At 47.0% G+C, this 1,122,072-nt stretch overlaps 33 protein-coding genes and 11 long non-coding RNA genes across 77 annotated transcripts in view; 28 read left to right on the top strand and 16 right to left on the bottom strand.

Annotated features, from left to right (window-relative positions):
* Positions 1-23,173: 23,173 nt before the first annotated feature.
* On the top strand, positions 23,174-33,175 carry LOC310666314 (uncharacterized protein). Of its 2 annotated transcripts, none has more exons than XM_083416953.1 (3): positions 23,174-23,329; positions 23,815-24,461; positions 32,083-33,175. In XM_083416953.1, exons 2-3 carry the CDS (start codon positions 24,140-24,142, stop codon positions 32,511-32,513), a joined length of 753 nt encoding a protein of 250 aa, XP_083273079.1. In that variant the 5' UTR covers positions 23,174-23,329; positions 23,815-24,139; the 3' UTR covers positions 32,514-33,175. The 2 variants fall into 2 exon arrangements, with proteins under 2 accessions (XP_083273079.1, XP_083273078.1); XM_083416952.1 differs by having other exon boundaries at positions 23,815-24,563.
* A 15,560-nt stretch (positions 33,176-48,735) lies between these two features.
* On the top strand, positions 48,736-50,802 carry LOC310665921. The gene is made up of 2 exons (XR_014505714.1): positions 48,736-49,575; positions 50,252-50,802. It is a non-coding gene; the product is annotated as an uncharacterized lncRNA (long non-coding RNA).
* A 10,049-nt stretch (positions 50,803-60,851) lies between these two features.
* LOC310666301 lies at positions 60,852-62,034 on the bottom strand. Its single transcript, XR_014505868.1, has 2 exons — positions 61,985-62,034; positions 60,852-61,388 (listed from the first exon to the last, which is right to left on the bottom strand). It is a non-coding gene; the product is annotated as an uncharacterized lncRNA (long non-coding RNA).
* Positions 62,035-65,348: 3,314 nt separating this feature from the next.
* On the bottom strand, positions 65,349-68,762 carry LOC310665937. Its single transcript, XR_014505726.1, has 2 exons — positions 68,642-68,762; positions 65,349-65,985 (listed from the first exon to the last, which is right to left on the bottom strand). It is a non-coding gene; the product is annotated as an uncharacterized lncRNA (long non-coding RNA).
* Positions 68,763-80,286: 11,524 nt separating this feature from the next.
* LOC310666235 lies at positions 80,287-83,184 on the top strand. Its single transcript, XR_014505791.1, has 2 exons — positions 80,287-80,434; positions 82,685-83,184. It is a non-coding gene; the product is annotated as an uncharacterized lncRNA (long non-coding RNA).
* Positions 83,185-99,087: 15,903 nt separating this feature from the next.
* Positions 99,088-100,342, top strand: LOC310666246. The gene is made up of 2 exons (XR_014505803.1): positions 99,088-99,220; positions 99,806-100,342. It is a non-coding gene; the product is annotated as an uncharacterized lncRNA (long non-coding RNA).
* A 56,261-nt stretch (positions 100,343-156,603) lies between these two features.
* LOC310666140 (SLAM family member 6-like) lies at positions 156,604-167,205 on the top strand. Of its 3 annotated transcripts, none has more exons than XM_083416778.1 (5): positions 156,604-157,423; positions 158,615-158,959; positions 159,537-159,836; positions 164,578-164,709; positions 166,886-167,205. In XM_083416778.1, exons 1-5 carry the CDS (start codon positions 157,294-157,296, stop codon positions 166,891-166,893), a joined length of 915 nt encoding a protein of 304 aa, XP_083272904.1. In that variant the 5' UTR covers positions 156,604-157,293; the 3' UTR covers positions 166,894-167,205. The 3 variants fall into 3 exon arrangements, with proteins under 3 accessions (XP_083272904.1, XP_083272903.1, XP_083272905.1); XM_083416777.1 differs by having other exon boundaries at positions 166,875-167,205; XM_083416779.1 differs by lacking the exon at positions 164,578-164,709 and adding an exon at positions 163,415-163,540 and having other exon boundaries at positions 166,875-167,205.
* Positions 167,206-173,638: 6,433 nt separating this feature from the next.
* Positions 173,639-195,083, top strand: LOC310666116 (SLAM family member 5-like). Its single transcript, XM_083416737.1, has 8 exons — positions 173,639-173,935; positions 174,505-175,217; positions 178,521-178,865; positions 179,411-179,710; positions 182,227-182,358; positions 183,135-183,226; positions 189,758-189,855; positions 191,479-195,083. The coding sequence occupies exons 2-7, from the start codon at positions 175,088-175,090 to the stop codon at positions 189,848-189,850; spliced, it is 1,092 nt and encodes a 363-aa protein (XP_083272863.1). The 5' UTR covers positions 173,639-173,935; positions 174,505-175,087; the 3' UTR covers positions 189,851-189,855; positions 191,479-195,083.
* An 11,284-nt stretch (positions 195,084-206,367) lies between these two features.
* Positions 206,368-484,417, top strand: LOC310666253. 5 transcript variants are annotated; one of them, XR_014505810.1, is made up of 3 exons: positions 206,368-206,828; positions 482,789-483,061; positions 483,195-484,417. It is a non-coding gene; the product is annotated as an uncharacterized lncRNA (long non-coding RNA). The 5 variants fall into 5 exon arrangements; XR_014505811.1 differs by lacking the exon at positions 206,368-206,828 and adding an exon at positions 480,615-480,775 and having other exon boundaries at positions 482,962-483,061; XR_014505812.1 differs by lacking the exon at positions 206,368-206,828 and adding an exon at positions 480,624-480,814 and having other exon boundaries at positions 482,962-483,061.
* LOC310666130 (intelectin-like protein) lies at positions 225,221-1,039,855 on the bottom strand. Of its 3 annotated transcripts, XM_083416759.1 has the most exons (9): positions 1,039,569-1,039,855; positions 237,262-241,545; positions 233,983-234,095; positions 232,264-232,428; positions 231,333-231,580; positions 229,619-229,777; positions 228,117-228,237; positions 227,700-227,803; positions 225,221-225,487 (listed from the first exon to the last, which is right to left on the bottom strand). In XM_083416759.1, the coding sequence occupies exons 3-9, from the start codon at positions 234,041-234,043 to the stop codon at positions 225,338-225,340; spliced, it is 1,008 nt and encodes a 335-aa protein (XP_083272885.1). In that variant the 5' UTR covers positions 234,044-234,095; positions 237,262-241,545; positions 1,039,569-1,039,855; the 3' UTR covers positions 225,221-225,337. The 3 variants fall into 3 exon arrangements, with proteins under 3 accessions (XP_083272885.1, XP_083272886.1, XP_083272887.1); XM_083416760.1 differs by lacking the exons at positions 237,262-241,545; positions 1,039,569-1,039,855 and adding an exon at positions 234,179-234,338; XM_083416761.1 differs by lacking the exons at positions 237,262-241,545; positions 1,039,569-1,039,855 and adding an exon at positions 234,179-234,305 and having other exon boundaries at positions 233,995-234,095.
* On the bottom strand, positions 239,238-261,033 carry LOC310666099 (hemojuvelin-like). Of its 3 annotated transcripts, XM_083416692.1 has the most exons (5): positions 260,757-261,033; positions 260,473-260,601; positions 250,720-250,903; positions 247,673-248,175; positions 239,238-243,357 (listed from the first exon to the last, which is right to left on the bottom strand). In XM_083416692.1, exons 3-5 carry the CDS (start codon positions 250,811-250,813, stop codon positions 242,734-242,736), a joined length of 1,221 nt encoding a protein of 406 aa, XP_083272818.1. In that variant the 5' UTR covers positions 250,814-250,903; positions 260,473-260,601; positions 260,757-261,033; the 3' UTR covers positions 239,238-242,733. The 3 variants fall into 3 exon arrangements, with proteins under 3 accessions (XP_083272818.1, XP_083272817.1, XP_083272816.1); XM_083416691.1 differs by lacking the exons at positions 260,473-260,601; positions 260,757-261,033 and adding an exon at positions 255,263-255,464; XM_083416690.1 differs by lacking the exons at positions 260,473-260,601; positions 260,757-261,033 and adding an exon at positions 254,150-254,271.
* LOC310665943 (heat shock 70 kDa protein 1-like) lies at positions 303,510-305,793 on the top strand. The gene has a single exon (XM_083416331.1). It carries the CDS (start codon positions 303,798-303,800, stop codon positions 305,718-305,720), a length of 1,923 nt encoding a protein of 640 aa, XP_083272457.1. The 5' UTR covers positions 303,510-303,797; the 3' UTR covers positions 305,721-305,793.
* LOC310666073 (heat shock 70 kDa protein 1B-like) lies at positions 307,223-309,387 on the top strand. Its single transcript, XM_083416650.1, has one exon. The coding sequence runs from the start codon at positions 307,346-307,348 to the stop codon at positions 309,329-309,331; it is 1,986 nt and encodes a 661-aa protein (XP_083272776.1). The 5' UTR covers positions 307,223-307,345; the 3' UTR covers positions 309,332-309,387.
* LOC310666109 (nuclear receptor subfamily 2 group F member 5-like) lies at positions 346,548-374,882 on the bottom strand. The gene is made up of 4 exons (XM_083416719.1): positions 374,442-374,882; positions 370,996-372,277; positions 360,577-361,104; positions 346,548-348,233 (listed from the first exon to the last, which is right to left on the bottom strand). The coding sequence occupies exons 2-4, from the start codon at positions 371,342-371,344 to the stop codon at positions 347,959-347,961; spliced, it is 1,152 nt and encodes a 383-aa protein (XP_083272845.1). The 5' UTR covers positions 371,345-372,277; positions 374,442-374,882; the 3' UTR covers positions 346,548-347,958.
* BOLA1 (bolA family member 1) lies at positions 398,347-400,350 on the top strand. The gene is made up of 2 exons (XM_083416395.1): positions 398,347-398,450; positions 399,541-400,350. The coding sequence occupies exons 1-2, from the start codon at positions 398,350-398,352 to the stop codon at positions 399,998-400,000; spliced, it is 561 nt and encodes a 186-aa protein (XP_083272521.1). The 5' UTR covers positions 398,347-398,349; the 3' UTR covers positions 400,001-400,350.
* SV2A (synaptic vesicle glycoprotein 2A) lies at positions 410,079-458,553 on the bottom strand. The gene is made up of 13 exons (XM_083416543.1): positions 458,346-458,553; positions 443,318-444,393; positions 430,364-430,544; positions 428,994-429,145; positions 428,372-428,505; positions 426,610-426,699; positions 424,194-424,304; positions 423,847-423,935; positions 419,104-419,268; positions 417,935-418,068; positions 417,384-417,587; positions 413,805-413,964; positions 410,079-410,914 (listed from the first exon to the last, which is right to left on the bottom strand). The coding sequence occupies exons 2-13, from the start codon at positions 443,904-443,906 to the stop codon at positions 410,731-410,733; spliced, it is 2,193 nt and encodes a 730-aa protein (XP_083272669.1). The 5' UTR covers positions 443,907-444,393; positions 458,346-458,553; the 3' UTR covers positions 410,079-410,730.
* Positions 471,313-480,591, bottom strand: SF3B4 (splicing factor 3b subunit 4). The gene is made up of 6 exons (XM_083416688.1): positions 480,450-480,591; positions 479,502-479,630; positions 476,085-476,627; positions 473,521-473,712; positions 472,117-472,287; positions 471,313-471,831 (listed from the first exon to the last, which is right to left on the bottom strand). Exons 1-6 carry the CDS (start codon positions 480,481-480,483, stop codon positions 471,647-471,649), a joined length of 1,254 nt encoding a protein of 417 aa, XP_083272814.1. The 5' UTR covers positions 480,484-480,591; the 3' UTR covers positions 471,313-471,646.
* On the bottom strand, positions 484,167-522,645 carry MTMR11 (myotubularin related protein 11). Of its 2 annotated transcripts, XM_083416544.1 has the most exons (17): positions 521,782-522,645; positions 516,679-516,751; positions 510,710-510,849; positions 509,272-509,344; positions 508,925-509,067; positions 507,809-507,887; positions 507,542-507,722; positions 504,958-505,045; positions 504,397-504,485; positions 501,818-501,948; positions 498,400-498,472; positions 497,977-498,047; positions 497,593-497,765; positions 496,308-496,478; positions 495,493-495,747; positions 492,351-492,632; positions 484,167-487,658 (listed from the first exon to the last, which is right to left on the bottom strand). In XM_083416544.1, the coding sequence occupies exons 1-17, from the start codon at positions 521,833-521,835 to the stop codon at positions 487,566-487,568; spliced, it is 2,169 nt and encodes a 722-aa protein (XP_083272670.1). In that variant the 5' UTR covers positions 521,836-522,645; the 3' UTR covers positions 484,167-487,565. The 2 variants fall into 2 exon arrangements, with proteins under 2 accessions (XP_083272670.1, XP_083272671.1); XM_083416545.1 differs by lacking the exons at positions 516,679-516,751; positions 521,782-522,645 and adding an exon at positions 511,645-512,410 and having other exon boundaries at positions 510,710-511,413.
* On the top strand, positions 506,084-507,612 carry LOC310666294. The gene is made up of 3 exons (XR_014505861.1): positions 506,084-506,630; positions 507,017-507,112; positions 507,482-507,612. It is a non-coding gene; the product is annotated as an uncharacterized lncRNA (long non-coding RNA).
* OTUD7B (OTU deubiquitinase 7B) lies at positions 535,844-586,060 on the bottom strand. Of its 3 annotated transcripts, none has more exons than XM_083416510.1 (12): positions 585,951-586,060; positions 553,516-553,666; positions 552,038-552,208; positions 550,204-550,449; positions 548,278-548,379; positions 546,735-546,862; positions 544,912-545,024; positions 544,069-544,196; positions 543,547-543,696; positions 542,766-542,880; positions 542,264-542,348; positions 535,844-542,050 (listed from the first exon to the last, which is right to left on the bottom strand). In XM_083416510.1, exons 2-12 carry the CDS (start codon positions 553,598-553,600, stop codon positions 540,701-540,703), a joined length of 2,673 nt encoding a protein of 890 aa, XP_083272636.1. In that variant the 5' UTR covers positions 553,601-553,666; positions 585,951-586,060; the 3' UTR covers positions 535,844-540,700. The 3 variants fall into 3 exon arrangements, with proteins under 3 accessions (XP_083272636.1, XP_083272635.1, XP_083272634.1); XM_083416509.1 differs by lacking the exon at positions 585,951-586,060 and adding an exon at positions 582,428-582,561; XM_083416508.1 differs by lacking the exon at positions 585,951-586,060 and adding an exon at positions 571,872-573,074.
* On the top strand, positions 582,385-644,811 carry VPS45 (vacuolar protein sorting 45 homolog). 3 transcript variants are annotated; one of them, XM_083416577.1, is made up of 18 exons: positions 582,385-582,697; positions 583,664-583,757; positions 584,639-584,824; positions 587,424-587,521; positions 603,042-603,176; positions 604,158-604,218; positions 606,443-606,522; positions 607,247-607,315; positions 608,770-608,907; positions 610,474-610,584; positions 613,481-613,615; positions 614,724-614,837; positions 617,110-617,277; positions 621,170-621,328; positions 622,498-622,605; positions 622,710-622,831; positions 633,925-634,056; positions 644,302-644,811. In XM_083416577.1, exons 4-18 carry the CDS (start codon positions 587,432-587,434, stop codon positions 644,393-644,395), a joined length of 1,716 nt encoding a protein of 571 aa, XP_083272703.1. In that variant the 5' UTR covers positions 582,385-582,697; positions 583,664-583,757; positions 584,639-584,824; positions 587,424-587,431; the 3' UTR covers positions 644,396-644,811. The 3 variants fall into 3 exon arrangements, with proteins under 3 accessions (XP_083272703.1, XP_083272704.1, XP_083272702.1); XM_083416578.1 differs by lacking the exons at positions 582,385-582,697; positions 583,664-583,757 and having other exon boundaries at positions 584,710-584,807; XM_083416576.1 differs by lacking the exons at positions 582,385-582,697; positions 583,664-583,757; positions 584,639-584,824; positions 587,424-587,521 and adding an exon at positions 600,636-600,905.
* PLEKHO1 (pleckstrin homology domain containing O1) lies at positions 656,283-680,642 on the top strand. Its single transcript, XM_083416675.1, has 6 exons — positions 656,283-656,878; positions 657,931-658,077; positions 672,820-672,960; positions 674,405-674,509; positions 678,347-678,448; positions 679,597-680,642. The coding sequence occupies exons 1-6, from the start codon at positions 656,849-656,851 to the stop codon at positions 680,377-680,379; spliced, it is 1,308 nt and encodes a 435-aa protein (XP_083272801.1). The 5' UTR covers positions 656,283-656,848; the 3' UTR covers positions 680,380-680,642.
* On the top strand, positions 695,559-707,339 carry LOC310666286. The gene is made up of 2 exons (XR_014505852.1): positions 695,559-699,587; positions 699,848-707,339. It is a non-coding gene; the product is annotated as an uncharacterized lncRNA (long non-coding RNA).
* On the bottom strand, positions 711,687-717,526 carry LOC310666198 (uncharacterized protein). Its single transcript, XM_083416877.1, has 7 exons — positions 717,376-717,526; positions 716,871-716,985; positions 716,231-716,250; positions 714,731-714,802; positions 713,944-714,034; positions 712,670-712,791; positions 711,687-711,832 (listed from the first exon to the last, which is right to left on the bottom strand). The coding sequence occupies exons 2-7, from the start codon at positions 716,935-716,937 to the stop codon at positions 711,767-711,769; spliced, it is 438 nt and encodes a 145-aa protein (XP_083273003.1). The 5' UTR covers positions 716,938-716,985; positions 717,376-717,526; the 3' UTR covers positions 711,687-711,766.
* LOC310666309 lies at positions 717,711-723,057 on the top strand. The gene is made up of 2 exons (XR_014505876.1): positions 717,711-717,849; positions 719,292-723,057. It is a non-coding gene; the product is annotated as an uncharacterized lncRNA (long non-coding RNA).
* On the bottom strand, positions 720,385-734,439 carry ANP32E (acidic nuclear phosphoprotein 32 family member E). 2 transcript variants are annotated; one of them, XM_083416821.1, is made up of 7 exons: positions 733,992-734,439; positions 730,266-730,415; positions 729,232-729,354; positions 727,644-727,809; positions 726,806-726,978; positions 725,288-725,342; positions 720,385-723,736 (listed from the first exon to the last, which is right to left on the bottom strand). In XM_083416821.1, exons 1-7 carry the CDS (start codon positions 734,043-734,045, stop codon positions 723,669-723,671), a joined length of 789 nt encoding a protein of 262 aa, XP_083272947.1. In that variant the 5' UTR covers positions 734,046-734,439; the 3' UTR covers positions 720,385-723,668. The 2 variants fall into 2 exon arrangements, with proteins under 2 accessions (XP_083272947.1, XP_083272948.1); XM_083416822.1 differs by lacking the exon at positions 733,992-734,439 and adding an exon at positions 732,372-732,469.
* Positions 744,768-769,051, bottom strand: LOC310666207 (uncharacterized protein). 4 transcript variants are annotated; one of them, XM_083416893.1, is made up of 7 exons: positions 768,672-769,037; positions 764,169-764,297; positions 752,169-752,237; positions 750,380-750,421; positions 748,382-748,425; positions 747,170-747,283; positions 744,768-745,226 (listed from the first exon to the last, which is right to left on the bottom strand). In XM_083416893.1, the coding sequence occupies exons 2-6, from the start codon at positions 764,227-764,229 to the stop codon at positions 747,173-747,175; spliced, it is 327 nt and encodes a 108-aa protein (XP_083273019.1). In that variant the 5' UTR covers positions 764,230-764,297; positions 768,672-769,037; the 3' UTR covers positions 744,768-745,226; positions 747,170-747,172. The 4 variants fall into 4 exon arrangements, with proteins under 4 accessions (XP_083273019.1, XP_083273018.1, XP_083273020.1 ...); XM_083416892.1 differs by having other exon boundaries at positions 768,668-769,036; XM_083416894.1 differs by lacking the exon at positions 752,169-752,237 and having other exon boundaries at positions 768,668-769,051.
* LOC310666144 (uncharacterized protein) lies at positions 782,890-793,323 on the top strand. Of its 2 annotated transcripts, XM_083416793.1 has the most exons (6): positions 782,899-783,619; positions 786,277-786,597; positions 789,923-790,243; positions 792,319-792,417; positions 792,515-792,564; positions 793,132-793,323. In XM_083416793.1, exons 1-6 carry the CDS (start codon positions 783,577-783,579, stop codon positions 793,162-793,164), a joined length of 867 nt encoding a protein of 288 aa, XP_083272919.1. In that variant the 5' UTR covers positions 782,899-783,576; the 3' UTR covers positions 793,165-793,323. The 2 variants fall into 2 exon arrangements, with proteins under 2 accessions (XP_083272920.1, XP_083272919.1); XM_083416794.1 differs by lacking the exon at positions 792,319-792,417 and having other exon boundaries at positions 782,890-783,619.
* Positions 797,921-825,076, bottom strand: LOC310666157 (uncharacterized protein). The gene is made up of 7 exons (XM_083416823.1): positions 824,970-825,076; positions 822,726-822,802; positions 806,256-806,600; positions 804,920-805,231; positions 802,148-802,273; positions 801,122-801,168; positions 797,921-800,436 (listed from the first exon to the last, which is right to left on the bottom strand). The coding sequence occupies exons 3-7, from the start codon at positions 806,449-806,451 to the stop codon at positions 800,329-800,331; spliced, it is 789 nt and encodes a 262-aa protein (XP_083272949.1). The 5' UTR covers positions 806,452-806,600; positions 822,726-822,802; positions 824,970-825,076; the 3' UTR covers positions 797,921-800,328.
* LOC310665980 (uncharacterized protein) lies at positions 811,839-815,853 on the top strand. Its single transcript, XM_083416391.1, has 4 exons — positions 811,839-812,324; positions 813,808-813,909; positions 814,038-814,087; positions 815,658-815,853. Exons 1-4 carry the CDS (start codon positions 811,988-811,990, stop codon positions 815,688-815,690), a joined length of 522 nt encoding a protein of 173 aa, XP_083272517.1. The 5' UTR covers positions 811,839-811,987; the 3' UTR covers positions 815,691-815,853.
* LOC310666218 (uncharacterized protein) lies at positions 819,381-833,102 on the bottom strand. The gene is made up of 4 exons (XM_083416909.1): positions 832,980-833,102; positions 821,805-822,149; positions 820,758-821,069; positions 819,381-819,841 (listed from the first exon to the last, which is right to left on the bottom strand). The coding sequence occupies exons 2-4, from the start codon at positions 822,097-822,099 to the stop codon at positions 819,729-819,731; spliced, it is 720 nt and encodes a 239-aa protein (XP_083273035.1). The 5' UTR covers positions 822,100-822,149; positions 832,980-833,102; the 3' UTR covers positions 819,381-819,728.
* On the top strand, positions 824,932-834,224 carry LOC310666155 (uncharacterized protein). Of its 3 annotated transcripts, none has more exons than XM_083416819.1 (5): positions 824,932-825,065; positions 827,345-827,668; positions 828,916-829,230; positions 831,328-831,426; positions 834,052-834,224. In XM_083416819.1, exons 1-5 carry the CDS (start codon positions 825,023-825,025, stop codon positions 834,057-834,059), a joined length of 789 nt encoding a protein of 262 aa, XP_083272945.1. In that variant the 5' UTR covers positions 824,932-825,022; the 3' UTR covers positions 834,060-834,224. The 3 variants fall into 3 exon arrangements, with proteins under 3 accessions (XP_083272945.1, XP_083272944.1, XP_083272946.1); XM_083416818.1 differs by having other exon boundaries at positions 831,325-831,426; XM_083416820.1 differs by lacking the exon at positions 824,932-825,065 and adding an exon at positions 825,461-826,594 and having other exon boundaries at positions 831,325-831,426.
* On the top strand, positions 838,162-841,446 carry LOC310667184 (uncharacterized protein). Its single transcript, XM_083418902.1, has 6 exons — positions 838,162-838,442; positions 838,701-839,036; positions 839,674-839,985; positions 840,083-840,199; positions 840,624-840,670; positions 841,308-841,446. The coding sequence occupies exons 1-6, from the start codon at positions 838,364-838,366 to the stop codon at positions 841,401-841,403; spliced, it is 987 nt and encodes a 328-aa protein (XP_083275028.1). The 5' UTR covers positions 838,162-838,363; the 3' UTR covers positions 841,404-841,446.
* Positions 846,199-868,472, top strand: APH1A (aph-1 homolog A, gamma-secretase subunit). The gene is made up of 7 exons (XM_083416809.1): positions 846,199-846,373; positions 853,504-853,674; positions 854,754-854,827; positions 856,731-856,853; positions 858,806-858,933; positions 862,287-862,410; positions 866,989-868,472. The coding sequence occupies exons 1-7, from the start codon at positions 846,261-846,263 to the stop codon at positions 867,051-867,053; spliced, it is 798 nt and encodes a 265-aa protein (XP_083272935.1). The 5' UTR covers positions 846,199-846,260; the 3' UTR covers positions 867,054-868,472.
* Positions 870,954-904,834, bottom strand: CA14 (carbonic anhydrase 14). Of its 2 annotated transcripts, none has more exons than XM_083416757.1 (11): positions 904,390-904,834; positions 895,240-895,260; positions 885,814-885,993; positions 884,008-884,150; positions 881,183-881,278; positions 880,713-880,779; positions 879,099-879,256; positions 876,778-876,904; positions 873,843-873,863; positions 871,910-872,046; positions 870,954-871,640 (listed from the first exon to the last, which is right to left on the bottom strand). In XM_083416757.1, the coding sequence occupies exons 1-10, from the start codon at positions 904,445-904,447 to the stop codon at positions 871,958-871,960; spliced, it is 960 nt and encodes a 319-aa protein (XP_083272883.1). In that variant the 5' UTR covers positions 904,448-904,834; the 3' UTR covers positions 870,954-871,640; positions 871,910-871,957. The 2 variants fall into 2 exon arrangements, with proteins under 2 accessions (XP_083272883.1, XP_083272882.1); XM_083416756.1 differs by having other exon boundaries at positions 871,962-872,046.
* On the top strand, positions 905,124-906,368 carry LOC310666260. The gene is made up of 2 exons (XR_014505821.1): positions 905,124-905,216; positions 906,139-906,368. It is a non-coding gene; the product is annotated as an uncharacterized lncRNA (long non-coding RNA).
* Positions 931,422-944,846, top strand: CIART (circadian associated repressor of transcription). Of its 2 annotated transcripts, none has more exons than XM_083416659.1 (6): positions 931,422-931,513; positions 937,270-937,849; positions 939,053-939,128; positions 942,017-942,095; positions 942,672-942,792; positions 944,062-944,846. In XM_083416659.1, exons 2-6 carry the CDS (start codon positions 937,280-937,282, stop codon positions 944,623-944,625), a joined length of 1,410 nt encoding a protein of 469 aa, XP_083272785.1. In that variant the 5' UTR covers positions 931,422-931,513; positions 937,270-937,279; the 3' UTR covers positions 944,626-944,846. The 2 variants fall into 2 exon arrangements, with proteins under 2 accessions (XP_083272785.1, XP_083272784.1); XM_083416658.1 differs by lacking the exon at positions 931,422-931,513 and adding an exon at positions 933,927-933,947.
* On the top strand, positions 958,215-964,932 carry MRPS21 (mitochondrial ribosomal protein S21). Of its 3 annotated transcripts, XM_083416876.1 has the most exons (4): positions 958,332-959,019; positions 959,101-959,240; positions 959,903-960,064; positions 964,260-964,932. In XM_083416876.1, the coding sequence occupies exons 3-4, from the start codon at positions 959,982-959,984 to the stop codon at positions 964,438-964,440; spliced, it is 264 nt and encodes an 87-aa protein (XP_083273002.1). In that variant the 5' UTR covers positions 958,332-959,019; positions 959,101-959,240; positions 959,903-959,981; the 3' UTR covers positions 964,441-964,932. The 3 variants fall into 3 exon arrangements, with proteins under 3 accessions (XP_083273000.1, XP_083273002.1, XP_083273001.1); XM_083416874.1 differs by lacking the exon at positions 959,101-959,240 and having other exon boundaries at positions 958,215-958,339; XM_083416875.1 differs by having other exon boundaries at positions 958,353-959,502.
* On the top strand, positions 967,354-989,880 carry PRPF3 (pre-mRNA processing factor 3). Its single transcript, XM_083416555.1, has 17 exons — positions 967,354-967,558; positions 972,143-972,299; positions 973,460-973,590; positions 974,920-975,066; positions 977,393-977,476; positions 978,710-978,933; positions 979,099-979,155; positions 980,106-980,412; positions 982,295-982,461; positions 983,504-983,586; positions 984,726-984,869; positions 985,864-985,963; positions 986,588-986,701; positions 987,405-987,523; positions 987,976-988,059; positions 989,117-989,178; positions 989,531-989,880. The coding sequence occupies exons 2-17, from the start codon at positions 972,155-972,157 to the stop codon at positions 989,675-989,677; spliced, it is 2,115 nt and encodes a 704-aa protein (XP_083272681.1). The 5' UTR covers positions 967,354-967,558; positions 972,143-972,154; the 3' UTR covers positions 989,678-989,880.
* Positions 995,566-1,035,295, top strand: RPRD2 (regulation of nuclear pre-mRNA domain containing 2). 4 transcript variants are annotated; one of them, XR_014505751.1, is made up of 12 exons: positions 995,692-995,999; positions 1,018,371-1,018,500; positions 1,019,548-1,019,648; positions 1,020,824-1,020,973; positions 1,022,193-1,022,245; positions 1,023,663-1,023,789; positions 1,024,350-1,024,525; positions 1,025,667-1,025,958; positions 1,027,310-1,027,630; positions 1,028,168-1,028,371; positions 1,029,415-1,032,503; positions 1,032,598-1,035,295. XR_014505751.1 is itself a non-coding variant. In XM_083416419.1 (11 exons), exons 1-11 carry the CDS (start codon positions 995,729-995,731, stop codon positions 1,032,138-1,032,140), a joined length of 4,479 nt encoding a protein of 1,492 aa, XP_083272545.1. In that variant the 5' UTR covers positions 995,566-995,728; the 3' UTR covers positions 1,032,141-1,035,295. The 4 variants fall into 4 exon arrangements, 3 of the variants coding, with proteins under 3 accessions (XP_083272545.1, XP_083272544.1, XP_083272546.1); XM_083416419.1 differs by having other exon boundaries at positions 995,566-995,999; positions 1,020,896-1,020,973; positions 1,029,415-1,035,295; XM_083416418.1 differs by having other exon boundaries at positions 995,616-995,999; positions 1,029,415-1,035,295.
* Positions 1,039,856-1,045,787: 5,932 nt separating the features above from the next.
* On the top strand, positions 1,045,788-1,101,077 carry TARS2 (threonyl-tRNA synthetase 2, mitochondrial). Of its 3 annotated transcripts, none has more exons than XM_083416556.1 (19): positions 1,045,788-1,047,692; positions 1,047,950-1,050,705; positions 1,052,340-1,052,530; positions 1,053,394-1,053,517; positions 1,056,358-1,056,482; positions 1,063,376-1,063,493; positions 1,066,007-1,066,071; positions 1,067,342-1,067,420; positions 1,068,436-1,068,582; positions 1,069,343-1,069,441; positions 1,070,426-1,070,592; positions 1,070,722-1,070,884; positions 1,071,518-1,071,655; positions 1,072,016-1,072,093; positions 1,073,368-1,073,468; positions 1,076,298-1,076,402; positions 1,077,690-1,077,762; positions 1,078,377-1,078,491; positions 1,079,930-1,080,580. In XM_083416556.1, the coding sequence occupies exons 2-19, from the start codon at positions 1,050,640-1,050,642 to the stop codon at positions 1,080,076-1,080,078; spliced, it is 2,103 nt and encodes a 700-aa protein (XP_083272682.1). In that variant the 5' UTR covers positions 1,045,788-1,047,692; positions 1,047,950-1,050,639; the 3' UTR covers positions 1,080,079-1,080,580. The 3 variants fall into 3 exon arrangements, with proteins under 3 accessions (XP_083272682.1, XP_083272684.1, XP_083272683.1); XM_083416558.1 differs by lacking the exon at positions 1,045,788-1,047,692 and adding an exon at positions 1,100,980-1,101,077 and having other exon boundaries at positions 1,047,971-1,050,705; positions 1,079,930-1,080,085; XM_083416557.1 differs by lacking the exon at positions 1,045,788-1,047,692 and adding an exon at positions 1,080,813-1,081,122 and having other exon boundaries at positions 1,047,971-1,050,705; positions 1,079,930-1,080,085.
* LOC310666281 lies at positions 1,081,472-1,093,929 on the bottom strand. Of its 2 annotated transcripts, XR_014505845.1 has the most exons (4): positions 1,093,266-1,093,929; positions 1,091,799-1,091,885; positions 1,083,304-1,083,397; positions 1,081,472-1,082,367 (listed from the first exon to the last, which is right to left on the bottom strand). It is a non-coding gene; the product is annotated as an uncharacterized lncRNA (long non-coding RNA). The 2 variants fall into 2 exon arrangements; XR_014505846.1 differs by lacking the exon at positions 1,081,472-1,082,367 and having other exon boundaries at positions 1,082,638-1,083,397.
* Positions 1,101,053-1,113,506, top strand: ECM1 (extracellular matrix protein 1). The gene is made up of 7 exons (XM_083416661.1): positions 1,101,053-1,101,191; positions 1,106,310-1,106,411; positions 1,106,966-1,107,309; positions 1,109,149-1,109,586; positions 1,110,115-1,110,335; positions 1,111,899-1,111,986; positions 1,112,282-1,113,506. Exons 1-7 carry the CDS (start codon positions 1,101,128-1,101,130, stop codon positions 1,112,459-1,112,461), a joined length of 1,437 nt encoding a protein of 478 aa, XP_083272787.1. The 5' UTR covers positions 1,101,053-1,101,127; the 3' UTR covers positions 1,112,462-1,113,506.
* A 1,323-nt stretch (positions 1,113,507-1,114,829) lies between these two features.
* The window catches only part of LOC310666193 (extracellular matrix protein 1-like), an 8,147-nt gene continuing 904 nt past the window's right edge, over positions 1,114,830-1,122,072 (top strand). The window contains exons 1-3 of the mRNA XM_083416869.1: positions 1,114,830-1,115,405; positions 1,118,024-1,118,062; positions 1,119,174-1,119,397. Of these exons, the coding sequence (XP_083272995.1) occupies positions 1,115,336-1,115,405; positions 1,118,024-1,118,062; positions 1,119,174-1,119,397 (333 nt within the window). The 5' untranslated portion in view covers positions 1,114,830-1,115,335. The remainder of the gene's footprint in view (positions 1,115,406-1,118,023; positions 1,118,063-1,119,173; positions 1,119,398-1,122,072) is intronic.

Genomic DNA, 1,122,072 nt, shown 5'->3' with positions numbered 1-1,122,072 from the left:
CCAGAAACACACTTAAATGCTGTACTGAAGGGAACGGCCCTTGAGAATTCAGGACTTTGTTTGACAAAGTGAGAAGCCATGATTATGTATGGGCTTTTGTGATGGTCCCAGTATTTTGGGGGCAATTGAACGGTATGATAAGCTGATGGGTTAATTTTTCTGAGACAGCAAAGAACAAAGCTTTCCTACGCCAACAGTTCACATTAATAGCCGAAGCGTCCTTGCATACCTGTGTCACAGCCAGTCTAGCCGACACCCTATGTCACTTCTTTAAACGGTCATGGTCCCCCCCCCCCAAAAAAAAATATCCTGAGAAATGTTAAGGGGTGGCATGAGTTGCTCAGAGACCCCTATTCCGCTCAAAGAACTGCAGTTCTCAGAATGGTCTAACTATGACTCCGTCAATAAAAGAAGGACAATGAAAGAAAATGAGCTGAACCGGAGAAGAACAGACTTTGAAACCACAGAACCATTATGCGGTTTATACTGCAAACCAAACTGAGCCTAGGAAGTATCATGAGCAGTGGTTTATTCGAGGAATGCGGTTGCCAGGCATGAACACGCAGGGCAGGGTGCCTGGGGCAAAACAACAAGGAAGGGTGATCCTCTCCATGCCTTGGGTGTGTGCTTCCTGAAGCTCTCTGTCAGTCCCCTGTTGGAAGCAGGATCCTGGGAGAGCTGGACCCAGGAAGGCACTTCTTATGCTTATTTGTCTTATCACATTCCGCATTCCTGCACTGCTACCCAGTAATGACAAGCTACGCACCTTCTTGCTAAGCGATTTAAGCAGGCATCGTGTTCAAAATCCCGAGGATCACCTTTCTCTTTATGCAAAGGAGGATTCCAGAGCTTATACAACAAAGTGCTCTATAATTAACCCTAATGCACATGAGTCATCTTGCTGCGATGTCAGGCATTAAGCCACAATCCTTGAAATCACGCCTCTGAGCTCTCACCTTCTCTTCTGCGGTCTCAGCTAATTCTTCTTCATTATTTTTTTTCCTGTTCTCCTCCTCTCAGTGTCATATACACCTCCTGTTTGGCAGACAAAATGTAAACATTATGCTCTTCCAGTCTTTCCATCCTTAGCACAAGTGGTGAGAAGTATAGCCAATGGGCAGGGATGAGGGGACTTGTAGTCCAGTATAGTGATAGTGATGATTTTATTTATACCCTATCCATCTGATTGGGTTGCGCCAGCCACTCTGGGCGGCTTCCAACAGGAGATTAAAAGTACATTAATACATCAGTCATTAAAAAACTTCCCTAAGCAGGGCTGCCTTCAGATGTTTTCTAAAAGTTGTATAGTTACTTATCTCCTTGACATCTGATGGGAGGGCATTCCACAGGGAGGGCGCCACTGCTGAGAAGGCCCTCTGCCTGGTTCCCTGTAACCTCACCTCACTGCGAGGGAACCTCTAGAACAGGGGTCAGCAAACTTTTCAGCAGGGGGCCGGTCCACTGTCCCTCAGACCTTGTGGGGGGGCGGACTATATTTGGGGGGAAAATGAACGAATTCCTATGCCCCACAAATAATCCAGAGATGCATTTTAAATAAAAGGACACATTCTACTCATGTAAAAACATCAGGCAGGCCCCACAAATAACCCAGGGATGCATTTAAAATAAAAGGACACATTCTACTCATGTAAAAACATGCTGATTCCCGGACCATCCACGGACCAGATTTAGAAGGCGATTGGGCCGGATCCAGCCCCTGGGCCTTAGTTTGCCTACCTATGCTCTAGAAGACCTTCAGAGGTGGACCTCAGTATCTGGGTTGAATGACATGGGTGGAGACGCTTCTTCAGGTATACAGGGCTGAAGCCGGTTAGGACTTTAAAGGTCAGCACCAACACTCTGAATTGCACTTGGAAAAATACTAGGAGCCTTTACCACCACAGCCTCATCCCTGATAACACAAGAATAACATGACAACTGCATCTTCTCAAACATTATATAAATGGTTCAGACAACAGGCATGAAAATTCTGCAAAAGAAGAACTAGAAGCTTGTGAGTTTTCCACCCCCAAATCCAATAATCTTGACAAAGATGAAAAAAGAAAGGCACGCTTGGAGGAAACAGGTGTTTGAAACCACCATAGCTGTTGGCAGCGAGAGCTCTGCATCTCCTCTGGCTGAGATGAGCTTTCCAGAGCAATTGGCTTACATGCTGTTGGGTCATGGACACACAACTGCTCAGTGCCAAGCCCTTCGGAAAATGGGGTTGTTGATGGTGAGGAAAGCAGAAAGAAGGAGTTGGTAGACAAAGTGGGTTCACGTTTGTGAGTTAAGGGGCGTAACAAAAGAATACAAGAGGTTTGCCTACTGGAACAGGCTAATGGCCCAGCATCCTCTTCCCCACAGTGGGTAACCAGATGTCTAGGAGCAGCTCACAAGAAGGACCTGAGCTCAAAAGCACGCTCCCCACTTCTCATTCCTAGAAACTGGTATTCAGAGGAACATAGCCATCATGGCTATCAACTATCAATCACTTTGTCTAATCCTCTTTTAAAGTCATCCAAGTTGGTGGCCACCCAACATCTCATTGGAGAGAACTCCATGATTTAACCAATTTGTCCTGAATTGTCCATCCCTGTGGAATGTGAGTGGCACCCCTAGAGCACTGGTTCCCAGCCTTTCTTGGGGCCATGCCTGTGATGGCCTGGGACTTGGGCTCGGACTCAGAACCAGAGGAATCTCAGTCTGCCCTGGATCCTTTCCCTCAGGCATCATCTGAACCAAGTCTGGGGCCTGATCCTGAAGAGTCCCGGTCTGCACAGGTTTCCCTGCAACAAATACCAGCTGGGCCGAGTCAGGGGCCTGATCCTGCCCTGGCTCCAGATACAGGGATGACCTCGTTGTCTCCAGCTGGGCCATCACTTACAGCTGCTCCACTACCGATTGGGTCAGGGGAGGCTGAGGCAGCCTCTGGGTCTAGTAACCCACCAACGTCTCCCGAGCTGCAGAGACTGAGGTCTGAGAGAAGGAGAGACCTGAGCACTCGCAGGAGGAGTGCTCGCTTTTGGGCAAAACAGGGAGGTCAGTCACTGGGGGATCAGGACCGGCCATTACCCCAACAAAGACAGAAGGCTGTCGGACCCTGCCCCAGGTTGTGGGAGCAACATTGCTGTATGCTAGATCCTGTCTGAGATCCTGTACCTGTCCTTGCCTGGTTTCCTGCCTCGTGTCCTGCCTTGGCCCTGTCGGACTGACTCCCAGTGGAACCTTCAAATTCTGGACCAGTCCTGGACCGTGTTTCATGGGTTACCCCCAGGCCCAGCACAATGCCCCACCTAAGTATCTCTAAAATCCTGATGCCCCCCATGACATATAATTCTTATTATTCAAAAAGTGAACTCCTATTCATGTGGAGGAAGCCTAAAAGGCCATTAACTCATTCTCAAATTGCCCTCCTTAAAAATCAAATTGCCCCCCTGTGGGGGCATGTGTCCCACATTGGGAATCACGGCACTAGAGGGTCTCAGGTTGGGTGTCACAATTCCCCCATTCTGGAACCCATAGGCTATTTTCTGGAACATGGAGTGGTTCTCGATATACTAGGAGATGTCTTCTTCTTTTGTAGAACATCCACATGGCATGTGATCTGCAATATGGCATGTGCCAGCCTTGTGAGCATGACCATGCCCAGCAATAAGTCCATCGTAACTGCATTTACAATGCGTTCCGATCAGCATTATCCATCAGTTCCTATTGTTCTGCTGCCCTGTCACAAGACTGAGAACCAGAAGTCTTTTTTGCCTAATCACATCTCTGCCACACCCTTAGGCGTGCTTCTTACATCATCCCTTCTCATCTCCTATTGGTAGCTTCACCCGAGGCAGGTGGGAAGATGTCCTAATAGCCTCCAGCTGATCAACATGCAAGCTGGCAAGGCATAAGAGAAAAATGAAGGTGACGAAGTCAAAAGCCATGCGTCCAGAAGGGTGACCAGGCGATTCTGAATTCATTTCGTCTTCTCTTCTTTAGAAGTGATGCAGGAAATGAAGAGCCCAATCATAAGAGGGTGATTCCAGGACCAGATAAAAGGCCATCGTCTTGGCACTGTTCACTATCATAACTGCAGGTCTTCTCCACAGACGATTACCAAGCTATTGGGTAAGTCAGATTCAAGGCTGTCATTGACATCCATGGGTGGAATACTTTTTAAAAAGACACCTGGGATGTAGTCAACCAAGTGCTTTGTTCAGAGCAGACGTGTTAGATTCAAGGAACGATGGAGTGTGTAGTTGAACTATGGAACTTGCTCCCACAGGAGGCAGTGATGGCCCCAAACCGAGATGACTTTGGAAGAGGATTAGACAAATTGATGGAGGAAGAGCTATTGATGGCTATCAGCCATGATCACCATGCTCTGTTTCCACAACCGAAGGCAGCAGTGCTGCCTGGAAGTCTTTACAAGAGGTGGTGGGCAGCATCAGCCATTCTCCAGCACAGGACCATAAGAAGTTTGCTACTTTGTAGCAAGTTGGATCATTGCCTCCATCTATCTCAGTATTGCCTACACAGACTGGCCGTGGCTCTTCATGAGGCACAGCTCTCACCCAGTTCTATCTGGAGATGCCAGGGACTGAAGCTAGGAACCTCAGCATGCAGGACAGATGGGGAGATGGTGGATGCCCAGAGATGCCGTTGGCTGGTGCCAACCCTTGTCAGGGGGCTGTCAAGAGAGCAGCTTCATCAACGGGTCAGAAGGGAGTCTCAGAGCCTCGAAGTAAAGTCAGCTGTTTTATTTAGAAAATTAGTATACAACAGAGATCACTCTGGCATGGCTGCCTCTGTGAAGATGTTGCCAAGACTGGCTCATGGCATCTCCCCTCCTGCTACCCCTCCTCTTCCAGACGTCTTCCATGCAGACAGAAACTCTGAGGAGGGAAGGGCCCCTTCGTTGGACTTTTCTAACTTTCTGTTTAGCTACATGTAATGCTCTACATGACCTCAGAGTCAAAGGGGAAGGGGAGTTCAAGACAGAGGGACCAGGCAGTGTCTGACCTCTCCCTGTCCTCTCCTTCAGACCCTGCACTCAGAGTGGGTCCTTCTGCACCCAGCCCTGTCCTTGGAGAACTCACTGCCTTCTTCACTCTTCACTCAAGCCTTCTGTGTCTTCCACCTCCTAGGTTCCTCCCTCCTCTGATCTGTCTTCTGGGTCCCACCACCATTCCCCTGGGTCTGAGCCTTCTTCTTCTTCTTCTTCTTCTTCTTCTTCTTCTTCTTCTTCTTCTTCTTCTTCTTCTTCTTCTTCCTCTCCTTCTCCTTCTCCTTCTCCTCCTTCTTCCTCTTCTTCTTCTTCTTCTTCTTCTTCTTCTTCTTCTTCTTCTTCGGCTTCCCTAAGGAGTTCCTCAGCTGGGCCTCCCACCACTCTTTGTCATCCAACCAATCCCTGACAACCCGTAACGGCTTTGTGGTTTAAGGGATTTGGTTTAAGTTGTGGTTTAAGGGATTTGTGGCTTCAGGTGAGCGAAGCCATGATGTCACCTAATTGTGGCTGAGCACAGCTTAACCTTCTGCTCCCTTTGACAAATGGGGAATTAATTTGAATTTGCTACTTAGGACTCCCTATGAGAAAAAGCCACAATTCAGTGACAGAGCTTCTCCCTCAGAAGATCCTAGTTTGAATGCCCAGTGCTTTCAGGAAAGTCTGTGGAAAACTTCTCTTCCAGAAGCCTGATGACCCACAGCCACTCACTGTAGCTAACTGGTATAAGGCAACTTCCTGTGTTCCTATTTAAATCAGACCTTCCCTTAGAATGCATGAGGACTGGAATCTTATTTTAGGACTCAGCTCTAGAGATTTTCATGTGGAAGGTCCCAGGTCCGGTCCCTTGACATGTTCAGTTAAAAGCATCTAAGAATGATTTACAAATTCTAGAGAGCCTCTGCCAGCCAGTGTGGGCAATCCTTAGCTAGACAGGTAGACCAAAGGTTTGACTCAGTATAAGCAGAACTTTTTTTCAGAAGGAACTCACCAGAACTCAGTTCTGGCCACTCTCAGGTGGGTGCCATTGCCATTACAGTTAGCAAAGTACTATTTCTGGGTTAGCGGAGTCTGTAACCTGAAGTGTCTGTAACCTGAGGTACCACTGTTTAAGTGAACTTCATTCATTGAGAACTCTGGCACCTCTTTTTCTAGAAAAATAGCACTGAGTACAGTGGTACCTCAGGTTACAGATGCTTCAGGTTACAGACGCTTCAGATTTCAGTCTCTGCTAACCCAGAAATAGTACCTCAGGTTGAGAACAGAAATCATTTGGCGGCGGCAGTGTGAAGCCCCATTAGCTAAAGTGGCACCTCGGGTTCAGAACAGTTTCAGGTTAAGAACAGACCTCCAGAACAGATTAAGTTCTGAACCCGAGGTACCACTGTATAAGGCATCTTGCTAGGTAAGGACTACATGGTTGGTTGGTTGGTTGGTTGGTTGGTTGATTGATTGATTGACATGGTTTAAGGCATGGTTCCCTGAGATGGTTGGGGGGTTCCAGCCAAGGCGAGACCTGGGTTGAAATTCCTTTTTTCAAATGTGCCATTCGTTGGGTGGCATGGAGTGAAGAGTGTTGGTGTTCTGAATCTTATGAAATGGAATTGGTAGGGCTGTGCTGTGGGGGAGCTGGGAAGCAGAGCTCGGTCCATCAGTTCTGCTGTGACAGGCCGGATCCAACAGGCCTTCTCTTCTCATCTCAGCTATCACCTGGGGACAGACATTCCTTTAGGCTGCCTCAGTGGAAGAGATAGGAAGGAAGGCTCATTTAATCAGCTTTGCTGGAGGCCCAGCTCCTGCCCCTGAACTGTGCCGGCATTTGGTCATTATAGGAGCAACTGTTTAGAAACTGGTTTCTGAGTTCTGTTTTCCTCTTCCCTCCCAGTCCCCTTTCCCTTGTGTGCTGTGTTTTATTTTTATTTTTTTGTTTAGATGGTAATCCTACGGGTAGGGACTGTCTTGTTTTGATTGTATGTATGCTGATTGTATGTTTTTGGCTGAAGAACAGGGTACAAATGCCTTAAATAAATAAAATAATAAGAATAGCAATAACAACAATATGGCCAAAGTATGAAAGGAATCTGGCTGGTGACCGCAGGATTCAATCCTGCGGGCTGCAAGACTGCTTTGCCAGCATGTTCCTTGCAGGGAATGCTATGGCGAAACAGCACCCTGTGTTTGTAATGAAATACAGATGAATTTTCATGAGGCCTGGCAATCATAATCATACTTGCAAACTGATGTGTAAATTGCAGAACTGAACATAAATTGGGGAACATGAGAAACCCAGAATAAACTCAGAGCTTCTCTCAGCACTAGTTTTGACTCCATTGCTTGAGCCAGATGGACACATTTTTGGCTGAATATACCGTATTGGCCCAAATATAAGCCACACTTTTTTTCCAAGTTCCGACCGTGAAAAGTTGAACTGCGGCTTATATTCGAGCCAATACTGTATTCTCTGAAGGAATTTGCTGAGCATGGCGCATCTTCCACTCCTTCCTGCTAATAGCTTGTGCAACGATATAATAATGGACCAGTTTATCACTGTGAGAGCACTACAATTTGTTCAGATGCTTAATGGGAAACTCTGTTTCCCAACCTGTTCCAACCGCTCCAGATGGTTGATTTTAGACTGTTCCACCGAAAAGGTGAAGGATCCAGGGAAAAAGACCTTCCTTTGCATTAAGAATGGGGAACGACAGGCCCAGAGGAGGAAGATGTGGCCTTCCAGGTTTCTCTGTGTGGCCCTCAAAACCCTCTCTGGACCACCCACCCACCCCCAACTCAACAGCTCTCCTGTATGCCTTCGTTAAGTAGTGTTCCTAAGCTTGAACTTGCCTTCGGGCTGAAAAATGCTTCTTGCTTGCCTAGTTGAAGGATGGAGACATGGGTATGTGTGTTTCTGTATAGAAACCTCTGATTTTGGAGGGCTGCATTCCCTCCACTACGGGCCTGAGGTACCCCACTCTTGATATAAAGCAAGAACTTTGCTCCTGAATCCTTCACTCTGTTGGTGGAACCAGTGCTTTTTTCTTGGGGGACACAGGGGTACGCATACCCCTAAACATTTTGTGATTCTTTGTAATTTTGTCCATTTACTGTATTTACTTTTCCTGATTTGAACTATAAAATGGTGGTTTTCTTGAGTCAAAATAAGAGTACCCCTAAACATTTATTAGGGATGCAGGTGGCGCTGTGGGTTAAACCACAGAGCCTAGGACTTGCCGATCAGAAGGTCGGCGGTTCGAATCCCCGCGACGGGGTGAGCTCCCATTGCTCGGTCCCTGCTCCTGCCAACCTAGCAGTTCGAAAGCACGTCAAAGTGCAAGTAGATAAATAGGTACTGCTCCGGCGGGAAGGTAAATGGCATTTCTGTGAACTGCTCTGGTTCGCCAGAAGCAGCTTAGTCCCAGAAGCTGGACGCCGGCTCCCTCGGCCAATAAAGCGAGATGAGTGTCGCAACCCCAGAGTCGGTCACGACTGGACCTAATGGTCAGGGGTCCCTTTACCTTTAAACATTTCTTTAGAAAAAAAGCACTGGGTGAAACAATGTATTAACAGATGGAGCAAATGAAAAAAGGTGCAGAGCCATTTCCCCCAAGAAGTGTAGGAAAGTCTTTTTCCAATTTCTTTTAAAAAAAAATTAAATTGTAGGGCTCTTGGAAAAAGACTTTCCAATTTCAGCAAGCGTTCTAAGGACATTTTCTGCTTTTATTAATAAGTTTGATTGATCTTACCCATTGCATGCTTTTTTCCATTTGATGTACACCGCTTAATTAAGCCATATACAAATAGCTTAAATCAGAAGCATGTCTCACATCAGCGAGGAGTTGTGCCTTCAGTGCTGTGGGTCCAATACCCTCCTGTCAGAAACCAGGCAGGAACCATCCTTTGCTCAGCTTCAGATGGCAGATTAAGATAGTTTTATTTCAGGAGTCCTTTTTACCATGAATGTATACCCTCCAACATTTCTCTGATGAAAATAGGGACATCCTGTTCCATAATAATAACAACAATGATTTTACTATTTATACTCCACGGGTGGCGCTGTGGTCTAAACCACTGAGACTCTTGGGCTTGCCAATCGGAAGGTCGGCGGTTCGAATCCCCGCGACGGGGTGAGCTCCCGTTGCTCGGTCCCTGTTCCTGCCAACCTAGCAGTTCAAAAGCATGCCAGTGCAAGTAGATAAATAGGTACCACTGTGGCGGGAAGGTAAACAGCGTTTCCGTACGCTGCTCTGGTTTTGCCAGAAGCGGCTTAGTCATGCTGGCCACATGACTCGGAAAAACTGTCTGCGGACAAACACCGGCTCCCTTGGCCTGTAAAGCGAGATGAGCGCCACAACCCCAGAGTCATTCACGACTGGACTTAACTGTCAGGGGTCCTTTACCTTTTTATCTGACTGGGTGGCCCCAGCCACTCTGGGCAGCTTTCGAGCTATATAAAAACATAATAAAGCATTAAACATTGAAAACCTTCCCTATGCATGGCTGTCTTCAGATGACTCAGGGGTCGCATAACTCCATACTCTCCAACATTTCTCTGATGAAAATAGGGATGTCCTAAGCTGGGAAAGCAGGACATTCTGGGATCAAATAAAAAACGGGGGGGGGGGGGGCTTCTCTAAATCCAGGACTGTCCCTGGAAAATAGGAGCACTTGAAGGGTGTGTGAATGCTGTTCTTGTGTTCTATGTTTTGATGTTTTAATCCAGGGGGCAGCAACCTTTTGCAGCCTTGGGCTGGTCCATGTGGGGGGCCAGACTATATTTTGAGTGGGGGGGGGAGAACGAATTCCTATGCCCCACAAATAACCCAGAGATGCATTTTAAATAAAAGCACACATTCTACTCATGTAAAATCATGCTGATTCCCGGACCCTCCGTGGGCCGGATTCAGAAGACGATTGGACCTCATCCAGCCCACGGGCCTTAGGTTGCCTACTCCCATTTTAATCTGTGCTTTAAAGCTTGTGTATTAAATGTTTCATTTGTTTTTGTAATCAGCTCTGAAACTTATAGTGAAGGTATATTTCCAAGACCAACAACAACAGAACGGTGGCAGTAGTTGTAATGATCATAACAATAATTCTTGCACATTTTTCCAGGTCTAGTCCATACTCCCAGGAGATGTATCCTCCACAGCATAGAGACGATCAAGATTCCTGTGACGACTATGGAGCATCAGTGTGTTCCGAGCCATCGTGTACTCCATCGGGAGCATCATATGACCCCTGTCACTCTGTGAGCTCCAGCTCTGCAGTGGACTGCTGTGGTACATCATCGCAGCAATACTGTCCCCCTGCACAACAGTATTGCCCTCCTGCTCAGAAGTACTGCCCTCCAGCTAAGAAGTACTGCCCTCCCGCCCAAAAGTACTGCCCGCCGCAGCAGAAATATTGCCCTCCAGCCCAAAAGTACTGCCCTCCTGCTCAAAAGTACTGCCCACCTCAGCAGAAATATTGCCCTCCTGCTCAGAAATACTGCCCTCCTGTACAAAGGTACTGCCCACCTCAGCAGAAATATTGCCCTCCCACCCAGAAATACTGCCCTCCCGCCCAAAAGTACTGCCCTCCCATTCAAAAGTACTGCCCGCCTCAGCAGAAATATTGCCCTCCGGCTCAAAAGTACTGCCCTCCCGTTCAAAAGTACTGCCCTCCAGTTCAAAAATGCTGCCCACCTCAGCAAAAATATTGCCCTCCCGCGCAACAGTACTGCCCTCCCGTCCAACGGTACTGCCCTCCGGTCCAACAGTGCTGCCCTCCAGCCCAGACATGCTGCCCACCGCCTCAGCAGACCTACACACCGGTTGGAGAGCCCGAGATCTGCCAGATACAACAAGTCTGCCAAGCGCCACCACATCTTCTGAAGAAGTAGCTACGACTATAGATAAAGGCAAAGGGGCTCACGAGGACATTTTTCATCTGTCTAGAAATGTTGTTCCTTTCCTTCCTTCTTGTGGTCCCCACCACCCCTGTGCCCTCTAAGGCAGGAAGACCTTTGTGGTTAATTCCCGGTGGTATAAATTCAGCACACAATATTCTGTGTGCTTCCTTAGTAATGAATAGTCATTTGCTCCCAATGTATAAGGCCAAATTCATGTGCACCTACGTAGCTGCATCTTAAGAAATTGATCATTTTGCTCCACCTTCCTGGAGAATTCGGCTGCTTTCAAGCCCAGCGGTCTATCAGAAACGTGGAAAGACCTTTCGATTTGGCTTTTACCTGCTGAGATTGAGCCAGTGTAGTGGCATTTGCTGAAGGCCACACTGAAGTATGGGACTCATCTGTGGCATGCGGTCAGTGGACTAGGGAGACTAGGCTACTCCCCTAAAGGGTCCAAGAGCCCTCCCACCACCTTCCCAAAATCCACCCGACTTTGGGAAGAAGGCAGCAGGGTTCTTCATCCTGTCAGAGGTCTGCTGCTTCCTTCCCAGAACCCAGGAAGCTTCTGCCTGGCTTAGGGAGGGAGGTGCAATGGTCACACATGTGACGTCACACACACACACCATCACACTCGCAAGCTGGCCTTGCTCTCCCATGAAAAATTTCACCGCATGCCACTGGGACTCATAGTGCATAAGCTACTCCACACACTGAAGCATGGGTTTCGTAGTCCTTACAAAATAATGTATTCTTGCTCATGGGAAATGTTAGCATTTGCTGTCCTTTGTTGAAAGCTGATATTTATTGGAGATATATTATTGGTTCTAATATTTATTGGAGATCTTTTGTGTAGACTTAATTTACTGTTACTATCCTCATCCTTTGAACAAGTATGCATGCAACAAAATAAAAGCACTTCCAAAAAAAATTCCATCTCTCCTTCAATTCTCTCCAATTTTTCTTTATGTTTTTATTTAGATTAATGATTCAGTTTTGATTAAAAAGGTATCCGATAGTACTCTCTGTATCCCCCCCCCCATTCTAACAAAATTTCTTGCAAAGTTATTTTATTAGAATTGAATGTTAAACCACTCTGTGAGGTGTAACTCTGCAAGGAAAATAAGAGGAAACTTCTAACAATTCACTCCTTTTTTTAAAAAAAAATAGTTTTTATTAAGTTTTTAAATTATACATCTCAAAATAAACATTTTACATAATACCATATATCCAATGACTTCCCCCCTTCTTCCTCCATGGTTCATTTAACTTGCTTATCATTCCTGCATATTTTACTGTAACCATTCTAGTCTGTTCTCCAATATACATCATTCAAATATTAATCACGCTGTTGAGTTAATGCTGCCAGTGTCTTCAGCTGTACAAAAGTTGTTTTCCAAATACTCACCAAAGATTTTCCACTCCTCTTTAAATAAATACACTTATACCTGCTAGTTCTGTAAATTCTATCATCTTGAGTTGCCAGACTTCCTTACTTGGAACTTCCATTACTTTCCATCCTTGGGCTAACAAAATTCAAGCCACTGTTGTTGCATATATATATATATATATATGTGTGTGTGTGTGTGTGTGTATGTATGTGTATATATATATATATATATATATATGCTTTCGTAGATTTTCACGGGTACAGGAATGCAGGTTTTGGTGTCCTCGGGTGTCTTCCCGTGTAAAAGTTGGGGTGTCTAGGCGACGTTTCGACGAGGTCTCACTCGTCATCTTCAGGCTGGTGCTTTCGGCTTCTTGTTACTGGAACAGAGCAGGATCTCAGTGTTTGAGTTCCTATAAATACTGTTGAGGAGGTGTGGTGTATAGCCTCCAATGTTCTGGGCAGAGAGGAGGTTCCCAGGCTAGTGTGCCTTTTCTTCTTTTGTTCCTTAATTACTTGAGGGATATCTTGAGTGATTTCTTGAGTGATTTCCTGAATCCCACTTAGGTGGGTCATTAGGTGTGGATTAGTTGCTAAAGCCTTCGTGTCTTGAACTCTTGAACTTTGTGAAGAGTTTTTCTGAGAAGATGGCTGTACTGCACTTGGTTGTGCTCTGGCTTGGCTTCGTGTATAGGGGCGAGCTGTGGTTTTGTGGCCTGTGCCAGCCAGATCTGTGTAGGGATTGCAGGGGGGTGCAGCATCCGGAGGGTTACGAAGCTAATCCAAAAAGAAACACCCCCCAAAAACCAAGACACAGAAGAAAACAATGGCATAGCCCTCCTTCCTTATATCAAGGGCACTACAGATAAAATTAGCAAAATCCTCCATAAACACAATATCAAAACAGCCTTTTGCACCAACCAAAAAATAGCCAATATCCTCAGAAACCCCAAGGATAAAATTCAGTTGGAAAACCAAGGGGTCTATGAAATACCCTGCAAAGTCTGCCCAGCCACGTACATTGGACAAACAAACAGACGAATAAATGCACGGATCGCAGAACACAAGAATGCCGTCAAAAAAGAAGAAAAAACTTCCTCTCTTTTCCAACACATGAAAGAAACAGGACACGAAATTAATTTTGCAGATTCCAAATTGCTCTTTAACATGGAACATCACCACAAGAGAATAATCATGGAAGCCATCGAGATAGAGAAACACCCTCACAACATGAACAAGCGTGACGACACATCCCGCTTGCCAGACATCTGGAAATTAGCCCTCCCCACAAAATCTGACACCAGATCCAGAGACACACAGAACGCCATCACCAATCAACCACACCAGACCCAAACCCAGACCCTCTCCACAGATAAATTACAGACACCATCCAGTAGCCAAACCAGGGTGGCACCTCCGGATGCTGCACCCCCCTGCAATCCCTACACAGATCTGGCTGGCACAGGCCACAAAACCACAGCTCGCCCCTATACACGAAGCCAAGCCAGAGCACAACCAAGTGCAGTACAGCCATCTTCTCAGAAAAACTCTTCACAAAGTTCAAGAGTTCAAGACACGAAGGCTTTAGCAACTAATCCACACCTAATGACCCACCTAAGTGGGATTCAGGAAATCACTCAAGAAATCACTCAAGATATCCCTCAAGTAATTAAGGAACAAAAGAAGAAAAGGCACACTAGCCTGGGAACCTCCTCTCTGCCCAGAACATTGGAGGCTATACACCACACCTCCTCAACAGTATTTATAGGAACTCAAACACTGAGATCCTGCTCTGTTCCAGTAACAAGAAGCCGAAAGCACCAGCCTGAAGATGACGAGTGAGACCTCGTCGAAACGTCGCCTAGACACCCCAACTTTTACACGGGAAGACACCCGAGGACACCAAAACCTGCATATATATATATATATATATATATATGGTAAAGGTACCCCTGCCCGTACGGGCCAGTCGTGTCCGACTCTAGGGTTGTGCGCTCATCTCACTTAAGAGGCCAGGAGCCAGTGCTATCCGGAGACACTTCCGGGTCATGTGGCCAGCGTGACGAAGCTGCTCTGGCGAGCCAGCAACAGCACAGCACACGGAAATGCCGTTTACCTTCCCGCTATAAAGCGGTACCTATTTATCTACTTGCACTTAGGGGTGCTTTCAAACTGCTAGGTGGGCAGGAGCGGGGACCGAAAGACGGGAGCTCACCCCACCGCGGGGATTAGAACCGCCGACCATGCAATCGGCAAGTCCTAGGCACTGAGGTTTTACCCACAGCGCCACCCGCGTCCCACTATATATATATATATAGTATTATATTATATATATTATATAAATTTATATACCGTATTTTTCGCCCTATAGGACGCACTTTTTCCCCTCCAAAAATGAAGGGGAAATCTGGGTGCATCCTATGGGGTGAATGTAGGTTTTCGCTGAAGCTTGGAGAGCGAGAGGGGTCGGTGGGCACCGACCCCTCTCGCTCTCCAGGCTTCAGGAAGACATCCGCAGCCTAGGCAGCCCTGCGGGAGGTCCCGCAGGGATGTCTAGGCTGCGGATAGCAGCCTGCTTCCCGGAGCGTCGGGCACCCTGAAAGCAGAGTGCCCGGTGCTTCGGGAACACATCCGCAGCCTAGGCAGCCCTGTGGGAGTTCCCCGCAGGGCTCTCCACGCTGCGGATAGCAGCCTGCCGCCTGGCGCGAGGGGCAGACATCCGCAGCGTGGGGAGCCCTCCAGGAGTTCCCCGCAGGGCTCCCCACGCTGCAGATAGCAGCCTGCCGCCCGGCGCGCAGGACACCCTGAAGCAGAGCGCCCTGTGTGCTGGACAGACATCGGCCAGCCCCACAAGCTCGGGGGACAGCAGGGAGGCGCAGCGCCGCCATCCCGCTGTTCCTCGACCTGGTTTGGTTTCCCCAACCTGCTTTGGGGGGGGAAATAAAGGAAAAAATGTTTTCCTTTATTTCCCCCCAAAAAAACTAGGTGCGTCCTATGGGACGGAGCGTCTTATGGGACGAAAAATACGGTATATGGGAACTTTGTTCTGAACTATTCCTAATAGAAAGACCTCTGGTCTTTGGGGAATGTTGTTGGGAATCTTTTCAACTCATTATAAATCATTTCCTAATATTCTTTAACCTACTCTGGCTTCTCCTCAGATCGTATAATCTTTCACCTTTTACACCTAACAATTTTCAGGACTCTCTTAAGGCCACACCCTCTCCCCAGCCATACTCGCTCTCCTAAAACCACCCTCCCCCACCAGCAAAACTTCACATCTGCCTTGAATTATTTGCCTTACTGGAATGCGTCCTTGAATTTTGACAATGGATGGGTCTACATATGCGATGTGTGTGTGTGTGTGTGTGTGTGTGTGTGTGTGTAACCACACTATAAATAAGTCAGAAATTTAATCATTATATCAAAAGGGGGGGAAACCACTATGTAAAATTGCATAGAAAAGTTTTTTGCTCTGCAGCGCCATCTGGTGTTTCATGTTTATAATGCCTGCAAAATGCTGCTTTTTGCCTAATGTCTAATGTCTCTTGCTTGCCTGGATGGTGGATGGGTGTGTGTATAGAAACTAGTCTAGTTTTTAACCGGGAAGGGCGGGGTATAAATAAAAATTTATTATTATTATTACCGCTCAAAGGTACAATCTACATTCACAGCTCTGCCCACTTTTGCCCTGCCCACCACTGGTATGTGGTCAACAGAAAGTTTCCAAGAATAGAACGCAGCCCTCAAAAATATGGTTTCCCACCACTGTTTTACATTAAGAACTGAGCTAGAAAAAGCAGAAACTCTTCTCTTTGCAGCTGCCTTTTGGGATATTTTTTTTCCCCAGGGGCTAGACACACTGCGTTCAATTCTGGCTACATTAACATATTGGACTTTCCCACTGATTTTTTTATTTATTTATGGGTAGCTCTCCCTTCCATTCCTGAAGATATTTTAAAACTGCTTCTTGGGACTCAGTTACAATAGTAAAAAAAAAAAAAAACACCAGTATTTTGAATGCGTTATAAACATGCAACACCAGATGGCACTGGAGGGCAAAAAAAAATTCTATAGGAATTTGCATAGCGATTTTTTTTCATTTGTTATAACAATTAAATTTCTGATTTATTTATAGCGTTTTTTTCCTGTGTGTAGATCCACCCTCAGTCTGAACAGGAAGTGACCCATCCAAACAATGGTTCGTATATGTGTGTCTGTGTGTGATTGTTACACACACATAGACACACACACAAACACAGTGCTACTTTTCTAGAAAAAGAGGTGCCAGAACTCACCATGAATGCCTCCCTTGTTTTATTATAATGCCAATGGCGCCCACCTGAGAGATGCCAGAACTGAATTCTGGTGAGTTCCAAGAACTGAATTCTGGTGAGTTCCGATGCAATTTCCTTGAATTGGGTCAGTTCTGGAAGACAATTGCCTTATAATGAGTTGTTTATGCTCTGGTAACTTCAAGGTTAGATTACTGCAATGCGTTGTACGTAGAGCTGCGTCTGAAGATGGTTCGGAAAGTTCAGCTGGTGCAGAATTCAGTGGCCAGGTTGCTCACCAGAGCAAGACAGTTTGTGCCTTTTGCACTGATCCCGGTCTGACTGCACTGGCTACCAATTAGTTTCCTGGCCCAATTCCAAGTGCTGGTTTTGACCTATAAAGCCTTAAATGGCTCAGGACCGCAATACCTCAAGGACCGCCTCTGACTGGCAGAATCCGAGACCAGGGAGAAGAGTCGAAGGAAGAAGACTGGAAAAAAATGTAAAGTATACTTACAGAAATATTGCAAAATTAATGAATGTTAGAAGAATACTGGAATGAGGTTATATGGTTTTAGCAGAAATGTGATAAAGAATTAAGCAAAAACTGATTGTTAATGGGCTAAAGTGGAAAATTTAAAGTTAGATTAGGTGAAGACAAATTATAGAACAAAAAAAAATTGAGAAAGAGGGAAGGGATTTGCTGAACTTGCTAATTTGAACTAGAATATAAAAAAGGGAGGTGTGAGGAAGTCGAGGAAACAAGTAAATGAAAGATAATGATATGGAACTTGGATGTGTGTGTTTTTCTTTTTATTATGCTGTTTTGATGTATTGTTCTTTTTTTCTTTTTTTTAATGTATTGTTTATTAAATTTTTCATTGTTTCTGTTTTCTTTTACACTCTTTTTTTCTGTAACTAAAAAACTTTTAATAAATATCTTTAAAAAAAAAAAACCCTCAAAGACCGCCTCTTTCTATATGAACCTACCCAGACCCTGAGATCATCTTCTGAGGCCCTTCTTCATGTGCCTCCTCCTCGAGAGGTCCAGAGGGTGGCAACTTGAGAACGGGGCCTTCTCTGCAGTGGCTCCGTGTTTGTGGAATGCTCTCCCCAGGGAAGTTCGCCTGGCGCCTTCATTACACACCTTTAGGCGCCAGGCAAAAACGTTCCTTTTTAACCAGGCCTTTGGTTGATCTGTTTGACATCCTATACTCTTTTCGGGGTGAGGGTATTATTGGCTTGTTGTTATTATTTTGATTATATATGTTGTGATCCTTTCTGATTATATATGTTGTGATCCTTTCTACCACAGGGTGGTATATAAATTCAATAAATAATAATAATAATAATAATAATAATAATAATAATAATAGGTGTGATGCCCTGGAAGTTTCCCCCTTTGCTGCAATTTTTGTAGAGTAGAGATCTGTAAGAGTTCAGCACAGCTTGCTAGAATGAGCACTTATTCCAGAAAGGCAGTGGCGTAGCGTGGGGGGTGCAGGGGGGGGCCGGCCGCACCAGGCGCAACATCTGGGGGGGGGGGCGCGCTCGCAGTCGCAGCTCTCTGCCCCTACCTGGCTCACTCACTCTCTCTCACTGCAGTGCTGGCTGTGCGAATCCAATCCGAGCCGCCGGGTCGCCGCCCACTGTGGAGGGGAGGGTGCCAGGCGTGTGGTGCGGTGCGGAGAGAGAGCGAGGGACTATCTGGGGGAGGGACAGTGCAGCGGGGGGGGCACAAATTACTTGCCTTGCCCCGGGTTAGGGGGCGCAAATTACTTGCCTTGCCCCGGGTGCTGACAACCCACGCTACGCCACTGCAGAAAGGCCAACCTGAATGAAGGAGTGGGCCATGTGTCCTTTAGAGATAGGGCCACCTGGGTCCCCACATGAGTCATAAGACATTGATTCAGCACTTCAAGGGTTGTGTAGAGTAGCATGGGAATATCTAAGCTATCACATCCCTTTGTTGTCTGCTGTATGTTATCACTACTTCAGACACTCCACGTGTCAGGGAATGGTCCGAATCAGAGGACAAGCGGCCACTTGTTATGGTTTTAGTCTTGTTTTAAATATACTTCTTGTTCCTGTGTTTAAACTTCCCTTAATTCTCTTTAGTGTAAATTGCCTTTGAGATACTCGTTTAGAAAGTGATTAATAAATCAACGAAGGTGATAATAATAATAATAGGTAGAAATATCTGGTTTTAATCTCGTCATGGGGCTCCATTTGGTGTTATACACACACAAACACACACACACATACACACACACACAAACCCCTACGTGGTTACAAATCACAGATCCACATGGATTCTCAGGATTTTTGCATTGGGCTACCCCAAACTCACCGTCAAATCACATGTCTGTGGCCACAGCATGAACCACAAAAATCATACATCCACTGTTTCGTTCAGAATTTTTTTTCGTTTTTTCCTCCTCTAAAAACTAGGTGTGTCTTATGGACAGGTGCGTCTTATGGGGCGAAAAATATGGCGCTCTTGGTATATGTATTGTTTTCCACTGTGTGCAGGTTAATTCTGTGTCCAGGGCAGTACTCAGGCCGAGACCCTCCCTGCCTGCAGACTGTCTTGCCAGAGTGGTTCAGTTATCTCCCGCTTGGACTACTGCAATGCGCTCTATGTGGGGCTACCTTTGAAGGTGACTCAGAAACTGCAACTAATCCAGAATGCAGCAGCTAGACTGGTGACTGGGGGCGGCCGTAGGGACCGCATAACACCGGTCTTGAAAGATCTACATCAGCTCCCAGTACGTTTCTGAGCACAATTCAAAGTGTTGGGGCTGACCTTTAAAGCCCTAAATGGCCTCAGTCCAGTATACCTGAAGGAGTGTCTCCACCTCCATCATTCAGCCCAGACACTGAGGTCCAGCTCCAAGGGCCTTCTGGCAGTTCCCTCACTGCGTGATGTGAGTTTACAGGGAACCATAGCAGTCCTATTTAAGGAAGCTTTTAATGTTTGATGTTTTATCATGTTTTTAATATTCTATTGGGAGCCACCCAGAGTGGCTGGGGAAACCCAGCCAGGTGGGTGGGCAATAAATAAATTATTATTATTATTATTATTATTATTATTATTATATTTAAAAATCGGGGTGGGGTCAACAGAAAACTAGAGAGAGAATGAGTGAGCAATGTTTCATGTGAATTGACGGTGACAACATTGCTCAGCTGACCTCATGCCGAAGCACGGGAGAATTTCTGCTCTCTGAGTGTGGCTAATAGCGTCCGCAGCATGGATGATCGTCTTGAGATGTACTGGACATGTTTCGCTCACGCGAGGGCCTCCAATTAGTTCTATCTCCACCACTAATTGCTCTTGATGCATCCCAACAACTCATTGCCCAATTCATATGTTACAATGGCGACATCTTGTGCAACTGATAATTGTCATGTTTCTAAGGAGTAACTCATACTTACTATGTACGCTTCCACAGATGAGTCACATGGAAAAACAACAGCAGATTTGTCTGACCTTAGATCTTTCTAGCTGAGTACACTTCCCTGGCCATCTATGCTGGCCCACCAGGACTCTGATCAACTTCCTTGATTTGCTATCAATGTGGATGGAAACCTTGCAGTGCTCCAGGTGTTTTTGCACTCCAGCTCCCATCAGCCCCAGCATTCAGCATGGCCCAATGGTCAGGAGTGATGGAAGTTCAAAATAACTTTTGTTTAAAAAAACCAAAGCCCAGAAGCTTTTCTTTCGGGAATTATAGGGACAGAACTACCTGAATTGGATAGAAATTTATTTATGTGTGCTACTACAGCAGCAAGAATGTTGTTGTTGTTGTTTAGTCGTTCAGTCGTGTCCGACTCTTCGTGACCCCATGGACCAGGCACGCCAGGCACTCCTGCCTTCCACTGCCACCCGCAGTTTGGTCAGATTCATGTTTGTAGCTTCGAGAACACTGTCTAACCATCTCGTCCTCTGTCGTCCCCTTCTCCTTGTGCCTTCCATCTTTCCCAACATCAGGGTCTTTTCCAATGAGTCTTCTCTTCTCATGAGGTGGCCAAAGTATTGGAGCCTCAGCTTCACGATCTGTCCTTCCAGTGAGCACTCAGGGCTGATTTCCCTAAGAATGGATGCATTTGATCTTCTTGCAGTCCATGGGACTCTCAGGAGTTTCCTCCAGCATACTTGCCCCAAAATGGAAAGAAGCAGAAGTCCCATTAAAGGAAGAATCGATACAAAAAATTATGGAATATTCAGAAATGGTGAAACTTATTGGAAGAATAGGAAATCAAGATAACAAACTTTTTATAAAAGAGTGGAAATGGTTTATTGCAGGCATAGGCAAACAGCCCTCCAGATGTTTTGGGACTACAATTCCCATCATCCCTGACCACTGGTCCTGTAAGCTAGGGATGATGGGAGTTGTAGTCTCCAAACATCTGGAGGGCCAAGTTTGCCTATCCCTGGTTTATTGAATATTTACAGATAAATTGCAAACAGATAAAAACATTAGCAAGATTATTGTCTCTGGACCATAATAAAGATTGATTGATTGATAATAACCTGCAGTTTCATAAGAGTATATATTTCAAGTAGATAGGAAGGTAAACGGTGTTTCTGTGCGCTGCTCTGGCTTCGCCAGAAGCAGTTTAGTCATACTGGCCACATGACCCGGAAAAACTATCTGCAGAAGTGGACAATTGCCAGCTCCCTTGTAGAGCAAGATGAGCACTGCAGCCCCAGAGTCGTTCGCAACTGGACTTAATTGTCAGGGGTCCCTTTACCTAATTAAATGAGCAAATTAAATGAATTTGGATTTGCAGAAAATATTAAAAAATAAATTTAAGGAACCGCAGAAAGAGGGGGAAGGAAGCCAAACTCTGAAATGTTAAATTGATTGTAAAACTAATGAAATGTATAAACTTCAAAAGTATAAATAACAACTTTTTTTAAAAAAGGAGTGATGGAAGTTGAAAGCTGGCAACATCTGGAAAGCCATAGACCACCTTAAACTTGCACCTTCCGATTTATATATAGAAATTCAAATTTAGAAATTTAGGTTGCAGCATCTGGGAGTTCCTAGTTTAGTTGGGGGGAAAGACTAAATGATGAAATGATAGAAGCTTATATAATTATGCATGGCATGACGAAAGTAGAGAGAGAAAGTTTTTTCTTCCTGTTTCATAACACTAGAACTCGTGAACATTCAACGAAGCTGAATGTTGGAAGATTCATGCAGCAGATAGTTAAACTCAGCAATTCCATTCCACAGGTTCTAACCCACCCGAAAGACCTTTTCCAATTTGAAATGAGGTGGAGTAATTATAAAAATAATTATGACTATGGAAAAAGAAACTCTGAATATATCATATAATCAATAGCATGTTAACCCATTGTTATTTATAATAATAATAACAGTAGAGTTGGAAGGGACCTTGAGAATCATTTAGTCCAACCCCCTTCAATGCAGGAATATGCAGCTGACCCATAGAGGGATTGAACCATGCTCTAACCAGCTGAACTATTATGTCCTTTGGATGGTTATTATCATTTAACACTCATAAAGTGCCCAAATCCTTATAAGCAGAGTGTGTGCACACACACACAAAGAGACACAGACACCCTAACCTATGTCCATGATGACTGGGACTCTAAACTAAAGAGCTGCCCCTTCCCGTAAAACCATGAAGTTTGGAGTCTAAAATTATATCAATGCACCATTGCCTACATCTGTACTGTCTATCCCAGGAATAGAGGAATTCTCGCCTTCCTAGAGCTGTTAGATTCCAACTATTATCAGCCCCAAGCAGGACAGCGGATGGTCAGGGGTCAAAGGAGTTGGAGTCATATAAAGAGGACCACACATACCAGATCCCTCCACTGGTTTAGCTCAGTGGAAGCCAATGTGATGCCCACCAGATTGTTTGAACCACAACTTCCATCACCCTTCACCATTGACCATACTGTTTGGGGCTGAAGGGAGTTGAAGTCTACATCCAACATCCACAAGGCACAAGATTCATAACTCCTGATCTAAAGATCTCACCGTAACACCATTAAGCCCAAAGTCTGAAATTACCTAAACATATCACTACCTATATGTCTGGTTTAGGAATTAGGACCCTGTGGTCTTCCAAATATTATTGGACTTCATTACCCATGATCCTTCACCTATTACCATGATGGCTGTGGATGATGGGAGTCCAACATTATCAGGGTGGGCAGCAGATTGGGGAAGGCAAATCTGGAGATCGGAGTGACCCTCTGAAAATCCATATAAATGAGCCACCTGGAGAACTCCCATTCTTCAAATCTCAATCCACATGAGCAGTGATGAATAATCCATTTATCAGCTGGCACGGGGTACTACAAATCTGTGTGGCAAGGAGCTCAGCATGGTTCTGCCTGGTGCTGATGTGGAGACATTGATCTCCCGCAACTTCATCTCTGAGTCACTAGGGCTACCATCCAACCACTGTAGCCAGCATCCCGTGCATTTCCCATAGAGCTCTTTGATCTTTATCGAAGCCACATCCTTTATCATCTGTATCATGGAACTGGTGTGACTACTAATTAGATGTATCTTGATCCATCGAATTATGGTTAAATAACGTGTCAAGGATCAGGTGTCATGAGTCCATGGTCTCCTTGGGTCCATGGTTTTGGACTGACCCACCATTCCCAGTGTCCTGTATCATCTATAGGGAGGAGGACTGTTTAGAACCATATAAAAGGACCTCTCTATCCAGGAGTCCTCATTCCCTCACTGGCCTTTGCCTCTTCACCAGCTGTCTTCTCCCCACTTGTTAAGGTAAGTCAGATTCTGCTGATGCTTGTGTCTTCACTTTGCCCTGAGTGAGTTTCTAGACTTCTGCTATCAGTGTTAACTAGAATCCTGTGGTTCAGATTGGGACTACACCATCAGGATATCAGGAAAAAACAGTGGACTCAGATGGTGGTGGGTGAGGTTTTGAAACAATGAATGGATGGATGTCCTGAAGCAGTGGGTTTTCTGTATCAGTGCTAGTTACCTTTTAGGTCCTACACTATGTTTCTATGGGTTGGGAATCAGGATCCCGGAGAAATGAGGAAGGGAGCCATTCAGGGATTCCTGTTGTGGATTTGTTTATTCTCTGCACTCTGGACAAGATTGGAGGGGGATGGGTGACAGTCTTCAATTCAAGAATGGATGGACATAGAAGACAACGACAGACACATAATTTTGGTGGTTCAGGGAAAGAGAAGAAATCTGTGTTTCTGATCTAATGAGGTGTTGTTTTCCCCCGTGTCTTTCAGATGTGTGAAGAAGGGTGTAACGATAGAGTTATCTACTCTTCTGGGAGAGAACCCTGGTTCAATCTGAATTCAACATGGTATGGCCCAGCTGGATCCTGGTTGGACAACCGCCGCAAACCATTTCGCTATGTTGTAAACACAGCCTGTGTCACCGGTTGCAACCGCAGGGATGATGTACCGAGAAGAGGAGGCCACAATTACCGATGCTACGGCTATCGGCGCTCCACCTGTAGACAAGGGGGAAACCCAAGAGTGACCTGCTGTGTCCACAATCCTTCGGGAGGACCCCGTGATTACTGGGGGCGTCCAATAGGCGATTCGTGCGATGGAAATACAGGGGGGCACTATTCTAATGAAGAGTCGTTCTGCTGTGGATCCGGTGGTGGATGCGGAGGTGGATCTGCTGGTGGATGCGGAGGTGGGCAAGGAGGGGCATGTGCCCAGCCAGTTGCTTCATCAGGAGGATGTGGAGGAGGACGAGGAGTGTGTTCTGAGCCTGGATGTGGAAGAGGACGAGCAGTATGTGCAGAACCTGGATGTGGCAGATCTTCAAGAGGGCTGCAAACCTCTGGGGGAGCAGGGTGTGCTGGGTCTTCAGGAGGATGTGGAGGAGGACGGGGAGTCTGTTCTGAGCCTGGATGTGGAAGGTCTTCAAGAGGGCTGCAAACCTCTGGGGGAGCAGGGTGTGCTGGGTCTTCAGGAGGATGTGGAGGAGGACGAGGAGTGTGTTCTGAGCCGGGATGTGGAAGGTCTTCAAGACGGCCACAAACCTCTGGGGGCTCAGTGTGTTCCGAGTCTAGCGTTAGATCTTCAGGAAGATGTGGAAGAGGAAGAGGAGTATGTTTTGAGCCGGGATGCGGAGGAGGAAGAGGAGTATGTTCTGAGCCGGGATGCCGCTCATAGGAGAGTATGTGCTGAGCGAAGGGGTTCATCTTCAGGTGCATGGAGGAGGAAGTGTTCCAATCATGAGCTCATCATCTACACAGAAGGTTCTTCCTTCCAGATGGTGAGAGTGAAGCAAGCTGCAGGTGCCGTCCTAGACTGACTGATGGTCCCGATACCAAACCACATAAATAGCCTTTTCCATCAATGCCTTCTTCTAAATTTGAAAACATCCTGAAAATGATGTACCGTTTCTCACTCCGTCAACCCCTGAGTGATGCTGAAAACCTAAAGACTGTGCCCACTGCAGAGAAGTGTGAACATTTCTTAGTGGACCATATCTGGACCATTGGTGCCTGAACATTATCTGCCTGCAACGAAGTTCTGTGCTTTTCCTGTTTTTCTTTTCCTTGGCATCAATAAAATTATGTTGATTGGCTAAAGTTGTGTTCTTCTGATGATTGGGTGCAGTCAGTGGCTGCCCTGTTAGTACCTTCTTTGTGGCCTGGGGAGATGGGTGTGGCTAGGGATTGATGTAAGTCAGAAAATAAATTGTTATATCAAAAGGGGGGGAGGGAGTTATGTAAAATCGTATCGTAATATTTTTTGCTCTACATCAGCATCTGGTGTTTCATGTTTATAATGCATTGAAAATGCTGCTTTCTGAATAATGTAGCTGAGTCCAATGTCTCTTGCTTGCCACCACTAATTGCACTTGATGATGCAAACAATTCATTGCCCAGTTCGTACCTTATGTTACAATGGCAACAACTTGTGCAACTGATAATTGTCATGTTGCTAAGGAGTGACTCATACTTACTATGTACGCTTCCACAGATGAGTCACATGGAAAAACAACGGCAGATTTGCCTGACCTTAGATCTTTCCAGCTGAGTACACTTACCTGGCCATCTATGCTGGCCCACCAGGACTTTGATCAACTTCCTAGATTTGCTATCCATGTGGATGGAAACCTTGCAGTGCTCCAGATGTTTTTGCACTCCAGCTCCCATCAGCCCCAGCATTCAGCATGGCCCAATGGTCAGGAGTGATGGAAGTTCAAAATAACTTTTGTTTAAAAAACCCCCAGAAGCTTTTCTTTTGGGAATTATAAGGGCAGAACCACCTAAATTGTATTGAAATTTATTTATGTATGCTACCACCACAGCAAGAATGATACCTGTCCAAAAATAGAAAGAAGCAGAAGTCCCATTAAAGGAAGAATCGATACAAAAAATTATGGAATATTCAGAAGTAGTGAAACTTACCGGAAGAATAAGAAATCAAGATAACAAACTTTTTATAAAAGAGTGGAAATGGTTTATTGCAGAACAGGCAAACTCGGCCCTCCAGATGTTTTGGGACTACAATTCCCATCATCCCTGACCACTGGTCCTGTAAGCTAGGGATGATGGGAGTTGTAGTCTCCGAACATCTGGAGGGCCAAGTTTGGCTATGCCTGGTTTATTGAATATTTGCAGACAAACTGCAAACAGATAAAAACATTAGCAGGATTACTGTAATAACCTGCAGTTTCATAAGAGTATATGTGTGAAATAGATAATTAAATGAGGAAATTAAATGAATTTGGATTTGCAGAAGATATTGAAAAATGAATTTAAGGAAGCACAGAAAGAGGGGGAAGGACGCCAAACTTTGAAATGTTAAATTGATTGTAAAAGTAATCAAATGTATAAACTTCAAAAGTATACAGACTTTTTTAAAAAAGGAGTGATGGAAGTTGAAAGCTGGCAACATCTGGAAGGCCATAGACCTCCATAAACTTACACCTTCCGATTTATATATAGAAATACAATATTAGAAATTTAGGTTGCAGCATCTGGGAGTTCCTAGTTTAGTTGGGGGAAAAGACTAAATGATGGAATGATAGAAGCTTATATAATTATGAATGGCATGAAGAAAGTAGAGCGAGAAAGGTGTTTCTTCCTATTTCATAACACTAGAACTCATGAACATTCAGCAAAGCTGAATGTGGAAGATTCTTCTTCGTGCAGCAGGTAGCTAGTCTATGGAACTCTCTTCCACAAGAGGCAGCGATGGCCATCAACCTGAATGGCTTTAAAAGGGGACTGAACAAATGAATGGAGCAAAGACTACCATAGCTACTAGCCTCAGTGGCTATGGGGTGCCTCCACAGGGAGAGGAAGAGATGCCTCCGAATGGGAGATGCTGGAAAAGCATGTTCTCCTTCATGGAGAGCATGTGTTGCAGTGGGGCCGACAGGACACTCCAAAGTTGTGGGGTGGGCTAATTGATCTTTGGCCACTGTTGTGATTGGGCTTCCCTTGTTGTTGGGAAGAAGTTAATGTTGCCATTTGTTGATTGACAGCCAGAAATGCTAATACTCCCTGCACAAGGCGTAGAGCTTCCTCTTTTCGCTCTGTGCATCAGATTGCCCGCCCCCCCTCACTATATTTAGGGTTGTTCGCTTTGACCTTGCTATGCCTGTCATGGGGTCGTCTGATCTTGGGGCAGGGGCCCGGTAGGAATTTTGTCTATCGGGCTGATCGGCTGGGGCCATTTGGTTTTTGCCTACTGCGTAGCAAATCGTCACAACTTGTAAGGTTGTGGTTAGGCATTGGTTTATGGTTTGGTTGGTTGAGGGGCATGGATTGGCTGTGCCTGCCCCTCTAATGCTGCTGCTGCAAGGGATTCCATTAAAGGAATACAGGGGCTTATTATTGCTTTTGTCCGAACCCTGTCAAGGGGCAAGGGCCACGCAAGAGCCCCTGGTTGCATTTGGGGAAGGCTGAGGGCTACCCCCAAATGTATTCCCCTTTTCTGACTTTCGCAGGAGTGTGGAATGTCAGTCTCTCCCCCAATGGGGGGCAGATAGTCGCAACCAATGCCTAAGTAACCACTCACATTTTTGTATTTAATAAAGTTGTGGCCAAAATTATTGCAAAAACTTTAAACAAAATTTCTGTGTGATGTGTGAGTTATTTGGGGTGGCCCTGGGGACCTCGACACACAACTGCAGGACAGGAGAAGGGGTTTGCTTTCAGGTCCGGCTTATGGGTTTCTGACAGGCACCTGGAGTGGCTGCTGTGAGCTGAAGATGCTGAACTAAATGAGCTATTGGCCTGATCCTGCAAACTCGTCTTCTGTTCTTATATTATCATGCATTTATTTGTTTTTGGTGGTTCTATCCCACCCAAAGACCTTTACCAATTTGAAATGTGGTGGAGTAATTATAAGAATAATTATGACTATGGAAAAAACACCCCTGAATATATCATATAAACAATAGCATGTTAACCCATTGTTATGTATAATAATAGAGCAGTAGAGTTGGAAGGGACCTTGAGGATAATTTAGTCCAACCCCTGTCAATGCAGGAATATGCAGCTGACCCATAGAGGGACTGAACAATGCTCTAACCCAGAGGTCAGCAAACTTTTTCAACAGGGGGCCGGTCCACTGTCCCTCAGATCTTTGGGGGCTGGATTATACAGTAGTACCTCGGGCTACATACACTTCAGGTTACATAAGCTTCAAGTTACAGACTCCACTAACCCAGAAATAGTACCTCAGGTTAAAAGCTTTGCTTCAGGATGAGAACAGAAATCGTGCTCTGGCAGCACAGCAGCAGCAGGAGACCCCATTAGCTAAAGTGTTGCTTCAGGTTAAGAACAGATTCACATTAAGAACAGACCTCCAGAACTACAACTGAGTAACCCGAGGTACCACTGTATTTTGAAAATGAAAATAAAAATAAACAAATTCCTATGCCCCACAAGTAACCCAGATATGCATTTTAAATAAAACCACACATTCTACTCATGTAAAAACATGCTGATTCCCGGAGTATCTGCGGGCCGGATTTAGAAGGTAATTGGGCCAGATCTGGCCCCCAGGCCTTAGTTTGCCTACCCATGTTGTAACCAGCTGAACTATTATGTGCTTTCGATGGTTATTATCATTTAACACTCATAAAGTGCCCATATCTTTCTAAGCAGAGTGTGTACATACACACACAAAGAGACACAGATGCCCTAATCTATGTCCATGATGACTAAGGCTCTAAACTTAATAAACCCATAAAACCATGACGTTTGGAGTCTAAAATTATCGCAACACATCATTGCATATATCTGTACTGTTTATCCCGGGAACAGAGGGATTTTGTCCCTCCTACAGCTGTAGAGAGGGACGCGGGTGGCGCTGTGGGTAAAACCTCAGTGCCTAGGACTTGCCAATCGTAAGGTCAGCGGTTCAAATCCCCGCGGCGGGGTGAGCTCCCATCGTTCGGTCCCAGCTCCTGCCCCCCTAGCAGTTCGAAAGCACCCCTAAGTGCAAGTAGATAAATAGGTACCGCTTTATGGCGGGAAGGTAAACGGTGTTTCCGTGAGTGGCACTGGTGCTGGCTCGCCAGCTGCAGCTTCGTCACGCTGGCCACGTGACCCGGAAGTGTCTTCGGACAGCGCTGGCTCCCGGCCTCTTAAGGAAGATGAGCGCGCAACCCTAGAGTCGGACATGACTGGCCCGTACAGGCAGGGGTACCTTTACCTTTACCTTTTACAGCTGTAGAATTCCAACTCTTATCAGCCCTGAGCAGGACAGCCAATGGCCAGGGGTCAAAAGAGCTGGGGTCATATAAAGAGGACCACAGATACCAAAGCCCTCCACTGGTTTAGCCCAGTGGAAGCCAATAGGATGCCCACCACAATTTCCATCACCCTTGGCCATTGACCATACTGTTTGAGGCTGAAGGAAATTGGAGTCTAACAACATCCACATGGCACAAGATTCACCACTACTGATCTAAAGATCTCCCCTCACCCACCATAACACCATTAAGCCCAAAGTCTGAAATTACCTAAACATACCACTATCTATGTCTGGTTTAGGAATTAGGACCCTGTGGTCTTCCAGATGTTATTGGACTTCAATACCCATGATCCTTCACCTATTACCATGATGGCTGTGGATGATGGGAGTCCAACATTATCAGGGTGGGCAGCAGATTGGGGAAGGCAAATCTGGAGATCAGAGTGACCCTCTGAAAATCCATGTAAATGATCCACCCTGGAGAACTCCCATTCTTCAAATCTCAATCCACATGAGCAGTGATGAATAATCCATTTATCAGCTGGCACGGGGTACTACAAATCTGTGTGGCAAGGAGCTCAGCATGGTTCTGCCTGGTGCTGATGTGGAGACATTGATCTCCTACAGCTTCATCTCTGAGTCACTAGGGCTACCATCCAACCACTGTCACCAGCATCCACTGTCACCAGCATTTCCCAAAGAACTCTTTGATCTTTATAGAAGCCACATGCTTTATCATCTGTATCATGGAACTGGTGTGACTACTAATTAGACGTATCTTGATCCATCGAAATATGGTTACATAACGTGTCAAGGATCAGGTGCCAATGAGGCTGCTGTAGTATGCAGACATGGTCTCCTTGGGTCCATGGTTTTGGTCTGACCCACCATTCCCAGTGTCCTGTATCATCTATAGGGAGGAGGACTTTTAGAACCATATAAAAGGGCCTCTCTATCCAGGAGTCCTCATTCACTCACTGGCCTTTGCCTCTCCACCAGCTGTCTTCTCCCCACTTGTTAAGGTAAGTCAGATTCTGCTGATGCTTGTGTCTTCACTTGCCCTGAGTGAGTTTCTAGACTTCTGCTATCAGTGTTAACTAGAATACTGTGGTTCAGATTGGGACTACACCATCAGGGTATCAGGAAAAAACAGTGGACTCAGATGGTGGTGTGTGAGGTTTTGAAACAATGAATGGATGGATGCCCTGAAGCAGTGGGTTTTCTATATCAGGGCTAGTTACCTTTTAGGTCCTACACTATGTTTCTATGGGTTGGGAATCAGGATCCCGAAGAAATGAGGAAGGAAGCCATTCAGGGATTCCTGTTATGGATTTGTTTATTCTCTGCACTCTGGACAAGATTGGAGGGGGATGGGTGACAGGAATGCTCAGTCCCCGAGGCAGAAAAAGAAGCTGTACATTTCCACAGGTTAATGTGGAACTTAAATGCCTCAGGACCACAATATCTCAAGGACCACCTCTTTCCATATGGACCTGCCAAGACCCTGAGATTATCTTCTGAGGTCCTTCTTGGTGTGCATCCTCCATGACAGGTCCGGAGGGTGGCAAAATGAGAATGGTCCTTTCCTGTATTGACTCCCCGTTGATGGAATGCCCTCCCCCGGGAAGTTCACCTGGCACCTTCATTATACACCTGCTTCCCCTTCTGCAACCAGTTTAGAGATTGCCTGACATAACAGGCTCCGCTGCCCAAATCTGTTTCCAAAAGGTGAAAAGCCAGGTGCCTCCATGAAGGGCACAAGCAGAACAGGACCACATCAGCCCTCAACTGTGTGGTTAGATGAGGTGTGGAGAACCTGGTGGACCTCAAGGTGTTGTTAGACGACAAACTACAGGAAGTGGGTTTGCTCTCAGTTCCTGCTTGTGGGCTTTCCATATTCGTTGGTTGGCTACTGTTAGAACTGGATATAGAACTACAAGGGCCACTAGCCTGTGGTCTTACAACCTCCACCATCTTTGATCACTGACCATGTTGTTTGGGGTTGGTGGGTGTCAGAGTACTCACAACATCTGAAGAACATCAAGTCCTCCCAGCCTGATCTAAAGAGCTCCCCCTTCCCATTGGGGAAGACTGATTAACCTTCTCTCCATGTTTAAGAGCAAAGTTAGCTATTTTATACTTGAAACATCATCCATGCATTTCCATCATATACTTGTAATTGAAGAATAGATGGACATAGAAGACAACGACAGATACATAATTTTGGTGGTTCAGAGAAAGAGAAGAAATCTGTGTTTCTGATCTAATGAGGTGTTGTTTCTCTCCCCCCCCCCCATGTTTTCAGATGTGTGAAGAAAGGTGTAATGATAGAGTTATCTACTCTTCTGGGAGAGAACCCTGGTTCAATCTGAATTCAACATGGTATGACCCAGCTGGATCCTGGTTGGACACCCGCCGCAAACCATTTCGCTATGTTGTAAACACAGCCTGTGTCACCGGTTGCAACCGCAGGGATGATGTACCGAGAAGAGGAGGCCACAATTACCGATGCTACGGCTATCGGCGCTCCACCTGTAGACAAGGGGGAAACCCAAGAGTGACCTGCTGTGTCCACAATCCTTCGGGAGGACCCCGTGATTACTGGGGGCGTCCAATAGGCGATTCATGCGATGGAAATACAGGGGGGCACTATTCTAATGAAGAGTCGTTCTGCTGTGGATCCGGTGGTGGATGCGGAGGTGGATCTGCTGGTGGATGCGGAGGTGGGCAAGGAGGGGCATGTGCCCAGCCAGTTGCTTCATCAGGAGGGTGTGGAAGAGGACGAGGAGTGTGCTCTGAGCCTGGATGTGGAAGAGGACGAGCAGTATGCGCAGAACCTGGATGTGGCAGATCTTCAAGAGGGCTGCAAACCTCTGGGGGAGCAGGGTGTGTTGGGTCTTCAGGAGGATGTGGAGGAGGACGAGGAGTGTGTTCTGAGCCAGGATGTGGAAGAGGACGAGCAGTATGCTCAGAACCGGGATGCAGAAGGTCTTCAAGAGGGCTGCAAACCTCTGGGGGAGCAGGGTGTTCTGGGTCTTCAGGAGGATGCGGAGGAGGACGAGGAGTGTGTTCTGAGCCAGGATGTGGAAGAGGACGAGGAGTATGTTTTGAGCCAGGATGCAGAGGAGGAAGAGGAGTATGTTCTGAGCCGGGATGCCGCTCATAGGAGAGTATGTGCTGAGCCAAGGGGTTCATCTTCAGGTGGATGGAGGAGGAAGTCTTCTACGCCATTGGAAAGATGCTGAAGAAGGCCTGCCTGTTCCAAGCCATCAGATGGGCTCCAAATCATCCTGTCCCTGCAAGCACAATACGCAAAGCCAAGAATGTTACAGAGAGAGATGCTGTTGGGCCGAGTGGCTGGCAAGAGCAACCACAGCAAAGGAAGCTTGATCTTATTTATTTATTTATTTATTTATTTATTGCATCAATTAGTAGCCAAGCTGGGCTCTCAAAGCAGCTTACTCTAGAAATTCAAACCTTCCAAAACTACAATACATCGGGAAAGTATGAGAGTGGTAATAGCCTCTTCTGGGCCATGTCTATTGATGAGCTCATCATCTACATAGAAGGTTCTTCCTTCCAGATGGTGAGAAGGAAGAAAGCTGCAGGTGCCGTCCTAGACTGACTGATGGTCCCGATACCAAACCACATAAATAGCCTTTTCCGTCAATGTCTTCTTCTAAATTTGAAAACATCCTGAAAATGATGTACCATTTCTCACTCCATCAACCCCTGAGTGATCCTGAAAACCTAAAGACTGTGCCCACTGCAGAGAAGTGTGAATGTTTCTTAGTGGACCGTATCTGGACCATTGGTGCCTGAACGTTATCTGCCTGCAATGAAGTTCTGTGCTTTTCCTGTTGTTTTCTTTCCCTTGGCATAAATAAAATTCTGTTGATTGGCTAAAGTCGTGTTCTTCTGATGATTGGGTGCAGTCAGTGGCTGCCCTGCTAGTACCTTCTTTGTGGCCTGGGAAGAGGGGTGTGGCTAGGCATTGATGTAGCCTGGGACATGTCTCAGAAGGCATACAGAGAGGAAAGGAGGTCCACATTTTGTCCCAAGCCTAAGACTCCCTATCCTTGTCCTATACATCTGTACAGTGCATCTAGCGGTCCTTTTCATATTTCCTGAACCTCTTTGCTGATACAGGTGGAAAGGAACCATTAGACGACAGATGAGGAATCTTGCAACCTTTTAATCTACAGGATGAAGAGGTGGTCCCATTCCTCCCCCCCCCCCCAAGGAACCGCATATGGGAGCTATATGGGATAGCATCCACTGTTAGCCCTGCTCAGGGCAGATTAAATTAATAGCACAGGATACTTTAGAGTCATTTGCTTCGATGGGTTTACTCTGAGTGAGACTAACATCATAGACAACCCTTTATTTCCCCCCCACACACACACACACTATAGAGAGACATGTGACATCACTAGCCATCGCACCAAAATGCATTCCTTGAGCAATGCATAAATTAAAATAGATTCAGGTAGGTAGCTGTGTTGGTCTGCCATAGTTGAAATAAATTAATAAAAATCTTGAAAAAGATTATTTAAAAAACTCTTCCAAAAAAAAAAAGTCCTTTAAAAGAATCAAGTCCTTAAAAAAAAAAATCTAAACAAGTCTTTAGAAGAATCCTTCCAAAAAAATTTAAAAATTGTCCAGTAGTACCTTAGAGACCTTAGGGACCTTAGAGACCTTAGGGTCGCGGGTGGCGCTGTGGGTTAAACCACAGAGCCTAGGACTTGCCGATCAGAAGGTCAGCTGTTTGAATCCCCACAACAAGGTGAGCTCCCGTTGCTCGGTCCCTGCTCCTGCCAACCTAGCAGTTTGAAAGCATGTCAAAGTGCAAGTAGATAAATAGATACCGCTCCGGCGGGAAGGTAAACAGCGTTTCCGTGCGCTGCTCTGGTTTGCCAGAAGCGGCTTAGTCATGCTGGCCACATGACCCTGAAAAACTGTCTGCGGACCAATGTTGGCTCCTTCGGCCAATAAAGCGAGATGAGCACCACAACCCCAGAGTCAGTCACGACTGGACCTAATGGTCAGGGGTCCCTTTACCTTTACCCTTACCTTAGAGACCAAGTAAGTTTATTCTGGGTATAAGCTTTCATGTGCGTGCCTGGGCAGGAATTCAAGGAAGGGCTGGAGGTCAGTGCTAATTGTAAGGGTTGAGGTGTGTATTGAGCAGGAGCAAGATGTCTCCAGCTATTTGGGTGGAGCAGAATCTGCCTTGGCAAAGAGGGTTGGGCCAGTTAATTCTCGGACTCCTTTCTGGTCCTGCTGTTCCCATGAATGCTATCTCTGAAGGGTGCAAAAGAGGGGATGAAAAAAGGAGATAAGGACCTGGGTAGCTCAGTTGATAGAATATGAGACTCAGGGACGCGGGTGGCGCTGTGGGTTAAAGCCTCAGCACCTAGGACTTGCCGATCGCATGGTCGGCGGTTCGAATCCCCGCGGCGGGGTGCGCTCCCGTCGTTCGGTCCCAGCGCCTGCCAACCTAGCAGTTCGAAAGCACCCCCGGGTGCAAGTAGATAAATAAGGACCGCTTACTAGCGGGAAGGTAAACGGCGTTTCCGTGTGCGGCTCTGGCTCGCCAGATGCAGCTTGTCAGGCTGGCCACGTGACCCGGAAGTGTCTTCGGACAGCGCTGGCTCCCGGCCTTTAGAGTGAGATGAGCGCACAACCCTCGAGTCTGGCAAGACTGGCCCGTACGGGCAGGGGTACCTTTAATCTTGGGCTCGTGGGTTCAAGCCCCATACTGGTCAAAGGGGGGGGGGGGAATCTGCATTGCAGGGAGTTGTACTAGATCAGCCTTTCCCCACCTGTGGGTCCCCAGATGTTGTTGGACTACAACTCCCATCACCACCAGCTAGCAAGGCCAGAGCTCAGGGATGATGGGAGTTGTAGTCCAACAACATCTGGGGACCCACAGGTTGAGAACCACTGTACTAGATGAACCTTGTGGTCCATTCTAACTCTACAATTCTCGTCGGGAGGGGGGGGACAAGTCAGAATGGCTTTTATCATATTAGCTGATAAAATGGAACTTCCAGGTTCAGATGCTGTATACCTTTGGGTACCAGATGTTGGAAGGAAAACAACAGATGTTTATGAGCTTTCCAGAGGGATGCGTCTGGCCCATCCTTTTCCAGTTTGATGGCTTCCAACTGTTGCTGAACTACATCTCCCATCAGCCCTGACCACTAGCTGGTGCTGATGGGAGTTTGGGTCCAGCAATGTCTGAAATGCCACAAGTTCCCTACCCCAATTCTATGCGATCATGGAATGCCACCAGGACAAATAACTGCAGCATATTAGTGGGAGATGAGCACCACCTTCTGGCCACCATGCTTCTGGCACAGTTTCTTTCCTTTGTGAGGAATAGGTCTTGATGTTGGTTGGCATTCTTAACTGGTGAGATCAATATTCTGGGCACAACCTTGGCCTGTAAAGCAAGATGAGCGCTGCAACCCCAGAGTCATCTGCAACTGGACTTAACTGTCAGAGGTCCTTTACCTTTAAGCATGGACAGGGCTTCACAGAGGCCACAGTCACACCATACATTCAAAGCACCGTGGTACCTCTTTAAATAGACAGTCAGTCAAGTTTATTGCTTATAGCCAAAGGCTGCTGCAATGTATACCATGTCATTCAATAAAATATATACTAGTTTGATACAAAAACTTAAAACATTTATATTGTCAAAACGTGACCTAATCCTCACATAGCTATAGAAACTCCTTAATATACAAATTGAAACATTAGACAATAAAATTTATAAGCTAAAATCACCGCGGGGCCACTAATATATTACAAGTAATATTAAATAATACAATAGACAATTATGTACAAAGTTTAGGGAGAAAGCTACAGCTTGTGTAGATGGGGTCAAATAAATTCATCCCCTTTACAGTTGATAGCTATCTCGGCTATATAATTTTTTCTAATTTTCCTGGGGGCAGTTGCAAAAAGTGCTACACCCCAGTTCACATCTTTAAATAGTCATGGCTTCTCCCCAAAAATTATGGGAGCTGTATTTTGTTCTGGATACTAAGGGTTGCTAGGAGATCCCCTGTTCCCCTCAGAGAGCTACAATTTCCAAAGTGGTTTAACCATTGATCCTTCTTCACAGGGAACTCTGAGAATTGAAGCTCTGTGAGGGGAAATGAGGTCTACTAGTAACTCTGTTAGAGCTGCCATATTTTGAAGAGCAAAAAAGAGGACACATTTGCCGACTTCTGCTTTTAACTATGGATCAGTATGTCGACTCTCATTTTACATACCCATGAGAAAGAGGTTGTGTCCTGGGAAAAGAGGACATTTGGCAGTTCCTAAGATTCTTTGGGGGGAAGCCATGACTGTTTAAAGTGGTATAAAAAGGGACCCCTGACCATTAGGTCCAGTCGTGACCAACTCTGGGGTTGCGGCACTCATCTCGCTTAACTGGCCAAGGGAGCTGGCGTACAGCTTCGGGTCATGTGGCCAGCATGACTAAGCCGCTTCTGGCGAACCAGAGCAGTGCACAGAAACGCTGTTTACCTTCCCGCCAGAGCGGTACCTATTTATCTACTTGCACTTTGACGTGCTTTTGAACTGCTAGGTTGGCAGGAGCAGGGACTGAGGAACGGGAGCTCACCCCATTGTGGGGATTCGAGCTGCCGACCTTCTGATCGACAAGTCCTAGGCTCTGTGGTTTAACCCACAGCGTCACCCGCGTCCCACGTAAAGTGGTATAAAAAGGCTTTAAAAATATGGCCTGGTTATCAAAAGAATAAAAAAGGTAAAGAAGAAGTAAAGGATTCCATACCCTCCCAAGTGTTCTGATTTTCCATGGACAGTCCAGGAATTGCAGAAGCCATCCTAGTTTGTGATTTAATCCCAGAATATCCTGATTTTCCTTTTTCCTCCCCTCCACGTCTCAGAGAACAACTGAAACTGGTAGGTGCAAAAACTGAGTCTTGTCTGTACTGACAATAAAATACCTGCACCGAATGAAGGAAATGGTAAAGCTGGCATATAATGTATGCCAGCCAATGCTCTTTTACATTCAGTTAAAGAATGTAACCAATCCACTTTACATTCTTTAACTGAAATGTTTCAGCAGACAGCAATTTTGTTAGGAAAGGTGGGAAGCGTTTATTCCTATTTTCAACGGAGAAATGCTGAAGCACTCCAAGCCACGGAGCTTCAGATAGACTCTTTTTTCAAAAAATAACAATATTTATTAAGTTTTGCAATTTAACAATCCAATAAAGGCCACATTAAAGACATTCCAAATTATAAAATAATCAAACAGTTGGGAGGATGATTGCTTCCATCTCATCCTCAAAATATCCCATGCGAAATGGCTCAGATGTAATCAACAGCCTCCGTCATGGCAAGTCAAACCGGAAGTCTAACTTCAGATAGACTCAAAAGAACAAAGAAGAGCAAGACTCTGCCTCTTTGATGGGAGAGATAAGAGGATTGATAGAAATAGGCTCTATCTATATCTCTGTCTATTGATCTATATCTCTGTTTTGTTTTGTTTTGTTTTGTTTTGTTAATTTTATATCTCTCCCTTCCTCCCAAAGGAAGCCAGGGCAGCACTCAGCAAGTGACAAAACAATAGAACACACTGTAAAAATGTCTTCAAAACTAGGTTGACCAATAAAGATATCAGTTTAGAAGGCTCATGGGCATCTGGTTGGCCAATGTGAGATCAGGATGCTGGACTAGATGGGCCATTGGCCTGATCCAGTAGGATTCTTCTTATGTTCTTATCAGTGCTTTTTTTCTAGGAAAAAAATAGGTGCCGGTGAAGTTGTAACAGTAAGTGCCATACTTTTTGACCAAAACAAAAAAAGAGGTGCCGGTACTGTGTACCCCTGAGTACCCCCTTTTTAAAAAGCACTGGTTTTTATATACCTAATGAGACCTCATATGGGCAGGAGCCATTAGGAGGTTTAATATTTTATTTTATTTCAAGTATTTACATGCCACTTTTCATCACAGAAGACCTCAAAATGATTTACAAAATGTCAGCAAGCCAGAACTGCTCAGATTTCCAGTTTGGATGGAGACTTTTCAGATTCAAAATGCAATTATTCTTCTCTGGGGAACCTTCCAAGGGCCACATGCCAGAGTAAAGAGATGTATATCTAGGTAAGATCTAGCATTGAATGCAACCCATTGAAATTAATGGGTCCAAGTGAGTCACATCCATTAATTACAATGGGTCTCCAATCCATCGAAATCCAAGGAACCTTCTATTTCCTCCTTTACTGAATTAGCTGGTTCTTTTTAGACCACATTTTATTCCTATTTCAGGCTCTGAATCAGGCTTCCTCAACCTCAGGCCTCCAGATGTTTTTTGGCCTACAACTCCCATCATCCCTAGCTAGCAGGACCAGTCATCAGGGATGATGGGAATTGTAGTCTCAAATCATCCGGAGGGCCGAGGTTGAGGAATTCTGCTCTAAATTATGTATCAGAATACCTTATAATATAACATTTCACTTCCATAAATCAAGAGCTATGTTTTCCCTTTCCTACAGCTGTGTGGGGAGCAAAATAATTTCTTCCGGTTGCATCTCAGCAATAATGAATTGACTCTAATGCTAGCCCTACTCAGAGAAGGCCCGTTGAAATTAATGGGCAGGTGAAGGAAGGTGGGCATTCTATGATCCGTCCAGAGGAACCGAGGGCACTTGCTCTACGGAAATGTTTGGTTACCAATAAAATAAAATAAAATAGGATTCTCTGTACAGGCATTGAGCCAATGAGGAAAGGATAGAAATGACTTTAAGCAAAGGGTCTTGGATATAGGAACACAAATGGCTCTTTTTTTGGAATATTATGTAATTTGCTATTTTGTGCACTCATATAAGGGAGCACCCATCAAGTGAGATTCTACGTGCATTCTCCAGATTATGATGCCCTGGGCCATATTAGCACAGTAAAAGCTACAGTGGTACTTTCGTTCTCAAACTTAATCCGTTCCGGACGTCCGTTCCAAAATCAAAGTGTTCCAAAACCAAGGTGCGCTTTCCCATAGAAAGTAATGCAAAATGGATTAATCCGTTCCAGACTTTTAAAAACAACCCCCAAAACAGCAATTTAACATGAATTTTACTATCTAACAAGAGCATTGATCCATAAAATGAAAGCAATAAGCAATGTACTACAGTCACACAATCAATCAGTCAGTAGCTGAACTGGGTTCCACACAGTCACAAAAACAGAACAAAAAAGAGCCACAAAAACGCAAAATAAATAGCAAAAACAGATGGACCCCAGCGTAACACTCAAAACGGAAGTGTGGCACTCAAAACAGAGGACATTCAGCTTCCAAAAAAAGTTCCCAAACCAGAACACTTACTTCCAGGTTTGCAATGTTAGGGTTCCAAGTTGTTTGAGTACCAAGGCATTTGAGAACTAAGGTACCACTGTATTCTGCTTAATTAACTTAGGTTCTTTAATTCTTCCACTCTGCAAAGCACGTCATTGGAGATGACCCAATATTTTTGCTTACTCCTCCTTGACAATAAAACGAGGTTTTCTTCATCCATCTCTTGAGTACAAGCCTGTTGATTGTAATTCACGTGTCTGGGGAAATGACAGAGTTATCCATCACTGCCTTGCCTCATAATTATGGCTCACACATCACTTCACAGTTCCTCCACGTGAGTCTTACCTTCTCATTTCAGAAACACACCTCAGATAACCCAAGACACCAAACAGGGTTTCACAATGGTGCACCCTGTTCCCAACTTTCTGCATTTCCTGCATTCATTAGATGTTTTGTTATATCTGTATATGGATGGGCGTGTCTAAAAACACAGGCGAGGAGAGCATTGTTGCTGCAATGAGCTCCTTTGGGCAGGCTTCCCCTTTGGGAGGCAGTGTGGTACAGTGGTGAGGGTGTCGGACTAGGACCTGGGAGGGAGATGGCTTCAAATCCCTGCTTGGCCAAGAAGCTCGCTGGGTGACCTTGGGCCACTCACTGTCTCTCTGCCCAACCAAGGTTGTAGTGGAGAATGAATGTTCCATGGCCTTTCTTATATTCTTAGACGTACCGTATTTTTCGCTCTATAAGATGCACTTCTCCCCCCCCCCTAAAAAGTAAGGGGAAATGTGTGTGTGTCTTATGGAGCAAATGCAGGCTGCGCAGCTATCCCAGAAGCTAGAACAGCAAGAGGGATCGCTATGCAGCAAACTAAGGCCCAATCGCCTTCTAAATCCAGCCCACGGATGGTCTGGGAATCAGCGTGTTTCTACATGAGTAGAATGTGTCCTTTTATTTAAAATGGGCCTGCCTGGTGTTTTTACATGAGTAGAACGTGTGCTTGTATTTAAAATGCATCTCTGAGTTATTTGGGGGGCATAGCAATTTGTTCATTTTTCTTCTTCAAAATATAGGCCAGCCCCTAAAAGCAGCTTTTGATACAGTCTCCAGAACCAGACTCTGGGACAGACTACAGGGTACCAATATAGATAGAAGGCTCCTGCTCTTAATTCAGGCACTGCACGCAAACACGGCCCTTAGAGTTAGGTGCAGCCGCCTAGGACACTGAGCGGACCCAATTAAAACCTTCAAAGGAGTCAGGCAAGGGTGCCTATTGGCCCCTCTACTATTTAATTTCTATCTAAATAATTTAGTATCTGCACTCAATGACTCAGAACTGCACCCACCGAAGCTTGCAAATCGGCATATTTCGGTCCTGCTATATGCCGATGATGCGGTAATTCTATCCTGAACCCCCATTGGACTCAAAAGAGCACTAAGAAAGCTCGCAGCATACTGTGAATCTGAATGTCTCAAAATCAACTATCAAAAGACCAAGATACTCACTTTTGGGGGAAAACCAAAGCTTAGAAGCTGGGAACTCCAAGGCCATAAATTAGAACAAGTCACAAACTATAAGTATCTAGGAATGGTGGTACAGGCCTCAGGAACCAACAAACTACACATAAACTCCATCGGGAGTTCAGCAGAAAAAAACACAAATTGTATTCTTAAATTCTTCAGAACACAAGGGGGCTTTTTTGTCCCCGCAGCTCTAAAATTATACAAGGCCAAAACTTTGGCACAACTCCTGTATGGTTCCTTTTTGGGTCCGCCTTCCTCTGCTTTCTCCCCCCTTGAGAGAGTTCAATCTAGACTTCTTAGAGCTCTCCTCCAAGTCCCCAGATGTGTCTCAAACGCATGGGTGAGATTGGAAATGGGGATGATGAGAGTGGAGGCTAGCATCTGCTTAACATCAATATACAAATGGCTGACATTGAATCTGCTCCCCCCACTGATCCTCTGCAACCAATTCCAGTCGGGCTGGCAGACTGCAGTTCTGAACACCCTCCAGAAACTGGGTTTTGCCCCTCAAGCCCTTCTAAGTCTGGGCTTGGGCCAGGCAAAAGCCACAGTCAGGCAAAGAATATTAGATACCGAGAGACAACAGGACTGCGCAAGGTGCCCCAACTATAAAACTGGAGAAATCGAGAGATACATAGCCGCACCGGCAGCATATCTCTCCTTTCTCGTATCTAGAAATGCAAGAAGGGCCTTTACACTCGCCAGAAGCTCGGCTCTTCCCTCGTCGGTCCTGGATGGAGCCTTTAGAAAAGTCCCCTATGCCCAGAGACTTTGCACCTGTCCATTGGGAGAGATAGGAAGCCCAGAACACTTGTTCTTTAAATGCCCCTTTTATGAAGAGGCACGCACTAAGTTCATTGATCCCCTACTGGTGAGGCTCGCCGACCTCCTGCAAAAGCAAAAATTTGACCTTTTGCTGTTAGGCAAAGACCAGAAGACGACCTGGATGGTCGCCAGATTCTGTGTGCAAATCTGTAGGCGCAGACCATCGCCCAACTCAAAATAGCCCGGCATGAAAATCCCCAAACCCGGTTCCATGGGTGACTCTGAGTCAACTCCCTGGGATAGTCTATTGTTGCACAGTGTGTCTAAATTTATTGTTGTACATTGTTTTAATTGTCTGTTTTAACCATATTTGCACATCAGTTTCTAATACTGCGAGTGTCCTCTATTTCAGAGGCTTCTACTCTGCAGCCTCTTACAGTTGTTTTAACTGCGAGTCTTTTATCTCTTAAGCTCTTACAGTTGTTTTAACGGAATGTTTCTATTTGTTTTTAGTTTTTATCTGTTTTAATTATCAGGGGTTTTTTTGGGGGGGGGGGTTATCCACTTAATATTCTATTCTCTGACTGCCGGTCTATGACTGTAATAAACTGATTAGTCCAGCCCCCCACAAGGTCTGAGGGACAGTGGACCGGCCCCCTGCTGAAAAAGTTTGCTGAACCCTGCCTTAGAAGCATGGTAGAAAAGTCAAGGTCAGCTGGGAGATTGGTGTTCCGGGATTCCCCTAAAAAAAGCACTGTTTGAGGTCAACTGGGAGATCTGGTTCGGGACAGGAAACAGGAAGTCTTTCTTCACCTCATGTGCTGTTAATTACAACTTGCAAAACTCTCTGGCACAAGGCGCAGCGACAGCCACTACCTTCAGTGACTCTGGTCTGGCTCCATTTAAGGCTGGTCTCCCTGTTCGGGGGCACAAGCTGCCTATTTCAATCAGCCCTGCATTTTCAATGATGAGGACTGGAATCTTCCTTTATTTTTAGATAGAAGGCCACATCCTAAATCCCTCTGAGCTCCCCCCCCCAAAAAAAAAGCTGGGATGAAGTTGGCCCACATTCTCCTGATTCAAGTCCTCTGATAAGCCTCCTCCACAATTGCATGACTCTTCCTCCCTCGAGCAAACCAGTCACTCGAGTCTCATACCTGTTTGCCATTGGGTGGACACCTAAATGCTTAATCTCACTATAATATCCTGCTCATCAACCTGGGATGTTTACTCAACACCTCCAAACAATGCCAACCTCTTCCTGGGTCCAGAGAGGGACATCAAAGGGGGAATCTCTCTCTCTCTCTTTTTTTACATTCTCTTTATTAATTTTCATTACACACCAATACACACAAGACAAATTCATCACAAACAATAAATAAACCAAACAACACAGCTACAAAGGGGGAATCCCTCAACAGTTGCTCCTAAGATGCTCATTCTTGCTAATTTTACCCAGATTCTAAATTCAGCCCAAATTCCATTTTTTCAAATAATAATATTTTACTTTATTTTCCATATAGAAAATTACATTTGTTACTCAACAACTATATTCCAATTCAGCAAAACTAGTTACTCCCCCCCCCGACCCAATTTCGATGTTTATAACCCAAATTGCATACAATTGCATTTTAAGGTTCCATCTTATCTTATTTCATCCTCTCTAATATGTTTCTTAATATATTCTGCTGTTTTCTTGCACTTCAATCCCCGCTATGGTGTTCGCATATGAGAAATAACTTTTCATATGGGCCAGAAATGGTTTCCCATCTTCTTTCAAAGATTCTAAATTTGTATCTTTTATTGGTGCCGTCCATTTCGCCATCTCTACGTATTCCAGTACACTTCCAAGCACAATTCAAAGTGTTGGTGATGACCTATAAAGCCCTAAACAGCCTCAAACTAGTATACCTGAAGGAGTGTCTCCACCCCCATCATTTAGCCCGGACACTGAAATCCAGCACCGAAGGCCTTCTAGCAGTTCCCTCACGAGGGTTAGAAATGAAGTTACAGGAAACCAGGCAGAGGGCCTTCTTGGTGGTGGCGCCTGCCCTGTGGAACGCTCTCCCACCAGATGTCAAGGAAATAAAAAACTATCTGACTTTTAGAAGACATCTGAAGGCAGTCCTGTTTAGGGAAGTTTTTAATGTTTGATGTTTTATTGTGTTTTTAATATTCTGTTGGGAGCTGTCCAGAGTGGCTGGGGAAACATAATATATAATATATTATTATTATTATTATTATTATTATTATTATTATTATTATTTTCTTCATCAACCATTCTTCCTTTGAGTGTGTTCTCGCCTCCTCCCATTTCTGAATCCTTGCCAGTGTAGTCACATATATACATAAATACCGTTAAGGCTTTCTTTGGATTTTGCTGTCTAGAAGGATTCTGCCCACCTGGGAAAAGTCACTTTAATTTTTTTTCTTTAATTTCAATGTATATCATGTTCCATATACAGCCATACCTCTTGTTACGTTTGCTTCATGATATGTTTTTTCAGGTTGCGTCCCGCGGTGACCCAAAAGTACCAGAAAGGGTTAAGAAGAGTTTGGATTTGATATCCCGCTTTATCACTACCCTAAGGAGTCTCAAAGCGGCTAACATTCTCCTTTCCCTTCCTCCCCCACAACAAACACTCTGTGAGGTGAGTGGGGCTGAGAGACTTCAGAGAAGTGCGACTGGCCCAAAGTCACCCAGCAGCTGCATGTGGAGGAGGGGGAATCTAACCCGGTTCCCCAGATAACAAGTCTACCGCTCTTAACCACTACACCACACTGGCTCTGGTTACTTCCAGGTTTTGCCACTTGCGCATGTGCAGACGCGCAAAATGACGCCACGCGCATGAGCAGAAGCAGCGAATAGCGACTCGCACGTGTACAGACACGCAGACGTGGATTGCATTCCTGTCAGGTTGTGAGCGGGGCTCCGGAACGGATCCAGTTTGCAACCAGAGGTACCACTGTATTCAGCCCAAATTCCAAAGCAAACCCTAAATGCACCCACACTTATCTGTTCCTCCATCTGCTCTTGGTGTGATTGACATGAGCAGACTGAATTGTGCTGGAAGGGAGGGTGGTAAATTACATGCACAGAGCACCGTCATCATGGAATGATCTGTATATGTCTGTGGGAGGGGAGAGTGTTTCATTAAGATTGACAGCAAGCCCTTAACAGACAGTGTCCTGAGCCCATAGAAGACTGAATCCAGATTAAAATCTTCAGCATTGTGCATAAGTATGTCCTAAGATCAGACTAAAGACCTCTCTAACCCAGAATCCTGTTCTCACAGTGGCCAAACAGATGACCAGATAGGAACCCTTGAGCTTCCAGATCTTTTTTTCTGAATAATTAAGATGGTTTTCTATTGTCTTTGTTTTATTCATAAATCTGTTTTGACTGAAGTGATTAAAAATTGCAGTTCTGCTGTATCTTACAAATGGCTACTATTTTTGTTTGTTTGTTTGCTGTCGTCAGCGACAGGTGACCATGGAAGCAGGAAGAAATATCAGGGGAAGTTCAGTAGCTCATTGGTAGAGTATCTGCTTTGCATGCAGAAGGTGCCAGCTTCAATCTCCAGCACTCAGGGATGTCCAAAGGACCAGAACAGATTGTTAATGTATGTGACAACAGCTGCACAGATGCTTCTAGCCCAGAGATGGGAGGAAGAGTCAACCGCGGCCAGAGAAGAATGGCAAAGCAAGATGGTGGACTATGCTGAAATGGCAAAATTAATTGGGAAGCTCAGAAATCAAGAAGACAAGAACTTTTGTTTTGAGAAAAAAGAATGGGAAAAAATTATAATTTATTTATGAGACCATTACAACCAGATCAAAACACTGGCAGGATTCTAATCACACTTGCAAAGAAATGAAAATTATGGATAAATTAGAAGGGGAAAATTTGGATTGTATTGATATGCATTTGTAAATATTGTCATATGGACCCATGGAAGGGATGGGGGAAAGTCAGCATAGCTGTCAACGTTTCCCTTTTTTAAAGGGAAATTCCCTTATTCCGAATAGGATTCCTCGCAAGAAAAGGGAAAAGTTGACAGCTATGATTCAGAGTCATCTCGATATTTGGATTCTGAATTGTTGTTTGTTGTATGTTTATACTTTTTAAAATCAAATAATAATTAAAAAATAATAAAAAGGTATGTCCCATGCCTGAAATCCTGGACAGCCATTGCCACTCAGTGTAAACAATCCTGAGCTAGATAGACCAATGGATTGAATCAGTATAACTCAGTTTCCTATTTAAACTGGCCCTTAATTCACAACCATGAGGACTAGAATCCATTTTAGAGGAAGGACCATAATTTGGAGACAGAGCATCTGTTTTGCATACAGAAGGTTGCAGGTATCTTCAGGTAGGGCAGGGAAAGTCTGTATAGCTACTGCCAGTCACTGTAGACCAGTGGTGGCCAAACTTGGCCCTCCTGCTGTTTTGGGACTACAATTCCCATCATCCCTGACCACTGGCCCTGTTAGCTAGGGATGATGGGAGTTGTAGTTCCAAAACAGCTGGAGGGCTAAATTTGGCCACCACTGCTGTAGACAATGCAGAGCCAACCAATGATCTGACTCGGAGGAAGACAGATCTTCCTATCTTCCTAACTGTGGCTTTTATAGGTTGCATAAGAAGACTTCCATTTCGTTAAATGGAAACTTCAGCTGCACACACCATTATGTCTTCCTCGCAGCTCCAATGATCTCACTGTAGTCCTGTTAAAGGCACAGTTCCAGCAGTCTATGGGTGTCATTTCCTTCCTTGTGACAGTGTCATAATAGTAGATCATCTAAGGCGACACATGGGCCATCATTGCTGTGAATCATCAGGAGTGATATCTCTGTTACTAGTATAGTGATACTCAATGCTTTTTTCCTGGAGGGACGCATACTCCTAAACATTTTGTGAATCTTTGTACTTTTGTCCATTTACTGTATTTATTTCCCCCCGATTTGAACTATAAAATGGTGATTTTCTTGAGTCAAAATGAGAGTACCCCTCAACATTTTTTTAGGGGGGGGAGCCCTGGTGGAACTACTAGCCTCAAACCTGTGTCAGTAGCTTGAAAACCACAGAGTTATAATAGAACAAATGAATGTTTAAATGATCATGTTTTTACACTTTCTGTGTTCCGTTTTCATGGGTCTGTGACCATAGAATAAATGACTGAATCATTACAAGCTGTTCAGCAGTAGAATGGACTACATAAGACTCACCTTCACTGGAGGTTTCTAAACAGAGGCTGGAAAGTCATCTATTGGGGATTTTTTCGCTGTGATTCCTGCATTGCTGGGGTGTCAAATAGATGACCCCTGTGACCTCTTCCGGCTCTACAAATCTACGATTGAATGAAGGAGCAATAGAACTTTGACTAGGGATTATGGGAGGGCATATATGTTGTGTTCCATGATAATGCTTTTGTGTATATTTGTTTTTAACCGGATTTTAGTTTTATTTGTACACGGATTGGAGAGCTTTTCGATCGAATGGTTTACACATCTTATCATACACATACAGTGGTACCTCGGGTTACATACGCTTCAGGTTACAGACGCTTCAGGTTACAGACTTCGCTAACCCAGAAATAGTACCTCGGGTTAAGAACTTTGCTTCAAGATGACAACAGAAATCGTGCTCTGGTGGCACGGCTGCAGCAGGAGGCCCCATTAGCTAAAGTGGTGCTTCAGGTTAAGAACAGTTTCAGGTTAAGAACGGACCTCCGGAACTAAGTACTTAACCCAGTGGCATAGCATGGGGGGTGCAGGGGGGGCCGGCCGCACCGGGCGCAACATCTGGGGGGGGGCGCTCGCACTCGCAGCTCTCTGCCCCTACCTGGCTCACTCACTCTCTCTCACTGCAGTGCTGGCTGTGCAAATCTGATCCGAGCCGCCGGGTCGCCGCCCACTGTGGAGGGGGGGGGTGCCAGGCATGCGGTGCAGTGCGGAGAGAGAGCGAGGGACTATCTGGGGGAGGGACAGTGCAGCGGGGGGGGGCGCAAATTACTTCCCTTGCCCCGGGTTAGGGGGCGCAAATTACTTGCCCCGGGTGCTGACAACCCACGCAACGCCACTGACTTAACCCGAGGTACCACTGTACTACAGCCAATTGGATGGTCTTATAGACTAATTTCAGGAGGACGAGGGGTTCATCGGTGCCTACTAGACATAAAACAGAAAGCCCATTGGATCATAAGGATGTACCTGCTGGATCATCTAGGCCCATCTAACCTAACAGCCAGGTCTCTCAGTAAACTATTAAATTCTGCAAGGAAAGCGACAGGCAGAGCATGAATGGGAGAGCCCCCTCTCTCACTGTTAAGTCATAAGCGAATAAAACCAACCAGAGATGGAACCAACCAGAGAAGAATGGCAGAAGTTGATGGACGATGCAGAAATCAGGATGGCCAAAATTTCAATAAGGAATAGGGAAAACTTATAACATCTTAAAGACCATTGTAAACAGTTAAAATCGTTAGTAAGGATTGGAATATCACTTGTAGTTTAAGGGTGACTTCCGGACGCAATGGAGATGTAAAAGATTTGGACTATCATAAAAGATGCAGAAGGAAATGATAAATGACAGGACCCACAAAGGGGAGGGTGGGAGGCCAGGAGATTCCTTGGATTCTTGTTTATATGATTGATGTTTGATATATCTCTATGAAATGTTTGATATATCTCTATGAAATTTTGATTTGAAAAACAAAACAAATAAATAAAATTTTAAAAAAGAGAGAATAAAACCAACCTGGCTGCTGGGTCAACAACCAATCTAGTCCAGCATCCTGTCTTTACAGTGGCCAATCAAATGACCCGCAATGGGAAGCCCACAAGCAGCAATTCTTCCTACTGATGATTCCCAGTGACTGGTATTACGCTCAGGCATACAGCATATAACACTGGGAGAACGTAGCTCTCATGGCTGGGAGCCACTGTTAGTCTGATCTGCACTAGTAGGTTGTATCCCCTTTTAAAGCCATACAAGTTGGGTGGCCATCACTGTAGAGATGAAACACACCACTTCTGGAAATCCTGCAGACCCCTGTCAGGCCAGTGCGCATGGGCTGCAGGATAGTTCAGTCGGTAGAGCATGAGGCTCCTAATCTAAGGCTCATGGGTTCAAGCCCCATATTAGGCAAACAATTTCTGTATTACAGGCTATTGGACTACTTGACCCTCCTAGTGCCTTCCAGTCCTACAATTTTCTGATAGAGAAGGTGAGTAATTGAATGTGTACATAATGTCATTTTGGTTCATTGTAGCCATAAATGAATTTCCACGGAATGTGCATGAGCTCTGCACACACCAAGTGATCTCATAAGAGAGAGAAACACCCCTGGTTTCCCCACCTTGGAACTCATATGGGGTGTGTCCAGCAATCCTTGCCCAGGTGACACAAGAACAACACGACTGAGACCCAAATGGATGGAGACATAATCCCTTGCTGGAAATTCTGTGTGCAATGCCATGAGTCAAAGCCAAGGTTGCACAGCTCCAACTAATTAAGAAAGAGATTGGTACAAAATGCAAAGGAAAAGAAAACAAATAGGCATGGCTGGGCCATGGCTCAATCGACAGGAGGGGTTGGCTAAGGAATAGTATAAAAAGGTGTCCTGGATGGGAGGCTGACATTCACAACAGCTGCACTTCCAGAGATCTCTTTGGTGAACTAGGTAAGTCAGTCTGTCTCTCTGTCTCTGTCTCTGTCTCTGTCTCTGTCTCTGTCTCTGTCTCTGTCTCTGTCTCTGTCTCTGTCTCTGTCTCTGTCTCTGTCTCTGTCCCTCCCTCCCTCCCTTGTCCTCCTTTCAGGCAGTGGTGACTGGTGCCCATTGGGACTGGCATGGTGGAAGGCCTTAGAAGCAATCTGGTTCCCTCCAATGCTGCTGGACTCCAGCTCCCATCATTCTCCCAACAACTCTCAGCACTCTTAACAAACTTCAGCTCCAATAATTATTTGGGGGAAGCCATGACTATTTAAAGTTTTTTCTTGGGGACTTAAATGTATGGTCTTAATGTGGTCTTGAGAGAAATCTGTTGCCCACCAATATTCCCATTAGCCGCAAGCATGGCCAATGTTCAAGGATTCTGGGAGTTGCCATCCAACAACATCTAGAAGACACCACATTGGTTACTCCTGGATTAGTGTGAGAGAGATGTTGGATAATTTCCATGCTGACTGGTGGGGCAGGAGGCAAGGAGCCCAACAGCAGGGTTGTTGTGAGAATAAAATGGGGCAGGGGAGGGTCATGTATGGATGCCTTGTGGGGCTCCTGGGAGGAAAGTTGCGCTGCAAATGGAATCGTAAATAAACTGATTCAACAAAAGTAAGCCCAGATCTGTTTCCTACAGGTTTGCTTTGACAACCAAGAAAGATGTGCTCCCGTCAGGACAAAGACCAATGCTACAAGCAGGAGAAAGAGGAAGGGTCCTGCTGTGGTGGCCGGAGGTCTTCCACCAGCGAGGACCGAGGTTCCTGCTGTCTGGGACGGAGAAACAGCGGAGGGTGTCATGGCAATCGGGGTTCATCCGGCTGTCACGGGAAGCAACAAGAGCAGCAGCAGCAACAGCAGCAGGTCTTCCAAGTCCCATCCCAAAAGCTGAAGTAATACCAAGGAGAATTCCTAGAAGGGCCTAATTCTGCAGGAATTAGGTGGGATCATTTCAACACCAGTTGATGAGCACTTGAGACACTCTCAATACGTTCTGTCAGCTTTATCCCTGCAACAAATTCGACCACCCCAATGCTCCAAATTCTCAGCTGCCTCTTCTCCTCTTCAAAGGGGAACATCTCCTGTGACATTTGGAGCATGAGAAGAGCAAAGAGAATCATCCAGCTATTTCTATTTGCTGTTCATTTGCACACATGAGAGAATAAATAATAAACAATTAGTAATAATGAACTCCTGAGCTTTGATTTCTTTTAAACTTTTTTATTTTAAGAATCCCTGCATTTCATCCAAAGAATCATCCATTTCAATCCCGTGAATGACCAATGTCAATGTCATGTTGATGTAGGTTCATAGGAAGTTGCATTCTACTGAAACAGAGCCTTGGTCATCTAGCTCAGTATTGCATACATTGATTATTGCGTACATTATTGTGTACAGTGGCTCTCCAGGGTTTCGGGTAAGGGAGGCAGTGATGCTTCTGAATGGCAGTTGCAGGGAATCCCAGGAAGGAAGAGTGCTCTTGCATAGCCTCCAACATTTCTCTGATGAAAATAGGGATGTCCTGTTCCATTATTGTTATTATTACTATCATCATCATCATCATCATCATCAATATTCCACCATCTGACTCAGTTGTGAGTCACCTTGGGCAGCTTCCAACATATAAAAAACATAATAAACTTCCCTATACAGAGTTTCCTTCAGTTGTCTTATAAAGGTTGTATAGCTACTTATCTCTTTGGCTCAGGGGTTGGATAACTCCATACCCTCAAACATTTCTCCAATGAAAATAAGGATGTAGACTCATATAATCATAGAGTTGGAAGAGACCACAAGGGCCATCGAGTCCAACCCCCTGCCAAGCAGGAAACACCATCAGAGCACTCCTGACATATGGTTGTCAAGCCTCTGCTTAAAGACCTCCAAAGAAGGAGACTCCACCACACTCCTTGGCAGCAAATTCCACTGTCGAACAGCTCTTACTGTCAGGAAGTTCTTCCTAATGTTTAGGTGGAATCTTCTTTCTTGTAGTTTGCATCCATTGCTCCGTGTCCGCTTCTCTGGTGCAGCAGAAAACATGTCCTAAGGAAAAGCGGGACATTCCGGGATCAAATCAGAAACTAGGAGAGCATCTGTAAATCCAGAACTGTCTCTGGAAAATAGGGACACTTGGAGGGTGGTTTTTGCACTGTGAAAATAGTTTACTGAATGAGATGCCTCATTGGCCTGATATATCCTGATTCTTCTTTGGTTCTTATGGGAATGCCCGGTATTGAACCTGGGAAATTGTTTGCTTGCAAGAAGTGCTCAAAGGAGATATAGAAGACACTATCTAACCTTCTTAAGGACTCCACTCTTTATTTGTGTAGGGTTTCTTCTCCTCATGATAACCAGCAAGGCAGCAGGGATGGCTTTTTCCTCAGGGTTCACTTCCGAAGCCTTTCTCAGGAATGAGTATAACCGCAAGGCAGGAGAGATTTGGATCACAGTTTTCCTTCTCCTAGATGAACTACCTTCTGAATATGATGAGCCCCGTCTGCCCCCAGACAGTAATATAAAAATATCTGAGCAACTAATGGTAAATGATTACAAGCAAGCAACAGAAAGGGTCATAGCTTAGTGGCAGAGCATGCAGCAAGTTCTGGCATTTCCAGACAGGGCTGTGAAAAACTCCCTGCTTAAAACCCCAAAGATTCAATGCCCTTTCAGTGTGTTTAACACAGGGATAGATGGACCAGTGGTCTGACTCTGAAGAAAACAGCCTCCTGTATAAACCAGCCTTTTATTCAAGAAGAGGGGCTAAAATCTCACTTGATTTGTAGGCTAAGGACCATAGCACTGTGGCAGAGCAGTAATATAAAGGCATAGCTGTCAACCGTCCCTTATTTGGCGGGAAACTCCCTTATCCCAGCGCTGTTTCCTGCTGCTGTCCCGGATTGATGATGTCCCTTAAATATCCCGGGTTTCATGCTCACCTGGCTCAGGAGGGAAGCAGCGGCTCGGGGTCCTTCGCCGCGAGAGAGAGAGCGCACACGAGCTGCCGCTTCTCCGTCTCTCCCTTTTCCCCCTCAGGGGCATGTCATGAGGAGATGGGTGGCGGCGGGTGGGCAGGCAGCCCCTCTCTTGCGAGACTTCCGCCGCCCTGCCAGGGGAAGCCAGAGGCGCCAACGGCAGAGGCTCAGGAGGCGGCCTGAGGGGGGAGGAAGAGGAGGGGATGCGGAGGGACACAGAAGGGTGGCGCTTCAATGGCCGCAGCGCCGCCGCAACTGCCTCATGCCGGGCTCACGGGCGAGAGTCTCTCTCTCTCCCTCCCTCTCTCTCGGGCGGGGAAGGGTCGATAGAACTCCTCTTGCCAGGACGACGGCAGCCCCAACGTGCATAAGCTAAGCAAAATCCCTTATTTTGGCTGCTGATCCCTTATTTTCAAGGCTGCTGGTCCCTTATTTTCAAATTTGTAAGTTGACAGCTATGTATAAAGGTAGCTTAGTGGCAGAGCAGCCTCCCTAACGAGAGCCTAGAAAGGCACCCTGTCTGAAACACTGCAGACTGACTTTTTAAAATTTATTAACATATAAAACGCATACATATACATTTACACAATACACTACCTTATTTTCATAACATAAAATTTACCTACATTACTCTATATAATACCTACCTATACTGTAAATATCAACATACCTACATACCTACCCCACACAGACACCCACCAAGTGACTTCCAGCCGTTCTTGTTACGCTGCTTTGTTTTTCCAACTAGCTTAAACGCATTTCATTATTTCTTTAATCTCTTCTTCTATCTTGACTTTACTCTCCTTTCACTCTAATCATTTTCTGGATTCACTCAATATCTGCCAGAAATTCTACTTTTTCCACATAAATTATGATGTATTCCTTAAAGATAAAAGGTAAAGGGACCCTTGACCATTGGTCCAGTCGTGGCCGACTCTGGGGTAGCGGCACTCATCTCACTTTATTAGCTGAGGGAGCTGGCATACAGCTTCCGGGTCATGTGGCCAGCATGACTAAGCTGCTTCTGGAGAACCAGAGCAGCGCATGGAAACGCTGTTTACCTTCCCGCCAGAGCAGTACGTATTTATTTACTTGCACTTTGACGTGCTTTTGAACTGCTAGGTTGGCAGGAGCAGGGACCGAGCAACAGGCGCTCACCCCATCGCGGTGATTCGAACCGCCGATCTTCTGATCAGCAGGTCCTAGGCTCTGTGGTTTAACCCACAGCACCACCCGTGTCCCTTTCCTTAAAGATAGCCGACTCCTTATTCACTTTTTGTACCATATCTCCTCTTATCCTCCCTGTTACCGTAGTTCAGCAACACTGCAGATTGACTTGGTGTAAGACAATTCCTTATGTTCTATATTGGGACCAAGGCCCAGTAGCAGAGCATTTTCCTTTCATACAGAAGGTCCTAGGTTCAAACAACAACACTTCCAGGTAATTCTAGGAGAGACTCACTGCCAGAGACCCTCAGGAGCAGCTGCCAGTCCATGTGGATGGGGCTAGATAGTGAAGTCAGGTGTCGCATCCTGACAGAAGGCACCCACAGACACAGGTGCATAACATACTGAAGTGTAACGGAAGATAGGAATCTCATGTAGGAATGAGTCAAAACTCATTAATGCAAGATGGTGGGGAGTTAATGAAATGTAAGGCCATGGGTGCGTCAAAAATTCTAATAGAATGTCTCTATGCCTGAAATGGAATGTCTGGAGATGATATAAAAAGCTGTTTTGTTCCAAGGGATCCTCATTCGCTCGACAACACTTGACTTGACAACAACGTCTTCTCAGTGATTGACCAGGTAAGTGTGAGGACCTCACTTTTCTCTGGACTGTCAATGGATCTATCATTCTTCAAGGAAGCCTTCTGCCAAATCTAATTGAGTAGGACCAATAGCTTTCCAGATTTGCGACCGGAGAGGTTAATGGCTGCTATTCACGATGGCTATGTTCTATCTCCACTGGCAGAGGTTGTTTGGCTCTGATTACCAGTTACTGGGAAGCTGTTGTGCTCAGGAAAAGTTTATGGGCTTCCCATTGAGGCATCTGGTTGGCCAGTATGAGAACAGCATGCTGGACAAGATGGGTCTTTGTCAGAGTCCCGTAGGCTCTTTTGTCTTGTCTTGTTTTCATGCAAATATTTTACCAAACCAAATTCAAGATGCTTGTGATAACTTAGAAACTCATTAACAACTTGGGACTTAGATACTTGGGCTCCCAACTTTCATCATCCACAGCCAGCCAGACCAAAGGTAAAGGGAGATGGGCATTGTATTCCATCCTGCTGTAAACGATAGTGATGGGATGAGCCTGATGAAACTCGTCCTTTAGCAAGGAAGGGGAAGAGACTCTCATCTCTCCCCCTGCTACAGCCTGATGGAATTCCTAGTGATGTGCTGAACCTCTGAATGGCCTTTATCTTGATTAGATTGTTGGGTTCATATAGCTCAGTGCTGCCTATTCTAACGGGCAGCAGCTCTCCAGGGTTTCAGACTGGATCTTCTCCCAACCCATCCTGGAAGATCCAGGGATTGAACCTGGGACCTTCTGCATGCAAAGCCAATGCTCTACTTCTGAGCCACAGTCCTCCTCCATAGGAACAAACAAAGTTGCCTTGTATGGAGCCAGACCGTTGGCTACAGATTGCTCAATGTTGTCTACCTTGATTGGTAGCGGCTCTGCAGACCCAGCCCTGTCTGATAATAATAATAATAATAATAATAATAATAATAATAATAATAATAATAATTTATTATTTGTACCCCGCCCACTCTGGGCGGCTTCCAACAAAGATGAAAAATACACTAAAATGTCACATATTAAAAACTTCCCTGAACAGGGCTGCCTTCAGATGTCTTCTGAATGTCAGGTAGTTGTTCTTCTCTTTGACATCTGATGGGAGGGCGTTCCACAGGGCGGGCGCCACTACCGAGAAGGCCCTCTGCCTGGCTCCCTGTAACTTGGCCTCTCGCAGTGAGGGAACCGCCAGAAGGCCCTCGGAGCTGGACCTCAGTGTCCGGGCAGAACGAGTGAACCTATGGCCTTCTTCTGCATGCAAAACAATTGTGCTACTCACAGAGCTATGGGGCCATTCCCCCTCTTAGTCAAACTGTTGGTCTGTCTCACCTAGCTGTTCCTCCTCTGACCAGCTATGGTTGTCCATGAGTATTTGGCGGTGGCAAATCTATGATGGAGATGCTTTAAAAACAAACAAACAACTGAGCAGGGATTTGATATACAAAGCATGTGTTTTAGCGCTGAGTAATGGGATTTCTCGATTGACATAGCATTTTGTGAGAGCTTGACAACTGTCTATAAATTGCTGTAAAATCAGGATGTAGCTGAAATTTAGAGGGTTTTTATGGCATTTCTTTTTGTGCCTGGTTAGATTGGCTGGACAGGAGTGGGGACAAGAAACAAATCTGGATTTCTGAAAACACAATTGAAAACTGCCAGGTGTCCTAAAAGCAATGTAGATTTGGGGGGAAAGAATCTCAATTCAGAGGCATCTGTGTTGTAGGGAAAGATCTCTCTGGGGCACCCTCTAAACCCAAAGGTGCAAGGATAAATATCGTATGAGCATGGATTGCAAAGGTTGCTGATGTTGCATGTCCACCACTGGTGGGAAATAATTTCCTTGGGAAATATTCTAGTATATTTAAGGACATGCCTCAACCAATCAGGGATCATATATGAAATATACATATAGAGGTGTAAAATAAAGAAGGGGGAACCTGTATCCCTCCAGATGTTGTTGGTCCCTGATTCCCATCACTGCTAGCCAGCATGACTGATAGCAAAGAATGGTGGGGGCTGGAGTCCAAAAACAACTGGAGGACCTCAGGTTTCCCATTGAAGATCAACAGGGTTGCCAGACCTCCAGGTCTAACCTAAAGTCTCCAGGTTCTCTTTGACTCCCTTCAAATGCCTTGTGGAGTCTTGAATCTCCAGGTGTGGAAGAATGCCAGTAAGAATAATAGTGGAAGTAGAAGTAATAATTCATTCAGAAGATTGGCAAACTTCATCTCACCAGGAGCTGGCTGCAAATGACAGCCCAGATACTTGGGGAGGGTCTGCTCTGCTTGCTTTTCTCTCTCAATTGACCTCAGTCTCCAGGACCCATAACAATACAAGGAACCACCCCAGGGTCTCAGATTTGGTCTCTAAAATATCAGGGTCTGGGATGTTCCTCACGTGGCAACCCTGCTGGTCTAGGAAATGATGTAGGGAACCTCTGGACCCCCAGATGTTATTGGACTTTTATGTCTATCATCACCAACCAGCATGGCTAATGGAAGAAGGAAAATGAGAGTTCTAGTATAGGCATAGGCAAACTCTGGCCCTCCAGATGTTTGGGACTACAATTCCCATCATCCCTAGCTAACAGAACCAGTGGTCAGGGATGATGGGAATTATAGCCCCAAACATCTGGAGGGCCAGAGTTTGCCTATGCCTGTTCTAGTCCAACAACATCTGGAGGATCACATACCTACTTTATAGAATACCCCAAAAGCTGCTCCCTTGGAGAAACCGGATCAAAAATGACGTTGGTCTTTCTCTCTTTCTCTCCCTCCAGAAGTTATCAAAGCCATAGCAAAGATGAGCCAACAACAACAACAACAAGGAGGAGGTGGCTGTTGTGGTGGCAGAAGTGGTGGTGGAGGAGGAGGAGGCTGTCATGGTGGTGGTGGCCATGGAGGAGGAGGAGGAGGCTGTGGTGGTGGATCATCTCAACAAAGCCAGAGGAGTGGAGGATGCAGCCGTAGTGGTGGCAGTGGTGGTGGTGGAGGATGTTGTGGTGGCCGTGGAGGTGGATCTTCTCAAAGCAGAAGCAGCAGCGGAGGAGGATGCTGCGGTGGCAGGAGCAGCGGTCAAAGTAGCGGTGGAAGCAGCGGTGGAAGCAGTGGCGGATGTTGCGGTGGTGGCGGTGGAAGTTCTCAGCAGAAGATGAAGTAGATGCCTCCAGAAAGAGCTGAAATCCCAACCCACAGTGACCACCACCTCTTCAAGATATCTTCTTGCAAAGCAAATGGTTGCTGTCTTTTCCAGATGATGAGCCAGACTTTCCTCTGGCATGGGAAACATCAGTCTTTCATTTTCCTGCTATGGCTACCTCTTTAAAGGCATTAAAAACTTCTTTCCTGCAAGCCTGTCAGTGTCATGGTGTTCTTTTCCTATCTTCACTTCTCCATACACACATAATGTTCCTACTCTTCACCCACATTGTCCTCTCTGCTCCCAAGCTCTGCAAGTAGTCCTTACACAAAACGTATGGGAGATACTGGGGATTGAACCTGAGACATTCTTCATAAAGAAGGTTCCCTACCACTGATTTAGAAGTCCTCCCAAAATAGGAAGCTGCCTAGATAATCTTGCCCAGTATAGTCTACTGTGACTAGCTGCATCTCCAGGGCCTCAAAATGAGAAAGATATTTCCCATCCTTTCCCATGTGATCTCTTTTCAATGGGAGATGCTGTTGGCTAAACTTGGGATCCTTCTTCCATTGTTGAGCTAGAATGATGGACCTACGGTCTCAGTATAAAGGAGCTTCCTATATTCTTCTTCCACGGTGGAATATGCAGGTGGCTTTTAAGAAAACTTGATTTAAATTTGACCTCTTCAGTGAATGGTTCACTTTGTACCTATTATTTTACATCTGTTCTTATTTCAGGCAAAGATAGAGGTGTTCTTTTGAATCTCCTCCCAGCTTCCACCTTTTCCAAAAAACACCCAGATGAGTCATCTTGTCTAATTCCTTGCCAAACAAACAGAACCTGATTATCACATGACACGAGAAGTTAGCCAGAAAGTCTGATTAGGAAAATATATAGAAGAATGTCTAATGCTCTCCTTAGGGTTGTAGATCATAGAAGCCAATTCCTAAGGGCCGTAGTGGCTTCTCCCTCCAATAAAATATTTGAGGGGACTGGGCCCCCAAGAAGTTAATGGGCATTGCCATTCTAATGGTGTGGGGTGTGGCTTAACTGGCCCCCCACAATACTTCATTCAAATTGGCACCCCTGTTGCAGATGATTGGTCCATCTAGCTCAAGCTCAGTTACACTGATTGGCAGCTGCAGCTTTCTAGTGATTGGACCTAGCCCCTCCTTCATGCAAAACAGCAGTTTTACCAGTGAGTTACAGTCCTTCCTTTGGGTTGGATCTGTGGTGTCCCTGTGGACTCAACTGGTTGTCATCAGATGGGCTTCAGGTGTGTTGTGGTTCTGGACTGTCAGGAGTCAACACTTCAGGAGCGTGGTTCTTATCAACTGGGTGCACTGCCCACATGATCTGTGCTTTTTTCCTTTGATCTGTGCTCTGTGGGGGCTGAGCTCTCTCTGAGAACGTTAGCAAGGTTGTTAAGAGGCAGAAAGCTGCAAACATGCAGCTAGATTCTGTAGGTTTTTCTTTTCTGTTTTGAATGTTTCTAAATAAAGAGTTTTAGATTAGAAGCACTGGTGTCAACCTGAGTTACTGAGGACACCACATAGACACAGACAAGCCATTTTATGCTGCTTGTGAACTCTGCTATTATCTGGTGTGATAGGAATTTTATGGTCTTAAATATATGGTAATGTTCATAAGTGTACCAACCAAGCACATACATAGATCAGCACAGGAAGGCCAACCTGGAACCATTTTGATTCCTAAACTGACCAAATCTTTTCTCTGCAGGGTCAAAATGGAAAAGCCTCCCCATTGTCTTTTCCTTCCCAAATCCTGTCTTAAGGGTATGTCTGTGTTTGAGTAGGGTGTGAGCCTGTGACCTGGCCCAGGAACTAAGTATTTATCATTACAAAAGACTGGCCAGGCTACCCAGGAAATCCAATCAAGTAACCTGCCAGACAGGAGATAAACAAGGACAGGAGAAAAACAACATTCAAATTTCTGTTTTAGACCGCCTTTTCTGTGATGCAGGTGTGATGTATCTGAGGGGTGGTCTTAGGTTACACCCCTTCTGTGATGTATGTATGATGTTTCTATGGGTTGTCTTGATCTACAGGGTGGCAATTTCAAAAGTCTTTATAAGGCCTTGCACACCGTTTTCCGAAATCTCTCCTCTCTCCTGCAGGTGAGGGGAGCACCCTGTTGCAACAGATCAATAAAGGCCAAGCCTACAGGCTGCTGTTTTGCTCCAAGTAATCCCGGTTGGTGTCTTTGTTTTTTGTCCAAGGGAGCCCTTGGATTTTTCTGTTAATTCTGGCAACTGAGGAGAGTGGCAGTGCATGGAGTGGAAGCATGTGGGTGCCATTGGAAGTTTGTCGGAGTGGCAATAAATCAAATTTATTGCAGGGCCGTTGCAGCAGACTCAGTGGGTCAAAAGATATACGACCCAACACACTTTAACAAGGAGACATTGTATAAGAGTAAGGTATTTTACGTGTTTGTGTCTGTTTGTTCATTGAATGTGTTTAAAAGCGAGCTTTGAGGATAAGTCCTCCAAACCAGCTTTCAATAAAAACAAACAAACCAATGTCCCAGGTTCAATACCTGGCATTCCCCAAAACAAGAAGAATCGTGATAGATCAGGCCAATGATGCATCTCATTCAATATCCTATTATCACAGTGCAAAACCCCAAGAGTAAACCCTCCAGGTGCCCCTATTTTCCAGGGACAATTCTGGATTTATAGAAGCTGTCCCGGTTTTTTATTTGATCCCACAATGTCCTGCTTTTCCTTAGGACATCCCTCTTTTCACTGCAGAAATGTTGGAGGGTATGGAGTTATCCAACCCCTGAGCCAAAGAGATAAGTCACTATACAACCTGTAAAAGACATCTGAAGGAAACTACATATACTGAAGTTTATTGTGTTTTTTTATGTTGGAAGCTGTCCAGAGTGACTCACAAGTGAGTCAGATAGGTGGAATATTGATGATGAAGATGAAGATGCTGATGCTGATGATAGTAATAATAATAATGGGATAGGACGTCCCTATTTTCATCAGAGAAATGTTGGAGGCTATGCAAGAGCACTCTTCCTTCTTCCTGGGATTCCCTGCAACTGCCATTCAGAAGCATCACTGCCTCCCTTACCCGAAACCCTGGAGAGCCACTGTACACAATAATGTCCACAATAATCAATGTATGCCATACTGAGCTAGATGACCAAGGCTCTGTTTCAGTAGAATGCAACTTCCTATGAACCTGCATCAACATGACATTGACATTGTTCATTCACGGGATTGAAATGGATGATTCTTTGGATGAAATGCAGAGATTCTTAAAATAAAAAAGTTTAAAAGAAATCAAAGCTCAGGAGTTCATTATTACTAATTGTTTATTATTTATTCACCCATGTGTGCAAATGAACAGCAAATAGAAATAGCTGGATGACTCTCCTTGCTCTTCTCATGCTCCAAATGTCACAGGAGAAGACCCCCTTAGAAGAGGAGAAGAGGCAGATGAGAATTTGGAGCATTTCTGGTGGTGGAATTTGTTGCAGGGATAAAGCTGAGAGTGCCTCAAATGCTCAGGAACTGTAGTTGAAATGACTCCACCTAATTCCTGCAGAATTAGGCCCTTCTAGGAATTCTCCTTGGTGTTACTTCAGCTGCTGAGATGGGACTTGGAAGACCTGCTGCTGCTGCTGCTGCTGCTGCTCTTGTTGCTTCCCGTGACAGCCGGATGAACCACGATTGCCATGACACCCTCCGCTGTTTCTCCGTCCCAGACAGCAGGAACCTCGGTCCTCGCTGGTGGAAGACCTCCGGCCACCACAGCAGGACCCTTCCTCTTTCTCCTGCTTGTAGCATTGGTCTTTATCCTGACGGGAGCACATCTTTCCTGCTTGTCAAACCTGTAGGAAACAGAAGGCAGAACTTTTATTGAATCAGTTTATTTACGATTCCATTTGCATCCCAACTTTTCTCCCGGGAGCCCCACAAGGCATTTATAAATGATTCTCCCCTGCCCCATTTTATTCTCACAACAACCCTGCTGTTGGGCTCCTTGCCTCCTGCCCCACCAGTCAGCATGGAAATTATCCAACATCTCTCTCACACTAATCCAGGAGTAACCAATGTGGTGTCTTCTAGATGTTGTTGGATTGCAACGCCCAGCATCCCTGAACATTGGCCATGCTTGGGGCTGATGGGAACATTGGTGAGCAACAGATTGCTCCCAAGGTCACATTCAGACCATACATTTAAGGCCCCAAGAAGCAACTTTAAATAGTCATGGCTTCCCCCAAATAATTATAGGAGCTGTAGTTTGTTAAGAGTGCTGAGAGTTGTTAGGAGAATGATGGGAGCTGGAGTCCAGCAGCACTGGAGGGAACCAGATTGCTTCTAAGGCCTTCCACCATGCCAGTCCCAATGGGCACCAGTCACCACTGCCTGAAAGGAGGACAAGGGAGGGAGGGAGGGAGAGAGAGAGAGAGAGAGAGAGAGAGACTTACCTGGTTCACCAAAGAGATCTCTGGAAGTGCAGCTGTTGTGAATGTCAGCCTCCCATCCAGGACACCTTTTTATACTATTCCTTAGCCAACCCCTCCTGTCGATTGAGCCATGGCCCAGCCATGCCTATTTGTTTTCTTTTCCTTTGCATTTTGTACCAATCTCTTTCTTAATTAGTTGGAGCTGTGCAACCTTGGCTTTGACTCATGGCATTGCACACAGAATTTCCAAGCAAGGGACGATGTCTCCATCCATTTGGGTCTCGGTCATGTTGTCCTTGGGCAATAATTGCTGGACACACCCCATATGAGTTCCAAGGTGGGGAAACCAGGGGTGTTTCTCTCTCTTATGAGATCACTTGGTGTGGGCAGAGCTCATCCATATTCCTTGGAAATTCATTTATGGCTACAATGAACCATCAAATGTGTATTTGATTACTCACCATTTTCATAGAATTGTAGGACTGGAAGGCACTAGGAGGGTCATCTAATCCAATACCCTGTAATACAGGAATTGTTTGCCCAACATGGGGGTTGAACCCATGACTGTGAGATTAAGAGTCTTATGCTCTGCCAACTGAGCTATAATCGATCGCATGACATGGTGCATACACACCGTTTTAAAAATAATAATGATGATGATTTATTGGTTTAAAAAAACAAAAACAAAACAATCAAGAAAACAAATCCAAATCGATACATATTACCGAGAGGGGAAAAAATTAGATTCCTACATAACAAATTCCATCATAACTTCCGATCACCGCAATGTGGTACCTAAACTACATTTTCGGCTACATACTTTCTATTGTCTCTCCGAAGTTGTTTCAGTTAAATTGATTTTGTACAACTCTCTAATTTCATGCAGAAGTCAATTCAGGCCTCCCAGAGAATTTAGATTTTTACAATGTTCTTTTAAATATACTCTGTAAATATGCCATTTTCTATTGAAAGTTTGTTTTGTGTCATCTCGGAGTTTTGCTGTCATTTTTGCTAACTTTGCATATTCTAACATTTTCATTTGCCACTCCAGTTTGTTAGGGATGGAATCTCCTTTCCAGACTTCTGCAATTAAACTTATTGCTGCAGCTATTGCATACATAAAAATTCTCCTTATTTTATTTTATTTTAATTTCGTTATGCATTATACATAGCAGAAAAGCTTCAGGCTTATTGGAGAAGGAGAATTTAAACATTTTCTTAATTTTATTATAAATTATATCCCAGAATTCCCTTTTTCTTTTCTTTTTTACAATTCCACATGTGGTTCATCGTGCCTTCCACCTCTCTGCATCTCCAACTAATGATTGGCCTGGTTTTGTACATTTTGGCTAGTTTTACAAGTGTTAAGTACCATCGGTAAAGCATTTTCATGAAATGCTCTTTCAGGTCATAGCACACAGTGAATTTCAGTTCCTACCTCCATAACCTTTCCCATGCTTCCATTTGAATATTGTGACCGAAATCTTTGGCCCATTGGACCATTACCGATTTAACTTCCTCCTCCTTGACCTCCCAGTCTAGGAGGAGTCTGTACATTTTAGAGAGTGATTTTTTTATGGTTTGAATTAGATCTTTCTCAAGTCTTGATATTTCTGTGGAAAAGCCCTTCTGTTTGTCTTTTCGGAATGTCTCATTTACAGTGGTACCTCAGGTTACATACGCTTCATGTTACAGACTCCGCTAACCCAGAAATAGTGCTTCAGGTTAAGAACTTTGCTTCAGGAAAAGAACAGAAATCGTGCTCCAGCAGCGCAGCGGCAACAGGAGGCCCCATTAGCTAAAGTGGTGCTTCAGGTTAAGAACAGTTTCAGGTTAAGAATGGACCTCCGGAACGAATTAAGTACTTAACCCGAGGTACCACTGTAATTGGAAATATTGCAACCAGTGCGTTAAGTGGGTTTGAATTTCTTCAATTTTTTTTTTAAAATAGCCTATTTTCCTTGTCTTCCCATAAATCTTTGTAAGTTGCCCAATTATTTCTCATGGGTTTTTTTCCTTTACCGATAATGCTTCTATCGGGGATAACCACCATGGCATTTTTGGCTCTAACAGGTCCTTATACTTAGCCCACAGAATATATAGCAATTTTCTAAACAGGTGATTCAAAAAGCCTTTGTGGACTTTAACCTTTTCATAACCTAGGTAAGCATGCCATTATCGAATCCTTCCAGATCCAGCAAGTGTTTTGTAGTGTCAACCATTCCCAGACCCAGGAGAGACAAGCCGCCTCATGATACAATTTCAGGTCTGGCAATGCGGGGGGGGGGACCCTCTCTTTAACGTCACTTAATAGTTGGTGCTTAATCCTGGGTCCTCCCCCAGCCAAATAAATATTGAGATATCCCTCTGCCAATCTCTGAAACACCTTGCACACATGATCACTGGAATTGATAGGAACGAAAAGATCATTCTTGGAAACACGTTCATCTTTATCGTGGAAATTCTTCCCCAAAAGGAGATGTTTAATGTGTTCCAAATCTCCAAATTCTTTTTTTATCTCCTTCCATGTCTTAACATAATTATCCTGAAATAGACACGGTGCACACACACCATTTGAATGGTAATGTCCATCATTTTTTGGAAGCCCAACCCCCTCATATATTTTATTGGAGGGAGAATCCACTGGGGCACCAAAGACGACTATGATTTACAACCCAAAGGAGAGCACTAGACATTCATCTATATATTTTCCTAATCAGCCTTTCTAACTTCTCTTCTCAGGTGGTAATCAGGTTGAGTCTGATTGGCAAGGAATTAGACAAGATGACTCATCTGGGTTTTTTGGAAAAGGTGGAAGCTGGGAGGAGATTCAAAAGAACACCTCTATCTTTGCCTGAAATAAGAACAGATGTAAAATAGTAGGTACACAGTGAACTATTCACTGAAGAGATCAAATTTAAATCAAGTTTTCTTAAAAGCCACCTGCATATTCCACCATGGAAGAAGAAAATAGGAAGCTCCTTTATACTGAGACCGTAGGTCCATCATTCTAGCTCAATAATGGAAGGAGGGTCGCAAGTTTAGCCAAAAGGATCTCCATTTGAAAAAAGAACACATGGGAAAGGATGGGGAATATCTTCCTCTATTGGGGGCCGTGGAGAGATGCAGCCAGTCACAGTAGACTATACTGGGCAAGATTATCTAGGCAGCTTCCTATTTTGGGAGGACTCCTAAATCAGTGGCAGAGAACCTTCTTTATGAAGAAGGTCTCAGGTTCAATCCCAAGCATCTCCCATAAGTTCTGTGTAAGGACTACTTGCAGAGCTTGGGAGCAGAGAGGACAATGTGGGTGAAGAGTAGGAACATTATGTGTGTATGGAGAAGTGAAGATAGGAAAAGAACACCATGACACTGAAAGGCTTGCAGGAAAGAAGTTTTTAATGCCTTTAAAGAGGTAGTCATAGCAGGAAAATGAAAGACTGATGTTTCCCATGCCAGAGGAAGGTCTGGCTCATCATCTGGAAAAGAGAGCAACTGTTTGCTTTGCAAGAAGATATCTTCAAGAGGTGGTGGTGATTGTGGGTTGGGATTTCAGGTCTTTTTGGAGGCATCTACTTCATCTTCTGCTGAGAACTTCCACCACCACTGCCACTACCGCAACATCCGCCGCTGCTTCCGCTGCTGCTTCCACCGCTGCTTCCACCACCGCAGCATCCTCTGCCACTGCTGCTTCCACCTTGAGAAGATCCACCTCCACGGCCACCACAACATCCTCCACCACCTCCACCACCTCCACCACCACCACCACTACCACCACTACGGCAGCATCCTCCACTCCTCTGGCTTTGTTGAGATGATCCACCACCACCTCTGCCCCCACAACAACAGCAACCGCCTCCACGGCCACCACAGCAGCCACAGCCTCCTCCTCCTCCTCCTCCTCCTCTTCCACGGCCACCACAACAGCAACCGCCTCCACGGTTGCCACCACAGCAACAGCCACCTCCTCCCTGTTGTAGTCGTTGTTGGCTCATCTTTGCTATGGCTTTGATAACTTCTGGAGGGAGAGAAAGAGAGAGAGAGAGAGAGAGAGAGAGAGAGAGAGAGAGAGAGAGAGAGAGAGAGAATGTCCAACGTCATTTTTTGATCCAGTTTCTCCAAGGGAGCAGCTTTTGGGGTATTCTGTAAAGCAGGTATGTGATCCCTCCAGATGTTGTTGGACTAGAACTCTCGTTTTTCTTCTTCCATTAGCCATGCTGTTTGGTGATGATAGACATGAGAGTCCAATAACATCTGGGGGTCCAGAGGTTCCCTACCTTTGATAAACATCATTTCCTAGACCAGTAGGGTTTGCCACATCCCAAACCAAGACATATTAGAGCCCAAACCTGAGACCCTGGGGTGGTTCCTTGTGATGTTATGGGTCCTGGAGACTGAGGTTAGTTGAAAGAGAGAAGCAAGCAGGGCAGGCCCTCCCCAAGTATCTAAGCTGTCATTTGCAGCCAGCTTTGTTGGGATGAAGCTTGTGAGTTGCATGCACAGTCTTCTTAACGAATTATTACTTTTATTATTATTGGTATTCTTAAACACCTGGAGATTCAAGCCTCTGCCAGGCATTTGAAAGGAGATGTTAGGTTAGACCTGGAGGTTTGGCAACCCTATTGATCATCAATGGGAAACCTGAGGCCCCCCAGTTGTTTTTGGACTCCAGCCCCCAGCATTCTTTGATTATCAGTCATGCAGGCTAGGAGTGATGGGAATCAGGGACCAACAACATCTGGAGGGCTACTCGGTCCCCCTTCTTTATTTTACACCTCTGTATGTGTGTTTCATATATGATCCCTGATTGGTTGAGGCATGTTCTTTAAATATACTAGAATATTTCCCAAGGAAATTATTTCCCACCAGTGGTGGACATGCAACATCAGCAACCTTTGCAATCCATCCTCATACGATATTTATCCTTGCACCTTTGGGTTTAGAGGGTGCCCCAGAGAAATCTTTCCCTACAACACAGATGCCTCTGAATTGAGATGCTTTGTTCCCAAGTCAACATTGCTTTTAGGACATTTGACAGTTTTAAATTGTGTTTTCAGAATTCAAGATTGGTTCATTGTCCCTGCTCAAGTCCAGACAATCTAACGAGGCACAAAAAGAAATTTCCACCTACATCCTGATTTTATAGCATTTATAGACAGTAGTCAAGCTCTCACAAATGCTATGTCAAAAGAAAAATCCCAATACTCAGCAGTAAAATATATGCTTTGTATATCAAAGCCTCGCTCAGTTCAGTAATTAGCATCTCCATCATAGATTTGCCACTGATACAAACTCCTAGACAACCATGACTAGTCAAATGAGGAACAGCTACTGTAGGTGAGAAGGATCAACAGTTTGACTAAGAGGGGGAATGGCCCCATAGCTCTGTGGGTAGCACAATTGCTTTGCATGCAGAAGAAGGCCACAGGTTCAATCAGACAGGGCTGGGTCTGCAGAGCCACTATCAGTCAAGGTAGACAACACTGAACAATCTGTAGCCTATGGTTTGGTTCCATACAAGGCAACTTTGTATGTTCCTTTCTATGGAGGAGGACTGTGGCTCAGAAGTAGAGCATTGGCTTTGCATGCGGAAGGTCCCAGGTTCAATCCCTGGATCCTCTGGGAAGGGTTGAACTTAACAATCTAATCAAGATAAAGGCCATTCAGAGGTTCAGCACATCACTAGGAATTCCTTCAGGTTCTAGAAAGGGGAGAGATGGGTCTGCATGGCCTCTTCCCCTTCCTTGCTAAAGGACAAGTTTCATCAAGCTCGTCCCACCACTATTCTTTACAGCAGCCATTTCATCAGGGTGGAATACAATGCCCATCTCCCTTCACCTTTGGTCCGGCTGGCTGTGGATGATGAAAGTTGGGAGCCCAAGTATCTAAGTCCTAAAGTTGTTAATGAGTTTCTAAGTTATCACAAGCATCTTGAATTTGATTTGGTAAAATATTTTCATGAAAACAAGACAAGACAAAAGAGCCTACGGGATTCTGACAAATACTCATCTGGGCCAACATCCTGTTCTCCTAGTGGCCAACCAGACACCTCAATGGGAAGCCCATAAGCTTCTCCTGAGCATAGCAGCAGCACTTATAATTTCCAGTAACTGATGCTCAGAGGTGCAATGCTCCAGACATAGCCACCACAGCCATTGATACCCTCATTCTCCGTGAATTTGCCTGATCCTATAAGAATGTCAGGAGAGCCTGCTGCATTGTGCCAAAGGTGGCCTATCTTGTCCTGCATCCTGTTCTCATAGTGGCCAACCAGATGCCTCAATGGGAAGGCTGAAAGCAGGGCCCGGGTGCAATGGCACCTCTCCCCACTTTTGCTTCCCAGTAACTGGTATTCAGAGTCAAACAGCCCCCACCGGTGGAGGTAGAACATAGCCATCATGACTAGCAGTCATTGACCTATAGGATTGTCGAGCTGGAAGGGACCACAAGGATCATCTAGTCCAACCCCCTGCAATGCAGGAATCTTTCCGCCCAACATGGGGCTTGAACCCATAACCCTGAGATTAGGAGTCTCATACTCTACCAACTGAGCTATCCCTGGTTGCAAATCTGCAAAGCGATTGGTCCTACTCAATTAGATTTGGCAGAAGGCTCCCTTGAAGAATGACAGATCCATTGACAGTACAGAAAAAAAATGAGGTCCTCACACTTACCCGGTCAATCACTGAGAAGACGTTGTTGTCAAGTCAAGTGTTGTCGAGCGAATGAGGATCCCTTGGAACAAAAGAGCTTTTTATACCATCTCCAGGCATTCCATCTCAGAAACCAGTGGCATTCTGAAAGAGCTTTTGACGCACCCTTGACCTCAGATTTCCTTAACTCCCCACCATCTTGCATTAATGAGTTTTGACTCATCCCTACATCAGATTCCTATCTTCCGTTACACTCGAGTATGTTATTCACCTGTGACTGTGGGTTCCTTCTGTCAGGATGAGTTGTTGTTTGAACCTAGAATCTTTGGCAGGAAAGGAAGATGCTCTGCCATTGGGCCTTGGTCCCAGTATAGAACATAACGAATTCTCTTACGCCAATCAGTCTGCAGTTTTTCAGACAGATGCTGCAGATTTTACCTGTGCATGCAGAGTTGATGCTCTGCCACTGAGCCACCTTTATATGACAGGTCTGCCAGAAAGCTATGGTCCTTTGCCTAAAAATCAAATAAGATTTCAGTTCTGGTGTTCTTGAATAAAAAGCTGGTTTACGCAGGAGGATGTTTGCTACAGAGTCAGACCATTGGTACATCTATCACAGTGTTCAGTGCACTGAATGGGCATTGAGTCTTTGGGGCTGTTGTCCAATGGTAATCATTTGCCATTTACTAGTTTATTTACCATTTACCAGTTGCTCAGATATTTTTATATTACTCTGCTGCCTTACGGTTATGCTCATTTGTGAGAAAGGCCTCAGGAGTAAACCCTGAGGAAAAAGCCATTCCTGCTACCTTACGGGTTATCATCAGGAGAAGAAAACCTACACAAATACAGAGTGGAGTCCTTAAGAAGGTTAGACAGTGTCTTCCTTGCCTCTTTCCAGCAAGTCCTGCAGCCAAACAGGAGCCACATGTATTTCTCTTTTTTCCCCTTTGGATCACATCAGCAAGGCAGAGAGGGGGTTCTTATCATCTGGGCAGCCCAGGAACTCCATGCATATGGCCCAGGCATGTGCCCCAGAGATGACTCTTTAGTGCTGCCACAGCAGCAAAAACCACATGGGAGGCAGCAGTTGTGAATCAGTGGTCTCTGCAGCCACAACATGCGCTGTGATTTCCTAGTGGTTCGACCCTCAGAGGTGCACTAAATTGTCTCTCAGGACAGATGGATCCCATCAATACAGGGGGCATGTAACTGTCCTTAATGAATGTCAATCAATCAATCAATCAATCAATCTTTATTACAGTCCAGAGACCCAACAAATCATTACAAATCAATACACAATTCATACAGCCTACCTCCAGGTTAAACAATGTCATTAATGTCATTAATACCCCAGGGAGAACAGATTGAGTTGGCGTAAAGATGAAAAAATGGAGGGGGGGGCAGAAAATGAACCTATTTTTAAAAAGTGCACAACTCCAGTCTAGGTAGGGCCCTTTTTTCAGTCTTTCAGTGAAAGAGAAGAACATACTTTAAAAAAAAGAAAGTAAGAGGCATGTCGACCAAATTTAAAATAGTGGAAGAGATGGTTTTAAAAATCTGGTTCCACATGATTGCAAATTTAGTTCAGACTATCCCTAGTGGGAGTTTCCCTGCAAATCCTATAAAACATAGCCTCTTTATGTTTGAGTTTCCTGATTATTCTGCTCGAGATTTGGCCGCTCATCCCACCCTGAGTTTGGAAGAGGGTGAACATGATCTTATTGGAGGGTGAGGTAGATGGACTTATACTAGGTATAATGTTCAGTTCCATGGGGACATTTTGTAGGAACTGCTTCCCCTTTTTCCTTGGGACTCGTGTTTCACCTCCACTCTTTCACGAATTTTCTGATTCCTCCTTTTCAGCTCTGTATTTCAGGTATATGTAAAGGCACCTGCTGAGATTATTTTTTAAAAGATTTAGGATGAAGAGGATCAAAGAAATTCATGGAAGATAAGACTGGATAAGTGGATAGTTAATGGAAATCCTAGGTGGAAGGGTCTTTGTCTTTGGCCATGAAGATCAAACCTCTCCATTCTGAAGGAAAACAGCCCTGAGTGCTCACTGGAAGGACAGATCCTGAAGCTGAGGCTCCAATACTTTGGCCACCTCATGAGAAGAAAAGACTCCCTGGAAAAGACCCTGATGTTGGGAAAGATGGAGGGCACAAGGAGAAGGGGACGACAGAGGACGAGATGGCTGGACAGTGTTCTCGGGGCTACCAGCATGAGTTTGACCAAACTGCGGGAGGCAGTAGAAGACAGGAGTGCCTGACGTGCTCTGGTCCATGGGGTCACGAAGAGTCGGACACGACTAAACGACTAAACAACAACAAACAGGTGGGAGGGTTGCTGTTGCGCTTGGGTCCTGCTTGCAGGTTTCACACAGGCATCTGAATGGCAACAGTGAGGACAGGGTGCTGGACTAGATGGGATCATCTTCTGTCCTTATGGGAACATGGGAAGCTATCTAATACTGACTTTGACTATTGGCTAATCTAGCTCTGGCAGAGGCTCTCCAAGATTTCACACAGGGAGTCATTTCAAGCCCTATCTGGAGGTTCCAGAGATACAATCTGGGGCCTTCTGCATGCAGAGCCTTCCATTCTCCTCCTTCTTGCATGTTATTGTTCCTCTTTCTCTCACCTCCCAAGCTATAGTTGTTATTGCTGTAATTCTTGTTATTTAATGCAGCAGAATGAGGTGGGCAGAGCCTTGAGGTGGCAGACTGAGCACCCCCACTTCAAACCCCGAGCAGGTGAAATGCCATTGTTGGATGCAAATACTATTAGCACAACATGAACTAATCTTATGGCTCAGTATTGTCCACCATTTAAGAGCTCTTCTGTGTTTCAGGCAAGGAACATTCCCAGTGCTACCTAGAGATTCTGGGAATTGAGCAAAACAAGACCACTGATGAAGCTTTTCCCCACTGTATCCTCATTTTCTCAGGATCTGGCTTTCTTTTCAGGTCACCTTCATCTGCCCAAAGATGTCTACTCAGAAAAAGGACTGCAACATGGACCCACCAGCAGTAGCCAAGGAACAGCCTTAGAAACATGGACCAGCCCTGCAGCAGCAAAGAGAGCCCCCACCCAAGGCTGAAAGAGATTCCAACCCACCACCAGAGGAACAGCACTGGAATCGGAGCTGCGCTTGGTCCAAAGAGAAGCAGCAAGCCTGGTCCATCATTACCATCAGGCATGGTGAAAACAAAATGGAGCCAAGCCATTCATGCATGCTGAATCTCCTTCAACCTCAAATCCTTTCTATCTCATCAGGTTGCATTCAACAGCTGGGTGTACTCTGACGAATGACGTCGCTTAATTTCTCATGTCTTTACAACAATAAAATGCATGTCAAATCATAGCTGAGTTCCATGTGTTATTGATGGCGGCGTACAAATTGGTCAATTTCAATTGCTGTTCAATTTTGAAAATTCAAATGAAGCACAATTTTATCTCATTTAACACTTGCCCTGCATTGCAATGGGTTGAACTAGATAATCCTTGATATTCCTCCCACCTCTACAGTTCTATGATTCCGTTTCCTGCTTGTGATTTCCCCATAGGCAACTGGTTGGTCAAAGTTTCTGACTACACACCGTACATTTAAAGCACATTTAAAATACATGGCTTCCGCCAAATAATCATTGGACGTGCACCTTCCCCTTCACAGAATTACAACTCCCATCACTCTGAACAAATGGTTCTCATGATTTTTTTTTTTTTTTGGGGGGGGGGGGAGAGATACCAGGGTTTAAATCTGTGCTCACTAGGGCCGGGCCAATCTCAGTTCCAGTTTCTCTTCCTTTCATATATTTCCATTGTTAAGCTTCCACACCAGTTTGTGATTTATTTATTTATTTTTAATCCTAATGCAAAGTCATCAGCATTTTAATATTTCCTTAAAATATGCACTTGTTGTAGCAGGCAGATGACTCACCCTTTGAATGACATTTGCTTATCCGTTGATGACTTGTTTGTATTTATATTTCACCACCTGCCCTGGGGCAGATTATGCGATGGCCATAATAACAGAGTCAAGTAAAATCAGTGAAGGAGATCAGTTGCAGGACCAGAACAAAACAGAGGATTGCCCCAATATCCAACCAGTTGGGATTATTGCTATGAGGTAGGCAAAACCACCAGGTCACAGCACATTTTAAGCAGATGTAGGGCACAAATGGCCTCCAGATGTTACTGGACTACAGTACCCATCATACTTGACCATTGAGCATCTGTGCTGGGACTCATTGCAGTTGGAGTTTAACAACATATGGATGGCCATGGGCACCCAATTCCTTCACACCCATCTCTGCGCATTTAATATGTGATCCCCAATCTGTTGAGACAAGTAGCTAGGACACAGGCAGAAAACTTGGAATCTTCAAAATATTGATGGACTACAAATCTCATCATTTCTGACTGTTTCCTATACTGGGTGTGGGCTGATGGGAAAGGCAGTTAGTTGAAGAACCTCTGGAGGCCCACCATAACTTTTTGCACAAAACAGGATGGGATGGACAAAATTATATCAGCAAGACTGAAATAGAAGGGATTTAGCTGATTAACCCATCTCCACCTGGTGGCCTTCCTTGAGGGAATTCTGAAAAGGGGGAATCATCTCTCCTTTGCAGAGGGGGGGGGGGTCAGAACATGATACTGAACTAGGCAGGGTATTGGTCTGATCCAGATTAACTCTTCGATTGTTCTGATTCCATATGATGGGGAATTTGAGAATTGGTTAGGGGAATGCCCTGATTTCTCCTAGCCCAGCTTCCTAGATGATTTCCACCACTTTCCTGAAGATTACCATGGAAAATGAACTGAAACAAATCAAAGCACTGGATGGGTTTGATTCACTAAGCAAGGGAGGAAGACCTACTGAATGCAGCGTATGAATGAAGCTATCCCATGGTTGACCTGTATATTCCACCCAGATTATTTTCCTATCTCAAATCCACCACCTCCTGCCGATTACGAGAAGAGTAGTCACATCCTAAGCAATTATCATGCCCACACACGTCTCTGCAGGATACTATCAACTTCAAACATTACTTATAAAAGTCCTGATGGTTTAGGTGTCAATTCATCAGCAGAACCCTTGGTGAGGCACCCAACTTGAGCGACCATTGGTTATGCAATGTAAGGTTCAGGTGAGGCTTCCAGCCATAAGACACATCCAGTAGTCACAAGAACATGATATGGTGACAAGCCTGTTGAATGTCAGCCAAGGAGAAGGAATGTAGTTCAGTGCTAGAACACCTGGCACCTTCTGGCACCTCCAAGTAGATCAGGGAGATGCTCTCTGAACCACTGGAGATCCACTGCCAATCAGGATAGACAAAACTGAGGCTGATGGACCAAGGCTTTGACATAACTAGTGTCAGGGACTGGCAGGACTCTGAGAAGTGTGCACCATGGAAGGGGAGATGGAATCTGACCCAGGAGAGGAGTCCTGTGTTTTGTGGGGAACTGTGCTGGTCAGGAGACAAGAGTGAGAGGCAGGGGGAGCTTCAGAGCTGGAGGGTGGAGTTCAGGAGTTCAGAGGAGGAAGCGGTAGGTGGTTTTGTCTTGAAGCTGCCACAAGACTCAGCTTCTTTGTCCTAGCTTTTGGGAGGTGTTTTGAGCCAATGGATTCATTTGCTAGCTGAAGATACTGGACTAGGTGAGCCATTGGCCTGATCCATAAAACCTCTTCTTGTGTTCTTATAAGTGAAGGTGAGAACTCTTTTTCCTTCGTGCCCTGCCCATGGGCTCCTGGATGAATTTTCTTTGCACATAGCTTGTGGGTGGTGTTTTGATCGCAGAAGATCTGGGTGTGATTTTATTGCCAGGTCCACCTTTCACCTATATTCATGTAAACACACACACACACACAGAGAGAGAGAGAGAGGAAGGGAGGGAGGGAGGGAGGAATTGGGTAGGTGCCTTCAGTGGCGGAACATGTCGAAAACCACCTGGGGACAGGGGGGCGGGACATGTCCCCAAGGGGGGCGGGGGCAGAGGGAGCAGTCTGCGGCTCACTTCACATTCTCTCTCACACACAGCCTCTCCTCCCCCATCTGGCTTGAACTAGGAGCTGGAGGGGCTGGAGCTGGAGCTGGAGCTGCATGTGGCCCAGCCTAGCCCAGGAGAGGGGCAGCAGCTCTCTGCCTCCAACTCTCTGCTTTGCCCCTGGGCCAGACGTGACCCAGAAGTGGAGCTGCATGGAAGGAAGCTGCCTCGGCAGCTCTGGAGCCAGGCTCTGATGGGAGCCTGTTGTGGGGGGCCTGGTCGTGCCACCACCAGAAAATGCACCTGGGGAGACGCCCCTCCCAGCCCCCATGTTATGCCACTAGGTGCCTTCCCTGTAAGGTAAAGGTAAAGGGACCCCTGACCATTAGGTCCAGTCGTGACCGACTCTGGGCTTGCGGTGCTCGTCTCGCTTTATTGGCCGAGGGAGCCGGCGCACAGTTTCTGGGTCATGTGACCAGCATGGCTAAGCCACTTCTGGCGAACCAGAGCAGCGCACAGAAACACCGTTTACCTTCCTGTCAGAGCAGTACCTATTTATCTACTTGCACTCTGATGTTAATATGTTAATTGCCCAAAATATACATTTTCATGGAACTCGGAAGCCCAAACAAATGGATTCCAATTGGCAATTCTTTTGGGAAGGGTAACAACAGAAGTCCCCCCAAAACAAAATAATTTATTATTATATGCCACCATTGCGGCTAGGATCTTATTGGCACAAAGGTGGAGAATGAGTACGGTACCCGCCAAGGAATAGTGGCAGTTTAAAATGCTTAATATGCTGAATTGACAGGTATAATGAATAGGATAAGAGAAAAGGGTGATAAAGAATATAAGGATTGGTAAATGTTTATTGAAATTTTTAAGAACCAGTATAAACAAGTAAATAACCTAGCGGGTCTTCAGTAAATCCAGCAGAATAGACATTAATAGAATTTTAAGAAATTTGAAGATTAAAAATTTGGAATACGTGATTTAAAAGAAAAAGGGGGGGGAAAACAGGAAATGGGTGGAAGGGAGGTTACCAGGTATTTCGTTGTAAGTTTAGATTCATATGAAAGTTGTGCAACTGCGGGGTGGAGGGAAGGGGATGTGGGATGTGTGTTTTTTCTTTTCTATTTCTGTTTCAAAAATGCAATTTAAAAAAGGGATTCCAATTGCCATATTCCCAGTTGCCACACTAGACTCACCTCCCCACACCTCCATGTCAGGTGTGGGACAGGTGGAGACTGGCTCTGGGGCTTGCTGCAAGTGCAAGTATTGCATGGAAGTCAGAGAAGGAAAAGATCTTCTAAAGACCTGGCTCAAGTTGCTCCCACGAAGGATTTCGGTTTGCTTTCTTTTGGATCACCTGGTTTCATTGTGACATCGAGTGATTAGCATGTGGGAGATGTATAAAGCCCTTTACAGTTCCCCTAAGGAAGCCCCTTTTCTTCTCAATAGATGTGAAGAACATGATTGCATAAGAAGAGGATCCAGGGGTGTAGCAAGGGGGGCTGTTAGGTGCAGCCTCCCCGGGTGTCCCCACTGAGAGGAGTGACAAAATGGCGGGCGGCACTCATTGCGGGGCCTGCAACGTGCCTGAGCCACACGTCTCCAGAGCCCACAGGCTCCACGCTGTCCACCCACTGCCTCCCCCCCCCCCCCCAGCTGTAGGGCGGCTGAGGCCCTGTGGCGTGCCCCGTCCCTATGGGTGCCACACGTCCTGTCCCTATGGGTGATTCTCCCAGCCCCTATGGGCAATTCGCCCCAGGTATCCGAGAGGCTTCCTCTGCCACTGGCTGAGAAGGCACGGAGCTCAAATCCTGGTCATTACACTCTGCTTGTCCTTCTTTGAGTGAGAGTTCTGTGGCACATTGCTACGTCCACTCTCTAAGCTTTCAGGTTGTTAGGGTCTCTTTTTACTCTCTAGGATTAAAGGGTGTATGTACTGAAAGCTGATTTGCTGCCTGCATCTTCGTAACCTCGGTGTCTAAGTCATGTCCCACAAAGTGTCTCTCTTTTCCATGTAATAAACCAATCTTTTTAGAATCATAGAGTTGGAAGAGACCACAAGGGCCATCGAGTCCAACCCCCTGCCAAGCAGGAAACACCATCAGAGCACTCCTGACATATGGTTGTCAAGCCTCTGCTTAAAGACCTCCAAAGAAAGAGACTCCACCACACTCCTTGGCAGCAAATTCCACTGTCGAACAGCTCTTACTGTCAGGAAGTTCTTCCTAATGTCTAGGTGGAATCTTCTTTCTTGTAGTTTGGATCCATTGCTCCGTGTCCGCTTCTCTGGAGCAGCAGAAAACAACCTTTCTCCCTCCTCTATGTGACATCCTTTTATATATTTGAACATGGCTATCATATCACCCCTTAAGCTCCTCTTCTCCAGGCTAAACATGCCCAGCTCCCTTAGCCGTTCTTAGATCTCCTGGTGTGACAAAGCTACTTCCGACATCAGGAGGAGGTGCTGCTGTGGGCTTCACGCCCCCAACACGCATGCAGAGGCTGGTTTCCAGCCCCCGCGCGAGGTTAGGCATTGGTAGGGGTATTGTTATGCAGATGTGTTGGGGGAGGAGAGCCATCAACTCCCCCATATTCTGAAGGGTAGTCCGGTAAAGGATTCCGGAGGGCGTGGCCTCATCCGAAGCCTATGGAGGTCAGGGCCTGAAGCGCGCCCCTGAGCGGTGACCCTGGGGGACTACCTAGTTGATGTGCATCAGCAGGGCTCCCCCTGCTGGTGTTAACCCTTCCCAGTCTTCATGCAAGCAGGCTGAAGCCAGATAGTCTGATAGGACCAATGCCTAAGCCAATACCGCTCATCACCTGTAACCAATAAAGTTGTGGCCAATTTTAGCCCATTAACCTAATACAATGGTGTCACGTGTCTTTATTTCAATTGGGGGGAGGCGGGAACTTGCCATGCAAGTTCTTTCTCTTTTTTTAATAATAATATTTATTAAAAGTTTTATAGTTACAGAAAGAAAGTATGAGAGAAAAAAAAAACAATGAAATTTTTTTAAACAAATAATACATCAAAAATAGAAAGAAAAAACAGTACATCAAAACAACAAGAAAAAATAAAAACATTTAAAAACACATCCAAATTCCATATCTTTATCTTTCATTTACTTGTTTCCTCGACTTCCTCACACCTCCCTTTTTTGTATTCTAGTTCAAATTAGCTAATTCAGCAAATCCTTTCCCTCTTTCTCAATTTTTGTTCTATAATTTATCTTAACACAATCTAACTTTAAATTTTCCACTTTAGCCCATTAACAATCAGTTTTTGCTTAATTCTTTATAGCATTTCTGCTAAAACCATATAACTTCATTCCAGTATTCTTCTAACATTCATTAATTTTACAATATTTCTGTAAATATACTTTAAATTTTTTCCAATCTTCTTCCATCGACTCTTCTCCCTGGTCTCGGATTCTGCCAGTCATTTCCGCCATTTCCATATAGTCCATCAGCTTCATCTGCCATTCTTCCTGGGTGGATAGATCTTGTGTCTTTCTCAGGCAAAAGCTTTAGAGGTATGCACATACATGTTTAATGCTCGCAGACTCCATGCAAAAGGTTCCATGGCTTTCAGTAGTGCATGCTGGGTCTGTAGACATTTGTGGGTCCAGACATACACCTTGTAACACCATCTTATTAGGAGGTCTGTTTTGCACAAGTAGGAATCAGACCTCAAGTATCGTGGCACTGACCGATTGGAATGCCTTCCCCAGAATATTCGACAGGCACTGACTCTGTTCTCTTTTTGGCAAATACTGAAGACCCTCTGCCCAAAATGCTTTGAATTTGAAATGTTTCCCAGTTTGGATCTAGACACATCAAAGTGTTTCAGTTAAACACATCATAAACTTATACAGGGAAATCCAGTAGGGAAACGTGGGACTCCACAGCGCCATCTGGTGTCACAGTGTTATATTGCATATACAATGCAAATACAGTGGTACATTGGAAGCTGAACGGAATCCGTTCCAGAAGTCTGTTTGACTTCTGAAATGTTTGGGAACCAAGGTGCAGCTTCCGATTGACTGCAGGAAGCTTCCACAGCCAATCGGAAGCCACAGGTGTTCAGGTTCCAAAGAATGTGCGATTGTTTTGAAGAAGTTCATATTGTTTAATCATTTGCTGTTTGCCACCCTGGGCTCCTTTGGGAGGTAGGGTGCAACATAAATGTAGCAAATAAATAAACAAAATTTCCAGGGATGGTGGGGGCACTATGAAGCTGAAGAAGATTGTTGAAGCTGAAGAAGATGTTGGAAGATTTGATACAGGTAAAAGAAAGTACTTCTTAATGCAGCTTATCATAAAACCATGGAACTCATTCCCACATGATTCAGTGATAGGCACCAACTTGAATAGCTTTAAAAGAGGATTTCACAAATTTAAGGAGAATAAGGCTATCAGTTCCATATAGTTAAAGCTATGGTTTTCCCACTAGTGATGTATGGAAGTGAGAGCTGGACAGTAAAGAAGGCTGTTCGCCAAAGAATTGATGCTTTTGAATCATGGTGCTGGAGGAGACTCTTGAGAGTCCCATGGACTGCAAGAAGATCAAACCTGTCCATTCTTAAGGAAATCAGCCCAGAGTTCTCACTGGAAGGACAGATCCTGAAGCTGAGACTCCAATACTTTGGCCACCTCATGAGAAGAGAAGACTCCCTGGACCCTGATGCTGGGAAAGATTGAGGGCACAAGGAGAAGGGGATGATAGAGGACGAGATGGTTGGACAGTGTTCTTGAAGCTACCAGCATGAATTTGACCAAACTGTGGGAGGCAGTGGAAGACAGGAGTGCCTGGTGTGCTCTGGTCCATGGGGTCACGAAGAGTCGGACACAACTAAACAACTAAGCAACAACAACAAGCTACCAGGTAAGGTGGCTATGCTCTGCCTCCATTGTTGAAAGCAGTACAGTGGTACCTTGGTTTTGGAACATAATCCATTCTGGAAAAACATTCGGCTTCCGAAATGTTCAAAAACCGAAGCATTTACTTTCCGGAAGCATTTACTTACAGAAAACTCAATACAAAAGCCATGTGGTACGTTTGACTTCTGAAAAGCATTCAAAAACTGAAGCAGTTACCTCTGGGTTTCCAGCTCTCGAAAACCGAAACATTCGACTTCCGAGACATTCAAAAACTGAGGTACCACTGTAATACCAGTTGCTGGAAAGCACAGAAGGGGAAACTGTCCTTGTGTTCAGGTCCTGCTTGCAGTTTTTCCATTGAGGCACCTGGGAGGCCACTATAAGAACAAGAATTGGGCTAGGTGGCCCATTGACTTGAGCCAGCAGTCTCCTTATGTTCTTATTGGAATCTTGTTTCCAAGCTCTGTCCTAGGTCCCTGAAGATATATCTTCCCCAAAGTTCAAATATATTTCCCCCGTACCACGTTGCAAGGGTAATTTGTCATTTGCATCCCATCCCAAAGTGCTGGAATTTATGATTTCAGAGGAACAGATGTGAAAGGCTTTGGGACATGTACAAACCACCCATTAAGCTGTCAATTACATTGCTACAGAGTGGCGTGAAGAATTCACCAAGAGAAACCCACACGTTGTTCAGTACCTGGAGATAACCATCTCTCGTCAGTCAGCACAATTAATGCAAATCGTTGTGTCATTAAGGCCAGGCATTGGATGCCGCGAGAGCCAATGGACCTTCTCAGAACTCATCACCATTTCTGAAAGAGGGCATTGGGAGATGCTATAAAAGGTCCTTTATCTCAAGCTCTTCTCATTCGCTCAGACACCTGACTTGACCAACGCTTGACTCGGTGATCAATAGGTGAGTAGGAGGACCTGCTAGCTATTACTGGGTCTATCAGATGCAGGGAGAAGCATTCTTAGAAGTTCAAAACCCTGGAGATGCTGTGGATTTTCAGTGGCTAAAGGAAGACCTTCTTCACACAGTGCATAGTTAAACTATGGAATTAGATATTATTTATTATTATTATTAGGGACGCGGGTGGCACTGTGGGTTAAACCACAGAGCCTAGGACTTGCCGCTCGGAAGGTCGGCGTTTCGAATCCCCACGATGGGGTGAGCTCCCGTTGCTCGGTCCCTGCTCCTGCCAACCTAACAGTTCGAAAGCACATCAAAGTGCAAGTAGATAAATAGGTACCACTCTGGTGGGAAGGTAAACGGCTTTTCCGTGCGCTGCTCTGGTTCGCCAGAAGCAGCTTAGTCATGCTGACCACATGACCTGGAAGCTGTACGCCGTATCCCTCGGCCAGTAAAGCCAGATGAGCGCCGCAACCCCAGAGTCGGCCACGACTGGACCTAATGGTCAGGGGTCCCTTTACCTTATTATTATTATTATTTATATACCGCCCTTCATCCGAAGATCTCACAACATAAAAATACAGGATAAAAGCACAAGAAGTCGTGGTGGTCACCAACTTGGATGACTTTAAAGGGGGATTAGATAAACTCATGGAGGAAAAGGCTATCAGTGCCTACTAGCCACAATAACGATGTTCTCTTTGAGGCAGTATACTTCTGGATATCACTTGCTGCAAATCACAGGTGGGGAGAGCACTCTTGTACTCAACATTTGACTGCAAGCCTCCCATGGGCATCAGGATGGCCACTATGTGAATAGTAGAACTTTTCTTATGTTCAAATCAGTGAGTGAGTGAGTGTTTAGCTCCATGCCCTGCCTGTGGTCTTCCTGCTTGAATTTGATTGGCCACCATGAGAACAGGATGATGGACCAGATGACCTGATCCAGCAGGTCTCCACTGTATGTGGTGCATTTGCTCCATCACGGAGCAATTCTTCTAGCAGCCCAGGTAGCTGTAGCTGATCAGACCATTGGTCCATCTTGACTACTAGCAGCGGCATTCCAAGGTGTCAGGCAAAACTTTATCCCAAGTTTCCACAAACCGGTGGGCTACCGATGTTTTGAACTACAAGACTCACCATTCCTGATCATTGGCCAGGCTGACTAATGGGATTGATGGGAGCTGTAGTCCAAACATTTTCCCCAAGCTGGGGAAAAGACTGGTCTGTCCTTTCAATTGGAAACTTCAATTGTGAAACCTTCTACTTGCAAAGCATTTGAGGTCCTGCCAACAGATAGTCCTTCATAAGGGACATAGAGCTATTCAGTGCTTTGATCAGATCATATATTTGCATAGACATACAGTCATACCTCGAGTTGCATTTGCTTCACATTGTATTTTTTCAGGCTAAGAACGCGGCAAACCCGGAAGTGTTTGCTTCCGAGTTTGCCACATTGCACATGCGCAGGAGCAATCTGTGTGCTTCGTGCACACACACACACAGAAGCAGTGCTCCACTAACGGACTTTTCAGGGTGCGAACGGCACCCCGGAATGGATTGCATCTATTAGTAGAGGTACCACTGTATATGGAGGAACCTTTGTGTAATTTATTTGAATTTTTAGGATATGCACATCATAGAATTGTAGAGTTGGAAGGTACACCAAGGGTCATCTTGTCCAATCTCCTCCAAGGCAGGAATAAAAACATAGAAACATCAGAACATAGGAAGCTGGAAATACAAGATGCTTCCTTCCATGGAATCAGACCATTGGACAATATAGCTCAGTATTGCCTACACTGATTGGCAGTAGCTCTCTGGGGTTTTGTGCAAGCATCTCTCACTGTTCTACCAGGAGATGCCAGAGATTGAAATGGGGACCTTTGGCATGTCAAGCAGATGCACTGAGCTACAGCTCAGGTCCTGATATCTCTTAGTATATGTATAGATATAGGTTTCTCTGGGAGGATTAGGTTGGTGGTGGCAGAGAATACCTATAAATGTTTGTGTTGTTTGTAGGAAATCCCATAGCATAACATAAATCTGAATTCCTCACAGACCTTTTTCCTCCAGTCATTCCTGGAATTCAGTTTGCATCAGCCCAAGTGACCCCGGCAAATGGTCAGGGAGCATGTTTAATCATAACCCAGCAACTTCTGGAGGACCGCCAAATCCCTTTGACTTCAAAGGTTCTGCTGTCTTTGAGCCCCCAAATGATGTCAATCTCTATCTCTTTCTCTCTTCCCCAAGGGTTATCCAATCCACAGAAAAGATGAGCCAACAACAACAACAAAGAGGAAGCTGCTGCTGTTGTGGTGGTAGAGGCTGTGGGTGCTGCGGTGGCAGCCGCAGTGGCGGAGGATGTTGCGGTGGCAGCCGCAGTGGTGGAGGATGTTGTGGTGGCAGCCGCAGTGTGGTTTCCTCTCAGCAGAGTCAGAGCAGCGGTGGATGTTGTGGTGGCAGTAGCGGTGGCAGCAGAGGTGGTGGATGCTGTGGCGGTAGCAGCGGCGGCGGATGTTGTGGTGGCAGCAGCGGTGGCGGATGTTGTGGTGGACAACAAAGTCAACAGAAAGTCTTCCCCCAGAAGCTGAAGTAGATGCCTTCAAGGATAGTTGAAATACTCAATTATTATCACCACTTCTTGCATGTTCCCTTTCCTTCTTGCAAACCATAATTGGCTAAATGTGAATAATGTAAATGTTCAGACTTCTTTATTGAAAACTCATTAAAATTTCTTGCAAACCAAGAAATCTGTGTGGTTGAGTTTTTCTGCTCCTCTAACTATATGTTTATGCCCAAGATGTACTCATGGTGCATTGGTTCCTACCCTTTAACCATGGGCTTCATTGACAGTAGGAAGCAGCAATGTTTTTAAGTACCAGTTGCATGGAGCCACAGGTCCTGCTTGCAGGGTTGCCATAGGTATCTAGTTGGGCAGTGCAAGATCAGAATATTGGTCTGCATGGGACAGCAGGCTCTTCTCATGTTCTTATGACACTCTACCCTGGGTAACAGCAGTTAAAGTGTTTATTCCAGAGATGAGTAGATTAATGGAATTTGTCATGATCCCAGAATCCATCAGTGACCAGACCACCAAGCTAAAGGATATAACTGTCGAACCTTAGCTCTGTCTAAGGAACTGAACTGAGTTTCTGACTCTGAGATGGATCAGGGTCCCAATAAACCTGAGACTGGCAGGTGGGAGCCCACCAAATAGATCCTACAGCACCAGGACTAATACCAGGGGTCACCAATGTGGTGGCCTCCATATGCCTTAGACTACATCTCTCATCATTCCTAACTATTGGCCATGCCAGTTGGTGCTGTTGGGGGTTGTGGTCCCCAACACCTGAAGAGCACTATATTGGTTATCCTTGGCCTATAGGGAACCAATAGTGACAAAAACAAACCCCTGTATTGCAGTACAGAATAATCTGCTCAAATACAGCCGCAACACATGGCTAATGAATATAGTAAATGTATTATTACTAGTAGTAGAATGTCGTCCAAAATTCATCAACTTCAAAATACAGTGGTACCTTGGTACAGTGGTTACATACGCTTCAGGTTACAGACTCCGCTAACCCAGAAATATTACCTCGGGTTAAGAACTTTGCTTCAGAATGAGAACAGAAATTGCATGCCGGCGGTGCAGCAGCAGCAGGAGGCCCCATTAGCTAAAGTGGTGCTTCAGGTTAAGAACAGTTTCAGGTTAAGAACAGACCTCCAGAACAAATTAAGTGTTTAACCCGAGGTACCACTGTAATATATATATCAGTCCATAACCAAGTAGTAGTCAATGAAATGAATTGCTGGCGGGGAACACCACAAAACCTTTCAATGGATGATGTCCAAGACAGTATATCCAGATTGAATCAACTGTTTCAGATAGAATATCCATACAGATAAATGTAATACTTGTGGATAAGAGCTCACTAACCCATTCATGCCAAAGTCTTGTCTCTTTAACACTCTTGTTCTCCAACTGTGGGAGACATTTAGGTGAAGTGAACTGGAAAGAAGAGGCTACCAAGGCCCTTGGTTCAATTCCAACTATGCTTGGAGTCTGTTGTGCACTAAAGGGGGGGGGATTTGCTTTGCCCCCTGAACTCCTCCATAAGTCCAGGGGGGGGAAGAATTATAGCCCCCACCCTCCTCTAACCTCAGTGGAAGCTACTGCATTAGGTCAAATGGCCCACTGCTTCAACCATCTCAGTTTTGGTTTTTTTTAAAAAAAATATTTTTATTAAGGTTTTCAGATAAAAGAAAGAAAAAAAAGAGAAAAATACAAAAATAAAAACAATTCAATTTCCATGATATTTCTTACATTTGCTTGTTTCCCGGACTTCCCCACACCTCCCTCTCTGTATTCCAATTCCATTGTTTAGTCGGCAAATCCCTTCCCTCTACCTTATCCTTATCTTTATCTTAGTATATTATACCTTTGGTTTTTCGTCTTTTAACCATCCATTTTTCCATATTCCTTCACCACATTATTACTAATAACCCTTTAACTTCAATCCAACATCATTCTAACATTCATTAATTTTATAGTGTTTTTGTCAATAGTCTTTAAATTTCTTCCAATCTTCCTCCACCAGCTCTTCTCCCTGGTCTTGGATTCTGCCGCTCATTTCCGCCAATTCCATGTAGTCCATCAACAACCTCAGTTTGTCCTCAGCCAGCCTCCATCTGCCTATTTACAACAAGTCCAGGGGGCGTTCACACACCTTGTGAGCATCCTCAGTCTCAGTGTTGTCCTTGCAGAACTCAGACAAGAAGAGGATGACGAGAAAACTAGGATGAGTTGGCCATGGTTCTCATTGACTCTTGCCACACTTTCGCAAATAAAACAATGTTTTTGTCTCAAATACACTTCATTAAATTGCAGTTATATTTTTGAGCTAATCGGACTGTGAGATAATTGTTGGAAACACATGTCAGTGGCTTCCTTTATTTCTAAGATCCATATCAGGAAAGACACCCCACGCAACTGTGTCATGAGTGCTCTAGACATTGCACAAAGTGTAAAATATCTATACAGCAGTCAGCACACAATGGGTGCATGAGTCCTCAAATATACTAGAAAATTACACAAATTGTAAGAAGCTTTCAACAGGCTTTGAAAATATGTTAACCATTTTAACCTTTCATATGTTAACATATGAAGCAAGCAAACAGCACCCTCACCCACCATCCTTTGTTACATATACACTTGAACTGTTGATCAGAACAAAGTACATTTGTCAATTATCCAGAAATCTTATTGATTTCTCTAACTAGATAGATAGATAGATATAGATAGATGATGATAGATAGATAGATAGATAGATAGATAGATAGATAGATGATAGATGATGATAGATAGATAGAGAGAGAGAGAGAGAGAGAGAGAGAGAGAGATGATAGATAGATAGATAGATGATAGATAGATAGATGATAGATAGATAGATATAGATAATGATGATGATGATGATAGATAGATAGATAGATAGATTAGATAGATGATAGATGATAGATGATAGATGATAGATGATAGATGATAGATGATAGATGATAGATGATAGATAGATTAGATAGATTAGATAGATAGATAGATAGATAGATGATAGAGATAGAGAGAGATAGAGATAGATAGATGATAGATGATAGATGATAGATAGATAGAGATGATGATAGATAGATAGATAGATAGATGATAGATGATAGATGATAGATGATAGATAGATGATAGATAGATAGATGATAGATGATAGATGATAGATGATAGATAGATAGATAGATAGATAGATGATAGATAGATAGATAGATGATAGATAGTTGATAGATAGATGATAGATAGATAGATAGATAGATAGATGATAGATAGATAGATAGATAGATAGATGATAAATAGATAGATAGATGATAGATAGATGATAGATATAGATAGATATAGATAGTTAGAGATAGATCGATAGATAGTCTCATTATTGTCTGTCCTGAATCCTCCAACATTCAGCTCCTTGGCATGCCCAATTGTTCTAGAAAATTATGTCTAGACTCATTTTTCAAACTGTGCTGAATGTTATACATCTCTGTCAGGACACACAAGAGCAGTGGTTCCCAACCTTTTTTTGGCCTTGCTCTACCTAAAAGGTAAAAGGACCACTGACCGTTAGGTCCAGTCATGACCGACTCTGGGGTTGCGGCGCTCATCTCACTTTACTGGCCGAGGGAGCCGGTGTTTGTCCACAGACAGCTTCCGGGTCACGTGGCCAGCATGACTAAGCCGCTTCTGGCGAATCAGAGAAGTGCACAGAAACGGTGTTTACCTTCCCGCCAGAGCGGTACCTATTTATCTGCTTGCACTTTGATGTGCTTTCGAACTGCTAGGTTGGCAGGAGCAGGGACCGAGCAACGGGAGCTCACCCCGTCACGGAGATTTGAACCGCCGACCTACTGATCGGCAAGTCCTAGGCTCTGTGGTTTAACCCACAGCGCCACCCACGTCCCTCTTGCCCTACCTAAGCATCTCTAAAATCCTGATGTCCACCCCCATGACATATAATTCTTATTATTCAAAAAGAGAACTCCTATTCATGGAGGAAGCCTAAAAGGCCGTTAACTGTGAATAACTCATTCTCAAATTGCCCCACTCAAAAATCAATTTGCCCCCCTGTGGGGCGTGTGCCCCACATTTGGGACCACAGCACTAGAGTGTGTCGTTTTAATGGGTGAAACAGAAATTTTGCGAATTTCTTCAGTGAGCTTCCTTAAGATATACTTACAAATAATCTCCTATTATTTTCATGATTAGACAACCTTTAGCTTCATAAATCTACATTTGACTAAAAAGGACACACATACACTGCATTTGGAAAACACAATCATTTTAATTTTACCTTTTGAAAATGTCAGGCAATGCTATAAAAAAATAGTTTCTCTGCATAAAACTTATCCTACTATGCATACAACATTACATTGTAATCATAAAACATTAGAAAGTAATGACATCAGTTAATAAGAAGTTTAAACAAGAAAATTAATCAAGCCTTGCTTTGCTTCATTCTTGTACATCAATGTGATGCCGTCCTCATGTTTCTCATGTGTGTTCACCCTGCTTGCTGCTTCTGTGACTTGTTTTCACAAACCTCTCCGTAGACTAAGCATGACAGAGCCATTGTGGAACTTGCATGGGGTTGTCAGTAAACTGCTGTATTTCCTTTGTAGTAAGTCTGCATGTTATAGGAGGTTCATATACTCTTTCAGACCAATATCTCTGCTACAACAGGAATGAAGCACTGAGATTGATGAGAAGTCTCTTCCTCAGACGTACAGAAAGAATGTCATCATCTCTGCCCCTCAAGTCAATGATATTTCAGAGCTCTCCTTTCCTCACTGTCATATGAGTGACAAGAGTGCCTGGATTATAATTTCACTGAATGCACCGAATTCCAGACCATCCTAGTGTCCCTGTTTTCCAGTGACAGTCCTGGAAAAGCTGTCCAAGACGTTTTCTTGTCTGTATGGCCTTTGTGATCCAATACCTGTACGCTTGATCAATAGACACATCCTTTATGACATTGTCACTAAGAAAAGTAAGATGTTGTCAAACTGATAGTTGGGTAATGAAGGATCAGTTTTAAGTTCTGCAGTGGTGTCTAGCATCTTGTCAATGTGACCTGACCACTTGCTGTTAGGCAAAGTCTTCCTGTCAACTGATGTGATCAAGTGTCACAGGAATAACGTGTTTGTCTGGAGGACTGACAACAAGATTCTCTACCATTACGTTACATCCTCCAATATATATATGAAGCTTACATGAAACTTAGGTGAAAAGTGGACTTGGCAATAGTGGATGAATCCACTGGATCAAAACACCTCCCACAAGCTATGTGCAAAGAAGCTGAGTCTTGTGGCAGCTTCAAGACAAAACCACCTACCGCTTCCTCCTCTTGTTCCAACCCATCCTGAACTCCCCCTACCTCTGACTCTGGCCTCCCAACCATCACAGTTCCCCACAAAACACAGGACTCCTCTCCTGGGTCAGATTCCATCTCCCTTCCATGGTGCACACTTCTCAGAGTCCTGCCAGTCCCTGACACTAAGTATGTCAAAGCCTTGGTCCATCAGCCTCAGTTTTGTCTATACTGTTGCAGTGGATCTCCAATGGTTTAGAGAGCACCTCCTTGATCTACTTGGAGGTGCCAGAAGGTGCCAGGTGTTCTAACACTGAACTACATTCCTTCTCCTTGGTTGACATTCAACAGGCTTGTCACCATATCATGTTCTTATGATGTGTCTTATGGCTGGAAGCCTCACCTGAATCTTACATTGCATAACCAATGATCGCTCAAGTTGGCTGCCTCACCAAGGGTTCTGCTGATGAATTGACACCTAAACCATCAGGACTTTTATAAGTAATGTTTGAAGTTGATAGCATCCTACAGAGAACTGTGTGGGCATGATAATTGCTTAGGATGTGACTACTCTTCTCGTAATCGGCAGGAGGTGGTGGATTTGAGATAGGAAAATAATCTGGGTGGAATATACAGGTCAACCATGGGATAGCTTCATTCATACGCTGCATTCAGTAGGTCTTCCTCCCTTGCTTAGTGAATCAAAACCATCCAGTGCTTTGATTTGTTTCAGCTCATTTTCCATGGTAATCTTCAGGAAAGTGGTGGAAATCATCTAGGAAGCTGGGCTAGGAGAAATCAGGGCATTCCCCTAACCAATTCTCAAATTCCCCATCATATGGAATCAGAACAATCGAAGAGTTCATCTGGATCAGACCAATGCCCTGCCTAGTCCAGTATCATGTTCTGACCCCCCCCCTCTGCAAAGGAGAGATGATTCCCCCTTTCCAGAATTCCCTCAAGGAAGGCCACCAGGTGGAGATGGGTTAAGCAGCTAAATCCCTTCTATTTCAGTCTTGCTGGTATAATTTTGTCCATCCCATCCTGTTTTGTGCAGAATGTTATGGTGGCCGTCAGAGGTTCAACTACCTTTCCCATCAGCCCACACCCAGTACAGGAAACAATCAGAAATGATGAGATTTGTAGTCCATCAATATTTTGAAGGTTCCAAGTTTTCTGCCTGTGTCCTAGACACATGTCCCAACCAATTGGGGATCACATATTAAATGTGCAGAGATGGGTGTGAAGGAATTGGGTGCCCATGGCCATCCAGATGTTGTTAAACTCCAGCTGCAACGAGTCCCAGCACAGATGCTCAATGGTCAAGTATGATGGGTACTGTAGTCCAGTAACATCTGGAGGCCATTTGTGCCCTACATCTGCTTAAAATGTGCTGTGACCTGGTGGTTTTGCCTACCTCATAGCAATAATCACAACTGGTTAGATATTGGGGCAATCCTCTGTTTTGTTCTGGCCCTGCAACTGATCTCCTTCACTGATTTTACTTGACTCTGTTATTATGGCCATCGCATAATCTGCCCCAGGGCAGGTGGTGAAATATAAATACAAACAAGTCAACAACGGATAAGCAAATGTCATTCAAAGGGTGAGTTCATCTGCCTGCTACAAGAAGTGCATATTTTAAGGAAAAATTAAACTGCTGATGACTTTGCATTAGGATTAAAAATAAATAAATAAATCACAAACTGGTGTGGAAGCTTAATATTGGAAATATATGAAAGGAAGAGAAACTGAAACTGAGATTTGCCCAGCCCTAGTGAGCACAGATTTAAACCCTGGCTTCTTCCCTCCACAAATAATCCTAAGAGCAATTTGTTCAGGGTGCTGGGAGTTGAAATTCTGTGAAGTTGGAAGGTAGACGTCCAACGATTATTTGGCGGAAGCCGTGTATTTTAAATGTGCTTCAAATGTACGGTGTGTAGTCAGAAACTTTGGCCAACCAGTTGCCTATGGGGAAATCACAAGCAGGACACAGAATCATAGAATTGTAGAATTGGAAGGAATATCAAGGATTATCTAGTTCAACCCCTTGCAATGCAGGGCAAGTGTTAAATGAGATAAAATTGTGCTTCATTTGAATTTTCAAAATTGAACAGCAATTGAAATTGACCAATTTGTACGCCGCCATCAATAACACATGGAACTCAGCTAAGATTTGACATGCATTTTATTGTTGTAAAGACACGAGAAATTAAGCTACGTCATTCGTCAGAGTACACCCAGCTGCTGAATGCACCATTATGAGATAGAAAGGATTTGAGGTTGAAGGAGATTCAGCAGGCATGAATGGCTTGGCTTCATTTTGTTTTCACCAGGCCTGATGGTAATGATAGACCAGGCTTGCTACTTCTCTTTGGATCAAGCACAGCTCCGATTCCAGTGCTGTTCCTCTGGTGGTGGGTTGGAATCATGAAACTCAAACATCAAGAGGCTAAGTTTTATAGGATATGCAGTGAAATTCCCACTAGGGATGGTCTGGGCTAAATTCGCAACCATGTGGAACCAGATTTTTAAAACGATCTCTTCCACTATTTTAAATTTAGTCTACATGCCTTTTTCTTTCTTTAAAGTATGTTCTTCTCATTCACTTAAAGACTGAAAAAAGGGCCCCACCTAGACTGGAGCTGTGCATTTTAAAAATAGGCTGGATGGTCCATTTTCTGGATTGATTGATTGATTGATTGATTGATTGATTGATTTATCTTTAAGGCCACCCAATCAGTCCTCCCTGGGGTATTAATGACAATCGTTAAGGACATTTGCATGTCCCCTCCCCTCTTGTTGGAATCCATCTGTCCTGAGAGACAATTTAGTGCACCTCTGAGGGTGAAGTCGAACCACTAGGAAATCACAGCGCATGTTGTGGCTGTAGAGACCACTGATTCACAACTGCTGCCTCCCGTTTGGTTTTTGCTGCTGTGGCAGCATCAAAGGGTGATCTCTGGGGAGCAAGCCGTGGCCATATATATGGAGGTCCTGGGCTACCCAGATGATAAGAACCCCCTTTCTGCCTTGCTGATGTGATCCAAAGAGGGGGAAAGAGCATTTCATGTGGCCCCTGTTTGGTGCAGGAGTTGTGGGAATGAGGTGAGGAAGACACTAGTATCTAACCTTCTTAAGGACTCCACTCCATATTTGTGTAGGATTTCTTCTCCTGATGATAACCCGCAAGGCAGCAGGAATGGCTTTTTCCTCACGGTTTACTCCCAAAGCCTTTCTCACAAATGAGCATAACCACAAGGCAGGGAGATTTGGATCACAGTTTTCTTTCTTCTAGATGAACTACCTTGATGAGCCCCATCTGCCCCTATGCCGCTGTATAAGACAGTAATATAAAAATATCTGAGCAACTGACAGTAAATGATTACAAACAAGCAACAGCCCCAAAGACTCGATGCCCATTCAGTACGTTGAACACTGAGATAGATGTACCATGGTCTGACTCTGTAGCAAACATCCTCCTGCGCAAACCAGCTCTTTACTCAAGAATACCTGGACTGAAATCTCACTTGATTTTTAGGTAAAGGGACGCCTGACCATTAGGTCCAGTCGTGGCCGACTCTGGGGACCACAGCACTGTGGCAGAGCAGTAATATTAAGGTAGCTCAGTGGCAGAGCATCAACTCTGCATGCACAGGTAAAATCTGCAGCCTCTTTAAGGTAAAGGTAAAGGGACGCCTGACCATTAGGTCCAGTCGTGGCCGACTCTGGGGTTGCGGTGCTCATCTCGCTTTATTGGCCGAGGGAGCCGGCGTACAGCTTCCGGGTCATGTGGCCAGCATGACTAAGCGGCTTCTGGCGAAACAGAGCAGCACACGGAAACGCCGTTTACCTTCCCGCTGGAGTGGTACCTATTTATCTACTTGCACTTTGAGGTGCTTTCGAACTGCTAGGTTGGCAGGAGCAGGGACTGTGAAACAGGAGCTCACCCCATTGCAGGGATTTGAACCGCCAACCTTCTGATCGGCAAGCTCTTGGCTCTGTGGTTTAACCCGTGGCGCCACCTGCGTCCCTCTAGCGCTTAAAATGACACCCTGTCTACAACACTGCAGACTCACTTGATGTAAGACTATTCCTTATGTTCTATATTGCGATCAAGGCCCAGCGGCAGAGCATCTTGGTTCCTGCAGAAGGTCAAACAACGCTTCCAGGTAATTCTAGGAGAGACTCACTGCCAGAGACCCTCAAGAGCAGCTGCCAGTCCATGTGGATGGGGCTAGATGGTGAAGTCAGGTGTCACATCCTGACACAAGGAACCCACAGACACAGGTGCATAACATACTCGAGTGTAACGGAAGATAGCAATCTCATGTAGGGATGAGTCAAAACTCAGATGCAAGATGGTGGGAAGTTAAGGAAATCTGAGGTCAAGGGTGCGTCAAAAGCTCTATCAGAATGCCAGTGGTTTCTGAGATGGAATGCCTGGAGATGGTATAAAAAGCTCTTTTGTTCCAAGGGTTCCTCATTCGCTCGACAACACTTGACTTGACAACAACGTCTTCTCAGTGATCGACAGGGTAAGTGTTTTCTCTGGACTGTCAATGGATCTGTCATTCTTCAAATCTAATTGAGTAGGACCAATAGCTGTCCAGATTTGCAACCGGAGAGGTTAATGGCTGCTGGTAACAATGACTATGTTCTATTTCCACAGGAGGGATGCGGGTGGCGCTGTGGGTAAAAGCCTCAGCGCCTAGGGCTTGCCGATAGAAAGGTCAGCGGTTCGAATCCCCGCGGCGGAGTGCGCTCCCGTTGCTCGGTCCCAGCGCCTGCCAACCTAGCAGTTCGAAAGCACCCCCGGGGGCAAGTAGATAAATAGGGACCACTTACTAGCGGGAAGGTAAACGGCGTTCCGTGTGCGGCTCTGGCTCGCCAGAGCAGCTTCGTCACGCTGGCCACGTGACCCAGAAGTGTCTCCGGACAGTGCTGGCCCCCGGCCTCTTGAGTGAGATGGGCGCACAACCCTAGAGTCTGTCAAGACTGGCCCGTACGGGCAGGGGTACCTTTACCTTTACCTTTACTTCCACTGGTGAAGGCTTAGGCCACCTTTGGCATAATGCAGCAGGGCTATCCTGACATTCTTAGAGGATCAGGCAAATTCACTGACAGTGAGCTTATCAATGGCTATGATGGCTATGTCTGGAGCATTGCACCTCTGAGCATCAGTTACTGGAAATCACAAGTGCACAGACTGTTGCTGAACTCAGGACTGGTTTATTGAGGCATCTGGTTGGCCAGTATGAGAACAGGAAGTTGGCCTTGTTGGGTCGTTGTCAGGATCCAGTAGGTTCTTTATTTGTTCTCATGATGATATTTTACTGAACCGAATTCACGATGCTTGTGATAACTCAGAAACTCATTAACAACTTTAGATACTTGGGCTCCCAACTTTCATCTTCCAAAGCTAGCCTGACCAAAGGTAAAGGGTGATGGGATTTCTATTCCATTCTGATGCAATGGCTGCTGTAAACGATAGTGGTGGGATGAGCCTGATGAAACTCATCCTTTAGCAAGGAAGGGGAAGAGACCCTCATCTCTCCCCCTGCTGCAGCCTGATGGAATTCCTGGTGATGTGCTGAACCTCTGAATGGCCTTTATCTTGATTAGATTGTTGGGTTCATATAGCTCAGTGCTGCCTATTCTAATGGGCAGCAACTCTCCATGGTTTCAGCCTGGATCTTCTCCCAACCCTTCCTGGAGGATCCAGGGATTGAACCTGGGACCTTCTGCATGCAAAGCCAATGCTCTACTTCTGAGCCACAGTCCTCCTCCATAGGAACAAACAAAGTTGCCTTGTATGGAGCCAGAGCATTGGCTACCAATTGCTCAATGTTGTCTACCTTGATTGGTAGCTCAGTGCTGCCTATCCCAACTTGCAACAGTTCTCCAGGGTTTCAGACTGGATCTTCTCCCAACCCTTCCCAGAGGATCCTTGGATTGAACCTGAGACCTTCTGCTTGCAAAGCTAATGCTCTACTTCTGAGCCACAGTCCTCATCCATAGAAAGGAACATACAAAGTTGCTTTGTATTGAGTCAGACCATTGGCTAGCAACTCAATGTTGTCCGTCTTAACTGGTACAGGCTCTGCAGAACCAGCCCTGTCTAATTGAACCTGTGGCCTTTTTCTGCATGCAAAGCAATTGTGCTACCCACAGAGCTATTGGGCCATTCCCCCTCTTAGTCAAACTGTTGGTCTATCTCACCTAGCTTTCTTCCTTTGACCAGCTGTGGTTGTCCATGAGACTTAGGCAGTGGCAAATCTACAATGGAGATGCTAATTTTTTGAACTGAGCAGGGCTTTGATGTAGAAAGCATGTGTTTTACTGCTGAGTATTGGGATTTCTCAATTGACATAGCATTTTGCAAGAGCTTGACTACTGTCTATAATTGGCTGTAAAATCAGGATTTAGCTGAAAATTTAGTGGGTTTTTTATGGCATTTCTTTAAACTGTGTGTTAGATTGGCTGGACTGGAGCAGGGACAAAGAACCTTAAGCCCTGTTTGACTCCAACTCCCACCAACCACAGTCAGTATGGCCAATGGTCAGGGATGATGGGAGTTGTAGTTCAGCCATTTTCTTGGACTCCAGCTCCTATCAGTCCCTGCTAGAATTACCAAAAGTCATGTGTGGTGAGAGTAGGAATCTGGAAGTTCATAGGTTCCTCAACTCTCATGGAATTTTAAAAGTGGTGTGTGTCATTCTACAAGAAACGAAACAGTACAAGAGGTGGGTTGCACACACAAAATCCAGCCTTGAATCAGACTAAATTGTTTCCACATACTAAGAGTAATCACACAATAGGGGGCTTAATCCTAGACAGGAAGGAGTGGTCCTCTTTCAGGGATACAGAATGGGTATCCTGGGATAGTCTTGTTGCACTGCAGAACAACATATGGAGGATATTTTACAGAATACCCCAAAAGCTGCTCCCTTGGATAAAATGGATCAAAAAATGATGTTGGTCTTTCTCTTTCTCTCCCTCCAGAAGTTTTCAAAGCCATAGCAAAGATGAGCCAACAACAACAACTACAACTGGGAGGAGGTGGCTGCTGTGGTGGTGGTGGCCGTGGAGGCGGTTGCTGTTGTGGAGGCAGAGGTGGAGGAGGACGAGGTGGCTGCTGTTGTGGTGGCCGTGGAGGCGGTGGCTGTTGTGGCGGCAGAGGTGGAGGAGGACGAGGTGGCTGCTGTTGTGGTGGCCGTGGAGGCGGAGGCGGTTGCTGTTGTGGAGGCAGAGGCGGAGGAGGACGAGGGGGCTGCTGTTGTGGTGGCCGTGGAGGCGGCGGCTGTTGCTGCAGCGGCAGAGGTGGTGGTGGATTATCTCAACAAAGCCAGATGAGTGGTGGTGGAGGTGGATCTTCTCAAGGCGGAAGCAGCAGCGGAAGCAGCGGTGGGTGTTGTGGTAGATGAAGTTGATGTCCCCAGAAACAGCTGAAATCTCAACCCACAATGACCACCACCTCTTGAAGATATCTTCTTGTAAAACAAACGGTTGCTGTCTTTTCCAGATGATGAGCCAGACCTTCCTCTGGCATGGAGAACATCAGTCTTTCATTTTCCTGCTATGACTACCTCTTTAAAGGCATTAAAAACTTCTTTCCTGCAAGCCTTTCAGTGTCATGGTGTTCTTTTCCTATCTTCACTTCTCCATACACACATAACGTTCCTACTCTTCACCCACATTGTCCTCTCTGCTCCCAAGCTCTGCAGGTAGTCCTTACGCAGAACTTATGGAAGATGCTGGGGATTGAACCTGAGACCTTCTTTGTGAAGAAGGTTCCCTACCCCTGATTTAGGAGTCCTCCCAAAATAGGAAGCCACCTAGATAATCTTGCCCACTATGGCGTACTGTGACTGGCTGCATCTCTCCAGGGCCTCAAAAAGAGGAAGATATTCCCCATCCTTTCCCACGTGATCTCTTTTCAATTGGAGATGCTGTTGGCTGAACTTGGTATCCTTCTTCCATTATTGAGCTAGAATGATGGACCTACTAATAATAATAATAATAATAATATTTTTTTTATTTATACCCCGCCCTCCCGAGCCAAGGCCGGGCTCAGAGCGGCTTACAAGCAATAATAAAAACAAGATGAATGATTACAACTTAAAAACAAAAGTAAAATACAACATTAAAATAATGGAACATTAAAATATTAAAATGTAGCCTCATCGCAGGAGGAGAAGGAAAAGAAAAAAGAAAGAGAGGGAGGGAGGGAATCAAATTGGCTCCAAGCCGAAGGCCAGGCGGAACAACTCTGTCTTACAGGCCCTGTGGAAAGAAATCAGATCCTGTAGGGCCCTGGTCTCATGAGGCAGAGCGTTCCACCAGGCTGGAGCCAGAGTTGAAAAGGCCCTGGCTCTGGTTGAAGCCAATCTAACTTCCTTAGGGCCTGGGACCACTAGGGTGTTGTTATTTATGGACCTTGAGGCTCTCCGTGGGGCATACCAGGAGAGGCGGTCCCGTAGGTATGAGGGTCCTGGGCCGTGAAGGGCTTTAAAGGTCAAAAGCAGCACCTTAAATCTGACCCTGTACTCCACCGGGAGCCAGTGCAGCTTGAAAAGCACTGGGTGAATATGCTCCCATGGCAGAGACCCCGTGAGGAGCCTCGCTGCAGCATTCTGTACCCGCTGGAGTTTCTGGGACAGCTTCAAGGGCAGCCCTGTGTAGAGCGAATTACAGTAGTCAAGCCTGGAGATGAGCGTCGCATGGATCACTGTGGCCAGGTCGGGGCAGGAAAGGTAAGGGACCTACAGTCTCAGTATAAAAGAGCTTCCTATATTCTTCTTCCACGCTTGAATATGCAGGTGGCTTTTAAGAAAATATGATTTAAATTTGATCTCTTCAGTGAACGGTTCACTGTGTACCTATTATTTTAAATCCGTTCTTATTTCAGACAAAGACAGAGGTATTCTTTCAAATCTCCTCCCAACTTCCACCTTTCCTAAAAACACCCAAATGTGTCATATTGTCTAATTCCTTGCCAAATAGACATAACCTGCTATACACGATTATCACCTGACAAGAGAAGTCTGATTAGGAAAATATATAGATGAATGTCTAATGCTCTCCTTAGGGTTGTATATCATAGGAGCCGATTCTTAGGGGCCGTAGTGGCTTCTCCCTCCCTTGAAATATTTGAGGGGACTGGGCCCCCAAGAAGTTAATGGGCATTGCCATTCAAATGGTGTGTGCGCACTGTGTCATGTGATTGATTATGTGGGGTGTGGCTTAACTGGGCCCCCACAATACTTTATTCAAGTTGGCACCCCTGTTGCAGATGATTGGTCCATCTAGCTCAAGGTCCAGTTACACTGATTGGCAGCTGCATCTTTCTAGTGATTGGACCTAGCCCCTCCTTCATGCAAAACAGCAGTTTTACCAGTGAGTTACAGTCCTTCCTTTGGGTTGGACCTGTGGACTCAACTGGTTGTCATCAGATGGGCTTTGGGTCACATTGTATAAGAGTAAGGTATTTTACGTGTTTGTGAGTGTTTGTTCATTGAATGTATTTATAAGCGAGCTTTGGGGATAAGTCCTTCCAAGCGGGCTTCCAACAAAAACCAACAAACCAATTTCCCTGGTTCGATACCTGGCATTCCCAAAAACAAAAGAAGAATCATGATAGATCAGGCCAATGATGCATCTCATTCAATATCCCGTTTTCACAGCGCAAAACGCCAAGAGTAGACTCTCCAGGTGCCCCTATTTTCCAGGGACAGTTCTGGATTTACAGAAGCTGTCCCAGTTTTTTATTTGATCCCAGAATGTATGGCTTCTCTTAGGACATCCCTCTTCTCATTGGAGAAATTTTTGAAGGTATGGAGTTATCCAACCCCTGAGCCAAAGAGATAAGTCACTATACAACCTTTCTAAGACATCTGAAGGCAACCAGGCCTTCTCGGCAGTGGAGCATCCTCCCATCAGATGTCAAGGAAACAAACAACTACCTGACTTTTAGAAGACATCTGAAGGCAGTCCTGTTTAGGGAAGCTTTTAATGTTTGATATTTTATCGCTTTTTTATTCTGTTGGGAGCAGCCCGGAGTGGCTGGGGTAACCCAGCCAGATGGGTGGGATATAGATATTATATTATTATTATTATTATTATTATTATTATTATTATTATTATTACCACTGATAGTCCAATCCCCATGAGTTTGTCTAATCTCCTTTTAAAGTCATCCAAATCAGTGGCCATCACTGTAGAGATAAGAGATGCCACTACCGGAAATCCTGCAAACTGCAGTCAGCCCAGGATGCAATGGAAATGTGCATGGAGTACAGGATAGCTCAGTTGGCAGAGCATAAGACCCTTAATCTGACAGTCATGGGTTCAACCCCCATGTTAGGCAAACAATTCCTGTATTACAGGGGAATGGATTAGATGACCCTCCTAGTGCCTTCCAGTCCTACAATTCCATGAAAATGGTGAGTAATCAAATACACATTTGATGGTTCATTGTAACGATAACTGAATTTCCATGGAATGTGCATGAGCTCTGCCCACACCAAGTGATCTCATAAGAGAGAGAAACACCCCTGGTTTCCCCACCTTGGAACTCATATGGGGTGTGTCCAGCAATTATTGCCCAAGGACAACATGACCGAGACCCAAATGAATGGAGACATCGTCCCTTGCTTGGAAATTCTGTGTGCAATGCCATGAGTCAAAGCCAAGGTTGCACAGCTCCAACTAATTAAGAAAGAGATTGGTACAAAATTCAAACGAAAAGAAAACAAATAAGCATGGCTGGGCCATGGCTCAATCGACAGGAGGGGCTGGCTAAGGAATAGTATAAAAAGGTGTCCTGGATGGGAGGCTGACATTCACAACAGCTGCACTTCCAGAGATCTCTTTGGTGAACCAGGTAAGTCTCTCTCTCTCTCTCTCTCTCTCTCTCTCTCTCTCTCCCTCCCTCCCTCCCTCCCTCCCTCCCTCATCCTCCTTTCAGGCAGCGGTGACTGGTGCCCATTGGGACTGGCATGGTGGAAGGCCTTAGAAGCAATCTGGTTCCCTCCAATTTTGCTAGACTCCAGCTCTCCTCATTCTCCTAACAACTCTCAGCACTCTTAACAAACTTCAGCTCCGATAATTATTTGGGGGAAGCCAGGACTGTTTAAAATTGTTTCTTGGGGCCTTAAATGTATGGTCTGAATGTGACCTTGGGAGCAATCTGTTGCTCACCAATGTTCCCATCAGCCCCAAGCATGGCCAATGTTCAGGGATGCTGGGCGTTGCAATCCAACAACATCTAGAAGACACCACATTGGCTGCTAGTGGCAAGGAGCCCGACAGCAGGGTTGTTGTGAGAATAAAATGGGGCAGGGGAGAAACATTTATAAATGACTTGTGGGGATCCTGGGAGGGAAGGTAAGATGCAAATGCAGAAATTCACTCAGAAATTACCCAATTATACAAGAGTAAGCCCAGATCTGCCTTCTGTTTCCTACAGGTTCGCTTTGACAACCAAGAAAGATGTGTTCCCGTCAGGACAAAGACCAATGCTACAAGCAGGAGAAAGAAGAAGGGTCCTGCTGTGGTGGCCGGAGGTCTTCCACCAGTGAGGACCGAGGTTCCTGCTGTCTGGGACGGAGAAACAGCGGAGGGTGTCATGGCAATCGGGGTTCATCCGGCTGTCACGGGAAGCAACAAGAGCAGCAGCAGCAGCAGCAGCAGGTCTTCCAAGTCCCATCTCAGCAGCTGAAGTAACACCAAGGAGAATTCCTAGAAGGGCCTAATTCTGCAGGAATTAGGTGGAGTCATTTCAACTACAGTTCCTGAGCATTTGAGGCACTCAACTTTATCCCTGCAACAAATTCCACCACCAGAAATGCTCCAAATTCTCAGCTACCTCTTCTCCTCTTCTAAGGGGGTCATCTCCTGTGACATTTGGAGCATGAGAAGAGCAAAGAGAGTCATCCAGCTATTTCTATTTGCTGTTCATTTGCACACATGAGAGAATAAATAATAAACATTTATCAATAATGAACTCTTTATTTGTTAATTTTTATTTTTTTATTCTAAGCATCTCTGCAGTTCATCCAAATAATCTTCCATTTCTATCTGGTAAATGACCAGCGTCAACGTCACTTTGATGTAGGTTCATAGGAACTTGCATTCTACTGAAACAGAGCCTTGGTCATCTAGCTCAGTATTGTGTACTCTGATTATTGTGTACATTATTGTGTACAGTGGCTCTCCAGGGTTTCAGGTAAGGGAGGCAGTGATGCTCTGAATTCCAGTTGCTGGGAATCACAGGAAGGAAGAGTGCTCTGCTGGTTTTACACTGTGAAAATAGGACACCTAATGAGATGGGTCATTGGCCTGATCCATTCGGGCCCTTCTTATTTTCTTATGCAGATACCAGAGATTGAACATGGAAGCTTTGTCTGTTATATTGTTGGAAGCCCGTTTGGGAGAACTTACCCTAAAAGCTCACTTATAAATTAATGAATACACATACGTCCAATACCTTACTCATACAATGTCACCAGATGCCCATCTGATGACCTCGGACCCGTTGAGTCTGCCCAGATAACATTGCTCCAACCCAAAGGATGGTCTGTAGCTCCATGGTAGATCTGCTGTCTTGCACATGGAAGGGGCTAGGTCCAATCTCTGGAGAGCTGCTGCCATTCAGTGTAGCCAATCTTAAACTGGATGGACCAATCATCTGACATTGTGTAAGGAAATTTCTACAACCCTAAGGAGAGCATTAGTCATTCATCTATATATTTTCCTAATTAGCCTTCCTGACTAATTTCTCTTACCTGGTGGTAATCAGGTTGTGTCTGCTTGGCAAGGAATTAGACAAGATGACTCATCTGGGTGTTTTTGGAAAAGTGGGAGCGGGGAGGAGAATGGAAAGAACGCCTCTGTCTTTGCCTGAAATAAGAGCAGATGTCAACTAATAGGCACACTCAAGAGACCAAGTTTAGATCAAGCTTTCTTAAAAGCCACCTGTATACAGTGGTACCTCGGGTTACAGACGCTTCAGGTTACAGACACTTCAGGTTACAGACTCTGCTAACCCAGAAATAGTACCTCCGGGTTAAGAACTTTGCTCCAGGATGAGAACAGAAATCGCGTGGGGGCGGCATGGCAGCAGTGGGAGTTGTAGTTCAGCAACATATGGAAGGCATCACATTCACTACTCCTGCATAAGTGTGTGCGGATGTGTGTGTGTGGACTGCAGTGGTGCATAGTTCTGACTGAGATTGGCAGGGAAGAAGCTATGGAGCTCAGCAGCCCATGGCAGGCAAAGCCAGCTAATTCTAATTTCATCCCCATTTAGTTCCAACGTTGTCTACACTGATGTTGTCTCCGGACCTGACTGGATATGCTGGAAATTGAAGCTGGGACCTTCAGCATGCAGAGCAGTAGCTCTACTGCAGAACTTGCCTTCTTGCAAGTCAGAGCTTGGTCCATTGAGCTGTGCATTGAAGATTAATAGGACAGAAGGCAGGGAGGACAACAGTAGGCAGAGAGGGAGACAAGGGCTGATGGGACCAACTAATTCTGATTTTCTCCCCATCCTTCTCCTCCTCCCTACAATGGGCAGCACTGAAACTAAGTTGACAGCCAGGGCCACCCTCCTGATGGGCTGTAGGTAAGAAGGCAGGCAGGTTCATGCTGGCTGATGTTGGTGGTGCAATGCCTATTCACTTTAATGGACAAGTTTCCAGTGGATGTGTGTGGATTTGGCCAAGCATTTTATTTTGCATGCCACGGACCCAAAGTTCAGCCCTCAGCATCTCTAATTGAAAAGAGATCAAGTGGGAAAGGGTGGGGAATATCTTTCTCTTTTTGAGGCCCTGGAGAGATGCAGCCGGTCAGAGTAAACCATACCAGGCAAGATGCTCTTTTTTGAGGACCAGTGGCAGAAAACATTATTGTTTATTTTAATGTAGAAGATCTCAGGGTCAATCCCCGTTATCTCCAAGAAGCACTGCATAAGGACTGTCTGCCTATTCGACAGCTGCTTCCCATCAGAGTGGACAATATTGGGATAAGTGGGGAAAGAGTAGGACATTACGAAGCAGGTTCTGAAGTGTGCAGGAAGTGAAGATGGGGGAGAAAACACCATGACACTGAAAGGCTTGCAGGAAAGAAATTTTTTAATGCCTCCACAGAGGTAGCCATAGCAGGAAAATGAAATACTATGCTTCCCCCTCTGGAGGAAGGTCTGGTTCATCATCGGGAGACAATAACCAGGAGATCTTCAAGAGGGTGGTGGTCATTGTGGAGTGGGATTTCAGCACTTCTTGGAGGCATCTACTTCATCTTCATCTGCTGAGAACTTCCACCACCACCACATCCGCCACTGCTTCCACCACTGCTTCCGCCACCGCAACATCCACCGCTGCTTCCACCGCTACTTTGACCGCTGCTTCTGCCACCGCAACATCCACCGCTGCTTTGGCTTTGTTGAGAAGATCCACCTCCACGGCCACCACAGCATCCTCCTCCACCTCCTCCTCCACCACCACCACGGCAACATCCTCCACTCCTCTGGCTTTGTTGAGATGATCCACCACCACCACCACCGCCGCAACAGCCACCACCTCCATGGCCGCCACCACCACCACCACAACAGCCTCCTTGTTGTTGTCGTTGTTGACTCATCTTTGCTATGGCTTTGAGAACTTCTGGAGAGAGAGAGAGAGAAAGACCAATGTCATTTTTTGATCCAGTTTCTCCAAGGGAGCAGCATTTGGGGTATTCTGTAAGGCAGGTATGTGATCCTCCAGATGTTGTTGGTCTAGAACTCTCATTTTCCTTCTTCCATTGGCCATGCTAGCTAGAGATGCGAGAGGTAAGAGTCCGACAACATCTGGAGGTCCAGAGGCTCCCCATCTCTGATATGAATATTTGTCTAGACCAGTAGGGTTGCCAAGTCAGGAACTCAAGTTTTCAATTGTGTTTTCAAAAATCAAGATTGGGCCCCCTCTTAACCACAGTGCAACAAGTTTTCCCCAGGATAGCCATTCAGCATACTTGAAAGAGGACAATTCCTTCCTAAGAAGAAACACTCTGTTGTGAGATTACTTTCAGTATGTGGACACATTTAGTCTGAGGAATTTAACTCAAAATTGGTCTGTAAGACAACCTGAATTAGCTTGGAGATACAAACCTGGGTATTTTTTTCATGCAACTCCCCCCCTCCACCCTTGTACAAATTCCTTTCCTTATACAATAACAGCCCCTCCCTTAAGCATTCCACAAAAACACTTAGACCAGGGCTCAGGAACTCTGATCTTCTCTGATGGTTGGTCATGGCTGAACCACAACTCCAATTACTCACAACCATTGACCATCCTGACTGGGGCTGCTGGGAGTTGGAGTCCAAAAATATTGTCAAACTACAACTCCCATCACCCTGACCATTGGTCATGCTGGCCAATGGTTGAGGGGAGTTGGAGTCCAACAAGTTCTGGAGGGCCACAGGTTCCTTGTCCAGCCAGTATAACCATGTACACACATTAAGAAATGCTATAAAACCCTACAGTAAATCCTGATTTTACAGCCATGTAAAGACAGCAATCAAGCGCCCACAAAACAATAATAATAATAATAATAATAATAATAATAATAATAATATCTTTATTGTCATTGCCCCCTTCGGGGACAATGAAATTACTTGACTGCTCCATAAAAACACTAATTAAACAATAGAGTATAATACAGCCAGGGAGATTAGATGACTTTCAAAGTCCGGGCTTCCCATTCAGGGCCGAGATCGCTCTGGAGAAGAAGCTGTTCTTAAGACGGCTCGTTCTTGTCTTCATCGTCCCGTATCTCCGTCCCGACGGCAAGAGCTCGAAGAGACAGTGACCAGGATGCGATGGATCTTTTACTATGTCCAGTGCCTTCCTATGGCACCTTGTGGCATAAATCTGCTCTAAGGTGGAGAGTGGGCAGCCAACAATGCTCTCTGCTGCCTTAACAACCCTGCACAACCCCATCCTGTCCTGGGTAGTACAGCTTCCGTACCACACACATAAGCCATAAGTGAGCACACTCTCAATGGCACAGTGATAGAAGGCAAGCAGCTAACTCTATGGGGAAATTGCAATACTCAGTAGTAAAGCCCCACTCAGTTGAGTAATTAGCATCTCCAGAATAGATTTGCCTCAGCCAAAGACTCCTAGATAGCCACAACTGGTCAAAGGAGGAAAAGCTAGGTGAGGTTGACCAACAGTTTGACTAAGAGGGGCAAGGGCCCCATAGTGCAGTGGGGGAGAGATGGGTCTGCAGGGCCTCTTTTCCTTCTTTGCTAAAGGACCGGTTTCATCAGGCTCATCCCACCACTATTATGTACAGCAGCCATTCCATCAGGATGGCATTCCCATCACCTTTTACCTATGGTCAGGCTGGCTTTAGATGATTAAAGCTGGGAGCCCAAGTATCTAAGCCCCTAGTTGTGAATGAGTTATCACAAGCATCTTGAATTTGGTTCAGTTAAATATCAGCATGGGGAAAAATAAAGAGCCTGCTGGATTCTGTCGAAAACCCATCTAGGCCAACATCCTGTTCTCACAATGGCCAGCTGCTTCTTGGTGAGCCTATAAGCAGCTCCTCAGTGTAGCGACAGTCTGTCCACTTGTGATTTCCAGTAACTCATGTTCAGAGGCATACCACTTCAGACAGCGGTAGAGCATAGGCATCAGGGTTTCAAGGAGCCATTGACACCCTCATTCTCCATAAATTTGCCTGTTCCTATAAGAATGTCAGGAGAGCCCTGCTGCATCCTGCCAAAGGTGGCCCATCTTCTCCAACATCCTGTTCTTATAGTGGCCAACCGGATGCCTCAATGGGAAGGCTGGAAGCAGGGCCCGGGTGCAACGGCACCTCTCCCTACTTGCGCTTCCCAGTAACTGGTATTCAGGGGCATACAGCCCTCACCAGTGGTGGTAGAACATAGCCATCATGACTAGCAGCCCTTGACCCAGGCTTCCTCAACCTGGGCCCTCCAGATGTTTTTGGCCTACAACTCCCATGATCCCTAGCTAGCAGGACCAGCGGTCAGGGATGGTGGGAATTGTAGTCTCGAAACATCTGGAGGGCCGAGGCTGAGCAAGCCTGCCTTGACCTCTCTGGTCACAAATCTGGAAAGCTATTGTTCCTACTCAATGAGATTTGGCAAAAGGCTCCCTTGAAGAATGACAGATCCATTGACAGTCCAGAGAACAGTGAGGTCCTCATACTTACCCTGTCGATAGAAGACGTGGTTGTCAAGTCAAGTGTTGTTGAGCGAATGAGGAACCGTTGAGATGAAGGAGCTTTTTATACTCTCCCCAGACATTCCATTTCAGGCATCAGAGACATTCCGGTAGAATTTTTGACCCACCCATGGCCTCACCTTTCCTTAACTTCACACCATCTTGCATTTATGTGACTCATTCCTGCATAAGATTCCTATCTTCCGTTACATTCGAGTACGCCACGCACCTGCATCTGTGGGTGCCTTTTGTCACCCCAGAGTTATGTGACACCTGACTTCACCTTCTGGGTGAAGGTTCTTTCCTGATATATCCGCCATCTGCTTTGGGTGTTTTGTTGAATCTTATGTTCCTATGAAACTCAAGATCTTCGAAACAGCATAGAACTTAGGGAGCCATCTATCACTGGCTCAGACAGTTGTCCCTTCTAGCCCAGTCTACACTGACTGGCAGCTGTTTTGTTAGCCCCAAAATGGAAAGCGAGCGAGGTCCCAATCAAAGAAGATTGGCAACTTAAGTTGACAGAATACGTGCAGCTTGCAGACTCAACATATAGAATAAGGGAACAAGAAGAACATCCATTTAGAGAAGATTGGAAAACGTTTATTGAATATGTGGGGAATGACTCTGTACGGCTGAAAACGCTGACAGCGTTGAGATAAATTCAGCAGTGTAAACAACTTTTGATGGATGCAATAATGGAATACTGAATGCCATAGTTTTTTGTAAAATGTACAGGGATTTATGTTACGTAAAACGAACCATGGAAAGAGAAGAAAGGAAGTCACTGCTTTCTTAAGGATTGTAAAAATGAGTAAATTGTAAAACAGAATATATAGATATATTCTGCCACAGTCCCATGGTCCTTTGCTTAAAAACTGAGTGAGATTTCAGTGCTCATGGTCTTGAATAAAAAGCTGGCTTTAATAGCAAACTGCCTTCTACAGAGTCAGACCATGGGTTTTTGAAACACTTTAATAAAAAAAACCAGAACTTTTTTTATATGTGTGTAGATTCCACCTGTGTTTGAGATTCACAATTTTCAATTCAATGGGAAAAATTCGGAGAAGATGCTTCCATTTTCTCTAGGACTCTTTTTTTTTTACAAGCACCCTCTCACTATTTTCTAATTCCTTTTTCAGCTCTATGTAATAATAATAATAATTTAATAAATAATAATATTAAATAATAAATAAGAATAAAGTAGGTAAAGGTACCTACAGAGTCCGTGCTCACTAGTGTTGGCTAAATCTCTCAATTTCAGTTCCTTTACTTTCGTATTTTTCTGTTCTTAAGTTCCCTTCTCCAGATTTCCATATCAGTTTGTGATTATTATTATTATTTTAAAAAAATCCCAATGCAAAATCATCAGCGTTTCAATTTTTCCGTAAAATATGCACTTCATTTGCAACTCTGCCTAATAATGTGTGTGTTTATTGCCATTTTCTCTGACAGAATGCGTTTTTATATGCCATTTTCAATTGTATATGGGCTGATGAGGAATCTAAGAGCTCTATCCATGGAGACTGGATACCTGTTGTAGCCTGTAGAGGACTCGCCCTTTGAATGACATTTACTTATTCACTGTTGACTTGTTTGTGTTTATATTTCACCACCCGTCCTGAGGCAGCTTACACAGCAGCCGTAATAACAGTCAAGTAAAATCGGTGAAAGAAATCAGTTGTGACACAACCCACCCAAAAAACAATAACACAGCTGTACACTCAAGAGAGAAATTTCACCCAATTCAGTGCAGAGAGTTTGCCTCACCCGATCTGAGCATCTATCAGTGCAACATCCATTTATTTATTTATTTAAAATGTAATCTTTTTGGCCAGTAAAGAGGGAACCAGACTGGTGAATGGACTGGAGATGGAGGAGGAATTGGTTTGGTCTGCTTTTCACAGAGGACTGATCCAATCCATTGTACCCAGACTTGCTTGAAGAGTTAGTTCACAGCAACTAAATGCCCCAATGCCCTTCTGGTGCGCAAAGAAAAAAATGTGTAGAAAAATACTTCTATCACACAAAAGGCGCAAACAAAAGGTGCATTTTGTGGAGGACTGCTTTTGAAAACGTTGGAAAGTATTTTACATTTAAAAGTGGATATTTCATATAAAACTGTACAATGTATGCACATTTTAAGCAGGTGTTGGGAGACCGTAGCTCTGCCCAATCGCCTTCTAAATCCAGCCCATGGGCGGTCCGGGAATCAGCATGTTTTTACATGAGCAGAATGTGTGCTTTTATTTAAAATGCATCTCTGGGTTATTTGTGGGGCATAGGAATTCATTCATTTTCCCCCCTCAAAATACAGTCCGGCCTCCCACAAGGTCTGAGATTCAGTGGACCGGTCCCCTGCTGAAAAATTTTGCTGACCTCTGGTGTAGACAATCCTGAGCAGTGGCGTAGCGTGGGTTGTCAGCACCCGGGGCAAGGCAAGTAATTTGCGCCCCCCGCCCCCGCTGCACTGTCCCTCCCCCAGATAGTCCCTCACTCTCTATCCGCACCGCACCGCACGCCTGGCACCCTCCCCTCCACAGTGGGTGGCGACCCGGCAGCTCGGCTCGGATTCGCACAGCCAGCACTGCAGTGAGAGAGAGTGAGTGAGCCAGGTAGGGGCAGAGAGCTGCGAGTGCGAGCGCCCCCCCCCCCGATGTTGCGCCCGGTGCGGCCGGCCCCCCCTGCACCCCCCACGCTACGCCACTGATCCTGAGCTAGATGGGCCTATGGTTTGACTGTCTAAGGTCCTATCTTCCTATGTTCATCACCAGCCGCTACAGATGAAACATCAACAGATCATTCTAGCTTTAAAGTGAGAGCTATCTGGCTAGCCAAATGAATCAGCAACCACAGCAATGTTTCTATAATTGTTTTTCCAGCAGCTCTCCAATTTTTTAAAACAACAACAACAACAACAACACCCTGCCTTCCTGGTGAGTAGGTTTGTCCTCATTATTCACATCCTTTTTAACTTTTCTCTAATGGAGGCTGTTTACAGTGATTGATTGATTGATTTTGCAGCAGAAATCAATCGGTTGCCCCACAGAAAAGAACAGGGCTTCTTCAATGAATAATAATAATATTTCTATTATTTATATGCCACCCATCTAGCTGGAAGATCAGCAATATTTGCCTTTTCTTCTTCTTCTTTATTCAATACAAGCCATTTCCCCCCTCGTGTCTTGACATAACTACCGGTACTTGATTTTTGTGAGAACAGTTAGCATATTACACACCCCTGTTCTCTTTCTCCTCCAGTCTTGGCTATAACCATCAAATTTGATGTTGGAAGGCAGACAAAAAGGAGTTCCTCTCCGCACAATGCATATTTCAGCTATAGAACTCACTCCTAAAAGAGACTGTGATGGCCACCAAATTACCTGAGGATTAGGCAAATGCATAGATGGCTCCGACCTGGTGGAATGCTCTGTCCCATGAGACTAGGGCCCTTCAGGATTTAACCACCTTCTGTCGGCCCTGTAAGACAGAGCTATTCCGCCTGGCCTTTAATTTGAATTGAGCCTGATCTTTTATTTCCCTTCCCTCCCCCTCCCCTTTTATGAAGATCACCCGCTCTGAGACCTCACAGCTAATTCTCCCCTGGCCTCCTCGCTGGCCCAAGTAGGACCGATTCAGCCAGCTAGCCCTGGGGATTATCTAATGCTTATTTCCCCTAAATTGATTTTTGAATTTTATTGTTATTCATGTTTTTATACTGTATTTTATGCTGCTTTTATAATTAAGTGTTTCAAATTTGTTGTTAGCTGCCCTGAGCCCAGTTTTGAACCAGGAAGGGCAGGTTATAAATAAAAAATTATTATTATTAAGGAAGCGATGCTATCAATGGCTGCCATGGTCAACTTCCATTGTTTGAGGTGTTATGTTTGTGAATATATTGCTGTGAATCCCAAGTGAGGAGAGTTGATGTTGCTGTTGGTTTTCCCATTGGGAGATCTCTTTGCCATTGTGAGAACAGAGTACTAGACTCAAAGGGGCCATTGGCTTGTACCAGCAGGGCCCTTGCCTGTGTGCCCTGCCTATGGCTTCCTGGGGGGCTTTTGTTTGGCCACTGTGATAGCAGGATGCTGGACTAGACAGTTGTTTGTTGTTGTTTTGTTGTTCAGTCGTGTCCGACTCTTCGTGACCCCATGGACCAGAGCACGCCAGGCACCCCTGTCTTCCACTGCCACCCGCAGTTTGGTCAGAATCATGTTTGTAGCTTCGAGAATACTGTCTAACCATCTCGTCCTCTGTCGTCCCCTTCTCCTTGTGCCCTCCATCTTTCCCAACATCAGGGTCTTTTCCAGGGAGTCTTCTCTTCTCATGAGGTGGCCAAAGTATTGGCGCCTCAGCTTCAGGATCTGTCCTTCCAGTGAGCACTCAGGGCTGATTTCCTTCAGAATGGATGCGTTTGATCTTCTTGCAGTCCATGGGACTCTCAAGAGTCTCCTCCAGCACCATAATTCAAAAGCGTCAATTCTTCGGCGATCAGCCTTCTTTATGGTCCAGCTCTCACTTCCATACATCATTACTGGGAAAACCATAGCTTTAACTATATGGACCTTTGTTGGCAAGGTGATGTCTCTACTTTTTAAAATGCTGTCTAGGTTTGTCATTGCTTTCCTCCCAAGAAGCAGGCGTCTCTTAATTTCGTGGCTGCTGTTTCATGGACTAGACAGAGCACTGGCCTAATCCAAGTGGACTCTTCTAATATTCTTCTAAGAGAGCTTGCTGCCAGTCTGTACTTGTAGAAACGGAACCGCTTCTTTTTAATATGTGTCAAGCGTGGAGAGTCCTCTCCTCCCCTGGAAACTTCATAGGCAAGAATCACAAAGCAGTTTGTATTTTTAGAGTCCTTTTTATTCAGTCATCTGGTTGCAAAGCAAGACTCCAAATCTCTCCACAGAGACAGGTGTTGGCTACTCTGAGCCCTTCCTCTTCTGTTCCCAGCAACATCCTTGATGCCAACAAGAAGTTCCACCCCTCTGCATTCACTGTTCTGTAATACTGCTGGACCTGTGAGCCCAAGGCGAGGGGGGCTCTAGGGAGGTCTCTGCTGCCTATTCCCTTCCTTCTTCCACCATCTTGTAGCTAGGTAACTCCTGTGGAGACTGTGTAGCATTCTCTTTTCTCTCTCCTACTGAAACTGCTGGGGAGAAGGGGGCTGAATTGTTCCCTTCCTCCTCCTCTTCACAGAGAAGCTGAGCTGGCTGGGGATACACAATCCTCCTGTTCAGACCATGACAATACGTGCCATCTATCTAGCTAATGTTTCATTTCTGTATTTGGCATGTGGTAGTGTTAGACGTCCGCTGCTGATCACCCACTGTGTTTGCTAGTTGGCTACAATCATCATAGGCTCTCTTGGGCAGTATTTGACAGCCTGCAATGAACAAGACATGGGTGGCACTGTGGTCTAAACGACAGAGCCTAGGGCTTGCTGATCAGAAGGTCAGTGGTTTGAATCCCTGCGACGGGGTGAGCTCCCGTTGCTCGGTCCCTGCTCCTGCCAACCTAGCAGTTCGAAAGCATGTCAAAGTGCAAGTAGATAAATAGGTACTGCTCTGGTGGGAAGGTAAACAGCATTTCCATGCGCTGCTCTGGTTCACCAGAAGCGGCTCAGTCATGCTGGCCACATGACTGTACACCGGCTCCCTCAGCCAGTAAAGCGAGATGATCGCGCAGCCCCAGAGTCGTCCGTGACTGGACCTAATGGTCAGGGCTACCTTTACCTTTACCTTTAATGAACAAGAACATGCTACTGGATGAAGCAGGGCGTTGGTCTGATCTAGCTGAGCTCTTTGATAGTTCTTATCCCATTTCTAGTTATATGATGGGGAATATGAGACTTGGTTAGGAGAATACAGGGACTTCACCAAGCCCAGCTTCCTAGATGACTTCCAGGTTAACCATGGAAATTGAGCTGAAACAAATGAAAGCACTGTGTGGGTTTGATTCCCTAAAGAAGGGAAGAAGACCTCCAGAATGCAGTGTATGGAGCTACTGGTTGGATGACCTGTATATCTCCACCCAGGTTCTGATTCTATCTGACATCCTCCACCACCTTTCCAATTGCACACAGAGAAGTCACATCCTATGCAATTATCTTGCCCACACGTTCCCCTGCAGGATGTTATGAATATCAAGCCTTGCTTGGAAGAATCCTGATGGTTTAGGTGTCCATCTGTCAACAGAAACCTTGGTGAGGCATCTAGCTTCAACAGCCATTGGTTGTGCAATGTAAGATTGGGGTGAGGCTTCCAGCCATGAGACACATCCAGTAGAGTCACAAGAACATGATATGGTGGCAAGCATGTTGGACGCAAACTGAGGAGAAGGAAATGCAGCACCTGTTTTACATGCAGAAGGTCAATCCCTGGCACCCCTGGGTAGATCAGGAAGAGACCCTCTGAAACACTGGAGACCCACTGCCTGTCAGTATAGACAATACTAAGGTTGATGGACCAAGGGTTTGACTAAATGTAATGTCAGGGACTGGTGTGCACCATGGAAGGATAGCTGGAATCTGACCCAGTCTTGTGTTTTCTGGGGAACTGAACTGGCCAGGAGACAAGAGTGAGAGGTAGGGGGAGCTTCAGAGCTGGAGGGTGGAGTGCAGGATGAGTTGGAACAAGAGGAGGAAGCAGTAGGTGGTTATGTCTTGAAGCTGCCACAAGACTCAGCTTCTTTGTCCTAGCTTTTGGGAGGTGTTTTGAGCCAATGGATTCATTCGCTAGCTGAAGATGCTGGACTAGGTGGGCCATTGGCCTGATCCATCATAGCTCTTCTTATGTTCTTATAAGTGAAGGTGAAAACTCTTTCCTTCATGCCCTGCCCATGGGCTCCTGGAGGAATCTGATTGGCCACAGTCAGAGCAAGATGAGAGGCAGTGATTGACCTTCGGTCTCATCTTCAGATAGTTTCCTCTGATATTTTTGCCATTCAGATCCCTGATACATCTGAGTCTGCTACTGCCTATGCCTGGGGTCAGCAAAAATTGTTAGCAGCGGGCTGGTCCACTGTCCCTCAGACCTTGTGGTGGGCTGGAGAAACAGCACCAGGGGGGCTGGAAGAAGAGGCAAGGGGGGCAGGTTGTCCTCCTCCCCCAGCCCCCAGCCCCAGCCGCTGTACTTACCTTCCCAGGGGCTGCTGCGACCACCCCCACCGCTGCTGCTGCTTCTCATAGGTAGGGAGAGCGAGCTTCTCTACTCTCTGGCCCACAGGAGCACCAGGGCAGCGGCAGCGGTGGCGGAAGGAAGAGGTCAAGCAGCAGCGGCTCTGCCAATCAAACGCCGCACCTGGCTTACTTCAGCGTGACATGGGGACGTCTTCCAATCAAATGCCGCTGAGTGGCAGAGCTGCCACCATTCGGCCTCTTACTCCCGTTGCAATCGCCAGGAGTCTCGGCTTCACAGCGGCTTGCAGCTTCGCAGCATGGGCCGGATCAAAGACCCAGGTGGGCCTGATCCGGCCCAGGGGCCATAGTTTGCCAACCCCTGGCCTATGCTCTACACCAAAACGTTTTCTCTTTCTTTCCTGAAAGCTCTCTGGTGCTTACAACACCTGAGCTACCTTGCCCTGGAGGTTCTGTCACCAGACCAGACCAGAATACAGGCAGAAACATCTAGGGTACATTGGCAAACTACCATTGTTGATCTGATGACTGTACAGTAAAAAGATAAAGGTACCCCTGACCGTTAGGTCCAGTCGCGGACGACTCTGGAGTTGCTCGCTCATCTCGTTCTATAGGCCAAGGGAGACAGCATTTGTCCACAGGCAGCTTCCGGGTCAAGTGGCCAGCATGACTAAGCCACTTCTGGCGAACCAAAGCAGAGCACGGAAACTCTGTTTACCTTCCTGCCAGAGCGGTACCTATTTATCTACTTGCACTTTGATGTGCTTTCGAACTGCTAGGTTGGCAGGAGCAGGGACCGAGCAATGGGAGCTCACCCCGTCGTGGGGATTCGAACCGCCGACCTTCTGATCGGCAAGCCCTAGGCTCAGTGGTTTAGACTACAGCACCCCCCATGTCCTGACTGTACAGTAGTGAGAGGGAAAACTCGTGATATGCCTAATAGGTCTACAACATGTGCAGGAAAAGAGACAGCTAGACCACTGGATGGGGGAGCTCTTCCTAGCTGGATTCATAAAAGTGCACCTGAGAGGGCTTGGCAATGGGCTTTGTGGGGTGGCCAGGGATGGTGGTGGCACCTTGAAGCTGAATATTGGAAGATTTGGGACAGATAAAAGAAAGTACTTCTTAATATAGCTCATAATTAAACTATGGAACTCACTCCCACATGAGGCAGTGATGGCCACCAACTTGAATGGCTTTAAAAGAGGATTTCACAAATTTAAGGAGGACAAGGCTATCAGTAGCTACTAGCCAAGATGGCTATGTGCTGCCTCCATTTTGGAAATGCTTCTGGATACCAGTTCATCTTGCGCTTCCTGATCAGAAGGTCGACGGTTCGAATCCCTGCAATGGGTGAGCTCCCGTTGCTCTGTCCCAGCTCCTGCCAACCTAGCAGTTCAAAAGCATGCCAGTGCAAGTAGATAAATAGGTACCGCTCCAGCTCCTGTCACAGTGTTTTGTTGCACCAGAAGCGGTTTAGTCCTGCTGGCCACATGATCCAGAAAACTGTCTGTGGACAAACGCCAGCTCCCTTGGCCTGAAAGCAAGATAAGCGCCGCAACCCCACAGTCACCTTCAACTCGACTTAACCATCCAGGGGTCCTGGAAAGCTCAGGAGGGGAAGCTGCTCTTGTGTTCAGGTCCTGCTTGCAGTTTTCGCATTGAGGCACCTGAGAGGCCACTGTAAGAACAAGTTTTGAGTTAGATGGGTCATTGGCCTGATCCAGCAGTCTCCGCTTATGGAAAATTAATTCTGGATCAGATCAAATGCAAAGATAAAGAAGGTACATTTTACCATATGTGGTGGGAATGTAAGAAAGTTAAAAACTATTGGGAAATGATATCTAATGAACTGAAAAAAATGTTTAAATATACTTTTGTTAAGAAACCAGAAGCATTTCTGCTAGGTATTGTAGGGAATGAGATAAATAAGAAAGATAGGAAACTATTTTTGTACGCAGTAACAGCAGCGAGAATATTGATAGCCCAGAAGTGGAAGCAAGAAGAACTACCAACACTGGAAGAATGGAGAATGAAGATGATGGACTTTGCGAAACTGGATAGAATGACAGGAAGAATTAGGAATCGACGAGATCAGAGATTTACTGAAGAATGGGAAAAATTTGTAGAATATATGCATAATTTAAGTGAAAAACAAATAACACTTGTAACGTTTAATGAAGCTTTGTAAAAATGAAAGATCAAAATTGGAGTGAAATTAGATTTAATTTACAAAGTAGATGAGAATTAAGAAATGTTTGGAAAATTGAGAAGGGAAGGAGTACCAGCAAAGTTGAGGAAAGTCAAAAAATGAGAATGGTTTTAAAAATTGTATGAATTGTATTAATTTGTTTCATTTGTAAACTGAATAAAAATTATATTTTTTTTTAAAAAAAGCAGTCTCCGCTTATGTCCTTATTTGACTCCTGCTCCCAACCTCTGGCCTAGGTCCCCGGAGATATTTCTTCCCCAACGCTCAAATGCTCCTTTCCCTGAGCAAAGTGCAAGGGAAATGGGGTCTCTCCACTCTATCCCAAAGTGCTGGGTTCTATGAATTCAAAGGAGAGATGAGAAAGTCTTTAGGACATGTGCAAGGCTCACACTAAGCTGGCAATTACCTTGTGCTGGAGTGACATGAAAAATCCACCAAGAGAAACATACGCGTTATTCAGTGTAGCTAGAGATAAGTATCTCGTGAACGGCCGAGTCAACCTAATTAGTACCAAACATTGAGTCAGCGTGAACAATGCAGGCATTGTATGCTGTGAGAGCCATTGGGCCTTCTCAGAACCTGCCGTCGTTTCTGAAACAGGCCATTGGGAGATGGTATAAAAGGTCCCTTTGTCTCAAGCAACTCTCATTCACTCGACAAAGCTTGAATTGACCAACGCTTGACTCTGTGAACAATAGGTGAGTATGAGGACCTCCCAGCGATTCATGGGTCTATCAGATATAGATCGAAGCATCCCGTGGGGTGCTTAAATTGCATCTTCTAGGACAGCCTTTCTCAACCTGTGGGTCCCCAGATGTTGTTGAACTACAACTCCCACCACCCTTAGCTAGCAAGGCCAGGGCTCAGGGACGATGGGAGTTGTAGTCCAACAACATCTGGGGACCCACAGGTGGAGAACCACTGTTCTAGGAGCTATTCCCTCTGAGACTTCAGCCCTCAAAATGATGCCAATCTCTTTCTCTCTTCCCCAAGGGTTATCCAATCCACAGAAAAGATGAGCCAACAACAACAAAGAGGAAGCTGCTGCTGTTGTGGTGGTAGAGGCTGTGGGTGCTGCGGTGGCAGCCGCAGTGGCGGGGGATGTTGTGGTGGCAGCCGCAGTGTGGTTTCCTCTCAGCAGAGTCAGAGCAGCGGCGGATGTTGTGGCAGCAGTAGCGGCAGTAGCGGTGGCGGATGTTGCGGCGGCAGCAGAGGTGGTGGGTGCTGTGGTGGTAGCAGCAGCGGCGGATGTTGTGGTGGACAGCAAAGTCAACAGAAAGTCTTCCCCCAGAAGCTGAAGTAGATGCCTTCAAGGATAGTTGAAATACTCAATTATTATCACCACTTCTTGCATATTCCCTTTTCTTCTTGCAAACCATAATTGGCTAAAATTCCCCATGAGCTTTCCTCAATGTGAATGATGTAAATATTCAGACTTTCTTCTTGAAAACTCATTAAAAGTTTATTGCAAACAAAGAAATCTGTGTGGTTGTGTTTTTCTACTATATCTATATGTTTATGGCCAAAATGGACTAACTAGAACGAGTTGGCACCTCCTTATATTCATCAATGAAACCATGTTTTTGTTTTAGATAAACTTTACTAAATTGCTCTTATATTGTTGTGGAAATCAGACCATGAGGTAATTGTTTGAAACATATGCCAGTGGTTTCTTTTATTTCTGACATGCATGGCAGGAGAGACACCCTGCTCAAGTGTGCCATGGGTGTGCTAGACATAGTACAAAGTGTAAAATATTTATACAACAGTCAGCACACAATGTGTGTATAAGTCCCTTCCTAAAATATACTAAAAAATTATAAGAGTTGCAAGAAACTTTCAGCAGGTTAAGAAAAAAGGTTTGCCCTTTTAAAATCAGCTCATGTAGCAGTTTTCTTGGCCTTACATGGTAGTCTGCAGTTACACATCTTAGACAGGGATGCAGGTAGCGCTGTGGTCTAAACCACTGAGCCTCTTGGGCTTGGCAATCAGAAGGTTGGTGGTTCGAATCCCCGCAACGGGATGAGCTCCCGTTGCTCTGTCCCTGCTCCTGCCAACCTAGCAGTTCGAAAGCATGCCAGTGCAAGTAGATAAATAGATACCACTGCGGCAGGAAGGTAAACAGCATTTCCATGCACTCTGGTTTCCGTCAAGGTGTTCCATTGTGCCAGAAGTGGTTTAGTCATGCTGGCCACATGACCTGGAAAGTTGTCTGCGGACAAACACCGGCTCCCACGGCCTGAAAGCGAGATGAGCACCGCAACCCCATAGTCGCCTTTGACTGGACTTAACCATCCAGGGGTCCCTTACCTTTTACCTTTTTTACACGGGTTAGAACACCTGCAGAGTTCTGTTATTTTGTTTGTTTGTTTTGTTGCATTTATATGTGCATGGTTTCCCTCGTCTTCATTTAATCCCCACAACAACTCTGGGGTAACCCAGTGAACTTCATGGCTGAATTGGGACTTGAATCCTGTTGTCCCATTCACTAGCACTCTAACCACCAAACCTCACTAGCAGAATATGAAGCAAGCAAACACCACCCACATCCGCCACCCTTGAACTGTTGACCAGAACAAAGTTCCTTTGTCAGTTATCGAGAAGTCTAGACCTTCTTGATTTTTCCAACAATCTGTATAAACATAGTAATTCCATAAATCTTTCCAAGCTGCACTGATTTTCACCACAGATTTCAAAACTGCACTGATTTGGGACTTCCTTCAAATTAAAAAGCAATGAGGGGTCACAGGCCACAGCCGTATGACCTATCAAGCCTAACACATCCAGAACACAAGAAGTCTGATGTTCATTGTGACATGTTTCCTTTCCTTTCTATCTGGAGCATGCAATTAGTCATATTAGGTGGGTCTCACAAGTTCAGCCAAACCTTCTGGGTGTGATGAGCAGGGTAAGAAATCACCAAGATCTGGAATCGGGTTTCAGGAGTCTCCTTCTGCCTTTAATAACTGCTTTACTGTGTTGCATAAGGATTCCCCTGACCGAGATGCCATCATAATAATAGATCTCTGGACCACAACCTAGTTCCCATTCACCTCTTGAAATTCCACACACTTTCACAACAAGCACAGCGGGGTTTAATTACAGCTTTTACAAATACCCAACTTACTTGTGTGCTGCTCCACTTCTTTCGTGACACATTTTGAAAAAGAATCACTGGGTTGCAGGCTTATCCCCATTCTAAGAACATCTGGTTTGTTGTTGTTTAGTTGTTTAGTCATGTCCGACTCTTCATGACCCCCTGGACCAGAGCACACCAGGCCCTCCTGTCTTCCACTGCCTCCCGCAGTTTGGTCAAACTCATGCTGGTAGCTTCGAGAACACTGTCCCACCATCTCGTCCTCTGTCATCCCCTTCTCCTTGTGCCCTCCATCTTTCCCAACATCAGGGTCTTTTCCAGGGAGTCTTCTCATGAGGTGGCCAAAGTCTTGGAGCCTCATCTTCAGGATCTGTCCTTCCAGTGAGCACTCAGGGCTGATTTCCTTAAGAATGGATAGGTTTGATCTTCTTGCAGTCCATGGGACTCTCAAGAGTCTCCTCCAGCACCAGAATTCAAAAGCATCAATTCTTCGGCGATCAGCCTTCTTTATGGTCCAGCTCTCACTTCTCTCACCAGAACATCTGATAGTGACTTGCTTTTTCCCCCTTTTGTGTCTAAGATACCCTCTGACAGTGTGTCTGGGCTGAGGGCCTTACAGCTCATCTGGCTGTCTGATAGCAACTTGCTTGCATGCTTCTTTCATGTCTAAGGTCTGAGAACGAATCTGAGTTGAGGCCCTTAGGACACCTCCTACAAATGCTTAATAGCAACTTTGGATTCTTCATTTCTCCCATTTCTAAGTGGAAAACCCATTGAGAATGAATTCGAGTCAAAGGCCTTACACCTCATGTTAATATCTGACAGCAACTTGCTTGCATCATTCGTTCCTTCCATTTCTAAGACGGATAAATGAATCTGGGTGCTTAATGCTCTAATACAGGCTTCCTCAACCTCGGCCCTCCAGATGTTTTGAGCCTACAATTCCCATCATCCCTGACCACTGGTCCTGCTAGCTAGGGATCATGGGAGTTGTAGGCCAAAAAACATCTGGAGGGCCAAGGTTGAGGAAGCCTGCTGTAATAGGAATGCCTTTGAAGAATGAACCTTAATCGGGAGTCTCAGACAGAGGTTGCCACAGTCTCATCCATCAAGCAAGGTGTCCCTCTTGTACTATTGAATCAGTCTCTACTCCAGGCACAGGCAAACTCCTGCACAGACTACAACTCCCATCATCCCTAGCTAACAGGACCAGTGGTGAGGGATGATGGGAGTTGTAGTCCCAAAACATCTGGAGGGCCGAGTTTGCTTCTGCCTTGCTCTACTCTCTTCTGAGCAGCCTTCAGCTGATCCATGGCCCAATCCAGCTCCACTCCACAGGGGATTACAGTTCAGGACTGAAGGGAGCAGGTTAGCCAAACAGGAGAAACCTGCCCTTCCACATCCACCTCCATGCCAAGGTGAGGTTTGCCAGAGGCTCAAAACCAATCCCTTTTCTTCCACCAGACACTCCACAGGGCAGAACGCCAGCAAGGAAAACCCAACCTAGAACTGGGAGGATATTAAACACAGCTATTAAGAAGAGGACTCCCTCTCAGGTGTTTGCTAGATGGCACCTGGCAGATTGAGATGTCCATAGGGGCACATTTGGCCTGCAAGCCACTTACAGATTGGTCTGGCTCAGATATGGGAACATCCTATATTGAGGCCTCATTTACAGCAGACATGGTACCATTTTTTATTTTATTTTTTAAATATTTTTGTCAATTTTTACATGAAATTTCCAAAAAAAACACCATACAACATATTTTCTCATCTTATTCAGTGTTTTGGACTTCCATCAACCACATCTGAAGATTTTTCAATCTTTATCACTTAATCTGCATTTCATTAATTTCAGTATTACTTCAATAGTCCTTCACTAGTAGTTCTCTTCATCCTTTTCTCTGCAATATTTCACATAGGCCTCCTTACAAAACTTCTTGCAATCCTACTAGCGTAATCTGTTGATTACAATTGCTTTTCAGGTAGTTTACATAAAGAAAAGCCACTTTCCTTTACAGGACATCTGTAGCTATGTGTGACTCCCATTCAAATGTCCAGATTATCACTATTATACCACATTTCAGATGAAAACGTTGGAGGGTATAATATTGCTAGTCAGTATATTTTGTCATCATCCTCCCTGCTGAGTTCTACCAGGGGTAATATTGAAACTCAGGTGAATGAAATGTCACATACCTGTGCTTGCAAGTTACAGCAACAGCCAAGGCGACATTTTTTCACGTTCGCCGCATCAAGCAGTTGGTCCCTTACTTTTCCCGCCCCGACCTGGCCACAGTGATCCATGCAACAGTCATCTCCAGGCTTGACAACTGTAATTCGCTCTACGCAGGGCTGCCCTTGAAGCTGTCCCAGAAACTCCAGCGGGTGCAGAATGCTGCAGCGAGGCTCCTCATGGGGTCTCTGCCATGGGAGCATATTCACCCAGTGCTTTTCCAGCTGCATTGGCTCCCGGTGGAATACAGGGTCAGATTTAAGGATCTGATTTCTTTCCGCAGGGCCTGGAGCCAATTTGATTCCCTCCCTCCCTCTCATTCTTTTTCCTTTTCCTTCTCCTCCTGTGATGAGGCTACATTTTAATATTTTAATGTTCCATTATTTTAATGTTGTATTTTACTTTTGTTTTTAAGTTGTAATCATTCATCTTGTTTTTATTATTGCTTGTAAGCCGCTCTGAGCCCGGCCTTGGCTGGGGAGGGTGGGGTATAAATAAAAAAATATTATTATTATTATTATTATTATTGGAGCTGGCCGAGTTCAGACTAAGAGTGAGGTGGGCAGTGCCAGCATCTCTTTCCAGCAGTTCAGCCAGATGCCTCCATGAAGCTAGCAAGCTCAATAATAACAACCCTCTCTCATGCATGTTTTGTGTACAAGAAGTACCTACATGTTCTAAACGGCCAGAAAATCCTTACCTGTGAGCCAACCTTTTCATCCCGATGTCAAGCTCACCAGCACCATCTGGTGGACAGGTACAGACATCGCAAGGTGGCTCCATCAAATCCATCGTCTTTTCACATAGCAGCCAACCAGATGCTTAATGGAGAAATCTATAAGCAAAGCCTGAAGGGCCGGGGCTCTGAGATAAATCGTCTGCCTGGCATGCAAAAGGCCGCAGGTTCAATCTCCAGCATCCCCAGGTATTGGGAAAGACTCCTTTCTGAAACCCCTAGAGAGCAGCTGCCAGTCAGTGTAGGGAATACTGAGCCAGATGGACAAATTGTCTGACACTGTATAAGATACTTTCCTCCATAAGCCACCCTCCCTGTGATTGCCTTCCGTTAAGAGTTTGGGTGTAATCCTTGACGCCTCCCTTTCCATGGAGGCGCAGGTTACAGCAACAGCCAAGGCGACATTTTTCCACCTTTGCTGCATCAAGCAGTTGGTCCCTTACTTTTCCCGCCCCGATCTGGCCACAATGATCCATGTGACGGTCACCTCCAGGCTTGACTACTGTAATTCGCTCTACGCGGGGCTGCCCTTGAAGCTGACCCAGAAACTCCAGCGGGTGCAGAATGCTGCAGCGAGGCTCCTCACAGGGTCTCTGCCATGGGAGCATATTCACCCAGTGCTTTTGCAGCTGCACTGGCTCCCAGTGGAGTACAGGGTCAGATTTAAGGTGCTGCTTTTGACCTTTAAAGCCCTTCATGGCCTAGGACCCTCGTACCTATGGGACGGCCTCTCCTGGTATGCCCCACGGAGGACCTTATGGTCCATAAATAGCAACACCCTAGAGGTCCCGGGCCCTAAGGAAGTTAGATTAGCCTCAACCAGATCCAGGGCCTTCTCAACACTGGCTCCGGCCTGGTGGAACGCTCTGTCTCATGAGACCAGGGTTCTGCGGGATCTGATTTCCTTCCGCAGGGCCTGTAAGACAGAGTTGTTCCATCTGGCCTTTGGCTTAGAATCAGTTTGATTCTCTCCCCCTCTTTCTTTTTCCTTTCTCTTCCTGTGGTGTTTTATGCTTTAATGTTGTATTTTAATCTTGTTTTTTAAATTGTATTTCAATCAACTTGTTTTTATAATTGGTTGTTAGCCACCCTGAGCCCAGTCTTGGCTGGGGAGGGCGGGGTATAAATAAAAAAATATTATTATTATTATTATTATTATTATTATTATTATTATTTGCCTCTGGCCTGTGGTGTTCAGAGGTAGACTGCCACAGTCTGTGGAAGTCTGCATTCCAGGGGGTTCGACTAGATGAGCCTTGAGGGTCCCTTTCAGCTCTATGATTCTCTGATTCTAAGTGCAGCTAAGGGGACGTATTAATGCCACATACCATAGAATAGGATCATAGAATCATAGAATCATTGAGTTGGAAGAGACCACAAGGGCCATCGAGTCCAACCCCCTGCCAAGCAGGAAACACCATCAGAGCACTCCTGACATATGGTTGTCAAGCCTCTGCTTAAAGACCTCCAAAGAAGGAGACTCCACCACACTCCTTGGCAGCAAATTCCACTGTCAAACAGCTCTTACTGTCAGGAAGTTCTTCCTAATGTTTAGGTGGAATCTTCTTTCTTGTAGTTTGGATCCATTGCTCCGTGTCAGCTTCTCTAGAGCAGCAGAAAACAACCTTTCTCCCTCCTCTATATGACATCCTTTTATATATTTGAACATGGCTATCATATCACCCCTTAACCTCCTCTTCTCCAGGCTAAACATGCCCAGCTCCCTTAGCCGTTCCTCATAAGGCATATTTAAACTATATTTATTCGGGTATAACACGCCCCCGTGTATAAGAACTAAAAATTAAGAAAATGGGAGAGATTACCCAGAGTTGTTGACCTTTTGGGGGGGATGGATGCCTAAAAACGTTAACCCGGTCGCACGTGATGCAGAAGCCTCCAATCGTATTTTCGCTCACCGCCAGCAGCCACCAAACACCCGCCCAATTGCCGCAGCAATGGCCAATAGACAGCAGCCGTTGGCACAGCCACCAATCACCCGCACTAACGCCAGTGACAATCTGCTGCTGGCAGCAGGAAACCATCCACCATCCTCTCTCTGCACTACCCATCCGATTTTTTACCATTAATTTAACATAATAAATCACTGTCTTATACACGGAAAATTATGGTGCTGTTTAGTCGTTTAGTCGTGTCTGCCTCTTCGTGACCACCTGGACCAGAGCACGCCAGGCACTCATGTCTTTCACTGCCTCCAACAGTTTGGTCAAACTCATGCTGGTAGCTTCGAGAACACTGTCCCACCATCTCGTCCTCTGTCGTCCCCTTCTCCTTGTGCCCTCCATCTTTCCCAACATCAGGGTCTTTTCCAGGGAGTCTTCTCTTCTCATGAGGTGGCCAAGGTATTGGAGCCTCAGCTTCAGGATCTGTCCTTCCAGTGAGCACTCAGTGCTGATTTCCTTCAGAATGGAGAGGTTTGATCTTCTTGCAGTCCATGGGACTCTCAAGAGTCTCCTCCAGCACCAGAATTCAAAAGCATCCATTCTTCGGTGATCAGCCTTCTTTATGGTCCAGCTCTCACTCCCATACATCACTACTGGGAAAACCATGGCTTTAACTATACAGATCTTTATTGGCAAGGTGATGTCTCCGCTTTTTAAGATGCTGTTTAGGTTTGTCATTGCTTTTCTCCCAAGAAGCAGGCTTCTTTTAATTTTGCGACTGCTGTCACCATCTGCAGTGATCATGGAGCCCAAGAAAGTAAAATCTCTCGCTGCCTCCATTTCTTCCCCTTCTAATATCCTATTGCAAGAGCAGCAGCTCCCCCTGCTGGCCACTTGAGTTGCTATTCTGACTCATCTTTATTCTTCTGAGATCCTTCTACAAATGTGCCGCAGGGCGTCGTTGCAGGTGGTTCTTTCAGACATCTGTCAGGGGGTGGAAAATGAGTAATTATTTTTTTTTAAAAAAAAGGAAACATTGGCAGTACTTTCCCACATGCTCTAAAATTAAATGAGCTACATCTTTCAACCTGCCTGGAAGTTGAAATCGAGGATTAGCCTGTCACTTCATTCTGCGAGAAGAGAGGGTGAAACTACAGAATGTGGGACTTTGCAATGAAACTGAGTTTCCTAAGGATGTAAAGATGGGTAAACATCCTAAGGGGCGGCACCTCTGCTCACTAAACTTGCTCTCCTGCTAGTATTCTATCCATTAAGGCACAGATAGGCATGGAACCATGAAATGGGATGCGGGTGGTGCTGTGGGTTAAACCACAGAGCCTAGGGCTTGTCGATCAGAAGGTCGGTGGTTCGAATCCCTGTGATGGGATGAGCTCCCGTTGCTCGGTCCCTGCTCCTGCCCACCTAGCAGTTCGAAAGCACACCAGTGCAAGTAGATAAATAGGTACCGCTCTGGCGGGAAGGTAAATGGCGTTTCCGTGCGCTGCTCTGGTTCGCCAGAAGCGGCTTAGTCATGCTGGCCACATGACCCGGAAGCTGTACACTGGCTCCCTCGGCCAATAAAGCGAGATGAGCGCCGCAACCCCAGAGTCAGCCACGCCTGGACCTAATGGTCAGGGGTCCCTTTACCTTTAGGCATAAAAACACAATTCACCAGAATCTCCAAAAAAGGACTACTGCAATGCTCTCTACGTGGGGCTACCTTTGAAGGTGACCCGGAAACTACAACTAATCCAGAAAGCGGCAGCTAGACTGGTGACTGGGAGTGACTGCCAAGACCACATAACACCGGTCTTGAAAGATCTACATTGGCTCCCAGTACGTTTCCGAGCACAATTCAAAGTGTTGGTGCTGACCTTTAAAGCCCTAAATGGCCTCAGCCCAGTATACCTGCAGGAGCGTCTCCACCCTCATTGTTCAGCCCAGACACTGAGGTCCAGCTCTGAGGGCCTTCTGGCAGTTCCCTCACTGTGAGAAGCGAGGTTACAGGGAACCAGGCAGAGGGCCTTCTCGGTAGTGGCGCCCGCCCTGTGGAACGCCCTCCCACCAGATGTCAAAGGAATAAACAACTATCGTTTAGAAGACATCTGAAGACAGCCCTGTTATGGGAAGTTTTTAATGACTGATGATTTAATGTGCTTTTAATCTTTTGTTGGAAGCCGCCCAGAGCGGCTGGGGAAACCCAGCCAGATGGTCAGGGCATAAATAAATTATTATTATTATTATTATTATTATTATTATTATTATTATTAATGCACCACCACCACCCAAAAGAAGAGGACAATAAAGGACACCCGCCTGCATAGCATCTGCACACTCTCCTTTATATGTATAGTAGCAAATTTAGAACTACAGTATGTGCACGTTTGGGGACATGGGTGGCGCTGTGGGTTAAACCACAGACCGTAGGACTTGCCGATCAGAAGATTGGCGGTTCGAGTCCCCGCAACGGGGTGGATCTACAATGACCTTTTAAACGTTATTAGAACAATATTAACGGTATCGTTCTAAAACATCACTGCCAAAAAATACGTCTTGTTCATTACCTCTCTAACAGCAGTTTCCCTTGTTGTTGGTTCCTGGTTGCTCTGCAGTGCCCTCTGGTGCCACATTTTAATAATGCATTACAGTGGTACCTCAGTTTTCAAACAGCTTAGTTCCCGAACAACTGGGAACCTGAATGCTGCAAACCCGGAAGTAGGTGTTCCAGTTTGCCTCAGAAGCCAAACGTGCTCCTGAGCTTCCATTTTTACTGTTGCGCAGCAAATTTGAGTCCCCCGCATAGTAATTAAGGCTTTCTTTCTTTCGTTTTACCCTTAAGCAGCAAATTTAAATCCCCCACCCCCATCATAATGAAAGCCTTCCATTTCTGAAGGCTCCTGTCCGGAGGGTGGCAACTCAAGAACAGGGCCTTCTTTGCAGTGGCTCCCCATCTGTGGAATGCTTTCCCCAGGGAAGTTTGCCTGGCGCCTTCATTATACACCTTTAGGCGCCAGGCAAAAACATTCCTTTTTAACCAGGCCTTTGTTTAACCTGTTAAACCTCCTATACCCTTTTAAAATGTGGCTCTTGGAGGGGTGTATTGGGATATCGTTTTTATTTTGATTTTATATGCAGTCATACCTTGGATCCCGAATACCCTGGAACTCGGACATTTTGGCTCCCAAACACCGCAAACCCGGAAGTGACTGTTCTGGTTTGCGAAAGTTCTTTTTGAACCCAAACGTCTGATGGGGCTTCTGCGGCTTCCGAATGGTCAAACGGACTTCCGGAACGGATTCCATTCCAAGGTATGACTGTATTGTGATCTTTTCTGTGAGCCGCTCTGAGACCTCCGGATATTGTTGTTGTTATTGTTTAGTCGTTTAGTCTTGTCCGCCTCTTCGTGACCCCATGGACCAGAGCACGCCAGGCACTCCTGTCTTCCACTGCCTCCCGCAGTTTGGTCAAACTCATGCTGGTAGCTTAGAGAACACTGTCCAACCATCTCGTCCTCTGTCTCCCCTTCTCCTTGCGCCCTCCATCTTTCCCAACATCAGGGTCTTTTCCAGGGAGTTTTCTCTTCTCATGAGGTGGCCAAAGTCTTGGAGCCTCAGCTTCAGGATCTGTCCTTCCAGTGAGCCCTCCAGATATAGGGCGGTATATAAATTCTAATTCTAATTCTTCTTCTTCCCCCCTCTCTCATAACACTAGAGCTCATAGAAACCCCACAAAGCTGAATGTGGGAATATTCAGGACAGATAAAAGAATGTTTTTCCTTCACACAACTTATCGTTAAACTATGGAACTCTCCCCCATAGGAGAATCTTAATGACCACTAACCTGGATGGCTTTAAAAGAGGATTAAACAAAGTCACAAAAGGGAAGGTTAGCAGTATCAACAGGGCCGGGTTTAGGTTTGAGTCCCTAAGCTACTGAAGGTCTTGGGGCCCTTTATATATCCAGCTGTCCTTTGTCAACAACAAATAGTTGCTGGTTTTGTGTGTGTGTGTTGAATATATGCTATATGCTAATTTATGGACCTAATAGGGGATCTAAAGCCATTTGCACATAACAAAATATGTATTTTATCAAAATAACTGTTGAACTGAAATACAATTAAGAAGAAGTATATTGGGGGGGCAAGAAAGTGGGGCCCTAAACTATAGCTTCTTTAGCTTATATGTAAATCTGGCACTAAGGGACGCAGGTGGCACTGTGGGTTAAACCACAGAGCCTAGGACTTGCCGATCAGAAGGTCGACAGTTCGAATCCCCACGAAGGGGTGAGCTCCCGTTGCTCGGTCCCTGCTCCTGCCAACCTAGCAGTTCCAAAACACATCAAAGTGCAAGTAGATAAATAGGTACCGCTCCAGCGGGAAGGTAAACGGCATTTCTGTGCGCTGCTCTGGTTCGCCAGAAGTGGCTTAGTCATGCTGGCCACATGACCCGGAAGCTGTACGCCGGCTCCCTTGCCCAGTAAAGCGAGATGAGCGCCGCAACCCCAGAGTCGGCCATGACTGGACCTAATGGTCAGGGGTCCCTTTACCTTTTATATGGGGGGGCAAGAGAGTGGGGCCCTAAGCTATAGCTTGTTTAGCTTATATGTAAATCTGACACTGAGTATCAACGACCACTAACCTCGCGGGTGAAGCTCTGCTTTCATTGTCAGAGACTAGAAACCACAGGAGGAGAGAATTGCTTTTTAGCTTGAGGACTTCTTACAAACACCTGGCTGACCATCATGTTCTTCTCTTCTCATGTTCCCGGAGGGTGTGGCAGGCCGAGAGAGCATGCACAAGGTATTAATTGAGCATCGCAACTGCTATATTTTATCATCATCGTTTATCCATTGGAAAAGACAGGCTCGGTTGCAGTCAGCCAGCTTTGGCAACCTCCAGATTAGATCATTACAACATGTTCTACAAGCGGCCGCCTTTGAAGACAGCTTGAAAACAGATTCGGAATGCGACCGCACGCCAGATGACAAGTGTGGGCTGATAAGCATTGCAGGTGTCCCGTTCCGAAGCATCTACATGGAGCCCAAGGCCAAGTCTTGTTTCCTTGCAGTGAAAGCGCAAGGATGAGGCCCTTTTTCAGCTCAGGGAAGCACAACTGCCCATGGGAACATCTCAGGGGTTGCATAGCAGCGGTGGATGAGGCCAAAGGAATTAAGTGGGTGGGTTCAAAGGCGAAAAGGCTGCGTCCCTGCCATGGAAAAGCTACGGTGGGGAGTTTCTGGCTCACAGGCCAATCTCGAGCCACAAGTGGGATCCTAATTGGCCTGCAAGGCCGTTTCCCACCAAATCACACCCATCAGATGGTAGCTGATTGGCAGAAGCACAGGGTTCAGTTCTGAAACTGGCTGCAGACACCCCCTTCTAGGAGGGACCAGGCATGTACAGCCAAGGAAATTTTACTAAACATCCTCATCATGAGGATCATCCTAGCAGTTCGAAAGCACATTGAAGTGCAAGTAGATAAATAGGTACCACTCCGGCGGGAAGGTAAACAGCGTTTCCGTGAGCTGCTCCCACCAGAAGCGGCTTAGTCATTCTGGCCACATGACCTGGAAAAACTGTCTGCAAACAGACGCCGGCTCCCTCAGCCTGTAAAGCGAGATGAGCGCCGCAACCCTAGAGTCGTCCACAACTGGACCTAACAGTCAGGGGTCCCTTTACCTTTACTTTAAGGCAGGCATAGGTAAACTCGGCCCTCCAGATGTTTTGGGACTACAACTCCTATCTTCCCTGACCACTGGTCCTGTTAAATAGGGATGATGGGAGTTGTAGTCCCAAAACATCTGGAGGGCCGGATTTGCCTATGCCTGTCTTAAGGAGAAGTGTGGCATTCTGGGATCAAATCAGAAATCGGGATGGCTTCTGTAAATACAGGACCGTCCCTGAAAAACAGGGATACTTGGAAGGTCTGATCCTCTGATCTGTAGAGTTGCCAGCCTCACACAAGCAGCATACTTGAGTCTAATAAATGCCTCAAGGGGTTAATGTCATAGAGTAAGCTGTCCTGCCAGCCTTGGCTTATGTCACTTTCCCTTACCTTGGGAGGAAATAGGAAACCAAGCCTTTTGTCATACTCACTCTATATGTGGGTTCAGTATGCTGCACTGGTTGCTTCTGCTCAGCCGCATGGCTTTAACCAGCCTCTTTTGTTTCAGACATGAATGGAATCTGAAACTAGGGCTTTTTGTATACCAATAGTTTAGGGTCTTTTACCATTTTGTAACCAAGCAATGTTTTATTGCCTGGGCAGCTTTTTCTGACTGCTGTCTGGGTGTTCAGAAACCATTTCAATGTTCCCATGCTGATATGGTAACTACTATAGAGACCCCCTCATCTGAAGGGATCTAATTCAAAACCTCATGATGTTCCCAGGGCTTGATGTGATCACACATGTGGCCAGTTCTGAAGTACAGTGGACCGGTGAGATCTGAGACCAAACTGCTAGCAGACATGTGGGACATTTTAGGGCCACACAGAGAGCCAGTGTGGTGTACTGGTTAAGAGCGGTAGTCTCGTAATCTGGGGAACCGGGTTCGAGTCTCTGCTCCTCCACATGCAGCTGCTGGGTGACCTTGGGCCAGTCACACTTCTCTGAGGTCTCTCAGCCCCACTCACCTCCCAGAGTGTTTGTTGTGGGGGAGGAAGGGAAAGGAGAATGTTAGCCGCTTTGAGACTCCTTAAAGGGAGTGAAAAGTGGGATATCAAATCCAAACTCTTCTTCTTCTATGAAACTTGACATTGACTTTTGTTGCAACTGGTTGGACATGTATGATCAGAAGGGCAGTACTGAACTGGTTTTCATGGAAAACAAAATGAATTCTGGTCTCTGATATATTTGCTTGCAAACAGAGACGTCCTTTTTGAGTTAAAAGGGGCCCATAAAAATGCTGGGTGTAGAAGAGGAACGTAACTTCCCCAACACATAATGGAAGTTGGACTGAGAGGCCCAGAAATGTGAGACAGAGCGATAGAGGCAGGGCAGAACAAAGGGTTGGCGCCTCCCCCAATAACATCTCAATCTGCTCTAAGAGACTGCAGAAGTCTCTTATCCAGGGAAGGGGAACTGAGAATTGGTCGCTCTCCTATAAGCTCTGCAGTTAAGGTACTCTCACGGTCAAAAGCTGGGGAAGCAGGTACAGCAAGGCTTGCACTACTGTAAGACTGCCAGAAAGACTTTGTCATTAACTCGGAAGCTCCCAGAAAGATCTCAGTATTCTTACTTGGAATCTTGCAGGGTGAGAAGGGGGAAAAGATTTGATAGAGTTCATGCAAAACAAAATAAAATGTTAGTATTTGCCTACAAGAGACTTGGCCGCAGGAAACTAACCCCATGCATCTGTTTAGGGAAGTTTTTAATATTTGATGCTTTATTCTGTTTTTTAATCTGTTGGGTGCCACCCAGAATGGCTGGGGAAACCCAGCTAGATGGTGGGGTATAAATAATAAATTATTATTATTATTATTATTATTATTATTATTATTATTAACCAGTTTAATCTCCCAGCAGTCAAGAACTCTTCAAAGGGGTGAGGAACGAGGGCCCTGGCCATCTGATCTAGCTGGGGAAATTATTGTAGTAGGGTTTGGCTTGTTTTATAAATATTTCCTGCCATTGCAGTTTAGTGTAGTACCAGAAGGTTCATTTTTTCTGCATTAGCATTTGGTTGGATCTGACAAAACCTCTAGAACACATTATTGTGAAATGTCTGCTCAGATTTCAATGCCTGCATTGGAGGCAGCTCAGAGGGAATTATACTACCAGGGACAGGGGCTTCACACGGAGAAAATCTTCCTCTTCCCATGAACTATATATACAGTGGTACCTCGGGTTAAGAACTTACTTCGTTCTGGAGGTCCGTTCTTAACCTGAAACTGTTCTTAAGCTGAGGTACCACTTTAGCTAATGGGGCCTCCCACTGCTGCCGCAATTTCTGTTCTCATCCTGAAGCAAAGTTCTTAACTCGAGGTACTATTTCTGGGTTAGTAGAGTCTGTAACCTGAAGCATCTGTAACCTGAAGCGTCTGTAACCCAAGGTACCACTGTATATTAAATGGAAGTCCAGATGACTCTTCTAACTGCCAGCTTACCTTTTTACAAAATAAGGGCGGAAGCGTCATAGACTACCGTATTTTTCGTCCTATAGGGCGCACCGGCCCATAGGACGCACCTCGTTTTTTGGGGGGGGAAATGAATAAAAAAAATTTATTTCCCCCCCCTCAGCTGCGGCTGCCGCCCCAAGCCTTGCGGACACCCGCCAGAAGCAAGGGGAGCCCTCTGGAGGGCTCCCCGTGCTTCGGGCGGGAGGCTGCCGCCCCAAGCCTCGCGCGCTCGGTGGGACCTCCCGTCGGGCGCGCAAGGCTTGCAGACACGCCCCCGAAGCACGGGGAGTCCTCCGGAGGGCTCCCCGTGCTTCGGGCGGGAGGCTGCCGCCCCAAGCCTCGCGCGCTCGGCGGGACCTCCCGTCGGGCGCGCAAGGCTTGCGGACACGCCCCCGAAGCACGGGGAGTCCTCCGGAGGGCTCCCCGTGCTTCGGGCGGGAGGCTGCCGCCCCAAGCCTCGCGCGCTCGGCGGGACCTCCCGTCGGGCGCGCAAGGCTTGCGGACACGCCCCCGAAGCACGGGGAGTCCTCCGGAGGGCTCCCCGTGCTTCGGGCGGGAGGCTGCCGCCCCAAGCCTCGCGCGCTCGGCGGGACCTCCCGTCGGGCGCGCAAGGCTTGCGGACACGCCCCCGAAGCACGGGGAGTCCTCCGGAGGGCTCCCCGTGCTTCGGGCGGGAGGCTGCCGCCCCAAGCCTCGCGCGCTCGGCGGGACCTCTCGTCGGGCGCGCCAGACTTGGGGACACTCGCCCGAAGCACGGGGAGTCCTCCGAAGGGTTCCCCGTGCTTCGGGCGGCAGGCTGCTGCCCGCAAGCCTTGTGAGCCTGTGGGAACTCCCACAGGGCTTGCAAGGCTTGCGGATAGCTTCCTGAAGCCTGGAGAGCGAGAGGGGTCGGTGCGCACCGATGCCTCTCGCTCTCCCGGCTTCAGCGAAAGCCTGCATTCGCCCCATAGGACGCACACACATTTCCCCTTCATTTTTGGAGGGGAAAAAGTGCGTCCTATGGGGCGAAAAATACGGTACTTCGTTGTGTCGGCATCGCTTTTCAACTTGGCAAAAACAATTGATACGCCGGTAAGAACAGAAAGTGGCCACTCCCTGTTTTCAGAGACTTCTTTAGCCTATTTCCTTGTCAATCCCTGGGTGTGACGAGAGTGAAACGGTCTCTGAACATGAACGATAAGATACGCAGGATCCTGGCAGGTGTTCAAAGGATGAGATTGCAACACTATTTCATAAGCGATTTGTCCAATCCGCTGGTAGACTACATGTATATTACTACAGTTACCAGACCTCATCTGATCAATTCAAATGCTGCCAAGGGAATACAGGAGAACGAGAAAGTCTGGTTCTACGGGCAGTGCAGAAAAGCAAATAAGTGCCTGTTAAGGGCTATCAGGACTTTTCAGGGGGAGAACCCTTTGAAATTAACAAGATAAACCTGAGTAGAGTCAGAGCAGTATAGAAGAAGTTCCTTAAGTTTCTTAAGTTCCTTTAGTGAGAAGACAGTGGCAGTAGCTGATGCTAGTGGTGTCTGAGCAAAGGGAGGATAAATTTTGGGAACTGGTGTCCTGGGGCAAGAGCAACACGAGATCAACATTAGATGCCACCATAATGACGCAACGTTGGGTGGGTCACTTTGTAAAACTACTTGGAGAGCAGGCCAGGCAGCCAGCAGTTGCTGAGATGACCAATGATTGATGAAATTTACCATGAGGGCAAGCGGAATCCCCCATGGAAATAAAAACTCTTATCAAAAGTCTGAAATTAAATAAAGCACCAGGTGAGGACATGCTCCTTCCAGAACTTTTTAAGATACATATGGGTCGGTGGCAGCCCATCCTGGGTGGGCTTTTTACCCATATAAATAACGCAGCAAAAAGTGCTAAAGTCCTAGTCTAGTCAAGTCAAGTAGCATGGGATCAATTCCAATCTGTTACCTCCGAGGATGTGGACAGGCTGCTTGGACGAGTGAAACCGATCACCTGTCTCCTTGATCCTTGCCCAACCTGGCTCATAAAAGTGAGCCAGGAAAGGCTAGACAATGGGCTCTGCAGAGTGGTGAATGCTTCCCTCTGTAAGGGAGCCTTCCCAGACCAGCTGAAAGAGGCAGTCATTAAACTGCTTCTTAGAAAACCATTTTTGGACCAGTCTCAAATCTTCCATTCTTGGGCAAGGTGGTTGCTGAACAACTCCAAGCACGCCTGGAGGATGTGAACCATTTGGATCCCTTCCAGTCAGGATTCGGGCCTCATCATGGGACTGAAACTGCCTTGGTCGCATTGGTCAGTGATCTCCAGCAGGCTAGGGACAAAGGTGAAAGCTGTTTCCTAGTTCTGCTGGATCTCTCAGCGGCCTACCATCGACCACAACATCCTTCTAGACCGTCTAGAGGGGCTAGGAGCTGGGGGCACTGTTATACAGTGGTTCTGCTCCTTCCTCCTGGGCCGTGTCCAGTACGTGGTGGAGGGTGTGTGTTGGAAAATTCCATTCCACCTTTAGTTGCAGACATGGAACTGTTGCATGTCAGATGTCTGTTTACATACCAGCACAGCTTGCTGGGAACTTCCGTTGTGTGTATAGCTTCCACAAGCCTCACTCCTATTCTGTGTGCACAGTTCGATCAGCTGATATAGTGTGCCCTGGCTTTGAAGCCTGGTTCACTGATTTACGTTGGATCAGAGACCGGTGGGTCTTTGCAGAGGGATGGCTGGAAGGAGACGACCAAGGTGGGGCTAGCCAGCTGGCCTTGTAACCCTCTGCATGTTGACAGGGGGATGAGTGTTCAGACCCCTGGGCTTTCACTTGTGGGGTGCCTCGGGGTTCTGTCCTCTCCCCCATGCTTTTTAACATCTACATGCAGCCGCTGGGAGAGATCACCAGGGGGTTTGGGCTGGGTGTTCATCAGTATGTGGATGATACCCAGCTCTACCTTTCTTTCAAATCAGAAGCAGTGAAGGCGGTGAAGGTCCTGTGTGAGTGTCTGGAGGCGGTTGGAGGTTGGATGGTGGCTAACAGATTGAGGTTGAATATTGACAAGACAGAAGAACTGTTTTGTGGGGACAGGGGGCAGGTGGATGTGGGGGACTCCCTGGTCCTGAATGGAGTAACTGTGCCCCTGAAGGACCAGGTCTGCAGCCTGGGAGTCATTTTGGACTCACAGCTGTCCATGGAGGCACAGGTCAATTCTGTGTCCAGGGCAGCTGTCTACCAGCTCCATCTGGTACGCAGACTGAGACCCTCCCTGCCCACGGACTGTCTTGCCAGAGTGGTGCATGCTCTGGTTATCTCCCACTTGGACTGCTGCAATGCGCTCTACCTGGGGCTACCTTTGAAGGTGACTCAGAAACTGCAATGAATCCAGAATGCAGCAGCTAGACTGGTGGCTGGGAGTGGCCGCCGAGACCACATAACACCGGTCTTGAAAGACCTACATTGGCTCCCTGTACGTTTCCAAGCACAATTCAAAGTGTTGGTGCTGACCTTTAAAGCCCTAAAGGGCCTCAGCCCAGTATACCTGAAGGAGCGTCTCCATCCCCATCGTCCAGCCTGGACACTGAGGTCCAGCTCTGAGGGCCTTCTGGCGTTTCCCTCACTGCGAGAAGTGAGATTACAGGAAACCAGGCAGAGGGCCTTCTCGGTAGTGGTGCCCTCCCTGTGGAATGCCCTCCCATCAGATGTCAAGGAAATAAACAACTATCTGACTTTTAGAAGACATCTGAAGGCAATCCTGTTTAGGGAAGTTTGTGATGTTTAATGTTTTATCATTCTTTTAATGTTCTGTTGGGAGCTGCCCAGAGTGGCTGGGGAAACCCAGCCAGATGGGCGGGGTATAATATATTGTTATTTCATCCAGCAGGATGAAAATTGAATATTACCATGCCAGACAAGGCATCCCTGTATTGGGAAGTTTTTTATGTTTGACATTTTATTATGTTTTCATATGTGCTGAAAGTCACCCAGAGTAGTTTGGGAAACCCAGCCAGATGGATGGGGTAAAAAGGGAAAGGTACCCCTGCCCGTACGGGCCAGCCTTGCCAGACTCTAGGGTTGTGCGCTCATCTCCCTCTAGAGGCCGGGAGCCAGCGCTGTCCGCAGACACTTCCGGGTCACGTGGCCAGTGTGATAAGCTGCATCTGGCGAGCCAGCGCAGAACACGGAACGCCATTTACCTTCCCGCTGGTAAGTGATCCCTATTTATCTACTTGCACCCGGAGGTGCTTTCGAACTGCTAGGTTGGCAGGCGCTGGGACCGAATGACGGGAGCGCACCCCGCCGTGGGGATTCGAACCGCCAGCCATGCGATCGGCAAGTCCTAGGCGCTGAGGTTTTACCCACAGCGCCACCCGCGTTGGATGGGGTATAAATATTATTATTGTTAATTACTACTACTACTACTACTACTACTACCACTACTACTATTGCCTACCCCTGATCCCCAGAATGTATCTAGAAATGATTTTGGTAATCAACCAGTTATCTTTAGCACAGGTTCCCTTGTCAAAGAGCAAGGATAGTTTACATGGTGCCCAGCAGAAGCAGCACCAACCCTTGCCGTCTCTGACCATTGGCCATCTTGGGTGGGGCTGCTGTGAGGTGGACCCCAACCACATCCAGAGGCCCCACACTGAATACTCTTGTGACAGAAAATGAAGAGAAGTAGACAAAACCATTTTGCTCTATGAGATGCTGAAATTTTTATTGAGGATATAAAGGAAGGAGCCAGTGGAAATGACCTGTTGCAGTTCAAAAACATGCAGCAGTAACAGAAATATGAAAGATCTTGTTTCTTGGAAAGCTGATATACATCATCATGGATTGAGGCAACAACAAAAAAGCAGAGTTGGTTGCTATTATGCGATGAGCCTCCTTCAGCCAAGCGCTGCTGAAACACATTTTGGTAGCATAGCACCAACAGCTGGGATACAAGACAACAGGAAACAGGGGGAACCAAAGGAATAAAGTCCAAGCATGAAGCATTAACAGAAGTGCGGAGACCTCACAAATCCCACTGGCTGAACAGTAGGGCCTCTGGAGTGCTCAGCAATTCCGACTACTGTGTCCATTCATTCAGCTGCAGGTCAGAATCCTGCCTCTTCTTTCCTGGGTCATCAACGTTGCATCTGGACTTAACATGGCCACCTCTTACCAGGGTAGTAACATGGCCAGCGACCGGGGCCATAATACTGTGGGGGGCAGTACTGTGGATATTGCCAAGTGTAGCCGGGACGCCACTTGGAACCATAGCCGCCGCCATAACCATAGCCATAGCCATAACCCCTAGGGTAGTAGCAGCTACGCTGACGAGGTCGGTAGCAGTACGGATACTGATAGAAGGAGTCCAGGCCTTCCATTTCTGGGTCATAGAAGTCCTCCATGAAGATACCATCATTCAGCAGAGACATCTTGGTTGGCAAAGATCTGAAACAAGGTTATTGCAGTATAATTTTGTTATTAACTTTTTCAAACATTTTCACAGTCATCTTCGTATCAATTAGCTACATCGTTTCATAAATTGACTTCCCACCCCTGACTTCTACAGTGTTTTCACTCATACTTTTTCTACTGTTTTCTATCTTTATCTATTGAACAAAGTTTATTGCAATTGTGAGGTCTATTACCAAGAATGAGGTTTTTGGAAGAGCGGATATACCGTATTTTTTGCTCTATAAGACTCACTTTTTCCCTCCTAAGAAGTAAGGGGAAATGTGTGTGCGTCTTATGGAGCGAATGCAGACTGCGCAGCTATTGCAGAAGCCAAAACAGCAAGAGGGATCGCTGCTTTCACTGCGCAGCAATCCCTCTTGCTGTTCTGGCTTCTGAGATTCAGAATATTTTTTTTCTTGTTTTCCTCCTCCAAAAACTAGGTGCGTGTTGTGGTCTGGTGCATCTTATAGAGCAAAAAATACAGTAATATGCAAAATTGGGTTAAAGCAGACATAGGGAACCTCAGGCCAAGGGGCCAAAATGCAGCCCTTGAAGGTTCTCTATCTGCCCTCAGAATTCTTCCTATTATTATTATTATTATTATTATTATTATTATTATTATTATTCCTAGATCAAACACCCCCTTGGCAGCCGTGTCTCTTCTCTGCATCCCTCACAAAGCCCTGCTTCACGTCCCAAACCTTTTTTTGGTATGTGTGAAATGTGTCTTTCAACTCTGGTCATGCCTCTTGCATGGCTGGGTAGAGGACAGAGAGGGATTGTGTGAGTAGATACTAGACTACTGCATAAAGGTAATATTTGCACCTGTTGCTTCATCTACCTTTTCCTCTCCCCCCCCCCCCATCCACCTTGAGTTTCCAGCCCCGAGCCTCAATTTTCTCTCTGGTCCCAACCCACCACAGCCATGTGGCTCCCAGGAAGTCACCCAGAATGCAATGCACTATGTGTTAACTACTCTATTCCGAACTTAAAAATGGAAAGCGTAATGCTGGTGGTCATCAAAGGTGGTTTAAAGACCCTTTCAAGGCAAATCTTTAAAAATGTAGTATAAACACTGACAACTGGGAAGCACTGGCCTGCAAGCGTTCCAGCTGGAGAACAGCCTTTACCAAAGGTGTCATGAGCTTTGAAGACACTCAAACTCAGGACGCAAGGGAGAAACGTGCCAAGAGGAAGGCACGCTTGGAAAACCCTCACCGTGATCAATCCTGCTGGGAAACCAATGTCCCCACTGTGGAAGGACGTGTGGATCCAGAATTGGCCTCCACAGTCCCTTACAGACTCACTGTTAAAACCATGTTTATGGAAGACAATCTTACTCGGCTACGAGGGATCACCAAAGAAGAAGAAGACACTATGTGTTACTTTCAGAGAAAGGGGTGGGGAGAGTGAAAATGGATATATTAAAAAATCCTGGTCCTATGTTCCAAAACTACATTTCTGTTATAGCTTTTTGTTTTTAGCATACACATACACATACACACACACACACACACACACACACACACACACCTTCCATGTTTTATCTGTGTTCTTTCAATTAAACTCAGCTGTCATTCAGTGCTGGCAGGACTTGAACTAGATGCACCTGCAGTCTGAATCTCAAGAGGGCAGCTCCATATATTCCCCTAAAGGTAAAGGTAAAGGGACCCCTGACCATTAGGTCCAGTCGTGGCCGACTCTGGGGTTGCGGTGCTCATCTTGCTTTATTGGCCGAGGGAGCCGGTGTACAGCTTCCAGGTCATGTGGCCAGCATGACTAAGCCACTGGCCAACCAGAGCAGTGCACGGAAATGCCGTTTACCTTCCCGCTGGAGTGGTACCTATTTATCTACTTGCACTGTGACGTGCTTTCAAACTGCTACGTTGGCAGGAGGTGGGACTGAGCAATGGAAGCTCACCACATCGCGGGGATTCGAACCGCCAACCTTCTAATCAGCAAGTCCTAGGCTCTGTGGTTTAACCCACAACGCCACCCGCATCCTGTATATTCCCCTAGTGCGCTCCAAATCCACCAGAAGGTCCTCTTTAGGAAATGTTTGGTGCCAAGTTGAGTCCCCAAACATTATCAGTTACGCTAACTGGACAGACTCTTTCCTCCAGAAGATGTCCCCCGGGGACATTTGACATCAGCGAGAAGCATCGGAACACCAAACCGTAGCTCAACTAAAACACTCTTTATGACATTTCTCCAGAATTTTGCCCAGGGAGGAACTCAGAAATTTCCCTCAACATTTCACTTTGGGTAAAAGTTGGGTATGGGGGGGAGAGATCAAATCAGGTTAGTCTGATATTGAAGACCCTGCGGAGAAGAGAAGCATTTGCAGAACCATTTGCCCATTAAAAGGAAAGAAATTACCTGGTTTCCTACTGGATCCGAAGAGATGGTTTCAGAGGATCGGGTGCTTCTGGTGTAACCCATTGGGGGACAACCCTTTTTATACGGTTCGCCGGTGTGCATAGAGGAAATAATTATTGCTCAATTCTGGGAGCCTAAAATTAACAGTCAGCTGTTTAATTGTCAGCTGTTTAATAGGCGCTCTCTAATTATTTTCACTTCCTTGTTTCACAAGATGTTTTTCATCCCACCATCGCTTCACCTGAGGGTGGTAGCAAGGGTGTGTGAAGATGCAGAGGCGGGGAGGAATAACTTAGGAAGGCTGACATTCTTTATCCTATTGTGTGCAGGTTTCACTGAACCCAATTAAGCTTACTTCCGAGCAGACATAATCTTAGAATAGTGCTGATAAAGGACTTTTTGCCGGAACCCCCCATCCTGCGCTGCTCTCTGGGAAGAGGCATTTGGTGATCCCAGGAGTGTACGGCCCTAGCTAAACCAATCTGAGTAATTAACTTGGTACTTAGATACTTAGACCCCTAACTCCCCTCACCCACAGCCAGCATGGCCGAGACTCAAGACCAAGAGGTTCCCAAATGTGTTTGGCCTACTGCCCCCTTTTCTTTCTTTCTTTTTTTCTTTTTTTAAATATTTTATTCAATATTTTATTTTCAATGCAAAATTACAACAAAAATTACAAACATTGAATCCAAAATAAAACAGTAAAAACAAGAAAAAAACACAAACAAAAACAAAAACACACACCTACAAATAAAACCATATCATCATTCTAATCATTACGTACATATTGACTTCCTTCCTTTGTTCTAAGACCTCAAATTTTTTGTTGTTGTTGTTGTTTAGTCGTTTAGTTGTGTCCGCCTCTTCATGACCCCCTGGACCAGAGCACGCCAGGCACTCCTGTCTTCCACTGCCTCCCACAGTTTGGTCAAACTCATGCTGGTAGCTTCGCGAACACGACGTCCTCTGTTGTCCCCTTCTCCTTGTGCCCTCCATCTTTCCCAACATCAGGGTCTCTTCCAGGGAGTCTTCTCTTCTCATGAGGTGGCCAAAGTCTTGGAGCCTCAGCTTCAGGATCTGTCCTTCCAGTGAGCACTCAGGGCTGATTTCCTTCAGAATGGAGAGGTTGGATCTTCTTGCAGTCCATGGGACTCTCAAGAGTCTCCTCCAGCACCAGAATTCAAAAGCATCCATTCTTTGGTGATCAGCCTTCTTGATGGTCCAGCTCTCACTCAAAATTTTTACTCTTTCTAAATTGTTGTGTCTAATGTAGATTACCTCTATCTTTATACTGTTTGCACCATTTTTCTCTTTCTTTAACCCTGTGAAACTTCATTCGTCACATACCGATATGCTTACTCCAGAACAATGTTTTTTCATATACTCTTTAGCACATCCCCTTTCTTTTAATATTTTTTGGTCCGATTGTCCCCTTATGGATACTGTGTGGCCTACTGCCCCTTTTTCAAGGAAAAAAAAAATACTCAGTGTCCCCCTGGCTCAGTCCAATCAGTTCCAGGGGTGCGACTGGTGCTGAGTCCCTCCTGCCATCGGCCAAATAGGCAGGCAAGCTGAGATCTATTTCCCAGGCCTGGGTGAAGCTGAAAAGAGTTCGTTGAAGCCCAGGAAAAACCCCTGCTTCTAGCACAACGGCCGGATCCACAGGAGATGTTGTTGCCATCCCACAACGGCAACCGACTTGTTGGTAAGCACAATTACACAACAGATGAAACCTGTACAAATGGTTTTTCAAAAATCTCTTCTCTTCGTTCTTTATGCTTCCCCTGCCCCCCTTTTTTTAATCCAACGCCCTTCCAATTCCACCCGACACTACAGTGGTACCTCGTGTTACATACGCTTCAGGTTACATACACTTCAGGTTACAGACTCCGCTAACACAGAAATACAGTGGTACCTCAGGTTAAGTACTTAATTCATTCCAGAGGTCCGCTCTTAACCTGAAATTGTTCTTAACCTGAAGCACCACTTTAGCTAATGGGGCTTCCTGCTGCCGCCGCAGCACCAGAGCACGATTTCTGTTCTCAACCTGAAACAAAGTTTTTAACCTGAAGCACTATTTCTGGGTTAGTGGGGTCTGTAACCTGAAGTGTATGTAACCCGAGGTACCACTGTAGTGCTTCAGGTTAAGAACTTTGCTTCAGGATGAGAACAGAAATCGTGCTCCGGCGGCACAGCAGCAGCGGGAGGCCCCATTAGCTAAAGTGGTGCTTCAGGTTAAGAACAGATTCAGGTTAAGAATGGACCTCCAGAATGAATTAAGTTCTTAACCCGAGGTACCACTGTACTACCACCCCATGATAATTCCAGCGCTGGGGACGATCTTGCCCACTTTGGGAAACACTGGTCAAGACTGATGGAAGTTGTAGTCCGGCAATTACAATAAAGCAACAGAGCCTGTGTCTAGACCCATGATTCTTGGAGCCTTACAGATTTTGCTGGAATCCACCTCCCCCTTAGCCGGCATGGCCAAGGAGGATGGAAGCCTGTTCTCCAGCAATGTTGCATGTTTCCCATTCCTGGAGCAATGTCATTGCATACTAAACTGGCCTCAATCTGTCAAGGGCTTTATATATATCAATAGTAAAACCATCAATTTGGTCTGGTAACAAATCGGCAGCCAGTGGAGATGTCTGCTGTTTTTGTTGTTTAGTCATTTAGTCGTGTCCGCCTCTTCGTGACCCCATGGACCAGAGCACGCCAGCCACTCCTGTCTTCCACCGCCTCCCACAGTTCGGTCAAACTCATGCTTGTAGCTTCGAGAACACTGTCCAACCATCTTGTCCTCTGTGGTCTCCTTCTCCTTGTGCCCTCCATCTTTCCCAACATCAGGGTCTTTTCCAGGGAGTCTTCTCTTCTCATGAGGTGGCCAAAGTCTTGGAGCCTCAGCTTCAGGATCTGTCCTTCCAGTGAGCACTCAGGGCTGGTTTCCTTAAGAATGGAGAGGTTGGTCCAGCTTCTTTATGGTCAGATGTCTGAGCACAGGCCTAATGCACAGGCTCCTACTCCTGGTTACAGTTGTGCTACAGTATTTTGCACTCATGGCAGTTTCCCAGCCAACCCCATGGAATCTAACAACATCTGGAGGGCCACAGATCCACCATCCCTTGCAGGTGTCCTTTTGCTGGTGTAAGCATCAAAAAGCATTTCGGGCTCTCAATGTAGATATTTACTGGATTCCTGCGGGGTGGTCTGCACCTCCTTGTGCAACATAAATGTTCTTCAATATTCCTGCAATAGTATCTCCACACTAGCCTCCTTTGACTCCTTCCAGGCCATAGTTTCCAAACCTGCCACTCCCCCTTTCCCCTGTTTTGAAGGGACGCAGGTGGCGCTTTGGTCTAAACCGTGGGTAGGCAAACTAAGACCCAGGGGCCGGATCCGGCCCAATCACCTTCTAAATCCAGCCCGTGGACGGTCCGTGAATCAGCGTGTTTTTACATGAGTAGAATGTGTACTTTTAACCATCTCTGGGTTATTTGTGGGGCATAGGAATTTGTTCTCTCCCCCCCCCCCCAAGATATAGCCCGGCCCTCCACAACGTCTGAGAGACAGTGGACCAGCCCCCTGCTGAAAAAGTTTCCTGACCTCTTGGGCTTGCCGATCAGAAGGTCGGCTGTTCGAATCCCCACAATGGGATGAGCTCCTGTTGCTCTGTCCCAGCTCCTGCTAACCTAGCAGTTCGAAAGCACACCAGTGCAAATAGATAAATAAGTACTGCTGCAGCGGGAAGGTAAATGGCATTTCTGTGCGCTCTGGTTTCCGTCACGGTGTCCTGTTGTGCCAGAAGCAGTTAAGTCATGCTGGCCACATGACACCGGAAAGCTGTCTGTGGACAAACGCTGGCTCTCTCGGCCTGAAAGCAAGATGAGTGCCACAACCCCATAGTCGCCTTTAACTGGACTTAACCGTCCACCGTTTTGTTTTGTTTTAAAAAAAACCAAAAAGTTAGCTGCGCTAGCTCTGTCCTGCAAAAGCCAATCTCTGAGCGAAACAAAATCCTGGGAACATTTGTGAATACCCTAATACTGTTCAGAACACAAACCATCCTGAATGTGCAATGTGCAATGAAAAAGAAGTCCATAGGGGCCCCAGATCACAGGGAAAAAAGACATCCCTTCTCTGTCCAGTCCATTAAGGAAGTAATGTCATTTCTTGGCAAGGAACCCAAATAGACATTCATAACAAGTTTTATTATTCTGGCACAGAGACTGGCTTACGGCTTTGGGTGAAGCAACTGCTTCTTCACCCACCTTTACTGGAAAGAAACAGAGCCGCAAAGGATTCCTTGTAACCACAATTGCAGCAGCTTGCAAATAATTGCTGGGATGGTTGAGCTTATCAGGGGTGTTTCTCGCATGAAAGGAGGTGAGTGATGCCCTATGAGGCACACCTGGTTTGGGTCCTTTAATCAAGGCTCAGCTGGATCACACATACACCTATATTGGAAGCACTTCAAACCTGCAAGCAATGTCTGAAGACGCGGAATCTCTGGCAAATCTCGCTCATTACTAGAGTTATTATGTCCCTCCTTATGGTAGTCAGGGCCTTATCCAGTATTTGGAGTGGAACCAATCTGGCATGGGAAGATCTGGGCGCTAAATCCAGATTGGAGGGTGGGGGGGATGCATACACATTTTAATTAGCGTTTATAACATTCTCTCTTTCTTCCCATTCTCCAACTGCATTGGGGAGTCCTACGTCTAGACTGGAGAAGACTGAGAGGTTGCATGAAAGCCATCTTCAAATATCTTAAGGGCTGTCACCAGGAAGATGGAGCAAGCTTGTTTTCTACTGTGTAGGACCCAAACTAATGGATTCAAATTATGTTGTTGTTTAGTCGTGTCCGACTCTTCGTGACCCCCTGGACCAGAGCACGCCAGGCACTCCTGTCTTCCACTGCCTCCCGCAGTTTGGTCAAACTTCTGCTGGTAGCTTTGAGAACACTGTCCAACCATCTCGTCCTCTGTCGTCCCCTTCTCCTTGTGCCCTCCAGCTTTTCCAACATCAGGGTCTTTTCCAGGGAGTCTTCTCTTCTCATGAGGTAGCCAAAGTATTGGAGCCTCAGCTTCAGGTTCTGTCCTTCCAGTGAGCACTCAGGGCTGATTTCCTTAAGAGTGGAGAGGTTTGATCTTCTTGCAGTCCATGGGACTCTCAAGAATCTCCTCCAGCACCAGAATTGAAAACATCAATTCTCTGGCGATCAGCCTTCTTTGTTGGCCATCTCTCACTTCCATACATCACTTCTGGGAAGAATAGGCATTTCAGCTCAATATCAGGGAGAACGTTCTGGGGGGTAAGAGCTGTTTGACATCAGAATGGAAAACCTCAGACGGCGGCAGGCTCTCCTTCATTAGAGGTTTTTTAACAGAGGTTAAACTGTCATCTGCCATCAGTTCTTTAGATGTTATTCCTGCATTGTAGGGGTTTGGGCTAGCGGCTAGACGAGCCTTGGGGTCCCTTCCAATTCTACAATTCAATGATTCTATGAAAATCAGGGTTTAAATTAGACATATGGTCAGGGTGTGATTGGCAGCAGTGCCCAGCAGGAAGTGGTGAGGTGGTTGACTTTCCAATGCCACACATCGCCACTGCTTACCAATTGGGCAGTGGCAAGGCAGAAGGAAGTTGGGCACATTGCAAGCTCGGCAGCAGGAGCTTCAAATTGAAGCCAGGTATACAATGCCACGGACGCAGGTGGCCCTGTGGGTTAAACCACAGAGCCTAGGACTTCCTGATCAGAAGATCGGTGGTTCGAATGCCCGCAACGGGGTGAGCTCCCGTTGCTCTGTCCCTGCTCCTGCCAACCTAGCAGTTCAAAAGCACGTCAAAGTACAAGTAGATAAATAGGTACCACTCTGGCAGGAAGGTAAGCGGTGTTTCTGTGCGCTGCTCTGGTTTGCCAGAAGCGGCTTAGTCATGCTGGCCACATGACCTGGAAGTTGTACGCCGGCTCCCTTGGCCGATAAAGCGAGATGAGCGCCACAACCCCAGAGTCGGCCATGACTGGACCTAATGGTCAGGGGTCCCTTTAGCTTTTTATGCAATGCCACCCCACCAGTGGCTATGAAAAAGGAAATGATTTTGGGAAATGATATATAATGAATTGAAGAAAATGTTCAAAATGACATTTGCAAAAAAACCAGAAGCATTTTTATTAGGGAGAACTTATCTACGTATGCTACAACAGCGGCAAGAGTCTTGACTGCACAAGGGTGGAAGAATGAGGAAACCCCGACAAATGAACAGTGGCAAGAGAAATTGATGAACTATGTAGAGTTGGGTAAATTGACATACAAATTGCGAGATAAGGACAACTGTGATTTCAAAGAAGAATAGGAACTTTTTACAATTTAATTTAAAAAAACCCAAAATGAATTGGACTCCTTGGCAGGTTTTGAATAAACATACACAATTTTATTGATTGTTAGCATAGTAGAAAGATAATATAAGGATTTAGACAATTTTACAGTATGCACAAGGGACGCGGGTGGCGCTGTGGGTAAAACCTCAGTGCCTAGGACTTGCCGATCGCATGGTCGGCGGTTCGAATCCCTGCGGCATGGTGAGCTCCCGTTGCTCAGTCCCAGCTCCTGCCCACCTAGCAGTTCGAAAGCACCCCTAAGTGCAAGTAGATAAATAGGTACCGCTTTATAGCGGGAAGGTAAACGGCGTTTCCGTGTGCTGTGCTGGCTCGCCAGAGCAGCTTCATCACGCTGGCCACGTGACCTGGAAGTGTCTCCGGACAGCGCGGGCCCCCAGCCTCTTAAGTGAGATGGGCGCACAACCCTAGAGTCAGACACGACTGGCCCGTACAGGCAGGGGTACCTTTACCTTTACCTTTACAGTACGCAGAGAATAATATGTGCTGAGAAATCAGAGAGAGGAGCTGAGGGAAGTCTCTGGGGGAGGGGAGGGGGGTTGGGGTGGGGGGAAATAATGATTATATGTTTTGATAAGTTGTTATATTGAAATTGCTAATAAAAATATTTATTTTTAAAAAAGGAAAAGGAGGAGATGCACAAAGACAGCTCATTCATCTCATGTGACCCCCATAACGATCCCTGGAAACGAGCCAGCTGACCAGCAGTAACAAGACTCCCGTCAGTTCAAGATAGTTTTATTTACAGAAGCAAACATCTGGAGCTTTGCACTCCCTCTCAGCAACGATAGATGCTCTAGTCTGAATCAGAACCCTGCCTCCAACAAGAACGGCCCCAGAACCTCACTGTCAGGAGTGCGTGCAGGAGCCAGGCCCTGTGACCAGTAGGACTTTGCAGGACTGGGGCCTTCCTAAGTTTGTTGTGAAGAAGCAAGGCACGGCCTCACAGGTGAGGCCAATTGGTAACTCAAAGCACCTGGTGGCAAGAACTGGGAAAGGATATAAGGTCAGCATTTCCCTTTGGCTCTTCGCCAGAGCAACACGTTCCCTGCCTTGCTGCGTTTGGCTCCTGGACTCCTTGTTTCTTGATCCTCAGCCCCTGACTTCATGACTCCTCACTTCTTGATCCTCGGACCCTTGACTTTGTGACTCCTTGCTTTTTGATCCTCGGACCCCTGACATTGTGACTCCTTGCTTCTTGATCCATCAGGATGTATTCCATTCCCAGTTATTGATTCTCTCCGATCGTCAAACTTTTTGACAGCCCGATCCCAGGCTCGAAACAGTGGTACATTATCTCGTCTCACTCACTCTCCTGCAGGTTTAAACAGTCCACAAAGAATTCCCCCCTCTTCTCCTGCTTCCAAGGGGGGGTTCGATATCTTAAATGATGAAAGTTTAATATTTTACAAAATACTTTTCCCAGGCTTTAGCTTGCGACGTCTTTGCTTTGATCTGTTTACAAAACAGAAGGCGGACTTCCTGTTTAGACCTTCCCGTTTCAATGCCAAATTACGATGTTTAAAAAATCCAATTTTCTGTTTTACTTACTAGTAGTTACTTAGAGTCCAAATGTCCACAAGAAAAGTCGACGCTTTCTGGCAACAGCAATGCAGCTTCACTCCTTGAAAGAAGCGGTTGATTCGATGTACCATGCCACTCACCCCACTTCGCTCCGGAGCCCCAAAACCGGGTCTCCCCGTGAGTAGGGGAGGCGCAAAAGGTACCTGCCGAATCCCAAGTCCACAGGCTTCTTCCGCCCATGGTTTCTAATGGGTCTCCGCCTCGCCGTGGCGGTAAGACCCTAATTTCCAAGGAGCGGATTCCTCCTGATCAGAGGAAATCCGCCATTGCCAGAGGCGCCAACCCGGAAGTCTCCCTGGACCCTTGGCTTCTTGACTCCCGCTCTCTGACCCCCAGACTCTCGGCTTCCTGACTCCTGGCTTCTGGACTCCTGTTCCTGCTCCCACCCCACCTTCTTGCACCTTCTCGTCCCAACATGCCCAGTTGGGACTTCGATCACCCGTGAACCGGACTGTGACACTCGCCTTTCTACCCCTCCTCTTCCGCTCTTCTCTGAGCCTTTCCCAGCACTGGGTGCAAGGACTGAGAGTCTGGATTGGCCCTTCCCCACTGTCAGTGGACAGAGTTTCCGAGCCTATCTTATCTGTTTGCAGCCCAGCTTCACCTTGGCTGCCTTCCAACTCTCTCTCTTCATCTGAGCTAGTAGTGTCTGGCTGGGAAAGGAGGAGTGGCAGGCTGTTAGCTCTGAAACTGAACACCCCGCAAAAAAAAAAAACTGATGCCAAAGTTCAGCGCTAGTTTTGTGCTGATTTGCGCCCCACGTTTTGTGCCACCACCCCCCCCGAGCTAGGTAATTGTCACTTGAACCGGGGTCACAAGCAAATGGCTGAAAACCCAACCTTGTCAGGTTGCCTCCAAACTGGTGTCAAAGTGGAGTGCTGGTTTGATGGCATTTTGTGCCACAAACCCTGCTTTCTGCAATCCCAAAACTGAGTGATTGACAGTCAACCAAGGGCCATAGATATACCCCCAAATCCAGCCTTACCTGATTGACTCCAAACCGGTGTGCTTTAGTGCAGCTGTGTGCTGCAAACCCCATTTTCTGTTCTGCCCCTGCCCTCCCAAACTGAGTAATTCACTCTCAAACTGGGGGCCATAGGTACACCACTGAAATAAAAAAATTAAGGTCTCATATATATATATATATATATATATATATATATGCTTTCGTAGATTTTCACGGGTACAGGAATGCAGGTTTTGGTGTCCTCGGGTGTCTTCCCGTGTAAAAGTTGGGGTGTCTAGGCGACGTTTCGACGAGGTCTCACTCGTCATCTTCAGGCTGGTGCTTTCGGCTTCTTGTTACTGGAACAGAGCAGGATCTCAGTGTTTGAGTTCCTATAAATACTGTTGAGGAGGTGTGGTGTATAGCCTCCAATGTTCTGGGCAGAGAGGAGGTTCCCAGGCTAGTGTGCCTTTTCTTCTTTTGTTCCTTAATTACTTGAGGGATATCTTGAGTGATTTCTTGAGTGATTTCCTGAATCCCGCTTAGGTGGGTCATTAGGTGTGGATTAGTTGCTAAAGCCTTCGTGTCTTGAACTCTTGAACTTTGTGAAGAGTTTTTCTGAGAAGATGGCTGTACTGCACTTGGTTGTGCTCTGGCTTGGCTTCGTGTATAGGGGCGAGCTGTGGTTTTGTGGCCTGTGCCAGCCAGATCTGTGTAGGGATTGCAGGGGGGTGCAGCATCCGGAGGTGCCACCCTGGTTTGGCTACTGGATGGTATCTGTAATTTATCTGTGGAGAGGGTCTGGGTTTGGGTCTGGTGTGGTTGATTGGTGATGGCGTTCTGTGTGCCTCTGGATCTGGTGTCAGATTTTGTGGGGAGGGCTAATTTCCAGATGTCTGGCAAGCGGGATGTGTCGTCACGCTTGTTCATGTTGTGAGGGTGTTTCTCTATCTCGATGGCTTCCATGATTATTCTCTTGTGGTGATGTTCCATGTTAAAGAGCAATTTGGAATCTGCAAAATTAATTTCGTGTCCTGTTTCTTTCATGTGTTGGAAAAGAGAGGAAGTTTTTTCTTCTTTTTTGACGGCATTCTTGTGTTCTGCGATACGTGCATTTATTCGTCTGTTTGTTTGTCCAATGTACGTGGCTGGGCAGACTTTGCAGGGTATTTCATAGACCCCTTGGTTTTCCAACTGAATTTTATCCTTGGGGTTTCTGAGGATATTGGCTATTTTTTGGTTGGTGCAAAAGGCTGTTTTGATATTGTGTTTATGGAGGATTTTGCTAATTTTATCTGTAGTGCCCTTGATATAAGGAAGGAGGGCTATGCCAATGTTTTCTTCTGTGTCTTGGTTTTTGGGGGGTGTTTCTTTTTGGATTAGCTTCGTAACCCTGTTTTGCTGGTATCCATTGGCAATTAACACATTTGAGAGATTCTGTAACTCAGTTGTCAAGTGGTCTTCGTCAGCCAGGCGTTTGGTTCTGGAGATGAGAGTCTTGGCTACGGAGTTTATTTGTGCAGGGTGGTGGTGTGATTGTGCATGTAAGTAGCGGTTGGTGTGTGTTTTTTTCCGGTAGATAGTGTGTCCTAGGGAGCCATCAGGTTTTTTGTAGATTAGGACGTCAAGGAAGGGAAGTTGGTTGTTGGCTTCTATTTCCATAGTGAATTGTATTTTGGGGTGTAGGCTGTTGAGATGTGTGAAACGTCGCCTAGACACCCCAACTTTTACACGGGAAGACACCCGAGGACACCAAAACCTGCATATATATATATATATATATATATATTCGGGACGCGGGTGGTGCTGTGGGTTAAACCACAGAGCCTAGGACTTGCCGATCAGAAGGTCAGCGGTTCGAATCCCCGTGACGGGGTGAGCTTCCGTTGTTCGGTCCCTGCTCGTGCCAACCTAGAAGTTCGAAAGCACGTCAAAGTGCAAGTAGATAAATAGGTACCGCTCCAGCGGGAAGGTAAACGGCATTTCCGTGCGCTGCTCTGGTTCGCCAGAAGCGGCTTAGTCATGCTGGTCACATGACCCGGAAGCTGTACACCGGGCTCCCTCGGCCAATAAAGCGAGATGAGCACTGCAACCCCAGAGTCGGTCACTACTGGACCTAATGGTCAGGGGTCCCTTTACCCTTATATATATATCCATAAATGTACCAATCTAGCAGGTACATGGATATGGGGACCACACGTCTGGAGCAGCACAGGAAGACCGCCCTGAAACCAATTTGACTCCCAAACTGACCAAGTGTTTTCTCTGCAAGGAGGGAGGGCAGGAATTGGGCAATCACCATCTCAAAGGAATGGGCAGGCTACCAGGAAAGGCAATCAGATAAGGCATGATCAGATAACCTGGCAGACAGGAAAAACAACATTCCAACTTCTCTTGTAGACCACCTTCTCTGTGATGTAGGTATGATGTTTGTGTGTGGGAGGGTGGTCTTGGGTTACACCCCTTCTGTGATGTATGTATGCTGTATGGAGGGGTGGCCTTGAGCTCCAGGTCAGGGAATTTAAAATGTCTATAAAGGGCAGGTACACCTTTGTTCTGGGTCCTCCTCCTTCTTGTGTGTGAAGGGAGAACCCTGATGCAACAGTTCAATAAAGATCAAGCTTACTAGCTGCTTTGCTTCTCAATATTCTCTGGTTGGCCTCTGTTATTTTCTCCTACCGATGGAGAACCTACAAAGGACTCTATAAGGGCTCTTGTGTCCCCCATAAGGGCAGATTTTTGTTTATTACACCACCAAACCCAACCATTTCCAATTATGTTATTGTTTGTGATGGTGTCAGGGCACTTTGCTTCGGATTCATGACTAAGCCGTGCCTTTGAAGGCACTCAAATGTTGTTTGTGTGTCCCAATTGCACTGGTTTGTCTCAAAGTTTAATCAACGATTAAAGTGCTTGATAGGGTTCATTAAAGTAACTTGGAGCAGACTCATTGAAATAAATGGGATTGTGTTATCCATGGGTTCAACTGAATCTTCGCAGGAGAGGTAGGGTTCTCTGATGATGTAAAACAACAGTGTGACAACAGACCAGTGCAACTTCATATATAGAGAGGAACTTCATATAGAGATGGGGGAGAAAGCCCCAAAGCGATTTACAATCAAGGTAAGAAATAAAGTAATAAACAGAACATGTTTTTTTGTGGTACTGAAATGATGACAAAGTTGGCACCAGCCAAACCTGCCTGGGAAAGCGTTCCATTAACCACATGGCTGCGACAGGGAAGGGCCAGTTTCCAAAGAACTCTGCGAAATGTAGTTCAGGGAGGGGGAACAGGGATCTCCTAACACTTAGAATCATAGAATCATAGAATCATAGAGTTGGAAGAGACCACAAGGACCATCGAGTCCAACCCCCTGCCAAGCAGGAAACACCATCAGAGCACTCCTGACATATGGTTTTCAAGCCTCTGCTTAAAGACCTCCAAAGAAGGAGACAACACCACACTCCTTGGCAGCAAATTCCACTGTCAAACAGCTCTTACTGTCAGGAAGTTCTTCCTAATGTTTAGGTGGAATCTTCTTTCTTATAGTTTGGATCCATTGCTCCGTGTCGGCTTCTCTGGAGCAGCAGAAAACAACCTTTCTCCCTCCTCTATGTGACATCCTTTTATATATTTGAACATGGCTATCATATCACCCCTTAACTTCCTCTTCTCCAGGCTAAACATGCCCAGCTCCCTTAGCCGTTCCTCATAAGGCATCGTTTCCAGGCCTTTGACCATTTTGGTTGCCCTCCTCTGGACACGTTCCAGTTTGTCAGTGTCCTTCTTGAACTGTGGTGCCCAGAACTGGACACAGTACTCCAGGTGAGGTCTGACCAGAGCAGAATACAGTGGCACTATTACTTCCCTTGATCTAGATGCTATACTCCTATTGATGCAGCCCAGAATTGCATTGGCTTTTTTAGCTGCCCCCTTTATAAACTACACTTCCTAGAGTGGGGAGGCGATCGGTTAAAGTGGTGTGATGTACTGAGTTGAATAGAATCCAAAATGCAGTAGTCTGATTGGTCCTAGAACAATAGGTTTCAGAATGCAGCAGTCTGATTGGTCCACAGGAGCCACCCAATCCAGCTCCAGGTGGAAGTCAATCTGCAACCTGATTGGCCTACAGGAGAATCCTGGAATTAGCCAATCACGTGGGGCCCATTGTGTAAATAATGTATATAAGGCAGACATTCTGGGGGAACTTCCATTCCTCCTCACCACTATGAGCCGAATAAAGAGCATGAAATCCACTCTTGACTCCAAGTATATTTCAAGTGGTATCTCAGAATTTTAACTGTATGGTATGAAGGTGACCCTAGTCGCAATACCGTTTGCACCTGCAAAAATTTTAAGGTGGACAAACTGCTTCCTTTCCAATCAGTGCATGGCCTGTAACGTCTTGCTGAAAGCCTCCAATTTTTTATCCCACTTTTCTTGCATTACTGAGTTGCCCCTCTAGATGGCAGTGACGTGTTAATATTGTGGAAGCATCACAGAGCTTCTAGTGGGAAAGATGACGGCCTAGAGATGCTTTGGTCCTGTCAGTAAAGGACTCAACTGACTGAAGAGTTGGAGTCTGTCTGAATTTCTTCCAGCACAAAACTGCACTGCTAAGAACCTGCACGCTGAGGAAGCTACACAAGTTTGGCACGTCTTTTCTGCTATGTTTTTCATTCAGGAGCTGCCACCTTGTGGCTTGTTGTTGTTTAGTCGTTCAGTCGTGTCCGACTCTTCGTGACCCCATGGACCAGAGCACGCCAGGCACTCCTGTCTTCCACTGCCACCCGCAGTTTGGTCAGATTCATGTTTGTAGCTTCGAGAACACTGTCTAACCATCTCGTCCTCCGTCGTCCCCTTCTCCTTGGGCCCTCCATCTTTCCCAGCATCAGGGTCTTTTCCAGGGAGTCTTCTCTTCTCATGAGGTGGCCAAAGTCTTGGAGTCTCAGTTTCAGGATCTGTCCTTCCAGTGAGCACTCAGGGCTGATTTCCTTCAGAATGGAGAGGTTTGATCTTCTTGCAGTCCATGGGACTCTCAAGAGTCTCCTCCAGCACCAGAATTCAAAAGCGTCAATTCTTCGGCGATCAGCCTTCTTGATGGTCCAGCTCTCACTTCCATCCATCACTACTGGGAAAACCATAGCTTTGACTATACGGACCTTTGTTGGCAAACCTTGTGGCTATAGCATAAAAATACATTATTTTGCAGAGGAGGGGTTTTTCCTTCTGTGCCAGCATTGCGCTTGGGATCAGGAATACTGGAAGGAGAAGTTTCACTTCCAAAGGATCCTCCACAGGCTTCTCCACCCACCGAACAGAACACAGGCGCACACTGTCTCTGGTACACGTGCGCAAGTGTGGAAGGGTGTGCGCATAGCTCAGTCATTAAAGCAGGAGACTTCTAATCCCAGGATTGTGGGTTCAAGTTCCACATTGGGTGAAAGATTCCTGCATTTCAGGGGGTTGGACTAGATGACCCTAATGGTCCCTTCCCACTCTACAACCCTGATTCTGTGTTGATTCTTTCTTCTTTGCTCCAGATCTTTCCCTACGACCAGAGCAAACATCTGTCCGTGGAAGACCCGGATTGACATTTGCTCTGATTCAGCTTCAGAGAGTGGGTTTTCATGGGGAAACCTTGTGCAGGCATGGAAATCCTTTAAAATGTGGATCTCTGGAAAGCGTAGGTGTGGATAAGCTCTAAGTGAACATCACAAGTGAATCACTTTTGTGTGTTTCGCCTAAGGATGGAGCAGAGGTCTGAGGGATGATGGCTGGTTTTTTTATTTTAGGGGCAGAGAAACAGCTTCTGTGTGTGAGAGAGAGATTGCTGCTTCCTAAGAGGCCTTCCTAGGGACGTGGGTGGCGCTGTGGGTTAAACCACAGAGCCTAGGACTTGCCGATCAGACGGTTGGTGGTTTGAATCCCTGCGACGGGGTGAGCTCCCGTTGCTCGGTGCCTGCTCCTGCCAACCTAGCAGTTCGAAAGCATGTCAAAGTGCAAGTAGATAAATAGGTACTGCTCCGTCGGGAAGGTAAACGGCATCTCTGTGTGCTGCTCTGGTTTGCCAGAAGCAGCTTAGTCTGCTGGCCACATAACCCAGAAGCTGTACGCCGGATCCCTCGGCCAATAAAGCAAGATGAGCACCGCAACCCCAGAGTCGTCCGCGACTGGACCTAACGGTCAGGGGTCCCTTTACCTTTTTAAGAGGCCTGAGTGCAAACTGATATCTGAAGGATGCTTCATGCAGCCTCATTTGAATGCCTGCCTGCTCCTCCCTCCTTAATCTTTTGCAACATGTAAACAGAGATGGCTACACCTGCAGGCAAATTTCTCCCACACACCAGCTGTCCTTTGCTTGATGCTGGAGTACCTGGAAACCTGCACACCTGTTTCTCATCTTTTAGCTGCCCAAATGAAAAGCATTAGCACCCTATTGTGGGTTTCTAAATTTTAAAAATATAGCTACCTTGAGCGCAGAAATAGATAAGGCTGTGCACCAGATTCAGCAGGGGAACCAGCTTGGATGGTTGTAAAAGTGGATTGGACAAATCTGTGGAGGAGAAGGTTCTCTGTGGCTGCCAGCCACGATGGTTACGTTCTCCCTCCGCTGTTCAAGGTAGGATGCCTCTGAATACAGGTCATCCTGGGATGGAAGTGTCCATGACAGACAGATCCTAGCATGTCCTCAGCTGCCCCCAGAGAACCACAGAAGATGATCCATGAAGGGTGAACTCAGGTACTACTGTTATAAGAAAAACCTGCTCCGTTTCCCTTATGGGGTATCCAAGAGCCTGTATAGAGTCCTTAAGTGGGTTCCCTATTTGTAGGAGAGAATAACAGAGGCCAAGCAGAGAATATTGAGAAGCAAAGCAGCTAGTAAGCCTGATCTTTATTCAGCTGTTGCAACATGGTCCTCACTCAGCACATGCAGGAAGGAGGAGGAACCCAGAACGATGGTGTGCAAGCCCTTATACAGACTTTTGAAATTGCCACCCTGTAGCTCAAGACCACCTCACAATACATCATATATACATCACTGAAGGGGCGGTCTACAGCAGAAAACCTGTCTGCCAGGGTACCTGATAATGGTCAATGATTGAATTACATTGGCAGTCTGGCCATTCTTTTGTGATGGTAAATACTCAGTTCCTGAATCCAAGCCACAAGCTCACACCATCCATACACAGACATGCCCTTAAGACAGGATTTGTGAGCAAAGGGACAATGGGTAGGTGTTCCCATTTCCTTCCTCCTTGCAGAGAAACATTTGAGGTCAATTTGGGAGAGTCAAAATGGTTTCAGGACTCCTTTCCTGTTCTGTTTCAGACATGTGGTTTATATATTTATGTATGTGTTTGCCTGGTACATTTATGAACATTTATTTTATAACTTAGACCTTATAATTCTCATAACACTACTTCATAGCTCATGCTTTGCTAGTTTACTTTCCTCCTTGCTTTGCTGCTACTTTCTTCCCTTCTGATGATGTTGGACTACAACTCCCATCAGCCCTGGCTCAGTCATGGGGTGCTGGTGGGGGCTGATGGGAGCTGCAGTCCAGCCACATCCATCCTCCAGATGTGACTCGACTGCAGCTCCCACGCTGCTGTTTTAATTCTGCAGCTTCTAGGGAATGTCGAATTTAAACCACCTCAAGATCTTTTACAGTGGCAAATAGAAGGGGAAGAAATAGAGCCAGGGAGATATTTTTCTTTCTTGGGCTCCATGATCACTGCAGATGGTGACAGCAGTCACGAAATTAAAAGACGCCTGCTTCTTGGGAGGAAAGCAATGACAAACCTAGACAGCATCTTAAAAAGCAGAGACATCACCTTGCCAACAAAGGTCCGTATAGTTAAAGCTATGGTTTTCCCAGTAGTGATGTATGGAAGTGAGAGCTGGACCATCAAGAAGGCTGATCGCCAAAGAATGGATGCTTTTGAATTCTGGTGCTGGAGAAAACTCTTGAGAGTCCCATGGACTGCAAGAAGATCCAACCTCTCCATTCTGAAGGAATCAGCCCTGAGTGCTCACTGGAAGGACAGATCGTGAAGCTGAGGCTCCAAGACTTTGGCCACCTCATGAGAAGAGAAGACTCCCTGGAAAAGACCCTGATGTGGGGAAAGATGAAGGGCACAAAGAGAAGGGGACAACAGAGGACGAGATGGTGGGACAGTGTTCTCAAAGCTACCAACATGAGTTTGACCAAACTGCGGGAGGCAGTGGAAGACCGGAGTGCCTGGCGTGCTCTGGTCCAGGGGGTCACGAAGAGTCGGACACAACTAAACTACTAAACAACAACAACAATACATGGAAATAATCATCATCATCATCATATCAATAAACTATATCAATCATTGCTGTCCTTTTTATTTAAAAAATCCATGTTCTTCTAAATCAGGTTCATATTATCACTGTGCCTTTTGAGGTTTGTCGGCTGGGCTGCTGTTTATATGTGTGTCCATTTTTAATTAAAAGGAGAAGATTCTTGTTCATAGGTTTCATTTATGTGCATAAGCTGAAAGGCAGCTCATAAATCTTTAGGAAACACGTTAAAAAGGAAATGCCCGTTTTTTATGTTTGTGTGGTATTCGTGGTTAAAAAGAAAAAGAAAACTGTATTAATAATAACAATGTATTATTTATACCCTGCCCATCTGTCTGGGTTTCCCCAGCCGCTCCGGGCGGCTCCCAACAGAATATTAAAAGCACAATAAAACAGCAAACATTAAAAACTTCCCTAAACAGGGCTGCCTTCAGATGTCTACTACAAGTCAGATCGTTGTTTATTTCCTTGAAATCTGATGGGAGGGTGTTCCTTAGGGCGGAATCTTTTGCTGCTATGCAAGTATGGGAAAGCCCTTTGCACATGCCCCGGGGCACTTTTCACAGAGTTCTTAATGGTGGTGATCAGCTGGAATTTTGAAGCTTTACATCAGCCCTGGAAAGTGAAGGGAATTTATGAAAGTGGAGCCAGAGAAAGAAGATGGGAGCCTGTTCGGCTTAAAACAGGGATGGGAAACGTTGATCAACCTGAGGACCACGTGCTGGTGGTGAGCGAGAAGAGAGGCAAAACAGGCTGGGGAATGAATGTGAATTTGGCCTTTGCAAACGAGGGAGTTGCTCTACACACAAAGCAGGTCTGGGAATGGGCGTGACATGCAGAGAGGCTCATGGGGTATGGGGGGAATGCATTTATCTCCATCTCTGGTGAAGACAGAGGGCAGGAACTCTAAGAGACTTGAAAGGAGATACCTCTCATTTGGGCACTAGAGCTGGACTGTTGGGGTCTCTCCCGGTGCTTACAATTCTATTATTCTGTGCATTGGCGGACTCTGCAAAGAATGAGCTAAAACCAGCTGGAGGTCGGAAAAAAGGGGATGGCTGCCAGCTCGTAACCACACCTCTCCTCTCCATAAACGCCCCCACCTTCCTCTTTTCGGAACACAGAGAAAATGAGCTCTCAATTTTTCTCCTCCTAAAAATGCTCAACCTCTCATCACTTCACACAGCTTTCAGTCCCATCCTCTGAATGGATTTACGATGAAGGACCAATGTCTGTGTGTCTTGAAGAGGAGTCCTCCACGCGGCAGGCGAAAGGGGGCTGCGAATGGCTGCAAACGAAGCCTGGAGCTCTTTCTTCTGACTCTGTCTTTGCTTTCTTCTCCCTCTGGTAAGTCCTTCAAGGCTTGATAAGGTGATATGCGCGTGTTTTTCCAGGAAAAGACGTTTGTGTAGAAGGGCTCCCTGTCTGCTGAAGCGGCCTCACAATCCCTTCATGGCTCTGTTATTTGATATGTCTAAAATAAGCTACAATAGCAGCAGAGCGTAAACAACAGAGGGGATGCAGCCAGGAAACTCGCTGTTCTGTAATGGATGGATGCAGAGGCCGCCGACTATAAAATCGTTTGAAACAGTACTGCTTCCTTCTCAAGCAAGTGAATTTTAGGGTGGGAATAGAGCGAGATGCCTCGGTTTTCTTCCTCTCAAAATGGAGGGATTCTTCTTTGCAGGAAATTTCATTTCAGCTTTAGCTGGGGAAAGCTGGCCCCGCAAGCGATCCTTCAAGGACTCAGTCCTGGGTTTATTCTTGAAGGCAAATATCAGGCTGCTTTGTGTTCAAAAAGGCAGTTTGCAATGATGCTTCTGCAGTCTGACAAAGCACCTTTCAGAATTGAATAATGATATCCAGTGCACTCTGAGTGGGTCTCCTCTTGCGCTTGAACTAAAAGCTGCAGTTAGTGTATAGCTGCTGATATAAGACCCTGGCCACATTTCACACCTCTCCTCAGAGATCTGCATTGGCTGGCGTTATGTTATGGGACTAAATTTAAGGCATTACTACTGGTACATAAAGCCCGCAATAGCTTGAGATCAGTTTATGTGAAGGATCACCTTGCCCCATACAGGCTCTTGAATTGGTACTACTTACTGGTGCCATTGGTACTACTTACTGGTGCCATTCAGTTTGCACCTGCAAGAAATCAATCTTTTAATGTAGGAAGAACCTAGACTTCGGAACTCCCTGCTACTTGGCATCAGACAGGTGTCCTTAATGCTTAAAACCTCTCCATCCAGGCAACCTTACCCAGACATACAGAATTTGGCATGAACCGGAAGCCCCAGCTTGCATTTGTTTTAATTATATCTTGACTTTTTAAAATACCTGCTTTTAACTTTGTTATTTTGAAAGGGGTTTTTTCCCATTTAAAATCAAGTGGTTTATACATTTGGTTAGGTAAAAATAACGAATAAATCCATACATTCGGCAAAGCTTTAAATCAGTGATTCTGAGAGACACTGTCCCTTTCTTTGACTTTGACCCTTTTCCTTCCTTTTTTTCCAACTCCTTGAACTTTTTAAGGTACTGCAAGTATCAGAGTACAGAATCCCCACAAGGAGAAGTTGAATGGGATCCTGGGAGGCTGTGTGTTGCTCCCTGTAAATATCCCCCAAGCGGAAACACTGAAGACAGTCGAGTGGTATTTCCAGGGGAGAAATGGTTTGAAATTTCAGGTGGCTGAGTTGAGGGAAGAAAGACTGGAAAGGCCAAATCCCAAGGACAGGTTTGGGCCAAGATTGGAGATGGCCAATGATACCACCCTGAGGATCAAAGACTTGGAAATGGATGACAGTGGCATATATTCCATTAGAGTGAAGTTCACTTCAACACAGTATGAAGATTACACCTTCCACCTCTCTGTGTATGGTAAGTAATTCTTTATTCATCTGTGTCTATTTATTGGGAATAGAACCTGGAAAAAGAGCCTGCCTTTTTCTCCTTCAGCAGTGATGTCGCTGACAGCCATGGAAGACACATTATTATTTATTTATTTATTTATTTATTTATTCGTTCATTCATTCATTCATTCATTCCCCACCCATCTGACTGGGTTTCCCCAGCCACTCTGAGCAGCTCCCAAAAGAATACTAAAACCATGATGCAAGATCAAACATTAGAAGCTTCCCTAAACAGGACTGCCTTCAGATGTCTTCTAAAAGTCAGATAGTTGTTTATTTCCTTGACATCTGACAGGAGGGCGTTCCACAGTGCGGGCGCCACCACTGAGAAGGCCCTCTGCCGGGTTCCCTGTAACTTCACTTCTTGCAATGAGTGAACTGCCAGAAGGCCCTTGGAGCTGGACCTCAGTGTCCAGGCTGAATGATGGGAGTGAAGACGCTCCTTCAGGTATACTGGGCTGAGGCTGCTTAGGGCTTTAAAGGTCAGCACCAACACTTTGAATTGTGCTTGGAAACGTATGAGCTTTTCATATGTTTTTCCACAGAACCAGCTCCAGAACCAAAAATCCTCTACCAAGTTGTCTCCAGGAGCCCAGATGGCTGCAATGTGACCCTGCAGTGTCAGGTGCCTGGAAAGGGAGAATTCAACATCTCCTGGAAAGGAGGAGATGCCTTCAGGGACTTAGAAGATGGTTCAAAGTCATATCACCTCTCTGGCAATGGCAACAATCTCCACCTGTTCTGGAAGCTCAACTCTTCAGAGCCCAACATCACCTGCCTGGTCACCAATCCAGCAGATCAGAAAAGCATCTCCTCCAACTTGCTGCACATCTGCCAAACTGAAGGTGAGCAACTCTCTATTTTATTTAGAAAACTGAAGAACCACTTAATTAAAAAAAAAATTTAATTTAATCTTTAAAAGCGCATAAAACACATTGAAAGCTGAACAGTTATTTGTCCTCCTCCCCTTCCTCATTATGCATTAGCTGGGTAGTTGATTGGGGTGCTGAACACCCAACACTTCCCTTCCATTTTAATTTCAAAATGAGCCTTATCATGGAGTCAGTGAATTGGAAAGATTTTAAATTTTTCAAATGGAAAACTAATAATAATAATAATAATAATAATAATAATAATAATAAAAAATTTTATTTATACCCCGCCCTCCCCAGCCAAAGCTGGGCTCAGGGCGGCTAACAACAATCAAAACAATCCAACATTCTAAAAACCTTTCACTATAAAAATTAATCAAAATCAAATTGATGGCAACCATTAAGCAAGATTCTGTGCAGATTGCCAGAGGAGGGGGTCAGGCTGCGCCCTGACCAAAGGCCTGGTGGAACAGCTCTGTCTTACAGGCCCTGCGGAAAGATGTCAGGTCCCGCAGAGCCCTAGTCTCTTGTGACAGAGCATTTCACCAGATTGGAGCTGCGGCCAAGAAGGCCCTGGCTCTAGTTGAGGCCAGCCTAACCTCTCTGTGGCCTGGGATCTTCAGGATATTTTTATTTGCAGACCGTAAGTTCTTCTGTGGGACATACCAGGAGAGGCGGTCCCGTAGGTACGAGGGTCCTAGGCCGTATAGGGCTTTAAAGGTTAAAACTAGCACCTTAAACCTGATCCTGTACTCCACCGGGAGCCAGTGTAGCTGGTATAGTACCGGATGAATGTGATCTCCCAGCGACGACCCCATAAGGAGTCTCACTGCGGCATTCTGTACCCGCTGGAGTTTCTGGGTCAGTCTCAAGGGCAGCCCCACGTAGAGCGAGTTACAATAATCCTGTCTGGAGGTGACTGTCGCGTGGATCACAGTGGCTAGGTCAGGGCGAGGGAGATAAGGAGCCAACTGCTTAGCTTGGCGGAGATGAAAAAATGCTGCCTTTGTTATAGCTATAATCTGCGCCTCCATAGAGAGGGAGGTATCGAAGATTACACCCAAACTCTTAACGGACGATGCTGGCACTAATTGCACCCCCACAAGAGATGGGAGTTGCCCCCTCAATCCCATATCGCCCCGTCCCAGCCAGAGGACCTCTGTCTTCGAAGGATTTAACTTCAACCGGCTCCCACGTAACCATCCAACCACAGCTTCCAGACATCTGGTCAGTGTGTCTGGGGCCGAGTCAGGATGGCCATCCATCAACAGATAGAGTTGGGTGTCATCGGCATACTGATGGCAACCCAGCCCAAAACTCCGGACAAGCTGGGCGAGGGGGCGCATAAAGATGTTTAAAAGCATCGGAGAAAGAATCGCACCCTGAGGCACTCCACACACCAGGGAGTGGCGCGATGACAATTCCCCCCCAAGCGCCACCCTCTGTCCCCGACCAGAGAGAAACGAGCGCAGCCATTGAAGGGCCGTGCCCTGGATCCCCACGTCGGCAAGGCGGTGGTTCAGGAGTTCGTGATCAACCAGGTCGAAGGCTGCTGACAGGTCTAGAAGAATCAGCAGCCCCGACCCGCCTCGATCCAGCTGCCTGCAGAGATCATCTGTTAGGGCGACCAGAGCCGTCTCGGTCCCATGACCAGCGCGGAAGCCGGACTGGAATGGATCGAGAACCGATCTAGACAGATTCATGAACCGTTGCAAATTTAGGAATCGGTCCTCATAAGCAGCTTGCAAAATTCAAACAGAATTCTAACAAACAAATCAATAAGCCTATAATTGGATTCAAGAAGGCCACAGAGAACTGAGAAGGAGGTGGAAGGTGAGGTCAGTTGGGGACAATTACACAATTATTGCAGAAAGCCAACAGGTGAAGTTCCGTGTGTTGTCTTATCTGTTTCTTCTCTCTCTCTCTCTTTATTGAACAATGCTAGTGGTTTACAAAGGAATCTAGAATATTCATCAAAACATACTTTTAAAAGCAACCCTCAAAAGCAAGTTAAAATTTTTATCTGAAAATTGCAGCTTTCACAAGCTTCAAAAACTATAACAGACGCTGTAAAACACAGGCCTCTTTGCCTGTGCCATCATTTATGTGGCTCTTTTCATCCTGATAACAGCATTATATTTAAAAGCATATTTATAAAAGTTGTTATCTGAAAGTCTTCCTAGATATCTATATATATATATTACACCCAGAGATAGTGTATCCCAACAAGCCTGCTGTGGGATAGATTTTTTCACAAAGTCCAAAACATTCAACCTCTTTTCTACTTCACAGACCCAGCTATGTTTTTGTCTAACCAATATTTGAGCTTGCATTCTCAGAGCAGCAAGAAGGCCAGTCATTGGCAGCCATCAAGCCAACATCTGGCATGAGAAAACATCTGGGGATTATGACATGTGGGTTTTCTTTCCATGGAAAACAGCAGCTTTGGCAATGAATGGAGTTCTCTAACAATGAAAGGATTTCACAGCCATTCAAGCACTCTCAGCATAGCTTATAAACCACATAATAATGGTAATAATAATAATTAACCTCTAAGTACATGAAAATTGAGACATGGGAGGCGCTGTGGGTTAAACCACAGAGCCTAGGACTTGCCGATCAGAAGGTCGGTGGTTCAAATCCCCATGACAGGGTGAGCTCCCATTGTTTGGTCCCTGCTCCTGCCAACCTAGCAGTTCAAAAGCATGTCAAAGTGGCGGGAAGGTAAACGCCATTTCTGTGCGCTGCTCTGGTTCACCAGAAGCGGCTTAGTCATGTTGGCCACATGACCCGGAAGCTGTACACCGGCTCCCTCGGCCAATAAAGCGAGATGAGCGCCGCAACCCAGAGTCGGTCATGACTGGACCTAATGGTGAGGGGTCCCTTTACCTTACCTACATATAATAATGAGAAAACAGCAAGGAAAGAAATAGGAACCAGGTGAAGTGATCAGTAATGGGAGATGGATTACTGCAGATGGATTCACCACTGAGTGAATCTGGGAGGGTTTTCTTAACCATTTACCCTTTGGTGAATTTTTCACCTAAAATTCCAACATACACCTTTTTTTTTTTTTGCCCCACAATATTCATTTTATTCCTCTATATCTGTTTTTAAAACTGCAAATTTTTGCAGTAATCCCGCTAATGTCTTAGTCTGTTTGCAATTTGTTCAATAAACCATTTCTGTTCCTTAATAAAAAGTTGGTTTCCTAATTTGTCCGTTAAGTTTCTCCATTTCTGCACATCCCATTGTTTTCTGCGACCATTCTTCTCTTGTCGGAACTACTTCTTCTTCTTTCCATTTTTCGGTAAATATCTTTCTTGCGGCTGTAGCTGTATACATAAATAAGTTTCTGTATTGCTGAGCTAGCTCTGATCCCATCAGATAAGTGGAGGCTTTCAAGAAGCTGGTTGCGCACAGCTCTAGCCGAGACCCTTGTCTGTGCAACATGCGTGCTCCGCCAATGAGCGTTGCGCAACATTTTAGTGGTCTTCCAATATCTTGCACCTTTTTTGAAAAAAACAAAAACAAAATTATTCTTTATCCAGTCTTTACAGGTGACCGTCAACTCATACAGCATTGGAGGTGGGGTTTTCTCATCATTTTGCTCCTCTTCTTGGCTGTATTTGGGATTATGACCAGGAAGACAAGAAGGAAGATGTCTCCCTAAGGAGGTAGGAAGCTTTTTGTAAGATCAGAAGGAAAGTCTTGAGGGAACCGACCGAAGCATCCGTTCCTCCAAAGCTGAGAATGAAGCCCTGAAGCCCTGGTGTCTGCACCTGCTGTCTCTCCCCCCAAAATAAGAATTTGTTTACCCAATTTGTTGAATCACGGGATGGGAATCAACTGGCTCTTTCAGTCTTCTGTACCTTATTTCTTTCTGCCGTGAAGGTTCTTCTGAATATAGAGCAGGAGGTCTCCACGCTAGCTTGGCCAAAAAGCAGGGGATGAGCCTGAAAACACTCTCACTCAAGCACTGAAGCCCTGTCTTGGCAATTTGTCTAAGCTATTCCTCTCTGAATCTTTTATCATACTTATTTTACTAGGCACTCCATTTTCTTGATTGTCCATTAAGTTTCTCCATTTCTGCACATTCCATTGTTTTCTGTGACCATTCATCTCTCGTCGGAACTTCTTCTTCTTTCCATTTTTGGGCAAATATCTTTCTTGCGGCTGTAGTCCTGCTAATGTCTTAATGATCTGTTTGCAATTTGTTTGTAAATATTCAATAAACCATTTCCATTCCTTAATTAAAAAAAGGTTGTATTGATTTCTAATTCTTCCGGTAACTTTTGCCATTCCTGCATATCCCATTATTTTCTGTAATCATTCTTTTCTCATCGGAACTTCTTCTATCCATTTTTGGGCAAATATCTTCCTGTGGCTGTAGCTGTATACATAAATAAGTTTCTATATTGCTGAGGTAGCTCTGATCCCATCAGATAAGTCGGAGCTTTCAAGAAGCTGTTTGTGCACAGCTCTAGCCCGAGGCCCTTGTCCATGCCATAGCTGTCAACTTTTCCCTTTTCTTGCAAGGAATCCTATTCGGAATAAGGGAATTTCCCTTTAAAAAAGGAAAACGTTGACAGCTATGGTCCATGCAACCCACCAATGAGCTGTGGGTTCTCCCTTCAGAGCACGTATTGCCCAACATTTTAGAGGTCTTCCAATATTTTGCACGAAGAAACTATTATTTATCCAATCTTTACAGGTGGCAATCAACCCGGACTGCATTGGATCTGGAGCTGGACCTTTCTCATCATTTTATTCATAATGTTGCTCCTCTTGGCTGGATTTGGGCTAAAGACCTGGAAGAAAAGAAGGAAGATGCCACCCAACAGAGGTAGGAAGCTTTTTGTAAGAGCAGAAGGAAAGTCTTGAGGGAACCGACCGAAGCATCCGTTCCTCCAAAGCTGAGGATGAAGCTGTCTCGGTACTGAATCCCTGGTCCTTCCCTGGGTGTCTGCACCCGCAGTCTGTCCTCATGAATGCAGGTTGCCAAGTGAAAATAAGAATTTGTTTTCCCAATTTGTTGAATCACAGGATGGGAATCGACTGGCTCCTTCAGTCTTCTGTAGCTTATTTCCTTCTGTCGGGAAGGTTCCTGGATGTATCTGCTGGAGTAAAAACCACTGCTGTCAGTTACTGTGATGTTCCCTAAAGTCCATCAGATAGCAGTGACCCCACACTTTCCCCCAGGCACCACCTGAGGGGAGGCCATTAGGAAAACCGATTTAGCTGAGCATCTAACTTGACCCACCTTTGTCACCAGAATGGTAGCCCGCCATGGAGCAGCCCAGTGGGTTCTTCTGAATATAGAGCAGGAGGTCTCCACGCTAGCTTGGCCAAAAAGCAGGGGATGAGCCTGAGAACACTCTCACTCGAGCACTGAAGCCCTGTCTTGGCAATTTGTCTAAGCTGTTCCTCTCTGAATCTTTTATCATACTTATTTTACTAAGCGCTCCATTTTCTTGATTGAAAAGTTCCATAAACCTTCGTTTAAATTAGAAACTTTGCAGTTGATGCTATCAGGGAAACTCTGAACTGTGGTCAGAAATGGTCCGGAAGTTGGTGCAATTGCTTAAGAAGCTGTTCTATTTTGCACCTGACCGTAATTTCTGATACAGTCCTCTGAGACAGCTCTGTGTCGTGTGCCCTGCTGAATTATTTTCCACTACATTCAGAAGGATTTGACTCTCAAGTGATTTCCCATATCTTCGGTTCCTTTTCAAGACAGGTCAGCTGTTAGCTCTAGAAATTAAAAGAAAAACCCACCTCACAAGATCTTGTTATTTACATGTGGGGAATTGGATCGTGGAGAACAATGAAATTAGAAATAAAATGTGCAAGATCAAACACTTGTGTTGTTTTCGTCACAAAGCAGGGTCCTTCCTCCCTCTCTCTCTGCCATGTTTCATCTCTGATATCTTCCAGGGAAAAAAAACAAATTGTGCTTTTATTGAAGCAGCTTTTGTCATGGTTTTCATTTTTCACATTGTGAGAACCCTACCATTTTAAGGGTCAGTGCAGATCTGCTGACTAGAATTTTAGAAGGGGCCCCCTTTTGCCTTTTGAAATATAACAAGATTAGCTGAGATTGAATCAAAATCTTCATTAATTTAATTCCATTCATTTAAATTTGGATGGCTAAATTTCTGCAAAATGGCAAGACCCAGGGGCAGATTGATAAACCTGTTGCACAGTTTGTAGGACAAATAACTCACCAGAGCAAGGAGTATATGTGTTAACTGTTGGTTTGTTCCTAATGTTTTGTTTGTTCCTATGCTGGGAAGATTTTTACAGGGGGTTTTCAGACAGGGTTTTCTCTGCATCTGATGGCCAATGAGTCTTTTAAAATGTGCTGCAATTTTGTGTCAAAGTTTAGCCCAGTAGTGGTGGGAGAAGCACTTGATAGTGTGCAGAATATCGAACTCCAAACATTTTATTTCAATAATGCTAGAGCTCTAACATCCTGAAATTTGTTATAAAATAGGCAGTAACAATTATTTAAGGCACATACCACCAGATACTATTTAGGTAAAGATAAGGTAAAGGGTGGGATGAGGGTGGCGCTGAATGTTAGAAGTATATTGGAATGAAGCTATATGGTTTTAGCAGAAGGGTTATTAAGAATTATATGAATATTAAGTGTTAATGTGTTAAAGTGGGAAATTTAAAGTTAAACTGTGACAGGATAAATTATAGAATAAAAATTGAAGAGAAGGGAAAGGATTTGTTGAATCAGATAATTTGAACTAGAATACAAAAAAGGGAGGTGTGAGGAAGTCGAGGAAATAAGCTAATGAAAGATTTAGATATAAAATTTGGATGTGTGTTTTTGTTTTCTTTTTTGTTTTTAAATTGTGTACTGTTGTATTGTATTGTTTTTCCCCCCTCTTTTATATTGTTGATGTATTGTTTGTTGAATTCATGTATTGTTTTTCTTTACTGTTTTTCTTCTTATAATTATAAAATATCTAATAAATTTTATTTTTCTTATGTGTGTAGATTCCGCCTAGGAGTCTAGGTTGGCATCTGTCTGCCTCGAAAGAAAATGGCGTGTTCCTCTGGGGATGAAGCCAAACCACTGTGTTTACAGCACCAAAGTGACCTTCCTGTGGGGCAAGACTGACCCCCTCTCGGCCTGGCTGATGTGGTCCAAAGGAAAGCAGAGCAAGACATTTGGCACCAGCTGGGCTGCAGGAGTTGCCAGAAGGAGGCGTACAAAGCGCCATCCAACCATCTTAGGGACTCCACTCTGGCTTTGTCTAGACTTTATTCCTTGCTTTATTCTGGTCCCGAATATATCCTGGTGTAAAATAAACGATATATCAGTCTCTGCCATGTCTGAACTCCCAAGGGAAACATGACCACTCAGCAGAGATCAGAGGATGGCTCCATGCTGTTCAGTATTGCACACCCTGGCAATGGAGGCAGGGGCACCGTATTTTTCGCTCTATAAGACGCACCAGACCACAAGACGCACCTAGTTTTTGGAGGAGGAAAACAAGAAAAAAAAATATTCTGAATCTCAGAAGCCAGAACAGCAAGAGGGATCGCTGCGCAGTGAAAGCAGCAATCCCTCTTGCTGTTCTGGATTCTGGGATAGCTGCGCAGCCTGCATTCGCTCCATAAGATGCACACACATTTCCCCTTACTTTTTAGGAGGGAAAAAGTGAGTCTTATAGAGCATAAAATACGGTAAATTGCTGAAATGTAAAATTCACAGCGCGTTATGCTTTGAAAGAAAAAATTATGGAAATGATTTATAGATGGTATCTGACACTGAATAAGCTAGCGGAAATGTACAAATCAGTCAGGTATAGGCTGGAAATGTAAAGAAGCAGAAGGTACTTTTTATTATATGTGGAGGACATGTAAAGTGGCAAAGGGTTTTTGGGAGATGATTTATTATAGTGGGGTAAAAAAAAAGTACTTAATGTGACACTCCCCCCCCCAAAAAAAACACACCAGCTGAGGCATTCATTTTAGGGATAACAGGGTGAACCTATTCTGCTACGACAGTAGCAAGAGAGCGGCAATTAAAACTGATGGAATATGCCCAATTGGCAAATTTAACTATGAAAAGTATTATCATCATCATCATCATCATTTCATCTCTATACCACTTTATATTTTTAAGAAAAATCTCAAAGCAGTTTACAGAATAAAACAATCCAGAATCAAACACTTCTGAAGCCAAATATAAAGTATACAGTCAAAGCAACATAATTAACAGAAAACTAAAATATTACCTTAAAGATCTCAAAATAAAAAAAACATTGCTAAGTGAAGTCAAATATAAAATGCACATTTAAAACAGCATAATTAACCAGAGAATAAAATATTATCATAAGCATGACAGAGCTGTTTGGCAGGCACAAAAAGATGGGGCGAAAGAATCCAAAAATTAGGATTTGTTGTCAGGGATAGTGATGTCCCTCTGGTCTCATCAGGAGCCTCCAGCAGAGCTGGTGAGTCTGGGGCCTAACCCCCCAGGCCAGGTGGAAAGGGCCTTGCAGGGAGAGGCCTTCAAGACTCATAGCCGGGTGATGAGAGATGAAGGAGAGGCAGATTTTAAGGAGGAGAGGAAACCTTTCGTTGAATATAGAAAGAATTATTGTAAGCATGTAAAAACTCATGTAGGGTTTGAATGAAGGACAGCAACATGTTGGAGAATACAGTGGAACCTCGGGTTGCGGACGTAATCCGTGACGGAGTCACGTCCGCAACCCACAGCGTTCGCATCCTGAAGCGCCGCGGCTGCACAGGCACCGGCGCGATTTGGCGCTACCGTGCATGCACAAAGCACAATTTAGCACTTCTGTGCATGCGCGAGCGGCAAAACCCAGAAGTAACCCGTTCTGCAACTTCCAGGTTTCTCACGGTCCGCAACCCAAAAACACGTAACCCGAAGCATCCGTAACATGAGCTATGACTGTAGTGTGGAAAAACTTAAGCTATTTTCTGGCTTACAACAATCCTACACCTTATGTGCTGGTCCGGGGGGGGGGGTTAGCATGCGGCGTGGTCTGAGTCCGGTCCTAAGTCGAGGGAATGGAGGCTGTCTGTCAAGGGCGAAGCGGGGTCCAAGGCAAGGAGCCGGGCATGGTCAGGAACTCTGGAAGATCAGGACAGGGTGCTGGCGAAAGATTTATACAATCTGAAGAGAAACCAGAGAATTTCAGGACAGGGTCTGGCAGGAACAGCAACGATGTTGCTCCCACAACCTGGGACTGGGCTGGCTGGCTTTTATCTCCTCTGAGGCATAGGGCAGCCCCGGTCCACAGGTGACTCGCCTCTCCTGATCTGGAGGCGAGCAGTTCCTCCTGCGGGAACTTAGTTCCCTCCGCCTCTCTGCCCTGAGCCTCTGCAGCTCCGGAGAGGCTGGAGGGTTACTGGACCCAGAGGCAACCTCAGCTTCCACTGACAGGGCTGGGAGAGGAGCACCTGCAGGCAATGGGTCCTCAATCACCTCCGGAGCCAGAGTGGATTCATCTGGTGTCTGCTCCTGAGGATCCGGCACAGGTGAGGGCCCTTCAGGTTCAAGCCCCTGCCCCGGCTCAGCCGGCCCTGGAGGCGGGGACTCCTGTGCAGGCTGGGATTCCTCAGGTTCAGCCTCTGAATCAGATTCCCAGGCCATCACACTTATCTCCTGAATTTACACCAATAAAACTCAGAAACTAGAGGAGTTAGGAGTCCAGCATTGTTTATTGTGAAACAATAGGTTACAGTCGGATCGTTCCCCAAAACTGCAATCCCGCCCGGTGGTCCAGGCAGTGGTATTTATAAAATTTCAAACAAAGCATTTCAGTTTCCACCAATCATGCACATCATTACCTCATTTCATGTTTAATACACATGCGCAGTAAGCACTGGCAATTAGGTTCTGATTCCCACAGTGTTCTGATACATTGTGTTAGTGTGCATGTTGGGAACCTGTGTTACGTGATGCCATTTGCACCATGTAACAACTTACGTTCTAACTTTGAGCTGTATCTTTGGGATTCACATACAGTGGTACCTCGGGTTAAGAACTTAATTCGTTCTGGAGGTCCATTCTTAACCTGAAACTGTTCTTAATCTGAAACACCACTTTAGCTAATGCGGCCTCCCGCTGCCACCAAACGATTTCTGTTCTCATCCTGAAGCAAAGTTCTTAACCCGAGGTATTATTTCTGGGTTAGTAACCTGAAGCGTCTGTAGCCAAATGTACCACTGTGTTAGCTGTATTTCTGCCCCAGTTTTTTTGGGGAGGTGGGGGGCTTGCAAAATCATTGGTTTCATAAAGTAACGGGCTCCCATAACTTCTCTATTAGAAGCGCACTCAAGGATTTCCAGGGGTACACATTATCACATATATTGTGGCCCTTTAGGCCACTGCCACAGCCACAGGATATCTATAATGCGCAGTAATTTTAGAAATTATGGGGGGAAACCATGGAGGGGAAGTGAAATGAATGTGTATCTGGGAAGCATGGATCCATTTGTAAACTTTTGAAATTCAGAAATAAAACTATAAAAAAGTATTGTCCACCCTGACTGGCCGCTGTTTTCCAGGGTTTCCTATGGATATGTTGAGATTCCTTTAATTTCTGTTAAGGAAAATATTCCTTTCCTTCGCTGCAAGGAAGCTCTGCAAGATTGATACTGAACTCTGTGCTGACTTGTCCTTGCTTTGTATTTGAAGCCTGTGCCTTCTATTAGCGATCTAGTGGAATAGCCTGTATTTAGTGAAACTGCCTTAATGCTTTGGATCTGTCAGTTAAACCACAAAGCCTAGGACTTGCCAATCAGAAGGTTGGTGGTTTGAATCCTCGCAACGGGGTGAGCTCCCGTTGCTCGGTCCCTGCTCCTGCCAACCTAGCAGTTCGAAAGCATGTCAAAGTGCAAGTAGATAAATAGGTACCGCTCCGGCAGGAAGGTAAACGGCATTTCTGTGCGCTGCTCTGGTTTGCCAGAAGCGGCTTAGTCATGCTGGCCACATAACCCGGAAGCTGTACGCCGGCTTCCTCGGCCAGTAAAGCGAGATGAGCACCGCAACCCCAGAGTCAGCTACGACTGGACCTAACGGTCAGGGGTCCCTTTACCTTTTTAAGAGGCCTGAGTGCAAACTGATATCTGAAGGATGCTTCATGCAGCCTCATTTGAATACCTGCCTGCTCTTCCCTCCTTATTCTTTTGCAACATGTAAACAGAGATGGCTACACCTGCAGGCAAATTTCTCCCACGCACCAGCTGTCCTTTGCTTGATGCTGGAGTACCTGGAAACTTGCACACCTGTTTCTCATCTTTTAGCTGCCCAAATGAAAAGCATTAGCACCCTATTGTGGGTTTCTAAATTTTAAAAATATAGCTACCTTGAGCGCAGAGATAGATAAGGCTGTGCACCAGATTCAGCAGGGGAACCAGCTTGGATGGCTGTAAAAGTGGATTAGACAAATCTGTGGAGGAGAAGGTTCTCCGTGGCTGCCAGCCACAATGGTTACGTTCTCCCTCCGCTGTTCAAGGCAGGATGCCTCTGAATACAGGTCATTCTGGGATGGAAGTGTCCATGGCAGCCAGATCCTAGCATGTCCTCAGCTGCCCCTGGAAAACCACAGAAGATGATCCATGAAGGGTGAACTCAGGTACTACTGTTATAAGAAAACCTGCTCCTTTTCCCTTATGGGGTATCCAAGAGCCTGTATAGAGTCCTTAAGTGGGTTCCCTATTGGTAGGAGAAAATAACAGAGGCCAACCAGAGAATATTGAGAAGCAAAGCAGCTAGTAAGCAGCTGTTGCAACATGGTCCTCACTCAGGACATGCAGGAAGGAGGAGGAACCCAGAACGATGGTGTGCAAGCCCTTATATAGATTTTTCAAATTGCCACCCTGTAGCTCAAGACCACCTCACAGTACATCATATATACATCACTGAAGGGGCGGTCTACAGCAGAAAACCTGTCTGCCAGGGTACCTGATAATGGTCAATGATTGAATTACATCGGCAGTCTGGCCATTCTTTTGTGATGGTAAATACTCAGTTCCTGAATCCAAGCCACAAGCTCACACTATTCATACACAGACATGCCCTTAAGACAGGATTTGTGAGCAAAGGGACAATGGGTAGGTGTTCCCATTTCCTTCCTCCTTGCAGAGAAACATTTGAGGTCAATTTGGGAGAGTCAAAATGGTTTCAGGACTTCTTTCCTGTTCTGTTTCAGACATGAGGTTTATATATTTATGTATGTGTTTGCCTGGTACATTTATGAACATTTATTTTATATCTTACACCTTATGGTTCTCATAACACTACTTCATAGCTCATGCTTTGCTAGTTTACTTTCCTCCTTGCTTTGCTGCTACTTTCTTCCCTTCTGATGATGTTGGACTACAACTCCCATCAGCCCTGGCTCAGTCATGGGGTGCTGGTGGGGGCTGATGGGAGCTGCAGTCCAGCCACATCCATCCTCCAGATGTGACCGCACTGCAGCTCCCACACTGCTGTTTTAATTCTGCAGCTTCTAGGGAATGTTGATTTTAAACCACCTCAAGATCTTTTACAGTGGCAAATAGAAGGGGAAGAAATGGAGGCAGGGAAAGAGTTTTCTTTCTTGGGCTCCATGATCACTGCAGATGGTGATAGCAGCCACGAAATTAAAAGACGCCTGCTTCTTGGGAGAAAAGCAATGACAAACCTAGACAGCATCTTAAAAAGCGGAGACATCACCTTGCCAACAAAGGTCCGTATAGTTAAAGCTATGGTTTTCCCAGTCATGATGTATGGAAGTGAGAGCTGGACCATAAAGAAGGCTGATAGCCGAAGAATTGATGCTTTTGAATTATGGTGCTGGAGGAGACTCTTGAGAGTCCCATGGACTGCAAGAAGATCAAACCTCTCCATTCTGAAGGAATCAGGTCTGAGTGCTCACTGGAAGGACAGATCGTGAAGCTGAGGCTCCAAGACTTTGGCCACCTCATGAGAAGAGAAGACTCCCTGGAAAAGACCCTGATGTTGGGAAAGATGAAGGGCACAAAGAGAAGGGGATGGCAGAGGACAAGATGGTTGGACAGTGTTCTCGAAGCTACCAGCATGAGTTTGACCAAACTGCGGGAGGCAGTGGAAGACAGGAGTGCCTGGCGTGCTCTGGTCCAGGGGGTCACGAAGAGTCGGACACGACCTAAACGACTAAACAACAACAACAATACATGGAAATCATCATCATCATCATATCAATAAACTATATCAATCATTGCTGTCCTTTTTATTTAAAAAAATCCATGTTCTTCTAAATCAGGTTTATATTATCACTGTGCCTTTTGAGGTTTGTCGGCTGGGCTGCTGTTTATGTGTGTCCATTTTTAATTAAAAGGAGATGCTTCTTGTTCATAGGTTTCATTTATGTGCATAAGCTGAAAGGCACCTCAGAAATCTTTAGGAAATATGTTAAAGGAACCGTTTTTTATGTTTGTGTGGTATTCATTGTTAAAAATAAAACTGTTTGTATTAATAATAACAATATATTATTTATACCCCGCCCATCTGTCTGGGTTTCCCCAGCCTCTCCAGGCGGCTCCCAACAGAATATTAAAAGCACAATAAAACAGCAAACATTAAAAACTTCCCTAAACAGGGCTGCCTTCAGATGTCTACTAAAAGTCAGATCGTTGTTTATTTCCTTGAAATCTGATGGGAGGGTGTTCCATAGGGCGGAATCTTTTGCAGTCATGCAAGTATGGGACAAATGAAGACAGCCAAGACCGCCCTGCTACACTTTCTTCTCTCTGCCTGCTTTTCATCATTTTGCAAAGGCGGCTCTCTCTCCCAGAGGACTGACTATGTGCCTCTTAGACAGCATTGATGGAAGGAGCATCATACTCCATCTTCAGCCTTGAGATAAATTGAAGTTCCAAAACTCTGCCTGGGGATCCAGTTGCCCAGCTTTACGCCTGGAGAGAGCAGCGCTTGAGTGCTGAGGAAGGGAAAGCCCTCTGCACATGCCCAGGGGCACTTTTCACAGAGTTCTTAATGGTGGTGATCAGCTGGAATTTTGAAGCTTTACATCAGCCCTGGAAAGGGAAGGGAAGTTTTGTTTTTTTTAATAATATTTTTTATTAAGGTTTTTACATAAAAGGAAAAAACAAAGGAAAAATACAAAAAGACAAGAACAACAACACAGAAAAAACAAATAAAAGCAATTCCATTTTCATAATATTCCTTGCGTTTACTTATTTCCCAGACTTCCCCACACCTCCCCTCACTGTATTCCAGTTCATATATTTAATCAGCAAATCCCTTCCCTCTATCTTAACTTAATCTTTATCTTAATATCTTAATATATTTTAATCTTTTCTTAATATCTTAATATGTTAAACCTTTTAATTTTACACCGTTTAACCTTCGAATTTTCCATACTCCTTCACCACTTTGTTGCTAATAACCTTTTAAGCTCAATCCGATGTCATTCTAATATTCATTAATCTTATAATATTTCTGTAAATAGTCTTTAAATTTCTTCCAGTCTTCTTCCACCGTCTCTTCTCCCTGATCTCTGATTCTGCCAGTCATTTTTGCCAATTCCATGTAGTCCATCACCTTCATCTGCCATTCTTCCAGAGTGGGTAGTTCTTGTGTCTTCCAATAAGGGAAGGGAAGTTTTGAAAGTGGAGCCAGAGAAAGAAGATGGGAGCCTGCTCGGCTTAAAACAGGGATGGGAAACGTTGTTCAACCTGAGGACCACGTGCTGGTGGTGAGCGAGAAGAGAGGCAAAACAGGCTGGGGAATGAATGTGAATTTGGCCTTTGCAAACGAGGGAGTTGCTCTACACACAAAGCAGGTCTGGGAATGGGTGTGACATGCAGAGAGGCTCATGTGGTCTGGGGGGAATGCATTTTTCTCCATCTCTGGTGAAGACAGAGGGCAGGAACTCTAAGAGACTTGAAGGGAGATACCTCTCACTTGGGCACTAGAGCTGGGCTGTTGGGGTCTCTCCCGGTGCTTACAATTCTATTATTCTGTGCATTGGCCGACTCTGCAAAGAATGAGCTAAAACCAGCTGGAGGTCGGAAAAAAGGGGATGGCTGCCAGCTCGTAACCACACCTCTCCTCTCCATAAACGCCCCCACCTTCCTCTTTTCGGCACAGAGAGACGTGAACTCTCAATTTTTCTCCTCCTAAAAATGTTCAACCTCTCATCACTTCACACAGCTTTCAGTCCCATCCTCTGAATGGATTTACGATGAAGGACCAAAGTCTGTGTGTCTTGAAGAGGATTCCTCCACGCGGCAGGCGAAAGGGGGCTGCGAATGGCTGCAAACGAAGCCTGGAGCTCTTTCTTCTGGCTCTGTCTTTGCTTTCTTCTCCGTCTGGTAAGTCCTCCAAGGCTTGATAAGGTGATATGCGCGTGTTTTTGCAGGAAAAGACGTTTGTGTAGAAGGCCTCTCTGTCTGCTGAAGCGGCCTCACAATCCCTTCGTGGCTCTGTTATTTGGTAACATCTAAAATAAGCTACAATAGCAGCAGAGCGTAAACAACAGAGGGGATGCAGCCAGGAGACTCGCTGTGCTGTAATGGATGGATGCAGAGGCCGCCGACTATAAAATCGTTTGAAACAGTACTGCTTCCTTCTCAAGCAAGTGAATTTTAGGGTCGGAATAGAGCGAGATGCCTCGGTTTTCTTCCTCTCAAAATGGAGGGATTCTTCTTTGCAGGAAATTTCATTTCAGCTTTAGCTGGGGAAAGCTGGCCCCGCAAGCGATCCTTCAAAGACCCAGTCCTGGGTTTATTCTTGAAGGCAAATATCAGGCTTTGTGTTCAAAAAGGCAGTTAGCAATGATGCTTCTGCAGTCTGACAAAGCACCTTTCAGAATTGAATAATGATATCCAGGGCACTCTGAGTGGGTCTCCTCTTGCGCTTGAACTAAAAGCTGCAGTTAGTGTATAATTGCTGAAATGAGTGAGACCCTGTCCACATTTAACACCCCTCTTCAGAGATCTGCATTGGCTGGCGTTATGTTATGGGGCAAAATTTAAGGCATTGCTACTGGTACATAAAGCCCGCAATAGCTTGAGACCAGTTTATGTGAAGGATCACCTTGCCCCATACAGGCTCTTGAATTGGTACTACTTACCAGTGCCACATAATATTCATTTCACACCTGCAAGAAATAAAAAATTTCATGTGGCAGAACCTAGACGTCGGAACTCCCTGCTACTTGGCATCAGACAGGTGTCCTTAAGGCTTAAAACCTCTCCCTCCAGGCAACCTTACCCAGACATACAGAATTTGGCATGTGTTTTAATCGAGGGCGGGGGCTCCCAGGATTCAGAAACCGTTTTATTTTTTAATCTTTTTTTATCCACAGAAACGTACAAAGAGCGTAACTTAAAAGCTTGAGTAAAGGTCAGTTTCTGAAATTAATAGGCAAGCAGAAATCACAAAAGATATTGTGCAATATTATGTTTTAATGTTAATGTGTTTTAATCATTGTCAGCCACCCTGGGGCCTTAGGGCGAAGGGTGGGCAATATATTGCAATCAAGTAATTAATTAAACTATAATGAGTTTAATCAATTAAAGTCACAGACCGAGATGGTGACATTACATCACTCACTCTCCTATTCATATAAATTGCAGAATCAAACTATTCTGATCCAAAACGTACCCTCTGTTTAGCCCGCCCAGCCAATTTCAATTTATTGATCAACCTTTTAATATACCAATATTCTGCTGCAGCTCCTTCTAAGTCCTCAAAAAAACAGATAGTTTTTCACTTTGCCTTCGCTTAATAGATGACCGATCAACGCTTTACTTCTCACCTTCTTATTGCTGTTTGAGAAACTGCTTAACAAAGCTAAATGACAATCCATTTCTATATCTTGATTGGTTATATTCTCAATTTCATGAAATACTACATTCCCGAAATCTTTTTCAAACCGTTGTTAGCTTGTTTTTGTTGGGTTTTTTGCTACTAATTTTTATTAGTTTTCAATTACAATCCAGTAATAGCCTCAATGTTTGACCAAACTGCGGGAGGCAGCGGAAGACAGGAGTGCCTGGCGTGCTCTGGTCCATGGGGGCACGAAGAGTCGGACATGACTAAACGATTAAACAACAACAATAGCCTCAATAAAATGCAATACAAATTTATAATACAATTATGAATACCAATAATTCAAATAGCAAATTATATAATTAGCATAAGGTGCCCCCCCCCCCCCCCCGCATGCTAGAATTGATGGCTTGATTATTTGCTTTATTTCTGCATTCCAAAATCTTATTAATTTCTATTACATTCCAGTCATAATAATAATCCCTTATAGAACAACTGCAGTATTAATAACTTCTATTCGTGTTGACACATTAAATGATTTATAAAATTACAAGTGAGGAACGCAAACTATATCCTCCTCCTCCCTGTCTGTGGCAATTATTCTGTCCTCGGTGTTTCTTCGTGTCCTCGTAAGATGTTATGTCAGTCTTTCCCCGGGTTGTTGCTGCTTTCCATCATGCCTTAGGCGAAGCTGATATCCCATTGTTGTTCCAGAAATTTCTCCATTTCTCCATCCCTTGCTTCATTATTTTGCAACTTTCTCAGGCTGGGTAGAAGAGAGGTCTGTTGAACTGCAGATGACTCAATAATGAACCTTATCAGTTCCTTCGCAAGTTCATAGACTCCTTCCATCCTACCGTCCAACTGATGATAAAGGAGCAATTATACTGCCAATTTAATTTAATTCCAAGACCTCTTAGCGTTATTCAGTTCACTCCATAAACAATAAAGGATGGGGAAGAGTCAGCTCTAAGTTTTCATCGTAATTCTTTTGCAAAATAGAGTTTCCCTCCCTTTTTCCTTTTTTTACACACGCAGTTCCGTTTAATGTTATATTCCATATCTATAACCCAATTTCTTCCATCCTCACTGGTACAAATATAATTTGAACTAACATTCAGAGGAGGGTTCCCGAATCATAAATGTCGAGCAGAAAATTTTATATAAAGAAACTATAGGCTCCCCTCTCCCCACAACGTCTTTTGCCCCAAATGAAGTCTTCTCTCAAGTTCAAACCTTAAAGACCTTGCAGTTGGTTTTGTTCCACAGTTTTTGATCTCATCTTTTCTAGTACTTTAGTCCAAATTAAGCCGTAATTAACAGGAGTACCTCTGCTTCTTAATGGTGGCATAGGAGGGTTTTCAGCAAACAAAGTGCTTTTGTACACCGCACCTCCCTGCCTCCCACAATCCGTTCCAGAATGAGAGCCAGGTACCGAAACGAACTGCGAGGGAAGCCCATTCCTCCATTTCCCTGGGGGGAACTTGCAAGGATAATTACCCTCAATCATCCTTGTTTTTCCTTAGCCAACAATCTCCCGCTGCTATGGGGTCTTCCTCCATTAAGGCAGAGTGGAACCGGAAGCCCCAGTAGCATTTGCTTTCATTATATCTTGACTTTTAAAAATACCTGTTTTTAACTTTGTTATTTTTAAAAGGGTTTTTTCCCATTTAAAATCAAGTGGTTTATACATTTGGTTAGGTAAAAATAACGAATAAATCCACACATTTGGTAAAGCTTTAAATCAGTGATTCTGAGAGACTTTTCCAACCGTTGTCCCTTTCTTTGACTTTGTTTCTCCCTTTTCCTTCCTTCTTTTCCATCTTCCTGAACTTTTTAAGGTACTGCAAATATCAAAGTACAGAATCCCCACAAGGAGAAGTTGAATGGGATCCTGGGAGGCTGTGTGTTGCTCCCTGTAAATATCCCCCAAGCGGAAACACTGAAGACAGTTGAGTGGTATTTCCAGGGGAGAAATGGTTTGAAATTTCAGCTGGCTGAGTTGAGGGAAGAAAGACTGGAGAGGCCAAATCCCAAGGACAGGTTTGGGCCAAGATTGGAGATGGCCAATGATACCACCCTGAGGATCAAAGACTTGGAAATGGATGACAGTGGCAAATATTCCATTATAGTGAAGTTTACTTCAACACAGTATGAAGATTACACCTTCCACCTCTCTGTGTATGGTAAGTAATTCTTTATTCATCTGTGTCTGTTTATTGTGAAATAGAGCCTGGAAATAGAGCCAGCCTTTCTCTCCTTCAGCAGTGATGTTGCTGGGCAGTTGCTGACAGCCATGGAGGGCACACATTATTATTATTATTATTATTATTATTCATTTATTTATTTATTCCCCGCCCATCTGACTGGGTTTCTACAGCCACTCTGAGCGGCTCCCAACAGAATATTAAAATCACGATGCAAGATCAAACATTAAATCTTCCCGTGACTTCAGATGTCTTCTGAAGATAGTTGTTTATTTCCTTGACATCTGACAGGAGGGCATTCCATAGTGAGGCACCACCACTGAGAAGGCCTTCTGCCGGGTTCCCTGTCGCCTCACTTCTCGCAGGGAGGGAACCGCCAGAAGGCCCTGGGAGCTGGACCTCAGTGTCCAGGCTGAACGATGAGGGTGGAGATGCTCCTTCAGGTCTACTGGGCTTTAAAGGTCAGCACCAACATTTTGAATTGTGCTGGGAAACATATGAGCCTTTCATATTTTATTCCACAGAACCAGTCCCAGAACCAAAAATCCTCTCCCAAGTTGTCTCCAAGAGCCCAGATGGCTGCAATGTGACCCTGCAGTGTCAGGTGCCTGGAAAGGGGGAATTCAACATCTCCTGGGAAAAAGGGGATGCCTTCAGGGACTTAGAAGATGGTTCAAAGTCATATCACCTCTCTGGCAATGGCAAAAATCTCCACTTGTTCTGGAAGCTCAACTCTTCAGAGCCCAACATCACCTGCCTGGTCACCAATCCAGCAGATCAGAAAAGCATCTCCTCCAACTTGCTACACATCTGCCAAACTGAAGGTGAGCAACTCTCTATTTTATTTAGAAAACTGCAGAAACCACTTACCATATTTTTCGCTCTATAAGACGCGCCTAGTTTTTGGAGTAGGAAAACAAGAAAAAAAATATTCTGAATCTCAGAAGCCAGAACAGCAAGAGGGATCGTGACGCAGTGAAAACAGCAATCCCTCTTCCTGTTCTGGCTTCTGGGATAGCTGCGCAGCCTGCATTCGCTCCATAAGACGCACACACATTCCCCCTTACTTTTTAGGAGGGAAAAAGTGAGTCTTATAGAGCAAAAAATACGGTAATTAAAAACTCATTAATTTAATCTTTAAAAGCACATAAAACACAGTGAAAGCTGAACAGTTATTTGTCCACCTCCCCTTCCTCTTTATGCATTAGCTGGGTAGTTGACTGGGGCGTTGAACACCCAACACTTCCCTTCCATGTTAATTTCAAAATGAGCCTTATCATGGGGTCAATGAAATGGAAAGATTTTAATTTTTTCAAATGGAAATCTAGACAGATTCATGAGCTGGCGCAAACTTAGGATTCAGTCCTCGTAACTAGCCGAGGATGGCTGGGGACGATTACACGATTCCTGCCAAAAGCAAACGGGTGAAATTCAGGGCGTTGTCTTATCCATTTCTTCTCTCTCTCTCTTTTTGCTAGTGGTTTACAAAGGAATCTAGAATATTCATTAAAACATACTTTTAAAAGCAGCCCTCAAAAGCAAGTTACATAAATTTTTGAGATAGAAATGAAATCAGTACAGTAGCACTTTGAATCTCAAACGCCTTGGCTCCTGAACCAATCGACTCCCGAACGATCAAAACCCGGAAGTGAGTGTTCCTGTTTTCAAACGATTTTTGGAACCTGAACATCTGGTGGTACTTCCACAGCTTTCAATTGGCTGCAGAAGCTTCCTACAGCCAATCAGAAGCCGCACTTTGGTTTCCAAAATTTTTGGAAGTCGAATGGACTTCCAAAATGGATTCTGTTCAACTTCCAAGGTACAACTGTAATTTGAAAATAATCGTTCTTACTAAAATCGCATGTTGGAAAGTGCATGCTCTGGTGATTTAAAATTATCTGGCAACTTTAACAAAGAACTCCAGCACTATCCAGCCTTTCTTTCTTTCTTTCTTTCTTTCTTTCTTTCTTTCTTTCTTTCTTTCTTTCTTTTTTACCTTACTTTCTTTTTACCTTACAATATTTCCCCACCCAAAAATATGGACAGGTGGTCCAGTTAAGCCTTGGACATTTTTTAACAGAGAAACTTGTGGGAAAAGACTTCCCTCTCCAGCTGCCTTTTATCATCTGAAAATTGCAGCTTTCACAAGCTTCAAAAGCTATAACAGACACCGTAAACACAGGCCTCTTTGTCTGCGCCATAATTTATGTGGCTCTTATCATCCAGATAACGGCATTATATTTTAAAGCACATTTATAACAGTGCTTATCTGAAAGTCTCCCTAGATACGTATATATTAAACCCGAAGACAGTGCAGCCTGCTATGGGACAGATTTTCTCACAAAGTCCAAAATATTCCACCTCTTTTCCACTTCACAGACCCAGCTGTGTTTTCATCTCCAAGTCTAAAATACACGTTGGAACTAACCTTTATTTGAGCTTGCTTTCTCAGAGCAGCAAGAAGGCCATTCATTGGCAGCCATCAAGCCAACATCTGGCATGACATGTGGGTTTTCTTTCCATGGAAAATAGCAGCTTTGGCAAAAAATGGAGTTCTCTAACAATGAAAGGATTTCACAGCCATTCGATCACTCTCAGCATAGCTTATAAACCACATAATCATAGTAAGAATAATAATAATTTACCTCCAAGTACATATAATAATGAGAAAACATCAAGGAAAGAAATAGGAACCAGGTGAAGTGATCAGGAATAGGATCACTGCAGATAACCACTGGGTGAAACTTTTTTACCCCGCAATATTCTTTTTATTCTTCTATATCTGTTTTAAAAACCATAAGTTTTCACAGTAGTCCTGCTAACGTCTTAATGATCTGTTTGCAATTTGTTTGTAAATATTCAATAAACCACTTCCGTTCCTTAATAATAATAAAAAGGTTGTTTACTTGATTTCTAATTCTTCCGGTAAGTTTTGCCATATCTGCATATCCCATTATTTTCTGTAATCATTCTTTTCTCATCGGAACTTCTATCCATTTTTGGGCAAATATCTTCCTGTGGCTGTAGCTGTATACATAAGTAAGTTTCTATATTGCTGAGGAAGATCTGATCGCATCAGATAAGTGAAAGCTTTCATGAAACTGTTTGTGCACAGCTCTAGCCGAGACCCTTGTCCATGCCATATCTGTCAACTTTTCCCTTTTCTTGCGAGGAATCCTATTCAGAATAAGGGAATTTCCCTTAAAAAAAGGAAAACGTTGACAGCTATGGTCCATGCAACCCACCAATGAGCTGTGGGTTCTCCCTTCAGAGCACGTATTGCCCAACATTTTAGAGCTCTTCCAATATCTTGCACGAAAAAACTATCCAATCTTTACAGGTGGCAATCAACCCGGACTGCATTGGAGCTGGAGCTGGACCTTTCTCATCATTTTATTCGTAATGTTGCTCCTCTTGGCTGGATTTGGGCTAAAGACCTGGAAGAAAAGAAGGAAGATGCCACCCAACAGAGGTAGGAAGCTTTTTGTAAGAGCAGAAGGAAAGTCTTGAGGGAACCGACCGAAGAATCTGTTGGGATGACCACCCTGCCCCCCACAGCTTATCTCTGTGAAACTTGAGTCCCTTTCAGTGGGGGTTTAGGGTTCCTATACATAGTTCTGTACCCTTAAGTAAAGGTAAAGGGACCCCTGACCATTAGGTCCAGTCATGGCCAACTCTGGGGTTGCGGCGCTCATTTCGCTTTCTTGGCCAATGGAGCGGGCGTACAGCTTCCGGGTCATGTGGCCAGCATGACTAAGCCACTTCGGGCGAACCAGAGCAGTGCACAGAAACACAGTGTGTGTGTAATTAGCATATGTAATGAGACATATTTGGCATATGTAATGAGACGTTACATCACATATGCTAAAGCTATTTTTGGACATCTGCATACTATCCCTTGCTATTTCTTATAGGACTAATTGCAGTTGTTAACAGTCGTCAACAGGTTTACCATACCCATTGGGTCAATCGCCCATCTCCTACTACCCTCCTGAAAAAAAACCCACCCCACCCTCCCACTATATATCAGGGTCTAGTGACTTCTGTTTCAGTGTATCTGAAGAAGTGTGCATGCACACGAAAGCTTATACCCAGAACAAACTTGGTTGGTCCCTAAGGTGCTACTGGATTTTTTTTAAAAAAAATAATTTATTTTCACTGTGTCAAACCAACACGGCTACCTACCTGAATCTGCTAGGCAGGTGTGGGTGACCCAATAGAGTAAATGTCTTATGTTCCCCTCTCCAGCTACCTCCATGATGCCAAGGGAGGAGCCACTTCCTGAGCTTCAGTACTCAGAGGTTGCAAAGAGGAGCCCCCCAGAAGGCGATGATGACCAGGTGAGAACTTCTTGCAGAACAGAATGGTGGGGGTGATGGAAATTGCGGTGGTGATGGAGATTATCGTGGCAATCCCAGTGGTGGTGGTGATATGGCCTAGTTCGTAAGACCCCCCTTTAAGCCCTTACCATCTTCACTATTGGAAGGGAAATATTTACACTCAACATCTATGTGTTTGCTCTGCATTAAAACGCTTGAGCATGTATTACTGTACTGTTCATATTATAGGGCGTTCACGCCTTATATGAAGGACCCATTTTAATTAATGTTTGGGGCAGATCTGGGCTGGATCTAGACACATCAAAAAAAACATTTCAGGAAAATGTGTTGCAAACCTCATATGGGGAAATCATGTTGCCTAAAGATGGAACTCTACAGCGCCATCTGGTGTCAGTGTTATAATGGATTTAAAAACCTTTTTTTTATCAATGTAGCTGAGTCCCTGGTAACTATACATATATATAGCTATATATCTATATCGATATATCAATATTGAGATATATAGATATATAGATATATACCTATCTATTTTTAATTTCAATTTTCTGTTTCACACTTTAGAATATTCATTCAAACAACCTTAAAACGTCAGTGACTTCCCCTCTTCTTTTTCCATGGTTCATTTTGCATATCGTAAATCCCTGCATATTTTACATAAGCTAAACCACTCAGTATTTCATTATTACATCCATCAAATCTTGTTTACACTGTTGGATTTATCTTAATGCTGCCAACATTCCCAAGTGCACACAATCCCCCCCCATATATTCAATAAATATTTTCCAATCTTCTTTAAACGTGTGTTCTTCTTGTTCTGTTATACTATAGGTTAGTTCCGCAAGCTGTGCATGTTCCATCAGTTTATGTTGTCACTCTTCTTTAGTTGGGACCTCGCTCGTTTTCCATCTGGGGGCTAACGAAACACGGACCGCAGTGGTGGCATACATTTTTTTTTTTTTTACACCTGGGAATGTCCTAGTCCCTGGTAACTTTTACACTTCTCCCTCATTTCACCAGACTCCACTAGTGAAGTCACGATTGAAGTGGCAAAATTATGTACGTTTAAATCTCCCTACCAACTATGCTCATGTTCAGCAGGCCATTCTGCACTCTGCACTCCCCCCCTACCCCAGCTGAGTCCTACCCCACAAGCAGTTCATCAGCTCTCCTCCCTTAATAATAATAATAATAATTTATTATTTATACCTCGCTCATCTGGCTGAGTTTCCCCAGCCACTCCAGGTTGGCTTGCAAAGATAGCAACAGCAAATGCAAAGCAGGAAGAGGTGGCAAATGTTATTTCTGCTTTGTGTGGGTGTTCTGGTGGCTGCTCCTCTTTCAAAAGGTCCAGAGATCTGAAACAGATCCCTTTACCTTACACCCCTGCCTCCCCACCCCATTTCAACCTGCTCTGTACACTGGTCATCAGGAGAGATGCTTGTTTTAATACGCCTGTTCTGAGGTTGCAGGTGGTAAAGGTAAAGGGACCCCTGACCATTAGGTCCAGTCGTGACCGACTCTGGGGTTGCGGCGCTCATCTCGCTTTACTGGCCAAGGGAGCCGGCGTACAGCTTCCGGGTCATGTGGCCAGCAGGTCTACGCCACTTCTGGCGAACCAGAGCAGCACATGGAAACACCGTTTACTTTCCCGCCGGAGCGGTACCTATTTATCTACTTGCACTTGGACGTGCTATCGAACTGCTAGGTTGGCAGGAGCAGGGACCAATCAACGGGAGCTCACCCGGTCGCGGGGATTTGAACTGCCGACCTTCTGATCGGCAAGTCCTAGGCTCTGTGGTTTAACCCACAGCGCCACCCGCATCCCAGGCGTTGCAGGTGGTAGCTGAGGATGAAGCTGCCTCAGTACTGAAAACCTACTCGTTCTCTAGCTCTCTGCGCCTACAGTCTGTCCACATGAACGCAGGTTGGCAAACGGAAATACGGTTTTCTTTCCCCATTTTGTTGAATCACAGAACAGGAATCAGCTGGCTCTTTCAGTCTGTTCTTGTTCTACAGTTGCTTAGAATAAATGTTTCTGTTTATAGTTGTTGTCTTTTCTCTCTTCCTTTGTTTCTAATTTGCGTGTTTGTTTCTGTTTTGGAAGTGAAGGCTGCCTCGAAAACAATGCTCTTCAGAGGAAGTTCCCACAAATTTACTGTATTGCATAAAACAAATAACCACGGCACTTACCCATCTCCCCAAACGTTGTTTGGGGAGCTCAGAGGAAACCCACAGGAAATCCAGTCTCTTGGAATAGAAGACTGCTTCCTTCCTGAACAAACACGTTAACCCAAGCACCCGTACACCCTCATTCACAGATGCTGAGAGTGTCCTGTCAGCTTAGGTTAACTTTTGCATGTCGAGGTCCCCAGGCCACCCCAAATAACTCACACATCACACAGAATTTTTGTTTAAGGTTTTTGGCATAATTTTGGCCACAACTTTATTAAAATACAAAAAAATGTGAGTGGTTGCTTAGGCATTGGTTGTGACTATCTGCCCCCCCCCCCAGTGGGGGACAGGCTGACATTTCGCAAGTCAGAAAAGGGGAATACATTTGGGGGTAGCCCTCAGCCTTCCCCAAATGCAACCAGGGGCTCTTGCGTAGCCCTAGCCCCTTGACAGGGTTCGGAGAAAAGCAATAGTGAGCCCCTGTATTCCTTTAACGGAATCCCTTGCAGCAGCAGCAGCATTAGAGGGGCAGGCCCAGCCAATCCATGCCCCTCAACCAACCAAACCATAAACCAATGCCTAACCGCAACCTTACAAGTTATGAAGATTTGCTACGCAGTAGGCAAAAACCAAATGGCCCCAGCCAATCAGCCCGATGGACAAAATTCCTACCGGGCCCCTGCCCCAAAGCAGACGACCCCATGACAGGCATAGCAAGGTCAATGCGAACAACCCTAAATATGGGGGGGGGGGACAGGCAATTCGATGCATAGAGCGAAAAGAGGAAGCTCTATGCCTTGTGCAGGGAATTTTAACATTTCTGGCTGTCAGTCATCAAATGGCAACATTAACATCTTCCCAACAACAAGGGAAGCCCAATCACATCAGTGGCCAATGATCAATTAGCCCGCCCCACAACTTTGGAGTGTCCTGTCGGCCCCTACCGCAACACATGCTCTCCATGAAGGAGAACACGCTTTCTTAAAATATAGATGGAGTCAAACATGGGGACTACTGTTAATATCTTCTTCCCTATGCTTTTAAGTGAGTTTACAGGCAAGCATCAAAAAATTAAGCAGGAACATATATCTAACCTTAACTTTGACCCCTAATAAAGCTACAGTTGGGACGTATCTTGCAAACTTTGCACTAAAATTAGCAATGGATACATCAAATTCTGTTTCTTTCTATTTCTGATTTTGCCAATCCCAAGGTTATTTCAACACATTTCTGCATCCACTTGTGGTTTTGGTTTTTTTAAGTCCCCATGAAAATTAATCACAATCTTAGGACACATTTCTCCTAATAAATGCTCTTCAGGGTATATATCTGTTGTATATAATATAGAATCCTGCTAAGCAGCCTAGAACTTTTCAGGTTCCTCCAAGCCTTAGGCAACACATAATTTATAAGCTATTTTTTCAGCTAATGCTAAACTGCACATCTATTTATACAAAAGTGAAAGCTGCAAATCCTGCAAGGCTTTCCATTTAGAGGGCATTGAGGTTGTTTGGTGCTTCTGCAAAAGAAACAGGGGAAATATATTTGTTGTTGTGAAAATAAAGTAACGAGGAAGTAACGAGATAACAGCTGGTTATTTCTAAGTCGGTAAACTCCACCTTATGGAACACACTTTGCTTATTTATGATGCAAATTGATAGACAGATGGGAAACATTCAACTTCCTCTAGGCAACCATGTTTGTGCAGGGAAAATGATATTTGCACAGTGCCCTAATAGCCCTAAAGATATCTTGGAAATGACCCCTTAGCAGCTGCTAGATATAAATCCATTGTTAGGCATACACAAAGCAGCACTCACTGGGTTGCATCACACCTTTTAATTTCAGTGGGTCTAGAATCATAGAATCATAGAGTTGGAAGAGACCACAAGGGCCATCGAGTCCAACCCCCTGGCAAGCAGGAAACACCATCAGAGCACTCCTGACATATGGTTGTCAAGCCTCTGCTTAAAGACCTCCAAAGAAGGAGACTCCACCACACTCCTTGGCAGCAAATTCCACTGTCAAACAGCTCTTACTGTCAGGAAGTTCTTCCTAATGTTTAGGTGGAATCTTCTTTCTTGCAGTTTGGATCCATTGTTCCGTGTCCGCTTCTCTGGAGCAGCAGAGAAGCAGCAGTCTACTTTGAGTAGAACTAACATTGGATACAGCCCATTTTTTAATTCATGTATTATGAACACTAGGATGAGGAAACATGGGTAGATTACTGGTAGGGTGAGTCTTGAAGATGTTGCATGCATCCCAGTCTCCAAACAGGTGGGGGAGATTTCAGGGGTGCGGTTTCCTTGCAAATGAAGGTGAATGGAGACTGTGCAGTCTTTGGGATGCATGATTTTATTTACACATACAGTGGTACATTGGGTTACATATGCTTCAGGTTACATACGCTTCAGGTTACAGACTCCACTAACCCAGAAATATTACCTCTGGTTAAGAACTTTGCTTCAGGATGAGAACAGAAATCGTGCTTCGGCAGCGTGGCAGCAGCAGGAGGCCCCATTGGCTAAAGTGGTGGTTCAGGTTAAGAACAGTTTCAGGTTAAGAACGGACCTCCAGAACAAATTAAGTTCTTAACCCGAGGTACCACTGTATATGCAACCTGAGGGTATTAGGGGAGAGGTAGTACTTCTGGTGGGGGACACATCATGCTTTGTCCTGCACTCAGCTCTCACCTGTGGCTCCAGCTCCCAGCAGCCTGCCGTGAGGGAGGGGGGTCGGGCTCCCTGAAGCCTGACACCTGACCATTGGCTGTGCCAGCAGCTGAGGCTGCTGGGAGTTGGAGCTCAGCAATGCCGGGGGGCATTGCTGATCGTCGAAGAATTGACGCTTTTGAATTATGATGCTGGAGGAGATTCTTGAGAGTCCCATGGACTGCAAGAAGATCAAACCTCTCCATTCTTAAGGAAATCAGCCCTGAGTGCTCACTGGAAGGACAGATCGTGAAGCTGAGGCTCCAATACTTTGGCCACCTCATGAGAAGAGAAGACTCACTGGAAAAGACCCTGATGTTGGGAAAGATGGAGGGCACAAGGAGAAGGGGACGGCAGAGGACGAGATGGTTAGACAGTGTTCTCGAAGCTACAAACATGAATCTGACCAAACTGCGGGTGGCAGTGGAAGACAGAAGTGCCTGGCGTGCTCTGGTCCATGGGGTCACGAAGAGTCGGACACGACTGAACGACTAAACAACAACAACAACAACAATGCCGGGGGGGACACACTAGGACCCCATCCTTGATCTAGGCAGTGAAGCATGAATGGGGAACATCTGTGGGTGTCCAAATGCTACTGGGAGCTGTCCAACAACATCTGGAAGGCCCCCAGTTCCCCATCCCTCCTTTATTCCTTAAACCTCTGGTCCCCCAGGTGTGGCTGGCATGCAGCTCCTGTCACCCCAGACAGTACGGCTAACGGTCAGGGAGGATAAGAGGTCTTGTTCAACAACTTCTAGAGGGCCACAGGTTGCCCAACCCCGATTCAACACTTTCTGCTGTTCAGTTGCTCAATATAAACCCCTTGCTCCCTCTCCGGAAGCTGCTATCAGCAAGCCGGTGTTCTTCCTGTCCATCATCTGTTCATCCTTGCTTTTGTAGGCCTCTTTGCTTTCTGCGCTCCACCTCGCCTATAATTTTCTGCCTGTCCTTTCTTGGTTTAGAGCATCTGAGACGACTGTAGCCATGTTTTCAGGGGACATACCTGAATGGGACGCGGGTGGCGCTGTGGGTTAAACCACAGAGCCTAGGACTTGCCAATCAGAAGGTCAGCGGTTTGAATCCCCGCAATAGGGTGAGCTCCCATTGCTCGGTCCCAGCTCCTGCCAACTTAGCAGTTTGAAAGCACGTCAAAGTGCAAGTAGATCACTAGGTACCGCTCTGGCGGGAAGGTAAACGGCGTTTCCGTGCGCTGCTCTGGTACACTAGAAGTGGCTTAGTCATGCTGGCCACATGACCCGGAAGCTGTACGCCGGCTCCCTCGGCCAATAAAGCGCTGCAATCCCAGAGTCGGTCACGACTGGACCTAATGGTCAGGGGCCCTTTACCTTTACTTTACCTGAATGGCAGAGCCCGCACGTTGCCTGAAAGAAGGTCCCAGGTCCACTCCTCAAAATCTCCTGCAAGATTTTGGGAAAGATGAGCAGCTTTTGCAAGATCCAAAGTCTTGCGTAGCCCCCACGCCTCCATTCTCAGTGACTCCCAAAGGCCACCATAAATGTTATAAGAGAATCACACATGCAGCTCGGCTAATCTCAGCCATTCATCATGCATCATCCAAGTGCAGGAGTTCGGATGGTTTTAGCGCAGGGTCTGTAAAGGATATCATTTTGTTTCCCTCTTTCAGGAACAGACCCGTCTCCAAGATACCCCAACGCCACTTTCAACAGTGTATGCAGAGCTCCAACCACCTGCATGTCATTCTGAACATGTCACGTGAGCAAGGTGAGGCTGCAATTCGGAACAGGGGAAATTCATGCTAACAGACCCTCTAAGTGTCCCTATTTTCCAGGGATGTCCATGATTTAGAGAAGCAGCCCTGGTTTCTGATTTGATCCCAGAATGCCCCACTTTCCCTTAGGACATCTCTGTTTTCATTGGAGAAATGTTGGAGGGTATGGAGTTATCCGACCCCTGAGCCGTCTGAAAGCAATCCTATACAGTCATACATTTGATCCTGAACGCCTTGGTTGTCGGACGTTTTGGCTCCCGAATGCCGCAAACCTGGGTCTGAATGTTCCGGTTTGCAAACGTTTTTTGGAACCTGAACGTCTGACGGGGCTTCTGCAGCTTCTGATTTTATGGGCTACAATAGACAACAACCCCGAAACCGCACATCTCTCAGCAAAACACACATTTTTCCAACCTTGATGAGCAAAGATGAAAATACTCCAAGCATCTTCAGTTTTGACTTTTAAGCTCGCTTTCACTTAACTGATCAGATATCACTCCCTGCGGCCCTCCCACTTCCTTTTAGCTCCTCCACATTTGTGAGAGAATGAATGAGTCGCCGTCAAATTCAAGAGTGAGAACTGCTCTTTGTCATATAAAAAAAGGACAGTCTCTCTGACCAAAGCCAGGAGAAAAAAAGTGCGCTTTAAAAAGGGGACTGAACAGGTCACCAGGACAAAATGTTCTCTTGCTCTTGCACGAAGCCAAGAACAAACACTCCACAAAACAAATTACAAATTACCGTGTGTGTGTGTGTGGTCAACCACAGCAGAACTGCAAAGGGTGACAGCCAGTTGTTATGCAAAATTCAATGCAAAGGGCACAGACAACTTCCCAGACGTTCTCTCTCAGTAAAGTCGTGCTACAGACCTGAGGGGTGCAAAGCGAGCTGTCTGCTTCCGAGATGATGGTCTCTCTTAAGGTGTTTTATCTGGGTCTTGACTTACACTGGGGTTGGGAAGGGTTGAACCAAGTGAAGACCTCATAAAAGCAAAGGCAGAGGCAGCGGCGTAACATAGCAGCTCGGCTGCGCGGAGCGGCGCACGCACCCTGCAGCCAGGGGAGCAGCAAGCCGCCAATGGAGGACATTAGGTAAGCCACCTGCCCACAACTCTGATGGTGTTTCCTGCTTGGCAGGGGGTTGGACTCGATGGCCCTTGTGGTCTCTTCCAACTCTATGATTCTATGATTCTATGAACTCCCAAGCCGCCCCCAGCTGTTGAAACAAAGGGGGAAAGGAGGAAAGCAGCTGGCAAAGGGGCACAGCTCCCCCCTTCCCCCAACGGCTCAGGGTAGGCTTGGGAGCCACAGGTGGGCAGCGTGCCAAAAGTCACCCCCCCCCAGTGAAGCACCCGGGGCAGACCACCCCCACCGCACACCCCTTCCTCTGCCCCTGGACAGAGGAGCTTTAGAGGAAAAGGATATTGGCTGGATGGGAGATGGTGAGTGCTTTCTAAGTTCAGAATGGCTTAGGAAACAAGCTTGGGTTATTTCCACCAAGTCAGTCCAGTTCGGACTGGAAAAGGGAGTGGTAGTTTCTTGAAATTGGTGCCGCCTGCAATTAGAAAACAAAACCCATAGATTGTACATTTCTTTCTGTTTCCCTTTTCCCTGCAGGTCTGATGAAACGGGAAATTCCAAATTTTCAAGGCATCTTTCCATTACCACAGAAGCCTGGGCTTCTGGAATCTCAGGAATCGCTGCTGTATACATTCCACTTTCTACCAAGTACATGAATGCAATTGGTTAAATAGCTTCCTTGCTTACTTTTTCCCACCGTCTGTAGAATCCAGCCCCAATCAAAGCATCTTACTCTGTTTTAAATTTGGTCAGTTTGCAGTCTTGAATCAAATACGTATTTGCAGAAATTCAGAATTACTTGCTTATTTATTTTTAAAACAGCGCACTAGGTGTGCTGGGCCAAGAAGAAGTCTGTGCAAAGGCAATTTCTGGTCCCCACCACAAGAAAAAGGAACCATTAGTGAATTGTCAGAAAGGCAGACATGCAGGCACCATATGGAGCTTATAAACCACTTAGAGTTCCATGTTGACATTATGACACTCATTATGTTAGTACTGGAGATTTCAAGGGAAGATGCGGATATAAATTATATCTATCTAATTCCTATTCCCTTTTGAGAACAGGTCAATGCTTTTGTTTTCTTTTTTTAAAGTAACTTCCCTTTTCTGTTTCCCTTTTTTATTTTATTGCCAATACATTATCAGACCTTCTATCACAGCATATGATTTATAATTAGAAATGTACTTCGCTAAGAACGAAAGAGAATTGTTCCTACTTTCTCTGCCAGAGAGGGTCAATCTGGGGGGAACAGTTTCTGCAACAGAAGTTCAATTCACAGAGGCATTTTACTGGGGGAGACGACCACAAAAACCAAGCGGATTTGCCCATGGTGACAGAGCCTCATGAATAGTCCCACACATTCTTGTGGTAGTTTTGCAGATCAAGGCATCGCAAGGCGTTTCTGAGGTCCGGAAGTGCTGACAGCTTGGGGGCCTCTGAAGTTCCAGGGAAAGTTTTACTCAGAAAAAGCCCTCAGTCACCTGGCAGCGATAAGATCAGCCCCAAACCCTCAAAGCCACCAAATTTCTATAGAACTTCTGAAGGGCTCTGAGAATCAGGAAGAAAAATGGAAGCCTCTTTGATTGCAAGAGGAGGAAACTTTTGAGAAGAGCCCTGCTAATAGCTGCTTTACCTTCCGATTCTCTGTTTTTGCAAAAAGAAAAAAAAGATTCCTCTTCTTTCGAACAGCTATCGACTTAGGCCTTGTCAGGAGGTGTCACGGTTCGGTCTACGGGCGATCGAAGTCCTGGTTGAGGATGTTGGGACCGGGGGCAAGATGGCGGGGTGGGAGCAGGAACGAGAGTCCAGAAGCCAGGGGTCCAAGGATCAGGAAGCAGGGAGTCCCACAAAGTCAGGGGTCCAAGGGTCAAGAAGCAAGGAGTCACAAAGTCAAGGATTTGAGGGTTGAGAAGCAAGGAGTCAAGAAGCCGAGGTCCGAGGATCAGGAAGCAAGAAGCCAAACGCAGCAAGGCAGAAAACGTGTTGCTGTGGCAAAGAGCCTCACCTGGGCAGCCGCGCCTTGCCGCTCCAGAACAAACTTAGGAAGGCCCCAGTCCTGCGAAGCCCTACTGGTCACAGGGGCTGGCTCCTGCACGCACTCCTGATAGGAGGACTGTGGACCATGGGTTTGCTTTTCCATGCTACTGATTCTCCTCCTTTTCTCTATTTTTAATACACAGACATAATAATGAGTGGCTTCTGTTGTAAGCACGCCAAAAATGGTGGCACGGCTGGGTTAGGAGGAACCAAAGTTCACAGAATAGACAGACAGACACAGTCGTACCTTGGTTGTCGAATGCCCTGGAACTCAGTCGTTTTGGCTCCCAAACGCCGCAACCCCGGAAGTGATTGTTCTGGTTTGCGGACATTCTTTGGAACCCGAACGTCCGACGTGGCTTCCTGCAGCCAATCAGAAGCCCCAATTTGGTTTTCAAACATTTTGGAAGTCGAACAGACTTCTGGAACGGGTTCCGTTCGACTTTCAAGGTACGACTATAGGTAGGTAGGTAGGTAGGTAGGTAGGTAGATGATGGATAGATATAGGGAAAGTGGCTGATTTAGAGGCCTGGGTGTGTTCAGTGGCACAATATTCTAGACGAAAATTGGAGTTGGGGGCCTCTGAAATGGACTTGTTGGAAACGAGGACGGGACCACTTCTGCAACATATTGTTCCATTTCTTACTTTTGTTTATGATTTGCTGTTGTCTTGGGTGTTACATGACCATATTTTGTACTATAGTTTGTGTTCCCGTTTTTCAAAGCGAGTGTGATGTATGTATTTATTCTTGCAAAGCTGCCTTAATGCCATTAGTCCACCTCTGTAAGTATCTGTGTGGCAAGGGGTGTGTGGCAAGGATTAACCACTTCAAAGGAACAGGGGCAGATTTAATTTTGATGAGGCCCTAAGCTACTGAAGGTAATGGGGCCCTTTATATGTCCAGCTGTCCTTTGTCAACCACAAATTGTGGCTGTTTTTTGTGTTGAATATATGCTGCATGGTAATTTATGGACCTAATAGGTATCTAAAGCTATTTGCACATAACAAAATATGTATTTTATCAAAGTAATTGTTTAATTGAAATACAATTAAGAAGTATATTAATAGTGAAATACAATTAAGAAGTATATTAATAGTAAAATAATTATTAAGCTCTAACTTAAAATGATGTAGGTTTTATTTATTTTTTTTATCTTATATTTTAGAAATGGACACCCAGGTTTTTTCCCCTTTAATTCTTTTTGAGGGCCCTAAGCTATAGCTTGTTTAGCTTATGCATAAATCCGGCACTGCAAAGGAAGCAAACATGCATGTGGGCATCATGTTCACCACTGTCACCTTCTGACCGTAGTGGTTAAGAGTGGTAGTCTCGTAATCTGGTGAACCGGTTTCGCTTCCCTGCTCCTCCACATGCAGCTGCTGGGGTGACCTTGGGCCAGTCACACTTCTCTGAAGTCTCTCAGCCCCACTCACCTCACAGAGTGTTTGTTGTGGGGGAGGAAAGGAAAGGAGAATGTTAGCCGCTTTGAGACTCCTGAAGGGGAGTGATAAAGCAGGATACCAAATCCAAACTCTTCTTCTTCTTCTACCTACATCCTCAAGCAAGGTTGTGCTATTGTGTTAATGTTGGAGGCGAGTTCAGGAGGCAGTCTTCAGCCCAGCAGAGGCTGCCAAAGAGGGGAGGAAAGAGAAGCTTTTGGCTTCTGAGTCCAAATTACTGCCTTTTGCTGTGGGTCTCTCTAACCACATAAACGGGGCAGGCGATGTGTTGCCCTGCCCTCCAAATGTTAGGCTGCCCATCCCATTATCCCTGGTGGTTGGTCAAACTGGCTCCTGAGTCTTAATGGGAGGAGTTGCTCTTCTTGTTATCTGCTGTGATACTATCTCACCCTTCCTCCCAAAGGAGCCCAGGATGGCAGACAACAACATAGCAAAACAGTACATTTTTTTAATTTAAAATGAAAAGCATTTTTAAATCGTTGCAATCATTCAGTAACATCTGGAGAGAACCACACTGAAGACCCAAGCCGTGCAAAATATAACCTGCCTGAAACATGAACCAAGTGTTTTGCTTTGTTTATTTCTGTTCAAATGCAATGCTGTTGTACTTTGTATTGGTGAATAAACTCATTTGTTTAATTATCTGGTGCCTTCTGATCTGAGGGGGGGGGGGGGGGCTCTGCCAAGCTGCACCTCATTCCAGGCCTGTGTGGTCCCCAGTTTACTGAAAGGGTAGACTTCATCCTGGAGGCGACTTGGGTGGGCAGAGATTAGATGCTAGAAGAGTTGTAATAGCAGCCTGTTAAAATAGCCTCCTTTCTCTTTGATGTGCAACAGCAATACATTTTGCCTCCAACGTTGGAGGCAGCTATCCGGTCATTAGGATATTTTATGGCATATGCCAGCTGAAGCAATCAGACAACCATCTAATATGGTGATTGCCCTGTGGCTCTCTCCAGAAGGACTCAGGGGGCATCAAAGTTCAGTTCAGTTGGCTTTTGGGCAACAGTATCCCCCAGATTAGAGACGCGGGTGGCGCTGTGGGTAAAACCTCAGCGCCTAGGACTTGCCGATCGTATGGTCGGCGGTTCGAATCCCCGCGGCGAGGTGAGCTCCCGTTGTTTGGTCCCAGCTCCTGCCCACCTAGCAGTTCGAAAGCACTCTTAAGTTCAAGTAGATAAATAGGTACCGCTTTATAGCGGGAAGGTAAAGGGCGTTTCCGTGTGCTGCGCTGGTCCCGGCTTGCCAGAGCAGCTTCGTCACGCTGGCCACGTGACCCGGAAGTGTCTCCGGACAGCGCTGGCCCCCGGCCTCTTAAGTGAGATGGGCGCACAACCCTAGAGTCAGACACGACTGGCCCGTACGGGCAGGGGTACCATTACCTTTACTTTATTCCCCAAATTAATTGAAATTATTGAAATTGAAATACTTTATTGTCACTTGTACAACTTGTATACAGTGAGATTACACGAGCACCCCCCACTCAGCTCATTTAGTCTTAATGCCCCTCGTTTACTGACGCACACCCACCAAACCCAAAAGTCAGCTGCCCTGTTGTTATCTTTTCATTCAGCAGCCTAACAGCCCATGGATAGAAGCAGTTCTTTACCCTGTTGGTGCGACTAATCGTGCTTCTATATCTTCTGCCTGAGGGCAGGAGATCAAGAAAGTGCCGGCTGGGGTGTGAATCATCCCTGAGAATTTTCCTCACTCTCCTGAGGCAACGTTCTTCTGCTATTTCATCCAGCAGATTCACCGGACAGCCCATAATATCTTATGCTGTATTCACCTCTATAGGCACTTCCTATCAGATGATGTCAAACCAGCGTATCACACCGTGATGCAGTATGAAAGGACACTTTCTATTAGCCAATAAAAGTGACCCGCCTAGTCCAGCATCCTGTTCTCACAGTGGCCAACCAGTTGCCCAAAAGGGAAAACTGTAAGCATGACCTGAGCACAAGAGCAGCTCTCCCCATCCTCTCCAGTAATTGGTATTCAGAATGCATTACTGCCTCTGGGTGTGGAGTCAGAGTTTAGCCATCCTGGCTGGTAGCCATTAATAGCCTTCTCCTACATGAAAATACTGCATCTCTCTTTGTGTTTCTCACACAGTGGCGGCAGCCACACAACCTGTTATGTACTGAAGTTCTCACCCTGGGCCAGCAGGGGGGTACTGTAGATAGTTTTCACTCAGGTCCACATATGCAAATAAGGGATTGAAAGTGACGTTCAGTGATTGGATAGTTACAGAAAGTGTTACAGTTGCATTGTAGTGGAGCTCTATATAAGCAGGCTGGCTGAACCCTCAGTTCAGTTCTGTTCTGGCCTGTGAATAAACAAGAGCTGTTTGAAGAATCGCTGTGTCGTCTGATATGTTCACCCACAACTTAACACAACCATTTTGGGCAGCAAAAAAAATGACACGCTGCTGCTGGATTCTCCTTACGCAAATTGAACATGCCAAAGCCACCTCTGAATTTTAAGAAGCTTACTTTTGCTGAATTCCTGCTGGCTCCCACCTTGACAGGAAGACCTGCCATTTCCACCCCCTGTGTTGAGAATTGCTGGAGCAATTCTCTTTTGTAAGAAATGCATAGCTGCTGCTTACACACGGTGTATTTTATGGGGGAGTGGCCCTGCTTTGCTGGGTCACATTTTCATGTTGTTTTGAGAATCATCAGATCTAAGATATAAAATAAATGTTCATAAATGTACAAAACACATACATAAATATATAAACCTCATGTCTGAAACAGTACATGAAAACAGTCCTGAAACCATTTTGACTCTCCCAAATTGACCTCAGATGTTTCTCTGCAAGGAGGAAGGAAATGGGAAAACCTAGCCCTTGTCCCTTTGCTCACAAATCCTGTCTTAAGGGCGTATCTGTGTGTGAATAGCGTGAGCCTGTGACCTGAGTATTTACCATCACAAAAGACTGTCCAGGATGCCCATGTAAAAGCAATCAGTGACCATTATCAGGATCCTGGCAGACAGGTTTTCTGCTGTAGACCGCATCCTTCTGTGATAGATGTATGATGCCTTAGGGGGTGGCCTTGAGCTACAGGGTGGCAATTTCAAAAGTCTATATAAGAGCTTGCACACCATTGTTCTGGGTTCCTCCTCCCTCCTGCATGTGGTGAGTGGGGACCCTGTTGCAATAGTTCCTTGAATAAAGATCAGGCTTACTAGCTGCTTTGCTTCTCAATATTCTCTGCTTGGCCTCTGTTATTTTCTCCTACCGATAGAGAACCTACATAAGGACTCTATACGGGCTCTTGGGTACCCCATAATGTTAATGTTGTAGCTTAATCTTGTTTTTTAAGTTGTATTTTAATCAACTTGTTTTTATTATTGATTGTTAGCCGCCCTGAGCCCTGTCTTGCCTGGGGAGGGCGGGGTATAAATAAAATTTATTATTATTATTAGGGGGAAAGGAGCAGTTTTTTCTTATAACAATGTGCACCATGAGCAAAAACTCTTCCTCTTCCCCCCCCCCCATTCAGCTTCCTCACCCAAATTTAGAAAAGCTGACCTTTTTTAACGCAACAGATTAGGCAGCAAAAAAGGGGTGGGCGATTGCAGCATTTCTAGAGCATGCATCTGTTCAGCCAGGGGGTGGTTGGGGACTAGTTTCAGTCTGAATAGATGAGCAAAACCTTTCGCACTCTCCCTCTCAGCCCACTCCATCCAGCTTCTTCCTTTTTTTCCAGAACCCAGAACACCTAAGTTTCTTTTTAGCAAAGCAAAACAGCTGTGCAATCTCCCCTCGTGTTTATGACACATGGAGCAGCTGCTCAATAGGGTTTTTTTTGGCTTGTTTTAACCCAAATTGATTCACTCTATCTGTCTCTGTGTACTTCCTCTCTGCTGTTGTTTAGTCATTTAGTCGTGTCTGACTCTTCATGACCCCCTGGACCAGAGCATGCCAGGCACTTCTGTCTTCCACTGCCTCCCGCAGTTTGGTCAAACTCATGCTGGTAGCTTCGAGGACACTACCCCACCATCTCGTCCTCTGTCTTCCCCTTCTCCTTGTGCCCTCAATCTTTCCCAACATCAGGGTCTTTTCCAGGGAGTCTTCTCTTCTCATGAGGTGGCCAGAGTATTGGAGCCTCAGCTTCACGATCTGTCCTTCCAGTGAGCACTCAGGTCTGATTTCCTTCAGAATGGAGAGATTTGATCTTCTTGCAGTCTATGGGACTCTCAAGAGTCTCCTCCAGTACCATAATTCAAAAGCATCAATTCTTCGGCGATCAGCCTTCTTAATGGTCCAGCTCTCGCTTCCATACATCACTACTGGGAAAACCAGAGCTTTAACGATACGGGCCTTTGTTGGCAAGGTGACGTCTCTGCTTTTTAAGATGATGTCTAGGTTTGTCATTGCTTTTCTCCCAAGAAGCAGGCATCTTTTAATTTTGTGACTGCTGTCACCATCTGCAGTGATCCTCTCTAGGAGTCAAATTATATGACTTTAAGCCTTCTCTTTCCAAACAGCATCGCCTTGACATAGGTTTCCCCAGCCCCCTCAAATTGTAGTTGCAGAGACACAATCAGAAGGTCAGCCAGCGGGGTGTTTAAATCTTTCTCTCCAGCCCCATAACCCAGATGGACGGTCTTTTTGAAATTTCCCCCACTTCCAGATTGCGACAGGAGAGGGAGGAGATTTCCACCCTGTGGATCTGGATTGTCCAGCAACTTCCTTCTTTTAACAAACCTAAGTCAAGATATATAATTATCTTAAAATTTAAAGGTAAAGGTAAAGGGACCCCTGACCATTAGGTCCAGTCGTGACTGACTCTGGGGTTGCGGCGCTCATCTCGCTTTACTGGCCGAGGGAGCTTCCGTGTCATGTGGCCAGCATGACTAAGCTGCTTCTGGCGAAACAGAGCAGCGCACAGAAGCGCTGCTTACCTTCCTGCCGGAGCGGTTCCTATTTATCTACTTGCACTTCGTGCTTTCGAACTGCTAGGGTGGCAGGAGCAGGGGCAGAGCAACGGGAGTTCACCCCGTCGCGGGGATTCGAACCGCCGACCTTCTGATCGGCAAGTCCTAGGCTCTGTGGTTTTGCAAAAAGGATACAACAAAAAATTATCAATTAAAAAAAAGTTAACAATGATCAAAGACCTTCAAAAATTTAAAATAACAATAGAATAAAAACATATGAAAACTCACATCAGCTTTCTAAACATTTAAAATATGTTTAGTGAGTACAGTGAAGACGCCTGACAGATATCAATAGGCGGGGAGATCCAAAGTATATATAAAACAATCATTTTTATTTTTTTTTCATTTTTTCATTTATTCTTTTCAAGTTTATACATTTCATTAGTTTTACAATCAATTTAACATTTCAGAATTTGACTTCCTCCCCCTCCCTTTCTGCGATTACTTAATTTTTTTTAAATATCTTTTGCATATCCAAATTCATTTCATTGCTTATTTAATTATCTACTGTAAATATATACTCTTGTGAAACAGCAGGTTATTACTAATGTTTCCTGCAGCGGCACCCGCCCTGTGGAACGCCCTCCCATCAAAAGCCAAGGAAATAAAAAACTGTCTGACTTTTAGAAGACATCTGAAGGCAACCCTGTTTAGGGAAGTTTTTAATTTTTGATATTTTATTGCTTTTTTATTGGGAGCAGAAGCCATGTGGCATGTTCAATTTCTGCGGCATTTTCGAAAACTGAAACATTTACTTCCAGGTTTACAGCGTTCGAAGACCGAAATGTCCGTCAACAGAGACATTCGGAAACCAAGGTTGGTTGGAAGAGATATGAAAGCCGCTTCTTTTCAATGCAGCTGCAATTCCTAGCCTGCCTTTGTCTTTTCTTCTTTAATACATAGGTCTGATATTTGCAGATATGCATCTGCGCATGTGAATTATTAGCACATCTGAGTCCAGGGCAGCTGGAGTCCAGAACGTCTGGTGTTAAATATTCACATTTTAAGACATACATAGGAAAGGCCAAGGAACAGATCCGATTTCACACGTTGATGGTTTTCCTGCTCTGTGGAGAGACTTGCTATTGCTGTGGGGGGGGTGTTTTCTGTGTTATTTGTTTGTTTTTGCCAACTGCGAGGTGCTAAGCAGCCCACAAACTGAGAAGAAAGACCCTGTGGTTTTGACATCCTGGCCTCTCCTTCCGTTCCTGCACAGATAAAGACTGGAGCTCAAAACACACAACTCAGATGTTGCCTGATGCCACAGAGAACAGGCACATCACATGGTAATCCTATCTGGACTACTGTAAAGCGCTGCACGTAGGGCTGGCCTTGAAGATGGTCTGGAGGCTGGAGCTAGTGCAGAGCTTGGCAGCTAGGTTGGTAGGGGGGAGAGCCCAATTGGACAGTTCAACACCAGTCCTGAAAGTGCTGCACTGGTTGCCATTCAAGGTGTAAATAAAAGGTAAAGGGACCCCTGACCATTAGGTCCAGTCGCGGACGACTCTGGGGTTGCGGCGCTCATCTCGCTTTACTGGCCAAGGGAGCCGGCGTACAGCTTCCGGGTCATGTGGCCAGAATGACTAAGCCACTTCTGGCGAACCAGAGCCCTGCATAGAAACGCCATTTACCTTCCCGCCAGAGCGGTGCCTATTTATCTACTTGCACTTTGACGTGCTTTCAAACTGCTAGGTTGGCAGGAGCAGGGACCGAGCAACAGGAGCTCACCCCATTGCAGGGATTTGAACCACCGACCTTCTGATCGGCAAGTCCTAGGCTCAGTGATTTAGACCACAGCGCCACCCGCATAGAAAGCCCAAAATGGCTTGGGACCCCAATCCCTGTAAAAAGCACTTTCCCCTATATCAACCACTTCAGACCCTGGAAGAGAGAAAGTTTTTAAACTGTTGTTGTTGTTGAAATGTTTGAAATGCCTTCTCAGTGATGCTTGTGCAATCACTTCCCTGGTAAAGTGTGTCTGTCTCCCTCATTACTGATATTCAATAGGGATTTAAAAGCCTTCCTGTACAACCCAGGTATTTGGCAATTGTTCCTGGCAATCTTGAGACCGCAGGTTAAAGGAAAGCTTTTTAACAGCTTTTTAGAATGCTTTTCAATGCTTGTATTATGGATGTGTTTGCTACTCCAGGCCCCTTCAGGGAGAAGGGCGGGATCAAGACTGAATCAACAAATCAATGGTAAAGGTAAAGGACCCCTGGACGCTTAAGTCCAGTCAAAAGCGACTATGGGGTTGTGGCGGTCATCTCACTTTCAGGCCGAGGGAGCCAGCATTTGTCCACAGACAGCTTTCCAGGTCATGTGGCCAGCATGACTAAACCACTTCTGGCACAACAGAACACCGTGATGGAAACCAGAGCCCACAGAAACACCGTTTACCTTCCCGCTGCAGCGGTACCTATTTATCTACTTGCACTGGTGTGCTTTCGAACTGCTAGGTTGGTAGAAGCTGGGACAGAGCAACGGGAGCTTACCCGTCGCGGGGATTCGAACCGCCGACCTTCTGATCGGCAAGCCCAAGAGGCTCAGTGGTTTAGACCCCAGCACCATTTGCGTCCCTAGCAACAAATCAATAAGTAATGGTCGTTGCAGGGATAATCAGGAGGTGTGCATAAAGAGCTCTGCACACTTTAAATATACTGTTGTGGGTTTGTAGGGTCTGTATGGATGATGCCCTTCCAGTTGTCAGGGTCCTGTACCCAATGAGGGTTAGAATCTAACAGCTGGAGAGATTGCTGAACTGGTCAGAAACTTTTCTCTGTAAGACAAAGCTGGCTACTTGAGTGCCCTCATCAACATCTCCAAAGAATGAGCTCAATTGCAAGAGCTACAACTAAGTGGTGGTCTCCTGCAGGCTAATGGATGGGTCTTTCCTTTGGCCCCTCTCCTAGCTGCTGGGTAGGAGAACTAAAGCCATCTGCATGTTTCCATCAGGAGGAGCATAAAAAGAGGATGGTGTCCTTCAGTTTAAATATATATTAAAAAATAAACAAATTGTCCAGTAGCACCTTAGAGACCAACTAAGTTTGTTATTGGTATGAGCTTTCATGTGCATGCACACTTCTGCAGATACACTGAAACAGAAGCCACCAGACCTTTATATATAGTGAGAGGGTGGGGAGGGGTATTACTCAGAAGGGTGGTGGGAATAGGTGATTGGCTGATAGGTGTGGTAAACCTGTTGACGACTGTTAATGACTGCAGTTGGTCTTACATGAAAACAGCAAGGGGTGAGATGGACAAAAATACTTTATCATGTATAATGCGATAAGAATCCAATGTCTCTATTCAGACCAGGTCTCTCCATGGTTTTAAGTTTGGTAATAAGTTGTAATTCAGCAACTTCTCTTTCCAGTCTATTTCTAAAATTCTTTTGTAATATGACAACTACTTTGAGATCTTGTATAGAATGTCCTGGGAAAATGAAGTGTTCTCCTACTGGTTTGTTAAACCTCCTTAGGAATCATGGGTAGGTTTAACAAAACAAAAAAAGGCCAATAAATCAAATAGCAAGAAAACCAACAAGAAAACTCTTGCAATGAAGAATACTTCAGGATCCAAATAGCCAGACAAGTTTTTGTTTTGTTTTTAAGAAAAAAAGTCTTAAACCATTTCTTAAGTGTGTGAGCTCAAATAGCATTTGGGAGGGGGCTCCCAAACTGAGGCGCCACCCATTGTGGCAAAGGACTCATCTACTAAGATTTCGGGACTTTCCAAAAGCACACACGCAAAAAACCTTTGGGCAGAGCATTCTAAGGAACCAGGAATCACCCAGTGAGATCATTCCAGGCTTCTAATTCACCAGAACTGGCCTCTCCCCCTCTTTGCAAGAGAGCCAGTGTTTTGCATATTTCTCCTCTCCTCTCTCTGCAAATGATGATAAGATAGCAGGTTCTGCATCAACAGCAAGGGGAATTGAACTAGACAAGTAACCAGTTGTCTGTGTGAAGGGGGTGGGGAGCAGGTGAGAGGGATTGTGGCTAAGAAAATGGGGAAGCTGCAAATATCTCTCGGTTGTGGGAAAACCAGGATGTCTCTGAGTGGCTCCAGGATGAGCAGCGGCCTTTCTGCAAATATAATTTGTTGCTCGTGCTGGCCCCACAGCTTTTGCTTATCTTACCACAAGGTTGTTAATGTGCCAGAAATGATATGAGTCAGATTGCCAGTGCAGCTGCCCAGGGCAGTTGGGACTGCAATAAAATATATGGCAAAATAATAATAATAAAAGGTGGAGATTATTGGGAGAGCAAACAGGTGGGGAACATTCAGTTGGAGGGTGTGTCTGAATAGCAGTTGATGGAAAGCACAGGGTGGATACAGCTGCTCTTGGGCTCGAATCCTGCTTGTAAGCCAGATAAAAGAGACATCTGAGGTGGGCCAGTTGTGAGAAAAAGATGGGTCATTGGCTATGACCCTGCAGACTCATCTTATGGCATTCATTCTGTTGTAAATAAAAATATGCCCTTTTCCCTTATGGGGTATCCAAGAGCCCATATAGAGTCCTTACATAGGTTCCCTATTGGTAGGAGAGAATAACAGAGGCCAACCAGAGAATATTGAGAAGCAAAGCAGCTAGTAAGCTTGATCTTTATTGATCTGTTGCAACAGGGTGCTCCCCTCACACGCAGGAGAGGAAGAGGACCCCCAAAATTGCTGTGCAAGGGCTTATAAAGACTTTTGAAATTCCCCTTCCCTAGATCAGGACCACCCCCAGAAACATTATGCCTACATCACAGAAGGGGTGTAACCTAAGACCACCCCTCAGATACATCCCACCTACATCACAGAAATTTAAATGTTGTTTTTCTCCTGTCACAGTTTATCTCCTGTCTGGCAAGTTACTTGATTGGATTGCCTGGGGTGCCTGGCCATTCTTTTGTAGTGGTAAAATACTTATTTCCTGGGCCAGGTCACAGGCTCACACCTTATTCAAACAGACATATCCTTGAGACATGATTTGTGAGGAAAGAGACAATGGGGAGGCTTTTCCAGTTTAACCTTGCAGAGAACGGATTTGGTCAGTTTAGGAATCAAAATGGTTCCAGGTTGGTCTTCCTGTGCTGATCTATGTATGTGCAGTTATGAACATTACCATATATCTAATATCATAAAATTCCTATCACATTATTTTACAACAATTCCAAAGGCTGCCAATGGTCTTTGGAAACCCGCACTAGGAACCATTTGCTCTGGAAAGCTGAAGGCCTCATCTGCCTGTGGTTTCCAACAGCTGGTCTTCAGACACATCACTGCCTCTGACCACGGAGGGCACCCTCAGAGGCTTCACAGGTGGCAGGAGAAGATCTCGAGGTCACGACTGCACCCTTGGGTGCCACACCGGTGGCCCAAACCTTAAGGAACATTGTTACATGCCACCCCAAGCTCTGAGAGGTGAGGGACTCCAGCGGTTCCAAGCAGGTTTCTAGATTCAGTTTCTACCTGAGGCTGGAGCAGAGCCCAGCAGAGACTGTGGTGTCTTTAGGATATATGTTTTTATTTACACACCTGTGCAACCGGAGCATAAGATGGAGAGGCTCACAGCACTAATACCCCCAAAGATCTCCGTGTGTCACCACTTAGGATCCAGCACAGAGCAAACATGTCCCTGTGCCTGCAGCTTCCAGCCTCCTTGCAGCCCAGCTCTCTCTCACTCTCTCTGGCTTTTGTTCTCCTACCTAGCAACTGCCAGGCTTCCAGGAATTTTCTCCCCCCCCCCCCCCCGCAGCAGATAAGAAGATCAAACAAAAGGAACGGCTTGCTAGTTAGAATCTTTAATCACCACCGTGAGAGAACAAAAAACACATCTCCTAGAAATGGGTCAGTTGGCGGGGAAGTGAGAAATATTCCTCTTTTCACCGGAGGACTGATGGAGAGTACGTTCTTGTCTTTCTTCTGGTGAATGTGCAGCACTAAAGCTTTATTTTTGAATGCAGTTCTTCTCAGAGAATACCAAGGTCTTTGTCGTGAGCCAAAAAGTTCCCCAAGCGCAGACGGCTATGATGTCGCTGCAAAGATCCTGACCATCACTTCTGCTCCCAATTAAGGCTCACTCACCACCACCCCTGTCCCTATTAATCTACGTCACTCCCACATCTTGTAATCTGAGTTTGTAATCTCTGCGCTTTCTGTTCTGACACTTTCTGAGCTCTCTGGGACTTTGGAGACGGTGGCGAGGGAGGGTTGAATGCTGTCCAGAGACTGTGAATCTGTTAACTCTCTGTCTTCTAATGTTTCTTCTGCTAGCTGTTCCCCATCCAGTATTTCCCAGCTTCTGCCTTCTGAACTATGCCCCTCTGCAAACCGCTGTTCCAAATCTATACAGTGGTACCTCCGATTACGAATGGGATCCGTTCCAGAGGCCAGGCCGTATCCTGGAAATTTCATAACCGGAGGACTGCTTCTGCACATGCGCGAGCAGCAAACCCACTTCCGGGTTTGACATGTTAGCAACCCGAAGATAACGTAACCCGAGGATCCACTGTACTGTCCTCCTGCTCCTGGGAAGAATCAGGATTAGGGTCAGGAGGAGGGGGTGGCTCTCACCATTCTTCCTCTGTGTAGCCCTCCTCAGCATGGTCCCTGACATCAACTAGGTAAGGGGGCAGAAGAAGAAGAGTTTGGATTTGATATCCTGCCTTTCACTTCCTTTAAGGAGTCTCAAAGCGGCTAACATTCTCCTTTCCCTTCCTCCCCCACAACAAACACTCTGTGAGGTGAGTGGGGCTGAGAGACTTCAAAGAAGTGTGACTGGCCCAAGGTCACCCAGCAGCTGCATGTAGAGGAGCGGAGACGCGAACCAGGTTCCCCAGATAACAAGACTACCACTCTTAACCACTACACCATACTAGCTCCAGAAGAAGGGCCCAACCATTAGCCCGCAAGGCACAATTACTTAGGTGCAACTCTTGCAACCCGGCTTGTTCTTTGGGGATGCTGATGAGAACACTTAAGTGTCCAGCTATGGTCCTCGTCTTATAAGTTCAGGAACCTCCTCCTCTGCTGGATTCACCAGGTACAAGACTCCAAGAACTGGAAGGGACTCAGGCATCATCTAGACTGACCCAGCTCACACACGCACCCCAAACCTACAACATCACGTTCTGCTGAGGTGCTTCTGCTTGCAATGCCGCTGTCTTAAACAAACCAGACACTTTTCTGCTCAGAGGATGACGACTGCTGAAATCTAACTGGAAACTGAAGGGAGGGAGAATGGCAGAAGTCCAGCTGAGCTGAACTGGGGTATTTTGGTTAGGGCTGCACAGCTGGAATCTCCCGAGTTTGAAAAACAGGAAGGTCGTCTTTGGGTCAGGAAGCACGTAGCAAGGGAGGAAAATTTACAGAACACTGGATCCACAGCTGTGAATGAGGAGAAAACGAAACTCACACAAGAACTTGGTTTTAAAAGTGTTGATATTGGCATGAGTGTCCAAACAGATTTGATGAAGTGAACATGTGTGAAGTTGTTGGACTTTTTAAAGGATTTTAGCTGACACAAGGGCCGAATTAAACCGACCAGACGGCCGGATTAGGCCCCTGGGCCAGACTTTGCACATGCCTGGCTTAGGGTCAGTGAACTTCAGAAACCACTTGCTCACAAATGGATTTCCCACCTTTTCTTCTCTGATCAGCTTCAGGGGCACACACACACACACCCCGGTATCAACCAGGCATTTAAAAGAGACAGGGTCTCCTCAGTGACAGCACCAGGATTGGAAAATTCTTCTAGATTCCCTCTCTTCTCTGGCAGATTTAGGTTGGGCATCACTGAAGAAGAGGGACCATTCGCATAAAAGTTGCATTTTCCGATTTAATACCGATGGAGGCAAACTTAGAAGCTGGTATCAAAATTTAAATAGAAACACAAAACACCTCACCTTAGTAGAGAAGACTGCAACCTGCAGGCCATCCCATTTTGCTGCCCAGGTGCTGACAACGCACCTTGCCCCTTTCTAAAATGTATTTATTGGTGTGCGTTTTTCTTTTAGTAGCAAAGAATAAAATCTACCAAAGAATAAAATATAATAAAACTGGGATTAATGGGTTTTCTCAGGACGGTGGAGGTTGTGTGTGCTGTGTCCCATTGAGGTAGCAGTCGTGGCACTCGCCCTTCAGATAGAAAATGTTCTGTGGTGGTGTCAAAAAATGGGGGGGGGGTGTCATGGAGGGTCAGTTGGCGGGGAAGTAAGAAACATAGCTGTCAAGCGTCCCTTATTTGGCGGGACAGTCCCTTATCCCAAGGCCATGTCCCGCTGCTATTCCTTATTGATGATGTCCCTTAAATAAGCTATTGAAGGTAATGGGGCCCTTTCTATGTCCAGCTGTCCTTTGTCAACAGCAAATTGTTGCCGGTTTTTTTGTGTTGAATATATGCTATATGGTAATTTATGGACCTAATAGGTATCTAAAGCCATTTGCACGAAACAAAATATGTATTTTATCAAAGTAATTGTTGATCCCTTATTTTGGCTGCTGATCCCTTATTTTCAAGGCTGCTGGTCCCTTATTTTCAAAGCTGTTAGTTGACAGCTATGGTAAGAAATATTCCTCTTTTCACCGGAGGACTGATGGAGAGTACATTATTGTCCTTCTTCCGGTGAATGTGCAGTGCTAGAGCTTTGTTTTCGAATGCAGTTCTTCTCAGAGAATACCAAGGTCTTTGTCGTGAGCCAAAAAGTTCCCCAAGTGCAGACGGCTGTGATGTAGCTGCAAAGATCCTGACCATCACTTCTGCAAACCCAACCGCGAGGCTGCTGAGCAAGGCCGAGACCTTGAGGCCCCTTCTGGTTTCTCATCCCTCTCACGCCTGAAGGCCACCACCCCTGAGCAGCCACAAGTAGGCCACCCTCTGACCACGACGCCCACACGACAGGCTCGGCCGTTGCTTTGGAGCAGCCGAGCGGTGCAGATGTCTCCATCCTCTGCTCTCGGGTTGGCAAGACAGCAGGCTGTGAGAATGTCTGCGGAGAGGAGAGACGCAGTGCATTTTGACCCAAGTTCTTGCAACCGATTGCTGAACACCGAAGGCTAGCGGCGTGCTTTTTTGTGATGTGTTTTCAGCTTTTGTGAGAATAGAGAGCATTCCCTGCCCCCTTCGCTTTGAGAAGACGGCTGTCTTGCTTTAGTTTCAGATTCAAAGCTTCCTCATAAGAAAACCTTCCGTACTGAGCCCATGACCTTTTCCTACAAACAAAAGCAAGGTTTTCGTCTGCATGGTCCTGAATAAAACCTTCTTTTCAATAGGGAACTGTCTCACGCTGTATCAGTCCATTGTTACTGAAATATACTCAGAATAGAGAGTGGATTTCATGCTTTTTATTCGGCTCATAGTGGTAAGGAGGAATGGAAGTTTCCCCAGAATATCTGCTTTATATACATTATTTACACGATGGGTCCCACGTGATTAGCTAATTCCGGGATTCACCTGTTGGCCAATCATGCTGCAGATTCACTTCCACCTGGAGCTGGATTGGGTGGCTCCTGTGGACCAATCAGACTGCTGCATTCTGAATCCTATTGTTCTACGACCAATCAGACTGCTGCCTTTTGGATCCTATTCAACTCAGTACATAACAGTTTTGGAGTTGCCAGGGACTGAACCTGAAATCTGTTCCATATAGAACAGGTGCTTGACCATTAAGAACATAAGAAGATCTTGCTCGATCAGGCCAATGGACCATCTAGTCCAGCATCCTGTTCTCACAGACCCTCCAAGTGTCCCTATCTACAGGACCGCCTCTCCTGGTATGCCCCGCAGAGGACCTTAAGGTCCATAAATAGCAACACCCTAGAGGTCCCGGGCCCTAAGGAAGTCAGATTAGCCTCAACCAGAGCCAGGGCCTTTTCAACACTGGCTCCGGCCTGGTGGAACGCTCTGTCTCATGAGACCAGGGCCCTGCAGGATTTGATTTCTTTCTGCAGGGCCTGTAAGACAGAGTTGTTCTGCCTGGCCTTTGGCTTGGAATCAACTTGATCCCCTCCCCCTCTTTCCTTTTTCCTTTCTCCTTCTGTGATGGAACTCCTATTTGGGGACTTCCCTGGCTTTTTTCTGGCCCTCGTAGGACCAGTCTGGATAGTTGGTCTTGGTGAAGATTTGACGTTTTCATTCCCCAAAAGTTTTTGATTTGAGTTTCTACTGAAATGAGGCTGCATTTTAATGTTGTATTTTAATCAATTGTTTTATACCTGGTGTTAGCCGCCCTGAGCCCAGTTTTGGCTGGGGATGACTTCCGGGGGCGGCGCGAAACCGTGATGGCGGACCTCTTCGAGTTCTGAAGAGGGGCACCGCAGAAAAGGGTTGCTCGCGACGGCGCAGCGACAACCCATCAAGAGAAACCACGGGCAGAGTGAGTCCGTGGCCGTGGGACCCGGCGGGCACCTGGAGCGACCCCGAAATCACGAAAGGAACCCCGTAAGGGGCTCCGGAGTGAAGGAGGGGGAGCGGTGCTGTGGGTTCATCGCTCTTTCTGCGGAGGCGAAGCCGCGCGGCTGTCACGGATGAGCGCTGATCCTTCTTCCAAGAAACATCGGGCTGAAACATCAAACCCGTGAGTAAGGACCTAAGATCCTACAAATTAATTCGGAAAATTTGGCTGAAAACGGGAGACGAGAAAGAGGAAGTCCGTCTTCCGGCACTGCTTGCAAGATCAAAGCAGATGATCTAAAGAGCGGAAAGCGCTGTGAGTAGAGAAGCTTTCAAGCTTTAAATTGGGACTTTCGTGCACATTGGAAACTTTCCTTTTAAGAATAAATACAGCATAAATTGGACCTGAAGTGGTCCCCCAAGGGGCAAGGGAAGACTCTAACTCCATATTCCCGGGTGGCCGGGCAAAGTTGTATAAACTGCGGAACTGTTGCAAACCTCCAGATACTTTTGTAACTGGAAAGTGTAATTTTGAGCTTATTTAGCTGAAGTGGATACATTTGCAGGCACCTTGCTGGAACTTTGTTACATGTTTAAAAGTGCTCTGCAGGACTCTTTTCTTAGTGCGTTGGAACTAATTCGCCTTTAAAGGTGCTTTCAAAGTTGGAACAAAGGGACTTTAAATGGCGGAAAGTTACCTTCTTCTCACTAAAATTTTGGTGGCACTCCCCCTAGAGGATATTGGCAATATAGAGGCCAGGGAAAAGTTTTCTGTTTATCCTCTCTCAATGGACTGTTTTTAAATTTGAGCTTGTCTTTCCCATGGGATTATAACATTTGACCTTGAACATTGACTGATGAGTGGCGCAGGAAAGACAAGAGCAGCCAAAGCTAAAGAAGCTAAGGAGAAAGAGAAAGCAAAAAAGCAGGCACAGCTTGTCCAAACAACTTTAACTCAGGGACGCAGATTATCAGTTCCAGCTGTGCTTGCGACACAAAAAGTAGAAACCGAAAAGCCTGAAAAATCAGAGGAGGGAGATATGGCAACAGGAGGAGCTGAGGGTGTACTGAAACAAGTTCTGGAACAATTGGCAGTGATAAATCAAAAAATTGATAATCAATCAATAAAAATTGATCAATCAACATCCTCAATCCAGAAGTTGACAGAGCAAGTTTCCCTACATAACCTAGCAATTGAAAAATTGCAAGGAGCATCAGAAGAGAATCGTAAACTGGCAGGGGAAGCCGCTCAAATTGCAATATCGGCTAAAAAAGAGGTTGAGAAAGTTAAAGCGGAAGTCAAACCTCTACACAAACAGATAGGTGACCAACAAACCTATCTCTCATTGGTGGAATTGAAAAATCGGGAGACTAACCTCAGGCTGAGGGCAGTCCCAGAAATTGAGCAAGAAGATTTGATTGGACTCTTGACAACAGAGTTTACAAAGTTCTGGGATCTAAAAGAAGAAAGTGACTTTAAAATTGTATCGGCTTTTCGGTTGGGAAGATTGGTAAGAAAAGATAGATCCAGAGACTGCTTAATAGCTTTGAGATCAAGGGAAGAGAGAGACAAAATACTAGGCCTACACTTTAAAAACTCAATTGTGATACAAGAGAAAAGGGTGGAAATTTACCGAGACATTCCCAAACAGTTATTGGATTTGAGAGCCACCTATTCAGAATTGGCTAAATTGTTGAGACTTAACATAATTCCTTACAGGTGGGAGTTCCCACAAGGACTATCATTTACTTACAAACAGAAGAAGGCTAAAATAAGATCACCAGAGGACCTGCAAAAGTTCCTGCACGACCACGGAGAAGATCTCCAAAAACAAGCAGCAGCTAATTGGCCTTTACCCAACCCAGGTGGACCAACGCCTGCACCTTCGGAACCAGAGGAGAAAGAAGACACACCGCTCTAGGTGTGACAGAATAGTTCAGGATGTCTCTGCGGCTACTTAGTTGGAATATTAATGGCGGAAATTCCCCGGAGAAAAGAAGGAGGTTATTTCACATATTGAAGAAAGAACAATTGGACATTATTTGCCTACAAGAAACTCATGTGACCAGGCTCCATAGAAAGGTTTTAGTTAATAAAAGACTAGGCCAAGAATTTATATCGTCGGACAAAGTAAAGAAGAGAGGAGTGGTGATTTATGCTAAAGAGAGCCTGACACCTAAATTTTTATTCAAGGATGAACAAGGTAGAATTTTGGCAATTGAAATTCAAGCTCAAGGAGAAAGAATATTGATATTAGGAATTTATGCTCCAAACGACGGGAAATCAGAATTTTTCAAGAAGCTGCATGAGACGCTGCTGGACTATCTGGATTATGCTAACATCATATTGATGGGAGACATGAATGGAGTGGTGTCTACACACATGGATAAGTCTTATAATCAGAATTTAACATCAGATGGCAGACTGCCTAAAACTTTTTTTGAACTGACTGACAATCTGGATTTGATTGACATATGGAGGACAAAGAACCCCCTAGGTAAAGAAGGAACTTTCTTCTCTGAGGCCCATCTGTCCTGGTCAAGGATCGACCAAATTTGGACCTCCAGGGGGCTGGCACCAAAGACTAAAAAGGTGGAAATCTGCCCAAAAACATGCTCCGACCACAACGCCTTGAAAATAGAATTTAGACTAACTCAATCCGGTTCCTTCAGATGGAGAATGAATGACACATTATTAAGAGATCAAGAGATTGTGAAAAAGGCCCAAAAAACACTAAAGGACTACTTTGAGATAAATTTGAATACTACAGTAGAAAAAAGAACGATCTGGGATGCAAGCAAAGCCGTTATGAGAGGGTTTCTGATACAGCAGAATACAATCAAGAAAAAATTCTGGAATGGAAAGAAAGATAAAATATTGGAGAAAATACACCAAGGAGAGAAAAAATTGAGAACTAAACCAAAGTCAAAGGAGGTGCTGAGAGAAATTAAATTCCATCAAGCAGAATATTCAAAATTGATTAATCAGGAGATTGAATGGAAAATAAAACAGATGAAGCAAAGATCCTTTGAATCAGCGAATAAATGTGGAAAGCTGCTAGCATGGCAGCTGAAAAAAAGACAAAAGTTAAACACGGTTACAAATCTAGAGATTGAAGGATGGATGATTCAGAAACCAGAAGAAATCAGGAAGTGCTTCCACAGATATTTTAAAGAACTGTATGCACAGGGGCCTCAGAAAGAATCAGAGATAGATCAATTTTTAAAGACAAATGGATTATCAAAGATAACTCAAGATAAAAAATTAATCTTGAACTCTACAATAACTCCACAGGAAATTGAAGGTGCCATTCAGAATATGCAACTAGGCAAATCTCCAGGCCCGGATGGGCTTACCTCCAAATATTACAAGACTTTGAAGGACTATTTGATACAACCCTTGTTGGAGGTATGCAATCAGATCATGGAGGGGAAGAGGGCACCAGAAACGTGGAAAGAAGCCTTCATCACATTGATACCCAAGTCAGAATCTGAAAAGACTCAGCTCAAGAACTACCGTCCCATCTCACTCCTAAATGTGGATTACAAAATATTTGCAGACATTTTGGCAAGTAGACTTAAAAAAGTATTAAATGAAGTAATTCATAAGGACCAAGCAGGCTTTCTCCCTGGTAGACACTTATATGAAAATACCAGAAACATCATTGACATTTTGGAACTTTTGCAGACTAATAGGAACACAAGGGCGGTGTTAATCTTTATTGATGCGGAGAAAGCATTTGACAATATATCTTGGATGTTTATGAAGAAGAACTTGGAAGGGATGGGAGTGGGACGGGGGATTGAGAATGGATTACAAGCAATCTATTCAGAACAAAAGGCTAAATTAATAGTGAACAATGTGGTGACGGAGGAATTTAGAATCGAGAAAGGGACACGACAAGGGTGCCCCCTATCCCCTCTGTTATTTATTTCAGTCCTGGAGGTGCTATTGAACATGATCAGAGAGGACCGGTTGGTACAAGGGATAGAGGTCGGAGTGAAACAATATAAACTGAAAGCATTTGCAGATGACCTAGTTTTGACATTGCAGGAGCCAGAACCCAGTACAAAAAGAGTTCTTGAACTTATATCTGAATTTGGTCGGGTGGCGGGATTTAAGTTAAATAAACAAAAAACTAAGGTGTTGACCAAGAATTTGACAATTACAGAAACAGAGGGGTTTCAGAGAGAAACAGAATTGAATGTGGAAAAAAAAGTGAAATACCTAGGGATCTATTTGTCCTCCAAAAATTTGAATTTATTTAAGGACAATTATGAGAAATGTTGGTTGGAAGTTAAAAGGGATTTAGAAATTTGGTCAAGATTGAAACTTTCCTTGTTGGGAAGAATCGCAGCTATAAAAATGAATGTGTTGCCGAAAATGTTATTTTTGTTTCAAACCTTGCAGATCGTGGACAGAGTGGACTGTTTTGGAAAATGGCAGAAGGACATATCTAGATTTATCTGGCAGGGCAAAAAGCCCCGAATAAAGTTTAAAATACTAACAGATTCAAAAGAAAGAGGGGGGTTTGCCCTGCCGGACTTGAGGTTGTATTATGAGGCTGCAGCCTTCTGCTGGCTGAAAGATTGGTTTTTGTTGGAAAACACCGATGTCCTAGATCTGGAAGGATTTGATAATGCTTTTGGTTGGCACGCATACCTATGGTACGACAAGGTTAAAGTACATAAATTGTTTAAAAGCCACATTGTCAGAAAAGCAATTTTTGCAGTCTGGATGAAATATAAAGACCTACTAGAGAGTAAAACTCCGAGGTGGTTATCACCAATGGAGGCCAAGGCCCGAAAAAGACCCAATATGGAGGCCTACTGGCCGAAATATTGGGAACTAATTGAAAAAATTGGAGACAATTGGAAGCTGCAGAGCCAGGAGAAATTAAAAAACAAGGTGCGAGATTGGTTACATTATGCTCAAATTCAAGAGGTTTTCAAAATGGATAAAAAAGTTGGATTCCAGGTGGAAAAGTCGAAACTAGAGACAGAATTGTTAGAACCAAAGACAAAGCTGTTATCTAGAATGTATAACTTGCTGCTTATGTGGAATACACAGGATGAGATAGTTAAATCTGCTATGATTAAATGGGCACAGGATGTTGGACACAACATTATGTTTGAAGACTGGGAAAGGTTATGGAACACCGGAATGAAATTCACGGCAAGTACTGCCTTGAAGGAAAACATTATGAAAATGATATACCGGTGGTACATGACCCCAGTCAAGTTAGCTAAGATACATCACCTGTCTGACAATAAATGTTGGAAGTGTAAAGAAGCAGAGGGGACTTTCTTTCACCTCTGGTGGACTTGCCCAAGGGTTAAGGCCTTTTGGGAAATGATTTATAATGAGTTGAAAAAGGTATTTAGGTATACCTTTCCCAAGAAACCAGAGGCCTTCCTGTTGGGCATGGTGGACCAGAGAGTGTTAAAGAAGGACAGAATTTTGTTTATGTATGCTAGTACAGCAGCAAGAATACTCATCGCTAAGAACTGGAAGACACAAGATCTACCCACGCTGGAGGAATGGCAGACGCAGTTGATGGATTACATGGAGATAGCTGAATTGACCGGCAGAATCCGAGATGTGGATGTAGAAACAATTGAGGTGGACTGGAAAAAATTTAAAGATTATTTGCAAAAGTATTATAAGCTGTATGAATCTTAAGATTGTGCATGATTTGGAAAGGATATGCTTTAGCAACTATGATTAAGTAAACAGTAAATTAAGTGAGCAAAGAGAAAAGGAGACAATATGAATTGAACATGTTACGTTTATTTTCAAAGGTATAAAAATGGTGACATAATATATTGAATTTGGATACATAACATGTGAAAGTTACAATAAGGTATGACATAAGGTAACAAATTGCTGACATTGTTAATACAAAGAATGCAGAATCGGAAGGGGTGGGGAAGTCCAAGTTAGGACTCTTTTTTGTTTTGATTTATATTGTTTTGTTATATTAAAAAAAAAAAATGGTTTCTTGTAAATTTGTAGGTATGTTGTTTGCAATGTACAAAATTTGGAAAGAAACGCAATAAAAAATATTTAAAAAAAAAAAAAAGTTTTGGCTGGGGATGGCGGGGTATAAATAAAATTGTTGTTGTTGTTGTTGTTGTTGTTATATTCCAGGGTTTACTGTTCCGGATTTACAGAAACCACCCTAGTTTCTGATTTGATCCTGGAATGTCCCACTTTTCCTTAGGACATCCCTATTTTCATCTGAGAAATGTTGGAGGTTTTGCAATGGCCAGGCAGATACTTCTTGGAAGTATCCTGAGCAAACAGGATCAGAGCATAAGAGCAACTCTTCCCTCCTTTGGCTTCCAGCCACTGATATTCAGAAGCATCTCTGCCTCCAGCTATGGACGCGGGTGGCGCTGTGGGTAAAAGCCTCAGTGCCTAGGGCTTGCCGATCGAAAGGTCGGCGGTTCGAATCCCCGCGGCGGGGTGCGCTCCCGTTGTTCGGTCCCAGCGCCTGCCAACCTAGCAGTTTGAAAGCACTCCCGGGTGCAAGTAGATAAATAGGGACCGCTTACTAGCGGGAAGGTAAACGGCGTTTCCGTGTGCAGCTCTGGCTCGCCAGAGCAGCAATGTCATGCTGGCCACGTGACCCGGAAGTGTCTTCGGACAGCGCTGGCCCCCAGCCTCTTGAGTGAGATGGGCGCACAACCCTAGCGTCTGTCAAGACTGGCCCGTACGGGCAGGGGTACCTTTACCTTTATGGAAGCAGAGCAGAACCATCATGGCTATTTGTCCTTCTCAGATTTGTCTCATTCTCTTTTATATCTACCCTAGTTGATGGTCATCACTGGAGTGCCACAGTTTAACTGCGAGCCGCATAAAGAAGTATTTTATTTTGTCTGCCCTGAATTGTTCAATGTTCAGATTCACCGGAGGTCCACGAGTCCCAGCTCAAGAAATGTTGCTTCTATCAACAGTTCCTTATTTAGGGTAAAAGCTGCTGGCCCTGTTTGTTTGTTTTTTGGAAAACTCAGCTGTTTGTGTTATGGTCATGAGTTTATGCTCATGACTTCTTGTTCAGGAACTGAGTGTCTCCCCTGCATACAGTCAACACAAAGAAGCATAGACTACAGAGAGTTTTAACAAGCCCTTATACCAGTCCTTGGTGGGGCTCACATCTTACATTCCTTAAATTTTGGGAGTGGGAGGGAATGTTCCTTTCTGCCACCTGTTTTTTAACTGGTTACTGAGCCAAAAGAGGACCTGCCTTCTTATTCCACAGCTGTCAAGATTACTCAGAAATCTTTAGTAAGGGCAGTGCTTTTTTTCCTGGGGGTACGCAGGGGTACGCACACCCCTAAATATTTTGTGCATTTAAGTTTGGCCTCATTAAGGGGCAGTATTTCAATATGAGTAGTTAAATTAGAGTACCCCTTGTCGCAGGAAACCCCCCCCCCCAATCATTCAGTTTGTACAAACTCGACACACCCTCACACACGACATACGCTACGCTTCTGTTATAAACTCATAGAAAATCAACCATACATCGGATCTGCACCGTTCCACTTTTATTTTACTCCATGAAGGAACGACTATCAAAGGGGGATGGTTTGATACAGGACAGCCATAATCCCTTGAGCATACCAGCACATACACAGGAGCCCTACCCAGTTGGCATGACAACCTTGATGGTCCCAGACATTGATGGTCCATTTTGTTTCACCTGGTGGCAGGTGGGAGTCCTGTCGCGATAGTCTTCAATAGCCTACTGGCTGCTGTTTTGCTCTGATAGTCCTGGCTGGTGTCATTGGTTTTTTTTGTCCAAGGGAGCCCTCAAATTTCTCCGTTAACCCCTAAACATTATTTTTAGAAGGGAGGAAAGCGCTGAGTAAGGGAATCTATAGAAAGCCTTTTTCTTTTCTTTTCTTTTCTTTGTGGTTTTTAATTCTGAAAATGCAAAGAGGGGGCTTTTTTTAGAGGAAGGTATTTACATAGGGTTTTTGAATATTATGGTTGTATGCAAAATGATTTTTGATTTATTTTTTTCTAAGCCACACAGAAAACCTTGTGCTACGCAGCAGCATGCAAATGCCAAAAACACAATTAAAGGAAGAGGACATAATGAGCACATGATAATCTGTTTCCCCTTACATGATTTTGGTTATTTTTGCTATAGATTTGCAAATGCCAAAAGAGGAGGCTTGCAACAACAACACAGTGAAAATTTCTGGGACTTCACACAGAGCAGACACTGTCCACAGCTGGACTGAAGGTTGTGTTTTTAGTGACTTCAGTGCTTCTCCGGTTAAGTTTTTTTATTGCTGTTTCGGGGAAACAGCTATAAAAAATACCAACAGAATAAACCGAGTCCTCTTAAAGGAACTCTCTTGACCCTTACCCACCCATAGAAGGCATGCCACTTTGAGTTATTTGGGGGGAAAGTTCAGGAAAATTAGTCAGCATTTTGGTTCCCGTGGGTGGCACTGTGGGTTAAACCACAGAGCCTAGGGCTTGCCGATCAGAAGGTCGGCGGTTTGAATGCCCATGACGGGGTGAGCTCCCGTTGCTCGGTCCCTGCTCCTGCCAACCTAGCAGTTTGAAAGCACGTCAAAAGTGCAAGTAGATAATTAGGTACCGCTCCGGCGGGAAGGTAAACAGCGTTTCCGTGCGCTGCTCTGGTTCGCCAGAAGCGGCTTAGTCATGCTGGCCACATGACCTGGAAGCTGTACACTGGCTCCCTCGGCCAATAAAGCAAGATGAGTGCCGCAACCCCAGATTCCGTCACAACTGGACCTAATGGTCAGGGGTCCCTTTACCTTTATCCTACAATGCCCATATTTCAGTGCAATATTCCCTGATATTCAAAGGACTGCAAGCGCTTTCCCTTGACTTTGTGCATTTTCATATGCCATTTTGGCCAATTTTTGTACACACTTTTCCCCCCTAATGCCAGAAAGCTCATACCAATAACAAACTTAGTTGGTCTCTAAGGTGCTACTGGACAATTTGTTTATTTTTTAATATATATATTTAAACTAAAGGACACCATCCTCTTTTTATGCTCCTCCTGATGGAAACATGCAGATGGCTTTAGTTCTCCTACCCAGAAGCTAGGAGAGGGGCCAGAGGAAAGACCCATCCATTAGCCTGCAGGAGACCACCACTTAGTTGGAGCTCTTGCAATTGAGCTCATTCTTTGGAGATGTTGATGAGGGCACTCAAGTAGCCAGCTTTGTCTTACAGAGAAAAGTTTCTGACCAGTTCAGCAATCTCCCCAGCTGTTAGATTCTAACCCTCATTGGGTACAGGACCCTGACAACTGGAAGGGCATCATCCATACAGACCCTACAAACCCACAACAGTATATTTAAAGTGTGCAGAGCTCTTTATGCACACCTCCTGATTATCCCTGCAACGGCCATTACTTATTGATTTGTTACTAGGGACGCAGATGGTACTGGGGTCTAAACCACTGAGCCTCTTGGGCTTGCCGATCAGAAGATCGGCGGTTTGAATCCCCGCGACGGGGTAAGCTCCCATTGCTGTCCCAGCTTCTACCAACCTAGCAGTTCGAAAGCACACCAGTGCAAGTAGATAAATAGGTACCGCTGCAGCGGGAAGGTAAACGGTGTTTCTGTGGGCTCTGGTTTCCATCACGGTGTTCTGTTGTGCCAGAAGTGGTTTATTCATGCTGGCCACATGACCTGGAAAGCTGTCTGTGGACAAATGCTGGCTCCCTCGGCCTGAAAGCGAGATGAGCGCCACAACACCATAGTCGCTTTTGACTGGACTTAAGCGTCCAGGGGTCCTTAACCTTTACCATTGATTTGTTGATTCAGTCTTGATCCCGCCCTTCTCCCTGAAGGCGCCTGAGTAGCAAACACATCCATAATACAAGCATTGAAAAGCATTCTAAAAAGCTGTTTAAAAGCTTTCCTTTAACCTGCAGTCTCAAGATTGCCAGGAACAATTGCCAAATACCTGGGTTGTACAGGAAGGCTTTTAAATCCCTATTGAATATCAGTAATGAGGGAGACAGACACACTTTACCAGGGAAGTGATTGCACAAGCATCACTAAGAAGGCATTTCAAACATTTCAACAACAACAACAGTTTAAAAACTTTCTCTCTTCCAGGGTCTGAAGTGGTTGATATAGGGGAAAGTGCTTTTTACAGGGATTGGGGTCCCAAGCCATTTTGGGCTTTCTATGCTGGTGGCGCTGTGGTCTAAATCACTGAGCTTGGGCTTGCCGATCAGAAGGTCGGTGGTTCAAATCCCCGTGATGGGGTGAGCTCCCGTTGCTCGGTCCCTGCTCCTGCCAACCTAGCAGTTTGAAAGCACGTCAAAAGTGCAAGTAGATAAATAGGTACCGCTCCGGCGGGAAGGTAAACAGCATTTCCGTGCGCTGCTCTGGTTCGCCAGAAGCGGCTTAGTCATGCTGGCCACATGACCCGGAAGCTGTACGCCGGCTCCCTCGGCCAATAAAGCAAGATGAGCGCCGCAACCCCAGAGTCGGTCACGACTGGACCTAATGGTCAGGGGTCCCTTTACCTTTATCCTACAATGCCCATATTTCAGTGCAATATTCCCTGATATTCAAAGGACTGCAAGCGCTTTCCCTAGACTTTTTGCATTTTCATATGCCATTTTGGCCAATTTTTGTACACACTTTTTCCCCCTAAGGCCACATTTTTTTTAAATTTTTATTTTGCACAGATATTTTGGCTGAAGAACTGCATTTGCAAAATTTGGAGAGGAGCAAATAATAATAGTAATTGAAAATGCGAAGGCCGGTTTCGCTTCGGTTTTTGACTCATTCCAGGGTGTGTGAGTTGGGTAGATAAGAGAGCTTCATGCTAAAATAGAAACCAGTCTGGGATTCTTCCTTTGCTAAACTCCAGGCAGGGAATCTCCTACATGCAGTGCTTTTTTCTGGGGAGACCCACACCCCTAAACATTTTGTGAATCTAAGTTTGGCCTCATTGAGGGGCAGTATTTCAATACGAGTAGGAAAATGAGAGTACCCCTAAACATTTTTTGGGGGGGAGAGAGTAACATGTAACCCCCATTCCTCGCAAACATATGTAAAAGGGAGGTGAGCAGGTCTTTACATTTATTTTTCAATCTTTGCTAATCCTGTGGCTCACATTCCTTTCCTTGGTGGTTAATAATAATAATAATAATAATAATAATAATAATAATAATAAGTAGAGACATCACCTTGCCAACAAAGGTCCGTATAGTAAAAGCTATGGTTTTCCCAGTAGTGATGTATGGAAGTGAGAGCTGGACCATAAAGAAGGCTGATCGCCGAAGAATTGACGCTTTTGAATTAGGGTGCTGGAGGAGACTCTTGAGAGTCCCATGGACTGCAAGAAGATCAGACTTCTCCATTCAGAAGGAAATCAGCCCTGAGTGCTCACTGGAAGGACAGATCCTGAAGCTGAGGCTCCAAGACTTTGGCCACCTCACGAGAAGAGAAGACTCCCTGGAAAAGACCCTGATGTTGGGAAAGATGGAGGGCACAAGGAAAAGGGGATGACAGAGGACGAGATGGTTGGACAGTGTTCTCGAAGCTACAAACATGAATCTGACCAAACTGCGGGTGGCAGTGGAATACAGAAGTGCCTGGCGTGCTCTGGTCCATGGGGTCACGAAGAGTCGGACACGACTGAACGACTAAACAACAACAATAATAATAATGAAGTTTTATGTTGTGTATATCTGCTGGAAAATGTAAAGGCATCGCCTCCCTTTCCTGACCACAACTTTCAGTCTGACTAAGGTACCTGAACCTGAAGCAGTTGCTAACTCTCTTAAGCAGGGCTTATCAGAAAGAAAGAAGGTGGTCGTCTGTTATGTACTGAGTTGAATAGGATCCAAAATGCAGCAGTCTGATTGGTCATAGAACAATAGGTTTCAGAATGCAGCAGTCTGATTGGTCCACAGGAGCCACCCAATCCAGCTCCAGGTGGAAGTGAATCCGCAACCTGATTGGCCTACAGGAGAATCCCGGAATTAGCCAATCACGTTGGGGCCCATTGTGTAAATAATGTATATAAAGCAGACATTGTGGGGGAACTTCCATTCCTCCTCACCACTATGAGCTGAATAAAGTGCATGAAATCCACTCTCGACTCCGAGTATACTTCATCGTCTATATTGAGGGTGGGGGCTCAGGCCTGGGAACCAGATGTGGCCCCTAGGCTACTCTGTCTGCCCCTTGAGATTGTCCCCACACCATGCCTCTCAATTTCCCTGCTTTGCACCTTCCTGGGGGTCTTTTTGCCTGTCTGGAAATGTGTCCTTGAACTCCGATCCGGCCTCTTGCTCTTGTTCTAAGAACCTTAAGGTTTCAAACTGGGGTAGGCAACGTAAGGCCCATGGGCCACAAGCGGCCCAAAGGGGTCGTTTAACTGGCCCACGAGTTGCCCCCAAACTGAGCCACCTGCTTGACGAGTCCCCATGCGCTGCACTAAACCGGCGCAGCACAGCGCGGGGACTGGCTTCCATGGCACCGGAAGCCATATCTGCGCATGACATAGCTATCAATTTACAGATTTGAAAATAAGGGACCACCAGCCTTGAAAATAAGGGATCAGCAGCCAAAATAAGGGATTTTAGACAACCAGCAGCCAAACAGAGCCTCAAGCGGTTGTTCCCATAGCGCAGCAACCCAGCAAAGGGGATGCAGCAAGGAAACCCACCGTCACCTTTCCGCTGGGAAGCGCTGAGCAAAGGCGAGTCTCCAGGCAACGCAGCCGATTTGATTGGCACAAAGCATGCAGGCTCCATCCCCCAGTCATTCTTAGACTCCTTATTGGGTGAGCAACACAGCCAAGCATCACACTTAGAGCCTCCCTCCTCCCTGACCGGGTTCCTTTGAAACCCAGGAAATTTAAGGGACATCATCAATAAGGGACAGCAACAGGACATGGCGCTGGGATAAGGGACTGTCCCGCCAAATAAGGGACGCTTGGCAGCTATGGCACCTGAGCAGATGCCAGAAATCACATCTGCGCAGACACAGATGCTGGAAATCTTGGGCGCACGCATGAGCATGCAAACACAATCCAGCCCACAGAGAGATCGGCGCTGGAGTGAACCAGCCCAGGCGAGGTAAACCTTGCCGACCCCTGGAAATATAGAATAAATATTCATAAATGCATGCATATCTAAATATATGAACCATGTGTCTGAAATAGTACAGGAGAGCAGTCCTGAAGCCATTTTAACTTTCCCAATGACCTCAAATATTCCTCTGCTGTAAGGGAGGCAAATGGGGAAAGCCTTCCCATTGTCTTTTTGCTTGCCAATCCTGTCTCAAGGGCTCATTTGTGTATGACTAGGGTGAGCCTGTGACCTGGATTCAGGAACTAAAGTATTTACCTTCACAAAAGAATGGCCAGACTGCCCAAGTAAGGTGACCATTATCAGGTATCCTGGTAGAGAGGATTTCTGCTGTGGACCGCCGCCTCCTGTGATGTAAGTATGATGTTTTAGGGGGGTGGTCTTGGGCTACAGGGTGGGCAATTTCAAGAGTCTATATAAGGGCTTGCACACCGTTGTTGAGGGTTCTCCTCCCTCCTGCGTGTGGTGAGTGGGGACCCTGTTGCAATAGTCCCTTGAATAAAGATCAGGCTTACTAGCTGCTTTGCTTCTCAATATACTCTGGTTGGCCTCCGTTATTTTCTCCTACTGATAGGGAACCCACTTAAGGACTCTGTATGGGCTCCAGAATACCCCATAAGGAAAAAGGAGCAGTTTTTCTTATAACACTGTTGTTGTTAGGGGTCTTTTTTTGGAGGGAGAGCCAGGATACCCCTCAGCAAAATAGGAGACTAAGGATGGAAACTCCATTCAAATAATCCTTCAATCAAAACTGAAACTTTGCGTACTCCCCCCCCCCAAAAAAAAAAAATTCCATCCAGAAATAAAATGGTCCATTCAGCAGTGATCACACGATGCTAACTGACCTTTCAAGTGAATCTCAAACTTCCCTGGAGGAGTAAAAAATCTGATTAGGAAGGGATTTTCAAGCCCACAGTAAATCTTCAAAAAGATCATCAGTCTTGAGTTACCCTTAATTCTACAAACTAAAGAGGAGGAGCTTTGAGTGGATGACAGACCAGCTTTTGTTTTAAACAAGGATGACCAAAGCTAATGCGAATTCAATATGTTTTAACTGTTTTGATTCTGAATTTTAAAGTGTGGTAACCTACCCTGGGGACGCGGGTGGCTCTGTGGGTAAAACCTCAGTGCCTAGGACTTGCCGATCGCATGGTCAGCGGTTCGAATCCCCGCGGTGGGGTGCGCTCCCGTCGTTCGGTCCCAGCGCCTGCCAACCTAGCAGTTCGAAAGCACCTCCGGGTGCAAGTAGATAAATAGGGACCGCTCACCAGCGGGAAGGTAAACAGCGTTCCGTGTGCTGCGCTGGCTCGCCAGATGCAGCTTGTCATGCTGGCCACGTGACCCGGAAGTGTCTGCGGACAGTGCTGGCCCCCGGCCTCTTTGAGTGAGATGAGCGCACAACCCTAGAGTCTGGGAAGACTGGCCCATACGGGCTTGGGTACCTTTACCTTTACCTTTTAACCTACCCTGGGGCCTGCTGGTGAAAGGTAGTTCATAAAGTTCATAGTGATAATAATCCATACTGTCAGGGATCTGTTGGCTGAGAAGGGGGGAGAGATAGGAACGTACAGGGAGCCATCTCCTTTAATGAGCAGCTGCACTTTATCAGAGAGAGAGAGAGGAGTAGGAGGGGCTGTCAGGAAACACAGAAACAGAGAGAAAGGAACAGCCTACAACGCTTTGGTTTTTACGTAAGGAGAGGAGGAAAGGGGGGGGGTCAGGAAGTTTCTATGCTGGAAAAGGAAAAGGCACGAGTCACTTCCGGCAACTGATAGCAAGTGAGGAAGACATGCTTTTAAGAGCTCCATACTGTACAAAGTTGTTGGACTTAATAAATCTTGTAAAAGCTGGCTGGAATCCCGGGTTGTTATCTCGGCTAGCACCCACATATCATCCTGACACAGACAATTTTTTATTTTTTTTTGCATGCAGTTGTGCCTAATGTACACTCTTTGGCAAAGAACCACCCTCACAGAATGCATTTCAAATATATGCTTCTTTAGGCACAGTTTCTCCTGATATACCATTTTTGTTTGAATGGAGAACTGCACCACAGAATTCAAGAAGGTGCCAATTTGGAAGGGCGATTCTGCTTCACATAGTATTTCGGGAAGGGCTAATGAAACAGCTTTGCAACTCAAATGCAAGCTGATCTGAATTTCCACCCCCTTATCACAAATGCCTTCCCTTCCCCCCAAAACAGCGATATTCATTCCGCTCCCCCACAACGTCATAAGCAGACAGCTTGGTCAGAATGCAACCACGAAAAGACGAAACTAGAATTCGTGGGCAGTGGCGCGTTGCTTTTGATGGGATGGTGCAAGAAAGACTAAGACTCGTATGAACCAGATGGTTGTATTAGCCTTGTTGACATGAGATGAGATTTAGCTGGGGAGAAAGTCCTCATTCTCCAGTCCAAAGCTCTGGTGCTCAGAGAATCAGCAGCAGTGTTGGACTCAGCGGTAAAAAATCAGCATCGCAGACTCCAGCAACTGTTTTGAAGCACTCCAGGCAGTGTGGGTGCCGTAGCCGTCCCAGTCGAAGGCCGTGTAGTCGCCGCACTGCCGGCTGGATTCTGGAAAGTACCCTCCTCCACCGACACAGAACTGGAGAAAGGAAATTTGGGAGAGTCTAGCTCGGAACTAAGGGACGCGGGTGGCGCTGTGGGTTAAAGCCTCAGCGCCTAGGACTTGCCGATCGAAAGGTAGGCGGTTCGAATCCCTGCGGTGGGGTGCGCTCCCGTTGTCCGGTCCCAGCGCCTGCCAACCTAGCAGTTCGAAAGCACCTTCGGGTGCAAGTAGATAAATAGGGACCGCTTACCAGCGGGAAGGTAAACGGCGTTCCGTGTGCTGCGCTGGCTCACCAGATGCAGCTTGTCACGCTGGCCATGTGACCCGGAAGTGTCTTCGGACAGCGCTGGCCCCCGGCCTCTTAAGTGAGATGGGCGCACAACCCTAGAGTCTGGCAAGACTGGCCCCAAAAGGCAGGGGTACCTTTACCTTTTACCTTAGCTCGGAACTGGGAGTGGCCTTCATCATATTCGGCATCGCCAGCGGGACAAAGCAGCTCCCAAATTTATCCTGCCTCTTTTATTATTATTTACCGCATTTTTCGCTCTATAAGACCACAAGACACACCTAGTTTTTGGAGGAGGAAAACAAGGGGGGGGGAAATATTCTGAATCTCAGAAGCCAGAACAGCAAGAGGGATCGCTGCGCAGTGAAAGCAGCAATCCCTCTTGCTGTTCTGGCTTCTGGGATAGCTGCGCAGCCTGCATTCGCTCCATAAGACGCATACACATTTCCCTTTACTTTTTAGGAGGGGAAAAGTGAGTCCTATAGAGCAAAAAATACAGTATTTATCACACCTTTTTTTCCTGCAAGGTGGAATACGTGGTTTCCTCCCCCCCCCCTTCGTTTAATCCCCGCAACAACCCTGTGAGGTAGGTTAGTCTGAGAGGCAGCAACTACCCCCCACCCCCACCCTAAAAGGTCAAACCCAGTGATCTCCATGGCTGAGCGGAGATTTGAACCCCAGTTTCCCAGGTCCTAGTCCGACACTCTAACCTATACGCCACCCCGGGAGTGGATCTAAACACAGTGGGGAAACCACTATAAATACAGTGGTACCTGGGGTTACAGATGCTTCAGGTTACAGACACTTCAGGTTACAGTCTCTGCTAACCCAGAAATAGTACCTCGGGTTCAGAACTTTGCTTCAGGGTGGGAACAGAAATTGAGTGGCGGCAGTGGGAGGCCCCATTTGCTAAAGTGCTGCTTCTGGTTAAGAACAGTTTCAGGTTAAGAACAGACCTCCAGAACGAATTAAGTACTTAACCCAAGGTTTATAACATGCCCCCAAGTATAAGACGCCCCACCCCCTATTTTTGGGACTCCAAATTGAGAAAATGGGGCGAGATTGTATCCGTGTATAAGATGACCCACAATTTTGAACATAATTTTTAATTTAAAAAAACCTAGTCTTATACATGGAAAAGTATGGTAAATCAGAAATTAGATTGTTTTAAATAAAAGGAGAAAAAATAAAAATCCAAGGGAAAATCCAGGGGCGTAGGTAGGTGTGGGCGGCCCACCCTAGGTGTCATCCCTCAGAGGGGTGACAAAACCCACCTGAGCGGGTCACACCCCGCCCCCCTGGGCACGATCACCCCCAATGGGCACCGATCGCCATGCCAATAGCCCCCAATGGCCAACGATCGCAGCGCCGATCGCCCCCAAGGGGCGCCAATGGCCCCCCTAGGCTGCTCTGATCGCCCCTTCAGGTGCCTGAGCAGCTAGCTCCCCCGCTGGGGAAATCTCGTTTTAAACCGTTCCTTCTCTCTTCCGCCATCTGGTGTTGCATGTTTATAATGCGTTCAGTTCCTTTTTTCTTTGCTAATGTAGCTGCTTTTGAATTCTGGTGCTGGAGGAGACTCTTGAGAGTCCCATGGACTGCAAGAAGATCAAACCTCTCCATTCTGAAGGAAATCAGCCCTGAGTGCTCACTGGAAGGACAGATCGTGAAGCTGAGGCTCCAAGACTTTGGCCACCTCATGAGAAGAGAAGACTCCCTGGAAAAGACCCTGATGCTGGGAAAGATGGCGGGTGCAAGGAGAAGGGGACGACAGAGGATGAGATGGTGGGACAGTGTTCTCGAAGCTACCAGCATGAGTTTGACCAAATTGCGGGAGGCAGTGGGAGACAGGAGTGCCTGGCGTGCTCTGGTCCAGGGGGTCACGAAGAGGCGGACACGACTAAACGACTAAACAACAACAATGTAGCTGAGTCCTGGCTCTCTTTCCACCAACTTACAACTCACCGTTTCTGTGTTACAACCAGTGGCTTTGATCCCAGCACAGAGCGCAATGGCAGCTTTCTCGTGGTTGAAGACCCGGAACTGGATGTAGCCAGCGACAAATTCACCTGGAAAGACAGAGAGGCGGGGAGGGAGAACACAGTCTTGGTGGCTGAGAGCAATTGACAGCTTTCTCCTCCTCCGTGAATTTGTGTAATCCTCTTTGAAAGGCATGGAGACAAAGCTCACGTCCGCAACACATATATAAAACGGATGATGCACATTCAACGTACCTTTAAAGCACACAGCTCCGCCCCCCAAAGAATCCTGGGGGTTCTAACTTACCCCTCCCTGAGCTACAATTCCCTTAACAAACTAAAGTTCCCAGGATCTTTGTAGGAAAATCCATGTGGGTGTATCTTCAGACCGGAATGGACTTGCCTCTGGAATTTGGAGAGTAATAGAATGCAGTTTGTTGCGCATTTCCGGTGTCGTAGACGACAGGGACGATGGGGCCATTATTAGCTGGGCAGCCGCCAAGCCCAAACTTGACTGGGTATTGCTGGAAAGAAGAACAAATGGGAAATAAACCAGAGAGAGAGAGAGAGAGAGAGAGAGAGAGAGAGAGAGAGAGACACCTTGGCCTGTTCAACTTAGAAGCATACAAGCCTGAGCATCAAATTTGTTTAAAAAGAATATACAGTGGTACCTCGGGTTAAGTACTTACCTTATTTTTCGCTCCATAGGACGCACCGGCCCATAGGACGCACCAAGTTTTTTGGGGGGGAAATAAAGGGGAAAAAAATATTTCCACCCCAGGCGCTTGTGGGGCCAGCAGCGGGGAGAAGCGCTCTTCTCCCCGCCGCCCGCATGCAGAACAGGTCCAGGGACAGCGGGAAGACCCAGCTGTCCCCGGAGCTTGCGGGGCAGGCAGCGGGGAGAAGCGATCTTCTCCCCGCCGCCTGCCTTCAGACCAGGTCTGGGGACAGCGGGAAGATGCGCTGCGCCTCCCCGCTGTCCCCGGAGCTTACGGGGCTGGTGCTGCGGTTCTCCTGAAGTCTGGAGAGCGAGAGGGGTCGGTGCGCACCAACCCCTCTCACTCTCCAGGCTTCAGCGAAAGCCTGCATTCTCTCCATAGGACGCACACACATTTCCCCTTCATTTTTGGAGGGGAAAAAGTGCGTCCTATGGAGCGAAAAATACGGTAATTCGTTCCAGAGGTCCATTCTTAACCTGAAACTGTTATTAACCTGAGGCACCACTTTAGCTAATGGGGCCTCCTGCTGCCGCTGTGCCGCTGGAGCACAATTTCTGTTCTCATCCTGAAGCAAAGTTCTTAACCTGAAGCACTATTTCTTCGTTGAAGTGTATGAAGTGTATGTAACCTGAAGCATGTGTAACCCGTGGTACCACTGTAATTGCATCATCCTCCCTGTGTCCTTCCTTATTTACTTATTAATTTGATCACATTTAAGGACATAAGAAAAGCCTGCTGGATCAGAGCAGTGACCCATCTAGTCCAGAATTCTATTCTCTCAGTGGTCAGCCCGGTGCACCAATGAGAAACCCTCAAGGAGGGCCTGGGCACAAGAGATATTCTCCCCTCCTCCGGTTTCCAATAACTAGCATTCAGAAGCATCTACAGCCTCCAGACAGAGGTGAAGCTAGCTGCTCCGGCGCCCAGAGCGGTGCACATGCTGTATACCCGAGGGTTGGGCCATGGGGGTGGGCGAGTGTCCCTTTTCCATGTTTTCCCTAACAAAGTCATAACAGAGGGCAGAGTGAAGTTGTGACGGGATGGGAACCTGGACCTCTGAGATCTACATCTGAGGTCTTCGGGTATTTAGAAATCTGCTCTCAAACACACACCGCCACATCCTTTTGAGAAGTCTGGGCTAACTGAGGCACTAAATATTGACTGTCCATTCAGCCACATCAGTTACCTGATAAAGCCCGTGAAGGTTCCCTCCTTCTACGGACAAGAATCCGGTCTCGGTGTGATACCTCAAGAAGGCAGAGTCACGCCATTCCCTCAGGGGGGTGTTGTTTGGGACATGCCAGATGGCCATATCCCGTGCTTGGAGGTCAGAGTAGCCCGGATTCTGTAAAATATCAGAAGAGGGTAGGAGAAAACACCTATATATTTAGTCAGGGCCTTATTCTGCAATCAGAGTGCCTCAGTGGTGGATTCATAATGGACCATCCGCACAAGACTTTGCTTTAATACAGATTTTTCACTCTATAGGACGCACCCGTCCATAAGACGCACCTAGTTTTAGAGAGGGAGAACAAGGAAAAACAATTCTCTCCCTCTCTGTGCAGCGCCCCTTCAGTGAAGCAGTAGGAGAAATGGAGCCCCTTCCATTTCTCCTCCCGCTTCACTGAAGGGGCGCTGCACAGAGAGGGAAAGCTGTGCAGCGCCTCTCCGGCGAAGCGAAGCCAGGAGAGCAAGAGGGGTTGGTGTGCACCGACCCCTCTTGCCCTCCTGGCTTCAGGGATAGCCGCCCGAAGCCTCCGGAGCGCAGCGGGAGCTCTGGGGGCTTCACGTTGCTTTCGCTGAAGCCATGGAGCCTGCATTCACTCCATAAGACACGCACACATTTCCCCTTAATTTTTGGAGGGGGAAAAGTTTGTCTTATAGGCAGAATCCGAGACCAGGGAGAAGAGTCGATGGAAGAAGATTGGAAAAAATTTAAAGTATACTTACAGAAATATTGCAAAATTAATGAATGTTAGAAGAATACTGGAATGAAGTTATATGGTTTTAGCAGAAATGTTATAAAGAATTAAGCAAAAACTGCTTGTTAACAGGCCAAAGTGGAAAATTTAAAGTTAGATTGTGTTAAGATAAATTATAGAACAAAAATTGAGAAAGAAGGAAAGGATTTGCTGCATTAGCTAATTTGAACTAGAATACAAAAAAGGGAGGTGTGAGGAAGTCGAGGAAACAAATAAATGAAAGATAAAGATATGGAATTTGGATGTGTTTTTAAATGTTTTTGTTTTTCTTGTTGTTTTGATATACTGTTTTTCTATCTATTTTTGATGTATTGTTTGTAAATTATTTTTTTATTGCTTTTTCTTTTTTTCTCTCATACTTTCTTTCTGTAACTATAAAACTTCTAATAAATATTTTTTTTTAAAAAAAGTGTGTCTTATAGAAAGAAAAATACGGTAGTTGTTCTGTGATGCTTCCACAAGGTTAACACATTGCTGCCATCTAGAGGGACGACTCCATAACGCAACCAAAGTGGAATGAAAAGTTAGGCAGGAAGTTATAGGGCAGGGGTCAGCAACCTAAGGCCCATGGGCCGGAAGCGGCCAGCGGAGGTCATTTGACCTGTCCACAACCCCCCCCCCCAACTGAGCTGGCCAGCGTGACTAAGCTGCTTCTGGCACAACAGAACACCGTGAAGGAAACCAGAGCACATGGAAATGCTGTTTATCTTCCGGCCACAGCGGTACCTATTTATCTGCTTGCACTGTGTGCTTTTGAACTGCTAGGTTGGCAGGAGTTCAGACAGAGCAACAGGAGCTCACCCCCTCGCAGGGATTCGAACCACCAACCTTCTGATCAGCAAGCCCAAGAGGCTCAGTGGTTAGACCACAGCGCCACCCACGTCCTCAAGAAACTCAAGAAAGGTAACAGAGCCTCACCTTATAGTCATCACACGTTGAGCCCACAGCTGTCCCAAAGGTGTTGTTATTGGACCAGTTGCCTTCTCCACTTGGGTAATTGGCAGTGTTCCCTTGTTGACTAGACCAGCGGTCTCCCAGGGTGCACTTCCCATAAATGTTGTTCTCGTGGATGCTGGCCACCAGCGTCCAGCCGCCTCCGTTGGTGGACATGTCGCAGAAGGTTTGGTAGATCTCACCATCCTCCGTGCTCAGGAAATACAACCCATCTGCCAATGAGCCAAACAGGCTATCGTTATGACCCTCTCTCCGTTGGCGGCATTGACTCTGATCACGTTTTGTAATCCTTGCCGCGTGGAGATTCCTCCCCTCCCTTCGGTAGCTCCACAGATAAGAATCTACGAGCATTTGATATATTTATGGTCCTTTTATTACAGCATCATGTCACAAGCACAAATATACAGCTCTCCGCAAGGAGAGGCTACTCTAAATCCTTCCTCCAACCTCCGCAACAACTAAGTTCATCCCTCCCATTGCCTCTTTTGCTCCCTGATATGTTCGGACCTCCGAGTCCACGGTAAGGGTGGTGTCCCCCACACTCTCAAGTGGCGTCTCAGCTAGCTGCACCCTCCCTTCTGGCTCCCTTGTCATTATCTTGCAACTAGGTAGTTCCTCCCTAAGCTGTTCAGCTCCTGTCTCTCTCTGTTTCTGAACAGGTTGTGGGCGGAGGGGGGGCGACTCTTCCCCCTACAGCTCTCCATCAGAGAGAAGCTGGTCTGCCATAGAATGCAGTCCCCAGTTCTCGTTTTCAGACCATTCCCTGACACAGCAGTGAGCACAGAATCAGAGAATTGTAGAGTCGGAAGGGACCTAAAGGGGCATTTGGTCGAACCCCCTTGAGATGCCTACAAAGTACCTCTGATCTGGCGCATCTTCTTCCTGGCTTACCTACCTGGAGCTCCTTCCAGAGCCGTTTTGATTTCCTTGCAGCTCCGAGGGAGGGTCTGGAGGAGGTTTGGTACCAGGCCCTGCTGGTTCTGGAGGCAGCTGGCATCTTCCCATTTGACCATCAGCTTGAGGATGTCTCTTTTCAAGGAGGCAATGCAACCGTCCGTGTCTGCGCAGAAGGCGTTCCTTATTAGACTCAGGAGAGGAAAGGTGGAGTGCATTTATTGGGGAAAGGGGTGGGAAAGTGTTTTGTGGGCCTCTCAATCTACAGTCAAGGGTTAAGGGAATGTTTCCCCTGGCAATTTGACTGGCGCTGATTTCGTCATCATTTCAGTACCAGGCAAAATCATTTTTCTGTTTTTCAAGGCAGTCGGGTAGCAAAGATGACGTTATGCGACACTGTTAAATCTCCTTTCTATTTATTTTATTATTTTATTCCTTACCTTGATTGTAAATCGATTTGAGGCTCTTTTTTATCTCCCTATATAGAGCAATACGACTGGAAAATCCCGTACTTTGCACGGCAGAAATTTCAATAAAACAATGAACAGGAGGGTGGTGATACATTGGCTACTGCAATTGACACAAGTGATAAGTTTTCTTCCAAAAGAAAATAAATGAGCACTGAGCCACTGATATATTACAAGTGAGCTCTTTACTCAATGCATTTGCAATTGTTTAAGATAAAACCTGTTTGGAAGAGAAACTACTTTGGCCATTTGTCTGGAAGTTTATTTTTGTTTACAGATAGTTGCATTGGTGATATTGTCTTGTGGCGAGGGCGGAGATCTCAGCAACCTTTCGAAATGTCTGGGGAAACTTGGGAATTATATCGACTGACATGCCTGCCGCTAGGAAAAAAGGTTTTCTTATTTGCAACCGCTACGGCCAGAATGATTATAGCAAAAAAATGGAAGGGAGAAAAAACTCCCTCAATAAGAGAATAGCAAATAAGATTTTGTGAATATACAGAATCAGCAAGACTTCCAGCAGTGGTAAGAGGCCAATCAGACCAAAAAGGAGTGGACTTGCATGAAGGAATACATCAAAAAAACATTGTTCTGGTATTAATATATCAATATGCAATGAATGAAACTTATAGGGTAAAAAATTAAGAAGAAATGGGTATAAGATGAGATAGTCAAAAATAATATGGATAACACAGCAAAAAGAAGAAAAAGAAACAAAGGAAAGCACATATAGGTGGAGGGAAGTTAAAATTTATGTCTGTATGTTTAGTTTGTTTGTTTGTTTTCTTTTTTGTAATCTATGTTGACAGATGTATGTATCTATGTATAATAAGTGTGTTTAGTGTTCTGGTTTGTGTTTGGGGGAAAATGTGCAAGCGGGGTTTTTTTGCTGAAATGTTTAAGAATTTGCTCCAAAACTGGGAGGGGAGGTTGCAAGAACTTTGGTCAATAAACTTTGGCACTGATTGAGGCATTCTATGTCTTGCATACGTGTGAGAGAGAAAGAGAGAGAGAGAAAGAAAAAGGGAACTGGGGTGGAGAAGAAAATATGGTTTTGTCCTTTTGGAGGGCAGCTGTCTGTGAGAGAGTGGTCTTGAAACATAAGGTAGTGTCGCCCTTTTGTTGATTCAGAAGCAGAGAAGGAAAGAAAATGTCAGTGTGGTTTTAAGGAGGGAAATTGAGGCAATAAAAGCTTTACAAAACATTATGTAGCTAGTTCTCCCCTCTTCCCCTATGAACATACATAGACTTACCACACTCCAAACCTTTTGGGAAGACAATCACACAAAGCAGAATGGCCACAAGCGCCTTCATTCTTCCAAGTGGGAGAGATCAAGTTTATTTCATGAGAATCTCTCTTCACCACCTACAAAAAAAAAAGTCTCTCAGGCAGAAATCCACATGAACCTGACCTTTGAAGAGTTTGTAAGTAAACTATTTTTAACTTACCAAATGTGTGGTCTTTTTCTATGCTGGGGGAAGAGGGAAACTCTGGTACTCACTTTAAAGGGCACATTTTAAGGGTCTAGCAGCCTTTATCTCCACACTTTGCTGAATATTTTGTGACTATAAATCTCTGCTGAGGTTCTCTCACCAAAGAGTACCAAAGTACTCTTTGCATCCCAACAAAAACTGCAATGTCAACAATTCCAATTTCCTGATTCAGTCCACAATCCAAGGAAAACACACCATGTTTACACTTTCTATGTGAACCAAAGTACAGCCATCCTTTTAAACTGGCACTGAATTTTGCAACGAAGTCCTCCAGCCAACAAGTGTACAGTATATACAAATAGATTGCATATACTATTGTGAAGTGTGCATAAAGATAAATACACCTGTGACTATTGCATGCAAAAAAATACATTATATTACAGGAAACAACTTTGTAAAAATGTGTCTGTTGGACATGTTGGGTGTAGTGAAGGGTTAACCTTCTATGCCTCGAGACTGAGGGGACGGGCTTACAAGGGAAGTAAGCCAGGACATGACAAAAGCAGCTTGGAATGCTGTGAGCTGTGTGGAAATCGAAAGCAGGCTGTTGCGTCGCTGCAAGCAGAGGGAGAAGATGCAGCTTGAATCAGATGGAATTGGGACTTTGTAAATACACTACTTTTGTGCCAATAAAGAGATTTTAGGACAGAAGAAACGTTTGGGACTGCTCTTTCCACACACATGACCACTGTGCAACTTTGCTAATTCCTAATTGCTTTACGACCTGCAGAGGCTCGCAGGGGGAAGCGTGCTGGATGCCGAACAATAAAGCAATAAATCTACCGAAGAGGACATATCCATATGAATGTGGATATCAGAAGAAATTTGCACTAAAATGCAGATAAATTTTCATGTTAAATAAGTTGGAGTTCTTGTTATTAAATACAGTGGTACCTCAGGTTAAGTACTTAATTCGTTCCAGAGGTCCGTTCTTAACCTGAAACTGTTCTTAACCTGAAGCACCACTTTAGCTAATGGGGCCTGCTGCTGCTGCCGCGCCACCGGAGCATGACTTCTGTTCTTATCCTGAAGCAAAGTTCTTAACCTGAAGCACTATTTCTGGGTTAGTGGAGTCTGTAACCTGAAGCATTTGTAACCTGAAGCGTATGTAATCTGAGGTACCACTGTATACCAGAAAAAAAGCACAGCAAAAACTCAGGCCAATGCAAGTTTCAATAGTGGGTGTGGTCCCTACTCGCAAATCAATAGTCAATTGTGACAAAAACTAATCCATTCAAAAGTATGTATTCTGACAAGGATTACAGACTCAGATAGAGATTACAAACTCAAACAGAGATTACAAACTCAAACTCATAAAGAGATGTATAACACAATAATTCGTTACAGAATTAGAGATAAGAGTTGATGAGTAGAAATAAGTTCATGTTAGCCCATAGTCAGATTCGACATGAAGTTTCAATCAGTGAGCAGAAATCAGGAGTCAATTATGGATCAGAAACCAGGACAGGGCCCTGTTTCGAAGTATTCACCTTCATCAGCTAATTTTTAAAGGGTCGTGTAAGTTTGAAGACTTTTGGATAAATGTTGTTGTTGTTTAGTCATTCAGTCGTGTCCGACTCTTCGTGACCCCATGGACCAGAGCACGCCAGGCACTCCTGTCTTCCACTGCCACCCGCAGTTTGGTCAGATTCATGTTTGTAGCTTCGAGAACACTGTCCCACCATCTCGTCCTCTGTCGTCCCCTTCTCCTTGTGCCCTCCATCTTCCCCAACATCAGGGTCTTTTCCTGGGAGTCTTCTCTTCTCATGAGGTGGCCAAAGTATTGGAGCCTCAGCTTCACGATTTGTCCTTCCAGTGAGCACTCAGGGCTGATTTCCTTCAGAATGGAGAGGTTTGATCTTCTTGAGGTCCATGGGACTCTCAAGAGTTTCCTCCAGCACCATAATTCAAAAGCGTCAATTCTTCGGCGATCAGCCTTCTTTATGGTCCAGCTCTCACTTCCATACATCACTACTTTGGATAAATATATCCTGTTATTTTCTACGTTTCTCAGGGATCACAACTACATGTGGGTAGATCAGCGTGTATCTTGAGCTTTTCGGTGTGGAAATAAGTGTGGAAATTTTGTGAACCACACTTAGGGCTGAAAACATCAGGAACAGTTTCACTCATTTCTGCTCCTGGATGATTGGAGGTTGCACAAAAATGCTTTCAGACTTCATTTTGGAGCAGCAAGCCTCCTCCACCCACCCACCCCTGCTCCAAAGTTCTTTGTTCCAGTTACAAAAGCGGAACTGTCCCCAAGGCATGAGAAATGCCTGTGAAATAAATCGGAGGGAAAGAGAACAGACTAACATGGGGAGGGGTCATTTTATTACAAAGCCAGGCCAATATTATAGAGGGCAGAGAGAAGGGGAGAATTTTCAAGGCAAGCGAAATATTGCTGTGGTTGTGGCATAGACCACACCTTCAGCCAGACAGGCATATTACCAAGGTCTGCCCCTAAAGAGAGGGCTTTCTCCAGTGACAACCCCTAATCTGCAGAATTCCCTCCCCACAGAGGTCTATTCCAAAGCTTCAAAATGTAGTTTCTGTCATGTCATTAAGACCCACCTCTTTATCCTGGCCCTTGACACCACATGTATCTGTATATACTGTATTTTTTGCTCTATAAGACTCACTTTTTCCCTCCTAAAAAGTAAGGGGAAATGTGTGTGTGTGTGTGTTATGGAGTGAATGCAGGCTGCGCAGCTATCACAGAAGCCAGAACAGCGAGAGGGATTGCTGCTTTCATTGCGCAGCAATCCCTTTTGCTGTTCTGGCTTCTGAGATTCATAATATTTTTTTTCTTGTTTTCCTCCTCCAAAAACTAGGTGCATCTTGTGGTCTGGTGCGTCTTATAGAGCAAAAAATATGGTATTTTAGATCTCACCCTATTTTGGGGGACCGTAATTCGCATTAAACTGGTGTTGTTGTTTTTGTTGTTTTATGCTGCCAGCACCCACCCTAGAACCTTAAGGTGAAGGGTAGGTAAGGAATCCAATTAATGATCATGAATTAATGAATTAATAGCTCACCCTTTCAGCAGCTCAGCTCGCTTGGAGTTTCTAAACTGCAGCTTTCAACAGCGGCCGTGGAAATGGAAGGAAAGGCGCTGGCGTTCTGCCAACTGCCCTCTGCTTTAGACAAACGGACCTTAGTCAAGGATGAGGAAATCTTTGCAGGTGACCAGCAGTGACCTGGGCTTCTTGGCACACACAAGGCAGGAGGGCAGTGGATTGACTGCAGAAGGGATCATCCTTTCTTTATTTGTATTTCCTTCAAGTATTCCTTCCAGGGCTTACCATCTGCAAATTCTGCTACCAATCTTTCCAACCCAGTGGTCCCCAAAGAGGGTAGTACAGCCCCCTGCGGGGAAATGAGATTACCTGGTGGTGCTGAGAGCTAAGAAGGGGGCGGGGGGCATTGGAGGTGTAAATGTCTATCAGACGTTGAAAACCTCGTATCAGTGGGTCACGTTCATCATTTTTTGTTAAACTGATTAAACTACGTAGTTTTAGTTGGATTTTGAATAAACATGCAATTAATTGTTACTGCTTTGAATTTTATTGCTTTGCTTCTAGTGGGCTGTGCGAGCCACTATTCTAAATAATGCTTCTTATAGCATAAAAGTAAAGGGACCCCTGACCGCTAGGTCCAGTCATGACCGACTCTGGGGTTGCGGTGCTCATCTCGCTTTATTGGCCGAGGGAGCCGGCGTACAGCTTCCAGGTCATGTGGCCAGCATGACTAAGCCGCTTCTGGCGAACCAGAGCAGCACAAGGAAACGCCATTTACCTTCCCGCCGGAGTGGTACCTTATCTACTTGCACTGGCGTGCTTTCAAACTGCTAGGTTGGCAGGAGCAGGGACCGAGCAAAGGGAGCTCACCCCGTTGCGGGGATTCGAACCGCTGACCTTCCAATTGGCAAACCCTAGGCTCTGTGGTTTAGACCACAGCACCACCTGTGTCCCTTCTTATAGCATATTATCATTTTATTTATTAAATTTGTATACCACCTCTATACCCGTAGATCTCAGGGTGGTTCACAACATAGGGTAGGGGGCACTGGGGTTGAGTTTATGGAATCAAGGGTGTGGGGGACCAAAAAAGGTTAGGGAGACAGTGAGCTAAGTTCTTTGTCCACACAAGAGCTCATGAAAGGAGAGCTGGAGGCTGCCGGGAAACTATTTCCATTCAAATACATAGGTGCTGTGCCAGTAATAGCATGGATGGATGGATTAGCAATATATCTATTGCTTATTATTGTAGTTTCTAAGCGCTGTGCAAGAGCAATATAGCATAGAGTCAGTGAACATAAACTGTGCATTTTGTGTGACCGTGACAGCATTTTGTTTATGCAGCTATTTTGTACAGAGTTTGCAGTGTTTGCAATTTAATTCAATTTCCTGCCCAGATCGTCTGCCGTTCTGGCTGCCAATTTCTCACTACACGCCTCCAAGCCGTTAAATTAACTTCAGCACGCCCTCTTGTGGGTCGTTGGTTTAAAACACTTTATAGAGTGACCCTCTGTAGAAGAGTGAAGTCCTGTACCTTTAGAATCACAGGATCGTAGAATTGCAGAGTTGGAAGAGACCATGAGCATCATCTAGTCCAACATGCTGCGCTGCAGAAATCTCGGCCAGATCATCCATGGCAGGTGGCCATCCAAACCTAGGTTAAACTGTCCATGTTATTTAATGGACTTGCCTGTTTTCGCCGACCCTGTTTGTCAGAAACACAACCGTAGAGATAGAGATTACATTGCACATTTGGTGACTGGAGTGGCAATGAAAATACGCATGAACTGGTGTGCTGAAAGTTAGGAGGAATGTCTGAATTGGAGATACAGGGATCCTCTCCTTTCTGACTTCATTGCTGGACACCCTGTTTTGTATGCATTTCATTTTTCCAACGGAAGAGAGACACACACCCCTGCCCTCTTTAAGGCGAGTTATTTTTAGCTTCACCTGTTGCAAGCCGGGTGCTTAAAGGAGAAACAGATGAGAGGAAATGAAGGCTTCAAAAATAGATGTATTTTTAATGCCAAACACTTGAGGATTAACAGAGGCTGTACGGAGGCAGTTCAGAAGCGAATACTGTTAGGGCTGGAGGCAGGTTTGGAGAGAGCAGAGAATATGGGAATATGTCTCGTACCCAATCATTGTGACGTGACGTGGCTTGAAGGAATCAAAATCTAGAAATTCATTGCAGGCTACGTCACCACACACACACGCACACACACACACAAACACACACACTCATTCTTCTTCCCCTTTTGGTTTCCAGGTCATTCCACGCCAAATCAACTGATTTTAATATTCGACCGTGCTCTCACAACTCAGATTTTCTTTTAAAAAAAAAAAGCTATGAGGTAGCTCATAGCTATGTAGATAGCTATGAGATAACCTCAAATTAATTTTTTTGGTCCAAATTTGGGTGCAGGATAATTTTTTTGAAAATTTCTATTTTTGAGTGATTTAGGCTAATGCAATTTCTGTGTCAGTTTAGAGAAAACTTCCTGTTTCACTTATTTTTCAACTGGGCTTATTTTGGTATCAAAATAAAGCTAGTTGTGGTCTCCACATCTTTCCAAAATAAGGTATAAAAATGGTATTAAGCGCCACAGAAAAGGGTCACCAACCATTCAAAGTGAATTTTTGTCATTTTATTCCCGGTAGATTTTATTCCCGGCTGATCGCCGAAGAATTGATGCTTTTGAATTCTGGTGCTGGAGGAGACTCTTGAGAGTCCCATGGACTGCAAGAAGATCAAACCTCTCCATTCTGAAGGAAATCAGCCCTGAGTGCTCACTTGAAGGACAGATCGTGAAGCTGAGGCTCCAATACTTTGGCCACCTCATGAGAAGAGAAGACTCCCTGGAAAAGGCCCTGATGTTGGGAAAGATGGAGGGCACAAGGAGAAGGGGACGACGGAGGACGAGATGGTGGGACAGTGTTCTTGAAGCTACAAACATGAGTCTGACCAAACTGCGGGAGGCAGTGGAAGACAGGAGGGCCTGGCATGCTCTGGTCCAGGGGGTCACGAAGAGGCGGACATGACTAAACAACAACAGATTTGATAAGCCATAGCGCACAAACCACAACTAGCACATTTTTGTAGAATGGGCTAACCATGTACTTGTTATGTTTTAAAAATAAGGAGGGTGTTTTTGTGTCAATAAAATAAATTGATTTTGAAGAATATTTTTTACAAAAAAAAAATATTATTTGTACAGGTTTAAGGTCTCTTTGAGCCTGAAATAACTCACACATTTGTGAGAATAGTTGAAATTGTACCCTCTTATGTTACAATGTCATCTAATATAGTTTAAAAATTCAGTTTTATTGATTATTTAATAAAAACAAAATAAATCTCAGAGCCCTTACTCATTTTATTGTGTAAAACACTTCTGCAATGATATGGTCAAAGCTATTTTGTTTCCAATACATGCGATATGGTCAATGATGGACCAAAAAATCTTTAAAAAAATAATTTGAGGTTATCTCTCAACCTAAAAAAAAATTGAGTCGCAAGAGCACATGGCACCAAGTGATTTGGCGTGGAATGACGCTTCCATGCAACATCAATAACGGATACCAATGACACCATCAGCAGATTACATTCACAGTCTCCACGGACAAATGCAACCTCTCTTAAAGTCTTCAGCTTTAATATATTAATCATCCCCCCCCCCTTTCTTATTTACATTCCTTAATAATTTCCCTCCCCGATCAGATCCAGTAGGTTTCAATTAGCACACGTTATATGGGCCTAAGGTTGCAATGCACACATCAGCAGTATTAGAGTAAAGGTAAAGGGACCCCTGACCGTTAGGTCCAGTCGCAGACGACTCCGGGGTTCCGCGCTCATCTCACTCTATAGGCTGAGGGAGCCAGCATTTGTCCGCAGACAGCTTCCGGGTCATGTGGCCAGCATGACTAAATCGATTCTGGTGAACCAGAGCAGTGCACGGAAACACCATTTGCCTTCCCACCTGGAGCAGTACCTATTTATCTACTTGCACTTGACGTGCTTTCAAACTGCTAGGTGCGCAGGAGCTGGGACTGAACAACAGGAGCTCACCCCATCATGGGGATTCAAACTGCCGACCTTCCGATCGGCAAGCCCTAGGCTCTGTGGTTTAGACCACAGCACCACCCTGTCCCCTAGTATTAGAGTAAAGGTAAAGGTAAAGGGATCCCTAGACCATTAGGTCCAGTCGTGGACGACTCTGGGATTGCGGCACTCATCTCGCTTTATTGGCCAAGGGAGCCGGCGTACAGCTTCCGCGTCATGTGGCCAGCATGACGAAGCCGCTTCTGGCGAACCAGAGCAGCGCACGGAAACGCCGTTTACCTTCCCACCAGAGCAGTACCTATTTATCTACTTGCACTTGGACATGCTTTCAAACTGCTTGGTTGGCAGGAGCTGCGACCGAGCAATAGAAGCTCTCCCTGTCGCGGGGATTCGAACTGCCGACCTTCCAATCAGCAAGTCCTAGGCTCTGTGGTTTAGACCACAGCGCCACCCGCATCCCTTAGTATTAGTCTTCCTCATATCAGTAGGCTTGCCCTGGAGTCAACAGGCCACGATGTCAGGGCTCATTCCAGAGAGGAATGTTCTCCTGGGACTGCTACATTGAGATTTGTTGATTCAAGACTACTGAAGCCATTTTGCTGCCTGAGATGGAGGAGAATCATAGCATTGTAGAGTTGGAAGGCACCCAGAAGGTTATCTAGTGCAATCCCCTTCAAAAAAACCCCAAGATGGTGTCCCCCTTCTAGTTCATGTAGAGAAGGCTGTTGGATTGGCAGTTGACTAGAGATGACTTCAGTGGTAGAGATGGTGCCATGACCTTCACTGTGCCTGAGACGAGCAGGCGAGCTTAGCAGGGTGTCAGGCAGAACATGGGGCACACACAGTAAGAGTGTAAGCAGACATAATTCTCTGTTCCGCCCTATATTCGCCACTTGCAGCACCAAATAATACGCCAACTGAAGCACAGATGTCATTAGAAATCCATACTTCTCCAAATTTTGCGATGCAGCTGTCTAACAAAGAAAAAGTGTACAAATACGCATCTGCTAGGGTGAAAAGTGTGCATACTTTGGTAAAATAGTCTACAAGAATGCATTCCTAGTAATTGCTTGCAAAAACAATGTGCATATTAGGAGAAATTCTCACCAAAACGCTGACAAATTCTCATGAGGATTTGTTAAATAAATAAAAAATGATGTGGAAGTGTGACATGCTGAATTTAAGATTTGAGGAATGAGGAGCGGAGAGGTCAAAATCAACAGATTTGTCCATTTCCACTCTCAGCTTTTCCTCTCCCTAATAAAGCTTTGAAGGTCAAGGTGCTCTGCTTCCATCCATCCCAGATTCTTACAGCTTTACAGTTTGTCCTGTCCCATGTTTGCTGACGGCCATACTTCTGGGGGAGTCAACCCCATTCGCTATCCTCTCATACTAGCACCATACAACTTTCCACCAGTCCCCAGAAACCTTCAGAAGTGTAGCTGCAACGTTGAAAGGACCAACGTGATGGCGAGGAGGAAGGCCGAGCAATGGGACAAGCAAGCTGTGTCGCTTTGGAAGAGGTGGTGCTTCTTGGCGTCCGGGTGGAAGACTTTGGCGTCCTCCAAGGCAGCGTGCGCAGCCAGCGTAAAGTTGACGTCTCCCGATGTCACCACGTCAAAGACGCAGGACTGGAAGTAGACGTCCTCCACCGGCAGCTTCTCCTTGCACAGGAGCTGGGCTTTCTGCGTGGGGATAGCTCCGTTGCTGCAGCAGCATTCGGTCTGGGAGATGCGCTGACTGGGAGGGCAGCCTCCCACACACAGCTGAAGGTCTTGCTCCTCCGTGAAGGAGCGCACCACGTCCTCAGCCGCCCGGATGGAGAAAGAGAGCTGCTTCCCTGCCTGGCGCACGGCAATGGTGGTGCCGATGTAGGTGGCGAGGATCTCCACGTGCTGCCCGGGTGTGCGCTCGTTGATGCTCAAGCTTTTCCCTCCAGGCTTCTCGCCCCCGTTCGTGGATCCGTCCTCGAAAGCCGCCGGCAGGTTGTCGATCTCCGCCTGGTAGACTTTCTGGTCTATGCACTCCTTCATGTTCTTGAATATGATGGTGAGCTGAAAAGAGAGAGGTAAAAAGGTAAGGTAAAGGACCCCTGGATGGTTAAGTCCAATCAAAGGCGACTATGGGGTTGAGGGGCTCATCTCACTTTCAGGCCAAGGGAGCCGGTGTTTGTCCACAGACAGCTTTCCGGGTCATGTGGCCAGCATGACTAAAGCACTTCTGGAGCAACGGGATGTTGGAAACCAGAGTGCATGGAAACGCTGTTTACCTTCCTGCCGCAGTTGTGACTTTTTATCTACTTGCACTGGTGTGCTTTCGAACTGCTAGGTTGGCTGGGACAGAGCAATGGGAGCTCACTCCGTCATGGGGATTTGAACCGCCGACCTTTTGATTTGCAAGCCCAGGAGGCTCAGTGGTTTAGACCACAGCACTATTTCATGCTCTCCATGTGTGCCCAAGCGACTTAATCTTCCCTGGTAGTGTGAAAGCTGTGGGCTGACCCATTTATTATTTTTCAAAAATGTGTACAGGCAAGAGAAATGCACACTGAAACCCTGACAGATTTTTCAGGAGGAATTTTATATGTTTGTGGGTAGTGGGTATGTGTATCTGTGTGTATAAATACATATGCATACACACACACACACACACACACACACACACGGGACGCGGGTGGCGCTCTGGTCTAAACCACTGAGCCTAGTGCTTGCCGATTGGAAGGTTGGCAGTTCAAATCCCCGTGACGGGGTGAGCTCCCATTGCTCTGCCCCAGCTCTTGCCAACCTAGCAGTTCGAAAGCACAAAGTGCAAGTAGATAAATAGGTACCGCTCCGGCGGGAATGTAAACAGCGTTTCCGTGCGCTGCTCTGGTTTCGCCAGAAGTGGCTTAGTCATGCTGGCCACACGACCTGGGAAAACTGTCTGCGGACCAACACCGGCTTCCTCAGCCAGTAAAGCGAGATGAGCGCCGCAACCCTAGAGTCATCCACGACTGGACTTAACTGTCAGGGGTCCTTTACACACACACACACAGAGAGAGAGAGAGAGAGAGAGAGAGAGAGATTCAGAGAATCAGAGAATCAGAGAGTTGGAAGATATCTCAAGGGTCATCTGGTCCAGCCCCTGCAATGCAGGAATCCCAGCTAAGGAATCTCTGACAGATGGCCGATCAAGAGCCCCGTGTACTTCAGAATATACGTCCTCTCAGGTATCTCTCTTCTCCTGCTCTCTAGTTGTCCATGTACGAACTTGAAGAGTCCTCCTAGGGGATTCGTCGCTCCTTAAGGGAAGTGGCAGCATCAGCCCTAGGCAGTTTCCCTGTTGTTGACATCTGCAGGGCAGCCACTTGGGCCTCTGCTCATACTTTTGCAAAGAATTATAAAACAGGCAGAGTTTTCCTCTGCTGACGCTGTCGGTTTGCAAGCCCCCTCCATAGAGGCTGGCCCCTCTCACTGTCCTCGGAGCTTGCTTACCGGTAACCTCCTCTGGCTGATATCCAGACAGACCAGGGAGATTTTGATAGGCGACATTTCCTGTGGGTAAAATGCACAACCCCTCCCTCCTGCTTCCGCAGGGGAAAGAAAATAAGTCAGAAATCTATTTACATGATGTTTATTTCTGACATTACAGCACTAGAGAAAAACACGTCCTTTCAGTTCAGTTCTTCTAGCAAGTCAGATAAACTTCCTGAACATGCGCACACAGAAGGTTTCAAGTTACACTCTTCACAAAGACTTATCCAGCCTGTGAACGTCCTGGGAAACTCTTCTTTCCCACAGATAGGCGCATCATGTGATGTCAACAATCTGTGTGTCTGCAGCGGTGATGTTTCCATATACTGACAGACGCTGCATTTGGGAGAAAGGCACTGCGGAGGGTTGTTCGTATTTGTTCTGCTGCAGGGAAAACCAGCCCTGTCCTTAGGGAATCCTGCTCTGCTGCACCCTATTCATAGAATATTCATTGGCAAAAACAAAAATTGGTACTTGCCATTAATTTCTGTAAACCGGAGGACATCCACCCACCTCTGGTTTCCTCTGCATTCTCTTACTCCTACAGAGTGTGGGTTCATATGCTTTTGTTGTCCTGGTGTGGATCTACACTCGTGGTTTTTAATGTTAAATAAGGGTTTTGATAACATATATGGACACATGACGTCCTACTTTTAACGTTCATAACACGCTATAAAAAGGCAACACAGGTGGGCTGCGCAGAGCAACCAGACATCAGCAGTAGGGAGACAGCTTTTCAAAGAGAAAAAAGAAAGAAAGCTAAAACCCGCTTAACAAGCATGCCCTGTGATGTTTTAGAATGATATATGTCAGGCATGTCCAACCACTAGATCGTGATCTACCGAAAAATCCCCGGCTGCTCGTGGCAGATCGCGGGATCATTCCCAAAACAACCCTGGGCAGTCCCCCCTTTAAAAAGCTCAAAAACTCTGGGCAATCCTCCGCCTGCACACACACCCCACGCACGCTCCTCCTCCCTCCAATGACAATGACTGCCAGTTTTTTTATATACTGGGAGTACATTGCAGTCTCTTGGGAGATGGACGTGCCTGAATTATATTTAATATCTTTCTCATAACGTTAAAACAGTTCAGTGTAGATCCATCCCTGGTTTCAACGGAGATGTAAGTGTGGTGTTGTGTAACTTCCGAATGTGTCTCCTGCGGCATAATTTTTTGTATTCGGCATGGTGACCACACTTTGCTTGGTTTTTTTCAGGGCCATCCTTAGCTCTGCCAGATCTGGAGGGTCTCCTCCCCCTAGAAGAGGCGAGAGAAGACTTGGAAGGCTCTGGCTATCCAGTCCAGTGGGAGGAGTGAGCCCCATATGAACCCCACCCCTGGCCTGAGGCTTTCCGGTTCTGATATATACAGTGTTGGAATCTTAGATACTGTGGTGATCACACAGGGTCCCCAGACATTTAACGGCCCATTGATCCCTGTGCCACCACTGTGCTCGCTTCCCTGCTGCCACCAACCAGTTACTCTCTGGTAAGTCCAGACAGTTGTTAAAAATGAACCGGAAAAAAACCCAAGTTTATTTTGCAGACATTAACAAGTTTATGGTTTCTCCGATGATATTCGTGTCAGTATCTTAACTTTAGTTTATTTACCGGCCTGTACCTTCCTAATACCTTCTGACTGATTAGCTCAACTGTTTGACTGACTCCTCTTAACAAATTCTCTCACTCTCTCACACCAGACTAGCCCAACCCAGACTTATCTTATCTGTCTCTTCTAACTCTAGACTGTCTTCTCCACCCTAACTCTAACTCCTCCCCCTGGGTTCCCATTGGTTAGTCATTTTACAGTTAGTTAACCCTTTCCCTATGAACCCAGTATGATGTCACACACCTAGTGTGATGGCCTGGGATTCGGACTTGGAGGCTGAACCTGAGGAATCCCAGCCTGCACAGGATTCCCCGCCTCCAGAACCAGCTGAGCTGGGGCTGGGGCCTCAGCCTGAAGGGTCCTCACCTGTGCTGGATCCTCAGGTGCAGGCACCAGCTGAGTCTGCTCTGGCTCCTGAGGTGATGGAGGACCCATTGCCTGCAGGTGCGCCACTCTCAGCCCCCTCGGGGGAGGCTGAGCTTGCCTCTAGGTCCAGTGACCCTCCAGCCTCTCCTGAGCTGCAGAGGCTCAGGGCAGAGAGGCGATGGGAACTAAGTTCCCGCAGGAGGAGTGCTCGCCTCCAGGCCAGGAGAGGCGAGCCACCTGTGGACTGGGGCCGCCCTATGCCTCGGGGCAGATAAAAGCCAGCCAGCCCCAGTCCCAAGTTGCGGGAGCAATGTTGTTGGTAGCCTGTTCCTGCCTGCGCCCTGTCCTGCCGGATCTCCTGACCTCACCCGACTCCCTGCCTTGGACCCTGCGTCAGCTTTGACGGACGGCCTCAACACTGCTCCCTCGACCTCAGACTAGACTCGGACCTCGCCTCACGGAAACCCACGGGACCAGCGCACCTAGAGGGGCAAATGCCACAGATGCAATTTGTTAGAAATACCCATAGTAATCATGAGGCTATCTCATGGATATCTCATGGAGCAATGGATCCAAACTACAAGAAAGAAGATTCCACCTAAACATTAGGAAGAACTTCCTGACAGTAAGAGCTGTTCGACAGTGGAATTTGCTGCCAAGGAGTGTGGTGGAGTCTCCTTCTTTGGAGGTCTTTAAGCAGAGGCTTGACAACCATATGTCAGGAGTGCTCTGATGGTGTTTCCTGCTTGGCAGGGCGTTGGACTCGATGGCCCTTGTGGTCTCTTCCAACTCTATGATTCTATGATTCCCTGGTCACACTACCAATGAAACAAGCCATGAGAAACTTTAATGGGACACCTGTAGAAGTCACCGTTTCTTACCTTGCTAGTAGCTGTTGCGTTTGATCCTTTCAAGACGGGGTAGCTCGTCGCTTGAGCAAACAAATAGTTGTTGTCCAGCAGCGGCCAGGAACCTTCCACTCTGCACGTGTGGAACTCGTCGCTGAAGGTCCGTACGTGGGGGTCCCCAAACGTGGCGCAGTGCTGGTACGTGGGGGGTCTGTTGTGCTTGCGGGAAAAGCTCTTCTCGTAATCGCAGATCTCTGGGGGTTCCAAACCCTGGTGTGCAGGGGGCGGCGCGGGGGGTCGCCGTGGTGAAGTAGGCCCCTCCTTGGAGCACTTGTTCTGGATCATGAGGTCCTCGATCCCGTGGACGGCAGAGTGGTAGGCGAGGTCCCCACGGCAGGTACGGGCCGTCCTGCGAGTGCAGCGGGAGTAGGAGCGCAGGGTGTTGCAGTAGCTGGCGTGCTTGTTGGGGCCACGCAAGTTGAGCGTGGCGGCCACGTACTCGGAGTTGCAGCGCAAGATCTTGCAGTGGGAATATGCTGCAGGACAGAACCCAAATAGCAACGATGGTAATGATAGGAAGAGAAAGGGAAAAAACAGCCGTGAAGATCACAGTCAGGAGAAGAGTCGATGGAAGAAGATTGGAAAAAAATTAAAGTATATTTATAGAAATACTGCAAAATTAATGAATGTTAGAAGAATACTGGAATGAAATGATATGGTTTTAGCAGAAATGTTATAAAGAATTAAGCAAAAACTGATTGTTAATGGGCTAAAGTGGAAAATTTAAAGGTAGACTGTGTTAAGATAAATTATAGAACAAAAAATTGAGAAAGAGGGAAAGGATTTGTTGAATTAGCTAATTTGAACTAGAATACAAAAAAGGGAGGTGTGAGGAAGTCGAGGAAACAAGTAAATGAAAGATAAAGATATGGAAATAGGATGTGTTTTTAAATGTTTTTGTTTTTTCTTGTTGTTTTGGTGTATTGTTTTTTCTTTCTATTTTCAATGTATTGTTTGTTAATTTTTTATTGCTTTTTTTTCTCTCATACTTTTTTTCTGTAACTATAAAACTTCTAATAAATATTATCACATAAAAAAACAAAAAAAAAACAGAGTCAGGTAAAACTTTCTGATTTACATTTCAAAATATTCATTTAAACAACCTTAAATCAACGACTTCCCTTCTTCTCTTTCCGTGGTTCATTTTGCATACCATACATCCCTGCATATTTTACATGAACTAAACCATGGGTAGGCAAACTAAGGCCAGGGGGCCGGATCCGACCCAATCGCCTTCTAAATCTGGCCCATGGATGGTCCAGGAATCAGCGTGTTTTTGCATGAGTAGAATGTGTCCTTTTATTTAAAATGCATATCTGGGTTATTTGTGGGGCATAGGAATTCATTCGTTTCCCCCCACCAAAATATAGTCTGGCCCCCCACAAGGTCTGAGGGACTGTGGACCGGCCCCCTGCTGAAAAAGTTTGCTGACCCCTCAACTAAAACATTCAGTAATCCATCATTACTTCCATCAAAACTTATATTCACTGCTGAATTTATCTTAATGGTACCGGAGCTTTTAAATGAACACAATTTTCATCCAACTATTCAGTAAGCATTTTCCAGTCTTCTTTAAACATACATTCTTCTTGTTCTCTTATTCTATATGTTAAATCCGCAAGCTGCACGTATTCCGTCACTCTTCTTTGGTTGAGACCTCACTCTTTTTCCATTTATAGGCTAACAAAACATGGGCCACAGTAGTGGCATGCATAAATAGTCTTTTTTGACACCTGGGAATTTCCTCTGAATTATCCCCAATGAAAAGGACTCTGCTTTTTTTTTTTTAAAGGTACTTTAAAAGGTAATAAATTATAAGTTATAAGACTAAATTCTTCCAACATATAAAACAGTTCAGTGTTCGTTGCAGTGCCATGCTGGCAGGGATCCACTGGATCACGTGGGGCAGCTGAGTGGGGGGTGGGGACCCCTTGTTCCACCCTCCTTCCCTGCAAAGATAACTGTGGAGAATTCAGCAACACACTCGTACAATCACTGAGCTGCAGTCCTTGCCCTAAAAATAATAGCAATTTCCCAGTCCTTGTGGCTCTGAATAAAGGGCTGGAGATTTAATATGTTTCCCTCAATGACAGTAAGAGGAAGATATTTAGCTCTCCCAGAAGCAGAGCGTCTCTGCAAATGTGGTAGAATCCTAGAATCCTAGAGTTGGAAGAGACCACAAGGGCCATCGAGTCCAACCCCCTGCCAAGCAGGAAACACCATCAGAGCACTCCTGACATATGGTTGTCAAGCCTCTGCTTAAAGACCTCCAAAGAAGGAGACTCCACCACACTCCTTGGCAGCAAATTCCACTGTCGAACAGCTCTTCCTGGTAGCCAGGAACCTGATATGTTGGAGCATATTTTCTTTTCTTGTGATTTTGGCATTTATGCCAGAAGACAATTGTTAGAGGCCTTACAATCTAACAGGCTTGGTTCTATGCTGCCAACGGTTCAGGGCCTGCTCTCGGACAGGAATGATCAAATCACTTTAATAGTGGCTAAATTTTTGAGTGCTGTCCATGAGGAAAGACTGGGCCATTATAGAGAGATTTAGTGGTTCTTGATTGGTCAGTGATGTGGTAGTGTTATACTGTTTTATTTATGCAAATTGTTATGCTGAATTCATATTTTCCACAATCTGCATACGGTGTTTGATTTCTAATGTGTGGTTTGCTATGCCTAATAAAGGACTGATTGATTGAATAAAGGGCTGGTTTAAACAGGTACAGTGGTACCTCGGGTTACAGACACTTCAGGTTACCTACACTTCAGGTTACAGACTCCGCTAACCCAGAAATAGTACCTCGGGTTAAGAACTTTGCTTCAGGATGAGAACAGAAATTGTGCTCCGGCGGCACGGCAGCAGCAGGAGGCCCCATTAGCTAAAGTGGTGCTTCAGGTTAAGAACAGTTTCAGGTTAAGAACGGACCTCCAGAACCAATTAAGTACTTAACCCGAGGTACCACTGTATAGCAGAAGAGTCTGCTGGATCCAGCCAATTGCCTGTCGAGTCCTTACCATGTCTACAAAGCAGGAGAAGAAAGAGCGCTTTAAGGATGAAACCAGCATTCGTCGAGCGTCCCGGCCTCATGGAGCAGGCGAGTCTCCCCATTCCAATCCATCCAGAGTTTAGGAACGTTTCTTACCCAGATTGTTCCTCTCCCTCTGTTCTCTTTGCTTCCTTCTTTCTTTCAGTGGTTGTCTGGAAGAAAAGCCAAATAATAATAGTAGTAGGAAGAAGAAGGAGGAGGAGGAGGAGGAGGAGGGAGGGGGGGGAGAAGGAGAAGGAGAAGGAGAAGAAGAAGAAGAAGAAGGAGGAGGAGGAGGAGGAGGAGGAGGAGGGGGAGGAGGAGGAGGAGGAGGAGGAAGAAGGAAGAAGAAGAAGGAGGAGGAAGAAGGAAGAAGAAGAAGAAGAAGAAGAAGAAGAAGAAGAAGAATTTATTAATACCCCACCCATCTGGCTGGGTTTCCCCAGCCACTCTGGGCAGCTCCCAATAGAATATGTAAAACACAATAAAACATCAAGCATTAAAAACTTCCCTAAACAGGGCTGCCTTCAGATGTCTTCTTAAAGTCTGGTAGTTGTTTTTCTCTTTGACATCTGATGGGAGGGTGTCCCACAGGGCAGGTGCCACTACTGAGAAGGCCCTCTGCCTGGTTCCACATAACCTCTCTACTTGCAGGGAGGGAACCGCCAGAAGGCCCTCGGAGCTGGACCTCCATGTCCGGGCCAAACGATGGAAGGAGGAGATGCTCCTTCAGGTATGGCCGAGGCCATTTACGGCTTTAAAGGTCAGCACCAACACTCTGAATTGTGCTCAGAAACATAGAAAAAGACAGAAAAGACAGATTCTATACCAAACATACATCTGCATGATGGATTGATTTTCAATTCATTTATATACCACTTGATTTTTATTTTTAAGAAAAGGAACTTCACAACAGTTTATAAAAAAGAATAAAGTTTTTTAAAAAAACCATTTAAAATATCAAAAATGTAATTAAAATGAAGGATAAGCTATAAAAAAACAAAACCAAGTTAACTACCACATGTCAACGTTCTGCTTGTTCAAATAGGCTTTCCCCAAATGGCAATGTTTTCAGCGAGAGCCACAAAGAATATGGTGAAGAAGGCACCTGCCTGAAGTCAATGGGCATGATTCTGATTGCGAGTCTTGCCCTCGCCCCTTTTCCTTTCAAAATAAAAACAATACAAAGTTTCTGGCATGAACTTTGATTTGCACATTTGGTGAAATTTGAGTAGGTGGCAATTTTTGGAGAACTTGCTGTTTTTGAGGATTGCACCAGGTTTGACTGGTAATGAGCCCTCCCCTAAAATGCTTAGCAGGGAGAAGACTTCCTTCAACTGGTTGGACAGTGTCTGTCCTGAAAATATAAAAGGTAAAGGTAAAGGGACCCCTGACCATTAGGTCCAGTCGTGGCAGACTCTGGGGTTGTGGCGCTCATCTCGCTTTACTGGCCAAGGGAGCCGGCGTACAGCTTCCGGGTCATGTGGCCAGCATGACTAAGCCGCTTCTGGCGAACCAGAGCAGCACACGGAAACGCCGTTTACCTTCCCGTCAGAGCGGTACCTAATTATCTACTTGCACTTTGACGTGCTTTCGAACTGCTAGGTTGGCAGGAGCAGGGACCGAGCAACGGGAGCTCACCTCGTCACGGGGATTCGAACCGCCGACCTTCCGATCGGCAAGTCCTAGGCTCTGTGGTTTAACCCACAGTGCCACTCACGTCCCTATAAAATATGGGTATTCCTTATTCAGATGGTTGAAAACAGAGGTGGAAGATCCTTCCAAGAAGGCAGGTGAATTTTGTTTTCCTTTTTGCACAATTATTATTATTATTAAAAACCTGCTTCCCACATATAGCCCAAATATTCCCCCTTTGTCCTGCCCCACATGCAGATATAGTATATTTCTTGACCCCTTTCTGCATATCCAGTGAATTATGCATTCATTGTTTTGCATGCTGCTGCTTTAATTTACATTCAGATGTCTTCATTACGCTTTCCTACGTCATTAATCACATTCTACATCCAGTTTCTTAAGTAGGTAGCCTTGTGTTAAGTGGATAGCAGTACTTGATTTATAACGTAGAACACAACTACTTTATAATATGATCAAGGGACAGCTACATAAGAACAGAAGCCGTTCCCAAAATACAGTTGTAAATGAGCCTCTTGCAGAAGTGCTTTACGTATACAAACTCAGTCAGAGGGTGCGAGTTTGCTTTGGCCGGACAATTTCATTTATTCTAGGTCTAATTGGAGACAAGCAAACTCTCATCTCCTTATCAACACAAATATAAGCCCTTCTATTTCTGCATCTTGCATTTTTGTCAGAGCTTAAAATCCCTGTTCACAACAATATGTCATGGAGAAGTATAAGAAAACAGTCATTGCCCTTGGAGTGGATACTGTTATTTCTGCTTGTATAAAAGGTAAAGGGACCCCTGACCTTTAGGTCCAGTCGTGGCCGACTGTGGGGTTGCAGCGCTCATCTCGCTTTATTGGCCGAGGGAGCCGGCGTACAGCTTCTGGGTCATGTGGCCAGCATGACTAAGCCGCTTCTGGTGAATCAGGGCAGCTTAAACGCCATTTACCTTCCCGCGGGAGCGGTACCTATTTATCTACTTGCACTTTGACGTGCTTTCAAACTGCTAGGTTGGCAGGAGCAGGGACCAAGCAATGGGAGCTCACCTCGTCTGCTTGTATATCTATCTATCTATCTATCATCTATCATCTATCTATCTATCTATCTATCTATCTATCTATCTATCTATCTATCTATCATCTATCTATCATCTATCTATCTATCATCTATCTATCTATCTATCATCTATCTATCTATCTATCTATCTATCTATCTATCTATCTATCTATATCTATATATATACACAGAGAGAGAGAGAGAGAGAGTCGTACTCCGCTTACATAACCGTCTAGATACATAAACTTTGGGATGCGAACGCAGCAAACCCAGAAGTATTTTTCTGGGTTTCTCCATGCACACATGCACAGAAGTGATCCTCCGGTTGTGAATTCCTCGGGATGTGGCCAGATCTCCAGAATGGATCCCGTTTGCAACCAGAGGTACCACTGTATACACACAGACACACACATGCTATACTAAGCTACCATACACTGAAATGTTAAAATGTTTGTCTTTTTAAATTGCCCTTGAATTTTCCTGCCACACTTGCCATCCCCTCCTGCCACACACCCTGGCATAGGGTTCCGGGCACCGTCCTCTCCTAGCCCCACCTAGAGATGCCCCGTGGGGATTCGAACCTGGGACCGTCTGCTTGCGAAGCAGGTGCTGTGCCGACAGAGCAGGAGCCCTTCTCGGCGATAAAATTGCAGCATTTCACCACCACCCTGAAGGTAGATGACGCAGTGCCCCTTTGGGCATTTCTCAAGAAGAGTGGATACCTTCAAGATCATAACAGCAAGCCAAAACTGGGTTTAATGCATCTTCCCTCTGAGCTGCTGCAACTGACATAAATGCTTTGCCTCATGGAGAACGGAGGTGAGTTGCTATCAGCGAAAGCCATCAATGAATCAGCACCAAGGCCTGGAATATCACCTGCCTTGAGTGTCATTAACCCTATTCAGCTGCACTCTCTCTCTCTCTCGTTCCATTTTCTTCTCCCCTTCCATCTAGTTTCTGCTTGGAAAAGGAACTGGAAGAATTAATTCAGAGAGCAGGGGTTTGGGGTCTTTTTTTTTAATGAAACACCACTCCATAAACCAGTCCCCACCCCCCCATTCTTTATAATCACATTTTCATCCAGGGACGTCGAATAACTTACAAAAAAAAAAATCATTCAGTCATAAATCTAACTATAACATGCATCAAAATCATCTTCCTATTAGTTATGCATAATAGTATATACTTTTGTCCCCACTCATTTCTCCTAATTTTTTCCCCTTCCTTCCTCCCTCCCCTTTAACCCCTCCCCTCCAAAATTGTTCTCTCTTCAAATCTTTAACCATGTGCACAGATTATTCATTCTAATTGAATGCTTGGGTTGGCTTCCCCCAATGCTATCCAATTACTATAACTTGTCCATTTATTCAAAATCTTTTGACATTTGTTTCCCCATTACCTGTTCAAATATATCAGATTGTACATATTCAAAAACATAGTCATTCCATTTTTCCATTGTCTATTTATCCTTTTCTTCCCATCCTGATGCAATAACAAGGGCACCAGCTAAGATCATAATTTTATACCAATCTTGCTCTTTTCTACCTCTCCATAAACCTTCCCCACTTAGCACTACCTCTGTCTCATCTTTTGGCCAAGCCAATTCTTTAAAGAAACAAATACGAAGCAATGCACGAAGATGCCTTTGAGCATGTGCAGAGTGCCCCTCTTTCACCCACTGCAACCTGCTGTCACAAGAAAGGTGGAAGCAGCCTCCCCTCTGAGGATACATATTTAAAATGGCCGATCTCTCAAAACCAAGTGGTATGTATCTCTTTCTGTGTGTGTGTGTATGCATGAAAAGAAATGCAGAAAGAATAAACCAAAATGCTTACCTCGATGTGAACTAGAATGCTGCTTCGTCAAACTCCCCCTGCGGGAAAACAGCCTGCTTTCCTCCATAAACTCCCCCAGCGGCCCCCAGCTCCTGCCTTCTCGTGATAATCGAGGGGGAAAAGACATCAATTCCTTGTGTCCAGCAGCCTAGAGACAGCTGAGCCTCTGCAACCTGATCTGTCCCCCAAAAGGCAAAGGTCCGCAACAGATGCTTTAAAAATAGGTTGTAGTATTTTGGATCCCGAAAGCAGAATTCGGGGGCGGGCAGAAGGCCACATCCCGGAGGCGGCTGGTTTTATTTTAGTAACTGACACCTTGTATACACACACACACACACACAACTTTTCCTCTGAATATTAATTGTGGGTCATCACAAATGGGGAGTGATCTGCTGCTGTTTGCTGGGCCTCTGATTGGCTGATTTGAGAACAGGAGGGAGGACTAGATGGGCTCTCTTTGGCCTGATCCAGCACGGTGGTAGCTTAGAAATACATTTTGCAGACCCAGAATGGGAAGAGGGAAGGGGAAGGACCTGGGAGAGACCTGCAGAAATGGAGTGTTCAGCCCTCAGGGAACTGTAGTGATACCCGCCCTCCTGAGAAGTCACTCACAACTGGGAAGAACATGGATTAATTCACACCTACCAAGGGACGCGGGTGGCGCTGTGGGTTAAACCACAGAGCCTAGGACTTGCTGATCAGATGGTCGGCGGTTCGAATCCCCGCGATGGGGTGAGCTGCCGTTGCTCGGTCCCTGCTCCTGCCAACCTAGCAGTTCAAAAGCATGTCAAAATGCAAGTAGATAAATAGGTACCACTCCGGCGGGAAGGTAAACGGCATTTCCGTGCGCTGCTCTGGTTCGCCAGAAGCAGCTTAGTCATGCTGGCCACGACCCGGAAGCTGTACACCGGCTCCCTCAGCCAGTAAAGCGAGATGAGCGCCGCAACCCCAGAGTCGGTCACGACTGGACCTAATGGTCAGGGGTCCCTTTACCTACCAAAGTCACACTTTCTGAAACAAATACATGAATAATAAAAAAAAGTCGCTCCTGCCTTCAGAATTTGCAATTCTCTGAATTTGGCACCGCAGTTCCCCAGCCAAGTCACGAAAATGCATATACCAAAGCATACATCTGCTGGTGAAAAGAAAACACACAGAAACGTCTTAACTCAGGGAACTCGTTTTGCAAAAATGTAAATTGTAAGGGGGAAATTACCTACAAACATGTCTTATTTTAGGAAACATCCTCACTAAATTGCTGATGAATTTTCATGATGACTTCCCCCCCAAAAAAAGTAAAGGAGAAATCACAAACTGATGTGTCAACGAGGAGAACAGAGAATTACATGGGGGCAGGTGAGGCTCTGATGGAAATCTAAATTGGCATATTTCCCCTGTCTTTATTCTCAACCTCAAAGACATTTCTGTAGGCCTCTTAACCACAGTTGCTCCATCTTTCCCCTTCTGTCAAAGTCTGCTGCATAGTCAGCTTCTGGATTGTATTCTCCTCAGGGCAAGGGGCTGTATTTGTTGTTTGAGCTGCAAAGTGCCACACACGTTCACGACTTGGCATTTGCTTCAAAGACCTCATCGTGATAACGTAAACCAAAAACTCCCAGATTCCAGATGCACGAAATTTTGGTAGAAAAATGTTCAGCATCTCCAAATAGACACATTTTTTTGTGATCTTGCCTGATATTTATTTTACACATTTTGCAAAGGCAGTTTCCCCTAGTAAATAATGTTATTTTCATACACGCTTTCTGCTAATATACACATTTCTATACAATTTCAAAGTGTTGGAGAAGTGCATTGCAAAATTTCAGAGAAGTGCAAATTTTAAAGGATAGGTTCATTTCACTTTGCATAGGGTTGCCATATTTCAAAAAGTAAAAACCAGGACACCCCAAAAGTTTTTAGGAAGACCTCTTTTTTTACCAAAAAATAAATCCAGGACAAAGTGCCACCTTTTGGAAATTCCACCTTTGAAATCCCAGTAATGTCCAGATGTGTGGCAGCCCTAACTTTGCATGTTGTTTTGAGAAGCATTACAGTATTTCCTGGTGTGGGGGGAGGCCGGTCACCGATCTGCTGTGCTCGATCTGGCATCTCTGGGTAAGGTTTAGGTCTAGGAGACACCCCTGCTTGAAACCCTGGAGAGCTGCTTCCAATCCGTGTAGTCAACTAGATGCACCAATTGCCTGACTGTACACAGGTGGCGCTGTGGTGTAAACCACAGACCCTAGGGCTTGCTGATCAGAAGGTCGGTGGTTTGAATCCCCACGACGGGGTGAGCTCCCATTGCTCGGTCCCTGCTCCTGCCCACCTAGCAGTTCGAAAGCACGTCAAAGTGCAAGTAGATAAATAGGTACCGCTCCGGCGGGAAGGTAAACGATGTTTCCGTGCGCTGCTCTGGTTCGCCAGAAGCGGCATAGTCATGCTGGCCACATGACCCGGAAGCTGTACGCCGGCTCCCTCGGCCAATAAAGTGAGATGAGCACTGCAACCGCAGAGTTGTCCGCAACTGGACCTAACAGTCAAGGGTCCCTTTACCTTTACAAGGGAACTGCCTATGCCTTTAGTTAAATTGGAACCAGGACACAGGGAAATGGAATAGCTCGGTGGAAGAGGAACTGCTTTGTTCGTGCCACATTGAATTTTTTATTGATATGAAATACTTTAGAAAACAAAAAGAAATGGGGGAAAGAAACAACTCCTAGCAGTGCTCGATTTATAATGTACAACACAACTACTTCTTCATTATCATCATCATCATTTGTTATTTGTACCCCGCCCACCTGGCTGGGTTCCCCCAGCCACTCTGGGCGGCTTCCAACAAAAATTAAAAATACATTAAAATGTCACACATTAAAAACTTCCCTGAACAGGGCTGCCTTCAGATGTCTTCTAAATGTCAGGTAGTTGTTTATTCCTTTGACATCTGATGGGAGGGCGTTCCACAGGGTGGGTGCCACTACCAAGAAGGCCCTCTGCCTGGTTCCCTATAGCTTTGCTTCTTGCAGTGAGGGAACCGCCAGAAGGCCCTCGGTGCTGGACCTCAGCATCTGGGCTGAACGATGGGGGTGGAGACGCTCCTTCAGGTATACTGGGCCGAGGCCGTTTAGGGCTTTAAAGGTCAGCACCACCACTTTGAATTGTGCTTGGAAACGTACTGGGAGCCAATGTAGGTCTTTCATGGGACGTCCATAAAGTATAAAACAAGGCAACTACATAAGAACATGAATCATTCCCGAGGTATAATACCGATTGTCCATCAATCTTCCTGCCTCACTTACCATCCTCTCCCTCCACACCACTGTGGCATGCCACAGCCTTGAGGTATGCCCACCCTTTGAGAACCACTGGTATAGACAATACTGAACAAGGTCAATTAGCAAACTGAACCAAATCGTCCCACCCCTGTGCTATTGCAGCTAGGAGCAGCTCGCAGAACCCAAAAGGGCAAGGCTGAAAATTCTGGGTTGAGTGGATAGAAACTGGCTCTTTCCACCAAACTCTCTGTAGATACAGGAGTGGCAACTTAGCTGATGCCAAGACCTCTTCCACCATCAGTTGAGTTGCACCTTCCCACAACTGCAGCTTACTCTATTTTTTATCTATAGGATTTATCTATAGGAGTTCCCGCCGGGCTCCGAAGGCTTGCAGATAGCAGCCTGCAGCCAAAAGCCCGGGGAGCACAGCGCTGAGCTCCCGAGGCTTCGGGCAGCTATCCGCAGCGCTTGCCACCGCTCCCGGACCTGTTCTGGGGGCAGGGTTCGGGGTAAGCTCGGGCTTCCCCCGCCCCAGCCCCATGGCTAAAAACGAAGCCAAGACAGCGAGCGGGATCGATCCCACTCGCTGTCTTGGCTTCTGCCAAAGGTACGCGCAGCCTCTCCCGGATGGAGAGGTTGTGCGTGACTAAAGTGGAAGCCAAGACAGCCAGCGGGATTTTTTTCTTTATTTCCCCCTCTAAAAACTAGGTGCGCCGTATGGTCCGGTGCGCCCTATGGAGCGAAAAATAGGGTAAATATATTTCCACCTGCCTTTCCCATCTTCACTTTCTCCCCTTTCCAATTGCTCTCTGGAAGTATTTTATAGAAAAAATGGCTGCCCATTAAAAAAAAAATCCGCCATGCCCAGCTTCATGAAACAGGCAAGACCAATATTGCCCTGTCTGAAAACGGTGCCTCTTTGATCAGGGCATCCTGATCAAATTTGCAGATGACACCAAACTGGGAGGGGTGGCTAACACCCCAGAGGACAGGATCACACTTCAAAACGACCTTGACAGATTAGAGAACTGGGCCAAAACAAACAAGATGAATTTTAACAGGGAGAAATGTAAGGTATTGCACTTGGGCAAAAAAAATGAGAGGCACAAATACAAGATGGGTGACACCTGGCTTGAGAGCAGTACATGTGAAAAGGATCTAGGAGTCTTGGTTGACCACAAACTTGACATGAGCCAACAGTGTGACGCGGCAGCTAAAAAAGCCAATGCAATTCTGGGCTGCATCAATAGGAGTATAGCATCTAGATCCAGGGAAGTTATAGTGCCACTGTATTCTGCTCTGGTCAGACCTCACCTGGAGTACTGTGTCCAGTTCTGGGCACCACAGTTCAAGAAGGACACTGACAAACTGGAACGTGTCCAGAGGAGGGCAACCAAAATGGTCAAAGGCCTGGAAACGATGCCTTATGAGGAACGGCTAAGGGAGCTGGGCATGTTTAGCCTGGAGAAGAGGAGGTTAAGGGGTGATATGATAGCCATGTTCAAATATATAAAAGGATGTCACATAGAGGAGGGAGAAAGGTTGTTTTCTGCTGCTCCAGAGAAGCGGACACGGAGCAATGGATCCAAACTACAAGAAAGAAGATTCCACCTAAACATTAGGAAGAACTTCCTGACAGTAAGAGCTGTTCGACAGTGGAATTTGCTGCCAAGGAGTGTGGTGGAGTCTCCTTCTTTGGAGGTCTTTAAGCAGAGGCTTGACAGCCATATGTCAGGAGTGCTCTGATGGTGTTTCCTGCTTGGCAGGGGGTTGGACTCGATGACCCTTGTGGTCTCTTCCAACTCTATGATTCTATGATTCTATGATTCTATGATTCTGAATCCTCTTACCCACCAGCGAAACTCAAGTTTTGTTTAATGCCAAGTTGGCTGCACAGATTTTAGAGAATCTCTCCCAAATCTGGGCATCACCACTCACTTCCTTGATCGTTGGAGAGACATTCTGGAAGATGTTGGCACTGGATTTCTTTGTAAGAGCCCAGAACTCCATGCTGGGATTTATGAAGGGGTGGGGGAGACTTCCAAACCTTCTGCCATTTCCCTTCCCCTTTGGAAGGCAGTGGCGTAGCGTGGGGGGCGCAGGGGGGGGCGGCTGCACCGGGCACAACATCTGGGGGTTAAGATTAGGGGGCGCAAATCCACGGGTTAGGGGGCGCAAATTACTTGCCTTGCCCCGGGTGCTGACAACCCACGCTGCGCCACTGTTGGAAGGTATGAGATCTGGGAAGAGATGATGAAACTGGGTCACAGCACCAGGCAAAGGAAAAGACAAGGAGCGGTGGGGGGTGGAAAATGCCATCATTAGACCCATCTGACACACCCCCTCTGGACACGCAGATACTGTACTGTCACCCCCTCTTGGCTAATCTTTGCAGAGGAGCCGGGGGGCACCAGAGATAAATCAAGGGACAGAAGCACCTGTTCCGAAAACTGGCATCTGTAAATGGGAGCTTGAGCCAGGGTGGGGGTATGTGTGTTTAAAACAGGAACCAGTCCGGGAAGGGACCGGAGGGGGGGGGTGAGTTTTCTAAAAAAAGATCAGAGCAGATGGAGCAACAGCAAGATTCCATCACATGGGTAAAGATCCAGCGAGGACGACAGACCTGCCATTCGAGACTAGTGGCGTGCAAGCATTTGGCTCAGTTTCTGTGGGCGCTGCAGCCCCTCTCCTCACTGGGGCTGGGGAAAGAATTTGATTTTGTTCTCGTTTGAAGGTGAACGGCCCTTTACAGAGCAAGACGCAGCCGGGCTTCAGGATTCGCGCTTCTCTGAATTTTGTAATGCGGTTCTCTGACCAAACCATCATAGAATCATAGAACCATAGAGTTGGAAGAGACCACAAGGGCCATCGAGTCCAACCCCCTGCCAAGCAGGAAACACCATCAGAGCACTCCTGACATATGGTTGTAAAACCATGTTTGCAAAAAATAATAATAATGCATAGATTATGGGAAACGATGCAGATTTGGGGAAGGGGCAGGGAGAGGAGAGGGCAGAAGTACGGTTGTGCAACCACGTGAGGAGCAATTGAGGGAGTCGGTCATGTTTAGCCTGGAAAAGAGAAGACTCAGATGTGATAGGATAATAATAATAATAATAATAATAATAATAATAATATATTTTACTTATACCCCGCCCTCCCCGGCCAGAGTCAGGCTCAGGGCAGCTAACACCAGTAAAATTACAGTAAAAACATAATAGGGGGAAAACCAATTTAAAATACAGGTTAAAATGCAATTTAAAATGCAGCCTCATTTTAAAGGTCAAAACCATAAGGGGAGAGAAACATAAGGGTCAGACTGAGTCCAAACCAAAGGCCAGGCAGAACAGGTCTGTCTTGCAGGCCCTGCAGAAAGTTGTCAAGTCCCGCAGGGCCCTCGTCTCTTGTGACAGTGTGTTCCACCAAGTCGGGGCCAGTACTGAAAAGGCCCTGGCCCTAGTTGAGACCGATCTAACCTCCTTGCGGCTTGGGACCTCCAAACTTTTGTCATTTGTGGACCTTAAGGTCCTCCGCGGGGCATACCAGGAGAGCCACCTTCAGATGCCCACAAGGGCTGCCGCGTGGAAGATGGAGAAAACTTGTTTTCTGTTGCTCCAGAGCGTAGGACCCAAACCAATGGGTTCAAACTGCGAGAAAGGAGACTAAACATCGGGAAGAACTTTCTAAGAGCTGTTTCACAGTGGAAGGTGGAGTCTCTTGGAAGGTGGTGGACTCCCCTTCATTGGAGGTTTCTAAACAGAGGTTGGATGGTCATCTGCCAGGGATTCTTTAGTTGAGATTCCTGCATTGCAGGGGGTTGGTCTAGATGACCCTTTGGGGTCTCCTTCAGCTCTACAGTTCTATGATTCTAAGCATAAATCCTGGCACTAATGCAACAGCTTTGTGGGATCCTGTATGTTCAGCATTTATGTTTTTATTTTAAAGCTCTTCTACTGAAGGAACTTGGGGACGATGCGACAAACATCTCTATAAATTATAGTCTTGATTCCTAACTCCAGACCAAACATGTCAGGAATGTTGTTTTTTATTTGCTTGGCTGTTTTTTCAATAATAATAATAATAATAATAATAATAATTTTTTATCTCCCGCCCTCCCCAGCCGAAGCCAGGCTCAGAGTGGCTAACAACAGTAAAAATAGCACAGTTTACATAAAATCACAATCAATTAATTGTAATACATTCTACAATCAATTCATTCTAAAATCAATTCAGAGTCAAATTAATGGCTACCATTGGGCTGGAGTTCTATGAGGGTTACAAAAGGAGGGGGTCAGACTGTGCCTTGGCCAAAGGCCTGGTGGAACAGCTCTGTCTTGCAGGCCCTGCAGAAAGATGTCAAGTCCCACAGGGCCCTAGTCTCTTGTGACAAAGCGTTCCACCAGATCGGGGCCACGGCCGAAAAAGCCCTGGCTCTGGTTGAGGTCAGCCTAACCTCCCTGTGGCCTGGGATCTCCAAGATGTTTTTGTTTGAAGACCGTAATGTCCTCTGTGGAGAGGCCGTCCTGTAGGTACGAGGGTCCTAGGCCGTATAGGGCTTTAAAGGTTAAAACCAGCACCTTAAACCTGATCCTGTACTCCACCAGGAGTCAGTGCAGCTGGTATAGCACCGGGTGAATGTGATCCTGCGGCAAGGACCCCGTAAGGAGTGTTGCAGCAGCATTCTGCACCCGCTGGAGTTTCTGGGCAGCCCCACATAGAGTGAGTTACAATAATCAAGTCTGGAGGTGACCGTCACGTGGATCACAGTGGCTAGGGCAGAGTGAGGGAGGTAAGGAGCCATTTATTCTGTTTATGAATCACGTCCCATAAAATATCTCAGAGCAGTTCCACTGGGGGAAAACATCAACAACAGAAGCAATCAAAAACAATTCCATATGTAGAAGCAATTTACAATAGTACAGTCATACCTCAGGTTACAGACGCTTCAGGTTGCACGTTTTCAGGTTGCACACCGTGCCGAACCCAGAAGTACCGGAACGGGTTACCTCCGGGTTTTGGCTCTCGCGCATGTGCAGAAACGCTAAATCGTGCTTTGCACATGTGCAGAAGCGCCAGATCATGACCCGCGTGTGCGCAGATGCGGCATTGCGGGTTGCGAACGCTGCGGGTTGTGAACGTGCCTCCCACACAGATCATGTTCGCAACCCAAGCATCCACTGTAATAATAATAATAATGATAATGATAATAATAATATATTACTTATACCCCGTCCATCTGGCTGGGTTTCTCCAGCCACTCTGGGCAGCTTCCAACAGGAGATTAAAAATACATTAAAACATCAGTCATTAAAAAACAGACTGGGATTAAAAGGCTCATTGGAAAGGTCTTGAAAGTCCAGGAAAATGACAGAGACCTGGAATGCCTATTTGAAGTGCAATGAGTTAAGGAGTTTAAAAATGTTGCATTCCACTAATGAGAGCTATGCTCCAACAACTGGAAGTTCAAAAGCAGTTTGAGGCAGGCTTCCCAGCAGATGGCGCCGTCTCCATTCCATTGGTAGCTGGAACCACTGAAAATTACCCGCCACCTACAGACTTCTGGTGACGTGCAGGACCAATTACTGGCATGCCAGCCAACTAAAGTTGCCGTTTTCTGGGCGCAGGGAAGATTCACTGGCAGAGTTTATGTTTGACCCCAAATCTGGAAAACAGTTTGGAGAGCAACTTAGGTAACGTGAGTTCTGACACCAGCAAAGACCAGCAACATGTAAGCAAAATTAGCAGGTTGGAAGGAATAGAACAGGGGGACGCAGGTGGCGCTGTGGGTAAAACCTCAGTGCCTAGGACTTGCCAATCGCATGGTCGGTGGTTCGAATCCCCGCAGCGGGGTGCGCTCCCGTCGCTCGGTCCCAGCGCCTGCCAACCTAGCAGTTCGAAAGCACCCCCGGGTGCAAGTAGATAAATAGGGACCGCTTACTAGCGGGAAGGTAAACGGCGTTTCCGCGTGCGGCTCTGGCTCTCCAGAGCAGCGATGTCACGCTGGCCACGTGACTCGGAAGTGTCTCTGGACAGCGCTGGCTCCCGGCCTCTAGAGTGAGATGAGCGCACAACCCTAGAGTCTGTCAAGACTGGCCCGTACGGGCAGGGGTACCTTTACCTTTACCTTTTTAAGGAATAGAACAGGGTTTCCCAAACTTGGGTGTCCAACTTTTTTTGGACTACAACTCCATCATCCCTGACCATTGGTCCTGTTACCTAGCGATGATGGGAGTTGTTGTCCAAAAACTGCCCAAGTTTGGGAAACTCTGGCCTAGAAGAAGAACCTCGTGGTTCTATCTGTTATTTCTTTGGGGTTTGTGGAAGTCAATCACTCTAACGGTCTCTACTCCACGTCCGCAGTGTGCCCATATAGGAATTTGAAATACTCCGGGGTCATGTTGAATTTAGAAGGAAGAGAAGGAGAATTCAGAGTGAAAAGTTAACCATGACTTAGGTCCCACTGAAATAAATGGGACTTAACTAAGGAGTAAGAAACTTGATTCCGTTTTCATTTAAAGCCAAACCCATCAACTTTGCATTTTCTGAAACAATGCGTGAACCAAACCAAAGCACAACCCTCCTTTGAAATTTGCAGTTGTCCAAATTTTATGATGCAGTTCCCCAAACGATGTTTCCAAAAGCACATACACGAGAGGAAAACCTGCGTTAAAAAATGGCTATATTAGTGAAAACAAAATACGAAAATGCATTATATGATGAGGAAAAGCTTGCAAAAATGTTAGTCAAAAGTGTGCACAAAATATATGTTCATTAGGAAAAATTCTCCCTAAAATGCTGTTGAATTTTCATGGGGATTTGAAAAAAAATAATCTGCTATTTATTTATTTATTTATTTATTTATTTATTTATATCCCGCCCATCTGGCTGGGCTTCCCCAGTCACTCTGGGCGGCTTCCAACAAAAGATTAAAAATAGATTAAAACATCAGTCATTAAAAAAAATCCCTAAACAGGGCTGCCTTCAGATGTTTTCTAAAAGTCAGAGCATTGTTTATTTCTTTGACATCTGATGGGAGGGTGTTCCACAGGGCAGGTGCCACTACCAAGAAGGCCAAGAATGAATGTGGAAAACTGAACAATACTGCCTGGGAGAAGTAAATCTCATTAAATTCAATGGGACTTGCTCCCAAGTAAGTAAGTGCGCACCTCAAGAGTAGCCAAAATGGCTCCCTCCAGACATTTCCAGACCATTGGCCATGTTGGCTGGACCTGATGAGAACTGGGAGTCCAACAACATCTTGAGGGAACCTGGTTGGCTATCCCTGGATTGTAATCTATGTGCAACTAAGCTGGTCTGAAGGACCCAATTCAACATCATGGCAGTTCCTTCTCCTACACATTTACAGTGGGACACGGGTGGCGCTGTGGGTTAAACCACAGAGCCTAGGGCTTGCCGATCAGAAGGTCGGCGGTTCGAATCCCTGCAACGGGGTGAACTCCCGTTGCTCAGTCCCTGCTCCTGCCAACCTAGCAGTTCGAAAGCACGTCAAAGTGCAAGTAGATAAATAGGTACCGCTCCGGCGGGAAGGTAAATGGCGTTTCCGTGCGCTGCTCTGGTTCACCAGAAGCGGCTTAGTCATGCTGGCCACATGACCCGGAAGCTGTACGCCGGCTCCCTCGGCCAATAAAGCGAGATGAGCGCTGCAACCCCAGAGTCGTCCACAACTGGACCTAATGGTCAGGGGTCCCTTTACCTTTAACTAAATCTGTCCTGAAGGGGAAAGAGGGTCCCCTATTTTGGGTCACAATATCCTGGAGAGGCTGGAATGGAACCAGGGCCGGATTTAGGTTTGATGAGGCCCTGAGCTACTGAAGGTAATGGGGCCCTTTATATGACCAGCTGTCTTTTGTTAACAACAAATTGTCACTGTTTTTGTGTGTCGAATATATGCTAATGGTAATTTATGGACCTAAAGCCATTTGCACATAACAAAATATGAATTTTATCAAAGTAATTGTTGAAAAGTCCATGTAGAATATGAAGTCCATGCAGAATGTAGGCACCCTATATATAGAAATGAGCAAACCAGTGATATTTTAGGGAGCAGGCTAGCAGGCGGGGCATCATAGGAGGCTACACAACACAAAACACGGCTGCTCTATGTAGGTTTTATTTGTTTCTTATATTCTGGAAATGTATATCCAGTTGTTTTTTTCCTTTAATTTTGGGGGGGGCCCTAAGAGAGTGGGTGACTGCAAGAAGATCAAACCTATCAAACCTATCCATTCTTAAGGAAATCAGCCCTGAGTGCTCACTGGAAGGACAGATCGTGAAGCTGAGGCTCCAAGACTTTGGCCACCTGATGAGAAGAGAAGACTCCCTGGAAAAGACCCCGACGTTGGGAAAGATGGAGGGCACAAGGAGAAGGGGACGACAGAGGACGAGGTGGTTGGACAGTGTTCTTGAAGCTACCAGCATGAGTATGACCAAACTGCGGGAGGCAGTGGAAGACAGGAGGGCCTGGCGTGCTCTGGTCCAGGGGGTCACGAAGAGTCGGACACGACTAAACGACTAAACAACAACAACAAGAGAGTGGGGCCCTAAGCTACAATTTGTTTAGCTTATATGTAAATCTGGCATTGGATGGAACCACCAGCTGTTCTACAGCAACATCTTCCCTTTAAGAGCTCAGAATGAATGAACCCTTCCTCACTGGGAGCGTGTGTGAAGTGTCAAGATGAGCACTAGGTGGCGCTAGAGCATGCTGGACAGCGTACTTTGGCAATTTGTTCCGCTCCGGAGTCAAGATGAGCTCAATGCTTGATTTATTTGAACTGATATCTTACGCACCATTCACCACGAGGCGCCGTGGAAGGGGGCGGTAGCTCCATGGTAGATAACTCTTGTAAGACAATAAAATACAGAGGTACCTTGGTTCTCGAACTTAATCCGTTCCGGAAGTCCGTTCCAAAACCAAAACATTCCAAAACCAAGGCGCGCTTTCCCATAGAAAGTACAGTCATACCTCGGGTTACAGATGCTTCAGGTTGCGCTTTTTCGTGTTATGAACCACAAAAACCCAGAAGTACCGGAATGGGTTACTTCCGGGTTTCGCAGGTTGCGCATGCGCAGAAGTGCTAGATTGCGCTTTGCGCATGTGCAGAAGCACCGAATCGCAACCCGCGTGTGCGCAGACGCACCACTGCGGGTTGCAAACATGCATCCCACACGCATCACGTTCGCAACCTGAGCGTCCACTGTAATGTAAAATGGATTAATTCGTTCCAAGCTGTTGAATATCTACCTCTAAAATTTCTTAGAACTTTTCTGGCTTCCCCCAAAACTCCTTGGGAAATCCCCCACACACAAGAAACTGGGACAAATTTCCATCTCACATAATTTCAGCTGACCTAAAAGAGAATTGCTTTAAGATCCTTGACCAATGGTACTTAACACCCTACAGATTAATTTAATATATAAGTTGGCATCAGACAAATCCCGGACCTGTGAATTGAGTAAAGCGGGCTATATAATCAACTTTCGGAATTGCTCTCAGTTACAAACATATTTGAAATCTGTCCAGGCTGATATTTCTGATACAGTAGGATATCTTATGGTGCTGGAGGTGACTCTTGAGAGTCCCATGGACTGCAAGAAGATCAAACCTATCCATTCTGAAGGAAATCAGCCCTGAGTGCTCACTGGAAGGACAGATCCTGAAGCTGAGGCTCCAATACTTTGGCCACCTCATGAGAAGAGAAGACTCCCTGGAAAAGACCCTGATGTTGGGAAAGATGGCGGGCACAAGGAAGAGGACGAGATGGTGGGACAGTGATCTCGAAGCTACGAACATGAGTTTGACCAAACTGTGGGAGGCAGTGGAAGACAAGAGTGCATGGCATGCTCTGGTCCAGGGGGTCACGAAGAGTCGGACACGACTAAGCGACTAAACAACAACAAGGATATCATATACCGTCCTAAAATATTTCTACTTAGTTATCTGAGGGACGTTATCTCAGAAAATGATCGAGAAATAGTAATTTTACAACTGTTGCAAAGATAGTTAAGATTCACAGTGGTGAAGAGGTAACATCGCCTACTGTATGTGAATGGTTTGCGGGGGGGGAGGGGTTCTAGTAACTATGATTAAGTTAAGTTATTATAAACTAATACATATAAATCAATCTAACAGGTTTTTTTGGGGGGAATAGTATTTTTGGTAGTGTTTTGGAATAGTAAATTTAATGATAGCGTTCCACTTTTCAGCCTATTGGAATGGTACGAATATTTCTTAATTGATGTTTCGGTTTCTGTTATTTAACCTAAATATATTTTTTTAAAAAGAAACACCAAATTTTCAACCCCAAAACTAGGGGATGTTTGTTGGGAAATCGTAGCCCCAACCAATGTCTAATTGAGTGTTTTGTATCCATCGTGTGGGGCCAAATTGGCTATTTATCCTTCTGTTAATAATATCTCAGGAATGCCAAGGGGGAGCAAGGCTCTCACGCTTTTGCGCCATTTCGGCTGAGTTCTCTGGACCCGAGATACCCTATATTATTTACTATCATTTATTCATTTTTAAGAGGCTTCTCAACTCTTGAACTCTCCCATGGAAACAACCGGACCAACTTTCTCTGCTTGCGAACGCAGAGAGAATGAGCGGTAACTAATATATTATTTTTTTCAAAACAAAACAAAACTAGGCTCTCCTTAAACACAACACAGCTTTGGGGGGGGGGTGTCCAGTAAAGGACACAGAGTCGGGTTTTGCGACGACACAGAAATGAAATATTTTGGTTTATGGAGCCCGTCAGGATGTGGGATATGGCCCCCCTGGGGAACCAAGAATACTCTAAATCACCAGCCTCTCTGAGATGGAAGACGGCAAAGTCGTTTCCATTGTGTTTTCACAGTGACACTGCTCTGGCGACATGTTTTCCTTCCCGAGTTCAGCAGCTTAGGGAGGATTGTGACCCTGGGAACTTGCAGTAAAACGGGGGGAGATGGCTGTCGGGCCATCACCTGGTTAACCAAACAAAGCTCAGACCCTCTTTGCAAGAGAGTGTCCCAGCTTCCATTGCCTTGTGGGGGAGATTTGGGGACAACTTTTAAAAAACGTTGCAACTGTAGCCTTATTGGGTCTGCGTTGCTCCGGGACAGGAGGAAGGGAGTCAAAATGACACCGAGGTTGGTTCAAAGAAAGAGTTTATTCTGCTCTCCGGATAGCAGAAGGCACTTGCGTGATCAAGTCCACAGCAAGTCCAAAGAAATGACAGGTTTCATGCAGTTTATATATCCTCCAGGCACCCTCTCACTCCTCCCCTAGGAGCCCAACCACATCGGCGTACATACACAGGTTGACATTGCATATGTTCCTGCTCTGGTACTCTCAACCATAAAAGGATCTTCCTTCCTGTACTTCTGACCATAAAAGGATATTCCTGTTCCTACTCCTATCTTGGAGCAAGAGGTCACTACTTCTGAGAACATGCTCTGGCGTTAGTCCCAGACTTGGGTCTCTGCATCATTTGTGGTCAGGACATAAGATATGTCTGTGTCTGTTCTACTGGTAAAGTCAAGGCCAGTCTTGCCGTCAAACTGATAAGGGAGAGAGCTGTGTTCTTGTTTTGCATTTGCTCAACGGCTAAAGTTTATGCATTTTAGCTAAGGAGAAATGGGGATTTTGGTGCAGTTTAAAAACTGCCTGCACAGTCAGTTTTGGGGTTTGGGAAACCCATTCCTTCACAACCATCAGGTTCGATGTAGCTCAGTATTGCCTACGTAGCTTAGAATCATAGAATTGTTGAGTTGGAAGGGATTGCAAGGTTCGTCTAACCCGCTGCAATGCAGGAATCTTTTGCCCAACACGGGGATTGAACCCACAGCCCTGAGATTAAGAGCTTCGTGATCTCCCGACTGAGCCAGTAATAGCTCTCCAGAGTCTCAGGCTGGGTTCTCTCCCAGACCTATCTGGAGAGGCCATGGAACCAACCTGGGACCTTCTGCATGGCAAATAGCTTGCTTACTCTACCACTGAGCGACAGCCCTTCCTTCTTCATAAGGTTATCCAAGATGTGGTGCTCCTCCTTCCATCCATCAATGATTTCCTTCCACTCTTCCATTCTGTCCTTTCCTCGTTCTTTATAGAGTTGGCCAAGGTGTGGGATTCCTTCTTCCATTCTTGGTTGAGTTCCTTCCATTCCCTCTTTCTTCAGTTTTTCATTAAGCTTCTTCTGTGCTCTCTGTATTCCATTCTTATTCTTATTGAGAGCCAGTGTGGTGTAGTGGTTAAGAGCGGTAGTCTCGTAATCTGGTGAACCGGGTTCGCGTCTCCACTCCTCCACATGCAGCTGCTGGGTGACCTTGGGCCAGTCACACTTCTTTGAAGTCTCTCAGCCCCACTCACCTCACAGAGTGTTTGTTGTGGGGGAGGAAGGGAAAGGAGAATGTTAGCCGCTTTGAGACTCCTTAAAGGGAGTGAAAGGCGGGATATCAAATCCAAACTCCTCTTCTTCTTCTTCTTCTTCTTCTTCTTCTTCTTCTTCTTCATTTATTTAATCTGGGCAGCATCCAACAAATTAAAACCCAAAAATCCTTGAACATTAAAAACCTCCTTGTAGTAGTAGTAATAATAATAATAATAATAATAATAATAATTTATTATTTGCACCACGCCCATCTGGCTGGGTTTCCCCAGCCACCCTGGGCGGCTCCCAACAGAATATTAAAAACACAATAAAACATCAAACATTAAAAACTTCCCGATACAGGGCTGCCTTCAGTTGTCTTCTATAAGTTTGGTAGTTATTTTTCTCTTTGACATCTGGTGGGAGGGTGTTCCACAGGGCGGGTGCCACTATCGAGAAGGCCCTCTGCCTGGTTCCCTGCAACCTCACTTCTCGCAGTGAGGGAACCACCAGAAGGCCCTCGGCACTGGACCTCTGTGTCCAGGCTGGATGATGGAGGTGGAGACGCTCCTTCAGGTATACAGGGTCAAAACTGTTGAGAGCTTTGAAGGTCAGCACCAACACTTTGAATTGCGCTCAGAAATGTACTCTTCTTTGTAGAGTTCCCCAAGATGTGTGACTCCTTGCACCGCGAGTGACACTCAAAAATTTTTACGCTGCTTCAATGCCATCTCAAAATTCTCTCCTTCTAGGTGGCCTTTGGCCTAAATCAAGGATAAGGAGCATCTCTGACCTTACAGTTGTTATTGGATCTTCAACTCCCAGAAGCCAACATAGCCCAGCGGTCTGGGATGAATGGAGATATAGGCATGACTGTTCCCCATTCTTGTTTTGCTGTCTAAATCAAGGATAAGGAACATGTGAAACCCCCAAAGGCCATTGGGCCACCAGCTCCCAGCAAGGCCCGGTGGTCAGAGATGATGGTGAAAATAGTAATCCCTGCAAGATCTCAGACCCTCAAGCATCCCTATTTTCCAGGGACAGTCCTGAATTTACAGATACCACCCTGGTTTCTAATTTTATCCAGGAATGTCCCGCTTTTCCTTATGACGTCCCTATTTTCATCGGAGAAATGTTGGAGGGTATGGAGTTACCCGACCCCAGAGCCTTCTGTAAAAGCAAGTTTTTTAATGTTTAATGTTTTATTATTGTTTTTTATATGTTGGAAGCCTCCCAGAGGGGGGAACCCAGTCAGATGAGCAAGGTAATAATAATAATAATAATAATAATAATAATAATAATAATAATAATAATTTGGAGGATTTTAGTTCTGGAGAGCTGCAAATGTTCTCTATCCACAGCCCAGGTGTACGACGGTTATTTTATCCTCCAATATGCCTTTATCCACAATGTGCTGCTATTTCTTTCAACATTTGTCATTTTAATATTTTGCTCTTTTTTTAACTGTTAGCAATTTATGACTTGGGGAAAAAGGAGTCTCACAGTCCTGGAGCACTTTAGGAACAAGTCTCTTAATAAAGACACGTTTCACCTCCTCTACAACCGGCGAGGTGCGTTAATGCTCAATTAACATATCATCGGATCATTATGGTTTGCTAATATATCTTCAGCTAAAAGAACAAAGGGCCTCTCTGCTCTTAAAATAGCACAAGACAGCCTATAGCTGCGGAATCTGCAGGAGACATCAGCCCAGGGGATGGAGAACACACACACACACACACACACACACACACACACACTCCCTGCCAGGTCAAACTGCACACTGTCAAGCACACAGTTCAAAATATACGATACGATAATCTTTATTGTCATTGTCCCATAAAAAACAACGAAATTGAAAATCTACATCAGACATTCAGAAACCAACAAGCCTGCTATCCCAGCCTGGTTAGCCCCCTAAAAAGTCTGATACCCCATAATTAAATACAATATGCTCCCATAGAGACTACCTTACACTGCGTTTAAAACCAAAATCGCATTTGGATAGAAACTGTTTCTCAGGCGGCTAGTGCTAGTCTTTATAACACTGTACCTTCTTCCAGAAGGCAGAAGCTGAAAGAGATCATTTCTGGGGTGCGCACTATCCTGCGCTATCTCTGCAGCTTTCTTATGGTACCTGGAAGCATTGATTTGATCCAAGGTGGGAAGAGTGCACCCAATTATTCTCTCCGCAGTCTTTACAACCCCAGACAGCATTGTTTTTTCCCTTACCCCGCAGCTCCCAAACCACACACAGAGACTCTCCACAGTACAATGGGGAAATGCCATCAACAGGTCCTTTGAGAGATTGTTTTTCCAGAGGATTCTCAGAAAATATAACCTCTGCTGTGCTCTCTTCCTCAGGCCTTTGCTGTTTTCTCCCCAGGTTAGGTGATCGCTCAACTCCATTCCCATGCGCCTGTAATTATAATGGCAGCCGCGAAACCCCACACCCCACCTGGATTCAGTTGTCATAAGAACACCAGAAGGTCCTGGCTGCCAGATCAAGCCCAAAGGAGGCCCATCTAGTCCAGCATCCTGTTCTCATCGTGGCCAAACAAATGTCTGTGGGAAAGCAGGATCTAAGCACAAAAGCAACTCTCCCCTCTTGCAGTTTCTAGAAACTGGAATTCAGAAGCTTTGCTGTCTCTGACTCTGCAGATGGCCAGCAGCCTTCTCCATGAAGTTGTCCAATCCTCCTTTAAAGCCATCGAGCTCGGTGGCCTGCAGTGTCTCCTGCAGGAGCGATTTCCATAGTTTAACCATGTGTTGCATGAAGAAGTCCTTCCTTTTAGGACATATAAACATATCTTCCAACATCCAGCTTCGTCCAGGACTTCTAGTGCTGCAAGAGAGTAAGGTGTAATTTTATAAACTTTTTATCATGTGTGTTGTTGTTTTTTAAAGATACCTCTCCAAACCATTTATCCTGCTTTCCAGTCTTTGCAGATGGCCTCACAAGAAGGAACTTAGTTTTGAAAAAAAACAACCCTGAAAACAAAGCCTGCGCTAAATTGATGGATTCAGCAAAAGGAGTGTATTCAAGCAGATTAGGGACCAATTGGTTTCTTTCCCCCTTAGTTCCTTTCCCTCTCTCTCTCTCTCTTCTTTCTCTTCTTTCCCTTCACAATGCCACTCATGGGGCTAGCAAACTCGAAGCCCATCTCCGAAGCAGTCCAGCCGCCTTTGGGAAACTCAAGGGCTGAGATCATGCGGGGAGACGGCCGGGGAATCGACTGGGTAAGCCATTTGTGGCAAGCAGGAGAAGGAGGGAATTGGATGTTTGCTAGATTTTCTATTAAGATACATTGCTGTTGTGGTTTCCCCTTCGTTCTTGGCTCTGAACAGGGAGGAATCTTCAGTCCCTTTTACCTAGTGAAACATAGATGCTGAATTCTGTTGCAAAGTGTGTTCTGTCTTGGATGCTGAAAGTAGTGTGTGTGGTTTTGTTTCCTTCAAATATTTACTCGTTTTGATTATTTAACCCACGCTTCTGGGTAATTTTGTACCTAAACGATTTGATCAAATGTATGCCTCTCGTTTTGCTTCGGGGAGCATCAAAGCCCGAACTAAGCAATTCAGCTGAGTTCTGTAACGACGACTGGGAATGTGGCCTTTTCCGCAGAGGAAAATGTGGGGTTGAATTGCGGGTTTGTGAGATGAATAATCGCAACAACCGAGGCAGGCAGTCCCAGGCAGGAAAAGTTGTTGGTGTGCATTTCTGTGCACAATGTGGTAGGGAGCAGCTTTCATCTAAAAAACACTTGCTGGCTGGCACTGGCGTGATTGTGATAATATCAAGTTTGTGTTTCTCACTGTGGAATTTCTGTGCCTTTGCCCCACCCACTCAACTTTTTGATGCATTGTTGAAGGAAATTGTAGGTTGTAATCTCTTTGTAATCCTTTTCTGGGGTCATTGGGAAAGACCCGGAACCCCTGGAGGGCCAGTGTTGGTCAGTGCCGATAGACGTGCCAGTGGTCTGATTCAGAAAGAGGCAGCTTTCTGCCTTGCCTAGTTTGTCTCAGTTCTCTGAATGCACTCTGCAAAAGCAAATTCCTACAGCTGTGTGTGGAGAGATTTTGGTGTGGACCTGAGCAGCTTCTCCTGTCCTCCTGCAGTCTCGCTGGAGCTCACTCACGAATCCGTTCCATTCTGCTTTGTGTGGGTCTTTATTTTGGAAGGGTGTGCAAAAAAATGTCTGCATCTTGCAAGCCTCTTGTGTCGCCTCCCCCCGCTCCTAATAAGATATGCACTCTTAAAACCTAAGCACTTTTCAACATAAAATATATACTTTCCAGTGCACTGGTTCGTTTTTTTAAAAAAAGTTTGTGCAATTTTTTTGCATATAATATGTATTTTTTTGCACACTTTCCCTGAAACTGGACTGGAGAATCTGGAGGCGAAAACCTGGGAGTTGTTTTCTGATTGACAAGCAAACGGGAGAGTATCAGATTAGGTCAGCCCGCTGCAAAAAGCAAAATCTTCCCCCATCTCTAGAAAGAGCCAAGTAATGTGTCCAAGAATCATTTGCTTTCCTGTTATCTACAAGCCTTCGAATATTTGTATTCATCCGTTTTTGTCTTTGGGCAAAACAACAGGTTGTTCTGATGGGGTAGAAATGCTTTCATCTAGGGGGGAAACTAGACAGGCATCTATTGTGTGGCTATTACAGCTAGCCCAGGACTATTAGGCAAAGTTGCAAATGACACCATCCACATTGCATGGCCACTCAAGTTATCATGGTCCTGTATACCTAAACGGCCTCGGTCCTGTATACCTGAAGGAGCGTCTCCACCCCCATCATCCAGCCCAGACTCTGAGGTCCAGCTCTGGGGGCCTTCTGGCGGTTCCCTCACTGTGAGAATCCAAGTTACAGAGAACCAGGCAGAAGGCCTTCTCAGTAGTGGCATCCACCCTGTGAAACGCCCTCCCACCAGATGTCAAAGAAAACAACAACTACCAGACTTTTAGAAGGCATCTGAAGGCAGCCCTGTTTAGGGAAGCTTTTAATGTTTGGTGGATTACTGTATTTTAATATTTTGTTGGAAGCTGCCCAGAGTGGCTGGGGAAGCCCAGCCAGATGGGCAGGGTATAAATAATAAATTATTATTATTATGGTAGCTGAGGCCGTGAACATTCCACAAGTGTCTGTCCTCCTCTCCTTCGCAGTGAAAATGCAGCAATAATGGGTGACATGACTAATTTTCTGCCTACCGATGGCACCCAAAACCAGCCGCCTGAGGGAGCCGCCTCACCCTGCCCAACGTCAGAGCCGGCCCTTATGAATATTCACCTCCTACTAGGGACGTGAAAGAATTCCGATGGAAACAGAAAAGAGAGAGGAAATTGTTGGTGTCCGCTTATTCACCCCATTTCCAGAACAGAAAGCAATGCAGCAAACACGATCGGCATTCTTTGTTGTCGTTCTTGCTTGCTTTCAGCCCAGAAATGTTACATAATTTGCTGTGCATCTTCCCCTCCCAATTTGCATCGGGTTTCCCTTGCATTGAATTGAATGGGATGTGATAATGTAATGACAGTGTGAATTATGTAATTTCACCACGGCAGACAGCAGGACAAGTAATGTCATTTTCAGGGAAAATGTTCCCAGTTACATTCCCTGACTTTCTTCCCGCTGATGCTTCCCTTAACCCTGAATTAGTCAGGCGGGTGGCCCCAACCAATCAGGGATTGAGCGGGACAAAGTCACCATGCAATATCTGACCCAATGAGATCGCCAGAGGTCAGCGCATAACGCAGCCACATGGGTCTGCATTCTCCCTAAGTGATTTGAGGTCACAGAGGGTGAACAAGACTAATGTTGATGCAGACGTGAAGGAAGGTCAAAGTTGCTGGTTTGGGCACCGCTGAAAATGTCCCCCCCTCCCCTAAAAAGGTGAGGAGCAATTTAACCACTTCTTTGTATAGCCGTACCAAAAGCAGGGACAGAGTTGGCGATTCCCTACTTGGCAAACGGGAAGATAGATCAGCAAGCACACCCGTCATTCTGGACACATGGTTAGGAGCTCTCAATGTGCAAATCTGATGCGCAGAATGCCAAGCATACCACTCTGATGATGTCAGGCCTCATTATTGTGAGTTCTTGGCGCTTGTGTTATTCTTTTTTTCTTTATCTGTTTTTTTAAAGGCCTGAAAGCGTTGTATTTGTTGTTGTTTAGTCGTTTAGTCGTGTCCGACTCTTCGTGACCCCATGGACCAGAGCACACCAGGCACTCCTGTCTTCCACTGCCTCCCGCAGTTTGGTCAGATTCATGTTTGTAGCTTCGAGAACACTGTTCAACCAGCTCGTCCTCTGTCATCCCCTTCTCCTTGTGTCCTCCATCTTTCCCAACATCAGGGTCTTTTCCAGGGAGTCTTCTCTTCTCATGAGGTGGCCAAAGTCTTGGAGCCTCAGCTTCAGGATCTGTCCTTCCAGTGAGCACTCAGGGCTGATTTCCTTCAGAATGGAGAGGTTTGATCTTCTTGCAGTCCATGGGACTCTCAAGAGTCTCCTCCAGCACCAGAATTCAAAAGCATCCATTCTTCGGCAATCAGCCTTCTTTATGGTCCAGCTCTCACTTCCATGAACAAAGACAACTCCATGGACAAAAACAACAAGCGTTATATTACGTGCATGTAATGTATGGTTCAGACCATGATCACGTTCAGAACTGTTCTGTCCAGTCTTTACACAGACAGTTTCATAGGCATCTTCCTGAGTTTCCCCTCTCTTGTGTTTCTAACATAAGAAACTAAGAACATACCCTATACAGTGGTACCTCGGGTTAAGAACTTAATTCGTTCTGGAGGTCAGTTCTTAACCTGAAACTGTTCTTAACCTAAGGTACCACTTTAGCTAATGGGGCCTCCTGCTGCCACCGTGCCGCCACCACACAATTTCTGTTCTCATCCTGAAGCAAAGTTCTTAATCCGAGGTACTATCAAACCTAAATCCAGCCCTGCCCCTGAGTTCTAATCTTCCCAGAGAGGAAGGAAAACTTTTCTCCATCTGCCTTCTCTGTATTCGCACCATGAAGAGTCAAATTCACCTCTGCCTCATCTCTTCTGGCTCGCCTTTTCTCTAAATTAAAAAGCTCCCAATGAAAAAATATGTCAGCGAAAGCAGATCTTTTGGAGTGGAGGAAACCGCTGCCAGATTAAGGGAGCTGAAGATGGGTTTGGGGCAGTTCTGAGTGCAGATTTAGAGGCAGGTAGCAGAGAGGGCAGCTGGAGTTTTCAGAGGTCCATTCCTACGCCCTCAATGGATGCTTCCCGTAATAAACTTAAAGTGTTGCGTGGCAGGTTTGTGATGCACAAGGCAGACAAGGAGAGGGTCCAAGGCGCTTTGGCTATCTTCTTGTGTATCTGGGTCAGTTGCTTTCATAACAGCCACCAAGACACAGAACAACTTCCTCCGCTAGTTGCCTGGATTTCATTGGGAAGGAGCTGTTGGGCTAATCCCTCACTTTACAACATTAGGGAGTAGATAATATCAAGGATTAAAAACTAATGGCCTGGTGCCCTTCTCAGATCGAGGTACAGTGGTACCCCGCAAGACGAATGCCTCGGAAGACGAAAAACTCGCTAGACAAAAGGGTTTTTCGTTTTCTGAGGTGCTTCGCAAGACGGATTTTCCTAAGGGCTTGCTTCGCTAGACGAAATGGCCCTGACTCTCCTGTCATGGCGACGGTCACTGCACGCACGCACGCTCGCTTCCCCGCTCCTCCGGCTCCCTCCCACCTTCCGGCTGACGGCCGACCTTCCGGCTGCCTCGCGCCGCTGCCCACCGCCTTCGCGCGCTCCCCTCAGGAGCCGTTGCAGCCGGAGTCGCGCTCCTGAGCCCCGCCGCCCTCCAGTAGTCGCGTCGCTCGGTGGCCACAACGCGCGGGTGAGTCCGAGGTACCGGCTGCGGCAGCTGTCCTGCTTCTCCCCACCCCTCCCCACCGTTGTTAGTGCTAAAATGCAGTGGTGCTTCGCAAGACGAAAAAACTCGCACAACGAAAAAACTCGCGGAACGAATTAATTTCGTCTTGCGAGGCACCACTGTATAGTAAACATTTTGTACCCTTGTACCCTGTTTCACCCAGAAGAAATTAGAACTGTTTTGTTTATTCATTTCTTCTTCTTTGGCGATCCCTCGTAGCCGAGTAAGATTGTCTTCCATAAACAGGGTTTTGACAATGAGTCCGTAAGGGACTGTGGAGGCCAATTCTGGATCCACACGTCCTTCCACAGTGGGGAAATTGGTTACTGAAATATACTCGGAGTCGCAAAGTGATTTCATGCTCTTTATTCAGCTCATAGTGGTGAGGAGGAATGAATGAAAGTCCCCTCAAAGTATCTGCTTTATATACATTATTTACACAATGGGCTGCACATGATTGGCTAATTCTGGAATTCTACTGTAAGCCAATCAGGTTGTGGATTCACTTATATCTGGAGCATGATTGGGTGGTTCCTGCCAACCAATCAGACTGCTGCATTGTTCTAGGACCAATCAGACTGATGCATTCTGAATCCTATTGTTCTAGGACCAATCAGACTGCTGCGATTTGGATCCTATTGTTCTAGGACCAATCAGACTGCTGCAGTTTGGATCCTATTCAACTCAGTACATAACACCCCTCCCCTCTAAGTTCCAGTCCTGCCCGGGAGGTCACAATCATAGTCCTCGAGGTACGCCGGCGGCCTACGTGTACGTTGCGGCCTGTGGTGTTCCCTGGTCCGGGGTTCAGGTTCTGGCTCGTGTTCCAAGGATGCTGGCTGTGATGGGCCTGTTTGGTCTGGCGCAACCGGCTCGCTCAGTCGTGGTTCTGGTTCCAGTGTCCTTTCGGCCTCGTGGGTCCTCTCTGTATTTACTGATCCTGCCTCTCCTGCTGGCCCCTCCTGCTCTATGGGCCTCACTGCCGCTCTGTTCCCTTGGGACTCCTCTGACCTTTCCTCCTCCTGGTTTTCTCCCGGGAATCGTCGCCGTATCTGGTCGCAGTGGCGGCGCCAGCATTGCCCCCCATCCGTTAGCACCTCGTATGACACGGGGCCAGTGACCCTGGTGACTGTGGCGGGTACCCATGCTGGGCCTGCCCCAAAATTCTTTGCGTACACTGGGTCCTGGGCCTCGAAGGTCCGGGGGTTCCTGCCTTCCCCCACCACTACCTCATCCTGAGCTCTATCGGGGTGAAGGCGGTCCAATCTGATTGCAAGGCGCCGACCCATTAGTAGTTCAGCGGGGCTCCGGCCAGTCGTTGAGCTGGGGGTGCTGTGCTGTGCTAGGAGGAATGTGGCAAGGCGGTACTCCCAATCCCCTTGCGTCATGCGGCGAAGGGTGTCCTTGGTGGTCCGCACCATGCGTTCTGCTTGGCCATTGGTGGCAGGGTGGAATGGCGCCGAACGGATGTGGCGGATGGCGTTCTGCGCTGTGAAGGTTTGGAATTCTCCTGACGTAAATGCAGTCCCGTTGTCTGAGACGAGAGTGTCAGGGAGCCCGTGGGTTGCAAACAGCCTGCGTAGTGCCCGGATGGCTGCGGAAGTAGAAGTGGACGGTACCAGTGCGACTTCCAGCCATTTGGTGTAGGAGTCCACCACTATGAAGAATGTTTTCCCCTGAAAGGGGCCAGCGAAGTCCACATGCAGGCGTGACCATGGTGCTCGGGCGGACTCCCAGGACTGGACTGGGGCCCTTGGGGGATCTGGGCGGGATTCTTGGCAGGCCTGGCAGTGTTTGACCCAGGCCTCTATCTCTCCGTCGATCCCCGGCCACCACACATAACTCCTGGCCAGGGCCTTCATTCTTACTACCCCTGGGTGTGTCTCGTGTAGGGCTGTGAGGACCCTTTTGCGGAGGGGCTGGGGAACAACGACCCTGCTTCCCCATAACAGGCACCCCTTGTGGGCCGACAGTTCATGTTTGCGGGTTGTGTAGCCAGCGAATTCTGGCCCAGGGCTGTTGCTGGGCCATCCCCTCCACACCCAGTCCAGGACCCGGGAGATGACCCTGTCTTTCTTGGAATGGTGTGCAACTTCTTGTGCCTGAATGGGGCGGTCGGGAAGCAGCTCCAGGCTCATAACCTCTTGTGCAGGTGCTGGGTCGGGGCCTGTTTCCGGTAGTGGTAGCCTGCTGAGAGCGTCCGCATGGCCCATCGCCTTCCCAGGTCGGTGAATCAGTGCATACTGGTAGCTGGCAAGGAAAATTGACCACCTGAGGACGCGAGGAGACAGCACTTGGGGGGTCTGCTTTTCGGGGGCAAACAAGCCAAGCAACGGCTTGTGGTCAGTCACCACGGTGAAGGGCCGCCCGTATAAGAAATCATGGAATTTTTTTACTCCCTTCACAATTGCCAGCCCCTCCTTGTCTATTTGTGAGTAGTTCCGTTCGGTTGCGCTGAGTGTCTGGGAAAAGTATGCTACTGGTACCTCTCTTCCATCCGGGAGTTGGTGTCCCAGGACAGCGCCAATGCCATAGGGTGAGGCGTCGCATGCTAGCACCACCGGCAGCCTCTCGTCGAAGTGTGCCAAGACCGAGTTTGAGACAAGCAAGTCCTTGACTGCCTGGAATGCAGCCTCCTGGCGCTGGCCCCACACCCAAGGGGCCCGCTTGTCCAGAAGTCTGTGTAGGGGCTCTGCTACCGCCGCTTTGTGGGGAAGGAAGGAATGGTAAAAGTTCAATAGTCCCAAGAAGGCCTGAAGTTCAGTCTTGTTCTTGGGCGCTGGGGCATCACAAATGGCCCGTACCTTGTCCCCAGTCGGGTGGACCCCTTCTGCGTCCACCATAAATCCCAGAAAGTCCACCTGAGGCACTCCTAGTAGACATTTTTCCCGCTTTACCTTGAGACCCGCCGTCTGGAAACGGTGCAGAACAGTGCGGAGGCGGTCCTCAAACTCCTCTGGTGTGGGCCCGGCAATCAACACATCATCGAAGAAGGGGGTGACGCCAGGAATTCCTTTAAGGAGAGAGTCCATTAGGTTCTGGAATATGCCCGGTGCCACGCTGACGCCGAATTGCAGCCGCTTTACCCTGAACGCTCCTCTGTGCGTCACAATCGTCTGTGCCTCTGCTGTGGCCTCATCTACTGGTAGCTGTTGATATGCTTGGGCCAAGTCCAGCTTGCCAAAAATTTTCGACCCAGCCAGGGTGGCAAGGACATGGCTGACCACTGGCACTGGGTATGCATGGGCCGTGAGGGCCTTGTTTATGGTACATTTGTAGTCTGCGCAGATGCGGACCGAACCATTAGGCTTGACGGGTGTGACGATTGGGGTTTCCCAGGGGGCATTAGGCACCGGCTCCAGCACTCCTTGCTCCACGAGCCGGTCCAATTCCTCGTCTATACGGGGTTTCAGGGCGAACGGGACCCGGCGGGCCTTGAGCCTGACTGGTCGTACTGCGGGGTCAAGCTGTAGAGCAATGGGGGGGCCCGTATACTGTCCCAATTTCCCATCAAAAACCCCCGGAAATTCCTTGCATATGGCGTCCACGTCCACTTGTAAGCTAGTGTTGTTCACCCCAGTGACGGCTAGCCCCAGTGGTCCAAACCATGCCAATCCCAGTAAGCTAATGTAGGGGCCCTTGACCACAAGCAAGTCCAGTTGCCGCGTCCGCCCTCGGTATTGCACCCTGAAGGTCCCCACCCCCATTGTGGGGACCTTACGTTTCTGGAAGTCCCGGAGGGTGAATGGGGCCGGCCTGAGTTTGGGACCCCCAGTAGGACACAGTTTCCTTAAGGTCTTTGCCGAGATTATGGATAGATTTGAACCCGTGTCAAGCTCCATGCGGCATGGGGCCCCCTCTATCTGTACCTCTACATAAATTTTCTCTACGTTGGGGTAGGGCAACTGGTATACCTGGAGGTCCGTGAGCTCCGTTGAGTTGCCTTGGTGCGTTGGGCCCCAGGACCTGGGGCTCTTGGAGTGGTCATCTGATGCCTGGCGTCGGGTGGGCCGAGCCCGACACACCCGGGCGATGTGTCCCGATTTTCTGCACTGCCTGCACTCTGCGTTGCGGAAACGGCAGGTCCTCCTCTCGTGACTTTCTCCACAGCTTGCGCAGTTCCCTCCTTCTCGTCGAGGCAGCTGTGGTATGTGGGCTGCTTGAGTGCGCTGCTGTACACGGTGCACCTCCTCCCTGTTGGATCCTGAGTCGTCGGTGAGGTCTTCGTGGTGGACCCTCGGTTGGGACGGCTGGCTCGGCCGTGCCTCTTGCGTCGACCTCTCAGCAGCTTCCGTCGCCAGGGCCTCCTCCAGAGCGACCTGGAACGTTAGGTCCTTCTTGGCGTAGAGGCGTCGTTGCAGCTTCTCATCCTTCAGGCCACCGACGAGGCGGTCACGAAGCATGTTCTCCAGCTCTGAGAAGTTGCAGAACCGGGCGGCTTGGCGGAGAGAGGTCACAAACCCAGTTATGGTTTCCCCAGGGGCTTGCCGCTTTGCGTAGAAGGCATTTCGACGAGCCACCACTGAGGGCTGTGGCGAAAAGTGCCCCTTCAGCTGTTCCATTATTGTTTTGTATGGAACTGTAGCAACGTCTTCAGGCGCAAGGAGAGCCCGGGCGATTTCAAACGTCTCCTCTCCGCAGACGCTGAAGAATATTGCCCTCTTCTTGGCGTCTTCTTCATCGGTGACCCCTTTGGCTTCTAGGAGGAAGGTGAAACGGGAGGCGTACGCTTCCCAGTCTCCAGATGCTGGGTTGAACGGCGAGAAGCTGCTGTTGGTTGCCATTCTGAGTTCCTTGTGTCCCGGAGCTGAAGCCTGGATACACGGTGCGAGGCAGCGGTGCGGCAGGTGGCGGTGCTGCGGTGCTGTGTGTGGCAGTCAGTTCAGCGGGATCCCACCTTCGTCGCCAGTGAAATATACTCGGAGTCGCAAAGTGATTTCATGCTCTTTATTCAGCTCATAGTGGTGAGGAGGAATGAATGAAAGTCCCCTCAAAGTATCTGCTTTATATACATTATTTACACAATGGGCTGCACATGATTGGCTAATTCTGGAATTCTACTGTAAGCCAATCAGGTTGTGGATTCACTTATATCTGGAGCATGATTGGGTGGTTCCTGCCAACCAATCAGACTGCTGCATTGTTCTAGGACCAATCAGACTGATGCATTCTGAATCCTATTGTTCTAGGACCAATCAGACTGCTGCGATTTGGATCCTATTGTTCTAGGACCAATCAGACTGCTGCAGTTTGGATCCTATTCAACTCAGTACATAACAGTTACCGGGCAGGAGCTGATCATGGTGTGGATTTGCCAGGCGAGCCTTCCTCTTAGCACATATCTCCCTTGCGTCCTGAGTTCGAGTGTCTTCAAAGCCCAGGGCACCTTTGGTAAAGGCTGTTCTCCAACTGGAGCGCTCACAGGCTAGTGTTTCCCGATTGTTGGTGTTTATACATTTTTTAAAAAATTGCCATGAGACAGTCTTTAAACCTCTTTTGTTGACCACCAGCATTGCATTTTCCTTTTTTTTATTATTGCAATTATATCCCACCTTTTCCCAGTGGCGTAGCGTGGGGGGTGCAGGGGGGGCCGGCCGCACCGGGCGCAACATCTGGGGGTTAGGGTTAGGGGGTGCAAATCCACGGGTTAGGGGGCGCAGATTATTTGCCTTGCCCCGGGTGCTGACAACCCACGCCACACCACTGCCTTTTCCTCAAAGGAGCCCAAGGTATGGCATGCAGGTATGGCATTTAACCTTCACGACAACCCTGTGAGGTAGGTTAGTCTAAGAGGCAGTGACTTGCCCCTAAGGTCACACCAAGTGAGTTTAATGGCTAAGTGGGGATGTGAACCGACTGGCTGCTGAGGGCCTGAAGGGCCCTGCCCTTTCCTCTCTCCCCCTGGCTTGGGGCTGTGATTGTCGGGCTTCACAAGGACTGTGCCTGCTTTTAAAATGTTTTTAATTTTTATCTAGTGGGACGCGGGTGGCGCTGTGGTCTAAACCACTGAGCCTCTTGGGCTTGCCGATCAGAAGGTCGGCGGTTGAAATCCTCGTGACAGGGTAAGCTCCCGTTGTTTAGTCCCAGCTCCTGCCAACCTAGCAGTTCGAAAGCACGCTAGTGCAAGTAGATAAATAGGTACCGCTCTGGCGGGAAGGTAAACGGTGTTTCTGTGTGCTGCTCTGCGCCAGAAGCAGCTTAGTCATGCTGGCCACATGACCCGGAAAAACTGTCTGTGGACAAACGCCGGCTCCCTTGGCCTGTAAAGCGAGATGAGCGCCGAAACCCCAGAGTCATCTGCAAGTGGACTTAACTGTCAGGAGTCCTTTACCTTTTTAAATTTTTATCTGTGTTGTTTTAAATGAGACCATATTGGCTGTGAGCCCTGGAAGATCTGCACCCTGCCTTGCTGGCCTTTTCCCATCTGGCCTGGGAGAGTGGAGTGCGGACTGACTCCAGCTACAAAAACTGAGGCTGTTGAACAGATTCTTGGGCTGGAGTATTGTTTATGGGGGTTGAGAGAGCTTGTTGCTGTTATCGATATTATTTTTCGTATCTTTAAGATCTTATGATTTACATGTAAATTATTTCCAATTGGTTGTGTACTTTTTGATGTGTTTTATCTATTGTTTATGACTTCTGTTGTGTTTGTAATTATTATGTAAATCCCATCATGTTGTAAGCCGCCTTGAGCATAGTTTCAACTATGGAAAGGCAGAATACAAATAAAATGATGATGATGATGATGATGATGATGATGATGAAGGTCTCCAAGGACTTGGTCCAACACTCAAACCACCACACTACAAAAGCTGAATATTGGGGAGGTCTTGCATCAGGCGAAAAATAACCCTGGGGAATTTTGAGAGAGACTGTAACGTTTTGTAAAGATAGGGGCAAATGTTATTTTCACAGGGGAACTGCTAATCGCACACCACTCTAGCGAACAGAAGCATCATTTTAGAAAATTTGCATGTGGGATCAGTGATACTTCTGACCTTGTACCTTTTATTCCAGAGCCTCCTTCCGGTATTTATTTATTTTTAATCATTTCATGAGCGCTGCATCCCATTGCAGATCATTTTGACTTCAGATCGGAAGGGGTGCAAATGATTCGTCACCTCGTTCAACGCCAGGGAATCGGGGGGGGCTGTTTCAGCAGGATTTCAGCGTGGGTGGGCCCCCCAATTTGTCCTGCAAAACAAATCAGGGGAGGGAAGAAGATCTAAAATTACGGGAGAGAGGGATATTTAATGTTCTGGTTTTTCCCCCGGGAACATTTTCTTTTTTTCCTGGGAAGCGAGAATGGCACAAATACATCATCCACACCAACAAATCCTTCGGAACTTCTATTAGTTATCAGAGCTTTCCTCCCAACCCACCCGCTCCCAAAACTGGGCAGATTCCTGAAGCGAAATTAAATTTGTTGATACGCACCAGAAGAATTCTGTTGACAAATGGAGGGGGCTCCATCAATGACTATCCCCCCCCCCCAACCCTACAACACATAAATGCTTTAACTCAGCGATAACAATAAAGCCTTGAATTTATAACTTTAGGGTTTGTACGTCGTTCCCCTTCTTGGGAGGAAAGCAATGACAAACCTAGACAGCATTTTAAAAAGTAGAGACATCACCTTGCCAACAAAGGTCCGTTTAGTAAAAGCTATGGTTTTCCCAGTAGTGATGTATGGAAGTGAGAGCTGGACCATAAAGAAGGCTGATCGCCGAAGAATTGACGCTTTTGAATTATGGTGCTGGAGGAGACTCTGGAGAGTCCCATGGACTGCAAGAAGATCAAACCTCTCCATTCTGAAGGAAATCAGCCCTGAGTGCTCACTGGAAGGACAGATCCTGAAGCTGAGGCTCCAATACTCTGGCCACCTGATGAGAAGAGAAGACTCCCTGGAAAAGACCCTGATGTTGGGGAAGATGGAGGGCACAAGGAGAAGGGGACGACAGAGGACGAGATGGTGGGACAGTGTTCTCGAAGCTACCAGCATGAGTTTGACCAAACTGCGGGAGGCAGTGGAAGACAGGAGGGCCTGGTGTGCTCTGGTCCATGGGGTCACGAAGATTCAGACACGACTGAACGACTAAACAACAACAACATCGTTCCCCATCTATATATGTGATCCATAACTATAAAGCCTTTAACATAAAGTGGCAGCGGTGCTGTTATTGAGATAGATCATCTGAGGGGGACAAACCAGGCAACTTCTAAGCCCTAGAAGTGGGTCAGGTGGATAGGCGATGGCACAAAATCCATTTCATGGGGCTGTTGCCAGCTAAGCCCTACTCAGAGTAGACCCACTGAAATTAATGGACTGTTGACCATTAATTACAGCGGGTCTCCTCTGTCTTGGGATAGGGCCCACAAGCTGGAGAGCTCTGCTGAGAATTTACCACCGACTTTCTCTACTGTCTCTTTCGAGTCTGTTTCAGCTCCAAAATGGTCTTGGGCTCCTACGGTCCTTGATTACTGGAGAATGAATAAATACTACTTTGTAAGGTCCTTCTACTGGCCAGAGACACCTCTCTCTGTAGGATTAAATGCTTGTCTTGAAAGGACAGTGGGGGTCACACTATGGGCGTCTCTTCAGGAAAATGGGATTAAGAAGTGGAGAGATAGCTCCCTTTCAAACAAATAAAAAACAAACAAAATAGAGGCCAATAATGAATGCTCAAGGGTCTTACCTAATTGAAATAAGTCACTCTCGGGGCAGAGGGTTTTGTCCAACTACTCAAGAGTAGATTCAGGGAAAATCATGTGCCTAAGTGAGCCCTTTCTATTGTTTTCAGTGAATTTATTTTGAGCAGGACAAAGGTTTGACCCAGCCCAGAATTCCAACAGAAATCGTTAATGCATGAAATAATTTAGGCTGCAATCCTATCCCCACTTACCTGGGAGCAAGCAGGACTGAATTCAGTGGGACTTACTTCTGAGTAGACACAGTTAGGATTCTGCTGCTAATCTATCTAAAAAAATACATTTATTCCCATCCTCTTTATTTCTCTATCTGTTGTGTTTTTTTTAAATCATGAAAGCAGACACATTTTGTCCGTCTATAGTTTGATCTTAATGTTTGAAAGTTCTATAGTAGGGACACGTCACTGGAGATGGTGGGAGAAAGTTTTGTATGTGTGTACAGATTATCCGAGTTTTTGTGAACATTCTTGTGTGATCCACACACACACAGTAATTCCAGATTAATTTAAACAATACTGAATCATAAAATTTCTGTAAGGTTGGTTTTGCATATGAAGAAGTAACAGTGGTCAAATAGGAAAGAAGGAGAATTTATTACAGATGTTGGAAGAGTAAATGAAAGCAGAAGTCCCCAAATATCACCGCATCACAGATTTGGAGTGTGAAGGCAACCCACAATTATGTAGGCAACCCACAATGGAGGAGAAATTTGGCTTGGTTTGTCTCTGAATGCAAAACTGCCCAAGTCTCGCTTCCAGAAACAACATTTGAATTGAAACCACAGCTGCTCTTTGAAAATTTCACTTTGAATTTTGCAAAACAATTCTCCAACAAACAAACGAAACCGCTTGCAACCCAAACAACTTTTATAAATGATTGCAGAAATTGTGTGCATGACGGAAAGTGTGCATGAAATATAAAAAAAATGCATTAAGTTAGCAAAAAGCTCTTGCAAAAATATGTGTGTTCGGCAAATTTTGTACTAAAGCTGTGATTTTAAATGGAAACAGTATTTTTTTGTTTTTGTTTTATGGAACATATACTTGTATGCATTCTTTTACATGATGAACTTCTGATAAAGAACCAAATAACTAAACTGCCTATTAATGTTCATTAGGACTTCTGAACACACAAAGCAAAGTGGAAACTGAAACTGAACTGAACATGGCAAAAATGAGATGCGCAGCAAAACCAAAATTGAGATGATCATCCATTCCTATACAATAATGCAAGCAGTTTCTGGTCATCCATCTAGGGTGTTGTTGTCATCGTCACAGAGCTCGTGATGGGACAGAAAAACAGGTTGATGGAAAATAGCGATAGATAGAAGGAGACGGCAAAGAAAGAAACCCGTTTCACAAGAGTAGACCTCCCGCCGTTCCTTTCCCGCCCACCGTTGATGCCAATCAAACAGGTTTTAGAAGCGATACCGAAAACCTGCCCAGCCTTTTAGCCACAGGTGGGGAGAAGGATTGGATCACATGCCCTGGGCGGTGATCCCTCTTTCAGAGCACCTTCAACTCTTTGAAACAATTATTCTCTTTCCTGCAGCTCATTGTTGTTCTTTGTACCTTAGTAAAAAGGCGAGAGAGAGGAGGGGGGGGACTTCATCAGCTAATGTTATAATAGCAACGAGAGAACTTTGCAGCTACATATATACTTTTTAGCAGAAAAGATTGAATTCTTCAGTCCATCTGGGGAAGGAGGACAGCAGAGTTTGAGAAATCTCCTCCCGTTCTCCATCAACGGCGCCGATCCCCCGGTCGAAGCAGGAAGAAGATGGCTTAATCGAGATGTTTTGGCCCGTAAAGTGACAGGGCAGTGTGTAACTATTCCACCTCCAAGCCTTTCCGCTAATCCTTCTGGTTCATTTAAAATCGAGTCGAGTAATCCCAGGAGAAGAGGGCTTATCGCTACCCAAAGAACAAGGCGAGAGGCGATAATCCGGTCTCGTTTGCTTATATTATGATTACCCCTAAATCCTACTTAATGGTTTTCACTTTAAAAAAAAAACTGCAACCCCTCCCACCTCCAGGCACCCCCACGTTCAGCAGTGCTTTAAAAAAAAAAAGATTTTGGTGTGCAGTCCTGCTCACTTAAACACCATTGAACTTGACGGAGTGCCTCTGTGCAATTAGTTTGAGATTAAGACTTGCAACCCCATGTACACACACGCTAGGCATCAGCTCTGGCTAAACACAGCAGGGTTTTACTCCAGAGTAAACATATCCAGGGCCAGCAGGAGCATGGCGCATGTTTTCCTGTGGTTTATATTTGGTTCACCGCTATTTATGAGAACTCACCGTTCCACTCCGAAAGTGCCAATCTGGTAACATAGCATAAAACGCTGGAAATAGGAAACACGTTAAAACAGCGCCCCAAATTAGTCCTTGTCTCTGCAGAAACTTGCAATGGCTTCTTTTTTTAAAGGAAGGACTTGACCTTTGCAAGTAAAGAACTAGAATTATCGATTTGTTGGAAGCGATTAGCAATAAACTGTGGTGCAAAGAACAATGTTAAAAAAAAAACCAGGCTGCTTTTTTAAAAAAGCTAGTTATGCACTCTTAAGTCTCAGAAAAATTCTCCGGGGTTGGCTTGGGACTTCTGAGTGATTTTGAAAAGAAAAGAAAAACTAACAAAAACCAAGGTGCAAATTGATAGACACATAAAAATGTTGCCTTCCTCGGTCATTAATAACTTGAAACTTGGTTTGTGTTCTTGTTGGCTCGGAAATTATTGTCATGAAGGGAATTAAGAAATATGTTATGTTAAACTCGGACGCAACAGCATGTTTTCATAACAAACGCCAGACTAGAGCAGCTCTTATGAGAGGCAGAATTGTAAAAAAAAGAGCTCTAAATCTCTGCGAATATCAGCTTGTCACTTAAATTTGTAATATTTCTTTTCCAGCCAAAACCGCCTTTTTCTGGTCTTACTGTAGGTCGTAGAGGATGAAAGGGAATTGAGGAGCTAAAGAGAACTTCAAGAAAGAAAACAAATAATAGGAAAGGAATAAACAGTGCGGAGAGACACATTTTGATAACTTGGGTTGCTAATGAATAATTAGTAGTGAGTCTAGAATGAGGACTTGGTCGTGTGTTTCTCAAAACCTCCAAAGGGAAGGAACAGCCATGAAACCGAAATGAAATGTGTTTGCAGAAAACTGCAAATCTTGTTACTCCTAGAGCTGCTTGTGGGCAAACATTCGGGATTTGGGTAGCATTCCTCAGGAACTGAACACAGCGCCCTGTCTTCCCAGAGCATGGTGAAATTTTGATATACCAAATGTTTTAATTAGACAACCATAATTATTGAAAGCAAAGATGGGGGCACTGGGCAGCTACCAAAGTTTTTAGATATGTAAAATGCTATCAAAAGCAGAAAACAAAATTTAGGGTGTGGGGGAGCCAGTGAAAAACATTACTAGAAAACCAATTTTATTCTATATTACACATTTGTTGTATTAATCAACTCAACCAGAGATTTTAACATGTTGGCTTTGCAGTTCGATCTTTATTGCAAGTGTTCCCAGTGGAAAATTCTTCTTCATCATCATTTTTAATTTGTATACCATCTTTCTATCTTACAATACTCAAGGCTGAAGAAACAAAAAAATGTACATCTTATAACAATCTAATGCAATACAAAAATGTGATGATAAAGCAAAACTTTAAAATAAGCAACCTACATCAAAAAAGTAACATTCAACTATTATTAGAATAGTATAAAATAATACTATCAACATATAAAAGTTAAACAGAAATCCACTCAACAGTTACAATAAATAGTTTCTAAACTATCATCAATAAAACAACGGCAAGCCACAGTACATAAAACAAATATAATACAAATTCAGAATATCAGAGCTGCTGCAGTCAATCTCTGGACAACTCTCAGTTTTGGATAAAGAGCTGTGGATTCTTTGCTTTCTATCATCTACGATGTTCAGTCGGGAGAAAAGTAAACCAGTTTCTCTCTTGCCCCTGTGTTATCTGATTACTTCTGCTAAGAGCAAGACCACTCCTCTGATTTTATTTTAATTTATTTTTACTTTTATGAAAGAACGAAAGTTTTAAAAAGGTTTGTGTGCCCAAGCCCAAGCCCAAACTCTTGACGCTGAAATTCGGCACTTGAAAATTAACATTTAAATAACCATCGCTGGAAGGTTTTGGAGTCCAAATTGTCCGTTTGGGGATTGAATTTCACCTTTGTGGGGAGAAGAATCTGAGTCCGTAGCAAGCGCGTTGTGGCTCCCTGGAGTCCCACTGAAATCAATAGGGTTAAGTGAGGCATACTTAACTTGCCCCATTGATTCCAATGGGAAGCATTGAAACTAACCTTCTCTGCTGTGTGTGGGTGTGTGCGAAGATATTATTAAGGGAAGGGCCACACAGCTTGCTGTTAGAACACCTGTTTTTTGTGCAGAATGTTCCCTATTCGATCCCCGGAATCTGCAGGCAGGGCTGAGAATGTCCCAACTGAAACCCCAGAAAGATGCTACCAGTTGTGGTGGATAATATTGGGCCAGTGGTCTGACTGGGAATAAGGCATCTCCCGGGGTTTATATTTAAACCAGTGCTTTATTCAGAGCCCCAAAGAGCAGAATCATGCTTCATTTGTAGGAGAAAGGCAGTCGAACACAGTGGGTGAGTATCTCTGCCTTACATGCCCCAGAGAGATGCTGCCAGCCCGTGTAGGCAGCACTGAGCCGGAAGGGCCAGGGGTCTGATCCAGTAAAACGCAGCTTCCTTTGTTCCTGTGCGGCAACGTCAGCCCTCTTTAACTCGGTGCTTCCCCAACGTTTTAGATTCCGGCTCCTGTAAATTTGGAGACAGGCAAGGTGTAAATCAGGGGTCAGCGAACTTTTTCAGCAGGGGGCCGGTCCACTGTCCCTCAGACCTTGTGGGGGGCCAGACTATATGGGGAGAGAATGAACGAATTCCTATGCCCCACAAATAACCCAGAGATGCATTTTAAATAAAAGCACACATTCTACTCATGTGAAAACATGCTGATTCCCAGACTGTCCGCGGGCCGGATTGAGAAGGCGATTGGGCCGGATCCGGCCCCCGGGCCTTAGTTTGCCTACCCATGGTGTAAATGAATAAATAACAGGATGTGCTAATCATCGTCATCCCTGGCTGTTGGCTAACTTGGCCGGGGCTGAGAGGAGCTGTCATCCGGCACTTATTCTGCAGGGCATACCAGGTTGAGGAAGACGGGAGAACATCAATTACTGAAGCTGACCTCTCCGTTTCCAGATTGGTGGACTCGGTGAGGAATTCGGCATTGAGCTATGATGAAACGGCGTGTCAGTGCGAGAATTTCTGCTTGCCAGTCGAAATGACCCCTCCTTCCTCTGCCCACATATGGTTCCAGTTTTCTCTCTCTCTCTTTCTTTCTTTCTTTCTTTCTTTCTTCTTCTTCTTCTTCTTCTTCTTCTCCTCCTCCTCCTCTAAAAAAAAAAACCTTTATTATACAACAGTTTACACATGGGTAGGCAAACCAAGGCCCGGGGGCCAGATCCGGCCCAATCGCCTTCTAAATCCGACCCACGAATGGTCCGGGAATCAGTGTGTTTTTACATGAGTAGAATGTGTGCTTTTATTTAAAATGCATCTCTGGGTTATTTGTGGGGCATAGGAATTTGTTCTTCTTCTTTTTTCCCCCAAAATATAGTCCGGCTCCCCACAAGGTCGGAGGGACAGGGGACCAGCCCCCTGCTGAGATTATTTGCTGACCCCTGAATTTACATATGACATCAACGACACAAAACTACATAAACAACATGGACACTAACTAGCAATATATATACATTTCTGATCCATCTCATTGTCCTTTTTTACCGTTTGTAGATCTATACGCACTTTATTATTATTTTACTTTCCCATTATTTATCAACACACATTTTATTTTATCATTTCTTTATATTTCAGGATTCAATCTAGGTCTGTCAGGAGGTTTGCGTTATCATAGTAATTTTTGAGATGTTCTCTAAATATTATCCAATCTATTAACTCTCTGATTTGATCTTCCTCTTATTCTCCCAGTCGTTTTCGAGAGTTGTAAGTACCTTATCATTTTCGCTTGCCAGTCTGTTTTTGTGGGGATGGTATTGCCTTTCCAGTTCTTTTGCTATTACAGTGGTACCTGACATACTGCCTACTACTCTACACAGTCTCTGCTTCACTTATGCAATTGTTATATTTCCATCCTAACTTTCCTCCGAGAAACTCAGGCACGAGCTGTGCAACAATGTTCTCTGCCGTTGCCTCTTTCATCTTCACAACAACCCTGTGAGGCCAGGTTAGGATGAAAGACTGCGACCAGCTCCTAGGGTCACGCAGAGAGCGTCACCATAGCGTGAGGATTCGAACTCAGGATCTCCTAGACCCTAGATCGGCACTCCAACCACTAGGAAACACAGTCTTTTTTTCCCGTTTGCACATTTCGGGCACTGGTGCACACGTGTGCTTTTGGTGCTTTGCGCAGCATAACCTAAAAGCAGAATCTATAGAATCCGTTGCCTGGCAAGGGGTGTGAAGCTGTGAGGGAGAAAACAGCACATCTTCCACCACAACAACCCAGAACGTAGTTATCTGTAAAAAAAAATAACAACACGTTTTTATGCCATGTTCCGGTGCGGCAGCCACTCAAGGCAAATCCCAGTTTTGTGCAGTGATAACATGAAATGCAAACCCAGATGCTTCGTCCAGCTTTCGCCTTACTCCGAGTAGATCCATGGGAAACCGTGGACACTCACTGCATCTACCATACCTGCCAACATTTCTCCAATGAAAATAGGGACGTCCCATTCCATTATGATAATGTTATTATTTATACCCCACACGTCTTACTGGGTTGCCCCAGCCACTCTGGGCAGCTTCTAACATGTATAAAAACATAATAAAACATTAAACATTTTTAAAAGAACACCTTCCCTGTACAGGATTGCCTTCAGACGGCTCGGGTGTCGGAAAACTCCATACCCTTCAACATTTTTTCCAGTGAAAATAGGGACATACCCTCCAACATTTCTCCAATGAAAATAGGGGCATTCTAAGGAAAAGTAGGAAATTCTGGGATCAAATTGGGATGGCTTCTCTAAATCAGGGACATCCCTGGAAAACAGGGATACTTGGAAGGTCTGTGTCTATTTTGAGTACAGTGGTACCTCAGGTTACAGACACTTCAGGTTACAGATGCTTCAGGTTACAGACTCCGCTAACCCAGAAATAGTACCTCGGGTTAAGAACTTTGCTTCAGGATGAAAACAGAAATCGTGCGGCGGCAGCAGGAGGCCCCATTAGCTAAAGTGGTACTTCAGGTTAAGAACAGTTTCAGGTTAAGAACAGACTTCCAGAACGAATTAAGTTCTTAACCCGAGGTACCACTGTATAACCTCACTGGTTATTTTTAACTAATGGTTTGAAAACACAGGCCCATAACAGCACGCGATAACTTGAGTGTTAGTTGAGATTCCATAGCCTGCAGAGATAGATAGATAGATAGATAGATAGATAGGAGAGAATTTGCAGTGAAATGAGAAGAGGAATAGGAAGAGGGAGGAGATTCTAAAGCATCATCGCCACTAGGGCTCTGGTGGTCGAAACAGTGGGGTGGATGTGTTTATATATGAGTTCCCCATTAATGTCCATTGCACAATAATTTCTACAGTAATTTGCTTATTTCTCCCTCCCTCCCACCCCTCCACCACCACCACCACCTATTTTATGGCCCCCTCCCATTCTCCCCTCAATTGCTTTTAAGCCATCAATTCACTAGCGGGGAGGGGGAATCTGGGGTGGGGGTTTTTTCCCCACCCCCCAGAAGAAAAGAAAAGCAAAACACACATACACACACACACAAAAAAGAGAGAGAGTGGAAATAATGAAACTACCACACAGGCCCTCCTCCTCCTCCTCCTCTTTTTCTGCTTCGCTGTGTGAATCAACTAACTTTGTTTTGCACCAAAGGCTTTATCCTTAATAGCCTCGCCCCCTCCCCCCCCCCCTTGCCGTCGTTTGAGCATAAGTGAGGCATGAGGGAACCTTTGGAATAATGAGGTGTAATTAGCCCTGGCAGCTTTTATCTTCAAAACTCCCTGTTCAATTAGATTGAAATAAAACGAAAGAGGGGGCATTAGAAAGAGAGAGAGGGAGAGAGAGAGTATGTGTGTGTTTCGGCTAAGTGGCGATGGGGTAGGAGTACAGGGGGAAGGAATTTGGGTTTTTTCTTCATTTGCTCTGTCAATTATGGTTTCTCTCTTTTTCTCTCTCTATCTCTCCCCCACCCAAATCCCAGATCTTCGGTTCGCTCCATTATTACAGCAGTTTGCAGTTTTTTTATTTTGCAAAAGAAAAATCCACGCATAGATTTGCAGAGTTTCCCCCTGGTCTTTGTACGCAGTTTTGCCCCTGTATGTGTTTTGAACGTTATATGGATGATATATGCTGGTTTTTAAAAAACTGCATTCTGCAACTCTGCGTTACCTTCCCCCATCCCTTGTTACCTGTTGTTGTTTTTCTGTGTCAACACGTTTTTGTATGCAACAGTAAAATTCAATAAAAGGGTGTATGTATATATACATATACATATATGCTTTCGTAGATTTTCACGGGTACAGGAATGCAGGTTATGGTGTCCTCGGGTGTCTTCCCGTGTAAAAGTTGGGGTGTCTGGGCGACGTTTCGACGAGGTCTCACTCGTCATCTTCAGGCTGGTGCTTTCGGCTTCTTGTTACTGGAACAGAGCAGGATCTCAGTGTTTGAGTTCCTATAAATAGGAAATAGCGTGACGACACATCCCGCTTGCCAGACATCTGGAAATTAGCCCTCCCCACAAAATCTGACACCAGATCCAGAGGCACACAGAACGCCATCACCAATCAACCACACCAGACCCAAACCCAGACCCTCTCCACAGATAAATTACAGATACCATCCAGTAGCCAAACCAGGGTGGCACCTCCGGATGCTGCACCCCCCTGCAATCCCTACACAGATCTGGCTGGCACAGGCCACAAAACCACAGCTCGCCCCTATACACGAAGCCAAGCCAGAGCACAACCAAGTGCAGTACAGCCATCTTCTCAGAAAAACTCTTCACAAAGTTCAAGAGTTCAAGACACGAAGGCTTTAGCAACTAATCCACACCTAATGACCCACCTAAGCGGGATTCAGGAAATCACTCAAGAAATCACTCAAGATATCCCTCAAGTAATTAAGGAACAAAAGAAGAAAAGGCACACTAGCCTGGGAACCTCCTCTCTGCCCAGAACATTGGAGGCTATACACCACACCTCCTCAACAGTATTTATAGGAACTCAAACACTGAGATCCTGCTCTGTTCCAGTAACAAGAAGCCGAAAGCACCAGCCTGAAGATGACGAGTGAGACCTCGTCGAAACGTCGCCCAGACACCCCAACTTTTACACGGGAAGACACCCGAGGACACCATAACCTGCATATACATATATACATATACATATATATATATATATAGGCAGTTGTGTTATAAGAAGCAATTTCTCAGTATGTGGCTTTGGTTAGATTGTGAAGTCACTTTGAGATGCTGTATAGTGATTCATGAAGAAGAAGAAGAAGATTATTATTAATAATAATAATAATAATAATAATTTATTTATTTATACCCTGCCCATCTGTCTGGGTTTCCCCAGCCACTCTGGGCGGCTCCCAACAGAACACTAAAATACAATGACCTCTTAAACATTAAAAACTTTCCTAAACAGAAGAAGAAGAATTAGCCAGCAATTTCCCCCATAAAAAAGCTGTTTCAAAAGTTATTTTCACCAATATTCCCGTTTTCCATACAAATTATTGGGTTGGAGAACTCCAAAAGTCCGCAGAAGTAGGGTTTGCAATGCTTTGTTTAAAACTAGAGAACCTTAGATGCTCCTCGTATTGAAATCCAGAGGACTGGAGAATCCCAAAGAAACAAACTTCATTCAGAGAAAAATCCAGAGCGGGGCGTTAGAATCCAAAGGGGGGAAAGCAGAGGATAACCTAGAGTTTGAACAATCTGGATTTTTTTGGTCAAACTCATGCTGGTAGCTTCAAGAACACTGTCCAACCATCTTGTCCTCTGCCGTCCCCTTCTCCTTGGGCCCTCCATCTTTCCCAACATCAGGGTCTTTTCCAGGGAGTCTTCTCTTCTCATGAGGTGGCCAAAGTATTGGAGCCTCAGCTTCAGGATCTGTCCTTCCAGTGAGCACTCAGGGCTGATTTCCTTCAGAATGGAGAGGTTTGATCTTCTTGCAGTCCACGAGACTCTCAAGAGTCTCCTCCAGCACCATAATTCAAAAGCATCAATTCTTCGGCGATCAGCCTTCTTTATCGTCTCTAGAGAATTTAAAACCTGGGTTGTGATGGTTGTGGAGAAGAGGCACCCAAAGTCTGTCTCCCATTGTTCTGCCCGGACACTGAGGTCCAGCGCTGAGGGCCTTCTGGCGGTTCCCTCACTGCGAGAAGCAAAGCTGTTTAAAGAAATTGGCACACTTTTTAACTGAGCCCAGTGGTTGCCATCAGTTTGATTTGAGTTAATTTTATAATGAATAATTTTGGTATGTTGTACTATTTTATTGTTGTTAGTCGCCCTAAGCCCGGCTTCGGCTGGGGAGGGCGGGATATAAATTTTTAAAAAATTATTATTATTACAGTGGTGCCCTGCAAGACGAATGCCTTGCAAGACGGAAAACCCGCAAGACGAAAGGGTTTTCCGTCTGCAGAGGCGCTTCGCAAGACGAATTTCCCTATGGGCTTGCTTCGCAAGACAAAAATTGATGAAAATTTTCGGGGGGGGGGTTCCGCTCCAAAACCCCTTTTTGTGAATCGCTAAGCTGCTAAAAGCATTTTAGCAGCAAAACCGCTAATCCCCCAAGCCTTAAAAAGCCGTTTTTAGCCCTTAAAATGTCAATAGCGCTAATAGCGCTACTCCGTCAATGGGCTTGCTTCGCAAGACGAAAAAACCGCAAGACGAAAAGACTCGCGGAACGGATTCTTTTCGTCTTGCGAGGCACCACTGTATTTACCACTGCTATTTTAAAAGCTCTGTTGCAGTCAGCCCCTTGAAGCCTGTAGTAGTCAAGCACACATACCCACACCCAACATTAATTTCCTTCATTTCCAAGTTCTACCTCTGCTAAGGAATATTCTCCCGAGCCCCCTCGGCCCAACCTCTCTTGTGTATTCCCAGCTGACCTCCGATCTCTTTTTATTCATGACCCTGATCTTGAGGCATGGCAACTTGATGGATGGTGCGAAGGCCAATGATGTACAACATCCTTCAATATTAAGGCAGCAGAGAAGGGCAGGACCCCATGGCGGAGAGAAGCAAGAGGTCAGGGGGCTGAAAGGGGGCAGGCTGGGTGGGTGGAGAGACCTGGCGGATTTGCAAAGCAGGGCGGCCAAATAGGGCAGGCGAGGGATTTGTCAGCCTTTTGTTGGGAAGGGTGAGTTGGGCGGGCGCTGAGCATGTAGGGAATGATTTATGCTGGGTTGCTGCAATTAAATTGACCTTTGCTGACGATAACCAACAAGACCTACTAGTGTGCACATTTGTGTCTGTGTGTGAGGAGGGGGTGACTTTTCTGCAATAGCAGGCAAGTACGACATGCTTGCTCACCTCTTAAGAGTCCTGAGCAGCGAAGAGGTACTTAGCATAGAGGCTGTAATCCTGTGCACCACCAAAATCAAGCCTACTGCAAATAAGAATAATGATTTATTATTTATACCCCCCCCCCATCTGGCTGTGCTTCCCCAGCTACTCTGGGCGGCTTCCAACCAAATATTAAAATACAGTAATACATCAAACATTCAAAGCTTCCTTAAGCAGGGCTGCCTTCAGATGTCTTCTAAAAGTTTGGTAGTTGTTGTTCTCTTTGACATCTGGTGGGAGGGCGTTCCACAGGGCAGGCGCCACTACCAAGAAGGCCCTCTGCCTGGTTCCATGTAACTTGGCTTCTCTCAGGGAGGGAACCGCCAGAAGGCCCTCGGAGCTGGAGCTCAGTGTCCGGGCAGAACAATGGGGGTGGAGACGCTCCTTCAGATATATTGGGCCGAGGCCATTTAGGGTGTTTCGACCACCATTGGCTTGGTGCCAATGATTTGAGCAATAGAATTATTATTATTACTACTACACTTTTATGTGCCCATAAAGATAAAGGTAAAGGTACCCCTGCCCATACGGGCCAGTCTTGACAGACTCTAGGGTTGTGCGCCCATCTCACTCAAGAGGCCGGGGGCCAGCGCTGTCCGGAGACACTTCCGGGTCACGTGGCCAGCGTGACAAGCTGCATCTGGCGAGCCAGCGCAGCACACGGAACGCCGTTTACCTTCCTGCTAGTAAGTGTTCCCTATTTATCTACTTGCACCCAGGGGTGCTTTCGAACTGCTAGGTTGGCAGGCGCTGGGACCGAACGACGGGAGCGCACCCCGCCGCAGGGATTCGAACCGCCGACCTTTCGATCGGCAAGCCCTAGGCACTGAGGCTTTTACCCACAGCGCCACCCGCGTCCTATAATGTGCCCATGAGCATGTGTAAAACACGTGTAGGATTGTGTGCCTGGTGTTGGAAGAAAGCATTCCCCCTGCATCCTGTTTCACCTTCTCTATCTAAATGCAGTGGTACCTTGGGTTAAGTACTTTATTCATTCCGGAGGTCCATTCTTAACCTGAAACTGTTCTTAACCTGAAGCACCACTTTAGCTAATGGGGCCTCCTGCTGCCACTGCGCCGCCAGAGCACGATTTCTGTTCTCATCCTGAAGCAAAGTTCTTAACCTGAGGTACTATTTCTGGGTTAGCGGAGTCTGTAACCTGAAGTGTATTTAACCTGAAGCATATGTAACCTGAGGTACCACTGTACAGCAGGGACAGTGAGGAGCTGGTTTTGGTGGAAACCAGCTGACAAGTCATCATGCCTAATCAATACATTTGATCCATTGGTTAAGGTCTGCAAAAGGTGGACTCTAAACCTCTGCATGTACTTGAGAGAGATGGTGGTGAGTTTGTATGAAGGGCAGTATACCTATATTAATAATAATACTAAATTAATAATAATAATAATAATAATAATAATAATAATAATAATAATAATAGTTGTCCTGCATCAATGGGAATCTTATGTTTCAGAAGAAATGTTAAAGACATTTGCCATTGGCCTCCATCCATCTCAGCCTTTCTCAACCTGTGGGTCCCCAGATGTTGTTGAACTCCAACTCCCATCACCCCTAGCTAACAAGGCCAGAGCTCAGGGATGACGGGAGTTGTAGTCCAACAACACCTGGGGACCCACTGGTTGAGAACCGCTGATCTATCTCAAGAGACAATGAAAGAGTTTGCCATTGGGGATAAAGGCAACATCCTGGATTATAAGATATTTCTATCCAGGGGGTGGGGGAGATGTTGTGCTGTGGACCAGCAGCTCTCCATGACTCCAGGCAGCAATTTGTTGTTGTTTAGTCATTTAGTCATGTCCGACTCTTCGTGACTCCATAGAGCAGAGCCCGCCAGGCCCTCCTGTCTTCCACTGCCTCCTGCAGTTTGGCCAAATTCATGCTGGTAGCTTCGAGAACACTGTCCCACCATCTCTCCTTGTCCCCTTCTCCTTGTGCCCTCCATCTTTCCCAACATCAGGGTCTTTTCCAGGGAGTCTTGTCTTCTCGTGAAGTGGCCAAAGTATTGGAGCCTCAGCTTCGGGATCTGTCCTTCCAGGGAGCACTCAGGGCTGATTTCCTTCAGAATGGACCAGGCAGCAATGCAGAACGAATAAATTAAAACTTTTAAAAGAGATCGCAACTATAGGAGTTTTCATTTTGGCTAGGATAGGCAGGTTAAGAAGAGCCTGCTTGTTCCGGCCAAAGGAGGCCCATCTAACCCAGAGTCCTGTTCTCACAGTGGCCAGCCAGAAACCTGTCCCCTTCTGTGGTTTCCAGGAACTCATGTTCAGAAGCATCACTGCCTAATATTGTGGAGGCAGAGTATAGCCATCGTGGCTAGTAGCCATCGGCTACAAGCTTTCAGAGGGGGAAATGGGGGTGCCGGTTTAAATAACGCCATCAACAATATGTTCTAAGAGAAAGGGGTAGCTTGTGTGTGTGTGTGTGCACAAAGGAAGAAAAGATGTTAAAAGGAACCTTTTTCTCCCAGGCATCTGATACACACATCAATATCCCCGTCCCAAGCGAGGACGCAATTCACACGGGCAAGATGTATTAGCCGCTACGGCTAAGAGCTGGTCAAGTCTGACGAGGACTGCGCCTTTACAGTAACACAAACTGTAGAGCTAGTGTGTCGGCCGTGACCCCGGGGGTTAAAGGTGAAGGGTTTCCCAGGAGTGTCTTTGATGGAACCATCTCGGATGAGAAAGGGCCCTCTATACAGATGTCCCCATCATTACCATTAGAATGTGTTTCAAAACGCAGACCCCCGAAAGCAAGATTTAATGGAATGTAATTAAAACTGCACTGTTTAGATTTCTCTCTCCGCGACACCCCCCACCCCACCTCCCCTCGTTTGCACACACCCTGCATCTCCAAGCCCCCCCTCTCCCCCCCCCCCGCCAGTCCCGTTTAGACCCTTAACCCTCCACACTGCATTGCTCCGTGACTAGCGTTATGGAGAGGTATCTCCCCCCCCCTTCTCCAATTCTCTGTCCCCATATTGAATTCCCTTTTTAAAAAAAGAAGAAAGGAAGGGGGAAGAAGAGAGAATATTGTGCAAGCACCTTTGCTTTTCAGAACCAACAAGATCTGGAGTATAGGAGGGCGAGGAACCCCTCTTGCATTTCTGAAATGTACTCCGTGCCAATGGATAAGGGGCTGAAGTATAGACTCTTTAGGAATAGGTTGCAAACTTTGGGTGTGTGTTGTTGTTTTTCAGTTTAGAGGAAAGACGAGTAAGAGGCGACCTGATAGAAGTTTATATAATTATGCATTGCATAGAGAAAGTGAACAAAGTTTCCTTCCCTTTCTCGCAATGTGAGAACTTGCCGGCCTCCCATGAAGCTGAACATTGGAAGGTTTGGGACAGAGAAAAGAGAATGCTTCTTTGCTCAAAGCGTGCTTATATACTATCACCCGGTGCTCTACCAGCTGCACTGGCTCCCAGTGGGGTACAGGATCAGGTTTAAGGTGCTGGTTTTAACCTTTAAAGCCCTATACGGCCTAGGACCCTCATACCTACGGGACCGCCTCTCCTGGTATGTCCCACAGAGGAACTTACGATCTTCAGACAAAAACATCTTGGAGATCCCAAGCCACAGAGAGGTTAGGCTGGCCTCAACCAGAGCCAGGGATTTTTCGGCTGTGGCTCCAATCTGGTGGGATGCTCTGCCACAAGAGACTAGGGCCCTGCAGGACTTGACATCTTTCCGCAGGGCCTGCAAGACAGAGATGTTCTGCCAGGCCTTTGGTCAAGGCATAGCCTGACTCCCTCATTTGGCAATCTTCACAGAACTCTAGCCCAATGGTTGCCATCAATTTGATTTGAATTAATTTTATAATAAAATGATTTTAGAATGTTGTATTATTTTATTGTTGTTAGCCGCCCTGAGCCCGGCTTCGGCTGGGGAGGGCAGAATATAAATTAATTATTATTATTATTATGAAATTTGCTCCCGCGGGAGGCAGTGACGGCTTTAAAAGAGTATTGGAGAAATTCACGGTGGGTAACGCCGCCGATGGCTACCAGCGACAATGGCTATGCTATGCCTTCACAGCTGGAGACCCTAATGTTTCTGAATACCAGTTACTGGAAGCCCAAGGATAAGAGACGGCTCTTATGCTTGAATCCTGCTTGCTGGTTTCTCACAGGCATCTGGTTGGCCACTGTAATAACAGGATGCTGTGCTAGATAGCCCATCAGCCTAATCCACCAGGCTCTTCTTAGGTTCTTATGTTCTTAGGGTGTGGTCCAGGCAAGCGGCTTCAGAATTGTCTACTCAACTCCCATTGTGATGTGTGATGGTGAAGTCATCGGTATGGGTTTGAAGGTGAGGGTGCCACCCCGCTGAGCCCATAAGGAAAAATCCCAACCGCCCAGCTATAGGCAAGGGAGAAGATGCCATCACCCCGAGAAAAAATCTAAGTCCTGGTCAGCCAACTTTTTGGTCTTGAAGAGAGGGGGGAAGGCAAAGCAGACGGACACAGAGAGAGAGGCCAGCAAAAGTCTCATGGGATCATCTATCCCCTCCCATTTCTTGGTCAACCTCAACCAAAAAGGAGCCTGACATAAACAACCATGCCTAAGCAGAATGCCCTGGCCATAGGGATTGACCTCGGCACCACCTACTCCTGCGTGGCTGTCTGCCAGCATGACAAAGTGGAGATTATCGCCAATGACCAAGGGAACCGCACAACGCCCAGCTATGTGGCCTTCACCAGCAGCGAGCACCTGGTTGGGGACCCAGCGAAGAGCCAGGCCTCTCTCAACCCCCAGAACACAGTGTTCGACGCCAAGCGGTTGATTGGCAGGAAATATGAGGACGCCACAGTCCAGGAGGACATCAAGCACTGGCCTTTCACCGTGGTCAACCACGAGGGCAAGCTCAAGGTCCAGGTGTCCCACAAGGGGAAGCAGCGGACCTTCTACCCTGAGGAGATCTCGGCCATGGTGTTGGTCAAGATGAAGCAGACAGCCGAGGCCTACCTAGGTTGTTCCATCTCCCAAGCCATTGTCACAGTGCCAGCCTACTTCACCGATGCCCAGCGGCAGGCCACCATTGACGCCGGGGCCATCGCCGGCCTCCAGATCCTGAAGATTATCAATGAGCCCACGGCCGCCGCTATCGCCTATGGCCTCGATGTGAGGAACCAGGAGGCAGGTTGCCGGAACATCCTCATTTTCGACCTGGGCGGGGGCACCTTTGACATCTCCATCCTCTCTGCTGAGGACGGCATCTTTGAGGTGAAAGCCACGTCGGGGGACACTCACTTGGGTGGCGAAGACTTCGACAAGAGGTTGGTGGGCTACCTTGCGGAGGAGTTCCGGAAGAAGTACAAGAAGGACGTCCGCCAGGACAAGAAGGCCATGCAGAGGTTGAAGATTGCGGCCGAGCGTGCCAAGTGCACACTGAGCTCCTGCAGCAATGCCAGTGTCTCCATCGACTCCCTCTACCAAGGGATCGACTTCCACACGGCCATCACGAGGGCACGTTTCGAGGACCTGTGCTCTGATCTCTTCCGGGCCACCCTGAAGCCCTTGGAGAGGGCTCTGAAAGACGCCAAGATGAGCAAGGGTGACATCAAGGACATCGTGTTGGTCGGGGGCTCCACCCGCATCCCCAAGATCCAGAAGATGCTGAAGGACTTCTTCAACGGGAAGGAGCTATGCAAGGGCATCAACCCCGATGAAGCAGTGGCTTACGGAGCAGCCATCCAGGCCGCTGTCTTAACAGGCAACCGGACCCCGAAGATGCAGAATGTGTTCCTCCTGGATGTCACCCCTTTGTCTCTGGGGATCAACACCCAAGGCGGGGTCATGGCGACCATCATCAAGCGCAACTCGCCTGTCCCCACGAAGGAAACGATGGAGTTTACCACCACGGAGGATGACCAAGACACCATCTTCTTCATGGTGTACGAAGGGGAGAGAGCCCTAACCAAGCACAACCACCTCCTGGGCACGTTCACCTTGAAAGGCATCCCTCCGGCCCCCTGCGGGGTCCCCGTCATTGTTGTCACCTTCGCCATCGACGAGAACAACATCCTGACCGTCTCCGCCAAGGACGTGGAGACGGGGAACACCAGCCACCTCACCATCTCGGACACTCAGGGCCGCCTTGGCAAAGAGGAGATCGAGAAGATCATTCAGACGGCGGAAGAGTTCAGGGTGAGCGACGTTTCCCAGAAGGAGAAGATTGAGGCCATGAACTCCTTGGAGTCCTGCACCCTCGAACTGAAGAGGGTGGCCGAGGAGCAGGTGCTGGATGTGAAGGCCAAGAGGAGGATGTTGGAGATGTGCAACAGCACCACCTCCTGGCTCGAGGGCAACCCTTTGGCCGAGAAGGTGGAGTGTGAGCAGCGTCAGAAGGACCTGGAAGAAGCGTGGGATTCGATCTGCACCTCCCTCACCCAGAGCGAGAGAACAGGAGGGACATCTGGGGAAGACCAGAACGTGGCAGTGGAGAAGAACAATGAGGACCCCAGTGATGGGATGGAATGAAATCGCCAAAACTGCCAGAGGGCATTGTTCCACCTAGAGGGCACATTAAAAAAAAATAAGGGTTGAAAGGAAAGGAAGGAAAGTTGTCCTGCCTCTTTGATGCATGCTCCCAGGGTTTGCTTTATTTTTGTATCCCACTTTGCTTATTAAAACAAAGGGGGAAAGTACAGTGGAACTTTGGTTCTCGAACGGCTTAGCTGATGAACGTCGAAAACCCAGAAGTAAGTGTTCCAGTTTTCAAATGTTTTTTGGAAGCTGAACGTCCAATGCGGTTGTCGGCTATTGTTTCTGGGGCACCTGCACCAATCAGAAGCTGCTCCTTGGTTTTTGAACGTTTCGGGAGTCAAATGGGCTTCTGAAACAGATTTTAGTTTGAGAATCAAGGTTCCACTGTATCCAAAGCAGCATTTGAACAATAGATGGTGAGAGGTCCATAGTTCAGTTGCTAGAGCACCTGTGTTGCATGCAATAGGTCCCAAGTGGCTTCTGCTTGGAAGTGCTCAGAACATCTCCAGTTTGAAACCCTAAACAGCTGCTGCCAGTCAGTGTAGGCAGTTCTGAGCTATATATATATGAAGAAGTAGTCTTATACTAAGGTCAGTTCTATATTCAGAACCATAAGGTGGGCAAGGAGTGCTCTTGTGCTTCACTCCTGCTTATCGGTTCCCCAGGAAGTGTCACGGTCCGGTCTACGGGTGATCGAAGTCCCGGCTGAGGACATCAGGACTGGGGGCAAGATGGCGGGGTGGGAGCAGGCAGGCACGAGAGTCCAGAAGCCAGGCGTCCGAGGGTCAGGAAGCAGGGAGGCACAAAGTCTAGGGTTTGAGGGTCGAGAAGCAAGGAGTCACAAAGTCAAGGGTCTGAGGGTCAAGAAGCAATAGAGTCAAGAAGCCAAGGTTTGAGGATCAGGAAGCAAGAAGCCAAGCATGTTGCTGTGGCAAAGAGCCAAAGGGAAATGCTGACCTTATATCCCTTCCAGCTCTAGCCACCAGGTGCAGTGAGTTACCAAGCGGCCTCACCTGTGTGGCTGCGCCTTGCTTCTCCAGAACAAACTTAGGAAGGCCCCAGTCCTGCAAAGCTTTACCGGTCACAGGGCCCGGATCCTGCACGCACTCCTGACAGGAAGGGCATCCAGTTGACCATCTGGGTCAGGCCGGTGGTCCATCTAGTCCAGAATCCTGTTCTCACAAGGCTCTTGTTGTGTTCTTAAGTTTCCAGAACGTTAGCAGGGAAGTGTCTCTATCAGCTTGCCCCAAGGGAGGGAGTTGTAGAGTCTCTGGTGTTTACAACCAACCATGTACTTACCAAAGCAATGCTAGACCTTAGTGGACTGTGTCTCCCTGTCTCCCCGAAGATCTCAATGGGCGGGAGGGCTGAAACTCAGGTTAAGTATGAAGAGGAGATCTGCTGAGGCCCTGAGGCAGAGCTAGTCCCCACAGGGCCTATTGTGACATATGCCGTGATGGGCAGACCACCTGTCCTCTTTGGAGAAAATATCAAGGGCAGAGACAGAGGAAATACCTCCCACAGGAGCTAAGAGCTCTCCCCCCCACCCGGCTTCCCCAGAGTTGCCAATTTTCCATCTTTGGCAGAAGGGCTGGGGGCCTGGGGGAAAAGCTTCACCGATGGGAGCAGACCTCAGCCATGAGAAAGTTCAAGACGTCACCAGCAGCAGCAATGCCTCCCCACCACAGTCTACCCCCAGGGTTAAAACAGCAGCATCCAGAACTCGCCCCAGGGGCCCAGCCGTGGGCATAGACCTGGGCACCACCTACTCCTGCGTGGCAGTCTGCCAGAAAGGAAAGGTGGATGTCCTCTCCAACGACCACGGCAACCACACCACGCCCAGCTGTGTGGCTTTCACTGACAAGGAACGCCTTGTGGGGGAGCCAGCCGAGCTGCTGAGGGGCCTTAACCCAGAGAACACCATCTTTGGTGCCAAGCGGCTCATCGGCCGCAGGTACGAAGACCCGTCGGTGCAGTCTGACCTGAGCCACTGGCCTTTCCGGGTAGCTGCTGGCGGTGGCGGCGAAGCCAAAGTCCACGTGTCGCACAGAGGGCTGGAGAAGTCCTTCTACCCTGAGGAAATCTCTGCAATGGTGCTGTCCAAGCTGAAGCAGGTGGCGGAGGCCCACCTGGGCCGCCCGGTCACTCAGGCCGTCATCACCGTCCCGGCATACTTCAACGACGCCCAGCGCCAGGCAACGATTGACGCGGGCGCGATTGCAGGGCTCAAGGTCCTGAGGCTGATCAATGAACCCACGGCAGCTGCCATCGCTTATGGCCTGAATGACAGCAGGCAGTGGAAGGAGAAGAGGAACATCCTCATATTTGACCTGGGCGGAGGGACCTTTGACGTCTCCGTCCTCACTGCCCAGGATGGCGTCTTCGAGGTGGTGGCCACGGCTGGGGACACCCACTTGGGTGGGGAGGATTTTGATCAGCGGCTGGTGGACCAGCTCACCCAGGAGTTCAAGAGGAAACACAAGGAGGACCTCAGCCAGTGCAACAAGGCAAAGCAGAGGCTGAAGGTGGCCTGTGAGAAGGCCAAGCGCGTCCTGAGCTCTAATATCACGGCCATCGTCTCCGTCGACTCCCTCTACAAGGGGGTGGATTTCCACACAACCATCACCAGGGCCAGCTTTGAGGACCTGTGCTCTGACCTCTTCCAGTCCACCATGCTCTATGTGGAGAGGGCACTGGAGGAGGCTGGCATCAAGAAGACCCAGATTGACGACGTTGTGCTCGTTGGGGGTTCCACCCGCATCCCCATGATCCAGAGACTCCTCTCGCAGTTCTTCGATGGGCAAGACTTGTGTAGGGTCATCAACCCAGATGAGGCGGTGGCTCATGGGGCAGCCATCCAAGCTGCCATCTTGACTGGCCACCGGTACCAAAGCTTGCAGAACCTGCTCCTGTTGGACGTGACTCCCGTCTCCTTGGGGCTGGAGACGGTGGGAGGCGTGATGGACGTCGTGGTCAAGCGCAACTCTCCGATCCCCACCAAGGAAACCAGGAACTTCTCCACCACGGAGGACAACCAAAGCAGCCTCTTCTTGCAAGTCTATGAAGGGGAGCGGACGTTGACCAAACACAACCGGCTCCTTGGAACGGTCACGCTGGGCGGGCTCCAACCTGCCCCTCGGTGCGTGCCGGTAATCGTGGTCACCTTCCACATCGACCACAACAACATTCTCACCGTGACCGCTACGGAGAGGAGCACCGGCAACCAAAACCAGCTGACGATCACAGACACCCGTGGCCGGTTGGACAGAGAGGAGATGGAGCGAATCATCCGCGAGGAGGAAGAGTACTGGGCTCAGGAGAAGGCTGAGCAGGAGAAGAATGAAGCCCTGAACTCTTTGGAGGCCAGCACTCTGCAGCTGAAGAGGGTGGCTGTCGAGGAGAAGGCTCTGGATGACCGGGCGAAGAGGAGGGTCCTGGAGATGTGCGAGGAGACGGCCGCGTGGATGGAGGGCAACCGGAGAGCCCCGAAGAAGGAGTACGAGGAACGGAAGAGGGAACTGGAGGACGTCTGCTATTCCATCATCACGCACTTCAGCTCCGACGGAGGGGATCTGTCGCAGACGAAGGGAAGAAGGAAATGCTAGCTCTGGGCTTAGATCGGGGTAGATGGGGAGGCACATTAAAAGGAGAAGAAAGTGGATGGGTGGGCGGAGATGTTTCTGCTTCTTGGGAGCGTAAAGAGTGTGGTGCTGCAGCAAAGTGTTGCAGCATATCCACCGCCCTCCGCCCCGCCCCCAACATTCCGGGTCACAAGTTCCGCTAAGGAATCCTTGGAATGTAAGGAGGCCAGTGGCCAGCCCAGCATCCTGTTCTCAAAAGTGGTCAACCAGTTGCCTGTGCAAGCAGAATCTGAACACAAGACCCTCCCCTTTCCTGCAGTTTCCAGCAAGTGGTATTCAGAAGCGATGCTGCCTCCAAGGGGTGCGGTAGAATTGCTTTCAGAAACCCTTAAACTCTCCCCTGTTTCCTGGCGCAGCTTCAATTTCCTATAATTCTTTTGAGGTGCATGTAGAAGTTCCTGGTCTCATTCGCTCACCTTCACTCCAGACTCTCCATGACATTCAGAATGTGTGGGCAGGTAGGGCTACTCAACAGGCTTGCAGGCTAGAAACTTTGACTCCTTTGGGTTGATTGGGCTGTGGCAGGAGACGAGAGAGAGACAGGGAAAAGGCTTCCCCTCCCCTCCTTTTGCTCTCAAGCTGGCTGTTTTGCCGAGGGGGAAATTGCCCCAACCACAGCCACCGCGCGATCTAATGATATTTAGCAAAGTGATAGTAATGGGCTAATTGCTCGGAAAATGTGAATTAGCCAGGCTGCTGCGGATTGCGTATCAAACGTTATCTTTCAGTGTTTCTCCTTCAAGGCTGCTCTGAAACACATTCTAGGGGCGTAATTTGGGATAAGAGTCCTAGCTCATTGGTAGAGAGTCTTGCTTTGCATGCAGAAGGTCCCTGGAGAGATTCCTTTGTCTGAAACGCTGGACAGCCGTGGTCAGCCAGTGTCAGCACTACTGAGAGACATGGACTTGGTATACAGTGGTACCTCTGGTTAAGAACTTAATTCGTTCTGGAGGTCCGTTCTTAACCTAAAACTGTTCTTAACCTGAAGCACCACTTTAGCTAATGGGGCCTCCCGCTGCTGCCACGCGATTTCTGTTCTCATCCTGAAGCAAAGTTCTTAACCCGAGGTACTATTTCTGGGTTAGCGGAGTCTGTAACCTGAAGCGTCTGTAACCTGAAGTGTCTTCAACCTGAGGTAACCACTGTATAAGGGACGTGGGTGGCGCTGTGGGTTAAACCACAGAGCCTAGGACTTGCCGATCTGAAGGTCGGCGGTTCGAATCTCCGCAACGGGGTGAGCTCCCGTTGCTCGGTTCCTGCTCCTGCCAACCTAGCAGTTCGAAAGCACGCCAAAATGCAAGTAGATAAATAGGTAGCTCTCTGGCGGAAGGTAAATGGTGTTTCCGTGTGCTGCTCTGGTTCGCCAGAAGTGGCTTAGTCATGCTGGCCACATGACCCGGAAACTGTACACCGGCTCCCTCGGCCAGTAAAGCGAGATGAGCGCCGCAACCCCAGAGTCAGCCACAACTGGACCTAATGGTCAGGGGTCCCTTTACCTTTACCACTGTATAAGGCCTGCTGCTACTTAAATCAGCCCTTTGTTGAGAACAATGAGGACTAGGAAACTCAGCTAGTGCAGAATTCAGCCACCAGGTTGCTCACCAGGGCAAGACGGTTTGAGCATCTTACACTGATCCTGGCCCGACCGCACTGGCTGACAATTAGTTTCAGGGTACAATTCAAAGTGCTGGTTTTGACATAGAAACCCTTAAATAGCTCGGGACCGCAATACCTTAAGGACCACCTCTCCCCATATGAGCCAACTCAGACCCTGAGACCCCAGACCCTTCTTCATATTCCCTCTTCCACGAGAGGTCCAGAGGGTGGCAACACGACAACGGGGTCTTCTCTGCAGTGGCTCCCCATTTGTGGAATGCTCTCCCCAGGGATGCTCGCCTGGCGCCTTCATTATAAACCTTTGGGCACCAGGCAAAAACGTTCCTCTTCAACCAGACCTTGGGCTGATTGACATTCAATGCCCTTTTAAAATGTTTTGGGGAGGGGCGTTATTGTTTGGTTTGGTTTGCGTTATTATTATGCATTGGGTGTTTATAATAATGTATTTTTATGCTATGAACCACCCTAAGATCTATGGGTATAGAGACAAAATTAATAAATAATAATAAATTTAATAATAATAATACAGTATGTTGGGAGCTGCCCAGAGTGGGCAGCAAAATTATCGTTAAGGAATGGGACGTCCCTATTTTCATCGGATAAATGTTGGAGGGTATGCAACACTTAATTGGGACGCGGGTGGAGCTGTGGGTTAAAGCCTCAGCGCCTAGGACTTGCCGATCGAAAGGTCGGCGGTTCAAATCCCCGCGGCGGGGTGCGCTCCCGTCGTTCGGTCCCAGCGCCTGCCAACCTAGCAGTTCGAAAGTACCTCTGGGTGCAAGTAGATCAATAGGGACCGCTTACCAGCGGGAAGGTAAACGGCGTTCCGTGTGCTGCGCTGGCTCACCAGATGCAGCTTGTCACGCTGGCCACATGACCCGGAAGTGTCTGCGGACAGCGCTGGCTCCTGGCCTATAGAGTGAGATGAGCGCACAACCCTAGAGTCTGGCAAGACTGGCCCGTACGGGCAGGGGTACCTTTACCTTTACCTTATGCAACACTTAACAGTTGCTTTCGCAGCTCTGGAAATGTGTGCTCATCAAGCTAGCCTAGCGTCTGGGCAGCTATTTCCAGGTCCGTACTCTGTGGAGCAGTTTCAGCAACAGGGCGTCACTCTCCCCACCCGTATATGTAGCTTCTCCTACCAGGTTGTATGCAAACAGTCAGAGACTACACCTGTGTGACAACTTCCTCTGCTGCTCTTTTTGCAATTCCCTCCTGGTTCTTGGGGACAGTGGTGCAGGAGAGGGTAGCACCTGGACCATCACTTGCCTGCCCTGCCTATTTCTCCTCCTCTTCAGAGCTGTGGTCTAAACCACTGAGCCTCTTGGGCTTGCCAATCGGAAGGTCGGCGATTCGAATCCCCGTGACGGAGTGAGCTCCCGTTGCTCAGTCCTGCCAACCCTGCCAGTTGCTCAGCTCCTGCCAACCCAGCAGTTCGAAAGCACGTCAAAGTGCAAGTAGATAAATAGGTACCACTGTGGCGGGAAGGTAAACGGCATTTCTGTGCGCTCTGGTTTCCATCATGGTGTTCCGTTGTGCCAGAAGCGGTTTAGTCCTGCTGGCCACATGACCCAGAAAGCTCTCTGTGGACAAACGCCGGCTCCCTCGGCCTGAAAGCGAGATGAGCGCCACAACCCCATAGTCGCCTTTGACTGGACTTAACTGCCCAGGGGTCCTTTAAAGGTAAAGGGACCCTTGACCATTAGGTCCAGTCGTGGATGACTCTGGGGTTGTGGTGATCATCTCGCTTTATTGGCCGAGGGAGCCGGTGTACAGCTTCCGGGTCATGTAGCCAGCATGACTAAGCTGCTTCTGGCAAACCAGAGCAGCGCACGGAAACACTGTTTACCTTCCCGCCGGAGTGGTACCTATTTATCTACTTGCACTTTGACCTTCTGATTGGCAAGCCCTAGGCTCTGTGGTTTAACCCACAGCGCCACCCGTGTCCCCTCCAGGGGTCCTTTACCTTTACCGTTATCTTCTGACCCATCCTGGGCTCCACCCCTCAAAATCTAAAGGTGTCCCTGCCTCCTGGCTGCTCCGGGTTCCTGCAAACCACTGCTCCGAGTCAGACTCCAGCCTCTTCCTTTCCCCCCACCCCGTCCCGTGCTCACTCGCCAGCATCCTGCCCTGCTTCTGAATGCTGGACAGCTGCTGCCGGTCCGTCTCCCTGCGCCCTGACTCTGTATAAGACAGCAGCCTACATTGCAGTCTCCTTGCTTTGGGCTGCTAGGGAGGGGTCTCGAGCGTTTTCACCTCCTCTTCTTCTTGCAAGGTCAGCTCGGAGGGGGCATACATGCCCAGGGCTGGCCCCGATCCCTGGCGCACGGAGGGCGGCTCGGCGAGGAGGAGGAGGGAGCTCGGAGGAGCCAGCGAAGGAGCGGAACGAGCTGGCAACCTCGGCCGCCGTTTCCTATAAGCCGCAAATTATCATGCGTGCCTGTTCGCTCCCCGCTGGTAATAGGCTTTAATCACTGCAAAGTCATTTGATTTCCCTGTACCACAATTCGGCTTTAATTAATGGTCACTTACGGGAATGGGAAGGAGGGGGGAGGTTGTGTGCTTAGGGTGGGATCTCCTTTCTCTCTCCCCCCCCCCCCCCGCCGCCGCCTCCCTTTCCCCTTCCTCTCCTTTTTGACGTCGAGAAGATAAATTAACGTTTGGAGTGAGCTCAGGCGCAGACTGCCAGAAATATGGCTGGTTGGAATCTCTCCAGGGGGGGCGGAAGCAGCCTGTCCTAATAGCAGGCTTGGCGCATTTGGGGGTGAGGGGGCAAAGGATTCGTGGGCTGCCAGCAGAGCTCTGGTACATCTGCCCCAGGCACCGGGTGCGGGTAGGAGAGGAGAGTGCAGAACATGGTCCCCGCTTCCGGATTTAGCACCGGGTTTAAAAGTCCCCTTTTGCAACCCTCGCCGCTGCTGTGTCTTTTCTTTTAAGCATGGCTCTGTCTCTGTTTTTAAAAAGCACATTTCTAGTCCTCAAAGCTGAGTTCCCTTTCGGAGGAAAAAAATGGCATGGTCCAAATACAGGCGTGCCTATCGTGTTCTGGTCCATGGGATCACGAAGCCGCCTGAGAAACAGTTTCTATTCAAATGCGATTTTCGTTTTAAGCGCAGTGTAAGGTAGTCTCTAGGGACACGGGTGGCGCTGTGGGTTAAACCACAGAGCCTAGGATTTGCCGATCAGAAGGTCGGTGGTTCAAATCCCTGTGACGGGGTGAGCTCCGTTGCTCGGTCCCTGCTCCTGCCAACCTAGCAGTTTGAAAGCACCTCAAAGTGCAAGTAGATAAATAGGTACCACTCCGGCGGGAGTGCGCTTCCGTGCGCTGCTCTGGTTCCCCAGAAGCGGCTTAGTCATGCTGGCCACATGACCCGGAAGCTGTACGCCGGCTCCCTCGGCCAATAAAGCCAGATGAGCGCCGCAACCCCAGAGTTGGTCACTACTGGACCTAATGGTCAGGGGTCCCTTTACCTTTAAGGTAGTCTCTATGGGAGTATATTGTATTTAATTGTGGGGTATCAGACTTTTTAGGGGGCTAACCAGGCTGGGATAGCTGGGATAGCAGGCTTGTTGGTTTCTGAATGTCTGGTGTAGATTTTCAATTTCGTTGTTCTGTATGGGACAATGACAATAAAGATTATCGTATCATATCATAAGAGTTGGACACGACTAAATGACTAAGCAACAACTTGTGTTTTGTTTTCGTTTTAAGTAAGTTTCTCAATCTCACAGCTAAGTTCCTTTTTTAAAAAAAATGGCCCATCTAGTCCAGCATCCTCTTTCTCCAACCAGATGCCTGGAGGAGACTGGCAAGCAGGACCCTAGCACAAGAAACCGGTTTCCAAAAACTGCTATTCGGAAGCTGGAGGCAAAGCACAGCCGTCTTAGCTAGTAGCCACCGATAGCCCCTCCTCCATGAATTTGCTGACTCCTCTTTCAAAGGTGTCACCCAGAGTGGCTGGATCCACCCAGCCAGGTGGGCGGGGTGAAAATAATAAAATAAATAAAAATAAAGCCATCTAAGTTGGTGACCGTCACTGCCTACTGCAGCAGGGGGTTCCATAGTTCTAAGTATACGCTGCATGGAAGAAAAAAACATCTTTTATCTATCTCGAGTCTTCCAGCATTCAGCTTCTGGTGGTACGAGAGAGGGAGAAAACCTCTCCTGTATGCACTTTCTCTATGCCAGGCATGATTTTATAAGCTTCCATTGTTGACTCGCCGTTCCCCCAAGCTGAAAAGGCCCAAGCAGCCTTTCTTCATAGGGGCTCATCCAGATGGTTGGGCCTCCCAGGACAGGATGTTTATGGAGGCCAAAGGGAAGGAGCGGGCCTGGATGGGAGTTACTGGGGCGTGCTGTTGAGTCAACAAGAGGTTAGGCTTATTAAATTCCTCCAGAGGACTGTAACTGGGGACACGAGAGACATAGATGGATTGGGGGAATTGAAGAGTTCCTCCTTCTGAGCTCCATGGATACTTTTAAAAAAATGTGTGCTTTCATAGATCTGCTTTCACCATGAACATACAAAGACCCTGGCTGCGGGATCATAGAATAGAATAGAATAGAATAGAATAGAATAGAATAGAATAATTTTATTATTACAGTCACAGACCAGTTCCGGGTCACTTACAATATCAGGAAAATCATAAAACACAACAGGAATACAGTGGCACCTCAGGTTAAGTACTTAATTCGCTCCGGAGGTCCGTTCTTAACCTGAAACTGTTCTTAACCTGAAGCACCACTTTAGCTAATGGGGCCTCCTGCTGCCGCCGCACCGCCAGAGCACGATTTCTGTTCTTATCCTGAAGCAAAGTCCTTAACCTGAAGCACTATTTCTGGGTTAGCAGAGTGTGTAACCTGAAGCGTATGTAACCCAAGGTACCACTGTACATTGAATTGCAATTGGGTATAACAGAGACAATTCAGATATAGCGGCAGTTAAAAAAATATATTAAATCTTGATCACTAAAATATGACCTAAAATTATCATTTAAAACCTTAATCATTTTGGTAGTAGAGCTTGTTCCCTAAGTTTTATGGCAGTCGCACAGATTTTGGCTGCGGGATCATAGAATCATAGAATTGTAGAGTTGGAAGGGACCCCAACGGTCATCTAGCCCAACCCCCCCTGCAATTTAGGAATCTCAACTAAAGCATCCGTGACAGATGCCCACCCAACCTCTGCTTAATAGCCTCCAAGGAAGGAGAGTTTGCAGCCGCCCAAGGGAGACCATTCCACTGTCGAACGGCTCTTACCGCCAGAAAGCTCTTCCTGGTGTTTATTTGGAATCTCCTGTCTTGTATGGAGGAGAGAGAAGAAGAAGAAGAGTTTGGATTTGATATCCCGCTTTATCACTACCCTAAGGGACGCGGGTGACTCTATGGTCTAAACCACAGAGCCTAGGGCTTGCCGATCGGAAGGTTGGCAGTTCGAATCCCCGCAACAGGGTGAGCTCCCGTTGCTCGGTCCCAGCTCCTGCCAACCTAGCAGTTCAAAAGCACGCCAGTGCAAGTAGATAAATAGGTACCACTCCGGCGGGAAGGTAAACAGAATTTCCGTGTGCTGCTCTGGTTTCGCCAGAAGCGGCTTAGTCATGCTGGCCACTTGACTTGGAAAAACTGCAAATGCCGGCTCCCTCGGCCTGTAAAGCGAGATGAGTGCCGCAACCCCAGAGTCGTCCGCGACTGGACTTAACTGTCAGGGTTCCTTTACTTTTACCTTTAAGGAGTCTCAAAGCAGCTCACAATCTCCTTTCCCTTCCTCCCCCACAACAAACACTCTGTGAGGTGAGTGAGGCTGAGAGACTTCAAAGAAGTGTGACTAGCCCAAGGTCACCCAGCAGCTGCATGTGGAGGAGCGGAGACGCGGACCTGGTTCACCAGATTACGAGTCCACCGCTCTTAACCACTACACCACACTGGCTCTCAGAGAGGAAAGATCAGGACGTAGGCAGTGACAATCACTTTTTCGTTTTGAACTGGCCCGCCTACTTCATACTTCCTCAAGGTGCACCCCATCTGTCTGCCAAACATCGCAGCCTGCCTCGGTGGGTGTGACAAATGAGGATTTTGCCATCCCAGCAAGGCAGCAGAATTCCACTTTTTCATGTCCAGGGCGGGGGAGCAGGAGCTCTTTGCACAACTGTGTCAGCTCACGAGTTTTTAAAGTGGGTGGCGGCCCCCAGTAAGCAGTTAACTGGTCGCAACTTGGCATTTCCTCTCTTTTTAGCTAATTGGACTACTCTCTATTTGCGTGAATGCTAAGATCAGATGGGGAAGGGGCTGCTCAGTCGAGATATTAGAGTTTTCCAGCCTCCCTCCCCATGCTGCCCCCAACCCAGTCAGTGAGGTCGACTGCGGAGCCTCGGGAGGGAAGGTGTTAATGGTCATCTTGAGGTTGTCAGGCTGCCTTAACTCTCCTTCCTCCATGATTCGAAGCGATGGGCTAGACCGCTGACCTCGCCTTCACCTCCCCTTTGCACAAAAAGCACAAAATCTTGCTTTTAAAAAGGGGGGCGGGTTTCAATCATGAGGCCTAGAAGCTTAATTTTCAAAAAAAACCAGAATGCAGCCCATGAGGACTAGAACTTTGTTGCTGTTGTTTTAAAGGAGTTCAGCCACAAAGCCTAGAAGCTTACTTTTCAGAAAAGAAAAGAAGAATTCAGCTATGAATTGCTTTTCGAAAACAGAATGAGGGCAAGAACCAAAATTTTGATTTTAAGGAATGTGTTCATATGGACTAGAAACTCACTTAAAATGAAAGATAATAGTCGCAAGGGTTACTGTGTGTGTGGAACACAACATTGAATGTTGGAAACGTCTTGTTGTTTTAAGAAATGAACTGCAGCCATGAACGCTAGAAACTGGCTTAAAAGGGGGGGGAGAGAGATGGCCACAACTTCTGAAACCTTGTTCCTCACACTTCAAAATACACATAGCCATGAAGACTAGGAAGATGCTTTTAATAATAAAGGAACGTGGATATGAGACCTAGAAGCCTTTTCTGGTAGGGATCCTCCAACTTTTGGAGCAGCAGAAATTCAACAGGTGCGGCTTTGCCGTTTGGGTAAAATGCATGGAAGTAAGTTGGTGGGCGGGCGTTGCCTCGATGCCCTCCTGCCTGCTCCGAAGGGATTGCAAGCAATTAAAAGGGGAAAGCATCACTATTCACTGTTTAAAAAATAGGATCAAAAACAAACAGCTTGTTCTCAAAAGCAGGATTGCTCCTCCAGGGTGTCACACAAGGCAGAAATCTCACCATTTCTGTACGAAGCAAAAACAGGCACTTCTGAGTACTGCTAAATCATCACCCACACTAGAAGGACCCAGAGAGAGAGAGAGATCGAGAGATCTCACTGAGGAACTCACATTGCATTGACGACAAATTATCAACCGATTTTTGTGAAGAGGGGAAACAGTGGCCGTGAGAGGATTTTATTTTATTTCTTGAAGAAGCCATTCTTGTCTGACTTAATTGCATAGTAGGTATTTCCATTCAGGCAGCAAGCACGCCTCCGTGAAAATACGAAGACACTGGTATTTTTATTTTAAAAATTAGGGGGGGGGGAGAGAGGAAAGGAACTTAACTGACAGAACAATAAAGGCTCAGTGCCGAACATTCGTAGAACGAGAGAGAAAGGAGTACCTGGAATCTACCGAGCACGAAAGGCCTCACACCAGTGGCATAGCGTGGGTTGTCAGCACCCGGGGCAAGGCAAGTAATTTGCGCCCCCCCCCCCGCTGCACTGTCCCTCCCCCAGATAGTCCCTCGCTCTCTCTCCGCACTGCACCGCACGCCTGGCACCCTCCCCTCCACAGTGGGCGCCAACCCGGCGGCTCGGATCGGATTCGCACAGCCAGCACTGCAGTGAGAGAGAGTGAGTGAGCCAGGTAGGGGCAGAGAGCTGCAAGTGCGAGCGCGCCCCCCTCCAGATGTTGCGCCCGGTGCGGCTGGCCACCCTGCACCCCCACGCTATGCCACTGGTGGTAAATAATAATAATAATAATAATAATAATAATAATAATAATAATAATAATAAATTTATTTATATCCCGCCCTCCCCAGCAGAAGCCGGGCTTAGGGCGGCTAACAACAATAAAATAGTACAACATACCAACATACCCCCCTGCACCCCCCACGCTACGCAACTGCCTCACACGCCCAAGAGGGACAGGACACGATCCTACCATTTTTGAGGCGTGTGAATGGTGAGAAGCCTATGCTGCTGGAGAGCAGAGAAAATAAAGCTTTTATTTATTTTGAGGCGTTCCATTTACACCCCACCTTCTTCTTTCCAAAGAGCTTGATGTGGCATTACAAAATTCTCCTCCCCTTGTTATCCCCACAGGAACAACAACCCTGTGAGGAAGGACAGGTGGAGCCTTGTGGCCAAGTGGGAGGATTTGAACTCCGGTCTCTCCCAGGTCCTAGTCCAACACCCTCACCACTACACCACATCGTGGGAATGTTCAGAGTGGCAGGAGAGAATATATTGTTTATTAATATCCTTCCTAACTTGTGCTAGCAAGTTCCTTTACTTAGCAGAGTTCACATTCCCCTTTCTTACGCACTGCAGGTAGCTAGCTGGTTGCAGGCTCGTGTAAGCCTCTCACTGTTATACAATTCAGTCTGTATCACATTGAATTGTAAATTCCCTTTAAAAAGAATAAAGACACGACAGTCTTATTCAAAGTCAACAAAAGAAGTTTACTCACATCAGTTCACAGTTGGATCCCTGAAGGCAGACTTAGTTACAAATATGTACATGTGGATCTACCCCATATGGGGGAATAATCCCAGTGACTGCAGACTGGAAGTCACTGCAGTTCACAAGATGAAAGGAAGATGGAGAAGATGGGAGGGGGGCTGCATGGCTTGTCCTTTTGTTACCTGGACAGGTAAGGTCACACCCACCTGTAGTCACAAGCAAAAGGAAGGATGCTCCAGCTAGAAGAAGAAGAGGAAGAGGAGGAGGAGGAGTTTGGATTTGATATCCCGCTTTATCACTGCCCGAAGGAGTCTGAAAGTGGCTAACGTTCTCCTTTCCCTTCCTCCCCACAACAAACACTCTGTGAGGTGAGTGGGGCTGAGAGACTTCAGAGAAGTGTGACTAGCCCAAGTTCACCCAGCAGCTGCATGTGGAGGAGTGGGGAATCGAACCTGGTTCACCAGATTACGAGTCTACCGCTCTTAACCACTACACCACAGGTTTTCAACTGGCTGGACCACATATTCCCCTGCATGTCTTCTCTAGAATTACAAGGAATGTTGTACTTGACTGCTCTCAGTGGAATACATCCCCCACACATAACAACAACAACAATGTTGTTGTTTAGTTGTTTAGTCGTGTCCGACTCTTCGTGACCCCCTGGACCAGAGCACGCCAGGCACTCCTGTCTTCCACTGCCTCCAGCAGTTTGGTCAAACTCATGCTGATAGCTTCGAGAACACTGTCCCACCATCTCGTCCTCTGTCGTCCCCTTCTCCCTGTGCCCTCCATCTTTCCCAACATCAGGGTCTTTTCCAGGGAGTCTTCTCTTCTCATGAGGTGGCCAAAGTCTTGGAGCCTCAGCTTCAGGATCTGCCCTTCCAGTGAGCACTCAGGGCTGATTTCCTTCAGAATGGAGAGGTTGGATCTTCTTGCAGTCCATGGGACTCTCAAGAATCTCCTCCAGCACCATAATTCAAAAGCATCAATTCTTCGGCGATCAGCCTTCTTTATGGTCCAGCTCTCACTTCCATCCATCACTACTGGGAAAACCATAGCTTTGACTATATGGACCTTTGTCGACAAGGTGATGTCTCTGCTTTTTAAGATGCTGTCTAGGTTGGCCATTGCTTTTCTCCCAAGAAGCAGGCGTCTTTTAATTTCGTGACTGCTGTCACCATCTGCAGTGATTATGGAGCCCAAGAAAGGAAAATCTCTCACTTCCTCCATTTCCTCCCCTTCTATTTGCCAGGAGGTGATGGGACCAGTGGCCATGATCTTTGTTTTTTTTGATGTTGAGCTTTCAGACCATATTTTGTGCTCTCCTCTTTCACCCTCATTAAAAGGTTCTTTAATTCCTCCTCACTTTCTGCCATCAAGGTTGTGTCCTCTGCATATCTGAGGTTGTTGATATTTCTTCCGGCAATCTTAATTCCAGCTAGGGATTCATCCAGCCCAGCCTTTCGCATGATGAATTCTGCATATAAGTTAAATAAGCAGGGAGACAATATACAGCCTTGTCGTACTCCTTTCCCAATTCTGAACCAATCAGTTGTTCCATATCCAGTTCTAACTGTAGCTTCTTGTCCCACATAGAGATTTCTCAGGAGACAGATGAGGTGGTCAGGCACTCCCATTTCTTTAAGAACTTGCCATAGTTTGCTGTGGTCGACACAGTCAAAGGCTTTTGCATAGTCAATGAAGCAGAAGTAGATGTCTTTCTGGAACTCTCTAGCTTTCTCCATAATCCAGCGCATGTTTGCAATTTGGTCTCTGGTTCCTCTGCCCCTTCGAAATCCAGCTTGCACTTCTGGGAGTTCTCGGTCCACATACTGCTTAAGCCTGCCTTGTAGAATTTTAAGCATAACCTTGCTAGCGTGTGAAATGAGTGCACTTTTACACCACCACAATGTGGGATGAAGCGGAGATGGGGGCTCCTGCATTTGAGCCCACCCCCACTTTAGAAATCAGCCAGCTCCCTCACCGGTCTGCCTCCCTTTAAATCGGAGGTTCGCCCATCAATTCTCCCGGAGCAGTTTTGGCACAGGCCCTTTCGGCATGGCTCCCTGCTGCCCCTCCGGGTAGCATGAGTGAAGCCGGCCGCTGTCAAAGGGCCGTTCTGCAGAGCATCCATCACTGCTAATACCCTTTTCATCTTCCCGTCCGAGGAGGGAGCCGTGCGTCAGAGGGGGGGGTGTCCATATCGCAAGGCCGTAACTCAAAGGAGAAGAGAAGGTTATATCGCTATTAAATCTATTAAATAAATAAATTAGAGGAAGCCGCCTGTTTATAGACGACTCGGGGAGCCAGATCCATGGATTGGGAGGTCTGCTTGCTGCTCTTCATCTGGTCTCCAATATATTTTTTTATTTATTGGTTTTATTTATTTGCTGTGTTTATATTCCACCTAGGAGCTGAAGGTGCCACACATGGTTCACACACTCACCCATTTAATGCCCACAACAACCCTGTGAGGTAGGTTAGTCTGAGAGGCTGTGACTGTCCAAAGGTCATTCCTAGTGAGCTACATGGCCAAAGGGGAGGATTTGAACAAAGGTCCGTATAGTTAAAGCTCTGGTTTTCCCACTAGTGATGGATGGAAGTGAGAGCTGGACCATAAAGAAGGCTGATCGCCGAAGAATGGATGCTTTTGAATTCTGGTGCTGGAGGAGACTCTTGAGAGTCCCATGGAATGCAAGAAGATCAAGCCTCTCCATTCTGAAGGAAATCAGCCCCTGAGTGCTCACTGGAAGGACAGATCCTGAAGCTGAGGCTCCAAGGCTTGCGCCACCTCATGAGAAGAGAAGACTCCCTGGAAAAGACCCTGATGTTGGGAAAGATGGAGCGCACAAGGAGAAGGGGACGACAGAGGATGAGATGCTGGGACAGTGTTCTCGAAGCTACCAGCATGAGTTTGACCAAACTTGGGGAGGCAGTGGAAGACAGGAGTGCCTGGTGTGCTCTGCTCCATGGGGTCATGAAGAGTCGGACACGACTAAATGACTAAACCACAACCCTCCCAGGCCCTCGTCCGATGCTCTAACCCAGGGGTCAGCAAACTTTTTCACCAGGGGGCCGGTCCAATGTCCCTCAGACCTTGTGAGGGGCTGGACTATATTTTGAAGGGGGGGGATGAATTCCTATGCCCCACAAATAACCCATTTTAAATAAAAGCACACATTCTGCTCGCGTAAAAACACCAGACAGGCCCCACAAATAACCCAGAGAGGCATTATAAATAAAAGGACACATTCTGCTCATGTAAAAACACAGATTCCCAGACCGTCCGTGGGCCAGATATAGCAGGCGATTGGGGCGGATCTGGCCCCCGGGCCTTAGTTTGCCTACCCATGCTCTAACCACTATGCCACACTGGCTGTTCCCCAAGGCATTTTCTTTTGCCTCTGGCCCTGCCCACCTCTGACGTGTGACCCCCACCCTCAAACATAAGATATCACTGCTGCTTCAGGCCCATCTGGAACTGGGACCTGAGCAGAACAGCAACTCTTCCCCACCTATGTTTTCCAGCAACTCTGATTCAGAAGCATTGTCGCCTCTGAAAGTGGAGGCAGAGGACCGCCATTGTGGCCAGCAGCCACTGATAACCCTTTCCTCCTCCATCAATTTGTCCGATCCTCTTTTAAAGCCATCCGAGTTGGTGGCCGTCACTGTGGCAGGGAGTTCCGCAGTTTAACCATGCGCTGCATCTTTCACCTTCCCTGAACCTTCCAATGTTCAGTTTCACTGGATGCCCATGAGATAATAATAATAATAATAATAATAATAATAATAATAATAATTTATTTATACCCCGCCCTCCCTGGCCGGAGCCGGACTCAGGGCAGCTAACACCAATAAAATCACAGTAAAAACATAATAGGGGAAAAAGAGAGGGGGGGGACCAATTTAAAATACAGGTTAAAACGCAATTTAAAATGCATCCTCATTTTAAAATAGCTGATAAATCAAGACCATAAGGGGAGGAAAACCAAAGGCCAGGCGGAACAGCTCTGTCTTGCGGGCCCTGCGGAAAGATGTCAAATCCTGCAGGGCCCTGGTCTCTTGTGACAGAGCGTTCCACCACATCGGGGCCAGTACTGAAAAGGCCCTGGCCCTAGTTGAAGCCAATCTAACCTCCTTGAGGCTCGGGATCTCCAAAGAGTTGTAACTAGGAGAGGAAAACATTTCTCTACCCACGCTCTCCTGGCCTCCTCAAAATGCGATTCGTGAATTTGGGAGGTGCGTGATGTCTGTGAATATTTGGAACATAATCTGGGGATAGGGGCCCCGGGGCCCTGTGCCTCTCGCTTCAAACGTCTGAGGGTGCGGCGTTAGCATTTTGAAAGAGGTTCGGGGGCGGGGACGGTCTGCGTTATCGGCTCCGACGAAACCCAGAGTCGTCCCGCAAAAACAAAGCCCCTTTTGCAACTGCGATTGTTTCATCCGAAGGAGCCTGTCAGTCTCTGCTCGCGTCTGATGGGCTTGTTGCACGGGGGGTCAGCCGCCTGCGTCGCTAGGCAACCCCAATGACAACGCTTTCTGCTGCCCACCCACCACAATCCCCCCCCCAACAAGTCCGCCCACTCATTTTGCAGGACCCGACGGGCGTTCCTTAACTGGCTTGTCTCTGTTGACATCCCTGTTGTTCAACGTGAACCCAATTAAAATCGGGGTTACGCGGGCAGCTACCGCCTGTCTCCCCACCCCCACCCCCAGACCCGTTTTATTAACAGCCTGCTTCAAATCCTCCTCTTCTTCTTCTCCCTTTCCCTTCTCTCCTTCTCTGCCCACCTCTGTCGGAATCTGCGTTCATTCACCTCTCCTGGGCGATAAAATTCGAGTTTTGGAAATGTTTTGCCCGGTCCTCCTTTTGCAAATGCCAGGATTGCAAATTAGCTGGCCGAGAAGCGGGTCACCTTAGATGACCCCCATGTCAGGGGAAGATCTGTCTTTTGGAACAACCCGAAATATTCCTCCTCCCGCCGTCTCCCCTTTCTAGTGAATTATTGGTTTGTGGTTGTTATTTATTAGCAATGAGATGTGAGCGCAATCGTTTTAATTGTGCTCCTTGGGTTTTTGCATCGGCTATTGTTAAGGTAAAGGTAAAGGGACCCCTGACCATTAGGTCCAGTCGTGGCCAACTCTGGGGTTGTGGCGCTCATCTCGCTTTATTGGCCGAGGGAGCCGGTGTACAGCTTCCGGGTCATGTGGCCAGCATGACTAAGCCGCTTCTGGCGAACCAGAGCAGGTCACGGAAACGCCGTTTACCTTCCCGCCGGAGTGGTACCTATTTATCTACTTGTACTTTGACGTGCTTTCAAACTGCTAGGTTGGCAGGAGCACGGACCGAGCAACGGGAGCTCACACCGTTGCAGGGATTCGAACCGCCGACCTTCTGATTAGCAAGTCCTAGGCTCTGTGGTTTAACCCACAGCGCCACCCGTGATGCCATTAAAAGTCAAGTTAGAAGTGATGGCGGCGACAGCATTTAACACACATGCTTAATTTTGCCTCATCCCATTCAGCCAGTTTTCCTCTCCTTCACTTCTCAGTTGCGACAGGTGTTGCCACAGAACTGGGAGGTGGCTTATGCCTGGGAGCTGAACTCTGAAGTGTGGAACTAGGCCAAATCCCGGTGGGATGAGAAATGCACTTTTCACATGCTCAAGGGTGCTCTTATCTTTCATTCTCTCAACATAGATTTTTACCCATTTTCTTTTAACTATATAAATATTCAAAGGGGCTAAGAAAAAACTGAATGTAACTATTTCAATTATTAAACTAATTATCATATATACCGTATTTCTCCGTGTATAAGACGAGGTTTTTTTTACTAGTTGTGTCTGTGGCAAGTGGAAATCTCCCCCCATTTCCGTAATTTTGAGTCCCCAAAAATAAGGGTCATCTTATACATGGGGGCGTGTTATACACGGAAAACTACGGTATATTCATATATTCATACACACACATATATGTATATAGAAAGCAAGCAGAGAGCAGGCCAGCAGATTTTAAACAACTGTATGTAGCTGTTAGTCAAAGAAGAAATTGCTGCAGAAAGGGAATGATGTTTGGGTGGTGGTTATTATTATTATTATTATTATTATTTATACCCCATCCAGCTGGGTTTCCCCAGCCACTCTGGGTGGCTTCCAACAGATTAAAACAGAATAAAACATCAAAGATGATGATGATGATGATGATGATGATGATAATAATTTATTATTTGAACCCTAGGCAGTCTGGGCGGCTTCCACAGAGATAAAAAATACACTAAAATGTCACACATTAAAAACTTCCCTGAAGTTAAGATGTCTTCTAAATGTCAGGTAGTTGTTTATCTCTTTGACATCTGATGAGAGGGCGTTCCACAGGGCGGGCGCCACCACCGAGAAGGCCCTCTGCCTGGTTCCCTGTAGCTTTGCTTCTCACAATGAGGGAACTGCCAGAAGGCCCTCGGCGCTGGACCTCAGCGTCCAGGCAGAACGATGGGGGTGGAGACGCTCCTTCAGATATACTGGGCCGATGCCGTTTAGGGCTTTAAAGGTCAACACCAACACTTTGAATTGTGCTCGGACTACTAATACGTCATACATTAAATACTTCCCTGAACAGGGCTGCCCTTAAGATGTCTTCTAAATGTCAGGTAGTTGTTTATCTCTTTGACATCCGATGGGAGGGCGTTCCACAGGGCAGGTGCCATTACCGAGAAGGCCCTCTGCCTGGTTCCCTGTAGCTTTGCTTTTCGCAATGAGGGGTGATGTGGGAATCTCCCCTGAATGAAGACCGATGTAAACCAGCGTTCCTCGCCATGGTGCCTTTCAGATCTTATACACTAACTCCTAGAGGCTGGTGCATTTTTGGACTCCCACAAATGTATTTTTTTGAGAGGGGTCTGAGCTCCAGCATCCCTTTGGAGACCATACCCTCAGACTTCAGACCACTGCCTCTGAATCTTATTCGCTGTGGCTTGACACTGGTAAGCATGTCGCTCTGTACATGTGCAGAGACACTCACTTTGTTGTCACTTGGTAAAACTGGAGGGTGCTCAAGCAAATAGCTGAACTTTAACACCAGGCGGCACTTTTTAAAAAAATTACACCACCACTGCAATATCCGCAGCCTTTGTGAAGAGAGCCAGGAAAATGTGCGTGAACAACTGGTGCAGCAAAGGGGGTCACTGAACAAGGCGTCCAATATTTGGGAGGGAGGGTGTCTGCGTCCCAAGATGCCTTGCAGCTCTGTCCATCACAGCATATAGATTTGGGGGCCCCTCTTGAGCAAAGTACATTTCCGAGCACAATTCAAAGTGTTGGTGTTGACCTTTAAAGCCCTAAACGGCATCGGCCCAGATTATCTGAAGGAGCGTCTCCACCCCCATCGTTCTGCCTGGACGCTGAGGTCCAGCGCCGAGGGCCTTCTGGCAGTTCCCTCATTGTGAGAAGCAAAGCTACAGGGAACCAGGCAGAGGGCCTTCTTGGTGGTGGCACCTGCCCTGTGGAACGCCCTCCCATCAGATGTCAAAGAGATAAACAACTACCTGACATTCAGAAGACATCTTAAGGCAGCCCTGTTTAGGGAAGCTTTTAATGTTTAATAGGTTATTGTATTTTAGTGTTCTGTTGGAAGCTGCCCAGAGTCGCTGGGGAAACCCAGCCAGATGGGCGGGGTATAAATAATAAATTATTATTATTATTATTATTATTATTATTGATGTCTGTCGCTGGAATCCACAGGAGAAATGGATTTGGGTCTTTCTTGTGCATCTGGTCAGGGAAGTTTTTAATGTATGACGTATTAGTGTATTTTTGGTCTTTGTGGAAGCCGCCCAGAATGGCTGGGGAAACCTAGCCAGATGGGTGGGGTACAAATAATAAATTATAATTATTGTTGTTGTTGTTGTTGTTGTTGTTGTTGTTAAAAAGGTTGCAGGTTTCTGTTCTTGATGCTGCAGAATTTTCCGTTCTTCTGCTGGAGAATAAATAACCATGCAGAAAACCTAGCAGGCCTGAAGATCATGTCTCTGCATCTTCACTCTGTGTTTCAGAATCCTCTTCAGCACCGATTTCTACAGCACAATAAGCCGCTTTTTGACTCTGGGAGCGGCGAGCTCTCGCTCAATGCCGGCCCCCGAAGAGTTAAGCTCCTGCGCCTGGTTCCCCCTCGCCGCCGTGGAATAACCCTTTTCGCATAGCATGTGGCTACTGACCGCAAACTTACCCCCAAATTATCGATCCCTCTCTCCGGCACCCCACTTAGAGCGCTGCGGCCAACTCATTAGGAAAGAGAATCCCCTGTTTCTCCACCCCCCGGGGCGTGTTTTCTCCCAAACAGGAACCTTCGCGCAGATCTCATTAAGAGCTGGATTGCCTTGATATCTGCGGAAAGCAAAAAAAAAGCGGGGTTTGACGCTCCAAGGCTGGGAGCGGAGAGGTGGAATCGGACTGGTCGCAAGCAGGGTTTAACTTTTTCTGCAGTTCACGTAGGACCATAGGGAAATTTGGCAATCAGTTGCCAAAGCCAGATCGGATGAGAGCATAAGGACATGAGAAGAGACGGCAGGATCAGGCCAGTGACCCGCCTAGTCCAGCGTCCTGTTCTCATCTTGGTCAGCCAGATGCCTGTGGGAAGCCAAAAGTAGTAATAATAATAATAATAATAATAATAATAACAACAACAACAACAACAACAACAACAACAACAACAACAATAATAATAATACTTTATTTGTATCCCGGCCACCTCATGAGAAGAGAAGACTCCCTGGAAAAGACCCTGATGTTGGGAAAGATGGAGAGCACAAGGAGAAGGGGACGACAGAGGATGAGATGGTTGGACAGTGTTTTCAAAGCTACCAGCATGAGTTTGACCAAACTGCGGGAGGCAGTGGAAGACAGGAGTCCCTGGCGTGCTCTGGTCCAGGGGGTCACGAAGAGGCGGACACGACTAAACGACTAAACAACAACAACAACCCCACCCATCTGGCTGGGTTTCCAACAAAGATTAAAAATACATTAAAATGTCACACATTAAAAACTTCCCTGAACAGGGCTATCTTCAGATGTTTTCTAAATTTCAGGTAGTTGTTTTTATCTCTTTGACATCTGATGGGAGGGCATTCCACAGGGTAGGCACCACCACCGAGAAGGCCCTCTGCCTGGTTCCCTGTAGCTTTGCTTCTCGCAATGAGGGACCCGCCAGAAGGCCCTCGGAGCCAGACCTCCGCGTCCAGGCAGAACGATGGGGATGGAGACGCTCCTTCAGGTCTTCTTGGCCGAGGCCATTTAGGGCTTTCAAGGTCAACACCAACACTTTGAGTTGTGCTCAGAAACGTACTGGGAGCCAATGTAGGTCTTTCAAGACCGGTGTTATGTGGTCTTGGCGGCCGCTCCCAGTCACCAGTCTAGCTGTTGCATTCTGGATTACTTGTAGTTTCCAGGTCACCTTCAAAGGTAGCGCCATGTAGAGCACATTGCAGTAGTCCCACAAGCAGGATTCAACCACTAGAGGCCTCCTACAGTTTTCAGAACTGGAATTCAGAAGCTTTACTGCTTCCAAGAGTGGAGACACAGCATCGCCATCCATCCAGCTATAATCAGTCTGGTACTGGGCATTTTCTGGATCAGGATAATGTGGCCTCTGTGGTCCATGCTTTGGTAACCTCAAAAGTGGATTGGCGCAAGGTGCTTTATGTGGGGCTGCCTTCAGGCCTGGTCTCAAGGCTCCAGCTGGTGCAGAACGCAGCAGTCAGATGGGGGACAGAGGAACAGTGTGCGACAGCGCTGCTGAAATATCTGCAATGGTTGCCCCTAGGCTACAGGGCCAGCTTCAAGGGTCTTGGGGTGATCTACGAAGCCCGGGACAACTTGGGTCGAAGACCCATTAAGAACTAGACTTGCGCTTCCTGGAACAATTTGTAAATTAAAAAGTGGCTCTCCAAGTGAAATTTGCACTTGGAGATTCTCCAATGTCCACTGCAGATTCTTCCATCCTTCCTCCACCCCCAAAAAGTACAGAAATTTGCACATTATGAGGAAATGTGCCTTCAAAATGCATATGTCAGTGAAAACTAACATGTAAAGAATATTATAACATGTTATAATAGGGAAGGTTGCTTGCCAAAGATCCCTGTTTGGCAAAATAACATATGAAGATACGTACAGTGGTACCTCGGTTTACAAACTTAATTCATTCCTGAAGTCCATTCTTAAACCAAATATGTTCTTAAACCAAGGCGCGCTTTCCCTAATGAGGCCTCTTGCTGCCAGTGCCCTTCCACCGTTTGGCTTCCATTCGTAGACCAAGGTAAAGTTCGCAAACCGGAACACTACTTCCGGTTTTGCGGAGTTCGTAAACCAAATAGTTCGTTAACAGGGCTGTTCATAAAACGAAGTACCACTGTATATGAGCATAACAGTGCATGCAGTCATACGTCAGCTCCTGAACGCCTTGGGAGTTGAACGTCCCAGCTCCTGAACAATCGAAAACCAGAAGTGAGCGTTCTGATTTTCGAACGTTCTTTTTGAAGCCAAATGTCCAACGGGGCTTCCGGGGCTTCTGATTGGCTGCAGGAGCAGCCAATCGGAAGCCGCGCTTTGGAAGTCGAAAGTTTCGGAAGTCAAATACACTTCCGGAATGGATTCCATTCGACTTCCAAGGTACGAATGCCATTTATTTTAGTGAAAATAACTTGTAAAAATTCATAGGGATGGATTCACTTACAGAGCGCTCACAGAAGAAGCCTTTTGCAAGGACTTCCAGTTTGTGACAGGGATTTCCCCCTCTCCTCCCTCCGCAGGCCCCCACACTGTCCAAAATCAGCTTGTGGGGAGTCAAGAGAACCCCCCGTAACAGCCTGCAGGGGGGGGGGAGTGGGGAATTGTTCCATCTGGCAAACTGAAATGCTTTTGCATGCAGAGTGTTTCATCATAGCACAACGCTGAATTCCTCCCGTTATATTGCGGGAAATAGCTTTCGAAAACCGACTATATTAAGAAAGTTCACATACCAAAAAAAAATGTCCATAACTGAAGAACGATGCACGGAAGTGTTGATTATAATTTTCATGAGGACTTCTTTTAAAGGTTTTTTTTTTAATTTAAAAAATCATATCACAAACTGATGCGAACCAAATTTCCGATTGAAGAAAAGGTAAATTGAAACAGAGATTTGCCTGTCTCCAGCACCTTGGTGATGGCGACTGGGGAAATATTTTTTTTATATATAATATTTTTATTAAGGTTTTTTACATAAAAGAAAAAACAAAAGAAAAATACAAAAATACAAAAATACAGAAAGACAAAAATGACAATACAAAAAAAGGAAATAAAAACAATTCCATTTTCATAATATTCCTTGCGTTTACTTATTTCCCAGACTTCCCCACACCTCCCCTCACTGTATTCCAGTTCATATATTTAATCAGCAAATCCCTTCCCTTTATCTTAACTTAATCTTTGTCTTAATATCTTAATGTATCTTAATCTTTTCTTAATATCTTAATATGTTGAACCTTTTTATTTTACACCTTTTAACCTTCGAGTTTTCCATACTCCTTCACCACTTTGTTGCTAATAACCTTTTAAGCTCAATCCGATGTCATTCTAACATTCATTAATCTTATAATATTTCTGTAAATAGTCTTTAAATTTCTTCCAATCTTCTTCCACCGTCTCTCCTCCCTGGTCTCTGATTCTGCCAGTCATTTTTGCCAATTCCATGTAGTCCGATGGCGACTGGGGAAATAGCAGTTGGTGGGCTTCTATTGTACTGGAAAGGTTGAATGTGTGATGCCCACGCCTGTTGAAATCTTGGATGCATTTCACATGGGAACAGAGGAAGCATCCACAAAACCCTTCCCTTTCAGATAAAGCATACTCTCCAATATGATGAAAATAAAAAGGTAAAGGTACCCCTGCCCGTACGGGCCAGTCTTGACAGACTCTAGGGTTGTGCGCCCATCTCACTCAAAGAGGCCAAGGGCCAGCGCTGTCCGAAGACACTTCCGGGTCACGTGGCCAGCGTGACATCGCTGCTCTGGCGAGCACACGGAAATGCCGTTTACCTTCCCGCTAGTAAGCGGTCCCTATTTATCTACTTGCACCCAGGGGTGCTTTCGAACTGCTAGGTTGGCAGGCGCTGGGACCGAACAGCGGGAGCGCACCACACCGCGGGGATTCGAACCGCCGACCTTTCGATCGGCAAGCCCTAGGCACTGAGGCTTTAACCCACAGCACCACCCGCGTCCCATGATGAAAATAGGGACGTCCTATTCAATAATAATAATAATAATAATAATAATATTTTTATATTATGCCCATCTGACTGAGTCGCCCCAGCCACTCTGGCCAGCTTAAACCCGTACAAAAACATAGTAAAACATTAAACATTTTTTTTTAAAAAAACCTTCCCTATACAGGATTGCCTTCAGATGTCTTCTAAAAGTTGTATAGTTACTTATCTCCTCAGCTCTGGGGTCACGTAACTCTATGCCTTCCAACATTTCTCCAATAATAATAATACTATAATAATTTATTATTTGTATCCTGCCCATCTGGCTGGGCAGCTTTCAACAAAATATTAAAATACAGTAATGCATCAAACATTAAAAGCTTCCCTAAACAGGGCTGCCTTCAGATGTCTTCTAATAGTCTGGTAGTTGTTTTTCTCTTTGACATCTGGTGGGAGGGCGTTCCACAGGGCGGGTTCCACTACCGAGAAGGCCCTCTGCCTGGTTTCCTGTAACTTGGCTTCTTGCAGGGAGGGAACCGCCAGAAGGCCCTCGGAGCTGGACCTCAGTGTCCGGGCAGAACAATGGGGGTGGTGATGCTCCTTCAGGTATACTGGACCGAGGCCATTTAGGGCTTTCAAGGTCAGTACCAACACTTTGAATTGTGCTCGGAAACGTACTGGGAGCCAGTGTAGGTCTTTCAAGACCGGTGTTATGTGAAAATAGGGACATCCTAAGGAAAAGTGGGACACTTCATGATCAAATCAGAAACTGGGACGGCTTCTGTAAATCATGGACTGTCCCTGAAAAATAGGGACACTTGGAGGGTCTGCTAAAGTAAGATTCCAGTTCACATTGTTCTGAATAAAGGATTGATTTGGACAGGGACATGGCAAACTGATCTTCTACTTGGCTTGCCCATTGGTCAGTCTCACTCAGTATTGCCCACACGGGTTGGCAGTGGCTGTCCAGGGTTTCAGGCAAGGACCATTCCCCAGTCCTGCCTGGAGGTGCCAGGACTTGAACCCGGACCTTCTGCTTGAGAAGCACGTGCTCACCACTGAACGGCAACCCTTCCCCTCCGAGTTGGGCACCGTGGGAAGCAAAGGAGGGCAGCTTGGGAAATAGGTAGGTGGAAGGGCACTGCCTGAAGGCCATGTTGTTGTTGTTTAGTCGTTTAGTTGTGTTTGACTATTCATGACCCCCTGGACCAGAGCACGCCAGGCACTCCTGTCTTCCATTGCCTCCCGCAGTTTGGTCAATCTCATGCTGGGAGCTTCGAGAACACTGTCCAACCATCTTGTCCTCTGTCATCCCCTTCTCCTTGTGCCCTCCATCTTTCCCAACATCAGGGTCTTTTCCAGGGAGTCTTCTCTTCTCATGAGGTGGCCAAAGTATTGGAGCCTCAGCTTCAGGATCTGTCCTTCCAGTGAGCACTCAGGGCTGGTTTCCTTCAGAATGGAGAGGTTTGATCTTCTTGCAGTCCATGGGACTCTCAAGAGTCTCCTCCAGCACCAGAATTCAAAAGCATCAATTCTATAGACCCTTAAAAAATATAACCCGCAGCACTGAAATGAATGGGGGAGCTGCGTGAGAGGACTGGGCAGATTCATAGAGGAAAGGGCTATTGGCGGCTCCCAGCCATGGTGGCTGTGCTCTGCGGTGCTTCTGAATCCCAGTCCCTGGAAACTACAGGAGGGCTTGTGTTCGAATCCTGCTAGTAGGTTTCTCGTGAGCAACTAGCTGGCCACTGTGCAAACAGGGTGCTGGTGCTGGTGGGCTGCCTTTGGCCAGATGCTTGCGTTCTTACGGGAGCATCTTTAAAAAGGGCAGTGACATTTCCCCCCAAACAATGAAGGGTCATCGTTTGTCAACAGAACCCCTGCTTTGTCGATCGCCGGTTCAATCTCCAGGTACATCTCTCGGCATATGGAGGCTCGGTTTAGCTTCGAACCTCGAGACAGGAGGTTGCAGAAATGGAAACCGAATTTTCCTTTGGATTTGATTCCTGAAGGATGGCTAGCGTTAAACGCTTTCTCTCCGCACCCCAATTCTCGGTTTCTCTTTCACCCCTCACTCTTTCTTTCTCTCTCTCTCTCTCTCTCTCTCCATGCTAGGCTGGGTGGTTCCCCCCCCCCTTTCGCTTTTGGATTTTTCTCACAGATGGTGCCTCTAATTATCTGCCCGTAACACCACCCCCACCCGCTTTCCCAGAATAAAACCAAATGGGTAATGTTTGAAAAGAGTTGAGAAGGGGAAGGAGAAGAGTGTGGGGGGGGAGAGAGAATGATGGGGGGGGACCAGCCTGCCCTTCCGCAAGGTGCTATACAGAGCCCACAACTATCTCCACTGATTTTCATTTTATTTTAAGTGGAGGCACTGCGGATCGGAAAAAGGAACGGCGGCAGAGCCTCAGAGTGGGCTGCAAAAAAAGCATATTAACCCCCCCCCCCCAAAAAAAATTAACCACCGTTTCATTCCGAGGTGCCTGCCTGGGTCACTCTCTCGGATCCGTCCCACCCAGTCAATTTCGCATGCAAAACACCTCCCACATATGGTGTTGACACTCTAAGTGTCATTGCCAAAGGCCTTCTTTTAAATTCCGCTCCCCCCTTCTCCTTTTTAAACCCCCCCCCCCCAAAAGTGGGTCTGAGACCAACAAAGGAAGGATGAGAACAGAACGGGTTTGATTTAAGGCCCCCATCTCCCTTCTTTCCTTGTTTTTAAAAAGTAAAAATAAACTCTCACAAATATTTATTTTTAACTGACTTTTACTGACAGGCGATGTTTCACTTAGAGATATATATATATTTATAAATGCTCGAACGTTCGCAGACCCTCTGCAGACTTGCCAGCGGGTTCTGATCAAAGGGAGAGGGCTACAGGGAGAGAAAAATGTGTGTGTTAAGAGAGATAGACAAATCCAAAGGCTTGGGCCTCTCTCTTGTTCCTCCTTTTCCCAGATTTCAGTCGCATTTTCCCTGGTACAGTGGTACCTCGATTAAGAACTTAATTCATTCTGGAGGTCCGTTCTTAATCTGAAACTGTTCTTAACCTGAGGCACCACTTTAGCTAATGGGGCCTCCTGCTGTCGCCGCGCCGCCAGAGCACGATTTCTGTTCTCATCCTGAAGCAAAGTTCTTAACCCGAGGTACTATTTCTGGGTTAGCGGAGTCTGTAACCTGAAGCGTCTGTAACCCGAGATACCACTGTATGTGGATTCTAAGGCATGCCTGTTGTCTTTGTCCATGGAGTTTTCTTGGCAGGGATACTGGAGTGGCTTGCCGGTTCCTGCTCCAGGTGGATCACTTTTGGTCAAAACTCTCCACTATGACCTGTCCATCTTGGGTGGCCCTGCACGGCATAGTTCATAGCTTCTCTGAGTTATTCAAGCCCCTTTGCCATGGCAAGGCAGTGATCCATGATTCTTAAGGAAATCATGATTCTTAAGTGATCCATGATTCTTAAGGAAATCAGCCCTGAGTGGTCACTGGAAGGACAGATCCTGAAGCTGAGGCTCCAAGACTTTGGCCACCTCATGAGAAGAGAAAACTCCCTGGAAAAGACCCTGATTTTGGGAAAGATGGAGGGCACAAGGAGAAAGGGACGACAGAGGACGAGAATGGAATCAGGAAAAATGTAGAGATGTGGGGAAGAATGAAGTTATCTTTTTGGGGTAGAATCTCTATGGTAAAAATGAGTGTCCTTCCAAAGATGTTATTCTTGTTTCAGACAATCCCCATAATGAAGGGGGTAGTAATTTTCAAAGAGTGGCAAAGAGTGCTTTCAAGGTATATCTGGCAGGGAAGAAGCCGAGAATTAAATTTAAGTTACTAACGGATGTAAAGGAAAGAGGAGGCTGCGCCCTGCCGGACTTGAAACTATACTACGAAGCAGCATGTCTTTGCTGGTTGAAAGAATGGATAAAATTAGAGAATAAGGAGTTATTAGATTTAGAAGGATTTGATAACAGATTTGGATGGCACGCGTATCTATGGTGTGAAAAGAACAAAATTCATAAAGGTTTTGGGAACTCCACTAATAGAAATATGGGATAGGTACAAAAACCTATTAGAACCTAGAGTTCCACACTGGTTGTCTCCATTAGAGGTTATGAGTGTAAAGAAAATAAATATGAGAGGTAATTGGATTACATATGTTGAATTGATAACCAAAGGAGGAGGAAAATGGAAACTAAAGCCATATGAACAAGTTAGAGAACATGTGTATGATTGGTTGCATTATTTTCAGGTTAATGAAATGTTCAAAAAAGACATTAAAGAAAGGGGTTATGCAGAAAAAGATTCAAAGTTCCAGATAGAAGTGATAAATAATGACTAAAATTCTGTCAAAAATGTATAAAATATTGTTGGAATGGAACATGAAAGATGAGGAAGTTAAATCGGTAATGGTACAATGGGCCAAAGATTTTGGTTATAATATACAGTTTGAGGATTGGGAAAAACTGTGGAAGGAGAACTTAAGATTCACTGCTTGTATGGCACTAAAAGAAAATGTTATGAAAATGTTTTACAGATGGTATATCACACCGGTAAAATTAACAAAAATGTATAAGACGTGTAACAAGTGTTGGAAATGTAAGGAAAAAGAAGGGACGTTTTATCACATGTGGTGGGAGTGTAAGAAAGTGAAGGGATTCTGGGAGATGATATACAATGAAATGAAAAAGATGTTAAAATACACATTTGTAAAGAAACCAGAGATCTTTCTTTTAGGGATTACAGGAAAGGAAATAAGAAGAAAGGACTGTAAACTTTTCCAATACGCAGTTACAGCAGCAAGAATTCTACTGGCCCAGAAATGGAAACAAGAGGAAATACCAACGGTAGAAGAATGGAGAGTGAAGCTGGCAGACTATGCAGAACTGGACAGATTAACTGGGAAAATTAGATATCTTCGAGACCAAAAGTTCATCGAGGACTGGGGGAAATTTGTTGAATATCTGAAAAAAACATGTGATGTGCAAACAACGCTAGTGGGGTTTCAAGAAGCACTGTGAAAGTTGAGATATATTGTTAAAAAGAAATAGAAGTGGGAGGGAAGTTTAATGGCAATATAAACAGAAGAAATGCGTAACTGAGAAGAACCAAATTTGTGGAAATTTCGATATGGTTGTTTATTTGTGTTGGAAAATTAATAAAAATTATTATTAAAAAAAGAGAGAAGAGAAAACTCACATTCACCCGGTGCTATACCAGCTGCACTGGCTCCCAGTGGAGTACAGGATCAGGTTTAAGGTGCTGGTTTTAACCTTTAAAGCCCTATACGGCCTAGGACCCTCGTACCTACGGGACCACCTCTCCTGGGATGTCCCACAGAGGAACTTACGGTCTTCAAACAAAAACATCTTGGAGGTCCCAGGCCACAGGGAGGTTAGGCTGGCCTCAACCAGAGCCAGGGCTTTTTTGGCTGTGGCTCCAATCTGGTGGAATGCTCTGTCACAAGAGACTAAGGCCCTGCGGGATTTGACATCTTTCTCAGGGCCTGCAAGACAGAGCTGTTCCGCCTGGCCTTTGGCCAAGGCACAGTCTGACCCCCTCCTTCCGTAATCCTCATAGAACTCTAGCCCAATGGTTGCCATTAATTTGATTCTGAACTGATTTTAGAATGAATTGATTTTAGAATGCATTTCAATTAATTGATTGTGATTTTATGTAAACGGTGTTACTTTTATTGTTGTTAGCCGCTCTGAGCCCGGCTTTGGCTGGGGAGGGTGGAATATAAATAAAAAATATTATTATTATTATTATCATTATCATTATCACCATCATCATGCCCGGGTCCTTAGGGATATTTGGCCACTGGACTAGATGGGCCATTGGTCCAATCCAGCAACTCCTTCCTATGTTCTTATAGATAACTGCAGGTGTCTCAGTGTCAGACAAGGCACAGCTGGAAGGAAACTTCTCCTCCTTCTCCTGGCTTAAAGGGGGACCTGGTTGTCTATTGTCCTGGAGCAAAAGGCATTGCAGAGATGGAGTCAGGAGACTTAGGCCCATGGTTACCCTTCTCACACACACCCAAGAATGAACATCGTAGCAAGGAGGACACCAACTTTCCCCCATCCATTGGCCAATGAGAGAGCAGTTCCTCCAATGGTTGCTTTCCTCTTCCCTCCACATTGCTTTTTCCTTTTGTGCCGTGCCTGTTAAGGTTGCAAGAAGGGTCCTGCTGGATCAGAGCCAAGAAAGCCCTGCATCCTGCTCTCACAAGCAACCAACCAGATGCCCCAATGCCCAGAAGCAGAACCTGGGCACAATGACAACAGAAAAATAGCCACCATGGCTAGCGGCCACAGAGAGCCTTGTCCTCCATTAGTTTCTCCAGTCCCCTTTCAATGCCACCCAAGCTGACGTCTTCTGGAAGTGAGTTCCATAGTTCAATTACGGACCGCGCGAAGGAGCCCTCCCTTTTCTCCGTCAGAATCTCCCAACATTCAGCTTCACTGGATGTGACCTCATTGGGCTCGCGGATTATCGAGACGGAGATTCAGAGCAGGCAGAAAAGGAAGGGCTTCTTCAATGCAGCACATAGTTAAAACTGCGGGACTCACTGCTGCATGATATAATAAACAAGGCCATCAAGTAGGACAGCTTTGAAAGGCTTTTTAACATATGTCCGGCACTTAGAGAAATGTTGATGTTGGACACTGTGAGTTTATTGTTACTGTTGTTACACACTTGTTGTATTGTCGTAATTGTTCTTAGGAATTATAGGCAACTCGCAACTTATGTGCATTTAACTGGAGTGCATTCAGCCTTAGAGATTTGGCAAATTATATATATATATGCGGCAGGCTTCTGGGGAAAAAGAGGAGGGAGAAAGGTTGTTTTCTGCTGCTCCAGAGAAGCGGACACGGAGCAATGGATCCAAACTACAAGAAAGAAGATTCCACCTAAACATTAGGAAGAACTTCCTGACAGTAAGAGCTGTTCGACAGTGGAATTTGCTGCCAAGGAGTGTGGTGGAGTCTCCTTCTTTGGAGGTCTTTAAGCAAAGGCTTGACAGCCATATGTCAGGAGTGCTGTGACGGTGTTTCCTGCTTGGCAGGGGGTTGGACTCGATGGCCCTTGTGGTCTCTTCCAACTCTATGATTCTATGATTCTAACTTTTGCAATTCCACCCATCCTTGAACCTATTGTGTTTTGACCAGGGGTCAGCAAACTTTTTCAGCAGGGGGCCGGTCCACTGTCCCTCAAACCTTGTGGGGGGCCAGACTATATTTGGGAAAAAATAATGAACGAATTCCTATGCCCCACAAATAACCCAGAGATGCATTTTAAATAAAAGGACATATTTTACTCATGTAAAAACACGCTGATTCCTGGACCGTCCACGGGCCAGATTTAGAAGGCAATTGGGCCGTATCCGGGCCTTAGTTTGCCTACCCATTGTTTTGACTATACACAGTTTTGGCTTCACGCGCGATCCTCAGAACATAACCCCAACGTAAGTTGAGAGTCTCCTATAGAAACATGAGGAAGAACTTTCGGAAGGGAAGAGATGTCCGACAGTGGAATGGATGGCCTCAGAAAGTGGTAGAATCTCCTTCATTGGAGGTTTTCAAATGGAAGTTGGGTGGTTGTCTGCCAGAGATTCCCTAGCTGTGATTCCTCTATTGCAGGGTGGTAGACTAGACACCCCCGTTGCGGTCCCATCCAACAGTACCATTCAATTATTCTGTTTTATTTTCCGATCCTGCAAAATGGCAACAACCTGTGCACAATTTGGGGGGCACACACACACACACAGAGGCAGCCAATCAGTCCTTATCGTTTCTTGCAAGGGGAGAGGAAATAAATGCCTCCATTTTACTAAAAGCCCCACGCAGACAGACAGACAGACAGACACACACACACACACACACCTCCCTGAAGGCTTCACATTCCGCCTGTCCGCTGGGAATAGGGTGGGATTTTAAAGTGACGCTTTTATCCGATAAACGACTCTTCGCAATATTCCTAGTTTGAGGCTGCATTCCATCCATTAGCACTTAAAAAAAAAAAAAAAACCAGAGGAAAATACATGCATCTTGTTCTATCATATCAATCTCTCCCCCCCCCAACCCTACTTTAAAAAAAGGTAATTGCTCGAGACACACCTCTTTAAACCCAGACTTCTGACAATTGAGGTGTGCCATTTTAGGAAACCACCTTATTTCTGTGATATGGATGGGTGTGATATGTATGTATGTATGTATGCATGCTGAAAATATCCCAGAACTAAGGTGGGCAAAGAAGGAGACCTCCTAGGTCTCCCACCCATTTCCTGACCTCGCCTGGCCCTGCTTAGCTTTAGCAAAACACTAGTCTCTTTTGCCTCCCAACCACACCTGGGGAGAGATAAAAGGAACCCTCCACTGTCTTTAAACCTCCTCTCTTTTCCCCTTTAAAGCTATTTGTTGCTTAGGGCCCTAGTATTTACGGGACCACCTCTCCTGGTCTGCCCCAGAGAGGACCTTAAGGTCCATGAATAAGGACCTTAAGGTCCATGAACTATGATCATAGTTAAGAGGTCCCAGGCCCTAAGGAAGTCAGACTATCCTCCACCAGGGCCAGGGCCTTTTCAGTGATGGCTCCAACCTGGTGGAATGCTCTGTCCCATGAGACCAGGGCCCTGCAGGATTTAACCTCTTTCCGCAGGGCCTGTAAGACAGAGGTATTCCACCTGGATTTCAATCTGAATTTAGCCTGATCTTATATTCCCCTTCCTTCCCTCCCTCTCCCCTTTTTATGAAGATTACCCGCTCTGGGATCCCACAGCTAATTCTCCCCTGGCCTCCTCACTGGCCCAAATAGGACTAATTTAGCCAGCTAGCCCTGGTGATCATCTAATGTTTATTGGATGGATTTCCCCCCTAAATTGATTTTTGAATTCTGAATTTATTGTTATTTTATACTGTATTTTATGCTGTTTTTTGTTGCATCAATTAAGTGTTTCCCCAGCCACTCTGGGCAGCTTCCAACAGAATATTAAAATACAACAACCTATTAAACATTAAAGGCTTCCCTAAACAAGGCTGCCTTCAGATGTCTTCTAAAAGTCTGTTTTTCTCTTTGACATCCGGTGGGAGGGCATTCTACAGTGCCACTACCGAGAAGGCCCTCTACCCAGTTCCCTGCAACCTCACTTCTAGCAGCGAGGGAACCACCAGAAGGCCTTCGGAGCTGGATCTCAGTGTCCGGGCTGAACAATGGGGGTGGAGACACTCCCTCAGATATACTGGGCTGAGGCTATTTAGGGCTTTAAAGGTCAGCACCGACACTTTGAATTGTGCTCGGAAACGTACTGGGAGCCAATGTAGGTCTTTCAAGACCAGTGTTATGTGGTCTCGGCGGCCGCTCCCAGTCACCAATCTAGCTGCCGCGTTCTGGATTAGTTGTAGTTAAATTATCTTGTGGCTTTGGAAGACAGGGAACTGGGAGCTAGTTCTCCCCTCCCCCCCCCCCCCAAAAAAAAGGTTCACCAAGCCCTCCTTCTTCTTTCTGACAATACAAATGATATTGTGCCCCACAAGACGGACAGATTTGGGGACTGGATACTTCTTAAATGGCTCCCCCCCAAAAAAAAAAATAATCCTATTTTCCTTTGGCAGACACCGAGGGCTGAGTCCTTCCTTCTCTCCCCCCCCCCCCTTCTTTCCACGCCTAAGAATGTGCAGAAATTTTGATGCAAAGCATCGAGGCATCTCCAAAATTACACCTGCTTCCTTAGCCGTCTTTTTAAAAAAATCTTGCTAATGTGTTAATTAGCCTCTCAAGCAAGCCTGTTCTCGTTTGACAGCGCGAGCCAGCGCACTTCAGGAATATTATGGGTTGCACGAAAGCTTTGTGACAGGGGACATGTGTGCACCTGCGATGCTGTTAGCCAAGCCCCATGCTGAGCTCGGACTCTCTTGCGGCATAGGGCAGGCGAGTAGCTGAAGAGCCCTGCAGGATCGGGGCCACGTGGCGGTCTAGCTCGGTGCTCCATCTGTGGCCAGCCAAATGCCCCCACGGGGCAAATGCCTTCAAGCAGAGCTCGAGCGCAGCAGAAACACTTTCCACCCTTGTGGTTTCTGACAGCTAAAATTCAGAAGCGTTTTAGCCTCCAAGCGTGGAGCTGGACCATACGGTTCATATGACAGCCTTCACCTCTGCGCATTTGTCAAATCCTCATTTATAGCTTAGAAGTAGCGAGTTGACCCGCACACTGTGTGAAGAAACCCTTCCTTTTGTGCAAAGGCATTGTCCTGGTTGAGAGACAAAGGGGCGATTTTCTAGCTCAGGAGGAAATCATTCGTTCCGTGCACAGAAAGTCCGCGAGTTCAATCTCCAGTTAGGGTTGGGGGAAACTTCTCCGTCTGAAACCCAAGGCCAGCTAGCAAATGCTATTATGCTGAGCCGGATAAACCAAGCTCTGACTCAGAATAAGACAGCTTCCTATGATCCCAATTGAAACATGAGGACTAGGGCCTTACTTTATTTTAACAGGGAAATCTCCAGCTCAGAATGCGGCAGCTAGACTGGCGACTGGGAGCAGCCGCCAAGACCATATAACCGTGGTCCTGAAAGACCTACATTGGCTCCCAGTATGTTTCCGAGCACAAATCAAAGTGTTGGTGCTAACCTTTAAAGCCCTAAATGGCCTCGGCCCAGTATACCTCGTCTGTACCCCCATTGTCCAGCCCGGACACGGAGGTCCTGCTCCAAGGGCATTCTGGTGGTTCCCTCCCTGTGAGAAGTGAGATTACAGGGAATCAGGCAGAACCAGGGAACCAGGGCCTTCTCGGTGGTGGCGCCCGCCCTGTGGAATGCCCTGTCATCAGATGTCAAGGAAATAAACAACTATCTGATGTTTAGAAGACATCTGAAGGCAGCCCTGTTTAGGGAAGTTTTAAATGCCTGATGTTTTATCGTGTTTTTAATATTCTGTTGGGAGCTGCCCAGAGTGGCTGGGGAAACCCAGTCAGATGGGCAGGGTATAAATTTATTATTATTATTATTATTATTATTATTATTATTATTATTATGTGGCTGCTACCACAAGGTCTGCTGACAGCCTCTAGAGTGGATGCTTCCGAAAGAAGGCCATGCAAAATCGAAAGCTACTAATGGTTATGTGCGACATTAACAATACAGTCCAACCAACAATGCATGTTTGCTAGATAGGCATGATAGGAGTTGAACCCAAAGAGTTTTCTTCTAAATTTGCTAGAGAACACTCTGAGCGCCACACCCACCTGTGCCCTGACAGCGGGAGGGTATAGCCACATATATAATCATCTCACCTGGTTGCGCACTTCCTCTTTGCTCTTCCACCTCATTCCATCTTAAGACAGACTTTGAATTAGCTGAACGCCATTTTAAGTCTGCCTGAACCAAGTTGCTGTATCCGTTACTCTTCAGCAAGCATTCTGAGTGAGTAAACGTTATTTTTTACCTTTTACGGGATGGTTTGTGTGGTTTTTGTTTTAAGCGGGGATAAAAGAGGGAAATACCAGGGGAATCCAGCCTGCCTTAAAACATCCTGGATTACTTGAACTGAAAGGCTAAAACTCGCCTACCTAAGCTTCCCTTTTCAGCTACAAAGTGACGCATTCTGCTGAACACAAAAATGCAAGAAAGGAAAGATAATATCTAATAAATATATCCTCTCCTAGCATCTATGCACATCCCTACAGGTTAGATAACGGGTAGGCAAACTAAGGCCCGGGGGCCGGATCCAGCCCAATCACCTTCTAAATCCAGCCCGCGGACAGTCCGGGAATCAGCGTGTTTTTACATGAGTAGAATGTGTGCTTTTATTTAAAATGCATCTCTGGGTTATTTGTGGGGACTGCCTGGTGTTTTTACATGAGTAGAACGTGTGCTTTTATTTAAAATGCATCTCTGGGTTATTTGTGGGGCATCGGAATTCGTTGTTTTCCCCAAAAAATATAGTCCGGCCCCCCACAAGGTCTGAGGGACAGTGGACCGGCCCCCTGCTGAAAAAGTTTGCTGACCCCTGGACTAGATGGCTGTGCACCATCTCCCATAGTGGAAAACAGGAAGGTTTCTTACATCAACTCAGACCATTGCGTTCATCTAGCTAGATATTGTGTACACTGACTGGCAACAGCTCTCCAGGGTTTAAGGCAGCGGCCTCTACCAACAGTACCTAGAGATACCCGGGGATTGACCCTGTGAACGTCTGCATGCAAAGCAGGTGTTCTAGCAGTGAGCTGCAGGGCTCTCTGCCGAAATCTCTTTTTTTTTTTCAACACCGAGTTCTTTGCAACAGGCTCTCTAGATTTCACCGGTGACGACCCAAGTCGCAGAAATTTTATTCCGGTATCTGCAGAGTGCGCAGGCAGCCTGCAAAACGCAGCGTCCTTCCAAACCACCCGTAGAGAAGTAGGTAACAGCGGCCACCTTTACCGCTGCGAAGACAAGCAACTGCCGTGTGAAAACCAGCTTTCAACTTCTTCATACACCCCCCCAAAAAATTGTCCTTGATGGAAATTGTCCTGACCGCCACCCCCCCCCCCTCCCTCAGCCTCGGAGATCTTCTTCTAGTGTATAACTCAAAGCCAGTCCTGGACATAATTTAAAAGATTCTCCTCCACTTTGGAAGATATTTATAAGCGGGTCAAATGCAAACTTGCCCCGTTCCTTCACTGGGAAAAGGCCATTTTTGACGGCTCTCTAATGGGCTTTTGCAGAAAGAGTCGTAAACCAAAGCTCTCCCCGTCGTAACAGCATGGCAAGCGAGAGAACTCTCAAAGCATGGAGGTGCTCTCAAGAGTAGTGTTCTGTCCTGTATTCTCAGCACGCAGCGCCGTTTTCATTCTGCTGCAGCCCGCCTTCTGCGAAAAAAGCTACATTATTTATCTCCCTGTCCCGTACAAAGAAAGGCCGCATCGTTTGGGACTTACGCGCCTTTTCTCGAAACGGAAGAGGTGGCACGAGAGGGGTTTATAGAATCCGGCATGCCGCAAAGGAAGTGGGTAGAGAAAAGCTTTTCCCAGCTTTATAGATTTGTAGACTTGCGGACAATGAAGCTGAGTGTTCAGGAGTGATGGAAAAAAGCCTTTCTTCACACAGAACGCAGTTAAACTGTGGAACTCACTGCCACAAGGCACAGTGACGGCCACCCACCTGGACGGCTTTAAAAGGGGATTGGGAAAATTCATGAAGGAGAAGGCTACAGTACGTTTCCGAGCACAACTCAAAGTGTTGGTGTTGACCTTTAAAGCCCTAAGCGGCCTCGGCCCAGTATATCTGAAGAAATGTCTCCACCCCCATCGTTCTGCCCGGACACTGAGGTCCAGCTCTGAGGGCCTTCTGCCGGTTCCCTCCCTGCAAGAAGTAAAGCTACAGAGAACCAGGCCGAGGGCCTTCTCGGTAGTGGCACCCGCCCTGTGGAACACCCTCTCACCAGATTTCAGAGATAAACAACTACCTGACATTTAGAAGACATCTTAAGGCAGCCCTGTTCAGGGAAGCTTTTAATGTGTGACATTTTGATGTATTTTTAATCTTTGTTGGAAGCCGCCCAGAGTGGCTGGGGAAACCCAGCCAGATGGGCAGGGTACAAATAATAAATTATTATTATTATTATTATTATTATTATTATTATTATTAGCTCTGGAACTCACTGTCACAAGACGCAGTGACGGCCGCCAACCTGGATGGCTTTAAAAGGGGGATTGGGGAAATTCATGAAGGAGAAGGCTACTAGCTCTGCCCACCACAACTTCTACCAAGTTACAGGGAACCAGGCAGAGGGCCTTCTCGGTAGTGGCGCCCTCCTTGTGGAATGCCCTCCCACCAGATGTCAAAGAGAAAAATAACTACCAAACGTTTAGAAGACATCTGAAGGCAGCCCTGTTTAGGGAAGCTTTTAATGTTTAATAGGTTATTGTATTTTAGTGTTCTGTTGGAAGCTGCCCAGAGTGGCTGGGGAAACCCAGCCAGATGGGCGGGGTATAAATAATAAATTATTATTATTATTATTATTGATGTCTGCCGCTGGAATCCACAGGAGAACTGGATTTGGGTCTTTCTTATGCATCTGGTCGGCTACTGAGAGAAGAGGGTACTGGACTAGACGAGCCATTGGGCCTGATCCAGCAGCGAGCCTCTTATGTTCCAAAAAACCTCATCCAAGCTCGTAACAGTCACTGTGCACCCCTCCTCCGTGGACCAGCTTCTGACGTGAGCATCACTCCATATGGTGGCGACTGAACGCGTTTTGAGCCCATTTGTATGTCGAGGAGGGAATAAACAGCAAAAATGCACAAGCGACAACCCCCCACACACACACTTTTCCCTCACGCCTGCCTGCCGCTTCCAAACCGCCCCCCCCCCCCATGGAAAACATTTAACAGCTACGTTGAGGTTCCATTTCCTGAAATTACACACACACACGCGCACACACACACACACACACACACTCTCTTGCTTTACCTCCCGCAAACCATCTTCCTCCTACTTGGCCAAGCCATCTGTCCTAATCGTCCTGGGCAAATGTTTCCTGAGGAAAAAAGAGGGGGGGAGAGCTCATCTTCCCCAAACCCACAGATTCTGGGGCATCATAGATAGGGAAAAGGTGGAAAAAGGGAGGGAAGTGAATTAAAAAAAAAAAAATCTGGAAGGAGTTCAGCAATCATCAATTTTAATTATAATGCCAGCTCCATCATTTATTTTTTTTAAATTAAATCTACTTGATGGATGCTGCATTTTTCCTTGTTTCTTTTTCATCGTCTCCCCCGCATCCAAGAAAGGAACCCACAATCCATTAGATGAGATCTTCCGCCGCTGCGCTTACAAAGAAACCATCCGAAATTTTAAAAAATATGTGTGTTGAATAATTGTATGTAAGTACATTTAGCTGGGCAACGGGAGTAGGATATAATCTGAGTTTATTTTATTTTATAAATAGCATGTTTCCCCCTCCAGGTAAGAGACATTCCAAATCAGTTTGCCCCTCCTTTAGATTAAAAAAGAAGTCGTAGTCGTCTCTCCCCGGTCTATCTCCTCTTTTTTGCACATGAATGGAATCAACTGCCCCCGACTCCAATTCTGGGTTTGTTCATTTTTTTTCTGTATCTCTTCCGCTTCAGTTCATGTAGAGGGTATGATAGCCACCATCACTCCCAAACATCATAGATTGTAGACAGTTCCCTAGGCAGTAAAGGCCCACGGGGAAGGAGTCTTGGAAGATATGCGGGCTTTTTGCAGTATTGTAAAGGACACTTTCACACATATTGGCCTGAAGAAGAAAGTCCTTGTTATAAAAAGAAAAGAAAAGCAGGCTGAGGAGGCAAGTCTTTTCTTTTTGATCGGTCTGAAGAGGCAAGTCTTTTTTTTCCCAGTTGCCCCAGCCCTTTTCTCCCTCGTTACATATTTATGCACAAACGCAAATGGGAAGATGAAAGATTGTTTGAGGCGCATTTGCACGACGGAGGCTCACAATCTACTGCAAACCTTCTCCTAGGTGGGCCGTTCACCTTGGCCTCTAGTCGCCAACACGCTGTCAACAAAAATTCACCAGTTGAGAAGGTGGGCACAAGGGAGACCCACCAACGAAGCTATAGAAATCTCTTAGACATGGGACAACGAAAGATCTCAGGTTCTCGATCCATAATGTCCAGTATAATTCCTTGAGGGGCAAGGACATTCTTGTAGACAAAGCACATTTTTAAAAATAACCATCCAAGAAGGATCAAGCTCATTTTAAGAAAACGGCTTCCATTTTGTTTTGTCTGCGATATAAATATGGAAGGGCAGGGATTGCTTTTCCAAAGTCACTCCCACCCCCCTTGGGATTAGAAGGAACCAGGAAAGCGACCTCAAGCTCCACCTCCTTGATGTCATTTCCTGGTTGTCTCGAGGGCCGCCATTTTGGAGGGAGCACAGTTGAGATGCTCTGGCTCCCTGAGTGACAGCCCACCGCTGTCTGTGCACCAACAAGGCCCTCATCGCCCAGTTTGGGGGGCAAATGCAGCGTCAAGGCTGCAGTCACAGCCTCCAACCCCCGGCTGCTTTCACTGCATGGAGATGTAGGGCCAGTTGAAGCTGGACCCGGAAAGGAGCATGTCTCGAATCAGCGTCTCAATGGGGGTCTTGCCTACCAAGCGCACAAAGAAGAGCTGCTCGATCACAGGGGCGGAGACGATGCGCAGAGAGGGGAGGCGGAGGAGGAGGCGCCCAAATCGGCTGGGCTGGTTGGGGTACTGGTTCCGGACGTACTCTTCCAAGGCACACTGGGACTTCTCCTGGACGTTCTCCACGTGGCACAAGTCCGTCAGCCCCACCGCATCTGCAAGGAGGAGAAGGAAAGAAGGTTCGCACGGGAGATCAACTGATCGGAGTGAGAGCCCAGCTGATGGATCTGGCTAGAGAGGATCCCATCTAGGCCAGCACCCTATTCTCTCTTTTTTTAATAAATAATAATTATTTATTATTTTCCTTATACATACTTTTACAGTCCTTATACATACCTTTACAGTACAATACAATAAATCACAGGGACGCGGGTGGCGCTGTGGGTTAAACCACAGAGCCTAGGACTTGCCGATCAGAAGGTCGGCAGTTCGAATCCCCGCGACGGGGTGAGCTCCCGTCGCTCGGTCCCTGCTCCTGCCAACCAAGCAGTTCGAAAGCACGTCAAAGTGCAAGTAGATAAATAGGTAGCGCTACGGCAGGAAGGTAAATGGCGTTTCCGTGCGATGCTCTGGTTCGCCAGAAGCGGCTTAGTCATGCTGGCCACATGACCCGGAAGCTGCCCGCCGGCTCCCTCGGCCAATAAAGCGAGATGAGCGCCGCAACCCCAGAGTCGGTTACGACTGGATCTAATGGTCAGGGGTCCCTTTACCGTTGCAATAAACCACATAGATACTATTAGCTCTGCCGAGTTTGCGACTTCCCTCCATCCCTTCAGCGAGTACCCCTTATTTTCTTATATTGCATATTCTATTTATAAACCTTGTATCTGCCGTACATTGTAAGAGCTATTTCAGCCCTGCCAGTGTTTTTAAAGTTTTGCAATTATCCTTTATATACACTATGAATTTTACTCCAATTTTCTTGAAACCTCTGATCATCCCGGTTCCGAATTCTTCCCGTCAGTTTGGCTAACTCCGCGTAGCTCATCATTTTTGTCTGCCACTCCGCAATGATAGGAACTTCTTGTAATTTCCAGTTTGGGGCAAGCATGTTTCTTGCCGCTGCTGTGGCGTACATAAAAAGTCTTTGGTCAACTTTCTTAATTTCCTTCCCCATCAAACCCAACAAAAAGACTTCTTTTTGTGTCTTTAAATATTTTCTTGAGTTCATTGTAAATTAACTCCCAAAAATTCTTAACTTTATCACAAGTCCACCACATGCGGTAAAAGTCACCATCCGCTGAAGATGGGAGTTTATGGAGCTGGCTGATCTCACCGGGAGAATCCGCGACCAGAAAGAAGAGGAATACCAAGAAGATTGGAAGAAATTTAAAGGCTATTTGAATAAATACTGCAATATTAAAGATATGTAATCACCTGAAGGAATCAATTAGGCCTAGGATTAAATTGGGATTAAATAAATAAATAAATAAGAAAATATACGATAAGAAAAGTTAGGAAATATGATTATGACTGTGATATGGTTTTATGAAATAATGATATTGGAAACTGCTATATATATATAATTACTAAGAAACTCAGATGGAAGAGATTTGAGGAAGTAATACGTTTATGAAGATGGATTTTGATTAATTAAGTTTTAGCTTATGTGGTGATTTGATGTATTTTATGTTTTATGTTCTTTTTCCTTTTTCCGTTTCGTTCTTTTTTCTTTATTATTGTTGGCTTTTTCTTCTGTTATGTTTATGTACGGAAAATAATAAATATTATCATTTTTTTAAAAGTCACCATCCGCTAGGCCAGTATCCTATTCTCACATGGGCCAAACAGATTCACAAGGGGAAGCACACACCAGGGCCACAGCACAACCGAAACTCCAGCTCCTCCAGCCCTGGATTTATAGAAGCCGTTCCGGTTTCTGATCTGATCCCACTTTTCCTTATTTTCACTGGAGAAATGTTGGAGGGTTTGGAGTGTTATGCGACACACACACACACACACACGAGCCTAGGAGAAAAGTACCATATCGGCCCGAATATAAGCCGCACCTGAATATACACCTCACCTTTAAAATTTCACAGGCACTCACACCCGTTCCATTTTACCGTATGTCTGTTCCAGCAGCGATATCATAAAAGCCAGTTTTTGTAAGGTCGCGAATTTAAGCCACACTTTTAACTTTTCACGATCAGAATTTGGAAGAAAAAAAAAAGTGTGGCTTATTTTCGGGCCAGTACGGTAACTTTACAACCTTCAGAAGACATCAGAAGACAACCCTGTATAGGGAAGGTTTTTTAAAAAATGGTTCAAGTTTTATTATGTTTTTATGTATGTTGGAAGCTGCCCAGAGTGGTTGAGGGAACCCAGTCAGATGGGCAGGGTATAAATACTAAAATAAGAACAGCAATAATAAGGGAATAAAGGTAAAGGTAAAGGGACCCCTGACCATTAGGTCCAGTCGTAACCGACTCTGGGGTTGCGGCGCTCATCTCGCTTTATTGGCCATGGAGCTGGCATACAGCTTCCAGGACATGTGACCAGCATGACTAAGCCGCTTCTGGCAAACCAGAGCAGCGCACGGAAACGCCGTTTACTCCCCCCCCCCCGGAGCGGTACCTATTTATCTACTTGCACTTTGATGTGCTTTTGAACTGCTAGGTTGGCAGGAGCAGGGACCGAACAACGGGAGCTCACCCCGTCAAGGGGATTCGAACTGCCAACCTTCTGATCGGCAAGCCCTAGGCTCTGTGGTTTAACCCACAGCACCACCCGTGTGCCTATAATAAGGGAATAGAGCATCTCTATTTCATAGGAGAAATGTTGGTGGGTATGCAACTCTCCAAACCTGTGATTCCTAGCACCTGGTATTAAGAGACATACAGTCATGCCTTGGTTCTTGAACGCCTTGGTACTCGCACATTTTGGCTCCCGAACACTGAAAACCCAGAAGTAAGTGTTCCAGGTTTCAAACGTTTTTCAGAAGCCGAATGTCCGACACAGCTTCAGCTTAAGCTCCTGTAGCCAATCAGAAGCCACGCCTTGGTTTTTGAACGGTTTCGGGAGTCGAACGGCCTTCCGGAACAGATTAAGTTCGAGAACCAAGGTTCCACTGAACTACCTCTAACAATGGAGGTCGAATATATCCGTCATGGTTAGCAGCCGCCGATAGCCCTGGTATGCGCTATGAATTATAAAAACCATACGAGCTGGTGACCACCATTGCCTAGAGCCTGGCTGCGCACTGTGCGATGGTATCCTTCCATTTTCCCCACCCTGAGTCCTCATTTCATCATTCAGGACAGTCAAAAGGAAGCCTTTCCTGCAGAGCATAGGGGAACTATGGAACTCCACAAGAGGCAGGCATGGCCACCATTTTGGATGGGTTTAAAAGAGGAATGGCACATATCAGCCTAACACCGATCTATAAATGGCTATCACTGGGTTTTGCCCCTCAAGCCCTCCTAAGTCTGGGCTCGGGCCAAGCAAAAGCAATGGTTAGGCAAAGAATTATAGACACCGAGAGACAACAGGACTGCTTAAGGTGCCCCGACTACAAAATTGTAGAAATCGAGATATAGCTGCACCAGCAACATATCTCTCTTTTCTTGTATCCAAAAATGCAAGAAGGGCTTTTACACTTGCCAGAAGCTTAGCTCTGCCCTCGCCAGTCTTGGAAGGATCCTTTAAAAAAGTCCCATACAACCAGAGAATTTGCACCTGTCCTTTGGGGGATATAAAAGGTAAAGGTAAAGGTACCCCTGCCCGTACGGGCCAGTCTTGACAGACTCTAGGGTTGTGCGCTCATCTCACTCTATAGGCTGGGGGCCAGCACTGTCCGCAGACACTTCCGGGTCACGTGGCCAGCGTGACGAAGCTGCTCTGGCGAACCGGCACCAGAGCAGCACATGGAAACGCCGTTTACCTTCCTGCTAGAAAGCGGTACCTATTTATCTACTTGCACTTAATTGTGCTTTCGAACTGCTAGGTGGGCAGGAGCTGGGACCGAAAGACGGGAGCTCACCCCGCCGCGGGGATTTGAACTGCCAACCATGCGATCGGCAAGTCCTAGGCACTGAGGTTTTACCCACAGCGCCACCCGCGTCCTATATTTGGGAGATATAGCAAGCCCTAAACACATAGTTTTAGATGTCCCTTTTACGATGAGGCATGTAGAGAAACCATCGCCACCCTGCTGCTAAGGCTTGCTGACCTCACAACAAAGAAAAATTCTATCTTCTCCTGTTAGGCAAAGACCCCAAGACAACTTGGATGGTCACCATATTCTGCGCACAGATCTGTAGGCACAGACCATCGCCCAATTCAATCTAGTTTGAAAATTCCCAAACCCAGATCCACGGGCGACTTTGGGTCATTTCTTTAACGTAGTCTATTTTAAAGTTTTTATGTGTTTATATGCCTATCTGTGTTTATATGCCTATATGTCCCCTATAGGGGACGCGGGTGGCACTGTGAGTTAAACCACAGAGCCCAGGACTTGCTGATCAGAAGGTCGGCGGTTCGAATCCCTGCGACGGGGTGAGCTCCTGTTGCTCGGTCTCTGCTCCTGCCAACCTAGCAGTTCAAAAGCATGTCAAACTGCAAGTAGATAAATAGGTACCCCTCCAGCGGGAAGGTAAATGGCGTTTCCGTGCGCTGCTCTGGTTCTCTGACCATAATAAATTTTGTGTTCATGAGTGCCACTGATGGCTAGTAGCCATGATGGCTGCGCTTTGCCTCTGTGGTCAGAGACAGCAATGTTTCTAAATTCCAGTTGCCGAAAAACACAGGAAAGGAGAGAATTCTCTTGTGCTCAATTCCTACTTGTGATCTTACCATTCAGGTATTAGCCTCAGTGAGAACAGGATGCTAGACTGAGGGTCTTCTTCTTTTCTTCAGTCTTAGGTGATTCTTGAAGTGAGCATCACTTTACCAAATTCAGTCATTTTACTCTCTTGCCCTGACCTAGCCACTGTGATCCATGCGACGGTCACTTCCAGACTGGATTATTGTAACTCACTCTATGTGGGGCTGCCCTTGAGACTGACCCAGAAACTCCAGTGGGTGCAGAATGCTGCAGTGAGACTCCTTACGGGGTCTTCGCTGCGAGATCACATTCACCCGGTGCTATACCAGCTGCACGGGCTCCCGGTGGAGTACAGGTTCAGGTTTAAGGTGCTGGTTTTAACCTTTAAAGCCCTCTACGGCCTAGGACCCTCGTACCTACGGGACCGCCTCTCCTGGTATGTCCCACAGAGGACCTTACGGTCTTCAAACAAAAACATCTTGGAAGTCCCGGGCCACAGGGAGGTTAGGCTGGCCTCAACCAGAGCCAGGGCTTTTTCAGCTGTGGCTCCGATCTGGTGGAATGCTCTGTCCCAAGAGACTAGGGCCCTGTGGGACTTGAAATCTTTCAGCAGGGCCTGCAAGACAGAGCTGTTCCGCCAGGTCTTTGTCCAAGGCACAGCCTGACCCCCTCCTTTGGTAATCCTCACAGAACTCTAGCCCAATGGTTGCCATTAATTTGATTTGAACTGATTTTATAATGAATTGATTTTATTATGCTATACAGTGGTACCTTGGGTTACATATGCTTCAGGTTACAGACTCTGCTAACCTGGAACAGAAATCGCTGCTGAGCAGCAGCAGCAGGAGGCCCCATTAGCTAAAGCGGTACTTCGGGTTAAAAACAGTTTCAGGTTAAGAACGGACCTCCGGAACGAATTAAGTACTGTATTATTTTACTGTTGTTAGCCGCTCTGAGCCCAGCTTCGGCTGGGGAGGGCGGGATATAAATTATTAATTAATTAATTAATTAATTAATTAATTAATTTCATCACCTTCCCCCCCCCCCAAAAAAAAATTCCACACAGCATAATTCCAGGATTCAATTAAGAGAATATATATTTGAGGGTTGTTGTGTGTCCCCCCTCCCCATTCCTGTTGAGAAGCATTTGCCCCCCCCCCCCAAGCACTCCAGTGAAATACATCTCTGAGGGCGGCCGTTTCCCAGCTTGAACGAAACCTTCAAGCTGAGTTCATCCCTCTCCCCCGTTGCGGGAGCCACAAAACAGCTCCATTCAGAGGCCCTCAAATGAGTGCCGTGGCTATTCAGGCCACGAACGCCGTCGCTATTGACAGAGGCCCCCAAAAGGGACCTCACCGCGAATCCATTCACAGCCGCCGCTTTTTCCTAACGCGGCATGGCTAACGCAACAGACATTTAGCTGCGAGGGGAGAATGGGCCGCCCGTCGACGACATCAATAGCTGGGACTTGAAAACGCTTACTCTGGGGGTGCTGTGTCGCGGGCCACCAAAGGGATGAAAGGAGCACCGGGGGGGGGTGCATGTGGGGAGAGAAAGGGCGGCAGCTAGATTTGGTTAATTAAAAAAAACCACAGAGAGATAAAGAGAGGCGGGCTGTTTATCTGCCAGTCGTGGCGCATTACTCAGAGCATCAAAGCAAAAAGTTTCTCCAGCACCTTTGTGAGCTCCCCTCCTGGATGACCAGAGCAGACAAGGGGACGTGAGATGCAGGTTCTGTTCCAACCTATTCTTGCTAAGGTTGCAAGCTCATGAGGTTAAAGGTACAGTCTGGGGGTACAGAGGTCCCTCACTCTCCACTATTTTCTACCTCCACTGTTGGAGGGAGTAAGGTAAAGGGACCCCTGACCATTAGGTCCAGTCGTGGCCGACTCTGGGGTTGCGCTGCTCATCTCGCTTTACTGGCCGAGGGAGCCGGCGTACAGCTTCCGGGTCAGTGGCCAGCATGACTAAGCTGCTTCTGGCGAACCAGAGAAGCGCACGGAAACGCCGTTTACCTTCCCGCCAGAGTGGTACCTATTTATCTACTTGCACTTTGACATGCTTTCGAACTGCTAGGTTGGCAGGAGCAGGGACCGAGCAACGGGAGCTCACCCCGTTGCGGGGATTCGAACCGCTGACCTTCTGATCAGCAAGTCCTAGGCTCTGTGGTTTAACCCACAGCGCCACCCGCGTCCCTCTCACTCTCTTAGCTCTGTGCAAAGGCTGTGCGCCCAAACCTCCGACAGTTTCCATCTTGCGATAGCAAAGGCAAACTGGCCTGGGGGTGATTTCAGAAAGCGACGTACATTTTGGCAAGGCGAGCTCACTTAACACACAAGCAAACCCCCCCACAAACACACACACCCTAACACCGCAAGCTCAGCTACCTGATGCCTTCAAGAAAATAGCCAGCACCGATCGATGGCAGGGCGGAATCAAGGAGGTTGCCATTGAGATTCAACAAGTTTATAGACCGCTTCACAAGACAATGGTGTCAAAACCACGTACATGGTTGAAACAGAATGCAAAAAAACCACATGCTCTGAGGACAAATAAAAACATAAGGAGGATCTGCTGGATCCATCTAGTCCAGCCTCACAGCGGCCACCCAGATGCCCTAGTGGGAAACTCACAAACAGGAATTGAGCGCAAGAGCAAATCTCTTCTCCTGCGGTTTCCAGGAACTGGTCCTCAGAAGCATTCCTGCCTCAGACTGTGGAGGCAGCACATACACAACATGGCTAAAACTAAAGGTAAAGGGACCCCTGACCATTAGGTCCAGTCACGGACGACTCTGGGGTTGCAGCGATCATCTCGCTTTATTGGCCGAGGGAGCCGGCGTACAGCTTCCGGGTCATGTGGCCAGCATGACTAAGCTGCTTCTGACGAACCAGAGCAGCACACAGAAACACCTTTTACCTTCCCGCCAGAGTGGTACCTATTTATCTACTTGCACTTTGACGTGCTTTCAAACTGCTAGGTTGGCAGGAGCAGGGAGCCAGCAATGGAAGCTCACTCCGTCGCGGGGATTTGAACCGCCAAGTCCTAGGCTCTGTGGTTTAACCCATAGCGCCACCCGCATCCCTAGACAACATGGCTAGTAGCCCTCAATAGCCCTCTCGCGCTCCATGAATTTGTGTCATTCTCTTTTAAAGCCACCTAGGCTTTTGCCTTGCCCATCACTGCTTCCTGCAGGAGGGAGTTCCATAGTTTAGCTGCATTGCAAAGAAGCTCTTTCTTTTCTCTCCTCCGAATGTTCCAACATTCAGCTTCGTCGCACGGCTTCCAGAACTATGGGAGAGGGAGAAAAACTCTTCTCTATCCCCTTTCTCCTTGACATGCATGCAGTTTATTAAGCTCTGCTTCTGCAGAGGCCAGCTCTAGGTAGCAGGGCCAGGAGAAAGGTGAAGGGGAGGGTCACAGCTCACAGGTGAAGCACTGGGTTTGAGGGATATACATTAATAATAATAATAATAATAATAATAATAATAATAATAATACTATTAATACCCTGCCTATCCAAGTGGGTTTCCCCAGCCACTCTGGGCGGCTCCCAATCAAGTGTTAAAAACAGTACAGCGTTACATATTAAAAACTTCCCTGAACAGGGCTGCCTTAAGATGTCATCTGAATGTCAGGTAGTTGTTTATCTCTTTGACATCTGATGGGAGGGTGTTCCACAGTGCGGGCACCACCACTGAGAAGACCCTCTGTCTGGTTCCCTGTAGCCTCACTTCTCGCAATGAAGGAACCACCAGAAGGTCCTCGGTGCTGGACTTCAGTGTCCGGGCAGAACGATGGGGGTGGAGATGCTCCTTCAGCTCTGCTGGGCCGAGGCCATTTAGGGCTTTAAAGGTCAGCACCAACACTTTGAATTGTGCTCGGAAACATACTGGGAGCCAGTGTAGGTCTTTCAAGCCCGGTGTTATGTGGTCTCGGCAGCCGCTCCCAGCCACCAGTCTAGCTGCCGCATTCTGTCCCAGGATGATCTACGAGAAGGTCCATACTGGGGCGCTGTCTTCTTCCATCTGTTGCTTGATTTCCCCTCTAATGAAGGAATCCATGCCCCAGGAAGGTTGGAGAAAGGCACGGGGGAAGCTCCTCAAGAGATTCAAGCAAGGAGCTAGAACAAGCTCCTTATGAGGAACGGCTAAGGGAGCTGGGCATGTTTAGCCTGGAGAAGAGGAGGTTAAGGGGTGATATGATAGCCATGTTCAAATATATAAAAGGATGTCACATAGAGGAGGGAGAAAGGTTGTTTTCTGCTGCTCCAGAGAAGCGGACACGGAGCAATGGATCCAAACTACAAGAAAGAAGATTCCACCTAAACATTAGGAAGAACTTCCTGACAGTAAGAGCTGTTCGACAGTGGAATTTGCTGCCAAGGAGTGTGGTGGAGTCTCCTTCTTTGGAGGTCTTTAAGCAGAGGCTTGACAACCATATGTCAGGAGTGCTCTGATGGTGTTTCCTGCTTGGCAGGGGGTTGGACTCGATGGCCCTTGTGGTCTCTTCCAACTCTATGATTCTATGATTCTAAATTAGCAGCCAATGTGGGCTGGCTATTCTGGTGTCGGTGGGCCAATTCCTTGCCCACTGGATGGAGAGAGTGTAAATGGACCCCTTTTGCTCGCAATTAGAGTTTGGGGTGGTTCACCCGCGTTGGAGGGAGGTCAGACAAGATGACCCCTGGGACACTAATGAACACCTGCATGGTCAAAAAAGCCACCATGGTCAGGATTCTGCGTTATGCCAGCAGAGGGTGGAGGAGTGACCCCCTCTCGCCTCCTGCTGGAGGGAAACAGAAGCGACTCGCCCCTTTGGGAATAATAGGAGAGCATGATCCATTTCTGAACTAAAGAACCTGCCGCCCACAACCACCAGTTTGCTGCTGTGAAACAGGCGAAGAGGCCTATCAGACCTGGAGGATCAATCCCCCCGGAAACTACCATTAATCCAGAACACGGCAGCTAGACTGGGAGCAGCCGTCGAGACCTTATAACACCGGTCTTGAAAGACCTACACTGGCTCCCTGAACATTTCCGAACACAATTCAAAGTGTTGGTGCTGACCTTTCAAGCCCTAAACGGCCTCGGTCCAGTATACCTGAAGGAGTGTCTCCACTCCCATCGTTCAGCCCAGACACTGAGGTCCCACTCCGAGGGCCTTCTGGCGGTTCCCTCCCTGCAAGAAGTGAGGTAACAGAGAACCAGGCAGAGGGCCTTCTTGGTAGTGGCACCTGCCCTGTGGAACGCCCTCCCATCAGATGTCAAAGGAATAAACAACTACCTGACATTTAGAAGACATCTGAAGGCAGCCCTGTTTTGGGAAGTTTTTAATGTTTGATGCTTTATTATGTTTCTATTAACTTTCTATTGGGAGCTGCCCAGAGTAGCTGGGGAAACCCAGCCAGATGGGCAGGATATAAATAATAAATTATAAAAATAACAATAAATCTGTGGTATAAAACACAGGTCTTGGGGCTGAGGGCGCTTTTTAAAAAATTGTGTGTAAAACAGCTTCACCATAAGCTTCCGCCCCCATCTCAACTCCAGTGCATCTGAGTGCGAAACACGCACAGCTTCCTTTATCGCCTAAGAACCGCTCACCAGGAAAGGAACGTGTTCCTGAGGCCATTCAGAATTGCAGACGCCTTCAAATTACTGTATTTTTTGCTCTATAAGACTCACTTTTCCCTCCTAAAAAGTAAGGGGGAATGTGTGTGCGTCTTATGGAGTGAATGCAGGCTGCGCAGCTATCCCAGAAGCCAGAACAGCAAGAGGGATTGCTGCTTTCACTGCACAGCGATCCCTCTTGCTCTTCTGGCTTCTGAGATTCAGAATATTTTTTTTCTTGTTTTCTTCCTCCCAAAACTAGGTGCGTCTTGTGGTCTGGTGCATCTTATAGAGCGAAAAATACGGTAATTGGGCAATCAGATCCAGCACAATCAGAAGAGACCAGAATCCTGTTCTCATTATGGCCAGCAAAGTGCCCTCGCCCCCACCGCCATGGCAAACCCACAGGCAGGATCTGGGCCGGAGAGCCCTCTCTCCTGCTGCGGTTTCCAACAACTGGGTATTCATCAGAAGCATCGCTTCCTCTTGACTGTGAAGGCAGAGCGCAGCCATTAACCAATGACACCCTTCGGTTCCAGCCATCCAAGATGGCAGATGTTATGCATCGAAGTTCTCACCCTGGCCACCAGGGGGTATTGTGTATACAGTGGTACCTCGGGTTACAGATGCTTCAGGTTACTGCCGCTTCAGGTTACAGACTCCGCTAACGCAGAAAGAGTACCTCGGGTTAAGAACTTTGCTTCAGGATGAGAGCAGAAATCATGCAGCGGCAGCGGGAGGCCCCATTAGCTAAAGTGGTGCTTCAGGTTAAGAACAGTTTCAGGTTAAGAACGGACCTTCGGAACGGATTAAGTTCTTAACCCAAGGTACCACTGTATAGTTTTCACTCAGGTCCACGTAAGTTAACTTAGGCAGGAAACCCTGGGCTGTTGTTGTTACGATGTTGACAGCTGGCTGCCTATAAAAGCAGGCCGGCTGAGCTGTTTGCTGTTCAGTTTAGTTCCAGCTTACTTATAAAGAACTACCGTATTTTTCGCTCTATAAGACGCACTTTTTCCCTCCTAAAAAGTAAGGGGAAATATGTGTGCGTCCTTTGGAGCGAATGCAGGCTGCGCAGCTATCCCAGAAGCCAGAACAGCAAGAGGGATCGCTGCGCAGCGAAAGCAGCGATCCCTCTTGCTGTTCTGACTTCACTTCACTGGAGAGGCACTGCGCAGCTTTCCCTCTCTGCACAGTTCCTCTTCAGTGAAGCAGGAGGAGAAACGGAGCCCCTTCCATTTCTCCTCCTGCTTTGCTGGAGAGGCGCTGCGCAGAGAGGGAGAGAATATTTTTTTTCTGGTTCTCCTCCTCTAAAACTACAGTGGTACCCCGCAAGACGAATGCCTCGGAAGACAAACCCGCTAGACGAAAGGGTTTTTCATTTTCTGAGGTGCTTCGCAAGACAGATTTTCCTAAGGGCTTGCTTCGCTAGACGAAACAGCCCTGACTCTCCTGTCATGGCGACAGTCACTGCACGCACACACGCTCGCTTCCCCGCTCCTCCGGCTCCCTCCCACCTTCCTGCTGACGGCTCCTCCGGCTCCCTCCCACCTTCCGGCCGACCTTCCGACCTTCCGGCTGCCTCGTGCCGCTGCCCACCGCCCTCGCGCGCTCCCCTCAGGAGCCGTTGCCGCCAGCAGCCAGCGCTGCAGCCGGAGTCGCGCTCCTGAGCCCCGCTGCCCTCCAGCAGCTGCGTCATGCGGTGTCCACAAGGCGCGGGTGAGTCCAAGGACCGGCTGCGGCAGCCGCCCTGCTTCTCCCCACCCCTCCCCGCCGTGGTGCTTCGCAAGACGAAAAAACTCGCTCTACGGAAAGCTCGTGGAACGAATTAATTTCGTCTTGCGAGGCACCACTGTAGGTGCGTCTTATGGTCGGGTGCATCTTACAGAGCGAAAAATATGGTATTGGGAGAAATCTCTGTGTCGTTTGCTATGTCCACCCACTACTTAATAGCAGACATCGCTGCCTCCTGCAGCACTGAGTTCCATAGTTTAACAATGCCCTGCGTGAAGGAGGACTTTGTCTGGCCTGCCCCGAATGATGAAATGGCGAGTCAGAGCACGGCCATCATGGCCACCAATACCCCTCTCCTCCTCCAATCCGGCAACGCGCGATGCTCACCTGGGGTGAAGAGGACAATGGCCTTCAGGCAGGAGTACTCGGCCGAGTCGACGTGCAGAGCCTTCAGCTTCTCCACCTGCTCCTGGAAGACGCGGATGTGGTCCATGAAGGCCACCACGCGGTCGGCGGACATGGGCGAGGCGTGGAGGCCGGCGGCGGCCAGGAGGGGAGCCACGTGGAGAGGCATGGAGCACTGGGCGGCGTTGAGGACGAAGAGCTCGCTCCAGGTCATGCGCAGAAGGCAGACCTGGTCGGCCAACTGGAAGTCCGGGAAGAAGGGGATGTTCTTAGCCCACTCGATGGCGCTGAAGAGGAGGCGGGCGGCCAGCTCGCAGATGTTCTCGATGCCCATGATGTTGTTGGGTTGCAGGCACTGGGCCCCATAGCGGGAAGTGGGGTAGGGCTCTGCCCGGAGGAGGAGGGAGATGAAGCCCGTCAGGTAGGAGTGGCAATTGTAGGGGTCTCCGTTGGCGAAGGGGTACTGACCCGGGCTGGGCTGCGCGGGAGCCATGCGCCCCCGTTGCACGGCTGAAGGGAGACAAGAAGGGAGGGAGGGAGAAAATGATGTATAGGTTGTTTTTATATGCAATGGCGGCAGAAAGAAGAACGGAGGATGAAATGGATGGACTATGCAGAATTAGATAAACTAACAGGAAGGATTCGAAACCTGCGGGACCAGAGATTCTCAGAAGGCTGGAGTCAATTTACGGACGATTTGAAAAGTAATTGTGATGGACAGATTGCGCTAGTAGGTCAGCAAGAAGTATTGTAGGGTGAATGATTTGAAATATTGCAAAAAAAAAAAAAAAAAAAGACAATGAGGAGAATTATTAGTTAAGGATAATTAAAGGTAATATGGAATTAAGAAATGCATAATAAGTGATAAAGAACGGAAAATCATCAGAGGCATTGACGGAAGACCAAAAATATTGTATAAGGTGAGAAGTTATCTTGTATGAATGTTGGAATTAATATGTTAAAAAAATAATAAAAATGTATATAAAAAAGAGAAAATGACGTATAGATAATAAATAATAGTAATAATTTATTATTTATACCCTGCCCATCTGGCTGGGTTTCCCCAGCCACTCTGGGCAGCTTCCAACAAAATATTAAAATACAATAGTCTATTAAACATTAAAAGCTTCCCTAAACAGGGCTGCCTTCAGATGTCTTCTAAAAGTCTGGTAGTTGTTTTTCTCTTTGACATCTAGTGGGAGGGCGTTCCACAGGACGGGTGCCACTACCGAGAAGGCCCTCTGTAACTTGGCTTCTCATAGGGAGGGAACCGCCAGAAGGCCCTCGGAGCTGGATCTCAGTGTCCGGGCAGAACGATGGGGGTGGAGATGCTCCTTCAGGTATCTAACTGGTTAAACTAGCAAAAAATGTACAAAACTAGAGAAAACAAGTGTAGGAAATGTAAAACAAGAGAAGGTACATTTTTTTCATACGTGGTGAGACAGCAAAATTGTTAAGAATTATTGAGAAATGATTTATAATGAAATGAAGGTGTTTAAAATAACCTTTGCCAAAAAAAACAACCCGAGAAGCTTTCCCGTTAGGTATTATAGGAATGGACGTACCAAGATCACAAAAGAATTTGTTTATGTACGCAACCACTGCTGCACAAACAGCACAACATTGGAAAGAAGAAAGCGTCGCGGCTAAAGAAGATTGGCAAGTTAAATTAAAAGAATATGCTGAAACGGCAAAGGTGGCAATGAAATTAAGAGGAAGCGACGAGAAGGAATTTAAGGAAGAATGGAAGGACTTTATTGCAATGTACACAGGTTAATACATTGGCAGAGTTTTGAGAATTCTTGTAATTTTATTATGAATGGGCAATAAGAAATTAAAATGGTTAAAACTTTATAATGGACAGGTAGTACATTGATACATAATGGAACCAAGGAAGGAATCAGGGGGAAAGTCAATTTGTTTCGTTTTGGTTTTTATTGTTGTTTGTTTTGTTTCTGTTATTGTTGGAAAATTAATGCAATGTTATGGGGGGAAGAAGGGAGAAAGCACATGATTCGCATCTCAGCATTTATTTCGTGAAACCAATATGTTGTTACGTCGTCCTGGGGAGGGGAAAATTTTATTTCCTGGGTTTCTGACTTAAGATTCTCAGTATTCACCACCCAAGCAAGCTCGGGAAACGAAGGATGCATATGTTTCTATTTCATTTCCTTATTATTATTTTCCCGTTGTGATTGCCAGTATGTGGTCTTTTCAATTGATTTTATTTGGTTTTACAAATGAAGAGCTGTAACAATGCCAAATACACATTTCTCTGAATCTAGTGTCAACATTTCCAACTGCGTATTATTTCAGTCTTTATTTTGTATCACCTTGCCAACAAAGGTCCGTATAGTTAAAGCTCTGGTTTTCCCACTAGTGATGTATGGAATTGAGAGCTGGACCATAAAGAAGGCTGATCGCCGAAGAATTGATGCTTTTGAATTATGGTGCTGGAGGAGACTCTTGAGAGTCCCATGGACTGCAAGATCAAACCTCTCCATTCTTAAGGAAATCAGCCCTGAGTGCTCACTGGAAGGACAGATCCTGAAGCTGAGGCTGAGGCTCCAAGACTTTGGCCGCCTCATGAGAAGAGAAGACTCCCGGGAAAAGACCCTGATGCTGGGAAAGCTGGAGGGCACAAGGAGAAGGGGACGAGGGAGGATGAGATGGTTGGACAGTGTTCTCTAAGCTACCAGCATGAGTTTGACCAAACTGCGGGAGGCAGTGGAAGACAGGAGTGCCTGGCGTGCTCTGGTCCAGAGGGCCACGAAGAGGCGGACACGACTAAACTACAACAATATTTTGTACCTGTCCATATTATCCATCATATTTGTTCCATTACAAGCATTATTAGAATCCTGGTAATGTTTTCACCTGCTTTACAATGGTGTCCTAAATAAATTATAATTTTTCGCCCCATTCTTTCTTGAAGTTCTCGTCTTCTTGATTCCTGAGCTTTCCGGTCAGTTTTGCCATTTTGGCGCAGTCCAACAGCTTAGTTTGCCATTCCTCTGTCGTAGGGAGATTGCCAGTATGTTTTTAACAGAATTGTAAAGTTGGAAGGGACCTTTCTGGGGCCATCAAGTCTGACCCCGTACAACACAGGAATCTTATAGACAGATAGGTAAAGGTAAAGGGACCCCTGACCATTAGGTCCAGTTGTGACCAACTCTGGGGTTGCGGCGCTCATCTCGCTTTACTGGCTGAGGGAGCCGGCGTACAGCTTCCGGGTCATGTGGCCAGCATGACTAAGCCGCTTCTAGCGAACCAAAGCAGTGCACGGAAACGCCGTTTACCTTCCCTCCGGAGTGGTACCTATTTATCTACTTGCACTTTGATGTGTTTTGGAACTGCTACGTTGGCAGGAGCAGGGATCGAGCGACGGGAGCTCACCCCGTCGCGGGGATTCGAACCACCGACCTTCTGATTGGCAACTCCTAGGCTCTGTGGTTTAACCCACAGTGCCACCCGCGTCCCCTATAGACAGATAGGTAATTTTAATTACATTGTTTAATTGTTTTTTTAATGGTTGCACCCCTCAAAAAAAAAAAATTAGCAGTTCTTATTTTATTTGTAAGCCGCCTTGAGTCCCTGTCAGGGAAAAAGGCAGGATATAAATTGACCTATTATTATTATTATTATTATTATTATTATTATTATTATTATTATTATTTTGTTTGCTTTGTATACAGTATGATGCAATACCATGCCCTTGGGGTTGTTAGTAATCACAATGAGAAAGAAAACTGAAAATTAAGTAAGTAAGAAGAGTCAAAATCGAGATGTGGAAAATATGGAAACAATGAGGAGAAACAGGACTAAGATGTGGAGATATGCTTCAGAGAGCCAGACTCTGGGGAGCCCCGAAAAATTAATAATTATAATTTGGTCTCTTTTTATTTTAGTTTTTTATTTTAATTGGAGCATTATGATTGGATATATTAATTGGATGATTCTTATTAGAAAATCAATAAAAATGATTTTTAAAAAAAACTTGTGTCTAGGAAAGGGGAACCTTCCCCGCTTGCTCCCCCCGCCTCCTGCATGATTGGCAGGGCCGGCAGATCAGAGGTCTCTCCGCTCTGGCCTCACAAACAACCCCGCTGGATCAGGCCAGTAGCCCATCTTGTCAGAAACCCGCAAGTAAGACTGGAGCACAAAAGGCCCTCTCCTCTCATGCAGTTCCTGCGGCAACGGGCATTCAGAAGAATTGCTGCCTCTGACCATGGAGGAGGAAGCACAGCCATCGTTGCTATCAGCCATCGATAGCCCTCTTCATGAACCAGCCCAATCCTCCTTTAAAGCCATCCAAGTTGGCCGCTGTCCCTGCCTACTGTGGCAAGGAGTTCCACAGGTTGCGCTGCGTGATCAAGCTCCGAAAACGCTGCCTCAAATCTTCCCGCATTCTCTCTCCTCCAAGGAATCCTTTGCCCCCTCTAGACAACTTTTTTTTTTATCACCTAGCCATGATTATTTGTTTCTCTACCTGCTACTGGGGTGGTCAGACACCGTGCTGCTTTAACACTGCTGGGGGCTCAGTCTAATTCTGCCAAGATGTTTCCTTTTACTCCATAGTTTTCTAAATTCGTAGGGAGGAGGTAAAAAGAAAGTATACAAGTAACTGTGCGGTATGACGTACTGGATAGACAAAGTACAGCGAGATTAATTGGAAGTCAGTTTTAAATTTCTTTTCTACAAATTTTATAATTGTGTTCAGTACCAGGAGTATATATGATGATAATTATATTAATCTTCTTATAGTGCAGTGGTAAGTTCGATTTTTCTGTTATTTGTTTGATTGTATGTTTGTTTACTTATATGTACATCTGTTTTTCATAAATGTATTTATTTTAAATTAATAAAGATAAAATAAAAAATAAAAAATTTTTAAAAAACACTGCTGGGGGCCTGCAAATATTTCCTTTCTAATCTGTGCACTTTTTGACACCTGTCCCAGAAATCCTGTACCTTTTTATCCTGCAAATGTTCCCACAATGGCCAAGCAGATGCCCACAAGCCAGACCCAAATGCCATGGCACTCCCCCCCCCCCCCCGGTGATTTCCTGGAACTGCTATTATTCAGCTGCTACTGCCTCCAACATCAGGGACGCAGGTGGCGCTGTGGGTTAAACCACAGAGCCTAGAACTTGCCAATCAAAAGGTCGGCGGTTCGAATCCCCACGACGGGGTGAGCTTCCGTTGCTCAGTCCTTGCTTCTGCCAACCTAGCAGTTCGAAAGCATGTCAATGTGCAAGTAGATAAATAGGTACCGCTCCGGCGGGAAGGTAAACGGCGTTTCCGTGCGCTGCTCTGGTTCGCCAGAAGCGGCTTCGTCATGCTGGCCACATGACCTGGAAGCTGTACGCCAGCTCCCTCGGCCAATAAAGCGAGATGAGCGCTGCAACCCCAGAGTCGGCCAAGGCTGGACCTAATGGTCAGGGGTCCCTTTACCTTTACCTCACTGCCTCCAACATGGAGGCAGAAAATAGCCATTGCAGTTGGCAGATGTTGGTAGCCTCATCAGCCATTAATGTATCCAATAGTCTTGCAAAGGAGCCCCTCTGCTTAAATGTGGAGGGGAAGAAATCGGACCTTAAGAAGCGATTCCTTTATAAAAAAAAAAAGAGGAGAAGAAAACGCAGAGGGAGGACAGAGAGAAGTAAAGGGAAAAGGTAAACAACTTTGAAGGGCAAAGATGAAAAGGAGGAGATGCTGTCCTACCCTGGGAGGTTCTTGGGAAGACAAAGACGGGCATGAATCAAGGGGAAGGGAGGGAAGAAATTGCAGGAGCAGAGAGGAGGAGGATTCAGCAAAGGGCACGTGGTTGGGCAGGGCTAGATAATCAAGATCTGCCTTTGCAAAAGGGTTGCAGAGGAAGAGGAAGGCAAAGAAAGGGAGAAAAGGAGGAGAGAAAGCAAAGAGGTGGGAAGAGGAGGCGTGGAAGGAACTGGGGGAAATGGAGAAATGGGGAACTGGAGGAAAGCAGGAGAGAAAATGGAGAGGCACAAAGGAAAACGGAAGGCAGGAAAAGCAGAAGAGGGATGGAAGGAAGATGAAGAATTAGGCTCCCCGCATAGGCACTTTTTATAGCGCTCTCGTAAGAATGCAATGAGACGCGGGTGGCACTGTGGGTTAAACCACAGAGCCTAGGACTTGCCAACCAGAAGGTCGGCAGTTCGAATCCCTGCGACGGGGTGAGCTCCTGTTGCTCAGTCCCTGCTCCTGCCAACCTAGCAATTCGAAAGCACGTCAAAGTGCAAGTAGATAAATAGGTACCACTCCAGCGGGAAGGTAAATGGCGTTTCCATGCTCTGCTCTGGTTCGCCAGAAGCAGCTTAGTCATGCTGGCCACATGACCCGGAAGCTGTACGCCGGCTCCCTCGGCCAATAAAGTGAGATGAGTGCTGCAACCCCAGAGTCATCCATGACTGGACCTAATGGTCAGGGGTCCCTTTACCTTTACTTTTAAGAATGCAATAAGAGCCCGCAGGATCAGGCCAAAGGGGTCCAGTCTAGTCCAACATCCTCTCCTCACGAAGGCCAAATACCTGTAAGGAACTAGGGATGTAAATAGACTTCCTCCGGACCGTAAGGACATCAGAAGAGCGCGGCCACTGGGTCACGTCAAGTGGAGGCCTTGTGGTCCTGCCTCCTCTTTTCACAGTGACCATTCACATGCCCCTTTGGAAGCCCAAAAGGAGGGCCTGGGTGCAACAGCAGTGCTCTCCACGCTTGTGATTTGCAGCAACCGGCTTTCAGAAGCTTTGCTGGAGGCAGAGCAAAGCCACAGCAGCTGGTAGCCAACAGGGGCTAGTGCTAGTGACAAATAGCTCTCTCCCCTCCATCAATTTGCCCAGTCCTCTTTTCAAGCCTTGGTGGCTGCCTCTGCCCTCATGTGGGAGGGAGTTCCAGAGTCTAGCTATGTGTTGTGTGAAAAAGCTCTGGCTCTGGTTATCTCCCGCTTGGACTACTGCATTGTGCTCTATGTGGGGCTACCTTTGAAGGTGACCCGGAAACTACAACTAATCCAGAACACGGCAGCCAGACTGGTGACTGGGAGCGGCTGCCAAGACCGCATAACACCAGTCTTGAAAGACCTACATTGGCTCCCAGTACATTTCCGAGCACAATTCAAAGTGTTGGTGCTGACCTTGAAAGCCCTAAACGGCCTCGGCCCAGTATACCTGAAGGAGCGTCTCCACCTCCATCGTTCTGCCTGGACACTGAGGTCCAGCACCGAGGGCCTTCTGGCGGTTCCCTCACTGCCAGAAGCCAAGTTACAGGGAAACAGGCAGAGGGCCTTCTCGGTGGTGGCGCCCGCCCTGTGGAACGCCCTCCCACCAGATGTCAAAGAGAACAACAACCACCACACTTTTAGAAGACATCTGAAGGCAGCCCTGTTTAGGGAAGTTTTTAATGTTTGATATATTACAGTATTTTAATATTTTTGGGGGAAGCTGCCCAGAGTGGCTGGGGAAGCCCAGCCAGATGGGCGGGGTATAAATAATAAATTATTATTATTATTCTTTTATCTGTCCCGAAGCTTCGCCGCATTCAGCTTCAGGGCATTGGCAGGGCATCTATTTCCCTTTCGACAGAGTTTGCCGCTGCAAAGGTTTCGGACCAGAAACTCTTCTTTGTTCCCAGTCGCTGCAAGTCCCAGAACTCCCTGCTGAAATCCTCCTCACTTTTAATGCCACAAATAAATTGAAATTAAACCAGGTTCACCCGGGGAGCAGAAAGAAATAAATTCAGGACAGGGGTGGAAGTAGCCGGTGCGCAAATCTGTCGATTTTAGTTTATCGTTTTCTCAACCTTTAACTCAAATGGCCTGATTTAATTATTTGCCCTGCTTTTCACAGAATGGCAGAGTTGGGGGCACCCCAAAGGTCATTTAGTCCAACCCCCTACAATGCAAGAATCGCAGTTTGCCCCTCTGGGTGGCAATAATACACGGACATTGAGGAAGCACTGCAGAACGCAACTAATAAGGCAGAATGATGTGTGGATGGTTCAGGAAAAGGCTGTAGCTCAGTGGCACAGCAAGGACCCTGCATGAACAAGGTCCTGAGTTCGATCCCTGCCATCCCCAGGTACCACTGGGAGAGACCCCTTGCCTGAAATCCTGCTGCTGCCAGCCAGTGTAGACAACACAAAGCTAGATAGACCAAGGAGAAGAGACGGTGGAAGAAGATTGGAAGAAATTTAAAGATTATTTACAGAAATATTATAAGATTAATGAATGTTAAAATGACATCAGATTGAATTTAAAAGGTTATTAGTATAAAAGTCGTAAAATTTAAAGATTTAACGATTTAAGATTTTAAGGAGACTAAGTTATATAAAGATGTTAAAATTAAGACAAGGATTAATTAAGACAGAGGATAGGGATTTGCTGATCAAATAGGTGTTTTGGAATACAGTGAAGGGAGGTTTGGGGAAGTCGGGAAATAAGTAAATGAAAGAAATATCATAAAGATGAAACTGTTTTTGTTAATGTTTTTTCTTTTTGATTATTTTGTTGTTTTTGTGTTTTTGTATTGTGTATTTTTTGCTTTCTTCTTTTTTAGTTTTGTTCTGTTTTATTTTTTGTGTAAAAAACCCAATAAAATATTATTTTAAAAAAACAAAAACACAAAGCTAGATAGATCCAAGGGGCTGGCTTGGTGTAAGGCAGCTCCCAATTAAAACCAACCCTCTATTCAGAACCATGAGGACTAGCGTCTTCTTTTTTAATGGAATGACAGTAGCTCAGGATTAGAGCGATTGCTTGGCATGCCAAAGATCCCACATTTAATCCCTGCTTGAAACCCCAGAGAGCCTCTTCCAGTCAGCGGAGACAATAGTGAGCTAAATGGATCAATGGTTGGACTCTGTATAAGACAGATTATTATGTTCCTGTGCACAAATCTGCCATTAACGCACCATTGGCCACTAAGGCATCACTACCTTTTTAAAAAGCACCTTTCCCAGTATCAAGCATTTCAGACCAGCAGAGGAGGCCGTGGTAGTAAAGGTGCCAGCACTGGAGGCTGCCCAGTTCGCATTGACAGGGCCTCCTTGGTGGTGGCTCCCCATTTGTGAAATGCCTTCCCGAGCGAGTTGCGCCCACCTGACTTTCAGGAAGGATTTTAAAAACACCCCTCTTTACCCAGGTTGCCATTTGGTGGCCGAAAGACGACTGTTTCCGACGACCCTCAGATCCCTGGACAGAGAAAAGGGGAAGACTTTTTCACCCAGTGCATCGTTAAACTGCGGAACTCCCTCCCACAGGAGCCACTGGTGCATCTGATCGGCCACTGTGAGAACAGGATGCTGGACTACATGAGCCACTGGCCTGATCCAGCGGGCTCTGCTTATGTTCTTTCTCTTCTCAAATGCTTTTTACATGATTGATAGGTTTTCCACCCTGGGCTCCTTCGAGAGGAAGCGTGGGCTTATATAAACTGAATGAAGTGCTTTTGACACTCAAGCCGTATCCACGTTATTTTTGCGATTGTTAGCCGTTTCAATACTGTGTTTTCGTTGGTAGAACCTGCCCTGGCAACTTAGGTTGAAGGGCAAGGTAACAGATGAATACATAAATAATAGGACAATTGATGCACCGATGACATTTCGCAGAATACATCCACAGAAAAAGAAAAACCAGGATCACAGGAAACTCAGTACTTTTGGCACTGACTGGCAGTCGCTCTCCAGGGTTTGGGGCAAGAGAGCCTCTGCCAGCGGGGATGGAACCTGGGACCTTCTACATGCCAAGCAGGTGTCCTGACCACTGAGCTACGCAATGTACTCAAGTTAAGACATTAGCAGGATTTTTAAAAAAGACTTGTAATGTTACAGACAATGTTTAAAATTGGAAGCTTTTAATGTTTAATAGACTATTGTATTTTAATATTCTGTTGAAAGCCGCCCAGAGTGGCTGGGGAAACCCCGCCAGATGGGTGGGATATAAACAATAAATTATTATTATTATTATTATTATTATTATTATTATTATCAGTGGCATAGCGTGGGGGTGCAGGGGGGGCCGGCCGCACCGGGCGCAACATCTGGGGGTTAGGGTTAGGGGGCGCAAATCCACGGGTTAGGGGGCGCAAATTACTTGCCTTGCCCCGGGTGCTGACAACCCACGCTACGCCACTGATTATTATTATTACTCTCCAGAGGAGCCCTAAGGCAGCAGGGAGGAGGCGAGCAAGAAAAGGGCTGTCACAACTTCCACAAAAGGAAAGAGTAAGAGAGATCCGAACAGGGGAAAAACAGGGGAAGAAGAAGAAGAAATGGAAGACTGGCCTCTGGAGAGCAAAGGGAGCAGAGGGAGATTGCAAGAAAGCAGAGAGAGAGAGAGAGAGGAGGACGAGATGCATGGGACACCCCCCTCCTCAGGCAACCCACCTTCACGGCGCATGCCGACCTTGAGGCACTTGGTGAGGCGGCAGTGCTGGCACTGGTTGCGGTGGTGCTGGTCGACGGGGCACTGGCGGCTGGCACGGCAGGTGTAGCTGAGGTTGCGGCGCACGGAGCGCTTGAAGAAGCTCTTGCAGCCCTCGCAGGTGAACTGGCCGTAGTGCTTCCCGCTGGCCTTGTCCCCGCACACCAGACAGTCCACGGCCGACGCCGACGCCTTGCCCTCCCCGCTGCTGCCACCGCTGGGCTCCTGGGGGGCTGGGGCTGGCAGCTGCGGGGGGACCCCCGGGGGAACGCCAGGAAGCTCTTCCTGCCAGGGGGTCACCACCAGAGCCATCCTGGGAGAGGGGTGGTAAGGAAGGGGCAGGGAAGGAGGGGAGTGGGTGGGGAGAAAGGGGGTGAGAATTGCAGGGGGGCTAGAGAGAGATCTAGCAGGGGGGGGTTGGTTGGAGGAGGTATGGGGCTGGCTGCAGAGGCTGGGAGGTCAAGAAGGGGCAGCCGTGGGCAAGAGAACAACGGCTAGCGAGAGAAGGAAAGGATGAGATGGGCAGGGAGGCTGGGGAACGGACTGGAAGCGGACAAGAGGAGGAGAAAGGAGGGAGAGAAGGAAGGAAAGGAGGAGGAGGAGGGAAGAGGAATGGAGAAGGGCAGGGGGTGAGCGGCTGAAGTTTGGGAAGGAGGAGAGGGTGGAAAGGACCAGCCGTGAAGGAGCGAGAGGAAGAGGAAGCAGGTAGAAAGGAGGAAGAGGAAAATGAAACAGATCCCAAAGAAAGCGGGGTTCTACTTTCCAGCAGCAGAGCAAACAACTGCATGCTTTGCAGGGTGGGGGGGCGGGGTAGGGAGAAGAATAAGGAATGAAAGGAGGGGTGTCTTTGGCAGCTTCTCCCCCCACTCCTCACCCCACAAGACCGAGCAGGCAACTGTAAACGAAGGTTTTCTTCCAGGAAAAGCGGCAGAGGGAATCCCAAAATCCCCACTAGTAAGGATCAGTGCCGGGAGGGGAAATTGCAGTCGCCTCGCTCCATTTTCCTCCCCGTGGGTCTGTCTTCCCAAAGAAGCGGTCTGCCTTCTTTGCTGGAGAACGAAGATCACAATGCCTCGATTTGGCAGAAGCCCAGCAGAGAGAAGGGAAGGAATCTCGGGTCTTCAGTTGCCAGAGGATGCAAAGCACACAGGGTTATAACGACTCCGAAAAAGGTGCCCATAACCAGAGAGGAAACTTCTTCCACTGAGGCGGCAGCTGCTAGCAGGCATTCAAATCCTGACAGATCTGTGCATGGGGGTTTTATTTTTTATTTTTTTAAGGAGAGGAAGGACAGGGAGAGAGAAAAGGTGCGAGAGGTTAGTTTATTTTTAAGAAGAGAGCTCAGCAAACATTGTGCAAGAAAGGCGAAGGGAAAACCAGAAGCCACACAACTCCCGTCCCGGTTGTCTAAAGTTCACATTCCCATCGAGTGTAAAATATACGACATCTTAAGATAGCCTTTTGGGGCTGTTCATCTGCCTTTTAAGGCAGCGGTGTCCCAAAAGGAACAGAAAACGCAACTCACAAGTCTTTCAGAGGCAGTTCAAAGTCAGTCCTCCCCAAAAAATATTCTGGTGGCTCCAAAGAAACGATCCATCCGATTTTGATGGGCTTCCGAAAGAGAGGGAGAGCTTTCATCCTAAACTGTCTCTGGGATGGGTGTTTCATCACCAGAAATGCCCGTCTCTGGGGTTTTAGGGTGCTTCTGCCTTTGAGTTGTGTGGGCAAATTGAAGCCATCTAAGCCAGGGCAAAGACCCCAATCTATCCTCTGTTTCCTTCCCCATTCTGTCCTTTCTATGGTCAAAATCAACAGGCATTCAGATTTCAATTTTCAAGAAGGGAGAGTTTCTCTAGCAACAGAGAAAGTAGCTTGGATGAATGAGACAGATCTATTCCGCTGAACTATTTTTAGGATCAGGGAGCATGTGGGTTTAACTCTGAACCCCTGTATATATCTTTATTCTCCTATTGACCCCTGATCAAGGTATTAAATACAGCTGATGAAGATCATCTACAGATCAATGAGGGATTTGGGGGGGCGAGAGAATTTGTCTTTTTCCAAGCGTAGCAAGAATTAAAATGATATTCCTTTTACCAACCCTCTGAAGAATTTATTATCTCCAACCACCTCCTAATTATAATATATTTATGAATAAATTTCATTTCCCCCTATAGCAAGGAATGTCCATTGAATAATAAATAATATTTCTTAAAAGCTTTGTGCAAGAAGAAATGGCATCTAATTGTACCTGCAAAATCTGTAATATCAGTAATGCAATACTGTTAAAAGCAATACTGTACATTATTAGCAATATATTCCTATTAATACGTTGCTATTTTTACAGGTAACGGTAATTGATACATCATGATTAACAGCATTAGATTGCTGTTAATAAAATTACTAGCGATTACTGTTGATAACACTATTGTTGCTAATATTATTAGATCCTGCTTCCTTCTCTAGACATTAACGGTCATTAGTAACAACAGTCAATATTTAATAAATATTCATGCCACTGTCTATACACAATTGTGTTAAGCTTTCACCCTATTACAATTAAAGCAACTTTATTAGCATTAGTAATATTTTAAACAGATGTCAAATCCTGTTACGGAAATTACATATAATTATTTCTTTAATTATAACAGAATATTTAGTACCGTTTTGAATTACCATAATTTCATCCCACAGAAATAATAATTAATAATCCTAGCAAGTGATGCCAGTACAGATGACTGGGCAAGTTTTTTGTTTTTCAGCTGAACACCAAAAGCCTTAAACATCATTGTTGCAAGCAACTAACATCAAATCTGTACTGTTTAAATCGTGTTGTTGTTTTTTTAAAAGAGAGCAAAAATCAATTTGTGAAGTTTCTGCCTGTTCTGCAAACTCTCATATATTTTTCCCCAACGAAAGTTCTTTCTTTTTAATTTTTCTTTTTCGGGAGTCATCATTATCCTGTCTTGCTTTTGCGGGAGAGGGTGGGGATAAATCGCTCCTAACACGGCACAAACCTTCGCCCGTTTACTCAGGAGTAAGCGCGCGCCCCTGCAGTCAGCGGAGGCGCTCGCTACTTTAGGAGGGAGTAAAACTCGCAGGTAGGTGTGCCTATAGCACGATGTTGCCTCGTGCCATTTGCTACCTGAAAAGGGGAAAGTACCCCAGAAATAAGGGAAAGCTTTTCTTTTCCAACAGGAAGACACAAAAAAATAGGCAGCGCTCCTTCGACTTACCACTGCACCCCCAAATAAATTCAAAAATAAATTCCTATCTGTCAGAGTGGGCAGCAATGACTTAACCACAAGCAAAACCACCAAGATAAGGTTTGACAATAATAATACCACCCCAAAGCGAGGGGAAAAACATCTCCTTTATCGGAAAGGAAGAGGAAAAAGGAGGGTAATACCTTCGAAAATCGCTTTTAATTCTCCCTCGGAATCCTGGAGAAGAAATTGATGGTTTTCTCTCCTTTTTTTTTCCTTTTCTTTTCTTTGAAGCAAATTCCGCCTGGGAGGCTGCTCCTTGCGCTTCTCCCTCCCGTGCAAAAACAGCAGCAGTTTCTTCTTTTGCGCGCAACGCGGCGGCCCCGATCCTGAAGTTGCGCCCGCGCGCAGCTCCCGCCCGCGCAAGCCGCCGGACAATGCTTCGGAATTTTATTTTATTTTTATTTTTTCCTCCCCCGCTTCCCTCAAAACCGGCTTTTAAAAAAAATTAAAATCCTAGGGACAAGAGAGAGGCGGAGTGGGCGAGGAACTTTTCTTTTCCGAGAGATACGGCGGCGGCGGCAGCAGCAGCAGCGTCGCTCCTCCGTCTCCGCTTGTCAATTCCGCTTCTCCGCCGCCGCTGCTTCTCCTGCTGCCTCGGGTCACGTGCTCCGCGGGAGGGATGCGGGGGGTGCGGAGAGATAGAGACCCATTGACAACGTGGCCATGGCGACGAGGCGGCGCCTTATAAGGCGCGGCGCTCCATATAAGGAAGCGAATGTAGCGCTCCGGAGAAAGGGGCGCCGCTGCCATTGGCTGGGGCGGGGAAGGAGGGGCGTGGCTCCAGCCGAGAATGGTTTTTAAAAGGGAGAGCGTGTTCCAAGCGTTCCGTGCCCTTTGCTTCGGTTTCCTCTCCGTCTTTCTTTCTTTATTTTTATTTATTTATTTATTTATTCATTCATTCTATTATTATTATTATTATTATTATTACTTATTAATTACCCAAAGCATTACAAAGTATCGCGGGAGTTCTTTCTTATTTATTTATTTATTCATTCATTCATTCATATTATTATTATTATTACTACTATTATTGTTATTATTATTATTAATTGTTGTTGTTTAGTCGTTTAGTTGAGTCCGACTCCTCGTGACCCCATGGACCAGAGCAGGCCAGGCACTCCCGTCTTCCACTGCCTCCCGCAGTTTGGTCAGACTCATGTTTGTAGCTTCGAGAACACTGTCCCACCATCTCGTCCTCTGTCGTCCCCTTCTCCTTGTGCCCTCCATCTTTCCCAGCATCAGGGTCTTTTCCAGGGAGTCTTCTCTTCTCCTGAGATGGCCAAAGTCTTGGAGCCTCAGCTTCAGGATCCGTCCTTCCCGTGAGCACCCAGGGCTGATTTCCTTCAGAATGGAGAGGTTTGATCTTCTTGCAGTCCATGGGACTCTCCAGAGTCTCCTCCAGCACTAGAATTCAAAAGCATCCATTCTTCGGCGATCAGCCTTCTTTATGGTCCAGTTCTCACTTCCATACATCACTGCTGGGAAAACCATAGCTATGGTCCAAAACTATATGGACCTTTGTCGGCAAGGTGATGTCTCTACTTTTTAAGATGCTGTCTAGGTTTGTCATTGCTTTTCTCCCAAGGAGCAGGCGTCTTTTAATTTCGTGGCTTATTATTATTATTAATTACCCAAAGCATCGTGGGGGTTGTACTAGATGACCCCCCAGGATTCCTCCAAACTCCGCAGTATACTATGAGCTTATAACAAAAGTAAGTTGCATTCTAAAAAAAAAGTTACATTTACATCTCACCTTTTCGTGCTCCAGGTGGCAGAAACGGCTGGGTGGAGGAACTTGAACCCAGGGCTCCCAGATCCTGGTATAGCAACTCTAACCACTATACCGCACTGTCTCTTTCCTTCGATTTCCCCTCACTTTCCTACTCTTTCTTCCTCCCTGCCTCATTTCCCCCGTTTCTTCCCCCTTTCCTCTCTTGGCACTCGAGGTGGACCCACCTAAGTGTAAGTTGCTTTTAAACTCGTTTTCATATTGTGGTTTAATTGCTGCAATCCACCTGAGGATCTGTAGGGTGAAGGGGAGGTGGAGCAGGCCGAAGATATTTCAGCGCCTGAGGCAAACACCAAAAAAACGAGGCCTCCCCCAGCAGGGGAGAAGCAGGTACTGAAGATCTACATCGGGAACAAACGTGGGGGGGATATAAAGATCTACATAGGATGCATTCCTTGGAGGCCAAATCTGCTGCCCCTGTGGGCCCCTTACCTTGCCTCATGGACAGGCCGGCCCTGAGATTGGACAATAAGGTAAAGTAAAGGTAAAGGGACCCCTGACCATTAGGTCCAGTCGTGGCCGACTCTGGGGTTGCGGTGCTCATCTCGCTTTATTGGCCAAGGGAGCCGGCGTACAGCTTCCGGATCATGTGGCCAGCATGACTAAGCTGTTTCTGGCGAACCAGAGCAGCGCACGGAAATGCCGTTTACCTTCCCGCCGGAGCGGTACCTAATTATCTACTTGCACTTTGACGTGCTTTCGAACTGCTAGGTTGGCAGGAGCTGGGACTGAGCAACGGGAGCTCACCCCGTTGCGTGGATTTGAACCACTGACCTAGGCTTTGTGGTTTAACCCACAGTGCCACCTGCGTCGCTTGAGAGTGGGCAATACGTTATGATAAATGATTATTAATTATAAGATTCTCTCTTTCCGTCTGTGTTTTTTTACCCTGCCTGTTCTTTCTTGTCTTTTCATTTCTCTTGTCTTCATTTCGTTGTTCTTCTCCGCCCTGCCTCAGTTTCCCCTCTGTCCCCCTGCCTCCATTTCCTTCCATGCCTGCCTTATTCTTTTTTCGGTCCCTCCTCCCGCCTCAGCACCCCCCCACCCACCCCGCTTTTCTTTTGCTCTACCTCCCCCCTCCCCATTCAGCTGTCATCCGCCTTCAGATCAGCGATTCACTCAGACACAGACAAAGCAAAATCCTCCATTTGATCTACCTTCTTGTTGTCACCACTAGATTTGCGGTTTTTTAGTTTGTTTTTTAAAAAAGCAAGCTGGTGGTTGTTTCTTTCTTCCCTTTTTTTAATCTGTAAACATTCCCGGTGGCTTTAGAGTGATCCGATTTACAATACAATGCAATAAAAGCAACATGTGATAATATTCACTGATCCGATTGAATAGGGAATCCTATGCGGTGATCCACTTATGTAATAATGTTCAGCGATAACATCATGTAATAATATTCCGTGAGCCCAAGCTGGGAGGGAGGTTAGGCTGAGAGAGGCTTTGACTATCCCCCAAGGTCATACCCATTGAGCTTAATGGCTGAGCGGGAAGATTCGAACTCTGGTCTCTCACAGATCCTTCTTCTTCTTTGGCGACCACTCATAGCCGAGTAAGATTGTCTTCCATAAACACAGTTTTAACAATGAGTCTGTTAGTGACTGTGGAGGCCAATTCTGGACCCACACGTCCTTCCACAGTGGGGACATTGGTTTCTGGGCAGGGGTTGATCACGGTGTGGATTTGCCAAGCGTGCCTTCCTCCTAGCACGTTTCTCCCTTGCGTCCTGAGTTCGAGTGTCTTCAAAGCCCACAACACCTTTGGTAAAGGCTGTTCTCCAACTGGAGCGCTCGCAGGCCAGTGTTTCCCAGTTGTCAGTGTTTATACTACATTTTTAAAGATTTGCCTTGAGACAGTTTTTAAACCTCTTTTGTTGACCACCAGCATTACGCTTTCCATTTTTAAGTACACACGCTCACTCCCCACCTTGAGACACCAGTGAAGACCAGTTTTAAGTTCGGAATAGAGTTGGTGCTTTGGAAGACGATCATCAGGCATCCACCAGTCCAGCGAAGTTGATGTTGAAGAATCATTGCTTCAACACTGGTCATCTTTGCTTCTTCCAGTACACTAATATTAAGTAAAGGTAAAGGTACCCCTGCCCGTACGGGCCAGTCTTGCCAGACTCTAGGGTTGTGCGCCCATCTCACTCAAGAGGCCAGGGGCCAGCGCTGTCCGGAGACACTTCCGGGTCACGTGGCCAGCGTGACATCGCTGCTCTGGCGAGCCAGAGCCGCACACGGAAATGCCGTTTACCTTCCCGCTAGTAAGCGGTCCCTATTTATCTACTTGCACCCAGGGGTGCTTTCGAACTGCTAGGTTGGCAGGCGCTGGGACCGAACAACGGGAGCGCACCCCGCCGCGGGGATTCGAACCGCCGACTTTCGATCGGCAAGCCCTAGACGCTGAGGCTTTAACCCACAGCGCCACCCGCGTCCCTACACTAATATTAATCGCCTTCTAAACCACTGTCTCAAGGCGTTTTACCTGCAAGATAATTAAAAACAGCCCAAATCACAAAAGCGAGGAATGCATTTAAGACTCTGTCGCTCGTGGAGAAAGCCCATTATTGCTGGAAGGTGCTGAGAGATGTTTTGTATTACGTAGGCCTCGGATGCATCAAAATAATGAAAAGGATCAATAATAGTTAAGTGTCCTTTTCAAAATAAGATCTGCGGGGGCTGGAATCCCCAGGCTTGGAAAACACAGATGTAGCAGGCTTTGCAGGCTGATAATAACATGGTAAAGTTGAGAAGGAGAAGCAGCGGAAAAAACAATTAAGCATGATTCCTGGCTCAAGGTAACGGGCTGCTTTGTTTAAAGAGAGACACCCCATTGTTAAGGCAAAGGGAATAAATCTGTGCGAAGGCTTGTCAAAAGCTGTGACAATCTGAATTGTAAAAGAGGGGGGAATGGGGGGAGAGAATGATTGAGAGGAGCTAATTGTGAAAAAAAGGATGTGTCACGTCAAGTAGGAAGCAAGGGCTCTAAGAGGATACAGAAAAAAACCGCTTGATAAAGGATTGAGGCGTAACAGTGAGCCAACCGTGTGATGCAGCGGCGAGAGAAGCTAATGCCTTTCTGCACTGACAGAAGTCTAGGGTCCAGATCAAGGAATAGAACTGCTCTCTTCTGCCTTGGTCAGACCCCACCTGGAGTCCTGGGTCCAGTTCTCAGTATCGCAGTTTAAGAAGCCTTTTAACCACAGTTCAAGACAGCAATGCTTCCAGACGCCAATTACAGTGGTGCCTCGGGTTAAGTACTTAATTCATTCCGGAGGTCCGTACTTAACCTGAAACTGTTCTTAAACTGAAGCCCCACTTTAGCTAATGGGGCCTCCTGCTGCTGCCGTGCTGCCGGAGCACAATTTCTGTTCTCATCCTGAAGCAAAGTTCTTCACCCGAGGTACTATTTCTGGGTTAGCGGAGTCTGTAACCTGAAGCGTATGTAACCCGAGGTACCACTGTACTGGAAATGGCAGGAGGGGAGAGTTGCTCTTGTGTTCGAATCCGGCTTGCTGGTTTTCCACTGGGGGCAACTGGGAGGCAATGCCAGACTAGATAGGCCCCCTGTGGCCTGATCCAGTAGACACTTATTTTGTTCTTATGACAAGCTGGAAGGTGTGCAGAGGAGGGCAATTGGAATGATCAAAGGTCTGGAAAGCAAGCCTGATGAGGAACGGTTGAAGGAGCTGGGCATGTTTAGGCTGGAGAAGAGGAGGCTGAGATCTTCACGTATCTCAAGGGCTCTCCCGTGGAAGATGGACGGAGCTAGCTTTCTCCTGCTCCGAAGGGTAGGACCCAAACCAATGGATTCCAAATGACAAGAAAGGGGATGGTCCCAGTACATTTCTAAGCACAATTCAAAGTGTTGGTGCTGACCTTTAAAGCCCTAAACAGCCTCGGCCCAGTATACCTGAAGGAGCGTCTCCACCCCCATCGTTCTGCCCGGACACTGAGGTCCAGCACCAAGGGCCTTCTGGCAGTTCCCTGCGAGAAGCCAAGTTACAGGGAACCAGGCAGAGGGTCTTCTTGGTGGTGGCACCCGCCCTGTGGAACGCCCTCCCACCAGATGTCAAAGAGAAGAACAACTACCAGACTTTTAGAAGACATCTGAAGGCAGCGCTGTTTAAGGAAGCTTTTAATGTTTAACAGACCACTGTATTTTAATATTTTGTTGGAAGCCACCCAGAGTGGCTGGGGAAACCCAGCCAGATGGGCGGGGTATAAATAATAAATTTATTTTTTTATTATTATTATTAGGAATAATTTTCCAACGTTCAACAGTGGAACAGGCTCCCCTGGGAAATTGTGGAGGTCTTCAAGGAGAGATTGGGTCATAGATGCTTTAGTTGAGATTCCTGCATTTCAAAGGGTTGGACTAGATGACTCTAGCGTCCCAGGAAAGGAGGAGGAAGAGGGTAGGCCAGAGGGTGGGGTTCTGTCAGGCCAAATGGAAATCACCAAAGGTAGAGAGAAGGACCCCAAACCAGAGAAGACCCTCCTCCCAAATGGCCGTCAGCTAACCCACTGGGGTCTTTGGCTACGTTACGATCTGCCTCTGTCCCAGCCCAGCTATGAATAGAATCCCATTGGCCTAGACCTCTGTGGAAAAGGGCCTTCTCAGTGATGGCCCCGACCTGGTGGAATGTTCTGTCCCAGGAGACCAGGGCCCTGCAGGATTTAACCTCCTTCTGCAGGGCCTGTAAGACAGAGCTATTCCGCCGGGCTTTCAATTTGAACTTAGCCTGATCTTTTATTCCCCTTCCTTCCCTCCCCCTCCCCTTTTTATGAAAATTACCCGCTCTGGGATCCCACAGCTAATTCTCCCCTGGTCTCCTCGCTGGCCCAAATAGGACTAATTTAGCCAGCTAGCCCTGGTGATCATCTGATGTTTATTGGATGGATTTCCCCCCTAAATTGATTTTTGAATTCTGAAGTTATTGTTACTCACGTTTTATGCTGTTTTTTCTTGCATCAATTAAGTGTTTTAAATTTGTCGTTAGATGCCCTGAGCCCGGTTTTCTGAACCGGGAAGGGCGGGGTATAAATAAAAAATTATTGTTTATTATTATTATGAAAATCTGGAAGAATTCCCCTGCAAATGGGGCACTCGGAGCACAGGCTGGAGGAGGGAAGGGTCAAGAGAATCTGTCCCCCTGCTCTTTCCGCAGAGCCAAAAGCGGCACAAAGACCTTGCAGGGATGGGTTTTGGCTCGCAACCCAGGTGAGGATGGATGGACGGCCAGCGTCGTGGGCCTGTCACAGAGACATTAAAAAAAGAGGGAGCGGAATGGGGGAACGACAAGCAGTGTGTCAAGATCAGGTCAGGCTCCAACAGGAGAAGGGGAATTGGGAATAATTTACGGCCCGACCTGAGGCTGACACTTGGCTTTCGGAGTCCTGAGGAAGACGGGGTTTTTTCAAATAAAGGGGATGGGAGGAGAGACGCAGAAGAACGTCAGGAGAGCTGCTGGATCAGGCCAGAGGGGGGGCCTTAACTAATCCGGCATCCTGTTCCCACATTGGCCAACCAGTGGCCCCAAAGGGAAGCCTAATTTGAGCAGAAAAACCCTCCCGTCTCCAGCAACTGATATTCCAAAGCATTGTTGTTGTTGTTTAGTCGTTGAGTCGTGTCCACCTCTTCGTGACCCCCTGGACCAGAGCACACCAGGCACTCCTGTCTTCCCGCAGTTTGGTAAAACTCATGCTGGTAGCTTCAAGAACACTATCCCACCATCTCGTCCTCCGTCGTCCCCTTCTCCTTGGGCCCTCCATCTTTCCCAACATCAGGTTCTTTTCCAGGGAGTCTTCTCTTCTCACGAGGTGGCCAAAGTCTTGGAGCCTCAGCTTCAGGATCTGTCCTTCCAGGGAGCACTCAGGGCTGATTTCCTTCAGAATGGAGAGGTTGGATCTTCTTGCAGTCCATGGGACTCTCAAGAGTCTCCTCCAGCACCATCATTCAAAAGCATCAATTCTTCGGCAGTCAGCCTTCTTTATGGTCCATCTCTCACTTCCATACATCATTCCAAAGCATTGCTGCCCCCAAATGTATAGGGCAGAGCACAGCCAATAGCCCTCTCCTCCTCCTCCGTGAACTTGTCCAATCCTCTTTTAAAGCCACTTGGCCATGGCTGCCTCATGTGGGAGGGAGTTCCACAGGTTAACAATGCACCTCATGGCGAAGGAGTTTCTTGTCTTTTTCCTGAGTCTCCCAGCATTCAGCTTCTTTTTGGTTTTTTGGTTTTTGGGGTTTCTTTGATACAGCAAGAAAAAAGAAAAAACACAAATACAGTGGTACCTCGGGTTAAGTACTTAATTCGTTCCGGAGGTCTGTACTTAACCTGAAACTGTTCTTAACCTGAAGCACCACTTTAGCTAATGGGGCCTCCTGCTGCTGCCGCGCCGCCAGAGCACGATTTCTGTTCTCATCCTGAAGCAAAGTTCTTAACCTGAAGCACTATTTCTGGGTTAGCAGAGTCTGTAACCTGAAGCGTATGTAACCCGAGGTACCACTGTACCAAATTACACACAGGAATAACCATAGACACATAATTTTCTTAACAAACAATAAAAGCAAATACTGGTCTTAACACTAAAGACCCAACCTCCCATCTATTCCATATTTCTATTTCATATTACTTATTGCCAATACACACTTTTAACATAATTAAACTTTTTGTTAATCTAATTTCTTACATCTACCTTGCAACTATTACTGAAGTTCCTCGAATGCTGCAACAGAATTTAAACTACGATATTTATTTTTCAAATATTCTTTGAAAACCTCCCATTTTGAGACAAATTCCTGTTTTGATTTATTCTTTATTTTTTTGATAGACCGTCTAATTCGGCATATTCTCTCACCTTTTGGATCAAATCTTGTGTAGAGGGGATTTCATTACTCTTCCATTTTGCCACAATCAGAACTCTTCCAGCATTCAGCTTCATTGGAGTTAGGAGAGAGAGAGGAAGACGCCTCGCATCATTTTATGTCGTAGTGCCTTTTCTCTAACCATAATATCTCCATCTGCTGCAACCTTTCCTCATAGCAGACTCTGTAGCGATGGAGCGGAGGGGAAGCTCCCTTCGTTTTGTACCTGGAACCCCTGGAAGAAGGTTAAGGAACAAACAAACACACCCCCAAAAAAATACCCCAGGAGCCTCGGATTCTTAACTGTGGTTCCAGCATTGCAAGGGGCTGGCCTAGATTCTGGTTCCAAGATTCTCTGACCTTGGAACTCTCCGCCACTGGAGTTTTTAAAGCAGCAGCTGTGTGGCCATCTGTTTTTTGTTTTTTTTTAATAAATATTTTATTCGGTTTTACATAAAAAACGACAAAGCAAACAAAAACAACAAACAATACACCTAAAACATACAAAATTACACAAACATCACATACTACAGACAACAGAAATAAAAACAATCTTATCTTCATATTGATCTTGCATTAACTTGTTTCTCTGACTTCCCCAAGTCTCCCTTCTCTGTATTCCAATTCATACATTTAAACAACAAATCCCTTCCCTCTGTCATAATTAACCTCCTTTCTTAATTTGAATGTTTTGGTATAGCTGTGTGGCCATCTGAAGGTAAAGGGTAAATGGACCCCTGACCATTAGGTCCAGTTGTGGCCGACTCTGGGGTTGCGGCGCTCATCTCGCTTTATTGGCCAAGGAAGCCGGCGTACAGCTTCCGGGTCATGTGGCCAGCATAACTAAGCCGCTTCTGGCAAACCAGAGCAGCGCACGGAAACGCCGTTTACCTTCCCGCCACAGTGGTACCTATTTATCTACTTGCACTTTGACGTGCTTTCGAACTGCTAGGTTGGCAGGAGCAGGGACTGAGCAACGGGAGCTCACCCCCTCGCAGGGATTCGAACCACCAACCTTCTGATCGGCAAGTCCTGGGCTCTGTGGTTTAATCCACAGCACTACCAGGACTTATTTAGCTTGTGATCCCTGCATTGCAGCAGGGGGTTGAACTAGATGCCCTCTAGGGGACCCTACAATTCCCGTGTTGCAGATGGAGTCGGAGCAACAGGGGGGCCACCGCCTGTGGCCTGGGAATCCAGGAAGCGAAGGCGAGAAAGCGGCTCCGTCCAGCCGCGGCCACGTCCGCGCGAAAGTGCCGGGTCCGGGTGACACGCGACCCTCCCGTTTCCTTGTCCGGGAAGGAGTTAATTATCCGCGTAAAATTATGGCCAGGGCTGGCGTCACGCAGGCAGATTAATAAGTTCCTGCGTTGACCTTGTGTTCTTGTTTTTTCGAGTCTGGAGGCCCAAGAAGAGTCTGGAGGGAGGGCGGACTTGTTCCCCCCCCCCCAACGCCGCTGCTGCCGCCTCCTTGCATGCCCCCCCCCACAGTATTGTTTGGGAATATCCTACTCTTAACCCCTTGCTGGCTAGCTGCCTGCCTTCCGCAAGGAGAGGTCTCAGGAGGTTAGCCCAACTGGGATTTGAGGCCCTGAGAAAAAGACGGGGAACTGTGCACAGCACATTCTTCGGCACAGCTGTCGTCTCCGGTACACAAGGAGGGAGGCCACCAGTTGGGAAGGAGCCAGAGAGTTTAGCAGAAAGCATCAAGATTCTAGCCCTCATCGGAGAGCAGGGTCGCGCCGTGGGTTTTCTTCAGCAATAATAATACAGTGGTACCTCGGGTTACATACACTTCAGGTCACATATACCTGAAGGAGCGTCTCCACCCCCATCGTTCAGCCCGGACACTGAGATCCAGCGCCGAGGGCCTTCTGGCGGTTCCCTCATTGCGAGAAGTGAGGCTACAGGGAACCAGGCAGAGGGCCTTGTCGGTGGTGGCACCCGCCCTGTGGAACGCCCTCCCATCAGATGTCAAAGAGATAAACAACTACCTGACATTCAGAAAGCATCTTAAGGCAGCCCTGTTCAGGAAAGTTTTTAATATGTAATGCTGTGCTGTTTTTAACGCTTGATTGGGAGTCGCCCAGAGTGGCTGGGGAAACTCAGCCAGATGGGCGGCGTATAAATAATAAATTATTATTATTATTATTATTATTATTACATACGCTTCAAGTTACAGACTCCGCTAACCCAGAAATAGTACCTCGGGTGAAGAACTTTGCTTCAGGATGAGAACAGAAATCGTGCTCCGGTGGCGCAGCGTCAGCAGGAGGCCCCATTAGCTAAAGTGGTGCTTCAGGTTAAGAACAGTTTCAGGTTAAGAACAGACCTCCAGAACGAATTAAGTTCTTAACCCGAGGTACCACTGTAATAATTTATTATTTGTACCCCGCCCATCTTGCTCGGTTTCCCCAGCCACTCTGGGCAGCTCCCAACAAAGATAAATACACTCAAACGTGACACATTAAAAAACTGAACAGGGCTGCCTTCAGATGTCTTCTGAATGTCAGGTAATTGTTTATCTCTTTGACATCTAGTGGGAGGGCGTACCACAGGGCGGGCGCCACCACCGAGAAGGCCCTCTGCCTGGTTCCCTGTAGCTTTGCTTCTTGCAATGAGGGAACCGCCAGAAGGCCCTCGGCCCTGGACCTCAGCGTCTGGGCAGAATGATGGGGGTGGAGACACTCCTTCAAGTATACTGGACCGAGGCCGTTTAGGGCTTTAAAGGTTAGGGTTAGGGCAAATCACACCTGTTGCGAAGGCAGCTTTCATTGGCTAGAACAGCAGCTGCTGGGGGAGCAGACCACATTCCCTTCTGGGCAGCTTGGCGGGGCAAAGGAAAAGTGTGTGGGGTTGTGAAGTTTGCCTTGTGTACAGATGAAATACGCCCCTCTCTGTTCTCCATCCAGGTAAGCCAGAGGTGCAGAGGAAGGCCACGCAAGGACAGGGCCTTCTCTGCAGTGGCTCCCTGCTGGTGCGATGCTCTTTGAATATCTTTAGGGGGCAGGTAAAAATATTCCTCTTCTCCCAGATCTTTGGCCGATTAAAAAAACTATGGTGTTTTAAACTGTGTTCATGGGGGGTTGGGGGTTTATGGGTTTGCTTTTCTTTCGTTATGAATTTTGTATTTTTATGTTGCAAACTGCCCTGCGATCTTTGGATGAAGGACAATGTACAAATCTCATTTATCATAGGGTTGCCATATTTCAGAACATGAAAACCAAGCTCGTTTGGGGGGTTTTTTGGCAAAGCTGTTTGAGCTGTTTTCAAGGAAATTCGCCAAAATCTACATTTCTCCAGACATCTCAGCGATTTCCACCGGCTATATCTGCGAAATTACGGGCACATGGCAACCTTTACATTTTACCAAGCATGCATTTGGGGCAATCAAAAAACACTCAAGAGGGGCTGGCTTGAGGAGTCGCTTGGGGAGAGGAGGCGTGGTCTAGGGGAGTGGGTGTGGCCTGAGAAGAGTTCCGAGGGCCTGATAGGTCTGGAGGGCCACATTTACTTCCTGGTCCTGAAATGTGTGTGTCTCGTCTGATCTAGAAGCTGTCAATCGCACACACTTTTAACATGCCATTTAATTCTGCATCATTATCTCAAAATTGCAGGTTTTGTTTATATTTAAACTCTCTTTTATCGGTTTTTAATGAAGGTTTTGGAGTTGCAAACTGCTCAGGGGACTCATATCAAGCATTTTTACCAGCTAAGCAATTAACTAGTGGAGGGGCACTCTGTGCATGCTCAGAGGTACCTGTCGCCCTGAAGAACCGGCCCAGAAATGAAGGTCTACGCAAGACCAGCCTTGGTTAAAAATGGCCTGAATGCGCCTCAAATCTGCAACGGCGCCCCAGCCACACAGACAAATTAAGATTTCCTTGATTTTCACTCTCCGAGAGAGGGGAAAATATTTGGCAGGCCCTTACATGATATTTTTAAAACGAGGAGCTCCTCAGCTGTCTTGATAGAGGCTGAGAGGTTGTGGGGAGCCGAAGAAAACGGCGTCTTTCCAGAAACGGCTCCCTCTGACCTCTTCGCCTCTAGGTACGCCCTCGGTGACCCTCGAAAGACCACCCGGAACAGGTGAGGTCAGAGGCAAGCGAGGGGCTGTTTTAAAATGTCGGCTGAGCAGAGATTTCCACGGACAGGTGGTGTGGTCATTAATCAGAGCTTGGGAAAGAAATTTCTCCAAAGCCAGCTCCCCTTAGAGGGGTACAGCTCTCTCTCTCTCTCTGTGTGTGTGTGTGTGTGTGTGTGTGTGTGTTGGTGGTGATCTGCCAACAGCCACTTAAAAATCTAAGCCTCTAGCCCTCATGGGATGAACTAAATGCAAAGCTGTCTCACACTGAGGCAATCGGTCCCTCGAGTTCAAATCTTTCCCACCTTCCCAGCACAAAGGTGGAAAGTTTGGCCGCATTATCACCATCCATTCAAAGCGCTGTGATACTACTTTAAACGGCCCTCGCTTCTTCCCCCCCCCCAAAGGATTCTGGGAGCTGTAGTTCAAGACTTCTGAGATTTGTTAGGAAACCCCTCTATCCCTTGCTCCCCAGAACTACAATTCCCAGAGCTCCCTGTGGAAAGGGATTGCTTGCTAAACCCCTCTGAGAATTCTAGGTCTGTGAAAGGAATAGGGATCTCCAAAATAACTCTCAGCACCCTGAAGATACTATAACTCCCAGGAGACTTTGGGGAAGCCGTGACTGTTTAAAGTGGCAGCACGGTTCATTAAATGCAGGGGGTGAATGTGGCCTGGAAAATGCACTCGATGGAAGCTTTCATTAAAAAATGCAGTTACTGTATATTACAGAAAATTTGCTTTTCAAAAATTTGCTTTTCAGAAATGTCAAAAATAAGCAAAATTGCATATTCTTGGCACTTTGTTAAATTGGAAATATTAAGTTGCGTTGGGATTTTGCCTCTTAGTTGTTTATCGGTCCTGTTGATAATGGTTTTGTCATTTTTGCACATTGTTTCTATCTCTGTTTGTTTGTTATTGCTTTGCTCCCTGCTCTGGGGTTGAAAACTTTCAAGGAAGAGTAGCTTAGAAATACTGTAAATAGAAATAAGATCAATATAAACCTTTGTATGTTAGAGGAAAGTGGTACCCAAACGCTGATGGATTTTCACAGAGACTTTAATAATAACCGCAAATTGTGGTGGGAATGCAGAAAACTGAACAGAAAAGTGGGAAAATGAGAAAGAACTGAAACTAACTGATACGGCAATGCCTTCTTGGACCACTGTCCTGATACCTTTATTTCCATTCTCCGTTTCCTGGGCACCCGGTCAATTTCAAATCTCCATTTCTCAATTTATATCAGCTTATTAACCACAGCACAGTAATCTCATAGAATCATAGAGTTGGAAGAGACCACAAGGGCCATCGAGTCCAACCCCCTGCCAAGCAGGAACCACCATCAGAGCACTCCTGACATACGGTTGTCAAGCCTCTGCTTAAAGACCTCCAAAGAAGGAGACTCCACCACACTCCTTGGCAGCAAATTCCACTGTCTCTTACAGCTCTTACTGTCAGGAAGTTCTTCCTAATGTTTAGGTGGAATCTTCTTTCTTGTAGTTTGGATCCATACTACAATTACACTTCAGGTATCCAGAATAAATGCTAAAAGGCTTAACCTCTGTTCCTGCTGCTTCTCTCTCATTCTCTCACTTAGTTATGACAGGACAGCCCAGCTTCCTTCATGGCTTCATACTTTGGCCGCTTTTCCTCTGTTCCCCTCTCTCTTAGCAGTCCCACTCCCAAGATATTTTCCTTTGTATGTCAGACCCAGGCGATCATCTGAGTCCTTTTTACTGACTCAGAAATCTCCTTTTCCTAGAAAATCTCTCCCCTCCCAAATGGAAGGAGACCCCAGAAGAAGAGTCTTCCCACAGCTTCTCCTTCCAGATTAAATCCCGTCTGAATAGTCTCTCCAGACCCTCAGCATGGTCTTCCTATCTCCCTTCTTTCTCATTCACAGCAGCCGCTGAAGAGACATTATCTTAATACTCTAGAATTGTACATGCATTTGTCCTGGAAGACAATGCTTTAGGCTTTTTTCAATTTCAATAAAATTTAAGGAAAGGAAAGAGGAGGAGAGAGAGAAAAGGGTGGAATATAAAAGTGACAGGCAAATAGATAGACAAACAGACAGAACAATGTGGTTTAGTGGTTAGAGTGATGGACCAAGACTTCGGAGATCAGGGTTCAAATATCCCATTCAACTACTTGAAGCTCACTGGGTGAGAATCGCTGCCTCTCAGCCTAACCTACCTCACAGGGTGGTTTTGAAGATTAATAGAGGAGAAGGAAAACCATGTATCTCTACCTGAGCGTCTTAGAGAAACAGGTGGGATATAAGTGGAATATAGTACTTATGGAGGCACTTAACTCACCATCGGAGGGTGATCAGAGAAAAAACAAAGGAAGATGGGTTTGACTCTGTACGGTTTCCACTCGTATCATCTGTTAACTATAGTACAGTACGGTGGTGCCTCGGGTTAAGTACTTGATTCGTTCCGGAGGTCCGTTCTTAACCTGAAACTGTTCTTAACCTGAAGCACCACTTTAGCTAATGGGGTCTCCCGCTGCCGCTGTGCCGCCGGAGCACGATTTCTGTTCTCATCCTGAAGCAAAGTTCTTAACCCGAGGTACTATTTCTGGGTTAGCGGAATCTGTAACCTGAAGCGTGTGTAACCCAAAGTACCACTGTAATCTCCCTTCCTTCTCAGTCACAGCAGTCAAGAAGGAGAAATTATTTTAATGCTTTAGAGATTGAAGCATATCCTTTGGGTGTGGACTTAATCTGCAATATCAAAGATTTCTTTAGTCTGTCTCAATACCATGTGGATGACTACATATAAGACTTTGCATCTGCATTTTTCCTAGAAGACAACACTTTATGCTTGGCCATTGTTGTTGTTGTTGTTTTAATTCAATAAAGTTTGCAAAAAAAAAAAAATCACCACTAAATCTCCCCCCCAGAAAACAAGGCCTGGGGGGGGAAACGCTCCTAATTTGGGGTTGATTTCTCTCTCTGAATATTGCATTTGCCAATGTGATGGTGAAGGAGGCTTGCCTAGTTAGGGGTTGGGGGAAGGAGATAGACTTCTACCTCCCCCCCCCCCTCCCGGCTTATCTCTGGGGAATCCGGAATGTCAGTTTTCTGGAATGCTGCAAAGGCGTGACCGAACGTGTCACGCAGAGGGCAAGGGAGGTTACGACCTTTGCTGGGGAACAGAGGCGAGCAGGACGGGACAAGGGGATGTCTTGTTTGGAAATCGAAAAACAAGGAAAAGTTATTTTGCAGAGGAGGGGGGGAGGTAGGGGGTCATGTGGCCAAAGGGGAGGCGGTAGAGGAGCAGCGAGCTGCAAAGTGCCAAGTTCTTTGGGGGCGTATCCCACAGGGCTCCGAAACACCACCGGAGTGTGCTTTTGGGGGCTGATACGGCCTGCGAGAAAGTTCAAGAATCAAGTTGATAGCAAAGTGGGACGACAACACACACACACACCAACCCTGTAGCCACGTCCTGAAGGACTCAGGCGTCTGAGATTTGGGTGCCGCAACCTCACAGCCTTAAGAAAAGGGCCTGGAATGCATCACGAGAGCAAAGATGTTCTCCCTCCGCTGAGGAATATGTAACAGTTGCTGGAAAGTTGCATGGGTGCTGCTTTAGAACTCGGGTCCTGCTTGCGGGATTGGGGCACCTGGTTGGTCGCTGTGAGAACAAGAGGCTGTGGTGGATGGCGCCCCTCGGGCCTGGCCCAGCAGCCAGGCTCTTCCGATGTCCTTATGGAACCTCCAGCTCCAGGGGCAGCCTATCTGGATACCTAGGTTCCTTGGGGCATTTGACCACTGCAGGAACTATGAAGGCGGACTGTGGCAAGCCCCCTTTTACCAGATGCAGTGGCCCAGTGGCTTTTCTGCTGTTAAAACTCATTTCAGACCAGGGACACGTGCGTGCGTGCGTGCGTGCGTGCAGCGCTTCACATAAATATATGCAGTGGTACCTCTGGATGCGAATGGGATCCGTTCCGGAGGCCCGTTCGCAACATGAATAGAACGCAACCTGCGGCGGCGTGTCTGCGCATGCGCAGGTTGTGATTCGCCGCTTCTGCGCATGCGCGTGACATCATTCGGTGTGTCTGCGCATGCGCGAGCGGCGAAAACCGGAAGTAACCCTTTCCGGTACTTCCGGGTCACTGCGGGACGCAACCTGAAAAAACGTACCACGAAGCAAACGTAACATGAGATATGACTGTACAGTGCTTTTTTCCTTAAAATGTTTAGGGGTTTTGACTCAAGAAAACCACCATTTTATAGATCAAATTGGGAATAAATACAGGAAATGGGCAAAAGTACAAAAATTCACAAAATGTTTAGGGATATGCGTACCCCTGCGTACACCCCCCACAAAAAGCACTGAATATATAACTATACAAATAATAAATATCTGTGGCTTTAGGCTTGATTGTAAATGCAATAAATAAACAGGAGGGAATTCACGCTACCCCGACGAACCTTCGCAAGCATTTTGTCAAGAAGGAATTGAAAGCTGATGTGGAGAGGAGAACTGGAAAGAGGAGGAGCCGAGAGAACCCAAAACTGACGGATTCGTCTGTTCCTACTGGCAAATTCCTCTCCCACGACGACGCCTCTTTAATAAAGAGCCCCTGGACGAACGGAGAGGTGTTTGGGTTGTTTTTTTTCCTGAGCCCCTCAGCTAATCTTTGCCAGCGTGGTCACTGAAGGGAAACATAACCCAGGATTAAACCGGGAGGCTCAGGCGTCATGTCAGATCCAATTGGCTTTGCTGGATGAGTGCGAGAAGCGGGGGAAGGGAGGGGAAGGGGGCCGAAGAACCAGCTGAGGGCCGGACCAAGCGGAAGGTGCAGGCTGGAGTTTGCAACAAGTGCAGAATCACTGGGAAGTCCTTGCAAGGGACGTTGCAAGCTCGTTTCTTACTTTTCATTTGCAGTCAACAGTGTGACGCAGCAGCAAAAAAAAGCTAACATTATTCAAGGCTGCATCAACAGAAGTCTAGTGTCCCAGTCAAGGGAAGGGATAGTACGACTCTTATCTTGCCTTGGTCAGACCCCCACCTGGAATACTGTGTCCAGTTCTGGGCATCTCAATTGAAGATGGATGTTGACAAGCTGGAACCTAGAATCATAGGCATGCAGAGTTGGAAAGGACCCCGAATTTTCTGGGAAGGGAAGGGGCTCCCATCATTTCCCCAAGCATTGGAACCCATGAAGCTGAATGATGGAAGATTCAGGGCACAGAAAAGTCCTCCTGCAGGCAGTGAGTGCATAGTTAAACGGTGGAACTCACTGCCACAAGAGATGGGGATGGCCACCAAATTGGGTGTCTTTAAATGAGATTTGGACAAATGCATGGAGGTGAAGAGGGCTATTGGTGGCTACTAATCCTGATGGCTATCTCTGCTTCTCTGGTTGAAGGCAGGAATACTTCTGAATACCAATTTTTGGAAGCCACAGGAATAGCTCTTGCGCTAGAATATGGCTTGAGAGTTTCCCATAATGGTTGGCCACTCTGAGAACGGGATATTGGACTAGATGTGCTGGTCAAATATCTGCCTTACATCAGATAAAGATACTCTCTTCAGCGAAGTTTTGTCAGGCCCCTTTCTTTCCCCAGGGTTACAACAGTTTAACAAGAAGGTACAGCAACTCGGGCTGTCAGTGGAACTTTTGCGATCGATGTCCCTGCCATCTGCCAAGGCTATAATAAAAACTAGGTTGTGGGATATTGAGTGCCAAGAACTAACAGCAGCAGCAGAGAAAACATGTTCCCCTCTTTACTTTCTCGGGCACATGAAACTAAACATAGGTAAAGGTAAAGGGACCCTTGACCATTAGGTCCAGTCGTGGCCGACTCTGGGGTTGTGGCGCTCATCTCGCTTTATTGGCTGAGGGAGCAGGCGTACAGCTTCCGGGTCATGTGGCCAGCAGGACTAAGCCGCTTCTGGAGAACCAGAGCAGCGCACAGAAACACTGTTTACCTTCCCGCCGGAGTGGTACCTATTTATCTACTTGCACTTTGACGTGCTTTCGAACTGCTAGGTTGGCAGGAGCTGGGACCGAGCAACGGGAGCTCACCCCATCGCGGGGATTGGAACCGCCAACCTTCTGATCGGCAAGCCCTAGGTTCTGTGGTTTAACCTACAGCGCCACCCGCGTCCCTTGTGAAACTAACCATAATTACCTTGAATTTCTGCTTAATCCTCAAGAAAGATGGCTATTTTCGCTGGCCAGGTTTAATTCAAATCCATCCAACCTCCTTGGGGGAAGGTTCTCAGGCAGGGTGGAAGGAGAAAGAACTTGCCCATGTGAAGACTACCTGGTGGAAACCCTTACAACATATGGTTCTTAATTGTAAACTATATGCTGAACTGTATGGAAGTGAGAGCTGGACCATAAAGAAGGCTGATCGCCGAAGAATGGATGCTTTTGAATTCTGGTGCTGGAGGAGACTCTTGAGAGTCCCATGGACTGCAAGAAGATCCAACCTCTCCATTCTGAAGGAAATCAGCCCTGAGTGCTCACTGGAAGGACAGATCCTGAAGCTGAGGCTCCAAGACTTTGGCCACCTCATGAGAAGAGAAGACTCCCTGGAAAAGACCCTGATGTTGGGAAAGATGCTGGGCACAAGGAGAAGGGGACGGCAGAGGACGAGATGGTGGGACAGTGTTCTCAAAGCTACCAGCATGAGTTTGACCAAACTGCGGGAGGCAGTGGAAGACAGGAGTGCCTGGTGTGCTCTGGTCCAGGGGGTCACGAAGAGTTGACTAAACGACAACAACAATAATATGCTGGTCTCCATCAGCAATTTCTAGATCAACTCTGTATCCCCAAATGAAAACCCGAGTCGGAAGTCATACATTTTCTATTACTGGGGAATGATCAGGAGCCCACCAAGTTAGTGGCTAAATATCTCTATTTGGTTTTTTGTCGTCGAAATACACTGCAGTCGTTTGATCTCCCTGGAGACCTAGAGATATGACGATAGACCGCTCTGCCTCCATTCTTTTAGCAAATGTTTTGTGCCACTGGGGAAGTGGTAATTCTGTACTGATTTGTTTTGGATGTTTGGATGTGATGCCAATAAAAGGTTTGATGATGACGATGATGATGATGATGATGATGATGATGACTCAATGAGCTATTGGCCTGATCCAGCCGGCTCGTCCTATTGTATTCTTATGCCTCCCCCTCCGAAAAATTCCACAACAACTTTGAGTAGCTCGCCATCTTGCCATAATGATCCTGTCCTCGACCCACTTCCCTCCCCTCCAAAATAAAATAAAATGGGGGGGGAGAGGAGGGGGGACAGCTTGACCCACTTCCCTTCCTGAAGGTTGTTTAAGTCCTGAATGAACATTTACCAGGACGCACCGTATTAACCCTTCGGTGACCTCCCATCTTCACCCCGGGCGGCAGAGCAAACACTAATGTCATTCAAAAATAAGGTTGTGGGTTTTTTTCTTTTTTTTTTTAAAAAAGCCCTCTTTCTTTCTCTCCCCACCCCCCCTCCCAGGCTCTCGGGGTCAAGGGTGCCCTCCTGCCACTTTGATACATTCTGGCAGGCGATATAATTTTGAAGAACTGGCCTGTTAGCAGAGGCTTGACCCAAAGCGACCCCACTCTGCCTACAGATCTTGGGTGGGATGTCTCCAAAGCCGAGGTCAACGAATGGTCAAAGGATTGCAAAACCAGGGCAAGAGGAAAGAGAGAACACAATGCCCTGTTGGATTTCTGCCTGCCTGCATTGAATGCAATTATTGTGTTGGGGTTTTTTTCAACACGTACAGTTTCAACTGGGGTTTAAAATATAAAAGTTTGAGCTTTTAACAGCTTTGCAACAGGCAGGAATCCAGAAGGGGAAATTTCCCCTGGAGGGGGGCTGAATGGGGGGAAAGGCTCACCCGTTGAATGCCTGCCTGCCACACAGCAGAATCCAGGCCTTGAACGGCCTTTAAGAAGGGGAATTAAACAAATTTGTGGAAGGGGGTTTATGGGTCTATCAGCAGTCGCTATAGGTTGGCTAAGCAGAGCCCCAGATTCATGGGCAGTCTACCTCTGAGTAGCAATTCCTGGGGGGGGGGGGGACACAATGGGGTTGCCGTGGGAGATCTTGAAATGTTCCAAGTTCCAGTCCGCTGGAATAATCCCAGTTTTACTCCAGAATACCACAAGGTACTCTACACTTTTCATGGAGGGGAGAAAGAAGGGGATTTCAGGAAGGAATCCCCCACATCCTGAGAGCGAAATGGGTGTTGTGGGATAGCTCAGCTTCAGCAGAAAACTGCAACTTTCAAAGCATCCTTGTTGAAGGATGCTTCTATCCCTATATTCTGAGAATAAAGGTAAAGGGACCCCTGACCATTAGGTCCAGTCGTTACCAACTCTGGGGTTGCTGCGCTCATCTCGCTTTACTGGCCGAGGGAGACGGCGTACAGCTTTCCGGGTCATGTGGCCAGCATGACTAGACTGCTTCTGGTGCAACGGAACAGCGTGACAGAAACCAGAGAGCATGGAAACACTGTTTACTTTCCCGCCACAGCAATACCTATTTATTTACTTGCACTGGTGTGCTTTCGAACTGCTAGGTTGGCAGGAGCTGGGACAGAGAAACGGAAGTTCACCCCGCTCAAACCGCCGACCTTCTGATCGGCAAGTCCTAGGCTCTGTGGTTTAGACCACAGCGCCACCCGCATACTTCTTGTAATTTCCAATTTCTGGCCAACAAAATTCTAGCTGCAGTTGTGGCATACAAAAACAATCTAACATCTTTCTTGGGCAATTCCAAGAAATTTAGCCGGAAGAGTCCGCGACCAGAAGGAGGAGGAGTACCAGGAGGAATGGATGAAATTTAAAGACTATCTAGCTAAATATGTTAAAATAATTTAAACAGAAACACTTGCAAGTACCAGATTGTCTTAGGATTTAAATATGTGATGTTATAGAGTAATAGATCTAAAGTTAAAATGAAAAGGAAGAAAGATGTTAATTGATGAAGTGAATTTTATGAGAAATTAGTTTTGGGAAACTGTTACAATGATATACATAGAAACTCAGCTAGGGGGATTTGAGGAAGTCAACAAAAAATGTTAACAAAAGTGGAATTATTACAGTTAGGATCTATGTCTGTTTGTTGATGCTTGTCATAAAATTTGGAAAATCAATAAAAAAATTTGGGGGGGAGAGAGTGTGGAACGCCTGGCGAGAAGGTGTTTTGTGGTGCCATCCCTGCTGCGGCAACAAAGGTGTCGGCGGGGCACAATCGCCCCCCGATTTTGCCCCTAATCTGCAGCCTCTCCAACTTCAACTGAAGGCTGGGCCCACCTCCCACAACAGCTTAGCCCCGCCAGGGAAGGTCATTCCCCCCTGGATTTCTGAACACAACACATAATTACAGGTGATTAGCAGCTTAGGTGCAGGGAGCACCCCAGGGTGCATTCCTTAAAGGCTTGACTTCACGCTCCGTCCATAACCTGGCAGGTGTTAGCCAGAGGGCACCCTACCCCTTTGATGGCGGAGGGGGCAGGGGGGAGTGGCTTTGTCCAGGTGTGGACGCTTAAATCCCCCCTCCCATTCTCCCAGGTGCACAACCCCAGAGCTGCACTCCTTTGTGGCTTTCCAAAGAACAGATTGGACCCAAGCGAAGCAGCTTCAGGAAGCTGGGGAGACTTTCTTCTCCCCCTTCATCGCTCAGTCTCAAATGAACTTTCTGATGGTACCCTGCCATGCCCCTGAGGTTTGGGTCAGCCTTTGCACAGGAAAGACCCTTTAGCGCGGCAGGTCCTGCGCCCTGCGGAACTCCCTGCCACTAGAGGTTTGGTAAGAATCGTCGCTGCCCAGTTTTAGATGTCACTTTATCACACACGGGACGCAGGTGGCGCTGTGGGTTAAAGCCTCAGTGCCTAGGGCTTGCCGATCGAAAGGTCGGCGGTTCGAATCCCCGCGGCGGGGTGCGCTCCCACTGTTCGGTCCCAGCGCCTGCCAACCTAGCAGTTCGAAAGCACTCTCGGGTGCAAGTAGATAAATAGGGACCGCTTACTAGCGGGAAGGTAAACGGCGTTTCCGTGTGCGGCTCTGGCTCGCCAGAGCAGCGATGTCACGCTGGCCACGTGACCCGGAAGTGTCTTCGGACAGCGCTGGCCCCCGGCCTCTTGAGTGAGATGGGCGCACAACCCTAGAGTCTGTCAAGACTGGCCCGTACGGGCAGGGGTACCTTTACCTTTACCTTATCATACACAGGCTGCTTAGAATTGTAATGTTAGAAGGGCACCTACGAGTCATCTAGTCCACCCCTCTGCCACGCAGCAATCACGGCTAAAGGATCGCTGGCAGATGGCCGCCTTAAAAACCTCCAAACGAAGGAGAGTCCACAGTCCTTTTCACTCTCACCACCAGAAAGTTATTTGGGTTTAGTCGAAATCTCCTTTGTTGCAACAGTTGAATCCATTGGTTCGGGTTCTACCCTGCGGGACAGCAGTGTGGGTCCATAAAAATATGGGGCGAGACGAGACGTTTATGGATGAGGGCATTCAATTGGCTTAGTGATTTGCAACCAGTTGATTCCCACTTTATGCCAAGCTAACTCCCAACATGTTTTACGGGAAACCGTCAGCAGAGAGGTCACTGCCCCAAGGTGCTTACAAACCATGGCGCAAGCGAGGATGCCTTTGCTATAAGCTGCATATTAACTACTTGGATTAAGTCCTGGATCAGATATTCTTCCATCGTCTCTTAAACACAGAACTCCGAAAGGTCTCTATTTGTACTGTAAATACTGGCAGAAAGGCTCTCAGGGGCGAAGTTTGCGCCACTCCGTGGTCAAAGTAGCAAACTGCATCCTGATTCCAAAACACCGTACGCTTAAAAGCACGTGGCTTCTCCCTTCACAGAATCCTGGGAAATGTAGTTTACCTGGGCCGGGCCGAGCTACAATTCCCAGCGCCCTTAAACTTCAGTTCTCGAGGGGTTTTCGGGGGGGGGGGTGCAAAGATTTAAGACAGGCATCCCCAAACTCGGCCCTCCAGATGTTTTGAAACTACAATTCCCATCATCCCTAGCTAACAGGACCAGTGTTCAGGGATGATGGGAATTGTAGTCCCCAAGTCAAGTCCTGTTACATTATAGGGTGTAAGGATGTGTTACTCTCAGGTAACACGCAGCCGCCACTTCCCTGCGCATTCAGAGGTCCCACATTTTGCAGAGGGGGAAAAACTCGGATCCCTTTCCCATTTCGCATTAAAAGACCCGCTTTTGCCCACGGGAGCAAAAAAACTACAATTCCCAGAATGCACCGAGGAAGCATGCGAGAGGGGAGGGGCGAGGGCCCCGAGGCATGCTGGGAACTGTAGTGCTGTTGACGCTTCCTAGAATCCGAGGAGAGAGAAGGTCAGCGGTGCAGGAAGCGCAGTTTGGAGACTCTACCTTGAAGGACAGGTGGGGGGAGGCTGCTGTTTTTGGAAGGTGGGGTGGGGGGAGCTTTGGGGGTTTGAACCCCGGGGTTGCAGGGATGCTGGGGGCGGGGTGGGGGGCAGTGACAGGCTGTATTTTTCTTGCACTGGGTGTAAACTGGAGCCACCTCGCGCACCGTTTTGCAATGCGCTCAACTAGCAACACCCCCCCCCCCTTGTTTTTGCAATGCATGGATAAAATTCCATACCAATCATTTGTTTGCATGCTCACTAATAACCATTCCAACCCCGCCGCCTTCCCCTTTATTTGCAAAAAAGCTTCCGTTTATGCAAGCCACCTCCCACCGGTAATGACCGCCCCCCCTCCAAAAAGCCCCCCCTTCCGTTTTCGCATCTGGCCTGCTTGAGCCATCATCGCCCCCTCGTCCTTTCTCAAACCCCCAGGTCCGCATGCAACCCCAGAGTTTTTAATTTCGGAGGCAGACTGCCCTGGAAACTTAGCTTGATTACTTGTTCTGGGATGCGGGGGTGTGGAAAGGTACTTTGCACATGCTCAAGGGAGCAGCTGCTCCTCCAGTTCTGGGCCTTTTGCCCAAGAGATGGATTCCAGAACTTAAGCCCCACATAGAGGGCCCTCACTTTGCTGTTTCACAAACCACATATGTTGTTTATTTGTTGCATCTATATTTATTTATTTGTTGCATCCCCAAAGAGCTCAAGGGGGCTCCTGCCAACCTAGCAGTTCGAAAGCACATCAAAGAGCAAGTAGATAAATAGGTACCGCTCCAGCGGGAAGGTAAACAGCGTTTCCGTGCACTGTTCTGGTTCGCCAGAAGCGGCTTAGTCCTGCTGGCCACATGACCCGGAAGCTGTACGCGGCTCTCTCAGCCAATAAAGTGAGATGAGCGCCGCAACCCCAGAGTCGGCCATGACTGGACCTAACGGTCAGGGGTCCCTTTACTAAGGACCATCTGTACATCATTTTCATTATATTTTCCTTTAACACAGTACATGCAGTGAACTGAACCCCCCCGCCCATTTTCCTTTGGTGCTGTGCCTGTTTTTAAGACGGCAAACACGTAACTGAAACGAGCGAACCTGCTTGTGTCTTCCAGGCCTCTCTCGATGCTGTCTTCGGGCCTGCTGGTCCTCCGCCGAGCTCTCCGCCGGCCGATCTTCTCCGCCGGCTACTCAGCCCTGGGCGGCTCGCCCATGGAGAACACCCCCGTGGAGGCCTCTATCCGGGCCAAACTGAAGCAGGCCTTGGAGCCAGTGCACCTGGAGATCATCAACGACAGCCACATGCACGCCGTGCCACGGGGCTCCGAGACGCACTTCCGGGTGGTGGTCGCCAGCCGGCGCTTTGAGGGCCTCTCGCTCATCCACCGCCACCGCCTGGTCAACGACATTCTTCAGGAGGAGCTGGCCGGGCCCGTCCACGCCCTCTCCATCCAGGCGAAGACCCCCCAGCAGTGGGAGAAGAACCCCAAAATCATCCAGAGCCCCGAGTGCCTGGGGGGGTCCAAGCACGACCCCCAGATGGCCGGGAAGATCGGGGGGACGCCCCGGGCATAAAGCGTTCCGCTGCCAAAGGCCAGATCTGAGCATGTTTCTGGAGCGAATAAATGAGAAGCACCTGTGTTCCGGTTCATAGCTGCAATTCCCGCAATCGCAGGGGTTTGGGGTTAGATGCCAGCGTTTTCTGCGATTCCCTCCCCGCAATGGACACTTCACACTATTCCTTGGGAGTGTTGCTCTGGCTTGCTCTCATATAAAAAAGTGAGATTATCATGTGTGCATTTCGGAGCTTCCGTTTTTCCGCCGATGACTGATGTTTCCTGGGGAATCGCTTGGGGTTCTCAACAGTTCATTCCGGCCCGGCTTTTTGAGCAAATTAAAGTTCTGGCTTTGGAATTTGCAAGGGGCATCGCTTATCACGGTGGTTTTATTTTCCCTTGGGGGGGGGGGGATTTACAGTGCCGCAGCTGCAACTGGGTCCCTTCCAACATTACAATTCTGTGGTTCTGCCTTGGGGTTTCAAAAGGAGGAGAAATAAGCAGTGCGGTGGGGGTTATGTTTAAATCACTCTCCCCTCCCCAGTTTTGAGGCTTGTCCCAACAGAAGCTGGTTTGGGTCATCAGTGGCTGAAGAACCTGTTTCGCACCTGGAACCTCCGAGATAAGCGCTCAAGTCTTGGCACCTGGTTGGCTACTGAGAGAATAAGGTGGGCCCCCAGTTCCAGAGGCAGTCTATCTGAATTCGTATCTGGTTCTTTGGGATACAGTGGTACCTCGGGTTAAGTACTTAATTCGTTCCGGAGGTCCGTACTTAACCTGAAACTGTTCTTAACCTGAAGCACCACTTTAGCTAATGGGGCCTCCTGCTGCTCCCGCGCCGCCGGAGCACAATTTCTGTTCTCATCCTGAAGCAAAGTTCTTAACCTGAAGCACTATTTCTGGGTTAGCGGAGTCTGTAACCTAAAGCGTATGTAACCTGAAGCGTATGTAACTCGAGGTACCACTGTACTACAGGGGTGATGGTCTGAGATCTGTAGCGGACCAGATGAAGGCCAGGATTGTATTTATTTCAGAACTGGCCAATCCAAAAGCTCCACTCTGCTAGCCAATCGCATGACCTAGTTCCTTATTCGTGGCCTACAAGGCCTAAGTCTCCAGAATGCATTCCTTGCCTACGAAACCCATGGTTCTCCTCACCTCGTTTAATCTTCATGAGAGCCCTGTGAGGTAGGCTCAGGGCTGAGAGAAGGCACGGACTGGCCCACAGTCACCCCTGCGAGAGCTTCACGTGGCGGGTCCTAATCTGACACTCTAGCCCAGAGCTTTCCTTCTGCGGCTGGTAAAGGGTTACTTTAACCTCCTAATACAGTGGTATCCCGCAAGACGAATGCCTCGGAAGACGAAAAACCCGCTAGACGAAAGGGTTTTTCATTTTCTGATGTGCTTCGCAAGACGGATTTTCCTAAGGGCTTGCTTCGCTAGACCAAACAGCCCTGCCTCTCCTGTCATGGCGACGGTCACTGCACGCACGCTCGCTCGCTTCCCGCTCCTCCGGCTACCTCCCACCTTCCGGCTGACGACTCCTCCGGCTCCCTCCCACCTTCCGGCCGACCTTCCAACCTTCCGGCTGCCTCAAGCCGCTGCCCACTGCCCTCGCGCGCTCCCCTCAGGAGCCGTTGCCGCCAGAGTCACGCTCCTGAGCCCCGCCGCCCTCCAGCAGCCGCGTCGCGCGGTGTCCACAAGGTGCGGGTGAGTCCAAGGACCGGCTGCGGCAGCTGCCCTGCTTCTCCCCACCCCTCCCCGCCGTGGTGCTTCGCAAGACGAAAAAACTCGCTCTACGGAAAAACTCGCAGAACAAATTAATTTTGTCTTGCGAGGCACCACTGTAAATGAATAAAAATTAAAAATTGTCCAGTAGCACCGTAAAGGTAAAGGTACCCCTGACCGTTAAGTCCAGTCGCAGACGACTCTGGGGTTGCGCGCTCGTCTCGCTCTATAGGCCAAGGGAGCTGGCGTTTGTCCACAGAAAGCTTCCGGGTCATGTGGCCAGCATGGCTAAGCCGCTTCTGGCGAACCAGAGCAGCGCACGGAAACACCGTTTACCTTCCCGCCAGAGCGGTACCTATTTATTTATTTGCACTTTGATGTGCTTTCGAACTGCTAGCCTGGCAGGAGCAGGGACCGAACAACGGGAGCTCACCCCGTCGCGGGGATTCGAACCGCCAACCTTCTGATCAGCAAGCCCTAGGCTCTGTGGTTTAGATCACAGCGCCACCCGCATCCCTTGCATGCACACTTCTTCAGATAACATGCATGCAAAAGCTTATAACCACAACAAACTTAGTTGTTCTCTAAGGTGCTACTGGACAATTTATTTTATTTTATTTTATTTATTTCAACTGTGTCAGACCAACATGCTACCTACCTGAATCTTTAACCTCCGAGTAAAACTGAATTGTGAAATAATGCATGTCTTAAAAGTGCATCACAAATATGAAAAGTTTTGGAAGCTCTGCTCTAACCACTACACCACCGCTGTCTCTCAGTAGAACATCTCAGGGCTAATGGATAGCTTAAGGAAAAGTTAAATAAATCACTTAATCTTCAGCTACAAAATGTCGCGGGCACTCCAAGGTGGATCTGTTAATGGCCAGATTATACACCTTGGGAAATGAAGGGCATGTCGTGTTCTTCAGCAGCTGCGCAGAAGAAAAATTCAACAGGTGAAGCTTCTCCCTCCCCTCCCAGGCACTAACTAAGCCATCTGTGCACCTGTTGGATTTCCGGCTCATCGCCGCAAAGCATCTTAATGGAAAAGGAGGCCAGGACACCTTGCTGGGCTGGAAATAATCCAGAAGAACCTGTTTGGGGAAAAACAGTTTGCAGCTTTTGCACTTTCTGCTTCTAGGTGCAGAGAAGTGAGGCCAGCAGAAATCTGCAGACTCTATAGCATTTGATCACCCTTGTCTTCCACAGCACAATTACAGATTTATTTGATTTTGTTAGATTCAGCGCTTCCACAACATTGTTTTATTTACCTTTAAATGTATACCCCACCTTTTCCTCCCAAGGTGGCCCCTCTCCCATTTCATCCTCACCACAGGGAGAGTTAGGCAGACTGGGAGGGATCTGAGCCCTGGGCCCTCTCTCCCAGTTCCGAGGCCAGCACCTTAACCACTGTGCCACACTGCCACGCAATTGCTGTCTGGAGCACAACGAGAACGGGATGAAATCAAGCCAGAGCAGTACATGAAAAGTTGCTGGATCCTAGCAGGAGGTAACAGGATACGTGCTTATTGGTGCCCCAAAAGCTTTGCAGGCGCCCGCAACATTGAAAGCGTGACCAGGCATGACCTTGCATGCAGCCGTTTGCCCGAGCGGCTGGAATGTTTGTGAAGATTCCATACCAACCTTGAGCCAGTGGCCGACATTTCAACCATACCAGACCCTGCGTAGATTTGTAAATAGGCTAGCATTTTATTTTGTTTTTGCCGCACCAATAACAAGGTCCCAGGTTCAGTCCCCGGCATCTCCAGGTTGCAGTGTGAAATCTGCTGCTGCTGCCAGTCAATACTGGCCTCGGCAGTCTGATAGTTGTTTAAAGAAACTTCTTCTGTTACTACCTGTAAATCAGGCAGAACCATGAGGACTAGAAGCTTACCCTTGTTTTTTTAAGGGGAGCACCAGAACGCAGGGTCAGGCATGCAGAATGTGCCAGGCTGAGTCCCCAGTGTCATCGCTAGGTAAGGCCGGGAATACTCCCCCGCCTGTGGAGAGCTGCTGCCAGCCAGTGTTGGCATAACTGGTCTATCCCATCATAGAAGGCAGCACCCCCTGTTTCACATTTTGGAAAACGGGCACAGCCGCTGTTTTTCTCCCCCTTAACAAATCTATACAGTGGTACCTCGGGTTACATACGCTTCAGGTTACATACGCTTCAGGTTACAGACTCCGCTAACCCAGAAATAGTGCTTCAGGTTAAGAACTTTGCTTCAGGATGAGAACAGAAATCGTGCAGCAGCGGCGCGGCGGCAGCAGGAGGCCCCATTAGCTAAAGTAGTGCTTCAGGTTAAGAACAGTTTCAGGTTAAGTACGGACCTCCGGAACGAATTAAGTACTTAACCCGAGGTACCACTGTACATCCTTGCCTTCGTTTTCATCCTTCTGATTTGCTGCCAATGCGTCGAGCGCTTTCAAAGTTTATCCAATGGTCTGTTTCAATTTTGCAAACAGGCGCCTGTCTCGATCGAGGGTGCGAGGAGGACCTTCGCAAAGTTCAGTCAGCAGAGCGTGAGACTCCTAATCTCAGGGTTGGGGGTTTGAGACCCACGGGCAAAAGATCCCTGCATTGCAGGGGGTTGGACCAGATCCGACATGCCCAACTTGAAGTAGGCTGTGTGGTTACACGTGAGCAGCACCATAACATAGCTGTCAACCGTCCCTTATTTGGCAGGAAAGTCCCTTATCCCAGTGCCGTGTCCCGCTGCTGTCCCTTATTGATGATGTCCCTTAAATTTCCCGGGTTTCAAAGGAAGCAGCTCCTCTCCCTCCCTCCCTGCCGGCCAGGGAGGAGGGAGGCTCCAACTGTGTTGCTTGGCTGCATTGCTCACCCAATAAGGAGTCTGAGAACGACTGGGGGGTGGAGCTTGCATGCCTTGTGCCGATCAAATGGGCCGCGTTGCCTGGGGACTCGCCTTTGCTCAGCGCTTCCCAGCGGAGAGGTGATGGTGGTTTTCCTTGCTGCATCCCCTTTGCCGGGTTGCTGCGCTGTGGGAACCACCGCTTGAGGCTTCGTTTTGCTGCTGGCTGGGCTTTCTGCCTTTGGCTCGGAGGGGCTCAGAAGTTGAACATACCTGTGCCCGGAAAATCCCTTATTTTGGCTGCTGATCCCTTATTTTTGAGGCTGCTGGTCCCTTATTTTCAAATCTGTAAGTTGACAGCTATGCACCATAAAGCCTGCTTCCCCTGAGCTCAGGACGAGGTAGTGGTTGCTCAGGGCCGTCACCAGTGGAGGGGGCATTGCGATCGACCAGGATTCATCCAAGGATCGACTGGTCGATCGCAATCGAAGCCTTGGATGTGTCTGGACTCGATGACTCGAGAATCCCAACTATAATTCTATGAACTTTTCATTATACCCGAATTTCTTTGCACATCCCCAACAGAATAACGAAAAGGAAAAACTCAACAACTGAAACACGCACAATCACCGTTTTTTCAATCTTTTATTTTATTTTTTCATTTTTACATAGATTTTTTTTTTTACTTTTTTTTACTATGAGTTCATAATTCCAGAGGGGGGGGAAGATTCATGTGTAGGGCCAGAGCCAGACTTACATATATTTAAATCCTTTCCCTAGCGATCAAAAACTCTGCACACACCACCTCTTTTATTTTTTAAAACCTTAAATCATCATCATCATCCGCAGCACCTTTAGGAATATTTATTTCTCGACGCGGCATTTAAAACAACCGTCTCATCTCGTCGTCATTCTTGGCTTCTGTTTTTTTATCTTTTATATTTTTTTTTTATTAATACAAAATGAAACAACCCGGAGACGACAACTGAAGTTAATGACTATTATTATTTTTTTCCTGATTTTTTTTTCTTCTCAATTGTTCTTTTACAAACATCTAAAAACAGCTAAAACCACAACACAAGGTTTTTTGTCATTTTTTTGATTTTATTTTGCATACAGAGAGAACTACGTATGGTTTGGATGTGGGGTTTTTGTTTTTTTGTTTTTTAAAGACCAGCTACACTGTAAAGGATGGAGAGAGACCGAAGGGTTGGGGGGGAGGGAAGCGTCACAATTTTGGGGAAAGGCGCAAAGGAGGGGCGTGTGCTTTGATTGATAAATACTTCCCGTGTGGATCTGTTTCTTCCCAAAAGCAGCTGCTTAAAACAAGACCTTATTCCAGAGGCGTCAAGATTCAGAAAGGAGGAGAGGAAAAGTTAGGTTGCATGTAAATTTATTAGTTGTCGTTCAACGTTGCAAGGAGGCGTGGCTTCAGCAGGGCACCGCTTAACCAGTGGAACTCCCTGCCTATTGATATTATGCAGGCTCCCTCTCTATATTCAGATAACTTAAGGGCTGAGGGTTTGTGTGTGTCTCGGAAACTCCCTATTCTGCTGCAGCCAGAGGGAAAGACCGTTTGTGCTTTAGCGCCACCCCCTCCAGCTGGCCAGAGGGGGGTATTGCAGCTGCCGGGGGCCAGGTGACAAAGGGGAATGACACCTGGACCTTTGAAGATGCTGAGTTTGACTTAGTGCTTCATTTATGGCACAGGGTTCCTCTGTGCTTCCCCCCAGACTACTGACCAACTCTCACGTCACGCCTAAAAAAGTATTAGCCCTCTCCCTCCTGGGGAACTGGGGAACCAGAATTATCCTAAATGGATAATTCCACAGTGTGAGCCAGGGGTTGTTGGGACTCCGGCTCCCACCATTGGTCATGCTGGCTGAAGGCTGAGAGTCCAGCAGATCCTCGCCACTTCTGGTATTTTTTCTCCAAAGGGGAAAAAAACCACACCGCTTACTAAAAAGAGAGAGATTGGAATGAACGAGAAGACCGGATTCTCTATCCTGCTGAGTTAAAATGTGCTTTGCTGGGCAGTTTTTGGTCCACAAACGTTAAATTGGAACGGCGATTCTCCCACCTTTCCTCTTGGTCGTGAAATATAGGGCTAAGAATCTCTCTGTTTGTGTTAAGAGTCCTGGCCCCCAGCTCCCAATGAGGCCCCTGAGTGGAGATGCGAAGGCAGGGATGGGGAACATCTAAAACTATTAGAAGAGCTTGCAGGATCAGGCCAGTGGCCCGTCTAGTCCAGCATTCAGTTCTCACCGCAGACAAGTGGGAGCTGAGCGCAGGAGCAATAGTCTTGCCCCTCTGTGGTTTCCAACAAAACACCACCACAAACTGGCTTATAAGTATAAAACCAAATTTACTTGAATCATAACTAGAATAGAGATAGACTTGTAACCATTCAAGCAACAAACATACTATAAGTGCCATGTGCAAAACAAAGCCTGGAGATACTGTAAACATGGAGTGGATAAATGTACAACTGTATCTTAACAAGTTACATGTGGAATATGGAAAAGTTTTTCAAAACTGTTTTTCAAAGACTGAACTGGATGAGATGTTCTTCAATAGGTCTTGAGTTGGAAACACAAAGCAAGTGGACTACTTGTTGAACGGTTCATTTATCCAGGCTGTATAATGTTTATTGCACATGTAAAGATCAAAAGGTAAAGGGACCCCTGACCATTAGGTCCAGTCTTGACCGACTCTGGGATTGTGGCGCTCATCTCGCTTTATTGGCCGAGGGAGCTGGCGTACAGCTTCCGGGTCATGTGGCCAGCATGACTAAGCCGCTTCTGGCGAACCAGAGCAGCGCACGGAAACACCGTTTACCTTCCCGCCGGAGCGGTACCTATTTATCTATTTGCACTTTGACATGCTTTTGAACTGCTAGGTTGGCAGAAGCTGGGACCGAGCAACGGGAGCTCACCCTGTCGCAGGGATTCAAACCGCCGACCTTCTGATCAGCAAGTCCTAGGCTCTGTGGTTTAACCAACAGCGCCACCCGCAAGCCTTCTTAACAAGTTACAGGTGCAATAAACGTTATACAGACTGATGTTAGTAGAATGCTGGAGTGAAGTTATATGGTTTTAGTAGAAATGTCATAAAGAATTAAGCAAAAACTGATTGTTAATGGGCCAAAGTGGAAAATGTAAAGTTAGATTGTGTTAAGATAAAGTATAGAACAAAAATTGAGAAAGATGGGAAGGATTTGCTGAAATAGTTAATTGAACTAGAATACAAAAAAGGGAGGTGTGAGGAGGTCGATGAAACAAGTAAATGAAAGAAAAAGATATGGAAATATTAGATGTGTTCTTTAAATGTCTTTGTTTTTGTTGTTGTTTTGATGTAATGATTTTTTGTTTTTGTTTTTGTTTTTGATGTATTGTTTGTTAAATCTTTTATTGTTCTTTCCCCCCCCCCTTCTGTAACGTCTAATAAATATTATTTTTAAAAAAATAAATAAACGTTGTACAGACTGAATAAATGAACCGTTCAACAAGTAGCATGAGTCCAATCACAGAACGGCAACCCCGTGCCACCACAATGGCAAGGGTAGCACACTGGAGAATACGAAGCTTTGTTTTCAAAGCTGTTCGACTTAACGCTACTTGTTGAACGGTTCATTTATCCAGTCTGTATAACGTTTATTGCACCTGTAACTTGTTAAGACACAGTTGTACATTTATCCACTCCATGTTTACAGTATCTCCAGGCTTTGTTTAGCACATGGCACCTTATAGTATGTTTGTTGCTTGAATGGTTACAAGTCTATCTCTATTCTAGTTATTATTCTAATAAATTGGGTTTTATACTTATAAGCTAGTTTGTGGTGGTGGTGTTTTGTTGCATTATTATTACTGTCACCACATTTGGTACTTTGTGTATATCCTCTGTGGTTTCTACCAACTGGCACTGCAGCATCTTAATTTGTCTTGGGACCCACATAAAATCAAAGTCACATGAATACACGTCCCTCATCTGAGAGTAGTTGGTGGCAGTCAACCATGGGGCGAGATGTTCCAAAGGTCTGGGCCAGAAGATGGGAAGTTCTTCCGTCTAGATAGGAAACGAGACCAACCAAGCAAAAGGCAAGCTCTCCAATTAGACTGGTGGTACTTTGTTGTCACCATCTCTGGGGAAAGGGCCATAATATTGTGATAGGACTTTTATGGTCTTAGATATATGGTAATGTTCATAAGTGTACCAACCAAGCACATACATAGATCAGCACAGGAAGACCAACCTGGAACCATTTTGATTCCTAAACTGAGCAAATGTTTTCTCTGCAAGGTCAAAGTGGGAAACCTCCCATTGTCTCTTTCCTCACAAATCCTGTCTTAAGGGCACATTTAAGATATGAATAGGGTGTGAGCCTGTGACCTGGCCCAGGAACTAAGTATTTATCATTACAAAAGACTGGCCAGGCTCCCCAGGCAATCCAATCAAGTAACGTGTCAGACAGGAGAAAAACAACATTCAAATTTCTGTTTTAAGACCGCCTTTTCTGTGATGTAGGTATGATGTACCTGAGGGGTGGTCTTAGGTTACACCCCTTCTGTGATGTATGTATGATGCTTCTGGGGGTGGTCTTGATTGACAGGGTGGCAATTTCAAAAGTCTTTATAAGGCCTTGCACGCCATTTTTCTGGGTTCCTCCTCCTCTCCTGCGGGTGAGGGGAGCACCCTGTTGCAACAGAGCAATAAAGCTTACTAGCTGCTTTGCTTCTCACTATTCTCTGGTTGGCCTCTGTTATTTTCTCCTACCAATAGGGAACTCTATATGGGCTCTTGGATACCCCATAAGGGAAAAGGGCAATTTTTGTTTACAACAATAGCTTGGCCTTGCAAGCAGAAAGTCCCAGCTTCCACCCTTTGAAGGCATCTCTCCAGGGAGGGCTGAGCGACCCCCTGCCTGAAATCCTGCAGGGCGGCTGTCAGTCAGAGCGGACAATACTAATTTAGTGGGCCAATAGTATATGGCAGCTTCATATGTTCCTATATCTTGGGGAAGGGCGGGGGCAATCTCAGTGGAGGAGAACCCCGAAAGACCCAGGCTCCAATCTCCAGGTAGGCCTGGACCAGACCTGACACCCCCGGAGCGCCGCTGCTGTCAGTCAGTGTTGGCAACACTGGACTAGATGGGCCAAAGGCCCCTGGCTCGGAATTATGGCAGCTGACTCAAGTCCCAACAGATCCACCAGCAGCCAATGACACAGATCCGCAATGAATGTACAGAGAGGCTCCCAAGAGCGAAGCCCGGTTTGCGGGACGGCAGGGCCTATTTGGCACCGCACCCAGAAACCCAAAGGCTCTTCCGCCCTTCCCGCAGCGGCACCAGCCCCATCCGGAGCCCTGAAACGTCAAGCTAAACGAAATCACACACCCGAACTGACACTAGTTTTACACACCCAGAAACGGACGCTACGATTTGGGGGAGGTTGTTTTGTTTGTCTCCCCCCGCTGTATACACACACACACACACACACAGGTGGGATGGGTGTGCACCGAGACACAAAAGCGTGCCTCTTGAGAACCCCTTTTTTAAAAAATAAAAAAAGAAGAAGGAGATGAAAGGAAAAGGGGACGTTGGGAGCACGTTGACACACCCGAGATCTGTGAGATTTACTGTTTTGTACAAGCTTACACATTGGTGTAAAACATCGTCACATGTCCTCTACCAGATAGTTGGACACACATGCACACATACCCCAGCTTGGATTGGCGAAGTGGTTTGCAGGGGGGGGGTCACACACCCTGAAATGCCATGGGTTCAGGAGGGGGGGTCACGCCGCCCCCCGATGTTTGACCTCTGACCCGTCTGCATCTCTTTTGCGCAGAGAGACAGAGAGAGAGAAAGAGAGAGAGAGGCGACTTTGTGCCTCGTCCGGTCCCCCTGCTATTTCGTTGGGGTGGTTTTTGGGGTGGGCGGAGGGGGGGTGAGGATTCACACGTACACCGATAACCACAAGAGGAAATTGGGGAGAAGGGCCGGGGGGTGAGATTTGTCTGCGGGCGAAAGCCCGGACCACGGTTGGTGTTTCCCCCCCGGTTGAAATGGTACGACAAGACAGTCACAGTGTCTACAACTCTAGATCTGCCACTTGCCCCCCTCCCCTGGCAAGTGAGACGGGGCAGGCGCATAAGAGGGCCGAGTGCGAATCTCTCTCTCTCTTTTTCACACGCTCGCACGGACGCACGCTCACTGCAGCACCTGCCCCCGTGTCTCCGGCAGCTTGAGGGCCAGGGAGCTCCCCACAGCCAGCGCCGCTGAGGCCAGAAGGATGGGCACCGCTTTCGTGATGCCCACAAAGGACGTGAAGATGCTGATGCCCAGGACAGCGGCCAGTTTGCACAGGGCATTGAGGAAGCCGAAAGCGGTCGTCCTAGAAGCAAAGGAAGAAATAATAATAATTTTATTATCAGAAGGTCGGCGGTTCGAATCCCCGCGACGGGGTGAGCTCCCGTTGCTCGGTCCCTGCTCCTGCCAACCTAGCAGTTCAAAAGCACGTCAAAGTGCAAGTAGATAAATAGGTACCGCTCTGGCGGGAAGGTAAACGGCGTTTCCGTGCACTGCTTTGGTTTCGCCAGAAGCGGCATAGTCATGCTGGCCACATGCTGGCCACATAGTCATGCTGTACGCCGGCTCCCTCGGCCAATAAAGCGAGACGAGGCTGCTGGTCCCTTATTTTCAAATCTGTAAGTTGACAGCTATGCTAGAGATCACTGGGGGGGGGGGTGTTGTTGTTGTTGTTGATGATGATGATTATGATGATAGAAAGAAGAAACGGAAGAGGGAGGAGGAAGGGCATTTAAAACAACAACAACAACAACTTGATCTATACAGTGGTACCTTGGGTTACAAACGCTTCAGGTTACCGACTCCACTAACCCAGAAATAGTACCTTGGGTTAAGAACTTTGCTTCAGGATGAGAACAGAAATCGCGCGGTGGTTTGGTTAAGAATGGACCTCCAGAACGAATTACCGTATTTTTTGCTCTATAAGACTCACTTTTCCCCTCCTAAAAAGTAAGGGGAAATGTGTGCGCGTCTTATGGAGCGAACGCAGGCTGCGCAGCTATCCCAGAAGCCAGAACAGCAAGAGGGATCGCTGCTTTCACTGCACAGAGATCCTTCTTGTTGTTCTGGCTTCTGAGATTCAGAATATTTTTTTTCTTGTTTTCCTCCTCCAAAAACCAGGTGTGTCTTGTGGTCTGGTGCGTCTTATAGAGCGAAAAATACGGGTAAGTTCTTAACGTTAACTGTATTTTGTAAGCCTTCGATTTCAGTTTTTTTGCTACCTCCCAGCAGCGTATATATTCTTACTAATAAATAATCAAGAAAATCAACACGTCTTGCTGATTTCATTACATCTGCTCTGTTTTGCAAAGCCTGTTTGTGCTCCTGCTTCGAAACGGACCTCAACCTCTGTGACCCGACCTCTAAGCTTTCGCCCCCCTCTCTCTCCTCCCACCGAAGAAACGCAGCTCTGGGTTTCTGCTCCTCTCCAGGAACCATTCGTCCTGCCTTTCTCTCTCTCTCTTCCCCTCTCTCTTCCCCCTCCTCCTCCTCTCCTGTGCTGCCAAGGTCCCTGCGGGCAGCCTGGGCTGGCGTGTGACTGGCAAGCTGGATGCGTCACTTTTTCTCAGCTTGCCCTCATTTCCAATGCTAGGCAGCCTCTCGCTTCCCCCCTGCAAAGTGTTTATCCCTGAAAGGACATTGGGGGCGCTGGGAGGGGAGGGACAGGACTGCACCGTCATGAGATTTGGATTTTACACTTTCTTTTTTAAGATGTTGCAATGCAGGGAGGGATGCAATTAACCGCTTTGGGCCACCTCTAGAGTCCTTTGCAATCTAGACAGCTCCCATAGTTCTGGCACCGCAGAAGCATTCAGGCAGTGCTTCTGAACCCTCCTGACTCCATCCCCGAAAAATCATATACATTGTTGTCCTTGTAAACCATGAGGACTATCAACTTGGGATCTGGGGGTTCTTTTAAGCGAAATTCTTGATTCGCAACAGGAAGGTTTGCGGCGGCATCTGAATTCACAGGAGCCCAAAGAAAGATCCGTGACACACTTTACAAGGACAACGTCCCCCTGCTTTGTACAATCGTGGAGTTCAAAGGGACCGCAAGGGTCATTTAGTGAAGTCCAACTCCTCCCAAATGTTCTGGATTGCAGCACCCATCACCCGCTGGTCAGATAATGATTGCAAGGGATGTCAGCTGGTGAGTTATGATTTCGGGGAAATGGCCTCAAGGGCCAGGATTATCCTCCGGGTTCCCCAACCCTGTAGTGAAGAAACGCCCTCTGCAAATGGACACCCTGCCAGAAACCTCTGCACCTTAGAGATTTTGGACCTTCCAGTACAATTTCCTCCTCTGTGTTTCCTCCTTGTGATGGCCTGGGACTCAGACTCAGAACCAGAGGAGTCTCAGTCCGCACCGGACCCTTTGCCTCAGGCACCATCTGAACCAAGTCTGGGGCCTGATCCTGAAGAGTCCCAGTCTTCACAGGTTCCCCTGCAACAAACACCAGCTGGGCTGAGTCAGGGGCCTGAGCCTGCCCTGGCTCCAGATGCAGGGATCACCTTGTTGTCTTCAGCTGGGCCATCACTTACAGCTGCTCCACTACCGGTTGGGTCAGGGGAGGCTGAGGCGGCCTCTGGGTCTAGTAACCCACCGATATCTCCTGACCTGGAGAGACTGAGGTCTGAGAGGAGGAGAGACCTGAGTACTCGCAGGAGGAGTGCTCGCCTTCGGGCGAAACTGGGAGGTGAGTCACCGGGGGATCAGGACCAGCCGTTACCCTGACAGAGGTAAAAGGCTGTCAGACCCCGCCCCAGGTTGTGGGAGCAACGTTGCTGTATGCTAGATCCTTCACCTGTCCTTGCCTGGTTTCCTGCCTTGCCCTGTCGGACTGACTCCTAGCGGAACCTGCGGTTTCTGGACTGGTCCTGGACCGTGTTTCACGGGTTACCCCCGGACCCAGCACACTCCTGCCCACCTTCTGCAGGATGACCCTAGGAGCCAACCCTCAGTGGCTGACCCGCCTCCTTTCCCTCTGGTTGGCTCCAATCAGCACAAAGGGAAAGAGGGCTTCTTCTCATTGGCTAGGAATGCTCCCCTTTCATGCCGATTGGTCGGCTCCAGGATGGTGAAGGCGGGGTCTCTGCTGCAGAAATCACCTTTGGCCACCACCCAAGCGCAGACCCCTACAACTCTGGTAGGCTAAGAACTGGGATTTCTGTGAAGAGGGGGAGGCATGGCTTACCTTCTATCTGATGGGTAGAGCTCGACCGTGAGGACGTCCAGGGCATTCCACGAAGCTATGCTGACCCCACCAAATAGGCAGAGCAGGGCAATCATGGCGGACTCGCTGTTCCCGAATGACAGAAAGAAGCAGCTCACGCAGGACATGACACTCGACCCGGCTGGATGCGTCGGGGAGAAGATTGGAGGGGGGGGGGAGGGAAGAGACAGGAGTCAATGGGATAGTCCTAATTCAAGGTTACCCATGTCTGACTGCACCCATTGCCCTCTGCATCTATCGCAGAAGCCGATCTCTTAGGAATCGTCAAACAAGCTTCTAGACCTCATGGGGGGCAAGGTTCAAAACCCAGAGGAGGGCTCGGTATTACTGGCAGCCTTTTGAGTACTGCTAAAAATAAGAGTTTCTGCAATAGTGTTGATTAATGGGTGGGACGTGGGTGGCGCTGTGGGTTAAACCACAGAGCCTAGGACTTGCTGATCAGAAGGTCGGCGGTTCGAATCCCCGTGACGGGGTGAGTTCCCGTTGATCGGTCTCTGCTCCTGCCAACCTAGCAGTTTGAAAGCACATTCAAGTGGAAGTAGATAAATAGGTACTGCTGCAGCGGGAAGGTAAATAGCATTTCTATGCGCTGCTCTGGTCCACCAGAAGCGGCTTAGTCATGCTGGCCACATGACCCAGAAGCTGTACGCCGGCTCCCTTGGCCAATAAAGCGAGATGAGTGCCACAACCCCAGAGTCGGTCACGACTGGACCTAACGGTCAGTCATGTGGCCAGCATGAGTAAGCCGCTTCTGGCGAACCAGAGCAGCACACGGAAACGCCGTTTACCTTCCCACCGGAGTGGTACCTATTTATCTACTTGCACTTTGACGTGCTCTCGAACTGCTAGGTTGGCAGGAGCAGGGACCGAGCAACGGGAGCTCACCCCATCACGGGGATTCGAACCACCGATCTTCTGATCGGCAAGTCCTAGGCTCTGTGGTTTAACCCACAGCGCCACCCATGTCACTACGGGAAAAGTTGACAGCTATGCTCTCTCTCTCGCACACACACTCATTAATTTCCCAAGGTATCTGGGTAACAGTTAGATGCAGTAGACTTAACCTGTGCCTGGAAAAGCATCACTTTTTCAGCTCTATGTGCTTTTCAAGGGAGAAGAAAGGTCAACACCCTCACTAGCTCATGTCCAAAGAGGTGGAGGAGCTCAGAGAATTTGGGGGAGACCTCAAGGGGGGGCGGGCGGAGGGCTCCCAGGTGCCACGATGCCAACCCTCGCACGATATAAACTGTTCATCAGAAATCCTGCCCACGCAGCAATTTGGTTCCTATTTCTCCAGAAGCTTCGTTACTCATTCATTCAAAATCAGCAACTATTCACACAAATGAAAATGCAGCCCTGTTGCCTAGTAGGGTCTTTTAAGCAAATCACACGGGCTCTTTCATGGGGGAAACACTAACGAACGAGGCTAATTAGCACAAAAGTCAAAAGGGCCACAAAGCCATAGATTCCCTGCCCTTCCGAAACCTTTCTTTGCACCAAAATGCACTGCAAAGAATCATAGAATCGTAGAGGCGGAAGGGGCCCCGGGGGTCATCTAGTCCAACCCGCTGCAGTGCTGGGGTCTTTTTGCTCATGGGTAGGCAAACTAAGGCCCGGGGGCCGGATGCAGCCCAATCGCCTTCTAAATCTGGTCCGCGGACGGTCATGTTTTTACATGAGTAGAATGTGTCCTTTTATTTAAAATGCATCTCTGGGTTATTTGTGGGGCGTAGGAATTACCATATTTTTCGCTCTATAAAACGCACCAGACCACAGGACGCACCTAGTTTGTAGAGGAGGAAAACAAGAAAAAAAATATTCTGGATCTCAGAAGCCAGAACAGCAAGAGGGATTGCTGCGCAGTGAAAGCAGCGATCCCTCTTGCTGTTCTGGCTTCTGCGATGGCTGCGCAGTCTGCATTCGCTCCATAAGACGCACATACATTTCCCCTTACTTTTTAGGAGGGAAAAAGTGAGTCTTATAGAGCAAAAAATATGGTAGTTCATTTCCCCCCAAAAAATATAGTCCGGCCCCCCACAAGGTCTGAGGGACAGTGGACTGGCCCCCTGCTGAAAAAGTTTGCAGACCCCTGTTTTTGCCCAACGTGGGGCTTGAACCCACAAGAGTCTCACGCTCTAGCGACTGAGCTGCATTTTGTGTGCCGTGCAAGAACTGAGCAGAGTCTGAGTTTAGATCAGAATTGCAGCTCAGAGCTGGGGCAATCATTCCCCCCCCCCCCCCGTGCCCTTTTCTTAAAGAAAACGCCCTCCTCCTTTGCTCCTGAAAAGAACCTGTCATTTACACTCATGGAGCAACTTAAAATTCAGAGTGTGGGGGAGCAGTTTTCAACAGGAAAGCAGCACAAAGGACTTAGCTCTCGCCTCTTACTCATGCCACAATCATGGTCTGGATCTGGGGTCCCTGCAGCTGGCAAAAAAATAATAAGACAGACACACTAAGGCATGGTCTGTTTTGGCCATCAATATCCCATGATCTGACCGGTGCCTTTTCCCCAGTAATTAGGTGGGAAATTTCCAGACAGGACATTCCTATCCGTATATAAAGCCTTTAACAACTTGGGGAAAGTTTGCCTGCAAGATTGCCATACACCTCAAGCACTTGCGACCGACATAAGTGGGACTTCTAGAGGTGCTACACAACACCCATTTCTCATTTGTAGGAACTCAATCTTTTAGTGTGGCAGCAGGTACACTGTGGAACTCCCTGCCTATTGACATTAGGAGCCGCCTTCGCTGTGCTATTGAAACTGTCCCAGAAACTCCAGCGGCTGCAGAATGCTGCAGTGAGGCTCCTCACGGGGTCCCTGCCATGGGAGCATATTCACCCAGTGCTTTACCAGTTGCACTGGCTCCCAGTGGAATATAGGCTTGGGTTCAAGGTGCTGGTCTTGACCTTTAAAGCCCTTTGTGGCTTAGGGCCCTCGTATCTACGGGACCGCCTCTCCTGGTCTGCCCCCCAGAGGACCTTAAGGTCCATGAATAACCATAGTTTAGAGGTCCCGGGCCCTAAGGAAGTCAGACTATCCTCCACCGGGGCCAGGGCCTTTTCAGTGATGGCCCCGACCTGGTGGAATGCTCTGTCCCATGAGACTAGGGCCCTTCAGGATTTAACCTCCTTCCGCCGGGCCTCTTTCCGCCTGGCCTTTAATTTGAATTCAGCCTGATCTTTTATTTCCCTTCTCTTCCCTCCCACTCCCCTTTTATGAAGATCACCTGCTCTGAGACCCCACAGCTAATTCTCCCCTGGTCTCCTCGCTGGCCCAAGAAGGACCAATTCAGCCAGCTAGCCCTGGGGATTATATAATGTGTATTTCCCCTAAACTGATTTTTGAATTTTATTGTTATTCATGTTTTTATACTGTATTTTATGCTGCTTTTATAATTAAGTGTCTTAAATTTGTTGTTAGCCGCCCTGAGCCTGGTTTTTGAACCAGGAAGGGTGGGGTATAAATAAAAATTTATTATTATTTTTATATCTCTTTCATCTGCCAATGGTGACAGGACTACCTCTAACCCTTACCCAGCATCCGAAGTCGCCCGATTTTGTCCATCAGGAGCGCGGAGACTATATTCCCTGGCAGCACGGCGAGAGTGCCCAGGAAACTGACAAAATAAATCATGTAGGCATTATTGTCATCGCTGAAGTCCAGCTGGCAGCCTTCTTTGTTGTGGAGAAAGGTGCTGTTGATGATCCGGCTGTTGATGAACTTGTACTCAAAGAGGTCTGTGGGTCAAGAGGAGACAGACAGAGGGTTATTTTATTTTTATTTATTAAATGAACTGCAGGGGGGTCAGACTAGATGATTCTTGGTGTCCCTTCCTACTGTACAGTCCTGTGGTTCTACATGGGCTTCCACAATGTATAAAAGAATAAAAGGGAACTCACTTAAGCAACTGGTCCTACCAGGAGGTGGCCTGACTTAACCATAGAATAGGAAGGAGCACTAGGATATATATATTTTTTGTTCAGATGTAATTTTCATCGTAGGGACATTTGAAAAATTGGAAAAAGAAAATATTTTTTAAAGGTTTTCGTTTGCTTTTTTGGCACGCGGCGGCCTCAGACTTTACCCGTGTTGTAGAAGACGGTAGAGATGAAGGTGCAGTTCTTGAAGAACGTATTGCTAGATGTGATGTCCTCAAAGTAACATTCTTCGAACAAGGAGTCGATGAAGGACACAGACTTCATTTTGAGGCTTATAAACCTGTCGTGAAACAGAGAGGTTATGGGTTTGAGTCGAGTGAAAGATTGCTGCATTGCCAGGGCTTGGACTAGATCAAGGGTAGGCAAACGAAGGCCCAGGGGCCAGATCCAGCCCAATGGCCCACGGATGGTCCAGGAATCAGCGTGTTTTTACATGAGTAGAATGTGTCCTTTTATTTAAAATGCATCTCTGGGTTATTTGTGGGGCCTGCCTGGTGTTCTTACATGAGTAGAATGTGTGCTTTTATTTAAAATTACAGGGAACCAGGCAGAGGGCCTTCTCAGTAGTGGCACCCTCCCACCAGATGTCAAAGAGAAAAACAACTACCAGACTTTTAGGAGACATCTGAAGGCAGCTCTGCCTAGGGAAGCTTTTAATGTTTAATATGTCATTGTATTTTAATATTCTGTTGGAAGCTGCCCAGAGTGGCTGGGGAAACCCAGCCACAGATGTGCGGGGTATAAATTATTATTATTATTATTATTATTATTATTATTATTATTATTATTATTATTAAATGCATCTTTGGGTTATTTGTGGGGCATAGGAATTCGTTCATATTTTTTTTCAAAATATAGTCTGGCCCCCCACAAGGTCTGAGGGACAGTGGACTGGCCCCCTGCTGAAAAAGCTTGCTGACCCCTGGACTAGATGACCCTCATGGTCTCTTCCAACTCTACAGTTGTATGATTCTATCCCTAAAATTCTCATCCAAGGATACGATAAGGACAAGTCATAACCCCGCCCCACTGAAAGCTGAGCACCACCGTCGAGGGTAGTGTAACCACCAAAACAGAAAGGTATTACCCTGGCATTAAAAGATAACCATCTTGGTGCTAGGCGTGTTTCCCAGCAGAAAGCATTCCACAAATGGTAGAGACGGGGGCCAACACTGAGAAGGCCCCGTTCTTGCGCAGAACCAACCAACAAGGAACAAACTCCCAATGGTCTCGGTCATGACCCGCCTGGCGAACCAGAGCCTATCATATGGTAGGGTTGCCACATTTCGAAGAGCAAGAGAGAGCGGCCACCTACTTGTCGTTGAAATACTCGCTGCGGGTGTGGATTTGGTTCTCCAGCGTGAAGTTGAAGGTGATGTGGCGCACAGACTCGTTGTTGAACACCTTGGTGCGAGAGGCATACTCGATGTTCTGGAGGTGCTTGATCATGTCTGGGAACCAGACGGTCAGACCGTAGTAACTGCCGGAGGAAGGGGGGGAAAGAGTTAGGAGGGGGAGGACTCAGACAGAAGGGAAATCTCTGGAGACTTGAGTCAGACTGAGTCACAAGCGTTCTATGCAGAGAAGATCCCGTAGCACTTAATAGTTATTTGCACCAGTTTGTTTCTGATCACAGTTCAGAGACCCCCCTATAAAATCCCCGATGTTGGTTGGGGGTTTTGTGTCCAGTTGCAAGACTAATTCAGGGGCCGGCAATTTTTTGGTGTTTTTAAAGGTGGGTTTTTTTTAAATTTCAAGTTTATACATTTCATTAGTTCTACAATCAATTTAACATTTCAAAATTAGACTTCCTTCCCCCTCTTTCTGCAGTATATATATATATATATTTTAATATCTTCTGCATATCCAGATTCATTCCACTTGCTCATTTAATTACCTACTGTAAATATATACTGTTGTGAAACTGCAGGTTGTTACAGTAATCCTGCTAATGGTTTGATCTGTTTACAATTTATCTGCAAATATTCAATAAACCATTTCCATTCTTTTATAAAAAGTTTGTTATCTTGATTTCTTATTCTTCCAGTAAGTTTCACCATTTCTGCATATTCCATAACTTTTTGTATCCATTCTTCCTTTGATGGGACTTCCTCCTCTTTCCAATTTTAAGCAAGTAACATTCTTGCTGCTGTAGCAGCATGAAATGAAAAAAAATTCCATACAATTTAGGTAGTTCTGGACTGGCAAACTCTGAGAAGCCACACCACCTCTAGCCCACAAACTCACCCCCGGTGCTCCCTACGCTACCAAAAAACATTATTCAGGATAGCGGTTTCCACAACCCACTAAGGAATGTAAAGGTAAAGGGACCCCTGACCATTAGTTCCAGTTGTGACTGACTCTGGGGTTGCGGCGCTCATCTCGCTTTATTGGCCGAGGGAGCCGGCGTACAGCTTCCGGGTCATGTGGCCAGCATGACTAAGCCGCTTCTGGCGAACCAGAGCAGCGCACGGAAAAACTGTTTACCTTCCCGCTGGAGCGGTACCTATTTATCTACTTGCACTGGAGTGCTTTCAAACTGCTAGGTTGGCAGGAGCAGGGACCAAACAATGGGAGCTCACCCCGTCGTGCGATTCGAACCACTAACCTTCTGATCAGCAAGCCCTAGGCTCTGTGGTTTAACCCACAGCACCACTCACATCCCCTACTAAGGAAGGTAGTAACACAATAAAATTCAAAATGGTGACAAATTAATTGAAACACTTATTCCAAATCTTATTAAAGCTATTCAGTTAATTCGACAAAACTGACCAGCTTGAGCCAGTGATACCAGCTTCTCAAATAATCTGATGGTTATTTAGACCTCCAATGCCTCTCCCTTGTGCTGTGGGTTAAACCACAGAGCCTAGAGCTTGCCGATCAGAAGGTCGGCGGTTCGAATCCCCACGACGGGGTGAGCTCCCATTGCTTGGTCCCTGCTCCTGCCAACCTAGCAGTTCGAAAGCACGTCAAAGTGCAAGTAGATAAATAGGTACCACTTCAGTGGAAAGCTAAACAGCGTTTCCGTGCGCTGCTCTGGTTCGCCAGAAGCGGCTTAGTCCTGCTGGGCACATGACCCGGAAGCGGTACGCCGGCTCCCTCGGCCAATAAAGCGAGATGAGCGCCGCAACCCCAGAGTCAGCCACGACTGGACCTAACGGTCAGGGGTCCCTTTGCCTTTACCTTTAAGTAATCTTGCAGCCCACCAGGGGGCAGTACCACCCACCTTGGGAACCACCAGACTAATTAATGGACTAATTGGTCTGATTTGCTATAAGGCAGCTTTCCGATTTCCTTAGACAACACACACCCCACCTGCAGCCAGAAATAACACAGTTCTGCTCTGTTAGATCAACTGCGTAAAACAATCCCTGCACATGCTCAGAGGCATATCATACAATCCTGTCGCTGATGGAGATAGGGAGCAGAGAAAGCCAGTTTCGTTAACGAGGGTGTCGATTCGTTAAGCTTTGAACGGACCGACAGCCAAGGAAGCTTCCCCCCCGCACACCTGCAAACCAAATCGCCAGCCTCCAGCCATGACTGATTCACGAGCCGTTTGCAATTATTTCCTCTTTGAAAATTATTTCACTGACAGCTCCAATTAACGAGAGCTGCCTGGAGATCAGTCATGGAACGGCGGCTCATGACGCTGCCTTTTTCATTCTCTCTCCTTCTCTTTCTCTCTTCCATCCCCCTGAGTCATATCAGCAAATGAGCTTGGTGGTTACGGGCTTTTGGAAGAAAAGGGGGAAAACATAAAAAAAATATTAAAAATATTCTCCTTACACCGCTGCACAAATTGGTAGCCTTTGATTCTGGCCGCACGGCAGTCCTCGTTGCATAAATTAAATATCAGCTCCGTGTTTAACTGTTGCAGCAGCTGGATATTCACCTGCTAATGAGCTTGCAGGCGAGTTAGCGAGGTGGGAAGTTGCGGGTATCAAAGCCTATAATCATAGCTGTGCAACCCCAGAATTCAAGGGGGTTGTTTCGCAGGGTAAGTGGGCTTTAACAGGGGGGGAATTAGAGTACAGTGGTACCTCGGGTTACATACGCTTCAGGTTACAGACTCCACTAACCCAGAAATAGTACCTCGGGTTAAGAACTTTGCTTCAGGATGAGAACAGAAATCATGCACTGGCGGCGCGGCGGCAGCAGGAGGCCCCATTAGCTAAAGTGATGCTTCAGGTTAAGAACAGTTTCAGGTTAAGAACGGACCTCCGGAACGAATTAAGTACTTAACCCGAGGTACGTAGGTGGTGTTGTGGGTTAAACCACAGAGCCTAGGACTTGCCGATCAGAAGGTCGGCGGTTCAGATCCCTGTGACGGGGTGAGCTTCCATTGCTCGGTCCCAGCTCCTGCCAACCTAGCAGTTCGAAAGCATGCCAGTGCAAGTAGATAAATAGGTACCGCTCTGGCGGGAAGGTAAACGGCATTTCCGTGCCCTGCTCTGGTTCGCCAGAAGCGGTTTAGTCATGCTGGCCACATGACCTGGAAGCTGTACGCCGGCTCCCTCGGCCAATAAAGCGAGATGAGTGCCGCGACCCCAGAGTCGGCCACGACTGGACCTAATGATCAGGGGTCCCTTTACCCTTTACTTTACCACTGTAGCTAGAGATTGGGGTAGGAGGTGAAGGAAGCAATTTTGCTGAAAGAGGAATAGAGCTATCAGGCACAGCGCTGAAAAAGCTATGACCCCTACCTGGATTACAGTGGTGCCTTGGTTCTCAAACGCCTTGGTACTCAAACACTTTGGTTCCCAAATGCCGAAAACCCGGAAGTAAGTGTTCCGGTTTTCGAATGTTTTTCAGAAACTGAACGTCCAATGCAGTTGTTGGCTATTGTTTCCAGGGAGCCTGCGCCAATCAGAAGCTGCGCCTTGGTTTTCGAACATTTTGGAAGTCAAACAGTCTTCCGGAACGGATTAAGTTTGGCGCTTTTGCTTTTGCTATTTATTTTGGGTTTTTGAGGCTTTTTCGGTTAATACGTTTTTGTGACTGGGTGGAACCCAGTTCAGCTACTGATGGATTGATTGTGTGACTGTGGAAATGGATAAAAGCCCCCCATCCAAACAATGACCATCATCAGTGTAGGTAAGGGGGGGGAAATTAATTCTAATTTTTATCATCTACAATACTGTCTTATTTATTTTATAGTACAGTACATTGATTGTTGCTTTCCTTTTATGGATCAGTGGTCTCGTTAGATGGTAAAATTCATGTTAAATTGCTGTTTTAGGGGTTGTTTTTAAAAGTCTGGAATGGATTAATCCGTTTTGCATTACTTTCAATGGGAAAGCACACCTTGGTTTTGGAATGCTTTAGTTTTGGAACGGACTTCCAGAATGGATTAAGTTTGAGAACCAAGGTACCACTGTGTATGTTTTAGTCTACAGAGCCAGTGTAGTGTAGTGGTTAAGAGCGGTAGACTTGTAATCTGGTGAACCGGGTTCGCATCTCCGCTCCTCCACGTGCAGCTACTGGGTGACCTTGGGCTAGTCACACTTCTCTGAAGTCTCTCAGCCCCACTCACCTCACAGAGTGTTTGTTGTGGGGGAGGAAGGGAAAGGAGATTGTTAGCCGCTTTGAGACTCCTTCGAGTAGTGATAAAGCGGGGTATCAAATCCAAACTCTTCTTCTTCTTCTTCTACAGTGCTACCTCAGGTTAAGTACTTAATTCATTCTGGAGGTCCGTTCTTAAGCTGAAACTGTTCTTAACCTGAAGCACCACTTTAGCTAATGGGGCCTCCTGCTGCTGCCGTGCCACCGGATCACGATTTCTGTTCTCATCCTGAAGCAAAGTTCTTAACCTGAAGCACTCTTTCTGGGTTAGCAGAGTCTGTAACCTGAAGCGTATGTAACCCGAGGTACCACTGTATTCTATCACAGCTTTAACTTTCTGTATGGTTTAAATTATTGTTGCCAATTTTTTTAGTGATCATTTTATTGTTTTACATATTCTTTGTAAACCGCTTTGAGGGTTTTCCCCCCTATGATCAAGCGGTATATGACGTTTATGAAATAAATAAATGCAATAAAGCTATACTAGCCCCACCTGAAGGACATGGTGAACCACACCGCCATCATCATCAGGGTCACCCGACGGTATTCGGGAACAAAGCACTGGTGGAAATTCGCCCAGACCTGTAAAAAGAGAAAAACGTATTTTGAGCCTCTCCAGGGAGGGGCTAAGGGGTGGGAAGAGGGTAAATCAGTGTAGGTTTTTCACAGTTTACTGAAGTGTGCAGGATCGGACTCTGAAGGAACTTCCTGTCTGTCTGCAAATCATTGCCAGAGTCAGGGAACAGCGACGGAATGTGGCCAAACAGTGCAACTTCTGTGAGGGAAGTAAGAGGGCCGTTTGACTGGGCCCACCGAGCCTTCATTACTCCGGAAGCTAACCTGCTGGGAAAGGTTCAAGAAGCGGACCATCCAGCGCCGGTACCAGGTCCCCGTGTCGGACTGAATCTCTACCAGCTCGTCCTCCTGTTTGATGGTCTTGATGTGGGTCACCTGTGGAGTAATTAAAAAAAAAGTTGGAGAGGGAAAGTGACCTGGGGAAATGATGACACATTTCTCTTCCAGGCTTTTTAGAGAATGGTTTCCCCAAAATCTAGCGTTTTGGACTACAACTCCCATCATCCCTAGCTAGCAAGACCAGCAGTCAAGGATGATGGGCACTGTAGTCCCAAAACAGCAGGAGATCTAAGTTTGGGAAGTGCTGCTTTAGATTCAGGGCAGGACCTTGCAAGTTTGTATACTGTGAAAGATTCCCAGCAAGGGCGTTGCAAGGCAATGGGGTGTAAACACAAGAACTAACAGGTGCAAATTTGGATTTTTTATGTCACAGAGGTGAGCCCCTCACCCCGCAGAATCACAACCCAAAGCAGTTAGAACCTAAGTAGATATGAAAAGTCCTGCTAAATCAGGCCAGTGGCCTGTTTAGTTCAGCATCTTCTTCATAGAGTGGCCAACCGGATGCCTCATCTGTGAAAGCTTCAATAAACACACAAGACATAACCGGCTGTACGTTTGAAAAAATAATATATACTATTCATTGTACTGAATTGTAGATTTCAACAGAAGTAGCTCATGAAGTTCAACGAAAAAGGTAGAAGACCCTGTGGATCAGTTCATTCTCTAATCAGTTTATATGTCAAAATGTCTATTCCACCTGTCTGTTCATAGAGTCCAACAATCCATAAGAAAGGTTGTTGCAGTTCAATATCAATCAATCCTTTATTAGGCATAGCAAACCACACACTCTCAAACAAACACCGTATACAAATTGTGGAAAATACGAATTCAGCATAACAATTTGCATAAATAAAACAGTATAACACTACCACATCACCGACCAATCACGAACCACTAAATCTCTCTATGATGGCCCAGTCTTTCCTCATGGACAGCACTCAAAAATTTAGCCACTATTAAAGTAATTTGATCAATCCTGTCCGAGAGCAGGCCCTGAACCGTTGGCAGCATAGAACCAAGCCTGTTAAGTTGTAAGGCCTCTAACAATTGTCTTCTGGCATAAATGCCAAAATCACAGGAAAAGAAAATATGCTCCAATGTAGTTCCACAGAATCCTTTCACAGAGCCTAATACAAGGATTTCCAGAATATTAGCCTTATTTCGCTATCCTGGGCTTCATCAGTAGTACTAACTCATATATGATATCACAGACGCTGGGACGCGGGTGGCGCTGTGGGTTAAAGCCTCAGCACCTAGGGCTTTCCGATTGAAAGGTCGGCGGTTTGAATCCCCGCGGCGGGGTGCGCTCCCGCTGTTCGGTCCCAGCGCCTGCCAACCTAGCAGTTCGAAAGCACCCCTGGGTGCAAGTAGATAAATAGGGACCGCTTACTAGCGGGAAGGTAAACGGCGTTCCGTGTGCTGCGCTGGCTCGCCAGAGCAGCGATGTCACGCTGGCCACGTGACCCGGAAGTGTCTCTGGACAGCGCTGGCCCCCGGCCTCTAGAGTGAGATGGGCGCACAACCCTAGAGTCTGTCAAGACTGGCCCGTACGGGCAGGGGTACCTTTACCTTTACTTATCAACAGACAGGTGAAACAGACATTTTCACATATATGGACCTTATTCATAAACTGATTAGAGCATGAACTGATCCACTGGGTCTTCTACTTTTTTCATTGAACTTTATGAGCTACTTCTGTTAAAATCTACAATTCAGTACAGTGGTACCTTGGGTTAAGAACTTAATTCGTTCTGGAGGTTCGTTCTTAACCTGAAACGGTTCTTAACCTGAGGTACCACTTTAGCTAATGGGGCCTCCCACTGCCACCGCACAATTTCTGTTCTCATCCTGAAGCAAAGTTCTTAACCTGAGGTACTATTTCTGGGTTAGCGGAGTACGTAACCTGAAGCGTCTGTAACCTGAAGTGTCTGTAACCCGCGGCACCACTGTACAATGAATAGTATATATTATTTTTTCAAACGTACAGCTGGTTACGTCTTGTGTGTTTATTGAAGCTTTCACGTAACCAGAGGTTTGTTGTTCTTTTTCTTCTGGGAAAGCAGCAAGCAGGATTCGAACACAGAAACCCTCTCCCCTCCTGTGGTTTCCAGCAACTGGCGTTCAGAAGCTTTGCTGCCTCTGACCGTGGAGGCAGAACACAGCCATCCTGGCTAGTAGCCACAGATAGCCCTCTGCTCCTCCATGAATCTGCCTAACCCTCTTTTAAAGCCATCTAGGTTGGCGGCCATCATTGCCTCCTGTGGCAAGGAGTTCCACAGTTCGATTATGCGCTGTTCATCCATTTTAGTCTGCTGGGACGGTGGCCAGGATGATCCCTCACCGAGAAGACTCGCTCGGGGTGACCCTTGGCTCTCATGTTGGTGTCGTGGACCTGCTTCAGAACCATCCAGGCTTCGTCGTGTTTCCCGTTCTGTAAAGGGAAATGTTACATTTAAAAAATAAATAACAAAGCCATTAACCAATGTTCTGCCCTGTGTGTGTTACGTCAACAATGTTTTGGCAACACGATGACCATATACATACATAATAGACCATCTTTATAGAATTCCTTCAAACAATAACAAATTCAAAATGAAATCTTAGACTCAAAGTCTCTGAAAGTCTTTAAATGAAGAGAGGTACCAAACTTTCCATGGTGAAAGATAAGCTGTGAAGCTTTTTGTATTCAGCAAATATAATGTCCAACACTGAACAGAGATTCCGGATATTGACTGCTGTTTCGTAGATCTTCGTCAGCGTGGTGGGAGAATATAGAATTATTTCATAAACTGAAAATAAAATTTTGTAAAGTGATATGTCATGCAGGTCTGTAAAATTTTATTTTCAGTTTATGAAACTCTGTTCAAAGGGTAGACAGAGTAAATCACCCATAATTAAAATATACAATAAACAAGCCCATTAAAACAGTGTGCTAGTTAAAACGTAATAATAATAATACTTTATTTGTATCCTTTCCATCTGACAGGGTTGCCCCAGCCACTCTGGGTGGCTTCCAACATATATAAAAACATAATAAAACATGAAACATTAAAAAGGCTCCCTGCACAGGGCTGCCTTCAGATTCCTTCTAAAGGTTATATGTCATGTAAGCTTTGCTATTTTTCCACAGCAGACAGCTGTATGAATAATGTCAGTTTGACTCTGTCTTGCCAGAGTGGTGCATGCTCTGGTTATCTCTTGCTTGGACTACTGCAATGTGCTCTATGTGGGACTACCTTTGAAGGTGACCCGGAAACTACAACTAATCCAGAATGCGGCAGCTAGACTGGTGATTGGGAGCGGCCACAGAGACCACATAACACCGGTCTTGAAAGACCTACATTGGCTCCCAGTATGTTTCCGAGCACAATTCAAAGTGTTGGTGCTGACCTTGAAAGCCCTAAATGGCCTCGGCCCAGTATGCCTGAAGGAGCATCTCCACCTCCATCATTCTGCAGGGACACTGAGGTCCAGTGCTGAGGGCCTTCTGGCGGTTCCCTCATTGCGAGAAGTGAGGTTACAGGGAACCAGACAGAGGGCCTTCTTGGTAGTGGTGCCCGTCCTGTGGAACGCCCTTCCACCAGATGTCAAAGAGAAAAATAACTACCAAATTTTTAGAAGACATTTAAAGGCAGCCCTGTTTAGGGAAGCTTTTAATGTTTAATAGGTTATTGTATTTTAGTTTTTTGTTGGAAGACGCCCAGAGTGGCTGGGGAAACCCAGACAGATGGGTGGGGTATAAATAATAAATTATTATTATTATTATTATTATTATTATTATTATTATTATTCCCTTGAGAGAGCTTGACCAATCATGGAGCTGTCTCCATGCCTCTGTATCACCAGGCAGACTTACTCCTTCACACTGCCTTGGCTGTCTGCCAAACCCTAATTGACTCTGTGTGTGTAGCTGCACGTATGCAGATTCACCACTAGGTGGTTGCCATTTTGAGGTTCACCTCCGGTGCCAAAATGTCTTAGGCCAGCTCTAGCGACACCAACCCACGGGGTCTTTCCCCTCCCCTATCACCACATTCCAGCCTTGCCCTAATGACTTCCTCCGTCTCTTCCCCATCTCCCTTAAGCCGCTCTGTTCCTTTTACCTCCAAGAAAAAGCGGGGGCTCTCCGGCATGGTGGTGAGGGCTCCGATGGCGAAGACGGACGGGAAGGCACAGACCAGGACGAAGACGCGCCAGCTGTGGAACTGGTACGCAGACCCCATTTGGAAGCTCCAGCCTTCGGCGGGAAAATATCCCCAGAGGGTGGGAAAAGAAGAGGATGGAAGGATTGGAAAATAAAGATCTGTTACACCCACCTCTCTCCCCACATTTGCCCCAAATCTCTTCCGTTTCACAACATGCCAGAATTGTGCACCTTCCAAAGCAGAAACATGCAAGCTCAGAAATTTGCACTGGGTTCAGAATGCAGATCCCAAGCTTCCAGCCCCTAAGATGGATAAGGGGTGCCAAGAAGGCGAAATAAAATGTTTAGCGGTTTTCATGGTAAGGTGATTTGCTCCTTGCATGAATCCCCTTCACATATATGCAAATGAGCCCCATATGCATAATCAATGCATATTGATTATGGGTAAAATCCTGCTCTTTTCATGGGTAAAATCCAGCTCTTTTCCCAGTATAGGATTTGTGCACCACTGGCGCCAAATGGAGAGAGGAAGCCACCGGTCAGTTGGTCTCCTTCGTCCCTGGCAATTTCCCATCCCTTACCATAATGGGGGATGATCGCCCATGCCATGGCAGACGCATAGATGCCCCCAATCATCCAGAACATGCACAGCCAGCTGAGGTGCTCCCCGCGCTTCTCCTGGGCCAGGAACTCTGAATAGTAGGAGAAAACGATGGGAATCGACCCACCAATACTAGAAAAAGGGGAGAGAGAGAGAAAAAGAGAAGTGAAAAACGTGCTGGTGGGATATGAACCACTTCCAAGTTCAAGCTGGGCGGAGGGCAAAGGGCAATTTTTGTTTGACTATAGGTAAAAAGGTAAAGGTCCAGTCAAAGGCAACTCTGGGGTTGTGGCGCTCATCTCGCTTTCAGGCTGAGGGAGCTGGCGTTTGTCCACAGACAGCTTTCCGGGTCATGTGGCCAGCATGTCTAAACTGCTTCTGGCACATGGAGGATCGTGACAAGTGCCAGAGTGCACAGAAATGCCATTTACCTTCCCACCACAGTGGTACCTATTTATCTACTTGCACTGGTGTGCTTTCGAACTGCTAGGTAGGCAGGAGCTGGGACGGAGTGTGGATTCGAACCGCCAACCTTTTGATTAGCAAGCCCAAGAGGCTCAGTGGTTTAGACCACAGCGCCACCCGCATCCCTTGTTTGACTATAACCCCAATTCGACAAAGCAAAACCCGGACAAGCCACTGGATGGTGTCAGAGGGAGAATCAGGTCAGCAGATCCGTTAGCTGTACATTTCTTTGTTTTTTAGTTCTAGCATAAAATCCAGACAAACCGATGCGTTTCGAGCAGGTGTGTGCAACCACTTGCATGCCCCCCGTTCAGTCTTCAAGGACATCATCCTCAGAATATATTCCCCAGAGCCAGAGGTTCAGCACACGGCTGTGTGAGGATATCTATCTCTCTCACACACCTTCCTTCATTTTAAAAACAATTTGGAAAACCTAAGTTCCTAGTTCTCATAGTTTGAATCCCTACGACAGGGTGAGCTCCTGTTGCTCTGTCCCTGCTCCTGCCTACCTAGCGGTTCAAAAGCACATCAAGGTGCAAGTAGATAAATAGGTACCGCTCCAGCGGGAAGGTAAATGGCATTTCTGTGCGCTGCTTTGGTTCGCCAGCAGCAGCTTAGTCATGCTGGCCACATGACCGAGAAAAACTGTCTGCGGACAAACGCCGGCTCCCTCGGCCAGTCATGTGAGATGAGTGCCGCAACCCCAGAATCGTTCATGACTGGACTTCACTGTCAGGGATCTTTTATCTTTCCCTTTAAGTTCCTAGTTCATGGTGATAGAAAAGGAGGAGGAGGAGGAGGAGGAGGAGGAGGAGGAGGAGATGTGCTGAAGGTTCTAACAGAGAATCCCCAGAATCTGGGGACCAAACACAGAACATGCCTTACCCCACGCCGGAGAGGAGCCGGCAGAAGAGGAAAGTGCCATAACCCTGGACAAAGGAGGAGAAGAAGGCGAAGACGCTGTTGACAGAAAGGGACATCAGGAGGCACTGCCTGCGCCCAAGCCGGTCCGCCAGGCCGCCCCAGAGGAAGGCACCGACCATCATGCCCAGGTAAACAATGAGTCCTAGAGGAAGACAAGGAGAGCACATAGCAGAACCACTCACCCCTCATCGGCTGCAGTTAGGGAAGATTCGCAGCCAGGGATTGGGAACCATTCTCTGCCCAAGGGCAACAACTGCTTATGGGAAACCCTTTGGGGGCCACGACTGCCCTCTCTTGTACACTAGGCTACTTTTCTGCAGAACTAGCCCTGTCACAGGCAAACATTAAGACTCGTTCCACATTCGTAAAGCAATCGATCGTTTAGTGTGGCAGCACCAGCGCTTGGGAACTTTCTGCCTGTTGACATGGTGCAAGCGCCTTCACGGTACAGTCGTACCTCGGAAGTCGAACGGAATCCATTCCAGAAGTCCGTTCAACTTCCAAAACATTTGGAAACCAAAGTGTGGCTTCTAATTGGCTGCAGGAGCCGTCAGACGTTTGGCTTCCAAAAGAACGTTCGAAAACCGGAACAATCACTTCTGGTTTTCAATCATTCAGGAGCCAGAACGTTCGACTCCCAAGGCATTCGGGAGTTGAGAGGCATGACTGTACTTTTTTTGGATCCTGCTAAAAACACTTTTGCTTAGACAAGCCAACTTGGACATGGAGACGCATGCTTCAATCCGCTTTTAGCGTGTTGCTGGTTTTTTTCTTTTGAATATGTCACGGGGCTGCTTTTACTGATAATTTTGTTTTATTCCCTTTGCATCACACTTTGAGATTTTGCAAACTCATGTACAGTGGTACCTCTGGTTAAGAACTTAATTCGTTCTGGAGGTCCGTTCTTAACCTGAAATTGTTCTTAACCTGAAGCACCACTTTAGCTAATGGGGCCTCCTGCTGCCGCTGCGTGATTTCTCTTCTCATCCTGAAGCAAACTTCTTAACCCGAGGTACTATTTGTGGGTTAGTGGAGTCTGTAACCTGAAGCATCTGTAACCCGAGGGACCACTGTATAACTTTTGTCAAATGATGAACAGATAATACACACATGCACACTCTCTGTCCCCCATTCAGGCAAGCACAGGCGTTATCAGAGTTCAAAGACATGTCCCAAACCAAGCAAATGCATTCCAGGAGGGTTTGGACAAGAGGCGTGAGCTGGGGAGTTTTGGATTTGATATCCCGCCTTTCACTCCCTTTAAGGAGTCTCAAAGCGGCTAACATTCCTCTTTCCCTTCCTCCCCCACAACAAACACTCTGTGAGGCGAGTGGGGCTGAGAGACTTCAGAAAAGTGTGACTGGCCCAAGGTCACCCAGCAGCTGCAGGTGGAGGAGCAAGGAAGCGAACCCGGTTCACCAGATTACGAGTCCACTGCTCTTAACCACTATACCACACTGGCTCTCTCACACTGGGGAGAACTCCAAGGGCCAGACAGTGGAGTCAGAGATTCCCCATCCAATGTGGTGTAGTGGTTAGAGTGTCAGACTAGGGCATGGGAGTCCAGGGTTCAAATCCTCTCCTTGGCATGGGGCCGTCACTACCACTGAGCCTAACCAACCTCACAGGGTTGTTGGGACAAAATGAGGAGGAGGAGAACTGTGAATGGCACCTTTAGCTCCATGGATGAAAAAAGGGTAGGATATAAATGTGAAAATAAAATTTAGATGTGAGGGTCCCTGCCCCCTCCCCCCAGATACAGCCAGGCTGACGTCCCAACTTTCCCATGCGGTTTCATGAGTTCTTGGAGAGTGCTGGAGTTTGGGAACTCTGCTCTCTTATATACAGAAAAATGCAAGGCTGTCGTCACACAGCCAGCATTGGAGGACTTGCGTGAAGTCAGAGCGCAGTGCCCATTGGCGGATTTGCAGCGCCGCATCACAAATCTGGATTTGCATAGAGAAGGCGGGGAGAGGGGAGAAAATGAGAACGTTGTTGTTTAGTCGTTTAGTCATGTCCAACTCTTCGTGACGCCCTGGACCAGAGCATGCCAGGCCCTCCTGTCTTCCACTGCCTCCCACAGTTTGGTCAGACTCATGTTTGTAGCTTCGAGAACACTGTCCAACCATCTCGTCCTCTGCCATCCCCTTTTCCTTGTGCCCTCCATCTTTCCCAACATCAGGGTCTTTTCCAGAGAGTCTTCTCTTCTCATGAGGTGGCCAAAGTCTTGGAGCCTCAGCTTTAGGATCTGTCCTTCCAGTGAGCACTCAGGGCTGATTTCCTTCAGAATGGAGAGGTTTGATCTTCTTGCAGTCCATGGGCCTCTCAAGAGTCTCCTCCAGCACCAGAATTCAAAAGTATCAATTCTGCACAATACCCATGGTCTGAATCGGTACTGGGCACCTTCCCGTGTTTCTAGACCCTTTGGCCTCATCCAGCAGGCTCTCCTTATCTTCTTCCACCACTGCCCAAACTGTAAGGGCTTTCTGGCCACAGTGCATCATCCTCAGGCAAATGAAAGACCCTCAGCTCCTTCCCTTCGCTGGGGGTGATGCAAAAGGGCCAGGGAGAATATGCCTGGCTCAGCAGGGGGCTCTGGTGACTCAGCACGTGGGTGTCGTGCGGCAGCTGGAGTCAAACGATGGCAACAGCGCCTGGGCAGTTTTCACTGCAGTGGGACTCGGCCTCCGTGCGGCAGCGCGCTTTCTTCTGGGCACACAGGGGTGGGGAGGGGACGGCGTAAAGAGAGGAGGAGTGGGATGGGAAAGGCCATCGCTGTGTCTCGCCCTCCTGTGGGCAGTGGGCAGATAATCCCTCCAGCCATGATGAGAGCTGGGCACCCTGCGGTGGCCAAGTGGCTCCGCTAAGCCGCTTGCCACTGCGCCCAGCTAATCCCCGGATTAAGCCACCAGATATCAGGCCAACTACGCAGCCCTGACAGATGCAGCGGATTTCGTTTCATTTTGCTTCTTCCCCTGCAGAGATGAGATTCCTCCTTGCAAACCCTTTTACCTGCACCAGTTCAGTCATATATTCATAGATATAGATGTATGTATGTGTGTGTGTCAATAAGGGATTAGAAGCTCCCCCTTTTTTGCATCAGGCACTGTATGCACGTTCAGGACTGCACTGCGACATTCAATGCCCCCCCCCCCCGCTGCCGTCCTCACCAGACCACTTTGTGGCCCAGAGTCACTTCCGAAAACTAGGCGCCTCTCGCAGAAGCTGTGGGATCTCCAGTGCTCAAAATATGGCAGGCGCCACCAGCGCCCTCGTTTCTCACATGCAAGGGAAATGACCATGGGTCTCATAGCATATCATAGACAGGGCCGGATTAGGGTTTCACGAGGCCCTAAGCTACTGAAGGTAATGGGGCCCTTTATATGTCCAGCTGTCCTTTCTCAACAATTTGTCGCTGTTTTTTTATGTTGAATATATGCTATATGGTAATTTATGGAGCTAATAGGTATCTAAAGCCTTTTGTGCAACCAGTCCATGCAGAATGTAGGCACCCTATAATGGTAAAGGTAAAGGGACCCCTGATCATTAGGTCCAGTCGTGGCCGACTCTGGGGTTGCAGCGCTCATCTCGCTTTATTGGCCGAGGGAGCCAGTGTACAGCTTCTGGGTCATGTGGCCAGCATGACTAAGCCACTTCTGGCGAACCAGAGCAGCGCACGGAAACGCCGTTTACCTTCCCACCAGAGCGGTACCTATTTCTCTACTTGCACTTTGACATGCTTTTGAACTGCTAGGTTGGCAGGAGCAGGGAGCGAGCAACGGGAGCTCACCCCAGTAAGAGCTGTTCGACAGTGGAATTTGCTGCCAAGGAGTTGGTGGAGTCTCCTTCTTTGGAGGTCTTTAAGCAGAGTCTTGACAACCATATGTCAGGAGTGCTCTGATGGTGTTTCCTGCTTGGCAGGGGGTTGGACTCGGTGGCCCTTGTGGTCTCTTCCAACTCTATGATTCTATGATTCATTGCGGGGATTCGAACCACCAACCTTCTGATCAGCAAGTCCTAGGCTCTGTGGTTTAACCCACAGCGCCACCCGTGTCCCATAATTGTTTTCAGAGTTAAGTTGAAAAGGTATCTCTCTCTCTCTCTCTCTCTCACACACACACACACACACACACACACACACACAAATGCCATAAGCCATGGCTGAATGCAGGGCAGGCGCTATGGCCTGGGTAGATGGGGCCACCGAGATGAAACCCCCAGATGCCAAGGGACTTCTGCTGCGAACGAGAGGATTTTTACAGGGAGAAGCGGGAGGGAGAGCCGGGAGGCAGAGTGTACGCAGCAGAGAGAGAGGTCTATTTTTATCCTGCCTTCTCCATAAATCTGAACTGCAGTCACAGGGCTGGGATGCGGCTGAGCGATGGGAAGTGACAAACGGGAGGAATAAGACAGCAGTTTTTCAGCCGCCCAATCCCAGCAGGGTGAAATAGGGGTGGGGGGGGATGTTGGGAAATAATGACATCAGCAGAATGAGAAGAGCGCACACACACAGAGAGAGACCGCTTCCCACCTTCAGAAACACCTTTCAAAAACACGAGGCCAGTGGAAGCATGGACTTACTTCTCCCTTTTTCTCTTGGAAAAAGGGCTCGCTCTAAACAATTTGCTGAAGTTTGGCAGCGCACAGGGCTGTGGGGAGCTGCTTTTCACTGAAGAAGACCATTAGGGTGCATCTAGCTCAGTATTAGGGACATGGGTGGCGCTGTGGATTAAACCACAGAGCCTAGGACTTGCCGATCGGAAGGTCAGCGGTTCGAATCCCTGCAATGGGGTGAGCTCCTGTTGCTCGGTCTCTGCTCCTGCCAACCTAGCAGTTTGAAAGCACGTCAAAGTGCAAGTAGATAAACAGGTACTGCTCTGGTGGGAAGGTAAACGGCGTTTCCGTACGCTGCTCTGGTTCGCCAGAAGCGGCTTAGCCATGCTGGCCACATGACCCAGAAGCTGTACGCCAGCTCCCTCGGCCAATAAAGCGAGATGAGCGCCTCAACCCCAGAGTCGGCCACGACTGGACCTAATGGTCAGGGATCCCTTTACCTTAAGCTCAGTATTGTCCACACTGACTGGCAGCAGCTGTCCAGGGTTTCAGGCAGGGAGGTCTCTCCCAGTCCTACCTAGAGATGTCTTTGGGGGTTGAACCTGCTGCTTGTAAAGCTTGTCTATCAAGACCTGAGCGGCTATCGTTGCAATTTTAAACCCCCTTAAATCCTGCCATTTCTCAAGCTTCAAGGACGTTTTCATAATCTTTACAACAACCCTGTAAAATGTGTTGTTGCTGATGGTGCCATCCCTGGGAGATTGCAGTCAAATCCAACACTTAATATTCTTGCTAGTTAGTAAGTTTAGGGGCTAATGGCCACAGAGCTGTATTGCTGGTAGGCAGAGACCCAGACCATAGAAACGTGGTTGGTAGAAAGGGCTCTGTGTGATGTCATTTCCCCTCCTCTCTCGAGCAGGAAGAATCAAAGTATTTGCTGTTTCCTTTTCTCTCTCCTTTTCCTCAGTCAGCCAAGGAGGAGTACATCCCTCAGACTTTTATTTCAATATCAGTATTTTACCTGCATAGTTTTTACTGAAGAAGCAGCTGAGAACCAATGCATGGCTATGAGTAAGTAAATCATGCTTTAAACTTCTCAGTTTGTTGTCTGATTCTTTGTTAAGCGGGGTAAGAATATGGGGAGGCAGCTTGCTTCGCAGCGGGACTTAATTAAAAGAAGACTTTGCAGACTGTTCATATTTGCTTTCCATTTTTCTGCTAAGGATGGGACTTTAAACGCTGCTCAGTGCATGCTCAACCCACACACGTGGGCGCCCGGAAGGATAAATTGCAATTAATATATCCTCTCCTATCTATTAAAACCCACCCTGCACCATCTTCATCCCCAAATTGCAGATCTCAGTTGTACGGGTGTATGTATAGATCTCAATTTTAACTCTTGAGCTATTGCAGCAATCTGCTCTGATTGTATATTTTATCTTTATGAACGCTGGTTTTTATTGTGTTATGTTATGTGAGTTGGTCTTTGACCGTAATAAATTATCTATCTATCCAAAGAGAAACCAAGCAGGACCTGAGCAAAGATTCCTTGAGTACAAGATCCCTTTGGTGTTCAGCAACTGCTGTTCAGAAGCATTGCTGCCTCTGATGGTTGTAGGTAAAGGTAAAGGGACCACTGACCATTAGGTCCAGTCGTGGCCGACTCTGGGATTGCAGCGCTCATCTCGCTTTATTGGCTGAGGGAGCCGGCGTACAGCGTCCTGGTCATGTGGCCTGCATGACTCTGGCGAACCAGAGCAGCACACAGAAACACTGTTTACCTTCCCGCTGGAGTGGTACCTATTTATCTACTTGTACTTTGACGTGCTTTCGAACTGTTAGGTTGGCAGGAGCAGGGACCGAGCAATGGGAGCTCACCTCGTCGCGGGGATTTGAACCGCCGACCTTCTGATCGGCAAGCCCTAGGCTCTGTGGTTTAACCCACAGTGCCACCCGCGTTCCAGATGGTTGGAGGTAGAGCATAGCTATTCTAGCTGGTAGCCATCAGTAGCCCTCTCCACCTCCATGGGTTTGTCCAATCCTCTTTTGAAGCCATCTAGATTGGCGGCCAGTGTTTAACTCCACGCTGCGTGAAGAAGTCCTTTCTTTCGTCTACCCTGAATCAGCCAACATCCGTCTTCACTGGAGCTCCTCAGTCTTCTAGCCCTCCCTCCCCCAGTGCCACCCCATCATGAAAGGACAAATCTCTGCCTTTTCGGAGCATCCCTCTAGTCTCATCATTTGCATGAGTCACAGCTTGCTTTTCTCTCCTTCCCTCCCTCCCTCCTGCTCCAAACCATGCTGATTAGGAATGGCAGCTTGCTCAGGGCTTGCTAAAAAGCAATTTAGGGGCTAAGGGTGGGTGGCAGAGAGGAAAATAGAAAGAGAAGAAGACGTGCGTTTTCTCCTCGCCGTTAATCAACTGCTGGGAGAAATCCCCTCCTGATGAACTGTTGGCTTGGCAAAACATTGCCCCTTCTCCACCCAGAAATCCACCTGATGCAGCCACAGTGCTACAAATAAGTTTAGGGGCAGATCCACGCCATATATTCAAAGCACACTCAATGCACATTTAAAGCGCACAGGGAAATCTTTTGGGGTGAGAGGCTGGGGGAAAAGAGGGACGCTCCCCGTGTGTGAACTGGGAGCAATGCCCTTTTCTGTACAGCTCAAAAGTTAAGATATATCTGCAAGAGAGGATTCTATACTTATCTATCCCTTCTTTTCTCTGTTATTTTATTCTTTTTCTTTTTATTATTTTTGTGCGTCTAATTAGTTGGCCTTTTATTGTACGGTGGTACCTTGGGTTAAGAACTTAATTCGTTCTGGAGGTCTGTTCTTAACCTGAAACTGTTCTTAACCTGAAGCACCACTTTAGCTAATGGGGCCTCCCGCTGCGGCCACACGATTTCTGTTCTCATCCTGAAGCAAAGTTCTTAACCCGAGGTAATATTTCTGGGTTAGCGGAGTCTGTAACCTGAAGCGTATGTAACCCGAGGTACCACTGTAATGTGAAAAGTGTAAATAAAACTGTATCAAAAACGTGCACAGCTTTTCCCAAAGAACACTGGGAATTGTAGTTTCACCCTTTGGGGTGCTACGTTTCCCAGCACCCCTAGCAAGCCACAGTTGCCAGGATTCTTGGGGGCAGAGAGGTAAGCTGTACTGTAAATGTAAGACATGGCTTCAGTTTGAGGCTGACCACCTGGAAGGAAATATTTCTGTACTTGACTGTGTTAACAGACTGTGTTGACATAAGAGCTCTTCTGCTCAGATCTTGCTTGAGGGTTTCCCAAAAGACGCATCTGGTTGGCCACTGTGAGAGCAGGATCCTGGAGCAGATGGGTCATTGGCCTGATCCAGCAGGGCTGCTCTTACGTGCTTCCATCACCTGCAGAGGATGGCAGGGTCTCAGCTGGTCGCCAGTATCTCCAAGGCGCTGTTCCTTTGCTGGGGTGGTTTGATTTCCAGCGGGGCAGGCAAAGGAAAAACAGGCCGTCCTTGTGACACCAGGCGACTGACAGGTCGGTTGCCCAACCACGCAGGACACGACCTGCTTGTGATCTCTGCTGATGGGGTGATAAGGGCAGGCCTACATAGCAACCCCCAAACTGGTTAAACAATTCTCCCCGTTCAGCCACATCGCCTGACAAAGGGAGAGGAGTCGCCATCCGTCCAACTCTCCCTGTTTCAGAGCCAGCTATTCCCGGCATCTGCTCCTTGGCAAGAACGCAAGCGGGTCATCTTCGGTCGAGGACGCTCCGAGTTCAGGAAGGGAAGACGGAGGAGGAAGAGGAGGAGGAGGAGGAGATGGAGAGCAGGCAGAAAGAATCCCAAGAGGGTTCCCAGTTGCTGCCAGGCCAAGTTAGTGATGGCTTGAAGCACAGGCTCTCTGCGTGGATCTTTGGCAAGGGGGAGCTGCGGCTGACTTGGCCCCGATCTGTGAGGCGTGCCAGAGCTCAGCCTTCCAAAAAAAAAAAAAAGATGTTGGCAGGTTCCTATTTAAATCAGTCCTTTCATCAGAACTGTGAGGACTGGGATCTTAGCTTATTTTTATAGGAAAGGCTGTATGAGGCTTCAATCCCCAGCATCTCCCTGGGCAGAGATGAAAACCCAGAGAGCTGCTGCCAGCATGTGTAGGCAACACTGGATGTGCCAATGGCCGGATTGGGAATAAGGCATCTTCTCTTCTTCCTGTTTTATATCAGCCCTTTGCTCGGAACCATGAGGACTAGAGGATTGCTTTTTAGGCTAAGGGCTGTAGCTCGGTGGTAGAACACCTGCTCTGCATGCAGAAGGTCCCGGGTTCAAGCCCCATTTCCAGGTAAGCGCTGGGAAGCAGTCCGTCTCCGAAACGACGGAGAGCTGCTGCCAGGTCGAGCAGACAACACTGGCCTAGATGGGTCCCGTTGCTCTGACTCACTTCTACGATTCGATGAACAGAGAGAACAGTGCAGACCCTCTCTCTCTCTCTCTCTTTCTCCATAGCCTCTAGGCCAAAGGGGACCCCCTCCCCGGCCCGATTTGGGGGCCTGTGGGGATGCAATGTCCTGTCTCTGCAGGAGTTCAAGAGGGGACATCAGCCTTGCCGCAGTGCAGTCTGCGCGGAAAAGCCGGTGTCAGTTTTGCCTCGAAATGCCAGCGTTCTCCCCCATGCACATCGCCCCCGTAGGCCCTCCTCACTTTGGCGCCCCCGCAAAAAAGCACGGTTTCCTCTGCTTCCCCCTCCCGCCCGCCACAGTTCCTTTTCAGAGGGATATAATCCTGCCTAAGCTTTTCCGCCACAGCAACCAGGGCCTCCGCAGTGCCTTGTGAGGCAGGGAGATAAGCTTGGGGGCCACTGCGATTCTGACACATTATTCCTAAATTAGGAATGGGGAGGGGGGAACGAGAGAGAGAGAGAGGAGGCGATGAGTCACAACCTTGCCGCATTCCGCTCTCAAGCCTGGAGCAGAAATCCGGACTGATCACACACCAGTGCAAAACTCAGCCGGGCCCAATTCACCCCCTGCCTCTCAGGATTGCAGCGGGCAAGGCTTCAGCCTGGCCTCTGAGCATGCAGTGACATCCCTCTGCTTCGAGCCAGTTTTGCCGCATGAGATGGCCGAGTTAGGGATTAAGGCTATGATGATTTTTTTTGTCGTCGTTGCGATTCTACGGGGCTCCCCGCCTTTCAGCCCAGGCCACCGGGAAATGGCTGCTGTGAGGTCCGGTCTGTTTGCCAAAGCATTGTTGCGTTTATCACTTTTTAAGATGCCGGTGATGTATACTGCGCTTCTAATAGGTTCTTGAGGTTGGTGGCTGCCTTGCGTTTTAATGAACTGTACTATTGTAGCAGAGACATCACCTTGCCAACAAAGGTCCGTATAGTTAAAGCTATGGTTTTCCCAGTAGTGATGTATGGAAGTGAGAGCTGAACCATAAAGAAGGCTGATTGCCGAAGAATTGATGCTTTTGAATTCTGGTGCTGGAAGAGACTCTGGAGAGTCCCATGGACTGCAAGAAGATCAAACCTCTCCATTCTGAAGGAAATCAGCCCTGAGTGCTCACTGGAAGGACAGATCCTGAAGCTGAGGCTCCAAGACTTTGGCCACCTCATGAGAAGAGAAGACTCCCTGGAAAAGACCCTGATTTTGGGAAAGATGGAGGGCACAAGGAGAAGGGGACAACAGAGGACGAGATGGTTGGACAGTGTTCTCAAAGCTACCAGCATGAGTTTGACCAAACTGCGGGAGGCAGTGGAAGACAGGAGTGTCTGGCGTGCTCTGGTCCAGGGGGTCACGAAGAGTTGGACATGACTAAACAACTAAACAACAACAACAACAATTATTGCAGCTTAATGTGGTCTCCCACGCTTGGATCCTGCATGCTAAGGGATGGGTTGCCAATGCAATAAATAGTCAAGGGTGATGTCAAAATCCCACGTGTAATAAGCGAGCTTGACAAGGAGAAGGCACTGACTTCAAAGGAACATCAGGAGAGCCCAGATGCTGGATCAGCTGCCCAAGGGGGCCTTCCTAGTCCTGCATCCTGTTCTTACAGAAGCCAAATTCACCAAAGAACCTAGGAATCCAGATAGACTGCCTCTGGACCTGGAGGTTTCATAATGACCTAAGAAGAGCCCAGCTGCTGAATCAAGCTGAAGGGGCCCATCTAAGTCTAGCATCCTTTTCTCACAGTGGCCAACGAGATGCCCAAATGGGGAATCCCGCAAGCGGGGACCTGAGTGCGAGAGCCCTCTCCCCATTTGTTACTCCCAGAAACTGGTATCCAGGGGCATGCTGCCTCCAACAGCCATTGTGACTAGTGGCCTCATCCTCCGCTGGTGAATTTGTCTAAGCCATCAGGCCAAAGGAGGCCCATCAAATCCAACCTTTTCACAGTGGCCAAAGCCCCTAAGAATCTAGGAGTTTATATAGACTGTCTCTGGACCTGGAGGCTCCATAAGGACATGAGACGGGCCTGATGGATTAGACAAATGGCCCCCCCTTGCCCTGTTCTCACAGTGGTCAACCAGATGCGTCTCCTGGGAAGCGCATTGGCAAGACCTGAGTGCAACAGCCATGCTCTCCCTGTCTGTGATTTGCAGCCACTGCCCCTGATAGAGGAGGCAGAACTTCACCATCACGGCTAGTAGCCATCAGCAGCCTTTTCCTCCATCGATTTTTTTGAACTCCTTTAAAAATTGTGTCGATTGATACACCATGTGGCAGGGAATTCCATACTCCAGACTGGGTCTCAGTCTATACAAAGCGCATGTCTCCCTGAAGTCTATACAAAGCGCATGTCTCCCTGAAGTCCTAGCTCACTACAGGTTTTTATCGTTAAGAGGCAGGGGGAGAGGGGATCCTATGTAGTGGAGTGTTTACAATTAATTAGAAACTTCATCACTCACACACACGCTGCCCAACATCTGCCGACTCACTGTGCCTAATGGTAAGACCAGAGTTTGGACGTTGTTTCAGCACCAGCCATGCTTCGACTGAGTGTCCTTCTCCCCGCAGTGTCACGTTCCTGGGATCAGGCTCCCTTTACTTATTATTTGTATTTATTGTATTGTATTTCTCTCCCACCTTTTTCTCCAAGGAGCTCAAGGCATGGTACATGGTTCTCCCTTCTCATTTAATCCTCACAACAATCCTGTAAGGTAGGTTAGGCTGAGAGGCAGTGACAGGCACAAGGTCACAGCCAGTGAACTTCACTCCTGGCCAAGTTGGGGGTTTGAACCCTGGTCTTTCCCAGGTCCTGGTCCGACACCTTAACTGCTACATCACCGCTAGCACTTCTTCTTCAGGGGATGAGACAGGGGGCTGGAGTTGGAGAGGGAATTCTTCTAACCTGCCCCAGATGGGCACACTGAACCAGAAGAAGCCCTTGCACAAGAGGAGGCTGTTGGGCCGGTAGCTATTCAGCCCGAGGAGATGGCGGTGCTCTCCTCTAGCTACTGCTCTAAAGCCCAAAGCAAAACCTCACCCTCCCCTGCTCTGTTGGAGTTGATGTCTGCTAAAACATCTTGGGCCCCTTTAAATAAAGAGGCTCCACCCACAGAAGGCGGGGCTAGCTGCTCAGATAGAGTTGCCTATTTATGTATCCGTTCTGGCTGGTGCTGAAACAACATCCGAGCTTTTCTCTCATGCATCCCTGCATGGAGCTGTCCAGGGTGCTGCTGAGACCTCATCTCAGTACTACTGAGGCTGTCACTCAAGACACAACACGGCAAGTGTCTCTGCATTTGTGCCAGAAGCGGGGATAGCCAGCGGGTTGTCTTATAGATTCTGTTGGACTATGACTCCCATCATCCTTGACTCTTGGTCGCTCTGTCTTGGATGGAAGGGAGCTGTAGTCCAACAACCCCTAGAGGGCACCATGTTGGATATCCCTGTGCTAGGGTCAGCCGGCTTACCCTCTGCCTAAAACCCATGCAAACAGCTTATACACACTGTCAACGAGTCTTTTTCAAACTTGAATTTCGCATTTGTGTGCTATCTTGGGGCAGGTGGAGTTGTCTGAAAGGCGGCGTACAGTGGACACCAGGTTGCAAACATGATCCGTGCGGGAAGCACATTCGCAACCCGCAGTGCCACATCTGCGCAGGCGTGGTTGCAATTCGGCACTTCTGCGCATGCGCAAAGCGCGATTTAGCACTGCTGCACATGCACAGGCACCGAAACCTGGAAGTAACCCATTTTGGTACTTCCAGGTTCGGCAAGGTGCGTAACCCAACATCGCGCAAGCCGAAGTATCTGTAACCCGAGGTATGACTGTACACATAAATGCCAACCTATATCCCACCCCTTAAATCCAACATCAAGCTGCCGCCGCCACCAGCAGCCCATTTTCTCCTTGGTTGGGGAGACTTACCCAGCATGCCTTTATTGGAGTCCGACAAGCACATATCCTTCTCGGCGCTGGGAAGGACAAAGCCCACCACGAAGATCTCCACCCCGTCAGCCATGAGGGCCAGCCCCAGCACAAAGTACAGTGTCCACTGGAACCTCCCGTGTCCACATTCCTGGAGGATCAGCTCATACTGCTGGGCCAGTTCTTCCTTCTCCTTCTTCTTATCCCCTTCCAGGTCGTCAAAGTCCCTGAACTCGCTCACCACCTCCTGGTTGGCCGTCAAGTGGTCCCCACCCTTGAGGGAGTCGTTCCGGGGGATGCCTTGGTACTCCCCTTCGTAGATCTCGTCGTCCTCGTCGTGGCCCTCGGTGGCGTCGCTAGAGGCCCCCTCGTCGTCCACTGCCGGCTCCCCACGATAGTAGCCGTCCTGGGGCTGGTAGTCCTCATCGTCATCGTCCTCCTCGAAGCGGGCGTAGGAACGCTTTGTGTACTCATCCTGCACCCGGTCCACCCCTTTGCCTACCTTCTTGGTGGCGTGCTTCTTCACTTCCTTGGCAATGTCTTTCGCACCGCGGATGAAGGCGGTCCGGTCTCTGAAACCTTCATCCATGGTTTTCTGGCGCTTTGGGGATCAAAGGGAGAGGAATGTGCTCGGGAGGTCTTCTCAGTTCAGCACCCAGAACGGGTGGACAGCTCCTTCTGAATAAGAGAATTCTGCAAGGTCTTCCCAGTTCAGCACCCAGAAAGTGTGGACAGCTCCTTCCCTTTGCTGGCAGAGAAATGCACTCCAGAGGACTAAGCTTGTCTTCTCAGTTCAGCACCCAGAAAGGGTGGACAGCTCCTTCCTTCCGAATAAGAGAAATCTGCAGGGTCTTCTCAGTTCAGCACCCAGAAAGGGTGGATAGCTCCTTCCCCTTCGAGGGTTAGCCACCCAAATTACAAGGCTAACTTGAGGCCTTCCAGCAGGTGGGTGAGAGCTGCTTCGAGGGCTGCCCTCTGCCAGGCTGAAGCCCCCATCCGTCTAAGTCCAAGCTTGCCTTTGGGAAGCCAACGGGCCAGTGGAGGGAGTCGCTCCTTCTGCGCAGGTGGTGATGGGCCTGCAAGGATGACAAAGCAAAAAGCGGAACACTTCAGACATGGAACGAAGGACAGGAGTAAATTCACACAGAAGGGAGCCTGCAAATCATTCTGCCCGGACACTGAGGTCCAGCGCTGAGGGCCTTCTGGCGGTTCCCTCCCTGCAAGAAGCCAAGTTACAGGGAACCAGGCAGAGGGCCTTCTCAGTGGTGGCACCCGCCCTGTGGAACGCCCTCCCACCAGATGTCAAAGAGAAAAATAACTACCAAACTTTTAGAAGACATCTAAAGGCAGCCCTGTTTAGGGAAGCTTTTAATGTTTAATAGGTTATTGTATTTTAGTCTTTTGTTGAAAGCTGCCCAGAGTGGCTGGGGAAACCCAGCCAGATGGGTGGGGTATAAATAATAAATTGTTGTTGTTGTTGTTGTTGTTAATCAAACTAGCATGGCCAAAGTGGCCAAAGGAGGAATGTGCATTTAGTGGATCTGGCCACATAAAGAACATAACAAGAGCCTGCGTGAGGGAGTTCCATAGTTTAACTATACGCTGTCAAAGAAGTCGTTTCTTTTAGTCTATCTTTAATCTTCTACAACCCAAACCTGCAAGATCCTCAGAGTCCCTTCCACCTCTACAGTTCTATGATTCTATCATATGATTAGCCAGCTTCTCCGAATGAAATAACTGTGACAGAGCCCACACTAACTCTACCGCCCAAAACTAGGAGTCTCTGACAAACTGATGCTTTTTGAAATGTAAGCCAAAAAACCAGAGAGGGCTCATCTCCAGGAATTCCGGGGTCTGCTCTCGCTCACAGGCATGCCTCTCCCACCAGGAAAATAAATTATTCCACCTTTGCATGGAACTAGCTGGCAGTGCTAAGTACATTTTTTAAAAAAATAATTTTTATTGAATGATTTTATGTTACAAAAAACATTACAACCATACTACCGCTAAATATAATTGAGAAATAAAAATTACATACATCAATATTTAGTTGATTTGTTTTTACCGTCTTATTTCCTCCCAAACATTCGATACAAAACACACATATGTACAGACACACACACAAGAATAAATAATAACAATAAATGATAATAATGAAAGTAAATATTTTCCCCCTTTTATCTTACAAGATCTTTTCTTCAGTTTTGACTACCTGTCAAGTCCCTTCGCGTATGTTTTATCTTACAATCGAATGTACACAAAACAATAAAACAATACAAAACAGTGCATATTTCGAAAGCTCCAGACTTATCCCCAGCCCCGCTCTCCAAAATTTTTTACCTCCAACACATAGTTAAGCTATGGAACTCCCTCCCACATGAATTAGGGATGGCCAACAGCTCTGAATACCAGTTGCTGGAAGCCACAGGAGAGGAGAGTGTTGCCCTTGAGCTCAGGTCCCGTTTCTCACATCATCTGGCTGGCCACTGTGAGTACAAAATGCTGGACCAGATGGACCCCCTTTGGCCTAATTCAACAGGACTCTTCCTATGTTAATAACATAGGATGGGGGACCCACCCCCACAAAACAAACCCTGGGCATTGAATGAGAATGCCCCCCTCCCTGCATTATGGGCATCTGTTCTTTCTGCAGGGGAAGAACCATTTTAACATCCCCCAACAGGCAGCAGGCAAGCCCCAATTTCCAAAAACAAATCAAGCGTGCAATTTGCCGGAATGAAAAGGCCCAGACAACGAAGCTCCCTTGCTGCGGCAAGGGAGAAATAAACCTGCCGTTGTATATTTTTAATATGCTTGTTATTCGTGAACTATGGCGCTGCACTCCTGAACTGTGAAAACTCAGCCGCTGTAAATAAAGCTTATTCTGGAGTTTTCGTTTTAGCAGAAGGGTGTTTGTGTGTGTGTGTTTTGGAGAGTGGGGAGGTACAGTGAGAAGTATTTGAATGGTAAAGGTAAAGGGACCCCTGACCATTAGGTCCAGTCGCGGCACTCATCTCGCTTTACTGGCTGAGGGAGCCAGTGTACAGCTTCCGGGTCATGTGGCCAGCATGACTAAGGCGCTTCTACCGAACCAGAGCAGCGCACAGAAACACCGTTTACCTTCCTGCCGGAGCGGTACCTATTTATCTACTTGCACTGGTGTGCTTTCGAACTGCTAGGTTGGCAGGAGCAGGGACCGAACAATGGGAGCTCACCCCGGTGCGGGGATTTGAACCGCTGACCTTCTGATTGGTAAGCTCAAGAGGCTCTGTGGTTTAACCCAGAGCGCCACCCACGTCCCTCATTTGAATGGTAGGGTTATGCCATTTGACTTGTAGCACAGACAGTCTTCTCAGAGTGGACAGATTCCTCCAGGAAGCCCACAGCCCAGTCATGGAAACAAGAGCCCTCAGTGTGGCTCAGAAGAACAGAGAATCATAAGGAAGGGACCCCGAGGGTCATCTAGTCCAACCCCGTGGAATGCAGGAATCACAGCTAAGGAATCCCTGGCAGATGGCCACCCAACCTCTGCTTACCACGTACCTACGGGACCACCTCTCCTGGTAAGCCCCGCGGAGGACCTTAAGGTCCACAAATGACAACATTTTGGAGGTCCCAAGTCGCAAGGCGGTTGGATTGGTCTCAACTAGGACCAGGGCCTTTTCAGTACTGGCCCCGACTTGGTGGAACGCTCTGTCACAAGAGACCAGGGCCCTGCGGGACTTGACATCTTTCTGCAGGGCCTGCAAGGCAGAGCTGTTCCGCCTGGCCTTTTGTTTGGACTCAGCCTGACCCTTATGTCCTCCCTCCCTTTACGGTTTTGATCTATGGGCTACTTTTAAAATGAGGCTGCATTTTAAATTGCATTTTAACCTGTATTTTAAATTGGTAGGTTTTTCCCCCCTTTATGTTTTTACTGTAATTTTACTGGTGTTAGCTGCCCTGAGCCCGGCTCTGGCCAGGGAGGGCAGGGTATAAATAAAATGTATTATTTTTATTATTTATTATTATTCTTATTATTATTTATTAATTAAAAACCTCCAAGGAAGGAAAGTCCACCATCTTCCAAGGGAGTCTGTTCCACTGTTGAACAACCCTCAGAAAGTTCTTTCCAAGGTTGAGTCGTAATCTTCTTTCTCGCCACTTGAATCTATCAGACCCTGCCCTCTGCAGCAGCCAAGCTTGCTCCATCTTCCGGGGGGCAAACCTTCAGATATTTGAAGATGGCTGTCATATGTCTTCTGCACCGTCTCTCCTGCAAGCCTTCCTGATATTGCTGGACCCCGGCTCCTGGCCATTGCCTACGTTCTCTGCTAAGACCGATGGGAGTCGAAGTCCAGCAACAATATGGCCACAGACATTACAAGTGAACAGTGAAGCCAAGCAGCCCATAACAAGCCTTATATTTTATGAAAATTAAGCACAGCGTTTATCCAAGATGTTCGCATCGGGCTCACAGCCAGACAGGCACCCAGGCCTGGAGCCAAACGACACCCGAAGGGAAGAAGCTGGGGAGATCATTCCACAGCCTTGTTCAATGTCAGCCTTAAAACAAAGAGGAAGTGTTGTGTAGTGGTTAGAGCATTGGTCTAGGAGCTGGGAGAGACCACGGCTCAAATCACACACACCTTCGGCCAGACACTGTCTCTCAGCCTCATGGGGTTGTTGTTGGGGGGGGGTCTTAAATGACAACAAGGACCTGGGAGACCAGGGTTTGAATCGCCCCACTTAACCGACCTCGCAGGGTTGTCGTGAGGATTAAATGGAGGGGAGGGTAGATTCATATACACCACCTTGAGCTCCTTGGATAAAAGGGTGCGGTAGAAAGGCCATAAAATAAATGAACTGGGATTTTGTTGTGGTGGCAGTGGCAGCGTTTGTTGCTGCTTTCGATATTAACTGTTTGTACCTCTATTTTAGATCCTGTGCTTTATGTGGAAATTGTTTAATTTGGTTGTGTGCTTTTCGGTGTTTTATTTATAGCCTGTTATTACTTTTGCTATACTTATAATTATGTGATTTTTGTTTGTGCCCTTAATAATAATAATAATAATTTATTATTCATACCCCGCCCATCTGGCTGGGCCTCCCCATCCACTCTGGGCGGCCTCCAACAAAATATTAAAATACAATAATGCATCAAACATTAAAAGCTTCCCTAAACAGGGCTGCCTTCAGATGTCTCCTAAAAGTCTGGTAGTTGTTTTTCTCTTTGACATCTGGTGGGAGGGCATTCCATAGGGCAGGTGCCACCACTGAGAAGGCCCTCTGCCTGGTTCCCTGTAACTTGGCTTCTCGCAGGGAGGGAACCGCCAGAAGGCCCTCGGCGCTGGACCTCAGTATCCGGGCAGAACGATGGAGGTGGAGACGCTCTTTCAGACAAGCCACCTTGAGCATGGTTATAACTATGGAAAGCGTGCAAGCCAATAAAATTACGTTCACAGTGTTATGTGAACCTTGGCTAAGACTTTACCATTCTTCCAGACATCCTTACATAAGAGCAGCCCTGCTGAATCAGGCCCATGGCACCCACCACCCAGAGGCCCCAAAGGAAGGCCCATGAGCAGAATCTGACCACCTTCTCTCCTCCATTATTTTGTCAAAACGTTTGTTACCCCTCCTCAGAGGGCATCCCCCTGTTTCTAGACAGCTGAGCATTTAGGACGTTCGCTTATCAACAACCAGATGAAACTGAAATGAAAAGGAGGAGGGGAGGAAACACGAGTAAACACGTCACTGATAAATCCTGTGGGCCGTGAAATGGATTTAAAAATTTTATTTTAAATAGACCAACGGGCTGGTTCAAAGAATCTCGGTCCCACTTTTTAAATATATAATCGCCTGCCCCAGGGAAGAGGGGAAGCAAGGGGAGTCGGGGAAGGGATTTACGAGGATGAATGCAAGTATCCCACAGTTTGCCAAGCAACCCTGCTCTCTCTCTTTCTCTCTCTCTCTCTCTCTCCTCTGCTCGAAATAGGATGCTATTTTTAAGCACTGGTAGCAGAAGCATGTCTGGTAGGAAGAGGAACAGGCAGGTTATGCATGAACAGATGTCTGAGTATGGATGTATACAAGGTTTTTAAAAATACAAAACAGACACTTGTCCGGTCGCCTGTAGCAAGCTGAAAGGACCGGCCAGTGAATCTTGGAGCAGAATACATCTTTCTGATTTGTTACGTTCCCATTTACATGTCTCTAATAACTGAACAGGGACGCAGGTGGCGCTGTGGGTTAAACCACAGAGCCTAGGACTTGCTGATCAGAAGGTCGGCGGTTCGAATCCCCACGACAGGGGGTGAGCTCCCGTTGCTCGGTCCCTGCTCCTGCCAGCCAGCAGTTCGAAAGCACGTCAAAGTGCAAGTAGATAAATAGGTACCACTCCAGCGGGAAGGTAAACGGCATTTCCGTGTGCTGCTCTGGTTCGCCAGAAGTGGCTTAGCCATGCTGGCCACATGACCTGGAAGCTGTACGCCGGCTCCCTCGGCCAGTAAAGCGAGATGAGCGCTGCAACCCCAGAGTCGGTCACGACTGGACCTAATTGTCAGGGGTCCCTTTACCTTTAATAGCTGAACAAGAAGTATATCATAGAATCATGGGATTGTAGAGTTGGAAGGGACCCCAAGAATCATCGTCCAGCCCTCTGCAATGCAGGACTCCTGCCCATAGCCATCCCTGGGTGGGCTTGAACCAATAACCTTTTGGTTAACAGCCAGATGCATGACCCATTGTACCACGTGTAAACGCATGAATGTATTTCTGAGTGTTGATATATATAAGGTGGGTTGGCTGGTTTTTTTTTAAGCCATTTGTCTGAATGCCTGCGGTGAGTCAAAACTGCTTCCAGCGAACCAGACATCTGTAACTAAAATACGCCTTTTCCCATTGGTTATGCCCCCATTTCCAGGCCGTCATGGATACTAGCCAAGTAGAGCCAGCCCTGTCTTTTATGCCCCCATTTCCAGGCCGTCATGGATACTAGCCAAGTAGAGCCAACCCTGTCTTTCGCTCGGGAAACTAGAGTTTAATGGACCAGAAAGGGATAGCTAATTCGCTAGAGCATGAGAATCTTAATTTCAGGGTTGTGGGTTTGGGCCCCACGTTGGGCAAAAATATCCCTGCATTGCGGGGGGTTGGACTAGGTGACCCTCAAGGTCCCTTCCGACTCTACAATTCTATGATTCTATGATAATGCATCCTATATGGTTTTGGACTACAACTCCCATCAGGCCCTGGCCAGTATGGCAAAACTGCCCGCTCTGGCACACCCATACTACCTGGGGGCTTGATGGGAGTTGTAGTCCGAGAAGATCATCTAGGGGGCGCTAGGTTGGGAATAGCTGGTTGGATGGGTGGGTTTCCTCAGTTAGGAACTGAAGTGTACACATAGATCATCTCTGGGGTTGCAGAGATACTGGGAGAGGTCAGGAGAGCCCGAACCAAAGGATTGACTATGCTCAATTACAGATATGCCTTATCTATCTATCTATCTATCTATCTATCTATCTATCTATCTATCTTCTATCTATCTCTTTATCTAGAGCACTTGTACCCCGCTGTTCAGCCAAAAAGTCTCCTAGAGTGGCTTTTGTTGTTGTTTAGTCATTTAGTCATGTCCGACTCTTCATGACCCCCTGGACCAGAGCACGCCAGGCCTCCCGCAGTTTGGTCAAACTCATGCTGGTAGCTTCCAGAACACTGTCCCACCATCTCGTCCTCTGTCGTCCCCTTCTCCTTGTGCCCTCCATCTTTCCCAACATCAGGGTCTTTTCCAGGGAGTCATCTCTTCTAATGAGGTGGCCAAGGTATTGGAGCCTCAGCTTCAGGATCTGTCCTTCCAGTGAGCACTCAGAGCTGATTTCCTTCACAATGGAGAGGTTTGATCTTCTTGCAGTCCATGGGACTCTCAAGAGTCTCCACCATCTGCAGTGATCATGGAGCCCAAGAAAGTAAAATCTCTCACTGCCTCCATTTCTTCCCCTTCTATTTGCCAGGAGGTGATGGGACCAGTAGCCATGATCTAGAGTGGGGAAGTTCTTCTCCCTCTATCAAAATGCTAGAACTCCTTAACCCACAGCGCCACCCGCGTCCCTAGATTCAGGATAGATAAAAAGAAGTCCTTTGTGCAGCGCAGAGTTAAACTTTGGAACTCCCTCCCACATGAAGCAGTGATGGGCACCAATCTAGATGGCTTCAAAAGAGGGTAGGACTATCAGTGGCGACTGGCCATGAAGACTATGCTCTGCCAGTAAAGGCTCCTGAATACCAGTCGCTGGGAACCCCAAGGGGGAGAGCGGTCTTGTGTTCGAATCCTACATCCGGGTTGGCCACCATCAGAACAGGAGGCTGAGCTAGATAGGGGCCCTTTGGCCTGATCCTGCGGGCTCTCCTTACGTTCTTAAAGCTAATAAAATGAAGTTTCCGCTTCCAGTCTCTCCCACGGAGGCAGCTTTCCCCAGGTGACCGGAGAGGAGCCCCGGTGGAGCTGGGCTGCCAAAGCAAAGCTTCCATGTGGAAGAAATTGCAGTTTGGGGAACAGACGGGCACCGAGCAAGACGGGGACCAGATCAGAGGGCTGAGCCATCATCTGCTAGGAAATTCTCTCACGATCCAATGTGGGGCAGTGGGTCTCTTGCCTGCTATGAGCACAAGGCGTCTGCCTCCGACGAGACCAGAGTTGTGCACATGTAAATAAACGAAATAATTACAGACAGACTGGAGCCAAATCCCTGGTCCCTGGGGCTTTCTGCTGCTCGGGGAACAGGTGGAACAGCAGGTATGGTTTGAGCCAGAGGGAAAGTATGTTTTGGCTAGTAACTCTAGAGTTACTGGGAAGCTAGCGTGGCGTAGTGGTTAGAGTGTCAGGCTATAGCCTGGGAGACCAGGGTTCGAATCCCGCACTCGACCACAAGACTCATTAGGTGGCAGTCACTGCCTCTCAGCCTAGCCTACCACACAGGTTGTTATAATAATGATAATAATTTATTATTTATACCCCGCCCATCTGGCTGGGTTTCCCCAGCCACTCTGGGTGGCTTCCAACAGAATATTAAAATACAATAACCTATTAAACATTAAAAGCTTCCCTAAACAGGGCTGCCTTCAGATGTCTTCTAAAAGTCTGGTAGTTGTTTTTCTCTTTGACATCTGGTGGGAGGGCGTTCCACAGGGCGGGTGCCACCACCGAGAAGGCCCGCTGCCTGGTTCCCTGTAACTTGTTGTGGAAGGTACTCAAGGAGGGGGAGAATCATGTACACTACCTTGAGCTCCTTGGAGGGGGGGGGGAATGTAGGATATGAAGGCAGTGAATGAATAAATAAACTTTTAATGGACTTTGGCGGGGTCCCTCCAGGCTGTCGGAGTTACTTGGGAGAGATACCAGCGCATGCTGCAAATTTAGGTTTGCACAATTAAAGTGGGTCAAGGCTCATCCTGTCACCGTGGCACAACAAATCCATTCCTTTTAAAAAATAATAATAATAAAGAAAGTGACATTTTGCAGTTTGGACGAATGACTTAACAGGAAGACGTGCAAATGCCCCATAAGAAAATCAGAGTGGAGGCTCGTTTTCACATGGCCAACCCCGTAAACAAAATCAGAACAAACGCTCAATAAATGCTGTGTGTGGCCTAATCTCCCCGTAAGCTCTGGTCAAAGAGGGTTATTTATTTGTTTCATAAAATTAAACACCACTTGGTGTTAAAGAAAAAACAAACCGCCAAACTTAAAGCAGTTTACCAAAAGGATAAAGCGATTAAAATGATGGGTAAGAAAAGGGAAGGATGCCACTAATGTCCATCTGCCTATTCACAAATAGAAACATGCTTTTTAGGGATGTTCAGAGATATATGCTGAAATTCTGATTTCCAAGGAATGCAAATAAGCACAGGAGGTTTCTAGTGGAGATGATGGGAATCCAAAACGGGGTGGTGAGTGGAGGAACGAGAGGGAGAAAATGCTGACACAAACGGTAAGAGAAGGGACAGGATTGTGCCATAGAGGACGTCAGAAGATGCCTAGAAACGTATCTCTTTCAGAGACCCTCTATTTTTCCAGGGCTGTCCATCCCTGTTTTAGAGAAGCTGTCTCAGTTTCTGATTTTATCCCAGAATGTCCCACTTTTCCTTAATATGCCCCTCTCCTTCAGCCTCAGCTGCCCAGCCTTTAAAATGGGAACATAACACTGTCCTCGCCTCTTGACAAAAAATAAAATAAAATAAATCCTGGATTTGCCGGGGGGAAATGAACTATTAGTTGCTAACGCCGGGTCTGTGTATCTAGCTAGCAAGGTGCTTGCCATCCTTCTGGGCTTAGTAGGTGAGACAGCATCTTGCAGACACACACCCACACACCCCGGGCATGTAGACAGAGTTTTAAGGACCCCCTCCCTCATTTCATAGGGGGTGGGGGGAGGAAAAGGTCTAGGCATCTACTGTCAGGACCATAGGTAGGCAAACTAAGGCCCAGGGGCCGGATCTGGCCCAATCGCCTTCTAAATCCGGCCCATGGACGGTCTGGGAATCAGCGTGTTTTTACATGAGTAGAATGTGTCCTTTTATTTAAAATGCATCTCTGGCTTATTTGTGGGGCCTGCCTGGTGTTTTTACATGAGTAGAATGTGTCCTTTTATTTAAAATGCATCTCTGGGTTGTTTGTGGGGCATAGGAATTCGTTCATTTCCCCCCAAAAAATATTGTCCGGCCCCCCACAAGGTCTGAGGGGTGGTGGACCGGCCCCCTGCTGAAAAAGTCTGCTGACCCCTGGTCAAGACGGTAGGTGCAGTTTGGACCCTAGCCTCCCAAAATCCAGCAGCCACTTTGCTTTCTATTATATGGAGGAAATATATGGAAATATATGGAGAACCAGCATGGAATAAGGGGTTAGAGTGCTGAACTAGGTTCTGGGAGACCAGGAGCAGTGGCGGACTTTGGGGTCTCAAATTTCTGCAGGGCCCCAAATTTGTGCCATGCCGAAATTCATGCAATATTCGTGCCTCTCGTGCTGCATTCTACACCACGGTTGTGGCAACCGACCGGTGAAACCACATCAGCCGCCCTACCCTAAAACCGCTTCTGCTGAGTTCAAATCCCCATTTGCTAGTAAAGCAGACTTAGGCTGTGGTATTGGGAGCTGGTCACTGCCTCTCTCGGTCTCACCAAGGTGTGGCGCTGTGGGTTAAACCACAGAGCCTAGGACTTGCCGATCAGAAGGTCGGCGGTTCGAATCCCCGCGACGGGGTGAGCTCCCGTTGCTCGGTCCCTGCTCCTGCCAACCTAGCAGTTCGAAAGCACACCAGTGCAAGTAGATAAATAGGTACCGCTCCGGCGGGAAGGTAAACGGCGTTTCCGTGCGCTGCTCTGCTTCGCCAGAAGCGGCTTAGTCATGCTGGCCACATGACCCGGAAGCTGTACGCCGGCTCCCTTGGCTAGTAAAGCAAGATGAGCGCCGCAACCCCAGAGTCGGTCACGACTGGACCTAATGGTCAGGGCTCCCTTTACCTTTAGGCTGTGGTCTCACCTACCTCACAGGGTTGTTTATTTTATTTTTAAAAATACCTTTCATTAAGGTTTCTAGAGAAAAATACAAAACTTAATATATTTTTCCCTGTTCTATATATATATAGAAAAAAACAAAACCAAGACTTTTATCTAGATAGAATCAAAACACAAAAGGGAGGGGGAGGGTGAAGAGAGAAAGAAAAATAAATGAATAAAAAGTGTAGAAAAGAGGGGTTAAAAGGGAAAGGTAGAAAAAGGTTGCTGTGGGGATTAAATGAGGAAGGGGAGAAGAATCTAATGACCCACCTTGGGGTCCTTGAAGGGAAATGATGGGATACCAGTGCAATAAATAAAAAATAAAAGAATAAGTTGAGTACTTGGGAACTGTGGCTCTGTATCTGGAATAAGGTTCTTGGGGGGGGGGGACGACTCAGAGCCACCCACCAGCTCTCCAGCTGCCATCTCACATATCTGATAACTTAAGGTGGTTATCCAACTAAGTCCTGCTCAGTGAAGTCAATGGGCCTACATGAGTCACACTCATCAACTTCAGTGATTCTGCTCTGCATAAGACTGGCACTGAAGAGACAAGCCTTAGCATTCATCGGGGTTTTGATTTTGTCTGGAAATCCCATCTGCCATTGAAACCGCCCATGTCTTTGCTCCAGATCCACAGATTACATACAACCTGTCTGCCTTGTGTCCCACAGAACTCAATGGGAGTCATTTGGAGCTCAACCTGTCTCTCTTATCCGCATGACCCAGCCACCCTTAAATCTGCATGGCTCCGTTCGTCACACTGAAGTGTAACACCGAGACCAGAAGCGGGTTTTGAAAAGAGAGGACAATGCAGGGAAATCGTTCTACATGCTGTGCATTGGCTGTGGTTCCTGCATTGCAGGGGGTTGGTCTAGATGACCTTTGAGGGTCCCTTCCAACGCTACAATTCTCTGATTCCATGTCCCCCTTCCATATCCTCGCTTGAATTAATTCTGAGTGCAGAGGCGTTCATTTTTACCTTCCCTGACCCCTTTCGAATGTCGCAGCACCTCCCCCTGAGCCTACGTATTTATTCATTTATTTATGTAGAATTTATAAAGCGCTTGATTGCAGACCAAAAGCTCAAAGCGGCTTACAAAAAAAGAAGAAGAAGATAAAACCATAACATCAACACTGGAAAGAAATTAGCAGCAATGATTTCAAAGTCTTTTGAAAAGTGAAAATAGCAATAGACCAAGCACAGAATTGAAACTCGCATCAACTGTCTAAACACCTGAGCAGGCCTGGGTTTAAAAAAAAGAAAGAAAATGTTTTTAGCAGGTGCCAAAAGAGTGCAGGGAAAATGCCATTGCCTGATATCAATAGGCAGGGAGTTCCAAGGATGAATTCTGAATAAACTGGTGATATAGAAAGGGCCTTGGTTGAAGAGGCACACACACACACACACCTGTGCACATATTGAGACGAACACATACTCAGAAAGAAACCCAAAAAGAGAGCACAGAGAAGGCCCCACTGCAGTATATCAAGTGGCAAGGAGTTCCAAAGTTTAGGATGGTTGCTGAATAAACCGGTGGTCTAGAAGGGTCCTTAGCTGCAGGGTGCGCACACACACACACGCACCTGTGCACAAATGCAAACAAACGCTTACGCAGAAAGAAACCTAAACGTGTGCAATGAAAGTGCTTGCCTGGTATCAATAGGCAGGGAGTTCCCAAGGTGCCAAGTGCCTTTCCTCCCTGCCTCTGCACATTCAGGATCCTGAATGGGCCTCTGAAGCTGAATTAAGCCCGTTCAAAGGTGCCTGCATCAGCCCTCTCCTTCTCCGCTGGGATGTGTTTGTGCGTGTGTGTCCTTTGTGAACATCTCTGTGTGTTACTGAACCCAACTTTTGAAACCACAACGAAAGGAAGACAAACACGGCATCTGCAGGGCCTAGTGTTTGGCTTGACAAGGTCACCCACTGAACCACAGCTTTTAAAAAAACAACAAACCACATCTTTGCATTCTCCCTCCCTAATTCACTGCCCTCTGATGACTGATTTAAAAGCACACAACACGGATCCAGAGAGAGAGAAAGAGAGAGAGAGAGAGAGAGAGAGAGAGAAAGGACACGGGGTATTTATCATGTTGTATTGACCGACTCAGCCGGGAAAGAACTAGCTTACAAATTAAAATTAAAACATCAAGGCAGGAGCAGTCACGTGTGGGCTGCCCCCCAGCCAACATCTACCCCCACCCAATTCTTCCATCCGTTTTGCAATCATATTTGGAAGTCGGGATCTGTCTCAATCTTCTCCCTCACCCCCCAAAATGCTGATCAAACATAGCTTTCCCCCCACAGGAGTCCAATGACCTTATTTCAATATCACAGCAACATCCCCCCCCCAAAAAAAACCCTGTAAGGATGCTGTTGAGTCAAGGGACCTGGGAGAGGAGGTTAAAATAATATATAATGGCTGGAAATGATGGGGGGGGGGTTGAGAGAGAGTGGTGACCCCCTTTAGGAAATCCCTCCTCCCCGCTTTGTTAGCGTAGCAAAAGAAAGATTCCTGAACCCACCAATTTTCAAAGACAGCGGGGTAAAATAGTTTTTAAGAGATCTGGAGGGGGGAGGGGGGAATGAGAGGTTCTCAAAATTCGGAAGCCGGAGGCAGACCCCCCCAACTCCCCACGCTACGCCTGTCCCACATTTTCCTTGAATGACATATCATAAGCTTCAATTCCAGCCTCTAAATGTCAAAACGCCCTGATTTTCTTTAAAATAAGGGAACCATCTCCAGAAGACTGAAATTAAAACCTTCCTCAGCACATCCCACACAATCCAGCCTCTCTTTTTTAAAAAAAATGGGTATTTTTAATTTCTGGCATTTCCTTTCCGCCATCCGTTCTCCAGGCTCACCCCGTTCATACAGATGGTGTATGTGGCAAGGAGATTGTTGCCGGAGGCGGGATATCAGAAACAACCTCCCCTGAGTGCCCCCCACACCCCACAATCAAATTATTTGGTGGGCCCTGGGAAGACAGAAGGTGAGGAAATCCAGTTTGCAGAAAGATGGGTGCAGAGTTAAGAACAGCCGCTACCACTAAACACCCCGAATTTGCAATTCTGAACACCCCCAAGGTCATTCCTTGCTCTGTGTGCGCACACTTCGGCCCTTCCAAATTTCAATATCCCCCCCTTTGCAAAGCCGGATATAAATAAAACCTCCCGTAAAACCGAGATGCCAAAGTCTCATCTTCCCTTGGCCAACTATGGCTCCCCCAGCCTGACAGCCAAGAAAGATGAAGGCTGCCAGAAGAAATTGGCGGGGGGGGGGGAGGCGAGAGGAAGAGAGACTTGCAGAAATTCAGGCCGAACCCAAAGGCAAGGTTTTCCAGGACAAAATGGCCACAGCACCGAGGGAAAGATGTGGTGGTGTAATTTTTTTTGGGGGGAGGGGGTTGCCACGCCACGCACCCTCAACAAGGTGGCGGAAAAAGGCAGCCAAGCAGACACCTTTAGGAAGAGAGCGGAGATAACCCTGCTTACCTGCTCCTGTGGTACCCAAGACACAGCTCTCCTCCTATCTCAGGCGCTCACCATCCGCCGGCAAAGGATGCTACTGCAACCAGGATGCAGGAGGAGGGAAGGACCAGAGGAGCTGGCGGGAGGGAGCCGCGTTAACACTGCAGCTTCCAACGAGGAGAATGAGAATGGGAGAGTCCATTATGGCAGGGAGAGGAAGGGAGGGGCGGGCAGGCGAAAGAGAAGGGGTTGGTGGGGGGGGGTGATGCAGTAAAGGGTTCAGGACCCAGCAAAATTGGACAGATTTGAGGGGGAGAGAGGAAATAATCGGCTCTTCCCCACCCCCTGCGCGCAGTTACCATACCTTCGGTCTCCGTCCTGGAGGACCTTTGCAAGCTCAGGTTTCTGGAGGCTAGGAGATATTTTTTTCCGTTTTAACCCCAAAAAGGGGAGCCCAATTGACTAATGGCCTCGTTAGGCAGTTCCAGCTGACGGTGTGGTTTTTCTTTTCTTTTCTCTCTTTCTTTCCCGGTGTTGCGCGGGGGGGGGGGGGAGCGAAACAGAACAAAAAGGGGGAAAAGCTTTTTGCTGGTAGATTGCGTTCGAAAGTCCCCAGTATGGGGAAGGAAAGGTTTAAATGGTGAGGAAAGGAAGGGTTAAATGGATGCGGGGTTTAAATTAATCTCGTTTTCTTTTATTAAAAAAAGAATGTTATTCGTTTATTTGTTGCATTTCTGTCCCCCCCTTTTTGTCTCCAAAGAGCTCAAGGTGGCGAATGTGGTTCTACCTTCCTCCTCCTTGAATTCCACACAACAACCCTGAGAGGTAGGTTGAAATGAGGGGCAGTGACTGCCTCAAGGTCACCAGTGCTGGATTTGGGGCCGTGTGGGCGGTTCCCATGCACAAGGCGCCGAGCCGAGGGGGCGCAAAATTGAGAAGACCCATCAGTGGCGTAGCGTGGGTTGTCAGCACCCGGGGCAAGGCAAGTAATTTGCGCCCCCTAACCCGTGGATTTGCGCCCCCTAACCCGTGGATTTGCGCCCCCTAACCCTAACCCCCAGATGTTGCGCTCGGTGCGGCCGGCCCCCCTGCACCCCCCACGCTACACCACTGAGACCCATAACTAAGAAGATCCATTTGGGGCTGCCAATTTTTGGCTGTACTCAGGGTGCCATATTATCAGAGATTACCAAAGTCTGCTCCGAGGTCACCCAGGGTGCGCTTCATGGCCAAGTGGAGATTTGAACTCTGGTCTCTCCCGGATCCAAGTCTTACACTCTAACCCTAGCTTTCTGGTTGCGGGGAAGGAAGAAAACAGAACAAGGAAACTCCCTGGTTGATGTCAGTAGGAATTGATACATAGCCACAGTGCCTCCTCCAACAGGATATTTTAGCCTGCCAGCGGAAGGGAGCCAGTCTAACCTGGTTTGGGAGGCAATCCTATAATCTGGGGCAGCCACAGAAAAGGCTCTGTCCCTTGGGTCAGCACCAACTGTGCCTCTGATGTTGATGGGACCAAGGGGAGAGACTCATCTGAGAATTTTGGCATCTGGGCAGGTTCATATAGGAAGATGCAATCTTCCAGGTAGCCTGGGTCCAAGGCAATATATGCTTAAGACCATGGGTAGGCAAACTAAGGCCCAGGGGCCAGATCCGCCCCAGTTGCCTTCTAAATCCAGCCCAGGAATCAGCGTGTTTTTACATGAGTAGAATGTGTGCTTTTATTTAAAATGCATCTCTGGGTTACTTGTGGGGCATAGGAATTTGTTATTTTTTTCTTTCTTTCACAATATAGTCCAGCCAGCCCCCTGCTGAAATGGTTTGCTGACCCTTGCTTAAGACCATCTCTAAGCAGTCTACAAAATAATGAATACACTGAAACTGAGAAACTACAATATAATGCACTGCTATATTAAACAGCACTACAATGCAATGGCTTTAAAGGAGATAATCCCCCCCCAAACAAAAACATAGCAGCACCTTTTGAAACTTCAGCATTCACAGCATCCTCAGAACCACTCCACTTTGTCATTTTTTTAAAAAATCAAGTTCCTAGTCCCTGTTGCTCAAAAGAGCAGCACTGAGGTTTCCATTAAAGGGAGAGAGGTCTTCAGTTACTGGTCTAGAATACCTGTTTGCTCCTCTCTCTGACTCATGAAACCAAAACAAGACAAAGTCTCCAAATCCACTTCGTCCACATAGTTCGCCCAGATCCTCTGAATTAATTCTTGCTTTCCTGGTGCAAAAATCTTGCGCCCTTGGTATACTACAAGCCTTTTGATACTCTAAAATGAGAGGTTGGAATCCTCTGTCTGGAGGATCCACGTTTCCACAGATAGGATCCTGAATGCTGAAAGCATTTGGAAGATACATAAAGGGGTTTCTGCTGTGGGGTTTCTTCTGCGAAGTGGTTGTGTCTGCGTCTTGGCATAGCCGATGGAATAGACCTGCTTCCCATTTCTGCTGCTAAGTGACAACTGGGGAGAACCAACGGTTGGTGCTCTGAGCTGAACCGATGAACTAGTCCTGCTTCTTTTCCCTCCCTCTGCACTGCAGCCTGGTTGGAACTCCAGCCCTCAAGTTTGGGATGGAGAACGATACAATGCGGTACAATACAATACAATACAATACAATACAATACAGTACAATAATCTTTATTGTCATTGTCCCATATAGAACAACGAAATTGGGGAAAAATCTACATAAGACATTCAAATCCAACAAGCCTGCTATCCCAGCTATCCCAACCTGGTTAGCCCCCTTAAAACTCTGATACTCCATTTTTAAAATACAATATACTCCCATAGAGACTCCTTAAAGGTAAAGGGACCCCCTGACCATTAGGTCCAGTCGTGGCCGACTCTGGGGTTGCAGCGCTCATCTCGCTTTATTGGCCGAGGGAGCTGGCGTACAGCTTCCGGGTCATGTGGCCAGCATGACTAAGCCACTTCTGGCAAACCAGAGCAGTGCATGGAAATGCCGTTTACCTTCCCGCCGGAGTGGTACCTATTTATCTACTTGCACTTTGACGTGCTTTCGAACTGCTAGGTTGGCAGGAGCTGGGACTGAGCAACGGGAGCTCACCACCTTGCGGAGATTCGAACCGTCGACCTTTTGATCGGCAAGTCCTAGGCTCCGTGGTTTTCCCCACAGTGCCACCCACGTCCCTATAAGAGACTCCTTAGGTAAAGGTAAAGGGACCCCTGACCGTTAGGTCCAGTCATGACCGACTCTGGGGTTGCAGCGCTCATCTCGCTTTACTGGCCGAAGGAGCTGGCGTACAGCTTCTGGGTCATGTGGCCAGCATCCTGAAGCAAAGTTCTTAACCCAAGGTACTATTCCTGGGATAGCGGAGTCTGTAACCTGAAGCGTATGTAACCTGAGGTACCACTGTATCTGAAACAAATATTTCCGTGGCTTCCCTTGACAGTGTTCTAAGACAGGCTTCCTCAACCTTGTCCCTCCAGATGTTTCTGGCCTACAACTCCCATGATCCCTAGCTAGCAGGTCCAGTGGTCAGGGATGATGGGAACTGTAGTCTCAAAACATCTGGAGGAGGGCAGAGGTTGAGGAAGCCTGTTCTAAGATGTCAGCTAAAGGGCAGAATGGGAAACAAGCTTAGAGCTTGAGGACTAGAATCCTCGCTCCGCTTTGAGCTGACACTGCCTACTCCCTCGCTCCCACGCCATTTATTTGACCCTCCACCTGCTGCGGAGAGTGTGTGGGTAATCTCCACACCCACTCTCTGCTTTTATTTTATTTTAAAGAGCGGTTCTGAAGTGTCGGTTCCGTTCCGGGCGGTAAAACCCCACCGGGGGATTCGGAGCGGCTGCTTTCTCGGCGTAACGAGGAATTATAGCATCCGTGCAGGGCCGATAATCGCTCGCTTAATAGCTTTTCCTTCTGCCGCTCGAGGGAGAGGATCTTTAAAGAGCAGCCCTGGCAAAGGAGCCATTTGGCTGCCTTCGCTTGGCTGGCGATGACTCACGGAGGCAGCGGAGATGGATGTCTGGGCTGGGCCAAGGAGGTGGCTTGACGGAGAGGATTTGTCCACGGCTGGCAACAGGCTCTAGGCTGGCAGCAAAGGCACTGGTGTGGGAGATGAATGGATGAGGCCTGCGATGGGGCCACAACCTACCAGGGAAATCCCTCCAGCTGTACAGGATAGCAGCAAAATCCACGGTGAGAGGTGTTTGACAATGGAACAGATTGCCTTGGAAGGGGACGCAGTCTTTTTCCTTGGAAGTTCTTAAACAGAGGATGGCTGGCCATCTGTTGGGGATCTGCTAGGTGTGATTCCTGTGATGACCTTTGAGGGTCCCTTTCATAGCTATGATAATACTAGAAAACTTATTTAGAGACATTACTTTACATGACATTTCCTCAGGCTAAGTTCCCGTTCCCAATCAAACATCACATTTAATGCTGTCTATCACTGAGACAGCTCCTGAACATGCAAGCAGACGGCTCCTTGATAGGCCCATGACAGGGCCGATGTGATAATTCGCTTTCAATCCCCTTCGCTTCGCTGTCTCATTATGCCTAATCTACCTGCCTGCAAGATCCTAAGGGGAAACAGTGACCCTTTGAATCCAGAAAGTCAAAGAGTCCAGGCTAGAGTCTGAGGTACAGTTCATAATTGTTGTAATTCCACAATTAAACAGAAGGCAATGAACTCAAATATAGAGCGTATCAGTTTTTTCTACCTTTTATCAGAAAGCAATTAATGCTGTCACACAAGATACACAACACTGTGCTCTTTCTCTCTGTCTGTACACAGGTGGTTAAGCTATGGACCAAACATGTATAAGGCAAAATATATATACATAGCAACATGGTTGTCAAAGAATCTAGACACAGGGTTTTTCCTGTGATCATCCTAGATGATCCTGTGATTCTCTGATTCACTGGAGGCCTTGTGCCCTCCATCTTTCCCAACATCAGGGTCTTTTCTAGGGAGTCTTCTCTTCTCATGAGGTGGCCAAAGTCTTGGAGCCTCAGCTTCAGGATCTGTCCTTTCAGTGAGCACTCAGGGCTGATTTCCTTCAGAATGGAGAGGTTTGTTCTTCTTGCAGTCCATGGGACTCTCAAGAGTCTCCTCCAGCACCAGAATTCAAAAGCATCAATTCTTCGGCGATCAGCCTTCTTTATGGTCCAGCTCTCACTTCCATACAGGGCTATTGGTGGCTATTAGCCAGGAAGGCAATGTTCTGCACCCCACAGCTGGAGGCTAGAAACCACAGGAGGGGAGAATGGCCTTTTGCTAAGGTCCTGTTTACGGGTTTCCAACTGAGGCCCCTGGTTGGCTGGTGTGAGAACAGGTTATTGGACAAGATCGGCCGCTAGCCTGTTCCAGCAGCCTCTTCTTTTATTCTTAAAATAAAACAAACTCTTCACCCTCCTTCTCATTTTGGCATTTACACCTAACCAGGAAATTTGAAAGATCCCATCACCACCAGAAGTTTAAGGTTTCTCCCTCTAATATTTTTTTTTAATTCTCGTATTCCGTCTGCCTCTCAACCTGCAAACATCCATTTCTGAAAACAGCAGGGTCTTAGCAACATCCTTCTGCCTGGCTGTGAAATTAACGTGCGAGGCGAACGGATGTAAATTGCAGCCCTTCGTTGTACTGTCAGCAACAGCTCATTTCGTGGAGGGTGTTTTTTCCCCCCGTTCTTCTTGCGTTACTCAGAGTTCTCAGAACAGAGAACACCACGCAACACACTCAGATCCTGGAGGTGTGTGTGTGTGTGTGTGTGTGGAGAGGCTAGCTTTTTCAATGGCACCGCAGTCGCTGGAGCAGAGCGGAGGGTGGGTCGGGAAAGCAGATCTGAAAATTGCAGGGTAAGGAAACAGATACAGTGGGGAACTTGCAAGGCTTTGCTCACGGTGGGATGGAGAATGGCTGGCTATGGGGAAGAGAGAGCCTATCAGGTCAGGTATACAGCCAAAGGTCTGAGTGACCAATCCCTGGTGTGTGGTCAGAATGCAATCAAGGGTGGGCAGAGTGTAGCTCAGTGGCAGTGCCTGTTTTTTTTGAGGGGGGGTTCAAAAAAAAATTATTGGTTTTCCAAATTTATAGCAAACACGAGAGAAAAACATTACAATATAAAAGAAAACAAACTAACAAACATTTACCCTAGCTATTATAATCCCACTTTTGATTTCATTGTTAGACGACTTCCTCAAATCCCCCTAGCTGAATTTCCATATAGCTCATTGTAGCAGTTTTCTAATACTATTTTCAAATAAAATTAACTTAGTCAATTAACATCTTTCTTTCTTTTCATTTTCACTTCTATCCATAGTGTTATGCAGTTTAACATATTTAACTCCTAAGCCAATTTGGTACTTACAAATAGTTCTACTTACGGTATGTTATCTTAGAATATTTAACTAAATACTCCTTAAATTCCTTCCGTTCTCCTTGGTACTCCTCCTCTTTCTGTTCGCGGATTCTTCCGGTCAGGTCGGCCAGCTCCAAAAAGTCCATCATCTTCATCTGCCATTCCTCCACTGTTGGTATTTCTTGTGATTTCCACTTTATGGCTAACAAAATTCTTGCTGCAGTTGTGGCATACAAAAACAATCTAACATCTTTCCCGGGCACTTCCAAACCTGTTATTCCAAGTAGAAAGGCTTCTGTTTTTTTAATAAAAGTATATTTCAACATCTTTTTCAATTCATTGTAAATCTTTTCCCAGAAGTCTTTCACCTTGGGACACATCCACCACATATGAAAAAAGGTACCTTCCTTTTCTTTACACTTCCAACATAAATTATCACCCGTGTGGTAGATCTTAGTGGCAGTGTCTGTTTGAATGCAGAAGGCAATGGAACCTCCAGGCCCAGTGGCAGTCTATCTAGATTTCAAGGTTTTTCGGGGCATTTGGACCCTGTGAGAACAGGATGCCGGACTGTGATGGCCCAGTATCCAGCCGAGCTCTTCAGATGTGGAAATTGCCAGCTGGCAGGCTGTTGTGATGAATGAAAGCCAACACCTGCCTGATGCACTCATTCAATAGGGCTTGAGTGGCTCCCTTATCAAAGGACAGCAGCGATTGCCTCCTTGTGTGTTGAACCTGGCGGAGCCCTGCCAATACGCCTCTACACCGTTGGACAGGCCTGTTGTCGTCCAAGGACTGAAGGAAATAAGGATAACCTGCGAGACCCAGCCATCCTATTCCCGAGTCCAGCATCCTATTCTCACAGGGGCCAACTGCCCCAAGAACATAGGAATCTGTGTCTGGACCTGGAGATTCTACAGGTGAAACTTGAAAAATTAGAATATTGTAGGGAAGTTCATTTATTTCAGTAATTCAACTTAAAAGGTGAAACTAATATATGAGATAGATAGCCCACGCTGCCAAAAGTACCAAAACCTGGTTCAATGCCCATGGGATTACTGTGCTTGATTGGCCAGCAAGCTCACCTGACCTGAACCCCATAGAGAATCTATGGGGCACTGCCAAGAGAAAGATGAGAGACATAAGACCGAGCAATGCAGAAGAGCTGAAGGCTGCTATTGAAACTTCCTGGTCTTCCATAACACCTCAGCAGTGCCACAGGCTGATAGCATCCATGCCACGCCGCAATGAGGCAGTAATTCATGCAAGTACCGAGTAAATATGCATGCGTCTACTTCTCAGAGGTCCAATATTGCTCTATTTGCAATCCTTCTTTTGCTGATTTCATTTAATATTCTAATTTTCTGAGATTGTTAATTTGGGGTTTTCATTAGCTGTACGCCATGATCATCACAACTATAACAAATAAAGCCTTGACATATCTTTGCATGTCATGAGTCTATCTCATATATTAGTTTCACCTTTTAAGTTGAATTACTGAAATAAATGAACTTTCCCACGATATTCTAATTTTTCAAGTTTCACCTGTATAAGGATATCAGGAGAGCCTGGCTGCAGGATGAGGCCAGAGGGCTCACCCAGTCCAGCATCCTGATTGGCCCAAAGAGCAGGAACCGCATAGCAACCTCATAGCAAAGAGCAGGAACCTCATAGCAAGCAAGGGCACAATCTGCGCCTGCCATTTCCAGTAACTAATATTCAGAATCAGCTGTGGAGGCTGAGCATAGGTAAAGGTAAAGGTACCCCTGCCCGTACGGGCCAGTCGTGTCCGACTCTAGGGTTATGCGCCCATCTCACTTAAGAGGCCGGGGGCCAGCGCTGTCCGAAGACACTTCCGGGTCACATGGCCAGCGTGACGAAGCTGCTCTGGCGAGCCAGCGCAGCACACGGAAACGCCATTTACCTTCCCGCTATAAAGCGGTACCTATTTATCTACTTGCACTTAGGGGTGCTTTCGAACTGCTAGGTGGGCAGGAGCTGGGACCGAAAGACGGGAGCTCACCCCGCCGCGGGGATTCGAACCGCCGACCATGCGATCAGCAAGCCCTAGGCGCTGAGGTTTTACCCACAGCGCCACCCGCGTCCCTGGAGGCTGAGCATAGCCCTCTCCTAATCCATGGATTTGCCCAATCCTTTTAAAAAAGGAATCTAAACTGTTGGCCATCACCACCTGCTGCGGAAGTGAGTTCCACAGTTTAACGACGGACCACATGAAAAAGTCCTTCTGTCCGGATTCCTCCATCATTCGGCTTCCTGTGGTGCTGCTCCAAGCAAGCTGGAGTTCTTTCAGATGAGCTGCCTTTATCAGGCTTCCTCAACCTCGGCCCTCCAGCTGTTTCAAGACTACAATTCCCATCTTCCCTGACCACTGGTCCTGCTAGCTAGGGATCATGGGCATTGTAGTCCAAAAACATCTGGAGGGCCGAGGTTGAGGAAGCCTGGCTTATATAGACTGCTCCTCCTGCATCTGTTTGCAGGGAGGCTAGATGACACCAGCTAATTACTTAGCTAATTTCACTCCGCTTTGATTGCAAGGCTAGATTATAGGTTGCAGCAAGACAACATACGCTGTGCAACTCCCCATCACTTTTCTTATCGCAAAAGCTCAGTCTTTGGATGGGGAAATGGGTTTGTTGCGCAAGACCTCCCGCTCAGCTGCAACTGCACCACCGGCGCATGACTGACTCCCACCCCGAAATAGCGACAGTCTGGAAACATCCCCTGGGAATGCACGTGAAAGGAATCCGGAAGAGTTCTCAAAAGGTTTGGTTCTTTGAGCTGCGACCTCTAGTGGAAGGAAGCTGCGGCACAGTCTTTCGTGTTTAGGGGTGTATATCGTCGCAATGAGTTGGTTCACAGGTGACCCATTTGGGATAAGGTAAAGGTAAAGGGGCCCCTGACCATTAGGTCCAGTTGTAACCGACTCTGGGGTTGTGGTGCTCATCTCGCTTTATTGGCCGAGGGAGCCGGTGTACAGCTTCCAGGTCATGTGGCCAGCATGACTAAGCCGCTTCTGGCAAACCAGAGCAGTGCACGGAAACGCCGTTTACCTTCCCGCTGGAGCGGTACCTATTTATCTACTTGCACTTTGACGTGCTTTCGAACTGCTAGGTTGGCAGGAGCAGGGACCGAGCAATGGGAGCTCACCCCATTGCGGGGATTCAAACCACCGACCTTCTGATCGGCAAGTCCTAGGCTCTGTGGTTTAACCCACAGCGGAGGTGACCAATTTGGGATAGTCAAGGCCCAATCTTCCTGCTTCCAGCTTTAATAACGTAAGAGGAGCTAGCTGAATCAGGCCAGTGACCCATCTAGTCTAGTCATCTAGTCATCCTGTTCTCACAGCGGCCACCCAGATGTCCGAGGGAAACCCGCAAGCTGGGCCCGAGCACAAGAGCAACTCTCCCCTCCTGTTCTTTCCAGCAACTGGTATTGAGAAGCATTGTTGTCTCCAGCTGTGGAAGCAAAGCATAGCCTCTGTCATGGACAGTAGCCTTTGATAGCCCTCCCCTCCATTAATTTGTCCAGTCCTACAGGGCTATCACTGTCCCATGGGAGCTAGTTTCATAGTTTAACCACGCGCTGCACTAAGGACTTTCTCACCCCTTAAATGCCAGGCAACCGGGTACCCACAAGACATTTTGTGCAATTCCCCCAAGCGAGGACTGGGGCACATGAAAATGATGTTTTAAGGCAACAACTGAAATCGAAACTTCGGTGGCAGAGAGACCCTTTGCATAATGTTAAATTTGAACCCCCCTCAGGCTGCCAAGGAAGGTGTCAAGTTCTCCATGCACCGATTCTTCTTCTTTTAATTGAATTGCTGGCTTAATTATCAGTTTCCCTCCCTGTGATCGCACCGAGTGAGTTGTTCCGGAAACTTGTCAATCACGTTCTGCGTTATACACACCATTTCCCCCGAGGCGCGTTGCGAAGAACCTTCTGCTCCGCAGACTAGTATAGTCTATAGAAACTATAGAAACTAGTAGTGGTGCCTCGCAAGACGAAAAGAATCCGTTCCGCGAGTCTCTTCGTCTAGCGGTTTTTTCGTCTTGCGAAGCAACCCTATTAGCGGATTAGCGCTATTAGCGGTTTAGCGGCTATTAAAGGCTTAAGGGATTAGTGGATTAGCTGCTAAAAGGCTATTAACAGCTTAGTGCCTTAGTAAAAGGGGGTGGAGAGCGAAAAAAAATCGCAAGAATCGCAAGACATTTTCGTCTTGCGAAGCAAGCCCATAGGGAAATTCGTCCTGCGAAGCGCATTGAAAAACGGAAAACCCTTTCGTCTAGCGGGTTTTCCGGCTTGCGAGGCATTCGTCTTGCGGGGCACCACTGTATAGTGTTTCCACCCTGCTTTTCTGGCGCAAACTTCAAAAGAGGGGAGCCTTACCCTCCAAAACTGACCCTGGGAATTTCCTCCCAAGACCTGGCATGTTCTTATCCTTAAGTTGCAACATCTGCGCCAAACGGCTTAAGAGCAAAAGCCAAGTGTCCTATCCTGCAAGTTCCCCATGCAAACTGATTGCATTTTAAGCCATAGCTCAGCGGCAGAGAATCTGCCTTGCCCCAGGTTCAATCCCCCAATGGCATCTCTGAGTAGCGCTGGGCAACAACTCTGCCTGAAACCCCTGGGAAGCGGCAGCCAGTTAGTGCAGACAATCCTGAGGTCTATGGACCAATGATCTGACTCAGTGTAAGGCATCTTCCCATGCCAGCTGGTCTGGGAGCCTTTTTTGGCAGGGCTAATAATAATAATAATAATAATAATAATAATAATAATAATATTTACACCCCACCCATCTGGCTGAGATTCCCCAGCCACTCTGGGTGGCCCCCATCGAGTGTTAAAAACAATACAGCATTAAATATTAAAAACTTCCCTAAACAGGGCTGCCTTCAGATGTCTTTTAAAAATAAGATAGCTGCTTATTTCCTTGACCTCTGATGGGAGGGCATTCCACAGGGCAGGCGCCACTACTGAGAAGGCCCTGTCTGGTTCCCTGTAACCTCACTTCTGGCAATGAGGGAACCGCCAGAAGGCCCTCGGCACTGGATCTCTGTGTCTGGGCTGAACGATGGGGGTGGAGACGCTCCTTGAGGTATACTGGGCTGAGGCCGCTTAGGGCCTCTTTGAATTGTGCTCAGAAACGTACTGGGAGCCAATGCAGATCTTTCAGGACCGGTGTTATGTGGTCTTGGCAGCCGCTCCCAGTCACCAGTCTAGCTGCCGCATTCTGGATTAATTGCAGTTTCCAGGTCACCTTCAAAGTAGCCCCACGTAGAGCGCATTGCAGTAGTCCAAGCGGGAGATAAATAGAGCATGCACCACTCTGGCGAGACAAGTCCGCGGGCAGGGAGGGTCTCAGCCTGCGTACCAGGTGGAGCTGGTAGACAGCCGCCCTGGACACAGAATTAACCTGCGCCTCCATGGACAGCTGTGAGTCCAAAATGACTCCCAAGCTGCGTATCTGGTCCTTCAAGGGCACAGTTACCCCATTCAGGACCAGGGAGTCCTCCACACCCGCCCGCCTCCTGTCCCCCCAAAACAGTACTTTTGTCTTGTCAGGATTCAACCTCAATCTGTTAGTAGCTATCCATCCTCCAACCGCCTCCAGGCACTCACACAGGACATTCACTGCCTTCACTGGTTCTGATTTAAGAGAGGTAGGATGAATAAATGTCCGCCACCCCCCCAAAAAATACTCACACCCCTAAGCTGCAGCTTTTGGAGGTGAAGCAATTTTTCACTGAACACACCCAGAATAAAATCAGCATTAAGGATTAGGGTGCCAAAATGCTGAACCCCACAGCCAACCACCTATGACAGACTGCACATAGCCCCGAAGGCACTCGTAGACAGCGTCTGGCACCCTGTTGGACCTTTGGAGGTGTGGTGGGAATTATAGTACAGTGGTGCCTCAGGTTAGGTACTTAATTCGTTCCGGAGGTCCGTACTTAACCTGAAACTGTTCTTAACCTGAAGCACCACTTTAGCTAATGGGGCCTTCTGCTGCCGCCGCGCCGCCGGAGCACAATTTCTGCTCTCATCCTGAAGCAAAGTTCTTAACCTGAAGCAGCATTTCTGGGTTAGCGGAGTCTGTAACCTGAAGCATATGTAACCTGAGGTACCACTGTATATCTTTCATAAGACAGCCTACATGTGAAGAGATGGGGGGAGGGGGAGTGTGAAAGGGTATTGGTAAGAGAATCTGCTTACTCAGACTGTCTTTAAAGTGTGTCATGCAAATATGAACAGGAAAGAGAGCCTTTGAGAGCAGACATCCTGTTCATCTTGCTGAATCAGGCATCCAGATCAGACAATACCAGCTTTTCTTCTGGGAATGTGACTTAATTTCTATACATGTGTAAATGTAAGGTGGCGGAATGCCTCTCTGTAAGCCTGTGTGATGCATAGGCCTCTAGACTCCACTTTTGTGGGTTCCCCAGCGGCTGTTGTTGTTTTTTTTCCAAGTGAAGCTTAGAGATCACAACTGGTGTGGTTAATTAGAGAAAATCCACCACAGAAGCCTAAAAATAACCAGCTGGAGCCCTAAGGATGGGTGGGTGCTGGTAGAAGGAACGCTGTTATTTTTTCTTTTATTTAAAAAAAATTAATATTTGGAGCATCTTCCCAGACTTTTATTTGCAAATCACATGGCTAAGTTGGGTGTCAAGAGAGAAGAATTGTAACAACAGTAATAAAAAAATAACGTTAAAACCCTGTTCTGTCTTCCAGGAGGCGATGGAGCTAAAAAAAAATATTAATAACATGAAGGATAAGCAAAGACCCTCCACATTGCCAAGTTGGTGGGCAGCCTCTTTTCACGCAGGGAAAGCAAAAACACGAAACACTGGAATGTTTGTCCGGAGAGAAAAGAAAGAAAGTGATAAATCTGAGGAATCCGTGGAAGGAAGGAAGATCCTTTTCTTACGCCGGCCTGCGGTCGGGCTGTCTTGCCTAGGGGGGCATGGGCCCCCGCATGGGCCCCCGGGGCGGCACCATGGGTCTCTGGGTGGGCCGAGGGGGGAGAGGGATGCGCTGGTAGCCGTAGGGCGGGGGCCGAGGGGGCCCGTTGTATCCGTGGGGTGGCATCAAGGGAGGCGGCCCACGCATCCCGTGGGGGGGCATGGGGCCGGGGTGACCTGGTGGAGGAAGAAGAGGAGGAATCTGGGTTAGACAACAGCCCGGGAGAAACAAGGGACAGCACAGAACAAGCAAGTGCCCCCGCCAAAAGAAGCAGGAAAGATTTAACCCCCCCCCCCACTTGTCTGTATTTGAGATCTGTAGTTCCACTTCATGCAAATGAAAGAACAGGGCATAAGGAAGAAACCAGCTGAAAAGAGTCACCTCCCAAAGGAGTTTCTGTACTAAACAGAAAGAGAAACTTGGAAGGATCCTAACCGCCCCCAAGCCTTGTCGACACTTACCCATCGGCGATCCAAAGTGAGGGCCCCGGGGCGGCATGCCCATGGGCGGGGGTCCAGGGTGGGGCATGCCTGGGGGAGGGCGGGGGGGCGGCTGGCCTCCTGCCCCCGGCGGTCCTGGGTGATGAGGGCCCATCCCGGGCATCCCGTGATGTACCTGCATCTGTGGCATTCCTGGAAACGCAGGTGCAGAAGTTAGTAGGAGTATTCGCAGTAGCGTTATTTGTTATCTGCCCTCCACCCGAAGATCTCAGGGCAGGTGCAACATCAAAACACAACGTTAAGTTTGAAACCACAGTGGACGCTCGGGATGCAATCGTGATCTGTGCGGGAGGCACGTTCGCAACCCGCAGCGCTGCGTCTGCACACACGCGGGTCGCAATTCGGCGCTTCTGCACATGCACCAAAACCCAGAAGTAACCTGTTCTGGTACTTCTGGGTTTGGCTCAGTGCACAACCTGAAAACGCGCAACCTGAAGCGTCTGTAACCCAAGGTATGACTGTACTTGCAATTGCAAAAATAAGATGGGTTCTGAAAACTCAAGCGTCAGGAACCAGGGTGAAGAGGTAAGCCTTCAGCATTTGCTAAAAGCTGTGCAGTGAGGGTGCCAGACACACCGTTGCACATCTTACAAGACCCTTAACTATTTGCCTCAGGGACTGCCTGATCTCTCATATCCCTGCTCAATCACTAAAGTCTTCGGGAAATCGCTGTTAGTAGTTCCCCATGACCCAGGTGCTGTGCTGCAGTCGATATCAAGGGCCCAGTTCCACAAAATAAAAAGGGAATAAAATAAGGAAATAAAAAGCCCCCGCTGGGCACCAGAAGTTCAGCAGGTAAAGGGCCTGTTCGACCTCAGCTGGAAGTGAGTTCCATAGGTCAGACAAGCCCGCTCCCTCCGGACATTCCAGCGCCCAGTGAAGATTTTACTCCAGCAAGCAATTTTAACTGAAGTCTGATTTTATGATTTTAACTGGACAGCATTCTTTATACAGTCATACCTTGGAAGTCGAATGGAACCCGTTCCGGAAGTCCGTTCGACTTCCAAAACGTTCGAAAACCAAACCGCGGCTTCTGATTGGCTGCAGGAAGTTCCTGCAGCCAATCAGAAGCCCCATCGGACATTCGGCTTCCAAAAATAGTTCGCAAACTGGAACAGTCACTTCCGGGTTTGCAACGTTTGGGAGCCAAAACATTCGGGAACTAAGCAGTTCGAAAACCAAGGTACGGTTGTATTGTACATTGTTAAATTGCTTAGAGACTACAGTAAGCGGTATAAAAATTGTTTAGTTAAAATGAAAATAGTAAGTGCCCTAAGAGGAAGGCAGAGGTCCACTGCAACGGAGGGTGTTGTGGTTATTTTGCAGAGAGAGAGAGGAAGAGTTGCCCCCAAAGGCAAAACGTACCTGGATGCATCCCACCTGGAGGGAAAGGATGCGGGTGGGGAGGATGTGCCCCTCCAGGAGCACCTCCGGAAGGCGGTCCTGGGGCACCGGCGCCAGGCGGCATGGGTGGGGGCGGCATGGCTGGCGGCATCCCCGGGGGCATGGCTCCTGGTGGCGGCACTGGCGGAGGGAACGACCCAGGTGGTGGGATGCCTGTGCGGGGTGGAAAAGAGAACTGTAAAAGATACTGAAGGAAGAGAAACCCTGAAATTCCACACAACAAAGATCCCACTCTGTTAAAAGGAATGTTCATAAGAGCGTAAGAACAGTTGGCTGGATCAGGCCAAAGGCCCATCTAATCGAGCATCCTGTTTTCACAGCATAGGAGCCAACAATAAAATATTTGTGGGGCTGGGCCCACTCAAAGTTGATGGACATTCGCATTCAGATGGGTGTGTGATTATGCGGGGCAGGGCTTACGTGGGCCCATGCAGTATTTTATTCAAGTTTGCACCCCTGTTTCACAGTGACCAAGCAGATGCCCATTTTGGGAAACCCAGAAGGAGGACCTGAGCAGAGCACTCACTCTCCTCTCCTGTGGTCTCCAGCGAGTGGCATTCAAGAAGCTGGAAACCACAGGAGCAGCGGAGACAGAGCAGAGTCCTCATGCTAGAAGCCATTGATAGCCTCCATGAATTTGTGCGATCCTCTTTTAAAGCCATTCTTGTTGGTGGCCATCACTGCCTCCTGCGGACACAAGTTCCACAGTTTAATTCTGTGCTGCGTGAAGAAGTCCTTCCTTCCATCTGCCCAGCATCTTCCAGGTGCACAGCTACAACAGCAAACCACCAGAACAACAGAAAACTGGTGCGCCTTTGAGTCTCGGCCTTGCCAGTTAAAGCGAAGCCTACCACCCAACTGATCAACTGAAGCTTAACCTCAAGGGAGAGGGACATCAACTCCCATTACCTTGCATCTAGGCAATGTGACCAATAGTCAGAGATTATGTGAGTTGGGGTCCAGATATCTCCCACTCCCACCAATCCCTGCTTTAGCAGATTATTTTACTGGTCAAACTTTGTAGCCCTTTAAGGTAAACTACGTCAGAGAAGTAGGAGCATTCATCTTTCATGTGGCAAAGAGGTTTTGGGGTAACTATAAGAATATCGTAAGATGACCTGCTAGATCAGGCCGGGGGGGGCGGGGGGGCTCTTGTCCACCAGCATCCTGTTCTCACAGTGGCCTATTGCCCCCTAAGAACCTAGAAATCTCAACAGGCTGCTCTGCTCCTAGAGATTCCATAATCATAATATTCTTATTCTTATTTATACACTGCCCATCTGGCTGGGTTGCTGGATCAGGTCAAGGGCCCATCTAGCCTAACATCCAGGTCCCAAGGTGGCCAAACAGATGCCCCCAAAGGGAAACTGGCAAGCAGGACTGAATCATAACAGCCCTCTTCTCTCTTGCAGTTTCCAGCAACCAGCTACTGATATCATTAACCTCCATGACTTCCTTTATTTCGGTAAGTAGAGCCTGGCTGCTGGATCAGGTGAGTAGTATTTACGGGACCGCCTCTCCTGGTATACCCTGCAGAGGACCTTAAGGTCCATGAATAATCATTGTTTATAGGTCCCGGGCCCTAAGGAAGTCAGATTATCCTCCACGGGCCAGGACCTTCTCAGTGATGGCTCCAACCTGGAGGAATGCTCTGTCTCATGAGACCAGGGCCCTGCAGGATTTAACCTCCTTCCGTTGGGCCTGTAAGACAGAGCTATTCCGCCCGGCTTTCAATTTGAACTTAGCCTGATCTTATATTCCCCTTCCTTCCCTTCCCTCCCCTTTTTATGAAGATTACCCGTTCTGGGACCCCACAGCTAATTCTTCCCTGGTCTCCTCACTGGCCCAAATAGGACTAATTTAGCCAGCTAGCCCTGGTGATCACCTAATGTTTATTGGATGGATTTCCCCCCCAAAAAAATTGATTTTCAAATTCTGAATTTATTGTTATTCATGTTGTATACTGTATTTTATGCTGTTTTTTGTTGCATCAATTAAGTGTTTTAAATTTATTGTTAACTGAACTGAGCCTGGTTTTTTGAACCGGGAAGGGCAGGGTATAAATAAAATTTTATTATTATTATTATTATTATTATTATTATTATTATCATCATTATTTAGTCCAGCCTCCTGTTCTCACAGGGTCCAAATACCCCTAAGGGCCTAGGCGTCTAGACTGCCTGTGGATCTGGAGACTCCATAAGAACATCAAAAGAGCATAGCTGCTGGAGCAGGCCTGCATCCCATTCTGGCAGTGGGCAACCAGATGCCACAATGGGAAGCCCCCAAGCAGGAACTGAGCTGAAGAGCGTTCTCCCCCGGTGGTTTCCAGCTCTTCTGAAGCACTACTGCCTGTGGAGGCAGAGCATTGCCATTGTGGCTACCATCCAACTCTCAACATTCTCAAAACCAATGAGACAGAGACACAGGGAGAGGGACTGGAGGGGGGGGAGAGAGAGAAAGACCTAAATTGAAAAACACCAGCCAGTTTAGAAATATCGAAAGGAAAAGAGGGGGCTGCATACCTGGTGGGGTGACGCCTGGCCCCAAGGTGGTGACAACCGGGGTGGGCACTGAGGGCGGAGGAGGGGCGTCGGCGAAGAGCTGGTGGGGCCGGTCGGCCTGCGAGAGGGGGTTCTGGGCGGCCAGGAGGCGCTCGGCCGCCGAGCCGTGCCTCTCGCCCTTGGAGTCCTTCTTGAAGGCGTAGGAGACGGTGATGGGGCGGTTGCACAGGTACTGTCCGTTCATGGCCTCGATGGCGGCGTCGGAGGCGTCGAAGCTGGCAAAGTTGATGAAGGCGTAGCCCTTGGAGTTTCCCGTGTCCGGGTCGCGCATGATCTTGGGGGTCTGGAGGATGACCCCGAAGGCGCTGAACGTGTCGTAGAGGAGCTTCTCGTCAATCTCCGGGTCCAGGTTGCCGATGAAGATGTTGGCGCCCACGTCCAGGTTCTTGTTGTGGGCTGAGGCCTTGTTCACCCGGATCGGCTTCCCGTACAGCTTGATCATGTTCATGATCTTGATGGCGTAGTCGGCATCCTCCTCGCTAAGGAACTCCACAAACCCATAGCCTGGAAGGAGACAGGGCGAGAAAGACGCTCAAAATAGGGTTGCCACGAAATCAAGTCTAAGCGTCTGCTCAGTAATTTTATCGGAACCGAGCAGAGATAGCAGCTGCCAGAAGCGAAAAGACTTTCGGATTGATTCGGCAGAAACACCAGTGTGTGAGGAGATGCTGTGAACTGATAGAGGGGGATCATAGACATAAAATCCACACAGAAACACATTGTTTTAACTCGCTTGTGGGAACAACTCAGAGGCTGTGAAAGGAAGGAAGGTTAACAAGAGAAAAGAATTAGAGGAACCATCGGAAGTGACTATGAAAAGCAGTAGAAGTATGAGATGATCAGAACTTGAAGCCTGGGAAGTCCTATTGAAAATTTATAATTTGGCAGAATATTCAGATTACTTGATATGTATATGTATAATTTGGAATATTTAATGTGATTTGATTGGATTGTTAAACTGGAAATTTTAATAAAAATGAATTTTAAAAAAAATAATAAAATAGGGTTGCCAAACAGTGAAAATCTGGACAGATTGTAGAGGGTTTTTTTTTAGCAAAGCTGTTGAGCTTTTGGAGCAAAATTTATACGCCATTTTTGAGCTGGTTTTATGGAAAATTGGGCAAATATGGCACTGCCGGATTTTCGACATTTCCAGACAATCGTGGACATATGGCAACCCTAGCTTAAAAGAACACAATGCAGTGTTTGTGTATGAGGATTGTAGATGTCCAAGTTCAACTCAAGAGCAGACCCAATGAAATTAATGGAACCCAAGCTAGCCACTAGGTTTAATGCATCTGCTGAGAGCAGATGGCAACTCACTGTCCCTTTACAAAGTGGTTCCCAAAGATGTTGGTGGGATTACCTGGGGAAAGGTGACCCGAAGGGGCCAAGGGGATGGCAGGGAGGTGCTAGAGGTATAAATCATTTAAGAAGCTGGTACCACTGGATCAAGTTCATCAGTTTTGTTGAATTATTATTATCATTATTGCTGCTGCTGTTATATTTATACTCAGTCTTTTTTCCTGATGGGAATCTAGGTGGTTCACAGATAAAAAACCAAGGATTGCTAAAAGCATTGAGGGGGGGGGGGAACCATCTTTAAAAAACAGTTACCGGTAAGTATTGATAGAATTCAAACTATATACATATACAAAATATGTTTAAAACATACAAATAATTACAATAAAAGCAGCCCAGCACCAGCCCTTTCATTAAAGGTAAAGGTAAAGGTACCCCTGCCCGTATGGGCCAGTCTTGACAGACTCTAGGGTTGTGCGCCCATCTCACTCAAAGAGGTCAAGGGCCAGCGCTGTCCGAAGACACTTCCGGGTCACGTGGCCAGCGTGACATCGCTGCTCTGGCGAGCCAGAGCCGCACACGGAAACGCCGTTTACTTTCCCGCTAGTAAGCGGTCCCTATTTATCTACTTGCACCCAGGGGTACTTTCGAACTGCTAGGTTGGCAGGCGCTGGGACCGAACAGCGGGAGCGCACCCCACCGTGGGGATTCGAACCGCCGACCTTTCGATTGGCAAGCCCTAGGCGCTGAGGCTTTAACCCACAGAGCCACCCGCGTCCCGGGTAGCCCTTTCATTAAAAGCAGTCAATTCCCCAGAGCCTGTTCGAACGGGTTCTTCACCTCCCTGAGAAAGGACAAGGAGGACGGGAGGTCCAAAGTCTGGGAGCGGCCACCACCAAGAAGGCCCTTTCCCATGTCCCCAGCTGTCAGGGTGGCAGTATTGAGAGAAGGGTCTCCCCCAAAGATCTCAAAACCCAGGCAGGTTCACATGAGGAATTGTGGTCTTTCAGAGACCTAGGACATGCAGGGCTTTATACGTCATACGCAGCACTTTGAATTGCGTCCAGAAACAGACCAGTGGATCTGTTCTAGCAAGGGAGTCGTATGTTCCTTATAACCAGTCCCAGTTAATTAAACTAAATAGTTTTAATTGGGTTTTCAGTAAGTGTGCAATTAATCGTAAGAGCTCTGAATTTTATTGTGTTATTATCTTCCTCGGTGTGACATGCAAACCGCTATTCTGAATAATGCTTTTTATAAGGTAGGGGGCACCTGGGTTAAGTTTACGGAACCAGGGGGTGGTGGTCCCAAAAGATTCGGGAGCCACTGCTTTGCTGGGTGGGGGAGAGGGGTTATTTGCTTGTTTCAGTTTGCACTGTAAGCGACCTGGGATAAATATCATGGAAGGAAGGCATGTGACTGCTTTAAACAGCAACCATTTTTACATTGTAATTGTTTTTAAATGCACATATTGTTTTTGTATATTTAGAATCGTTTTTGTCCTTTCCTTGTTTCAAGGTTGCAACTGTTTCATTTGTTTTATAATGACATATTTTGTTGTTGCAGCCCACATGGGCCTATTTAAAGGGTGCGTTGAGAAAAGCTAATTAAATAAGCAAACCTACAGGGTAGGTGCTCTGCCATAGCATAGTGGAAGAGCACCGGCTCTGCATACAGAAAGTCCCGGGTTCAACTCCCAGTGGCATCTCATAGTAGGGTTGGGAAAGAACCTGAAATGCTGGAGAGCTGCTGCCCGTCAGTGTAGACAACACTGAGCTAGATGGGCAAATGGGTCTGACTCGGGAAAAGGTGCACCTTATATGCACAGAAATTACTGACTATTCACCCCCCCCCCAAGAAGACAATTCTTATGCACATGAGTGAACTGGACTTTGCTGCAAGATAGGTGGGACCATCGCTGGCTCATGAGCAAAGCCAAAGGAAGATTTACAGCTCAGGTTGGCCATCCTGGCTGACAACAGATGGGAACTGGAGTCCAACAATATGGAGGGTGCCATGTTACATCCGCTGACAAACGTGCTCCCTCCAAAACAACATGCTCTTGGCATCGCTTACCTTGATGCTGGCCAGTGACTCTGTCTTTGGGCATGTGGGTGTTGACGACCGGACCTGCCTGGAGGAACAGCTCCCACAGGAGAGGTTCGCTGACCTTTTCGTCCAGGCCTCCAACGTACACAGTGGCATCTGGAGCGGAGAGGAAAGAGACACACACACATCAGTTGCATGGACAGAGAGAGCAGGCTTTTCAGAGATCTCTCCACCAACTCATCCAAACAGGGGGGGTTAGACTAGATGACCCTTGGGTCCCTTCCAACTGGCCTATGCAATTCATGGACATATAAGCTAGACATGTACACTGATTGCCACTTCAAGTACGCCTGAAGTTAGTTGCAACTTAATAACATTTCAGTAGACACCTGCACTTGCAAAAGCCGAATTATTAGCAATAATTAGCATCCACTACTGCAAATAAAAATAGCAGCTTAAATTTAATAATAAAAACAAAAGTAGCTTTTAAGCGGTAGTAGTAGTAGTAGTAGTAGTAGTAATAATAGCGCCTTTAATGTCACCCACGCCATGCAAAACGGGGACACTACCCCAATGTAGACTGGCCTGACAGTAAGTGTGATGATAAATACAGCCTCACGCACTGCTGAAATCTTTATTATTAATTGTAATTAGCCTCTGTTGCTATTAAGAACAGCTTTAACTTCACCCACCCACTTCCAAAACGGGGAAACTCCCCCTATATAGAGACTGTACTGTTAGCAATAATAATTAGCATCTGCTACTACTACTGATTATTATTATTATTACTACTACTACAGTACTACTACTACAGCATTAATCCCTCCCTATGCAAAGCCAATGGTCCTGCCACGCCAAGAGGGGAGGGGAGGTTTTTTTGGGGGGGCTCCAACCCATAATAGTCCCCCACTTCAACAGCCTCCGCCCTGGAGAAGAGGGAGCTGCCGGGACCTGCCCCCCAGCCCCAGCCCTCACCTTGGTTCCTCTCAGAGATCGGCCCAGCCGCCATCTTGGCGCCACTTTCCAACCACCTCGCGACCCCAACGCCTCAAGCACGACGGCCTCCCAGGAGCCACTGCCGACACCGCCCCGCCCACCGGAAGCGGCGCGTTCTACCGGCGATCCAGAGGCGCTGTCGGCCATCTTAGGAGCGGGCAGTTAAAGACGGCGGCAAACCGGACGTGACGTTGTGAAAAAGCAGTTCGGCCCTCGTCAGGTTTAAACGGAGGAGGTGAAATGCCCGGTCCGGCCGTGTTAAGGTGAAAGCGGCGCCGCCATTTTGAAAGAGGGCGGAAGTTGCGGTACGTAAGAAGGTTCTAACGGAATAAACGCACTATGAGGTAATTCTAATATCGTGTCGTAATAAGATGTATATTATAACACATTATATATATAAATATATATATAATGTGTTATAATAAATAAATATATATATATATATATATATATATAAATATACACACACACACATATATATTTGTGTGTGTGAATGTCATTTGTTTTTTCACCTCAGGGTTTTCTCCTCAGAAATTGTTAGTTTTGCGACTGTTACTATATTCCATATACAGTACTGTATTTGGAGCATAGTACGCAGTATCGTACGTTAATTGTACGCAACAGGAAGCGATAAGGTCGAAATGGCGGTTGGTTGGGGACGTCACTTCCGGTACCATCCCGAGCGTGGCGTGTCCATTCCCTCCCAATACAAAAAACACGGCGAGGGAGAGAAAGCGGCGCTCCTTGCGCGCAAGAGAAAAAAAGGCCAAAAACGCGGGCAAATCAGCGTCGGCTTGGCTCCACCTCGTCCCTCCCCTCCCTCCTGATTGGGTCACTTGCTCTCCAGCATTCGAAAAAGACAGGACTCTGTTTCCCCCAGATTTAGCAGGAGGGTGAATTTTGGGATACAGTATATGCACATATACCTTTTAATGAGGGTGAAAGAGGAGAGCGCAAAATATGGTTTGAAGCTCAACATCAAAAAAGCTAAGATCATGGCCACTGGTCCCATCACCTCCTGGCAGATAGAAAGGGAAGAAATGGAGGCAGTGAGAGATTTTACTTTCTTGGGCTCCATGATCACTGTAGACAGCAGCCACAAAATTAAAAGATGCCTGCTTCTTGGGAGAAAGGCAATGACAAACCTAGACAGCATCTTAAAAAGCAGAGGCATCACCTTGCCAACAAAGGTCCGTATAGTTAAAGCTATGGTTTTCCCAGTAGTGATGTATGGAAGTGAGAGCTGGACCATAAAGAAGGCTGATCGCCGAAGAATGGATGCTTTTGAATTATGGTGCTGGAGGAGACTCTTGAGAGTCCCATGGACTGCAAGAAGATCAAACCTCTCCATTCTGAAGGAAATCAGCCCTGAGTGCTCCCTGGAAGGACAGATCCTGAAGCTGAGGCTCCAAGACTTTGGCCACCTCATGAGAAGAGAAGACTCCCTGGAAAAGACCCTGATGTTGGGAAAGATGGAGGGCACAAGAAGGGGACGACAGAGGACGAGATGGTTGGACAGTGTTCTCGAAGCTACCAGCATGAGTTTGACCAAACTGCGGGAGGCAGTGGAAGACAGGAGTGCCTGGCGGGCTCTGGTCCATGGGGTCACGAAGAGCCGGACACAACTAAACGACTAAACAACAACAATATGCACATATGCAGTGGCTCAACCAATTGGGCTGCTCGCACACCATACATTTAAACCACGAATTTCCATCCACCCCAAATCTTGGCAAGTTTAGTTTACCCCTTGCAGAGCTACAATTCCCAGCACCCTTTACAAACTGCAGTTCCCAAGATAACTTTGAGGGAGCTATGCATAGCTGTCAACATTTCCCTTTTTTAAAGGGAAATTCCCTTATTCCAAATAGGATTCCTCGCAAGAAAGGGGGAAAGTTGACAGCTACGGAGCTATGGGCTTTAAAATGTTTGCCGTGTTGCAGTCCCATTGAAAAACAGCAAGATTCTAGTCCTCGTGGTGAGTTTTGCCTTTTGTGCAGAAGGCTAGTCTCAAAACGCACTCACACTTCCATTTTCTTCTTCGCATTTTTACCCCACCTTTTTCTCCAAGGAGCTCATGGTGATGTGCCCACCTCTCCCTATCTCCTCCTTTCATCCCAAAACCAGAGAGACATCACCCAGATTACACAGCTAACAATCAATATATTTCCCCCGCTTAGCACAAACGCTTGGCTTGGGTGAGCAGCATAACATGAAGAGGGCACAGAAAACGTATAGAATCGGCATAACAGTAGTTGCCCAAAGCCCATCGTAAATTGGGCTTTCACAAATGGGACATATTTGGGCCTGAGGCAGAGATGTCCAAACTTTTTTCAAAGAGGGCCAGATTTGATGAAGTGAAGGGCCGTGAGGGCCGACCAAATTTCTTGACCTTTTTTTACGATTGAAGTTGCTGTGCTTTCTTTATGATTTTACCCCAAAGTTATTGAGCTTTTTAGGATTGAAGTTGTTGATGGTTGTTGTTTTTTAGGATTTTATCCCAAGAAATAAACTGCCACAGAGGCCGGATTGAACCGACCGGCGGGCTGGATTAGGCCCCTGAAACGCACTTTGGACATGCCTGGCCTAAGGTGAGTCACACCTTCCTGTGCGGGGGGTGGGGGGGGTGGTCCTGATTCTAGGGACATACGACAGATGGAAAAATAGGAGTGAGGATCTTCCATATGACATATTTACTAAGAATTAATCCTGGCCTCTTTGCAGGGAGACTAGACGACATTGGCTATTTAGAAAGCATTCATTCCGATGTTTTTGCAGAGAGGTTAGATGATGTGTCGAAGCAGATGTCATCCCACAATTTTGCAGTGTATTTCCCATCTCTTTCAATTCCCTCAAAAGTTCGCTCTTTAAGGAGGCGGGCTTGTTACTGCAGAGCTCACCATCATCCCCTAATTGTGCAATCTGGATTTGAAAATATGTGATTGATTCCCGTCAACAAACAGTGACAGTCTGGAAACACACATATTTTATCCGCCGTATCGGAATGATGCTTCCAGTTTATCTTTCTGGGTGGTAGTAGCAATGACAGAACTGAATTACAAGAAGCTGAAGACGAATTTAAGAGCAGCCATGAGGCTGTCTCAGGGAGAGCGGTCGGGAGCAGAAGGCTCATCCCATCAGCGTTGCAGAAAGACGAGCTCCACTAGGCACCCATGAATTGTTTACTTGCCAGTTGGCCTGATTTTTGTTTTTCCTCCTCCCTCCGTGGCCTTTTACCCTTGTATGTCGTAGTTATGTTTTCTTTTTTGTTTTAAAAAGATTATAAGCCTGTGGGCACCGGGGACTCTTGTTTCAATTGATAGTGCGTAAACCACTATGGGAGACTTTGGGGCTGAAAATCCCAGTGGCAAATGCCGTAAATAAATAAATGAATCGACAAACAAATATATTTCCCCCAGCAGCAGAAAGCCAGGTGCTTCTGGGAAGTCCACAAACAGGGCTTGTGAATGCAACAGTCCAGTGTTGTTTTTTCCTCAGCATCTGGGATACATAAAGGGGGTTCTTTTCTTTCTTTTAATCTCGTGTCTGTTTAAGGAGAGAAGGTTGCAGTGTCACATATTATCCCCTTAAAACAGCTGTAGGACAGTTTGTAGCCAAAGGATGGGGAGGGGGGACGCTTTTCCTCCAACATACAAATGTCCCTGGGAGCAAATCCATTTACAACTACCTGCAGAATTGTATTCACAAGGTACTTATTTATTTATTTGAAATTGTTCTTTAGCTTAAAACTGCTTGTTTCCCCCATTAGCTCTACAAGGCTTCTGGACCAAAGCTTATAAAATGGAAATGGAAACATTTAACAGCAAATATGTAACAGCAGCATTTTAACCCCCTTTGCTTGGGGGCAAAAGGAAAAAAAACACAAAAACCACATATCTTAAATGGAAATACTTTCCCACTATGGATTTTCTCCTGTTAGCGAGGGGGGGAAAACACATTGAAGGAACACGACAACAAGACAGTGCAAACATAATATACAGAAATGGATGCAGAGACGTATTAAGTTCCTAAGTACCAGCATCGCATTTCGGCGTTCCCAGGCAACGGCGTACCGAAGGGCTCCGCTTTGATGATTTATAGATACCAGACATATGAAGCAACATTGAATGCTGCCTGACGAACACTGTTAATGAATTTCCGGGGGGGGGGGCTCCTGTTTTTTAAGAAGCCTCGGGGAAACCTATTATTGAGTATGACGTGGCAGCAGCAGCAACTGTTTTACAGTGGAACGGACTCCCTTGGAAGGTGGCAAACTCTCCTTCCTTGGAGGTTTTTAAGCAGAGGTTGGGTGACCCTCTGCCATGGATGTTTTATCTGTGATTCCTGCATTGCAGAGCATTGGACTAGAATGGTCCTTTGAGTCTCTTCCAACTCTATAATTCTGTGATTTTGGGATAAAGCCCTTTAGAGGACTCTCCAATACATGCACACAGCTGTACCGTGTTCTTTCATTTCTGAACAGTACACACAGCAGAAAATTCCACCATTTCTGCCTAGGGGACAATAATTTGTTGGAGCAGACCAGCTCTTTTTTAATTCATTGTCCTGTTTGCAACCAGGGTGGTCCCTTTATTTAACCACAGGGCAATATCTCAGGCCAGTAAGCAGGCTAGAGGCAGGGGGTGGGATTTCTCTCACATACATAACATGCCATTTCTCAATAAGTGCTATATTTTTTTAAAAAAAGCTTCTCTGAACATCTGTTTTGGCACCTCTTCCACACCAAACATTTTTTTTAAAAAAAAAGTGACTGCGGAAATGACCACAGAAAGTGCTAAAGAAGAACTGGGGTGTGTATGTACCCCAGAACTGGCCAGAAAATCTGGTTTACAGATTGCGAAAGCATGATTTCCCAGTTTAATAATAATAATAAAGCTTCCCGTCAGTTCTGTCCAGAGCTTTGAGGCCATAAGATTTATTGCTCAGCTTGGCAGGAAAGAAAAATCTGCTGTCGGGAGAATCCTTGGAAAATCCTCCTGAACATTTCACTTTCCAAAGTTTGTTCAAACTTATTTGCAAGCCCTTGTTGCAGCCTTGTGGGTGCAGATCTAATGAGGTTGGGGCCCGCTCAGCACTGGGATCCCAAAGCATCAAAATATTGATTACTCGGCAACAGTTGAAAAGGAAAAGTCACCCCACCATCTCTGATAGAGGAGGAACAACAACATTTCACTTCCATTCCCCTACAAAGACGAGCAAGATTCTAATACTCCAGGGTTGTTGTTTGGTTTTTCACAAACTGCAAAGGAAAGCTCACGCCTAACACTGCAGTCTAGGGACTGAAGGAGGTGCTGGTCCACTAGCCAATTTCTCGTGGGCTGCCTGACGCTTGCAAATATGCCTGGACGAAGCAGATATTCTGTGCAAGAGTCTTCTGGATGAGGCCAAGGGGACTCGCCTAGTTCAGAATCCTGTTCTCACAACCAGATGCCTCCAAGGAACCCACACGCCGGATTGAAGCACAATAGCATTGCCCCCTCCTGTGGTCTCCAGCAACTGGGGTTCAGAGGCATTTCTTCCTCCAACTACAGAGGCAGAGCATAGCCATCCTGGCTAGTAAAGGAAAAGGTAAAGGGATCCCTGACCATTAGGTCCAGTTGTGGCTGACTCTGGGGTTGCGGCGCTCATCTCACTTTATTGGCTGAGGGAGCCGGTGTACAGCATGTGGCCAGCATGACTAAGCCACTTCTGGCGAACCAGAGCAGTGCACGGAAACGCCGTTTACCTTCCTGCCGGAGTGGTACCTATTTATCTACTTGCACTTTGACATGCTTTCAAACTGCTAGGTTGGCAGGAGCTGGAACCGAGCAACGGGAGCTCATCCAGTAGCGGGGATTCGAACCGCCGACCTTCTGATCGGCAAGTCCTAGGCTCTGTGGTTTAACCCACAGTGCCACCCGCATCCCTATATCCTGACTGGTAGCCCTCGATAACTCTCTCCTCCATGAGCGTGTCTAATCCTCTTTTAAAGCCATCTGGGCTGGGGGCCATCACTGCCTCCTGTGGTGCTCTCAAGATGTTGTTGATCTCCAAGCCCCCTTGCAGCTGCAGCAGCCAGTGCAACCAGTGGTTAGGCACGACAGCGAGAGCCGAAGCCCTCCAACATCTGGAGGGAACTGTATTGGCTACCCCACATTTTAAGTGTTACGAGAAATGGACATTTTGGGAACATATAGGTCAATACCCCTTAGTGGGTTCTAGGAGTCATAGAGAGTAAAGCAGACTACACAGAGCTGGTCAGCCCACTCTGGGCTACCAGGCACTTCCAGGCAGGTGTTTATTATGGGATGGTTGCTGCTCGAGCATTCAGGCCTTTTGGGGAGGGCATCGTGACAGAAACATCAGAATGCCAGCAGCCCATGTTATTCCCCGCTGCCCCCCACCCACCAAATTTAATCTGGATCAATGACACGTCACACATTTAAGGCACATGACTTCTCCCAAAGAATCCTGGGAACCGTAGTTGGTGATCTTTAGCGCACCTGACAAACTACATTTCCCAAGATTCTTTGGGGGGAGCCACATAAATGTATGCGGCTTTAATAAGTTTTCTAATTTAAAAAAAAAAAACCAAAGCAAACACCTGATGGCAGGCACCCAATATCGCAGCGATATTAAGCGCCACGTCGCTTTGCAATCAAAACAGAACATTTAGGGCGAATATAAATTCAGGACAGAACTGCAGGTGGGTCAATAAGATCTGTTTGCTGAGCCAGGCAACTTCAGAACAGACACTTCCGATGATTCGGGGCACGGTTGTCCAGCCACAAACATCAATCCCATACCCAGTTTCTCCCAACTGGGTAAGATTTCCAAATGGAGCTCTGTGAAAATTGCAGGGGGTTGGACTGGATGACCCTTGGAGTCCCTTCCAACTCGACGATTCTAGGTCTCTGAAATGTGCATATTGCAGCATATTGCAACTGTTGTCTCTTCTTGGAAAGCGGGATGCACCAGGTCTGCATTGGATACGCTGAGGGCCTGCCCCGTTCTTGATGGGGTGGCAGGAGGGAGCTCCAGGCAGTCTGCATGGGCTCTGCGTGGAACGCTTCGGCCTTCTCAAGCATCGTGTCACTAGCTTCCTCTGGCTTGCCAGTAGTTCAGCCGCTCTTGGAGCAGGTCCAGTTCCTCAGTGAGGCCCACAATGCTGGGAGCGAAGAGGCCGACCTGAAGAGAAAGGAAAGACTGCTGTTTCTACAAAAGCAATGCCTAAACCACATTGTAACAGCAGCAGACAAGACTTCACAGCTGTGGAATAAATGAATGAATGAATAAATAAATAAATAAATAAAACATTTTATTGATGCCCCGCCCTCCCCAGCCAAGACCGGGCTCAGGGCGGCTAACACCAGGTAAAAACAATTGATTAAAATACAACTTAAAAAGAAGATTAAGTACAACATTAAAATGCAGCCTCATTTCAGTAGAAACTCAAATCAAAAACTTTTTGGGGATTAAAACGTCAAATCTTCACCAAAGGCCAACTATCCAAACTGGTCCTACGTGGGCCAGAAAAAAGCCAGGGAAGTCCCCAAATAAGAGTTCCATCACAGAAGGAGAAAGGAAAAAAGAAGAGGGAGAGGGAATCAAATTGATTCCAAGCCAAAGGCCAAGTAGAACAACTCTGTCTTACAGGCCCTGCGGAAAGAAATCAGATCCTGCAGGGCCCTGGCCTCATGAGACAGAGCGTTCCACCAGGCCGGAGCCAGTGCTGCGAAGGCCCTGTCCCTGGTTGAGGCTAATCTGACTTCCCTAGGGCCCGGGACCACTAGGGTGTTGCTATTTATGGACATTAAGGTCCTCCGCGGGGCATATCGGGAGAGATGGTCCCTCCCTACTGGACAGGGGACTGGACGAGATGACCCTTGCAGGGACATCCCAGGGCCGTCTTAAACATCTCTGGCACTGTGGTGCAATGATTCCCCACCACCACCATTTCCCAGAGTTGCTGACCTTTTTTAGGGAGGACGGCACTGCCAGCAACGCGCCCAGCTTTGCAGGGCTGGAGGAGGCGGGCAGCGGCTGGAGGGCGGCCCCTCCAGCAGGGAAGAGGCGGAGGATGGACGCAGCAGTTCCCAGCTCAGCTGGCCACTTCGTGCCGTGGTGGCCACGGCAGGCAGAAGCTCCGTGTTCAGCGCTGCTTTGGCGCAACATGGCGGAGGCGGGCGATGGCAGTAAGCTGATGTTGGAGGCACCACATCCAGCCTCTGCCTCTTCCCTGGCGCCCTCCAGAACTCGGCGCCCTGCGCCACCCGCCTCTATGGGTAAGACGCCCCCGGTCCCTCCCTACTCTACCATTCTGTGAAACAGCAATGTTTACATCTGTAACCCCGCCCATTTTTTGCCTACCACAGACACGTGACCTTGGGGATCACAGAATCATAAGGTTGAATGTGATCCTAAGGATCACTTGGTCCAACCCCCTGCAACGCAGGAACATGCAGCTGTTCCTTACGGGGATCAAACCTGCAACCGTGGCGTCATCAGCACCACACTCTTAACCAACCGAGCTATCCCACCTTGAAGACTGGCAAGAAGAGGAGGCAGCCCCTCGAGCTGGGAGAAAGGTTCTCCATCTCTGCGCAAAGCGGAAAGAGACTTATGTCGCCAGCAAGGACCACCACTGGCTTGGGGGGAGAGGGTTTTCATACCCTCCTTTTAAATTGGCTCGCTTGTACAGTGGTGCCCCGCAAGACGAATGCCTCGCAAGACGAAAAACCCGCTAGACAAAAGGGTTTTCCGTTTTTCGATGCACTTCGCAGGACAAATTTCCCTATGGGCTTGCTTTGCAAGACGAAAATGTCTTGCGAGTCTTGAGATTTTTTTTCGCTCCCCACCCCCTTTTTCTAAGCCGCTAAACCGCTTATAGCGTTTTAGCAGCTAATCCGCTAATCCCTTAAACCTTTAATAGCCGCTAATAGCCGCTAAACCGCTAATAGCGCTAATCCGCTAATAGGGTTGCTTCGCAAGACAAAAAAAACGCTAGGCGAAGAGACTCACGGAACAAATTAATTTCGACTTGCGAGGCACCACTGTATAGGAATATATCAGAGCCCTGCTTGGATCAAGCCAAAGAAGGCCCATCTAGTTCAGCCTGCTGTTCTCACGGTGGCCAACCAAATGTTCTGTTCGGAAGACCGCAACCAGGACCTGAATGCAACATCGGTAAACTCCCTTCCTGCAGTTTCCAGCAACTCGGATTCAGAAGCATATATTGCCTCTGATCATGGCTGGTAGCCACTGATAGCCTTTTTCTCCATGACTTAGTCCAGTCCTCTTCCAAAGCCATCCAAGTTGACAGCCATCCCTGGCTCCTAGGGGAGCGAGTTCCATAGTTTGCACTATGTGAAGAAGTCCTCTTTTTAATCTTTCCTGAATTTTCCAACATTCAACTTCAAGTCCTGCCGTTAAGAGAGAGGCAGAAATACTTTTCTGCATTCAATTTTATCAACGCCAGGCATAATTTTCTAAGCGTCTAGCATCCCTTGTTCCTATTTCCACCCGCAGGACTTTTGCTTCAGAACTCGTTTCCAAATCCCTGTTATTTATTTCCTCTTTTAATGAACTGGCGCAGGCTGGAAGGGGCAGGATACAGTGGCTGCCTAATAGACTGGCCTCTGGAGACCTAGCTGTGAAGAATCTGTTTCTAATCATGAGCTGCTAAAGGCAGCTATCAACATCAGGAAGTCGTCCTCACTTCATCTTCTGGTTTCCTCCTCACTGCTTCCACAACTGACGGTAGATTTGAGGATCACTGTTTGCAAAACGGTGGGTCTAGCTGCTTCCGAGTCCTTAACTCAGAAGCAAGGTCTGCAACTTCAGCACAGCTGAAGATCAGCTGGTTGAAATTGTGCAAATTACATCCAAGCAAGAAGCTCGTATTTGTGCTGTGTCTGCTGGGGTTCCCTGGCACGGAAAGAGCTTTTAAAAATTATTATTAAGGATTTTCTTGTTTTACAGAAGTAAGTGTAATGCCTCGTATTTCCCCCCCCCCCCATGTAACATTTTTACAAATCCGTTTCATTTGTTGAGGCATTAGGGGGAGAAGAAAAAAAGAAAGGGGGGGTGGAGAGAGGGAAGATGGATGGGGCTGGGGTCGGGTGGCGGTGTTTCTATTATGTTTAATGTATGTAGAGTTTGGGGTCAGCGTTGTTTGTGTTGTTCACTTGTGTTCCTTTGGTGGTGAGAGAGGTTGGGGTTGGCCTAGGGTGTGATTGTTTGCTTGTGGTTGGCTGTGGTGATCTTCGTTTTCGTGTGTGAGTGAGGTGGGTGGGTGTTTTGGATCAGGTTAGCCATATTGATTTGTATGCTGTTGGTGGATTATTGTCATTGTCCTGTTGGGCTGTGTATGTGATAAAGGGGAGCCATACCGGGGTGAAAGCGTACTCTTCTGTTTGTCCCCGTCTCGGTTTCAGTTTATTGGTTAATTTTTCTAGCAGGGCTGTTTCCCATACTATTTGGTACCATTGGTCCATGCTTACTCCTGACAGGTCTCTCCAGTGTCTGGTTATGGAGCTTTTAAGCTCTCTGCTTTGCTTGCTGGGCAAGACCCTTCAGGACATGAGCTCTGGAAGTGCTGAGGATTCTCTCTCGCAGCGCCAAGGGTTTTGGTGTATGAGATTTTCATGTAAATATGGAACCCTTGCAACCAAAATCCCACCCTCCCCACATAATATGTGCTCATACTGTAAAGGTAAAGGGACCCCTGACCATTAGGTCCAGTCGTGGCCAACTTTGGGGTTGCGGCGCTCATCTCGCTTTACTGGCAGAGGGAGCTGGCATACAGCTTCCGGGTCATGTGGCCAGCATGACTAAGCCGCTTCTGGCGAACCAGAGCAGCGCACGGAAACACCGCCGAAGCGGTACCTATTTATCTACTTGCACTTTGACGTGCTTTCGAACTGCTAGGTTGGCAGGAGCTGGGACCGAGCAACGGGAGCTCACACCGTCGCGGGGATTTGAACCGCCGACCTTCTGATCGGCAAGTCCTAGGCTCTGTGGTTTAACCCACAGAGCCACCCACGTCGGCTCATACTGTAATAATGAGGGGAAAACCCTTTCATAAAAGAATCCAAAAGTAGTTTGGACACTAGATGGCACCACACAGCTCCAAACCTCTACCTCTTGGGATTCCTACCCGTTAGCCCCTCTGTATACATTCTCCTCCCCATACCATGAAATTATCATTAATTTTTATTATTTTTATCATCACCACCATTGGTTTATTAATCGCCTTCTAAACTTCCACCTTGAGGCGTTTTGTGCATAAGGTAAATGGAACCAAAAACACATTTAACGAATTGGGTTGTCAATCAGCATATCCTCCCTGCCTCATTTCTGTCCGTCTTCTCAGAAGTTGGAGTTCTTCATGACATTTTAGTTAGTTAGTTTTTTAGATTTGAACTGCTGCTAGGAGGCCAGTTGTGGTGGGATGACAAACTGTAAAAGTTTTAGAACGAACATACCATACTTTTCCGTGTATAAGACAAGGTTTTTTTCTGAGAAAATAATGTCAAAAATGGGAGGTCGTCTTATACATGGATAGTCCAGAGTGGGGACAAAAATCCCCCCCCCAAAAAGCTCAGCAACTCTGGGCAATCTCCCCCCATTTTCTTAATTTTGAGTCCCCAAAAATAGGGGGCGTCTTATACACAGGAACGTGCTATACACCGAAAAATACGGTATAAATAAATCGCTTCCCTCTGCTTGTGGAACAGCTCCTATTAATGGCTGGACTTTTTGAACCCAAGAAAGATGAGGAAGCGTTTTTTTGCAGAACGCAGGCTGGGTTCTCTAATGACCACCTCTCAACCTGCCCGCGATTCTGTTATTTTGTGCTACGCCTCTGCTGTTTCGTACCTGGGTTTCCGGGCTACCACGAAGGTAGCACCTCCTCCACAAGCGGACGGAGGGCCCTGCGTATGATGGCAGAAGGAGCAGCCCGTCGTGATGGAGGAGGAAGCTCCGGGTTTTGCACCTCCGCGACCTGTCCTGCTCCCTGGGGGCCTCCGAGCCCTGAGACCGCCGGGAGCCTTTCTTGGCGAGGGAGCCGTTTTTCCAGGGGAAGAAGTGGGCCTGCAGAGAGAGGGAGCCCTTGGAGAACAAGTACAGGGTCCTTTTCCCAGGAGGAGCGTTTTCCATCTGGAGGAAGGAAGGGGGAAAGCTCAGAACATCGGAAGAGCGGAGAAACCAGGTCTTGGATCTGATCCTGGCAACTCAAACAGTAATTGCAACTCCCTGGAAAACAGTCCCAAATCTCACACAGTGCGCTTGGTGTGCCGCTCACTCTGGAATATAGCTATGAGGGGGGAAATGTCCATTAAACTTTAATTAGTTTAATGTTAAGTAAACGTCCAGTGCGCTTCCAACGCCATAAATCTTATCTCAGCAGAGAATTTCGTGCAGCGGTAGAAGGAAGGCAGGAGAGGCAGTACCTTTCAATGAAGAATCCTGGAGCAAGCACTTTGGAATTCAGGAAAAAAAACTTTATTTACAAAAGAAAAACCCTGGCGATAAAGCACACATGCTTTTATCTCCGGCCTAAAGAAAACTTTAAACTTAACTCATATCAGCAAACACGCCCATGGCCACAAACTGAGTCTGTGAGTCAGGTCAAAAAAAGGGGCAGAGAAGAAAGAACACATGGGTGAACTGACTATTTATACAAACTAACTCACATTCCTGGATGCTTAATGACTTCCAGCTGCTCAGTGATTAGAGCGACTTGTTACCTCTTAACCCTTTAGTACCAACAGAAATTAGTACATAATTTGAGATTTTGACGAGGGCTAGAACCTCCAGACGCTTTTTATATGATTTGGCATTCCCTTAGTACATACTGTATGTGTGCGGCGGAGCAGTCTTCAAGACAACTCTCATCTCAAGCCTTGAAAAATCTGGAACTAGACTTGATAAATGAGATGGTGCTGATATTCTTTTTTGTTTGTTTGTTTTGCATATTTAATGCAGAAACAAAAAATCCCACAAGAACACACACATATTTTTTTCTTGCACCCGGTTATATTAAACCATGTGCAACTTTGTGCATTCTATGTGCCTGTTTTATAGTTTTGTTTTTCATCTTTTAATTTTTATCTGTTGTTCTTATAGAATCATAGAACTGTAAGGGTAGAAGGGACCCACAAGGGCCATCTAGTCCAGCCCCCTGCCGTGTAGGAATCTTCTGCCCAGCTCATGCGTTTCAAATGCATGGGTCAGACTAGAAACAGGGATGATGAAAGTCGAAGCTCATATTAGTCTAACATCAATATATAAGTGGCTAACTCTGAAACTGCTCCCCCGAGGAATAGCCCCATTGATTCTGAGTGACCAGTTTCAGTCTGGCAGACAGCAGTTTTAAACACTCTTCAGAAACTGGGCCTTGCTCCCCAAACCTTCATAACTATGGGCCTGGGCCAAGCTAGATCCGTGGTTAGGCAAAGAATCATGGACATAGAGAGATAACAGGTCTGTACACGGGTCCCAGATTATAAAATCATAGAAAACGGGAGATACGTAGCCGCTCCAGCAGCATATCTCTATTTCCTCGCATCCAGAAATGCAAGAAGGGCTTTCACTCTTGCTAGAAGCTCAGCCTTGCCCTTACCGGTTCTGGAAGGCTCCTATAGAAGAGGCCCATATGCACAGAGATTTTGCGCCTGCCCATTAGGGAAAATAGGAATCCCTGAACATACCGTATTTTTTGCTCTATAAGACTCACTCTTTCCCTCCTAAAAAGTAAGGGGAAATGTGTGTGCGTCTCATGGAGCGAATGCAGGCTGCGCAGCTATCCCAGAAGCCAGAACAGCAAGAGGGATCACTGCTTTCGCTGCGCAGCAATCCCTCTTGCTGTTCTGGCTTCTGAAATTCAGAATATATTTTTTCTTGTTTTCCTCCTCCAAAAACTAGGTGCGTCTTATGGTCTGGTGCGTCTTATAGAGCAAAAAATACGGTATATATTTTTAGATGTCCTTTTTATGTCGAGATCTGTTGTGACACCGTTGATCCTTTGCTGAAGAGGCTCGCCGATCTTTCAGACAAGTCTAAACTTCATTCTCTCCTCTTAGGCAAAGATCACAAGACGACCTGGCTGGTAGCCAGATTCTGCGCCCAGATCTGTAGGCACAGATCATCCTCTAGAATAAAATAGTTTACTAGGGAAATGCTGAAGTTGCCCTTTATGGTAGCCCAATTCTCAGTTGTACGGGTGTATGTATATATCTCAATTTTAACTCATGAGCTATTGCTGCAATCTGCTCCGATTGTATATTTTATCTTTATGAACGCTGCTATTATTGTGTTGTGCGAGCTGGTCTTTGACCGTAATAAATCATCTAAATTATCTATGTATTTGCCCAGCGCAGGGCTTGGAGCCACGATCCTGAGATTAAGAGGCTCAATGCTCTACCCTCTGAGCCAGCCCAGGTTGGCATCCTGAGCTAGCATCCTGTTCTCACAGTGGCCAAATTCTCCTAAGAACCTGGAAGTCCAGAGAGACTGTCTCTAGACATGGAGGTTCTATAAGAGCAGTGTAGTTTCAAATTGGATGGGAGATTGTGTGTTGAGATTCCTGCATTGCAGGGGGTTGGACTAGATGACCCTCGGGACCCCTTCCAATTCTGTGGTTCCTTCAGAACAGCCCTGCTGGATCACGCCAATGCCCATCAGCTCCAGCATCATCTTCCCACAGTGGCCACCAAGATGCCTGTTGAAAACCCACAGGCGGGAATTCAACACAAGAGCAAACCCTTTCTTAAGTCAAGAGCAAACTGCTTTCTTAAGTCAACCCTTTTTTTGGAACCATGAGGACTGGAACCTTGTAAAGACAGCTTCCTGCATTCCTGTGGGTTACAGAGTTAGATCTAAACAGGGAAAGGTGCTGCTGGAACCTAGTGCCCTGCCAGACTGGGAGATGCCAAAGATTTCTACCCGTACTCTGGCTCTGAATCCACCAGCCCAAGTTGTGGAAACGACCTCCATGCCTTCCCAAACAAACACAAACCTTGCCGATGTTTTGGGGTAGGAAGTTCCCGTTCAGAGCCCCGCCGTTGCTGCCGCCATTCCCGCTGCGTCTGTAGCAGGGGTTCCGGAACCGCGCCATGTGCCGGGGGCTGTATCTCAAGGACCAGTCCCAGATGGTGGGCAGGGAGGCCCCCGTGGCTTCCTTGACCGGGTAGCCGTCTTTCTCCAAAATCTCCAGGCAGAGGGGTTCTCGCCAGCCGTTGATGGGAGTGTAGAGCTGCGTGAGAAAACGGTTCTGGGGGGAGAGAGAGGGGTGGCGGTATATAAACTGACCCTTCCCAAAATGCATATATTCTTTTCCACTTGTATGGATTTTATTGGCCAAAGAAACATTGCAACAATAGTGGCCTGCTCTCTACAGCAGGGATCAGCAAACTTTTTCAGCAGGGGGCCGGTCCACCATGCCTCAGACCTTGTGGGGGGCCAGACTATATTTGGGGGGGGGGGGAAATGAATGAATTCCTATGCTCCACAAGTAACCCAGAGATGTATTTTAAATAAAAGGATACATTCTCCACCTCCATTGTTCTGCCCGGACACTGAGGTCAAATATTGAAGTCCTGAGCCATCACAGCCTTGAGGACCAGCAATCCGAATTATTAAGATCAAAGGTTTTCCAGGGTTTGGCAATACAGCCCCTAGGCTGCTGTCAAGAGGTGAGAGAGGAGTGCTTTACTTTCCCAGAATCCCATTCTGTTTCCATGCAATGGCACAGAAATACAATAAATCAGCTCAAATATATAGGTTTACAAGTGCCAGACCAGGCTGGGTGTCCGCCCCCCAAGCTCAACTCACCTGGTTCCTCCGCCCTCTCTCCCACTGGCAGTTGAAGAGGAAGGTGCTGGAGAATGGGACAAAGCTGCTTTCGTGCAGAGCCACCAGGTAGGCCTCAGTGAACTGGAAGGACCCGGGAAACTGCTGCAAGAGCTGCCAGGTGCAGTCTAGGAACAGCAGGAAGACCGGCGACTGCAAAAAGGGGTGGAAAGAGACTGACATGCTCCCATTTCTTTTCCCTGAGCACATTTATTCTCTCCTCCTCCTCCACGGAGAAAGGCTTCAGGTCAGGGATGGAGCATCTGAGGCTTTCTGTGTTCTTCTTTCCATGGGACCCTTACTCAGAACAATGAGGACCAGAACCTTACTTTGATTTTGGGCAAAGTCTGCAGCACTAAAGCATCACTTGGCCACTTTGATTGGTGGGGCGCCCTTACAGAGGCTACATAATACCCGTTCTGCATTTTGTAAGAATCTGATCTTTCAAATTCAGTATCCCTGAAGGAGCATCTTAAAAAGCAGAGACATCACCTTGCCAACAAAGGTCCGTATAGTAAAAGCTATGGTTTTCTCAGTAGTGGTGTATGGAAGTGAGAGCTGGACCATAAAGAAGGCTGATCGCCGAAGAATGGATGCTTTTGAATTATGGTGCTGGAGGAGACTCTTGAGAGTCCCATGGACTGCCAGAAGATCAAACCTCTCCATTGTGAAGGAAATCAGCCCTGAGTGCTCACTGGAAGGACAGATCCTGAAGCTGAGGCTCCAATACTTTGGCCACCTCATGAGAAGAGAAGACTCCCTGGAAAAGACCCTGATGTTGGGAAAGATGGAGGGCACAAGGAGAAGGGGACGAGAGAGGACAAGATGGTTGGACAATGTTCTTGAAGCCACTAACATGAGTTTGACCAAACTGCAGGAGGCAGTGGAAGACAGGAGTGCCTGGCGTGCTCTGGTCCATTGGGTCACAAAGAGTCGGACACGACTAAACGACTAAACAACAACAGCAATGTTTTTGGTAAGCTGCTTTTAGGTTTGTTGAGGTTCAGTCCCCAATGGTATCTCCAGGTAGGACTGGAGAGTGACTCCCTGGTCTGAAATCCTGGATATTTGATGGCCCTCAGTGTAGACAATACTGGACTAGATGGACCCGGGGCTCTGACTCAGTACGAAACAGCATCTGATGTCCCTCAGTGATAAATTGTATGGTTGGAAAGGACCCCCAGGGTCAACAATTCCACCCCCCCATTGCAATGCCAGAATCACCGTGAAATGCAGGGGTCACCCCATTTTAAGGGGTCCAACTCACCTCATCCCGGTCGTTTTTCTGGAGGAGGTTCAGGCGCTGCAGGAACGGGTGCCCGGTCGCCACCCACTCTTTCTGGACCAGGCTCTGGAAGCCGGAGATGGTTCTGGCGTGTGGGTCTGAAATGACTTGCACCAAGGAGGCCAGCAAGCAATTCAAGTCCCTGTCATCCGATTCTGGGAGGAGGAAATGAATGGAGGGTGAGAAAGCGGAGCTTCAGGGTGATGGAGACTCCAAGGTGACCAGGAGTCACCGAGGCAGGGAGCGGGCAGACCAGGGTTGGGCCATCTCACTGTCATTGGAAGAATGTCCCATTGGGGAGACTGTACATCCTGCAGTGGATCCCCTCTGCAGAAGAAACACAGAGCAAAGAAACCCTCTCTTTACCTTGGAGAAGGACAGAGCGGCTCCTCTCAGCCAGCAGCACAGCCACTTCACTGGCCTTCTTCAAGCACACCCTAGAAAGGAGGAAGCAATAAAGGACGCAATAAGAGCCTGCAAGATCAGCCATCTTGTTCACCCTCCTGTTCCCCCAGGGGCCAACCAGATGCCCCAATGATAAGCCCACAAACAGGACCCATATACAACAGTGATTCTCCGTCCTGTGGTGCCAAGCAGCCAGCATTCAGAAAAGCATTTCTGCCTCCAACCTGAGGAGCATGGCCATCACGGCAAGCAGCCTTCAGTCGCCTTCCACCACTACAAATTTGCCCGAGCCTCTTTAGACAGAGAGAAGGGGAGACAGAGATAGGAGCCTGTCCTCACTGTAGCCAGAGGGACCGGCTGGGGGGGGGGAGAGACGCAGCTCACCTCACGTGATCCAGCCACCGTGTCCCTTCGAGGCTCGAGAGCCACTTCTCATCGGAGGACGAGACGAAGGAATCTGGAAGGGGAATCGAGAGCACACAGGAAAGGGCTCCGTGTTGTGGAAAAACAAAGCACAGACTTTTATCGGTGTGCCTTAGAATCACCAGAAGAGCTTGGCTGCCGGATGAGGCCAAAGGGGACACGTCAAGCCCAGCATCCTGTTCTCACAGTGGCCAACCAAGTGCCCTAAAGGTAAACATTCAAGCAGACACTGAACGCAAGAGCTGTTCTCCTCTCCAACAGGAAGACCAAAGCAGGACCTGAGACCTACAGCGAACCCCCCACCAGTGACTGCCAGTAAAATTCAGAGGCATTTACAGTCGTACCTTGGAAGCCAAACGGAATCTGTCCCGGACGTCCGTTCAATTTCCAAGGTGCAACCTCCTGCAGCCAATTGGAAGCTGCGGAATAATAATACAGTGGTGCCTCGCAAGACGAAATTAATTCGTTCTGCGAGTTTTTTCGCCTTGTGAATTTTTCGTCTTTCGAAGCACAGTTTCCCATAGGAAATGCATTGACGGTTTCCCATAGGAAATGCATTGACGGTTTTAAGAAAAAGGCGCAAGACGTTTTCGTCTTGCGAAGCAAGCCCATAGGGAAATTCGTCTTGCGAAACAACTCAAAAAACAAAAAACTCTTTCGTCTTGCGAGGCATTCGTCTTGCGAGGTACCACTGTAATTTATTATTTGTACCCTGCCCATCTGGCCGGGCTTCCCCAGCCACTCTGGGCGGCTTCCAACAAAAAATTAAAATACAGTAATGCATCAAACATTAAAAGCTTCCCTAAACAGGGCTGCCTTCAGATGTCTTCGAGAAGTCTGGTAGTTGTTGTTCTCTTTGAAGCCCTGCCAGACGTACAGCTTCCCAAAGAAAGTTCTCAAACTGGAACACTCACTTCCAGGTTTGCGGCGTTCAGGAGCCAAAACATTTGACTGCTAAGGCGTTCGTCAACCAAGGTATGACTGTACTGCCTCCAGCAATGGGGGCAGGATGTAGCCATCACAGATAGCAGCCGCTGAATTTGCCTCACCCTCTTTAAAACTACCCAGGTCAATGGCCATCCCTTCCTCTCGTGTGAGCGAATTCTGCCTTTTTAATTATTATTTTGTCTTTGGGGCAACCTAATCCGAAGGGCTAAGAATAGAGCGCCAGGCTTCGAAATCCCTAGGAAACCAGCTGCGCCGTTCCTCCAAAAATAGGATCCCCAGCGGAGGTCTGGAAGAGTCAGCCGCCAGTTTTGAGGCAGCTGTGCAAAAATAAAAAAGAAAGATCTTGGGTTATTTTTATTCTGATTCCTCATTTGTGGCCTCTGGAGGGCAGGAAGATTCCTCTCCACCCTGTGAGTCATGCAGCATTCTGGAGACGCATCAGGAACGTCCACAGAGGGATTAACGCGTAGCCCAGTAGAATCTCTCTGGGAAAGAATTAGGGCTGGTTAGTACGGAGGTACTAACCAGTATAGTTAAAGCCATGGTTTTCCCCATAGTGATGTATGGAAGTGAGAGCTGGACCATAAAGAAGGCTGATCGCCGAAGAATGGATGCTTTTGAATTCTGGTGCTGGAGGAGACTCTTGAGAGTCCCATGGACTGCAAGAAGATCCAACCTCTCCATTCTTAGGGAAATCAGCCCTGAGTGCTCACTGGAAGGACAGATCCTGAAGCTGAGGCTCCAAGACTTTGGCCACCTCATGAGTAGAGAAGACTCCCTGGAAAAGACCCTGATGTTGGGAAAGATGGAGGGCACAAGGAGAAGGGGACGACAGAGGATGAGATGGTGGGACCATGTTCTCGAAGCTACTAAAATGAATTTGACCAAACTGCGGGAGGCAATGGAAGACAGGAGTGCCTGGCGTGCTCTGGTCCATGGGGTCACGAAGAGTCGGACATGACTAAATGACTAAACAACAACAAAATATGGAGGTGTTCATCATCTCAGCACCTCTCCTGGTACTATCTAAAACTGGTGGTCGGCAGTGGGGAGGGAGACTCCTTATGATCCCCTCTCCTTGGCTCAGTTGGTACGCTCTGTGTGGTTTGACCCAGGTTTGAAGCTCAGATCAATGTCTTGGATGATTTTTCTGCCACCTCTGCAGCTCAGAGAAGGCAACCCTTCTGCTGAGTGCTGCATCTAGCTTAGTATTGTCTACACTGACTTGCAGAGGCTCTCTGGGCTTCCAGACCAGGAGTCCTTTTTAGCCCTGTGTGGAAATGCCTTCAGGCATCGGACCCCCCGGGTCAAATTTCTGCAGTACCCTCTGCAGTACAAAAAACAATTGGCGCCTCACCACCACCTCTCACGCTCCACGCTAATAGTTGCAGCATCCCCTGCAGCACCCCCGAGGCCTAATGTGCACTGGTTGTGCTCCCCTAAATCCACCTCTCCAGGGTCCTTCCAGTCTTTCTTGGAAGATAAGTTACAGGGAACCAGGCAGAGGGCCTTTTCGGTGGTGGTGCCCGCCCTGTGGAACGCCCTCCCACCAGACGTCAGAGAGGAAAACAACTACCAGACTTTTAGAAGACATCTGAAGGCAGCCCTGCTTAGGGAAGTGTTAAGTTGTGGCTGAACATATCAGACAATACAGCAATTCTTCAAACAGCTCTTGTTTATTCACAGGCCAGAACAGAACTGAACTGAAGGGTTCAGCCAGCCTGCTTATATAGAGCTCCACTAGAACGCAACAGTAACCATTTTCTGTAACTATCCAATCACTGTACGTCACTTTGAATCCCTTATTTGCATATGTGGACCTGAGTGAAAACTATCTACAGTATCCCCTCGCTGGCCCAGGGTGAGAACTTCAGTACGTAACAGGAAGCTTTTCATGTTTGATGGGTTATTGTATTTTAATATTCTGTTGGAAGCCGCCCAGAGCGGCTGGGGAAACCCAGCCAGATGGGCAGGGTATAAATAATAAATTATTATTATTATTATTATTATTATTATTATTATTATTATTATTTAAAAGAAAGTACCTCTTCGTGTACCACATGGATAAACTACGGAACTCACTGCCACAGGAGCCAGCGCTGGCTTTGAAACTTGGGCGGCGCTAAAAGAGGATTGGACTAACCAGCCACAGTGGCTTGCTCTGCCTCCGTGGCCACAGGCAGCGATGCTTCTGAAGAAGGGGAGAGTTGCTCTTGTACTTGGGAGTCCTGCTTGTGGGTTCCTATTGGGGCACCTGGCTGGCCGCTGTGGGCAAAGGCTGCTGGGCAAGGTGGGTCATCATTGGCCTGATTTAGCTCCAAGTATCTTCCTATGTTCAAAGCCGGGCGCTCTTCCAGAGCTCCAGCCCTTCCCCTAACTCAAGAGCGACCCCTGTCAGGAGGGCAGCCCCACGGCTATTTCCTCTTCTCACCGGCAAGGCAGAGGCTCAAGTTCCAAAGCTTGGAGTAGGACTGCTGGATCTCCGGGGGGCTGGGGAGGTCCGCCGTCACCTCGACGATCACACATTGGGGGTGGCCAGCGAGCATCAGAGTTTCTACTGACCTGCAGAAAGAGAGAGAGAGCAAAGCTGAGCCTCCAGCAAACTGATACAAGTTCGAATCTCACCTTTAAGAAATATATGCCTTAGTGGCTTAGGGTTAGCTGTGGTTCCGGCATTGCAGGGGGCTGGACTAGATGGCCCTTGGTGTCCCTTACAACTCCCACCTCTACAGTTCTACCATTCTGTGAGAGATGGGAAGCTGAGCTCCCTCTGTCCGCTCTGCTGTGGCAGACCAGCAATGCCAGATGCGCCTCTCTCTTGACTGCCACCTTTCTATCAAGGAACTACAGTGGTACCTCTGGTTAAGTACTTAACTCGTTCCGGAGGTCCGTTCTTTCTTTTGTTAAAAAAAAATATTATTAAATTTTCCAACATACATTTATAGTATCCAACCTAAATTTATCACGGATTTTCTCTTTTAGACTTCCTTCAACCTCTCTTACAATCATCCAGTGGCGTAGCGTGGGTTGTCAGCACCCGGGGCAAGGCAAGTAATTTGCGCCCCCTAACCTGTGGATTTGCGCCCCCTAACCCTAACCCCCAGATGTTGCGCCTGGTGCGGCCGGCCCCCCCTGCACCCCCCACGCTACACCACTGCAATCATCCATTATTCAAATTTTTAAATACGCATTTCCTAATTTTATATTGCATTTTATAAACCTTCACACACTTAGTTTTCATCAATACAATAGTCCTCTATCATTTGCAGAACTTCTTGAAATCCCACTAGCGTTATTTGCTCATCACATACACATTTCAGATAGTCTGAAAAATTTCCCCAGTCTTCAATGAACTTTTGATCTCGTATATATCTGATCTTTCCTGTTAGTTTGTCCAGTTCAGCATACTCCATCAGTTTCATTCTCCATTCTTCGAGCGTCGGCAGTTGTTCCTGTTTCCATTTTTGGGCCAATAATATTCTCGCTGCTGTTACTGCATATTGGAAAAGTTTACAGTCCATTCTATTTATTTCATTTCCTACTATTCCTAGAAGAAAAGCCTCTGGTTTCTTAACAAACGTATATTTCAACATCTTTTTCATCTCATTATATATCATTTCCCAGAAGCCCTTCACCTTCTTACAATCCCACCACATATGATAAAATGTTCCTTCTTTTTCCTGTCCGGAGGTCCGTTCTTAACCTGAAACTGTTCTTAACCTGAAGCACCATTTTAGCTAATGGGGCCTTCTGCTGCTGCCGTGCCACCGCTGCGCGATTTCTGTCCTCATCCTGAAGCAAAGTTCTTAACCCGAGGTACTATTTCTGGGTTAGCAGAGTCTGTAACCTGAAGCGTCTGTAACCCGAGGTACCACTGTACTTTCTAAGTACCGAGGCCTGAGCTTGAGGTTTTCCTCTTCCCTCCCTGTGCCTTTCCCCTTGTATACAGAACATTGTCAGCAACCTTTTTCAGCAGGGGGCCGGTCTACTGTCCCTCAGACCAGTGGCGTAGTGTGGGTTGTCAGCACCCGGGGCAAGGCAAGTAATTTGCGCCCCCTAACCCGTGGATTTGCGCCCCCTAACCCTAACCCCCAGATGTTGCGCCCGATGCGGTCGGCTCCCCCTGCACCCCCCACGCTACGCCACTGCCTCAGACCATGTGGGGAGCCGGACTATTTTTTGGGGGGGGGAATGAACAAATTCCTATCCCCACAAATACCCCCAAGATGCATTTTAAATAAAAGCACACATTCTACTCATGTGAAAACACCAGGCAGGCCCCACAAATAACCCAGAGATGCATTTTAAATAAAAGGGCACATTCTACTTATGTAAAAATACGCTGATTCCCGGACCGTCCACGGGCCAGACTGAGAAGGCGATTGAAGAAGAAGAAGAAGAAGAAGAAGAAGAAGAAGAAGAAGAAGAGAGAAGAGTTTGGATTTGATATCCCGCCTTTCACTCCCTTTAAGGAGTCTCAAAGCGGCTAACATTCTCCTTTCCCTTCCTCCCCCACAACAAACAGTCTGTGAGGTGAGTAAGGCTGAGAGACTTCAGAGAAGTGTGACTGGCCCAAGGTCACCCAGCAGCTGCATGTGGAGGAGCGGAGACGCGAACCCGGTTCACCAGATTACGAGTCCACCGCTCTTAAGCACTACACCACACTGGCTCTCACTTGGGCTGCATCCGGCCCCTGGGCCTTAGGTTGCCTACCCCTGATATAGAATCATAGATTTGCAGAGCTGGAAGGGTCACCCAGGGGCCATCTAGCCCAACCCCTTTGCTGCAGTAAAGAGATGACAGCTCAATAATCTCTGAGAGGTGGAGTCGGAAACCTTCCGAGGTGGTGTTTAAAATGGCAATCCTGTGGGCAGATGTCATCAACCTGGGCAGGTGTAATAAAAAAAATAAAAGTGGCCTGGAAAGTCCCCAAGGCTAGAAGCGCTTTTGAGGGCAGGGACCCCCCATCTTTCCCACAGCCCCCCTTCTCCCCCCCCCCCAGCAACGTACCTCATGTCTTCCTTCTCTGGGTCTGAATCGGGGTGGAAGCTGGCCGCTCGAAGGAGATCGCTGCCTCCTGGGTGATGCCAGCACAGCCTCTGGGGGACGGAAGAGGGAAGGAGCTGAATGGGATTCCTTGTGATCAGTGGCGTAGCGTGGGGGGTGCAGGGGGGGCCGGCCGCACCGGGCGCAACATCGGGGGGGGGCGCGCTCGCACTCGCAGCTCTCTGCCCCTACCTGGCTCACTCACTCTCTCTCACTGCAGTGCTGGCTGTGCGAATCCGATCCGAGCCGCCGGGTCGCCGCCCACTGTGGAGGGGAGGGTGCCAGGCATGCGGTGCGGTGCGGAGAGAGAGCGAGGGACTATCTGGGGGAGGGACAGTGCAGCGGCGGGGCCCAAATTACTTGCCTTGCCCCGGGTTAGGGGGCGCAAATTACTTGCCTTGCCCTGGGTGCTGACAACCCATGCTACGCCACTGCTTGTGGTGGATTTGCTGGATTTGGGGGTTGGGAGTCGTGTACGCCACTTAAGACACACCCACACAAGCCAAGCAAGCTCAGTTCACTCACCGGGATGCGTCTTTCGTTGAAATGGACAAAGGCCCTCTTCAGGTCATTGTCCAGAAACCAGCTGGGCACCCACAAATATTTGGGGAGGCTGCAGAGAAAGGAAGCAGAAAGTTGACAAGGGAAAGAGGTGGCAGCCTTTTACAAACCATTTGAGTTCCTCTCGTTCAGTCTTATCTAGACTGATGGGCAGCAATCATTCCCAGCCCTCCCTGGAAATGTCGTTGGGGGAATGAGATAAACAAGAAAGATAGGAAATTATTCTTATATGCAGTGACAGCAGCGAGAATATTGATAGCTCAGAAATGGAAGCAAGAAGAGTTACCAACATTGGAAGAATGGAGAATGAAGATGATGGACTTGAACTTGATAGACTGACAGGAAGGATTCGAAATCGACGAGATCAGAGATTTACTGAAGAATGGGAAAAGTTTTCAGAATATATGCATAATTTAAGTGAAAAACAAATAACGCTTGTAACCTTTAATGAAGCTTTGTGAAAAAGAAAGGTTAGAATTTGAGTGAAACAAGATTTAATACATAAATAATTAGGTGAGATATCAGAAATGTGTAGGTAATTAAGAAGGGAAGGAGTACCAGCCAAGTTGAGGGAAGTAAAAAAAAAAGAGAGAATGGATGTAAAAAATTGTATGAATTGTATTAATTTGTTTTATTTGTAAACTGAATAAAAATTATATTAAAAAAATATATCTAATGATTAACTATCTCATGTAAATAAAGACTGAACAATAAAAAAAAAAGGAAATGTCGTTGGGGCCATTCTGCATGCGAAGCTGATGTTCTTTCATGGAGCTGTGACCCTTGTCCTATGCATAAATTAAGATTCTAGTTCTTGTGGGAATGTTGTGGGTAGTAGGGGAGGGTATATTGATTAAATATTATCCTTCCTCACTCACACTAGCAAGCTAGTAGCAGAGTACATTCCCCTGTACGTTGCAGGAGGCTAGTTGATAGATTCATCTGAATCTCTTGAGTTAAGCAATCCAGTCTGGCTTGTCCAGATTGGATTTGTTCCGGGCAAATACTCTGGGGTTGCAGTGCTCATCTCGCTCTACTGGCCAAGGGAGCCGGCGTACAGCTTCCGGGTCAGTGGCCAGCATGACTAAGCCACTTCTGTCGAACCAGAGCAGCGTACGGAAACACCATTTACCTTCCCGCTGGAGCAGTACCTATTTATCTACTTGCACTTTGACGTGCTTTCGAACTGCTAGGTTGGCAGGAGCAGAGACCCCTTTAATTCCCTCTTAAAAGAATAAAGAGACAACAGTCTTCTATTAAAAGTAATAAGAAGTTTACTCGCATTCAGTTCACAGTAGGGTCCCTGAAGGCAGGCTTTAGCTTGTAGTTACAGAAGAGAGTGTGGGTTCATCCCTTAGGGGGACTGAGCCCATGTGCTGCTGGCTGAGAACCAGCAAACAGCAAAATAACATCAAGAGAGGGAAGGTCAAGAGACGGAGTAGCATGGAGAAGGTGGTTGCATGACCAGCCCTTTTATGGGGTCTCCCTGGTCACACGCAGGGGGAGGATGCTCCAGACAGGTGTGACAGGAAGTCCTCCTGGGTGGAGTAACATCCCCCTGTGTGTCCACTCTGGCCAAACAGGAAATGTTGTACTTGACTGCTACGGTGATGTCACATCCCACCATTCTCATTCTAGTCCTTGAATCCTAGTCCTCAGAGTAAAGGTAAAGGTAAAGGGACCCCTGACCATTAGGTCCAGTCGTGGCCGACTCTGGGGTTGCAGCGCTCATCTCGCTTTATTGGCTGAGGGAGCCGGCGTACAGCTTCCGGGTCATGTGGCCAGCATGACGAAGCCGCTTCTGGCAAACCAGAGCAGCGCACGGAAACGCCGTTTACCTTCCTGCTGGAGTGGTACCTATTTATCTACTTGCACTTTGAGGTGCTTTCGAACTGCTAGGTTGGCAGGAGCAGGGACCGAGCAACGGGAGCTCACCCCATTGCAGGGATACGAACCACCGACCTTCTGATCGGCAAGCCCTGGGCTCAGTGGTTTAACTCACAGCGCCACCCACGTCCCGAAGAAGTCCTCAGAAGAAAGCACCAATTTTTGGGACACGGGGAGCTGCCTTAAAACAGAGTCACACCCCCATTGTGACACCTGGCTCAGTACTACAGTGGTGCCCCGCAAGACGAATGCCTCGCAAGACGGAAAACCCGCAAGACGAAAGGGTTTTCCGTTTGCAGAGGCGCTTCGCAAGACGAATTTCCCTATGGGCTTGCTTCGCAAGATGAAAATTGACGAATTTTTTTGAGGGTTTTTTTCGCTCCAAAACCCCTTTTTCTAAAGCGCTAAGCTGCTAAAAGCATTTTAGCAGCAAAACCGCTAATCCCTTAAGCCTTTAATAGGCGTTAATAGCCCTTAAACTGCCAATAGCGCTAATAGCGCTAATCCGCTAATGGGCTTGCTTTGCAAGACGAAAAAACCGCAAGACGAAAAGACTCCCGGAACGGATTCTTTTCGTATTGCGAGGCACCACTGTATTTAGGGTCCCTCCCCGCCACCTCCCTCTCCCCAGAAAACCAACCCCATAGGCCATATATTACACCTGGTGGACATGTCAAAGCGCTCGTTGACAGGGCTGACCCGCCAACCCGCAGCCCCGATTCTCTGCAGCTCCTTCTCCCAGTCCCGGAGGGTCTGGAACAAGAGGGTTGGGGACCCGTCCTCCTTCTTCTTCTCCTCTTCCTCCTCCAGCACCTCCTCCTCCTGATTCAGCCAGCCGTTCCCTGCAGTGGCAAAAGAAGCATAAGGATCGATCGACCCTCAAGGCAGCCAGCGTCTCCCTCCCTCCTCCTCGGCCAGCTGGACTCACCCAAGTTCTTCAGGGCGGCATCTTCGTAGGAGCCATCTTTGGTGCTGCTCTCATGGGCTTGAGCGATAGCCATCGACACCTGGAACAGCATGGCAGGGAGAGGGTTAAGCCCAGCAGAGGGCCATGTTCCCTTCTGGGCAAGCTTCTAGGGGCCACATTCCAGAGGTGGGCGGGGTCAGAGGCAAAAGCGGCCAGAGCAATTTCTGCATATTTTAACTTTGTACAGTTGGCTAGTTTCTTTAATTTACAAACGCACACACATATCTATACGCACACATTAGGCACCTTTTATCATATGTGGTGGAAATGTAAGGTAGTAAAAGAATTCTGGGAAATGATATATATTGAGTTGGGGGGGGATGTTTAAAATAACCTTTTGTTAAAAAAACCCTGAAGCCTTCCTTTTTAGGAATTCTAGATGCCGAAATCCCAAGGGAGCAGAAAAGACTATTTATGTATGTGACCACAGCTGCATGGATGTTATTTTTTAAAAAAATAATATTTATTAGATATTTTATAGTTACAAAAAGAAAAAAGGGAAAAAAGAGAAGGGGAAAAAAACCAATACAAAAATTCAACATGCAATACATCAAAGATAAAAAAAGAAACAATACAACAAAATAACGAGAAAAAACAAAAACATTTAAAAACACATCCAAATTTCATATCTTTATCTTTCATTTGCTTGTTTCCTCGACTTCCTCACACCTCCCTTTTTTGTATTCTAATTCAAACTAGCTGGTTCAGCAAATCCTTTCCCTCTTTCTCAATTTTTTGATCTATAATTTATCTTAACCCAGTCTTACTTTAAATTTTCCAATTTAGCCCATTAACAATCAATTTTTGCATAATCCTTAATAACATTTCTGCTAAAACCATATAACTTCATTCCAGTATTCTTCTAACATTCATTAATTTTGCAATATTTCTGTAAATATAATTTAAATTTTTTCCAATCTTCTTCCATCGACTCTTCTCCCTGGTCTCGGAGCTGCATGGATGTTATTGGCCCAGAGATGGAAAGAAGATAAAGTCCCTAGCAGAGAAGAATGGCAGATCAAGTTGATGGATTATGCCGCTGCTGAGTTCTGTGTCTCCCCCCTTCCCGTGACTCACCCGGAAGGCCTGAGGCTCCAAGCCGCTGTCGTGGAACCGGAACCGCAGCACCCGGAAATCCCGGCAGCAGATGATCAGCTCCTCTGGGATGAACTTCAGGGTCGAGGTACTGGTTAGCACTTTAGCCTTGGTGAAGCTGTTGACTTGGGGAGTAAGAAAAGCAAAAGCCGCGTGTTAACTACGGGGGGAAAAGGAGTTCAGAGGACCTGAAAACTTAATGGCGGCAATGGAGGGGAGCACACAAAAGGCAGGTTTACGGGGTTACAGCAAGATCAGAGGTCTCTGCCCCGAGGGGCTTACAATCAAGAACGGAAGGAGATGATTCGAGGCAGCCCTCTTAACCTTACCGGCGAGCAGTCTCCCGATGCAAGGGAGGGCAACGTCGTAGTCGCTGTGCATGAAAGTTTGGCAGGAACAGTCCTGGAGAAAAAGAGAGGAATTGCTCTCAGCCGGGTTTATGGCGCCTAACACGCCTTCATTTTGGGAAGGGAGCAGTCCCCGTGCAAGCAGAAGGTCCCAGGTTCAGTCATCCCTGGCATCTCCAGATTGGACTATCTCCCACTTGGACTACTGCAATGCGCTCTACGTGGGGCTTACCTTTGAAGGTGACCCGGAAACTACAACTAATCCAGAATGCGGCAACTAGACTGGTGACTGGGAGCAGCCGCCGAGACCACATAACACCGGTCTTGAAAACTTACATTGGCTCCCAGTACGTTTCCGAGCACAATTAAAACTGTTGGTGCTGACCTTTAAAGCCCTAAACAGCCTCGGTCCAGTATATCTGAAGGAGCATCTCCACCCCCATCATTCAGCCCGGACACTGAGGTCCAGCGCCGAGGGCCTTCTGGCGGTTCCCTCACTGCGAGGTGCCAAGTTACAGGGAACCAGGCAGAGGGCCTTCTCGGTAGTGGCGCCCTCCCTGTGGAACGCCCTCCCGTCAGATGTCAAAGAAATAAACAACTATCTGACGTTTAGAAGGCATCTGAAGGCAGCCCTGTTTAGGGAAGCTTTTAATGTTTAATGTTTACAGTATTTTAATAAGTTTTTGGAAGCCACCCAGAGTGGCTGGGGAAGCCCAGCCAGATGGGCGGGGTATAACTATATTATTATTATTATTATTATTATTAGACTAGGGGAGAAACCCTGCCTAAAACCCCAGAGAGTTGCTGCCAGCCAGTGTGGGCAATATCTAGCTAGGTGGGCCAGTCATCTGACTCAGGCTATGGCATTTTATTCCAGAATCAGTGGAAACTGTTTAAGGGAAAGAGCTGTAGCTCAATGGTGGGACAGCTGCCTTGCAAGCAGAAGGTTCAGTCCCTGAAGACATCTCTAGGTAGAGACGCCTGCCCAAAATCCTAGAAAGCCGCTGCTGCCAGTCAGTGTAGACTGTACTGAGCTAGATGGACCAGAGGGGTCTGACTCAGTAGCAGGCAGCTTCCTAAGTCAGCCCTTGATTCAGAACCATGAGGACTAGAATCTTAGCATTATTTTAAACTTAGTGGCATTTCCATTAAGGGCTGGGGAAATCTCCTGCCTGAAACCAGGGGCAGCTGCTGCCAGCCAGTGCAGGCAGTCCTGAACTAGATGCACCGATTGTCACTATAATGCTGTTCCAATTTATATCAAGTTCCCTCCCCCCAAAAAAACCTTGAGGTCTGGAATCTTGCCTTGTTTTTAAGGGAAGGGTTCTAGGATAAGATCAATAGTCTGACTTGCTTTGAAGAAGGTACCCACTTCTTTTCTGGACAAGGCAGCGTTGCAGAAACCCAGTGGGTAACTCACCTCTGTGTTTGGAGACGGGTCTGGTAAGAAAGCCACTCTCAGGTTGGTGCAGTAGAGGGTGCCTGGGATGTAGGTCACTTCTCCATCTTGGGAAGGGATGCTTTTCCGCACGTGAGCTGCCTCTTCTCGGATATATTCGCCTGCAGGAAAGAATTAATTCACAGTGAAGGGGACTTGGGAGAAGCACCTTGCAATGGGAGCTTGCACAGGAACCTTTCAGAAACTCCCAGAGAAGAGAAAATGAGAGAGAAGCTCTTGTTTCTTTCCAGCTCCCCCCACCTGTGTGTGTGTACCTAGACCTTTTGGTCTGGGGGAAGGAGCACATCTGGAAATCTAAGAGAGTTGTCACTAGCATCCGGAAATACAGCCATACCTCGGGTTACAGACGCTTCAGGTTGTGTTTTTCCGGGTTACAGACCGCCGAAACCCGGAAGTACTGGAACGGGTTACTTCTGGGTTTCGGCAGTCGCGCACGCGTAGAAGCGCTAAATCACGTTTTGCACATGTGCAGAAGCACTGAATCTCAACCCGCACGTGTGCATACGCGCTGCTGCAGGTTGTGAACGCTGCAGGTTGTGAACGTGCATCCAACATGGATCACGTTTGCAACCTGAGCGTCCACTGTACCCATTTCACAGAAGAAAAACTGGTGATATTCAGAATGTCACCCCCAAAAGGCAAAATTCCTACTTATACAGTGGTACCTCAGGTTACATACGCTTCAGGTTACATACGCTTCAGGTTACAGACTCCGCTAACCCAGAAATAGTACCTTGGGTTAAGAACTTTGCTTCAGGATGAGAACAGAAATCGTGTGGCAGCAGCAGGAGGCCCCATTAGCTAAAGTGGTGCTTCAGGTTAAGAACAGTTTCAGGTTAAGAACGGACCTCCGGAACGAATTAAGTACTTAACCTGGGGTACCACTATATACACACATGCATAGTTAAGCTGTGGAACGCCCTGCCCTGTTGGCCAAAAGAGATGGCTTTAAAAAAGAACTGGCCAAATTCATGGACCAGGGGCTCGTGGTTCTTTCTAACTCAGCTACTAGCCACAGTGGCGTTGCTCTGCCTCCACAGCGCAAACTTAAATCCAAGTTGCCAGAAACCTCAGGAGAGGAAAGTGACCTTGAGCTCTGATCGAGCTTGCAGGTTCCTCACAGTCGTCATGATCCAGAAGACTGCTCATATGTCCATACACTCCAAATAAAACGCAGACCGAGGGAAAAAAAACCCCAAGCAGGCAGCATTTCCCCCAAAGTAGGCAATCCATCCAACAAAACAGCAAGGCAAAAATAAATATCCTCATTCTTTATTTTTTAAATATCAGGAGGTGCTGGGAGCACCCGTGGGGGATTTCTGGGGGTGACAAGGTGGCCCGTGTGCATCCTGCCAGGGACACCAGTTCTGGAAGTTCCCCCTCTCGCCTTGCGCCTCCTTCCTCTTCACCTGGCCAGGTTCCCAGTCGCCATTCAAAGCCTTTGCCAAGCAGGAAAGCACCCAGTGTTTGCCCTCTAGGGCTGCTACAACCCCCAGGTGTCCAAGCAACAAGGGCAGACAGGAATCCCTCACTGAGAGCAAAGCTCCGACTGCTTCAGAGACGCCAGGCTGGCTGCCCTTTTTCTACTAAGGTCCCACTCTAGTTAATCATTTGCCACGCAAACAATTACCTCCCTCTCTTGCCTCTAAAAAAGTATGCGGGGAAGACAAAACAAGTTTCTCCTTCCCCGCTAGTTGCCGTATTTTTCGCTCTATAAGACGCACCAGACCACAAGACGCACCTAGTTTTTGGAGGAGGAAAACAAGAAAAAAAATATTCTGAATCTCAGAAGCCAGAACAGCAAGAGGGATCGCTGCGCAGTGAAAGCAGCAATCCCTCTTGCTGTTCTGGCTTCTGGGATAGCTGCGCAGCCTGCATTCGCTCCATAAGACGCACACACATTCCCCCTTACTTTTTAGGAGGGAAAAGGTGCGTCTTATAGAGCGAAAAATACGGTAAATGTTTTTGTGTGACTTCAACAGTGCAAATCTGCCTTTCCAGAACACGCTCGATTTCCTCCCACAAAATGCTGACATTCTGGGTCCCGCTTCCACAAACACACCTGCAGACATCAATCCCTAGTGGTTAATGCAGGAGTCAGCAAACATTTTCAGCAGAGGGCCGGTCCACTGTCCCTCAGACCTTATGGGGGGACTATATTTTTTTTTGGGGGGGGGAATGAACAAATTCCTATGCCCCACAAATAACCCAGAGATGCATTTTAAATAAAAGGACACATTCTACTCATGTAAAAACACGCTGATTCCCGGACCGTCCGCGGGCCGGATTTAGAAGGCGATTGGGCCAGATCCGGCCCCCGGGCCTTAGTTTGCCTACCCATGGGTTGATGTGTTTGACTCGGACCTTGGAGAGACCAGGGTTCGAATCTCCCCAACTAGGCCCCTCAGCCTAACCTACCTCATAGGGCTGTTGTGGAGATTAAATAATAGTGGGGAGAGCCATGTCTGCCACCCTGAGCTCCTTGGAGGAAAAAGTGGAATATAAATGTGATAGATAAACAAATAAGTCCTGGGTGCCATAAGCAAGCCTGCCTCTGCAAAGAAAGAGTGGAAGAAAATCTCTTCTACTGCCTACCTTTTTTCCCTGCATGTCTCCTCACCTAACCTCTAAGGCTTTTGAAACAAAATTTAAAAATTCCTTCCAGTAGCACCTTAGAGACCAACTAAGTTTGTTATTGGTATGAGCTTTCGTGTGCATGCACGCTTCTTCAGATACGCACTCTAGGGCAGGCATAGGCAAACTCTGGCCCTCCAGGTGTTTTGGAACTACAATTCCCATCATCCCTAGCTAACAGGACCAGTGGTTAGGGATGATGGGAGTTGTGGTCTCAAAACATCTGGAGGGCCAGAGTTTGCCTATGCCTGCTCTAGGGCTTTTATCACTGCCTTATGGCTAGTTCAATGGACCACTTTCTACCTACCGTATTTTTCGCTCTATAAGACGCACCAGACCACAAGACGCACCTAGTTTTTGGAGGAGGAAAACAAGAGAGAAAGAATTCTGAATCTCAGAAGCCAGAACGGCAAGAGGGATCGCTGTGCAGTGAAAGCAGCAATCCCTCTCATTGTTCTGGCTTCTGGGATAGCTGCGCAGCCTGCATTCGCTCCATAAGACGCACACACATTTCCCCTTACTTTTTAGGAGGGAAAAAGTGAGTCTTATAGAGCAAAAAATACGGTAATTCACTCCTCAGCATCAGAAGCGATAATAACAAACTCTCTCCAGCCCCGCGAGGCATCTTCTAACACGGCCACTCTTTTAAAAACACAAATGATATCCAAATAGCTCCCGTCTTGTGCTAATACAAGTTTCAGCTTGTTTTGCATACCGAAACGCATTTGGAAACCAAAAGCACTTCCCACCCCCTTATGAAGGAAGACTCATCGAGCTGGAAGAATCGCAAGAGCTCCCAGCTCTTCCCAGAAAGACAAAGTGCACTTAAACATGCAAACTGGAATCTAGTAATATAAAACATTGTCTCCCGCTGCCCACCCCACAAAGGAATCAGCCATCGCCTGTCAGAACTCGAAATAGACTATGGCTTGAAACGTGTTTTACTGACACTCTCGAGTATTGCTATTTTTGTACACAGCTGAAAGCTCATTTTAGCACAGTGCAAACACGCAGCTGGATTGTCTATTCATTATTATTTATCTGTTCCGTTTAAACCCCACCTTTTCTTCCAAGGAGCTCAGAGTGGTTCTGCCCCCACCCCAACCTCATTTAGTCCTCACAACAACCCTGAGAGGTAGGTTAGGTTGAGAGAAGCAGAATCTGGCCTGAAGTCACGCCCAGGATGACTGGTTGAGGATTTGAAACTTGGCCTCTCCCAGCTCCTGGTTCGACACTCTAACCATTACACCACACTGCCTCTCATCTTTACACAGTCTGGGGGACAGTGGACCGGCCCCCTGCTGAAAAAGTTTGCTGTTTAATAACATGGGTAGGCAACCTAATCAGCATGTTTTTACATGAATAGAATGTGTGCTTATATTTAAAATGCATCTCTGGGTTATTTGTGGGGCATAGGAATTTGTTCTTTTTATTTCTCCAAAATATAGTCCGACCCCGACAAGGTCTGAGGGACGGTGGACCGGCCCACGGCTGAAAAAGGTTGCTGACCCCTGCCTTAACCCTTCGTGGCTCCCTCATGGGAGGTCGCCCCAAGCTTGTATTCAAATAAAAGACCCAACAAAGCCTATTTCTCTTTCTCAGAAAAAACCAAAACACCGAAGTAGCGGGGGGGCGGGGGAACCCTCCCTGCAACATACACACACACAGGGCAAATTCCTCCATACACACTCATGGTGAAAGTTCTACCTCTCCGTGGGATCGTAGCCAAAGAATGGTGCGTGTTTCTTTAAGGAAAATAATTAAAAATACTAAGGAGAGCCTGTTGGATCAAGCCAGAATCCTGTTTCCACAGTGGCCAACCAGGTGACTCTGAGGAGCCAGCTTGGTGTAGTGGTTAAGAGCGCTAGACTCGTAATCTGGTGAACCGGGTTCGATTCCCCGCTCCTCCACATGCAGCTGCTGGGTGACCTTGGGCCAGTCACGCTTCTCTGAAGTCTCTCAGCCCCACTCACCTCACAGAGTATTTGTTGTGGGGGAGGAAGGGAAAAGGAGAATGTTAGCCGCTTTGAGACTCCTTCGGGTAGTGATAAAGTGGGATATCAAATCCAAACTCCTCCTCTTCTTCTGAGGGGAACTTGCAATTCAGGATTCCAACACAAAAGCACAGCTGCGGAGGCACAGCACAGCCATCAGGGTTACTAACCACCAATAGTCCTCTCAATGAATATTTCTAACCCTTATGGTGCTGGAGGAGACTCTTGAGAGTCCCATGGACTGCAAGAAGATCAAACCTCTCCATTCTGAAGGAAATCAGCCCTGAAGTGCTCACTGGAAGGACAGATCCTGAAGCTGAGGCTCCAATACTTTGGCCACCTCATGAGAAGAGAAGACTCCCTGGAAAATACCCTGATGCTGGGAAAGATGGAGGGCCCAAGGAGAAGGGGACGACAGAGGATGATATGGTTGGACAGTGTTCTCGAAGCTACCAGCATGAGTTTGACCAAACTGCGAGAGGCAGTGGAAGACAGGAGTGCCTGGCGTGCCCTGGTCCAGGGGGCCACGAAGAGGCGGACATGACTAAATGACTCAACAACAACAACAACAACAAGGCAGTGAGTTCCATAGTTCAACTCTCTGCTGTGTGAAGAACGGCGCCCTTTAATCTGTCCTGAATCTTCCAGCATTCCTTGGATGTCCAGCAAGGAAAAAAATTCTCTGTTTGCTCTCTCTGAGCCACATATCGTTTTGGACGCTTCTTGTTGTCCAAGCATTCCTCTCCTCTTTTTCTAAAGTCCCCAAAACAGTGCCGTTTCTTCACGGGGGAGTCATGGGGGGACCCCCCCCCTCGATCCCTTTCATTGGTTTTCTGAACCTTTTCCCAGCTCTGCAATAATCCTTTTTCGGAGGGCCTGAGGTGACCACATCTCTATACAGTGGTACCTCCGGTTACATATGCTTCAGGTTACATACGCTTCAGGTTACAGACTCCACTAACCCAGAACTAGTGCTTCAGGTTAAGAACTTTGCTTCAGGATAAGAACAGAAATTGTGCTCCGGCGGCGCAGTGCCAGCAGGAGGCCCCATTAGCTAAAGTGGTGCTTCATGTTAAGAACAACTTCAGGTTAAGTACGGACCTCCGGAACGAATTAAGTACTTAACCCAAGGTACCACTGTATAGCACACCGTCGTCCTCCATTCCCCCATCTGCCAATACCAACCCGTTCCTCAGGACCTGGTGTTTTACACAACACCGACTCGCATTTAAACAAGGCGTTGTGCCTTAACGTTTGGGATCGCACGAAAGAGGGTTGAGAAAGAAAGCAAAATCGGAATACCTGGGATACATTTCAGAGCGTGGCAGGATTCGTTCCTCTTGTCACTCATGTCGGGGGACTTTGGACCCCTCGTCTGCAAAGAGAGAAGAGAGGGGGGTGAGCAGAGGCGGCGCAGCGACTGGCCGGCCTGGACCTTTGATCCGTCAGGAAAAGACAGTGTCATTCCGATGTTCTTAAGCTGCAGGGCAAGGAAAGAGCCTAGCTATGGATTTTGCAAAGTGCACAGTTATTTCCTTCCTCTCCCCTCTGGGTCTCTGGGATATTTTTTTTAGCAGGAGTCCCTGGCTGTTTACAAGACTGTCTGTCCCTCTGATTTTGCCAAGGGGATGTGGCTCTATGGTAGGGCACCTGCTTGGCATGTAGAAGGTCCCAGGTCCTGCTGGCATCTCCAGGTATTTTTTATTTTTTTATTATTATTATTACAGTGGTGCCTCGCAAGACGAAAAGAATTCGTTCCGTGAGTCTCTTCGTCTTGCGGTTTTTTTCGTCTTGCGAAGCAAGCCCATTAGCGGATTAGCGCTATTAGCGGTTTAGCGTCTATTAGCGGCTATTAAAGGCTTAAGGGATTAGCGGATTAGCTGCTAAAAGGCTATTAGCGGCTTAGATCAGCTGATAAGCGGCTTAGATCAGCTGTTAAGAGGCTTAGCGAACAGCTGTTAAGTGGCTTAGGGGCTTGGGAAAAAGGGGGGGAGGGGAAAAAAAACCCAGGAATCGCAAGGCATTTTCGTCTTGCGAAGCAAGCCCATAGCAAATTCGTCCTGGGAAGCACCTCCAAAACAGAAAACCCTTTCGTCTAGCGGGTTTTCCGTCTTGTGAGGCATTCGTCTTGCGGGGCACCACTGTATTATTATTATTATTATTATTATTATTATTATTATTATTACAGACACTTCAGGTTGCGTTGTTTCAGGTTATGGACCACTGAAACCCAGAAGTACCGGAACGGGTTACTTCCGGGTTCCAGCGGTCGCACATGCGCAGAAGCACTAAATTGCGCTTTGCGCATGCACAGAAGCGCCAAATCACAACCTGCACGTGCACAGGCGCACAGCTGCGGGTTGCGAACGTACATCCCGCACGGATCACATTCACAACCCAAGCGTCCACTGTATTATTATTATTAATATTATTATTATTATTATTATTATTAATTGAATTTATATACCGCCCTATACCCGGGGGTCTCAGGGCAGTTCACAGAACAAAATCAAGATATAAAACCACAAAATACACAAGAAAAATAAAAACCACAACCCAATAGCCCCACCACCACAAAAAAAACCACTACATTTTAAAAGGGTGTAATCAGATCAACCAAAGGCCTGGTTAAAAAGGAACGTTTTTGCCTGTTGGTGTATAATGAAGGCGCCAGGCGAACTTCCCTGGGGAGAGCATTCCACAGGCAGGGAGCCACTGCAGAGAAGGCCCCGTTCTCCAGTTGCCACCCTCCGGACCTCTCAAGGAGGAGGCACACAAAGAAGGGCCTCAGAAGATGATCTCAGGGTCCGGGTAGGTTCATTTGGAAAGAGGCGGTCCTTGAGGTATTGAGGTCCTGAGCCGTTAGGGCTGGGAATGCCCTCCGCCTGACACTATTGGCAGTTCCCTGTTTGTAGGATTCCATCCCTGGCAAGGCGCACCTGTGCCCTTGAAGACTGGCCTTCAGGAGGGATGGTGAAACATCTCCGTTTTCCCTGGCAGCTGAAAAGCACCTGCTACTGGCAACCCTCAGATCCCGGTTTTTAGAATTTTCCAACGTTGCTTTGTTATTGACACGTTTGCCTGTCTGGTGCCTTTCAGGAGGAAAAAGGTGGCTGAAGATTGTGAGCTGCTGAATCGTGAGGGAAGAGGACACCTCACCCCACACCGCTCAGTGGTGTGGAGGGGTCTCCGCTTTGCATAGGGAGGCCACTGGTTTAATCCTTACGCACTCCAGTGAATTATAGGCTCCCGGGTAGCAGGTGGAAGGAGATCACCTGCCTGTCCACTGTCATTGTGCACCTCAGGTGAGAGCTTTGTGCAGAGCAAAACACTCGTTCCTCCTTTCCGACAGGAGGCTGCCTTATACTTAGAATGCTCCCAGGTGAGAGACAGGAAATTGCATCCTTCTCTGTGGGGTAAAGGATTGGCGACATCCGTGAGAGGGGACTCTATTCTTCTAGCTCTTTTCTTCGTTCTGCCCGGACACCGAGGTCCCGCTCCAAGGGGCTTCTGGCGGTTCCCTCACTGCGAGAAGTGCGGTTACAGGGAAGCAGGCAGAGGGCCTTCTTGGTGGTGGCACCCGCCCTGTGGAACGCCCTCCCATCAGATGTCAAGGGGATAAACAACTATCTGACTTTTAGAAGGCATCTGAAGGCAGCCCTGTTTAGGGAACTTTTTAATGTTTGATGTTTTGTCATGTTTTTAATATTCTGTTGGGAGCCGCTCAGAGTGGCTGGGGAAACCCAGCCAGATGGGCAGGGTATAAGAAATTATTATTACTGTTGTTGTTGTGGTTGTTGTTGTTGTTGTTGTTGTTACAGTGGTACCTCGGGTTACATACGCTTCAGGTTACATACGCTTCAGCTTACAGACTCTGCTAACCCAGAAATAGTACCTCGGGTTAAGAACTTTGCTTCAGGATGAGAACAGAAATTGTGCAGCGGCGGTGCAGCGGCAGCGGGAGGCCCCATTAGCTAAAGTGGTGCTTCAGGTTAAGAACAGTTTCAGGTTAAGAACGGACCTCCGGAATGAATTACCGTATTTTTCGCTCTATAAGACGCACCAGACCACAAAACGCACCTAGTTTTTGGAGGAGGAAAACAAGAAAAAATATATTCTGAATCTCAGAAGCCAGAACAGCAAGAGGGATCACTGTGCAGTGAAAGCAGCAATCCCTCTTGCTGTTCTGGCTTCTGTGATAGCTGCGCAGCCTGCGTTCACTCCATAAGATGCACACACATTTCCCCTTACTTTTTAGGAGGGAAAAAGTGAGTCTTAGAGAGCAAAAAATACGGTAAGTATGTAACCAGAGGTATCACTGTACACTGTTCTCCAGAGTTTCCCAGACAGGCAACATTCGCAGGGCTACCTGAAGAGGCCTTCTGAGATCACGCAGGTGTTCTGTCCGGCTGAGCTCCAGGCTTCCTTCGTCTGGGATCAGCAAACCAAGCGACTTGGCTTCCCTCCCCGCATTCTTTTCTTTTCTTCCTCAATTCGAAAAACATTGTTTGATGACTATGCAAAGAATGCAGAAGGGCAGAGGGAGCCAGATCATGGAGGCCAGGAAGAAACTCAGACCTAACTTCGAAATGCATTCCATCTGAAGGGAGGATTGTATAGGCATAAATCACTTTTTATCTTTATTTTAAAAAATCAAGGCGGTGCCCCCTTTCGTCAAGGCTCAGAGCCACTGTCTCCAACCTGTTTTCACTTTTTCCCTGGCCTCGCGTTCCCGGCAAGATCCCGCCGCTACTTTGGTGTAAGCGATTTTCGAAGCTTGCAGCCAGCTAGGTCGTTGCTGGAGCAATGGAATGAGGCGTTCAAGCCAAGCCCGGGTTTCCTAGCTACCAACTGGAGAGCCAGGACAGAGGCACAGAGGGAGAGGAGGTTTGTTTTTGTTTAAAGAAAGAAGAAACTTTGAAAAGAGGGGGGGAGTTTGTGAATCATTAATGGGAAAGTTGCCCTCAGCGGCCAAGGACACTATGTACAGCGAAAAGAAACCACCCACTTCTAAAATTATCGCTGGTTTTTGTTTAAAAAAGGGAAAGCAGGGAGAAAGAAGGCTGTGTGTTTGGAAACATGTTTGAAAACAGACGTAGAAGTCTGGGCTCCAGAGCGGGGAATCCCCTCGGCAAAGTTGTGCTCAAAATCATATATAAACACAAGGCAATGCAGCGTGCGTGCGTGTCTTTGCAAGCGATGCTTTTTTAAGGCTGTCAAAAGAAAAGGTGCCACGAGCAATCGGGTGTGTGTGGTTCAGTGGCGTAGCGTGGGGGTGCAGGGGGGGCCGGCCGCACCAGGCGCAACATCTGGGGGTTAGGGTTACGGGGGCAAATCCACGGGTTAGGGGGCGCAAATCCACGGGTTAGGGGGCGCAAATCCACGGGTTAGGGGGTGCAAATTACTTGCCTTGCCCCGGGTGCTGACAACCCACGCTACGCCACTGGTGTGGTTTATTTTTTTTCCTAAAAACAATTCCCGGTTTTGAAGAGGTGAAGTCAGTGTGTTGAAAGGCCGGTTTTGCATTTGCATTCATCAATGGTTCATTTGCAGGGGGTGGGGCAGGGATTTCTTTTCCTGCGCAAGGATAAGGACATCAGAAAAGCCCTGCTGAATCAGGCCAGGGGCCCATCTAGTCCAGCAGTGACTAAATGCCCCTAAGAACATAGGAATCTAGATAGACTGCTCCTGGAGCTGGAAGTTCCACAAAAACATCAGAAGAGCCCAGCTACTGGCTCTGGCCCATGGCCCATCTAGTCCAGTGTTCTGATAGTGGACAACCAGCCTGTGGGAAACCCCAAGCAGGACCAGATCCTGAGCACAAGAGCCTCCTTCTCCCTTCCTGGAGTTTCCAGCAACTAGTATTTGCAGGCATTACAGCCTCCAAAAAGTGGCTCATTTGGATGAGACAGCCTCTGCCAAATCCAGATATCTGGGGCCACAGCTTCCATCAGCCCCAACCAGCGCCGGGTGCCGGGAATTGTAGTTCTCTGAGGGGTAAACCAGAGTCCCTGGAATTCTTATGGTGTGTTCTGAATGTGCTTTAAAGGTAGGGCATGCACACAACGCGCAGAAGGGCCGTGTCCTGAAGCAAAAGCAAATCTGCAAAGTTTAATTCAGAAAACTAGAAAGATGAGAGAGAGGTGCCCTAGATATCTAGTTGACATAAGTCCATTATTCACGGCCAGCATTTCCCAACCTCTTGGAACATTTAGAATACACTTTTAGAATCATTGTCTGTGGAAAATGGGCAGCATCCAATATCATTTCCTATGGTTCCAGCGGCGTGGGGTGATCCAGCCTCAAGCCCAACCGCTCAACACCCCCCACCCCCATTCACCCCGCCAGCGGAACCCGCTTCCTCCAACCCCTTTCAGCGTCGCAACGCCAGAGAAACCGACTTACCCCTGGATCCTGGTGTTGCTTAATTTTAAAAGACGTCTTGGACATGGACAGCATTGCGACGTCGCTTTGTGACCCATAAAAAAATAAAATCGGTGCGTGCGTGGAGTATTGATCTTTCAAGGGAGGGAGGGGGCGTGCAAGAGCCGGCGAAGGGGTGTTGGTGTGTGGATGTGCCTTCAGAGTCAAAGCGCCAAAGAGGGAGAGGAAAACCCCTCTCCAATTCCCAGGGAACCCGGTGCGCAAAAAGATGCGCAAAAAGAGGGCGCACGGTCCTCTCCGCCCAGGTTGTCTCCAGAAGCCCCGCCCCTCTCCAAAATGAAAAAAGGCGTCTTATGTTCCTTAGTTTGGCTGCAGGGTGGCAGTGAAGGGCCCTCCTTTTTGGGATGGGGGGGGGGCGGGCGGCTTGGCAAACTGCCTCTCCAGGCTCTGCGATGTGGGGAAGAGAGAAGCGCAGAGGCGATCGGGCTGGTGGAGGGCACGCGCGTAGTGGGGGCTCCTCTTTCGCCCCCCGCTGCTGCAATGCGCTTGGCTGGGCTTCGTCCCCCTCCCGGGTCGGTCTGTCTGTCTTCCTTCCTTCTCCTTCCTTCCTTCTCTCTCCCACCGCTGCTGCTCTGCGGGTCCCCCTTGCTCGCCGATGCGGATGGAGATGCGCGAACGGTCCTTCGCGAATCCGACACCCTCCTCTTTCTTCCCCGGCGCGCTTGGGCGGGTGAAACTGACACGGCGCCAGCTCCTCCTCGGCGCGGGGAAAGCAGGGCAGGCTCCTCACCAGCAGCGGGCCCACGTGGCTGCTTTAAAGGAGAAGCGCTCCCCTTGGCGAGGCTGGCCCGGCAGCAGCGGCGGCCCAGGGAACACCCCCCCCCCCAGTGGCGCAGCGTGGGGGGTGCAGGGGGGCCGGCCGCACCGGGCGCAACATCTGGGGGTTAGGGTTAGGGGGTGCAAATCCACGGGTTAGGGGGCGCAAATTACTTGCCTTGCCCCGGGTGCTGACAACCCACGCTACGCCACTGCCCCCCCCCCATCCTTCCCGGGAGCTGGTCAGCAGCACAGACGGCAAGGGGCGGCCCCTGCAAGCCAGGGAGGGGGTAGTCAAGCCAGTCGAAGGCAGTGATGCTCAGCTCAGACTCCTGCCTCGCAGTGGGTTGGGCTAGATGGCTCTTGAGTATCTTCCCAACTCTGCAATGAGTCAATGAATTTAGTCCGGCGACCAGACAACCAGTTGCCTGTGGGGAACCAGCAAACAGGATCCAAGCCCAGGAGCTCACGTCCCTCTGGTGGTATCCTGCAACTGGGATTCAGAAGCACTTTCCCCTCCCAGCTGTGGAGGTAAAGCACAGCCACCGTGTCTAGTAGCCGTCAATAGCTTTCTTGTCCCTGGTGAATCTGTCCGATCCTCTTTTGAAGCCATCCACATTGGTGGCCATTGCTGCCTCCTGAAGGAGCGAGTGCCATAGTTCCATGAGCCTTGATGGCTGGTGCCTACTAGCTGATGCACACACTCTGGCCTGCTTTTGGGGCTGTGGCTGAGTGGGGGGGGGGCAGCCTTCTGGAGGTGGGGAGCTGGCCAAGGAACTGAAATTCTGGGCTTTTGCGCGAAAGGGGCATGTTGGTGGGGGCCATGTGAAGAAAGGCCCTGTTTGGGGCTGGTGGTTCCCTCCCTGCGAGAAGCAAAGCTACAGTAAGCTACAGGGAACCAGGCAGAGGGCCTTTTCGGTAGTGGCACCTGCCCTGTGGAACGCCCTCCCACCAGATGTCAAAGAGATAAACAACTACAGTGGTACCTTGGGTTACATACGCTTCAGGTTACAGACTCCGCTAACCCAGAAATAGTGCTTCAGGTTAAGAACTTTGCTTCAGGATGAGAACAGAAATCGTGCTTCGGCGGCAGCAGGAGGCCCCATTAGCTAAAGTGGTGCTTCAGGTTAAGAACAGTTTCAGGTTAAGAACGGACCTCCGGAACAAATTAAGTGCTTAACCCGAGGTACCACTGTACCTGACATTTAGAAGACATCTGAAGGCAGCCCTGTTCAGGGAAGTTTTTAATGTGTCAAATTTTGATGTATTTTTAATCCTTGTTGGAAGCCGCCCAGAGTGACTGGGGGAACCCAGCCAGATGGGCGGGGTACAAATAATAAATTACTGTTGTTGTTGTTGTTGTTTGCCTTGCTATTTCTCGAAGCCGGTCTGTCACCTCTCAGATGCAGAACGGTGTTTCAGGTGCCTGCCCAGGAGACCTGACCGATTTGGCCGGCTGACTTGGTATCTCATTACCCCACTGCCAGGCCCCCTATCCATCTGAGCTGCAAGAGTAAGTGGAAGAGCAGCAACTCCCAGAGAGTAAGGCCCGCTGGCAGCACCGCAGGGCTGTTGCGTTGCAGCTGCACGAGGAAGAGGGAGGAAGGAAAACATGCTTCTCTTGGGTGCCCTTCCTTCGCCGCAGGCCGGGTCTCATGATGTTTATTTGGGTGGCGCTGAGGACGACCTAAGGCCAGCCCCCGTCTACCTGTTCACTCAAGGCTGCGAAGGAGGCCCCATGACAAGAGAGATTCTTTCCTCCTCACACACAGAAGCGAAAGGCTCTCGCTCTGAAGCCGCCACTCCCTGGCTGGAGGCTTGCATGATATCAAAGAAAGCGCCAGGGATTAAGCGGGGGAAGAGAGAGAGAGAGGAATGCATGATGAAATGTGGACCGGCAGCTTGCTTCTTAAACCTTTGGCCACTTTTACGGGATTGGCGGAGTCCCAGGATGGAGTCAAATATCAGAACATGCAGCAAAGTGGTTCTTTCCATTGACTGGAGAGAGAGAGAAGCCGTTGGGGCTACCTTTGAAGGTGACCCGGAAACTACAACTAATCCAGAATGCGGTAGCTAGACTGGTGATTGGGGGCGGCCGCCGAGACCACGTAACACCGGTCTTGAAAGACCTACATTGGCTCCCAGTACGTTTCCGAACACAATTCAAAGTGTTGGTGCTGACCTTGAAAGCCCTAAACGGCCTCGATCCAGAATACCTGAAGGAGAGTCTCCACCCACATCGTTCTACCCAGACACTGAGGTCCAGCTCCGAGGGCCTTCTGGCCGTTCCCTCACTGCAGGAAGCCAAGTTACAGGGAACCAGGCAGAGGGCCTTCTCGGTGGTGGCACCCGCCCTGTGGAACGCCCTCCCACCAGATGTCAAAGAGAACAACAACTACCAGACTTTTAGAAGACATCTGAAGGCAGCCCTGTTTAGGGAAGCTTTTAATGTTTGATGTATTACAGTATTTTAATATTTTTTGGGGAAGCCGCCCAGAGTGGCTGGGGAAGCCTAGCCAGATGGGAGGGGTATAAATAAATTATTATTATTATTATTATTATTATTGCTTCATTTGCTCAGTCAGGCAGCACCCAATCCATCAGGCTGCATCAGTGGGAGAGATGGGAAGCAGGGTTCATTCCATACAGCTCTACCTGAAATCACTGAATTCTAGAGTTGGAAGAAAGTTCTGCAATGAGGAATACTCAGCTGTTCCCTATGGGGATCAAACTTGCAACGTTGCTGTTATCAGCAACATACAGTAACCTACTGAGCTACCCAGTCTCCCAATGCCAGCTGGTCTTCGTGAGAACTGCTTTTTTTCCTCCTCTGCCCTCCGCGTGCTCTTTCCTCTTGTGTGTCATTGTCTTTTTAGATTAGAGTGTTGCAGGTGGAGACTGCCTTGCTCGGATGGATTGTTTATACGACAATTTGGGGCATCTTTTGGCTGAGGAGCCTGGTACAAATTCTCTAAATAAACAAAGCAAAAAGCTACATGCGCCTGATATCGCCTATCCACCCATCATCTCATATAAATAAAGGCAGAAGTCAGAAGTGTGGATGGAAACACAGCCAACTTTTGAAACTCGGGTGTTTCTTCATTTTGCAATGCCATTCTCCAGCAAAAACGCAAACACCAGGGTGTGTGAGTGTGTCTGTGTAAAAGAAAAATAGCATACGATAATGCAATTTACCTGGGCGAAAATGGATTTGCAAAAAATGTGTGCTTTAGGAGAAATTCGCCCTAAAATGTGGGTGAAATATCATGAGGACTTTCTGCAGGGGCAGGGATTGCAAGCAGATTGCAACTCATAGAGTTGGAAGAGACCCTGAGGATATCTATTCCAACCAAATATGCAGCTGTCCTGTATCAGGATTGAACCTGCAACGCTGGCATTATCAACATCATGCTGTAACTAGCTGAGCTATCCAGGAGAACTTGCGGAAATCTGGAGAACTTCAGGTTGTTTTTAAAAAGAGAAGAAACTGAGAGAATCTATAATGGACAGATTTGCCCATCGTGTTTGCTCAATGCCCCTATGAACCTAGATAGACTGCCTTTGGAGCTGGAGGTTCCACAGGAGCAGAAGAACAACCTGCTTTATCAGGCCGGGGGGGGGGGGAGGCTCATACTGTCCTCACAGTGGCCCAATGGGAAACACTTGAGCAAGATCCCAGCACACAATCCCTCTCTTTTACACCTTTGCCCGAGAGAAAGAGAACGAAATGTCCTTCTGAACGTCTTCTTTCCAGATTGCCTGACAGACCCTCATAAAAAGAAGAAAGCACCGTCTCGGTGAATCACCAGCTTCCCTTGCGGAAATTTGCTTTTTCTCCTCACCCTCTTAAAAGACAAATTTAGCTCCAAACTAGGGGAGAAAAAGACTGTGCTCTGTGTTTGTATTATTTATGGCTTTTCCCGTCTCAGAGCCTCGGGGCACCTTCTGTCATGCAGAAGACATTATCAGAGGGCACATGAGGTGCGCCGTGAAAGTGGGTGAGAGAAAGCACTCCCTGCGTGGGTTTTTTTTTAATAGCTGGGGCAGGAATGAGGCGTTTCGGGAAGGAAAATAGCTGGGCTGCGGGTTCGAGTGCAACGAGGAGGAACAAAAGCAAAGGGGGAAAAAACCTTTCTACCAGAGCATTAGCAACTTAGGAACACAGCAGCATGAAAATGACACCTTTAACTGAGCCAGAGCAGTGGCCCACTGAGCTCAGTACTGGCTACACTGACTGGCAGCAGCTCTCTCAGCAAGAACACTGACCTGCAGGCCTTCAAAAGGAAGTGAGATCCTAGTCCTCATGGTTCTGAATAAAAGGCATAGCTGTCAACTTACAGATTTGAAAATAAGGGACCAGCAGCCTCAAAAATAAGGGATCAGCAGCCAAAATAAAGGATTTTCCAAGCACAGGCATGTTCAACTTCTGAGCCCCTCTGAGCCAAAGGCAGAAAGCCCAGCCAGCAGCCAAACGAAGCCTCAAGCGGTGGTTCCCACAGCGCAGCAACCTGGCAAAGGGGATGCAGCAAGGAAAACCACCGTCCCCTCTCCGCTGGGAAGCGCTGAGCAAAGGCGAGTCCCCAGGAAACGCGGCCCATTTGATCAGCACAAGGCATGGAAGCTCCACCCCCCAGTCGTTCTTAGGCTCCTTTTTGGGTAAGCAACGCAGCCAAGCAACCCAGTTGGAGCCTCCCTCCTCCCTGGCCGGCAGGGAGGGAGGGAGAGGAGCTGCTTCCTTTGAAACCGGGGAAATTTACAGGATATCATCAATAAGGGACAGCACCCATGACACCTTTGGTAAAGGCTGTTCTCCAATTGGAGTGCTCGCAGGCCAGTGTTTCTCACTTGTTTATTCTGCATTTTTTAAAGATTCGCCAGACCACCCCAGTACTCGCCCAGCCCTAAAACTGACCGTGGCAAATGGATAGTAAGGAGAGCCCATCAGAGAGTTGAAGGCCCATCCCCGCCCAAGTCCTGTTTTCCACCACGGCCAATCAGGGGGATCCAGGAAGTCGTCTTCTTCTTTTTTTTATAATTAATTTTTATTCAATTTCCAATAAACATTCTATCCAAATTTAACATTCGTCTTATACATATACATCTTTTGGACTTCCATCAGCCTATCTGACAATTCTCCTTATTATCACTACATCTCACATTTCTTAAATTTATATTGCACTTTACCACTCTTCATTTTAACCTGTCTTTCAAACAACATTTCAAACAGTCTTTTTCACAAAGCTTCTTGAAAACCAACAAGCGTTAGTTGCTCCTCGCATACATTTTTTATATATTCTGTGAATTTATTCCAGTCCTCGGAAAATCTCTGATCGCGTTGGTTCCTTATTTTCCCAGGCAATTTGTCCATCTCTGCATATTCCGTCAACTTTATTCTCCATTCTTCCTTGGTCAGCATTTCTTCCTGCTTCCATTTCTGGGCCATCAAAATTCTTGCTGCTGTCACTGCATACCTAAATAATTTCACATCATTCCTTCTAATATCATTCCCTATTATTCCTAATAGAAATGCTTCTGGTTTCTTAATGAAAGTATATTTCAACATTTTCTTCATCTCATTATAAATCATTTCCCAGAAGCATTTCACTTTTTTACATTCCCACCACATATGGTAAAATGTTCCCTCTCTTCCTTTACATTTCCAACATTTGTTACTAAGTTTATACATCTTACCAAGTTTCACTGGTGTTACATACCATCTGTACATCATTTTCATAACATTTTCTTTTATTGTGGTGCATGCAGTGAATTTCATTCCTTCTTTCGGATCCAGGAAGTCTTCAGGGCTGGCGTGGACTCCAGTTGCCCACTCTAGAGGGCTGCAACGCCAGCAGCAAGTCCTGCTTTGCCCCCTAGCCTGGCTGTGAGATTTCCAGGCTGAGAGGCTGGTTCAGTGGGAGAAACTGGATCTCAGCGTTCCTCAGCAACCAGAACAACTGGTTGATTCAGTCCTTCGGCCGAGAGGCAGAGAAATGCAGAGCTTGGCTCCTATAAAGCATTGAGATGTCATCTGTTCAAAGAGGCAGGAAACATGGGGACAGAGAGTGCTGGAGGGTGGGGTGGGGGGGTCGACCCAGCCACCAGAAAAGCCACTCGTCCGGAGCCAGAAGCTGGAAAACCTTGGAGGTTAAAGAGATTTTTTTCAGCTGGGAAGGAATTTCTCACCCTCAAAGGGAGAACAGCCCTTGTGTACATTTGGATGGGAGACAAATACCGTATTTTTTGCTCTATAAGACTCACTTTTTCCCTCCTAAAAAGTAAGGGGAAATGTGTGTACGTCTTATGGAGCGAATGCAGGCTGCGCAGCTACCCCAGAAGCCAGAACAGCAAGAGGGATCGCTGCTTTCACTGCACAGCGATCCCTCTTGCTGTTCTGGCTTCTGGGATTCAGAATATTTTCTTGTTTTCCTCCTCCAAAAAACTAGGTGCGTCTTGTGGTCTGGTGCGTCTTACAGAGCAAAAAATACGGTATATTTGGGGCAGGAGGGAGGAAGCTAAACATGTGGGTCCAATCAATGGCGAAACGTGGGTTGCCCCCCAAATTAGCCACATTGCGAGCTGGAATTAAAGAGGCATCACTCATCCAGCTCTACTGATGGGTGACAGACGTTTATAGAATGATGCAGAGTGGATAGAGAAAAGCTTGGGCCCTTCTCTTCTAACCTTAAGAACTCCTTGACGTTGGTTTTTGTGTTTTGTGTACAGTGGTACCTCGGGTTAAGTACTTAATTCGTTCCAGGTGGTCCATTCTTAACCTGAAACTGTTCTTAACCTGAAGCACCACTTTAGCTAATGGGGCCTCCCGCTGCTGCCATGCCGCCGGAGCATGATTTCTGTTCTCATCCTGAAGCAAAGTTCTTAACCTGAAGCACTGTTTCTGGGTTAGCGGAATCTGTAACCTGAAGCGTATGTAACCTGAAGCATATGTAACCCAAGGTCCCACTGTATTGTTATTTTTCGATATTTTTTGTGTTGTTGTGTGGAAAATACTAATAACATTTATATTTTAAAAAAACAAAACTCCTTGACGCCCTACAAAGCTGAACGTTGAAAAGATTCAGGACGGGTTAAAGTAAGGACTTCTTTACACAGAAGGGTTGGAAGCATTCCTGGAGGAGGGCGATCAATGGGTACCAGCCAGGATGCTTCCTCTCTGCCCTCCCCAGTCAGAGGCACAAATGCTTCTGAATCGCAGTTGCTGCAAACCGCAGGACGGGAAGAGTTGATCTTGTTCTCAGATCCTTCCTGTGGGATTCCCACAATAGGCATCTGTTTGGCCGCTGTGAGGACAGGATGCTGGACTAGATGGGCCACTGGCCTGATCCAGAAGGCTCATTTGATGTTCTTCTACTAAAAAAGGTAAAGGGACCCCGACCGTTAGGTCCAGTCGTGGCCGACTCTGCGGTTGCGGCGCTCATCTCGCTTTATTGGCCGAGGGAGCCTGGCGTACAGCTTCCGGGTCATGTGGCCAGCATGCTTAAGCCGCTTCTGGCGAACCAGAGCAGCGCACGGAAACACCGTTTACCTTCCCGCCAGAGTGGTACCTATTTATCTACTTGCACTGGTGTGCTTTCGAACTGCTAGGTTGGCAGGAGCAGGGACAGAGCAACGGGAGCTCACCCCGTCGCGAGGATTCGAACCGCCGACCTTCTGATCGGCAAGTCCTAGGCTCTGTGGTTTAACCCACAGCGCCACCCGCGTCCCAACATTTTTCTACTACTCCAAGTTAAATGCAGCCAGGTGAAACCCACATTGGCGAAGTGGAGCCTCTCCACTCAGAAGCAGTCTACCGTCAAAGGCAGGGGACAGGCAGCAGGGGAGTGCCAGTGCCTTCTGTCCATGTTAGGGGCCCCACCCCACCAAAGGGATCTAGCTGACCACTGCTGGAAACAGGTGGTGGGGGAGAAGCCCATGTCTCACCTAGAAGCCAGGGCAGCTCTTATATGTTCTGATACATTTCCTAACTCGTGATTTCCTCCAAGAATTATCCAGGGCTCTTGCATGTATATTTTATGGGTTGTTTTTGTTTGTTTGTTTGTTTGTTTCTTTAAAAAAACCCTCTTACGAGTTTCTATTTAGTTAGGCAGTAGATAAATTTTGATAAATAAATTTTTAAAAAACGTATTCTAATGAAACCTGGGATTCATTTGACAAGGGGTAGTGGAAAATTGTCCTTAAATAAAACAGCACATCAGACATAGAAGTACCTCAAAAGGTTGTGGACTCTTCTTCTTTGGAGGTTTTTAAACACAGGTTGGATGGCCATCTGCCAGCTGTGATTCCTCAATTACAGGGGCTGGACTAGATGACCACTGGCATCCCTCTGAACCCTACAATTCTATGATTATCTACCCTGTATTTTGTAAAGTTGTTTATCCACTATGCATTTGAGTACCGCTTTAAGATGTCAACACCCAATTTTGCACGATGGAGCCTGAAATTAAGGAACAGGTTCTCAGCCATTTTATATACCATATATATATATATATATATATATATATATATGCTTTCGTAGATTTTCACGGGTACAGGAATGCAGGTTTTGGTGTCCTCGGGTGTCTTCCCGTGTAAAAGTTGGGGTGTCTAGGCGACGTTTCGACGAGGTCTCACTCGTCATCTTCAGGCTGGTGCTTTCGGCTTCTTGTTACTGGAACAGAGCTCTCTGTTCCAGTAACAAGAAGCCGAAAGCACCAGCCTGAAGATGACGAGTGAGACCTCGTCGAAACGTCGCCTAGACACCCCAACTTTTACACGGGAAGACACCCGAGGACACCAAAACCTGCATATATATATATATATATATATATATAATTAGATGCCATTTTGAATCAAGATGGCGGACTGAGACTTTCAGAGCTGCACTAATTTCAAAACTGCAGGTTTGTTTGGGTTTCTTAGAATTTCCGATCCACACAGAGTATGAGACAAGGCTGCTAGGAATCATCAGAGTCTTCCATCACCACTTCTCTCCATCACAGGAATAAAAAGGACAAGCACACAGCCTAGATCTTGACCGAAAGGGCAACCTGTCATGAGAAATCACAGAGACTTTATGGGATTAAGGCCACATAATTGGCTTGAAGCGGCCAAACGGTGTCAGCTTCACGTCTTCTGCGAGAGGGAGAAAGCCGATTGGGCAAACATCCCTGTTTGTGATGGGAAGTTAAAAGAGGAAGCCAGTGGTGTGTGTGTGAAATTGTTTATTGTGTTGTTTAGTCGTTTAGTTGTGTCCGACTCTTCATGACCCCCTGGACCAGAGCACGCCAGGCACTCCTGTTTTCCACTGCCTCCCGCAGTTTGGTCAAACTCATGCTGGTAGCTTCGAGAACACTGTCCAACCATCTCGTCCTCTGTTGTCCCCTTCTCCTTGTGCCCTCCATCTTTCCCAGCATCAGGGTCTTTTCCAGGGAGTCTTCTCTTCTCATGAGGTAGCCAGAGTCTTGGAGCCTCAGCTTCAGAATCTGTCCTTCCAGTGAGCACTCAGGGCTGATTTCCTTCAGAATGGAGAGGTTTGATCTTCTTGCAGTCCACGGGACTCTCAAGAGTCTCCTCCAGCACCAGAATTCAAAAGCATCCATTCTTTGGCGATCAGCCTTCTTTATGGTCCAGCTCTCACTTCCATACATCACTACTGGGAAAACCAGAGCTTGAACTATAGGGACCTTTGTCGGCAAGGTGATGTCTCTGCTTTTTAAGATGCTGTCTAGGTTTTTCATCTCTTTTCTCCCAAGAAGCAGGTGTCTTTTAATTTTGTGGCTGCTGTCACCATCTGCAGTGATCACGGAGCCCAAGAAAGTAAAATGTCTCACTGCTTCCATTTCTTCCCCTTCTATTGGCCAGGAGGTGATGAGACCAGTGTGTGAAATACCAAACCATATCTGTAAAGAGGCACCCTGATTTCGATCCAGAGACCCATCTCTGCTTGGGGAAGGGATAATAGAAGAAAAATCAACCCTTTAAAATGTTCCCACCCTCCTTAATGAATGTTAGAAGAAAGCTAGAATGAAGCTATATGGTTTTAGCAGAAATGTTATAAAGAATTAAGCAAAAACTGATTGTTAATGGGCTAAGGTGGAAAATTTAGTGTTAGATTGAGTTAAGATAAATTATAGAACAAAAATTGGGAGAGAGGGAAAGGATTTGCTGAATTAGCATTTGAACTAGAATACAAAAAAGGGAGGTGTGAGGAAGTCGAGGAAACAAGTAAATGAAAAATAATGATATGGAATTGGATGTGGTTTTTTTCCCTTTTTATTATGCTGTTTGGATGTATTGTTCTTTTTTCTTTTTCTTCTTATTTTTGATGTATTGTTTGTTAAATTTTACATTGGTTTTTTTTGTTTTTCTTATACCTTTTTTTTCATTAACCATAAAAATCTTAATAAATATCTTTTTAAAAAAATGTTCCCATCCTCCTTCGGTTCCATCACAGAATTGTAGGTTGGAAGGGAGCCCAGGGTCATCTAGCCCAACCCGCTCCAACGAAGGAATCACAGCTCGAACCCCCAGAGAGACACTGCCAGTTAGTGAGAATGGTATTGAGCTGGATGAGGCCAGGGCGAGTAGGAAGACACCCCAATATTTGTGTGTGTGTGTAATTTGGAGAACACCGGGACGGACGACAAAAAGCCAAGGGTGTTTTCTTACCCTTGGTGTGGGGTGAGGCCTCCCTGAAGAGGGGCACCATCTCATGTGAGAGGCCTCTGCAATATGAACACAACAAAATGTTCCTTCCCGTGTAACCAGAGCCCAGGGAAAAGCAAGCGACAGAAGACCTGGGCCTCCTGCAGACGCGTTTCAAGTCCCAGGCAGGTAACCAGAGATTGCATTTGTCTCTTGGTGTGGAAAAGCAGGGGATGAGATACAGGGAAAACCCAGTGTGCGTGTTCAAATCAGAGGTGGGGAACCGGTGGCCCTCCAGACCTCTCCTCACTGGTCCCCCTTTGGACCCAGAGCAGTTTTTGCCTGGCTGGGAAAGTGTCGTGGAAGTCAGAAGATCCCTTTCCAGACACAGAGAGAGGGGGGGCGGGGAATCAGCTGAAAGTACAAGGGCAAAGTTTTATTAATTTCTCTATTTTTGTACGTGGCCCTTAGAAAGCTGTCTAGAAGGAAATGTGGTCCCTGACCGTGAGATCTTGTGAGTGCAGTATATAAATCAAATAATAATGGGTTAATAAAATAGTAATAAAAAGGTTCCTCTTGTCTGCTTCAAACGACTCAAATGGCGTGAAATTCCTGCTCCCTCTTTCTGTTTGAACCAATTATTTTATCATATTGCAGGTCCAGCTCTGAAGCAGCGATCTTTTGCCAAACCCCAGAGCAGCTTTTCTCAACCTTGGGAGCCCAGCTGTTATTGGACTACAACTCCCATCATCCTTAGCTAGCAGGACCAGTGGCCAGGGATGGTGGGAGTTGTAGTCCCAAAACATCTGGAGACCCAAGGCCAAGAAAGATTGCCCCTAGAGGATTTGAGCTGAGGGTTTGAAAAACACCAGTCTAATTCTTGCAGTGATGGGATTCCAAGATTCCTCTTGCTTTTAAGATGATTCAGATGTTCCGGCATTCGTCTCTGACCTTTAAAACACGTCCCAGGACTGGGTTTGGGCTTCCACCACGCCCATCCAGATCCAAAAAGGCGTTTCCCAGCCCTCAAAAGCAGAAAGTGGAAAATAAGCAGCCGCAGATGAGCAGGTTGGATCGCTTTAATCTCGGACCATTTTAAAGCCCGTTCCATTTCTTCCTAAGTTCGGAGGGCCCTGACCCATCTAAAGGGAGTTGCAGCGAAGTCCTGCTGCAAACAAGGACCACAGCTGGGTGGGTAGGACACCTGCTTGGCATGTAGAAGGTCTCGGGTTCAATCCCCAGCCCTTCCAGGTCAGGATTGGGAAGATGAATTTCTGAAACCCTGAGAGCAGCTACTACTCAGTGTAGACGACCCGGAGATACGGGACCCCTGTGCTAACTTAGTTTAAGGTCCTGATCCGATGACCGGGCACCTGCTGTTTCTATGAAGGAAGGCCCTACCATTGGGCAGAATGAGCAGCTGTAAGCTTAGCAGGGGACACAGTACCAAGGATGCCTCTGAGCTGCCTACTGCCCTCTGGTGGAGGGGAAGACCCATCGCAGTGTTCAGTCACCAGCCTGGCCAAGCAGCTTTCATACATTGAGTTGGGTGGGTGTGTGCCCCCTTGATCTTTGGCCTCTGGTGGGAAAATATAGGTCAAAAGGTAAAGGTAAAGGACCCCTGGACGGTTAAGTCCAGTCAAAGGCGACTATGGGGTTGCGGCACTCATCTCGCTTTCAGGCCGAGGGAGCCAGCGTTTGTCCACGGACAGCTTTCTGGGTCATGTGGCAAGCGTGACTAAACCGCTACTGGCGCACGGAACACCGTGACGGAAACCATAGCGCACGGAAACGCCATTTACCTTCCCGTAGCAGTGGTACCTATTTATCTACTTGCACTGGTGTGCTTTCGAACTGCTAGGTAGGCAGGAGCTGGGACAAGAGTGGAGATTTGAACTGCCAACCTTCTGATCGGCAAGCCCAGGAGGCTCAGTGGTTTAGACCACAGCGCCACCCGTATCCCTTGTTTGACTACAACCCCAATTTGAAAAAGCAAAACCCAGTGGATGGTGGGCCAGCATGACTAAGCCGCTTCTGGTGAACCAGAGCAGCGCACGGAAACGCCGTTTAGCTTCCCGCCGGAGTGGTACCTATTTATCTCCTTGCACTTTGACGTGCTTTCGAACTGCTCGGCTGGCAGGAGCAGGGACCGAGCAATGGGAGCTCACCCCGTCGCGGGGATTCGAACCGCCAACCTTCTGATCGGCAAGCCCTAGGCTCTGTGGTTTAACCCACAGCGCCACCCGCATCCCTTTGGGAAAATATATTAGGGGACTGTCACAGGGCAGGCTCATTAAGAGGCTCCCCGCCATCTGCAAACCCGAAGGGCTGATTTGTGCGTTGAGTGGTTGAATGCAATGCAGGGGGTTAGACTAGATGACTCTAATGGGCCCTTCCAACTCTACGATTCTTTCTGTGCCCCGGAGGCTCCTCTGCTGCACACCAGTGTCCCTCCCTATGAGTCACCGGGCTGATTCACAACATATTAAAAACAAGCGAACCAGAAATTATACACTGTTTTAAGTGAGACCAGACAGCAGCGACCCCTAGCGTTCAGTTAAGGCACTACAGGAGCAAAGTAAATAAAAAGTTGCCCACACCGATATATGTTTAAATAAAGTTGCGGTTTCTTTAAAAATAGTTTTTTTTTATTGTCAACAACAACGGGAGAATTAATTCAGGTCACTTCTCGGACAACTAGCAGGAAAAATAAAACCCATAAAAGAGAAACCTTTCTATGGAGACTCTACAAGCTGGTTAAAGTTATACCCTGGACTTTTTTTTAATTAATCCCTTGGAACAACAACAAAAAAACAAACAAACCCCACAGTCATTCTATCTCCCCCTCCCCTCCAGGAAAAAAAAGCAAATTGAAAAGAAACAGAACCTTAAGAGTTAATGACCTCGCATAGAATAAACGAAACTAAAAACCGTTGTCCAATGAGGCTCTTTTTTTTTGCTGTGCAAAATGTATTGTTGTGCATATTTCTATATATATATTTATATATATTTATATATTTTTTTCAAACGTTTATGCCTCTAGAGCAATGACAGTACTTGGGTTCATTCCAACCGCTTTAACCTATTTCGGGAGGGGGGGGCAGAAAGGAAGGGACAGTCCAGCGGATGTCCTAGCATAAGAAATGTCAAAAGCCACGGCTTGGGGTTCACCCCATTTCCTTCCTTTGCACAAGAAAGCGTGCAAAACTGTGTTTTTGTTTTAATTTCCAACCCCAATCCTCCCACCCCCCAAAAAACCCAGTGGGAAACATGTGGCCAAGGTGTGGCAGAACCACTCCTGACCACCAGAGGGGGCTGGACCACAATCAAACATACCATTCTTCTCGCGCCCCTTACAAACATACAGAAACACAAACCCCTAACCTCACCTTTCTACAAAAAATGTATGGTTTCTGAAATGAAAAGGTGCTTGGAAATTCAGACTGCTTAACTCTCCCTCTTGCAACCTAGCTTTTTCTAAAAAGTAAAAAGGGGGAGTGGAGTGTACCATAAAACATTTTCATTTTAGTTTTCAGCTGCCTAGGGAATGGGTTTTTTGGGGGGGGACAAAAAACAGAAGGGGTTTGCATCAGTTCAATAAATAAGATGTCTTTTTAAAAATATTCCCTTTTGAGGAATGAAGAATGAGGTTGGGGTGGGAAGAGATGTTCGCCATAAAGGAAACAAGGTGGAATATTAGAAAAAAAAATTTGATTTATTTTTTAAAAATAAAGCCAGTCAGACACAGCTACACTGATTCAGAGTCCCTCCCCCGAGTATATGAAAGTTAATTAATTAGAATTCATCGTGACGTCATTAAGGCGGGAAAGGCTTTGGAATTTGGGCGTTAGTTTGCACTCTGGTGTTCACAGAAGAAAAATACTTTTTTTTTTTTTTTAGAAAAAGCAAACTCAAAAATGCTTCAAGTTCATTTCTCCCCTTGATCTTTTTTTTTTTTAAGTACTACAACCTAATTGCAGAAATAATATTACTAATGAAATAAGACCAGACACAGGAGACCAGTGACTAACCATTGAGGCAAGATCTCAAGAAATTATAATTTGTGAGTTAGAGGGGGGGAAGGGCTGTAAGCCACTTGTTAGCCCTACACAGAGTAGACCCCTAGAAATTCATCCGTGTCAACTAGTTTAGGTCCATTAATTTCAAGAGGGCCTAAGCAAGGACTTGGGTGGGTGCCAACCATGCTGTCCTAAAGCAAAGAGAAAATGAATGGACATTATCCTAACTTTGGCCTTAAGATACTCTAGCAGATGGGAAACATGGGATACTATTAAAATGAAAAAATGACTTTTTTGGGAGGTTTTTTTTCCAAATGACTGCAAAACCTTCTTCCAACCTCACCATTCCCCTTTTCCAGACTACATACATACATGTATCCACCTTTAATGGCCTGATTCATTCAGAGGGGTTTTCGTTTTAAATACATATCAAACTTTGCAAAAAACAACCACCACAACCCTCAGTGAATGCTCCCGCTGGCCAACCCCAAAGCACTCAAAAGCGGGCAGAAAGATGACAATAGATGCAACCGTTTCATCCAAAAGCCCCAGGAAAATATGCTTGGGCAGGCATAGGCAAACAGCCCTCCTGATGTTTTGGGACTACAACTCCCATCATCCATAGCTATCAGGACCAGTGGTCAGGGATGATGGGAGTTGTAGTCCCAAAAACATCTGGAGAGCCAAGTTTGCCTATGGTTGTACTTGAGAGATGTTTTAGGGGGTGGAAAAGAACATGTATACACACACACATACACACACAGCCCACATGTGTCACGAGCAAAGAAAATTTGGCTACTTCCCAGCTAGGCAGCGATGCCTTTCATTTTAACTATGTGCGTTATGGAGCTGTGAGCACAACTCAAGGCGGCCTTCAAAAGGGTTTCTTGTCATTTAGCAAAGGATGCTTCAGGCATTGAAAATTACCTGGGGTGCTCTCTCTTTCCAGGTGTTTCCACCGAAGAGGCCCTGGCTTGCCACCCACGCCCTAGGCAGGCTAACCCTCCCCAGGAACAAGCACCCAAATTGTTTACCTCCTGAAATAAAGGGAGGAGGAATGTCCGCGGCCCTCGACTCCCATCAGCTGGCACAACTGAGGGCCAGAGGGTTATGCTGGCTGGAGGGATGAAGGCTCTCCATCCTTCTCCTGACCCTGGAGTGATATCTTTTGGCCTCGCAGGTGCCGCTGAACTACGACTCCCATGGGAGTCGTAGTTCAGCCACGTCCGGAAAGCCAAAGGCCCCTCATTTTTGCACAGGCCTTTGCCTCTTCCATCGGAGTGGGGAACTGCACACAGGGAGTCCTGCGCCCCAATAATTCATCTGCTATTGCCCCCCACTCCAGTCTTCTGCTAGCTCCACGCAGCCACCCCTGACCGGGGAAAAATACCCCATCCGCTCTGAAATCCATGAAGATGTGAAATTGCCAGTGGACACCACCGTAGCGAAGGGGACGGGTAGGTAGAGCCTCTGTCCCACATGGGGTGGGAAGAGGACCCTCCCCGCAAAATCCCACTCCCCTTTCATACGAGGCGGCTGAGCCCTCGACAGGCTGAGCCCGGCGGTCTGTATGGGCACAATCCTTTTTGCCCCATCCTCTAAACAAAGCCATGAAGACAACCACCCCTTTGCCGTTAAGGCAGCGCAAAGGAGCTAAGAAAACTACCCGAGTTTTGTTTCGTCTTTTGCCCAGTCGTTCCAATTTTTTTTAAGTACACTTGCATTATCCCTCTTGGTCCTACCCTGGCAGCTTTGGAGTGGAAAAAGAATTGCATAGTTTCGGAGACTCGTCAGCGAGTCAGATGTACCTCCCCACCGGATCTTGCCCGCTTTACGGCCCCCCGTTCTTCGCTTTTCGCGGGCTCCCGCTCAAACCCGTGTCAGGTGGAGGTTTCCAAGGCCGTTCCCGACCCTGGGGAAATAAACATTCGCATTGCAGCAGCGGCGGTAGGGGCACTGGGGGGAAGGAATTTTCTGAAAACGCCAAAGATTTCCAAGGGCTTGGGGGGGGCGAGATTTTTGGGAAAACGGGGGGTCATTTCCCTCCCCCGCCCCCCAAAACGAGAAAAATAGAGTGTATAGTTAGTTTTCTGTTTTTTACATCCCTCCCGCCCGCTACCCGCCCCTCCCCTCTAACACAAATGTAGAGCCCTGTTAAAAATATATATCTATAATTCTTTAGTATTTTTACTCGTCATTCCCACAGTCAAAGTATCGGCTCGGCAAAAGAGAGCCAGATTATTTCTACTCAGCAGAACAGAGGTAGTCTAGGAGAAAAACAAAACGAAAGAAAACAAAACAGCTCGTGCGGGAAGGGAGTGATTCTCTGCAGGTAAGAGAATTTGTACACACACGTGTAACCGAGCGTTGCAGAGGGGCCGTGGCAATCAAACCACAGCGATGCCCAGAAAACTCTCTTTTGTCTCTCCCGGTTTTCAAGTTGTTTGCAGAGGTTTATTGCTCTTAACAAAGTCCCCACCAATTCAAGTTCTGGTTTCTATTCCCACCCCACTCCCCCACCCCCAAAGCAGGTATGACCATCTAAAGGAACAGGCTTGGGTTTTGTTTTTTTGCTTTTTTGCACAGTAAAAAACTCTCTCTCAATCACACGCACACACACACTCAGTATTGCGACTTGATGGTTCCCCCCCTTCGCCCCCCCCACCCGCAGCTCCCTACAAGAGAGGGTCCTTTTGTTTGTTTGTTTTAATAAAAAATATATCTTTTTAAAAAGAATATCTCAAGCCCAACTCATCTAAAAAGGCTTCGAAGCTAGCTGCGACAGACCAGAGAGGATTGCGGGAAGGAGTGGGGCAGAATGTGGACGAGGCGGAGGTTAACAGGAGTGTTGAGACTCAAGAGAAAGGGGGAAAGGTCCTTTTTCCGACTTAAAAAAAAGCCATGTTTTAAGGGGTGGGAGAAAAACCTAAAAATGTTTTTTAAAAATAATAATCAAAAAAGCTGGTTAATATTACTTAACAAAAAGAGGAAAAAAAGATTTCAAACTTTGGGGGAAATGTAGGGATGGCGGGTTTTATCCCTTTGAAATGAAAAAAGGAAAATCACGTCGGGGGCAGATAGAGAGAAAGCCCCCCCCCCCTTTCAACACCACGTATGTTTTACCCTTGGAATTCAAAGCTTTGGTCTAGAAGATTTGCTCGGTTCGACGGCTTCCGACCTGCAAAACTCAAACCTTCCCGATTCCTCCAACCCTTTGCCAATCCCCTCTGCTCTCCAACAGCGTTTCATTGCCCTCTCTCCATGCTCCCCCCCCCCGGAAGCAAGGGGGGGTCTCGCCTTCCGCCCCACGCCCCCCACCAGCAACTTGCCGCCCCCTCTGACACCGGCCAGCCCTTCTCCTCGACGAGGCGGGGAGGGAGGGGCGAGGGGAAGGGAGGACGCGTTATTGCATTGCCCACGGATCGCGTGGGTCCGGGGGGCCAGGAAGTCCGGTGCCCGGCCCTTCAGAACCTGTGTATCAAGGCCTCCCTCTCCCTTTCCTTGCGCTTCAGCTCCTCCTTGTAGCAGCAGGAGCAGTAGTTCCCGGTCTCCGGGTGCCCGTAAAAGCTGCAGTTCGGCTGTTTGCATTTCGTCTGCTGGAGGTTGTAGAGCAGCCGGGCTTTGCTGCGCTCGCCGCCTTTGGGAGAGCAGCCGCCCGCCTCCGCATACTCCCGGAAGCCGTTGGCGGGCAGGCCCGGGCAGGGAGAGGGGTCGCAGTCTGCCCCCACGTAGCCGGGGGGCGTGTCCGTCTCGGTGGGAGAGAAGCGCCCGCCCAGGTGGGAAGGGCTGGTCTGGTACGGGTGAGGGCGGCCCGGCGGGCAGTGCCTGGGCAAGGTGGCATAGGGCGGCAGGGGGCTGCAGGGTCCGCCGGCAAGCTGCCTCCGGCTCTCTTGGTAGCTGGGCGGGTGAGAGCCCTCCACGCCACCCGTCATGGAGGGGCGAGGGATGGTGAAGACCCCTGAGTAGCTGGATGGGAAGCCGGCCATCTTAGCCCCCACGGCCGCCAGGTCGGGGCTCTGGAGCCCGTACGGAGGGAGCCCCGGAGGGTACGCCGTGCCCAGCAAGCCCTCCTCGCCTTTGAGGGGGTTGCCGTCCGAGTCCGGCCTCTTGGCCGCCGCCCCGCCGCTGCCCTGCGCCGCGGCCGCCTTCCTCTCCGCCTCCTTCTGCTTCTGCTCCGCCGAAAAGCGCTCCTCGGCATCCGAGAGGTACCGCTGGATCATCTCCTCCTGGAACGGGTGCCGGTGGCTGGTCTTGAGCTGCCCGGCAAAGATGAACTTCCGCTCCCCTTGCATGGCGGCCCGCAGGATGCTCAAACTCAGCCGGACGTCGCTGCTGTACTTGCAGCCGTCCGGCGGCTTCTCGGCGGCCGCCTTGCCCGCGGCGCAGGGCTTCTCGGGCGGGGTGGCCGAGTCGCTGGACAGCGCCTCGTCCTTGCTGCCCTTCCTCACCTTGACAGAGCCCTTCTTCTTCTTCTTCTCCAGGGTCTCGCCCCCTTGCCCGTTGCTGACGCCCCCCTTGACCGTCCGGCTGTGCATCAGGCCCCCCATGTTCTTCTTCAGCTTGCTGCCCAGCGTCTTGCCAAAGCTGCCGAGCTTGTTGGCCACCGAATCGGCCCGCTTCTTCTCCTTCTCCTTCTCCCGCTCCTTCTTGGTTTTCTCCTTCTCCTTGTCCTTGCTGCTGCTGCTCTTGCTGCCTCCGCTGTTGCTGGCTGAGCTGCTGCAGACGGACTCCTTGTCCGAGTCGCCAGAGTCGGCCGCTGACCGAGCGTCGTCCCCCGCGGAAGCAGTCGGTGACTCCGGCTGCGCGAGAGGCGCCTGGAGAAAGTGGGGCAGGAGAGAGAGAGAGAGAGAGAGAGAGAGAGAGAGAGAGAGAGGTAAGCGGAGTTAGCAAGGGTCTGCTTCACCCTATTTCGGGCTGGGGGGGGGGGTCTTCTGATAGCCCCTGGCGTTCCCTCCACGCCAGAGCAGAACAGGAATCGGCTTATAGGACACCTGCCCTCCTCGGAAACTGGAAGGAGTTTCCCTTACCTGCATTTCGCAAGGCAGCGTGATCCACTTTACATTCATGTAGCTGTGCAGTAGGTGCAGCTTGGCTTCCAGCGAGAGCGTCACACTACACAAAAACAACGGGGGAAAGACGCGAGGCAGAGTCAAAAGTCAGATCTGGAAGACTCCCTGTAGGATCTCTCCCGAGTACCTAACTTTCTCCCACAAGTTGAAACCATGGCGCTCAGAAACCATGAAGTGGGAGATGTTCCATGCTGGAGGTAAATTCCAGATTCCAAGATGGCCGTCTCTCCTTCCTCAAAAAGGCAGCCACTCTCCACGCCTGCCACCTCCCTCCACTCCACTGATCAATCCTCCTCCTCAACCCACCCAGCCCAAGCTCACCCCTTAAGAGGTGCTGGATGAGACCCTGGATGAGACCCTGGATGAGACCACGTCTGCCCCAGACTGTGTTGTCTTGAGTCCTTCCGACCTCCCAAGCGGCTCCCCTTTGTTGTCCCCAAACCGACCCCTTCCCACTCACCTGGCCAGCCGGACATTGTCGTTGTCGTCCTTACCCCACTCCCAGTCTTTCCCGGGGTCCACAGCAAAGTGCACGGGGAGCAGCTTGTGCTCAGAGTCGGTGAGCGGAATCACAGCTGTGGCGGAAAAAAGGAATAGCTCTTTCAGAGGCCAGGAAAGGCGACAGCCTGGGGGGCTGCAGGAAAGCAAAGGGGAGAGGCAGCCAGGCAAAGGCTGAGAAGCTCGCCCCTTTCAGAAGCAGACCCAGCACCATCCAGCTCGAGGGAGACTCGGGTTCAAAAGGAGGTTGGCAGGGGCTGGGATGGAGTTACTGACTCAGTTGAGGTTAAGGTTGTGCTTTTGGGACTGTGTGGGTTCCCAGATGTTGTTGGACTACAACTCCCATCATTCCTAGCCAGCATGACCAGTGGTCAGGGATGATGGGAGTTGTAGTCCAACAACATCTGGGGACCCACAGGTTGAGAACCGCTGGTTTAGAGGAAAGGAAGGTAGGAGGCAACATGATAGGAGTTGCTAAAATAACTTGCTGGAGAAGCGATTTCCTCTCACTCTCATCAAACTTGAGACTTGATGGCAAATGGTGGCCATCTTCCTGTGGCAGTGAGTTCCGCAGCTTAACTCTGTGCTGCGTGGGGAAATCCTTCCTTATCTGTCCTGAATCTCCCAACATTCAGCTTCACCGGATGCCCACGACTTCCGGCGTCGTGCGAGAGGGAGGGAAATTTTTTATCCTTCCGCTTTCTAGGCTGGGCATAAGCAGAACTTAGAAGTGCCGCACGTACCTTGTTCCTTGGGAGGTTCTTTCTGCTCCATGGATACCAGGGCAGAGAAGTGGGCCTGGTCGTAGGCTAGGACCAGGGGGGAGCGGTGGCACTTGTTGGCGGGGACCTCCAAGGGCAGATAAATGCCGCCAAAGGGGATGGGAGCGAATGCTAAGAGAGAGAGAGAGAAGTGAGAAGGAACTGAGCAGCTTGCTGACGATACAGAAATACCCCTCAGTTGTGGGCTGCAAGAGTTAACCTTCAGTCCACTGCAACGCTAGCGGGAACTCAAAGCAGCCCTTGGCAGCAGCGTCTGCCCGATGCCCCTCTGCAAGAGTGCCTGCTCTTGCCTCCTTCCAAGTAGTCCTTCACTGGGGATTAGGGGTCCCTCTATGTACGGGACGCTACTGGAGCCGTCCCCTCATTCCTGATCTGGTTTGACCCCCACCTCCTTGGAAGAAGTTGTGCGCCACCCAGCCTCCCTCTTCAGTGGATGGGGGAGATGTCCGCCCTCTGGGTTTGCTCCGCAGCCACTGCTCCTACCTTCCCCTCCAGAGTCTCGCAGCATGGTGTCTGCCACCACCACGATGGGCCTCTTGAGCACATGGGCCAGCACAAAGACGTGGAACTCCTCCAGGCTCTCATAGACGGGTTCCTCGGAGCCTTCCACACTGTGGGGTGGCGGGGGAGAAAGGGGAGCGCTGTCAGACGTTTTGACTTGGGAGTGGTTGGCAGCACGCATAAATGCAAACAGCTTCAGCTGACGAAGACCAGAAACCTCTACTCTAAACTAGCAGCCTCCAAAGCGCTGTTCTGCTTATTAACTTATTTAACGCTGTACTGTTTTTACACTTGATTGGGAGCCACCCAGAGTGGCTGGGGAAAGTCAGCCAGATGGGCGGGGTATAAATACTAAATTATTATTATTATTATTATTATTATTATTATTATTATTATTATTATTGGCTGAGGAAGCCGGAGTACAGCTTCTGGGTCATGTAGCCAGCATGACTAAGCCGCTTCTGGCGAACCAGAGCAGCGCACGGAAACGCCGTTTACCTTCCTGCCAGAGCGGTACCTATTTATCTACTTGCACTTTGACGTGCTTTCGAACTGCTAGGTTGGCAGGAGCAGGGACCGAGCAATGGGAGCTCACCCCATCGTGGGGATTCGAACCGCTGACCTTCTGATCGGCAAGCCCTAGGCTCTGTGGTTTAACCTGCAGCACCACCTGCTTATGTGATGCCAATAAAGGTTACTTGACTTGACTTGACATTCCTGCTCCTGCATTATGGACGACCTGAAGTTTCTGGGGAGCCTTCAAGGGCAGAGCACAGGGTAACAATCTTGGGTGTGATCTGTGGGGAGCAGGGAAATACCACTCACCCTCCGCAGCTCCCTCCATTTGTGCCGTAGTGCATGCGTGGCTCACTGGAAGCCAGCTTGATCAGCTCGTTCCACTCCTTTTGCCATTCCTCTTCTGTGTAAACGAGGCCAGACTAAGGTGGTTGGAAGATGAACGGGAAGAGAGGGAAAACAGACATGTAAATCAAGGCTTCTCTCCACATCGCGAGGCTACTTTCAAGAAGTTTGCAGGGCATGGGGCGCTCCTGAAGGTTAACTCTCCAGGGTTTCTTGAATGCTCAAAGAGAATCATAGAATCATAGAGTTGGAAGAGACCACAAGGGCCATCGAGTCCAACCCCCTGCCAAGCAGGAAACACCATCAGAGCACTCCTGACATATGGTTGTCAAGCCTCTGCTTAAAGACCTCCAAAGAAGGAGACTCCACCACACTCCTTGGCAGCAAATTCCACTGTCGAACAGCTCTTACTGTCAGGAAGTTCTTCCTAATGTTGAGGTGGAATCTTCTTTCTTGTAGTTTGGATCCATTGCTCCGTGTCCGCTTCTCTGGAGCAGCAGAAAACAACCTTTCTCCCTCCTCTATGTGACATCCTTTTATATATTTGAACATGGCTATCATATCACCCCTTAACCTCCTCTTCTCCAGGCTAAACATGCCCAGCTCCGGTGGAGGATCCGGTGCTAAAGCTAGCCTGGTGTGGACATAACCGGCGCTTGGAAAATGAGGTGCAATGTAGGTTATCCTTTATCGGCGAGGCTACCGTCACATACGCCTGCCCACAAAGCTGGTAAGAGCCAGTTAAGCAGGAATGTTAAGAGTTAAAAACCAGGTGAGGTACAAGGAGGGCTCTGCACGTCCAGTAAAAAATAATAATAATGGGTTGAGTAAGTGTTTCAAGAGTCCCATGGACTGCAAAAAGATCAAACCTCTCCATTCTTAGGGAAATCAGCCCTGAGTGCTCACTGGAAGGACAGATCCTGAAGCTGAGGCTACAAGACTTTGGCCACCTCATGAGAAGAGAAGACTCCCTGGAAAAGACCCTGATTTTGGGAAAGATGGAGGGCACAAGGAGAAGGGGACGACAGAGGACGAGATGGTTGGATAGTGTTCTCGAAGCTCCCAACATGAGTTTGACCAAACTGCGGGAGGCAGTGGAAGACAGGAGTGCCTGGCGTGCTCTGGTCCAGGGGGTCACGAAGAGTCGCACATGACTAAACAACAACAAAGTGTTTCAAAGGACTGTGTTTGGGTGAGATATGGTGGGGTGACAGGGTGGCAAGTGGTGGTTGGGGGGAGGGAAAGCAGCTCAGATGACGTGCGTTTTGGCTGTGTAATGTGTTTTATAATGGAAATACAGTCGTACCTTGTATCCCAGATGCCGCAAACCCAGAAGTGAGTGTTCTGGTTTGCGAACATTCTTTGGAACCCAAATGTCCGATGCGGCTTCTGATTGGCTGCAGGAGCTTCCTGCAGCCAATTGGAAGCCACGCCTTGCTTTCCGAACGTTTTGGAAGTCGAACGGACTTCTGGAACAGATTCCGTTTGACTTGCAGGTACAACTGTACTCTTGCAGACTCTCTGGACTCTGTCCCGTAATGTGTTGCTGAATAGAGTCTGGCTGACTGGGGATTCGGTGCAAACCTGTCCTGAACCACCCCCACTCCCAGGGAACTTCCTCCCACAATAAGGAAGACATAAAAAACCGCTTGGGATTTGTGAACATCCCTATGTTCCAAGACATAGGAAAGGGATCCTGGGCTGAGCCTCAGCCCTAAGGAAGTGCCGGGTGCCAGTGGAGGCTGGTCGTAAGGAAACCCCAAGGGCCCTGCAGGATCAGGCCTCACCTCTTTGTTCTGCTGCGTCTGCTGCCACCTCCACCGCCGCTTGAGGGCCTCCCTTTCCATCCCTTTGTCCATGAGGGCGTAGAGGGCTTTGCGGAGCATCAGATCCCGGTCGTGAAAACCCCACATGCCTATAGGGAGGAAAAAGAGATTTTTTAAAAACCAAACAAGTGGTACTTAAGCCTTCTATTCATTAATTCCACCCACCCCTTGCCTTCCATGAGGATAAATACCCCCCCCCCCCCAAAAAAAGCATTATGGAACAATAATGCTGGAAATGTTTAATGCAGCTATTCTTTACCTGGAATTTTAATATTTTAGCCCACATGCAACGGCACTCATTCCACCTGCCTATTTCATAGTTTTGTTTGCCATCTTTTATAATTTTCATCTGTTGCTATAATTGTTCTCTCCATTTCATATGTTATAAGATTGGGGGGGGATCTTTTACCCTTCAAAATTGCGGAAAATGTTAGCTGTCAATCATAATGCTCTCTTTTGAAAATATGTAGGTTTATATTTATTCATTGTCCCCCCCCCCCCAAAAAAAAAGGATGCCTCAAGACTTGTAAATTCATAAAATACAAATAGGTGGACAAATGTAACAGTACATTATTTCCCCAAAGCATTAAGCACGAACAATACTGGGTGGAATCTGCACACATATAAATAAATGCTGTGAAAATGCTTTAAAAAAAAAGTTTTGAAAAATGCAATGAATTTTGCTTAGCTCACTGCCGCCATCTAGTGTCACATTTGCATACTTCACTTTACAACACATGTAAAATGTTTTATTTGCAGCTGTATAGCTGAGTTCCTGGAAAACGTTCATTTTCTCTATTATGATGGCAAACGTCCCTCAGAAACATTATGGCAATACTGGAAATGTTGATTGTCAGTTGTATACTATGCCCTGGTATATAGGTATGATATAGAGCAGGCACCCCCAAACTCGGCCCTACAGATGTTTTGGGACTACAACTCCCATCATCCCTAGCTAATAGGACCAGTGGTCAGGGATGATGGGAATTGTAATCCCAAAACAACTGGAGGGACGAGTTTGGGGGTGCCTGATATAGAGCCTACCTATACATATACAGCATGTAATGTAAATAAATATTTGCATATACACACACACACAGGCACACACATTCTTACTTGCCCATATAAACATTTATAGATATGCTAACACACACAGTTAAGCTGTGTATTAGTAGATCTGAAGTGGCCTCTTGATAGCTCATTCTATGCCAGGAGTCAGCGACCTTTTAGAATTTTGAGGAAGGTGCCGTGGGCGCCAGGCACAAAATGGCTGCCGAGAGGGCATGGCACACACAAATGGCTTCTGCGGTGGTGTATGCAAGCGAGACTCAGCCTGGGCAGACGAGATCTAAGCAGGAAGAGTCTGGTGTGCACCGTGGATTGCTTTGCGGGGGATATTTACTGAAATATTTTGTGGGCTCTGTGGAAGGCTCAGGGACGCTGTGTGGGCGACCCATCGCGCTGGCTTTCAAAATGCACCGCGCTGGTGGCAGGTAAGTCTTACCTAGCGATGCAGCGTGGAGCAGGCAGTTCCCATCGCCCGTCGTGGCTAAGGGGAGCAACCGCTGACAGCTGGGATCGACATTGGCCCACCAGTTCAGACGACCTGGTCAAAAAGGTGAACAAACAGGAAGCAGTTATTTCGTGCTTTTCAAGGTTCTGGGCATTTTCGAGCCTAGCCTCTACAAGCCTCACGCCAACATCGGCCACAGTTCACCAGACATTTGACGCACCAGGAGACCAGTTTTTTGTTTTGTTTGTTTCATAAAATTCATAAAAAACCTCAAAGCGATTTACAAGAGATAAGGCAGTAAAATCAAGAAAGGTAAACATCTGAGGAGCACCAAACCCCATCGGTGGATGGAGCAGCGGAAGAGATGAAACCACATCTGCGGGGAAGCCAGGACAGTTGTGGACCTGCAAAAAAGGGTTCCAGAGATTGCGCCCCCTTTCTTGCTACCCAGAGGGGAAAATGTCTGCACAGTATTTGGAGACGGGGAGTTGGAGCAGGCCCACATCCCTGCCTTCCCGAGGAATAACACCAGGTTATGTCAGAGGACGGCACACCCTGCGGAAATATTCTGCCTCGCAGGGCCTCTCAAACGTCCCCGGGGGAGAAGGAACGAGGGAGCCGCCTGAACGCGTCTCCAGGCTGGTCAGGGCCCGGCTTGGCTGAAGATTGGTTTTTCCTGATATACCTCTTCAAACGACAACAACCTACAATTAAACCTGAAAGGAGGGGTGTCAGTGGATGTTAATAGGGCGAATGTGAGGAAAGTGCGGCCTGAGAGCCACAGGAGCTGTGACAAAGTAGGTTTTGTGGTCCGATTTCCCAACATCCACCCCCCGCCCCCCAAATTCAAAGCGGCAGCTATCTGCAAGGAGGGATCGGGACAATTTATTTATAACAATGGACTGTTCTTCCCTTCAATCCAGATAAGACTCTCCTGCTGCAATTCTGCGATATATGATAGGATATAAATATAGATACGAATTAAGAGGCAGTGTGGTATCGGACTAGGATATGGGAGATCACGGTTCGAATCCCCACTCAGCTACGAAGCTCATGGGGTGTGATCTTGGGGGCTGGTCACCACCTCTTAGCCTACTTCACAGGACTGTTGTGGGGATAAAGTGGGGAGCAGGAGGAGAACCAGCCACACCACGCTGGGAGGAAAAAGTGCTATATAAATGTAATCAATAAATAATAAAAGGTAAAGGTGAAGGACCCCTGGATGGTTAAGTCCAGTCAAAGGCGACTATGGGATTGTGGCGCTCATCTTGCTTTCAGGCCGAGGGAGCCGGCGTTTGCCCACAGATAGCTTTCCGGGTCATGTGGCCTGCAGGACTAAACTGCTACTGCAAAACGGAGGACCGTGACGAGTGCCAGAGTGCACAGAAATGCCGTTTACCTTCCTGCCGCAGTGGTACCTATTTATCTACTTGCACTGGTGTGCTTTCGAACTGCTAGGTTGGCAGGAGCTGGGACAGAGCAATGGGAGCTCCCTCTGTCGCAGGGATTCGAACTGCCAACCTTCTGATCAGCAAGCCCAAGAGGCTCAGTGGTTTAGACCACAGTGCCACCCGGTATTGGATTTGTGACCATTATGCTTATTGGCCTTCAGTAGCAGTAAATCTCTGCTGGATGAAATGCAATTGCCTCTGGTCTATTTATTGGGAATCCTGCAACGTGTTGAAGTTTTTACTCTGCTAACGATATGCTGGAGTTCTGCTCTGGATCAATATTGAGTAGAATTCCAATGACAGGCATCACCTCATTGCTTCTGCGGCCAGGCGGGGAATCCTTCCCCATGCTCTAGCACTGAGCCTAGTCTTCAGAGGGGAAAGGGCACCCAGGGAAGTTTACGTCTTGGGCAACCGCCACCCAAGAAAACAGCCGTGGTGCGGCATTGACGTCACGGGCGCTTACCAGCCTGCTCCAGTGCCACCAGCATCGACTGCTCGATGAGATCGCGCTCGATGAAGCACCGGAACTCCTCGTTGTAGACGGTCAGGTCGGGAAGCTGGAAGGTGCAGATGGGCATCTCTGGGAGGTGCTCCCCGCTGCCGCCGATTCCCCCGCCGCTGCCCCCGCCCCCGTTGCTGGAGACGTGAGAGCGAGCCATGGAGATGATGGTGGAGCTGGCATGAGAGATGCCGCGAGACAGGCGCTTCTCTGAAAAGAGAAAGGGGAGCCATTAGTTCATCAACGCAGGCTTTCCGAATGCAACACATTCCCAGGAAACCGTTCGCTAGGTTGAGCGTTCACATGGAGAGCCGGTGGTCTCTATTATCCCCTGTGGGACCATTTCTAATTGGGGATTTGCTCAATCTCTGCCCTGCCCTGCTCCCTCCATGGTTTCTTCCCAAAATGGCTGCAGCCAACCAGCAAAACGAGAAACAATTTGTCCGATCTCTCTCCCTCCCTGCGTGGTTCCTGCCTGAAAATGGCTCCCAACCAGCCAACTCGAAGGAAGGAAGGAAGGAAGGAAGGAAGGAAGGAAGGAAGGAAGGGGGCCAGGTCCGGCCGTTTGGATATTTGAATCTGTGTTGTGCCTAGCGAGGTTTGTGTTTGGATAAGTGGATTTTCATACAGCGAAGGTTTGGAAAGCGGGACCTGCATGTATTATGATGTATTGAATTTATTCCCACCCTCCATGGGGGCGGAAGAATTTACAGCAGTTTAAAATTAAATATTAGAAAGAGTTTAAGACAAATCACAGTCATTGGAATAGGGCTGGGTCCTGAAAACATACGTATCTCAGGCGCCAAAGGCCAGGATAAACAGGAGCGTACAACAGAAACTATGTTAACTAAGGAAGGGTAAAAGAGAGGACTGCATGGTTAAACTACGGACCAGACTCCTCCCAGAGGAGGCAGCGATGAGACCATCTTAAAGGTAAAGGTAAAGCTAAAGGGACCCCTGACCATTAGGTCCAGTCGTGGCCGACTCTGGGGTTGTGGCACTCATTTCGCTTTATTGGCCGAGGAAGCCGGCGTACAGCTTCCCGGTCATGTGACAAGCATGACTAAGCCGCTTCTGGCGAACCAGAGCAGCGCACGGAAACGCTGTTTACCTTCCTGCTGGAGAGGTACCTATTTATCTACTTGCACTTTGACATGCTTTTGAACTGCTAGGTGGGCAGGAGCAGGGACCGAGCAACGGGAGCTCACCCTGTTGCGGGGATTCGAACCGCCGACCTTCTGATTGACAGGTCCTAGGCTCTGTGGTTTAACCCACAGCGCCACCCGCGTCCGGGGCACTATCTTAGATGTCTTTAAAAGAGGACTGGACAAACTCGTGTACCATGAGCCTATCAATGGCTCTGCTTTGCCTCCACGGTCAGAGGCAGCAATGTTCCTGAATACTAGTTGCTGGAAACTGCAAGGAGGAGAGAGGGCTCTTGCGCTCAAATCCTGCTTGCAGGTTTCCCCCCAGGCTGGCCACTGTGGGAAGAGGATGCTGGATGAGATCCACCACACTTCTAGTTGTTTTCAGCACTGCAAAGCCACATACAGCTGGCTTATTCACAAGTGGAGTCACTGCTGGAGCTGGACTCTTGGGTCCATCAAGATCAGGACTGTAATCTCTGACTGGCAGCCATTGAGGACTGAATCGGGAACTTTCTGCAACCATGCTGACACTCTCTACACACTGAACTGCAGCTTTTCATCAGAGCAGAGGAGGAGGGGCTTAAGAGGACAGGGGCCAAGTCTCCCCTGTGAAGCAAACATCCACGATCGAGGCCGCCGCCCCCTCCTACCTTGCACAATGTCATCCTGGCGCTGGAGTGGGGGCCGCGGGGGCCACGCCACGTCCTTTTCCACGTGCTTGAAGGCCCGGCCTTCATTGAAGGAATGGGGAAGGTTCCCGGCGTGCACCTGCCGGAGCTGCTCAAAGTCACTCAGGGCGGCGCTCAGGTCCCAGTTTTTCCCTGTGCCAGAGGAAAGAGAAGGGAGAGGGTTCAGAGAAGGAAAGCCACCAAACTAGCCCCAAACAGAGGACACCTCACCTCTCCGAATCACAGATCCTAGAATCACAGAACTGCAGAGGCGGAAGATGCCCCCCCCAGGTCATCTAGTCCAACCCCCTGCAATGTAGGAATCAGCGTTCAAGAATCCCCGACAGATGGCCATCGAACCTCTGTTGAAAGACCTCTAATGAAGGAGAGTTCTCCACCAAGAATAATAATAATAATAATAATAATAATAATGTAAAGGTAAAGGTAAGTACCCCTGCCCGTATGGGCCAGTCGTGTCCGACTCTGGGGTTGCGCGCCCATCTCGCTTAAGAGGCCGGGGGCCAGCGCTGTCCGGAGACACTTCCGGGTCACGTGGCCAGCGTGACGAAGCTGCTCTGGTGAGCCTGCACCAGAGCAGCATACGGAAACGCCATTTACCTTCCCGCTATAAAGCGGTACCTATTTATCTACTTGCACTTAAGGGTGCTTTTGAACTGCTAGGTGGGCAGGAGCTGGGACCGAACTACGGGAGCTCACCCCGCCACAGGGATTCGAACCGCCGACCATGCGATCAGCAAGTCCTAGGCGCTGAGGTTTTACCCACAGCACCACCCGCGTCCAATAATAATAATAATAATAATAATAATAATAATTCATTTATACCCCACCCATCTGTCTGGGTTTCCCCAGCCACTCTGGGCAGCTTCCAACAGAATATTAAAATACAATAGTCTGTTAAACATTAAAAGCTTCCCTAAACAGGGCTGCCTTCAGAGGGAAATATTGAAAGAGCACCTGCTCTCAGAAAGTTCTTCCTCCCTAATGTTCAGCTGGAATCTCCATTCTTACAATTTGAACCCTTTGGTTTGGGTCCTCCCCTCTGGAGCAGCGGGACATGAGCTTGCTCCACCTTCCACGATGACGGCCCTTCAGATGTCCGAAGGTGGCCATCCCATCACCTCCAGCGATGCTTGTCAAATCCCCCTCTTCTATCAAGAAGCAGCGCCTAACATATCTGATCGCCGCCACCCCACTCAAAATCGTATCCCCTAATATCTAGAGAAGCCCCACCCCGCAAATGTCCTTCTTAATATAAAACAACAAGGAGAGACTTCCTGGTGCCAACAGAGAAATGAGAACTCTTGTGTTTACTTCCTTGACACATGGTTCTGGCCAAACACAGAGAGCTCTCACTCTTTCTAAGATGCGAGTCTCTTTGCAAACCGTGTCCTGAAAACTAAGTAGAATTTCAGAAATCGAAAGAGAAGAGGGGGCATCACCTTCAAGAAGATCCCTTGCCAATCCTGGCTCTGCCCCTGTTGAGCGTACAAAATCCGATAGGACGACGTCCATATCCAGGGTCATGTGATCATGAATTCCTTGCGGGTGGGTGGGAACGGGTGGGACATCGATCCGGGCTTCCGCTTCAGTCTGGAGGAGGGAAGAGGCAAGGAAGGGCCAGATTTACAGGTTGTCTGAAAAACTTGGGTGGGCAACTAGAAATCTCTTTATTGGTCATTTTAAGGCATTGGTAAAATACCCGGAAGGTGCCTAAACAGGTCAGAGCCGCGTGCAGGGAAACTATGCTTTGCATTCACAGAATCACAGAACTGTGGAGGTGGAAGGGACCCAAAGGGTCATCCAGACCAACCTCCTGCAACGCACTCAGGAAAGGAAAAGGACACCCCACACAACATAAACATGTGTCCAAATGAAATGAGGAAGCGCAACAGGTCAGTGCTGGAAACAAACAAATAAATGGGCTGTTACAAGCATATAGATGTCACGTTTAGCAAAACCCTAGCCAACAGTTATGACACAGAATCGTAGAATTGGAAGGGACCCCAGGGGTCTCCTAGACCAAGCATCCCTGACAGATGGACCATCCAAACTGTTTAAAAACCTCCCATGCAGGAGAGTCCACCATCTTCCGAGGTGTCATCCATTCCACTGGCCCACAGCTCTTCCCCGCAGAAAGATCTCCCTGGCACTTCATCGGAATCTTCATTCTTGTAATGTGCTACAATGAATCCTTGGCCGCCACACTGCTCAAAATGAAGGGCAGGGTCTCCAGCGGGCAGCCAGGCCCCCACCCCAAATCCAGCCAAAGGTCCATTGGCAAGGCTTTCATCCGCCCTCTGCACGAGCCTCCCCCCACCCCAGCCCCACAGAAAGTGAAGGCAGAATGGGCTCTCCCGCTACCAAAGGGGTCTTGGGTCCCAGCACATGCCCCATCCGGGAGAGGGAGGGGGTTTAGACCCAGGGCTCCCTAAGTGGGGAGTACCTCACCGGGGGGGGGGGGCGGTGGGATTCCCAGAGGGAGCATTAAGCGTCAAGGGGGCAGCAGGGCAGCATAAATGACCACCCAACTATCGGCAAAGCTGGAATCCCTGGCTCAATTTCATCAGTTTTGTGGAACTAATTAAACTAAATAGTTTTAACTGGATTTTGAATGCAATGTCTAGTTCTGAATTTCATCGCGTTACAGTGGTAGCTCAGGTTAAGTACTAAATTCGTCCCAGAGGTCCGTTCTTAACCTGAAACTGTTCTTAACCTGAAGCACCACTTTAGCTAATGGGGCCTCCTGCTGCCGCCACGCCACCGGAGCACAATTTCCGTTCTCATCCTGAAGCAAAGTTCTTAACCCAAGGTACTATTTCTGGGTTAGCAGAGTCTGTAACCTGAAGCGTATGTAACCTGAAGCTTATGTAACCTGAGGTACCACTGTATTCTTTTTCTTAGCGGGTCATGCAAACCACTCTTCTGGATAATGCTTTTTATACAGGATAAGTTGATGGAACCAAGAGGACAGTGGTCCCTCCCATAAAAGTTTGGGTACCACTTGTGCAAAGGGTGATAAGCAACGTGGGGTGGTAACGGCAACCTTCTGGTCGGCTGGAGCCAGCCTCGCCACCCTAATACTGTTGGGCTTCAGGCTCCTGCCAGCTGGCTAGTTAAGGACGACAGGGCGGGGGCTGGAGAGTCCAGCAACATCTGGGAAACCGCAGGCTGCCCACAGCAGTCGCAAAAGCAGAGGTCTTCAGGCAGCTGCTGCAAAGCAGCAGTTGCAAATTAGCACTCTTGTCTGTTTGTTTGCTTGTTTGCTTGTCTGTTTGGCAGAAACAGAGGCTGGGCAGCCTTGAACTCTGGTTTCCCCCGTGTGGGGAGAAGGCGGTCAGGATTATCTGAAGGCTCTCCAGAAAACCAGCTCCAGGAGAAGCCAATTCAAACAAGGGAGAGGGAGCGCTCCAGACACACCCAGGGAGGACGGATGCCGCATCGCCACTCTTGTTTTCCCAGAAAAGCAAAACTATAAATTATGTGGCAAAAATGGTCTGCGGAGCCTGCAGATGGCAGCTCCCCAAGTGTTTCCACAGCTGCCGCCACTCAGATCTTTCCAGCAAACGCCTTTGGGGACGGGGGTTGCAAGGCAGGAAAGGCGAGCCATGGAATCGTAAACTTGTAGAGTTGGAAGGAACCACCAGGGCCATGCAGTCCCACCCCAGGCAATGCAGGAATCTCATATTCAGGCTTCTCTATGGCGGCCTGCAAGAAGATCCAACCTCTCCATTCTGAAGGAAATCAGCCCTGAGTGCTCACTGGAAGGACAGATCCTGAAGCTGAGGCTCCAATACTTTGGCCACCTCATGAGAAGAGAAGACTCCCTGGAAAAGACCCTGATGTTGGGAAAGATGGAGGGCACAAGGAGAAGGGGACAGCGGAGGACGAGATGGTTGGACAGTGTTCTCGAAGCTACCAGCATGAGTTTTACCAAACTGCGGAAGGCAGTGGAAGACAGGAGTGCCTGGCGTGCTCTGGTCCAGGGGGTCAGGAAGAGTCGGACACGAATAACGACTAAACAACAACAACAACAAAGGGACCCCTGACCATTAGGTCCAGTCGTGACAGACTCTGGGGTTTTGAGCTCATCTTGTTTTATTGGCTGAGGGAGCCGGCGTACAGCTTCCGAGTCATGTCGCCAGCATGACTAAGCTGCTTCTGGTGAACCAGAGCAGTGCATGGAAATGCCGTTTACCTTCCCGCCAAAGCGGTACCTATTTATCTACTTGCCCTTTGACATGCTTTTGAACTGCTAGGTTGGCAGGAGCAGGGACCGAGCAACGGGAGCTCAGCCCATCGCGGGGATTAAAACCGCCGACCTTCTGTAGGCTGAATGCTGAAGAATTGGTGCTTTTGAATTCTGGTGCTGGAGGAGACTCTTGAGAGTCCCATGGACTGCAAGAAGATCCAACCTCTCCATTCTGAAGGAAATCAACCCTGAGTGCTCACTGGAAGGACAGATCCTGAAGCTGAGGCTCCAAGACTTTGGCTGCCACCTCGTGAGAAGAGAAGATTCCCTGGAAAAGACCCTGATGTTGGGAAAGATGGAGGGCACAAGGAGAAGGGGACGACAGAGGACGAGATGGTTGGACAGTGTTCTCGAAGCTACCAGCATGAGTTTGACCAAACTGCGGGAGCCAGTGGAAGACAGGAGTGCCTGGCGTGCTCTGGTCCAGGGGGTCAGGAAGAGTCGAACACGACTAAACAACTAAACAACAACAACATGGCGGCCCCTAAATTGTGGGACTCCCTCCCAAGAGAAGTGCGCCTGACCCTTTCTTTATACAGCTTTCGGCAAATGGTGAAGACGAACCTCCTCTTCCCTTCTTGGTAACCTTTTTCTTCTTTTTTAAAATTTCATTTTATAACGTACCGAGAACAGAGATGTCGGGTGAAAATGAAAAGACAAAAAACAAAATTATCAAATGGGCAGGTAGAATGAGTACAGTTGCACATGGGTTAAAATAACAAAGAAAAGGGGAGATTAAAACAAAAGATCAGAATCTGTTTATGTATGCCACAGCCGCCGCAAGAACCCTACCGGCCCCAAAATGGAAAACACAAGATATACCAACCATCCAGGAGATGAAGATGACAGAATTTGCAGAACTTGCCAAATTGACAGGACGGATCCGGGACCAAGAGGACCAGAGATACAAGAACAATTGGAGTAAATTTATTGAATACTTAAGGGAGAACTGTAAAAACTTAAAGACACTAGCAAGACTGGAATAATACCTTCAATGTAAAATAGTAGAGATATAAGAATAATATACATGATAAGAATGTGATAAATATACTGTAGGGAGGGAGGGAAGTCAAGACTCGGCAGAGTCAAAGGGAATATATTGTGATAATAAGAATTGTTGGGAAAAGAATATTTAAAATAAATAACCAAAATTTACTTGGAAAAAAAAATAACAAAAGAATACCAGCGTTCTCGGATTATGAAGTCTAGTTCCAGATTTGCCAAGTTCATGTCATGAAAATGATAGCTTTGCTTTATTTGTAATAAAAAAATGCCAAATCCATTATTATTATTATTATTATTATTGCATTTAATTGTACTCCACCATTTTCCCTGATGGGACTCAAGGAGACTTACAGATAAAAACAAGAATATAGAAAAATTGACCATTAAAATACAAGTAAACAAGGATAGAATTAAAACTATATAAACTCTGCTTAATCCATACAAATAATTATGAGACTTCTGGGTTCACCTCGGCAAGAAGGAAGGGAGCCACTGTAAAAGAGTGCCTCCAAGTCCCATCCCACCAGGCGGCCCAGAAGGATACCATGGTTGATGGTATCGAAATCCGCCAAGAGGTCCAGCAGAAAGGAGACACCTTCCTCCTGTCCAGTTCCCAACATAAGTCACCCACCAAGGTGACCAAAGCCATTTCTGTCCCACAGCCAGGCCTGAAGCCGGATGGACACGGGTCTCGAGAATCTTTCTCCTCCAGAAAGCACTGGAGCCGAGATGCCACCACACATTTTAATTCCTTCCCTCGAAATGGATGTTGGAAACTGGCTGATAACTATCCAATACGGTGAGATTCAGGAAGGGCTTTTTCAACAGAAGTTTTTTAACTGCCTCCTTTAGGTGCCCTGGAATCCTTTCTTGTTCTAAGGAGGCACCTTCGCCCCCTCTGCCAGCCCTCCGCTCGCCCTTTGTTTTTTGCTTTTTTAAACATAATTTATAATTTATTTAACATAATTCTTACAAAATATAAGCAAAATATTGCAAATACATATATACATACGGTCATCTCCAGGCTTGACTAGTGTAATTTGCTCTACGCAGGGCTGCCCTTGAAGCTGTCCCAGAAACTCCAGCGGGTACAGAATGCTGCAGCGAGGCTCCTCACGGGGTCTCTGCCATGGGAGCATATTCACCCAGTGCTTTTCAAGCTACACTGGCTCCCGGTGTAGTACAGGGTCAGATTTAAGGTGCTGCTTTTGACCTTTAAAGCCCTTCACGGCCTAGGACCCTCGTACCTACGGGACCGCCTCTCCTGGTATGCCCCACGGAGAGCCTCAAGGTCCATAAATAACAACACCCTAGTGGTCCCAGGCCCTAAGGAAGTTAGATTGGCTTCAACCAGAGCCAGGGCCTTTTCAACTCTGGCTCCGGCCTGGTGGAACGCTCTGCCTCATGAGACCAGGGCCCTGCAGGATCTGATTTCTTTCCGCAGGGCCTGTAAGACAGAGTTGTTCCGCCTGGCCTTTGGCTTGGAGCCAATTTGATTCCCTCCCTCTCTTTCTTTTTTCCTTTCCTTCTCCTCCTGCGATGAGGCTACATTTTAATATTTTAATGTTCCATTATTTTAATGTTGTATTTTACTTTTGTTTTTAAGTTGTAATCATTCATCTTGTTTTTATTATTGCTTGTAAGCCGCTCTGAGCCCGGCCTTGGCTGGGGAGGGTGGGGTATAAATAAAAAATTATTATTATTATTATTATTATTATTATTATTATTATTATTATTATTATATTTCAGATAAGCACACATATAAAAAAGAACAAAAGAGAAAAAAGCAAGAAAAGAAAAAATAAAGAGAAAAAGAAGAAGAAAAGTTGGAAGAATTTCTTCCAAATTTATTCTACAAATATATCAATAATAAAATTCATTGAATCATAGAATCATAGAGTTGGAAGAGACCACAAGGGCCATCGAGTCCAACCCCCTGCCAAGCAGGAAACACCATCAGAGCACTCCTGACATATGGTTGTCAAGCCTCTGCTTAAAGACCTCCAAAGAAGGAGACTCCACCACACTCCTTGGCAGCAAATTCCACTGTTGAACAGCTCTTACTGACCGACTTCCATCGCTTACACTGCGCTTCCTAAATACATTTTAAGCAAGATTGTATCTGTTATTCCGTATTTTCCCCATACAATCTCACACGAATATTCTAATCAATAAGTTTTCTACTGGATGAGCCAGTAAGGGAAAGGATCAAGCGCACATGTGGCGGCTCTCACATTTCCCAAGGATCCTGCCCACATCCTCGGGTGGCACAAATTGGAAAGCATCCATTAACACAGGACAAGCAAGAGGCCAAAGTTACACCCACCGGACCTGTATCAACTGCGGCGTCCAAGTCAGAGCAATTTTGCCAACAAAGTGTCTGGAGGTTCTAGCCGTTATCAAAATCCCAAATTATGTTCCATTTTCTCCATTATACCTCTTTTCCAGAGGGAATCCTACCCAGTAAGATCACAGAATCATTGGGTTGGAAGGAACCCTGAGGATCTCCTGGCCAAACCCCCTGCAACGCAGGAATACACAGCAGTCGCAACCTCGGCGTTATCAACACCACACTCTAACCAACTGAGCAATCCAATAATTTGAACTTCACTTTCAACGTTAAGTCAGGGTGGATTTGATTTAAATCAAATCTGTTGAAATCACGATTTAAATCACTAGTCAGTAAGACTTGGTTTAAATCTTTTTTATTATTATTTTACAGAAAGACTCATTCTCGCTGGTGTAATCTTAATATCTACAACCGAGGCATGACGATACTGAGCCAGTTGGACCTCAATGGTCTGACTTCGAATATGGAACCTTTCTATGCTAATGAATACTGTAATTTTTAAATAATCCTATTAATTCAGCACTTTATTCAGAAACATGAGGACTAGAACCTTGACTTGACTTTTAGGGGTAGCTCAGGGAAGACGCTTCTGCTTTGCATGCAGAAAGCCCCAGTTTCAATCCCCGACAGAATCTCTAAGCAAGGTCTTGAATGTGCCCTGCCTGAATTCCTGGAGAGCTGCGGCTGCCAGTCAGTGTAGGCAATATTGCACTAGATGGACTGAGGGTCTGTCTCACTAGGAGGCAGCTTCTTGTGTCACAACATGACTTGGCCGAAATGGTTTCAGCCAAGGTTCTCCTGCTTATGCCCCAGGGGGAATCTGCTTGCCTTAAGCGGCCAAGGCAACATGACAGCATCGTTGGTAAAGATAGCCCTGTCACTCACAATCAGCGGAATGCAAACAAAGCTCTCCCAGTGACTCAGCAGGGCACAAGGAGGGTGCAAACCACAAGCTCGATGCCAGCAAGCGCAGCCCGGAAGCAAAGAAAATCCACTCGGACACGCACATTGCTCGGCCATGTCCTAGCTGCAGGTCTCTTGTCCGAACGAGTGGTGAGCTACCAGTGGCAGGCTTTTATTGAGCCATGCTAACAGGCTGGTAGGTATTTTTGCAAGATGCTATATACACCTGTGGTTCCCAAACCTTTTCAAGCCATCACTCCCTTGCAGAGCATTTTGAACCAGGATGGTGGTGGACGTCTCCACCATCTGGAGATGCACGCTTAGAGATCCTTGGATCTTGACTGTTTTTGCACATCAGCAACACATCCTGTAGAATTCAGTCCGCTATATTTTATCTTGGACTGCAAGAAGATCAAACCTCTCCATTCTTAAGGAAATCAGCACTGAGTGCTCACTGGAAGGACAGATCCTGAAGCTGAGGCTCCAATACTTTGGCCACCTCATGAGAAGAGAAGACTCCCTGGAAAAGACCCTGATGCTGGGAAAGATGGAGGGCACAAGGAGAAGGGGACGACAGAGGACGAGATGGTGGGACAGTGTCCTCACAGCTACCAGCATGAGTCTGACCAAACTGCGGGAGGCAGTGGAAGACAGGAGTGCCTGGCGTGCTCTGGTCCAGGGGGTCACAAAGAGTCGGACACAACTAAACAACAACAATATTTTATCTGCACAATCAGAATGAATTTCAGGAACCAAAAAGTTGCATTGAAAAATACGACTTTCGAGCCATCTGGCCCCCAAATGGCAACTAGGCCTTCCGTTTTGGCGACTGCAACCCTGGTTTAAGGAGCCATTTGGCCCCTGGCTTATATATCTGAGTTTCTAACACTGCTGCCTCGGTTCCTTAAACTCGCCCCCAATGCCCACTACCCTGTGAAAAGCATTATTCAGAATACGACCCACCAAGGAAGTTAGTAACAATAAAATTCAGAGTAGTAATGATCAATTGCACATTTATTCAATATCCAATTAAAAATATTTAACTAATTGAAGAAAATGGACGAGCTTCCTAGAGAATCACACACAAACACCAAAGAGAGTAGTGCCACACACTTTGGGAATTCTTGCTATAAGTACCGTATTTTTTGCTCTATAAGACTCACTTTTTCCCTCCTAAAAAGTAAGGGGAAATGTGTGTACGTCTTATGGAGCAAATGCAGGCTGCGCAGCTATCCCAGAAGCCAGAACAGCAAGAGGGATTGCTTCTTTCACTGCACAGCGATCCCTCTTGCTGTTCTGGCTTCTGAGATTCAGAATATTTTTTTTTTCTTGTTTTCCTCCTCCAAAAACTAGGTGCGTCTTGTGGTCTGATGTGTCTTATAGAGCGAAAAATACGGTATATACTATATGGCTTGGGTCCCAAATTGTCTGAAGGACCGTATCTCCCTACACAAGCCTGCCTGGGCTTTGAGCAATTCTGCTTGAGAAGGAGCTTCCTGCTCCGTGTTTCTGGCCGAGTCTGTGTTCTGAGCACTTCTGCACAGAACTTCTGAGCACGCCGCCTCATCAGAAAGGATGTGTATGAAGCAGAGACTCCTCCAGAGACCCAACGAGTAGACGGAAAAGCCTACAGCACAGGGAACGACCGGATCAATCATGTCTGAGGAAGGGGACATGATCCGAGTCAGCCGATCGAGCAAATGGCATGTAGTGAGCCTATTTAATACCTAGCAGATGCGTTTGAAAGCTGGCGCAGCTTGATATTACGTCGGACCTTGAAAAGCATGTGTCAATTCCCTCCCCCCTCTCTGCATCCACACACATAGAGCCAGTGTGGCATAGTGGTTAGAGCAGGCATAGGCAAACTCCGGCCCTCCAGATGTTTGGGACTACAATTCCCACCACCCCTGACCACTGGTCCTATTAGCTAGGAGTGATGGGAATTGTAGTCCCAAACATCTGGAGGGGCGGAGTTTGCCTATGCCTGGGTTAGAGTGCTGGACTAGGGTCTGGGAGGTCAGGTTCGAATCTCCACTCAGCCATGGAGCTCATTCATGGCCTGGCCTACATTACAGGGTAGTTGTGAGGCTATAATTGGGGGGGGGGGACTATGTATGTCTCCTTGAGCTGCTTAGAGGAAAGAATTTGGGAAATAAATGCAGAAAACACACACAAAGCTGAAGTCACCGGGAGCCGAGAGGGCGGTCTCACAATTCAAATTCAACCCTGACTGAAGTTGGGTTGGGAAGTCTTCTTCCTCTGAGCATCAGTGCCAAACTCTGGCCCCCGTTTCCTCGCCAGTTCATCCAAGCATCCTACAGGAAACCTGTTCTGCTCTCTCTTCTCAAGAGTATAGAATCAAACTGTGGCCCTCCCTGCTGCTGCTTCTTAGGAGGACACACCAAGCTGTGGCTGCAGCGTCCTTGAAGGGGTGGGTGGATAAACCGATCCTGTAACCAGAAGACATATAATCCTGGGACTCTCCACCCGCAGTTTCCTCTCAATAGCCACAAGGGCTCGCAATCGTCTCTTTTAAAAAACGAAATCCTCAGCAATACTTCAGCTGCTTCCTCCAAAAGCCACATTCTGAAGTTTCTCCCTCGCTCACACACAATTCCCATCTGTACACACGATGAACCTTCAGCCTATCTCCTCCAAATCCATTATTTTAAACTCAACCATATGGCGGCCCAAGGACTCCAACCTTTCGAATTAATCTGCTCCAGACGACACTGGAGGCTTTCGAAAATGAGCACTGCAGCACATACCATAGGAAATTCAAGTTCAAGTCAAAATAGGTAGCCTCTGACGACACCAGAGGGGGGAGAACAGGAGAGAGAATTTGGGAAGCCAGCCTTCTGGAGGACTGGCCTCGAATCAATGGGAGGGTTGAGCCCGGCCTCTGAGAAAGGACCCAACCAATCCGCTTTATTTAGGGTGATCAAAGGCAGGGAGAAAAAGCACAAATAGGCACCAGTAATATTTCCTTGCCTTGACATGTGCTTGACTACTTCCTCGAAAAACCACAGCGTCATCTTGGGCTGACAAGACACAATCAGACATCAGTTAACTGTTGTGGAAAGATGTGCTCTTAATCGCCTACGAAGATCTGGCAGAATTAGAAAGTTTCCTGCAGGCATTGAGAAGTTGGCACAGAAGGCAACTGCTAAATATCTAGTGGCAGAGCGTTCCACAGGATTGGGCCAATAGTGCCAAAGGCTCGGATTCTTGTTGTTGCCAAATGTGCCTCACCGACTCGGGGAACGAGGGTCCAGGAAGTCACCAAGCTGGACCTAAATTGTTCGGGCCTTGCAAATTAATACAAGGACCTTGAACCTTGCACTATGGTAATTTCAAAAATTAGAAATTATGCAATGCTTTCAAAGCACCTCCTGTAGCTTCCTTACATTCCTTAGCATCACCCTTACATCATCCTTGACAGGTAGGCCAGAATTATCATCCCCAGGGCTCAATGCCAAGACCGAAACCAAGAGACTGTGTAGCCTGCCAAGGTTGACCTGATCAGTTTATGGCAGAAATGAGATTCGATTCAAGGTCGTAGTTTTAGCTTCCTTTTGGACCTGAAAATGACAGCCAGGTAAAACTGCCTCCACCAAGTCTTCATTATTACACCCCACGTTTCTCCTCCTCTCCTCTGTTCAAATTACAGTGGTACCTCAGGTTAAGAACTTAATTTGTTCTGGAGGTCCGTTCTTAACCTGAAGCTGTTCTTAACCTTAGGTACCACTTTAGCTAATGGGGCCTCCCGCTGCTGCCGCACGATTTCTCTTCTCATCCTGAAGCAAAGTTCTTAACCCGAGGTACTATTTCTCGGATAGCGGAGTCTATAACCTGAAGCGTCTGTAACCCGAGGTACCACTGTAGAGCCAAACAAACCAGGGATTCTTTAGCTACCATTTCTGCATTGCAGGGGGTTGGACTAGATCATGGGTCGGCAACCTAAGGTCCGCGGGCCAGATCAGGCCCAACTGCCTTCTAGATTCGGCCCATGGACTGGCCGGGAATTGCCATGTGGATCGCCAGCACTCGTTCTTTCCCTCTCCCTCACATGGCGGCGCTTTTCTCCTCAGAGACGGAGCAATCTTGTCCCACGATGGCGGGAGTTGGCTTACCCGCCTCAGCAGGGCAGCGCTGTGAAGGGGGCGCACGACACCGGCGGCTGCTGCGTTTTCCTCCTGCTCCTCCTCCCTCTCCCTCCATCTGCCAACCCTTCCTTCCTTCTCCGTGCCGCTTCCTCACACGCTTTCTTCGTTGCCGCCTCCCTCCCTCCTTTATTCCTCCCATGGCGTTCAGGTGGGTCGTTGCGGTGGCCGCGGCCACTGCTTGCAGGTTGGCGGGTGGCTCTGTCTTCTTCTCTGTGGTGCCTTTCAGGAAGCAGCAGCAGCAGGTAGTGGGTAAAAGCTCTGGTGACGCCCCGGTTCCCCTTCCTCTACCCACGGATCCTCCGCTGGGGCTGCTGCTTCTGTCTTCACCGGCTGACACAGCCTCCTACCCCGCCACAGCGCCTGCCTGGCTGGAGAAGCCCAACTGCAGCTTTTGGGACAACTGAGACAGGTAAAGCGAAGCATCTTCAGGCCTCTTTGGGGGCGGGCAAAAATCATTCATTCTTTTTTTCCTTCAAAATATAGTCCGGCCCCCCACAAGGTCTGAGGGACAGTGGACCAGCCCCCTGCTGAAAAAGTTTACCGACCCCTGGACTAGATGACCCTTGGGGTCCCTTGCAACTCTACAATTCTGTGTTTTCTGGGTTTTCCCAGCCACTCTGGGTGGCTTCCAACAGAATATTAAAATACAGTAGTCTGTTAAACATTAAAAGCTTCCCTAAAGAGGGCTGCCTTCAGATGTCTTCTAAAAGTCTGGTAGTTGTCACTTTCGACAAAATATCAAAATACAGTAATACATCAAACATTAAAAGCTTCCTTTCAGATGTCTTCTAAAAATCTGGTAGTTCTTCTCTTTGACATCTGGTGGGAGGGCATTCCACAGGGTGGGTGCCACCACCGAGAAGACCCTCTGCCTGGTTCCCTGTAACTTGGCTTCTCGCAGCGGGAGAACCTCCAGAAGGTCCTCGGCTGTAGCAAGTCAGAGGTGTCACGCGGTGCAGTCCGCTGGGGCTGTACCATGCCAGGATGCAAAAGGGGAGAGGTCACCTGCTCTGGCTTAATAGCTACAGGGTTTTCACTCTCCCAAACAGCCCCTTCCGCTTGCCCCCGTGGCACATCACCGAAGCAAATACGGCTCCAAGGCTGCATGCAGCAAGGCCTTCCCGCGTTCAGGCTCAGGAACTCACAGGCGCTCAAATTCACAGGTTGCAGACACCCTGCTTATAAATAGCTCCATTTAGTCAGGTCTTCAAGGTGCTTTGTCATATGGCGAGGGCGGGAGAAGCAGAATCCCTAGCTCACGGTGCCATCGTGTTTTGTCAAATACCTCATCAGGGCTAATTACACCAAGTCTCCTGGATTAACGAGGAATCAGCGAGGGTGTCCTGCGTCCATTTCTCTTTTTTAAGAGACAGGGACACTGAGGCAGCAGTGACGAGTCACTCCTCAGGCACGAGGCAGGGCCTAGCAAGTATGACTTAATGCAGCCGAGGCTGGAAAAAATATTTCTGGGATTACACGTAGATGATTGTTAACCTTCTGCAGGGGAAGGGCGGAAAGCTCAGCGGCTGAGCATGTGCTTTGAATACAGGAGGTCCCAAGTTCAATGTCCGGCGGCTGCAGGTGGGGCTGGGACTGTTCCCCGACCAAAAATCTGGAGCGCCAATCAGTGCAGAAAATACTGCGCTAAATGGATCAAGGGTGTGACATGGAATAAGGCAGGGACCTCTGTTCCTGTTTAAATCAGCCCTTTCTTCAGAACCATGAGGACTAGAATCTTAGTTCGTTTTTTAAAAAAGGGAGCAGTTGTATTTCAGTGGCAGAGGATGTGCTTTGCTCAAAGAGGGTCCTGGGTTCAGTTCCCAAGCACCTCCAGGCAGGGCTGAGAGTTGTGCCCCTGCTCGAAAGCCAGGAGAGCTGCTGCCAGTCAGTGCAGGCCATACTGAGGTAGATAAGAGTGGTGATCTGACTCAGTGTAAGGCAACTTCCTATGTCCTTAAAGGGAAGGGCTGTGGCTCATTGGCAGGGCGTCTCATTTGCAGGCAGAAAGTTCAGTCCCTGGTGCCTCCAGAGGGGGCTACGAAGGCCCCACCTGTCAGCATTGATGATAATGGGCCTGACAGCTGGGAGGGTCTGACTCTGTATAAGGAGACCTGCTGCGTCAAATGCCCACATTCACTTTACGAATGCTGCAGAGGGGGGCTTCTGTCTGCACCTCACCCATTCCAGTTCTGATTAAACCATTTACTGAAGAACTAACATTACAACTTATGCCACAACACTTTTTTGGTGGGGTGGGGTCCTAAGAGGCATGGGGGCAGCAGCGAGGCACTGGAGGTGCAAATTATTGTTGTTGATATTCTTTATTATTACTATCAGACTTTGAAAAGCAGGCATCACTGTAACCATTTATCCATTTCTGCTGAATTACCATATTTTTTCGTGTATAAGATGCCCCCTATTTTTAGGGACTCCAATTTAGGAAAATAGGGGGGAGATTGCCCCATGTATAAGACGACCCACTAATTTTTAAATTAAAAAAACCTAGTCTTATACAAGGAAAAGTACGGTAATTAAATTAAATGTTTTAATTGGATTTTGAATAAACGCGCAATTAAGCGTTACTGTTTTGAATTTTGTTGTGTTGTTATCTTCCATCGTGGGTCATGCAAATTGCTACTCAGAAAAGTGCTTTTTAGGGTGTGGGTGGCCCCCCAAAAAGTTTAGGGACCTCTGGCCTCCACCGCCAGCATTCCTTGTAGGGGCAAGCTAGAAAGAGGTGATGTGGTCGTCCACTGCAATAAAGAAATATGTGCAGTTTCTCATCAGCAATCCTGCAGGTTTCACACACATGCAAAGAGATTTTTAAAGCACAAGGATTTCTTTCCATCGAGTAAGATTTTCCAGGGTGCAAAGAGGCATATATGCAGAATTCCAGCTGCCTTAAACTCAGCACCAAAATTTTTAAAAAAGCAGTTACGCTGATACAATTCCATATAAATCTGCCTGTTGCTACGATTCATAAGTCACGTTTCATGACACCATACAGGGCGGGGGAGGCAGCAAGAGCAGAGTGTATTTTCCCCCCTCCATGGCCCTCCCCCACCTCCAAATCACTACTCAATGACACTTATTATCTGTGTCAGACTTAGAACAAGTGACGCATATACCCAAGAGTCGGGGCTTGTGTGTGTCTCCAAAATAGCCCAAACTATGTATCACAAAAAGGAAGAGGGGAGAAGTTGGTCATCTTACAATTGTAAAACAGAAATTCAAGGTGGCGTTATTGACGGTAAACCCAAAAAGGGGAAAGAACTTGCAGGCATAAAATAGTAATAGTAATAATGATAACAATAATAATTTCTTTTTTAAAAAAATAATAATAATTTCCTACCCTTTGCCCCAAGGTCCAGGGCAGCTTACAACCATTAAAAGACTGAAAACAGCTTAAAGTAGTTTACAATCACAGAAATAAGGTGGGACGTAAAACTATGCACCTCAAATGTCAAAAGCCAGGGCAAAGAGGTGAGTCTGTCTTCAGCAGTCAACCTTCTCCATATGATGAAGGTGCCAGACTCACCTCTGCGGGGTGAGGGAGGTCTTACAAAAAGCTTCCTTTCTGGATCAAGCCAAAGTTTAGCACCCTGTGTCCTGCAGAAGCCAAGCAGATGCCTATTATGGGAAGTCTTAAAACGTCAATTTGCCATTGTGGAAGGACGTGCTCTTAACTGCCTGCACAAGCCTGGCAGAAAAGCTTTCAGCAGGAGTTTAAAATGTTGACGCAGAAGGCATCTGCCAAATGTCTAGTGGCAGAGCGTTCCACAGGACAGGGCCAAAGACACCGAAGGCTCAGTTTCTCGCTGCTGTCAAGCAAGCCTCGCCAACTGAGGGAATGACCGAATGTCCAACAGGTCAACCGCGATCTACTAGTAGATCCTCAGGAGGTTTTCGTAGATCGCGGTCGATCGCTGGCTCCCTTTCCTTAGCAGTGAGCGACTTTCCCCCTTTCTCCCTAAAAAAAACTCAACAACTTTGACCTGAACCCCCCCCCCAAAAAAGGGGTAGATCACAGCCAGCTTTTTATTCTGTGAGTAGATCGCAGTCTCTTAGGAGTTGGCCGTCCCTGATCTCAGAGGTCAAGCTGGGATAGAAGGGCTCAGGCCACCCCTGGACCTTAGCTGGTAAAGGTTTGGAAATTAATACAGTGGTACCTTGGTTCTCAAACTTAATCCGTTCCGGAAGTCCGTTCCAAAACCAAAGCGTTCCAAAACCAAGGCGCGCTTTCCCAAAGAAAGTAATGTAAAATGCATTAAACCGTTCCAGACTTTTAAAAACAACCCCTAAAAGAGCAATTTAACATGAATTTTACTATCTAACGAGACCATTGCTCCATAAAATGAAAGCAATAAACAATGTACTTCAGTCACACAATCAATCAATCAATCAATCAGTAACTGGACTGGGTTCCACACAGTAACAAAAACGAAAAAAGAGCCGCAAAAACAAAAAAGCAAAATAGCAAAAATAGACAGACCTCAGTGTAACACTCAAAACAGAAGTGTGGCACTCAAATCATAACAGTCAAAATGAAGCACATTCAAGCATCCAAAAAAAGTTCGCGAACCGGAACACTTACTTCCGGGTTTGCAGTGTTTGGGTTCCAAGTTGTTTGAGTACCAAGGCGTTTGAGAACCAAGGCACCACTGTACAAAGACCCTGAACCCAGCTCAGTATTGAGGTAACACATCTAATTGTTTTTATATATACAATGTAATTTTATTGAATTTCCAAATTATTACAAACGGACTTCAAATAGTCACATTGTTTCGCGACTTCCCACGCAAACCTCTGCAGTGTTTTCGTTCTTAGGAAACATATTTAGGAAGCAAAGCTAAGAACCTTTTGAAATTGCCAACCTGCATATTTATTTGCAATGGACATTAGCACAGATTCACTGTTGCTTTTGTGGAAGCTTTCCTGTAGGAAAACAAAGCGCTGGGAAAGTTCGCTGCCCCCACCCCTGTTTATGAGACTTCGGGAGGACCAACAACTCCTAGTGGGCTTAGCTGCAAAGCTGCATGTTTTCCCTGCCTCAGTTTGCTTCACCCTCTTCTCAGCATCTTCTTGGCATGGGGAAGGAGGTCGCCTGACGCACCCTTTCCCACATTCCTGAGCACAGAGGAGGCCGCTCCCATAAGGCAACCATTTCTCCAGCTCAGGAGGACTACGAGTCTCCGCACTCTCCTTTACAATCACAGAATTCCCCCAAAAAACTCCCTGCCAGATCACAGCAGATGGGGGGGGGGAATTCTGCTGATCAAGCTCACTGATCAAGAAGCAGCGCTCACAATTCACCAGGCACATTTTGCACTGGGCTACCGGCCACGTGGGAAGTGGGTGGCGCTGTGGGTTAAACCACAGAGCCTAGGGCTTGCCGATCAGAAGGTTGGCAGTTCGAATCCCCGCAATGGGGTGAGCTCCCGTTGCTCGGTCCCTGCTCCTGCCAACCTAGCAGTTCGGAAGCACGTCAAAGTGCTAGTAGATAAATAGGTACCGCTCCAGCGGGAAGGTAAACGGCGTTTCCGTGCGCTGCTCTGGTTCTCCAGAAGTGGCTTAGTCATGCTGGCCACATGATCCGGAAGCTGTACGCCGGCTCCCTCGGCCAATAAAGCGAGATGAGCGCCGCAACCCCAGAGTCGGCCACGATTGGACCTAATGGTCATGGGTCCCTTTACCTTTACCAGCCACTTGCGACCAAGTAAAGATGCCCAATGGCCAGGATAGCACCTGGCGTCTCCACCATCTGAAGGTGCATACCTGGGGACCGTTGGATCTGGACTGTATTCACACATGAGCAACACATCCTGTAGTATTCTATAAATTATCTTTTACCTGCACAGTTAGAATAAGGTTACCAGGCATCCCCGTTTCCCGGGGACAGTCCCCGGATTTACAAACCAGTCCCCTGACAAAATCCTATCATTCCTACTGAAGTTGAAAAGTGTCCCCGGATTCATTGGGAAAAAAATCTGGTAACCTTAAGTTAGAATGAATTTCAGAAAACCAAAAAGCCGCACTGAAAAATATGACTTCCGAGCCGTCTGGCCCAAAATGGCAACTAGGCTTTCCGTTTTGGCGACTGCAACCCTGGTTTAAGGAGCCATTTGGCGCCTATCTTATATAGCTGAGTTTCTAACACTGCCGAGAAGGGAGAACTAGGACTCAGGTAGCTGATGCGGGGCCTTTCATATGTTCTGGACTCCCAGCAGCCCCGGGAACTAGCGTGGCCAAGGATCTAGGAGTGGTGTAGTGGTTTGAGGGCCGGACTAGGACCTGGGAGACTAGGGTTTTTAATCCCCGCTCTGCCATGAAGCCCACTGGGCATGACCTAGGGCCAGCCACTGTCTTTTCTCAGCCTAACCTACCTCGCAGGGTTGTTGTGGAGATTAAATGAGGGGGGAGAACCAGGAAAGCTGCCTTGAGCTCCATGGACAAAAAGGTGGGATATTAATACAATCAATCAATCAATCAATCAATCAATCCTCAGGGATGGCAAGGGAAGATGCAGTCTAGGAAGATCTAGATGGAATCTGGAAGATACCTATAGCTGTAGCTGCTTTCAGGGAGAAAGGAGCGGGTGGTATCCTGGGCTCATTTCTCTCCAGGTTTGTGGCAACCCCCACCTTCCACAGCACAGCAAAAGAAAAGGGGATTGGAGGAGTTGGGTCTCATTTCTCCAAGTCCCCAGAGACAGTATCTTCTTAGGGAAGGTCGGCAGCTCAGCTTCCAATGCCCCTACGAAATCAGCCTTTAATTCACGAGTAGAATCCTGCTTCAATTTTATGTGAAGAGCCACAGCTCAGTGGCAGACCATCTGCTTCGCATGAGGAGGTGGCACCCACATTCAGTCCCTGCTGGCTTGGACACCTGCTTGAAATCCTGGAGAGCAGCTGCCTGCTCGTGTAGGCAACACTGAGCTAGACATACCCATGGGTCCGAGTCAGCAGAAAGAAACTCTCTACGCTCCTTTCAATCAGCTTTTTTACTCAGAACCACGAGAACCGAGATCTTAAGGCGTGTTCTTGGACTTTCTGGTCCCTGTCAGGGACTCAAGGTCTCAAGTAACCCCAGTGAAAGCTGTAAACTCAGGAGCAGAGGACCTACCTTCAACGAAATGGGTCGCAGGCTCAATCCCCACGGACATCGCCAGGTAGTAGTGGGGACGGCACCCTGCCCCAAACCTTGGAGAGCCACCTCAGAAAACGTGGAGTTAGACAGGCCGACGATCCAATCCGGTAGGAAAGCAGCTTCGTACGTTCTCATCTTCCTACTACCAGAAAATTAATATTGCGGCTCGAGGCTCACGGAAACCAAATACAGCAGGAGCTTGAAATGCGAATACGGTGAGACAGAACGCCAAACTGAAGGCAGCTACCAACATCCTGGCATGGAAGTCTTAGAGGTTTTTTTTAAAAAAAAACCCCAGCTCAGGTGTTGCCAGGAGGAGGACAGAAGCTTGGCAGCTCAACCCTATATAGCCTGTTGCGGCAAGAGGAAGGTCTGTTGGGTTCAATGGGGCTTCCTCCCTCAGCGCCAGAATCACATGGAAGGCAGCGTGGAAAGATTGCAAGAGGTTTGCTTCGAAAAGGAGGTGGGGAGAGAGAGAGGATGACGACATTCAAGGAAGTACCGTATGTTCCAAACAACACATTCAACAGACAGACAGCCACGTGTTTCAGCCATTTGTAAACACCAGTTCATTCATGCTTATTTGCACACCTCCGCATGGAGGTTCTTCACGGAATGAATTTAATCTGCTCCATGCAAACTCTTTTACACACACCCCTCTTTGAGTTACCGAAAGTCTTCTCTGTTCATAGCCCCTCTTCTTTGCACCCTTGAAGGTTAGGACCCAAACCAACGGATTCAGCTGGCAAAGTTTCTGAGTTCTTTTGACGGTGGAACAAACGACCTGGAAAGGTAGCAGACTCTCCTTTCTGGAAGCTTTTTAAACAGAGGTTTAAATCCTTTTGGAGATTCGTTAGCTGCGATTCCTGTATCGCCATGGCTTGGACTAGATGACCTTTGGGGTACCTTCCAACTCTAGGATTCTACCGTTCTACTCCTTGGCGACCATCACTGAATCGTGAAGGATGATTGGATGTGCATCGTGAAAGGCCATGTACTATGGCTTGCGACATCACCTCTACTGATCACCTGACCGATAGGACTCCTTTAGCGATTCTGACCATCGGGCCTCCTGAATCCACTTTATGCTTTTATTGCAAAGTTGAAGCCATTTTTGAAGCCATACAACCAATAATGGGGTGAAGCTGCTCCAGCTGGTATGAGCCCCGATAGCAACACGCAACACAATACGATCATCTTTATTGTCATTGTCCCATACATAACAACGGGATTGAAAATCAACACCAGACATTCAGAAACCAACAAGCCTGCTATCCCAGCCTGGTTAGCCCCCTAAAAACTCTGATTGTTGTTGTTGTTGTTGTTGTTTAGTCGTGTCTGACTCTTTGTGACCCCATGGACCAGAGCACGCCTGTCTTCCACTGCCTCCAGCAGTTTGGTCAAACTCATGCTGGTAGCTTCGACAACACGGTCCCACCATCTCGACCTCTGTCATCCCCTTCTCTTTGTGCCCTCCATCTTTCCCAACATCAGCGTCTTTTCCAGGGAGTCTTCTCTTCTCATGAGGTGGCCAAAGTACTGGAGCCTCAGCTTCAGGATCTGTCCTTCCAGTGAGCACTCAGGGCTGATTTCCTTCAGAATGGAGAGGTTGGATCTTCTTGCAGTCCATGGGACTCTCAAGAGTCTCCTCCAGCACCAGAATTCAAAAGCATCAATTCTTCAGCGATCAGCCTTCTTTATGGTCCAGCTCTCACTTCTATACATCACTACCAGGGAAACCACAGCTTTAACTATACGGACCTTTGTTGGCAAGGTGATGTCTCTGCTTTTTAAGATGCTGTCTAGGTTTGTCATTGCTTTTCTCTGATATCCCATCAAAACTCTGATACCCCATAATTAAATACAATATACTCCCATAGAGACCCAGTTAAACTATGGAACTCCTTCCATCAGGAGGCAGTGATAGCCACCAAGTAGGATGGCTTTAAAAGAGGGTTAGCCACATTCATGGAGGAGATGGCTACTAGCCATGGTGGCTATGCTCTGCCTCAGCAGTTTAGATGCAGCGACATAGCCCAACACCATGTGCTGTAAACCGTAGGAGGGGAGAGCGCTCTTGTGCTCAGATCCTCCTTGCTGGTTTCTTGGAAGAGGCATCTGGTTGGCCACTATGAGAACAGGACGCTGGACTCGGTGGGTCTTTGGCCTGATCCAGCAGGCACTTCTTACGTCCCAGGCCCACATAGTAGCAGAGAAGCTGGAAGTCTACCTGCCTGCCTACACTTTGCCAAAGCACTGAAGCCCTGCCTCTGTCCCCAAGGATGCCGTAGGCTGATAACAACCCTGGTAAATTGCACAACATATATACAGTACATATATTTATTATTAAACAGAAAAGGGCAGAGATTCCACTGGTGGGCAGGGGCAATAACTTCAACTGCTCTTTTAAACCTCCATCACTCTTTCCCCTGGGCTTGCTTTAATGTGGTATATTGTTTTAACTGCACTGCTGTATTAAGTTCCTTGCAATTGCCAATCTTACTCATCAGTAAAAACACATTGACGGACGCTCAACCTGGCCTGAAAAAAGACTGAGGGGCAGGCTCCCCGAGCCACTGAACAATATTCAACTACCACACATACAGGTATACCTCAGCAGCACAACCGCAGACATATTGGCGCTTATAAGCCATCCTCTTGGCGACTGAACGGTCCATCAAGTGAATTAAAACACAAACCAAATCAAACATCAGTAAAATCCCTGATGAAATACCTGGCAAACCTTCCTAACTACAAGTGCCAGAGTCGTTTAAAGCACATCCAGGAAGGACGCTTTTCAGTCTCGGTAACAGCCGAAGCTTCCTGTAGTTGCTATATGGGGGGGACAGGAAGTTGTTTTGTATTTTTTTTTATGAATTGCATGTGTTTTTGGATCAATGTTCCAATGTTATAATGTGCTTATCTGGAGAGCCAATGTGGTATAGTAGGAGTGTGGGACTAGGAGAACCTGAGAGGGAAGAGGGAGAGACCTGGGTTCCAATCCCCACTCTGCCATGAAACTCACAGAGTGACCTTTGGCCAGCCATTCACTCCAGGCGTAGCAACTCAGATATATAATCTAATCACCAAACGGCACCTTAAACCTAAGTTGCTGTCACCACAATGGAATGCCTAGGCACCGTTCCCCCCAATGGTAGTATTATTATTATTGTTTCTATACCGCTTTATATTTTAAAGAACAAATCTCAAATCAATTTACAACACATTCAAAAAATCAAATAAAACAATCCGGAATAAAACGAACTCAAGCTTCAAAGAAAATATTTCAGATCTTTTTGTGACATTTTGCTTCTCCCGGTTGCCAGCCTGGAATCCAGAGATCTCCATGTGGCCACAACTGGGCCCGCACCGGTTGCAAAATGCACCTGCCTGATTTCAAACGCTGCTCACTCTCAACCTAACCTACCTCATAGGGTTATTGTGAGGATAAAATGGGGTGGGGAGGAGAATTTTGTTACTTGAGCTTGCTGGAGGAAAGGTGCAATAATATCAATAAAATATATTTATGTTTATAAATATGGAGACCCTTTAGTAACAAGTGACTGCCAGATCTAACAAATAATAAGTAAATAAGGTGGCACTGTGGGTTAAACCACAGAGCCTAGGACTTGCCGATCAGAAGGTCGGCAGTTCGAATCCTGCAATGAGGTGAGCGCCCGTTGCTCGGTCCCTGCTCCTGCCAACCTAGCAGTTCAAAAGCACGTCAAAGTACAAGTAGATAAATAGGTACCGCTCCAGTGGGAAGGTAAAAGCCGTTTCCGTGCGCTGCTCTGGTTCGCCAGAAGTGGCTTAGTCATGCTGGCCACATGACCCGGAAAAGCTGTCTGCGGACAAACTTTGGCTCCCTCGGCCAGTAAAGCGAGATGAATGCCACAACCCCAGAGTCGGCCACGACTGGACCTAATGGTCAGGGGTCCCTTTACCTTAAATAACCCCACATTTTTTACGAGGGATGGAAGACCACCTGCAATTAGGTCTTGCAGACCCTAGCAATAGATAGAAAAAGTCAGGTTCCGTAAAGCGACGATGAGCAGAGCCTACCCAATGGAGCCAAGAGGAAGGGTGGTAGCTCAGTGGCAGGGCACTTGCTTGGCATGCAGAAGGGACCAGGGCTCAGTTCCTGAAGGCACCTCCAAGTAGGACTCGGGACGCCCCCGCTATCAGAAATGCCGCGAAACCATTGCCTCTCAGCATAGTAGGAAATACGAAGCTAGATGGCCCAAAGGTGTGGCTCAGTATAAAGGAAGGAAGCTTCCTCTGGTTCCCTAGAAATAGTCCTCATGGTTTTGTATAAAGGGCTCATTTAAACAGAAAGGGCCGTGACTCAGTGGCAGAACACCTGTGTCACACACGGGAGGCCTCTGCCAATCAGTGTAGACAGTACTGAGCTAGGTGGACCAATGGAGGAGTCGTCCACCACCTTCTGTCGAACAGCTCTTACCGTCCAGAAGTGCTTCCTAATGTTCAGCTGGAATCTCCTTTCTCGATAAGTCCATCAGTTCAGGCCCTACCCTCTTGGGACAATCCAGCCCTGATTTGCAGCAGAGGAGCTGCTGGTTCTCTGGAGCTAAGGTCACAGGCTTTGTTTCGCACGGGGACGTCCCTCGCGGAGGAACAGGGCTTGGCTGCGGCAGGCACTTACCTGCCGAAGGCACAGAAATCTCGCCAGCCAAGCCCTGAGATTGCATCACTCCAGGTTAGTCACATCCATCAGAATCAAAGTCCGTGGACTTATCGCAGCAGAAGGGGGGAGCTTTTAAGAAATGCCACCCAGCACCTAGGAAGGCCCAGCCATCTCATCGTGAAGTTGCTTAAATTACAGTGCTACCTCGGGTTACAGACGCTTCAGGTTACAGACTCCACTAACCCATAAATAGTACCTCGGGTTAAGAACTTTGCTTCAGGATGAGAACAGAAATCGTTCGGCGGTGGCAGTGGGAGGCCCCATTAGCTAAAGTGGTACCTCAGGTTAAGAACAGTTTCGGGTTAAGAACGGACCTCCGGAACGAATTATGTTCTTAACCCAAGGTACCACTGTATTTCTACTTCTGCTACTGGAAATTGTGGGGGAGACAGAGAAGTATGAAGCTATTCCTGCTCCAGGTCCCACAGTATGCTGAAACATACAAAGCAGACTTATACAGATCTACCTCAGTACTGTCTGCATGGGCTGGCAGCAGCTCTCAAGGGTTTCAGACAAGGGGACATTCCCAGACCTAACTGGGATCGAACCAGGACCTTCTGTTTGCAAACGAGCACTCAGCCACTGAACTCTGGACCTTCCCTTTAAAATAATAGTCAAGATTCCAGTCCTCATGGCTGTGAATGAAAAGCTAGCATACTAAATAGACTGCCTTCTATCAGTCAGACCCTTGGCCCATCTAGCTCAGTATTGTCTACACTGACCGGCAGCTGCTCTACAGTGACTCTACCACTGATCTTCAGCCCTTCCCCACCCAGTCCTGCGAGAGGCCACGTTCTGCACATCAGCAGAACCGGAACAAATGCATCTCCTGCATAAACCTGCTCAACTGCGGACATATTTTTTTTTAATTGAATGCCCAAGGGAGACATTTGCCCAAATGCAGTAGCTAGCCAAGGTCACAGAGAAGAGCTGGCAAAAAACAAACCAACCACCTGGCCTTTGCAAGAAGCCAAATCAAGACCCACAGGGGACAAGACCCTACTTGCCCGCACATCACCCCCCAAAACACATGCATACTTCAAGACCCTGCAACCTGGGGAACAGCCAGCCAAACCATGCCTGCAAAATCATCTCTGAGGGCCGAATTATCCTCTGGGGCATCCTTCCTAGGGCCACATGATGGTGGTGGGTGACGAGAAACAAAGGTGGGTGGAGTAGTGAATGTGAAGTTTACTTTTGTCTGCAGGAACTCATACACACCTCTCTATATTCCATCCCAGCAGTCAAAAAAGCGCTATCAGAGTATAAGCCAGGTAAAAAACCTGGGGTGTGTCCATGGAGGGTATGTAAGGCCTGGAGAGTTACAAAGGCAATAAGGAGGCCTAGAGGGTTGCACTGCCTGAGACTCCCCGCCCCTGGTTTTCCTGCACTTCCCCATATTATATTCACAACCACCCTGGGCAGCCGGTTAGGCAGACAGAGAGAGACCATAACCGGTCAAAGGTGAGCTTTCTGGCTGGCTGGAGATTTGAACCCCAGTCTCCCAGGACCAACACTTTAGCAACTGGCACAGTGACATTCACCTCTGCAAGTGTGCACCCAGAGTCAGGAACAGCTGTGGGTTCAGAAAATGTTTTCTACCTCGGCGACCGGCGCCTTCCTTCTGACGTTTTCGCTTGCGTAGGGATTCGCATCTCAAACGCAGGAAAGTAAGCTTGGAACCAATGTTTAAGGAATGGCAACAACTAGATCCAGACACACACACACACACACACACACACACGGTGTAAGATCTGCCATGTGAGCCTTTTACCACTACAGTGGTACCTCGGGTTACAGACTCTTCAGGTTACAGACTCCGCTAACCCAGAAATAGTACCTCGGGTTAAGAACTTTGCTTCAGGATAAGAACAGAAATCATGCAGTGGCAGCGCAGTGGCAGCAGGAGGCCCCATTAGCAAAAGTGGTGCTTCAGGTTAAGAACAGTTTCAGGTTAAGAACGGACCTTCGGAACAAATTAAGTTCTTAACCCGAGGTACCACTGTACAATGCTAAATTGCAAACAGCACCTAGAAAGGAGCTCATCCACCACACCAAAGGTGCGTTCAGGAAAGGACCGTGTTGTGTAACTCCCCATGGCTGGAAGCATAAAAGCCCTGGCGCTGGATCAGGCCAATGGGGTTCACCTAGCCCAGCATCCTGTTCTCACTGTGGCCAAACAGATGCCTCTTCCAGGAAACCAGTACAAGAGTACAAGAGTCCTCTAGTTTCCAGCCACTGATATTCAGAAGCATTGCGGCCTCTGGCCGGGGAGGCAGAGCACAGCCGTTGTGGCTAGAAGCCCTCAGTTGCCCTCTCCCCCTCCATGAAATTTGCCCAATCCACCTTTGAAGCCATCCAAGTTAGTGGCCATCGCTGCCTGCTGTGGGAGGGAGTTCCACAGTTTAACGATGCTGTGCATGATTAAGTCCTTTCTTTTATCCGCCCTGAATCTCCCAGCATTCAGGTTCACTGGATGTCCACGAGTTCTAGTGATATAAGCGAGGGAAACATCTCTCTTTCCACTTTAGATGCAACAGATAGGGAAGAACACAGGAAGCGGCCATATACAGAGTCAGTCCCTTGGTCCATCGAGCTGCGCATTTGGCAGACGCTCCCATGGGTTTTGAAATCATAATAATAATAATAATTTATTATTTATACCCCACCCATCTGGCTGGGTTTCTCCAGCCACTCTGGGCGGCTTCCAACGGAATATTAAAATACAATAACCTATTAAACATTAAAAGCTTCCCTAAAGAGGGATGCCGTCACATGTCTTCTATAAATCTGGTAGTTGTTGTTCTCTTTGACATCTGGTGGGAGGGCATTCCACAGGGCGGGTGCCACCACCGAGAAGGCCCTCTGCCTAGTTCCCTGTAACTTGGCTTGTCACAGTGAGGGAACCACCAGAAGGCCCTTGGAGCTGGACCTCAGTGTCCAGGCAGAACGATGGGGGTGGAGACGCTCCTTCAGGTATACTGGACCGAAGCAGTTTAGGGCTTTCAAGGTCAGCACCAATACTTTGAATTGTGCTTGGAAACGTACTGGGAGCTAGTGTAGGTTCTCTTGCCAAATGAGGCCTCTCACCAAGCCCTACCTGGAGATGCCCAGGATTGAATGCTGGAAGATTCAGGACAGATAGAAGGAAGTCCTCCTTCATGCAGCAGAGTTTTAAACTATAGAATTGCTCCCAAGGAGGCAGTGATGGCCACTAACTTGTATGGACAAATTGGCAGAGGACAGGGTCATCAATAGCTACTACCCACACTGTGACTTTGCTCTGCTTCCGTAGGTGGAGAAAGCAGTGCATCTGAATACCAGTTGCTGGAAGCCGCCAGAGGGGAGAGGGCTCCTGGGCTTGGACCCTGCCTTTGGGTTTTTTGCACAGGCATCTCGTTGGCCCCTGTGAGAACAGGATGCTGGACTAGATGGGCCCCCTTTGGCCTGATCCAGCAGGCTGTTCTTATGTTTAACCTGCAACATTCTGCATGCAAAGCCGATGCTCTACTATCAAGTTGCGGTCCTTAAAATGCATGTCCCTCCTCCGAGCTCAGAGATGGGGCTTCCCCCAGGCTTTCCATAGCTCGGGGGCGGGGCGATTTGATCAGGCTGCTCTCCGCTATCCAAAACCCGGCATTCCAGGCACCAGATAACAGAGACGGCACTTGCTAATAATGTACAAAGCACACCAGTGGCGAGTTAGTGCAGAGGCGCAAAAACACCAGGCCAGGAATGCCTTAACGTGGGCTCCGGCTACCCCTATCAATTACAAATATGAGGGGATGACACAGGCCCTCTGTCATTAGCAACTGCTAACATTTCTGTTTGCGCTGCAATTTCCAAGTCAACAGGTCTGGCCCGGGATCACAAAAACATCTGATGCGCATTCCCGGCGCTTATAGTTACAGAGCAGCTTGATAAATATTAACTTAGCGCTAGTCCGGCGTCACGAGAACAATTGCAATGGCTTTTTTTATGTCTTTTATCGCACACCGTCGGGGAAAAGGTGTCGCTGAACCAAGAGCAGAAAACCCACCCGCCCACGAACACTCTCTTGTCCGACCTCGGCTAAAATGCAATCCTGAAAGAGGGAGCGGGGAGCCACCTCCCCATCGCAGCCTCCCTTCTCATCATCACCGTGGGCCGGTCTGAAAGGGTAAGTTTTCAGCGCCGCCAATTAAAGGCACAAATTAAATCTTGCATCAAAGCTCGAGGCGCCGCGCCAAGCCTTTATGAACAAGGGAAGTTAAGAAGCGCCCCAGGGGGTTGAGGACAAGTGTTTAGAGGTTACCACAACACCGGCTTCTCCAGTAAGAGTGAAAACAAAGGAGATTTGCGGCTGAAGGGGTGACAAAACAGGCAAAAAGAAGGATGTGTCCGCAAGAGAGGCAAAGCTGCAAGGCAGAAGGATGATGGGAAAGTGGGGGGGAGCTGTGGGGCAGGGGTACCCGGAAGGATCCCAAAGAGGGGCAGAGAATCAAGGCTGCAGGGTTTAAGCCAGGAGGAGGAAGAGGAAGGATCTAGGGAGGGAAAGAATTTCAAGAACCAATTTTATGGAACTCCCTTCCAGTTGAGGTCAGAAAGGCCCCCTCCCCTGCTGAACTTCCAAACTTTGTTTTCTTCCAGCAGGCATCTGAGCTCTCATTTCATTATTTTAACCCATTTTTATTGACAAGCACTTGGAGACCATTGTCATTAAGCGATAGATAATCAATGGTAGAAATCAATGAAAGTGACTAAGATAAAAATCATGCAGGAAAGTTTTGAGAAAAGGCCACATGGCGTACGCAGACCTTGAAGGCTGCGGGACCCAATAGATCAGGAAGGCTGGGTGGTTCTTCAAGCTACGAAACCACGAATTTGGGGTGGGGGCTTCTAAGGTGGAAGGAGGAGAGAGGAGTGAATTAAGAGGGGCACAGGAAAGGGAATGGAGAGCACTGCTGGGAGAGAGGATGGCGAAAGCGGGAGGAGTGGGGATGAGGAGCTACCTGGGGCAAGAGGATGAGGCTTTAGGGTAGCTCATATGGGGCGGAACAAGATCACGCAGGAAGGCGGAGCTTTATGAAGTTGGGGCGGAGTTAAGGGAGCCCGAAGGTTCTAAAGGGGAGGGGCTAGGGGAAATTGAGGGAGGAGCCAGCACAAATGGGAGGAGCCACAGAGGCTCAGAATTAACAATAAAAGTAACAACGCCCAGATAACTTTAGGGCAGGCCTGTCCAAAGTCTGTTTTGGGGGCCTAATCCGGCCCCTTTGGCAGTTTATTTCCTGGGGTAAAATCCTAAAAAAAAAAAACCCTCAATAACTTCAATCCCTAAAGAAGGTTAACAACTTTGGTCGGCCCTTACGGCCCTTCACTTCATCAAATCCGGCCCTCTTTGAAAAAAGTTTGGCCACCTTAGGGAGATGGAACAGGTAGAGAGGTAGGTGAGCAAGAGAGTGGGCGGAGCAAGATAGAACTCCGCCCCTCTATTTTAAAGGGGAGGGGCCAAGAGAAAGATCCCGGGGTTGTCAACTCCGGAAAAAAGGGAGGAGCAACGAAACCGTTCTACGAGGGGGCGTGGCCGCGAGCGATCCCGAGGGAGGGGCGGGTGGTGGGCGTGGCGAGAGCGACCGTTCCCTCGGGCGTTCCGAAGGGGAGGGGCGCCAGGTGTGGCGTGATATTGAAAGCGGGGAGGGGGAGGGGAGGGGGCCGCCGTTTAGAGCGTCCGCGGGGGGGGGGCCGTTCGGAAGGGGCGTGGCCAGAGCGCGCGAGAAAGTTCTGAGGGGAAGAGGGAGGGCGCTCGTCTCCCCTCGGCCGCCCTCAGTCTGAGGCGAGCGCCGCTTACCCTTGTCGTCGTCCGCCGCCGCCGCCGCCATCCCCAAACTCCTCTCGCAGGGCCGCCGCCGGCTCTGAGGGGGAAGGTGTGGAAAGTCTTCTTTTGAGGGAACCTCGTCCCCACCCAACCGGCCGAGGGAGGACGAAGGGCGGAGACTCAGCCCAGGCCGCCCTACGGTCCCCTCACGGGTCTCCTCAGCCGCCGGAGACGGAAGAAAGCGCGGGCGGGTGGGATTAAACGCTGCGAAATTCAGTTACAAAATTTAAAAAAGTCAGGCGGGTTATGGAGATATGTGCCTTTCTCTCGCTCTCTCTCTCTCTTTCTTTCCCTCAGTCGCTTCTCTCTCAGTCGCTTTCTGCGCGTGTGCGCCACTCCGGAGCGTCCCGCCGCTCGCGCGCCCCCCGCCTTCGCTCCGGAACCCGAGCGCGTAGGCTGCGTTTTCCGCCCGGAGGCGTTTAAAGCGGGGACGGCGGCGGCTTCCTTTCCCTTTCGCTCCCCCGCCCTCAGCCGGTCGCCGTTGTTAGGGTGAGCCAATGGGCGGACTGGGCTGGGCAGGGGGCCACGCCCACCGAGGGGAGATGTTCACGTGTCCGCCTCGGCCACGCCCACACGGAGGGGCGGGGGAGGAATAGGAGGGAGTCTCCTCGGCCTCGTCACTTTCCCCCTCCTGCGGCTTAAAAAAATGCATTATTATCCTTTTCCTCTGATGGCTTGACCGGAAAGCGACTGATTAAAAAAACCTGACGTTTTACAGATATTACTACTGTTCTATGAGGGCTTATCCCTTTAAAAAAATGCCAAATTATTGAGGGCTTTGCCATGAAAAGCGCCTAGTAAAATTATTAAATTTTGAGGGCTTGGTTGGCTCTGAAATGTCACCAATAAATAAGTGTTTATATATATATATATATAAACATACATACACACACACACACACACACCGTATTTTTCCGTCTATATGACTTCCCCATGTATAAGATGCCCCCTATTTATGGGGACTCAGATTTAAGAAAATGTGGGGAGATATATCCATGTATAAGATGCCCCCTAATTTTTGACATTATTTTTTAGGGGGGGAAACCTAGTCTTATACATGGAATATATATATATATATATATATATATATACAGTAATATGTAATATTACTGGTCTATAGTTGAGGGTTTGGCTGTGAAAATAATAAATTATAAATAAATGACATAATGTAAATAACATATTTCTTTAGTATTTTCATTATACTTCCAGTGCAAAATCAAAGAAGAGCCTTGTGGCATCTTAGACCCACGCAATGTTGTTGACGGACATCAGATTCCGTGGAATGGCATCTGTTCCGTCAGAGGTAGGGAATGTTAACCTGCGTGGGCAGCTGTGTATTGTAGAAGCGTGGGTTTAGAGAGTGTGAGAGAACAGTCAATAAAATGCAAAAGAACCTGACAGTCCATGACATGTCAGTCAAAGCCTTCCCCAAGCTGGTGCCCTCCAGATGTTGTTGGACTCTTAACTCTCATCACCACTGACTCAATCCTGGCTGGGCTGGTGGGAGTCCCAACAAAGTACACGGGGCACCAGGTTGACAAATTAGCTCAGGGGACAGCAAACGTTTTCAGCAGGGGGCCGGTCCACTGTCCCTCAGACCTTGTGGGGGGCCGGACTATATTTTTTTGGGGGGGAATTAACAAATTCCTGTGCTCCACAAATAACCCAGAGGTGCATTTTAAATAAAAGGACACATTCTACTCATGTAAAAACACCAGGCAGGCCCCACAAATAACCCAGAGATGCATTTTAAATAAAAGGACACATTCTACTCATGTAAAAACATGCTGATTCCCGGTCCGCCTGAAGCCGGATTTAGAAGGTGATTGGGCTAGATCCAGCCCCCAGGCCTTAGTTTGCCTACCCATGAATTAGCCCAATAACCATTCACTCTGAATTTTGTGTTTCCTTGCCACTATTTCTGCTGCTGAACTCCCACCTTCCATCAGATCCAGTCAGTATAGCCAGTGGACAGGAATGACAATGAAATTGAGAGTCCAGCAACATCTTGAGGGGCCACAAAGTGTTCCCCATCCCATCCCTGGCAGAGGGATTTCGCCAACCCTCTGATTAACCAAAGCAGCCTTATACCATCATAAATTTGTTACAGTGCAATCCTATGCCAGTTTGATCAGCTGTAACAGCATCATCATCATCAACAACACATATCCCCCTCTTCCAAAGGAACCCAGGGCAGCAGGCAGACGGGTGATACAAACATCCGAAAGCATCTTTTAAAACAATTCCAGTACAGATGCAAGACTGGGAAATATCTCTGCTTAAAAGGCTTGCTGGAAAAGGGAGATCTTCAGTTGGTGCCAAAATGACAAAGAGGTGGTGCCTTAAGTTCAAGGTGAGGCCTACTCACAGGTAAGCTTGGACCCTAGTCTTTGAAGCACTGCAAGACTAATTTTGCTGTGGACGGCAAAGCAATGCATGCACTATCTCTTTTTCATGTTATCTCCATAGCGGTACAGCTAACAGTGTATGGAACGCAAGGATATAGACTGGACCCAGTGGTGCAAATTCCAAACCCAGCAATGCAGACGACACCTCCATTTAGTTTTTTGAGATACCCTGATTCTCGTCAGAGGGCTAGGTTGCAAGCTGGTTAATGCTGGTGTTACACTGCTGTGTAGTGGTTAGAGTGTTGGACTAGGACCTGGGAGACCCAGGTTCAAATCTCCACTCGCCCATGAAGGTGACTGGGTGACCTTGGGCCAGTCACAGCCTCTCAGCCTAGCATACCTCACAAAGTTATTAGAATAAAATGGGGAGGAGGGCTACATGAGCCAGCTTGAGTTCGCTTATGCAATAAATAACAGATTAAAAATAACACTAACAATTAAAAAATTGTTAAATGGTTTTCTTCTTCAATAAGCCTAACAACCTCTTGGTGTCTGGGTCAGCCTTTATCCTGGAAGCATCATGCCCAAGAATGTTAGGTGGAGTCTATCTCAAAGCTAAATTTAATATCCTGTGACTTTAGGGTACTTAGTGCGGAACTATCTCCTTGAGTTGACATGACAAAAATTGTCAGTGTGGACTTCTTGATTTTTTTAGCAATAGCTTGCTTGCTTTTTGGTAGCAAGCCTCTCACCCAACACTCCAGAAAGTATTTTTCAAGCTTCTTTTTATGACTAGGGGCTTTTCTTTCCCCCAGCTTTACATTCAATTCATACGTTAAACACTAAATTTAAAAGAGCCCCCTCTAGCCAAATCTCACTGTCTAGGAGGACTTTAACGCTCCAGTGCTGCCCATATTGACCTATTCCAGGGCTTATTTAAAACCAGATAATGACTGAAAACTTGGGTACCTTACAGCCATAGAGAGACATAAAAAAGGGACTTGCAAATATATGGAGCTAGGAAACAATATGCAAATAATACTCTCACTAGGAAAGAGATGCAGGTTATCAACATACATGTGCAACTTAAATCTTGCCCAGGAATGCAAAACATCATGAAATAGAACCCCCCCCCCCCCCCCACTTACTTCACTTCCAGAAAATGAACAGGCCCAGACTTTGGTGGCTCTCCAGAGAGAGATTTCCAGGACTGGGGAGTTTTGTGTTGCCGTCTCACTGTTCCCTATAAAGAATAAACTTAGACACTTTCTAGAGAATCCCTTTGATGGATCGTCAGGATTGCGATGGAACGCTGCAGAGGCAGCGGCCTCTGGTTTTATTACCCCCTCGCTCTGTCTTGAAAGGCTCGCTAGTCTTATTGACCAAGGGAATTTGCCTCTGCCGCTGTGAAATCATCAGATACTTGTCGCTGCCAACAACAGCTGAAGCTCCGGGCTCCAGGGAACAATGGGCCTGTGGGCAGCCCTCTGGCACTTGGGCCCCCTGTAAGGAGCGGGACGGCGCGTCCCGTACGGTCCAAGGGCGGACGGGTGCTTTGCATTCTCCTGATCGTAGGCTGCCAGGAGCGTTGACAGGCAAAGCATGCGGACTATGCGCAGGGGTCAGCTTGTGGCGTTTGCGTTATCTTTTCCAAAGGCAAGGAGGATGGATGAAGCTTCTTAAAGGAAAGTCGCGGGGCCTGGAGCCAGCTGTGCTGGAATTTGAGATTGCTTCTCCAGCCCCTGGGTTTGAAGCCCTGCAGGGTTTGCTCAGATTTGCTGGGGGCTCTTTCATACTTGGGGGCTCTTGAAGGCTCATGTTATCCTCTGCGTAGTTTCGTCAGTGCCCCAAATACCCAGAAAAGCAATCCTGTATCTTATTTCTTTATTGCATTCCTATCCCACCTTTTTCTCCAAGGAGCTCAAGGTGGCCTACATGCATGGTTCTCCCCATCCTCGTTTAATCCCCACAACAACCTTGTGAGGTAGGTTGGGTTGAGAGGCAACGGTTGGCTCAAGGTCACACCTAGTGGCTGAGAGGGGGGCATTCGAACCTTGATCTCCTAGGGCCAACTCTCTAACCACTGGCTCTCAAACTAGAGTTGCTTGGTGAGATTTGAACCAACAGCTTCCTGGTTCCCAGCTTACTCTTCTTAGACACTATGCTACACCAACTGCAAAAGTGGCTGCCAGCCACAATGGCTATGCTCCACCTTCACTGTCAGGCAGTGTCTCCCCCTCCTACTGCCGCACGTTCCCCTCCCTGTTTGTCTCCCAGAACCAGAAGAGGCATGAAAAGGGCAGAGGAGAGGTTGGCTGCATGCAGGTGCAGTCTCGGATTGCTTTTAAAAAACCCTGGAGAGGAGGGGACTTAGCTGTGGGGATCTTCGGTCTCAGCAACTGCTTCAGGAGGCAAGCCTTCCCAGAGATGAGTTGCTGTGCTCATTAGGCCCTACATTCCCGTGCAGATCGTGGTTTTGCAACTCTAACTTGCACTGTGTGATTTATTGCTGGCTCCCTCCTCGCAATGGGACAGTGCTCCATTTGCCCTCATGGGCTAGCCTGATGATCGCCTTTCTCTGTTCCCGAGTCCTGCATCTCCTATGTTGATTCTCCTAACAGAACCAGCGATGACATTTTGTGCTGAGGCGAACCTTTTGCCGAAAAACGCTTGGCGAGCTGCTGCAAAAGGTCAAGTGTTTTTGGGTCGCCTCCAGGCTGTCGGGATGTTTGCAGGAGGGATTCAAGCATGTTCTGTAAATGTAAGGTATAGGTAAAGGGACTCCTGACCATTAGGTCCAGTCGTGACCGACTCTGGGGTTGCAGCGCTCATCTCGCTTTACTGGCCGAGGGAGCCGGCGTACAGCTTCCGGGTCATGTGGCCAGCATGACTGAGCCGCTTCTGGCGAACCAGAGCAGTGCACGGAAACGCCGTTTACCTTCCCGCCGGAGTGGTACCTATTTATCTACTTGCACTTTTGACGTGTTTTCGAACTGCTAGGTTGGCAGGAGCAGGGACCGAGCAACGGGAGCTCACCCCGTCACGGGGATTCGAACCGCCGACCTTCTGATCGGCAAGTCCTAGGCTCTGTGGTTTAACCCACAGCGCCACCCGCGTCCCTCTGGAAATGTAGGTTTGTGTGATTGAAGCAGATAAAAGCACTCCATCACCTTAGTGTAACACATTCCCAGCAGTGAGTGGAGCCAGAGGCAAAAAGTAGGCGGAGCAATGGATGCTAATTTTACCTTTGTGCAGTGAGCTAGTCTCTACGCTTGAACACCCCTCTCTGCCCCCCACCCAGGCAAGCAAAGGGGTGTCATCAGAGTTCAGTGAAACAATTCAGCCAGACAGAAATGCTCAAGGAGGGTGAAAAACCGGGCAAGTGGGGCTGGGGAAAGTGGGGTAGCTGGGAGGAGTCCCGAGAGAAACATGGATGGCCACATTCAGCTTTTGGGCCTAAGGATGGCCACTTCTGCCATATTGCCACCAGATGCACTTTAAAAAAAAGAAAGCCAGACTTTCTGGGGTTAGGAAAGTGGAGCAGAATGAAAGTGTAGGATGAATGACTAATGGGAACATCCTGCAAGCCTAACAGGGGAAGGAAAAAAACTCAGCAAAGACCAGACACAGTCTAACCACTGCGTAAGCTTTGTGCAAAAAAGTCAGAATGAATGCTCAATCAGTAGGTCGTCTTGAGGAGTTGTAGGGAAAGCACAGAGGAAGGTGGAAGTGTTTTGGGGGCTGCTGCTTTCGGCAGGCCTGCCCGCTCCCCCTGGGAGCAAGCGATCTCTCCCTTTCCTGCTCAGCGCCAGAGTGATAAATCCTGACTAGCCTCAGAGGGCCTCCTCTGAGCCATTATAGAAAGTCAGCAGCAGGGGGAGAAATCAATACACCCCGGGCAGACGAGGCCATTCTGCTGGCTGGTCCTCCAGCCGCGGGGATTAGATGATAAAAGCCAGGAATGCTCTGGATTCTCAGCACGCCTGAAGCCTCCCATGACATCTGTGGCGGAATCGCCCATCACATTCGGGGTTCTGTTTTTGTGGCGTTCAAAGACCCGCAGCCGAAGACGCGGTGGGTTATTTTGAAGAAATATACAGTGGTACCTCGGGTTACATACGCTTCAGGTTACTTACGCTTCAGGTTACAGACTCCGCTAACCCAAAAATAGTGCTTCGGGTTAAGAACTTTGCTTCAGGATGAGAACAGAAATCGTGCTCTGGCAGCGTGACAGCAGCAGGAGGCCCCATTAGCTAAAGTGGTGCTTCAGGTTAAGAACAGTTTCAGGTTAAGAACGGACCTCCGGAACGAATTAAGTACTTAACCTGAGGTACCACTGTACAGACAACACAAGAATGCTTGGATCCTCGGCTCCCTCTCCTCCAACACAAAGCCCTAGGAAACTGCTTTATATTGAGTCAGAGCATGGATCCATCTAGTTCAGTACTGTCTACACTGACTGGTAGCAGAGTTTCAGGCAGGAGACATTCCCAGCCCTGTCTGGAGAGATGTGGTCATGGAAGAGACACATGCCCAGTGTAAGCTGTATATTTTATCCCGCTTTAGGGCATGTGGACCATTGGTCTGGAAATAATCCAGCGTGTTTGGTATCACCGCCAAACAACGTGTTTACACACATTAGCTGGCCAAGCTGCATTGTGAAGGGAGACCTAACCACTGGCCACTGTTTACAATATCTGTTTTATAAAGTGATCGTCTTAAAGTTGTATGTTCACTGCATGGGTATAGCTTTCATTTTCAAGTTTATAGGCTATGTCGACTTTCTTGGCCAGGTAAAGGCCGTGTTGTTTTCGAGCACCTGGTCCTGTGTTGGTTTGGAGCAAGGTGGTCAGCTCACGGGCCAGCCTACATCCCTGGAGGTGTCTTTCCTTTCTTAAAATGAGGGGGACCTGCCAGGAGAACATAAGATAAGCTCTTCTGGATCAGGCCAGTGGCCCATATACCGTATTTTTCGCTCTATAGGACGCACCTTTTCCCCTCCAAAAATGAAGGGGAAATGTGTGTGCGTCCTATGGAGTGAATGCAGGCTTTCGCTGAAGCCTGAAGAGCGAGAGGGGTCAGTGCGCACCGACCCCTCTCGCTCTCCAGGCTTCAGGCAGCTATCCGCAAGCCTTCTGAGCGTAGCGGGAGTTCCCGCCGGGCTCCGAAGGCTTGTGGATAGCAGCCTGTTCTGGGGGCTGGGGTCAGGGGAAGCTTGGGCTTCCTCCGCCCCAGCCCCGTGGCTAAAAATGAAGCCAAGGTAGCGAGCGGGATCCATCCCACTCACTGTCTTGGCTTCTTTGCTCTTTGGGGCTGGGGGGGGGGAAATATTTCCCCCCCTTTATTTCCCCCCCTAAAAACCAGTTGCGCCCTATGGTCCAGTGCGCCCTATGGAGTGAAAAATACGGTAGTCCCGCATCCTGTTCTCACAGCAGCCGCCCAGTTGGCTGTAAGAACCGCCCCAAGAAGTACCTGAGCGTAAGAGTACTCTCTCCCTTCCTGCAGTCTCCAGCTACTGGTATTCAGAATCATGATAGCTAGTAGCCATGGCATAGCCTTCCCCTCCAGGATGCTGTAACCTGACAGCCCTACCCCATTTAAAAATAATTGCAATTAATCAATGTATCATGGACATGTAAGGTGTCCTGGTTGCACTTCTCCAGGGGTGATGGGAAGGCCCATTGCGTCCCCGTATCCAGGACGTTCCTGGCACTGACCAATCCGTCCTGATCCCCAGGCTAAGCCCACCCCCGGAGAGCCTTCAGAGCGAACTCTCGCTCTCCGAAGGGACCTCTCTGCTTCAGTCGGCATCAGCCTCACTTCAGTGGGAGCAGGAAGCTAGGGTGGGAGCGGTCACATGGGCACCTCAGCTGACCCGCAAAGTGAATCACCGGCTTTGTTCTCCCCCAGCCGTTGTTTATGTCCCAGACAAAAGGATTGTTTATCATTTCTGGGGACACAGAAAAGTCCAGCAATGAAAGAGAGCTCTGTGCTTCGCGAGTCCGGTCCCCCGATGAGACGGGCTTGAGTTTTGTTTCCTTGGCTTTTTATACAAAATATTAAATGCCGTGGCGGGGGGGGGCACTTCTCCACTCTGCTGCAATGTTTGTGCAATTTGGGTGGGGTGAGAGGAAGTCTTGTTTGCAAGGCTGGTCTGCTGTTTTATACAAATCAATAGGAAACAGAGTGGTTTGCATTCTGTTTGGGCTGGAGGGGGGAGAGCAGGTACGCTGACAAGACGCTTTTCATAGTGTTGAGCAAAAGCATCTCAAGCAGTGGATCCCAAACTTTTTTGTCCACCGTCCCCTTGGTCCCCTAAACTCACCCCCAGTGCACCCTATCCTATCCTATCCTATCCTATCCTATAAAAAGCAGTAACTCAGAAAAGCAGTTTTCACGACGCACTAAGAATTCCAAACAGTAACCATTAATTGCACATTTATTCCAGATCCAATTAAAACTACTTAGTAGTTTTCAGCAAAACGGATGAACTTGATCAAGTGATACCAGCTTTTTCAAAGTCTGAGGGTCATTTAGCAAGACGACTAGGCTAGTTTCTACACACTCCTACATCAATGTCTGGTTCAAAGTCACTTAGCAGGAGTATGAAATCTGCTTTAACTACCGGTATTTATTTGTGCTTTTATCTTGTATTTCATCTTGTGAACCGTCCTTGGATCATTTGAAGGATGGTACATAAATCTAATAAATAATAATAATAATAATAATAATAATAATAATACCTTAGAGACCAACTAAGTTTGTTCTGGGTATGATCTTTAGTGTGCATGCACACTTCTTCAGATACCTGAAGAATATCTGAAGGTATCTGAAGAAGTGTGCATGCACACAAAAGCTTGGTCTCTAAAGTGCTACTGGACAAAAAGAAATTATTTTATTTTGACTGCGTCAGACCGACATGGCTACCTACCTGAAAATAACAGCAGCAGCAGCAGCAGCAACATCTCCAGCACCCCCTTGCTGCCCCTTGGTCCTTAGTGCCCACCTAGGTAATTCCACCCCCAAGGGGGTAAGGCTGCCCATTGTGGGGAAGCACTTGTGTATTCTAAAGTGCATTTAAACTGTTCATATATTTTTTAACTGAAAACATCCAGATACAGCATAACTTGACCAGTCAGCTGATTCCACACACACTGACAAGGGTGGTGGATGAGCCCTTCGTACCAACGTAATAAGTCCTTTCATGCTTAAATGGTCAGAGAGGCATTTTGGACAAAGCTACACACCTCGGCTGGGACAAAGGCAGATTCAGCTACCTAGCGAAATGTTGCAGTGCAGTGTCCCCCCTCTCTGTGAGTGACGGCCATGTGTAATGACAACCATCCAGCCAACGAAGTTTCTTCCATCCTCTTCTTTCCCAAGGTTTTAGGAAGGCAGTGCTGGATTTACATATAAGCTAAACAAGCTCTAGCTTAGGGCCCCACTCTCTTGGGGGGGCCCCAAAAAAATTTTAAAGAAAAAAACTCTGGATGCACATTTCCAAAATATAAGATTAAAAACAAATAAAATAACATCTACATACAGCATCAGTGTTCTGTGTTGTGTAGGCTCCTATGATGTAAGTCCTGGGCCCCGCCTGCTAGCCTGCTCCCGAAAATATCACTGGTTTGCTCATTTCTATATCAATTACTTTGATAAAATACACATTTTGTGATGTGCAAATGGCTTGAGGTACCTAATAGCTCCATAAAGCATATATAGCATATATTCAACAGAAAAAACAGCAGCAATTTGTTGTTGACAAAGGGCAGCTGGACATATTACCTTCAGTAGCTTAGGGCCTCATCAAACCTAAATCTGGCCCTGCAGGCAGGTGACATTCCCAGACCCATCAGGGGATGTTCCGCCCTGAGCGCCAAACCCTTTCCTTAAAAGGACGAGCAAGATTCCAGTCCTCATGGTGTTGCATAAAGGGTATATTTAAGCGGGAACATAGGAAACTGCTTTATACCAAAGCAGGCCATTGCGGTTTCCCCAGCCAGCATTTTCTACACTGACTGCCAGTGCTTCTCCTGGTTTTCAGAATTGGGGAATATTTCTGGAGATGCCGGAGATTGAATTTGGGGACCTTCTCTGCTCGCAAAGCAGTTTACCCATCAAGTTCACAGGATGATTTGGGGCCAGTCGTAAGAGCCTCACATGCTTTACGTTTCTGAGCACAATTCAAAGTGTTGGTGCTGACCTTTCAAGCCCTAAATGGCCTCAGTCCAGTAGACCTGAAGGAGTGTCTCCACCCCCATCACTCAGCCCGGACGCTGAGGTCCAGCGCCGAGGGCCTTCTGGCGGTTCCCTCACTGCAAGAAGCCAAGTTACAGGGAACCAGGCAGAGGGCCTTCTCGGTGGTGGCGCCTGCCCTGTGGAACGCCCTCCCAGTAGATGTCAAGGCAAAGAGATAAACAACTATTTTACTTTTAAAGGACAACTGAAGGCGGCCCTGTTTAGGGAGGTTTTTAATGTCTGACACTGTTTTGTTTTTAATATTTGGTTGGAAGCCGCCCAGAGTGGCTGAGGAAACCCAGCCAGATGGGCGGGGTATAAATAATAAATTATATTTTTATTATCAGCAACTCTTCCCAGCAGGTCATATAAAGGGGTCATGCATGAGGCCGTAGCTGTCTTCCAGTCTCCCCCCCCCTTTTTTTTTTAAAGACCCCTGACCATTAGGTCCAGTCGTGACCGACTCTGGGGTTGCGGCGCTCATCTCGCTTTATTGGCCAAGGGAGCCGGCCTACAGCTTCCGGGTCATGTGGCCAGCATGACTTAAGCCGCTTCTGGCGAACCAGAGCAGCACACAGAAACGCCGTTTACCTTCCCGCCAGAGTGGTACCTATTTATCTACTTGCACTTTGACGTGCTTTCGATCTGCTAGGTTGGCAGGAGCAGGGACCGAGCAACGGGAGCTCACCCCGTCGTGGGGATTTGAACCGCCAACCTTCTGATCAGCAAGTCCTAGGCTCTGTGGTTTAACGCACAACGCCACCCGCGTCCCACTCCAGTCTCCCTGCTCCATGCTTAAAAACCTGCTGCATTTTCTTGCGCAAAATGACCATTGTGTTTGTACCCGAGGAATTTAGAACCACGAGGGCTAGCAGGAGAGCACTTGCTTTGCGTACAGAAGGTCCAGATTCTGCCCTTGGCAGCATCTCAAGGTACATCTGCGTCTGTCTGGGAGAAAACAGCTTCGTAACGTCAGGGAGGGCGAGCTCAATTCCTCCTCAGGCCCAAAGGCAGGTGGCTTTGTAGGGATATTTACTGTCTCACGGCAAGAGGATGCCGCAGTTTTGCCCCCTGATGCTCTGTGTCAGCTCAACAAAGGGAGATTATGATCCCAGCCCGGAATCGAGACAGCCAGTGACTGATGGGGAGATCACGTGAGTTCGCCGGTGGCCACAAGTCACCACAAGGGAAGGAGTGCGATAAAGAGGATAAGTGAAAGGGGATAAACACACGCGAACAGATGGCCGCCCGATACGCGAAGATGCTCGAGGAGGGGTTGAAGCGAGGCCTTTTGTAGGGGCCGGTGCTGATCTTGTCCCAGCTGCGTGTGGAATCGGACAGCAGTGCGATGGCCTTTCATAAGACCGAATTTGGGGAGGGGAGAGATATTCACACCGGCGCTGATTTGCAGAGAAGCCTCTGTGCTTCATTTTTGCAGCCGAAGTCAGAATTCCTAGCCTGAGGCTCCTGGTTGGAGCCACAGGAATGAGCGGAAACTACTTTATACCGAGCCGGACACTTAAGAACATCAGGCGTTGCTGGCTCAGACCAAAGGAAGTCCATCTTAGCCCAGCCTTTCTGAACCATAGCTGTCAACCTTCCCTTTTCTTGCGGGAAATTCCCTTATTCCAGCACCGTTTCCCACTGTTAGCCGGGATTGTTAGATATCCTGTAGACTGTCCCCGGGACAGGTGAGGCTGCTGATCCCTTATTTTCAAATATGAAAGTTGACAGCTATGTTTCTCAACCTGTGGCTCCCCAGATGTTGTTGAACTACAACTCCCATCACCCCTAGCTAGCAAGGCCAGAGCTCAGGGATGATGGGAGTTGTAGTCCAACAACATCTGGGGACCCACAGGTTGAGAACCACTTCTAGCCCTTGAGTAGGCAAACTAAGGCCCGGGGGCCTGATCCGGCTGAATCGCCTTCCCAATCCAGCCCACGGAGGGTCCGGGAATCAGCATGTTTTTACATGAGTAGAATGTGTCCTTTTCTTTAAAATGCATCTCTGGGTTATTTGTGGGACATAGGAATTCGTTCTTTTTTTCTTCAAAATATAGTTCGGCCCCCACAAGGTCTGAGGGACAGTGGACTGGCCCCCTGCTGAAAAAGTCTGCTGACCCCTGATCTAGCCCAGCGTCCTGTTCCCACAGTGGCCAACCAGATTCGTGTGGATTCAAGCGCGGAAGCCCTCTCTGCTCCTGCAGTTTGCCGCCACTGATATTCAGAAGTGTCGCTGCCTCCAGTTGGTTAGTAGCCATCGATAGCCCTCTTCTCCTTCAATGAGTCTCTTGTCCAGCCCATTATTGCCTCCAAGCACCTGTTCAGCCCTTGGGCAACCCATGCTCACTATTATGCAATTTTACGACATGTAGGGCATCCATTGCATGGGTAAATCCATGCGTCACATCCGCACTGCACATTTTAACATCGCATTTAAAGCATATGGCTTTCCCTCGAATAATCTTGGGGATTGCCGAATGCCACTCACAAAGCATTCCCTGGTGATTATCTAATTGATTTTTATTGTTATTCATGTTTTTAAACTGTATTTTATGCTGCTTTTATAATTAAGTGTTTTAAATTTGTTGTTAGCTGCCCTGAGCCCAGTTTTTGAACCGGGAAGGGTGGGGTATAAATAAAAATTTATTATTATTTATTACAAAGGCACAATTATACATTATACAGCTTCCGGAGAATGCTGTAGAAAGGGAAACCGGAGGAAAAGAAGAGAAGAGAAGAGGAGTGGAAAAAATAAAAAGGACTGTCCTGTCCGTTTCGTAAAAGAAATTATTCAAAATATTCTCTCTAGAATGACACCCAGCTGATCTTCTTTCTGCTAGGCAATGCTTTCCCAATCTTCCAATCCCAATGTCTCAGATTAATTCATTTTCCTTTTTACACATAAAGTCCCAAAGGAACCACATTTACCACCCACCCCAAAGTTTGCTTCTGTGCCCAATGCACCCATGAATCGCTGAAAGTGCAACAAGCTGGTGTCCACTGCCTTATAAGCAGTGTGTTAATCTGGTCCATAATTGCATTTTGTCGGGTCCCCCCCCCCCCCCAGGGAGCCTAGTGTGATTTAAAACGCTTTAATCGTATCCGGAAAGGGCTCGTCGTTTTAATTGCTGCCTTGTTTCCTTGTAAATGTTTCCTTTATAGCATTGTTAGCGACAGGGTTTTCAAATATATGGTCTCAGGGAGACACTTTTTCCTAGCAGCCGTTTGCCATTATGCTGGGGTTGAATCTAGCAGAGCAAGATTCATGCGGCAATTTGGAGCTGATTTACTGTACTAAAACTCTCACACCTGTGGGGAATGAATGTGATATTTTTAGAAGTTTGTAAGAAGAGACAGCAGTCATGAAATTAAAAGACGCCTGCTTCTTGGGAGAAAAGCAATGACAAACCCAGACAGCATCTTTAAAAGCAGAGACATCACCTTGCCGACAAAGGTCCGTATAGTCAAAGCTCTGGTTTCCCCAGTAGTGATGTATGGAAGTGAGAGCTGGACCATAAAGAAGGCTGAACGCTGAAGAAATGATGCTTTTGAATTCTGGTGCTGGAGGAGACTCTGGAGAGTCCCATGGACTGCAAGAAGATCAAACCTCTCCATTCTGAAGGAAATCAGCCCTGAGTGCTCACTGGAAGGACAGATCCTGAAGCTGAGGCTCCAATACTCTGGCCACCTGATGAGAAGAGAAGACTCCCTGGAAGAGACCCTGATGTTGGGAAAGACGGAGGGCACAAGGAGAAGGGGACAACAGAGGACGAGATGGTTGGACGGTATTCTCGAAGCTACCAGCATGAGTTTGACCAAACTGCGGGAGGCAGTGGAAGACAGGAGTGCCTGGTGTGCTCTGGCCCAGGGGGTCACGAAGAGGCGGCCACGACTAAACAACAAAAGAAGAGTCCTGCTGGATCAGGCCATCAGCTCCTCTAGTCAAGCACCCAGTTCTCACAGCGGCCAACCAGATGCCTGTGGGAAACCCGCAAGCAGGATTCGAACCCAAGATCCCTCTCTTTTCCTGCAATTCCAAGCAACTGGGATCCAGGGGCATCGCTGCCTGACTCTGGAGGCAGAGCACAGCCATTGTGGCAGGGAGCCATCGATAGCCTTTATCCTGCATGATTTTCGTAGGATCACAGAATTGGGGCACCCTGAGGGTCATCTAGTACAGCCCCTTGCAAATTCAGGGATATATCGCAGCCATTCCATACAGGGATCAAACCATCAACCTTGGCGTTACCAGCATATGCTCTAACCCACTGAGCTATCCAGATGGGGAAAAAACTATGTCATATATAAAGGTAAAGGGACCCCTTACCATTAGGTCCAGTTGTAACCGACTCTGGGGTTGCGGTGCTCATCTCGCTTTATTGGCCGAGGGAGCTGGCGTACAGCTTCCGGGTCATGTAGCCAGCATGAGTAAGCCACTTCTGGTGAACCAGAGCAGAGCACGGAAACGCCGTTTACCTTCCCGCCGGAGCGGTACCTATTTATTTATTTGCACTTTAACGTGCTTTCGAACTGCTAGGTTGGCAGGAGCTGGGACCGAGCAACGGGAGCTCACCCCGTCGCGGGGATTGCAGGAGCTGGGACCGAGCAACGGGAGCTCACCCCGTCACAGGGATTCGAACCGCCGACCTTTTGATCGGCAAGCCCTAGGCTCTGTGGTTTAACCCACAGCGCCACTCGCGTCCCACATGTCATATATAGGATAAGGTGAAATAGTGAAATGAGTAGAATGGAAATAAACCTCATAATGGGAAAATAAAAAGAAATTTTATTGGACATTAATGAAAATATGAATTAAAATGTAAAATGCAATCAAGGTAATTAACAGTATTTGTAAATGAATATAGACAGACAACAAGATTTGTATGTACAGAAAGGTTTATTTGTATACAGACACCGTATGGACAAAGATGGAAGAAGAACAATATATAAAATAGACAAAGATAATGTGAAAAATTTAGAGGTGACATAAAAGAGCCAGAAGAAGGACGGAGGAGCTTTTCAGGGCCTCCTGCAGCCGTGAGTTCCATCGTGATAGCTTGCAAAAAAAAACCCAAAACAACGGCTGTGTAAAAACCCAGCAGGACCCAGGAGGGAACTACTCTACTGTGTGCAGTTTGCCCATCGCAAGATAAACAAGAGTTGCTCCAGTGGTACAGGAGGGCAGGATTTATCCATGAAACCACGCAAACCTATAAATAGCAGTGGGGAAGTGAAGGTGGCTTGGGTTTATTGCTCACAGGCCGTCTTTCATTCTTTCTTTTAATTCAGTCCCGCCATGCCAGGAATAGCACCTAATCCCAAAATGTTAGGAGATTAGGACTCTAGCAAGAAGGCAGTTTCTCGAAGGCAGCATTCGAGCCGAGCAACTTGCCAGCCACCAAGCAGGGGGTTTTGGGGGGAGAGAGACCCCTGTCCTCAGCCGCTGTTTATTTCTGTGAGGGTCACAAGAATGAGGCGTGCGGTTGAGCCCAGGAGACACAAACCGTGCCACAGAAGGAGCAAGACGGCCCGTCGTGCACCCGGTGACGTCACTCGCTTATTTTTGGGATCTGCCCAAGGTGGCGATTAATCCGATGGGGACGTCTGTCTGCAGCTTCAGACATCTTTGGGAGGGGGGCCTAGAAGGACAATGTTAGCTCACGGGTTTAAAAGTTTTCCGTCCTCCCGATCTTAAACAATGCACAATCTCCGCCTGTCTATAGCTGAGCTTTTTACACCAGGATGAAACTGTTCAGCTTGCAGTGAACTAAGTTCTGCTTGGTGTATACCCATTGAAATTAATGGACCTAAGTTGCCCGTCGTGGCCATTGATTTCAGTGGTTCTAATATGAGTACCTCTTGAGAGTCCCATGGACTGCAAGAAGATCAGACCTCTCCATTCTGAAGGAAATCAGCCCTGAGTGCTCACTGGAAGGACAGATCCTGAAGCTGAGGCTCCAAGACTTTGGCCACCTCAGGAGAAGAGAAGACTCCCTGGAAAAGACCCTGATGTTGGGAAAGATGGAGGGCACAAGGAGAAGGGGACGACAGAGGACGAGATGGTTGGACAGTGTTCTCGAAGCTACCAGCATGAGTTTGACCAAACTGTGGGAGGCAGTGGAAGGCAGAAGTGCCTGGCGTGCTCTGGTCCAGGGGGTCACGAGGAGTCGGACTCAACTAAACGACTAAACAACAACAACACATTCTGCATGGACTGGATGCATGGCAACATGTGCAAATGTCTTGAGATACCTATTAGATCCATAAATTACCATATAGCATTTATTCAGCACAAAAAAACAGGACAATTTGTTGTTGTCAAAGGACAGCTGGACATATAAAGGGCCCCATTACCTTCAGTAGCTTGGGGCCTCATCAAACCTAAAGCCTGCCCTGGTCTCTCCCTGTTCAAAGGGGTTTCCCTCCTGGGAAGAAAAGTACTTATTTTCCGTGCATAAGGAGGTAAGGGTCAGGTCAAAGGGGGCTCATCTAGTCCCCACATCCTGTCCTCACAGCGGTCAACCAAATGCCCCCATGGGAAGTCCATGGGCAGGATCCGAACCCAAGACCCAAGCCTCCTCTCCTGGTGTTTCCAGCAAGCAGCATTCAGATGCATTGCTGAGCATAGCATAAAGGTAAAGGGACCCCTGACCATTAGGTCCAGTCGTGGCCGACTCTGGGGTTGCGGAGCTCATCTTGCTATATTGGCCGAGGGAGCCGGCGTACAGCTTCCGGGTCATGTGGCCAGCATGACTAAGCCGATTCTGGCGAACCAGAGCAGCGCACGGAAATGCCGTTTACCTTCCCACCGGAGTGGTACCTATTTATCTACTTGCACTTTGACGTGCTTTTGAACTGCTAGGTTGGCAGGAGCAGGGACCGAGGAACGGGAGCTCACCCCGTCGCAGGGATTCAAACTGCCAACCTTCTGATTGTCAAGTCCTAGGCTCTGTGGTTTAACCCACAGCGCCATCCATGTCCCTGAGCATAGCATACTCCCTCCCCCCCCCCTTTTTTTTGCTTGGAAGCATAGCATTTGTTGTTTAGTTGTTTAGTCGTGTCCGACTCTTCGTGACCCCCTGGACCAGAGCATGCCAGGCCCTCCTGTCTTCCACTGCCTCCCGCAGTTTGGCCAAACTCATGCTGGTAGCTTCGAGAACACTGTCCCACCATCTCGTCCTCTGCCATCCCCTTCTCCTTGCGCCCTCCGTCGTTCCCAACATCAGGGTCTTTTCCAGGGAGTCTTCTCTTCTCATGAGGTGGCCAAAGTATTGGAGCCTCAGCTTCAGGATCTGTCCTTCCAGTGAGCACTCAGGGCTGATTTCCTTCAGAATGGAGAGGTTTGATCTTCTTGCAGTCCATGGGACTCTCAAGAGTCTCCTCCAGCACCATGATTCAAAAGCATCAATACTCCCGAGAAAGAAAAGCAAACTCGCTCAGCGACTCCTCCGGTCTGAAAGCGCCCCCTGTCGGCGCGCTGCGGAATCACCGAATGAGATTTGCTCCTTTGCAAACGCAGCCTTGCAATGTCAGCCAGGGAGGAGGCGCCGGCGGCGCGGAGGCTTCTGGGAGATGTAGTCTCCCTCTGCTTGCAGCTGCAACCGAGTCAGCTGGAGAACTACAGCTCCCAGGGTTGCAAGAGCCAAGAGAGAGAGAGGAAGAGAAATTGGGTAGCTCTTCCAGGCTTGGTGCAAGGAAGGGAAAAAAGGGGGATCCTGTTTAGTTGCATTTCTTTGCAAAAAATTAAGCGGTTTGCACCGGGAGGGAAAATGAACGTGGTCTTTGCAGTCAAACAGTACATCGCCAAGATGATCGAGGAAAGCGGGACGGGCATGAAGGTGCTTCTGATGGACAAAGAGACGGTGAGCTCGGAAAGGGGGAGGGAGGAACGCAGGAACCCGCCAGGTACCCTTGCTCCATTCAGACCAGTGTTGCCAGCACGGGCTGGCAGCAGCAGCGGCCCTCCAGGGGTTTCAGGGCAGGGTTAATTCCCAGCCCTTCAGGTATGGAGCCGGGGATATTTTGCATGCGAAACGGGGGCTCTCTGGCACTCAGATCCAGCCCGTCCCCTAAAACTGAAATAAAGATTCCAGTCCTCATGGAGGTTCTAAATGGACTGATTTGAACAGGTGAGCAGGTGGAGGTGGCTTGTACTGAGATCATTGACCCATGGGGGCTCAGTAATGTCTACAGCATACCTGAAGGAGCGTCTCCACCCCCATCATTCTGTCCGGACGCTGAGGTCCAGCTCCGAGGGCCTTCTGGCAGTTCCCTCATTGCGAGAAGCAAAGCTACAGGGAACCAGACAGAGGGCCTTCTTGGTGGTGGCACCCGCCCTGTGGAGCGCCCTCCTGTCAGATGTCAAAGAGATAAACAACTACCTGACATTCAGAAGACATCTGAAGGCAGCCCTGTTCAGGGAAGTTTTTAATGTGTGACATCTTAGTGTGTTTTTGGTCTTTGTGGAAGCCGCCCAGAGTGGCTGGGGAAACCCAGCCAGATGGGCGGGGTACAAATAATAAATTATTATTATTATTATTATTATTATTATTATTATTATTACACTAGCTGGCAGTGGCTGGCCAGAGTCTCAGGGAGGAGATGCCACTGGAATTCGAACCCAGGATCGTCTGGATGGAATTTAGGGTGACAGGCAGTGAGGTAGAAAATTCTCCGGTGATTCTGTGTTGCAGCTGTTGGTTGGGGCTTTCCTAAAATGTCTGCAGGCTTGCAACATCCCACTTACGGTATACGGCCTCGGCCCTGTATACCTGAAGGAGAGTCTCCATCCCCATCGTTCTGCCCAGACACTGAGGTCCAGCTCCGAGGGCCTTCCCTCATTGCGAGAAGTGAGGTTACAGGGAAGCAGGCAGAGGGCCTTCTCGGTGGTGGCGCCCACCCTGTGGAACATCCTCGCAGCAGATGTCAAAGAGAAGAACAACTACCAGACTTTTAGAAGACATCTGAAGGCAGCCCTGTTTAGGGAAGCTTTTAATGTTTGATGTATTATAGTATTTTAATATTTTTTTTGGAAGCCGCCCAGAGTGGGGATGCCCAGCCAGAAGATGGGCGGGGTATAAATAATATATTATTATTATTATTATTATTATTATTATTATTAAGCTGATTTCCAGCTCTGTTTCCTCATTTCAATTGGGGGGGATCTTTCTTTCTCCTGAATACAGGGCGTTGTACTTGATGGCATTTGAGGGGAGTAGCTTGTAACTCTGCAGTTTTGTGATTCAAAGACTCCCTGCTCTAATGGACCGCACCCCCTCCTTTGTGTCTCCATGGCCCCCTAGATGGTGTGGACTCCAACTCCCAGCAAGCCTGACACGGTGGGAGTTTGAGTCCTGCAACATCAGAGTCCTTCAGTGGAAGACCTCTTAATAAATAATAATAATAATTTATTATTTTACCCCACCCATCTGGCTGGATTTCCCCAGCCACTCTGGGCGGCTTCCAACAAAATATTAAAATGCAATAATTCACTAAATATTAAAAGCTTCCCTAAACAGGGCTGCTTTCAGATGTCTTCTAAAAGTCAAATAGTTGTTTATTTCCTTGACATCTGATGGGAGGGCGTTCCACAGGGCGGGTGCCACTACCGAGAAGGCCCTCTGCCTGGTTCCCTGTAACTTTGCTTCTCGCAGTGAGGGAGCCGCCAGAAGACCCTCAGCGCTGGACCTCAGTATCTGGGCAGAATGATGGGGGTGGAGACGCTCCTTCAATCCCGCCACCCTCCCAGACCCACTTGGTGGGGACAAGGGAGAGGGCCTTCTCGGTGGTGGCTCTCCCCAAACAACTTTGGTGCTCCCTCCCTGGAGAAGCCAGACTGGCTCCCTCCTTGCTGTTCTTTGACCAGCAGGTAAAGACTGTTCAGTATTGGGAAATAATCCATAAGGAATTGGAAAAAAAACCCAATTTAAATTTTTAAAATCTGATTTTTTAATTATTATTTTTTATAAATCATTGATTTTTAACCACCCTTCTCGCAGACCAGTATCGTGAGCATGGTGTACACGCAGTCGGAGATCCTGCAGAAAGAGGTGTACCTCTTTGAGCGCATCGATTCAGCGAATCGGGAGAACATGAAGCACCTGAAGGCCATCTGCTTCTTGAGACCCACCAAGGTGAGACAGGGCAAAAGGGAGCCTGTGCCAGAGGTGGGGGAACATCTGGGAGAGGCATCCAGATGTTTTGGGCTCACCTCTCCCCATCAGCCTTCAGGTCCCTGGAGCTTGCATGTTTATTGATTTCAAACCAGAGTGGATTTGGTTTAAACCACGAGTCAGTAAGACTTGATTTAGATCTTTTATTTTTTTTTACAGAAAGACTCATTCTTGCAGGTATAATCTTAATATTCACAACCAGATGAAGGTTTCGTTTTTTGAATAATAAATTTTCAGAGTAGTTTTTTACGGTTATATCAGAAATTACTGACTTGGTTATGCTATTAGAAATACATTGACAGATAATTATGAAATTATTGTGAGGTTTAATAAGTGAACTGTTTATATTTGGAATATTTTTCTGCTGTACTTTATTGGAAGAAGAAAAATAATCACTTCCTTAATAAGAATTTATTTAACTAAAGCAATAACGTTATAGCATATGTGTCCATGTTTGTTAACTGATGTGGTTAAACAATTAAAACAAACAAACTTGGATTGAGTTTTAGCATACATGAAAAACTTAAACCCTCATTTCCTGTTGAATAGCCTTTGGACTATAATGTAACTTAAAACTATCTTTAGAAAGATTTTTCCTCCAAAAGCATTTTATTTAAAAATCCAATTTAAATCCTATATATATATACACACACACACACACACACATATATATATATATATATATATATATACACACACACACACACACATATATATATATATATATATATATATACATATATGTATATATATACATATATACCATTGATTTTTATCCATCCTGTTTCAAACCCTAAGGGCGGGTGATGACAGTCAAATATATAGCTATATAAAAGAACTTGAAAATTACCAGGAGTGAGATGAAATACTTTGCTTTCTGTAACTGGTTTAAGGACTTGATTTCTCGCCTCACTGTGGATTCTGGATGGGTTGTCCTTTCAGGAAAACGTGGATTACCTCATCCAGGAGCTGCGACGTCCGAAATACAGCACCTATTTTATTTGTAAGTACGGAAAGCCTCTCGGTGTGTTGCGTTTTCCTGGCAGCACGGTGTAGTGGTTAGAGCTGGACCTGGGAGAGACTCGAGTTCAAATCTCCCCACTCGGCCATGAAGTTCTCTTGTGCCAGGTCCTGCCATCTCTCAGCCCAACTTGCCTCACAGGGCTGTTGTGGCGATTGCATGAGAAGTAGGGGAGCATCACCCTGAGCTGCTTGGAGAAGGAGGTGTCCTAGAAATGCAAAAAATAAAAAATAAATTCTCCCCTGACATTTTTCATCATCATCATAATAATTATCATTTGTACCCCGCCCATCTGGCTGAGTTTCCCTAGCTACTCTGGGCAGCTTCCAGCAGAATATTAAAATACAGCGGTACCTCGGGTTAATATGCTTCAGGTTACATACGCTCCAGGTTACAGACTCCGCTAACCCAGAAATAGTGCTTCAGGTTAAGAACTTTGTTTCAGGATGAGAACAGAAATCGTGCTCCGGTGGCGCGGCGGCAGCAGGAGGGCCCATTAGCTAAAGTGGTGCTTCAGGTTAAGAGTAGTTTGAGCTTAAGTACGGACCCCCGGAATGAATTAAGTACTTAACCCAAGGTTTTTGTTCTTGTTTTTTAGTAGTTTAGTTGTGTCTGACTCTTCGTGACCCCCTGGACCAGAGCACGCCAGGCACTCCTGTCTTCCACTGCAATTTGGTCAAACTCAAGCTGGTAGCTTCGAAAACACTGTCCAACCATCTCGTCCTCCGTCGTCCCCTTCTCCTTGTGCCCTCCATCTTTCCCAGCATCAGGGTCTTTTCCAGTGAGTCTTCTCTTCTCATGAGGTGGCCAAGTCTTGGAGCCTCAGCTTCAGGATCTGTCCTTCCAGTGAGCACTCAGGGCTGATTTCCTTAAGAATGGATCGTTTTGATCTTCTTGCAGTCCATGGGACTCTCAAGAGTCTCCTCCAGCACCAGAATTCAAAAGCATCCATTCTTCGGCGATCAGCCTTCTTTATGGTCCAGCTCTCACCTCCATGCATCACTACTGGGAAAACCAGAGCTTTAGCGATACAGACCTTTGTTGGCAAGGTGATGTCAGGTTAAGAATAGTTTCAGGTTAAGTACAGACCTCCGGAACAAATTAAGTACTTAACCCTAGGTACCACTGTACAATGATTCATCAAGTGATTCTTTTTTATGCATGTGTTAGCTGCCTTGGACCTCTCCTTTGAGAGAACGGCACATCTTTTAAGAATAAGCGGTTCTCATTGATAGCTGCATTAACCACAAATGTTTGGTTATTTTGGGATGGCGTGAGCTGACCCAAACAGGCCTCTAGAGGTCGTCCTCGGCTTACGCATTCGCCCCGATGGAGCAGAACAGCTGCTTTGGTTTGCAGCCTAAGGCTGATTTTGCCAATGCTCCTGGAAGACTTTGATGGGGAGAAAGTCAAGAGTGGATAGGGCCCATGGACTATATGGAAGTTGCCGAACTGACTGGGAGACTCCGAGACCAGAGAGAAGAGGCGGTGGAAGAAGGTTGGAAGAAGTTTAAAGAATATCTGAAAAAACATGTTAATATTTAAATCTTAGAATAGCTTTGGAAGTGGATACAGGATGTGTAGAAGACAGTGTATTTTAAAATAGTATTATTTGTAAAGGATAAAATGTGAAGATTATTATGGTAAAAGTAAGTGTGTTTAAAAAAATGGTTAAAAATTATGATATATGTAAACTGCTAAAGATGAGGTAAAATGAAAATCAGATTGGGGGGACTTGGGGAAGCTCACCTAACAATGTTTAGAAAAAATAAGGCTAAGACAAGAATTTGTTTGTACAGTGGTACCTCAGGTTAAGTACTTAATTCGTTCCGGAGGTCCATACTTAACCTGAAACTGTTCTTAACCTGAAGCACCACTTTAGCTAATGGGGCCTCCTGCTGCCACTGCTGCAATTTCTGTTCTCATCCTGAAGCAAAGTTCTTAACCCGAGGTACTATTTCTGGGTCAGCAGAGTCTGTAACCTGAAGCGTATGTAACCTGAGGCGTATGTAACCCGAGGTACCACTGTATTGTTTGTTTTTCTGTTTGTGTTGTTTATTTGCGTTATAAAATGAATAAAAAAATGGGGGGGGGGAGAGTGGTTAGGGCCCACCGTGGAACAGACCCACATCCCACCCAGCGACCATTGTTTCCCCCTTCTGTCTCTCGCTTATCCTGCTTCCTTTCTCTCCCTGCCTCCTTCCAGATTTCAGCAACGTCATCAGCAAGAGCAACGTCAAGTCTCTGGCCGAGGCGGACGAGCAGGAAGTTGTGGCAGAAGTCCAGGTACGTCTACGGTCAACGAGCCACAAGTCCCGGAAGTCTCTTGGTTTCCTTTTTTAAACATTTTATTTATACTTTTCAGGTTTATGCATTCCACTTAAAAATCATATCAACATTTCTAAACTTGGCTTCCTTCCCCCTCTTTCAGCGGCTCCTTAAATTTATTTTTAACATCTTCTGCGTATCCTAAGTAACTTAATTTGCTCATTTATTCATCAAACATTAAAAGCTTCCCTAAACAGTGCTGCCTTCAGATGTCTTCTAAAAGTCTGGTAGTTGTTCTTCTCTTTGACATCTGATGGGAGTGCGTTCCACAGGGCGGGTGCCACCACCGAGAAGGCCCTCTGCCTGGTTCCCTGTAACTTGGCTTCTCACAGGGAGGGAACTGCCAGAAGGCCCTCGGAGCTGGACCTCAGTGTCCGGGCAGAACAATGGGGGTGGAGACACTCCTTCAGGTATACTGGACCGAGGCCGTTTAGGGCTTTAAAGGTCAGCACCAACACTCTGAATTGTGCTCGGAAACGTCCTGGGAGCCAATGTAGGTCTTTCAAGACTGGTGTTATGTGGTCTCGGCGGCCGGTCCCAGTCACCAGTCTAGCTGCTGCAGTGACAAACCCTGCCCCTGCTTTATACCCAACCTTGCTTGACCCTGGTCCTGGTCACCGGCGTTAAATAGCCTCTCGGGCATCGCCATGACACTGAGTCTCTCCTGTTTCTTGCCTGGCAGGAATTCTACGGAGACTACATCGCCGTGAACCCGCATGTGTTCTCTCTCAACATCTCTGTCTGCTGTCAGGTAGGTGGCGTGAGAGGAATCCTGGTAACTTCCAGGCCTCCTCACAACTTTCAGCGCCGGTTCCCAGATTCTTCAGGGGAAGCCGTGGCTGTCCAAAGGGGTGCGATAACTGCGTCAAATATCTGGTGCAGATGGAGGCATCAAAAGTCACCTAGCAGCAGACTAGGCGAGATGTTTTGTTGTAGCAGAGTGCGAGAGGTTGGGTGGCTGTCCTGTCATGGGTGCATCGCAGAGGGTTGGGCCAGATGACCCTGGGGTCCCTCCCGACATGGGTGGCGCTGTGGTCTAAACCACTGAGCCTCTTGGGCTTGCCGATCAGAAGGTCCGCGGTTTGAATCACCATGACGGTGGTGAGCTCCTGTTGCTCTGTCCCAGCTCCTGCCAACCTAGAAGTTCGAAAGCACACCGGTGCAAGTAGATAAATAGGTACCACTGCGGCGGGAAGGTAAACAGCGTTTCTGTGTACTCTGGTTTCTGTCATGGTGTCCCGTTGCGCCAGAAGCGGTTTAGTCATGCTGGGCACATGACCCAGAAATGCTGTCTGTGGACAAACACTGGCTCCCTCAGCCTGAAAGCGAGATGAGTGCCGCAACCCCATAGTCACCTTTAACTGGACTGAACTGTCCAGGGGTCCTTTACCTTTACCTCTACGATTCTGTAGCTGCTCCCGGGGCATCACCTAAGCAGGCTGCTGGCTGCTTTCGTTGCGTAATTTTATGTCGTATTTTTATGTCATGAACTTGCCCTGTTAACAGAGAAATCTGAGGGCTCCCTTGGACAAAAAACAAGGACACAAGCCAGGAATACCAGAGCAAAACAGCAGCCTATAGGCTTGGTCTTTATTGAAGACTGTCGCGACAGGACTCCCACCTGCCAGAAGGTGGAACAAGATGGAAGCCCCGAATAAAGAGCCCCCAAACTTTTATTAGCTGCTAATCCCCATGTTAGGGGACGCGGGTGGCGCTGTGGGTTAAACCACAGAGCCTAGGACTTGCCGATCACAAGGTCGGCGGTTCGAATCCCCGTGACGGGGTGAGCTCCCGTTGCTCGGTCCCTGCTCCTGCCAACCTAGCAGTTCGTAAGCACGTCAAGTGCAAGTAGATAAATAGGTACCACTCCAGCGGGAAGGTAAACGGTGTTTCCGTGCGCTGCCTGGTTCACCAGAAGCGGCTTAGTCATGCTGGCCACATGACCGGAAGCTGTACGCCGGCTCCCTCGGCCAATAAAACGAGATGAGCGCCGCAACCCCAGAGTCCGCCACAACTGGACCTAATGGTCAGGGGTCCCTTTACCTAATCCTCATGTTACACCCCCCCAGACTACATCAGTAATACATCATGAAGATCACGGGGTGTTAACGGAACGTCAGGTGGCAGTGTGCAAATGTAATAAATGAAATAAAACCAAACAGGCCTTGCTCGGCTCTCATTGATCTCTTTGCCATATTTTTTTAGGGCCACAGCTGGGACCAGGCTCAGCTCTCCAGGACCACCCAAGGCTTGACCGCTCTGCTCCTGTCCCTGAAGAAATGCCCCATGATCCGCTACCAGCTCTCTTCTGAACCAGCCAAGAGGCTGGCAGAGTGCGTCAAGGTTCGTTCTTATTTAGTAAAAGTATTTGTATGACACTGCCTAGTGAATTATTATTTTTTAAAGAGAACATCAGAGCAGTACTCAGCAAAGTGCATGTGATAAATCGTAAAGCACCCTTTGCCTTTTCCACAAGTCTCTCAAGAAATTAGGGATAAGTAACACCTAATTTGGGACGCGGGCGGCGCTGTGGGTTAAACCACAGAGCCTAGGGCTTGCCGATCAGAAGGTCGGCGGTTCGAATCCCCGCGACGGGGTGAGCTCCCGTTGCTCGGTCCCTGCTCCTACCAACCTAGCAGTTCGAAAAAACGTCAAAGGGCAAGTAGATAAATAGGTACCACTCCGACGGGAAGGTAAACGGCGTTTCCGTGTGCTGCTCTGGTTCACCAGAAGCGGCTTCATCATGCTGGCCACATGACCCGGAAGCTGTAATTTTGTACATTTTGCCAGTAAAGCAAAATGAGCACCGCAACCCCAGAGTCGTCCGCGACTGGACATAACAGTCAGGGGTCCCTTCACCTTTACCTTTAACATCTAATTCAGAGCTTTCCAGACTGTGTATCATGACGTGTTTTGTGTGTCGGAAGCAGTGGGCAGGTGTGTTGTGTCACACAAACTCGCCCCACCCTCCTCCCAGGGCTGGAAATGGGTTTGTTTAACCTCTGGTTTGCTAGTAAAATTGAATTACTGTGTCACGAAGTGATGCATGTCTAAAAAGTGTGTCGTCAACATGAAAAGTTTGGAAAGCCCTGATCTGATTGGTTGGAAATGTTTCTTGATGTAACACAGAGCTTTTTATTCTCAGCAGTCCTTGTGCCTCTGGAGGTCTCTCAGCTGTTCTGTTTCTCTAGATCTTGCAAGTCACGAGCGCCACACTTTTTGCTCTCTCGTTTCTCAGGACGGCACCTTGCACTTACCTGTCTGTATCTTACTGGAAATATCTGGATAACCAGCTTTATCATTTCTTCTGTTGACTATATGATCCCGTGCCAACCTTGGTTCGGTTTCGTTTTTATGTGCTTGCTCTATTTAGTTTTTTGGGTTATATGTTTATTAAAACAAAAAAACTGTTTTATTTGAACTTGGGGCCCATCTAGCTTAGTACAGTGGTACCTCGGGTTACATACGCTTCAGGTTACAGACTCCACTAACCCAGAAATAGTACCTCAGGTTAAGAACTTTGCTTCAGGATGAGAACAGAAATCGTGCTCTGGCGGCAGCAGGAGGCCCCATTACCTAAAGTGGTGCTTCAGGTTAAGAACAGTTTCAGGTTAAGAACGGACCTCCGGAACGAATTTAGTACTTAACCCGAGGCACCACTGTACTGCCTACACTGGCTGGCAGCAGTAGCTTTCTAGATTTCAGGCAGGGGCCTAACTGGAGAGGCCCCTGGAGACTGAACCTGCAGGACAAGAAATTGCTCTCCCACTGAGCCAAAAAAGGTCACAGGTGAGTCTTTTTTGCCTTCCAGTGTCAGGGTAGAAAAACTAAGTTTGCAATCCCTGTGCAGAGGACCTTTTTACACCTTAACTACCTGGCTAACCTATTCCTTTCCTCCTCTCCAAACAGCAAGTGATCACGAAAGAGTATGAGCTTTTTGACTTCCGTCGCACCGAAGTCCCTCCGTTGCTGCTGCTCCTGGACCGTTCGGATGACGCCATCACTCCACTCCTGAACCAGGTGAGAGCCCCCTGTCGCCTTGAAGCTGTCTTTAAATGGGAATCTGGGGGGTCTGCCTTCTGCCTGGGAGGAGGAGGAGGAGGTGTCGGAAGCCGGAGAGGTAACAGATCTTAGCGAGCGGAGAGTCTGTGGCAAAGAGCAGTCCGGAGGTGGGAGGCCAAGAGGCAGAGATAAGAGGCACAGGTGTCTCCCCCCTCCTGCTGCAACAAGCTCCCCTCCCTCCTGGCCTCCCAAGACCAGAAGAGGCATGAAACGGGAGGAGCAAAGGCAGGTGTGCTGGCATAGTCTCAGATTGCTTGGGAAAACCTCAGGAGAGGATGGAACTTAGTCCCCACAACTGCCTCATAGGCAGGGCCATCTTTTTTATATATATTTTTATTGAACAGTTTTAACAAATTATCAATCAATATAACCATTTACATTTCCCCCCCCCTTTTTATCCCCTCCCCCCCCAAGGACTTCCCTCAGCTCCTCTCTCTGGTTTCTTTGCACATATTATCCTCTGCATATTGTAAAATTGTACATATCATTGCCTTATTTATCATCTAGGCAGGGCCGTCTTTACCCAGGGGTGGAAGGGGTGCAGGGCATCCGGGCGCTGAATTCTGGGGGGCACCTGGTGCCCGCCGCTGAAGCCGCCGAAGCTCTTATCCACCTGTTATGAAATAAATAATTTTGATCAAGCTAGAAAAACAAAATACATACCGTATTTTACACCCCATAGGACGCACCGGCCCATAGGATGCACCATGTTTTTTGGGGGGGAAATAAAGAAAAAAAAATTTATTTCCCCCCAGGCGCTTGTGGGGCCGGGAGCGGGGAGAAGCGCTCTCCCCCCCGCCGCCCGCCTTCAGATCAGGTCCGGGGACAGTGGGGAGGTCTCCCCGCCGTCAGCCTCCAAACCACTTCGGGAGACAGCGGGATGGCGGCATTCCGCCTCCCTCTGTCCCCCAACCTTGTGGGGCTGGCGCTGGGGCTCTCTTGAAGCCTGCATTCGCCCCATAGGACGCACACACATTTCCCCTTCATTTTTGGGGGGGGGGGGAAAGTACGTCCTATTGGGCGAAAAATACGGTATATACCTAGATATTACCGAAATGTATACCTACTGTTTCACTAAAGGACTTTCGACTTTGTGCGCTTATTTACCAAAGACGCGCTGCGCCAGCGGCGGCGCTTGTCATTCACAACGGTGGCACTTCTCAGACTCAACGATGGCGCTTGTCATTCTCAATGGTGCCGTGCACGCAAAATTAACTAAATTTGGGGACGCTGGGCGGATCTTTGCACCCCGGCGGCGCATATGGTAAAGACGGCCCTGCTCATAGGGGCAAGACCTACTGCTTATTGGCCTGGCACTCCCGAGCACACCTTGTTTCTTCTGATAAAGTGTTTGCCTATTTGGTGTGATTTATTGCTGACCCACCCCAACACTATACCAAGCGCCACTGGTCCATCTAGGTCAGCATTGCCTACACTGGCTGGCAGTGTCATGGTCCAGTTCACAGGCGATCCAAGTCCCAGCTGGGGACGTCAGGACCGGGGGGAAGATGGCAGGGTGGGAACAGGAACAGGGGTCCAGAAGCCAGCAGTCAGGAAGCCAAGAGTCCGAGGGTCAGAGAGCTGGGAGTCACGAAGTCAGGGGTGCGAGGATCAAGGAGCAAGGAGTCACAAAGTCAGGGGTCCGAGGGTCAGGAAGCGCGGAGTCACAAAGTCAGGAGTCACGAAGTCAGGGGTGCGAGGATCAAGGAGCAAGGAGTCACAAAGTCAGGGGTCCGAGGGTCAGGAAGCGCGGAGTCACAAAGTCAGGGGTCCGAGGGTCAAGAAGCAAGGAGTCACAAAGTCAGGGGTCCGAGGATCAAGAAGCAAGGAGTCACGAAGTCAGGGGTCTGAGGGTCAGGAAGCAAGGAGTCACGAAGTCAGGGGTCCGAGGATCAAGAAGCAAGGAGTCACGAAGTCAGGGGTCCGAGGATCAAGAAGCAAGGAGTCACGAAGTCAGGAGTCCGAGGATCAAGAAGCAAGGAGTCACGAAGTCAGGAGTCCGAGGATCAAGAAGCAAGGAGTCACGAAGTCAGGGGTCTGAGGGTCAGGAAGCAAGGAGTCACGAAGTCAGGGGTCCGAGGGTCAAGAAGCGAGGAGTCACGAAGTCAGGGGTCCGAGGATCACGAAGCAAGGAGTCACGAAGTCAGGGGTCCGAGGATCAAGAAGCAAGGAGTCACGAAGTCAGGAGTCCGAGGATCAAGAAGCAAGGAGTCACGAAGTCAGGAGTCCGAGGATCAAGAAGCAAGGAGTCACGAAGTCAGGGGTCTGAGGGTCAGGAAGCAAGGAGTCACGAAGTCAGGGGTCCGAGGGTCAAGAAGCGAGGAGTCACGAAGTCAGGGGTCCGAGGATCACGAAGCAAGGAGTCACGAAGTCAGGGGTCCGAGGGTCAAGAAGCGAGGAGTCACGAAGTCAGGGGTCCGAGGATCAGGAAGCAAGGGGTCACAAAGTCAGGGGTCCGAGGATCACGAAGCAAGGAGTCACGAAGTCAGGGGTCTGAGAATCAGGAAGCAAGGAGTCTAACACAACAAGGCAGGGAACGTGTTGCTGTGGCAAAGAGCCGAAGGGAAATGCTGACCTTATATCCCTTCCCAGCTCTTGCCACCAGGTGCAATGAGTTACCAATCGGCCTCACCTGTGCGGCCGCACCTTGCCTCTTCAGAACAAACTTAGGAAGGCCCCAGTCCTGGTCACAGGGCCTGGCTCCTGCACGCACACCTGACGGGCAGCAGCTCTCTGGGGTTTCAGATGGAGATGTTTAGAGATGCCTGCGAAAGTCCCAATGACCCTTTTCCTAAGTTTTGGAACTTTTCCTGCTTCTACTTACTCTTCTGACTCTCTTTTCCTCTCTGCGTAGTGGACGTATCAGGCAATGGTCCACGAGCTGCTTGGGATTAACAACAACCGCATCGATCTCTCGCGAGTTCCCGGCATAAGTAAGGACCTGCGGGAGGTGGTCTTGTCGGCCGAGAACGACGAGTTTTACGCCAACGTAAGTCTTTTAGAAGGTCCCTTTTATCACATGTGGTGGTCATGTAGGGTAATAAAGGCTTTCTGGGAAATGATATATAACGAACTGAAAAAATTTTTTTAAATAACTTTTGTTTAAAACAAAACAAAACCCAGAAGCCTTTTTGTTAGGAATTATAGGTCCTGATATCCCTAAGGAACAGAAAAGACTCTTTATGTATGCGACAACAGCAGCATAAATGCTATTATCCCAGAGATGGAAGGAAGAAAGAAAGAAAGAGGACTGGCAAACCAAGCGGTTAGGACTACGCCGAAATGGCAAAACTGACCGGAAAGCTCAAGGGCCAAGAAGACAAGAAATTCAATAAAGAATGGGGGGAAATTTATAATTTATTTAGGAGGCCACTGTAGGCAGATGAAAACATTAGCAGGATTTTAATCTCACTTGTAATGGATCAAATACTATGGACAATATGGATACAGTGGTACTTTGGTTCTCAAACGCTTTCCGTTTTCAGTGTTACGCTGAAGTCTGTCTGTTTTTGCTATTTATTTTGTGGTTTTGTTTTTGCGGCTCTTCTGTTTTTGTGACTGTGTGCAAGCCAGTTCATCTACTGACTGATTGTGTGACTGCAGTACATTGTCTGTTGCTTTCATTTTATGGATCAATGGTCTCGTTAGATAGTAAAATTCATGTTAAATTGCTGTTTTGGGGTTCGTTTTTAAAAGTCTGGAAAGGATTAATCCACTTTGCATTACTTTCTATGGGAAAGCACGCCTTGGTTTTGGAACGGACTTCCGGAACGGATTAAGTTTGAGGACCGAGGTACCACTGTAGATATAAAATACAGATTATGAAATAATATGCAGTTGAAAATCTTGACAATAGGATCCATGGAGGTGATGGGGGAGTCCCGAGATTCAGAGTAAAATCTCTTTATATGGAAGTGTATTTGGTATGGTTATAAATTTATATTTGTAAAATCAAATACAAACCATGAAAAAGAAGTCTTTTGGGGACCGCTCTGTAGGATGCTGGACGAGATGCTGGGCCCCTGTTTGGGGCTGTCCTAGCAGCATCCAGGCCCTCCTGACATTTCCTTCAATCTGCTGCTTTTTCTCGATTGCAGAACATGTACCTAAACTTTGCGGAAATCGGAAGCAACATCAAGAACCTGATGGAAGACTTCCAGCGGAGGAAGCCTAAGGAGCAGCAGAAGCTGGAATCCATCGCAGACATGAAGGTAGCTTGCAATAATAATAATAATAATAATAATAATAATACAGTGGTGCCTCGCAAGACGAAAAGAATCCGTTCCGCGAGTCTCTTCGTCTTGCGGTTTTTTCCGTCTTGCGAAGCAAGCCCATTAGCGGCTTAGCGGATTAGGGCTATTAGCGGCTATTAAAGGCTTAAGGGATTAGCGGATTAGCTGCTAAAAGGCTATTAGCGGCTTAGCGGGCTTAGTGGATCAGCTGATAAGCGGCTTAGCGGATCAGCTGGTAAGCGGCTTAGCGATCAGCTGTTAAGCGGCTTAGCGATCAGCTGTTAAGCGGCTTAGCGGCTTGGGAAAAGGGGGGGGAGGGGAAAAAACCCCGCAGGAACTTGCAAGACATTTTCGTCTTGCGAAGCAAGCCCATAGCAAATTCGTTTTGCGAAGAACCTCCAAAACGGAAAACCCTTTCGTCTAGCGGGTTTTCCGTCTTGCGGGGCATTTGTCTTGCGGGGCACCACTGTAATTTATTTATATCCCGCCCTCCCCAGCCAAAGCCGGGCTCAGAGCGGCTAACAACAATAAAATAAGACAGCATTCTAGGGAAGTGCCATCAGCAAACACCTGCCCAGGAGCAGAGAGCTTGCAAGACTTTTGGTTCGGTGGGAATGGCAGACCAAGTTAATGGAATATGCAGAAACGGCGAGACTGACGGGGAAAGATCAGAAACCAGGAAGCTCAAGTATTCTTAGAAGTTTGGAATAACTTTTTATAATATACTTAAAAGACCACTGTAGGCAGTTAAAATCATTGGCAGGGATACAATGACACTTGCAATGTGAAATGAACTCTGGTAACTACGATTATACAACAGACTGATAACGGTAAAAAATGCAGAAAAAAGAAAATGAATTTTTATTATTAATTTTTGGAAATGGAACCCATGGAGGGAGGGGAGGAGGTCCGAAGGTTTCAAAAGAACCTTTTTATTTTTATGTTTTGGAATGATTAAAATTATTGCGTATAAATTCATGGAAAATCAATAAAGAATTAATTTAAAAAAAACAGTTTTGGACTGGGACCTGGAGGAGACCTGGGTTCAAATCCCCACACAGCTGTGAAGCTTGAATCGGGGCCCATCATTGCCTTTTAGAATGGGTAGCCAAACTAAGACCCGGGGGCCGGATGCGGTCCAATCGCCTTCTCAATCCAGCCCACGGACGGTCTGAGAATCAGCGTGTTTTTACATGAGTAGAATGTGTCCTTTTATTTAAAATGCATCTCTAGGGCATAGGAATTAGTTCATTTTTATTTTTATTTTCAAAATATAGTCTGGCCCCCCACAAGGTCTGAGGGACAGTGGACTGGCCCCTGCTGAAAAAGTTTGCTGATCCCTGCTTTTTAGCCTGATCATGGTGCTGTGGGTTAAACCACAGAGCCTAGCACTTGCCAATCAGAAGGTCGGCGGTTCGAATCCCCACAACGGGGTGAGCTCCTGTTGCTCGGTCCCAGCTCCTGCCAACCTAGCAGTTCGAAAGCATGTCAAAGAGCAAGGAGATAAATAAGTATTGCTTTGGTGGGAAGGTAAACGGTGTTTCCGTGCGCTGCTCTGGTTCGCCAGAAGCGGCTTAGTCATGCTGGCCACATGACCCGGAAGCTGTACGCCGGCTTCCTTGGCCAATAAAGCGAGATGACCGCCGCAACCCCAGAGTCGGCCACGACTGGACCTAATGGTCAGGGGTCCCTTCATCTTTACCTTTACCTCGCAGGGTTCTTAGCAGGATAAAACAGGGGAGAAGATAGGACAGGGAGAAGATTGGAAGAAATTTAAAGACTATTTACAGAAACACTGCAAAATTAATGAATGTTAGAATGATGTTGGATTGAAGTTAAGGGTTTTTTTAGCAGCAATGTTAAGGAATATGTAAAAATGGACTGTTAACAGGTGATAATCTATAGCTATAATATATTAAGATAAAAGATTAAGATAAAACCAAAGAGGGAAAGGATTTGCTGAATTAACCAACTGAACTGGAATACAAGAAAGGGAGGTGTGAGGAGGTCAGGGAAACAAGCAAATGAAAGATAAGATATGGAAAGACTGATTTGTTTTTAACTGTTTTTATTTTGTATTTTCTTTTCTTTTTACTCTTTTTATTCTTTATTTTTGTAACATGTTGAAATTTCAATAAATATATTTAAAAAAAATAAAAATAAAACAGGGAGAACTTTGAGCTGCGTTGAGGAAACGTGATTCAGCAGCCGGGCTCTGAGGTGTCCTCTCCCCTTCCTCTCCATCCTTCAGGCCTTTGTGGAGAACTACCCTCAGTTCAAGAAGATGTCCGGCACCGTTTCCAAGCACGTCACGGTGGTGGGGGAGCTGTCCCGGCTGGTGAGCGAGAGGAACTTGCTGGAGGCCTCGGAGGTGGAGCAGGAGCTCGCCTGCCAGAACGATCACTCCAGCGCTTTGCAGGTACCCCCAGCCCCGAGGCTAGAACCTTCTCCAAAACCCTAAATAAATACAGTGGTGCCTCGCAAGACGAAATGATTTCGTTCTGTGAGTTTTTTCGTTGTGCGAGTTTTTTCGTCCTGCGAAGCACCACTGCATTTAACAGCTGCCACAGCCGGTACCTCAGACTCACCCGCGCCTTGTGGCCACAGCGCGAAGCGGCTGCTGGAGGGCGGCGGGGCTCAGGAGCGCGACTCTGGCTGCAATGCTGGCTGCTGGCGGCAACGGCTCCCTGAGGGGAGCGCGCGAGGGGGGTGGGCAGCGCGAGGCAGCCGGAAGGTCGGCCATCAGCCGGAAGGTGGGAGGGAGCAGGAGGAGCGGGTAAGCGTGCGTGCGTGCAGTGACCGTCGCAATGACACGAGAGGCAGGGCCGTTTCGTCTAGCGAAGCAAGCCCTTAGGAAAATCCGTCTTGCGAAGCACCTCAGAAAGCGAAAAACCCTTTCGTCTAGCGAGTTTTTCGCCTTCCGAGGCATTCGTCTTGCGGGATACCATTGTAAATTTCCTCTTGGTGCGCTGTATGTTATAATAAACTGTGCCACGGAAGTAGAAACGTTAGAAGGCATCCAGTCAAAGGGCCCAAAGCATATTTTCCCAGGCCTGCTCAGGGATGTTAACATCATCATCATCATCATCATCATCATAATTTATTATTTGTACCCCACCCATCTGGCTGGGTTTCCCCAGCCACTCTAGGCGGCTTCCAACAAAGATTAAAAATACATTAAATGTCACACATTAAAAGCTTCCCTGAACAGGGCTGCTTTCAGATGTCTTCTAAATGTCAGGTAGTTGTTTATCTCTTTGACATCTGGTGGGAGGGTGTTCCACAGGGTGGGCGCCACCACCGAGAAGGCCCTCTGCCTGGTTCACTGTAGCTTTGCTTCTCGCAGTGAGGGAACCGCCAGAAGGCCCTCGGAGCTGGACCTCAGTGTCCGGGCAGAACAATTGGGGTGGAGACGCTCCTTCAGGTTTACTGGGCCGAGGCCGTTTAAGACTTTAAAGATCAGCTCCAACACTTTGAATTGTGCTCGGAAATGTACTGGGAGCCAATATAGGTCTTTCAAGACCGGTGTTATGTGGTCTCGGCGGCTGCTCCAAGTCCCCAGTCTAGCTGCCGCATTCTGGATTAATTGCAGTTTCCGGGTCACCTTCAAATGTAGCCCCACGTAGAGCTCATTGCCGTAGTCCAAGCCGGAGATAACTAGAGCATGCACCAGATTCGTTTTGGTCCGTAGGCCCAAAACCAAACCCTGACTTTGGATCATGAGATGTTGGCAGAAAGCAAACCACAGTTCTAAGCTGGGTTCACAATTCCAAATGAAACAAACCACGGTTTAGTGTTCCGTGTGAACCAGACATGCCCGTGTGTTTCTGTTTATGTCTAATCTTCCAGTCTTTCAGCCTCCAATAATGTTGGAAGTGCTTTTTGGGATATCTAAACTGCTTTTCAGTTGACAGGCGCGTTCTCAGCTTTCAAAAGCTCAGAAATGACCAGGGCTAAAAAGCGAAAAGAAGAAATTATTGGGGTTCTGTTCTGCGTTCTTAAAGGTTCTCCTTCTCCGGATTCTGCCCCCAACCCTCTGCTCTAAATCCTGGGATCTTTCAGAGAGATGCTGCTTTTATATAAAGAATTTCTTTGGGGCAGTGGAGATACTTTCTAATTTTATTTTGGGGGGAAAGCTTCACAAGGAATCCTCTGTCTGCCTCCGGAGCTTAGATGGGACGTCTGTTTCCTCCGTAACCCGTAGAATTCATAGACTGACCCCGCCAGCTGACACCACATCAGTGGGGATGAATTAGGCTTGTCGGCTGTTAACAATGCAGCCCTTTTTACGAAGGCTCTTCCGGCGCCTCCAGGGGCCTAAGATGGGCAGGGAGGTCAAAACGGGTGGGGTTAGATGCCGTCAGGGCAGAAACGTCTGCGTGGATCTCAGCTTCCGACCACAGGGAAACTCTCTCCTTTCTGAACTTTGAGCCACAATTCTCAAGCTGCCATGGGGCTCAGAAATGCCTCCGTAGATAAGACGGGGGAATGTCCTTGGCAGTGGGGGGGAAAGTGCATTCTGCACGAACTCAGAGGCAGGCTTCTGCAAGAAGGCTCCCAAGCCAGCCCTCCCGATTCATCTAGCGTCTAGAAAAGGCTTGGACTTAAGAGTACAGTGGTACCTCAGGTTACATACGCTTCAGGTTACATACGCTTCAGGTTACAGACTCCGCTAACCCAGAAATATTACCTCGGGCTAAGAACTTTGCTTCAGGATGAGAACAGAAATTGTGCTCCGGCGGTGCGGCGGCAGCAGGAGGCCCCATTAGCTAAAGTGGTGCTTCAGGTTAAGAACAGTTTCAGGTTAAGAACGGACCTCCGGAACGAATTAAGTACTTAACCTGAGGTACCACTGTACCCTGAACCTGTGAACCACCCCCAAAATCTGCAGATGGAAGGCAGTATACAAATGTAATATAATAATAAAAAATGTGGAATTCAGATTGTGATACAAGCAAAGATGCAAGATGGGAAATGAAACAAGCAATGAAATTACAGTTGAGAATCCAGCACAGTCCATTGCAGCAGCTGCAAGAGATTTCTCTCCCAAGTGGCCGGCGGTTCACCTTGCTGATTTCAGGCCGTCTCTGTGGCCGAAAACGTCTGAGAAGCAAGGCCTTTGATGGCTTTGAAAGGGGAGGGAAGCCATCCCATAAGGATGGTTTATGTGAAGCATTTAAGTCGGCCTTTCGCAACCAAGGCACCTTTCTGATGTTAGATCTAAGCCCATTCATTTTCATGCTTAAACTCTGAGCAGAGCTAACACTGGGTTTCATCCACTGTGTTCTCGAGACACAAATCTGCAGCAAAATAATCATAACTTATTATTTATACCCCGCCCATCTGGCTGGGTTTCCCCAGCCACTCTGGGCGGCTTCCAACAAAATATTAAAAATACATTAAAACATCAGTCATTACTTCCTTAAACAGGGCTGCCTTCAGATGTTTCTAAAAGTCAGGTACAGTTCTTAACCCGAGGTACTATTTCTGGGTTAGCGGAGTCTGTAACCTGAAGCGTCTGTAACCTGAAGCATATGTAACCCGAGGTACCACTGTAGCTGTTTATTTCATTGGCATCTGGTGGGAGGGCGTTCCACAGGGCAGGCGCCACCACCGGGAAGGCCCTCTGCCTGGTTCTCTGTGACCTTGCTTCTTACAGGGAGGGAACCGCCAGAAGGCCATCGGAGCTGGACCTCAGTGTCCGGGCAGAACAATGGGAGTGGAAACGCTCCTTCAGGTCTACTAGGCTGAGGCCATTTAGGGATTTAAAGGTCAGTACCAACACTTTGAATTGTGCTCGGAAACGTACTGGGAGCCAGTGTAGGTCTTTCAAGACTGGTGTTATATGGTCTCGGCGGCCGCTCCCAGTCACCAGTCTAGCTGTCGCATTCTGGATTAGTTGCAGTTTCTAGGTCGCCTTCAAAGGTAGCCCCACGTAGAGCGCATTGCAGTACAGTGGTACCTCGGGTTAAGAACTTAATCCATTCCAGATTAACCTGAAACTGTTCTTAACCTGAAGTACCACTTTAGCTAATGGGGCCTCCCGTTGATGCCACGTGATTTCTGTTCTCATCCTGAAGCAAAGTTCTTAACCCGAGGTACTATTTCTGGGTTAGCAGAATCTGTAACCTGAAGCATCTGTAACCCGAGGTACCACTGTAGTCCAAGCGAGAGATAACCAGAGCATGCACCACTCTGGCGAGACAGTCTGCGGGCAGGTAGGGTCTCAGCCTGCATACCAGATGGATCTGGTAGACAGGATGCCCCGTCGTCGTCCCCCCACAAAAAGCACCTCGTCTCTCCTACTGCAGAACATCCGCCGGCTCTTGCAGAACCCCAAAGTGAGTGAGCTGGATGCCACCCGCTTGGTGATGCTGTATGCCCTTCACTACGAGAGACACAGCAGCAACAGCCTCCCGGGACTCATGACAGAGCTGAGGAACCGAGGGGTCTCCGAGAAGCACCGGAAGGTGGGTAGGGGTGCTGAGCCCTCCGGGGGGGGGGGACCTGCCCTTAGGAGCAGAGGCTGTGGGGTGGGTCCATACATTGCTACGATGCCGCTTCTAATGTGGGTTATTGCTTTGTTTTTGTGTCATTGTTTCTTAATTTGTTTTTATTGTTTTGTACATACTTCGGTTTTATTGTTTTTTATTCTCATTTTGTATTTCCTGTTGTCGACCGCCCTGGAATCCCTCCAATGAAGGGTGGTGTACAAACTTGATTAATAATAATAAATGAATGATTTCTGTGTATGATAACAACAGAAAACAAAGTAAAAGGATATAAAAGTTCTAAGAAACTTTAGGGTAACCAAAACATAACAAAGCTATTATTTGTACTACTGGCAAAATAGCAGTGAGGAATACACTGGGGGTGACGGGAAGTCATAGGTAGTAAAACAAGAATGTGTGATGAAATGAACTGTATAGGAACAAATGGACTTATTTTTGTGGTTTTTTGAAGGATCATACATGCAAATCTTTTGTTATCATTTAAACTCCATAAAGGTGGGAGGGGAGGGGAAAGAAGATTAATAATAATAATTTGGGCGTTTTCTAAAAAAAATGTTTAGGGGTGCTCTTATTTTGACTCCAGAAAATCACAATTTTATAGTTCAAATTGGGGAAAATAAATCTAGTAAATAGAACAAAACTGACCAATCGCCATGCTAGATTCCAACTCCTACTTCACACATTAAACGCTCGCTTCTGTCTGAGACTCAGGAAACACCGTGACAGGAATTGAGGCCGCCAACAGGAGTAGCGACTGAACTGTGATGATTCACCTTGCTAGAGAAGAAACTAATTTCTAATTTTTTTTAGTTTCTTCTCCCGTTAGATTTACAAAATGTTTAGGGGTGTGCGTCCCCCTGTGTACCCCCAGGAAAAAAACCCACTGATAATAATACGTAATAATAATAATAATTTATTATTTATACCCCGCCCATCTGGCTGGGTTTCCCCAGCCACTCTGGGTGGCATCCAACAAAGGTTAAAAGTACGTTAAAACATCAGTCATTAAATAGTTCCCTAAACAGGGCTGCCTTTAGATGTCTTCTAAAACGTCAGATAGTTGCTTATCTCTTTGACATCTGATGGGAGGGCGTTCCACTGATAATATTATTTCTCTCCCGGCTCAGCTGGTGTCGGCCGTCGTAGAATATGGAGGCAAGCGTGTTCGTGGGAGCGACCTCTTCAACTCCAAAGATGCTGTCGCCATCACCAAGCAGTTCCTCAAAGGACTAAAGGTGGGGGCCGTTCTTCCGGATAAACCATGGTTTTTATTTTGGCAGCCTCGCTGAGCCCGGAGAGAGCATTCGCTTTTCCCTCTTGTGTTTCCTTCTTCAAATAGGGCGTCGAAAACGTCTACACCCAACACCAGCCGTTGCTGCACGAGACTCTCGACCAGCTGATCAAGGGGAAACTAAAAGACAACCAGTACCCCTACCTTGGCCCCAGCACCCTCCGCGACAGGTAAGGCTGGCAAGTGTAGCCTCTCCTAGCTGGGAATGCCTTCAGGGCCTGGATCTGGGACCATGCAGAAGCCAGGTGATCTATAGGCCACTGAGCTGCTAAAAAATAAAGTAAGATTGCAGTCCTGAGGTCCAGTGTTGAGGGCCTTCTGGCGGGTCCCTCGCTGTGAGAAGCCAAGTTACAGGGAACCAGGCAGAGGGCCTTCTCGGAAACACCCTCCCACCAGATGTCAAGGAAATAAACAACGCTCTGACTTTTAGAAGACATCTGAAGGCAGCCCTGTTTAGGGAAGCTTTTAATGACGGACTATTGTATTTTAAGGGACGCGGGTGGCGCTGTGGGTTAAACCACAGAGCCTAGGACTTGCCGATCAGAAGGTCGGTGGATCGAATCCCCGCGACGGGGTGAGCTCCCGTTGCTCGGTCCCTGCTCCTGCCCATCTAGCAGTTCGAAAGCACGTCAAAGTGCAAGTAGATAAATAGGTACCACTCCGGTGGGAAGGTAAATGGCGTTTCCGTGCGCTGCTCTGGTTTGCCAGAAGCGGCTTAGTCATGCTAGCCACATGACCCGGAAGCTGTCCGCCGGCTCCCTCTGCCAGTAAAGCGAGATGAGCGCCGCAACCCCATAGTCGTCCGCAACTGGACCTAATAGTCAGGGGTCCCTTTACCCTTTACCTAATTGTATTTTAATATTTTGTTGGAAGCTACCCAGTGTGGCTGGGTAAACCCTACCAGATGGGTGGGGTATAAATAATAAATTATTATTATTATTATTATTATTATTATTATTATTATTATTATCATCATCATCTTCACAGTTCTTAACAAAGGCCTGGTTCAGATAGGGGCCGAGGAAGCTGGCTTATACTGAATCAGGCCACGGTTCCCTCTAACTTAGTATAGTCAGCACTGACTGGCAGCATCCCTTTGTGACTCAGGCATCTCTCCCACACCTAGAGATGCTGCCTGCGGGGCTGGAGCCCTGCCCCTGAGCCCTGCCGCTCCCTAAAGCGTTCCGTAACCATCACAAGACAAGGGCTCAAATAAGCCCCTCGACAGTATATATTTTGTGGCGAACGCCTCCCTACGGCCGAAAGCTTTCCGTCTCTCCGATTGAATTGCTGCCTTAAATTCCCTTCTCCCCTGAGCAGCTGGCTTACAAACCGACTTGGCACTGGATTTGCTCGTTTGCGACCTGCACTGTGGCTTTTTTGTTTTGTTTTTCGTATCACCACCAACTGCGATCCCCGTCAGAGTTCAAACGGAATGGGGGCGGAAGGCTGCTAGGATTTGCATTTGTTTATTTGCATGAGCCTCGTAAAACTAACCTCCCCATCAGTTTTTCAAAGCAGAGGGTCTGCCTGTCTTTTTTCATTATGCTTCACCCATAAGGCACCACCTTCCCTGGCAAGTTGTCACAGTGCAATCTTATTTCTTTTATTTCCACATTCTCCCCTTTATCTCCTGCCTTCCTTCCATCATTGAACCCAAGGCGTCGAGTCGGTCGGCACAGCTGAGAGATCACCAACTTTGGGCTCTTTGCCCATCCCAGTTGTTCATCATTTTGTTTCTTTAGACAAGAGTAAACCCATTGGGTTCTCTCTCTCTTTTTATATAAATTTTTATTAGCTTTACATACAAGTTATACACCATAAACATAACATTTTCACACACTGAAAAAAAGGAAAAAGGTTATTTCGAACCTTGAGACCTCCTTCCTTCCATCTATGGGTTCCAATTCTAAATTTGATTCCTGCATTTTTTCCTGTAATCATAGCATCCACAAGCCATGTTACAAGTGTCATTGTATTCCTGCCAGTGATTTCAACTGTTTACAGTGATCTCTCAAATATGTTAGAAAGTTATTCCAGTCTTTTAAAAATACTTGGTCTTCCTGAAGGAAGGGCTCAGCATTCTCAGTTCACTAGTGCAAGGGCTATCATTCATATATATATATATATGTGTGTGTGTGTGTGTGTGTGTATATATATATATATATATATATATATATATAAATTTTTTATTTATTTTCCATTTAATAATATACGCTCACATCATTACATTCCACTTTACGTCTCTGGCTCTTTAGAGCCTGTCAACTTCCTTCCCTCCCACCTCATGGCTTTCAGAATTAACCTTTATATCATTGCGTTTTGTACGTTTTCCCGTTCTAATTACACACATTACAAAATAACTCAAAATTTAAATAAATATAGAAAGGTAAAGAACTTCTCATTACAAGTCTTCAAACAACCCTGCTAGTGATGTTAATTGCTTACAGTAATCTTTCAAATATCGTATGAATTTACTCCAGTCCTTTTGGAATACTTGATCCTTCTGGTTTCAGATTTTTCCTGTTAGCTTTGCCAGTTCTGCAAAGTCCATCATCTTCACCTTCTCCTCTTCTTTCGTCGGTACTTCTTGTTGGTTCCATTTTTGGGCTAAAATAATTATTGCTGCAGTTGTTTCATACACTAGTGTGATGATACACTAGTGCGAGGGCTTTTGCACCAGCGGGCAGGTGAGTTTTACTGCTGCACAATGGAGGAATCCAACCGGACACTCACTTCTGTGTTTGCGACATTCGGGAGTCGGTTTGTTCGTCAACCAAAGTGTTCAACTACCAGGGTACCACTGTATTGGGATTTTAAAAAGGGAAAATAAAGCCGGATATTTAGTTGGACAGGAAAGAAATTCACCAGTTTTATAGAATTGTATAGTTGGAAGGGATCCTGAGCGTCATTTAGTTCACCCCCCTGCTGTGGAGGAATCTCAAATAAAGCATCCATGACAAACAGCCAGCCCCTCACGTTCTGCTACAAGAACAATAGAATTGCCAGCAAAACACCAATATTGTGAAGTGTCCTGTCTGCCCCAGACATTTGATGGGGTATCGCAACCCACGGTTTCCCCCAAAGTAACAGACAGGGAACTGCTGTCTGTCAAACTTTTGTTGTTGTTGAAGAATCTCTTTTTAAAAGCCATATTTTATTGTGCTTTACTTGTCAAATTTAAACATCTGCATCATATAGGATTCCTTGAATCCTTTTGACTCCCCTCCACCCTTCCATGGTTACCATTTTCAAACTTTTCCCACTCCTTCACTTATTTTCTCTGTTTTTCTTATATAATCCCATTTTTCCTTCATTTTAATACATTACAAACCTTATTCGAATCCTGCCAAAGTTTTTAGTTGTTTACAGTGTTCTCTTAGAGACATTATAATTCTTTCTCATTCCTTTTTAAACTTCATCACTTCCTGGTTTCTGATTTTCCCGATCATTTTTGCCATTACGGCGTAATCCAGGGGTCAGCAAACCTTTTCAGCAGGGGGCCGGTCCACTGTCCCTCAGACCTTGTGGGGGGCCGGACTATATTTTTTTGGGGGGAATGAACGAATTCCTATGCCCCACAAATAACCCAGAGGTGCATTTTAATTAAAAGGACACATTCTACTCATTTAAAAACACGCTGATTCCCGGACTGTCCGCAGGCCGGATTTAGAAGGCGATTGGGCCGGATCCAGCCCCTGGGCCTTAGTTTGCCTACCCATGGCGTAGTCCATCATCTTCACCAGTCATTTGTCTCTGGTCGGGACTTTATCTTCTTTCCATCTCTGGACCACCCTTCGCCCGTAAATCTCAGGGTAGTTCACAACATAAAATGAACAATATAATAACACATTAAATACGTACTAAAATTAAGGGTGCCGAGAGTTGCTGGGAGGGTGGAAAGTTACTGAAACTGAGGTTTGAAGGCATGGATGGGGGGGTGGGGAAATGAATCAATTTGGATTCCAGACAGGTCTGATAAAGGAAAGGATCCCCGCGGATTAGCCGTGTGTCTCGCTCCGGGAAAAAGCCGGCCTGTCTCAAAATTTACGACGCTGTCCTTTTCTTATCTGTCAGACAAACTTGCAGAAAGGGACCTTTCTGTCTGGCTCGGAAGGAGCTGAAACCCGCCATTAATATTTTTCCGGAGGGGCGCTGTGTGTGACCACCCGCCTCCCCTTCCCCACCCAAAAATAATTCGAGAATGTTTCCTGGCAGGCCCAAAAACGATCCGTAGTTTGCCTCTTGTGAGCTCATAACTCCTTTTCCTTGTTGGTAACTGGAGTGACAAATGGGCCATGAAGCTGTCAGCGGGGCTGCGAAGCGTGGACACCATTCGTGACAAAATGCTCCACCTTCCCCCGGGGAATTTTTTATTTTTATTAAAACGCTCATCGGATGCATCGGAGTTCTGTACTACAGAAGCACAGACCCTTCTCCCCTTTTCCTGAACCTCATTTTGAGGGCGGGGGGAGCTGTGTTCTTTTCAAACTATGGATAAGGAATCCCAATTTAAGGTCAAATCCAGATTTTCCCCCAGCCACATGTTTTGCAGGCACCCTCCCATAGTCCTTCAGCTTTCACAAGGCTTCTCGTCTGCCCGGATTGTAGAATCAAACGAGGCGGAAGGGAACACGAAAGCCATCTGGCCCAACCTCTTCGCAATGCTGGAATCTTTTTTCCCCAAAAAAATTTGTATTCATTTTCCAGAAAAATTTTAAGACAAACAAACATACATACATACATACTAATTGTAATTAAACCAATCTTAATAACATTATTAAGTGACTTCCTCAAATCCCCCGGTTGAATTTCATTGTAAATCATAACAGTTTTCCAAAATCAATCTTCTCAAAAATTTAACTTTGTCACTTAGCATCTTTCAATCTTTCTAATCCAGCTTCAGACATCTTATTTCCTATCCTTATGTAATGGTTCTAGGGGTTGCTCGTGCGTAAGCCATAGAATCATGGAATCATAGAATCATAGAGTTGGAAGAGACCACAAGGGTCATCGAGTCCAACCCCCTGCCAAGCAGGAAACACCATCAGAGCACTCCTGACATATGGTTGTCAAGCCTCTGCTTAAAGACCTCCAAAGAAGGAGACTCCACCACACTCCTTGGCAGCAAATTCCACTGTCGGACAGCTCTTACTGTCAGGAAGTTCTTCCTAATGTTTAGGTGGAATCTTCTTTCTTGTAGTTTGTATCCATTGTATCCGGTGCAAACACCTGGCTGGGTTGCCTGAGTGAACCTTTTCTGTCCGGACAGCCACTCACCCGTGGCCGTCTCAATCGCTGGCAGAATCCGTCAGTGGGCGTTTCTTAAACTTCTTCCAGCGAAGAAGCTCTTTGACGCCTAGTCTCCTCCTACTCTCTCTGCGCGAAAGCCTTCTGCGCAAGGAGGGCGTAGGCAGCGGAGGACCTCTCCTCGCTGGTCCCTGGCAAGGAGTCATGGGACCGCCTCGCCGCTTCCCCCATCTGCCCCCCCTTCTCCACTGGTGCTACGCTGATTCTCTTCCCCAGAAGATGGGCTGCCTCTCCCAATCCCGGGACGCTCTCTGGAATCCCTCTGGATTTTGCTCTCTCCCTCCGGCACTGATGGCAGTTCCCTGACACCTTACACATTTAAATCCTAAGCCTATGCAATATTTGCAAGCTTTTCCAATTAAGTTATCTTAACATATTTAGCTAAATAGTCTTTAAATTTTACCCATTCTTCCCGGTGCTCCTCCTCCTTCTGGTCGCAGACTCTTCCAGTCAGGTCAGCCAGCTCCGAAAAATCCATCATCTTCATCTGCCAATCTTCCACTGTTGGTACTTCTTCTGTTTTCTGCAATGCAGGAATCTTTTGCCCAACGTTGGACTCGAACCCACAGCGAGATGAAGAGTCTCACGCTCTACCAACTGCGAGCTCTCGGGACAGAGAGGTGTGTGTGTAGGAACACACAAAGGTTAAGATCTCTGGTTCAGCCCCACCTGTTAGCATTCCACTCCTCCGTTTCTGGTTGTGTGATTGTTACTTCACATGTCTGTGTTTACTTTCTATATAAACACACAAGACGTAACCAGCTGTCCTTTTGATAATAAATCAACAGCAGCAACAATTTATTTTGATATGACGATAAGAAAATATTATTATTATTGGCTAATTAATGGAATTGGAGTACAAATTTCACTTCAGAAATTGGCTCCTCCTCGCAATTTCTTTTTTTTTAATCAAAAATTTTATTGCTTTTGCAAAGTTTATAAACAACTAACCAGCTGTACTTTTGAATAAATGAGGTGCTGTGGTACCTCAGGTTACATACGCTTCAGGTTACATATGCTTCAGGTTACAGACTCCGCTAACCCAGAAATAGTGCTTCAGGTTAAGAACTTTGCTTCAGGATGAGAACAGAAATTGGGCTTCTGTTGGCGCGACAGCAGCAGGAGACCCCATTAGCTAAAGTGGTGCTTCAGGTTAAGAACAGTTTCAGGTTAAGAACGGACCTCCCGTACGAATTAAGTACTTAACCTGAGGTACCACTGCATAATATTCATTGTGTCAAATTGTAGATTTCAATGGAAGTCTCATAAAGTTCAACGAAAAAAGCAGAAGACCCAGTGGATCGGTTCATTTTCTAGTCAGTTCATTCATAAGGTCCATAAAGGTAAAGGTAAAGGGACCCCTGCCCGTACGGGCCAGTCGTGTCCTACTCTAGGGTTGTACGCCCATCTCGCTTAAGAGGCCGGGGGCCAGCGCTGTCCGGAGACACTTCCGGGTCACGTGGCCAGCGTGACGAAGCTGCTCTGGCGAGCCAGCACCAGCGCAGCACACGGAAACGCTGTTTACCTTCCCGCTATAAAGCGGTACCTATTTATCTACTTTGACGTGCTTTCGAACTGCTAGGTTGGCAGGAGCAGGGACTGAGCAACAGGAGCTCACCCTGTCACGGGGATTCGAACCGCCGACCTTCTGATCGGCAAGTCCTAGGCTCTGTGGTTTAACCCACAGCGCCACCCGCGTCCCTCATAAGGTCCATACATGTATAAATATCTATTCCACCTGTCTGTTCATAGAGTCCAATAATCCACATGAAGGGTTGTTACAGTTCTACAGAGTCTAAGACAAGGATTTCCGGAATATTAGCCTTGTTTAGCCACCCTAGGCTTCATCAGTAGAACAGACTCACATGTAATATTACAGGATAGTGGATCTTGCAACTATAAGACCCACCATCCTGTAAAATCCACATATGAGCTTCTTCTACTGCTGAAGCCTAGGATGGCAAAACAAAGCTAATATTCTGGTGCTTTTCGACACCCATGTAAGCATCTCTTCTGCCGTGAGAAACTGAGAATGTCCTAGTTACATTGCATTTTATTCTTAAAGTAGCGCCTTAGGAGATTCACAGCCGCCTTTTTGTATTGTTTCCAGTGCTGACCTTGGGCCAGAACAGCCTGTCCGTTCATTGCGGGACTTCTTAATCTTCCGTGGGCGGGAAGGGAAAGAGGAACCATCTGATCCTGGGTTGGTCTCAGTGACTGGTTTTTACAGCAAGTCTCTGGCAACTGCCCAGGAACCAGTGTTCGATAGCTCTGTGCGCTGGGGACCCTCTGCTTTTAAAAAGCGATTTTCAAAGCCTGCCGTGAAACGGAACCCGCATTCTGCGAACTGTGCGCATTGTTGTTGTTGTTGCTTGCTCAGTTTGCATCCCGCCCTTAAACTGCGGAACTCACTGCCACAAGAGGCGGCGATGGCCACCCGCTTGAACCGCTTTAAAAGCAGCTAGGGTAAATTCGCAAGGGACGAGAAAGCTCCAAACCCAAATGGGCATCTGGAGAACTGACCCGGGAGATGTGTGGTTCAGATGTGGGCTCTCATCTCGCGACGTTCAAATTCGGAATTTGCATCTCTCCCTATATCAAGTGATCTTTGCAAACGTCGCTCGCAATTCAGGGCTCTGGGCCTGAATATTTGAATGGGCTGAAGTTGCTAACCTGTGTGGAACGGGAGCACGAAAGAGGTGGGGGCGTTTTTTTTGGGGGGGTCATGTTTGGATTTCATGCTCCCTGCATCCTCCTGGTCCCCAGTGAGTAAGCATTCTTGTGATACGAGCTGTAACAAAACCCTGCTCGTGTGTGTGTGTGTGTGTGTGTTTACGGGGTGCGGACCCATATTGCGGTGGAGGGGTGCCAGATCTGACCATCTGATCAAGCTCCCTCATCCTTTAAAAGCTGGTGGACTTCATCAGTTACAAGAGACAGCTTGGGGGACGGGTTTTTCCTTTTAATTATTAAACAAAAAAAACCAAGCATCTGTCCGTCTCTGTCACTGGATCCGGTTGCCCCAGTTCTTGGGGATCTGAGCAGGCCCAGAGCGGGAGCACTCTCATCTGTGTTTCCAGGGGAGCGGAGGGAGGGGAGAAAGTATCTGACACCTTCTCTTTCTAAGGGACACGGTTGGCGCTGTGGGTTAAACCACAGAGCCTAGGGCTTGCCGATCAGAAGGTCGGCAGTTCGAATCCCCGCGATGGAGTGAGCTCCCGTTGCTCAGTCCCTGCTCCTGCCAACCTAGCAGTTCGAAAGCACACCAGTGCAAGTAGATAAGTAGGTACCGCTCCGGCGGGAAGGTAAACGGCGTTTCCGTGTGCTGCTCTGGTTCGCCAGAAGCGGCTCAGTCATGCTGGCCACATGACCCGGAAGCTGTACGCCGGCTCCCTCGGCCAATAAAGCGAGATGAGCACCGCAACCCCAGAGTTGGTCACGACTGGACCTAATGGTCAGGGGTCCCTTTACCTTTACCTTCCCTTTCTGGGACAAGGAAGCCCCTATTTGCAGGGGGATGATGTCAGACTCTTCCATCACGCCGTGGGTTGCCTCCAGCGCTAGCCTTGCTCAGATTAAAAGGTGGAGACATACCGTATTTTTTTGCTCCATAAGGCACATCTGACCATAAGACGCACCTAGTTTTTAGAGGAGGAAAACAGGGGGGAAATATTCTGAATCAAATGTTGTACTAAACTATTTAATAAACTACCGGTATATCAGAATGAGAGTGAGGGACAGGAGTTGTATGTTTTTTTAGTGTGCGCGCTCAAGGAGCGATGAGCGGGGAGGCAGCAGGCCCCTGGACCGACCCGACACAGGAACCCCGGCAGCCTCCTCTTGTGTAAGCGGCTCATCTCCCGCTTTGCTGCTTTAAATCGAGCCACGGAGGAGGGAAGGGGAACCATGGATCCTCCGCTCGCGACTGCAATGGGATCCCGCTGCCGTCCATGGGCATTCACTCCCTAAGACGCACAGACATTTCCCCCTACTTTTTAGGAGGAAAAAAGTGCATCTTATGGAGCGAAAAATACGGTAGCTGCGATGCTGGGAAACTGGGGGAGGCAAAAGGGCAAGGCGGGGAGCGCAGAACAGACACACACACACTCTGCATTTTTAGCCAGTTCGGGCTGCAACTCAGTGGCAAAGCACCTGCTTGGCACACCTGGAGACCCCAAATTCAGTCCCCAGGGGCATAGGATCCTGGAGTTGAAAGGGACCCCGGGGGGTCATCTAGCCCAACCCGCTGCGATGCATCTCCAGGTCAGGCTAGGCGAGCCCCCCTACCTGAAGTGTAGTCAATATTGAGATAGATGGACCCAATGGTCCCATATAAGAGGGCTGGGGAAACCCAGCCAGATGGGCAGGTTGTTGTTGTTGTTATCGTTGTTGTTGTTCTGGCAGCTTTTTGTGTTCCTGTTTTGGGTGGGAGGGATCCCACAGCTAATTCTCCCCTGGTCTCCTCGCTGGCCCAAATAGGACTAATTTAGCCAGCTGGCCCTGGTGATCATCTAATCTTTATTGGATGGATTTCCCCCCCAAATTGATTTTTGAATTCTGAATTTATTGTTATTCACGTTTTATACTGTATTTTATGCTGTTTTTTGTTGCATCAATTAAGTGTTTTGTTGTTAGCCGTCCTGAGCCTGGTTTTCTGAACCGGGAAGGGCGGGGTATAAATAAAAAAATATTATTATTATTATTATTATTATTATTTGTCTGTGTGAACTTCTGACCACTTGCCAATCACTTTGCTGTTTCCAAATATCTCCACTTCACAGCTCTCCCCGTTTCCTGGAAGCCTTTCTGCTTCCTCTTACCTACGCAAATGCTCTCACCCCCTGCTCCTTTCACATCCTGTTTTGATCATACTGTTGTAGAGTTGTCAGGGACCCTGGGGGTCATCCAGTCCACCCCGCTGCTATGCAGGAATCTCAACTAACGTATCCAATGCGTCACCTGCAAAATATACCCAAATTGCCAAACTAAGTTGAAACGAACGGATGTAAACTCAAAAGCAACACTAGTTTCTTTCCCCCAAATAATCTTCACTTTCTCCAGAAGCTGGGATGCATATTCGTTTGCCTGTATAACAACTAAGCCTTGGTTTATCAAGCGATGATTTGTCAAACCGTGGTTGGCTTGATTGGCCAAATCCTACCCAGTGGCTTAACAGTGGTTTGTTTAACTGGCAGCAAGCCGCCACCTGAAACCATGGTTTGCTGTTGGTTTGCCTACAAAACCTTGGTTTGCTTTATTGATTCATGAGATACGGCCCTTCAGTATACGATCTCAGGGCAGTTCACAAGGTAAGAATCCCAGGCAAAAGCACAAATAAATAGTTAAAACAAAAACAACCAAACAATACCCCCCAAACACAATTATAATATTAATCAGCCAAAGGTTTGTTTGTACGGCTTGGTGTTTCGTATAACCCTGACACTCTTCACTGTGGTTTGTTTGACCACCCTGTTTCTGACACCTGCCAAGCTTTCCAAGGGTTTTGTCTTCAGAAAAACAAACCATGGTATGTTTGATCATCTGTGGAATTGCTCTCTGTTAGCTTGCTGTTTCTTGAGCAAACCATGGTTTATCATTGCGGGTCAGATGATGGTCTCCCCGCTTAATGGGAGTTGGGCAGGCTAGTCTGGCCCCAAAAGGTATTCTGGGCCCCAAAAGCCATTTCAGGCAGGCTTCCTCCACCTGGTACCCTTTGGGCCAGGGTTTCCCCAAGACTACAACTCCCATCATCCATAGCAAGCAGGAATAGTGGATGATGGGATTTGTAGTCCAAATGCAGCTGGAGACCCAAGTTTTGCGAAACCCTGATCTAGACGTTGCTGGACTCCAACTGAACTCTTCCTTCCGGATTTTCCGGTCCTTAAAACGTTAAAATTAGCGCTCTGAATTGCCTCCAGAAACGACTCTCTCTCTCTTCCTCTCTCTGTCACAGGCCTCAAGACATCATTGTGTTCATGATTGGAGGAGCCACGTACGAGGAGGCGCTGACCGTTTACAACTTGAACCGCACCACCCCCGGGGTCCGGATTGTGCTGGGCGGGACCACCATCCACAACACAAAGAGGTGAGCAGTACCCCGAGCCCCCCCCCCGGGTGGGCAGCAGTTCCTGGCGGGTGACGGGCACATGGCATTCAACTGGGTCTTGCTCGGAGTAGACCTATGGAAATGAATGGGCCTCGCTTAGTCCTGCCCATTTTCTTCAGCTAACAGCCTTACACACCATCGCGGCACTGAGAAGGCCAACTTTGTTTCTTGCTCTCGAAATAAATAATAATAATAATAATAATAATAAATAATAATAATAATATTTTATTTATACCCTGCCCTTCCCCGTGCAAAAACTCAAGGTGGCTAACAACAAATTTAAAACACTTAATTATAAAAAGCAGCGTAAAATACAGTATAAAAACATGAATAACAATAAAATTCAAAAATCAATTCAGGGGAATCCCCAGGGCTAGCTGGCTGAATTGGTCCTACTTGGGCCAGCAGCGAGGCCAGGGGAGAATTAGCTGTGGGGTCTCAGAGCGGGTGATCTTCATAAAAGGGGAGGGAAGGGAAATAAAAGATCAGGCTGAATTCAAATTAAAGGCCAGGCGGAAAGAGGCCCGACGGAAGGAGGTTAAATCCTGAAGGGCCCTAGTCTCATGGGACAGAGCATTCCACCAGGTTGGAGCCATCACTGAGAAGGCCCTGGCCCTGGTGGAGGATAGTCTGACTTCCTTAGGGCCCGGGACCTCTAAGCTATGGTTATTCATGAACCTTAAGGTCCTCTGCGGGGCAGACCAGGAGAGGCGGTCCCGTAGGTACAAGGGCCCTAAGCCACAAAGAAGAAGCTTTGCTGCCTACTGGGGTGGGGGCAGGAGAGGCAGCAAGAGTCTTCCTCTCGAGCGAGACGCCCGTTGCAGAGACAGCCCTCTGACCGGACCCCAGACTTAAATATCTCCCTGAAAGTGGGTTACAAAGGCAAGTCTGTATTAACCCACATTTTGCTCTGAAAATCCTGATGAAATTAGCTGGGGTGCCCCTCCACCCACCATCTCCAGATCTTTTATTTATCTCTCTCCCCCCCCCCCCAACTCCACAAATTATTGAGTTGACTTGTTTAGCCCGGGAGTAGTGGTTGGGGGTGCAGTCTAGAGCCCCCGCTCCAGAAATGATCAGACTTCTGCTCTCAGCAGCCAGCAGACATGAAGGAGGATGGGAATCGAGAGACTGACAACTTCCGGACCCTGCGCCCCACCTCCCAGTTTGGAAAGGTCCAGGCAAGATGGGACCGGTGGTTTGACCCCATGGGAGGCAGCTTCCTGTGTTTCCAAATTGTCCCAAGACCCATCGAGCCGAGTACCCATAATGCTGTTATACAAACCGATGGTTTCGGCCGCGCGTGGAATACTGTGTGCCGTGTTCTGGTCGCCCTACCTGAAAAGGGAGATTGAAAAGCTGGGGAAAGTTCTGAGAAAGGGAACCCGAACAATCGAGGAGAGGGAGCCAGCGTTTGGGGCTTTACAGTTTGGAGAAAAGGCGAGGAAGATTTGACCAGATATAAGCCATTTATAAAATGATGCAGGGCATAGAGAAAGCGAAGGGAGAAAGGGCTTTTTGTTTCCTTTTTGCTAAAACCAGAACTTGCGGGGACGCAGTGAAGCTGAATGTTGGGAGATTCAGGATACATAAAAGGAAGTCCTCCTTCCTGAAAGAGAGTTAAACTGTGGAACTCCTTGCCACAGGAGGCATAAACTTGAATGGCTTTTTAAAAAAGGATTGGGCAAATTCATGGAGGAGGAGAAGGCTACTAGCCACAATAACTGTACTCTGCCTCCACAGTTATGCTCAGAGGAGACCTGCTGGTGCAAGTGGCCCAAGTCATGTCCATTAATGTCAGTGGGACTACTCTTGAGTAGGACTAGCAACAGAGTCAAGACTATCCCATTTCAGCTAAAGGAAAAACCAGGGAGGTTTTCTTATTTGTGTACTGAAGTACTGCAGGAAAATGACTGTGAGGAGAAAATTGGGGGAGGGGGTTAAAATGTCAGGAGAAGGGCCCGTCTATTAAATCCCACAGATATTTCACTATAATGGACTTTGAGCATGCCCAAGCGATTTGCAAATATTTTATGCAAAGCAATGGATAAATAAGACTAAGATCCCCAACCATAAACTACGCTCCCCATGAGAGTGAGCAATAGAGATGATCAACGGCTGCAAGGGAAATTTTATTAAGAAAACGAGTCGCTGGTTTTTTTTTAATAACATACAGATTCCAGGGTATCTAAATGTACTTAGTTCTGTACAGAGCCTTGCACCTGTAGAACTCAGCAAAGAGGAGGAGGAGGAGGAGGAAAACGGGGGCAAATCTAGAATGAGTTGGCTCCACCTCTCGTTGACACTGCTCCTCTTGTTGGCTCTGGCTCCGCCTCTCATTGTCTCTGGCTCCTCCTCTCGTTGGCTCTGGCTCCGCCCCTCGTTGCCTATAGATTCCGCCTCTCATTGCCTCTGGCTCCCCCCCTCGTTGCCTCTGGCTCCGCCTCTCGTTGCCTCTGGCTCCGCCTCTCATTGCCTGTGGCTCCGCCTCACATTGCCTGTGGCTCCGCCTCTCATTGCCTGTAGCTCCGCCTTTCATTGCCTGTGGCTCCTCCTCTCGTTGCCTTTGGCTCCTCCTCTCGTTGCCTTTGGCTCCTCCTCTCGTTGCCTCTGGCTCCTCCTCTCGTTGCCTCTAGCTCCACCTCCTGTGGGGCTCCCTCCCTTCTGCCTCATCAGTCCCACTGACTTGCCAGCCGCCGCCGCCCCTGCTCCCCACATAACTTGCAGAGGGGATGGGAGAGAAGGGCCACCCCCACCCCCATCTGCCCGCTTAATGATGGACTCACATCGAGGATTAGGTTCGTTTGGGGAGAAAATGAACCCATTTCTAAAGGGACCCCATCTGGTTCTTTTCTGCAGCATAATGAGCAGTAATGACAGGCAGGGTATTAATGGGAGATTCTGTGAGCGTTTAAGATATAATTACAGTCCTTCGCTTTCTCTCTCTCTCCCCCCCACCGGTCATATCTAATTCTATTTACTGCGCGAATATGACTCTCTTCTTGGAAGATTCTCCTCTCCTCCCCACAGTTTTCTGGGGAAGCCACAGCTGTCTGCCTCCTTTTCGCCTGATCTTGCGAGGGGGGCTTGTGCTGTTTTATTTTATTACCATTATACCCCACCTTTCAGGATATAAATCCAGTTTTACAGAGGACAGCCTTCTCGCTGAAGGCGCCCTCTGCTTGAAAGCACGATCAAACGTTGCTGTCTAAATCAAAACAATGAGGACTAGCAGCTTCCTCTTTTTTAAAAAAAGGGCAGAGCTGTAGCTCAGTGGCAGAACACCTGCTTGGCATGCAGAAGGTCCCGGGTTCAATCCCCAATGGCAGACATCTCCCTCCTTCATGGGAGATTTTTAAACAGAGCTTGGGCAGCCACCTGTCAGGGATTATTTGGCTGCGATTCTTGCATTGCAGTGGGTTGGACTGGATGACCTTTGGGGTTCCCGTTCCACTTCTACAATTCCATTAATCCTTTTATAGCTTCGAGGCTGGAGAGGAGGCCAGGCAAATCTCCAAGGGAGGTCCTGTTTGCTTACTCTGTTTTCCCGTGTAGAGGAGGCTTCAGCCGTAGAGGGAGGGCGGTTTTTAGGGTGAGCCAGAGTCTGCAGCAACTAATCTGGGGGTTGACCCACTTACCCAGTTAGAGGGATAAAACCCGCTTCCTTTCCCAGCTAGCAATCATCCCCCCTTCTCCGGAGTGCCTTTTAAATACCAATTGACTAAAAACACCGACTGATGGGTCCAGCAATGGTGGACAAAATGCTTTGTGCTTCATATAGCAATGTATTTATTTAAATGCTTGTTTGTGTGTGTGTGTGTGTGTGTGTGTGTCCCCGTCCCCTGCTGAATATTGCAAACGAATCTCTTAAGCAGCATAGAGTCTAGCAAACAAACATACAGTGGACACATACTTGTGGGATGCACGTTCGCAACCCGCAGCATTCACAACCCGCGTCTGCACATGCACAGGTTACGATTTAGTGCTTCTGCGCATGTGCGACCGCCGAAACCCAGAAGTAACCCGTTGCTTGTATGTGGTGACAATAAAAGGTTTGATGATGATGATGATGATGATAGAATAAATAACCGGGCAGAGTCCCTGGCTTCTGCAACAACACAAGATAACTTGCAGACCGGGTGATCTTTAATTCTCCCCTACCCTGCAAGCCTCAACAGGTGAGTCTGTACTTTTTAGGATCCATTACAGGGTTGGGTGTGCAAATAGACATTTTCTGCAAGGCCTTTGTCCCCCTCCTTCTCCTCCTCCTCCTTCCATTGCATCTTGCAGCGTCGCCTCTGCCGTTCAATCCCTAACCGATATGCTGGTTAGGGGGTCGGATCCATCAGCCCAGTAGCACTTGCAAGGGATGAGTCATTTTGGCAGAGAATAACTCCGTGTAACCACACTGTTTCAGTAAGCATCCGTGGAGGCACATATGTTAGCAGCTTCTGTTGCTGCTCTCTCTGTGTGTCTTTATATATGTGTGTGTGTGTGTTTCTGTTTGTGTATGCATAGTTTTGCGACCTACAAGAGACAAGATGGTCCCGCTTTCAGGTCTGATTCAGCAGGGATCTTCTTCTGCTCCGATGGAACCTCCAGGGCCAGAGCAGTCTAACTGAGAGGAGGTTAAGGGGTGATATGTTAGCCATGTTCAAATATATAAAAGGATGTCACATAGAGGAGGGAGAAAGGTTGTTTTCTGCTGCTCCAGAGAAGCGGACACGGAGCAATGGATCCAAACTACAAGAAAGAAGATTCCACCTAAACATTAGGAAGAACTTCCTGACAGTAAGAGCTGTTTGACAGTGGAATTTGCTGCCAAGGAGTGTGGTGGAGTCTCCTTCTTTGGAGGTCTTTAAGCAGAGGCTTGACAACCATATGTCAGGAGTGCTCTGATGGTGTTTCCTGCTTGGCAGGGGGTTGGACTCGATGGCCCCTGTGGTCTCTTCCAACTCTATGATTCTATGATTCTATGATAACGCGATTCTTAATGTATTTTTGGTCTTTGTTGGAAGCCGCCCAGAGTGGCTGGGAAACCCAGCCAGATGGGCGGGGTACAAATAATAAATTATTATTATTATTATTATTATTATTATTATTATTACTACTACTACTACTACTACTAATACTACTACTAGGCTCTCAGGGGTATTTAGCCACTGGGAGAACAGGAGGCTGGACTGGATGGGCTTCCTTTGGCCCAATACATCCAGATTCAGATACAGCCTATCTAACACCATCTAACGCTGGTCCTGAAATACCTACATTGGCTCCCAGTACGTTTCTGTGCACAATTCAAAGTGTTGGTGCTGACCTTTAAAGCCCTAAACGGCCTCGGCCTAGTATACCTGAAGGAACATCTCTACCCCCATCGTTCTGCCCAGATACTGAGGTCCAGGGCCGAGGGCCTTCTGGCGGTTCCCTCCCTGAGAGAAGTGAGGTTACAGGGAACCAGGCAGAGGGCCTTCTCGGTAGTGGCACCCACCCTGTGGAATGTCCTTCCATCAGATGTCAAGGAGATAAATAACTACACAACTGACATCTGAAGGCAGCCCTGTTCAGGGAATTTTTTTTTATACGCGCTGGAAGTCTCCCAGAATGGGTGGGAAAACACAGCCAAATGGGTGGGGTTAAAATAATAATAATAATAATAATAATAGTTATTAAGGTTATTTGGTAGACCAAGAGGCTTGGCTAGACAGACCCCTTTGGGCCTGATCCACCTCTTTACACTCAGAAGCAAATTTTGGAGGAGGAGGAGGGATTATAACACACGGCACCTAAATTCTTACTGGAGGTGGGAGCAAGTTAACCTGAAAAGTTCAGGCCTCTCAACCCCATAACCCGAGACCGCTCCTTGTCCACCCTTAATCATTTGCCTACTTTTAAACCAAAAGCCCTTTCAGAAGAAGATTGGAAACACTGATTCTTCCTTAAGCACAAAATGTGGATTTTCAAAAGCCTCTGATGGGCATGAAAAGCTTTGGATATGCCGTGATTCCTAGCCCGCCCTAGAGGAGACTGTTGTTGCTTCGGCGCAAGGAGGTCAGCCTGTTTGGGCACCACTGCGGACAGAAGCGCATCTTGAATTGCTGGCGTTCAGGTTGTGTGAAAGGGCACCGCAGCCCCCTTTTCAAAGCCAAATTCCTTCTGGCGCCACGAGCCTGTCCTGGGCGCTGGGCGTCAGTGAAAAAGCCAGCTGTTTTCCTACTGCCCCGGGCCAAGCGTCCGAGGCTTGTTGTGACAGGCCGGAGGCCAGACGAGTGCGGGGGCTTTCCTTCTGCTGGGGTCAAAGGTTGTGGCCCCCGCGTCATCTCGTGACGCATCTCAGGCACAGGAGGACTTGTCCTGACCAGCTCAGTGGAAATGGAAGAGCAAAAGGCGTTTCCTGGCTTTGTGACTGAGAGAGAAGGGGAGTCGGAAGGGGATGCCCGGCCGGTGCGTGGCAGCCCTGGAAAAGGCAAATCCCAGGACAGAAAAGGAAGTGGGAATAAAAAGATGTCAGATTATTTTTTGTATGCCATTACAGCAGGAAGACTGCTATTAGCTAGTAATTGGAAATCTCAAGAAATACCAGTGGTAGAAAAATGGCGGAGACATCACCTTGCCAACAAAGGTCCGTATAGTTCAAGCTATGGTTTTCCCAGAAGTGATGTATGGAAGTGAGAGCTGGACCATAAAGAAGGCTGATCGCTGAAGAATGGATGCTTTTGAATTGTGGTGCTGGAGGAGTCTCTTGAGAGTCCCATGGACTGCAAGAAGATCAAACCTCTCCATTCTGAAGGAAATCAGCCCTGAGTGCTCACTGGAAGGACAGATCCTGAAGCTGAGGCTCCAGTACTTGGGCCACCTCATGAGAAGAGAAGACTCCCTGGAAAAGACCCTGATGTTGGAAGAGATGGAGGGCGCAAGGAGAAGGGGACGACAGAGGACGAGATGGTGGGACAGTGTTCTCGAAGCTACCAGCCTGAGTTTGACCAAACTGCGGGAGGCAGTGGAAGACAGGAGGGCCTGGTGTGCTCTCGTCCAGGGGGTCACAAAGAGGCGGACATGACTAAACGACTAAACAACAACAAGAAAAATGACAGATGAAGATGTTGGAGTTCTTGTTGCTGGCCGACCTGACTGGAAGAATCCACGATCAGAAAGAAGAGGAGCATCAAGAAGATTGGAAGAAATTTAAAGATTATCTAGCTAAATATTGTAATATAAGATAATTAGAAGGTACTTGAAAGTATCAAATAGGCCTAGGATTAGAATAAGAATGTTGTATAGTAATATGGATTTAAGTCAATAAGAAAAGAGATGAAGATGGTTAATTGAAGGAGTAAATTGTAGTAGAAAGATGATTTTGGAGGACTGTTACAAGGTGATACAATGAAATTCAGGTAGGGGGGATTCGAGGAAGCCAGTTAATGGAATTTAAAATGAAGGAATATGCGTTTTTATTTTTGTTTTCTTTTGTTTTTTTCTCTCTCAGTATTGTAATGTTCTCTCTTTTGTACGTTTTGTATGTTATATCTGTTAAAATCAATTTTTAAAATTTGAAAATAAGAAGAAAATGGAAATAAAACTGCCAATATCATTAATGCCGTTATCCAAATTGGAGGCGCGACTTTTCAGTTTAGACGAAAGGCGAGTCAAAGATGGACATGACAGATGTTTATAAAACTATACATGGTTTGGGGGAAGCGGAGAATTCCCGCTCTCCTAATACTGGAACTCTAGCGAAGCTGAATGTTGGATGCTTTCGGACAGATTTTTAAATAGCCCGTAGTTAAACGGTGGAACTCACTGCCACTGGAATCCCTTGGATTCCGCTTGCGGGTTTCTCACTGGGGCATCTGGGCAGCCCCTAGGAGAAAAGGGTGCTGGACTAGATGGGCCCCCTTTGGCCTGATCCTGCAGCCAGGCTCTTCCGGCGTTCTTATGGAGTCTCCAGCTCCGGAGGCAGTCTATCAAGATCCTCAGTTTCTGGGGGGCCACTGTGAGAACAGGGTGCCATTGGCCTGTTTTGGCGGGTTCTTCTTGCGATTTTAGGAAACGCACCTTTTACGCTCGTGGGATAGGGCGCTGGGAGAAACGACACTCACCAGAAGGGGAAAGTGTGAGTGCGTTGTGGGAGAAGGAGCAGCTTTGATCCTGTTGTGTGTTTGAGTTTCTCCAGTATTTTCAGCGCCTTCTTCGTACGTGGGCAGCTCACGAAAACACAGCAGCCAGCCGCTTCGCTGTGCGACAAGGATTAATTAAATCGACGTGGGATGCTCGGAGGATGCGTCTTTCTGGAGAGATTCTGAAGGGGGGGGTTGGCGGGGGGGTTGGAGACACCACCAACCCGTGAGACCTTACAGAGTTACTTCACTTCAGGGCGATTCAGCCCTCCTCCATCTCTTAAAGTGGCCGCCAAGCGATTATTACAGATTTAGGCGCTGCGGACTGAGACGTATTGCTTGCCCAAAGAGGGAGGGGGGCAAGGTTGCTTCTCCCCCCCCCCAAAAAAAAGAGAGAGAGAGAATGGAAGAATCCGCGATCAAAAAGAAGAGGAACACCAAGAACAATGGAGGAACACCAAGAAATTTAAAGATTACCGTATTTTTCGCCCTATAGGACGCACCGGCCCATAGGACACACCTAGTTTTTTTGGGGGGGGGGAATAAAGAAATAAAAAATTATTCCCCCCCCCCCAGCCGCGGCTTCAGCACGCCCCGCACTCCGGGAAGCAGGCTGCTATCCGCAGCCTAGGGAGCCCTGCGGGAACTCCCGCGGGCTCCCTAGGCTTGCTGATAGCTTCCTGAAGCCTGGAGAGCGAGAGGGGTCAGTGCGCACCGACCCCTCTCACTCTCCAAGCTTCAGCGAAAGCCTGCATTCGCCCCATAGGATGCACACAGATTTTTCCTTCATTTTTGGAGGGGGAAAAGTGTGTCCTATAGGGTGAAAAACACGGTATTTAATTAAATATTGTAAGATAAGACAAGGAGAAGCTACTTGAATTTACCAATTTGGCTTCGGAATAGGACATGATTAAACTGTAAAACATTATGGGAGAAATTATGAAAAGAAGCTCAGAAAGTAATTTGAAAAAGTAAATTTTGTTAGAAAGAAGAGGTTGGAAAACTGTTACGAGGGGATACAATGGAATTCAGTTAGGGGGATTTGAGGAAGTTAGTTAACGATGAAAAGCAAATTGGATTTTAGAAGGATTATGTGTTTATTTGTATGTTCTTTTCTTTCTTTTTCTTTTCTTGGTTTTTTTGCATGTCATATTTGTTATAAACTTGGAAAAAAAGTTGTATGTCATATCTGTTCTAAACTTGGAAAATTAATTTAAAAAATTGGGGAAAGAAGAGAGAGAGAGAGAAGATGCACATCCAAGCTAAGGGAGCTGGGCATGTTTAGCCTGGAGAAGAGGAGGTTAAGGGGTGATATGATAGCCATGTTCAAATATATAAAAGGATGTCACATAGAGGAGGGAGAAAGGTTGTTTTCTGCTGCTCCAGAGAAGCGGACACGGAGCAATGGATCCAAACTACAAGAAAGAAGATTCCACCTAAACATTAGGAAGAACTTCCTGACAGTAAGAGCTGCTCGACAGTGGAATTTGCTGCCAAGGAGTGTGGTGGAGTCTCCTTCTTTGGAGGTCTTTAAGCAGAGGCTTGACAACCATATGTCAGGAGTGCTCTGATTGTGTTTCCTGCTTGGCAGGGGGTTGGACTCGATGGCCCTTGTGGTCTCTTCCAACTCTATGATTCTATGATTCTGTTCTAAGCTCAGCCAAGTTATTCTGGCATGGAGAAAACCCTGTGAGTTCTTGCATCATCATCATCATTATCATTTTTAATTAGTATACCGTCTTTCTATCTTACAATACTCAAGGCGGCTTACAAGCTGAAGAAACAAAAAATGTACATCTTATAACAATCTAATGCAATACAAAAACGTGATAATAAAACATAAGTTCAAAATAGACAGCCTTCATCAAAAAGGTAACATTCTACAATCGGTAGAATAGTATAAAATAATGATATCAACATATAAAAGTTAAACAGAAATCCAGTTACGATAAATAATATCTAAACTATAATCAATAAAACGGCAAGACACAGTACATAAAACATTACAGAGCTGGGAAACCTTTCTGCTCTTTTTTGGTGACCACATTCGCCAACTCATTGGGACGCCTTCCTTTAACTCCCTGCCGCTGTTTCCCTCTTCTCTTCCCAGCTTCCTAGAAGAGGTCTCGGCTTCCGGTTTCCGCGGACGAGGCGCGGACAGCTCCCAGGGGCCGGCGAGGGCAGCGTCCAGGAGGCTGAACTGATGACCTCTTTTTCGTCATTTCCGACTGACCGTCCGTTCCAGGCTGCTCAGCATCTGTTGCCCGTTGACACCCACAAACTCACCCACCTGGCGTTTGAAACTTCAGAAAAGCACTTTAGCAGACAATACTTCAGACAATACCTGTTGCCGAAAAGTATGGGGCAGGCACGCTCTCTCCTCACAGGACCAAACCATGGGGTCCTTTTCCCCCCCATCTCAAAAGACTTGATCGAGATCTTAAGAGAAAGGAAAGGACCGGCCCTCTGTCACCTTCATTCCCATTCCAGCTCTCACATTGCATGAGAGTTGTTTGCCTCTTTTCCAAACTCATTTACCTCCCCCCCCCCCCGCCGTGCCCTGGGATAACCCACCCCCAGAGAAAAATGGTCCCAATAAAAGGAAGTTGCAATTCTTCTAGCAGAGAGCGTTGCTGTTTCTTTTTCTTGCTTTCGACGGAGGAGTAGATAAGATCCTAGAATCACAGTTGGGACCCTGTGATCATCTAGTCCAGGGGTCAGCAATTTTTTTCAGCAGGGGGCTGGTCCACTGTCCCTCAGACCTTGTGGGGGGCTGGACTATATTTTGAAGGGGGGGGGAGAACAAATTCCTCTGCCCCACAAATAACCCAGAGATGCATTTTAAATAAAAGGGCACATTCTACTCATGTGAAAACATGCTGATTCCCCGGATTGTCTGCGGGCCTGATTTAGAAGGCGATTGGGCCAGATCTGGCCCCCCCGGGCCTTAGTTTGCCTCCCTATGCTCTAGTCCAGGGGTCAGCAAACTTTTTAAGCAGGGGGCCAATCCACTGTCACTCAGACCTTGTGGGGGGCCAGACTATATTTTTTTTTGGGGGGGGGGGAATGAACGAATTCCTATGCCCCACAAATAACCCAGAGACGCATTTTAAATAGAAGCACACATTCTACTCATGTAAAAACACGCTGATTCCTGGACTGTCCGTGGGCTGGATTTAGAAGGCTATTGGGCCGGATCCGGGCCCCCAGGCCTTCATTTGCCTACCCCTGATCTAGTCCACACACCCCTGCGATGCTGAAATGTGTAGCTGTTCCGAATGGGAACCGAACCTGCAACCTTGGCTTACTAGCCCCAGGCTTGCAGGGAAGAGGGGGTCTGGTGTTTTAGAGAGGGCGGGGACAACCTTTGGGCTGCTCCAGATGTTTCCGGATTCCTATCCCATCGTTCTCCCTGACCATTGACCGTGACGGTTGCTGGGGCTGATGGGAGTTGGAATCACCCCGCCCCCCAGGCCAGCACCCCGTTCCCACGGTGGCCCCCCCAATACCTCTTCGGGAAGACCCCCCCCCCAAGCAGGACCTGAGTGCGAGAGCATCTCTCCTGTCGTTCCCGGCTACGGGTCTTATTCAGAGGCGAGCGGCTTCCCTCGCGGACTCATCTGGCCAGACCAGGTCAAAGGTTGGGGTTTTCCATTGTCCTTGGCGACTGCAGTCATCGATAGCTGCGGCCCTGCTTTCGAATCCGCCTTATCAAGGAGCCTTGGGCAAAGATACAGCGGGCATCCCCCTGCGTAGCTGCTTATTTCGTTTGCTTTCATCTAAGGAGGGAGGGGTAGTCGGAGCCGAGGCCATTCGCTCGAGTGCGGTCATAGCACAAGAGCGGGGGGACGGGATAGAAAACAGAAAGTCCTCCTTCACGCTACACAGAGTTAAACTGTGGAACTCTCTGCCACATGAGGCAGCAATGGCCGCCGGCTTACAAGGCTTTGAAAGAGGATTAGGCAAATTTGTGGAGGGGGAAAGAGCTATCAATGGTTATTATTATTATTATTATTATTGGAAGTTATACACCGCCCTATACCTGGGGGGTCTCAGGGCGACTCTCAGAACAAACAAAAAAAGACATTTTAAAAGGGCGTAGGATGTATATCGGATCAAAGGCTTGGTTAAAAAGGAACGTTTTTGCCTGGTGCATAATGAAGGTGCCAGGCAAACTTCCCTGGGGAAAGCATTCCACAGAAGGGGAGCCACTGCAGAGAAGGCCCTGTTCTCATGTTGCCACCCTCCGGATGTCTTAAGGAAGAGGCACACGAAGGAGGGCCTCAGAAGGTGATCTCACTGTCTGGGTAGGCTCATATGGAAAGAGGCGGTCCTTGGGGTATTGCGGTCCTGAGCCGTTTAAGGCTTTATAGGTCAGAACCAGCACTTTGAATTGGGCCCAGAAACTAATTGGTAGCCAGTGCAGTTGGACCGGGATCGGTGCAATATGCTCAAACAGTGAGCAACCCAGCTGCTGAATTCTGCACCAGCTGAAGTTTCCAAACCATCTTCAGAGGCAGCCCTACGCATAATGCATTGTAGTAATCTAACCTTGAGGTTAGCAGAGCATAGACAACAATAGTTAGGCTATCCCTGTCCAGACAGAGGTGTTACCTGGGTCACCAGCTGAAGCTGATGGAAGTCACTCTGGGCCACTGAGGCCACTTGAGCACCGAGCGACAGCGAAGGATCCAGGAGGACCCCCAAGTTAAGAACCTGTTCCTTCAGAGGAAGTGTAAAGGGTAAAGGGACCCCTGACCATTAGGTCCAGTCGTGGCCGACTCTGGGGTTGTGGCGCTCATCTCGCTTTATTGGCTGAGGGAGCCGGCGTACAGATTCGAGGTCATGTGGCCAGCATGACTAAGCCGCTTCTGGCAAACCAGAGCAGCACACGGAAACACCGTTCATCTTTCCACTGGAGTGGTACCTACTTATCTACTTGCACTTTGACATGCTTTCGAACTGCTAGGTTGGCAGGAGCAGGGACAGAGTAACAGGAACTCACCCCGTCACGGGGATTCGAACCGCCAACCTTCTGATTGGCAAGCCCTAGGTTCTGTAGTTTAACCTACAGCACCACCTGTGTCCCCAGAGGAAGTGTAACCCCCCACAAAAGACTCCTGGGAACTGTAGTTCACCCCTCGTGGCGCTAAAGTTCCCAGCAACCCTAACAAACTACAGGCTACAGGATTCTTTGAGGGGAAGTCATTTGCTATCATAGTTGTAGAATCGGAAGGGACTGCAATGCAGGAACCAGAGCTAAGAGAGAAGGGAGGAATTGTTCTTTGCTTGCTTACGGAGCCTCGTGGTTCCACCCGCTGGTCGTGCAATGGTGAGCCCATTGCTCCTGGGATTTGGCCCCATTTCTGACACCGAGGAAGAAGAATTTTCCAGAGAACCTACTCAGCGGTAATTGGAACTTTATTTCGGGAAATAATGGGTCAAATCAAATTAACCAGCTCATAATCCCCTCCGGTTAATTTGATTAATTAACCAACTCATAATCCCCTCTGGTAGGGACGTGGGTGGCGCTGTGGGTTAAACCACAGAGCCCAGGACTTGCCGATCAGAAGGTTGGCGGTTCGAATCCCTGTGACGGGGTGAGCTCCCGTTGCTCAGTCCCTGCTCCTGCCAACCTAGCAGTTCGAAAGCACGTCAAAGTGCAAGTAGATAAATAGGTACCACTCCGGTGGGAAGGTAAACGGTGTTTCTGTGTGCTGCTCTGGTTCGCCAGAAGCGGCTTAGTCATGCTGGCCACATGATCCGGAAGCTGTACGCCGGCTACCTCGGCCAATAAAGCGAGATGAGCGCGCAACCCCACAGTCGGTCACGACTGGACCTAATGGTCAAGGGTCCCTTGACCTTTAATCCCCTCTGCTAATTTAATTTTTCATTATATTTCAAATCCCCCCCCTTCCTCTCCTCTGTGCAAGAAATGGATCCATTCGTACGGGAAGCCCAATGACATTGCAAGATCACCAGTAAGGTTTAGAACTGGGTGACTGGGGGCCGGGGGGGGGGGCAGCATGAGAGCAAGAGAGAAATGGGACAGCTCTGCAGGGCTTTTAAATATGAAATCCCTCCCCCTTCCACCCTGTTTGTCGGGATTAAGCTTCCCAAAACCCACCCACGACTTCCGGCTGGTCTTGACACTGTGGGATTCTACTTAGCAGGAGGAATGAAAACTGGGTGCCACAACTCCCTTTCCGCTCGCGCCTGGATTTAAAATGGGCTCCCCCGGCCTTAGGACCCGGATGTGGCCCTGCAAGGCTCTCAACGTGGCCCTCGAGACTCTTCGCCTGTCTTACCCCCCACCTCCCCAGCTTCACAAGCCCTCCTTAGATGTGTTTGCCCCAGAAAGTCTGCCTGGATCATGACTGGGGGGGTGAGAATGGGAGATACAATTCCACCATATCTAGGGGTGGGGAATTGTTGTTGTTTAGTCGTTTGATCGTGTCCGATTCTTCGTGACCCCCTGGACCAGAGCACACCAGGCACTCCTGTCTTCCACTGCCTCCCGCAGTTTGGTCAAACTCATGCTGGTAGATTCGAGAACACTGTCCCACCATCTCGTCCTCTGTCGTCCCCTTCTCCTTGTGCCCTCCATCTTTCCCAACATCAGGGTCTTATCCAGGGAGTCTTCTCTTCTCATGAGGTGGCCAAAGTATTGGAGCCTCAGCTTCAGGATCTGTCCTTCCAGTGAGTACTCCGGGCTAGTTTCCTTCAGAATGGAGAGGTTTGATCTTCTTGCAGTCCATGGGACTCTCAAGAGTCTCCTCCAGCACCAGAATTCAAAAGCGTCAATTCTTCGGCGATCAGCCTTCTTGATGGTCCAGCTCTCACTTCCATCCATCACTACTGGGAAAACCATAGCTTTAACTATACGGACCTTTGTCGGCAAGGTGATGTCTCTGCTTTTTAAGGTGCTATCTAGGGGTGGGGAATAGCCCACCCTATTGAGGTGTACCTGTCTCCATCATTATTGATTTTCGGAGGAGGATTTGGAAACGCTCCTGTTTAACCCAGGCATTGGGGGACTCAGCAACGCCGTCCCCGGGTTTCCAGAAACTGGGATTTCAGAAGCACGAGCATGGAGGAATCGTGTCACCATCGCGGCTGGAAGTAGCCATTGAAAGCCTTCTCCTCCATGAACCTCTCCCGTGATGCTGGGGGGTTTCTTGGTGCTCCCCAAAAGTCTAATGTCTCCCCAGACCAAGATCTTATGCTTCGACTCCTATCCAAGGGCCTAAATTCGACCTCTTTGTCCAAGCAATCTTGAATGGAGCAGCTACTAGGATGCCCCAATTAAAATCCTTTTTATTTTGTCTGCGAGTTTTGTGGGGGTGGGAAGAAGCAGGGTGTCAAGAGATAGATGCGAGGAGATGATAGCACCAGCGACATTTTCAACCCCGCAGGCCAGCAGGGAGAGAGAGACTGGCTTGACTTGAGCAAAAGATATTTTGGTAACCGGTGATTATCCGGAGAATCGGAGAACGAAACTGCAACATGGGGACGCAGCGTGTGTGAATAGGATGTTCCAGGACAGAAGAACAAGAGGCAGATAATAACGGCTTTAGATAGGGAACATCTCTTTGCCTTCCATTCTCGATGTAACACCACCCACCAGGCATTTCAAGGTCGCTTTTTGCAGCCCGACTCTGTGGATTTAGTGAGACTTCCTTGGTGTGTAGCAAAATGCAAACAAGACTCCTTGCTTTGCTGTTTATTTTCCCTCCTGTTCATTGTTCCGTGGCCCCTCGGAGAGGGAACGGGTCCAAGGCTGCGTGATTTTGCCACACACACAATGTAACTTTGTGAGACGCTCGGTCTTGTTTTGTGGTTGAAAGAACCAGCTGATTCCAGTCATATCTGGTGCTTGGCATGTTCTGTGACGGTGCAAAAAAGAACAACAGTTGGGGGTTTGGATGGGCGGTAGCATCCTGAGAACCTCCACTTTCGCTAGTGGGGAAAGGAACCAAGTTTCTGGGAGTGTGGAAGTTAGTGAAATAAAATAAGGTCTTATATATAATAAATGTTCATCAATGTACCAAGCAAACACGTACATAAATATATAAACCACATGTCTGAAGCAGCACAGGAAAACAGCCCTGGAACCATTTTTGACTCCCAAACTGACAAAATGTTTTCTCTGCAAAGTCAAAGGAAAATGGAAAAGCCTCTCCCCATTGTCTTTTCCTTCACAAATCCTGTCTTAAGGGTATGTCTGTGTATGAATAGGGTGAGCCTGTGACCTGGCTCAGGAACTAAGTATTTATCATTACAAAAGACTGGCTAGGCTCCCCAGGGTATCCAATCAAGTGAGCATTAACAGGTAACCTGCCAGACAGGAGGTAAACAATGCACTCAAATTTCTGCTGTAGACTGCCCTTTCTGTGATGAAGGTATGATGTTTCTGGGGGTGGTCTTGGACTCCAAGGCAGGCAATTTAAAATGTCTGTATAAGGGCGGGCACACCTGTGTTCTGGGTCCTCCTCCTTTTCTGTGTGTGAGGGGAGCACCCTGTTGCAACAGTTCAATAAAGATCAGGCTTACGAGCTGCTTTGCTTCTCAATATTCTCTGGTTGGCCTCTGTTCTTTTCTCTGACCGGTGGAGAACCTACAAAGGACTCTGTAAGGGCTCTTGTGTCCCCCATAAGGGAATAAGGGCAGATTTTTGTTTCTTACATAAGCTTCAGGTTGCAGTGGCAATGCTTGCCGAAACCTCAGGTCAGATGCTAAAGGAGCAGAATTTGGACAGAGTGAAACTCCATAACTCAGCGAGGGAGCATCTCCTTTGCACACAGAAGGTCTTGGGTTCAATCGCCAGCATCTCCCAAGCAGAAAAGAGTCCCTGCCTTGGAGAGCCACTGCCAGTCAGTGCAGGCAACATTGGCCCAAAGGGAGCAACAGACAGCTGACTCTTTGAACCAGCCCTCTAATTCGGAACCATGAGGACTAGAATCCTGCTTAATTTGGGGGGCCGCATGGCTCAGTGGGGAAAGCACCTGCTCTGCCTGCGTAACAGCCCCTGGCTCAATCCCAGAAGGCAACTCCAGGTAGGACTGGGAATGCCCCACCTGAACCCCTGAAAGCTGCTGCCAGCCAGTGTAGACAACACTGAGCTTGGTGGATCAAGTCTCTGACTTGGCAAGAGGCAGTTCCCTATGTCGGCGTGTCTTGCACTCAGCCCCTGCATCAGGGCAGTAGCCGGATCTCGACCTGCCCTCTACCTCTGAGCATCTTCCATTGGGCTCAGAATGCACCGGGTATTTAAATGATTTTCTCCCCTCCTGTCTTCTTTACATCTCTTTCCTTTTCTTTTTTATATATAAATTTTTATTAGTTTTTTAACATAGCATTTTCAACAGTAATTAAACATACTTTTACATCTTATTCAAATTTTTTTTTACTTCCATCAGTCCTGTCTGAAAATTTTCCAATCTAATCTCTTAGTGTGCCTTTCTTATTTCCCCTATTATGTTTCAAACTCATAGCCAACATCTCTATCTTTTTCGACTTTGTAACACTTTGTATATTTCTCCTTACAAAACTTCTTGTAGTCCTACTAGCGTGATTTGCTGATTACAGGTGCTCTTCAAATAATTCATAGACTTCTTCCAATCTTCTGTAAATCTCTGGCCCCGCAGGTTTCGAATCCTTCCTGTCATTTTGTCCAATTCTGCATAGTCCATTAATTTCGTCTGCCATTCTTTACGTCTCTTTACATCAACACCCTTTCAGCCTTATAGGGTCCTGAATCAGCTTTGATGTTGTCCGAATTGCCTTCTGATAAAGAGCTGGTTAGTTTTATCAATGGTGGTTACAGTGGGACTTTTGCAGATAATTTATTAGTATTGGGGGAGCGGAAGAGATTCAGAGACTGAAGTCTCTCCAGGAGTGACCATTGATCTTGACTTGGTACACAGAGAGTTACCTCTCTCTCTCTCTCTCTCTCTCTCTCTCTCTCTCTCTCTCTGTGTGTGTTTGTGTAGATATAGGGACCCTACCAGACTGGTGTGGGTCCGTCCCGCCCCCCAGTGTATTTTGAAACATGTCATTGATGCAATAATTGCGTGCTTCTGGTGAATTGACACACAGCTCGTAGAATCGTGGAGTCGCAAGGGGTCCCCAGCGGTCATCTAGTCCAACCCCTGCAGTGCAAGAATCTTTGCTAGATCGTACATGGCTGATGGCCATCCAGCCTCTGCTTAAAAACCTCCATGGAAGAAGAGACCACAATTTCTCCTGGGAGTCTGTTCCAATCAGACTGTCAGAAAGCTCTTCCTGCTGTCGTCCACATTATTAAGAACCTAGGAAGAGCCTTCTTTTAAAAAAACAATAATTATTTAATCATTTTTTTCGATGCAAACAACAACCACAAAAGAGACTACAACAAAAATCATAATAACAATAACAACACAATTTGACAATTCAGATTTAAATACACCGATATACCTATGACTGAACCTTTTAAACAATATTTTCCCACCTCTCTCTCCTCCCACCACTATCCACCTTATTGCTTAAATATTCATTCCAGATTTCTTCATATTTATTCATTCTTAATTTGCGTCGACATACAATTCGTTCGTATGTAGCTAGTCTGTCCATATTATCAATCCATGTGCTCAGTGCAATCTTTTTGTGGCTTTCAATTCATCAAAACAAGTTTTATTTGCTTCTAATATAGCACAGTACATCCAATTTTTTTTTTTGACCCCTTGAAATCTCCCACGTTTCCGGAATATAATTTAGAATTCAATTCCCCTAAATAACAATTTCTTTTTATTACTCTTACTATAAATATCCTCACCTCGCACCAAAAATGATCTTATCATTGGGCATTTAATCATCATATGTACGACGTTCGCCTTTTTACTCCCACATCTCCAGCAGTTGTCTGCACTTGTTATTTTCTTCTGGTATAGTTTTGCTGGAGTCCAGAGGCCTCTCCTTTCTTGTGTTTTCTTGCAACTGGTGTTGAGAAGCATTCTTGCCCCACCCAAGGAGGCAGAGCAGAACTGCCATAACTAATAGTAACTGATATATTGCACTTGGGCAAAAGTATTGCACTTGGGCAAAAAAAAATGAGAGGCACAAATACAAGATGGGTGACACCTGGCTTGAGAGCAGCACATGTGAAAAGGATCTAGGAGTCTTGGTTGACCACAAACTTGACATGAGCCAACAGTGTGACGCGGCAGCTAAAAAAGCCAATGCAATTCTGGGCTGCATCAATAGGAGTATAGCATCTATATCAAGGGAAGTAATAGTGCCACTGTATTCTGCTCTGGTCAGACCTCACCTGGAGTACTGTGTCCAGTTCTGGGCACCACAGTTCAAGAAGGACACTGACAAACTGGAACGTGTCCAGAGGAGGGCAACCAAAATGGTCAAAGGTCTGGAAACGATGCCTTATGAGGAACAGCTAAGGGAGCTGGGCATGTTTAGCCTGGAGAAGAGGAGGTTAAGGGGTGATATGATAGCCATGTTCAAATATATAAAAGGATGTCACATAGAGGAGGGAGAAAGGTTGTTTTCTGCTGCTCCAGAGAAGCGGACACGGAGCAATGGATCCAAACTACAAGAAAGAAGATTCCACCTAAACATTAGGAAGAACTTCCTGACAGTAAGAGCTGTTCGACAGTGGAATTTGCTGCCAAGGAGTGTGGTGGAGTCTCCTTCTTTGGAGGTCTTTAAGCAGAGGCTTGACAACCATATGTCAGGAATGCTCTGATGGTGTTTCCTGCTTGGCAGGGGGTTGGACTCGATGGCCCTTGTGGTCTCTTCCAACTCTATGATTCCATGATTCTATGATATAGCTCATTCTTCCTCCCTGAATTTATCCAGACTGCCACCCACCACTGTTTCCTGTGGCAAGGAGTTCCACAGTTTAACTCGGCGCTGCACGAAGAAGGACCGTATTTTATGTGTCCCGAATCTTAAATTCTGCTTCATCGGTTGTTCTGAGATGCTTCTCCGCCCCTCTAAGATGACTGTATTATTGCCATCTGAAATAGCACTCTTGAGCTATGGAGCAACAAAATAGGACAATTTTTTTAAAAAAAACATTTGTGGTATGAAAAGATGCAGGATGGCACCAGGAAATTCCGGGGAATGCCTCAATGGCAGGCGCCACAGCGTCCTTGTCTTTGTAGGTGCGAGCAAAGATCGAAAGTTGGGACGACGTATAACTGCCCACAACAATTCTAACGCTACAATTCCCAGATTCAGTCGGGGTCACTCTCAGTCATGAGTGCAAATATTCCTGAGTGCACAATTAAAACAGCTGTTATTTGAATGTGCCAAGAGTTGGTTTTATTTATTTAAGTAGTGGTGGCGGCAAGTAGGGCATTTTCCAAAGTTGTTTTTTTTAAAAAAAGAAAGCGCACGAGAGACAGGAGAGAGAGCAGGTCCCTGCCCTCTAGGAATCCACAATCTAAACTCCTGGAAAAAGAGAGTTTCAACAGAGGGCAGGAAAGGCTAACAGGACGAAACTGGGCCAAAAGTCGTTTAGCTTAGAATGGAATCAGCAGACTGAAATGTTCAAGGGAAAGATGAGGCTTGAAGGAGGAACTGAAGGAGGAAAGGTACGAGTGCCGTATAAGTGTTCTAGGAGGGAATTTAGAACCTTAGACGCGGGAGACACCCTAGAGGTCATCCATCTCAACCCCACTTTTGCTCAGGGTCGGGATCTTGCAAGCTGACCTTCCCAGCCTGTGCTTTTACATCCTACTGGCAAAAAGCAAAGCCACTGACCCCAGAGGCAGTCTCTGCTCCACCAGTGATCGGCTCTCACCTTTAGGGAGTCTCTTCTAGTGGTTATAGCCAAAATCTGCTTCCCCACAGTTGCTACCCATTTCTTGGGTTCACTGAGCCTGAAGGAGGAGGGAGACGGAGGCCTGCGAGCGTGCAGACTTTGGTGCCAAGGTGACCCTTTAAGGCTGCCGCCTGCATTAATCATGCAGATTGGGCAGCTGTGCATAATTTCCCTGACTTTGCATAATTTATTCTGCTTCCGCCATTGGTGAGGAGGGGCAACAAAGTTCTCAAGCCCCAAACGCAGGAGATCTTACTCAACAACTTCTTCCGCTCCTGCGATTCCACCAGGTGTTCGCTGTGCATATTTAAGCACATATTTGAGATGATGAGGACTAGACACTTGGGGCGTTAACATTAAAAAAAGAGAGAAACCTGATATTCTCAGTAACTCTTAAATATCTCATTCAGCCATTGCATTTCACAGTTGCAGTTTCTTGGACCAGTCCTCTTAATGCAATACTTATCATTATTCTTATCATATCATTATCATTCCCTGGTATTTGACGTTTGCAATTCTTTGGACGGTCCTGTTAATACAACACATTTTACAATTATTATCATTAAGTTTATTTGTCTATAAAATACTCGCGTGGAGGGAAATCAAGGCAGCCTCCAGGCAATGCAAACACAAACAATAAATTATTCTTAGCATTCCCTTGTATTTGACATTGGTAATTCAGGTCGTGTCAATGCAGCATTTTGTTTATTATTACTACTACCGGCAGTGTTGTTGTTTTTCTTAAAAAAATGTTTAGGGGTACTCTCCTTTTGACTCAAGAAAATCCCCATTTTATAGTTCAAATCGGGGGAAAGAAATACAGTCAATGGACAAAAGTAGATTTACAAAATATTTAGGGGTATCCTTGCCCTGAAAAAAGCACTATTGGTACCAACTCATTTTGACTCAAGAGTAGCCCTATGGAAAATAACAGAGCCAAGCCGACGGTGCCCTCTGTCCGTTTCCATTTTATTGTTTGAATGTTTTGAAAAAGTTCCTTTCGCCGGCTATTTTTTGCAAACGGCTTGGTGCTTGGCTGGGTTTTTTGTTTGCTTGCAAAATACGCACCATGTCACGAAGCAAATCAATCTCCCCCGGGAGGTCTACTCTGAGCAGGAGTTCCTACTCGCCTCGGGTGCCGCTCGCGACCCTCTGCAGCCCCTTCTCCTGGGGGGGGGGCTGAGCGCCTTCTCTCCCCCCCCCACACCCCTCCATCTCCGCCCCCCCAACATCCCATCCCACGCTCCTCCTGGAACAAAGGACGCCTCGCCTCGCCTCTTGGCACCGTGGCGCTCGTCTGGCTATAGATGGGGCTGTGGAGCCCCGACTCACCCCTTTCTCCCAGCGCCTGCCCACAGGAGAGAAAGGGGGGAGGAGGAGGGAGGAGGAAGGAAGGAGCAGGCGAGGCAAAGAGGGAGGGAGGGAGGGAGAGAGGGAGGGGGCGCCTCTCTCTCTCTCTCTCTCTCTCTCTCTCTCTCTCTCTCTCTCAGTAGGGATGTGCGCGCATCGCAAAGAGGTCCATGCCACCGGAGGTCTCTTGCGCTCCCTCTGAAAAGAAAGAGGAACAGGAGGGAGGAAGGAAGGAGGAAGGCAACGAGGAAATAAAGAGGGAGGGAGGGAGGAAAAAAAAGAGGGGGGAGCCATTTATTTATTTTCCCCCTCCTGCCTTTTTTCCCAAGCCTTCAGCTGCTTCCTCGTCTCCAGGAGACCAGCTTCGATTCTGATTTTTCCTCTCTCCTTTCTTTCTTTCTTCTCCTCCCCCCACCCCTCTTCCTCTCACCCACCCCCGTCCTCCCCCACCCCCTTTTTCCTGACGGCCACCCCCACCCCCCGAGGAATGATGAAAAAAACCAATTCTACCAAGCGGGTGAGTTTGCAGCCCGCTTTCTGAAGACCCCCCAAAAGCAGAAGGGTCATTGTCCAGTTTCTGTGAGATTGGAGGGGCGCGCGGTGGGGAGGGGGAAAACTGGGGTGTCAGAGCCTGCGTTTTTTCTGGATTATTGATTATTTGGTCGCTGTTGTTGTAAATATCGTTCCGATGCCCTTCGATTCGGCCCCCTTCCTCCAACAATTCAATTGCCTCCTATCTCTCCCCAGTAGCCCCCAGTAGCTGGGTCCTTTAAACTGGTACAGAAGCTGGATTGTCAAGTGTTTATTATTAAAACTGTGGGTTTGGGGGTGGGTGGTGTTTTGTTTTCCTTTGGTTTTTTGCATTAATTCTGGGAGTATTCGAAACAACAGGGAAACCCACCACCCTTACAGAAACAACGCAGGGTGCCTAGTCTCCAGATTTAAGACTGTTTACCGTGGTTAGAAAGGGGGGGGTAGAGATTCATTTGAAAACATCCAATTCTGTAGCCCCACATTTGCTCTTAGAAACGGGGCCTCGTGCGAATATGATCATTATTAGGACCGCTAATATTATGTTGTTATGCTGCGCGTTTTCAAAGGGTGAGAAAGCAGGGAAAACACGAAAATTGTGATGATTATTTTGTAAGGAAAAAAGGTGAAACGCCGAGTGGGTAGGGGAACAGATTGACACAGTCTGTTTCCTTACATAATGGATGTGGAGGCGGTGTGGGGTGGTGGTGGGGTGCCAGAGGGTTTTTAAAAAATTGTTTATTGATTTGTGCATCATCATCATCTCTCTCTCACACACAGAGAGAGGGACCGTTAGAATTGGGATTGTTTTGTTAGTTAGTTTAATAATAACAATAATAATAATAATAATAACTGCACACTTTCAAGGGAGGACGGCGGCTCAGAAAAGATTGCCAGCGGACTCTGCAGCGATAGAGGGGCCCTATCCTGCGGTCTCCGGGAAGGAAGGATGCAGGTTGGAGAGGCTTGAAATAAAAGACATTCCATCACAGTTTCCAATTCTCTCTCTTTTTCTCTCTCTCTGGCTTCTCTTTCCAGGGTCACCAGGATGGGAACCAGCAACCCACTCTGCTGGAGAAGGTGGGCTGGGTCCGGAAATTCTGTGGCAGAGGCATTTTCCGGGAGATCTGGAAAAACCGCTACGTGGTTCTGAAAGGGGACCAGCTGTACATCTCGGAGAAGGAGGTAGGATCTCTCTCTTGGAATCTCCTTGGAGGGCAGCCCTGCTCCCCCCACCCCAGAGAGAGATGGCAACCGTTTCCCACGCCCCCCACCCTCAGAGCCGGAGCTCCAAAACAGGAAATTGGGGGGGAGGAGGGAGGAGAGACCACTTGATTGAGACCTAGATTTTGCAAGTTGAAAAGGGGCAGCAATTTTTGAAGTCCGTGGAAGCGCGGCAGGCGCTATAGGGCTGCCCCCAAAGGACCCAGGCCCAGGGCCCTTGTGGGAATGTGGCGGCTCGTTCCCAGGATGTGGGGTCAAAGGTGATTAATGTTGAGAGGGGTCACTTGCTTGCCAGCAGCAGCAAGCAAGCAAAGGAGCCGACTCCTAGGGGCTGAGATCCCTTTGCCCCCCAATAAATATTTGAGGGGGCTGCCCCCTAAGTGGATGGGAATTGCCATTCAAATGGTGTGCATGTAATGTGTCTTGGAATTGATTGTGTGGGGCTTACCTGGCCCCTCAATGATCTATTCAGGTTGGCACCCCTGGCGGCAGGGAAATGGGTTCAAAAGCCCTTTGGTGTCTTCACAGCTGTTGGGGAGTGGGGACGGGTGGCCTCCTGGCTGAGGGACCCAGCACTCGCTTTTCACGCAGAAGGTCCCGGGTTCATTCCCGGCATCTCCTGGTCAGGCTGGGAAGGTCTGGAACCTGGGAGAGGAGCTGCCTGTCAGTGCAGACAATACTTAGCTTAATGGACACAGGTGGTCAGCGTAAGACAGCTTAGAGAGGGCCGCAGCTGAGGCCGGGAACATTTGCCCTCCATGCAGAAAGTCGCAGGTTCAGTCTCCAGGTAGACCCCCATCTCAAAACCCTGGAGCTGCCGGTCAGAGTAGACAATACTGAGATAGAAGGACCAACGGCCTCACTTGTATTAATATGGCTTTTTAGGTTCTTCCATTAACCGGCCCTTTATTCATATCCATGAGGACTAGTGCCCTGCTTTCTTCTTAGAGAAGAAATGAAGGAGGTACCAGACTCAGCGCCCAGGAAGAGAGCCGCTGCCTGTCAGTGTGGGCAGTACTGGGCTAGATAGACTGAGGGCCTGACTTATGGAATGGCAAGTTCCTGCCTTCTTATTCGCTAGTCCTTCCTTTGTGTTCCTGAGGACTAGAATCTTGCTTTGATTTAAAGGGAAGGCTGGTGGCTCTGCAGCTCAGCACTTGATTTGTGTTCCTGCGATGGTGCTCCCCTGGCTACTTGGCCAGAGCAATGGGCGCCATTATGGGTTTTCCATCCCGGGTGTCGGGAACATTGTTTGTCAGAGTTCGGTGGCGAAGGCTCTAGCTTCAATCCCTTGCTGGCAGCATCTCTGGGTAGGGATGGGAGAGGCCCTGAGGCCCTGGAGAGTTGCTGCCGATCCGTGTAGACAATACTGAACCAGATGGACCAGAGGTCTGAGAGCTTCCTGTATTTCTGTAGAGTTCTGCATTGTCAGCCATCCTTTCCTGAAAATTTGCATCTCGATTTTGAGGCTTGTTTCCTCCTGCGACAAAGGGCAGGTTAAATGCAAAGTCGTATGACACATCGCAGGCCCCCTAAGTGGAAATCTCTCCCTTAGCCTTGTTAAAACCTTCATCCTTTGCGGACGATTAACCTGAGCGAGCATTAACTTGGCTGCATTGCCATCAATGTGCCTGATGCTCTTACCTGTGCCCTCTTATTTCCACCATCGCCGTAACCCGTTTGCAAAAAAAAATAAATCCTGGGGCTAAAGAAATTATTTCATAAAATTTATGCGCCGCTCGATTGCGGGGGGAAACAAATCTCACAGGCTGTCGAGAAGAACTAGCAACAGTTTAAGACTTTTGAAAAGTTAAAATAGCAGTAGAGTAAAAACAGGATTAAAACTCACACCAGCCGGATATTGTTTTAGATTCTTTGTCTAATCAAAAATGCTTTTGGCAGGTGTGTGCAAAAAAAAGAAAAAGAAAAAAAAGGGCCTGCTATCAATAGGCAGGGAGTTCCACAGTGCATGTCCTTATTTATTATTTCCAAAGAAACTGCTTGGAAGTTGCACTCTGAGCTCCTAATTTTCAGGTAGACAGGAAACGGCAGCAATTTCTCGGTGGTGAGAGACAAAAAAAGCACTTTGCATGCAGCTGGGGACTATGAGGGTCTCGTTTCTAATAAGAGGTGATGTGGTTTAAACCTATTTTGCACATCCGGCCTTCTGGCCTGACTCTTCATGACCCTCAGTTTGTCATAGCAGCAGGAAGCCTAACTTTTATGCATTTGTTCTTCCTTCTTTTTTCACTTTGAGGTGTGTGTCGGGGGTTTTTTTGTAGCATAGTGCTGGGCAGATGGTGCTTTTTTCACTTGTGCGAGAAGGTCAGGTCCCTGCCCCCATCAGCTTGCATTCAGAATTAAGAGGCCGGGGTTAGGATGGGCAGGATAGCAGCGAGAGAAGAACACAGGGAGGGGGAAGGGGGCCGTGAATGGATGTAAACAGACACCGGGTCACCTGGGGGGGGGGTGACGCCTTAAAGCAGGGAGAGTTCCTAGTCTCCATGACTGGAGAAAGATTTCTGCAGAAAGATTTCTGCAGTCCACATGGGTTGCAAAGAAGGTTTGAAATTAGTCCTGTGTGAGGACCTGTTTTTGTAAATCTGCTTTTCCCACCCTTGTGGTCAGATAGGATTTGTTCCTCAGGAAGCCCTGGGAACCTGAAATTTTTGAGGTGGGTGGGGAGTTAATGGGAGAGCCCATTGCACCATTCCACCAATGTCTACTGTCTTCCTGGCTTTACACAATCTTGAGAAGGAAGGGCAGAGCGGGTTTGCATTTTCCTGTCCTCAGTTCCCGAGACAAACAGAACAGTGGACTGCCCCTAAGGCAGGGCTGAGGAATCGAGCAACCTTCATAATAATAATAATAATAATTTATTATTTGTACCGCGCCCATCTGGCTGGGTTTCCCTAGCCACTCTGGGCGGCTTCCACTGAGACTAAAAATACACTAAAATGTCACATATTAAAAACTTCCCTGAACAGGGCTGCTTTCAGATGTCTTCTGAATGTCAGGTAGTTGTTTATTGCTTTAACATCTGATGGGAGGGCGTTCCACAGGGCGGGCGCCACCACCGAGAAGGCCCTCTGCCTGGTTCCCTGTAGCTTTGCTTCTCGCAATGAGGGAACCGCCAGAAGGCCCTCGGAGCTGGACCTCAGCGTCCGGGCGGAACGATGGGGGTGGAGATGCTCCTTCAGGTCTACTGGGCCGAGGCTGTTTATAGAGACTCATAGAGTCGGAAAGGACTCTTGCAATGCAATTCAGATCTTTCTGGACCCTGACTCCTGTCCATTGGTTGTGCTGGGAGATGGAGCCCAGCAACGATTCCCTTCCTGCACTTCCCAGCCACTGGTATTCAGAATCATTGCCGCCTTCAGTTGTGGGGGCAGAGCGTAGCCACTAATAGAGCCTTCCCTTCCTCCACGAATCTTCCTCTTTTAAAGCCACCCAAGCTGGTGGCCATCACTGCATCCTGTGGCAGTGAGTTCCACAGATCACCGGTCTTGAAAGACCTACATTGGCTCCCAGTACGTTTCCGAGCACAATTCAAAGTGTTGGTGTTGACCTTGAAAGCCCTAAACGGCCTCGGTCCAGAATACCTGAAGGAGCGCCTCCACCCCCATCGTTCTACCCAGACATTGAGGTCCAGCTCCGAGGGCCTTCTGGCGGTTCCCTCACTGCAAAAAGCCAAGTTACAGGGAACCAGGCAGAGGGCCTTCTCGGTGTTGGCGCCCGCCTTGTGGAACGTCCTCCCATCAGATGTCAAAGAGATAAACAACTACCAGACTTTTAGAAGGCATCTGAAGGCAGCCCTGTTTAGGGAAGCTTTTAAAGTTTGATATATTGCAGTATTTTAATATTTTTTTGGAAGCCGCCCAGAGTGGCTGGGGAAGCCCAGCCAGATGGGTGGGGTCTAAATAATACTATTATTATTATTATTATTATTATTATTATTCCACAGTTCAACAGAAGAAGGACTTGGTTTTGCCTGTCCTGAAACATCCTCGTTAGATCCCCCCCCCCAAATTCCAGCATTATGGGAGAGGGAAGGAAAACTTTTCTCAGCATAACTTGGTCAACTTCTTTCACGTCTCCGCTTACTCACTTTTTCTGTAAACTGAAAAGTCCCCCCCCCCCAAGGTTTTTCGCGAGAAAAGGGTTCTCAGAAATAGGCTTTCGGAAGAGCGGGCGTTTTAATTACCATGAAACTGACCGGGCGCTTTGATGGCAGGAAACTAAGGCATTAGAAATGCAGAGAGGTGATTAGGCAGAAAGGCAGAGAACGGGGCGATCCGGTTACGGAGACACCCGATCTCCAGGGTGGGTGGGTGGCTCTCTCGATGGGTAGGCGGGCGCAGGTGGGGGCGAAGGGCTTGGAGGAAGGGGCTCGTTCGGGATCCGTCGTGCCTTAAGGCTGCGTTGCACGCCGTGCAATTTAAAGGCGCCCTGGTGCCACAAAAGACTGCTGGGAACTGTAGTTTATCCCTCATGGAGCTACAGTTCCCAGCAACCTTCGCAAAGTGCAGCTGCCAAGATTCTTTTTGGGGAATCATTTGCTATCCTAGAATTCGAAGGGACCGCCAAGGATCAACTAGATCAGCCTTTCTCAACCTGTGGGTCCCCAGATGTTGTTGAACTACAACTCCCATCACCCCTAGCTAGCAAGGCCAGAGCTCAGGGATGATGGGAGTTGAAGTCCAACAACATCTGGGGACCCACAGGTTGAGAACCGCTGCTCTAGATCAACCCCCTGCAATGCCCTCAAGAATCCCTGGCAGACGGGCATCCAAATTTTGCTTATAAATCTCCCATGAAGGAGAGTCCAGCGCCTTCCGAGGGAGTCTGTTCCACCCCCAAACAGCTCTTACCATCAGAAACGGTTACCTAATGTGTTTTGTTGGGATCTGCTTTCTTGTAATTTGAATCGGTTGGTTCGGGTTCTACCCTCCAGAGCAGGAGAAAACAAGCTTGCTCCATCCTCTGGGTGTCAGCTTTGATATTTGAAGACAGCCGTCATATCTCCTCTCAGTCTCCTATTATCCTGGCTAAATACCCCCAACCTCCTCATCCATCCCTCATCTGGCTTGGTTAATAATAATAATAATAATAATACAGTCATACCTCGGGGGTTATAGACACTTCGGGTTGTGCGATTTCGGGTTGCGCACCACGCCAAACCTGGAAGTACCGGAACAGGTTACTTTTGGGTTTTGGCGCTTGCGCATGCGCAGAAGCGCTAAATTGCGCTTTGCGCATGCGCAGGAGCGCCGAATTGCAACCCGCACGTGCGCAGACGTGGCGCTGCGGGTTGCAGATGCTGTGGGTTGCAAACGTGCCTCCCGCACAGATCACGTTTGCAACCCACAGCGTCCACTGTAATAATAATAATAATAATAATAATAATAATAATAATAATAATAATAATAATTTTTATTGGCTCAGGGCAGCTACCACCAAATATACAATACATTAAAAACACAAAATCAAACCATTAGTTTAAAATACAATTCAAATCACATTTAAAATAAAATTAAGTGGGAACCCACGAATCATAACCGTAGGGGTAAGGAATTAAAAGTGCACCAGGCCCGGCCACTCATGCTGGTCCCATATGGGCCGATAGAAATAGCCAAAGAGGCCACTTACATATAGTGTCCCATAGAAAGAAGGGGGTCAGACTGAACCCCGACCAAAGGCCTGGTGGAACAGCTCTATCTTGCAGGCCCTGCGGAAAGATGTCAAATCCTGCAGGGCCCTGGTTTCTTGTGACCGAGCATTCCACCAGACCGGGGCCAGGGCTGAAAAGGCCCTGGCCCTGGTCCAGGCCAGTCTAACCTCCCTGAGGACCTTCAAAGTATTATTGTTTGTGGACTGTAAGGTTCCCCGCGGGGCGTACCAGGAGAGGCGGTCCCGTAAGGCGGTTAAGAGTTGTGGAAGTCGAGTTTTGTGGTGCCAGTAGGCAGGGCAACCGATGTTCTCTTCCAGTCAACTGAGCTGCCATCTTTTACACCTGATGTTATTGTGGGGGCATCTCTAAGAGCCTACTTGTACTGAATGCCACTGGTCCATCAAGCTTAGTACTGCCTACACTGGCTGGCAGCAGTCGCTCTCCCAAGGTTTCAGGAAGGATGTATCTCCCAGCCTTTCAGGAACTGAAGTCAGGGCCTTCTGCATGCAAAGACAGTTTTCCGTTTCCATGATGAGTGGAATGTGAATGAATTTTATTATTACGGTCACAGACCAGTTCCGGCTCACTTACAATATCAGGAAAATCATTAAACACAACAGGAATACATTGAATTGCAATTGGGTATAACAGAGACAATTCAGATATAGTGGCAGTTAAAAACATATATTAAGTCTTGATCATTAAAATATAGCCTAAAATGGTCATTTAAAACCTTAGTCATTTTGGTAGTACAGCTTGTTCCCTGAGTTTTATGGCAGTCGCACAGAATTTGGCTACCCTTAGCCTGATCTCTAGATCCTATGAGTGGAATGTTTCATTTTTAAAATCATGCCTTACATCGAAATACGTAAGGTGTTTGTGTGTTCTTGATGGACTGGCCTGAGCCGAAGGATCCAGACTGAGCTGGGAGGACGTTCCCCTTCTATCAATGGTGGAATATTGAGTCCTTCCAGGAGGACTTGACTGGGAGGGACCTAGCCAACCAGGGTTTGTGAGATAACCTCGGGTTAGGCGTCCCTTGCTGCCTGGGCCTCAGTGTTGTAGCGGGTTGGTCTAGATGACCCTCTGGACCCCTTCCAACTCTAAAAAAGTCAATGATTCTCTGGCCTTCTCTCTTGGTCGCTGGCCCTCCAACTGCATGGTGTTCAGCCTCCTTTGCTGATTCTGAGCTTTCCTCTCATCCTCCCAGGATGCAGGCTTGTAAACAAGACTGGGTGTTCTCCATGCTAAAAATATTTCCGAAATTATTTGCCCAGGCAGCCCAAATCCTTGCACTAAGAAAATCTGTGACCCTGTGTGAGTCACACACACGAAGCAACTTCATGCGGTTGGTGATTTTTTTTGCTTAATTCCTTCTGCTACAAAACTCTCTTTCTGGTTGGCTCAGTCCGCAGAGCCTCTGAATCACAGGGTTGTGGGTTCGAATGCCACATTGGGCAAAAAGATTCCTGCAGTCCTGCAGGGTTAGACTAGATGAGCCTTTGAGGTCCTCCCAGCCCTGTGATTCTTTGTCGTCTGAGATTATGCCAGGCACTGCCGGAATGTTGTAAAAGTCTACCTTCGAACCCCTAAGAGTTAGAAATCTACTCTTTTTATTCCTGACCTCTCCCACTTAAAAGAAAGGAAAGTGGAAGAATGTAAGAGCCCTGCTGGATCAGATTAAATATTTCTCCAGTCCAGTATCAACGGGTGTCAACAGTGGCGTAGCGTGGGTTGTCAGCACCCGGGGCAAGGCAAGTAATTTGTGCCCCCTAACCCATGGATTTGCGCCCCCTAACCCATGGATTTGCGCCCCTAACCCTAACCCCCAGATGTTGCGCCCGGTGCGGCCGGCCCCCCCTGCACCCCCCACGCTACGCCACTGGGTGTCAATGGGGAAGGGAACTGAAGGCAAAAGAGGTAGACTGCCCCTAAACTTGGAGTTCCATTTAGACATTAGGGCTAACAGCCATTGTTAGGTCTCCTTCCCTGCCCCCAATAATAATAATAATAAATAAATAAACAATAAATTTTATTTATACCCTGCCCTCCCTGGCTAGAACCGGGCTCAGGGTGGCTAACACCAGTAAAATTGCAGTAAAAACATAAGGGGGGGGGGAGAACCAATTTAAAATACAGGTTAAAATGCAATTTAAAATGCAGCCTCATTTTAAAAGTAGCCCATAGATCAAAACCATAACAGAAGGGAAACATAAGGGTCAGACTGAGTCCAAACCAAAGGCCAGGAGGAACAGCTCTGTCTTGCAGGCCCTGCTGAAAGATTTCAAGTCCCGCAGGGCCCTGGTCTCTTGTGACAGAGCGTTCCACCAAGTCGGGGCCAGTACTGAAAAGGCCCTGGCCCTAGTTGAGACCAATCTAACCACCTTGCGACCTGGGACCTCCAAAGTGTTGTCATTTGTGGACTTTAAGGTCCTCCGCGGGGCAGACCAGGAGAGGCGGTCCCGTAGGTACATGGGTCCTAGGCCGCATAGGGCTTTAAAGGTCAAAACCAGCACCTTAAAACCCTGTACTCCACCGGGAGCCAGTGCAGCTGGTAAAGCAATGAATTTGTCTAATCTGATTTAAGAGCCATTTAAGCCAGCGGCCAATTGCAATACTGCAAATACGGCAAATTCAGTCCGGTTTGCAGGATGGTGAATTCCATTTATTTACGTATAGGTGATTGCAATTCTACCCCACCTTTTTTCCTCTAGGGAGCTCAAGGTGCCAGGCATAGTTCTCCCTCTGCTTATTCCCACAACAACCTTGTGAGGGAGGCCAAGCTGAGAAGGAGGGACTGGTCCCCAAGTGCACCCCGATGACCTCCATGGCTGAGTGGCAGAATTTGAACCCTGGTCTCTCCCAGGTCCTAGTCTGACACTCTAACCACTACACAACGCTGCCCCTATACACCCACCACCACCTTCTAGTTGCTGGGGGGGTGGCAGATTGGCACATAATCCGCTTTAACCAAGACCCTAGACTTGAGAGGCAGCCTGTTTCTGTTTTCCCTTTGGTCCTAAAAGCCCCCACCCCAACCCCAACCCCAAAATCTAGGGCTCAGCTTCACATGTCCTCAAAATGCCGCTTATTTTTTTTTGGGGGGGGGGCTGGGCGGTGGAGAGCGTTGATCCTTGCCCGCCACCTGACTTCACCTCTTGTAATTAATTCCAATAGCGTGCTAAAATGCATTTGATACAAGCCTTGGAGAAGGTGCGCAGATCGATGCCCCCGGAGAGCGAAAGTCTGTGTTTATTGATGTGTGTGAAAGAGGGCGGGGGGGGGCACTTTCAGCCATGGCCTCCGCTGCTCCCAGGGTGGAGAGGCGGAAGCTCACACAACCACACACACACACACACACACACACACACACACCTCTCCAAGACGGAAGGTTGCCAGATCCCTGCAGGCATGCACAAGCTTTTTGCTTTAAATTTTAATCCAACGTTAAAATTGTTCCATCCGTTTACTTAATGCACTAGCTCTTAGCAGATTCCCCCCAGCATTAAGTTTGGAGCACCTCTGCCGGTCAGTGTGGGTAATACTGACCCTGATGGACCCGTAGGCTTGACTCTGCAGAAGGCGTCTTAGGTTCTTGTTCGAACCGGCTGCTCATTCACAAGCTGTTCTGGCAAGTGAATGGCTTGCCAGTTATTGACCGATGGTAACAGTGACCATGAGGACTAGAATCTTACTTAATTTTTTTTATGGATGTAGCTCTGTAGTCCTGGGTTCAATCCCCAAAGATATCTCCAGATCGGGCTAGATGGACCGATAGTGTCTCGTTCAGCTTCCGATGTCCCGTTTACAAATCTGGAAAGAGTGCAGATGAGTTGGGGAAATCTCTGTGAATTTGTCCACTCCAAAGCCATCCCAAGTTGGTGGCCATTGCTGCCTCCTGTGGCAGGGAGTTCCGCAGTTTCAAGAAGTCCTTTCTATCTGTCCTTAATCTTCCAACTTTCAGCTTTACTGGATATCCCTGAATTCCACTGTTATGAGAGAGGGTGGAAAAAATTTCTCTATCTACTATCTCCATGATACGCATGATTTTATAAACTTCTATCATTTTGCCTCTTCCTCGCCGATTCTCTAAACTAAGAACTACCAAACTCTGCAACATTTTGTCGTAGGGAAGTCTCTCCATCCCCTTTTCTGAACCTTTCCCAGCTCTTCAGTACCCTTTCTGAGGTGAGGTGACCGGAACGGCGCACAATATTCCAAATTCGGCCACACCGCTGACCGGTATCGCGGCATTACGATATTGGCAATTTCCATTCCTTTACTCATGACCCCCAGCGTGGTAAACCTTCCCAATGACTCTCTCTCCTCTGCTTCCCAACGAACTGCTCCGATCACCAGCTCACAGGCATAGATTTTTGCGCTGCGATAGCCCAGCCGAGCTGCCCATGTGCTCACAGAGGCGCGCATGACATGCCCTTCCCCTTCCCCCAGATTGATTTGCGAGAGTTGAGCATGAGCTGTGTTAGGTCAACCTGACGTGAGCGGCAATCAATATCGCCGTCCCCTCCGTTCTGCAATGGAGAAAATTGCATTTATTTGCGGCTCCCTAGTTGGAATGAACATGGCGCTCCATTAAGCTGCCTCTGCCCTTGCTCTTTTTTCCCTCCCAAATCCCTGTGGTTTTGGAGGGCGTTAGGAGCGGTGCGATGGTGCGATGGTTCCCTTGTGGTGCAGACACACTTGTTTTGGGACGCCTCCCACTAGTCAGACGGGCCTTGCTAGCTTTAGGAACGCTACCAGAGGTTAGTAGCATTTGGGATTTTTTTAGCTTAGAGAAAAGGAAAATAAGAGCCAACACGTTTATAAAATTCTGCCTGGCATGGAGAAAGCAGACAGAGAAGAGTTTTCCCCTCTCTCTCTCTCTCTCTCTCTCTCTCTCTCGTTACACTAGAACTTGTGGAAATCTAAGGAAGCTGAATGTTGTGAGATTCAGGGTAGATTTCTTCCTGCAGCGCAGAATTAAACTTTGGAACTTCTTGCCGCAGCAGGCAGTGACAGACGTCAACCTAGAAGGCTTTAACAGAGGATTAGACAGATTCATGGAGAAGTGAGCTGCTAACTTGGCACTAGACTGAGATCTGGCTGGTAGGCTGTTGTTGTTTTCCCCCCCATGCGCAGCGAATGTGTCCGTTTGGAAATGGATTGCAGGACGGAAAGGGGAGGCTGACCGCAGGGTTCAAGCCCAACGTGGGTCCACGCTCTTCTGTGCCGGGGTTTAATTCCCTTTTTGGCTAATCTCTTCTCTGGGGACAAAAGGCTTTAGGAGCGAAGGCGGTGGTTTTATTTCACGTGTCGCAAATCCTGCGTTGGCTGCGGGTCTCAAGCGGCTTGAAGCGAGCTGTCCTGCCTTGAACACAGCAGAGATTCTGGCCCGGTTAAAAATAGACGGCGCTCATCCTCGCCCCCCTCCCGTTTGACTTTTTGTTCCTGTCCGCTTCCAAAATGCACCAGATAATAGTGCAGCGATGTTGGTTTTCCTTCTGCTAAACTGTAGGCGTGCTCATCCCCTCCCCAAAGCTGACTTTCGCAGATGGATTTAAGATATCCGTGTCGTTTTTAATTTCGTATTTTGCTTTTGTGGCTTTTCGGGCACCCTGCCCCACGATATTTCCGAGTGCGGGACGGTGTAAAACAAAGAAGTATCTTCCGTATGTACACGTCCATAGGAATACAGTAAACCTGAATCGTAGGTGCAGTCCACATACAGCAGTCATGTCCAAAGTCCGTTTAATCAATTTAATCCAGCACCCTCGTGGCAGTATACAGTGGTACCTCGGGTTAAGAACTTAATTCGTTCTGGAGGTCAGTTCTGAACCTGAAACTGTTCTTAACCTGAAGCACCACTTTAGCTAATGGGGCCTGCTGCTGCCGCCGTGCGATTTCTGTTCTCATCCCGAAGCAAAGTTCTTAACCCGAGGTACTATTTCTGGGTTAGCGGAGTCTGTAACCTGAAGCGTATGTAACCTGAAGCATATGTAACCTGAAGTGTATGTAACCCGAGGTACCACTGTATGTCCTGGGGTAAAATCCTAAAAATAACTCAACAACTTTGGGGTAAAATTGTAAAAAAATCTCAACAACCTCAATCCTAAAAACCTTGGTTGGCCCTCACGCATGTTCACTTCTTCAAATCTGGCCCTCTTTGAAAAAAGTTTGGGCACCCCACCAACAGAGTTTCAACCGTACGCTGTGAAGGCGAGCTGGCGGGGATCAGAGGCGAGTGGAAGCCACAAAAAAGAGCTCTCAAGTTATCGCAGGAAGTCAGGTTGCCCAGCAACCTCTTGCGGGAGCATCCTCACCGCCAGAGTCGGATTTAAGGAAGCGCAACCGATTTGGCCGCACTGGACACGGATCCTTGGGGAAGCTGCAAGGGATGCCACAACTGTGATTTAGAATGGGGCGCAAAAGGCTGGGGCACCGAATTTTGGCATCGCACCAGGCGCTGCTGAAATTTGAGACCTGCAAGGTCCGCCACTGCCTACCGCACCCCTGGCAAAAGGTGAGCCACTCAGAGGAGGGACTTGGCCAGAAAGACCAAAACTTGGAAGCAAGACCAATAGCTTAAAAGCTCTTTTTGCACTGGGTCCGCTTCGAGTTTCTAGCTTCCTCTCACATCTGAGCCTCCCGCTCACTGGCTCCCTTATAGCTGGCTAGCCGTGGGGCAACTCCAAAGGGAATTTTGGCTATACCTGGATGTTGCCTCTGTGCGTAACCTTTGGGACCAAACCCAAGTTGCCTGTGAATGCGCTTTCTCTGCTGCAAATTCCATTCGTTCCATTGGGAAGTCTCTGGTAAATGAATCCCGCGTTCTGGTTAGTGGGGTGTCATTTGCAGTCAGTACTCCTAACACTACTACTACTATTATTAGTAGTAGGGACGTGGGTGGCGCTGTGGGTTAAACCACAGAGCCTAGGACTTGCCGATCAGAAGGTCGGCGGTTCGAATCCCCGTGACGGGGTGAGTTCCTGTTGCTCGGTTCCTGCTCCTGCCAACCTAGCAGTTCGAAAGCATGTCAAAGTGCAAGTAGATAAATAGGTACCACTCTGGTGGGAAGGTAAATGGCTTTCCGTGCGCTGCTCTGGTTCTCCAGAAGCAGCTTAGTCATGCTGGCCACATGACCCGGAAGCTGTACGCCGGCTGCCTCGGCCAGTAAAGCGAGATGAGCGCCGCAACCCCAGAGTCGGCCACGACTGTACCTAACGGTCAGGGGTCCCTTTACCTTTACCTAGTAGTCATTTGCACTTTTAAAAGCAGCTGCACGCATGGTTAACTTATGGGATTTGCCGCCAAGAGAGGCATTGCCAAAGGTGGCAGTGCGTTCACCATATGGCTTCTAAATAACCAGGAAATGCTTTTCCACCTGTAAAACCTGAAAACTTTATTTATTTATTTTAAGGAAATGTTTGTCCACCTGGCCTGGCGGTTGTACTTTTTGCAATGACGGTGTATCCTGCAGAAATCTGCAGGTGTGGCTTCCCCAGCTATGGAGATAAACGTAACGCTTTCCAATTAATAATAAATAATAATTTTTTTATTTATACCCCACCCTTCCCGGTTTAAAAATTGGGCTCAAATGTGAAACAGTGAGTAAAATGTGATTTAAAAACAGCATAAAACCGCATAGAATACAACATAAAATGCAGCATCAATATCAATAAAATTCAAAAATTCTGGGGTCATTTTTTTTTGGTGGGGGGGAACCCCAGTCAGGAGACATTGAACGATCACTAGGGCTAACTGGTCAAGTTGGTCCTACTAGGGCCAGCAAGGAGACCAGGGAAGAATTTAAATGTGGGGTCCCAGAAAGGGTTTCTTCACAGAAGAGGAAAGGGAAAAGGGAATAGAGGATCAGGCTAATTCAAATTGAAGGCCAGGCGGAATAGCTCTGTCTTACAGGCCCTGCAGAAGGAGATCAAGTCCTGTGGGGCCCTAGTCTCGTGGGACAGAGCATTCCACCAGGTCGGAGCAATCACTGAGAAGGCCCTGGCCCTGGCGGAGGATAGTCTGGCATTGACACAACTGCAGTGGGAAGCTGAAAAGCTGGCAACCCTTTTTGGCTGGGATCCCACCTAGCGAGCAGAGAGGGCCGTGAGCAGATGGAGGAGTCGCTCTGCCTCTTCATCTCCAGGGTGCAATCCTCTTACACCCGCCATCCGAACGGGTGCAGTCAGCTGCTGAACTGCAGTGGGGACCAGGAGCCTTAGCCTCCCTGTGGGAACTACAGTTCCCAGAATGCTTTGTGGCTGGGGAAGTCAGAAGGCAGTGATTCCCACTCTAATCTGCTTTCGTCGCAATCAACGCTGTTTTCATTCTGCCGCATCTTGGTTTCCACCAAATGCTAACTTATTCTTCTTCCTGTCTTCCTATGCAACGCAATCGACTTGATTATTTGTGCACGTTACAAATGCCATTTACGCAAGTTACTGACGTCATGACTCATGAATGCTGGATGCAATTTAAATGTGAGGTGGCAGCAACCATAATCAATTACGTATTGTCTGCGGACTGAAAGCAGCAGCAGCAAATGCCAATCAATATTTGCTGGGTTGATTCCCATCACGTAGACAGGACAAATAAGTCAACATTGGCCATTTTGCTTCTGTCAGAATCCTCCAGTGTCTGATTTCGTTGTGTTAAGAGGAGTTTGGATTTGATATCCCGCTTTATCACTACCTGAAGGAGTCTCAAAGTGGCTAACAATCTCCTTTTCCCTTCCTCCCCCACAACAAACACTCTGTGAGGTGAGTGAGGCTGAGAGACTTCAAAGAAGTGTGACTGGCCCAAGGTCACCCAGCAGCTGCATGTGGAGGAGCGGGGAATCAAACCCAGTTCACCAGATTACGAGTCTACCGCTCTTAACCACTACACCAAGCTGGCTCCATAAGTCGGGATAGTTAAAACAGTTGAGGGTTTGTAGTGTATAGAGACAGAACCAGCAATCAATCGCAAATGAAAGACTCTCACTGAACTTGTGTCCCTCTGTGTATGTGTTTGTTATTCCCTGCCTGCAGGTAAAAGACGAGAAAAACATTCAGGAAGTGTTTGACTTGAACGATTACGAGAAATGCGAAGAGCTCAGGAAATCAAAAAGCAGAAGCAAAAAGAACTACAGCAAGTTCTCGCTCGCCCACTCCAAGGAGCCTGGGAACACAGTAGGTCTTCCCTATCGCCCCCACCCAGAGGGATTCCTGGCTCCTGGTTAAACTATGGAACTTCCTGCTGCAGGATGTGGCAGGAAAAGGATGGTCCTTCCAGCATCCTTGGACTCCAACTCCCATCAGCCCCCAGCCAAGGTGGCCAATGGTCTATCATCAGCCAGTCTCTTTATTACAGTCAGCGGCCAGTATTTTAAAATCTGTAAGCTAGTACCAGACAAAACAAGACAGAGAGCCATAGCAATACGATGACTAAATAACTGAAGCATACTATAGAATGCCAGGCGCAGAAAATAAAGCCGTAAGTTCGTTAAAATTAATCCCCAATTAGTTTTACTTGCTGCAGCGCAGTATTTAGCTCCCAGCTTAGAAGAGATGGATGCATCCCCGATTGGAGAGGAGTTTTAAAAAGCATAAAATTCACCTGATCGCCTGGGGAGTTTCTGTAAAAAGGAGTTTCCAATAAAAATCCGGCGTGAATCACAATAAAAGAGCAACGCATAAGAATAGATGCTTCTACCTCTCCAGATTTGCTAGGGAGTTTGTGTTGACAATGGGAGATTATGATTTTTTTTTTTTTTTTTTTTGCAGCTTCACCTCCTGTAGGCATAAGGTAACCCATCCAGCAAGGTTAAAGGAGCCAGACCAGCCGGGGATGGCCAGTGGTCAGCGGTTAGGGGAATTGGATGCCAGTGACACCTTGAGGCTTTGCAGACTCCCCAGTCCTGGGATAGTAAATGCACCCTAGGAAACCAGGATTTCGTCATTGATCAAAAGCTACAGAGCCACGAGTGAAGAATGGGTCTTCTTGGCTTGTATCTCCTTTAATGGGAGACAAGGAAGGGGTGTAATAAAGCAAGGTTTAAGCGATCCTCTCTCAGACACCATGGTTTTGCATTACTATTTATTTTAGTTTGAGAATTCATGCCCTGCTCAGCCAAAAAGGCTCCAGAAAAGCCTTAGCTACATTTTTTAAAAAATGACAACCTGACAGTCCTTGCCTGAACAGGTTTATAAACAAGAACGGCACACAAGGGGAAACGAACAAGGAGGGAAGAGGAAAAGTCAAAACTCAGGCAGAGATTTCCAAACAGTTGTCCTGATGGAAAAGGCCTTCTGCTTCCCATCTCTCCTGATGGGATGGCTTCCCCCCAGGTGGCAGGTGAGGGGAAAGGAGGCCTGAGGGAAGGCGCTTGCCGTAGCAGAGCTAATGGAGGGAGCTCTGCTTTCCAGAACTAGGCTGTCACCTGGGTGCTTCAAAAAACCAACCGAGTTGTAAGCGGGTTTTGTATTTCCATGCACTGTAAGGGATTCTCTCTTCCACTAAGAAGCTCTTAGGCGCTGGTGCATCTGATGTAGACGGAAGCCACCTTCCTTTGCCCCAGGATGGGTTTGTTGATGGCGTGACATTCTCAGCTGATGCGCGTTCCTTCTCTCCTAGGCACCTAACCTTGTCTTCCTGGCTGTGAGTCCTGAAGAAAAGGAGTCCTGGATCAACGCTCTCAACTCTGCGATAACTCGGGCCAAGAACCGCATCTTGGACGAGGCAAGTAACCTTTGGGGAATGAGGTGTTCATGGGCAGAGAATCTGCTTTGCATGAAGGTGGTCCCGGGTTCAGTGCCAGAAGGCATCTTCTGGGTAGGACTGTTGTTGTTGTTGTTTAGCCGTTTAGTTGTGTCCGACTCTTTGTGACCCCCTTTGTGAGTTTCTTCCCGCACAATCTGAAAGCAAACAAAACCACAGCACGCAAGGGGAAATGGACTGGTAGGGAAGAGGAAAACATTGCGCTTATGGCAGGCTAAACAAAGGGGCCTCTGCGGGTTGTAGTCTCCCACAGCGAAGCTTTTGAGACCCCCCCCTCCCCACTGCCTCCAAGATCCCTTTTGTTTCTCCACTGGTTGCCCCCCTTTCCAGCCATCCTCCCACCCACTGTAATCTGAGCTTATATAAAGAGCTGCCTCTGCTCGGAGTTTTAAACAGTGCGATTGAATTAAGGAACCCTTTTAAAGAAAGAAAATAGGAAGGAAGAAAGAAGAACCGAGACTACAGTCTGCTGTCTCCGATATCGCCGGGGCCATCTGTCTCTCTTTTTTGATCGCTCTGCCTTTGTGGGCTCGTGACTCATTCTGCATCTGCAGAGCAGGGCAGAATCGAGAGTGCTGCTTCCTCGCTGCTAAATTTAGGGGAAGGCCGAGGGGCGGCCACGGTGACAATTTATTGCTTTTATTTAAAGGCTGGGGTTGCGGTTCCGCCTTTTGATCCGTAATAATCCCCGGGGTCGGAGGCAGAGATGCTTCTGAATGCCGGTTGCTGTGACACCCAGGATGGAGATAGTGTTCCTCTTATGCTCAGATTCCACTCACTGGTTTCCAGTTGGGACACCTGGTCAGCCACTGGGAGGATAGGACGCTGGACTAAGTAGGCTCCCTTTGGCCTGAATCAGGAGCAGCAAGACCAAAGAAGAGATTTATCCACATGCTGCATTGTTAAACTGGGTGACAATGGCCACCTCCTTGCCTACAGACCGTCTTGGGTGCTGAGATGGGCAGAGGGCACCCTCTTGGTTGTTGCAGAGGCTCAGGGGATGGGGGGCCTTCCCTGTGGTGGCCCCTAAGCTGTGGAACATCCTCCCTGCAGAGATGTGCCCACCACCTTCATTGTACGCCTTCCAGAGGATGCTAAAGATGTACCGTATTTTTTGCTCTATAAGACTCACTTTTCCCCTCCTAAAAAGTAAGGGGAAATGTGTGTTCATCTTATGGAGCGAATGCAGGCTGCGCAGCTATCCCAGAATCCAGAACAGCAAGAGGGATTGCTGCTTTCACTGCGCACTGAGATTCAGAATATTTTTTTTCTTGTTTTCCTCCTCCAAAAACTAGGTGCGTCTTGTGGTCTGGTGCGCCTTATAGAGCAAAAAATACGGTACCTCTTTGCTCAGGCTTTTGGCACTCAGGGTGTGTGATTTTTTAAAACCCACCTTATTTTGTGATTGTTATTTTAAACTGATTTTAACACTATATTTTAATTGCTGTAACCCACCCTCGGACCTTAGGGTGAAGAGTGGCTAATTATTATCGTTGTCCTTAAATCTATTACCTCCAGCCCTTGGAATTTGCTCTGGGGTTGGCTGAGGTTGGGAACCTTAGGCCTGGGGGCCAAATGTAGCCTTGCAAATTCTCCTCCCAGGCAGAGGTGGAACCAAGGTCTCTGGTGCCCTAATCAAAGAGCTGTATCGCCGCCTCCCCTCGCTGGAAAATCACTTTACTGCAATAGCCACATTAGAAATTACAACATTTCACGCGACCCAGTTGCTTGAAACGTCTGGAGTAAGGGCAGGGAGGAAGGGCAGAAAAAATTGTACGACTTTGTGCCATAGTGCGAGAAGAATGGGAAGCTTCTCCTGTGTTTGATCTCAGTGCGACAGCAGCAGTGATCTCCCCAAACAAATACCGTATTTTTCGCCCTATAGGATGCACTTTTCCCCTCCAAAAATGAAGGGGAAATGTGTGTGCGTCCTATGGGGCGAATGCAGGCTTTCGCTGAAGCCTGGAGAGCCAGAGGGGTCAGTGCGCACCGACCCCTCTCGCTCTCCAGGCTTCAGGAAGCTATCCGCAAGTCTTGCAAGCCCGGTGGGAGGTCCCGCGGGCTCGCAAGGCTTGCGGGCAGCAGCCTGCAGCCCCAAAGCTCGGGGGACAGCGGGGAGGCGCAGCGTCGCCACCCGCTATTCCTCGACCTGGTCTGGAGGCTGGCGGGGCGGAGAAGCAAGCTTGCTTCTCCCCCCTGCCAGCCCCACAAGCTCGGGGGATAGCAGGGAGGTGGAGCACCACCACCCCGTTATTCCCCGACCTGATCTGGAGGCTGGCGGGGGGGGGGGGTAGAGAAGCAAGCTTGCTTCTCCCCCCCCCCACCAGCCCCCCAAACTCGGGGGACAGCGGGGCAAGCCGCTGCCCCACGGAGGCTAGAGAGACTGTCCCTGAAGGCAGAAGAGGGAGACGGAGCGCTCCGTCTCCCTCTTCTAGCTTGGGGATGGCTGCGCAAACCTGGGGGGGAAATAAAATTTTTCCCTTGATTCCCCCCCCCCCCCCAAAAAAAAACTAGGTGCGTCCTATGGGCCGGTGCGTCCTATAGGGCGAAAAATATGGTACATCATATGCTTCATAGTCCAATAGGTGGTTTTTGAGCCCCTGGTAGGAACTGGTTTCACCAACTCCTAGGTATACCTCTGTGCCCAGGCCACACCCCTCACCAGCTGTTTTGCACCCCCACTGAATGTTTTTTCCTGTCCTTGATCCCTGGTCATGCTGTCTGCTTGCCTGATAATAATAATAATAAAAATATATTTATACCCTGCCCTCCCCAGCAAAGACCGGGCTCAGGGCAGCTAACACCAGGTATAAAACAATTGATTAAAATAAAACTTAAAAACAAGATTAAAATACAACATCAAAATGCAGCCTCATTTCAGTAGAAACTCAAATTAAAAACTTTTTGGGGATGAAAACATCAAATCTTCACCAAGGCCAACTATCCAGACTGGTCCTACGTGGGCCAGAAAAAAAAGCCAAGGAAGTCCCCAAATAGGAGTTCCATCACAGAAGGAGAAAGGAAAAAGGATAGAGGGGGAAGGGATCAAGTTGATTCCAAGCCAAAGGCCAGGCGGAACAACTCTGTGTTATAGACCCTGCAGAAAGAAATCAGATCCTGCAGGGCCCTGGTCTCATGAGACAGAGCGTTCCACTGGAGCCAGTGTTGAACTGGCCCTGGCTATGGATGGATGACAGAGGGGTGTTTGTGTGTAGCAACTAGCCCACTGTAGAAAAGAAAAATGTTACATTCCCTTGTCTGCCCAGTTTCCTCACTGGCCTTGTCTACCTCCAGAATGTGGTCCCTCAAGACAGCTGCCTGGAAGGGAAATGGCCCTTGCTAGGGAATGTGCTGCGCTAGGGCGACAGAGCCCTTGAATCCACTTTGGATGCGCCGACTGACATTCCAGAATGGGCTCCAATCCGGGAAAATTCTGACTGCCTGGAGGCGGCCATTGGCCCAACAGGTTTAGCAGAATGATGCTCAGCTTTGACCAAAGTGCGCTTGCACCTTCATGCCTGGAATGTTGGCCGGCAACACACTTCTGAGCAGCGCCTGTCTCTCCAGAAGCCCTGCAAATTCTGGAGCCTCTGCCAGCAGTCGAGCCGTTTTCGACCCCGAAAGAGATTCCAGCTAATTGTTGCGGGTAATGAATACGCCGCAGAGTTCCAGGCTAAGCTGACGGATCAGCCCCTTGCAGGGAGCCAAAACGAGAGGGATAAATTATTCACCGCGATCCACCGCGCTGGCCTGTCGTCGTGACAAACTGACGGTGGGTGTGCTTGTGTTGCATTTCAGGTGACCGTGGAGGAGGAGAGCTTCCTTGCCCACCCGACTCGCGACAGGGCCAAGATCCAGCACTCTAGGCGGCCGCCGACCAGGGGGCATTTGATGGCTGTGGTACGTTAAGGCGGATTTCCTGCTTCCGTTAACGGCGCACACTCAGAACTGGACACGGGAAATATATACGTGCATCTCATCTTATGCAAGGGTTCGGTTCCGAGGGTCCGATGCACACACAAAAAGGCAGATTTTCAAACCGCCCCGTGTGAGCATATCTAGACTCCAGAAACTAGCACATTGTGCAGATCTCGCTCCCCAAGCAAGGCAGAGAGCTCAAAAGCTTCCCGCAAAACGCAGCATGGAAAAAGCTTTCAAGCTCTCTGCCTCATTTGCCCGCTCGGCACACTGGCTCCAGGTTACAGATGCTCATGCGAGATCTCACAGGAACTCAGGTGGCCCCACGTGATCTCATGAGAGCATCTCGGAGCCTGTGCGCTGAGTGGGGCTTGCCCAAGCAAGGCAGAGACCTCAAACAGGCTTTTCACGCCATGAAAACCCGGCGCAAAAAGAGCTTTCAAGCTCTCTGTGTTGCTTGCTTTTAACTTGCAGAATTCGAACCAGCCGGACTTCAACCACTTATGTCTGAAACTGAGCAAATTAAGTGCACATCAGATGACAATTGCTGGAAATCACGGGAGACGTGGTTGTGTTCAGGCCCTGGTTGCAGGTTTCCCATTGAGGCATCTGGTTGGCCACTGTGAAAACAGGATGCTGGACTAGATGGGCCACTGGCCTGATCCAGCAACAGGCTCTGCTTATGTTTGTATTCGATCCCTGTTTTGTGTGTGTGTGTGTGTGTGTGTGTGTGTGTGTGTCAGATGGCATAAGCATGCATGTTTTGCTTTGTTTTGTTTATACACATGCAAAAGTTGACTGATTCATTGGGCATAGGAAGTAGCAACTATGGACCAGAGCCAAATTCTTCATTTCTGTCCTTGGTATTGGGTTACCTGGCACAAAAAGAGCATTGAAGCTCTGTGCCTTGCTGCAGAGGGGTTATTTTGGCATGCCAGCTCTAGAAGACACGGGGTGGTTTGTGTCCATGTCCTTTTGTGTTTACCTGCCATCCCAGGAACGTGACCCCTGCGTAAGATGCGACCGCACTGTTGTATCAGTGGGTTGATTTGTGATGCCTCCAAAATAATTCTCAAAACACGTAGCCTTTATCTCTCTCTCTCTCTCTTCCTGCCCCACGACCTCTGTAGGCATCTACCTCAACGTCTGACGGAATGTTGACCCTCGATTTGATCCAGGAGGAGGACGCTTCCCCGGAAGACCACGGCACCTGCGAGGAGAGCTTCCGGGTGGACCTGGACAAATCGGTGGCCCACCTCTCGGCCGGGCGGCGGCGTTCGGATTCCGAGAACGTGAAGCCCGCGGAGAAAAGCCGGACGAACAGCCTCCCGAGGCGGGAGGTGGCCTCTTGGGACAAGTTCTCTCAGCGCACCGACTCCTTTGAGAAGGGTACCATGTACACCCCTCAGGTTCCGAAGAAGCTCTCCCACCTGGAGAAAAACAAATGTGCCTCCATGGAGGAGATCCTGTCGTGCCGGGACTCTTCCTCGGCGCACCGGGCGGTGCTGCGGAAAGGGCTGGAGGAGCAGCTGGCTTCGGCCGGGCCAGAGCAGCTGGGCCGGATCCAGGAACTCGTTGCGTTGAAACTTGAAAAGACCCAGGAACTGCTGGCGGAGGTGAGGGGCTACGCCGAGGGGAAACGGAAGGCCAAGGACCCCGCTTCTGCCGCCGCCACCACCGCCACTGCCTCCTCTCCCTCCTCCTCCTCGTCTTCTTCCAAGTTGGACTCGGAGGCCATCTTGCAGGAGACGGAGCGGCTGCTTGGGGAGGCCTCGTCCAACTGGAGCCAGGCTCAGAAAGTGCTGCAGGAGGTTCAGGAACTGAGGGGCCTGTACAAGCAGCTGGAACTGCAGCTCTCAGACCCCAAATCCAAACAGAACGCGCAATCCCAGTACAGGAAAAGTATGATGTGAACGGAGGCCCGTTTTGGGCCCTCTTAGGCGGGAAGGACAGGGTGTTAGGGCGGCTAGGAAGAGGGTCAAAAGGGTTGGTATGTACCTTTTTCTTACCACTATTATTATTTACAGTGTTTGATGCTGACGAGGTGCCTGTTCTCATCCAATCCTAATTTCTCACCAGTTTGATTTGCTGCCCTTCTTTTGCCCCCTATCACCCCCCTCCCTTTCCCCTTCTCCAGCCCCAGACAAACACATTCCAATAAATCAGTTTGTATCCATGCTTTTAAATTTATTTTGGGGGGTTTCGTTTTCCTCAGCTTTCTCTCGCTCTAAAACAATATCGAGCCTCTTTTTTCAAAGAGGATAAAGGATTCGAGGTTTGTGGCAGGAGGGCTTAATTTTTCTTTTGTAGTTTGGTGGCAGGGAACAGACTCTGGCTCAATAATTTCTTTCTGGAGAAGGCTTCCAAATGGAAACTGTTGAGGTCCTCAACCTGAGCAAAGAGAGGATGGAGCAGATGAGAGCATCCCAGGAGCTTTCTCCAGAAATCCCTGGAGATTTAGATTGACTTTGGGGCCCAGGATGTGGGTTTCTTCCCACAAAACAGCAGATTTAATCCGCTACTAGTCCCTCCACATCCAGATCTCTCTCGCTCTACAATATCTGCTCTTGGGGCTCTCACTCCGAGCCACTCTGCTATTTGGGCGGTTGTTCCTTTGCCCACAGTGCCCACCTTGGCCTGCGCCCAAAACCCTGCCACAAAGGTGGCCTTAGACTATGCAGAAAAATCATCTAAGTTTCCCTGATGTTTCCAAACCAAATCAATTCAGCTCTGTGCTTGAGCACAACGTCAGCCCAGTTCTTAAAACTTTTATCTGACTGTTCTTGCTCTCTGGTGGAATTCTGGTTGTCTTTTAAGTTCTACATGACCGGCAACGGAGTTTTTGGGTACACATTCATGAGTCATGCTAAACAACAACAACACACATTGATGTCGCCGATTGGCCTGTTCATACGGCATCCCACGCAGCCTTCCTAAAAGCTGCTTTGTACAGTCAAATGCAGCTCACGAGTTAGCAAAGCACGTGACTCAGTTTGCAAGAAAAGCTGTGACTCACGAGATCTCGGATCCTTCATCAGAGTTCTCACGTTGCAAGAGGCCTGTAGGCAGATTCTGCCCTTCTCATGATGTTAGTTTCTTGCGTGGCTTCAAGGATATGTTTCATCGCCCGTATCTTTGCAAATGCAATGTGCAAAAGGGCCCCAATCATTCCTGGTAACCAACACCAAGTCCTCTCTCCTCTCGTCCAAGAGCAGAGAGTTTTGTTTCCTCTTTGCTTTGTCTTCCCTTCAGTGATACTGGTGCAAAACAGATACGAAGGAGCTCAAGGGTAGGTCTCAGTTCGTTGTGGCCCTCTCTCTACTGCTCAATGGATTGCAAACCCAGTTTGCTTCTAAATGGGCTTCCTCACTGGGGCCACCACGGTCAAGGCTATGCAAATAGTCAAGGACTTGTTTGAAGGGTCTGCCAGGCCTGGAGCCCTTGTTCCCTTAGCTCTTCTGGAACCTAGGAAGCTGCTTTATTTCAGACAATTGTTCCATCTAGCTGAGTATTGTTTACACGTACTAGCAGTGGCTTTCCAGGATTTCAGAGAGGGTTCTCTCCCAGCCCAATCTGAAGATGCCCTTGGGGATTGAACCTGTGACCTTGTGCAACTCTGCCGCTGAACTACAGCCTTTCTGCTCTCAGAAAACCAGCAGACAGGTTGATTGAAGGACCATGGGACTGGCATAAACAGCAGGTCTGTTTTCTCTTGCAGACAGCCTGGTACTAGATTGCAATGGAAGGCTCTTTTCATTGACAAGAGGGATGGTAGCATAGCCATCTTCTAAAGGACAGTTGCAATGGAAGGTGGAACAAATTTGTCTTCGGCTGCCCCGGAGGGGAGGACCATAACCACTGGATCCAAATGACAAGCAAGGAGAGTCTGACTCAACATTAGGAAGAACTTCCTGACTGAGCTGTTTGACAGTGGAACAGACTCCTGCAGAAGGCAGTGAGCTCTCTTTCATTGGAGGTTTTTAAGCAGAGGTTGAATGGCCATCTGTCGGGGATTCCTGAGCTGTGGTTCCTGCATTGCAGAGGGTTGGACTAGATCAGGCATCCCCAACCTGCGGCCCTCCAGATGTTTTTGGCCTACAACTCCCATGATCCCTAGCTAACAGGACCAGTGGTCAGGGATGATGGGAACTGTAGTCCAAAACATCTGTAGGGCTGAAGGTTGGGGATGCCAGGACTAGATTGTGTTTGGGGACACCTTCCAACTCTACGGTTCTTAGCCTTCATGATCCCATTTCCACCCAGCTCACTGCCTGACACGATCTTTGCTTGGGTGGGTCGATTTCAGAATAGTGGAAGTGACCTGGAGAAGCATATACTCAGGGTGGGAAGTGGGTAGGTGAATTCTCTAGTGGTGCAGAAAGGTGTTGGGTGGCTTTTTCAGACAGGATTGGACAAATTCATGGAGGAGGAGAGGGCTGTTAATGACTGTTGTTGTTGTTTAGTCGTTTAGTCGTGTCTGACTCTTTGTGACCCCATGGACCAGAGCACGCCAGGCACTCCTGTCTTCCACTGCCTCCCGCAGTTTGGTCCATAGCTGTCAACTTTTCCCTTTTCTTGCAAGGAATGCTATTCGGAATAAGGGAATTTCCCTTAAAAAAAGGGAAACGTTGACAGCTGTGGTTTGGTCAATCTCATGCTGGTAACTTCGAGAACACTGTCCAACCATCTTGTCCTCTGCCATCCCCTTCTCCTTGTGCCCTCCATCTTTCCCAGCATCAGGGTCTTTCCCAGGGAGTCTTCTCTTCTCATGAGGTGGCCAAAGTATTGGCGCCTCAGCTTCAGGATCTGTCCTTCCAATGAGTGCTCAGGGTTGATTTCCTTCAGAATGGACAGGTCTGATCTTCTTGCAGTCCGTGGGACTCTCAAGAGTCTCCTCCAGCACCAGAATTCAAAACTGTTGATGACAACTAGCCGCAATTGGCTATGCTCTCAGTGCCAAGGCTTCTCAATACCAGTTTCTGGAAATTGCAGGAGGAGAGAGGGCTCTTACGCTCAAATCCTGCTTGTGGGTTTCCCAACTGGTTGGCCACTGTGAGAAGGGGATGCTGGGCTGGATGGGCCATTGGCCTGATCCAGAAGGCTCTTCTCACCTTCTTCTGCTAGGGACCAACCTTGCACCAGACCAGGTGGCCGTCCTCCTCAATGATGCCAGAGAACTGAGCCTGGGAAACTGACACCAGCCACAGACCCTTATCTCACGTGTCCTCATCTTGCTCTTGGTAACCAGACCAGCTCAGCTTTCTCTGCTTTGCGTAATTAGATAAGAGGAGGCTTTATTACTCTCCCGGCAGCGCTGTCCCTTCAGACTCGTGGGGCGGAATCCCCACATGGCCAAGCAGTGGAAACTGCTCCATCAGGGCACACAGGACACTGCTTTGCTGATGTCCTGGTTTGTCTTCAGCCAGCATCCACCAGCTGGCCTTCCTCCTTATGTGGAGTCCTGGGTGTGTTGATCCTGGCCATCTAAGGTTGTGTATGCATTAATCATAGAATTGGTGAGTTGGAAGGGATCTAGAAGGTCATCTAGTCCAACCCCTTGCAGGAATCACAGTTCAATAATCCCTGACATGGTTCCAACCTCTGCTTAAAAACCACCACAGCCTTCCGAGGGGATTCCACTGCTGAACAGCTTTTTCCTTCAGAAACTTATTCGATTTATTGAGAAAGTTTGTTTAGGAAATATTAGAAAGAACTAATTTGGACAGAATCTCTTCTCTTGTAACTTGAATACATTGGTTCAAGTCCTACCCTCTAAACCAGGAACAAACAAGCTTGCTCCATCTTCCGTGTGTCAGCCCTTGAAACATTTGAAGGTATCTAGCATATCTCCCCCCAGTCTCCTCTTTTCCAAGCTAAACATACCCAGCTCCTTCAACCGTTCCTCATAAGGCTTGGTTTCCAGACCCTTGATCATCTTGGTCACCTCTGCATACGTCCCAGCTTGTCAATATTCTTCTTAAACTGTGGCGCCCAGAACTGGACACAGTATTCCAGGTGTGGCCTGACCAAGGCAGAATAGAGTGGTACTATTACTTCTTTTGGACGCTACATTTCTGTTGATGCAGCCTAAAATAGCATCAGCTTTCTTTGCTTCTGCAAAGAAATGGGCCCAAGTTACTGCAGCCATGTGCATTAATTTCAGTGGGTCTGTTGAATAAAGTCTTAAGGTACTGCTGATCTCCTCAGCTCCCCTTGTGAGCACTGTGACTGTCATACTGAATCAAAGTGGGTGCAAAAAAAAATGCAAAACACCTCTCTTATCTTTTTTGACCAGCAAATTCTGGTTGGACATGTTAGCGGATTTACGACCGAATGCTTGGAGTGGAGCCAGTGGGCTGTCCAGATTTGTCCTCAGAAGCAGGATAGCCGATCTACCGAAAGCATCCCAGGCTGACGCTTGCCCAATCATCTTTGAAAAGCCGCCAAATAAAGAGATTCCGCCACATCCTTCGCATCGGCCTTCATTCCTGAGCATTAAGTTCTTAAGCTTCTTGTCATTTAAACACAATTGCTTTTTGGGGTGGATGGGTGGGAGGGAGGAAAACCTGATTCTCAGAATCCAGGATGAGCAATCTTCCTTTCTTCCATCCCTTTTAAATATTTGAAAACAGCCAGCGTGGTCTTCGCTGTCATCTCCTTCTGCATAGCAGGGGGTTGGTCTAGATGACCCTCTTGACCCCTTCCATCTTCTCAGCACATGCGACACCCAGACATTCCTCAGGAGAATTCAGCCTTCTGGAGCATTGATCATCTCTTGATGGCTTCCCCCTCAATCCTTTCCGTTGTGTTGATGGCGGGTCTTGCAGCTCAGTGGCAAAGCATCTGGTTTTCATGGAGAAAGTCTTGTGTTCAAATCCTGATGCCATCTCCTGGTAGGGCTGGGAAGGGGCTCCGGGCCCCAAATCCTGGATAGCTGCTGACATTCAATGCAGATAATAATGTGCCAGACAGACCAAGGGCCTGAGTCTCTGTATATGAAGCAGCTTTCTATTTTCCCGTGTCAGTGTTCAGAGCCATGAGGACTAGAAACTTGCTTTATTTTTAGGGGAAGGGCTGCAGTTTGTGTGGCATCTCCAGGCAGGGCTGGAAATATGCCCTGCCCTGCAACTCTGGAGAGCTGCTGCCAGACAGTGCAGACAGTACTGGTACAGATTGCCCCCCCCCCCCATGGCTTAGCAGCTCCCTAAGTTCCTAAGCCTATTTTATTGGCATGAGCATCAGGCAATGAATGCAATACTCTCTTAGCAGCGGCTGTGCAGAATGACAGCTACCAGTTCTTCAGCTTTGAGACTGAGGTTGAAGTGAGTGCCACTAGCTCACACCTCTGCCCCCAACCCCCTCCTGCAATATTGCAAATTATCCGAAAGGGATCTATGCCGCCGATTGCAGGCAGCCTCATCTCTTCTCTCCCCACCAATTATATGGCAAGAGTGGCATGTTTGTGGGTAAACACGCCAGTCAGGAAAGTGCCGTCGTTCCTTGCCGTTCTGGCTAATTAAATGAAATTAACTAGTGGCAAAGAATGCTCAAATGTACACAGGACAACTCCATCCCTTGAGCTGCTAAGACCGAGTGGCCTGCATCCAGCCTCTGCTTACTAACCTCCAATGAAGGAGTGTCCACCACCTTCTGAGAAAGTCCATTCCACTGTCAAACAGCTCTTACAATCAGAAAGCTCTTCCTCGTGTTTAGTCGGAATCTCTTTTCTTTTCAGTGAGAGAGCCAGTGTCGTGTAGTGGTTAAGAGCGGTAGTCTCATAATCTGGGGAACCGGGTTCGCGTCTCCGCTCCTCCACCTGCAGCTGCTGGGTGACCTTGGGCTGGTCACACTTCTTTGAAGTCTCTCAGCCCCACTCACCTCACAGAGTGTTTGTTGTGGGGGAGGAAGGGAAAGGAGAATGTTAGCCGCTTTGAGACTCCTTAAAGGGAGTGAAAGGCGGGATATCAAATCCAAACTCTTCTTCTCTTCTTCTTCTTCATTTGGATCCATTTGCTCAGGTCCCCCCCCCCCCCTGGAGCAGAAGAAAAGAAGCGTGCTCCATCTTCCATGTGATGTCCCTTCAGATATTTTGAAAACGGCCATTATCTCACTTCTTGGTCTTCTCTTCTTCAGGCTAAACATCCCCCTCAACTTTTCCTCACTAGGCTTGGTTTCCAGAGCCATAATCACATTCCAGCTTGTCAATATCCTTCTTAAAATGTGGTGTCCAGAACGGTCACCTTCTTCCAGTCCAGGTTGACTTGCTGGGCAGAAATATCTCTCTCTGCTTCAGTTCCCACTAGCACCGAGTCCTCTCAGCCCTTCAGAGTTGCTTCCTCAATCCTGTGGGGATCACTGAACCCTTTGACCATCTTTGTAATGTTCAAGCAACCGTGGTGATCAAAGGAAGACTCAAAGTGGTGAGGAATGTTCTGGTTTGGGGCTTGATTTAGACCCTGAAATTTAGGGGGAAGGGTGCATTCCCAAGAACCACAAATTAAACATTTTCTTTTTTCTTCCCAAGACATACAAAATGGGTCTCTTCTCTAATCATTGCTTTTTATTTCAACATTTGGTTTCTTCATGCCCTCATAAACTCGGGGGGTGGCAGAGTGCAGAATTACCCAGTTTTCATTACAGTTCCAGAGATTTCATTCCAGATTGGAGGAGGGGGAGAGGCCCGTCGGTCGTATTCCATTCCATTTCTCCTATTTATTTTGTGTGTGTTACGTGTGTTGTGTGTGTATGTGTGGTCCGAGCTAACAACTGTTAAAAAGCAACTCCAGGTGGGGTTAGCTACGCTAGTCCGTGGTAGCTAAAACAACAGCACGTCCTTTTAGCAACGAGCAAATGTATTGTGGCGTCAGCTTTATAAGGGCTTCAACGGCTCCCCATCAGATGCATGGCTAGTCCAGTACAGCAACCCTTCTCAGTGTGGACCCACAGCTGGGGTGGATTGGTGGCGGCTTACTTGTAATTAAAGTAGGCAAAAGCTGAAATATGTGTCAAGGGAGATCAAGGGTGAGGGGGAAGAAGGCCGGAAAGGATGGGAGGCAAATCCCCAAAGAGGATTGTGTCCCAACTAAATCCGGCTCAGAGTAGACCTATTTAAACCAAGGGTCATTGCTAACTTACATCCACCAGACTGGATGCCTTTAAAAGAGAACTGGGCAAATTCATGGCAGAGAAGGCTATTGATAACTACTATGGCTACTATGCCCAGCAATGCTTCTGAATCTCAGTTGTGCTTGAATCCAAAATTGATTTCAATTGGGTGTGGAAGGTATCTGGATTTTCACTTTTTGAAATATGGCAACCCTAATAACGGGCATCTGGTTGGCCGCCATGAGATCAGGATGTTGGACTAGTAGGGCCATTGGCCTGATCCAGCAAGCTTTTCTCAGGTCAGCCCCTTGATTTCGGTGCATTTACTCTGAGTAGCATTTAGTTGGCTGCAACCAGGAGGGTCCGCTCTTGACCCAAGATAGGCAAGATATATTCAGCTGCCCCTTGGAAGAACTTAAGCAGGAGTCCCAGCCAATCCGAAAGTGGGATGGAGGAGTCAATCTTTGGGGTGGGGTGCTGCAGGAAAGAAGGGGTGGAGCATCAAGCTTGTGGCGCTCCCAGGAAGTGGGGAATTTGGGCAGCCACCCCAATTCCAAGCCCGCATCCTGCATGAGTGGTGTGGCTGGACTCTGGGCGCGATGCATCTGTGCATGACTCCTGCACGTGGGAGAAACAATTCAAAACACTGCATCCCAAAAGCCGAGCAACGCATGCACTGCAGCACGCCCTGTCCCCTGTACGCGTTCCCTTTCGTGTGATTCCCTCCTGTGCCGCTTTCTGCAGGCAGTCTTAGATGGGGACAAATGTCTGTGTGGACAAGACAATGCTCTGTGCTCCTTCCACCCTCAGAGCTACGAAATCTAGGGCCTTGTCCTTCCGAAAAATATCCACGCGGGACAGCGAAGAGTTCCGACTACCTGTTGCTGATGTTTGCTTTTCTGCTTTTCCGAAAGTTCTGTGGATGCTACAAAGCCAGCTTTTTTTAAAAAAAGAAAAACACTATGCAAACCACCCAATAAAATCTTAAGTTTTCCTTCCTTCTCTTTAAATATCTATATACGTATATTGTTTCTTGAGCCCTCTCATTCCAGGCAGAGATTCTCTCTCTCTCTTTTTTTCTCTGCGAGGTTTCCACAAGAGCTTTGCACGTACGAGTGTATTAAACCCCATATGTGATTAAGCTGGGGCTTTTCTTCTCGAGCAAAACTGGCGCGGAATCTCGGCTCCCGGCGCCAAGAAGCAAACGGTTGGCCTTTTGTCCTCCTCTGCCCTTAAAAAGCGGGTCTGTGTTGAGCCGTGTGAGAAACTCTTTTTACTGCAGCTCTGCAGAAAGGCCTCTGAGCGAAGAAAGAAACTTGCCAGTAAATGGAACGGCTGCAGGGAGGCGAAGAGGAGGGACATTTGCAGAGAAGAGAAGTTTTGGCAAACGGGGTTTTTGGTCCCTTTTGCAATTAAGCGCTTAACGGCGCAAGCCTGCTCCCGAGGTTTCCTTGGGGGCGGGTGAAATGTGTAAGCTAAGGCTGTGTACACACTTTGATCTACGCCCAGTGTTCTTCCACCACTGGTTCTGGAAGCGCTGTTCGCAGAGTGTTAGCCACAATCCATCTCTATTGGGAAGTTTTTAAATGTTAAACATTTTGTGCATTTCATATATGTTGGAAGCTGCCCAGAATGGCTGGGGTAACCCAGTCAGATGGGCAGGGTACAAATAACAACATATTATTGTTATTAGTTTACAAAACTCAGCTTTGGTCCTGATTAAGAAAATAATGACTGGGCTGTGATTTTATCATAGAAACATAGAATGAGTTGGAAGGGACCCCTGGGGTCATCTAGACCAACCCCCTGCTGCAATGCAGGGATCACAGCTAAAGAATCCCTGACAGATGGCCACCCAACCTTTGTTTAAAAATCTCCCATAAAGGAGAGTCCAGCATCTTCCGAGGTTGCCCATTCTACTGTAGAACAGCTCTCATTGTTAGGAATAGTTCTTCCTAATGCTGGCGATGTGTACACAGCCTAAGGATGCAATAATTGCATTGTTGGGTTTCAGTCTCTCTTTATTGTGCAAGCTTTCTGCTTCCGCCAAGGCCTTCTGCAGGCTCACAAGCAGCCAGGTTAGGATGGTGAGCATATCCACTTCCTGTTTTCAGGCCCTTCGTCGCAGGTATTCTGCTCCCGAATGTGGAAGCTCTGCTCTTAACTGTTGCTGCTTATAGCCGCCTGTCCCACACAAATTTCTCAATCCTTAAAAAAAGGGGGGGGAGGCATCGATGCTAGCAGTCATCACTGCATTTTTGCAGAAGTCAATTCCACAAGCTGTTCATGCCTTGACTCGAACCACATTTTCTTTTGTTTGTCCTGTACTTACTGCTAATTACTTTCACAGGGTATCTTCTCCAGGGCAGGGATATTTGTCTCCCTCCCCAGCATCCATGATTTTGTAAGCCTCTATCATGTCTCCTCTTCATCATGTTCTGCGTTGAGTAAACTAAAAAAGCCCCAACTTTCTTTGATTTGAGTTTTCTCTTTTCTGTGTCTCCTTCTCCTCCAGCTCGGGGATATGTGTTTGGCAAAAGTGCAAAAAAAAAACCACAAAACCCTGATCCGGCAAATGGCTTTGATTGCCCATAATGCAAAGCCATGATTTATTAAACCGCTGGTGAAACCATGGCTTAAGTGTTGTGCTTCAGCCCTGCCCAACGGTTTCACTGTGCTTCATTCACTGTTGGCAAACCATGGTTTGTTGTTGACTGATGAACCTTGGTTTGTTTAAACTACAGGGTGATGTTATGAGTCAACCATATGAGTTAACCATAGCTTGTTTTCACCACATCGCCCTAGAAGCTTGCCAAGCTACTAAGGAACAAAGCAAGAGCAGCAAGGAAACAAAGCAAAGTTTGGACCACTGTGGTTTGTTGAATCATCTGTGAGACAAACCATGGTTTGCCAAACAAGCCATTGCCTGATGTTAAGCACAAACTAGGTTTATACATTTGTTTTGTCTATTTCCTCTTTCTCTTTGCCGTTTGTGCATTTCTCCCCCCTGCCAGTTCTCAATGCCTGCCTTTCCTCTCTCAAAGTAAGCCTAACTCTGCACTGATTTTTATTGTGAAATCTTTTTTAAAGCCCTCCCAGTTCTTTGTATATGCCGTTTTGCTCCAGCCTGCTGCAGCTCTCCTTTGATATTTAAGGCTGTGATGAAGATAAGAATAAAAACACTGAATGTTTTTAAAGGCGTGTCTTTTTCCTTTCTTTGCAGGTGTTGAGTTGGAATTTGGGGTTGTGCTTGATTTAAACTCCTTTCTGAAGTATTGTTAATGTTTAAACAGAAGCAGATTTAAAAGTCTAAGAGCTAAGCCACATGTCCAACAGAATTAGCTGGTACTGCCTTTCTGCGGCAGGACAGATTCAGACATGCGGGAACACATCCTTGAAACATTTTCCATTAAGCACACACATCTGCAGGTAGAAATCTAGCATATGGAGGCAAAAGGTTCCAGCGCAATCTAGAACCACATTTTCTTAAAATATGTGGAAGCATTTAAATAATTCTTGGTTCATTCCCATCTTTCTTTTGCCCATCCTGGGTCTCGCAACATCCAGCTTCATTGGATGCTTGTGAGTTACAATGGTAAAAAGGTAACCATTAGGTCCAGTCGTGGCCAACTCTGGGGTTGCGGTGCTCATCTCGCTTTATTGGCCGAGCGAGCAGGCATACAGCTTCTGGGTCATGTGACCAGCATGACTAAGCTGCTTCTGGCGAACCAGAGCAGCGCACGGAAATGCCGTTTACCCTCCTGCTGGAGTGGTACCTATTTATCTACTTGCACTTTTAGGTGATTTCGAACTGCTAGGTGGGCAGGAGCAGGGACCGAGCAACGGGAGCTCACCCCATCGCGGGGATTCGAACCGCCGACCTTCTGATCGGCAAGCCCTAGGCTCTGTGGTTTAGCCCACAGCGCCACCCACATCCCTTGCTACTGTACAAACATAAACAGAGCCTGGTTATTCCAACTGGTTCAGCATCCTGTTATCAAAGTTGCCGTTCAGAAGCCCCAATGGGAAACCAGCAAGCACAATCCGAACACAGGGGCAACTCTCTCCTCCTGCGGTTTCCAGAAACTGGTATTCAGAATTAACACTGCCTCTTGTGGGAGGGAGTTCCATAGTTTAACAATGGGCTGAGTGAAGAAGGACTTCTTTTTATCTTCCAACATTCAGCTTCCATGAATCATAGTGTTGTATGAGAAGGTCTCCTCTTTTACGCCTTTTCTCAAAAAGTTGCAGCTTTTCCTCATAGGGCAGTCACCCCAGCTGCTTGAACGTTTTGCCAGCCTTCCCGGGTGTCATGAATGTCATTCTGCCTCCATCACCTTGGAAATGTGCATTCTGCAGCACCAAGTGCGGCGCCCTAACAGCGGGCCAACAATGGGACAGCACCACACATATGTGTTTGCCTCTGGCAACGCTCTCTCAACTCTCTCCGCCAAGAGCATTGATAAACCTCCCCACAGCCTCGGCTGCCTCATCGGCGTGACAAGAGACAGCCGTTCCTGGTAGGAGACGCTTGCATTGTCTCTTCGCAGGGCTCCGTCGTTTTTGATTTGCTAACAACGGGTTGCATTTTATTCCATTATGTAACGGAGGCACCCGGCAGTGCGGCAGAGATACGGCGGACATTCCGGCGGTGGTTCATTGTACGACATCCACAGTACCGTCACATTTAGGAAAGGGGGAGGTGGAGATGGTGGTGGTGAGGGGGACCTGGTGCAGAGCAGTTTGGATTTGGCTCACTTTCCTTACTGGCATCAGAAACAGCCAGTGTGCAGCCTTGCTGTGAGTGGCAATGGTGGAGAGGCTCTCTATAAACAGCTGCAATTTGCTTGACACATTTTGGGTTGTTGTTGTTGTTTTTTCCAGAGCATGTAATGCACCCAGATTCCTTGTCACCTGCCATTCAAGACCCTCGATTGCTCCCTCTCTCTTCTTTCCTTCTTGTCACCCCCTTTCTTGCTACCTCTGGGGTGTCTGCTGGACCAGCCAATCGGCAGCTTCCTTAAGCTTCACACCATATAAGGAGAAGTAGGAGCCAGGAAACCCTAGTGAACCACATGTGTGCAGCTCTCTGTACACACACACACAGAAAGAGAGACAGACAGCTCCTGGTCACCTGATCGGCAGAACAGACACTAATCTTATTAGAGGCCAAATGAAGCAGAACTTCTGTTCTCCCCTGCCTGCTGCCTGCCTTCCTCACTCCTCATAAAAAGAAGGACAGAGCAAAACAATATTCCTCTCTTTCCAGTCTCCACTGTGTGCCAAGCAGTGCTTTGGAGATTCCCCAGTGGCAACACCGGTCTCTGGGTCTGGTAACACAGGTGTCTTGGTATTGCCAAAGAAAACCAATATATATTTTTTAAATGGTGGAGGTCTTGGAATAAAGTAAAGATGCTCATCAGCATGGTGAGTTTATTTGCATGCCACTTCCCTATGGCAGAGCCATGTTCAAAGTGGCTCAGAACAACACACAACATAAAATATAACGACATTCCAAGATAATGCACGAACAATTGCAAAAAAGAGCCACAGCAAAAAGCCACGCTAATATCAATAGGGCAAACGGACATCTCATGTCAATAAACATGTAAACAAAGCCCAAGAATAAAGTACAAAAGAGCCACAAACAATACCTGCCCCCCCTGTAGGGGGTGGGACAAGGCAGGTAGAGAAACTTGCCAGTGGCTGTTCTAGCAAACTCTTCCCAGGGTTGCAAAATCAAAATTAATGCATAATGAACAATGGCTATGGTCTGTGTCTACAGTCAGAGGCAGCAATGCTGCTGGATACCAGTTGATGGAAGCTTCAGGAAGGGGGAGTCCTCTGGTGCTTGAATCCTGCTTGCGGGCTTCCCACGGCCGCCTGGTTGGCGACTGTGAGAAATGGATGCTGGACTAGATGGGCCAGTGGCCTGATCCAGGAACAGGCTCTTCTTTTGTTCTTAGGGTTGTACAGAAGCAACCATCCACAGCAAGATCACCTTCTCAAAGTATGAAGAAGGAAACACAGTCACAACATCCATATCTGTAGCGATGTAGGTGATTACATATCTTGTAGACCCATTTCTGGGTTTTCTTTGTGGAATTCAAGGCAGCGTGAATGAGATTCCCATAAAGTCACTATCCAGGCCCTGACTGGACCCAAGTCTGGTTTGCTTCTCCAGTGCGGAAGTCTCAGATACCTTCCAACGAGAAGTGGTTATGCTGCCTCAATGGCATGCCTTCTGGTGTTGGGCAAACCCCAACAGTCTGGGTGTGTGCGCAAAGGGGGCTTCCATCCAGGACAGTGAGATGGAATCACCCCGGGTGCAAATCTGATCAGTTAAAAGGGAGCCTTGATAAACCTGTTGAACAAGTTCCCGACCCTGTCCTAGAGCTTCCAACCCTTTAAAAAAATTTTTTTTATGGAGATTCTTCATAGATGAATATATGCCACGAAGAACCCTGTTTCTGTCCTCCCTCTACCCTTTCCGGCTTCTCTTGGTTCAGAGAAAGCAACAAAGAAATCTTGTCATTTGCCTGCTTCCGCTTTGAGAAAATTCCCGTCTGAGGAGGCTTGATAAGGTCAGCAACATACGCCAGTCAAAAAAAACCAAAAACCTCCCAAATGTCAGCTGTCTGGACTTGCTGGGGTCTGGGTGGTTTGTAAGATTTCACTGGAATATTGTTGTCTATTCATCTGGGGTTATTTGTTAATTGACTATGACTGGCCTCCTCTGATAGTTCCTGATGGAGAGCGGGATAACATTTTCTATAATAACTCTTTTATCCACCCCCACCCCACCAATGAACTTCTTTCTCCAATATCTTTTATTTTGGTGTTGCTTGTTTTGCTTCATTCTGGAAGTAATGTCTCTACCACCAGACTGGTTGAAAGAGGCAGGGAACTTTCTTAGCCCTGCTGAGAACTCAAAATAAAGGACTGGTCCTTTTTTTTTTTTTGTAAGAATGGACTGGATCCAGACTAATGTTCAGTAGATCCATCACACTCAATAGGACTTAGTAATAGGGTCGCCATATTTTGAAGAGCAAAAAAGAGGGCACATTTGCCGACTTCTGCTGTTCACTTTGGATCACTATGACAAATCTACCCATGAAAAGAGGATTTGTCCTGGGAAAAGAGGACATATGACAATTTTAGTGGTTCTACTATTAGCATGACTAAGGCCACTGGGTACACATTACTCCTCCTCCAGCACACTCCCACTTGAATCTGCTTTCACACCACAATCCACACCAGGGGTTAGCAAACTTTTACAGCAGGGGGCCGGTCTACTGTCGCTCAGACCTTGTGGGGGGCCAGACTATATTTTGGGGGGGAAAGAAAAAAGAACAAATTCCTATGCCCCACAAATAACCCAGAGATGCATTTTAAATGAAAGGACACATTCTACTCATGTAAAACCCCTTGATTCCCAGCCCATAAGCAGGCCAGATTTAGAAGGCGATTGGGCCGGATCTGGCCCCCAGGCCTTAGTTTGCCTACCCATGATCCACACTGTGTTTTGGTGTGTGCCGCCCCCCCCCCCCGGCGCAAACCAGCTTCAAGCCGATTTGAGAACACAAACCTTAGACATCCAAAGAGACATCTCATAGAAGATGGAGCGAGCTTGTTTTCCCCTGCTCCGGAGGGTAGGACCCAAACGAACGGATTCAAATGACAAGGAGATTCTGACTTAACTTAAGAAGAAGAAGAAGAAGAAGAAGAAGAGGAGGAGGAGGAGGAGTTTGGATTTGATATCCCGCCTTTCACTCCCCTTCAGGAGTCTCAAAGCGGCTAACATTCTCCTTTCCCTTCCTCCCCCACAACAAACACTCTGTGAGGTGAGTGGGGCTGAGAGACTTCAGAGAAGTGTGAGTGGCCCAAGGTCACCCAGCAGCTGCATGTGGAGGAGCGGAGACGCGAACCCAGTTCCCCTTGTAAGACTACCGCTCTTAACCACTACACCACACTGGCTCATTTTAGGAATAACTTTATTTTCGGCAACAGGATGGACTCCCTTGGAAGGTGGTGGACTCTCCTTCCCTGGAGGTTTTTAAGCAAACGTTGGAAGGCCACCTGTCTGGGATTCTTTAGCTGTAACTCCTGCATTGCAGGGGGCTGGGCTAGATGACCCTCCCAACTCTATGATGCTGTTATTCTATATCTTTCTGCCCACTTGTGCATGGATAAACGGTGGGCAACAGGGAAACACACGCAACACAACTGATGCATACGGCAACATGCAAATGCCATTTGAAATGCAGCAGCAGCGGTGGGGAACGACCTCACTGCATCTTAAGCTGGTAATGTGCACAGCCTCTCCGCCTCCCCGCAACCCCCTGACCTCAGCTTTGATTTCAGCAAAAGGGGCTCAGGAAGCCCTGCCATTTAGATAATTAGAAGCTGACAGATGGCTTCAAATGTGCTCTGCCATCCTCCTTATCCAGCCTCCTCCTCCTCCTCAGAGCGGACACCTGTACTTCTCTGCGTTTTTGCTAGTTCCATATTTGCAAAGGCCACCTTTTCTCCCCCTAATTTCCCATAGCTCTTCTTTTAAATAGTAAAACAAATGAGACGGCCGGCTTTAATTCTGTAAGAAACAGCGCTCCTTAGGCTGAAGCACCCGCTCTCCAATGAAGCTGAATGCTGGACGATTCGGGACAGATAAAAGAAAGGACTTCATTGTAGCACAGAGTTAAATGGTGGAACTCGATCTTGCAGGAAACAGTGACGGCCACTAATCTTGGTGGATTTAGAAGAGGACTGGACAAATTCAGGGAGGACATGACTACTGGTGGCTACAAGCCATGCTGGTTTTGCTCTGCCTCCATAGTTGGAGGTAGCAATGCTTCTGAATACCACATGAAGCCACAGGAGGGGAGATTTGTGCTCAAATCTTGCTTGGGGGATTCCCACAATAGGCATCTGATTGACCACTGTGCAAACAGGATACTGGGGTAGATACACCATTGGCCTAATCCAACAGACTTTTCTTATGTTCCTTGCTACCAGACAATTCTCATTCAAAGTATGCCTGGGATGAAGCTTAAAACAGTGACATCTTCTGCGGCTCACGGTAGGCATTCCAGATTCTGTCCATTTAGCTAAGAAGTCAAAGACCTTCGTGGACTTCTTTCTTTTCTCAATGCAATGGGTGAATAGTGGCTCTGAGTGCCTACCCTCTCTAGATCCTTTCTTCTGGAGACAGCTTCTGATGGGGGCATAGGGGGAGGGTGTTTCTGTCCCTTCACAGCCGGTCTTGCAACTTACACCAATGCTCTTTTGCGCGCCTTTTCCCTCCACCACTGCACTTATCTCACACTACTGTTCAAAAGGGGTTCAAGGCAATGAGAGGATGTATATATATTAAAAAGAAGACTGTGCATGCAGGTTGCAAAATTCAGCCCAGCAGGCGCTGCCTGCAAGTTATAGCAAATACACTTGGGAGAGCGATCTGCCCTCCTCTGCTCCTCCCAATTAACCTCCGTCTCCAGGGCCTGCCCCCATGGCATCACTGGATGCCAGTCCATGACATCACCAGAGGCCGTTCCATGTCTCAAGTTTGGGCCCTGAACTCTCAGGTTCTGGGATTCTCCTGACCTGGCAACTCTACTTGACACTGACCCTGCTGCTAAGTAATCATTTTCCCCCTCTTGCAGCTGCATCCAGGAGAGACAGGGGACCAAGGGAGAGCTACATCCGTACCGTCTTCATTTAGCAATATTCTATGCTTGCTGTCTTCTTTTTTGCAGCCAGGTTTAAGCAGCACGCTTTGAACTATGCAGGGATCACAAAGTTCAGCATGAGATTAGCTAGACCTAAAACTGTCTCTGGCAAACGTTTGATCCTGTTATCCTGCCTCTTCTTTTAAACCTCCGACGAAGGAGTTTCCGCAGCTTTGCTCGGCTGCTTGTTCCTTGCTCCCAGCGAGACAGCCAGGCCTTCCCATCTGCTCCTCCATCGCGCTGCACGGCTTCCCGCTGATAGCAGCCGGGGCACGTGCTTTGCCTTCCATTGCGGTGCAGCAGCCAAGAGAAAGTGGAGCACAGCCGTCCGCAGAATCTGGCTGTGAAATCTGGGTCCCAGTTACAGCCAACCTCATTGCTCACTCCAAGGCGATGTAAAAGAATTGAAATAAGCAACGTAAGCATCCTGACTCTTTTTCCTTATTTGAAGTTTAAGCAGGCCGAGGTTGACCCAGGCCCAGATAGAAGACTTTGAGAATGTAAGATGAGCCTGTGGGATCAGGCCAATGGCCCCATCTAGTCCAGCATCTTTTTCTCTCAGTGGCCAACGAAATGCGCTATGCTCTTATGAGAGCGCTTTTACACTCGGGTCCAGCTTGTGGGTTTCTCATAGGCATTTGTCTGGCCACAGGAAGCTGGACTAGATGGGCCATTGGCCTGATCCACAATGTGCCACAATGGGAAGCCCACAAGCAATACCTCAGCACCACAGAACTATGTACTCCTGCAATTCCCAGCAACAGGCATGCAGAGGCATGATACCTCTAATGGTGGAGGCAGAATATAGTAATCACAGCTAGTAGTCGCTGATGCTAACCTCCTAACCTCTGCCTGCAGTTCAGAGGACTCATAGATTTGCAGAGTTGAAAGGGACCCCAAGGGTCATCTAGTCCTTCCCCCTGCAATGCAAGAATCTCAACACGTGGTTCCCCCATACCAGACCCTGCTTAGCTTTGCAAATGTGGTAGCATTTTTATTGCTGCACCACTCTAGACAGACTTTCTGTGGTCCCTGGTATGTGCAGAGAGATAATGCAAAAGCATGGAAACAATTCTGGCTGTTATTGGAAATGGAATGTCACTGAGTGTGAAGGGAGAGGGGTATCCCATCAACACCCCTTTATTCTGCCAAGGATAGATGTATTTCCAGATGCCACTATGAATCTCTCTCCACAGTGAATCAGCTGGGAGTGGGGTGGAGTAGGTGGCTCAGCCCGATTTCTGAGCAGGATGGCTTCTCATCCAGCAATCCAGGTAAGATGGAACTGTCCTGTTGCCTGGAGTGGAACAAATCTTGGGTGTCAAACTAAGGATTGGGTGCTGAAGTGAGCTTTGCAGAGAGGATGTTACAAAGTGCTGGTTACCTGCAGCTAGCAAGCAAGGAATAGAAGAGCATGTGGACCCCGCCACCCATCAGCCTGAAAGAGGAAGTTGCAGGAACACTCAAAATGCACACACACAATGATGATGTTTTGCAAGGCAAAAACAGTGGTGAAATGAAAACAGCCCATAATTTCGCTTAGATGAATCAGTAGCGATGCAGAGACAGGAAGCTGTTCAGAGTTGCGAAGGGAGGAAGGCGGGAGAGGAGCTGGGAATGGTGTGTGCGCGCAGAAAAATCCAGTTCACTAACAACTGGGTCAATGGGTTAGTGGATAAAGAAGCTTTGAAGGATAATACATGTTATTATTTCATGTTCGGATTATGAATATGGTAATTTGAGTGTTCCTACCCAGATTGCCTGTATCAAGTAAAGGGCAGGCTCTCTGTCGCATCTATGCTGCTGAGTCAGTTCAAACATAAATATTTTTCATATAATCATAGAACTGTAGAGTTTAAAGGGTCCCAAAGAGTCATCTAGCCCAACCCCCTGCCATGCAGGAATCATGTTTATTTAATAAATCCGTTGGTGGAAGTTTGATTTGCTTCTCCAAGTTCATGCAGTTATGACTGTTACAGTCTTTTTTTCCTGCCCCCCCCAATGTATCATTACATGCCACCAATATCTCTGAGTGATGTGAGACTCCAGACACACACCCACACCCTGAGAACAAGACAGAGTGACTCACAGCATTAACACCCCAACAAATCTTGCTGCTCCGTTAGTAAGAGCTTTGGATCCCGCACAGATCAAGCATGTCTCTGTGTCTCCGGCTTCCAGCCTGCTTCCAGCTCAGTTCACACATGCCCCACTGGCTTTTGTTCTCCTACCTAGAAGCTAGTTGGGAGTGGAAATGGAGAAAGGGCTAGAGGGTAGCACCATTTACCGTATTTTTTGCTCTATAAGACTCACTTTTTCCCTCCTAAAAAGTAAGGGGAAATGTGTGTGCGTCTTATGGAGTGAATGCAGGCTGCGTAGCTATCACAGAAGCCAGAACAGCAAGAGGGATTGCTGCTTTCACTGCGCAGCGATCCCTCTTGCTGTTCTGGCTTCTGAGATTCAGAATTATTTTTTCTTGTTTTCCTCCTCCAAAAACTATGTGCGTCTTGTGGTCTGGTGCGTCTTATAGAGTGAAAAATACGGTAAGTATCCTCATCAGCATCCCAAAAGAATGAGGTAGGTTGCAAAAGATACAGCTAAGCAGCCAGCTAAGGTCACTGTCTTACAAAGAAACTTGTCTGACTAGTTCAGCGATAGAAACCTCTATTAGATTCTAACCCTCACTGGGTGCAGGACCCCAAGAACTAGAAGGGGCTCAGGGCAATCACCCAGGCTGACACCCCCCCCCCACACACACACCAGACCCACACCCATATCCTGCTTCTGTTCTAGTTTGTCTCCCTGGCTCCATTCTGTTTCCGCCTCCTATTTCATGTTTGAGGAATCAGCAACTGACAGTCCCTGGCCAAATCAAGCTCCCTGCAGGCTACTGTTATTTGCTATCCCGAAACATAGTCAAGAAGGTGAATCAGAGGGCACCAGGGATTTCTGTGACTGCTTGTCACAATCCGCTACGTTTCGCATTACCAGTGGTGCAACTGTCCGGTTTCCTTCCACCCCCTCGGGCCCCTTCTGATTTATTAGCACCCTTCTTAAAACTGCTGTGGTGGGAACTGGCCATGGTACTTCGAGCTAGTCTAAACTTCACAGTTCTGAAGTTTATTTTTCTTTTCTTTTGGGAGTCAAAGCTTTGCACTTCTCACTTTCTAATCAGGTTGCAGGTTGCAACTTACTTACTTAAAAGGGGAACCACCACCACCACATTTTTGGTTATTTCTGCTGTTAAGGATTTGGAGATATTGAATCGAGAGCATGCCCCTGGAATCGCTTTGAAAATTCATACGTTTAATTAGGGCATTTTTTATGGTATTTGCATAGTTGCTACTCTAGCGTAGTTTCCACATCCCGCTAACTTCCCCAGGAGTGTTATACTCCCCCCACTGCTTGTTTTTTTAAAAAATAGAGAGATAAGAGCATCTTTTCATCTGTTAATATCATTATACTCCTCCACATACTCATGAGAGTAAAGAACATGAATAAATCTCAATCAAAACCAGAGATTCCCTAAGCTATAAATATTCAGCGATTTCCCCAACTAGGGGATGCATAATTTTGCCTTTTGGAAAGGTTTGTCATTGGGTTGTTCTCACTTGCAAAATATATTGGCTGCACACAGTTTATTCTCTTATTCTCTAGCCATGTTTGTGATGTTCACATTTCCCCCTAGGCTTTTTAACTACTACTGTAAATCAATTTCTGTGTGTTTCTTGGTTAAAACAAGAACAAAAAACCACATTGTGCATTCATTAAGGTGCTGTTATGACCTGGTAGATTCCAGAAGACAAGTGATGAGAAGGATCTGCAAGGTTGATTATATTTTCTAGGCAGCCCACAAAGATCTTGCCATTGGTTTTAGTTCAACAGTTGTTCTGTCTCCATTCCAGTCAGGCTTGTGCAGGGAATGATGCAACTGTTCCCAAGTTTTGAATGTCAAGGAGAATTCAGCTGTCTTGCAAATTATTGTTACACACCACTCCAATCTCTGAGTGGTGAGAGATTCCAGGAGTTCTAGGCATTTACCCAGGTTCGGTTTCCTTGGAATGAAGGTCAGTGGAGACCTTGGTGTCTTTAGGATATATGGTTTTATTTGTACAGATGTTGTTGTTTAGTCGTTTAGTCGTGTCGGACTCTTCATGACCCCATGGACCAGAGCACGCCAGGCACTCCTGTCTTCCACTGCCTCCCGCAGTTTGGGTAGCTTCGAGAACACTGTCCAACCATCTTGTCCTCTATCGTCCCCTTCTCCTTGTGCCCTCAATCTTTCCCAACATCAGGGTCTTTTCCGGGGGGGGGGGGGGTCTTCTCTTCTCATGAGGTGGCCCAAGTATTGGAGCTTCAGCTTCAGGATATGTCCTTCCAGTGAGCACTCAGGGCTGATTTCCTTAAGAATGGATAGGTTTGATCTTCTTGCAGTCCATGGGACTCTCAAGAGTCTCCTCCAGCACCATAATTCAAAAACACAGATGTACAACCAGAGCATAAGATGGAGGGGCTCACAGAATTAACATCTCAACAGATCTTGCTTTAGATCCCACACAGATACAGGATCCCAAGAATTTGAAGTGACTCAGGGCTTCATCCAGACTAACCCACCAAAACCCACAACCATACTAGTTAATTAAGCCCATGAAACTAAATGTGAATTTTCCTTCAGCAGTTGGGTTTCTCTGAAAGGAAAAGGGCAAGATCCTCAATTAATTCCCAGGCTGCACCCTCATCCTTCTCTAACGGTGTGGTAGCAAAATAGCAAACCTTAAGCCAACCTTGCATACACCAAAAATAAACCAACCCTTATATTTCCCTTTATCTTTAGTGACTTGAGAGACAGAACTGGGAAGAAAAATACACTCGCAGATCATCGCTACTATATCAGATGCTGAGAAAAGAGAATTCCTATTATCAAGCTCAACTGAAGTGCAGGGTAGAAAACACATTGCTCCTTTGTTTTCATGGGGAGGCAAGACCTACCACCAACAGCAAACAAATAGCCTCTGGCAAATGCGTATCAGCAGTGTCACTAGGAAAACAAGAAGCACTCATTCTGCTTGGTCACTGCAGACAGAAATAAAGAGATGCTTTTTCTCATGAAATCCAAAGACGTGAATCAGTCTTGCTTGGAACTGGGGGAGAAAAGAGACTGTTAAATTTGTGCTTCATGAGAAGGCAGTGCAGCGCCTTCTGGACTTTCAAGCACATCTCAACAAACAGAAGGCAGATAGTAAACTCCAGATAATATTCTCACTCGGTGCTGGAGCTTGCATTGGAACAAGATCAGTGTGTGTGAGAGAGGGCTGTAATATGCAAGATAGGGCTCCCGAACCTTTAACAGTCGGGCTGAATAGGGAATCTCAACAGACGTAGCTAATACCAAATTTGCAGGAACCCTGCCAGTGCCTTCTGTTGCATCTAACTACCCTATATGGCACATGTTTGCTTATGATATGGCGTTTGGTATCCATCAGGATGACTTGGGCCTTGAACCACGAAACTGTGGTTTGTATGCTCATACCTCTGATGCAGCAGAGCTACTCAAGACTATCATGTGAAGGACTAAGAGGCTTAGCCTCTTCAGGGTCAGCTCAGTTCTGTCCTCACACATAGGCCAATGGATCTTTGTGACCTGGCCCTACAAATGATTCCAGGAACTCGGCTACATTTTGACTTTGTTGTTGTTTAGTCGTTTAGTCGTGTCTGCCTCTTCATGACCCCCTGGACCAGAGCACGCCAGGCACTCCTGTCTTCCACTGCCTCCCGCAGTTTGGTCAAACTCGTGTTGGTAGCTTCGAGAACACTGTCCAACCATCTTGTCCTCTGTCGTCCCCTTCTCCTTGTGCCCTCCATCTTTCCCAACATCAGGGTCTTTTCCAGGGAGTCTTCTCTTCTCATGAGGTGGCCAAAGTCTTGGAGCCTCAGCTTCAGGATCTGTCCTTCCAGTGAGCACTCAGGGCTGATTTCCTTCAGAATGGATAGGTTTGATCTTCTTGCGGTCCATGGGACTCTCAAGAGTTTTCTCCAGCACCATAATTCAAAAGCATCAATTCTTCGGCGATCAGTCTTCTTTATGGTCCAGCTTTGACTACATTAGTCAAAAAACAGTGTTTTGAATGTGTTGTATAACATGCAGCACCAGATGGTGCTATAGAGCAGGAAACTTTTCTATGTGGTTTTACATAGCGTTTTTTTCTCTTTCATTATAACAATTTAATTTCTGACTTATAGCATTTCCCCCCGTGTGTAGATCCACCCGCGGATCAGTTATTGCTTTTTTTATTTGGGTAACAGTCTTCTTAGTGGTGGGATCCACCTTGTGGAAAATCATTCCAAGGAAGCTCTGTATATTGTTGAGTTTGTGGAGAGGGGCGGAAGCAGTAGGCCGAGACCCTTCTAATGCCTGGACCGCCACCCCCCATCTAAATCTTGGAATAGCCAGGCCAGTTTGGTAATGGCCTGCTAAGTATGGGTCCTTAAGGCAACCAGAGGGCAAATGGGTGGGCCTTCCTCAACTGTCTGATAGTTAGAAAGACTGCTCACACATTGGGGTAGCATGCAACATACAATCTTCATATGTTTGGTTACAATTGGGATGCTAATAGCACTGTTCGGACTACTTTGTGTGGTGGACTCTCCTTCATTGGAGGTTTTTAAGCAGAGGTTGGATGACCATCTGTTAGGGATTCTTTAGCTGTGATTCCTGCATTGCAGGGGGTTGGACTAGATGACCATTTGGGTTACTTCCAACTCTACAATTCTGTGAATATTTTCTATCCCCTTTTTTGCATCTAATGTTAGTAGTGCTGTTTTCCATTTGTGTGTGCTAATTGCTGGTTTTGATATTTGATTTATTGGCTCAGCTGTTTTCCACGCTTACTGTTTTGTCTAGTGTTGATCTATTTTTATATATTGTCTGGCTATTTTATTATTGTAGATTGCTGTGACTTCTATATTGAAATAGGCGAGGTATGCATTTATTAAATACATATCAAGCATACTGTATCCCCCATGCTAGTTTTATATATACCAATGCTGCATACATGCCATACACTTAAAGCACACCCATCCACCAAGAATCCTGGGAGTTGTAGTTTGTTAAGGGAATAGTTGCTAAACTGCAGTTCCCAGGATTCTTGGGTAGAAATTTCAAGTTTGCATACATTTTCAGCTGAATTTAAGTGAATTTTTACATGAAATCAAATATGTACACTGGTATCTTGAAATCAGAATAATTTCCTGCACCTGATGTATTGGTAGCACAGAAAAGCAGCTTCTTATGAAGGTCAGTTAGATAATTGGAGCTGGGCTGGATCAATTTGGATTAGCTTTGATCGTATTCAGCTGTCCTCTCTCTCACACACTTCCCCCCACCGCTTCTCTCTCTCACACACCACTTGCATTGTATAGTACAATTAGAAATGGGAGGAGGACATATGGTGCAAGCAAATGGCCAACTAGTAGTAGGCAGGTATTAATGCAATGTCTAATTTTAACCCTGAGCCTACGCTTGCAGCTACTCTCTTAAGGCTAAGTGAGTGGGAAACTGGACTGGCCCTTCTTATCCAATAAGAGTTTGTTGGTATTACGAACACACCGCACACAGATAGACCTCCTCGCTACAATCTATTAAAAATGTATTTTAAAAAAACTGGGGAAACTATTTTTTCTCCTTTTTGTACTCCCACAGAAAACAGCAGATGTGGACAAATGAAAGGAGTTACTAAATGCATTTTGGTCCCTTAAAATGGCAGCTGTGTGTTTCAATTCTATTAGTAACACCAGCAAATAGATTGCACTGATTCAGAGATGTTATTGGGGCATAATTTCAAGTGGGGCTGGTTTAGCCCCCAGATAATGCAAAGCACCACTGAGCACCAACAATCTGCTGGTACCTTACTGGGATTGGGGAATAAGAGGCTTCTTGGTGTGAAGGACATAGCTCTCTGACATTCTCCAACTTTGTTGCAATGTTTCTTACTATAGAGATTATTGTGAGGGGGTGTACAGGAAATAGATTTGTTCGCTATTATGTGTCAAGAATATGCTGCTTCACAAGCACACAACCTGGGAAGGCAAATAGTGAATTACATGAAGTTCTTCTGTCAGCTCTGAACCTCCCCATCGCAGGCCAATTTTCTATGAATTCAGTTTTACTGGATGTTCTACAATTGTTTCCTTTCCAAAGAAATGTGGTTTGCTGACTAAAAGAAAAAGCCCTGCTTGCACAAGAGCCATTCACATGAGCAATGTTAACACTGGAGCCATAAACACGCACAATACTGTAGCTCTTCTTCTACGAAATGGAAAATTGCAGGTTGCATGTTGGCATATTGGTGGAACTGACTTCCAGGGTTTTGAGTGTCATTTAAAAAAAAATATTTACAGCCTCTATATAAATATGCTGTATAAAACTCAGTCCTGTATTCTCAGTTAATTGGTCACATGGATTGATCAGCTGTTGTAGGTATGTTTTCAGAGACTAGGGCCTTTTCTATATGAGTGGGTGGTGCCCATTGCCTGGAATGCCTTGCCAGTCAATGTGTCAAGCAAGCCTCATCGTTGTCCTGTTTTAGGCAGGTAGTGAAAACATAACAGTGCAAAAATGTCATTTGGCTGGTCATTTCCCTTTTTCTTGTTTCTTTTTGATGATTTAGTTCTGGTGGTAGCTTTTGGAGTTTGTTGTTCAGGTTTTGGCTTTTTACGCTGAAATTTTGCTTTTATGACGCGATGTCAGAATGGGGATCATTACATATTTTAATAATGGCATGATGTTTGGATTTGTTAGCTGCCTTGAGCTCCTTTTGACTGGATACTAGGCACCGACCATAATGTAGAGATTGAATGACATATCAGATTAAACAGCCAAGCCAAGGCCTCTTAAGGATACCATAGTGCTTCATGCCAGAAAAGGCATCTTTTTGTTGGAGAGAATGTACATTTTTGAAACACTCTTTTTTACAAGGCCATCACATACCAGACAAAGTGGCAAAAGGCCCTCCAGGCTGATGGGTGAAGTGACGGCTTTCAGCCACTGGACACTGCCCCACTTATTTTCTAAGGGAGTGATTTACAGCCACTAACCTCTCAGCTGGTGAGCAGAGAGGAAGTTGGAGCAAGTCCATGTGCAACTCCCCCCCCCCCAAAAAACCCCAACAACACAAACCCTTAAGCATGTCTTACAGCTGTCCCTTGCTGAATAGTATTTTTGATTCTGCACATCTAACAATATTGAAAACATGCTATTCATTCAGGGCAGAAGAGTTTAAATGATGCTGATTTCTTGGCTCCAATGCTACTACACATGTGAATGGTCTCTGTGCCACTGGACTACAAGTGTAGCCTTATGACCTTGCTTTGTCACCAAAGAGCTCTTAAGCAGCAGCTCATATCCTTGGCTCCAACTCCTGAACTATACCGGTTCTTAACTGAAGAACTGAGAAGTGCTCCAGGCTGGCTTTCAGACACAGCTGCTCAGTGCTGCAACTTCTTCTGTTATCAGCCACTGACCTTCTGAAGCTTGTCTCTTTAAGGAGGTATGGACTGTAAGCTCCTCTTTCCTCTTTGACTGGAAGCCGGAATACCAACACACCATCTAGTCAGCGCCTATGAACTTTTGTTGATTTATTGTGCCAAGGGAAAGACAATAGGGCAGGGGTGATGAACTTGTGGCTTGCGGTTTGGCCAGTGTTGATTAGTGCATCTTGCACTGTTGCTCCATAATAATAATAAATAATAATAATAAATTTTTATTTATACCCCGCCCTTCCCGGTTCAAAAACCGGGCTCAGGGCAACTAACAACAAATTTAAAACACTTTAAAACGGTTAATTATAAAAGCAGCATAAAATACAGTATAAAAACATGAATAACAATGAAATTCAAAAATCAAAAATCAATTAGATAATCTCCAGGGCTAGCTGGCTGAATTGGTCCTACTTGGGCCAGCGAGGAGGCCAGGGGAGAATTAGCTGTGGGGCCTCAGAGCAGGTGATCTTCATAAAAGGGGAGGGGGAGGGAAGAGAAGGGAAGGGAAATAAAAGATCAGGCTGAATTCAAATTAAGGGCTAGGCGAAATAGCTCTGTCTTACAGGCCCGACGGAAGGAGGTTAAATCCTGCAGGGCCCTAGTATCACAGGACAGAGCATCACTGTAAAGGCCCTGGCGGAGGGTAGTCTGACTTCCTTAGGACCCGGGACCACTAAACTATGGTTATTCATGGACCTCAAGGTCCTCTGCGGGGCATACCAGGACAGGCGATCCTAAGGGCCCTAAGTGTAAATGGCTTTTACACTTAATCTTTGTGGCACTTGTATGGGCTGATCTGTGGAGGCCAATAGGTGCATTGTCTTGCTCAGTGGCATGGAGGGGTCTTTGACACAGTTGGAAGAGAAACCCATTCTATGACATTTGTGTCATCTTCCTGAATTCAAGAAACAGATTTAGAAAAACTTATGGACTCCCTCAAAACCTTTGCTAACTAAGTGCCAGAGGCAGATTTAGGGCAATGTAATACCCTTACCTTTTAAGCGATGTCGCAAGGGATGCAGGTGACGCTGTGGTCTAAACACTGAGCCTCTTGGGCTTGCCAATCAGAAGGTCGTGGTTCGAATTCTCGTGATGGGGTGAGCTCCCGTTGCTCGGTCCCAGCAGTTCGAAAGCATGCCAAAAAGTGCAAGTAGATAAATAGGTACTGCTCCGGCGGGAAGGTAAATGGCATTTCCATGTGCTGTTCTGATTTTGGTGTTCCGTTGCACCAGAAGCGACTTAGTCATGCTGGCCACGAGCCAGAAAAACTGTCTGCGGGCAAACACTGGCTCCCTCGGCCTGTAAAGCAAGATGAGCGTCGCAACCCCCGAGTCGTCTGTGACTGGACTTAACTGTTAGTGGTCCTTTACCTTTACATTTAAGCGATATCACAGTACTGGGTGAGCAGCTGAGGAGGGCACTTCTCACCTGGCTTAAGGGGTCAAATGCTGGCCTTGTACAGGGCAGTATATTACCAAGGTCTGCTCCTGCTGGCACCCTTCAGATGTTGCTGGCCTCCAACTCCCATGACCCCTAGGCAGCATGGCAAAATCTGCTCTAGGACCTAGAGTCTATAGGCAATAGAGACCACTATTCTATCCCCAGGAAAGGCAGCTCTAATATTTTTTATAAAAATGGAATTTTAAAAGAATTATGTTAAGCACAATAGTATTGTAAATGCAAAACCTGATGTTCCACATATGGAAATAGGGACATCCTTGTGAAATCATGCTTTTCATACCAAAGATCCCTTCCTAAGTCTCTTTCTTGTTGAAGGCTTTTCACTGACCGACACATATTGTGTTCATTTACTTGTGTTATGGGGAGAGGAAGAATCCACAAGCTTTACCTTGGGCTTTCTGGCCGCCCTCCCACCATTTCAACTATATCATACTGCCCCACTATAGTCTTTTAAAACAGTAGCTCAGGAGGCATCATAAAAAGTAAAGGGATCAAGGCCACCCCGGCCCTGAGCCCTCAGTACTGTTTGAACTTCCCTGGAGAGGCAGCTGAAAACAGGAAGCATGGCAGTGCTAGCGAATCACATTCATAATATTTTAACAAGGTGTCCGTATCAGGCAAAAAAAAAACAGGGACAAAATAACGTCACACAGGGCAAGGCATATGGTAGTATAACTATGTAACTGAAATGCATCCTGTGGAAACTGACCGCCATTTGGCTTTTGAGCCTCAGATATCATTACTGACAGAGACAGTTGGGAATTTGCTTTCATTACTCTTTGAGCCCGCCCTTGACATTAATTAAAATAGTTTCACTAGGAACACTCTACTGCCTTTTTCCACAACTGCTACTATCTCAGTCAAGATGCACTTTCCATAAAAACTGGTCACTATTTGGACCACCTGCCTTCTGAACCATATCTCAAACACTCCTCAGTGCTGTAACTTCTGTGCTTCTACTGCCCCCTACTGCTTGTTTTATAACCACTTATTTATCCTCAAAATATACTAGATTTCTAAAAAGGGTTTGCCATGAAGAAGTCCATAATGTAAATATGTGTGGCTAAAGAAATATATACAGATGATAAAGGTCTTTGAATAAACATTCAGATGTTTATCATCTCTTACTTAATATGTTATAGTAACACTTCAGGAGTCAAAGTGGGTTCTGCAGATCAGAGAGACATGCAACTTCTTCTCCTCAAGCACTTTGAAGAGTTTACATGCAAAGTACGAAAGCGGAATTATTCTTTCGTCATTCAGGCTGAAGGCTCATTTTCCTCCCCCAAACCCGTTTCATGTAGAAACACAAGTGTGACAAAAAAAAATTCCCAAACCATAGTTGACACCATAAGATGTAAAGGCAGTACTTTTAAAAGTACTGTATGAAATTATGAAAGCATATTTAAGGACAAGTAAGAGCCTTTAAAAAACAAACTGTTGTGAGTTTCCTCTGAAACTGAAATTGGCCTAGCTGGAATGAGACTTAAAGGAGTTTGCCTTGTTTCATATTAATGGTGATTACACCATCCCACCTTCTTGTTGTATCTCTGAGTTCCAAGTGATTTGATGCATTTGAAGTCAGGAATGTTAGAGTGGTTGATGATTCCAGCTGCACAAATAAAAGGTGGGGGACACCTAGCTTGCCAGTAGTACATGTGAGAAGGATCTTAGTAAACTACAAGCTGAACATGAGTCAACAGTGTGACACAGAAGCAAAAAAACAACAACGACAATGCTTATGCAATTCTGGGCTGCGTTAACAAAGGTCTAGTGTCCTGATCAAGTTCTGGGCACCACAATTTAAGAAGGATGTTGATAAGCTCGAATGTGTGCAGAGGAGTGTGAGCAAGATGATCAAGGGTCTGTAAACTAAGCCTTATGAGGTATGGTTGAAGGAGCTGGGTATGTCTAGCCTGGAAAAGAGGAGACTGAGAGGAGATATGATAGCCATCTTCAAATATCTAAAGGGCTACCACATTGAAGATGGAGTAAGCTTGTTTCCTCCCACTTTAAAGGGTAGGACCCAAGTTACATAAAGGAGATTCCAACTAAACATCAGGGAGAACTTTCTGGGTAAGAGCTGTTTGACAGTGGAACAGTATCCCTCAGGAGGTTGTGGACTCCTTGGATGATTTTAAGCAGAAATTGGATGGCCATCTGTCATGGATGATCTAGCTGAGATTTCTGCATTGCAGAGATTTGGACTAGATGACCCCTGGGGTATCTTCCAACTCTACAATTTTATTATTCCTTCTCCTATGACTACTGTCATGGTGCATCTTTCTTACAAGGAGCATTTTCCAGAGTAATGTCATTTATTAGGAATTATTTTAGTATTTTTTCAGTCATTTATCCAAAACCTTTTTTCTAATATGAGCTATAAACCAACATTATGATTTAAAGACTAATTAAGCCAAAATAAAATTACGTATTATCAGGATTTTTATGTAACAAAATAGCAACATGTTTTTAAATTCAGCAATATTAGCGCTCTCTACTTTTGCGAGCCAGAAACTGTGGTTGAATAAACAATGTTATTTAGTGATTGTAGTAGTATTTGCTGCTCCAACAGCTTAATGAATAACTTTAATTCATCTAGGAGTTCATGCATGTAGGTGAGTTTTTCATCTTTTGACATGTTATTGGATGGGTCTGACAGACGGTCTACCATGTTAGATAATTTCTCTTGAGATTTTAAGGTTTTCAGTTTAAGACTTACATTTCTGACCGACTCTGTTTCTCTGGCTTCTCTTTTCTTTGGAAATGCTCCCATTTTTCTCTCTCTTATTTTCTGTTCCCTTGTGTTGATCAAAAATGTATCTTCAACACTACCTTCTTTTTTATGAAAACTGGAAACGTTTCTCTTCATTCTTCTTGATAATGTACTCTGGGAGCTATCTGGGGTAAAATAAGAAGACAAACTGTAGGAAGAACTATAGCTATCAAAGGGTTTTGAAGAAACCAAGTGTGGCTTCCCTGGGTATGTTGATCTTCTTCTTCGTGTTCTTCTTCCGTTTAGTCCTAAGAGTTGTCCTTCCTTGACATTATAAGTGATGACTTCATTGGCTTTTCTTCTTTTACGTTCATTGGAATGTGTGGAAGTTGACTGTGATTTAGATTCCTTCTCACCAGCATACGTACTTCTTACACATCTAAGAATTTCTTTCTGCTCTATGGCTTTCTGAATTTTGTCTTCGCTATTCTGTATGTTTCTGATCCTACATTCTTCCCTTTTGAACCTTCTGGGAATCCAGTCCTGTCTGTCTGCAAACCTTGGTTTTGTACTTCTTTCCAAATGCTTTCTAAATCTTCCCCTTCTTTTACTGGAAGGTTTTTCCCCCCTTTTGTTATGTGTCCAACGCTTCTTCCTCTGCAAAATGCCAACCATGACTTGAGTAAAACATCCATAAATGCTTAAGTTTGAAAGATTGTATTAGAAATAGCTCAGACACATACTCTGCACCTCCTAGGCTACTATGCTTGTTAGATCACTGGAAAGATAGAAACTGAGACCCCTGTCTCCTATTTCTCCCTGTGGGAAAATATGGAACAAAGCCTCAGTCAGGCTCTAGGGTCTCTAGTACTCCTTCTCACATAGGGGCAAAGCTTGAAGGTCAACAGGGGAAAATGGCATATAAAAGAGCCCAATCAATTCCAGTTCTGTATGTGATCATTTCTCCTCATTTTTGGCCTGTCAACATGTGATTTTATTTAGTTGTTAATCCCTGTATTTTTATTAGACTGGAGTAGCCCACACCAGTTTGAATTAGACTGGAGTAGTTCATACCAGCAGGCATCCCTTTTGTGTTTCTCCTTGCCTTCTAATTGGTCGATTCTCTTATGCCAATTAACTACTAACAGGGCATGTTCACAGATGGTGGCATACAACTTAAAAATAAAATTCCCCACCCAGTAAGTGTGCAAAAGCACAGTTAGGCAATGGTAAATTCTCAATGCATATTTCTGCAGGTTTTTTGTTTTGTTTTGTTCAAATCTGAGGGATCCAAAGAAGTGTGTGTATGTGTGTGTGTGTTGCAAGGCCATGCTTCTCTATCCAGAAGCACACCACAAATAGTGACGAGCATGGCCAGAAAAGAAAAAGAACCCAGGAAGTCACAGAGTGTTGAAACAGATGTGGCAGAAAGTGACTGACCCACTCAGCCACCAAAACTGTTTGCCGCCCCAAGTGGAGTAGTTTGAAGCCCAATTTCCTGCAGTTTATTGTATTAACCCTGAATTGGGTAAACTCAAATTTACAGGAGACAGCGATGAGACTGGTGTTTGAGAACACAAATTAAATGAGAACACAAAACAGCTATAGACACGTAGTAAGCTCCAATGTGAACAAGCTCTTTATATCATGATTTACCTGCCACATTAACTGCTTCCAAAGCACTGGTTTGCTGGGCTGCAAATCGCTAAGAATTTTTGACACCACTTCATTTGATTCTTTAACAGCCTGGGGGATATACGATCCAAATGGTGCCTCTACTGAAAAAAATTAATGTGAACAAAAGCCTGTTTCTAAGGACATATTACTCTGAATCCTACTTTAAAAGCAACTGAATGAGAGCAGCAATGGCTTAAAGCAGTGGTTCCCGAACTCTTTTCTCCACGGACTACCTGAAAATTGCTGAGGGTCCTGGTGGACCACTTAATGATTTTTCTGCCTGTTGTAGGAAATGTAATGTGTTTTGCTCAGTGCTATATGATTTTTAATTGTATTTTTATTGCTTTGTAATACAAGAAACAAAATATACAATAAATATACAATTAAAAATCAGTATTAATATTCACTATACAAGCAGAAGACTACCTGAATGAAGCTCACAGACCAGTTTGGGAACCCCTGGCTTAAAAGTGTAATGGAACATTTTGGTAAAAGCAAACTTCTCCCATGATAACAAGATGTTTATCATGCACCTTTTAATATAGTAGAAGTCCAACGAAGTTCAATGGGGTTACTCTTTTGTAACCTTGTAACCTTTCTATTATTTGTGTGGACGCTGCATGCCAATGAATGTTCTAGCCTGGAGTACCAAAATTCCTCTTGGAACACAGCTCTTCCTCCAAAACCTTCATTCTTTGTTCCTGCTACCCACATATGCTCAGTTTCTTGCCAAACAAGTCATTTAAGATACCCCTCTCCTGATATTCCTCCTCTGGTGGTGTTGTACCAGCTTCTTCTAATCTACCTCATCACTATCACCTGCTCCAGAAACACTACATTTCATGTGGACTAGGGACAGTGGAGATTCTCTCCACTTGCAACTTTGCTTCGTTATCACACAAAAAGGTTTTCTGTGTCTGCAGGAATACAACTGCAATACTAAAGATACTCAAGAAATATAATCTCTTAGATATCCCTGCAGTCAATACATTTGGGAAGTATTAGTGAAGACACTGGTTCAGCAATGTTAGGTTCAGCAATGTCTCAATTACCATAGGGACTAGCAAGTTCCTTAAAAAAATTCCCAAGGCTTCTAACAAATACCTTGTTCATATGTGTTATGTTTTCAGCCAGATCCAGTATAAATATATAGCTGGAAGTCTACATACATATATTCAGCAAATTACTGTTATTTGGGAAATGCTGACCAATAATTTATAAGCACATCTGTGGTGGTGATAAACATTTTATACCTGATTCCTTTTGGATGATGATAATATCAGGTTGAGCTTCTTGTGCCTTCATGGATTCGCTGGTAAACTTATCCATTTGTTTAACTCTTGCCTTAAACAAGCAAGCAAAACACCACAATAAAAGGGACTTGTAAAATACTGTGTTTACATTGCTAAAAACTTTTGACATGATACAGAAGGGGGGGGCATGTCTTCTTCACCTCCTTCTTCGCTACAATATATCCATTTATTTCCAATTGCCAATGACAAAAGGGATTTACCGTAACAGACAGTATATGCTTTCTGGCTCATAAATGCTAAATGCTTTTTTAAATTCAGAGATCTGTGTACATTACTGACCAAGGCAGATACAAAATAAAATTCACAACTTTTTTATCATAAGCAACTTCATAATTACTTAAAACATCAGGTCACCATGATGTCTTGGCAAATTTCAACATGGACATATTTACTTACGGTCCAGTTGTAAGGTTGGTGGGGTGATAACATGTAGGACAGAATGAACCAATAGGTACACCAATGCAAAGTCATAATACTTGTTGCTAGGCCAGTATCTCGTAAAAGATGTGATCTCAGGCATCAGAGGCACTGCTCCAAACAATTGGAATAGGAGTGTTACAACCTCTTGTAGCTGTTTAATTTGCTGAAAATGATTTTCAGAGATGTAGTCTCCGCTTTCCTAACAGTTCAAAGCGGCTGATAACAATAGAGAAATGCCATCCATAAAGCCAATTAACAAAAAAAGAAATAAAGGCATTTTAAGGAGGGTGTTGCCTATTATCTTAACTTTAGTTAATAACCAAAGTGTCAAGATCTTCTCATACAGCTGGCAGAGGTGCGCTAGATAATCCTTGATCTTCTGAGGGAGCAGCAATAAATAACAACAACAACAACAACAACATTCCCTGCACATCTGGTTGGGTTTCCCCAACCACTCTGGGCGGCTCCCAACATTATATTAAAAAAAGATAAAACATTAAACATTAATTTATTATTTATACCCCGCCCATCTAGCTGGGTTTTCCCGGTCACTCGGGGCGGCTCCCAGCACATATAAAAAAATAATAAAAAGTCAAGCATTAAAAACTTCTGTGTCTTCTAAAACTCAGATAGTTGTATATCCCCTTGACATCTGATGGGAGGGCATTCCACAGGGTGGGCGCCACCACTGAGAAGGCCCTCTGCCTTGTTCCCTGCAACCTCACTTCTTGCAGTGAGGGACCCGCCAGAAGGCCCTTCACGCTGGACCTCCGTGTCTGGGCTGAACGATGGGGGTGGAGACGCTCCTTCAAGTATACTGGGCTGAGGCTCTTTAGGGCTTTAAAGGTCAGCACCAACACTCTGAACTGTGCTCAGAAACGTACTGGGAGCCAATGTAGGTCTTTCAGGACTGATGTTGTATGGCAGTGGTGTCCAAACTTTTTTCAAAGAGGGCCAGATTTGATGAAGTGAAGGGCCATGGGGCCAACCGAAGGGCCAACCAAAGTTGCTGACCTGGATTGAAATTCTTGAGCTTTTTAATAATAATAATAATAATAAATTTTATTTCTATCCCACCCTCCCCAGCCGAAGCCGGGCTCAGAGCAGCTAACAACAGTAAAATAATACATACGTTTATGATTCTACCCCAAAGTTCTTGAGCTTTTTTTTAGGATTGAAGTTATCGATCTTCTTTTAGGGTTGGAGTTGCGGAGCTTCTTTTAGGATTGAAGTTGTTGAAGGTTTTTTTAGGATTTTACCCCAGGAAATAAACTGCCACAGGGGCCAGATTAAACCGACCAGCGGGCTGGATTAGGCCCCCGAAACGGACTTTGGACATGCCTGCTATATGGTCTTGGTGGCCACTCCCAAACGACTCATCTTGAACACCCAGAAGGATAGTAACTGAAATGGCCTCAAACAAGCGGATGAACAAAGCCAGCCCACCTGGCTTCCCGTCTTCTCGCCTCGGGTGGCAAAATGGCACATGATGCCAGCATGCCAAGATGAATTTGGGTCCCAACCAGCAGCCCTGAAAAATAATGCATCATGGAGGCCCAAGAGCCTTTCAGATTTCTAATGCCAGGCTTGTTGGACAGCCTAGCTTTTTGGGGTGGATTTGTCTCCAAAAGATCTGAAGTTAACTCCTGAAAATTACATCTTGTCTAAGCTTAGCTCCTCAGGCATTCTGAATCCCTTCCAAGTTGAATATGGAGCGCTCCTAATTTTTATTTCTCCAATCGCACCCCCCGCTCACATAAAAAATAAACAACTTGTTGCTTTCTAGGAACAGGAAAGAGGTTTTTACCTGATATCTTACCGAGTTACCTAAGGAAAGGAAAAATGGGGAGAGTTGCACGATTTAACAAGGCAATGGCAAGAAAGATGACTTTACACACTTCTTCATACAGAATTGATTAGAGAATCAAAGCAGAATCATCATCCTTTTAAGAAGGGTTGACATGAAATAGATGACAGCTGAACAGTTGACATTTTTATTTTATTACAGATATGCCAACTTAAAACAGTTGCTCTGAGAATGTACCATTTAGTCTTCAAATCTTTTAATATATCTTGCTATTTTCATTCTGCGCTCTCACAGATTATTTTTTTGCAAATTAGGGGCATGATCCAAAGTTAAGCTGATGTATATAACTCAGAATGTCAATGGAACTTAACTCAGCCACAAACATGTTTAGGGTTCCAAGCTTAATTTAAATATATTGAGAATGTGGTTTTTTTGAAATAATGGTGTTTTGGCTGGTTAGTCAACCCGCACACATAATTTTCTCTTTCACAGTGAGAAACAGCGATTTATTCACAGCTGGGTGACTCATGACTAAATTGCATCACTTGGCAACACTTGCGGTTAGATACTTTTCAGGTTATTTATTCCCCTTAATGAACTATTTCTACCTCTAAAGATACTTGCCTGCACAAAACCTTACCTGAAATGGGGTAAAAAGGAGAAATTAACATAAAAAAGACAAAGACAAACGTCTCCCTAGTGGCCATAATCCTCAAAACAGCAGGTGAGAAGAACGAGAGAGGAATAGTAGGAACCTTTAAAAGGCAAGGGGAAAAGATGAAAGGTTAACATTTTAATGAGGGATCCAAATTCCTTAGAAATGTGTATTTCCTTGTATTGATCTATTTTTTTAAAAAAAGCAAAAATTGAAACGTGTGTAAGGATTAGTTTTAAGCCCCAATCAAAAAGGGAGTTATTTTCAGTCAGGATGGAAGGATCGCCTTTTCAGCGGTTTGGGCTAAAAGCTCATTTTTATGTAGCAGTACTTAGGGGGGGAAACACGCAGTAGAAATAAATAGGCGGTGCTTTGCTTGTTTAAAGAAGCGTCTAACGCCCCTTCTGGCATTCGTTAACCGCAATTGCTTCAAGAGGCTGGCAGGCGAGGGGACAATTCTGAGGTAAAAAACGACAAAACCCGAGTGCACCTGAGGTAACGACGGTTGGAAATGCGCGGGAAAAGCTAGCTCTCCCTCGCGCGCCACTTCAAAGCCTCCAACGCCTCTTTCCTCCCCCGCCAACAGCCAGCTGCGCCGCTCGAGGCTCGGATTGGACAGGGGGCGGGAGGGAAAGGGAGACTGCGACAAGCGCCAGCCAATCCCCGGCGACGCACGACCCCTGCGGTCGCTCCGAGGGAAACCCCGAGCGAGAAGCGGCGTTTGTTTGTGTTCGCCGCTGTCTTCTTCCCGCCTTCTCTGAGGGAGTCTTGGCCGCGGAGCTTCCGGTTTCCCTCTGCCATTTTGAAATGCCCCATTCCCAGGGCGGAAGTGGAGGCTGCCCGTAGAAATGAGTGGGGGGAAATGAAACTCTGCTCGTGTTTTGTATGCAATTCTCTTTGCATTGCGAGTTTTTCAATGCAGTATTCAAAAATAGACTGCAATCCATTATCTTTTCCATTCCAGGTTGGTTGTGCTTGGATGGCAGACAACTTTGCAGTGTAGTTCACTAAATATGAGAGTGGTTTCGACAGCCCTGCAATGACTCTTAATGACCCCAAATATTTCCTCTGCAGAAGAAAATATCTGGGGGGAAATCTCTCCCAGTGGTTCTTTTCACTCCAGTCAAAAGAAACACGTTGTGTATGATTAGGGGAGCTGACAATAATTCCAGAAATTTGCCATTGCAAAATAACGACCCACACTGACCAAAGTGAAGTGATCTGCAAACCTTTTTAGATATCTTGACAGGAGGCAAGCTACACTCTCAATTTTTTTCTTGTAGACTGCCCTTTTCTGTGATCCTTGCATGTGGGTCTTTTCTACAGTCTTCTCAGTACATAACCACACCCTTTATATTTCTATATTTGCCAGTGGCCATTTCTGAGGAGGTATATAGGCAAATTAGGGCTACCGGTTAAGGGGTTTGGAAAGCCAGCCCTGTGAGGAAAAGTTGAAGGAACTGGGCTATGTATTAAATAATGGGTAGGTAAACTATGGCCTGGGGGCCGGATCCGGCCCAAACGCCTTCTAAATCTGGCCCGCGGACGGTCCAGGAATCAGCGGGTTTTTACACGAGTAGAATGTGTACCTCTTAAAATGCACCTCTTGGTTATTTGTGGGGCCTGCCTGGTGTTTTTACATGAGTAGTGTTACCGGAAAAATCTGAGGGCTCCCTTGGACAAAAAGTAGACACCAACCAGAGTAAATTGGAGCAAATCAGCAGCCTGTAGGCTTGGCCTTTATTGTACTGTTGCAGCAGGGTGTTCCCCTCACTCGCAGGAGAGAGGAAAGACCCACAAAAATGGTGTGCAAGACCTTATAAAAACTTTTGAAATTCCCCTCCTCTAAGTCAAGCCCACCCCCAGAAACATCATGCATACATTACAGAAAGGAGGGGTTGAGGGAGGAGTTGTGGTGGTAACCTGAGTGTCCTGTCACCTGGCTGGTTCCTCCTTTCCCCCCCTCCCCATGAGTACTTTCCAGGTGACAAAGGGGAGCTTGCAGTTTCCTACCCCCTGAGGGGAAATCCAATCACTGTTCTTTTGTTATAGTCCATGTTGAATCCACTGGTGTATGCAGGGTTGATGGTCTTCTGTCTGAGACCATCAGGGTTGGCATAGCAACTGGGCAGGCCTCCTGTGGATGTGCTGCTATGCTCAAGGGATTATGGTGGCAAACCTTCCCCATTTTGTAGTCCTTCCTTCATGGAGTAAAATAAAAGTGGAACAGTGCAAATCTGATGTATGGTTGATTTTATATGAATTTATAACAGAAGTGTAGTGTATGTAGTTTGTGAGTGTGTGTGAAGTCTGTACAAACTGAATGATGGGGGGGGGGGGTTTCCTGCTACAGTAGAATGTGTCCTTTTATTTAAAATGCATCTCTGGGTTATTTGTAGGGCATAGGAATTCACCCCCCACAAGGTCTGAGGGACAGTGGACCGGCCCCCTGCTGGAAAAGTTTGCTGACTCCTGTATTAGACTGAAGGTAAGTAGGATCGGGCTCTTCAAAGACCGGAACAGTGCTCACCACATTCAGAAGAGGGCAAAATCAAGTGGGCTTAGTATATGCAAGGGTAGATTTTGGCTAAATATAAGGAATCTTGACTACTACAATACAGGTTGGCAATAGGGCAGACTAGTCAAAGCAGTGGTGGGATCTCTTGCACTCCAGCTCTCCAAATTTATAGAAAGCTGCCTTGCACTGAGTCCATCTAGTATTGCCTGCACTAACTGGCAACATATTCCATGTTCTCGGATAACCAATTTTTTCCCCAGCCCTACCTTCACGGCCTAGGACCCTCGTACCTACGGGACCACCTCTCCCGGTATGCCCCACGGAGAGCCTCAAGGTCCATAAATAGCAACACCCTAGTGGTTCCGGGCCCTAAGGAAGTTGGATTACCTTCAACCAGAGCCAGGGCCTTCTCAGCACTGGCTCCGGCCTGGTGGAACGCTCTGTCTCATGAGACCAGAGCCCTGCAGGATCTGATTTCTTTCCGCCTGGCCTTTGGCTTGGAGCCAATTTGATCCTGGGGAAACTCAGCCAGATGGGTGGGGTATAAATAATAAATTATTATTATTATTATTATTATTATCCTTTCTCCTCCTGCAATGAGGCTACATTTCAATATTTTAATGTTGTATTTTAATTTCGTTTTTAACTTCTATTCATTCAACTTGTTTTTATTATTGCTTGTTAGGCGCCCTGAGCCCGGCCTTGGCTGGGGAGGGCGGGGTTTAAATAAAAATTATTACTATTATTATTATTATTATTACCTGGAGATGCCAGGGATTGGACTAGAAAGCATCAGAATACTTTTATAGAGGTTTGCAGGCTAAGTAACTATGGTAAACGCCAACGGATCTGGGCCCTCTGGGGTGTATAGGAAACTTCTCAAATAAGGATTGATACAACCTCCCTTCCAAGTTTTCAAAACAGTAATTTTACTTCCAAGAACTTCAGACTACCCCCCCCCAATAACAAATCCTCACATTGTCAGATTGAAAATCTTTAATTTAAAATTTACATCACACGGGGGGGGGGGGGAGGAGGGCAGGAGGAACACTCACATTCTGTTACAACTAAAATCCGTCAGAAGTGCGCTGTAGGTATTCGTTTTATTTAACACTGTCATGGCTTTTTCTCCCCCCTCCCAAAACACAGTTGCACAAAAACCAATTACCTCCAAGTTTGTGTCTTTTTTCTCTCTCTTTAGAATTTGAAAAGGAATCGAACACACTATATACATACTGCCATATAAAGAGCATCCAAATAGGACAAAATTGCTACAAAATATAAAACCCACCCTTACGTATTTTCATTAAAGAACCCACCAAGCAAAAAAAAAAAAGTTATCCAGAGGCTCTGTAATACTCACCCCCCACCCCTGTTTTAAAAAGAAGAAAAAGTTCTATTTTGCTCACACACTAAAGCTGACAACTCAAAACTGTGGCAATGTAGTTAGCTGGTTGTTACGTTTACTACATAAAAGATCCTTAGAGAAGATGTAAAATACATACTATGTATAACCATGCTGGTGCGCTTGGTTTCATTTTACTCCTCTGTAAAAAAAATAACACACAAAACCACCTTTCAGCCTTTTAAATGGTCAAATACAGACTAGTAGTAGTCATTCATTGAAGGTAACTTGGGGGGGGGGGATCTTCTAAAAATCACTGATTCGGCCATTCATGTTTTTGAACCAGTGCAGGAGTTTGATGCACACTTGAGAGATCCCTCAACCACTAATTTTAAAATATGAACCTGGAGCAGAAGGCAGATTCCCTGCATAAGGAAATCTACTCCCATTGAGATGAATTGGGTTAAGATGGCTGCTCAGTAGTTCTGTGGTGTCAATCAAAGCTCAGATAGTACCATAGCCAGGAAACCTTACATGTGCAATGAATTAGTACAAGCCAGACCCAACATTTAAATACTCTCTTTGTAATGGAAGGGTTTTATTATTTGCTGAGCCTAACTAAATTAAAAACAAAAGGGTATATGGAAAGGTGAGGGGGAATCTGAGTGAATACAAAGTAACTGCTTTTAAACACAGAACCAGCAGGACAACAGTATACGCTTTTTTAAAGTTTCTAAGATTCATTCATACACAAATGTAACAGGATTGGAATAAAGCTTTACCAAGTCCTTTCAGCTAAGTCATTTTTTAAAAATCCAAGTCTTCCTATTAAAATGCCTTTTTGCATTTCCTTCTGTTCAAATGCCTCTTTAGAGTTAGCTGTGAATATTTCTGGGGGGTGGGGGAGAGAAATACTGTTTCGCAGAGCTTCTCAAATGCAGTGTCATCAAAACTTAAGAGTCCAATGTCACATACTAAACATGTCAGAACGTGTGTCTAATGTGTTATTTATATTCACAGGCAACTGTAGTAAGGGGAGGGGCAACTCCCATCCATCTATGTAAAAATACCCCTTTTTATCTAAAACCACATTAGCGACAGCTTCTTCTAAGCAGGACAGATAATAAAAAAATAGTATCTCTGGAATACAGCTGTGTGTTACTATTTGGGTAAAATATTTAACAATCCAAGTTAGTCTATCATTTAAGTAAGAACTGCAGGAGTTCTCAAGAGCCCAGTATGCCGTTTGCTGTTTTTTGTTGTTAAAAAGCAATCTGCAAAGAAGATCCGTAAAAACCAGTTTTGTTGCCAGCACAAGGCTCATTGTCTTTGCTTTGCTGACAGGGTGCGGTGAACAAATTTCTGAAGGATTCTTGCCTAAATGTTTTCCCACAGCACGACCTGCACTTCTAAGGGAAGCAACTGCAGGCTCATCATGAGCTTAGGGTTAGCATGGAGACAACTGCAAGATTGATCCACCACTCTCCATAGCCCTTATCACGACACCTTTTGACAACAGCCAACCTCACTGCTAGCTTCACCGAGGGCAGGGAAACAGCAAGGCATTCCAGTGACCCTTTCCCAGAAGTAAGCCGATTGCCCACCCTCCCCACCACAAATTTTGTGCTCTAGGCCTCGCCACGTGGCTTAGTCTATCTACCTGCCAACTGTTCCCTTGAAAGGGGACATATAAAGAAATGTGCCTCTCCTATATATATATATTATTGAAAGCCTGAAAAGCTTCAGGGTTTAAAAATAAAAACGAAGGGAGGGGGGGAGGCGTCTAGAATTTGCATCAGAAATATGAATCCTGTTTCCATCTTATGATGATCAGAAAGATAATGGCAAACTTGAAAGAACTTTTAAGTAAGCATTTTCAGGTTACTGGTGTGGGTGTATATGAAATGTTGGTTTTGTTTTCTCTCTTAAGCGTTTTGGGTCTCGCCTTTTCCAAAGAGCTCTGCTCAATCGGGCCAAAGCCAAGTCCAGTTCAGTGGAGAACCAAATGCCTACGGGAAGCCCACAAACAGCATTCTCCCCATTTGTGACTCCCAACAGATGGCATACAGAGGCATTCTGTCTCCAACAGTGGAGGTAGGACAGAGCTTTATATCTTCTGTGAATTGGTCTAACCCTCTTTGAAAGCCATTCAGGTTGGTGGCCATCACTGCCTCCTGTGGGAGTCTTTTCTCAACAGCGAGAACAGGATGGGCATTGGGCCTGATTCTGTAGGTCTCTTCTTACATTCTTATGGAAAAAGTTAGACTCAAGAGAGCTGATCCCATGCTTTCCATAGTTACACAGAATTATTATTATTTAAATGGAAAGGGGTGTGTGTGTATGTGTGTGTGTAAAGTGTATGAGAAAGCAGAAGAGCAAAGACTTCACCTGTTTGTGCATTCTTCAGATGCCCTTTTAAAATAAGCCAATTGTTATTATCCAAATTCTTGACTTCATGCAGCCTTTGGTTCACCTCATATATAAGCCTCTCTAAGGAAAAGCTGGATTATCGCACTGCAGTGGATCTTAATTCAGTGTACAATCTTTAAAAGTCTGGATTAAATTAGTTAAATGTTTTGCTTTAACTGTTACTAGAACTAACAGCATGCTCACATAAAAATAGGGGGGAAATCTGGAGAAAAATGTTTCTAGGGGAGGTGGGGGGGGGGAGACAACTTGTTCAGTGATTAAAAAGGGATGAAACAGTGTTCTCTCTGCACATGATCCAGAGTGGGCTATTATGTCTTAGTTGGAATGATAAAAAGGGCAAAAATAGTAAAAACACACTTCCTATAAAAAGTTAACACATTAATATCTTCTGTAGGGATACCTAGGATACATGGAGACATACAAGTCTGCATATCGCTATTGCGTATCCTGCAACAAAAAATGCATCTGGTCCTATTTTTTTTCCTACAACTTAATCGTCGTCATCGTCTCCCTCATCTTCTGCTGCACGTTTTCTCTTCTCCCCTCTGACGCCTTCCGCTGCAAAAAGGAAAAGAACATGTTCACTTATGTTAAAGCTAAGGCTAGGCACACTATAGGGACGTGGGTGGCTCTGTGGTCTAAACCATAGAGCCTAGGGCTTGCTGATCAGAAGGTCGGCGGTTCGAATCCCTGCGACGGGGTGAGCTCCCGTTGCTTGGTCCCAGCTCCTGCCAACCTAGCAGTTTGAAAGCACGTCAAAGTGCAAGTAGATAAATAGGTACCGCTCCAGCGGGAACATAAATGGTGTTTCCGTGCGCTGCTCTGGTTCGCCAGAAGCGGCTTAGTCATGCTGGCCATATGACCCAGAAGCTGGCTGCGGACAAATGCTGGCTCCCTCGGCCAGTAAATGAGCGCCGGAACCCCAGAGTTATCCGCAACTGGACCTAATGTTCAGGGGTCCCTTTACCTTTAAGCACACTACAGCATGTCACACACACACTGCCTTATTTCTACCTCTTCTGGACACTTACACCTAGTTTATCAAACACAAAACAAATACCTTGACATGAAATTGGCTAAACAGAAAGAAGAAATTATGCGTGGTCTGAGCCATCAACTGTTCAATGTATCAGAACAATTGGCATATTACCTCTTTCTATTTTAAGTATATAAAAAAATACAGATCAGTTATTTTCCTAAAGGCAATGAGTCAATTACAGTATTGTTAGACCCCCCCCCCCAAAGCAGCCCATGGAACAGAGGTTAAGGGCTGCTGAGAAGTCTTCACTATAAACCCTCACCCAAATTAATTCCCCAAATTCTGTGAGCTGATAACCTGGGTGCTTTGGTTTATAGTGTAGCTACACCCCAAGACAAAACTAAACAACCTCAAAAGGGGGACATTGGCTGTATGGTGACCTGGCAGGTACCAAACAACCGCATAACCCCTGTTTTTCCAGCATCATCTGGACAGACAAGGGGAGAATCTATGAAGGGCAATGTCTTATGTGGCTAATGAGTCATGTATTGAAGTCTAGCTCTTGTCTTTTGCTGTACAGGAAGATAAGCACTTCAGTAATAAAAGGAGGCTATTTCTAGCGGACCACAGAAAAATCTCTCCCAGAAATCCCCTTCTGTTGTGGAAAAATTATAGAATGAAAGCTGGATGTTACAGCAATGAAAACACTAATTTAACACTTCCATTTGATTGCACCAACTTACAACCTCTTAGAAAAATATAGTCCAGCTGTAGCAACTTTATAAAACCTAAATATAGGTTTCAAAAAAAATATCAGCTATTTAAGGCAGAGATGGCAAACCTATGGTCCTTCAGATGTTCTCAGCTCCCATCAGCTAGCATAGCCAATGGCCTGGGATGATGATGATGGGAGTTGCAACCTCACAACTTCTGAAGGGCCACAGGCTCCCCTCCTCTGATTTACATCAACCAAGTATAAATTCAACTTATGTTGGGTTCAGATGTCCCCTTCCTCCAATGGAAGGCAATTCCTTCAAGCCTGAGGAAAGGAACCTTTTGGATCCAAATTAGGAAGTTTCAGATGTTTTAAGAATTCAAATGCAACTTTATTCACATTCAGTTTAACTTACCTTCTTCTTCTTCATTCTCCTTCTCCTCTACGTAATCATCATCATCTTCTTCATCCTTAAGAGGGAAAGAAGTTGATAGTCTCAAAAGCTCAGTATGATTTACAAAGTGAAACCAATACTCCTAATCACGATCTAATAAGGCTGCACGACATGGCACTCCCAGACTGTTGCATTCTATAAAAAGCAACGCCAAATTTCTCTGTGCTCAACTAAGGCAAAAGTCAAAAACGGCTAAGTCAAGAGGGTCAACTCATTCCAAAACGCTTGGGAGTTGTTTAAGAACACACTTTTAGAAACTCAGCTGAGGTGTATATCACAGGTACCACAAGGACCAAGATGCTGGCATCAAGCAGTCAAAGAAGCTTTTAGAGGCAAGAAGGCTTCCTTCAAAAAACCAAAGTCTTGTCCAAATGTAGAGAATAAAAAGAACACAAACTTTGGCAAAAAAAAAAAAAAAAAAAAGTGCAAGCAGACAGTAAGGGATGATAAAAAAAGGAAAACATTGCTAAAAACATTAAAACTACCAATAATAAGTTTTTAAAATATATTAGTAGCAGGAAATCCTCTAGGGAGGTAGTTGGACCCTTGGCTGACAAGGGAGTGAAAGGAGTTGTAAAGGAGGACAAGGAATCTGTGTAGAAGCTGAATGAATTCTTTGCATCTGTCTTCACAACAGAAGAGACTAGATAGGCCATTGGCCTGATCCAGCCGGCTCGTCTTATGTTCTTAATTTTTTACAATTTAGAGAAGCTGATTACAAAAATAATACGCAATGGACAAACTGTTTGCTACTGAATTGCAGGATTTCTCTGGTGTGCAGGGAGGATATAGCCAGTGTCTTCGACCTGCCTTGACATGCACCTCAGCGACATATAGCCAGAACCACGTCAAGTATCTTGCCTTCGTGTTTCACTGCTCATTTGCTTATCTTGTTCTCAATTTGTACTCTTGGGACTTCTCACTAACTTGTCCTCAGCCATTTCATTTCCCACTAGGATTCATATTCCCTTCACACGTCTGCACCATTTGTGGCGCTGAGCCCCCAATAAAGAAATCACTGGTTCTGTCGGGATCTATAAAGTACATTTTCAGATGTGGGTACATTTTTAATGCAAAACAACAGTCCCTGAGTTCCATAACGATAATTTCTCAGCCGTGGAATTGTGCACTTATTCCCATCTTCCTCTGATGAATCTTTACCTGTTTCCTAAGGTTCCCTGATCCAATCCTAGTAACATTACTTTTAGTCTTCTGTCATTCGCAGCTTGGTTGATTTATTTTGAACAGACCCATCAGCAGCATTCTCTCGCAAAATAGGCTAGAGTCCAAGATCTCAAACCACAGCTTTTGCTTCAAGAATATATATGCTGGCACATTTATACAATTTCCATGATTTCTGTGCTGTCCATGGGAGCATGGCATGGACAAAATATACTCTTTTTTTGCACAGCGTGCACCAGTATCTAGGTTGAATGTTTTGGAACTTGAGAGGGGAAGGAGGAAGAGCATAAAACTTACCTGAATCTCCTCTTTCATTAAGTACGAGAGGCCCACTTCTTCCTCATCCTCCTCGTCTTCACCTTCCCCCTCCCCCAAGTCTGAGCCATCGTCGTCTTCCTCATCATTCTCTTCATATTCTCCTGGGGGACCAGCTTTGTCCTCCTCTTCTTCATCCTCATCTTCATCCCCATCTGAAGGAAAGCTAACGCTAATGAGATGCACATGGCATGTGCTTCCAACTTCTGATACAGAATTTACAGGTTCAAACCCACAGACTCAAAAAACAAGCACATGGTACAGTCCTCCTGGGACATGACTACTTCTGAATGCGTCGCAGCAGTTTGCAGGCTTGGAGGCTCAAGAACGTCCCCACCTGTGCTATCATGTCAAGGAGGATTTTCGTTTAGCCTTCATCCCTATGTGTGTGGGGTTTTTTTTGGGGGGGGGGGGCAACATTTCAAAACGTGATTCTCCACCTGCATTCCCAGGAGGACTATAACACGTACATTTTTTTTGGAATGTATAGATCAGTTCAACATCCAATCAAATGTTAGCTCTTTTCCAGGCGTTAGAACAGCGATTCTAGGAACAAAACCGAATATATGAGTGGCTCGTACAACGTTATATATAGCAAACAATTTTTTTAAAAAACCAACAAAATGCATTCTTTACGTGACATTTACGTTTTGCTGCTAGGTGCACTGTAAGTCTTTTTGGCAAATATATAAAAAGTATAGTGTGAATAGTGAATGTTAAACCACACAGTTGACATGCCATTTGCTCCAAGCCTGTGACTTGATATCCAACCTAGAAAGGGTATAATAACTAATCACCAGACGCGTTTACAAAGAGTTACCTTCATCCTCTTCATCTTCTGAGTCGGGGGCCTCGTTATCCTCCTGATCAAACCCATCTAGATACGTAATTTGCTGGAGCAAGTCAAACACGCTTTCTCTGTAATCCTCCAGGTTTGTGATCTCACAGTTAAACAAATCAAGACTCTTCAAATTCTTAAGATTTTGCTGAAAAGAACAGAACGGCACATTAGATTTCTACGTCAACAGAAAACACCTTTTAACAAAACGTTTAGATGCTTCATTATTAGGCCTGCCAACTCTGCACAAATGCTGGTAGCCCAGTATGTAACATTACATCTGCAATCTAGGAATTAGCCCTAATTAACTTACTTCCAAGCAAGCGTGGGTTGGATTGTTCTTTATTTTATATACACACACCCCACAACTCCACAAACTAACATGACTTACAAACATAAGCAGGCAAACATCAGTGAATTTTCTAACTGTAACCCTACCACTGAGCTAGAATGGTGGTTTCCTCCAAAAAATTGGCCACTGCCCCCTTGGACCTATAAACTCATCCCCAGTGCCCTCTACTCTATAAAAAGCATTTATCAGAATAATACTTTCCACAACCCAGTAGGGAAGATAATAAAAGAGATATAGAGACTTCCCTATATATTTAAGTCATGATTCTGGGTAGATGACTCTGTTTTGAACACTTCTACAACATTTACCATCATTATTTATTAAATTTCTACACCGCCCTTCGTAAGAGGATCACAGGGCAGTTTGCAATATGAAAACACAAAAATACATACCGTAGTAACGAACAAAAACAATTAAACCCCCTACACAGCTTAAAGGCCATAGATTGATTACTTAGCTAAAGGTCTGGGAGAAGCGGAATGGTTTTGCCTGGCATCTAAAGGTATGCAACAAATGTGCCAGGAGAGCCTTCCTGGGGAGAGCATTCCTCAAATGGGGAGCCACCGCAGAAAAGGCCCGTTCTCATGTTGCCACCCTCTGGACCCACCGTGGAGGGTCCACATGAAGAAGAACCTCTGAGGATGATTGCAGGGTGCTGGTGGGTTTGCATAGGGAGAGGCAGTCAATACATTCCTTCAGTGCTCTTAATAATTTATTCATGTAGGGAAACAGTTGTTGGCAAAAGAGCTCTGCTACGAAGGTGGAGTTACAAGTTCCAGGCTCCAGTTTGATGGAGGCAAAACTGATTTAACCACTCCATGCAAACTGCGCAACAACATGCAAAATAGTCGCAGCTACCCTTCTTAAAGCTGATCTGTCCGTCTCCTGTCCAGAATACGAACCTCTAAAGACATCTAGACTGTCCTTTATAAATTATGCCGACTTGCTTTAGAATTGTGCTTTAAACTCAGCTTATGAGATTTGTGCCTTTATATACCTGGTTACAAGCAGAGAAACATTTACCAACACCTATTATGCAGTCATGCCATCTAGTTACCCTGTCCAGCAATGCTGGGCTGAAATTATTCCAGGCTTCTAAACACTGCAATCCTACGCAAAGCTGCCAGTTTTCAGTATGCTCCAGTGGACACAGCAACACTGATTTCTAAGTAAATATGAAACCGGGACTACTTTGTATAAATGCCGCTTTATACTTACAAGGGCTTCCACGGTGCTGAGATCTTTGATTTTATTACCACTCAGATTTAGGTATGTGAGATTCGGACATCTCTCTGCCAGGACTTCCAGGCCTCCGGAAATTAGATTATCGCTCAGTTCCAGCTACGATGCAGAAAAGTATCATATGATTAGGCAGATGTTTTCCAACTTTTCCCATGTCCGTATTTTAGTAAAACCATGCAGCTCTAGGAATCTAAACAAACCTTTTTTTAGATGCATTTTGACTTCTTCAGAGCCAGACAAGAATACCAGTTCTAATAATCTTCCTCACATCATTATCCAAGTTTGCACCTAACCTACAAGTATACAATCATTTCCCTGCAAGCTTAACTGTAACAATCTCTGCTCAGCCATGAAGCTTGCTGGACTGGACAGGTTGTTAACCCACCTCCACAGGGCTGTTTTTGAATGTACACAAATATAAGAAACAATGAAGGTAAATTTAATCCCTTTAAACCTTGGAACTCTCTTCCCTTTGCTATCAGGCAGTTGCTTTTGCTGTTAGTTTCAATCTGTTCTTAGTCTATCGTTCTTAACTTTTCAAAAGTATTAAATTATTGTTATTTTTTTCTATTGATAATTTCTGTAAACCGCTGCAATATTTTTTTCCACTGTCAAGCGGTATACAATTTTTATGAAATAAATGAAAAATAAAAAGTCATGTGCAAACATGTTTAAAAAAGGATATTGCCTGGAAAAACACCCCAAAATATAGACATGCAATTGAGAGCAACACAGTGTCCTCAAAATGTCCTCGACCACAACTCCCACCAGCCGCAGCCAGCAGCACTATGCTGAAGGAGGCTAGGATAGCGTCAAGAGCAGGCCTGGAGAGACCTAAATTCATAGACGAGCCGACAGGACCCGCACTCCTTCTATGCAAGCAGTGTCGCTAACTGAGCTCAACAGGAATGGGCTAAATATACCCAAGGATTTAGGGAGCTAATCCTATGCGCTTGCAACCCACTGGCCAAACAGAACTAACTCATCGTTGCATTCTGGTCAATACTCACCTTTCGAAGCTTAGTCAAAGTGGGGAGCTTGGCGAGTGATGACAGCTCCACGTTGGCCATGCTGAGAAACTCTAGCTCTTTAAATGTGTCATTCAGACCTTCGATTTCGCCATTGCTAGACCGGCAATTGTCCAGAACCAGCTCAGCCACCTACAAAAACAGGACACAAGTCAACTTCAAGCTGAAGAAGGACCTATGCTCCCTGTCACATTCGAACAGATATTATGGGTGTTGCTCAACTAACTTTTACTCACAGACCTGTTGAAATTAAGAACAAAAGAAGAGCCTTCTGGATCAGGCCTATGGCACATCCTAGCCCAGCATCCCACTCACCCAGATACCCCAAATGCGAACCCACAAACAGGACCCGAGCACAAGAGTGCTCTCTCCTCCTGGTATTCAGAAACATTTCTGCCTGACTGGAGGCAAAGCACAGCCATTGTGACTTGCAGCCATCAACAACCCTCTCCTCCATGAAGACTCAAGTTCATTAATTTCAGTGGGTCCACTCAAGGATAAAATTTAGCCAAAGTACATGCAACGAGCGCTACATCAGGTTGCGATCGCTGCAGGTTGCGCATTTTTGGGTTACAGACGCGCCAAAACCTGGAAGTACCGGAACGGGTTACTTCTGGGTTTTGGCGCTTGCGCATGTGCAGAAGCGCCGAATCGCATCACGCACGTGGGCAGACGCGGCGCTGCGGGTTGCGAACGTGCCTCCCATACGGATCACGTTCGCAAGCCGTGGTTCCACTGTACTGAAAAGAGACAACAACATTTTTGGAACAAGCTTGATTCATTCCCACCCACCGCTCTTCAAGAAACCAGAAATGCACAATTTCGTCAAGTTTAAAACAACACCTGGTTTACTTTTTGTCTTTACAGTACTCTCCACAATGCAGAGTTGCTTTGCATTACTAAATGCCACAGGAGCTGTTAGCTCTTCAAGGCTTAACCTGCAAGGAGCAGGGAGGAAGGGAAGGAAGACTTTCCCTCCTGCCAATCAACTGCAAACAGGGCGAGACAGAGCAAGTGTTTGTCCTGACCTAAATGCAGGAACATCTGCTGGAGCCAGAGAGTCGTGAGTTGAGCAGCAGGGAATTGGAAAAGGCCACAAGGGGGTTGACTCTGCTCTTTGAAACAACACATGGCAGTGGAATTATAAACTGAAGTTTAGCCAGGCCACCGCTGCCCCAGCCCCAGCAGAAAGCAAATTGTGATCTTTGTTCACAACAACTGAATTTGACATATTTCATAAGAACATAAGAGCCTGCTGCATCAGGCCAGTTGCCCATCTCGTCTGTTCTCACAATGGCCAACTGGATGTCTGTGGGAAGCCCGCAAGCGGGAATCAAGCACAAAAGCAACACTCTTCCCCCCACCTCCTGCGGCTTCCAGAAGCATCCCCGCCTCAGATTGTGCATGGCTAATAGCCACCCATAGCCTGATCCTTCTCCAAAAACTTGCCAATCCTCATTTGAACCCATCCGTGCCGGTGGCCATTACTGCCTCCTGTGGGAGTGAGTTCCACAGTTTAACTACGTCCTTGTTACTTTATTATTTATTAGATATATGCGCAGCCCTTCATCGCAAGATCTCAGGGCAGTTCACAAAACGTGCATGCTTTTATCTGTCCCGAACCTTCACAGGGTATCCACATGATAGGGAGAAAAACTTTTCCCTATCCACTTCCTCAACATTATGCATAATTCTATACAATTCCACCATGTCACCTCTTACTTGCCTCTTCTCTAAACTGAAAAGCCCCAAACGCTGCAACCCTTCAGAAAGTCCACACACATTTTGTGAGAAGCAGCTGGGAGAAAATCTAAAAAACAAGTTCCCCCAGCCTCTATACCCAGGAGGTTTCCCCCAGCCCCATATCCAAGCAAAGGCGGGGTGCAAAGAAAACACCCGAGACTTTTAGGGGGCTGTAACACCCAGGACTGCCCCTATCCATTATGAACCGGAAGGCACAAAAGGGGAAATATTTGCAACCAGTTTGGGTACATTTATGGCTTGGGGCAGCCACCACATCCCGTTCTCTTTGCTGCTTTCGCTGTGGCTGGGAGTGAGCTTGGAGCAAACCAGGCCATGCAGCGTTACCTGTAATACTCTTTTGACACCAGCACTTCCACGGAAGAGACATTATGGGGCGGAGGAAGTTACCAGCCTCTCTCTCCCTCCCTCTCTGGCAAGGCTGTTCTCTGCGAACTCCTGCCATGAACCTTAGCTTTTAGAGAGGGCGGAGGGAAGAAGGCGGGCGCTTTTGTCTCATCCCCACCCACCCACCCCCAGCGCGGAGCAAAAGGGACTCAGCCACAACGCAATCGCCTTATCTTCTGGAGCCATTAGGGGAGCGAGCTTGCACAGGGAAGCGAGCCGGGGGGGGGGGCATATGACGCCAGCCATGTGCTCGCTCTCCGAGAGCAGGGCAGAACGGCACCCGAGGAAAGGGTTGGGCAAGACACGAATAATTAAAAATAAAGACGAGGCTTCAGTTCTTAGTGCGTCAAAAATGCCTCGTTTAAAAAGGGCGCGGGTAGCATTAAAAAAAAAAAAAATAGAATCCTCCCCCATCGCTTTTTTGTGCAAGGCTACAGGAAAGCCCAAAAGCATCTGCGTAGTTGGACTAAGATGGATTCGGCGTAAGCCCAGCGACTTGTTTATCAAGCAAGCAATCTACGCAGCCAAGTTAAACTCGCATAAATAAATGCCCCCTTCTAACAACAGATTTTTTTTTTAAAAAAAAAAGTTTAAAGGGGGGGTTCCCAGAAGGGCTCTCCTGAATATTTCCTCGGGGTGTTAACAGAACAAAGGGGCCCTCCCTAGTTTTGTTTTGCAAAAAAAGCCACAACCCAGCCAAAGCGCGATCCTTTTCCCCACCGTCGGCGAAAGGGGACGCGTGACCTAGATTTGACGGAAGAGCAGTTAACTAATGCAAAGAGAGCGAGGGAGGAAAACTTTTAATTCGGAAATACTTTCTTTTCTTACGCGTTGCCGGGGGGGGGGGGAATTCACGCTCTCCTAGCTTGGCGGTTACGTACATAGATATATATTTAATTAACCGCTTTTGGGGCGGGGAGAGATGGCACCGAAGCATGACCCAGATTTCTATTTCTTTTTCTTTTGCGCCCATCATGGGGAGAAGGCGGCGCCAGGAGCGGAAGAGTTAACCCCCCCATGTCCTCTTTCAATCACGGTTGGCAAATTTACTTAAGCTCGCCACGCAAACCCCCGTTTTAGAGGGGCAGAGAGAGGCAGACAAACCGGGCGGAGATGGGGGTCTGGTTTCCAGGCGCAGCGCCGGGAGTGTGGAAAGGAACCAAGCGCCAGCACGAAAGCAAGCAGATGCCATCATTTGAAAAATAAAACCTCGCCTTTGGGGAGACTTTGCATTGGATCGGATACGCAGCCCCCCCCCACCAAAAAGGAGACAAATTAGCCCAAGTTGTCCTTTTGCAGAACGGGAGAGGAAGTCCAGCATGGCGAAAAAAATAAGCGCGATCGAGTCCAACGCGCCCTCTCCAAATGCGCCCATCATCGCGCACTTTTAGCGCAATGGAGATTTCGCCTCGCCAAGAAGGCAGCGTGGAGGAGGGAAACCCACCATTTAAAGAGAGAAAGGGATTAAGGGGAGGCGGAGAGCCGTTTGGGATATTCCGTGGGGGGGAAGGGTTAAGGGATTTTTTTTAAAAAAAAATTCATTTTGGAGTTTGTTCTCACCTTCTCGGGCGCCCGGTTCCTCATCTCCAGGTTGATGCGCTTCTTCATCTCCATCGCCCTCCCGCCTTTGCGCGCCGGCCCTGCTTTGGAAAAGCCCCTCTCCAAAAAAACAAAAAAAGTGGAGGGAGGAGCGCAAAAAAGGAAAAAATTACCCAAAGGAAGGGACCCCCCAAAACGGGGCGAAAATGTATAAAAAAGGAAGGAACCCCGTCCTCCTCGAAATCAACCCAAAGGAGCCGGTGCAAATGAAAGTTGGGAACTCCCAGGTGCTAAGGCTGCTGCCGCGGCTCCTCTCCCAGCCCAGAGCCCCCCCACCCCCGATCCCTCCTCCTCCTGCGAAACACGCAGCTCCTTTCCCTTCAATGGCCGCTCGCACACTGAGCCTCCATGACACGGCGCATGGGGCCCCCTGGCAGACGCCCCGCCTCCGCCCGGCCAGTCGCCCTTGCGCGCACGCGCGCTCTCCAAGCTCAGCGGGAGGAGAGGCCGGGGCTCCCCTCCTCCCAAAAGCCGATTGGCCGCGAGCGGAGAGAAAAGCAGCCGCCCATCGAAACCTTCCCGATTCCTCCTCCTCCCGCTGATGCCGCCGCGCTGTGTTTTCTTTTGTGTGCGCCTTTGGCGCGCTGGAAGCAACGCGCGGCTCGGGGAGGGGTCCCAGGGTTCGGCGAGGCTGGGCTGCGGCCATTGCAAGAGCTGCGCGGCGAGCAAACGTCGGGGCTGGCACGCTGCCTTGCAGTGGCCTAAGAGGTCGCCCTTGCTGGCTTTTTTGCACGCAAGGCCTCTGGCTCGCTTCCAAGGACCTCTCCCTTCTTCCTTCCATGAGCTTTACTGCATGTATAAGTACATAGAGTATATGTGTGTGTGTGTGTGTGTGTGTGTGTGTATATATATATATATACACACACACATACACACACACACAATATATATATATATATATATATATATACACACACACACACACACACACATACATACAGAGAGAGAGAGTTGTTGTTCAGCCGTTTAGTCGTGTCCGATTCTTCCTGACCCCCTGGACCAGAGCAGGCCAGGCACTCATGTCTTCCACTGCCTCCCGCAGTTTGGTCAGACTCATGCTGGTAGCTTCGAGAACACTATCTAACCATCTCGTCCTCTGTCGTCCCCTTCTCCTTGTGCCCTCAATCTCTCCCAACATCAGGGTCTTTTCCAGGGAGTCTTCTCTTCTCATGAGGTGGCCAAAGTCTTGGAGCCTCAGCTTCAGGATCTCTCCTTCCAGTGAGCACTCAGGGCTGATTTCCTTCAGAATGGAGAGGTTTGATCTTCTTGCAGTCCATGGGACTCTCAAGAGTCTCCTCCAGCACCAGAATTCAAAAGCATCAATTTTTCGGCAATCAGCCTTCTTTATGGTCCAGCTCTCACTTCCATACATCACTACTGGGAAAACCATAGCTTTAACTATACAGACCTTTGTTGGCAAGGTGATGTCTCTGCTTTTTAAGATGTATTATATTTATATTATATTATTATATTAAGGATTATGGACATAATCCAGTGGTTCCCTAACGTTTTGAGGCAGCCGCCCCCTTGGGTTCCAGAATTCCACCCCACTGTCCTCTATCCAACCCTATAGTGAGGCGTCAGCAAACTTTTTCAGCAGGGGGCCAGTCCACTGTCCCTCAGACCTTGTGGGGGGCCGGACTATATTTTGAAAAAAATATGAACAAATTCATATGACCCACAAATAACCCAGAGATGCATTTTAAATAAAAGCACACATTCTACTCATGTAAAAACACCAGACAGGCCTGACAAATAACCCAGAGGTGCATTTTAAATAAAAGGACACGTACTACTCATGCAAAAACACAGATTCCCAGACTGTATGCGGGCTTGATTTAGAAGGCGATTGGGCCAGATCCGGGCCCTAGTTTGCCTACCCATGCTATAGTGATTTGCAGGACCCACTAAGGAAGATAAAAACCCAGTAAAATTCAAAATGGGGACAATTAATTGCTTCTTTAGTCAAAATCTAGTTAAAACCAAATATAGTTTAGTTAATTCAACAAAGTGGGTGAACTTGATGCATGGATACTAGCTTTTCAAAGGCTATTTTACACCTCCAGTGCCTCACTGCCATCCCACTGCCTCTTAGTGCCCACCCCCGAAGGGGGGTTACACCACCCACTTTGGGAACCGCTGATTTAATACCTTGTCTTTTCCTTTGACACTCACACAAAGAACTGTATTTCTGGGGTCAAAGTTGCTCTGGGCTTTGCCATCCATTTTTTTTAGCGGTTTGGATGTTTGTGTACAGTTCTCTCCAGTGCCGAGTTCTTGTGGAGACAATTTTTGGTGCTTGTCAAACAGGAGGAGAAAGACATGGAAAACAGAACAAATTTATTGGGGGCTTTTATATGCATCCCCCCCCATACACCTTTTGCTTAAAGGAGCTGAGGGTGGTGTGTACATGGTTCTCCCCCAATCATTAATCCACACAACTTCTTGGGATGGCTTAGGCTGAGAGGCAATGACTGTCTCCCCCCCCCCCCCCCAAGTCACACCCTGTGAGCTGCATGGCCGAATGGGGATGTGAACCCTGGTCTCTCAAGTCTAAGTCCTACACTCTTCAGCACTGCACCACATTTACAGTGTGTCTCCCCTGCCTCAAAAATCCCGGAAATTGTTTTTTTTTTAAGGGTGCTAGGAATTTTACCTGTTGAGTTTATCAGTTATTGAATTTACTCCATGCTTCCTCTCCTCAAGGAGCCCAGGGCAGCAGACACTCTCAATTTTGAAACAAAAACATTATTATACAGGTAAAATGTCCCCCCCAAAATTACACATCAAAACATCTAAAAGTGGTTGAAAAGCTTCCGTCCCATGATTTTGGGTTGCCTGGAAGAGTATTCTTCAGCTGCCACATACCAGGGTAAACAGGAATGTTTTCAAATTCCTGCTGAACGTTGATGATGGAGAGAGGCATGCCTTGTTAGGGAGAGCAATTCCACAACTGGGGAACCACCACTGAAAAGGCCCCATCGCGAGGCAGCAGCAACCAGGCTTCCTCCGAAGGCAGCACCACCTACCAGGTCTCACCTGCCAATCATAGGGGCCAAGATGTTTGGTGGTGGAGAAGGCCCAGGCTGTATCATGTTTTTTCTGACATACACACAAACACACCCATAGTGTCGTGGCAAATTCAGAAGTACAGTATCCCTTCATGATAAGGTAAAGGGACTCCTGACCATTAGGTCCAGTCGTGACCGACTCTGGGGTTGCGGCGTTCATCTCGCTTTATTGGCCGAGGGAGCCGGGGTACAGCTTCTGGGTCATGTGGCCAGCATGACTAAGCCGCTTCTGGCGAACCAGAGCAGCACACGGAAACGCTGTTTACCTTCCCGCCGGAGCAGTACCTATTGATCTACTTGCACTTTGACGTGCTTTCGAACTGCTAGGTTGGCAGGAGCTGGGACCGAACAATGGGAGCTCACCCCATCGTGGGGATTCAAAATGTTGACCTTCTGACCGGCAAGTCCTAGGCTCTGCAGTTTAACCCACAGCGCCACCCACGTCCCTATCCCTTCATGATAGTCACAGCCAAATCCCCTCACATTGGGGATTTTAAAAGCAGAGCTTAGATGCCCACCTGTCGGAACCTTGAGATGTGATTCCTGAATTGTAGGGAGTTGTACTAGGTGACGAGTCCCCTCTAGCTGTACAATTCGATGGTTCTATGAAACACTAATAGAATTGTAACACACACACTGTGTATAGAAGATCTATTAAAACATAAAGATAGTTGCAATAAAATCACCACAGTCCTTTCCTTAGATGCAGTCAGTTCCCCATACCTGTTGCAATAGAAATGTCTTCCCCCGCTGGCAGAAAGACAACAAGGAAGGAGCCTGTCTATAACTTCTATTGGAAGGCAAATTATATAATGATATAATTTTCCAAGGTTATGCAATCACCTTATGATTATGTAATGATCATAATTGGGGCTGTTTTGCAATGATCAATGAAGATCTCCTGGCATTGCCTTTCAGTTAGCTCTAGAAGAAGAAGAGCTTGGATTTGATATCCCGCTTTATCACTACCCGGAGGAGTCTCAAAGCGGCTAACATTCTCCTTTCCCTTCCTCCCCCACAACAAACACTCTGTGAGATGAGTGGGGCTGAGAGACTTCAAAGAAGTGTGACTGGCCCATGGTCACCCAGCAGCTGCATGTGGAGGAGCAGGGAATCGAACCTGGTTCTACTAGGATAAATGATTTGGATTGCTCCTACGGTCTTGTTCCTGAGTGACTTGCGTTGTTATGTAAATTCCACTTGTCCTTAACAGTACTTGACCTTGTTCTCCTGAAGCCCCTTTGCCTTTCTGTGTTCTTAGATGCTTAGCTTTGAAGCATGCAGGACAATTCTGCTTCAGTGTCCTAGTGACCCTGGGAGCCGATCCTCAATGGCTGTCTCACCTTTTACTCTGATCAGCTTCAATCGGCTGATTGGGCAGCTCTGTGTTTCTGGAGACTCCCTAGACTACTACACCATTGGATGTGTATTTTTCTTTTATTAGTAACAAACTTCCGAGGAAGCGGAGAGGGTTTGAAGCTATGTTCCAGAAACCTTTGAATTATTTTTAAGCTTATACATTTCAATCAGGATTTTAGAAACACATTTTTATATATTGCTATAGATGGGGGGGTTCCCCCTAAACACTAGGAATGGATAAATGCTAGGATTTTGATTAATTGGGATATGGATCAAAACACAAACTGCAGAGCTGTGCCAGACAGGGAAATCCTGGGCAGGTTTATGCAAACCAACCTGGCAGAGCTCTGACTATCAAGAGAACAATAAGGTAAAGGGACCCCTGACCATCAGGTCCAGTCACGGACGACTGTAGGGTTGCGGTGCTCATCTCACTTTATTGGCCGAGGGAGCCGCGTACAGCTTCCGGGTCATGTGGCCAGCATGACTAAGCCGCTTCTGGTGAACCAGAGCAGCGCATTTAAACGCCGTTTACCTTCCTGCCGGAGCGGTACCTATTTATCTACTTGCACTTTGACATGCTTTCAAACTGCTAGGTTGGCAGGAGCAGGGATTGAGCAACGGGAGCTCACACCATTGCGGGGATTTGAACCGCCGACCTTCTGAACGGCAAATCCTAGGCTCTGTGGTTTAACCCACAGCGCCATCCGAGTCCCAAGAGAACAACAGAGGGCCATTCACAATACAGGAGAACTTCTTCCCTGTTGCCCTGAGGTGTAAACAGAGACAGGGGTTGCCAAGGTGATGGGGTGTATTTTTGAGCAAGGGTTATTGGGAAGAAGAAGAGGAGAGATCCATCTTAGGAGGGGACCAGCTGCAGACTGCTTGTGCTGCTGCCTCTTGCAATGACCATACCGTAATTATCTAGTCTCCCTCCATGCAAACTGAATGTGTAAATAAGTGATTAACCATATTTCTTAAAGCTGTGACAGTCTCCGCTGCAACTTCAATTCTAAAAAAGGACACACACCCTGCGTGGGGTGCCTGGGGACCTCATGGGCTCTCGCCACCACTTGGCAGAGAGAGGGGCAGACACCCGACTTTTGTAACTATATGCTGTAAAGAATCTTGAAAGGTTTGGGGGCTGCTTTTTTAGCCAATCGCCACAAGGTGGCACGATAAAGCCACCAATACCAAATTACTTCAAAACATTTACTGTAACACAGTACACTGTGATAGGGCTTTATGGCGTCAGGGAACTGAAGAATCACAGTCCAGTTGCATAATACTTATTTTTGCAGAAGAAAGTCCCACTCGTATTCTGTAGGGGCTTACAGTGGTACCTTCGGTTAAGTACTTAATTCGTTCCGGAGGTTCGTTCTTAACCTGAAACTGTTCTTAACCTGAAGCACCACTTTAGCTAATGGGGCCTCCTGCTGCTGCCGTGCCGCTGCTGCACGATTTCTGTTCTCATCCTGAAGCAAAGTTCTTAACCCGAGGTACTATTTCTGGGTTAGCGGAGTCTGTAACCTGAAGCGTATGTAACCTGAAGTGTATGTAACCAAAGGTACCACTGTAATCCCAAATAAATATGCTTAGGAATGAAGCCGTAGTCTTAAATGTTTTTTTAACAGGCCTGTTAACCAATTAATTAGAGAATCCTTAGAACCTGTTGACTGATCAATGAACTAATTAATTGATCTGCAATACATTTTAGAGATATCAAAGGAAGTACAGTGGTACCTCCAGTTGCGGACAGGATTCGTTCCGGAGGTCCAATCGGATCCCGAGGTTTCCGCAACCTGAGGATCAATTTTGCGCATGCGCATGCAGCGAAACTCAATAAAATACTTCCAGGTTTGCCACGTGGGCATCCCGAAGTTTACGTAACCAGAGGTGCGACTGTATGAGGAAGCTTTAGCTAACAATAAGAGGATCTATTTCTTGTCTGGGGCTGTTTAGGCTCTGGTTTTGAATGGCATTCCCTGTTGAGGGAAACAATTAACCACTCATGCATGGGAAAGGGAATCATGTAGTGAAGATCTGACAGGCCACCAAAACAAAAAAACTGATCAGAACACAGAACAGACGTCCTCAAAAGATGGGGGACTCTCCTATATTACAGATTTTTGAGCAGAGGTTGAGACTGTGATTCCTGCATTGCAGGGGGTTGGGCTAGAGGTGTCCCTTAGGTAAAGGTAAAGGGACCCCTGACCGTTAGGTCCAGTCGCAGACGACTCTGGGGTTGTGGTGCTCATCTCACTTTATTGGCCGAGGGAGCCGGCTTACAGCTTCCGGGTCATGTGGCCAGCAGGACTAAGCCGCTTCTGGCGAACCAAAGCAGCGCACGGAAACGCCGTTTACCTTCCCGCCAGAGCGGTACCTATTTATCTACTTGCACTTGGCATGCTTTCGAACTGCTAGGTGGGCAGGAGCAGGGACCGAGCAACGGGAGCTCACCCCATCACGGGGATTCGAACCGCCGACCTTCTGATCGGCAAGCCCAAGGCTCAGTGGCTTACACCACAGCGCCACCCACGTCCCTTCCAACTCTGCAATTCTATGATTTGGCTGGTCATCTAATTTGAAGGCAAGCTCTGCGTTCATCACGGGTGCAGGAGTTTAGCTCAGGGGTGGTCATTCTTCAGATTTGGAAAGATTTACTTTGTTGTTGCTTTTTAACAGAGCCCTGCAAGACCCACCAACCAATATCAGAAACACTTAGAATGAAAGGATTCCAAGCCAAAGAGTTTGAGTATCGGAACTGAACGGAACTCTCCATTCCCTCCATACAAAAATCTGCACCTAGTTTACCCTAAGCTTTCTTCATTTCGTAGTGTAATTCATGGCAGCGTGAGTGTGGCTGGGTGTCTCTTTGTTGCTGCTACTCTTAAAAAGATTAGGTACCGAAAATCCTTGCCGCTCAACTGCAGATTACCCAGAGATCTCCCAGGATATTTCCTGGTAAGAAGATTGGACAAATTCATGGAGGAGGGGGGGCTCTTAATGGCAACTAGCAATGATGGCTATGCTGTGTTTCCATAGTCAGAGTAATGCTTCTGAATACTAGTTGCTGGATAACACAGGAGGGGAGAGTTTCCTTGTGTTCAGTTTCCCAGAAGAGGCATCTGGTTGGCCACGGTGAGGATAGGGTGCTGGACTGGATGAGCCTTTGGCCTGATCCTGCAGGCTCTTCTCGTGTGCTTTTATCTAGATTTACACACACACACACCCCGCCGCCTAGTGTAATCTATGAAACCTCATGTTATAAATGTCTTCTGGGATCTTGAGAGGGTGAAATCTTTAAACATGTCAACAAAGCGTTCTTCTTTGCTAATCTGGTGTCCTTACAATCATTGAAACGACCTCTCAAGTGATTTTTCTACTGTAGATTCTCTATCAATGGCTGAGAATATGCAACTGTTCCCCTTACAAGAGAGTGTGATAGGGATTTTGTGGTCTTAGATATATGTTAAATGTTCATAAGTGTACCAGCCAAGCATGTACATAGATCAGCACAGGAAGACCGACCTGGAACCATTTTGATTCCCAAACTGAGCAAATGTTTTCTCTGCAAGGTCAAAGGAAAATGGAAAATCCTCCCCATTGTCTTTTCCTTCACAAATCCTGTCTTAAGGGCACATTTAAGATATGAATAGGGTGCGAGGCTGTGACCTGGCTCAGGAACTAAGTATTTATCATTACAAAAGACTGGCCAGGCTCCCCAGGCAATCCAATCAAGTGACCATTAAACAGGTAATGTGGCTGACATGAGGTAAACAAACCACTCAGATTTATGCTGTAAACCGCCCTTTCTGTGTTGTAGGTATGATGTGTCTGGGATGGTGGTCTTGGGTTACACCTCTTCTGTGATGTATGTATGAAGTATGGAGGGGTAGTCTTGAGCTCCAGGGCAGGGAATTTAAAATGTCTATATAAGGGCTTGCACACCATCGTTCTGGGTTCCTCCTCCCTCCTGCGTGTGGTGAGTGAGGACCCTGTTGCAACAGATCAATAAAGATCAGGCTTACTAGCTGCTTTGCTTCTCAATATTCTCTGGTTGGCCTCTGTTATTTTCTCCTACCAACAGGGAACCTATGTAAGGACTCTATATTGGCTCTTCCCCATAAGGGAAAAAGGACAGATTTTTGTTCACAACAAGAGTTTCCTGGTTGACCTTTAAAGACCCTTTTGAGCATCTTCTGAGAGGGGGGTCTCATAAATCCGTAACCAAGCAGCTGACAATATACCTGTATGTTCTGGTACCTCTTAAACCCGCTATGATTGTGAACTCCTAGCCTATCATCTTCCTTCTCCTGAGGTTGTGATGTTGTATAGATATATTTATAATACGTCGTAATTTATTTGGGTGACCATAAATAAATATTTGACTGGACTAAGTTTGTATCTGAACCAGGAAGTGTGGATCGGTTTCATTATAAACGCCAGGACAATTTGTTGTTTTGCAACAGACACATTTTATCACCCTCTCGTAGTCCACACGCAAATAGGCAGAGTCGCTTAGCACATCACACATAAGGAAAAGAATGGGAGAGAAACAGAGGGCTGACCTAAACTAGCCTTTATGGTACATTGAGAATAGAAAGAAAAAACAATACATCAAAACAACAAGAAAAAACAAAAACATTTAAAAACACATCCAATTTCCATATCTTTATCTTTCATTTACTTATTTCCTCGACTTCCTCACACCTCCCTTTTTTGTATTCTAGTTCAAATTAGCTAATTCAGCAAATCCTTTCCCTCTTTCTCAATTTTTTGTTCTATAATTCACAGTCTAACTTTAAGTTTTCCACTTTAGCCCATTAACAATCAGTTTTTGCTTAATTCTTTATAACATTTCTGCTAAAACCATATAACTTCATTCCAGTATTCTTCTAACATTCCTTAATTTTGCAGTATTTCTGTAAATATACTTTAAATTTTTTCCAGTCTTCTTCCATCGACTCTTCTCCCTGGTCTCGGATTCTGCCAATCATTTTTCCCATTTCCATGTAGTCCATCAGCTTCATCTGCTATTCTTCCCGGGTGGGTAGCTCTTGTGTCTTCCAATACTTTGCGATGAGTATTCTTGCTGCTGTTGTGGCATACATAAAAAAGGTTCTATCCTTCCTTGGCACCAATTGGCTGACCATGCCCAGGAGAAAGGCCTCTGGTTTCTTCACCTTAACACTTGAGCTTGTCCACACATACCCTAAGTAGCACACTGTGAGCAGTTGTTGTCAGGATCTACTCAGAGGTCGCCAGCTAAGTTGCTTTTGCCAGTTTCCCATATGGGCATCTAGCTGGTCGCTGTGAGGAGAGGATGCTGGACTAGATGGGCCCCTTTTGTCCTTTTCCAGCAGCGGGGCTTTTCGGATGTTTCTATGGAGGCTCTGAGTTCAGAGGCAGTCTATCAAGATTCCAAGGTTCTTAGGGGCATTTGGTTGTTGTGAGAACAGGAAGCTGGGCTAGGAGGACCATTGGCTTGATCCTGCAGGTTATTATTATGTTGCCACCTTGCTGAAGCTGTCAAGCAGTGCTGGCACCAGTGTAGGAAGGAACCATAGAAACCACACAGTCAAATCTTCCAACATGGAACTTAGCCGATTTTCAGTGGCTGACATTTGCCAATAATGCAGGCCAGTTGTTTGAACAGTGAATGGATATTGCCGACAACTCTTGCTATTAAGCAGGTGCCAGACGGTAGGCAAATACCGTATTTTCCGCTCCATAAGACACACCTTTTTCCACCTAAAAAGTAAGGGGAAATGTCTGTGCGTCTTATGGAGCGAATGTGTGGTTGATCACTGGCTCCCTTTCTGGCTCCGCCCCCTTGCCCAGCCCTCCATTGTTGAATGTTCTGCAGATGGAGGCTGTTTGTTTCCCCAGCGACATGCGACTGGCTGATTAGATTATCTGTCTGGAAACTGTAGAAATGGCTCCCTTTCCTTTCCTAAAGAAGCTGCAGAACTGTGAGTTGAACCCCATAAAAACAGGATTTTGTCCCTTTGCGAAGTAAGCTCAACAACTTTGAGCTGAACCTCAAAAAAAAAGGCTTTTCCCCTTTGCAAAAGAAGCTGCAAAACTTTGAGCTGATCCTCAAAAAACAGGGCTTTCCCTCTTTTCTCCTCTAAAAACTAGGTGCGTCTTATGGTCAGGTGCGTCTTATGGAGCGAAAAATAACGTTTTTTAGATGAGCAGAAGGTAGGGGTGTACGAGGGAATCGTTTCCTGTTGTATGCAGCACTGCTTCTGTTTTGCTGCAGGCCACCTTCTGCCAAAAACAACACTGTTCATTCTGCTGCTTGCTGTGGCAGACTTACATAATTTATTACATAATTTACATTGGCGTTACGTTATTCTGCCACCATTAATTTCAATGCAAATGGGCAGAGGAGACTCATCAATCACGTATTGTTTGCAGATTCCATCTGAATTTTCCAATATCCTTTGCCGAGAAAGACATAGGCAGGGACCACACTAGGATTCTTTGCTCCCTCCCACCCCAAAACATCAAAATGCTTTAGATGCTTCCTAGAATTTAACAAATAATGTCCCGTGAAGAGCCTGTGTGCCTTGCTCCGGGAAGGGAAGGCACAAAAGTTGTTGTGCCCATGGAAGAAGTTGTGTGATTCTTTTGATCATAGCAGTACTGTAGGAAAATAAGGCATTTCATTCACAGGTGTAGGAAAGTTCCTCTTTGACACTCAGGAAGACATTAAAACAACAAATCCTGTCACCAAAGCAAGCAGATTGCATGAGATCTGGAACAGAGAGAGAGAGAGAGAGCAAAGAGAATCTATTAAAAATAATTCAACAAAGGTAGACTCCACGGACCTATGAATTACCCAGGCTTATCTAGAGGCATTCCCTCAGTTTAGCTTTGCACATCTGCAGAAATTAAGTCACCTACTCAGACAAAAAGCATGCCTGCATTATCAGAGCTGGATGCCTGATTTAGCAAGAAGGACAGGATGCCTGTTCTCTTGCAGACTAGCACAAAGCCATGTTTTTCCTGCACAAACTTTCTTTGAAAGCTCTCGACACATCCTTCGTACAGTCTGAGCAAGCAGATTCTCCTAACAATGTCTTTTCACGAAGAATTGCTGACGAAAGAAGAATGGCAAATGAAATTAATGGACTATGCAGAATTAGATAAATGAACAGGAAGGATTCGAAACTTGCGGGATCAGAGATTCTTAGAGGACTGGAGTAAATATCTGAGCTATTTGAAAAGCAATTGTGATAAACAGATTACGCTAGTAGGACTGCAAGAAGTTCTGTAAGGAGGATTATGTGAAATATTGCAAGGAAGACTTTGAAAAGAATTCTCAGTTAAGGACAATTAAAAGTAATAGAGAAATTAAGAAATTCAGAACAAGTGATAAAGAACGGAAAATCTTCAGAGGCTGTTGACGGAAGTCTAAAATATTGTATAAGATAAGAGTCGTGGCTGACTCTGGGGTTGCAGCGCTCATCTCACTTTATTGGCCGAGGGTCATGTGTACAGCTTCCGGGTCATGTGGCCAGCATGATTAAGCCTCTTCTGGCGAACCAGAGCAGCGCACGGAAACGCCATTTACCTTCCCGCCAGAGTGGTACCTATTTATCTACTTGCACTTTGACGCGCTTTTGAACTGCTAGGTTGGCAGGAGCAGGGACCGAACAACGGGAGCTCACCCCGTTGTGGGGATCCGAACCGCCGACCTTCTGATCGGCAAGTCCTAGGCTCTGTGGTTTAACCCACAGTGCCTCCCACGTCTCTCTCTCTCTCTCTCTCTCTCTCTCTCTATATATATATACCAATGTCTTTTCACGCTATCTCTTACAGTCAACAACATAAGAAGCCAGCTGGTTTAGGCCAATGACTCCTCCAGTTCAGAATCCTGCTGTCGCAGTGGCCACCCAGATGCCTCTTTTGGAAAACCCGCAAGCAGGATCCAAGCAGAAGAGCAAGATTCCAGCAACTGGGATACAGAAGCATTGCTGTCTCAGTGCAGCCTTCCCCATGAATTTGTCTAATCCTCTTCTAAAGCCTTCCAAGTCGGTGGCCATCTCTACCTCCTGTGGCAGCGAGTTCCATGTGGTTTAACCAAGGGCTGCATGAGGAAGTGCTTTCTTTTATCTGTCCTGAATATTCTAACACTTTTTTACATCTCTTCACAGTGTATGAACTTATGGTCTGTGTGTGTGGTTTGGGAGCTGCACGGTCAGGGGAAAAACAATGCTGTCCAGGGTTGTAAAGACTGCGGAGAGAATAATTGGGTGCACTCTTCCCACCTTGGATCAAATCTACGCTTCCAGGTGCCATAAGAAAGCTGCAGAGATAGCGCAGGATAGTGCGCACCTTGGAAATGATCTCTTTCAGCTTCTGCCTTCTGGAAGAAGGTACAGGGTTATAAAGACTAGGACTAGCCGCCTGAGAAACAGTTTCTACCCAAATGCAACTTTGGTTTTAAACGCAATGTAAGGTAGTCTGTATGGGAGTTTATTGTATTTAATTATGGGGTATCAGAGTTTTTAGGGGGGCTAACCAGGCTGGGATAACTGGGATAGCAGGCTTGTTGGTTTTGAATGTCTTATGTAGATTTTTTTTCTTCCCCAATTTCGTTGTTCTGTATGGGACAGCGACAATAAAGATTATTGTATCGTATCTACTCCACAGGCACATTGTCAAAGCAGATAAATACGATGAGAACTTCTGTACCTCCTAGTGTCGCGCATTGAGGACTCGCAGGATGACAGGTAGAGTGTGGAGGAGACTAACGAGGAACAGGACACAGCTGCAAGGATGTAAAGGCCCGGTGGAGTCCTTAGGGCGCTACAAGAGGAAACAGAAGGCTGTGCGTTACTCTGCAAACACGGATCTTTGGTTCTAGGGCTGGCAGGGAAGGGGTCTGTATTGCTGGGAAGCTGCCATTGGGGCACACCCCTCACACCAATCTTTCGTGCCTTCTGCCCCTGGTGCTCCTCTGCCTCCTCTTTGCCTGCTCACCTGCCCTCTCTGAGCGAGCCACTGGCAAAAGGAGCGAGAAATCGATCTTTCAGTGTGGCAGAAACTAAAATCTTTGGAACATCCCTGCTTATTGACTTCAGGCAGGTGCCTTCAACTGTTCTCTATTTGGTGCTTGCAGAGAAATATTTTTATTTGGGCAAGCCTACCCAGATGCTTTAGAGAGCTGGTGCAATTTTACTCTATTATTTTAACTTTCCGAAAGTTTAATTTTTTCCTCAATGGTAATTTTTTACGTTAAACATTTTTTGGAAACCGCTTTGAGGGTTTTTTCTTTTTTTCTTTTTTACAACAAGCAGTATCTAAAGGTAAAGCGACCCCTGACCATTAGGTCCAGTCGTGGCCGACTCTGGGATTGCAGCGCTCATCCTGCTTTACTGGCTGAGGGAGCCGGCGTACAGCTTCTGGGTCATGTGGCCAGCATGACCAAGCCACTTCTGGTGAACCAGAGCAGCGTACGGAAACGCCGTTTACCTTCCCGCTGGAGCGGTACCTATTTATCTACTTGCACTCTGACGTGCTTTCGAACTGCTAGGGTGGCAGGAGCAGGGACTGAGCAACGGGAGCTCACCCCGTCGCGGGGATTAGAACCGCCGACCTTCTGATCGGCAAATCCTAGGCTCTGTGGTTTAACCCACAGCGCCACCCGTGTCCCCAAGCAGTGTATACATAAATAAAGAAGAGGAGGTATTAGCCTCTATGCACATCGCCCCAGAGGAGGCATCTATTGGGCCAACCAAGAAGGAAGGGGCACACTCAGCGATGGCGTGGGGAGGGAGGACCACTAGCAGCATTCTGTACAGCAACACTCAGTGCCTAGCCTCTCGACTTGCTCCTACAGAGACTCAACACCCCACCGAGGGGTGGGTGGGATTTAACCTGTAGATTCCCCAAAAAGCGACTTACCGGTACTTTTTCTATTTCTTCGTACTCATCATACTCGAGTATACCTGGAATGGTAAAAAAGAAGAAGTAAACACTTAATTTATATATTTATTAATTTATTAATTTATATGTTTATTTATTAATTAATGTACAGTGGTGCCTCGCAAGACGAAAAGAATCCGTTCCGCGAGTCTTTTCGTCTTGCGGTTTTTTCGTCTTGCGAAGCAACCCCATTAGCGGAGTAGCGCTATTAGCGCTATTGACATTTTAAGGGCTAAAAACGGCTTTTTAAGGCTTAGGGGATTAGCGGTTTTGCTGCTAAAATGCTTTTAGCAGCTTAGCGATTCAGAAAAAGGGGTTTTGGAGCGGAACCCCCCCCCCCGAAAATTTTCGTCAATTTTCGTCTTGCGAAGCAAGCCCATAGGGAAATTCGTCTTGCGAAGCGCCTCTGCAAACGGAAAACCCTTTCGTCTTGCGGGTTTTCCGTCTTGCGAGGCATTCATCTTGCGGGGCACCACTGTATTTCTTAAACTGCCTTTACTGAATATGTGGGTGGACAACATGGATGATTTTTGCTCTAAAGTGCTTTGGACACTGATGTCAGCTGCAGCCGGGATTTCAACAGTCCAGCAATGAAAATCCTTGGAGGTCATAAATCATAGAATTGTAGAGTTGGAAGGGACCCTGAGGATCATCTAGTCCAACCTCCTGGAATGCTGGAATATACAGCTGTCCCATACAAGGATCGAACCTGCAGCCTTGGCATTATCAGCACCATGCTCTAACCAACTGAGCAGGGGATCTACAGTTGATTTTTGTGGTATACAGTCATACCTCGTGTTACGTTTGCTTCGCGGTGCGGCTTTTCAGGTTACGAATGTGGCAAACCCGGTAGTGTTTACTTCTGGGTTCGCCGCACGCACAGAAGTGATCTGCATGCTTCGCGCATGCACAGAAATGCCCTATTGCGCACTTACAGTACTCTACTTACGGACTTTTCAGGGTGCGAACGGCACCCTGAAACAGATTGCACTTGTAAGTAGAGGTACCACTGTATAAGAACTTCAGGTTTAAACCACCTAAGACACATGGGAGCAAGTGGAATGATATTTTTAAACCAGCAACTATAGAATTTTTTTTATTACTAATGTAATTACCTGGACGTAGTTGGGGCTGGGTTTTTTTTTGGGGGGGGGGTAGGGGAAAACTGTATTTGATTGCTTGTATGTGATTATATGTTGTTCTTATATTCAACTAATAATTTATTTATTTATTAAGTGTGCACTTTAACCACTGAGGGGGGAGAACTCAGCTATTGCGGAAAAAAATACACATAAACCGCATGTCTCTGAGGGGTTGGACTAGATCCAGAGGGACCCTTTTAGGTCATCTGGTCTGGTGGGATTTTATTTTCTATGCTTTGGGCTTAGATGCTCAAAATTCACCATCCTCTTGTAAGCCATCCAAGTTGGTGGTTATCACTGCCTCCTGTGGGAGGAAGTTCCAAAAGTTAAATACAGTTGTACCTTGGATCTCGAACACCTTGGCTCCCAAACAAACTGGCTCCCAAACGATCGAAAACCTGCAAGTGAGTGTTCCAGTTTGGGAACCAGAATGTCCGCCGCTGCGTCCGATTGGCTGCAGGAGCTTCCTGCAGCCAATCTGAAGCCATGCTTTGGTTTTTGAACGTTTAAAAGTCGAACGGACTTCCGGAACGGATTCCATTTGACTTCCAATGTATGACTGTATGCACTGTGTGAAAACAGGCCTTTTATCTCTCCTGAATTTCCCAATTTCCAACATTCAGTTGATGAAGAAAAGGTTCCCTTGCAGCTGAAAGTTCAAAAACTGTGGCTTTAAACTGGCCCTGCCTCATTGAGGCCACCAAACCGGAGGGTCTGACCCCAAACCTTCTGACCGGTTGGGGTAATCCAGTCAAATTTGGCCAATCCATAGGCCCCAAGTGGGCCAAATGACACTCTCCACGCTGTTACAGCAGATCCTTCCAGATCATCATACCATAATAGTCGCTGTCGTTCCTGTAAAAGTCCTCATAGGATTCTGTGAGGAAAAAGTTGTAAGAATACTGAAGTGAGTAACAGAAATCATTGAAGACCAGGGTACTAATTCTGAATATTGACAAATATTCCTTTCCCACTTGTGCAAAGAATAGTCATAATGTGAATCCCCCTCTGCCACAGTTAACTCTGTCAGGTCAGAACAATTAATTTAATCGTGTTTATTAATTCATTGCGTTTATATCCCAGCTTTCCACCCAAGGAGGTGTACTACATGGCTCTCCCTGCTTCTCATTTAATCCCCACAACCCCACTGTGAGGTGGGTTAGGCTGAGAGGCAGTGACTGGTCCTCAAGGCCACACCCAGTGAGAGCTCCATGGCCAAGTGGGAGAATTTGAACCCAGGTCCTAGTCCAACACTCTAACCACTACACCACACTGAAACAAAAACCGCAATGTGCAATTGCAGTCATTAGAGACTTCCAATTCCATTAACGGAACAAGCAGGTGCCAAGTACATTATTATTATTTTCTTTTTAATGGAACATAATGAAATAAAATAAGGAACCCCATTATTATTATCATTACAGTGGTGCCTCGCAAGACGAAAAGAATCCGTTCCGTGAGTCTCTTTGTCTTGCGGTTTTTTTCGTCTTGCGAAGCAAGCCCATTAGCGGATTAGCGCTATTAGCAGTTTAGCGGCTATTAGCGGCTATTAAAGGCTTAAGGGATTAGCGGATTAGCTGCTAAAAGGCTATTAGCGGCTTAGATAAGCTGATAAGCGGCTTAGATCAGCTGTTAAGCGGCTTAGCGATCAGCTGTTAAGCGGCTTTGGGGCTTGGGAAAAAGGGTGGGAGGGGGGGGAAAACCCCAGGAATCACAAGACATTTTCGTCTTGCGAAGCAAGCCCATAGCAAATTTGTCCTGCGAAGCACCTCCAAAACGGAAAACCCTTTCGTCTAGCGGGTTTTCCGTCTTGCAAGGCATTCGTCTTGCGGGGCACCACTGTACTATTATTATTACCTTACCCTCCCTTCACCCTAGGTTGCAACCAGAAAACACAACACGGTTTAAAACATCTTACAATCACCAAAATAAGTGCGTCCTAAAAACATCTACCTCAAGGATCAAAGGTGTTCACTGGAAGCTACACTATACAATGCAGGTTCCAGGGCACCTTTGTGGGACAGAGGTCCCACAACTTGGGGGCCACCACAGAGACGGCCCTCTCCCCCTGGTTTCCAAACTTTTGGGGGCCACCCCCCTTTGTTCCATAAATCACCCTCCAGTGCCCCCTACCGTATAAAAAGCATTGTTCAGAATAACCCTTTGCAGGACCCACTAAGGAAGATAATATAGTATGATACAGTTCTAAACAGTCAAAATTATTCAAAACCCAATGAAACCAGTTTTGTTTAATGAATTCAAATGAAACTGACATATCTAATCCAGTGAGACCAGCTTTTCAAAGTCAATGACACCTCCAGAGCCCCTTGCCTCTTAGCAACCCCCTAGGTAATCCCATCGACCCCCAAGGAGTGGTACCTCACAATTTGGGAACCACTGGTCTGAATGTTACAATGTGGGATGCATTTGGTAAGACTTCCAATTTGTTTTCCAACGCACCTGCCAAAACACTGGTTTGTCCTACCGTTCCTGTGACTCCCTCCAAAACACAATTTGGGAAAACCAGCATGCAAATATAATGGTTGGTGGTGATTAACGGATAGCTCTCTGTGCAGTTGTTAATACTCCCCTTAAAATTGCCAAAGTCTGATGGATTTTCTTACCGTTGATATAAAAGGAGTAATTCTGGCCGGCTTCCTCAAGATGTATAGTCAAGCCAGCGGTGCTCCTTTCTAAGAAAGCAAAATTTCAAGCCTGTGAGCATGAGACAAGAGATTTGTTCTGGATATTGACAAATGCCTCTTCTACACATAAGCCATTGGGGTCGTGGCCCAGATACAGCATCTTTAAGAGGCCTCTGATGAAGGCATCCTTGATGATGGGTCAAATCCTTGGTCTGCCCCAAGCTGTTCCATGGTCCCTGGTACCCGCATCTCTTTCCCAAGGAAAATACCTCTGCTCCCAGACCTATGCTGATCAGTCCAAATACCGTATTTTTTGCTCTATAAGACTCACTTTTTCCCTCCTAAAAAGTAAGGGGAAAGTGTGTGCGTCTTATGGAGTGAATGCAGGCTGCGCAGCTATCCCAGAAGCCAGACCAGCAAGAGGGATTGCTGCTTTCACTGCGCAGAGATCCCTCTTGCTGTTCTGGCTTCTGAGATTCAGAATATTTTTTTTCCTTGTTTTCCTCCTCTAAAAACTAGGTGCATCTTGTGGTCTGGTGCGTCTTATAGAGAGAGAAATGTGGTGCGTCTTATAGAGCGAAAAATACGGCGCGCCTTATAGAGCGCAAAATACTTCCTTAATGGTAATAATAATAATATTAATATTTATTTATTTATTCCCCACCCTTCCCATTTTCAAAACCGGGCTCAGTGTGGCTAACAGCAAATATAAAACATTGATTAAAATGCGGCTTAAAAACAGCATAAAACAGTATAGAATACAACATAAAATGCAGCATCAATATCAATAATATTCAAAAATTCAGAGGTCATTTTTGAAAAACAAAAACCCAGTCAGTAGACATTGAATGATATCCAGGGCTAACTGGCCAAGTTGGTCCTACTAGGGCCAGCAAGGAAGTGTGTGAAAAGGAATTTAAATGTGGCTCCCAAAAAGGGTTTCTTCATAGAAGAGGAAAAGAAAAAGGGAATAGAGGATCAGGTTAATTCAAATTGAAGGCCAGGTGGAATAGCTCTGTCTTACAGGCCCTGCGGGAGGAGATCAAGACCTGCGGGGCCCTAGTCTCGTGGGACAGAGTATTCCACCAGGTCGGAGCCATCACTGAAAAAGCCCTGGCCCTGGTGGAGGATAGTCTGGCTTCCTTAGGGCCTGGGACCTTTAAGCAATTATAATTCGTGGACCTTAGGGTCCTCTGCGGGACATACCAGTAGAGGCGGTCCCGTAAGTACGAGGGTCCTAGGCCTTAGCGAGTCAGGAGATTCTTGAGGAGATATCACAGCACATAAAGTGGTACCTCTGGTTAAGTACTTAATTCGTTCTGGAGGTCTGTTCTTAACCTGAAACTGTTCTTAACCTGAAGCACCACTTTAGCTAATGGGGCCTCCCGCTGCTGCCACGCCGCCGGAGCACAATTTCTGTTCTCATCCTGAAGCAAAGTTCTTAACCTGAAGCACTATTTCTGGGTTAGCGGGGTCTGTAACCTGAAGCGTATGTAACCTGAGGTACCACTGTAATTCCACAGAAGAACTTGCTTCAACATTGCACAGTGATGGCCAGCAGGTTGGAGGACTTCCAAGGAGGACTGGACAAATTAACAGAGGAGAAAGCTACCAATGCCTATTAACCACAATGGCCGTCCTCTGCTTCTATGGTCGGAGGAAGCAATGCTTCTGAATACTAGGTGTTGGAAACAGCAAGATGAGAGAGGGCTCCTGTTCTGGGGTCCTGTTTGCAGGCTTTCCATAATGGGCATTTGGTTGGCCACTGTGAGAACAGGATTCTGGACTGGAAGGGCCCAATCCAATAGGCTTTTCTTATCTCCTCAGGGATCTCCTGTCAAGAGCACAGCTCCACAGCTTGAACCCCCAGTCCTCAGAATAAGGCAATGGCTGCAGAGGAAACTATCAGGCCTTTAAATGTGCAGATGCAGGATTTAGTTAATGACTACATAGACAAGGCTATAACTATTTCCAGGAGTTGGGCTAGATGCCCCTTCTTTTTTATTTTATTTTTATAAAGTAATAATCATAAGCTATGGTTTTCCCAGTAGTGATGTGTGGAAGTGAGAGCTGGATCATAAAGAAGGACCATTCGCCGAAGAATTGGTGCTTTTGAATTATGGTGCTGGAGGAGACTCTTGAGAGTCCCATGGACTGCAAGAAGATCAAACCTCTCCATTCTGAAGGAAATCAGCCCTGAGTGCTCACTGGAAGGACAGATCCTGAAGCTGAGGCTCCAAGACTTTGGCCACCTCATGAGAAGAGAAGACTCCCTGGAAAAGACCCTGATGTTGGGAAAGATGGAGGGCGCAAGGAGAAGGGGACGACAGAGGACGAGATGGTGGGACAGTGTTCTCGAAGCTACCAGCATGAGTTTGCCCAAACTGCGGGAGGCAGTGGAAGACAGGAGGGCCTGGCATGCTCTGGTCCAGGGGGTCACGAAGAGTTGGACACGACTAAATGACTAAGCAACAGCAATAATCATAAATAAATAAGAATAAAAATGTGCACCCCACCACCGAGAGCATTCCATTGTAGCTATCCAGCCTCCCAAAATTTCAGCACCTCTTGTGATGGTTTGACCCCTTTCCGTTTTATCAGAACAAATTCTACAAACGCCCTTCATAACTCAAAATAATTTCTCTTGCGTATTCCCCATTTTACCTTATTCATTAATTTATCATGAATAAGATGCCCCTATGAATGGCTTCAGGACACTGCTGAGGCAAACCGTGGTCCTGATACCCACACTTTGGTCCCTCTCCAAGGTGCTGATCTTGCCTTGCCACACCTTCCTGTCTGCCTGGTACCCTGGGACAGCTGACCCCTCCCTGTCTGCATGTGGATCTGGACCATTTATTTATAAATTCACTTCCTATAAAATCCTCAGGCTATCATTCTATAACATTTACCTATAATTATGCATAAAAATAACACATGGGGAGACAAATCCTTATTCATGTATCCACACGAGCGGCCTGCTTAACCCCGAAAAAGAGAAACTCTGGCTCAATAATCCAACCATCTTTCAAAGTTCCCAGCAGGACTGAAATTGAGTAAGCCAGAGATGGCTTGGTTTAGTCAATTTCCCCCCTGCATTGCCTGATTGTGGGAATATTTCTGTCAAGGGCCAATCGGTGTCCCCAGGAACACTTACTAAAGAGTTCTTCATGCTCTCCATCATAGCTGCTAAGTGGATATCGATTGTAATTACATTTTACATTTTGTTATTTTCCTATTATTATGGCACGTAGCCTGGAGATGCTTACATGACAAGTAGTATATATGTGTTGTTTTTTTAATAAAGGCACCACCCACCAGATATTACAGAACAATTTAAGATTGCAATTCCGAACTGAGGAGCCTGATATCTGCAGTTCTATTCTTTTTAAAAAATATATATTTTTATGAAAGATTTCTTGGTTCACAAAAGTATGTGCAATGTCTCTTTTTTCAAGTTGCGTTTTCTACGGATCAGTTTCATTTGCTGAGACATTAGCGTTACATCAGGAAGAAAAGGGGGAAAGAGGTGGAGGGGGGAATGGTGAGTGGGGTGGGGTTGGGTGGCAATGCTTCTATTCTACTTAGTATATGTGTGTGTGATGGCCTGGGACTCGGGCTTGGACTCGGAACCAGAGGAGTCTCGGTCCACACCGGATCCTCTGCCTCAGACGGCATATGAACCGAGTCTGGGGCCTGATCCTGAAGGGCCCTGGTCTGCACAGGTTCCCCTGCAACAAGCACCAGCTGGGCCGAGTCAGGGGCCTGAGCCTGCCCTGGCTCCAGATGCGGGGATTACCTTGTTGCCTTCAGCTGGGCCTTCACTTACAGCTGCTCCACTACCAGTTGGGTCAGTGGAGGCTGAGGCGGCCCCTGGGTCTAGTAACCCACCAATGTCTCCCGAGCTGCAGAGACTGAGGTCTGAGAGAAGGAGGGACCTGAGTACTCGCAGGAGGAGTGCTCGCCTTTGGGCGAGACAGGGAGGTGAGTCGCCGGGGGATCAGGACCAATCGTTACCCCATCAGAGATAAAAGGCTGCTGGAGCAACATTGCTGCTTGCTGGAACCTGCCTGTTGCTCTGTGCCTGACCTAGCCTGGTTTCCTGCCTTGGCCCTGTTGGACTGACTCCTCAAGGAATCCTTGGATTCGGGACCAGACCTGGACCGCGTTGCTCAGGTTAACCCCCGGGCCCAGCACAATGTGGGGTTTTGTGTCAGTGTCACCTGTGTGGGTTCTCTTTACTATTTGTCTATGTTCCTTTGGTGGTGAGAGAGGTTGGGGGTTGGCCTAGGGCAGGGGTCTGCAACTTTTTCAAGGGGCTGGTCCATAGTCCCTCAGACCTTGTGGGGGGCCAGACTATATTTTGAAAAAAAAATATGAACAAATTCCTATGCCCCACAAATAACCCAAAGATGCATTTTAAATAAAAGGACACATTCCACTCATGTAAAAACACGCTGATTCCCAGGCCATCCGCGGGCTGGATTGAAAAGGCAATTGGGCTGCATCCAGCCCCTGGGCCTTAGTTTGTCCAACCATAGCCTAGGGTGTGGTTGGTTGTTTTTCATTGGCTGTGGTGAACTTTGTTTTCATGTGTGTGACTGGGGTGGGTCTGTTTTTTTATCAGGTTAGCCAGATGGATTCATATGCTGTTGGCGGGTTCTTGTTGTTGTCCTGTTGGGCTATGTATGTGATAAAGGGTTGGAGAACAGCCAAAGGTGTCACGGGCTTTGAAGACACTCAAACTCAGGACGCAAGAGAGAAACGTGCTAAGGAAACTCTCATTATTAGGCTGTATCGCTGCAATAAAGATGAATGTATTGCCAAGAATGTTGTTTTTATTCCAGACATTGCAGATTATTGACAAAACTGACTGTTTCAAGAAGTGGATGAAAGATATATCCAGATTTGTCTGGCAGGGCAAAAAGCCAAGGATAAAATTTAAAATACTAACAGATACAAAGGAAAGAGGAGGCTTTGCCCTGCCAGACTTAAAACTTTACTATGAAGCAGCAGCTTTTTGCTGGTTGAAGGAATGGCTACTTCTTGAAAATACAGATATACTGGACTTAGAAGGATTTAACAATGCTTTTGGTTGGCATGCATATCTATGGTATGACAAGGTTAAAGTGCACAGAATGTTTAAAAATCACATTGTCAGGAAAGCACTGTTTAATGTTTGGACTAGGTACAAAGATCTACTAGAAAATAAAACCCCAAGGTGGTTGTCACCAATGGAAGCAAAAGCTCTAAAAAGGCTCAATATGGAGGCCAACTGGCCAAAATATTGGGAGATTTTGGAGCAAGAGGGAGACAAATTAAAAAGTAAAGTCCGTGACTGGCTCCACTATTACCAGATAATGGAGGCTTATAAACTGGATAGGAAAATTGGTTTCCAGGTGGAAAAATCAAAATTAGAAACAGAACTGCTAGAACCCAAAACTAAGAACTTGTCAAAAATGTATAACTTGCTGTTGAAATGGAATACACAGGATGAGGCAGTGAAATCGGCAATGATTAAATGGGCACAGGATGTTGGTCACAATATAATGCTCGCTGACTGGGAATGGTTATGGACCACTGGCATGAAATTTACGGCATGTAATGCCCTTAGAGAGAATATTATGAAAATGATATACAGATGGTACATGACCCCAGTCAGGTTAGCAAAAATTTCTCATTTGCCTGATAATAAATGTTGGAAATGTAAAGAAGCTGAAGGGACTTTTTTCCACCTTTGGTGGACATGCCCGAAGATTAAGACCTTCTGGGAGATGATCTATAATGAAACGAAAAAAGTGTTTAAATACACCTTTCTGAAGAAACCAGAGGCCTTTCTCTTGGGCATGGTTGGCCAACAGGTGCAAAAGAAGGATAGGATTTTTTTTATGTATGCAACAACAGCAGCAAGAATACTCATCGCACAGTATTGGAAGACACAAGAGCTACCCACTCTGGAAGAATGGCAGATGAAAGTAATGGACTATATGGAATTGGCTGAAATGACCGGCAGAATCAGAGACCAGGGAGAAGAGACGGTGAAAGAAGACTGGAGGAAGTTTAAAGATTATTTACAGAAACATTATAAGATTAATGAATGTTAGACGACATCAGATTGAATGTAAAAGGTTATTAGTAAAAAGTTGAAAAAATTAAAAGATCCAATATTTTAAGATATAAGAAGATTAAGTTACATTAGGATATTAAAATTAAGATCTAAAATTAATTAAGACAGAGGGTAGGGATTTGTTGTCTGAATGTATGATTTGGAATACAGGGAAGGGAGGTCTGGGGAAGTCGGAGAAATAAGTTAATGCAAGGAATACAATGAAGATAAAATTGTTTTTATTTTTGTTTTTTCTTCTTTTTGATACTTTTTGCTGTTTTGTGTTGTGTAATATTGTATGTTTTCTTTGGGTTTTTTTGTTGTTTATTTTTTGTTATTCTATTTTTTATGTAAAACTTAATAAAATATTTATTAAAAAAAGAGAGAGAGAGAGAGAAACGTGCTAAGAGGAAGGCACCCTTGGAAAACCCTCACCGTGATCAACTCCTGCCCAGAAACCAATGTCCCCACTGTGGAAGGACGTGTGGATCCAGAATTGGCCTCCACAGTCACTTATGGACTCGTTGTTAAAACCGTGTTTATGGAAGACAATCTTACTGACCAAAGAAGAAGAAGAAAAATTGATAAAGGGTATCCATACCGGGGTGAAGGCGTCTTCTTCTATTTGTCCCCATGTCAGTTTCAGTTTATTGGTTAGTTTTTCTAATAAGGCTGTTTCCCATACTATTTGGTACCATTGGTCCATGCTTACTCCTGACAGGTCTCTCCAGTGTCTGGCTATGATGCTTCTGGCTGCTGAAAGTAGGTGGGTTATGAGCTCTTTGCGTTGCGAATGGGCGTTGTTGTCTTGGAAGACGTTTAGTAGTGGCAGTTCTGGGGTCATACCTCATGTTACGTCCGCTTCATGTTACATTCTTTCAGGTTATGTCCTGCGGCAACCCGGAAGTATCGGAAAGGGTTATTTCCGGGTTTCACTGCTCGCGCATACGGAGAAGCACAAAATGGCGTCATGCGCAGAACCAGCGAATTGCAACCCGCGCATGTGCAGACGCGCCGCTGCAGGTTGCGCTCTTTTCATGTTGTGAACGGGCCTCCGGAACGGATCCCGTTCGCAACCAGAGGTACCACTGTACTTGCTTAGTTACTTTGCATATTTCTTGTATGATTGATGTCCAGATCTGCAGTTCTGTTCTGCGTAAGAACTAAGATTGGATACAACTCGTAAATGTTAGTAATGAGCAGGTCAGCCGCTCCCCTGTGAGGGGGAACTGGAGTTACAACGTTAGGAGAGCCTGCTGGATCAGACCAAAGGGAGCCCATCTAGGGTAGCATCCTGTTCTCACAGTGGCCAACCAGATGCCCCCATGGGAAATCCACATGCAGGGCCCTAGCGCAAGAATGTTCTTCGCTCCTACGGTTTTCAGCAACTGGGATTCAACATTACAACCTCTGACTGTGACGAGAGAGCTTATCTGTAATGGCTAGTTGACATTGATAGTCCTTCTCCTCCATGAATTTGGCCAGTCCTCTTTTAAAGCCATCTAGGGTTGGTGACCATCTTGCCTCCTGTGGCAGGGAGTTCCATAGATTAACTATGAAGTTATCAGGAGGGCCAGTCCAATTTTTGGCTACCGTAGTCTCCAGCTTCTAGCTCCATAGATAGTAGTAGTAGTAGTAGTAGTAATTAATAATAATAATAATTTATTTATACCCCGCCCATCTGGCTGGGTCCCCCCAACCACTCTGGGCGGCTTCCAACAAAACACTAAAATACAATAACCTATTAAACATTAAAAGCTTCCCTAAACAGGGCTGCCTTTAGATGTCATCTAAAAGTTTGGTAGTTATTCTTCTCTTTGACGTCTGCTGGGAGGGCATTCCACAGGGCGGGCGCCACTACCAAGAAGGCCCTCTGCCTGGTTCCCTGTAACTTGGCTTCTCGTAGCGAGGGAACCGCCAGAAGGCCCTCGGAGCTGGACCTCAGTGTCCGGGTAGAACGATGGAGGTGGAGACACTCCTTCAGGTATACTGGACTGAGGCCGTTTAAGGCTTTCAAGGTCAGCACCAACACTTTGAATTGTGCTCAGAAACGTACTGGGAGCCAGTGTAGGTCTTTCAAGACCGGTGTTATATGGTCTCAGCGGCCGCTCCCAGTCACCAGTGATCAGTCTAACTGCTGCATTCTGGATTAATTGTAGTTTCCGGGTCACCTCCAAAGGTAGCCCCACATAGAGCGCATTGCAGAGCGAGAGATAACCAGAGTAAGCACCACTCTGGCGAGACAGTCCGCGGGCAGGTAGGGTCTCATCCTGCGTACCAGATGGAGCTGATAAACAGCCGCCCTGGACACAGAATTGACCTGTGCCTCCATGGACAACTGTGAGTCCAGAATGACTCCCAGGCTGCGCACCTGGTCCCCATTCAGCACCAGGGAGTCATCCACACCTGCCCGCCTCCTGTCCCCCAAGAACAGTACTTCTGTCTTGTCAGGATTCAACCTCAATCGGTTAGCCGCCATCCATCCTCCAACCGCCTCCAGACACTCACACAGGACCTTCACTGCCTTCACTGGTTCCGATTTGAAAGAGAGGTAGAGCTGGGTATCATCCGCATACTGACTCCTCCCTGAACTTCCTTCCCTTTCTAGTCATCTGTTTTTCAGGGTCGGGTGACTTGTGATGTCCGGGGTTTCCCTTCCTCGCCACTTGCTGTGAAAGTTGTTTCCCTTCTTCGTCTTAAGGAATTTCCCTCATTCTTTACCTCTGACACTCAGTCCTTGGTTGGGAGCCCAACCGTCAACTTCTTATTTATTGCATAAGATCTCATATTCATCTTGATTGTTAAAACAAATCTCAAAGTGACTTACCCCCCCCCAAAAAAAAGAGAGGGAGAAAACAAAACAGTGCCATTATCAGCAAAACGATAGTTTTTCAACATTTTAAAAAGTAAAAAAATCAGTGGTAAGCTAAAAACCAAATTAAAATGCTGTCAATAATCTACATATCTGGATAAAGGTAAAGGTAAAAGTACCCCTGCCCATACGGGCCAGTCGTGTCCAACTCTGGGGTTGCGCGCCCATCTCGCTTAAGAGGCCGGGGGCCAGCGCTGTCCGCAGACACTTTCGGGTCACATGGCCAGCGTGACAAAGCTGCATCTGGCGAGCCAGCGCATCACACGGAAACGCCGTTTACCTTCCCGCTGGTAAGCGGTCCCTATTTATCTACTTGCACTTTGACGTGCTTTCGAACTGCTAGGTTGGCAGGCGCTGGGACCGAGCAACGGGAGCGCACCCCGCCGCGGGGATTCGAACCGCCAACCATGTGATCGGCAAGTCCTAGGCGCTGAGGTTTTACTCACAGCGCCACCCGCGTCCCTACATATCTGGATAGGAATGCCCAAACAAAAATAGTTTTTAGGCAGGTGCTGAACAAAGTACACAGCTTTATGGCTCAGTTGGGAGAGCGTGAGATTCTGATTCTCACAGTCCTGGGTTCAAGCACCACACTGCGCAAAAGATTCCTGTGTTGCAGGGGGTTAGACTAGATGACCCCTGTGGTCCCTTTCCAACTCTACAGTTCTATGATTCTATGTCAATAGGCAGGGAGTTCCAAAGTGTGGGTGCATCTTCTGAACTCTCCCCCCCTTGATACACCTTAGAATTCGTCTGGTTTGTTTCAAAGAGGGGCAGCCTTAGCATTTGCACATGCTCATTTGGGATTAAATTAAATGCAGAGCCATGAAAGACAAGTTCCTCTTCATTGGGGATCTTCTGCTCATTTATGAAGTCAGTTTGACCTGATGCTTCTTCTTCATTCTGCCCAGAGAGCAGTTTCACAGGCATCCTGAGTCAGCTCATCGCCTTAATCTTCTTCTTCTTCTTCTTTGGCGATCCCTCGTAGCCGAGTAAGATTGTCTTCCATAAACACGGTTTTAACAATGAGTCCATAAGTGACTGTGGAGGCCAATTCTGGATCCACACGTACTTCCACAGTGGGGACATTGGTTACCGGGCAGGATTTGCCAAGCGTGCCTTCTTCTTAGCACCTTTCTCCCTTGCGTCCTGAGTTTGAGCGTCTTCAAAGCCTGTGACACCTTTGCTAAAGGCTGTTCTCCAGTTGCAGCACTCGCAGGCCAGTGTTTCCCAGTTGTCGGTGTTTACACTACATTTTTTTTTAGATCTGCCTTGAGACAGTCTTTAAACCTCTTTTGTTGACCACCAGCATTACGCTTCCCATTTTTAAGTTCGGAATAGAGTAGTTGATTTGGAAGACGATCATCAGGCACCCGCACAACATGTCAGCCTGCACAGAACCCAGCCAGCTCCAAAACAGAATATAGTAAAACTACCCCAAATCTGAAAGCAACAAGGATCCATTCAACTGGGAAATAAATGCAAGGACTTAAAGAGAGCTCTGCCACTGGATCAGGCCAAAGGGGGGCCCCATCCAGTCCAGTCTCCTGTTTTCTCAATGGCCGGTCAAATGCCCCAAATGTGAAGCCTAAAGCATGGTGTTGAGTGAAACAGCAACTCTCCTAATTTTTTGGAAACTGGCATTCAGTTAATATCTGCACCATATATATATTAAGGCACATTTACTAAACATTTGGGACGCAGGTGGCGCTGTGGGTTAAACCACAGAACCTAGAGCTTGCTGATCAGAAGGTTGGCAGTTCGAATCCCCGCAACGGGGTGAGCTCCCATTGCTCGGTCCCTGCTCCTGCCACCCTAGCAGCTCAAAAGCACATCAAAGTGCAAGTAGATAAATAGGTACCAGTCCAGCGGGAAGGTAAACAACATTTCCGTGCGCTGCTCTGGTTCGCCAGAAGCGGCTTAGTCATGCTGTACGCCGGCTCCCTCTGCCAATAAAACGAGATGAGTGCCGCAACCCCAGAGTCGGCCATGACTGGACCTAATGGTCAGGGGTCCCTTTACCTTTTTTACTACACATTTAAAGCACATAGTGCCACCCCCAAGAATCCTGGGAACTGTAGTTTGTTAAGGGTGCTGGAAATGGCAAACCACGGTTTCCAGGGTTCTGTTTTTGGGGGGAAGGACACACCATGTGCTTTAACTGTGAGTTGAACGTGCTTTCAATAAACGGTGTGGCTGTGACTTCAGAAGCGTTCTGCCTTCTGCTGCAGATTAAACTCTGCCCCCGCCCAAAGCCTTAACTGCTCTTGTGCTCAGATCCTACTTGGGGGTTTCCCAATGAGTCATGAGAACAGGAGGTTTTGCTTATGTTCTTATGCTATTAGTGTTTTTGGATGATGTTATGGCCTTTGGCTTGTGCAATAAATGTTTATCTTCTGGCTAACTGGATGTTTCACTAGAAACAAATCAATTTATGGCTTCTCCGTGACTTTATAAAATATTATCTATAACTTTCCTTGATGGTACCTGGGAGGAAAGTCATAACGTTCCCCACCCCGAGTAAATGAGTAACTACTTCCCATTTCATTTTCTTTTTCAAAAGCTGCTAAAATGACATTTGAGAGTAAAATTATAACTAATCAATTCTGTCCGTCCGTCCCCCAGCTGCCTGCCTAAACGATTCATTCCTCCTCATTCCCTTAAAAAAGAAACGAATAACCTGCGAAAAATGAGTTGGTAAAGTTTGCCTAATTGCAAAGCGAAATAAAAACAAAAATTCTCTTTCAAAGAAAAACCATAGCTTTTAAATGGCTCTCCTAGGTCCGAGTTCTCATTCAGATGTTTTGAGACTCAAAAAAAGCCTTGCGGTTATACCTAAATGGGTGCAATGTCCAAACTTCCTCTATAAGCCGGTCTGTTTGGGACAATCACCCGTCTGCCTGAAATCTCACTGGGTCAAAGCAAACGAGCAAAAGGCAAAAACGACAAGTCCAAACCTCCTGAATGAAGGAGATGCAAGATGTCAGGCAGTGTGACTTACCTACAAAACTCTGAAGAATGGCGGTGAGCAGGAATAAGGCTCCCATCTTCATGTATGCCATTGTTCAAACGTCCAGAGGGTCGGTCAGAGCACTCCTTAGACTGAGGAACAATGCGACTGCTCCTTTCGCTGTTTTAACAGGAAACAACACCAGTCACTCCCACCCTCTATTGTGAAACAGAAAAGGCTGGATGCAAAGGGGCTTTTTCGCTTTGACAAAATAAAAATCTCCCAAGATATTTTTCTGGAGAAACCCATGTTGTGCAATCATCATGTTGGGTAGGCCAAGGAAACGGGTGTAACCCCTCCAAGGAAAGATGTTTTCTTGCAGGGGACGAATGTTTTCTTTTCACCTCTGCCACTTATGATCATTAAAGGTAAAGGTACCCCTGCCCGTACGGGTCAGTCTTGACAGACTCTAGGGTTGTGCGCCCATCTCACTTAAGAGGCCGGGGGCCAGGGCTGTCCGGAGACACTTCCGGGTCACGTGGCCAGCGTGACATCGCTGCTCTGGCGAGCCAGAGCCGCACACGGAAACGCCATTTACCTTCCCGCTAGTAAGCGGTCCCTATTTATCTACTTGCCCCCGGGGGTGCTTTCGAACTGCTAGGTTGGCAGGCGCTGGGACCGAGCAACGGGAGCGCACCCCGCCGCGGGGATTCGAACCGCCGACCTTCTGATCGGCAAGCCCTAGGTGCTGAGGCTTTTACCCACAGCGCCACCCGCGTCCCACTTATGATCATTACAGGGTTACATTTTGTCCCGTTCAGAGTAGACTCAAAATTTTGTTGTCGTTTTGTATCCCGTGCTAGTCCTGTTCTGAGTAGACTCCCTGAAATTAATGGACCTAAGTTGGTCTGGTTTATTCATTAATTCTGCTCTTGAGTAGAACTATCACTGGATACAATTTGCTTTCGACTGCTTTTAATAGGGAATCTTGAATTGTTGTCACCCATGCTGGGACCTGATGGGTTCAATACATTGAAACTTTGCTTATTTATTTCTGCAGAAGGAATCGTCTTGATTAGCAGGTGCAACATTTTATAAGTATTCCTACTGCTTTAATGGATTTCTAGCCCAATGCTTAGGGATTATTCCATGGAAAGAGAAAACTTTAGGCCCTAGATGTTGATGGACTCCAAATCCCTTCAGCTCCAGGAGTCAGTGTGGCTCATAAGAACATCGGGAGAGCTTGGCTGCTGGATCAGGCCCAAAGGGAGCCCATCCAGTCTAGGATCCTGTACTCACAGTAGCCACCCCATAGCTGTCAACTTACAGGTTTGAAAATAAGGGACCAGCAGCCTCGAAAATAAGGGATCAGCAGCCAAAATAAGGGATTTCCCGGGCACAGGTATGTTCAACTTCTGAGCCAAAGGCAGAAAGCCCAGCCAGCAGCCAAACGAAGCCTCAAGCGGTGGTTCCCACAGTGCAGCAACCCGGCAAAGGGGACGCAGCAAGGGAAACCACCATCACCTCTCCACTGGGAAGCGCTGAGCAAGGGCGAGTCCCCAGGCAATGCGGCCGATTTGATCGGCACAAGGCATGCAAGCTCCACCCCCCAGTCGTTCTTAGACTCCTTATTGGGTGAGCAACGCAACCAAGCAACACAGTTGGAGCCTCCCTCCTCCCTGGCCGGCAGGGAGGGAGGGAGGGAGAGGAGCTGCTTCCTTTGAAACCCGGGAAATTTAAGGGACATCATCAATAAGGGACAGCAGCGGGACACGGCGCTGGGATAAGGGAGTTTCCCGCCAAATAAGGGACGGTTGACAGCTATGAGCCGCCCAGGTGCCCCAAAGCGAAACCCACAAGCAGGAATCAGGCCCAAGAGCACTCTCTCATCCTGGGGTTTCTAGCAGCTGATATTTGGACGCATTCCTGGCCCCAAACATGGTCAGGGATAGTGGAAGCTGTAGTCCAGCTGCTGCCAGTCAGTGTAGACAACACTGACCTAGATGGACCAATGCTCTGGTTCAGCATAAGGCAGATTTCTTATGTCCCTATGTATAATGGTGAGCAAAAGTCACATGATTTCTTTTTTTTCTTTAGGAAGCAAAGTTTAAGGGTGAAACAGGAAATTGCAAAGGTCAAATGGATGGGGCTGTGAGTACCACACGTTTTGATGGCTTCATTACTTCCTTTATAGGTTTTCAGAGGAGTTTCGTTTCCCTCTACGGGGTGCAGGCTGAGTTGGTTATTTGCCAGCGGGTTTTCGTGGCTGAGGTTCTGAGTTCAATTCATTTTTGAGGGGGTCTTGAGTGCTCCCTCCCTCAGAGAAGCCTGCCTGCCTTCTTTCTGTGTGAATCTCAAATTTGATATTGTTTGGTCCAAGGCCACCGCTGCTTCTGCGGCCTCAATCCCTGGAGGGGAGAGGTGAGCCCTAGATCAGAGACTCACACAGAGTGGCAACTGGGCACCATCCTCTGAGAGCCAGAAAACTCCGCTGTGTCTTGTATACAGAAGCATGTTGCCTTCAACACGGGAAGAAGAGCACATAGCCATTGTTGCTAGTAGCCATTAATAGCCAGTACGTTTCCGAGCACAATTCAAAGTGTTGGTGCTGACTTTGAAAGCCCTAAACGGCCTCGGTCCTGTATACCTGAAGGAGCGTCTCCACCTCCATCGTTCTGCCCGGACACTGAGGTCCAGGGTCAGAGGCAGTCAATCTCGATTCCTAGGTTCTCAGGGGTATTTAGCCACTGGGAGAACAGGAGGCTGGACTGGATGGGCTTCCTTTGGCCCAATACCTCCAGTTCAGAGACAGCCTATCTAACACCATCTAACACTGGCCCTGAAATACCTACATTGGTTCCCAGTACATTTCCGAGCACAAGTCAAAGTGTTGGTGCTGAACTTGAAAGCCCTAAACGGCCTCGGTCCTGTATACCTGAAGGAGCGTCTCCACTCCCATCGTTCAGCCCGGACACTGAGGTCCAGCTCCGAGGGCCTTCTGGCAGTTCCCTCCCTGCGAGAAGTGAGGCTACAGGGAACCAGGCAGAGGGCCTTCTCGGTAGTGGCACCCGCCCTCCTACCAGATGTCAAAGAGATAAGCAACTACCTCACATTCAGAAGACATCTTCAGGGAAGTTTTTAATATTTAACGCTGTACTGTTTTTAACACTTGATTGGGAGCCGCCCAGAGTGGCTGGGGAAACTCAACCAGATGTGCGGGGTATAAATAATAAATTATTATTATTATTATTATTATTATTATTATTATTATTATTATTAATTTGTCCTCAGTGAATTTGAGAACACATGCTGGGCTAAGCGAGCCATTAGGATGATCCAGCAAACCATCCAGGTGTCCCCATTTTCCAGGATTTTACAGAAGCCATCCCAGTTTCTGATTTGCCCCTGAAATATCCCGCTTTTCCCCTTGCGACGAGCCTGTTTTCATCAGAGAAATGCTGGAGGGTATGAGCAGACTCTGGATCTTATATTCTTATGAGCCTTTATGCTAGTACAGCGGTACCTCAGGTTAAGAACTGAATTCGTTCTGGAGGACCATTCTTAACCTGAAACTGTTCTTAACCTGAGGTACCACTTTAGCTAATGGGGTCTCCCGCTGCCATCGTGCCACCGGAGCACAATTTCTGTTCTCATCCTGAAGCAAAGTTCTTAACCTGAGGTAATATTTCTGGGTTAGCAGAGTCTGTAACCTGAAGCGTCTGCAACCTGAAGAGTCTGTAACCCAAGGTACCACTGTACTTTGACCTTCCTGTTCCTCCATCCCCATCCCCCACCCTGAAAAATATAATTCTGGTGCTGCCCCTACTGCCGTTCCCTTCCCCTGCTTTCTCTCCATGACGATTTCTAAATTGCAATTCCCTTGGGGCGGAGACCTCTCTCCCCTCCAAAAGTCACAAACAACTCATAGGTGTGGGGATTAAAAGTACAGTGATACCTCTGGTTAAGAACTTAATTCATTCTGGAGGTCCGTTCTTAACCTGAAACTGTTCTTAACCTGAGGCACCACTTTAGCTAATGGGTCCTCCTGCGTGGGGGGTGCAGGGGGGGCCGGCCGCACCGGGCGCAACATCTGGGGGGGGGCGCACTCACAGCTCTCTGCCCCTACCTGGCTCACTCACTCTCTCTCACTGCAGTGCTGGCTGTGCAAATCCGATCCGAGCCGCCGGGTTGCTGCCCACTGTGGAGGGGAGGGTGCCAGGCGTGCGGTGCGGAGAGAGAGCGAGGGACTATCTGGGGGAGGGACAGTGCAGCGGGGGGCGCAAATTACTTGCCTTGCCCCGGGTGCTGACAACCCACGCTACGCCACTGCCTCCCGCTGCCACCGCGCGATTTCTGTTCTCATCCTGAAGCAAAGTTCTTAACCCGAGGTACTATTTCTGGGTTAGCGGAGTCTGTAACCTGAAGCGTCTGTAACCCGAGGTACCACTGTATAGTGGGTGGGATGTTTTCTGGGAGGGGCAGGAAACCTCTTGCGGCTGCCCCTGGCAATACGGCAAGCCCACCTGAGAGACTTCAAAAGGGAGCGATACTTACATGTCTGGAGGGATTTCGAGCAGAAGCCACAAGCGACAGACCTCAGGAATGGAGCTCAGCTCAGTTAAACCGAAAGCGAAGGTGGATCTCAGCGCACAGAGAGGAGGAGGGTGGGAGGTGGGGAGGCCTGTGGAGAAAGAACAGAAACTGCATCTAGGAATTTGGGTTCTGGGGAATTTTGGAGGGCTGGTTCAATCTCGCTCAACCTCCAACTCAGAGCACTGACGCAACAGCCAGAGTTGAAAATTGTACACACTTATTTATTTTATGAAGATTTTTGCAGTACTTGGTTGTAAACGCGCCCCCCCCCGAAACAACGCCTCTTTTGCCGAATCGTTGGAATCCTCCGTGCGTCTTATTTGCTATGGATTTAATAAAACGAAAGGAAACCTCAAAGCAGTTTACCAAACAGTGAAGCAATAAAGCAAATTCCAGCAAGCCTGCAACTCCCATGGGGTCAAGGTTCCAGGGTCTCCCTGTCTCTTGATATCTGGCAACTCTAATCTTCTCGGCACACAATAAAAAGCATATTTGTTAAAGCAAAGTCTGTCCAGACATGCGGAACGTCGGCATGTGTTTTTATCTGGTGTTTATTGCCGGCTTTTTAAGGGTTTAAAAATACAATAAGCCCACAACTTATACGCACATTTAACTTGTGTGTATTCATCTTTATGTGTGTGGCAAAAAATAATAATTTTTAATTAAAAAGGGGGCAGTATTCCAAGAAAGGGACACGGGTGGCGCTGTGGGTTAAACCACAGAGCCTAGGACTTGCCGATCAGAAGGTCAGTGGTTCGAATCCCCGCGACGGGGTGAGCTCCGGTTACTCAGTCCCAGCTCCTGCCAACCTAGCAGTTCGAAAGCACGTCAAAGTGCAAGTAGATAAATAGGTACCACTCTGGCGGGAAGGTAAACGGCGTTTCCGTGTGCTGCTCTGGTTCGCCAGAAGCAGCTTAGTCATGATGGCCACATGACCTGGAAGCTTTACACCGGCTCCCTCGGCCAATAAAGCGAGATGAGTGCCGCAGCCCCAGAGTCGGTCACGACTGGACCTAATGGTCAGGGGTCCCTTTACCTTTACCTTTATTCCAGGAAAAATGACTTTGGCCATCCCAACTGCCATCGAACCCAAAGTGTTTTGACTATGCGCAATCTTGGTGTATTTCAAAATGTTGCCACACTAACGCATCAATTTCTTACGAATGAGGAATAAGTATTATGAGGCAACTGTAACACTACCAATTCTGCCAACCGAAGCGGTCTAATGGGCAAATAGGGTCTAAGGCGATCTTGCAGGTACATTCATCCCAAGCTCTCCAGGGCTTTAATATTCGGACAGTAACACCTTCAACTTGGCCAGGAAGCAAATCAGCAGCCAGTGTAGGTCTCTGAGCACAGGTGGCATATAGGCTGCTGAGAGTTGTAGACCAGTCCCCTCTGGAGAGCCAAAAGTTCCCCCGTGCCCAGTCTACATGAAACCTCCATGTACAGCAGCAGTCTACCTCTGAGCAAATAGATGCAAAGCACCCAAGGAAAGCTTATCTCTGTTCACAGCTGCACCCACTGGTTGCTGATCAAGATGGAATGAAATCCGTGCTATCGGCGGCCCGATCCACAAACGTGCTCCTTGTGTTTGTTGCTGCGTGATTCAGATTTCTGGAAAAGCGAGAGGAAACTTGGTGCGTGTGTGTGTGTGTTGTTTGCTCTTAAGTGTTTGTGCTGGATAATTCAGCTGCTGTCTGTCCGGAACTAGGTATGACATAGTTTCATTGTTTAAGGAAGGGGCTGATTGCTAAAGCAGAGAACACCTGCAGGAGTTAGAGGCTTCTTGGAGGAAGTGAAATCCTTCTCCTCTTCTTCGTTTTCCCCCTTCCAGGAAATGAAGTAAGCCAGCTAATGAAGAATACACATTTTGCTCACTTCCAGATTAGAGACCATGCCATTTGACAGTTCTGCTGCCTGTGTTAAGGTAAAGGGACCCCTGACCATTAGGTCCAGTCGTGGCCGACTCTGGGGTTGCGGCGCTCATCTCGCTTTACTGGCCGAGGGAGCCGGCGTACAGCTTCCAGGTCATGTGACCAGCATGACTAAGCCGCTTCTGGCGAACCAGAGCAGCGCACGGAAATGCCGTTTACCTTCCTGCCGGAGCTGTACCTATTTATCTACTTGCACTTGACATGCTTTCGAACTGCTAGGTTGGCAGGAGCAGGGACCGAGCAACGGGAGCTCACCCCGTCACGGGGATTCGAACCGCCGACCTTCTGATCAGCAAGTCCTAGGCTCTGTGGTTTAACCGACAGCGCCACCCGCGTCCCGCTGCCTGTGTTACCCAAGAACATAAGAAGAGACATGATGGATCAGGCCAATGGGCCATCTCATCCAGCATTGCGTCCTCGCAGTGGCAACCAAGGGACCCCCCAAGGGAAATCTGCAAGTGGGACCTGAGCACAAGAGCCCTCTCCAGCAACTGGTATACAGAAGCACTGTTGCCTCCGATTGTGGAGGCAGAGTAGAGCCATTGTGCCCAGCAGCCATCAGTAGCCTTCTTCCCAAAATTGTTTGATCCTCTTTTAAAACCACCCAAGTCGGAGGCCATCACCAGACCCTCCTATTTCCCAGGGACAGCCCCAGATTTATAGAAGCCATCCCAGTTTCTGATTTGATCCCAGAATGTCCTGCTTTTGCTTAAAGGTAAAGGTAAAGGGACATCACCTTGCCAACAAGGTAAAGGTAAAAGGTAAAGGTAAAAGTAGAGACATCACCTTGCCAACAAAGGTCCGTATAGTAAAAGCTCTGGTTTTCCCAGTAGTGATGGATGGAAGTGAGAGCTGGACCATAAAGAAGGCTGATCGCCGAAGAATGGATGCTTTTGAATTCTGGTGCTGGAGGAGACTCTGGAGAGTCCCATGGACTGCAAGGAGATCAAACCTCTCCATTCTTAAGGAAATCAGTCCTGAGTGCTCACTGGAAGGACAGATCCTGAAGCTGAGGCTCCAAGATTTTGGCCACCTCGTGAGAAGAGAAGACTCCCTGGAAAAGACCCTGATGTTGGGAAAGATGGAGGGCGCAAGGAGAAGGGGACGACAGAGGACGAGATGGTGGGACAGTGTTCTCGTAGCTACCAGCATGAGTTTGACCAAACTGCGGGAGGCAGTGGAAGATAGGAGTGCCTGGTGTGCTCTGGTCCATGGGGTCACGAAGAGTCAGACACGACTAAACAACAATAAAAGGTAAAGTGACCCCTGACCATTAGGTCCAGTCGTGGACGACTTTGGGGTTGCGGCGCTCATCTCACTTTATTTGCCAAGGGAGCTGGCGTATAGCTTCCAGGTCATGTGGCCAGCATGACTAAGCCACTTCTGGAGAACCAGAGCAGGGCATGGAAACGCAGTTTACCATCCCACTGGAGCGGTACCTATTTATCTACTTGCACTTTGACGTGCTTTTGAGCTGCTAGGGTGGCAGGAGCAGGGACCGAGCAACGGGAGCTCACCCTGTTGCAGGGATTCAAACCGCCGACCTTCTGATCGGCAAGTCCTAGGCTCTGTTGTTTAACCCACAGTGCAGAAGTTTGGTGGCCGCCTGCCAGGAATTCTCCAGCTGTGATTCCTGCTTGGCCGGGGGTGGGGCTAGATGACCCTCAGGGTCCCTTCCGACTCTACAGTTCTCCGGCTAGATGCTAAGCCCACATTTTATCCTATTTATTTGCCACAACAGCAGAGGAGGCAGGAGAAGGAATAGGATTTTGATGGCTAGTGATGGGCAACGCAAAGACCCCTTTTGGCTGAGGCAAGGGAAGATCGCTTAGAGGCAGGGATCAAAACAGCCGCCATAGGCATGTGCCCAAGTTTTTGGTTGTTGTTGTTTATTCGTTTAGTCGTGTCCGACTCTTCGTGACCCCCTGGACCAGGGCACGCCAGGCACTCCTGTCTTCCACTGCCTCCCGCAGTTTGGTCAAACTCATGCTGGTAGCTTCGAGAACACTGTCCCACCATCTCGTCCTCCGTCGTCCCCTTCTCCTTGTGCCCTCCATCTTTCCCAACATCAGGGTCTTTTCCAGGGAGTCTTCTCTTCTCATGAGGTGGCCAGAGTCTTGGAGCCTCAGCTTCAGGATCTGTCCTTCCAGTGAGCACTCAGGGCTGATTTCCTTCAGAATGGATGCGTTTCATCTTCTTGCAGTCCATGGGACTCTCAAGAGTCTCCAAGTTTTTGGGGAAGGGGCCAATTGGGCGCTGGGGTTTCAGGATGCTTTGACTACAAAATGCTTGTCAAATGGGGATGAAAGTGAGGAACTGCTCTTTAGAAGATGCGTCCCCAGCCTCCTTTGGCTGCCAGCCACAGGTTTGTAAAGTTTCCTTCCGTTATTATCGTACGTTGAGGTTCTTTCCCCTTTTCTAAATGCACGGCCGTCCCTGTCACATGGCAGCTGCAGACACACAGTCCAAACAGTATCCTTTCTCAGACATTTCCTCTGGCGCATAGAACACTTTGGGACATTTTTGGTATTCTCTGCGACTGAGACAAGTTCCAGCAGGAAACTCATTCATCTGTTATTTCCCTTCTGGGTCCCTTAAAACTCCTCGCCTGATAATTAGGGTGTGATGCAATCACCTTCCAAAATAGAATCGAGCTACAAAAAACCATCGCCTACGTAGCGGGGAAGGGCTGTAGTTCACAGTGGTTAGAGCACCTGCTTTGTGCACAGAATGTCTCCTTCCTCGAAATCCTGGGGAGATGCTGCCAGTCAGTGTAGACGGTGCTGAGCTACGTGGGACAATGCTCTGCTTCCTCTGCTCCTGCCTAACCCAGTGCTTTGATTGGAACCATGAGGACTGGAATCTTGCCCTCTCAAAGAAGCGTAGAATTGTAGAGTAGGAGGGAACCACAGGGGTCATCTAGTCCAACCCCCTACAATGCAGGAATCTCATCGAAAGCATCCATGACAGATGGCCAGCCAACTTCTGCTTAAAAACCTCCAAACAATGCGAGTCCACAACCTCCCTAGGGAGACCGTTCCTCTGTCGATCAACTTTTCCTGAGGTTTAATCAAAATCTCCTTTCCTGTAACTTCAAGCCGTTGGGTCGAGTCCTGCCCTCCAGAGCAGGATAAAACAAGTTTGTTCCCTCTTCCGTGTGACAGCCTTTGAGATATTTGAAGATGGCTATCCTATCTCTCCTCAACCGTTCCTCTTAAGGCTTGGTTTCCAGACTCTTGAGCATCTCTGTCGTCCTCTTCTGGACACGTTCCAGAATGACGTTGGATAGAACATTTCTGGAGCAGTGGGAACTGCTCCCCTCCCCAGCACACCCAGGTTTCTTTAGAGGGAAAGAAGCTGGTTTTTCAAGTTTGATGCTGACTTGGATGAGAACAGCACCAATTGGCTAACACCCAGGAAGTCACGAAGGCGCTTCCTCCCTATCCAAGATCAGTCTCTTTAAAATGATTCTTTCTTTCTTTCTTTCTTTCTTTCTTTCTTTCTTTCTTTCTTTCTTTCTTTCTTTTTTGGCAAACCCTGAATGTGCGCATGTCTTCAAACAGACAAATGTGACGCTTGGGCATGGGGCAAAAGGAGATGAGCTCCATGAATTCAGCAGTGGAAAGGAAAGGCTTTTGATATACCTAGCATTATAAATTATCTGCATATTTACATGTCTATTATAATTGCTCACTGTATTTTATTCATTCTTATTTATGTTTCAGTATAGGTTATTGTTTCAGGATTCTGACTTCTTTTATCCAGCCTTAACAAGTAAAAAGACACAAACACAACCCAAGACCAAAAGAACAGAAAGGTTGTCTCAGGCAAAAGCGTGGCATTTACCAAGGGTGCCGCTATCTGGTTTGAGGTGCGGGACCTCAAACGTACCTGCGGTCTCTTTCATCAGCATAGATGGACAACTTCAGCCTAAATATAGCTCTGAAATGGCAAGCTAGAAGCCTAGTTTCCTGTTTTCAGCTTGGGGGGGGGGAGAGAGATGAAAAAGGCCATCAGATAACAAACACACTCCTGTGCTTTTCTAGGTAAGCCTAGCCCAAATGATTTTTGGCATGGGGTAGTCCTCATGAATTTTGCCAAGCTGGCAAGTTAGTCTGAATCAGGGGTGGGCATCTCAGATGATGGCAACTATAAGGTAAAGGTAAAGGACCCCTGACAGTTAAGTCCAGTCGCGGACGACTCTGGGGTTGCGGCGCTCATCTTGCTTTACTGGCCGAGGGAGCCGGTGTTTGTCCGCAGACAGTTTTTCCGGGTCATGTGGCCAGCATGACTAAGCCACTTCTGGTGAACCACAGCAGCGCACGGAAACGCTGTTTACCTTCCCGCCGGAGCGGTACCTATTTATCTACTTGCACTTTGACGTGCTTTCGAACTGCTAGGTTGGCAGGAGCAGGGACCGAGCAACGGGAGCTCACCCTGTTGCAGGGATTCAAACCGCCAACCTTCCGACGGCAAGCCCAAGAGGCTCAGTGGTTTAGACCACAGCGCCACCTGTGTCCTGATGACAACTATAGCTCACTCCTATTATCATCTCTGGCCAATTGGCCATGTCATCAATTGGGGAGCTGAACAACATCTGGATGGCTGGAATAGATTGTAAGCCTGTGGCTCCAACTTTCCAAATCCTGTTTTTGCCTTTGGCATCTATCTCGGGAGACTCCGAAGGAGTGTGCCTTTGCGGGTGAAGCCAAACCATTGGAAGTTTGTAGCGCCTCCTGTGGCTGTAGAGACCAATAGGGGAGAGACATGTGTTTTTGTGGTTTTTTTAAATAGTATTTATTAGAAGTTTGATAGTTACAGAAAAAGAAAAAAAGAAAAGAAACAATAAAAATGTTAACATACAATACATCAAAAATAAAAGGAAAACAGAAAAAACAATACATCAGAACAACCAGAAAAACAAAAACATTTAAAAACACATCCAACATTTCCTTATCTTTACCTTTCATTTACTTGTTTCATCGACCTCCTCACACCTCCCTTTTTTGTATTCTAATTCAATTAGCTATTTCAGCAAATCCTTTCCATCTTTCTCCATTTTTTGTTCTATAATTTGTCTTAACACAATCTAACTTTAAATTTTCCACTTTGGCCCATTAACAATCAGTTTTTACTTAATTCTTTATAGCATTTCTGCTAAAACCATATAGCTTCATTCCAGCATTCTTTTAACATTCATTAATTTTGCAATATTTCTGTAAATATACTTTACATTTTTTCCAATCTTCTTCCACCGACTCTTCTCCCTGGTCTCGGATTCTGCCAGTCATTTCCGCCAATTCCATGTAGTCCATCAGCTTCATCTGCCATTCTTCCTGGGTGGGTAGCTCTTGTGTCTTCCAATGCTTTGCGTTAAGTATTCTTGCTGCTGTTGTGGCATACATAAAAAAAGTTCTGTCCTTCTTTGGCACCAATTGGCGACCATGGCCAGGAGAAAGGCCTCTGGTTTCTTCAAGAAAGTATATTTAAATACCTTTTTCATTTCATTATAAATCATCTCCCAGAAGTTCTTAATCCTTGGGCACATCCACCAAAGGTGAAAGAATGTACCTTCAATCTCATTACATTTCCAGCATTTATTATTACATGTTTTGTTGCAGCTGGGGCAGTTGAAGGCGTCCAGTTGTGCTGCTGTAGATGCACCATGGCGTTTCTTCTGTCTGCGCTCCTCCCAGCTGTCACCCTCCTCCAAAAATTTGGGAACCCCTGATTTAATAGTGTCATAAATGAAGGTAGTTAGAAAGGAGCAGTGTGACATTTCCTGGAGCCAGTGGCATAGCGTGGGGGTGCAGGGGGGGCCGGCCGCACCGGGCGCAACATCTGGGGGTTAGGGTTAGGGGGCGCAAATCCACAGGTTAGGGGGTGCAAATTACTTGCCTTGCCCCGGGTGCTGACAACCCACGCTACGCCACTGCCTGGAGCCCTGGGGATGGCAAAAAGGGTGACAAAGTTTGCCTCTTCTGCAGACCCTCCAAGTGTCCCTATTTTCCAGGGACAGTCCCGGATTTACAGAAGCCTTCACAGTCTCTGTTTTGGTCCCAGAATGCGCCGCTTTTCATTAGGGCATCCCTGTTTTCAACGGAGAAGTGTTGGAGGGTATGGAGTTATCCGACCCCTGAAGGCAATCCTGTATAGGGAAGGGTTTTTTAAAACAGTACAGTGGTACCTCGGGTTAAAAACTTAATTTGTTCTGGAGGTCCGTTCTTAACCTGAAACTGTTCTTAACCCGAAGCACCACTTTAGCTAATGGGGCCTCCTACTGCTGCCACACCGCCGGAGCATGATTTCTGTTCTTATCCTGAAGCCAAGTTCTTTACAAGAGGTACTATTTCTGGGTTTCTGAGTCTGTAACCTGAAGCGTCTGTAACCCGAGGTACCACTGTAAGTATGGGTTTATCATGTTATTATGTATGTTGGAAGCTGCCCAGAATGGCTGGGGCAACCCAGTAAGATGTGTGGGGTATAAATAGTAAAATTATCATTATGGAATGGGACGTCCCTGTTTCCATCAGATAAATGTTGGAGGGTATGCTTCTGCAGTCAGAGTCCAGGGTTCAGCAAACTTTTTCAGCAGGGGGCCGGTCCACTGTCCCTCAGACCTTGTGGGCGGCTGGGCTATATTTTTTGGGGGTGATACGGAAGGGGGGGGCATGTCTTCTTCACCTCCTTCTTCGCTACAATATATCCATTTATTTCCAATTGTCAATGACAAAAGGGACTAAAATCTATAAAATTCATAGAAAATCAACGTGCCAATTTGCTCAATTTCTCTAGAACTCCATGACACCTCCCCTGTCCTCCATAATCCCTCAAGCAAGGTGTTAAGACCCTAATCCTGTCAAATCACTCTGCCAGGTGGCAGACTATGCATACATGGACCATTGTCTTCTCATCACCTGGACTCAGGATGTGCTTATCTACGCATATCTCCAGCTCTGCATATTCCCCCCTCCCTCCTCCATATGTTAATCCTGTGTAACCCAACCTCTTCTTAATATATTCATGATGTAATCTGTGTAACCCAACCTCTTCTTAATGTATTCATGATGTAACTGGGATGTATTTTGCACTGTATTCTGGGACATGGAGGGAAGTTTCAAAAATTCATGTCATCCCTTTCTCGCTGTTCAATCTCGACTTGAACCTTGTTGCGCAATAAACATGGATCTTCTGCAGTTTGCTCCTCTCCGGCTGAACTCATTTTCCTCCGCAGGGACCCGCGGACTTAGTCCGACGAGCTGGGTGGCAGAGCAGCCTCGCACCCAGATTTTGCCGTAACAGGGGGGAAATGAACGAATTCCTATGCCCCACAAATAACACAGAGATGCATTTTAAATAAAAGCACACATTCTACTCAGGTAAAAACACACTAATTTAGAAGGCGATTGGGCCGGATCCAGCCCCTGGGCCTTAGTTTGCCTACCAATGATTAGAAGCATGCAATCCAGTCCCCTTTTGTATCAGGCCACCTGAAGGCCAACTGCCCCTTCCACAGGTGGAGGCGCCAATTTTTCCCCCTCGCAAGGCTCCTGCACCTTGAACAGTGTTGCAGGAATTTATGTATAGGTTGGGGGGGGGGTTGCCCCTCCAGCAGATATCATGCACATGCAGCCCACTACCAAAATCACTTTTGTGACTTTTGTGATTTGTCCCCACAAAACACTTCATCACAGTTTCTTCCTATCTTTTCAAAGGGCTTTTGCTGCACGATACCAAATGTAAGAATTCGCTGATAAATGTATCTATGTACTGGCTCACAGGGAAAATATCAGAAATCCATATAGACATGTGAGCTCAGCTCCTCAGCAGCCCCTCTGCCTGAGGGATAATTCCTGGCATCCTGATACCTGAGTGCCAGACAGGTAGCCATTCCAGAAATAACAAACCCAGATGAAGACAAAAGAGTGTGATTAACTTGGCTGGGAAACAGAGAAATGTAAAGATCTCTTTTGTTACACTTGATGGGTGTTTGGTGGAGGGCAAGGAGAACCGTGCGGCAGGGTCCAGGATGCTCAGATTACTGCCACCAGACCTCCCCTTTCATGATGTAACCATGATGTATTAGTGATGTAGTTTGGGGGGGGTGTAACATGGGGATTAAAGGTAATAAAGTTAAAGGGACCCCTGACCGTTAGGTCCAGTCGTGGCCGACTCTGGGATTGCGGCGCTCATCTTGCTTTACAGGCTGAGGGAGCCGGCGTACAGCTTCCGGGTCATGTGGCCAGCATGGCTAAGCCGCTTCTGGCGAACCAGAGCAGCACACGGATACGCCGTTTACCTTCCCGCCGGAGCGGTACCTATTTATCTATTTGCACTTTGACGTGCTTTCAAACTGCTAGGTTGGCAGGAGCAGGGACCGAGCAACGGGGGCTCACCCTGTTGCAGGGATTCGAACCGCCGACCTTCCAATTGGCAAGCCCAAGAGGCTCAGTGGTTTAGACCACAGCGCCACCTGTGTCCTGATGACAACTATAGCTCACTCCTATTATCATCTCTGGCCAATTGGCCATGTCATCAATTGTGGAGCTGCACAACATCTGGATGGCTGGAATAGATTAACTCACAGCGCCACCCGCGTCCAACATGGGGATTAGCAGCTAATAAAAGTTTGGGGGCTCTTTTGTTCGGGGCTTCCATCTTGTTCCACTGTGTGGCAGGTGGGAGTCCTGTCGCAACAGTCTTCAATAAAGACCAAGCCTACTGGCTGCGGTTTTGCTCTGGTATTCCTGGCTGGTGTCCTTGTTTTTTATCCAAGGGAGCCCTCAGATTTCTCCGTTAACAACAGCTTCAGGGCGAGCAGAGAAGCAGAAGGGGAAGACATAACCTCAGAACTAGACCGTAAGGCCACCCCCATCCTCTCTCACCACCAAGGAAATGTAACGAGTGAGTAGTAAGAGAACCCACACAAGTGATGCTGACACAAACCTCACCCCACCCCACTCACCGTTCCCCCTCTTCCCCCCTCTTTTCTTCCCAACCTAACACTAAAGAAGAAGAAGAAGAAGAGTTTGGATTTGATATCCCGCCTTTCACTCCCCTTCAGGAGTCTCAAAGCGGCTAACGATCTCCTTTTCCCTTCCTCCGCCACAACAAACACTCTGTGAGATGAGTGGGGCTGAGAGACCTCAGAGAAGTGTGACTGGCCCAAGGTCACCCAGCAGCTGCATGTGGAGGAGCAGGGAATCGAACCCGGTTCACCAGATTACGAGTCCACCACTCTTAACCACTACACCACACTGGCTCTCACTGCATGCAACACTATGTCTCACAACAAATGAAAAAGGATCTGCAGGAAGCACAGCCTGAAAAAAGAGACAATGTTGTTGTTGTTTGTAAACTAAGAAATCTTTAATAAATTTTAAAAGCAACCTCAGGTGCGGTGTTGCACAAAGTACCCACTGTTCAATTTTTGCTTCTCACACAGCTGTTCAGGGCAGAGGAGCCTTGCCAGCAGGAAAAGTTGGCAACTCTTGTTTGCACCCCTTCTTCTGTAATCAAATGTAGGGCTTGGGGAGATTTTGGAAGTGGGCAACAGAAACCTCATTCTTCTCTACCTTATCTTTTGTTTATTTGTTCTGGGCAAACAATTCGGGGTTTCTTTTTCCACTGTTGCTCAGAAAAGTATAAATATATTGACCTAAGCTGCCTCTATCTTTGTGTGGTTTCCTTCTCCTGTATGTGTGAGAGCCGCAATAATACAATTTAAACCGACTCAGGTTTGGAGGTGCATAGACTTGCGTCAGAAATGCCCACAGACGCCTCAGAGACATTCAGATCCCAGCCCAACCCCAATAGCAACCCATCACCTCATCTTGCCTTCTAAAATAACATTAAGCAGCCTCTCTGCAGAGCAAAGGAGTGGATTTTTCATTTTTTTAACAAATCTAAAGCTCTCTCTTTTTTTTAATGTCTCCCTTCAGCCAAAAAGGGTTCAGAGAATGGCTTGCAAATCACACATGCAAATCAGTCTTGACCTTCATGCTTAGGAGTTAAAAATGTTGTTGTTTAGTCGTTTAGTCATGTCCGCCTCTTGGTGACCCCCTGGACCAGAGCACGCCAGGCACTCCTGTCTTCCACTGCCTCCCGCAGTTTGGTCAGACTCATGCTGGTAGCTTCGAGAACACTGTCCCACCATCTCGTCCTCTGTCGTCCCCTTCTCCTTGGGCCCTCCATCTTTCCCAACATCAGGGTCTTTTCCAGGGAGTCTTCTCTTCTCATGAGGTGGCCAAAGTCTTGGAGCCTCAGCTTCACAATCTGTCCTTCCAGTGAGCACTCAGGGCTGATTTCCTTCAGAATGGAGAGGTTGGATCTTCTTGCAGTCCATGGGACTCTCCAGAGTCTCCTCCAGCACCAGAATTCAAAAGCATCAATTCTTCAGTGATCAGCCTTCTTGATGGTCCAGCTCTCACTTGCATACATCACTACTGGGAAAACTATGGCTTTTACTATACGGACCTTTGTTGGCAAGGTGATGTCTCTGCTTTTTAAGATGCTGTCTAGGTTGGTCATTGCTTTTCTCCCAAGAAGCAGGCATCTTTTAATTTCATGGCTGCTGTCACCATCTGCAGTGATCATGAAGCCCAAGAGTTAAAAATACATAACCCCAAAGGAAAAATGGATTGGGAGGGAGGAGGAAAAAAGCAGCCAGGTTTAGGTTCTTAGTTGCCATCTCTGGGGTGGAACTGTCCAGGGTGAAGAGATACCAAAGGTTGCTTTTCTGTTCCCTTCTCTGCTGATTTCTTTATTTTATTATTATTATTTAATAAATTTGCATACCCTCCTACACCCATAGATCTCAGGGTGGGATCACAACAGAAATTCTCTGCTGTCTTTTGTAAGAACGATAATGTTTCTGCGTTTAGTGGCGCCAATATGTGCCACCAGCTGCTACATCCTGTTGTCGGGAAGAAAAACAGCATTTATCTCAGGCTCATTCTCTGAGTGAATGATAAGGATGGGGGAATATCTCAGTTTCAGGTTCACTCAGGTTCTAGTTTTCCCGATCTTAAGTTTAACGTAATAAGGTCAAAGGGAGTCCATCTAGTCCACCATGCTTTTCTCACAGGGGCCAGTGGCGGATTTACGTATAATAATAATAATAATAATAATAATAATAAATTTTATTTATACCCTGCCTTCCCCAGTCAAGACTGGGCACAGGGAGGCTAACACCAGGTATAGAAACAATTGATTAAAATACAACTTAAAAACAAGATTAAAGTACAACATTAAAATGCAGCCTCATTTCAGTAGAAACTCAAATAAAAAACGTTTCAATTTTTTATATTTTACATTTTTATTTTTGTTGTTAGCTGTCCTGTGCTCAGAAAGTCAGGCTATGAAAGCTTGATAGAAATAAAATAAATACGATCCTCCACTTTTCTTTCATTTACTCCCTTAATTCAACTTATATGTTTCCTCATATTTCAACACAAACCGCTAAGCAATTTATATATCCCAACAGAAAAGAATCCATAGTTAAATGTATGTATGTTATCAATTCCAGATTAAAGCTAAACACTACTTCTAATAGCAATTCCACCTTTTAAGCAATGTACTTAGGCAACCCAGTCAGATGGCCGGCATACAAATAATAAAAGTATTATTATTATTATTATTATTATTATTATTATTATTATTATTAACAATGCACATAAGTGAAATAAGAACCATTGAAGCAAATAATATATGAAATGTTAAAAAAAAATCAAGACATATGATATGCAATTATGCTATGCATCTTCTAGAAAATCTCAAACGTTTTAATTTCCAGAGATGTAAAAAGCAACTTCCACTTTCTCAGAAATGTACCATCCTCTTGCAACCTCTCTCGGCTGTGTATATTCTTTGACCCATCAGATGTCAAAGAGATAAACAACTACCTGACATTTAGAAGACATCTGAAGGCAGCCCTGTTCAGGGAAGTTTTTTTTTAATGTGTGACATTTTGATGTATTTTTAATCTTGGTTGGAAGCCGCCCAGAGTGGCTGGGGAAGCCCAGCCAGATGGGCGGGGTACAAAGAATAAATTATTATTATTATTTGTTGCTTCTGATGAACGATTGTGCAGTTGGACCCATCCTTGCTGTGACGTCCCCCCCATCACTAAAAACACCCCCCTCCCTGACCCCCAACCTGTGTCTGATCTGCAGCTTCAAGGAAGAGGTCTAGTCGTGTGGCCCCAGCTTTTTGCAAAGAAACACCTCCCTGTGGGCGGTTCAAGGTGGGGATGGAACCACTGAGAAAGGTCACTGTCTGCCTCCCAGGCAGACAGCGAGGGGGAATCAGCCACATGAATTCAACAGAACCACCACTGAACCTGAATTATTTGAGACGTCAAACCTACAGCAGGACTGCAGCTCAGCTTTGATGCCCCTGGTACAGTTTTGAATCCCAGATCTTAGCTATCAGGTTTCGATAGGCAGATTTGGGTTGCCTCTTCAGCACAGATTGGCAGGTGTTTGGAAGCACCCCAAAAATAAATCTATTTTTGGATGAAAATTGGGGGAAGATTTGGGTTTGCTGCAGCGGATTTTGAATCCCAGAGCTTAGCTCTCAGGTTTTGTCCCATATCTGAAGATCTCTCGTGCCGTTAAAAGCCGGCCCTATTATTCGGCAGATTTGGGTTTCCTCTGCAGCACAGGTTGGTCAGTGTTTGGGAGCACCAAATGGTTTTCTGTTTCATAAATATATTTTTTTGATGAAAATTGGGGGAAGGTTTGGGTTTGCTGCACTGGAGAGCAAAGCACTAGTCCACATGTTCCTGCTTTCGTGGTTGAGGAGAAAAGCAATCTAGCATCCTATTCCAACAACCTTCTCTGGATTTCGCCGGCTTCGCTCCCACGGAATTCGTCACACAATCACGACGTTTCGCCCTCGCCCAACAAAGGACTGCGCAGAACCGGGAAATGTTTGTATCATTTCTTGGGATCGTGCTACTTTCTCTACGCAGTAAGTATTTCTGGAACCTGATAAGTTTAACAATTCGTGGTGAGATGAGGTTTCGATGGATTTTATATATTGGTTCTGCTTTTAAGACTGCAGTCCTATATTTAATGATATTTAATATTATTCTATATTATTTTAATGAATGTTGAATGTTATTTTATTTGCATATTGTATATTGTATTATGCATATTGTCTTATTTATATGATGTTAGCCGCTCTGAGCCTGGCTTTGGCTGGGGAGAGCGGGATACAAATTATTATTATTATTATTATTATTATTATTATTATTATCACTTCTTAGGGAGTAAGCAGCGTTGAACACAGTGAGACTTATTTCTGAGTAGATATTTATAGAATTGTAGCATGCATGGATTGTGCATTTTGCGCAGAATTTTTTAAAAATAAAAACGTGAGTAAAATTATTACCTGTCTTCACCAGCAATGGACAAAGCATTCGGTTTTGCCTTCTTTCAGTTTGTCATCCCTTCCCAAAAAACCTGCTTTCTGCCACATCTCTGCATCAATTTGCAAATGTTTGTTAAAAGGCTGTATTGAAATATTTATCCATTTTCACGAGCATTTCCCATAATATATACCTCTTTGCATAACGCATGCATATTTGTGAACAATTTTGCAAAACGTGTATTTTTTCAAGCAATTTCCCATAACATAACGTAGCTTTGTTTTCACATTGTTTTCACGAATAGCTGCACACTTTTGGGTTGGACAGCTACCCTGAAATATTCAGAGTAATGTGAATTTTGTAGGAATGCTGTGTTTCAATCTGCTTATGTTTTCAGGAAGCACAAATTAGGTTGGTTCCCATTAAAATGAAAGCTGAACAAACTTCTCTCCCACCTCAAATCTTCAGCAGAGTCTTGACAAATAGCAAGATGCGCTTCAATTAAACGATGAGCATATCTTATATTTTGTGATGTCATGTCTTCTAAATTGGCAAAAAGAAACACTTTAATTTTATATAGTACAATCTACTGATTCAGTTTCAGTAATCAGTAAAGTATATTTGAATAAATATTTGAAACATTGAATAAATATTTGAAGTTTCTTATTTGGAACCTGGTTTAGGAACTTGATTGACATGTCTCCTTCCCTAAGGAGCAAAAAGGAGGTTGGTTTTCTTTTTGCAGCTATAAAGTTTCTTAAGCACCCTTGTTTGGCAGGGTAGTTGCTCCCCACAAGAAATCTGCTTGGAATTAGTTGCTAATTGCTTAACACAAAATTTGTTATGCTTGGGGATACTCACAGTGCATCTCATTCTATATTTTTTTTGTAAATAATTTGTATTCAATTTTTCCAGTATAAAATTTATACAATTCATACAGCCCCCAGAGTGGCTGGGGAAACCCAGCCAGATGGGCGGGGTATAAATAATAAATTATTATTATTATTATTATTATTATTATTATTATTATTATTACATCTTTTTTTATATATCCATTCTCTTTTTTGACTTCCCTCAACTTGGCTGATACTCCTTCCCTTCTTAATTTCTTACACATTTCTAAAACCTTACTTCTAATATTTTTATAAATTAAATCTTATTTTACTCATATTCTAACGTTTCTTATTACAGAGCTTCATTAAAGCTTACAAGCGTTATTTGATTTCCACTTAGTTTGTGCATATACTCTGTAAACTTTTCCCAATCTTCTATAAATCTCTGATCTCATCGATTTCAGATCCTTCCCGTCAGTCTATCAAGTTCTGCATAGTCCATCATCTTCATTCTCCATTCTTCTAATGTAGGTAGCTCCTTTTGCTTCCATTTCTGAGCCATCAGTATTCTTGCTGCAGTCACCGCATATAAAAATAGCTTCCTTTATTTCTTGTTTATCTCATTCCCTGTAATACCAAGTGAAAACGCTTCTGGTTTCTTAACAAAAGTGTACTTAAACATTTTCTTCAATTCATTATATATCATTTCCCAAAAGCTTTTTACTTTCTTACATTCCCACCACATATGATAGAATGTACCCTCTTTTTCTTCACAGTGCATCTCATTCTAGAGGGTAAAACTTAATTTTTGCAAATTTCTTCAGTGAGGGGTTTTAAAGCTATGTTTTTGTTTGTGTGGAATTCAAATCTGCCATTCTTTTCATGACCAGACAACATTTATCTTGGTAAAGCTATGTTTGACAAAGAAGCACATAAACTGCTTTCAGAAAACCAAATACTTTAAATTTTTCCTTCTGAAAATGTCAGGTGATGCTGAATTAACAGCAGCAGCAGCAAATGATTAATAATAATAAATATAACTGCAAGTGCCTGGCAATTATTTTACTTACCAAGCAAAGCTAAATTATATTCATTTAACCTAAATATCTTTTGCATTCTCAAGTTATGTTACAACTTTTCAGCACCCCTCATTTTCGGAAGTTGAAAAATTCAACATGTCTGAGAGAAATCAATTTCTGAGTGTGCATCCTTTTATTGAGGTTTAATAATCCTTCTGTATCTTACCCTCCATCAAGTGACAACCCAGACAGGGGCAGGGAAAGGGGGAAGCAGCAAACAGGTCTGTCATACGCACCCTATTTTAAAAGAAATATTTTATAGTCGGGGGTGGTCATTTTGGTTTTCTGTTTAGTGGGACCAACCAAATGGGACCAACCACACATCCCTTTGCTTCCCTGTTGCAGCTGCTGGATCACAGGGGATCACCGAATTCCCGCAGATGCTGGCAAGGATCTCAGCACCTTCTGGAGCCACTGTCAACATCAGCTGCAACATTCCAGAAGGACGTTTTGTGTCGGTAGTGAGCTTGTACAAAGAGGAACAGGAAGGGAGACTGCGTAAGATTGCAGAGATGTATACCACTCAAAAACCAGGAACAAAACCCCCAAGCCAAGTGAATCTGACCCGACACAACGTCCAGGGAAGAGATTCTGGGGTGTATTACTGTGTTGGAGCTATGGCTCAGAAATTCACCTTCTTTAGTGGGATGAGGCTGATCGTCTTAGGTGAGTGGCTCAGCAGATGTCAGATACTCCTGTTGTTTATTTAATATACACCCAGTCCACTTGCAAACCTGCCATAGGCCCCTAAAGGTAAAGGGACCCCTGACCATTAGGCCCAGTCGTGGCCAACTTGGGGTTGCAGCACTCATCTCGCTTTATTGGCCAAGGGAGCCGGCGTACAGCTTCCGGGTCATGTGGCCAGCAGGACTAAGGCGCTTCTGGCGAACCAGAGCAGCACACGGAAACGCTGTTTACCCTCCCGCTGGAGCGGTACCTATTTATCTACTTGCACTTTGACGTGCTTTCGAACTGCTAGGTTGGCAGGAGCAGGGACCGAGCAACGGGAGCTCACCCCGTCGCAGGGATTCAAACCGCCGACCTTCTGATCGGCAAGCCCTAGGCCACCCACGTCCCTGCCATAGGCCGCTAGCAAGTTTCAAAGAACAGCACACAAATAACTGCCCAATATCTCCTCAAGTGAAGACCCACAAAATAATTGAGTTTCTCCCCAACACAGCTTTGTTATCTGTTGCAACTGCCTGTCTGCCTGGTTTCCTGCCGCAGATATATTTAAAGACATTTTTATTTGTTTGTCCTAACCTGTTAAGCATTCTGCTCCCCAAACCTTCTGTTAATTTTGCTTTGTGGGTCTCTCTCCACCCTGCTCCAATCCATGTCTGGACGCAGCTTCCGCTACTTTAAACAAGCTCTCTTGCCTTTTTTGTTTTTAGGTTTCGTGACGCTGCTGTTTAACCACGCTGGCATCTTCAGTGGCAGGGATGGGAAACGTCAGGCCCAGGGTGTGTGAATGTTGCCTCTAGGCTCCTGGGCAGACCCCCACAGGCCATGTTCCCACATCGACCATGCCCTGCCCCCTTCAGGTCAACACCCCTCACTGCTCCACCCCCCAGTTTAAATGCTTTTGCCTGGCTGAAATGTGCCATTGAACTGCAATAACGCCTCTTGCTGGGTGGAGGATGAAGACAGGGTTGCCATATTTCAGGAAGTGAAAATCCAGAGCCAAGAGTTGTTGACCTTTCCTTTCGCAAAGTTGCTGAGCTTTAAAACCACTTTCTGAGCCACCTTTTTACAAACTTCGGCAAAAAACCCCACAACCAACCCACTTCCAGAATGGTTTTCCATACGCCTGGGTTTCCCCAAACATTCGAAACAGCTGCAGAAAATTGATGCTTTCTTGATCTGCGGAGTGTTTGTTTGATTTTATTTTGTGATCATGGTGAGCAGCCAGAAGCGATCGTATCTTAAGTGACTCGCCCTCTCAACTTCCTTTCAACAGACCCTCTGCATTGTGACTGGCTTCCTCACTCGAAAGTAAAAGTGGCTGCGCTTGACTTCGCGAGGGGCTTTTTCCCCATGACCTCTGTCTCCGCAGAACCACACAAGCGTGTGGCACTTGAAGGGGACGCATTGTGCAATAAAACAAAAGGAAATAACGCCTTATAAACACAGCATCCGGTTTGAAAGTTCCGCTTAGCCCCCCCCCCCAGTAAAATACCAGATAAGTCTTTTGGGCCTGCTTAAAATTTGTGAGGGGGGGGGCTTGTGTCTGGTCTCCATTCGCTTCCACAGTTGTGGGGGCCACCCACAACTGTTGTTGCCGGTGGACACCTTAATGGAGCCTCTGAAATAGATTCTGAATGGACTCTGGTCTGAAACCACTTGGAACCAGTGTGAAGCTCCCATTCTCATTTCTCCAGCTTTCATGGCCACCTGAGGCAAGAAAACAAGATGGCACCTTCTCCTTCCACATACAGAATCCAACTGGGTTGACACTGGGATTCCATTTAAGCCCTGGACCCAGAACTGCCTGTTCCCCTGTGTGCAAGGCAGTCTGCCTTAGGAGACAGGGTGAGGGGATGGCAAGGAGGGGGTTGCCCCCCCCCCCAATATCTGCCATCTGAGGGTAGCTGTGCCTCACTCTAGCAAATTGTGATCTCCATTCTGGGACCTTCTGGTGCGGGCAAGAAATAAATGTATTAATATGACTATTAATACTAATACAGTCCTACCTTGGAAGTCAAACGGAATCCGTTCCGGAAGTCCATTCGACTTCCAAAACGTTCGGAAACCAAAGCGCAGCTTCTGATTGGCTGCAGGTAGCTCTTGCAGCCAATTGGAAGCCGCAGAAGACCCATCAGGCGTTCGGGTTCCAAAAGAGCGTTCGAAAACCAAAACAGTCACTTCCGGGTTTGCGGCGTTCTGGACCCAAAACGTTCAAGAGCCAGTGTGGTGTGGAGGTTAAGAGCGGTAGACTCGTAATCTGGGGAACCGGGTTCGCGTCTCCGCTCCTCCACATGCAGCTGCTGGGTGACATTGGGTCAGTCACACTTCTTTGAAGTCTCTCAGCTCCACTCACCTCACAGAGTGTTTGTTGTGGGGGAGGAAGGGAAAGGAGAATGTTAGCCACTTTGAGACTCCTGAAGGGGAGTGAAAGGTGGGATATCAAATCCAAACTCTTCTCTTCTTCTTTGACAACTAAGCTGTTCAAAAACCAAGGTACCACTGTACTACTAGTAGATATTGGTAGGGCTAGGCTTAATCAACTATAGCTTAGATTTAGATTATGGTCTGTAGCATTTGCTTTATTTATTTATTGCATTTAAAGGTAAAGGTAAAGGTACCCCTGCCCGTACGGGCCAGTCATGTCCGACTCTAGGGTTGTGCGCTCATCTCACTCTAGAGGCCGGGAGCCAGCGCTGTCCGCAGACACTTCCGGGTCACGTGGCCAGCGTGACAAGCTGCATCTGGTGAGCCAGCGCAGCACACGGAACGGCGTTTACCTTCCCTCTGTTAAGCGGTCCCTATTTATCTACTTGCACCCGGGGGTGCTTTCGAACTGCTAGGTTGGCAGGTGCTGGGACCGAACGACGGGAGTGCACCCCGCCGCGGGGATTCGAACCACCGACCTTTCGATCGGCAAGTCCTAGGCGCTGAGGCTTTTACCCACAGCGCCACCCGGGTCCCTATTTATTGCATTTACACCCCTATTTATTGCATTTACACCCCCACTTTTTTCTCCAAGGAGCTCCAGGTCTTGCACTTGGTTGAGCTGCTCCTCACTGATCCCCACAGCAACCTGTGAGGGAGGCTAGGCTGAGACAGACCCAAAGCGAGCTTCCTGAGTGGAGATTTGAACCCAGGTCTCTTCCAGGCCCTAGTCCAGCTCTCTAACTCCTGCAACGGTCATTGGGATGGCTGTTTATTGGGTCTAGTTTGTTGAGGAGCCATGTCACCCCCATGAAACCTACGAGAGGGATTAATTAAAGATCTGAGGAGCCATTCTCCTGCGATTCTCCTTCTCTCCTAGGAACTTCTGGGCCAAGACTTTCCCTCCTTGCTCCTTCCGCTGCAGAAGACACGGAGCTCTCCCACCACCTTCCCCTCCTCTGCCTCCTGATTGACGCAAACCCTGATGAGGATACCTTCTTCTCCTGGGATGTTGGTGGGGAAACCTCTCAGGACCAGAAGGATGGTGACGTGATTGATGGGGAAGGAGCCTTCACCCTTTGGAGTCTGAAGGTGATTCCTCCAGAGAGATGGAGGCAAGGGATGGCTTATTCCTGTTCAGACCGGGAGAGAAGAAACATCAGTGCAGTGGTCCCTTCGAACACAGCGTCTACAACCCAAGGTAACTTGTAACCAAATAGCTGGTTCAGTTTATAGCTTTTCCATGGACTCCATTTCCCTAAATGGTGAGAATTTGCAAGGGCACATACCTTTCCTGTGGGGCCATCAGGACATGACTTTATCGGGATGTTGCAAAAGTCCTTAAGATCATAAGAAGTGTTTGCTGCCTCAGGCCAAAGGGGGGGGCATCTAGTCCAGCATTCTGTCATCACAGTGGCCAAACAGATGTCCTAAGGGGAAACCAGTAGAGTGGTAAAGGGACCCCTGACCTTTAGGTCCAGTGGTGGCCGACTCTGGGGTTGCGGTGCTCATCTTGCTTTATTAGCCAAGGGAGGTGGCATTCAGCTTCCGGGTCATGTGGCCAGCATGACTAAGCCGCTTCTGGCAAACCAGAGCAGCGCACGGAAACGCCGTTTACCTTCTCGCCAGAGCGGTCCCTATTTATCTACTTGCACTTTGATGTGCTTTCAAACTGCTAGGTTGGCAGGAGCAGGGACCGAGCAACGGGAGCACACCCCGTCGCGGGGATTCGAACCGCCAACCTTCTGATCGGCAAGTCCTAGGCTCTGTGGTTTTATCCACAGCGCCACCTGTGTCCTCATAGTACAGCGGTACCTCAGAGGTCTGTTCTTAACCTGAAACTGTTCTTAACCTGAAGCACCACTTTAGCTAATGGGGCCTCCTGCTGCCACTGCACCGCCGCTGCATGATTTCTGTTCTCATCCTGAAGCAAAGTTCTTAACCCGAGGTACTATTTCTGGGTTAGCGGAGTCTGTAACCTGAAGCGTAGTTAGGACCCGAACGCGAAAGCAACTCTCCCCTCCTGTGGTTTCCAGCATTGCTGCTCCAACTGGGCAGACAGAGCATAGCCACTGTGGCTAGTAGCCATCAATAGCCCTCTCCTCTGTGCATTTGCCTAGTCCTCTTTCATCATCATCATCATCATCATCATCATTTATTATTCATACCCTGCCCATCTGTCTGGGTTTCCCCAGCTACTCTACGTGGCTCCCAACAGAATTTTAAAAACACGATAAAACATAAAACATTGAAAACTTCCCTAAACGGGGCTGCCTTCAGATGTCTTCTAAAAGTCAGATATCTGATTATTTCCTTGACATCTGCTGGGAGGGCCTTCCACAGGACGGGCACCACCACTGATAAGGCTCTCTGCCTGGTTCCCTGTAATCTCACTGCTCACAGGGAGGGAATAATAATAATAATTTATTATTTATACCCTGTCCATCTGGCTGGGTTTCCCCAGCTACTCTAGGTGGCTCCCAACAAAATAGTAAAAAAAAACGATAAAACATCAAGCATTAAAAGCTTCCCTAAACTGGGTTGCCTTCAGATGTCTTCTAAAAGTCTGGTAGTTGTTCTTCTCTTTGACATCTGGTGGGAGGGCGTTCCACAGGGCAGGCGCCACCACCAATAAGGCCCTCTGTCTGGTTCCCTGTAGCTTAGCTTCTCGCAGCAAGGGAACCGCCAGAAGGCCCTCAGCGCTGGACCTCAGTGTCTGGGCAGAACGATGGGGGTACAGACGAGGTATACTGGGCTGAGGCTGTTTAGGGCTTTAAAGGTCAGCACCAACACTTTGAATTGTGCTCGGAAACGTACTGGGAGCCAATGTAGGTCTTTCAAGACCAGTGTTATAAGGCCTCGGCGGCCGCTCCCAATCACCAGTCTAGCTGCCGCATTCTGGATTAGTTGCAGTTTCCGGGTCACCTTCAAAGGTAGCCCCACATAGAGCGCATTGCAGTAGTCCAAGCGGGAGATAACTAGAGCATGCATCACTCTGGCGAGACAGTCCCTGGGCACGTAGGGTCTCAGCCTGCGTACCAGATGGAGCTGATAAACAGCTGCCCTGGACACAGAATTGACCTGCGCCTCCATGGACAGCTGTGAGCCCAAAATGACTCCCCTTTTAAAGTGCTCCAAGTTGGTGGTCTTCCCTGCCTCTTGTGGAAGAGAGTTCCATAGATTAATTTGCTCTCCCCTTTGTCCTAGACTGGTCCACCAGCCCCACAGTCACTGACCCCCTTTTTCTTCCTCTCTCTTCCACCTCTCCTCTTGCAGAGGACTGCAGGAACATATTGCTGATTGGGATACCCTGTTTAGTCGTTGTCCTGCTGGTTCCCCCTTTGGTCCTGCTCTGCAGAAGACTTCGATCTGGAGGTAATGCCTTTGGGGAATGAGCCGCATCACGCGGATCTGTTCCTCAGGTTTTCCTTCTGATTAACATTTCTTCTTCTTGTCCCTTTTCTCTTCCCAGGTAATGCAGATGCGCCAGTAAATCAACTGCCCATGAGGGAGATCCCACAGGTAATTCACCATCCCTGCATAGTGAAGTTTTTATTGATTTATAAAAAATATCTGTACACCGCTGTGTCATAAAGAATATATAAAACCGGTTTACTGCGATAAAAGTATAGAACCGTACAATAAAAACCATAAAAAGAAGTTGAAAACAGACATTGTGAAAGGATGTGCTCTTAATTGCTGGCACAGTCCTATTTTATTTTATTTTATTTTAATGTATTATTATTATTATTTAGGACCTTTAAATGTCATAAATTACTATTGTGCAACTAAGAAAAGAAAAATATTCTAGGGCTAACACCCTGAATCTAGTGAAAATGCTCCTTTTTAAAAAAAAAATGCATTACTTTTCAATAGTCATAGCTTTGTAATATTGCTTTTGCAACAGAAAGTGCGTAAGGCTCACGAGGTGAAAATGACTAATAACCCCAGGAAAACAAGATCGCTTTTTAAAAAATAAAAATGTTAAATTGGTCCAAGAAAAGCGGGGGGTGGGCGCTTTGCTTTTACAAATGTGGAAAATAAAAAAAAACACTAAGTGGCCTCTGGCTTTTCCATTTCCCCTTCTAGACCGAATATGCAGAAGTCCGTTGCAAGAAATGAAAAGTCCCGTTCAGACCAATCGATACAGTCAAGTGGTTAAAAAAAGCATGGTTTATTACAAGGAGAGACAGAAGGAAGACAATCAAATGCCAGAAGTTTAATATATTTTCCTCCCCACTTGCTGAATGTTGATGTTTGTATTAAACTTGATGTTTCCTCCATGAATGTCCTCATTCTCAAGAATATCCTCATGTATTGTGGCTCAGAGCATCGGCTTCGCATGCAAACGGCCCCAGGATCATTCCCCAATGGCACCTCCAGGGAGAGACCCTCCAGAGCTGCTGCCAGCCCGTGTGGGTGATATGGAGCTATATGGACCAATGGCCTGACACAGCTTCCGAAAATCATAGAGCTGTAGAGTTGGAAGGGACCCCTTGCAAGCCTGTTCCATTGCCCTCTCTCTGAAGGACCTTGATATCTCCCCTACAACTGTTCAGTGTTTCTCAGACTTGCTGTTGGACTACAACTCCTATCATCCTTAGCTAGCAGGACCAGCACTCATGGATGATGGGAGTTGTAGTGCAACAGCAAGTTTGAGAAATGCTGCTTCACCTGCTCCATGCATATTAGGGATGAAGAACGTCTGTTGCCTTCCAGATACGGGTTACAGAAAAATCCAGGTGCGAGGCTGCTCAGTCACCCAGCTCATCGGGCAGAGCCCACGGGTCCCTGCAGAATAAAGCGTCTGTAACCTGAATCATATGTAACCCGAAGTACCACTGTACTGAATTAAGTACTTAATGTGAGGTACCACTGTAGTTGCTTTGGAAGACAATCATCAGGCTTCCGTAGAAGCCTGACCAGTCCAACGAAGTTGATGTTGAAGAATCATTGCTTCAACACTGGAAATCTTTGCTTCTTCCAGTACACTGGTATTAGTTCACCTGTCTTCCCAAGTGATGTGTAATTTTTTCTGGAGACACCGTTGATGGAATCTTTTGAGGAGTTGAAGCTATTGCAATGCGCTGGAAAGAACATTACCAACATCTCCTTAACCACAACTCCCCCGTAGCTGCTGAGGTCCTCTCACAAATTCCGCAAAGACAAGTTAGAGATGAGCTTGCAGTACCTCCAAATCTGGGAGAGTTGTGTACAGCCCTAAGCCCTAAAGAGATACTGAGAAAGGATGCCCTGAATGCGTCCCTGAGGATGCTGTTACCTGGCCTGGAAAAGCCGAATACAGAGGAGAAGCTGAGGAGGAGGAGGAGGAGAAGCAGCGCCATCACACCTGAGACAACCAGGTCTGCTTTGTAGTTTTGGCAGTCTGTGCTGGAAGCTGAACGAGGGAGAGAGACAGGCAGGCAAATCAGGGATTTCTCCCCTAGTCAAGGAATCCAGGACTTCCATTGCTCTGTTGGTTTATTGCAGTTTTTTTATATATATATTGCAGTCCACCACCTAGATATTTTATACAAGCGGGTGGTGTTTTCAATACGCTAGTTAACAAAATGAATGCAATTAAGATCTCGCTCGCCATTTCTTTTTCAAGCTACATCAGAGAGTGGCAGATTTAGCAGCAGGGCAGCAGGAGAATGTAGGAAGATCCAAAATAGCCTCCAACATTTCTCCAATGAAAATAGAAGTTTTGTTGTTTTTGTTGTTGGACTACAAATCCCATCATCCCTCGCTAGCAGGACCAGTGGTCATGGATGATGGAAGTTGTAGTGCAAGTTGGACCAAGTTGGAAAGTCCATGGAACAAACAATCGAAGGTGGATCTTTCTTCTTCGAAGGCGTTTGCAAAAGCATTACCCATGAACTGTAGGCCTGTGAAGAGAGGGAACTAAATAAGACATTTTGTGCAACAGGCTGAGGTAACTCTTTGAGCATTACGACGGCTGATGCAACGAAAGCAAAAAATAGAAAGGTCAAATGCCCAAAGCATTCGTGTGGTTAAATGAGTTAAAGGAAGATACAGTGCAGAATAACTTTATTACAGAAAAAAGCAATACCAAAAACCTGAACAGATGCTTGTTTTTAAAAGACATGACCCCAAAAAACTCTGAGGCTGTGCTTGCTTTTCAACGTTTTGAGCAAAGATCATTTCATGAATTTTCATGAGGGAATTATTATTATTATTATTATTATTATTATTATTACATATTGATGTGGAAATGTGGAAAACTGAACTGGAAAACTGGGAAAACAAGAAACAGAGAACTCAGCTACATTGCAAATCTTCTCTGTATCGTTCCAATTTTAGTATATGTGCAGCCGAAGTGAGCACAGGACTCAGCTATCTTGGCAAAGAAAGGGCGCTTTATATTGTTGTAAACAAAATCTGCCCTTATTTCATTACGGGGTACACAAGAGCCCTTATAGAGTCCTTTTGCAGGTTCTCCATTGGTCAGAGAAAATAACAGAGGCCAAGCAGAGAATATTGAGAAGCAAAGCAGTAAGCCTGATCTTTATTGAACTGTTGCAACAGGGTGCTCCCCTCACATGCAGGAAAGGAGGAGGAACCCAGAACAAAGGTGTGCCTGCCCTTATATGTTGTTGTTGTTTAGTCGTTTAGTTGTGTCTGACGCTTCGTGACCCCCTGGACCAGAGCACGCCAGGCACTCCTGTCCTCCACTGGCTCCCACAGTTTGGTCAAACTCATGCTGGTAGCTTCGAGAACACTGTCCAACCATCTCGTCCTCTGTCGTCCACCTCTCCTTGTGCCCTCCATCTTTCCCCACATCAAGGTCTTTTCCAGGGAGTCTTCTCTTCTCAGGAGGTGGCCAAAGTCTTGGAGCCTCAGCTTCAGGATCTGTCCTTCCAGTGAGCACTCAGGGCTGATTTTGTTTATAATGGATAGGTTTGATCTTCTTGCAGTCCATGGGACTCTCCAGAGTCTCCTCCAGCACCAGAATTCAAAAGCATCCATTCTTTGGCGATCAACCTTCTTTGTAGTCCCGCTCTCACTTACCTCCATCACTAACTATACAGATCTTTGTCAGCAAGGTAATGTTTCTGCTTTTTAAGATGCTGTGGAATTGCCCACCCTCAAACTCCAGACCACCCCCAGAAACATCATACATACATCACAGGGGGCAGTCTAAAACAGAATCCTGAGTGTGTTGTTTATCTCCTGCCTGGCAAGTTACCTGATTGCATTATCTGGGTTTTGGCCACTCTTTTGTCATTATAACTACTTAATTCCTGAATCCAAGTCACAGGTTCACCCTGTTCACACCTTAAATGTGCCCTTAAGGCACGATTTGTGAGCACAGAGACAATGGGGAGTTTTTTCCCCCAGTTCTTCCCTCCTTGCAGAGAAACATTTGGTCAGTTTGGGAGAGTCAAAATGGTTTCAGGACTGTCTTTCTGTACTGTTTCAGACATGTGGTTTATGTATTTATGTACGTGTTTGCTTTGTACATTTAATTTATATATTTGAGACCTTAAAATTCTTGCATTGTATATTATGCATTATTACACTGTGACACCAGATGGCGCTGTGGAGTCCCGTTTTTGCCAACATGATTTCTCATACAAAGCCTGCACCGCGTTTAACTGAATCGTTTCTTTGATGCATCTAGATCCAGCCGGAGTGAAACCAAAAGGGCAGTTTCCTCTTATCCGTAAGCCTGAGGGGTCTTTCCCCCCCTGCCCTGCCTTTTTCTCTCGGGACGCCCACCTGAATTTATTTGCTCATTGTCCTTACAACGCCGGGGCACTGGGAGCCTTGTCAGGCCTGGCTGCCGGAGGCGAGGCGAGAGAGGCAATTCTCCTCACACCTGAAGTGTCGCAGCTCTAAAGAGGGGCCAGGCCAAAGCCACACAAACTTTTGCAGAAGCTTCCTGTTTTTATTGTTTTAGCAAGTGAAGAACACGGGCTCGGGGGTGTCAAAACCAAGAAGGGCAGAAAACCAAAAGAGCAGAAAGATTGAGTCAGGCGGGCGCTTGGCTTTTTTAAAAAATGAAGGCGCCTCTAACCGAGGTTCGTAAGCAGGGACCCATGACGTCTCTGCGGTCAGCGTCACCCAGAGCTGGACCGCAAAGAGCCACCTAGAACTCTGTGTTTCCACTTTCTTTTCTCTGTGCATCCATGAACAGGGCCAGCCAAAGGATCTATCATGATGGTGACTTTATGTTGATGCCAGAAGGACAGTTAGTTCAGCTGAACTTCTGCCATCTGGGTGGAATAGATGCTGGAATAGATGGGCCATTGGCGTGATCTAGCAGGCTCTTCTTGGGACGTGGGTGGCGCTGTGAGTAAAACCTCAGCGCCTAGGGCTTGCCGCTCGAAAGGTCGGCGGTTCGAATCCCCACGGCGGGGTGCGCTCCCATTGTTCGGTCCCAGCGCCTGCCAACCTAGCAGTTCGAAAGCACCCCCGGGTGCAAGTAGATAAATAGGGACCGCTTACTGGCGGGAAGGTAAACGGCGTTCCGTGTGCTGCGCTGGCTCGCCAGAGCAGCTTCGTCATGCTGGCCACGTGACCCGGAAGTGTCTCTGGACAGCGCTGGCCCCTGGCCTCTTGTGTGAGATGGGCGCACAACCCTAGAGTCGGACACGACTGGCCCGTACGGGCAGGGGTACCTTTACCTTTACCTTTAGCAGGCTCTTCTTATGGTACTCTGGTTCCTAGTCTGGGACAAACCAGGGTTCAAATCCTCTCACAGGGCCATGAAACTCACTGGGTGTGATCTTGAGAGCCAGACACTCAAGCTAACCTACCTCACAGGGTTGTTGTGAGGGATATGAAAGGGGAGGGAGGAGAAGAATGGTGTACACCACCTTGGACCTCTTGAAGGAAAGAGGGGATGTAAATTGTTAATGGAGAAATCTGAGGGCTCCCTTGGACAAAAAAAAACAAGGATACCAGCCAGGAATACCAGAGCAAAACAGCAGCCAGTAGGCTTGGTCTTTATTGAAGACTGTTGCGACAGGACTCCCACCTGCCACACGGTGGAACAAGATGGAAGCCCCAAACAAAAGAGCCCCCAAACTTTTATTAGCTGCTAATCCCCATGTTACAACCCCCCAAACTACACTCATACATCACTATTACATCATGAGAGGGGAGGTCTGGTGGCCGTAATCTGAGCATCCTGGACCCTGCCCCGTGGTTCTCCTTGCCCTCCACCAAATACCCATCAAGTGTAACAAAAGAGATATTTACATTTCTCTGTTTTCCAGCCAAGTTAATCACACCCTTTTGTCTTCATCTGGGTTTGTTATTTCTGGAATGGCTACCTGTCTGGCACTCAGGTATCAGGATGCCAGGGATTATCACTCAGGCAGAGGGGCTGCTGAGGAGCTGAGCTCACATGTCTATATGAATTTCTGATATTTTCCCTGTGAGCCAGTACATAGAAACAATTATCAGCGAATTCTTACATTTGGTATCGTGCAGCAAAGGCCCTTTGAATAGATAGGAAGAAACTGTGATGAAGTGTTTTGTGGGGACAAGTCACAAAAGCGATTGTGCTGGTTTTGGTAGTGGGCTGCATGTGCATGATATCTGCTGGAGGGGCAACCCCCCCCCCCAACCTATACATAAATTCCTGCAAGAAAATGTAATCACCATCAGTGCTATTTTTCTAGAAAATGAGGTGCCAGAGCTCACCACGAACTTCTCCCTTCTTCTCTTAGAATGGCAATGGTGTCCACTTGAGAGGTGGCAAAGCTGAGCTCCAGTGAGCTCTGGCTGAAGGGGGGGGGGAAGCTCTGATGATTAACAACAACAACAACAACAACAATAATAATAGCTTCCCAAACACCTTGCATAAAAAAATGGAAACACACAATAAATTATCATCTGAAGGCAATCCAGACGAATACCAAAAGCATCAAATAACCTGCAATCTATAAAATTGCAGGCAATGTTGAATACAGGAAAAAACAACCAACCTTGTCTTGTTGACTAGGGAATGGCCTGATCGCTGAGTTTCGAATTCTGTTCATTTCTCATTTTTCCAATCAGCTTTAAGCAATTTTATTTCTTGATAGGAGCTGCCCTGTAATAGGTCAACCTATAAACACTGCGAAACTGGTAAAGAAACAGACTGCCGGCCAATTTAGAAGGTTTATTGTTTTCCATCCACTTGGTTACAGGGCTTGCCGTTGAGAGTGGCAGATATCTTTCCACCAACCCTCAAAAAATGTCTTTGCATGAATCAGGCTGATGCCAGAATGAGCATCTTTTACAGGTACAGCTGTACCTGCTGAACTCCCCTCTTTTGCCAGTCTGTTACATGCTCACTGGGGATGCAGGTGGCACTGTGGGTTAAACCACAGAGCCTAGGACTTGCCGATCAGAAGGTCGGTGGTTCGAATCCCGGCGACGGGGTGAGCTCCCGTTGCTCGGTCCCTGCTCCTGCCAACCTAGCAGTTCAAAAGCACGTCAAAGTACAAGTAGATAAATAGGTACCGCTCTGGTGGGAAGGTAAACGGCCTTTCCGTGTGCTCCTCTGGTTCACCAGAAGCGGCTTAGTCATGCTGGCCACATGACCCGGAAGCTGTATGCTGGCTCCCTCGGCCAATAAAGCGAGATGAGCGCCGCAACCCCAGAGTCGGTCACGACTGGACCTAATGGTCAGGGGTCCCTTTACCTTTACCTTTACATGCTCCCCAGTCCTACTCTGTTTCACACCAGGCCAGCTAAAGACTACATTTTCTCCTGCAGCCAGGGACGCCAACTATTTCCCTTGCAAGGCTCCCAGACAAGGGGAAGGCAGACACTCAGCCATCAGCAATGCATCTCCAGTGGGATTTCTGCTTCTGGCTATGCTGCTTAAGGCAGAGGAGCCTTGCGGGGCGGAGAGTTGGCAACCCTACAATGTGTTCCACCTCGATCGGGAGTGAGCAGCCAGATTCTGAAAGCTGGCGACTCCCCCATCTAAGCAAACCCGACTCTTCTCATCCTTCTCTTGTGTTATTTGTTCGATGCAAAACTTCTCTTACCTCCCTCTGACTCAGAATGGTTGACCAACCTTCCTGCCGCCACATGTACAATTCCCCTATCTGGTGTGAATAAGCCACAAACGCACAGCAGAAGTGGCTCAGAGTTTTTGTCGCAAGCAATGTAGCCTTTCACGATTAAGGTGGAAAGAAAACACCGTCTTCTCAAATCGGAGTCTAGCAACTAACGTTTGGCACAACGGAGGCAACAAATCCATTAAATATTTTTTTTTTTTTTTTAAATCCTCCCAAATCAGAGTCTAGCAACTGGTGCTTCTCAAAGGTCCTTCAAAGTTTTGGATTTCTTCCCTTGCGCTCCTAGTCTTCTCTTCCTCTCATCTTGGGTCTTTGCTTGGAAGTCCAGTTGGGCGTAGCAAATCCCATCCTGTTATGAAATTTGGAGGAGAGGGATGTTAGTTGATTGACGGCTTAAATTCAACACCTTTATATCCCATGTGAGAAGCAGCCAGACCTCATGGGGACAAGACTCGTGGACATGTTTTTTGCAAGTACCGTATTTTTCGCTCTATAAGACGCACCAGACCACAAGACGCACCTAGTTTATGGAGGAGGAAAACAAGAAAAAAAATATTCTGAATCCCAGAAGCCAGAACAGCAAGAGGGATCGCTGCGCAGTGAAAGCAGCAATCCCTCTTGCTGTTCTGGCTTCTGGGATAGCTGCACAGCCTGCATTCGCTCCATAAGACGCACACACATTTCCCCTTACTTTTCAGGAGGGAAAAAGTCAGCCTTATGGAGCAAAAAATACAGGATATAGTATATTTTTGTGCATTACGTTCACAGATTTGTTCATTTTCAGGCACATCTCCCCCTAATATATTCATTTTTGTGACTGTTGCTTGGATGGAGAAATGCAATGCAAAATTCGGATGAGTGCAAAATTTCAAAGGATTCAAAACGGGTGGATTTGATAGCATGCAAACTGAGCTGATTTTATCCCTCATTCTTATCAGTTGTGTGCCCAGATTGTACACCTGAGACTGTGTACGTCTCAAAACCTAGAGCATCTCAAAACCTATATATGTATATATATTTAAAAGAGTTCCTACCTCAGTTATCCCTGAAGATGGGGGCTCGGAGATCTTGGTGTGGGAACCTTGAGGAGCAAAAAATGAATAATAAGACACATAGGAAATGCGGCAACCCATAAATATGAGGGCTGCCCACATCCTTCTACATTCCATATTTGAGCCTGATGGGCAAATCTGTAAATTTCCGCTCTCTAAGTCCCTCATTTTCCCAACATTAAAGTCATTTCTCCACATTTCTGCAGCAATTTGCATTTTTTAAAATTATATTTAAAAAAAACATGAAGACTCATCAGCATTTTAGTGCAAATTTTTCCTAATAAGCACTTTCGGGATGTGCTTTTTACTAATATACACTTCTTTGCAAACAATCTCCCCGACCATAATGCATCTCTGTACGTTTTCTTTCACTGATGTATGCATTTTTAAAATCAGGTTTGTTTATTTCAATAGGACTACTCTGAGTAGGACTTGGTCCAACGTTTTGTGATGAGGAAAATGGCTGATTTTGTCTATTTTTTTTTTGTTCAGTTTGTATGTCTGCTTGTTTTCAACATTTGTGTAAAACCCTTTTTTGTTCATTAAGCAACATGCACAAATCTTGCTAACTAAAATATAAAATAAATCAGGGGGAGCAGAGCCTGTCTTGTCCACTTCAAGCGGAGAAATTCATTTTTGCCCTCTGCATAAGGAGAAACTGACATAGGGGCTATGTTTTCAGTGCATCTGAAGACGTGTGCATGCACACAAAGGCTTATATTGAAAACAACTCAGTTAGTCTCTAGGGTGCGACTTTATAATTTTTAAATTCTTTCAGAAGGATTCTTTTAAAGACTTTCTTAGATCCTATAACTTTTTTGAAGACTTGATTCTTTTCAGGGCGTTTTTAGGTTTTGAAGAAGAGTCTTTTCAACTATCTTTTTATAGAATTGTTTTAATTTATTTTGACTACGGCAGACCAACACGGCCACCTACTTGAATAGGGGATATTGTTCATGTGATTCCACCCCCCCCCCCTCTGGCCCGGGGTGCGTCCCCCCATATTACCTAGCCAGGGAAGGCCAAATCGGACCCAAAGGAAACTCAGGAAGATGAGCAGTGATGCCAATCCTGCAACGACAGCCAAGGACACTTTGTGGGTTAGGCACTTTGCGTCGCCTTCTGTCAACGAAGCTTTAGAAAGAAGAGAGAGAGGGGGAAAAGATTTGCTTACTCAGGAAATGCTGTTTTTGGCAAAAGACTAGAGAAGGACATAAGGAGAGCCTGGCCTGATCTAGTCCATCATTCTGTTCCCACAGTGGCCAAATGGCCCTAAGAACCTTGAAATCCAGATAGACTACCCCTGGACCTGGAGGCTCCGTAAGAACCTAAGGGTAGCCTCAGAGTTAGAATCATAGAATCATAGAGTTGGAAGAGACCACAAGGGTCATCGAGTCCAACCCCCTGCCAAGCAGGAAACACCATCAGAGCACTCCTGACATATGGTTGTCAAGCCTCTGCTTAAAGACCTCCAAAGAAGGAGACTCCACCACACTCCTTGGCAGCAAATTCCACTGTCGAACAGCTCTTACTGTCAGGAAGTTCTTCCTAATGTTTAGGTGGAATATTCTTTCTTGTAGTTTGGATCCATTGCTCCATGTCCGCTTCTCTGGAGCAGCAGAAAACAACCTTTCTCCCTCCTCTATGTGACATCCTTTTATATATTTGAACATGGCTATCATATCACCCCTTAACCTCCTCTTCTCCAGGCTAAACATGCCCAGCTCCCTTAGCCGTTCCTCATAAGGCATCGTTTCCAGGCCTTTGACCATTTTGGTTGCCCTCCTCTGGACATGTTCCAGTTTGTCAGTGTCCTTCTTGAACTGTGGTGCCCAGAACTGGACACAGTACTCCAGGTGAGGTCTGACCAGAGCATAATACAGTGGCACTATTACTTCCCTTGATCTAGATGCTATACTCCTATTGATGCAGCCCAGAATTGCATTGGCTTTTTTAGCTGCCGCGTCACACTGTTGGCTCATGTCAAGTTTGTGGTCAACCAAGACTCCTAGATCCTTTTCACATGTACCGCTCTCAAGCCAGGTGTCACCCATCTTGTATTTGTGCCTCTCATTTTTTTTGCCCAAGTGCAATGCTTTACATTTCTCCCTGTTAAAATTCATCTTGAGTTGAATCAGGTCCACTTAGCCCAGCCTCCTCTTCTCAAAGTGGCTAACCAGATCCCCGATGGAAGTCCAAAAGCAGAACCCGAGCACAACAGCACTTGCACTACTTGTGATCAACTGGTGTTATTCAGAGGGATTCTGCCTCCGAAAGGGGGAGGAGATGCTATAAGGAAAGAAACCTGTTCCTTTTCCCTTATGGGGTATTCCAGAGCCCGTACAGAGTCCTTCTAAGGTTCCCTATCAGTAGGAGAAAATAACAGAGGCCAACCAGAATACAGTGGTACCTCGGGTTAAGAACTGAATTCGTTCTGGAGGTCCGTTCTTAACCTGAAACTGTTCTTAACCTGAAGCACCACTTTAGCTAATGGGGCCTCCTGCTGCCGCTGGAGCACGATTTCTGTTCTCATCCTGAAGGAAAGTTCTTAACCCAAGGTAATATTTCTGGGTTAGCGGAGTCTGTAACCTGAAGCCTCTATAACCTGAAGCATATGTAACCCGAGGTACCACTGTATATTGAGAAGCAAAGCGGCTAGTAAGCCTGATCTTTGTTCAAGGAACTATTGCAACAGGGTCCCCACTCACCACACGCAGGAGGGAGGAGAACCCTGAACAATGGTGTGCAAGCCCTATATAGACTCTTGAAATTGCCCACCCTGTAGCCCAAGACCAGCCCCCTAAAACATCATACGTACATCACAGAAGGAGGCAGAAATCCTGTCTGCCAAGATACCTGATAATGGTCACTGATTGCATTACCCAGGCAGCCTGGCCATTCTTTTGTGAAGGTAAATACTTTAGTTCCTGAATCCAGATCACAAGCTCACTCTATTCATACACAAATGCTCCCTTAAGACAGGATTTGCAAGCAAAAAGACAATGGGAAGCCTTTCCCCATTTGCCTCCCTTACAGCAGAGGAATATGTGAGGTCATTGGGAGAGTCAAAATGGCTTCAGGATTGCTCTCCTGTACTATTTCAGACACATGGTTCATCTATTTAGATATGCGTGCATTTATGAATGTTTATTCTGTATCTAAGACCTTAAAATTCTTCTAACAGAGAGACAGGCATTGTGACAAGTCACCACTGACAACATGGCAATTTCAGTCTTTTAAGTCCAGTTCACATTTCCACATCAGATTGCAATTATTTTTTCCCCTTAAAGCCCACATGAATATTCAGCACCGTTTTAGGGCAAATTTCTCCTAACGCAACTCAGTCTGTATATTACTTTTCACTAATAAGGAGCAACCAAACTATTATCCACGGACTTTCCTTCAGGTGGTTTTTCGCATGTACAGTTTGACACGTGCAATTTGAATTCAGATTGTCACACAATAAAATGCAACATATGTGAAATAAAAAAGCAACAAAAATACAAGCACAAATCACACAGACTCTAGCCCTGTGTATTACTAACCAGTCAGGAAAAAGCAAGCATTTTGGGGGCATGAATATTCAAGAGCCTTTGAGGAATTGAGCAAGTTTTGTAAAACTCTGGACATCGCTAAAAGCGGAAAAGGGCAATCAGTGGTATTATCAATGTAGGGGGGTTTTTTGGTTAAAATTCACGATGGAAACAAGACCTTCCATAAGCGACGCTGGTGAAAAAGGCAGCCTGATATTCTTATGGCAGGAAGAAAAGATTCACTCACCTGCGTTGAACACAGCAGTTTTCTTCACGCTGGTGCTGGAAGAGTTGAACTTGACTGCACAGGTGATGTTTCCCCCAGTGTTTTGTAATTCCATGGGGAGGTGAAGGACACTGACGAAGGATAACGACCCACTGCTGTTTTTCACCAAAAGGGTCTGGCCCTCTTGCTGAAGACCTCCCGGGCCGTCCCAGGACACCTGGACTAAGTTGGACACGCCATGGACCACACAAACAAGTTGGTTCTTGAACCGGGAAGCTGGGTCTTGGTTAGAGGGCTGCAAAAGCATCACCCGGGTGCTTGGAGTATAACTGTCTGAAGAGGAAAACAAAGCAAGGGGCACAGTAAGAACAATCTCCAAAGAGAGTACGGCAAGGAGGACCACCTATGGATAACAAAGGCTTCAGAATTTCATCCTGGTGTTGGGCTTTTATGCCAGGAAATGGTGGGGGTTTCAAAGGAAGCTTGTGCGAGACTTCTCAGAAAAGATGCTTAGTAACTCCAGATCATGGGACGTGGGTGGCGCTGTGGGTTAAACCACAGAGCCTAGGACTTGCCGATCAGAAGGTCGGCGGTTTGAATCCCTGCAACGGGGTGAGCTCCCATTGCTCGGTCCCTGCTCCTGCCAACCTAGCAGTTTGAAAGCATGTCAAAATGCAAGTAGATAAATAGGTACAGCTCCAGCGGGAAAGTAAATGGCATTTCCGTGCGCTGCTCTGGTTTGCCAGAAGCGGCTTAGTCATGCTGGCCACATGACCCAGAAGCTGTACGCCGGCTCCCTTGGCCAGTAAAGCGAGATGAGCGCCGCAACCCCAGAGTCGGCCACAACTGGACCTAATGGTCAGGGGTCCCTTTGCCTTTAACTCCAGATCAATGTCCTTAAAAGACAGATCACTGTCACCAAACACATTTCCCATGCAGTGCTCATTTTGAGACAAGACTCAGGTGTTGGTTCATAAGGACTGCGCATTGGAAACCCCACAGCCTGGAATGTTTTACAATGCACAGGGGCGCATGCCTAGGAACCTCTTAGCCCACAAGCCCCACAACATGGGGAAAGTTTCCTTGAGAGGAAGAACATTTCAAAACTTGCTTGCTCTGGAGGGCAACATCAACTTACTGAACTCAATAAGCTACCGATCCACCCAAATGTGGTTGCAGCCTGGCAGGGGGGCCATGCCACCTCCTTACATGAAAGCAGGGGCTAAAATTCAGCAAGGGTCTTGCCTGCAGTGAATGGGATGATCCTGAGAACTGGCCCTTATTTGACTCTGCTTGAATTCAGACCCTGGTGCCTTTAACACACAGCAGCAAAGCTCCGTCAGCCCTGATCTCTTACCTCCAACAATCAGTGAAGATGTTGCAGTGCTGAAATGCAAGCCACTAGGAGATGCTTGGGCACAGAAATATTGGGCAGAATCAGACCTCTGCACATGAAGGATCTCCAGTATGGCATTTCGACGGTGAGGATTAATTTTGCAAGCAAATCTCTCTCCGGGTTTTCTAACATCACAGCTCTTGATTAAAATCGGCATTCCGTGTTCTCTTCTTTTGTACCAGCTGAATGATAATGCATTGTCTTCAATATAATTTACAGAAGTGCATGAGATCTGTGCTGTCTTCCCAATATCCACGAACAGGAACCGCCAAGTCGGATTCAGGATCTGCAAGTGTGCTGGAATCACTGTGGAGGAGAAAGACCACGGTTTACGGTTGCCGTTTCTCGCTCTGGCTTTTCTTGCAAGAAGACGTTGAAGGAGACATCACACTGTTTGAGAATCCCTACACTGGAAAATACAGGTATTCTGGGAGAGTATCCATGCAGAACTGCCAAAAATGCTAAAGATCTCTTTCAATAAAAAACCAGAGGCCTACCTCCTGGGAATAACAGATTTGGATATTCCACAAAAGAGGAAGGGTATCTTTTTATATGTGACGGCGGCAGAGTTCTGATCGCGGCAAAATGGAAGAGTAATGAAATCCCCTCTATACAGGATTGGATCCAAAAGCTAACAGAATTTGCCAAATTAGATGGTCTATCAGAAAAAATAAAGACTAAACCAAAACAGGAATTTGTTTCAAAATGGGAGGTTTTCAAAGAATATCTGATAAATAAATATAGTAGTTTAAATTCTGTTGCAGCATTCAAGGAGCTTCAGTAATAGTTGCAAGGTAGATATAAGAAATTAGATATATTAAGAATAAGTTTAATTATGATAATAGTGTGTATTGGCAATAAGTATTATGAAATCGAAATATGGAATAGACGGGAGGTTGGGTCTTTAGTGTTAAGACCAATATATGTTTTAATGTTTGCTAAGAAAATTATGTGTCTATAGTTATTCCTGTGTGTAATTTGGTATTTGTGTTTTTTTCTTGCTGTATCAATAAAAATCTTTTTAAAAAAGAGAGAATCCCTACACTGTCCTGCAACTGAAGTCCAAGAAATAAGACTGAAGGAGAAAGTATTTTGCCTGAGCTGAGTGTGGAGAAACTCTCAGAGCGCATAAATATACAACCCACTGACTTTCTCATGCTTGAAGTGTTAAGAGTTTGGTAGAAGGAGCAGAAGAAAGGTTACCTGTGGAGGCCAGAACGATGTACGCAGCCCACAGCATTGTTGAAAGACGCAGCTGCCAGAAGCTCAAAACCCACATCGGGTGTGCAGCAGCTACAGTGAGAAGGTCTAACTTGATGCCAGCTTCTTGCAGAGGACCCACCTCCTTGTGGGCGTGCCATCGAGGGAGCGGACTGGGGCAGAATCAGTCCTGGGCAGCCCACAAATGTCCCTCTCAGTATTGGAGACCTCTAAGCACTAGCAAGGCTATGAAAGTTTTTTAATTATTATTTTATGATTTAGATGCACAGATAATAGAACCATAGAATCATAGAACCCCTTTTTTAAAGGACGAAGGCAAATAAGGAATGGGAAAGGAAATGTGGAACAGTTCTTGGAAGTATTATAACATGACATTAACCTCATTAGCTTCGCTGTCATTCCTGCATTGCCGGGGTTGGACTAGATGGCCCCTGGGATCCCAGCTCTAGAAATCTATGATGTTATTCATGAGCATGTTTTTCTGTTTCTGTTTTTTTTTAAAGGTATAGTATGGAGAAAGCCAAAGGGAAATCAAAAGGTTATTGCCAGCATTGTTGACACCGAAATTAAATCTCGTCACTGAATATTTATCCTGAGGCCTGTACCTTTGAAGTGTGCTGCTTTGATTTGTACATGAAATAAAAAGAGGCCAAATTGCAGGTAGGCCTTTGCTTATTTCTGCTTCCGTCTTGGGAATTCTTATAGAATAGAATAGAATTTATTATTTATACCCTGCCCATCTGGCTGGGTTTCCCCAGCCACTCTGGGCGGCTTCCAACAAAATATTAAAATACAGTTGTCTGTACCTTATCGTGCTACAAGTTTCAGCTTGGATGATAATGAAGATGAAGATGATATTTTCCTCCTGAAGGAACCTGATGAGGCGAAAATAGGCAGGCGTCTGAAGGAACAGGTCTTCTGTGTCATCTAAGCCCAGCCCTGACATTAGACATGATGAGGAATTGACCACTAGGAACAGCTTCTGGCTGCCTTGAAACACAGTTAGGCATTCCTGGGTACCAATTTGATCATTGATTATCAGCGTGTTGACGGTGAATCAGATGACTTTTGATGAATGTTATGAACTGCCACATGCATTGGTTTAAATCTGCTTTATATTTCATCATATGGGACTCTCAAGAGTCTCCTCCAGCACCAGAATTCAAAAGCATCAATTCTTTGGTGTTCAGCCTTCTTTATGGTCCAGCTCTCACTTCCATACATCACTACTGGGAAAACCATAGCTTTAACTATACGGACATTTGTTGGCAAGGTGATGTCTCTGCTTTTTAAGATGCTGTCTAGGTTTGTCATTGCTTTTCTCCCAAGAAGCAGGCGTCTTTTAATTTCATGACCGCTGTCACCATCTGCAGTGATCATGGAGCCCAAGAAAGTACCGTAAAATCTCTCACTGCCTCCATTTCTTCCCCTTCTATTTGACTAAACGACTATACAACAAAAACAAATATTTTTCCTCTCAGAAAATTTGGCTTGTTTACCCCTTCATTTATCACACGTTGGTGTATGTTTGTGTAGGTAAACCAGCTTGGGAAATTTATGCTTTAAATATGCCTGTGCAGATCAAAATCATTACTGTATTTTTCGCCCTATAAGACGCACCAGACCATAAGATGCACCTAGTTTTTGGAGGAAGAAAACAAGAAAACAATATTCTGAATCCCAGAAGCCAGAACTGCAAGAGGGATCACTGCGCAGCGAAAGCAGTGACTCCTCTCACTGTTCTGGCTTCTGGGATAGCTGCGCAGCCTGCATTCGCTCCATAAGACACGCACACATTTCCCCTTACTTTTTAGGAGGGAAAAAGTGGGTCTTATAGAGCAAAAAATACAGTAAATGGTATTCCTATGCTTTGTGGAAAATGGTGACCCCCCCCCCAATTTTCTTCCCTAAAATTTATGCATCACTTGAACCATTATGTGGTACTCTATCCTGAGCTCATCTTCCTGCATGCTGAAAGCATATTTGCCGCATTCCTCTCAATCCCCCAGAAGTTGCAGGTGAAATAGGTTCTCCTCTTTTTTTCCAAAATCTCCCTGCTTCTGTGGCTTCAAAGCAAAGGTGCTGAAGTCTGCCCCTGTGAGTCTTGTGTGGGGGACCCTGTGCAAGTCAGAGGCGGCTTTCGTTTCCCAACCTTTGACTTTCTAACCCACGGAAATTGGCAGGAAATTGAGAGACGTACGTCACACGCAGCACTAGGCTGGAGGAGAAAGTCATTGAACCAGCAGGCCTGTTTTCAAGTTCAGCACCTGAAGAGGACCAGAAGATGTCTCTCTCACACTTCCTTGGGCTCGTTCTATTGTATCTGCCGAGTACGTATCTTTATTAGCTACAATATGATTTTTATTAAGAATAACATGAAACAATGCAAACAACGAATAATGGAGAAATTAAAAAATTGTCCAGTAGCACACACGAAAGCTACTGGACAAACTTAACTGGTCTCTAAGGTGCTACTAGACAATTTTTAATTTATTTGTTTATTTCGACGGCGTCACACCAACACAGCTACCTACCTGAACAAATAATGGGAATTGCTCATCAGCTACAAAGCAAAATACAGTCAGGATGTCTGCAAGGGAGAAAACAACTGCATCATGTTAAGTCAAATAACTACGACTAAAAGATATCTGAGTTGATGGGTTTTTGTCTAGGTTCCTCCAGGTGACGGTTCATAAAATAAATAAATGTAAACCAATCAGCATTGAATGCATATTTTTTGTTTCTCCATTTGTCACTCTGCAGTAAGCATCTTTGAAAGCTAAAAGACTTGATCTCAGCAGATTGTATCTTTATATTGGTTTTGGTTTTTAGGCTGAAAACCCTAAACACACTTGCTTGGCAGAAAGCCCCGCTGAACACAGTGAGATTTATTTCTGGGTATCCACCATCAGTCTTACTCAGAGTAGGCCTGTTCAGGACACTGGATGCAGCCAATTTAGGTCCATCAAATTCAGTGAACATAGAAATTACAACCCTTAGATATTATTGTAAATATCTCGCCTGGTTGCCGTTGCCGACGTTGGATCCTTTTGGTCTGAGATTTTGCAGTTGAAGCAAGAAAAGCTGACTGATGAATAGTGTCTAAAATGCCGTGTTCGAAGGCACTCATTTTTAGAACTCTGTTCTGAGGAAATTCAGCTAGACTTTAGGCAACTAATATACATGTATGTGTACTTCTGAGGGGAATACGAATTACTGCTTTTGTTTGGTAAAGCTATACGGTGAAAACGTTTCGTAAGCTTCGGTAGCAGCGCCTTAAATCTCCCCCCACCTCAGAGCAGCCCCACAGAGGTAGGTATTTCATCATTCTATCTCGCATAAGGTTGGAGAAAAAAGGTCTCCAGTAAAAATTAAGTTAAAACGAATGAAAATAAAACAAAACAGCACTGGCTGCTCTCTTTCTCGTTTTCTTCATTTACACAGGTGCAATGAGATGGGATGAAACTGTAGGAGGTCTTTTAAAAAATAAAGAGTCCGTTTTACAAGAGTCCGTCTTGTAAAATGCCACTGCATTTATAGCTTAGTTTTTTATAGCTTATTCAAATCCGAATCTTCGTGTTCTTACATTCCCATTTTTGAAGCAAAAAAAGAAAAGTATGCTATGAATATTCCACCTTAGCTAGGGCATTAAGTAAAGCTTTGTTTGGATGCCTCAAGTCATGGTTTTAGAATAAGCATGCCTGCCGTTAAAATGCATGAAACTGACCGTTGCCAAAGACCCACGGTCCTACATTTGTGGTGTAAATTAATAATACCAATGATCAAGGCGTCTCCCCTGCCAGGTAAGTTCCCCTCTTTACTTTCAACTTTCTTAGGCACATGAAACTAATTATAATTATCTTGAATTTCTGCTTATCCCTCAAGAAAGAAGGGCATTTTCTCTGGCCAGGTTTAATTCAAATCCATCAAACCTCCTTGGGGGAAGGTTCTCAGGCAGGGTGGAAGGAGAAAGAACTTGCCCATGTGAAGACCACCTGGTGGAAACCCTTACTCACATGGTTCTTAAATGTAAACTATATGCTGATCTCCGCCATCAGCTTCTAAATCAACTCTGCATCCCCAAATGGAAACCAGAATTGGAGGTCATACATTTTCTATTACTGGGGAATGATCAGGAGCTCACCAAATTAGTGGCTAAATATCTTTATTTGGTTTTTTGTCGCAGAAACACATTACAGACGTCTGTAATTTACAATGGATGTTTGTATGTGAAGCCAATAAAAGGTGTGATGATGAATAATACCAGTGCTGGTCCAGCTCCAGGTGGAAGTGAATCCACAACCTGATTGGCCTACAGGTGAATCCCAGAATTAGCCAATCACGTGGGGCCCATTGTGTAAAAAATGTATATAAAGCAGACATTCTGGGGGAACTTCCATTCCTCCTCACCACTATGAGCTGAATAAAGAGCATGAAATCCACACTCGACTCTGAGTATATTTCAGCCTGGAATGCCTGAAATCCACTCAGAGATTGGAGCGGCACTTAAGACTATTTTTCTCAACATTCTTTCAGGTGCTTCGAGGCGAAGTCTTTTTGTCGTTGTGCCACCCTCCTCAGAGCAGGCTCAGTTGAACCACGCCGCCCCCCTCCCCTGTGTCTTCTTTGATGCTGACCCCAAGGGGGATTTCAACGCCTGGAATACGAGTGGGGAAATATCTCAGGACCAGAATTACATTACCATGGCAAACGGAAATGGAGACTTCAGTATCTGGAGTGTGAAGCTGATTACTCCAACACAGGTGCCTGATACCTGTTCAGAGAAGAGAAATGTTGGTTCTCCAGCAGGTATAAACACAGTGTCAACCAGCCCAGGTAGATTTGCACTGAATAAGCTCTTCAATGGGGCAGGAGAGAGTGTCAGGCGAAAGCAAAGAGGGGGAGAAGCAGGGAACAGATATGACCCTGACTTTTGTACGGGAATCTTCATCCCACCAGACAGAGGTTTCTCTTTCATCCAGGTGTGAGAAACCTTTGCCTCTCCTGATGTTGCTGAGCTCTCATCACCCCTGGAAAGCATGTGAAGGGCCAGGGAGATTGGGGATTCTGGTTGAGAAGCATTTGGAGGACCAAAGATCCCCATCCTTGACACAGATGCAGGCACACCCCTCTCCATCCTCGATCCAGGCAAGCAGGAGGAGGCAATGCCACTGGTCCCATATCCATTCCAGCTGCTGTAGATGCATCTATCCGCCAGCAATAAATCACACGGCGTTAAGTGAAGTTAACTCCTTAGTAGAAGTGGGCCAGCAATAAATCACACGGCGTTAAGTGAAGTTAACTCCTTAGTAGAAGTGGGCCAGCAATAAATCACACGGCGTTAAGTGAAGTTAACTCTTTAGTAGAAGAGACAAGGTCTCCTCAGGAGTGCCAGGCCTTGTGAGCACAGCAACGCTTCTCTGCAGGTCTTGCCCCCATGAGGCAGTTGCCGAGGCTGAAGGTCCCTGCCTTCCCACGGCTGCCTAAGCTTCCTCCTTCTACAAGTCCTCCCCAAGCAATCTGAGACTATGCCAGAGTGCCTGCCTTTGCTTTTCCCGCTTCATACCTCTCCTGATCCTGGGAGACCAGCGGGGAAGGGAGATTGTTGCAGCAGGAAGGGCAGATTTCTTCGCCAGCCTGCCTCATCTCTGCCTCTTGGCCTCCCCCCTCTCCCAGGTTCTGATTCTGGACTGCTCTCCACCACAGAGGCCTGATGTTCCCCACCTTTAACCTAGTGGGGTTGTCTCAATTTTCTGAGCAACACGGATAAATCACGGAATTAAGCTTTTAATGCTTAATAAATTATTGTATTTTAATATTCTGTTAGAAGCTGCCCAGAGTGACGGGGTATACATAATAAATTATCATCATCATCATCATCATCATTTTGGTGGTGAGTCTGCTCAGAAAACAGAGAGGAGACGTCTGTTTACAGGGTTGCCATATTTCAAAAAGTAAAAAACCAGGGCCTCCCGAAAGTTGTTTAGGAAGACCCCAAAATTGTCTGGGAAAATCCAGGCGCATGGCAACCCCGGTTTCCTAATGTTTCCTCTGGTCATCCCAGGACAGGCAGCACCCCAGTCTTGTTGCTTTTAGGTAGCTAAGAGGACATTATTTTGAATGCTTTAGTTGAGATTCCTGCATTGCTGGGGGTTGGTCTAGATGACCTCACGGGTAACTTCCAGCTCTGCAGTTCTGTGATTCTATGAAATGGAGAGTCTTTGCTTAACACTGTTCTCTGCCAATGGCCGGTCTAGTTGCTGACCTATTTCCCTCTCCTTCTCATTGACAGAGAACTGCGTCTCCATACTATATTTTGGGGTGCCCTGCGTTATCGCCGTCATCCTCCTGATCCCGCTCTCGGCCCTATTCTTCAGAAAACTTCTTCACACAGGTAATCGTTTTGTAAGATGAACTGTGGTCGTTATTCAAGGGGCCATGAAGTGCGTGAGGCACACTGGGAGCTGGGAGCAGCTTCTGAGTAGACCAATAGAACGTCCCTTCTTTTTTCCTTCCTCACAGGGAATGCAGAGAAACCAGGAAACCAAATACCTATGAGGGAGATCCCACAGGTAAACTCTGGCTTTGCATACTGACATTTCAGAAAGATCTGTGTTCCTGTATTTTGCAGGAGGGTTTGGAAGGAACCAGTCCTAATTTTGGACAACCCAGGAGGCAGATAGGCAGACACACAGAGAGACCATGCCGGTAGTGGCAATTCTGGTGATTTCTGGAAAAAATAGCTGTAAAACCTCTTTTTTATTATTTTGCAAAAAAAAGTGAACTCTTCTGTCCAGATTTTCTGAAATATGTCAACCCTAGGTAGTACAGAAGTGTGGGTTGCATTTGAATGAGGATTTTTGAATGTGAAAAGGCTTGTGAATGATTGCCTGCGGTGAGAGGAAATGGTATCCAGGTGACCAGGCATTGAAGCTTTCCTGAACTGAAAGAGAGTTGAAATGTGGTTTGCAAGCTGACCAGGAAATGTTTATTGATGATGGGTAGTGATTAAGGGTGGTTGCGGTTCAGACTACTTGGAGTAGAATTCTCTTGGATACAAATTATTATTAATTAACATAACCATCATCATTATTAGCCCTTTGATATTCAACAAATGCTAAAGTGAGGAACGGGACAGGTGAGCTGGCAAAAATGCTTATACAGGTTATATACGCTTCAGGTTACAGACTCCGCTAACCCAGAAATAATGCTTCAGGTTAAGAACTTTGCTTCAGGATGAGAACAGAAATTGTGCTACGGCAGCCGCAGGAGGCCCCATTAGCTAAAGTGGTGCTTCAGGTTAAGAACAGTTTCAGGTTAAGAACGGACCTCAGGAACGAATTAATTACTTAACCCGAGGTACTACTGTAGTCTGCCAGTGACTATAAACACTTTTACTAGACTGTAATACTCTACTTTCTTGGCAGGGATACTGGAGTGGCTTGCCGGTTCCTGCTCCAGGTGGATCACGTTTGGTCAAAACTCTCCACTATGACCTGTTCATCTTGGGTGCCCTGCACGGCATAGTTCATAGCTTCTCTGAGTTCTTCAAGCCCCTTCGCCACGGCAAGGCAGTGATCCATGAAGGGGATCCATCCATTCTTAAGGAAATCAGCCCTGAGTGCTCACTGGAAGGACAGATCGTGAAGCTGAGGCTCCAATACTTTGGCCACCTCATGAGAAGAGAAGACTCCCTGGAAAAGACCCTGATGTTGGAAAAGATGGAGGGCACAAGGAGAAGGGGACGACAGAGGACGAGATGGTTAGACAGTGTTCTCGAAGCTACAAACATGAATCTGACCAAACTGCGGGTGGCAGTGGAAGACAGGAGTGCCTGGCGTGCTCTGGTCCATGGGGTCACGAAGAGTCGGACACGACTGAATGACTAAACAACAACAACAACAATACTCTACTTTGAATATATCCTTCTCTGTAAGTAACTTTCTGGTAGAAACTCCCCAAGGTAACTAAAAAGTTTTTTGTTTTTTCAAAAATTACCATTTTCCCCCAATACCCATTCATGCAAAAGAGATAAACATTCTAGTTAAAACATCAAAAGTTCGTTTCATTTTACAGATGTGGGAAATCAACTTTTACAACATATGAGCGCCCTATAACTGCTCTGCTTCCTTCCCCTTCCAGACAGAGTACGCAGAGCTACGCTGCAGCAAATGAAATCCAGATCAAACTGGAGCGATGAAGAATGAAAACCAAAACTGAGACTTTCATAGAGTTCCCAAAGGGCAATCCCAAAGGGCCGCCTAGTCCAACCCAACTTTGATATCTTTCAACTTGCTGAACATAGATGATTGTATTAAATATTTTTCCCCTTCTCTGGTGATCACTCATAGCCAAGTAAGATTGTCTTCCATAAACACAGTTTTAACAATGAGTCCGTTAGTGACTGTGGAGGCCAATTCTGGATCCACACGTCCTTCCACAGTGGGGACATTGGTTTCCGGGCTGGAGTTGATCACGGTGAAGGTTTGCCAAGCGTGCCTTCCTCTTGGCACGTTTCTCCCTCGCGTCCTGAGTTCGAGTGTCTTCAAAGCCCATGACACCCTTGGTAAAGGCTGTTCTCCAACTGGAGCGTTCGCAAGCCAGTGTTTCCCAGTTGTCAGTGTTTATACTACATTTTTTTAGATTTGCCTTGAGACAGTCTTTAAACCTCTTTTGTTGACCACCAGTATGACACTTTCCATTTTTAAGTTCGGAATAGAGTAGTTGCTTTGGAAGATGATCATCAGGCATCCGCACAGCACAACCAGTTCAACGAAGTTGATGTTGAAGATTCATTGCTTCAACACTGGTGATCTTTGCTTCTTCCAGTACGCTGGTATTAGTTCGTCTTCCCAAGTGATGTGTAAAAATTTTCAGAGACCCCGTTGATGGAATATTTTGAGGAGTTGGAGATGGTGTTTATAAGTAGTCCATGTTTCACAAGCGTACAGTAAGGTTCGTAGTACAATATTAGCTATATTGCTTATGTCCAGACCCTCATTTTTAAGCATCTCAAAATGGCCCAAGTTCCTTCTGTGTGTGTGTGTAGAGCTCCCTTTTCCCTAGAGCAAGACAGAAATCCTGGCTCTGTCAGGGAGGCTGTGACTCAGTGGAATAGCAACTGCCTTATCCCCAGAAACCTCCATTTAGTGTTGTGCACAAGATAAATCACATGGGGATTTCCGGCGAGGAAAAATGGCGGGCGCCACGGCAGCAAGCAGCTCCTGATGCCAGCCAGAGCCAACTGCGCTACCAGGCTGGCTCCAGGCTGCTGACTGCTGCTGCCGCCGCCACTGCCAAAAGGGCACGTCCAGTGGTACAGGTCAAGGGGGGAAGGGGGCAGGAGATCAGGGAAGGCACATGAGTCGCGGGCAGGTGGCATGCCATTGCCCAGGAGGGGCGCAAGGTATGCGGTTTCTCTTCCAGGCAAAGGTGTAAAGCCCTTCTTTGGCACCCTGTGAAATATAAATGTGCAGAGTTTTTTTAAAACTGGGCAATGGCGCGCAGTGCGCCTATGACTCCCAAGCCTCCCCCAATCTCCTGCCCCCTTCCCCCTTTGCTTTGACTGTGCACATCTACATGCGCCCCATTGTATTTTAAACTTAGAGAGGTCAATGAACACATATCTTATTTTAATGAATTGACTTTTGCACAGCTTCGAAAAGCTTTTACAGAGCTACGACTAAATGCAATAAGCTCTGCTTATAGAGATGGGAGACATAGAGGCATACCAAAAAACGAACGTGTTTGCATTAGGGGATGTTCTGAAGTAGAGGACCTTATGCATTATATCTTGCACTGTCCGTTATATAATGATGCAAGAAAAAGATTTTTGGTACCTATAATGACAGGGTCCCTTGGCCAGAACCCCCTTGATATGATGTTATATCTCTTTGCAGACACAGATAAGTATGTGACCTGGCGGGTAGCACTTTTTGCAACTGCTGCTAGGAAAATTAGAGCAAATTATATAGCCAAGGTAGCCATTAACTGTAAAGGAGATGAATTTATTTGATCCTATCTATCTACCTCAGGCTATGCTCTATCTTTGTCACCAAACTCTGAGTATAAATTGCACACTGTATTAATTGATATTGTTTTTAACATTAGTGACCATGTGATGATTTTAGCTTATGAATTTTATTGTTTAATGTTTTTATTTGTACATTGGGGTACTTTTATAGCTTTGTTTAGAGTACGTAATGTTTTAATAATATAAATGTTTTAAGTCTTTTTTTACCAATTCAGTATATTTTCTTTTCATAGAATCATAGAATCATAGAGTTGGAAGAGACCACAAGGGCCATCGAGTCCAACCCCCTGCCAAGCAGGAAACACCATCAGAGCACTCCTGACATATGGTTGTCAAGCCTCTGCTTAAAGACCTCCAAAGAAGAAGACTCCACCACACTCCTTGGCAGCAAATTCCACTGTCGAACAGCTCTTACTGTCAGGAAGTTCTTCCTAATGTTTAGATGGAATCTTCTTTCTTGTAGTTTGGATCCATTGCTCCGTGTCCGCTTCTTTTAATTGTCAAATAATTCTGTGTACATTGTGGCAGCCTTTGGCTATGTGCAATAAAACTGACTGAGACTGAGACTTTGCTTTGACTGATCGGGGGAGGCTCGGGAGTTGCGGGCAGGCGGCTGTTGCTCATTTTTTAAAAAAACTCCGCGCATTTAGGTTTCACAGGGTGCGAAAGAAGGGCTTTGCACCTCTATACAATATGCATGTGTGCTTGGGCCCAGGGTCTTTTACCTCACCATCCCCACTAGTGACTCCCTGTTGCTACTCAGCTTCAAAAAATAAAAAAGTGTCCCTGGATTCATTGGATAAAATCTGGTAACCCTAGTTTAAGGCCGCTTCTTGTGAGCCTAAGCCAGGGAAGACTTTAGCAGCACTGACAGCGGCTCCACGCCCTTTCCTGTGAGCAGAAAAGCCCCGAGTGCAGCAAGACTGGCTCAGCCCCAAAGACCACAAACGGTGTTTGGACCCTGACCGTAACAAATGTGGTCAAACAGCCTCGGGCCCCTTCACCCTCTGAGATGCGTTAAGGCAATTATTGTGGCTTCTTCTGATAACCTGCTGTGCAAGTGATAGCATCTCTTGCTTGCTCATCTTGGTCACAGGCTGCTGAGAGGTAGAAAACTGTTGTCAGTTTGCTTTTGCCTCCTTCTGGTCCTCTCTGCCTGGGAACTACTCCGCCCTGACGATTTTGGCCTAAACTTCTGGAGGAAGGATTCGAACTCAGGCCTCTGTTTCCGCCAGACTTTTGAATGCAGAAATCCGAGCGATAAATGAGCGGGGCAAGGTTTAAAGGCACAGCGGGTGAATTGCACGGCGAAGCGCAAATTGGGACGTTGATAGAATCCTAGAGCCGTAGGGTTTGAAAAGGACCCCTCCAAAGTAGGAAACACAGCAAAATCATCCCTGACAGGCACACCACCTTGGGCTCGTTGGAGGAAAAGGTGGGATAAAAAAATATAATAAAGTAAAAACAGTGAATAATAAAATTCTTTATTTTATTGTGAAAACGCAGTTTTCCTGAGAAACGTAAATGCAAAGAGGAAATACTCAGTTCCTGAATCCAGGTCACAGGCTCACCCTATTCATACACCAATGCACCCTTTAAGACAGGATTTGTGAACAAAGAGATAATGGGGAGGTTTTCCCATTTCCTTCATCAACTGCAGAGAAGAGTCAAAATGGCTTCAGGGTTGCTCTCCTGTACTATTTCAGACACGTGGTTTATATATTTACGTATGTGCTTGCCTTGTACATTTATGAACGTGAGAGATATATATATATATATATATACACACACACACACACACACACACACACACACACACAGATGACCTTAGAATTCCTATAACACCACCTGAGGAATCCTTGTAATGCTAAGCCTCTCTTGCTGCAACCCTGGACACACACGGCTAAAATTCCTGAAAGGGGGAACGATTCCATAGCCGTCCTGCAGCATGTGAAAATGACGTTTATTTGTTTGCTTCAACTTCCAGCATTGCACTTTGCAGCCTGGGCAATCGAGATACAGACAACGTGTAAATATATTCAGTTATACGCTGGTCTAACTTCTGACCACCCCCTAGGATATTATATAAAGCCTCCTAATAATCCTGTGGAATTCCTTCCGCATAAAGCGACATGTTGTCCTCCTTTAAGTTTTTCCTCGGATGTGATTCCTGATGACGTTTAGGAGTCGGAAGGGTAGAATCGAATCCAAAGGAAGTTTAGGGGAAGCAGCAGCAACGCCAGTGTATCCAGGACCCACGTATATCTGAAGTGGCACTGAGGAATCTGTGCATCTACAGGGGAAATTTTACAAAGATAAGAAACGTCAGATCAGTTCTCTTAGGACTTCCTTCTCTGGACAGAGAAGTCTTAACAGTTTCTCTATCTCCTTGTTTATACCACCAGCCTCGGAGACAGATACTAAAACATGTTTCTGCAGCCCTGGCACCGGTAGTGTTTGACACAGCTGTGGCACGATGCCGTTCTCTATATTTATTTATATTGTACTAATAGGGGCTGCACCCTTGTCCGCCCTGCTTGCCAGTCCCCCCCCCCATTCCCCCCATATTAACTCCCTACAGCTTCCCCGTCTCACCCCATTCTGCCACTAAGCACGTAGCTCAGCTGGCTAGAGTGTGGTGCTGATAAAGCCAAGGTTGTGGGTTCGATCCCCGTATGAGACAGCAGAATATTCCTGCATTGCAGAGTGCTGGGATAGATGATCCACAGGGTCCCTTACGACTCTAGAATAATAATAATAATTTTTCATTTATATCCCGCCCTCCCCAGCTGAAGCCGAGCTCAGAGCGGCTAACAACAATAAGAGTAACAAAGCATTCTAAAATCAATTCATGCTAAAATCAATTCAGAGTCAAATTACCGTAATGGCAACCATTGGGCTGGAGTTCTATGAGGATTACAGAAGGAGAGAGGGGGTCAGGCTGTGCCTTGGCCAAAGGCCTGGTGGAACAGCTCTGTCTTGCAGGCCCTGAGGAAAGATGTCAAGTCCAGCAGGGCCCTGGTCTCTTGGGACAGAGCGTTCCACCAGATCAGGGCCAAGTCTATGAAATCACGTTTTCCCCTTCAGATGTCTCTTTCTCCCACTCCTTAGCTGAACTAGATGGACCAAGGGTCTGATTCAGAACAAGGCAAGATCCTCTGTTCTTATGTCTTATGGTAGCAAAGTCAGTGGCTTGCAGAATCACTCACATGCGTTGAACACGGAACTCTTCTTCACGCTGGTGCTGGAAGAGTTGAACTTGACTTCACAGGTGATGTTTCCCCCAGTGTTTTGTAATTCCATGGGGAGGCGAAGGACACTGAGGAATGTTAACAACCCACTGCTGTTTTTCACCAAAAGGGTCTGGCCCTCTTGCTGGAGACCTCCCGGGCCGTCCCAGGACACCTGGACTAAGTTGGATACGCCATGGACCACACAGACAAGTTGGTTCTTGAACTGGGAATCTGGGTCTTGGTTAGAGGGCTGCAAAAGCATCACCCGGGTGCTCGGAGTATAACTGTCTGATGAAGAAAACAAAGCAAGAGGCACGGTAAGAACAATCTCGGAGGAAGAGGCACGTTTCAGATTTCTGCCCTGGCACTGTGCTTTTGAAAATTACGAAGATCAACGGAAAGGTCTAGTTCAGCATCAATGGCTATGATCTGCCTCCATGGTCAGTAATGTTTCTGGATGTCATGGATGGTTGGAGGCAGAGGAATGGTGGGGGGGGGACCAGCTGGGGAACCCCCAAGGGGGGAAAAAGCTCAGAGCTCAGGGACTGGTGGTGGGACAGGGATGGGCAGACAGAGGGAGAAGACTAGGAAGAGGAGCTGATTTACCTACAGGCTGCCTCTGATCTTGGGGGTAGTATACAGCCGTACCTTGGAACTGAATGGAATCTGTTCCAGAAGTCTGTTGGACTTCCAAAATGTTCAGAAACCAAGGCGCGGCTTCCAATTGGCTGCAGGAAGCTCCTGCAGCTAATCAGAAGACGCAGAAGCCCCGTCAGACGTTCAGGTTCCAAAGAACGTTTGAAAACCAGAACATTCACATCCGGGTTTGTGGCATAATAAAATGCAATTGCACTTTTCTCGTTCTTCCTGACTCCATCTCTTGGTTGGAAATTGGGCTCTGCCTATCCGGGGAATGAACAAAGGGCTTAGTTTTTGCCCCAGTGGCTTTAAAATTAACAAACTGAAATCTGCCATTGACATGAGTAGTGCCACTGCAAAGCTCCGTCAGCCCTGATCTTTTACCTCCAACAATCAGTGAAGATGTTGCATTGCTGAAATGCAAGCCACTAGGAGATGCTTGGGCACAGAAATATTGGCCAGAATCAGACCTCTGCACATGAAGGATCTCCAGCATGGCATTTCGACGGTTAGGATTAACTTTGCAAGCAAATCTCTCTCCGGGTTTTCTAACATCACAGTTCTTGATTAAAATCGGCATTCCGTGTTCTCTTCTTTTGTACCAGCTGAATGATAATGCATTGTCTTCAATATAATTTACAGAAGTGCATGAGATCTGTGCCGTCTCCCCAATATCCATGAACAGGAACCGCCGGGTCGGATGCAGGATCTGCAAGTGTGCTGGAATCACTGTGGAGGAGAAAGACCACAAGGACCGTTTACGGTTGCCGTTTCTCGCTCTGGCTTTTCTTGCAAGAAGACGTTGAAGGAGAAATCACGCTGTTTGAGGATCCCTACACTGTCCTGCAACTGAAGCCCTGGAAACCAGATACATGCTAAAGGAGAAGGTGGAAAATATTTTAACTACCGTATTTTTCGCTCTATAGGACGCACTTTTTCCCCTCCAAAAATGAAGGGGAAATGTGTGTGCGTCCTATGGAGCGAATGCAGGCTTTCGCTGAAGCCTGGAGAGCGAGAGGGGTCAGTGCGCACCGACCCCTCTCACTCTCCAGGCTTCAGGAAGCTATCCGCAAGCCTTCAGAGCCTTCCCAAGACTTGCGGATAGCAGCCTGTTCTGGGGGCTGTGGTCGGGGGAAGCTCGGGCTTCCCCTGCCCCAGCCCCACACCTGGGGGGAGAAAATATTTTCCCCCCTTTATTTCCCACCCCCAAAAAAACTAGGTGTGCCCTATGGGCCAGTGCGCCCTATAGAGCGAAAAATACGGTAATCTGTAGAAAGTTTCAGAGCGCATAAATATTCAACCCACCAAGTTTCTCAGGTGCTCAGACCACTTCCAGAATCTCCTTGATTTGTGGGTGGGATTCAGTCCCATCCTGGTAAAATCTAGGTTACAATTAGAGCAGATTTTGCATTAAAGGTAAAGGTAAAGGTACCCCTGCCCGTACGGGCCAGTCTTGACAGACTCTAGGGTTGTGCGCCCATCTCACTCAAAGAGGCCGGGGGCCAGCGCTGTCCGAAGACACTTCCGGGTCACGTGGCCAGAGTGACATCGCTGCTCTGGCGAGCCAGAGCCGCACATGGAAACGCCGTTTACCTTCCCGCTAGTAAGCGGTCCCTATTTATCTACTTGCACCCGAGAGTGCTTTCGAACTGCTAGGTTGGCAGGCGCTGGGACCGAACAGCGGGAGCGCACCCCGCCACGGGGATTCGAACCGCCAACCTTACGATCGGCAAGCCCTAGGCACTGAGGCTTTTACCCACAGCGCCACCCGCGTCCCATTAATGCACAACAACACTGCCCCCGCCACCCCAAAGACTCATAAAACATATTACAGTAAGGAAAGTGGTGAGAAGAGTAAGGAAACTATTGCCTGGAGCGGTACTGGAGACAAATCAGAACTGAAACGCAAAAAGTAGCCAACGTAGTCTAACCTCCTTTTGTGCAAACAAATCAGGATGAATTCTCAACAAACAGGGTTTGTCTGGAAGCATCCCAAGAGTTAAGAGTCAGATAAAAGCATCAGAAGAAATTTTACCTGCGGAGAATAAAAAGAGGTACGCAGTCAGCGGCATTGCAGCAGCCGGAAGCCCAAAGCCCACATCGAATGTGCAGCAGCTTTAGTGGGGGAAAATCTAATGTGGCGCTGGCTTCTTGCAAAGAAACCACTTCCATGTGGGCGTTGAAATATCTTGATGGGCATCACAGAGAAAAGTCAATGGTGGGGGCTGTCTCACTAATTCACCTTCGAATCGTTTGCTGGTCAACAGATCACTGGCCTTATTCCAGAACAGTTTTAGGTTTTCCAAATCTCTTGCTTCTCTGCTCCTTTCCAGATATTTGTGTAAGCATGTGTGTGTTCTGCTTCAGGTTTATTCAGCAGTCAAGTCAAATCACCCTGCTGGTTTCAGAATTTGGGTGCCTAGTCTGGAGGCAAGATTGCCTGTCAGCTGTTTGGGGACGCCAGTTTGTTAGTGACTGATTGCCATATTTTCACAATGAGTTGGCAAGGGATCTGGTTTCCCACCTATTGATTCCTGGGCAAATGCACATCCTGTATGGCATTCACTGTGTCTCTGAGTCCCAGAACTTGCAAAGTTCCTGGTGGAGTATAGGGGCAGGTTCAAGGTGCTGGTCTTGACCTTTAAAGCCCTTTGTGGCTTAGGGCCCTCGTATTTTCGGGACCGCCTCTCCTGGTCTGCCCCGCAGAGGACCTTAAGGTCCATGAATAACCATAATTTAGAGGTCCCGGGCCCTAAGGAAGTCAGATTATCCTCCACCAGGGCCAGGGCCAGGGCCTTCTCAGTGATGGCCCCAACCTGGTGGAATGCTCTGTCCCATGAGGCCAGGGCCCTTCAGGATTCAACCTCCTTCCGTCAGGCCTGTAAGACAGAGCTATTCCGCCTGGCCTTTAATTTGAATTCAGCCTGATCTTTTATTTCCCTTCCCTCCCCCTCCCCTTTTATGAAGATCACCCGCTCTGAGACCCCACAGCTAATTCTCCCCTGGCCTCCCCGCTGGCCCATGTAGGACCAATTCAGCCAGCTAGCCCTGGGGATTATCTAATTGATTTTGGATTTTTAAATTTTATTGTTATTCATGTTTTTATATCGTATTTTATGCTGCTTTTATAATTAAGTGTTTTAAATTTGCTGTTAGCCGCCCTTAGCCCGTTTTATTATTATTATTATTATTATTATTATTATTAAGGATTTTCTTGTTTTACAGAAGTAAGTGTAATGCCTCGTTGTTGTTGTTGTTGTTTTTCCCGTGTAACATTTTTACAAATCCATTTCATTTGTTGAGGCATTAGGGGGAGAAGAAAAAAGAAAGAAAAAAGAAAGGGGGGGTCTGAGCCCGGTTTTTGAACTGGGAAGGGTGGCGTATAAATAAAAAAATATTATTATTTTTAAAGGAAAGCAGCTGGTGTGAGTTGCTCGTGCCTTTATAAGCCACCTCTGCTTGTTTGTGTTTTTGAAAAGAAGCTTCTGTAGAGCCTCTGTTAGCAGGAAATGAAAAAGGCACCAGAAGCACCAGGAACCAGGAACCCACCCCGATAATGACCAGATCTGCTTCACAGTTCAGAAGCTGAAGGAGCCTCTGAGATGCTCTTGCATTTTGCAGCGATGATTCTGTCCCTTCTGCATAGTATGTACAATTTTTGCTTTTTACATAGGATCTCTTTAAAAGTTTCTTCTCACATCCATTGCTTATGTTCAGGAAAACCTCAAGAAACAGCTGGCGTTTTATGTGATTTACATAAAAACAAGTAGAATTAGTTTTTAAAACAGTATCCGCGATAAAGTTAGGTTTAAAAACAAGACAGAATAACCCCTAAGGCAGGGAGATGCTTTCACCCAGGCAGGAAAACTTGTAAAAACAAAAATGTCTTCAATAGTTTTCAGAAAAATCACTTAATTATTAATAGTTTGTTATATCTAATACAGCTTGAGTAAATGTATATTTTTGAACATGTTGTTATATCTATCTATCTGTCTATCTATCTATCTATCTATCTATCTATCTAGATATGTTATTGATTAACAAAAGTGCAAAGATAACAAAAAAAGAGAAAACAAAGAATAAAAAATGTAAACCACAAAGGGCTGGGAGGACAAAAGTACAATGCAAAGATTCCCTTTGCAAATAATAAAGATATATAAAAATAAAAGTATTATCCACCTGTGCATTCTTTCATTGTTAAGAATAAATGTACTGCAAAGGCTTACATGAGCCAGACATTTACATATACAGTACCGAGTGACCATGTGCCTCAGTATTTATGTAAAAATTAAAGTAATGCCAAACAGATAGATAGATAGATGATAGATAGATTGATCATTGGAACTCTGCTGTTTAGATATTTTCACTTTATGGAAAGTTTTTCAAGAAGGACAGTTTGCAAAACCCCTGAATACCTGCAGTCCAAATCATCATTGCTTAATTTTTTATAGCTTATTCAAATCGGAATATTTGTGTTCTTACATTCCCATTTTTAAAGCAAAAAAAGAAAAGTGTGCTACAAACATTCCACCTTACCTAGGGCATTAAGTAAAGCTTTGCTTGGATGCCTCAAGTAACGGTTAAAGAATAGGCATGCCTACCGTTAAAATGCATGAAATTGACAGTCGCCAAAGACCCACGTCCAAAATTTGTGATGTGAATTAATAATACCAATGCCAGTTGTATAACACATGCGTATTTGTGAACAATTTTGCAAGCAATTTCCCATAACATAACGTAGCTTTGTTTTCACATTGTTTTCACTAATAGCTGCATCCTTTTTGGTTGGACAGCTACCCTGAAATATTCAGAGTAATGTGAATTTTGTAGGAATGCTGTGTTTCAATCTGCTTATGTTTTCAGGAAGCACAAATTAGGTTGGTTCCCATTAAAATGAAAGCTGAACAAACTTCTCTCCCATCCGAAACCTTCAGCAGTCTTGACAAATAGCAAGATGCGCTTCAATTAAACGATGAGTGCCATTTCTTTTAACTTGGCAAAAAGAAACACATATTTAATTCTATATAGTACAATCTACTGATTCAGTTTCAGTAATCAGTAAAGCATATTTGAATAAATATTTGAAACATTGAATAAATATTTGAAGTTTCTTATTTGGAACCTGGTTTAGGAACTTGATTGACATGTCTCCTTCCCTAAGGAGCAAAAAGGAGGTTGGTTTTCTTTTCGCAGCTCTCAGTATATAAAGTTTCTTAAGCACATTTGTTTGGCAGAGCAATTGCTCCCCACAAGAAATCTGCTTAGAATTACAGTAGTTGCTAATTATTGAACGTAAAAATTTTACGTTTTAGCACTGCATCTCATTTTAGGGGGTAAAACATAAATTTTGCAAACTATGTTTTGGTGTGTGGGGAATTCAAATCTGCCATTATTTTTGTGACCGGGCAACATTTAGCTTGGTAAGGCTACGTTTGATGAAGCATATAAACTGCTTTCAGAAAACCAGATAATATTAATTTTTCCTTCTGAAAATGTCAAGTAATGTTGAATTAGCAGCTGCATCAGGAAATAATTAATAATAATAAATAAAACTGCAAGTGCTTGGCAATTACTTTACTTACCAAGCAAAGCTACATTATGTTAATTTAGCCTCAATATCTTTTGAATTCTCAAGTTATGTTATAACTTTTCAGCACCCCTCATATTTCGAAGTTGAAAGTTGAAAAATTCAACATGTCTTTTTATTGTGTGTGTGCATCCTTTTATTGAGGTTTAGTAATCCTGTTATCTCAAGTGACAATCCAGACAGGGGCATGTAAAGGGGGAAGCAGCAAACAGGTCTGTCATACGCACCCTATTTTAAAATCAATGTTTTATAGTCATGGGGTGGTCATCTTGGTTTTCTGTTTAGTGGGACCAACCAAATGGGACCAATCACACATCCCTTTGCTTCCCTGCTGCAGCTGCTGGATCACGGAGGATCACTGAAATCACGGAGGATCACCTGGCAAGGGTCTCAGCACCTTCTGGAGCCACTGTCAACATCAGCTGCAACATTCCAGAAGGAACTTTTGTGTCGGTAGTGAGCTGGTACAAAGAGGAACAGGAAGGGAGACTGCGTAGGATTGCAGAGATGTATACCACTCAAAAACCAGGAGCAAAAACCTCACGCCAAGTGAATCTGACCCGACACAACATCCAGGGAAGAGATTCTGGGGTGTATTACTGTGTTGGAGTTATGGCTCAGAAATTCATCTTCCTGAGTGGGGTGAGGCTGATCGTCTTAGGTGAGTGGCTCAGCAGATGTCAGATACTCTTGTTGCTTATTTAATATACACCCAGTCCACTTGCAAACCTGCCATAGGCCCCTAGCAAGTTTCAAACAACAGCACACAAAAACCTGCCCAATATCTCCTCAAGTGAAGACCCACAAAATAATTGAGTTTCTCCCTAACACCTTTTAGTTAATCCTTTCACAGCTTTGTTATCTGCCGCACCTGCCTGCCTGCCTGGCTTCCTGCCGCAGATATATTTAAAGACATTTTTATTTGTTCATCCTAATCTGTTAAGCATTCTGCTCCCCAAACCTTATACAGTGGTACCTCGGGTTAAGAACTTAATTCGTTCTGGAGGTCCGTTCTTAACCTGAAACTGTTCTTAACCTGAAGCACCACTTTAGCTAATGGGGCCTTCTGCTGCTGCTGCGCCGCTGGAGGGCGATTTCTGTTCTCATCCTGAAGCAAAGTTCTTAACCTGAGGTACTATTTCTGGGTTAGCGGAGTCTGTAACCTGAAGCATATGTAACCCAAGGTACCACTGTATTCTGTTAATTTTGCTTTGTGGGTCTCTCTCCACCCTGCTCCAAGCCATGTCTGGACAAAGCTTCCACTTCTTTAAACAAACCCTCTTGCCTTTTTCGTTTTTAGCTTTTGTTAATACAAATACAGTCGTACCTTGGAAGTCGAACGGAATCCATTCTGGAAGTCCGTTCGTCTTCCAAAACGTTTGGAAACCAAAGTGCAGCTTCTGATTGGCTGCAGGAAGCTCCTGCAGCTAATTGGAAGCCACGGAAGACCTGTCAGACATTCGGGTTCCGAAGAACGTTTGAAAACCGGAACAGTCACTTCCGGGTTTGCGGCATTCTGGAGCCAAAATGTTCAAGAACTTAGCTGTTTGAAAACCAAGGTACGACTGTACTACTAGTAGATATTGGGAGGGCAAGGCTTAAGCAACTATGGCTTAGATTTAATTTAGGGTCTGTAGCATTTGCTTTATTTATTTATGATTGCATTTACACCCCAACCTGTGAGGGAGGCTAGGCTGAGACCGGCCCCAAGCACGCTTCCTGAGTGGAGATTTGAACCCAGGTCTCTTCCAGGCCCTAGTCCAGCTCTCTAACTCCTGCAACGGTCATTGGGATGGCTGTTTATTGGGTCTAGTTTGTTGAGGAGCCATGTCACCCCCATGAAACCTACGAGAGGGATTAATTAAAGATCTGAGGAGCCATTCTCATGCGATTCTCCTTCTCTCCTAGGAACTTCTGGGCCAAGACTTTCCCTCCTTGCTCCTTCCGCTGCAGAAGACAGGGAGCTCTCCCACCACCTTCCCCTCCTCTGCCTCCTGATTGACGCAAACCCTGATGAGGATACCTTCTTCTCTTGGGATGTTGGTGGGGAAACCTCTCAGGACCGGAAGGATGGTGACGTGATTGATGGGGAAGGAGCCTTCACCGTTTGGAGCCTGAAGCTGATTCCTCCAGAGAGATGGAGGCAAGGGATGGCTTATTCCTGTTCAGACCAGGAGAAAAGAAACATCAGTGCAGTGGTCCCTTCGAAGACAGTGTTGGCAGGTAGAGTGATATGAGTTTGTGGGGTCAGACTGCATCATGATGATGATGATGATGATGATGATCATTGTTGTTTGTTTGTTATTTATGCCCCGCCCATCTGGCTGGGTTTCCCCAGCCACTCTGGGCAGCTCCCAACTGAACATTAAAAACACAATACAGCATTAAATATTTAAAACTTCCCTAAACAAGTCTTTTAAAAGTAAGATAGTTGCTTATTTCCTTCACATCTGAAGGGAGGGCGTTCCACAGGGCGGGTGCCACTACCAAGAAGGCCCTCTGTCTGGTTCCCTGCAACCTCACTTCTCACAGTGAGGGAACCGCCAGAAGGCCCTTGGCGCTGGATCTCAGTGTCCGGGCAGAACGATGGGGGTGGAGACGCTCCTTCAGGTATACAGGACCGAGGCAGTATGATGCCCTGAGTCCCTTCCACTTCTTGGGTTCCTGCACTTTGGGGCATAGAAGTGATGAGAGCAAGTTTTTCAAACCAGTCCCTTTGTCTGGGCAGTGGTTGTGGCTCTGTGCCATACAATGAGTGGCTGCGCCTTCCCATCCCCTCACCTGGCTGCTAGGTAGGTGAACCATTGCAAGAGAGAGTGGTTTGTAAAGCTGAGTAGAAATCAGGCTGGAAGCTGGAGATACAGAGACCTGCCTGCTCTGCGCTGGATCCAAAGTGGTGAATAACGGAGCAGCAATATATTTTGGGGTGTTAATGTTGCCAGGCCCTCCGTTTCATGCTCAGTTTGCATATATGTGCAAATATAACCAGATGTCCTGACGACACCACAGTCTCCGCTGACCTTCATTCCAAGGAAACCGAACTCTGGTTAAGTGCCCTCTCACCTCTCAGAGATTGGGGTGGCATGCAACAGTATGATATAATGGGCAATTCAATCTATCTGTTGTACAGAGCACAAAAATACTATTCAAACAGAAATAAATATTATTGCAAGAGTAGGAAAGTACAAGCTTTGCGGTACCTGGAAGCACATCATCATCTGTGGATGCAGGTGTGTTACGATGTAATATTGCTCTTCCAGACCTATTTTCCAGGGCATGTTGTGCTACACAAGCACACCCTTTTATGGCTAGAATTTGAAGATAGCGTAGAGCTTCTAGCAGTGCCACCAGGGCAAGAATCTGAGGCACAAGTCTAGGCGCCTCAGCAGTCTGTGAGGGGGTCCCCAAATACAGGACAGATGGCTTACCCCCCGCCGCTACATTTTAAAGGAAATTAAGTACAGTGGTACCTCAGGTTACAGACGCTTCAGGTTACGGACTCCGCTAACCCAGAAATAGTACCCCAGGTTAAGAACTTTGCTTCAGGATGAGAACAGAAATAGTGCAGTGGCAGCACAGCGGAAGCGGGACGCCCCATAAGTTAAAGTGGTACCTCAGGTTAAGAACAATTTCAGGTTAAGAACGGAACCTCCAGAACGAATTAAGTTCTTAACCCGAGGTACCACTGTAATCCACAATCCCCGTAAGACCCCAGCGCTACCGTCCATCTCAAGCTGCCAAGAGACACCAACCTATATCTTTATTTTATTTATGTTACTTACAAATCACCCTTCCTCCAGAATAGCTTGGGGGGCGGGGGGCATTGTCTCAACAATATACTAAAATCAAAATACTGAAAATAAAATAAAAAGCATATTCAGACTAATCGTTAAAAAAAGAAAACCGCTGATTCACATTGCTACCGATGGCTAAACATCTCATAATCTCAAACTGTGCAAGTTTGGATGTGTTAAAAATGCCGTTCACGCTGACATCTGAAGACCAGCAAGGTGCGAGAAAGGCAGAATTCTATGGGGGAGACTGTTCCAGAGTCAGGGCCACAAAGAGAGCCCTTTTAGGTGTTCCCTTGCCGCAAATTGTGGCAGGGACTATAAGTGGACTCGGGGTTGCCATTATGGAACTCTGTAGGGAAGAGGAAGGTGGAGGCAAAGCTGGGATTAGTTGGCTCTGATTGTCACTGGCTCTGGCGCCACCTGCTGGTGGCCTCCCTGCCTTCCGCCCTACCAGTCTCAGTGAGAACCTGGGTTCATGGGTTAGCTGGCTTAACACTGCTGTTTCTCTGTGTTCTTCTTTTAGGAGGAACCTGCTTCCTTACATTGTATTATAGAGTCCCCTGCTTGGCTATCCTCCTATGGATCCCACCGTTGGTCCTCTGCTTCAGAAAGCGTTTGGGCAGAGGTAATTATGTGTTTGCAAGCGGGATAGCGAGAAATTGGAAAAATGCAGAAGAGCTAGGGATGAACCAATTGAGGAAAAAACGAAAAATATTATAATTTTAGACTATCTAACTGTGAAGATCCACAAAATGAAAGGTCAGTGAGAAGGAGGAGGATTGGTTTGAGAAGATATTGGATTATTTGGGCAGGTTTGAACAATTTGGGGCAATTAAAATGTTGAAAGTTAAATAAACCTTGTGGAGGGAGGAGTGTTAATATAGATAGAATTGTACATATGGTTGATTTGAAGATGTTATCATTGATTATGTATACCCAATGTTTCACTGTTTGTGTTTTGGTTGTTGGTAAAAAAATTAAAAAAAAAATTAAAAAGGAAAAGAAAAAGAAAAAGCAGGACTGCATTGAACCCAGCCCATCAATGCCTTTCTATGCCTCCTTGGGAACCCAGAACCACCAGCAAACCAAGGATCAAAGAGGGAGACCCTATAGGAAACTGCTGGTGGGGAGAAGGGCATTTGAACCCCATAGAATTTGATGCATTCTTTTCTCTTCACTGGCTGACGTGGGAGAGGAGGGGGGAAATCAGCTAAGGTTGCAATACTCTGGTCCCAGATGTGCAGCATTAGCAAAGAGGGTTCCAGATCTGACCCCCCCCCCTTCCTACTTTTGCAGGAACTTCCAGCTCTCTGTCCTGGTCAGAGATTTGATGTCAGTCGGGCTAAAACGGAGTTTGGTGGGTTTTATTTGCAGAAGTGGGGAGTTGCAAACAAAGAAACAACTTGGATCTGAAGTACAGCGGTACCTTGGTTCCCGAATGGCTTACCGTATTTTTCGCTCTATAAGATGCACTTTTCCTCTCCTAAAAAGTAAGGGGAAATGTGTGTGCGTCTTATGGAGCGAATGCAGGCTGCGCAGCACTCCCTCTCGCTGTTCTAGCTTCTGGCTTAGCCGGACGCAGCATCTTCAGGGCAGTGGGGAGCCTTCATCCTGCTGCCCTGAAGAGGCTGCGCAGCTATCCCAGAAGCCAGAACAGCAAGAGGAATCGCTGCGCTCCCTCTCACTGTTCTAGCTTCTGGCTTAGCCACGCTCTGTCCCTTCTCCCATCTCCCGCAAAAGCCCGCTAAGCCAGAAGCTAGAACAAGTGTGTGCAAGCGCCGCACACACACTCCACGCGGCTCATGAAAGGGAGTGCTGAGCAGAGCCTGGGATGCATACAGGCTCTGCTCATCGCTCCATTTAAAGAATATTTTTTTCCTTGCATTCCCCCTCTAAAAACTAGGTGTGTCTTGTGGTCAGGTGCGTCTTATAGAGCGAAAAATACAGTAGTTGTCGAACAAATCGGCTCCCGAACGCCACAAACCCGGAAGTGAGTGTTCCGGTTTGCGAACGTTTTTTGCAACGTCCGACGCAGCTTCCGGTTGAGTGCAAGAAGCTCCTGCAGCCAATTGGAAGCCGCGTCTTGGTTTTCGAACGGTTTCGGGAGTCAAATGGACTCCCAGAATGGATTAAGTTTGACAATAAAGGTATCTGTGCTGGTCCCGGGGGGAAGGTTACCGTTGGCGTGGTCAAAGTCCGGTCCTGGGTCACGAGTCTGGAAACAGTTCACAAAGAGCGAGGCAAGGTCCGAAGCAGGAAGCCGGGCGGGGACGGGAACTCTGGAAGGACAGGTCTGGGTCCGGGCAGAAGCAGGTATTCAACGACGTTGCTCCCGCAACCTGGGACCGGGCTGACTGGCCTTTATCTTCTCTGAGGCCAGGGGCGGTCCCGGCCCCCAGGAGACCCGCCTCTCCTGGCCTTAAGGCGAGCACTCCTCCTGGGAGAAACCAGTTCCCTCCGCCTCTCTGCCCTGAGCCTCTGCAGCTCAGGAGAGGCTGGAGGGTTACTGGACCCAGGGGGAGACTCACCTTCCCCTGACAGAGCTGGGAGAGGCGCACCTGTAGGCACTGTGTCCTCAATCACCTCCGGAGCCAGAGTGGAATCACCTGGTGCCTGCTCCTGAGGATCCGGCACAGGTGCAGGCAGTGGCGTAGCGTGGGTTGTCAGCACCCGGGGCAAGGCGAGTAATTTGCGCCCCCTAACCCGGGGCAAGGCAAGTAATTTGTGCCCCCCCACTGCACTGTCCCTCCCCCAGATAGTCCCTCGCTCTCTCTCCGCACTGCACCGCACGCCTGGCACCCTCCCCTCCACAGTGGGCGGCGACCTGGCGGCTCGGATCGGATTCGCACAGCCAGCACTGCAGTGAGAGAGAGTGAATAAGCCAGGTAGGGGCAGAGAGCTGCGAGTGCGAGCGCCCCCCCCCCCCAGATGTTGCGCCCGGTGCGGCCGGCCCCCCCTGCACCCCCCACGCTACGCCACTGGGTGTAGGCTCTTCAGGTCCAAGGCCCTGCCCCAGCTCAGCCGGCCCTGGAGGCGGGGACTCCTGTGCAGGCTGGGGTTCCTCCGGTTCAGCCTCTGAATCGGATTCCCAGGCCATCACAGTATCGCTGTATGTCCAAAGCAGTCCAGGTCCCCCAACATGGGATCTCAAGAACCACTCTAAACCTCTCCGGGTGATTTCTCGTCCTTCGCTCCTAACGAAGCATCCCTCTGGAATCTGGCTTTTGACCTTTCTGTTTTCTGTTCCAAGCTGAATAGGTCACAGCAGCTAAGAAGAAACATGGAGTCTGCAGAAGGAATGTGGAGAAGTAGAAAAGGAGACTTCTGAATTTAACACCCTTTGCTAACCTGTTCTCTATTATTTCTTTCTAGATTAGTTTGCTTCTTATTGTATAAGATGTTAGAAAACCTTTAATAAAATTGATTGTAAACAATATATAAAATGTGTTTTATTAGGATCATTACTGTTATGGCGGTTTTTACTATTTTATTTTATTATTTTTCTCATTTTCCTTCTTCTTTTCCTTTTCTTATGTATTGTTCTCTATTATTTCTTTCTTGATCAGTTTGTTTTTAATTGTATAATATGCTGGAAAACCTTTAATAATATTGATTGTAAAAACAAGAAATCATTCTGAATGATGGACACCCAGGGGAATTTTTGTAAGGGTTGCAGCCTGCAGCATATTCCAATGGCCCAGTTTTACATGCCATTGCGGAAGGGAGACTTCTTTAATTTGTGTTTCTCTCAGTTTATCCCTTTCTCAATCTTCAGTTCCCACTTCTCTAAATTTCTACATCAGATTGCGAGTCATGAAAATAAATCAGCATTTTGGTGCAAATTTCTCCTAATATACATAGGTTAGAATGCAATTTTGCCTAATATGCACAATATTGCCTAATATTTTTTACAAAGCAATAAACTGGAATATCTTTGCCACAGAATACTCATTCTGAATTTGTAGAATGATGATGATGATTTATTATTTATGCCCCATCCATCTGGCTGGTTTTCCCCAGCTACTCTGGGCAGCTCCCAACCAAATACAGTGGTGCCTCGCAAGACAAAAAGAATCCGTTCCGTGAGTCTCTTCGTCTAGCGGTTTTTTCATCTTGCGAAGCAAGCCCATTAGCGGATTAGCGCTATTAGCGGTTTAGCGGCTATTAGCGGCTATTAAAGGCTTAAGGGATTAGCGGATTAGCTGCTAAAAGGCTATTAGCAGCTTAGTGCCTTAGAAAAAGGGGGTGGGGAGCGGAAAAAACCCCCCAGGAATCGCAAGACATTTTTGTCTTGCGAAGCAAGCCCATAGAGAAATTCATCCTGCGAAGCACCTCCAAAACGGAAAACCCTTTCGTCTAGCGGGTTTTCCGTCCTGCGAGGCATTCGTCTTGCGGGGCACCACTGTATTAAAAACACAATACAGCATTAAACATTAAAAACTTCCCTAAACAGGGAATGTGTGTTTCAATTGGATTTTAATCTTTTTGAATGTTTTTGCTGTTTTTACTCACACTTTTTTGTTTTGTTTTATTGTTTTATTCTTTTTGTAAACTGCTTTGAGGTTCTTTACAAACAGCGCAGAGGTTTTATGAAATAAATAAATAAAACAAACCTTTCAGTAATAGCTTCAATTTATGCGTATTTTTTATCTTTTTAATTTTCATACAAAATGAATATTAATTTCTCTCCATAAGAAACTGCATTGCAAAATTAATATTAAGTATATATATGAATTAACTCCCCCTCTACCCTGGAACACTATTTCAAAATTATTTTCCTGCACAGGTTACCCTAATACATGTATGTTGCACACGTTTTACATGAGAGGAGAACCACATTGCAAAATTGGGGTGCAAATGCAAATTTCAAACAACGGCTAGGTGCAATTTGCAGATTGCTTTGGGAAGTGCAAATCAGTTCGGTTCCACTTTAAATGCAAACTGGATCAAGTTTCTCCCCCTGTTTCTCTCTCCTAGGTATTGTTTATGAGAGAGGCAGAATATTTTTCCCCGTGGCAGAGCAGGGAAAACAATTCAACAATTCAAGTTGACTTAGCAGGCCATTGTGAGCTACGAGGCGTCCTTCCTGCCCAGTCAGACTACCAACATTTCATTACCGTTACAAACAGCATCGAAGCCAAAGCCACACAAACTTCTGCAAAAATTTCCTGTTTTTATCAATTTTGCAAATGAAGAAAATAGGCTCAGGGGTGTCAAAACCAACAAGAGCAGAAAGATTGAGTCAGGAGGGTGCTGGGTGCTTTTTTCTTAACCAGAGTTACCTCTGAGATCCACACCCAGGGATTTTGTGTGTCTGTGGTCTGTTGAAGCTGCAGAGGTGGCCAGCCAGCTACTGCCTAAATATAGATATCAAATAACAAGCTTTTAGTTTGATTTCCTCCTGTCTTTCTTGATCTATGGAGAGGGGTGCTGAGGATAAATGTGCCCCTGGGTATCTCTAGGGAAGCCTAGCCAAAATATAAAGCTCTTGGCCTTTTGTAGAGCCCAGACTAGGATTTAACTGAGCTGGTTAAACTTGCAGCTTCTGGCACCAAAGGGAAAATAAGAATAACAAAAATAATGTTGCTTTTACGGCTACCAAGCATAAAAACTCCTGGATCTATCTGACTGTAGTGTGAAAAGTTTTGTCAACTCAGGAATGGGCTACTGTGGCTGCAGATTTCATTCACTTCTTCCAAAAGGGAAATAAATGCCATAGACACGTTTTGCAAGAGAAAAGTTTCGGGTTCAATCTTTGGCATCCTCCAGGCAGGCCTGGTAATGTCCTGTGCCTGAAACCCTGGAGAGATGCTGCCAGTCAGTGTAGACAGCACTGCGCTAGATAGGTCTGGCTTAGCAGAAACCAAGCTCCTGTGCTTCCTATAGATCAGGATGGAAATCTGCTGCCAGAATTCAGCCTGGACCCGAAGGCAGCGTGTCCATTTTTTTAAAGGGTAAGATATGTCAATATTCATTCATTTATGCAGACATTTTGCCATTGCATAGACATTTAGGCAAGGACGCGGGTGGCGCTGTGGGTTAAACCACAGAGCCTAGGACTTGCCGATCAGAAGGTCGGCGGTTCGAATCCCCACGACAGGATGAGCTCCCGTTGCTCGGTCCCAGCTCCTGCCAACCTAGCAGTTCGAAAGCACGTCAACGTGCAAGTAGATAAATAGGTACCACTCCAGCGGGAAGGTAAATGGCATTTCTGTGTGCTGCTCTGGTTCACCAGAAGCGGCTTAGTCCTGCTGGCCACATGACCTGGAAGCTGTACACTGGCTCCCTCGGCCAATAAAGCGAGATGAGCGCCGCAACCCCAGAGTCAGCCACGACTGGACCTAATAGTCAGGGATCCCTTTACTTTTACCTATACATTTAGGCAATAACAGGGTATTGAATAAAGCAGGGAGTGCTGTTTGGGGGCTTTCTGGGAGTGATTCCTCCCTGTTGACCTTTCTCATTTATTTTTTTACATATAATTTTTATTAATTTCTTTCTTAACACACTATTCCCAACATTACAATAGCAAATAAAAATACTCTTTGCTCTGTCGAGCTCATGACTTCCCTCCACTCCTTCAACTGTTTTTTTGTTTTCAAGTCTTTATATTGCACTTTAAAACCTCCATTTCTGACCTTTATATCCTTATAGTCAACTCTGTCTCTTTGGTCTAGAAAGTTATAAAATGTTTTAGGTTTCATTGCAGGATTTATTTCAATCCCGCTAGTGTCTTCACATTTTTGCCACAATAATTCATATACCCAATAAATTTATTCCAGCCTCTTTGAAACTTTTGGTCGTCTTGGTTCCGGATTCTACTGGTCAGCTTGGCTAATTCCACATCGTCCATCATCTTCGTCTGCCGCTCCTCAATTGTTGGCAATTCCTGCGCTTTCCACTTTTGAGCTAATGAAGTTCTTGCTGCCGTCGTGGAGTACAGAAATACAGTGGTGCCCTGCAAGACGAATGCCTCGCAAGACGGAAAACCCGCTAGATGAAAGGGTTTTCCGTTTTTCAATGCGCTTTGCAGGACGAATTTGTTTGCAAGCTTGCTTTCCAAGATGAAAATGTCTTGCGAGTCTTGAGATTTTTTTTTGCTCCCCAACCCCTTTTTCTAAGACGCTAAACCGCTAATAGCCTTTTAGCAGCTAATCCGCTAATCCCTTAAGCCTTTAATAGCCGCTAATAGCCGCTAAACCGCTAATAGCGCTAATCCGCTAAGCCGCTAATAGGGTTGCTTCGCAAGACGAAAAAAACGCTAGACGAAGAGACTTGCGGAACAAATTAATTTCGTCTTGCGAGGCACCACTGTAGTCTTAGCAATTTTTTCTCCCATCCTACCCAGCAAAAATGCTTCTGGCTTTTTGGAGAAGGTATATCTAAACATCTTTTTTAGCTCGTTATAGAACAATTCCCAGAATGCTTTTACTTTATCACAAGCCCTGCTGACCTTTCTCAATGGCCCCCATCACGCCACTGCAACGCCCACATGGAGGTGGTTCTCTGGCAAGAAGCTGGTGTCACATTAAACCTTTTCCACTGAAGCAGCTGCACATTTGATGTGGGCTCTGGACTTCTGGCTGCTGCCGCTACTTTCAGCAATGTTGTTGACCACATACCTTGTTTTGTCCTCCGCAGGTAAGATTTATTCTGCTGCTTTTGCCCAACTCTTAAAACCTGAGAAAGCGATTGAGTTGAAATTTTTATAGACTCTGAAACTTTCTGTAGTTTTGGTAAAACATTTCCCACTTTTTCCTTAAATGTGCATCTGATTTCTAATGTTTCAGTCACAGGGCAATGTCGAGATCCTTGAGCGGTGTTTTATCTTTTTGCGGGAAAAGACTGGGGTGCAAAACTGCAGCCGTTAACGGTCCTTGTGACATTTCCCCTCCACAGTTTTTCCAGCCTACCTTTCGTTCCTGTATCAAACGCAGAGGTCCCGGATTGTACGTATTGGAGAGTCGGCACAGATTTCGTGCACTTCTGCCGAAAAAATTGAGGACGGTGGATTATCATTCAGTTGGTATAAAAGAAGAGAAAGCAGATTGCCAGTTTTAATCAAACATTGTAACGATGGAGAAACCGGGGACAGATTTGTCTGCAGAGCTAGAGCTTACAGTCAAGACTCAGTGCTGGAGATCTCGAATGTCGAGAGGTCGGATTCTGGCATCTATTTCTGTGTCACAACAAATTATAATGTCAGCAAAGGATTATTCCTACTAGTTGTTGGAGGTAAGAGATTAGGTCTGAGATTTGCACTAGAACCACTGAGTGGTGCAGTTAAATTAGCATCCGTTCTCAAGATCATCTCGTATGTTGCAAGCAAGGCTGTTGTTGAATTCTAGCCCCAGTCTTAGTAGCCTTTCATCCTGTCACAAAATATCAGAAACCAGCCTCGTTCGGCCTCCATTGGCACCAAGAATCTCATGGAGGGTCTGCCACATCCCTCAAGTGCTCGGCTGTTTCCTACGATTCTCTCTAAGAAACTGCTCTGGCCTTTGCAAAATATCAACCCAGCCCTTCCCTATACCATTTAAGGGGGCCTCACCCTAAACCTCCTGACCTAGATGCAGCTTTCCTAGAACAATAAGGCAGATCCACCCTAGGGATGCTTAGTAATGGATCAAAATTAAAACCGCCCGCATCATAATTGCATGACACAAATATCTCATTCAAGCCACAATTGTACAGTTCCAGTTACATCACCTGAAAAGGGGTATTGTAGAGCCAGTAAAGGTTCAGAAGAGGATGTAGGAGGAGAGTTTGGTGCTTTTTAGTTTTTAGAAAGGGCAAATAAGAGGGGGCAGGATAGAGGTGGATGAAATTATGCAGTGATGAATCTCTCCTCTCCCTATTTTTTTCTCATCAGACAGTTATACCCCGAGCACCCGGGTGATGCTTTTAAAACCCTCGAAGCAAGGGCCACCTTCCCAGCTGGAAAACCAGCTCGCTTGCGTGGTCCATGGAGCGTGCAACTTAGTCCAGGTTTCCTGGGACGTCCCGGGAGGTCTCCCTCATGAGGCCCGGACCCTTTTAGCAAAAAACAACAGTGGATCCTTAACCTTTGTCAGTCTCCTTCGCTTCCCCATGGAATTACACAGCAGTGGGGGAAATATCACCTGCGAAGTCAGGTTCAACTCCTCCAGCACCAGCGTGAAAAGGACCGCCATATTCAATGCATGTGAGTGATGCATTGTTGCCTTCTGTCGACAGCAGAAATTCCTGAGTAAGCAAAGCTGGGGGTTTTTTAATATATTCTTTCTCTCCTTTTTTGAAAGCTTCTTCCACAGTCGATAACGGGAACTGCCAAGTCTACACAGTGTTCTTTCCTGTCGTTGGTGTGTTGGCATCACTGCTCATCTCCCTGAGTTTTATTTGGATCCGAATTGGCCCAGGTAATATGAGGAGCTACACCCCGGGAAAGAACCATGACAATATGCCCTATGTCAGTGTCTCTTTACGCAGAGGGGAAAAGGAAATTTTGCTGCCTGTAGTGCACAAGGCAGCCGGGGCTTCCCACTATTTGTTTTGTGTTTTAATTAGCAAGATATATATCACTTAATCTACAAAAATCAGTTGTATGAAACAGTGCAAAATGTGCATAAGAAAATACTGTAAAAATCAAATATTAAATTTGTGTATGTGTGTATCAGGGTGGTCCAACCACTTTTTGGCAGCCCTCGACAACATTCAAGGGGGGGGGAATCTTAAAGCCTTTTTTAAAAGTGTGTCATGTGTTGTTAATGATAGCACATACATCTGTTTTTGTGTTAAATTTGTTTAATAATCAAATATAGTAAAACTCTTTTGCTCCCGAAGGGTGTCACACCAAGATGTCTGGACCTCCTCCTTCAGAGGAAATACAGGTAAGGGCTCTTTCAAAAATATAGATGGGTGATAGGAATGGGGAATAAATTTGATTCCGTTTGCATTAAATTCAGAACTATCAAATTTGCACTTCCTGAAACACTATGAGAATTGAAACACAGCCAACCTTTGAAGTTTGCACTTCCCCAAATTTTGCAATGTTGTTCTCCATCCAAACAACGTTCACAAAAATGAATATATTTATGAAAATAATGTCCAAAAATGCATCCCATTAGGGATAATTACTTGAGAAAATCTGTTCACGAGTCAGAAGTGCATACAAAATGAAATCTGCACTAAAATGTTGTATGGTTTTCATGAAGCTTTTTTAAATAAAAAAATCACCAAATCGCTGCAGAAATGATGATGATGATGATTTATTATTTATACCCCATCCAGCTGGCTGGGTTTCCCCAGCCACTCTGGGCAGCTCCCAAAAGAATTAATGATAATAATATTAATAAAGTGATAAAATATCAGACATTAAAAGCTTCCCTAGATGTGGAGAACTGTATTTAAAACTGGAAAAATGAGAAACGGAGACAGAGAGCTCTGGGTGCTTCTCACATGGCCAAATAGGCGTTGAATGTAAGCCATCAAGCAACTAACAGCCCTCTCCTCCAAATTTTATAACAGGATGGAATTTGCTATGGCCAACTGGACTTTCAGGCAAGACCTAAGATGAGAGGAAGAGAAGACCAGCAGTGCAAGGGAAGAAATCCAAAAATTTGAAGGACGTCTGAGAAGCATCAGTTGCTAGACTCTGATTTGGGAGTATATATATATATACATTATATTAGATTTGTTGTCCCAGAGCACCTTATCTCTCTCAATTGTGCAAAACTTCATTTCCAGCTGGCAGCTGAATCCCTCTTGCAAAATGCAGACACTCTCCAGGTGGCCACAAATAAAAATAAAAAGCGGTGAATGTAAGTTGTAACATCTTTTGCCATTTGCTGCTTGCTCTCTGTGGCAAACCTGCTGTGACCAATGCAGGAGCTTTTGAGATATGGAGATCTTATCTCTCTCAAGGACCACAATGGGGCAATTTTGCATTTCGCGGGCTGGGGGAGACTGTGGCTTTTTGCAAGAGCAGGAATTTGACGATGCCATGGGCCACTTGTGACAAAAAGCGTTTGCTGTGCCTAACTAAAAGCCACTTTTGCTGTGCATTTGTGGCTTGTTGACATCAGATAGCAAAATTCTACATGGGCAGGAGGTGGTTCAAGAAATTTCTACCATTCTGAGAAAGTTTTGCAGTGAACAAATCACACAAGCGAAGAGGGAGGCTTGTTGACGTGGGGTATTGACATTTCTCGGAAAGGAGCCCTTCCCCAAATCTCTGAATAAAAAGAAACTTTACTCAGAGCCCTCCATGCTGAGCTCAGAGCACCCAAAGCTACACTATTAATAATCATAAAAAAGCAGAAGCTGTTAAAATAAGCAAATTAATTGTCGCCAAATCCAGCAATGCACGCAAATAGACCCTCCTCCCCTTTCTTCCTTAAGGCGTTTTGTCTTGAATTTAAATTATTGGCCTGCAGACAGAATCTGCTTTCATTTTCAATTTAGCTGCTTTGAGAAATTTGTGCCAACAGTGTTTCATCAACAAATCCATGAGCTGACAAGAAACAACTTTTGCCCAGAATATTGTTAAACCCAGCGATGCCTCTGAATTTTGCAAGTGTTTCTTTAAAAAGTGTCTCTTATTTTTTTGTTTGGTTTACATGCATATTTTCAGTTTTTGGGTATTGCTTTTTTTCTGTAATAAATTTGATTTGCTTCACAGTGTGTCTTCTGTTTGAGTCTGACTCTGCTATTTGCAAAAAAAACAAAACCATTTTTCATTTTCCCGCCTTTTTTGGCTTTGTGTCGGCCATCTTTGCTCCCTCAGTTACCTCAGTCTGTCGCACAAAACATCTTATTTGGTTTTTTTTCTCTTTACAGGCCATACCAGACAAACAAGTACTTAAAATTATAAATTTGTAATAGTCCAAAACATAATAATCTTTTCAGTTTAATTTCAGTTTAATTTAGGCTTTAATTTAGAGTTTTCAAAGCAACCACAGCAAAAAAGAAAGAAAGAAAGAAAAAAGGACAATCAATGATGTCTTTTAAAATGAGACATTAGCAATATATTTAAACTTAAACCAAATAATTTGGACATTGGAGGTTGTTTATTTATTTCCCTCACCAACTTTTGACATTTATTTATGGTTTCATTAGGAAATGGAGAGTTGTTGTTTTTTTATATTCGCTTATCAGTAATATTTTTATATATATACGATTTTGAGTTTAACTTGCTGTGACCTGGTCCAGAGTACATAGCGGGACATAACAAAATAGCTAGTCAATACATTAAAACTTGACATTAAAAAATAAATAAATCCCTGTTTATGCATTTACTACCTTTTAATTTTTTTTAAAAAAATGTGGTTTTGGTATGTGAATAATTTTGCATATATGTTGCTGGGCTGTTCCTAGATTTCTCCCTTTCGCAACATCGTTTATTTCTTTCCGCCTTTGTCACTGGTAAAACGTGACGATCCTGAGCTCCTTGGAGGAAGAACAAGACATAAATCCATTTTAAAAAGCGGTTCTGCTTTTATCAGATTTCCCCTTAGGTTATTTTCTTTCTTTCTTTTTTTTTGCTTTTTTTCAAAAAAAATTATTGATTTTCCAAAAAAAATTAAACAAATAAACAAACAAACATAAATCGCAACCGTATTTAAACCAAGCTTAGTAACATTGTTAAGTGACTTCCTCGTATCCCCCTGGTTGAATTTCAGTGTATATCATTTTAACGGTTTTCCAAAACCAATGTTCTTATAAAATTAACTTAATCACTTAACATCTTTCTTTCTTTCCAATTCAGTATTAATTCATCACATTGCCTATTTAAATCCTAAGCCTATCTATTATTTGCAAGCATTTCCAATTAATTTAACTTAACATATTTAACAAAATAGTCTTTAAATTTCGTCCATTCTTCCTGGTAATCCTCCTCCTCCTGGTCGCAGACTCTTCCGGTCACGTCGGCTAAAAAATCTATCATCTTCATCTGCCAATCTTCCACTGTTGGTGCTTCTTGTGTTTTCCAATTATTAGCTAATAAAATTCAAGCAGCAGTTGTTGCATACAAAAATAATTTAACATCTTTCTTGGGCAATTCCAAACCTGTTATTCCAAGAAGAAAGGCCTCTGGTTTCTTGATAAATGTATATTTCAACATTTTGTTTCAATTCATTATAAATCTTTTCCCAGAGGTCTTTCACCTTGGGGCAAGTCCACCACATATGGTAGGTCTTTATCTTTACATTTCTAACACAAGTTATCACTGTCACGGTAAATCTAATTTTACAGGAGTCAAATACCATCTATACATCATTTTCATTCTATTTTCCTTCCCCTTAGGTTATTTTCGCCTCGTTCAGAACGAACGAAGCCAAGTTAGCCAGGCCTGATCGACTTAAATGGGTCTACTCTGAGTAGGACTGGCACAGGGTGCCACTCAAAGAGGTTACCTATAAACATTTATCTGCCTACAAGGGAGCAGATACTTCTCTATCCATGGAGAATTTTACAATAATAATAATTTTATTATGGAATAATTTTGGGGGTGGGATATAAGCGCCGCCCCACACAATCCATCTCATGATGTGGTGCACACACACCATTTGAATGGCAATGCCCATCAACTTTGGGGGTCCCAGCCCCCAAAAGGAGCTGGGAGTTGGCTCCTTTGCACCCAGTAAGCTTCATGGTGGCCAGGTGGGAGGATTAGAACTCGGGCCCTGGTCTGACGCTACAGCACCCTGGCTCTGTCCGTCTCTACCTCTCTTATGCATTGCTATCTATCAATCACCATTTGCAAAGAAAACCAGCATCACATCTATTTAAAAAGTATCAATATTGTTTTATCTGTCAATTTCTATCAATCTGTGAAGAGCAACTTTCTATCGTTTTGTTGTTGTTTAGTCGTTTAGTTGTGTCCGACTCTTCGTGACCCCCTGGACCAGGGCACGCCAGGCACTCCTGTCTTCCACTGCCTCCCGCAGTTTGGTCAAACTCATGCTTTTAGCTTCAAGAACACTGTCCCACCACCTCGTCCTCCGTCGTCCCCTTCTCCTTGTGCCCTCCATCTTTCCCAACATCAGGGTCTTTTCCAGGGAGTCTTTTCTTCTCATGAAGTGGCCAAAGTCTTGGAGCCTCATCTTCAGGATCTGTCCTTCCAGTGAGCACTCAGGGCTGATTTCCTTCAGAATGGAGAGGTTGGATCTTCTGTTGATATCTATTTATTTATCAGTAGCTATCTATCAATATCTACCTATATCTATTTATTAAGTGTGCCGTTGGCAGGTTTTGACTGAGCTTCGGTGTGTAAATAGGATAATTGTATAAAATAAAATGTAAAGTAAGCCAAATAATATGGAGAAAGTAAAGCTTAAGTGCATATTTAAGGAATTTAATTCGGGAGTGCAAGATCAGAGGTCTTGACAAATTAAATCAAAAATGGATGTACAGTACAAAGCGAGCATTAGTTAAAGAATGAATAACCGTTTATTTTTTTATTTCTCATTTCGCCTGCAATATCTATTGTACACTTCTGTTGCAAAGTTTTCAATCAATAAAGCACTCAAAAGAAAAAGAAAAAAAATATTTTTTATTAAGTGTGCATATCAATATCTATTGATTCTATCTATAAAGAATATCTTTTATATATATATAATTTTATTAGTTTTTTAACATATCATTTTCAACAGTAATTAAACATACTTTTACATCTTATTCAAATTTTTGACTTCCATCAATCCTGTCTGAAAATTTTCCAATCTAATCTCTCAGTATGCATTTCTTATCTTCCCTATTACATTTCAAACTCATAACCAATATCCCTATCTTTTTCTACTTTGTAACACTTCGTATATTTCTCCTTACAAAACGTGTTGTAGTCCTACTAGCCTAATTTGTCGATTACAGTTGCTCTTCAAATAATTCATAGACTTCTTCCAATCTTCTGTAAATCTCTGATCCCGCAGGTTTTGAATCCTTCCTGTCATTTTGTCCAATTCTGCATAGTCCATTAATTTCATCTGCCATTCTTCTTTCGTCGGAATTTCTTCTTGTTTCCATTTCTGGGCTAACAATACTCTTGCCGCAATTGTTGCATATAAAAACAATTTAACATCTTGCCTATTAATGTCCTGATCTACAATATCAAGTAAAAATGCTTCTGGTTTTTTAAAAAATGTATATTTCAACATCTTTTTCATCTCATTATATATCATTCTATCTATCACATTATATATCTAGGAAGAATATCTATCTATCTTTAGAGGAGGTCCCCTCTACATATTCACACATCTATGGAGCTGAGGGCGGGGCGAATGGCGCACGCAGCTCCTTCCCCCGCCTCTCACCCGAGGGACTACATTTCCCACGAGGCCTTGCGGGACCGGCCCCTCCCTATGGGCGTGGCTTCCCCGCCCCACCGGCTCCCATTGGCCGCCTCTGGCCCCGCCCGGGCTCTCTGCCGGAGCTTCCCTCCCTGCCTGGTTCCTGCTGCCTCCGGCGCTGCTTCTCGGGGCGATGGGGGCGGCGGTGTTCTTCGGCTGCACCTTCATCGCCTTCGGGCCGGCCTTGGCCCTCTGCCTGCTCACCGTGGCCGGGGACCCCCTGCGCGTCATCATCCTGGTGGCTGGGTCAGCAGGGGGCTGGGGTTTTTTGGGGGGAGGAAGGGGGCTGCGGGGGGGGGGAATCCCCTCTTCTTTTTGGAGGGAGGAAAGTGGGTCCCGGTTGGGGGAGGGTGACGTGGAGAGGGGGCTCCGGGGCATGTGCAGAAAGACCTTCCGTTGTAGGTCTCTTCCTAGCAAAGAGAGGAAGGTTATGATTGAACGATAAATTGCAAAACAAAAAACAGGATTATTCCCACATTTCCTGTTTGCAGGCAGAGAGATCATAGCCTTGTTTTGTTCACGTGTTGTTTTTTTTGTTCTTGGGGACGGGAGAAGGCTCTGGCCATAGCCTCTTGGTTTGGGGGGAAGGGGGCTGCTGGGGGGGGGGGAAATCCCCTCTTCCTCTTCTTTCTGGGGGGAGGAAAGTGGGTCCCGGTTGGGGGAGGGTGACGTGGAGAGAGGGCTCCGGGGCATGTGCAGAAATACCTTCCGTGGTAGGTCTCTGCCTAGCAAAGGCAGGAAGGTTATGATTGAACGGCAAATTGCAAAACAAAAAACAGGATTATTCCCACATTTCCTGTTTGCAGGCAGAGAGATCATAGCCTTGTTTTGTTCACGTGTTTTTTTGTTCTTGTGGGGAGGAGAAGGCTCTGGCCCCAGCCTCTCAAAGAGAAAGTGGGAGGGCTTTCCATAGAATCACAGAATGTAGAATGAAGGGACCCCCCTCAATGCAGGAATCAGAACTAAAGCATCCACGAAACGTGGCCACCCAACCTCTGCTTTAAAACCTGCAAGGAAAAGAGCTCGCCGCTTCTTCCTGTCGGAAAGTTCTTCCTGATGTTTAGCTGGAATTGCTTGATTGCAAAATTACCAGGCCCACCTTTTAGGGCAGAGATCATAGTCTTGCTCACAGATTCTGGTGGAGGGGAAAGAGGAATCTGGGGCATGTGCAAAGCACTTCCTTTGCAGACTCCAGGCAAGAAGGGGGCAGGGAATGAATGACAGATTGCAAAATTATTACTCCCACTTTTTTTCATTTTAAATCGGAGATCACAGTGTTTTGCTTGGTTTTGTTTTGTTCATATAAGGTGCAAACTTCCACCCATTTCTAAGGGTGGAGTAAGCTCAGTTTGAGTAGACCTGTAGAGGGTTGTGGGGCCTGGAGTGGGGGGCAAGAGCCCCTCTGGGGGCAATAGGGCTGGTGGGTGGAGGCCTCCTCTTTTTTCTAGGGTCAGGGTCTTCTTGAGGTTATGTGGGTGATATGGAAACACACTTATGAAGGTGAGGGTGGGGAGGGGAGCTCAATGCACAGAGCCCCCCATTTGAAGGTCCCAGTGTAGCAACAAGAGGTTATAACTGATGGGTTGCGAAATTATTATCTCACCTTTTCATTTTAAGGCAGCTTAATTATATTTGGGTTTTTCATTTATGTTTGCTTAGGTAACCAGCTCTATATCCATACTTTTACCGGGGAGTAAATCCCATTGTAATCTGTGTCATTTTAGCTCTTGAGGATTATTTATTTATTTGCACATAACCGCGCAACGATGGGAGATCGCTTAAGCGGTTTACATAGAAAGGCGATTCTCTAAATTGCTTTGATATGCTATCATAGGAAGCAACTCATAAGTGGAAATAAATAAACGATCCTTTTTAAAAAGAGAAGAAAAACATATTTCTTTCTCTCTATTATAACCAACAACACAGTGCAAAGTGGGTGGGCATAAACTGGCCCATTTGCAGTTTATTGGCCAATTCTGCCCACTTGTGCCCCCTCCCACCAAGACATTAACTAACTTTTCAGGCACTTCCTGTTCCTTTCTCCCTGATAAAGTATCCGGTTTAAAATACTGTACTATCTTAGCATCAGTGCTGCTACCCCAGCATGGAAATAATCATCTTTTTTTAAAGACATCTTTTTTAAAAAAATCAGAAACCATTTTTTTGCGATTTTTCTAAGGAGCTTGTCGGTCTTAAGAGCTCCTGGAAGTCGCAGTCTTCTCTGGGTCATCTTCCCTTAAAACCCATATTTTAGGACCAGTGGGCTTTAAACAGAGTCAGACCCTTGGGTCCATCTAGCTCAGTATTGTCCACTTGGACTGGCAGCAGCTCTTTGGGGTTTCAGGCAGTGGGACGTTCCCAGCCTGACCTGAAGATTTTGAGGATTGCTCTCTGGGATCTCCTGCGTGCAAAGTACCGTATTTTTTGCTCTATAAGACTCACTTTTCCCCTCCTAACAAGTATGTGGAAATGCGTGTGCGTCTTATGGAGCAAATGCAGGATGCGCAGCTATCCCAGAAGGCAGAACAGCAAGAGGGATTGCTGCTTTCACTGCACAGTGATCCCTCTTGCTGTTCTGGCTTCTGAGATTCAGAATAATTTATTTCTTGTTTTCCGCCTCCAAAAACTAGGTGCGTCTTGTGGTCTGGGTGCGTCTTATAGAGCGAAAAATACGGTATGTGCTCTTATCACTGAGCTGCAGCCTTGTCCACATGAATCCAAATAAAGGGATTGATTTACTGCTTTGTCAGTGATGTTACAGATTTAACCCCAGACCTTCTGCGTGCAAGGCAGGTTCCCTACTGCTGAACCAGGTCTTGTTGGCTGTGATTTATTTTTTTTTGCAGAAGTTACAATCCAATCCATGTCCTTTCCTTGTTTATTATTGCCTCCAGAGTGTAGGAAGCCGGGTCTGGAGCACATTTTGCTGGTGACAACATTCTAGGCTCTGTTGCAGATGGCGGGAGCTTGCTATGATGAGTTTTGGAGATGTATTGAGAGCAAGCAAGGTGTGGTCGATGCCTTCCTCTTCCTTGCATTTGAAGCCTGTACTTGAAAAATGCGCCTGCAGCATTTATTCCCACTGAGTAAATCACAGCCCCAAAGGGAAGGTGCTAAAACGTCCCTTTGGAAACTGCGAGAAAGCACCTTTGGTTGACAAAAGGGGGCATTGTGTGTGTCCTCTACAAATCTAGATTTTCCAGTTCTGCTGTTTATTTACAAAAAAAAAAAACACCAAAGCCTTCATTGCATTGCATTCCTTCCTTCCTTCCTGCAATGGAGCACATGACAAAGGTTTGCATGTGACCGAACTTCCCTTAGATAGCTCAGAGGAGAGAAGTTAGATACATCATGACAGCCTTAAATAATTTAAGCAGAGCTTTCTGATACCTCCAACTCAACCTGTCTGGTTTGTGGCCGGTGTGCGGCTCAGAGACTTCTCAGGTATAAAACTCAAAAGGGTTTCTGAAGTCCAAGATCAGATATCCAATTGTGGTAGCAAACCCTGAGTGTAAACAGTTGCACCACGAAGGGAACGGGCCAGTTGCTGTCTCTTAGCCCAGGAATAGGAAAACTCGGTCCTCCAGATGTTTTGGGACTACAACTCCCATCATCCCTAGCTAACAGGACCAGTGGTCAGGGATGATGGGAATTGTAGTCCCAAAACATCTGGATGACCAAGTTTGCCTGTGCCTGTCTTAGCCTAACCTACCTCACAGGGTCGTTGCGAGGATAAAGTGGGGAGAGGGAAACTATGTTTGCCAACCTTGAGCTCCCTGGAGGAAAGGTGGTTGTTGACATCTGTCTGTTTCGAGAGAGAGTGGAATGTGCCTCCGAGGTGAAGTCAAAATTGCTGTGTTAGCCGCACCGAAATGACCTCCTTGGAACGCAACCTAGGCAGTGTGTCTGGAGGTCCTGGGCTGCTCAAACGACAGACAAGACCCCCCTCTCAGCCTCTGATGTGGTCCAAAGGAAATCAGAAAGACGTTTGGCACCAGATTGGCTTACAGGAGTTGCCGGAATGAGGCGGACAAGGCGTCTTAGGGACTCCACTCTGCATTTGTGTAGAGCAGCCGTGGCGAAGGGGCTTGAATAACTCAGAGAAGCTATGAACTATGCCGTGCAGGGCACCCAAGATGGACAGGTCATAGTGGAGAGTTTTGACCAAACGTGATCCACCTGGAGGAGGAACCGGCAAGCCACTCCAGTATCCCTGCCAAGAAAACTCCATGGACAAAGACAACAAGCATATAAAAGTTATGACGCTGGAAGATGAGCCCCTCAGGTCGGAAGGCGTCCAACATGCTACTGAGGAAGAGCGGAGGACAAGTACAAGTAGATTCAGAGCTGATGAAGCGGCTGGGCCAAAGCCGAAAGGTCGCTCAGTTGCGGATATGCCTGGAAGCGAAAGGAAATTCCAATGCTGTAAAGACTCCCTGGAAAAGACCCTGATGTTGGGAAAGATGGAGGGCACAAGGAGAAAGGGACGACAGAGGGCGAGATGGTTGGATAGTGTTCTCGAAGCTACCAGCATGAGTTTGACCAAACTGCGGGAGGCAGTGGAAGACAGGAGTGCCTGGCGTCCTCTGGTCCATGGGGTCACGAAGAGTCGGACACGACTAAATGACTAAACAACAACAACAGCCTTTCTCAACCTGTGGGTCCCCAGATGTTGTTGAACTACAACTCCCATCACCCCTAGCTAGCAAGGCCAGAACTCAGGAGTGATGGGAGTTGTAGTCCAACAACTCCTGCTGGTGTAGAGCATGGGTTGGCAAACTAAGGCCCGGGGGCCGGATCTGGCCCAATCACCTTCTAAATCCGGCCCGCGGACAGTCCGGGAATCAGCATGGTTTTACATAAGTAGAATGTGTCCTTTTATTTAAACTGCATCTCTGGCTTATTTGTGGGGCCTACCTGGTGTTTTTCCATTGAGTAGAATGCGTCCTTTAATTTAAAATGCATTTCTGGGTTATTTGTGGGGCATAGGAATTCGGTCATTACTGTTTTTTCAAAATAAAGTCCGTCCGTCCCCCACAAGGTCTGAGGGACAGTGGACCGGCCCCCTGCTGAAAAAGTTTGCTGACCCCTGGATAGAGTTTACTCTTTGGCCTTGTATTCTCCTGAAGATATCCTGCAAAGCAGCAGAGATTTAGGATCAGAGATTTCCTCCTCCTAGATAGGCTACCTTCCCACCTGCCCCTCACTTCCTTCTGCAGCTTGTGCAGAAACAGCCTTTTGAAGCCACTTTTGGTCTCGTCCGCTCCATCCTCCGGGGCCTTTCTTCACATACAGAGGAAGTCCCTGACTCTCCGAGGGTTTGAGACCCATCGGCTACCCTCACCTGGTTTAGCCTCCCAGTCAAAGCCGTCTCCTGGGGTATATAAGCTCCCAGGTTAGGTTGACAGCATCTCCAGCTACAGGTGAAACCCTGGACGTCTGATGCCAGTCCATGCAAATAATAATAATAATTATTAGAATAATAATACATTATTTGTACCCTGCGCATCTGAACTGGGTTTCCCCAGCCACTCTGGGCGGCTTCCAGCATATATAAAAACTTAGCAATGATCCTGAGCTAGGTAGAGCTCAAGGGTCTGACTCTGTACAAGGGGGCTTCTTATATTCCTTTGAGATAGTGCTGAATTTAAAACAGGGTAAGATAAAAATCAATTATTCTTTTTATTTTTTTAAAATTGGATTTTTTAAAAATTTAAATTGGATTTTTAAAATTTAAATCGGATTTTTTAAAATGCATTTTAATCGGATTTTTGAAATAAAATGCTTTGAAAGGAAATATATTTCTAAAGACAGTTTTCTATTTTAGTTACGTTATAGTCCAAAGACTATTCATCAGGATTTGTTTTAAAGTTTTTCATGTGTGCTAAAACTCAGTCTTAAGGTTGTTGTTTTTAACAAACATGGATACATATGATATAATGTTATTGTTTTAAGTTAAATGAATTGTTAAATTGTTATTAAGGGAATGATTATTTTTCTCCTTCCAATAAAGTACAGCAGAAAAATATTCCAAAAATAACAAGTTCACTTATTAAACCTCACAATAATTTCATAATTATCTGTCTATGTATTTCTAATCATAGTATAAACCAAATCAGTAATTTTGGATATGACTGTAAAAACTACTCTGAAAATTTATTATTCCAAAAATGAAAACTTCATCTGGTTGTAAGTGTTAAGATTGTACCAGCAAGAATGAGTCTTTCTGTAAAAAAATAAAAAAGATTTAAATCAAGTCTTTCTGACTAGTGATTTAAATTGTGATTTAATTTGATTTGATTTTAAATCAAATCCACCCTGATTTAAATAACTGGGATAAGGCTTGACAGGGTTCGGGTTTCTGGCAAGTGGTACTCAGAAGCATTCCTGCCCCCCAAAAGGCATGGGAGGTGGGCTGTTCAACTCAGCTGTTGTCAGCCTGAGGCCTTGCAGCTGTTTTGAACTACTCCCATCAGCCACAGTGGTAGTCTGGAACATCTGGAGGGGCCCTGATTTTGACGAAGGTTAGTCTTAGCTTCTTCCCGCGAAGCAGAAAAAAATTCTGCGTAGTAGCTCGTGATTTAAACAGGTTGCAGAATGATTTTAACAGGTTGCTGGAAGTGGTTTATCCTGGTGTGAATCTCTTCTCCCCAAGTTCAGAGTACAGTGGTACCTTGGTTCTCAAACGCCAAAAACCCGGAAGTAAGTGTTCCGGTTTTCGAACATTTTTCAGAAGCCAAACGTCCGACGCAGCTGTCGGTTATTGTTTCCAGGGCACCTGCACCAATCAGAAGCTGAGCCTTGGTTACTGAACATTTCAGAAGTCAAACAGTCTTCTGGAACTGATTAAGTTTGGCGCTTTTGTTTTTGCTATTTATTTATTTATTTGGAGGCTTTTTCAGTTAATTTGTTTTTGTTTTTGTGTGGAACCCAGTTCAGCTACTGGTTGGTTGGTTGGTTGGTTGATTGATTGATTGTGACTGTGGAAATGGATAAAAGCCCCCCAACCAAACAATGACAATCATCAGTGAATGCAGTTAAGAAAAAAAGTTAAATTTAATTTTTATCACCTGCAATATCGTCTTATTTATTTTATAGTACAGTACATTGATTATTGCTTTCATTTTATGGGTCAGTGGTCTCGTTAGATAGTAAAATTCACGTTAAATTGCTGTTTAGGGGTTGTTTTTAAAAGTCTGGAACGGATTAATCTGTTTTGCATTGCTTTCTATAGGAAAGCACGCCTTGGTTTTGGAACGCTTTGGTTTTGGAACGGACTTCCAGAACGGATTAAGTTTGAGAACCAAGGTACCACTGTATGCGCACACCTGTTGATAACGGTTAATGACCTTTTATTTCTCTCGCTGTCTATCCAGGGCCTTTTTCTGGCTGGTCTCCCTGCTTCTGGCCTCTTTGATCTGGTTTATCTCGGTGCATCTGAGCGACCGGGAAGATGGACGTCTACAGTACGGCCTTTTGATGTTTGGGGCAGCTGTCTCAGTCTTGCTCCAGGAAGCCTTTCGCTTTGCGTACTTCAAGCTCCTCAAGTAAGAGTGCCTTGCTAAGCTGTGGCAAGTACAGTGGTGCCGCGCAAGACGAATGCCTCGCAAGACGGAAAACCCGCAAGACGAAAGGGTTTTCCGTTTTCAGGGGCTCTTCGCAAGACGAATTTCCCTATGGGCTTGCTTCGCAAGACGAAAATGACGAAAATTTTTGAGTTTTTCTTCCGCTCCCCAACCCCTTTTTCTGAAGCGCTAAGCTGCTAATAGCCTTTTAGCAGCTAAACTGCTAATCCCTTAAGCCTTAAAAAGCCGTTAATAGCCCTTAAACTGCCAATAGCGCTAATAGCGCTAATCCGCTAATGGGCTTGCTTCGCAAGACGAAAAAACCGCAAGACGAAAAGACTCGCGGAACAGATTCTTTTCGTCTTGCGAGGCACCACTGTAGTCCCACTTCCGCGCCAATTTTTTTTTAGTTTTTTTATTTATACTTTTCAGATTTATGCATCCCATTAGTTTTACAATCAATTTAAAATTTCGAAATTTGACTTCCTTCCCCCTCTTTCTGTGGTCCATTTTTATAATGGTCTTTTATTGATAAATTTAACGCGGCGTCTTTTTTTTTTTTAAAAAAAGAAACCACTCAAAGGTTTTTTATTGCAATCAAGTGGTGTGTATAAACCTTGTTGAATAAATAAAAGTAAATTGATCCATCCATCTCCTTTATATGCATACAAAGGATACCAAAAATCAAAACATAAAACTGGAGTCTGTTCAGAAAAGGAGATACTTTGAGATAAAACTAATAAACCAATGGAAAACAATTGTTCACTGAAATTTCCCAAATAAAAGATGGGGGTGGGGGGAAATGCACCAGGTGCATCGCAAATAAAATGGAGTACGGTTCAAAAGAAAAACAGAATTAAAGAGTCGGAACCTAGGAGCTCTTGGGTAAACCTGGAAGTTTTTAAAGAGCATTCAGGGATTATTTAGTTGTGATTTCTGCATTGCCAGACTACCCAACCTTTCATGTCTCTTCCAACACTATGCTATAAAAATCTCGTGACTGTCTCTGCCTCACAAACCGCCGACCGATTTCCTGCTTTATTTTTGCATCCTGCCCTCAGGAAAGCTGACGAAGGGCTGGTGACCATCAGCGAAGACGGCCGGTCTCCCATCTCGATCAAGCAGATGGCATACGGTGAGCGAATTGCTGGCTGTTCCCTTTCCTGCGTGTCTGTCTCCCTACGTGCGTCACAACTGTCGCTGAAATAGTTCCTCCTTGTAGAATCCAGATGTCCCTTTCTGGCCTTAAAAAGCAGCCGCCTGTAACCGACAGAGCTAAAGCAGAAGCCCTTCACACTTCAGAATTTGGTTTCCTTTAAAGCTCCATTTTCAAAGCGTCCCCTCCCAAGTGAAATACAGTGGTACCTCAGGTTACATATGCTTCAGGTTACATACGCTTCAGGTTACAGACTCCGCTAACCCAGAAATGGTGCTTCAGGTTAAGAACTTTGCTTCAGGATGAGAGCAGAAATCGTGCTCCGGCGGCGCAGCAGCAGCAGGAGGCCCCATTAGCTAAAGTGGTGCTTCAGGTTAAGAACAGTTTCAGGTTAAGAACGGACCTCCGGAACGAATTACATTGGTACCTCGGGTTACATACGCTTCAGGTTACACACTCCGCTAACCCAGAAATAGTGTTTCAGGTTAAGAACTTTGCTTCAGGATAAGAACAGAAATCTGGCTCCGGTGGCGCGGCAGCAGCAGGAGGCCCCCATTAGCTAAAGTGGTGCTTCAGGTTAAAAAAAGTTTCTGGTTAAGAACAGACCTCCGGAACGAATTAAGTACTTAACCCGAGGTACCAATGTATTATTTTTTTAAAATAATTTTTATTAACCGGCCAATCAAATCAAATTAAATCACATCACATAAATTCCGAATTACAAAGCCAAATTTTAAATTTTGTTGAGGGGACCCATATTTCAAGATCCGAAGGGGGATTCTGATCATCTTCTTGCTACTGCGTTAATGTCCAAATCAGTCCAAACAAAGTTCATAATTCTATCCAGTCTTATCTTGCTGTTTCCACATCACATCTTGTTCATATATTTTCTCTTTTTTCTTTATGATCTCTTCTGATAGTCTCCTTAAGCCGATAAACACCAATAATAATCCTGTGTGAATTTTTCCGTTCTTCCAATCCTCAAATCGAGATGGTTTCCATATAACATCGCCTTCATAGATAACATCGTAGTTTCCATCATTAATTACAGAACTGTCGATTTTAAGTCCCTCTGAGGAGTTTCACCCACAATATAAAAACAGCTCTATTCCTCTATTTCTCCTCTCAGACTTAAGTCCTCCGACAGAACTTCCCAATATGGCGACGATATTTTTAAAGCCCTTATACATTCCACGCTCTTCTTAAAACATGCTTTGGTTCGAAAGTTTCGAAAGAAAGAAAGGAAAGTTCCCCCCCTCCCCCATCAGCCCCTTTGCCCTACCGAGTCTTGGCGTATCTTCTCATAATCTATGCTTGTTCCTCCGACTCGTCTTGATTTATCAGAGATCTCTTCTGTTAGCAGTCTTTACTCCCCCTCCTTCCTCGAAATATGTTCATTCCTTCATCCAAATTGTTTCTTTTGAAGTTCTTGCAGCTAGTGGCGCGAATCAGAGACGGCGTCCAGGAGCGCCGAAATCCCACAGGAGGGCTTTGTGCCAAGTGCCCCCATCCCCACAAATTTGGGGGTGGTATAGGGCACAGCAGGCAAGGCAGCCCCCCCCCCATTCTGGGGGGTAGGGAGGCTAATTACTCCCATCATAGCCTCCAAATTACCTCGTGTGGGTCGGAGAGATGTTATTGTCAGCCATCTTCTGATGCGCCCCCTAGTGGCCCCCCGAGGTACCAATGTAACAACTTTGCTGACTTTTTCAGACCTCTTGAGTTGCCCTTCCCCTGTGCATGCAAATTCCATTATAAACTGCTCTCACAATGGAAGCTTCTAGTTTGGAAAGTGATGTCCTGTAAGATGAGGCAGGGCATAGCAATAAACGTTCTCAGAGTGCTGTGAAATTTGGTTTGTCCTTGATACTCTCTTCCGCAGTGTCGGGACTCTCCTTTGGAATAATCAGCGGGGTCTTCTCTGTCATCAACATCCTTGCGGACTCCATTGGGCCAGGCACCGTGGGAATCCATGGGGATTCACCCCATTACTTCATCACTTCAGGTATTACACACCTGTAAGGTTCTATCATATTACAAAATCTGGAAGAAAGAATTGCTGGAGGAAATGTGGAGTGATGGGAACCTACAGTCATATGTGGTGGGATTGTCCGTTAGTTAATGAATTCCAGAAACAGATTGGTATAGAAATATCGGGAATTGTGGGTAGGAAGGTGGAAATATCTAAATTGATGATTCTTATTAGCCTGAGTGACACCAAGTTAGAAACAAAAGAGGAATGTAAATGGGTAAAGTTGATAGTAACTGCAGCCAGACAGGTTATAGCGAGTAACTGGAAAAATGCAGAAGAGCTAGGGGTGAACCAATGGAGGTAAAAAATTGAAAAAATATTATAATCTTAGAATATCTATCTGTGAAGATACATAAAATGAAAGGGTTTAAGGTCAGTGAGAAGAAGGAGAATTGGTTTGAGAAGATACTGAATTATTTGGGCAGGTTTGAACAAATTGGGCAATTAAAATGTTAAAAATTAGATAAACCTTGTGGAGAGAGGAGTGTTAAGGTATATAGAATTGTACGTATAGTTGATTTGAATATGTTATCATTGATTATGTATACCCAATATATCAGCTGCCGGGGGGCGGGGGCGGTTTCATTGTTTTCACTGTTTGTGTTTTGGTTGTTGGTAAAATAAAAATTAAAAAATCACTTCAGGTGACATACTTTCGGGGACATAGGAAGGCCATCGATACTGAGCGAGACCTCTGGGGTCCATCTAAGTTCTCAGTGTTCCCTACGGGTGGGGAAAACCTTTGGCCCTCTAGAATCCGAAAGGAGAACATGTAGAATGGTCTCAGCCCTTATATACCTGACAGACACCTGCACTCCCCAGGTGAGGATAACCAGCTTATCAGGAGGCCCATTCCATACAATAGAGCAGACACCCCCAAACTCGGCCCTCCAGATGTTTTGGGACTATAATTCCCATCATCCCTGACCACTGGTCCTGTTCGCTAAGGATGATGGGAGTTGTAGTCCCAAAACATCTGGAGGGCCAAGTTTGGGGGTGCTTGCAATAGAGAAACAAGGCCTTCAAGGTTGTGGCACCTCTCATTTGGAATTCTGACATGCTAAATATTGGAGAGGTGCTGTCTCTGTTGAGTTTTCTGTTTTATAATTTAAAATATTGATTTAAACAACCTTAAAATATCAATGACTTCTTCTCTTTCCACGGTTCATTTTGCATAACATAAATCCCTGCATATTTTATATAAACTAAACCATTCAGTAATCCATTGTTGCACCCATCAAAGCTTATTTACACTGTCAAATTTATCTTAATGCTGCCAGCGTTTTCAAATGTACACAATCCCCCCCCCCCGTATTTAATAAACACTTTCCAATCTTCTTTAAACAAACGTTCTTCTTGTTCTCTTATTCTATAAGTAGGTCTGCAAGCCACGCATACTGTATTCCATCAGTCTAAGTTGCCATTCTTCTTTGCTTGGGACCTCGCTCGTTTTCCATTTTTGGGCTAACAAAACATGGGCCGCAGTAGTAGTAGCTTACATAAATAACCTTTTTTTGTCCAGAAGAGATCTTTCCTAGTCTTTGGTGTGTAGTGGGATTGATTTTAAGAAGTCCGATCACTCCTGCCTTTGGGAGGAAGGATATATGTTTAACAATAGATAAAATAAAACACGCATCCATCATCTCTGAATGTTGGCTAATGGGAGTTGCTGTCTAAAATTATCAGGATGGCCAAACTTTCCCCTGCCCTGCTCCACACTGACTAATAAAGGCTCTCCAGTAATGGGACAATTGCAGCCCTACCTGGGGAGCTGGCCACTTGACAGTCCAAAAAAGATTGGCAAATGATTCTGTAAACCGGCACTGTCCACATGGAACAGACTGCCAAACCACCGATTTTGAGAAACAGCGTAAATCGTACTCGCCGCAATATGTGTGAACATTCTTCCGCCCTCCTCCTTTCAGCCTTTCTCACGATGGCGCTGGTTTTCCTACACACGTTCTGGGGCACGATCTTCTTCGACGCCTGCGAGAAGGGCCGCTACTGGACTCTGGCGTTGGTGGTCATCAGTCACCTGGTCACGTCCGGCTTGGTGAGTAGAATGACCCGTGTTACATTGGAACATCAGGAGAGAACTGTTGGATCAGGCCCCAGTCTGTTCCAGCGTCCTGTTCTCGCAGTGGCCGAATGCCCCCAAGAACCTAGAAATCGAGATAGACTGTCTCTGGAGCTGGAGGTTCCATAAGAAAGTCAGAAGAGCCCTCTAGCTGGGTGAGGTTAGTGGCTCATCTAATCCAGAATCCTGTTCTCGCGGTGGCCGAGCAGACCCCCGAAAGGGAAACTTGCAGAGGAGACATGCTTGCAGGAACACTCCTGCATATTTCTTCACGCAGCGTGTGGGTTAAACTACGGAACTCCCTCTCGCAGGAAGAAGAAGAGTTTGGACTTGATATCCTGCCTTTCACTCCCCTTAAGGAGTCTCAAGGGATGCAGGTGGCGTGTTAAACCACAGAGCTTAGAACTTGCAGATCGGAAGGTCAGTGGTTCGAATCCCCGCGACGGGGTGAGCTCCCGTTGCTCGGTCCCTGCTCCTGCCAACCTAGCACTTCGAAAGCACATCAAAGTGTAAGTAGATAAATAGGTACCACTCCAGCGGGAAGGTAAACGGCGTTTCCGTGTGCTGCTCTGGTTCGCCAGAAGCGGCTTAGTCCTGCTGGCCACATGACCCGGAAGCTGTATGCCGGCTCCCTCGGCCAATAAAGCGAGATGAGCGCTGCAACCCCAGAGTCGGCCACGACTGGACCTAATGGTCAGGGGTCCCTTTACCTTAAGGAGTCTGAAAGCGGCTAACAATCTCCTTTCCCTTCCTCCCCCATATCCTTTATTAGAGGAGAATCCAATCAGATGAATGAATGCCCACCTTCAGTGTGAAGAGTGATCCTCTACTGAAAGTAAACAAACCAATAATCCCAGCGCAGAGAAAATTAACATGCCAAGGCTGAAAGTGAAAGGTGATAGCTTTCTACATGCAGGGACATATTTGGTTTCCTGTGTAGAAGCAGGCTGGGAATGTCCCTGCCTGAAACTCTGGAGAGCTGCTGCCAGCTGGTGTAGGTAATACTAAGCTAGATGGACAAATGGTCTGGTTTGGCATAGGGCAGCTTCCTCTTGACCTCTCCAGAACCATGGGGATTGGAATCTTGCTATTATTTTTAAGGGATGGTCCACAGCTTGGTGGTGGATCATCTGCTTTGCATGCAGAAAGTCCTAGATTCAAACTTCGGCATGTTCAGGTAAGGCTGAGAAAGACATCTTGTCTGCAACGCTGGAGAACTGGAACAGTCAGTGTAGATGATACTGAGCTAGGTAAAGGTAAAGGGACCCCTGACCATTAGGTCCAGTCGTGACTGACTCTGGGGTTGCGGCGCTCATCTCGCTTTACTGGCCGAGGGAGCCGGCGTACAGCTTCCGGATCATGTGGCTGACATGACTAAGCCACTTCTGGCAAATCAGAGCAGCGCACGGAGACACCATTTACCTTCCCGCCGGAGCGGTACCTATTTATCTACTTGCACTTTGACGTACTTTCGAACTGCTAAGTTGGCAGGAGCAGGGACCGAGCAACGGGAGCTCACCCCGTCGCGGGGATTCAAACCGCCGACCTTCTGATCGGCAAGTCCTAGGCTCTGTGGTTTAACCCACAGCGCCACCCGTGTCCCAACGGAGCTAGATGGGCCCAAAAGTTTAGAGAATAGCTTCTCTCTCTCTCTTGTAACCTTAGAACCTGGGGATATCCAATGAAGTTGAACACTGGGAGGTTCAGGACAGATAAAGAACTTCTTCATGCAGTTCATAGACTGGAACTCGCTTCCACAGGAGGCAGTGATGGCCACTAAGCTGGGTGGCTTTAAAGAAGGATTGGACAAATTCATAGAGTGAAGCTATCAGTGGCCATGAGGCACAACGGTTACGTTCTACCTCCACGGCCGGAAGCGGCAATGTCTCTGAATTCCAATTGCTGGAAACTGCAGCAGGAGAGAGATTCTCTTGTGCCCAAATTCTGTTTGTGGGTTTGCCACAGGCATTGGGTGAGAACACGATGCTAGACAAGGTGGGCCTGATCCTGCAGGACACTTACTTTGTTTTTATACTGTCCCTTTGTCCTGTTGTTTATTGTTAGGGTGGGGTGGGGATTTCTCCATTTAATAGTGAATATTGAATTCACCCAGTAATGTGAATAGTTTTATTCCTGCGCCCCTTTTAAAAATCTTCTGGTGTTAAAGGTCTCAAATGGCGCGGCTTAGTTACAACCACCCCTCTCCCCAGATTTCCAAAGGCTTTTCCTGGTGTTGCAAAGTGAGGCCTTCTAGCAGGACTCTTGATTTGTTTTCCTCGCACCCCCTACCTTCTCCACTCTTCTCCTTAGCAGTGTAGGAGGAGGAGAGGATGGTGGGAGGACATTAAATGCGAGATTTGCAGTCACATGAAAACCATCTGGCCTTCTAGAACAGCAGGGAATTATCCCCTAAGCCACATCGGTCAGCCGCAGTTGCCGTGGAGACGAGCCTGGGCTGCCTGCTTTGAAGAGGTTTATGGGATGTGGAAGGGATTGGCAGCAACCGCAAGGAGAGGATACAGGATCAGATCATACAGCTGGAAGGGCCCTCCCTAGGTCATCCAGTCAACCCCCTGCAATGCAGGAACCATAGCTAAAGACTGGATATGGAGCTCCATCTGGTACGCAGGATGCGACCCTCCCTGCCCGCAGACTGTCTTTCCAGAGAGACACATGCTCTAGTTATCTCCCACTTGGACTCCTGCAATGTGCTCTACATGGGGCTACCTTTGAAGGTGACCCGGAAACTACAACTTATCCAGAATGCGGCAGCTAGACTGGGGACTGGGAGCGGCCACCAAGACCACATAACACCGGTCTTGAAAGACCTACATTGGCTCCCAGTACGATTCCGAGAACAATGCAAAGTTGGTGCTGACCTTTAAAGCCCTAAACGGCCTCGGCCCAGTATACCTGAAGGAGCGTCTTCACCCCCATCATTCTGCCCGGACACTGAGGTCCAGTGCTGAGGGCCTTCTGGCGGTTCCCTCACTGTGAGAAGCCAAGTTACAGGGGACCAGACAGAGGGCCTTCTTGGTGGTGGCACCCGCCCTGTGGAACGCCCTCCCATCAGATGTCAAAGAGATAAACAACTACCTGACATTTAGAAGACATCTGAAGGCAGCCCTGTTCAGGGAAGCTTTTAATGTTTAATAGACAATTGTATTTTAATATTCTGTTGGAAGCCACCCAGAGCGGCTGGGGAAACCCAGCCAGATGGGCAGGGTATAAATAATAAATTATTATTATTATTATTATTAATGGAGCAGATTTATTGTGGTCTGAAATCCTTTGTTCTGAAATCCTCTCTTTTTCTCCCGTCTCCACAGACGTTTCTAAATCCTTGCTATGAAGCCAGCCTCATCCCCATCTTCATCATCACCTTCTCTATGGGGGTCTGGGCCTTCTTCACTGCCGGAGGTTCCCTGAGGAGCATCGTCACCTGCCTGTCATGTGAGGGTCGCACTTCTGTGTGGGAAAGGATCAGGTGCAGGGCAATAGCTAAAACAGACCACCACCCGCAGTCCACCTAGGTTTACACAGGCATGGGTAGGAGCAGAAACAGCTTGCTTGACCTAAGCAAATACTGTATTTTTCGCTCTATAGGACGCACTTTTCCCCCTCCAAAAATTAAGGGGAAATGTGTGTGCGTCCTATGGAGCCAATGCAGGCTCCTTGGCTTCAGCGATAGCAACGCAAAGCCTCCGAAGCGCAGAGGGAGCGCTCCCTCCGCGCTCTGGAGGCTATGCGTTGCTTTTGCTGAAGCCTGGAGAGCGAGAGGGGCTTTAGGGATAGCCGCCTGAAGCCTCCGGAGCACAGCGGGAACTCGCGCTTATATATATATATATATATATATATATGTTTTGGTGTCCTCGGGTGTCTTCCCGTGTAAAAGTTGGGGTGTCTAGGCGACGTTTCGACGAGGTCTCACTCGTCATCTTCAGGCTGGTGCTTTCGGCTTCTTGTTACTGGAACAGAGCAGGATCTCAGTGTTTGAGTTCCTATAAATACTGTTGAGGAGGTGTGGTGTATAGCCTCCAATGTTCTGGGCAGAGAGGAGGTTCCCAGGCTAGTGTGCCTTTTCTTCTTTTGTTCCTTAATTACTTGAGGGATATCTTGAGTGATTTCTTGAGTGATTTCCTGAATCCCACTTAGGTGGGTCATTAGGTGTGGATTAGTTGCTAAAGCCTTCGTGTCTTGAACTCTTGAACTTTGTGAAGAGTTTTTCTGAGAAGATGGCTGTACTGCACTTGGTTGTGCTCTGGCTTGGCTTCGTGTATAGGGGCGAGCTGTGGTTTTGTGGCCTGTGCCAGCCAGATCTGTGTAGGGATTGCAGGGGGGTGCAGCATCCGGAGGTGCCACCCTGGTTTGGCTACTGGATGGTGTCTGTAATTTATCTGTGGAGAGGGTCTGGGTTTGGGTCTGGTGTGGTTGATTGGTGATGGCGTTCTGTGTGCCTCTGGATCTGGTGTCAGATTTTGTGGGGAGGGCTAATTTCCAGATGTCTGGCAAGCGGGATGTGTCGTCACGCTTGTTCATGTTGTGAGGGTGTTTCTCTATCTCGATGGCTTCCATGATTATTCTCTTGTGGTGATGTTCCATGTTAAAGAGCAATTTGGAATCTGCAAAATTAATTTCGTGTCCTGTTTCTTTCATGTGTTGGAAAAGAGAGGAAGTTTTTTCTTCTTTTTTGACGGCATTCTTGTGTTCTGCGATCCGTGCATTTATTCGTCTGTTTGTTTGTCCAATGTACGTGGCTGGGCAGACTTTGCAGGGTATTTCATAGACCCCAGACCCGTGAAAATCTACGAAAGCAAATATCTCACCTCTACGGGGAGGAAACCTTCCAGCTGACAAGAACCTACGAGAAACTAGAAATCCGAAGAGCCACCATCTTATGTGATCTCTTGTTCCTACGCAACTGCCGAGACAACAACTTAATTCCCACATGCTTCCAACTTAAATTCCACTCTAAAACCCCAGCTACCGAAAGGATCCTGAAACGAACTGAACTATCTCTAATCAGAAACGAACTACACAAGAAAAGATACCTACTAAACCAAACCAACAAAGATCTACTCACTCTTCACCTCAAACTCTGTAACAAAATCCACCCTGCACTCTGGGACAAATGCAAACAACTAGCCGTCTGGAGAGCTGAAACGGAGACCTCACACAAGACAGACACACACACCAACAAACTCCACAAACTAGAGAAACGCCAGAAGCCCAGCCACCCTCCACAACAACCCATGAAACAAACAGTACATAACATATCAGACAGGATCCTCACCTCAACTGAAACCAAAGTACTCTCCAAAGGTTTCAACTTTGCAGTCGCCCCGAGACGCATCCCCACGGAAAACATCATATGCGGAGTCGAAGCTAGCCTAACCAAAATCAATCCAGATGAAGCCAATAAAATCAGACTTGAAGTCACCAACATCCTCTGCTCCAGCAAACCACCCAGAAGCAATTTACACAAAGAAGAACAGAAAGCACTCACCAACCTGAGGAAAGACAACAACATAATCATTCTCCCAGCAGACAAAGGTAATGCCACTGTTGTGATGAACACATCAGACTACCAAACAAAACTATCAAATCTACTCCAAGACCCTACCTACCAACCTATAAAAACAGATCCCACCACCTATCTGGAAAAAACCACCAAATCCAAAATAAAAGCCTCTCCTATCAGTGAAGAAATCCAGCTAAGAATCATCCCCAGAGAAAAATCATCCAGATGCCCCAAACTCTACGGCCTCCCCAAGATACACAAAGAAGGAACACCACTCAGACCAATAGTCAGCTCCATAGGCTCACCTCTACAAAATCTCGCTAAATTTCTCGCCAAGCAACTTCAGCCCTATGCAGAATCCATCTCTTCACACGTTCCAAACTCCTTCCAGTTCATAGAAACAATAAAGAAGCAAAACCTACAACCCAATGACCTACTTGTGAGCTTCGATGTTGTATCTCTCTTCACACAAGTGCCCATTAATGAAGCCTTGACAGCCATTCAAAACAAATACAATCCCCCCGAATACATCTTGGACCTGACCAACCACTGCCTAACCAACACGTACTTCATCCACAATGGACAAAGATACAAACAGATAGAAGGAGCACCTATGGGATCACCCCTCTCACCGGTCATCGCTAACCTGTACATGGAACACTTTGAAACCAATGCTTTAGACAAGTCAGAACACAAACCCAAACTTTGGCTCAGATATGTTGACGACACCTTTGTAATTTGGCCACACGGGAAGGAAAAACTGGATAGCTTCCTCACACATCTCAACAGCCTACACCCCAAAATACAATTCACTATGGAAATAGAAGCCAACAACCAACTTCCCTTCCTTGACGTCCTAATCTACAAAAAACCTGATGGCTCCCTAGGACACACTATCTACCGGAAAAAAACACACACCAACCGCTACTTACATGCACAATCACACCACCACCCTGCACAAATAAACTCCGTAGCCAAGACTCTCATCTCCAGAACCAAACGCCTGGCTGACGAAGACCACTTGACAACTGAGTTACAGAATCTCTCAAATGTGTTAATTGCCAATGGATACCAGCAAAACAGGGTTACGAAGCTAATCCAAAAAGAAACACCCCCCAAAAACCAAGACACAGAAGAAAACAATGGCATAGCCCTCCTTCCTTATATCAAGGGCACTACAGATAAAATTAGCAAAATCCTCCATAAACACAATATCAAAACAGCCTTTTGCACCAACCAAAAAATAGCCAATATCCTCAGAAACCCCAAGGATAAAATTCAGTTGGAAAACCAAGGGGTCTATGAAATACCCTGCAAAGTCTGCCCAGCCACGTACATTGGACAAACAAACAGACGAATAAATGCACGGATCGCAGAACACAAGAATGCCGTCAAAAAAGAAGAAAAAACTTCCTCTCTTTTCCAACACATGAAAGAAACAGGACACGAAATTAATTTTGCAGATTCCAAATTGCTCTTTAACATGGAACATCACCACAAGAGAATAATCATGGAAGCCATCGAGATAGAGAAACACCCTCACAACATGAACAAGCGTGACGACACATCCCGCTTGCCAGACATCTGGAAATTAGCCCTCCCCACAAAATCTGACACCAGATCCAGAGGCACACAGAACGCCATCACCAATCAACCACACCAGACCCAAACCCAGACCCTCTCCACAGATAAATTACAGACACCATCCAGTAGCCAAACCAGGGTGGCACCTCCGGATGCTGCACCCCCCTGCAATCCCTACACAGATCTGGCTGGCACAGGCCACAAAACCACAGCTCGCCCCTATACACGAAGCCAAGCCAGAGCACAACCAAGTGCAGTACAGCCATCTTCTCAGAAAAACTCTTCACAAAGTTCAAGAGTTCAAGACACGAAGGCTTTAGCAACTAATCCACACCTAATGACCCACCTAAGTGGGATTCAGGAAATCACTCAAGAAATCACTCAAGATATCCCTCAAGTAATTAAGGAACAAAAGAAGAAAAGGCACACTAGCCTGGGAACCTCCTCTCTGCCCAGAACATTGGAGGCTATACACCACACCTCCTCAACAGTATTTATAGGAACTCAAACACTGAGATCCTGCTCTGTTCCAGTAACAAGAAGCCGAAAGCACCAGCCTGAAGATGACGAGTGAGACCTCGTCGAAACGTCGCCTAGACACCCCAACTTTTACACGGGAAGACACCCGAGGACACCAAAACCTGCATTCCTGTACCCGTGAAAATCTACGAAAGCAAATATATATATATATATATATATATAATCTAAAGTTCCCAGGATCCTCTGGGAGGAAGCCATGTCTGCCTAATTGATCCAGTTTAAAGTGGTTAAGATAGGACCAGAGTCTTACTAGCAGACAACTGGCCAAAGATTGCCCAACTGGCAGCAGTGACCACCCAGATCACGTGGTTTAGATGGAATCAAGCCAGTGGTTACCTCTATACGTCTCTCTTTCTCTGTACTGACACAGCCCCCTTTTCTTCCAGGCCGGCGGAAGCAAGCTGACCAAGTGATGGTCTACTCTGCTCTGCAGCTTCCTGTGGAGGACTGAGCCCACCCTTTTTCAGCATCCTGGATCTGAGGATGCTCCTGAGGACCACCCAAGTGCCCTTCTGTTGGCTGCAGCCTCTGCCAATCAAATCCACGCCCTCTCTCTTCCCTCCCCCCTCTGCCTGGCACAAGTCCAGAGTCGACTCTCCAAGCCCAAGGGATGATTCCTTTGGCCCGAACTGACAGCTCTGATGGCAGGATGATAACTACTCCCAAGAAGAGCTCATTACATATTCCGCGTGCTTGGGAATTCAGTATTCCATGTGGTTGGGAATTCAATATTCCATGTGGTTGGCTTCCCTACCATCCCTCCAGTGTGTGTAAGGAGGTATATTTCCTTGACTCTGATCTGCAAGAGGGAGAACATCGGTTAATCTCTTAAGCAGTTTCATCTTTTCGGTAGAGGCAAACAAGGCCACGTAATTTGTCCTCCGATGTTTTCTTGGGACACACAATTTCTTGGAGCCAAAACGAGCCCCTTTTCCCTCTTCTTCAGCGTCGGGGAGCTCAGGATATATACAACCAATTCTCTTTCTGGGATGTGTGATGTTGACGTAAAAGTGGTGCGAAGTTAGTTGTGCCTAAGCTAGCCACCCATTTCTCCTGGTTGGCAACTCTGGCCAGAGGGCCAAGAGAGGAGAGCAGGCCTGCTCGACCACAATCCACCCTCCTCGAATGAAGCAATTCCCATCACCATCATAATACCAACTGGAAGCTGGTTGGAGCTGTTCAAGACGGCCCGGATTTGGCCCTGCTGCCGTGAGTTGCCGATCCTGCTCTAAGCTACAAAGAGAGCACGATCCCCTAAAGCGATGAGGTTACTCTAGATCAGTCTTGCTGACGGCAGCGAGGGTCAGTCATCCACTTTTTGCTGTTAAAACTCCCAAACCGGAATGATCTCTTGTTCTGAAAGAATCCTTCCTCTGTGTGCAATTGATTTTGTTTTACTGTCGTTCTTTTTCAAGGACAAAAACTGAACGGAAGTTTCTTTTTTTTCCTTCGAGAGGACAGAAGAGGTGGCGCATGAAAAGCCTTTGGACTGAAACGCCTCCCTGTTGTCCTCAATGTGTTGAAACACTGGAGCCCTGGATTTTTAATATATGTGTGTCTGAATGCGCGAGGGCAGACCTTCCTAAGTTGTTGGGGACTCCCAGCATTCCCTTGCTCCTGGGTCATCTTGGCAGGGGCTGAAGGAAGATGGACTCTCGCAATATCTGGTGGGCCACAGGTGGACTCCCTCCCTCAATGCTAGCCGCGGTCAAGCTCAAGGACCACAAAAGATAGCAGGCCCCTTAGATGATGAGAGCGGCCTTCATGGGATATTTGAGGACGGGAAGAAGAAGAGCGAGGTCCAGTTGAGTGTGTACGGTTGCCATATTTCAAAAAGTAAAAATCCGGACAATAAAGTTGTTGATCTTTCTTCCTTTCTTTCTTTTTTTCTTTGCAAAAAAACCCCACTTCCAAGATAGATTTCCCCGGACTTTTTAATCAATTACAGTGGTACCTCGGGTTAAGTACTTAATTCGCTCCGGAGGTCCGTACTTAACCTGAAACTGTTCTTAACCTGAAGCACCACTTTAGCTAATGGGGCCTCCTGCTGCTGACGCGCCGCCAGAGCACCATTTCTGTTCTCATCTTGAAGCAAAGTTCTTAACCCAAGGTAATATTTCTGGGTTAGCGGAGTCTGTAACCTGAAGCGTATGTAACCCAAGGTACCACTGTATTGTATTTTAATATTCTGTTGGAAGCTGCCCAGAGTGGCTGGGGAAACCCAGCCAGATGGGCAGGGTATAAATAAATTATTATTATTATTATTATTATTATTATTATTATTATTATTATTATTATCATCATCAGTTTGGCCTCTGCCCTTTGGAACAGCAGGAAACAAACTTGCTCCATCTTCCATGGGGCAGAAGGAAGAGGTCGGAGGGGGAGTTTTCCTCCCCCAACCCACAGCAAAAGCCCAGAGATACCCCACCTCGCAGACCGAGGGGTCTTCTTTGCTGGGAAAGGTGGTGGTTTTAAAATGCCCACCTCTCAGAGGCCTCTGGCTATTTTTGGCAAGGAATGCAGGAATCAGCTGATCCTGTGTTGGCAAGGCTCCCTGTGCCCCCGCCACAAACTGCATTCCACTCCCAAGTGGCAGCTGGCGTGGAATGTAGCGGAATTCCTAATTGCGGTTCCCATGTCAACACGCAAATAAGGAATTGCAGGGTGGGGGTTGTGTTTGGCTATTCTCATGTACAATCTGTGGTGTTTAGTCGTGTCCGACTCTTCGTGACCCCCTGGACCAGAGCACGCCAGGCACTCCTGTCTTCCACTGCCTCCCGCAGTTTGATCAAACTCATGCTGGCAGCTTCGAGAACACTGTCCCACCATCTCGTCCTCTGTCGTCCCCTTCTCCTTGTGCCCTCCATCTTTCCCAACATCAGGGTCTTTTCCAGAGAGTCTTGTCTTCTCATGAGGTGGCCAAAGTATTGGAGCCTCAGCTTCAGGATCTGTCCTTCCAGGGAGCACTCAGGGCTGATTTCCTTCAGAATGGAGAGGTTGGATCTTCTTGCAGTCCGTGGGACTCTCAAGAGTCTCCTCCAGCACCAGAATTCAAAAGCATCCATTCTTCAGGCATGCTATATTTGAAGGTGGGAATCCTAACATCATAGCACTGGAGAACTGAACTGTTGGAAGGGACACCCAGGAGCCATCTATTCCAACCCCCAACTCAGTTGGCAGAGCTGCGCCGGGTTCAGTCCCCAATGGTGTCACCAGGCAGGGCTGGGAGAGAGAGACCCCTGCCCGAAAACCAGAGACCCGCCACTGCCAGTCAGTGTGTAGAATCTATAGTGTAAGTTACTTCATGGAGCAGGGCTCTGATTTGGTACAGGGCAGCTTCCTGTTTGAATCAGTCCAGAACCATGAGGACTAGACACTTGCATCGTTTACGATGGGAGGGCTGTATCTCAGTGGTACAGCATCTGCTTTGCTTGCGGAAGGCCCCGGGTTCTGTCCCCTGCCACCCCTTGCCCAAAACCCTGGAAAGCCAACTGCTGCCAATCAGTGTTGGCAAGTACTAAATTGGACCCTGACAGCCTGATTCAGGATATGGCGGTGCCCTGTTGTCTGTTGGCTTGGGAATTACAGAAACCATCTCCTCTATGCTTCGTGGCTCCTCCCCCCACCCCACATTTCAAAGAGATTGTGAAACAGATCATTATGAACCAGGCAGAGGGCCTTCTCGGTAGTGGCACCCGCCTTGTGGAACGCCCTCCCATCAGATGTCAAGGAAATAAACAACTATCTGGCTTTTAGAAGACATCTGACGGCATCTGAAGTTTTTAATGTCTGATGTTTTATCGTGTTTAATGTTCTGTTGGGAGCTGCCCAGAGTGGCTGGGGAAACCCAGCCAGGTGGGTGGGGTATAAATATTATTATTATTATTATTATTATTATTATTATTATTATTATTATTATCTTTGCTCACGCTACCTAAGCTAACAGACTATCCCCAAAGGGTCTCGTAGTGCTAATCCGAAGCAAGCATAAAATGAGCAAAGATTTGGACCAGCTTCCTTTCAAATCCACGTTTATATCCCCTAATATTCATTCATTCATTCATTCATTCATTCCATCAATAGAGGTGGCAAACCTGGTTCTCTCACCTCCTCTTTTAACCCACACAACAAACTTACGAGGTCGGCCGACAGGCAGCTACCGGCCTAAGTTCGCCCACTTCGCATCCGAGCAGGGATTTCAACCCTGGTCTCTTTCCGGTTCCGACACACTAACCACTACCCCACACTGCCTCCCCAAAATAGATTTGTGCCTCTGCCCCTTTGTCTCGCCACCTCGCTTTCCCCCACCCCAAATCCAAAGCAGTATGCAGTCATTGGGGCAAAAAGGTGGGGAAGGGACTTTTATTTCTTTTATAAAGTGGTTAGATGGAAACGATCTGCTCAAAAGAGGACTCAGTCTACATCTGTTTGCAACTGGCTCCAGGAAGAAATGTGGTGTGTATCTGTGGGTGTTTTAAATCCGTGAAAATAACAAGAATGTTCTGATTCTGGTGTTGTTGTTTTTAAGGGGGACACCCGGGTGGAAAGAAATCACAAACTGGACAAACCCAAAACTCTTTGTACATCTGTTCCTTGTCAAACCTAGCAGACTGCCAAAAAATTTTCTTTTTAAACAACCTGGATTTTCCTCCCTTCTTATCAGCCTTGCATCTCCAGATGTTGACCCTGTGAACTTCCTCAACTCATCAGTTGCACTGGCCGATGGGAGTCGGAGTACATTATCTGGAGGGCAGCTGCTTGGCGATCTGGGTGCTGTCGAACTATAACTCCCGCCCAGGGAAGGGGGTGGGAGTTGTAGTTCCTCAACATCGGGAGGGCCAAATTTCTGTGGCCTCATCCGCTGCCCTTCCTGGCCCTGCAAAATGCGTAGTTTTTGTGTGTGAGTGAGGGCAAAGGACGAGGAGATGGTTGAGAGGGAGCCTGTTTGCGTTGCAAGTCAAGGTGTCAGTCCAAAACCGCTCGCCGGGAGGAAGATGTGAAGACGACGCCCTTTTGTTCCTCCATCCTCTTCTCCCTGGTTGAGAAGGAGGGAGAGCGAAAGTCAGGGAGGCAGCAGAAATAAGTTCTTGAGATCCTACGGCAGCTGTGGCGAGTCTGCTCTAAGGCGCTGACTGAACTACAATGCCCATGGCCACTTGCTGAGCCTAATGGGAGTTCCCCAGTCCTGACAGGGTCTTAAGAGGCACCACAGCCCTCACCCCAAATTAGCACCCATCTCCTGGGGGGGGGCATGTCTGGGGTACCACTTGTTTTTTTGGCATCAAGTTAACCAGGGGGGGATACCTCCTGCCAGAAGAAGGAACCAGCTTGGCCTCAGTCTGTGTCCGCATCTCACCGTATTCTCTTCGCCACAATCCAGCCGGCGAGGAAAATGCCCAGGCAACCCAAAATCACCCCGAAAATGATGGCCACAATCTCACCTGGAAGGGAGAGAGAGAGATAGAGAGAGCGCCATTCATGTTTCTTCTTTACGGCTGAATATTTTAGACTGTCTCCTACAAACCTCTTAGAGGCCTTTTGTCCTCGTAAGCGGTGCATAAATTTTGTTCAATAAATAAAATACAGAGTCCCAAGTTGGTTGGGGTGGAATGTGTGTAGCTTCCTCACTGAGGACTAGTGTAGTGGAGCAGCTGAAGAGGTTATTTCTCTACATACTTGCTTGAAACTCAAGGAGAAGATGGAGAGCGCTGTTCTCTCTCTCTCTCCTAGAATATAGGAAACTGTCCTTTCTGCCGCCCAGCCACCTAGATCAATAGTGTCTGCACAGATTGGTAGCAACCCTCCGCAGCTTTGGGCAGGAGTCTCTCTCAGTCCTGACAAGGTGCCGGCGGGGACTGGCTCTGGGACCTCCTGGGTGCCAAGTAGCAGGCACTCTAGCACTTTCACTTAAAAGCAATAGTAAGGTTCCAGTCCTCATGGTTCTTCAGGAAGGGCTGGCTTAAATAGGAATAAAGGAAGCTGTGTTATACAGACCCCTCTAGCTCATTATTGTTGGCACTAACCAGCAGGGGGTCTACCTGGAGATGTTGAGGGGACATTATGCACGCTCTATCCCTGAGCTTCAACATAAAAAAAAAAAAGATCACGGCCACTGGTCCCATCACCTCCTGGCAAATAGAAGGGGAAGAAATGGAGGCAGTGAGAGATTTTACTTTCTTGGGCTCCATGATCACTGCAGATGGTGACAGCAGCCACGAAATTAAAAAATGCCTGCTTCTTGGAAGAAAAGCAATGACAAACTGGACAGCATCTTAAAAAGCAGAGATGTCACCTTGCCGACAAAGGCCCGTATAGTTCAAGCTGTGGTTTTCCCAGTAGTGATGTATGGAAGCGAGAGCTGGACCATAAAGAAGGCTGATCGCCGAAGAATGGATGCTTTTGAATTCTGGTGCTGAAGGAGACTCTTGAGAGTCCCATGGACTGCAAGAAGATCAAACCTCTTCATTCGTAGGGAAATCAGCCCTGAGTGCTCACTGGAAGGACAAATCCTGAAGCTGAGGCTCCAAGACTTTGGCCACCTCATGAGAAGAGAAGACTCCCTGGAAAAGACCCTGATGCTGGGAAAGATGGAGGGCCCAAGGAGAAGGGGACGACAGAGGACGAAATGGTTGGGCAGTGTTCTTGAAGCTACCAGCATGAGTTTGATCAAACTGCGGGAGGCAGTGGAAGACAGGAGTGCCTGGTGTGCTCTGGTCTAGGGGCTCACAAAGAGTCGGACATGACTAAACGACTAAACAACAACAACAACAACAACAACAAATCCCTGAGCTTTGGCCCTTTCCTTAAAAACTAAGCAGGATTCTAGTCCTCAAGATACTGAGAACACAATTCCAGTACATGGGCCTCTCCTAACCCTGCCTGGAGATGTCAGAAGTGGGGACTGAACCCAGGACCTTGTAGATGAACAGCAAATGTTCTTCCACTGAGCCAGGGCTCATTCTCGGGGATGTTTAAATAAATATTTCCAGTTGCGGTCACCTCTTCCACCTGCCACCTCGATGCCCCCTGCCAGGCTCTGCAGGATTTGTGACCATCCCCAGATCCTGCCTGGCTCCCTCCATAGCCCTTTCCCAGCTCCCACCCTCCATCCCATCATGCCAAGCCACCACCCTATGCCATTCTTGCAAATTTCACCATCCCGCGGGTAACACCTCCAGGTGACCCCTCCATAGAGCAGCTCCGTCCATCCCGCTGAACAAACAAGAGGTCCACATACCTGCAGAATATCCTGGCGGCCCTGAAAGGTAAGATGAGAGGAATTTTCAGTGTTATGCATTTTCAGATATGCATTACATACCGTATTTTTCGCTCTATAAGACGCACCTAGTTTTTAGAGGAGGAAAACAAGGAAAAAAATATTCTGAATCTCAGAAGCCAGAACAGCAAGAGCGATCGCTACGCAGTGAAAGCAGCAATCCCTCTTGCTGTTCTGGCTTCTGGGATAGCTGCGCAGCCTGCATTCGCTCCATAAGACGCACACACATTTCCCCTTACTTTTTAGGAGGGAAAAAGTGAGTCTTATAGAGCAAAAAATACGATATGATCTCTTTCAGCTTCTGCCTTCTGGAAGAAGGTACAGGGTTATGAAGACTAGGACTAGTTGCCTGAGAAACAGGTTTTATCCAAATGTGATTTTGGTTTTAAACGCAGTGTAAGGTAGTCTCTGTGGGAGTATATTGTATTGAATTATGGGGTGTTTTTAGGGGGTTAACCAGGCTGGGATAGCTGGGATAGCAGGCTTGTTGGTTTTTGAATGTCTGAGGTAGATTTTTTTCAATTTCGTCGTTCTGTATGACACAATGACAATAAAGATTATTGTATCTTATCGTATTGTATATATAGCTCAGTTGGTAAGAGCATGACACTCTTAATCTCGAGGTTGTGAGTTCCAGCCCCACGTTAGGCAAAAGATTTCTGCATTGCCCAGGGTTGGACAAAGTGACCCTCGCAGTCCCTTCTAACGATTCTATGATTTTATTAAGTTTGTTTGTTTCTAGTCCTCAGGGACCATTGCAAAACAAAAGTTCAACCCAGTGGTTTCTGGAATTCGAGGGGGGGCACCATTCCGCCCCCACCCCCGACACTAGATCCACAAACTCATCCCCAGTACTCCCTGCTCTACCCTATAAAAAGCATTATTCAGAATAGCAATTTGCACAACCTGCTAAGGGAGATAACAACACAATAAAATTCAGAACAGCAACGATTAGTTGCACATTTATTGAAAATCCAGTCAAAACTCTGTTTAGTTTGATTAATTAAAAGAAGAAGGATGACTTTGATTCAGCAATGCCGACTTTTCAAAGCCGATAGTCATTTGCACCTCCGACACCTTGCCCCCTGCCACCCCCTTGCCTATTAGCACCCCCTTAAGTAATCCCACGGGATGCGGGTGGCGCTGTGGGTTAAACCACTTGCCAATCAGAAGGTCGGCGGTTTGAATCCCCGTGACAGGGTAAGCTCCCGTTGCTCGGTCCCTGCTCCTGCCAACCTAGCAGTTCAAAAGCACGTCAAAGTGCAAGTAGATAAATAGGTACCACTCCAGCAGGGAGGTAAACGGCGTTTCCGTGCGCTGCTCTGGTTTGCCAGAAGCGGCTTAGTCATGCTGGCCACATGACCCGGAAGCTGTACGCCGGCTCCCTCGGTCAGTAAAGCGAGATGAGCACCACAACCCCAGAGTCGGCCACGACTGGACCTAATGGTCAGTGGTCCCTTTACCTTTAAGTAATCCCACCCGGCTAGGGGTAAATACCATCCGTTTGGGGAACCAGGGACATATGTAAGTAAAACATGGTAGCAGAAATAGAAATGGACCAGGACATGAATATTCCACAACATTGCAGGGGGTTGGTCTAGATGACCCTGGATCCCTTTCCAGTTCTACAGTTCTATGATTCTGCAACATGAGGCAGTTTAGAAGGCTGGATTTCCTTTGCACAGTGGCATAGCGTGGGGGGTGCAGGGGGGGCGGCCGCACCGGGCGCAACATCTGGGGGTTAGGGTTAGGGGGCGCAAATCCACGGGTTAGGGGGAACAAATCCACGGGTTAGGGGGAACAAATTACTTGCCTTGCCCCGGGTGCTGACAACCCACGCTACGCCACTGCCTTTGCAAATCACACCTTGGCCCTTAAACATGGAAAGTTTATTGCTCTTAACCAGGGGTCGGCAAACTTTTTCAGCAGGGGGCCGGTCCACTGTCCCTCAGACTTTGTGGGGGGCTGGACTATATTTTGGGGGAAAATAATAATGAACGAATTCTTATGCCCCACAAATAACCCAAAGATAAATTTAAAATAAAAGGACACATTCTATTCGCTGATTCCCGGGCCATCCAAGGGCCGGATTTAGAAGGCGATTGGGGCGGATCCGGCCCCTGGGCCTTAGTTTGCCTACTTGTGCTCTTAAATTCAGGACCCATCACCTGTACCCAACCCTCGCTGTTCATATTTCCTTTGTGGCTGCTGGGCCACTTTTGTCCACTAGAGGGTGGCACCTCCCTGCCTGTTTTCCCCACCATTCCTAGCTGGGAACTTCGCCCAGAAAAAGCGAATTCCATTCGCCCATTCTCACAATAATTGCGAGAATGACTGGGAACATACCAGAGAGTAAATCCTATTGAACTCAGTGGGACTTAGTTCTGAGTAAAAATGCTCAGTTACCTGGGAGTCAGCTCCATTGTATACAGTAGGGCTTCCTTCTGAGTAAACTCCATTTACAGTAAGGAGTAAACACTCCATGTGTTTCCTTAAAAAAATATATGCTTGTCTTCCGAGGCATAGCAGTGAAAGAATTTAAAGTGGATTAGTGAGATTTCCCTTCAAAATTATAGGAAGGGCTTTGTATCCCAGCGTCACCATTTCCTTCATTCGGTGCAGGGATTTTATTTTCAGGGCTAAACAGGACTCCGTTTTTGTACCTATGCGCACACACGCAGCGCTTTTGATTGTTCTCCAAGAAGCGGAAGGATAGGGAAAAGGAAAAGCGGGACGTTCCCGGATCAAATCGGAAAAAGGGACGGCTTCTGTAATTCTGGGGCTGTCCCTGGGAAATCAGGACACTTGGACGGTATTGATATATAGATATACAGAGACAGACAGAGAGATTTGCATGTTTAAGCAGAATTTTCCTGCACATGAAGTTGGCACTCACCCACGGGGAAAGAGGCAAGAACAACTCGGCCGTTCAAGGATTGCGGAGCCCGGAAATTATCCATGAGGAGCTCTGCGTGGGCCTCGCCTTCCGCCGTACTATAGACAGACTTCTGAAGCTTTTCTAGCTGAAAGAGAAGCGGTAAATAAAGGCAAACCTGAGGCAGCCCTTTCTCTGTACTGTGGGAGGAGGCACTCTCCACCTGTCCCCGGGAAAAAATCTCTGCTTGTTTTGCCTCCTGCAATGCTCAGCTGCAGAGAAAACATCTGCCAGCCTCCCACAGTTGCCTTCAGGCCAGATATCATCATCATCATAATCATCGTTTTATTTGTATGCGACCTTTCCATAGTTAGATAGACAGATAATTTATTACGGTAGGACACCAGCTTATAAAACACAACTTGGGGGTACAATCCCAGAAGGAAAGCAAACATTTAAAACAACGTACAACAATAAATTTAAAATTTATAAATGCGATAAGCGTATAGACACTTAAAACTTTAAGATAAGCTACTGCAGAGAGATGATCCACGGAACCGACCTTTCCATAGTTAAAACAATGCTCAAGGCGGCTTACAACAGGACGAGATTTACGTAATTACCAAAATAACGAAAGTCATGAAGAATAAATAAAACAAACATCGAAAGGTACGCCACCAAATGGAGAACAATTTCCACATCAATCATAAAATATAAAACTAAAAATACAACATGAATACCGATAACAGCTTAAAATGGCGTAGGTAAAAAATAAAAACAATATTAAAAAGGAGACCGCTCTGTTGAACAGCAGCAGCAGCAGCCCAGGCATGGATGAGGGCTGGGAAGGATGAGAATCAGGGGCCAGCAATGTCCGGCCCACCTGTCCCAGAGGTTAAAGGTAAAGGGAACCCTGACCATTAGGTCCAGTCGTGGCCGACTCTGGGGTTGCAGCGCTCATCTCGCTCTACTGGCCAAGGGAGCCGGCGTACATGTGGCCAGCATGACTAAGCTGCTTCTGGTGAACCAGAGCAGCGCATGGAAATGCCGTTTACCTTCCCGCCAGAGCGGTACCTATTTATCTACTTGCACTTGACGTGCTTTCAAACTGCTAGGTTGGCAGGAGCAGGGACCGAGCAACGGGAGCTCACCCCGTCGCGGGGATTCGAACCGCCAACCTTCTGATCGGCAAGCCCTAGGCTCTGTGGTTTAACCCACAAAGCCCCCCACGTCCCAGAGGTTACCTAATCTTAACTCAGATGCACCTTGACTTGGTGAAGGAGGTTTAGGTCAAGGCTGGAGGCTTGAAACTGGTTTTATAAATGTTATCTGTTCTTCTGAAGGAGCGTCTCCACCCCCATCGTTCTGCCCAGACACTGAGGTCCAGCGCCGAGGGCCTTCTGGCGGTTCCCTCACTGCGAGAAGCCAAGTTACAGGGAACCAGGCAGAGGGCCTTCTCGGTACTGGCACCCACCCTGTGGAACACCCTCCCACCAGATGTCAAAGAGAACAACAACTACCACACTTTTAGAAGACATCTGAAGGCAGCCCTGTTTAGGGGTATAAATGATGGTGATGATGGTGATGATGATGATGATGATTCCTGGTTTGATAAATGTTGGCTGCCCAAACCAAGGAGTCCCTAAACCTTTGATTTAACTTAATTTTAATTGCTTGTACTGATATGCCCACCCCGCTCCTCATTTAATCCCCGCAACCCCTGTGCGGCAGGCCAGGCTGGGAGGCTGTGACGGGCCTCAAAGCCACACCCAGCGACCTTCATGGCTGAGGGGGCGGAATTTGAACCCTGGTCTCCACGGTCCTAGACTGGCACTCTAACCACTATGCCACACTGCCTCACCTTTGACAAGCTATAAAACCCCCAGGATTCTCTGTGGCTGTGAAATGGGTACAAAACCAAGGGTTAAGGTAAGATTCCCGCATTTCGGGGGTCAGGCTAGAGGACCGCCAGGTCCCTTTCCCATGATTCTAAATTTCCAGTGCAGCTCTTCCCCACTCACCTAGCACTGAACATCGCTCTGGGTTTTCGGGAAGAAGAAGAAGAAGAAGAGTTTGGATTTGATATCCCGCCTTTCACTCTCTTTAAGGAGTCTGAAAGCGGCTCACATTCTCCTTTCCCTTCCTCCCCCACAACAAACACTCTGTGAGGTGAGTGGGGCTGAGAGACTTCAAAGAAGTGTGACTGGCCCAAGGTCACCCAGCACCTGCATGTGGAGGAGCGGGGAATCGAACCCGGTTCCCCAGATTACGAGTCTATCACTCTTAACCACTACACCACACTGGGAGTGAGCCTAAGGGTTTGTGTGTGGCAGAGAAGGTACCTGGGCAGCTGAGAGCTGGACGGGCTGGTGGAAGACAGTCCACAGCACGCTCTGGAAGCACGGCGGGGTGGTCAGAGAGCCGTTGTAGCGGAAAAAGTGGCCCAAATGTACCGGCAGGAGGTCGCGGACGTTGAACGGGGCAACGGTGGTTTTCTGTTCTGTCCGGGAGATGTGAGAAGAGGAAAGAGAGGAGGAGAATGAAGCGCCCATAATGCAACAGGACAGCTTCAGTGGCTGTCTGCCAGCTCCATCTGGTACACAGGATGAGACCCTCCCTGCCCACAGACTGCCTCACCAGAGTGGTGCATGCTCTGGTTATCTCCCTCTTGGACTACTGCAATGTGCTCTACGTGGGGCTACCTTTGAAGGTGACTCTGAAACTACAACTAATCCAGAATGCAGCAGCTAGACTGGTGACTGGGAGCGGCTGCCAAGACCACATAACGCCGGTCTTGAAAGACCTACATTGGCTCCCAGTATGTTTTCGAGCACAATTCAAAGTGTTGGTGCTGACCTCTAAAGCCCTAAAAGGCCTCGGTCCAGTATACCTGAAGGAGCATCTCCACCCCCATCATTCAGCCCGGACGCTGAGGTCCAGCTCCGAGGGCCTTCTGGTGGTTCCCTCATCGGGAGAAGCGAAGTTACAGGGAACCAGGCTGAGGGCCTTCTCGGTGGTGGTGCCTGCCCTGTGGAACGCCCTCCCACCAGATGTCAAAGAGAACCCACAGCGCCACCCGCGTCCCTACAATTCTCTGATTCTATGTGTGATGGCCTGGGACTCGGACTCAGGCTCGGGCTTGGAACCAGAGGAGTCTCAGTCCACACCGGATCCTTTGCCTCAGGCGGCAGCTGAGCCTAGTCTGGGGCCTGATTCTGAAGAGCCCCATTCTGCACAGGCTCCCCTGCAACAGGCACCAGCTGGGCCGAGTCAGGGGCCTGATCCTGCCCTGGCTCCTGATGTTGGGATTACCTCATTGCCTCCAGCTGGGCCATCACTCACAGCTGCTCCACTACCGGTTGGGTCAGGGGAGGCTGAGGCGGCCCCTGGGTCTAGTAACCCACCGACGTCTCCCGAGCTGCAGAGACTGAGGTCTGAGAGAAGGAGAGACCTGAGTACTCGCAGGAGGAGTGCTCACCTTCGGGCGAGACAGGGAGTTGAGTCGCCAGGGGATCAGGACCGGCCGTTACCCCGACAGAGATTAAAGGCTGTCGGACCCTGACCCAGGTTGTGGGAGCAACATTGCTGTTTGCCAGAACCTGCCTATGATCCTGTGCCTGACCTTGCCTGGTTTCCTGCCTTGGCCCTGTCGGACTGACTCCTTGCAGAACCCTTGGATTCAGGACCAGACCTGGACCTCGTTACTCGGGTTACCCCCAGGCCCAGCACACTGTGTGCCATTGGCTTGATCCAGCAGGGCTTTTCTAATGAGACCTCCAGCTCTAGAGGCAGTCTATCGTCATTCCTAGGTGCTCAGGGGTATTTGACCACTGGGCGAATGGGATGCTGGACTAGACGGGCCCTCCTTTTTCAAACGCCGCTCCTTTTCACATTCCAAATCCCATTTCACACACACACAACCTGCCTGCCCTGATTGCTCTAGAGGAACGATTCACCTGCGTACTGGATCTTGTCCAGGGGGTCCAGGATGTGGTCGTAGGCAGGGTTCTCCGCATCGCCGGCCTGCCAGACACATTGGGAAGAGAGGAGATCGGACGGGTGAGCTATGGTTATTTCCTTATTTCTGTGGTGCCCTGAGAGGTCCCTGCCCCAGAGAACATACACAAGCTTCATTTGGGCAGTTTTTCGGGTGCATTGTGGCTTTGCTATTACAGTGGTGCCTCGCAAGACGAAATTAATTCATTCTGCGAGTTTTTTCGTCTTGTGAATTTTTCGTCTTGCGAAGCACGGTTTCCCATAGGAAATGCATTGACGGTTTCCCATAGGAATGCATTGACGGTTTTAAGAAAAAGGCACAAGACGTTTTCGTCTTGCAAAGCAAGCCCATAGGGAAATTCGTCTTGCAGAGCAACTCAAAAAACAAAAAACTCTTTCATCTTGCGAGGTACCACTGTATAACGCTTACCTCCAGGAAAACGCCCAAGACCGCCAGTCCATCTGGGTGGTGCATTGCCACACTCACGTTGTTGTACTTTTCCGAGTTGTAATGGACAACGTGAAGCTGAGAGAGAAAGAGAGAGAGAGAGAGATTGAGAAAGAGAATCAGGAGATCTACTGCATGTGGCTTAGCTAGGGGCAGAGATCACCTGCGATTATTATTTTCATTCTTGCACTGTAAGTCACTTTCAGGCACTTTTGTGTAAGAAGCAATAGATAAATGTAATAAACCAGCAGCTTCAAACCTAATGATGCTCGGGAATTCTAAGAAACAAACAAACAAAATTGGTCCAATTTTTTTTTTGAACTCTGGGTTCAGAAACAGGGCAGTTTTGAAAACCGGCGCACTTTCTGTGGTGAAAACCAGCGCGGTTCTGAAATGAGCGGTGAAAACCAGCACAGTTTTTAAACTGGTGGGTTAAAATCAGCGTGCTTTTGAAATCGGCGTTTAAAATCAGTGCCCGCTTTGATGGTCCAGTCGGCCATCTTTGATTTCAAAATGGCGTCCAAAAACACGAGAAGGAAACCTGCTTCTTGGTCTCAGGAACCATTGTACGAAATTCAGCGGTGACATCTTAAGGGGCATCCAAATGCATCACGAACAAACAACCTTCCAGAACAGCCTTTCTCAACCTTGGCTCCCCAGATGTTTTGGGACTACAACTTCCATCATCCCTGGCCACTGGTCCTGTGAGCTAGGGATCATGGGAGTTGTAGGCCAAAAACATCTGGGGACTCAAGAACCACTGTTCCAGAATACGTAGCAGGGAAGAAAATTACAAGGATGAGCCGTCGTCCCGCCCCGGGTGCAAAAATGTCCCACAGCAGCCCTGTCCCCCCGAAAAGGCGTTTCTGATTCTCCCAGCCCTCGTGGCGTCTGCTATGAGCTTTAAGCCGGTCACCCGTCTACTGCTGCCATGGCTAGGTCAGCTCAGGTCTCCTTTAGCACTTGCTCTGACAAAAGAACTTCAGTCATTTCCCTCCCCTCTTTCTTCCCGCGCTCTTAATTCTCACTGTCCCGGGCTGCCCTCATTAATCCCCCACTGCCCCTACGTGAACTGGAGGGATCTTAAATCCGGCCAATGTCCTCCATCTTTCTGGAGCAATTACACAAATTTGCCAAGGTGGCTCTGCCTCCCGTTTCAGGGCCTGAAGCTGCCCAGAGGAAGGACGCTAAATCTCCTGCGTCGTGCTTTTTCGTCGCACGCTACCTGGTTATATTTTCTACGAAAGTGCAGTTTTGTACAAATAAAAATAATTGAAAAATGTGTGTGAGAGAGGGAGGGAGAGGTGAACTTGTCAATTCCAGTGTCCTTCAGCTTCTCATTTTTCCAATCATAAGTTCAACACTCTGCATTAGCTTGAGAATCTAATTTTAAACTCCCCGTGAAAATTCACCGGCAAATTTTTAGCACAGATTTCCCCTGATTCATACATAGAATCATAGAATCATAGAATCATAGAGTTGGAAGAGACCACAAGGGCCATCGAGTCCAACCCCCTGCCAAGCAGGAAACACCATCAGAGCACTCCTGACATATGGTTGTCAAGCCTCTGCTTAAAGACCTCCAAAGAAGGAGACTCCACCACACTCCTTGGCAGCAAATTCCACTGTCGAACAGCTCTTACTGTCAGGAAGTTCTTCCTAATGTTTAGGTGGAATCTTCTTTCTTGTAGTTTGGATCCATTGCTCCGTGTCCGCTTCTCTGGAGCCGCAGAAAACAACCTTTCTCCCTCCTCTATGTGACATCCTTTTATATATTTGAACATGGCTATCATATCACATTTTTAGAGAGAGTCCGTGTGGACTGAAGAGTGGACCGAAGAGACCAGAGCTCCAATCCCTGCTCATCCAGGAAACTCAGTGTATGACCTGGAAGGAGGTTTGGGGTGGAAGCAGTTCCTTCCTCTCAGCCTGACCTACCTCACAGGGTTGTTGAGAAGGTTAAATGGGGAGGAGACATGTGTACGCCACCTGGATCTCCTTGAAGTGTGGGCCACAAGAATAAATAAATATCTGATAAAATGAAATAACTACATGCAATTTTGCCTAACGCACTTGTTTCTGCAAAGCCTCGTTGTGTTAAACCTTTTTGCGGGTCATTTCCCCTAATATCAATTTTTGTACGTACTTTAGTATATATACTTTACTTTAGTATATATAGGGACGCGGGTGGCGCTATGGGTTAAACCACAGAGCCTAGGACTTGCCAATCAGAAAGTCAGCGGTTCGAATCCCCGCGACGGGGTGAGCTCCCGTTGCTCGGTCCCTGCTCCTGCCAACCTAGCAGTTCAAAAGCACGTCAAAGTGCAACTAGATAAATAGGTACCGCTCTGACGGGAAGGTAAACGGCATTTCCGTGCGCTGCTCTGGTTCGCCAGAAGCTGTACGCCGGGTCCCTCAGCCAATAAAGCGAGATGAGCACCGCAACCCCAGAGTCGGTCATGACTGGACCTAATGATCAGGGGTACCTTTTTTAGTACAGTGGTACCTCGCAAGACGAAAGAGTTTTTCGTTTCTGAGCTGCTTCGCAAGACGGATTTCCCTATGGGCTTGCTTCGCAAGACAAAAACGTCTTGCGCCTTTTAAAAAAAACCGCCAATGTATTCCTATGGGAAACCGTCAATGCACATTGGTGCTTCGCAAGACGAAAAAATTCACAAGACGAAAAAACTCGCAGAACGAATTAATTTCGTCTTGCGAGGCACCACTGTATATGCATTTTTGTACATGTGACTCGGCTACAGTACAAAATTTGGAGGAGTGTGAATGTTTTGCTCTGGCCTACTTACTTCTGCCGGGAAGGGCCTCCCGTCCACCTTGTGCTCTGAGCCTTCGAGGCTCCCCTTCCTACCCCAGTGGAGGTGCAGCTGAACGGCTGTAAACATCTTGGGCAAACCATGAAGTTGCATGCTTGGGGGCAGAGACATCTGCACTGCAAGAGAGAGAGGGAGGGAGAGAGAAGCCACAAGGTCCTCATTCTGGTGGTTGCAAACCCTCCAACCTTTCTCCGATGAAAACAAGGACATCCCATTCCATATTGATAATTCTATTATTTATACCCCATACCGTCTTACAGGGTTGCCCCGGCCATTCTGGGCTACATACAGTCATACTGAAGGGACTGGTTACCCAAACCTGACTGTGTAGTCACCCCAACTAGGCCCCAAACTTCCCAAATTCTTTCTTTGAGGATCCATTAGCTAAAATCCATTAGCTTGAGCTATATAACACAAAGTAGCTGAATAAACAAAGCCTTCTCCTTTATCAGTCCATGAAGGCGTAATAGATGGCCTTGTCAGTTCCGAGTAGAGACGGGATGGCGCATCCAACTTATCTTACCAGTTGTAACTATCCTGACCATGCTGACGCACAGACCCCAGGAATGGCGCCAGGAGTGCCAGATAAAAGTACAGAAACAATTTCTACTCATGCTCAAGGATGCAAACTTATGTGTACAAACTCATGAAGCTGGATTCCTGGGGAGGGGGAAAGGGGACCTACAGGGAATATAAGCTGTATGTAACTGCTCTTTAGGTGTGCTTGCTTGTGACTGATCACGCAGTGCCTTTCTGCTATTCCAGAGAGCAGAAATAAACTCTTTCTCTGAACCTACCCTCCGTGTCTATTGGCTCCTTCCTCCCTCCCGGGAGCAACCTCCCAGGAAAGGTCTGAAAGGCTATATTTCCTCCGGTTACAAACCCTGCGGGTTGCACGTTTTCAGATTGCGGACCACACCGAACCCAGAAGTACCGGAACGGGTTACGTTCGGGTTTCGTGCTTGCGCAGAAGTGCAAAATGACATCACACGCATGTGCAGGAGCGCCGGATCGCGTCATGCGCGTGCGCAGATGTGGAGCTGTGGGTTGCAAACCCTGCGGGTTGTGAATGTGCCACCAGCACGGATCACATTCGCAACTCAAGTTACGACTGTATATAAAAACATAATAAAACATTAAACATTTTTTAAAAAACTTCCCTATACAGGATTGCTTTCAGACAGCTCAGGGGTCAGATAACTGCATACCCGCCAACATTTTTCCAAGAAAATAGGGACGTCCTAAGGAAAAGCGGGACATTCCGGGATCAAATCAGAAACTGGGACGGCTTCTCTAAATCAGGGATGTCTCTGGCAAATAGGGACACTTAGAGGGTCTATGATTGGATGGGGAGAACCATTGCTTCCTTCAGCCCTTCATTGCAAGAAGAAGCATTATTAGTCACATGTGCAAGGAGAATGGATCGTGCCCTGGAGTTGCCAGGTGAACAACTGGCCACATTTCATCACCATGGTAACGGACCAGCATCTTCCCTGGTACAGAGGTCTCCATGGCGACGTGGAGGGGAGTCTTCCTGGCACCAGAGATTTTGCAGGCCTGGGCTGTAGCCATGGGCCAACCGCTGTTCAACAAGGTGATTATACATGACAGACATGTGCTAGCTTCTTGCATTTTTCTATTTTTGTGTATTGAATCTGCCTCTCCATCCTGCAGCGTTCTGGCAGGGAGCGTTCCCTAACCCCAGCAAAAAAGAAAATACAGATGGCAGATGGGGTTGGGGAAATGGGGACTGCCGTTAAGTCCCATAAACAGCCTCACCTGTGTGTCCGTTATTTATCAGGGTGAAGTCGTCGCCTCCTGGATTCCGATACCCCGACGTCTCAACCGGAGGCAAGGAAGGGTCGTATTGGACTGTTCCCGTGTCAATATCGATAGGGGACTGAGCTTTCCATCCACAGTCTGGGTAAGTGTCCGGCCAGTGCTCCTGTCCGTGGGACCCTGAGAAGGAAGAATATAAACTGCTATGTACTGAAGTTCTCACCCTGGGCCAGCAGGGGGATACTGTAGATAGTTATGCAAATAAGGGATCGAAAATGACGTTCAGTGATTGGATAGTTTTAGAAAATTGTTACAGTTACGTTGTACTGGAGCTCTATATAAGCAGGCTGACTTAACCCCTCCAGTTCAGTTCTGTTCTGGCCTGTGAATAAACAAGAGCTGTTTGAAGAATCGCTGTGTCGTCTGATACGTTCAACCACAACTTAACATAAACACTGACCACTGAGGCAGCAACATGCTTGTGGGGAGGAGAGATTCGGGGCAGATAAAGGAGCATCCTTCTTCACACAGCGCATAGTTAAACTATGGAACTTCCTGCCACAGGAAGCAGCGATGGCCGCCAATACGCATGGGTTTAAAAATAGGATCGGGCAAATTCATGGAGGTGGGGAAGGCTATTGATGGCTACTAGCCAGGACTGCTCTGTTCTGCCTCCACAGTCGGAGGCAGAAATGCTTCTGTGGTTGCTGGAAACCACAGGAGAGGAGAACCGGTCCTGTGTTCAAGTCCTGATTGTGGGTTTCCCGAAAGAGGCATCTGTTTGGCCCCTGTGGGAACAGGATGCAGGATAAGATGGGCCTTTGGCCGGATCCTGCAGGCGCTTATTCTGTTTTTAGGGGAAATCAGGAGTTGGTAAATGCACAACTTTGAGCCATCTCTCTCTCTCTCTCTCTCTCTCTCTCTCCTCTCTATCGTTTAATTTTTATTAAGTTTTTCTATTTCACATTTTAGAATCTTCATTTAAACAACTTTAAAATATCAGTGGCTTCCCTTCTTCCCTTTCCATGGTTCAGTTTGCATGCCATAGATCCCTGCATATTTTACATAAACTAAACCATTCAGTATTGAATTTTTACATCCATCAAAACTTATTTACACTGCTGAATTTATCTTAATGCTGCCAACGTTTTCATACGTACACAATCTTCACCCATATATTCAATAAACATTTTCCAGTCTTCTTTAAATGTATATTCTTCTTGTTCTCTTATTCTATAAGTTAAGTCTGCAAGCTGAGCATATTCCCTCAGTTTAAGTTGCCATTCCTCTTTGCTTGGGACCTCGCTCGTTTTCCATTTTTGGACTAACAAAACACGGGCCGCAGTAGTGCCATACATAAGTAACCTTTTTTGACACCTGGGAATTTCTGTCTGAATTATCCCCAACAAAAAGGACTCTGGGTATTGGGGGGGGGTTGTTTTTGAAAAAGTGCTTTTAAACATTCCCTTGGTGCATCGACCTCCCAGCAGTGCCATAAGTATATCGCCAAGTGACTCTAACTTCATGCCCCACACTGGATACAGTGGTACCTCGGGTTACAGACACTTCAGGTTACAGACGCTTCAGGTTACAGACTCTGCTAACCCAGAAATAGTACCTCGGGTTAAGAACTTTGCTTCAGGATGAGAACAGAAATCGCGCGGCTGCAGCAGGAGGCCCCTGAAGTGCTGCTTCAGGTTAAGAACAGTTTCAGATTAAGAACAGACCTCCAGAACAAATTAAGTTCTTAACCCAAGGTACCACCGTACAACCCTTGATTTCATTCATGAGAGATGTTCTTTCAAATCACCTATCCCTGTACCAGCCCACTCAGACCTTGAGGTCAATCTCCAAGCTCCTTCTCTGTGATCAGCAAGAGAACGGTCCTTTTCTGCCATAATCATTATTTATTTAAGGTTCTTCCCCCCCCCCCCATCTAACTTTTATTGAAGTTTTGAAATTATAAGAAAAGGAAAAATTTCCAGAACGAAAGTGAGAAAGAGAAGAGAGAAGAAATTGTGGGGACTAAGCATTAAGCACCATCAGCGCAGAGACGGAACATTGGCAGAGCAGAATATCTTCCGTGGTGTAAACAAATGCTTCTAAGTATTTGGAAAAGGAAACGTTGTGCTAATACATATGATGGATCAAACAAGAATGTGTTAATCTTAATTCCCTTGCTTTCTTATCACATACAGTGGTGCCTCTGGTTGCAAACGGGATCCGTTCTGGAGGCCCGTTCGTAACATGAAAAGAGCGCAACCCACAGCGGAGCATCTGTGCACACCCAGGTTGCAATTCGGCACTTCTGGGCATGCACGTGACGTCATTTTGCACGTCTGCGCATGCAGCAAAACCTGGAAGTAACCCTTTCCGGTACTTCCGGGTTGCCGCGGGACGTAACCTGAAAGAACGTAACATGAAGTGGACGTAACAAGAGGTATGACTGTATACAACATAGGAATAAGGTAAAGGTAAAGGTACCCCTGCCCGTACGGGCCAGTCGTGCCCGACTCTGGGGTTGTGCGCCCATCTCGCTTAAGAGGCCGGGGGCCAGCGCTGTCCGAAGACACTTCCAGGTCACGTGGCCAGCGTGACAAGCTGCATCTGGTGAGCCAGCGCAGCACATGGAAACGCCGTTTACCTTCCCGCTAGTAAGCGGTCCCTATTTATCTACTTGCACCCGGGGGTGCTTTCGAACTGCTAGGTTGGCAGGCACTGGGACCGAGCAACGGGTGTGCACCCCGCCGCGGGGATTTGAACCGCCGACCTGACAATCGGCAAGTCCTAGGCGCTGAGGTTTTACCCACAGCGCCACCCGCGTCCCTTAACATAGGAATAGAGAGATGATAAAATTAAAATAAAAAAGCAAGGGTGTGCTGTATCTTGCTGATAGTATGTTCTTGTAATGCTTACTCTATAGTAAGCTGCAAGGACCATCTGAAAAGCTATTGCTTAGCTTTGAGGAGCACAATGAAAGCTTTCAGAAGTCCATACTCCTCCAACCTAGAAGGCTGGTAGACATCAGGCCAACCGCCTGGGCGCGATGACAGCTCCTCAGACATGGCCTCTCTCAACACGGGCCACCGGGCGCAAGAGCAGGCGGAAGGAACTGGTAGCGCAGAGGTGTTCTGGGGCGATTATTTGGGGTCTGGGCCGAGGGAGGAAGGAAAGGGCATCATCTTTGAGAGCCTGTTGCTGACAGAACACCAAACTACCGGCAGCCAATTTGGAGCAAAGGGCCTCCAATTTGGACCAAAGCCCCCAAGCCAGATGAGCGCGTAACCCCAGTTGGTCTCTAAGTGCTACTGGACAATCTTTTGTTTTTTTATATATATTTCGAGATGGGTGGGGTATTATTATTATTATGGAATAGGGTGTGTCCCTATTTTCTTCAGAGAAATGTTGGAGGGTACGAAATCCAGTTCCTTTCAGTAAGAACTGATACCCGGTGCAGGCTCAAAAACATTTCCCCCCCGTAATTGCTGTTTGATACATAAAAGCACTTGATATGGGCAGGAACTGTGGAAAAACTGGATTTTTAAGTATATATGTGTGTATAAATGGACACCCATGTGAAAAAGCATTTTAAATTCTGGAGTTTCTAAGCCAGCAAACGTAAAAAAAAAGAAAAAGCATGAGACCAGAAAAGATTTATTCAAATTAACCATAAAAACTGATCCTGATGAATACACAGCCTGCATCTGACCACCCCCCAAAATCTGTGCCACTGTCCACCGCGCTGCCACCCACAAAGAGTTTTTTGTCTGTCCTCATCTGCTTCCTAGCATTGGCACCCAGTGCCAGTTCCACCAGTAATAAGGGACGTCTTTTCCTCGCCAAAAAAAAAAAGGCGAAAAGGCAAGTCAGGTCCTCTTTCTTTCTGTGAAAGAGGTTTGCTTCTGAATGCCCCCCCCCCCCTTGCAAGGCAGGAGAAACAGATCACACGCTCCCTTGCATCTGAATTCAAACGCTCGCCGGGCTCTGCGCTGGCTGCAAAAGTTTTCCTTCCATGCGGGGAAGCAAGGATAAAGCTGTTTGCTTTTTCCCTGCCTGGCGCAATTGTCATTCCGGTGGCCCCAGAGCTTAAAATGACAGCACCATGGTTGGAGGGCTCAGGAGTTGTTTTCCTGCCCCATGGAATGAAAATTTGCAGCCGCAACCACCAAAAACTTAGCCCGACCCATTGGAAAAGAAATTGTTGTTGTTTATTCGTTTAGTCGTGTCCGACTCTTCGTGACCCCCTGGACCAGAGCACGCCAGGCACTCCTGTCTTCCACTGCCTCCCACAGTTTGGTCAAACTCATGCTGGTAGCTTTGAGAACACGGTCCAACCACCTTGTCCTCTGTCGCCCCCTTCTCCTTCTGCCCTCCATCTTTCCCAACATCAGGGTCTTTTCCAGGGAGTCTTCTCTTCTCATGAGGTGGCCAAAGTCTTGGAGTCTCAGCTTCAGGATCTGTCCTTCCAGGGAGCACTCAGGGCTGGTTTTCTTAAGAATGGAGAGGTTTGATCTTCTTGCAGTCCATGGGACTCTCAAGAGTCTCCTCCAGCACCAGAATTCAAAAGCATCCATTCTTCGGCGATCAGCCTTCTTTATGGTCCAGCTCTCACTTCCATACATCACTACTGGGAAAACCATAGCTTTAACTATACAGACCTTTGTTGGCAAGGTGATGTCTCTGCTTTTTAAGATGCTGTCTAGGTTTGACCCATTGGAAATGACATAAAGGTAAAGGTAAAGGTACCCCTGCCCGTACGGGCCAGTCTTGACAGACTCTAGGGTTGTGTGCTCATCTCACTCTAGAGGCCAGGAGCCAGCGCTGTCCGCAGACACTTCCGGGTCATGTGGCCAGCGTGACGAAGCTGCTCTGGCGAACCGGCACAGTGCCACAGTGCCACCCGCGTTGCTTGGAAATGACATACAGATGACTAAACCTGAGCCCATGAATTTCACTGGGTCCTACTCTGAGTAGAGCTTCGTTTGGTGCAGCCCTTTGTTTTTCCGCAACTATGAAAAATGAATGAGGGCAGACAAGTGAACAACCTATCAGGGCAAAATTTCTATTAAGAAATAACTTTTCAGGAAATGAAGTCCTCCCAGCCGTCGCTCACGCTTCTCAAGCCCCGCCCATTGTAGGAGGGGCCTGGGATGAACCAATGAGAGCTCAAGAGCCTTCCGGGGACTTTGACACCATTCTGCTTGGTCGTTGCCCCTCTGATTTTCTCCAACAGAGCGCCAACAGGTGAACTACCGGTAACTAACGATCATGGTACACTGTTTTCTCCAATTTCGGGGTCATTTTTGACTATTTGCTGCTCAGGAGAGGTGAAGACATCAATATCAGCTTGTCTTGCAGACTTGTTGGAAGAGTCATCACAGGCATGAAGCCATCCCTGTTTCTCCTTCTTTCAACATTTCTGAATATATTTACCCTTTTTAAAAAAAAATGTACTGGTCCTCATGAAAAATGACCAGCATGTTAAGGCAAATTTATTCCAATATGTGCACTTTCCCCATGTGATTTCCCCTAATAGAATACTTTTCTAAAACATTGTTTTCACTGATAGATTGTGTGTGTGTGTGTGTGTGTGTGTGCACACGCACACACTCACAACTATTAGGGAAACAATCACCCCCCCCAAAAAAAGCATCTCCATGCTTTCCCCTGCATATGCATTTTTGAACACGTTGCTTCGTCAGAGGCCTGCGTTGCAAAATTCAGAGAATTTCGAATTTTAAAGGGTGGCCGTGATTCGCTCTGCAGGTCCTTTTGGGAAAAGCAAATTCAGATAGGTTCACCTTTAAACGCGAACCAAAGAGAGCTTCTCCCCCTTCCTTGCAAACAACGCCAATCCCAGCCGAGGGATCTCAGCCGGCCTTCGCCGCCGCCACGGCTAAGCCCTTTTCAGCCCTTCAACATCAACAATGCCTTTGTTTCTTTCCCATGAGTTGGCCACTCTGGGTGAGCTTAAGGGGAGGGGATGGAACTGGATTACTCCCCGTGAAAGAGGATCAAGCTGGCCTGGCTGAGTGCCGCAATGCTAACCTCATTGGAACGTCGCCGGTTCCTTTGCTAATTGGGACGGTGATTTGGTGCGGAAGGTTTTAGCTGGAGGAAAACAGCAGAGCGGCTGTAGAAAACACACTCAGGAGTTACAAAAGGGACTTTGGGGGCTTAGAGGCCAGAGGGGAGAATTGTTTTTTCTCTCTCCATGTAACACAGCCGTTCCCAAACTTTTTAGGGCCTCTCCCCACCTTGATTCGACAAACTCATCCCCAGTGCCCCTTACCCTGCCCTATACAAAGCATTATTCAGAATAACGGTTTGCACGACCCAGTAAGGGGAAAATACTAACACACACACACACAAAAATTGAAACAGCAACAACTACTTGCACATTTATTGAAAATCCAGTGGAAACTATTTGGTTTGATTAGTTCGGCAAAAGGGGAATTTGATCCAGTGCTACCAGCCTCAAAATATTCCATCAACAGTGTCTCCGAAAAATCTTACACATCACTTGGGAAGACAGGCAAACTAATACCAGTGTACTGGAAGAAGCAAAGAGCACCAGTGTTGAAGCAATGAATCTTCAACATCAACTTCGTTGGCCTGGTCGTGTTGTATGGGTGCCTGATGATCATCTTCCAAAGCAACTACTCTATTCTGAATTTTAAAATGGAAAGCGTAATGCTGATGGTCAACAAAAGAGGTTTAAAGACTATATCAAGGCATACCGGTATCTTTAAAAATGTAGTATAAACACCAACAACTGGGAAACACTGGCCTGCGAACGCTCCAGTTGGAGAACAGTCTTTACCAAAGGTGTCATGGGCTTTGAAGACACTCAAACTCAGGACAAAAGGGAGAAACGTGCTAAGAGGAAGGCACGCTTGGCAAATCCACACTGTGATCAACTCCCGCCCGGAAACCAATGTCCCCACTGTGGAAGGACATGTGGATCCAGAATTGGCTTCCACAGTCACTTACGGACTCATTGTTTAAACTGTGTTTATGGAAGACAATCTTACTTGGCTGAGATGATCGCCAAAGAAGAAGGACCAGCTTTGCAAAGTCTGAGTCATTTATCCCTCCAATGCCCCCCCCTTGCCTCTTGGCACCCTCTGGGTGATCCCACCCACCCTCAGGAAGCACCACCTTTTGCTTTGGGAACCCTTGATTTAATGTATTTACATCCCGCCTTTCCCCCAAGTTGGGATCCATATTGTTGTTGTTTAGTCATTTAGTCGTGTCCGATTCTTCGTGACCCCCTGGACCAGAGCACACCAGGCACTCCTGTCTTCCACTGCCTCCCGCAGTTTGATCAAACTCATGCTGGTAGCTTCGAGAACACTGTCCAACCACCTCGTCCTCTGTCGTCCCCTTCTCCTTGCGCCCTCCGTCTTTCCCAACATCAGGGTCTTTTCCAGGGAGTCTTCTCTTCTCATGAGGTGGCCAAAGTCTTGGAGCCTCAGCTTCAGGATCTGGCCTTCCAGTGAGTGCTCAGGGCTGATTTCCTTCAGAATGGAGAGGTTGGATCTTCTTGCAGTCCATGGGACTCTCAAGAGTCTCCTCCAGCACCAGAATTCAAAAGCATCAATTCTTCAGCGATCAGCCTTCTTTATGGTCCAGCGCTCACTTCCATACATCACTACTGGGAAAACCATAGCTTTAACAATACGGACCTTTGCTGGCAAGGTGATGTCTCTGCTTTTTAAGATGCTGTCTAGAGATCCACATAGAAGCATATAATTATAGAGTTGGAAGGGACCTCTGAGCATCTGCAATGCAGGAATATGCAGCTGTCCCGGACAGGGATCAAACCCATGACCTTGATGTTGCCAGCACCATGCTCTAACCATCATCATAAGGCAGCTTATGACATTTAACGGCAGTGTTATAAAATGCAAGGTGGCAAAAGCAAACTTGCCCTTAAAACACATCAGAGCACACTGAGCCCCTGCAATTTCCACTAGTGCCCAAAATTGTGGGGGAAAGTGTATTTTTGAGGTTTGATTGCCCATAACATCACTTTTTTTTGGGAGCAATGCCATAAAATTATATATCAATGGAAAGATAATTTAATGGAGAATGTAATGCAACAATGTCCGTTCAATTATCTGTATTCTATAAAAAGTTATGGCCAATTAACCAGGAAAAGGAAGCACAACTTCCTTGGGCTGCTATGTAGTACCTTTCCTAAATTTGAATGTAGCCAACGTGCCAATGTGTTTGCCCAGACAGCAGCATCATCTGAACCTTCATTTCCAAAGGCCTGTCTGAGCAGGAAGGCGTCAGCCTGCCGGCAGCAGGATAACAAAGAGGGAGCCAGTCTAGACTTTCCCGGGAAGGAATTCCACAATCTGGGAGCTGCCACAGAAAAGGCCCTGTATCTTGTCACCACCAACCGGGCCTCTGATGCTGAGGAGACCAAGGGAACAGGGGTGGACCTTGGTAATATTCCTCCGCATGTGAGGCCACTTCACAAACTCCCACCAGCCCTCGCAGTGCTGGCTTAAGCCAGGTAAACAAGGCGCCGGGTTTTGGGAAGAAGGTGCGAGGCCCTGGCAGTCTGGAGATGGTTTGCCCGGCTTTGGGGAGGGGGGAGGGGGACTCTAGGACCCTATCAGACCCTCCTTCCAGAAGCTGGGCAAACGCCTACTAAATAATAATAATAATAAAAAAAATTGTTTATACCCCGCCCTCCCCAGCCAAGACCAGGCTCAGGGTGGCTAACACCAGGTATAAAAACAAATTAATTGAAATACAACTTAAAAACAAGATTAAAATACAACATTAAAACATTAAAATTCAGCCTCATTTCAATGGAAAGCTTTTTGGGGATGAAAACATCCGGTCTTCACCAAGGCTAATTAAGGCTAAATCCACCTTTGCAAGGTGGATCACCAGGGATCTTAACACCCAGGTTGGTTTGCCTTGGGAGAAGCAATTTTCCAAGTTATTTGCCTCTCCCAAAACCTGCATGAAACGAGCTTAATTATTTACTCTCTCTTTTTTTATTGCATATGTGTTGCATTTATTTGCAATGTACATAAGTAGTCTCCGTTTGATCCTTGCAACAGGCCTGCAGGAAAAGTTAGGACAAGAGTGAGCGACTGCCCCACAGGTCACCCAACCAGCTTCATGGCAGAGTGGGAGATTCGAACCCTGGTCTCCCAGGTCCCCCTCTAACCACTACACCACACTGATGCCATAGGGAAAGAAGGCGGCTCGGCAAAGACCTTCTGTGAATGCTCAGGAGCTTATCAGCCTGGTATTGCTTCCTTGGTGCTGCCTGCAACTCGGGGAGGGGGCCTCCTCAAACGTGGCGCTGTGGCAATCTTACCACTGGCAACAAAGGAATGCATTTGAAATTCTGGAAAGCAAATTCAGACACTGGGGGGACGAACAGCCTCTCCTTACCTTCGTATGTCCAGTGGGATCCTGCAAAGGGAGAAGAGAAGTGGCGAGTCAGTGTTGCTAAATCTTAGCATCATCAGCAATAATCACCATGTATAGGTTAGATAAAAGAAAGGACTTATTCACACAACACATAGTTAGACTCTGGAACTCCCTGCCACAGGAGGCAGTGAGGGCCAACAAAATGGGGGTCTTTGAAAGAGGATCGGTCAAATTCACGAGGAGAGGGCTATCAATGGCTACTAGGGATGCTGGCGATGCTCTGCGTCCACAGTGAGACGCAGCGATGCTTCTGAATGCCAGGTGCTGGGAATTGCAGGAGGGGAGAAGGGTCTTGTGCTCAGAACTCCGTTTTCCTCTATTGCCCTCCCCCCCCCCCAGCGATGCCCCATTGCAGGGCAAGAAGACACCAGCCCTCCCCTGCTGCTGCTCATCTGTATCTTATAATCTGAGGTAAAGGTAAAGGTAAAGGGACCCCTGACCATTAGGTCTAGTCGTGACCGACTCTGGGGTTGCGGCGCTCATCTCACTTTATTGGCAGACGGAGCCAGTGTACAGCTTCTGGGTCATGTGGCCAGCATGACTAAGCCGCTTCTGGCGAACCAGAGCAGCACACGGAAACGCCGTTTACCTTCCCACCGGAGTGGCACCTATTTATCTACTTGCACCGGCGTGCTTTCAAACTGCTAGGTTGGCAGGAGCAGGGACCGAGCAACGGGTGCTCACCGCGTCGCAGGATCCACCCGCGTCCCATAATCTGATCCTGAGGTTCCATCTTGTCCTGTTAAGACACCTTTTGACAGCCGCAACTGCTCTCTCACGCACACCCCTGTCATCTCATGACATAATCCCATGTGGCATTTTGAAACATTTATTGGCCAGTACCACAGCCTTGCCCTCAGAGAGGTTCTGCCCTTTTACGCTGGCTCCTTTCATATGTTTTGTTTTTTTAAAAAGACGAAGGAGCTTTTACAAAAGGTCATTCCATCCCCAGGGAACATTTGAGAGTCTCCTCAAACACCGAATCTAAAAAGCCCATCTCCGATTAAACTTCGGGAAAGCTGGTGAATGCTTTTTAATTTATTTGTAGCCGAAATATACATATCTATACATATACATGAATGCATGTATGTAGAGAGAGGGATATGTTAAATCACACCTGGGACCTAAAAGTGGTGAGCAGTCAGCTGCAACAGAAGAAACCTGAGTCGAAGCTGATAAGCGAATTGGAATTTTGTTCCATGCCTGAAAAGGAAGCCAGTCTCTTGCCCGGGATCTGATTTGCAGGAGAGTTGATCTCCGGCCGCTGCTAAATTTATCTCGGTCGTGTGAACTTGGAAAAAAGAACATCTCCCTTCCCTCCCCAATAGCTTGGAAGAAGTTAGGGCTACAAGACGGGAGATTTCTGCAAGAGGAAATTCCGACGAAAGAAGAATGGCAGACAAAATTAACGGACTACGCAGAATTAGATAAAATGACAGGAAGGATTCGAAACCAGAGATTCACAGAAGATTGGAAGAAAAATACGAACTGTTTGAAGAGCGATTGTAATCAACAAGTTATGCTAGCAGGACTACAAGAAGTTTTGTAAGGAGAAATATATGAAACACTGCAAAGTAGAGAAAGAATAGAGGTATTCTTTATAAGATTTGAATGTAATAGTGAAAGTAAGAAAGGTAAATTAAGTGACTAGATTGGGAAATGTTCAGATGTGGCTGATGGAAGTCAAAAAAATTGTATAAGGTACAAAAGTATGTTTAATTATTGTTGGAAATGATGTGTTAAGAAACTAATAAAATTTATATAAAAAGGAAAAATGGGGGGGGGGAGGAGATTCCGATTCAATGCTTGGAAGAAATTTCTGCCGGAAAGAGCCATTTGACAGTGGAACCGGCTCCCTCGAGAAGTAGCAGAAACTTCCTACATTGGAAGACCGGCAGATAAAGATGGTAGAATATGTGGAGATGGCAAAGCTGACGGGGAAGATCCGGAATCAGCAAGATGAACTGTTTCAAAAGGACTGGAGCAAATTTATAGTCTATATGAAAGAAAATTGTAAACATTTGAAAACGTTTGTAGGTTTGAATTGAAATGCTTTGTAATGTGAAAAAATAAGGAACTGATTTACATATAAGGAGGTAATCTTTATAAAAAAAAGAAGAAGTTTTAAGGTAAAAAAGTGGTTATAGAAATGCGAGAATTCAGTAAAAGATGTGTGGAAGTCAGAAAGAGGGAGGGAAGGAAGTCGATGCTCTGTTTGAGCAATGCTTTATGTCATAGATTTGTGCAATGAGATGTAATTAAATATGAAAACTCAATAAAAAATATTTTTAAAAAAATAGAGGTGGCAGACTCCCTCCTTCCAAGCAGAGGCTGGATGGCCATCTGTCATGGATGCTTTAGCTGAGATTCCTGCATTCCACGGGGCTGGACTAGATGACCCTTAGTGCCCCTCCCAATTCTACTATTCTTTGATTCTATTTGTGTGACCTCGTGTTCAAATCTTTTCTGTTGTAGCGTAAGAATGCCAGCCGAAGCATAGAATCATAGAGGTGGAAGGGACCCCGAGAGTCATTCGTCCAACCCCCTGCAATGCAGGAATCTTGGCCGAAGAACCCCCAACAGGCCTGTTTTAAAAACATTCGGCCTCCGACAGTAGCCATTGCGGCCGGTGGCTGCTCCAGCCAGAGCAAAGCAACCACAGCCAAGAAGAGCCTTGCGCCACCTGAAAGCTCGCACATTCAGTTGTGTGGGCTAGCCTCGAACTCGCCTTGTCGGTTGCGTGAATCCCCAGTTTTGCTGCCTTTGCCGAGCTGTAACTTACCAGGAAGTCTGAATCTATTAAACGTAAAAGGCCCCTGACCATTAGGTCCAGTCGTGACCGACTCTGGGGTTGGGGCGCTCATCTCGCTTTATTGCCTGAAGGAGCCGGCGTGCAGCTTCCGGGTCATGTGGCCAGCATGACTAAGCCGCTTCTGGCGAACCAGAGCAGCGCACAGAAACGCCGTTTACCTTCCCGCCGGAGCGGTACCTATTTATCTACTTGCACTTTGACGTGCTTTCAAACTTCTAGGTTGGCAGGAGCAGGGACCGAGCAAGGGAGCTCACCCCGCCGCGGGGATTCGAACCGCCGACCTTCTGATCAGCAGGTCCTAGGCTCTGTGGTTTAACCCACAGCGCCACCCGTGTCCCTACAAAGGCACATACAATCATTGCGACTGGAAAAAGCGAGGAGTGTGAGGAACCAACCTTCTCCGTGACCAAAAATTGGTATTTTGCACAACTTTGATGCAGCTAAAGGTAAAGGGACCCCTGACCATTAGGTCCAGTCGCGGATGACTCTGGGGTTGCAGTGCTCATCTCGCTTTACTGGCCGAGGGAGCCGGCGTACAGCTTCCAGGTCATGTGGCCAGCAGGACTAAGCTGCTTCTGGCGAACCAGAGCAGCGCACAGAAACACCGTTTACTTTCCCGCCGGAGTGGTACCTATTTATCTACTTGCACTCTGATGGGCTTTCGAACTGCTAGGTTGGCAGGAGCAGGGACTGAGCAACAGGACTCACCCCGTCGCGGGGATTCGAACCGCCAACCTTCTGATTGGCAAGTCCTAGGTTCTGTGGTTTAACCCACAGCGCCACCCGCGTCCCTTGAATCTATTAATCTAGGCCCAAATCAAGACAACAGGTTTTTTCCCCTCCCACCTCTAACAAATGGGCATTAACAGGATGGTTAAGTCAGCGCCAATTTCCGCTGCTGTAAATGGTCACTTTGCATACCTTGTGAGCATTTGAGCTTTATAGGGGATTGTCAACAGGCTATTTGGGGGGGGGCGAATTTCTATCTAGCCTCGCTATTTAAATTTCCTCTCCCTCTCTCTACACCCACGTGCTATGTGTATAAAGGCCCGCCAACATGATGAAGTTCACTCCTTTACTCCATAAGACCATAAGAAGAGTCTCCTGGATCAGGCCAATGGCCCATCTAGTCCAGCGTCTCACGCTGGCCAAATGACCCCCAGAGAACCTAAGAATCAAGATAGACTGCCTCTGGGCCTGGAGGTTCCATAAGGACGTCAGAAGAGCAATGGCTTCCGTCGCATGTTCCTGAAAGACTTCAGTGCAGGCACCAGGCTGAATTTTGTCATGAGAACATAAAAAGAGCTTGAGGGGATAAGGGCCATGGTCCATCTCTCCATCAGGCAAGGAAGCTCCCTGCCGCTGCTGAGTCAGTGTCTGGGTTGCTGCCGTGGGCTGGGCAGGGGCCAGGAAGCTGAGACTGGGTCTTGACAGACAAAGGGAGCTGGGAAGTTATCTTTTGAGGGATTTCTTGTGAAAATAAGAAGAGCCCGCTGGATCCGGCCCGACCAGTCCAGCACCCTGGTCTCACAGAGGCATGTGGGAAAACCAGCAAACAGGATACAAGCACAAGATCAATCTCTCCTCCTGAGGTTTCCAGAAACTGAGATTCAGAAGCATTGTTTCCTCACAGCGGCGGAGCAAGTTCATCGGGCGCCTGGGGTGGTGCGTGTGCCCTGCGCCCAGAGGTGGGGCTAATAATAATAATAACAATTTATTATTTATATCCCGCCTATCTGGCTGGGTTTCCCCAGCCACTCTGGGAGGCTTCCAACAGAATATTAAAATACCATAATACATCAAACATTAAAAGCTTCCCTAAAGAGGGCTGCCTTCAGATGTCTTCTAAAAGTCTGGTAGTTGTTGTTCTCTTTGACATCTGGTGGGAGGGCGTTCCACAGGGCGGGTGCCACTACGGAGAAGGCCCTCTGCCTGGTTCCCTGTAACTTGGCTTCCCGCAGTGAGGGAACCGCCAGAAGGCCCTCAGAGCTGGACCTCAGTGTCCAGGCAGAACTATCGGGGTGGAGACGCTCCTTCAGGTATACAGGAGCGAGGCCGTTTAGGGCTTTAAAAGTCAGCACCAACACTTTGACTTGTGCTCGGAAATGTACTGGGAGCCAGCCAGGGCAGGATGTCTGTGGGACTTGAGAGGAGTCTGCCTGCCTCCTCCCACCCCACGGCCCTATGGCTGAGGGGGAACGGTGGACGGCCTAGGACCCTCGTACCTACAGGACCGCCTCTTCTGGTATGTCCCACGGAGGACCTTAGGGTCTTCAAACAAAAACATCTTGGAGATCCTGGGCCATAGGGAGGTTAGGCTGACCTCAACCAGATCCAGGGCCTTTTCGGTACTGGCCCCAGTTTGGTAGAACGCTCTGTCCCAAGAGACTAGGGCCCTGCGGGACTTGACATCCTTCCGCAGGGCCTGCAAGACGGAGCTGTTCCGCCTGGCCTTTGGCCAAGGCACAGTCTGACCCCCTCCTTCTGTGAACCTCACAAAACTCTAGCCCAACGGTTGCCATTAATTTGATTCTGAATTGATTTTAGAATGAATTGATTTTAGAATGTATTTCAATTAATTGACTATGATTTTATGTAAACTGTGCTATTTTTACTGTTGTCAGCCGCTCTGAGCCCAGCTTTGGCTGGGGAGGGCGGGATATAAATAAAATTTTATTATTATTATTGGGGCAGCAAGCACCCAAGCCACTGCGTCACTCCCAGGAGAGACGCGTGGCTCTGGCGCGCTGCAGGCCCCGCAGTGAGTGCCAGCCGCCATTTTTTCACCCCCCTCAGTGCTGACACCCAGGGCGGTCTGCTCCCCACTGCCCCCACTTCCTCCGCCCCTGCTTCCTCCGACTGTGGCAGCTGAGCATCGCCATCCTGGCTAGTTGCCATTGATTGGCTTCTCCTCCTCTGTGAATTTCCCAATCTGCTTTAGAAAACATCAAAGTTGATGGCCTGTGGCAGGGAGTTCCGTAGTTTCTTTCCATCTGCCCTGAACCTTCCAACATTCAGCTTCACTGAACGTCCACGAGTTCTAGTGTTAGGAAAGGAGGGAAAACCTCTTTCTGTCCTGTCATAGCTCGGTTGGTAGAGCACGAAGCTCTTAATCTTAGAGTCACGGGTTCAAGTCCTGCATCAGGCAAAAGATTCCTGTATCGCAGGGGGGTTGGACTAGATGACCCTCAGGATCCCGCCCATCCCTACACTTCTATGATTCGATTGTTCTATCCACTTTCACCATCCCAGGCCCAGTTTTGCAGACATCTGTCATGTCAAGAGAACAGGATGTTGTGCGAGTTTTCTCCACAATAAAGCTGTTCGTTTCTCACCTGGAGGACGTCCGGCTAAGACCTCTGAGAAATGCAAACACGTGGAGAGCTTAAGCACATTTTCCTTGCACTGTTCATGCTTTAAGCCTCTGTGTCTGAGAACCCTGTTTTTGCCCCAGAGCTTTCCCCATGAAATTGTGTTCTTTGCCACTGAACCAGAGTAAACAGCTATCCACGCAAAACCCGAATTGCTGTTTGTTGTGCTTCAGCGGTGAAAAAGAGCGCTTGGATCTGTGCAAAATGGATATGCCTTTTAAGATGGTTTAAAGAAAAAGATCTCCCTCTCGATCTCAATCTCCTCTTGGGTTAGGTTGGCCACAACCCTCTTACATTTCGAACAGGTCTGTCCAGTTAGGGCTGGGGGGGGGGAGAATCCCTTCCTGTAAACCAGTGGTCCTCAACCTTTGGGTCCCCAGGTGTTGTTGGACTACAACTCCCATCATCCCTGACCACTGGTCATGCTGGCTAGGCATTCTGAGTAGGATTCCTCACAAGAAAAGGGAAAAGTTGACAGCTATGTACAGTGGTACTTCGGGTTACATACACTTCTGGTTACAGATGCTTCAGGTTACAGACTCCGCTAACCCAGAAATAGTGCTTCAGGTTAAGAACTTTGCTTCAGGATGAGAACAGAAATCGAGTGGCGGCGGCGGGAGGCCCCATTAGCTGAAGTGGCACCCCAGGTTAAGAACAGTTTCAGGTTAAGAACGGACCTCCAGAACGAATTAAGTTCTTAACCCGAGGTACCACTGTATGTTATCTGCTCTGCTTCGTCAGAGCTCTGCTTTGACGTTTTCTTTCTTTTCATTTCACAGTTTTCCTTACTATTTTCTCCTAATATATTATTATTATTATTATTATTATTATTATTATTATTATCATCATCGGCATCATCATCATCATCATCACCTGGGTGCAAAGGTGCGGACAATTCCAAATAAACAAACCACTCCCTGTTCTTTTAGGTAGAGTGTGGGATGTCCACTCCCAGATTTTGAGTCATTATCCTCTCTTGACTCCTTGAGAGTTTTGCCTAGGAGGGTGGAAGGCTGGGGTGTGTTGTTGTTGTTGTTGTTGTTGTCACACACCTCTTTGCCCTGCCCTTTGACACCTGAGATAGACATTTACAGGATCCACCCTAGTCCCCCAACTGCTTTCAATACAGTCGTACCTCGGAAGTCGAACAGAATCCGTTCCGGAAGTCCGTTCGATTTCCAAAACGTTCAGAAACCAAGGCGCAGCTTCCGATTGGCTGCAGGAAGCTCCTACGGCCAATCGGAAGCTGTGGAAGCCCCGTCGGACGTTCAGGTTCCAAAGAACGTTTGCAAACTGGAACAATCATTTCTGGGTTTGCAGCATTCGGGAGCCAAAACGTTCGACTCGCAAGGTACGACTGTATTGAATTCTAAATTGCTGTAACCTGCCCTGCAATCTGGTGGCGAAGGGTAGGCAAGAAATAATGGTGATGATGACATGGTATTATTATCAACAATAATAACTGAAATAACTAATATTGATGAATTCTTAATAATATCTTACAATCACTAGTAATTATTAATCATTTATAGTAAATAATAAACACAGATAATAATAACTAGTAATATTTATTATTACTGTAAGTAAGGAAAATAACGTTTTGTAGAGGTTGCAGATGGCAATGGATTAGTCTCCCAGAGCAGTTCCTCCTTTCCCCAGTCCTAAGTTCAGTTCGTCACACTCTTGCATGTGCCCACATTAGTTTTGTTTCTTAAGCCCTTGCGAAAATTCACCAGCATTTTTGTGCATATTTTTTGCACTCAGAAAAAAAGCACACCTTTTGACACGCAGTTTCTGCTGACGTGATTTTGTAGAGTCCTCTGGCTAATGCATGCACTTTGTGGACACTTCACACACACACCCCAAAAAAGTACGCATTTTTTCACTTTTTTGGGTTGACTGGTTTGTTGTACAGCTGCAGTGCAAAATTCAGAGAAGGGCCATGTCAAACGATAGTTTATGTTCCTGTACTGTCTTGGGATGTGTCATGCAGGAAGCAAAGGCCAAATTCCTCCCCTGTGCCAGGTCAGGAATAGCAAAGTATATGTTGTTCTATAAGACATTTGTTAACTCTGGTCTAAATGAATTATCATTATCATTATCATTATCACGACTTACATTTGTATTCCACCTCTCCTTCAAGGAGCTCACGGTGGCTTACATACTTCTCTATTTTATCCCGCCTGTGGAACTCCCTCCCACCAGATGTCAAAGAGAAAAATAACTACCAAACTTTTAGAAGACATCTAAAGACAGCCCTGTTTAGGGAAGCTTTTAATGTTTAACAGGTTATTGTATTTTAGTGTTTTGTTGGAAGCCGCCCAGAGTGGCTGGGGAAACCCAGCCAGATGGGAGGGGTATAAATAATAAATTTATTATTATTATTATTATTATTATTATTATTATTATTATTATCTGCACAACAACCCTGCGAGGGAGGCTGAGCTGAGAGAGGCAGTGTCTGGCCCAAGCAAACACCCAGTAGCCTACTGGGGCTTCGAACCCTGGTCTCCCCCAAGTCCTAGTCTTCATTTAATTCCCACAACCCTGCGAGATTGCTTAGGCTGAGGTCACTCAGTGAGCTTCAGGGCCAAGTGGAGATTCGAACCCTGCTCACCCGGGTCCTAGACCAACACTCTAACCACTAAGCCACACTGGCTCTGGGACGGGAGCAAAGTCTTTGCAAATGCCCTTCAAGGGACACGTCTGCAGCAGAGGAAGTAGCCGTCGATTCCGTCCGAACGCTGATCACTTGGGGGTTTGTTTGTTTGTGCAAAAAGAGTCGGGGCTGCTCTGTTTATTTGGGGGAGAATTATGCTCTAGCCACCCACAAACGGGTGACAACAGGGGCTCAACTGCACCTCATCCCAACAGAGGGGAAATCCACCCGGCGGCAAAAGAGCAGAAATTATCAAGGTGAAGACTTACCGCCGCTCCCAGTCCAAGCTTGGGGCAAAACTTGCAGGAAGAGAACAGCAAGGAGCATCTTGCAATGCCAGAAGACAGGTGGATGAGGATTTTTTTTTAAAATAGATGGATGTTCTCTGGTCCAAAAAATAATAACAATTGCCTTTTTATGCTCCCTTCCACTGTGGCTTCCCAGTCTGCGCAAAGGTATATTCAGTTCCCCGAAACAGAACGGGTTCAGATGGACGTCCAGGTCACCACGGATGAGATCTGCCTTCTTTCGCCTTTTTACCTTGTCCTCTCCCAGGGAGTCATCGGAGCCACTTTGCCAACCACCAAAAAAAAAAAAGGCCTGGACGTTTTTTATTTTGTTTTTAAGGTAGCTCTGAGCGACAGAGGGAGTTTGCCTGGCGCCCGAGGTCCCTGCTCCTTAAATACGTCGTCCACAGAAGTCTGTGGAGTCCCAACGGTGTTTGGACAAGGCGAGAGAGAGAGAGAGAAAGGGGACGGGGGAAGGGGGGGCTGGAATTTGGCCGCTGTTCAGGCCTGTGCCAGCCAAGTCCCTCTGCAAGAGGCCGGCCGCTTTGATCCGCTGGTCCTAACAGAGGAGATGGGCTGGAGTGGGGGACGTGGGAAAGGGACGGTTCTGGCGGTGATTATAAAATGGCCAAAGCGAGTCCGGGGCCAGGGCCTCGTTTGCCTGCACCAGGAGCCTGTTAGGACGCCTGTAATGTAACAATGAAGGCAAGGGTTCCACTGAGCATACACAGAATGCCCTGGAGCGCAAAGGTTCCACTTGTCAACGTCTCCCTTGTCCCTGAGCATATGGGACACCTTCTATCTAAAAGGTCAGTGCCCTAGAGAGCCCTGACACTGTGCCTCAGCCGTCTGAGTTTAAGGGCAGAGTCACATCACCTAGAGGAAATTGGCCAGTTACTATCTGCCACGTGGCGTTGCGGTCGAGGGTCCGAGGGTCGGGGTTTGGTGGTGGTAGGGATGCAGAAGGCCCGAGCCTGATGGAGCCCAGGGTCTGATTTGGTGAAAAACATCTTCCTACCTTCTTCTCAAGGGACGCGGGTGGCGCTGTGGGTTAAACCACAGAGCCTAGGACTTGCCGATCAGAAGGTTGGCGGTTCGAATCCCCACGACGGGGTGAGCTCCCATTACTCGGTCCCTGCTCCTGCCAACCTAGCAGTTCGAAAGCACGTCAAAGTGCAAGTAGATAAATAGGTACCGCTCCGGCGGGAAGGTAAAGGGCGTTTCCGTGCGCTGCTCTGGTTCGCCAGAAGCGGCTTAGTCCTGCTGGCCACATGACCTGGAAAGCTGTACGCCGACTCCCTCAGCCTATAGAGCGAGATGAGCGTGCAACCCCAGAGTCGGTCACAACTGGACCTAATGATCAGGGGTCCCTTTACCTTTTTACCTTCTTCTCAAATCAAAACCATGAGCACTAGAATCTTACTTTTGCAGGAAGATGTTGAGAGAGCACCTGCTCTGCATGCAGAAGGGCTCAGGTTCAATCGCCAGCGGCCTCTCTGGGTAAGGCAGGGAAGGTCTCCTGCCCAAAAGCCTGGAGAGCCTCTGCTGCCAGTCAGTGCTGGTAATGCTAGATGCTAGATGGAACAATTGGTCCCGGACACATTGTTGATGTCAGCCAACAGCTTCCTGCATTCCTACACAATGCGGAACTGAAACCTGGACTCTGGCAAAGTGGCGTCTGGTCCTCAAAAGCTTATCGATGCTCAAATGTGTTTGCTTTTTTCTTTTAAGGCGTCTGTTGTACCACGAGGCTCTTTCTCGATTCGGCTCTCCGGAGGCCTGGAAGGCAGCGAAGATGACCAAAGAAGAACGCAATGTGGAGACCAGCCAAAAACAGAGGCTGTGGGAGACTTCTTAAAGCTGTTTCTCGGCTTGGCAATGTGTCCAGGACGGATGTCAGCCCCTTCTGGACCTCTGTGAGGAGCATCATTCTTCAAAATAAATATCTGAAGGGAGCGTAAGGAGGATTAAGGTGGCTAGCACTGCGCTCCGACACAGATGCTTTTATTTATTTACTTCTTGCAGTGAGGGAACTGCCAGAAGGCCCTGGCGCTGGACCTCAGCGTCCGGGCAGAACGATGGGGGTGGAGACGCTCCTTCAGGTATACTGGGACGAGGCCATTTAGGGCTTTAAAGGTCAACACCGACACTTTGAATTCTGCTTGGAAACGTACTGGGAGCCAGTGTAGGTCTTTCAAGACCGGTGTTATGTGGTCTCAGCAGCCGCTCCCAGTCACCAGTCTAGCTGCTGCATTCTGGATTAGTTGTAGTTTCCGGGTCACCTTCAAAGGTAGCCCCACGTAGAGCGCATTGCAGTAGTCCAAGCAGGAGATAACTAGAGCATGCGCCTAGTTCAGCATCGTCTTCTCACAGTGACCAACCTGTGGGAAACTCTTGAGGAAGATTTGAGCACAAAAGCAACACTCTCCACCAACTGTGATTCAGAAGCATTTCCTGCTTTCTTGCAGAGCAAGGCCTCCGTGACTGATAGCCATCAATAGTCCTTTCGACACACAGAGAGATTCACACAGAGACGCACAAGGTGAGCTCCTCCGAGGTGGCAGATTCACCAGCGCTCTCAAAAATAAATGTGTGGACCTCCTGAGGTGTAGGAATCACGCCAGGCTAGGTAAAATTATGGAAAGAAGGTTTAAAATTTACTGCATGCAATGCCCTAAAAGAAAATGTGATGAAAATGATGTATAGATGGTATATAACACCTGTCAAGTTAGCGAAAATGTATAAAGTTAGTAATAAAGAGGGAACATTTTATCACATGTGGTGGGAATGTAAATAGGTGAAATTCTTCTGGGAGATGATGTATAATGAGATGAAAAAAATGTTGAAATATACATTCATAAATAAACCAGAAGCATTTTTACTGGGCATTGTGGGGAGTGATATAAATAGAAAGGAATGTAAGCTCTTTTTATATGCAATAACAGCAGCAAGAATATTACTGGCCCAAAAATGGAAGCAAGAAGAATTACCGACGATTGAAGAATGGAGAATGAAGTTAATGGACTATGCAGAACTAAATAAACTAACAGGAAGGATTCGAAACTGGCGGGACCAGAAATTCACGGAAGACTAGAGTAAATTTACGGACTACTTGAAAAGTATTTGTGAAGATCAGATGACGTTTGTAGGTTTGCAAGAAGTTTTGTGAGGAGTATTATTGGAAGTATTGCAAAAATGGAGAAGGGGGAGGATGATTTGTTAAGAGATGTAAAGGCAATATAAAGTTAAGAAATGCATAAGAAGTGGTTAAAACAGTGGATCATCAGAGGTGCTGATGGAAGTCTAAAAAGATTGTATAAGTGATAAGTTTTGTGGTACATTTTATAATTTATATGTTATATATATATATATATATATATATATATATATATATATATATATGGAATCACGCCAGGCTCTGCTGCCCATGAGGCATTTTGGCATGGTCACAGCGGCTGGATCCTGGACACGTCATGTTGTAACATTAGCCGTGGCCTCTTCAGGACTTGAACTGCACCCTTGTCAAGTCAGCTCCCTGACAGACCAAACATTGCGGGCCGGAGTCCTACTCTATTCATAGGCCTGCTCTTCACCGCTGCAAACGGAGTCACGGTCACAGTGCCCTGATTCCTCCACCCCAAGCAGTTTGCTTACCTTCCGTTAGGTTTCACCTGCATCCTGCTACCGCCTCCCCTTTCAACAATGCGATGTCAATATAAACTCTTTATACAATCTATACAGAACATCGAACAATATGAAATATATGAAATATGCACTCTCTGCAAAACCAAATACAGTGGTACCTCGGGTTAAGTACTTAATTCGTTTAGGAAGTCCGTTCTTAACCTGAAACTGTTCTTCTTCTTTTTTTTTTTTTTTGAATTAAAATAACTAATTTTATTGCTTCATAGATTTTTATTTTTTATATATATATATAATATTTTTTATTAATTTACAACAAAAACAAGTCATACAATAATATTACATCCAATTTTCACAAAGTCTTTCTTTTCTAGACTTCCTTCAGCTTTCCCGTAAATCTTTCGTAGTCATTATTAATTTTCGCATTTCTTAAGTTTGTATTGTCATTATTTAAACCTTTCTTTTTCTATTCCCTTTTAACAATACTTCTCGCGTTTCACAGTGCTTTTTTAAATCCCTCTAGCGTTAATTGACCCTCACTTATGCACTCCAGATATTCCACAAATTTTCCCCAGTCTTCTGTGAACTTTTGGTCTCTTAAGTATCTAATCTTCCCATTCATTTTATCCAGCTCAGCAGCTTCCTTCTCCATTCTTCCATTGTCGGTATTTCCTGTTGTTTCCGTTTCTGAGCCAGCAAAACCTGAAACTGTTCTTAACCTGAAGCACCACTTGAGCTAATGGGGCCTCCTGCTGCTGCCGTGCCGCCGGAGCACAATTTCTGTTCTCATCCTGAAGCAAAGTTCTTAACCTGAAGCACTATTTCTGGGTTAGCGGAGTCTGTAACCTGAAGCATCTGTAACCTGAAGTGTATGTAACCTGAGGTACCACTGTATTCAATGAATGTTTTTGTGGGTGCCGTTCTTAAAATTTGTAACATGTGGGACTCAGCTCACCCACCTAGAAATATACTTTGACCTTCCTGTTCCTCCATCCCCATCTCCCACCCCGAAAAATATAATTCTGGTGCTGCCCCTACCGCCGTTCCCTTCTCCTGCTTTCTAAATTGCAATTCCCTTGGGGCAGAGACCTCTCTCCCCTCCAAATGTCACACCAACTCATAGGCGTGGGGATTAAAAGTATCAGAAATAACAGGAGAGGGGAAGTTGTCATCCTTTGCCCTAAAAAGCTCCCAGTAGTTATTCGCCTAGCTATGATCCCTCTCTCTGGTGAGGGATCTTTTTGTGTACACCACCTTATCTGATGAAGTGGAGCCAGAGGCCTTTGAGGCGTTGAAACTCAGCACTGGCCCTGCACACCATATACCTCTTTCCGAGTGATGGAAAAAGAAGTTCACAATGAGCAGGAAAAATAAGCAGGTCCAGAAACGGCAAAGACGAGCTCGGCGCTCATACGTAAAAGATACAGTGATGCCTCGCAAGACGAAAAGAATCCGTTCCGCGAGTCTCTTCGTCTTGCGGTTTTTTTCGTCTTGCGAAGCAAGCCCATTAGCGGATTAGCGCTATTAGCGGTTTAGCGGCTATTAGCGGCTATTAAAGGCTTAAGGGATTAGCGGATTAGCTGCTAAAAGGCTATTAGCGGCTTAGATCAGCTGATAAGCGGCTTAGATCAGCCGTTAAGCGGCTTAGCGAACAGCTGTTAAGCAGCTTAGGGGCTTGGGAAAAAGGGGGGGAGGGGGGAAAAACCCCAGGAATCGCAAGACATTTTCGTCTTGCGAAGCAAGCCCATAGCAAATTCGTTTTGCGAAGCACCTCCAAAATGGAAAACCCTTTCGTCTAGCGGGTTTTCCGTCTTGCGAGGCATTCATCTTGCGGGGCACCACTGTAATTTGAAAAAACCAGAGTCTTTCGTGTTGGGACATGGTGGGAGAGGATATTGATAAGAATGCTCAGAAATTGTTCCTATATGCAACAACAGCAGCGAGGTTTTTGCTGGCCCAGGTTTGGAAACAGCAACAACTGCCAACAGTAGAAGAGTGGCAGCAGAAGGTTATGGAATACATAAAAATAGCCAAATTAAGAGGGGAAATTCAACAACAGGGCGACGAAACATTTCAAAAAGAATGGGAAAAAAATATGTCATATATAGGAAAGATAAGGTGAAATAGTAAAACCAGTAGAACTGGTATAAACCTCATCATGGGAAAATACAAAGAATATTACGGGACAATAATAAAATGTATAATGTGACCAATGTAACTAACAGTATTTGTAAATGAATATAGACAGACAACAAGAAACGTATATATAGAAAGATTTATTTGTTTACAGACGTTTCATGGACAAATGTGGAAGAAGAAGAACAGTATACAAAATGTGTAAAGACAATGCGGAAAAAAATTGTTGTTGTTTAGTTGTTTAGTCGTGTCTGGTTCTTCGTGACCCCCTGGACCAGAGCACACCAGGCACTCCTGTCTTCCACTGCCTCCCGCAGTTTGGTCAAACTCATGCTGGTAGCTTCGAGAACACTGTCCCACCATCTCGTCCTCTGTCGTCTCCTCCTCCTTGCACCCGCCATCTTTCCCAACATCAGGGTCTTTTCCAGGGAGTCTTCTATTCTTGGAGCCCCAGCTTCAGGATCTGTCCTTCCAGTGAGCACTCAGGGCTGATTTCCTTCAGAATGGAGAGCTTTGGTCTTCTTGCAGTCCATGGGATTCTCAAGAGTCTCCTCCAGCACCAGAATTCAAAAGCATCCATTCTTTGGTGATCAGCCTTGTTTATGGTCCAGCTCTCACTTCCATACATCATGACTGGGAAAGCCAGAGCTTGAACTATACGGACCTTTGTTGGCAAGGTGATGTCTCTGCTTTTAGAGACGATATAAAAAAGCCAGAAGAAGGAAGGAGGGAAGTCAGCTCCTAGGAGTAAGTATACATATAAAATGTAATGTAATATGTGTGTGTATAGTATGTAATTAAAAAACAAATAAAGATTATCCGGGGGTGAATAAATAAAATAAAAGATAATCCCTTGCAGGCAAAACACAGCTGTAATATCAGTTTGACACTGGTGGTTTCCGAATGCATTTTGAGGCTGTGTGCTTTCCAGTGTGCGTATGACACTGGTCCGAAATGCAGCGGCCGGAATTCTGGCCGGGGTCAGTGGCAGACCTTGGGTTCTCGAATTTCAGCAGCACCCGGTGCAACACTAAAATCCAGCACCCCTTGCCTCTCGCGCTCCATTCCACTGCATTGTTGTAGCTAATTCAGCAGCACTGGCATAAAACCGCCTCGGCTGGGGTACCCTGTTCAGGTCTCATGCAAGCCCCCCTTTAAAACAGCCGCACTGGTTGCCAGTTTGTTTCCAGTGCCGGATGTACGTATAACCTAAACAAGCTGTAGCTTAAGACCCCACTCTCTTGGGGGCCCCCCAAAAAAATTTAAAGGGAAAAAAACCTGGATGTACATTTCCAAAATACAAGATAGAAAACAGATAAAATAAAGCCTACATACAGCAACAGTGTTGGGTTACCTATTTTGTTATATGCAAATGGCTTGAGATACCGATTAGGTCCATAAATTACCATATAGCATATATTCAACACGAAAAACAGCGACAATTTGTGGACAGCTGGACATATAAAGGGCCTCATAACCTTCAGTAGCTCAGGGCCTCAATAATAATAATAATAATAATAATAATAATAATAATATATTTATACCCTGCCCATCTGGCTGGATTTCCCCAGCCACGCATGCTCATCTATTTCATCGAGTCTACTCTACTCTATGCTGGTGACACTGTGGTCTAAACCACTGAGCCTAGGGCTTGCCGATCGGAAGGTTGGCGGTTCGAATCCCCATGACAGGGTGAGCTCCTGTTGTTTGGTCCCTGCTCCTGCCCACCTAGCAGTTTGAAAGCACGCAGTGCAAGTAGATAAATAGGTACCGCTCCGGTGGGAAGGTAAACAGCGTTTCCGTGCGCTGCTCTGGTTCGCCAGAAGCGGCTTAGTCATGCTGGCCACATGACCCGGAGGCTGTACGCTAGCTCCCTCGGCCGATAAAGCGAGATTAGCGCCGCAACCCAGAGTTGTCCGCAACTGGACCTAATGGTCAGGGGTCCCTTTACCTTCACTCTGATTAAAACATAGCTTGGATACCACCATCCACCGATCTGGCTGATAGGAGTCACACTTTGCTTTGCTATTGAAAACTGCATTATGTTCTGAAATCACATTGGTTTACACTGCCCTCTGGTGGCTCAGATAACAACATGCAGAAGAAACATGTGGCGAGTTTAGGATTTGAAACGGGGACACTCGCATCAGCGATCAAAACTGGGACCATCTGTTTGCAATCCAGGTGCTCAACCACTGAGCTATGGCCCTTCCCCTTAAAATAAAGCAGGATTCTAGTCCTCATGGTTCTCAACCGAGTGCTGGTTTTAAATCGGGGCAAATGGCCCATCTAGCTTAGTAGACGCCTGCTTCTTGGGAGGAAAGCAATGACAAACCTAGGCAGCATCTTAAAAAGCAGAGACATCACCTTGCCGACAAAGGTCCGTATAGTTAAAGCTATGGTTTTCCCAGTAGTGATGTATGGAAGTGAGAGCTGAAGGCTGACTGCTGAAGAATTGATGCTTTTGAATTCTGGTGCTGGAGGAGACTCTTGAGAGTCCCATGGACTGCAAGAAGATCAAACCTCTCCATTCTGAAGGAAACCAGCCCTGAGTGCTCACTGGAAGGACAGATCCTGAAGCTGAGGCTCCAATACTTTGGCCACCTCATGAGAAGAGAAGACTCCCTGGAAAAGACCCTGATGCTGGGAAAGATGGAGGGCACAAGGAAAAGGGGACGACAGAGGACAAGATGGTTGGATAGTGTTCTCAAAGCTACCAGCATGAGTCTGACCCAACTGCGGGAGGCAGTGGAAGACAGGAGTGCCTGGCGTGCTCTGGTCCAGGGGGTCACGAAGAGTCAGACACGACTAAATGACTAAGCAACAACAACAGAAAGCTTAGTATTGTCAGCACTGACTGGCAGCACCTCTCCAAGGTTTCAGCCAATGGTGTTTTCCCAGCCCTAGCTGGAGATCCTGCCAGGAACTGAACCTGGGATTGGGGCGGAAATAGACTCGCAGCAAACTTTTACTCATTTCACATGTCTCCCCTCCTCGGGCCCTTTCCCAAAAAGCACACCCAGCAATCAGCTCAGATTGCACTGCAGCGCTTCCTGAACCCGGTGCCAACCTTTTCCAGACGGCTCAGGCTGGCCACTTTCACCAGTTCGCCGTCACCTCCCTGGCCCAACAGACCGGTTTGCTCACACGTGGCTTCCCTTTGCTTTCATAAGCCCAACCTTTGCCCTGCCCTGGAGAGGCTGGCTTGTCGACAGCTGGGGTTTTGAAAATGCAGACGCCCCTGGGCTGGCGCACTGTGTCAGCACATCACTCTTTCCCACCTCCCCAGTAAAAAGGCTTATGAAACATCCCTCTGTTGTTGCAAGCCTGAGAGCGCTTTGAACATGGGTACACCACCTAAGTCCTGGGGGCCAGATCTGGCCCAATCACCTACTAAATCCGGCCCGCGGACGGTCCAGGAATCAGCATGTTTCTACATGAGTAGAATGTGCCCTTTCGTTTAAAATGCATCTCTGGGTTATTTGTGGGGCCTGCCTGGTGTTTTTACATGAGTAGAATGTGCCCTTTTATTTAAAATGCATCTCTAGTTCACCATATTTTTTACTCTATAAGACGCACCTGACCATAAGACGCACCTAGTTTTTAGAGGAGGAAAACAAGGAAAAAAATATTCTGAATCAAATGTTGTTGAAGAGGTTTTGCATGGCTATCGCTGAAGCCAGAACAGCAAGAGGGATCGCTGCGCAATGAAAGCAGCGATCCCTCTTACTGTTCTGGCTTCTGGGATAGCCTGCATTTGCTCCATAAGACGCACACACATTTCCCCTTACTTTTTAGGAGGGAAAAGGTGCGTCTTATAGAGCGAAAAATACGACGGTATTTGTGGGGCCTGCCTGGTGTTTCTACATGAGTAGAATGTGCCCTTTTATTTAAAATGCATCTCGGGGTTATTTGTGGGGCATAGGAATTCATTCATATATATTTTCCAAAATAGAGTCCGGACCTCCACAAGGTCTGAGGGACAGTGGACTGACCTCCTGCTGAAAAAGTTTGCGGACCCCTGGCTTAGAAGATGCCTGCTGGAGACCTCCGAAAAAGCACCCCAAGTTTTTCAAAGCTGGGCCAAGCTTCGCCTGTTGGATTTCTGCCTGCTCTGCAGCTTTTTCAAGGGTTGGGAGGGGACGAAGTGGCAACCTAACACCCAAGGATACAATGTCTGGCACACAGTAACAAGAAAGAGTTATTTGGTAGCAATAATAACAGTAAATTTGTTTATTTGCAAGTATCTCTAAACTGTTCAATCAAAGAGCCTTCTAAGCAGTGCACACGCCTTTAAAATTGTAGCTCAGACGTGGCTAAAATCCACAAAACTATTCAAAAGCAAATATGCATAAAGCAAGTATCACTAAAACACAGAGAAAATAAGTAGGTTTTTTTTAAAAAAGCGACATAGGAAACTGAATTATATGCCTCGGGAGACTTCTGGAAATAAATCAAGCTTTAAGCAGGCATCTAAAACAATACAGAATGGGGCGTTGTGATGCAGCGACGAGGCCATTTTTTTGTTGTTCCATTATAAATTGTACATCTCTTATCTTCTGTTATGCAAACCATGACAGCACTAGATGGTAGCATAGCTGTCAACCGTCCCTTATTTGGCGGGAAAGTCCCTTATCCCAGCGCCGTGTCCCGCTGCTGTCCCTTATTGATGATGTACCTTAAATTTCCCGGGTTTCAAAGGAAGCAGCTCCTCTCCCTCCCTCTCTGCCGGCCAGGGAGGAGGGAGGCTCCAGCTGTGTTGCTTGGCTGCATTGCTCACCCAATAAGGAGTCTAAGAACGACTGGGGGGTGGAGCTTGCATGCCTCGTGCCGATCAAATAGGCCGTGTTGCCTGGGGACTCGCCTTTGCTCAGCGCTTCCCAGCGGAGAGGTGACGGTGGTTTTCCTTGCTGCATCCCCTTTGCCAGGTTGCTGCGCTGTGGGAACCACCGCTTGAGCTTCATTGCTGCTGGCTGGGCTTTGGAAGGGGCTCGGAGGGGCTCAGAAGTTGAACATACCTGTGTTCGGAAAATCCCTTATTTTCGAGGCTGCTGATCCCTTATTTTCAAATCTGTAATTTGACAGCTACGGATGGGAGTCTCTTGGCGATCAAGCATCCTCTGTCGGTATTGTGTTAGAGTGCTGGACTAGGACATGGGAGAGACCTGGGTTCGAATCCCCACTTGGCCCTGAAGCTCCCTGGGTATGACCTCTCAGCCTGGCCTACCTCCCAGGGTTGTTGGGAGGGTGAAATGGAGAATTGGAGAAGTGTGCACACGCCCTCTTGAGCCCCTTGGAGAAAAGGAGGAATATAAATGAAACGATAAATAAATAAGCAGGTGTAATGATACCAGTGGCGTAGCATGGGGGGTGCAGGGGGGGCCGGCCGCACCAGGCGCAACATCTGGCGGGGGCACGCTCGCACTCGCAGCTCTCTGAGTGCTAAAATCCACGGGTTAGGGGGCGCAAATTACTTGCCTTGCCCCGGGTGCTGACAACCCACGCTACGCCACTGAATGATACAATTTGTTTAATATATATATTTTTACATAAACCGGGTTGAGGTTCCTTGTGACCAAAAGCGGCATATAAACATGTGAAAGGAAATAAAATATCTGTCAGACGCTGCACAGGATTTTAAATAAAAGTCTCAGCAGACTCTCTCAACTTCATTTCCCTGAAGCCAGAGCCAGCGTGAGCTATCACTGGGAGAAGCTGCAATGGACCAGGGGTCAGCAAGCTTTTTCAGCAGGGGGCCGGTTCACTGTCCCTCAGACCTTGTGGGGGGCCAGACTATATTTTTTTTTGGGGGGGGGTAAATGAACGAAATCCTATGCCCCACAAATAACCCAGAGATGCATTTTAAATAAAAGCACATATTCTACTCATGTAAAAACATGCTGATTCCCGGACTGTCTGTGGGCTGGATTGAGAAGGCGATTGGGCCGGATCCGGCCCCTGGGCCTTAGTTTGCCTACCCATGTGCTAGTCCATAAGAAGTACAGTCATACCTCGGGTTGAAGTCGCTTCAGGTTGAGCGTTTTCAGGTTACGCTCTGTAGCGACCTGGAAGCAACGGAACACTTTACTTCCGGGTTTCGCCACTCACGCATGCGCAGAAGCACAAAATGATGTCACGTGCATGCACCGAAGCAGCAAAACGCAACCCGCGTGTGCGCAGATGCGCCGCTGCAGGTTACACTCTTTTCATGTTGCGAACGGGCCTCTGGAACGGATCCCGTTCACAACCAGAGGTACCACTGTACTCAGCAGACATGCATACAGGTATCTGTTTTTATTCTATGCATTCATTCATATCCCACCTTTTCTCCAAAGAGCTCATGGGTAGACCCTGGGGGGCTGCATGCTACTCCACCCCCCCCCCTTTTCACTGTTTTCTCCTCACAACAACCCTCTGAGGCAGGTTAGGCTGAGATGGCCCCTAGGTCACCATCAGCCAGCTTCATGGGACTGAGACATGGGCGTAGCCAGGGCAGGGGCAGGAAGGGGCAGCTGCCCCCTATCAATAAAAAGACATAGCAAACTGAGGTTCTGCCCCCCCATAACAAAAGGCCTGCCTCCCCCCCCCAACAAAAATCCTGGCTATGCCCATGGCCACTGAAGGGAAACTATTTGAACCCAGGACACTCAACAAACCTTGTTTTTTGTGACTGTAGCTTTTTTATTAAAAAACAAAAAACTCTTTAAAAAAATAATTTGTGTTTTGATTGTTGTGACCCACCGGTGAGACTTTAGAGCGAAGGAAGAGTTATTAATACTACAAACAGTAATTAATACGGCTACTAATAATAAAATACAAAAATAATACTAATAATACATCTAACTGGCTCTTCAAAGGTCAGCTCCCTCCGCGTGGCAAAAAGCAACCGATTTATCTATTAATTTAATTTAATTTATGCCGCTCTTGCGCATAAACTCGCCCACCCAGAAGTGAAGGTATTCACGTTACTAACTAAAAAAAAAAGGAAGGGGATCTTTTCTCAAGACCGATCAATAAGTCCAAATATATTTTCTAGATGCGCCATAAATCAATAAAAATGGTGACGCTATGAAAAAGCGAATTACACTTCTATTTGGGAGCTAAGGGCCCCATTCGGATCCTCATCCCCACGACCCGCTCTCGTCCTGCACGTCGCGGGTGGGGGAAAAAACCGAAAGGGACACGCGGCGCGTGCGGATGCGCGCTTGATTGACGCGGCAGGCGACTCATTCATTCTTATGTAACTTTCACTCACGCCGCGGGTGCCGAGAACGGCCAGCGGGCTCCCCATTGGCCCGTCCCCGTCGGATGGAACGCCGCGCCATTGGCCGGCGCCTGGGTGTGGGCGTGGCCCGGGGACCCATTCATGGCCCGGCCGCCGCCTCCTTACTCCTGCTCAGACACGTGTGCGGCCCGGAGGGGAGGGAGCGGGAGGCGTCGGCGGGCCGCTGCCTTGTTTACCTAAAAGTGGAAGGAAGATCACTGCAAAGAGAGCGAGAGAGCAGGGAGAGGAGTTTGCCCTCCCAGAACATTCCTGCCCATCCAGATTCCTCAAAGCAGGCTGCCTTTCAGCACCCATAGGTGCAGCACCCATAGGTGCAGCTGCGGTGGGGCCGGATGACAGAGTGGGGCTGGGGCAGGGGGCATGACCTGTGGTGCCCTATTATTTCTCTATTTGTTTATTTTTAATTACCCACCCTAAGGTCCCAGAGACATCATCTTGCCAGCAAACGTCCGTATAGTTAAAGCTCTGGTTTTCTCAGTAGTGATGGATGGAAGTGAGAGCTGGACCATAAAGATGGCTGATTGCTGAAGAATGGATGCTTTTGAATTGTGGTGCTGGAGGAGACTCTTGAGAGTCCCATGGACTGCAAGAAGATCCAACATCTCCATTCTGAAGGAAATCAGCCCTGAGTGCTCATTGGAAGGACAGATCCTGAAGCTGAGGCTCCAGTACTTTGGCCACCTCATGAGAAGAGAAGACTCCCTGGAAAAGACCCTGATGTTGGGAAAGATGGAGGGCACAAGGAGAAGGGGACGACAGAGGACGAGATGGTTGGATAGTGTTCTCGAAGCTACCAGCATGAGTCTGAGCAAACTGCGGGAGGCAGTGGAAGACAGGAGTGCCTGGCGTGCTCTGGTCCAGGGGGTCACGAAGAGTCCGACACGACTAAATGACTGAACAACAACAACAGGTCCCAGGGCAAGTTGCAGCTTTAAACCACAATATTTAGAACAATTAAAAACAATTTAAATCATGCACTAACCATTGGTCATGCTGGCCGCTGAGGGTCGCTGGGTGTCCCAGGATCATTCCAAGTAGGGCTGGGGGAGACTTTTCCTGAGACCCTGGACAGGCACTTCCAGTGAAAACCCTAGAGAGCCACTGTCAGTTATGGAAACGTGATTGTAGAGTTGGAAGGGGGTCTCCAAAGTCCATCTAGTCCAACCCCCTTCGATGCAGGAATCTCAGCTAGATCATACATGACTGATGGCCAACCATCCTCTGCTTAAAAACCTCCAAGGAAGGAGAATCCAACATCTCCGGTGGGAGTCTGTTCCACTGTTGAACAGCTCCTACAATCAGAAAGTTCTTCCCAATGTCAGAATCTCCTTCTTTGTAATTTGAAGCCACTGATTTGAGTCCATCCTCCATGCAGACAGCCCTTCAGATATTTGAAGACTACGGTATTTCCTCTTGTTCTCCTCTTTTACAGGCTAAACCAAGCTTCCTCAACCTCGGCCCTCCAGATATCTTTGGCCTACAATTCCCATGTTCCCTGGCTAGCAGGACCAGTGGTCAGGGATGATGGGAATGGTAGTCTGAAAACATGTGGAAGGCCGAAGTTGAGGAAGCCTGGGCTAAACAGACCCAATTCCCTCAACCGTTCCTCATCAGGCTTGGTTTCTAGACCCTTGGTCATCTTGGTTGCACACATTCCAGCTTGTCAACATCCTTCTTAAATTGCGGTGCCCAGAATTGGACACAGTATTCCAGGGGTGGCCTGACCAAGGCAGAATAGAGTGGTGCTATTACTTCCCTTGATCTGGACACTAGACTTCTGTTGATGCAGCCTAGAACAGCATTAGCCTTTTCTGCTGCTGCGTCACACTGTTGACTCCTGTTCAGCTTGTGGTCTACGAAGACCTGTGCATCCTTTTCGTATGTACTACTGGTAAGCCATGTACTACTGGGACGCGGGTGGCACTGTGGGTTAAACCACAGAGCCTAGGACTTGCCGATCAGAAGGTCGGTGGTTCGAATCCCCACGACGGGGTGAGCTCCCGTTGCTCGGTTTCTGCTCCTGCCAACCTAGCAGTTCAAAAGCACTCAAAGTGCAAGTAGATAAATAGGTACCGCTCCGGCGGGAAGGTAAACGGCGTTTCCGTGCGCTGCTCTGCTTCGCCAGAAGCGGCTCAGTCATGCTGGCCACATGACCCGGAAGCCGTACGCCGCAACCCCAGAGTCGGCCACGACTGGACCTACTGGTAAGCCTGGTGTGTTTCTCATATTTGTGCAGCTGGTTCTTCCTGCCTAAGTGCAGAACCTATTGAACTTCCTTTTCTTAGTTTGGGCCCATTTCTCCTATCTGCTAAGGTCATTTGGAATCCCAATTCTTCTGTGACATTAGCTACCCCTCCCTGCTTGGTAAAAAAGCTAAAGGGACCCCTGACCATTAGGTCCAGTCGTGACCGACTCTGGGGTTGTGGCGCTCATCTCGCTTTATTGGCCGAGGGAGCCGGTGTACAGCTTCTGTGTCATGTGGCCAGCATGACTTAAGCCGCTTCTGGCGAACCAGAGCAGCGCACGGAAACGCCGTTTACCTTCCCGCCGGAGTGGTACCTATTTATCTACTTGCACTGGTGTGCTTTCGAACTGCTAGATTGGCAGGAGAGAACTGCCGACCTTCTGATCGGCAAGTCCTAGGCTCTGTGGTTTAACCCACAGGGCCACCCGCGTCCCTTGGAATCACCTGCAAATTGAATGAGCATCCACTGAGTACCTCATTACTGAGCTAGATTCAGTTTAAGGCACCTTTCTGTCCCTGAACCATGAGGGCTGGAATCTTACTTTTATTTTTAAGGGAAGAGTTGTGGCTCAGTGGCAGAAGGTCCCTGATTCAATCCGTGGTAGAGATGGGGGCGGCTCCCGGCCTGAAACCCTGGATAGCTGCTGCCAGTCAGTGTGGGCAATACTGAGGTAGATGGACTCAGCAGCCTGACTCTTTGAATTGACCCTTCATTCAGAACCACGAAGAGCTAGGTTTCTATTTTAAATGGCACCCTCTTTCCTCACTTCTACGAGGACCGGGCGAGACTGTACCTTAGTTACGTTGCGTGCAAAAGGTCCCAGCTCCTGGAACACCAGGAGACCTGCTGCCAGCCAGTGTCAGCAATACTTAGATGGATGGACCGAAGGTCTGACTCAGTGCAACTCCTGTGTAGTGTGGCGTTGCTTGTTTTTAATACAAAGGGGTGTTCAAAAGCATGACCCGCCCTTGCAGCCTGAAATGGTGCGCTTTGCTAATACCACCCAGGGCTTTGCCATCTTCCCACCTCATTTTGTTATGTAAATAGTTCAACCTGTGTGCGGCTGTTGGCAGAAGACAGGGCTCATCCAGAACCTGTTCCCGCTGCCAGGGTGTGGGCTGTCATCGCTTGGAACACCTTGAAATACTGCTTCTGAACATTCTCCGTAAGCAACTTTCTCCCTATGGCATCAAGTGCAACCTGAACTGCACCTGTTGAATTTCTTCCTCGCATGCAGCAGGAAAATGGACTTGCCATCCTGCCTTCCCCACACCACCGCAATGGCAAGGGTAAAAAAATTCACAACTTTTCTTCTGGTGGCATCTGAGATCTTTGCTCAAAGCTTCTCCAGTTGAAACTGCTTGGTAGTCTCAGCAAAGGAAAAAACGGATACAGAAACTTACGGAATATGTAGAAACGCGAAACTTACCGGAAGAATAAGAAATCAACATAACGATTTTTTAAAATATATATAAAAGAATGGAAATGGTTTATTGAATATTTACGGATAAATTGTAAACAGATAACGACATTGGCAGGATTATTGTAATAACCTGCAGTTTCGTAAGAGTATATATTTAAAGAAGATGAATAAATGAGCAAATTGAGTTAATTTGGATATGCAGAAGATATTAAGAATAAATTTAAGGAACCGCAGAAAGAGGGGGGAAGGAAGTCAAGTTTTGAAATGTCAAAATGATTGCAACATTAGTGAAATGTATAAACTTGAAAAGTATAAATAAATAAATTAAAAACTAAAAGAACGTGCTTGGAATGCCAGCTAATTCAGCCACCAAAATATCTCTATCTCTCCCTTGGGGTAAAGGGTGCAGCCCAGATCCCTGGTCCCCAAACTCCCCCCCCCCCCCGACCATCTTAAAATTGCTGAAAGTCCTGGTGGGCCGCTTAAAAGATTTTTCTGCCTGCTGTAGATGAAGGTCTACCAGACTTGCGTGTGGAGCACACTGCTTTACGGAAGCAAGTTATGAGCAACTTACAACCAGTGGTACCTGTGGATACGAACGGGATCCGTTCCAGAGCCCTGTTCGCATCCTGAAGTAAACATAAGACGCGACTGCGGGTCGTATTTCGCCACTTCCACGCATGCACGTGATGCCATTTTGAGCGTCTGCGCATGCGCGAGCGGCAAAACCCAGAGGTAACGCGCTCTGTTACTTCCGGGTCGCCGCGGAGCGCAACCCGAAAATACTTAACTTGAAGCTACTTCAACCCGAGGTATGACTGTACAGTGGTACCTCTGCTACATACTTAATTTCATAGAATCATAGAATCATAGAGTTGGAAGAGACCACAAGGGCCATCGAGTCCAACCCCCTGCCAAGCAGGAAACACCATCAGAGCACTCCTGACATGTGGTTGTCAAGCCTCTGCTTAAAGACCTCCAAAGAAGGAGACTCCACCACACTCCTTGGCAGCAAATTCCACTGTCGAACAGCTCTTACTGTCAGGAAGTTCTTCCTAATGTTTAGGTGGAATCTTCTTTCTTGTAGTTTGGATCCATTGCTCCGTGTCCGCTTCTCTGGAGCAGCAGAAAACAACCTTTCTCCCTCCTCTATGTGACATCCTTTTATATATTTGAACATGGCTATCATATCACCCCTTAACCTCCTCTTCTCCAGGCTAAACATGCCCAGCTCCCTTAGACGTTCCTCATAAGGCATCGTTTCCAGGCATTTGACCATTTTGGTTGCCCTCCTCTGGACACGTTCCAGTTTGTCAGTGTCCTTCTTGAACTGTGGTGCCCAGAACTGGACACAGTACTCCAGGTGAGGTCTGACCAGAGCAGAATACAGTGGCACTATTACCTCCCTTGATCTAGATGCTATACTCCTATTGATGCAGCCCAGAATTGCATTGGCTTTTTTAGCTGCTGCGTCACACTGTTGGCTCATGTCAAGTTTGTGGTCAACCAAGATTCCTAGATCCTTTTCACATGTACTGCTCTCAAGCCAGGTGTCATTTGTTCCGGAGGTATTTGCTGCCGCCGTGCCCTTCCTTCACGCTGTGATTCCTTCCCTGCCCTGTCTCCAACCACACACACACACACACAAACACACAGAGATACACACCCTGTCCTAGAAGACTTGTGCTTGGCACAGCCACCCGAGCGAGACAATCACTCCTTGCCTCCCTCCGGAATCCATCCAACCTGCCTGGTGGTCTTCAGTCCGTAGCAAGGCGGGGAAACCCAGGCATCCGGGGCAGACGAGGCCCCACCACAAGTCATGGTGAGGCTGTGGGTTTGGGGTACCACCATTAAAGCCAAGACAGGGGAAGATCCAGTGGTGATTCCCATAGGGAACATATCTACTGGGAGGTTCTCCTGTGGAAACCTCACTAAGGACATAAGATCTCTGGCCCTTTTCCCGATGCATAGGTGGCCACCCTATCATTCAGTGAGCATCAGGTGCAAGGGCTGCTATAAACGACTGTGCTGCCCCAGAAACAGCGGCATCATTGGCTAAATAAGTACCGTATCAACCTGGAAAAGCAGTGACCATTGTGCTAGGGAACTTGTTCTCTTATACAGTGGTACCTCGGGTTAAGTACTTAATTCGTTCCGGAGGTCCTTACTTAACCTGAAACTGTTCTTAACCTGAAGCACCACTTTAGCTAATGGGGCCTCCCGCTGCCTTCACGCCACCGGAGCGTGATTTCTGCTCTCATCCTGAAGCAAAGTTCTTAACCCGAGGTACTATTTCTGGGTTAGCGGAGTCTGTAACCTGAAGCGTCTGTAACCCGAGGCACCACTGTAGTAGTAATCAGGCTATGGCCATGTCCTTCCTCCCTCGTCAGTGCGTTTCACAATAACACATACAATTGGTTGAGTGTGTGTTATTGCACTCTTGCCCTGCTTGTGGGCTCCTCACTGAAGCATCCGATGAGCCACTTTGAGAACAGGATACTGCACTAGGCGAGCCGGATCCAGCCTGACTCATCTTACATTGCTCCAGTCACCAGTCTCCAAGGATGGGGTCAGCAAACTGTCCGGGTTTGTTGCTGTTGCTCTGGTGGCCAACAGCCAGAGCCTGTCGACGCAGCTGCCAAACTTAGCAGCAGTTTTTTGTTTTTGGAAGGGGGGGGAATTATCTCCCTCAATGGCGCGATGTTGCTGCTGACTCACCGCTCTGTTCCAGGCAGCTGGCTTGGGAGAGGCTGATGTCGAACAGGAACGCAGTGTTCCCTGCGCTCAGGGCGGGAATATCTCCCCCCTCTCTCTTAAAACAGAAAGGGCCATTAAACTTTACGACCTGCCTGTTATGTAACAAATTCCGGAGTTTGGATGGAGAAGTGCTATTGAAACGGCTAATCGGCGGAATTTGCGGTGTGGCGCATTGCGAGCCTCTTGAGGGCTCGGCAAAGCCACATCTTGGTGTGCCACCTTGCATGGGGCGGGAAATCAAAGCTCTCCCCTGCCCCCTTGGACTCAGCGAGTGTTGCTGCAACAGAATGTTGTTGGTTTATTCATGTCACACCCCCCCCCCCCACAGGAACTCATGGCAGCTTTCAAATAAATGAAGAATAAAGATAAAGGTAAAGGGACCCCTGACCGTTAGGTCCAGTCGTGGCCGACTCTGGGGTTGTGGCGCTCATCTCGCTTTATTGGCCGAGGGAGCCGGCGTACAGCTTCCGGGTCATGTGGCCAGCAGGACTAAGCCGCTTCTGGCGAACCAGAGCAGCGCACGGAAACGCCGTTTACCTTCCCGCCAGAGCGGTACCTATTTATCTACTTGCACTTTGATGTGCTTTTGAACTGCTAGGTTGGCAGGAGCAGGGACCGAGGAACGGGAACTCACCCCGTCGCGGGGATTCAAACCGCCGACCTTCTGATCGGCAAGCCCTAGGCTCAGTGGTTTAACCCACAGTGCCACCCGCGTCAGTCACCCAAATGGAAGTAACTAAGGCGTGTGTGTCACTGTGGCCAAAAAAGACATCTCATTAAATGAGAAAGTGGTACACCAGGTTGAGTTCTTTGGAGAAAAAGATTGGATTCAAATGCAATGGAATAAATAAACATAGACCATGGAGAGATGAGGGAGGGAGTAGTTCGTAGGATGAAATAGAGGGGGACAACTTCTTCTTCAGATTTGCTTCAGCGACCCTGATGGTGATGACAACTTACGGCAGCAAAGGCGAGTCAGACATTTTAAAAATCAATGGCCGGTTTCTGCTGGCAGAGTCACGCTACGCCATGCTCAGCGATGTGCCGCTTGCCCTTACGACTTTCTCAGACGAGCCAGCGGTTGGAACTTAATGAATCACGAAGCCGCCGCTGCGATTGGCAGAGAGTCATTCACAATTACGCTCCCTCCTTTTGAGAATGGGCTTGCTGCGCAGGGGAGGGGTCTCCCTGTCGCTTTCATTCGGGCTGGGGTGACGGAGCATGCGCTCATGCGCAAAGGGCGGCAACCGGAAAGAGAACGAGATGCCTGCAAAAAAAAAACCAACCAACCACAAGATGCCGGCACTCCAAATAAGGTGATTCTTCCATCACAGCGAAACTCCTGTGGTGGGTTTGCAAGTGCGCTGAATCAATAAATATTGGCAGCGCTGCAGCAAAATGTTGCTGCGTATATTTCTTACCACGACCCACAAGTATCACCCCCATGTTTCTCCAAGGCCCCTGCTTAGTACCCCTTTCTGAATCAGCACTCACCAGTTGAGTTCACTGTTAGGAGGAATGATGGTCTAGAGCAGGGGTAGGCAACCTAAGGCCTGGGGGCCGGATCCAGCCCAATCACCTTCTAAATCCGGCCCACGGATGGTCTGGGAATCAGCATGTTTTTACATGAGTAGAATGTGTCCTTTTATTATAAATGCATCTCTGGGTTATTTGTGGGGCATAGGAATTTGTTCATTATTTTTTCCCCAAAATATAGTCTGGCCCCCCACAAGGTCTGAGGGACAGTGGACCGGCCCCCTGCTGAAAATGTTTGCTGACCCCTGGTCTAGAGGGCAAGAGGGTTCATTTCGGGGTACAAGCTTAATGGGGTACAATCCACTCTCCTGCACACCAGCTTCCGTTGAAATTATTAGGTAGACGACCGTGCTAGCAGGAGCCCTCACCAGAAGCTGCCCACACTTCTCTCTGTTTTTATCCACAATGAGGTCTAGAAGATTGCTTTCAAAAAACAGAATTGGAACACCAATAAGGTTCTCCACCCCCCCTCCAATTCCTCCCTCTGCACATAAAACAGATGCATAAAAATGAGAACTGCCAAGTGGTTAATGGCATTTTAGTTAATTAACCTGTTGGGCACGTTTGAATATGAGTAATCTATATATTTCCAAAGGAGGAAGCATAATTCATTTTGAGATGCGGTGCAACAGACATTGAACTCCCCCCTGTGTGTCAGAGAAGGAAAAATTAATATATTATCTATTAGTATTTATCCCCACACACACACACACACAAACAGAGCTGCCTGATTAATTGGCACACCAATTAATTCACCACCCTGGCATACGCACTTAACTGGGAGTTCAGTCCCAGTGACTTCAGTGAGGCTTCCTTCTGAATGGGCACAGTGGGAGTTTTTATTTTTTTGAAAATAAAAATGTTGCAGCTTTAATAATGGTAATAAATATTTGCGGAGCTTGCAGTGTGGCGTGCAGAGGGGCTATTGAGTCACGATGATATTAAACAAGCCCCTCCAGTTCTCTCTCTGCTGCAGGGGCATCATTCTGTCCTACCTTGCAGGGCTCTTGAGAGGAAGTGCCGTATTTTTCGCTCTATAAGACACGCCAGACCACAAGGCGCACCTAGTTTTTGGAGGAGGAAGGAAGGGGGGGGGGATATTCTGAATCTCAGAAGCCAGAACAGCAAGAGGGATCACTGCGCAGTGAAAGCAAAAAATACAGTACTAAGAGATAACACCTGAGCTACTGTGAAATATCTGAAGCTCAAATAGATCCATGCAGAATCTCCACTGGCCTGCTAAGGACAGTCTCCCTTCCAGCACACAATAGGTCAGGCTCCTCAAACTCAGCCCTCCAGCTGTTTTTGGCCTACAACTCCCATGATCCCTAGCTAGCAGGACCAGCAGCCAGGGATGATGGGAATTGTAGTCTCAAAACATCTGGAGGGCCGAGGTTGAGGAAGCCTGCAATAGGTTTTTGGAAACAGGAGTGTAGCAGAGTGGTTACAGCAGCCGACATCTCTGAACTCGGTCTGTTCTACCCTGCCTGAAACCCCGGACAGCTGCTGCCAGTCAGTGTAGACAATACTAAGCTGGATGGGCCAATTGCTCTGACTTTATTCATGAGGACTAGAATCTTACTTCATTTCACAGGGAAGGCTCAGAGAACCTGCTTTTCCTGCAGAAAAGGTCCCGGGGTTCAAGCCTTTTCCGGAAACCCTGGGGAGTTGCTGCCAGTCAGTGTTGGCAATGCTGAGCTCAATGGGCCCGGAGGTCTGATTCAGCTCCTTTTGCTCCATACTTAGGCGTAACTAGAGGACTAGAACCTTACTTCATTTCACAGGGAAAGCTCAGAGAGCCTGCTTTTCCTGCAGAAAAGATCCCGGGGTTCAAGCCTTTTCCGGGAACCCTGGAGAGTTGCTGCCAGTCAGTGTAGACAATACTAAGCTTGATGGGCCAATTGCTCTGACTTTATTCATGAGGACTAGAACCTTACTTCATTTCACAGGGAAGGCTCAGAGAGCCTGCTTTTCCTGCAGAAAAGGTCCCGGGGTTCAAGCCTTTTCCGGGAACCCTGGAGAGTTGCTGCCAGTCAGTGTTGGCAATGCTGAACTAAATGGACCCGGAGCTCTGACTCAGCTCCTTTTGTTCCATACTTAGGCGTAACACCAAAGTGACTCGCTTTTGCTGGAAGAGCGTTACTATGTCAAGACTGTTGGGACATCCTGACCTGCTTGGATCAGCGGGGAGGAGCTGAGAGGTAGAATCAGAGCTTGGCTATGGGGCAGCGAGGCAGGGGAGAAACAGGTTTGGCTCTGTGGAAAGTGGGGGGGGGGGGAGGAGGAATTGCAGGAACAACAGAGTGGGAGCTCTCCTGCATCAAAGTTATCTGGGCCATCTGGGGCAGAACCCCACGGCAGCCGGCAATGTTTCCAGGAAGTCCCAGAAGTGGGTCATGAGGCCACAGAGCCGCCCTTTGGTTTTCCATCGGCAGGAGAAGTTCTTTACGCAAGATCTGGTTTTCTACGCAATGCGAGGTTCACCTGTGGAACACCCACAGGATGTGGCAATGGCTTTCAAAGGGAAATCCGGAGGCGCTTCATCGAAGGCCACATCAGCAATGATTAAAAAAATGATGAGCAAAAAATGGAGATAGACTGCCCCTGCTCATGGGGGTTCCATTTTTTTAATAAAAAATATTGCCGGCACCACAAATAAATCACTGGTGAATATGCACGTAGGTCTCATTTTCCGGTAGCATTTTAAGGGCTGGGAATGCCCCCCATTTCTGAAACCCGGGAGAGCCCTTGTCAGTCACAGTAATGAGCTAGATCAGGCATAGGCAAACTCCGGCCCTCCAGATGTTTAGGACTACAATTTCCATCACCCCTAGCTAACAGGACCAGTGGTCAGGGATGATGGGAATTGCAGTTCCAAACATCTGGAGGGCCGGAGTTTGCCTACCCCTGGGTGAGATGGACCTCAGTGGTCTGGCAGCTCCTAATTTAGCTCATTCCCTTCTGCAGCCATTGAAGCAGGGAAGTAGTTTGCGAAAAGTTCCTGTTTTGCAGAAGCGATCCAGTCCTAGCCTGTCTCATAAAGCAACGCCACCGCCTCTTGCTTAAAACTGCCACCCATTTTTCTTATTTATTCAAAGCTGTGTTCCTTGCTTGGCAATGCAAGAACATTTTAATAAGCAGACTAGAAATAATTCTGGTGCATACCTTCCCTGACGCAGCCGGCAATTTCATTTCTGACGAAGGGATTTTTCAAAACAAGGACAGTGATAATTAAAGGTTCCGGAAGCGGGGTGGTCCTTACGTTCAGGGCCGACAAAAGACAAGGAGGGTGTTTGTTTTTTCTTCACCTACTGCATGATTATTATTTTTTTCAGGGAGTTTCGTTGCCACAAGCAGTACTGGATTTCCGTATAAGCTAAAGAAGCTATAGCTTAGGGCCCCACTCTTTTGGGGGCCCCCAAAAAAATTAAAGGGAAAAACTGGATGTACATTTCGAAAATATAAGATAAAAAACAAATAAAATAAAACCTACATACAGCAACAGTGTTTTGTTTTGTTTTGTGTTGTGTAGGCTCCTATGATGTAAGTAATGGGTCCATGAATTACCATGTAGCCTATATCCAAGACACAAAAACAGGGACAATTTGTTGTTGACAAAGGACAGCTGGACATATAAAGGGCCTCATTACCTTCAATAGCTTAAAGGTAAAGGGTAAAGGGACCCCTGACCATTAGGTCCAGTTGTGGCCGACTCTGGGGTTGCGGCGCTCATCTCACTTTATTGGCCAAGGGAGCCGGCGTACAGCTTCCGGGTCATGTGTCCAGCATGACTAAGCCGCTTCTGGCAAACCAGAGCAGCGCACGGAAACGTTTACCTTCCCGCCAGAGCGCTACCTATTTATCTACTTGCACTTTTGACGTGCTTTTGAACTGCTAGGTTGGCAGGAGCAGGGACCGAGCAACAGGAGCTCACCCCGTTGCGGGGATTCGAACCGCCAACCTTCTGATCGGCAAGCCCTAGGCTCTGTGGTTTAACCCACAGCGCCACCCGCGTCCCTTTCAGTAGCTTAGGGCCTCATCAAACCTAAATCCGGCCCTGGCCACATGATGTAGCGCTGCCTCCCTGCCCCTCTTTTAGTTGAAAGGGGATTAAGCAAATTCACACAGGCGAAATCTCTCCACCTGACGGTGAGGGGTGGAACCTCCATATACAGGGCCGGTCTACCCCTGAAAATTAGCTGCTGTGGGGGATGAACAAGAGAGGGGGGCTACCTCTGATTCCTGACCCATTTGCACTCCAGGCTTCCTGGGAACATCCAGCTCACCATTGCAGAATGCTGGGCCCCACAATCTGACCTAGTGGGGTTCTTATGTTATCATTCCTGCCCCATGTCCACCCTTCCCTAATGAAAAACCTGTTCTCTCTTGGCCTACTCATAGTCCAACCAACTGAGCTAGCCAGGCATGGCTGCCCCACAGATTCTTACCACACCCACATGCTCTCCCTACTGACCAGTCCTTACGGCATTTGGGTCTCTGCCCCACTGATCATCCCTTCACTCACACCCAGGTCCAGATTTAGGTTTGATGAGGCCCTCAGCTCCTGAAGGTAATGGGGCCCTTTATATGTCCAGCTGCCCTTTGTCAACAACAAATTGTCGCTGTTCTCTTGTGTTGAATATATGCTATATGGTGATTTATGGACCTAATGGGTATCTAAAGCCATTTGCACATAACAAAATATGTACAGTGGTACCTCGGGTTACATACACTTCAGGTTACATATGCTTCAGGTTACAGACTCCGCTAACCCAGAAATAGTACCTCGGGTTAAGAACTTTGCTTCAGGATGAGAACAGAAATCGTGCTCCGGCGGCGCGGCGGCAGCAGGAGGCCCCATTAGCTAAAGTGGTGCTTCAGGTTAAGAACAGTTTCAGGTTAAGAACGGAACTCTGAAACGAATTAAGTACTTAACCCGAGGTACCACTGTATTTTTTCAAAGTAATGGTTGAACTGAAATACAACTAAGTAAAAGTATATTAATAGTGAAAAACAATTAAGAAGTGTATTAATAGCAAAACAATTACATTGGATGTTCGGGTTGCGAACGTGATCCGTGCGGGATGCACGTTTGCAACCTGAAGCGTTCACAACCTGCATCTGCGCACGCGCGGGTGAGATTTGCGCATGCACAAAGTACGATTTAGAACTTCTGCGCATGCATGGCCGCCAAAACCCTAAAGTAACCCGTTCCAGTACTTTCAGGTTTCGGCAGTCCGCAACCCGAAAATATGCAACCTGAAGCAGCTGTAATCCGAGGTATGACTGTATGTAGGTTTTATTTCGTTTTTAACCTTATATTTTAGAAATGTACATCCAGGGTTTTTTTTCCCTTTTAATTTTTTTGGGGCCCCCAAGAGAGCGGGGCCCTAAGCTATAGCTTGTTTAGCTTATATACGTAAATCCAGCGAGTGGCAACGGCTCTTCAGCAACCCCGGCTCCTGCACACTCGACCCCCCCCCCCCGTTCCTTATGACATTTGGGTCTCTGCCCCACTGACCATCCATCTACCCACGTCGTCGTCCCCATATGTTTCTTATCACGTCAGGATCTCCACCTCAGAGATCTTCCCCGGCTCCTCCTCCTCCTCCCCGCCCCGCCTGCTTTTGCCTCGCCTCCCTGACTCCGGCTGGCACGCCGCTGCCACGTGCGGAAGCCGCCGGCCCCAGACACGGGGCGGGCCACCCCACCGCCAGCCCTCCGCTCTCGCTCTCTCTCTCCCGTGCAAGCCACATGTAGCAGCCTGCGCCCTCGCTCCTCCCGGCTTGGCCAATCGGAGCGCGGGGCGGCAGGGGGATTGGGCGGCGCCTGAGCGCGGAGGGCCAATGAGGGCGCTCGGAACGCGGAGGCGGGGGAGGGCCGCGCTAGAATGTATCCGCTGGGCGTTCCACGGGGGGCGGATGAAAGGCGGGCGGGGCGGGGCCCGGGCAGCACGTGCGGCGCCGCACGTGGCCGCGTGGCGCCTGCCCTGAGCCCGGCGCGCCTGGGCTCCTGCGCCCGCCTTGGTGGAGAGGCTGAGCCGGGAAGCCAGGAGCTCAGAGCCGCCGAGAGGAGCTGGTGAGTAGATCGCTGCGGAGGGAGCCTCCGCCTCGGAGCCCCGGCCCGGATCTGCCGGCTGGGGGGGGCTCAGAGCCCCAATCCTGCTTTTATATATACTGTGTATACTAATATATACTACTTATTTATTATATGCTATTCTATAATACGAGTGTAAATACGTATGTATATATTATAGATGCTTTTAGAATCGAAGCAGGTTTTCTGCATCTGCGGATCATCATTCGCGGCCATGGCGAGCTGCCTCTGGGCGTACGCAGAGTGCACTTTCTGATTTCAGAGCTTTCGGTGCAGCATTGGGGGATATGGGAAGGCTGAGGGGCTCAGAGCCGGAATCCTGCTTTTATATATACTGTATATACTAATATATATATACTATTTATTTATTATATGCTATTCTATAATACGAGTGTAAATCCGTATGTGTATATTATAGATGATGCTTTTAGAATTGCAGCAAGTTTTCTCCATCTGCGGAACATTCGCGGCTAAGGCGAGCTGCCTCTGAGCGCGTGCAGAGTGCACTTTCTGATTTCAGAGCTTTCGGCGCAGCAATGGGGGATATGGGAAGCCGTAGCGTAGGAGGAGGAGGAGGAATCCGGATTATCTCTCGGTTCCTTTTATTTTCGGGAACTCGTCCGTAGTCTGGAGGTCTTTCCGACCTCTGCATTGGGGAGATCGGGGGCGGCGGATGCAATCGGGGCCGGAGAAGGAAGCGAAAGGGGTCGGATTAGTGGCATGGGGAAGGATCGGGAGAAATTTATGTACCGTCGTCCCACCCAAAGCGCCCCCTTTTAGGTCATTAGGATTGGAATTGACATCTGAACTGACGTCACAATCATTTATGTCAGAAGAAAGTCGGTTTGAGTTTTGTGGGGGTTTGATTCCCAGGTTGGCCGGGGGTCTAGGATTGCATACCTACCTGGGAGTAAAGTCGGAATGGAGGGCTAGCCAGCTTGGATCCTATGCAGATATTCACTTATTTGTGACTTGTTTAATTTTTGCAGCGTAGATACGTAATTGTTTTGAAATATTTGCAGTTGTGCTCAAAGAAAGGAATGCGATTTGACTTCGTTTGCAGCGCTTTGGGGCGCCCTCCCTATAAAGTGCAGATAGACTAGTGTCTGTTCTTTTTACTACGCCTTATGCAAATAAAGCATTTTATTGTATGCTATAAACTTGCGAACACTAGTCATAAAATCTTAAGTCCTGCCTGGAAAAGGATTTGCAGGCTGTGTTGGGTTGATGTCTGCAGACTTATTTAAAATAATAATAAATATATGAGCATGTTCTGGTATACCTTAAAAATTTGCCAGTCATTTAATGCTTTAGTGTCGCAGGTTGTTGTTGTTTTTTAAAGATGCATTGATAACTTTCACTGATGCTAAAAGTATTGGTGGATCGTGACCTGTTTGCTGAAATTCTTTGCTTGCGTGTTCGGAAATAAGTCCAGATGGGACCTGATCCCTGTGAATGGCTACAGCCTCTTGTTTTTATTTGGCTTTGTGAAAACACCTTTTAAGATTTCTTTGTGGGTGTGTATATATATATTAAATATTGGCTTTATAGCTATAGCAGCCTGCAAGTTCATCGGTAGCTGCTTAATGTGGCGCTTAGGACCAGGCGACCAGACTAGATAACATGTTTGCAAACCGGGAGAAAGTTTGGGTTCTGTGTATTTCTCACACACTATCACGCTTGCCTGGCATAATCCGGGCCGTTCCAAGAATAGAGAGAGCTCAAGGAAGTTGTTAGAGACATTCACAAGGATGGCATCTTGCGTTCGATGAATTCTACAGTTGGTGTCGTGTTGCTGATTTACTATTATTAAGTAATAATATTAACCTTCACTGCCACAAGATGTGGCAACAGCAGTGAGAGGGTTAGACAAGTTAGTGTCTAATAATTTGATGAGCGGTTATTAACCAGAACAGCTAAGTAGAGCCTCTCTGTTCAGGAGCAGTTTAGCACTGAAGTCTAGCTACTCCTTTTCCATGACCCACTTGTGGGCTTTTTGGAAACAATTGGAGTTTTGGGAAAACAGGATGCTAAGCTTTTTCCCTCCAAGCTGTTGTAGTAGCAGCAGAAAGGGCTCCTTCTCGTACACGCTTACTCGGGAGTAAGCCCCCGTTGCCTTCTTTGGAAACTTTTTGCGCTCCTACCAGCAACACTCAAAATCTCCTGCTTGCCTGCAGCGCAGACTTCAATCATGTTTTTACCCAGGAGTAAACCTCACTGGCTTCAGTGGGGCTTTCTCTGAAGTAAGTGTGCAGCTTTGCAGCAAAAAGAAAAGGTGTGCGCTTATTTATTTACTGATAAGTGAATCCCACCTATAGGATTTACTCCATATTCTGTGCTCGTTTTCTGGAATTTGACTGATACCTGATTTTTATCCTTATTTTTTTACCATGAGCATGCCAACCACCAGAAATAGGTAAGAAATTGAAGGTGGTTTGGGGGGTCAGCCAGTACCTATCATTTTCCCAACTCGGTGCTGGAATTTTGCAACTTCCAGCATCCCTGACAGAGGTCTGGGCTCTCTTGCAGCATTCCTGGAGCCTGTCTTGCCTCATATTCCCAGATATTGTAGGGTAGCCAGACAGATTTCCAGAGCGCAAGAGTTAGGGCACCCTGTTCTTTCTTTTTTGGTGTGCGTAAAATCAGATTTTGTGGCCCCTAGCCTTCTCCTCCTCCATGAATTTGTCCAGTTCTCTTCTAAAGCCGCCTGGGTTAGTGGCCATCGCTGCCTCATGTGGCAGCGAGTTCCACAGTTTATGCTCTGCACAAAGAAGAGCTTCTCTGATCTTCTTGGGCAACAGAGGGTTAAGCCAACTTCTGATTTGCTGATGAATGGATCTGATTTACTGGGAGGGCTGTAGGCATGAATGGGGAACCCGGGAAGCAAATGGCCAATGGGATTTGCAGCTCTCTGGTACCCAGGGAAAAGCAAGGCAAAAACAAACCAAAACAAAGGCTTTCTCGCTGATGTAATTATCTGTGGGGGGAAATGTGTGCGGCAGAAAATCTCTGCCCCTTTGATAGTCTGGCTGCATTTGTCTGTTGGCTGCGCATCATCGGAGGCAGGAGGTGGGGGCGCATGGTCTGCTTGCGTAGAGAAAAGCCCAGGCGCCCGGCTGATGCGATCAGAGTCACTAGCCCATCCCGTACGCCTGCAATAAGTGCGCAGAGTTCCCTCGGACCAATGGCTTTATTTCCGCCGCAGCATTTCCCGTGGCGGAGAAATCAATAGCAGTGGCTTATCTCACGCAGGATTTGAACCCAAGAGCAGCTCTCTCCCCTCCTGCGGTTTCCATAAACTGCTTTTAGAAGCATCCACCTGTGCTGTGACTAGGAGCCGCAGGAAGCCCTCCCCTCCTCCTAAATTGCTGGCCCTTGTGGGAGGGAGTTCCATAGTTTAACTGAGTGAAGAAGGGCTTTTTATCTGTCCCGAGTTCAAGTTCTGGTGTTCCGAGAGAGGAGAAGGGAGAAACCCGTTTCTCTGCCCACTTTCTCTACACCGTGCATCATCGGTTCTGGGTTCGAGTCCTGGAGGCGTCTCCCGGAAGTGCTGGCTGGGTGACTCCCTCCCTGGAACCCTGGAGCGCTGCTGCCAGTCAGTGTCTGCTGAGCTGCGTGGACCCAGTGAGCTTCCTTTGCTCCTATTTAAAGCTAGCCCTTTGCTCAGGATCCTGAGGACTGGAAACTTAGTTCATATCAATGGCTTTAAATTTACACAACCCAAAATATCTGAGGGGCATTGGGAAGGAGGGAGACCTCCTGGGAATGCCCCGGGTTGTATCTACGCCGGAGTAAGCGCAGTGAAATCAAATACCCCTAACTTTAATTTGTCCATTTAGGTGGGTCTACTCTCGAGTAGGGCTTAATTGGAGCCTAAGCTCCTGAGTTGCATCTCCCCCCCCCCATTGGAATCTAGTGGCAGCTGAGCTACCCACATTGGTTAACCACAGTGGGTCTACTCTAAACAGGAGTAGCAGGTGCGGGAGGCTGCCCTCTGTTCTTTGAATCCTTGGCGGGGCCGACTTGGCACCGATCCTTGACCTACTTTGACGGGATGCGTGGCCTGCCACGAGGCTGGCTGTTGTTCAGGAAGCGCGCCGTGGATCCAAACCTCCGGAGGACAGGGCGCGGGTGCAAATCTCTTCCTCCGCTTTTCAAACTGGTTGTTATGGTCAGTCCTGGGGAGGACACCGTGGGCAATTAGCAGGGCATCTTGTGTGCAGAAGTCATGGCGTCACCGGGTTGTGGACGGAGAGGTGCGTGGCACCCTCTCTCCCATACTCTGTGGGCTCTGCCTGGGTGGCTGTGCATGAGATCTTCCCCTAAGTGAGGATGCAGCGACACCCCTTTGAGGTAGGGGCGCAGTGGGTCGAGTTTCCCAATGCCAGAACGCTGAACGTTGGGAGAATTGGAGAGGATAGGAGAAAGGACTTCTTCGCACAGAGTTAAACTGCGGAACTCGCTGCTACTGGAAGCAGCGATGCGCACCAACTCGGATGGTTTTAAGAGAGGATTGGACAGATTAAATGCAGGAAGAGAAGGCTACCGATGGCTGCCAGCCAGGGTGGCCGTGCTCTGTCAACACAGCTGGAGTCAGCGGTTGATGGACGCTGCATTACTCCTTTGCTTGGTTTCCCCTTGGGGCATCTGGTTGGCCACTGTGAGAACAGGAAGTTGGACTAGTTGAGTCACTGGGCTGATTCAGCTCTTCCGGTGTTCTTATGGAACCTCCAGGTCCAGGGGCAGTTTATCTCGTTTCCCAGCTTTTGTGGGTATTTGGCTACCTTGAGACCAGGATGTTGGACTAGATGGGCCAGTGGCCTGATCCAGCTTGCAGAATGGCTGCTTAGCCACTAAAAAAAGTGCTTCCCCATTTATTTTATGTGGTTATTTACATTTTATAAAGTTGGCTGGCCTGTGCTGACTAAATTACTAATGTAATCAGTAATTACTAATGTAATTAGTAATTACTAATGTAATTACTAATTTAGGTTGGAGGGGCCTGTCTTTTGAGGAATTACTTAAAACTTGGGCGCAGAATCCAAGTGTATTTTAATTTTTTTATCTTGTTTTAATTCTACTAGAGCGTAGTTACTTTTTAGCAGTTGTCTTTTGTAGGTTTTTAGCTTTTTTATATTTTATCTGTGTTCTTTTAATTTGTGCAAGCCGTCTTGAGTCCCAATCTGGGGGGAAAGGCGGGATATAAACAAACACTTATTTTATTTGTTTCACAAGATTTACTCTGTTTGATCATCCAAAAACACCTCAGAGTGGTTCACCAAGGGGAGATAACTGTCCGTAAAGCAACTCTTTGCTGATTAATATTCTACATCCTTTTAAATGGTGTTTGTGGGAGTAGTTATAATGGGCTTGTTCTGTTCTTGTGATGCATATTTTGTGTTTTTGTGCTGTGAGCCACCCTGAGCTATTCAGAGGAAGGGCGGTTTACACATTTAATAAATAGGCAAAATAAACAAAACCGGGAATAAATAAACTAAAAACAGCCTGGAACATGCCTTAGCATTCTACCGGCCTGTACGGAAGCTCGTCTAAACAAAAAAAGGGGGTTTAGCAGGCTCCGAAAAGAGCCATATGCCTGATGTCAACAGGCAGCGAGTTCCCAAAGTGCCATGTGAAAAGATCGGTTATTGTTGTTAGTAACAATGCTAAATGTTTGCTTGACTGCCTGTCCACAAGCTGCATCGGTTAACTTTTCCCGTGTTTTTCCTTTGCCGCAGATATATCTCAATGGCAGCCATGGATTCTTCCTCAAAGAGCATCTCTTCCGGCGAGTCTCTGTACTCCGTCGAAAGCACCACGAGCGAGGACGACGATGACCGCAGCGCCGACTTTGACGTCTTCTCGGACGGCGGGAGCGACACGGAGAAGGAGTCGGGGGCCCTGAAGCACCGTAGGGGTGCCTACCCAGGCCGGCAGCCTTTCCTCTTCTCCCGGGAACCGCTGGGGCGGACTAGTCCAAGCCTGCCTTGCCGGGAGCGCAATCGCCGGACGAGGAAGCCGCTCGGTTTGCTGGCTGCGGCCAGGCTGCGGCCTACGGGACCCTGCTGCCGTCACCCGGCGGCCCTCGACGAGGCGTACTATAGCCGCTTGTCGGATACGGGCGGAGGCCTGGCGAGGAAGCCCGCGGGCCGGAGACGGGCAGAGGGCAGCAGGTGCCAGAATGGGGGCGCCCAACCCCACCCATACGCAGCGCAGCCGCCTCTCCGTGGAGTAAAGAGGCAGAGGAACCATGTTGCGGACCGTGAGGACGTACGCTCTCCTTGCTGGACTGAGAGGGACCATATCTTCGCACAGAAGGTCAGTGGCCAAAGATGGCGGGTTCAGCCGATTCACAAAATCAAAACGCAAGCTTCTAGTCCCCAGGATGGGCGGGGAGCGCTTAGGTGATGCTAGGGCTAGGCGATACATCGATACATCCTCCAAAAATCGGTCTGAAGTTCACATTGTGATGCCGGTTTCATAATTTCCGGCCTTCCGATGTATCGCAAATTATCACGTTTGTGTGCTTTGCCAAAATCACAATGTTGGAAGGAGCGTGGAGTCAGCCCATGCCTTATTTAGCTGGTGATACAGTGGTACCTCAGGTTACATACGCTTCAGGTTACAGACTCCGCTAACCCAGAAATAGTGCTTCAGGTTAAGAACTTTGCTTCAGGATAACAGAAATCGTGCTCCGGCGGCGTGGCAGCAGCAGGAGGCCCCATTAGCTAAAGTGGTGCTTCAGGTGAAGAACAGTTTCAGGTTAAGTACGGACCTCCGGAACAAATTAAGTACTTAACCCGAGATACCACTGTATATCACAATGTTGGAAGACAGATAGATTCGTTTCTTGGATCTCAAACGCCTTGGCTCCCGAATGATCAAAATCCAGAAGTGAATGTTCCGGTTTTTGAACGTTCGTTTGGAAGCCAAATGTCCGACGCAGCTTCTGATTGGCTGCAGGAGCATCCTGCAGCCAATCAGAAGCCGCACTTTGGTTTCCGAACATTTTGAAAGTCGGATGGAGTTCCAGAACTGATTCCTCTCAACTTCCAAGGTACTACTGTATTGCCCAGCCCTTGGTGATGCCGAGCGATATCATAACAGCAAGAGAGGGCATTGTGAGCAGGATTTGTCATGCTTATGGGGGTTGAGCGTCCTATGTGCAATTTTCCTGTCTCCGTAACTAAGAGGAGGTGCTTAGTTATAAAAAAAATTAATGAGAATGAACGTGCTTAGTAGTAAAATCAGTTTCAAAATCAACTTTAAAAATTAGTTAATGCCGTATATGTTATGTAAAAAAAGGAGAAACCATTCTCATTTTGCTCAATATGGTCACATTATAGAGGACCCATTACTCTGCATTTCTTAGAATCGTGGATTTGCACAGTGTGGAGGGACCCCCAGGGGTCATCTATTCCAACCCCCTGCAATGCAATTCAGGTTGGTTCCTGAATTACAGGTTCCTGCGTGGTTCAGCCTGCTGACTCTTCTCTCCTTTTATCCCCCTGTTTTCCACAGTGCTTGGAACTCCAGGGCTTCATTCATCCGTTGGTGGAGCTTCTCAACCGCCTGAAGATGGGCCGCTTCGACCGAGGTAAGGGAGCCTGGCAGCTGGATGTTTTGAATTGTTGGGGAAATTCAGTTTTCTCCTTCCCTGCCCCCCTTTTCTGTTGGTTCAGATTTGAGCATCTCTTTGTGTTTGTGTGGTCGCCAGCCAGGTGCGGGGCAAGGCTTCAAATGCGAGATGTACAATGAAGCGCCTCCACTTGGGAACTCCCTGCCACTTGAATATCAGGCTGGCGCTTTCACTGCACTCTTTTCAGTGCCTGCTGGAAACGTTTTTGTTTAGACGAGCCTAGATCCTGACATGCAAAACGTCGAGACTCCTTTTAATCTGTTTTTAGTCTAATTTCGTTTTTGAAAGCCTTAGAATCCAGCCTTTCTCAACCTGTGGGTCCCCAGATGTTTGTTGAACTACAACTCCCATCACCCCTAGCTAGCAAGGCCAGAGCTCAGGGATGATGGGAGTTGTAGTCCAACAACATCTGGGGACCCACAGGTTGAGAACCGCTGCCTTAGATTGTTGTTAACCCTTTTTAAAAAATTGTAAACCACTTTGAGGGGTTCCCCCCCCAGTCATAAAATTCTAGAGTTGGGACCCCCAGAAGTTCCTCTAGTCCACCCCATGCAGTGCGTTGCTTCTGTAAATCCTATAAAATAATTAAAAAGGTAGCATCAGTTTAGTGACATGTGCTGTAAGCTCTTCCTTCCTGTTGGCTGGACTTGGAGCCATCCACAGAAAACCTGTAGAGTTCTAAGATCCCGTTTGGGGGATGAAAGGGAATCCTTTTACAAGGCCGTCCTGGAAGATTCTCAGTTCCGTTCTTCAGTTTGCTGCCTTAAAAGATCCAAAGGGCACAGGGATCTGTCTCACCAAGGGTCAGGCTGCCGCACCATCTAGTTCAGTGCTGTCTACACAGACTGGCAGCAGCCCTCCGGGGCTTTTTGGGGCGTCACAGTATTGCCAGTGGAATTGCAAGAGAGGTGAGCAGGGTTCGCGAACGCTTTCGCTGTTTCTCTGCAAGGGAAGAATAGGAAAAGCGTAGAGCGTCGGAGGAGGATAAGAGGAAAGGTCTTTTTTTGAGGGGTGGGGTGCAAAGAAAAAAAGTGAGGATTTAGCCATTGTCATTCCCCGGGAGGAAGTTACACCGAAAATGTTTTGCAACCCGGTTTCCGTTGCGGAGGCCAATCCAGGTGTGCGGCCCTCAGAGCTTCTGTTTCTGGCCCTCGGGACGCTCCCCAAGGCCATGGCCCCCTCCCGGCCCTGGGCTTTCTCCCTGGTCCTGTAGCATTTTCGCCTAGCTTGGAAATCCGCCCTTGAGCTCTGAGGACGCAGCTACAGTTGCCTGATGGAAGTGTGTGTACTAGCTAGTCTAAATTTGCACCCCTGGCTGGGAATCTCCCTAGTCTGCAGCCTTGGGAGAGCTGCTGCCAGTCCGTGCAGGCAATATTAAGGTAGTTGAGCAAAGCGTCTGTCTAATACAGCTTCCTATCTTAAATCTGCACCATGAGGGCTAGAAACTTGCTTTATGTTTAAGGAAAGAGCTGTAGGTCAGGGGGAGAGCATCACACCGAGCCCGACAGACCGAGAGTCCGACTCGGCAGGAGGCAGCGTCCTCTGTTCCCAATTCAATCAGCCCTGCCTTCATGAGGACTAGAACCATGCTGTTATTTTGTGGGGAGCGCAGCAGGAGAGACCCTACTTTGCGAGCGCAAAGACCCGGGTTCAAACCTTAGCATTTCCAGATGGGGCTACGGATAGACCCCCTGCCTTGGAACCCTGTGGAGTTACTGCCGGCCGGTGCCAGCAACACTCAGCTAGGTAGGCCCAAGGATCTGACTCTGTCTAAGGCAGCTAGCTCCCAGTGGCCTCTCAGCGGGCGTTGCCAGCTGAGCAGATGCAACATTTCCACATTGCAGGTGCCTTCATGGCATATCTTTAGTTGCCTGGCGAAAACGTTCCTCTATAACCAGACTTTGGGCTGAACAATATTCTCCGGCCTTTTAAATGAATTTGTGGGAGGAGGGCAGTATTAGTTTGTTCCTTTTCTGTTGCATATTTTGTGTTCTCGTTTCTGTTGCGGGCTGCAACATGCAAAATTAATCATATGCAAAATTAATAAACACTAATAGTAATAATAGGGACACGGGTGGCACTGTGGGTTAAACCACAGAGCCTAGGACTTGCCGATCAGAAGGTCGGCTGTTCGAATCCCTGTGACGGGGTGAGCTCCCGTTGCTCGGTCCCTGCTCCTGCCAACCTAGCAGTTTGAAAGCACGTCAAAGTGCAAGTAGATAAATAGGTACCACTCTGGCGGGAAGGTAAACGGCGTTTCCGTGCACTGCTCTGGTTCGCCAGAAGCGGCTTAGTCATTCTGGCCACATGACCCGGAAGCTGTACGCCGGCTCCCTCGGCCAATAAAGCGAGATGAGCGCCGCAACCCCAGAGTTGGCCACGACTGGACCTAACGGTCAGGGGCCCCTTTACCTTTTTATAACCAGACTTTGGGCAGAACAGTATTCGCCGGCCTTTTAAATGAATTTGTTGGAGGGGGGGCAGTATTGGCTGGTTCTTCTTCCGTTGTATATTTTGTGTTCTCGTTTCTGTTGTGGGCTGCAATATGCAGAATTAATAATATGCAAAATAAACAGTAATAGTAATAATAAGAATTCCTGCGTGGCAGGGGCTGGGATATGTTCCAACTCACGCACTGCCTGCTCCCATTCCCCAGATGGTAAATTTCGGGGTCTGTAAGGGGACACTTTTTGATGGGGGACACAGTGGGTGAGCCCTCTGGCTGCTTGCTTTAACATGATGCTTCCTTTGTCTGCCTCTGTGAACCTTTATTGATCACGAGAGGACTTTGAATGCCCAGGAAAGGTGGACTAATCTCTCTTTCTCTCTATCTTTGATTTTTCCAGGGCTAAGCAGTTTCCAGCAGAGCGTAGCCATGGACCGCATCCAGCGCATCATTGGCGTTCTCCAGAAACCAGAAATGGGGTAAGAACCTTGCAGCAAAGGGAGAGGAAGGAATCCCCTCCGGTTCGGCATTTAAAGGCTGATTTAACCTGATTTAAAACGGAAGGGGTTTCCACAGTTTACGCTCTTTGTGGAGAAGTTCTTTTCTTTTTCCAATCATTGAATTCGTTGAATCGCCAAGAGTTCTAGTCTTACGAGAAAAGGAGGAAAACACTCCTCTGTCCCCTTCCTCCGTGCTGTGCAATTCCCCTAAAAATAAATAGCAAGATTCTAGTCCTCATGGTATGAAAGAGTGGACCGATTCCGTGAGGAAGTGTGGGATTCGCCTGACGCTGAGTCAGACTCTTGAGCCATCTTTCTCAAGAATTTCCCAAACTTGGGTCTCCAGCTGTTTTTGGACTACAGTTCCCATCATCCCTAGCTAGCAGGTCAAGGATGATGGGAATTGTAGTCCAGAAACAGCTAGAGACCCAAGTTTGGGAAATCCTGATTTAGCCCATTGTTGCCAACTGTGTGACATGACAGCGGCTCTTCGGGGCTTCTGGCTGCCTGGCCCCCAGGTGTTAACGAACCCGTCCTCCTTTTTTTCCTTTCCAGGGAGCGTTACCTGGGCACTCTGCTACAGGTCGAGAGGATGCTGAAACTCTGGTTCCCTCACATCGCCTTGAGGAATGACTGCGGTGTGGCAGCAACGCAGGATCCGTGCGATACAGCCGAGGTGAGATACAGCATACTTCCTCTTTCCTGTATTTCTTTTGAGCTGGGTTGAGGAAAAATAATCAACCGCTATCTTGTTTTTCGTTAAATCGTTTTTACTGTATTAAATTTTCCAATAAAAAGCATCCAATTAACATATCAAATCATATTCCAATTAAAATTTTAAAAAGGCCAAATTGTCATCCAAATTATAATTATTAATTTTTCGTGACTTCCCATAGCCTGGACCTTGAAATCCAAATCCTAGATCCTTCCTATCTCCATTGTTTCCATATTTTCCATATCTTGATTTTTAACACTATCTTGAATCCATTGGTTGAGGTCTTAGGCGCTGGAGCAGCAGAAACAGGCTTGCTCCATCTTCCCTGGAACAACCTTTCACGTGTTTGAAGATCACTTCTCTGCCTTCTCCAGACTAAACATACCCAATTACCTCAACCGTTCCTCATCAGGCTTGGTTTCCAGGCCCTTGATCATCTCAGTCGCCCTGCTCTGTCTACTTCCAGGCCTGGCCTTCCTAAATACTTCTCCCCACCCCACCCCCACCCCATGGAAATTCTCCCAGCATGGAAAAAGCGAGAAGGTCAAGGTTGAAAGGCCTGATCTTGACATCACAGACATTAATATATGGGATACAGAACTCCTCTTGCTGAAATAAAACGTGTTAATACAAATGGAAGTCAAACACTCCATAGCTGTTGATAAGGGATTACGATCAAGACTGAGTGTAATTGGATTAATTAAAATTTCGGAAGCAGAGTGAAATAAAATCATCTCGCCTTGAAATCTAGCAAGCGGAAGGCCGCACAAAATGTGTAATTGGGCTTTATGATTGATATATATCTGAATTGCAATCTGAGATTGATAAAGACTGAAGGCAGACCTGTTTCGGGAAGTTTTTAATGTGTGATGTTTTGTTGTATTTTTAATATTTTGTTGGAAGCCGCCCAGAGTGGCTAGGGAAAAATGGCCAGATGGCTGGGGTATAAATAATAAATTATTATTATTATTATTATTAATTATAAAATGTGGTTTATATTGGATTTTAGTAATGGCTGGGGAAACACAGCCAGATGGGCAGAATATAAATACCAAATTATTATTATTATTATTATTATTATTATTATTATTATTATTGGTTTATATTGGATTTTAGTACTCTAAAATTGATAAAAAGGCTTGATCTTGGCCTGATCCAACAAGCTCTACTTAGATTCTCAGTCTTGTGCCTCTCAACCTCTGACGCCATGTTGTTTTTCCTCTTGTGTAGCAGTCATCCATGGAGGAGAACCTCCCCGAAACCCGGCTGCCGTCCGGCGAAGGCCCCACGCAAAGCCCCCCCACGGAGGAACTCCACCAGACTCACCTCGGGGACCTGGTTTCCCCCGGCGACAAAGCCGCCGCTCCACTGGGGGAGTCTCCCCGCTTCCTGGGCGGCGACTGGCCCGCCATGAACCTGACGTGGATTCACACCTCGCCCATTTCGACGCCCCCCTTGGGGAACGCGGACGTGGGCCGGGCCAGTTCCGTCTTCGGGCAGACCCTGCTGGGGCCAAACTGCACTGCCTACGGGCTCGTCGTCTTCCTCCAGAACAACCCCACCTCCTCGACGCCCGCCCATCTCTCCATGAGCTGCCGCCACACCGACAGGTTGCACCCGGGCCCAGGGCAGCCCCCTCGGTGTCAGAGCCTGCCGGGCGCAACGGCGGCGGGCAGCTGCCTTGGGCAAGGGCCCCATAGCGGCTTCTCTCGGTCTCTGCCCCACTTGCCCACATCGGGCGAGGGGCACATGGCGACCAGCAACGGGAGACCCGCCTACCACTGCGATTCCTGATGCCCGCCTGACAGGCATCTCCCGAAATGTGTGAATTTTATTTTATTTCTCCATCCCGTTCTCCCCTTCCCTTTTTACAAATGTTCTGCCTTTTCTTTTTTAACTTAAAAGCATTTCATGTGTGTCGGAGGGGCAACGGCGTAGCCTGGTCCCTGTTCGCCGGGACAGGAGCGCCACATGTTTGGTTTCAATAAAAGGCACCGCGAGTGGTAGCCAAATGAGATTTCTGTTCTGTGTGTTGCTTTCGCTACTGTTCATGCATCACCCGCGAACCTACTTATTTTAAAAAAAACATGCCTGGGTTGCTATTCCTGAGTGTTCAAAGCAACTCAGTTTGCTTGGAATAAAAGAAAAACAACAACAACAACTTGAACTTAGAATAAAAGAAAAAATCAACGTGAACTTGGCTCCGTAGCAAATCTGCAACCAGTGTAGATTTCTTATCCCCACCAATATGTTTTTTTCAGATTTGAAGGAAAATAAAGAAACGTCAAGATGGAATATCCAATATCTTTTTATTTAAAGAGAAAAAAAGTAATTAAATAAAAACACAAATCAAAAGGGGGGGGAGAAGGATGAAAACAGAGTGGGGCGGAGGAAACGAAGGAAAAGAGGGAAGGAAACTTACAGTTCTCTCGTTAGCTATATGGAGAAAATGATTCAAAACATCCATTCCAAAATAACACCTAACAATTCCTTTCTGCTGTATAAACCAATATTTTCTTCTTTCCCCAACCCCCCAGATATCATAAGTTCTTTTTCATGCAAAAAGTCTATGAGGAGTTTCCAATCTTTGATAAAAGTTAACAGCGATTTTTCTTGTGATTAAACAACTTTGCCACTTTAGCTAAATCCAACCATTTTAACCATGGTTTGACCACCGCTGAAGATTTCTGAGCAGAGATGTCAGCAATTACGCTGCAGCATTTTGCAACCTGCACTAACCTGTGTCCTGGTTTTTAAAATGCATTTTAGGAAGGGGATGGAGGTGGGGTGTGGAATTTGGATTCTGCCTCGAGACAAAAGTCCTGCGGTGTGTGTGTTCGTGTCCGCCCCAGTTGCAAAACTGCCTGGCTTACTGTTGTTTCCCAAACACACCCGTGCTCTCCTCTCGGCCTTCCCGAAAGATCTCCAGCCAGTTAGTTTCTGTGGCAACACTTTGCTCCCAAGCTTACATAACAAAGCAGATACTTAACACAGCCAGTTTAAGCTATTTATGCAACAAAAGAATTGGTCTGCACCAGGCATGTCCAAAGTCTGTTTATGGAGGCAGTCAGTTTAATCCGGCCCCTGTGACAGTTTATTTCCTGGGGTAAAATCCTAAAAAAAAACACTTTGGGGTAAAAACAAAAAAAAAGCCCAACAACTTCAATCCTAGAAAAAGGTTAATATATTTGGTCGGCCGTCACGGCCCTTCACTTCATCAAAACTGGCCCTCTTTGAAAAAAGTTTGGACACCACTGGCTGCCCCCCCCCCAACAAAAATCCCATCGTAGTTATACAAACCACAGGTGGAGGTGCAGGGTTGGAGGAGAGAATTTCCCAGAAAGGTAAAGGGGGACCCCTGACCATTGAGTCCAGTTGCAGATGACTCGGGTTGCGGTGCTCATCTCGCTTTACTGGCCAAGAGAGCCAGCATTTGTCCGCAGACAGATTCCTCTATACTTATGGAATAAAAGGTAAAAGTACCCCTGCCCGTACGGGCCAGTCTTGACAGACTCTGGGGTTGTGCGCCCATCTCACTTAAGAGGCCGGGGGCCAGCGCTGTCCGGAGACACTTCCGGGTCACGTGGCCAGCGTGACAAAGCTGCATCTGGCGAGCCAGAGCTGCACACGGAAATGCCGTTTACCTTCCCGCTAGTAAGCGGTCCCTATTTATCTACTTGCACCCGGGAGTGCTTTCGAACTGCTAGGTTGGCAAGTGCTGGGACCGAGCAACGGGAGCACACCCCGCCATGGGGATTCGAACCGCCAACCTTTCGATCGGCAAGCCCTAGGCGCTGAGGCTTTTACCCACAGCGCCACCCGCGTCCCTTTCCTATTATGGAATAGGACGTCCCTAATTTAACTGGTGAAACGTTGGAGGGTATGGCCTTGCAGTGCCGAGCTCGAAAATGCCACTCCATACATTTTAAGTTCTTAAACCATAAACTTTGCTGGTTTGCTGGTTTGTTTGCTGGTTTGCAAACAAAGCCCTTTAGCCGCATCCTTAGAAGCTGGCATCGCCCAACAATTTGCTGATTTGGCTTGAGATTGACAAGTCCGGTTTGGCCGCCTGCTTTTGACATGTGACAGTGATGTGTGCTTCTTGTTAGTCACTGCTTTCTGACGGTGTACTGCTGCGTCAAATTTTCAAGGGTCAGCATGGGCTTTTTGGGTGCATAAACCCCTCTTCTGCAAGCTAAGTTGCACTGAACTGTCCAACGATATGATAGCTACCGTATTTTTCACTCCATAAGATGCACTTTTTTCTTCCTAAAAAGTAAGGGGAAATGTCTGTGCGTCTTATGGAGTGAATGCGTGGTCCCTGGAGCCTCAGGATTTTTGCATTGGGTCAGCCCAAATTCACCATCAGATCACATAGCATGTCCATGGCTACAGCCTGCACCCCAAAAAAAATCAAGCACCCACTGTTGCGTGGGGCCACAATGGTGCAAAAACGTGGTTACAAAGCACAGATCCACATGGATCCTCAGGATTTTTGCATTGGGCTACCCCAAGTACAGTAAAGGTAAAGGTACCCCTGCCCATACAGGCCAGTCTTGACAGACTCTAGGGTTGTGTGCCCATCTCACTTAAGAGGCCGGGGGCCAGCGCTGTCCGGAGACACTTCCGGGTCACGTGGCCAGCGTGACATCACTGCTCTGGCGAGCCAGCGCAGCACACGGAACGCCGTTTACCTTCCCGCTAGTAAGTGGTCCCTATTTATCTACTTGCACCCGAGAGTGCTTTCGAAATGCTAGGTTGGCAGGCGCTGGGACCAAACAACGGGAGCGCTCCCCGCCGCAGGGATTCGAACCACCGACCTTTCGATCGGCAAGCCCTAGGCGCTGAGACTTTTACTCACAGCGCCACCCGCGTCCCACCCGCGTTGGGCTACCCCAAACTCACTGTCAAATCACATGTCTGTGGCCACAGCATGTACGACAAAAATCACACATCCACTGTTTTGTTCAGACTATTTTTTTTCTTGTTTTCCTCCTCAAAAAACTAGGTGCGTCTTATGGTCACGTGCGTCTTATGGAGCGAAAAATACAGTATCTTAAAATACCCGAAGGGCTGTCTGTCCCGTGGAAGACAGAGTCAGCTTGCTTCCCTGCTGCTCTGGACGGTAACAGCTCCATACCAATGGGTTCAAATGATGGGGAAAAGGTTCCGACTAAACATTAAGAAGAACTTTCTGGCAGTAACAGCTGTTCAACAGAAGAACAGACTGCATCATAAAGTGGTGGACTCGCCTTCCTTAGAGATCTTTAAGCAGAGGCTGGCTGGCCCATCTCTCAGGGATTTGTTAGCCGTGCTTCCAAGCATTGCAAGAAGTCCGGCTAGTTGATCTTTGGGGGCAAACGTCCAACCTAAAATTCTCTGGCTTAACTGCAGCATGCTTTCAGTATTATGAGTAACTTTCTAAGGAAATTGACGTGTTCCCATTGGAATCGTTAATTCACATTTGTCTCAAAATACCGTCATGAAGCTTTTTTTTTGTTTTCAACTGAAGTTTGTGCAGAAAAAGCAAACACGAAGAAAACAACCCAAAACCAAAGGATGGATTTGCTGATCTACTCAGATCCTCAGAGAACAGGCAGCACCACACATGGAGAACAGATCCCTCGCGACATGGCAGAAAAAGTAACCTCTGTGTTGAAAGCCGAGGCTCCCAGCCCACAGCCAATACCCAGATTTGCAAGCAGATACATGACAGGTGTCCACACACACCAGGCCAAACTCCACTTTGATGCATGGTGCGTCAGCTAACTGAATCACAAACATGTTGTTGTTCTTTCTAGGTAGAGGCCTTTTTACAGAGACACAGGCAGCGTCCCTGAGCTGCAATTTTACCTGGATGGTGGTTACCTAAGTTGATGGAGGATGGAGGATGGGGGCTAGTTGGACTGCAAGTACAGAAAGGGGCAAGCAAATTGGCTGAAGCAACTCCCCTGTAAGGAAAAGTTGCGGCGATTGGAACTTTTCAATTCAGGGGAAAGACGAGTAAGAGGTGACATGATAGCTTATAAAATTCTTCATGGCATGGAGGAAGCGTAGAGAGGCAAGATTTTCTCCCTCTTTCTCAGCACTAGAGCTCATGGAAGCTGAATGTTGGGAGATTCAGGGCACATAAAAGAAATGGCTTCTCCATGTAGTGCGTAGTTAGACTCTGGAACTCCCTCCCACATGAGGCCACCAACTTGGATTGCTTCAAAAGAGGATTGGGCTAATTCATGGAGGGCTACCGATTGTTTCTGAATCCCAGTTGCTGGAGACTACAAGAGGAGAAAGCTCTCGTGCTCAGGTCCTGCTGGGGGGGGGGGTCTCCCATTGGGGCATCTGTTTGGCCACCGTGAGATCAGGGCGCTGGACTAGATGGGCCTGCTTTGTCCCGACCCAGCAGGGCTCTTCTGATGCTTTGATGGAACCTCCAGGTGCGAAGGCAGTCTATCTGGTTTTTTTATATATATAAATTTTTTATAAACAATTTCAACATAACAAATTATCAAAACAAATCATCTTAATTATTCCCCCCCTTTTCCCCCCTCCCATCTTCCCAACAACCCCCCTTCCTCCCCCCAAACTTCCCTCTCTCTGATTTCTCAACTCATGTTGTTCTCTGCATATTGTAAAATTGTATGCATCCTTATATTATCTGTCTACTATATTAACCCTTAATAAATTTGTGTGTGTTTATTCAAAACCTGCCAAGGAGTCCAGTTCATTTTGCTGCCTTTTAAAATAACTTGTAAAAAGTTCCCATTCTTCTTTAAAGTCACAGTTGTCCTTACTTCACAATTTGCATGTCAGTTTCGCCAGTTCTACATAGTTCGTCCATTTCTCTTGTCACTGTTCTTTCGTCGGGGTTTCCTCATTCTTCCATCTTTGTGCTATCAAGACTCTTGCTGCTGTTGTAGCATACATAAATAAGTTCTTTATTTTCCTTGGCAGGTCTTGTCCTACAATCCCTCACAAAAATGCTTCTGCAAAGGCAGTCTATCTGGATCCCGATGTTTTGTGGGGCATTTGTTGTTGTTTAGTCGTTTAGTCATGTCCGACTCTTCGTGACCCCATGGACCAGAGCACGCCAGGCACTTCTGTCTTCCACTGCCTCCCTCTTCCACTGCCTCCCCTTCGTGGATCACTGCCTTGCCGTGGCAAAGGGGCTTGAATAACTCAGAGATGCTATGAGTTATGCCGTGGAGGGCACCCAAGATGGACAGGTCATAGTGGAGAGTTTTGACCAAATGTGATCCACCTGGAGGAGGAACCGGCAAGCCACTCCAGTATCCCTGCCAAGAAAGAAGAAGAAGAGTTTGGATTTGATATCCCGCCTTTCACTCCCTTTAAGAAGTCTCAAAGCGGCTAACATTCTCCTTTCCCTTCCTCCCCCACAACAAACACTCTGTGAGGTGAGTGGGCTGAGAGACTTCAAAGAAGTGTGACTGGCCCAAGGTCACCCAGCAGCTGCATGTGGAGGAGCGGAGAAGCGAACCCGGTTCCCCAGATTACGAGACTACTGCTTTTAACCACTACACCACACCACACCACACAGAAAACGCCATGGACAAAGACAACAGGCATGGGGCATTTGGCTACTGTGAAAAGCAGAGTGCTGAAGCAGCAGCCGGGCCCTTGTTTAGTTCTTATTCCAATGTCCTCTCCCAATTCCTGTTTTGCAGGACAGAGAGAGAGAGAGAGATAAGTTCTCCTTGCCAAAGCATCCCTCCTGCAAATTCCCTGGCGAAACAGCTGGTTCACCCACAAGAGCTCCCTGTGGGTGATAGAGAGAAGCAGCTGCTTTTGATGTGGGCTGAGACCAGACGCTGCGGTGCCTCTTGCAAGTCAGGGCACGGACCGCCTCACCTGTCAGCATCACGAGGCAAAGAGGTGAAGCCAGACACACCTGGAACAGGTTGGGCTCCCGAGGCGGGCAGCAGGTGGAACGCACGTGCCCAGGCTGTCTCTCCCGCTTTGGAGCCTGTGATGGGCAAACCTGTCCATCTCGGCTTTCTAATCCCTTCCCGCATTGGTTTGAGATTTACCTGGCTGAAAGAACGGGCTGCAGCTTTTTCCTGCATTGGTTACTTCAAGGCTGGACTGCCGCAATGCGCTCACTGTGGGGCTTCCCCTCACGCTGCAGTCAGAAGCTGCGGTCAGTGCAAAATGCTGCAACACGATTGCTGACAGGAGGGAGGCCTTGTCAGCATAGAAAACCTGTGTTCACAGATCTGCACCGGCCACAGATTTGGTACCGGGTCTAGTTCAAGGTGTTAGTATTAGCATATAAAGTCCTTAACAACTTAGGACCACTCTACCTGTGAAATCGCCTTACCCCCATTATATGCCCACTTGACCGTTGGAACTCCCTGCCTGTTGATATCAGGCAAGCAGCTTCACTGTACTTTCTGGGGTATGCTAAAAACATTTTTTGTTTAGGCAGGCCTCCCAGACATGTAAAATGTAGAGGTATGTTTTAATAAGCTTTTAGATTATTGCTGATTTTATCTTTTGAATGTTTTAAAGAGTTGGTTTTACTGATAATGTTTTATTCTCTCTGTAAACCGTTTTGAGGATTTCTTTTTAAAATAATCAAGCAGTGTATCAAGTTTATGAAATAAATGAATGAATGAAAACTCATTTAAATGCAATTCACCACCACTACCAAGACACATATTTTGGGATGAAATTTTGCCTGAAAAAAAGGCACCATTTTGCATAGCAATATCCTGTAATATAATGCATTTGTGTACGTTCTTATCACAGATCTAGGAATTTGTAAGTGCAACAGGATATTCAGTGGGGGTGTTTTTGTATGCATTACTGGGCTTGCAAAATTCAGAAGCGTGCAGATTTCAAAGGACAGCCGAGTTTCACTTCTCCACTTGTTCCAGAAACATCTAATTAGGGTGGTTTGCTTTGAAATGCAAACTGAATCCAATTCCTCCCCCACCCCAAAGGTGGAACAGAATTCCCTGGGAAGCGCCCTTCGCAATGCACCCAACCCAGGTAAGGAGGACGGGACATCATACAGAGTGGCAGGAAGCAGACTCCTCTGATTGGATACTCTGGGTTTATGGGTGCCTGTCCTCTCAATTCTGCCCCACTTTGATGGGTCCAGGCTCCTATTGACCCATGGCATGCACAATCCTCCCCCTGCCCCCCTGCTATCACGGAGAATGGGAGATCAGCAGCCGTAGCAGGGAAGCCCAAGTTGGTCACTTCCAAGGCCATTTTTTAACTCGCCACACCTAACCAGCTGGGGAGCCTGGGATTCTGCTGCAAAGCTTGGAGGTCAATGTACCCCTTTCCGCAGGGGTCAAGTTCACTGCATGTACAGTGTTAAAGGAAAATGTTATGAAAACGATATATGTTGTTGTTGTTTAGTCATTCAGTCGTTTCCAACTCTTCGTGACCCCCTGGACCAGAGCACGCCAGGCACTCCTGTCTTCCACTGCCACCCGCAGTTTGGTCAGATTCATGTTTGTAGCTTCGAGAACACTGTCTAACCATCCTGTCCTCTGTCGTCCCCTTCTCCTTGTGCCCTCCATCTTTCCCAACATCAGGGTCTTTTCCAGGGAGTCTTCTGCTGAGGTGCCCAAAGTCTTGGAGCCTCAGCTTCAGGATCTGTCCTTCCAGTGAGCACTCAGGGCTGATTTCCTTAAGAATGGATGCGTTTGATCTTCTCGCAGTCCATGGGACTCTCAAGAGTTTCCTCCAGCACCATAATTCAAAAGCGTCAATTCTTCGGCGATCAGCCTTCTTTATGGTCCAGCTCTCACTTCCATACATCACTACTGGGAAAACCATAGCTTTTACTATACGGACCTTTGTTGGCAAGGTGATGTCTCTACTTTTTAAAATGCTGTCTAGGTTTGTCATTGCTTTCCTCCCAAGAAGCAGGCGTCTCTTAATTTCGTGGCTGCTGTCACCATCTGCAGTGATCGAAAACGATATATAGATGGTACTTAGCCCCTGTAAAACTAGCAAAGATTTACCACAAGAGTGATAATCTAAGATTTACCACAAGAGTGATAATCTATGTTGGAAATGTAAAGAAAAAGAAGGTACCTTTTACCATATGTGGTGGACCTGCCCCAAGCTGAAAGACTTCTGGGAAAAGATTTATAATGAATTGAAAAAAATGTTGAAATATACATTTATCAAGAAACCAGAAGTCTTTCTTCTTGGAATAACAGGTTTGGAATTGCCCAAGAAAGTTGCTGAATTATTTTTGTATGCCACAACTGCTGCTTGAATTTTATTAGCTAAGAATTGAAAAACACAAGAAGCACCAACAGTGGAAGATTGGCAGATGAAGATGATGGATTTTTCGGAGCTGGCCGACGTGACCGGAAGAGTCCGCGACCAGAAGGAGGAGGAGTATCAAGAGGAATGGAAGAAATTCAAAGACTATTTATTTAAATATGTTAAAATAACTTAAATAGGATTACTTGCGAGTATCAGATTGGCCTAAGATTTAAATATGTGATGTCATAGAATACTATGGATAAAAGTTAAAATGAAAGGAAAGAAAGATGCTAATGGACTAGGTAAAATTTATGTGAACTCAGTTTTGGAAAACTATTACAATGATTTATATGGAAACTCAGCCAGGGGGATTCTAGGAAAGTCACTTAAAAGTGGAATTTTTACAGTCAAGATATGTTGGTTGTTTGTTTGCTTGTCTTTTTTCTTTATTTTTGATGTCTTCTTTTTATGTTTGTGGATATGTTTGTTATAATTTTTTTTGGGGGGGGAATGTAAAAAAAAATGTACACCTTTCCGCAGCAACTGCACCACAGGTGAGCACCTTTGCACACAAGGTGCTTCCCACGAGAAAGTTGGGGAGAAACCTGGCTTTGCATCCAGAGATGTGTAGCTTTTTGGAGCCTTATCTATAAAAGATCCACCTTTTTCCCTTGGGGAGGAGAGGAACCCACATTGCTAATGGCAGCCGACTGCTCAACTAACCTGCTCCACTAATTGTCCTCCCTAGACCTGGGGAAAAACGTAAGCAAGTAACACACCAATTACAAAAAGGCTAGTCAGTGTGTGAAACGTTTTGAGGTTGTGTTTGAGGGACGCAGGTGGCGCTGTGGTCTAAACCACAGAGCCTAGGACATGCCGATCAGAAGGTCGGCGGTTCGAATCCCCACGACGGGGTAAGCTCCCGTTGCTCGGTCCCTGCTCCTGCCAACCTAGCAGTTTGAAAGCACATCAAAGTGCAAGTAGATAAATAGGTACCACTCCGGCGGGAAGGTAAACAGTGTTTCCGTGCGCTGCTCTGCTTCGCCAGAAGCGGCTTAGTCATGCTGGCCACATGACCCAGAAGCTGTATGCCGGCTCCCTCGGCCAATAAAGCGAGATGAGCGCCGCAACCCCAGAGTCGTCCACAACTGGACCTAATACCCTTTACCCTGGTCCCTTTACCCTTTATCTTTATTCCATAATAATAATAGTCATAATAATTTATTATTTATACCCCACCCATTTGACTGGGTTGCCCCGGCCACTCTGGGCAGCTTCCAACATATATAAAAACATAATAAAACTTTAAACATTTTTTTTAAAACTGCCCTGTACAGGGTTGCCTTCAGATGTCTTCTAAAGATTGTATAGTTACTTATCTCCTTGGCTCGGAGATCACATGATTCCATACCCTCCAACATTTCTCTGATGAAAAGAGGGGTGCACTAAGGAAAAGCGGGGCATTCTGGGATCATACTGGGATGGCTTCTGTAAATCTGGGACAGTCCTGGGAAAACAGGGACGCTCGGAGGGTTTGCAAGTTGGGTAAAGTGTTTGTACGGACACAGGGCTCCATGTGTGTGGTTTAGAAAAAGAACCACTAACTTCTCCTGACAATGACCCCCCCCTTGGCCAAAGAGTCCTCACCAGGAAACTGACCGGCAGCTTGTGCTGTGTGTCTCGGGGGAAATAAACCGATTCTCATCAAATGCGCTTTGTGCCAATCACCTCCACTCATGGTTCAGGTCAATCATGGGATCACAGCCAGATCTATACACCCCCTGCCCCCCGCCTCTGTCAGAACCTATTAGTGCATGGAGCCCTTAGTAGGGGATTGGCTTTCGTCCCTCTGGGGTGTGGGTTTGCGTGTCAGTGGAATCCTCAGAGATTGTACTAATTCCATTTTCTTCCAGAAGGCTTATGACCCAGAGATAGGCGTGTGAAACGCAGCCTGTCCCCGCAAGGCCTTTTTTTTGGGGGGGGGGGGCTCTCAGGTGTATTAGTATTACCTAGGGGTATGGGCAGTGAGGTATGGAGGCAGTGAGAGATTTTATTTTCTTGGGCTCCATGATCACTGCAGATGGTGACAGCAGTCACAAAATTAAAAGACGCCTGCTTCTTGGGAGAAAAGCAATGACAAACCTAGACAGCATCTTAAAAAGCAGAGACATCACCTTGCCAACAAAGGTCTGTCTAGTTAAAGCTCTGGTTTTCCCAGCTGTGATGTATGGAAGCGAGAGCTGGACCATTAAGAAGGACCATTCGCCGAAGAATGGATGCTTTTGAATTCTGGTGCTGGAGGAGACTCTTGAGAGTCCCATGGACTGCAAGAAGATCAAACCATTCTGAAGGAAATCAGCCCTGAGTGCTCACTGGAAGGACAGATCCTGAAGCTGAGACTCCAATACTTTGGCCATCTCATGAGAAGAGAAGACTCCCTGGAAAAGACCCTGATGCTGGGAAAGATGGAGGGCACAAGGAGAAGGGGACGACAGAGGACGACATGGTTGGATAGTGTTCTCGAAGCTACTAGCATGAGTTTGACCAAACTGCAGGAGGCAGTGGAAGACAGGAGGGCCTGGCATGCTCTGGTCCAGGGGGTTACGAAGAGTTGGACACGACTAAATGACTAAACAACAACAGGGGTATGGGGGCACTCTGGGAGAAGCTAGATGCCCCTACCAGATCTGTCCTGAAGTCTCCAGGTGGTATCTGGAGGGCTTGAATGTCCAGGTGGGCACTGCAGGAGTTGGGTGCAAATTATAGCATCCACACTCTGGGTTTGCCCTCCTCTGCTCCCCTCTCCTGATAAACCTGTCCGTGGAGCCAGTCCCTGTAATATCTTGGTGTGTGTGTGTGTTTCCCTTGACCAGGGTCCCACCCTAGGTGTCCAGTTTGGGCCAACAGACACATTTCTTTCATTTGGGGTACTCTCATGAGGACCTAGTGCATATCACCCATAAAATGCATCTGCTATAAATAACTCAGAAATTAGATAGTTTTAACAAAAGGAAAAAAATCTCTATGGAAAATTGTGTTGTAAAATTTGCTGCTCTCTGGTGCCATCTGGTGGTGCATGTTTATAATGCATTTAAATCACTTTTTCTTTACTAATGTAGCTGAGTCCATGGTTCCAAAAGTATTTAAAATCATCATCATAATAATTTGATGCCTTCTTGCTGCTGGCTGCACTGGAAGGATAATTGTGTCATATTTTAGACAGTGCTACATCAAGACTGAAGCTTAACAATAGCAGCCAGCATTGTGTTATTCATTTGTTCAGTTTGTTAATCACCTGATACAGACCAGTCTCGGGGCAGCTTTAAACCAAGTTAGAAGCATGCAAAGAATGTAAAACCATAGCAACCACAATAAGAAAGCACCATGAGGGTAGTCCTTGGTTATCGCAGTTTAGATTATTTATTATTTTTAATAGTGTATTGTTATATTAATTTATTAATTTACACACACCTCTTTACCCTGGCTTTTGATGCTTGGAATATATATTTCAATGTTTGCATTTTTAAGTTGTTTGAAACTGTTTATGATATTATGGATTGATTTCTCTGGCCTTTGGTTAATCAGAATGCACTGAACACCAGAATTACGGTAAGTACTGTACTGTACCGTAAAGTCCTAGCTCCCCCTCCTGGCTGCTAAAGCAATAGCCAATCCATGCATGTCAATATACCTGAATGACTACAGAAAATAATTTGCATGGTGCTAGTTCTGTTTTCTGAACCAATCAAAATGGAATAACTGATTGGTTACGAATAACAAGATGGTGGGACAGTGTTCTGGAAGCTACCAGCATGAGTTTGACCCAACTGCGGGAGGCAGTGGAAGACAGGAGGGCCTGGCGTGCTCTGGTCCAGGGGGTCACGAAGAGTCGGACACGAATAAACGACTAAACAACAAAAAGTTCTGTTTCAAGGGTCAGTTGGCTTTTACTACTGTTGTCTCAGTCCTGTGTGGAGAAACATTTTCTTGTTGCCTTTATTTATTTATTTATTTATTTATTTAAATCAACCCATCAATACATAACAATAAAAAAATCAGTGCAGGCACACATAATAAATACTTAAACCTGTGCTTTACATATTATACAAGTATTAAGCACTGGTTTTTTATTTTAATTTTATAAAAGATTTGCCTAGTAGTTGAGAAGCCACAGATAGTTCGATGCTTTTATTTTCACATATAGTTTTGCATTGGCTACTGGCTGATTTTTTTTATTAAAAAAAGCTTGCAATGGGAAAGCTATTGATAAATCAGCATGCTACCCCCCCCCATGCTATTGCTTTATATATTTGTGCCAAGGCCCATTTTCTGAACATGGGCCATTGTTGGCTCTTTTATTTATCATGCAGTGTTCTTAGGTAGGGTAAGGATGGTGATTTCCAATATGGCCTTTTAAATGTTTAGACTAAAGCTTTTAATATTTGATGAATTTTTGAATTTTAATGTTTTGCTGGAAGCCACCCAGAGTGGCTGGAGAAACCCAGCCAGATGGGCAGGAAAGGAAGGAAGGAATAAATAAATACAACAACAACAACAACAATGGCAGATGAAGATGATGGATTTTTCGGAGCTAGCCGACCTAACCGGAAGAGTCCACGACCAGGAGGAGGAGGAGTATCAGGAAGAGTGGATTAAATTTAATGATTACTTAGTTAAATATGTTAAGTTAAATGAACTGAAAACAGCTTGCAGATCCTTAACTGGCTCAGGATTTTATTTATGTTAAGTGTCAAATTAATATGTTTAATTATATAATGTGAAGATCTAAGGATGTTTAAGTTAAATTTTATAAGAACCGTGATTTGGAAAACCGTTAAAAGGACATGCAATGAAATTCAAGCAAGGGGAAGCGAGGAAGTCACTTAACAATGTTAACAAGTGTAATTTTCAATAAGGCTATGATTTATGTTTGTTTGTCTTATGTGTTTGTTTGTTTATAATGTTGTGAAAACCAAGAAAATTTTTTTTTGAAAAACATCAACAACAAAACAACCACCACAACGACTATTATTATTATTTATTTATTAGGGGAAAACCGAAAATAGCACTAAGGAGGCCGTCCCTATTCGGTGATAACGGGAGAGGACAACTTTAGCGCAGGAGTTTGACCTCCTCGTCTCCCAGCAGGCCTTCCCGTTGCCATGGTGACCAGGACTAGGCCGCAGAAGCAAGAAGGAGGGGGGAGAACACGCGTTTCCGGTTCCGGTTTGCGGATCCGTCCTGACTCCAGCGGCGGGTGAGTGTAGTCCTTGATGGGGGGGTGCGAGGAAGCGCCTCTTGGCCCCGCTTCCCTTCGGGTCCGCCGTAGGCCGCGCGCATCCCCGGCCTCTATTAGGAGCTGCTGCCCGGGGAGGAAGCGCGGGAGGCGGGCTGAAAAAGAATAATGTGGCGGTTCCCTCGGAGGATAGCGTTCCTCTCCCTGTCGTCGTGGGGGGGAGGTTAACCCTCCCCATTGAGGGGGGAGGGGGGCTGCCCTTAGTTTTTGTAATTTGAGGTGACGGGAGAAGTTGGGGCGCCCCCCGCTTTATTTCGTTTGTTGAAATGAAATTTATTTCATGCCCCACCTTTTCCTCCGAGGGAGGTCGAGGTGGGGGAAATTAATACCCCCCCTTTTCCCCGTTTTACCTTCTCACAGCGACCCTGTGAGGTAGATTAGGTTGAGGGATGAGTGACTTGGCCCAAGGTCACCCCCAAAAGGGGGAGATCACTCCGCAGTTTCCTCCAAATTGGGGTGTGTGTAATGGGCCTCCCTTCATTATCCTCCCCTTCGTACATAATTTTATGTTATTTATTATAGTCAGGTAAATTTGTTTAGGTGGCCCCAAAGAGCCTGGAAGGGGCAATGAAAACAGCAGAGGGTTGTCTCCAGCTTATTTCTACTCAGAGTAGACCTGTTGTTGGAATCAATGGACCTAAGTTAGTCATGTCTCTTAACTTCAGTGGGTTTGCTCTGAGTAGGAATTAGCATTGGATAAAATCACGATTTTCACAATTCAGAATTGGGTCACGAACTGAGAAAATAGCAGAAAAAGCCAGTATTTTCTTTTTTAAGAAATGGTGACTGGAGTTTCAGCACTCTGCATGGATCTACGTTGAGATCTGCCAACTGGACAGCCAAATGAGAAATGATTACTTTGGTACATTTATTATTATAATAATTTATTGAATTTTGCTGTTTATGACATGTATTGCCTTTTTTCTTTTTTAAGTATCTCAAAGTGACTTACAGCAATAAATAAATAACACGGGCATTAAACACCAGCATAAAAATGGAAAATTCATTCATATTTTTCTAAAGGCAGTACTAAAAAAATCCCACCCACTGAAGGAGGCAGCCGATAATAAAAAGCCAAAGGCCTGTGTACCCACAGAAGACACTTATAATAATTATTGTTTTAGGTATGAATTCATGAATTGCCTTTTACGTGTATGCCTTGAAGCACTTCGTAGTCATGTCATTAAAACAGCTATAAGAGTTTTTAAAACAATACAAAGAAACCCCTGATTTGTAAGAAGGCTTTAAAACAATACAAAAGGGGCACCGAAGGCAGATAGACACCTGGGTGGTGGTGGTCTCCTAACAACTCTCAGCCCCCACAACAAAGTCCAGTTCCCAGGATTCTTTGGGGGGAGCAATGCCTGTCAAAAAAGTGGTATGAAAACTTTAAATGTATATTGCAGATGGGGTCAGAGAGATTTGAACCAGGACGGACTTGTGCATCTAGCACTAACAGAAGTCCCCCAATATATTTTATTTATGTTTAGCTGTGATGTGTCCTTTTATTATTATTTTTAAAAGGTATCTCTGGGAGATTCTCTTGTTTGGGCCAGAAGCCGATGGCCTTCAGTTCCTGGAGTTAGAAACAGCTACACCTAAGATGGCCAATCACTTGAAATTCGTTGCTCGGACAGTGATGGTGCCCAATGGCAATGTGGAGGCTGCCTATCGAGTCCTCAACAGGTAAATACATCCTTTGGCCTTGCTGCGCCCCAGGACTGGCTGCAGTGTTTTGGGGTGAGCTCCCATTGCTTTGCTCCAGCTCCTGCCAACCTAGCAGTTTGAAAGAATACCAGAGTGAGTAGATGAATAGGTACCACTGTGTTGGGAAGGTAAATGGTGTTTCCATGCGCTTTGGCACTCATCACAGTGTTCTGTTGCACCAGAAGCGGTTTAGTCATGCTGGCCACATGACCTGGAAAACTGTCTGCGGACAAACGCCGGCTCCCTCAGCCTGAAAGTGAGATGAGCGCCACACTCCAAAGTCAGATTCAACTGGACTTAACCATCCATGGGTCATTTTCACAATGTTTCAATGAGTTGAATGAGTAGCTTTTGCTTTTATTTCCTGGTTGTATTTTGAGCAGCCGGGGGTGGCTGCTAGGGCAAAAGCACGTAGGCGACTTGTGTTGTCAGGTTAGGTGGTTTTATGCAACCTTTGTCAGGAGAAAGAGTGAGTCGTGACTTGTAATGCTGTCTTGTAAGCAAGCTTCAGTCAACATGTGGCTGTCATGCCCTCTGCTGGCTGGATATCATAAATGGAACTTTTAAAATGATGGGCTCAGGCTGTATGCTTTAAAATATATATATACAAATAGCTTGAGTTCTGTTCTTCGGAACCAGTGCCTGCTGCTATATGAGTGTTTAGGCTTTTGAGTTGCAAAGTGTGCCTTTACAGGATTCAAGTGGTACTTAACTTGGTTGCAGAACTTTATTGGTGTGTGTGTATGTATCTTGCAATGTCTGCCTATAATGTGGAGGGTGGGTGACCATCCAGCAAAAATGGGTGCCCATGGCATGGTAACCCAAAAGCATTTTTGTTCTTGGTTAGTGTCTGATACCAGCTGTGGGTCTGATGGGGAGATGGGCTATGCCTTGTTCCCATGAAATATTACCTGTTTTTGAGAGAGATTTACTGCATAAGGCAGCTTCCGCTGTTCTTAGATTGCATGCAGATGCAAGGAGGGTTGAGTGAGACAGGGAGAGAATGAGAGGGTTCGGAAAGGACTAAGGACTAGATGCTTGAGGCTGCAGGAATGTTTTGCAACACCTGTCTTCAACTGGTGGACCTGCAACTGCGATGTGGCCTGACCCATGTAAATATTTAGTGAAAAATTAAGAAACAAGTCCCCATTTGCATGTTTGGGTTAAAAGTGGGCCCTGAGCTTCAAAGGTTGAAGATACCTGTGTTATGGTATATGTGCCGGCTGCTAAAACAAAATTGTCCAATGGACAGAATTGCATAGGCTATAAAACCTAAAGGCCTTTACGTCCAAATTGCTTGGGGATGGGCGCCCACCACATTCTGCTGGAAGTTTGGGTGGTATTGTGGGGCCAGGAAGGAGAAGGCAGAAAGTTGCGTGGATTCCAGACACGGCAGCTTCTTGGCAGGCTGAGAAAACAATCGTTCCTGACCTCCCTGATACCTGCGATGCATCAGGGAGCTTTCCTCAGGGAGCGGGGATAAATTGCAGGGTCAGAGCAAATTGCTTCCTGGTTGCGGGGGAAGCGATTTCCCCTCCGCTAGCTCGCCTGCCTCTCTCTGCATTTTTCTCAGGCTTCCAGTGAAGGGTTTAAAAATAGCTAGAAGTACGGTTGCTGTGGTCCGGTGTGTGTGTGTGTGTAGCTTTTTTGCTGCGCCCTCTGCATGTTCCCTTCAGATGCCTGTGTCGCCAGCTAGCCAAACATGTGTCTTCCCTCACAGTCTCAGCCCATGAGACTAGGAGCAAGGATGTGCACGAGGTTGCATAAGCCCATTCTGAGAAACCTCTGGCCTCGGGATTGGCTGGCCCGCTGGGTGGAGGGGGCCACCGAGCTCCCTCTCGTTGGGTGCCGGGTGCTGGTGGGCGGAGCTTGGAGCTCATTCAGGATTATTTTTCATCCAACCCTGACAGGCTGGCACTCCCAGGCCATGTGAATGCAAAACGAGGCAGAGCAAGCCAGAATTGTTTTTAAACTCTCATAAAGAGAAAATTGGCATTTATATTTTTTGTTTTGTTTTGTTTTTAAAGCTATCTGGGCTGCTGCTTCTGTTGCGCAGAAATAAATTGCAGATTTCATCCTAGGATTCATGCCTGGGATAGTTGCCGTTGAATAGTTTTTGGGGTCTATGGGTCCTTGCAATGGTTGGCAAATATCTTTGTCTCAGCTGCCTTATAGCCCTGTAAGGTAGGCTGATACTATCCTCATCCTGCAAAGCAGAGAGAGCTGATTTTGTGACAGGGGAATGACTCAATGGCTAAGTGAGATTCGAATCTGCAGGGCTCTCCCTGAGCCACTATCCAGCTTCCCTTTGTCAACCTCTCAGGGTCGGTTAGCTACAAAGGTGTTCAGTACTGTATATGGCTTTCCATAATTGCAGCCTCACCTCCTACCGTATTTTTCGCTCTATTGGACGCACCGGACCACAGGACGCACCTAGTTTTTAGAGGGGGAAATCAAGGGAAAAAATATTATTGCCCCCCCCAGCCCCTAAGAGCAACGGACAGGTTGCGCGCTTCCTCTTTAGCCTTGAGCAGCATCTTTAGCCTTACACAACGGGATGGGTCGTGCCCGCTGTCCACCGGGGCTGGACTAGATGACTCCTGGGTTTCCCTTCCAACCCTGCAATTCTGTGACCTCGAAAGTTGTTGGGGGTCTCCACCACTGGAGGCTTTTAAGCAGCGGTTGGGGGACCATCTGCCTGGCGTTCTTTAGCTGTGATTCCTACATTGTGAGGGGGCTGGGCTAGATGACCCTCGGGTGACCCTCCCAACTCTACAGTCCTACACTTCTGCGGCAGGAGATCCACAGCCACTTCACACAATACCCACTCCCAATTTTCATTGGAGAGACATGTGGCTTCGCTGCCTAGGTAGGTACCCCCCTACCTGCCACCTCTGGTAAATGGCTTTGTATCCTCCCTCTTTCCCTTTTCTCTTCTTCTTCTATGCTAGTTCCTTCTCTTGTGTTTTGTTTAATCTGTTTTTATTGTATACTAAAATAAAAGCTGCAAAGTTTCCTTTTTTATAATATCCCCCCCTCCAAACTAAAACGTTAATCTAGATAAAAACACTGATCCAGAAGAAAATAAGGGGGTGGAGAAAGGACGAAAAAAGAAAAGGAGGTAGAGATAGAGAGATTTTTAAAAAGTTGGCTTCTTTAGCCTTGTGCAGCCTCCCGCGGCTGGAGAGGCGTGCTAGGCAAAAGAGGAAGCCCGGGCAGCGAGCGGGATGGATCGTGCTCGCTGCCCGGGCTTCCTCTTTAGCCTTGCGCAGCCTCCCACGACTGGAGAGATTGTGCAAGGGTTTTCTAGAGGAGGGAGAAGGGACTGACTGGCCGCGTCAGTCCCTTCTCCCTCCTGGGGAAAAGCCCGCAAGAGCCGCGCAAAGCTTGTGTGTGGCTCTTGGGGGCTTTTCCTGCTTGCCTCCCCCCCTGCATTTGCTCCATAGGACGCACAGACTTTCCCCCTTAGTTTTTAAGACGGAAAAACTGCGTCCTATGGTGCGAAAAATACGGTAATTCTCCTTCCCACCCACCAGCCTATTGCAATGCATTGGGTCTCCAGCTTTTTGGGGTGGGGGCTGATTTTATTTTATTTTAGAGCCTTCCTGTGAGTCCCTAGATCACCTTGCCTGAATCTCAGGTTTGGAATCAGGATGGGGAGGAGCCTTGCCCCAATAAGATGTCCTTTTGGCAAAATTATGATAGCCCTAATTGATATTAGAGAATTTTTGGTGGCCTAGATACTTTGCAAGTCATGGTGATGATGATTAAAGATTCAGTTTATCACCCGCCCTTCACCATCAGGTCCCAGGGCGGGATCTATCAATTTAAAATTCAACACTACAAGCTGTTCAAACAAATCACAGTCACGGAAATAGGGTGGGTCCTAAAAATACATATCTCAAGTGTCAAAGGCTGGGTTGAAAAGTTGTGTCTTCAGCACGATCATCGTGTTTTTATGGCATTTCCTCTAAACTGCTTCAGCATAAAAAAAGAAAAGAAGGAGGAGGAGGGAGGTTCTTTTAGTTCTGTATTTTTAGAGTGGGAGTTGGATACAGCTGGCAGCTATCAGCTTTTCTGTATTTGGCACAGAGGAAGATGGTGGGTTCCTATCCTGATTCTGGCCTCATCTGACAAGAATTTGACCCTGTTCTTCTTTTTGTTCTCTGCTCAGGGTCCTAACTATGGACGGGATCATTGACAGGAGCAAGCGCCAACGGTATTATGAGAAGCCCTGCCGCAAGAGGCAGCGGGAGGCGTACGAGACGTGCCGGAGGATCTATAACACAGAAATGGCTCGAAAGATCAACTTCCTCATGCGGAAGAACCGCTCAGACCCCTGGCTTGGTTGCTGAGCTGGAAGGCACATCTAAGCATAGTAACTGCTGCAAAACCGACCTTTGTGAGATGAGCTGTTTATGACTTTTCTGAGCAAAGCTAACCGAATAAGTGGAAGAGTAAAACACCCCCCCCCATCCACTTCAGTGGGATCTCTGAAAGACTGACTCCCCATTTTTTTCGGTTTGAAAATATTTTTATCTTTTTTAATCAACATTCTATATTGTTTGTCAGCAACAAACTTCACTAGCGTGTTACCCTTTGATATCTTGTGTGTTAAGCAAAAGTCGCTGGGCAGTCCATCCCAAGCAGAAGCAGTTTTGCTTGGAGGTGTTGACTTGGGTTGTTGAATGCTTCAGAATTATGGGGAGGATCGGCCCTTTGCTAGGAGAACTAATACATGAGGCAGAGACTTTGTTGCATACAGTTCTAAATGCTGACATGTTGGCTTTCTTGGGTAAACATTTAAAAAAATAAAAAGAGGGTTCTCCCTCGACAGTTGACAGACACTCTCATTGTAGCTTTGCTTATTGACTTGGCTTATGTCCAGCTTCCGGCCATTTTAATGGACTTCTCTTTCAGAGGCCAATAAAACAATCAGTTTTTCAAGCAATTTTGAGGTGCTCTTGTCTGGATAAGGGCTAAAGTAAGAAATACTCAACGTGGTAAAGTGGAGAAAATGTAAAGGAAAGATGTCAAGCAAGCGAGGATGTAGTAGTAGTAATATTATTATTATTATTATTATTATTATTATTATTATTTATTATTTATAACCCACTCATCTGCCTGGGTTTCCCTGTTGTTGGAAGTGGAACAGAGGAAGCTGCCTTCTGCTCAGCCAGACTCTTGGTCCATCTAGCGTAATACTGTCTATAATTGACTGGGTTTGGGGGCAGAGAGCAGGTGTATAACTTGCACCACACTGTTCAACACCCCTGATTTATTGCACAAAGGTGTTGTTGCATAACAGCGCTTAGCAAAAGTAGGCTACACTCCAAGGTTGCTTTAAATTGTCCCTTTATAGCCGCTTCCAGGATAATTACAGTAGCCTATCCTGCAGAGTTGTTGTTAGCCATTCTTGGCCTGGGCCCACCTCTGATACAGGACTAAATTATAGGGCTTTTGCAAGTCACGGTCTGTTTACCTCCCCCACCCCCCATGCTGCAGATACAAAAAATAAAAATAAAAAAGCAGCCTTATGCAGAATCAGAGCTTTGATGTAGGTAGGTAGCAGAAGATTGTGTGCTCTGGAAGCAACTCTTGGAGGTTTCAGACAAGAGTCTTTTTCCTAGCCCTACCTGGAGATGCTGAGAAGTGACCCTGGCATCCTCTGCATGCAGAACAGGTTGTTTTCCACTGAACTATGACTTGCTCGTGAAATGTTCAGTGGCCTACTTTTAAAAAAAGAAAAAGGAAATGATTTTTTGGGGTCATTTTTCATAATAGAAGGGATACAGACATAAGCAAATACAGAATGCAGTAAAAATGATGGTGCAAACAAGAATACAGAAGAAAGGGAGGAGGAAACTGCGGAACAAAGGAGTGTTCAATCCAGGTTGAAACAGCAATTGTATATAAAGAGAAGAAAGAGAGTGAATTTAGTTATCAATAAAGCCTCCACATGTTTATCCACAAAATGGGGAACTAGTGAGCTGTGCATCTGGTTTAACATAACATCTTCTGCCATGTTCTATTTTAGACAAACCATTAAAAACACTCTTGGTGTGTCAAATGTTCCCTTCCCTAGCCATTCCTCCTGTGAAGTGAGTGAGTTGGACTTTTAGTGGGAAGCCACCCTACTGCAGTGAGAAGCACAAAAAGATTGATGCAAAATGGATGGGTTAATGCCGCACTCTAGGGGAGAGGAGCGCCAGGGCTGGATCCGGAGAGAGCACCTGGGATGTGATTGTAGAGGTGGTGCTATTTATTTGACTCCAGAATGCCTGAATGGTGGCAGCAACTACAAGTGGTACCTCTGGTTACGTACTTAATTTGTTCTGGACCTGAAACTGTTCTTAACCTGAAGCACCACTTTAATTAATGCCGTGCTGACGTGCAATTTCTGTTCTCATCCTGAAGCAAAGTTCTTAACCCACGGTACTATTTCTGGGTTCGCGGAGTCTGTAACCTGAAGCGTATGTAACTTGAAGCGTATGTAACCCGAGGTACCACTGTACCTGACTTTCCGAAGACATCAGATGGCAGCCCTGTTTAGGGAAGTTTTTAATGTTCGCTGCTTTACTATTCTGCTGGGAGCTGCCCAGTCAGATGGGTGGCATACAAATAATAAAAAATATTATTGTTATCATTAGCAATCCCACTGGGTGCGAAGCAGCGTCCCAGGCAGCATAAATCACAGCAACCTTTGCCAAATCTGGGCAAGTGGAGTCCAGTGCCATCTCGACAATGTTTTTTTTTTTTTTGGCCTACACTGCAGCGCTTGCATCACGTGCGATTCCACGACGGGGCTGTCGTAAGCCCCCATTTACAATATGGGATCAATCAAGGCAATCCATTGTTGTCATTTTATTTATTCAATATATACCCCACCCTTCCTCCCAAAGGAGCCCAGTGTATGAACTGCACTCATCATGGTTTGCAATTCAGGACCAGCGGCCTACACGGCAGGGCTGTTGTGCGCAATTCGCTATGCAAAACACACAGGGTTGGCGGCGGCCTACAGCACCGCAGGGCTGTTTTAAACACGCAGCCGCCTTATAACGTTTTTTGTAATTTTAAACGCCTCCGGGTTTTATAATGGCTTTTTGTTATCATACAGCGATAGAAATCAGCGGGGAGGGATGGGCGGTTGAGGGCTTAGCCGTCGCCATGGTTACCAGCGGAGGACGCCGCCGCCACCAGAGACAAAATGGCGTCGGAGGCGGGCCACCCGGAAGTCCCGCCTCCAAACGTGGAGACTCTCCCTAAGACTTTCGAATCGCGAGGGAACGGCGGGGAGAAGCCCGGCGCCTCTATGGTTCGGGCCGACTTCCGTTTCCCGAGGACGCCTTCCGCTTCCGGCCCGAGCGCGCCGACGACGTTCCGTCTCCGTCCGTGGGAGTTCTGTGGCGCGGCCTTTTCCCTTGCCTGGCCGAGGAGGACGAGGAAGAGGGAGGGCCGCCCCTCCGCCGCCCGGTGAGTGAGAGGAGGGCGAGGAAGGAGAAGGGCCGGCAGGGGGCCGCTTGAGGGGATTTGGGGGCCGGCAGGGGGCGTGGCCTTTCCTCGTTGGGGGAGGGGTGGTGGGGGCCTCCTCTCCCCCTCTCAGGAAGGGGGAGGGGATGCTCTTTTGGGGGTCTGTGGGTCAGGCCGAGGTGGGTTTGCCAGGCTCGCTCCTGGGAGTCCCACAAGCAGGTCCTGAAAGCGGGAGGTCCTCCTTTCTCCCCAGCATTTTGGGACGCTGTACAGGTAGACTGCTCTGGTAAGTGGAGGTTCCGTCCCCGTTTGCAACGGCTCCTTTCAAGAGAACACCTGCTGGGTCGATCCTGAGGTCGTAAGAACGTCAGACGAGCCCTTCTGCTGGATCAGGCCAAAGGTTTTTTGTTTTTATTAAGCCCAGCCTCCTGTTCTCACAAATAACCCCAAGAACTTAGGTGGTTAAATGGAGTGCCACTGGGCCTGGAAGCTCCATAACAGCATTTGAAGGACTCAACTAGATCAGGCCGGGACGCGGGTGGCGCTGTGGGTTAAACCACAGAGCCTAGGGCTTGCCGATCAGAAGGTTGGCGGTTCGAATCTCCACGACGGGGTGAGCTCCTGTTGTTCGGTTCCAGCTCCTGCCAACCTAGCAGTTCGAAAGCACCTCAAAGTGCAAGTAGATAAATAGGTACCGCTCCAGCAGGAAGGTAAACGGCGTTTCCGTGCGCTGTTCTGGTTCACCAGAAGTGGCTTAGTCCTGCTGGCCACATGACCCGGAAGCTGTACGCCAGCTCCCTCGGCCAATAAAGCGAGATGAGCGCCGCAACCCCAGAGTCGGCCATGACTGGACCTAATGGTCAGGGGTCCCTTCAACTTTACCTTTACTAGATCAGGCCAGAGGGCCCCCCCCCCATTTAGTCCTGTATCCGGCTCTCACAGTGGCCAACCAGATGCCTCAACAGGAAGCCCCTAAGCAAGCGGATCCTGAGCGCAAGACCAACTATGCCTAGCATAGAGAACTAGTGGACTCCCTGAAGAGTGAAACGTTTTTTCTCCTTCCTCTGCCATCCCTTGTCAGCCTGATTATTATTATTTTTCCCTTTTCATGGCTTGTTTTCATATTCTGGCATTCAGAGGCATGCTGCTTCTGAGCATGGATGTTCCATTGTGCTATTGTATTAATTGTTGTTGTTTACTAAATTTTTATACTGCCTTCATCCAAAGATCACAGGGTGGTTCACAACATAAAAATACGGAATGAGAACACAGAATACATAATAAAACAAAAACAAGCCAATTGTAAACAAACTATTGTAGTTTATGCAGACTAGATTAGGGAAGGAAGCTAACAGGCAGTCCAATTCATGGGCCTGCTCTGTCAGAGAAAGAGTTGAGTAAGAGAAGAGCCTGGCTGAATCAGACAAAAAGAAAAAGTCTAGAGACCTCTGGAAACCTCACAAGTCGTTGGTCCTCAGAGATAAATTGCCTTTCCACATTTAGCTCCCTCCAACTTCTCCTGCGTGCTAGCTCCTGAGGGACCCATCCAGGAAAAGAAGGAAAGCAGCCAGCTAAATTCTCTGTTGTGAAGTTCACAAGCAGAGAAGTAAGGAAGGAGTAGTGTCCTCCAGTTGTTCATCTCCAGCACTCCAGTTTTCAGATATGCTCCCTTTGAACATGGAGGTTCTGTTTCTTATGGCTGCCTTCTTTTCCTCTTGTGAATTCATCCAGTCCTTTTCTAAAATGACATCAGGCACAACTGTGTCTTGTGGCAATGAATTCCTTTCTAAAAATTGTGCTGTGTGCAGAAATACTTTATTCTCTCAGTGATGAATGAATTTCCAATCAGTTTGAGGCATTGTACCATGAAATAGGGAGGAAAAACCTTCACTTCATCTTCACCATGCATCATTTTAAAATCTTTTGTCATGTCTTCTTCCTCCCAGACACCTATTGACAGGAAGTCCTGAATGTTCATTGGTGAGGAGGTGCCTTTTTGCTCTCCGCTGATCAGTTTGCTTTCCTTTTGCTTGAACCTTTGGCAGTGCTATAATATCATTTTTTTAGCAGGCACAATTGGAACTGTGCACAATATTTCACAGGCCACTGCATTTAATAATATGTATTTCTATAGGGAATTATGTGCAGGCTTCCAATAAAATAAAGGCAACCTCTCTCTGTTGTCTCCTGTATCTTCCAATTTATGTTGCAGGCCCCTTCTTGGGTAGGGACCCTCTGTTTTCTGGACCCCAGCCTGTGTTATGCTCTAAAGCTGAGGCTGGCAGACGTCAGATTGGTGGAGATCTATTTTGTGTTTTTGGTAGAGCTCCCAAGATCCACCAAGAGAGAAGCAAGTTGTAAAATAGTGCCTCAATGGGAGAAATCTTATAAGCATTCTATGGACATAGCATGCATATAGATCTACATCTGAGGCTACACAGCTGATCATAATTTGAACACCTACATCTCTAAAACTTCACCCAGCAGAACCACAGAAAGACCTGGCAACCAGGGAATCATATTTTACAGGAACGCAAGGGCTGGCAAATGATTTGCACAAGGCCAGCCATGATATGTAATTATTGGGTGAAGTTCATTGCACTAATATAATCATACAATCAGCGCAAACCTTTCTGCTCGCCAGGGATACCTCCTTGCCAGAGGGGGAGCCCTGCAGACTGTTGCAGGGGTTCTCCTGACTAAGAACTTGGGGGGGGGCATTGTGCCAATCGCACTCGTTGCTCTGGCTCCTGGTAGTGCAACTATTTAGCTGAATCCCTCTCGTTTATTTTTAACTTGTGATTTTTCTTGCAGTTGTTGAATTGTTGGGAGTCAGATCCCGGTTTACCTTTTGCCCACCCTTGTTCTAAAGCACATACTGCTGTTATGTATGCTTCGTCACATAGGTAGCAACCTCTGCCCCAACCCTTTACATCTTTAGGTGCCCAGCGAAAACATTCCTCTTCAACCAGGCCTTTGGCTGATTAATACTCTACAGCCTTTTATATATCTTGGTGGGGATTATTGTATTGTTTTTGTTTTAACTGTTTATATTGTGCTTTTGTCCTGTATTTTTATCTTGTGAACTGTCCTGAGATCTTCAGTATATAAATTTAATTGATGAAAATAGATAGATAGATAGATAGATAGATAGATAGATAGATAGATAGTCGTACAGTTTGAAAAGCTTCTTGCTGTGCAGCACAGAGGCTGGGCTAAGGTGGGGGTGCTTCCATTGAAGAAAGGCAAGCCAAAGGCTCCATTGGGCATTCAGAACCGGTTGTGTGATTCTCTGGAGCCCAGCTAGATAAAACCCTGGAGAGATCTGACCACTAATCTGATAAAGGTAAAGGTAAAGGTACCCCTGCCCGTACGGGCCAGTCTTGACAGACTCTAGGGTTGTGCGCCCATCTCACTCAAGAGGCCGGGGGCCAGCGCTGTCCGGAGACACTTCCGGGTCACGTGGCCAGCGTGACATCGCTGCTCTGGTGAGCCAGAGCCGCACACGGAAACACCGTTTACTTTCCCGCTATAAAGCGGTCCCTATTTATCTACTTGCACCCGGGAGTGCTTTCGAACTGCTAGGTTGGCAGGCACTGGGACCGAACGACGGGAGCGCACCCCGCCGCGGGGATTCGAACCGCCGACCTTTCGATCGGCAAGCCCTAGGCACTGAGGCTTTTACCCACAGCGCCACCCGCGTCCCTACTAATCTGATAGTTAAAGCCTAAAAGAAAATATTACAAAGTCAGTTTATTTGTTCTATTGTTCAGTACGATCTGGTGGCAAATGACAATGTTCAATCTCATTGGAGTCCGGAGTATTCTTAGATGTCGCTCAATAAGTAGGAAGTGGATTTTGGGCTGGGAAGAAGAGGATTCTCCCCCCCTTCCTCTACCATTGGTGGACAGTGAGGGAAGAGGCAGCCTGACAGGCTATGAGAAACTTACGCTGGCTTATACCCAGCTAAGCTATACTCAGAGTAATGTTAAAGGTACCCTGACCATTAGGTCCAGTCGTGGATGACTCTGGGGTTGCGGCACTCATATCGCTTTACAGGCTGAGGGAGCCGGTGTTTGTCCACAGACAGCTTCGGGGTCATGTGGCCAGCATGACTAAGCCGCTTCTGGCGAACAAGAGCAGCGCATGGAAACGCCGTTTACCTTCCCGCCAGAGTGGTACCTATTTATCTACTTGCACTTGATGTGCTTTCGAACTGCTTGGTTGGCAGGAGCTCACCCCGTCGCGGGGATTTGAACCGCCAACCTTCTGATTGGCAAGCCCTAGGCTCAGTGGTTTAGACCACAGCGCCAACCGCGTCCCTATATTCAGAGTAGGCCTACTGAAATTGATGGTCCTCAGTTAATTGTGCCCATTAACGTCAGTGGGTCTAATTAATATGGCTAATGTTGAACACAACCCAAAGTAATGCTGCTTAGGAATTACATGCCTTCTTTGTTGATGGCTGTAGACATGATGATTCCGGGTGTGTGTGTACAAGGATACATAATAGGAGCACAGCTATTCTTTCTAGCGTGAGCGTGACTGGTTTTTGCAAAATGTGCTTTCCTTTCCCGGCCCACTCAGACTCTCCTGAAGATGGCGCTCTCCAAGCGGGAGCTGGATGAGCTGAAGCCATGGGTGGAGAAGACCGTGAAGCGAGTCCTTGGCTTCTCGGAACCCACTGTGGTCACTGCCGCCTTGAACTGCGTTGGGAAGGGGATGGATAAGAAGAAAGCTGCCGGTAGGTCCTTGGAGCCAACTCCTGAGGTCTGGCTGGGGGCAGAGAATTGAGTTCCTCTATAGCTTGTTAAATTCTCATGCCTCTGCTGATTTTACCCTTGCCAACCAACCCCAAAATACTTCACGCTTTAGTAACTCATCTATATGAACATACATTGGTACCTTGGTTTAAGAACAGCTTAGTTTATGAACAACTTGGATTAAGAACGCTGCAAACCCAGAAGTAGGTGTTTTGGTTTGTGAACTTTGCCTTGGAAGCAGAACATGTTTTGCTTCCTGTTGAGTGTGTTCCATTTGTAAATTGAGTCCCCCACTGCAATGGGAAAGCATGCCTTGGTTTAAGAATGCTTTGGTTTAAGAACGGACTTCCAGAACGTATTAAGTTCATAAACCAAGGTACCACTGGACAAAGCAATTGTCCATCCAGCCCAATATGCACTTATGTTTCTCAATGTGTTGTAAGTTGCTTTGAGACTTTGGGGTAACAAGCTTAATATATTATGGAAACAATGATAATAATACGATTGGTCTTGAAGATGAGATGGAATCTGCCTAACTTCATGTGGAATCAATTTCCTTATTGGCCTTTTAAAACTTTGGGTGGGGGGTTGCTTAATGAGTTTTGTTTCCCAGTGTTATTTATTTGGTAAAATGGTTTCATGCCTTATTTTATATTTAAATTGTAAACTTCCTTATGGTGCAGCTAACAAATGAATAAAAAGCAAGATTGTTGCAGGTGGAGTTTTTTTATATTTGCATGCAGTTGCTTCCAGGGACACATCCGCACTGTGCAGCTAAAGCAGTATTGCACCACTTTAACAGTCGTGGCTTTCCCCCAGATAATTCTGGGAATTGTAGTTTATAAAGGTTGCTGAGAGTTGTCAGGAGGAGTCCTGCCCATTTCCCTCAGAGAGCTTCAGTTCCCAGAGTACTCTGGGAAGAGGAATTGATTGTTAAACCACTGTGGGAATTGTAACTCTGTGACAAAAATAGGGCATTTCTTCTGTCAGCATACTTTATAAACTACAGTTCCCAGGATTCTTTGGGGATGAGGAAGTCATGGCTGTGCAAAACAGTGTAATAGTGCTTTAAATGAAAAGTGCAGGCCTGGCCCAGATTGCATAGCTCTCTTTCCCCCACCTTGCTCTTCCACCTCCACAGATCACCTGAAGCCTTTTCTGGATGACTCCACTCTGCGGTTTGTGGACAAGCTCTTTGAGGCCGTGGAGGAAGGCCGGAGCTCCCGGCACTCCAAATCCAACAGTGACCGGAACCGGAAGAGGGAGCTGAAGGTGAGATCGACGCTTCATCCTCTTTTGTTATGAAGGCAGCAGAGTTTCAGATCTGGCTGTAGAGGTGGCAATATCGCCTCGCTGCATTTTCTTCTTCCATGGAGTGCTGTGTGTTGAAATGCCTAAAAATTCAAGAGAAAAAGCCTTTCTCCTTAATGGCAACAGAAAGTGTGGGCATCTTTCATTCTTTATCGGTCTTCATCTGCCTTCCTCTTCCTCTCAGCCCTTAAATCTCGACTTGTCAGAGATTTTAGGAGACTTTAAAAGCATACATTTCTTTAGAGTACAAATAATTAATTGCTGTGGCCAAGCTGTTTCTCTTGAACTGGTAGGTGTGCCTCAAAGCTCCCTGTTTGGATGAGGAGCCATCCATGTAGAATTTGGCCCATAATAGCAATGAAAGCAGTTCAGCTAAGGCTTGCAGGCGGTTTGGATTTGTGTATCTATGCATGCCGTGTTTTTGTTTGCAGATCATAGCAGCTTCTTCCCACAATCAGCCATGTCCCTTTTCCTGAGACACAGCAGGGAGGAATTTGCCTCCCTTGGCCCAGTGGAGTAAGGAGGACATGGATGGTGCTGTGAGAGACCACGTGCCATCAGCACAAAAATGCTTTCATTTCGGAGGGTGGGAGGAGGAACGTAAAATCTCACACAGGTTTAGGTTAACACTGCTCCTTGTCTGAAAGGGTTTCTCTGCTGACAGCAATGCATTTAAAATTGTGTGTATGTATTATATAGATAATAATAACAACAAAATATATTAATGCTTTTATAGCAAAATGCTTCAGTTTTCGCATTCTTTGGCTGCTTCTTAGACTGAAGAAAGCAGAAGCTGATATGTGTTTGCAAAAATACCTATTTTAAGCCACTGTACCAAATGCATATTTTAGTGATTAACTGCATCTTAAAAGTATCCAGAGCATAATCCATTATGATTGGATATGTTAATTGGATGTTTTTTATTGGAAAATTAATAAAAATGACTTAACAAAAAAAAAGTATCCAGAGCAAACTTTTCAGAAAGTGCTGTGTGAAGCTTTAAAAATCTGTATGTGTGTGTGTAGGACATGGTGTTTCCCCCTTGCAATTTTGCCTGAACTCATGAGGACCAGAAACTTGTTTCACCTGAAAGCAGATGAGGTGCTCAAGAAGCTGTGGGTTGGTTGTTGGTGTGTACAGCCTTTAGCCTATCGTATGAAGGACAATTCTTTGCTGTGAAAGTTCCACGCGAAGCCTCCCCTAGTCACGTGACTTCACCTGGCTTGTGCTGCTATGGATGTGTAGGGTGCTGGTCACTGTCAAAGTTTCCTCTGCCCTCTTTGCTTATAGGACGTCTTTGGGGATGACTCTGAGATTTCCAAGGAATCTTCAGGGGTGAAGAAGCGCCGCATCCCACGCTTTGAAGAAGTGGAGGAGGAGCCCGAGGTGATCCCGGGACCCCCGACTGAAAGCCCTGGGATGCTAACCAAGCTGCAGGTTGGTCTCAAAGGAGGAGAGGCAAGGCATGGAGTGCTTGTCTGGGATAGTGATCATAATAATAATAAAATTTTACAGTGGTGCCTCGCAAGACGAAATTACAGTGGTGCCCCGCAAGACGAATGCCTCGCAAGACGGAAAACCCGCTAGACGAAAGGGTTTTCCGTTTTGGAGGTGCTTCGCAGGACGAATTTGCTATGGGCTTGCTTCGCAAGACGAAAATGTCTTGCGATTCCTGGGTTTTTTTCCCCCTCCCAGCCTTTTTCCCAAGCCCCTAAGCCGCTTAACAGCTGTTCGCTAAGCCGCTTATCAGCTGATCTAAGCCGCTAATAGCCTTTTAGCAGCTAATCCGCTAATCCCTTAAGCCTTTAATAGCCGCTAATAGCCGCTAAACCGCTAATAGCGCTGATAGCGCTAATCCGCTAATGGGCTTGCTTCGCAAGATGAAAAAAACCGCAAGACGAAGAGACTCGCGGAACGGATTCTTTTCGTCTTGCGAGGCACCACTGTAATTCGTTCTGCGAGTTTTTTCATCTTGTGAATTTTTCGTCTTGCAAAGCACAGTTTCCCATAGGAAATACATTGACGGTTTCCCATAGGAATGCATTGACGGTTTTAAGAAAAAGGCGCAAGACATTTTCGTCTTGCGAAGCAAGCCCATAGGGAAATTCGTCTTGCGGAGCAACTCAAAAAACAAAAAACTCTTTCGTCTTGCGAGGCATTCGTCTTGCGAGGCATTCGTCTTGCGAGGTACCACTGTATTTATATCCCGCCCTCCCCAGCTAAAGCCGGGCTCAGAGCGGCTAACAACAATAAAAGTAACGCAATCAGCTTGCTGGGATAGCACATCTGTTGAGCTGGAGTACATATCCTCACACAGGCACCAGATGACCTTGGGCTATCCTAGCTGCCTCATAGACAGGGTGGATTTGATTTAAATCAAATCGATTTAAATCACGAGTCAGTAAGACTTGATTTAAATCCTTTTTTTTTTTTTTTACAGAAAGACTCATTCTTGCTGGTATAATCTTAATATTTACTAGCAGATGAAGGTTTCATTTTTGGAATAATAAATTTTCAGTTTTAAAGTTATATCAAAAATTACTGATTTGGCTATACTATTAGAAATACACTGACAGATAATTATGAAATTATTGTGAGGTTTAATAAGTTAACTGTTTATATTTGGACAACTTTCCTGCCGTACTTTATTGGAAGGAGAAATCAATCATTTCCTTAATAACAATTTAAACAATTTATTTAACTAAAACAATAATGTTATAGCATATATATCAATGTTTGTTAATGGATGTGGTTAAACTTTAAACAAAAAAAACTTAGACTGAGTTTTAGCACACATGAAAAACTTAAAACAAATCCTTATTTCCTGATGAATAGCCTTTGAACTATAACGTAACTTAAATAGAAAACTATCTTTAGAAAGATTTTTTCCTCCAAAAGCATTTTATTTAAAAAATCCAATTTAAATAAAAACATTTGACTTAAATTTAAAAAAAAGTATTTAAATAAAAAAAATCCGATTTTTACTTTTAAAAAAAATCATTGATTTTTATCCACCCTGCTTGTAGGCGTGGTGAGGATCAAACAACAAGGGCAGGGAGGAAGGGGTTAACCAGATGTGGCATCTCAAGCTCTTTGGCGGAAAGGTAGAATATAAACGTAGTCAGTGCACCTGTGGATTTTCAGCTGTTTGTGGACCAAAAGTTCAGGGGGCCTGGCTTTTTACATGGACACTAGACTGGTGACTGGGAGTGGCCGCTGGGACCTCATAACACCAGTCCTGAGAGATCTGCATTGGCTCCCAGTATGTTTCCGAGCACAATTCAAAGTGTTGGTGCTGACTTTGAAAGCCCTAAACGGCCTTGGTCCAGTATACCTGAAGGAGCATCTCCACCCCCATCGTTCTGCCCAGACACTGAGATCCAGCGCCGAGGACCTTCTGGCAGTTCCCTCATTGCGAGAAGTGAGGTTACAGGGAACCAGGCAGAGGGCTTTCTCGGTAGTAGCGTCCACCCTGTGGAAAGCCCTCCCTTCAGATGTGAAGGAAATAAGCAGCTATCTTATCTTTAAAAGACATCTAAAGGCAGCCCTGTTTAGGGAAGTCTTTAATATTTAATGCTGTATTGTTTTTAACATTTGATTGGGAGCCGCCCAGAGTGGCTGGGGAGACTCAGCCAGATGGGCTGGGTATAAATAAATTATTATTATTATTATTATTATTATTATTATTATTATTAAGCTGTTATTATTAAGACAGGCTGTTGGGGTCCAGTTCTAACACCTTCCCCCTTCTTCCCTCTTTCAGATCAAGCAGATGATGGAAGCTGCCACACGTCAGATTGAGGAGAGGAAAAAGCAGCTGAGTTTCATCAGTCCCCCTGCCCCACAGGTACAGCCTTGTTGCGGCCTGCACGAGCCATTGCACTGGTGGTCCTGCAGAGCTGAGCCCCTCCTGAGTTTTAATTCTCCCAAGGCACATCCATACTTGAGTTTGTGGGCATGAAATACTGAAGCCATGGGAGGGTCCCACTTTGAGCATCGCAGACGGTAGGCACCAAAACCCTTCATCAATACAGACTTGAAATAAAGTGGCGTTTTATGCACTGGCCGCAAAAAAAGATTAGAAAGAGGGAGTTCAGTAACATTTCTCTAAGTTCAGAAAACGTTTTCTGAGCTGTAGAAGCTGGGGGTTGTCTCCCACTAAGAGTAGAATGGACTTCACTTAGCTGTGTGTTCACTTCAGTGGGTTTACTCTTGAGTAGAACTATTATCTGCTTATTTACAGCATTTTGATCCTGCTTTCCAGACTGACCTCAGAAAGCGGTTTACACAAGATGATTGCAACCACTTTTAATTCTTTATTTGATTCCTTCTTTGCGGGGTTTTTTTTTTTTTAAGTTACAGTAGAATGGAAAAGACGGGACGCGGGTGGCGCTGTGGGCTAAAGCCTCAGTGCCTAGGACTTGCTGATCATCAGGTCGGCGGTTCAAATCCCCGCGGCGGGGTGCGCTCCCGTTGCTCGGTCCCAGCGCCTGCCAACCTAGCAGTTCGAAAGCACCCCAGGGTGCAAGTAGATAAATAGGGACCGCTTACTAGCGGGAAGGTAAACAGCGTTTCCGTGTGCTGTGCTGGCTCGCCAGATGTAGCTTGTCACGCTGGCCACGTGACCCGGAAGTGTCTTCGGACAGCGCTGGCCCTCGGCCTCTTGAGTGAGATGAGCGCACAACCCTAGAGTCTGGCAAGACTGGCCCGTACGGGCAGGGGTACCTTTACCTTTTAGAATGGAAAAGACAACTTGTTGGTTGGGGGGGGGGAATGATAGTGCTTCTTCTCCACTCCCCCAACGGCAAGATGGTCTTTCAGATGCCCCTGTGGTGACACTTTGGGGTGGAGAGAGAGGCCACCATGGGAGCTGGAGGGTGACTTGCCCTGGGCGCAGCCCGGGGTTCCCACCCTCTCCAGCTCATGCCTCCCTGTCGGTGTCCCTCTCCTCGCCCCCTTCTTACGGCTTTGCTCCCTATTGCAAGGGAGGCGAGGCTGTGTATCTCTCTCTCGGAGGGCCCCACAGTAAGCCCTGCCTGCCCACTGTTCCAGCCAGTGACTCCCCTCTCTCCCTCTGCAGCCGAAAGCCCCGACAACCACCACCCAGCCGGAGCGCCTCCCCATTGGGAACACCATCCAGCCCTCGCAGGCGGCCACCTTCATGAACGACGCCATTGAGAAGGCCCGCAAGGCGGCCGAGCTGCAGGCCCGGATCCAGGCCCAGCTGGCCCTGAAGCCTGGCCTGATCGGCAACACCAACATGGTTGGCTTGGCCAACCTGCACGCCATGGGGATCGCCCCGCCGTGAGTATCGCAACACTCTGCCCAGGGGGGGCGGATGGGGGCGGGATGTGCTTTCGGTTTGCTTGCTTTGTTTGTGTTCTTTTTTCTTTCTTTCTTGATTTTATTGGTCTGCAAAGTTGAAAAGCCTGATGAAACGCCACTGAATGGTTTTTTCTCATTGGACAGAAATGGATCACATGGGCAGAAATGTCCCATCACACAGGGATTTGCCCCTTGTACGCGGTAAGCCAGTAGCAGCCAGCCCTTCCTGGCACTTGTGACCCAAGAGAAGTGTCTCGGGCAGGGGTGGGGAACCATTGCCAAGTCACATGACCCTCGGGGGGAATTCCCTGGAGGTCAGAGGCCAAAATGGACAGGTGCGTGATTCCTCCCTCGCCTCATACAGGAGGCTGCATCCATCCACCCACCAATGCTACAGATCTCTCCCTCCAGCCCTGATCGAAAATCATGTAAATTGTGAATATGGAACTGGCACACTTCACGCCAAAGCCCTCAAGGAGGGTGGGTGTGGAGGAGAGCCGGCGAGGGGTGTTTTTCTTGCGGGGAGGGCTTGTCTGTGTCCCAAGGAGCGGCTAGCAAGGCCTGGAGGGGCCACATTTGGCGCCCAGGCCAGAGGTTCCCTACCCCTGTTCTAAAGTGTGGGTGGGCAGACTTCAGACTTGTGAGATCTATTTTGTGATGTTGTTTTTCCTAGAACCCTCCCCCCCCCCCCGAGCCCCACCAACTGGGTTCAAGTAGAAAAATAGTGGCTTAGAAAGCGGGGTTGGGGCAGAAGACGTGCACGCGAGAAATGCCCCGTTCCGTAATTCTAAGGGTATCTCAGCCCAGAAATTTGCTTTTAGAAGCAGAGCTGGGAAATCGCAGTCCTTCCACACAAAACGCCTTCCCTTGCCCACGTTCAAAGCTTTATTTCAGCAGCCTAGTTTGTGGCAGGGGTGGGGGAGCAGTCGAGAGTCTGAAATCCTGCGGATCCTTTCTGTACACAACCCCGACAGGCACAAAAGGGCCGGGGACTGTTGGGTTTTCTTTGTGGGAGGCGGCTTCCCAGAATCCCTTGTTCCGCAGGCTTTATTTGAGACTGAGCGGGCTTGAGACTCTTGCCCCGTGGGCTCCGGGCCGTTGGCCAGGGCTGCTTTGTAACCAGACTTTGCCTTGGGGATGTCTTGGCCCAGGAAAGTGGAGCTGAAGGACCAGACCAAGCCGACGCCGCTGATCTTGGACGAGCAAGGCCGCACGGTGGACGCCACCGGCAAGGAGGTGGAGCTGACCCACCGCATGCCCACCCTCAAGGCCAACATCCGGGCCGTCAAGAGGGAGCAGTTCAAGCAGCAGCTGAAGGAGAAGCCCTCCGAGGACATGGAGTCCAACACATACTTCGACCCCCGGGTCTACATCAACCCGGCCCAGCGGCCCAAGCGGACCTTCAAGTTCCACGACAAGGGCAAATTCGAAAAAATCGCCCAGAGGTTGCGGACGAAGGTACAGCGCTTTCCTTCTGGCAAGCGGGCCTAACCTCCTCACCCAACATCCTGGGAAGGGGCATCATAGAGAGCTGGGAGCAGGGTATAGATAGGAAGAGCCTGATGGATCAGGCCAAAGGGGCCCCGCATTCTTTAGCAGGAATGGTGTCCCCAGTAATAATAATAATAATAATACAGTGGTGCCTCGCAAGACGAAAAGAATCCGTTCCTGGAGTCTTTTCGTCTTGCGGTTTTTTTGCCTTCGAAGCAAGCCCATTGACGGAGTAGCGCTATTAGCGCTATTGGCTAAAAAAGGGCTAAAAACGGCTTTTTAAGGCTTGGGGGATTAGCGGTTTTGCTGCTAAAATGCTTTTAGCAGCTTAGCGATTCAGAATAAGGGGTTTTGGAGCAAAAAAAAATTCGGTTTTTTTCGTCATTTTTCGTCTTGCGAAGCAAGCCCATAGGGAAATTTGTCTTGCGAAATGCCTCTGCAGACGGAAAACCCTTTCGTCTTGCGGGTTTTCCGTCTTGCGAGGCATTCGTCTTGCGGGGCACCACTGTAATATATTTATTTATTTATGTCCCGCCCTCACCAGCTGAAGCCAGGCTCAGAGCGGCTAACAACAGTAAAATCCATACAGCATTCTAAAATCAATTCATTATAAAATCAGTTCAAATCAGATTAATGGCAATAATTGGGCTAGAGTTCTGTGAGGATTAACAAAGGAGGGGGTCAGGCTGTGCCTTGGCCAAAGGCCGGGTGGAACAGCTCTGTCTTGCAGGCCCTGCGGAAAGATGTCAAGTACTGCAGGGCCCTAGTCTCTTGTGACAGAGCATTCCACCAGATGGGAGCCACAGCTGAAAAAGCCCTGGCTCTGGTTGAGGCCAGCCCGGGACCTCCAAGATGTTTTTGTGTGAAGACCGTAAGGTCCTCGTGGGACATACCAGGAGAGGTGGTCCCGTAGGTACGAGGGTCCTAGGCCATATAGGGCTTTAAAGGTCAAAACCAGCACCTTAAACCTGACCCTGTACTCCACCGGGAGCCAGCGCAGCTGGAATAGCACCGGGTGAATGTGATCCCGCAGCAAGGACCCCATAAGGAGTCTCGCCGCGGCATTCTGCACCCACTGGAGTTTCTGGTGCCTGTAGGAAACCCGTAAGCAGGACCCCAGCACAAGAGCCAGTCTCCCCTCCTGTTGTTTCCAGCAACTGATGTTCAGAAGCATCACTGCCTCTGACCATGGAAGGAACATAGGAATCTGCCTTATACTGAGGTGCACACACACGATGCCTTTGAAGCATATTCGAGGCACATTTCTCTCTCTCAAAGAATTCTGGGCACTGTAGTTTATCCCTCGCAGATTTGCAATTCCCAGCAACCCCTTAGCAAATTAATTACAAGTCAAAACTTGTAGAAAGGGGCAGGGAATCAAGTCTGTAAGCCAGAGCTCAGCAGAAGCGGATGCTTTCCTCCTGTCCTGGGAAGGCAAAGTTTGAGTCACGGTCAACCCTTGTATATAGATAGCATGGTACTCTTGCTTGCTTGCTCTGAAGGAAAATATATTTCTTAGGGAGTGGGGAGCAGAATATCCTCCTTAAAAACAACCTAAAATAAATAACTACATTAAACTTCATAAAGGCTCCCTTGAACGGGCACCTGCTGGCAGTGCATATTTGCCGCAGGTGAGCAGACAAATAGTTCTTTATCAGGCTGATGCTGGCGAGGGCTGGATCAGGCCCACTGCACTGGGGGCCTTTGACTTCTCCAGAAACACCCTTGCGATGGATACTTGGAAAGCCCCGTCAGAGACAACTGGCGCCTCTAGGCCAGTTAATATTTTGAATTAAGTGTTTTATTTCTCTTCCGTGCACCTTCCTGAAAACCCTTCTGTCTCCCTCAGGCCCAGTTGGAAAAACTCCAGGCCGAGATTTCTCAAGCTGCCAAGAAGACGGGAATCCACACCTCGACCAAACTGGCCCTTATCACCCCCAAGAAGGAGCTGAAGGAAGGGGACACCCCCGAGGTGGAATGGTGGGACTCCTACATCATACCTAACGGCATCGATTTGTGAGTTGCTCTGCCATTCAGCTCTTAAATCTCTGGACTAGAATTAATTCTGGGGTGAGTCCACCCTTCTTGCTGCCTGCTTTCCTGAATGTGCAAGATCACATTTCTTCAAAGTACTGAAGGCATTCAGTTTTTAAGTGTGGGGGGCAGATGGGTCTGTAGCCATCCAGGTGTTCCAATACTCCAGTACTCAGCAAGGCCAGCGGTTAGGGGATGGTGGGAGTTGTAGTCCCACAAATTCCAGTGCGCTACAGATTCCTCTGTCTCTGCTGTAGAGCAGGGATGGGGAGCCCTTGGCTCATGGGTCAAATGAAGTGTGCTAGGTCATGTCCTAGAAGAAAAGAAGATTCAACCTAAACATTAGGAAGAACTTCCTGACAGTAAGAGCTGTTCGACAGTGGAATTTGCTGCCAAGGAGTGTGGTGGAGTCTCCTTCTTTGGAGGTCTTTAAGCAGAGGCTTGACAACCATATGTCAGGAGTGCTCTGATGGTGTTTCCTGCTTGGCAGGGGGTTGGACTCGATGGCCCTTGTGGTCTCTTCCAACTCTATGATTCTATGATTCTATGGCCGTTTTTAGTTGCACAGGCTCGCCTGGCGTCCTGTGACATCAGGAATAGAGCACGGGGAGCCCGTGTTAACCAGGAGCACTCAGGAGAGCTCTTCATTTCTTTCCAGCAGGGCCTGCTGTTTAAATTTGGCGCCAGGTGCCAGCCCTGCTGAGATGGTTCCCAAATTGGAGCTGTCCACTGGACTCAATCCATGTCGGCAGCCAGGCTAATAGAACACAACACAGCACAGTTACCTTGGGCATTTGATGGCGGGAAATCAAGCTGGGGGCCTTTAGCTCCCAAGCTCGCTATTCTGAGGTGACAGCTGGGGCACTGCCATAGAGAGGGTTTTCCTAGATGAGCACTTAGTTCTCCAAGCCTCAGCTCCTTGCAGCAGGCATAAGCAGCGTGAGGATCAGGATAGGCTAAGAAGAGAAGCACCCTCCTCTTGAGGCATCGCCCGCAACTGTGCGAATTCTCCTTCCCGTTTCAGAAAAGCCGCCGATTCGCTTAAAAAAGAGGACTATTTTGGCATCACGAACCTAGTGGAGCACCCAGCTCAGCTAAACCCTCCAGGTGAGCACGCTCCATCTCTTTGCTTCTGCATCAGGGGGAGAGCGGATTCCGTAGAGACAAGAAGATTGGAAGCAAAACAGATGGGTGGAAAGCCAAACCCTGCTCCGTTCCCCTTAACCCCCACCCTTTCTGTCCCCAGGGAATGACGAGCTTGCTTAGTCTAAAAGCCCCAGATCATTTTATTTTTTTTAATTTTAGGAGTGTTTGTGCGCTGCCTGCTAACCACAGTTCTCGAGGTAGCTTGCAATACGTTTTAAACACAGTAAAATAGGAAATGATCCAATAGGCAGCACAGCAGGGGAAAGATGTGTGTGTGATGTTCACCTGATGCTCCAATCTCCTTGCTTAGGATTGACTGCTTTAGTAGCTAGGTGTCAACCCCACACAGGGCATGACCTTCCTCACTGGGCTGCTACTGCTGCTGTATCTCACAATCCACCCACAACCAGTGCAGGAAGCAAAGATCTTAACTGCCTCCCCCCCAAGTCTTCAGATCAGTATTTGAGGAACTGAAGGGTATGGGGAATGTGTGGATATTGGGAAAGGGGGCCTAACTTTTTTGAAAAAAGAAGGCTCCTATAATATCACAGGCACAATACTCAATATTCCGCACTTTAATCTTTGTTGGAAGCCACCCAGAGTGGCTGAGGAAACCCAGCCAGATGGGTGGGGTACAAATAATAAATTATTATTATTATTATTGTTGTTGTTGTTGTTGTTGTTAGATGGGTGGGGTACAAATAATAAATTATTATTATTATTGTTGTTGTTGTTGTTAGATGGGTGGGGTACAAATAATAAATTATTATTATTATTGTTGTTGTTGTTGTTCCCAGACACCAAACAGTCTAAAAATCACATAGAATGAAGCACACACAAAGGTGTGGGAGGGAATAAGCTTCCTGCCAAAGCTTCCTTCTGCTGTTACGAGTATAATGTGTTTATTTTCATGTTTTTAAAAGTGTTGTAAGCCACTCGGAGACGTTTAAGTGAGCGACACGTCTAAGTAATTATAACGGAGGTGGGAAGGAACAAGCTTGGTGGGTGAGCCCCATTCTAAAAGGAGAAAACCCTGCTTGTCTCTGACTGTCTTTCTGCTTTGTTGTCCTTGTGATGTGTGTGTCCCACCCCAACCCCAGTGGACAGTGACATGCCGGTGACCCTGGGGGTCTACCTCACCAAAAAAGAGCAGAAGAAACTACGGCGCCAGACCCGGAGGGAAGCACAGAAGGAGTTGCAGGAGAAAGTGAGGTTAGGCCTCATGCCGCCACCTGAACCAAAAGGTAGGGATTTTTGTAGTGGGCAGGTGGGGCTTCTGTTGAGAGAGGGAGAGAGATAAAAAACAACAACACCTGGAGCTTGAAGTTGGAATTCTAACGCATAAACTTGGGATGGGGGCTATCCAGTGATGCTGAATGTGGGAAAGTCACACAGCACCTCATTAAACTCTGAAACCGGTTCCCACGAGATGTAGGCATGGTGGTCACCTGGGGTCAGCAGACTTTTTCAGCAGGGGGCCGGTCCACTGTCCCTCAGACCTTTTGGGGGGCCAGACTATATTAAGAAGAAGAAGAAGAATTTTTTATTTATATCCTGCCCTCCCCGGCCAGAGCCGGGCTCAGGGTAGCTAACACCAGTAAAATTACAATAAAAACATAATAGGGGAGGGGGGGAAACAACCATTTAAAATACAGGTTAAAAATACAATTTAAAATGCAGCCTCATTTTAATAATAGCCCATAAATCGAAACAATAAGGGGAGGGAAACATAAGGGTCAGACTGAGTCCAAACCAAAGGCCAGGTGGAACAGCTCTGCTTTGCAGGCCCTGCGGAAGGATGAACGAATTCCTATGCCCCACAAATAACCCAGAGATGCATTCTAAATAAAAACACACATTCTGCTCATGTAAAAACACGCTGATTCCTGGACTGTCCGCGGGCCGGATTTAGAAGGCGATTGGGCCAGATCTGGACCCCGGGCCTTAGTTTGCCTACCCATGGTGATCACCAACTTGTATGACTTGAAAAGAGGAGCCACAGTGGCGATGTTCTGCCTTCACTGTCGGAGGCAACATGCTTCTGAATGCTAATTGCTGGAAATAGGAGGGGAGAGGTGCTGTTGCTCTCAGGTCCTTCCTGTTTTGGCGTCTGGGTGGCCACTGTGGGAACAGGGTGCTGGACTAGATGGGCTCCTTTGGCTCAATCCAGCTGCCCCAGGGCTGTTTTTCCGTTCTCAACTTCTGCTCTCAATGCCGTCGGCGTTTCTCCCTCTGCAGTACGAATCTCTAACCTGATGCGTGTTCTGGGAACGGAAGCCGTTCAGGACCCAACCAAAGTAGAGGCTCACGTTCGTGCGCAGATGGCCAAGAGGCAAAAGTAAGGCTGATGCTGATTTCTTTGTCATGTGTGCATGTGTGTGCGTGCATGTGTTCGTATGCCCCACAAAGAAACTTCCGGTCTTCAAATAAAAACATCTTGGAGGTCCCAGGCCACAGAGAAGTTAGGCTGGCCTCAACTAGAGCCAGGGCTTTTTCAGCCATGGCTCCGATCTGGTGGAACACTCTGTCACAAGAGACCAGGCCCTGCAGGACTTGACATCTTTCCGCAGGGCCTGCAAGACAGAGCTGTTCCACCAGGCCTTTGGCCAGGGCACAGCCTGACTCCCTCCCTCGGCAATCTTCGCGGAGCTCTGGCCCAATGGTTGCCAGTGGCTTGAATTAATTAATTTTATAATGAATGATTTTAGAGTGTTGTTTGTGCTGTACTTTTGTACTGTTTTATTGTTGTTAGCCGCCCTGAGCCCGGCTTCGGCTGGGGAGGGCGGGATAGAAATAAAATTTATTATTATTATTATTATTGTGTGTGCGTGCACATAAATTGGTACCATCCAGACCCAGTTCTCTGTCCTTGCCGATGCATCATCACACAGGAGGCTTTTATTTCAAAAATACAGTAACAATGGCAGAGAAAGTAAACGCATATATAATCTTGCTTCCCCAGAGCTCACGAAGAGGCGAATGCTGCACGGAAGCTCACCGTGGAACAGAGGAAAGCCAAGAAGGTTAAAAAGCTGAAAGAGGATATTTCACAGGGGGTCCATGTAGCTGTCTATAGGTGAGTCTCCTCCAACCCCAGAGGCAAAGGCCTCTCTGTGGCCTTTGCCCACACCTTCTTCGCATCCCCGTCCCCCCCCACCCAGAGGAAAGCTTTTAAAGAGAAAAGCTTAAACACGTTTTTCTTCCCTCTCTCCAAAATTCCAAATGAATTTTGGAAACAGATTGGTATAGAAATATCGGGAATTGTGGGTAGGAAGGTGGGATTATCTAAATTAATGGTTCTTATTAGTCTGAGTAGCACCGAGTTAAAAACAAACGAGGAATATAAATGGGTAAAATTGGTGGTAACTGCAGCCAGACAGGTTATAGCGAGTAATTGGAAAAATGCAAAAGAGTCAGGGGTGAATCAATGGAGGAAAAAACTGAATAATATTATAATTTTAGAATATCGAACTGTGAGGATGCACAGAATGAAATGGTTTAAGGTCAGTGAGAAAGAGGAGGATTGGTTTGGGAAGATACTGAATTATTTGGGTAGGTTTGAATAATTTGGGGTAATTAAAATGTTAAAAGTTAAATAAACCTTGTGGATGGAGGAGTGTTAACGTATATAAAATTGTACATATGGTTGATTTGAATATGTTGTTATTGATTATGTATACCCATTGTATCAGCCGCCTGGGGGGTTTTACTGTTTGTGTTTTGGTTGTTGGTTAAAAAAAATGACAATTTTAAACATCTCTTTCCTCTCTCTCTCTCAGAGTCCGAAATCTAAGCAATCCGGCAAAGAAATTCAAAATTGAAGCGAACGCCGGCCAACTGTACCTAACAGGAGTTGTGGTTTTACACAAAGATGTCAATGTGGTGGTGGTAGAAGGAGGTGAGGCGGGCGAGGATGGGTTGTGCTTGGTTTACGTGTTCTGGGACGTGGGTTCCTACACTGGAATCGCTCGGCAGCAGAACCAGGCCTGAAAGGGAGCCGCCTGCTTCATGCAGCCCCAGCTTAACGCATGGAATTCCTCGCTGCAGGATAGTTCTTTGCAGTGGGGAGCTTTTATCAAAGGATGTGCTCCTGGGAACCTGTGGGGCTTGCAGGAGGGTGTGTGGGTTGGATGTGCAGCATGGCTTTCCAAGACTCTGTTCTCCCACCCAAACCTTTCACAGAGCATTTTTTCCAACCCTCGTGTTCAAAATGCGCTCGAAGGAATGTGGGCTATCCTGCCGCTTTATTAGAACCTTTCGTAATAACATAACAACGCTGCTTTTTTGGCTGACTGCCCACACTCCTTCAGAATTAAAATGGCCCTCGGTGATCTTTCTCTTCCCTCCTAGGCCCTAAAGCACAGAAAAAATTCAAACGGCTCATGTTGCATCGAATAAAGTGGGATGAGCAGACATCAAATACAAAAGGAGACGGTAAGGACATACCTAACCCCACCTCCTCGCATAACCCTCTTGTGCCCAGCATAAGGGAGTATAGTATTTATTTTAAATGGTGATTTAAAATAAATCAGGTGCTATAAGAAAGCTGCAGAGATAGCGTAGGATAGTACGCACCCCGGAAACGATCTCTTTCAGCTTCTGCCTTCTGGAAGAAGGTATAGGGTTATAAAGACCAGGACTAGCCGCCTGAGAAGCAGTTTCTATGCAAATGCAATTCTGGTTCTAAACGCAGCATAAGGAGTCTCTATAGTATATTGTATTTTAAAATAGGGTTTCAGAGATTTTAGGGGGTTTTGAACGTTTTATGTAGATTTTCAATTTCATTGTTCTGTGTGGGACAATGACAATAAAGATATCGTATATAATTGTGGTTCCACTCTCTCAGTTGACAACAGATCAAAACTCTATAAACACTAATCGAAGCATTTTAAAATAACCAGTAGCCACAAGGCCTTTTGATCAGAGGCTATCAATGGCTCCCAGCCATGATGACTCTGTTCTGTTTCCATGGTCAGAAGCAGCAAGGCTTCTGTATAACCAGTGGAGGGGAGAAGAGGCCTCTTGTGTTTGGATCCTACCTTTGGGCTTCCCATTGGGGCATCTTATTGGCCACTGTGAGAACAGGATGCTGGATTAGATGGCCCATTCATAGCTGTCAACCTTCCCGCTGCTATCCCGGATTGTTAGATATCCCGTAGACTGTCCCCGGGACAGGTGAGGCTGCTGATCCCTTATTTTCGAGGCTGCTGATCCCTATTTTCAGATCTGAAAGTTGACCCCTTATTTTCGAGGCTGCTGATCCCTATTTTCAGATCTGAAAGTTGACAGTCACGGGCTTACTGGCCTGGTCCAGCAGGCTCTTCTCATGTACTAGCTGATTTTTGGAATCTCCTTACCAAACAGAAGTCCCAGTCTGATGCGTGCAGCACTTGAGAAAAAGCCCTCCTTCAGGCTGATAGTCCAATAGTTTTCAGCTTTAAGCACAGCCTTCTCTCTCTCTTTCCCCGCCCCCCGGTTTTCCTTTCTTCAGATGATGACGAATCCGACGAGGAGTCTGTGAAAAAGTCAAACAAATGTTCTCTGGTTTGGGAGGTAAGTATCCACTTAAATTCCTGGGTCTTTGCACTTTGTTTTCTGGGCCACGATGAAATTGTTGGACCCCATTCTTCCAATATCCTGCCTGTATCTCCCCTCCCACCCACTGCAACGTCCCAGGTGTGGCCACCAGACTGTTTGTGAAAAGATACTAAACTTATTCTTGGGATTGCCAGCCTCCTCCCTAGAACTCTGCTTTGTTTGGAGGGTCGTCCTGGTTAAACCAGTTTAAGCTTCAAGTGTTTACTTCCTGGTCCACAGCGCTAAGCACATTAGTGGCCTTTTCCCCTTCTCCTTTCTTTTAACTCCTAAACCCAATTCCACCCACCCTTGTCTTTTCCCCCCTCAGGGCACAGCAAAGGAGCGCAGCTTCGGGGAGATGAAATTCAAGCAGTGCCCCACCGAGAACATGGCACGGGAGCACTTTAAAAAACACGGAGCAGAGCACTACTGGGACCTGGCTCTGAGCGAGTCCGTATTAGAATCCACAGACTAAAGGGCCCCCCCTCTCTCTCTCTTGGCTTTTTGTGGTGTTCAGTTTGGAGAGTGAGAACTCAGCTGAGACATTGGCCTTGGAGGTTCCTCTCCCCCTGCCATCCAAGCGCCCCCCCTCCCCAAGCCCACTTTCTCCCCTCAAGTTCCCTGCAGTGTGACAGCATACGATTAAAAGAAATATTTTTAAAAAACAGAGCAAAACTACCTAGGGGTTTTTCTGTTTTCGTTTTGGACTGAAACAGTTCGTGGATCTTGACGTGCGCTCTTTTTAGCTTCCGTGTCATGCCCTCTGGAAACAATCCGACTTGGAGGCCGTGGAGAAAGCGTCGAAAGAAATCAGTACGCCGGCCAGAGCTTCTCTTTTCCTAATCCATTGGCCTCCTAACCACACGCAGCTCTTTGGGTTTTCTTCTTCTTTTGCCAGTTCAGTAGGTTTGTTTGGACATTAGGCAAGTCAGCTAGGCACCTCCGTGATGGGGAGGAAGCAGCACATGTGGGGTCACCGACTTCGATGGACGTTAAGAGGGCAGATCGCAGCGTTGGAAACTTGTACAGCAGATTTTAGGAGCTGGGGATTTAGCCCGCATCCTACATTTACACAATAAACTTTTTTTCCCCTTTGGTAAGAAGTTAACAGCAAAAAAAAAAAAAAAAGCAAAACCCAACCATGTTTCTTTACCTGTTTCTTTTGAGCAAGTCTGCTCACCGTGCATTAAACAAAGTGGTTATGATTTCAAGGCTTGGCATGACCGAAGACCAACTGCATTGTGGGTAGCATCAGTAAGAGTCGTCCTGCTGGATCAGACAAAAGGGTCCCATCTCATCATCCATCTTGCACATCTACACCTTTAAAAACACATGGCTTTCTCCAAAGAATCCTGGGAACTGTAGTTTACAGCTCTCAAGGCTACAGTTCTCAGCATCCACAACAATCCACAATTCTCAGGATTCTTTGAGGAGCGAGGAGCCATATACGGTACTTCAAACGTGTTTTTGTTGTTGTTCCATATATTTATCCCACCTTGCCTCCAAGGAAATCTAGGTGGTGTTCATAATTCTCATTTTGTCCTCACAAAAACCCTGTGAGGTAGCCTAGGCTGAGAGTGAGTGGTCGGCTCAAGGCGTTACACCTAGTGGTCTCCTGCATCCTAGACTAACACACTAACTAACCCATGGGTGGGCAAACTAAGGTCCGGGGGCTGGATCCGGCCCAATCGCCTTCTAAATCTGGCCCATGGATGGTCTGGGAATCAGCGTGTTTTTACATGAGTAGAATGTGTCCTTTTATTTAAAGTGCATCTCAACCCAGAGATGCATTTTAAATAAAAGGACACATTCTACTCACGTAAAAACATGCTGATTTGTGTGGCCGGTCTGGTGTTTTTGCACAAGTAGAATGTGTGCTTTTATTTAAAATGCATCTCGGTTATTTGTGGGGCATAGGAATTGGTTCATTTTTTTTCCAAAGTACAGTCCAGCCCCCCACAAGGTCTGAGGGAAAGTGGACCACCGGCCCCCTGCTGAAAATGTTTGCAACTCCACAATGGTGTGGATGTCAGCCTAGGGCCTTGTCAAAGACCTCTGGGAACCCCCCCCCCCCCAGCCTTTCACCAGGAACCATTGATCATGCTTGTTGGGGCTGCTGGGAGTTGGAATCCATCGATATCAGGTGGGCCACAGGCCAGACATCCTTACGCTATTTTTTTTGCTTTCGATATTTGTGATAAATGTGCTCTAGAAGCAGCATGTTTCACATTTCAGCGCCGCCCTTCAATTTAAGGATACGAGAGCCTGCTGGATCAGGCCAGAGGGGGCCCATCTACTCCCAGCATCCTGTTCTCAGAGTGGCCAGCCCAACGTATTGGGATTTGGGACTAGAGTCTGTATCTGTTCCATACAAAATAGAAGGTTGCCACATCATTCCCAGCTTGCCACTCTGCAGAGGAAAGTAGTTGAAGTTAAATTTTGGGACAAAGTAGCTTGATACCTTAGGACCGGCTATTGCGTTGTGAATTGTGGTGTCCAGGAGTGTGCGTTCAGAAATTCTTATTAATGGGGTTGTGTCTATGTCCCGTTGTGATTCTTGGTGTCACGATAAGGATGTTAAATGCACATTAGCTTACTGAGGTCCTTTAACTTCAATGGTTTTATTAGGAATATGATACACCTGGGTCCAGAGGTGGGTGGTATCAGTCCTTTTGAAGCAATATTAAATCCCGTGCAGGGTTGTGAGGGTGAAGCAGGTGCTGTGATTTGGTAGAAATGTGTAAATTCCAGGTGAGGGCTCTGGAAAACGAAGGATCCCAGCGATAGCAGAGGACTTCTTTGTTCCTGTAAAGTTGGTTAGGTCTGGTCTAGAGTCAATCTTTCAGAAAGCTGTCCACTAGCCAGGATTTTATCCTTGGGCTCTCAGGACAACAAAAGTATGAATTAGAGGGGATGCTTTTATGCTTCCTTTCAAAACTACTTTGGGTTTGGCTTCCCCTTCCAGATGGTATTCAGCGCATGTTCAGAACTGCTTTTCATTTTTAAAAATTCTTATTTCTGCAGCAGCCTCTGAATCCTTTTGGAACTGATGGGAGTTGTAGTCTGAAGCAGTTGGAGGGTGCAAGGTTGGCAAAGACTGTTCTAGAGCAGTAATCTTTAACCTTTTCAGAACCAGCCTTTAATCCAAACATGCATCTGGGGACCCATTCCTTAACTTTTTTACCATATATTTGAACGGTGGTAGTGCTCCTGTTGTGACTCGCCTTGGATCAATCGGGCTGTGACCCTGTAAGGGGGCCTAACACACCACTTGAAGGCCAGGGATCAGAGGTGACAACTTGTGAGGGAGATGTGTGTGTATGTGTGCGCGCACTTGCATGCGATATCAAATGTGTGACATCCCAATGTCTTGCCAGAATGTTGGAGGAGCCAGGGGGCAGAGCTGAATGTGGCTTCAGTGGCTCCTGCTGCTGCCACCACTGCTGCTTTTCCTGGAGGAGGAGAAGCTGGACATTGAAGTTACACTCAGCTGGACTCCGTGCTTGGCCCTTTTTTGGACCTTGGGGGGCCTGCCCCCTCAAAATAATAATGGGACAGTGAAAAATGTTGGGCCCCTTGAATTTTCAAAATTCATGAACTATAAATGTTGATGAGGGGGGAAACCAGAAAAGGGCTCTCATAGAGAGATGTATTGATGTAGAGCTGGAAATATTTAAATTTATGGGTTTTTAAACATTTTTTAAAATAAATTTATTTATTCATTGTATTTATAAATCTCCAAAGATGATTTACTGTTTTAAATGATACAAGTATTTAAAATAGGGGAGTAGAAATAGAAACCTTGGTCTATCCCCCAGTGAATGCTGGGAACTGGCCCATGGAATTATGGGAGTGTGGCCAGGCCAGGCAAAGGCTTCTGGGAAGTGACTGTGAGCCGCCTCACATTTTACTTCTGCTGCGCATCGGCTTCGCGCTATTGAGAGGGAGTTTTGGTTGGAGCACGTTGCGCATGCGCCGCTGGACCTGCGCACGCGCTTTTGAGTATTAACGTTGCGTGCAAAGCGGGCCACCTCCCCCCTTACTATATATAAAATGGCGGTTTGTCGAAGCCTATCGTAGCAACGGCGTTCAAAGCGTCGCTGGTCCTTTAAACTGGGCGAAGGCAACGGTTTAAATCGCCCTTCGCCTCACGGTCGAAAGGGGGCGGGGCACTCAACCCTGAAAGGAGCCGCTGCTGCGCTCTTTGGCGCCTCCGCCTCTCGCTTCCCATTGGCTGCGTCGCGCCGCCGCGGCCTCCTCATTGGGCTTTCTCAGCTCTCCTGCAGCTTCCCCACTGGTGGCCGGGTGAACGCGCGCGCCGGCGTGCACCAATCGCCGCTCGACGAGGACTAAACTTTTGACCGGCTCGTCAAAGGCGGGCGGGGGGAAACAACCCGAGAAACTTTCGTTGCTTGGTCACGTGGGAGGAGAGGCTGCTTTTGCTGCTGCGGCTCCGGGCAGGGGGGCGGGGCTGCCAGTTGCAAATATATATTAAAAAATCCATTGCCAGCGGAAGGTTTTTTGTTTTATTTTTTACCCTAAAAAAAATCGGTGCAAGGAACATTTTGCACTGACAAAAAAAAAAAAATCGGGGCAGGGAACATTTTGCACTGACAAAAAAAAATCGGGGCAAGGAACATTTTGCACTGACAAAAAAAAATCGGGGCAGGGAACATTTTGCACTGACAAAAAAAAATCGGGGCAGGGAACATTTTGCACTGACAATTTTTTTGCATACAGACTGGGCAAGCAGCGATTCCCTGAATCGCTGGGAAACCTTTGCAAAAAAGCGAGGGGCGCAAGCGACGCAGGCTTTACTTTGCACCGCGGTGCGTGATCGGGCTCGGAGGAGCGTGGACCAACTCGGCCACACCCCCTCGCGCACGGCGGGATCCGCGTTTGTCACAGAGCAGAAACGAGGAAAAACCCCAAAACCATGTGCTGCCGCTGCTTCTAGACAGTGCGCGGCTATAAATGCATCACCACCATAAGATAATGTTTATTAGCGCAATTAATAAAAGGAATATTACAATAATTTTATTTATTATACCAGTATAATATTATGGTGATGTTATTGCAACGATGCTCATAAGCATACTTATCGTATCTATCGCCACAATACCAGGAGTCAGCAAACTTTTTCAGCAGGGGGCCGGTCCACTGTCCCTCAGACCTTGTGGGGGGCCGGACTATATTTTTTTTGGTTGGGGAGGAACGAATTCCTATGCCCCACGAATAACCCAGATGCATTTTAAATAAAAGCACACGTTCTACTCATGTAAAAACACACTGATTCCTGGACCATCCACGAGCCGGATTTAGAAGGCGATTGGGCCGGATCCGGCCCCCGGGCCTTAGTTTCCCTACCTATGCAATAAACAGAACAATTGTGCTGTTTTATTGTTTTCAAGTTATTGCAACAAACCGACACAATAGATAGGCGTATTACCAGTGTAATAAATGCAATGCGATACAACACAGCCAATAAATGTATTCATATTCACAGTAAAATTAGCAAAGATATATCATAACTGTGATAAGTTATGTTGGAAATGTAAAGAAAAGGAAGGGACATTTTATCATATGTGGTGGACCTGCCCCAAAGTGAAAGACTTCTGGGAAAAGATATACTGTATAACGAATTGAAAAAAAATGTTGAAATATACATTTATAGAGAAACCAGAGGCCTTTCTTCTTGGAATAACAGGTTTGGAATTGCCCAAGAAAGATGTTAAATTATTTTTGTATGCCACAACTGTGGCTCATATTTTGTTAGCTAAAAAGTGGAAAACCCAAGAATTACCAACGATAGAATGGCAGATGAAGATTTTCCAGAGCTAGCCAACGTAACCGGAAGAGTTCAGGAAGATCAAATTTAATGATTAGTTAAATATGTTAAGTTAAACTAACTGAAAACACATTGCAGATACTTAATTGGCTTAGGATTTTAAATTAAGTGATGAATTAATATGTTTAATTTCATAATGTGAAGATCTAAGGATGTGAATGTTTAAGTTAAATTTTACAAGAACTGTGATTTGGAAAACCGTTAAAAGGACATGCAATGAAATTCAAGCAAGGGGATGCGAGGAAGTCACTTAACAATGTTAACAAGTGTAATTTTCAATGAGGTTATGATTTATGTTTGTCTTATGTGTTTGTTTGTTTATAATGTTGTGAAAACCAATAAAAACTTTTTTTGGGGGGAAAATGTATTCGTATTAATAACGCTAAATGGGCAGCTGCAATTTAACTACGACCATAATCGATATCACCTCGCCTCCATCCCTTCCCCGCCCTTCGCGATGAAAAAGCTCCGCCTCGTCCCGAGTGCGCCTGCGCGGTGGAGAGGAGACGGCGAGCGAGAGAGAAGCGCGCTCGAGGCGGGCGGGCTGAGCGCGCGCACGTACGCTACGCTACGCACGCACGCGCCGAGACACGCTCCCTCCCTCGCGCTCCCTCGCTCTCGTCCCCCCTCCCCCCCCCTCCCGAGCGGCGTTGCTTGTGCGACCGAAGGGGAGGGAAGATGGCGGCCGGCGGCAGTGGCGGCGGCAAGGCCTCCTCGTCGTCGTCGTCGTCGTCCTCCTCTTCTTCGTCGTCGTCGTCCTCCGCCGCTGCCGCGGGCGGCGGGGGCGGGCCGGCCTCGTCGTCCGGCCCTCTGGAGGCGTCCCTGGACAGGAAGCTGCAGGGGGTGACCAACACCATGGAGTCCATCCAGGGCCTGTCGTCGTGGTGCCTGGAGAACAAGCGGCACCACAGCACCATCGTCCACCACTGGATCAAGTGGATGCGCAGATGTGAGTGCGCGCGGGGGGGGGGAGGGGCTCACCTGAGGGCCGGGGGGGGGCAGGGAAATGGGTGGTGGCAAAGGTGGGATACCTGGCGACGCCTCCTCCCTCACCTTTCAACAAAGCCGAAATCTCCCTCCCGCCCGGATCTACGCGTCAATTATTTTATTTTATTTTTACACACACACATATATTTGTATTTTTCTGTTTTAAACAGGATTTCCAAATAGCTGCTTTCAAAAAACAGAAAGTTCTTTTTGCATGCGGTTGCCTTGAGCTGGCGTTTCTGTTATGCGCCGCTTTTCTGTGTGGCGTGTGGATAACACAAGGGGTGTGGGATATTACCTGGCATCGCCGCCTCCCGCGTTCTTCTTCTTCTTTCAAGGAGCCTTGTAAAATAAAAATAAAAAAGATCTTCCTCCCACTTGGTATCGCTCCCGGATCTGAATTGGTTTTTTCATGTGCTGTTTGAAAAGGTTTGCCGCTGCTGTTGTTTTAAGTTGCTTTTGTGCGCAGTTGTTGTCAAGGGGTTTTATAAATGTAACTGTTTTTTATATGCTGCCTGTCTGTCTCTTTCCTCTCTCTCTGCCACCTTCCTTTTTCAAGGAGCCTTCTAAAATCTTTGCCTCACCTTGGTATCTGTCTCGGATTTGAATTTTTTAGTGTAGGCGCTGTTGTTTTGAACTTTACCTGTTGTTTTTATAAATGTAACTGTCATATATGGCATACTTTAAAGGAAATTGTTCCAAGATGCTTCCTGGGAAGCAGTTCATAAATAAAATTATTAATAATGATACCTGTGTGTAGATTTGCTTGGTGTTTTATGCAGGGTGCAATGTTACTATGATGGTGAAAATTTTACTTGGCTTTAAAAATAATATGCATTATTAATATTTTTGTGATGATGACCATTAATGTTATTATGTTGAGGGTACTGATCCTGTGTCTCTCTGCGTGGATTTTAGTTGGTAGTTTGTAATTGTTGATATTACTATAATTATTCATAGTGCTGTCATATCTATGTAGATTAGCAGTTTATAGAGGGTACATTATTATTACTGTGATTATATTTCTCTGGTGGTAGCACTGACGATGCGTACAGTATTTCTGTGTAGATTTCATTTCGAAGTCTATCCAAAGTGCATAATTAAGGTTGCTATGATTATGATAATTGATGCTACAACAGAGGCACCATCTAAGTACAACATGTAGGTTTACTTGACAGTTTATAATGGATGCATTATTAGTAGTATTGCTGTGATTATTATGGTGCTGGTGTGTATATCTTAGCTGGCAGATTTTATGTTATAGTTTAGTTTATAGTGTGCATTATTTATTTAGCTGAAAGACAAGGATTTGTTTAGACAAGTGGCAAATGCTTCCTCCCTGCTTCCCTCGGGGTAGGATAGTCCTTCAGAAGTCCCTGTTTTGGCATTGTATTAACAGTACTATGATAAGCTACGTTGTGGTGGTTGATGATGATGTTATGTGCGAAATCACTTTGTAGAATTTACTTTTCGTTTGATACAGGGTGCATTATTACTATTACAGTGGTGGTAATGATGACTGTGGTGGCAACGATTATGGCAGCGTGTACAAGATATGCATAGTTTACTTGGCAACTCATGTAGTTTCTTAATTTTGCTGTGGTGTTTGTGCATACACAATATCTGTGTGAATTTGACGCAGCATTTTATATAGGGTGCACTGTTACTTATATTCCTACATTGATGATGAGGCCAAATGCACCGTATGCTTTCACTATGTGTGTGTGTGTGTATAATCCATCAATCAGTCTCCTTTATTGGCATAGAAAAAGTTCATCATATACATGGATCAGAACACTTACCCAGAGTTTGGAATGAGGCACAGTGGAGTCTGTGGTGTCTTCATCACATACGGTTTATTTACACATATATACCACCTCAGACCACGATGGAGGGGTTCACAGCATTAGCACCCCAAGAAGGGCCTTGCTTCCCCCATAGCTGCAGCCATGGGTGTCTGCAGAAATCAGGCTTGACTCTTTCCCTGCATTTCAAGAAGGCAGCTTTTCCTGCAGCTTCTAGCTCACATCACTCAACCCTCAACTCCAGCCTTCTGAGGGAGGGAAGCCCACCCATTTGCCTTCTGGTCCCCTTAGGGACCCATACCTAGCGGGCCATTACCAGGCTGGCCTGGCTATTCCAGCAATTGAGTCCATGCTCAGACATACAGCCTAGCCTACCCCACCTCCATACTCGTGTATCAGGGAAGATGTGAGTTGTAGTACAACTTTGGTCTTTGCAACAGCCCTGAACGGTGAAATAAGAATGGAGAGAGTAGATGCAAGGGGGATTGGGTGGGATTTCCTGTGATTGTTTGTGGTTATTGGTGTGTGTAAGTGTAATGCTTGGGGAAGGACCATAGTGGTAGAGCATCTGCTATGCATTCAGAAAGTCCCAGATTCAATCGCCGACATCTCCAGGTAGGGCTAGGAATGGTTCCTGCCTGACACTCTGGAGAGACACTTCAAGTCAGTCTAGAACAATATTGTGCTAGATCAGGCATGTCCAAAGTCCGTTTCGGGGGCCTAATCCGGCCCGCTGGTCAATTTAATCTGGCCCCTGTGGTAGTTTATCTCCTGGGGTAAAATCCTAAAAAAACCTCAACAATTCCAATCCTAAAAAAAAAGGTCAACAACTACTTTGGTCGATCCCCACGGCTCTTCACTTCATCAAATCTGGCCCTCTTTGGAAAAAGTTTGGACACCACTGTGCTAGATGGACCCAAGGTCTTGCTCAGGATAAGTCTGCTTCCTCTGTTGCCCCTAGATACGGATTTATAGAAAATCACATCTATGTGGGTGCAGATCTCGCTTGGTAACTATAGCTTGTGCATCTACAGATGAAGGGTGATATACAAATTTAGTATAACAGGTTTAGTATAACACTTTACCAGGTCTTTATGATAAGAATTACTATGATGGTGATTCTTGCTGTTGATGCAAACATTTGGGATTGGTGCAGTGTAGACTCTTAAATGTTTATGCAGAGTGAATTTTCCTTGGTGCTCCTTGCAAGGGTCCCTTAAGGTGGGCTGAATATGAAGGGATTGCAAAGCGGTGGTGAGACCCTCTGCTTTATGGTCAGCAAGGCAGCAAGAGGACAATGGAGGGTTCACTTCCTTTACAGGGGAGGAGAACAATACGCCGTCCTCCTTGGAGGAAAGGAGTGATAAAAATGCAATAAATAAATGGATAAAATAACACAAACTTTGGCATTCCCCACATCCCCTTCAAAGTGTTCAGAGGCAAATATGTAACTTCTGCCTTGCAGCAATTCTTTTTAGTGGGCTAAGAATGGGGGCTCTGGGGCAGTGCAAAGGGGTCTGCAATCTGTACAAAGGTGATGGTGTAAGGGTGATGTTTAAGGCTGCTATCCTGCACCTGTGTTACTTGGAATTAAGTTCAGTTGAAGCCAGTGGGGCGTGCTTCTGAGAGAGGGTCTGTGGTATGGCAAGCAGGCTGATCAATGCATCTGAAGAAACCAAAGGATTCTGCTTGTATTATCTCGGTGACCCATGTAATAACTTTGTAAAGAGGGCCAAAATTTGCGGGGGTAGGGTGAGTTCCCACACAAAGTGAGGTGGGCTTAGTTTATTAGCACCCATATACTGCATTTCAATAGTATAGAAACGCTTTGCATACATTAGGTCAAAAGGATGGGTTGGTCTGCCTTGGTGCAGTAATACTTTTCAGATGTTTGAAGTGATGGTGTGTATTCTGTACAAAGCTGCGGTAAGGAACATTTAAATAATGGATTCCTTTTGATGAAGATTTGGGAAGGAGGGTGCTGAGGCTGAGTGAGTAGCGGCTTGGTTAGGGCCACCCAGCAGCTTGGTGGGTGGCATGAGGTTTGAATCTTGAACCTGCTTGGTTGTCCTGAATATTTCCTAAGATAACAGGCAGCTCGGGGTAATTAGAGAAAGTGCCACATTCTCCTATTGTTAGCCCTTATATGTGTCATATTACCCCTGTAATGTAGGCTAAGTTGCAAGAACTGGGCTGTTGTGGTTGCTCAGTGAACTTCCTGCCTGAGTGAGAATCCAGCATCTTAGATTTTATAGCTTTGGGAAATGGAAAACATTGGGGGTGGTTCTGAATGAGGACACGGCATTCAAGCTGTTGACTTCAGGTACAGAATGAGATAAGTAGAATGGATGTGGGTGACTTTTTAACAATAATTCTAGATGACAAAAAACTCTAATGATTTTTTCTGCAGGGTGCAAAATCTGCTTTTGAAAGCCAGCAAACCTTCCGCTGCTGCTGCTGCTGCTGCATTCAAAAGCAGGTTTGACTGTCCTGTGTTCTTCCCTCAAATACATAGCTAAATCTGAAGATTGGATGGTGTACAGGGATTCAACAGGCTGGCCAGTAAATAAACCTTCCCCCTCCACTTGAATATTTGCAATTAGCGAGCTGGAGGGTATGCAAGTAGCCTTGCAAAGAAGTCTACGAAAGTTGCTAGGCTTATGGACCATCGACCCATGAATGCCTTATTAGTCACTGTTGCCTTATTAAAAAAAAAGAACAATCTTGTAAATCTTCCCAGCTTGCCTCAAGGCAGTCAATTCCAACCTCAAGTTGCTGGGCAAGTGACAATTGACAAGCCTGTATTGATGTTTGTAAATGTAAGGAGTTGTGTGTGTGTCCTTCTTAGCCACCTCACTTCCACCTCTCTCCTAACATACTGGATTTTGAGCCCTGTCCTGTCCACATTTAAGTAGAGATGGAGAGCCTATGGCCTTCCAGGTGTTGTTGGACTCCCATCTCCCTGGTCATCCCTGACCACTGGACACGCTAGGTGGGGCCAGTAGGAACTTAGGAAGCTGCATGAAACTGGATTAGACCACTGGCCCATCTGTCTCAGTACAGTGGTACCTCAGGTTACAGACGCTTCAGGCTACAGACTCTGCTAACCCAGAAATATTACCTCGGGTTAAGAACTTTGCTTCAGGATGAGAACAGAAACTGTGCGGCGGCAGCGGGAGGCCCCCATTAGCTAAAGTGGTACCTCAGGTTAAGAACAGTTTCAGGTTAAGAATGGACCTCCAGAACGAATTAAGTTCTTAAACCCGAGGCACCACTGTATTGTCCACACTGGCAGCAGTTCCGTGGGCTTTCAGGCAGGAACCTCTCCTAGTCCTATCTGGAGACACCCGCCATCAGGGCAGGGATCTTCTGCACTCAAAGCAGATTCCGTACCACTGAGCTACGGTCCTTCCCCATAAGTGCAACATCTGGAGTGCCTTAGGTTTGACCTGCCGGCTGGCTCAAGTCCTCAACGTGGTTGTCCTTTCCATGAAATAGCAGGATTGCCGTGATATCTCAGCCACTTTGAATTTCCTTTCTGTGAGCAAACTGTTTCAGTTTGCCCTCTTGGATAATGCTTGAGGCACCGGGAAGCTTGAAATGTAGGTTGCATTTTCAAGCAAGACTACTCACCACAGTACTCTGTCTATTTGGCTGGGGCCTGGGGTGTATCTGAATCTGTCTGATAGAATTGTAGAGTTGGAAGGGATTCCGGGGGTCATCTCGTCCAACCCCCTGCAATGCAATACAGGTGGCCCTTATAGGAATCGAACCTGCAACTAGTGATGTGAGGTGAGAATATTCTCCACAAACTGTAAATTCTTGGTTAGTGGCAGGCTTAGTGATTAACATGAGTCATTCATGTTGAATTTTCAGTTTCATGTTTGGTGCAAAAAAAATCAAAGAATGTGAATTCACTGCATAGCCCCATTGAATAAAAGTATCTGGACAGTTTTTGGTTGCCATCTGAACAAGTTTACCCATGAATAAACATGTATGTTAACTAATCATATCATTTTCAATGCATTAAAATGAATATTCTCCTATTTTAAATGAAAATTCTCTAATATCTGTATTCTCATTAATCGAGATTATTCTCCAAAAGATTGTTCTCGAGAATTTAACATCGCTACCTGCAACATTGGCGTTTTATCAGCACCATGCTCTAGCCAACTGAGCTAACTGCTTCCTTCTGTTCTGTACCTGCAGCTGAGCCGAAACCTGTTCCTGTGGGGCAAAATATTGCCTAAGCTGTAATTGCAGCAAGATAAACCCCAAAAGTGAGCAACTATATTGGTGCAGTCAGTGCTGTCTTCTAAAGGAGGGTATTAGACAGTTGCACTTGGCTTGCTTCCTAGCGATGAAGGGAAGGAAATAAGCCAAGGCAGTAAGATTTTACTGGAACAACTTCTGCTAGTTTTAGGAATATGCAAATCTGAGTTACAAGTCAAGAGGGCTTTGCTAGCCGTGAATGCACTTGGTAGTGTTGAATGTTGGCTGCTTAGGGATGTTCTCATACATCTCTTTTGTAAGGGTCAGCTTCTGAACTTGCAGCAGATCACATACTTCTTTTTCTTTTTGTGAAATGTAGACTCCTGCTTGCTCCCCTCATAGTCTGGAGGTGCATGGTGGGTTATCTGAGAATCCCTGAGCCAGTCCTTCACAATAATTTTGGTTCATTCACGCTATCTTTCCAGACCTTGTGACAACGGCGTTTGTGGGACGATTTCATAGGCGGTCTCTGTGAGAGTCCTGATTGTCTATGTATTATGTGAACTCTTTCCATTAATTAGAAACTGCAACTTTAGGAGTTGCGGTGGGATACGGAAAAGGCAGTTGGGTGTAACAAAAGTCTTGAAAAGAAAAATGAAGTTTGCCTATCAAAATCCTAATGAATTGCAAAATAGCTGTTCTTGGGAGTTTGTGATCTTTAAAATGAGATGTTTCTAAAGAACACTTATTCAGTGAAAAGGCTTCTGGTGTGCACACAGTGGCTGGATTCACACATAAGACTGAACCATAGTTTGTTCAAGAAGCCACGAGTTGTCTTTTTAGATGAGCAAATAAGCCACACAGCTTATTTCTCCCAAACTGGTTCGTTTTTCTCCTCTTGCGCCTTTGAAGCTTGGCAAGCATCTGTGACAGAAGGCAAACAAACCATGGCTAAGCTGGGTTCAGAACGAAGCCATATGGTTTGCAAGCCAGCCACACACAATGGCTTCACACCATGGTTTGTTGCCACAAAACAAATCATGGTTGAGGTTGTTCAGAAGTTTCAACCAACCACCATTTGGCTGTAGCTGAGTGTTAGAGCATCTGCTTTGCTTGCAGAAAGTCCTATGTTCAGTCCCTGGCATCTCCAGGCAGGACTGGGAGAGATCCCTGCCTGAAGCCGTGGAGGGCTGCTGCCAGTCAGTGTAGGCAGTACTGAGCTAGGTGGACCCCAGTCAGTGTTCAAAACTCCCATTGTTCTAGGCGCATTTTGCGACAGGAAATTTCATTAGCGTGAGTAGTTTCTGAGCTCTTGGTGCAGTACCGCACCTATGATTTCAGATTAAAACTGCAGAGTGGAAGGAAAGGAGGACCCTTTTCTGTCTCTACACTTCCAGTTACTCTCTGAAGACTGAGGAAGAGACCCTCTTAAGAATATTAGAGGGGTGGGCAAGGGAGGAGTAGACCATGTGAAAAATGAACATGAATTTTAGCTGCAGTTCATTCATTTTCAGCTTTGTATTCTTGCTATATAAAAGCGCATCTAGACATTCTGTTGTTGTGCCCGTAACCTAGGTTTAAGGTGCCATTTAGCTCCTAGCTTTCATATCTCAGTTTCTAACACACTGACCCCAGTGGGCTTGAGTCAGTTTAAGGCAGCTTCCGGTGTTGGTAAACACACCATGGCTTGCTGATTCTGTCTGAGCATGGACAGAGAGTTTGGTCTCAGATAGCCTTCCCTATCAGTCCTGGTTTCTCCCAGAGATTATGGGGTTCAGACTCCCACCAGTCCCAGCCAATACAGCCCATGGTCAGCGATCATGGGAGTTGTAATCCAACAACATACCGTATTTTTCGCCCTATAGGACGCACTTTTTCCCCTCCAAAAATGAAGGGGAAATCTGGGTGCGTCCTATGGGGCGAATGCAGGCTTCGCGGACCTCTCCGCAAACAGCAGGAGCGCTCCCGCTGCATGCTGAAGCCTGCGCGCTGAGCTCAGCGCGCCCAGGCTTCGCGGACCTCTCCGCTAGCAGCGGGAACGCTCCCGCTGCTGGCGGAGAGGTGCCTGCATGCCGAAGCCTGCGCGCGCTGAGCTCAGCGCGCCCAGGCTTCGCGGACCTCTCCGCTAGCAGCGGGAGCGCTCCCGCTGCTGGCGGAGACGTGCCTGCATGCCGAAGCCTGCGCGCACTGAGCTCAGCGCGCCCAGGCTTCGCGGACCTCTCCGCTAGCAGCGGGAGCGCTCCCGCTGCTGGCGGAGAGGTGCCTGCATGCCGAAGCCTGCGCGCGCTGAGCTCAGCGCGCCCAGGCTTCGCGGACCTCTCCGCTAGCAGCGGGAGCGCTCCCGCTGCTGGCGGAGAGGTGCCTGCATGCCGAAGCCTGCGCGCGCTGAGCTCAGCGCGCCCAGGCTTCGCGGACCTCTCCGCTAGCAGCGGGAGCGCTCCCGCTGCTGGCGGAGAGGTGCCTGCATGCCGAAGCCTGCGCGCGCTGAGCTCAGCGCGCCCAGGCTTCGCGGACCTCTCCGCTAGCAGCGGGAACGCTCCCGCTGCTGGCGGAGGGGTGCCTGCATGCCGAAGCCTGCGCGCGCTGAGCTCAGCGCGTCCAGGCTTCGCGGACCTCTCCGCCAGCAGCGGGAGCGCTCCCGCTGCTGGCGGAGGGGTGCCTGCATGTTGAAGCCTGCGCGCGCTGAGCTCAGCGCGTCCAGGCTTCGCGGACCTCTCCGCTAGCAGCGGGAGCCAGCACTGGGCTCCCACGGCTTGCAGAGAGCTGCCTGTTTGGGGGCTGGGGTCGGGGGAAGCTCGGGCTTCCCCAACCCCGCGCCTGGGGGGGAAATAATTTTTTTCCTTTATTTCCCCCCCAAAAAACTAGGTGCGCCTTATGGGACGGTGCGTCCTATAGGGCGAAAAATACGGTACTTTACAAAGACTGATCTGGGGGCAGGGGTAGCCTTTTATAGAATCGTAGAATTGCAGAGTTGGAAGATAATGCAGGAATCTCGACATTTTGGTTCTCATACATGCTGCTTGCATGCAAATCCCACACTTAAGCATCAGGTCTTATTAGCAGCACCTGTGAAGATGGAGGCTCCACCATTGCCTGTACGTCTCTTGGTTCTTCTGTGGACTCAACCTTGAGCAGATTCTTTTTCCACACTCCTGCAAACACCTGGCTTGATTTCTAGGTGATTTTTTAAAAAGAGTTATCGTTTGTCAGAGACCTCGGGAACTCCTGGGACCTGGTTGCTGACGCACAAATTGTACGCATGAACTGAGTGGAAACGTGGAAGCACCTGCTTGTGCCAGACGGTGTGTGATGGTTCAGCTCCTCCTACCTCAATGCCAGCAATACTATACCTCTCACACCGGAGGAACACCCTGATCCCAGGCATTGTTTTTCAGAAATTTCATTCATTTTCATTGAACACCTGCTTCAAGAAGCTTAGAATTGGAGGACACAGAAGTTGCCCTTCTCTGGTTTCTTTTGTACCTCGGAAGAGAGGAGGGGTAGCAGAATGGTAGAGTAATCTATGGGCTGGTTCTTTCTTCCCTTGCAGAATTGCCCACTGCTGCAAACTTCTGGGTCTGGTTGTAAATATTGACTTGAGTGTCACAGGGGAAAAGGGAACCCGCCTGTAGAAAGGATGTTTGAATAATGTTTGTTTCTGTTCTCCAAGCCAAGAGACAACTCTGTCTGTCTGTCTGTCTATTTAATTTATGTCCCACCATTTCCCCAGTGGAGCTCGTGGTGGCTCACGTGGTTCTTTAAAGGAGTTGAGGGTGAATGAAGTCTTGCTCGCCTTCAGAGTCAGGGATTTTTTATACGTGGAAGGAAATAAATGGATTGACTGCTATTTCCAAACTGGAAAAGACACAAGGAGACCGTGTATGTAAAAAATTGGACAAGCTTCTTGTTCACATGGCTGTATGTAACAAAGCCTTCAGGTTTAGCCAAATGACTCATCAATTGGAATGGAAAGGTTGCTACTGTTGAAATGTGTGACCAGCCAAGGGACAACAAACCGGGTAGCTAGTTTTGAGCTGTATGTGTGAACAATTAAATGTGGAGCCCCCCCCCCCCAAAGGGATGCTCTGATTTCTCTCTTATTCCTATTCCTCTTCCTCTACTTCCTGAAGGACTTTTTCATAGATAGAATAATTGGAAGGGTGATATACATTGTTAGTCCCACACACGAGAGTATACCCAATGTAATCAACAGCCTTATGCTCAGAGGACAGTTGACTTAGTTGGATGTCAGTAGAAAATTTGGGAAACACCTGGAGGGGGGAGTCTATGACAACAAAATGATAACTATTTTGGGATGGTGAGCGAAACAGTTTCTAAAGCAAGGTTCTATTCAAAATGCGTAGCGTAGAGGTTCTTAAGTAAGACCTCCATTTTTATTTTTTACAATTCCATTAGTTGTATCCAACTAGGTTTACTCAGAATAGACACCTTGAAATTAATGGACCTAAGTTAGTCATGCCCATTAATAGCTGGTTACAATCCTTAATCTATAGGCAGCTTCTCAAGGGAGCTCCCAGCATGTTAGCAGCAACACCTGTAATAATTAAATAATAAAATCACCATATTAAAACATAGCATATCTAAAAATCATTAAAACAATGGATAAAAACAGTAGCAGGCTAAATAAATTTGTAAAAACAGCCTGCTAATACTTTAGCAGCTGCTAAAGGCTTGTCTTCTACAATTTGAAGATGATACCGTTACATTCCCTCCAGCCACTGGGTAGCACTACACTTTGTGACTCTTATCTAGTGCATCTTCCTAAATTAACTCCTGGCTTTGCTGATATTGCCATGTTCTTCTTTGCTTCAATTCTCTACCTGCCCGAGAGCTTGTGTATTTTGTTTAACAGCGTGTGACCAAAGTAGGTCGGAAGCCAGACGTTTCTTTTCTGAGAGATGGGGAGCAGCCATTGCTTCTTTATCCTAGAACCCCAGGTGTGCAACCTGATATCTCAACACCTGGGAGGGACTCAGCCTGCAGATCTCCATCTCAGAATGGAGTTTACATACAGGCTGACCTCACCATACAACAGCCCGCTTAACTTTTCGTTTTAAAAAAAGAAATCCTCATCCAGTCATGCCCTACCTTGTGTAACGTTAGCTGATGAAGAGTTCTGCAGCGCTCAGAAGCTTGCCACACTTTTGTGCCTAATAAAGGTATTGCCTAACTCTGGACTTTGGAGCTTGCCAGATTTTGGTGCTTGATGTTTGTTGAATGGGAGCTAATTAATACTTTGAAGATGTTTCTTAAACAGTCTGTGAAGGTTGGAAGTTAGCAGGAGGCTAGATGTGCTTCTGAGACAGAGCGGAACTCAAATTTTGAGTGGGAGAACAGAGAAAAATAGTTTGGGGATGTGATATAGCCAGCAAGAAAGATAGTGCTGCATTCTTCAGCCAATGAAGCAGCAGCATTTGGAACTGATGCTATTCATTTATCACTTACTTTGCATTCTTGTACAGCACATTTTGTCAAAATGACCTGTATGTGGTTTACGTTAAAGCAAAATGTAGAGTAAGAATCACAAAAATGGCAAAAGTATGCAGTTAAAAGCCAACAATCAGTATAAAATGCAGAGGCTGTGTGATTTAGACATTTGCAACTTCCATACATCTTGAAGCTGGGGTGGAAGTGAAGAACAATTTTGCCCACAGGAATTTTGGAAAATGATAGAAATAAATCAGATCTAAGCTTTACTATATTTCTAAGAACACCAGACCCTCTCTTTTTTTATGCATTTCTGGTCCATTTGGGTCCCTGTGTTTCTCCCTGCTTAGGACAGAGGCACCAGACAGTGTTGCTAGCAGTTGTTCTCTTTTGCCTTGGCAAGATGGGAAAAGCTTGGTTTGTTTGCCTTGAGGGGCTTAACTCTCCCAGTGGCCGCTGTTCACACATCAGGATAAGCCAGTGGCACTGGTCTTGTGGAACATCAGGGGCCCACATGGCCCAGTTGCCCCCACTTCATTTCTGCCTGGCACAAGCAGGAGGAATAAGCTAGCAGTCACAGTTAAGTTGGCTTCCCAACAATTCATGAACGGAGGGTCTTGGCTTGTTCTTCTCTAACAAGCCAGGATCCCCAGCCAGCCTTAAACCAAGGTTTATTTCTCACTTTTGAATCTCAGCTTGCTTCTTGCACTGGTGAAGAAAGAAGTGGGAGCGATTGGTCAGTGTTCATGACAGTGGTGTAGATTTTCTGGGAAATGCTTGGTTTGCAACGGAAAATGTCCTATTGCCCATCTAATTTAGCATGTTAATTTTGCTCTGTAATTAGTAAATACAGTGGTACCTTGGATTACATACGCTTCAGGTTACAGACTTTGCTAACCCAGAAATAGTCCTCCAAGTTAAGAACTTTGCTTCAGGATAAGAACAGAAATCGTGCTCCAGTTGTGCGGCGGCAGCGGGAGGCCCCATTAGCTAAAGTGGTGCTTCAGGTTAAGAACAGTTTCAGCTTAAGAACAGACCTCTGGAACGAATTAAGGACTTAACCCGAGGTACCACTGTAAAGCTAGAAACTTTGAAACAGCCAAGCTTTCCTAATAATCGTGTTTGCAGTTGGCACCTGTGCTGTGCGTTCTTACTATCAAACTTCAGAAATGGGAAGTTTTTCTGTGGGGGGAAACCTGGCTTTGTAGAAATTTCTGCCCTGCATCACTTGGGAACGGGACGCTCATTCCCCAGAAGCCAAGAGCATGCAATTCTGGCTTATTATCATGACATGTGAATACAGTCAGTACCTACAAAGCTCTGCTTATGTGGTTCAGCCAGGGTAAGGGCTGGCAGCAGTGGGAAACAGGCATGAGAATTGAATCAAGGAGGTCCCCTCCCCCTTTTAAGCAGCCATAACATTGAATTGGTGATACCCTGAAACATTACAGCTTTATCAAAAAGCCACTGGATAAATTTCCCTCTGGGCTGCTTAACCATAGCAGACCACTTACCGATCTTTGACAGGCCGCATCAACTACTGCCCTAAAGGTGCAGTGAGCAGCCACAAATTTGTTACAAGAAAGTCTCACCTTTGAAGGTCTGTCTCATTCGCCGCTCCTTTCCTGTTCTGCGCACAAATTGCATTTCCCAAGGCCCTGTGTTTTATGGCAAGAGGTTTCAAGTGCACTCTTCACAAGGCCTGCCAACCCCGCGGCAAGGATCAAGTGGCTTGTGTTTGTGCTGAGAGCCTCCCTCCACACCCACACCCGCACATGCGCTACACAGCTGTTTCATATCTCCAGATGTGTAAAATCACCGCTGGGTTGCTACGTCTTCCTCATCCCAGGCACAGGGACAGAGACGATGGGTTGGGGAGATCCTAGGAAATTTCCAGAGATTCTTTTAATTACTCCACTCCTGTTTATTCCCATTGGAACAAAGGTGAGGAAATGAAGTTGCCTTGTTCTCCTGAGCAATTTTATTGTGACTCTTGGGGAGGGACTGGAAGGCAGTACTGCTTCTGAATACAGTGGTACCTCGGGTTAAGTACTTAATTCATTCCGGAGGTCCGTTCTTAACCTGAAACTGTTCTTAACCTGAAGCACCACCTTAGCTAACGGGGCCTCCTGCTGCCGCCGCGCCGTCAGAGCACGATTTCTGTTCTCATCCTGAAGCAAAGTTCTTAACCTGAAGCACTATTTCTGGGTTAGCGGAGCCTGTAACCTGAAGCGTATGTAACCCAAGGTACCACTGTATTAGTTGCTGAAAACCAGAGGAGGGGAGAGGGCTCTTGAGCTCGGGTCCACTGTGAGAGTGAGATCCTGAACGCCTCTTCTCATATTTCTGGCTTCACCTGCAGAAAAGCAAGGCTTCTTCCTTGATTCGGGGCTGGCTGTGTGGGGCGGGCACATTCCTTCTTGGGCTCCTCGCACAGCTGCCACTTCAATCCCAGATGGGTTTATTCATCCTGCAGTTGTGCCAAAGGACCTGGGCAGGGAGGGTCTCCTCCTGCTAAGCCAGGACGACAGAGTAGACCCCCTAGAGTGTGTTTGGCCACCAGCAAGTGGGATGTGTGGGGTTTGGTTGGTGTGTGAACCTGGTGCTTGCAGGAGGCCAAAGAAAATATTTGTTCCCAGTGTAAGGAGCTGAGAGAAGCGGAAGGGACGGAAGGAGGGTGTAGGTGGCTGGAAGGAGTAGCAAGAGGCCATCTTTATTGTCTCTTAGTGCAGATTTGCTGCCCACCATGAACCACCATTGGCAGCAGATACGTTCTTTGCTTATAATAATATTTTATTCTCTTGTTAATTATGATGTTTTAAATGCGCAGTTTATAGTTGACTTCCTTTGCTAATGTTTTATTTTGAAATTTTTAAGATATTTATTTATTTATTTTGGTTAGCTATGCTACATTAAATGTGCATTCTGCCGTTGACCTCTTTTGCAATGTTTTATTTTGAAATCTTTAGGATAATATTTAGTTTCCTGTTAAGAATGTATACTTTACTTGTTGATTTTCAGCAGTAATGTTTCATTCTGAATTGTTGTTTTGTTTTGTTTTTGATGTTTTTATGTGTTGTAAACCGCTTTGAGATTATTATTTTTCTGCTGAAGATATAAAGCGGTATAGAAACAAAATGAATAACAACAGCGGGGGGGGGGGGGAGAGCTAAAAGGCAGGGCTGGAAAAATCATTTCCGATTCAGAGGGGCTAGTGCTGAGCATTTCAGGAACTAGTCCTACACTATTGTGGATGCTGGAGAAGCATCTCAGCTCAGCCCCCCACCCTGTCATGTCCTGCTGGTTACGATAGAATGCTTCTTTCAAGGCTGATTTTAGCAGGTGGAGGGGAGGAGGAGCCCTGTGGGTGCTGGAAGGGGGCTGTGGAAGGCACATGTATGGGCGCCATGTGGCTGCCCCCCATCCTAGGCAGTTCTCTTGCTGCTGCTTGGATACCAGTTGTCTGGGGTCTTTCCCACTCCCCACAGAGGGGCAGCTTTTAGAACTAGTGTGGCTGGTGGGTGAGTGATGAATGAACGAATCTTTATTTGCATCAGCCGTCGGCCATAGCAATAAAACAATACGATATACAAAGAATAGAAATAAAAAGTCAATTATATAAAATACATTTTAGGGTTTTGAAGCCTTGTGTTGTTGAGTACACACAGATGGCAGTATATCTGAAAGCCCTTGCCCCCACCCAAAAAGAGAGGGAACTTTACTCTCCTCTGATTTTGCTGCTCCATTCAAGACTTTGAGCTGGGGAGCGTGCTTGGTGCATCTTGTTTTCTCGAGGGAACAAATACTGGGTGAGAGTTTTGAAAGAGGTGGAATCTTGGTCAGACCTTGTGCTGTTTCTGCAGAGCAAAGGGAGAGAAGAATTAGGAGGTGGGTTGGGGGAGCCTTTTCTGAAGGAAAAGGAGGCCTCCTGCCTTGAGCGCAGCCTTTCATTGACTGTTTTTCAATGTCTCCTCTGATCTTTTTTCTTTCTTTCTTTTTTGGCATTGGACAATTTCTTTAATGGGCACGATAAAAAGCACTTTTTTAAAAGCAAAGGCTTTGCAGTCCTGTGTACAGGTACTAAGCAATATTTAAAGTGGCATTTTATTATTATTATTATTATTATTATTTATTTCATAACATTTATACACAGCTTGATACTAAAAAACCTCAAAGCGGTTTACAACAAACAAAACATTAAAATCAAAAGTAAAGAGTGTATGAATAAACATGCATGGGATTGTGCTATTTGGGGAGGGAATACTTTGCCATAGGTAGCTTGGGGACAACAGTGTCTCTGTGTTAGAGGCTTAGGTGGTTGTGTTTCAACTCTTGAGTTTCTCCAGCAGGTCCCTGGCTTGGTAGGAGTACAAGGGGTTGTGCGCCTCTCTGCCAAGCGACCTGTAAACAGGCAAGGAACTTGTAGGAACGCCCCCCCCCCCGATGTTTCTAGACTCCAAGCAATTGTGACTAGTGGTCAGGGATGATGGGCTTAGAGCCCACAGTCTGCCTACCTCCAGATGAGGGAAGGGGAAGAATGGAGTGATGAAACTTTGCTGTAGGCCTGCTTGTTTCAGGCTGGATGTGGAACTGGGCACAGGGCGAAGCGGCATTTGAAGTGGCGGGGTGTGTGGGTATATGTGTGTGTCTGTGGGTGGATGCTAGGAGCTAAGCTGGTGCCTTTATTGTCCAGTGAGGTTCCTGGAGCTGGTGGTAAACCCAAAGGATCAAGGAAGCTGGTGATCTTCACACTCACATAGGAATGTAGGAAGTGAGTCCCTTGGTTCAGCTGGCTCAGTGTTGCCCACACTGGCTGGCAGCAGCTGTCTAGGGTTTCAGGCAGGGGATATTGCCAGCCTTACCTGGAGGTGCTGGGGATTGAGCCTGTAACCTTCCACATGCAGGGCATGAATTCTGTACCACTGAGCCATGACCCTTCTCCTGCTTGCCATTGCCAAGGAGCCCTGTTCCATCTTCTTTGTGTGTTTTGAGATAGCAAGAAACATCTTTTAAGTTCCCATGAGACACATGCATGTCTTCTCAGGCTCAGAAGTTACCCTCCGTGAGCTCTGTGTATGCCCAAGAATGTTTCTAGCCCCTTTTTGCTGTCCTTCATAGAAAGAGGAGGAGTAATTCTGGGCAGGCTGCTTTTACCCACTGTTAGTAAAGGTAAAGGGACCCCTGACCAATTAAGTCCAGTCATGGCTGATCCTGGGTTTGTGGTGCTCATCTTGCTTTGTTGGCCGAGGGAGCCAGCGTACAGCTTCTGGGTCATGTGGCCAGCATGACTAAGCCGCTTCTGGCGAACCAGAGCAGCGCACGGAAACACCGTTTACCTTCCCACTGGAGCAGTACCTATTGATCTACTTGCACTTTGACGTGCTTTCGAACTGCTAGGTTGGCAGGAGCAGGGACCGAGCAAAGTGAGCTCACCCCGTCGCGGGGATTCGAACCGCCGACCTTCTGATCGGCAAGTCCTAGGCTCTGTGGTTTAACCCACAGCGCCACCCGCGTCCCTTACCCACCATTACTAATCTTCAAAAAACCCCAGAAACCCTTATAAGCTTCAGAAGAATCCCTGGGTTTCTAAAACACCTGGGGTAAGCTGAGAACAAGAGGTGCTTGTTAACAAGAGTTAGGACTTGCAGTCTAATTTTCTACCCTCTTAAAAAAGAGCATCTTCCAGTCCCCAAATTGTGCTTGTCTTTCTAGTAATCACTGCTTTCTGTGGATACCATGACATTAGGAAGTCTGTTTGGTACAGTGTAGGAATCTGGCCTTTGGAGTGGCACTGAGGGAAATTGAGCTCCCTCCCATTACGTATCAGGGCAGCCTGCATCTTGTACTGTCTTTCTGGCACCCACTGAAGACCTTCATATCCCGACAAGTGATTAAGTCAGGGGAGGATTGTACCTGTCTCTACCTGTCTGTACTTGAATAAATTGTTTGGAAATACACTTTTTCTGTTGATGTTATTGTTAATGACTTTGGAGTGTTTTATGGGGAGCAATTTATAAATGACAGAAACAGTTAAAATAATCATGGGTCTTTGGGTGAGGAACATCTTTGCAAATATTTTCTGCAGAATTGGAACCCTGAAATGTGACAGCACAAACTATTAAAGGCTTTTCTTAGCATAATGGGAGCTACCTATAAAAAACCGCTGATCAAAAAGATAGGTCCCTTGAGCCTGTTGGCGCCTCAGCTTGATTTAAATTAGTGGCTTGAATTTTTTATTTTTTATTTAAAACCAGTCCCTGTAGAGCCTGTTGACAAAAGTATGTCTCCACTAGCAGATCTCAGTTCAGCCTGCCTTATGTTTGGTTTGAAGAGCAGTTGGCTGTCAGTTCACTGATGAATCAGTGGTAATTGCAGAATATGCTGGTAGGCCAGGCAAAAGAAAATCTGCTGTCTGTTTCTGTCTTTCGTGGAATAAGCATGCTATTTAGTGTTGTAGCTTTTTATAGTTTCCGATGACTTAAAAATAGACTTCAATCTTTGCATATCATGAGCGTTAGAATACGGCTTTACCTTGGGAGTTGGTAGCTAATGCAAATTGGTCCTACTTCCTTCCCTTTTTATATTGCAGGGGTGGGGCACATTTTCAACCCAAGGGAGGCATCCTTTCGAGGGCCAGGGGCCAAGGTGGCTGTCCAAGCCAAATCAGTGTCTTGTGATGCTTGCTGTTACGCAGTAGGTGGGACGTGGGTGGCGCTGTGGTCTAAACCACTGAGCCTCTTGGGCTTGCTGAGATCTGAAGGTTGGCGGTTTGAATCCCCGCAACAGAGTGAGCTCCCGTTGCTCTGTCCAAGCTCCTGCCAACCTAGCAGTTCGGAAGCACGCCAGTGCAAGTAGATAAATAGGTACCACTCCAGCGGGAAGGTAAACAGCGTTTCCATGCGCTCTGGTTTCCGTCACAGTCAGGGTGGATTTGATTTAAATCAATTTGATTTAAATCACTAGTCAGTAAGACTTGATTTACTGGACTTAACTGTCAGGGGTCCTTTACCTTTTTTTAAAGATTTGGTTTAAATAATTTTTTTTACAGAAAGACTTATTCTTGCTGGTATAATCTTAATATTTACTAGCAGATGAAGGTTTCATTTTTGGAATAATAAATTTTCAGAGTAGTTTTTACAGTTATATCAAAAATTACTAATATGGTTATACTATTAGAAATACATAGACAGGTAATTATGAAATTATTGTGAGGTTTAATAAGTTAACTGTTTATATTTGGACAACTTTTCTGCTGTACTTTATTGGAAGGAGAAAAATGATCATTTCCTTAATAACAATTCAAACAATTTATTCAACTAAAGCAATAACATTGTAGCATATGTATCCCTGTTTGTTAACTGATGTGGTTAAACTTAAAAAAAACACACAAAAACGTAGACTGAGTTTTACCACACATGAAAAACTTAAAACAAATCCTTATTTCCTGATGAATAGCCTTTGGACTATAATGTAACTTAAATAGAAAAATATTTAGAAAGCTTTTTCCTCCAAAAGCATTTTATTTTAAAAATCTGATTTAAATAAACAAACAAACAAACAAACAAACAAATAAATATTTACTTATTTAATTTTTTTAATCATTGATTTTTATCCACCCTGATCACAGTGTTTCATTGCACCAGAAGCGGGTTAGTCCTGCTAGAAACATGATCCGGAAAGCTGTCTGTGGACAAACGCCGGCTCCCTTGGCCTGAAAGTGGAGATGAGCGCCGCAACCCCATAGTCACCTTTGACTGGACTTAACCATCCAGGGGCCCTTTTCTTTTTACCTTTACCTATGCAGTAGGCCACGTACCAGCCTTGTGCAAGCCAGAGTTTTCTACATGCACCTACCTCTCCACCCTCCCATCCAGACATGTAAGAGGCGCTAATCACAACTCTGGAGCACTTTGCAGCCAGGACAGCTTGTTCTGTTTTTTAAACCTCACCGATAGCAGGAGAGCTTGCAAGCAAATAAATACTTAATTAGAACAATTAATGGTTTGATGCTGTGCAGGGTGTGCGATGACATGGGGAAATAGGCAAGATTTCACTGTGCTGTCCTAGTCATTTTGATGAGTGTGAGAGGCTGGATCTCTCACATTTGGAATTTGGACGGGATAGCGCTGTTTCTGTTACACCGCCCTGGGGAGGGACCTCTTTTCAGTCAGGGCTGCATTCCCTCCTGGGCAAGACCAAAGTGGGCAAAGTAGCAGTTGTGACTCCTTAACTTCTGTCCAGTGGGCTAGATTCTGTTCTGTGCTGTCCAGGCAGGCAAGAGGCATTGCCACAGCTCAGGCCTATGTTCCCGCCAGGCAGAGGCACAAGAGAGGGCAGTGGCAGACAGGGGCGTGTCCTGGGGACGGTGCTGAGGACCAGATTGAGAGGTCTGGAGGCTGGAGGTTCCCACCCACACAGTGCTACAGCGAGAAGCTGCATTCTGTGCTTTTTACTTCTGTTTGCCGGTGGTTACATTCCTTGCATCATGAGAGAGAGAACAGACTAATTTAAAAAAGCTAAAAGGGGTATGTAACCTTTTATTAGGTTTCAGGTGCTTTACATCTTGAGTTTCATCTCCTCATTACATTACTAACAGTATATGGGCCCAGCAAGGAACAATTGTTGCTAGTAGTAGCAGTAGTAATTATTATTGTTATTTATACCCCACCCATCTGGCTGGAGTTCCCCAGCCATTCTGGGCGGCTTCCAACAAAATATTAAAATACAGTACTGTAGTTTGTCAAACATTAGAAGCTTCCCTAAACAGGGCTGCCTTCAGGTGTTTTCTAAAAGTCTGGTAGTTGTTTTTCTCTTTGACACCTGGTGGGAGGGCGTACCACAGGGCGGGTGCCACCACCGAGAAGGCCCTCTGCCTGGTTCCCTGTAACTTGGCTTCTCGCCGGGAGGGAACCTCCAGAAGGCCCTCGGCGCTGGACCTCAGTGTCCAGGCTGAACGATGGGGGTGGAGATGCTCCTTCAGGTAAACTGGACCAAGGCCGTTTAGGGCTTTAAAAGTCAGCACCAACACTTTGAATTGTGCTCGGAAACATACTGTCTCTCCCCTTTGAGGCAATAAATGAGATCTAGCAAAAGTACCTGCTGAACATAGCCTTGAGTCAGGTTTTTGGGTTGCTTCCGGGCAGGGTATACGCAGGAGGAGCATCTTCCGAGGCTGCCCTGCCCTCTGTCCCCAATGTGATGGGAGCGGATTGGAGCACAGTCTGTTGCTCTGCTCGGATCTTCATATCAGCAGTTCAGGGACAAGACTTGCCCATCTGGCTTACAGATTGGAAGCAGAGATCAGAAGGGCTGCAGAATGGACTTGGAGCTGCCCTTGAATGGCCCGACTGCATGGATTGCCGTAGCCCATGTGTGGCTGCCTCATTGAGGAGGGACCATCGTTCTGCATCAGGGGGTGGGGATATTGAACTTGGGCCGCATTTGTGGAGTCTGGGAAACCTGATGACTCCTTCTCTGCTGCAGAGTAGGGCCAGGGGGAAATCTGTGACGGCAGCAGTGGGATCAATGGGGAGACATCATTCTTCACCTGCCCTCTGCTTTCCCCACACTGTGGCGAATACCCTGTCTGGCTGGGGGAAGATTGCATAGGTTTGCCTCTTGCTTGCCCGGATTCAGAATAGAGAGGGGTGTGTAAGTTGTTTGTAGAATAAAATTTACATTCGTTGCTCCGCCCGTTTTTGTCCCTGGCCCCGCCCACCACTCACTTGTGGCCCTCAGGCTGAGAAGGTTTTCCTGCTCCTGTTCCAAATGCTTGGACTTCCCAACTGAAGGATCTTAATCAGGCAGAGAAGGGACACTGCCAGTCAGAGTCGACAGCACTGGTCAGCTTGGTCCAAGGCAGCTCCTTGCACATCTCCTTACAAGTCTTAACTCCGCCATTCGCCCTGGCTTCCTGAGCACTGCTGGTTCTCGATAGTTGCCAAGCTGGTCTTCAGAGAGTCTTCTGCAAGGCAGAACCACAAGGATTCATGCAGATGGTGGCATTGTGGTTGTGTGCTGTTCAGGGTGAGAATCTGTTCTGCCACGCTGTGGAAAGGGATGAGCAGAAACACTTTTTAAAATTGCAGGTCAGATTTTTTAAATGCTCCCATTTCTGCTGGGCTTTTCAATAGGGAACCTTTTGACCCGAGGCATGTGCTGGCTGGTGCTGAAGGAAATTGTAGCCCAAAACATCGGGAGGGCATCAGGTTGGCAAAGGCTGCCCATTAGCATGCTTGCTTTACTAGTACAGTGGTGCCTCGCAAGACGAAATTAATTCGTTCCGCGAGTCTCTTCGTCTAGCGGTTTTTTCGTCTTGCGAAGCAACCCTATTAGTGGCTTGGCGGATTAGCGCTATTAGCGGTTTAGCGGCTATTAGCCGCTATTAAAGGCTTAAGGGATTAGCGGATTAGCTGCTAAAAGGCTATTAGCGGTTTAGCGGCTTAGAAAAAGGGGGTGGGGAGCAGAAAAAAATCTCAAGACTCGCAAGACATTTTCGTCTTGCGAAGCAAGCCCATAGGGAAATTCGTCCTGCGAAGCACATTGAAAAATGGAAAACCCTTTCGTCTAGCGGGTTTTCCGTCTTGCGAGGCATTCGTCTTGCGGGGCACCACTGTATTCGACAAGGGAAGCTTAAAAATGCCCAAACTGCCATGCTTTGCCTAATATTGCAGTTGCATCCTGCATCCATTCGTTGTCGCTGATGAACTTTACAAAACACATTTTTTTTTCTGCAGGAAAATTAAGTGTTGCAATAATTTCCACCCTGCATTGCCCCCTTATCCCGTGGCTCTACCAAAGGAGCCTTCCTGGCTCATGGGTGGTGACTTTGTGCCCCAACTGACCTTCTTCCTCCTTGCTCTTTCCAGCTGCCTTTCCGCATCGGCTGAACCTTTTCTACCTGGCCAATGATGTCATCCAGAACTGCAAAAGGAAAAACGCGATTGTGTTCCGTGACACCTTTGCCGAAGTGCTCCCGGAGGCTGCCGCTTTGGTGAAGTAAGTTCATGGCTTCCCCCTGCATTTCTCATCCAACACAATAAAAGTCTTTTCGTTTCGCTGCTCGCCAAACTCAGGTTGGTGTGCGGAGGAGGCTGGCTGGATTTCTTTGTTTGCTTTGTGAATGAACAGCAAGGCATGTCTGAAAGCAGGTTCTGTCACAGGGTGCTTCTTAGGAAGCAGAAAGCACAGTGCGAGGGCAGGACATTGGCTTCTTCTTTAGGTAGGCTGTGCTTAAGTAACAACACTCAAGTGACGACACTCCTTGGCACTTTTCAGGGAACAAGACGGAAGGTCTCTGTCCCAAAGATCTTAAAATCTAAAATAATTTTGTGATTTTAGCTCTGAAGCCACAGGCTTTCGTGTTGATATTCACCTCTGACTGGGGCAGATGGGAATTGTAGCCCAAAAACAAACTAGAGGACATCAGGTTGATGAAAACTGTCCTTAGGGAAAGATATCGGGGGGAGATTTTTGCCTTTTCTCGGCAAACTATCCCTGCTTGCAAGTGTTGCTTGACTGTCTTGATCTAACCCCTGGTTTTACAAGTGCAGCACTGTTTGCCCTTTTGTAAGGACAAGTTGTGCTAACTGAAAGCCAGGGCGTTGCCAGATGAAAAGACACCTTAGTCCATCTGTGAGCTCTGTCAATGCGTTGGTTAAATTTGCCTATGGAAAAAACAGTCTACAGCTTCACCCTTTAGACGTATGTCTGTTTCATGCTTGGAGTGCACCTCCAGAGTGGAGAATTTGGGAGAAGAGACTTTATACGTGCTTAGGCTAAGACTACTATCTATGTCAGAATGTGCATTTTTTGTGTGGAATGGGGGGGGGATATCAGTTGTACATATTTTAGTCATTTGCCCCAACCTGTGCTGGTTGGTATCCCCACCTGCAGAAAATTATTGAAAGAGAAGGTAAGGTGAGAAGCCTCCTTTTTGCATTTTATTTTAATCAGCAATCTCTTCTGGCACTTTGTATGTCCATAGAGGAGAGGGCAAATTGATGCACTAGAAACAGTCATGTGTTACCTATGTGTCCTTTTCAGAGATCCATCAGTCTCCAAATCTATAGAAAGAATCTTTAAAATCTGGGAAGATAGAAATGTGTATCCAGAAGAAACCATCATGTTACTGAAAGAAGCTTTAAGTAAGTTATCCATTACTCTTTTTCACATCTGTGCAGTTGTGGTGATGACTTAGAGGGTGGGTGAGATTACGAGGACAACGTTTTATCTTTTAAATCCATCAACTATCATTTCTCTGCACCTGCACAGAAGTCAGTAGTGGCATTTTGCTTAGGGAAGAGAATTCTGGACTGTCTCCCTCAGGTTGCTGTGGTTTACACCACTTGCCACTTAATTTCCATCCTTAATTTTAAACATCTGAAAGGTTACTTAAATATCCAGCCCTGGGGAAACCCAGCCAGATGGGTGGGGTATAAATAAATTATTATTATTATTACGATTCTATGTGACACTGGTGAGTGATGCAGTCTTTTAGTCTGCTGGGGCCACAAAGTTCCAGTTCAGCATTTCCCAGTGGAAAGTTCATGCAGTACATTTTTGGATGCAACAGTAAGGAAACTTTTCAGGGAAGCAGGATCCTCCTTTGTCCAGATTAACCTAATAGCTCCGCAGAGTAGCATTTGTACACTGAAGCCTCACAGACGTTGCACGATAAGTCCTGCTTTTGCTATTTTGACAATGCTTTTCATCTGGGGTGCTGGTGTTAGCAGGTACCATCTCCCTTGTAACGCTGCCCTTGGATTAGTGCCCCAGTCAACCGCCTTTTCTCGCTGCAGCAAGAGATCTTTTAACGTTGATTTCCAGGTTATCTATAGCCCTGCTGTTCCTCAGAGCTTGTTTGTCTGCAGAGCCCCTACAGTTTAAATGCTGGGCTGGCTGGGCCATGAAAATAGAATGAATTGTGGGGAGTGGCATGTTCAGAAAGTGTGAGAGACTTCCGTATTTAATTTGCACGGTGGAATCTTTCAAGTCCATTTAAGCTGCCAGACATCCATGGACATAAGGCTTCCTGTCTACGCTCACAAGCCAAGCGAAAGGGGCTTTTAAACTACTGCCTGCAAATTCACTTGAGGTCCCAACTCTGTTCCTTGAGATTGCCAACTTCGTCCTTTTCATGTAAAGCCTGATTGAAATCCTGAAAGGCGGAGGGACCCGTCCTCAGAAGTTTCCGCATTGTAAGCTCAGATTTTTGGTTTTAAGTCTCCTGCTGCTTTGCCTTGTCAAATGTTTGCCAGCAGGTATCAACCTCTATTGGTCTCTCTCTTTCTCTCCCTTTTTTTATTTTAAACATGCATAGAGACTCCTAAAGGGCATCCCATAATCTCAGACTGCAAAACAAAAAACAAAACCAAACAAAAATGTTTTCCAGGTTCCACTTTCAAAGCTCAGAAGCAGCAGAAAGAAACTCAGAGCAAACAGCCAACTAAGTCATGGAAGAAACCTCAAAGTAAGGAAATCCTCACGGGAAACGGTCTGAGCTTTTGATATTTTAACCTCCTTGAGGAACAGCCTAGAACAGACACACACCATGAAACACACCTCACCGTAGGCACTCACGGTGCCTTGTGTTCTTCGTCAGGCTGGCAGCGTCCTTTGTTAAAGGCACCAAGAGAGGCACTTCTTAAAATTATGCAGGACATATGACTGTGTTTAAATTAGCCCATGGTGTACAGAGGAAAGATGTGGTGGGGTGTTTAGGGGAGCTGGCCTTGAAAGAGGGAGAGACAGCACACATGATTAGTGAGTGGCAATTTACACCTGGCCGGTCAGACTTGAAGCCAAGGGCCTGCATCCAGTGGCGCAGGACTAGGTTAACTTAAACAGCAGGCTCCTTTAAATGCAGCGGGGAGAGAGAGAGCACGCAGATAACAAACCGTCTTTGGCATTCTCGGAGAACAGCTTATAAGTCCACCAGCACAGCAGCAGTACAGACAGGAAAGCCCCAAATGGCTCAGAGAAGATGACCAATGGGACGTCAGACAGGAAAGGCTTCTGTCAACGGCATTAGGCTAATGTTTGGGAGTTGGGCTTGGATCCACCTGGAAACCAGTTTGGCACGAGGCCGAAAGCCTGTCTCTCTAACGGCATGTGGTTCCTCTGTCAGGAGAAGAGGCGTAACGGAGGCTGCAAATAGTCTTCATTTTGCTAAGCAACATCTGGATTTATCCTGAAAGGAGTATTCCGTTCTTCCTCTCTGGAAGCTGCAAATTAGAGCAAGGAAGCTAAGGCGTTGCTTTGCAAGCATTTGGCAGGGGTGGGGGGTACCGCAGAATGACCCACCTCTCACAAGAAGTTGCCCGTCGCATCTCTGCATTAGTTGCTGCCCTGCACTAGGACAGAACAGGCATTCATGCAGAGAGAGGAGGGGATTCCTCCTCTTGCCTCTTTAGAGTAAGAGGCACAGCAGTGCGCTCAGAGGTTTAGGGGGGTGGGCAGGGTTGGTGCAGAGGGCTGTCCCTGGGGAGCAACCAACCCGGGTGTATCACTCTCCCTGCATGTGTGAAGCATCCGTGTTACAACTGAGCGTGGAGGGAGGATAGTGGCTTCCTGCTGGGGGGTTTTGCACAGACCCTTGCATGTGGGAAACGAAGGAGGGGTTTCTCCTATAGAATGCTGCACCTGCCTGCACTATCTTCCTTAAACACCTTGCTCCTTTGTTCCCACAGCCTCTACAAATCCAAAAGCCGCACTGAAGTCCAAGATTGTTGCAGAATTTCGGGTAAGTCCAGTAACCTCTTCATCTTATTCACTTTGTGCGTGGGCGCGAGACCCGGAAAACCATCAGTTTGCGGCAGGGATGACAAACTGGTGGCCCTTGGTGCTCAAGTCATAAAGCAGGCCCTGGGGACCAGAGGTTGCCCGACTCCAACTCCCAGCAGCTGGTACAGCCCCTGTGACCAGGGAGATTGCTGGTGGGAGTTGGCATCCAGAGACAACAGCAGGCCCACCGGTTCCTGGCCTCTGCCTTGAACTCTACACCCCTATCTGCCTTAAGACGGAGTGTCAATGAGGTAGCAGAGCGGATAGGCTAGACACTCCAAGGAGCTCTGCACGTTTTTTGAGCTACCCATAAGGATGTGGGGGTAAACAAGAAAGAAGAGCCCGCTGGATCAGGCCAGTGGCTCATCTAGTCCAGCATCCTGTTCCCACAGTGGCCAACCAAGGGAAGCTCACAAGCAGAATCCAAGCACAATAGCACCAGCCTCTCTTGCTGCTGCCAGCAGCTGGTCTGAACGGGAAGGCAGAGAATAGCCCTTGTGGCTAGTTGCCCTCTCCTGCATGAATTTGTCCAGTCTTATTTGAAGCTGGTGGGCGTAACTACCTCAGTGAGAGGGTATTCTGTAGTTTTAGAAGGAGCCCCGTGAAGAAGTGCTTTTTTGGAAGCAGCACAAATATGGCCAGCCCTCTATATTTGAAAACATAAAATCTAGCATGTCTTGCTCATTCATTCATTCTCTCTCACACACATGTAACAAGTCATGCACTTGGATGTATTTTGACATATCCACATATTTAAAAAAGATTAGAAGGGACAGATTTGGAAATCCTATTACAAAGGCAATTTGCTTTGGGGTGTGTGTGCCAGAATAGCAGGGCAAGACTCTGCTGCAAGCTGCAGGGCCAAAGTATAGATCCTGGAGCCTTGTTAGCAGCTTGGTCAACCGGAGGAGGAGGAGGAGGAGGAGAGAGAGATGCTGAATCCTGGGCCTATCCGGGGCCTGCGTGTTCTTGTTGCTGGGTGTGTATTTAACGGTCCCCTTTTGCCCACTGCCACACCGTGTGTTGCCCTGGTGGTTGAGATGGCAGTCAAGAGGTCAGAGATCAGCACTGTACATGAGAGGCAGGTCAGGGAATTGGGTGTTGGTGGGGAGAGGGGCAGAGAAGCTACCCTAGAAAAACGCCACGGCGGAAAATTGTCTTGTGTGCCCCACACCTGCAACGGTTCCCCATCTTTCTGTACACCAGTGGGACTCCCTCCCTACCCCAAGAATTGGAAGCATTTGCGCTGCATTCTTCTCTCCCTGTCTGCCTCCCCGCAAAGTACTTTCAGCTTCATAAATCAGTTTGCTTCCATTTTTGTGTCTGACGGAATCCACATCTCTCTCATTTTCTCTCCCTCCTCCCTCTCCCTCCAGCCGCAGTCCCTGGTTGATGAGCTTCTCTGCTACAAGCGTTCTGAGGACCAGATAGAGCTGAAGGAAAAGCAGCTCTCCACCATGCGAGTCGACGTCTGCAGCACCGAGACCCTGAAGTGCTTGAAAGGTGCAGTGCACAGGCGGGGCGGGGCATCGGATTTCCCTTCAGCCACGTGACCTTAAGAACTGCCCGAACCCTTATATATCCCTGCCTGTATACAAACACACACACTCTTATCCCCCCATGACCACTTCCAAGGTGTAGGGCCAATGGCTTGTCTCCACAAAGTTCTCCTCAGAGTAGATCCAGAGTACTACTAACTTAATTGGGTCTGCTCTGAAGATCTCCCAGGTGAGAGATGGGAGGGTCCACCATCTTCTGTGTGAGACAAGAATTAAAATACGCCTTTGGGAGAGGGCTTTGTATTGTATTCTAATTTCTCTCTCTTTTCTTTCGCTTTGTCGTTTTGTTTTGTACTTTTATTTAGATGAGTTTGGTTGGTTTGTTTTTTATTATATTGTATGTTGAAAAGTTTCAGCAAAAACTTTTTTTTAAAAAAAATGGGTCTGAGTAGGAGTAGCCTTGACCATTGCTACCATTGTCTTCCTTTTAGGGGAGGAAGGGTTGGTCTCTCTTGCTTTCTCTCCTCCCCCGCTAAGCCAAAAAAAATCTTTTTCCCCTTTCAGACAAAACAGGGGGGAAGAAATTCTCCAAGGAGTTTGAGGAGGCGAGTGCCAAGCTGGAAGAGTTTGTCAACAGCCTGGACAAGCAGGTGAAAAGCGGCCCATCCTTGACCGAGGTGCTCGAGAACGCGGGGATCTTCTATGAAGCGCAATACAAGGAGGTCAAGGTGGTGGCAAACGTGAGTGCAAAGGGGATTCTCCACTCCATCAAGCAGCTGCCCTCCTGAGCACATGGTGCTCTCCAAGTGTTTTAAACTACAGTGGTGCCCCGCAAGACGAATGCCTCGCAAGACGGAAAACCCGCTAGACAAAAGGGTTTTCCGTTTTTCGATGCGCTTCGCAGGACGAATTTCCCTATGGGCTTGCTTCGCAAGACGAAAATGTCTTGCGAGTCTTGAGATTTTTTTTCACTCCCCACCCCCTTTTTGTAAGCCGCTAAACCGCTAATAGCCTTTTAGCAGCTAATCCGCTAATCCCGTAAGCCTTTAATAGCCGCTAATAGCCGCTAATAGCGCTAAGCCGCTAAGCCGCTAATAGGGTTGCTTCGCAAGATGAAAAAACCACTAGACGAAGAGACTCGCGGAACGAATTAATTTCGTCTTGTGAGGCACCACTGTACAACACCCATCAGCCCTGGGCATTGGTCGGGGGGGCCTGGCGTAGCTGCCATCCGAAATGTCCCACAGGCACCAAGTTCAGAAAGGCTAAAGCATCAACGGAGTCAGTGTAGTTAACGCAATCTCGTGTTCACTGGAAACCGGTGGCTTTCAAACTGTGCTATTGGAGGGCAGTTTTCCTCCAGAACTCTACTGAGGATTTCTTAACTAACAGATTGGTGGTGAACAAGCAGCCAATTCTGTGTAGCTCTGGGCAACTACAGGAGAGCGTTGGGCGTGCTCCAGAGTGTCCTCTTGGTTTGTGCGGGGCACCACCCAGGTGTAAGGGACAGAGTCTTTTCAGTGGTGGCACCAAAACATCGTGGAGTTGGAAGGGATCCCAAGGGCCATCTTGGAATCCCTTCTATTTCTCCAACCCTTCTGCAACCACAGCTAAAGAATCACTGGCAGATGGCCTCCCAACCTCTGCTTAAAAATCTCCAATGAAGGAGATTCCACCACCTTCTGAGCGGGAGTCTGTTCCGCCGTCAAACAATCAGGAGGTTTCCCCCCCAATGTTTAGTCAGAGTCTTCCTTTTTGTAATCTGAATGCAATGGTTCAGGTCCTACTTTCTGGGCAGCAGAAAACACAAATATTTGTGCACGCTTGTGAAAGGTAAGACGTGAACACGGCTTTTCTCTCTCATCCCACCGCTTTGGCCAGGCTTACAAGACCTTTGCTAACAGAGTGAACAACCTCAAGAAGAAACTGGATCAGCTGAAGGCGACGCTTCCTGACCCTGAAGAATCGCCCGTCCCCTCCCCCAGCATGGACGCCCCCTCCCCAACTGGCTCGGAGTCTCCCTTCCCTGGCATGGGGGAGGACGACAACTCCCCTTCCCCAGCGGCAGAAAGGGAGAAGTCTCCCACTCCAGAGCCCGCCACGGACAATCGTGACGTCGAGGACATGGAGCTCTCCGATGTGGAGGAGGAGGAGGAGGCCCCAAAGATCATCGGTAGGTTGTCCATCAGGGGTTTTTTTTTGGGGGGGGGAGCTTTGAACTTAGGGAATGGCCACATGAAAAGATGGTTCTGGACTCTGCCATTCTGGGGGGTGGGAAGAGGTGAGGGATCTGTGGAGAAACGGGAGGGGAAACCCTCACTGTGCCGGGGAGACAAGCAAAGCGGAGGTTCCCAAATGGGCAGTACTGCCCCTTGGGGGCACTGGGGTTACTTAAGGGGGGGGGCACCAGAGTTTTAAATGACTATCGGAGTTTGAAAAGTTGGCAGCAAGAGTTGGTTCAAGTTCATCAGTTTTGTTGAATGAATTAAACTAAATACAGTGGTAGCTCAGGTTATAGATGCTTCAGGTTACAGACTCTGCTAACCCAGAAATAGTACCTCAGGTTAAGAACTTCGCTTCAGGATGAGAACAGAAATCGTGCAGCAGTGGCAGTGGGAGGCCCCATTAGCTAAAGTGGTACCTCAGGTTAAGAACAGTTTCAGGTTAAGAATGGACCTCCAGAATGAATGAAGTTCTTAACCCGAGGTACCACTGTAGATTGAATCAGATTTTGTGATTTAATATGCAGTTAATTACTGTTTTGAATTTTATCGTGTTCTTTCTGTTGTGACTCATGCAAAGAGCTATTCTATTTAATGCTTTTCATAGGTTAGAGTAGGGGGCACTGGGGATGAGTTTAGGAAACCAAGCTGGCAGTGGCCGCAGAAGGTTTCGGAAACACATAAACTGCCGCATTGGGGGGCAGACGGGATAAGGAACTGAAATGGTTAGAATTGTTATAAACTTTGTTTCGCACACACAAACAGAATACAGTGGTTCCTCACAAGACAAAAAGAATCCATTCCGCGAGTCTCTTCGTCTTGCGGTTTTTTCGTCTTGCGAAGCAACCCTATTAGCGGATTAGCGCTATTAGCGGTTTAGTGGCTATTAGCGGCTATTAAAGGCTTAAGGGATTAGCGGATTGGCTGCTAAAAGGCTATTAGCAGCTTAAAAAATCGCAAGACATTTTCGTCTTGTGAAGCAAGCCCATAGAGAAATTCGTCCTGCGAAGCGCATTGAAAAACGGAAAACCCTTTCGTCTAGCGGGTTTTCCGTCTTGCGAGGCATTCATCTTGCGGGGCACCACCGTAATGCAAGAATGATGAATGACGATATGAATGAATTCTGTGCCTTTTCCTTCTCCAACCTCGTGCTCTTTGGATGCTTGGCTGCCAATCCTAGTATCCACTGTCAGCATGGGGAGTGTATTCTAAAACACCTGGAGGGTCCCTGCGTAGGGAAAGCTGGTGTGAACTGAGCAATGCCCTCTCCTCACGGTCTCCTCTCTGTGTCTTTTGCACCAGTGGACGAACGGAAAGAGAAGCCAGCTGTTTCCACAATGCCCCCTGCGAAGATGGCTGAAAGCGTCCCGAAAATGTCTCCTTCCACGACAGCTGCAGCAGCAGCAGCAGTGCCACCACTGCAAGCAGCAGCAGCAGCGCTCCCTGCTCCGGTTGCGGCACCGCTGGCTCCAAGCCCCATCACCCCTACGACCCCTAAGCCGGCCACCCCAGCAGCACCCCTTCCCCAGTCCCCTGCCCTCGCCTTGCCGAACCTCGCCAATGTGGATTTGGCCAAGATCAGCTCCATTCTCAGCAGCCTCACCTCGGTGATGAAGAACACAGGTGAGAGTCGCGTGTCCTGGTGCTCTGTGACAACTGGACTGGGTCTTGGGCATCTGTGTCAAGGGGTGGAGTCCTTTGCAGGCTGAATAAATGACGCAAACTGGGCGTAAGTTCTCCTTGCATAACCTACCTCTGTGCTTGTTAGTTGTGGGAGGGGCAGCGGCACTGAAGCCCCCAACACTGGAAACCGCACTTGGCCACCCTTCTTGGTGTGAGGTCTGCTTGCTCCCTTTTTCCAGCATATCTTTGTAGCCAAGAGAGCTAGAAAAGTTTTTTTTGAAAAGTGGAAATGTTTGGGAAACTGAATTCTCCTCCAAACTCTGCTTTTTACGGGTTTTCTTCACCTCCACAAAGTCCTAGCCCAGCCTGACCTCCCAGCCTTTGGTACCCTCTCTCCCTCTTGCTTTTTTTTATACGGTGCGTGAGCTTCTTGGAGTTTTGGGGTGAACCGTGGTCTTTATCCTGGCTCGGGGGGGGGGTGTCAGGCCCAGAGGCTTCTGTATAATTCCACGTTGTGCAACCTTTTTCTCTCTCCAGGTGTCAGTCCTGCCTCGAGACCTTCGCCTGGCACCCCAACCAGCCCAACAACACTTATGAGCGGCCTGAAGACCACAGGGATGGGCCCCCTGACTGCCCCTCCAAACCCTTTGGCCAATATCTTCTCCAAAGTCGAGATCACCCCCGAAAGTATCCTCTCGGTGCTCTCCAAGAGCCAGAGCCAGGCTGCACCAGGCCTGCAGGGTAAGTAGCTAGTCAGCCTGGGAGGGATGAGGCCAGTGGTCAGACTGGGCCTCCTGCTAGCATCAATGGGGGACTCCCTTGCTGGAATGGACCTTCTTAGTTGTCCCCCCTGGCTGATGCAGCTTGCACCTTGAAGAGCAGCTTAAAATGTGCCAGAATGTCCTTAGTATTGTTTTCAGGGGGAATGATTATTTAGGGTGATTTCATACTCCTAGTTAACCCATTGGAATCAGCCGCCTTAATGTTGGATGCCATCTTCAGCTTATATTCATTTTGCAAAGGTTGGGATCCAAGTAAGTGCAGCTTAATGGACTGAGATTCAGTTGTGTTGGGTAATTTAAGCAGTTCTACTCTTAAGTAGACGGGTGGCGCTGTGGGTTAAACCACAGAGCCTAGGACTTGCCGATCAGAAGGTCGGCGGTTCGAATCCCCACGACAGGGTGAGCTCCCATTGCTCGGTCCCTGCTCCTGCCCACCTAGCAGTTTGAAAGCACGTCAGAGTGCAAGTAGATAAATAGGTACCGCTCCAGCGAGAAGGTAAACGGCGTTTCCGTGCGCCGCCCTGGTTTGCCAGAAGCGGCTTAGTCATGCTGGCCACATGACCTGGAAGCTGTACGCTGGCTCCCTCAGCCAATAAAGCGAGATGAGCGCTGCAACCCCAGTCATCCACGACTGGACCTAACGGTCAGGGGTCCCTTTACCTTTTGACTCTTAAGTAGGACTAACATTTGAAATCACAGTGATGCATAAAATAACTTGTGGCCACGTGCCTGCTTGACTCAGGTAGAGGGGAACTAGGGCTCTCGGAGGCCACATTGAGATTGGCACAACTGTGTGGTTGCGGATTGGGGCTTCCCGGGCCCTTGACCAGCAGCAAAACAGTCCAGGAAAACGGTTAGATAAAATAAGAACCTGGGTTGGCTTAGATTCTAAAAGGATTTTTAAAAGAACTGGCAAAGGTTCGCTGAAAGGCTGCTGCTTTGTGGAGGTGGTTCTCTTGCCCCTCTTTGCTTCTTGATCCAAATGTTCCTCTTCCACTCCAGGTCTGTCCTCGTTCCTCCAGAGTGTGGCTGGAAACACAGCCCAACCCACCGAGATGGCATCCCAGAGTACGTCGGCATCGCCGGCCAACACGACGGCTTCTTCTGTAAAAGGAAGGAACATTTCCTCTAATGCTCAGCCCTTCATGCCCCAGAGTTTTGGCTATTCTCCAAATTCTTCCTCCTCGGCTGAGGTCTCTTCCACCTCAGTCAACAAGGTCCCTTCTGGGCACAGTGTGGGGCTCCCCAGTTCCAGTTTCAAGCCTCCCACCAATTCCTTGGGGTTCTCCGGCTCCCACAATGTCAGCCCTTCCCTTCGGCCGGCTGAGAACCCCACGAGCCAGTCCTCCGAGCTGGCGGAGGCCAAGCTCGAGTTGGAACCCCCTTCCCCGAGTCTGGAAATGAAGATACACAATTTCCTGAAGGGGAACCCAGGATTCAGCGGCTTGAACCTCAACATCCCCATTCTGAGCAGCCTGGGGTCTGCCGCCGCGCCCCCCGAGAGCCAGTCTTCTTCCTCTGATTTCAACCGCGGACCCACAAGCACCTCTATGGACAGCATTGACGGGACTCCCGTCCGGGATGAGAGGAGCGGGACTCCGACTCAGGATGAGATGATGGACAAGCCGTCATCCAGCAACGTGGACACCATGTCGCTGCTGTCAAAGATCATCAGCCCCGGATCCTCTACTCCGAGTAGCACAAGGTCACCCCTTCAGAGCCGGGATGACAGCTACCCCCAAGAATTGTCCAACTCGGTGTACAGGTCCTTCAGCTTGAGCCGAGATTCTCCAGCCAGCATGTACAAGCAGTCTTCTGATGGGATCGAGTTGCCTTCCTCTTTAATGGACTCCCCGCAAGAGAAGTTCTACCCAGACACCTCCTTCCAGGAGGATGAAGACTACCGTGACTTTGATTACTCCGGCCCACCGCCTTCTGCTTTGGTGAACCTGGAGAAGCAGCCAGGAAAGTCAATCCTGAAGTCCGCCAAGCTTTCTGACCCCTCCGAGTACCCGTCTGTTCTGTCGAGTTACGGTCAACGTGCCTCCGGGTTTGGCCTGAAATCTGCTTTCCCCCAGTCAATGAGAGCTCTCCACGACCAGAGCGAAAGCTGCGACCCATTGCCTTCGCCCGGAATATACGGAGGCTACGGTTTGCGGGGAAACGACTCCGGCTCGGATGCTTCGCCTACGCCGAGCAAGAACGATGTCTTTTTCCCACCGGATTCCAACCACAACAGCTTGTCCAAACCCATGCCTCAGAAGCAGTATCCGGATTCCCCTCACTTGGTCCCTCAAAGGTCGCTTTTCTCCCCGCAGAACGCGCTCCTGGCCCCGGCCAGCAGACTCCCCACGAGCAACGCAGACAAGCCCGTTGTGTCTTCCATCTCCGCCACTTCGACCATTGAGTTCAAGAACATGCTGAAGAACGCCTCCCGCAAGCCCTCGGACGAGAGCAAGCATTTCGGCCAGGTTGCGAAAGGGGGCCCCAGCGACAGCACGGGCCTGTCCGGCCTTGGCCAGGTGGGGGTTGCTCCCGGGGGGGAGCAGCAGAAGCAGCAAGAGGAGCATTACCGGATCGAGACCAGGGTGTCGTCATCCTGCCTAGACTTGCCCGACAGCACCGAAGAGAAGGGAGCCCCCATCGAAACGCTGGGCTACCACAATGCCTCCAACAGAGGCATGTCAGGCGAGCCGATTCAAACAGTAGAGTCCATAAGAGTCCTTGGGAAAGGGAGCCGAGGCCACGGGCGAGAGACCCCCAGAGCGGGGTGGTTTGAGTTGAGCAGCGCAGGTAGTACCTTCGATAACGGTCCTTCGGGTACGACGGAGATGCCGCCCATGGGTAGCGGCGGCGGCGGAGGTGGCGGCGGCAGCGTGTCCGGCTTCCCGACCCAGTACAAAGACCGTGGGCCGCCGTTCCAGGAGAACGTCAACAACTTCCGACCCGGCGGCTTTGCCGCTGCCGCCTTCGACCGCCACGTGCCGCCCCCTCCCCTTGAGCACGGGGCATCTTTCCCCATGGACCAAATTGGGCCGCCTCCCCCCACAGGGCCTCAGTCCCTGCCTCCGAAGGATCTCGGCAGCCTTTTCTCTCGGGACCACTCAGTCCCCCCGCCCCGGATGCCGTCGGTGGATCACGCCGGCCCTTTCTCAAAGGAAGCCGCCTCCCCGCTCGGCCTGCCCCACGGCGTCCCCCCGCCCCCGCCTCCCTCCTTGGAACGCAGCGGGGTGCCCTTCCCCACCCAGCCACCCCCTCCGCTCCCCGGGGAGCACGGCAGCGTCCCCTTCTCCAGCCCGCCTCCCCCTCCCGGGGACCTCGGACTCCCGTTCCCGGCTCCCCCTCTAGCCGCCGAGCGCCAGAGCCCCTTGGCCGTGCACCAGGGGACAATGAAGGAGCATTTTAGCATGCCGTCGGGAGCATCTCGGGACCAGCTGGGCCAGGGGCAGCGCGACCACGGCGGCCGGGCGAGAGAGAACCTGGGCCTGGGCACTCTCCCGAGAGATCCTCTGGGCGCGGCCCTTAACATCAGCTCCTCTGTCCCCCCTCACCGGGACGCCACAAACCGAGGCGGGCTGGGGATGAGAAGCCAGAGGCCGGATTTCCGACCCAGGGAATTGTTCTTAAACAGAGACCCCTTTAACAGCTTAAAAAGGCCTCGGCCCCCCTTCACCAGGGGCCCCCCCTTCTTCGCACCAAAACGTCCCTTCTTCCCTCCCAGGTACTGAATGAAGGTGTTCCAGAACTTTTCCAGAGAGCGGCGGAAGTGACATGTTCACTTTCGTTTTATGTTTAAAGTCTTTTCTTTAAAAACGAGAACAGCAAACCAATCTGCCCCTTAAAGGGCCCCACAACTTTTTTCGTTGTCAATTAAGGTATGTTCTGTACTTCAGTGCATTTATTGCATTCTCCCCTCCTCCCCCCCCCCCCTCAATTTTCATTCTCTTTGCTTGTTTGGAGGGGCTTTTTAGTTGACGGCCTAAATTTAGAGAGTGAGTTTTGGTTTTGGCTTTCCTTTTTTGCAGAATAATTAAAAACCTAACCATAAAGTGAACGTAGAAATAAAGACTTTTCAGTTCATGAAACATAGGGTTATATTTTTAATATATATCTATATATATATATTGAGCCAATGCATAGCAAATTGGGACTCCCCTAGCATTGAAGTCAGAGTTAGGAGAAAAGATCCTAACACAATTTAGGAAGAGAAAAGGTCCAAGAAGTCAAAGCTTGCCTTTCATGCTGTCGCTTTTAACTCTTCTTGTGCCTCTTTTCCTTTTTTTTTGGTCAGAATTACTCTCCCCGCACCCTTCAATGACCTGGGCTGATTCTTCATGGGCACATTTGCTTGAGTCAACTGTAGGGGAAAGGGAAGGATTTGCTATTTCTGTGCACCTGTTAACCCCCTTTTCTTGCTTCCTTGCAGTCCTTTAGGTTCTTAAAGTTCACATACATTTCTCAGATTGGCAAAGGGATGGGAACGGGAGAAGCCCATGCCGGAATGACTCCACTTTGCCTGGGGTCTCGAGGGCTTTAAAGAGATTGTTATCTGGAGACAGGTTATACACAGGGTGGGTAATGGGCAAATTCTATCCTGGTGCTTATAGCCGGCTGAGGCTGCGGGAGTCATTTTGAAGGGGCAGGCGGGGAGCAGGTATGGCCCAAGCTCTGGTCACCTTCCTCTTGAAGCCAGCTATGCATTGCCAAAGGCTGCTGCTCTTCAATCCCCCCCTCACCCCCATATTATAAGAGGTTAGGATTTGGCCAGGACTCTGCTGAGAGTTGCCAAGCTCTCCTGCTTTTTCTGAACTTAGTTCAGAACTCAGATAGCGAGCTTTGCGTTCTTTAAGGAGAGGAATGGGCAAGGAGGTGCCACCAGTCAGTGAAAACGGCTTGGTGTCTACAGTTAATGCATAGCATTTTCTACAGGGCATCTGTGCCTCAGCAGACACATTGGCCTAGTGAATTTCAGCTCCCTTCAATTGGGTTTCACGGAGAATGGCTGTACCTGGTGCCAGGCGACTCCTGCTTCCTTCTGCTCAAGTCTTTTCCCGCTTTCCCTCCCCCAAAATCCCTCTTCGAGAGCGGAGCTGTTCTCAAGTTCCCAGATGAACTCCACCCAGATTCTCTTCTCTACTGTCTCCCCTCCCACCTGCCCATTTGCCTCCTTATTTTTCTCTCAACACAGCTGTGGGCACAGACGACTTTTCTGTAAAAAGTGGGATTCACTTAATAGCCACGTTTCCTTTAAGACGACAGGAAAGTTGCATTAAAAAAAAAATATGTTAGGAATAATCTGCTATTCTGTGCATTTGAAACAATATTCCACAGCTCATATGTGCAGTTTTCCTTTTTTTTAAAAAAAAAGTACATAGCATGAACAGTTTTTATATATCAGGTAGATCTTGAAGGCCCAGGGGTTATGAAGAGTTTGGTTTTATTAAAACCTGACAGTTTTAAAATGCCAAGGCTCTAAAAAAGGGGGGTAGTTTTCCCTACAGTCCTCCTTGATCCATCCAATCTGGGTGATGTCTACTCCCAGGGTTTTTCCCCCTGAAAAATTAATTTTAGCAAATGGTAAACCTCAAAAGGGTAAACTCAAGTTCGTTGAGATCCTGTTGTTCTGATCCCAAGCAGAAGAGATTGTCACTATCCATATTACGGGTCTGTGACTAGCAGTTCTTGAGCTCATCTCTTACCAGGAAGCAGGGAAATTGAGTTTCAATTCTCTCGCAAGCTTATTGTGCACCCGGCAGGACCCCTCTCAAAGACCCCTGGTTGCTACTGGCTTGTGAGCACAGGAACCTTAACACCCCTCCCCAGAACTGAAATTCCCAAAAGTGCTTGCAGGGAGGGGGCGCCCATCTGATAAACCAGCTTAACCTCACTATTGTGAAGGTCCAATTGCACCTGTCGTTCAGAAAAAAAACCATCTCTCTCCTCCCCACCTTGTGACACGAGGGAGCTAACAACAGTCTGTGGCTAATCTGTACAGCTAATCTCTCTCTTAACTGCATGGCTTCTGGTGCCACTCTAGATTAAAGTGTTTCATCTTTAGACATTAGGGAGGTTTTGTGGGTCTACTCCTCCCCCCCTAAGAAACATCACTTACTTGCATTGTGCTGTATATAAACCCACGGGGCCGAAATCCATCGCAGCTTTCTCCCGCGTCAGACCAGTTTGTTTTGACGTGGCCTGTTCAGCATAGCTTTCTTGTGAAGCGTTCCCCGAGTCGGCGTCTTAGATTTCCCCACGGTTTCTTCAGACAGGCTTCACAATTTGCAGAGGGACTCAAAACCAATATTGAAAACGAGCAAAGGTGGTTTGGCGGCGCAGTTTTCTTTATTTTTCCTTCCTAGGAGAATAGAATGTGAAACTTCTTATTTCTGCTGCTCTCTTTCTCTCTGTGGCGATTCCATGGATCCTTTTTTAAAAAAGAAAATTAACCCGTGGGCAATGAAAAGCACCCTCAGAGTTACCGCTACTCAAATTGCCACAGAATGCTAAGAATTGGGGGGGGGGGGCATTGTGGCAGGGGGGAGGGCTTCTTGCAGGAAAAGGGAACCTGTAAGAAAGACAAAAATATTTGAATGGTAAGAGTTCCATGTCTTTCCCTCTTCTCCCCCAATTCTCTCATATATATATATTTATTTATATATATATATGAGAATGATTTTGTGCTTTTACTTTAAGATGTTCACAGTTAGCAATGTACATATGTGTGTGTAAAAAAACAAAAAAGGTTAGGTTGTTGGACAGAGAGGATTTCCCTGTCTCTGGTTTCTTCACACGCCCTTTCCCTTTCCTGTTGCTTTTGTATTTCACCTGACAAGGAGAGAAACAAAATGGAAATAAGAAATAAACATGTATTTTTTAAGGAAAACCTTAGTCTCTCTCATGAAGGGCAGAATTTCCTAGGAGAAGGAAGGGAGGCACAGAAGTCTCTCCCCCCCCCTTACTTTCCAGCTGTTTTGGAAAGGGGGGTGTCTGGCGGGGGTGGAAAGTATCCCGTTTATGGAACCCACTTCTCATCGATGACAAAAAAGGAACTTTCATGGCAGGTTTTTATAGGGTCATTGGGGTGGGGGGTGGGGAGCAGCACCCTCCCCAGATTTCTCGGTGTCCATTATTCCTCTGGCGCAGTTCCCCCTTAGATACGCATTTTGACCTTCCGAGGCAAAATTACTTGCATAGCACAGGGAAAATTGCGTAATTCATTCTGGGGTGGGGGGGGGGGCACTTGGCATGTTTGCAGAGCCGAATCTCGGGCAGGGGGGAGCCTTCAGGGTTGGGGGAACGCAAGGGAACCTGCTTCCCATGTTAAGGGAGCAGATGTTTTGGGGATCCACCCCATTCCCCCCGGATATGTGCGGCTGTGCTGCCATTTTGGAAGGGGGTGGGGAAACGAACACTGTACATAATCGATGTGCTTTTCATTTTCTTTGTGTGTGCCTGTTTTAAGAGGAGGGGCGGGGAGAGTTTAATATTTGTTGGCTTGGTTTTATTTCCAAGTGTTTTTCTTGTGGGGGAGTTGGAGGGGGGCCGAGATGTGCATTGGGCCGAAGAGCAAGCAACTGCAGACCATCTTCTTGATTGTATATTAACACAATTTAATAAAATACCCTAGTTTGAATGTTTTATATATACATATATATATATATCTCTACACTTCTTGTAAATAAGTGCTCTCTTAAGTGTGCAATAGGTGCATAAGGTTGAGAACGGGACCCCCACCCAGCCATCCCTCCCTTGCTTTGCAACCTGGAATCGGAGCCGGAAGTGGTTTCTTCGGCACCAACCCAGCCTGGAGGAGGAAGAGCAGAGCAGATGGAAGAGCCGCCTCCGATTTCCGAAAGACCCACAGCGCTCCCCGTTGGAGGAAGTCTTGACTGTTGCTCTTTTAATTTATGCATCTTGTCTCTGTGTTGGAAGGAGGTCTGGAAACCAATTCCAAAGCTTAAAACACAATCGGAGCAGTGCGGTTTTTTTTGTTTTGTTTTGCTTTTTGAGGTTCTTTCTCTCTCTCTCTCCCCTGCCCTCTCTCCCTCCTTCCTTATTTTTGTATTGTATACTAATAAAGTGTTCTTGACTTGTTGTGGCCTCCATTTCTAGGAGAAAAGGGACCCAGCTCTCTGCCCTGTGGATTGGGCTCCAAGGCAGCTTGTGATACATTTTATTTTATTTTTGGGGGGGGGGGGATGGGGATTGTGCATCTTGACCGTTCCTGACCTGCAGATAATTCTGAAAGAAATGGAATGGGTGTTTTTGTTTTTTTTTTGTCAAATCTTTGTTTCCATTGTTGGGCAAAGCTCATTTTGCCTCTGTGTCCTACCCCGTTTTCCCTCTTGGTTATAAAATGTTAAAAGTTCTTTTAAAAAATAATAATAATCACTGTTTTGAGGCTAAGTATTCGGTAGACGGGTAGTTCTTAAAATAATTTTAGACATCTGTTTGGGGTAGAGGGCACAAGAACCCACATTTACCGTCTTCAGAAGGTGCAGTCTTGCTGGAACAAGCAAGCCTTCTAAAACGCAGCTAGGCCTGGCACTTCTGGCTCCCCACCTGGGCTGCAGAACAAATTTGACTATATTTTCATAAAGGAATGTACTTACAGCATGGGAAAGGATCTGCGTGCCTCCAGTTGAATTTAAAAGACTTACGATATGAACCCCCTACCCTAATGACAAGGAGAGCTTTATTTTCACTACTCGTGGTACAAAGGAGAAGGTGGCCTTTAGAAAATGTGTGTGTATGCGTCTGCTTGCATTCGCAATCTCAGGCAGAACAGCAGCTCAGTGCACCAGTGCTTTACTGATACGTCGGGGACTCTCTAGCTGTGATTCCTGTATTTCAGGGGATTGAACTAGATAACTCTTGAGGTCCCTTCCAAGGGAACTTTGTGCCGTGTGTGTGTGTGTGTGTGTGTGTGTTGGAGTGGGAGGTTTAAACAGCGCTTCCCATTTAATCTACCGGATAAAGTCATTCTGAGCAGGTACTTCGCTACTGTCACAGCACATGTAAAGTTTTTTAAAGGCCTGAAACAAGAGTTAAGAATTCTGGGTGCTGGATCTGCCCAGAGGGAGCCCGTGTGGTCCAAAATCCTGGTCTCATAGCAGCCAAGCGGATGCCTATTATAGGAAGTCCACATGTAGGGAGGTAGTTAAGGCAAATCGGAGCTAGTAGCCATGGATCGCTTTATCCTCCATGATTCGTTAAAAGCATCACAATTGGTAAATTGTGTGTTGGGGGGGGGGGTGTTTAGCTCATGCCACCACCCTGGCAAAGCCAAAAGCTTTAACAGTCCGCTGTTTGCTGCTTTCTCAGTAGACTTGCTTAAACTGGTTTACGCAGTGCCAGCTACTGCTAGACTCGCTCCTAAACACCCATCCAAACGCTGTCTCTTCGGAAGCGAACCTCCCGTCTTGCGCTGGTTTGCAGAGGACTGTGGCCTTGCGGGACCAGGGTCCTCATTGCTCAAGTCTGCTGTGGTGGAATTCAAGCGGCAGCTCAAACATTAAGCCCCTCGCCTTTCTCACCGGGGTAGAGTGGGATCAGCAGGCACTCAGTCAACCAGTTGAGCAGTGACAGGCTGGGTTTTTTAAATCAGAGAATACTAGTTTCAGGGTGCAAAGCTTTCCCACTAGTGCACCCACTCTTGTGATTGGTGGTGGTCAAAATACCATCAGGCCATATGCATCCAAGGGAAGAATACAGAAATGTCCATCATTGTGGAGGAGACTACCATTGCAAAAAAAAATCTTTCCAGGGGTGGGGGACAGCTAAGGAGCCTCTAGTAACTGGTTTTGCTTGGGTTTTTTGTTGACTGAACAGTATTTCTGCAGCCACGAGTCACCCTTTTGTCAGTGGCTGCATCTAGGAAGTGTTTTCATGGGGGGAGGGGGCTGAGCTTTGCAGAGTGGAAGCCCAATGGCTCTACACACTGTTGCATGCTCATCCTGCTGTTTTTATGGGATCTTCTGCAAGTCCGTACCTAAGTATTTATAACTGTGCCAACTCTTGGGGCAGGCATAACTAGGGTATGCCTGATAGCACCCCCAATTGAACGGGGGGGGGGGACGGACTCATCTGTACTGTTTGTGCCCGTGAAATCAGAAGGCTGCATAGAAATCTGGCTTAGAAGTTTGTGTGGAGGGCTGGCGAGTAACAAGGACAACGGCAGACCCGCAGAGGGCCATAAATCCCCACTGGAGAAAGATGATTACGTGAGGGGAAAGTATATTTTGAAACAGGTGAGGCAGTCTTTCTTCACTGGACTGGCTCCCTGCTCCCAAGGGTTGAGCACTTCAGTCCATCTCAGTTATCTGGGGCCTTCCTGCTTGCCAAGTATGACTTCTCTGGTCTCAGGCCTGGTTCTTTAAACATGCAAAGGGAGATGTCTAGCCTAGCTGATCTCAAGAGGATGGCAAGTGGAGGCCCGGCTTGCATCTCCATACCAAGAAAAGCACCTTGGGGAACTATTTCCACCCGAGACACCAAAGAGCCATCACAGAGCTTTCCAAACTTGCCTATAACTGGTAAGGTTGGCCAGGTTCTTACCCTGATGTAATCTCTTCGCTCTAGGAACTGTGCCACCTGTCTACGTTGGTTTTCAACCAACCAGTATTTAAAATCTGCTTTGTTACAGCTTAAAGCAGCATTCCTTTTTACAGTGGTGCTTCACAAGACAAAAAGAATCCGTTCCGCGAGTCTTTTCGTCTTGCGGTTTTTTCGTCTTGCAAAGCAAGCCCATTAGCGGATTAGCGCTATTGACAGTTTAAGGGCTATTAACGCCTATTAAAGGCTTAAGGGATTAGCGGTTTTGCTGCTAAAATGCTTTTAGCAGCTAAGCGCTTCAGAAAAAGGTTTTGGAGCGGGAAAAAAACCTCAAAAATTTTCGTCAATTTTTGTCTTGCGAAGCAAGCCCATAGGGAAATTCGTCTTGCGAAGCGCCTCTGCAAACGGAAAACCCTTTCGTCTTGCGGGTTTTCCGTCTTGCGAGGCATTCGTCTTGCGGGGCACCACTGTATTTTTCTTCCTAAGGGCTGTGTCACTGGGAGAGGACTCCCTTTGCGTGTGGAAGGTTCCCGGTTCATTCCTGGACCTCTCCCAAGTAAAGCTTGGGAATCCCCTTGCTTTAAAACAGGAGCTTCTGGGACTTCCGGAGGCGGCGCGAAACCGTGATGGCGGACCTCTTCGAGCTCTGAAGAGGGGCACCGCAGAAAAGGGTTGTTTCGCTACGGCGCAGCGGCAACCCATCAAGAAAAACCACGGACAGAGAGAGTCCGTGGCCGTGGGACTCGGCGGGCACCTGGAGCGACCCCAAATTCGCGGAAGGGACCCCGTAAGGGGCTCCGGAGTGAAGGAGGGGGAGCGGTGCTGTGAGTTCATCGCTCTTTCTGCGGAGGCGAAGCCGCGCGGCTGTCACGGATGAGCGCTGACCTTTCTTCCAAAAAATACTACTCTGAAACAGCAAACCCGTGAGTAAGGACTTAAGATTTGTTACAATAACTTGAAGAAATTTGGCTGAAACCGGGAGACGAGAAAGAGGAAGTCCGTCTTCCGGCACTGCTTATAAGATCAAAGCAGACTGTTTAAAGAGCGGAAAGCGCTGTGAACAGGGAAGCTTTAAGGCTTTAAAGTGGGACTTTCATGCACACTTGAAATTCTATTCTTAAAGGAAGAAAAAATACAGTTTAAATTGGACTTGGAGCGGTCCCCCATGGGGCGAGGGAAGACTCTAACCCCAAATCTTCGGGTGGCCGGGTGAAGTTGCTTGACTGCGGAACTGTTACAAATTTCCAGATACTTTTGTAACTGAAGTGCAACTTTTGGGCTTACTTAGTTTGAGTGGATACAATTGCAGGCACCTTGTTGGAACATTGTTAAACGTTTTAAAGTGCTCTGCAGGACTTTTTTCTTAGTGTTTTGGAACTAACTTGCTTTTAAAATTGTTTTTGAAAACGGAAACTTTAATGGCGGAAAAGTTACCTTCTTCTTACTAACTTTTGGTGGCACTCCCCCTAGAGGACATTGGATAACAAAGGCCTGGGAAAAGTTTTTTTGCTTACTTTCTTTCTCCAGACTGTTTATAAATTTGGACTTGTCTTTCCCATGGGATTACAACATCTGACCTTGAACATTGACTGATGAGTGGTACAGGAAAGACAAGAGCAGCCAAAGCTAAGGAAGCTAAGGAAAAAGAAAAAGCAAAAAAGCAGGCACAGCTTTTGCAAACAACTTTAACTCAGGGACGTAGACTATCAGTGCCTGCTGTGCTTGCAACACAAAAAGTAGAAAGTGAAAAGCCTGAAAAATCTGAAGAGGAAGATATGGCATCAGGAGGAGCAGAGGCAGCACTGAAACAAGTTTTGGAACAATTGTCAACATTAAATCAAAAAATTGATAACCAATCAACAAAAATTGACCAAGCTACATCCTCGATCCAGAAATTGACAGATCAGGTTTCCCAACACACCCAAGCAATTGAAAAATTGCAAGGAGCAACGGAAGAGAACCGTAAATTGGCAGGGGAAGCCGTTGAAATTGCAACATCAGCTAAAAAAGAGGTTGAGGAAGTTAAAGCAGAAGTCAAGCCTCTGCATAAACAGATAGGGGACCAACAAACCTATCTCTCTTTGGTGGAACTGAAAAACCGGGAGACTAATCTTAGGCTTAGGGCGGTCCCAGAAATCGAACAAGAAGATTTGATTGGATTTTTGACAACAGAATTTTCAAAGTTCTGGGGCTTAAAAGAAGAAAGTGATTTTAAAATAGTATCGGCTTTTCGACTGGGAAGATTGGTAAGAAAAGATAGATCTAGAGACTGTCTAATAGCTTTGAGATCAAGAGAGGAGAGAGACAAAATATTAGGCCTACACTTCAAAAACTCAATTGAGATACAGGAGAAAAGGGTGGAAATCTACCGAGATATTCCTAAACAGCTATTGGATCTGAGAGCCACCTATTCAGAATTGGCTAAGTTGTTGAGACTTAACTCAATCCCTTATAGGTGGGAGTTCCCACAAGGACTATCATTTACTTACAAACAGAAGAAGGTTAGAATAAGATTACCAGAGGATCTACAAAAGTTCCAGCACGACCACGGAGAAGATCTCCAAAAAGAAGCAGCAGCCCTTTGGCCTATACTTAAACCAGGACCCACTCTGCCAGCAGGCGGAGGGACGCCTAAACCCTCGGAATTAGAGGAAAAAGAAGATACACCGCTCTAGGTGTAACAGAATAGTTCAGGATGTCTCTGCAGCTACTCAGTTGGAATATAAATGGCGGAAATTCCCCGGAGAAAAGAAGGAAACTGTTTCATATATTGAAGAAAGAACAATTGGATATTATTTGTTTACAAGAAACCCATGTGACCAGGCTCCACAGGAAAGTTTTGGTCAACAAAAGACTAGGCCAAGAGTTTATTTCCTCAGACAAGGTAAAGAAAAGAGGAGTGGTGATTTATGCTAAGGAGAGCCTGATACCTAAATTTTTATTCAAAGATGAATATGGAAGAATTCTGGCAATTGAAATCCAGACCCAAGGAGAAAAAATATTGATACTAGGAATTTATGCTCCAAACGACGGGAAATCAGAATTTTTCAAGAAGCTGCATGAGACGCTGCTGGACTATCTGGACTATGCTAACATCATAATGATGGGAGACATGAATGGAGTGGTGTCTACACATATGGATAAGTCTTATAACCAAAATCTAACATCAGACGGCAGACTGCCTAAAACTTTTTTTGAAATGACTGACAATCTGGATTTGATTGATATATGGAGGACAAAGAACCCCCTAGGTAAAGAAGGAACTTTCTTCTCTGAGGCCCACCTGTCCTGGTCAAGGATCGACCAAATCTGGACCTCCAGGGGGCTGGCACCCAAGACTAAAAAGGTGGAAATCTGCCCAAAAACATGCTCCGACCACAACGCTCTGAAATTAGATCTCAGACTTACTCAAACCGGTTCCTTCAGATGGAGAATGAATGACACTCTTTTAAGAGATCAAGAGATTGTGAAAAAGGCCCAAAAAACATTAAAGGACTATTTTGAGATAAATTTGAATACTACAGTAGAAAAAAGAACGATCTGGGACGCAAGCAAAGCTGTCATGAGGGGGTTTCTGATACAACAGAATACAATTAAGAAGAAGCTCTGGAATGGAAAGAAAGATAAAATACTGGAGAAAATACATCAAGGAGAGAAAAAATTGAGAACTAAACCAAAGTCAAAGGATCTGTTGAGAGAAATTAAATTCCATCAAGCAGAATATTCAAAATTGATTAATCAGGAGATTGAATGGAAAATAAAACAGATGAAGCAAAGATCCTTTGAATCAGCAAATAAATGTGGAAAGCTGCTAGCTTGGCAGCTGAAAAAAAGACAAAAGTTGAATACAGTTACAAATCTAGAGATTGAAGGAAGAACGGTGCAGAAACCAGAGGAAATTAGGAAGTGCTTCCACAGATATTTTAAAGAACTTTATGTACAGGGGCCTCAGAAAGAATCAGAGATAGATCATTTTTTAAAGACAAATGGACTATCAAAAATAACTCAAGATAAAAGATCAATCTTGAACTCTACAATAACCACCCAGGAAATTGAAAGTGCCATTCAGAACATGCAACTAGGCAAATCTCCAGGCCCGGATGGGCTTACCTCCAAATACTACAAGACTTTGAAAGACTATTTAACACAACCCTTGTTGGAGGTATGCAACCAGATCATGGATGGGAAGAGGGCACCAGAAACGTGGAAAGAAGCGTTCATCACATTGATACCTAAGATAGAATCTGAAAAGACTCAACTCAAGAACTACCGCCCCATCTCACTCCTGAATGTGGATTACAAAATATTTGCAGACATTTTGGCAAGTAGACTTAAAAAAGTTTTAATTGAAGTAATTCACAAAGACCAAGCAGGCTTTCTCCCTGGTAGACATTTATATGAGAATACCAGAAACATCATCGATATTTTGGAACTTTTACAAACTAACAGGAACACAAGGGCGGTGTTAATTTTTGTTGATGCGGAGAAAGCATTTGACAATATATCTTGGATGTTCATGAAGAAAAACTTGGAAGGGATGGGAGTGGGGCGGGGGTTTGAAAATGGGTTACGAGCAATTTATTCAGAGCAAAAGGCCAAATTAATAGTGAACAATGTGGTGACGGAGGAGTTCAAAATTGAAAAAGGGACACGACAAGGGTGCCCTCTATCCCCTCTTTTATTCATTTCAGTCCTGGAGGTGCTATTGAACATGATAAGGGAGGACCGGCTGGTACAAGGGATAGAGGTCGGAGTGAAACAATATAAACTTAAAGCTTTTGCAGATGACCTAGTTTTGACATTGCAGGAGCCAGAATCCAGTACAAAAAGAGTTCTTGAACTTATATCTGAGTTTGGTCAGGTGGCGGGGTTTAAGTTGAACAAACAAAAAACCAAGGTTTTGACCAAGAATTTGACACTTACAGAAACAGAGGGGTTTCAGAGAGAAACAGAATTAAATGTGGTAAAGAAAGTGAAATACCTAGGGATCTATTTGTCTTCCAAAAATTTGAATTTATTTAAGGACAATTATGAAAAATGCTGGTTGGAAGTAAAGAAGGATTTAGAAATTTGGTCAAGATTGAAACTTTCCTTGTTGGGAAGGATTGCAGCAATTAAAATGAATGTATTGCCGAAAATGTTATTCTTGTTTCAAACCCTACAGATCGTGGACAGAGAGGAATGTTTTGGAAAATGGCAGAAGGATATATCTAAGTTTGTCTGGCAGGGCAAAAAGCCCCGAATAAAGTATAAAATATTAACTGATTCAAAAGAAAGAGGGGGGTTTGCCCTGCCGGATTTGAGGTTGTACTATGAAGCTGCAGCCTTCTGCTGGCTGAAAGATTGGTTTTTGCTAGAAAACACCGACGTCCTAGATCTGGAAGGTTTTGATAATGCATTTGGTTGGCATGCATATCTATGGTATGACAAGGTTAAAGTTCACAAATTGTTTAAAAACCATATTGTCAGAAAAGCGATTTTTGCAGTCTGGATGAAATATAAAGACTTATTAGAGAGTAAAACACCGAGGTGGCTATCACCGGTGGAGGCCAAAGCTCGAAAAAGACCCAATATGGAGGCCTATTGGCCGAAATATTGGGAATTAATTGAAAAAATTGGAGACGGTTGGAAGTTGCAGAGCCAGGACAAATTAAAAAACAAGGTGCGAGATTGGTTACATTATGCTCAAATTCAAGAGGTTTTTAAAATGGATAAAAAGGTTGGTTTCCAGGAGGGGAAATCGAAACTAGAGACAGAATTGTTAGAACCAAAGACCAAGATTTTATCTAGAATGTATAACTTGCTGCTTATGTGGAACACACAGGATGAGACAGTTAAATCTGCTATGATAAAATGGGCACAGGATGTTGGACATAATATTATGTTTGAAGACTGGGAAAGGTTATGGAACACCGGAATGAAATTCACGGCATCTAGTGCCTTGAAGGAAAACATTATGAAAATGATATACCGGTGGTACATGACCCCAGTCAGGCTAGCCAAGATGCATCACCTGTCTGACAACAAATGTTGGAAGTGTAAGGAAGCAGAGGGGACTTTCTTCCATCTCTGGTGGACCTGCCCAAAAGTGAAGGCCTTCTGGGAAATGATTTATAATGAATTGAAAAAGGTATTTAGGTATACCTTTCCTAAGAAACCAGAGGCCTTCCTGTTGGGCATGGTGGACCAGAAAATGTCAAAGAAAGATAGAACTTTGTTTATGTACGCTAGCACAGCAGCAAGAATACTCATTGCAAAGAGTTGGAAGACACAAGATTTGCCCACGCTGGAGGACTGGCAGACGCAGTTGATGGACTACATGGAGATAGCTGAACTGACCGGCAGAATCCGAGATTTGGATAAAGAAACAATTGAGGAGGACTGGGGAAAATTTAAAGATTATCTGAAAAAATATTATAAGCTGTATGAATCCTAAGAAAGTGCATGATTAGGAAACGTTAAGCTTCTGCGAATATGATTAAGTAAATGGTAAAATTAGTGACAAAAGAGAAAAGGAGACAATTTAAATTGAATATGTTATGTTTATTTTAAAGGTATTGAAATTGAGATATAATATATTGTATTTGGATACATAACATTCGAAAGTTACAACAAGGTATGAAATAAGGTAACAAAATGCTGACATTGTTAATGCAAAGAACGCAGAATCGGAAGGGGTGGGGAAGTCCAAGTTTTATTTTGTTTTTGTTGTTAAAAAAGAGAAAATTTGTTTCTTGTAACTACTTTATTTGTTTATAAACCTATAAAATTATGGAAAGAAACGCAATAAAAAAATTTATAAAAAAAAAAAAATAAAACAGGAGCTTCTGCCAGTCAGTGTAGGCAGATCTGGGTTATGCGAACCAGTGGCCTGACTCTGTATAAGGCAGCTTCTTGTGCCCCTAAGAAATCTTATCCAAAAGAGCCATGAACAGGGTTAAAATTCACCAGATCTGTAACCCACTGCACACTTACCTGGGGGTGAACCGCCTTGAACTTAATGGCTTCTGAGAAGATGTGCGTAGGACTATTCAAGCACAAGATTCGGCAACCTACTCTTAAGATTTCCTCCGAAAGGCTGACAGGGAGCTGAAGAAGCCGTGGAACCTTGCGTTTTAAGGTTCCTGCTTTTAAGGTGCCGCTGCTGTCAGCAGTATCGCTAAGTTCAAGTGCAAGTAGCAGCGCTGTTTACCTAAAGTGGTGACGCATGGCTGATGAAGCGCTGAAGTCCAAAACCAGCTTTAGAGCACCAGATTGGGGAAGCTTGAAATAGAGTGCCGTGCGCATCGGAGGCCTTGAGGCACTGGTGGTTCCCACAAGCAGAAGGGGAAAGGAGGAGCAGCTCTGTGTGGTCTTCAGGCCCATTGAATGACTGGCTTCTGTTCCTTTGCCTGAATTGACTCTTGTTCTTGTGGGGTGACCTGATGGCCAAAAACATCCAATGGTTCATAATTTGGCTCAAAAGACTCGGGGGCGCTTTTTAAACCAACCAGCTAAAGCAACTTCACGGGGTGAATATTTTCAAAGCTAGATGATCCTCTGTGTCTCTTGCAGCTCTTCATTTCTATGGTTCTAAGAACATCTTTGTTCACAGGGAAAGCCCTGAGGGCAGAGAAGATTACAGTATATATTTGCAGCATGCTGCAAAAAAATCTCCTGGGGAGGCAGGTGTTGTGCAATGGCAGCACAAACCTATGGCTCCAATTGGCTTGCTTGCTCCCTGTCACACAAGTGCGTCTTGCTGCTATTGGCTGAATTGTTTCTACTCAAGCCGTTGGCTTGAGGTGCTCTGAATCCTAGGGCGATAAAAGGCCTGGTCCAATGAAGTCCCTGGGGAGTAATACGAAACCAAAGGCGGCATCTTTGCCAAAAGGGCTTGGACAGGAAGATCTAAGAATAAAGTTGCACAGACAAAAGCTTCACCTGATGCTGAAATAGCCAAATCTGTTGGTGTGGTGGAAACGACAGCTGAGTGGAATCAGGCTTGAGTTGTGCTTGTGAGAGTGACGTTGCTGGGAGCATGGAGTGCAAGCGTGGCCTGTGTTCATGTGCTGAGCGTCTTTGCCGTAGGAGCACACGTCTGGGTGCTGGATGTGCAGCGAAGCTGAATATTGGAAGGTTCAGGGCAGAGAAAAGAAACTTCTCCATGCAGTGTTTAGTGATACTATGGAACTTGCTCCTAGAGGAAACAGTGATGGGTCACCAACCCAGATGGTTTTAAAAGAGGATTAGTTAAATTAATGGGTGAGAGGACTTCCGATGGCTGCTAGCCGTGATGGCTATGCTCTGCCCTCCACAGTTGGAGGCAGCAATGGGTCTGAATCCCAGTTGCTGGAAACCACAAGAACAGGCAGAGGGCTCTTGTGCTGAGATGCTGCTTGCAGGTTTCCCATTAAGGGCATCTTGGCCACTCTGAGAACAGGATGCTGGGACTCAATGGCCTATTGGCCTGATCCAGCAGGCTCTTCTTCCTTCCTTACGTTCTGAACTTCTCTCCTTTGGCAGGTGTGCTTAGTGCCCCTATAGAGAACCAGTCCCTGTTCCATGCACAGGTCAGACCTGAGCTGGGGCTTCAAACCTTACAGTGGTCTATTCAATCTCTTCATGCCGACGTTGCAAATGATTTGGGGACCCAATTGTACCAGTACTCTGTGTACAAACTGCCTTCTCCTTTTGAAGAGGCATAGATCATGCAAATCCAGTACCTGTAGTATACATGATATACCGTATTTTTCGCTCTATAAGACGCACCAGACCACAAGACGCATCTAGTTTTTGGAGGAGGAACACAAGAAAAAAAATATTCTGAATCTCAGAAGCCAGAACAGCAAGAGGGATTGCTGCGCAGTGAAAGCAGCAATCCCTCTTGCTGTTCTGGCTTCTGGGATAGCTGCGCAGCCTGCATTCGCTCCATAAGACACACACACATTTCCCCTTACTTTTTAGGAGGGAAAAAGTGAGTCTTATAGAGCAAAAAATACAGTACATGTGTGTTGCCAGGGGATGGGGTGAGACTGCCCACTCCTCCCACCTGAATTGGGCACCAGCCTCATAAAAATTTCCTTGGAAGAGCACCACATGAGCCTCGGCATATAGCTCATGTGGGCACTCTCGGATTAGACCTCAGTTTTTGTTCTTTGTAAAACTGAACCAACTCCTTTTAAAGGCTTCCTACAGGGGTTGCAATTTATTTCTTCTGTGTCTGTGCCTTGTTTTTAGGTTTTGGTTTTTAAATTTATCATCTCTCTCTGCACATCTGATTATTTTGCCAAGGTAACGACCTGGTTATCTGTTTTCCTAGCACACTGTTTACTTAAGTAGTTACTTTACCTCCAGAGTTAGGAGTGAGTTCTGCTGAGCTTATCTGTATTTACATATGGGGCCCGATCCACGCAACTGCAGTCCTGTGCACATGCAACCAAGAGTAAGCCAAATTGGGATATGCAACCAAATAAATGTAGGTAGGACCAAGTTGTTTGTACACTGGTACCTCAGGTTAAGTACTTAATTCGTTCCGGAGGTCCGTTCTTAACCTGAAACTGTTCTTAACCAGAAGCACCATTTTAGCTAATGGGGCCTCCCGCTGCTGCCCGCCGCCAGAGAAGGATTTCTGTTCTCATCCTGAAGCAAAGTTCTTAACCTGAGGTACTATTTCTGGGTTAGCTGAGTCTGTAACCTGAAGCGTATGTAACCCGAGGTACCAGTGTAATTCGCAAACACTTCCATCATTCTCAGAACAAGCCTTAAAAGCTAGGCCATGTTTGAGAGGGGTTTTTGTGAGTGAGGGAGTAATCCATGGAACAAGTCTTAAAAGGTAGGACACAGTTTGGGTTTTTCAGTTGTGCGTGTGAAAAATAATTACAAGGCATTCTTTGGATAGAACAGACACCAGTAGTGACTTCAGAGTAAAGAGCCCGCTCTGCCATTACTCATAGGAAAAAATCTGGTATGAGCTGCTTGGATTTGCCGATTAAAAATATGAAAAACCCAGAGGGTGAAATATGGTCCTTTTCAGTGTTGGGTAGGAAGTGGAGGGTTAGGGTTTTGACATCAATTTCAGGTGTTGGGGTGGGGGCGAAATATATTGGGAGCTGTCTGGCTCTCATGAGCACTTGGCAGGGCCGGCCGGCCCTCAAGGGAAGAAGAGGCGACCACTGCAGGTGGCCGGATTCACAGGGGCAGCAGATTGCCATGTAGATCTTTACATTTCAGGGAGGAGAGGAACACCATCTTGTGGTTCGTCTTGGGTGCCCAAATGTCTTGGGCCAGCCCTGGCACTTTTATACCACATTGATTCCAGTAGAAGGGATTCAAGGATATGCACTTAACTCTCCTACTGGGAAAAAATTAGTGGAGTTTAAGAGGGTGTCCTTGGCCAGAATTGCTCATTGAAAAGACATTGGGATCCAATTCATATTTGGATGTTTACTTTCTAACATGTGATTTTAATGCTTAAATACGCCTTTTCTGCCTTTTGTGTGTGCACACTGATAATCTGGTTTATAGGATTTTATGGAGCCCCTAGGGGGATATGGGGTCATGACCTTTTTCGTGACAGGAACCCCTGGGCCCTTGAATCAGCAGCCTAACAGGCAAAGGGTTCGTATGTAGTGTTAGTCATACTCTTGAGTAAACCCACTGAAACAAATGGGCACGATTTAGGTCCATTGTTTTCACTGTGTCTACTCTGAGTAGAATTCAGTTGGGCACAATTCAAAGCTTGCCCCTTTCCCTATGATGGATAGGCAGTGTTAGAAGCTGCACCAGTTGAATTTCCACCTCCTAACAGTACTTAAATGAGACATAGGAAAAAATTACTTTATTTAGAACACTGATTATGCAACATATGTTTTAAATAAATAAAGGCATTTTTTAAGACCTTTGAGTACCGTAGGGGACGTGGAAATCCAACCAATGCAGCTTTTTCTGAACTCTACCTATCAGGCTGAAAGCTGCATGCTTTATGCCTGCTACGCAGAAATTGGTTATGTTTTGGTTTTAATTGCAACATGCAGTTCTCTTCAGTGTATGGACACAAAATTCCTTTGCAGGTAGGCTGTGTTTTGCCCTAAGCGTTCCCTGCCGTGCCTACTGGGTTGCCAACTTTCCAGCTGGCCGCTGCAGCTGTGCAGCTTGACAGACCTCGCTCAGCATGGTTAAAGCGTGCTTCTCACCTGCATGCAGTGAGGGGAGCCTTTCCCCCCTTGCACCCTACACAAAGGCTGCCTATCAGTTTCTGGTCAGCTGGCAAACTCGCGCGCAAGCCTGCGATCCAAGAAGCCCTTCTTAATTTGCAGGAGACTCGGTGGCTGCAGCATTTCAATTCCCCGTCTTGCTTGTCGCGTTGATCCGGGCGGGGGAGGAAAGGTGGGCGGAACTTCACATCCTCGAGTCCTTGTTTCAGGAGGGGAGGGGGAAGGAAACTCCTTCCAGGGGGAGGAAGCCTATTGGCCAGCTAGACTACCAATCCGCGTTCTCTTCCTCTTTGCAAAGGCGGCCAATCAGCGCGCGCAGAGTCCCACGCAGGCGGCGGCTGCTGCTGCTGCTCGCGGTTTGCAGTCTGCAAGGTGGAGAGGGATGCTGGAGCGGCTTTTGCAGAGGGTGCAACCGGCCTGAGGGACCCCGGCAGTTTCCCACGTGGGAACTGAGGACTTGACACGGGTATCCTAAAAGATGAAGGTCCTTTGGCCTTGGAGGAAGATCTGGGCTGGGAAGAGCCATCTCTGCAGGCTGTACAGGGTCTGTTGATAGCCTTCTAATTTAAATGTATTTATTTTTCCGAATCCCTCCTTTTCCCAGTCTCCAGTCCTATTTTTCTCGCTGCCCCATAACTTCTAAAGCTGCAGCCTCTCGTCTTGAGAGCTCCTGTGCTGCTGCTGCTGTTGTTTTTCTGTCCAGCAGGTAGGCTTTCAACGGGTGAGGCCTTCCATCCGCCCCAGGAGTAGAGCCAGAGTTTTGCCTGTTGTAACAGGTCCTTCAAAGCACCTGCACTTTCAGATTTATGTGAATGACCAAGGGGAGACCATGTGGCCTGAACTTGGCCGTTCCTTAACCTTGCTTTCAGGACAGTGCTGCGTAGAGAAAACACGTTGCAAAGCGATACAGCATAATGGAGCATCTCTGAACATGCACAGAGTGCAACTGTGGCATTTCCCCCACACTGCTGGGAATGAAGAAGCATGGTTACCGGGCAATCCCTGGTGTCCAGCATCGCTCCAGATAAAACAGTACTTTCTTCCCTTGACAACCTTTGGAGCTCATCCAGTCTCCCCACCCCAAACCTTAAAGGTTTTTGCTTTATGATGGTGCTCCCATACATTTGCAACACACCCAACTGGGGCTTGCTAAATGAAATGACTAGGTGCCAAATGCACTCCTGTAGCATCTCTGTACAAGTTGTGCATCCTTTGGAGGCCAGCTCCCGTCAGGAGGTGCTGTTTATTTGTCCTCTGTCTTGAGAGCACCTGATGTTTGCCCTCAGTGTCTGACTGAGCACTGAATTGCCATTCTGGGTGTCCCCCTTGAAACCTGTTCTTGGAGAGACAGGGCAGGGGTCTGTATATCAGTCTTTCTTTGGGTTGGCAGTTGTCACACTGACACTCCTAACAGGTATAAAAGAGAGCCTGCTGCCTCCAGGTTTATCTGCTACCGATTTGGGGGAGAAAACTGCTCCAAGACAGTTGCTTACCCCTTTCCATCGTTCTCGGCAAACGGTACCATTTCCCCGCAAACCGTGTAACTCTTCTTCACTTTCCCCTCAACAGAACTATGTTGGCTGTAGTACCTGGAGTGTTTTTTTTTTCTTCAGTCCTGTAACAAATATATATATATATTTAAAAGATATTTATTACAATTTTCAGCATTACAAAAATTAAAAAGAATAAAGAAGAATAAAAAGAAAAAGAAAATACAAAATAAAAACATTTAAAAACAAATCAGTCTTTCCATATCTTATCTTTCCTTTACTTATTTCCCTGACCTCCTCACACCTCCCTTTCTTGCATTCCAGTTCAATTGGTTAATTCAGCAAATCCTTTCCCTCTTTAATTTTATCTTAATCTTTTATCTTAATATAGCTTTAAATTATCACCGTTAACAATCCATTTTTACATATTCCTTAACATTGCTGCTAAAAAATCCCACTTAACTTCAATCCAGCATCATTCTAACATTCATTAATTTTACAATGTTTCTGTAAGTAGATTTCTTCCAATCTTCAGTCCTGTAACAAATATTAACGTTGCTAGATTTGCTGGGCATCTTCTGTTTTAACGGGGGTCTTGTCAGTCATTCTGCATTTTGAAAGTGGCCGTTTCCCTAAGGTAAGGACAGAATTCATGGCGATTGACTTTGTCGTGTGTCTTCTCCTGTAGGCGGGTGCTCTACCTTCCCACATCTCTGAGCGCCTGGCGTTTTATGAGAAGCTAAAAGCTGCTGCGGCTGAACGATGCGCTGAGCGAAGCCACAGAAACAGCCGGCCGATCCGGATTTCCCTACCGGGTGGCAGTGAAATAAACGGGGAGGCCTGGGTGACCACGCCATATCAAGTGGCGCTGCAGATCAGGTGCGCGTGTTAGATGTTTGCTATGTGCTTTCTTCAAATGTGCTTCCTCTTGAACACTTTAAAAAAAAAACAACGACCCAAACTGTTTTAGGCAAAGGGTTGGCAGCTCTTGAGATATGAACAGAGATGTGCGACCCAAAAAATTGAGATCCTATCCTTCACTTGTAAAAACATATCCCTCGAAGATGAGTAATATTTGAAGTTTTTTGAGATGCCCCTAAGTGGATGGGAGTTGTAGTTCAGTAGCATCTGGAGGTTCAGCACCTTTGGCCTTTGGCTTAGCAAGCTCTTCTTTAATTCAGAATCTGAAACCTTCTGATTCACTGGAACGGCCGTAGCTCAGGGAGAGAGCATCTGCTTTGCAAGCACACAGGTCCAGTTTCTATCCCCAGTGGCATATCCAGGCCGGGCTGGGAAAAGAGCCCCTCTGTGGGATTCTAGAGAACCTCTGCCAGTCAGTGTGTGCAGTACTGAACTAGGTGGACAGATAGTCCAGCTCGCTACAAGGCAGTTTCCAGCTTCTGCCTTTTGGGGGCAATCGTCATACCTTAAAAATAATAATATGTTTCTGCACCGCTTAGAGATTCTGAATATCAAGCAGCGCAGAAGTACCTAAAATAAATGAAAATAAATATCTGGTCCGTTTCTCCTCGTGGTTGCGAGGCAGTTGCCAGTCAGATATGTCCTAACCTCCCACTTTAGAAGACATCTAAAGGCAGCCCTGTTTAGGGAAGCTTTTAATAGGTTATTGTGTTTTAGTGTTTTGTTGGAAGCCGCCCAGAGTGGCAGGGGAGACCCAGCCAGATGGGCGGGGTATAAATAATAAATTATTATTATTGTTATTATTATTACTGCTCTTGCAGCCGGAGTCTGGCCCAGGGTGCCGTGGTGGCACGGGTGAATGGGAGCCTACATGACCTGGATCGCCCGCTGGAGGGCAACGCCAGCTTGGAGTTTGTGGATTTTGAATCTCTGGATGGGCAGGCGGTGAGTACCCAGAGGAGTTTTGCTTGTGCGGAAGAGAGGGAAGGGAGCTGCTAAATCTTGACTGGCATTTAGCAAGCAAGCAAGGAAAATTGCTCACTCCCCTTCCAGATACCAGAACTTCTGGGGGCTGAAATCAAGGTTCAGCACTGCCAGACACACTGATTCCTCTTTGGCTGGGCCCACCATGTCCTCCACAGGGAACTGGCGTGTGGCCCAAGCAACAGGATTGAACCCTCTGCTCATCAGCTGATAGGCAGCGTGTTCATATAGATTCTGTAAATATATATTAAGGTAAAGGTAAAGGTACCCCTGCCCGTACGGGCCAGTCTTGACAGACTCTAGGGTTGTGCGCCCATCTCACTCAAGAGGCCGGGGGCCAGCGCTGTCCGGAGACACTTCCGGGTCACGTGGCCAGCGTGACATCGCTGCTCTGGCGAGCCAGCACCAGCACACGGAAACGCCGTTTACCTTCCCGCTAGTAAGCGGTCCCTATTTATCTATTTGCACCCGGGAGTGCTTTCGAACTGCTAGGTTGGCAGGCGCTGGGACCGAACAACGGGAGCGCACCCCACCGCGGGGATTCGAACTGCCGACCTTTCGATCGGCAAGCCCTAGGTGCTGAGGCTTTTACCCACAGCGCCACCCGCGTCCCTCATGTAAATTTATATTAATACTGCTTTTAAAAAGAAATAATAAATATCTACCCCACGCCGAAAGAGAAGCAGAGAATCCTTTCCTGCGATGAAGGTGCTGGTGAAACAGACCTCTCCCCTCCCACCGCTATTGGTTAACTTTAGCAGATGGGTGGCCCTGCCCACCTGTCAGCATTTCTTTGTGGGGGGCGCGGCGGGGAGGAGAAGAGAAAGAGCTGCCCTCCCAGGCCAAGAAATGGGTTCCTCAGACCCTGCGCTACAGGAAGAGCAGCTTTTAAAAGGAGCTCGTTGGTGGGTAATAGGTGTGTGAACAGCTATGAGCTAAATGGGGCTGGTTGCCTGCATCAAACTTTAGCTTGTGAGCTTCAGGGGCTTGTAGAGGCAGACTGCCTGGCAGCTTGAACCCAAGCTGTGTCTTGTTGCCAGTGTTCCAGGAGAGGATGCTTTCAGGAGGAATGTCTGGGTGGGCGGCCTTCTCCGTCAGGGTGGTGTGGTCATTCTTGCCAGGAAAGTCCAGTCTGGTGACGTTGCTCTGTAGGCGAAGGCAGAAAGACCTCAACCTCCAGCCCTCCTTCCTCAGGCTCCTGGGGTGTCATCCTTTCGGAATTATATTGGGCTTCTTCCTAGCTCCTTGCATAATGGCTGGAAGATTTGGAACAGAGAAGATAATAATAATAATTTATTATTTATACCCCACCCATCTGGCTGGGTTTCCCCAGCCACGCTGAGCGGCTTCCAACAGAATATTAAAATACAATAACCTATTAAACATTGAAAGCTTCCCTAAAGAGGACTGCCTTCAGATGTCTTCTAAAAGTCTGGTAGTTGTTTTTCTCTATGACATCTGGTGGCAGGGCATTCCACAGGGCGGGTGCTGCTACCAAGAAGGCCCTCTGCCTGGTTCCCTGCAACTTGGCTTCTCGCAGCGAGGGAACCACCAGAAGGCCCTCAGAGCTGGACCTCAGTGTCCGGGCAGAACAATGGGGGTGGAGACGCTCCTTCAGGTATACTGGACCAAGGCCATTTAGGGCTTTAAAGGTCAGCACCAACACTTTGAATTGTGCTCGGAAACGTACTGGGAGCCAGTGTAGGTCTTTCAAGCCCGGTGTTATGTGGTCTCGGCGGCCACTCCCAGTCACCAGTCTATCTGCCGCATTCTGGATTAGTTGTAGTTTCCGGGTCACCTTCAAAGGTAGCCCCATGTAGAGCACATTGCAGTAGTCCAAGTAGGAGATAACTAGAGCATGCACTACTCTGGAGAGGCAGTCTGCGGGCAGGGAGGGTCTCAGCCTGCGTACCAGATGGAGCTGGCAAACAGCTGCCCTGGACACAGAATTGACCTGCGCCTCCATGGACAGCTGTGAGTCTAGAAGAGGAAGGACTTCCTTACACAGAGCACAGATGAACTCTGGGATTCGTTCCCATGAGACATAATGACGGCCAACAACTTAGATTTGAAAGAGGGTCAGGCTGATTCAGGGAGGGGGCAGAGGAGACTGTCAGTAACTAGCAGCCTAGGACTGTTCTTCCTCTACCGTCAGAGACAGTAAATGCCTCTGAACAATACCAGCTGCTGAGACTCACAAGTGGTGAGAGGGTTGCCGTTGCACTCAGGTCCTGCTTGCCAGCTTGCCATTGGGGCATCTGGTTGGCCACTGTGATGACAGGATCCTGGACTAGGTTGGCCACCTTCCCCCACCCCCAAGCAAGGACTTGTTTATTGCGCAGACATTTTAGAATTAGAATTCCCTAACACTTTCACTTTTGAAGCTTTAAGAAAAACGCCAATTTGTTTAATTTAAAAGCTGTCTGACAAAAGAGCACCCCGGCCTGTTCTTCCATTTTCTGTCCTTTAGCACCAGACAGAGCTTATTTGCCTAAATTGCTGATTCCTTTTCAGGCCTGTAGATTGTCTAGTAGCACTTTTCAAGCAGATTGTTTTTCCAAGCTGCATCACATGCTTTCAACCAAGTCCGTGCCTGCAGACAGACAACATTTCTTAACGGCCTGATCTAGCAGCCAGTCTCTTTTGATGTTCTTATAATAATATTCTCCCTTGGTTTGTTTTGACCATTGTCCTCAGGTTGCCTCTGCAAATGGGGAGGGGGGGCAGTGCTGCTGCTTTGGGAAGGAGCCTGGAGTTCCAGGGTACCTAACTCGACCTCTCCCCAAATTTCTCTTTGCCAGCTGTTCTGGCACTCCAGTGCCCACGTTCTAGGGGGTGCCGCCGAGCAGTTCTACGGTGCCTACCTGTGCCACGGACCCAGCACTGAAAATGGCTTCTTCTACGACATGTATTTGGGTGAGGAAAGGTAAGTTGGAAGGGCGATGCTGGAGAGTGCGGTTGAAAAGATGGGGCAGAAAAGGAAAAGGGGGTAGGAGAGGAAAACAGCAGATGCGGTCTGTAGTTCTTCAGGTTATGGAGTTCTTGTAACAACTGGCTGGAATGTAAAGAGAGTTGGAAAGTCCCTGGTCTCTCGGCTGAGCCGCTGGAGAGGCCGTGCCTTCGCTCTCTCAAGTGAAAGGGACACATGGCTCAGTAGCAGAGCCCTTGCTTGGCATGCAGAAGGGCCTGAGTGGTTTCTCCAAGTAGGACAGGGAATTTCCTGTGCCTGAAACCCTGGAGAGACACTGCCAATCGCTGTAGACCAGGCACCCCCAAACTCGGCCCTCCAGCTGTTTGGGGACTACAACTCCCATCATCCCTAGCTAACAGGACCAGTGGTCAGGGAAGATGGGAATTGTAGTCCCAAAACATCTGGAGGGCCGAGTTTGGGGGTCCTTGCTATAGACAATAATGGATCAAGGGTCTGATGTGGTATAATGCAGTTCCTTCTGTTCCTAATTAAATTAAGCTTTGCTTTCAGAACCATAAAGGCTGCAGACTTTGATTTATTTTTAAGGAACAGCTGTAGCTCAGTGGCTGAGCTCCTGCCCTGCATGCAAAATGTCCCAGGTCCAATCCCTAGTGGCGTCTCCCCTGCCTGAAACCCCCGGGGAACTGCTCCAAGTCAGTTATTATAACCCTATTATAAGAGAAGGTTGCAAGAGGACATCTATCCTTTTCTAAATTGTGTGTGCTTTGTGGTTGCAGTGTTTTGTTGCATCCCTTTGGGGGGTGGGGTGGAAGGAAGCGAATATATAAAATAAGAAAATGATTTCTCCCGCCAAAGGGCTGACCTGGGGTGTAATGGAACAGGGTACGCTCCTTGGGAAAAATAGGCAAAAGGCAGCCTAACCCAGAGCTAGATGCAACAATGGCATGGCTTGGTATAAGCCACCTTCCTGGGTTCCCGTTTAAATCACCCGTTTATTCAGAAACATGAGGACTGGAATCTTAATTTTATTGCTTAGATCCAGGGCTCTAGAGCTCAGTGGGAGATTACGCACGGTGCATGCAGAAGGCTCTAGTTCAGCCTCTGATCGAGGTGGGAAGGACTCCCTGCCTGAAGCACCGGAGAACAAACACACAAAACGTAACCAGCATTCACATCAACAATTCTCTTCTGTATTTTTATCACAGTATCAAATACTTGTCTTGCACGTTATCAACACAAAACCACCATGTCATAAGTTCCATTCTCTTGATATACTACATACGAACACGTACAAGGAGGGCGAAACAAGGCATTATTCCGGAAATCCTTGTCAAGATTCTGTGGAACTGTAGTAAGCTCCCATTTGGATTTTATGAACATACAAAGACATACGTGGAACAGAAACTAGCAGATATTGGACTCTATGAATGAACTGATCTGTTGGGACTTCTTCTTACATTGTTGTACTTTATGTGTTGATAATGTGCAAGAGAAGTATAAAAATACAGGAGAGAATTTTTTATGTGAATGCACAGCCGGTTACGTTTTGTGTGCTTGTTCAATGTATTTTACGTAATTCTAGGTTTGATCTTGTTTTGCAGTGAAGCACTGGAGACACATTGCTGCCAGTCACTGTCAACAGCATTGTGCTAGATCATGGGTCGGCAAACTAAGGCCCGCGGGCCGGATCAGGCCCAATTGCCTTCTAGATCTCGCCTGTTGACGGTCTGGAAATTGCCGTGTGGATCGCCAGCACACACGTTCTTTCCCTCTGCCTCACACGGCGGCGCTTTTCTCCTCAGATACGAAGCAATCTTGTCCCACGCCAGGCCCAGTCAATGGTGGGAGCTGGCTCGCCCACCTGCCCGCCTCAGCAGGGAGGCATTGTGAAGGGGGCGTGTGACGGCAGCGGCGGCTGCGTTTTCCTCCTGCTCCTCCTCCCTCTGTCTCAGTCTGCCCTCCCTTCCTTCCTTCCTTTTCTGCACCCCTTTTCTGCGCCGCTTCCTCGCGCACTTTCTTCGTTGCCACCTCCCTCCTTCATTCCTCCCATGGCGTTCAGGCGGTTTGTTGCGGTGGCCACGGACACCGCTTGCAAGTTGGTGGGCGGCTCTGTCTTCTTCTCTGTGGTGCCTCTCAGGAAGCAGCAGCAGCAGGTAGTGGGTAAAAGCTCTGGCGATGCCCCAGTTCCCCTACCTCTGCCCGTGGCTCCTCCACTGGAGCTGCTGCTTCTGTTTCTCCGGCTGACACAGCCTCCTACCCAGCCATGGCGCCTGGCTGGCTGGAAAAGCCCAACTGCAGCTATTGGGACGACAACTGGGACAAGTAGAAGAAGAAGAGTTTGGATTTGATATCCCACCTTTCACTCCCTTTAAGGATCATAGAATCATAGAATCATAGAATCATAGAGTTGGAAGAGACCACAAGGGTCATCGAGTCCAACCCCCTGCCAAGCAGGAAACACCATCAGAGCACTCCTGACATATGGTTGTCAAGCCTCTGCTTAAAGACCTCCAAAGAAGGAGACTCCACCACACTCCTTGGCAGCAAATTCCACTGTCGAACAGCTCTTACTGTCAGGAAGTTCTTCCTAATGTTTAGGTGGAATCTTCTTTCTTGTAGTTTGTATCCATTGCTCCGTGTCCGCTTCTCTGGAGCAGCAGAAAACAACCTTTCTCCCTCCTCTATGTGACATCCTTTTATATATTTGAACATGGCTATCATATCACCCCTTAACCTCCTCTTCTCCAGGCTAAACATGCCCAGCTCCCTTAGCCGATCCTCATAAGGCATTGTTTCCAGGCCTTTGACCATTTTGGTTGCCCTCCTCTGTACACGTTCTAGTTTGTCAGTGTCCTTCTTGTACTGTGGTGCCCAGAACTGGACACAGTACTCCAGGTGAGGTCTGACCAGAGCAGAATACAGTGGCACTATAACTTCCCTTGATCTAGATGCTATACTCCTATTGATGCAGCCCAGAATTGCATTGGCTTTTTTAGCTGCCGCGTCACACTGTTGGCTCATGTTAAGTTTGTGGTCAACCAAGACTCCTAGATCCTTTTCACATGTACTGCTCTCAAGCCAGGTGTCACCCATCTTGTATTTGTGCCTCTCATTTTTTTTGCCCAAGTGCAATACTTTACATTTCTCCCTGTTAAAATTCATCTTGTTTGTTTTGGCCCAGTTCTCTAATCTGTCAAGGTCGTTTTGAAGTGTGATCCTGTCTTCTGGGGTGTTAGCCACCCCTCCCAGTTTGGTGTCATCTGCAAATTTGATCAGGATGCCCTTGAGTCCATCATCCAAGTCGTTGATAAAGATGTTGAATAAGACCGGGCCCAAGACAGAACCCTGTGGCACCCCACTAGTCACTCTTCTCCAGGATGAAGAGGAACCATTGATGAGCACCCTTTGGGTCCGGTCAGTCAGCCAGTTACAAATCCACTGAGTGGTAGCATAGTCAAGACCGCATTTTACCAGCTTCTTTACAAGAATATCATGGGGCACCTTGTCAAATGCCTTGCTGAAATCAAGGTAGACTACATCCACTGCGTTCCCTTCATCTACCAGGCTTGTAATTCTGTCAAAAAATGAGATCAGGTTAGTCTGACATGACTTATTTTTCAGAAATCCATGCTGACTATTGGTGATCACAGCATTCCTTTCTAGGTGCTCACAGATTGTTTGCTTAATGATCTGCTCCAGAATCTTCCCTGGTATTGATGTTAGACTGACTGGGCGGTAATTATTTGGGTCCTCTCTTTTCCCCTTTTTGAAAATAGGGACAACATTTGCCCTCCTCCAGTCTGCCGGGACTTCGCCTGTTCTCCAGGAATTCTCAAAGATGACTGCCAGTGGTTCTGAGATCACATCTGCCAGTTCTTTTAATACTCTTGGATGCAGTTCATCTGGCCCTGGAGACTTGAATACATCTAAACTAGCCAAGTATTCTTGTACTATCTCCTTAGTTATTCTGGGCTGTGTTTCCTCTGCTGAATCATTTCCTCCAAATTCTTCAGGTCGGGCATTGTTTTCTTTATCGGAGAAGACTGAGGCAAAGAAGGCATTGAGGAGTTCAGCCCTTTCTGTGTCCCCTGTTTGCATTTCACCATCTTCTCCTCTGAGTGACCCCACTGTTTCTTTGTTCTTCCTTTTGCTACGAACATACCCATAGAAGCCTTTTTTGTTGCTTTTAACCTCTCTAGCAAGCCTGAGTTCATTCTGTGCTTTAGCTTTTCTGACTTTGTGTCTACACGTGCTGGCTATTTGTTTGAATTCCTCTTTGGTGGTTTCCCCCCTTTTCCATTTTTTGTAGACATCCTTTTTTAATCTTAACTCAGTTAAAAGTTCTTTAGATAGCCACCCTGGCTTCTTTAGGCACCTTCCATGTTTCCGTCTCATTGGTATTGCCTGAAGTTGTGCTTTTACTATCTCCCTCTTAACAAACTCCCAGCCATCATGAACTCCCTTTCCTTTTAGTATTACTGTCCATGGGATCTCACCCAGCACTTCCCTAAGTTTTATGAAGTCGGCTTTCTTAAAGTCAAGAAATTGAGTCCTAGTATGCTTGGCTGCTCCTTTCCGTTGTATAGTAAACTTCAGAAGAGCATGATCACTTGCGCCTAATGATCCTTCCACTTCTACCCCATTAACCAGGTCATCGACATTGGTTAGGACCAGATCTAAAATGGCTGTTCCTCTTGTTGCTTCTCCCACTTTCTGGACAATGAAGTTGTCTGCAAGGCCAGTGAGGAATCTGTTTGACCTTATGCTCTTGGCTGAGTTTGACATCCAACAAATATCTGGGTAATTGAAGTCCCCCATTACTACTATCTCCCTTCCTTTTGCATGCTTGGCCATCTGTTCCAGGAAGGCATCATCTATGTCCTCCGTTTGGCTTGGGGATCTATAGTAAACTCCCACAATGAGGTCACTATTATTCTTCTCTCCCTTAATTTTGACCCAAATGCTCTCACTTTGGCTTTGAGGTTCTAAATCTTGGATCTCTTCACAGGTATACACATCCCTGACATATAACGCCACTCCTCCTCCTTTCTTGTCTGGTCTGTTTCTCTGAAATAGATTGTATCCCTCCATTTTTACATTCCAATCGTGGGACTTATCCCACCAGGTTTCAGTGATGCCTATTATGTCATATTTAGTTTGCTGTACCAAGAGCTCAAGCTCATCTTGTTTATTTCCCATGCTTTGTGCATTAGTGTACAGACATTGAAGTCCATTAGTCATTCCCCCGTGTCTCTTATTTAAGGATTTTTTCCTCCCACCACTAGGTCTGCTTGCTGTTTGCTCCATTTGGTCTATGACATTTGGATGATCATCTTCATCAATTAATAGACTCCTACCTTCAGGAGCACTGTCTCCCTCCCCCGCAATAGTCAGTTTAAAGCCCTCCTGATGAGGTTTCTTAGTTTTTTGGCAAAAACATTCCTCCCAACCGTTGTGAGGTGCAGCCCATCGCTTGCCAGAAGTCCATCCTCAAGAAACTGCAGTCCGTGATCTAAGAATCCAAACCGTTCCTGTTTACACCATTTGCGAAGCCAGCTGTTTACTTCCACTATTTTCCTCTCTCTCCCTGGGCCACGTCGTTCAACTGGGAGGACAGATGAGATGACGATTTGTGCATTTAATTGCTTCAATTTCCTGCCCAGAGCCTCGTAGTCTCTTTTGATCTTCTGGAGGCTATTGCTTGCAGTGTCATTGGTTCCCACATGAACCAAGAGGAAGGGGTATTTGTCAGTGGGTTTTATGATTCCTTGCAGTCGATCAGGAGTCTCAAAGCGGCTAACATTCTCCTTTCCCTTCCTCCCCCACAACAAACACTCTGTGAGGTGAGTGGGGCTGAGAGACTTCAGAGAAGTGTGACTGGCCCAAGGTCACCCAGCAGCTGCATGTGGAGGAGCGGAGACGCAAACCCAGTTCCCCAGATTACGAGTTTATCGCTCTTAACCACTACACCACACTGGCTCTCAAGTAAAGCGAAGCATCTTCGGGCTTCTTTGTGGGCGGGTGAAAATCGTTCATTTTTTTCTTCAAAATATAGTCTGGCCCTCCTCCAAGGTCTGAGGGTCAGTGGACCGGCCCCCTGCTGAAAAAGTTTGCTGACTCCTGTGCTAGATGCACCCTAATGATCTAAGTCGGTATATGACAGCTTCACATGTTCCTCTTAATGTGTTGCTTTTGAGATTTTGTTGTTGAAAAAAAAAGAGCCAGGATAGGCATATGGTGCATGAGATATTGAATGTGAAAAGAATCTCCTTCTGAAAGTGGTCTGTGTGCATTCGCACGCACACACTTTTTGCCTTGCAGAAATGAATTGGCCTGTAGGACTTCCTCAATCCCTTGGGTGTGCATGTTGCACCTCTGCTGTCCACTAGGTGTCGCCACTGGTCAAGCAATGACTTTTCTGTACTGAGAAATTTTGCTAGATTTGAAACTTCTTTCCAAATCATCCTGATGATTTAATCTCTGAATCGTCATAAAGTTTGATTTAAGCAGAAGACTTGCAAGGGTTGCTGATTGAAGGTGTGTGTGGGGGGGGAGCTTTGTGAGCTTCAGAAAACGACAAACAGGATAACAAAGCCCTAATCTCCAAAGTTTCTAAGATCAAACAAGCAGGGAAGTAAATAAACTTGATTAGGAGCAGTTCACAACATATCCAGGGACAAAGGCTGTCTGGTCCACAGAACTGGCTGGTCCAAATCAAGGGTTTATCTTTCTGTCTGTTGGTTAGGTATCAAAACTTTGAAGATCAGGGCTTTTATCACCCTCTTTGTCATTTTGGGGCTGCCTGGGCTGCCTATAATTGCTTGACATTATCTGTTGATGTCTCCATGTGTCCTGTAAAGAGCTTCTCATTTCTTTCTTCTTCACAGGACTGTGTCCAGTAAAGACCTGCCGGTCCTGGAGGAAATCTGCAAGGGGATAATCGCCAAGAACCATCCCTTTGAACGGCTGGAAGTGTCTCGAGAGGATCTGGTGGAGCTCTTTAAGGTGCAAACTCCAACGAATGTCAGAAGCGCCCTCCGTCATTTCGTAGAAAGACGGAATAAAAAGAAGCTTAGAATTATTTAGTTAAGTGCCGGGGCCTCTGGCTTGCCAGTGACATAACTGGATTTTGCACCTGAAACCAAGATGAGTGAGGATGGCAAGAGTGTTCAGGAAGGCTGAACAGTACTTCTGGACAAGTACTGTGTTAGGAGCACAAGAAGGACAAGAAGAAAAATAGTTTAATGCTTAGGTAAAATGTGACATATTTGTCCCCTGAGCTGAGGCCATGGTTGTCCAGAAGTTATTGTATTGCTAGTCCATTTCCAGTTTGAGATCTGGTGCTCCCTGGTGTTCATGGATGGGAACTCTTGTTGTCACTCTTGACCACTGACTATGGTGGAATCTTGCAGCAACATCTAGGCTGCCACAGATGTTCCACACCTTAGTTTCAAGGTGCTGTGGGGCATTCTTCCCTCTGCTTTCCTACCCTACTGGAATTTCCACTCCTGAAAACGTTGCGGCTGTGAAAATTACTAAAATGGCCGGCAACAGGTTCTTCGAGCTTTTTCTTCTGTTTTTGTTTTGATGGCCTGGTTTCTGAAACAGGTGCAAAGTTGTCGACAATTCCTGGAGGTTGACTGCAGTTTGTGGCATCTGCTGCCACAGGATGCGCCAATGAACCAGAGGCTTTAGTGTAGCTTTTAAGAGGGCCTTAAACCAGTTTCTGAAGAGCTGCCTGTCAGTGGCTATTAGTCAACTGAACCTCCATGTTCAGAGGCCGTCTATCCCAGTTGTTGGAGACATAAACATCTGCCTTCCGCCCTCTCTCTTGGGGCCTCCCAGAATAATTTGTTTGGGCTTTTGTGGGGAAACAGAATGATGGCCTAGTTCAGCCTTCCCTGGGCTCATAGCCTACAGATATTTTGGACTTCAGCTCCCATCATCCTTAGCCAACACTGCTGTGCTAGTATGTGATTAGGGAGAGCTGTAGTCCAAAAGATCTGGAAGGCACCAGAAGGCATGGGGAAAGGCTGGGCTTGGTGGCCGATTTTTAGAAAGAGTGCAGGGTTCCTCTTGCATATCCCGCTTGGATATGGGAACATAGGTGCAAACTCACAGTCAGGCATAGCCTTCGAAATACACAGCTCCATTTGACTGGTTTATCCAGAGTGTTGCATTTGCAAAGTTTTCCGTGCTTGCCAGGGTAAGAGGGGTTGTATCCAATGCAGTGGGATGTGGGTGGCGCTGTGGGTTAAACCACAGAGCCTAGGACTTGCTGATCAGAAGGTTGGCGGTTCGAATCCCCGCGACAGGGTGAGCTCCCGTTGTTCTGTTCCTGCTCCTGCCAACCTAGCAGTTCGGAAGCACGTCAAAGTGCAAGTAGATAAATAGGTACCGCTCTGGTGGGAAGGTAAACGGCATTTCCGTGCGCTGCTCTGGTTTGCCAGAAGCGGCTCAGTCATGCTGGCCACATGACCCGGAAGCTGTACGCCGGCTCCCTCGGCCAATAAAGCGAGATGAGTGCCGCAACCCCAGAGTCTGTCATGACTGGACCTAATGGCCAGGGATCCCTTTACTTTTACTTTATCCAGTGCAGTGCTAAGTTAAAGTCACTTAGCCGTATACGTGACATGTTTTGCACAAGAGTGCATATAAGTAGGTTGCTGGTCACTTGTGTTGACCGATAGATTGTGCAATCTGTTGCGCAACAAGTTTCCACTGGCACAGCTTGTTGTGCTGAATTGCCCTTGCCTAGCAGAGAGAGAATACAACCCACAGCCTCCAGGTCTAATGGCAGGATACCATTCATGCAACAGTAGAGAGAGAGCCTTGAAGGGCAGCCTTCACCTATGTATTTTCAATGAACCAGCCCAGGTCTAAGTATCTGCAATTAAGGTCCAACTAGGCTGTTGAACGCAAGGAACGGGGCCTTTTCAGTGATGGCCTCACATTTCCGAGGCTTCCTCCCAAAAGAGTTGCTCCCTTGCATGTTTCGCTTTTAAGCAGGCTTGTTCTTTCGACCCACTTCTTATTGAAATGATGAGCTGTGTTTTGAATATTGTTTCTTCTCTCACTGTTTTGGAACTAATAATGGCTTTTTAGTAGTGTGGGTTGTTTCAAACAGCTAGTAAGATTTCAGTTCTCATGGTTCTGATTAATAGGCCAGTTTAAATAGGACTAGAGGAAGCTGCCATTTAATGAGTCAGACTGATGATCCATCAGAGGTTCTTCCAGGGGTTTCAGGCAGGGGATATTCCCAGCCTTACCTGGAGATTGAACCAGGAGACTTCTGCATGCAGGTCAGCAGCTTTGGGTTGAGCATTCAAGCTAATTTTCTTCTTCTAGAAAGTGTTCAGGGAAGTGGGATTTTGGGTGATGCGGTTGCGGGATGGATAGAACACCAGAGGAGCTGGCAGGATCAGGCCAGTGGCCCACCTAGTCCAGCACCCTGTTTCTCAAAGCGAACTATCGCAAAACTTCCTTGACGAATGTTGGCTCTTTCTTTGCCCTTCCAGCACAACAAATTCAAACTTCAGATTATCGACGAAAAGGTGAAATCTCCAACTGCCACTGTGTACAGGTGAGAGAAACCCTTGACTCTGAACATCCATGGCTGACCTGCGGTTGTTGCCTCCTTTTGAGACGCGGGTGGCGCTGTGGTCTAAACCACTGCACCTCTTGGGCTTGCCGATCAGAAGGTCGGTGGTTCGAATCCCCGCGACAGGGTGAGCTCCCGCTGCTCTGTCCCAGTTCCTACCAACCTAGCAGTTCAAAAGCACATCAAAGTGCAAGTAGATAAATAGGTACCGCTCTGGCAGCAAGGTAAACGGCGTTTCTGTGCACTCTGGTTTCCATCACGGTGTTCCGTTGCTCCAAAAGCAGTTTAGTCCTCCTGGCCGCACGACCCGGAAAGCTGTCTGCGGACAAATGCCGGCTTCCTCAGCCTGAAAGGGAGATGACCGCCACAACCCCATAGTCTCCTTTGACTGGATTTAACTGTCCAGGGGTCCTTTATCTTTACCTCACCTGCATTTTGAGAAAACAGGAGCGCCTCCTGATCTTTAGTGCAAATCTGAGCTTATTCCTGGCGATGCAGATGAGCAGGTCAGTTTATTTCCATCCCATATCTTATTTCTTATATGTCGTAAGAACCTAAGAAGAGCCTTAGGGCTGGATCAAGTCAATGGCTCAGCATCCTGTCCTCACAGTGATCAACTAAATTCCCCAATGGGCTTCTCTTATTGTAGCAAAACCCTTTAGGGGCATCGGTGTAAGCAATATTGCCACCTAGCCCTTTAACAGACCTGTTGCGATCGCCACAGCGTCAGTGCTCCTGTTATTTTAATTTAGTTATAGTTCTTAAAGAGCTATTTATATTTTGAAAAACAAAAGCCTCAAGGCATCTTAAAGCAGGTTAAATTACACAAAATATATGAACTGGTATTTGACCATAATAATAAATTGTTATTATTATTACACAAGATATAAGCAATTTCATAAGTCTTCTTCTTTGGCGATCCCTCGTAGCCGAGTACAATTGTCTTCCATGAACACGGTCTTAGCCGTGTGTCCGTAGGTAACTGTGGAGGCCAATTCTGGATCCATACGTCCTTCCGCAGTGGGGACATTGGTTTCCAGGCAGGAGCTGATCACGGTGAGGGTTTGCCAAGAGTGCCTTCCTCTTAGCACGTTTCTCCCTTGTGTCCTGAGTTCGAGCGTCTTCAAGACCCATGACACGTTTGTTAAAGGCTGTTCTCCAAATGGAGCATAAGTACACCAACTAAGGGGTTAAAGCATCAGGAACAATCAAGGCCCCAATACTCACTGTCTCTCCTCTTTCCTGTCTGCAGGTGCGGGCCCTTCATCGACCTCTGCCGGGGGCCGCACGTCCGGCATACGGGGGAGATCCGTGCACTGAAACTCCTGAAGGTGGGTGCTAACGTCCCAGGTCCTTGCATCCGGGAGTAGAGTGGGGAGCGTTTTTGGGTTTTTTGCCTGAAGAGCCTGGTGCAAATGCTGCAAAGCAATAAAATAAAGATAAGCGTATTAATGAAGCATAGCTGTTGTGTGAACATTTTAATGTTTCATATAATTCCCCCCCTTTGTATTTATGTTTTTAAGTCACTTGGAGGCTTGTTAGGTAGCAAGTGATCATTAAGTCTAAATACCAATAGCAATAGCAATAGCAATAATAATAATAATAATAATAATAATAATAATACTACAGTGGTACCTCTGGTTGTGAACAGGATCTGTTCCGGAGGTCCATTCGCAACATGAAAAGAGCGCAACCAGCAGTGGTGCATCTGCACATGCGCGGGTTGCAATTCGCCGCTTCTGCACATGCGCATGACGTCATTTTGAGTGTTTGCGCATGCATGAGCGGCGAAACCCAGAAGTAACCCTTTCCAGTACTTCTGGGTCGCTGCGGGACGTAACCTGGAAGAACGTAACATGAAGCAAACGTAACATGAGGTATGACTAATATAATAATAATAATAATAATATCCCAGGTGGTAGAAATGCCAAAGTTGCGCTAATGTAACAGCTTAAGCAGAGGCTGCTGAACCAAGCCATGGGCCCACCTAGTCCAGCATCCTGTTCTCACAGGGGCAAGACAGATGCCCTCAAGGGAAACCAGCAAGCAGGGTTTGAAAACATGAACCACTTTCCCCACTCGCAATTCCCACCAACTGGTATTCAGAAGCACTGCTGCCTCTAGCAGTGGAGGCAGAGCATAGCCATCCATGAATTTGCCTCAGATCCTCTTTGGAAGCCATCTTAAGTTGGCCGCCATCACTGCCTCCCCCGGAAGCCATTTCCATAGTTTCACTGCTTTCTTTTCCCCTGTCCTGAACCTTCATACGTTCAGAAACCCTTCTTTCTGGACCAGGCAATATTGCATGCTTATTTTATTTGTTTGTCATTCCTCTTGGCTTGGCAGAACGCCGCCTCCTACTGGCACGGAGACCCTTCGAAGGAGTCCCTGCAGCGGGTCTACGGCATCTCCTTCCCCAGCCCCAAGCAGCTCGCGGAATGGGAACGTGCTCAAGAGGAGGCTGCCCAGCGGGATCATCGGCGGATAGGCAAGGTGGAATTAAGACCTGTTGGGTCTGGTATAACCTCTGGGAGGAAATGCTTCCCTCCCTCTCTCCCCATGCCCCAAGGGAGGGGGAGGGTTTTTTTTTAGCCCAGGGGGTCACATTCCTTTATGAACAAGCACCTGTAAAATACCGTATTTTTCGCTTTATAAGACGCACCAGACCACAAGACGCACCTAGTTTTTGGAGGAGGAAAACAAGAAAAAATATATTCTGAATCTCAGAAGCCAGAACAGCAAGAGGGATCGCTACGCAGCGAAAGCAGCAATCCCTCTTGCTGTTCTGCCTTCTGTGATAGCTGCGCAGCCTGCATTCGCTCCATAAGATGCACACACATTTCCCCTTACTTTTTAGGAGGGAAAAAGTGAGTCTTATAGAGCAAAAAATACGGTATATATTGATGCACTGACACCTGCCTTCCTGCTGAGTAGCTCAAGGTGGTTGTACGTGGTTCCCCATTTTTTATCCTCTCAGCACTCCTGCAAGCCACAGAGCAGGCATAGGCAAACTCGGCCCTCCAGATGTTTTGGGACTACAGTTCCCATCATCCCTGACCACTGGTCCTGTTAGCTAGGGATGATGGGAGTTGTAGTCCCAAAAACATCTGGAGGGCCGAGTTTTCCTATGCCTGCCATAGAGACAGTGACTGGGCCCAAGGTCTCCTTGTGAAGATTTTAACCCTGGTCTCTCGGATCCTATTCCCCCGTTCTAAACTATTACGCCACACAGACTGACTTTGTTCCTCTACAGGATCAAGAGCTTTTCTTCTTCCATGAACTGAGCCCAGGAAGCTGCTTCTTCCTCCCCAAAGGAGCGCACATTTACACAACTCTCATGGACTTCATTAAGGTGTGCTCTGCTACCTAATCAATTGCTTCTCAAATGTTCCAGAGTGTTTGCTTGTGCATGACTTATGTGCAAAGGTCAGAGCTGGTCTCTGATGCCACATGCTGTTTGAGGCGGACGATCTAAGTTCATCCTTCCCTGGCTAAGTATCAGAAACAGTCTGTAAGAATGACAATTCAAGTTGACTTTAAACCCAGTGTTCATTATTGATATATACAATGCGAAGATGTTTCCCTGTACAGCGCAGTCAGGATTTTGCATGGTAAGAACCGTAGAAAATCTGTGTCTGGACAGGAGAGTAGGATGGTCAGTTTGAAAAAGACAGTTTCTGCCACTCTTGCCACATCAGCCCATTATATGTGAGCAAAGAGATGCAAGCAAACAACCTAATTTCCTATGCGGACTTTATTAAAAGCCGAACCACATAGTCAGCGTATTGGAGCAAGTTATAAAGTCAGGAGGGACGTGGGTGACGCTGTGGGTTAAACCACAGAGCCTAGGACTTGCCGATCAGAAGGTCGGCGGTTCAAATCACCGCGACGGGGTGAGCTCCCGTTGCTCGGTCCCTGCTCCTGCCTACCTAGCAGTTTGAAAGCACATCAGAGTGCAAGTAGATCAATAGGTACCACTCCGGCGGGAAGGTAAACAGCGTTTCCGTGTGCCGCTCTGGTTTGCCAGAAGCAGCTTAGTCATGCTGGCCACATGACCCGGAAGCTGTACGCCGGCTCCCTCGGCCAATAAAGCGAGATGAGCGCCGCAACCCCAGAGTCGGCCATGACTGGACCTTAATGGTCAGGGGTCCCTTTACCTTTATAAAGTCAGGAATTAAAAAACAAACAAACGTTTATTATTTTTAATGAGCTGGTGTGTGAAGAAAACTAATTTTAAATATCTTTTAGCCATGCTGGGACAGATGCTTCATCTCTTACTTAATTCTCTGCCCCCAACTCCTGGTATCCCCCTCCCTTTTGTTTTTTGGTGTCCCAGAGTGAGTATCTCAAGCGCAGCTTCTCTGAGGTGATCACCCCCAACATTTACAACGCGAAGCTGTGGGAGGCGTCTGGCCACTGGCAGCACTATGCAGAGAACATGTTCTCCTTCAAGGTCGAAGAGGAGACCTTTGCCCTCAAGCCAATGAACTGCCCTGGCCATTGGTGAGTTATGAATTATTGGGGGGCGCAGGGATGGAGGCCTGGGGGGGGGGTATATTTGGCTTGCCCCTACAGTTCCGTTGATGTGCCTTGAGAGGTAGAAGCAAGTTCCTCTCCCTTTCCTCCCCGTAGCCTCATGTTTGGCCACCGGCCCCGATCCTGGAGGGAGCTGCCTCTCCGCCTTGCTGACTTTGGGGTTCTGCACAGAAACGAGCCGTCGGGGGCCCTGACTGGGCTCACGCGGGTGCGCCGGTTCCAGCAGGATGACGCTCACATCTTCTGCGCCATGGATCAGGTGAGGGATGGGGCGATGGCAAGATACAGTGGTACCTTAGGTTACATACGCTTCAGGTTACATACACTTCAGGTTACAGACTCCGCTAACCCAGAAATAGCACCTCGGTTTAAGAACTTTGCTTCAGGATGAGAACAGAAATCGTGCTCTGGTGGCACGGCAGCAGTGGGAGGCCCCATTAGCTAAAGTGGTGCTTCAGGTTAAGAACGGATCTCCGGAACGAATTAAGTACTTAAGCAGAGGTACCACTGTACCTGCATGGCTGAACCCGAAGGCTCCACCTGTCTCTGTTGAAACAGCGCTCTGAGACTTCAATTGTTCCTTTTCTCTCTCTTTCCTTTTCTTTCTTCAACCTTCCTCCTCTTTGCTCCTATTTCTTTTTTGATTGGATTTTTAAAACATTTCTTTTATTCTCGTATATCATAGAAATAGAATTTGTGTTGGGTATAAACTTTTGTGTGCCTTTTGATGAGTATCAATAAGAAGAAAAATAAAAGATAAAAGTGTTCTGATACCAAATGGGCAAAAACTGGAACATCCCTTAAAGGGGAGGAGGGAATGCCGGGACAAACCAGGAAGGGACGGGATATTATCACCTCTTCTCTTCTCTCTTCCCCCACCCCTCAAATTCAGCTGGAAGGAGAAATTCAAGGCTGCCTAGACTTCCTTCAAGCTGTCTACTCTGTTTTCGGATTCACTTTGCGCTTCTACCTTTCCACCCGCCCCGAGAAATTCCTTGGGGAGCCTCACCTTTGGGATCGGGCCGAGGAGGTAAGAATGGGACCCCCTGCCATTGCCTAGGAGAGCCAATTTTTTCCCCTGCCTGCAAATTGATCAACCTGAGAAGCACTTAAATAGCTTTCAATGTTATGTTTCAATCCATATTCGTGCGGGTTTTATCCCTCGCAGTGATGGGAAGGATTAGCTTTGTGTGTGTTCTCAAAACGCTTCTCTCTCCCCCCCCCCCTTTAAAAATATCCTTTGTTCCATCCTGTTTGCTAGGCAAACATGCCCTGAAGTCCTTTTTCTACTCAAAGAAGCTCCTGTGACCTGACCACCCAGCTGGCGGGCGCTTGCCAAGTGTAAAACAAGCTCAGTTTCCTGACTCCTCCTTTTTCTCTCACCTTCCAGCTGCTGGAAAAAAGCCTCCGAGACTTTGGACAGCCTTGGGAGCTCAATCCTGGGGATGGCGCCTTCTACGGGCCAAAGGTCAGTGAGTGGCCCTGCCTGCCAGAAATCCTGAACCGTAGGAAGAGCCCGGTAGCTGGATCTGGCCAGTGGGGACCCTGTGGAGGGCTTTAAAATAGGACAGGACAAATTCATGGATGGCTGTGAAAAAAATAAGGTCTTACATATATAATAAATGTCCATGGATGTGCCAGGCAAACATGTGCATAAATGTATAGGCCACATGTCTGAGTAAGCACAGGAGGGCAGCCCTGGAGCCATTTTGGCTCCCAAACTGACCAAATGTTTTCTCTGCAAGGTCAAAGGAAAATGGAAAAGCCTCCCCATTGTCTTTTCATTCACAAAACCTGTCTTAATGGTATGTCTGTGTATGAATAGGGTGAGCCCGCGAGCTGGCTCAGTAACTAAGTATTTATCATTACAAAAGACTGGCCAGGCTCCTCAGGTAATCCAATTAAGTGACCATTAACAGGTAACCTGCCAGACAGGAACTAAACAACGCACTCAGATTTCTGTTGTAGACCGCCCCTTCTGTGATGTAGGTATGATGTGTCTAGGGGTGGTCTTGGACTCCAGGGCGGGCAATTTAAAATGTCTATATAAGGGGGGGGGCATGCCTTTGTTCAGGGTCCTCCTCCTTTCCTGCGTGTGAGGGGAGCACCCTGTTGCAACAGCTCAATAAAGATCAGGCTTACTGCTTTGCTTCTCAATATTCTCTGGTTGGCCTCTCTTATTTTCTCTGACTGATGGAGAACCTACAAAGGACTCTATAAGGGCTTTTGTGTTCCCCATAAGGGAATAAGGGCAGATTTTCGTTTATTACAGCTGCTAGTCGTGGTGGCTCTGCTCTGCTTCCACAGTCATAGAGGCAGCAGTGGTTCTGAATACCAGTTGCTGGAAACTCCAGGAGGGAAGAGTGTTTTTGTGTCTGAATCCCGCTTGCGGGTTCTCATTGGGGCATCTGGTGGGCAACTGTGAGAACAGGGTTCTGGATCAAATGGGCCCCCTTTGGCCTGATGCAGAAGGCTCTTCTTATGTGCTTGTGTTCACAGTGAGAACAAAGCCCACTCCTCTCACTTCTGAGTCCCGGCGACTGACATTCAAAAGCTGCCTGCCTCCGACAGTCAAGGCAGAACATGCCCATTAGGGCTGGCAGCCACTGACAGCCTTATCCTCTGTGGATTTTTCTGATCCTCTTTGAACATCGCCCAACGGCACTTGCAGGTCAAAGCTAGCTGGGGCACGTAATGGGTCCTGTTCCTCACAGCATTCTCTCTGTGTGCATTTCCCCCCAGGTTGATATTCAGATTAAAGATGCCCTTGGCCGGCACCACCAATGTGCCACCATTCAGCTGGATTTCCAGATGCCCATCCGGTTTGATCTCTCATACGCAAGGTGAGCTCTGCTCCAGGTAGATAGCCAGGGGGCTTCACATACTTGCCGCTCTGCTCCTACTGACCCCTAAAATTCCCAGGTTGCCTTCGAATTTTCATGCAGGGGGATTTAATGAAAGGAAAACGTTTTGGAAACTGAGGAAGCTGTCTCCTGCCATGTCAGGCCATTATGGTCTAAGGGGAAGGCCATAGATCAGTGGGAGAGCATCTGCTTTTCATGCAAAAGGTCCTATGTTCAATGGCATCTCCAGGTCTCCTTTCCTGAAATCCTGGAGAACTGCTGTCAGTGAGTGCAGACGCTACTGATTTACATGGGCCAATGGTCTGACTGGGTAGGAGGCAACTTCAGATCTTCCTCTTGGTTCCCCTGGACACACCTGTAGCTGTCCAGACTACAATCCCTACCATCCCTGACTGGCTGGGATTTATCCCGATCCTTGGTCTAGGCTGACAAGGCAGAGTTTTCTGTCGGGGGCCTTGAACAGCCCTACCTGGACTTGCCTGCCTGGGACCCTTTGCATGCAAAGCAGGTGCTCAACTGCTCAGCTATAGCTATTCCCTTAGAAATAAAGCAAGGTCCCGGTCCTCATGGTTCTGGAAAAAGGGCTGGTTTTCAACAGCATGAAAGGACGCTCAACTCCCCCTCAACTAGCATAGCTACTGGTTAGAATTCTTATCATTCTTATCATTATTAAGATCCCACCCTTCATCACAAGATCTCAGGGCAGTTCGCACAGTAAAAATACAAGGTAAAAACACAAATAAATACAGTCATACCTCATGTTACGTCCGCTTCATGTGACGTTCTTTCAGGTTATGTCCTGTGGCGACCCAGAAGTACCACAAAGGGTTACTTCCGGGTTTTGTCGCTCACACATGCGCAGAAGCGCAAAATGATGTCACCCACATGCGCAGAAGCAGCGAATCGCAACCCGCGCGTGTGCAGATGCGCCGTTGCGGGTTGCGCTCTTTTCATGTTGCGAACGGGCCTCCGGAATGGATCCTGTTTGCAACCAGAGGTACCACTGTAGTTAAAATGGTTAAAACTACAACAACAAAATAATGGGTACTGTAGCCCATTAACAGCTAGAGAGGCACAGGTTTCCATTGTGGCCCTGCACTAATCGGCAGTGGTTCTGTAAGGTGATGGTGGGGAGCCTTTGGCCCTCAAGATGTTGTTGAACTTCAACTCCCATCAGCCCCAGCAAGCAAGGCTGGGGATGCCGATGATGGGAGTTGTAGTTCAGCAATGTCTGGTGAGCCACAGTTTTCCCCACACCTGCTCTAGACAGGAGTGTTTGCCCACCGTCCCTGGAGATGCCATTGGGAATTGACCCAAAGGACCTTCTGCATACTTTCTGCCACAGAGCTACAGGCTCTTACATTTTCAGTTCTTTCCAGTTTCTTTCCAGACCTGCCAGATTGTGCAAGCAAAACACGGAGTGAGTTTTGTGCGAATGAATCTGGCACCGTAGCATGCAAAGCAGATGCTCCACCACTGGGCTTGCACCCTTCGCTCCCCCCCCCCAAAAAAAGCCCTACACTGAGCACAGCACATTGCCATAGTGTTTATAACATCAAGCAAGAAGCTCAGACATGAGTGCGTAACTTCTGAGAGAGCCAACGCAAAATCCCCACAGCGATTCCGTCAGAGGAGCCTCATTCTCGGGTCTCTTTGAGTGGAAGGTTCCCTTTTCTCACTCTCTCCCTCTCCCTTCGCTTCCTCACACCCAACTTTCGCAACTGGTCCTTCCCCTACCCAACCCCTGTCTGACCACAGGACAGGGAAAGAGGAACTGCCTAGGAATGTGAAGGCGCCTTTGTTTAGTAGCTTTCTGGAGATTGGTTTACCAGCTGCAGGAGCTAATCTGCAATCTGCGTGGCACCAGCTGTGTGCCAGCTCTAGGTGTCAGACTTGGAAGAATGGGGAAGTGTTTTGCCTGCCAGAGGTCTGACTGTAACCTTGTTATTGGGCAAGCTTTTTTGTGCATCTTGGCAAAGATCCCTCTTAGAAATAAGGAATAGCTAGGTGGGGGGAGGACTGGGCCTCTTCAAAGTACTGGTATTCTATCTATCATCCGTCTATCTATCTATCATCTAAAAAAAAGCAATTGTTTTAATTTTAAACCACAAAACAGGAGTAACAACACAAGCAGGCAAAAGCAAAAAAGCCCGAAATGAAATTTTGTTCCAGACCTGATTGGTTTGGTTTGGTTTGATTTGGAACCACAAGGACTGGAATATTAGCATTATTTAGTGTTAGGATCACATGCTTTGCATGCAGGTTCCGTTCTAAGTGGCATTTGCAGGAAGGGATGGGAACATCTCTTGCCTGAAATCCTGGCAGGCTGCTGCCAGTCAGTTTAGACGGATCCCAATGATCTGATTCAAGGTGTGGCAGCTTCCTGCGTTCCTAAACATGTGCCATCTCCTGCCTTCTGCTACAAATCCACAGGGAAGCTATGGGGCCCACCTGAGCGAAGCTTGCACCCCTGGCCTAGATGACGCAGATGCACTCACAGCCCACAGCTGCAGGCAGCAGTGCTTCCAAATCCCAGGGGTGAGAGAGCTCTTGTGCTCAGGTCCTGTTTGTGGGGATTCCCACAGGCATCTGATGGTTGACCACAGTGAGAACAGGAGGCCGGACTAGATGGGACACTGGCCTGATCCAGCAGGCCCTTCTTACCTTCTTAATTTCCGCCGTTCAACGTAGGCTGCAGTGTTGGGGCAGAAACCAAGGTTAGCTTCACCCAAAAGGATTTCAGGAACTTGGAGCATACACAGCCCTGAGAGTTCAGGTGCTGACTCCGTGTGCTCATGTCCCATACAGCAAAGACAGTGGTTTGGAGGAGAGACCAGTGATGATCCACCGAGCGGTCCTTGGCTCTGTCGAGAGGATGTTGGCTGTCCTGGCAGAGAACTACGGCGGGAAGTGGTGAGTGACCGGGGGGCTGTGTCACCGATCTTCCTTGCTGGGTCTCGCCATGTTGCAGGATGAGGTGGTGAAAGCGATTGCAAGTGCAGGCTGCCATTGTTTGAAAACATTTCCTCTTGTTCAAATTCATATAGATGAAGTTCGTAAAAGGATGCATGACATGGGGAAACTGGATAGGGAAAAGTTTTATCTCCCTCTCACGTAACGCTAGAAGCTGTGGACATCCAATAAAGCTGTATGATTCAGGACACAAAGGAAAGTGTCCTGAATCACATAGTTAAACTATGGAACTCCTTCCTGCAGGACACCAACCTAGATGGCTTTAGAAGGGGAGTAGACAAATTCACGGAAGCAAGAGGGCTGTTGATGGCTTCCAGCCATAATGGCTATGCTGTGTCTTCACCGATGGAGTCAGTAATAATTTTGAAAACTGGAAACCACAGGAGGGGGGTTTGCCCTTGGCTCAAATCTTGCTTGCAGGCTTCCTGTTGGGGCATCTGGTTGGCTACCTGGAGAACAGGATGCTGGTCTAGATGGGTCATTGGCCTGATCCATCCGGTTCTTCTTAGGTAAAGGTAAAGGGTCCCCTGACCATTAGGTCCAGTCGTGACCGACTCTGAGGTTGCGGCGCTCATCTTGCTTTATTGGCCAAGGGAGCCGGCGTTTGTCCGCAAACAGCTTCCGGGTCATGGGCCAGCATGACTAAGCCGCTTCTGGCGAACCAGAGCAGCGCACAGAAATGCCGTTTACCTTCCCGCTGGAGCGGTACCTATTTATCTACTTGCACTTTGACGTGCTTTCGAACTGCTAGGTTGGCAGGAGCTGGGACCGAGCAACGGGAGCTCACCCCGTCGCGGGGATTCAAACCGCCAACCTTCTGATCGGCAAGTCCTAGGCTCTGTGGTTTAACCCACAGCACCAACCGCGTCCCCCGGTTCTTCTTACGTTCTTATAAATAGGCCGGATCACTCCCTGCTGCTGTGCTTCTACCTGTCAAAGAAAAATCAACAATCGAAATGTCCCACTTTTAAGTGTTAAGCTGGCATTGTCCCTATGGAGCCAGCTATATATGCTCTCCGGGGTTTATTGTGAACAGAAAATGCCACAATGCGGGGGCAAAAGCAGTCAAGGAATCAGAACCGTGGGTTTTTGTGGAGCTGCAAAAGCTGATGAGTGTAAGCCATAAAAGTTAATAAATCAATAGATCACCGAGGAAGTGGGAGCTGCAGGAGGGGAAGGAAGAATTAGGCTGACTTGAGGGTGTTGTGCCTTCTGCTCTCGTTGCAGGCCCTTCTGGCTGTCCCCATTCCAAATTATGGTGATCCCTGTTGGCCCAGATGTGGAGGACTATGCCTGCGAGGTGAGAGACAAGAAGAACTAGCATGGATCTGCCTGTTCATTATACACAAAGCATTATACTCTGTGAAATCATGTTAGGAAACAGTGAAGGGGAGAAGTATTAGGTGCACAACTCAGCTTTCTAGGAATTTCAGTGCATTTAAAAAAATACTCTAGTCTTCTTGGTGTGAAAAGGGTGCTTCTGCTGAAATGTGGAAAAAACTGTAGAGGAGGTCAAGAAAGCGCCCCCCCCCCAATCTATCATGGGCAGGACTTCTATTTAATTGTTTGGCCTCCTTGTAATCACTCCCTGCCGCCCCATGTCCCCTAGTCAAATGTTAAATATTGTTAATAAGTTTCATGCAGTTAAAAGGATTAAGACATTCAGATGGAAACATTGCTTTGCCACAGAATGTTTAGTGTACACAAATATATATTTTTATAAAGTGTAGCTGCCCTGGAGGGATAGAACTGGGGTGTGTGATTATCAGTAAGGAAGTGTTCTCATCCTGAAGCAAAGTTATTAACCAAAGGTAATATTTCTGGGCTAGCAGAGTATGTAACCTGAAGCGTATGTAACCCAAGGTACCACTGTATTTGACGCTTCTCTCGCACACTCTCCCCCTTGTGTTTCAGGTCCACCAGCTCTTCCACCAGGCAGGATTCATGGCAGACATCAATGCCGACCAAAGCTTGACCCTCAACCGCAAGATCCGAAAAGCCCAGCTGGCCCAGTACAACTTCCAGTTTGGTGAGCTGGCATCTCCAAAAGCGAGTGGAAATAGCCTGCCTTAACCCGGAGTCAGACCAAATTGGTTCATCTAGCTTCAGCATTGGCTACACTGTCTAGCTCTCCGTTGTTTCTGGCAGGGGGGAGTCTTTCCCCAGCCGTAGATGGAGGTGCCGGCAAATGAGCCCGGGATCTTCTGCTCTGCCGCTGAGTTACAGCCCTTCCCCATCGTAGGAAGCTTCGTTATACCAAGTTGGATCATTGCCCCACCCCACCCCCAGCTGTCTTAGGTTGATTAAAAGTTTGGGCTTGATCCAAACTTCTTGTACAGCTGCAGCATCCACAAGGGTGAAGAATAAGCGAAATCTCTGGAGTGGGCTCAGAATCAAGTTTTGAGTTGTTACACTTTTGGCTATATGCTTGCAAGTGTAGGGGCAATTTTAAAAAACAATGGGGAGTTTGGGCAGCCCTGGTTTATGTCCCCTGAAAGCTTGCAATCCATGTAGCCAAGTGGTCTCCTCCAAATCTCCATGTCTCTTCCTGTTTCTCCTCTACTACTGCTTAGAATGAAAGTACTACTTCATGCAATGTGTAGTTAAACTAAACTGCCTCGGCCCAGTATACCTGAAGGAGCGTCTCTACCCCCATTGTTCTGCCTGGACGCTGAGGTCCAGCGCCAAGGGCCTTCTGGCGGTTCCCTCACTGCGAGAAGCAAAGCTACAGGGAACCAGGCAGAGGGCCTTCTTGGTGGTGGCACCTGCCCTGTGGAACACCCTCCCATCAGATGTCAAAGAGATAAACAACTACCTGACATTTAGAAGACATCTGAAGGCAGCCCTGTTCAGGGAAGCTTTTAATGTGTGACATTTTAATGTATTTTTAATCTTTGTTGGAAGCCGCCCAGAGTGGCTGGGGAAACTCAGCCAGCTGGGCAGGGTATAAATAATAAATTATTATTATTATTATTATTATTATTATTATTATTATTATTATTATTGAACTCCCTCGCCCAGGAGGCAGTGATGGCCACCAGCTTGGATGGCTTCAGAGTTGGATTAGACAGATTCATGAAGGAGGAGGAGACACCTATTGATAGCTACTAGCTATGTTGGAGAGGCTGTGTTGTGCCTCCCCAGTTGGACGCAGCAATGCTTCTGAATACCAGTTGCTGGAAAACACAAGGCAGGGGATTGTTAATCTTGTGCTTGGGTCCTGTTTGTGGGTTTACCACAAGCAACAGGGTGGCCTATGAGAACAGGATGCTGGACTGAGTGGGCCCCTTTGGTCCAATACAGCAGGCTCTTCTGATGTCCTTATGGAGCCTCCAGGTTCAGAGGCAGACTATCGAGATTACTGGGTTCTTCGGGGCATTTGACTATGTGAGAACAGGACCCTGGACCTTGATGGGCCATTGGCCTGACCCAGAAGGCTCCCCTTAATCTTATGTTCTTGCTTCTAGTGGTCGGCCGGAAGGAGAAGTCCAACCGCACCGTCAACGTCCGTAGCCGCAACAACCACCAATACGGCGAGCGGGATTCGCACGAGGTGCTGCGCAGGCTCCACGAGCTCCGGGAAGCTCGTGTCAGAAATGCTGAAGATCTCTTCTAAAGGAGAGGTGAGACCCCCATCATCAACCTGCCAGGACATCCACAAGTAACAGAAACAACAGCAAAAGCTGTGTGTGTGTGAATCATTTCACAAGTGTCATGCTTTTGGGGCACCTCAAGGTCACGATACGTTTCAAGATCCTTGTCTTCACCAAGTTGCATCGATGCCCCCACAGTTTGGAGACTGAGCTCATCTTATCAAGCAAGGAATCCTTGTTTGCTAGAGCTGAACCAGCCTAGGCCGTACATCAAAGCCTCCCCGCTGCCTTCTTCGAACATCCCTCAAAATCTTGCAATTTTTCTTGGTTGACTGGCAGAGCAGCATGTACAACAACCAGGCCGCAGGAGAGCAGAACCCTCTTTCTCAGAAAAGCTGTTTGTGGATACGCATTCCTGGAGGGATGCCAAGTTTCTCTCCTTCGCGCTGGCCAGCCTGTCTTTCATGGTCACCGCATCCCCTGCGGAGGCCCGTAAATTAAAATACCTTTTCTTGAGAAATTGCAGCTTGGCTGGCGGTCTCATTGATTGGTTGGCCTCGCTGCGAACTACTGCATTAGCCCCAGGGGCCTTGGCGGGTCGAGGTCGGGGTCAGGCCAAGTTGTTCTTTTCTAAGGATGCGTAAGGTGTGTCTCGTTGACAAGGGATCCCACTGAAACTGGTGCCTAGAGTGGGGGGGGGGGGCATTTAACGGCAGGTGTGTGTGCACATTGCTCAAGTGATTCATCTTTGTCGCAGCTCGTTCCCGGAAAGCTGCAGAAGACCCACAGGTGGGAAGGGAAGAGAGACGCACACACACACCTCTTCACAGGACTGAGTCAGCAGCAGCTCGGCTCATAAATTCTACCTTGCCCCCTGCCCCTAATATCCTTTATCAGATGCAAATAGGTCTCTTTAATGGTTATGGGAGTTGATGCATGGAAATAGTTACTCAGGGCCAGCATGCGTAACATCCTGGTAGCAGGTCCATCGGGGTCTTTTTAGGTACTTACGTTAAGTGCTTTTTAAGTTGTTTTAGTTACTTTTAGTATTTAAGTGGTTTTAGCATTTTGGTGGCGCTGTGGGTAAAAGCCTCAGCGCCTAGGGCTTGCCGATCGAAAGGTTGGCGGTTCGAATCCCGGCGACGGGGTGTGCTCCCGTTCGGTCCCAGCACCTGCCAACCTAGCAGTTCGAAAGCACTCCCGGGTGCAGGTAGATAAATAGGGACCGCTTACTAGCGGGAAGGTAAACAGCGTTTCCGTGTGCGGCTCTGGCTCGCCAGAGCAGCGATGTCACACTGGCCACTTGACCCGGAAGTGTCTTTGGACAGCGCTGGCCCCCGGCCTCTTGAGTGAGATGGGCGCACAACCCTAGAGTCTGTCAAGACTGGCCCGTACAGGCAGGGGTACGTTTATATCAGGGTGGTGCAGCCCACGAGGCTTTTTTTGGCGGCCCTCGGCAACGTTCAGGAAAGAACACCTTAAAGCCTTTAAAAATTAATTTGTGTGTGTGTCATGCATTGCTAATGAAAGCGCATGCATCTGTTGGTGTATAAAATTTCTTTAATAGTTAAACCTATTAATTGTGTATATAATTATAAATATTTAATTGAATATATAAATTGTGTACATTAAATAATATTAAATATATTGTGAACACTTTTTATTTACGATATGGAAATTTACTTCAGTGTGCAGCCCACAGGTCCTGTGTTGGAAGTACTCTTGCGGCCCACTTGGCATGAAAAGTTGAACTGCCTTGGTCTGTCTGTCTATCTGTGGAACACTAATAATAATAATTCACTTTGCCTAATGATAGGTTCTGTCTTGCAGCTCTTGTCTTTTAAAGCTCAGGTGACTGTCAGGGGAAAAAAAGATGGAACCAATTCACAGAGGAGAGCTCTATCAAAGACCTTTTAACCATGGTGGTGGCTTAAAATTGAACCTCCCATGCTCAGAGGTGGTCTGCCTTGATATTGATTGATTGATTGATTGATTGATTGATTGCTAAAATGCTAGAGGGGAAATATTCCTTGAACGTCAGCTGCTGAAAACGGGAGGGATGAAGGTGTCCTTCCGGTCAAGTTTCCTGTTGGGGCACCACTTCGGCCTCTACATTAAACTTTAGCTGGTCACTCTGCATCTGATTCAGCCGGGCTCCTCTTCTTACGTAACACAGTTTCGAAACACTTGGCGGAGGGGGCAAGGGGGGAGAGGAAGGAGCAGGATTCTTTTCTGGTTCAAGAATACTTGAAGTTGGGGCAACAGGTGACGTGGGTCACCACCCAACTCTGACTCAGTTTGGCTTTCATCCGCTCGAAGGAAAAGAAAAGGCACGTCCTTAATACCACAGTTGAGCTCCGGAACAAAAACGAAGCTATGACAGGGTGTCCCTGAGCATGGACAGAGAACCCTTGACTCACAGTTGAGTAAATCATTGCATTCAGGTGTTCTAGATCAACCAGAGCAGAGGCTTGACAACCATATGTCAGGAGTGCTCTGATGGTGTTTCCTGCTTGGCAAGGGGTTGGACTCGATGGCCCTTGTGGTCTCTTCCAACTCTATGATTCTATGATTCTAACCTGTGTTGTTGGGTTTTGCACGGCTCTGCACCCCCTTTTTCCTTTTAGTATGACAGAAACGTGACCTTCTGATAGCAAGCCGGATATTGGGGCGTATCATAAAGAGCCAGGCCAGGAGTCAATTTTTACTCAGCTTCGGTGACTCTTCAATATTTTATTTGGTGGCGTTGTTTGGCTTGTTAAAAAGCGGGGAAAGGGATGCTGAAGGCCTGAACTCAGAAGGAATACAGGTTTTCCGCTGCAGGTTGGAAAAACCTGTTTGAAAGGATTTATCACCCGCGCATGAGTGACTAAGTGCTTTTAAATCTGTAATTGGCATCCATCAAAAATTCAAGGCAACCGCTAACTCTGTTGCAAACATAACCTGGCATTCAGCTCTTCAGAGAGAGACTGAGACCTGGGGGCTTTTAGATGACTGGCACCCACTACCCTCTGATCTTTAACTTACCTACTTTCTAACTTGCAGGGAGTTGGGAACTTGGGGAAAGGTGAGTGTGGACTGAGTAATAAGTGTAATGCTCTCTGTTTAAACTCAGAAGTACATATGCTGTTTTTGCTTTACCCCAGGGGACTGGTAGATTTTCTCTTGCTGCATTAAGTCAGCGAGGCTTTCACACGACTGCACAAAAACACAGCCATCATAGGATCTTAGTATTGTAATGTACTTACGCTTAGCACTGCTTGCTGAGTGGGAATGTTCTCTTTCAGTCTTGGTGTTTCCTGGCTGATACTCTCCACTGGAACAACAACATGTTCTGTGAAACTGTATGTAAATAAAAATGAACGATATATTTACACATCTTGCCTTGCCCTTAAGCACTTGATGTTTCCACCTCAGTGTTCCTTGACTGTGAAATAGGCACATTTAATTGGTCAAAATTTGGATTTGTAGCTGGTTGACTGACGGAAACCAAAGAATGCTTACTAATGGTTTCTCAGCACCCTGGGGGGAAAGTGGCAAGTGGAGTGCCGCAGAGTTCTGTCTGGGGCCTGTTGTTGTTCAATATATTTTCAGTGGTACCTCTGGTTAAGAACTTAATTCGTTCCAGAGGTCCGTTCTTAACCTGAAACTGTTCTTAACCTGAAGCACCACTTTAGCTAATGGGGCCTCCCGCTGCCGCCACTCGATTTCTGTTCTCATCCTGAAGTAAAGTTATTAACCCGAGGTACTATATCTGGGTTAGTGGAGTGTGTAACCTGAAGCGTCTGTAACCCGAGGTACCACTGCATAAGCAGATGCAGGAACTGAGGGGATGCAGATGACACCAAACTGGGAAGGGTAACTAATGCCACAGAAAACAGGATTGGGATTCAAAATGACCTTAACAGATTTGAGAACCTGGGCCAAAACGTAACAAAATGAATTTCAATAGGGACAAATGTCAGGTTCTGCACTTAGGCAGGGAGAATCAGATGCACAAATATAAGATGGGGGACACCTGGCTTACTAGCAGTACATGTGAAAAGGATTTAGGGGTCATAGTAGACCCCTAAATGAACAGCTGAAATGAACAGCTGAACACGAGTCAACAGTGTGATGCAGCAGCAGCAAAAAAGGCTAATGCTATTCTAGGCTGCATCAACAGAAGTCTAGTGCCCAAATCAAGGAAAGTAATAGTACCACTCTATTCTGCCTTGGTCAGACCACACCTGGAATACTGTGCCCAATTCTGGGCACCGCAAGTTAAGAAGGCTATTAACGACCTGGAACTTAGGCAGAGGACAGCAACCAAGATGATCAAAAGTCTGGAAACCAAGCTTTATGAGGAATGGTCAAGGTAGTTGGGTATGTTTAGCCTGGAAAAGAGGAGACTGAGAGGAGATATGATAGCCATCTTCAAGTATCTCAAGGGCTGTAACGTGGAACAGGGAGCCAGCTTGTTTTCTCCTGCTCCTGGAGAGTAGGGTCTGAACCAGTGGCTTCAGGTTACAAGAAAGGAGATTCCGACTAAACAGAAGGAAGAACTTGCTGACAGTAACAGCTGTTCAGCAGTGAAATAGTCTCCCTTAGGCGGTTGTGAGCTCTCCTTACTTGGAGGTTTCTAAACAGAGGTTGGATGGCCATCAGTCATGGATACTTCAGCTGAGATTACAGCATTGCAGGGGGTTGGACTAGATGGCCCTCAGGGTCCCTTCCAACTCTCTGGAAAATATCCTGCATGACTGAGTCACCATCTGCCTGACTTCTAGTGGGAGGGAGTTCCACAGAGTTGGGCTCACAATACAGAGGGGATGGTTTCTTGTTGTTTTTCACTCTCCTAGGGAGCGACAAGCTTCCTGGGGAATCTACCCTTCAGACCCTGACCGACTAGTCACCTAGCATTGCCGTCGTCTGTGAATGCCTTGGAAGTGGGTCCCTTTTCTACTTTCAGAAGCAGACAAGAGTTCAAGGCCAGCTTGATTTTAACCTGCTGGTGTCAGTTGCCAGTAGAGGAAGGGCTGTGGCTTCGTAGTAGAGCCCCTGTTCTGCACACAGAAAACACCAGGTTCAGTGCCCAGCATCTCGTGCAACATCTGGCTCAGCTGGCTTAACAACAGACATTACGAGTATTTTGGTGAACTGAATAGAGAGGAGGATTGCGAGTCATGGGGGTGTGGAGAATGTGTATGAACTTAGCAGTGCTTAGCTTATTTCTTTTTTTAGTTGCTATTTTGTTAATAGTGTTTTATGGATTGCTTTATTTATAATTTGTTAATTATTTTGTATGTACAGTGGTACCTTGGGTTAAGTACTTAATTCGTTCCAGAGGTCCGTTCTTAACCTGAAACTGTTCTTAACCTGAAGCACCACTTTAGCTAATGGAGCCTCCTGCTGCCGCCGCGCCACTAGAGCACAATTTCTGTTCTCATCCTGAAGCAAAGTTCTTAACCTGAAGCACTATTTCTGGGTTAGCAGAATCTGTAACCTGAAGCGTATGTAACCTGAGGTACCACTGTATTTGCGATGTTCTATTAGGTCATTGATATTGATTGTTTGTACGCCACTTTGAGATTCATTTGAATGAAATGAAATAAATCAAACCTGCAGGATAGGGCCTAGGAGAGAGTCCTTGCCTCAAACCCTACAGAGCTGCTGCTGATATCGTGCAGACGATATTGAGCTACAAACACGAATGCTCTGTCTGGGTACAGTGGTACATCTAGTTACGAGCTTAATTCGTTCTGGTGGTCCGTTCTTAACCTGAAACTTAACCTGGGGTACCACTTTCGTTAATGGGGACTCCCGCTGCCGCCACAATTTCTATTCTCATCCTGGGGCAAAGTTCTTAACCCGTGGCACTACTTCCAGATTAGCAGAGTCTGTATCCCGAAGTGTTTGTAACCTGAGGTGTTTGTACCCTGAGGTACCACTGTATAAGGCAACCTCCTACGTGGCTATGGGGTGGTTCTTTACAAGTTACGCTTTCCACAGACACAAGTGCTTTTCCTTCTTGATGCATCCCAGCTCTTGCCTTGAGATCTTGTTCTGCAGAAACAAGGCCATGGAGCCAGCCCGTGGATTGTGGGAGCAATCTTGGAAAGTGGGAACAGCTTCACCAGTGTGGTGTAGTGGTTAAGAGTGGTGGACTTGTAATCTGGTGAACCGAGTTCGCGTCCCCGCTCTTCCACATGCAGCTAGACCTTGGGCTAGTCACACTTCTTTGGAGTCTCTCAGCCCCACTCACCTCACAGAGTGTTTGTTGTGGGGGAGGAAGGGAAAAGGAGAATGTTAGCCGCTTTGAGACTCCTTCGGGTAGTGATAAAGCTGGATATCAAATCCAAACTCCTCCTCCTCCTCCCCTTCTTCTTCTTCTTCTTTTTCATTCATCTATTTTATTTTCTTAAACGGCCTCCGGTTGCCCAAGACAACAAAACGGCCCCTCTTTCGCAATGCCTGCTCCCTCCCTCCCCCTTTTCCAAGGAGCCAGAATCCTCATGTGAGTAAAGGATGACTTTCAAGCCCCTGATGCAATTTCGCTTTTCTTCGGCAGGAGTGGCGGCAGCAGGGCTCATTGTGGTGTAGGCTTCCCTTGTGCAATGGAGCCTCTGGCAACTCTTGCAACTTCCTCCTCCACACCCTCTCTTTTTCAGGTAAAAAAAACTTCCAGAGATCCATAAGCAGGACTGAATGCTCTGTGGGGCTGGGTTTCTGCTTCAGGGTGCAGGGAGTACTGCCTCATGAAAAGCTGGATTTTTGCAAACCTGTGAAAGAATTGCATCAGGAGAGCCCTGTAGCAGGATCAGACCAGTGGCCCATCCCGTTCAGAATCCTGGTCTCACAGTAGTCGACCAGATGCCCCAGTGTGAAGCCTGCAAGCAGGACCCAAGTGCAATAGCAACTGGTATTCAGAATCATTGAGTTGGAAGGGACCTTCCAGGGTCATCTATTCCAACTCCATGCAATGTAAGACTCTCAACCTTAAGCATCCATGACAAATGGCCATCCAACCTCTGCTTAAAAACCTCCAAGGAAGGAGAGCCCACGACCTTCCAAAGGAGCCCGTTCCACTATCTAACAGCTCTTGCTGCCAGAAAGTTCTTCCTGATGTTTAGTCTAAATTTCCTTTCTTGCAACTTGAAGCCATTGGTCTGAGTCCTGCCCTCCAGAGCAGGAGAAAACAAGCTTGTTCTTTCTTCCATGTGACAGCCTTTCAGATATTTGAAGATGGCTCTCATATCTCCTTTCAGTCCCATCTTTTCCAGGCTAAACATATCCAGCTCCTTCAACCGTTCCTCATAAGGCTTGATTTCCAGACTCTTGATCATCTTGGTAGCCCTCCTCTGCACATGTTCCATCATCCTTCTTAAATTGTGGCGCCCAGAACTGACCAAGGCAGAATATTGTTGTTTAGTCGTGTCCGACTCTTCATGACCCCATGGACCAGAGCACGCCAGGCACTCCTGTCTTCCACTGCCTCCCGCAGTTTGGTCAAACTCATGCTGTCCAACCTTTGGTCAAACTCACACTGTCCAACCACCTCATCCTCTATCGTCCCCTTTTTCTTGTGCCCTCAATCTTTCCCAACATCAGGGTATTTTCCAGGGAGTCTTCTCTTCTCATGAGGTGGCCAAAGTCTTGGAGCCTCAGCTTCAGGATCTGTCCTTCCAGTGAGCACCCAGGGCTGATTTCCTTCAGAATGGATGAATGAATGGCAGAATATAGTGGTACTATTACTTCCTTTGGTCTGGACACTATTTCTGTATGCAGCCTAGAATAGCATTAGCTTTTTTCTTTCACTCTACTGCATCAAGCATGGCTGCCTCCAGTTGTGGCTGCAGAATATAGGCATTATGGGGTACTTGGTGGTCGTCACTGCCTCTTATGGAAATAAATTCCATAGTTTATGCACTGCATAAAGATATGCCGTCTTTTGTCTGTCCTGAATCCTCCCTATGTTCAGCTTCATGTGATTTTTACTCTTAAGTTTCAATATATATAAGTATAAAAAACTGTTGAATGCAGTTTTCCAAACAGAAGCACCAATAAATAAATAAAACTCTGGAACACACACTTGCACATGCCCCCAAAACCCAACAACTATAATGGCTTAACTGCTGAAGTAACAATATATTGGTCAAATATAGAAGCAGATAATATGCTACCATATTCATAAGACAGAGGGATAAACAACATCAACTGATGATCATCCCTTGGACACTTTAATCATGTAAATTAGTTTAATTTATTGTGCTTGACTAGATGCGTGATGTGTCGAGGAGCTATTTAAATTATAGAGCTATTTCAGTAGATGGCACTATGTAAAGCACGAGAAGGCAATTTCCATCCCTGTGGGGGTTACAGTAAGAGAGCAACCATGAGTTCAAAACACGATGCTGGGAAAAGCAAAACAAACCATTTATAAAAAGAATTCCAGAAGACAGGAAAGAGAGAAACAGGAAAGACCGGGCTTGGCGATTCTCTCTAGTACAGTGGTACCTTGGGTTAAGAACTTAATTCGTTCTGGAGGTCTGTTCTTAAGCTGAAACTCTTCTTAACCTGAAGTACCACTTTAGCTAATGGGGCCTCCTGCTGCCACCACACCGCCGCTGTGCGATTTCTGTTCTCATCCTGAAGCAAAGTTCTTAACTCGAGGTACTATTCCTGGGTTAGCGGAGTCTGTAACCTGAAGCATCTAACCTGAGGTACCACTGTATGTGCCACAGTAGTGGGGCCACAGTGAAGCAGTCCCTGTGCCTGATTCCCTTGGTCAGGTCTTACGTAATGAATGGGGCCAGAATAGGGACTCAAACGCACTTCGCAAGTCTTGGTGCCCTCCATTTGTTATTGGACTATAACTCCCCTAACCCCTGGTGCTTACTATTTACACAGTATTTACATTGCCTTGTGGCCAAGCAAAAATGGGTGGGCAATCCAAAGGCCCTTTCCCCAAGAAGCTTACAAACTCCAGCTTCGAGAGCAGGGTAGAGAGGAAACAGGTTGAACGAGCACAAACCCCTTCGCACAAACGTAAGACTTCACGACAGGCTGGGCTAGACTGGGGCGTTGTGTGCACCTGTGTTTTGGGACAGGTCTGGGCGTCTGTGACGTTCTAGCTTAACCGTCCTTTTCCGCATGACTTGCTCAATTGGTTGGCACTTGAGGTCCTATTTCACTGGGAGATGAGAGGCTGTCCTTTCAGAGGAGATGTGAAGCACAAGTTGCTTCCTTCCTTATACCCAAAACAAATGATGCCACAATTACTTACTTTAGATGCATGTGTGTAATGCATGTCTCATTCATTCAATGGCATGCCCCATCTCTGGGTGTTAAAAAAAAAAATTTAAAAACATGAGGGACAGTGGACGCTTTTGTTCCCCTTCCATTATTCATTGCCACATACGTGTTTTCAGAGAACTCTTCATAAACATTATGACACATTTTGTTAGAGAAGAATGAGACGTTCTTTCAAAAGACGAGAGGTTCCCCTAGTTACCAGTCTCCTGTATTCTGCATCTTCCTGTAAACATTCCTATACCTTCCTGGGAGATCAAACTGCCCGCTTTGTTTTCGAATTGGGGAGATCAGATAAAATTCCCCTGACTAATGCTCACAAGGGGGGTTCTGGGGAGAAATGGGTGCAGCGAGCCCTTTTTCTCTGCTCAGTTACCTTAACCAAACTGGTTCCTGAAAGCTGAACCGAGAGGAGCACACCTCAAGAACATTCCTTGCAATGTACTTTCGCACGCCTGGTGTGTTACGGTTAGCGCACACCTGGCTCTGAGGTTGTCCTGGGGACACACTCCTTTTTCAGATACACAAGCTGGTACATTGCCACACAAGAATTTGCCTTCTTGGATCCATCCCAACAGGAAGCCCACAATTGGGTCTTGAAGTCCCCTCCATGCAGTCTTTTCCCACCCCTTAAATTCTCTGGTACTGAAAGACACAATGAACAAAGTCACATCCCTGCCCCGAGCATCTTCGAGTAGGGCTGGGATTAATTGCCTGTCTGAAGCCCTGGAGAATCACTGCCAGTTAGTGTAGACAGTATGGGGCAAGATGGACCAGTGGTCTGACTGGGCTCAAGACAGCTTCCTACATTCATAATGTCCTTTAAACAATTCCCACTTCTCTACTTGCCAGAAGGGCTGGTGATGGAACAGAAATGCAATATGCATCTATTTCCTCCCTCTCCTGTGCCTCTGCTCCTGAACCCCTGACAGGTATCATCGAGGCTTTCAAAAATTCCAAACTCCTCCTCGGCTGAGCAGTACGGGAGAAGTTCGAAAGATTTTTATCCAGGCTTTGCAAGATTGGCTTAGTTTTATTGCCAATTAAAATTAGTGGGAAGCACCGGGTTCTGAGGAATTCCACATTCACTAAACAGAGCAACTGCTTATTTCAGCACTGTGCAAAAACCAATAAACACCCAAACCCAGATGCCGCTGGATTGTGGCCCATGTTAATTGGCAGGAGGCAAAGAGGACATTGTTGTGGATTTTCTGTTTAAAGCCACAAAAACGCTTAAGCAGCCATGACAGGGCCAGCCCATTCTTATTAGACAGCCAAGCTGCAGTTTCTCATTTCCCAGAATCTGCACTCAGAGCTGGGCTGTCAGACAAATGTATAGACAGCAGTGCTAAAATGGGGGTGCAGACCCTTTTTTTCAGATTAAGGACCACATTTCCTTCCGGGCAACTTTCCATTGGTGGGCAGGGCCAGAGACAATACTGGATGGAGCAATGAATGCAAATGTTCTTTGGCGATCACTCGTAGCCAAGTAAGATTGTCTTCCATAAACACGGTTTTAACAATGAGTCTCTAAGCGACTGTGGAGGCCAATTCTGGATTCACACGTCCTTCCACAGTTGGGGACATTGGTTTCCGGGCAGGAGTTGATCATGGTGTGGATTTGCCAAGCGTGCCTTCCTCTTAGGACATTTCTCCCTTGCGTCCTGAGTTCGAGTGTCTTCAAAGCCCATGGCACCTTTGGTAAAGGCTGTTCTCCAACTGGAGCACTCGCAGGCCAGTGTTTCCCAGTTGTCAGTGTTTATACTACATTTTAAAAGATTTGCCTTGAATCAGTCTTTAAACCTCTTTTGTTGACCACCAGCATTATACTTTCCATTTCTAAGTACACACGCTCACTCCCCACCTTGAGACACCAGTGAAGACCAGTGAAGGGTGTGGCTGGGAGAGAGCCCAAGTGCCAAATAGAGAACCTTGGGTGCTTGTGTTTGTCTTTCAGGCCAGAGGTTCCACACCCCTGTGTTACCCAATTTTTGGTACCAATGAAATGACCCTTCTCCAGAGTACCCCCATTGGGATTACATCCCTTGGCACAGCACCCTCAAGCCTTCGTCCAGTGCCCATAGGACCAGTGATATCGTGAGGAACAAAGAAAGTAACATAAGTGGGGAGAAGAGAGAGAGAGAGATGTTTACACAGTGAGGACTAGAATCTTGAAATGTAGACATGAAATGTGAGAGGGAACGAACCAGAGAAGTTTTAGGCTGTTGCAGCAGAAGCTAATGCAAGAGTTTCCCTGCATCTTGAAGCAAATGTTTCATGCCAGTAGCTTTTAAAGAGAAAAGGTTTGTTGAGGAGAAAGAGCCAGGAAAGCTAAGAAGAGAAACCACAGTTGTGGAGATCAGAGGAAAGATTTAGAAGCAGGAAAGGGTCCCTTTAGGTGGCAAAAAGGTGCTATATTGATAAACAGCTACATGGAAAAGCCATCTTCTACCTTGTAATGTGAGACTGATGTCCCTTCCAGGCATCAACCCAAAGCTTTTGGGAGTGCCCTGGAGAGATTTGTAGTCATCCCGGGTTCCTGAAAGGGAACAAATGGAAACAATCTTGTATGACTTTCACTTTGAATTCTGGAGAAACGTTCCCTCTTTAATTTCTGCCAGGCAGGCTCAGGAGTGCTGACTGAAAAATCACTAACTGACATTTTTGTGTTCCTCAGATTCTTCACAGTCTACATCTTCAGATCCAGAGATGAGAGGTACTGTATATATTTTGAATAGTACCTCAGAAGTTAGATTTTTAGAGTATTCACATCTCTCAGTGAATAACATTCTCAGAGCAATTCTGGAATATCTGTAGACTTTATTCTTAGTTGCAAATGTTCACTTGTGTTCAGAAGAGATAAATATGCTGTTTGGTTAATCAACCTTCCTGCACTCTAAATTTGTTTCTTTGCTGAATCATTGCTCAATTTTTCTTTCCCTGCCATTGGCTTTTACAGCAATTTCAAAACAGTTTTCTTCCTTCCTGGATATGAGATAGAATCTAACCAAACAAGCCTCCACACAATACAACCAATTTGCATCCCCTTGCAGCCTTTATGGCACTTACATACCCATACCCATACCCCCCCCCCACACACACATTGCCAACTTGAAAATGATGCCTGTTCTTAGCTAGGCCTTTCTGCAAACCCAGATCAGACCGTGCACCTTTAAAAAAAATAAAATGAAAATTGAAGTGGGAAATGACGCCGATCCCCAAACCGTTTTGTCACTCTGGTTTTGGGTGTGGCTGAGTTGCTTAACCTCTCATCCAGCAACGGCTTTTCCTGGTTGGAAGTGAGCCCTGGATAAGAAATTTGCTGACTCTGCCAGTCTGGGCCAACTTTTTGCAAAGACCTGGAAGCCTTTGGGAATCTTCTTACACGCATTGACACTGAATAAATGGGGTTGTGTTCAGCCTTAAGTCATTCTCAGAGTAGGCCATTAATTTTGATGGATCTACTACTATTGAGTAAAAACTTGGACGCAACTCAGATTCACCAGGGATATACTGTATACCACCTCTTCCCACATAAAGGGTTGGATAAATATTGTCAATTTCTTATTCAGTCATAAATTCAGTTTGCAACATTTCCACATCAGTTTGCCATTTTTTAAAAAAAGTAATCACAAAGGTTTGTCAATATTTAGTGTGTGTTTGCAAGTACATTTCCCTAACCTAATGCCTTTTAGTCTGCAATTTTAATGAATGTCCCCTAATATTCAATTTTTTTTAACCCATTCTTTGGTTGCAGAACTGCAGCACAAAATTTGTGTAAGTGCAAATCTTGCAGCGTAGATGTGGGTATTGGGGTTGACGTATTGCTCCAGGAAGTGCAAATTTGTAATAAAATCCAAACTAAACCAAACTGCCCCCCTCAAACACAACACCCAAAGCCACTTTGTTTCTTCATTACCTCATCCTTTGGTGAGGAAGTGGCCAGTGTCCTAATGTCTCTAAAAAGAGCGTGGGTGGGGAAACTGAGGCACGTAATGAAAGAGTTCTCTGGAATTTTTCTCTCTCACTGGCACTTCATGTAATCCAGGAAAACGTCTCAAAATTGGTCTATAGTTGTCGCTGCGGTGCATGGCATCCCAGCTGCAACTGTCGCAAAAACCGGGAAGGGGGCAGGGCTTGCATTTCCTGCAAAGAAGTTGTAATGGCAGTTATATCCCCACCACCCTTTCCTTAATTTAAATTCTGTGCTTCTAGTCCTCAAAGAACAATTTCCACTATTTGCTACCTGCCGTTACAACAAAACAGTTGTAAATGTACAAAACTAGTTCAAATATATGTTGGAAGTGTAAGGAAAAGGAGGGAACATTTTATCATATATGGTGGGATTGTAAGGTAATTTTAAAAATTTGGAAAATGATATACAATGAATTGAAGAAAATGTTCTATTTAACATTTGTTAAAAAACCTGAAGCATTTTTATTAGGGATTGTAGGGAAAGATCTGCCAAAACAGCTGAAAAACATCTTCATGTATGCGACAACGGCCGCGAGAGTTTTAATAGCACAAGGATGGAAGACTGAAAAAACCCCAACTAAAGAATTGTGGCAAGAAAAATTGATGGACTATGCAGAACTGGCAAAACTGACATACAAGCTACGGGACAAGGATAACTGTGACTTTTAAGATAAATGGGAACCCTTTACAAAGTATCTGAAGACACAACAAAGCGAACTGGACTCCTTGGCTGGCTTTGAATAAAAATTCACAAAAATTTTACTGATAATAATCAGCTAAACAGTTTGAGAATCTATACAACTGTGTAACATGCCAAAAACAGCATTTTTAGAGAAACCAAAGACTGGAACTGAGGGAAGTCGGGGGGTGGGGTGGGGGAGGGAGGGAAAATGGGGGGAATAAGGATATGTTTATGGATAATATGTCTTGTTATAATTTTGAATAAAAAAAACCTAAAAAAAACCAAAACAGTTGTAGTTGCCGTTTATTCATGAGACAACCTAGTTCCTCAGCTCGGTTTAGCTGGAAGGGATATATTGTATTAACTTAGCTTATTGGATTTATTTTTGTTTTAATCAAATATTCCCGCTAGGTAAGAGCTAGGTTTTCCTGTGTGTATGTTGTAAATAAATAAAATAACCAGTACAACGGTTCAAAATAAAAATAAAACAGGTGTTATTTTTTTTCTGAGGAAACTGCATACAAGTAACAAATTAGTTTTGCCAGCTTCAAGAGGGTCGTGCTTGCACCACTGACATTTTTTTAAAAAAAATAATATCAAGGTGTTTAATCATTTGTAAAGCAGTAGAAACATCAAACAAATGTAACTGATAGGTGCTTGGCGGCTGACCTGTGTTAAAGGAAAATAACATTGATGACAAATGAGGAAAGGAAAGGGAAGATGAAGATAAAGACCGTAATAAAAAAAGAGAAGAAAAGGGGGAAATCTTTAACTGGATTATCTGTGTAATCTAAAAGGGAAACCAGTGGGAGTGATGTTTTGAGTCAGAAATATCAAGATTAGCCCTCTCTTGGCTCCCTCTTACATCAGTGAATTCAAAAAGTTATCAGGTATTTTGGCGACAACCTTTTTGTTCTGAGGGGAAAGTTATTTTCCTGTCACAACAATCAAAGAGCTCCTTTTCTCTCTCACAACCTGTGTGCGACTTCTCAGCATGGCTTGCCTCAGACTGGAAAAGTTTATTAGATTTCAGTCTTTTTCAGACAGAAAACTGGGCAGCTTACAACAGAAGCTAAAACCAAAATTTCTTTTGGTTGGGTGTACAGGGACAGGTGTAAAGAACACCTCACTAATTTTTGTGTGTGTGGCTATTTGGTGTTTTTTTATTACATAAAACTTGTTCCCCAAACCCCAACCAAAATCTGAAGTGATTTTTTTGTTTGTTTCAAAAGGGTAACATACACAGAGGAGGTAATCTGATTCAGAAAACCAATGAGCGTTGAAAAGGTGAAAAGGGCATTGCTTGCCATGAGGTAAAGTTTAAGATGGCTGCCTCAGATAGCATAATGAAAGCCCAATGAAATGTTGGGCCATTTATATTTGAGTTATATTTTATTGCCTGTTCAAGGCAGGGCTTTTTCTAATTGGGTTTTGTGCCTCAGGTGACAAATTGTTTCAGGCCGGCACCAAATATCCACATGTGGTAATTTTAATTTATCTCTCTTTGATCTTACAAGATCAGGCAGCGGATTCAAAAAACACAACCTTGCAAAATAATCTTTAATACTTTTGCCCTTCAAGACGGTTTCTAACCACAATGGGAGAGAGTATTTCCTCAGACTAGTCTGTTTCCTTAGTAGTGATTTTGACAGCCTTTTAAGACATTTTCTCCTCCTAAAAACCCCCGCCACATCTGAGGTGGCATTTTGTGAATAGAAAGAGTGTGAAAACACGTGTAAAGAAATGATTCCCTCAAGGTTTGTGCCTCTGGGCATGTGTAGAGTGCATTGTCCTCAGCATGGGGTAACCATGGGCAGTTCCCCACACGAGAAAAGTTTTTAAAAGGTTGTAATTTCCAGGCAGCTTGCTTTCATAGTGTGCGCATTTGGGAACTCTGCTAACAGTGTAGGTTACAAAAAACCGGGCATCCCCTCCACCTTTCTCCACCCGGCGCTCAAAGCCTCCAACCTGAGCAATTAATCCCCTGAAAGTGTCAGTTTTAATCTCCCTTCTTCTAAAAAAGCAACCTTATTGCCTCATTGCTGCTGTCCCACAATGCAAGCAGGGCCTAGCCTTGCAACTTTAACCACGTACGCCATGAAGATGGGGAGGGTGAGAAAACACACATTTAATACAATCTTCCTCCCCCCGCTCTCCTTTCCCCACACAAATAAGCAGTTTTAGCAGGTGCTTTCCTAGGATCGGAAGCTGGCTTATTTCTCAACTGAGGGAAACAATGAGCTCATTCAACCTCTATCCTAGTCTTGGCGGCTTCATTTAACAGCATTTAATGATGGTGGTTGTTTTTGATTTTTTTCTTCCTGGCTGCTTTGTTGTTTTTATTTATTTATTTGCTTTGCTTTATTTGCCCGTTTCTTCATGCTTGCTGGCGTGCCCAAACAGGATAGCATAATAAGAACAGCAGACTCTGTGTGTGTCCCATCTAGTTCAGTATATCGAAAGCACATTTTCCACCACAAGGAATCCTGGGAACTAGTTTAAGGGTGCTGGGAATTATAGCTCTGTGAGGGGGTAAACTACAATTCCCTTTTTCTTTCTTTTTTTGTGGCAATTTCCTTCACTCCTGGGATGTTCACCAGCAAAGCATGATGGGACTATCCATCCCTGTTTGAAAATGCAAGGTTGTGGGGAGGACGTGGGTGAGGAAAGCTCTCAGTCTGTCACTTATCCTCTTTTTTATTTTAATTTCCCCTCACCCTGAAAATTTTGATGTATAATCTCACTCTGTTTCTTTATTTTCTAATCTTCCAGTCAGGGAACACAGGGAACTGCTATAGGCTGGATCAGTCTATTGGTGCCCAAGGGACAAAGGTGGCCCTCCAGGCCTCTATGCCTGGCCCTTTGGACTCTACTGAGCTCCCTTCCCACCTCATAAGCCATGCCCCATCTCCCTAGTCCACACCCTGGCCAGCCCTGCTTCACATACATGGAAATTAGCTTATTGTTCACCAACTTTTGCCTCAGGCCTCACCCACCACTAAGGTGTGGCCCCTGAAAGGTTGCCCAGATGGGAATGTGGCCCTTGGTCTGAAAACTGTTCCTCTCCCCTGATCAAGCCTAGCATAGCTGACAACAGCTATGGAGTCTCTGACAGAGAGCATCCTTCCCTGTGCTTTTAGTTCGACATGCACAGATTGAAATGTTTCTTTTTTCTTTTGGCATACAAGGCTCATAGTCTACCACTGCGACCTGAGACCTCTTGAATTGTGGACCTTATTACATTTTAAGGAAAGGAGGAACACCCGTTAGGTACTGAATGATTTCCATTAGTGGCTTAAAGAAATGATTAGACCTGAAGAAAAACTCAAATTGCAAGAAGGTTACATGTAAGAATTCTGAAGTATCACCAAATTTCGAATTGGTGCATTGTTTTTCTGCCCTAGCAAAGGTGTCCTGTCTCTCAATATGGAGGGTTGTCTTTCTGGGTACTAGACATTGCCAGGCCAGTTCCTGTTTACTTCAAAACCCCAATTCACCCAAGTTTCTAGCCTTTGAGGTCTAACCATTTTTTTAAATGCTCACACTGCAAAGGTGGGTTGCCTAGGGTAAAACATCCGAATGGCGCCCTCTATAGATCGGAAAAATATATAATGCATGATTTTTAAAATCCTCGGTTTTCGGACGTTCTCCGTTCCAGAAGACTGCTCGACTTCTGAAACGTTCAAAAACCAAAGCATGCATTTCTGGAAGCATTTACTTACGGAAAACGCAATATGGAAGCACATTCGACTTCCGAAAAGTGTTCGAAAACCAAAGCAGTTACTTCGGGGTTTTCGGCGTTCGAAAACTGAACCATTCGACTTCCAAGAGTTTGGAAACCGAGGTACTGTACCACTGTATACATAATGGAACCTGCTGAATGTCTTTCAAGGGCAACCCAGATGTGATCCCTGAGGTGACCATCTCCGTTCTGTTCCAGCGTAGGGCTGGCCCTATTACCCAGATCCACAGATCTCGGCACGTAGGCGGCAGGGAGATGTGCTGCCGTTCACGAGGTCTTTCACATGCTCGCCCGCTAAGCAGTTGATGCTTGTGGTGCCGCTGTGGGCGTAAAGAGATCCGTCCAGGAAGATTGAGCAAACTGTTTGGAAGGGGAGTAAAGTTTCAACAAAGTTTGAGAAACCCTTTTGAGTGCAAAATGTCCATCCAGCACCACGAGAAGCCCCAGGCAGCCATTTCCTATAAGTAGATATATCTAGCTTGGTAATGTTTACCCTGACTGGCATCAGCTCTCCTGGGTTTCACGCAGGGAATATTCCAAGACCCAACTGTAAATGCCACTGTGGACAGAATCTGGGGCCTTCTTGCATGCAAAGCAGATGTTCTATCACTTGACTTACAACCCTTCCCCAATGGAGAGGTATACAATTTGCTCTTTCATCATAATTCTGCAGCAGAGTTCTAGTTTTTTAACACGTACACAAAAATAGATCATAATTCAGGGAGAGGCTGTCCATGATCCCAGGAATCCAAATGTGCCTATAATATCCAGATCATTTGTTTTGACTTCCACTAAGCCAGTTGGGATGCGGGTGGCACTGTGGGTTAAAGCACAGAGCCTAGGACTTGCCGAACAGAAGGTCGGCGGTTCGAACCCCGTGATGGGGTGAGCTCCCGTTGCTCGGTTCCTGCTCCTGCCAACCTAGTAGTTCAAAAGCCCCTCAAAGTGCAAGTAGATAAATAGGTACCGCTCCGGCGGGAAGGTAAGCGGCGTTTCCGTGCGCTGCTCTGGTTCGCCAGAAGTGGCTTAGTCATGCTGGCCACATGACCCGGAAGCTGTACGCCGGTTCCCTCAGCCAATAAAGCAAGATGAGCACTGCAACCCCAGAGTCGGCCACGACTGGACCTAATGGTCAGGGGTCCCTTTACCTTTACCTTAAGCCACAGTACTGACCATAATAAACCTAGCACTGCCTCCTATTCTGGTTAGTGGGATTTTGCCACTCATTGCCACAATTTTTCAAGCGTATCTTCTTCACAGCCTTGAGGGTGAGAAACTTTTTCACTTGGTGATGGCAGGGTAAATGAAAGAGCTGATTCTGGGCCTCTTGGATTCTTAGAAATGCAGAATTTGCAGCGTAAACTTATAAATTTAGAATATACACCTTCCTCTGTCCAAGAGATTTTTTTATACTAAAGAATCATCATCATTTTTATTTTACACTGGTCTTTTGGCCATTTCCTCTGTTAAAAGTAGAATAAAACTGATGTGAGATTTAACTTTTTTGTACCATTCAGACAACACCTGAGCTGTGAGTTCCAAGCCACTATGGACACAAGTAAAAAAAAACACAAAAAACCAGATGCCCCCAAACATGATTTTATGTATAGCACAAACACAAGCACACACAGCTGTCTGCCACCATTTGTTCCACTTGCAAATACAGAGAAGAATCAGGAGTTGCATTTTCTCACACTTGGTTCTATGACAGATCCCCTTCTAGCAAGCCTGGGCAGGCCTTATCTCCCTTAAAATATACCATTTGATGTTGCCAGGGGCTTGTTTTCTAGTTACAGCAGCAGCAGCTACTGTTTCTGTTGGGACTAAATTTCAGGCATGCTAGAAATGGAACAACAGCCATAACCCCAGGTCACCAGTGTTTTGCTGAGTCTGGCTTCTTTTTCTGCAAAGCAGTGTTGACATTTCACTATCAACAGACCAGACATTTTCTTCTTCTTTGCAAAGTTTGATCTAAAGGAGATCTCAACTTGGAAAAAAATACATCAGCCAAGCCAAGCACATTCAGCGGTGGGCAGCGGGACCTCAGAGAGATGAGGTGACTTCTTTGGAAAACTGTAACTCACAACTGGATCTGTCAGCATTGGCATCTTAAGTAAAAAAATATTTTTGAAGGTCAGAGGGGGGGGGGAACAATGTTGTGATGTATCACAGCCCTTTCCCTAAAACTAAGATTCTAGTCCTTGTGGTTCTGAGTTAAAGAGGACAACAGGAAGCTACTTTAATCTGAAGTAGACACTTGGTCTATCAAGTCTAGTATTGTCTCTAAGCTGACTGGGATCAGCTCTTTGGGATTTCAGATGAGAGGGTCTCTCCTTGCAGTACAGTGGTACCTCGGGTTACAGATGCTTCAGGGTACAGATGCTTCAGGTTACAGACTCTGCTAATCCAGAAATAGTACCTCGGGTTAAGAACTTTTCTTGAGGATGAGAACAAAAATGGGGTGGCGGCAGCGGGAGGCCCCATTAGCTAAAGTGGTACCTCAGGTTAAGAACAGTTTCGGGTTAAGAACAAACCTCCAGAATGAATTAAGTTCTTAACCCGAGGTACCACTGTACCGGGAAATTCAAGGGATTGAGCCTGGGTCGTTCTGCATGCAAAACAGATGCTCCACATCTGCACTATGGGCTGTCCCCAACTGCACGTTCTTTTATTGAGAAGCACTGCCTATTTTGTAGGGAGTGGAGATGGGAGTTGGGAAGAGACATTATTTACTTATTTTGAGTCTTTCTCCTGCACCACCAGGTGGGCCTCTGCAACAAAGAGATCAGCTGCAACACGATGAAATGATAAAACAGCAACCAACCGGTTTGCTTGTGGGTTTTTTTTTGGTGTGGTGTTTTTTTTTAAACCCTAAAGTCAAACACATTCTTTAAACAGATTTGCATTAGGGTGTATTCCTCACCTCCCCCAACTCCTTTGTACTGTATTATGAAATGGTCTGGTGATAATTTCATAATAGGTGGCGAATGTTCTCCCTTCCTCTTTTATTTATCTGTTAGCAGTTGCTTTGAAACCTGATCCTTAATAAGGAATCATGGTTGGACTTGAGGTTGGGGAGGGGGCAGAGAGAGGAGGAGGAGGAGGAAAATGCCTCTGTTTTTCTTTCCTCCCCCCCCCCTCCAGTTGTGGTTTTGGTGGTAGTGGGTTGCTGGCTCATGAGCACCCAGGGCGTGTCTCCCTACGTCAGCCGATGACTCAGTTTTCGCCTGCCAGGCTCCAGCCTTATAAAAGAGCACAGCAGCAGCCAGCAAACCAGCAGCGACAGCAGCTCAGGCAACAAGAAGGAGCAGAGAGGAACCACCTGGAGCCGGAATCACAACCCCTGAGAGAAGACTCCACCTGACTCGGGACGGCTGTGAAGATGCTGGTCCTTTTCCTGGCCTCTTGGCTAGTCCTGGCGCAATCCGCCACTCTTGCGCCCGAAGGTAAGCCTACTCAAGAACCCATCACTAACTATGACAAGTTGGCACCTTGCTTGCTTGCTTGTTTCCTGACCTCCCTGTCCCTGTTGCAAACTAGGGCAGATGTGTGCAGGGCAAGGTGACAGCTGCCGAGCGAGATCTGCAAGCTGGCATGGCGGCAGTGCACTTCAGGTTGGCACTTTCCTCACGCCCTCCGTGCTGCCTGTTCGCCTGGAACAACCGGTGCATTAGACTGCATACGCACCATACCTTTAAAGCACATTTATTCCTCTATTAGCACCCTCATGCGTAAAGACAATTGTGAGAAATGTGGTCTGCCCCCTTACAGGCCCACAATTCCAAGCACCCTTGAGAAACTACAGTTCCCAGGAGTTGTGGGTGGGGAGAGCCATGTGCTTTAAATGTATGGCATGTACACAGCCTTATGTGTGTTAGTGCCATGCTCCTATAAAGCAGGGGGTGGACATTTTAAATTTCTGGATACTTCCCTGCTTGTGCAAGTCTTCTCTGAAACTGCCTATTCTCCCCCACCTTCCAGCTGTTTCAGAGAGAGTACCTTATTGTCACTGCAGGTAAAAACCACTGGCTGCATAGGCACCACACATTTCAGGCACCCCCCACCCCACCCCGAGGAAACTGTAGTTTGTTTAGGGTTCTGGGGATTGTAGCTTTGTGAGTTGGCAAACTACACTTCGTGGGGTTATTAGTGGTTTGTGTGCTTTAAATGTAGGGTGTATGAATACACAGGCTAGAGAATTTTCAGCATACTGTACACATACACAAACACACACACACACCAGCCCCTTTTGTGTTTTATAGAAGCTAACCCCTGTTATCTCCTTCAGAATCCCTGAACGTTGTTGAGATGTAAATCAAAGATTGAGCCATTCTGAGGCCTGCAATCTACCTCAGTTTTCTCAAAGGTTTGGGTCTCCCTAACTTTTGAAATTTTAAGACAGCTCTCATTTTATTCTCTGAGCACAGATCCAGAGGCTATTCACAGCCTCTACTTTATCTTTTTATGTTTATTTGTGTAGCTGGGTGCTCCCAAATAAATCAACATTGTTCCTCTCTTTCCTTAATCGGGTTTCAGAACTGCTGTTGTCTTAATGGCTCAGACAGAATAAGACTTCAAAACAACACATCTATCATCAGTCTTGTGATTTGGAACTGAAAACCAATTATTTACACACTTGCTGATCCTCTAAGTATTTGACAATTTTTTTTCAAGGCCTTCAGGCAAAAAACCCCAAACACTCTAGGCATTGTGAAATCTAGCACAACTGGGCGATAAATCATGACTTTCAGTAGCTTTAACTGGAAAAAAATGTGACACTGGCTTTGGATCTGAAAAATCTCCTGATTAACCTTGTGAAATCTGTCGTCTTATTTGGTGTTGGTTTTTTCCAGCCAAATTGTGTTGCAATGTTTTAAAATTTAAACAATTCCTTCCCTCTGCAAAAAAAAAAAAAAAAAAAAGAGGGGGAAAAGAAGAAGTAGTATCAGATAAAAGAACAACTCTGGATTGAAGGGACACATGCCATAACATAATAGATTGTAAAGAATAGTCCTGTATTGCTGTGTCCAAGATGCTGTGTGTATCTTGAGTTACAGAGAAAATATAGCCCTCCCAAAATGCATGTGTGTGTCCCAACCAAAAATTTAAAACCCAGAACCCAAAACGGTGCCTCACAATAACCCTTTCTGATAGGCCACTACAGATGTTCCCATTTTACATATGAGGAAAACTGAGGCTGAGGCATGGGATAATTTGTCCCATGGCAGAGTCAAGTCCTGGGATCCAGGCCTCTGAGGTCTCCAAGCTTAGTTCTCTGTCTAGTGGAGCACAGTGGCTCTGTTTTTCCAGCATGCACTGCATGTTCCCCTGAACCTCAAAGTAAACAAAGGGAGTGCAGCAGCTGGTCATTCATTTTGGAATGTCTGTTATTTCTTGATGATTGCTTGGAGGACAAGCTGGCTTGCAGGGAAGGAAGGAAGTGAAGTTTCTGCTATTTATCACCTGGGATGTTTGAAAGCATCAGTGTGGTCCGGTCCCTTGCACAGCAACAATTGGCTACAGAGACCTTTTCAACAGTAGCATCCTTGGGAGCAGCGCAGGTTGATCACAGTCTACTGGGTGATTTGCACTAGTTCAGCAAGAGCTCCTGATCCGCAACAAGAATGACCCAAACACCAACACCCCCTGTTAGATGCTGAAAAAGAACGCTCAGTGGTAGGGTGACCAGAAGTGGAATTTTGAAAGGAAGGACTTCTTATCTTGATTCTAGTACTGGCCATCTGGTCTCGGTACATGCCCAGAGACACCCTTGTTCCTTAATTCTTAGCATGTGTCCACTAGGCTCAGTCTCTATTGTGCACCTGTCTCTTGTTGTTGAACTTCAGGTTTTTTAGTACAAACAAAAACCACACACCATAAAGTAGATCCTACAAACCTGAAGTCTGTCTATACCAAACCTAGAACCCCCTCCCTTGATGTGAGGGTATGGTGGTGCAACCAGCCAGTGGCGTAGCGTGGGGGGTGCAGGGGGGGCCGGCCGCACCGGGCGCAACATCTGGCGGTTAGGGTTAGGGGGCACAAATCCACGGGTTAGGGGGCGCAAATCCACGGGTTAGGGGGCGCAAATTACTTGCCTTGCCCCGGGTGCTGACAACCCACGCTACGCCACTGCAACCAGCCTGCCATCTTTTTGCCGTGAGGAGCAGCCAGCAGGGATTTTGGCTGTGCAAACTGTACAAAAGCGCTGCGCTGGCTGTGAGAGTAAACTGTTATTTGTTTTGAAAAGGGCTGTACGTGTTAAGAATGCATATGTCAGGTGCAGCCCAAGACCTTGTGGTGGGTGGCTTCCTCTAGATCTCATTCCCTCGGCACGCATGATACAATATTTACCTTCCCTAAGCAGGGAGTGGATTCTGAGGCCATTATTTGCAGAGACCTTAAAGCGGCTCTTGATGCCAGAGGACTTTTCCCTGCCTTAATGGCAACGTCACCCTGCAAGACCAGAAGAATAAGCTGGCTTTTCTCGTTCTGTTCGTAAGCCAACTAGACTCGTCATACATGCATTTAAAGTACTTCACTCCCCACAAAGAATCTTGGGAGCTGTAGTTTGTTAAGGGTGCTGGGAATTATAGTTCTGTGTTGAGGTAAACTACACTTTCCAGGATTCTTGGGTGGCGGGGGGGGGGGGGAGTATGCTTAAAATGTATGGTGTGTATGCAGCAATCTTCTCCTTCCTCCCTGGTTACTATTGACACCCTACAAAATGTGATACTGTGTTTATGGAAGACGATCTTACTTGACTACGAGTGATCTCCAAAGAAGAAGATTACATGGGAGGACACACATTTGCCAGGGACTTGCGATGAAATGTTGAATGTGGTGATGTCATACAGCACATATCGCTGGTCACTTAGATGAGGGGTAGAGAAGCATCTGTGTGGCCTGCCAGATGTGGAGCTGAAGAACTCAACAGGGGCCATTTCTCTCTCTCCACCCCCCTCCAATTGCTGCACCTGTAGAATCTCTGCCTGTCTAGCACCTGTTTTTGAAGCTGCAGGAGCCATGCTGCAAAATAATGGGTAGAAACCTTCACAGGAAGTCAAGGACAAAATATGTACGAGACAGATAAGGTAGTCAGGCTGAGTCTGCCCAGGAAACTGGCCCCACGGAGCGAGCCAGACTTCCATCATTGCCGCAAGTGTTAATTAGCGGGTGGCAGAGTGTATTGACTTCCTCTTCTTTTGGAATTGATTGTGCTTACTCATCCATGAGAACTGCGCTTGTAATTGACAAGAGGAAGTTGATTAACCAGGCTGATTAACTGTAGCAAGAAAGACTTGGTTCCGGCAACACATAGCTGGCCTTCCTGCCCGTAAAAGCAGTTTTGCTGGAGCTGGAGATGTGTGCTAAATCATTTTTGTATTCTGATTTCCAAATCTACTTTTTTTAAAAAAAAAATTCTATCCCACACAATGAGGCCCCTGGGCAAAACAATTTAAAATATTGGGGTTGTGTGTTCAGTGTTAATCCTACTCGGAGTAGACCCATTGAAATTGAATGGGCATGACTGAGCTAGTCAATAGGTCTACTTTGACTAGAACTTGGTTTGATACCACCCATAGGACAGTATCCTCCACTGCTCACACGGAAACTTGGGGCCAACACCTCCTTGCCGCTGTCTACCTGCCACCAGAGGCAGCCACGTCTAATAGTAGGACCGGCCCCAATCAAAGTCTCCCTTCTGTTTGAGCTCTGTCCCAACCAAATCTGGGCAGAGTGGCCACATGGCTTAAGTCAAATATTAAGGAAGTCACGTTCTTGTGCTATGGTTACTTGTTTTAATTAGGCCTTGATGTCCTGGGGGCCAAGTCCTGAATTCCCCAAGTACAGGGTACAATTATTGTTTTGGTATTCGTGCAGCTTCCTGATCAACACACCACTTCCACTCTGGAGTTGCAGTTCAGCGTACCTGCTACTGAGCCATGGCACTCCCCCTTTAAAATAAAGTAAGGCTCCAGTCCTCAAGGTGCTGAAAAAAGATAGGAAGGAAAAAAGATAGGAAGCTGTCTATGCCATGTCACAACATTGGTCCACCTAGCTCAGTACTGTTTACAAATGCCTGACAGAGGCTTTCCAGCGTTTCAGGCAGGGGGAATTCCCAGCCCTACCTAGAGATGTCAGGAATTGAACTTGGGAACTTCTGCATGCCAAGCAGGTACTCTGCCCCATAGCTATTGCTTTTTGCCAAACTTTCTCTTGTCCTTGCAAACCAAGACTATATGCTCTTCGGACAAATTGAGAAGCCCCAGTTAAATGAGGGGGGAAATTTGTGATGCTGGATCTAGTTTGACTTTGCTGATATAGGTCCTGGCAACCCCATGATTGTTAGATGGAAGCATGTTTTCAACTGAAACTGTTTTTTTTGTTTGTTTTTTAGAATGTTCTGTTTTACAATGGTTTTTTTTTGCTTTGTTTTTAAATTGTGTGTCTGTTTGCCACCCTGGAATCCTTAGAGATGAAAGGGAGGGGTACCAATTCAGTAAATAATGTTGTTGTTGCTTAAAAACATCTTCTAATCCCTCCTTCCCAATTCTCTCTTTTAGTTATTGAACTTGGGAAGCCAATTCTCCAAGAGGAAATCCCTCCGGCCGAGATCCCACGGGAGGTTCTGCTTCAGAGGATACTAGATAATGGTGAAGTGGGAGGTGAGGGTTCAAGGTTCTCCTTTCTAATTACAATCCATGCTGGGGATTGGGGCCAGTTTCTCCAGGAAAGGGTTATTCAAAAAACCTTGGGCTGTGCAAGAAGAGAGAATTGTACAGAAACAGATTGATGTATTTGTTTTGAATAGGTCATACCAACCTGGGGTAGCTCAGTCAGTAGACCCTGAGACTCCTAATTTCAGGGTTTGAGCCTCGTGATTCCTTCCAACTCTACATTTCTAGGAATCTACTATGTCTATCTTATTGTTCTGTAAGTCTGAAGGGAAATGTACTGCCACACAGCGACCCAAATAATGACTGCTGATGTCTCGGAAATTCTCAAACACCTGTATTTATCTTTACATGGCACCTGATAACGAAATCTCCCATAGAGTAAGAAAGAACGTTCATAGACTTATACTTCCCCTGCCTCCAAGATAATAAAAGAAAAAATTAGAAATATTTTAAGGTTTAGTTTCAAAAGGGGCACTTCCCAGCTAATGCATGTGTGGTGTGAGTGTGCCTTGTTTGATTTCCATCCCTCTCCTCTTCCCCAGAGTTTGATCTCCCGCTGCTAGTCAATGGGGAGCCCCAGACACGGTTATCCTCTCCCCTCAGCCCAAGGGGCAGGAGGCCCAGCTGCAACAGTGCCTTCGGGTGTACCCGGCTCCCCCCTCGCTACAGACTGGACGAATTCCCACCTGCCCAACCTAACATCAGTAATATTGGCAACATCTGCAATGAAGGGAGGAGCAAGCTCTACTACGGGCCCTGGAATGTGCCCCAGACGGGTTTCAGTCACCTCAGCCGCCAGGGAGATGCCCTCAACAACATGGAGTCCGGGGTGGGCCAGTGCTGCAAGCTGCCCGACGGCGAGAAGCTCCCTTGCTGCCAGAGTGTGGTGAGTTGCTAGCGTTGTTCCTGGTTTGACAAAAATGACATTGCTGTGATAACGGGCGCACTTTTCTTAGGTACATTACAGGGCAGGAGCTGCAACTCCTAAGACACATTATGTTCCTAGCCGCTCTTTGGAAAACTGGTTTTGAGCTTGAATTCTTTCCACCATTTATTTATATTTTTGGGAAAGTCTAAAAAACCTTTCTTCTACGCTTTGTCGGTGTTGAAATCACCCTACTGAGAATTTTGGTGGAAACTTTTAAAAAGGGACTGTTGGTTCGGTCCCAGTCTCTGAAGGCCGACAGTTTGCAGCCCAGATCTGTAAATCTTACGTGTCTATCAGGGTTGGGAAACATCTGTGGCCCTCCAGTTGTTGCCCGAATCCAGCTCCCACCATCATCCAGCCATGCTGAATAAGGGCTGATTGGAGTTGCAGTCTGACATCTGATCTACCATTGTCACTGTTGGTCTGACAAATACGGCAACTGCTGTAATACAGGGGCCTTGTGGGGGCAGGGGCTGCTGCTCTTAGGCATATTTTTGTTGTTGTTTAGTCATCTAGTCGTGTCCAACTCTTTATCTCTCCTTGGAAAGACTGGTTTTGAGCTTGAATTCTTTCCACCATTTTTTTTTAAAGGCAGGGGGAGTCTTGTATGCATGGATTTTGTGGGGGCTGAACATGCCCTACTGAGCATTTTGGTGGAAACCTTTTTAAAAAGGGATAGTTGGCTCAATCCCAGTCTCTAAGATCTGATCATTCTCACCCCAAATTTGTTAATCTTATGCTCTTATCAGGGTTGGGACCGTCTGTGGCTAAGCCATTGTATTTCCTCATGCAGTAGGAGGAATGCAGAGAGGTATTCTATTCTGTAAAAGGTGACTTCTACACAACTGAGATCTGATGAGATTCTGGGCACTTTGTCTGGGCTGTGTGTATGTAGTATAGCATACCCCTCGGTGGTGGTTGTGACATGCTCAGATACTGCACTGGTTGTGAAGGCCAACAATGCCTTTGTATGATGCATCCTCAGCTTTTCAAAGGTTGGAGCATAAAACCGAGCCTCTGTGGGACTCTAGTGGGACTCCTTTCAAAGGGCGTTTGGGGGCCCACACAACTTTGCACAGATTTGGTCTCTCAAGGTTGGCTTTTGAAGCTGCTTCTCCTCTCCCTCCAGATGTGTTGGTAGGGCATGCTGTGGTTGAGGCAAAGTCACTCTTTACACCATGGGTTAGCAACCTAAGGCCCGTGGGCCGGATCAGGCCCAATTGCCTTCTGGATCCAGCCCGCGGACGGTCTGGGAATCACCACATGGATTGCCAGTGCGCACGTTCTTTCCCTCTCCCTCACATGGCGGCAGTGGCAGCCACTCCTCCCTCCCTCCTCCTGGCTTCTCCCCACCCTGCCTAGAGGAGGAAGGGGACTGGGCTTTGTTAGTGCCAGCAGCACCAACGTTTGAGAGGCCGCCATTTTAAGCAGCCCCTCTCCTGAGCCCTTTCGCACACGGCTCATCGTCCCATTGCCACCAGCCCCTGCCGCTCTCAAGACACAGGTAAGCAGCTACCGGGGCTCGTGGTGCTTTTGCATCATCCCCCCCCCAAAAAAAAATATAGTCTGGCCCCCCACAAGGTCTGAGGTACAGTGGACCGGCCCCTTGCTGAAAGATTTCTGACCCCTGCTTTACACAGCCAAAATCTGTCCTCTTCTCAGTCTGCTGCCGCCTTGCAGATTCCAGGACAGACAGACATGTGGTATCAAAAGCAGACTCCTGAGTTTGGGCCCAGATGGTAAAAACTCTGGTTAGCCATCTGATTGACCCGTTCATCTCTCCCCACCCTGCTCCAGTGGTCAGATGTTCTGGAGCAGTTCTGCGACGCGGAATTCTCGATAAAGACCAGGCCTTACCACTGCTGCATGCTGGAAGGTGCCAGCCGGGACCGCTGCTTTGACGAGGATTCCCTCTTCCCGAATTATGACTTCAAGAGCTCTGATGGTCAAGGTCCATCACAGCCAGTCACCTGCAGCAATTCTTCCCGGTGCAAACCCTCGGAGCAGGTCAACCCACTGAAGCTTCTAGAGGTCACCTTTCCTCCTGGAGAGCCCACCAGCGCCAACATCAAAAATATTTGCAAGCTGCGTAAATTCCGTCCCACCTACCTGGCCAGCATCTTCCCAAAGTCACATTTTGGCTGGCTGGTGCGCCGAGCCCAGGCTGTGAACCGCTTGGAAAATGAGTTTAAGAAATGTTGCCGAAAGGAGGATGCCGGCTGTGCCCGCAAAGGGGTGAGTGAGTGAGTCAGGAGGGACTCCTGGAATCTCCTGCTTGGGTCTTTTCCCAGCATCCCTTTCTCTCCCAGCATTCCATGCTTTATGGTCTGTTTTGAACACAAGCTGCCTCTCCCGTGCAGCCAAAGTATCTGAGCAGTTCACAATGAAGGATTTGTCCTTGATTTGGGGATAACACCCAGTGTGGAATTTTGCAGCCCAGCAGGCTAACCGTTGGGAAGTTTGTTGCTTCTTCCAACCAAGGAACGGGTACACAGATGCATAAATTGTGCACATAATGGTATATATTAGCAAATGCAAAAATGCTTTATATTGGGGAAATTGCAAACACATACGTAGCATGCAAAAATGTACATATTAGGAAGAAACTGAAAAGAAAGTGCTGGCGAATTTTCATGAGGACTGTAGAGAACTGAACTTAAGATTGGTAGACCGCAAGGAGCTGCAAGAAACGGATGGGTTCTCATTCACCTCTAGAGGGTGTCGCTCCCTCATGACCTCCCCCTGTTTTGCTTTCCTTTCCAGTGGGAAAAGGTTCTGACCCAGTACTGCAAACAGGAGTTCTCTGTGAAGACCAGGCCACACTTCTGCTGTAAAATCCCTGCAGGGGAGGCCCGTTTTGGTTGCTTTGCCAATTTGGCTCCATACCCAGCCTACGACCAGGAAATTCAACAGGTCAACCTTGGTCAGGTCACCCCAGACCTCCTGGACTCGCTCTGTGGCCAATTCACGCTTCTCACCAAGCAGTAAGTATGGCTATTTATTCCGTTTCAGTTACTTACCTGCCCTTCCCCTTCAGGTCCCCGGTCGAGCTACAGCAATTTAAAGTTCAGTATCACAAGCAGTTTCCAACAAATGGCAGTCACAGGAAAAGGGTGGCTCTTGTAAAGATATATACAGTGGTACCTCAGGTTACATACGCTTCAGGTTACAGACTCCGCTAACCCAGAAATAGTGCTTCAGGTTAAGAACTTTGCTTCAGGATGAGAACAGAAAAAGTGTGTTTAAGAATTCCTATACTGGGGGTGGGGTGGGGTGGGAGTTTTAAAAGGGCATCTGTCAGTAGCAAGTGGTATAAAGATGCAATGGAATACAGATTGTGGAGATTGCAGGCACCTCTGGTATCAACGTTTTGCTTGCAGGAAGCAAGCCTTGTGAGTGTCTTTCAAAAAAGTTACCGTATTTTTCGCCCCATAGGGCGCACCGCCCCATAGGACGCACCTAGGTTTTTTTGGGGGGGAAATAAAGGGGGGGAATTATTTTCCCCCGACGCCAGCCCCCAGAACAGCCTGCTTCCCGCAAGCCTAGGGAGCCCGGCACGAAGCCCGGGGCTGCAGGCAGCTCCGCGCAGCTGTCGGGAGCCCGGCGCGACTTCGCGCCGGGCTCCTGAGGGCTGCACAGAACTTCCTGAAGCCTGGAGAGCAAGAAGGGTCGGTGCGCACTGATCCTTCTCGCTCTCCAGGCTTCAGCGAAAGCATTCAGCATTCGCCCCATAGGACGCACACACATTTCCCCTTCATTTTTGGAGGGGGAAAAGTGCGCCCTATAGGGCGAAAAATACGGTAAACTGTGCTGTTCAGAAATAATTTAAGGAAGGCTGGATAATTAATTCAGACCTAGGGTTGTTGCTCCCCCTTGTGGCTGAAACCCAAAGTGGTTTCTCTCTTCTCCTCCCCTTTACCCAAACCATTCTCAGTCTACAGTTCAAGATCCTCCTCCTCCGGTCTACGTAGTCTTATTAGCTGAAGACAGGAAGGAATGGGAGAGAAATTCACTCCTGTTTGCTTTTTCAAATAAGCCTAATTTGCACTTCCAGGAATGATATGTGAATCGAACCACGGCCAAGATTCGTGCTTCTTCAAATTTTGCAATGTGTAGAAAATTGCAAATATTTTGTTGAAGTATGCTAATAAAATCCCATATTTTAGTGAATGTAACATAACAGGTGTGCATTATACTAGAGGAAATTGCTTTGCAAAGAGGTGCATGTTAGGACAAATTCACACTGAAATTCTGATGAACATTCGTGAGGACATTAAAGGAAAAAATATTTGCAAGCTGATGTGGAAACATGGTGAACTGAATGAGGGAAACTGAAATTTGATAGAGTTGCCAGTCTCTAAATACAGATAATAGAAAATTTCGAGGAAGAAAGAAGAGAATTTGCCATCCGAAATGGTTGATGTGTCGATCAAGACTTATGTGTGGCATAAATGTTTAACTGTCCTTGCCCAACTGCAGGGCATTTTCCATTAGTATATTTTTATAACCACAACCCCCCCCCCCAACTTTTTCACATTGTTCTCCAGGAAAAACATCCCTGCTTTGGTCCAGAACATCACAGAACCCTGTTGCAAGTTGCAGGGCAGTGAGAGGACACAGTGTGCTGAGGATGTGGTGAGTAATTGGTTGGAGGAAGCAGCTATTCATCTGTAAAGAACAAGGCAAGGGTTGGTGGGGGGGTTGTTGGCAAGGATCTTGATTTAGGAGCAGCCTAGTATGAGCTGAGCACGAGGGGTTCTGCTTTTAACTTGTGTGTCACCCCTCCCTCCTCTGCCTATAAACGAGGGATGGGGACCTGTGACCCTACAGGTGGTGATGGGTGGCAATGATGTCCCACCGTTTCAGAAAAGAGAGTAACACTGACATCCTTGATCCTTTAACGTGATGTGGTTATTTCTCATCCCTGCAGAAATCCCAGTTCATTGTGGCACTCTGCAGCTCCCAGAAGAAAACGTGGAAAGACCCCAAGAAATGTTGTTCCCAGTTGGAGGGCGAGGCCCGGAGCAACTGCTTCAACGTCAACTACCTGAACAACGTGTCTCTCGCCAGTTCTGTGCAGATCACCCGCCCAACGGTGCCGTCCGTGTGAATCAGAAACAGACTCACCCCCTACTGCTGAAATGCGCCTCTTCCCTTCCTCTATCCTCTCCTCTCTCTGGCTGGTTCCAGTTTCATGCTTCCGGGAAGTGGGTTAGCTGCTTCCCTGACCTATAGACTATCAATTATCTAAGACGTTGCTCCCTCCCCAAGACAAAGCAGAGTGGGCGGGGGGGGGGGAGCGAAAAGCAATCTGCACACACTGACCTCTCACTAAGGGGGCCTCTGGAAGCCCTCACTGGTACGCACTTTAAATTCTAGGCAGTCGCGACCCAAGGAAAACATCTCAGTCCTTTTTTTTTAAAGAAAAAGTTCTGTCTGATTTTTGTCTTCCGTCACCAAAGTGCTAAAAGGCATTTTGATTCAAAAGGGGAGTTTGGGGGAAAGCAGAGAGAGGATTTCTCTTGCTTGGGAGTGCCTCCTCCTCTTCCCCCACCACCATATTGGCCAGTTGGCAAAGTTTAATTCATTCCCTTCAAACCAGATACCTCCAGATCTTCGTGAGATATCTGAAGGGTCTTTGTCATCATCGTTATTTGGAGCTTTGCCTTCTGTTCCATAGAGTCTGCTTTTGGATTTGTGCAAAACTTAAGTTGATCAGGATGGTCTCCAATTAGGTAGATGGGTGCCGGTGCTTTTGTTTTTTTAGTGAAGATAGGAGCACAGGGCCTGAAGGACTGGAGAAGGGGAACTTCTATTTCTGAGTAGCTTTTCTGCTGATCTTAGGTAGGTACAGCCCTACCAACAAGGCTCTAGCAATCAGGAATGATGGTGGGGACGGTGGATAAAATAACAAGGGAAGAGATGGTGCGGTGTAATGGTTATTGAAACATGCCCAGAAAACACACTAGCCCAGAAGGAAACACTGTACAGGGGAGTTTGTGGGTTACTCTGCTAAGTCACACCATTGCATCTCGATCTTTGTTTCCCAGCTATAACTGAGCTCACAGAACATGTTTTCATATCGTAGTGAAGTGCTTGTATGGATGGATATCTGCCCAAGGCAAAGGGCTCTAATAAACCACTTTTTAGATGAATCATTTCCTTTATCTGACTTCTTTATTTTACTTATATATTTGGGGAAATTTCACTGGAAAAAAGTCGGAATGGTCTACCAGCTCTGTTCCTGGTCAGGGATAGACATGCGTTAAGTGACCTTGAGGTCAGATTACTGCAATGCGCTCTTGGTACTAGTTCTGAAATCCTCTCAAAACGCATATGTGGCAATGAAAAATAGAAGGGGAACAAAAGTGTTGGCTGTTCCTCCTCCTCCTTCTAAATCACGCAAAGAGACAGGACATGCCATTGAATGAAAAAGACCTACGTTACACAGACACATAAAGAAAGCTATCCACAGCAATTAATTTTGCCATTGTTTTTGGTATAGGGAAGAAAGCAGCCTCTGATCAAAATGGCAAGAACAGCCACAAAATGGGTTTTGAGTGCCAACGCATTTGGCAAAAGTCATGCGGAAGCGGGCGCTTAATCTGGAACATCAGGGACACCCAGAACTCTGCCAGAACACAAATGGCACAACAGCCCAGTCTGTCTGTAACAAAGTCTTACATAACATGCAAAGGAGACCCTCCATGGAGCCTGAAAAGGACATCGGTGGGGGTGGAGAGGGGCTGCGTTTTGGTTTCAGTTGCTCAGCCTCCCCGTCGAACAACTCCAGTTGAAGAGACGAGTTCTGTGGAGAAACAGCTGGGTAGCAAGGGGGAAAAACAGGTGTTTAGAGGCTTTTTAGAGAGGCTACTCAACACTTATGTGATTTTGGGGCCCGGAATGTAACTCCCACATAAGTGAGAGGAGGGACACTTGTACAACACTTCACATGTGGTGGAAGTGTGTGTGCAAATAAACTAAAACCCAATTTAGATTAGCTAGGTGTGAAGGGCGCTCAATTTTTGTGGGGGGTTGGGTGGCAGTTTAATGCACCAATGTTAATGCATTAAAAGGTAAAGGTACCCCTGCCAGTACGGGCCAGTCGTGTCCAACTCTAGGGTTGTGAGCTCATCTCACTCTAGAGGCCGGGAGCCAGCGCTGTCCGCAGACACTTCCGGGTCACGTGGCCAGTGTGACGATGCTGCTCTGGCGAGCCAGCACCAGTGCAGCACACGGAAACGCCGTTTACCTTCCCGCTATAAAGTGGTACCTATTTATCTACTTGCACTTGCGGGTGCTTTCGAACTGCTAGGTGGGCAGGAGCTGGTACCGAAAGACGGGATCTCACCCCGCCGTGGGGATTCGAACCACCGACCATACGATCGGCAAGACCTAGGCGCTGAGGTTTTACCCACAGCGCCACCCGCGTCCCAGTGTTAATGCTAAAATTGAATTATATGTTATTGCCTGTTCAAGGTTCAATAGCGTACCCACTATTTGGATTTTCTGCCTCAAGTGACAAAGCATTTTGGGTAGGCAGAGTAATCTATTTCCAAATAGAGATCCTGACTCCCCCCCCCCCATTCAAAACATTTTCTCTTCATAGTTACCCCATAGGACTTTTTCTTTTGGCCAAAGGGGGAGATTTATAAACTTTTCTCTTGCACTTCCTAGTCTTTATGTGAGTCTCTATGGCTTCTAATCTCAAGGGAGATCAGCTGCCACGTAGAAGGATAAAAGAACAAAATGTTTTAAAGTATATATATATAAAACCCCTAAAGCCAACACAGACCTTTAAACAGAATGGTATTTTGGGTACACTCAGCAACAGTTTATCATTCTCCACCACCCCCATCCCCCAGCAGCTTATAAAACCAGCAGCACCTATAGCAGAGAGAAGGTAGAAGAAGGAGCAGAGAGGAACTGTCTGAAGCCAGAACCACAAACCAGGAGAGAGAAGCCAATTCCGTCCGACTTCAATATGGCTATGAAGATACAGGTCCTTCTCCTGGTCTCTTGGTTCATCCTGGGGCAATCAGTTCCAGGCTCAGGTAGACCTACAAGAGAATCCATCACTAACTACAAGCTGAGATTTCGCTTGCTTTGCTTCCCACTCCCTTTCTTTGTTCCAGACTAGGGCAAACGTGTACAGGATGTTCTGCGGGGTAAGGAGAGAGCTTGCCGAGCGAGATCTGCAAGCTGGCACAGTGTGGGTGGGTTTCAGAATGGCCCCTTGCAAGGCAGGCTTCTTGGAAGATGATGACACAGTGTTGGTTTCCCTGAGCATCATGGCAGGCCAGACGTTATTCAGGGGTCGCCAGGCAGTGCATCAAGGCTCTTTGGGTATCAAATAAGACCTGAGGCCGGATCGAAAGGGGGTCCAGATATTCCTTTTCCTCCAAACATGTCTGAAGTTGACCAGCCACCACTGCGTCAGTGACCGTGCCCACAGTCACTTCCCCCCCCCCTCTCTCTCTCTGTATGTGTGTGTAGGTAGGTAAAGGTAAAGGGACCCCTGACCATTAGGTCCAGTCGCAGATGACTCTGGGGTTTGCGGCGCTCATCTCGCTTTACTGGCCGAGGGAGCCGGCGTACAGCTTCCGGGTCATGTGGCCAGCATGACTAAGCCGCTTCTGGAGAACCAGAGCAGCGCACGGAAATGCCGTTTACCTTCCCACCATTTATCTACCTGCACTTTGATGTGCTTTCGAACTGCTAGGTTGGCAGGAGCAGGGACCGAGCAACGGGAGCTCACCCCGTCGCAGGGATTCAAACCGCCGACTTTCTGATCGGCAAGCCCTAGGCTCAGTGGTTTAGACCACAGTGCCACCCGCATCCCTGTGTGTGTGTGTATAAAACCCAAATTTAAAATGTCTTTAAAAGTAAATCAAATTAAATCAAATGAGCCTGCCCTCTCCCACCCTGCCTCAAAGAGAGAGAGAGAGAGACTTGTCTTATGCTGCCTACCACACAAGAAAAGAAAATTTGAGAGAGAGAAGTGAAGGAAGAAACCTGGGACTTAGCAAAAGGTGGTGGTGTCTGAGATAAAAAGCGGAGGAGACAGAGAGCATGAAATATAGGGAGGCTGCAATGCCTTCGTCCACTGAGGTCTCTGAGTCTGGGTGGTGGGACAGTATCCACTTGAGCTTTGGCACTGGAGAGCCTTTTTTGTGGAAAGGGTTTGACATGTGGGGCTTGTAAGGTAAAAAGGGGAAGGCCCCCTGGACAGTTAAGTCCAGTCAAAGGCAACTATGGGGTTGGGGCGCTCATCTCGCTTTCAGGCTGAGGGAGCTGACCTTTGTCCACAGACAGCTTTCTGGGTCATGTGCCCAGCATGACTAAACCGCTTCTGGCACAATGGGACACTAGACTGCACGGAAACACCGTTTACCTTCCCGCTGCAGCGGTACCTGTTTATCTACTCGCACCGGTGTGCTTTCAAACTGCTAGGTTGGCAGGAGCTGGGACAGAGCAGCGGGCGCTCACCCCGTCATGGGGATTCAAACCACTGACCTTCTGATTGGCAAGCCCAAGATTACACCACAGCGCCACCCGCATCCCTGTGGGCCTGTAACTGTTGGGAGTTGCCTTTTCTCAGGTTTCTTCATATTTATTTAACCAATTTATGGGCTGTTTGACGTGGCCGTTTCTACATCCGTACAAAACTCACACAAAAAGGTCCCATAATTTTTTAGGGACTGTCACATTTGTAGAGTAGATGCCGGACTCAATGAGACTTACTGGTCCCTTCCAGCTCTATGAATCTATGTCTACTAGGATCATTCGCTATGCCTGGCGTAAGACCCCCCCCCTCACATCCTCCACTGGGCAAGATGGAGGGCAGGGCAGCCCCCCAACACCTCCCTGCGCCAGTCCACCTGCCGCTGGGAGCAGCCATGTCGCTCTGCCTAACGGTAGAACCCGCCCTGAACAAAATCTCCCTTTCTAGCTAAGCCCCATCCCACCCCAATCCGGGTAGAGGCCACCGCATCCCTTAACTCAGGTATTAAGGAAGTCGTCAAGGAAGCTTTTTTGGTACGGTTGTACGGTGCCAGGGGTCAAACTGGGAAGCTCCTTCGTGCAAAGCAGGTGTTCTGCCGCTGAGCCGTGGCACTCCCCTTTTAAAATAAAGTAAGTCTCTAGTCCTCATGGTTCTGAGGAAAGGGCCGCTTCAAATAGGAACACCGGAAGATGCCTTTGCTGTGCCAGACCAGTGGTCCCCTGACCGGGGGGGGGTGTCTGTCTGAGTGTTCAGGCAGGAAGTCTCTCCAAGCCCCGCTTGGAGATGCCAGGATCTGAACTCGGGACCTTCTGCATGCAAAGCAGGTGTTCTGCATGCAAAGCAGGCTACAGCCCCTGTGCACAACATCGAGACCTGGCAATGCCACAGTCATTAGATGGAGCCACTTTTTCGGCTTTAAAGGCTTTTAGAATATTTTAACTGGAGCTGCTTTTAGATGCTTTCAAATGTAATAAGTTTTGTTGGGGTTTTTTTTAGAATGATCTAACTGTTTTACACTATTTTAGCTTTGTGTTTCTGTTTGCTGACCTAGGTTCCTTGGAGGGAGAAGGGAGGGAGATTAATAATAATAATAATAATTTTTTAAAAACAAGACAAAACACCAAATTTTAATGTATCATTTTCTTTTTTTTCTGATTCTCCCTACAGTTGATATGCGCCAGCGGCCGATACAGATTCCTGGACGAGGTTAGAGGGTCTCTGTTCTAACTACTATCCGTGTTGGGGGATCGGGCTAGTTTCTTAGGAAAACAGGCATTTAGAAATCTTAGGTCGTGCAACAAAAGAAAATCACATACTAACAAATCAATGTATTTGATATGAATTGGTATTACTACGTATTTTATTGTTTTGTATGTCGCTTTGAGACTTTGGTAGGCAGCGGTGAACAAATGGAATACAGTGGTACCTCGGGTTACATATGCTTCAGGTTACAGACTCAGAACCCAGAAATATTACCTCGGATTAAGAACTTTGCTTCAGGATGAGAACAGAAATCGTGCTCCAGCGGTGCGGCAGCAGCAGGAGGCCCCACTAGCTAAAGTGGTGCTTCAGGTTAAGAACGGACCTCTGGAACGAATTAAGTACTTAACCTGAGGTACCACTGTAATGAATAATAATAGAGAGATAAAGAGGGCGAGAGAAAGATTGCGTCTTTCTTTCTTTCTTTCTTTCTTTCTTTCTTTCTTTCTTTCTTGTATTTTGATACAATTTATTAATTTTATGATAAAAAACAAAAAACCCCAAAGAACATCACAATCAAAATCATACATCTTAATTGACTTCCCTCCAACTCCCCCTCCTGGTACAATTTTTAAATATTCTTTTACTTATTTATACACGCCTGCAGAATCACTCTTAACTATCCAATTTTAAAACCTTATATATATTATTACAAGTGAGCTTTTAAAAGGTCGACTAATGTAGAAATCAATGCACAAAGCTTAATGATTATGCCTGAACATTTCTCCCTTTTTTTAAAAAAAAAAAAATGGGGGGGGAGGAAATTGTCTTGTGTGTCCAGTATAGTTCATTAGTTTGTTTTGCCAATCTCCTTCGTCATCTTTGGCAGTGTCCTCTTCCTTCTATTGGGATGAGCGTAGTTTGATTTCCATCCTTCTCTCTCTCTCATCTTCCCCATGGGCTACTTTTAAAATGAGGTTGCATTTTAAATTGCATTTTAACCTGTAATTTAAATTGGGTTTTTTTTGTTTTTCCCCTATTATGTTTTTACTGTAATTTTTACTGTTGTTAGCCGCTGGGTATAAATAAAATTTATTATTATTATTATTATTATTAGTAACAGTTGAAGGAGGGCCAGAAAAATTCCCACCTGCCCGCCCCAGCGCCAAGAATATCGGGAACATCTGCAAGGATGGGAGTAAGAAGCTGTCGCAGGGCCTGAAAGGCTCCGATTACTCAAACGTCTATAGTAAGACTAATGTCCTCGTGGATCTGGGAGACGCTCTGGGCAAGTGCTGCCGGCAGTCTGAAAAGGAGAAGCTCCCTTGCTCCCAGAAAGCCGTGAGTGCTTCTCATTGTCCTCCTTGGCCTGACAAATATGGCAACTGCTTTAATATGGGGGCCTTGTAGGGTCAGGGGGGCGCTGCTCTTAGCCTCATTCCAGGGTAAGGGGGTGGCTGCTCTTACATATCCTTTGAAAGACTTGTAATCTTTCCAACTTTTTCCTTCCTTCCTTCCTTCCTTCCTTCCTTCCTTCCTTCCTTCCTTCCCTCCCCCTCCCTCCCTTTTCATCCTTCCTTCCCTCTTCCCTCCCTCTCTCCCTCACCTTCCTTCCTCCCTCCCTCCCTCCCTCCCTCCCTCCCTTCCCTTCCCTCCCTTCCCTTCCCTTCCCTTCCCTTCCCTCCCTCCCTCCCTCCCTTCCTTCCTCCCTTCCTTCCCTCCTTCCTTCCCTTTCCTTCCTTCCCTCCCCCTCCCTCCCTTTTCATCCTTCCTTCCCTCTTCCCTCCCTCTCCTTCCTTCCTTCCTTCCTTCCTTCCTTCCTTCCTTCCTTCCTTCCTTCCTTTCCCTTCCCTTCCCTCCCTCCCTCCCTTTCTTTCCTTCCTTCCTTCTTCCCTTTTCATCCTTCCTCCCCTCTTCCCTCCCTCCCTCCTTCCCTCCCTCCCTTTCCTTCCTTCCCTTCCCTCCCTTCCTCCCTCCCTCCCCTTCCTTCCTTCCTTCCTTCCTTCCTTCCTTCCTCCCTTCCTCCCTTCTTCCCTCCCTTTCCTTCCTTCCTCCCTCCCTCCCTCCCTCCCTCCCTCCCTTCCTTCCTTCCTTCCCTCCCTCCCTTTCTTTCCTTCCTTCCTTCCTTCCTCCCTTCTTCCCTCCCTCCCTCCTTCCCTCCCTCCCTTTCCTTCCTTCCCTTCCCTTCCCTCCCTCCTTCCCTTCCTCCCTCCCTCCCTCCCTCCCCTTCCTTCCTTCCTTCCTTCCTTCCTTCCTCCCTCCCTCCCTTCCTTCCTTCCCTCCCTCCCTCCCTCCCTCCCTTCCTTCCTTCCCTCCCTTCCTTCCTTCCTTCCTTCCTTCCTTCCTTCCTTCCTTCCTTCCTTCCTCCCTCCCTCCCTCCCTTTCCTTCCTTCCTTCCTTCCTTCCTTCCTTCCTTCCTTCCTCCCTTCCTCCCTTCCTCCCTTCTTCCCTCCCTTTCCTTCCTTCCCTCCCCCTCCCTCCCTTTTCATCCTTCCTTCCCTCTTCCCTCCCTCTCCTTCCTTCCTTCCTTCCTTCCTTCCTTCCTTCCTTCCTTCCTTCCTTCCTTCCCTTCCCTTCCCTTCCCTCCCTCCCTTTCTTTCCTTCCTTCCTTCTTCCCTTTTCATCCTTCCTCCCCTCTTCCCTCCCTCCCTCCTTCCCTCCCTCCCCTCCCTTCCTTCCCTTCCCTCCCTCCCTTCCTCCCTCCCTCCCCTTCCTTCCTTCCTTCCTTCCTTCCTTCCTTCCTTCCTTCCTTCCTCCCTTCTTCCCTCCCTTTCCTTCCTTCCTCCCTTCTTCCCTCCCTCCCTCCTTCCCTCCCTCCCTTTCCTTCCTTCCCTTCCCTTCCCTCCCTCCTTCCCTTCCTCCCTCCCTCCCTCCCTCCCCTTCCTTCCTTCCTTCCTTCCTTCCTTCCTTCCTTCCTCCCTTCCTCCCTTCTTCCCTCCCTTTCCTTCCTTCCTTCCTCCCTCCCTCCCTTCCTTCCTTCCCTCCCTCCCTCCCTCCCTCCCTTCCTTCCTTCCCTCCCTCCCTTCCTTCCTTCCTTCCTTCCTTCCTCCCTCCCTCCCTCCCTCCCTCCCTTTCCTTCCTTCCTTCCTTCCTTCCTTCCTTCCTTCCTTCCTTCCTTCCTCCCTTCTTCCCTCCCTCCCGCCCTCCCTCACTTTCCTTCCTTCCTTTCTTTGGAAGGGGGGGGTCTAAAAACCTTCCTTGTGTGCTTGGATTTTGTTGGTGTTGAATATGCCCTATCAAGCATTCTGAGGGAATCCTTTTTTTAAAAAAAGACACAATCCCTGTCTCCGAGGCCCAACTGTTCTCACCCCAAATTTGTTAATCTTATCAGGGTTCGGAACATCTGTGGCCCTCCAGATGTTGCCTTGACCATACTGGCTGGGGCAGCTGAGAGCTGGAGTCCATCAACATTTGGGGAGGTACAGATGTTCCCCACCCTTCATTTCCCAAATAATAATAATAATAATAATAATAATAATAATAATTTATTTATACCCTGCTCATCTAGCTGGGTTTCCCCAGCCACTCTGGGCGGCTTCTAACAAAGATTAAAAATACAATAAAACATCAGTCATTAAAAACTTCCCTAAACAGGGCTGCCCTCAGATGTCTTCTAAAAGTCTGATAGTTGTTTATTTCCTTGACATCTGATGAGAGGGCGTTCCACAGGGCGGGCGCCACCACCAAGAAGGCCCTCTGCCGGGTTCCCTGTAACTTGGCTTCTCGCAGTGAGGGAACCGCCAGAAGGCCCTCGGCGCTGGACCTCAGTGTCCGGGCAAAGTGATGGGAAGTGATTGGGAAGGCAATTAGGATTCAGTTGTACAGTGGTACCTCGGTTCTCGAACGTAATCCATTCCGGAAGACCCTTCAGGTTCCGAAACATTTGAAAACCGAGGCGCAAAGAAAGGGCAGACTGCAAATTCAACGGAGAAAACTGAAAAACACACGGCGGAAGCCGTTTGACTTCCAAGGCACGTTTGAAAACAGAAGCCTTTGCTTCCGGGTTTTCCGAAACG

This window comes from Podarcis tiliguerta (genome assembly GCF_965153285.1).
Source record: "Podarcis tiliguerta genome assembly, chromosome: 16".
Taxonomy (NCBI): Eukaryota; Metazoa; Chordata; class Lepidosauria; order Squamata; family Lacertidae; genus Podarcis; species Podarcis tiliguerta.
This window is presented reverse-complemented; position numbering and strand designations above follow the sequence as displayed.

What these genes read in the sequence shown, in the direction of transcription:
- LOC310666314 (XM_083416952.1), top strand. Translation starts at nt 24,140, where the DNA reads ATGGAAATACAGGGGGGCACTATTCTAATGAAGAGTCGTTCTGCTGTG. An exon ending in TCTGAGCCGGGATGTGGAAG is followed by an intron (nt 24,564 to 32,082) that starts GTCTTCAAGACG and finishes TGGATGTGGAAG; the next exon opens with AGGACGAGCAGTATGCGCAG.
- LOC310666140 (XM_083416777.1), top strand. Translation starts at nt 157,294, where the DNA reads ATGAAGGACCAATGTCTGTGTGTCTTGAAGAGGAGTCCTCCACGCGGC. An exon ending in TTTGCTTTCTTCTCCCTCTG is followed by an intron (nt 157,424 to 158,614) that starts GTAAGTCCTTCA and finishes GAACTTTTTAAG; the next exon opens with GTACTGCAAGTATCAGAGTA. An exon ending in GCACATCTGCCAAACTGAAG is followed by an intron (nt 159,837 to 164,577) that starts GTGAGCAACTCT and finishes CAATCTTTACAG; the next exon opens with GTGGCAATCAACCCGGACTG.
- LOC310666116 (XM_083416737.1), top strand. Translation starts at nt 175,088, where the DNA reads ATGAAGGACCAAAGTCTGTGTGTCTTGAAGAGGATTCCTCCACGCGGC. An exon ending in GAAGATGCCACCCAACAGAG is followed by an intron (nt 182,359 to 183,134) that starts GTAGGAAGCTTT and finishes TCCCCTCTCCAG; the next exon opens with CTACCTCCATGATGCCAAGG. An exon ending in CAGAAGGCGATGATGACCAG is followed by an intron (nt 183,227 to 189,757) that starts GTGAGAACTTCT and finishes TCCCTCTTTCAG; the next exon opens with GAACAGACCCGTCTCCAAGA.
- LOC310666130 (XM_083416759.1), bottom strand. Translation starts at nt 234,043, where the DNA reads ATGAAGGCGCTTGTGGCCATTCTGCTTTGTGTGATTGTCTTCCCAAAA. An exon ending in GGCTCTGGAAGGAGCTCCAG is followed by an intron (nt 231,581 to 232,263) that starts GTAGGTAAGCCA and finishes GCTCATTGGCAG; the next exon opens with ATGGGTTGTATTTCCTGAGC. An exon ending in ACCTTCACGGGCTTTATCAG is followed by an intron (nt 228,238 to 229,618) that starts GTAACTGATGTG and finishes TCTTCTTTCCAG; the next exon opens with CAATACCCAGTCAAGTTTGG.
- LOC310666099 (XM_083416692.1), bottom strand. Translation starts at nt 250,813, where the DNA reads ATGGGGAGACTCGCCTGCTCCATGAGGCCGGGACGCTCGACGAATGCT. An exon ending in TCTCCTGCTTTGTAGACATG is followed by an intron (nt 248,176 to 250,719) that starts GTAAGGACTCGA and finishes TCTGTCCTGCAG; the next exon opens with CATATTCCCACTGCAAGATC. An exon ending in ACGCAACAGCTACTAGCAAG is followed by an intron (nt 243,358 to 247,672) that starts GTAAGAAACGGT and finishes CTCTCTTTTCAG; the next exon opens with CTCACCATCATATTCAAGAA.
- LOC310665943 (XM_083416331.1), top strand. Translation starts at nt 303,798, where the DNA reads ATGCCTAAGCAGAATGCCCTGGCCATAGGGATTGACCTCGGCACCACC.
- LOC310666073 (XM_083416650.1), top strand. Translation starts at nt 307,346, where the DNA reads ATGGGAGCAGACCTCAGCCATGAGAAAGTTCAAGACGTCACCAGCAGC.
- LOC310666109 (XM_083416719.1), bottom strand. Translation starts at nt 371,344, where the DNA reads ATGGCTCTGGTGGTGACCCCCTGGCAGGAAGAGCTTCCTGGCGTTCCC. An exon ending in GGTCGGCATGCGCCGTGAAG is followed by an intron (nt 361,105 to 370,995) that starts GTGGGTTGCCTG and finishes GTCTCCCTTCAG; the next exon opens with CCGTGCAACGGGGGCGCATG. An exon ending in CATTGTCCTCTTCACCCCAG is followed by an intron (nt 348,234 to 360,576) that starts GTGAGCATCGCG and finishes TCCTCCTTGCAG; the next exon opens with ATGCGGTGGGGCTGACGGAC.
- BOLA1 (XM_083416395.1), top strand. Translation starts at nt 398,350, where the DNA reads ATGCTGGGAACTGTAGTGCTGTTGACGCTTCCTAGAATCCGAGGAGAG. An exon ending in GACTCTACCTTGAAGGACAG is followed by an intron (nt 398,451 to 399,540) that starts GTGGGGGGAGGC and finishes TGTGTCTTCCAG; the next exon opens with GCCTCTCTCGATGCTGTCTT.
- SV2A (XM_083416543.1), bottom strand. Translation starts at nt 443,906, where the DNA reads ATGGATGAAGGTTTCAGAGACCGGACCGCCTTCATCCGCGGTGCGAAA. An exon ending in ACCCCGAGCGAGTCTTCTCG is followed by an intron (nt 424,305 to 426,609) that starts GTGAGGGATCAT and finishes ATTACTCCACAG; the next exon opens with GTGACCCACATCAAGACCAT. An exon ending in CGGGCGACTTCGGATGCTGG is followed by an intron (nt 413,965 to 417,383) that starts GTAAGGGTTAGA and finishes CGACGCATCCAG; the next exon opens with CCGGGTCGAGTGTCATGTCC.
- SF3B4 (XM_083416688.1), bottom strand. Translation starts at nt 480,483, where the DNA reads ATGGCGGCTGGGCCGATCTCTGAGAGGAACCAAG. An exon ending in GATCTCTGAGAGGAACCAAG is followed by an intron (nt 479,631 to 480,449) that starts GTGAGGGCTGGG and finishes TCTCCGCTCCAG; the next exon opens with ATGCCACTGTGTACGTTGGA. An exon ending in GCCAGGCGTCACCCCACCAG is followed by an intron (nt 473,713 to 476,084) that starts GTATGCAGCCCC and finishes CACCCCGCACAG; the next exon opens with GCATCCCACCACCTGGGTCG.
- MTMR11 (XM_083416544.1), bottom strand. Translation starts at nt 521,835, where the DNA reads ATGCTGTCCATGTCCAAGACGTCTTTTAAAATTAAGCAACACCAGGAT. An exon ending in CCGCTCTGTCCTTCTCCAAG is followed by an intron (nt 497,766 to 497,976) that starts GTAAAGAGAGGG and finishes TCCTCCTCCCAG; the next exon opens with AATCGGATGACAGGGACTTG. An exon ending in AGAAAAACGACCGGGATGAG is followed by an intron (nt 496,479 to 497,592) that starts GTGAGTTGGACC and finishes CCCTTTTTGCAG; the next exon opens with TCGCCGGTCTTCCTGCTGTT.
- OTUD7B (XM_083416508.1), bottom strand. Translation starts at nt 572,030, where the DNA reads ATGAGAACGTACGAAGCTGCTTTCCTACCGGATTGGATCGTCGGCCTG. An exon ending in TGCGACCCATTTCGTTGAAG is followed by an intron (nt 553,667 to 571,871) that starts GTAGGTCCTCTG and finishes TCCCTCCTCCAG; the next exon opens with ACTGAAGCGGAAGCCCGGAT. An exon ending in AGACGCAGCAGAACAAAGAG is followed by an intron (nt 545,025 to 546,734) that starts GTGAGGCCTGAT and finishes CAACCACCTTAG; the next exon opens with TCTGGCCTCGTTTACACAGA.
- VPS45 (XM_083416576.1), top strand. Translation starts at nt 600,813, where the DNA reads ATGAACGTGGTCTTTGCAGTCAAACAGTACATCGCCAAGATGATCGAG. An exon ending in ACATCTCTGTCTGCTGTCAG is followed by an intron (nt 607,316 to 608,769) that starts GTAGGTGGCGTG and finishes ATATTTTTTTAG; the next exon opens with GGCCACAGCTGGGACCAGGC. An exon ending in ACCATCCACAACACAAAGAG is followed by an intron (nt 634,057 to 644,301) that starts GTGAGCAGTACC and finishes TTCTCTTCCCAG; the next exon opens with CTTCCTAGAAGAGGTCTCGG.
- PLEKHO1 (XM_083416675.1), top strand. Translation starts at nt 656,849, where the DNA reads ATGATGAAAAAAACCAATTCTACCAAGCGG. An exon ending in TGTACATCTCGGAGAAGGAG is followed by an intron (nt 658,078 to 672,819) that starts GTAGGATCTCTC and finishes CCCTGCCTGCAG; the next exon opens with GTAAAAGACGAGAAAAACAT. An exon ending in CCAAGGAGCCTGGGAACACA is followed by an intron (nt 672,961 to 674,404) that starts GTAGGTCTTCCC and finishes CTTCTCTCCTAG; the next exon opens with GCACCTAACCTTGTCTTCCT.
- LOC310666198 (XM_083416877.1), bottom strand. Translation starts at nt 716,937, where the DNA reads ATGGCCACTAGGGAGACGTTTGTCTTTGTCTTTTTTATGTTAATTTCT. An exon ending in GTAACTCGGTAAGATATCAG is followed by an intron (nt 714,803 to 716,230) that starts GTAAAAACCTCT and finishes CTGCTCCCTCAG; the next exon opens with AAGATCAAGGATTATCTAGC. An exon ending in GGAAGCAGTTAATGTGGCAG is followed by an intron (nt 711,833 to 712,669) that starts GTAAATCATGAT and finishes ATTTTCCCACAG; the next exon opens with GGAGAAATAGGAGACAGGGG.
- ANP32E (XM_083416821.1), bottom strand. Translation starts at nt 734,045, where the DNA reads ATGGAGATGAAGAAGCGCATCAACCTGGAGATGAGGAACCGGGCGCCC. An exon ending in TCAGCACCGTGGAAGCCCTT is followed by an intron (nt 727,810 to 729,231) that starts GTAAGTATAAAG and finishes TGTTCTTTTCAG; the next exon opens with CAAAATCTTAAGAATTTGAA. An exon ending in AGAAGATGAAGAGGATGAAG is followed by an intron (nt 726,979 to 727,643) that starts GTAACTCTTTGT and finishes GCTTTCCTTCAG; the next exon opens with ATGGGGATGAAGATGAGGAT.
- LOC310666207 (XM_083416893.1), bottom strand. Translation starts at nt 764,229, where the DNA reads ATGGCATACATGAAGATGGGAGCCTTATTCCTGCTCACCGCCATTCTT. An exon ending in CATTCTTCAGAGTTTTGTAG is followed by an intron (nt 752,238 to 764,168) that starts GTAAGTCACACT and finishes TTGCTTTCTTAG; the next exon opens with AAAGGAGCACCGCTGGCTTG. An exon ending in TTACTCCTTTTATATCAACG is followed by an intron (nt 750,422 to 752,168) that starts GTAAGAAAATCC and finishes TTTTCCTCACAG; the next exon opens with AATCCTATGAGGACTTTTAC.
- LOC310666144 (XM_083416793.1), top strand. Translation starts at nt 783,577, where the DNA reads ATGTTTGTATCATTTCTTGGGATCGTGCTACTTTCTCTACGCA. An exon ending in GATGAGGCTGATCGTCTTAG is followed by an intron (nt 786,598 to 789,922) that starts GTGAGTGGCTCA and finishes CTTCTCTCCTAG; the next exon opens with GAACTTCTGGGCCAAGACTT. An exon ending in CAGAAGACTTCGATCTGGAG is followed by an intron (nt 792,418 to 792,514) that starts GTAATGCCTTTG and finishes TTCTCTTCCCAG; the next exon opens with GTAATGCAGATGCGCCAGTA.
- LOC310666157 (XM_083416823.1), bottom strand. Translation starts at nt 806,451, where the DNA reads ATGCCGATTTTAATCAAGAGCTGTGATGTTAGAAAACCCGGAGAGAGA. An exon ending in ATCTTCACTGATTGTTGGAG is followed by an intron (nt 805,232 to 806,255) that starts GTAAGAGATCAG and finishes TTTCCTCTTCAG; the next exon opens with ACAGTTATACTCCAAGCACC. An exon ending in CATCTTCAGGGATAACTGAG is followed by an intron (nt 800,437 to 801,121) that starts GTAGGAACTCTT and finishes ATTTCATAACAG; the next exon opens with GATGGGATTTGCTACGCCCA.
- LOC310665980 (XM_083416391.1), top strand. Translation starts at nt 811,988, where the DNA reads ATGCCTGAAATCCACTCAGAGATTGGAGCGGCACTTAAGACTATTTTT. An exon ending in AAATGTTGGTTCTCCAGCAG is followed by an intron (nt 812,325 to 813,807) that starts GTATAAACACAG and finishes TCTCATTGACAG; the next exon opens with AGAACTGCGTCTCCATACTA. An exon ending in CTATGAGGGAGATCCCACAG is followed by an intron (nt 814,088 to 815,657) that starts GTAAACTCTGGC and finishes TTCCCCTTCCAG; the next exon opens with ACAGAGTACGCAGAGCTACG.
- LOC310666218 (XM_083416909.1), bottom strand. Translation starts at nt 822,099, where the DNA reads ATGGATATTGGGGAGACGGCACAGATCTCATGCACTTCTGTAAATTAT. An exon ending in ATCTTCACTGATTGTTGGAG is followed by an intron (nt 821,070 to 821,804) that starts GTAAAAGATCAG and finishes TTTCTTCATCAG; the next exon opens with ACAGTTATACTCCGAGCACC. An exon ending in GAGTTCCGTGTTCAACGCAT is followed by an intron (nt 819,842 to 820,757) that starts GTGAGTGATTCT and finishes TTTCCCCTGTAG; the next exon opens with ATGCACAGATTCCTCAGTGC.
- LOC310666155 (XM_083416818.1), top strand. Translation starts at nt 825,023, where the DNA reads ATGCTCTTGCATTTTGCAGCGATGATTCTGTCCCTTCTGCATA. An exon ending in GATTCTGTCCCTTCTGCATA is followed by an intron (nt 825,066 to 827,344) that starts GTATGTACAATT and finishes TCCCTGCTGCAG; the next exon opens with CTGCTGGATCACGGAGGATC. An exon ending in TTCGAAGACAGTGTTGGCAG is followed by an intron (nt 829,231 to 831,324) that starts GTAGAGTGATAT and finishes TTCTTCTTTTAG; the next exon opens with GAGGAACCTGCTTCCTTACA.
- LOC310667184 (XM_083418902.1), top strand. Translation starts at nt 838,364, where the DNA reads ATGTGGGCTCTGGACTTCTGGCTGCTGCCGCTACTTTCAGCAATGTTG. An exon ending in CCTTGTTTTGTCCTCCGCAG is followed by an intron (nt 838,443 to 838,700) that starts GTAAGATTTATT and finishes TCCCCTCCACAG; the next exon opens with TTTTTCCAGCCTACCTTTCG. An exon ending in GACCGCCATATTCAATGCAT is followed by an intron (nt 839,986 to 840,082) that starts GTGAGTGATGCA and finishes CTTTTTTGAAAG; the next exon opens with CTTCTTCCACAGTCGATAAC.
- APH1A (XM_083416809.1), top strand. Translation starts at nt 846,261, where the DNA reads ATGGGGGCGGCGGTGTTCTTCGGCTGCACCTTCATCGCCTTCGGGCCG. An exon ending in CCATTACTTCATCACTTCAG is followed by an intron (nt 856,854 to 858,805) that starts GTATTACACACC and finishes TCCTCCTTTCAG; the next exon opens with CCTTTCTCACGATGGCGCTG. An exon ending in ACCTGGTCACGTCCGGCTTG is followed by an intron (nt 858,934 to 862,286) that starts GTGAGTAGAATG and finishes CCGTCTCCACAG; the next exon opens with ACGTTTCTAAATCCTTGCTA.
- CA14 (XM_083416756.1), bottom strand. Translation starts at nt 904,447, where the DNA reads ATGCTCCTTGCTGTTCTCTTCCTGCAAGTTTTGCCCCAAGCTTGGACT. An exon ending in AGCTTGGACTGGGAGCGGCG is followed by an intron (nt 895,261 to 904,389) that starts GTAAGTCTTCAC and finishes CTCCCTTTGCAG; the next exon opens with GATCCCACTGGACATACGAA. An exon ending in GGAGGCCCTTCCCGGCAGAA is followed by an intron (nt 881,279 to 884,007) that starts GTAAGTAGGCCA and finishes TTTCTCTCTCAG; the next exon opens with CTTCACGTTGTCCATTACAA.
- CIART (XM_083416658.1), top strand. Translation starts at nt 933,928, where the DNA reads ATGCCAACCACCAGAAATAG. An exon ending in ATGCCAACCACCAGAAATAG is followed by an intron (nt 933,948 to 937,269) that starts GTAAGAAATTGA and finishes CCTTTGCCGCAG; the next exon opens with ATATATCTCAATGGCAGCCA. An exon ending in ACCATATCTTCGCACAGAAG is followed by an intron (nt 937,850 to 939,052) that starts GTCAGTGGCCAA and finishes TGTTTTCCACAG; the next exon opens with TGCTTGGAACTCCAGGGCTT.
- MRPS21 (XM_083416874.1), top strand. Translation starts at nt 958,245, where the DNA reads ATGGTGACCAGGACTAGGCCGCAGAAGCAAGAAGGAGGGGGGAGAACA. An exon ending in CGTCCTGACTCCAGCGGCGG is followed by an intron (nt 958,340 to 959,902) that starts GTGAGTGTAGTC and finishes TATTTTTAAAAG; the next exon opens with GTATCTCTGGGAGATTCTCT. An exon ending in GCCTATCGAGTCCTCAACAG is followed by an intron (nt 960,065 to 964,259) that starts GTAAATACATCC and finishes TTCTCTGCTCAG; the next exon opens with GGTCCTAACTATGGACGGGA.
- PRPF3 (XM_083416555.1), top strand. Translation starts at nt 972,155, where the DNA reads ATGGCGCTCTCCAAGCGGGAGCTGGATGAGCTGAAGCCATGGGTGGAG. An exon ending in GGATAAGAAGAAAGCTGCCG is followed by an intron (nt 972,300 to 973,459) that starts GTAGGTCCTTGG and finishes CCACCTCCACAG; the next exon opens with ATCACCTGAAGCCTTTTCTG. An exon ending in ATACCTAACGGCATCGATTT is followed by an intron (nt 982,462 to 983,503) that starts GTGAGTTGCTCT and finishes TTCCCGTTTCAG; the next exon opens with AAAAGCCGCCGATTCGCTTA.
- RPRD2 (XM_083416418.1), top strand. Translation starts at nt 995,729, where the DNA reads ATGGCGGCCGGCGGCAGTGGCGGCGGCAAGGCCTCCTCGTCGTCGTCG. An exon ending in GATCAAGTGGATGCGCAGAT is followed by an intron (nt 996,000 to 1,018,370) that starts GTGAGTGCGCGC and finishes TGCTCTTTCCAG; the next exon opens with CTGCCTTTCCGCATCGGCTG. An exon ending in AGGTCAAGGTGGTGGCAAAC is followed by an intron (nt 1,024,526 to 1,025,666) that starts GTGAGTGCAAAG and finishes CGCTTTGGCCAG; the next exon opens with GCTTACAAGACCTTTGCTAA.
- TARS2 (XM_083416558.1), top strand. Translation starts at nt 1,050,640, where the DNA reads ATGAAGGTCCTTTGGCCTTGGAGGAAGATCTGGGCTGGGAAGAGCCAT. An exon ending in TTTGGGATCGGGCCGAGGAG is followed by an intron (nt 1,071,656 to 1,072,015) that starts GTAAGAATGGGA and finishes CTCACCTTCCAG; the next exon opens with CTGCTGGAAAAAAGCCTCCG. An exon ending in TGGAGGACTATGCCTGCGAG is followed by an intron (nt 1,077,763 to 1,078,376) that starts GTGAGAGACAAG and finishes CTTGTGTTTCAG; the next exon opens with GTCCACCAGCTCTTCCACCA.
- ECM1 (XM_083416661.1), top strand. Translation starts at nt 1,101,128, where the DNA reads ATGCTGGTCCTTTTCCTGGCCTCTTGGCTAGTCCTGGCGCAATCCGCC. An exon ending in AGATAATGGTGAAGTGGGAG is followed by an intron (nt 1,106,412 to 1,106,965) that starts GTGAGGGTTCAA and finishes CCTCTTCCCCAG; the next exon opens with AGTTTGATCTCCCGCTGCTA. An exon ending in TCCCTTGCTGCCAGAGTGTG is followed by an intron (nt 1,107,310 to 1,109,148) that starts GTGAGTTGCTAG and finishes ACCCTGCTCCAG; the next exon opens with TGGTCAGATGTTCTGGAGCA.